At 41.6% G+C, this 1,153,433-nt stretch overlaps 4 protein-coding genes across 25 annotated transcripts; 1 reads left to right on the top strand and 3 right to left on the bottom strand.

The window, feature by feature from the left end:
- Positions 1–101,861: 101,861 nt before the first annotated feature.
- Positions 101,862–110,950, bottom strand: VIP (vasoactive intestinal peptide). Of its 5 annotated transcripts, none has more exons than XM_055135994.1 (7): positions 110,768–110,950; positions 109,362–109,475; positions 107,201–107,326; positions 106,136–106,240; positions 105,337–105,465; positions 104,441–104,529; positions 101,862–102,689 (listed from the first exon to the last, which is right to left on the bottom strand). In XM_055135994.1, the coding sequence occupies exons 2-6, from the start codon at positions 109,466–109,468 to the stop codon at positions 104,484–104,486; spliced, it is 513 nt and encodes a 170-aa protein (XP_054991969.1). In that variant the 5' UTR covers positions 109,469–109,475; positions 110,768–110,950; the 3' UTR covers positions 101,862–102,689; positions 104,441–104,483. The 5 variants fall into 5 exon arrangements, with proteins under 5 accessions (XP_054991969.1, XP_054991972.1, XP_054991971.1 ...); XM_055135997.1 differs by having other exon boundaries at positions 104,441–104,526; XM_055135996.1 differs by having other exon boundaries at positions 107,201–107,323.
- Positions 110,951–142,580: 31,630 nt separating this feature from the next.
- MYCT1 (MYC target 1) lies at positions 142,581–159,497 on the bottom strand. Its single transcript, XM_004600788.2, has 2 exons — positions 159,396–159,497; positions 142,581–143,346 (listed from the first exon to the last, which is right to left on the bottom strand). The coding sequence occupies exons 1-2, from the start codon at positions 159,448–159,450 to the stop codon at positions 142,835–142,837; spliced, it is 567 nt and encodes a 188-aa protein (XP_004600845.2). The 5' UTR covers positions 159,451–159,497; the 3' UTR covers positions 142,581–142,834.
- Positions 159,498–202,690: 43,193 nt separating this feature from the next.
- Positions 202,691–764,435, top strand: SYNE1 (spectrin repeat containing nuclear envelope protein 1). 17 transcript variants are annotated; one of them, XM_055134197.1, is made up of 147 exons: positions 202,691–203,135; positions 213,960–214,231; positions 301,438–301,499; positions 327,264–327,359; positions 339,181–339,264; positions 344,069–344,089; positions 344,561–344,653; positions 345,449–345,627; positions 351,620–351,816; positions 356,694–356,803; positions 362,393–362,443; positions 363,534–363,641; positions 366,370–366,507; positions 368,023–368,187; positions 383,319–383,431; positions 383,967–384,135; positions 390,227–390,323; positions 391,006–391,208; positions 393,114–393,278; positions 393,907–394,059; positions 396,277–396,420; positions 398,773–398,946; positions 401,556–401,714; positions 401,983–402,147; positions 404,077–404,211; positions 406,913–407,071; positions 407,265–407,473; positions 407,881–407,989; positions 410,288–410,452; positions 413,369–413,536; positions 415,324–415,494; positions 416,266–416,406; positions 420,797–420,957; positions 423,092–423,242; positions 426,737–426,964; positions 427,379–427,477; positions 429,097–429,284; positions 429,930–430,053; positions 433,226–433,392; positions 436,169–436,322; positions 439,140–439,768; positions 444,014–444,193; positions 445,550–445,700; positions 446,002–446,160; positions 448,132–448,314; positions 453,117–453,218; positions 454,421–454,624; positions 456,623–456,830; positions 457,712–457,824; positions 460,091–460,296; positions 461,287–461,442; positions 466,293–466,584; positions 467,687–467,859; positions 468,970–469,279; positions 471,867–472,031; positions 477,401–477,757; positions 485,093–485,229; positions 485,466–485,643; positions 487,243–487,425; positions 488,014–488,157; positions 488,484–488,639; positions 490,279–490,443; positions 492,217–492,389; positions 494,940–495,093; positions 498,482–498,625; positions 500,228–500,392; positions 505,565–505,882; positions 507,840–507,995; positions 508,135–508,305; positions 508,913–509,239; positions 511,538–511,690; positions 512,097–512,264; positions 516,195–516,371; positions 522,345–522,491; positions 524,235–524,360; positions 525,705–525,881; positions 527,197–527,462; positions 529,682–531,842; positions 535,389–535,726; positions 535,914–536,058; positions 537,441–537,659; positions 538,795–539,054; positions 542,474–542,639; positions 542,908–543,063; positions 545,579–545,731; positions 547,630–547,812; positions 548,885–549,022; positions 554,777–554,962; positions 555,486–555,608; positions 556,582–556,764; positions 557,907–558,050; positions 564,118–564,312; positions 565,418–565,558; positions 572,711–572,878; positions 573,091–573,252; positions 581,455–581,649; positions 584,094–584,267; positions 588,120–588,311; positions 599,214–599,348; positions 601,224–601,333; positions 605,757–605,913; positions 607,728–607,859; positions 608,178–608,333; positions 609,452–609,661; positions 613,020–613,121; positions 614,428–614,547; positions 616,921–617,121; positions 621,637–621,810; positions 625,356–625,487; positions 627,387–627,583; positions 628,277–628,409; positions 630,724–630,906; positions 632,479–632,628; positions 633,360–633,536; positions 634,335–634,490; positions 641,236–641,391; positions 644,392–644,562; positions 649,307–649,440; positions 650,661–650,865; positions 653,075–653,257; positions 655,357–655,503; positions 657,530–657,684; positions 658,977–659,124; positions 661,772–661,866; positions 665,326–665,560; positions 668,278–668,472; positions 673,706–673,831; positions 675,656–675,811; positions 687,221–687,379; positions 691,164–691,330; positions 710,503–710,665; positions 725,080–725,267; positions 726,452–726,602; positions 730,470–730,652; positions 730,890–731,027; positions 734,684–734,875; positions 736,307–736,640; positions 738,346–738,414; positions 740,179–740,321; positions 743,920–744,046; positions 744,707–744,918; positions 749,281–749,481; positions 751,152–751,280; positions 753,222–753,434; positions 754,536–754,628; positions 755,974–756,032; positions 763,536–764,435. In XM_055134197.1, exons 2-147 carry the CDS (start codon positions 214,147–214,149, stop codon positions 763,774–763,776), a joined length of 26,508 nt encoding a protein of 8,835 aa, XP_054990172.1. In that variant the 5' UTR covers positions 202,691–203,135; positions 213,960–214,146; the 3' UTR covers positions 763,777–764,435. The 17 variants fall into 17 exon arrangements, with proteins under 17 accessions (XP_054990172.1, XP_054990171.1, XP_054990181.1 ...); XM_055134196.1 differs by lacking the exon at positions 202,691–203,135 and adding an exon at positions 203,297–203,745; XM_055134206.1 differs by lacking the exon at positions 202,691–203,135 and adding an exon at positions 204,214–204,374 and having other exon boundaries at positions 736,454–736,640.
- Positions 764,436–790,475: 26,040 nt separating this feature from the next.
- ESR1 (estrogen receptor 1) lies at positions 790,476–1,070,133 on the bottom strand. Of its 2 annotated transcripts, none has more exons than XM_004601103.2 (9): positions 1,069,997–1,070,133; positions 1,067,539–1,068,028; positions 1,032,690–1,032,880; positions 999,591–999,707; positions 951,500–951,832; positions 876,463–876,601; positions 830,790–830,923; positions 797,374–797,557; positions 790,476–791,479 (listed from the first exon to the last, which is right to left on the bottom strand). In XM_004601103.2, exons 2-9 carry the CDS (start codon positions 1,067,997–1,067,999, stop codon positions 791,248–791,250), a joined length of 1,791 nt encoding a protein of 596 aa, XP_004601160.1. In that variant the 5' UTR covers positions 1,068,000–1,068,028; positions 1,069,997–1,070,133; the 3' UTR covers positions 790,476–791,247. The 2 variants fall into 2 exon arrangements, with proteins under 2 accessions (XP_004601160.1, XP_054992002.1); XM_055136027.1 differs by lacking the exon at positions 1,069,997–1,070,133 and adding an exon at positions 1,068,482–1,068,579.
- Between the last annotated feature and the right edge of the window lie 83,300 nt (positions 1,070,134–1,153,433).

The following is a 1,153,433-nucleotide window of genomic DNA, read 5'->3' as shown; positions in this document are numbered from 1 at the left end:
TCACAGAGATGTGAAAGTGTTGTTCTCACCAGGACATGGAAATTTCATGCTTGTTATCTGCTGAATTAAGACTTATAGACAACATTTCCCAACATATGTTAAAATAACACATAAGGAAGCATAAAACTAAGCACATTCATTCTAGATTAGCAAGAATCAATATATTTAACAATTTCAATATTATATGAGGGTTATGCAAATCCATTAAAATGAAGAAATCCTTTGAGAGTTCCTTCCTTTCAGTTATCATGATTTCTTACTTACATGAATTTTTTTTGCTGGTACCTAATGCAGTAAAGATTTTCCCTCTCACAACTCTGACACCTTTGCTTCAATTACAAAGTAGGAAATCCCTTTGAGGGAATTTTTATTTTCTTCAGTCTATAATAACTCCTATTGTTGAACCCAACATCTGATTAGTCCATTCATTGATGGAAAATCCCATAATAATTTCTAGAATGTAGATCTGAACTTCATAATAATTAACTAAGCAAAAATATAGCTAAAATATATAATAAAGTTTAGTTATTATTTCACTTATTTTGTCTCTATTAATATAGTTTGATGTGAGTAGGTTTTTATTGATAAGTTGATCCAGGCAGGACTATTTGAAGTAGGATTAAAAATTGCTTGCTGGGGCTGGAGTACAGCGGGTCGGGCGTTTGCCTTGCACATGGCCGACCCGGATTCGATTCCCAGCATCCCATATGGTCCCCTGAGCACCACCAGGAGTAATTTCTGAGTACTAAAGCCAGGAGTAACGCCTGTGCATCCCTGGATATGACCCAAAAAGCCAAAAAAAAAATTGCTTACTTTTCTATTTTTTTAATTCTGGTAAGGTAAGGTAAAAATGAAAGAATATTCAGTTTTCAGCTGCTTAGAATTCATTATAAATTAGTTGCAGTAATGGAAGAAGTTACTTCATGCATACTTAGTCAATTTAGGCTGACAAAGAGATAACAATGTCCAGGTATCAGCTTTTTAACAAAAAGGTTTAACAAAAAGGCACTTTCTATGGTCAACTTATGCAAGAGATAGCAGCTGAAAGTACCATGAACATAAGTGATGAGTACATGGTAAATATGTGACATGTCATAAGCAAAGTTCAGCTCAGGGAAAATGTCAAAACTAAAATTTATTTTTACTGTGAAGTAATCTGAATTTTATTCTATAGACCATAAAATTTTACGAAGTGACTTTTTGCCCCTAACATGCTAAATCTTACTATGTCTCTAATTTCCCAGTTAAATTAATTACAGCACATCTTTCCATTAATTATACTATTTGTATATTTTGTTGCTTAAGGGAAAGTGACTACATGAACACACAATTTTTTTAATGGTTTTTTTTTATTCTTTTTCTTTTAGTGGGGGAGGGGAGCGCACCGAGCGATAAGGGTTACCCCTATGTCCTGCACTCAGAAATTACTCATGCTGGTGCTTGGGGGACCCATAGGATGCTGGGGATAGAACCAGGGGTCAGCTGGGTGCAAGGCAAAAGCCCCACCATTATACTATTGCTCCAACCCTGAATGCAAAAATTTTAAGTAGCTTCTCAGGGACATTTTTCTTAGGCTTAGGTCCATTTCTGGACCCGGAGAGATAGTACAGAGAGTAAGGTACTTACATTGCATGCAGTATACCCGGGTTCAATCCCTAGAGCCCTATAAGGTCTCTGAGTACCACCGGGAATGACCGCTCAGCAGCGAGTCAGGTGTAAACCCCGAGCATGGGTGAGTGTAGCCCAGAAACTAACAAACAAAAAGATCATTCTCTTATTTGAACTCTGGTCAAAATAACTCCATAAAATGCTCAACATCTTGTCCAACTATCCATTAGAATAATATACACTTATTAGCGGGGTCACCCTGGGCAATGCTGGGAGCCTGGTCTCTCCTGAAGTTCTCAGAGTGCTCAGAAGTAAGTTCCAGAAGTGCCTGGGGCCAATGTGGTGCTGGGGACAGGTTCTATTTGCTCCAGTTCTTTGAGCTATCACCCTGGTTTCAGAATAATTTTCTAAGAACTGTCAAACCCAACAGAAGGGAGAAAGCCAATGAGTGGGAGTGGGTTATCAGACCCTAACAAACAAGACAAAACCAAAAACACTCAGAAGGTTGGGATGTTCCCCTAGATAAAATAGTTTAGGTGTTTTTTTTTTTGTTTTTTTTTTTGCTTTTTAGGTCACACCCAGCGATGCACAGGGGTTACTCCTGGCTCTGCGCTCAGGAATTACTCCTGGTGGTGCTCAGGGGACCACATGGGATGCTGGGAATCGAATTTGGGTCGGCCGGGTGCAAGGCAAATGCCTTACCCACTGTGCTATTGCTCCAGCCCTAGATAAAATAGTTTAGATCTTAGAATACAAAGGGTTTGCAAAGTGCATCCAAAAAAAGAATAGAATTGCAGGAAAAAGGAGATAGAAAAGAATCAGATGGCTGCAAATGTGACACCAGGCAAGGATAAAATAAGGGTCTTTCAGAAGCCTGCTGATTGGCTATGTGAAAGAGCCCAGTTCCTGCTCTTCAGATCCCAATTGTATGCTGATTGGCTATGTGACACAGCCCCGGTTCTGCTCCTCATATCTGTATTGTATGTTGGTGCACTAACTCATTGTCTTAATTTCTCTGTCAGCTCTCTTGTGCTGAGAGCCTGAATGGAATAGTGATATTGTATAGGATGACTGGTTGGCCTGTGAGATGGCTTTGAGGTGACCCTAAAGTTTGGACAGCCCGTATGTGTTTGTTTTGTCTTCTTAGAAATTTGTCTCATTCTCTGCTATTCACTCCCACTGGACAGAGGTTGAAGGTGCCAATCGTATTGGCATTAGACAGGTGGTGGGGTAAAAAGGAGGTAAAGTAGAAGGAACTTAAGGGCAGTGGTGGGTGATATTGGAATACTATTGGTAGTTCTGATGCAGAAACACTATCAACCTAAAACATGAATATTATCATTGTACTATCATGATACTGCGATGTGTAAACACACACAAAAAGGGGGGGCAGCACCAGGCACAGGGCAGTGGCGCTCTATCTCTCCCACCGCCCTCGTTCGGTAGTCTCCAGCCGCTTCCCCCACCCCAGGGAGGTTGATGGTGATGATGAAGCAGGCGAAGGAAGGAACAAGGGCCAGGCTGGTTGGTCTCAGTTGCAGTTTATTCCATTCCCATCTCCATTCTCCTCTGATTCTCCTCCTGCTTCTTCCTCCCCCAGGCTACTTCATTCTTCTCCTCTGGATCTAGATCTCAATCTAGCTTCTCCAGATCTGGCACTGGAACCCCCAACCCACTCTTAAAGCCTAGTTAAATCCCCAAGCATGAGGGGTTGGGGCTTACACATAGGTGTGGTCACAATCAATAGGGGTAAAGTTCTTTCCCTCAGGGAATGCTGCTTCTAGGACAGATTCTCTTTCAGCAGGACAAATCGCCCAAGGGCAGAATCCATGGGTGTGCTTCTCCTCTCCTTATCCAACTAACATATAAGCATTCATAATATTAATCATTTTGTATGGACACAGCAAGAGATGCATTAAGCTTATAGAATTGCTCTCCTGGGGTCATCTCGATCTCAGACTACAGTGCTCAGGCCAGATTAGTCTTTCCTATCCCTAGCAGAGTCCTAGTCTCGTCGTTGCTTTTGGATCATGACAGCATTTGTCCATGACCAAGCTCTTAACGTATAGTTAAGCGTTAGGCACTTTGGCCAGGCCCATCTCGATGCCAGGGTAGCATATAACTCACAGCTTGCCCTGGGTCTGTCCCGTCCCTCCTCGGGACTCTGCTTTTGAGGTGCTAGGAACTTAGGGCAACTGAGGCTTAAGTCAAGAAAGCAGATGCCCAGGAATGAATAATATTCAAATCCAATTAAATCCCAAGTTCTAAAAGCATATTAACAACTGTCTTTCTTTGTCCATACAAAATGGACACTGCTTTAAAGTAAACTATTCAAAAGACACAAGGAGAAGAGAAAGGCAATATTAACTTATAATACAAGTTCAGTGTCCTAAAAAGGTCTGACCTTACAAATTAACAGAGTCTGATTAGGGGGAAAAGCTGGTTAACTGGTTGGGGAAGAGAGCATAGAGAAGTGGTTGCAGATAGACAAGGAATGGGAGTGACTCGGGAGCACTTTTGATGGGTGTGATCAGATAAACCTAAGCTCCTTGTGGCAAGGAGAACAGGACATTCCAATGTTGTTTTAAAATGTTTAGAGATTATTACCAGATAAACCCAAACTCTTTGTGGCAAGGGAAAAAATACAAACCAATGATATCTTACACTGCAATAAAAATTTTAGAAAAACTATTTAGAAATTGCAACATTATCATTATTGCACATTATGTTTAAAGTAAGCAATTTTATCTTATTCAAATTTAATAAGCTTGATTGATTTTAAAAAATAAGCCCTAATCTAATGATAGTAGGACTTCAGTACTTGCCAATGATATAAATTTTAAGTATGGCACTGTGAAAATTAAATGTGCCATTCAACAATCAAATGCCTCTGTTGGTTTAGTTGCATTTATCACTTAAGCTCAGGAAAGAGGGCTGCTGGAGGGTCTATGAAATTGAGAAATTTGCAACTCTTTGCAGCAATGATATTAGAGAGATGTCGCCAGATTGATAAGACAGTGGATAGGGCACTTTCCTTGACCGTGGCCGGTCCAGGTTTGATCCCTGGTACCACATGTGGTCTCCTGAGCCTTATCAGGAGTAATTCCTGAGCTCAGAATCAGGAGTCAGCCTTGTGCACTGCAGGGTGTGTTCAAAAAGCAAACAAAAAAAAAAGCCCCCCAAGAAACAACAACAAAGAATGTAACTTTCACCTAGAAAGGACTAGATAAAATTTCTGAATTTTTTGTTGAAGATTTTAACCTTAAATTAAATACCAGTTTAGATGTAAATAACTTGGAGGAATTTTCTAGATTATTTCTATTATTTATGAGAAAGTAATATTATCTTGCTATTATATGGGATAAAATAAACTCAAGAATAGAGGCATTGTCTAAGATCTTCTATAGAAAAATCATTATTTATGTCAAGCTGAGCTATTTAATAAATTGTAATATGATTCAAATTAATTAAGTTACTTTTCATAAAAGTTTAGATAATGCCCATATCTGCATACTGTTGGGTAGATGGCATTTAGGAAAGAGAATTCATAATAATACAGGCTAAAATTAAAATTATAAAAAGGATGATATTAAAGTAATTTGTGTGGGAACACAATGTATCAGATACTCTTAAATAACACAAATACAATAGATTTTGGAAACTAATCTTTTATTTCAGTTTCAATTTAGTCATTCTCTTGAGCTTTGTAAGTTACATATTTTATAATAAATTATATGCTCTAGGAATAGCAATAGGTATTAAATAAGAAAAAAGTCTTTGCCGACATGATAAGTAATCTGGATCTCTACAGACCTTTCCTGATTGTATAAAGTCAAGATGGAATTTCAGCTCTGGAAATGGGATTTTGCAGTTCTATTCAGTGATACTGTAGTTCCATTAAACTTGATTTTTTTGAGTCGGAAATCTAGGGAGTTAGTCACTGTGACAAATGGAGTCAAGATATAAAGATAGGTCAAATAGCAGTCCAAGTGTCAAGATGAAGCAAACATGCTCAGTAACTGCAATTTTTGTTTTTTAAGTTCAATCACTGTCACTGTATCACTGTCATCCTGTTACTCATCAATTTGTTCAAGCGGGCACCAGTAACGTCTTCATTGTGAGACTTGTTACTGTTTTTGGCATATCGAATACGCCACGGGTAGCTTGTCAGGCTCTGCCCTGCAGGCAAGTTACTCTCGGTAGCTTGCTGGGCTCTCCAGGAGGGGCGAAAGAATCGAACCTGGGTCTGTCGTGTGCAAGGCAAATGCCCTACCCATTGTGCTATTGCTTCAGCCCAATAATAATGCACATTCTTTCCCTTTTTCTCCTTTCTTCCTTCCTTCCTTCCTTCCTTCCTTCCTTCCTTCCTTCCTTCCTTCCTTCCTTCCTTCCTTCCTTCCTTCCTTCCTTCCTTCCTTCCTTCCTTCCTTCCTTCCTCCTCCCTCCCTCCCTCCCTCCCTCCCTCCCTCTCTCTCTCTCTCTCTCTCTCTCTCTTTCTTTCTTTCTTTCTTTCTTTCTTTCTTTCTTTCTTTCTTTCTTTCTTTCTTTCTTTCTTTCTTTCTTTCTTTCTTTCTTTCTTTTTCTTTTTTGCTTTTTGGGTCACACCTGGCGATGTACAGGGGTTACTCCTGGCTGTACACTCAGGAATTACTCCTAGCGGTGCTCAGGGGACCATATGGGATGCTGGGAATCAAACCCGGGTCGGTCCCGTGCAAGGCAAACGCCCTACCCGCTGTGCTATTGCTCCAGCTCCACTTTTTCTCCTTTCATGTGCTATCTAAATTCTCATCAAACATATTTTCTGGAGTGAGAGTTGAAGCTCAAGGATAGAACCACTTGTGTCGCATATGTGAGACCCTTGGGTTTAGGCCCAGATACTGCATAAAAATGAAACCAAAAAAGCATTTCCCCCTAGCTAGACTCTATCTTATGTGCTGTGTCCTCTGTTGCTCTTTCTATCATCTCTATAGAGATCACACTCAATGGTCTGAGTACCGAGTCTCCTAGTGATGCTCAAGATGATCAGGTAGTACTAGAGACCATGTGGATCCGGGGATCCAACTTAGGGCATTATACATACTACGAATTTGCTCTAATATTTTAACTACTCCCCCTCCCTTTTTTCCACATTTTAAAGTGTTTCTATATCCTGAAAATTAATTTTGCTATTTTCTTTTATGTTTTATTCTTATTTTTAAATTTACATTTTCTGTTTGAAATTAATTTTCAAAAACCTTCAGCAACTATAGTCTCATTGAATTAGTCACTTTATTTTTCTTCCAAGAACAAGTGAGAACAACTATCAAAGATTTGCTTAAGAAAGGCAAATCATGCTTGTTTTGCCTGGAGTTAAACTGGGTTCAATTCCTTGCACTGTATATGCTCCTCCAAGCCCCAACAGGAATAATCTCTGAGCACAGACCCAGAATTACTGATCATTGGTGACTGGGGCCAAAACAACAACAACAACAACAACAATAAAAAGCAACAAAAACAAAGAAAGAAGAGAAAAGAAAAAGAAAGGAAGAAGGAAAAGCAAATCACAGTTAAAGTTCCAAAACTCAGCCTAAAAGACAAATAAGAACAGGCAACGATGAAACTTCCAAATAGAGGTGTGGAATTAATAATTTTGTGTCTGAATCTTGGAGTTTGCCATTAATTATTTGTCTTAGCTTAGCTAAGTTGCTTAACCAATGAGTCTATGCTTCCTAATTCTCCTATAAAAAAAACCGAAGCCTATACTTATCTTCATGAGATATCTTATAAAATTTATTGCACAATGCTTGGTATTTACAAGTTGCTTCACAACAATTCAACAGACTTTTGTTGTTGTTGTTGTTCCCACATAGTGCTTGGTCTAGAAAGACAAGCTGGAAAGACATATGTCTACCCTCAAGGAATCTGTGGTCTTGTTTGTTACCCATCCCAAGGCTAAGACCCCTCCTCATCAGATGACAATGCACTCAGAAATGAGTCACAAAATGCCAATGAGTGATGCTCTTCAAACCTCCTGTTGAATATCTTTATGTGAGGTTAATGGATGGAGGTCTATGATTTGGAGAACATTCTATGAATAGAACCGTAAGCACAGATGGACCGTAGCTCTTTTCAGGGACAGATTTCTGAACTACATCCATGACAGCTGGTTCTGTGCAATGGTTTTTATCAGTGGAAGAAGGAATCAGGTGGCCTGGCCTGTTTTCAACTGGGTGGCACCCGGAATTGGACCTTACTTAGCATATATTTACTGGTTTTTGAAATAGATTGCCTTGATTTGACTGCCTTTTTATTTTTTTTCCTCTAAGAAGATTGCATTCACTATGTGGCTTAGCTAGGTTTCTGGCTTCCAAACTCACTCTTTGCTTCATGTTGAATAATATACAAATGCCATTGCGTTTTAGATAAAATCAAATCAGATGCAAAACAGACTTAAAATCACATGTTTGGTTGCATAATCACAGTGCTATAATAAAAAATGAATTAAAAAAATAAAAATACTAAAATAGTATACTGTGATGTGAAACTACAAAGCAAGCAAATATTCTAATACAATGGGTGAAGTCAGCATATTTTATCCCCTATTTTGATAAGGATCACTTCATGAAAAAAAATCTTGAACAATAAGAAGACTCAGTAGTAGCTAAAAATATTTGTTGAGATGGAGCAAGAATGAAACCGAAGAAGTTTTACTGCTTTAAGTTCCAATATGCCAGAAAACTCTTTGAAATACTATTATGAAATAACCATAGAAACACACTTTGATGATATTCTGTGCTCAAAGTCATTTATTCATGCCAGACCCACAAAATTTGCAGGTTGAGATTTTCTCTATCATAAAGTCGTTACTTCAGTTAGTTGGTTCACAGGCTCCTTCTGTTATCAGTATCTTCAACTTGGTTCCAATCATAGACTCAGCCACAACCTCTGGTTAGTGGGGATGCTGTGATTAGCCTTGTGATCTAAAGAGAATTACAAAGAAATTTTATTTAGGATTCCTTAAAACTGAATAATATCAGAATTAAAGAGCTATGTGAATTTATATTCCTGGCCTCCACACGTAGAGAGTCTGATTTATAGGTGGAACCTTGGAATATATTATTAAAAAGCTCACTAGTGAATTCTGATAAGTGAGATATCAGAAGAAAAAATTTTCTCAGGATAATGTGTGTCTGGTCTAACTTCTTGTAGACCAGAAGAGGACTTTCCTTACCTTCTTCATTATCTTAGTAGTAAAATCTTGAATCTGTTCTTTAATGTCCAAGTGCTCTTTGATATATCACCTAGAATTCTTTAAAATTTTGGATTTGACTTGATTTTTTTCAGTTATTTTTTTTTTTACTTCATAGTCTTACCTAGGTTTTTTTGGCATAGGTGCCACATTGGAGGCTCTTTCAGGGTCAGAAAAGACTCGTCATTGTTACTGGTTTTGGCATAAATTGGAAAGGACGAGTAAAGAGAGGCTTGTAAAATTTCAGGGTTAGGACGAATGGAGACATTACTGGGACTGCTCGAGAATTTCAACGATCAATGGGATAATGATGATGATGATGATGATGATGATGATGATGATGATGATGAGTCTTACCTAGAACAAGTCCTGTACTCTAAGCCAAAGTCTTAAGTACGATTTTTCTCACCTGGACCTGGGTTTCCTGACATTGCTGGGTTCTGTTTGCCTACCTGCCTGTCAGAACATCAGCTTTTATCATATTGGATGCCCTGACCTTCAATGGCTTCCCTGCAGGTCCCTGGGTCAGGATTTGCACATTTTGGCAATGCACATGCATAACCTGGAGTGGGGGGATAAGTATATTTTTTTTCTCTCATAAACTCAGTCAATCAATAAAAAGCTATGGAGACTAGTGGTAAGAATGTAAATTTTTAGAAGTATCCAGCTAATTCTGATAAAATTATTGTTGGGTCACACTTGAAGAAAGAGAACTGCATTAGGAAGGTCCAATAAGAAGAATCTATCTGTATACTACTATGATCACTAGAAAATGTACACCAAAATTTGAATTGACCACAGAACCTAAACTCCCATGAATAAGGAACAAAGGAGAAGTTCCCAGATGAACTGGAGACAGAAGAAGAACCTCACCAAGAGGGATCCACCAGGATTGAGGACCAACTACACTCAGTATGTACTTTCTTCCATTTTCATTTCTTTTATTTTAATTTAGTTTTTCATTTAGGCACCAGGATTTACAATTTTCAATCAACAAGTCAAAAATCATAAGGCACACACTTTCATAACCAAACTTAAAACCTTGTGCCTGTCAGAATGGCAGGCAAGATCAGAGGGTAGGGAAGGGTCCCTGGGAATATTGGTGGAGGGAAGTTGACACTGGCAGTGGGATGGGTGGTGAAACATTATATGTCAACTGTGAGTAACTGAAGAACTTTGTAAACTATGGTACTTTAATAAAATAATTTCCTAAAGTGTAATACTTTGAATTGAAGGAAAAAAGAAGTCTTTCCTGAGCTGCTTTCTTTTTTATTTTCCCTTCTACCTCTAGGAAGCAGTGACTCAAAGATATTTCAAGAGTTTATCTGAAAACATAAGTAAAATTGAAAATATTTTCTAAGAAAAGAATAGCTGGGTGTAATGATGAAAAAAGAATTATAAAAATGACAAAGTTGAATCTTTCCATATGATTCTTGATTTGATTGCTGTTGAATGGAACATGGGGATTGTTTGGAAGAATTGAATTAGATGGCAACATAGCTAGGGTATTAAAGACACTATATATAATATCCCTCGACTAGGTGCTTCTTCTTAAATCAAAGCAAACTAAATATGCTAGCTTTAAAAATGGATTCTTGGGAGCTGGAAGATACTACTACATACTCATTTGTCCTGCAATGAAATGAATAACCACACTTGGACTCAGCTATATATTTTGTTTTTCTTTAAAATGACTAAAGGAATTGTTTGTTATTTTCATCACTTATTCTCTCTTCTATTGATTTTTGGCTTGTGACTCACAGCATGATATATTAAAAACCCAAGAGCTTCTACCCTAAGGAAATTAGCCCACACTGAAAAATTTGTAGTTATTATTATAAGTCCAAATGCTTTCACCAGCAGAAGGGGTAGAATGAAGAAGTGCCTGCAACTTGGTAACAAAACCAACTGGAAAGTTTTATTTTGAATAGAAGTTACAGGAGAACATTATTGGAGATTTTTGGACTCTTTTTTTTTTTGTGGTGGTGGTGCTATAGTAACTTTATATAAACCCCAAACATGTCAATAATAACCATGTTGCCTCAACTACAATAAAGAAAAAGTAGATGAAATTTCTCACATGCAACAAAAATTCAAATTTGTGTACAGGGATTTGGATATCAAGAACACGAGTTATCTTTCAGAATAATGAACTCAGCCACTACATATACTCCAGCCTCCCCAATCTTCTGTACTTCTATTTTCTGGTCCAGGATCAGTGAAGAAAAAGAAAGCACACAAGCAGATTCAACAGGATTTAATATGAAGATTGTCCATTAAGTCTTAAGGAACTAAAAATTTAATTTATTGAGGGAGATATAATGGAGGGTTGCCTGACACCTTTGATAGCGATAAGGGAGGAAAGAAGGGTAACTAAAGTTGGGAATCAATGGTAGCTCTAACGAAGACTCTGGACTCTGTGCTCCTGGAGAAGTAGATTCCTGAAAGGAGATATTTGAAGAATGAGGTTTCCTGGCTAAAATTGTTAATATAGGAACTATCAAGAAGATACCTATGGAATTGAGGTCTGCAGGTTACAGCAACAACAACAACAAAAATCAAAATCCTTGTTCTATGATGCTCACCAGTGGGGGAGACAATAATACATGTAAGTAATTTTCAAAATAAGTAATGCACTGTAGGATAACAATGGTTGGGGAGACAATAATGCATATAAGTAATTTTCAAAATAAGTAATGCACTTGGGGCCGGAGCAATAGCACAGCGGGTAGGGCGTTTGCCTTGCACGCGGCTGACCCAGGTTCGATCCCCGGCATCCCATATGGTCCCCCAAGCACCGCCAGCAGTCATTCCTGAGTGCAAAGCCAGGAGTAACCCCTGAGCATCGCTGGGTGTGACCCAAAAAGCAAAAAAAAAAAAAAAAAAAAAAGTAATGCACTGTAGGATAACATTGATTTGTCCTTTCTCCCTTGCCTCAGGGAGCTTAGGTTTATCTATCGGGTTACACCCATCACAGTGCTCCCGAGACACTCCCATTCCTTTGTTTATCTGTAACCTCTTCTCTGTGCTCTCCTCCCCAACGAGTTAATCACCTTTTCCCCCTAATCAGATTCTGTTAACTTGTAAGGTCAGATCCTCTAAGAACACTGAACTTGTAAGTTAAATATTGCTTTTCTCCTTCTCCTACGTTTTTTGCATAATTTACTTTAAAGCAATGTTGTTTTTGTATAGACAAAGAAAGACAGTTAATATTATGCTTTTGTTATTTGGAAGTTAATTGACTCAAAATAATTTTCACTCCCGGGCATCTGCTTTCTCAACTTAAGCCTCAGTTGCCCTTAGTTCCTAGCACCCCAAAAGCAGGGTCCCGACGAGGGACTGAATGGATCCAGGGAAAGCTGTGAGCTACCCTGGCATTGAAATGGGCCAGCCAAAGTGCCACAATACTTAACTATAAACTAAGAGCGTGGTCGACTAACCTGGCCTGAGGACTATGGTTTGCAATATATAGTGAGATGTCCTCAGGAAGAACCAAACTTTAAGCTTGATATATCTCTTACTGTATCACTGTCATCCTGTTGCTCATCGATTTGCTCGAGCAGGCGCCAGTAACTTCTCATTTGTCTCTGTCACGTTCAGGGTCAGGGGAATGAGGCCCATTACTGTTACTGTTTTTGGCATATCGAATACACCAAGGATAGCTTGACAGGCTCTGTTGTGCAAGATTATGCCTCTTACTGTGCTCATACAGAATGACATTGCTAGAAATATTAGAAATAAATTTACTACAACTATTTAAGTGGATTACTAGCTGAGGAAAGAAGAAAGCAACACACCCTGGATCGAATCCCGTCCTTCAGCGGGTCTCCCAGTAATCTGGAGTAATCTCCTTAGATGAGATTTTGTCCTTGAGTTAATCTCCTGGAGGAGTGGCCTTACCTCTCTTTGTTGATTGGTTAATGTTCAACCCCACCTTTGTATCCCCACCCTACATGATTTCTATATGAACTAGGCTGGAAAAGTGGGCTGGGGGGATCCAGAAAGAGAGAAAGCAAAAGGAGACTCAGAGGAGAATGGAGAGGAGATTGGAATAAACTGCAACTGACACCAACCAGCCTGGCCCTCGTTCCCTTTTTCGTCCTCCCTTTGCCATCGGCCACCCTGGGGTGGGGGAAGCTGTGTGAGACCACTGCTTTGTAATTAATTTTTTTGAATACACAAAGTACAAAAATAAATGTCTCACGGATCTCATAAAATATTAGATTTATATTTAAAATTCAAATAAGGTACTCTGGGACAGTGAGGATTTTATAGATTTTGTTTCATTGTCAAATTGTGTATTAGATTAGGGGATTTAATGTTTTATGGGAACCATCAGCTACGAAGAACAAAATCTTCATTGTTACTACCTTGTTGTACTCAGGATTTGTTGATTGTAGCTTTACTTTCCTGAATCCTGTCCAACCGTTGGGGAGTGAACAGGGTAGAGTTGAGAGGAGGCTGGGAGTGTGCTGTTGTAAAACCTAAGATATTTGAGATAGGCTGAGCAGAGATGGGCTCATTGAGAACAGGAAAGGTATGGGAGAATGCTTAACTCACGTTCTAAGTCTAACTATTTGCTACACAGGCGAGACATTTTTCATTTCAAACTTCTAGACAAGAAGCCGGTTCTTTATGAAGTCTAAAATTACTGAAAATGTCAGGTGGAAAACAATTTTCTCATCCTCCTTCTTAGATCTATTTGTACATAGAGGTGGGGAAAAATCAGCATTTGTACTTTGGTTAATTGTAAAATCATGAAACTTAATTATGAAACAATGGTTTAGGATAACAATTTTTCATGTTACCATCTCACTTCAAAATAAACTGATTTATGCAAATGCTACATAAATATTCTGTATTTTTTTTTTCAGAAAAAAAAAAACCCTACACATATCTGCAGCCAGGATCTCTCCCTGTAATTAGTTTCTCATTATGCCTCTCACCCTTAGGCATACTCAAATAGCCTTTTATGCTAATTGCATCATATTTCATTGTTAGAAAAACATGGGACAAAGTTCTCACCATTTCACAGAAATTAGATACTTAATCCAGACCTTTTGCAGCATAGAGCATACTTCCCAGGATATAATCTTTATAAAATTTTGGATTCATTGTTGTTATAATTTAAATATAAATTTATATTTTATATTCAAGTGAGATTTTTTAAGTGAGATTTTATTTCAGTGTGATCAATTGCTCACTCATCTCCTAAATGCCTCAATATTTCTCTTTATTTATCATTTTACATCTAAAAGCCATAAATAAGTGGCAATAAATTACAGGTGAAGTTTAATAATGTGACTCACTAGAAGTTATGAGCTATGAAAGAGTCTATACTTATAATATTTATGGCTTTTTTGAAAGTTGATTCCCATATTTCTAAAGGAAATTGTTATCAATAATGATAATACATAGAATAAACCTTTTAAAGTATATGTTATGGTTAGAATATTGTGCTGAAATCTTTACATGATTATTTTACTTCATATAACAAGTTTGTAAAGATTTTATTTCATTTTTCATTTGCACATTAGGAAAACTAATTAGGAAAACTAACTAAAAGAGATGGAGTAAACTGGCAGGAGCTACAATGCTTGGTCCATGATAAAGCTAAGATTTTAGGCTGCTTTGTTCTGGCACCAAAATTTATTTTATTAACCTCTTTTCTGTATAGAGGTCAATAGGATAGCAAAAAAAAATGGGTCTTTTCCAATTGCAATAAAAGATCAAATATTTTCCAAAATAAATTTAAATTAAGGAAAAGCAAATAAAAAAAGGCATATACTGAAATAAGTGGAAAGTAGACGCTAAGATTCAGAAAAGCTAAATAACTAGAATCATTCACAGAATTGGAATTACAAACAAAAACAAAAATAAAATAAAGATAACTTTCAATTTATATAATGTGAGCAGAGGTTTCAAACTCCATGTCAGGAAAGAAATGCTTGAAAGAGTTTTTCTTGTCCAGCAAACTTTTACTGGGGAAAGTTCACACCCCCAAATCTGTCTGGTTGATAGGAATATCAGTAAGAGCACACTGAGGGCTGTCAATCATAGAACATTGCCCTGTCATCACAAAGATGTATAAAAATTGTAATAAAGCCACTCAAAGAACTGTCTCCTTCTACAAGCACACATATGTTCATGCCTACACAAACAGCTATTCACACACTCACACACATGCACGCACATATACACACACCATACACACACACACACCTAACAGCAGTAGAGGTCCATTGAAGACTGGCTGCTTCTTTTTTTTTTAATTCATTTTATTAATCACCATGTGGAAAGTTACAAAGTTCTCAGGCTTATGTCTCAGTTATACAACACTCAAACACCCATCCCTTCACCAGTGCCCATATTCCACCACCAAAAACCCCAGTATACCTCCCACCCCCCGCCCCCCTACCCCCGCCTGCGTAACTGATAAATTTCGCTTCATTTTCTCTTTACCTTGATTACATTCCATATTTCAACACAAAACTCACTATTGTTGTTGGAGTTTCCCCCCAAAAAAGACAGCCCTACTGCCAAGGAAGCATTTGATAATTAGTTTTCCATTGCTGAGCATGAAGAGATATGAAGTCCCGCTGTTCCAAGTACATAACTCTTTTTTTTCTCTTCCTTCCTACGCCACCAAGTTCGTGCCTGATTAATAGTTCTTATAATATGGCTGAAGCCACGCCCATCCAACAAAGGGGAAAATAAAAATGCCTCGAGGATATTTCCCGTCCTTGGCCGGCGTGGGGCTATGGCTTAGTTCACAGTCTAGAGACATGGCTGCAAGCAGTTTCTAGAACCAAAAGTAGTGTAGTTGGCCTCCGGATTCTGGTAGATCCTCAGCAAAGCGGCTGACAAAAGTGTGGCCACCCGGGTGGAATCTCAGCAAAGCGTGTGCTGGTATCGGCCCCGGGAGGATTGGCTGCTTCTAAGCTGTAGGACTCCTCTGGGATTTTAGATTCTTTAAATTATCGTTTTATTTTATTTTTTGTACTTTTTTCCCGGGGTCCATACCAGGTGGTGTTTAGCAGCTGGTTCTAACACTGGGCTCAGGAGTGATGCCTGGCCATGTTTTGAGGACAATATGCAGTGTTGGGTGTTCGAGCTGATGGCATTAGAATGTGAGGTAGTGCTTCAGCCTCCCTACTGTCTTTCAGAACCCTCCTTTGGAATTTTTACCTATACTCTGGAAGAGGAAAATGATTTGATAGTTGCTAGATTGTGACACTGTGAATGTCAGTCTCTGAGGAACCTCTTGCCTGAACAGATAGGATGAGGCCATTCTACTAGAGGAATTTTCTGATCACACTGGACTTCTAGAAGGCAAGCTAGGATGGCTATAGGATTTCTAGCCATGTGAGTCAACCAATGACATCTGAATTATTTTGAAAATGATTTTCCAGTCTTTTATAGTGGAAACGAGTTTGCTTTATTTTTTAATGTTTTTATTGAATTGTTGTGAGACAGTTACAAAGCTTTCATGATTAAATTTCAATCATACAGTGATCGAATGCCCATCTCCATGGGTGCATGTTTTCCATCACCAGTGTCCCAAGTATCCCTCCCGCCACCCCCTCCCCATCCCACCCTCTGCCCCTGTGGCAGACACCTTCCTTCTTTCTCTCTGCTTTGGGGATTATGGTTTGCAATATCAATACGGAGAGGCCATTGTGTTTGGTCCTTAGTCTACTTTCAGCACACATCTCCTACCATCATTGACTTAGTAGTCCCTTCTCCATCCTAACTGCCTTTTCTCTCAGCACATGAGGCAGGCTTCTAAACAGTGGATCAATCCTTCTTGCCCTTATCTCTACTGACCTTAGGTGATAGTCTCATTATATTATTTTATATGGAAAAGACTTTAGACTAACAGATATTTGTACTTGGTAATGAATGTTAATGAAGTAAATGAACCTCATGGATACATTTAGCTAGGCCTGGTTGTGGTTAGAGTAGGGACTATCACATGAGTCAGACTTCCTTGTTATACATTAGAAAATTAGCTCAGTAGGTATCTCCCAAAGTACTACCTACTTACTGGCTATCACACAGAAGTGTTAAATCTCTCTGCTATTGACAGGTTCAAGGGAGAGCCTGGCAAGCTCCCCGTGGCGTATTCATATGCCAAAAACAGTAACAATGATGAGTCTCATTCCCCTGACCCTGATAATGCAGTAGCACCATTGGAAAGGAGTAAAGAGAGGTTGAGGCTGCTAAAATCTCAGGGATAGGACAAATGGAGACATTACTGGGCCCACTTGAGCAAATCGATGATCAACGGGATGACAGTGATACAGTGATACAGTGATTGACAGGTTAGCTGGGAGCCTCCAGACTTCGGTTCTGGATTTACCTTACCACAGACAAAGACCCAGATAGAATACAAGTTGTGGTTTCAAATCAGGACTGATTAAAGCAAGTTATCAAGAGGAGAAAAAGGAAGGGTAAGATATAAGTTTATAGATCATAATTAGATATGGTTTCTGGCCCTGGGTATTGATAATTCCATCAATAATAATCAAATGCATACCATAGAAACACTGAGAATAAATGCAGAAACAGCTTCCTGCTAGTTCCACTGCCACAAAGCTTAATGGAGATCAGATAAGGGTCATGTATCAGCATGTACCAGCATATCATCTTGTCTAGATTTCTGCAATACTTCCTGATATCTTTGAGTCAACCTGCCATTCCTTGCCAACAGAACAGTTCTTTGACATTCCTTGGTCATGTCAGGCATACTCCTCATTATGAGGTTTTCTTTGTTTCCTAACCTTTTGAATTCTTTCCCCACGGTTATCTGCTTAGTTAATAATGTTGGTATCTTGAGCCTTTGTTCAAATTTTACCTTTGCAAAATGGTCTCCAGAGACTAAGTGAATACTAAGAATTGCCCATCTGTGTCCTTATGTCTCTTCCTTCTGGCCATCCTTTCCATAGTAGATCACATTGTACTATTTGACTCCAAGAAGATACCATCTTTTAGAATGTGTCCTTTGCTTGCTATGGTTTCCATTGCTGATTATCCAACCAAAAATACAGTCTGCTTGAGGAATAGGATTCATTTGTTTTGCGTTCAGATTTATCCAAAGCATCTAAACAATGCATGGAAAACTGTACACAGGCAGCAGATATTTGTGGAATAAATTTAAAAAGCTGCACTGAATAAAATTTAGAGGAACTCATTACCACAAAATGCTAAAGTTTAAAGAGATTCTTGAGTGGTCAAGGAAAAGGCAATCATCCCCTCTTCAAAAGAAGGTAAGTGCTAAAAGCAATCAGCTGTGGAAAGGACAGTGCATGCCTCCCTCCTGTGTGGCAGGAAGGTCTTTAGAACAAGGAGAATTTTATTCAATCCGCTTGTTCCCTGGGAGTTTCATTCTATTGCAGAGCAAGGAATTATTGCCCTGCTTTTCCCTTGAATATATGTTAGGGAATACTCAACACTCTGTCCTGAAAATTGTAAGAGATTTATAGGTGCATCACAAAGAAAGCAAGCTCCTGTAACAAACTTGCCAGCACGTCAGAAGACTATTCTGCCTTATGCTGATGACAGTCTCTTCTTACCTGCTCAGAAGTGAACAATCTCACAACCATATCATAAATAATTTTTTCTTATTATTGGTCTTAATAATTGTAACCATGTAGTATGTACTGTTTTGGTACCTAGATTCTTTTAGGAATACTGTGTCTGTAAGATGCATCTTTATTTAAATAATGTGCTTCTATAGCTTACTGCTGTGTAGTGTTTATTGAATGACCGTATCATTACTTATTTGTCTATCCTATTGCTCATGGGCAGTTAGTCTTATTTCAGTTTGGAACATACAGATGTTGCCGTACATATGTTTTTATATATACTTCTTTTATTTTTAAATCCAGGGTTGGATTATAGATTTTCTATATTACAGGATATTTATTCACATATATTCCTTTTTTTTTGGAAAAAAATAAGTACTGGATGAGTCCATTAGTTTCTAAGTATTATCAAAAGAGAGCAATGCAGAATCTTGCATGGCAGAGCCTGGCAAGCTACCTGTGGCATATTTGATATGCCAAAAACAGTAACAATAATGGGCCTCATTCCCCTGACCCTGAACGCGACAGGGACCAATGGAGACATTACTGGCACCCGATCAAGAAAATCGATGAGCAGTGGAACAACAGTGATACAGTGATATTCCTATTTGATCGATACAGGCCCCACCAAGACTTACTACCTAACCTAACTCATCTTGACCTGTCCCTAAAGTGGAATTTTTAGCTAACCCACCTGAACTTTCGTGACCAGCACCAGATCAGTATGATAACGCTGTTGCCTGATTTTAGCCTTCAGGCAGAGTTTCTTAAGCTGTGGGTTGTGAGGACACATGAAGTTGCGTAGTTTAAAAAATGTTTGAATACCATTTTTGTTTTGAAATATTTTTAATGATTTATTATCAGTAGATATTTAATTTGTAGACTTTTAATTTTTTCTCTCTACCCAGAGTTGTGCAAAAATTTCTTAGGTGAAAAGGGGTCATAAGTGCAAAAACATGTTCTGATATAAGGGAAAATAGTTTTGCTTGAAATAAATTTTCTAAGGCCAGAGCAATCGTGCAGCAGGTAGGGCATTTGCCTTATGTGTAATGACCTGGGTTTGATCTTTGGGACCCCGTGTGATTTTCCCAGCCCACCAGCAATGATCCTTGAGTGCAGAACCAGGAGTAAGCATTGCCAGGAATGGCCCCCAAAATAAAAACAACAACAGTAATAATAATTTTTTCTTTCTGATAACCATGTTCCAACTCTAGCAATATTTGTATAACCTCTCGAAGTGCATTTCTATTTGTTATGCATCACATGGTCTGGATTATGATCATTTAATAGGTCAATTAGAGCTTCAACATTTTTTATACATTTAATTTTGGTTATCTACATTTGTAAACACTTTTATAAGGACTTGTACTTTTAAAAATATGAAAGACTAAGCATAAACACGTGCCTGCCAAAGAGACAGACTAGGTATAGGAGGCGCTGGTAACACTGGTGAAGGGGAGATCTCTCTGGAGTGAGGCTTGTGTTGGAACATTGTGTGTCTGTAAACTTTGTAAATCATTGTCTTCATTTTTAAGACATATAAATTAAATATGCATAAAAGACAATTCCGGGGCTGGAGCAATAGCACAGCAGGTAGGGCATTTGCCCTGCACGAGGCCGACCTGGGTTCTATTCCCAGCATCCCATATGGTCCCCTAAGCACCGCCAGGAGCAATTCCTGAGGGCAGAGCCAGAAGTAACCTCTGTGCATCACCAGGTGTGACCCAAAAAGCAAAAAAAAAAGAGAAAATTCCATGTGATCTTGCAATATCGCTCCTAGGCACAGATCCAAAATATATAAAAATTATTCCAAAAAATTATTTGCATCCCTCTGCTTATAGAAGCAATATTATAATTACAACAACATGGCATCAATCTAAATGTCCATTGGCAGAGGACTGAATAAAGAAATTATGATACATATTCTCAGTGGAATACTGTTCTCCATTAAATATGACACAATTGTTCCCTTTGGGACAAAATGGAATTTCAGGTGACGATGCTGAGTAAAATTATAAGTGAAAGACAATTATCAAATGGTACCACTGACATGTAGAATAGGAAGAATTAAGGCAAATATACTGGTAAAACACAGCAAAGCTAACTCCTAAGCTTGATGGCCACCAAGTTTGTTCCCAGTGGGAGGTGTACGGGTGGAGAAATAAGTAGAGGGGTGTTTTCATGATGGGAAGCACTGGAAATTTCTTGGTGGGAGTGGTGATTATTATACAGAGATAGAGATTTGAAGCCAAATCTCTGAATTATGTAACAGTGCAGGTTGATGATTAATCAGCGGTTAAAAAAGAAAAGAAAAATTATGTGGCTGTACCCGTTTACCTTCCCACCAGCAGTGTATAAGCTTTCTATCTGCTCTACAAATTGCTATTTTAGTGTGAGACATAGAGTGGGGGTGTAATGACATTTTGTTGTTATTTTAAGTCCAAATTTGACAGCTGATAAATGAATTTTGCTCATCATGTTACTTTATTTTTTGAGGAGAGTAGCTCATCTGACTATCTTCTTTGGTTTGGTGTATTTTTAGTTTTTATTTTATTTTTTCAATAACTTACATACTCTAGACACAATTCATATCTTTATTCATAAATTGATTACATATATCTTTTCCAAGCACTCGAATACTTTTTAACTTCCTAGATTGTACGTGCTGAGAAAAAGTAACTTTAATAAAACTTAAAATCTCTGATCTGATGTTACCTATCCCTGGTCTAACGGGTTTTGTGTTTTGATTAAGCAGCGATTGCTGGCGCAAAAGAATAGTATAGGGCTAAGGTACTTGTCTTGCTTGTGGCTGACCTTGGTTTGATCCTTGGCCCTTCATATACACCCCTGAGATAGCCAGAAATGATTCATGAGCACTGGGCCAAGAAAAGCCGCTGAGCACTGCTAAATGTGTCTCCACACACACCTTGTTAAGCCCAAGGTCACCCATATATTCTCCTATAATTTATGTACATATTACTGTATCACTGTCATCCTGCTGTTCATTGATTTTACTCAGAGGGCACCAGTAACGTCTTCATTCCTCCCAGCCCTGAGATTTTAGCAGTCTCTCCTTTCTCATCTTTCCCAAAGATTGGAGGCTCTTTCAAGGTCAGGAGAATGAGAGCTATCCTCACTGTTTTTGGCATATCGAATACATCATGGGTAGCTTGCCACGCTCTGCCATGCGGAGATACATATATATATATAATTATGTCATATGCAATAATTATATATAAATATATAATGTATATATGTTATATTATATATAGAGAAGCTTTGTTTTTTTCTTTTCTACATATAGCTTTATAATTTTATGTGAAGAATCAAAGTTATTTCTTCCCCTCAATTTAAATTTACACTTAAACCATACAATTGAAATGATCATTTTTTTTGCCTATTGGCATTACCACCTTAACAAAAATCTAGAGTTTTTGTATGTAGGAGCCTATTTCTAGACATTATTTAGACACTTTCTCTAGAGTGTGTAGTTTTACACAAATACTAGCAGTTTTAATCTGTCACTGTCACTATTATCAATTTTTCATTTAGTAAAATTTTAATTTAATCACGAACAGTGGTGTGAAGTTTGTGCTGTAGGTCTATTTGGGGCTGTAGCAAGCACACCTCACAGCCCCACTTCCCCCTGCCCCGCTGTCTCTCTCTCCTCCTCACTCACTTCCCTCAAACCCCCAATTTGGTAGCCCAGTTTTGCTGTCAGAGTTTGAGGGCTTTTTTTTTTTTCCAGTGGGAAATATCTATTTTCTTGCTTTGCTTGTTTATATGCCACACTTGAAGAAGATCACTGGTTATTTGTCATTCTGATTGACTTCACTTATCATGATTAAATGAACTATGAGACCCTAATTCATTCCAAGTTGAGGAAAGGGCACACTTTCATCTTTTCTTATAGCTGAATAATCTTCATTGTAGATACACACCACAATTTCTTTATCTACTTATCTGTTGCTGTCCTTGGCAAATGAGCATATGTGTACACAACACAATCATGAAATCAGGAAATCCCGTTAATCACCGATTTCTCGGGCCGGCTCAGTAACATCTCATTTCGTCCTTTCCCTGAGATCTTGGAAGTCTATCGCCACTCGGCCCTCCTAATGATGCTGCACTGGGGGCTCTTCAGGGTCAGGGGAATGAGATCCAGCTTGTTATTGGCTTTTGCATATGAATACGCCATGGGAAGCTTGCAAGGCTGTCCCATGTGGGCAGGAAACTCTCAGAAGACTGCCAGTTTCTCCCAGAGGGAGAAGTAGGCTAAAGATATTGCTTCTGAGCGCTTGCTTTTAAGTCTCTCTCTGGATGTTGGCCGTTGATGGGATTACACACACCTGGGTTCCTCTGCCGGTACCTTCATGCATGAGGCCTGTCTGAACATGTGGAGAGGGGCCTCCAGCATGGCTGTAGCTATGTTCCGGTGGTCTTCGGCATATATAAGTACACATATCTTTTCAAATTAGTGTCTTAATACTCTTGGGGTAGATATTAAGAAGTGTAATCGATGAATAAATTGGAGTTCTATATTTAATTTTCTAGTAACTCTATTTTGTTTTACATGAAGTGTGAACCAGTTTATAATCCCCAATGATACTAATGCAGGATTTCTTTTTCTCCACAACCCCTCCAGTCCCTGCTTTTACTGGTCTTTTATGATATATTAGTATTTCTCCGTGGTGCATGAAGATCTCACTGTCACTTGGTTTGCAATCCCCTGGTCATCGGTAATGATAATCACTTTTTCTATATGTATTGGTCATATTTTAATTGTTTCTAACATGAGTGTTTCTCCTCATTTCATGGCTGAGATTCTCTGTATTTTTGTTGTTGAATTTTGAATGTTTTATGTATCTTGGATATTAGTCCCTTGTCAGATGTATGATGCATGAATATTTTCTCTTATTATGTAATTATCTTTCATTTTAACCATAGTATCTTTGGCAAAGCTTTTTAGTTTATGCCATCCCATTTGTTTGCTTTCACTTTTTCTTTCTTTGTCAATGGAGTTGAATTACTGGAGACACCTCTGAAATAAATACGGAGGTCTGCCTACATTTCTTTAATGTATTTTATACATTTTTGTCTAACATAAGGGTCTTTAATCCATTTTTTTTTTTTTGCTTTTTGGGTCACACCTGGCGATGCACAGGGGTTACTCCTGGCTCTGCACTCAGGAATTACCCCTGGCCGTGCTCAGGGGACCATATGGGATGCTGGGATTTGAACCCGGGTCGGCCGCGTGCAAGGCAAACGCCCTACCCGCTGTGCTATCTCTCCAGCCCCTCTTTAATCCATTTTTAAATCAACTTTTCTGCATGATAGTATAAGACATCCAACTTTATTATTTTTCTTCAAGTTACTTTTGACTCTTCTGGTCTTTTTCACTTTTAGATCTATTTTAATATCAGAATGACACATGCCAACAAAATTTATCCTAAAATTTTTATTGCCCTTGGGTTATATCTACAGATCAACTTGCAGAGAATTGAGGTAGTAACATTGAGTTTTCCGGTCTATAAACATAGTGTATCTTTTCATTAATGTTAGTGTTTTAAGTCACTTTATTAATGCTTTGAAGTTGTTACTTGCCTTTTGTTAAAATTTTCCCAAATATTAAACACTTATTGAAGATTATGGTAATCAATTCGAAATACATACAAACACTTTTGGTTGGCTGTTTTTGTTTGTTTGGGGACATTGTCAAGCCATGTTCTGGGTGGCAAAGGGGCCATCACAGCAGTTCTTGGTTAACCAGGCTGGCAGATCAGTATAAGGATCCAAGGATTTCTGCTGCCAGGGAACTGTGCTGGGGATAGCCTAGGCTAACCCAGCAGTGCTAAGGCGCTTCCAGGAGAAGTTTAGGATGTCATCAAGGTCAGCTCCATGCAAGACCTGAGTCTTTACCCCTGTATTATCTCTCCAGCCCTCTCCATTTTATATTTTTCCATTTTGTGATTTATTTGTAGTAGTGCAATTAACGTCTGTGTATTGAATTTGTCACAAAATGTTTCTACCCATCCTTACTAAGTAGAATGACATAGAATTTTAGCATTTGTATGCTAAGATCCAGTATTATTTATAGTTAAGCTCAAATTCATTCTTTCCTTTCTAATGCTATGCATCTAATTACTGTCATTCACATCACCATGTTTTTTAAGGTCATATACAACTTAGCAAGTACTGAGCAATTACTCTGAGGAAAAATGAAAGTTTATGTTTCTGTACAACTCTAATCATGGTATCTTCATCAGCTGATTAATACAGGACCTCGATTGATATGTGTTTCTATTTAAAGACACCTGTTTAATACATATTGTTGATTCATTAACCTAAAACTGATGCCCACGAGCGCTATAATTCATGCTTGAATGAAGTTTATCTGACATAGAGATGGTCTCCAGAAGACACCTCACAGTCTTCCAGTTTATACTTTATAAATATTTGTAAACATTTATAATGTTTATTGCAAGTTAGTTCTTGTAGCTTATAATTTGTATGTTTACTCTGCTTGCAGGTTTTTTTTGTGAAATCAGCTTTTTGTGAAATATCTTTTAGTTTTAGTTTGTGAAAACTCTTCACAATTCTCTCAAGAGTTATTAGGCCCTATAGGAAAATATATAACAGGACTAAAAGGATATGGAAACAAGGGATATTTGTATTTTATTTTCTTGTTTGCTATTTTTGGTGGAGTCTTTTTGTTTATCTCAATTAGCAAAACAGTCTTCATTCTGAAGTAGGCAGGTAGGCAGGGAAGGACCTGCATAGCAATGGAATTTTAGGGATTTAATGAGACCAACTAGCTCTAAAGTTGTCAGCACCCACCTTGTGGACAGAGAAGCAAAGGCCTGATAAGATCTTTACCTGACTCCAGGGGTCGAATTGATAGCACAGCGGGTAGGGCACTTCGATCACGGGCATCCCATATGGTCCTCCGAGCACTACCAGGAGTGATTTCTGAGTGCAGAGCCAGGAGTAACCCCTGAGCATCTCTGGCTGTGACTCCAAAAGCCAAAACAAAAAGACCTTTACCTGGCTTCAGCACAGATGGAGAAGGTTGGACACCCCACCAAGAGTACTCCAGCAGGAACAAAGCTTAAGAAGAGAAATTTCAAAGAAGACCATTGGTTAATCCTAACTCTACCCCCTTGGCAACCACTGTAGGAAGGGACTCTTATCTAGCTAAAAAGCCCCACTGGGGCAACTTGGGAAAAATCCTATAAAAGCCACCTTGATCAAAGGAAGTAAACTTGATCAACACACATATGCTGCCCAAGGCCATGAGATTGTGTCCATGGGTCATGGCCAACCACATGTGGTGCTTGAGCACATGCATTGCCTGTATGCTCTCTTAAGATGTATAATTTCATGCTTTCATATATAATGCTGGGATGTGTACTGGGGCTCTTTCTGCCATTGGTGACCCCTGTGTTCTCTCTTGAACACGTCACTCTCTCACTCTCTCTCTCTCTCTCTCTCTCTCTCTCTCTCTCTCTCTCTCTCTCTTTCACTTCATCCCTTTCCTCAATTACCTCCAAATGAAATTTGGTTTTACTTCACTGCTTCACTTTTACTTCACAAAAAAAAATTATTTCTTTGTAAGAAGGCAAGGACCCCAAAGGTCTAGCTGAGGCCTAGGACAGGTTTTCCTTTCCTGCAGAGATCGATGCTTTGCTCCAGCCTGAATCCATGGCTCCCTGAGAATTCGGGTTGGGGGATTAACTTCTGTACTACAGAAAACAAGGAGACATCAGGTGTGTCTTGACAGCTACCTCTTGGGACTTGAGGTCTGTGCCATGCAGGTCTCGTTGCAGACTTTATCAGTCCAAGACTTCATGGGGTGAAAAGAGGTAGATCGGGAGAAAGTGGCTGCCTCTCTACTCTCCACTTCACAAAGTCTCCCGTAGTAATCACTGTTATCGATTCAGTGTAGAGTCATGTGCGTCTTAGGGGCACTTGAAATCTGTGGCGAGCACACACCATGTGGACAAACGGCTGTGGAGAACTAAAGCAATTTTTATTGACTACTTATTTCATCCAAGATAAACATTTTGTAAAGATTATTAAATTACTTTATTGGATTGTTGCAGCAAACACAAATGTGTCTTACTAAAACAACATTTACTTCTTAGCAAAGAAGTTAAGAATATAATTAAGTTCTTAGTGACTAGTAATTGTATTGGATATTTGTGATTCAAATGACTGAAATAGTATTGCAGCATCATTTGCATCAGAACAAATGATTCTAGTTATAGTTCAAGTTAACTAAATTCATTTCCTTTCTTATGTAACTCTTTTGTCATTTAAAATAATATCTCTTATATGAATAATTTATAACATTATTAGCTGTGGTCTCTTTGCTAATTATTTTCTAAACACAAATAAATGCCATAACTAAAATAAAAAAAACAGTACTGAGATTTTTGTGCATATTCATTAAAGCAACAAATCTAGGAAATCTACTTAAAGTTGTATTTGCTTTCAGTTTCCTTGTAAATAGTTACTGAAACTTCATAGACCCCCAAACTCTCCTCACCCTCTGCCTTACTGCTGAGAATTTATTTCATCTTCTAAATGACTAATAATTAGTTATTAATTGATAAAATAATTATGTTGCTTCTAGTCCCCCTCTTTCTCTTCCTATTCTCTCCATCACTGCTTGATAATTTAGTTTTGAATAAAGGAAAGACTGACTTTAATTAGAATCTGAGACTGCAACTGTGTTCAGTCATCAAACAATTGCACTTTTGTACAAAATAGTACCATCTTTTAACAGAGATATATAAAATGTTATTACTTGAGATATAGAAAACCTTTTAAAAAGCCTTAAGCATATGTTTTATAATAATTAATTATCCATAGCATCTAAATGAAATGATTTCACATAATGCAAAACCATGTGCATAATCACTTAAATCTAGATTGATATTGTTTTCTTTAGCTAAATTTTGCAATAGAAAAAGACAGTAAATCACTGTACATATATTGTAGTTAAAAAACCTAAAGACATACCAATTAACAGATACCCAGTAGAAATATTATTAAACCCTTTATATTGCCAAAGAAATTTTGCAAACAGAAGAAAACAGGTTTTTATCATGATGATAGATGGGTGATACTCTTGAAATTTTATAAGAGTTTTTTTAAATCTCTTTTATTTTATAGTTGTTTTTCAAATTTTTGATGCAAAAGGTGTTATATTACACATAAGGCTATTCTTCAGCTATTTGGATGGAACAGATTATATGAATTGTCTTATGAGTGTTCAGTATATATGAATTATTGCTAGTTTGGGTGATGTTAAAAGAAATCCAAGATGAGGAAACTGTCACTGTCATCCCCTTGCTCATCGATTTGTTCAAGTGGGCACCAGTAACGTCTCTCATTGTGAGACTTATTGTTACTGTTTTTGGCATATCGAATGTGCCACAGGTAGCCAGGCTCTGCCATGCAGGAGTGATACTCTTGGTAGCTTGCCAGGCTCTCTGCGAACATGGGTTGGACGTGGGCAAGGTGAACGCCTTACCGCTGTGCTATCTCTCCAGGCCATAAGAAAACTAAAGATCTTAAATTCCTTGACATTAGAAGATAAACCATAGAGGAGTGGAAGACAAGTTCCTAGGAAAGAAAAGGCTGATTTTTGACTATACAAATAGAAAATAGTGAAATTGAACATAATGCAAAATAAGAATAAATATTTTTCACATTTTTGAGTCAGTGTCAAAATATTTTGACTGTAACTGACATATCAAATGACTACACACATTACAAAAAAATTAAAAATTGTTTCTTGACATTGATAGAGTTGATTTTTAATATGTAAAACAGCTCTTGAAATGAATGTTAGTAATGTTGTGTTGACATAAAATTAGTAAAGTATTTTAACTTAGAGCTTTTTGAAATTGATAGGTCTTGGGATTTTTGTTTAGTTTTGTTTCATTTAGGGGTTACGCCCATCAATGTTCAGGGGTTACTCTTGTCTCTGATTCAGGAATTACTCCTGGTGGTGCTGTGGGACCACATGGGATGCCAGAGAGAGAACTGGGGTAGGCTGTGTGTAAAGCAAATGCCTTATCAGCTGTACTGTCATTCTGGTACCCAGGTTTGGGTTTTAAAGTAAATTGGTTCTTATAGAAGGAAATCAGTTTTGTCAATGCAGTTATTAATCATGAAGGGAAATAATTTTTGGCATGCAATATGATTCTTAAAAATCCTTTAATAGAGTATTTAGAACAACTTTTAAAAAAAATTTTATTGAATCACCATGTGGAAAGTTACCAAGTTCTCATGTTTATGTCTCAGTTATACAATATTCAAACACCCATCCATTCACCAGTGCCCATATTCCACCACCAGAAATCCCAGTATACCCCCCTCCCCCGCCCCCCCATCCCCAACTGTATAACGGATGAATTTCACTTCATTTTCTCTTTACCTTCATTAAGTTCCATATTTCAAAACTCACTATTGTTGTTGGAGTTTCCCACCAAGAAAGACAGCCCTACTACCAAGGAAGTATTTGATAATTATTTTTCCATTAAAGATTGTATGTTTTCAGATTTTAGAAAAGGTCACGCAGCCGCATTAGCAGCTGCGAGGTTCGGAGTTGTCCCAGTCCTGTGTCCCGGAGCCGTATTAGTTGCTGCTCAGTGTCGCCGGGGCTCCATCTGGAGAAGGTATGCTGGCTGTACCTCCTCGTCTGGCTCCCCGGTGTTGCTCGCCCGTCTCGGGTCCGGGGCATTCTCTGGCTGCGTTGCTCACCAGAAGGCCCGGCTTCTCTGTTGAATGTCTAGAACAACTTTAAATGTGTCACTTTTCAATTATAAATTCCATAAAATCTGAATGTAAACCAAGTATTTCTGGTGAAAAAATTTAGCATCGCAACTGAACTATATCTATTAATGACACACTATATTCCAAAGACAAAAGTACTGTGAATAGAAATCTAGGATCATATATGATGCCACTATAGAACCCAAGTTAGCTGAATGCAAGGCAAATGTTCTCCCTACTGTAACACATCTTTGGTCTCTGGGACAAGATTATCTTAAAAAATATGGAAGAATTCATTGGTACCAATCAAGAACCAACTCTTGGTTTCATTGGTCTTTTGAATATGTTTCCAGTTTCAATTTGATTTATTTCTATTTTAAGTTTTTTTGGGTTTCCTTGTTGATCTTTTTGCTCACTGCTTACTTAGGTTTTGCTGCTAGATTGGTTTGGGGGTGAGCTTTTATTGTTTCCTAATGAATACTTCACTCTTTCTCTTTTTTTGGCTTTTTAGGTTACACCCGGTGATGCAACAGGGATCACCCCTGGCTCTGCACTCAGGAATTACCCCTTGCGGTGCTCAGGGGACCATATGGGATGCTGGGAATAGAACCCGGGTCGGCCTCGTGCAAGGCAAATGCCCTACCGGCTGTGCTATCGCTCCAGTCCCTGAATACTTCACTCTTAACACTGCTTATGCTATGTCCCAAATGTTCTGCTAACTCTTGTCTTCATTCTTGTTGGTTTCCAGGAAACTTGATTTCTCTAATTTCTTCTTTGAGCCACTGTGGTTCTTGTAGTAAGCTGTTTAATTTCCAAGTGATTTGATTCCCCTATCCTACCTTATTTCTGTTTCTGATTAATTTTCAATTTCAAAACATAGGGTCTGATATGATATATATCAGACTATATGATTTTTAAAAATTTTATGAAGATATATTTTGTGACCCAGCATGTGAACACATGCTAGGCGAATGCCTTGCATGCATTGGAGAGGAAAGTTTATTTACATTTGGGGGTATGAAGGGCCCACGTAGGTGCCCTATATAAGACTTCCAGGCTTATCTTTTTCATTCAAAAATTTTAGTTTTATGTGACGTTCATGTTGAGAAGAGATACTATATTTGAAATTCCTCGATTGTTTCAGAGCTTGGGAGTAACCAAATAGAGTAACAAGAAAGCAAGCATCTCATTATCTTTTCTTGTTTATTTTAGTGGTTTTGAGAAAGACTACTATAGAACTCAACAGAGGAATAAACAGTGAGGCAAGGACTCAAGAGAGAAGTAGAGAACTCAATCCTTATTAAGTGAATAAGATGATTTAATATTTTCATTGCTTCTGCTTTGGTGCCCTCAAGTGGTCATTTGGAACATCGTTTTAGGGTGTTTTGATATTTCTGCATCGTGCTTATTTGCATTTTTTTAGGTTTTTATATATATTTTTATTTTATAAGTTAATTCACACTATTTGATTACATTTAATATTCAAACAGCAATCCCACCACCATTACACCTTCCCACCACCAAATTTGGGATGTTTCCATCCCAAACCCCAATCCCTGTCCCAAAATACAACTGAAATAATATATTTCGTATTGTCTGTTATGAAGAACTGCTGAACGTGCTTAAGGAAACAGTGTGAATATTGTTCTATTTTGGCAGTAGCCATTAAGACGTTCTATAGGACATCACTAACATGTTGTTAAAGTTTGTGTGATGTGAGGTTTGGTATATGTATCTAAAAATATGTATATATGCATATACATATATATATATTTCCCTCTATCATTTGCTGCCTGCTTCTGAACCCCATAAAATATGGTGTGGCAATTATGGAGAGTGGGTAGGGAGTGTCTTGTGATAGGGCAGGGTAGGGAGTGTTCAGGAATATGTTTACCCGTATGTGAGGCTTGAGCTGAGCAAGTGGGGAACTGCCTGAAGCGAAGCAGAGGTTGGGTTGTGGAGGTCGATGGCCCTTGGGGCGGGGAGGGCTCTCACCTGCCCCATCTGGGGCGCCCTGAGTGAAAACAGCCTGGCACAGAGTCCGGTGGCATGGCTATGGGGGCCTCATTTTATGCTCCCTTTCTGGAGAAGCAACAATGTGATCTGGAGGGTGCCCCATGACGAGATTATCTGGTGCCGGCAGGAGGTGGCTTATGGGAGTGACCCCTGGGTCACCAGAGACTGGGGGAAACGAGCAGTGGGTCTCCACTTCTGGGTCCCAGAGTCCAAGGTCACAAAGTTTTGCATTACTGGGTTCCACGGGACTTCACTCATGCGTGAGGCTCGGCCCGAGCTTGTGGAAAGCAGCCTGGAGCATGGCGACAGTTGGGTTGTGGAGGTTTTTGGCTGCTGGGGCTGGGTCCCTTGGGGCGGGGAGGGCTCTCAACCACCCCACCCTGAGGCACCCTGTTCATTTGCGTTTATGCACCACTCTTGCATTAATTAATTGTGGCCAAATATGCCACTCACTTCCCCTTTGAAGGTAAAAATTTTTACAAATTTTCTGTAATGATATTTTTTCCTTCTGAACAACTGGAGGAAACTCCCAAGTTTTAAGTGAATGTCTGTTTTAGGCATTACAGGGCTTAGAAGCAGTGATAAAATAATGGCCTTATATATTTTGAGAAAAAATTTAAAAAATGAATCATTTAGCATTTTAAAGATTCCCTACAAAGGTTTATGTTGAAAAAGACTTGGAGTCTTCCCCTGTTAGAGAATGTTCCTTAAATAAATGGCCAAATTGTCTGATGAGATATGTGACCAACTTCCATATCTTTATCTACATTCATTAGTTATTTTAATTTATTAGATGTTTAGCATATATAACTACTAATCCCAATAGAATAGCTAAGAATAATACTGTTTTCTAGCTTTTAACTTTGAGCTTGTGTTTACCCTGACTTTTATTTTCTTCCTTTTTTTTACTGTCTATAAATTTTATTATAACAATTCAGGTATAATTATGAAAATTCAGAGTATAAAAAGAAAAATGCAACAAATTTTTTTTGTGAGAATCAAGATGAGTTTAGAAACAGCAGTACATATCTTCTCAACAGCTCAACTACAGTGGAAATTAAAAGGAAGCAAATATACTATGTGGGATATTCATTTGTCTTTTTGTTGTTGTTGTTTCTCCATTTTTCTCTTCTTATTCTTCTAATAAGAATGAACTAGTGAAAATAATTTTGTAATTTGAATAATAAAAACCTATCCTGACTTTTCAAATGTGTCTCTCTAAGCAGTTTGGTTTAGTTTTCTGATCCATCCTACCAGTTTGTATCTATTGGTTGGTGCATTTAGGCCCTTGACATTGAGTGAGATAATTGACTTATTTTTTTTCTTTTTTGCCATCCTTCTGTGGAAATTAGGAGTGTTTATGAAAAGTAGCTTGTCTTAAAGAGGACCCTTTAGTATATCTTGAGAAGCTGGTTTCGAGGCTATAAAGTTCTTGTGATGTTTCTTAACTGTGAACTTGTGTATAATTCCTTGAAATCTTAGTAATAGTCAGGTGGGGTACAATATTTCTTGTGAGCTGTCTATTTCATTTAGCTTTTAAACTATCTCCCACCATTCTCTTCTGGCATGCACTTGATAAATCTATTGTAAATCTAAAGAAATTTACTTTGTATTTCCTTTTTCATCCTTGATGCTTTCAGGATTTCATTTCTACCTTTGACTTTCATCATGATGATGATGGTGCATCTTGGAGTATTTTTATTTGGGTCTTTCTTGCCTAGTGTCCAGTGAACTTCTTGAATCCTGGTGCAGGCACTCCTCAACTCTTGGAACGTCTTGTGTACGATTTCTCTAGCACTGACTGGGCCTTCTCAACTATCTTTTCTCCTAAGCATGGTGGTGTTCTATGCTACTTCCTAATTGTGTCTTTTGCAGCCTGGGGTTGAGTGCTCCTATTGCCACTTGCACCGACAGGATGGGAGCTCTTCACGGCAATCACTGGGCATTGCTCCCTTCTTTCCCTGTCAGAGCTATTCCAATCAATTTCGTTGTTGCTAACTGGTAGTTAAGATGTTCATGCAGAATTCCAGAAAAGTGTTTGTCTTTCTTCTTTCCTCTGAAACAAAGATACTTACATCTTCTTTGTTTTCCAGAAAGGTCTTTGGTCCTGGCACTAGTTCAGCTATAATTCAGATTTATGATTTCTTAGAACTCCCATGACTATCTCATGAGTTTTTTGTGAAAATAGGTTATTGGGGCTAGGATAAGGTTAATTTTAGTCTGAGGGCAGCCAAGTCATTCCCACAGTGAGATAAGTGCAAGAGTCCAACATGTATTTCCCATGAGGTATGAAGGAGGGAAGTAGTGCATGACTGACTGTGTTAGTTGGTTGTAGGGCAGCCCTAGCATAGGGGTCCTTGTGTGATGCTGTCCCAGGCACTTAGGAGAAAGGGAGTGAGTGCACGCAGAATCCAACTGCTCTGTGCTATTCTCATCCCATATGTGGGCCTGAGATAGATACTCACATCTTTTTTTTCCTTAACTCCCTTCAGGTCCAATGATTCACCAATGCCTGACACAAGAGTTCAATAAGACAGTTTAAGTCCCTCAATAAATTGTTTTATTATTAACTATTTTATCAATTAATAACTATTAGCTGCTTAGAATCATCATCACATCATCCCGTTGATCGTCAATTTTCTCGAGCAGTCTCAGTAACATCTCCATTCATCCTAGCCCTGAGATTTTAAAAGCCTCTCTTTACTCATCCTTATCAATGGTGCCGCATTGGAGGCTCTTTCAGGGTCAGGGGAATGAGAACCATCATTGCTATTGGTTTTGGCATATGAATATGCCATGGGGAGCTTGTCAGGCTCTTCCATGCAGGCAGGAAACTCAGTACCTAGCTAGGTTTTCCAAAAGGGAGAACTAGGCTAAAAGATGTCGTGATTATAAGATGTCGTGTGCTTCTGGGAGCTTGGTTTTATAGTCTCTGGATGTTGGCTATTGATGGGATTACATGGAGCCAGGTGGGAGTTTCTGAGTGTGACTGCCTAACTACGGGAAAATGGGGGATCTGAGCAGAAGAGGCCCAGACCCGATATGAGCAGTCTTGAAGATCTCAGCCCCGGGTCCCACACACCTGAGTTCCTCTGCTGGTTCCTTCATGCTTAAGGCTCGTCTGAACGTAAGGAGAGGGGCCTTGAGCATGGCTGTGGCTGGGTTCTGGAGGTCTTTGGCTGCCAGGGCTCTGCTCGGGGTGAGGAGGGAAACTCAACCTACCCCCTCTGAGGGCCCCGATGAAGACAGCCAGGCGCAGGGGCAAGAGACTCTGCTTAGAAGAGGAAATAAATTCTTAGCAATGAGCCAGAGTCTTTAGTTAAAGATTAAAGGGATTATCATAAAAAATTTAAAAAATTAAGTGGCTATTATAAGGGTTGCAAGTATCATTAATCATGAAATTGTAGTAATAATTTGTTACAATAATTAATTTAGTAATGTTAACTAGGTTCAACCTTAATCATTCAATTATAAAACATATTGAGATGCAGAAGTCACCGGTTTGATAAGGTTGTATGGGAAGTTGTCAGATCATCACTGAAATTTCGACACTAGAATTACTGACACTGCACTATGAGATTAATCTTTCTATCCACAATGCAACACAGAGCTCCAAGATAAGACTGCATAGCAACAACCAAGATAAATGCACTTTGGGGAGGAAATCGCATGTAATCTTAGAAAGTAAAGAGCTTTCTTCAATATAATGACAAATAATGAACTGAAAATGTGCAGAGACAAGCATTGATAAACTTCATATACATATTGTATAAAAAGTTCAATAAAATGAAAATTTGAGACAGTCTGTTGAATATGGTGTCTGAAATTATGTGCTCTAGGTTTGTGAACTCAAAACAGGAGGGTAACATTAATATGACTGATGTAGGCGCACATAAGAAAGAAAATTAAATTTTTAAAAATAACTATCTTGACTCATTTTTATGAATCTAAATATTAAATGATGAGATTTAATACTTCCAAATAGTTTGATTCTAATTTTCTCTTGGTTTTTCAGAAAACATCCTGTGTATAAAAATAAACAACTGCTATTAAGTATTTTACAAACTAAATTGTGATTTATTTGCAGATGTTATGCAGACAAAAGTCCAACTTCCCTAGCATACCACTCAGCATCCTCTATAATTAACTGATGCAGGTATTTTCTGATTGTTTCTGATTACTTATTTATGTTTTCTTCTGTTGTTCTATCACCAAGAACTAATTTATCACCAAGAGCATTAATCAAAGCTCATTATACTTCTAAATTAAAAAGAAAGAAAAAAGAACCCAAACAAACAAACAACAGTAATAAACTTGGTCAGACAGGCAGCATAGGCTACCCTGTAAGTTATTTGTCTCTTGACAGTTTTTCTTGTGGATTCACCTATTTTTCTTATCTTACATTCAGGTTTCTTTTTGAGTTATAGATAACCTTGCTCAGACACAGATATCCAAGTTGCAGCACATCCAATGTTAAGAACATCTCTAGGGAAATTCTCCACAGGTTTTAAATAAAAGTGACAAGTGACAATGTATTGCCTGGTAATAGGAGCCCACTGAGTTGTGATGTTCCCTGTAGATCAAGAAGAGTTATGAGCAGGAAGCAGGAATTGATGGCTCGAGAGAGATTGTGGTGGCAGACATGATAGGAAGTGAATGTTTACTGGACATAGCTATCAGACTTATTTATACATTTGAGTGACAGGGAAAATTTTGTCGCCATCAACAAAATGAGAAAAAGAGAAAGAGAACACTTGATGAAAAGGATTTGATCTCTCTGCACAGCCACAGGAAATGAACAACAGAATTCTAGAAATGGGGAGCTGGGCTTTGTGAAATATGAAGCAATCATATATTCCAAAATTGAAAAATCTAATCTCCTCAGGGAGAAGGAATTAGTCAGGATCTGAAATCCAGATCATTTCTTTGGGGGAAAACAAGAAAACAGCATGATTTCTGGAGGGCTCACATTATAAAATACTTCCATTAGTGTTCATAATTGGGAATGGAAGAAATCATATATCTTAAGTAAATTATGGCTAATCACATAAATCCATTCCTAAAGATTATTCTCAACACCATACAATTACCTCTGTATGTACGCAGAAAAAAATTAACTTTGCAAATACTCGTTGCTTAGTGTCTGAGTGTTTATTTGCTGTTCTGGACTCTGGAACTAAAACATGGTGGTAAGTGATTAGATGAAGAACATGCTGTAAAGGTTAAGAGAGTGTTGCAACGGCTAAAAAAGTTAAGAGATTCCAATTCTGGAATTAAGTTCTGAATTTGGTCTGGATCCTGCTCTGCTATGAGTAGCTTCTGGGGAGAGATCTCAGCCTCTCTGTCTCTCTTTTCTCATTAGTGCAGAGGAGATTCTTTTGTGGCTCAAAAAGCTATGAGTCAATACAGAAAAATTTTGCAAACAATTAAACACTGGATAATGTCTGCTAGGAATTAAACTAATAGCTATGATTGGAGATTAGAGATTTAGGACATCTATTTTGGAAACCTTCTGAAGCATCTTTTAGAATTTTCCCAAAGATAGTGACAGAAATTAAAATTTCTTTCTGTCATGTATTTTGAAATAACAATACATACATACATACATATATTTCTTTTAATTCTCTGTTGAATCTTTCATGTACCACCATGAAAATTTCCTTCTGCTTAAATAGTATGTTATGTATGTTTAAGACAGTGTGCTTGGATACAGATACATCTATCTATTTTAAGCCAAGAAATGGAGAAGTTTTTGAGACTCTGCTCAAGAGTGAATTTTTATACTTGAAAGTTGAAAGGAAGAAACATCATTCTTAGAGACAGGAGATGGAAAGAAGAAATGTGAAAGCAAAAGCACAATTTAAAGTGGGGAAAGGAATATATGAAATAAAATGATGATTGGAAGTTTCTGGATAACTATTGATAGTGAAGATGCTTTGATTCAAAAAGATATATGTACAATATTATCAATATTAATTTTATTAAAAATAGAATAAAGCACAAAGGAGGAAGGAAGGGAGAAAGAAGGAAGGAAGGAAGGAAGGAAGGAAGATTACAATTTTTCTTAAAAGTCTGAAATGATATAGATATGTTAGTAATAGAGAGAAAAGATAGGGGGTCGGATGATCCACACAAGGGTTAGGTAAGAAATGAACTTTAAAATTAATGGACAGGGCCTGGAGCAATAGTACAGTGGGCAGGGCATTTGCCTTGCACATGGGTTCGATTCCCAGCATCCCATAAGGTCCCCTGAGCACCGCCAGGAGTAATTCCTGAGTGCAAAGCCAGGAGTAACCCCTGTACATTGCCGGGTGTGACCCCAAAAGCAAAAATATAAATAAATAAAATAAAATAAATGGGCAAAAATCTAAGATACTAGAGTCATTTTGCAGATACTTGACTTACGCAAGTCCATTATACTTTCAACTCAGCACTCCCCCACCGCCACATGCAGGTTCATCTATTGGCAATTCTTCACGAAAATTAGTGTCTAGGGTTTTTTTCACTTGAGTCATCCTTCAAAATAGACAGCTGGTCTTTCGTATTAAATTGCTTCCCAGATATTTTATCGGAACGGCTTGTGGCATTCACCCTACATTTACCTCATGTCCTTTTTGTGTTTCATTGTTAATTTGCACAATGGGGGAGACGGGCGGCAGCTGCAAATTTTCTGGTTTTCAATACACACAGCATATTTGTCAGCAATTACATCTCAGCTCTGCTCTCTGCACTTGCATTCTCAGAGTAGCGATGGCAAATTAATTATTACAATGATTCGTACTGGGCACTCCCTTCCCTATAATACAAACTGAAGTCCTTCCAATTTGTGAATTATCCAGAAAGAAAGAGAGAGGAAGAAACCCTTCGTGTGCTCTGAAATTATTTTGTGGTTCCTAAAATTTTATTGCCAAAGATTGCATTGCTTGATTTTTAAATCCTGGATAAATTTTCATTACCTACTTAATACTCAGTGATTTGATAACATATTCTTAGTGGTTATAAAAAAAAGTAAATACTCTTCCAAGGAAGACTGGAAATAGACCATCAGATGCTGAGAAGGAAAAAACAATCCAAATATTTTATTTATTTAAAAACCGGGGCCAGGGGGCTGGAGCAATAGTACAGCGGGTAGGGCATTTGCCTTGCACACGGCGGACCCAGGTTCGATTCCCAGCATCCCATATGGTCCCCCGAGCACCGCAGGAGTAATTCCTGAGTGCAGAGCCATGAGTAAGCTCTGAGCATAGCCGGTGTGACCCAAAATATCAAATAAGTAAATAAATAAATAGAGAGATAAATAAAAAAAATTTTAAAAATGGGGGCTTGAGGGATAGCAAAGAGGGTAGGGTGTTTGCCTTGCACTCGGCTGACCTGGGTTCAATTCCTCCGTCCCTCTCGGAGAGCCCAGCAAGCTACCGACAGTATCCCACATGTATGGCAGAGCCTGGCAAGCTACCGGTGGTGTATTACATATGCCAAAAACAGTAACAAGTCTCACAATGGAGATGTTACTGGTGCCCCCTCAAGTAAAGCAATGAACAAGGGGATGGCAGTACAGCAGACAGACATAATTTTGTATATAATCATAACACTATCTGGAGAGGGAGAGGAATTCTGCAGATGTTTCTCTGAAGCTCATTCTTTGAATTTTAAGGTGACTTGATTCATCCTTTCCCATGCTTGGGCTTATGCACAGGTATTTGAAAAGTAAGGGGTAAGATTTCTTACAAAGAATTCCGATTTCAGCTGTTAATAATCCCATCAAAAGTTCATTTTGAAATCCTTTTTTGAAGTTGTTCTTTCAATGTGGTAGATTTTGAGGACATAAGTTCTTTCCAGTGAGTATAGTTTTGCTTCACAGTGATCTTTTAAGTATTACATTAATTATTTTGATGGTTTCCCATATTTCCATTATCAAGGGAGAGATCATTATTACATGAAATACATTTCTCAGAATCACTGGAGAACATGAAGACCCTTGAGACTTTGTTGAACGAACACTGGCATCAGAGCACAGTTGATATAAAAGTATGTAAAAATACACAAAGAACAAACAAAAATATACACAAAGTGTATTTGGGAAAGTCTCTGTTGCTTCTTGTTGGGGCTCGGGGGAAGAGGATGGGCTGCCTCTCAGATGGCCACACTTAGCAGTGCTCAGGACTCATCACAGCTGTCCTTGGGGGACCATCCATGTTGCTGGCATTTGAATCCAGCTCTTGACAACACCACAGGCAAATGTCAACTTTTATACTATCTCACCAATCCTCCAGATTGCTCTATTTTAATATTGTTTTTGACTACAAAATTTGACTCAGTCATTTATTGTTATACCCTGATGGTTCTATTTTTACCTAAGTTTGCACATTCTTGAGTTTATGTTGGTTTAAAAGACCATTTAACCCCAGTAGCTGCTTCCACATCCCAAAGCTGCAGCCATGCCTCTGGCTGGGCGGCCCCGTTCAATATTCTGGATTTTCTGGAGTGACATCTCCAAACTACAATTCTTAAATTCCAGTAGTTGCACACCAGATTGAATGGGATTTAACACAAAATCCAACCAATCTCCACTAACAAAACACAGAAGGCTAAACTTGCAACAGCAGCTCAGTAAACCGTCAGACAAGGACTTAATCTCCCCATCATAGATACAATAATTTTCACAAATTTTCTTCTACGGAAGTATTTTTTGAACATCTCATTAGCCATTTTGTGGTAACAGGAGTTATAAATAAATTACTAAGGATCTGCGATGGGGCAGGTTTGAGGGGTGGTTGGGAAAATGGAGACAGTAGTGGTGGAAGGGAAGGTGACAGCGGAGGGGTTGGTGTTGGAATATAGAATGCCTGTAACAAATCATCGTGAACAACTTTGCAAACCATGGTGTTTAAACAAAGCGGGGAAAAATACATAAATAAAATGTTGACTTTGAAAAATAAAAGACCTTTAAGTTCTAGCTGTACAATTTCATTCTCAATGTCACTGTCACTGTTATCCCGTTGCTCATCGATTTGTTCGAGCGGGCACCAATAACGTCTCTCATTGAGAGACTTATTGTTACTGTATCTGGCATATCCAATACACACGGGTAGCTTTCCAGGCTCTGCCGTGTGGGCTCAATACTCTCGGTAGCTTGCCGGGCTCTCCGAGAGGGGCGGAAGAATTGAAGTCGGGTCAGCCGTGTGAAAGGTGAAAGCCCAACTGCTGTGCTATCACTCCAGCCAGTACAATTTAGTACAATTTCATAACTTGACAAAATATGGCCCCTTGTCATATTCACCATCAAAGCACTAATATCCTTCTACCTAAGTCCACTGGACTCCTCTCTACTCTTCCGCTGTGGTAACCTCAGTTCTCTGCTCAGTTTCCAAGGGTCCCCTTTCATTTTGTTTTATCTATTCTCTTGTTTTACTTTTTCTTTTTTCAATATTCCACATATGAATGAAATCTCCAAACATCTGTCTTTCCCCTATCACATGTTTCACTTTGCATGCTTGTCTAGTCCTATCTAGGTGGTAGCAAAAGACAACATTTTATTTTTTTTTATGGTTGACTAGTATTCCACTGAATCGCAATACCACTCTGTGCAACCATTCTCAGTTAGAGCCGAACTAACAGCCATTGTCATCATTTGAGAGATTCTCAGAGATAGTGTATTATATGAAATGAATATATGTGTTGACTCACTCATTTTCCATTCTCTTCTATACATATCCACCAAATACCTGAAGTGTCTTATTCAGATAAGCTGAATGCCATTGAAGGTTCTTGCACCTATTTATCAAGCAGAAGAGCCTTGTATTATAGTCTCTATTTCTTCTTTTGGATACATCAATAACAGCTAATGGTTTAAGACAAAATAATATACTGAATGGTTTGCATCATGCTTTGAAGGCTTAGCTGATTTTTACGACTGCTAGAAAATTTCCCTCCTAGTGGTTGTCTGTTGCTTTGGGAACAGGAGGACTGGTCCATGGTTGGAAGCTTGCCACAAGTGGTGGTGGTGCGGAGATGGGGTGGGGCAGTTCGGTCAGAGAAGGGACCACTATGACGATGATAGTTGGAAATGATCACTCTGGACAAGAACTGAGTGCTGAAAGGAGATAAAGGGATATATATGACAGCCTTTCAGTACCTGGGTGTTGGAATATTGTCACTGAAATCCAATGATGAACAACTCTGTAACTGTATATTTCACAGTAATTTGATACAAAAAAAGATTTATTTTTTTTTGTTTTTAAATTTTTTTTAAAAGGGGGGGCTGGAGAGATAGCACAGCAAGTAGGGTGTTTGCCTTACACATGGCCAACATGGGTTTGATTCCCAGCATCCCATATGGTCCCCTGAGCACCGCCAGGAGTAATTCCTGAGTGCATGAGCCAGGAGTAACCCCTGTGCATTGCTGGCTGTGACCCCTCCCCCCAAAATTAAAAAACAAAATTTATAAACTTCCTATTCTTCAAAATCTTCAACTCTACCACTTTATTCCTTTATTCCTTGCCAGTGATCTGTCCAGAGTTTACAAAATGGTTGAAAATTATTTACAGTAAGCAGATTCAGTTCTCTCCTCTCCTTAAAACAGAGTATACGTAAACTCATCTTCTCCCTTTCTCCTCCAGAGAGATGATCACCTCTGTGTGCATGCTTATTCCTTTCTGCTTAAGTTCTTAATCCTGTTCAAGTTTTTGTGTTTCAGCAACTACTTTATTTTCTCCTTTATTTTCACCTGAATCCTTTCCTAGCAGAAACAAAGCCACACGAACATCCTACTTCCATTGATCTCTAAAGCCTGATAATTATTTTTTTAGTAGTAATTTCCCTCTCGGAGAGCCCGGCAAACTACCAAGAGTATGGAGCCCGCACGGCAGAGCCTGGCAAGCTACCCGTTCATATCTGATATGCCAAAAACAGTAACAATAAGTCTCACAATGAGAGACGTTACTGGTGCCCGCTTGAGCAAATCGATGAGCAAAGGGATGACAGTGACAGTGACAGTAGTAATTTCAGTCAAAGAGCTACACATAAATGAAAGCTATAATTTTAAAGGCAGTATTAGCTAATAATTCACTTTCACAATTTTAGTAATAATTTAGGTAACCTACTCATAATTCGATATGCCAAAAACAGTAACAATAAGTCTCACAATGAAGATGTTACTGGCACCCACTCCAGCAAATTGATGAACAATGGGATGACAGCGCTACAATGCTACTCATAGTAATAGCTACATTTCTACTAAATTATATGTTATGAATAAAGTACAATGTTTCAGCTATAAAAAACATACCATGAAACTAATATCTTAAGAAAGAAAAAATCACGTAGTAATTAAAAGTTGGTTAAAAATAAGTTTTCATGTTAGTATATTCATGATATAACTTCTTTGAATTTTCTCATGTTAGAAACTATAAAGGAATCATCTCTGCTTTTACAACTTTATCTTCAAAGTTATTGCCAGCAATTTAACAGGTCAATGAATCACAATGGAGAATGTAAAGGAAAAAATATATTTTATAGACTTACTTTATAATCTTCCAGTGCTTTAGGAAGTAAAATAATAGGTATTAGATCCATATAATATTTTGAATAGAAAGAAAATTGGTGTGGAGATGGTGAGTTACCTGCTTTTTAAATATTTCTACACTGAACTCTCATTAACATGCATTTCTTTTACTTATATTGTGATGATTAGATTTCTGAGTCTCTAACAGAAACTACAGATCTATATTTCTCTATTTCATTACTCACTGATAATTCTATTTTATGCTGCTTTGGAATTCATCTCATAAGATGCTATATGTTTACACATTGTATTCTGCTCCTGTTGCCTGTTTATTGATGACAGAAAAATAAAAACCCAAAGCAGAAAAATTCTCTTTTCTTTCTATTAGAACATTTAAAATCAACTGACATGAAAAAAAGTAAAATAAAATCAACTGACATGTAAGATCAAGAAGAAAGAATACAATAATTTTTTTTTTTTTGCTTTTTGGGTCACACCCAGTGATGCTTAGGGGTTACTCCTGGCTTTGCACTCAGGAATTACTCCTGGCAGTGCTTGGGGGACCATATGGGATGCCGGGGATTGAACCCAGGTCGGCCGTGTGCAAGGGAATACAATAATATTTTAATAATGCTATCTAAAGTTAAAAAATCTCTAAAATTGTTTAAGTCTGTCACAATAAAAAGTATTGAAAATAGCTCATTATCTAAAACATTTACATAAGGAAATTAGAAGTTCAAGTAAAAGTATTGAAAGGTAATAAATAAATGCAAGGTCATTTTTGAGGCCAATACATAAAACAGTTACCAAAAGGTGATCTGGATCTATGTTTGGGTAGCATGGACTTTCCAACTGCCCATAATGAACCTCTCCTGTTAATAGTCAAATCTCCAGAAACAGCAGCCTATATAACAGTGCTCCTTGTAACATAACCCATGCACTCCTTAATCCATTGCAATTTGACTTTTGCCCCCAGACATTTATATAAGCTTTCCACTGAGGTCAAGAATTATTTCCCTTTTGCCAAATCCAATGAGCACTATTTCACTATAATTTGATTTGACTCTCAGCATCATTGACACTGTTCCCTACTTCTGTCTTTTGTAACTCTCTCTCACCCATTGACAGTTCACTCTGGTTTCCTCATTTATTTCTCATTGCTCCCTTTAATGCCTTCTCAAAGGCTTTCTTCTATTTGGCCTTTAGAATGGTTCCAGAACTAACAGGTCTAGATAAGTGTTGGATTCTAGCAGTGAACACAGAAATGACTCAAAATTATAATGAATAAACTTTCCATTAATTTCCTTGGTTTCTAAATAGTGAGGAAGTCTGTCCATACCTATGAAACGACTCTTTCTTCCCATCAACCTGCTAAGTGATGTGGCTAAGTTCAGTATGAAATTCTCTTAGTAGGAAACAAAGTATAATTGTTCCTGTGTATTTTGAGCACAGTTGAACATTATTCGCTCTAAAAAACAAATGAAGTAAGTTTCTCTGTCTGCCACGCCCCTGGATTTTAAATAAGAATCTGTGCTTGAGCCAATCACTTGGACTTCATCAAAGGTAGACTTTGGATATGATAGAAAAATTTTGGATTATCCCCTGGGTGTTCTTGTATGTTCCAAATTTTATTGGACTCTTCTTCAACAGAGAGACACAAAACCCAAAACTAGAACTTGTGATTTGGACATAGTCTTGCCGTATTTTTATTCAATATATTTATTTATTTTTATTTTAGTCACTGTGATCTATGACATTGTTAATAGTAGGGTTTCATGCATACAATGTCCTAATATCACACCCTCGATCAGTGTCCATTTCCCTTTACTATTGTCTCAAGGTCCCCTCCTCAAAACACAATAAATTCCCTGTCTTGATAAGCTCAGTTATTTCCTCATCTTATGTCCCTTTGAGTCGTGGAACTGCTTAGTGAGTATTCACAGCCTTATTCTTGGTACCTCAGAGGAGAAATAATTATGTCAATTTATATTAGTGGTATAGGTTAAAGAAAATGTTTGAATAAGATCACTATTTCTCATGCTCCAATTACTTAATGTCCTCTGACATCAATATTAGGGGAGAATTGAAGCATAAGGATGATTATTTGGAAAGAAAGGAAATCCAAATAAAATAGCATGTGTCAGAATAGTAGAATTAACTAAGTTCAGAGTTGCTGAAATTCATAGAATAAGTACTCAAAGTTTGACAAAATTTTACGGTTTGATTTTTAACTAATTTTTCTGAGTCCTTCTGTTCTAATTCTTGAATTTTGAAAAGTAAAAGCATATTATTCTTACAGATTCTGAAAATTCACTAGAAAATTTGAAAGAGGATTTTCTAGGCGTGGTGTAAGTGTAAAAATTAAAAAGAGATGGAACACCCAAGATACCAAGATATGCTTTTCTGCCTTAGTATCTGGCTAAAAGGAAGATCATCCCTCAAACGTTATATAATCTTTGTACTAAGACAAATTTCTCTGCACTAATTTATTTTAGGAAATTAAAGCAACCTTTAGATTAGTCAGATGACTGTTATCAAATAAAAACCAAAGAAAGGTGTTTTGATGCTCAATTTACCAGTTTAAAATTCCCATGAAACTTTCATATAATTTTGACTAACATAATTATCACCAAATTTGGAGATCCTCTCAAGTTATCTAACTCACTTATAAAAATATGTAAATACTTCCCCCACCACAGACACATATTTCTGAAAGCCCTGGCAGCTATACCCACATCCCACAACCACCGCTATGTAAGCTCATTTATTGACCCAGGTTTACAGACCCTTGATTAAATCTCAGAAAATCAACTAGCAACTAGCTGCAAAATTCACAGATATGCTGGTTTCCTGGCTGAACACTCTTGGGTGCCTTAGAGAGGGGAGTGAGCTCAGTGTTCATCCTGCCAAAGTCCCAGCAGACACACACACCCCAACAACTGCTGCTATACCACTGGCCCAATTCCATAGCCTCATGACTGAGTTCTGCAGATGCCAAACTGCTGAAAATTTCAGCACACCCCTCTTCACACTGAGAACTCTGAGGTCTTCTCAGAGTGAGGTGGGCAACCTTCCCCCAAACACCCCATTCTTCTAGAAGCCCTGGCAGCCACAACCACATTTCTCAGCCAACCAACATGTGAGCTCATTGCCCAGTTAAATATTATGGATTTCTGGAGCATGCAGCCACAAATGTAGCCACACAACACCTCCAGACTCTACAATGCTGACAATTCAGTAGGAGTACACTGATGGGAAAGTAACGAGGAAGCCAATTAAACTCCATAAGCAAAAACATTAACACAGAAGATTCACCTAGCAAGAAACAGCTTGGTAAACCTACAGACAAGGATTTAATGTCTCCCTTGTGAGATATAACAATTTTGACAAATTTTATTTTATTAAAGTAATTTTTGGTAATTCCATTAGCTACTAGTTGTAACAAGAAATATAAACTAAATTTTTTTAATGCCCATTAAGGGAGAATGTCTGGGGGATGGTTGGGCAAACAGGGACAATGGTAAAAGGAAGGACACATTGGTGGTGAGATTGATGTTAAAATATTGAATGCCTGTAACAAATGCATCCTGGGCAACTTTGTAAATTTCAGCTTTAAAATAAAGAATAAAAATTAAAATAGATAAAATTTAAACATGAAAAATGAACCATTTTACATACAAAATATGTATCTATGTATAAACAGTTAACATAATATGGCAGCTTAATTTTAATGAAAGATTAAACCACATAGAAACATTATTAAATAAAAGGATATTTACCTAAAATCAATGTTTAAATATGTTAAGGAGATATAATCCAAACATAATGATTGTAAAAAAAATTGATTAATTTATGTTCCAGAACAATTAGTTTTTTTTTTAATAGCACTGTAGCACTGCTGTCCCATTGTCCATAGATTTGTTTGAGCGGGACACCAGTAATGTCTCCATTGTGAGACTTGTTACTGTTTTTGGCCTATCGAATACACCATGGGCAGCTTGCGAGGCTCTGCCGTGCAGCTTCGGGTTACTCTCAGTAGCTTGCCAGGTTCTCCAGGAGGGACAGAGGAATTGAACCCAGGTCAGCCGTGTGCAAGGCAAATGCCCTACCTGCTGTGCATTGCTAAAGACCTAAGCATGTAAAAAGAAGCAGAAAAACAATGAAATACATAGTGATAATGCACAACAAACTTTAAAAAATGATATTTATATTAATACTCATGATTTTTACTGTGTACCTTTTACAGCCATAGATTTTTCTGTCACCAAAAGTGATCATTGTCTTAAATTTGCTTTTACTCATTCTTATGCATTCAATATCCAATATTTAAATATATTAATTATAAACATATGGCACAGTTTATATGTCTCTAAACTGTATATAAATGTTTTTATATTGGTTAGGGGTATCCCCTTTTCATATGTTATGTTGGGGATATTCATACATCTACTAAAGCTTTGTAGTCTGAAAATGTCTTATATTTATTTCAATTTTAAAGATGAAACCATTTCAATTTCAACATGTTAGGATATTTCACTACCTTTTAAGTCCATATTTTATTCTGAGAAATCAGCTTTTAACTTTATTGAGTATCTCTTATACAAGATAAATTGCTTCCCTTTTGTTGCTTTCCAGTTTTTCTTTTTATGTTCTTAAGAGTTTTGTTACATCTATAGGTATGGGCCTCTGAACTTTTTTGTTTAAAACTTTTAATTGGCTTTGGCAAGCTTTCGGCCATTATTTCCTTTATTTTTTATTTTATTCTATTTTTATAAAGTTGTTCACAATAATTCATTACATTTAATATTCAAACACCAATCCCACCACCATTGCAGCTTTCCACCACCATATTTTGAATGTTTCCAACCCACATCCCCAGCTGGCACCTCTAGAGCAGAACCAAAACAGTTAATTTTGTATTGCTTTTAATGAATAATCTTCTAAAATTGGTCCAGTAAAGTTTCCTTAAAGGAAAGTGTGTGAAGATTGCTGCATATCATCCTGGAGCCATTAAGCTCATGTATAAAAGATTACCAACAGGTTTGTTAAACCCTATCAAGTGTTGTGTGCTACTCTTATGTTCTTCTTAAGAGTTTTGTTATGTGTACAGCTGTGGGTCTCTGAACTTTTTCCATTTATATTTTGGTGCAGAGTATGACTATGTAGAATTCATTCCAGGGATTCTAAAATTTACAATACAATTATATAGCAGATTCTCTCATGGGTGAGGCTTATGTTGCTCTCTTCTGGGAGCTTTATTTCTGAGTCTCTGGATCTTGGCCTTGATGAGACTTGATGAGACTGTATCACATGTGGGGGGGGGCAGTTTGTGGATATGACTGCCAAGCTACTGGAAAACTTGGGAACTGGGGTAAGGAGGCCCAGTTGGAGATTTCAATCATGGATCCCACATACCTGGGTTTTTCTGCAGATTCCCTCAAAGCCTATGGAGAGTTGCCTTGAGCAAGACTATAATTGGGTTCTGGAGGTTTTCAGCTGCCAGGGTTCTGCTGGGGTGGGGAGGGAAACTCACCTGTTCTCCTCTGAGTTGCCCCGGTTAAGACAGCCTGGCTCAGGGACTCCCATTATGTCTTAAAATATACTTTCTCCTCTTTCCTTTCTTTCCTCCATGACTCCCATTTTGGGTATACTGATATGCCTGAGAATATCCCACACGTCTGTGAGGCTTGATTGACTTTTCATTTGAATTTTGTCATTGAATTATAGATAGATGCCTTCAGAGAATCTATGTTTAAGTTGATGAATAACTTATTATGCCAGCCAAAATATGTACCCTAGTGAATTTTCATTGATTACTACTTTTAATTCCAATAATTTATTTGGTTTTATTTTTATAGTTCCTGTGTATCTTTTCTTCTGATAGATAGTCCACACTTTCTTCTTTTTTATCTCATTATTTTTCAATTAAAACAAAGCATTTAGGGGCCAGAGAAATAGTACAGAGGTAAAATATTTGCTTTATACATGCTGATCAGGTTCGATCCCAACATTGCATATGGTTCCATGAGCACCATTAGGAGTGAATCATGAATAAAATTAAAAAACAGAATCATTAATAACCCCTGAGCATTTCTGAGTGTGGCCCAAAAGCTAAAGCCAAACAAACCAAAATAAATAAATAAATAAATAATTAAAACTCACATAAACTAGATATTTAAATAATTTAGTGTGGCAAATATGAAAATTAGACAACTTCTTCAATATTTGTGATGGATATCTATTTAGATTTTTTCTGAATAAAATATAGGAAAAGTCTATATTCTTAGTCATATGTAGTCACAGAAGCCTCTGTTTTATTGTCATAGTGATCCTGCTGATTAGGAAAAAACTGAAAATTCTTGAAAACATTAAGTTTCCTTACTCTTAAGGAATAGCTTTGCGTGTTCATACTGGGGCAAGACGTTGTCCTGACAGGTTGTTTACACATCTCTCTTAGCCTTCACTTACTGCTCATGTAGACCCTCAAAGTCAATCAGAGGTGAGTGACTGGGGACACTTCCCATCTTTTTTTGAATTTGTGCACAATCTGCACAAAGATTTTAGCTTATAACATTTCAGGAACATTTGAAGTTACTCAAAACCATCTGAATATTCCTTTATTTCTTTTCACATTTTCCTTTGAAGATTTTAGGTCAGCTGTTTTTTTTTTGGGGGGGGGGTCACACCCGTTGATGCACAGGGTGGCTCTGCACTCAGGAATTACTCCTGGCGGTGCTCAGGGACCATATGGGATGCTGGGAATCGAATCCGGGTCAGCCACGTGTAAGGCAAATGCCCTACCCGCTGTGTTATCACTCCAGCCCCAGGTCAGCATTTTTCTAAACTTAAATTTTACCAGCCATCTGTTGCAATATTAAATGATTGCTACTGATTGTTTTGGCAAATGAATAAATTGGGAAAGACTATTCACATTGACTGAACCCTAAATTAGTTCAAGTAATTGAAGGGTGTTTTTAGCAACTACTGAACAAGTTTAATTGGCCTGGTTTTTCAAAGTTGGGCTTCTGTAGGAACTCTGTTACTTCTTTGGCTACAGGTTTGAAAACTTTTTCAGGTAATACAATTGCTAGCTCCAAGGAATTTGTAAATGTAAGAATAGATGGATTTAATTGAAGCAAGTAAAAATGTCAAAAAGTTGACTTTGTAAGTCAGCTTTTTTTTCTTTTTTAAAAAAATAAATCTTTTTTAGAAAAATTAACTTTTATAAAAATCTTAGATCACTGCAACCAAGATCATTGTAATGGGATAATTTAAATTTTTGGAAATACTGATTTTGAGAAATTTTACCAGTATTTGCCTTATTTTTTATGGAGAAATAAATCTCATATGTCTTTCCTCTTTATCAAGGAAATTAAACCCTTTTCTTTGTCCCTCTTTCATTTTTGTTTGATTAGTAAATTGTACAGGGACCTTCTATGTCTGATGTGTGTTTTAACTTATTCTTCCCTATATAATTAAAAAATTAATAATGGTGTTCTTTATAGAGCAAAAACTTTTAATTGATCTCAAGTTAAATAACTTTACATATTATTCACCGTGACTTATTCACTGTTACTTACATAGTTGATGGCAGAGTTTCAGGCATTCAATGTTCCAAACCCACCTCTAAAGTTAAAGTCCATTCACCTGTGATCCAAGATTCTCTTTCTCTCCCCATCTCACTTCATTAGTAAACTCTTAAAAAAAAAGTACTTATCTTAGTTTGGTGTGGTGCTAACAATGTGTTGACTCTTATGATTTTAATAAATTAATTATCTTTTTGAAAATCTTTCTTTTTGTTTTTGTTGTTATTGTACCTGAGAAAACTTTCATTTTTTATTACTAGTTTGCAATCATTTCTTTTTCTTTTGGGGTTTAGGTATGTGGCTAAAAGGTAGCACAATGCATGTCTTATATTTATTCCATGCATTCAATATCTGGCAGCACATAGTTCTCCAACTATAGATGGATGCTACTGTTTCAAAGCACTGAAAGTAACCTCCAGAGTGACAGAGAGTGGCCCTACATAGATTCCCCCATCCCATCCCCACCCCAACCTGCCAAGTATGGTCTTCACAGAAAATAAAATACAAAATACTGTTTTCCTATCTCCAATATACAAAAGCTGATGGGGTAAAGATTTTTGTCGATGGGTAAGAAAGAATTTTCATGATATGTTCTTCCTTTTGCTGAATAAAGCAACCAAGAGGGACATTTTTGTTCTATATATAAAGAAATTATATAATTCCTATAAAATTCTTATAGTCTAGCCCACTGATGTACCTAAAGCAGCACATATGTGTTTGGTTTTAACATGCTTGCTTGTATCCTCTTTATACACTCTCTGTCCCTCTCAGAGAGCCCAGCAAGCTACCGAGAGTATCCCATATGCACAGTAGAGCCTGGAAAGCTACCCGCGGCATATTCAATATGCCAAAAACAGTAACAATAATGGGGTTTATTCCCCTGACTCTGAAAGAGCCTCCAATACGGCACCATTGGGAAGAACGAGTAAGGAGAGGCTGCTAAAATCTCAGGGGTGGGACGAATGGAGACATTACTGGTGCCCACTCAAGCAAATCAATGAAAAATGGGACGACAGTGATACAGTGATCTAAAGGAATTATTGTCTTGACTTTTCTTTTTTGTTGGAGAAACTGAGTTTTTGTTGCACAAATGATGCTAGGTATCACTCCTGGTGGTGCTTAGGGGACAGTATCACTGGCAGGGATGGAACCAGGGCCCTCTACCTGAAAGGTAAAACTCTTAACCTCTGGAAATCTCTCTATCTCCAAGGAAAATTATTTTTTATATTGTCTTTCATTTTTCTATCTTGGGAAGTTTTTTTTCATTTGCTAAACATTGTGGTTTTCCCCTTTGTTATCTCTGTTGCTAATTCTAGATCCTGGAATTGTACGATGGAAATGTTCTTGTATGTAATTCTTTAAAGTAAAGCCTAAATTCAACTAAAGAATTTAGTTCTTAAACAAGAATTTGAGTTCTGCAGCTTGCTTCAAGTTCTTTGAAGCTTTAAATGCACATTATGACTCCTACGAGATATTTCTCTTATAGTAAACACATCAGTGGTAACATTTTAAAACTGTGACCTGTCTAACCCGAGAGAAAAATCTTCCGTTATATAACAGTAATCCAAAGAATGCTTGTATGCGATGACTTGAAAGTTAGACAAATTCTCCCTGGTTAACTCTAGTTCCATCACCCAGAATTCACTGAGATTTAACAATTCTGATTCAGAAATGATGATTCAAACTTACCTGGAAATTTTGAGAACTTCCACATTTATAAGAATACTGTCTCTGAAATAGCCTCACAAAGTAAGATCTAAATCTTTTCATCTATTACAGTCTCTATTTTATTTTGCGTATTGAATTCGTTTTGTAGCCAAGAGCTTTTTTATTTTTTCAGTTATTCTGTAACCTGATTTCCTACTACGTCAAGATCGAACTCTCAACCTCCTCTGATAGAAAAGACTTTCAAAACATATAACTCAATTGAGCAGCTTAGAATTGACCCCTGGGTCTTGTATGTCTGCAGAATGATTGTTTAAGCTAGTTGACATTAAAATATGGAGCCACTCTGATGTTTTTGAGCAATTTCCTGAATAATTTCCAATTTCCAAACCATTTGTACACAGGAAACTGCTGATTAACAAAGGTTGCACCCAGTGAAGTCAGGAGTCTTTCATCTAATTATAAGCATCCCTTATTATTTTCAATTAAGTCAGTGATGACCCAGAAACAACTTTTCATTTTAAACCCAAACTAGGGAAAGCCTCTAACGGTGATCAAAAGCACAGCTCACCTGCCTGAGCACCTAACAGGAAGGATCCCTCTTAAAATTTCCATTGAGAGGCATGTTTGGCAAAGTTTTTTTTATTTACAAAGACTCACTTCTCAACAGGCTTCTAAATTATTCTTAGCTCAACTTTCGAGTGATCTAACATTCTCACTTGAGTAGACTAAAGTCCTTTGGTAGCACAGGTGGTGGGAAATGTGCTGTGGTAGAGAGATGGGTGTTGAAACCTGATCATGAGCACCTTGTAACTGTGTATCTCATGGTGATTCAATAAGAAGAAGATGAAGAAGAAAAAAGAGAAATAAATAAAGTTAGTGGCAAATCACTGAATCGAGAGTAACTGTAATATTGAATAGTAATTTTTGATGTCAGGTTTATGGCATGCTAGTCCATTGCAATGCAAGTATTTTACTTCTATAAAAATTTAAAGTGAAGATTTCATTATCATCCTTTGCAGATTAGAGCATGACTATTGCTGTAGTAATGTCTGCGTCAATTTTGCAGTTTTTCTGAATGGAAGAGGAAGGGTCAGCATTATGGTCAGTGCACAGTAATTGCATCCAACTAGCAATCAATACTCCAACCTGTAATTAATCTGTGATCTGAGAACCAATAATAGCAGTGTGCCTGAATCGTTGGAGAACTTCCTAGCTTAATAAATTGGATTTAATTTAAAATATCCAATAATATGCATGAAAGGGTGTTTCATACTTGAATATCATTGTCATGTACTTATGAAAAAAGAACATTTGAAAGCTGCTGTTCCAAAAGCTGCAAATGATTTGAAAATAACTCTAATCTTTAGTTTATAAATACAACATTACTTGAAAGGGCTATAGAGAGACATTTCAATGTTTGTGATTTATTTAAGTAAAAAGTTACATTATCAGATCATTAATTTGGAACAACTGAAATTAGGATAATGCAACTTATCAATTATACCTCTTATAAACAAAAAGTATGTTTAATAGAACTATTCCTTTCCTTTTAAAAAGACAATTTTTGTAATAATTAAGCTGTGCATAACCAATTTAGTTAAAAAATAAATTCTAGGCCTTGCTACTATCTAATGAGATAAATTTAGGCAACTTAATAACACCACTGAAGGGCTTTTTTCAAATATAAAATGGCTATAATAATTCTGTCTCATTAAAATATTATTAAAAATAAATCTAAGATAATTTATGCCCCCTTATGGATATAAATTTTTATCTAAGCATCTCTTTAGTTTTATCCCATGAAATCTAATATGTAATATAGTTAGTATTCTATAAAAATGATTTTCTAGTATTTATTTTATTTATCTTTTGACTTATGAAAAATATAGGTGTATTGCTTAAATTTGAAGCAAGAAGAGATTTTTTTCAACATTGCTTCTTAGTTATTTGTAATTTTAGCTAAAATAACATTGTGTTAGATGATGCAAACATTATATAGTTCTATAATCACCTATCAGAACAATTTCAAAAGCAGTTTAGGGATTGGTTCTTGGGCCTACTGCTCCTTATTGTGCTTGCATTTTTATTTTTATTGTTTGTTTTTGTTTCTATTGACTTTCTCCTTTGAATTTTTTTGGGGGGTCACAGCGGCGATGCTCAGGGGTTACTCCTGGTTTTGCACTCAGGAATTACTCCTGGCGGTGCTCTGGGGACCATATGGGATTCTGGGAATCAAACCCGGGTTGGCCACATGCAAGGCGAACGCCCTATCCGCTGTACTATTGCTCCAGCCCCTCCCTTTTGAATTTTTAAAATTAAATCCTACATCTTCAGGCTGAAACAGGAGTCCTCAAGTTGTATTAGACTCTCGCTTAAGAACAAGAAAAATATGTGCTCCCATATACATTTATCAAAATAGTCTTTCATAATTTAAAGCAAGTGGAAAAGTCAGTAAATTTCTAAAACTTAATAAAACATGATTCCATCTGAATCTCTTTCTTGTACGCTGTATTTTCACACCCTTGTCTGGTCACTGACAAAGTTCATCCTAGACCTTGACCCCTTTCTGGGACTATCTGCTTCTCTTCCTGACTCTTCTTTGGGGGATTTAACTTCTTCCCTAGAGAGGCACTAACTGAGAAAGGAGAAAAAGTTTCTAGTTACATATGTTCTATGAAAACATCAACAAAGTTGCAAATATTTTTATTTCTCTTTAGCTGATTGGACCAGGAGGTCCAGGTTCCACCCTGGAATGATCTTGTCTTGTTCTTTGCTCCTTAGCTTGCTCTTACATTTTGTCTGACTCCCTGGAGCTACTTTGCAGCTCTCCATATACTAAGTTAGTATATGGATGTTAAGCATCTGTATACTTATACTATAACTTTTAAGTTATCCATATACTTATACTTAGTATAAGTATAACTTATACTAAGTTCTTATTTTTGTAATGATGAAAATGATGATGTTTAATGGTATAAAATTCTTAGACTTTTTTATTCAGATATTCATCTGGTTTTAAAGTAATCTATATCATACATGAATATAAATATATATTCATCAATTAAATAAACATATCATTATTAATTAAATATACTATTTACTGACATAGTAAGTAGATAAACATATAGTGAGGGCAGAATATAATTGTTACCTTAGTGGTACATACAATCATCATCTTTTCTCTGAATTAAATGAGTTCTTAGCAATCAGAGAATTTCAAAATCAGAGTTTTCTCTGAATCTACAAAGAGAAAAAATCTGACAAAAATTTCATTTGATTAGAGAATGTAAATAACATGTAAAGATTAGAGAATTTGTCATATCAGGGATAGAAATAAGAAACATTTAGGTCATTATCTTTTTTTCATAATATATTTTACAGATTGAAATAGGTAGAAATTACTGATTGAGTGATAATTAAAGTAATTACTTAGAAGGAATTGGGAATATAATTCTAGATTTTTGAGTAGATTTTTTTTCTGATTGTGGGGTACATTTTTAAAGTCTTTAAATTTGTAGATTGAGAAAGATAATCTTTGCTTTATAAAATAGAGAAAATCTGAAACAACCTGAAAACAAGTTTATCAAAATGAAATTTAGAAATATTATACTCACTGAAACATGAGACTCTGGAGCCTAACAGAGTTTGAGAAATTACTTAAAAGTGCATCTAATAATTTTTTAAAATGAGAGAAAAGTATGGGGGTGCAGAACCGGCCCTGCTCCCCAGTCAGATGAGACCCCAAGTGGCTGTCCATGAATGTCTCCTCCACTCCTGAACAGCCATGATCCCAGAGGCACACAAACCAATCTCGGAACCCAGCAGCTTCTGGCAGAAATCCCTCTGGACCTAATTACTAAAATACCAGAAAATCAAAATCATATATTCTTCATTACCAGCAATAGAAAACGAATTATCTAATGATGCCTTTTTGGCAGGTCTGATTGTTGGGGGCGGGAGGGATCCAAGTAATAATAGTGGGTCTTTGTCGAAAAATTGAATGTACTCACAGTAAAGAGAGAGTAAAGTGAAAATTATTTGCCACACAGGCAGGGTGGGGGGTGGGATGGGGGATACACTGGGGTTCTTGGTGGTGGAACATGTGCACTGGTGAAGGGATAGGTGTTTGATCATTGTATGACTGAGACTTAAACCTGAAAACTTAGTAACTGTTCTCACGGTGATTCAATAAAAAAAGAGAGAGAGACAAAAAAGTGCTTTGAGGGCCAGTGGGAAGCATAGCACAGTTAAGGTAGATCTGGATGTTTACAACTTATTTTCCATGTCAACTCTTTCAGGAGGAAATATTTTAAAACTCATTACTAATGGATTTTTTTTCTAATTTCCCACATAAACTTATTTAAGTGAAACACATCAATTCAGTGAAATAACAACATTTTGAAACTCATTTTCTCTTGTTTCCTTTTGGAATGAGGTGTAGTTTTTAAGAGCATTGAATTTTATTGATTTTATTTTTGCATCTGGAGCAAGGACAGTTGGTCACACATGCAGTACTCCTGGCTCTGTGCTCAGTGCTCACTCCTGGAGGTACTCAGGGGACCGTGTGTGGTGGCAGGACTGAACCAGGTTTGGCTAGATGTGAAGCAGCCACCTTCACCCTGTAAAATCCCTGAGAATTTAATCTTAAGTTTGAAGCAGAATGATTTATCCTTTCTCCAATAGAAATACCTAGATTTAAAATACTAGAAGAACTTCTTTATACCCTTGTTTCAGTCTACCTTTCCACAAATCATTTTTCAGCGAAGACAGATGCTGTATAGTGAGTTCCCTATATGTATATACATATTGTCTATTTTTATTCCTTAGTAGACTTATAAACTGGGTAAATCCATGCTCATTTTATAGATGAGAAAAACGGAAATTCACAGAGAAATGATACAGTTCTCAGGGACAAAAACAATAAGCTGAATCCTGGTCCTTCTGAGTTAGATTCTCATACTTTTGATTCGTATGCCATCACATAAAATTTTTCTTTTTAAAAACTTCAGTGGTTGTTCACACCCACGATGCTCAGCGCTCACTCCTGGTAGGGCTGGAGGCACTGTCTGTGGTGCCAGAAATGAAACTGGGGCGACATTCAAGGCAAGCACGTCAACCCCAGCTTATACAAGGAAAGAGCCTTGATCTTTGTTCTGATCTCTCTGGTCCAAACATTAAAAAGTATATATTTATTCATTTTTTTTGTGCTCAGGAAACCTAAGCATTGCTGGATGACCTGTTACATCCTGGAAACATGAAGCATTGCTTATCCCAAATGTCACTTATCACCAGGCCCTGGCTATAAACTCTTAGGCCCAGTTGGCTAAGAGTTCCCAGAATTGAACCCCCGGGTCACTTGAGCCTTCTCTGAGAGAACCCTTCAAAACAAGCATTCCTTATTATAGCTATGCTTCATGCAATATTACAAATAGAGTCTTGCTTTCTTTTTAAAATTATAATTTAATTGTTTTCCCATATAGATTAAGAGTAAAATTATCTGGAAATAAGCAGGGAATTGATGTGTAAGAACAGTACTTAGGGACCAGAGTAATTGTGCATCAAGTAGGGCATCGCTCTCTCTCTTTCTCTCTCTCTTCTGTAGGGCATTTCTCTTGCATGCAGCTGACCCATATTTCAATCCCAACAAAGTCTTCTGAGGCTACCAGGTGTTATCCCTGAGATTAGATCCAGGAATAATCCCTGAGTACTGCTGGGTATGGCCTCCAAACAAAACAAAACCAAAAAGAAGGAAAAGAACAGTGTCCAGAAATTCAAATATTAGAATTATCAGTTTTAGTATCTTTATAATTATTTACGGTGCTTGCAAGAATAAGAGTCAGGAAGGAGAGTGGGGAAATAGAGAGAGAGAGAGAGAGAGAGAGAGAGAGAGAGAGAGAGAGAGAGAGAGAGAGAGAGAGAGAGAGGGAGGGAGGGAGGGAAGGAGGGAGAAAAGGAAAGTGTCTGCCATAGAGTCATAGAGGCAGGCTGGTGAAGAGAGGGAAATTGGGGTCATTGGTGGGGGAAAATGGACACTGATGTAGGGATGGGTGTTGGATTATTGTATGACTAAAACCCAATGATTAACAGCTTTGTGACTATGTATCTCGTGGTCAGTGCCACTGTCACTGTCATCTCGTTGCTCATTGATTTGTTCGAGCGGGCACCAGTAATGTCTCTCATTGAGAGACTTACTGTTACTGTTTTTGGCATATACAATATGCACGGGTAGCTTCTCTATTGAAAGTTTTTTTTTAAAAGAATAAGAGTCAGGTAAAGGATTTGTTGACAATATTCCATACAGCCTCAATGAGATTCTCAGAGGAAAGTGAAGCTCTTCTGTCAGAAATGCTCATGACAAGAAAGGGAGAGCTTCAAGTTCACCATTTATTGCCTGGAGCATGTTTAAAAAATTCTGGGGGATACAATGGTGCTGTTTTTTCATCAAAATAGTTCTAAGAGCAGTATTTGCTGGGAAGGTTCCCAAGAGCATGGTAAGAAAACTCTATTTTGGCCAGGAGGTGGTGGAGATGACCCCATCACTCCATTCTGGTTCCCCAGCACTCTCAGTAGTGTGGAAGCGATCTTCAAAGTTCTGGTCTATTTAGCTAAAAGTGAGGAACTTAGCAAAGGGGCAGACCAAACGATCCCAAGGAAGGATATAGATGGAAAAAAGTAACCTAGGGGCCCAACTGGAGAGGGCCCAAAGGACTGGTTGGGACATACGGGAAAGTTACTTTGTTTTCTCTCCCACATACCCAGAAAAACTAGACTGGAAAGACAAAGAAGATTGTGTATAACCAAGAGAAGTCTGAAAACTGCCATTCTTTTATACCATCCATTCTAAGACAAGTGAGAGGAATGGAGAAAGCAAATGTCTTCTTTCTTTTTTTCCACTAGTTTCCTTCTTTGATTTCCTGGGGGCTTAGGGGACACACCCAGTGGTGCTTAGGGTTTACTCCTGACTCTATGCTCAGCGACCACTCCTGGGTGGTGTTTGGGGAACCCAATTTCCTTGTTATATGATAAGAGGGTCAACATCCTATGGTTGTCAATTCAACTCCTAGAAATCTCTGCAAAAACCACAATGCACATAATCGAAAACAGATGCATGCACATCAATGCTCATTGCAGCACTAAACAAGAAAAATGATGTGGAAGCAGAACAATCATAGATGAGTGGAAAGAAAGACGTGGTAAATAGGACCAAATGGAACACAGCTCGACTCTCATTTTCTACCACATGAATAGGACTCAGGTGCCTCGTTAAGTAAAATAAGTCAGGAGTAATACCAGACGATTCACTCATATGTGAGATCCAAAAAAAGCAAAGCAAGGGAAAGGACAAAAGCAAACAAACACAAACCCCTGGGACTCTGACAGCAGAGATAAGTTTACTGGGGAATGATGGAAGAAAGGGGGAGTCAGCTCAATGGGCTGTTCATTGGTACCTAAGTATCAATGGAAGCATATTGATACTGACGTACCAATAGGTGGTGTTTGTGACAGGGTAACTTTTATTTTGAAGAATCATTAAGTTGTACTTATAAAACACAAAAGTTGTGTCAACCAATATTACCACAATTTTAAAAAATAAATATGATAGTGATTTTGTTTGTTTGGGGCCATACCTAGAAATGCTCAGGATTTACTCCTGGCTCTGTGCTCAGGACTCACTCATTATGAGGCTTAGAGTATACTGAACGTGGTGCAGATGACAGAGTCTAGGTCAGCTTCGTGCAAATGTTTTTTAGAGTATAATCTGCTTTATCAAATTGAATGTTAATCTTATCTAAAAATCTCACAAAGACACTGAGCTTAACATACAGATATTGTGACCCAGTTACATTGCTATAAAATTAACCATCACATTTTCATGTCCTTGATACATAGTGCCAAATTACTGTAGCAATTCAGTCTCATCTATTATAGAAGCCCTCATATAATACCCTAATAAGCAAACAGTATCATCCTTTTCCTATCTTTACCAATTCTATATGTAAAAATAAAAATCCCTAAGTTTAATTTATATGCTTTTGATTACTGTGAGAAGAGACATTCTCACATAGGAACCAAAAAGAATCTATATGAAATGCTATTGCATTTCAAGTCAGGTAGGATTGTTGCATAGAAATATAGAAATCTGTTCATTTTTTATATAGCAATAATGAGGGCAAGGTATTTATAATAACAATAATGTGATAAGTCTAGGCAGAAACACAGCTGAAAATATAGAAAAGCTATAATGTTTCTGATGTTGGTGGGCCCCACTGGTGACTTATGTGAAGCAGGGAGGAGAAAGATGGTCACTTTCTCCCCATCTGAAGGGCAGTTTTTTTTAAAAGCTACTACCTCAACAAACATTTGCTCTTGTGAGATGAGATTTAGCAGAATGAATTTTACTTACTTCCCTTAATGCTTTCAAACTTCTTTTTAGCACAGTTACCATTGAGTTTAGTTTATGATGCCCACACTAAAATTACATTTATGGACTATTTATCAGGCATACACTGTATCATTCACAGTGCTAAATAACATTGGGATAAAGATATAGATGATAAAACATCTATATCCTTTCCAATTTTACTATCTACTAAGATATCATATACGCACTTTGCAAATTACACTAAAAGATGACTTAGCTAATGATCTAAATGCTGCCTGTATTCTTTTAAAAAAATATTGCATTTGTGTGAGCCTGGCAAGCTACCGAGAGTATCCCACCCTCATGGCAGAGCCTGGCAAGCTCCCCATGGTGTATTCAGTATGACATAAACAATAATAAGAAGTCTCACAATGGAGACGTTATTGGTGCCCACTCAAGCAAATCGATGAGCAACGGGATGACAATGATAGTGACAATGTAATTATAAAATAAAAACCAAATTCCATATGTCATACTACCTTCTCATTTTCTATGTAGCTCTAAGTTATCCTATTAGGTTGTACAATTATACAATTATAGTTATTATAGTTCATTATATGTGAAAGTGACCAAAATACCAAACAATATAATAAGCATTTCAAAACTCTGCAGGTGGAAAATTTTTCCATCAAAGCCAAACTGAAGAGATCAAAGATCTCTTGTTCGTTTCCAGAATACAAAGCTAAGACAAAAACAGAAGTTGTTCTAATAGATCCTTGCTGACGTGACGGTCTTCAGCAAGCTCAGGAGGACGTGCTCTGAACCACTCCATGGGTTTCCTCATGCTGACACATTGCCTGCACAGCCTCATACTATCTTCCAAAAGCTTTTTAATGTCCATGAACACCGAGAACACACCAGTCCTACCTCACTGTTTTAATGACTAAGACCATTTTCTCTTGCCATGCAATATTTATAATCACTTCCTTTTTCTAAAAAATATTTGTATTACTAAATGTACCTGTTTTCATTGCAGTTGAGGTAACTTGGTCATAATTGTGTTAAAGTTTATGCTTCTGGTTCCCCTGTCGCACCTTTAGCAACACCACTGTACCGAGGACTCGATGCCATTGTTCTAATAGTTTACCATTGGCAGAGGGTGTCAAATGCTTCTTATTTTGAGTGCTGTTTTGCTCACTTTCACATATAATGAAATGGAATAACTAGAATTGAATGGCCTAATAGGACACGAAGAACTGTGAACTCAGAGGATATATAGGAGCTAGCTATTGAAAATGAGAAGGTATAACTTATGGAATTTGGCTTTTATTCTATAATTGTTCTGATGTTACTTCTAGCAAAACCTCTTCCTCAGCCATCACCTCCAACTCTTGTTTATCAGTTCTGTGTGTAAGTCTAGAGAGTTTGTTATGTTGGATACTGTGCACACTCTTGCCATATCTCTTTATATACCGTAGATGATACAGATCATTTGTGTGTCATTCTCCCTCTGACTTATTTTACTTACCATGATACCCTCTAGTTCCAAGCATACTGCAGCACAATGTAAGATTTAATAAATATTTAATCTTTTCTTACAGCTGAGTAGTATTCCATTTGTGATATACATGTATATATGTGTAGATATAGATCTATAAACATATGTGTGTATGTGTGTATACATATATATATATACATACACATATATATATATTTCACAAATCTTTTTTCCCCTCTAGTCTGTTGTTTAGTTCTTTTTATATCTTGGCACAAAAACATACCACAGAAAAGTCTAAAAGTTAGCGTCAAGCTATAGTGATAAATATCTTCTATTACCTGATATAAACAGCAGTGTTGATGAGGAAATTAAATCTGCAATGAAATCATGGTATTCTTATATCCAGAAATAAATATTTAACTCATTTGAGACATTTTAAACTGACGTCAAATGTTGTAATATAATTTTCTTGAAAGTGAGGGTTCATAATATGACAAACAAAACACTTGAGAATGCTTAGGTCTCCTCTCAGATATATTAACATGATAAGATAAAGTTTAGTCCTCAAACTGGAATGGAGCAGTTAAGGTAGCAGGCCCTGGCGGATAATCAAACTAAGACTTGCTAATTAAATTGTACTGCAGCAAATAACAATGCAGTTGACGATGCCCAGTGTTCTTGGTGATTGTCACAAATTGCTGTTCCTCATGAAACAGATCAGTAGCTTTCCACTAAAATATTTTCCATACCAAAGAGAACTGCTTGTATATGCATGTTCTTACAGGTGTTAGGAGCTATTTCCAAATCATTGAAACCAACATTTGAATACCCAGAATAAGCTTGGAATTTTTTTTGTCCGTTAATTAGCATTTTTAAATAAATCATCGCTGACAACATTAGGCAGAAACCTCAAACATCCTGCCTCCATTTTTGATGGGGACAAAGTGGGTTTGTGTATGCATAAATACTTTGCTTATTTTCTACATACTGTTGTTACCTGACTCAGTCTATTAGAACTGGGTGCTGATACTGAGTTTTCACTTCCAGAGATGGTTATACATTATTAGAACAGTGTGAAAGATCTTAGCCTTTCTAAAAGAACTCACTGAGTATGGAATGTGAAGTCTTAAGAGAACTCTTCTTAAACTTGTGGTATACACACTAGATAGCTAGAAGCTGTAATGTTGCATTGGATTTTAAAGCACTAAATGACAATTTACTGTGCTTTACCAAGCTTTTGGTTGCTCTGCTTGAGAACCCTGTCACAGCACACAAAGCCTATGGGTCTGATTGACTAGTCTGTGCTATGCAGTGTAAAATTCAAAATAGCCAATGACTTTCTACTTTCTCCCAAAGAATTGTTTTTAAAAAGAGCCAAGATCAGCCATATAAAATTATGGCTAAAGTACCAAATAGTCTCAGTCCTCAGATCAATATACTATTCTCTCAACTAACTAGAAATAAAATATCCAGCACACAACACACAACACGTGGTGGGCAGTAAAGTTGATTTGTGAAATGGAAAATCTGGGTTTGAATTTGTACTGTAATAGCTGATGAAGGAATGTAGAGAATGATTATTTCTCCTGTACACCCTTTTATCTCACTTTTCCTCAAAAAGATGATCACAGTGATAGATTTCAGATTGTAAGTGATGTTGGTTAATGAATCAATCAGTCTACCAGTTTCAAGTCTGAAAGACAAGGAACAGTACTTGCTCTCAATCTGCTTTGTATATCCAGCATTTTAACACACTTCAGGAGTATGGATATGAGGGCTATTTTTGAATACCTGGAAAATTAGTTTCTTGACCTTAATGTCTCTGATATATTATATAGACAGAATTGTAGACTGTCATTTTATAGTTGCTAACCTTCAGAAGCTCAGCTTCTATTTGGACACAGAAGCCATGTATATGAAATTACGAGGGCAAATAGAGATTGTCTGCATAAGCTGTTCTCTTGTGAGTCACAAAGTTCAGAAATAAAGTCATCAAGTAGGATTTTACAATTTAAAAAATGAAAAGAATAGAGGAAGATATTTCCAGGTAAGTGCTAAATGGACAAAAAGCAAAAAGAGAGGCAAAAATGAAGGCAAAATGAACAGGAGAATGTGAAGCTTTTTCCATAGCTACATGTTTGTAAGCTTACAAATCTCAATATATTATTGATGTTTATTACTCTATGTAATTAAAGGATAAAGCAAATGTCACAGCCCAGACCTCTGTGACTGACTTCATCAGAATTCTTTAATTGTATTTGCTGATTCCTGGAAGTTCAGATTACAAAAAAAAAAGAAAAAAAATGACATCTCTAATCTTGGGCAGATCAAATGACAAAGAAAAAGAAAAAAAAATGACATCCCTAATCTTGGGCAGATCAAATGACAAAGCCGACAATGCCATACTCCTGGAAGAAAAAAATGGCTATCCCTCACCCTGCTGTGTAGAGACAGATCATGACAATGGAACTGTTTGCTTCTTTTCATAGGCGGCAAGAAAAGCTTCAAGTTCTTAAAGTCTGAAAAGCTGATAGGTAGTAACATTTTATAATAGACTCAGAAATGGCTAAACGGAGAATTCCAATTCCTAAATGATTAAAAGTGAGACTTGAAGTGAGGAAATTCAAAGCCTCTTTACAAATCCAGGTCCCTCACATTTATTTAAGAACATATGTGATGACAGGCACACAATTGTGTGAGTCCAACATCCTTTCTACTGTCCAAGGGTCCCCTAGCACGATGCTTTTGATTAATGCCGCCCAAATCAGAAAAGAGAAAGTCAAGTAGGAATAAACCCAACAAAACACACAATATTTCACAGAAAGAGCTCAATCTGTTTAATGCGAAGAGTGAAGAATGAGAACCACTCCTTATTTTTAGGTAATTTCTTAAAAAGTATGTCAGCAAAAGTGTTTTCCAACAACTTAAACTTAAATATATTTGTTTCATAAGTCTTACTGGAGTGCAATTTAAGAGTACAGTTAATCTGAATATGGTTAGCAAGAAAAGTTTGCTTTTAGTGAATATTGGTTGATCTTAAGATGCCTTGAAAAGGGGTATACTTTTATGCTGAGTAGACTTAGGATAATGTTTACATGTTTAGTAGTTTTTCAGAAAAAGCTCTTGCAATTTTGCCAGGGGCAGGGCCAGGGAAAGATGAATATGTGAACTTTAGGAATATATTGCTCTACATCACATGTATAAAAAGACATGGAGAAATATCATCAGAAATGTGTGGCTATGACAATAAAGAGAAAGATGACTGTAGGATACAGAAAGTTTCATTACGTTCTCTATCCATCAGTACTGCCCAGCCAAGAGTCTGGGGTCAAGGCAAAGGTTTGGTTTTTTTTTTTTTTTGGCTTGTTTTGGAGCCAGACCTGGTGATACTTAGGGATCAGGAGACCTACCACATGTGATGATGGTGACTCAAAGGAGGGTCTGGATCTCAGGCACCTATTTCCATGCAAGGCAAGTGCCTTAATTACTCTATTGTCTCTGGTCCCTACAGAGGTATTATGAAGACTCAATTTGGGTGTCAATTAGAGCCAATTGTATCACCAGGTGGCCTACCAGAGAGGAATTGCCACATCTTCCAAACTAAAAACCTTGGAGCAGTTTTTTTTCTATTTTACTTAACCCTATGAAGTCTAACTAAATTTTCTTTATTGAGGGCAGGGATATGAGAAAGAACACACGTTCAACACAAACTCTGAAAAAAAGTTTTGATTATTTGATTCTATGACTTACTTTGGGATTAAAGCCTTTCATATCAGAGTATGAGATGTGAAGGACTCAAAACCTCTCTTTCTAAATGTGCTCTGTGAAAGTGTACCCCAAATTTCTACTTTTGTTTGTTTCTGACATATGTATAAACAATTAGATTACAAGCTTCTGCTTTAAAATTTAACTAAAGAGAGAGTTTAGAACTAGAGAAGTCCTCAATACTGAATATTGTTCCCCAAGAAATGGCAAGAATGATCCCTGAGCACAGAATCTGGGATAAGCCTTAACATTTGCAGGTATGGCCCCAAAGTCAGAATAGAATAAAATAAAATGCTGATTTATAACACAGTTCTTGCTGCCTTGGGGTAATAAAGAAGTGATGATTCCTATTCTCAAGTGACTTACAGCAAATCTGTGGGAACATCAAAACATAACTAATAATGCAGAAAAATGTATGTATTAAAACTTCCAATTAACAATGATTTCTAGCAGTCGAGAGAAAAGTAATTGAAGTGGTCCCTCAGTGAGTAACTGTAGTTTACTGGAAGTTTTGTACCAATATTTGGAAAAATGGGCCAAGAAACATGGAAAGAACATAATGAACAAAGGAGTTGGATGGTGAAGTTTGTGTGGTAGAGAGTAGAACTGTATGACTGATAGTAGAACTGTATGAGTAGAACTATATGACCGATGCATGAAGAAGATGTGTAAGGATCTGGCCCAGGACAGACCACAGGAATCTATTTAGCTTTCTTAAGACTCTTTTTACAGGAGCCCGCATTCTAGAATAACTTGGTTTTCTGCCCCTGAGCAAGGAATTCAGATACAGGCACCCCGGTTCGCAAGAAGGGTGGTGGTCAGACCAGATAACCAGACCCATATCACATGACCCGTATCACAAGACCCAGAACTGCCCCCAGAACCGGGACATTCCTGAATATTGGCGCGAATACTGATCTCTAAAACCATAGGGTAAGGAGTGATGTCCTTTTAAATGGATTGGTTAAGAAAGTTTGCAATATTACAAATCTATTGGCTATGAAATGCGCGGGCTCTGCTGTAACGGCCGGGGAAGGCCTATATAAGATCTCATTTGAAGAAGCTCTGGGTCTTTTGCCCAACCTGCTGGACCTGCGTGTCCGTGTAGGCGGCTGGACCCTGGCTAGCCAGTCTTACAATAAACCCTGCTTGCTGTTTGCAGTCTCTGGAGTCTCTTTGTCATTATTGGGAGATCTCGATCCGCGCCCTAACAGATGGAGAGGAAGCAAGATTGACGTTTAAAGATGAAGATCTTGTCTGATCATCTGGAAGTGATTCTTTATGTAATTGATGAACTGGGCTCCCACTTTGGAAAGAGAACCACGCTTTTCTATCCTTGCTTGCATTTTTGCTTTCATATCTTCTGCAGAACTGGGTCCTTTTGGTGTTTTATAAGGCCAGAGAGGGTGTCTCTTTAAGAAAATAGTTTAAACAGCTAAATAATTTTCCATCTTACATCATTTCTGCAACAGTTGATACCTGGCTGTCCTTTTATAAAGCAGAGTGAGAACTTTCCCTGCCATGGCTGATAAATATTGTTCAGGTTCCATTGCTAAGACTGTGTTGTCTAAATGCCTGTTTAATTTTAAGAATGTAACTCCACCCTTTTGCTTGGTTTTAAGTATGTATGGAATGTTACGATAGGACATAGTAGTAGAGTTGGTCAGTCAGGTGGAAATGGTGTGGAGACAATAATATACATGTGAGACAAATTCAGTATTTTAATTTAAAAGATGAAGATCTTGAATAAGATCTTAGACATTACAATTTGAAGCCTTTCATATATATAGATAGATATCCTCATTTTTCCTATTGTATACTTTTTATGATCATTAATGTTGAATGTACTGATCATTTTTACTTTGAGAGATGTTAAATTCAGCAACTAATATGATTTTGGAGAGAGTCGTCTAATTATAGAGCTTGCCAAGACTTCAGAAGGAAGTTATGAAAGCGATGTTCATATTTTGGTGGTAAACCCATCATTTCTCCAATGGGAAAAATGTGTTTGTGTTTAAGTATCATTTTTAGTATCAGCAAATGTCACATGCAGACCTTTCATTTTAACTTCTACTAACCACACATGGTGTATATTTGGTGAGAACTCCATAGCTTTTAAGATACCTAGTATTCTAGTTTTAAAAAAAGTCCTCAGTTGATATGTACAGGTTGTGTCGATCATCAAATATCATCCTATCTTCTAATGTAAAGATATAAGACAATGAGGTAGTAACTCTTTATATCCCGCTCACATAAATGAGAAATACTGCTTTCTTCTGTAGAAAACTATTCTGTTAGAAGTGGTAATGTAAACTCTGTCATAACATTGGGTTTAGACTTATCAAAAATGTTAAAATCAGGCCTAATGTGATTTAATAGTATACTAAGGATGCTGGGGGCAGTGGTTAGATGAGAGAAGTTTGGTTTTAACCAGAGGTTAAGCCCAATGATGCACAGGGATTACTCCCGATGCTCAGGGATCACTCCTGACACTGTTGGGGATCAAACCTTGGTTGACCCTGTGCAAGGCAAACGCCACCTGCTGTATTATCTCTCAAGCCCTAAGAATGCTGCTTTCGAGTCTATAAATTTTTCCTTTTTGTATTTTGATTTGGGGCCACACTTGGTAGTGCTTGGGGCATGCTTCTGGCTCTGTGTCCAGAGAACTCTGGTGGGACTTGGGAGACTGTGTGTGATTGTATGGGCTGCCTGTGATCAAATCTTGATGGATCACCTTCAAGGCAAGCACTTTACACACGCACTACCTCTTTAGCTCTCCGCCCCTCGCAAAGCCCCATCAGCCGAAGACCTATGGGACCCAGCCACAGCCATGTTCAAAGCCCCTCTCCATATGTTTGGATGAGCCTCACACATGAAGGAACCAGCAGAGGAACCCAGGTGTGCAGGACCCAGGGCTGAGATCTCCAAGCCTGGCCTCCTCCACCCAGACCCCCCATTTTCCAGTAGCTTGGCAGTCACACCCACAAACTGCCCCTGGTGCTGTGTAATCCCATCTATGGCCAAGATCCAAAGACTATAAAACAAAGTTTCTGGCAGCTTTTATAGCCTTTTTCTCCTTCTCAGAGAACCTGGAAAGGTACTGAGAGCATCCTGCCCTCACGGCAGAGCCTGGCAAGCCCTCTGTGGCGTATTCGATATGGCAAATACTGAAACAAAGATGGGTCTCATTCCCCTTACCCTGAAAGAGCTCCAATGTGGCACTGCTGGGAAGAACGAGTAAAGAGAGGCTGCTAAAATCTCAGGGCTAGGGCGAATGGAGATGTTACTGGCACTCACTCGAGCAAATCGATGATCAACGGGATGACAGTGATACAGTGAGATATCTATATATATAGATATATATATTGATTTATGGGCAAATGACTCACCATCCACTATCTCACATTATAAAATATCTACAATTTTGTGTAATTCTGTGCTAGTTTGTCCAAATGCAAATGCAATAAACACATTTGCCTATTTTCTCTTTGACACAACTCTATCAAAAATATTTTCCAGTGTTTCTGTATCAACACACACTCATACTTATTTCAAGCATTTCCATTAACTTGGTTTTGTATCTTTAATTATGCCTTGGGAAATACGTTCACAACAGTGTTGGTATGTGCAGCACTGAAAAGTTACTACAAAGTTACTACAAATTTACTTCAAAATCCCTACACAACCTTCCACTGTGTGTTTGCGATATTCTTGCTGGGCTGAGGGTGAATCTTTGGAGTGAGCCCTCTGAGGAATTAGGCTGGAATTACTCCTTTTCTCCCCAGTGCCATGCTCACCCGGGGGACAGGATGTGTAATTGTGAGCTGTGTGAGTTTTGAGCAGAGCTGGCACACAGAGTCCTAAGTGCTATGTGATCAGGAGATGTGGAGGTGCGCCCGTCCATGTGGCAGGGTTCAGGAGTTGAAGGCTGTGGGGACCTAGCTGGAGGGGAAGGGAATCTGCCTCCTGCTTCAAACAGGCCCCAGCAATTTTACCCAGGAGATTGATCTCACTTGAAATGTGAGGGAGAAAGCAGAGATCAGGTGACATGGAGACGGGTCCACAGATATATTAAAAGTCAGGAGTGGAGAATGCTTATACTGTCACTGTCACTATCACTATCATCTCATTGCTCATTGATTTGCTTGAGTGGGCACCAGTAATGTCTCCATTGTGAAACTTGTTGGTTTTCTTTTTTGTGAAACTTGTTGTTACTGTTTTTTTTAATTTTTTTAAAAAAAAATTTTATTAGAGAATCACTGTGATATATAGTTACAAACTTATGAACTTTTGTGTTTGCATTTCACTCATACAATGATCATTTACCCATCCCTCCACCAGTGCCCATTCTCCTCCACCAATGATCCCATTATTCCTCTCACCACCCTCATCCCATCTCCCACCACCCCACCCTGCCTCTGCAGCAGAGCATTCCCTTTCATTCTCTCTCCTTTTGGGTGTTGTAGCCTGCAATAAAGTACTGAGTGGCCTTCATGTTCGGTCTATAGTCTACTTTCAGCTTGCATCTTCCAACCCGAATGGGTCCTCCCAACATCTTCTACTTGGTATTCCCTTCTCTATCTCAGCTGCCTTTCCTCCCAGCATTTGAGGCTAGTTTCCAAGCTGTGGGACAGATCTCCTGTTCCTTATCTCTACTACTCTTCGGTGTTAGTCTCCCACTCTGTTATTTTATACTCCACAAATGAGTATAAAATATGTCTGTCTCTCTCTTTCTGACTCATTTCACTTAACATGATACTTTCCTTGTTGATCGACTTACATGCAAGTTTCATGACTTCATCTTTTCTAACAGCTGCATAGTATTCCATTGTATAGGTATACCAAAGGATCTTTAACCTGACATCTGTTTTTGGGCACTCTGTTTTTTTCCAGATTTTGGCTCTTGCAAACAGTGCTGCAATGAACATAGAAATGCAGATGTCATTTCTACTATACCTTTTTGTCTCTCCAGGATATATTCCCAGGAGTGGTATTGCTAGGTCAAATGGGAGTTCAATTTCTAATTTTTTTAGAATCGTCCATATTGTTTTCCAAAAGGGCTGCACTAGTCGACATTCCCACCAGCAGTGAAGGACAGTCCCTTTCTCCCCACATTCACTCCAACAACAGTTGCTTTTATTCTTTGGATGTGGGCCAGACTCTGTGGCGTGAAATGATATCTCGTTGTTTTAATCTGCATCTCCCTGACAATTAGGTATGTAGAGCATTTCTTATGTGTCTTTTAGCCATTCGGATCTTTTTTTTTTTCCTTAGGGGGATGCACTGCAAACATTTATTCATACCCATGGTATTTTAAAGTTTCTTTTTTAATTTTTTAAATTTTATCGAATCACCGTGAGATAGTTACAAGCTTTCATGTTTGGGTAACAATTTCACAATGATCAAACACTCATCCCTCCACCAGTGCACATTCCCCACCACCAATATCCCGGGTATACTCCCCTTTTCCCACCCTCCCCCTGCCTCAATGGCAGACAATATTTCCCATTCTCTCTCTCTACTTTTGGGCATTATACCTTGCAACACAGACACTGAGAAGTCATCATGTTCGATCCATTATCTACTTTTGGTATGCATCTCCCATCCCAACTGGTTCCTCCAGCCATCATTTTCTTAGTGATCCCTTCTCTATTGCATCTACTTTCTCCCCTCCGCTCATGAAGCAGTCTTCCAGCTATGGGGCAATCCCCCTGGCCCTTGTATCTACTGTCCTTGGGTATCATCCTCATGTGATGTTATCCTACACTTCACAAATGAGTGCAGTCCCTCTATGTCTGTCCCTCTCTTTCTGACTCATTTCACTTAGCATGATACTCTCCATGTTTATCCATTTATAAGCAAATTTCTTGATTTCATCTCTCCTAACAGCTGAATAGTATTCCAATGTGTAGACGTACCAAAGTTTCTTTAACCAGTCATCTGTTTTAGGACACTTGGGTTGTTTCCATATTTTGGCTATTGTGAACAAGGCTGCAATAAATATATAGGTACAATGTCATTTCTACTGTGCTCTTTTGTATCCTCGGGATATATTCACAGAAGTGGTATTGCAAGGTCATATGGAAGCTCAATTTCTAGTTTTTGAAGGACTGTCCATATTGTTTTCCAGAAAGACTGGACCAGTTTAGCCATTAGGATTTCTTCTCTGAGAAAATTTCTGTTCATTTACATCCCCCATTTTTTTGATGTTTTTGGAAGTATTCTTCTTGTAGAGTTCAACCAGTGCCTTGTATATCCTTGATATCAACCCCTTATCAAAGGTATTGGGTGAATATCTTTTCTCATTCTGTAGACTGTCTTTGTATTTTGGTCACTGTTTCTTTTGAGGTGCAGAAGCTTCTTAGTTTAAGAGAGTCCCATTTGTTTATCTCTGTTTTCACTTGCTTGGCCAGTCATCTTTGAAAATACCTTTAGTTTCAATGTCATGGAGGGTTTTGCCAACATTGTCTTCCATGTACCTACCTTATGGATTCTGGTCTGATGAGATCTTTAATCTACTTTGATCTGACTTTTGTATATGGTGTTAGGTAGAAATATGAGCCCATTTTTTTTGCATATAGCTGTCCAGTTTTTCCAGCACCATTTGTTGAAGAGGCTTTCCTTGCTCCAATTCACATTTCTTGCTCCCTTGTCAAATATTAGATGATCTGTTGTTACTGTTTTGACATATCAAATATACCACGGGTAGCTTGCCACGCTCTGCCATGCGGACAAGATATTCCCGGTAGCTTAACTACCGACATTATATATTCATTTGTGTTCATGTGACTTATTTTCTGAAACTATTCAATAATTTATTCTGTTATGGTACCAGTACATGTACATGCAAGTGGCATCATCAGTCTCCTCAGGCAATGCCTTTCAGATGGATGTGGTGCTAGAGTTTTAATGGTCATCAACTTTGATAGGCAGACATTGTTTTGCAAAGTGTCTGACCTATTGTTTTGACTAACCAGGGGTTGTAAAGGGTATGAACCAACTGTCACTCTCACTGTCACTGTCATCCTGTTGCTCATCAATTTGTTTGAGCGGGCACCAGTAATGTCTCTCATTATATATATGTATATTATATATATTATATATGTATACATACTATATATATATATATATATATGAAATGGGCTGGAGCGATAGCACAAGGGGTAGGACATTTGCCTTGCATACGGCCGACCCAGGTTCGATTCCTCCATCCCTTTCGGAGAGCCCGGCAAGCTACCAAGAGTATCTCGCCCACAAGGCAGAGCCTGACAGGATACCTGTGGTGTAGGTTTTGGCATATCAATGCCAAAAACAGTAACTGCAAGTCTCACAACGGAGACATTACTGATGCTCACTCAAGCAAATCGATGAGCAACGGGATGACAGTGATACAGTGACACAGCGATGATGCCAGTGTTTCATGATTTTAAGGTATTGTTGCATTGTGGGACATTTCTATTATTCTCTTGGGAAAATTTCGCTTCTATAAGAATTTCCACTAAAATGCTAAGATTTTCAAATAGCAATTGTATTGTGTGTTAGGAGACTTTTGCTATCTGGGAATCAATTTGCAAAAAATTAAAATATGGATGCTTGTTTTTAAGTGAAACTAATAAAGAGGAAAAGTTTGTTTAAAAGTCACAGAATTCAAAAATAATTAAATAAAAATAAATAAAAGTCACACAATTCTAGAACTTGAGCAATAGTACAGCAAGTAGGGTGTTTGCCTTGCATGCTGCTAAACTGGGTTCAATCCTGGACACTCATTCAGTTCCCAGAGCACTGCCCGGAGTGATCCCTGAGCACAGGGCTCAGAAGTAAACCCTCAGCATTGCCAGGTGTGGCTGCAGAACAAACAAAACAAAACAAAAAGTCACAGAATTCTGTGGAACTTGTTTTCAATGAAATATTACTTTCTAAGTAATGTGCCCTTGTATTTAAACTATATCAAGGAGCGAGGGACAGACAGACACAGAGAGAGAGGGAGATGTGTTTTGACTACAGGTAACAGTGTCAGCAAAAATTAGATTGCCACCCATCTCTTTGTTGAAAGCTCTACTTAGTGTCCACGCCTGGCTAGCATCTTACCAATTAACAGCAGTGTTTCTTTTTGAACTCATTTAAAAGCCCTTTTAAGAGTCCAGACAATGGGGAATAGATTGCCTGAGATGCTATCTGGTTGCAGGGGCATGAATCACATTGCATGATTTCACCTTAAAACAGGGAGGGGTCACAGTGCCTTTATTCTATATGATTTTTTTAACTATAAATTAAAAAAAATATTTCTCTAGTGATAAGTGATATGTGCCATATTTGATTAAAAGAAATAGCTCTTTTAAAGGTAAAGTGCAATACATGATAAGAAAGCTTTGCTTTTTTAAGAACTCTATCTTTGATTTTGAGATCTTTTTGCTTGAGTTTTCCAATGTGAACTAGAAAGTGCTGTGCTTGGAGATTTGTATTTCTAACTAGCTGGATCCAATAAATCTCATTCATCCGTGAAGGCCTCAGCACTGCACATCAGGGCACTGACATTTGAGACAGGGATGCAGAATTTTAAATGCTATAAGCAGTGAGCTTGTTTTTATTTTATTTTATTTGTTTTGCTTTTTGGGTCACACCCGGCATTGCACAGGGGTTACTCCTGGCTCTGCACTCAGGAATTGCCCCTGGCGGTGCTCAGAGGGCCATATGGGATGCTGGGAATCGAACCCGGGTCGGCCTAGTGCAAGGCAAACGCACTACCCACTGTGCTATTGCTCCAGCCCCTTTTTGTTTTTTTGTTTTGTTTTGTTTTGTTTTTTTGCTTATAAGCAGTGAGCTTAGAGTGAGGAGTAGTCGATATTTTATTACACCCATTTAAATAATCTGAGTTTTTAAAAGATTATACTTCAGCGTAAAGTGATAGAGGATTATTTTTTGACCAAACTTTCCTAACATAACAATGCCAAAAATATACTCACCCACAACCCAAAGTAATTTTCTGTATTGAAGTGATTATGAGAATAACAACATATTCTTTCCAACTCGTTCATTCCACGACACTTTTACCTCTCCAAGTATTCATGCACAAATAATATATATTTATATATGATATAGACATATTCACACAAATTCAATTAACTTACTCACTATTTTTGCAAATTAAAATATTGAAGAATAAAATTAGTATGAACTATATATTATGAATACCTCTTAGAGAGCCCGGCAAGCTACCGAGAGTATCCCGCCTGCACAGGCAGAAGATGACAAGCTACCTGTGGTGTATTCAATATGCCAAAACAGTAATGATAGGTCTCATTCCCCTGACCCTGAAAGCACCTCCAATTATTGGGAAAGACAAGTAAGAAGAGGCTGCTAAAATCTCAGGGCTGGGAGGAATAGAGACGTTACTGGTGCCTGCTTGAGCAAATCTATGAACAATGGGATGACAGTAACAGTGATACAGAGATATATTATGAATAATGTTGGCAATTTATAAATCAGCATTTAGGTATGGTTTAGATCTATATAATTTACATAGATCTATATAATTTAATTTTAGCAACATTTGATATACTATGGACAGTGTTGAGTTAGTGTTGAGGTTCAAGAGCCATCTTAATCTTATTTGATAACTTTGAAAAGTAATCCTTAATATTCAATACTGCAACAAACATATCCTTGCAATTACTTTATATAATTTGTCTACACCAGTGCTACATTAACAAGCAAGCTTACTCTGCTTCTATGCATCCCATATTTTATTTTATTTATTTATTTTTTATGGTTGCTTTTTTATTTTTTAATTTTTTAAATCTTTTTTTCTTTTTGGGTCACACCTGGCAGTGCACAGGGGTTACTCCTGACTTTGCATTCAGGAATTACTCCTGGCAGTGCTCAGGGGACCATATGTGATGCTGGGAATCGAACCTGACGCGACCTCGTGCAAGGCAAATGCTCTACCAACTGTACTATTGCTCCAGCCCCATGGTTGGTTTTTAAAAATTATTTATACATATGATCTCTCTCTATATATATCTATATCTTACATATTCCATGTGCCTCAGCACATGACAATCCTTGAGCTTCATTGAACTTCTTTTTTTTTTTAAATTTCTTTATTTTGTAATTAGTGAGTCACAGTGAGGGTACAGTTACAGATTCACACATTTTTGTGCTTGTTTTTCCCTCATGCAATGTTTGAGAGCCCATCCCTCCACCAGTGTCCATTCTCCACCACCAATGAACCCAGTATCCCCCCACCCCCCAATCCCATCCCCCCCACCCCACCCCACCTCTGTGGCAGGGCATTCCAATTTGATATCTGTCTTTCCTTTTGGGTGTTGTGGTTTGCAATAGGGGTATTGAGTGGTCATCCTGTTCAGTCTCTAGTCTACTTTCAGCATGCATCCCCCTTCCCACGCGGGAGATTTTACTTGGTGTTCCCTTTTCTATCTGGGATGACTTTTCCCCAGCGTGTGAGGCCAGCTTCCAAGCTATGGAGCCAACCTCCTGGTATTATATACTACGATTCTTGGGTATTAGTCTCCTACTCTGTTATTTTATATTCCACAGATGAGTGCAATCTTTCTATGTCTGTCCCTCTCTTTCTGGCTCATTTCACTTAGCATGATACTTTCCATGTTGATCCACTTATATGCAAAGTTCATGACTTCATCTTTTCTAACAGCTGCATAGTATTCCATTGTATAGATGCATCAAAGTTTCTTTAACCAGTAATATGTTCTCAGGCACTCGGGTTTTTTCCAGATTCTGGCTATTGTAAACAGTACAGCAATGAACATATAAGTGCAGATGTCATTTCAACTATAATTTTTTGTTACTCCAGGATATATTCCCGGAAGTAGTATTGCTGGATCAAGTGGAAGCTCAATTTCTAATTTTTTGAGAAAATCCACATTGTTTTCCAAAGGGGCTGAACCAGTTGGCATTCCCACCAGCAGTGTAGAAGGGTCCCTTTCTCCCCACATTCTCGCAACAGCGGTTGCTTTTGTTCTTTTGGATGTGTGCCATTCTCTGTGGTGTGAGGTGGTATCTCATGGTTGTTTTGATTTGCATCTCCCTGATGATGCAGAGCATTTTTTCATGTGCCTTTTGGCCATTCGTATCTCTTCCTTTGAAAAGTTTCTGTTCATTTCTTCACCCCATTTCCTAATGGGGTTGGAAGTTTTCTTCTTGTAGAGTTCAACCAGTGCTTTATATACCCTTGATATCAACCCTTGATTGGATCAGTACTGAGTGAATATCCTTTCCCATTCTGTAGATTGTCTTTGTATTCTGGTCACTGTGTCTTTTGTGGTGAAGAAGATTTTTAGTTTAATATAGTCCCATTTGCTTATCTCTGTTTCTACTTGATTGCTTAGTTCCGCGTCATCTTTAAAGATACCTTTAGCTTCGATATCGTGAAGGGTTTTGCCGACATTGTCTTCAATGTACCTTATGGATTGTGGTCTGATGTTGAGGTCTTTAATCCATTTTGATCTGATTTTTGTGCATAGTGTCAGGTCAAGGTCTAAGCCCATTCTTTTGTATGTGGTTATCCAGTTATGCTAGCACCATTTGTTGAAGAGGCTTTCCTTGCTCCACTTCACATTTCTTGCCCCCTTATCAAAGATTAGATGCCATACATTTGGCATCCCATATTTTAGATTCTGTGTGCAAGTGGGATCATAGAATTCTTTCACTCTGACTTATTTCACTTATCTTAACATCCACTTCCGTTCATGCTGTTGCAAACACAGAATCTTCCTCTTAATACAATTTTATTGTGCATATATATTGCATTTCTTTAGGATATGTTGACTAGAAATTAGATTTAAAATCTCTCTGGCAGAAATCAGTATTACTGGAAAGGAAATGCTCTTTGACTTAAAACAACAGAATGTAGTTTTCAGGGCCCTGAGGAGGAAATTTCATGGAATATATTAAAAATAGACTCACTAGTAGAACAGTAATGTAAACTTTCCTCTATGTTTATTTTAGTTGTTAGTTAAGAACAGAAAAGGACATAGACATAGCATAGCACATTGACTAAAGGTTGCCATTGTGTCTTTTTCCCAATTCAACACTGTTTCTCCATCCTAACAAACATTCATATTTTCATAAGATGTTAATTATTTCATTAGAATTAAAATATAGGTAAGTTTGCACGAAGTTCTCCTTTACCCCAATGCATTTTTTGAAAGTCCAAAATTTACCTATTGTGTTTGTGAATTTTCTTAGATTGTGAGTTGCTAACAGAAAAAATTGCACCCAAACTAGAGATTCCAAACTCTTCGCCTGGTTAATTTAAGTTATGAATCATTTCACCATCTCAAGAGCTCTGTTTCTGTTTGAACAACAAATTAAATCAAATATAAGAATCATCTTAATAATGTTATCTATGACCACTCCCACCAAATGCCTCCCTGGGAATTTGTAAATAGAAAGGATATTATACTAATTTAGTAGAGGATAGAGGAAAGATCAAGATTACAACACAACTCCAATTTCGACATTAGTCATTCTTGTTAAAAAGTCTTCATTTCTTCCTCTCTCTTTGATTCTCTTCCAAGCTCCACTCTGTTGCAAAACTGTTTGGTTACTTCTTATGGAAGCTTTAGTTCTGTTAATACCCAATCAGATCAGATGATTCTGATCATCTCACCATTGCTAAAATTATTTAAGCTATTTGCTTGCTCTTTTCCTCCCATGAATTCTTATGGCAAATATGCCAATTAGTTATACTTTGTCTTTCCAATGTGATGATTAACTCTCTTGATTACATTAGAATTTTCCAAAATCAAATAGCAACCATATAATTTCCCATGTCTTTTAGTTCATTAGTGAGTAGATTATAGTATGAATTGCAAATATTATCTAGAGATACATTGATATTTTACTTTTCTTTTGGATTTAACAATCTACAGGGAAAGGTGACTATATATGACTAATAGATTAAAAAGTAGAATATTGGGGCTGGAAAGAAAGTACAGAGGCTAAGACTTTTGCCTTACATGTGGCTACTCCTAGTGTATCCCCATGTGAATTCCCAGGTCCCCATACATGGCCTCACGAGTTATACCAGTAGTGACCCATGAGTGCAGAACCAGGAATAAGTCCAGAGCACTGACAGGTATGGCCTCCAAACTAGAAACAAACAAATAATAAATGGTCTCTTTTCATGTCTCTCAGAAGTTGTAAATACACTGAACTTATTTCTTATACAGCATAGATGGCTGATATTTAGCAAGTTTTTAAACCATTATGATTTTGCCCATGGCCAAATAAATTTCTTAGGCTTATATTACTTCACTCTGATCTATAAATATTTTTTAAGCTGCATTTAAGTCTACCGCTGCATTGTGGCCTGAGTTAGAGCATTCTCAGATGATTCTTGAAGAAAAGGAAAGAAAGTGATTTAAAAAATAAAATTGAAGTAGTATTGTGTTATAACACTGCTTAAGTTTTACATGAAATAGTATCATGTGATAACACTGCTTAAATTTTACATGCACATCACTGATAATCAACATATGCCTATACTACAGTAAGTTCATGAAAAGTGCAATTTTATCCTTTACTATGTGTGACTGTTTATTATTATGAACAAGCATGCAAAAAGCATCTACCTGTATTTATTATGTCTGTATACAGTAGGGAAAATGTGGACAGTTAAAAAAAACCTCTCAAGGGAAACCAAAAGGGGATGAAAGTAAAATAATTATAATGCATCAAGGCTTTGAAGATGAGCAATATAAAGGAAGAGCTTATGACCATAAAAGGTTTGACACAAATTGCTGACATTAGAGATGTGGTCACTGAAATAAAGCATAGTATTAAGAACATGAAAACATGGCACAGTTTCTGTTTGAGTGGTGTTTTAAAGTGGGACTTAGAGTTTCCTTCTGAACAAGCAATCTTTTATCTGTAAAATGGGGACAATAATAAAATCTCCCTCATGGATAAAATAAGTAAATATATCAAGTGTGAAGCAAGAATTTTTAGCAAAAAGAGCTTAGAAATTGTTCTATTATTTTGATTCCAATAATAGAAATTTATCTAGAGTATGTAACTAGGTGTTATGAAGGTCAGCCTTAGTTTGTTTTGCTTTTATTGAGAAGAAGGAAATTAATCACATGGCTCAACTAGAATTTCCACAGAGCCGTCTCAGGGACTATAAGATAAGCATTCTTATTGTTCAAATGAACTTTTAAAAGAGCAGAAAAATTCATGATACCAGCAAAGAACTTGGATACACACGATTGCAGAAATATTAGTTTCCCTGCTATACTTAAGTTGTAGTCATTCTCTTCACTCACAGATCTAAAGGAGAATTTCTCTGAAAATAATGCTCTCCTCATTTCTGCCAGCACATGCAGTTCGAGACCTGTGCCCCCCTTAGCAGAGGAGCCCGTCCCTCCCTTTTGCAGTTTCAACACTCTCCAATATGTAACCCTTTTTTGTTACCTGGCCATGAGCAGAACTGGGAGCAGAGGCAGAGTAGGATAATCACTGATTATCTTGTATAATGTCTCACTTGAGTTCTTGGCACCGCTCTTAATAAAAGAGAACTTCCTGTTAAAATTGAGATGGTAAGATCTGCTCTGAAAACTCACAGGACTCAGAGGGAAATAAGACAAGAACAGATGATCAGAATCACTCTGCTTTTTACCTGTAGGAGTCTAGACACTGTTTGGGATACTCATCTAGGTTAAGAGTTAGGTTAATTCTCTTCATTTCTTCTGCCCATTTTTTTTTATGGGGTTGGATTTTTTTTCTTGTACATTTCTACCAGTGCCTTGGATATCTTTGATATTAAGCCCGTATTAGAAGGGCTTTGGGTGAATAACCTTTTGGTATTTGTATTAAAAACCACAAAGCCCAAAAGGGCAGAGGGAGAGAAGAGAAAGAGAGAAAGACAGAGAGAGAGAGAGAGAGAGAGAGAGAGAGAGAGAGAGAGAGAGAGAGAGAGAGAGAGAGAGAGGAGCCTGCCATAGAGGCAGAGAAAAGAGGCTGGAGGTGGAGTGAGGGGGTGATAGGAGGGAAATTGGGGACATCAGTGCTGGAAAACATACACTGGTGGTGGGATGGATGTATGGATGTTGGGACACTGTATGACTGAAACCTAATCATAAACAGCTTTGTAAGGGTCTATCATACAGTGATTAAATTGAAAAAAAGAAGAAGTGGAATCTTTCCAAAAGGAGAGAATTAGGTCTTCTGACACAAATGGCCCACAGTGCATGATCAGATACTTAATGTTACTTATTATGAAGGAAATACAGATCAAAATTACATTGCTCACACTCATGAAAATGGCACACAATAAAAAAATCGGAAACAAATGATGTTAAGGATGTGGAGAAAAAAGGATGCCAGATGCATTGTTTGTGGAAGCATACACTGGTGCGGTCTCTATGGAAATCAGTATGTAGAGTTCTTTGAAAAACTAAAAATGGTTAGGGAGATATACAGTGGATAGGGCACTCGCCTTGTATGCAGCTGATCGAGTCTCAATTCTCACAGCTTGAGCCTCACCAGGAGTGATCCATGAACCCAGAGCTAGGATGCAAGCCCTAAAAACCACTGGGTGAGACACAAGAACACACACATAAAGACAGGTTAAAAGAAACAAAAATGACAATACCACGAACTTAAACATCATTCCTAGGCCCTTATCTAAAGTATACAGATGCTCAAGCCCAAACAGCCAGCAAGAATTTTCAGGGCCTGTGTAGCCAGTTACAAAGGACAAACTTTGTAAGACATTGTGCAAGAGACATGATGTCACTGGTTTTATACGGCCAGAAGATCCCCATCTCTGCTCTAGGCAAAGGGAAGTGTGAGGAAGGTAAGGCAAGAAAGCTAAGCCAAGGGACAGGTGACTGGAAATGGACCTCTTTGTCTAACGTAGTGAAGGGCCCTGAGGCAGGAGACATTTAGTAGAATAGACTCTTTCTTCCTCCTTTTCTCTTAAATTTTATTTTATCTTAGGCACTAACTGATGGTTCTTCACCACCCTCAGGATGTTTTCTAAGAGTAGGGAATTTTAATTAAGAGAACTACATGCATTGCCACCTTTAGAAGTGGCATCCTTCAGTCAATGGCATCTTCTAAATGTTCTTTAATTAAGAATTTTTTATGTAAGGGCAACATTTTTCCTTTTGTTTGTTTTAGGTCACAGTTGGCAGTGCTCAGGGCTTGGCAGACCATATGTGGTGCTGTGCACCAAACCAAGTTGGTGGTATACAAGGCAAGTGCCCTATATGCTGTACCATCACTCCAGCCCACAGGCAATTATTTTTGTGGTTTGTTTGTTTGTTTTGGGTTCATTATTAAAGGATGCACTGTATAAGCATCACTCAACAGGAGCTGACGGCATTGGTGAAGGTTATTTGGGTGGATCCCAATAGCACTGCTATAGATTCCACGATGCTAACAACAAGCTACTTCAATATTTATTAATTTTCTAAGCATAACTCCTCTACATTCAGAGTCTATTCTTTATAGAATGATTAAATTGGAGCATTTCACCATGCAAATCAATAATTGTATACTGTACAATTTTATCCATCTACCTCTATTTCAAGGCATAAGGAAGGTAAGAGTTGGGTAATACACTTAATAGTTCTCACAGCATTGAGACAGACATAGAAAGATTGCACTCATCTATGGTATATAGAATAACATAGTGGGAGACTAACACCCAAGAACTGTAGAAATAAGTACTAGGAGGTTGACTCCATGGCTTCGAGGCTGGCCTCACGTTCCGGGGAAAGGTCAACTCAGAGAAGCGATCACCAACTACATTGTAGTCGAAGGCCATGTGGGGGAAGGGAGTTGAGGGCTGAATGAGGGCTAGAGACTGAGCACAGGGGCCACTCAACACCTTTATTGCAAACCACAACAGCTAATTAGAGAGAGAGAACAGAAGGGAATGCCTTGCCACAGTGGCAGGGTGGGGTGGGGGAGAGATGGGATTGGGGAGGGTGGGAGGGACGCTGGGTTTACGGGTGGTGGAGAATGGGCACTGGTGAAGGGATGGGTTCCCGAACTTTGTATGAGGGAAGTATAAGCACAAAAGTGTATAAATCTGTAACTGTACCCTCACGGTGATTCTCTAATTAAAAATAAATAAATTAAAAAAAAAAGAAAGAAGAAACGGAGGCACCACCCAGATGCAGAAATCCTAGTTCCCAACCAGAGAAGCACAGAACGCACCGAAAAGGAGAAGAATCCATGAGATTAAGAGAACATCCGCAACACACAGCTTTCCCTGTGACAACATCCAGATTAATTTCTATGTATATAGCAAACTCCAGGGAAAAAACATTTAGAGGAACTGTATAAAACTGCCTCCCAGAAGCCTTGGTCCTTAAGCCTTGTTCTTCCTTGAACATTATCTCACTTGCTCGTCTATGTCTCTTTGCTTGCATTTTTCCCCATTCTGGAGGAGTGGAATATATTTTCCCTTTAGCACCTATTTCCTGTCTTTTTCTTCCCTCACATCTTTCTAAATAAGTTTTATTCAATAAAAACGATCTTGCTCCACTAAAAAAAAATAGTTCTCACAGCATTGAACCTTTGAAACATGATACATATTCAGTGACTAATAGAGTAATCCAAAAATTTATAGTATACAAAATTATTAGTATAAAACTTCTGTTAAGTTTATAACAAACACTGATTAGAGGCCAGCAAAAACTGAGTAAAATATAGGAAGAAATTAAAAATTAAAAATTCAGAACACAGGCAATTTAGAGAATGTTCCAGAAGACATGCTAATGGGCACATCTGTAAACTAAAAGAAGTGGATCCATTCAATCTTATGGAGGGGAAATTCTAAATACAATCGTTAATTCACATGTGTTTCCCTCCTGACCTTTAAAACACTTAAATATTTTAGGCATTGAGACAAATCTTCAATGAGACCCAAATGCATTATTTAGGCAAGCAGGTGTTCACATCCACAGTCATTTTTCAAAACCTCTCAGTGTAGAATCAAATAAAACATGTTTAAACCACAGAGAGCATTTTACTCAGCACCACTGAAATGTAATCACATAAAGTTTTGTTTAATTATTTTCTTTTCAAAGCTTAGCTACCATGGGTTTCAGCAAATAAGCAATTTAAGTGAATATCAGGGGTGTTTTTTTTTATTCATCTATCTCCGAGATTTTTGGGGGAGGATATCAAACAACTCTAAACTTCACATAGCAAATAGCACTTTTTGGCAAAGAATTTCATGCCTTGTTGAAAAGAATACAGCATAACTTTGGTATATTGGAAGTTCCAGAAGGTCAGAGCCAGTGGAATATCAGCAAACTGCTTTGCAATTTTTTTTCAGAGAGCTCATGTTAATGCAGTAATCAGTAAACTGAGCAAGAGGTACCTTGGATCCAAAGTAAACCATGGAGACTAAAGGAGAATATCTATTTTGTACTTACATGCCCACCATTACTTCTTATCTAGATTTCATAACACATTTGAATACTAATGTAACTCTTCATCTGATTTTGTGGTACATGAGTCCAAGGTCCAAAAGACTGGTGCTTTATCTCAGAGAGGTAGTATGAGAGAAGAAAGTGAGAATTACCTGCTATTTGAGTAAGAGAAGTAGGATCTAAGTCTGGATACTCCAAACAGATGAAGCCATGAGCTCAGTGGATGATTCTTCTCTGGCTAATGTGCTGCTTTGGGTCCTCACAGTCTGCTATTATCTTCAGTCTTACGTGGATTGGGTGATAATATTTAATCGAACTCACAAAGTTTCTAGCTCATTTCTTAGCATGGCACAAATACTCTAGCAAAGTCTTTTGCGGGCACCCCGGCTTTGTTGTCATATATTTTATTTTTCTGCCCTTCTCATTCCCATTTGCAGTCTTTCTAGTCAAGACTCAACTTACAAATCTTCCTTCTGCACTTGGCTCCTCCTTGTCCTTCCAATTCTGTCCAAGCATGCATTCCCGAAGGAGATCTCTGTCCTTCACGTCATGTCAAGTTCCTATGTCACAGCCTTTCAGAACACAACTCATCTTTCTTGGGGGAACTTGCATGACCTTCCATTGACGTTTGTGTGGTTTATTAATGATTTAGTCTAGTTTCTCTTCATTTCACAAGTCCAATTCCAAAGACTGGCACAGGGAAGGTTAGTACAACCTACCACATTGAAGAAAATGTGTCAGATGAGTGAATTTTTATTGTTTATCTCTCAGAAAAGTGAAATAGAGACACAAAAGAGTTTTAGATGCGTTATGATAGATAAAACAACTTTAAGGTTCCCTAAGTCTGACTGACTGAAGTGAGGCAGGTTTCTCCCTGTCTATAGATGTCTAAACACCATTTTTTTCAGAGTTTTTATTTCAGAAATCTTATAATTGGAAGTTCTTTCTCTGTCAGTTGGACATGTAGATCAATCTTCCCTTCTTCTAGTCTCTTGCAGATTGTACAACCCAGGGATAATTTTAACAAAGCCTGGGAGCCAACATTGAAAAAAAGATCCACAGAAGAAGGTTTTTTTCATCTTTTCTCAATCTCTATGGGAGGGAGTGGGTTCAGCTGATGTGAACTAACTAGGAAATACAGATATCCTTGTCACAGAGACTGGCTACTTCCCAATAGACATTTCCCTTCAGCTAGAGCAAAAGTACAGTAGGTAGGGCACTTGTCTTGCACGCAGTGGACACATGTCCAATCCCCATCACCCTACATGGTCCCTTAAGTCAAGCCAGATGGGATCCTTGAGCACAGAGCAGGAGTAAGCCCTGAGCACTGCTGGGTGTGGGCCCCCAAAACAGATGAACAACAACAACAACAACAACACAAGAAACACTTTTTCCTTTAGCCCATCTCAGTCTTAAATTTTTTTTGAAAAAAAAAAAAAAACCGTGGATTTTGGCTTTTTTCCCCAACAGCAGTATTGAATTCTGTATGTTTCCTCTACTTCAGTGACCTCAGATAAAGTTATCCTAATCTTCCTGTTTATTTAATTCTTCCTAGTGCAAGTCTTCTTCGGAATGATGCAATTGACAGTGCTTTGAAAGTTTCTTTGGCAGAGTAATTTTCTGATCTCTGTAGACAGTTGAGAAATTGCCATAGAACCTCACACTTCCTTAAAAAACAAATGGTCTTCAAGTGCTGGAGTTGTTTAAGGAACAGTCCAGCTTACAGAAAGGAGCACACACACAAATGCACACATACACACACACAACAGCTTCATTGAATTTGTGAATAGCAATGTAATTTCTGCCTTTATTCATGACTTCCTCCTTTGAATTTTCTTGGGGCTAATTGCAAAACTTCTAGTGGCATCCTTTTGTTCTTCAATGTGCTCATCAACATCTGTAGCTGATTCCACTGGGAGGTTATAATTGAATTAGTTGGTTACATCGTCCATGCCACTAATGAAATGTCAGCATGCTAGTTAAGTCTTCAATAGAGCATATTTTTAATGGTTCAGTGATCCAGGCAAATCCAGTGCTTGACTCATCTTTGTTGGATAACCAGGAGCTTTGAAAAATGCCTTTAAAAAAATATGAACTTAGTTTCTTCAAGAGGTAGACTAGTGGTTGGGGCAAAAATCAACATTGGAGTCTGGGGAGTTTAAGCATAAAATGGAAGCACTGAAGAGAGGGCACCAGATTGGAAGAAGGACCAAGAGAGCTTACAGTCTGCGATAGAGAAACCTGCTGATGTCTGCATTTCTCTCCTCTCTCCTTTCCCTTCCTCCCTCCCTCCCTCCCTTCCTCCTTCCTTCCTTCCTTCCTTCCTTCCTTCCTTCCTTCCTTCCTTCCTTCCTTCCTTCCTTCCTTCCTTCCTTCCTTCCTTCCTTCCTTCCTTCCTTCCTTCCTTCCTTATTTCCTTCCTCCCTCCTTCTCCTTTCTCCTCTTTCTTTCTTTCTTTCTTTCTTTCTTTCTTTCTTTCTTTCTTTCTTTCTTTCTTTCTCTCTCTCTCTTTCTTTCTTTCTTTCTTTCTTCCTTCCTTTCATTCTTTCTTCTTCCTTCTCCTTTTTGGTTTTTTTTGTTTTCTTTGCGGGCCACCCCTGGCAATGCTAAGATTTATTGTTGGCTCTGTTCTCAGGGATCACTCCTGGTAAGGCTCAGGGGCCCATAAGTGATGCCAGAGACCAGGTGGGCCACAAGTAAAGGAAGTGCCCTACTTGCTGTATTATTGCTCTAGCCCTCTGCTCTTTTCATTTTTCTTTTCTACTAAAAATAATCTGTATGACAAATGCTTACTTTTTTCAAGGAAAAAAGGATGAGGGAGCATAAGTGGGCATTGATGTTTAGAGTTTTCTCCTGGTTTTATGCTCAGAGGCCACTGGTGATGCTCAGGGTGAGAAAGATTGAGCTCAGGTCAGCCATTTGTAATGCAAACTCTCTGCCCACTGTATTATCTCTCCAACCCAGTTACACTCATTTTCTTATCTTTTCAGACTTTAGACTGTTCTAGGGGGTATCAGATTTCTTTGACCCTCAACTCCCTTTGCAGAAAGAAAAACTTACCTAGTGTCCCTACCAGAAATGTCTGTTCTCTAAGCAACAAAGAGAAAGCAGCTCTCGCTTGCACCGTGGAGGCTATTCTACCACCATGCACCTAGGGGTGTTGGTGTTGGCAGTCTAGAAAGATTGACAGCATTTCCCAACTGCATTTGAAAAACATTAAGCCTTTCTACCTACATGTCAACGAAGAGCACCCAAGTTCACAGTCACTGTCAAATGTTGTGTCAATAGTACTGCAATTGTTCATTGGCACAGAGGGTGTATTGGAAATTTTAGTGGGTGCATTGCAAGTTATGAATATGACTAACCAATTCCATGAGCATCTGAGAATAATTATGATCTGAAAAATTTATGTTCCCTTTAGGCATCATTCTGTTTTCCTGTGTGAGTAATTTTGGAGCCTGCACATCCACAAAGGACCAAAGATCTTTAAATATAATCACACTTAATTTTCAATATGTAAATTATGTTAATTCTCAAATTTATGAAAATACAAATACAGATAGTCCAAAGTTAAATATATCCTAACAAAATTATTATTTTTTAAAACTGATGTTTTCAGAGAGAGAAAGAGAGAGACAGAGAGAGAGAGAAGAAAAGTACCTGCCATAGAGGCAGTCTGGAGGGATGGTGGGGAGGGATGATGGGAGGGAACCTGGGGACACTGGTGCTGGGAAATATACACTGGTGGAGGGATTGGTGCTGGAATACTGTGTGACTAAAATCTAATCATGAATAGTTTTGTAAGGATCTATCTCACAGTGATTCAATAATGTTTTTTAAAATAATAAAGTAAAACAGGTTTTCTTCTAATGTTCCATGACAATTACATAAGCATAAACATAAAATATTAGCCTTTCATATGCAATCAATTGATTAAATGATAATTTTAAAATACTTTAAATAGCAAGCTGAATTTTGTACCATGCTGTGTGCATTCACAAAACAAAGAGTGCCAATATATTTGCAAGAAGCAGAGTAGGTTAAACTATGGAAGACTTTAAGGGAATTCAGAGTATTTTAATATTAATTTTATACTCATCATTATTTACTATTTCCAGCTTGATATTACAAATAGTCCCGCTAAGAACATTTTGACATATATGCTGGTGTATATGTGAAAAAGTTCATTTTATTGTCTTTTTCTGATGAGGCTTTATAGTACAAAATTAATTTTTTAAACAATTTTTAAAAACAATCTTGCTTGATCTTTTGGGTTTTATTTTTTTTGGGGGGGGAATCATATACAGCGATGCTCAGGGGCTGCTTCTGACTCTGCACTCAGGAATTACTCCTGGTGATGCTCAGGGGTGAATGAGGCCCCTCGGAGGGGCTGGGTTTCAGTTTCCCTCCCCGCCCTGAGCAGAGCTCCCGAGGCCGAAGACCTCCAGAGCCTAGCCACAGCCATGCTCAAGGCCCCTCTCCACGATTTCGGACAAGCCTCATGCATGAAGGAACTGGAAGAGGAACCCAGGTTTGTGGGACCCGGGGCTGAGACCTCCAAAGCTGCTCAGATCAGGACTGGGCCTCTTCTGCCCAGATTCCCCATTTTCCAGGAGCTAAGCGGTCACACCTAGGGACTGCCCCTGGCGCCATGTAATCCCACCAACGGCCAACATCCAGAGACTATAAAAACAAGCTCCCAGAAGCACGACATCTTATAGCCTAGTTCTCCCCCTGGGAGAATCTGGCAAGCTACCAAGAGTTTCCTGCCCACATTGGAGAACTTCACAAACTCCCCTTGGTGTATTCATATGCCAAAACCAGTAACAGTGATGGGTCTCATTCCCCTGACCCTGAAAGAGCCTCCAATGCGGCACTGTTGGAAAGGACGAGTAAAGAGAGGCTTCTAACATCTCAGGGATAGGATGAATGGAGACGTTACTGAGACCGCTCGAGAAATTCAATGATCAATTGGATGATGATGATGATGATGATGATGATGATTATGATGATGATGATGATGCTCTGGGGACCCTATGGGATGCCAAGGATTGAACTTGTGTCAGCAGCATACAAGACAAATGCCCTACCCGCTGTCTTATCACTCCGGCCCCCAATCTAGCTTGTTCTTAATTAAAAAAAAATGCTTCTAATGTTTGTCTCCTCTGGGAATTGTGAGTCGTCTCTCTCAAGGCAGCAGAGACACAACTGGAAGCAGACAGGGCATGGATGCCCAGGCAGTGACAAGGTGCTGAGCACAGGCACCTCACCAATTCGCACATGGCCCTTCCCGAAGACCAGCAGAGCCTGGACAGGAGGACAGGAAGTGTGGAGGGTACTGTTGGGAGGACCATTAATGGATCCAGGGAACAGGGATCTCACGCACATGCATATGGTCCTGGTCAGAGGCTGAGGAGAGCAGACATAGGATAGAGGGTAAAGCAGTGACAGGACCTGGTCATAGTTCACGGGAGGTGAGTAGACTGTGTGGGACAAGGCAGGGAGGTTGTTCACAGGACAGTGAAGCATCAGGGACAGGACCAGTGATGTTGTTCATGGGTAAAAAAGAAGGCTGGACATCTGTGGAGGGACCCAGACTCATCTACTTTATCTATACAATAAACTCTGACCTTTAATCTACTGAGTTTTGTACAATTCATACAATTTGTACAGTTTCATACAATTCCCAAGAACCCCCAGGGCAGGAAAATCCACTTTTGTACTAACAGAGTCAGCTGAGATGGAATCATACACAAAGAACCATGATTAGGAAGTAATGCTCCAACTCCATCCCCTGTGAGAGTGTAATTCAACCACAACTTAGGGGTTGCCACGATTGGTCTATAGTTTGTGCTCTCTCAAAGACCTAACGTTGTAGGCAAATCCTATACCAGTCTAAATTCCGGTGAAAAGAACTAGGTAACCAATCTGAGAGCATATAGAAAGTCCTTTTCCTTGTGTGGTTAAAGCTAATCAACATATTTTGGGTATAAATGGAACTTGTTAGCCAAGGAATCAGGTCTTTCTTGAAAATGCTCTGTTAGTATTTTCTTGATTTTGCTTTTCCTACCTTTCTTTCCTTCCCCCTAAATTTCAAAAATAGTTCTGCTGCATCTACTCTGCAGGTCCTTTAATTTTTTTTTCTAGCATGTCTTACATTTCTTTGCATTATATATCTAATTTTTTAATTGTAATTTCTTTGCAAAGAGTTCATTTTATTTATTATTCAATGTGTCCATTGATATTTTTTAACATCTAAGATTTAGGTCTGGAACTCATTTTGTGTTCTTTTCACCAAAACTCTTTTTATTAAAATAGAATACTATATACTGTATATACATATGTGTATGAAACACATCCGGAATATTAAGCACACAAATATATTTGTATTTGCCTGTTTAATTTCTCCATAAAATCTCTTCTATTTTTGCTCATTAGCTTTTTCCAACTAGATCTTTCTCTTTTAATTTTAGCTATACCTTTATAGCATGATAATAATCTATTGTATGGTTGGCTTTAATATAAATTAAAAAGAATTAAAGGGGTATAAACATACCTTCTGAGCTAACTTTGCTGTAAAATTCCATGCGTCTCGTCAATTTTTTTTGCTTATATAAATTCTATTGTATCACTTGTCATTCCATTGATCTTTGATTTGCTCGAGCAGGCGCCAGTAACATCTCCATTTGTCCCTGTCATGTGCTAGTATAGCCCAATGGTATCTGCTTGCTCCAGGAACACGAAGAGTCTCAAACCGTTCATTCGGGGTTTTGACAAAGAAGTCTGACCATCTCTTTGGTGGGCGGCTACGCAGTCTTTTGACATCCCATGGAATCCGGTCGGTAATAGCTCTAGTCCAGCGGTTGTCTCTAAATCGCATTACGTGTCCAGCCCATCTAATTTTTGACACCTTGGCAAATGAGACAGCCTCCCTGATTACTGACCATCGAAGGAGGTCAGAACTCCAGATTCCTTCTCTCACTTGAGTGAAACGTGATACTCCTAGCATAGCTCTTTTGATTCCTCTTTGGGATACCCGAATAGCGTTCCCATCCTGTTTGTGTAGGGCCCAGGTCTCTCTGAGGCATATGTTAGTGCAGGAATAATGGTGGAATCGAAAAGATATGCCCGGAGCTGGAGTCTCTTCATCCTCTCAACCACTTCTTCGATGCTCATGAAGGCGTTCCACGCTGCTCTCTTCCTCCTGCGCAGTTCTGGCACCAAGTTGTTCTTCATGTTGATTTCTCAACCTAGGTACACATAGCTGCTGCATTTGGAGATGTTCATTCCACTGAGAACAAATGGAACATCAGGAACTAGTTCGTTTTTCATGAATATTGTTTTGCTGAGATTCAGCTGCAGTCCAACCTTTCCACACTCCAGGTCGAAGTCGGCCAGCATTTGTGCCACTTGGCTAATGTTTGGTGTTATGAGAACAATGTCATAAGCAAAGCAGAGGTGGTGTAGATGCTGACTGTCTATCTTCACTCCCATTCCTTCCCATTCCAGTCATCGCATGATGTTCTCAAGGGTGGCACTGAAGAGTTTCGGTGAAATGGTATCACCCTGCCGCACCCCTCTCATTACGTCAATGATCACTTCCTTGTAGAATGGTGAGATCCTGGTGGTGAATCCGTAATACAGCTCATGGAGGATCTTAATGTACTGAGTTTGAATGCCCTGTTTGGCTAGGGCTTTGATGACCGCTTCAGTCTCAACAGAATCAAAGGCCTTTTTTAAATTGATAAGCATTAGACAGAGCGGTATCTTGAACTCTTGCAAAACTTTGATGAGCTTGGTCACTGTGTGGATATGGTCAATTGTGCTGAACCCTTTTTGGAACCCAGTTTGCTCAGATGGTTATCCTTTGTCTAGTGTTCTGCCTATTCTATTCAGGATAGCTCAAGTGAACAACTTGTAGATGATGGACAACAGGTAGATCAGGCGATGTTGTGGATGTCTCTCTTCTTGTACAACAGAAAGGTCCTGCTGGTTTTCCACTGGGACAGAAACTTGCATATGGACAGGTCGAGTGTGAAGAGCCGAGCCAGTGTATTGATGAGTACTGGCAGCAGATTCTTCAGGTGTTTGGGTCTGACCTTTTCTGGACCAGGTGCTGTATGCATCTTTACCAACAGAATGGCATGTTGGATTTCAAAAGGGAGGACCTTCTGACATTCCCTTTCCAATATAATAATATTCCTAAAAGTCTTTGTGGTTAAAAGTATGGACATTTTCCTTCATATGTTTAGTTTCCCTATTTGACTCACAAGGTCACTTGAGTTTATAGCCGTCACTACTTTAGGCTTTAATTTCTGTGGATTCAATTGTAAGAAGGAAGTCACACCTTTTAAATTGATGAGACTATCCAGAAGGCAGAACGATGTCTTAGATGAGAATGACTTGTCTTGCTTATGGTACAGTGAGAGAGTTGATGAACTGCAATTCCTACAACTTTCTCATCCCTTATGCCCCCCTCATGCCAAGGTGAGTCTTGTCCATATCTTAAATCCATTTTGGCAGTAGAGATTTCAGTAGTTCAGTTCCAGCTTATAGACTACAGCCTCTGCTAATCAACAAATATAGGAATTATTTCCTATAATTCCATATTACTGAGCTGTCTCAGGGAGTAATAAGGATACACCGGTAGATTTGCAGCTAAAATATAATTATTGCCAAACATTTTCTCAAATACTCTTACTGTTTCTAGTTTCTTCTCTCTAGCACAAGTTTGGAATATTTATTACTCTTGCTTCTTTGAAGACTGCCATTAAATATATAGGAGTTTAGGTGTTCGCCTTGCATGCAGTTGACCCCTCTTTGATAATCTGGCTTTGCCAGGAGTTTGAAGAAGACAAAAAAGTCTGAGAAAACCAACAAGGGAATAAAAGGTTTTGGGTTTTGTCAGCAGTGCCCATGGATTACTCCTGATTCTTCAATTAAGGATGAATCTGAGCAATTTCAAGAGGGCACGTCCCAGTGATGCTGGGAAGATCGTGTGGTAGTTGGGATAGACTCTCTGCTTCCTGCATGCAAAGCATTGACTTGAAGAAAAATGAATTCATTAAAATGAGATAGAGCAGGATACTACTTATGTTGAAAAATCCAAAATTCCCAATTTTCTGGGCTCTGAATCATAACTAGAATTTCAGATCAGATTCTTTTCTAATTGAGCTAAATTATACATTTCACATACTTGAACAATTTTCCTCCACAATCCCCCCTCCAAGTCCTATGCTGTGGTGTCTTTGCCAGCATTTCTGGCATAGTAAATGAGAAATTATGAAAGAAATATGGGACATCTAAACATCGACTGACTGGAGATTCATTTGTTTTGCTTGGACTCTTACAGTTATGCTTCAAGAAAAAGATAAATGCAGCGAGTCAATATTTGCTATGTTTTAGTTAAACTGGGTCAGGAAGAGCTATTTGTGTCTTCAAGTTGGTCTCTAAGTTGAAACAGTAAGTGTTCTTTGCAGTTTGGTACTGGAGTAGAAATGAACTGTTGACCAATATTGAAGCTGGCTCCTGAGACCACATAACTCCCTTTTGAGCAGAGGTGCTGGCCCCATGTTGGCAAATGGACAAAGAGAAAGGTCACCAAATACAAACCCTGACCCAGACAGCTCATGAGCTTCAAGATGGCCCTGGGGAGAGAGATGTTAATCCCTCAGTGTTTGATTTCTGGAAAAGTTCATCTTTGTCAGGGTCCAGATGCACAGTACTAAGTATACTTTGCTTTTGTAATGCCCTCAAGCTAAAGGGTACATTTCCTGGCAATGAGACTCATATCAAGACTTCTTGATTCAGTGGGGAAAGCTGACCTCTGCTGCTTCCTGCAGTAGCTCAAACCAAAAATAGGCATTAATAAAGTAAGCAAAATATTGTCTTAGGCTGTGATGCAGATACTTTGGTATAAATTCGCCATAGTTATGTAACAATTTCTGACTCTCAGTTCTTTTTTGATACTTCATGTTCATAGCCGTAGATGGATGCTTCACATCCTGGGTTTCAAAAAGACACACACACACACACACACAGATGGGAAGAGAGTGTTTCAGAAGTTATAGAGTAGAACTCTCAAAGTTTTATCTCTATTCTATTCTTCAAAGCCACTAAATAAATGAATAGCACTTTCTCAGCACTACAGAAGCAAAGGAACACTTGGAGAAACCATTTACTTGCCAGTCACCCATCCCTGTAGAGTTATGTTTTCCTTCTCAAAATTTGTGCTATAAGAAAGACACCAACTGGTAACTTAGCTCCTCACAAGCACAAGTCGAACAATGAGTTGGCCTTTCTAGATTATTCAAGGCTATGTGTGGGAAGCTTTGGCAGACCTACCCAGAGATTCCCCAAGAAATAGTTTCTTCTCTTTATACTCACCTGGAAGTACGTCATTCAGAGTCATGGTATTCAAACTAAATACCGTCTGTCTGCCTTATTGGATGTTTTAATTAAAATTTCACCACTAATACTTGTTGACCTTTTCAATTACAATTCATTCAATTAATATGATCACTATAATATCATTTCAAAATAAGTCATGCTACCATTCAGTTTCCTAAATATTTTTACCATGGCAAATAATTTGGTCATATTGCCTAGGATTAGTAGAAAAGCATTGCATGTAGGAGATGCGGTGATAAGGTTAAGGGTGCACATTTGCTGCAGTGGAGGTGTGGGTGTGTGGTAATGGGTGAGAGGTGTTGTCCAGAACTTGATTGTGATCACAGAGATCACACACTGGAGATGTGCAGTGGGATGAAGCTGGAACCAAGAGCCTCCTGTATGAAAGGCAAGGGGTCTACCACTGAGCAACATTGTCCCTGTATTCTTAATGCATTTTTAAAAAATGATAATAGGGCTGGAGAAACAGTTCAGTGGATAGAGCTCTAGCCTTGCACACAGTCAACCCAGGTTTGATCCCTAACACCACATAAGCTTCCCGGTGCATATCCAGCAGTGACCCCTATGCAAAGAGCCAGGCGTAAACCCTGAGAACTGCCAGATGTGACCCAAAAAACAAAATAAAATAAAATACCATTATATTATTTCATTATGGTGTTACGAGATAATATTACAATGTCGTCCCTGTAGTAAACTCAGTTTTTGCTTTCTCCTTTTACTACCATTCCAGTTTTGTTTTGCAGGTACATTTTCAGAACCACAGTGAGTAGTTAAGCACTACTCAACTAGAGCTAAGACCTTAAAATGAGAGCTTTCTGAGTTCTGCTCCATAAGTCTCGTCTCTATTATACACAATTTTTAGATTTATCCCTCTCTGATAAATCTTCTCTGATATATCTATCTGCTACTCCAAACTGCTATATCTTTAATCTCTACTTAAAGTTCAAAAGTTTTGGCAAAATAATGGTTTCTTTGTATAAGGATGGAGATAAAAGTAAAATATCTTTTAAGTATTTCCCTAGCAGTAAATTATAAATTTATAATCAATGCAATTTCTAACTTAAAGATGGTTTAACAGGAATTAGAAGTAGATTGTAAGGGCTGGAGAGATAGCACAGTGGGTAGGCATTTGCCCTACATGCAGCCAACCTGAGTTAAATTCCCAACATCCCATATGGTCCCCCGAGCACTGCCAGGAGTAATTCCTCAGTGCAGAGCCAGGAGTAACCCCTGAGCACAGACAGGTGTGAGCCAGAAAGATAAAAAATAGAATGTAAGTCAGGATCTGTCTTAACTTGAAACTTGGGTATTAAAGGCTTAGTGGAAAGAAAATCTATGGGACTCGAAGAAATCTTATATAGAGTTATATGAATTATCTGTTCCTGCAACTAGAGAGTTAACATACAGGTAAGCAGGAAACAGAGAACCTTCCCAAGTGCTGGAGCCCACAGTTCTGTGGAAAACAAAAGAGCAAAAGAGAAAGGAGCAAACCATAAAACCAGGACAAATTTCCAAGAAAGAGAAAGAACACAATTATGTGTGTGTGGGGGGGGGGGACGAGCAAAGTTACAGTATGAAAAGAGATGCATCCAGCGAGGGACTTGCAATTACATGAGGTAAAAGCGAAGGGAAAATGAAATGTTTTTTCTCTTTTAGGGAGAGAAAGCTATTAAAGGGTTGTGAAGAGGCAGACAACTTTAACGGGCCTTTTCCTGGGCCTCGCATTAAGCTATTGCAGTTGATATCAGTCAAACAGCAAGGGTTCTATTTGATTTTGGAGCATCAAAGAAGAATAAGAGAAATAAATAAACAGGGTGTATTTTTCTAAAATCTAGATCCAGTAAAATTTGCAGCTCTAAGGTACTCAGGAATTCATAGATATCATTATTATAAAATACTTAATCTCTATCTTTGATAGTTTTTTTTTTCCCTAAAACCCAGAAGCAGTGCATTTGTGTCTATGTATTTTAGGGCTGCTATTACTGTACCTATCTTACTGGTAATGTATAATTCTTTTTTGACACAAAGCATACAAAATGTAACTTGGAAAAATTACGTAGACAATCACTTTAGTGTTTACAGATAAATTTTTAAAAAGACTATGTATTTGAGATTTACCAGCCCAGAAGTTGTAGTAAAAATATAGTTTAGATGCCTAGAAACATTATCACTTATCTTGTTAGTAATGAGTTATTAAGGAAATGTTTGTTCTCTTCATAAAACAATGAAGTCCCAAACTGTCAATTCAACAGATAACATAATTCTGATGTGACTAATAGAGTATAAAATATGAACTTTATGCATCAAAAAGTCATGCAGAGGGGCTGGAGCGATAGCACAGTGGGTAGGTGTTTGCCTTGCATGTGGCTGACCTGGGTTTGACTCCCAGCATTCCATATGGTCCCCCGAGCACCGCCAGGAGTAATTCCTGAGTACAAAACCAGAAGTAACCCTTGTGCATTGCCAGGTGTGACCCAGAAAGCCCCCCAAAAAATGTCATGCAGAGAAATATCTCAGCTGAGGCACTTTCTAAGGAAGGAAAATATAAAATTTTCAGTCATTTTTGGTTGATTGATTCCTTTCCTCAATTTTTTTTAAATCTACTTATTGCATAAATTATTTATTGTTTTTGTGATTTTTGAGTCATTAATTTATAATATTTTAGGCAATTTCTTTGTTTTTGAAGTAAAGCTGTTCTGCAATATTTTGTTTTAAGCAGTATTGAAACCTGTGAGTTTTTTTCTGTTCCTTCATCATATTTTTACTTGCTGTACATATAGATAGATGTATAAAGATATGAAAAATCTAAGCATAACTGTTGCATCTTAAATCTCATATTTTTGGTGTTACTGAGTCTATGTTTTGTACATATGGCTATACAGTTATCCCATACAATGAGTATCGGTGAAGCCCTGATGCCTGTTTGCCCATTTATGTGTCTATTGCTTCTAAGAGTTCACAAAACTAAAGAGTCCTTAGGGCTTCCTATCATCCACAAATAGAGTGGTTTATTTCTTTTCCTCTCTAGATGCCATAAATATCTTTTCTTGCCTAATTTCTATGGCAGTGACTTGCAATACTGTGTGAATAGTAGTGATAAGAGTGTGCAGCCTTGTATTGCGCCTGATATTAGAGGGAAGTTGGTTTTTCACTATTGGGCATTATGTTTGCTATGGGCTTGTGGTAAATGGCTCTATGTTGAAAAAAGTTCCTTCAGCTCTGATTTTATCGAGAGATTTTAATCACGAATGGGAATTTGGTCTTGTCAAATGTTTTCTCTGCATCTATTCATATGGTCACATTCAATATATCACTGTCATCCCATTGTTCATCAATTTACTCAAGCGGGTACCAGTAATGTCTCTATCCCTTTTAGCCCTGAGATTTTAGCAGCATCTCCTTACTCGTCTTTCCCAGCAATTGGAAGCTCTTCAAGGGTCAGGAGAATGAGAACTATTGTTACTGTTTTTGGCATATCGAATATGCCATGGGTAGCTTGCCAGGCTCTGGCCCTGTGGGCGGGATACTCTCAGTAGCTTGCTGAGCTCTCCAAGAGGTATATATGTATACATACATATATACATATGTATATACTATATATATATATATATACATGCTACTCTATGATTTGTTGCCTACTGTCTGACTCCATCAAATATGGTGTGGTAATTATGGAAAATGGGTAGGAAGTGTCTTTATAATGTGTGGCGCAGCCACAAAGAGACCGCACAGTCCAGAAAGTGGCCTGTAGCATGGCGGTGGTTGGGTAGTGGAGGTCGGCTGCTGGGGCTGGGTCCCTTGGGGTGGGGAGAGTTCTCACCCGCCCCCCTCTAGGGTGCCCCGAGTGAAACAGCTTGGCGTGGAGTCAACTTCATATACCTCAAAGTAAGTATTTATTTGCAATGCCAGAGAATGTGTAAGGGACAAGAGAGTACAAATTGGAAGGAGGGTATAATTGAGAAGATTATCCCGGGAAAAGAACACACATGGTTGCTAGAAATGGGAACAGGAATCATAAAAATGATCATTAGAAAATTCTGTCCAATTTCACCAAAAGGTCGTGTTCTAAAGAGAAGGGTAGGATGAGAAGGAAAAGAGAGATAAAGGCAATGTTCAAAAACCAGGCTTGCCTGGGACATTCCCAAACTGTCCATGTGTTCAAGACCATGGCAAGAAAATGCATAAGGCAGTTCAGAGAAAGTTCAAGTCATAAACAGTGAAAGGTTACCCTCAGTGCCTCATCAGATGACCCTGTATGGGAATAAATATTTTTCCCCAGAGGTAACTAAGTCAATTTGAAATCATCATTGTGGTTCCTTAGCTAATATTACATATTCCCAATAAAGAAATAATGCAGGACAATAGGAAGCAGACACACAGACAGGAACAACACCATGTGCAAATCAAGACAGACTCAGTGCTACTCCTACGCTGAAGACTGCAAGGAGAAGATTCCTTCAGAAGTCTCCAGAAGACGCCTACACTGGGTGGTCATTCACAGTGCCGAGCAGCAAACCTCCACCCCGCACACACAACTCCTGACCTCCATGAGTTCATAAATTATTTTCTTTAAAGCCCCAAACTCTGGGAGACTTTGCACTAAGGCCCAGGAATCACATGTTGAGATTTTTGCTTACAGTATGTTGTTGTTGTTTCTTGTATGAACAGTTTGAGATTCTTCCTGTTCCTGAAGTGAGCAGATATCATTGGGCTACACTAGCACGCAACAGGGACAAATGGAGACGTGACTGGCCCCACTCGAGCAAATTGAAGATCAACAGGAAGACAAGTGATACAAGTGATTATTATTATTATTATTATTATTATTATTATTATAGCATGGATGATAGGTTTACAATAGTATTTAAGTTTCTGGGATTAATGATGAAAGAAAGATGCTGCCACTTTCACCACTACAGGGCCCAAGATAACTACTGAGTCTGCCCGGAGCTCCGTTTCTGCTTTATGGAGAAATATCCCTACTGTTTACCATAGTGGTAGGACCAGGTGACATTCTCACTATTACTGAACAAGAGTTTCCTTTTTTAACCAAACCCTTGTCAACATTAGATATAGTCAGGCTTCTTTTATTGGTTGGTTGGTTCATTTTGGATGTTTTTTTGCAGGGAGGTTGTTGAATATATTCCATTCTCGAGGGTGTGTGATGGGGATACCTCATTGTCATTCTGCTTTGTGCTTCCCTGATAACGGACTTTTTCACATGCTTACCTGCCATCCATATGTCTTCTTCATAGATGTGTCTGCTTACCTTTTCTTTCCATTTTTGATGACGTTACTGGAATTTTTGTTGCTGAACTTCATGTGTGCTCATAAAGTCTGACTGTCCTTTCTCTGGTGTTATGTGTGATCATTTTCTTGAAATCCTGAGGGTGTCCTTTGATTTTAGCCTGAGTTTCTTTCTCCATGCAGAAACCTTTCCATTTCCTATAGTCCCTCTTGCTAACATTGGTGGTCATCACCTTTCCCAGTGAAATCAGATCACTGACGACCACTTTGATGAACCTGCAGAGTTCTGCCTGTGTTTTCCTCAATGTATTTTGTGGTTTCTGGTAATGCCATTCTCTTATTTGAAACTCTGCCCTGTCTCCGTGGCCAGCCCTGGGTAATGTAATCAAACTCTCTGGTCTCATCTCCTACCAAACTCACCCGAAGTTTCTGTCGCTTCCCAGCCACCCCTGCTTCTGAACTCTCCCAATTTCCCAGTACCCTGCTGTCTCTTGAAATTGCTGCTCCCTTTGTCTAGAAAGAAGTCTTAGAAGTCTACATAGCATACTTGCTCATTCTATGCTTATTTCTTGGATGAATAGGGAATAAAGTAAAAAGATTCACACAAGTCAGAAAAATCTAAACTCTTCAGCCTCACATTCAATTGTATCAGCATCATCCCCCTGTTCAGTTTTCTTTTTCAGCTTCTCTTTTTATAAGCTTCTCTCCAGCAGTGCTCAGGGATCTTTCTTAGTGTTGCTGGAATTCAAATCAGGGTTGTGCCATGGTAACACGCTGAGTGCCTTAATTTTTGTACTCTCTCTCCAGCCCATTAATAAGATCCCTATGCACAAATGACAACCACAAGTTTTCTATTTTCACCTTTGATGTGTATAGAAAGTCTTACAACTTTCTTCTTAATATTAAAGCACCATAATTTATGAAGCTATTCATAGTCGAGCTTTAAATGTACAATATTACAGAACCAATCTCACCACCACTGTCAGTTTCCCTAGACCGATATTCCTCATTTCCCTCCCGTGTCCCCCACCCAATCCCAGCCTGCCCTCTTGACAGGCACCTTAGTTTGGTTATTCAAGTTTGGGTCTGTCAATTTCAGTGTTCTTTACTCAGTGGCTCGAGTATTTGGCTCTGTCATTCCTGAACACCTCTCTATAATTCCTTAAGATTTTCACTTTAATCCCCTGAACTGGCCCCTATTTATTCTCATCTGCCTCTTCTCTTCCTTTCCACTCTTTCTTTCCTTTCCTCCCTATACTCTGGGACCAAGTTTGATCTGGGCATCCCCTCTTTAAAACATTGCTTTCCCTCCAGTCTCTCATCCAGTCATTCCAAATATCACATATAAGTGATATGATCTTGTGTTTAATCTCTTCTTTTCAACTTCCTATACTAGGTGCATTCAGCTACAAATTTTTTAAAAATACAATTACTTATTGTGATTTATTTGCAATTACTGGTAATTCTAGACTAGTGTCTCCTTGTATGGAGTCTTCGATTTAATCTTGGAAAAAAAATTAACTGAATAAAGCTTCACCTTCTGATAGCATGATTCTAACTAATGGTTAGGGTCTGTCTGGTTATCAGATTCTTTGTCATTTCTTTATGTCTTTTAGGGTGAAAATTTAAAGTTCATGTCCTGGCCTCAGATTTAAAAGAACAAATTTATTTTTGTAAAGTTGAAACCTAGCTTTTAGCCAGGCACATGGATATCCAGAGCAAAAAGGGAAAAAAATGTCCTTTTTTGTACCAAAATACTATGTTCTAATCAAGTGAATCTTACTGGAAGACACAAGTGAGAAGAAAATAGCAGGTCATTTTGTGTTGCTTTCACTTCACAACCCGGAATAGAGTTAGGATGTCTGGAACTCTAGCTGGAATTTTTAATCACGAAGAAAAGGGAGAAGGAAATGAGACATGAGCTGAAATGAAGTTTAGGTCACAGAGGGATTCATAAAACAGACCTATCTCACTACTCTACGTGTTTTGTTTCTGCCTTACATAAGAAAGAAATTTCTCTTTTATTTATTTGAAAGTCACTGTTATTTGAAATCTCACCCACGATTGAATATAACTCTACCTCTATCATCAGAAAACTTTAGTGACTGGAATTTTGAGTTATGGTGAATTGCTGCTGTATTTAAATGAATCAGAATGCCAGAAATTATCCACATTGATAATCAAAGGTCTTTATTTTCTATATTTAATTGCTTACAATTATTTTGGAAAAATAGCTATGTCTCGAAATGTACTTCACTTCAGGAATCTAATATGTCCCAAAACATTATTTGCATGACTATTTAAAAAAAATCACTGAAAACAAAAATGTTCCATTCAGCTTACATTTTACACATTCTTGACATTAGCAGTAAGGAAGGTGCAATAGTAGGAGTAGAGGCTGTTATCCTTGACTGACACATGACATCAGAAGAGAGATTTTGCTAATTTGAAATATTTTAACTTATTATTCACAATGAATGTAATTTACTAGGATGGACATGCAGAACCTTCACTGGAAATCTTTATTGAAGAATGTCTTTTTGTCCTTGGACTGGTATTCAATTAGCCATTTTAAAATGTATTTAAAATAGCAGTCTATCTACTGAACATCCAAATTTAGATATCCTGGTTATCTGTTTTACTCTTCTGAATGGTTAAGTATGTGCTATAAATAAACACATCAATATTACTGTTACTATCATTACAATAAGCCTCCTACAGTTGAAATGAATTTAATGTTTACTTATCACTAAGCATATTTTCTTAGAAATGGTTCACGAGAATACAAACTTACAGGATTTTTATGAGTGAAGGACAAATTTTAGATCTCTCATAATATTTACAGTGTAAACATCACAATTATTACATTAGAATAAGATAAGTCACAGCATTCACAACACAACATGTTTTATTTGGTTTTGATATTGAAGTTGTTTTCTTGAATTATTTATGTAGAATGCAAAATATAATTACTTCACTGGTTATTTTCTTCATAATTCTGAAAAAGAAATAATTGATGTTTTAAGTATAAATAGCATTTATAGCATCTTAGTTTTATTCATTTATCACTTCATCTAATAGACATGCTGCTCTTGCCTCTTGTCAACTGCCTGTGATAGAATAGAGGATTATGTTCAATAACATCAAGAGGAGTTCTATCAAAGGACTGATTGTCAGGGAACTGGAATGTAAATATCATCTTATATCCCCCCTAACCAAAATTGTTCTTAATATTCACCATCTAAGCAAAAAGTATTACAATTAAAATGTAAAAAATGTTCTTTAATAAGTCTGTAACAATTACCTGCTCACTATTTTGACATGGTTGACCCATAGAAATTCTTAATAAAATAACTTGTTCAAAATCATCAATTCAAATAAGAAAAAAAGAAAGGATGAAATATTATAAGTGATCTTACAACTTACAAACTACTAAGTGGTTGATCCTCCTTAATATTTTAGTGCCCATTATAGTTCTTGATTTAATGGAGATATATTTTTTAAAACATTTTATCTATAAGCTATTAGTCCTGAACCAAAAGGACTTATTTCTCTTAATTACTGCTCAGTAGTAAGAAATAACCATAAAAGTACCCTTGCTCATGAATTTATTTTAGTACTGAAGAGACAAAGCAAAAACAACAGAGGTATATGACCCAGAAACTGAAGTTAGACTGTGATTTGCAGCCTTTGGTCTGAGCTTGGTTCTACATTAATCTTTCCTGACCACATTGAAGGTAGGTAATCTGGCCTACCACAATATTTTACATATACATACTTGCAACACTCACTTCCTTCGTTTTATGTATTATCTGTGGTTGCTTAGCAGATTTGAACATACATAGCAGAGTTGAACAGATATAGTATAGGAGTCAGATAGCCCATAGAAGTCATATAGCCCATAAAGCTAAAATCAATTACTCTGTAGATCTTTAGAGAAAATATTTTGCTAGCCTTTAATCTAGTTGTGTTCTAAAAGTTTCCATGTATTATACATATATTTTATGTGTTAATGTAAACATCAATGTAACTCTGGGAAGAAATATCACTTTAGTTCATATTTATATAAAAGCTCTTATAATAGTAAATTTATCAGTCCACGAAGGACAGTCTGTTTATGCTTTCTCTTTTAAAAAACATTTTTCAGTGAAGGCTACTGGAGTCACCGTACTTATACTCACTTAATAGATACAATAAATCAAATTCAATTTCTGGGCATGATGTTTGCTCTGTTTCAAGGAATGCAATTAGACCCAGAGTGCCTTTGCATTTTGCTGCAATTTAGTAATATTTCCTGAATTTAAATTAAATGAGGTGCTAACAGTCAGTCATTACATTAAAATTTAAATTAATCAAAATTTCATTCTCAAAAAGAAAGGCTATTTTTCCATTAGGGAGAGTCATTCTTCTCTTTTTTTCGTATATGGACACAAGGATAAGAGAAATTTAAAGTAGTACTATAGCACTGTCATCCCATTGTTCATCAATTTTGCTCCAGCGGGCAAGGCAAATGCCCTACCCGCTGTGCTATCACTCCAGTCCAAGTAGGAGCACCAAAATATCTGCCCATTGTGAGTACTGATGGACTAATTGAAGCCTGTTTCCTGTGCAGGGTCCACTCTAGAAGGAAGTGTTGTTGTGAGGTGTGTTCTATGGCAAGAACTCAAAGACCCGACTCTAGTGTCTTTCCAAGAGCCTCCCACCTCCTTCAGTTAGTCGATGGCACTATGAATGCATAGATATACCCACCCTTGGGAAGTTGTCAGCAGCCTAGCTTCACAGAGTTTTTCCATTATTTTTCGATCTCTTTAGGAAAGTCAACAGATTCTCCATCACTGCTGCAGATCAGAAAAAGAAATTGGTCAGGTTACACCCCTATGTAAAAGCTTTCTACATAAATAATATTATGTGAATTAGACTGTTGTCTGTGCTCTCTGCCAAGTGCTCTGGAGCTAAATGATTATCTTTCTGGTAAATCATAACCTGTGGCTTTTTCCTCGAGCTTATACTCCTAAAATGATTCTTAAAGATTATCTGCTGTTCCAAGAGAATCATATTATCTTATATCCCACTAACCAAAATTGTTAATACTTACCATCTAAGTAAAAAGCATTATATTTTTTTAAAAAAGATCTCATCTCCGATAGTGCTCCCATATTCATGCATCATAGAGAGACACAATTTATGCAAAAATCTAAGAATATAAAAGAACTCTTAGTTTCATTTGTTAAAATGAGGGTATCAACTTTTCACATGAAGAGGGTTCCTCGTAAGACAAAACTTTTAATTAACTGTGCTATACATTTACTAAGAAAACTTGCTCCCAACTTCAGACTGACTATTCTATAGTCAATTTTAACCCTACTGACATTAATAATACTGTAATCAATGGGGGCTTTCATAAAAAGTGCAATTAACTGGAAGTTTTATCCCTAGTGTCACTGGTTTCTTGGGGCATGGTTTACAGTAAAGCTCAGATATCAGTATTTTGAAAATTCCCCAGAATAATTCTCAGTCAAGTTTATAAATTATTGTTTTACAAAGGACAAGTAGAATGTGAGATAGAGAAATATGATTAGATATGCAGCTTTGATTTTGAAGGTTATTTATAGTTTCTCCTTTGAGTATTTTCTCCTTTTCTTTACCTCCTCTTCCCATTCAGAATTGAATTCAGGTATTTCTTTACAGCCATTTGTTTTCTAAGGCGTGTATAGTTGTCAGTGAAAACCGCATCTGAGTGGCGTTTGATTGGTCCTTGGTCCTCGGAAACATTGCTGCTAGGGCAAATGAGAGGAAAGAATCAAACGGTTTAAGAAATTAATCATAGATCTGCCACAGTACAAAATTTCTTGGCAGCAGGTAAAAAGAGGAATCCTAGAGCCCAATTTATTTTGTATCACAAGTAGCTTTTTAAAAAGCTGCATCTTAAGTTTATTAAAGCAAGAAATAATCCATCATACTTTAGCATTTGTAGGAACTGCCTTAAGTCACATTTTCTACAATTGAGCAAATAATTTATCCAAAAAGGTAGAATCAGTGAAGTTGAGTTCTTCCACTGGAAGAAAATTTCTATAAAAGCAGACATCACCCTAAGCAATGCTATTTAGATACTCAGTTATTGACCATTTAAAGAAAAAATTTTCTAATACTTAGTCTGAGTGCGAAGTGAAAAACCAGAGTTACAGTGAACCTTATTTTCTCTCTGTGTCTAATTCAATTTAATCATCATACTTAACAAAAATATGCATCTGGAGCAAATGAGAATATAACTAAAAAGCTTCATTTCTTTACTCCAGGAGAGTGGTATATTTTATCAAAGGATCTACACTATTTTACTAAATAGAAAATGACTCAGCTATAAATTTTCAACAAAAATAAAAAGTGAAATTTTTAAATTTTTGGTTAAAGACAAGAGGTTTAATAAAAATAATGAATTTTATTTACCTAACTCGCTTTCCAATAAGAGACTCAAGGTATTTTTTGGCAGAAATTTGACCCAGGAGTCTACTGTAGTCACTGGTGAAAACCCCATCAGCATGCCTGGCATTCCTGAAACAAGGAAACAAAGATAGTAAATATTTTGTAACTATTTCCTGAAGTATTATTTAGCTCATTAAATAAGAAAAAACTCAGTTCAGTATGAAAGCTTCTTCATGCAAAAATAACTCCTTGTAAATAATCAAATAAAAATTATTTTCTAGTCACTTATATCAAGAAATGTTTTATATTTTCTGTCCCCCGTCTTTGTAAAGATAAAGAAATTGGCTTCGTTAGCAGTATTTCAATATTACAGGATTAGCTTTGGTGAAGCACATGACTAATTATTATCTTAGAAATATTGCTGATAAAATGTATTTAAATGTTTCAATTTGTTAAAGATACTTTATTTAAGCTACTCTGAACAAAGATACACATAAGAGTAAGCAAATCTGATTTTGACACAAAACCCTTTTATACCTTTTTGTTATTTATTCTGCCAAAATAGTGGGAAAAAAAAATCTGTAAAGACAAAGAGGGCCTTAGGGCCCCGTCAATCAACATTTTTATTCTACTGAGGAATCATTTGTATTTTGTCTTCAGTAACAAACTACTCAGGCTGTTCTTGATTCTTCCAAGACAGCTTTCCCATAGTGAGTTTCTTTAACTATCAGAAGTCTTTTCTTTACATAGGCATGCAATTCTGCCTCAGAACTCCTCCATTATAGAATTCAAATTGCCTTTTGTAGTTTTACTAGGGTTGATACAATTTCTAGTGTCAAGATTTTGTGCAATAAAATATAAGTGAATGTTATTATTTTTTTAATCCTGGCTAGTTACAACTTTTCTAAACAAATTTTTGCAAAAAATCATTGCAAGAAATTCAACAAAATATTAGATTGGATGGAGCTATCAAACATAGTTACTTGTGGTGTTTTCTATATTATAGAAACAGTTTCATGCTGAAACAAAGAGAAAACATCTATTTTAAAATGGTTTAGCTAAAGGAAAGCTCAATGGAAGTAGACTCACCTTGCTCCATCATAATAGGGCGTGTCATTCTCAGCTAACACATTTTGTAAGATGTCAGTGTCAGACTTAACTGAGACTTGATCAGACTCAGGGTCTCCTTCAAGCGGTATTCTGTCAGTCAATCTACTGGCAAAAATACATTTCAGCATCTTTCTCAGAGGCTAGTAGTTAATGATCTTATCATATTTTAAAATGAGACACTCAAAACCTTAGACAAGATAATCAATTCACCCTATACAGGTAGCATAATTCAACTCAATGACTTCTAAGACTTATAAGAGAAAAAATAGAAGTAAAAAAATTTATTGTTGGAACACTATATGACTGAAACCTGATCATGAACAGCCCTGTAACTGTGTATTTCACCATGATTCAATTGAAAACATGATCATTTGTATTATTCTGTAAAATTTATGCCACACAGCCTTTAAAATTTCTCTGTATACACCAAGCAACTTTTTTCAATCTTATCAGAGCATACTTCCTTGGTCATATCTTCACTTTGTTAGCAGAGAGAATTTTATAAAATATTAACTATGAGAGATTTTAAATGCCTATTATGAAAACTGGGAGCAATTCATGTAGCTGTTTATGTTTAGTATTATCTGTCTTAAATATTATTCAAGATCTGAATATTAACTGCTTCTTTTTCTAGTTTCCTACACTTCACTTTAAAGATTACCTTTAGTATAACTTTCTCTGTATTGATCAAACCTGAAGAAATCTCTCCATATCTGAATATTTATTCAAATTTGGTGCATTATGGGATTCTGGTTTCTAATTAATTGCATTAATGAATTTTTAATAAATAATGTGTGATGCCTTATTAGAATACTAAGAGCACTCATGACTATATGTGGACCATATTCTTCTGGCGAGTGCATGCATATTTTAAACAGCAACACACTTAAAATTGTGTTCATAAGTGTATTTTTACTATTAGGGAACCCACCAAGGAGTATCCAGTCTCTTTGGCTTTTGCTATCTTTGGAGTTGTTTAGTAGATAATAGTGGTCAACCCACTTTGAGTATAAAATCCAGGCAGACTTCAGCAGTCTTATGTTTGTTTATTCATTGTGATGTCACTCTACCCTTCAAATAAAATCACTCTGCTAAATTGCCAAAACAATGTCAAATCTGGCTTTAAGCAGACTTCACAGAGATCACTAACAACTAAGAGACGATTCACTCTATTAAGCATATGTCCACTTTAAGCCATGAATCAGGAATGGGAATAAAAGCAGATAAATGATTCTTTTGTCCTGTGATGCCTATAAATATAGTGGTGCCTATAAAGCAGATGGGACATTTGCACTTTACTTTTCACTTAATTAGGGTACATTTAATTTATTCCAGATAAACCCTTAAGTATCAGTTATGTTAAGTGAATTTGAAAGATGAAATATAACAGATAAAGTAAGACTAAGACTTTATTATCAACACCAAGTATATTAAAGTTCACTTATTGAGGGAGGGGACCTAAGTAAGTAAATTATCCCACAATTTTCAATATTAGCAAGTTGATTTTATCTAGATAGATTTCTGTCCAACACCATTTTATACATATTCTATCAACAAATTATAATGTAGTGATTATTGATTGGTCTAGAAAGTGAACTAAAATAGATGTACAATACTTTACTAGAATACTAGGAGTACTCGTAACTATATGTGCAGTATAACCTTTTTGGTGAGTGCATGCATATTTTAAACAACACATTATCAAAATTGTGTGCACAAATGCATTTCTACTATTAGGCAACCCATCAAGATAATTCAGATAAAAATAGATAATTCATCTTAATTTTTGATGGAAAAAATAGATGAGTTTTAAACAAAAACCATTTTTTTCTATCACAAATTACTCTGAATTGAGGATTCAGTGCATAAAATCTTATATTACATAAAAGTTTCTTAATTAAATGAAGCCCACCTTGATTCTGTCTTATTTGGAAACATGCTCTACCCTAAAATTACTCTTCAACATCACCCTTTGTATTTTAAGAGTGAACTCTAGAACTCAGAAAAATCTTGATGACATGATGTTGAATAAACTTAACATACCTGCCAAGTTTGAAGAACAAATACCTAATTTTCAAAATCAATTTCAAATAACATAGAAACTAAGAGGGAATGTTTTACTGAATTGCAAAGAACTTACCTCATAGCAGAAGGTGCTTTGAAAAGGGGCCATGCTGAGGTTTGTGAGAAGAGCACACTCAAAAGTATGAGAAGCACAAAGAACCGGGACTTATTTCTGGTTTCCATCTCTGTTCTGAGAGAGATAGAGATAGAGAAAGGGAGGGAGGGAGGGAGGGGGAGATAAAGAGAGATATAGAGAGAAAGAAAGAAAGAAAGAAAGAAAGAAAGAAAGGAAGGAAGGAAGGAAGGAAGGAAGGAAGGAAGGAAGGAAGGAAGGAAGGAAGGAAGGAAGGAAGGAAGAAAGGAAGGAAGAAAGAAAGAAAAGAATTATGTCAGCTTTTCTACTCACAGATGTCACCCTCTGAAACAATTCTGAATCTCTAACAGCAAATGCTGAAGGATTTTGCAGTTGGGGGGAGTGTTATAATTTTCTTCTTATTGAACCAGTTGAAATGCACTATTGTCACTTTGGAAATCAGGGAATTTGCTCCCGGAGACTGGTGCTTATAAAAACTTGAGCTAATTCTCAACTGTTGCCTGTCTCCCAGGACATAGATACCAAATTACATATTTTTATAGTGCTAAAAGAAATTGGGGTGAACAATCTCCTTTTAACAGACTTATATGATCCAAGTTGTTATTGTCTCTTCCTAAGGAAACAGCTTCACAAAATCCTGATGATTTCATATACTTTAAACCTTTAGTATCCAATTAGTATGAAATTAGAGAAGTATCCAATAAATACATATAACACATATCAGTATAAAAAATTATTTTGTATGAATCTTTATTCTTCTGTTTCTAATTAAAGATATTCCTGGTATCTTATTTTCTTACGTTTGAGTTTTAATGGCTTAGATCAATGAAAATTATAACAAAAACACCAAAAACATCAAAAATATACACATCACGTGTTACTATAAAAACTTTTCCAGGTACGCATTTTATTTTAAAATAATATGAATAAAGAAACTTTGAGTTTCAGACATGTTTCTCTTAGCTATAAAAAGCACATTATTTTGAACTTAAAAAGGAAAACAAATGTTTTCTCAGCTCACCAACATTTTTTTAAAAAGCATAAAAAAGCACTTAAAACATAAATTGGAATCGGAAACAATTGTATCTACAGTATTATTCAGTCAAAACAGAGTACCAAATGGAAATGTACTATTTGATTATATTATTTTTAAAAGTTTGAGTTAAAGAGAGTAAATGCCCCAAATATGCAGAACACCCATTTGTTTGTGCTGATTGAAGAGCTTTAAAGTACTTACCAGGTGACTTGGAAAAATGCCTTTTTTGCTTTTGTAAAGAATGCATACTGCAAGATTCTTTTAAAGAGAGAGAAACTTTTATTATCCCTTGATAAAACTTTGAGGTACAGAGGGGAAAAAAATAAAGAAGAAAGGTGAAATTTTAACTTACCTTGCAGAGCAGTGTTGTCAGGCTACAGGTGCAGGAGCTCTGGGAGCTGTCCGGGTGCTGAATTTCTCTGAGGCCAAAAGACACTCCACCAGTTCTCTGGCTTTAGAGCTGAACCAGCTCTTGGTCCTGACTAGGGGTTGGCTGTTACTGCCAGCCAGTGCTTTTCACTCTTCCTGACCAGCATTTCAAACCCATCATTTTATAGGGCTTCTACCTAGCGCTGTGCAATCACAAAGCTCTCGGAAAGACGTCACAGTAGTACTCCCACAGGATAAATAGGGCTTGAAATTCTTATTTAATTGCCATTACGTCTGATTTGTGCAAATTTATAGTGAGTAACTTTAAGATGCAAGACATAAAGAGGAAATTTATTTTGCCTGATAAAAGGGCACCCATATCAATGTGAAATGGCTTAATCTTTAATTCGTAATCATGAAATAAGAGAATGATTATAGTTATATCCAGGGCCACTTTAGTTCCTTCAAAAATTAAAAGTTTGTGTGTTGGAATAGATGCAAGGCACAACAAACACATTAGATTGATGATGCATTTGGTTGCATAATTATCTTTTACTGCAAGGCTTCAATTCTAATGCCTTTTAAATTTTGTTATGTGGTGCATATAAATCCTGTCTAAACTCTCTTGAGAACTATTCTAATTTTAAATATGTATAGAAATAAGATTTTATCTTTCTTTTTATTGCATTTCATATTTGTATAAGCTAATCTTATGATTAAAGTTTCAGAAGGTTTCTAAGCTAATATTCTATATCATTGCAGTAACAGAGGCAGTAGTAATGCTGCTGCTTCACTTTTGTGTAAAATGTCATAATTTCCTTTTCTGATAGCTATGCATCATTTTTATAAATCTTGTACTATGTAGAGTCATTTTGGTTCTCCTTCTCTTCTCGATGTCCTAATACATAGCATTATCCATAGCAGCTTTTGAATATATCTAATAAAGTAATTTGGCAGGTAATTCCAAATAACTATTTAGAAACCATTAATGAAGTACTCAATAAATTCTTAATATGTCAAAGCAGCCTCTCATATATCTAATCATAGTTTAAGATAGGAATGCACCCATATAAACAACAAAATGAAATGCCATATTCTTAAAATTTCAAAAATTTTGTGTGTGTAGTCTCTTACAGTTTTGTTTGAAGGTTCTTAAAAAGAACATCTCCAAAGTCCCCTTTGTTTCCCTAATAATATTTTCATTAAATATTTTATTTGATTTGTTTTATTCAAAGTTGAACTGATCCAGTAAAAGAATATCCTGCCATGCTTAATCATATTTTATAATCCAGTTACACGAAAAATTAAATGAATTAAATTTCAAAATGTCTGGAAATTTGTTTCCCAGTTGACAGCTCTGACTTAAGCCAGAGTTCCTGAGGCTTAATTCCAGGAAATCTCTTTTCTTTTTACCTGATTATTACAAACTAGAAGTTGAGATATTTCTTGTGTGCTACTATTTTTCTTATCCCTTCATCACCCAATTTTCAGTAAGGTAATTTTGTTTAAGAACAGCAATAGCAGAAGTAGCTAGTTGAGAGAAAACAAGCAAATTCTGAATGATAAGTAGAAAAGTCTAAAAGAGACATAAATGTTGATTGTTACAGAGTTTAGGAAGCACTTAGCATTCAGAAAACATACTAGAATAGTTTTTCCAGTGATAAAATATGTTTTCTTATTATGTAAACAACACAAAATAAAGAAAAATTTAAAGTTATCATCTGTAAATAAAAAAGAGCAAAATCAAAAAATCATTTTTCCCCTCTGAGGAACATAACTGATCTCCAAAATCGAACAATAGCACCATCTGCAGGTTCAAGTCCTAAATCATACATTGCTTTAAAAATGTGTTTCTGCTTTTTTTCCTTCCTATCCAAAAACTCTATGTAGACCAGAGATCTTTTAACCACTTAAATTATGAATGCTTTGAAAAAACTCTAAAGTAAAAATACCATTGCACAAAAATACAGATGTGAACTTACTGTTCAAATTTGTTATTTTACCACATCTTCAGAACTAATTTCCAGTGATAAAGTGAAGTATGTTTATAACTTCCATTCAACTTATATAGAACAAATAGAAAACTGTTGGCAACTTAGGGTAAAAATTCAATGTGCATGGGTGTTTTTTAAAAAAAGAAACTTTTCCCCAAAGTGAGCAGTAATATTAAACCCTTATCAGAGCTTAAAAAGACGTTAAGTGAGAAATATAAAAGTCTTTCATGATAAAAGGGACTTCAGCAGATTTTAGTGGTGAAAAGAGTCAGTATAAAGAAAAACATAGATGTAAAACAGGGGTGATAATACATGGTTTCAGAGAAGTCAGAAAGACCTACTTTCTCCATGGTTCTTAAAGTAAAGAGGATGCAAGTAGTGTGAGAACTCAGTTGTAGAAAACTGAATGAATTCCATCGATCGAATTCCATCTATGGCTTCTGTGGAAAATAGAAAATGAGACTTTGATCGGGTGGAAATGCAATGCTTTTTGTAAGCACATAGACTATACATAGAGTTTGGGGAGACAAGAAAGTTGAAGCTCTTTAATTTTATCCAAAAAAAATTATTTTAAAAGTAGCAGGAAACTCACAGTGTAATATTAAGGCAAATCAAGAATTTGAGTTCACCATTCTTGGTTGAGTTCATTTTCACTAAGATGAAGAGTGATGAGGAATATTTGAGCTCAGAAAATATTATTTTGAGTTGGTTGATAGCATTTGCCAAAATGAGAAATGAGAAATGCAAGAAGGAGCATGATGATTCATTCTGTTTGGAGTTGGATTTGAGGTATGTATGAGCCATCAATGCAAATCCTTAAAATACAGTTTATTATAAAAACCCAAAGCCTGGGATAATAATATGAGCCAAATATATTGAGTTGAGAACCACAGGAATCAATGTTAAGGTAACTGCACAGGAATAGATAAGCTTACCAAAGAGGAGAGTATGGTAACAAGAAAAATTACCAAGAGATATTTTGTTGGTTCTTATTTTATTTCTTTTGTCTATTTTTATTTTACATTATCCTATTATTATTAACTTTTATTGAATTACCATGAGATACACAGTCACAAAGTTGTTCAGGATTGGGGTCCAAGAAGATATTTTTGATGAGACTATCAAGGAATTATCAATATTAAGAAATAGACATAGGAAAAGTACTTTAAAAACTGAGAGAGATATGGGGCTGGAGCGATAGCACAGTGGGTAGAGCATTTGCCTTGCACGTGGCTGACCCAAGTTCAATTCCCAGCATTCCATATGGTCCCCGAGCACTGCCAGGAGTAATTCCTGAGCATATAGCCAGGAGTAACCTCTGAGCATTGCCGGGTGTGAACAACCCCCCCCACACACAAAAAAAAAAGCAAAAACAAAGAGATAAAGAAAGTGCTTGCCATACAGACAGGCTTGGAGGAGGGTGGTGGGCAGGAAACTGGAGGCATTGTTGGTGAGAAATGTACATTGGTGGAAGAATGGGTATAAGAACACTGTATGACTAAAACCTGACCATGATCAGTTTTGTAACTCTGTATCTCACTGTGACTCAAAAAATAATAATAATAAAACTTTAAAAAGAAAAGAAAAGTACTTTAAAATACTTAAACTGGAGACTGGAGAGATAATGCACAGCAGATAGAGCACTTCTTTTGTGTGTGGCTCACCGGGATTCAATTCCTGGTACCCCATATAGTCTCCCAAGTTCCACCAGGAATAATCCCTGAGCACAGAGCCAGGAGTAAGCCTTGAACACCAGCAAGTGTGTCCCAAGAGCAAAGCAATAATAACTTAAAAAGACTTTTATATTAGTTCATGTTAAATAAATCATGATCCTGTGATTAATGTTGAAGTATGACAACTATAGAGTGGTCCTTAAAAAACTAGAGCAGGGGAGAGAATGAGAGAATGGAGAACTTCCTGTTGGAAATTAGAAAGGACAGGACTGAAAAATTCTCTCTGATACTGAGAAATGTTAAGTTTCCTTGCTAGGAGTCATTTCAGTGAGGTATCACTTGTATCACTTGTCATCCCGTTGCTCATCGATGCTCGAATGGGTGCCAGTAACATTTCCATTCATTCCTGTCGCCTGCTAGTGTAGCCCAATGTCATCTGCTTGCTCGAGGAATACGATACAAAGAGCCTCAAACTATTCTTTCAAGGTCTTGACGAAGAAGTCTGACCATCTCATAGGTGGGCAGCCAGGCATTCTTTTGACATCCCATGGAATCCAATTGGTAACAGCTCTAGTCCAGTGGTCATCTCCAAATTGCATTACATGTCCGGCCCAAGGAGACAGCATCCCTGATTCTCAATCGTTGACGCAGGTCAGAACTCTGGATTCCATTCTCTCACTTGAGTGAAACGTGATAGTCCAAGCAAAGCTCTTTTGATTTCTCTTTGGGATACCCAAATAGCGTTCTCATCCTGTTTGCATAGGGCCCAGGTCTCTGAGGCCTATGTTAGCGCAGGAAGAACAGTGGAGTCAAAAAGATGTGCCCAGAGTCAGAAATTCTTCATCCTCTTAACAACTTCTTTGATGTTCTTGAAAGCATTCCACGCTTCTCTCTTCCACTGTGCAGCTCAGGTACCAGGTCGTTCGTCATATCGCGTTCTTCACATAGGTACACATAACTGCTGCATTCGGAAATGTTCATTCTGTTGAAAGCAAATGGAATGTCAGGAACTAGTCCGTTTCTCATAAACATTGTTTTCGTGAGATTCAGCTGCAGTCCAACCTTTCCACACTCACAATCGAAGTCAGCCAGTACTTGTGCCACTTGGCTAATGTTTGATGTTATGAGAACGATGTCATCAGCGAAGCGGAGGTGGTGCAGTTGCCAACCATCTATCTTCACTCCCATTCCTTCCCATTCCAGTCATTGCATGACATTGTCTAGGGTGGCACTGAAGAGTTTTGGTGAAATGGTATCGCCCTGCCGAACCCCTCTTTTAATGTCGATGAGCACTTCCTTGTAGAATGGTGAGGTAATAGTGAGGTAATAGTGACATAAACAGAATAGTGACATAAACAGAATTTCAGTGAAGTAATAGTGAGATAAACAGAATTTTGAGAGTCAGTGGCACATGAAAAGAGGATAAATGTGAAAGGAAGCCTTTCAAACTACTTAGTTTTGCAAGAAGAGACATGTAACAAGTGGTGCAGAGTGGGGGGGAGACTTCTTTAATTTGGGAAAATCTAATCATTTTGAGAAGTCTTTTCAACAGATAGACTCAGGATAAGGAGGAAGAGAATGCAATTTAATTTCCATAAATTTCAGTTAGCAATAGATGTTCCTATTTTGATAATAATTAGCACAAAGCTCCCACAAATTTCTGCTTAGCAAATGTTTATACTTTTTGTTTTGTTTTGGTGCCACATCCAGTAAAGCTCAGATGTTACTCCTGGTTCTGTATTTAGGAGTCACTTCTATTGGTGCTTGGGGAAGCAGATGAAATGCTGGGGATCAATCCCAGGTCTGCCACATACAAAGCAAGTGCCTCACCTGCTGTACTAGCTCTCTGGCCCTTAGCTAATATTTCTGGGTTAAAATAACCTCGATAATAACCTGGATGGCTATTTAGTAAGCTTCAGAATTTGTATCACTCCACTTCTTGGATCTATACTCTTTTCTCTTGAGATGGCGTGAACTTCTAAGAGTCACTGACAGGTGTCAGGATGGGAGTTGACTTGTGAATTATCTTCTCTCCTCACTGACCACAACTGTTGTGGACAACTGATCCACATCATTTGACAAGTCTGCTATCTTCCTAAAGTAAATACGAATGATGGCTAAATCCAGTTAATTTATAGGCACAAATGCCTAGAAGAAATATCAATCCAAGATCTAATGCTGGGGTCACTGTCATTGTCATACCGTTTGTCATACCGTTGCTCATCGATTTGCTCGAGAGGGCACCAGTAACGTCTCCATTGTAAAACTTGTTGTTACTATTTTTGGTATATTGAATATGCCATGGGGAGCTTGCTAGGCTTTGCTGTGGGGGCGAGATACTCTTGGTAGCTTGCTGGGCTTTCTGAGAGGGGCAAAGGAATTGAACCTAGGTCAGCCGCATGCAAGGCAAATGCCCTACCCACTGTGCTATCGCTCCAGCAATATTCTGGGGTACATAATAAAAATACAAAAACAGAAATCATGCCAAGTAATCTCTGAGAACATAAAATCACAAAAGTAGTAGAAATTAACCATGAAAAGAGTGGCAAAAAAGACTAAATATCTTGAAACCTAACAACATACTGCTAAACAACAACTGGATCAAAGAAAAAATTAAAAAAATTTCTTTAGACAAATGAGAATGAAGACATCAACTACCGTAATCAATAGGACACAACTAATGCATTAGTAAGGGGAAATTTTTATATAAATTCAAGTGCACAACAGGAAGAAAGGGATCAAATAAAAAAATCTGACCTATCTGTTAGAGAAGCAAGGAAAAGATCAACAAGTGAAATCCAGAGCAAAAAGAGGGAATACATAAAAGTAGGCAAAGGATATAGATGCTCAAGGCCACTCTTCACATGCTCGGATGAGCCTCATCCCTGAAGGAACCAACAGAGGAACCTAGGTATGTGGGACCCGTGGCTGAGATCTCCAAGCCTGCTCAGGTCGGAACTGGGCCTCCTCCACCCAGGTCCCCCGTTTTCCAGTAGCTTGGCAGCCACACCCGGCGCCATGTAATCTCATCAATGGCCAAAATCCAGAGACTATAAAATAAAGCTCCTGGAAAAGAGCAATGCAGAATCTCGCATGGCAGAGCCTGGCGAGCTACCCGTGGCGTATTCGATATGCCAAAAACAGTAACAATAATGGGCCTCATTCCCCTGACCCTGAATGCTACAGGAATGAATGAGATGTTACTGGCGCCCACTAGAGCAAATCAATGAGCAACAGTCTGACAGTGATACAGTGATACAGTGAAAGGATAGAGATGATATAATCTTACAGTACTTTTACAGCATATCATAAATCAAGAGGAGAGAGAGAGACAGAGAGATACAGAGGGACAGAGAGAGAGAAGAAAAGTGCCATAGAGGAATAGTAGGGATTAGGGTATGTAAGGAGGGAAATTGGGAACATTGGTGGTGGGAAATGTACACTGGTGAAAGAATTGGACTGGAACCCAGTCATGAACAACTTTCTGTCTGTCTCATGGTGATTTAATTTTTAAAAACTTTAATGGTTAAGAAGAGAAAAAGGGGCATAAAATAATAAAAAGTTAGAGCAGAAATCAATTATATAGAAAATAAGAAAACAATTGTAAAGGGCTGACAAAACCAAGAGTTGATTCTTTGAAAGAGTAAACAAGATTAGCAAACCCTTAGTTATACTCTCTGAGAAAAGAAGACAAAAAGCTAAATAAATAGGATCAGAGATGAATGGTAAAATCACAATAGACATTTGGAAATGCAAAAGAGAAAAAAATCATGAGGTTACAATGAACAGCTTTATGCCACCAAATTTGAGAACAGAAAGAAATGGATGAATTCTTAGAATCACATGAACTTCCGATATTGAGCCAAGAGGAAACAGAATACCGGAATAGAGCTATCTCAAGTAACGTAATTGAAGCAGTAATTAAAAATTTCCCCAAGAACAAAAGCTCGGATCCAGATGGATTCACTAGTGAGTTCTACCAAAGTGAGATGACCACAGTGGCAAAGACAACAAAGACAAAAATAAATAAGTGGGACTACACTAAATTACAAAGCTTTCATAAAAGTAAAAATGCATAGAGAAAGTTGTTCAAGCTCTAATAAAGACACCCTAGTACATGAAAGAAAATAGTTGTGCACAAAACATCATATAAAGGATTTATATCCCAGATCTATGAACCACTCACAAAACTCAACAACAAAAATTCCAAAAACCACACCCACAAATAGGGTAAGGAGATGAACACTCAAAACAACACTGAGATATCATCTCATGCCAGCCAGTGAGAATAGTACAAACCAAAACTCTGAAAACAGTCAATGTTGGCAGTGTTATTGTGAGAAAGGAATCCTCAAGCACCGTTGGTGGGAATGCCTTCTGTTTCAACCTCAATGGAAAGCAATATGGAGATCGTTAAAAGAAAACAGGAATGCAATATGACCCAATGATGCCACTTCGTGGCATTTATCCCCAAAATACAAAACCATTCTTTTGAAGGGATTTATGCATACCTATGATCATCACCACACTTGGTATAATAGTCAAAATATGGGAACAACCCAAATGCCAAACTACTGATGAACGAATCTAGATTGTGTGGTAAATGTACACAATGAAATTGTGTAGCTCTTAGAAAGAGCTTTTCTTTTCTAAGAAAGAAAATAATAATGCAATTTGCCATGATATATATATAAAACTAAAAGGTATCATGATGAGTGAAGTCAGAGAGAAAAGGATAAATACAGAATGGTCTCTCTCATATGTTGGTTTTAAAATACAAAGAAAGGTAGCAAGGAAGGCCCAATGGCAACATGAGGAGGATAGTTAATCCACAATGGAGTTGGGTGGGGGAAGGAGTTGAAAGGGAGTGGCCTGATGGACTTTTGGGGATGGAGGTGGGTACACTAGAGATGGGTGTGCTGTTAAAGTTATATGTGTGAGAAACTGTTACTAATAGTATTTAAAACCTCAGGATCTTGGGGCCAGAGTTATAGTACAGTAGGTAGGGCATTTGCCTTGCATGCGGCTGACCTGGGTTCGATCCTGAGCATCCCATATGGTCTCTTAAGCACCACCAGGAGTAATTTCTGAGTGCAGAGCCAGGAGTAACCCCTGAGCATCACTGGGTGTGGCTAAAAAGCAAAAAAAAAAAGTCCCCCCCCAAAAAATAAATAAAATCTCAGAATCTTAATCAATCAGAAATTTTAAAAAGAAGTACCTCTCCATTATGTTATCCAGATGTTCTCTAGTAAGGCCCCCCTTAGTAACAAAGCTTCATATGACTTCACTAGTATTGTTTCTAGGGGTGAAATCAAGGTGTCGAAATTCAAGCAGTCCTATAAGAAAATTTTCCACAGAGAATTTTTATTAGCTAATGGAAAATAAATTATGTGGCAACAACTGCTGAAATTAGCATAAAAATCAACTGCTCTCTATTATTTAGTTCTACTCTACACAAATTGATGAAAACCACCTGTTTTATCTAAGTTTTGAATAAGATGTCAATGCTCCGTTATCTCGCATAAGCTGCATGTTCAGTTCTCAGTGATGTTCCAGGCATGAAGAATACCCTTCTGGCTCTGGCACCACATGAATGTGTGATCTCTAACACACCTCAGGCTTGTCTATACAAGCACCCAAGCCAAGCGTGTTAGACTAAGCGTGATATGCAAGCACTGGAACCAGATTGAGAGTAAGCATCTTTTTTTTTTTTTTTTTTTTGCTTTTGGGTCACACCGGGCGATGCTCAGGGGTTACTCCTGGCTTTGCACTCAGGAATCACTCCTGGCGGTGCTTGGGGGACCATATGGTATGCTCTAAATCGAACCCGGGTTGGCCACATGCAAGGCAAATGCCCTACCCACTGTACAATCTTTCCAGCCCTGAGAGTGAGCTTTTTAACTAAAGACTGAGATCACCAGTGAGCACCTGGAGGAAAGGACAGGAGTTATTTTTTTTTAATGAATAACGTCTGGTTGCTTATCATTAATAAAAGGAAATTTACATTGAAAGCTAAAAGATTGGGAAGGATGAAAGGAAAATGATGAAAGAAAAACTAAGTCAAAGTAATATTAAATTCTGGAGGGGTAAAAATTTTTCTTGAAATTCACTTTAGACAAGAATTTGATTTTTTTGACAATGATTCCACCCAGCTAGTTCAAGAATCCAAGGATTTGAGGCCAGAGTGATAGTACAGTGCGTAGGCCATTTGCCTTGCACGCGGCTGACCCGGGTTCGATCCCCAGCATCCCATGTGGTCCCCCAGCACCACCAGGAATAATTCCTGAGTGCAGAGCCAGGAGTAACCCTTGAGCATCCCTGGGTGTGACCCAAAAATGCAAAAAAAAAAAAAAATCCAAGGATTTGTAGAGTCTTTCATCTATTAAAAGCAGGACCACACAGATGATTCAGGTGTCCCCTCTAGCAACGAAATATACTCAGGGAAACACCAGTGCAGTGACATTGTGCCCCTCCTAGAAGCTGCTGACCAACTGATCAAATCCTGGAACTCAGGAGTAAGAATAAATGTCGTAATGGTTCTGCTCATTATCACTCTCCATCATCGGCTTAAGGATTTTGTGGCCCCCATCCCTGCAAATGGGGACTTAAAGGTATTGCCAGCTAAGAAACCATTGTTCTTAGGCTCAAGTTTCGGCTGCAGTTAGGGAAATAATTCTTTCCTATTGAAGTTATGCTGGCAGAGAATGAGGACTGGAGAACAGGCAGACACTGGCAATATGGAAATCAGTCCTATCTTTGGACCATCTGCAAGTGGACTGTGATGAATGATGAGACATGTTTTCCCCACCCCCACAGCCCCGTCCCCAACTGCTCGGTGAATAAAGCATCCGGTCCTGAGCACACTGTTAGCTTACCCAGCCTTTGATTGACATTTCTCAGAACTGCCCTTGACCTAAGAGTCACGTCATCCAAATCCATATTCTTTCCCTGCAGTTCTCTTTAAGTAAGTCGCCAGTGTGGGGTGGCTCAGAGCCAGTGTGGCTCAGTTTGGGACGACTCTGATCGGTCAACGTTCTGGTCCCAGAATTCCCCGGGACCTTGGCTGAAGGTGCATTGCAGTTCACCTTCATTTCCCTCCGTCCCCTCCTGCTTCATCCATATCTCCAAAGGCTATACGTCTCTTACGACATGTCTCAATAAACTTCCTGCATGAGGATTTTACCTTCGAGTTAATATCTCAGAGATCTCTGCCTTCCATGTAGAGATTTTCAACATGAATTATTCGAGGGCTGAAACATATCTCTGCAATTTCCTTAATGAGAAGAACCAGTCTTCACTAACTCTGAAGGGAGGATTTTTGTGCGTTAAACGTATACAGACACTAGTAAGGTTAAAAAAAATCCCGACAGCTTCTTGGTGACATGACATTTATTGGGAGGAAGATACAGTGAGGAGAAATGATGTTCTGTGAGCTTGTACTCAAGTACCTGCAGGAAGTTCCGTGTTCGATCCGTGCTGCAGTGGGTGAGAAGTAACTCCTGTTCCAAAGGAGTGGGGGGTCTCCCGCCTCCATCCCCTGTGTGGGGAGGGCGGGCTTATGTGAGGTGGAGGGGAGGAAAATAGAAGCCCGGAGAGGGAGAGAAATTTGTCGCTTCTGCTTCTCTCCCTACCCATCAGAGTCATCACCAGCTTAGGAAGGATGCAAATCTGCTGTGCGTGCAGACCGTGCGTCACTCACCGGCCTCATAAAGCAGGCACCAAACCGCCCCTGAGTTACCGTTGCTCTCCTCGGCATGGGAAATGGTCCCTGCCACCTGATTTCCTCGGGGTGGAGTGAGGAACTGTTTTTTGCAGGGAAAGAAGATGGGTCTGAAATCCAACCCTGTCTTACTGGGTCATTAGCTTTGCTTCACAGAAAAGACTTTCAGGAGAAGATGAATAGTGGAATAAAAGAAGCTTATTTGGGAAAGGAGTGGGGGTTGGGAGGAACAGGAAAAGAGGACTATGAGAACACGGGCTTCTCCAGAGTTGATGAAAGTCAAATTCACAGCCTAAGCAAATCAGCAGCAGATTCCCAAGCTGAAGACATGTACACATCCCAGGTGGAAGTGTGAGCCATGCTTGGTGACCTCTGCGGTAAGAAAGCACGCACTGCAGGCAGGGATGTGGGCAAATGCACACCTTTTCTTCTGCCAAGCTGTTTCATTTGCAGTTTTCTCAAACTACTCCCCTGAAGTCTGTTGCTAAGGTGGTTGCCAAGGGGGAGAGCTTGGAAGCCTAAGTCCTTGGTATTCTTAGCATGGCCTTCATTCCAGCACCAAAGCCTTTCCTCCCAGCATTTCAGCATCTCGATGGTATTCAGGGATCTTCAGAGAGATCTATTATCTCTAAGGGTTTCAAGCCTGTGTGGTAATTGAAGTTCCTGTTAGTGATTCTCCCTGTACACATTACCAAGACCTGTGTGCCTACAACACAAAATGGCTGCATGTCCCGTGCCGATTAGCTGTCCAGATCATAGCCCACGTGCAGGTAGCTTAGATGGCGAAGTCATTTAAGGCCCTTGGAGGTGTCATAGGTAATCTCTGGTACCTGATAGATTTGAGACCCCTGCCTGGTGCAGACAGAGGGACAGAGACAGAAAAGAATGAAAGAATAGTTTATTGGGATATGCTCCCGGATGGAACTCTCTGAGAGGCTGCAGTAGAGCCAAGCCCTGGGAAAGACTAAGGGGGCTTTTCGTTGTCTTGGGCAGGAAAAGGGACCAATGACTAGTGGAACTGGTGTGTTTTGTCTGGCCTTGTTATTTGTAGTGGGTGGATGTGAGCAAGCCTGGAATGCAGCCCGATAGCTTCCTGGCGCCAGGTGGGTTGTAAGTCTGCCGGGGACTGGGTCAATCTTTGATTCCAGGAGTGTATGCTACCTCATCAGCCAGTTGCTAGTTGTTCCTGGTCACCCTTTGGTCCCAGCATATGAGATCATTAGGTTTGTGCTTCTCTATGACCAGGGTGAGCTGCTCTAGGGACATCTTCCCTTTTGTTTTAGTGTATAAAGGCAAATGAAAATAAAGGAAATCGTAAAAACAAGATGAGTTTTTGTATTCAATATCCAAGGAATTATTTTGTTTGTTTGTTTGTTTGTTTTTGGGTCACACCTGGCAATGCACAGGGGTTACTCCTGGCTCTGCACTCAGGAATTACTACTGGCGGTGCTCAGGGGACCATATGGGATGCTGGGATTTGAACCCGGGTCCGCCGCGTGCAAGGCAAACACCCTATCCGCTATGCTATCTAAGGAATTCTTGAAGTCTTTTGTACACTAAATACTTCAAAAATGTTTATAATTATGTTTATTGAAATTCAGTTATGTTAATAAACTACTTTTCGTTTTCTAAAATCCTCTTTAGAATATAATCCAGTTTTAGGGCATATATTATATGTAGATGATGCCGGTTGCTCCCACGGGTGATTTATGTGAAGCAGGGAGGTAAAGACGGTCATTTTCTCCCCATCTGCATCTGCTTCCTGGTACCCGGGGTTACTGGGTTCCTGGTTCCTGGTACCCTGGTACTGGTTACTGGGTCTCACCTCGCAGAAAGGATTTTCAGGAGTAGACAAGCAGTGACTAAATAGTTTTTATTTGGATGGTTTTTAAGGTGTGGATGGGGGAAAGAGTGAGTGAGTAAGAGAGAGAGAGAGAGAGAGAGAGAGAGAGAGAGAGAGAGAAAGAGAGAGGGGGGGAGAGATACGTGCTCAAGAGAGAACATGGGTTTCTCCAAGGGTGGAGAGAGCCCCTACACACATCCTAGCATTAGACACGAAAGCATGCAAGTACACATCTCAAGAGGGGAGATGCGGGCGACACATGTGCTCAGGTGCCCCATGTGCTGTGCCACATGGGCACAAGCAGCACATGGGCTCGGGCAGCATATGCATGCTTTGTTCTAGGTGACTTTTATAGGGTTTCTCCAACCTGCCCCCATGTGGGGCTTCTTTCTAGGTAAAAGTCCATTGCTAAGGAGGTTCCCAGGGTGGTTGGGAGTGCTGATGGTCTTCTTTGGGCTGAATCACTAAAATTAGGGTATTTGAGGAATTTCCTTCATGGGAAGGACCAGTCTCCTCAAGGTCCGTTGCTCTTCAAGGTCTTATGAAGCCTTCTTAGCTCCTGTTTTTCCCATTTTCTGCTTTTGCCATTGCCTTGGGAGGGGCCTTCCTTATCCTGCCTACATCATATGCACATAAAAACTCTGGAAATATTCACATCAATATCAGATTTATCTATGTGTATAAGGGGTAGAAAATTCTATCTTTTCAATCTATTCTTACAAATTTTACACTACTGAATTTAATGTACTATTTTTAAATGATCTATGTCATTGTAAAGTAATATCCAAGAATAATTAGGTGATACAAAATACATTTAAAAAATAGACTCCATTGAACAGAATTCAAGCAAATCTTATTCTTGTCTGAAGCTGAAATAGGGGGGAAAAAAGAAACGGGATTTAGTAAGAGAAAATACTCTTTCAATCATTTTGATAGATGAAATAGTTAGAAATTGGTCCTGCTATCAGTTGTAGTTTCTTCTGAGAAATAGCAGGTTTCAGATGCTTTTAGATTACAATGTCATTAGAGAAATTCACCCTAAAAGTCAATACATGCATAAGGACATTGTGATTTACAGTGTAAAGAGACCTTTCTAAAAAGTCTTTTTGTTTAAAGAGGCTAACTGGGATAAACTAGAATAGATGTGCCGTATCAACTGTGTTTAAGCTGGCTGGAGAAATTTGGGAGAATGAGGATGAAGAAGCCGCTTATATGTACCTTTAAATTGTGTGCAGAAGAAATAGTATTTGTGGCTGAATGAAAGGAATGAAAGGGCTGGAGCAGATAGCACAGTGGGTAGGGCTTTGCCTTGCATTCAGCAAACCCCGGTTCAATTCCTCCGCCCCTCTCCGAGAGCCCAGCAAGCTATCCCGTCCACATGGCAGAACCTGGCAAGCTACTCGTGGTGTATTCGATATGCCAAAAACGGTTACAACAAGTCTCACAATGGAGACATTACTGGTGCCAAATCAATGAACAACGGGACACAGTGCTACAGTGCTACAGCTGAATGAAAGGAGACTTTCAGCTATTGCGTTAGATTTCTCTTGGTTGTAAAACCTTAAACAAAATGTTCATTAAAGAGTCTTGACAGAACAGTTTATCATTCCTAGGGAAAAATGGTAGGGGTGAATCAACTGTCTTTCATGGTAACTTGTTCTTTCATAGTTGAATAAGATTTTGAGTGGAACAGAAATATTGTTGCTCTACTAGACACAAACAGTAGAATAAAAGTCTTCCCCCCAGTAAAAATTTCATATATGTTATTTATTTATTTCTAATTTAAATAACCATGAATTACAACGTGATTGATAGATAAATATTAGGCATAAAATATGCAAACACTAATCCCACAACCAATATCAACTTCTCTCCACTGGTGTTTCTATGCTGTTCCCTCCCTCACCCCCACCTTAACAGGAACCCCCAAGACAACAGCAAAAAATTCATTCAAAAAAACATATCACTGTATCACTGTCATCCCATTGCTCATCAATTTGCTCGAGCGGGCACCAGTAACATCTCCATTGTGAGAATTGTTACTGTTTTGGGCATGTGGAATACGCCACGGGTAGCTTGCCAGGCTCTGCCATGTGGGTGAGATACTCTCGGTATCTGGCTCTCCGAGAGGGGCAGAGGAATCGAACCCAGGTTGGCCGCATGCAAGGTGAATGCCCTACCTGCTGCGCTATCGCTCCAGCCCCCCAAAAAACATATGAACATCATTATTCATTGCATCATTTAGAAGTACAATAACTAAGATACAGAATCAACCTAGGTGTCCAATGACAGGTGAATATATTGTAAAAAGATGTGGTATGATACACGGTGGCAGTAGTCTTTCATAACAAATAGAGTCTATGCTGTTTCTCATAGAAGGATCCCTGCCCAGGACTGAAGCTCTCACATACTGGAAATGTTCTGTCTTGGTTTGAATCCGTACTTCCACTTACATAACAGTAAGATTTTAACTACTGACCTCCCCTAATTATATGGGAATTGATATATTCTACCTAGTATGTAGAAATATAGATAATTAATTAATATATAATGAAACTCATTAATATTTTGTGCATTTATATATACATTCATAGATACTTTTCTGCATACATTTAACCCAACAAAACCTGAGGTTGTCTTTATCCTAAAGATACTGTTTATGGGCTGGGGTGATAGAAAGGCATTTCCCTTGTATTCAATGGACCTGGATTCAATCCCAGCCTCCCATATGGTCCCTGACCCCTGTGCAGAGTGATTCCCTGAGCACAGGGCAGGAATAAGCCCTGAACAGCACTGGGTGTGGCCCAAAAAGGAAAAAAAAGACACTGTTCACTAAACCACAGAAATCCTGTATAAAATATAGACTTCAAACATCTTTGCTTATTGTGAATAAATGACTTGTCTTTCTTCTACAAGAATTCCCTTAATTTTTATGGGAATTAGTTCATCCCCAATGCTGTATCTTTTCATATTTCTTTCTTTAAATGTGCAGATAAAAGGCTAAGGAATCATATTGGTGGCCCTTTCCAGATAAGTGGATTCCAGGTAAGACTGATATTAACCACTAAAATTTTACCTACTCTATTTCCTCTTAACCCTAATTTATCATTTTCTTGTTATTTATATTATCTTTTTTAGATTCTTTGTATAATATCATAAAAACAGTTCAAAAAGAAAAGAAATAAAAGGTTATATAAAAGGAAAAGAAATAAAAGGTTTTATATTTCTTTATATTTATTTTTTTTCAAAGCAAACAAGTCAATATATATTATTTGATCTTTAATTGATATTTCATAAGGGTTAATATTCAGATGGAAGTAGGAGTACATAATAACATTTTTGGCTAATCTATGTCTTTGTTCCACTGGCTGATACAAAAATTTCCAGTTGCCTAAACTTTAGTTTTTAACTATAAAATAGTTTGTTGCATACGGCATGTATCTGGTATAAATTAATATAATTTTATATTAATAATTTTTATATTTAAAAACTACAACACATAGAAAAATAGAAATATTGGTGTCAAAAACACTCAGATATAAAAAAGCAGTCATTTTATAACTTCTCGAGAAAATATGATAAGTTCCTTTTTACCTCTATTTGGTTACTTTGTGGCCTATAAATACCTACAAACATGACAGTAGATTAGTGATTAATAAAAATGAAGTGAGAAAATTTATCATTCTGTAATCCCACACAGTAGCAAAATAAACCCTCAGTTTTTTGTCATCAATAAAAATATCATAGGAAAAGTTCAAAATAAAATATTTACTAAATGTAGCCAAAAATTATATTCAACCAATGAGCATTGATTTCTTTCTTTATTCTTTTTTTTTCTTTTTGGGTCACACCTGGCAATGCACAGAGGTTACTCCTGGCTCTGCACTCAGGAATTATTCTTGGCGGTGCTCAGGAGACCATATGGGATGCTGGGAATCAAACCCGGGTCGGCCTCATGCAAGGCAAATGCCCTATCCACTGTGCTTTCACTCCCGCCCCAAAAGAGCATTGATTTCTTAATGTAGCAGGTTTAATTTATTGACAATATTTAACCTTGTCACAACAAATCTGTTTATCTTTTCACTGTCATTGTCACTGTCATCCTGTTGCTCATCGATTTGCTTGAGCGGGCACCAGTAACATCTCCATTGTGAGACTTGTTGTTACTATTTTTGGCATATTGAATATGCCATGAGTAGCTTGCCAGGCTCTGTCACGGGGGCGGGATACTCTCGGTAGCTTGCCGGGCTATCCGAGAGGGGAAGAGGAATTGAACCAGGGTTGGTTGCGTGCAAGGCAAACACCCTACCCACTGTGCTATCGCTCCACCCCAGATGATAGATAAAGGTGCATATTCAATATTTTTATTATGAATTATTTTTCAGTAAATATTTTGAATATGTTTACTCTTTTAACATTTGATTATCCACTATCACGATCACGAAATCCCATTAATCATTGATTTCTCGAATCAGTAACCTCTCCTTTCGTCCTTTCCCTGAGATCTTAGAAGTCTCTCTCGACTCGGCCCTCCCAAAGATGTCTCACTGAAGGCTCTTTCAGGGTCAGGGGAATAAGATCCAGCTTGTTACTGGATTTAGCATATGAATACACCATGGGAAGCTTGCAAGGCTGTCCCATGTGGGCAGGAAACTCTCAGAAGCTTGCCAGTTTCTCCCAGGGGGAGAAGTAGGTTATAAGATTTCTTCTGAGAGCTTGCTTTTAAGTCTCTGGATGTTGGCCGTTGATGGGATTACACACACCTGGGTTCCTCTGCCGGTACCTTCATGCATGAGGCCTGTCCGAACATGTGGAGAGGGGCCTCGAGCATGGCTATGGCTAGGTTCCGGTGGTCTTCGGCTGCCAGGAGCTCTGCTCGGGGTGGGGAGGGAAGCTGGAGCCCAGTCCCTCTGAGGGGCCCTGGAGAAGACAGCCAGGCTTGCGGGCAAGAGACTCTCTGAGACTTATTCACTATACTGTCCTCAAAAAGAAAACTGGGGAGACCAGAACTTGAGTGCTGCCAAGATGGCCAGGCTGGCCCAGAATATTCAAGGATACCCAGCATTTGCTCGCAGAACTTGTTCCTGACGTTAAAGCAGAAGCAGATGAGAGCAATGCCTGTTATTTTCATTGTCACGTGGTCATTGCTGGCACCCATGAGTCCCTCTTTGAGGGCGGGTGGTGGTGGGGGGGGGGACTTTTAAACTTGAACTATTCCTTCCAGAAGAATATCCATTGGCAGCCTCTAAAGTACGTCTTATAACCAAAATTTATCATCCTAATGTAGACAAGTTGGGAAGAATATATTTAGATATTACAAAAGATAAGTGATCCCTGGCTCTGCAGATCCACACAGTTCTGCTACAGATCCAGGCTTTGTTCAATGTTCCCAATGCAGATGATTCATTAGCAAATGAAACAGCCAGAACATGGACTAGGCTATACGCCATGAATAACATTTGAATCTATCTGATCATCAAGTGTACCTCACTTTTTTTTCCCCGCTTTTTGAGTCATACCCAGCGATGCCCAAGGTTACTCCTGGCTCTGCGCTCAGGAATTACTCCTGGCGGTGCTGGGGGGTGGGGTAGGGGAGGTGGTCACTGTAGGATAACATAGCCTCTGATAATTTAGGTTTATTGGGTTACTCCCGTTACAGTGCTCCCATTCCTCTGTGTTTATTTGTAGCTTCTTTCTTAATGTTCTGTTGACTTGTATATATTGTTTTTCTCTTCTCCTTGAGTCCTTTGTATGGTTTATTCAAAGCTATGTCCTTTTTGTATAGATATAAGAAGACAATATTATGCTTTTGTAACTTGGGATTTAATTATTCCCTCGAATATTATTCCCTCCCGGGCATCTGCTTTCTCCACTTAAGCCTCAATTGCCCTCAGTTCCTAGCACCCCAAAAGCAGGGTCCCGACGAGGGATGGGACGGATCCAGGACAAGCGGTGAGTTATGTGCTACCCTGGCATCGAGATGGGCCTGTCCAAGGTGCCCAATGCTTAACTATAAGTTAAGAGCTTGATCACGGACAAATGCTGTCATGATCCAAAAGTAATGACGAGACTAGAACCCTGCTAGGGATAAGAAAGACTGATCTGGCCTGAGCACTGTAGTCTGAGATTGAGATGACCCCAGGAGAGCAATTCTATAAGCTTTAATGCATTTCTTATTGTGTCCATACAAAATGATTAATATTATGAATGCTTATATGTTTACTGGATGAGGAGAGGAGAAACACACTCATGGGATTCGCCCTTGGGTGGATCCTCCTGCTGAAAGAGAATCAGTCCTAGGAGAAGCATCCCCTGAGGGAAAGGAACCTTACCCCTATTAATTGTGACCACACCTATGAGTACCCCCCAACCCCCTCATGCTGGGGGGATTTAACTAGGCTGTAAGAGTGGGTTGGAGGGCCAGATCCAGAGATCCAGAGAGAGATCCAGAGTCTGGAGAGAAGCAGAGAGAGAGAATGAAATAAACTGATCGAGCAACCAGTTTGGCCTTCTTCCTTCTGTCGCCTGCCCTTGACCAAGAGCACACACAGTGGTTCCAGAGCACCAAACGTGGGCAGTGAGATGGAGCCGCTGGGAGAGCCCGAGAGTGCACACGCCCCTTGGCGTGCTTTAGTTTTTTACAGGTCACCATCTGGGATGCTGGGAGATCAAACCTGGGTCTGCTGCATGCAAGGCAAACGCCCTCCCCGCTCTGGCTCAAGTGTGCCTCACTTCTGTACACCAAGACTTCCTCCTTTCCTGTTTGCATTTAATGGGTGCAGTCTTAGAAACATTACAGAATAAAAGCCCAGACATCTTCAGTCCTTTGGCGATTAAACACACATTAGCAAATCTATGTCTTGTCCTGATTCACTGCTGTAAAAGCACAAGCAGAGGCTAGAAGTATCATCTGGATTGTTGTGAAACATTTAAAAGCAGTTGGACCTCCCTGCTTTTATTCATTTCCTCCACCAGGTTTAAGTAGAAAGCACTGTGAATGAAGAGAGCTACAGGTCTATTTTTTTAGGGGAGAAGGTAGTTTTATATTTTATGGCTCCTTTGCCCCTTATTATGGTGATGTAATTGCATTGGTTAAAAGCAGCTAACGGGTTCTTTAGGATATGCTCTCTAGCCAAATCTAACTTTATTTAGATTCGGTGGATGGACAAGCTTGATTGTTTGAACCAAAATGGAAACATTAAACACACATGGCCACGTGGCCCTTGCTAAAAAGATTGTGACTTTGATCTCAAGTGTGGACTCTTCCTTTCAAGGAAAAGCTTGTAACCATTTTGTATGACTTATCTGGAAACTTCTGTACATCTTATGTTTTAGCACAGCAGGTAGGGCGTTTGCCCTGCACGAAGCCAACCCGGGTTCAATTCCTTCATCCCTCTTAGAGAGCCCTGCAAGCTACCGACCCGCCCACATGGTAGAGCCTAGCAAGCTACCCATGGTGGATTCGGTATTCCAAAAACAGTAACAACAAGTCTCACAGTGGAGATATTACTGGTGCCTGCTCGAGCAAATCGATGAACAACAGGATGACAGCACTACAGCACAGTGCTATTCTAAAAACATAATAATAAAAAAATAAAACTGGGTTGGGGGATGGAGTGATAGTAGACTATTTCACTTGCATGCTGCTGATGCAGGTTTGATCCCTGACATCCCATATGGTCTCCTGAGCAGGACCGAGAGTAATTCCTGAGCACAGAGCTAGGAGTAAGCCCTGAGCATTGTGAGGTGTGAACCCCCCTATATACATATATGTATGTATACATATATACACACCTATATACATATATATATACATATATGCATACATGTATAGATATATATTTCTTAAATAAAATGGGATTGTAGTCTAATAATTTACACCAACCTCTTGAACATTCAGTGCATTTATTAAACATAGTTCTGTTCTTTTATATGCTTTGGAAATATTAGAGATAAAAGTCTGTGAAAAATATTTTCTTTCAGCAGCATTACCTCATAAGCATTGCCTAATTTTATAAAGCCTCTGTAGATCAGGGATCTGGCATATGCTGTTTTATTTTTAAAAACAAATTTCCAGTAATAGGAGTTTTCAGTTTACGCTTATGAGGTCAAAACGCCGAGATGACTCAACGACAATACATTACATTGCAAGTGAACTTTACAGATTTGATTTGGTAAAGATAGCACAAGATTCAATGAGATCATGAGCCTGCAATTTGCTTGAGTGAGCAATCAGAGATCCTTCAGGAAGATAACGTCAAAGACCAGATCAACTCCGTTTGTGCAAATACCTTGGGGTGGAATTAACCTAATTGAGTGAAATATTTTCCTCCTCCGGAAGAAAAGAATTAGGAGAAGTCGAAGCACATCAAAAATGTTACTGAAGTGTAGCCTCTAAAGCAAGTATGGGGATAATCTGGAAGAGCACCTATTTAGGGGTAGAATAGGACCAAAAAGTCACAATGTAGAAGCTCCATCTGTGTCTATTCAGAGAACATCATTTTTGGCTCCTGTCAGGGAAATGGAAACATCTCACCAAGATGAAAATCAGGCTAGGGAACCCTTTAACATGAAAATATTTAACTTTTAAATCTGTTATTCACTGTGCACAAATTTTCACTCCAAGAACTTTTGAAAAGGGATCCAGTGGAATCCATACTTGGTTCAGAAGAAATATATGGAACGAGATTGGAAATTTGGTTTGGAGAGTTAAAAACGGCAAGCCTGGGACCCTAAGGCCCAGGTTTTGAAATGGACACAAGATATAACAAGTATTATAGCCAGTGGGTGGGCCTTGCCTTCTGTTGGAACAAGCTTCCTGGTTGAGAAGGAGAGAGCAACACAGCGAACCAGGCCTTTCCCAAGGCTGTACTTGACCTTGTCATTTCATTTCAAAGGAAAGGCAGAATGAGATGGCGGGGAATGTGCCTGACACTTGGGATCTCTAGCAAAAAATCATTTGCAAAAGGTGACTGGGTTTGCCTTGTCAGAGGCCTTGCTGGTTCAATCAATGAGATTGGAAGCAATCTTTTTTTTTTTTTTATCTCAGCCGTGTGGACTGATGGGGAAGTGAATGTGGTTTTCACATTTACGAAGATTTGGGCAAATAAAATATCGTGTCCTGTGTATACTTTATAAAAGGTAAGAAAACTCTGTTTCTTTTTCTCTCACCATCAGTTAGTTGCTGATGAATGTTTTTACTTCCGGACTTTAATTTTCCCCCTGCTACAAGATCAATTCTCCTTCCTAGGTTAAGAAAAAGAAATGAATAACATGTAGCACTGTAGCACTGTCATCCCATTGTTCATCGATTTGCTCAAGTGGGCACCAGTAGTGTCTCTATTGTGAGACTTGTTGTTACTGTTTTTGGCATATTGCATACACCACGGTAGCTTGCCAGGGTCTGCTGTGTGGGTGGGATACTCTCAGTAGCTTGCCCAACTGTCTGAGAAGTACGAAGGAATGGAAACCAGGTTGGCCGCGTGAAAGGCAAGTGCCCTACTTGTTGTGCTATCACTCCAGTCCTCTAAAAAAGTAAAGGAATAACATGTAGAGAGAACAAACATGGAATAATGAGGCCAGAAGGGAGGGGGAGAGAGAGAGATTTGGCATTCGAATCCATAATTGCAGTATATTTTGTCTGCCTCTAAAACCAGGCTTTTTCCCTGTTTGAGGTGCCCTGAGATACCCCAATAATCAATTTAGTTTCTACAAAATCAAGCACTAACAATAGTAGGGTTGGAGAGATAGTATGGCAGGTAGGGTGCTTGTCTTGCTTGCAGCCAAGCCAGGTTTGATCCCGGGCATCCCGTATGGTTCCCCAAGCCCCATCAGGAGAGATTCCTGAGTGCAGAGCTAGAAATAATCCTGAACATCATCGGGTGTAGACCCATCCTTTAACATCCCCCCCGCCCCCACCCACAACACACTCACACAAAGCACTAACAATAGCACTGCTTGTAGATGAAGCAAGACTAAATATTAAATTCTGTGGACCTGATAAACCGCGTAACTAGAACGCTATCAAAAACAATACTAACCCCCCCCAAAAAATACTAACCCTAATAATATCAGTTCAATTAAATTTATAAACATTTTTACTTATTTTTAGACTGAGTCAATTCATTATAATCTTATCCCTGAAGCTTACTCAGGGATAAGATTATAATGAAATATACTTATTTGAAATATACTCCTTATTTGAAATATACTCCTGAGAATAATTGGGGCCAGGAGATGACTCAAAGGGTTGGAGTGCTTGCTTTGAGTGCAGGCAAAGGTTTGACCCCTGGCAGCATATCCAAAGCACCATACCAGGAATAGGCCCAAGTGTGATTGGATGTTTCCCCCTGCTTCCCCCGACCCCCCTTCAAATAACAGATCTAAAAGTAAATGTAAGGTGTAATCCTGGAGAATATTTGATTCTTTATTAAGATTGTTTTCATGCAAGCTGAAAATCTGATCTTTAACAACAACTTCTTCAGCATACTATTTTAATCAGGAGAAAGTTTTTTGTTTTATGAGTCAGACCCAGTGGTGCTCAGGGCTTCCCCCTGACTCTGTACTCAGAGATCATGCCATATGTAGTACCAAGGATCGAACTGGGGTAGCTACACGCAGGGCAAGTATGTTGGACCACAGCAGGACTGAAACACATTCATGAACAACTTTCTAACTGCGTATCTCACAGTAATTCCATTAAAACTTCTGAAAAATTAAAAATTAGTTCTTTAAGAGGACAGCAACTCAGCACTAAAATTAGGTACCTCTGTCAGTCTTTTTTCTGGTGGTTTTAATACTTAGTTAACTCTATTTTTCTTAATTTGAATCAATTTATTCTTTTCATTTGTTTTTCTTTTTCTTTTTTCTTTTTATTAAATTTTATTTTTTATAGAATCACTGTGAGATGAAGTTACAAAGTTTTCATATTTGATCCACCACCAAAAACCCCCGCATACCCTGCCCCCTCTCCCCCTCTGCCTGTGTGGCAGACAATTTCCACTTTACTCTTTTCTTACTTTGATTACATTCAATTTTCAACAGGAATCTCACTATCATTATTTGGAGGTGTTCCTCCAACAGTCAGACATGTTGGATGGCATCATTAGATTGTATGTTTTCATTTTTCAGGAAAGGTTTGGAGGTGTCCCAGTCCCGCATCCTGGAGCCGTGTTAGTAGAAGCTCAGCATCGCCAGGGCTCCATCTGGAGAAGGTGTGCTGGCTGTACCTTCTCCGTCTGGCTCCCCGGTGTTGTTGGCCCAGTCTTACTTACTGGAATGCCCAGATTCTTCTCTGTTGATTGTGGCAAGATGGCGCCAAGGGCAGGTCGAGGGCATGGCTTCCAGTGGCCAGGGTGAATTGGAGACTGGGCTGGTGCCGCCCCACTCCAGTGCCCCCCGCCCCTAAGTTTGGAGATGTCCCAGTCCCGCATCCCGGAGCCCTGTTAGTAGAAGCTCAGTGTCGCCGGGGCTCCATCTGGAGAGGGCAACGTTTGTTTTTCTTGGGACCATACTAGGTGGTGCTTGGAATCACTCTGTACTCAGGAATCACTCCTGGTCAGGCTCAGGGATTGAACCCAGATTGGCCACATGTGAGAGAAGCACCCTAGCTGTTGTTTCACCTTGCTGGCCTGAGGCAATATTCTTGGTTACTTCAAGACATGGATGTGTTAGAAAAAAATCCCAGTTGTATCAATAGGACTCTCTATTTCTATTGTTACATTTTCAGTCCTATGTGAGATTATATATATTTATCTGCCTAAGTATTTTTTTTCTCACAAATTTCAATTGTTTCTCTTCAAATTTCAACTAAAAGCCTGTTATATAATAAGGTGCTGTTGAGGTCTGTCAAATCTATTGACTAGCAACTGTTTGGGGTAGGAAAGGTATAAATATTCATAATCCTCTACTGATATTTTTAGCTCTTTTCTCTTCAGACTGGATATTTGTATTATCTGTGAAGTATTTCCTCCATTTAACCTGTTTCTGACAACATTACTAGCTGTCCCTGAGCTGGAAAACACATTTTGCTCTTATCATCTCTTATCAATCTACTCTGCATTGTTCTTCTTCTTTTAGAATTCTTTTTGTTTGTTTTTGAATCACACCCAGTGGTGATCACTGGCTCTGCACTCAGGAATTACTCTTGGTGGTGCTCGGGGGACCATGTGAGAAGCCAGGGATAGAACCAGGGTTGGTTGTGTTCAAGGCAAATGTCTACCTGCTGTACTATCTCTCCAGCCCCATCTCTTAGAATTCTTATTAAAAGTTTCAGATTTTCTTGCTTTTAATTTAAATGAAGTTTCCCTTTCTATTTAGAATTTGTATGTTCATTTTGGCAGCACGTTTGTCATTTCTCTTACATTTTCCCACTCATCTTAAGTTCTTTACATAAATAAAATCATTTACTGTCACAAATATTGTCAATGTTATTTCTCAGTTTCATCATCTCTTTATGCTAAGATTTTCAGGACCATTCAGCTACTCAACTTTTGCTATTTGCTTTTTTAGTTTCTCCTCACTTGCTTGTAGCTAATAACACAGATTGACATTTAGCTCGGGTGCTGTCTGGCGTTAACTAAAGCAGGATTTCTTTATAAACCTTACTTTAAAAAACTAAAGACCCTCTCTAATCATGGACTATCTGGTTCTCTGAAAAATCTGCAATTTATAAGCACATCAATTTCTTTAGTCAGTTTTCAGTATCCTCAAAATAAAGAATATAATTTCTCTGAAAGTGACACATACAAGCCCTGTGTTCCCAACTGCTCCTGGTCATTTAATTTAGAATCAAGATCTATCCTCCAAAAAGAAAGAAAGAAAGAAAAAAAGAAAGAAAGAAAGAAAGAAAGAAAGAAAGAAAGAAAGAAAGAAAGAAAGAAAGAAAGAAAGAAAGAAAGAAAGAAAGAAAGAAAGAAAGAAAGAAGGAAAGAAAGAAAGAAAATATGATTTGGGGATTCATAAAGGAGATGACCAGTCAGAATATTATGTAAGATAAAACTGACATAAGAATGTGAGAACTTTGTGAGACATCTTTCTTAAAATTGAAATCAAAATGATAAAAACGAACTTATTTTTCTAATTTTTAAATTGAAGTATCATGATTCACAATAAAAAAAAAAATCTATCCTCCCAAAGACACATTACCAGAGCACCATTATTACTAGTATTACTTACCATTCTCTGTCTCTATTTCATTGAGATTCTGGGAGAGATCAAAAGTCTCTTGCATCTCTTCACCCCTTGAAATCACTCTGAAACTATAGCTATAATACTGACAGCTCTTTAGTAATACTCAAAGCTCTTATGCGACCCACCTGAATCAGAATGACAAGCATTTTGCCACCACAAAACATAGTTTACAATCCAAATCAGATTAGTCAGATTAATTTCCCCCTAACATTGTCCTAGCATTGGGGCACATCTAAAGTATGTGAGTAAATATATATATATGGACTGGATCAATAGGTCAGCCGATAGGGTGTTTGGCTTGCACGTGGCCAACCCTGGTTCTATTCCTCCATCCCTGCCAGAGAGCCTGGCAAGCTACCAAGAGTATCCCGCCTGCACTGCAGAGCCTGGCAAGCTACTCATGGCAAATTCAAAATGCCAAAAGCAGTAACAAGTCTCACTTGGAGATGTTACCTTTTCCCGATTGAGCAAATTAATGAACAAGTGGATGACAGTGACAGTGACATATATATTCTCATATGTATGTGCATAAATATATAAATTTATATAACAATATAAATTTATATATTTTATGTAATATGTATTTATATAAATATATTTCTATATTTTTTGTTTTTAAAAATGTTTTACAAAATTCCTGAACACGCATGAATTTGAGACATTTCCATGAATAGTTCCAATATGTTGAATAGTAATTCTCAAGTCTCAAGTAGTCATTATTGTACAATAACTACACAGGAAGAATCTCTTTCAGAGTGACATTTATCCCAAATCAGTGTGCTAACACCATGCTGCAGTTCAATATATAATTGTATGGAAGAAAAAATACCTAGTCAAAATTACATAAATTAATAAAATTATGTAATTTTCATTAATGTAAATGAAAATTATGTAAAGATCATTAATAACTATGAAATTATTATGCTGATAGAAGGATGTAAATGGCTCTTTTTAATAAATAACTTCCTTATATTGTATCTGCATTAACTCATTGAAAATTCTTGTTGAATTTATTTTTATGTGGTATCCAGGATTTTCTTCTGGAATAAGATTCTGTAAGAACCCAGGAAGTCCCACAGTTAAGAATTATAGAGCTCTGGGGTTAAAGTGATAGCCCAAGGGGTAGTGCATTTGCTTTGCACGTGGCCGGCCTGGGTTCAATTCCCAGCATCCCATATGGTCCCCCGAGCACTGCCAGGAGTAATTCCTGAGTGCATGAACCAGGAGTAACCCCTGTATATCGCCGGGTGTGACCCAAAAAGGAAATAAACAAGAATTATAGAACTCTTAGAGCATCTTCTTAACATCTTATGTAAATTAAAACTCATATGTTTTGGTACAGTTTTAGGGTACACTGCTCAGAGAACACTGCCAATCCTAGTTAGTCCTACAACTGAGTGGTGTCTAAGAAAGTATTAGGGAAGGTAATCCAAAGTCTAAGGACTAAAGAAGCATTCTTAGTATAATTTGTTAATGAAAAGATGCCTTCCTGTGTAAATGATCAGCTTATGTGGCCGACCAACATGCTAGTGTAACATTTAAATGCATATGGACAGTTTCTTCCTAGTAATATTGTCTAGTTTGCCCTAGTTTTGTTAATCTACCAAATTCTCTCCTTGATGATTTGTCTGGATTGGTCCTTAACTCTTCTCTCTATTCAAAACGGAGTGTTTCCCATGTCTATTTGTATATTAATCTTAAATGAAAGATATTGTTCACTTGTTAGACAAATGCTTACTTTAACACTGCGTACATTTTTCTTTCGATATTTTGATTTCAAAATATAGTGAGGGTTACTAATATTTTACTTTCTAATTTATTCCATCCCTTGATTCATAAAGGTGACCCTTTTGTAGTTCAAAGATTTGCTAGACATCTCAATTTCTATACTTAAACATTATCTATATTTAAAATGTTTATTCAACTAAAAATTCATTAACAAGTATGGAATTATTATTGTAGTGATAAAAATTACTCTTAATAAATTAAAATTTCTATTTTATCATTAATTCATTAAAATTCTTATTGTTTATTGTTATATTTATTTTTCTTTATTTGTTTTGATATAAAATATTAATTTGCATAGTATTTTGAGAACGGTAGATTGGGTTAAAATATTAAAGTATAAAGGAGATATTAATTGATAAGTCAATAAGGGGCCGGAGCGATAGCACAGAGGGTAGGGCGTTTGCCTTGCACGCGGCCGACCCGGGTTCGATCCCCGGCATCCCATATGGTCCCCCAAGCACCGCCAGGAGTAGTTCCTGAGTGCAAAGTCAGGAGTAACCCCTGAGCATCGCTGGGTGTGACCCAAAAAAAAGCAAAAAAAAAAAAAGTCAATAAGCTGTGAAACAAAATTGACCTCAATTTAATTTTAGTTCATAAGCAGAAAATATTCAAATAAAACAAGTACAACACAATATTGTTCACCTTTTGCTTTAATTTACTATTTTATCCCTTGCACAATATTTACAATATACTCATTTTGACTGTTCCATAATGATGGGAAGGAAACATAATTCTGCTAGATGGTTAAATACACCAGAGAATTTCTGTTCTCATTTTCTTAATTTGAGAGATATAAAGCAGCTTTTACCCCTGATATAAATTCTAGATGAAAACCATGCACTTTGCTTTTTTCTCATGTTAAATATCCAGGATGACATGCTAGCAAAAAAAAAAAAATAGCCTTGTCAGTGGTAGAGGGAAGCAGACACTCTAGTGGAGGATGTGCTGCTAGAATGTTTACCTAAAATAAAACCTAGAATAAAATTATATTATTAACAGTGTTGTAAATCACAGTGCCTGAGTCTAAATTAAATTAAAAGAAAAAATCAGATATTCTCCTTTGCCTTGATTTTACATCTTGGTGTGTAAAGTAAAACTTCCAAATGCAAGCAGCTAATTTAAAATTTCTGAAAGGAATCTGAAGTCCCTTACATCCTTAGAAACAAATCACCTGTTATTCAGCTCTAAAATATCAGCTTTGTTATTACTGTCACTGTCACTGTCATCCCGTTGCTCATCGATTCATTCAAGCGGGCACCAGTGACGTCTCTCATTGTGAGACTTATTGTTACTGTGTTTGGCATATCCAATACATTGCGGGTATTGCCAGGCTCTGCCGTGCGGGCAAGCTACTCTCAGTAGCTTGCCGGGCTCTCTAAGTTAATAAAATCTTTTCTGTCTATGTTGGGGATCAAATCTAGGGCTTTTCCTAGCTCTCTCTTAAAAACCCTCATTGGTCATGTGAAAATTGGTAAATTTATTTATGTCTGTATTTTTTGTTTTGGGGACCACATCCAGTGATGGTCAGAGCTTACTCCAGGTTCTGTGCTCTGGGATCACTCCTGGATAACTTAGGGGATCATATGGGATGCTGGGTATCAAACATGGGTCACTGTGTGCAAGGCAAGCACCCTATCTGCTGTCCTATCACTCCAGCCCTGGTAAATTTCTTTATTAAAAATAAAGTTATATGACCAAAGAGCTAGTACAATGGGCACCTGGTACTTGCTTTGCACCCTGCTCAGCCAAGCCCTTGTACCCCATATGGTCTCCTGAACACCATAGGAGTGATCTCTGAAGTGTGCAGCCAGGGAGACGGATGTGGTCCAGCAATACCCTTCCCCATCACCACCAAAGCAAGTTATAATAAATTAGTCATTCTTTGAGCATATTTTTGCTCTTTTCCTCTTATCTTTACTTTTTTTTATGCTTCCTTCCTTTCAGATATATTTCATCCACCAACATTAAAAATAAATGTCCTGAGGAACAATGAATAATATAAGCTAAGTGAAAATAATGTAGACAATTGTATGGAATTTCTTATCATGTCAAAATTATTACATTCTTGAGCCAGAGACACTATTTGCTGTGATTGCAGCATTGCAGGGACTAAGAATACATTTTTCTTCACTGAAAATTTCAGTATTCAGAGAAACAAGCAAATAGCAACATAATCTAAATATTGGTGCTATTACCATTTATCGACAGGTCTTTTGAGGAAGATTTGGCGATATGCTATTCAAAAATAAAATAGCATACAAGGTTGTAGAATATTGCGGGTATCCATCTGGGGAAAGGGAACGTCATTTAACAGGATGCCCACCCACGGCAGTGGAATCCTTCCAGCATGGGACCAAGAATGAGATAGCATTGTTGGCTTAATCATTTCCAAGGACTCTTCAGAGAATCTGAGTTTGAAATCTAGAACAAACAACAGATGCTCTCTGTTGAGAAGTCAATATAAAACGATTTCTTCGCAAATACGTGACATCTGCTTTCAAGAATGCACCTTCTTACTCAGGGAAGCTCACTTATCTCTGAAGTTACAGAATAAGATCCCCAAAGTGCTTTTCCCAGTTGCTAGATTTGTAAAGAAAATAATCCGTTAAGAATAATAAGAATAACAAAAGTTCAATGCTAAGGTTGACTACAGGACACAAGAATTGTATTTGCTCTTGCTGCTTCTCTAACAACCCCAACAAAAGCAGTGAAGGAAACTGAAATCCTCAGGTTAGTAAATCTAAAACAGTTGCTTCCGAGATATGGATAGTCATCTTGGCAAAAGCACAAGAGAAGTCTGGCAAAAGCTGTCAAAGTGGAAATGGTCTCCGACACCACCAAGGTCAGCTTCCTTTGTTTGATTCTCTTCTAAATGAAGGATGTTGAGCAACTTCTGCGTCTCCTTTGTCCTAATAGTTCATTAAAAGTCACACGGTTTTAAGATCCACGTCCAACAGAACACAGCTTGGCTCAAGCTGTGGGCCACCAAAGTCATACTGGTGTCTGGCACTTGGGGGGCACCAGGGCCGTATGTGACAGTGTTGGAGGAGGGGCTTGTGATGGGTCAGGGGTGAGGAGTGAGGGACTGAAGGGAAAGTCCCAGGGCCTTACAGATACTAAGTCTTTGTTCTGCCACCAGACTTATATCCCTGCCCTACAAGTGCAAGATTCTTTCCATGTTTTGTTTTGTTTCTGTTTGGGGGCCACACTCTGTGGTGCTCAGGGGTTACTCTTGGCTCTTCGTTCAAGACCCACTCTCGGTGGACTAGGGGACCATAATTGATGCCAAGGAACAAACCTGGCTTTGGAGCGCATGCATGGCCAATGCACTACCAGCTGTACAATCTCTCAGGCCCTAGGAAGTCTCAGATTCTTAACTGGTTTTTCTTGTCACTCTAAACAAAGGAAAATTCATTAAAAGAGCAGTATGTTTCTTAAGTAAAAATACTGATTTTACCTCGTTATATACTTATTCACCTTGAAAAGTGAGATTTGTAAACTACAAGTATCTAAATATTTTAGTATACATAGAAGAGGTCATCACAGTTGATTCTTAGATTAGAATCGCAATCCTTTCCAAACCTCACTCTGAGTACAAAAGACAAAAATATATACCCACCTGGAAATGGAAAAGAATTCCTTATTTTTTTTTTAGTGAGACATAAAGGGAAAAACGTATCCTTAATATTTTATACTGGTAATGTCCAGTACTGTTTTACCTTGACTACTCATTTTATTTGGACTATGTCATCAAAATGATTATTTTTACCACATTTATGATTTGACAAGAAAAAAAAGACAAGAAATTAAAAATAATTAAACATAGGACAAGCTCCCTAACTCAGGAGTCTGGGAAGGCCTTTATGATGGATTCATAGGCAGGCGGGGGCGGGGTGGAAAGGCCCAGCCGCAGGTTGTTGGTGGACCAGTGGAAATCGGGGCGGCTCAGGCCGTGGGTGCTGTGCATGGTCGGGGAGATGCTGGAAGTGGGCAGAGCCATCAGCTGGCTGTCAGGCTCCACGGGAAGCGGCGGGCTTTGCAGGAACGGATGGAACGTGGAAGCCCTGAAGCTTGATTTTCGAGGGAAGGAGTTGCTTGGGTCCATGGAGGCTTGTCTCTGGAACGTGAGACTGGCCAAGCTGAGGTTGCTCCGGCGCTCGCAGCCGCTGTGGCGGTAGAACCCAGTTCTGTTGAGGCCGTGGGTGTAGGAGGACCTCAGCCGGCGGTTGGAGCTCCACTGGGAGATGGGGGCGCTGGCCCTTCTCCGAGACAAGCAAACCAAGAGAGCCCAGATCAGTCCTCCGATGACGAGCCCGATTGCCATGGACACGGTGAAGGATATGATCAGGTCCTCTGGAACAGAAAAGACAAACGGGCCATTTGAGCTGTCAATAGGCGATCAGCTAGGAACGGGCAGAACGCGATAAAGGATAGTAGGAGGGAATAGAGAATTAATTCAAACCATTTGGGGTTTGGGGGTGGGAACACCCCAAGGTACACAGGGCTGATTCCTGGTATGTGCTCAAGGATCACACACCTGGTGGGACCTAAGGTCCAAATAGGATGCCAGGAATCAAACCCCGGTCACCTGCATGCAAGGCGAACACCCTACCTTCTGTACTATCAGGCCGCAAACCAATTTTTTTTTTTTTTTGCTTTTTGGGTCACACCTGGCGATGCACAGGGGTTACTCCTGGCTCTGCACTCAGGAATTACTTCTGACAAAGCTCAGGGGACCATATGGGATGCTGGGGATCTAACCCGGGTCAGCCGCGTGCAAGGCAAATGCCCTACCCACTGTGCTATTGCACCAGTCCCGCAAACCAATTTTTACAGACAGAAATTGAAGAGGGTTCTGGGTGTCTACAGATCAGTGAAAGTAAGATGGAAGGACACAGAATGACATTTTCGGTTGTCACATTCCACATCGCTTATTCTACGTTAGCAACTTTTAGAAACAAGTAATAAAAATGCCTCATTGTTTAAAAGGCCATGCTGAGCACATTAATTTTTACAGGTTTGCAACTATAACCCAGAGATTATATCCTTTAAAAGTACATCGCTCTGAATATGATGTGCCAAAAATTGATAAAAAATTTCAGTCACCTTGATTTTCCTTTTCCTCTGCTTTCATCAAGCCCACTGATGTCTGCCACCTGCAGACTTCACCATGTCTCACTTCCTCTGCTCACTGGAGTCAGGAAGTGCTGGCTAGAACCATCTATCTAGGGGCTGATTGATTTATGCTGTGCTTCCTGAACGCCTGTCCCCTCTGTCTCTGACTCATTGATGACAGCCTATACAAATTCCTGGACTTTCTCCTGATCCCAGAGTCCCAGATCATGCTGTTATACTCTAGTCATAATAATCCAGTTCCTAGCCCCTAAATCTCCATAGAATTTCTTATTATGCACCAATTCACAGAATTTTTGTTTGTTCACATTTCTTGTTCTGGGTGAAAGAAATATTTTTCCAGAATGGTGGTAATTCTACCTTACTGCTTCTTCTTGTAAAGCAATATATTCACTAGTGAAGCTAAGTAATAGAGCCCTTGCTTTGATATAAAGACTTGACCTGTTTAAATAATCCTCCAGATTCACAGTGCTCATTTTTCCTCCCCATCATCGAACCATGTTCATTTCCCCCTTATTCCAAAATCTATATGTATCCACATATTTTTTCCTTATATCAAGATAAAATTTTGAAACTTCTGTATCTGGGGAACTCATTATTCAAGATTCATTTCAAGTACCAGTATTTGAATAAAGATTGCTAAATTCACAAATGAAACTTAACTAGCTTAGGTAAAGATCTGTTAATCAAGTTATCTTAGGAGTTTACATTAAGAGAGACTTAGAATAGAAATGAATTTACTGGAGTTAAGAGATCAGGAAAAAGAGAGGAGGGGTACAGGTGTCTTGAAGTTCCTGCCTTCAAGAAATAGAACCTAGGACTGGAGAGATAGTATGGAAGTTAGGGCTCTTGCCTTACATGAGCTGACAGTGGCTCAATCCTCAGGATTGCATACAGTCCCCTGAAGACCACCAAGAGTGACCCATGAGTACACGCCCAGAAGTAAGCCCTGAGCACAGTGGGTGTGGCTCAAAATGCTCTCCAACAAAAATCAAACACACGAAACAGAATCAAATCTGTTTCCTCACTCCTTAAAACTGACTTTATTACTTGCTTTTTTTGACCCCTGGATGCAATGGAAATAAAGCTTTGCAAGTTTAATCAAGCCGAAGCAAAGGGAAATATTTCAGCTTCTCCCTCTGCTATCTTGGGAGCCTAATCCTGCCAGCTTATCAACTAACTCTAACTAGCCTACCCACGATGAAAGAAAATATCATATTGAGACATAGCCGTAAAGCATAATCTCTGAGAGAAGGATCTTATAAAGTTACATTCTCATGTAAAAAGGCATATAAAATCCTAAATTATCATCATCAATTAAATAATAAAATACAGAACTAATGCCTAAATATTGGGACTGCAAATATTCAGAACCTTAGAAAAAGAAGTCATTGCAATTTGTAGTTTGCAAGGCCATCCCAGCCTGTAAATCACACTTCCCAATGTATCTTCCAAAAACCCAGAGAAGAACAACACAATGAACAAATAAAATCATACAGAGCATATTAGAAGACAGAGACACTGAAACTTTAAATTAGTTAGAAAAATATTTAAAAAAAACACAAATGGATACTAATAATTATCTCTTATATTTCCAGCACAAACTTTCCAAAGAGGAAGGACAATTCTGGGAAAATTGTGAAAATAGTGGAAAAGAATCTGATTCCTGAGCACACTGACTCTTAGAAAGGGACTTGGGAGTACCTAGGAAGATGCGAGACAGTTGTCTTGGAAACAAAGAGGAAGAAGAAGGAAAAAGAAGGAGAAGGAGAAGGAGAAGGAGAAGGAGAAGGAGAAGGAGAAGGAGAAGGAGAAGGAGAAGGAGAAGGAGAAGGAGAAGGACAAGGAGAAGGACAAGGAGAAGGAGGAGAAGGAGAAGGAGAAGGAGAAGGAGAAGGAGAAGGAGAAGGAGAAGGAGAAGAAACAAATCCAGTCCCAAAAAGATCCCACTTTGTCGAATTGCTACATGAATTGTCTAGAAGCAACAAACCATGCAGATAGAAAGTAGATTAATGATTGTCTTTGGCTGGGGTGGGGTGGGAAGGAACAGGAAGGACTGCTAGTGAGTTTTGTTTTTTTTTTAAGTACAAAATGTTCTCAAATTAGATTGTGGTGATGGTCACTCAACCCTGAGACTATAATCAAAATCAGTTCTTTGCAAGTGCTAAGTGAATACATTAAATGGCAATGTATCATACCTTCTTAAATGTGTCTAAGAATCTTTCAAGGAAATAAAAACTAGCATCAATCAAAAGAAACGCAATCTCCCCCTCCCCCATTTCACTCCATTATTACTAAGCAGCCCATACTTTCCTATAGTAAGGGAGAGACTCCAAACATTCTTTTTTTTTCTTTTTGGGTCACACCCACCATGCTCAGGGGTTACTCCTGGCTCTGCACTCAGTAATCACTCATGGAGGTGCTTGGGGGACCATATGGGATGCCAGGGATAGAACCTGGCAAATATCCTACCCACTGTCCTATCGCTCCAGCCCCGACTCCAAGAATTCTAGATCAGCAATCTGAATATTAGAATCATTCCTCCAAATAGACAGGAAAGCCGAGGCTAGAGGGAGGAGATAAAGACCTTAGAAAAAATATATTTGAATGCCCCTGGGATATTTTGTTTGGTCTTAAATATGAACTCAAGACAGAAATAGAATTGATGACCTCCAACTATAATAGAATTTCAAGGATCCCTGGATAGCACTTAAGCCAAAAGCAGAGTGGTCTGTGTATTTATACAAGTACATGGAGAATAGCCTTTGGGGTAGCCAGGATTCAAGGGGTTGCCAAAGTAGAAGGAAACATAAATAAACAATCTAGGCAGCTTTGAGCTGACCAGAGAGATGACTGGCTCTGAGAGAGGTCTAGTTGGTAGATGTTGTTAACAGCTAAAAGTCTTGAAGATAATTATCTCTTCCTTTGTTTAGCATGTGGAACCCTGGATTACTTATCAAGTTGTGTGCTCGATATATAGACAGAAGTGAAGAAAACAGTCTCAACTGGTGGAGTTTATATTTTAGGAGACTTCAGTCAAAAATTATGTCCTTCAACTCCTTCAGTGATGGTGACAATGACCCAGTGAAGATGGTGGTTCAGTAATCAGGTGATGGGAGATATTGTGTGGACTCCTAAGAGGATATAACAATGAGTAATATTTTTCCCTGAGCAAAAAATTGACAAAGCAGAGTCACCTTGCAGGAAGGATGAAATATCAAACTCACAGTGAATTCTGTGATAAATTAAAAGGACCGAGAAGGGCGAATAGAGAGCCAAGTTGCACATTTCTGCCATTGTTCACAGTTGCAAGAACAATGATTTATATTGGAGCGAGACAGTAGGAAGTGGAAAGAAAAAACTTGGTGCTGAGAGATCCAAAGTGAAAGAGAATAATTTTTTCCCAACAATAAATTAGATATGCTGGTGTGGAGACAGGGGCAAACCCTGGGGTTCTTGCTCCTAAGATCAAAATTAGAATTTATTTTCTAATCATAATACACTGTAGCACTGTCATCCCATTGTGTATTGATTTGCTTGAGCGGGCACCAGTAACATCTCCATTGTGAGACTTGTTACTGTTTTTGGCATATCGAATACACCATGGGTAGCTTGCCAGGCTCTGCTGTGTGGGTGGGATACTCTCGGTAGCTTGCTGGGCTCTCTGAGAAGAACATAGGAGTAGAACCCGGGTCAGCCATGTGCAAGGCAAATGCCCTACCCACTATGCTATCGCTCCAGTCCCATGTAAAATATAGTCATAATAATATAAGCATATATAAAATACTATTAATATCATAATACAAGTCTTATAAAATATTTATATGTGAGATGAATTCAATTTTTAAAGTAAAATCTTATATAAGGAAAAATAATATTCAAACTCTTTTAGATAAGTAATTTAAAAAATATGTACAGGGAGTTAAGGTGCTTATTTTGCATGCAACCTATGCCAGTTTCATGTCCCTCACCACATAGGGTCCCCCAAGCACCACAAGGAGTGTTCCCAGAGCAGTGTAGGGTGTGCAGAAACCAGAATGTTACATAACACATTTTAGTTTTGTTAAATTAAAAATTTGCTCAAGCAGGCACCAGTAACATCTCTATTGTGAGAGTTTTTGTTACTGTTTTTACATATCGAATATGCTACGGGTAGTTTGCCAGGCTCTGCCATGCGGGCAAGATACTCTTGGTAGGTTGCTGGGCTCTCCAAGAGAAGTGGAGGAATCGAACCTGGGTCAGCCATGTGCAAGGCAAACGCCCTACCCACTGTGCTATCACTCCAGCCCAACAAGTCTCACAATGGAGATGTTACTGGTGCCCACTCGAGCAAATCAATGAGGTGACAGTGACAGGTGACAGTAAATTAAAAATATTATTTGAGGGCTGGAAAGATAGACCAGGGGTTAAGGCTCTTTCTTGCATGCAGCTGATGCCTGCCTCCTGTTCAACCCCCATCTCTGCAGGAACACTGAAGCACCACTGGAAGTAACCCCTGCCCAAGCACAGAGACTGGAGTAGCCCCACAGACCACTTGATATGACACAAAATAACGAAAGCAAACAAACGGAAAGAATTTTGTGTGGCACTAAACATAGAAAACATATGTAGTAGAGAAATTTGACAATATTTTGAAAGGTTATTCTTTATTGTTTTACAAATCTCTCTTTGACTCTGTTTACCTATCATGACCTGTGCCCCAAAATTTGAGGGAATGGCAGCCAAACAGATAAGTCGTACTCAAAGCATCATTTTACTGCTATAAATAGGAGACTCTATAAGATCACATACCTAAGTAAAAGGCTATCTAGGCATATATGGAGATCTTAGATATTACTTTAAAAGATCACATAATGGATTTTAATATCTATGAAGCTCAGGAGAACAGTAAGTGTGTTGAAAATAAACCTCCTGGCTGGAGAGATAGTATAACAAGCTACTTGCCTTGCACACAGCTGCCCTGGTTTATCCCCAGGACCCTGGCTGGTCTCCAGAGCCCCAACAGGAGTAATACTTGAGCACAGAGTCAGTAGTAAGACCTGTTGGGTGTGGTCCAAAGGCCAAAAAAAATAAGTAAAATTAACTTTTTGGTTTGCTTTTGGACCATACCCAGGGCTCCTGGTTCTGTGTACATTGATCACCTCTTGTGATATTGAAAGGACCATATGTTAGTGTTGGGGATTAAACCAAGGTCAAGGCACTACAGAAAAGGGGGGGGGCGGTAAGTTGTGAACTAAATACTTTACCCATGGTATGAGTTTTTAAAATTTAATCAAAGTTAATGATTTCCCTAGCCCAAACTATGAAGCTCCCCCCCAAAAAACAAAGAATGAAAATAGCACCTAATGGCCACACAGTTTAAAAACCTACTATAAAAGAAAATGTGCCTGAAAAACACATTCGCACTGATACTCTTAGTTAAAGACAGTTTATCATCTCATTTCTCAACAATCTTCAGAGCAGGAAAAAAAATGAACCATTACTTTAGCTCATATGATTAGAACTTAATGTGGTTAATGAGATCACCTAGTTACTTAGAAAAATAAAAATGTCCCTCTAAAAGCAAAAGGAAACTCTCTCTAATGTAGTAAGATTTGGCATAGGATTTGATGCATAAGTTCTTAATAAATGATATGTATTAATACTAAGTGTTGTATAAATTATCAAAATCATTTCGTACTTTCTGGTGTAATGTGAATAGCTGCTACAATGCTTTTTGAATGTTGAGAGACTCACCCAAAAACTGGATTCCAGGAAATTTGATTCTAGAAAAAGTAGATTCAAGTTTTGTCTATTAGTATGAAAATTTAGTAGAGGTCACCATCTAGTGGCCTGGAGCTGAATGGTCCCAATATCTGAAAAGTGATTTTACTGATGACAACAGAAGGCAACATTATCAGTTCATAGAATTCTTTCAATACTAAGAAGCATAAGCTTAGCTAATACCCAGCCAATTCAGCTATTCCTGACACTCTGAGTGGTATTTCTCAACCCAGTTCTGACCGTGACCCCTTTTTGTAAATGTTTTCTTCCTGCATGCCCCCATGCTATTGGTGGTCTTTGAGTCTTACACTACGGTCCTCATTTTCACCTGTAGCCCCATTGGAATACTCTAAGGCCCCTATGGGACCCCAGAGCTTGGGTTGAGAATCACTGCACTAGGATAAACTGGGGGACATTATAGCCAATAAGAATGTCCAGAAGAAAATCTTTAGTAAGCCTTTTCAGCTGCCCTCCGAGCTCGACCCACTATGGACACGAGCAGCTCCTGGAGAAGCCCCTAGACTGGGATGGGAGCCCCTGGCCCATTCGCCACCAGTGGGGCAGGGCTTTCTCTCTCAACTCTTCCTTATTGGGCGCAGCAAGGCAACAGCCGGTTTTAGAACACAGAATGCAGGTACCAGCGGGACGTCCGTCCAGGTGATCCCAGAGGGCGGGTTTGCCTGTCCCGCCCTTTACCGATATTTAAGCACAGTGCCACGCGGGCCCGGCCTTTTCAGCTGCCCTAAGAGCTCAACCCCGGAGGCAACTGAGCCACTATGGACACGAACAGCCCCCGGAGAGACCCCCAGACTGGGATGGGAGCCCCTGGCCCATTCGCCGCCAGCGGGGCAGGGTTTTTCCTCTACAGGCTTCTCCATATGAGCACCACAAAAGGAAAGTAAAAGCTTGCAGGGATGCAAATACTGGCAGAATTTTCCTTGGACTTCATACCAAAAATAAATAAATAAATAAATAAAACCAAAACCGTGTGGCTGCAAGACCTATTATATCTTTATTGTCAGCAATGTGAAAGGGTTCCTTTTTAGCAGGTCTGACTGTGGGGGTAAACTCCAAACAATGATACTGAGTTTTTTGTTGAAATATTGAAGGTAATCAAAGTAGCAACCATGTAGACTGTAAACTAAGCCATAGCCCGATGCCGGACGACGAGAGGAAATATCCTCCTTTCTTGGTTCTTTTCCCTTTTCTGGGAGAAACGTGGTGTGGCGTCCACCATATTAAACAGGCACGAACTTAGAGGCTCAGGAATGGGGGGGATTTGAAAATTTAAAAATATTATGTGCTTGGAACAGCGGGACACTTGGGGAGTCTCGGGCCAATACCAGAGCATGCTCCGCCGAGATTCGACCCGGGTGGCCACACTCTTGTGCGGCCGAGTTGCTGCAGATCAACCAGAATCCGGAGGAACTACTTTTGGTTCCAGAAACTGCTTGCAGCCATGTCTCTAAGCTATAGCCCCATGCTGGCCTAGGACAGGAAATATCTATTTTTCTCGTCGGGTGGTGTGGTGTCAGCCATAATATGAGGACTGTTTATTAAGCAGGCATGAACTTGGTGGCACGGGAAGGAGGAGGAAAAAAATATTCTATGTATTTGACAGTGGAACTTCATATCTCTCCAGTCTCAGCAATGGAAAACAAATTATCAAATGCTTCATTGGCAGTAGGGCTGTCTTTCTTGGGGGTAAACTCCAACAATGGTGAGTTTTGTGTTGAATTATGGAAAGTAATCAAGGTAAAGAGAAAATGAAGTGAAATTTATCAATTACACAGGCGGGGTTGGGGGTGGGGGTGGGGGCGGGTGTTGGGAGGTAGACTGGGGTCTTTGGTGGTGGAATATGGGTACAGGTGAAGGGACGGGTGTCTGAGTATTGTGTAACCTAGACATAACTCTGAGAACTTTGTAACTTTCCACATGGTGATTTAATAAAATAAATTTTAAAAAACTCTTTAGTAAGAACTGTACTTAAGGTACATAAAACTTAATTACTGCAATCTAAAAAGAGAACTTTCTCCGTGCTTCTCATATGCCAGAAAACGCTACTTAGTCTTTTATCACAACATATCTTGAATCTGGAATTGAACTTCTTGCTCTCTACATGCTCTGCCTCCTTCAAGGTCGAGCAACTCTCATGTCTAACCTAGGATATTGTAGTAGCCTTTTAACACATCTTCCTCCCTCTGCCCTTGTCTTCTTCCTCTGTAATATGGAAACCGGACTGAGCCAGAGCCTTTGAAAACATGAGTTAAATTTTCCTCACTCTTGTGTTTCAAATCCTCTATTTTTCAAGTAAAAGTAAAAACAAGTTCCTCAAATTGATCGTAAAGTTCCAGCTTGATCTCTTCTCAACCGTCTTTCTCTGTCTCATTCATCTCCATTCACTTTGTCCTCTTGGCCATTCTTCAAACATGAAGAATTTTATCCGGACTCAGTGCCTTGTGGTTATTTATGAGCTTTCTCTCTGCCATCTGCATCTATCTTTCTTTCATCTATCTGCACAGATAATTGCACTCTTTGCTTGTAGGTTTTCTTCTCCTTAGGTAAGATGGGGAAGGAAAATATATCATTCAAAGGTTTCCAAGGAATGTGAACCTGGGAAACATTTCAGAATGAAATGAGCTGGGCAATGAAGAGCAAGAGTAATAGCAAATAGGAAAAAGAATAAACCTCATAATGTCAGAAATGCAGGCACACACTAGATCGGTCCAGGTGGGATTAAATCATTTGCCTTTGATTTAATTTAGAAGAAAAGTTAAGCTTACTGAGAATCTTAAATTGTTTCCATAATGCCCCAAACAATTCTGAACATAAATGATATAGCCATAAAATATTTCGAGGTCAAGACTAAATGAACAAAGTAAATCAAGTGCATACAATAGAATTATTACCAAAAATTACAAAGACATCACAGTTATTGCAATGATCTCTACAGAAATATTAAAATAAGCATGACTATATTAAAGAAAATATACAAGTTCATTTTTTCTGCAAGTAATAAGAACCCTGAATAATAGGAAGATAAAAATATTAAGCTAAATTTTAATAAAAATGTGAAACATCTACTTTTAAATGCACCTGAAGTCACTTTTAGTGGAAAATACAAAGCATTATAGATATATATTTAAAACAATAGAAGACTAAAAAGGAATTATTTAAGCTCTACCAAAAGGCTAGAAAGAGACAAAGCAAATATAAAGTAGGATGCGGTAAATAATTCAGTGTATCACTGTCATCCTGTTGCTCGCTGATTTGCTCGAGTGGGCACCAGAAACGTCTCCTCTGTGAAACTTGTTGTTACTGTTTTTGGCATATCGAATACGCCACAGGTGGCTTGCCAGGCTCTCCAAGATACTCTGGGTAGCTTGCCAGGCTCTCCGAGAGGGGTGGAGGAGTCAAACCTGGGTCGGCTGCATGCAAGGCGAACGCCCTACCCGCTGTGCTATCGCTCCAGCCAAGTAGCTCCAAAATATTATCAGTTCTTAATGTAAAAATGCTGTTTTTTAATTCTAAATCTTTGAAACTGGGTAGCTATATTTTCCACATACAACTCAATTCAAATGCCAGTTTTCACTGGAAATATTGAACCATTAGATCCCATAAAACTGACACTTGAAATCATAGATTCACACACCCAAATTAGAAAAAAACATGCTAAAATGTTTTCTAAATAACTGGGTTCATGTTTCAAATTTTCGATTGGAAATTAAAATCAATTAAATTTTAAAACTCAGTTCCACGAGTGTACTCATCAGATGCCAAATGCACAAATGTCAGTGGTGCTGCCCGACTGGAGAGCGGGCTGGGGGAAAAGAAGAGAACAAATTCTACAATATTATGTAATCAATTCACTGATAAGAAAATGTCGGTGGCACCAAGCAGATAAAAGTCCTTAAATTTCTTGAGATTTAGCCACTTTGCACCAAAACAGTGCCATCTTGAACCCCTTCCACGGAAGGGCACCTTGGTCCCACCCGCTCTGTTGCAGATGGGAAGGAAACAGGCTACACAAGAGACACCAGACGCAACTGGACGTCCACCCCTCAGGGGCAGCTCTTGTCCAAACAAAGACTCACTTCAATTCAGCTGCCACGGTCACTGGTGGACACAGAGACAGGGCTAGACCACAGGACTGTGCACATCAGAGAGAGGTCATCTTCTCTCACAGGTCTGTTGGATCGAGTCCTTTAGTACCAAACCATTCCCCACACTCACTTATTTACTTCTTGGTCTTGGAGCCACAGCTCGAGGCAGTGCTCACGGCTTCCTCTTAGCTCAGTCCTCGGGGCCTGCTACTGGCAGGGTTGGGACACTATACATTGCCAGGAATCAAACTGGGGCAGCCAAATGGAAGGCAAGCTCCCTAGCCCCTGTGCCTTCTCTCAAGTCCAATTTTCCACTTTCAATTCCAATTGATTGATTGCGCATCTACTTCAGTTTTCCTCAGAATAGTCAGCAGCTACAGCCGGAGATTAAACAGAGATTACCGTTTAATCTTCGGTAAATAATTATTTAAGCAAAATTTAAAGATAGATTAAAAATAAAGGCAAAAGTGAAAGAAACAGAAATTTTCCAAAATCAAGTGTGGTTTCCAGGGAAGAAAACTAATAAAAATTGAAGAACCACTGGTAGAAATCACCAATGTAGAAAGGGAGGAAGAGACAGGGACAAAAAGAGAGTGAATAACCTAATCAGTGTCAAAAATCAGATCATGACATTGAAGCAAACTATATAGGAGGGGCAAGTGTCTTACCACCAAGCTTTTCCCAGTTCCCTGGCTTGATTTTAATATAGAAAATCCTATTAATCTTACACATTAACTACAGCCTATTTAGAATTTTTGTTGTCATTGTTCAACAAAGACATGTAAATATCCACACTTAAAACTTCAAAACACTGAGAGTATTAAAGAAGAATATAAGTGAAGGACATAAGCAACGAGGTATACTATGTTCATGGATTATAGGATTCAATAATATTAAAAAGTCAGCCTTCCTTAAGTCTACTCATACATTCAGCTCAATCTCAGTCTTTTTTTATATAGAACTTGACAAATGCTTTTATATTTTTCAGGAAAGCATAAAGAACAAAACCGGAATGGAAAAAGCAAAGTGAACTTGAAAAAGATTGAAGTTGAAGAATTTGCCTAACTTCAAGAGTCACTTCTATGAATGTGTGTATGTACACATTATTTTGTTTTTCTGGAACCCTAAAAACAAAATAGCTTAAGAGTAAGCTATTTACAGAGAGTTATGTGTTTTAATATTGAAGATTTTAAGATTTAAAATTTTTGATTTTCATATTTAGGACCCATCGTTTAAAGGTCTTCTTTAAACATAGGAGTGAAGAATTGTTTTTTATGCTGATATCCATATTTCCTAGGATTATCTAAAAATAATTTTTCTTTTGAGTTACTTTTAAACAGAACTAAATTATCATGTAAGTATAAATCTATTTTGGTCTACATGCTCTTTCATTTCATTTGATTTGCATTGTTGATATGTTGATATGACTCCATTATCGAGAACAAAGCAGTCATTAAGAAGTAAATAAATGTTCTGATATAAATTCTTTCATAAAAGAAACAGACCATAGATTACAGTTTGCCTATAAGCTATATTTTGCCAGACCTTCCCCGATCACCATTAGCTATTAGTTGTAGGAAGGAATAGACAGGTAGAACAGAGTTTTAAAAGTACAAATTAAATTTTTTCCATTAAAAATGTAGCCTGCATTTGTTGGCTATTCAGGACAAGGGCATCATTGGTTTTAATTTTGCTTTGTTTTATTTTGTATTTAACCTGTATCAGCACAATCCCTACTGAAATTTTCTACCTCCATCTGCTGGGTAGATTCCATATTTTTCTACTGACTGATTAATACCACTCTCAACTTTTTTCTCCCTTTGGCACCTTAGCAAATCAAATCACAAGTCTCCATCTCTTCTATTAGGATTTGGAATGTCAACAAACATGCATAGATAAATAAATCTGATGCTTAGGATAACTGGATTATTAAATATAGAGAATAAATTACATTCTTAAAAAGAATTGCTCTTACTGAAATCACTGAAATTTTTAGAACGAGAAATACTTTTTTTGTTTGTTTGCTGCAGTTCCAAAACTCTGAGTTCAAAGTATTCAAAACTATATGCTGGGTAGAATAAATACTTGCCCTACTTAAATGGGGCTGCCATACAAATCAGCACAGTGGGTCAGAGGGTCTTTTCTAAAGAAAAATATCATGTCCTTAATAGAGGTGTCATGGATCGAACTTGACATATCATCAGTGAAGGCAAGAAAGTGAATGGGTAATGCATAGAGTAATGAGAAATGCATTTCAATGACTGTCAGCAGAGGACTGAACTTGGTCAAAACCAGAGGCTCTCTGCTTCCGATACCCTGATAATATAAAAATCCCTTGCCCTCCCAATCTCCTTCCAACGTTAGTGCAAAGTCGAAGGGAAAAGAAGTGAGAAGAACAGGAAGTCACTGAATTAAACTTAGGTTGAATTTGGTCAAACTTTTACACCAATATTTAAAATTGGACACAAATCTGTCTGAAGTCACTCATTTCTTTACCAGGATGGTTTGTATGCTTTTGCTTCTGCATGTATGTCAGCCATCTGCCTCCTGAGTCCCCTGAAATTCCCTTATTCATCACTACGCCTTATGCATATCACTAGCACTTAGCACAGTGTGTAATATAGAATGAGGACTCTTTCAATGCTCCTAAACTAACCAACTGACACATTGAGTAAAGGAATAGGTTAATTATAAAGGTTTTCTTCCTAAAATTACTTTAATTCATGTGACTTTCTATGACTAGGTAAAGCTTTGCTTTTCCTAAACAGGATTTAGTTGCTGTCATATTATTTACCTATACCACACTGGTATTTAACCATATATTATTTTCTATCATCCACAATAACATAGACATATTTTTGCATTTGCATGGAATTGTTTTCTTTTCCAAAGGCTTAATTATTTTGAGAACAGACATTGAGGTTTTGCTGAGGATTAAATAAAAAGATATAAATTTCTGAACAAGAATGTTTTCAATTTCTTATAATGCTAACCACGATTTAAAAAAATGCATGATAGGGTAGAAAATATAACCAAAGCTATTCTTTGTTGAGAGTATAAAATCCTAGAGGGATCCCAGTTCAAATGATGGTTGTCTATGGTTTTAGAAAATTCAGGCAAAGCAAACTTTCACAGATGATGCTTCCTATTGCTTTCATAGATAATGTACTTAGAAAAAAGGAAACACTTTAAGGAAAAGCATGAATGAAAAATGCAAGGTGATGGTCTCAACTGTCACTATCAAGCTAATTTTATTGCCTGACCACACTAGTTTCTTTAATGCTTGCAGGACATTTAATATGATGTAGTGGGTGATTACTATGAAAATACAAGGTATCATTAATGATAATAATCTCATAAAATGATCTTATTTTTAACACTCAATAAGGAAAACAGGAAAAGCATGTTTGGAATATGACATTTTTGCAGTTTAAGTATATTAAGCTATGTAAAGACACATAGTTCAACGTACAAGTTTAATTTCTCTAAGCTAATCTTTTTTCATTCCCTGAATTCAAGATAAACCAAGAAGAAAGTTGAGTTTTGAAATAATAGACAATGCTTCATTGTAATTTAAGAGATTTTCTAAATAAATATTTGGGGCATTAGTAATCTAAATACATATTAATTGAGGTACAAATAGAGAAAAAAGTAAAAGATCAACATTTTAGGAAATGTGTCTATCATATATATTTGGAGCTTTACCTTTTACACCTAATACTCCAGAAGAAACAATGTCCTCTCTTTTGCACTTCCACAAATCATGAAACACTATATCTGCTCAACATACTTGCATTGGTTTTGTTAGTGTTATCAATATAACACTCACCTTCCTGGTTTCCATTATTCCATCTAATTTTCATTGTATTCACATACTAAGACAAAGAAACACTAGGAACTATCTAAAACAATACAATTGAATTTCCAGTAAAGCACGGGTTTCTATATTTTAAAATGCTTTTCTTAAGATTGATAGACTTTAAACATTTTCTATTCATTTAGATTTGTTTTATAATTTTTAGCCATGTTTAGTCAGTGGATAGTGATTTCTTTACCTTAAGTTGGAATTTGAAAATTACCTGTGAGTTGTCTGATGGAAAAAAAAATCCTGCTCTCACAGATTGCGTTCTGATACCAGAGTCATTTTGCTTTTAAATTAACTTGTAGTCACTTATTTTAATGGTGACAACTGCAGTGTTGTTGTATGAAAGCTGCCTTGAATGCAAAGTAGCTCTTTTTCAGGTATGTTTCACATATACACACTCTTCATAAGTGAGGACTCCAAGTAATAGTAAGCACATATATGCAGATTCCCACAATTCAAGGTAAAACAGTTAAATGCCAAAGCCATTTTTTACAATGTGCAAATATAATTTTCTTCCTTTTAATTTTGTCATAGCCAAATATGTTCAGTAATATTTCTTCTTCTTAGACTTGAATCAACTGTACTTTATAACAAAACTTATTGTCCTCATGTCGAATACCATGAGGTGAACTTGTCAGAGGAGCCAGAAAAGCTTCTCACTTGGGAGTTGCCGGTGCATCCCTTGAATACAATGGAAAATCTGTAATAATTCTTTGAGAGAATTCGAAACTTGTTCTGGACTAGTAAAGAGGGCTAGTGATTTCTTTGTAGACTCCATCTTGTCTTTTGAATTCTGGATTTAAGTCAAATTTCCCTTTATTTTAAAATATATCCTGAACCTCAAAGTTAATGTGAATCTGACATTTAGCACATCTTCCCATGATCTAGCCATTAATATCAGTAATTTTTACTTCAGTCATTCTGCTGCTAATGCTGAGTGATATGAAAATACTTTTGCATTATTTCCCCATCCACTACCACCACTACACTCTTATTATCCTCATCATTTTTAATGGGATAGGTACTATTTCCATTTAACATTTATACTTTTATCTTTGAACTTCATAACTTGAAATAATCACATTCAGGTCATTCATTTAAATTTGTAATTGTCGTCCAATTCTGGAAGTTAAATATTGCAGCATTAACAATGTCACTTAAAGTAACAGGTTTAGAAATTCTTGGTTTCATCAATACATAATCTATAACCCTACATAAAGAAAGGTTTTTCAACAAATACACATTATTAAATTCCAAATAGCAATCACTTCCCTCTTTTTTTCAATTTAGAATCATTATTTTTTAACATTTTATGACATCAGCCAAAACTGATACTTCTTGCCCAGATAAATTTCTTGAATTTCTTCATAACCTATTCCAGACAGTATATAAATCACATTTATGTAATATACATACAAAACTTTACCCTTTTATAGCAAACATAATGTCTCTAAGATTTGCATTGCTTTTGTACATCATGCAGTACATTTTTCTGTATCCTAATTTTAAATGAAAAACAATGAAAGAAAATGTCTTACCCCAAAAGTTTTCTGGCCATGGACTTCCTAAATTTGTTGTGTTATTAGCCATCATATCCACAAGAAGTAAGAGAGAGAAGGAAAAAAAGAAAGACCAGTTTGAAAAACAATCACTTTGATTCTATATCTTTGTGGTACAGCAAGAGAAAAATAATTTTCACAACCCGTCATATACTTCTGTTTGCATAAAAGGAAATAAGTGTATCATGTTTCCTGCTTTTATACTCAAATTAGCAACTGTTTTTCTTATCTTAGAATTCCACATGGTTCCCGAGACACAAACAATTTCCTCCTCGTCATTTCCTCCACTAAATTATTAAATACTCTCCCAGTCCACCTCCAAACTGCTTACATGATAATAAACTATTTTTCTCCTTCTTTTCTCATTTACAAGTGACAATTCCAAACTCAATGGAGCTTTAGGTTAAATCAATGTAAATCAATAGACTATGATCAATAGACTATTTCCTATGTCAGAATGATACATTTACACAGTAAATTGGGGGGAACTATTTAGTAGCATATATTCAATGAAATATGAATTGTTTTCAAAATCTCAGCCGCTTGTTAAAAAGTTTAAGATGTCTTTTTCTATTTGTGATCTTAATTTTGAGACTTTGTTTGATTCATTTCATAAATATTTTAATTTAGATACTCATTGGACTTTAAATATGAAAGGCAATTTCCAGGCTGAAGGAGGAACTATTTAAAATCCAGAAGAGGAAACATCGATGCAAATAGATGACAATAGAAAGTCAAGTACTGTCACAAGAAAGACAATATGGCAGTAAATTTTTCATTTTGAGAGGGAGATCTGAAGGAAGCAATGGATTTTGCACTGGGTAGTAAAAGATGAAAATACTTTTACCCTGTTGAGAGGGTCAGGAGGTAGAAAGGAAATGGAATAACGGAGGAGGAGAATCATCACCGTTCCTACTGGGGACAGTTTGCAAGTGACAAGAGAAAAGGGTAAAAGAATTACATGCAATCTTTTAGATGTTAGCTAGCTAAAAATTAGAGTATCCATAATTTTGTTAGATTATAGACCAATTCCTCTGAATGGAAGTCATTGGAAATAGTTGTTTAACTGAACTTCATTCAATGCTCTGGTTTCCTCAATCTTTGGTTAACTCAAGCATTGATTCTTGCATAGCTCATATTAAAGGTTGTTATCATTAGAAGATGACTTTTTGTAAAATTTTATCTTTGGGGACTTCTGTGATAGATTCCTGACTATCTATCATAAACTCTAAAAAGATTAACAAGAAATTTCCCCTCTATTAATTTTTGTAATAGGAATTCTCTGAAACCTGGGTTATTGTTGTTCATTTTCTTAATATTGACATATTTATACTAAGTATAATTGCCTTCGAAGTGAAAAGATAGACAAAGTAAAATAATGAGATGCTACAGAAAATGCATTAGAAGTTAAAAGATAGACAAAGGAAAATAATAAGATCCTACAGAAAATTTAGAGGTTTTATGAAGAAATATGACTTTGATATTATAGCCTAGGACTATTTTTTCCTATTCATTTATCTTTCCTGTTTTGAGGCCTACACCCAGTAGTACTCAAGACTTACCTCTGCTCTGCACTCAGGCATCACTCCTGGCAGGCTTGGGGGACCATACGGGGTACTGGAGTCAAACCCAGATTGAGCTCATGCAAGGCAAGCACATGCCAGCATCTGTCTCTCTAGCCCAACCTAGGAGTATATCAAGGTAATCAAGTGTACAAAAGTCTCATAGTTGAAAAAGTTTGCATTTTAATAATATTTCTTTTTAATATTTAAAAAATTAAAGTGCCATCTTATTTCTGGTTTTAAAAAAGTAACCTAAATAAAGGTATATTAAATGCACTTAAGTTCTCCTAGAAGTATAGAATGGGCTACTTCAATTACTACATATATATTTATTTATTTTAAATGCTGATTTTCTTATATAATTGATTACTTGATTCAACACTAATTCAAATGGGGTACAGTTTTCTAAAGAGCCCTGTGCAATGCAGGTGTCCTAAACAACAAACCAGATGGTTTGTTGACTTGGTTGAAAAGTCACTGTCTGACTTTGTTGAAAAGCCCTTCTCCGGAGCAATAGCTCATTCCATCAGGGCTGGGATACGGGCTGAGACTTCCTTTCATTGTTTCATGTTTAATCATCTAGATATTCTCCCAGTGCGTTTTCATTTTAGCAGATGGTCAGAATTCAGACAGAATCCTTAAGAAATTTTATTTTCTAATAAATGTATGACCCACGTACAATTCTCTTTTCTGTGCACAGCTTGTTGATAGCATGGGTTCTTATCTGTGTATGTGATTTGCTTGCTAAGTGTTCCTACTTTTCCCTGGAAGAGATCCAAATATGTGAGTGTTTATGTCTGCACGATTTTCAAGTCTCATGACTTGCAATACCAAAACAGGAAGGCGATTTTTATCTTCACGAAAATATTGTCTGCACTCTCTTGTCCATTATTTTACAGACTGGGTCTCCTTAGAGTTGGCTGCTTCAATTATCATAATACATGTGGAAGCTGGTTCTCTGAGGTAGTCTCTGGAACTTGCCTCCTCTTCACTCTCTGTTCACCATCTAGAGGTCATCTCCTTAAAGTTGATAAATGATCCTCTCTTCTCAATCTTGCAGCTTGCTTGCTTGTTTTCTCTTTCTCTTTTTTTCTTTCTTTCTCTCGTTCTTCCTTTCTCTTCCTTCCTCACTTCCTTTCTCTCTTCCTCCCTTTCTTTTCCTTCTTTCTTTCTTTCTTTCTTTCTTTCTTTCTTTCTTTCTTTCTTTCTTTCTTTCTTTCTTTCTTTCTTTCTTTCTTTCTTTCTTTCCTTTTTTATTTCTTTCTTTCCTTCTTTCTTGCCTTCTTTTTTCCTTCTCTCTTTCTCCTTTTTTAATATGTGTGTAATCTATTTGAAAGAAAGAAACTCAACTCAAGATTTTAAAGAAATTAACTTAGCATTTTTGTAAAGTATCACTGTATCACCGTCATCCCGTTGATCATAGATTTGCTTGAGCAGATGCCAGTAACATCTCCATTAGTCCTAGCCCTGATATTTTATTTATTTATTTATTTGTTTATTTATTTATAAATTATATTAGTGAATCACCGTGAGGTGCAATTACAAACTTATGAACTTTCATGTTTGCATTTCATTTATATCCCTCCACCAGTGCCCATTCCTGAGATTTTAGCAGCCTCTCTTTACTCGTTCGTTCCAGTGGTGCCTTATTGGAGGCTCTTTCAGGGTAAGGGGAATGAGACCCATTATTATTACTGTATTTGGCATATCAAATACATCACGGAGAGCTTGCCAGGCTCTGCCGGGAGGACAGGATGCTCTAGATACCTTGCCAGGTTCTCGGAAAAGGAGAAAAAGGCTATAAAAGCTTCGGGAAGCTTTGTTTTATAGTCTCTGGATATTGGCTGTTGATGGGTTTACAGGGCATGGGGGAGGGGGACTGGGTGTAGCTGCCATGCTACTGGAAAATGGGGCATCTGGGAGGAGAAGACTCAGTCCCAATTCAAGCAGGCATGAAGATCTCAGCCCTGGATCCTGCACACCTGGATTATTCTGCCAGTTCCTTCATGCATGAGGCTCATCTGAACATGTGGAGAGTGGGCTTGAGCATGGCTTTGGCTTGGTTCCGGAGGTCTTCGGCTGCTGGGGCTCTGCTGGGGTGGGGGAGGAAAACTCAACCCACCCCCCTCTGAGGGGCCCCGGTGAAGACAGCCAGGTGCAGGGGCAAGAGACTTTGTAAAGTACCTATGTTTATTGTGGAAAAGGTTCATTGATTATTTCACAACTTCAAAGCTGTTAACATGATCTGAGGTGATAATATTTGATAAAAGTGGAGCAAGGGGCCAGAGTGAGGAGGGCATTTGCCTTACACACAGCTAACAACCCAACTTCCGTCCCAGGCTTCCCACCTGATCCCTTAAGCATTGCTAAAGGTGATTCCTGAGCAAAGAGCCAGGATCTGGCACCAAAACAAAACAAACAAAAGTGGAGCCAGTATATCAACCAATTTGTAAATATTTTTTGTTATCATGTATATGGATTTTTAAAGTATCTCTAAGTTGGACAGTAAATTAAAAATATAAACACAGCATTTTGCTTTATTTATGCCTTTTTTTTCAGTTTTGTTACATGATACAAAAGCTGGTCTTCTTTTTCTTTTTCCGCAATTCATTGACTTAAATGCATTGGTTTAAGTTTAGTAGAAGGACAGAAAAGAAAGATCAAAAGAAGTAATCACTGGAAAGGGATTTTAGAGTTTACAAGTTGCTGCAAAGGTAATTTCCTGGGGCTAGAAGAGGAATGATATTTTTTCTCAAGTGAAACTATAGTAAGTGCTGAAAAGCTCAGAGGAAGGGGTGAGTCAGAGATGGACAGTGAGAGGGAGATGGAGAGGCTGGGATCAATGCTCAAGATCTCATGTTTAATCCTGAGGATCTTATTTTGAAACTTGCTTGAATCTGCTGGTCAATAAAATGCAAAGTACAAGAGTAAAAGGAATTTTTCCACCAAAGGAAATTTGATTCCCTTGACTCAAATTGGGAGATGAGAAAAGAATATAGGACCACACTGAGAATTCTTAAGCAAAATTATTGATTATTCATGTGTTAGAATTCTTAAGCAAAATTATTGATTATTCATGTGTTAGCAGACTGAATACATTGTATCCTAAGCCCCAAGTTGAAAATGCAAAGTACATAACTATTTCTGCATAACTAATATGCCTGAAAAAACAAGGTTCCTAAAAGAATATTTTAAACCAGGTCTTAAAGAATTCAGAGAGATGGTATTATAGGAATCATGACTTATAATTTAAAAAAATCAATAAGTACATTCCACAGGCAGAATGTTGTTCCTCCACCACAAGACGCCTGCATCTTTATCTCTAGAATCTGTGACGTTATTTCCTGCCACACATTTCTGTGTCTTATCCTCCTCCCTGGAATCTGAATTTATATGACCACCAGAACTTTGTAGGAGTAGTGAAGGGAGGTTATCTTTAATGAACCCAACAACATCCCTCAAACTCTTAAATCAGAAAAATTTCTCTGCTTGGAGTTGAAGAGATGAGGTCGAAGAGAACATCTCTGTTCATCACACCTCTTGAGGACATCTTTATGCGTAATTTAATCTCATGTTTTGTTCATCATAGCCACTAAGCAAACAAAACCCACTATTAGCTTTGCCAGTGAGAGGACATGTTGAGAAACTGACCTAAAAATGAAATTAAAATTGAAAATCTTTACAGAACTACAAAATGGGAAATCAGTAATGATGATAGCTCACAGTAAAGCATGTCCCATTGCATCACAGCTTCTAGAAGGACAAGGACAAAATGATGAAAGCTGCTTTATTTAGAGCAAGAAGACTAAAAAATTTAGAAGTGCTGACAAGTCAGTGAAAAAGCTTCACCTTTTTGATCTTATTCATGGGAATGTTTGATTTGGGTTGATATGACCATGGTTTATAGCAAGTCTTACACCTGGACACATTTAATAAGGAAATTTAATGTTACTGGTTAGCTGGGCTCGAGCGATAGCACAGTGGTAGGGCATTCGCCTTTCATGCGGCCGACCCGTGTTCGATTCCTCCATCCCTCTAGGAGAGCCTGGCAAGCTACGGAGAGTATAGTGCCTGCACGGCAGAGCCAGGCAAGCTACCTGTGGAGTATTGGATATGCCAAAAACAGTAACAATAAGTCTCGCAATGAGAGACGTTACTGGTGCCCACTCAAACAAATCGATGAGCAATGGGATAACAGTGACAGTGACTGGTTAGCTATTATGACAATAATATTAGACCAAAATTACTGCTTATTCTTAAATATTCCCGGAGTGATTCATTCAAAAACTCATTCTAAAACCTATAAAGTTGATGGCAAATGATATTTAAATTTAGGGACAGTTTTGTTCTATTTAAAAATAAATGCCTTTGAGGAGTCTGGGGAAATAGCACAGTATGGGGAGAAGTTTGCCTTGCATGCAGTTGACCCAGGGCTGATTTCTGATACCCCATATGATCCCTAAGTCTGCCAGGAGTGACCCCTGAGCACAAAGCCAGGAGAATACTGAGAGGTTATCAAGTACATCACTTTACCTTTTTCAGTACTCAGTTGTTGTCCAGCATGAGAATGTCCAATCATCATTGTAATAGTGGTCCCTTCTCTGTCCTAACTGCACTCTCCCACTTCCTGCCCCCTCACTTCTGGTAAGTTTCCTACTATGGACCAGCCCTCCTGGCTCTCATTTCTATGGTTTTTGGGTATTAGTCTCATATTATGTCTTTTTTATACCCCTCAAAATAGTGTATATCTTTATCCACTTGTCAGTTTAGGGCACTCGGGTTGTTTCCAGATTCTGGCTATTGAATATAGTGCTGATGAACACAGAAGTAAAGACACCCCCCCCCTTTTTTTTAATTGAATCACCGTGAGAACAGTGACAAAGCTTTCCGGTTTAAGTCTCAGTCATACAATGATCAAACATCAAACACCCATCCCTTCACCAGTGCACATGTTCCACCCCCAAGAGCCCCAGTATACCTCCCATCCCACCCCCTACCCTGCCTGTGTGGCAGATGATTTTCACTTTGCTTTCTCTTTACTTTGATTACATTCAATGTTTTGACAGAAAACTCACTATTATTATTATTTGGAATTTCCCTCCAACAATCAGACCTGCTGAAAAGGCATCATTTGATAATTTGCTTTCTATTGCTGTTAATGAAGAGCATAAGAGTGTTGTGGCCATGCAGTTTTGGATTTCTGGTATTTTAATAATTAAGTCCAGAGAAATTTTTGCCAGAATCCACTGGGTTCCGAAATTGGTTTGTGTGCCTCCAGGATCATGGCCATTAAGGAGCCAGGGGTACAGACAACTTTTGTGCACTGCTTTTGGGCTGCTAGGGAAATTCCCCGGAACTGTATTGCTGGGTGATATGGAAGCTCAAATGCTAGTTTTTTAAGGAATGCCCATATTGTTTTCTTTAAATGAATGAGAGTCCCTTTCTCCCTGTATCCATATCAGCACTAGTTGTACTTGTTCTTTCTGATGTGTGCCAGTCTCTGTGGCATGAAATGATATCTCTTTGTTGTTTTGTTTTGCAACCTTGTCTTGGCTTGATCTTAGAAAGAAAGAAAGCTTTTAGTTTATCCCCATTGAGAATAATGTTGTGGACTTGCTGTAAATGGCTTTGGCTATATTGAGGAATGTTCTTTCAGCTCTAATTTTGTTGAGAGATTTTATCATACATGGGTGCTGGATCTTGTTGCTTTCCCTGTGCCTACTGATAACATCATAGATTTTTGTTTTTTCTTTTATTGGTATGGTATATTATGTTGATTGACTTGCATGTGTTAACCATCCTTGTATCCCTGGGATGAATCCTACTTGATCATGGTATATGATCTTTCGGATGAGTGGATGGATTCTATTTGTTAGCATTTTGTTGAGAATTTTTGCATCTGTGCTCACCAGCAATATCAGCCTGAAATTCTCTTTTGTGTGTGTCTCTGTCTGCTTTTGGTATCAGGGTGATGTTAGCTTCATAAAAACTGTTTGGAAGTATTTATCTTCCTCAAATGCCCAGGAAAAGCTGAAAAGAATTGACAATAGGTCCTCTTTAAAGGTTTGAAAGAATTCACTAGTGAATCCATCTGGCTTCACTAGGCTTTTGTTTTTGGGGAAAATTTGATTACAATTTTAGATCAATTTATTTTAATTAAAAATAAATAAATAAAGACATTGAACAGCAAATGATCACATGACACATCTGAATTTAATGCAACATAAAATGTCAACTATACTTCAATAAAATAAATAATGTAAAATAACCTTATTTTGCAAGCCTCCATTTAAATTTATATTCAAATTTAATCATGCTTAAATCCAAATTACCCATGCAAGATACAGTTCATTTATAATGGCTAAATCACTTGTATCACTTGTCAACCCATTGATGAACACCCCGTTTGGCTAGGGCTTCGATGACCGCTTCAGTCTCAACAGAATCAAAGGCCTTCTTTTAAATCAATGAACCTTAGACAGAGTGGCATCTTGAACTCTCAAGAAACCTCAATGAGCTTGGTCACTATGTGCATATGGTCGGTCATGCTGAATCCTTTTCAGAACCCTGCTTGCTTGCATGGTTGTCTTTCGGCTAGTGTTCTGCCCATTCTATTCATGATGACTTGAGTGAACCACTTGAAGATGATGGATAACAGGCAGATCGGGCGATAGTTGGTGATGTCGAGGATGTCTCCCTTCTTGCACAACAGAACGGTCCTGCTGGTTTTCCATTGGGACGGAAACTTGTATTCGGACAGGTACTGTGTGAAGAGCCAAGCCAGTGTATTGACAAGTACTGGTGGCAGATTCTTCAGGTGTTTGGGTCTGACCTTGTCTGGACTGGGTGCTGTATGCTTCTTTACTGACAAAATGGCATGTCAGATTTTGGAAGGGAGAACATTGGGAACAACATATCCATCCTACGGAATTTGGTATGTGGGCAAGTGGACGTGGCTATTGAAGAGATCCAAATAGAAGTCGTGAATATCCTCTCCGTTGCTTTTCTGGAAGATGTGATAGATACATCAAGACGTTGGAGGGCAATCATCTGGCAAAGGACAGGCAAGCACTGTTAATACTTTTCCCAGCTTCTGCCACATTGGCCAACACTGTTGCTTTCTCTCTTTGAGGTCTTCCTTTATCACTTCTCTGCACAGCTTTGCGAACTCGGAGATTAGCTTGGGGTTGCGTGAGGCTCGCACCAAACCACGCTGGCAAATGAGCTCGAAAGTTTCTGAAGACAGGCCTGTACTGGGGGCTCTTTTTGGCATATTGAATACGCCATGGGTAGCTTGCCAGGCTCTGCCATGTGGGCAGGATACTCTTGGTAGCTTGCTGGGCTCTCCAAGAGGAATGGAGGCTTTTAGGGCAGCCTCTAATCACCCTTACAGGTGTTCCTATGGTTCACACCATATTTGAACCCCATAAAATATGGTGTGGTAAGTATGGAAAATGGGTATCAAGTGTCTTATGATGTGTCCAGAAAAGCGGCCTGGAGCCTGGAGGCAGTGGAGGTTGGCCAATGAGGTATTTATCTGACTCTGGTAGGGTGGGTTGTCTGGGTGTGATCCCTGGTCACCGGAGATTGGGGGAAGCAGACAAAGGATCTTTGTTTCCAGGTCCTGTTGAGCCTGGAGTCCAAGGTCACAAAGTTCTGCTTTACTTGGTTCTGTGGGGCTTCACTCATACATGAGGCTCTGCCCGAGTATCCGGAAAGTGGCCTGGAGCTTGGCGGTGGCTGAGTAGTGGAGGTATAATGGCTAAATCATTGTATTTAGGGAGGGCTAAATACAATTATTTACCAAGTACCTATATATTTTTTAAGTCTATTTTATATTGCAGCAACATGTTTTATAATAGTGTTAATATTTGCTTTAGGCACACAATGTAACTGACCCACCTGACCCACACTCACTACCAAAATGTGAATCTCTGCCCTCAGTGTCAAGGTCCCTTCTTCTACAGTCCTAGTTCATTTATTTATGTATTTGTTAGTTTGAGGGCCACATCCTGTACTCTGTCTGTCTTATCTCCTATACTATCTCTTTGTCCCAAGTTCTTTCTTTTTAATCTTTGGTTCTGCTTTTTAGTCTAAAAGGCTTTATCGTCCACCAGGAAAAACAAAGTCATGAAATTTGCTAATAAATGGACAAACATGGAGAGTATCATGCTGAGTGAAATGAGTCAGAAAGAGAGAGACTGATCTAGAATGATTGCTCTCATCTGTGGATATAAAAAAGCATAATATGAGACTAACACCCACAGACAGTAAAAAAAAAAGGGCCAGGAGGACTGGTTCATGGATAAAAGCTTGCCACAACTGGAGAGCAGTTAAGAAGGGACCAATAAGACCATGATTGTTGGAAGAACTGAGTGTTGAAAGTAGGAAAGGGATATACATAATAACCTTTCAGTACCTATATTGCAAACCACAATGCCGAGTAGTGTAGGATAACACTGGTTTGTCCTTTCTGCCTTTTCATAGGGAGCTTAGGTTTATTGGTTACTCCAATCACAGTGCTCCTATTCCTCTGTTTATTTGTAACCTCTTTCTTTGTGCTCTGCTTCCCTAACTAGTCAACCACCTTTGTCTCCTAGTCAGACTGTTAACTTGTAAATATTGCTTTTCTCTTGTCCTTAAGTCCTTTGCATAGTTAATTCAGAGCAATATCCTTTTGTATAGATAGACACAAGGAGACCGTTAATGCTATGCTTTTGTAACTTGGGAGTTAATTGACTCCGAATTATATTCCTTCCTGAGCATCTGTTCTCTAGACTTAAGACTCAGTTGCCCTTACTTTCTAGCACCCCAAAAGCAGGGTTCTGATGAGGGACTGGATGGACCCAGGGCAAGCTGTGAGCTACCTTGGCATCAAAATGGACCAGGCCAAAGTACCATAATGCTTAACTATAAGTTAAGAGCATGGTCATGGACAAATTCTGTCATGATCCAAAAATACAAATAGATTTAATTTAATTTAACCCTGCTAAGGTTAGGAAAATTTAATCTGGTCTGAGCTCTGTAGTCTGAGATCTATAGCAAGAAGTCCCCAGGAGAACCACCCTAAAAGCTTAATGTATCTCTTACAGTGTCATACAAAATAACTAATATTAAGAAGTAGAATTAAGACATTAATTAAGATGTTAATTAAGTTATTGGGCTAAGGAAAGAAGAAAAACCCCCAAGTGGCATTTTGCCCTTGAGCCTGATCCTCCAGCTGCAGGTGATCAGGCAGTGTAAAAAATATCTGCCAGGGGGCGGGGCGACCAGGGAAGAGCCCTGGCAGCTCTCCCAGTCAGCCGCCCCCGGGTTCGAGAGAGATTGGTCCCGGGCTCTCGCTGCCCAGAGAGAGCAGCCCAGGCCATGGGGCAGACAGAGGAGGAAACGAGGCCAAGTAGGTTGATTGATCAATTGCTGTTTATTCCATCTTCCATCTTTCTCATCTCCTGCACTCCTAGCTCCGTCCTCTCTCTGGATCTACTGTAGCCCTCTATCTCTTCTCTCCCCTCTTTTTCTCTCCCCCATTTCCCCTAGGCTACACACAGCCAGGTAGCAAAATCAACATAAGAAAGCCCTTCCTGAGAGCTGCCCCTTTCAAAGGGAACACAATCTAGGGGCATTCCAAAGCCCTTCCTAACTGCCAGTAGGCAAAATACCATTAAGGGGCTTTTCTCCTTTTCTTAGCCCACTCATTAACATCTTAATGCTAGTTATTTTTGTATGGACATAGTAAGAGATACACTGAGGCTTGCAAGGCAGCTCTCCTGGCAACATCTTGCCACAGACTCAGACTGCAGCACTCAAGCCAGATTAATTATTCCTAACCCTAGCAGGGTCTGAATCTAGTTATTACTTTTTGGATTATGACAGCATTTGTCCATGACCAAGCTCTTAATTTATAGTTAAGCATTAAGCGTTTTGGCCAGACCCATCTCAATGCCAGGGTAGCACACAACTCACCGCTTGCCCCGGGTCCGTCCCGTCCCTCGTCGGGACAGTGCTTTTGGGGGTGCTAGCAAGTAAGAGCAGCTGAGGCTTAGTTTGAGAGAACAGATGCCCAGGAGGAAAATATCATGTACAGTCAAATGACTCCCAGGTTACAAAAGCATAGCATTTGCTACAGTCTTCCTGTGTCCATACAAAAAGAACATGGCTCTGAATAAACTATGCAAAGGATTCAAGGACAAGAGAAAAACAATATATACAAGTCAACAGAACACTAAGAAAGAAGCTACAAATAAACACAGAGGAATGGGAGCACTGTGATGGGAGTAACCCAATAAACCTAAACTACCTGAGGCTATGTTATCCTACAAGGAAGGTCTTTCATATGTTGATTGTGCTGCAGGACCTGGGGCTGGTTGCTACCCCCAATGCTGAGAGATTGCGAGAGACTAGAGAGACCAAGGTGGTGAGTCATAGGGCAGAGGGACCAAATGAGACAGGAGGAGACAGGAATAAGGGGCTTAGTGTGACTGGAACAGGTCCTGGGGAGAATGGAATAAATGACAACTGATCACTAACCAGCCTGGTCCTCATTTCCTCGTTCATCCTCCCATGGCAGTGGCCATCCTGGGTGGGGAAGTGGCTCGAGACCACCAAGCGCAGGTGGTGAGAGAGAGCCATAGGATTTCCTAGTCACTTGGTGAATACAGAGAATAGGAGATAGGTAGATAGATAGATAGATAGATAGATAGATAGATAGATAGATAGATAGATAGATAGAGAGAGATAGAGAGACAGAGAGAGACACAGACACAGAGATAGACAGAGAGAGAGAAAGGGAGAGAGAGAGAAAGAGACAGAGAGACAGAGAGAGAAGAAGAGTGCCTGGCAACGAGGCAGACTGGTGGTGGGAGTGTGTGCACGTAGGGGGGATCGGCGAGAGTGGCAGGTGGGGAGGTTGATGGGAGGGAAACTGGGGACATGGTGGTGTGAAAATCTATACTGGTGAAAGGATGGATGTTGAAACATTGTGTCACTAAAAACCAATTATGTGCAACTTTGTCACTATGTTTTTTACTGTGGTTTGATTTAAAAAACAAACCAGTACTATAAATCAGATAAAATATTTTTCTGTTTGTCTGTTTTTTGGGTCATACCTGGCTATGCTCAGGAGTTGCTCCTGGCTCTACACTCAAAAATTACTCCTGGTAGAACTCGGGGGACCAGGGGATGCCAGGGATTGAACCCTGGTCAGCCAGGGGCAAGGCAAGTACCCTATGTGCTGTACTATCTCTTCAGCTCCTGCTTTAAATAAAATTATTGATTTAAAAAATAATGTTAGTAGACTTAAACAAATTTATATTTGTCTTATATTTAATTTATTAAATATCTGAGTCATGATTTACATTTTTTAAACAGAAAAGTTAAATGACCATCAGAAACAGAAAAAATAAACTGTATAACACTTTAGAAAATATTTTTCAAGAACTGTTAAATTGTAACACCATTTACTAATATCTCAATTATTGTAGTAGTGGCATGATTTTATAATATTAAAATAAATTTCACCATGAGGAAGTGTACTTAAATAATTAAGGAGAAAATTTATGTTTTCCTAGAGGTGGAAAAAGTATCTTTGTCATCGGTACTGTCTCAAAGAAATTTATGAGCCACCAGCTTAAACTGCCTAGATACAGAACCCTTCAGAGGATTCTCTACCAAATGCACATATTTTTGTTATAAGTAAAATGCAGTCTACACTTTCTAAGGGTTTTATTATATCAAGAGAAATACAGTCTATATACTTTGTGTCTTTTATCTCATTGGTTTCTTTTCCAATCTCTTAGAGATCTTTAAATTTTGAAAGTAAGAAAGTAAGCTAGTCCTAAAGTTGTTTTTAAGTTTTATTAAAGGCTCATTTCCTCTTACTTGGTTCACACCCTAAGGGAAGAATTCCAGGGGAGGAGACAGGAGACGATTGTCCTTGAAAACCTAAGTATAATCAGTGCAATGGTATTCCACTGGGAATGATTATTATTTTTTTAATCACACACAGTTTGTATTAGTGGATGACAAGTGTCCAGATATCCAAATTTCTTTGAGGGGGTGTTGTGGGGAAGTGGGGTATGGAAGAGTTTAGGCCATACCTAGTGGTGCTTAGGACTTTCTCCTGACTCTGCATTCAGAGATTATTCCTGGGCATGGTGTGTGTGTGTGTGTGTGTGTGTGTGTGTGTGTGTGTGTGTGTGTGTGTGTGTGTGTGTGTGACATGTGGGACATAGAGATTGAACCCTATCACTCAGGGCCCCAAACATACAAAATTGTTTTTTCCTTTTTTTAAAAAAATGTTTTTGGGGCCACACTGGGCAGTGGTTAGGGGTTACTCCTGGCTCTGCACTTAGGAATTACTCCTTATTGTGCTCTGGAATCCCTATATGGAATACCTGGGATGCAACCTGGGTTGGTGAGTGCAAGGCAATGCCCTATCCCTGGATTATTGCTCCAGCCCCACCCAAGGTTCTTAGTGTCAGATGCTTTCCTTTTGCCAGTGATATATGTCATATACTCTGAAGGACAAACTGCTGCTCAACTTATTCTTAGTCATATTATCACATGAATTCACCCTTACCAAAGTTTTAGATGTATCACTCATAGATAATAGATCACTGTATCATCCTGTTGTTCATCGATTTGCTCGAGCGGGCACCAGTAATGTCTCCATTTGTCCCAGCCCTGAGATTTTAGCAGCTTCTCCTTACTCATCTTTCCCAATGACTGGAGACTTTTTCAGGGTCAAGGAATAAGACCTGTTATTGTTACTGTATTTAGCATATCAAATGTGCCACAGGGAGTTTGCCAATTTCTTCCATGTGGGTGGGATGCTCTCGGTAGCTTGTCCGGCTCTCTAGAGGGACATAGAATATATATCAGAGAATAAAAGCAAGTATGTTAAAACCAAACACATGTGAGCTGCTTTAGGTACATCAGTGGGCTAGACTATTAAAGGCCGAATTCTTCTGGGAGCTTTGTTTTATATAGTCTCTGGATCTTGGACATGGATGGGATTACATGGCACTGGGGGCAGTTTCTGGGTGTGACTGCCAAGCTACTGGAAAATGGGGCGTGTGGGTGGAGGAGGCCCAGTCCCTATCCAAGTAGGCTTGGAGATCTCAGCCCTGGGTTCAGCATGCCTGGGTTTCTCTGCTGGTTCCTTCATGTGTGAGCTCATCCAATGTGTGGAGAGATAATAAATACACTTTCCAAAATAATTGTTTTAAATAAAACACAGAAGTCTGTGATTTAAAGAAATCTTTTGAGAGCTATCTTGGAAAAATGTTTATTTATTTATTTTATACTATGGGAATGGGCTGGAGCGATAGCACAACGTTCGCCTTTCATGCGGCCAACCTGAGTTCAATTCCTCCGCCCCTCTCGGAGAGCCTGGCAAGCTACCGAGAGTATCGAGCCCGCTTGGCAGAGCCTGGCAAGCTACCCGTGCATATTGGAAATGCCAAAAGCAGTAACAATAAGTCTCTCAATGAGAGATGTTACTGGTGCCCGCTCGAACAAATCGATGAGCAACGGGATGACAGTGATAGTGACAGTGATACTATGGGAAAAAAAATAGCAAATTATATTTTAAAAATAGAGTGATCGTATCTGAGTCTATATCTTTCCCAAATTAGGTCTTTGCTTATTTCTAACATATTGTATATTTTAGCTTGTAAACAAACATATTTTGCAAGTACAACTTTATGAGTTTTAAAAGATACCTTGGTAAAGAAATGGCATCACAATGGTTTAATTCCCCAAGGTGTAGAAGACTAAGCCCCAGACGCTTCACACCTTAAATACTAAATGCAGTTATACAGAGCATATGTGAGCAATAAATGATGTTATGCAGCAAAGAAAAATAAACTGTGAATTAGTGGTGTTAAAGCAAAAACCTTTACATTGCACACTGATGCTAATTAAGTCCCAATTAAAGATGAAAGTGTTGCATTTTTAACATTCATTCAAATGAAATGAAGCATGAAAAGAGATATAGTGGGCTGTCATAATATTTTTCTTAGAAATTAACATTTCAAGATAATATCCACTAGTACCCATTGCCAGGGCTGGAGCGATAGCACAGCGGGTAGGGTGTTTGCCTTGCACATGGTCAACCTGGGTTTGATTCCTCCACCTCTCTCAGAGAGCCCAGCAAGCTACCAAGAGTATCTAGCCCACACAGCAGAGCCTGGCAAGCTACCCTTGGCATATTGAATATGCCAAAAACAGTAACAAGAATAACAAGAAGTCTCATATGGAGACATTACTGGTGCCTGCTCGAGCAAATTGATAAACAATGGGATGACAGTGACACTGATACAGTGATGCCCATTGCCAAAATTACAAATAAGGATTCAAACTATTGTCTATGACTTCAAAGTGTCTAAACGAATCAGAAGTACAAACAGTGGGAAGACCATACCAAGATACTGACATAGTTGGAAAGAAATGCAGAAAAGCTGGTACTTTTAGTAGCCACAATATCTGATATGGTTGCCATGAGGAAATGACCAAGGCAGAATAGGAAAATCTATGACTATAAAGCAATGAGTGCGTCAGAGAGGACAATGAGAGATACACTGGGATGAAGGGGGGAAAGAGAAAAGATAAGGAGGAAGAATGACAAATCAGCAAGCCTACAAATGGAATAGTTAATCTCAGATGAAGTCCTTCCTGGAAATACATCAGAGAGCAGAGCAAAGCACAATAACATATCCAAAGAAGGAAGGGAAAATCACTTCTCACTACAGGAATGTGAGGAAACAGCTTTCAACATATCTATTTATCCTGCATGAGAGAAGCAAATACAGTGAGAAGACTGAAAAGGAAAAAAAGATGGTAAAACTGCTGAAAAACATCTTTCCCTGCCATGCTTTATGACCTCAAGCAAGTAATTCTAAACTGAAGTGCTACTATTTTGTAATATGCAAAACATGTAAGATGAACTAAATGACAATTAACCATTGACCCTTCCCGAATCAGTATATCCTATTTATAAGAATTTGTTTAACTCTGACAATTGTTTGTAAAGGACATTTGTCAGGAAGAGCCATTCCAGCAGGGACTCGTGGCCCGATTGTGAAAGATAATCCAGTAAAGAGACAAGAACTGTCAGTGATCCTTATGACCAGACCTTCCATATAGGAAGGAAGAAAAGGGTCAATAAGATAGAATTTCAGAAATATGGAGGTATTGCAGGAACTTCTGCATATTTCAGAGGAAAAATAGGTGTCTGAAAGTAACCTGGACATCATAAGAGAGGATGTTTTGGGAAAAAAAGTAACATCTCTTTTCAGATATAAAAGGAATAAATTGGGTGAAAGGAGAAGGCAAGGGAAGAAATTAGAACTTTGTAAGATAGTCCAGTTGCTTCAAATGCAGGATTTTCTTTCCATTTGATCATTGACAGTAAACTTGGTTATGTTAAGACAGCAACAAAATTTACGATTGCTATTTTCTCTCTATGTGTGTGTGTGCATGTGTGTGTGTGTGTGTGTGTAAATATATATAGATATAGGCATAATGCTCACCTTGTGTCATGAATAGTGTTAAAAAGAGACAGGGAGGTGCAATAAAAAACAGAACAATCACAATCTCTTGATAGTTAAAAATATCCATGTCTAAAAGGAAATTATTCTGTATCAGGCACAACATATATTTCCAATTGAATAGGCACATACATACTCATACTAGAAAAAGCATTAGTTTGGAAAAGTCAACCACACTGAGTGTTGTAAAATCGCCATCATCTGATGAAGGTGAAGTTGAAGAAACTGACCAGAAGATGGCAACACGGAACTTTGTATTGTTTTGTAATTAAAATTACTGCAGCCAGAAAAATCAAACTGCTAGTATTTAGTCTTCATGGCAGATAAGAAGAAACAGTTGTTGCAACAATTAGATATTCGTGAACAACAGTGAGATTGACACACCTCAAAGAAAAATTTAAACAGTTTATGGACATGGATGTGGGATCCACTGCTGTTGGAAATGTCAGCTGGTTCAACCTTCTTGGAAAAACACTATCAAAATTCTCAACATACTTTAACTTTCATCTGGTCCAGTAATTGCAACTATGAGGATCTTCCCCAAGGACCCAAAAACTCTGCTCATAAAAGACACCTGCACTCCTATGTTCACTGCAGCACTATTGGTGTTAGCCAAAATCTGGAAGCAACACAAGTATGCAACAGATGACTGGATAAAGAAACGATGGTACATCTATGTAATGGAATGCTACTCAGCTATAAGATGAAATCATGACATTTATCACTAACTGGGTGAAACTGCATCATGATGAGCAAAGGAAGCCAGAAGAGAGACAGATAAAAATTCAATTAGAAATATTTTAGAGAAGAAGAAAAGTGTCTGCCATAGAGGGGGTGTGGTAGCTGGTGGGACACTGGGGTCACTGTTGGTGGAAAACGTATCCTAGTGGAGGAATGGGTGTTGAAAGATTATATGACTGAAACCTGACCATGAGCAGCTTTGTAATTTTGTATCTCTGGTGATTCAATTTAGTAAAGAAAGAAGGAAGAAAAGAAAGAAAGAAAGAAAGAAAGAAAGAAAGAAAGAAAGAAAGAAAGAAAGAAAGAAAGAAAGAAGAAGAAAGAAAGAAAGAAAGAAAGAAAGAAAGGAAGGAAGGAAGGAAGGAAGGAAGGAAGAGAGAGAAAGAGAGAGAAAGAAAGAAAGAAAGAAAGAAAGAAAGAAAGAAAGAAAGAAAGAAAGAAAGAAAGAAAGAAAGAAAGAAAGAAAGAAAGAAAGAAAGAAAGAAAGAAAGAAAGAAAGAAAGAAAGAAAGAAAGAAAGAAAGAAAGAAAGAAAGAAAGAAAGAAAGAAAGAAAGAAAGAAAGAAAGAAAGAAAGAAAGAAAGAAAGAAAGAAAGAAAGAAAGAAAGAAAGAAAGGAAGGAAGGAAGGAAGAAAAAGAGAGAAAGAAAGAAAGAAAGAAAGAAAGAAAGAAAGAAAGAAAGAAAGAAAGAAAGAAAGAAAGAGAGAGAGAGAGAGAGAGAGAAAGAAAGAAAGAAAGAAAGAAAGAAAGAAAGAAAGAAAGAAAGAAAGAAAGAAAGAAAGAAAGAAAGAAAGAAAGAAAGAAAGAAAGAAAGGAAGGAAGGAAGAAAAAGAGAGAAAGAAAGAAAAGAAAGAGAGAGAGAGAAAGAAAGAAAGAAAGAAAGAAAGAAAGAAAGAAAGAAAGAAAGAAAGAAAAAGGAAGGAAGAAAGGAAGAAAGGAAGGAAGGAAGAAAGAAAGAATTGGTTTATAGACCAGAGATTACCATGGCACAGAGGTCAGGTGACTGTGAGAAGGAAACCCTGGGTAATGATGGAGGGAAATAAATTATCTGGTAGGGAGTGTGTTGTTGAAATGTTGTTCACATGAAGCCCTGACAAAATCACTGACAAAAATGTAAACTTGTAAATCATGGTGACAAAAATTAACACTTGCGTTGAAATTAATCTTTTAGTTTCAGCCATTTCACTAGTCATGCAAAGCATGTTTTGACCACCCAGCAGTATTAATATCTTAGATTTAAAGGTTTTATTGGTGGATGGGTAGTTAAAAACATGCAATGTTATGAAAATTTTCTATCTGAAGGTGACAGGAAGATAGCTTTTTGTGACCTTGCTTTCGTTACACTTTTCCTTTTTTCAACAATGCCCATGGTAAGATTCATGAATAGCGAGTGGAATCACATTATCAAAATTATTGATTTTGCTCTCCAATCTTCAGTCACAAAATGTATATAAATGTTTATTATTGTATTCTAAACATTTCCAAGAGTATTTCATTTTTCCAGAAGGGAGATATTTAACTTCCACCCTCATTTGTATGCAAAATAGGTTTTTTCGTTTGAATTTATAATTCAAATATTTGAGTTAATTGCTCTTCTAATTTTTATTGAACAAGCTAAACATTCTTCTGCTCATCTTTAAGTAAATTGGGTTTGACTTCAGGTGACTATAGCAATAAGGACTTAAAATTATGAATGAATTTTGTAATTCAGTTCATAATTCAATTCAGTTACATTGAAATATAAAAGAAACTTGCTATTAGTTCAAGCAGAATAAGCATTACTCACTTCCTTAAAAAGCTGAAAGTAGTTGATAAGAAAGATTTATGTTTAACTGCACATACAGTGATTCATTAAAAAATAAGAAACAATTTTTTTTAAAAATATGTTTAATTTTATGTTTAATTCTTTTGATGTTGTGGTTGCTCTGATCAAACCAATGATAAAAAGGAAGACATTTTTTAACACCTGTAGAACTTTATTCATTGTTGGAATTTTTAAAAATTCAGTACAATTACCAATAAAAACTAAGTTTATCCCATTAGAAACAAAGAAGGGAACACTAAGATTTTATCAGCTTGCCACACGTATTTAAACACAAGAGAGAAAGTTTACAAATATAAGCGTGATATTTTTCCCAAACAAATGATAATAATTCAGGTTTAAAAACTAGAAAGGAATGAAATCATCAAAGAGTACCTATTGCATCTTTTCTAAACTTACCACTGAAATTCACAGAAAGAAGTTTTTAAGTAAAAAATTAGATACTTTACAGAATGTGAAGGAATTTTACAAACTCTAAAAAATTTTGAAAACTGAATAAATGAAATCAATAACCCAGTTTTGTTCTGCCACATTAACATTTCAAAATTTTCCTTTTATTTGCTAATTAAAGCTTTTCATTGTAGAGAACCTGGAAAAGCACCATGTATCAATAGTGGGAATAATAGCTCATAATAATAAAATATTGTGGTACATTAGAATTTTAAACTTTCACAAGCAGAACTATGAGAAATCTAGATATCCTGATATTTGTGTGCTATTATTCCTATATCTTTAAGGTACTATTTCATGTTTTGAAAATCAACAGTATCAACTAGAAACAGAAAAAACATCCCTAATTTTATCCTGTTTTATCTTTCACCAATATTAGCAAGTGAATCATACATACCTTAGAAATTATGTTATATAGTTAAATATATTAAAACTTACATGCACACCCAAAAAACCCAAGAAATATAACAAACTATGATGAATAAACACTAGATATATGTCATGTGAAGAAATGCAAATGAACTGTCAGCCATCACAAAACAAAATTCTGCTTACACTTCAAAGAAAAACATCTCTGAGGAACACATCTAAAATAGAATGATTCTGATGGTATGAGATTTTTTTAACTGATACCAAAATAAATAACAAGCTAATGTCAATAATAACCACCATGAAAAAAGTGACAGGTCACCTCTCAATATCAGAGTAAATTAGAAGCAAGCAAGAAACATCTTAAAAGACATCAGAATGCTTTCATGGATCATAAAACCCTCAATAAATTCTAACAGCTATGAATAATTATTAACTAGCACAACATCAAAGTTCATTAAGGAAAATATAAACCACAAAAAAAAACAAAAAGAAAACACCCTAGATATAAAAGGCATCAATTTAGCTTTCTACTAGTTGGTATCATCCAGAGAGAGAAGCTCCATGCTGTTTTACTATATTTATTTCTGGGGAGGACTTTGGGCCACACCCAATAGTGCTCAGGGCTTACTCCCAGCTCTATGTTCAAGGGTTACTCCTGGAAATGGTTAGGGAACCACATATGTCACCTGCAATTAAACTTTGGCTGGCTCCATGCAAGACAAGTGGTTTAATCCTTATCATAGCTGGTCCATCACTCATTCAAGTAATAAATTTAATATGAAGAATTCTTTTTGTTTGTTTTTGCACAACACCAGCTGTGCTCAGGGTTTACTTCTAACTCTGTGCTCAGGGCTTACTTATGTCAGTGCTCAAGGAACCCTATGGGAACTGGAGATTGAACCTGGGTTAGCCACAGAGAAAGTACCCTTCCCGCCCTGATGTGAAGAATTCTTAAGTATTCCTTGAGTTCAAATCTGAGAAGTAGGATGGATTTGACCACTTCTCAGTCAAATCTTGACTGTGACTGAATATTGATCAAGCCTGCTCTGTCTGTCTCCTCTATAATAGGTGAGTCTGAACTGTTTTATTTTACATACAATGAAGTTTTCCAAGGAAATCATGGTCAACTTCCTAGCAGGTTCCCTAAAAAGGCTTGAGAAAAGGGATGGGAAACAAATTTGAAGTCTCTTTTTGTGAGTCAGAGGTGGAGTAGGCCGTGGTAAAAGGTCCTGTTGGACAGATGCTTTGTGATTTTAACTCCCCACTGGATTTAAAGAACTAGAACACAAGCAATGACAAAGATGGTGTCTGCAGGAAGTAACTAACATCCCCTCAGCTGAAGAGAAAGTAGTAGGGGGTAAGGAGCCCTGAGAGCTGAAACTCAGGTTCTAATTATAGAGCCCTACCTGGTTGGCGACTGTCTATTAGTTTAGACTGTGGCAGGTCAGAAGGGTAAAATGAGAGCCTAAAAAAAAAAAAGTTCATAGATGGGCCAAGGTGATAGTTTAATAGTAGTGCTGTCTCATTTTCAAATCCTTTGCCTGGAGGACCCCCAAGAACCGAGCACTGCTGGGTGTACCTCCCCTCAAATAAAGAATCATTTTTATCTTTTTGTTTGGGAGGGGAAAGGACTCCCCAAGGAGTGCTCAGGGGGGAGCCAGGAACCACCTTGGTGATTCCTAATATATTGTTTGCATACAAGAATGCAAGAATGCATTGCTGCTAAGGTCCTATGACACGGGGGACCCGGATGGTGCTTGGGAGCCTATGGGCTACATTCAGTGGTGTTGGGGGCCTATTTGGTATGAGATCTCAAACTGGGGTCTGAACTCATCTACTACCTCTCTAGTCCCAATATGTGCTTATTTTTAAGGTAGACAGGAATGAACTAGAGTTTATGATCTTTGGGATTCTTTCATCTTTTCTTTTTCTCTTTTTGGCTTTTTGGGTCATACCCAGTGATATCAGGGGTTACTCTTGGCTCTGCACTTGGGAACTACTTCTGGTGGTGCTCAAGGGACCATAAGCGATGCCTGGAATCAAACTCAGGTGGGCCAGGTGCAAGGCAAATGCCCTGCCACTTCAGCCGCAATCTTTGGATTTCTTAATGTGGTGGGTATAAATCCAAGGGGTTCAGGATTTAGACAGTTTGATAGGAGGTAAAACTTTCAGTGACTTCCCCTTGGTCCTTCCTGACAATATGGCCCTTCTTCCACAGGGCTGAGACCCCCATCTGCATTCTGCATTCCAGAAATAGGGAACTAACCACAAAGCGGATCCATGTGTCACTATGATTCCAACTTGGACACAAAATCTGATTTAGGGGGCAGAACAAAAGAGCATTTTAGATTTTTGGTCATTAACATCCATTTAGACCAGTGTTAATTCTCCCTGACAGCCAGGCTAATTCCTTTGTCTTCAGTATAGCTCTAAGGAAGGACCAGAAGGAAGGCTCCTGTATCTATGGGTCTGTTGGGGGCGGGGTGGGGGCTTCCATCTCAAAAGGAAGGAAACTGCCCTTCACAAGAGGCGCTGAGCCTGGTAAGTGGCTTTTACCAAGTCAAATTTAGAGATATTTTTCTGTGTGAGGATTCTGGGTCATGTAAGTAGTTTCTCAATCAATATCAACCTGAAAGGCAGTGGAATCACATAACTCCCTCAAAGATCGCTTCAGGACAAATTGTGTATTTGTATCAGTCATCCATTAAAGCAAATGTGCTGATGTCTTTGCTGGCCTCTACCACTTCACTGACGCAGTGAAATCAATGAGCTCTCCCTTACCATCCATCCAGTCAGCAGGACAGACACTGCCAAGCTTCCCAGGATCCTTCCCATGATATGTCACGGCTATTCACGTATGTCAGCCTCAATAATGAAAGCCCATTAAAGTAGGTAAAGGGACAAACGTGATAACCTTTCTGTACCTTTACCATGGTTAGTACCATAATGCCCAAAAGGAGAGAGAGAGAGAGAGAGAGAGAGAGAGAGAGAGAGAGAGAGAGAGAGAGAGACTAGTGCCTGCCATAGAGGCAGGCTGGGGACATTGATGGTGAAAAATGTACACTGGTATAGGGATGGATAATGAAACCATGGATGACTGAAATCCAATCATGAACAATTTTGTAATTGCATATCTCATGGTGATTCAATTTTTAAAAATCATAGTAAAAAATCGAGTTTCAACAGCCAGCTGAAGTATTACAGTCCATAGCAGTGTTGTTAATATTTATATTAACTACTTCAAGTTATGCTCAGGAATCTTACAAAAATAAAAGTTCCCTTTAAAATACTGCTTTTTACCAGATAATTTTTGTTTTTCATTTTAGCATCTTGATTTACAAATATTCCTAAGAGACTTTCAAGCATCTAACATTCCAACACCAACTTTGACAATGTGTCCCCTGTTGGGTTTCTGCCCTCCACCAGCCTGCCTTCTTAACAGGCACATTTTTAAGGTTAATTGTAGTTTGGGTCCCAGCATTGAGGCTTTGTGGCTTAGATAAACACATATACTACAACTCTACACCAAAGCCTGTGTTAGACACCTTTTATTTTTTTGCTTTTTGAGTCACACCCAGCAAAGCTCAGGACTGACTCCTGGCTCTGCACTCAGGAATCACTCCTGGCGGTGTGCGGGAGACCATATGGGATGCAGGAAATCGAACCCGGGTCAGCCACATGCAAGGCAAATGCCTACCCACTGCATTATCAATCCAGCCCCCTCCCTTTTTTAAAAAATGAGATCACTACCATACTTTGAAGGTCTTATTATCCCTCCCTGTTTTGAAATCTGCTGAATGTAGACAGTGCATGCATTCCCTACACAGAAATGCCTTCTGCAAAAGCAAGACCAACAACAATGCAGGTATTCACAGCAATGTAATGCTCCTCCATCACATAGGAGGTCTTGGTCACAAATCTGAGGATGATCTCGGTCACAAATCTGAGTATGAAACAGCAAGTTTAAAATTCAAATAAATAGGGGCCCTCTACACCTAAAGACTTTGATTCCAGAGACCTAACACATTTGGGCATCCAGCGCAGCTTCTCAGCAATGCACTGGGACTGTGAACTGGGTTAAACTCCGTACTGCCCGGGGGTGGATATTTCCTCCCCACCCTGTCTTCCTGCACGGAAAATGGCAGCGGCAGCAGCATCCACATGGCAGGAGCCATTTTCTAAGACTCCTAACCCAGAGGTATACGATTTTTACACTTGGGGCTCCTAGGGAATCATGGGAAGTGGGTATAACCAACATGCTGTCAGCCCAGATAAATTCGGAGCTGCTGAGAGTGAAATGGACCCTCTGTGCCTAAAGACTTTGATTCCAGAGACTTCTTACAGCAATGCATTGGGACTGTGAGCTGGGCTATGCAATTTCTGGCAGAATTTTCCCTGGACTTTATACAGAAATCCAAAACCACGTGGACGCTGCTGCGTTTGCGAGACTTAACATCTATAATTGTCAGCAATGTGAAACGGTTCCTTTTTAACAGGTCTGACTTGGGAGGGAATCTCCAAATAATAATAATGAGTTTTTGTTGAAATATTGAAGGTTATTAAAGTAGCAGCCACTTCTCTGGACTGTGAACTAAGCAACAGCCCCACGCCAGCCGAGAAGAGGAAATATCCCCCTTTTCCGGTTGTTTCCCATTTTCAGGGAGAAAAGCGGCGTGGCATCCACCATATTATGAGGCGCGGGAAGGGGTATGAGGGGGGGAAAAAAAAGGAAAAGGAAAAAGGAAAAAAAAAAGAGTTATGTACTTGGAGCAGTAGGGCTACATATCTCTTCATTCTCAGCAATGGAAAACTAATTATCAAATGCTTCCTTGGTAGTAGGACTGTCTTTCCTGGGGGGAAACTCCAACAACAATAGTGAGTTTTGTGTTAAAATATGGAACGTAATCAAGGTAAAGAGAAAATGAAGTGAAATTCATCAGTTATACAGTTGGGGGTGGGGGGGCGGGGGCGGGGGGTATACTGGGGTTTTTGGTGGTGGAATATGGGCACTGGTGAAGGGATGGGTGTTTGAATATTGTATAACTGAGACATAAACCTGAGAACTTTGTAACTTTCCACATGGTCATTCAATAAAAATTTAAAAAAATTTTTAAAAATTCAAATAAATAACTGATCAACTTTTGAGTTTATTTTAATGTATGTTAGGAAAGCATCAATAAGTTTTATTCATTTCCTAGTGTTGTTAAAACAAATCCTCACTCATTGGGTGTAGGATGACATTACTTTGTCCTTTCCCTCCTTGCCACAAGTAGCTTGTCCCAGTTTTACCCAGAGTTTAGGCTTACCCCAGTCACACCCATCAAGGTGTTCCCGAATCTCTCCCATCCCTTTGTTTAGCTATAATCACTTCTCCATGCTCTCTTCCCCAAAACAGTTAATCCGAGGCTTTCCCTTAATCTGACTGCTAATTTGCAAGGTCAGACCTTCCTAGGATACTGAATTTATATTATACAAGTTAATATTGCCTTTCTCCTCTTCTTGTGCCTTTTGAATTATTTACTTTAAAGCTATGACTGTTTTGTATAGACACAAGAAGACAATATTATGTTTTTATAACTTAGGAATTAATTGGCCTCGAATATTCCCTCCCGGGCATCTGCTTTCTCCACTTAAGCCTCAGTTGCCCTCAGTTCCTAGCACCCCAAAGTAGGGTCCCCGGCGTGGGACAGGAAGGATCCAGGGCAAGCGGTGAGTTATGTGCTACCCTGGCATCGAGATGGGCCTGGCCAAAGTGCCTAATTCTTAACTATAAGTTAAGAGCTTGATCATAGACAAATGCTGTCATGATCCAATAGTAATTATGAGACTGGGACCCTGCCAGGGATAGGAAAGACTGATCTGGCCTGAGCACTGTAGTCTGAGATTGAGATGGCCCCAGGAGAGCAATTCTATAAGCTTTAATGCATCTCTTATTGTGTCCATACAAAATAATTAATATTATGAATTCTTATATGTTTGCTGGCTGAGGAGAAGAGAAACACATTCATGGGACTCTGCCCTTGGGTGGATCCTCCTGCTGAAAGAGAATTAAGTCCTAGGAGAAGCATCCCCTAAGGGAAAGGAACCTTACCCTATTGATGGTGACCACACCTACGTGTATGCCCCAACCCTCTGATGCTGTGGAGATTTAACTAGGCTGTGAGAGTGGGTTGGGGGGCCAGATCCACGGGCCAGATCCACGGGCCAGATCCACGAGCCAGATCCACGGGGCAGATCCACGGGGAGAGACCCAGGAGAGCGGGAGAGAAGTGGAGGGAGAGAATGAAATAAACGGATCGAGCAACCAGTTTGGCCTTCTTCCTTCTTCCTTCCGTCACCTGCCCTTGACCAACAGCACACACAGCGGTTCTGGGGCACCGGACAAGGGCGGTGAGACAGAGCCGCCCGGAGAGCCCGCAAGTACACTCGCCCCTCGGCATTCTTTAGTTTTTTACAATTGGGTAGCTTAAAACCATAAATTTGCTTTCTCTGAGTTCTATCGGTGAGATGTCCAGTGAAAGTGTCAAAGTGTCATGATGAGGTCCCAGAGAGAGAATTCATTCATACCCTTCGGCAAATTTCTGGGAGATGCCAATAGCCTTTGACATTTCTGGGAGATGCCAATAGCCTTTGACATTCCTTGATTTGTAGTATTACTGATGTCTTTGCCTATATCTTCAAGTTACTGTTTTATATCTCTGTGCTTGACCCCCTTCATAAAAAAAATAGTTGTCTTTTAATCTGACGGTCAGCCAGAGAGCCTAGAATAATTGCATTCTCAGACTCTATATTTGACACCAAATAAAGTTCTCTTTACCTCCAAATCAAGTCACATTCATAGGACCCAAGTAACATATTTTTGTTGGTTGAAGTCATCATTCAACCAATATATGAAGAGAAGAGAATTCTTTTATATTAGATAGAGTAAGAAACTCAGCAAATTAAAATGAGTAAGGTAGTACCTTTTTTTTCCAGGGTCAGAGGAATGAGACCTGTTATTGTTACTGTATTTGGCATATTGAATACGCCCTGGGGATCTTGCCAGGCTCTTCCGTGTGGGCGGGCAATCACTATTTTCCTTTATGATGATGTGTATATGTACATATTCATATACATACATATGTACATACATAAATATATACATATATATAAATATATTCACACACTTCGATGAAAATACCAGCACTGTGGTTTTCCAGGGAAGTTCTAGTTGCTTGTTAAAAATTAGTGGGAACCAAGAAGAAAAGAGCCTCCAATTGTTGGGGAAAATGAGTAAGGAGAGGCTGCTAAAATCTCAGGGCTGGGATAAATGGAGATGTTACTGGCGCCCACTTGAGTAAATCGATGAACAACGGGATGACAATGACACAGTGATACAGTGAAGGCAATACCTGAATTATTCTCTTCTTAAAATGTCAACGTGCTAGCTTCAGTTCTGTTTTAAGAACTTACTTAGTAGTCATCCATTCTATCACTGTAAAAAGTTCTGGTAAAGTAGCCCATTAAGGAGACACAGTCCAGTGGGAAGAATGCTTACCTTGCATGAGAACAACCTCAGGCATAATTCCCTGCATCAAATATCATCTCCTGAGTCTTTCCAGGCGTTATCCCTGAGCACATAGTTAAGAGTAAGACCTGAGCACTATTAGGTGTGACCCAAACAGTAAACAAAATATAAAATTTCCCCATTAAAAGTAATCATCTGAGGGCTATGAAAAAAACTAAACAAAGAAATAAAAAACAGGAACAGCAGTGAACAGAAAAATGGCAGACTTTTATCCAACTAAATAAATATTTACATTAAGTGCCAAAGCTCTAAGCAGTGAAAATGAGTAAAAACATACTGTAAGCCACCATGCTACTTAGAATTTTTAGTGGTCACATTTAACAAGTTCAATGTGTACATGTTAAAATCACTTGACTTGTGATTGATATAAAGATTATTAATGAAACAGTACAGATTGTTTATTGACACCAAATAAAGTTCTCCCAAATAAAGTTCTTAGTTTATCCCTGAAAATACAGTATAGACTTTGTATTTATATCACGTATAAATTCAGTTTTGATATGTTTTAAATGCTTACTGGCTGCATTTAACTAAGAGTTATTGTTGGAGACAGCAAGTTTTAGACATAACAATTACAACAATTGAAAGGCTAAGCCCCACAGAGTGAATTAAAATTTAAAAAAAACTTGTTGACTTATAATCTTTTAAAAGTTAAAAACATGCATACAGTATTTTAAAATACTGCTGAGGAAGGATTGGAGTAATAGTACTGCAGGTAAGGTGCTTGCTTTGCACACAGTCTACCCCAGTCTGATCCCCAGTACTTCATATGGTACCCTGAGCCCCTCCAGGATTGATCCCTGAGTAAGTCCTGAGCACTTCCAGGTGTGGTCCCAAAACAAAATACAATAAAACAATACTGCTAGGTACTTATCCAAAATAAATTAAGTACACATCCACTCAAATATTTTTTCAAGAATATTAAGAGCAGTCTTATTTGCAATTGATCAAACAGGAAAAAAATGACATGTCAATCATCTGATGAATGATAAATCATGTTTATATAATAGCATGATTCTCAACTACAGAAAGAAATAAGCTATTTGTTTATAAAAGTAGCTGAAATGAATCTCAGAATCACTTTGTTGAGTGAGGGAAGAGAGCCAGGAGATATAATGAATTATATCATATAATTACATTCCCAGAAAACTGTGGAAACAGTAAATAATTCATGACATAGAGTTATAATTGCCCAGAAAGGGAAAGAAAGGTTACTGAGAGACATGAAGTACCATTAGGGGGTAAAGAAAACCTTATGCTGTTTGTAGTGAAAGATTTACATATGCATATGTCAAAATGATCAATGTAACTCTAATTTACAAAGTAACTTACATGAAGTCTGGACTGGGGCAATAGCACAGTGGGTAGGGCATTTGCCTTGCATGAGGCCGACCTGGGTTTGATTCTTCCCTCCCTCTCCAGAACCCGACAAGCTACTGAGAGTATCCCGCCTGCACAGCAGAACCTGGCAAGCTTCCCATGGTGTATCTGATATGTTAAAAACAGTAACAACAAGTCTCACAATGGAGACATTACTGGTGCCCACTCGAGCAAATCGATGAACAACAGGACAACAGTGCTATATAGTGGTATACATGAAGTCTATCATATTTCAACTATACCTCAATAAGTTTTTAAGTGAAAAATGTAACAAAACTAGAAGTAAGCTGCACAATAAATTAAAAATAAACAATACATTAGAAATAAACAATACACCTTCCACTTAAACTTTTAATAGGCTCTTAAGTGATAAATCTGTCAGAGGAAAAGAAAACATTCCTGGCACTTGCAGAAACCAAGAGACTAATAATGATGCCAGAAGCAATGACAATAGTCATTTGCCATTTGTCCATTGTGACACTAATGAAATGAAAGAGTAAAAACATAGAAAAGGAGCAACTGGATAGAAGCAGATAACAGGAGAGAGTACATTTTTAATTTCATTCTAGACACCATGATTTACAATGCTGTTAATGTAATGTTTCATATATAAAGCAATTTAGCACCACCCTCACAGAAGGAAGTTTCTGTTTCCTTCAACCATTGTCCCAGTGTCCCTCAAACCCCTCCCCCATAAGCTTTCTAACAAAAACCAGTTCTTAATTTCTGTTGCCTTTGGGTTTTGTTATTCCCCTCTTGTGTTTCTTTATATCCCACACACGAAAAAGATTATTTTCTGTCTATCTTTCCCTGTTCTAACTTCACTCAGCATGCTACTCTCCAGATCCATCTACACAGAATTCAATCACTTATTTTCATCTTGCCTTTTAGTTGAATGGTATTTCATCGTGTATTCCATAGTTTCTTTATCCAGTCATTCTGTTCATGGATACTTGGGATTATTTCTAGATTTGGGCTATTTTGAATAGTAGTGCTACAATGAATATAGGATTGCAGATGTCTTTTTTGAAAAAAGTTCTTGGGGTCTTGGGGTAGATGACAAGAAGTGGAATTTTCTTGGTCATATGGAAAATTAATACCTAGTTTATTAAGAACTTGCAGAAACACTCATATTTTCTCCTAAGTAATTGAATAGGTTAATATTTCCACCAGCAGTAACTAAGGTCCTAGGTCTATTCCAGTTTTCTCTCACTTAGCTACTCACGATGATAATGCTTGCCTTTCATTTCATACCCCTTTCTTAAGAACTGAATCATAAGTCGTGACATCCATGTGCTGAAGCCTAAACTTATGTGATTGTATTTTGTAGATTAAAAACTTTGTAGAATTGAAATAAGCTTAAATGACACTAGAGGTTGTGATCTTAACAAGACTGGTATGCTGTGATTGGGAGAGGAGGGGAGGCTGGGGATGACAGTGTGTTCAAGACTCAGCTACGAGTTCTGCCGACAGGGAGAGAGGCCTTCAAACCAACCCACCTATTCACACGTGTACTTCCAGCATTTGGCTCGAGAAGATGTTCTTAAACCCATTAAATCTATGGGCATTTTTATGATGGCAGCCTCAGTAGGCTAATTAATCCCCCTCACAGTGAGATGAATAAAACATTTTTGGAGGCAATACTAATGCTTTTTACTTCCCACCTCACAGATTGTCAACAACTCCCCCATGGAGATTTCTCACCTTGGTCTCTCTCTCTTTTTTAATTGAATCACCGTGAGATGTACAGTTACAAACTTGTATGAGATTGGATTTCAGTCATATGGTGCTTCAACACCCATCCCTTCACCAGTGTATATTTTTTGTCACTATTATCCCTGGTTTTCCTCCTTCCCCCACCCTCACCCTAGCCTACCTCTGTGGCACTTTTCTTCTTTCTCTCTCTCTTTCTCTCTCACTTGGAAACATTCACCTTGATCTTTGAAGACATGCTTACTGGATATACCTTCACCATCCTGTGTTTCAATGAAGTAGGACTCCTCCCTATCCCTGACATTTGCCATAAAATATCTGACTTCTACATCTTTTACAGATTATGGTCTTCTATCTGGGAATATGCTTCTTTGCTTTAACTTCAGCAACCATCAGGATAACCAAAAACTCTATCCCAAAGAAGGTTGAAAGAGCCATTAGCAGTGAACACATTACCAGAAACTCACTGGAGCTACAGATGAGGAAGCAGAGGCTACAGAAACCCCTAAAAGGGCAAAATGCCTTCTGTAGTTCATGATTAATTAATGATTGAGCTTAGGATCCCGTTAGCACTTGAGTCTGACAAAGTTCAGCTTCTGGGTTCACTGCTTCAGGATTTTAACTTTCTTCGCTTCTAGTCATGTAACATGCTAATTGCTCCAGTTGGGTTAATTTTAGCCTTGTAACTTTAGACAGTCATGTCTCTTAGATCATTACTGGTACAAAAGGGGCAATACAAAGAGCCTTTTGTTAACAGGCCTATCAAATTGGGTATTGCGATCTGTCCAGCAATGGTTTTGGGGTCCTAACAATGAACCAGTGCTTTGATTTCTTGTACGTTGACCATGTTTCAACCACTGGTTGGCTTCCATGTTTTATAGTGACCAGATCATTGTCCAATAACCCAAGTTTTACAAAATAAGAATTATCATGATACGTGCTACCAGGATTCCCTACTTTCTCTCTGCCTTGACCTATGGTGATCTCCTGATATTGACTCACCAATCACTTTTCTCATGTTTCTATCACTTTGGTTTATTCTGTAACTTCTCTTAGAAACTTTGTTATTCTATTAATCCTGATTGACTCAGAATTTCATTTGCTTGTTATTCTATTAATCCTGATTGACTCAGAATTTCATTTGCTTGTTATTCTATTAATCCTGATTGACTCAGAATTTCATTTCACAGCCTGCTCTGTGAGAACTTCCAATTTCAGATTTCTTAAAATTTCAATATCTCCACAGAATTCTTTTCATAAATGCTCTGTTTGTCTTAACATTCTAATGTCTTTTCTGTACCCATTTGCTACATTCAATCTGCCCATACTTCAAAATATATTCAGACTGAAATTACATCTCTCCAACCACAATGTTCCCCATCATCTATTACCTGTTATGGTCATGCTTCTGACTTGGTTTTCCTGCATCTTCCTTTAATTATACAGTGCTAAAGTGTTTTTTTTTTAAATATTTATTTTAATGGTCACAAACTACAACTGTTGCTATAATTCTAGAGTTGAAATGGGTTAGATAACAGAGATCCAACATTAAAATTAATATATATATAATTTATTTTATGTGAAAATTGTTATATCTTATCACAGGGTTGTTAAGTCCTTGTCTAAGAATTTATTAAGCTATTTGTGGCTAGTTGAGCCTTCTGTGTTATTGTTTTGGTTTGTTGGGTATAGTTGGCTTCTATATTACTTTCCCATCTAATTTGGTATAGAATTATATGTGGCCACATATGTGGCCACTTAGTCCAAAGACTTCAAGATCTCTGGTCTGGGTCAATGAGTTGCCATGGCAGCAGTTATGGAAGGTGAAAATGGCTTGCAGTACTGGTGTTGCATAAATTTTAGCTCTGTGGTGTGTGCATCTCCTCAGAGATTGAACTGGGAATTGGTAGATCAGGTTGGTAGGTTAGTGAACGCGGTGGCCGCCAAAGTAGTTAAGGTTTTGTCTTCTCAAATAGATCACAATATATTATTCTTGCACTGAGATGTCTTGAGTAGCTTTCCATATCACCCAGAGTAATAGCAAAGTCCCTGTAGTGATCTCACAGACCGTAAGAGTTCTAAGGCTGCTTGGTCCTTCTCTTACAGTTCTCCCCATGCTTGTCAACCTCTCTAGCTTCCTTCTTTTCCCACAAGTAGAGCTTCAGAGTCTTTGCGTTTACTCTTTTTGCTCTTTCTAGATAGCATTCCACAAATGTTTCTATTGCTTCTTTATTTGCTTATTTTTAAAATAGGGGCCTCCCAGAGGTGCTCAGGGACCTAGAGGCCACTCCCACAAATACTCCTGAGGTGGTGAGTTTATGATTATGAGGTGCTGCTCAGACCTTTGGTGTTGGGGGCCTTTAGGTCTACGACAAGATGCTAGGGGTGGAGGTCATGCTGAGGATCAAATTTGGGACCTGACGTATGCAAGGCAAATACTCCATCCATTTGGCCTGTCTCCTGAGCCCTTTGATTCCATCTTTCTCATAACTTCCATTCTCAGTGCTGGCTTCTCTGGTCACTTCAGTCATGCTTTGGACATGTCTTAAGCCGTATTTCCTGAATTATTATTATTTTAAGAGCAGTTATTATTATCTGCCATGGTACATGTTTGTGTATCGTGGTTTATTATCTGTTGTATCTTTAAAGGTAAAATATAAAAATGTTTTTCCGTCTTATTCACTGCTCTAATCAGCATAGAGAACATTGCCTAGCATAGACATTGTAGCATTCAGTAAATACTAAAGAAATGAGCTATATGAATTGCAGTTCCATTCATCTGCTGGTTTTTTGGCTCTGCCTTTTCTGTCCTCTCTACAAGCTTATATCCCTGTTAAGACATATAAAGGCTAAAGAAGAACTCGAAGATTCCACTGTGTGGTACAATACTGTGGCTATTTGAATAACCTGATTTTTTTCTCTTCGTGAATATAAAATTATAGTCCTCTGGACCTACAGCAATGACACCTGCCCCACTATTAGCCATCCTGGGCCATATTGTTATGCTGTGCTTCAGGAGACAAACTGAAGTTTTATATCCATTTTAGACCCTCTTTGTTGTCCAATTTTGCTTAGAAACTGTGCAGAGAAACTTTAGAATGGAACTCGGGGATTTTCAAGGTGGGAAAAATGTGGGGATCTAACACAACCTATTATTAGCAATTTTTTCTCTACTTAATCTAAATGTCCTTTGCTAACAGTAAATTCATCTTTTTTATACTGAAAGAGGACAGAGAATAAAAAGTCTTTATCACTTATGTGATAAAATTCCATGAGAAAAATACTTTTTTGTCTAGGAAGATTTTCTAAAAGGAAAGCATCAGTGAATATCCTTTATAGATTTAGGCATAAAATTGACTGTAATAAACATGTTTAGCTAAATTAAGTAGTTGGTCTATGCTCCTACTTATTGAGGAAGGAGAAAACTATACCTGTAATGAGATATTGTAAATATTTGGGGGAATTTTGTGTGTGTGAGGACATAGTGTGTTATCCTAAGTGTCTTAAGGGACCTTAATAAGATTAACAAATACTCCTGATCTATAGAAAACATTGGCTGACTCTACCCCCCAAGATTTGGTATCTCCATCACTTTCCTCACCTGTAACTGTAACTGTCATCCTGTTGCTCATCAATTTGTTCAAGCGGGCACCAGTAACATCTCTCATCGAGAGACTTATTGTTACTGTTTTTGGCATATCCAATACTCCACGGGTAACTTGCCAGGCTCTGCCGTGCGGGTGTGATACTCTCGGTAGCTTGCCAGGCTCTCCAAGAGGGGCGGAGGAATCCAACACGGATCTGCCGTGTGAAAGGCAAATGCCCTACCGCTGTGCTATCACTCCAGCCATTATACATCTGACTGTGATAAATTTCATTTATCCTCCAGTTTGTATTCTCTGTCCTTTCCCACTCTTCCTTCCACCCTGGAAGGCTGACAAAGATGGGTTAGATCAGTAGGGTTCCTGCAAACTCTGTTTCTGGTTGTGTTTGAACAATCGGGATCCACAGAATGCCAGAATATTAATTCCCTAACCTGCCTCCCAGTCCACCTCTAGTTACCCGCATTCCTAGCAACTTTCTGTCCCTTCAACCTGCTTTCATCCAGAGCACTTCTTCCAGGCTCCAATTAACCTTTCCGTCTTTGGCCTTTAAAAGAAGAATTGGAGATGACTCTGCAATTTCTCATTCCTTGGCTCTCCTGGGCTCTCCTTTTGTTTCTGCTTTGCTTCTACCCACAATTTGTAATTAGGCTTTCAGAATTAAAATAAGAAAATTAAGTTACAGGTCAGTTCATACTACTTTAATGTAGTGTCTGTAATTTCAGCATTCTTTGGGGCTCTGATAAATATAGATACCAATATTTTATTTGTGTAGACCATTTTCTTTGAAAAATGTTACATCAAATTTAATGCCATGGATGAACCCCTGATTAAAGTGAAGAACATTTTCTTTCTGTGGACAACCATAAACTGGTTATGAGGAAGATAATGGGAGCGTGACTGAAGTGGGGTACATCTAATTGGGATACATTTTGGAGTTTAATTTTCAATTATTTTACATTTACTTTCTTTCCCAATGGTTACCAGGAAGCATGTAGTTCAACTTTTGCTAGTAACTATCCTACTATAAACTCGAATAGAATGAAGTGAACATGTGGGTAGCAGAGTAGAGAGAAAAGAAAAAACATCTGATTTCTTGAAAAAAAAACATTGGATAAATCCTGAAAACTATTTTTTTTTATTTCAAGAGGAAATAAAACTTCTATATTGTTTTGCCTATTTCCGCTGTTTTTTGTGCCAGTTGATTAATAATTTCTTTGTTTTTGCCAGTGTCAGCTGTATTTTCCATTGCTGACATCACAATGAGTCTGAACTGATACATGTTCATAAAGATTCTGATCATTTCTGCTCCTGATCATTTCTCACAAAGTTTACAGCTAAAAATAGATGTTCTTGGTAAAAATAAACTAGAAAGAAAATTTCACAAATGAGAATCTCCCTTTCTCAAAGGCTCCTGGAACTATTTCTAAGTAACCCAAAAACCTGCGTATCAATGAGCTCATTTAGCCACTCTGAAACACTCTTTGTAAAAATCCAATTAAGACATTCTTCAGCCCGCATGATCAAACTCATCTACAACCTGATGTCATTACTGGCACATTATCTTGTAAATAAAGGCTCAGTCCAAAACAGTATTTAGGAAAATCATTAAACACAAGTGAGCCATAATAGTGATAATTTATGCAATTAATTTTTAAGATAACCAGAAAATAGTAAAAGCCTTTGATATACAAATGAAATAAGTAAGAGAAGAGTGAATCTTATTAACAGATGATGAAAAGATTTGGATTAACCTGAAGTGTGAAACAAACCCAAGAGAACACAAGAACACATAGTTTCAAATGTGAATTTATCACAGGATTTTAGAAATTTCTACTTATCAGAAGCATTTCAGGCATAAAACTAGATATTCAAATGGAGCCAAGTGTGCAGTGATAAGAAAAGTGCTCTGGAGTCATTTCAAGATTGTGAGCCAAGAGTTAACAACTTAAGAGAAAAATATCTTTTCTACCACTTTACATTATGAAACTGGAGCTATCTTTTGTTGATGGCTTAGAATGCAGATATAATGGGGATATGGTAACTGGTTTTTAGAGGGTTTGGTGATAACAAACAGAATAACTAATGATGCAGTTTCATGAGGCATAATTAGATTAGCATATTATTTACTTATTTAAAAATAATATTGAGTGCCTTTTATGTATCTGTTTCAAAAGCAGGAAAGATAAGTTACCAGAAAAAAGTAATTGTCCTCATAGAGCTTAAATTCCAAAGGTAAACAGAAAACAAATGGGGTAAGTACCAAAAACAATGCACTCCGTGTTAGTGTTATGGAGAAAAAAGAAATGCAGAGAAAGAAAGTTCAAGGCACAGTAAATGTATTTTAAAGTTTTATCTAAGCCACATAAGAAAGAATTCATGGAGGAAATATTTTTTTTAAATTTTTTATTAGTGAATCACCGTGGGGGTACAGTTACAGATTTATACATTTTTGTGCTCATGTTTCCCCCATACAAAGTTAGAGAACCCATCCCTTCACCAGTGCCCATTCTCCACCACCAGTAAACCCAGCTTCCCTCCCACCCTCCCCAGTCCCATCTCCCCCCACCCCACACTGCCACTATGGCAGGGTATTCCCTTTTGTTCTCTCTCTCTGATTAGGTGTTGTGGTTTTCAATAAAGGTGTTGAGTGGCCATTGTATTCAGTCTCAAAATTCGGCATGCATCACCCTTCCCCCCCCCCCCCCCGTATGACCTCCAACCACATTTTACTTGGTGTTCCCTTCTCTGAGTTACCCAGAATGAGGGAACAGTGTCCAAGCCATGGAGATAGCCTCCTGGTACTTATTTCTACTATTCTTGGGTGTTAGACTCCTATACTAATATTCTATATTCATGGAGGAAATATTTGAGTAAAGATCTGATAAGAGATGGGGAATAAACCCAGAAAATAATTTTTAGAGTTGAATTCCTTGGCAGAATGAGTATTATATGAAAATATCCTGAAGTAGGAGCTTTCCTAGTTATTTACAGGACCAGCAAGGAGACGTTACTGAAGTTCAGTGAGAGAGAGGAGGAGCATTGTTGAAAGTCAACTGGGGAATAAGAACAAACAACATTAGATCTTGTGTATGAGGACTTGAGTCTTCACTCAAAGGGAACTGCTTCTGGCTAAGGCCTAATATCTCATCTATTTTCTGATAGGTTTTATCTGGCTAATGATATCCTGAAGGCAATGAATGATGGTCTAGTGGCTGGAGAGATGGTCCAGTGGGTAGGACACTTGCTTTACATGCAGATAACCTGGGTTTCATCCCCAGTACCCCATTTGGTTCTCTGAACCTGTTGAGGTGATACCTGAGTTCAAAACCTTGAATACCAACAGGTCTGGCCTCAAACCAACACCTGAATAAATAAAAGAAAATGAAGCAAAAGGAAAAAAGAAAGAAATGATGGCCTAGAGTGATAGCAGGGGAACTTATGAATAATGAAGTCTAAGACATAGTTTTTGCAACCTACAGCATAGTTACATTTCATAGAATTTTCACACATCTCTTAAACAGATTGGTCTGTTTGTTACATTTTATTGCATTTATTTTTTGTGAATTTTTTCCCTTTCATCACAAGATTTTTAAAATATAATTTCAGAACGTGTTGGAGATACCAACCTGTACCTTTTAAAATATGGGCTAACGTGATAGTATAGCATGGGTAGGGCCTTTGCCTTGCGTGTGGCTGACCCAGGTTTGATCCCTGGCACCACAAATGACAGAGCCAGGAATAAGCTCTGAGCACTTCTCAGTGTGACCAACCAAACCAAACCAAACCAAACAATATTTGGGTGGAAGGTGGCAAAGGAAATGAGACACTTTGTGACCTACCCTGCGAAATACATATTTTGTGTTCTTCTTAAACGTTTTTTAAAATCCTAAAATTAAAAACCATGAAATTTAAACTTAAACCATGTGATTTACCCTTGATCTACATTTGTGATTAAGAAAAAAATTTTTCTTTTTTGGCCAACAACCTTCATGCACACCACATCCTGTCTTCTGTCCTGCTTCTTAGGCACTGGACATCTGGGGACTGCATTCCCCAGCACCTTCTTCCTTGGGCTGTTGGGTACAGTTTTCATGGCTAATGCTTTCACAAAAATTTTGCAAGCAACGATCACATGGAAGCTACCCTATTTAGCAGCAGTTTTGCATTGACAGACTGAGTTCTGTCATTGGGTCTACCCTCAGCAGGGACAGAAGTGACACGGTGGCCCTTTGCTGTAGTATCTTGGCCTTTGGGTGGCAGCAACAAGTTATGGCGTTCTCAATTATACCATTATGATGCTGTCCCTGAAAGATAAAGGCAGCCCCACTAAAAGTCATCCTACGGACTTATCAACAGCTTTTAACGTCTTAATCCCCTGGATTTACTGCTCAGGGTGCTTTGATTATTTTGTGTGTGGAGGGTGGGGAGAAAGTGCACACCTGGCTGTGCCCAGGGCTCACTCCTGGCTCTATGCTCAGGGGACACTCTTAGAGGTGCTCAAGTAACCATATGTAGTGCCAGGGACTGAACTGGGTTTTACCATGTGCAAAACCAGTGCCTTAACTCCTCTCTCCTCTACTATTTCTCTAGTCTCTTGATTTTTTTTAAATTAGTGAATCCTCACTGACAACTGTATTTTATGGCCAGACTCTTTTCATAGAGAGAGAGAAGAAAAGTGCATGCCATAGAGTCAGCCGGGGAGGGGGGCGGTGGGAGGGCGGTAACTGGGGACATTGGTAATGGGAAATGTACACTGGTAGAGGGATGGATGTTGAAACATTGGATGACTGGAACCCAATCATGAACAACTCTGTAACTGTGTATCTCACGGTGATTCAATTAAAAAATTAATTTTAAAAAAAGACTCCAGATCTTCAAAGATGGAAACTTCATACTGGTTCATTGACTTGGCTGTTCTTGTATACAGAGTTGATTGAATTCTCATGAAATAGGATCATAAGGAAAACTGTTATGTAGAACTGAATATTGGTTTAATGAACAGTAATGTTTTCTTGAAAGCAATGGCTTCCAGGATTTAGTAGACCAAGTAAATAGTTGCTTTGAAATCTTGTAGGAGAAAATAGAACCAGTAGGGATACAGGGTATGTCGACTGCTCTGACTACTCCGGAGACCAGAAGGAAAGGAAAGCAGGTCAGGAACTATAAAGCCGTGGGTTAAGGGATAGACAGAGTCTCAGGGACCCTAACCAACCCTGGCAGCCCGCCGTGCACATATTCAAAACTCAGACCTAGGGATCTACAGATTCCAGATATAGATTCAAGATGCTTGTCAGGTCCCTCTTGGAAAAGTAAAGGCCTTCATTGCCAAGGGCCAGTCTTGAAAACTGGTAAGACAACATCTTGGAGGATTTGGATGACTTTTAGCTGAATTTGAATCCCAAATCCTACCGGGGCTTTCTTGCCCAGAGACCTAAGCCTCTCCTTCCCTGTGTCTCGTTCCTTTTCATTGTCACTGTCACTGTCACTGCCATCCCATTGCTCATCTATTTGCTCATTACTGGTAATGTCTCCATTGTGAGACTTATTGTTACTGTTTTTGGCATATCAAATATGCCACGGGTAGCTTGCCATACTCTACCTTGTGAGTGGGATACTCTTGGTAGCCTGCTGGGCTCTCTGAGAAGGACCGAGGAATCGAACCAGGGTCCATGGCATGCAAGGCAAACACCCTACCTGCTGTGCTATTGCACCTTTTCATTATAAAATAGTAATAACTGCCTCAGAGAAAAAAACACACTCAGAGGATAAAACCTTGGAAAGGCCTGAGAATCTCTTAAAACACAGCTAGACTATACTAACTACTTCAGGACTATGGTGCAGAGTCCTGTTCATTTATTTCCACAAGAAAGTTTGGCTGGAGAGATTGTAGAGCCATAAAGATGCTCACCTTGTCTGCAGCCAACCTGGGTTCAGTCCTGGCACCACATATAATCCCTTGAGCAGTGCCAGGTGTGATCCCTGAGCTCAGAGCCCAAGAAAGCCCTGACCACAAATTGGTGTGGCCCCAAAGACAATGCCCCCCAAAATTACAAGAATGCAAAAATTAAGACTAAAGCTTAGAGGGTTCCTGCACTTCACACTAAAGCTTAATTTGGAGAACTACCATAAAGTATGAGACTCAGATTCTGTGTACGCTGAACAAGTTTAAACAGAATTCTGGAGAAAGTAGCTTGATGGACGAGGAAATCAGGATGTGAAGGCAGAAACCAACTCCATCTGCCAGTCTATAATGGACCCTTGGGCTCCATTTCACTGCTCTTAGGAACTGTGTTAAAGCTCAATCAATCAAATAAACTGATGTTTTTCCTCTGCCAACATCACAAATGTCTAGAATAATAGTCATAATTATGATACTATAATGTTGTAGTATGATGCATGGCATTAAATATTATATTGTTATGCTATATGCAACATTATACACATTGTGATGTTATGTTATAATTACTTTATAAGATAGAATACTTATAGTTACATTATGCTTCATCCTTATATATACCTGGCATCCAAATAGAAAATGCTTTCCACACATAAATTCATTTAATGCTCCACAATAGCCTTACAAGTGAGATGAATTTATCATTTGAGTCATAACTGTAAAATCTAAATCTGATGGGTAAACAGACTAACTGAACATCACATGGGTACTTAATGGTGGAACTAACTCTAATCTGCCCTTCTTTGCTTCAGAGCCAGGCTGCACCTTGACTACTGTGTCTTTCTTCTGCCCCCTGGGGTCTTATGTTCTCTGTGTTTCCTGTATTAACTTTCCCTCTGGTCCATCTAGCTTGTTCTGCACCATCGCAGCAATCAAGAACAACTGAACTTTCTATGACTGCCTCAGCCATCCACCTGGACCCATCTTGACACTGCTTTGAATCAATTTTCCACTTTAAGGCTAAGGAAACATCTCTAAATAAATTTTGATCTTGCTATATCACCACCCACTAAAAACACTTTAATGATTCGAAAGTCAGGAACCATCTTTCCAGACCGAGTTTTGAACCTCTACTGCCTGTAGACCTCACTGGGTCTGTTTTCTGAAGCTCTTGCCTTCTTCCTTCTCTCTCTTGCTTCTGCAACAGTCTTTCTCAATTTTTCTAATCTGGATGATCAGAGACATGGTTTAATTTAGGGGAGTTGACTCAGGAAAGCAACTTCTTGGATATAGAGCATGTTAAAAATAGAACTTCATTTATTGATGCCCTTGGTGTATAGCCTAGCGTATTTGTGCATGACCTAAGTCTTCAACTTGTGTATCTCCTCTGCTTCGATTACCCTCGGGTCTAGTTGTCATGTACCACCAGACACCTGGCAATGGGCCCCCTTCTTTGTTCACATCCCCCCATTCTCCTCTTCCACTGGTAATCACCATTCTCTTGTCAGAGTTTGTCTCTGAACACTAACTCAAAATGGTTATACACTCTCTATCCATGGCATGAAGCAAGATATGAGACCAGGTAGTGTCCGTGGATAAAAGAGAGGATAAAGAAGACATAGGTATAGACATACAATGAAATTCTACTCAGCCATTGAAAAAAAAATGGTATCTTTGTCAGGGTGAGACTCAGGATAAGTTAGGTGGGAAAGAGAGACATCAGGTAATTCCACTCATGCGTGAAGTTAAGCCAACACGCAACCGGAAACACATAGAACATTGTATTTGTAAAACAGCATCTACTCTTAGAAGCATCCTTAGAAGCCCACAGCACAGGTGAGTAGGTTACATGAAGGCTGAGATCAAGAGGGGAACTGCCTAGGAAAGAGGCTTATCCTCTCCTGATACATTTTTATTGATTTATTTTGAGTTTGGGGCCACACCTGGCTGTGCTCAGGGCTCACTCCTGGCTCTGCTCTCAATTAGGACCACCTGGTGGGGCTTGGGGGGACCATTCAGCTCAGGGAATGGAACATGAATGGAACACCGGAGGAAACATGAGACTTGGGGTTTGCTTATCCTATTTGCTTCAGACTAGAATTATGTTGATGGGAGCCCCAAGAAAGAGAATTGGAAGAAAACACTGACAGTGGAGTGTTGGCCTTGGAGGGAAGAAAAGGCTGGAGGCGGGGAAATCTGAGCCTCTTTAGACGCTGGTCCTTCCTTTCAACACCTTCCGAGAACACAAAACTGGTTCCAATGATGGAAAGTCCGAGGGGGTAATTACTACTTTCAAGATCCTTGCAACATAGCGTCAATTATTTTAGCTGTCGTAATCTTGTTGGACTTGGGCTTTGTTGGTCAAAAGAGACTATGTTTGACTTTGCTTGGAAACCATAAAAACCACAACAAAATAAATTCCCTTGAACGCTACCAGGCAACCCGGGGGACCTCTTTGCTTCCACGCCCTGGCAAGGACAGAGAGCTGCAGACGCAGGGGGGTGCTGCCAGGCGCAGCCTGCAGAGAGCGTCCCGGGAGAACCGGGCAACCTCTCCGCGAGCCCTCAGCGACAGCGGCCAGTTCAGGTGACCAGCGCTGCCCGCGCCCGCAATCGGAGCTGGAGAGTAACCACACGACCCTGCGCTTGGAAAGCACTGACCGGTCACCCTAAAAAAAATATAATAATAGTAATAATCACTCGCCACTGATTTGCCAGCCCAGAGGTCAGCGCAGTAATGATCTTGCGGAAAGTTGATTTCAAAGGAGCCAGCGGAATGTCCTCCCGAAACTGCATCACTTCCTTCCTGGGACCAGGAGGGAGTCTCCGCAGCCTTTCCAGATAGGTCGTGCTGGGAAAGGTCAGTCGGGCAGTGCGAACCCCGGGCAAAAGTTAGCGTCGCCCGAGCAGCGCATCTCCTCCCGCCACTCCTCACCCCTCCCGCCGGGGCTGGGGCTCTGGGAGCTACGGGTTCGCGCCCCGGGAGGTGGAAGGTGGCAGGCTCCGGGAGAGGAAGGCGGCTGCAGAGACGCCCCCGAGGCCGTGCATCCCCGTGCACCCCGAAGGTAAGGGGAAGCGGGGCGCAGAGGCTCCAGGCCCGCGCCCCCAGCTCTGTTGCAGGAGCAGCGCGTCTGGGAAGCGGGCGCGGGGCGCGGGGAGGGGTGTGGCTTTGCAGCGCCGTAGTGCCGGGGTTCCTGCGGGAGTGTGACAGCCAGCGGCTCCACCTGTCCTTCCCCAAGAAGCCTTAGGTGCTGGGGGAGAGGGAACCCGGGGAGGCCTCAACGCCCCGGGTGAAGCCGAGGACGACCCGGCCGCGGCGGGAGGGGAAGAGGCGCGGCGCGGCGGGGCGCAGGGTTGAGCCAAGTGACGGTGCGAGCGAGCCCCCGGGGAGCGCGGCGTTGGCCGCCCCGAACCCGCCCGGTTCGGAGGAGTCGGTCCGCCCGGGGGCGGTCCGGATCCCCGCCCGCTGCAGCTCTGCAATCGCACCCGAGCTCTGGGCAGCACCGCGCGGCCCGCCAGCTAGGCGCTCCCGGACCTGCAGTTTCCCGGGCTGGGCTGCAGGAACCTGCAAGAGCTGGACCGGGAGAGACAGACAGAGGCAGAGAGAGAAGGTGAAGGTGGGAGGCCAAAGAGGAGGCGCGGGAGCACGGGTGCAAGCCTGGCACACTGCAAATAGTAAGCAAGTTTGTACTTGCACGGCCCGGGGTGTCCGTCTCCGTGGGAGGGGCGGGGGCGTCCGTGGCGATGATGGGGGGGTGCGTACGTGTGTGTGGTACCCGGGTGGGAGGAGATAAGGAGCCGGGGGCCGTTCTCTTCACATCGCGTACGTTGAGATCCCTATGAATATTCCCCCCTCTCCTTCCCCTGAGTTGTCATTTCCGCTCGTGGCACCTCTTGGGGGTCGGGTGATGCTGAAGCCAAAGGCTGCCACCCTCTGATTGTGACGGCCGGACGGTGGCGGCTCTACTATCTGATGGGAGAGGTAGGGCGTAGAACAAATTCTAGGAGCCTCCCTTCCTCCACCCCCCCCCCCGACTATTTTTGGGAAGGCCTGGGGGAGGGGAAGTGTGTAGCAGCGAACGCGGTGCACTTGCCGGCAGGCGGAGCGTCTGCTAGAGGACGAGAAATTATTTTCCTCTTCGCTCCTGAAAGGCGCGTTTCGGACGGGGGATCGTGTGTTGCTGCCGGAGGAGGTCTGTGAAATGGTGGCTCCCGGGGTGACAGGTGCATAGCAGAGGGCAGGAGAACAGTGCCAAGGCAAACAGCTGCCGCCTCGAAGGGAAGAAAGCCCCCCTGGGAAGCAGGTACCGTGTCCTGTCTGGCCTAAGGAAACCCACGGATGCTGTAGATGTCAGGTTCCGTCCTGCAGACCCGCAGTCAAGAGTTCAGCTCAGGGGGGGACGCTGGGCCCCGGGGGCTTTAGACTCCTAAAAGGCTCGCTTGGGGGCTTTGCAGTTAGGGGATCTGTACGTATCTGCCATTTTTCCCCCCTGTATGTGCTAAGAAAGTTCAGAATGAATTCTGTCCTCTCTTTTTTTTTTTTTTTTATGCCCATTTATGTTTATCTGATAGTCACTTTCTTGGGGAATGCATTTGTCTATGAAAGCCAGATCGATGCAAGAGAATCTAATAATTTTCAAGCCAGCAATTAGCATAGGAACCACATCTGACTTAATCATGAGTCATGAAGAGTGAATGTTCTTTAGGAAGCCCTGTATTCCCGGGAGGAGATAGATAAATCCTATGGATCAAAAGTTCCTGACACCACCAGAAAGTATAATAAAACTCCTCTCTATCTGGTCTTATGTTTTTCTGTCTGGTCATTACTTTGTGGCAAATTTAGAACGAAATGGCCTGGGTCAATGCTAACTTAATGTTTCATGCTGCAGATAAAGGGACATCTTCAGACTGACTCAGCTAATAATATTGCTAGCCTTTGAAATATTCGCTGTGGGCCTTTTGAAAAAAAGTCTTAACTACTGGTTTCTCACAGACTGGTTTCTGTTCTTACTATCTATGCAGAAGACTTTTTTTCACTGGATTCCTTCCTGCAAAGAAGTAGGAAAATGGTGTGTGTGTGTGTGTGTGTGTGTGTGTGTGTGTGTGTGTGATTTTACGTTGTTCAGGAATTGCTAGTGTTAAAGGGAGGGGTGTTGGTGTCAGATAATTATGCAGCATAGCTTCTTAGAAATGAAAGGAGGTGTAACTTGAACAGGATGGAAGAAGCCCAGCATTGAGTAAAGTTGGATGCATTTTCTAGCTGAGCCTAGAGCTGGAGAAAATGCAGCCACACCTGAGAGGTTGAATGTGTCAGTTTTAGGACCTGAGGCGATATGCATTTCTGTCCCTCTGACCTTTAAACATGTCCTTAGGCCTCGTCCTGGGAAAACTAATGGGTAAGAAATGCAACAGATACTCTGCAAAGTCCTGGGCCGAAGATTGCAAATACTCTTGGGTGTGATAGACACTAAGCTTATGGAGAGAAACAACAGTGCAGTCATTTGATAATTATCATTTGACAATTTGATCATTTGGCAGTTGATAATTTGATATATGTTATGCTGTTCAGTTTGGCACTTTGTCTTTGGATTATTTGTTCATATACTTTTCTTCCAAGGAAAGGATGAAGTCCTATTTGCTACCTCATAGAATTTGTGATGAGGAGAAATTCTCAGCACTGTTCCTTGCTGATCCATACATACATATGAATAATGCATTTCTGGGAGCTTCCAGATGCCCCCTTTCTCTTGCCTACTGTTTAGCCATCTTAGTGTTTATTTAGTACCCTTCCTAAAGGACAGCTAGGGCAAAACAATCATTAGATTTAAAATTAGATGCTTCAGTGACTCACTCCAGCAACAGGACTTGGATAGAAGAGGAGTTGGGATGCATTCATCAGCTCTTGGGATTTTTAAGAGTGGATTTTAAGAGCAGAGTGCTATTTTGTACATACTTAGCCATCTACTTAAGAACGCCCATAGTTAATGCTGCTGTGATTTAGTTTATATTTTATGGTCTCCATTCTTAGTTTTCCAATTTGAAATGAGCCATCTTATCTCCGGCTCCAGCAGCATTTGGAGTTTGCTGCTGTCATTTCTTGAAAAAGAATAATGGAGTGGCATTGCTTGCAGATGTATTCCGTGGGCTAGTTGTGTTGCGTGAATGGGTGGATGTTAGGCGCAGTGGGTGTTTTCCAATTGTCCGTTCTGCTTAGAGATGGGTAAAGTCATGTTGGGGTGATTGACCACTGATACTCTCACGGGGATTTTTTCACTGTGCAGACAGGACATCAGTTCTGAGAGAAGCTTATCTGTCTTGTTCATGGCTATTTACTCACGGCCATGGTCCTTTACCAGGACTTTCATTCCTTCATAATTGCAGTTTGAAATAATACATGCAGAAATCTGACCTCTCTCCTGTGCTGCGTGGACTTAGCTATATTGCGAACCTGGTTCCCTCCCCAGAAGGATCTGGGGACCATGTGAGGATTATTTGGTACCTAACTCTTCCAGGTCTAGTCTACTTTGTTTTTCTTTCCAGCCTCCTATTAGTGGCACCGCTCCTCTTTCTCTTCTTAAACCCCCTCCCCACAATATTTTGCAACTATTTAAAAATTGAGTTATGGTCTCAGTGATGGTGCTGGAGCTTCCCCTGGTGTTCCGGTTCTGTAGGTCTGGCCCACAATCAGAGCGCTACCAGGTCGTTAATCAATTCCCAGAGCAAATGTCCAGCTACGTGGTGCCGGGTTTGGTACTGGAGAGTATCAGCAAGACTTTCTCCACCCCGTAAGGAAGGTCTGAGTTCCAATTGTGGCTGAAGAAATGGGGAGCAGGGTGACAAGTGGTCTTGCCGAAATTCTATATGCCAGACACTCTGCTAGGAACATAATATGTTTTGGGGCCACACTTGACTGTGCTCAGGGCTTACTCCTGGCTCTGCTCTCTGCTCAGGGATCATTCCTGGTGGGGCTTGGAAGGACCATGCAGTGTTCCAGGAACAGAATCCAAGGCAGCCACAGGCAAGACAACTGCCCTGCCCTACCTGCCACATTGTATATTTATATTTTGAATGTTAATTTAGACAGCATCAAGTTAAGTCTAATTCAGCATAAGATTATTGTAGTTTTTGAATGAAGACACCAGAACTCAGAAAAGTTTGCTTTTCCTATCCAAATAGGTCTTTGGAGTAAAAGCAGAATTAATATTGAACTCCAGGTCCTTCTAGGTTTTGCTTGCTTGCTTTTTTCTCTTTTGTCTTGACTGGCTTTTGGATCACACCCTGCAGTGCTCATGGCTTACTCTTGGTTCTGTGACCAGGGATCACTTTGGGTGGGGCTCAAGGGACCATATGTGATGCTGGGGATTGAATTTGGCTTGAGCACACACAAGGCAAGTGCCCTACCTGCTGTGCTAGCACTCTGGCTTATTTATTTATTTATTTATTTATTTATTTATTTATTTATTTATTTATTTATGCTTTTTGGGTCACACCCAGCGATGCTCAGGGGTCACTCCTGGCTCTGCACTCAGAAATCACCCCTGGCCATGCTCAGGGGACCATATGGGATGCTGGGAATCGAATCGAACCTGGGTCGGCCACGTGCAAGGCAAATGCCCTACCCGCTGTGCTATTGCTCCAACTTCATCTGGCTTAATCTTGTTCCTTCTTAATCCACACTTTATCCAATTATCCCAAGCCCCCGACAGCTGACTATTGGGGATCCTTATACACAGAATCAGCTGAGTTGGGACATATTAAGCCTTGAACTCATGTCTTCTAATTTCCAGACTTCTTTTTTTCTTCCTTTTGTGAATTTGAAATCTTTAAAATCAAATTATGTCTCTGCAGACTAAGAATCATGAAAAGAAAAAATATCATAATTTTACAAAAGAGGAAATAGGGTCTATAGGAGTGATGAAAGTAAAATACTTTATCTGCTATCTCTAGCAGGAAGGATATTGCACCGCATTCTCTTGCAGCGGGGAGGAAGGGGTTTTCTTGGGGTTGACTCAGAGAGGTAAAGTGTATGAACTTAGCTCGATAGAAAAAAAACCTTGATGTGCTGAGAAATATACGTACTTGCTGCCGGGTGGGTATGAGTCAAGCAACAGATATTACATACCAATGCTTGCAAAATGTTCCTCTTCCTTTCTATGGTAAAGCTTACAGTGTAACAAAGAAAAGATAAAGCAGACATATAACAATAGAGGTTGTCAATGTTGTGGAGACATGAAGAAACAATGTTACTATGTGCAGGGAAGACTTTTGGTCATAGTATGAGTCTTGGGTTCAGTATTTAAAAATCTTTGGAAGGAATTCATATGCAGGGCTCCAGTGGATGGGGGTGAAGGGAGAATGAACAAAGCGTTGAAGAAGGATTTGGATAGCTATTTAGACAGGACATCAATTCTGTACACATCTCTTCATGTATTCCAACAAGTAGAGCGTTGGAATACAAGATCTGCACTGCCCTTCTAGTGAGAAACTCAGTTGACGGCATGATGGTCCAAAAACTTTGACTGGGAATCCTGGGTGTGCTTCCTACTTCCTGTCAACTCTCCTCAATCAACCCCAGGTCCTATACTTTTAACTCCTAAGGATTTAGGGATAAGTGTATCTTTCACCATCTCCTACCTGGAATCCTGAGATATTCTTTGAAGAAATATTCCAGCATCTCCCATCACCTTCACTCTTAAATACCAGTGCTAGAATAATGCAAGTTATATCTGTGGTGTCTGGCTTCAACCCCCTCCCGGAATCTCAAGGAATTCATTAGCTGATTCCCTGGTGATTTTGAGAGAATTAGAGCCACGCTCCTGAGCATATACACCAGGCCCTAACACATCTCCTTTTCCAGCCTCTGTTCCAGAATGTTCTTCATTTTCTGACTGGTTAGCCCATGTGGTAGTCATGCAGTTTATCATGTTCACTTCTTGATTGGAGACACATTGGCAGTCATGTCCAGCCTTGACCAGCACTCTATCTAGAATGGAACTTTCTAGACTTCACCTGAATGACTGACTGAGTTTCCATTTCGCAGTCAAGAGTTAGCTCAACCCAGGGCACTCAAGAACTTATGAAACCCCCTGACCTTCCTTTTCCCTGTTTGTTCTTCCCTTGGTATTATATAATATTTCTTCTCTGCTCCTTCTCCCACTATCTCCTAGGCTCCTCAGAATAAAAATGAGAGAGAGATTCTATTTCATTTTTCATTTCAGTACCCTAGCGCTAACCTCTGACTCTAAAAGTGCAATAGTTAGACTGTAGAATTAAGACTCAGTATTGAAGCAATAGCACAGTGGGTAGGTCATTTGCCTTGCACGTGGCCAACCTGAGTTCAATACCTCCATCCCTCTCGGAGAGCACGGCAAGCTACTGAGAGTACCCTGCCCGCATGGCAGAGCCTGGCAAGCTACCCATGGTGTATTTGATATGCCAAAAACAGTAACAGTAACAGGTCTCACAATGGAGACATTACTGGTGCCTGCTCTAGCAAATCCATGAACAACGGGACAACAGTGCTACAGTGCATAAAAACTGAGGTTGGACCCAAGGATAGAAATGATAAAGAATGAGGAGGATGTGTGAGGGAGAGAGATTTCAGACTTCATGTAGAGGGTAGCATGAGGAGGCTATAAAGTAATATTCAATATGGATATAATGTAATGTATGGAGATCTATAATGTAACGATAGACAGAAATCTCCTTTAACAGCATAATTCTTGATTGATGGACACATTTTGTTTGGTCTTCTGGAAACTCTTCTGCAGTTTCAAATTGTATTTGAAATGGATTTCATTTCATGTCTTTACTTAGCAGGTAGCTCCTAAGTGGTTATTGAGCTATCTAGATGGTTGGATACATGAGTGGATGTGTAGGGGGTGTGATGATGCATAGATAATTCAATATGTATTGTTTTACTTGGAGAATCTAACTGATTAAAAATTTTGGGGTTTTCTTGTGGGGGGAGGTGTGCACACTTGGCGATGCTCAGGACTTATTTCTGACTCTGCACACAGGAATCACTCCTGGCGGGCTCTGAAAACCATATGGGATGCTGGGGCTTAAATCCAGGTCTGCCACGTGCAAGGCAAGCACCTTAATCTCGGTACTGCCGCTCTAGCCCCATGAATCTAACATTTTAACAGCTGAGAGAAAGCTGTTTTTGTAAGATTTCCTTGGGCACTTCTCACTCTATCCTAGTTTCCAAATTTTGTATGTGGGCAGGTATAATATTTCTCCCCATGAAAGGGAAGCTGCTAATGCACACACAATTCCGGTACACAGCCTCTAGTACCTGCTTCTCTTCTGAGCATCCTTTGGAGAGCCTTCCACTTTAGATCTCCCTAGTCTAGAGGCTGCCAACTTTTGATTCCACTTCTAGAAAAGTCTCCTTTCAAGTAGCCAAGAGAAGTTTCCTGTGCCTTATTACCAACTGATGCTGTCCACTAAACCATAACCTGTAACTTGACAAGTAACAAGAGAACTTTCTTATTCTAGTATATTTTTAAAAAATCTTATTAAAATGCTATTGCATTATCACTGTATCACAGTATCACAGTATCATGTTGCTCATCGATTTGCTCAAGCAGACACCAGTAATGTCTCCATTATGAGACTTGTTACTGTTTTTGGCATATTCAATATGTCACGGGTAGCTTGCCAGGCTCTTTCGTGCGGGCGGGATACTCTCGGTAGCTGGCCAGGCTCTCCCAAGAGGGACAAGAGGAATCAAACCCGGCTCAGCTGTGTTCAAGGCGAACACCTTACCTGCTGTGCTAACATTCTATAATTACAGTGTGCTTTTTGGTGCTTTCTCATAGTCTGCACCAGAGTGTAATGCTTAGCATCGCCCCCCGGCCCCACCCCACCATTTTCTTTTTCTTTTAAGGTCACACCTGGAAATGCCCAAAGGTACCTCAGGAATTATTCCTGGCGGTGCTTGGGGGACCATATATTGGTATATTGGTATATTGGTATATCAGTACCAGGAATTGATGCCCTGCCTGTTGTACTATCACTCCGGCCCCTGTTTAACATTCTTTTTGAGATGACAAATTATAGACTATATATCTTATAACCTACTTTTCCCTCTGGGAGAAACTCGCAAGCTACTGAGAGCTTCCTGCCCACATGGGACAGCCTCGCAAGCTTCCCATGGTGTATCCATATGCCAAAGCCAGTCACCAGCTGAATTTCATTCCCCTGACCCTGAAATGCGGCATCGGTGGGAAGACCAAGAAGAGAAAGGCTTCTAAAATCTCAGGGATAGGACGAATGTAGAGGTTACTGAGACCACTCTAGCAACTCGTGATTATTTGCTTTCATGCATTCCTACCAGATATTATTTAATAATGCCTTTAAAAAATACTGTGTGGGGGCTGGAGTGATAGCACAGCGGGTAGGGTGTCTGCCTTGTACGCGGCCAACCCAGGCTGGAATCCCAGAATCCCATATAGTCCCCTGAGCACCACCAGGAGTAATTCCTGAGCGCAGAACCAGGAGTAACCCCTGTGCATTGCCAGGTGTGATGCAAAAAATAAATAAATGAACAAATAAATAAATAAATATAAAAAATACTGTGGGGCTGGAGCGGTAATACAGCAGGTAGGGTGTTTGCCTTGCATGCGCCTGACCCAGGTTCGATTCCCAGCATCCTATGTGGTCCCCCAAGCACCACCAGGAGTAGTTTCTGAGTGCAAAACCAGGAGTAACCCCTGTGCATCACCAAGTGTGACCCAAAAAGCGCCTCCCCTTGCCAAACTACTGTAATTATGCTCTATTGCTTAAGTAATCTTTTATAATTGTTTGTATGACCACACATTCAGATAGAACTATTAATTGTGTGGGGTTTTGATTTTGGTGGGGTGTATCTAGTGATATTCAGGGTTTCCTCCTGTCTGCACTCAGGGATCAGTCCTGCTGACCCTTGATATGGGGTTACGGGGTGCTGGGAATAGAACCCAGGCCAACCTTTTGCAGGGAAAGCGCCCTACCCACTGAACTCTCCAGCCCATATACTGTCAGTATTGAAAACCCTCATCCACTCCTCTTTTCTGTTTTCCTGTCCACAGACAGACACTTCCACTTACATATGAAGTGTGTTCTTCACATGTTTACTTTTACCACCCTTTTCTGCAGCCCGCATTTCATTTCTGTACATGACCTTTGAGCAGGAATTGTACTAAAGCATGTCTCCAACAAGTCTCTTTCTTTTGACCCCTTGATTACTTTTCTTAACTCAGGACACATCCCCCCAGCCCCCCTACCCCCCACCCCCCCACCTGCTCTTTATCCCATCAGCTCTCCTACTCTTGGAGGACCTTCTCTTCAGTAACCTCTCAGACTAGGAAATCCTTGTTTAATGTATGTATCTCACTGTTAGGATTTCATCAACTACACTCCTACCTCTTTTTCTCTCCCCCCCTCCCCAGTACAGAATGAATTGAGGAAGGATTAGAAGGAAAATGCCTTTTTGCCCAGTCCACAGGATTCCCAGCCTTGTGACTTACTTTAGCGTCGTTATGGGGAGAGCTAAATCAAATCCACAATGATGTCTAACATTGGAATATTGGAAATGGAACTTTTAAAAACAAAATAGTTATACTTTTACACCGTTTGATTTATTGAATTACTATTAGAAGCAGAGATTTCATCTAATTCCAAAGAAATGTACCAGGAAAAGAATAACTCAGGTGTCCAGAGAGATTAAATTAATGTAATTAAGAAAACTTGTACATGGGGGCCAGGGCAATAGTACAGTGGGTCACTGTCACTGTCATCCCATTGCTCATTGATTTGCTTGAGCAGGCACCAGTAATGTCTCCATCTTAAGACTTGTTACTGTGTTTTGGCATATCAAATATTCAGCAGGTAATTTGCTAGGCTCTACAGTGTGGGAGAGAAAATCTCGGTAACTTGCTAGGCTCTCCGAGAGGGGCAGAGGAATTAAACCAGGTCAACCATGTGCAGGGCAAACGCCCTATTGCTGTTCTATCGCTCCAGCCCAGTAAAGTTGGTAAGGTGCTTCAATGACATACGGCCGATCCAAGTTTGATCTGCAGTACCTCTTATGGTCCCCCAGCAATGCCAGGAGTGATACCTAAGTGCAGAGTCAGGAATGAGCCCTGTCTCATAATATGAGACTGATACCCAAGGCCAGTAGACACAAGGGCCATGAAGATTGCTCCATGGTTGGAAGCCTGCTTCACGAGCTTGGGGAGAAGGCAAGTGGGATAGAGAGGAGATCACTAAGTCAATGATGGTTGGAGGGATCGTTCGGGATGGGAGATGTGTGCTGAAGTAGATAAAGGACCAAATGTGAGAGCCTCTCAGTATCCTGTACTGCAAACCATAATGCACAAAAGTAGAGAGAGAGTATGGGGGAAATTTTCTGCTATAGAGACAGGGGGAAGGCTTGGATGAGGTTCGAGGAATACTGAGGACACTGGTGGTTGTAAATATGCACTGGTGGGTGTTGGATCATTGTATGACTGAAACTCAAACATGAAAGTTTTGTAACTGTATCTCGGTGATTCAATTAAAAAAAAAAACAAAGAAAAAAGAAAAAGCAAAACCTGTGCATATTGATAGGTGGAATTCTGGGTTCTGCATACAGGTAGTTTCATAGGTCAGTGGAAGATGTTTATAATCATAATAGAAAACCTGTAATAAAAGTTACTTTTAGCAAACAATTTTGTTATATATGTCTCCTGTGCATATTCACTTTATCACTGTCTTAAGAAGCCCTAGTAGTTGTTTAGTGCTTTACAGTTTATAAGTATTTTTGCATCTGTTATTGCATTTGGCAGTGAATACAGTTCTCCTTTTTGCTGTGTGTTAACCTGTGTAGACTTTTAAATATCGAATCTTTTCTGCTTGTTTTTCAGATTCCTCTGTTTATTTAAAAAGTTAGTCTTAAAAGAAGAGATTCGACCTTTGGGAGCCAATTTCTGCCAGTTCCTGGAATTCCTCTAAAACCAGAGGGGAAGCTCAGGATGTTTGCTGGCGGGGAGTAGTGTCACACTGCCTTGGGTGACAAGTCTCCTGTGTTCATTTCATGCTTCGAGAGGAACCATGGCGTCCTCCAGGACTGCCACAAGGACACCTAGGTCTCCTCGGACCCCTCGGGACATCGCCAATGTGATGCAAAGGCTGCAAGGTAAGGGGCCCCAAGGCCAGGCTTTTTTTTTTTTTTGCTAAGAACCCTGTAAAGTTCAGCCACAACCGAACTCACAAATCTTTTCAAGTGGCTTTCATTTTTATTCAGTTTTATGAAACTACAGCCAGGAATAGAAAAATGTCTTTGAACTAGTTCATGCTATTTTAAGGACTGTCTCTTGTAGATAAAGACAAAGCCTTTTTTTTCCCCCTGATTTTGTGTCTGTATTAGTGTGACCTGAATGATAATTGATTGGTTGGGAATTCAGAGTTATGGCCTGTATATGAATGTGTGTGTGAATGTGAATGTGAGTGTGTGTGTGAATGTGTGTGTGTGTGAATGTGAATGTGTGTGTGTGAATGTGAATATGAATGTGACTGTGTGAATGTGTGTGTGTGTTATTATAAGACCTAACCCAGGACTTTATGCAGATGCTCTAAGACTGAGCTATATCCCTGGTCCAAATTTTCCTTTTATAACCAATAATAGTGCAACACTATGACCGTGTGGTGAATACAGACTATGAGGACAATGATGAGATAAATAGATACTAACTACTTATTTGATGCCAATGAGAAAGTCCTTAGGGGCCAAGAAAATTTTTAAGCAAGATGAGGCAAAGAGGCCTGGAGGAAAAAGAACATAATAATGATAACCTTTCAGTATCTGCATTGCAAACCATAATGCCCAAAAGTAGAGAGAGAGTATAGGAAATATTGTCTGCCATGGAGGCAGTGGGAGGGTGGAAAAGGGGAGGTATACTGGGGATATTGGTGGTGGGGAATGTGTACTGGTGGAGGGATGGGTGTTCGATCATTGTGTAATTGTAACTCAAGCATGAAAGCTTATAACTATATCTCACAGTGAATCAATACTTTGAATCAATACTTTTAAAAAATAATAAATATTAATTAAGATTAAACCAAACTTTATCTGTATCACTGTATTACTGTCATCCCATTGCTCATCGATTTGCTCGAGCGGGCACCAATAACATCTCCATTGTGAGACTTGTTGTTACTGTTTTTGGTATATCAAATATGCTACAGGTAGCTTGCCAGGTTCTGCCATGTGGCCGAACCTGGCATATCTCTCGATATCTGGCCCGGCTCTCTGAGAGGGGTGGAAGAATCAAACCCAAGTCAGCCACATGCAAGGCAAATGCCCTACTTTCTGTGCTATTGCTCCAAACCAAACTTTATATTTCATAAATATAAATTAATAAAAATATTAAATAATAATTTTAGTAACAGATACAATTAATGGTGACTCGTATTCCGACTAGCATATAGACTTTCTAGTCCACATCCCTCATAGCATCCTCTTTCTTATAATCAATTCTTTTTTAGAGTTTGCAGTGAAATTCGTGGCAGCTCACAGGTGAATCCTTAATTATAAATCTTCTTTAAACATAAATATGTTCCTTAAACATAGCATAATTGTTTAGGGATATATGAAAATACTTCTTTGCCACAATCCAACATTAATTCTCCCAGAGCTCAAATGGATCCTTTTAGGATATAAAATATTCAAATTGAGCAGGGCTTTGCTCTAATCTTTATCAAGAGAGCTTAAAAATCATGCGATAGCTTGATTTTCAGTTTTCTAGAAGCTGCCAAGCAGTCATTGTGGTCCTACACCAGCGCCCTCACATTACTGACACAAACCCACTTTTCATGCTTGTAATGCATTTGGTGCTCAAAGTGATTTCCAGTTGAGTGCCTTGACTTGCAAATACAGACCAGCCTCTTAGATCTGCCACAGAAGGCATTCATCTGTAGAAAGTGAGGGGAATTTCTCTAGATACCACTAGTCTGACTGAAGCCCTTGTAATCACCACACGGCCGCCTTCTCCTAGTCATCCGCCTGGTGTTAGCGTTGCTTGTTGCACATTTGTTGTTGCCAGATCTACTTGGCATGCCAGAAAAACAGGAAGATACCAAAAACCGAAGCGTTGCTGAGTAAGTGTGTGATCAGACCTCCGTCCAAGGCTGGAAACTGGATTTGCCTAAAGTGCCAAGGATACACCATTGCATTTGTGCGTCTTCATTTGGTTAGACAGAACACTGAGCTTGGAGTCCCCTGGCTCTGTTTTTGCATGTTTGTGCTATTGTTTTCTGGCATGCAAATTGCTGAACCATTTTGTGAGCACATCTTTGAAATGATGGAAAAATGTTAGAAAGATAATGAAACAAAAAGGCAGATTTTTCTTGGAGTTATGAAAACTCAGTCCTGAGAATCCCCCAGATGAAATACATATGGACAATAAAGAAAAGTTATGAAAAGAAAGTTTGAAAAAAGTGAAAAAGTTCTTCATTCAGAATCAGATGACACTACTCTCTATTTCTGTTTTGGCTTCAATGAAAAAAGTAATGAAGGCCATGGATAGGGTGAGGCAAGAAGAAAGAGGACTGGTGCTTCAATGGTTTGGTTATTTTTTGGTGTGTGTGTGTATGTGTGTGTGTGTGTGTGTGTGTGTGTATGTATGTGTGTGTGTGGTGGATATATAGTTAGCTGTGAGATATGGGAAAGCACTAGAAAGCACATTACCCAGTCCCATTCCTGGACTGTAATAGGGAGATCTTATTACCATCTATGCATTCAGTGGTCCTTTCTGCAAATTGTGAACCATCTCCCCCTGCCTTGCCCTCTGAGGATGGTTATGAAAGTCTGGGAGCTAATAGATCAAAAGTGCTTTTAAAAATTATATACTGTGGTCAGAGTGATAGTACAGCGAGTAGGGCATTTGCCTTGCATGCAGCCAACCTGGATTTGATCCACAGCACATGCAGAGCCAGGAGTAAAGTCTGAGCATTGCCAGATATGCCTCCAAAGCAATAAATAACTAGATAATTTTAAAAAAACCTACTGTAGCACTGTAGCACTGTCGTCCCCTTGTTTATCCATTTGCTGGAGTGGGCACCAGTAACATCTCCATTGTGAGACTTGTTGTTACTGTTTTTGGCATATTAAATATGCCACAGGTAGCTTTCCAGGTTCTGCCGTGCAGGCAGGATACTTTCCGTAGCTTGCTGGGCTCTCTGAGAGGGACCGAGGAATGGAACCTAGGTCGGCCATGTGCAAGGCAAATGCTCTACCCCCTGTGCTATTGCTCCAGTCCTGGGATTTTTTATACTGCAGAGAAATTCAAACTTGAAACCATTTAAGAAGTCTGATAGATATAATCATGTTCCCATCAATAGTTTGAAACATAGGGCATTTAAATGAAAAGACCATGGAAATAATTCAGCTTCACTAATCTCTTTTGGCAGGTGATGAAATTACTGTGCTAGTTCCTTTCCTTTACAAACTAGTTTCTCTGCTCCTTTTTGGGTCATCATCCTTAAGCCTTGAATTTAATGTTTTGCCTCAAATAACTTATTCAATAGAGTGGCTAGCATTGTCTACCAATAAAAATAAAGTCATTTACTCAAGACCTGATCAGCCAGCAGGAACTAGAGTTACAGTACAGTAGGCACTATAAGGTAATTAAGGTACTTAATCTTGCCCATGGCCAACCTGCTTGGGTGGCTGGCACTCCCACTGAGGCCGTATTATCCCTAATATTCTCCTCCTCCTCCATTGTGCTTTTCCAAAACAGGAGAATAGAATTAACAATCACCTATGTAATCCAGAGTTCCGTGGGGATCTCAGTCCCTTCCTTAGATGCCTTATAGACGTTTTTCTCAACTTTTTTCCAAATCTTGGTTTCTAGAGTCCTGCTCTGGAGCTATTCTATGTTGAAGAAACGTGGACTAAAATTGGAGAAGGGAGAAAGCCCAGGCCTAGTGATTTTTTGTCCATTTTTCTAGTCATGCAGATTTGAGCAGCAATACCAAGATTTCTATATTCTGAGAACTAGTAATGTTATTATGAAGAAAGTGACTCTACTTTCTGTACTGATTCCTTTTACTCCTTTCTTATTGGTTATAGGTTATAGCATGCTATAGGGTTCCTGAAAAGTTTAGAATGATAAACCTTAAAATTTAGAAACTCAATGCCTGGGTGCTAGAAAGTAGTCATCAGCATTTTCTCTTAAAGTATCTTGTAGCTAGAGGTTATTTGTGGCTATAACATGGAAGGTGTAGGGGTCACATGGAGGGTCACAAGTATATTATCTCAGGGCTGGAGCAGGTAGAGTACTTGCAGCTGACATGGGTTCTATTCCCGGCACCCCGTACGGTCCCCCAAATATCTCCAGGACTAATTCCTGAGTGCAGAGCCAGGAGTAACCCCTGAGCATCACCGGGTGTGATCTAAAAAACAAAACAAAGCAGAACACCAAAGCAAAATGCAATGTCTCTTCACCGTGTCATGACAGCAGAATGAAGGAGCTAGATCTGAGGGGACTTGGTGGATGTTGTGATTCGCATATTGATCAGCTGGGTTGGTTCTGCTGATTCAGGTGAGGTCCTTTGCCTGTGTCTCACTGTGCATCCTATTGATACTTGCTCCGAGCCTAAGCAAGCCACGTCCTCCCCTGCCCTCCCCCGCCCTCCCCCGCACCTCGGATAGAGGAGATTTGTCCTTAATCAAGGTCATTTAGTGACCTTATCTGCCAGCTGAAACTGCCAAACCAATGCCTGAGATCTTAATAAATGGAGGATTGACATTATTGTCCAGATAATTGAGACTCAGGAGGGAATTTATTAAAAAGTTAATTCTTGTTAGCAAGAATTAAATCTTTTTAATAGAGTTGAAATCTGGAAGCATATTCTTGTAGACTCCGCCCCCTCTGCCCATTTTTAAACCTAAATAGATATTCTCAGAAACTAATGCTTCTCCCATCTCTTGAACTTTATTTTCATATTAGCTCCATGTATACGTAAAGAAACTTTTTAAAAAATCTGAATAATAATTTGGCTTTACTCAACTGTTTATTTAGTTCACAACCATAATTATTGATTGGTTTTCTGCTTTTAATTTTTGTTCCGAGTGTTAGGAAATTAAAGTGAATCCAGATTGCTACATAATTTAGCTGAGACTGTAGCAGTTTAATATTTCACCTTTGCCAATATTTGTGCTTGTTTGAGCATAATGTTTTATGCTAGGACCCTGAATTATGGATGAGCAGACAGACTGCAATGCAGAATTTCATTTGCTCCTAAGAATAATGAGTGTTTCTGTACTTTCATCAATTTAAAAATAACTTTTAAAGCAAAGACAGGGCAATAATATAATGCAGGGTATTAAAGTTTTAAATTCCCCTAATTAGAATATTCTGCTCTTAAGGACATCTGTTTAACAGGTGTCTGATGGAGTCATTTTAGTTTATAGTCACATCTAATGGAAAGAATGATCTGAACTCTCGAGGCTAGAAATTTTTTTAAGAGAATAACAGTATATTAAGGTGCTTTAAAAATTTCATCTTGCAGAGTAACATTTACTTTAAAAATATTTATTGACTTATCAAATACACCTATTTTACTGGGAGATAATATACTAGACTTTAAGGATTTTCATATTAACATGTCTGTACCATTTACTATAAGAGAGATTGGCATCAAGGGAATTTGATAGCAAAGTCAGTGGGGGTATGCTGAGAAGTCTCAAATGCACATACCTAGTTGTTCTGTAATGAATGTCATCGGCCTTTCTGGAAAACAATATAGATATTTCTAAGAGAAAAAAAAACTTAGGAATTGAGCTCCCATTTAACTCAGCATTTTCATTTCGTGGAATATACCACAAGGACCCAAAAACAAAATGTAGAAAAGACATTTGCATCCCCGTTTCCTTGTAGTACTATTCACAATAGCCAAAATCTGGAAACAATCCATGGATAGATGACTGGATAAATAAATGATGGTACCTATACACAATGGAATATTACTTAGCCATTAAAAGAGAAAATTATGCAATTCGATGCTTCATGGATGGATCTGGAAAGTATCATGCTGAATGAAGGAGGGCGAGAGAGCAACACAGAATGATCTCTCTCATCGGTGGGACTGGGGAAAAACAAAAGAACGGAATAACAAATGCCCAAAGACAATAGAAACAAAGAACGTGACAATGGGTCTTACTTTGAAAGCATGCCACTTGGCCTGGGGTTGGGGCATACATAGGATAGGGATGGGGCTACAATCCTGGTGGAAGGAAGCTTTCAACAGGGAAGGGGTGGGGGGGGAGCTGACAGGTTATGCATGAAACCTTATCAGCAACAGCACTGTAAACCACAGGCCCAGAACTTATTTAAAGAAGAAGTGCTTCTCAGAGGGGCTGACTGGGTGTGGTGGGGAGTGGGGCATTGGTGGAGGGAAGCCGAGAGTGCCAAAGGGATTGATGTTCAAACATCATCGTGTGCCTGAAACCCAATCATGAATATCATTGTAATTCACAGTGACTAAAAAAAAAATTAAAGAAAATTTAAATAAAGTTCAAACTTAAGATTTTTAAGTCTTCTGAACAAATTCAAAGAGGAACAAATGAGGAACAGGAATACACACTTTCTCCTGATAAGTATCTATGAAGTCTGTCCACTGTTCAGTAAAAAATAATCATATTCGGGGGCTGGAGCTATAGCACAGTGGGTAGGGCGTTTGCCTTGCACGTGGCTGATGTGGGTTTGATTCCCAGCATCCCATATGGAGTTATTCCTGAGTGCATGAACCAGGAGTAACCCCTGTGCATTGCTGGGTAGGACCCAAAAAGAAAAAAATAATAATCATACTCTCCCTCTAAAACCATTTTTTGAAATTAATTTAAGGGGCTGGAGCGATAGTACAGCACGTGGGGTGTTTGCCTTGCACATGGCTGACCCCGGTTCAATCCCCGGCATCCCATATGATCCCCTAAGCACTGCCTGGAGTAACCCCTGAGCATCGCTGGGAGTGACCCAAAATGCAAAAAAAAATTAAAAAAATTTAAAAATAAAAGAAATTTAAAACTTTATGGATATATAGAATTCAATACTCTTTAGTACTGTAGAAGAAAAAATTGGCTAGTAAGGAAAAAATAGATTTTTTAAAAAAATTTCAGTTTAACCACAGGTAGTGTTGGGATTGGAAGTACTTGCTTTGCTGTAAAGATTCCATTTTTATTCTCCCCCATCCCTCCTTCTGTTGATGTTATTATTGTGGTGTTGGGGATTGTGCACTTACCTCGCTGTGGAGCTCACACGTTTGGTTGTGGTGCTTCTTGGGGTTGTCTATCAGGTTGTGGTGTTAGGCGTTTGACCTTTGAGTCGCACCTTTGTTATTACTTTCAGTGAGTTTGTCAGGGTTAGGCAAGTTAGTTGTGCTCACTGGGAGTCCTGCTTCTGGCCTCAGTGCTGGCCCATCTTCCACCTATGGTGCTCCCTGGAGATCACATCCCTTTAGCCATAGTGCTCGAGTGCACTGGCCGTGCTGCATCCGGCAGGCACTGGCACTGCCATACATCACAGAGAGCAGGGCTAGCAGGCGGACACTCAGCCCTGGGAACTCAACTTGAGGCCCGAGTTTGCAAATAAGCACTTTAGTCACTGGGCCATCTCTAGATTTCAGTTTCTGGGTAGAGCCTTGAGAAATGAAGTTTTAGAATGTATGACTAATTTAATGACCTTTCTCATTAAATAAAAAGAATTGTCAAAAATTCACTTATTATGGGTCCTAGTAAGATAATAGCTTGCTTTGCACACAGCTGACCTCAGTTTGACCTCATTTGACACCCCTAATTCCTGTGGTTCGCCCAACATCATCAGGAGGGAACCCTGAGCACAGAGTCAGGGGCAAGCCCTGAGTACTGCTGGGTATGGCTAATCCCCCCCTCAAATAATTTCATGTATAACTTTTTTTTTTTTGCTTTTTGGGTCACACCCAGTGATGCTCAGGGGCTACTCCTGGCTCTGCACACAGGAAATACTCCTGGCGGTGCTTAGGGGACCATATAGGATGCTGGGAATCGAACCCGGGTTGGCCGCGTGCAAGGCAAACAAACGCCCTACCCTCTGTGCTATTGCTCCAGCCCCTCATATATAACATGTAGGTGACATTCACTTTTCAATAAATTAAAATCTAATCTGCCTACTATCATTGTTGAATTATAATATCTTAGTTTTATTTTTTGTTTTGTTTTGGGGCCACACCCAGTGGTGATCAGAGCTTACTCCTGTCTCTGTGCTCAGGGATCAACCCCTGGTGGGGCTCAGGGGACCATGTAGGGTCCCAGGGATTGCACCCAGGCCAACCTCGTGTACGACAAGCACCCTACCTGCTATAGTTTCTTTCCAACCCTCATAACTCACTTTTAAAATTTAACACAAAATGTAGTACATCTCTCTGCATTTTGGAACATCATGGTTAAATAAATGTTTAAGGACAAAGGGGTAAATCAAGTTTTTAAACTCACAAGTTGAGAATGAATTTAGTCAAGACATGCAAAAGCAAATGATGAAAACCGTCCGATTGTGTTCTGCTTCATTTATCCCTTTCAAAAATTATTCAGCTGACATTTTAATTTAATAAATCCTATCTTTTTATGCCATAGAATCTCTTTCAAGGACACCCATCTGACCTGAATGGGTGACTTATTCGACCTTTCAGAGGACAGTGGTTTTTTGTATCTTCAGTTCCCTAGTAATTGCTAGATTTCTGCTAAATGACTATTTTTTCAATATAATATTGCTTTCCCACCCTGGCTCCTAACACAAGAGCTGTTGTTTATGTGGACAGAGACATTAGGACAGTTGTAAGCGCATCAAGATTCAATGGGTCCATTAGGAGCAGAGACAGAGGCTGGGATATTTCACACAGCCAATCAGCAGGCTGTAGTCATGACAACTTCCTTTTCTTGTTTTTGCCTATGCTGCCCTCTCCATCTAAAAGACCCGGAACTGTTCTATTCTATTCTTTCCAGAGTGCCCTTTGCTGTTTGTCATCTACTCTACTCTTTCTTGGCCTAATGTTTGCTGCCTGATTATATAATTTTTATTCTAATTTTTTTCTGCAATTTGGGCCACACCCGACAATGCTCATGGCTTAGTTCTGGCTTCACTACTCAGGGATTATTTCTGACTTTCTCAGGGGACCATGTGTGGTGCCAATTATTATAGTGAGACTAAGTTGTTTTTCCCAAGTTGACCTTGGTGTTGGGTTTGTTGGGTTTTTGTTAGGGGGATGAACTCTCACATTTCCAATGCTTTAAATGCATTTTTTTTCATTCCATCTATGACATATGACGTGTCCTATATTAAGGCATGTGCCTATGTATGAGGCCTTATCCTTCAAGCCTTTCTTCTGTTGTCATTTTAACATCATGTCTTATGGACAAAGTACCCAAGACCTTCAGAATCTACCAGAGATACTGGCCTCCAAAGGTAAAAGAAAATCAAAAAGGGTAACACATGCTAAAATTGTGTCAGCTAGTCAAATGTAAATCAACTCAATTTCAACTGTATACGTGTACAAATACTTAATACGGGGTGTGTTGAGGTGTGCTTGGTAGAGCGAGTGGGTAGACCACTAAAATATAAGACATTTAATGTATTTAAAGGGCTGAAGTGATAGCATAGAGGTAGGGCGTTTGCCTTGCACGCGGCCGACCTGGGTTTGATTCCTCCGCCCCTCTAGGAGAGCCCGGCAAGCTACGGAGAGTATCTTGCCCGCACGGCAGAGCCTGGAAAGCTACCCATGGCGTATTTGATATGCCAAAAACAGTAACAACAAGTCTCTCAATGGAGATGTGACTGGTGCCTGCTCGAGCAAATTGATGAGCAACAGGATGAGAGTGACACTGATACAGTGAATGTAGTTAAATAAAACATGACATTTATACCCATTGTCTTCAAATTGCAGTTTTTCAAGTATCACTTTAGGGTTGAAGAGATAGTACAGAGGGCGGGACACTTGCCTTGGATGTGGCCGACTCCAGTTTGAACTTCTGGCTTCACTGTGGTCCCCTAAGCACCGCTGGGGGTCAGTCCTGGGCAAAGCACTGGGAATTTTCCCTGAGCACCACTGAGTGTGATCCAACACTACCTTCTTGCATTACAATATAACATCACTTTAATTTTGTTACTCCTTTTAAGGGGATGCCTTCCTTGAGTATTGATTCTCTGATTGACTGGCATCCCAATTACTTGGCTTAGTTTTCCCCTGCTAACTCCGTCTTAAGTGCTCTGAATATATCTTCTTCAGCATCCTGCTAATTGCTAGGTTTCTGCTAAATGACACCGTTTGCAAAGCCCCGTTGATTGAATCTTCTGTTTCGTTTTGACTTGATGTCTTCACGGCCTGACTCAAATGCAGCCTTCTCTGGGGAGGCTTTCTTGCCCATTCAATCAGAAATTCTCCCCTGCATGTCTAAATTTCTTTTAGTGCTTGGTGGCACTATTTTGGCAAATGATAGTATTGCTTTGCATTATGTTACTGTCTGTGTCTAATCCACCCACTCCAAGTACAAATACCCTGAGGAGGAAATTGTGTCAAATTCACATCAAGGCTCTAGATGCTATCTAGCGTAATGCATTTCATAATGCAGATAGGGGCCTGGAGCAATAGTACAGCGGGTAGGGCATTTGCCTTGCACACAGCCAACTTTTGTATGACCCCAAGCATCCTATATGGTCCCCTGAGTGCTGCCAGGAGTAAATTCCTGTAGAGTGTAGAGCCAGGAGTAACCCCTGAGTTTCACTAGTTTTGACCCAAAAAAGTAAAACAACCAACCAAACAAACAAAAAACTCCAGAGTAAGAAAATACAGAGTAAAAAAAAAAAAAAACCGAAAAGCAATGCAAATGCTTCCACCACTGTTTGAGTGAATATCATATGAATATTTCATATCATATTGATTCAGAATGACGGAAGCAGGAGCACTAGGAGGAAGATGATTTTGATCAGTCAGGAGAAATACAAGAATGGTTTGGACTAGCTCTTAAGTGATAGATGGGGAGAGAAGTGGCACAAATTTATATTTCTTTTGAAAGTAAAGCCAAATCAGCTTGCTGATGCCTGAAGGTGACATTTGAGAGAGAGAAAGGCAAGTCACAAGTTCCCTTACTTTTAGTCTTGAAATGAGCAAAGAGAAACAGACTGTTGAGAGCAGAATTAGCAGAAGAAGCCAGAGCTCGTATTGGACATGTTCCATTTCAGATGCTGGTGGGTACCCAGGAGTGCCGTTGAGCCTCTGTGACAGCTGAGATATGGAATGGGGTGCAGCGGGAGAAAATATTTGGAAATCACAAGCACACCTAGTTTTCAGAGCAGTGCTCTTGGTTGACACCATCCAGGGAGCAAGCACAGATTGAGGAGAGAGAAGGAAGGTTTGAGAAATAAAATTCAGGGGCCAGAGAGATAGGACAGTGGGTAAGGCGCTTGCCTTGTATGTAGCCAACCTGGGTTTGATGTCCAGCATCTCATATGGTCCCTGGAGCTCCACCAGGACTGATCCCTGAGCTCGGAGCCAGGAGTAAGCCCTGAGCACTACTGGATGTGTCCCACTCAAAATACAAAATAGCATCCAGGGCCCAGAGAGATAGTTCCAGGGTTAAGGTGCATGCCTGGAATGCAGCTGACCCCAGTGAAGTTCTGGACACCACAAAGCATCCCCTAGCATGGAAGGGTTTAGCCCTGGAGCCCACCACCACCACCACCACGCAGCATTGCCCAGGTGGTCAGGGTAACATTGGCACTGCGGGCCAGAGCAGCAACACGACATTGGGACCTCACACTGAACCATGAGAATTGCCAGGAGGGGACCCAGGCCTCCTGAGCACCTGTTGGGAGTTAGAAGAGTCAAGAATTAAAGAGGAAAAGAAATGCAGTTGTCATTTAGGGAACGGACCTGAGTTTTCTATGTAGGAAACTGAGAAGCATCTGTGTGTGTATCAAAAGAAATTAATTCAAGAGAAGGGGAAGGTGATCAATTCTGTTGATGCTGCAACTGTTCCTTGCAGGTTCATGTTTAAAAATGATTAGAGCATATAAAAAGTGCATGTTTTATGTGTGATTATTAAGCCCGAGTAAGGCCAGAACCATGTGCATTAGTTTAAGCATCCCTGGTGGCAGACTCAAACATGGGTCTGTGTGAGCATTAAATAGTCACAAGGTCCTTGGCAGTTAATTAGATAAGAGCCATGGAAGAAATTACTAGCTATAATTCTGCTTTTCTGTAGGGCTGAATGAGAAAGTGGGGCCTAAGAATAAAAGCTCTTTCAAACCGGCACTGCAAAGGTCCCATCCCTGTGATGTGGGGGTTCTTCTCTGAGCAGGGAGGTGAGCCTACCCATGGATGTCCTTAGGGACCGGATGTCACCGCTATATCAGTCTCTTCCTTCCCTGAGTGCTTCCTCCTGACAGCAATTTTCACTTTCAATTTCTTGACCTTCTTTTTCTAGAATCTTCCCATGTAACAGACAATGGTGTTGGTGCTCCTGAGTTGCAGGAAATCTTTATGGAGTCCATGTCATCTGTTTTCATTGCTTTGAACATTGTCTATCACATTCTCTCTCTCTCTCTCTCTCTCTCTCTCTCTCTCTCTCTCTCTCTCTCTGCTTTTTTGGGTCACACCCCGAGATGCACAGGGGTTACTCCTGGCTCTGAACTCAGGAATTACTCCTGGTGGTGCTTGGGAGCCCCTATGGGATGCTGGGAATCGAACCCGGGTTGGCTGCATGCAAGGCAAATGCCCTACCCGCTGTGCTATCACTTCAGCCCCTGAATTCCAGAATTTTCTGTTGGCAACCTTTTGCAGAACTGTAAAAGTACAAATGTAGAAGTAGTTTTGCAAATTTTCTTTTCCTTTTGGGGTCACACCCGGCGATGCACAGAGGTTACTCCTGGCTCTGCACTCAGGAATTACTCCTGGCGGTGCTCAGGGGACCCTATGGGATGCTGGGAATGGCCCTGTGTCAGTTGCGTGCAAGGCAAATGCCCTACCTGCGCTCCCTGCTGTACTATCACTCCAGGCCCGTCTATCTCATTTCTCTCCAGCACAGTTTCTTACCAAGAGAAAGGATCGTGTAATAAATGGCTTGTGCTCTCTGAACATTGGGAGGAATCTGATTATTTCCTGTCCCTCAAGCCTGGGATGATATCCTTCTCAAAGTACTGTAACTGAATATAGGAAAACTACATTTGTGTTTGAAAAAATTTCCACTGTCCTAGCAACTCCTGAAACTTGCTTGTGTTGAGTCAGATGTGAGCCCTTGGGTTGGTCTCTGTAAAGGAACAAAGACCTCACAGATATCCAGGACCTTAAGAGTTCCGCTAATGTATAATTTAGGGTAATAAATACATATAAATGATATTTATGTAATAAATCTTAGACTTTAAATTTTGTGTGAATTCATTCACACAATAAGGATTCAATAAGTTGAGTCTTCCTAAAGTAGTTTGAACCTTATTTTTCTCTCTTGTTTTATTTTAAGTTGGGTCTAAGAATAAATTGGATTCATTCTTTAAATTGTACCATTCACATTTTAATATATAGCTACTAATCTTAATGTATATTAATCTTTAATATATAGCTACTAAACTGTAATTTAATGAAGTATTTTGTCATGCTAATTTGAATAGTAGATAAGTTATTGTGGCCATGGAATAATTCCAAATATAGAAGAATCATTAAGTTTCTGTTTGTTTCTACTCAAATACATGAATAGAAATTGGTGACTGTCCCATGCAGGTTGAGGGTCAGATGATTCATAGGAGATTTTGAATTCCCTGAATTTAGTGGCGTTTTCTTAAGTTTTTTCAAATGATTTCTATGGTAACCTGTTCCTTTTTTGTTTTTATCTTTGTCCACAATGACCTTTTGAGTGAAAAGCAAACAATTCCTTCCTCAATGATATTATCTTATGTTTACTAAACACTGGTCTCCTCCCACCTTAAAAAAAATTCTTTACTTGTAATTCTACAATTGTCCTCTATTCTTGGGCTTCTTTTCTCTTTGTGTGGCCACATTTCTCACAGGCTCTTTGAATCCTTTTATTTGTTTATTCTGTGCTGTATATACTATTGATTTATTTATGGTGTGGGAAAAGCTTTTAGATTTCCAGGACTTACCTTGTGTTTTGTTGTCGAAGCTCTTATTTTATGAGCCATAGTGCTCATTTCCCCCAAATTACTCCTGTTGCATTATTCATGGTCTGTTTTTTTCACCTCCTTCATTTTCTGAGGATTATCACAGAGAATCTGTGATCCAACATACCCCATTGTAGGTGACATGAGCATTTATTGTTTTGCTACTGAAGAGAAGAAGTGTGGCATTCCTTCCCAGAAACTTGGGTGGAAACTAGAATGTTCCCTTAGATATCATAATGAGAGATCTTCCTAAATATAATACTGATCACATATTTTTCCACATTTAAACCCCCACGTAGGGGTTGGGGTAGAGCACATGCATTGCCACAAGATTGCCATGAATAAGATTCTGGACTTCTCCCTGACACATACACAAAGCCCGAAAAACAAATGAACAAACAAACAAGCAAATGAAAAATCCCCCAAAAGGAGTCTTATAATGATGTTTCATAACCTTAAAGATAAACTGAATTTGGGGGGCTACTCCCAACTAGTGCTCAGAGATTTCAGGGACCATTTCCAGGGATTCTGGGCCAGCCAGTCCTGATGAGTCAGGGTAGGCTGAGGATGATGTGCTCCTTGGGCCCTATGTTCTTAGGAACCTCTAGGGTCACACCTGGCTGTGTTCAGAAACCAACAGGGCTGCATCTGGTGATACCTAGGGGCCCGTGCACTGCTGAAGATTGAATTGAGGTCAGGCCATGTGCTATATTATCTCCCCAGTCCTCAAGAGAAATGCTTTATATATAAGGGATCTTCACTGCTTGGCTCCTATTAAACTATTATTTTCATCTTTGATTGTACTCCATAGACTATGGTGTCCCAATAATTCAACCACTGCTATGACCCCCCTCAAGCTAGCTTTGATCTCCACTTTTGCATCTTCCTAACTTGCAGATTCTCTCTTTTTCTCTCTCTCTCCCTTCTCCTGTTCTTCTCTCCCCACCTTATTTTTCAATACTTATGTATTAATGTATATTCTTTCAAGGCTATTCTTTGGCATAGTTATGAATGATCAATATATTATTACAGATCAGAAGCAATGTTTAGGTCCCAGAGTCAATGAAAAACATGACCCCACTGTTCAGTGCATATCAAGGACATCTGAGTGTGGAACCATGTGTGAGCACAGGGACTTAAGGAGCTTCTCAAGCCAGATGCTCATGAAAACAGCCTGCATTGATGAGACTTTTTAATATTTAGACCTTGCAAAAGAGAAGTCAAGAGATGGACAGGAGGAAGAAGAGGAGTAAACCATTAATGAATGACTTTAGTCGTTTCTAAGTTATATTTGGAATCCACCCAGATCCCCAGTTTTTCAGTAGCTTGGCAGTCACACCCACAAACTGTCCCCGGCACAATGTAATCTCATCAACGGCCAAGATCCAGAGACTATAAAACAATGTTCTCGGAAGACAGCGATGCAGAACCTCCTGCTCCTGCACCAGGCTGTCTTCACCAGGGGCCCCCTTGGAGGGGGGCGGGTTGAGTTTCCCTCCCTGCTCCAAACAGAGCCCCAGCAGCCAAAACCCCCCAGAACACAGGCACAGCCACGCTCAAGGCTACCCTCCACATGCTCGGATGAGCCTCATGCATGAAGGAACCTACAGGGGAGCCTGGGTATGTGGGACCCGTGGCTGAGATTTCCAAGCCTGCTTAGATTGGTTCTGGGCCTCCTCCACCCAGATCCCCAGTTTTCCAGTAGCTTGGCAGCCACACCCACAAACTGCCCGTGGCACCATTTAATCTCATAAACAGCCAAGCTATCCTGCCCTCATGGCAGAGTCTGGCAAGCTACTCATGATGTATTTGATATGTCAAAAACAGTAACAGTGACAACAACGTGCTCTTCGTGATCGTGGAGTGAACAGATGCCATTGGGCTACACTAGCACGTGACAGGGATGGATGAAGATGTTACTGGTGCCCGCTGGAGCAATCAATTAATAATGGGATGACAGTGACAGTGATAGTCATTTGGAATGAATCTTAAATTAAAGGCAAGGGAGGAGAGAACTCTCATCTCCATTTCAACACTTGAACTAGAACACAGGTCAGCATCTCAGTAGGATGAGTCGGCTGAGATTCTTGTTAAAATCACCAGGGATCTGGGTATCTTCCTACTGCTTTCCACCTCTTTTTTTGGGTTCAAAATGTCATTACAAAAACAGAAGCCAATATTTCATAAAATAAAGCTCGCCTCTAGTTTTCATCTGAAGGAAATGTTCTTTTGAATGTAATTATTTTTGTGTCCAGTTTTCTACCAAGAAATAGGTCAGACCAAATGATTATGATAAGAAACTAGCAATTACTTTTTATATTTCTGAATGTGCTCAGACTAATTATATCCCTTAAATGTCTCTGTCCCTACCATTTTTTTAGCACTACAGTCAAATTTGGAAACAATGCAATTTATGGCATACAAAAGTATTGGGTGGAAATTTCTATCTCTGATATATCTTATTTAGAAAAGTTGTGAAAAATCCCTAAAGAGTGTATTACTCTTGTGTTTACAAGTCAAAAGGTGTGAAAATTTTAGTTGTGAAAGTTTATGGGTGGAAAGCATTGCCAAGTTCCTGGGTCTCACAGCGAGAGCCAGATACTCTGAGATCCTTTTGCACTGCTATTATGTAGTCAGATCACTAGGGTGGTAGACATCTGTGCGTAATGAACAAATTTTATAATAACTTATGGAAAGCATCTTGAAATCAGGCTGCAAATGAAAGGATGTGTTCAAATAGTGCTCCTTGGCACCTTTACTTGTTTTCACAACATCTGTTTCCAGTGAAACAGAATTCCTGGGCAATATGTCACCCTCTGTGATAAGAGGCCCCCGTTCCAACTCCCAAGTTCCATTTTTATCAACTGCTGCATCATCATTGTAATCGGACCTACGGAGAAGGACTGTTGATGTTAGTGACAAGCTTATCCTCACCAGTGAAGACTTCTGTGTCCAAGCATCCCAGAGAGGAGGAGTTGCTTGCTTTTCCTCCGCGCCCCAGGAGGCTGCCTGTCTACCACTGTGTTTCTGCTTCCTCCTGGGGACTGGCTCTTCCTCACATTCATTCTCATGCCAGGTTTTAGGAACTAGGCCACGTTCTGACAGAACTGCCAATGAGCTCCCCTACTTGCCACACTCCAGATGGTCCACTGGGATGTGGACCAGTCTGCAGCTCCTGTCCATGCATGGCCAAGCCACGGAATAGAAAGAGAGGGTGGCAGGATGCAATCTTCCTCCATACAGTGCACACAGGGAGCACTTATAGGATATTTATTCATTATTTATTTTTAATATATTTTTTTAATTTTATAAAGTAGTTCACAATATTTGTCACTGTCATCCCGTTGCTCATCGATTTGCTCGAGTGGGCACCAGTAATGTCTCTTATTGTGAGACTTATTGTTACTGTTTTTGGCATATCCATTATGCCACGGGTAGCTTGCCAGGCTCTGCCATGTGGGCTCGATATTCTCGGTAAATTGCCAGGCTCTCCGAGAGGGGCGGAGGAATCGAACACGGGTCGACCGCGTGAAAAGCAAATACCCTACCGCTGTGCTATTGCTCCAGCCCACAATATTTGATTACATGTAATATTCGAACACCAATCCCACCATCATTACACCTTCCCACAACCATAGTTTGGATGTTCCCATCCCAAAATCCAACCCCTGCCCCAAAGCAGACCCCAAATAATTTATTTTGTATTGTTTGTTATGAAAAACCACTGAAAATGCCACAAAAAGGTATTCTGAGAAGAAAGAGTGTGGAGATTGTTGTATTTCACCCAGGGGCCATTGAGCTCTTCTATAAGAGATCACACACTTGTTGTTAAAGGTTGAGCATTGTGTGTTTTTATGTATTTACATCTGTTTAAAAAATGTGTATTTCCCTCTAAGATTGGTTGCCTCCTACTTTGAACCTCATCAAATGTGGTGTGGTACTCTTGGAGTCTGGGTAGGGTGTGGTATAAAGTGTCCAGAAATAGGTTCATTGTGGGTGAGGCTCTGCCCGAGCATGTGGAAAGTGGCCGTGAGCATGGCAGCAGTTGAGTTCTGGAGGTTTCCAGCTGCACAGGCTGGGTCCCTTGGGTAGGGGAAGGGTCCGAGGCACCCCAGTGAAACAGCCTGGAGCTGGGTTCGGCGGCATGGTTCTGGAGAGCATCATGTTATGCTCCCTTCCGGGAGAGAAGGACGTCTGGTCTGGATGATGGCTGATAACAAGATTATCTGGAATCAGCCAGAGGAGGCTTATGGGTGTGGCTGCTGAGTCATCAAAGACAGGGGATACGGGAGGGGGATCTCTGTTCCCTGTCCCGTTGAACCCAGAGTTCTCAGTCACAAAGTCCCGAATATCTGAGTTTTTCCAGAGATTCTCTCATGGGTGAGGCTCGGCCTGAGCGTGTAAGGAGCGCGTGTGAGCATATGCCACCAGTTATAACCTACTCTTCCCTGGACTGGAGAGCCCTGGTGTCTGTTTCCCATTCTAGATATCCAGGAGTATTAATTGTTGATGATTACCTTCCTGAATGTCACGATTTCACATTGGTTTGGAGACAGTATTAGCTACTTTGTGTAGTATATTTTGCCCTTTTTATTTAAATCTCACCAGAGCACTGATGGAAACATACAGCCCCAAGAATAATGCAGACAAAATCTTAAATATGGAAAGCCCAAGTCATAATCACAACTCTAAAAATATCCTTAAGCATCTGCATTTAAGGAAGTAAGGTCAATCCTCTGCTCAAACTATAAAAGAGAGTCTGTCACCAAAACTATGTGCAGTGTCACCCTGGACATGGTTTTAATTGACTTCATTATTGATGCCTCAAACAGAGTTTAATAAGGGAAATGTTGAATCAGCCTAAGTGGCGACCACTGGACCACTGTAATGTATTTCTTTTTGGCAGAGTCTCTTATAAACAGCTACACACTGATGAAAGTTCTTACTTATCTGATAAAGCTACCTTTAGTTCCTTTAATCTAAAATCGCTTCTAACTATTGTTGGAACTAAGATTGTTGATGCAGAGTACCCAGCACTTCTGTTATACTGCAAGGACAATGGTCCTTTGAAATACCAAGGTCTTCTGTTTCTGGTTTAAGACCATGTTGGCTACAAGAAATAAGTCCACTTGAAAGATTTGGAAGATGTCTACTTTTAATGAAAAGTATCTTTCATAGACTAGTTTTTATGTTTAGCATTATATTAGTGAAATTAAACTAAAAGCATTAGGTTTCTAATTTTCCCAAAATTTAAATAGCTTTTTCAGATATCCGAATACAGTATCTTAAAATTAACCAACTTAGAAAATTATAAAGAACAAAATGTTAATTTCCCCCAACATCATGGTATAGATAGAAGTGAAATTGATGATAGAGAAATAGATAATAGTTTCAAGTTATTATGGAGAGGTAATAGAAAGAGAGAAGCATTTTATTTGATGGCATCACAAGTGTTTTACAATACTCATACACAAAATGTGAGCATAGTGGATTCACATTATGAATGTTGTTCAATTATTTATGGAATTTTTAAGGAGAATATACTGTCCACATATTAATACATCGATAAACATAAATCTATGACAACACTGGATGGTTAAAATGTTCCACTTTAAATATGGTTTGGTTTAACTAATCTGTTGCTCATAAATTTTCACTATAATTGATAAAATTGATAGTGTTTTAACATAGGAAGATATTTTACTATTGAATTTACTTTAGGAAACAAAGCTTAAATATGAGACTGTACTTGTGTGTAAGTGGTGTTAGCAATTGAACCTAGTACCTCATATGTACAAAGCTAGGGCTCTATCACTGAGCCATATTCCTAGCCCCCATTTATGATTTTTTAAAAAGTATATTGGTTCAGTAAAATATTTTATATATTTTTGTTTTGCTTTTGGGGTCATGCCCAGAATGCCCTGGGCTTGCTCCTAACTCTGTGCTCAGGTTCACTCCTGGTGTGATTTCAGGAAACCATATGCTATGTCCAGGATTGACCCTGGTGTGGCCACATGCAAGGCCAGGGCCCTTCACACTGTACTATCGCTCTAGCCCTGTAAAATATAACTTCTATAATCATGTTAGTGGAAGATTTTCTAAAAGTATGTACTTGTGAATGTCTAATGATCATTATCAATCATTTAAAAGTTTGAATGTAAGTTGGTATAAAATTTCATAGTATGGAATATTTTCAAATGAAGCCACCAGACCTTTTCTTCAGCATTGGTCAAACCACTTACTCTGGAGATGGAGCAGCTGTCTCCTTATCCACAGTCCCCTCAGTGGGGTTTCTGAGAAGGATATTTAGGTGAGGAAAAGGATGGAGCCTTTCCTGTGGTTAGATTGATCCTGTGGGCTAGAGGCAAAGCCTTCATTTGCATTTCTCTCAAATAGCAACATTATTTTTGTGAAATAAGACTGACTCCCTTATCAGAGTCTGCACTCATTGCTGAAAAGAATAACACGAGTCCAATGTAATATAGAGACTACAGAGGTATTGAAGATCTTATTTTTTCCTTTTCTTTTGAATCACTCAGACAACTGTCTTAGCTTCCAGTTATATGCTATGAGTGGGAGTGAGAAGTTGTATCTTGAGAATAAGTTTTGCCTCATGTTTTGGCTTTGACCATTTCACCTGCTGTGTACTTTATTTTTATTTATTTACTTAAAATTTTTTATTAGTGAATCACCGTGAAGTACAGTTACAGACTTGCAGACTTTCGTGCTTGCATTTCGGTCATACAATGATCGAGTACCTATCCCTCCACCAGTTCCCATTTTCCACCACCAATGGTCCCATTATCCTCCCACCACCCCCATCCCATCCCCTCCACCCCATCCTGCCTCCGTGGCAGGGTATTCCCTTTTGCTCTCTCTCTCCTCTTGGGTGTTATGGTTTGCAATACAGGTAATAAGTGGCCATCATGATCGGTCTATAGTCTACTTTCAGCACACATCTCCCATCCCGAGCCGGCCTCTTAGCACCATTTACTTGGTGGTCCCTTCTCTAACTAAGCTGCCTTTCCCCCGCCACTGCTGGGTACTTTAATCTGCACTGGAGACCCGGCTTCTTGACTATCCCCTGCTGATGTTGCTTTATCTCAACTTAGCTCATCTTCGCTTGTATTTTGTTCCTCAGCTTTTGTGTCCTGGCCACAACAGCAACAACAACAATAACACTGGTATCTGTTCCTTCATACTAACTCTCAGTCTTGGGCTCATTCATTTTCTCTCTCTCCTCCCTTTGCCACCCCAGTTCTCCCTCACTCTTTCTCTCTGAATAAGTAACTACTTAAAACTCGACAGGTACATGACAGAAATATGACAGCCCCAGGTCTTCTTTCACAGGAACTCTCTCTATTTATATCCACCGTGCTCCAGAAAGAATTGGAAATAAAAATACATCCAGCCAAACGCAATTTGTTTTGAAACGAGAAAGTGGGCATTGTGAGTCCTCAGAAAAGTACGAATTAATATCACTTTTGCTCTTAAATAAAGCTTTTCTGAAGCTTCAGGAGATGGTAGAGCTAGACCAGTTGATGGAGCAGCAGAGAATGGGAAAGAAGTTTGAGTAGCTTTTCCCTTCCCTTGCTGAAGGCCAGACTTTGGCATCCCTGGAAAGAGCAGAGCACTAAAAGGGGGCAAGGCACTTCTGTACCGTGAGCACCCAGCAAGGCAAACTGAATATGATGGGTGAACATCGGAGATGGATTTTCTAAACGTGGCTGGCTCTTGCACGTAGCCAATTTCATCCCAACACCACTGCTAAGACTAATCAACCCAAATCACTTGACAACAGGATTTGCAATCTTTGCTCTGGCTGTCCCAAGTGACTCTCTGCTCTGGATTTTCACTTCATTTTTCCATTGTGGCTGTTTAGAAGGGTGAGTCCTACCTGGATATTTTGTCCTTGGGGAAGGAAAAGCAATTTTTTTTTCATAATTATCCTGGCAGTTTTCTTATGTGTTTTTGGATATTGGTTTGATTGGTTTCCTGTATCCCTAATCCGAAGTCTCAAAAGCATTGATTGTTGTAAGTCAACCTGAGACTACTGCGTCATCTTCTGAGATTCTTCTAAAATGTGTGGATTGGCCCACAGTTAGGGATGAGTTCCAATTAGGTAAGACACAATTTTTTTTAAGTGAATGCAAAGCCTTTTCTTTTAAAAGTAATTTGTTTATTTATTTTAAATGGAATCAGTGAGATACATAGTTACAAGGTTGTTCATGACTGGGTTTCAGTCATATAATATACCTGTCCCTTTACCAGTGCACATTCCTCCTCCTCCTCCTCCTCCTCCTCCTCCTCCTCCTCCTCCTCCTCCTCCTCCTTTTCTTCTTCTTCTTCTTCTTCTTCTTCTTCTTCTTCTTCTTCTTCTTCTTCTTCTTCTTCTTCTTCTTCTTCTTCTTCTTCTTCTTCTTCTTCTTCTCCTCCTCCTCCTCCTCCTCCTCCTCCTCCTCCTCCTCCTCCTCCTCCTCCTCCTCCTCCTCCTCCTCCTCCTCCTCCTCCTCCTCCTCCTCCTCCTCCTCCTCCTCCTCCTCCTCCTCGTTCTCCTCCTCCTCCTCCTCCTCCTTCTCCTTCTCCTCTTCCTTCTCCTCCTTCTCCTTCTTCTCCTTCTCCTTCCTCCTCCTCCTCCTCTTCTTCCTCCTTCTTTCTCTCCCTCCTCCTCTCCCTTTCCTCTCCCTCTCTCTCTCCCCCTCCCTCTCCTTTCCTCCTTATCTCTCTTTCTCTTTGAGCTTTATGGTTAGGAATACAGATACTGAATGCTAAGTATTATTGGCTCTAATATTTTTCAAGGTCTGGCAAGATCAAGCTGGCATCATAATCCATAAATCTTGTTCCCCAGTAGTTAGCAAAAGCCTATATTTTTCCCATTTGTAAGTGTTTAATTTTCTGACAAATTTCTACCAATGTGTCTGATGTAGGTATAAACCCTGCACCTGAGCTTGTTATGCATACTAACTTATGTCCTGGCATCACTTAAGTGAATAAGTTACCCTTATTTTAGACTTCATTAGGCTAACAGTGCCATTCTCTTTCCCAAGTTCTCTTTGGTGTCTTCCTAGATGTGGGAGGTTTGCAGCTTTGAGATATGACAAACATGGGAATAATTATGATATATTTTTATTAAGAAAAATTAAAACAATATTTTTATCATCAGAATATTCACAGTCTGTTTTTCATGGTTTTGTTTAAGAAGTCACTGTAAATTGCAAGGTTTATAAATTCATATTTGAATTGATGAAAACTATTCAGGTGGTATTTTTTAAATGACATAATAAACCATATAGAGGAAGAATTTCTTTTAGTAATATTCTTACCCATCTCCCAACTTCTCTGTGATTGGAAAATTTAGACTGCCCAAGGCAAAGCCAAGAAAAAGGAAGAACAAACATAATAAAAGTTAGAACACAAAGACTGTCATAAATTAGAAGGAAAATACAGAGGCAGCTTTTCAATAGATCCATTTGCTTCTTTTTAAAAAAAAATTATCTGCCACCAATAAACACTTCAACCACAACAGAAAATAGTCATTGTAACTTCTCCCTGGTCAAATTTTTAAAAATTATTATAATTTAGGTAGCATGGCTACAATTTGATGTTTATGGTATTGATGTACAAAATTACTGCACCCAGCCTTCCCCCTCCGAATGCCCAAGATCTTCCACTGACCTCACGTCACTGCCAGTCTGATCGTCTCTGCTCCCTTTCACTTGCACTTTTTATTAATGTTGAATTTGTCATTGCTCTAGACTGTTTATCCTCTTAGTTTGTCTCTCTGTATTCCACAGACATGTGAAATCCAGTGTCTGTTCTTTTCCCTCTGTCTAGTTCAAAACTTAGCACTAAATTCTCCATAGAAAATAAAGAAAAACTAAAAAGGGGGAGATGTTATTCATTGTTTTTCAAAAAACCTTTTTCCAACAATATTCTCATTTTGGGGGGTATTTCAATAAAAGATCTTGTTTTGGAAGGAACATTTTTATGTCCCTGTGTCTAAAAGGAAGCTCTATAAAGGTGAGGCTTATTTGGACCCCCGTCTCGTCTCTTCTCACCTAGGGGGAAGCAGCTGTTTCTCTAGGCTCTCACCATCTGTCATCATGTTTTGTCACCTCTTTTAGGGTTTTTTTGTGGCTGTTGTGCATTTGTTTTGCTTTGCCACATTAGAGCGAGCCTCTCATTACTAACCTGTTTATTTTTGTTACTCTATGTGATAGTCAGGACTTGCCAACTACTACAACAACTAATACAGTCACCTGTTGACCAATACTTCGATACTTTGCTGGCTCTTCAGATAAATTCCTTTGCTGATACTTTGCTGATACTTTCAGATAAATTCCTGAATCTTGTTATGCCCATGTGGTTTGGGGCTAAAATCTAGAGTAGGCCCCTAGGATAGCACAGCAGGGTTTGTCTTGCATGCGGCCAACCTGGGTTCGATTCCCAGCATCCCATATGGTCCCTGAGCACTGCCAGGAGTTAATTCCTAAGTACAGAGCCAGGAGTAACCCCTGAGAATCGTCAGGTGTGACCCAAAAAGCCAAAAAAAAAAATAGAGTAGGGCCCTTGGTTTTCCAACTAGTTCTCATGTTTCCAATGACTGTTTCCCTTCCAGATATCTTGGGTAGCTTTCCTTCCCAGATTTGATTTTAAGAATTTAGTACTCTTCTCTTGACTTGTTGAACCTCTTCAGAATATGTGTGTGTGGCCTTTGGTACTGTAAGGCAAATACCCAATTGAATAATTCTCTTGCTTTTTTTTTTATTGAATCACCCACCATGGGCTGGAGCAATAGCACAGAGGGTAGAGCATTTGCCTTGCATGCAGCTGACTGGGGTTTGATTCCTCCATCCCTCTCTGGGAGAGCCTGGCTAGCTATCAAGAGTATCTCGCCAGCACGGCAGAGCCTGGAAAGCTCCCTGTGGTGTATTCGATATGCCAAAAACAGTAACAGCAAGTCTCACAATGGAGATGTTACTGGTGTCTGCTCGAGCAAATTGATGAACAACAGGATGACAGTGATACAGTGATACAATGATACAGTGATTGAATTACCGTGAGAACAGTTACAAAGCTTTCCAGTTTAAGTCTTGGTCATACAATGATTAAACACCCATCTCTTCACCAGTGCACATTTTCCACCACCAAGAACCCCAGTATATCCCCCATTCCACCCCTCCACCTGCCTGTTGGCAGATGATTTTCTTTTCTTTTCTTTTTTTTAAATTTTTGGGTCACACCTGGCTATGCACAGGGGTTACTCCTGGCTCATGCACTCAGGAATTACTCCTGGCGGTGCTCAGGGGACCATATGGGATGCTGGGATTTGAACCCGGGTCGGCCGCATGTAAGGCAAAGGCCCTACCCGCTGTGCTATCACTCCAGCCCCTAGCAGATGTACTCTCTCTACACTTTGATCACATTCAATATTTCAACAAAAGAACCACCATTATTATTTGGAATTTTCCCCAACAATCAGACCTGCTGAAAAGCCATCATTACATAATTTGTTTTCTATTGCTGATTATGAAGAGCATATGAAGTTCTGATATTTTAGTAATGAGTCTGGAGGGATTTCTGCCAAAAACCCCTGGATTCCGAGATTGGTTTGCGTGCCTCTGGGATCATGGCCTTTAGGAGCCAGAGAGCAGGTCAACTCAGGCTATCATCAGGGCAGGGAGAGGGGCGGTTCCACCCCCCATCCAATGATGTCTCACGTGTCTCGTCACTGCAGTCTCATACCTGGCTCTGAAAGATGGCAGCCACTATGCTGCTGCTGGGGTAGAGGGTGTGAAAGGCAGAAGGGACAAACACCCTTCCCCACTGGGGGTGGCACAGCGCCGTAGCTTAATGCACAGTCCAGATGCATTTTTGCCAAAAGTCGCTGGGTTCTGAGGTTGGTTTGTGTGCCTCTGGGATCATGGCCATTCAGGAGTTGGTGGAGCAGTTCGTGGGTGGCAACTTGGGGTCTCTTCAGGGCAGGAGAGGGTTCTCTTGCCTTTTTAAGGATAAGTAGTCAAGAAGACATGAGAGCATCAATAATATAATATCTGTGATTGCTCACTCAAATGAACCTGACCAATGGTTTTAATTCTTATCATGGTCCAGCAATAAAAATTGCACTCTCTAAGAGATGGATTTTATAAACCAAAATTTGCAGCCTTTTAGCTAAAAGGCATCAGGCTTTATAAAGCATTTTGTAATTTATTTCTAATCTGTTAGTTAAGAGAAAAATCACAGAGATGAGAGAGTGCCCAGAGCACAAATTCCATGATTAATGTCTATTTGATGTTTTCAAGTAAAGTGGCTTCTCTATATGGAATGAAAAGGCACCTTATGTAAAACTCCAATGTCTGTTGGTTTACTCGAATCTCTAAAACCATCAAAGCACATTGCCTGTAAACAAAACCCACTATTTCACATTTGATTTCATAAAAGAAAAAAAGAAAAAAGAAAAGAAAAGAGGAAAAAAAAAAGCCCTCCTTGTCTTACTCCTTTGGGAACCAAAGATATTTTTAGTTCTTTGATCTCAAAGTGTCACCTGGTTAGGATTGTTCCCGTATGTCAAGAGAGGGAAGAGGGAGGAGGTCGGGAAGGCTTGTGGGCATGAGATAACCCAATGCCATCAGATAAGGAGACCCAGATAGGACTGGGGGGAAAAAATTCTGCCTCTGTATTCTATGCACTTATTTGAGAAACCCGCTGTTTTCCTTGGCAGACTTGAAGCATATTTATTAGTCAGTGTGTACTCCAGTCTGAAATTTATGCCAGTTTCAAAACTCGTAAGGGCTTGCACTTAGTGGTTTAAATAAATTCAAAATGTTGATTTTTTTTTCCTCTCCTGTGAATGTCACTAAATTTAGTAAAGGAGCAGTGCATTGTGCTGAATTGTGATGTTTATTTATATACCTCTTACAAAGATTAAACAGCAAATCTCTATGCTCCTTCACATTTTATATTTTGAGTATCCTGGAAGAGACAGAAGAGGCCTCTGATCTCTTACCAAAGAGACTGAGATCACTTGACATTACTAATTATTGTGCTTCTCTCTGGAATAGATGAATAGCAGCAAAACATCCGAGTAACGGGGAAAAGCAGCAACATGAAAACAGCTTTGTTAATGATGTCTTTCAAATGATCTTGCCGGTCAGTTTATTATCAGACGGATGCTCTACCTAATTTGTTTTCTGCATAGAGGAGCAGATTTACCCAGATCCTCCTGATGCTATTATTAGTGGTCCAGAGAGTGATGAGTAATTGCTGTGTTGTTCCTTCTTGGTATTTACAAATAATAAGCTATTCAACCTTTTGGATTAAGAGTGTAACTTTTTCTACCCAGCATTATTTGAAAAACCCTCAAGTTGAGACTGTATTTTGGGAGAGAATAAGAGACCATTGACTGTATCAGGAATTGACAAGTATGATTTAATTAAATCAGTTTCTTAAAGGATATTTTAGCATTGTAAAGTGTACATTCAGCCCCTGAAACTCGGCTTCTGTTCTAAACTTTACCTTCCTTCAATCCCTGGAAACATTTCCTTATCCTTTTCTTGTTAAAGTGCATAGATTTAGCACAGTGGGTAGGGCGTTTGCTTTGCACATGGCCGACCTGGGTTTGACTCCTCCGCCCCTGGCAAGCTACTGAGAGTATCCCGCCCACACAGCAGAGCCTGGCAAGCTACCCGTGGTGTATTCAATATGCCAAAAACAGTAACAAGTCTCACAATGGAGACGTTACTGGTGCCCGCTCGAGCAAATCGAGGAACAGTGGGACGACAGTGCTGCAGTGCTACAGTTAAAGTGCAACAAAAGGACAAGAGGTTTCTTACCTCTTCATCAACTCAGTGATTCTACTACTGAAAAGGAGAGAGCTCATTAATAAAGTCTCTAGTCTCAGGAAAAATAGAGATATATAAAAAACGTAATTAATATTTAGTACCAGAATTTCAGAGAGAACTATGAACAATAAAGGGCATTTTTATGAGGGAAAAAAAGTGTTCTCTTTGACAGTTATCTTTGTTTTGTTTTTCCAGCATGTCTCTTGATTTTACCCTTATAAATGCATTTATAATTGTTGCAACAAAATGCAGAATATTTTTGGGGTCTCTTTTCTGACTCCACACACACTCTACCACACACACTCTACAATTGGATAATAATCTCCTGGTTTCTGGAGGTTGATCCTCATTCAGAGCAGAACAGATATCCAGGCTACTGAATTTAATCTAATTGGATAGCTACTTATCTTTCATTTAGTGAGTCATTTCAATTTTTAAAATATAAAGAGAAAGTGCTATAGGGAGTTTTAGTTACCATACAATTCAGGTGGACTGGGGCGATAGCACAGCAGGTAAGGCATTTGCCTTGGGGTCGACCCGGGTTTGACTCCTCCGTCCCTCTTGGAGAGCCTGGCAAACTACCCATGGCGTATTCGATATGCCAAAAACAGTAACAACAAGTCTCACAATGGAGACATTACTGGTGCCTGCTTGAGCAAATTGATGAACAACAGGGACGACAGTGCTACAGTGCTACAATTCAGGTGCATTTAACTTTTTAAGGAAATTAACTTACATCTACTTCATAGTGAAACATCCTGTTGCTCAAAATGCAAATAACTGTTGGTTAACCAAAACATTTAGTTTTTCAAAGCAGTATGTGTCAATGAAATCTACTATTACTCACTCAATATATAAAAACCTCCCATGACATTAAAAAAATTTCCTGTGATTTAAGAAGATGATATGAATGGTTTTACTGAACTTTCTATTATCTTCCAATTTGATGTTTATATTTTCCTTCAGATATATGGCAACACATTCGTTCCTGACAGAGGTGGGCAGGTTTTTCCTGTGCCTTTTTCTGTGTCTTTGAGAGATTCAGCCCTTGATAAAACGAGCCAGTGTTCTAGTAAGTTTGAAATTCTATAATGAGATTTATTTGAAGCTCAAATTGAACAGGAAGGAAAGATCATAGGAAGGAAGATCTCTTTCAAATTCATTGTCAAAGAGTGTTTTATGAATAGCCCTAGTTGCACATAATTATGAGGATGTAAGTGAATCAGTCCTCTAAAAATCACTCTTTCTTTTCATTTGTTTAAATAGAATATTGACCTGCAGTGTAACTAACTACTTATCACTTCTCGTCATCACATATAGCAAAAGATTTCCAAAATAAAGCAGGGCTAGAGAGACAGTATAGTGGGTAGGACTTGCCTTTTACCTTTGCTGACCAGATTCTATTCCTGGTACCACATATAGTCCCTGGATCCCTGCCAGGGGTCATCAAAGAGCACAGAGCCAAGAGTAAGTCTTTGAACACTGCTGGGTGTAGCCTGAAATCCCTGCCTCCTAAAAACAACCAACAACAACAATTCCATTAACAATAAAAGGGACATCAGGTATAAACTATAACTATAGCATTTTTTTAAATGATCCAATAATGGGAAAATAGCTTACCATGAAAATCTCACCAATAAATGGTGATAACTAATTCTACTTTAAGGAAGTTTTGTTTTAGCTGGGGAGCACAGTTTGAAGGGCAGCCTTGTTTTTGTAGATTGTCCTTTGCTCTAGGTTCACTTTGGGAAGAGAGAAACCCAAGGAATATTAAAGAAGCTTATGCAATCAACCTCAGTCCTCACCAGGGATGGTTCTGCTCTGGCCTGCCAGCTCAGAATCTTGTCTCTTTGCTTTGTAGATGTGCAAGGGAAAATTTCTAACTTGCTTAATTAGGGTCTGGATTATTTGATATATGGATTTGCAGGACCACATATCAAAAACCTTCTGAACAGAATGGGGCCTATAAGAACATGTACCCGAAAGCCCCATCCTATTGGTGAGGTATTTGTGGATTTGATGGAACCTGGACTCAGGTGAACTGATGCTCTAAAATCTACTTTATAAAGCTTCCCATGTTCCCACAAGGGAAAGATGTGAGCTCAGCAATTTCCCGTAACAACAGTTTTGTTAACAGCTTTCTGCTCCAGTGTTTTTAAATCCAGGAAAGAATATATAGTTTCTGGCAAAGCAGTTTGGAATAAGTAGCAGCAGCATTAAAAAAATACATATTCTGAGAAAAAAAATAACGAGATTCATGACTGCTCATTTATTCCTTTGTTCGCCATTCCCTAAATGTCTACGATATCTCTTGAGATAGAGTTATTGGAAAGGCCAGGGCTAAGGCTGATGTTCAATCGAGGACCTGGACAAGAAGCATGACGTGCCAGGACATTCCGGAACATGCAGACCATGAACGTAAAGCTCCATGAAACACACTTGGCCAATCGATCCGGTGCCTAGAGGATGAGGCATCATATCGTGTTGCCATGTTTAAAATTGTTCATGTTGAGATGTGAGGGGGTATCCGGTGGAGAGGTTGAGAAAGCAGTTTTATTGAACAGGCTGAAAATCAGGGGAGAATTCTAGCCTGAGGATAAATGTTTGAGTCTCAGGAGCATATGGGTGACATTGATCTGGGTTAAGTTTCCTGAAGGAAGAGTGTCCAGAGAGAAGGAAGACATCACTGCTCACTTGGTTCCACTCCATGATTGTAGAACAGCAAAAGGAGGAAGACAGCAACATATAACAGGAGCAGGTGATTAAAAAATAAAAACCGGAAGGGTCATTTGGAATTGTAGGTGACAAGTTTAGAGGAGGATCCCATAACTAGCAAAAACACCCGCTGAAACGCCTTCCACTAGAACACCTGGGACTCAAGTTTACAATCCAGTAAAGTGGAGAGGTGTGGCCTGAAGATTAGCCTGCTCACTCGAAGAGTGAAGAAGGAAGTCTGAGGGAAGGAGGTTCGAGAGACTTGGAGGAGGAAGAACCTAGTGGCTAGTGTAGTAAAATTCCTTAGAGAGTTTTTCAGTGCACGAGAGCAGGGAGATTGAGGATAGCTGGTGGGAGATAAGATGTGCAGGAATGTGTTTATGTGAATGAGCTGTGTCTAAATATTGTGCAGTAAATTTGCAGCATCATTCAGTGATGCCAACTGCTTGACTACACATGCTATGTTGAATCTTGTGCAACAGTCACCGCCCAAAAGTTTTCTGAAGATTCAGGAGACGTATTGGATAGTATCAAATTTAGTATCAATCCTAAAAGTTGTATTGCCTCAACTCCTCTCAGCTCCTGCCTTCCTGCCAGAGAATCAGTATACTTCCTCTTTGAGATTCCCACCAAAACCAAATTATTCATGTGTATCCAACAGAAAGTATGCATGTGTGTGTGTGTGTGTGTGTGTGTGTGTGTGTGTGTGTGTTTACTTTGTTTTTGGGTGGTGTTGGAGATTGATGCCAAGGACTCACATGTGCAAGGGAGGTGCTTTACTATTAAGCTACACCCCCGATTCTGGTGTTTCACTTTCAAAATACGGGGTCACAGAAACCTTTTTCCTCCTGGATAGGAGTCTGGCATGATTCCCTTCTGCAGGACAACACTCCCATGACCCCATCACTCTTTGTATGATGTGGTAGCAAATTACTTTGCCACTCTGAAAACGACTTCCTTTTAAATTATCCATTTCCATGCCCCGCATTTTTCATAAAGAGGACATTTCCATGGTAGAAGGTCGGCTTTCTTTGATAATGACTTTCTTATTGAACCACTGAAGTCCTGCGGTTGCACAGAATGGAGGAAAATGAATCTTTGTTTGATCTTAAAATACTGATCAATGGGCTGCAGAGAGTATGGCAGATCAGGCACTCGCCCTGCGTGTGGCCGCTTTGACCCTTCCTAGTTTGAACCCCGCCACTACTTCTAGTTCCCTGAGCACCATCAGGCTCAGTCCTGAGTATAGAGCCACGAATAGCCTGAGTACCTCTGTGCTCATCAGGTAGCTTTAAAATCCAACTTCTCCCTAAACCAACAAAAACCAATCAAATAAATATTGATCTAAAAATGTTACTGAGGAGGTTGACTGGGTGCTTCTCAGGGAAGCAAGTGCTCTGCAGAGCCATCATGAACGTCTTCTTTTGACCCTGGAGGGGAGATAACTCATTTAAAAATTATATTATTATTATTTATTGAATCACTGTGAGATGTTATTATTATTATTTATTGAATCACTGTTATCAAGTTATCCATGATTGGGTTTCAGTCGTATAATGTTCCAAAACCCACCCCTTCACTAGTATAATTTCCCACCAATGTCCCCAATTTCCTGCCTTCCACCCCTCGCCCCCAGTCAGCCTCTACGGAAGGTGCTTCCCTCCCCGCCTCCCTTTTAGTCACTATGGTTTTCGATACAGGGACTGTAAGCTTGTCATGTATATCCCTTTACCCACTTTCAGCACTCAGTTCTTGTTCAGAGTGAGAGAAGATAACTCTTATTTGAGAATTTTCTGTGTGGCACCTACTGGAGTCACTCAGAGAAGCTCTATGCAGTGATCACATATCATTGGCGTAACCACATACGCTGGCTGCCCTGTTTAATAAGTGAGAAAAAGGCCCCAAAACTCTGCATATGGTCTTGTCCACAGACCATGGTTTGCCAGTGGCAGCGCAGAGATCAGTCTGTTTGGCCTTCCAGCCTCACACTTGAGCCGGGACCTCAGTGAGTGTCTAGATCACACGCTTATGGAGGCTTTCATGTTTCCCACTCCCTGTAAATATTCTTTAAGATTTGTGACTTTTTAGCATGTTTCCTCTGTTATGTTTTTCATAATAGTGTGGTCTTCATGATGCTGTCTTCTTTTTTTTTTTTCTTTTTGAGTCACACCTAGCAATGCTCAAGTGTTAACTCCTGGCTCCTGGCTCTGCACTTGGGAGTCACACCTGGTGGTGCTCAGGGGACCATTATGGGATGCCGGAGATTGAACCCAGGTTGGCCGAGTGCAAGGCAAACACCCTACCCACTGTACTATCACTCTGGCCCCCAAGTTGTTGTTTTTTTTCTTTTGGGGTCACACCCGGCAATGCACAGGACTTACTCCTGGCTCTGTAATCAGGAGTTACTCCTAGCGGTGCTCATGGAACCATATGTGATGCTGGTAATTGAACCCGGGTTGGTCGTGTGCAAGGCAAACACCCTACCCACGGTGCTCTCACTCCAGCCCCCCAAGTTGTTTTCTTTTATAAAAATATTTCACTGCATTTTGTTCTGCATTTGAGCACCATCTCTGAGTCTGGTACCAAAACTTAATCAATGCTCTTAAGAGATTTAGGTTTTTGTAGAAAAGATATAAGTGGGAAAAAATGGTTATATGGGGCAATATAATACATCTGATAATTTAGTTTGGCTGGAGCAAAAAAAATGAGGAACAAACATGGAAATCCAGAATCATAATGATAAAAGTTTGACTATTTTTTTCCCACCTAACAGCAAGAATCCACTTAGGATTTAATTTTAGCATGAAAAGTAGTCACTTCAGTGTATATGAGAGACTTATAGATTTTGGAGTTTGGATGTATTTTATTTTTAGTGTGATTAAAGGGAAATAGATTTGTACATGTTAAAATTCATTGGTATTACCTTTTGCCACCGTAAAAATTTATAACATATAAAAATCGGTGATATGCAATGTTCTATTGAAATATAACCTACTTAGAATTGATGGCTTTTGCCTAAGTAATTTAATTTGAAAAATTTCTTGAAGTCTGAGAAGCCATTTTATTGCATACTCCAGTGATTATTTCCTGAGATGAACACAGTTTATGCAGTTATTGGTGATAAGAAATAGACTAAAAACTTGGGGGAACAGTTTAATTTTGATTCTTCTGTTAAGTGAAATACACTTTTACATATTGATTCTTCAGCTTTTAGACTAGCAAATATACAGACGGGTGAAATATGAAAGCTAGGATACAAAAATAATTAATTCAAGTAAGATTTGCTAAATCTTTGATTTCATTTGGAGTTAGCGTTCCAAGTGTTCAGTATTTTCTCTGTTGTTCTCCTGATGTCTCTCAGACTGGTAACATAATTCTTGCATCTCTCAAAGTTGTCAAATGTTAATGGTGTGATTAATGAATAAAGTGTTGACTGTAGACTTCTTAGCCAAAAAATTCCCTATTCAGTTTTATCTTTGTAGCACTGTAGCATCACTGTTCATCAATAACGTCTCCATTGTGAGACTTGTTACTGTTTTTAGCATATTGATCAGCATATTGAATACCCCACAGGTAGCTTGCCAGGCTTTGTCATGGGGGCGAGATACTCTCAGTAGCTTTCTGGGCTCTCCGAGAGGGATGGAGGAATTAAACTTGGGTCGGCCACATGCAAGACAAATGCCCTACCCGCTGTACTATCTTTGTAGGTTTCAAAAATATAATTTATGCCACATACCTCTAGATGTGAAGATCATTTATTATTCAAACTCAATTTTTCTGATTCATTTTTCTGGTAAAAGGATGCAACACTTTCACATCAATGGGTTTCTATTCAAAACTTGTAAAAGATGAGAATCTTAAATAAGCTATATTTCTATTAAATTTCCAGGCAGAAGAGAGACTTTTGTGAGATTACTACTAGCTATTTCCAGATACCTAGAACAATGGATAGACTAGCTTTGAATCACCTATTTCTTTTTTTTTTAATTTTTAAATTTATTTATTTTTAATTAGAGAATCACCGTGAGGGTACAGTTACAGATTTATACACTTTTGTGCTTATACTTCCCTCATACAAAGTTCGGGAACCCATCCCTTCACCAGTGCCCATTCTCCACCACCCGTAAACCCAGTGTCCCTCCCACCCTCCCCAATCCCATCTCCCCCCCACCCCACCCTGCCACTGTGGCAAGGCATTCCCTTCTGTTCTCTCTCTCTAATTAGCTGTTGTGGTTTGCAATAAAGGTGTTGAGTGGCCACTGTGCACAGTCTCTAGCCCTCATTCAGCCCGCAACTCCCTTCCCCCACATGGCCTTCGACTACAATGTAGTTGGTGATCGCTTCTCTGAGTTGACCTTTCCCCGGAACGTGAGGCCAGCCTCGAAGCCATGGAGTCAACCTCCTGGTACTTATTTCTACAGTTCTTGGGTGTTAGTCTCCCACTCTGTTATTCTATATACCATAGATGAGTGCAATCTTTCTATGTCTGTCTCTCTCTTTCTGACTCATTTCACTCAGCATGAAACTTTTCATGCCCATCCACTTAACTACAAAATTCTTGACCTCCTTTTTTCTAACAGCTGCATAGTATTCCATTGTATAGATGTACCAAAGTTTCCTCAACCAGTCATCCGTTCTGGGGCATTCGGGTTTTTTCCAGATTCTGGCTATTGTAAACAGTGCTGCGATGAATATACATGTGCAGATGTTGTTTCGATTGTACTTTTTTGCCTCTCTGGGATATATTCCCAGCAGTGGTATTGCTGGGTCAAATGGGAGCTCAACCTCTAGTTTTCTGAGAGTCGTCCAAATTGTTTTCCAGAAGGGCTGAACCAGTCGGCATTCCCACCAGCAGTGAAGAAGGGTCCCTTTCTCCCCACATCCTCTCCAACAGCGGTTGCTTTTGTTCTTTTGGATGTGTGCTAGTCTCTGTGGTGTGAGGTGGTATCTCATGGTTGTTTTGATCTGCATCTCTCTGATGATTAGTGATGCAGAGCACTTTTTCATGTGCCTTTTGGCCATTCGTATTTCTTCCTTGGTAAAGTTTCTGTTCATTTCTTCGCCCCATTTTTTGATGGGGTTGGATGTTTTCTTCTTGTAGAGTTCAACCAGTGCTTTATATACCATTGATATCAACCCCTTATCTGATGGGTATTGTGTAAATATCCTTTCCCATTCTGTGGATAGTCTTTGGATTCTGGTCACTGTATCTCTTGCGGTGCAGAAGCTTTTTAGTTTAATGTAGTCCCATTTGTTGATCTCTGTTTTTACTAGATTGCTTAGTTCCGTGTCACCTTTGAAGATACCTTTATCTTCAATATCGTGGAGGGTTTCGCCGACCTTGTCTTCAATGTACCTTATGGTTTGTGGTCTAATGTTGAGGTCTTTAATCCATTTTGATCTGACTTTTGTGCATGGTGTCAGGTCAAGGTCTAAACCCATTTTTTTGCATGTGGTTGTCCAGTTGTGCCAGCACCATTTGTTAAAGAGGCTTTCCTTGCTCCACTTCACATCTCTTGCTCCCTTATCAAAGATTAGATGGTCATACATTTGGGGTTGTGTGTAGGGATATTCCACCCTGTTCCATTGGTCTACGGCTCTGCCTTTGTTCCAGTACCATGCTGTTTTAATTGTTACTGCTTTGTAGTAAAGTTTGAGGTTGGGGATGGTGATGCCTCCCATCATCTTTTTCCCAAGAATTGTTTTAGCTATCCTTGGACGTTTGTTATTCCATATGAATTTTAGGATTGCTTGATCCATTTCTTTGAAGAGTGTCATGGGTATATTTATAGGGATCGCATTGAATCTGTATAATGCTTTAGGGAGTATTGCCATTTTGACAACATTGATTCTCCCTATCCACGAGCAGGGTATATGTTTCCATTTCCTCATGTCCTCTTTGATTTCATGGAGTAGCGTTATGTAGTTTTCTTTGTAAAGGTCTTTTACTTCCTTGGTTAAGCTGATTCCGAGGTACTTGATTTTCTGGGGCACGATTGTGAATGGGATTGCTTTTTTCATGTCCCTTTCCTCTGCCTCATTGTTTGCATATATGAAGGCCATGGATTTTTGGGTATTGATTTTGTAGCCTGCAACTTTACTGTATAAGTCTATTGTTTCTAAGAGTTTCTTAGTAGAGGTTTTAGGCTTCTCTAGATATAGTATCATGTCGTCTGCAAATAGTGAGAGTTTGATTTCTTCCCTTCCTATCTGGATGCCCTTAATCTCTTTTTCTTGTCTAATAGCTATCGCAAGTACTTCCAGTACTATATTGAAGAGGAGTGGTGAGAGTGGGCATCCTTGTCTTGTGCCTGATCTCAGAGGAAAGGCCCTTAGTTTTTCCCCGTTAAATCACCTATTTCTTTAACTCTCTTATACACAGGCTAAAAGTCACTCGGGATCTCTATTAGAAGGAAGGATTGGAATATGTGTTTTAAAACTTGGAGTTCTCCTGGGTTTGCTTTTATAATCTGTGTGCGGAGGAATTTTGCTTGGCTGGAGAGGAAAGCTTGGAAGACCTGGTTAAGGCTGGGCTGTCTTCCAGGGACTGAAGAGATGAATTTTCTTGGGATGGTGTTACCCAGCAGGCCTGTGTACTTGCAGAGTATTGAGGGAAGAAAAACAGTCATATAAGGAGTATCTTTATTGTCTCTCCCCCTCCCCCTAACATTTACCCAGAGTGTTGTGGAGGAAGCTAGAGAAGCCTATTTGGGGAAGAGCATCCTTGATAAAACTGATAGAACCCACCCTCTCTCCTCCCGAGTCACTGCCACCTATGATGGAGGGACAGATTGGCCCTCTGAGAGGCTTCTCTTACTTTCTCAAGCCATTTCTTAACCTTGCATGTCCTGGAACCCAGGCTGACACTAACCAGGCTTCTCAGCGATCCTCCAGTGTGTACCTTTGGAACCATCAAGCATTCCAGAATCAAGAATCTGCAGTAGCATGATCTTACCCTTCGGTCTTGGGTCAGAGAGATTGTGCAGTGAGTAAGGTGCTTGCCTTGCACACACCCAGACTGGGTTCAAGCCCCGGCACCACATACAAACCCCAGAGCACAACCAAGAGTGGTCCACAAACCCCAGAGCACAACCAAGAGTGGTCCATGAGTAACAGAGCCAGGAGTCAACCCTGAGCACAGTTGGGTGTGGTCCCTCCCACCCAAACAAAATAAAAGAACTACCCCATTGCCCTGTGTGATACTCAGTTACTCATGATTTTGATCTTAGCTTATCATATATTACCAATTATTTTCTCTATGGTATATGCTTATAAATCCCTGTTTAACCCAAGGCAGTACAAGATGGACAAAGCTAACATCATTTAATATATTTTTAAAATCGTGGCAGGCAAGGCAAAAGCCTTAACTCCTGGACTATCTTTCTGGTCCACGTATGGTCCCCTGAGTCCTGCCAGGAGTCCCGGAATGCAGAGCCAGGAGTAAGCCCCCAGTACTGCCGGTGTTACCCCCAAACAAAAGCAAACATAAAAACAAACAATCCTGGTCTTTAAAAATGTTCCTTGTTTTTAGTGATATGTAGCACAGTGAAGACTGGGAGCAACCTAGATACTTAAAATCAGGAGATTGCTTAGGTCAAGCTGTTCATTCAGTGGAATGGTGAGCACATTTAGAGGCATGGAGTGAGAGTTTGGGTTAAAGAAAATGAGAACGATTCTTTTTAATTGTTAGATATCTCCCTGAGACTCATCGGAAATAATGTAAGGGGACATGGGCGGTGTTACAGGTGGGAACACCTGACACATCATTATGAACAATGATGTGAATCACAGTGTCTAAATAATTTTTTGAAGGAAATAATTTAAAACAATAGAAAAACTTCAAATTTAGTATATGAAAATGCTAAAAACCCAAACCCTTTCCCCAAAGCCACTAAATGAGAGTGACATTAGGATCAACTCAGATAAAAGGCATTGAAACATGGTTCTCTCAAAGGCAGCACCTTTGTCCTGGAATCATCTTTTATCCTTGTGTCAGGCCACAGCAGGAGTGGAGAACTTTCTAGACCTATCCCCCACTAAAATACATCAGAGGATGAGGGCTGAAGGAATTTCAAAATACAGATACTTTATTCCCTCTGACAGATCGCAAGTGCAATTTATTGAAATAATAATATATATCCCATTAGTGGGAATGTTCTGTTTTAACTTTATTTAAACACCATGGTTTGGGGATGGAGCAATAGCACAGCAGGTAGGGCATTTGCCTTGTATGCGGCCAACCTGGGTTCGAATCCCAGCATCCCATATGGTCCCCTGAGCACCGCCAGGGGTAATTCCTAAGTGCAGAGCCAGGAGTAACCCCTGTGCATTGCTGGGTGTGACCCAAAAAGCAAAAAAAAAAAAAACAACCTAAAAACACCATGGTTTATGAAGTTGTTCATAATACGGTTGTTCAGGCATTTGTTGTTCTGTCACCAACTCCACCACCAGTGTGACCTGATATCCACCATTGTCCCCAGTTTCCCACCCACCACACCGACCTGCCCCCTTAACAGGTACAAAATGACTTATACTTTGTGTTACAACACAATGATTAATGGGATTAGCAAAATGTACTAAAATAAAAGAAACGTGAAAATTACTATATCTCACAATGGGGTCATTAATTTGGAGGTGTGACACAACCCAGTTTTAGCCTTTGGCTTGGCTTGCCTCTTTTCGAGATTGGTTGCGACGCTGTGAAGGAGGGTCATTGTTTACCTGGTGGTGACTGGGATATGGGAGTGGCTGGGCTGTAGGGAGGTAAGTGGGCGAGTTTTAGAAATGGGAGGATCATTTAATGCTATGAAGGGCATTGATGTAATTTGGTTTACTGATGACTCATAGGGAAAAATATAAACACACATCCACAATAAGTTATATTATATATATATAAAATATGTCCTTAATTCTGATTCTTAACTTATCTTCATGGTGTGGTTTCTTTTCTTGGAGTATAGCTAAAGGTTTTTTTTAAAGAATTTTTATATATACCACCAATATCCCCAATATCCCTCCTTCCACTCTGTTCCTTTAGTAGTGACTGACTTCATTCAGCATGATATCCTCTACTTCTATCCATGTTGCTGCAAATTGCATGATTTTATTGTTTCTTGGAGCTGCATAGTATCTGGGCATTGTTTCTATATCTTGTCTATTGTACTAAGTGCGGTGACTAAGTGCAGTGGATATATTGAAAGCATTTATTCTTTTAAATTGTGTTTTGGGGATAGATAGATGCTGAGTGATATTGCTGGTTAATACGGGAGTTCTATTTCTATATTTTTGAAATCTCCTTATAACTTACCATAAGGTTGAACCAGATGGCATTCCCACCAGGGGTGATGAAAGTCCCTTTCCACCACACCCTGCTGTGGTGTGTTTGTGTGTGTGTGTGTATGTATGTATGTATGTATATATATACATATATACATACATATATATATAAATATCACTGTATCACTGAATCACTGTCATCCCATTGTTCATCAGTTTACTCGAGTGGGCATCAGTAGCGTCTCCATTCACCCCAGCCATGGGATTTTAGCAGCCTCTCCTGACTCATTTTTCCCAACAATTGGAGGCTCTTTCAGGGTCAGGGGAAAGAGACTGTTATTGTTACTGTATTTGGCATATCAAATATGCCACGGGGAGCTTGCCAGGCTCTTCCGTGCAGGATATATGAACAAAATGTGTATGTATACATATACCACATTATATATAATGTATATATTATAAATATATAATATATATTATATATTGTATACACAATATGAATTTATCACTGGAAATCTTTTGAAAATATTAAAAATGAGAATTCTTATTACAAATGTGGAAGAATTTAACAAAAAACCTTGAATACCCTTTTGAGAAATCTGTAAAAGATTTGACTAAATTGAAATATATATCTGATCTGAAACAGAAAAGTTCCTTGAAAAAAAAGTCAACTCTCTTGAAATTAATCTGAAATTGCACTTTCAAGCAAGATATTATCAAGTATGCCAGCAAAATTTATTGTGTTACCTAGCAGCAATCTGTGGTATTTTAGGCTTTAGGTTTTCCACTAAAAAGTGATTAGGTCAATAGTCTAAGTCAGAGCTCCTCTGTGCCTTTTATCAGTCTCTGTTACCTTGAGGAAAATTGTACAGAGACATTGGGAATACCTTTTTTTTTTTTTTCCTAGGGGCTGATTTCTGGTCTAACTAAATATTCAAATGACCTAAACTATGTGCAGTTTTTATTTTAAATTTCCTATTTTGATTCATTTTTCCCAGTTCCTCTGTTGGTAATTTTTCTGAGAATACTGGTTTTAATTTTGGGGTCCAGCAGACTACTACATCTTTGACCTTCATCCTGCTTTTCAAGACTTGGTGTTGGATTTACCTTAGCTCATTGCTAAAAGATATACTTGATGGCGTGCATTTCTCTGTTGTGATTTTGTGAGGCTTGCAGTGTGTTGTTTAAGATGGCTCTGTTGGCTATGCTATTTACACAATAAACAACCAGTCTGGAGACTCCAGACTGATTAGTGAGGTTTGTGACCAGTCTACAGTTCTCTCTCACATAGTTCCTAGGCAGAAGTCTTTCAAAACTTTTAAATTTACAAGTAGTATTTCAGAAATTATTTAGCATGGGAATCTCAGTTTTCATTCCAATAGATGTAATATATAGATATGTAAATTTTTGGCTTTTAATTGGGTCAGCAATGGAATCTTGAGTTCTTATTTGACACAGAATAAATAAAATTATTTGCTTTCATCCACCTCAAATGATTTTATTTTTCAAAAGACTCATTTATTTCATGGGGTTACTTGAAACTGTGAATATTAAATTTGCAATCAGATATGGTTGCCCTTGTGTCCTTGTGCATTCACCATCCATAAAACTAACATTAAAACTATAGAACTAATCTACAGAACTGAGCTTACTTGGGTGAGGGAATGGATGGGTGGGAGAGGTCTTTGGCATGGGAGGAGCAAAGTATACAGTCTAGTGTTGGATATGGGTATTGGCATGATGTGTGCATGAAACTAACATGAGTATACTATCAACCATGCTACCACAACAAAAATGGGAGGAAAGACTAACTTTGAGTTCTAGACAAAATTATAGGGATAAAACAAAGTTGAGTTTTATTTATTTCGCTGAGAAGAGATGGTTATAGGAAAACTTGTAGAAATAGTATAGATAACTAAAGTCAAACATTCACTTTAGCATGTTCTACTTCTTAAAATTTTTTAAGCCTTAATGATTTCTTTTTGCTTATTTTGTTTATCTTTTTTATTTTTTTTGTGAGGATAGCATACCCAGCAATGCTTAGGGCTTACTCTTGATTCTGTGCTCAGGAATCACTCCTGTTAGGTTTGTCATATTGGGTGACAAGGATCAAACTTAGATCAGCCACGAGCAAGGCAAGCACCCTGTCTGCTGGACTCCCAGAAGTATAGGGAGATGGGGGGAGTTAGCCCATCCCTGACTTTGTGGAAGCCTGGAGATGTCAGTCACAAACTCATGTACCTGAAGTTTTCAACAGATTAATTTCTGGATGAGGCTTGTCCTGAGCAATGGAGATTGGCTGAGTAAAGATCACTTTTTAAAGTGGAGGGAGGACAAAGTTCTCAGGTAGATAAAAGAGGTACAATGAGTCTGGGCAGGAGAGATAGTTTAGCTGATAGGGCACTTGCCTTGCATATGACTGACCCAGGTTCAATCCTGAGCACAGAAGACCTAATGACCCAGGCCGAAGACCCAGTAATGCTGGGTATGGCTTCCACACAAAAACCAGAAAGTAGCATGGGCCTTTGTAACACACCAGTATGCTAGTATTATTTTGTCTGAAAAGTTCCATATTCCCTTCTAATGTACAAGCCAGGCTTTGACATTTTTCCTTTGTTATTTTCCAAAGACTCGCATGACTGCGTGCCATTAGGTGGGTACATAATGCATTGTGACTCCTTTATTTCTTGTGCGACTCTATGCTAGTTACTAAGCCTTCCCAACCTGGGCTGAACCATGTAGAACAGGAGTATTTTGAAAAAGATGATAAATTGGATTTGGGGAGAGATTATTTATACATGTCAATCAGCACCTTGCAAAGGCATAATCTGAGCAACAACTGAGCGCAGCTGCATTCCATGGGCACAAATCAATTCAGTCACATCCATTAATCTTTAAAAGGTTGGGAGAAAGAGCATGGGGTCTTACCCAGCTGGTACAGTGGGTTCCACCCATCTTCCCCTGGGTTCTAGAATACATTGAGAAGAACCAGATGAAGGTTGCTTTCCTTCAGTCCAGTGTTCCCTGACCTTTTCATATAAGTATTTTACCTTCCTGAGAATGCATGTGAATTTAAGATATGTGATTTTCATAGGAGGCAGCCTACACAGGCAAAGTATGTCAACCCAGGAAATTGCCTCAAATAATTGCTCTGACCCATTAAATGGCCAATTTCATGGAGTTCAACCTAGTAAGTTATCAAGTACTCAGCTAGAAATTTTCAAGTTTTGCGTCAGCTGAGAATGTAGTTGTTGAGAAAAATCACACCAACATAAGTTTTGTGCCATTTCTTCATCTACAAGTATACTTTCTTCTTATTCATGGAGTGAATTATATGATTGTAATTGCATTATTATTTATTCACTGTCATCCATTGCTCATTGATTTGTTTGAGCGGGGACCAGTAATGTCTCTCATTGTGAGACTTATTGTTACTGTTTTTGGAACATCAAATACTCCACGGGTAGCTTGCCAGGCTCTGCCATGCAAGCGCTATACTCTTAGTAGCTTGCCGAGCTCTCCGAGGGGTGGAGGAATAGAACATGGGTCAGCTGCATGAAAGGCGAATGCCCTACCGCTGTGCTATTGCTCCAGCCCCATTATTATTTATAATAATATATTTTAATATTATAATGTATGTTTACTATAATAATACAATTGATTATAATAAAATTATATTATTTGATAATATTTTAATGAATGTCTTTTTAGCCACTGAGTGGCTCTCTCTGTTTTGGAGGTAGTTCTGAGTGGTTAGAAATACAGTTCAGACAAACTTCCACTTCAGATACTTATTACTTTCTGCCCTTAGGCTCATACACTAATTCATCCAACCTGCTCTCGAGAAAGAACTAATAAATTCAGTCATGCTGAGATACCAGTGACACCTAAGACAGAGTGTTGTCCTCTAAGAGTTAGTGGATGTCAGAAACCAACATCCTTCCTCAGGCATGAAGCACAGACCAGACCTTGAAACATTCTCCTGACTCACCGCAAGTTTTCCTGGGGTTGGAGACTACTGACAGTAGGGATTTCCTGTGGGAGAATTCCTGGAAAATAGTATATGGCTAATTTCCCAGCCTTGGGAGATAGAGAATCCTTAGTGCCTTTCCACGCCAAGTTTTCATAAAAAAATTTTCAGCCATATATTGGGATTATTAAAATAATAAAATTGATCATAGACATCGATGTGTTACTCTCCTATCCAATCCTCATGATGGCTTTAGGAAGCTGGTGGACACTGTTTGTCATCCAGTTTTAGAAATGAGATGTAGACTTCAAACAAGGAGGTCCTAGCTTATGCAAAGCCACTCAGTGATGTTTGAGATTCACTGCCAACTGTCCACACACAGCTGTGAGAGGGAGAATGTGGATGTGATCCCAAGGGTCCCACAAGCCTCTCCTGTCTGTTTCAGGCACCCGTAAATTCTGGCCTGAAGTGGTTCCTTAGGGAACTCATTGATTTAAAAGCTGAGTAATGAGATTTAATACACTATGAATGTAAATGGATGGATATGCATTCAGGCATTCAGACATTTGTATATGTTTTTAAATTTTAATGCCTTACATATAACACAATATAATGTATGGTATAGTTAATATAGCCCCTTTCGGCACAAAATGACCTTTAATCATAAATCAAGCTGATTATTATGCATCAACAGTTACTAAAGGCATGAGATGATTTGTAACAGCTTAATTTCTATGTTCTAATTTCTACAAAAAAACACTACATTTCATTTTTCATGATTTTATTCATATTCATAGCCAAACAAGTGCTAAATATGATGATCTGATAAAAAATGATTGAAAAATTTGAGTGACCATAACCTTCCACAAAGTTAAAAGCTAGGAATGCATTTTCATTGTGGGATTGTGGAGACCAGCAAATACTGGCAGGACCATGACATAAGTGGCTGATAGCACTTGATGTACAAATAATTGCTGTAACAAATAGTGCTGAAAAAAGAAAGTAAAACCTTTGCATTTTGGCCAGTGAATCATTATAGAGATCGTGAGTCATCGTTTATTTTGCCAAAAAAGAGCTCTAATTTTCTAGAAATTGATAAGTAGAAACCACTTTCTTTTTACAGCAATTGCAACTGTTAATTGCATTTTGGGCTGTATTATTTGTGAATCAAGACAGTTATGTAGAATTTCAAAAGCCTTTTGAAACCAGACATGAATAGAATAAATGATAACCAGGTGATACAACATGATTTCCTTCTGAATTTCCTGCTGAGATAACTTCCTACTTGCTGTGGTCCAGGGCCTCCATGAATTATGAATTTACTCTTTCTTTTTAAATATAACACCATGCCTGTGTGTCTACACACAACTCTGAGCACTTTCATAGAATGAGTGAGCTTAGCCCTGTAGGAGAATAGGTAAATATTTGTTAATACAAGGATGGATGTAAGAACAACTACAAAAGCATTGTGGGGCGTAGGACGGTTCCCAAATGGTCCTCGGAGAGCCTGTGGATATTGAGATTCTCAGTCAAGAGGACCAGCTGAACATATAGATCCAAGGATTCTTCCTGAATCTTGTAATGTGGCAGATCACCAGGGTCACCCCACTGTTCAGGGAACTAGGTCAAACCAGACTCAGGTCCATGCTTTAGTTTATTTATTTATTTATGTGCATATTTATTTATTTATTTATTTTTATCGAGTCAGTGAAATATATAGTTACAAAGTTGTTCGTGATTGGGTTTCAGTCCTATAATGTTCCAACACCTGTCCCCCCACCTGTGTGCATTTCTACCAATGTCCTCATGTATATGCTTTGCATGAGCCTAACCCCTGTACTATCTCCCAGGCTTGTCTTCCAAACATGTTAAGGCCCTTAAGGTACTAGGGATTTGGGGGAGGAGAGAATGTCCTTTGAATGCCCTTGGAAATATGGATGAGTTTGCCGTTGGACTAGGTGCAGGCAAGGAGGAGAATCTTGACTCGATACATTAGAGGAGCAGAGGGTACATATCCCCAAGGACAGAGCCAACTTACGATGGGGCTCTCGTCATCAGCCACCATCCAGATGGCATGTCCTTCTCTCCGGGAAGGGAGTATAACATGATGCTCACCGTAACCAGGCCTCCAGGCCCCGTGCCAGGCTGTTTCACTTGGGGTTCCCCAGAAGGGGGTGGGTGAGACCCCTCCCTGCCCCACGAGACCTAACCCTGGCACCTGGAAACCTCCAGAACTCAACCACCACCACACTCACGGCTGTTCTCCACATGCTCAGGCCGAGCCTCACCCACCAGTGAACCTATTCCTGGACACTTTATACCACACACCACCCAGATTCCAAGAGTACTGCGCCACAGTTGATGGGGTTCAAAGTACAAGGCAACCAACCTTAGAGGGAATATTTTTTCATATATATATGAATATATATGAAATTTCACATATATGAAATATATATAGGCTGGAGCAATAGCACAGTGGGTAGAGCAGTTGCCTTGCACGCAGCCAACCCGGGTTCAATTCCTCTGCCCCTCTTGGAGAGGCTGGCAAACTATCAAAAGTATCTCGCCCGCATGGCAGAGCCTGACAAGCTACCCATGGCTTATTCGATATGCTAAAAACAGTAAGAACAAGTCTCACAATGGAGATATTACTGGTGCCCGCTCAAGCAGATCAATGAGCAATGGGATGACAATATATATTATTATATATGATATTATATATACTGATATATTATATATATTCCACATATATATGGAAGAGCCTGGCAAGCTCCCCATGACATATTTGATAAGCCAAGCACAGTAACAATAACAGATCTCATTCCCCTGACCCTGAAAGAGCCTCCAATTGTTGGGAAAGATGAGTAAGGAGAGGCTGCTAAAATCTCAGGGCTGGGACAAAAGGAGATGTTCCTGGTGCCCACTTGAGCAAACTGATGAGCAAAGGGATGACAGTGATATAGTGAAACAGATATATATGTGTGTGTGTGTGTGTGTGTGTGTGCGCGTGCACGCGTGCTTTTATATATATATATGTACATATATATATGTAAATAAGCACACAAGTCTCAACCTTTAACAACTCTCAACCTTTAGCAACATGTTAGTGATCTATTATAGAAGGGCTTAATGACCCCTGGGTGAAATACAACAATCTTCACACTCTTTCCTTTAAGGATACTTTTTTTGTAGCATTTTCAGCATTTTTTCATGACAAACAAAATATGTTATTTTGGTTTTGCTTTGGGGCAGAAATTGGTTCAGGATGGAAACATCCCAAAATATGGTGGTGGGAAAGTGTAATGGTGGTGGAATTGGTGGATTGCATTTGAATATTAAATGTAATCAGATATTGTGAGCTACCTTATAAAATAAAAACATTAAAAAACAAGAAAATATTGGTTCACCCAATTATGTAGATCTTTCAAATGTAGTGAAAAAATTTTAAAAAATTAAAAACGATGGGGTGAGGAGACAGCTGGGAAATGAGCCCTGGCTGCTGTCTTAGGAAGCATAGGGGGTGCAGTTTGGTCATATGGCGTCGCCGCTCTCTGCGGGGTATTGGGGACATGACTTAAAAGTAGGTGAGGTCACACGGGAAAGAGTTTACTTCTGGGCTGTGATTCAGAATCCTGTTAGGCGAGTGTAACCCATTTTAGGGCAGCAAGGGACTGTTGGTATCAGAGCTTTGCTCTAAAAAACTAACCTAGTGTTAGCCCGTGGTGTGAGTCTGAGAACTGGGGGGGAGGGTGGCAGAGAATTGAGAGCCTGGGCCCAGGTGCCACACGCAGGTCCCGCCAGCCATGGTTGTGACTCAGCTCAGGGGTTTGTGACATCAGCAGGGGCCCAGCATGATGCTTAGGCTGACGGTGCACTTGGCACCCTTTCAGAAATGGGCTGAGAGCTGGAGAGAGAGTCAGCAGGCCAGGTGCTTGCCTGGGTTTGATGCCCAGCACCTCACTAGGAGTTCAAGCTCTGCCCAGAATAATCCCTGAGCACAGAGCCAGGAGTAAGACCTGAGCACTGCCACACCCCCCTAACCTCTTCTTCCCACCAAAGTATAGCAAGCCAATCAAACAGGTTCAGAGAAGGGACCGGGAGATAGTTTTGTGGGCCGGAGTGAAGGATTTGACCGCAGAAGGCCCAGGGTTGATTCCCGCAAACCAGGAGAGTCTCCCAATCACCACCAGGAACAACCTCCAAGCCAGTAGTGTACTCGCCTGAGAACCGCCAGATTTGGACCTGAACTTAAAGATGACTGGTTAAAGAAACTTTGGTCCATCTACACAATGGAATACTATGCAGCTGTTAGAAAAGATGAAATCATGAATTTTGCATATAAATGGATCAACATGGAAAGTATCATGTTAAGTGAAATAAGTCAGAAAGAGAGAGACAGACATAGAAAGATCGCACTCATCTGTGGAATATAAAATAACAAGTGGGAGAATAACACCCAAGAGTGGTAGAGATAAGGACCAGAAGTTCTGCCCCACAGCTTGGAAACTGGCCTCACTTGCTGGGGGAAAAGGCAGCTCATATAGAGAAGGGACCACCAAGTAGAGGATGTTGGGAGGACCCATTTGGGTTGGAAGATGCGAACTGAAAGTAGACTGTAGACCGAACATGAAGGCCACTCAATACCTCTATTGCAAACTACAACACCCAAAAGGAGAGAGAACAAAAGGAAATCCCTGCCGTAGAAGCAGGGTGGGGTGGGTGGGTGGGGAATGGGGTGGGAGTGGTGAGAGGGATACTGGGATCATTGGTGGAGGAGAATGGGCACTGGTGGAGGGATGGGTAAACGATCACTGCATGAGTGAAATGCAAACACAAAAGTTCATAAGCTTGTAACTGTACATCACAGTGATTCTCTAATTAAAAAATAAAAAAAGTAAAAAATTTAAAAAAAGAAGAAAGAAAGAAAGAAAGAAAGAAAGAAAGAAAGAAAGAAAGAAAGAAAGAAAGAAAGAAAGAAAGAAAGAAAGAAAGAAAGAAAGAAAGAAAAGAAATAGGGAGGGAGAGAGCTGGGGGACCCCAGGAGATAGACACAGGAAACTGGGCCGAGGGTGAGCATACCTCTGCTGCGTTAGTCTGCGCCTCTCCACAATTCCTGCTGATCTGCCGAGGATGTCCAGGGCACTCATAAGTGTAGGAAGAAGGACAGCTCATGCTTCCTTCCTGAAAGGAAGGCCGGGCAACCCCATGAGGCACCAGTTGAAGTTGCTTCTCCACAGATCATGGCCTCCCAATTGGGTCCCAAGAGCTTGTTAAAACATTAGGATCAGGACACGTTTTGTTTGCTGAAACCAGCTGGGCTCCCAGTGAATGCTGCCTTGCCCATCTCTGCTCCAGCTCCTCAAATCTTAGCTAAGAACCAAAGCCATCCCCAACAGCAGCAGATAAGCAAGTCTAGCCAGGGCCTGGCCTTCCCGAGGTTGGCGCTACACGTGGGGACACTGCCACAATACTGGTCCTTGCCAACATCAGTTCACAGGTCAATGGCTCCTGGGTGTCCTAGAAAACCTTTCAGCTATGGTCACTGTGTCTAGATGAACAAGGGTCAGTTGGAACAAGGTTAACTGAATGGTGGGGAAAATGGAGTAAGTAAGATACCGTATGAGAAGTCAAGAGAAAAGTATGAGTCTAAATGATGATGGATACTTCATTATAAGTGTCAGGATACTTCATTTTAAGTGTCAAATAGCCGTTGTGTGGATGCTGAGCCTTAGGATGTTTATATTCCAATTGCATGGCTCTGGAATGAACCAGAACACTCCCTCACTGGTGCTAAACAGATGTGGTGGGGGTAGGTGTTTGGTGTTTGGTCATGGAGGGTTTTTTTTTTTTTTTTTTTTTTTTTTTTGCTTTTTGGGTCACACCCAGCGATGCACAGGTAATCACCCCTGGCGGTGCTCCGGGGACCATATGGGATGCTGGGGATCGAACCCAGGTCAGCCGTGTGCAAGGCAAACGCCCTACCCGCTGTGCTATCACTCCAGCCCTGTTTGGTCATGTAGGGATGGCTGTTCTCGCCCAATGTCCAGTCTTTGTTGAAAGGTCTATAGACTGCTGGGGCGGGGAGTGTCTTGAGCTCTCTTTCCATACCCCAATGCTGACTGACCAAGGCTTCTGTGGCCTCCCCTGTGTGTGGTTTCTCCCTGTCATCCTCTTCCAGGCTGGATGCCAGGGGCAAGGAACCCAGAGGGAGTGTCTGGTTTGGGAGAAGCGGTCACCTCTTCCCCCTGACATCAAAGGGGGACACTGTTATACATCCTCATTGAGTCACCCCCCCATCCACCCAGGTCCAGCCAATTTCCACGGGAGGGAAAATAAAATTTTCAGTGTCGTTATTTTGGCCACACCAGATAGCGTTCAGGGGTTACTCCTAGCTTTGTGCTCAGGGATCACAGGATTCTGGGGTCTCTGGGGGGACCCTGTGTGGTGCTGGGAATTGAATCTGGCTTGGATGTGCCCTACCAGCTCTGCTGTCTCTTGGCCCAAAGAGACATCTGTGCATTATTAAATGTAAACAGTGTAGCCAGTTTAGTGAGGAGCAGCAAAGAAAATATCATTTAAATAAATTTAATCAGTGTAGTGAGGAGTTTCTGGTAAAGTATCTTTCTGGTTATAGGCATGTGAAATAAAATAATAAATTCATATCTGTTTTCAAAAGCATAATATATTTTTAGCAGACAATTTAAGAGCAAAATCTTTTAAAAACCTGAAACTTTACTTCTTGTGAGTTTAACAAAAGAAAAATACTTTGCCATTTTTCTGCCAGTGATTTTGCAATGTAGATGTTCCCACTTAATAAAGGATCACCCTTTTCAAAAAGGCAGATATGTACATACATACTCACACATACAACCTAGACACTGCCACATTATTGTGTATATAGAAATGAGAAATGCAGGAACTAAAGAGGAACTTATTCCAAAAACTATTTGCTTCTGGTGTTTATTTACTCTAAGTGGGGTTTAGAGGATATTATAAATGTTTTTTGCAAGTATCTTAACATCTGTAGAAAAGCAAGTAAAGTATTTTGTTGCCACATTGCTTGTAAAGATGAAACAATGACTCAGATCCTTGGTAATGGGAAGAAATAATATTAATGACCGTCACTCATTAACAAAAAGCTGGCCTGAAAAATAGTCAATTAGGAACATTTAAATGTTAGCAGGCGTTATTTGTTTGTTTATTTATTTATTTTGACTTTTAGGGTCACACCCAGCAATACTCAAGGGTTCCTGAGCTCTGCACTCTGGAATTACTTCTGGCAGTGCTTGGGGGACCATATGGGATGCCAGGGATCGAATCCAGGTTGGCCATGTGCAAGGCAAATGCCCTACCCTCTGTACTATCACTCTGGCTCCAGTATTATTTATTTTAAAATCCCATAGTTATGTAACTTGCAGACTCACTTGTTTTCATGAAATTTTCAGGATTTTCTTGATTAGCAGCATGTACACAGCATGTACACAAAGTATATAATAATTGTGTTCGTGTTTCTTTACTGAAAATAGGGACTTAGCTTAGCTGTCCACTCTTCTCTAAAGGCTTGCATTAATTGTAGCTCCTAGTAAATTTCTTCTATCACCGAACTATTTGTAAAAGGTTTTATACTTGTCAAAGTGGAGAAAACTCTTTACTGTGAATAGTCATTCTCACGAAAGCTTGATTACAGTCAAAGGAAAGATAAGAAAAACCCTTTCAGTGTCTGAACAATTATTATTGACAATGGCAAGTGGACATTTTGAATGTTCCTTGATGAAAAAAATCCTTTTATATATCAAGCAGTAGAATAAAATATATTTGCTTTGGCCCAGAATCCATTTCCATAGAACTTACGTTAATGTTTAATCATGAAATCAAATTGTATCTCCTCTTCATTAATTTGGTGAAATGCAGTTAGACTTGGCAAGCACCGAGACACAGCTGGACTTTTTCCCACTGATTTTTGACAGTCAGACTAGGGAGATGTAAGATAATTCCAGCACCAGCTAATTTTAATAGGGAGGTCAAGAATCTGGCTATCTAGTCTTATACCTGCTGTGACCCAAAGTATCTTGATAAGGTTTTAAAGGCCCCGTGGTCTGTTTGTTATTGGCTCACTAGGAAATACCTGTGTTTGCTGAAGTGAACCATCATTGTTAATGATTCTTTACTTTGAAAAATGTAGGTGTGTATGCATAGAAGTTACTGTGATGTGAAAATGACTATGTTTAGAGACGTGAACACAGCAGATTGTAAAATAGTAGTTACTAAGAACTTATAGAATATAATATACTTTGGGAAACAAGGTTGGTTAAATAAATAGGAAAAAAACCCACATAGCTCTGAGTATGTTGTACATTTTGCACAGCTTGGCTTGAAGATCAAGATTGTTAATGCATGCTAAATTTCTGCTACAACCATCTACTGATGAAGTACTTCTGTTTTTTTCTTTTGGGTGTTGGGTCATCTTCACCCAGGGGCGCTCAGGGCTTACTCTTGGCTCTGTGCTCAACTTCATGGATAAAAAATAGCTCTGGAACTTCATAGACTCAAAACCAACTTTAAAAGAAGGACTGGAGGGGCTACTCTAAGGCAAGATAAGTCCCACAGAATGAACAAACTTCTATAGAAAGATGACATAAAGCCCCACAATAATCTCTCTCGATGTCAGTGGTCTAAATGTACCAGGGTTGCAAAATGGATTTAAAAAACTGAATCCAACACTCTACTGCCTGCTAGAAACACATTTGAATAGTCAGCAAACACAGACTCAAGTCAAAGGCTGAAAACAATTCAAGTGAACAACTCCCTGAAGAGGGCCAAGGTGGCCACCTTAGTTTCCGATGACATAAATTTCAGGTGAAAAAGGTTAGGAGGGACAGCGAAGGCCACTTCTTAGTAATCAAGGGCTCACTTTGGGTGGTGATGGGGAGCCAGGGATTGAATCTTGGTCAGCCGTGTGCAGGCACACACCTTAACTGCTATACTATCTCTCAGCCCCTAATCATTACCTTCTTTTTTTTTTTCTTTCAGTTTTGTTTTGTTTGTTTTTGGGTCACATCTTGTAGCACGCAAGTCTTACTCTTAGTTCTGTTCTCAACGATAATTCCTGGTGTGCTCAGGAGACTATATGGGATGTCAGGAATCGAATCCGGGTGGGCCATGTGCCAGGTGAATTCCCTACCTGCTGTACCTTGACTCTGACCCTCTCCTTTTTTATTTTAATTTTTTTTTAATTTTATACAGTAGTTCACAATGGACTGGAGTGATAGCACAGCGGGTAGGACATTTGCCTTGCATGGGGCTGACCCAGGTTCGATTTCTCCGTCCCTCTCCAAGAGCCCGGCAAGCTACCGAGAGTATCCCGCCCTCACGGCAGAACCTAGCAAGCTACCAGTGGTGTATTCAGTATGCCAAAAATAGTAACAACAAGTCTCACAATGGAGACATTAATGGTGCCCGCTCGAGAAATAGAGGAACAGTGGGATGACAGTGCTACAGTGCTACAGTTCACAATATTTGATTCCATTTAATATTCAAACACCAATCCCACCACCATTACACCTTCCCACCACCACATTTCAGATGTTTCCATCCCAAACTCTAGTCCCTGCCCCAAAGCAGAACCGAAATAATATATTTTGTATTGCTAGGACATGGAAATCTGCTGAGAATGCTCGATAAAAGCATCCTTAGAGGAATGAGTGTGAGGATTGTTGTATTTCACCCAGGGCTGGCCCCTTTCTTTTCTGTGCGTATGAGCTGTCCCCACTGTTTGTCAGTGTGTCACTCAGCCTTACTCAAGTAAAACATGGCTTACTCTAGGCCACTTGAGAATCTGCTTATGCATATCAGCCTTGTGGCACTTGGGGTATGTCCTAAAGCTTCAGACTGGAATCCACAGCAGCACAGTAAACAGCTAATGAGGATTAGACTGAACACAAGGAAGGAAGGAGGAGTTGGGACACATCCAAAACAAAAGAAAAGAAGAAACCACAGCGCGGAACAATTTAATGGCTGACTGAATGGCGAGGAGAGAGGCATGCATGGGCACGTCTGCTGGCCTGCCAGGGTCCACTTTGTTCCTGGGCAGATTATACAACAGTCATTTCCCGGAAGGCTCCTGAGAACACTGCAAGAATAAAGAAACTTGATTGAAAGTGAATATTTTAAGGGAAGTTATATTCCTATCAGGCTGTTAAGATGGAAGGTAATTATAATAAAATTTACCATAAAGGGCCTGTTATGTTCCAGACACTGTGTGCAATCTGTTCTGCATGCCAGTTGTTTAGTTCAGACCCCCTAACCCCTCTGTCCCCACTCCTCACTTCACATCAAGCAACGCTGTGAAGGAGCTCAAATTGCCCCATTTTATTTTATTTTATTTGTTTAGATTTTTGGGTCACACCTGGCAATGTTCAGGGATTACTCCTGGTTCTGCACTCAGGAATTCCTCCTGGTGGTGCTCGAAGCACCATATGGGATGCTGGGAATCGAACCCGGATCGGCCGCGTGCAAGGCAAACACCCTACCTGCTATGCTATCGCTCCAGCCCCTTCTGATTTTTTAAATGTATTATTTTTTTTTTTTGCCCCATTTTAAAACTAAGAAAAGTCAGGGCTGGATCGATAGCATAGTGGGTAGGGCGTTTGCCTTGCACGCAGCCGACCTGGGTTCGATTTCCAGCATCCCATATGGTTCCCCGAGCACTGCCAGGAGTAATTCCTGAGTGCATGAGCCAGGAGTAACCCCTGTGCATCCCTGGGTGTGATCCAAAAAGCCAAAAAAAAAAAAAAACCTAAGAAAAGTCATGCTCTAATTTGTTAAGAAATTGGCTCAAGGTGACCTAGCCAGTAGGCAGTGGGGGGGGGGCACAGTTATTCTGATTCAAAAGTTTATATCTATTTCTATGACTCCACAGTCTAAAAAATGCACAGACCTCTTAGTTGATTTATAGAGCAAAGGCAAAAATCAATGCTCTTTTGAATGTTACCAGCAATCAATATAGTTAAATTATCATGCAAATCTTTTAAGGAGCTAAAGCAATGCTTTTAAACTCTGTTTCACGTCTGAATCCCGTGATAGATGATTCAAGCAGACCTCAAAGTCTTGGAGAGGGTCTGCTGCGGAATCTCCTTCTCTGGCAAGCATCACGTCTTCAGGTCATGGGGCCACTGGACCCTTCTGCTACAAATCGGAAGAAATGTCATTCAACCCGGAACATCCTATAAGCAGGGCAATCCTTCCACAATTGTTTAGTTAAATGTATTCTACCATTAGGAAGAAACATCTTACAGCATTCTTTAATGTTTAGCCGAACGTTTAGCTTAAATGTTTAGCTGAATAGAGTTTAACATTAGGAAAACACTTCTTAAAATATTGCTTCAGGACATGGTTAGTGTTCAAGACTGAAGACTAGTCTGTACCTGAGGGTCAGAGATAACTGATTACCCAGATGCAAAACTGTCCCCGGGAAGATCTGTTTCTACCGCCTCTCCAGGTCTAATGCATCCAGAGAAAGGTGGCTCCTGGAGTCGGAGCTTTGCAGCCACATTCATGTCCTTAAAGTAACTATCTTTTCTGAGTTGTGACAAGTATCATTTTATAGGAGAAAAAGAACAGGAAGCAGATTGTTTTGAAAGGATAGATTCCACACCGGTGGGGCCAAAATGGTCAGTAACTGCACTTAGGGGCTGGTTCCCGAGACAACTAAACACAGGTCTCTGAGTAAGCGTTCAGTCTGCCCTTACCCTAAGTGTGTGTGTGTGGAGAGGACAAGATAAGGGGACAAGATAAGGACACAAGAGCTGTGCTGTTTTTGCATTTTAAATTCAACTCTTGATTTGCTTTGGTGCAGTTTCAGATAAACTCCAAGTGGTGTTTTTTTTTCTTTTTCTTTTTTTTAAATTTAATTTAAGTTATTTAATTTAGAGCACATGTAAGACATCTTTTGTTTTCATGCACTTACTCATATTTATTTTTCTTAGAAGAGCATGCTTCCAAGGGTAATTGTTTGAAAGTGTTCCCATGGTGAGCCTGAAGCTGACGTTCAGAGTCCTGTGCTAGGAGGACTCGCTGGGTGGACCCCAGGGCAGGACACTGGACGGTGTCCACCCTAGAGATCTCAGCGTTAATGTTCTTGATAAGGGCAGAAGTTGGCGAAGGTTTTAGGGCTGATCCCTTTGATGACTCACATACCTTAAATAACTGCACAGGAACATAACAAAAAAAAAAATAAATGTTTTTCAGGTGAGTAGCCAGCATCTCCCCTGAGAAATAATGACGTAGTCTTTACGGTGAGCTCAGAACCTACTATTTGTATCCTTCCTTAAGCATAGGTTTTTGTTGTTGTTGTTGCTGTTCTTTTTTTTTTTTTCTGGGCCGCACCCAGCTGTGCTCAGGGCTTACACCAAACTCTGTAATTGGAATCACTCCTAGCAGTGCTCAGAGGACCGTTTGTGGTGGCAGGATCAAATGAGGCCAGGACCTACTCCTGTCCTAGTGCTCCAGTTCCAGTGAGTGTGGACCCATTTCCTCAGGCTGTAACCCTGAGGAAAGGCAGCCAGAGGGGATTGGGAGTGAGTGTGAAGGATAGTTCAACACTTTTTTTCCGGATTCAAGTAATTAGCATGGGAAAAGGAAGGGCAGGTTGTGAATAGGAGACTTCTGCTGAGACACATTGAAAATAGGGCCAAGGAGTCATTAAGAGAAATTGCATTATTATATCCTTTGAACTAGACCTAAGACTTTTGGACTCGGCTAGAAGCAATTGTTTTAGAGTCCATCAAGCATACAATTGCTTGGAAAGTTGTTCAGCTCAGAAGAATTGGGATCTATTGACTTTTGGGCAGGGAATAAAATAGATAACCAATTATATATAGTCAGAATGGTTCAGGCTTATTAACAGGGATCATTATTTTTAGGGCTGGAGCGATAGCACAGCAGGTAGAGTGTTCACCTTACATGTGGCCAACCCGGGTTCGATTTCTCCACCCCTCTTGGAGAGCCTGGAAGTTACTGAGAGTATCTTGCCCACACGGCAGAGCCTGGCAAGCTCCCCGTGGTGTATTTGATATGCCAAAAACAGTAACAAGTCTCAAAACAGAGATGTTACTGGTGCCTGCTGGAGCAAATCGGTGAGCAACGGGATGACAGTGATACAGTGATTTTTTAAATTTATTCATTATTTTTTAAAAACTGTATTGAATTACCATGAGATAGTTACAAGCTTTCATGTTTGGGTTACAGTCTTACAATGATCAAACACCCATCCCTCCACCAGTGCACATTCCCCACCACCAATATCCCGGTACACCCCCTCTTTCCCACCCTCCCCCTGCCTCCATGGCAGACAATATTCCCCATATTCTCGCTGTACTTCTGGGCATTATGGCTTGCAGCACAGACACTGAGAGGTCATCATGTTTGATCCATTATCTACTTTCGGCATGCATCTCCCATCCCGACTAAGGGATCACTTTTTAAAACTACTTATCTCACCTTCCTCTTTCTACCATAAAAAGATTCTGACCTTGTCCATCTGGAGGGCACATTCTAGGACTCTTACTTGAATCTGTGTACCCCAAATTATAATTTCTTGATTTCAAGTACTTGTAGTTTGCCTTTTTAGTTGCTCCCTGAATTTTTAGTTTGGCAAGGTATACAAGCAAAGTGGAATCACCATGCAGGATTAAACAGGGGCTGGCTTCTTTGCTATATACAATGTAGGCAAACGCAAAGATAAGTAAATGATCACATTAAATTTTTACAATATATATTATATACTCTGCAGTTTTATGTAATTGTATATTTAAATAATTTAAATTGATATATAATGTATGGGCTGGCATGATAGCACAGCGGATAGGGCATTTGCCTTGCACATAGCCAACCCGGGTTCCATTCTTCTGTCCCTCTCGGAGACCCCGGCAAGCTACCAAGAGTATTCTGCCCACACAGCAGAGCCTGGCAAGCTACCTGTGGTATATTCGATATGCCAAAAATAGTAACAAGTCTCACAATTGAGATGTTACTGGTGCCTGCTCGAGTAAATTGATGAACAACGGGATGACAGTGCTACAGTGCTATGTATAATGTATATAATTATGTGTAATGTATATTATTCATGTGCTAGAGATGGGTAGAATAAAGAGAGAAAGAAAAAGAATCTTTCCTTTGTTTTTCCTAGTTTTGGAGTCTTGAATTATAAGTACAAACCAGCATCATTATCTTCTTTCACAAACTAGAACAGAGATTCTTAGATTCCTGAGTGTCCTTATTATTTTCTTCCATTTTACTTTCTCTGGGGAGCTAGTTGTATAGACCTGACTCAGAGGTTCAATAGAAACTGCTAATGAATGTATCTATTTGGATAAAGCTAAAATATCTTCCTTCTCTTTTAGTTCTAATTGGTAAAATAGAGCCTCAGCAATAGTCTGTTATATTTGAAATATATTGATTCTTAGAGGTTATGTTCAATCAATGTTTTAGGACAGGTAAGTACCATTATCACCTCTAGTCTGATAATATTAATCCAATTGAAAAAAAAAAACATTGACCTGATTCTTGGCCAGTTGTATTCAAGTACTGGAATAATGGAGTTTCGTAGGAGATAAATCAGTAAACTGGAGAGGGAGTAGTTATATCATTTATGTGAGTAGCCAGAGTTGCAAACACAGGATGATGTTTACCTACAGCTTCTCAAACATTTATTCTAATATCTCAAATTGGAGGATAGTGATTTGGGGTTATCTGAAGGTTCACAGGGACTTAGAAGCAATAGAGTTCTAAGTAACTCACCCTGTCTCTCTCTCCCCCCAAAATTTTCCGTTCCAAGAGACTATTTAGCAATCTGAGGTCTAAGAGCCAGAGAGGTGTGAAGGACAGAAACCAAACCCAACCCCTGCTCTTAGCAATGTTGACATTCCCGAAACTCACCAGACCCAAAGAGACTCTCTGCTTGAGAAGTTGTGGCAGAGACAATTTCTATGCTGCGCTTTCCCTACCCACCTCATTCACCAAGTGCCCGGGAAGGCACATCACCCAACACAAAGCACCCATGAGAACATTTCATGGCATCGTTTTATCCTCTAGTTGGAGGCATTTCATTGATGGGATCTCCCAACTTCTGTTTCCTTTGTGTACCTGCAACCCTTAGCTGCTCTAGTGAAACGCTTCTTTCTAGGCAAGATAGAGAATTCGCATTTGGGGTATCTGGCAGTGGTGAATGTTATTTCAGACTTTCCCAGGTCATCTGGTTTTATTGCCCTGGGTAGGCCAGAGAAGAGCAGAGCCTTACAGATTGCTCTAATTCTAGAGTTTGATTACTCAGAGTCCATTTAATCTGTTTATTGGCTCTGAAATCCTTTCACTCTAAGTCATTTCTCTCATAAGATATAAAAAGTGAAGAGTTTTATAAGAAGTATGCCACATCTGATTGAAGAGATTTATTCTTAACAGCTAAGCAAGTTGTTTTATGTTTCAGTTACATATAATTAAGCCCTACTCTATTTTTTTGTTTGTTTGTTTTTGGCTCTCTGGGCCACACCTGGCAATGCTCAGGGGTTACTCCTGGTTCTGCAATCAGGAATTACTCCTGGTGGTGCTTGAGGGGCCATATGGGATACTGGGGATCGAACACAGGTCGGCCATGTGCAAAGAAAATGCCCAATCCACTGTACTATTCCTCCAGCCCCAGCCCTACTATATTTAAAAAATTTTTAACTACATTCAGGTGTGCTCAGGGATTACCCTGCCTCTGTGCTCAGGGTTCTCCACCAGCAGTGCTCAGGGATCAAACCCTAGTCATATGCATGCAAGACAAGTGCTTTACTGGCTAATTATCTCTCCACCCTCCCAACCCTCTTTCAACAAGGACAGTGAGACAAAGTCAACATTAGTTTGCCAAACTGGCAAAATAGAAACATTCCTTAGTGTGTAGAAATGTCAATCTATTTAAGACTTGTGCAAATGACCTTCTTCATACCCCCTTAAATGCTAAGGACTGTTTAATGACAGTAGAACCTATGGTCCAGATGCCTTACGTAAGGTCATTAAAGATATAGATATTTTATTTTAAAAATTAAATTGATTTCTACTTGTCTTCTCAAGTGCTAAGGGCAGGAAGCGGGCCCAGGATTGTGGTTAGGAAGCCAGTGCGGCCTCTGCCCCCCAGCCGTGCCTCAGGAAGTTAGAGGAAAGAGCTTTGTCATTGCACCTATTGCTACTAGGGTCATCTCTTCCCTGGGCACCGGGAACATTCCCGTTGCTCTATAAACTAGATATTTTTCCATGTATCTGCAGAGTAATAAAGTGTGAGAGCCTCTATTAAATCTCTCTCTCTTGACATTTGTACTTGCCGGTGTAGATTAGGTTTTCCTTGATTCTCCCTGTGCTCAAGGATCATTCCTGGTCATGCTTAGGAGACTGTATGTGGTGTTGGAAATCAAGCACAGGTCAGCTGCATGCAGAGCAAGTGCCTTCATCTCTGTTCTGTCTCTCCAGCCCCCCCCCCCCAAAAAAAGCACAATTTAATATGTAAAATGCATCATAAGGGCACTATTTAGCAGACCCTTCATTTAAGGAAAGTAAATAAATTTTAAAGGAAAGTCCATGTGAAAAATTGTGTTTTTGTTTTAGCAATAATCATTAAAAAATGAAAAAGTTGCAAGAGAGGTTGGGAGAAGTAGCATAGCTGGGAAGGTGCTTTCCTTGCGTGGAGCCGATCATGGCTCAATCTCCAGCACCACATTTGTTCACCTGAGGACTGCCAGTGTGGCCCCCAAACAAAATAATAATAAATGACAGTTGGAGTTGGAGTTGAATATATGTTAGAGAAATGGAAAAGCAGAAAAGCACTCAAGAATGATGAGTAAAATAGAAGATAGGAATTAAAAAAGAACATATGTTGGCTGCATCCAAACAGCCTTAAATATTATCCCACTAGAGGCCAGGCTGATGAAATCAGAAATCTTCTTGGAGATAGCCCTGGTAGCAGGAACTTTGTGCTTAGTTCAAAAGGATTTGGATGTATAAGACTCTGGTCTTTGGTGGTAAAGATTGATTTCTATGTTAATAGCAACTCTTCTGATTCATATTTACTGAAGTGATTTTTAAAATCCCCCCAAAAAGCAAATCTAGTAATTATTTCTGTGATAAATCTGGACCATCTGACAAGCTCTATTGAATTCTCCATTGCTTTGTCTTTAATAATAACCAAATTAACAGGACGTCATAGCAAAATAAATAAAAACATCCATTTACCTCCATATTTATCAAGACTAAGAAAGATAATAGGTGCATTGTAGTACTAAGACCTATGTTTCGTAGATCACTCCCCAACCCATTAAATATTGTTTTATGGCTTCAGAAATCTTTTGTGTAATCTCTGTCAAACCGTGAATCTGTCGCTGTCCAAATGTGTGTCCTTCAGCTGCTGTGTATCAATTTCAGTTTCTTGGGGATGGATGTGCCTTTGGGATCAAGTGAGACAGTCACTGTGGTCAAAAGGAACAAAAGAGGAGGACTCGGCCACAACTCCGCAGGGCTGTCTCACCTTGCCTTGAGGAGGGTCGAGGACCTGGGTGGTGCTGGGTTTCCTGATGGAAACCGGAAGTCAGACTCACTGGCTGATCGCTGTTCCCAGGTCAGGGTCTGTGGTTGGGTGCTGCCTGGATCAGCCCAGGGGCACGGGCAGACAGGCAAGTGCCTTCATCCCTGTACCATCTCCAGCCCCGAAGTGTTTGATTTCTGAGGTGAAATGGAGCCCTTTCCAGTTTTATTAAGCCTAGCATGTCTCTCTTCATTCATCAATCATTGATATTTATTGCATATTCAGGTAGTTGTTGCAGTTGATTTATTTCAAATTTATTTTAGTGTGAGGTGAGACTCTAAATATATTTTTCTACTTTAATTTGCCTTCTGGTTTTGTCAAACCCTTTCCTCAATAACCTCTTTCATTTTTATTTACAGGGAGTAGGCTTGCCTTTTGAACTATTTGTTCCATTCCATTCTATGATTTGTTCCTTCTTTGTTTTGATCAAGTTAGCTTTTTCCCCCTTTTTGTTTTTGGGCCACACCCAGCAACGCTCAGAACTTACTCCTGGCTGTACACTCAGAAATCAGTCATGGCGGTGGTTGGGGAACCATATAGAATGCTGAGGATTGAACCTAGTTTGGCTGCAAGCAAGGCAAATGCTCTACCCACTGTACTATCACTCCAGGCCCCAAATTAGCCTTTCCAAAAATTTTTACTTGAATATATCAGGTCCCTGAGACTGTTATCATTATGTTTATTTTTTTAATAACTATGCTCATCTTTCTTAAGAAAATAGAAGCAGACTTCTATTTTCTCAAAAATCACAGAGAATTGTTTTGTTTATCCCTGAATTTCAGGCTTATCTTGTATTAGTCACCATTAATTTTTTTGTTTGTTTTCAAACAAAAAAGCCTGATTTCAAATATTTTAAAAGCCATTTTGTGGCTTTTAAACAACTTAATAAAGAGCTACTTTTTGGAAAACTTAATAAAGATTTATCTTCTTTGACTTTGCGGAAAATCTGTAAGTGGAAAGTGACTATTAGAATAATTATTAGACCTTGGGACAATGGGATAGTTTTAGATTATGGATTTAATGGGGAAATAAAGCATTCATCATGCTCCTCTGTTGCTTTCTCTTGCTTCAAGGGGAGTTAAGAGTTAACATATCATCAGAAGCAAGAATTCAACAGAACCAGCAAAATAATCTATTACACATTCACCACGATAGACCTGGAGAATGGACAGAATGGACCGTTGATAAAGATCTTTGCTCATCAAGGGAAGATAGGGTTTTGTGGGTTAGGAAAACAAAATGATGAAAGATGCTTTTTTATTATTAAGATAAATGAAAATATGTTTCATGGTTAAAGAGTTAGCATGATTTGACTATTGTTTTAAAAAGCAGGAGATCAGGGAGCCAGAGAGATGGTACAGTGGGTAGGGTGTTTGCCTTGCATGCGGCTGACTTGGGTCTGATCCCCAGTATCCCATACCATCCAATGAGTAATACCTCATTGCAGAGTCAGGAGAAACCCCAGGCCCCTGAGCACTGCTGGGTGAGCCAAAAAGAAAAAAATAAAGGAAATTAAAAGATCAAAGGACATTTTACACACACATACACATGTAACAAAAAGAAAAACACAGCAGATTACTTTTCTGTCGCAGAGAGTACACCCTTAAATGACAAAATTTCCTCCTAACTGCTTTTGTTTGTGAAATGCATATTTGACACAGCCCAGGTCTCTGTGGAGAAACCCTGCTGAAGCCTCAGGCCCGGCTGAAAGAACCTGTTTTCCCTTCCTGCCTGATGTCCATTTGGCTTGGCTGTTATTGATAGTAATCCCACTAAATCTAATCCTAGAGTACTGTGCACTTGAGATGTATTGCCAAAAACGCTTAAAAAAAAAAAACAACAACAGCAAAAACAGGACACTCTGGCTTTTAATAGACGTGGACAGGTAGTAGATTGGACTCAAAAAAATGTTTCTAAATCGACTTCTGCGCTGTCGCATCTTCCTTTGTCCCTTTGCGCCTCCTTCCTATCACACTTGGCTGTTGCTATTTTTTTCCACGGGGATATTTTTTCCCCCATGTTGATACTGTTTCTTCCTGAAAAGAAACAGTATTGCCCTTGACAGTGCAAACTGAAAATAAATAAAAGAGAGAAGGTCATGCACTGGCTTGCTCTAGCTTGAGAAGAGAAAGTGAGCTCTCCAACCTCTTCATTTTGCCAGTGACCTTCCTTAGAGACCGACTTATTGAACTGGGATGCTTCATTCTAGTTCCTGCGTGCACTGCGATTGACCTTTTAAGTAATATAATGAGATACAGCGATGGCCCCAACTGCCTGGTACTCAGTGCTGCGCACAACAGAGCTGTTATTTTGGAAGAATAAAGAAATTTTTCATGGCTACGAAAGGACCAAGTTTACAGAGAGATTTGTTCTAGAATTAGCATCTTCCTTGCTTTTTCTTCGCCCACCCTTACCTCCGGTCCCATAAATCATGACTATAGCTACCCAGTGCTTGCACATCAATTTGCATTCAATCTCTCTGAAGGATGATTAGCTCCATTTTCCTTCAGGACTAGCTACCCTCTTCTACCCTCTCTGGCCTGCACTTGTTTATCCATTATCTGCACTCCAATAGTTGCTGACTGAGTGGAAGTAGGTTTTAATGGAACCTTTGAAGAGAAAAGACATCTTGTTTGCAAATGCATTGTATCAGCCCAGTCTCCTTGCTTTGCTTTTCTTTCCTTTCTTTTCTTTTTTTTTTTTAATTTTTTTTTATTGCTTCTTGGGTCACACCTGGTGATGCACAGGGGTAACTCCTCGCTCTGCACTCAGGAATTACTCCTGGCAGTGCTCGGGGGACCATATGCTATGCTGGGAATCGAACCCGGGTCGGCCGCGTGCAAGGCAAATGGCCTATCCACTGGGCTATCGCTCCAGCCCCTCTTCTTGCTTTTCTTCCATTTCTTTAAAATATACCCTGCCTTGGGATACTTTTCTTCTTTGCAACAAGTGTCTGAATAAAGCAAGACTTTAAAGGAACCTGAAGTTTGACACTTTCCTGGGTCTTAAGTGAATGGAAGTGAACATTTCAAGAATGAGGTTTGAGATTTAAGGTCTCTAACATTGGTTTTGGGTGATGAGGCTTTTACAAGTAATATCACTGTCACTGTCACTGTCATCCCATTGTTCATCCATTTGCTCAAGCAGGCACCAGTAACGTCTCCATTGTGAGACTTGTTGCTACTGTTTTTGGCATATTGAATACGCCACAGGTAACTTGCCAGGCTCTGCTGTGGGGGTGAGATACTCTCAGTAGCTTGCTGGGCTCTCCAAGAGGGGTGGAGGAGTTGAATCCAGGTCGGCTGCGTGCAAGGCAAATGCCCTAGTCGATAGGCTATTTGGAGGATTAAAAAAAGAGAGAAAAAAACAGTGATGCTTGAGGCCAGGCATATGGTTTACAAGGTAGAGCACACACTGAAAACGCATGAGTGGCTGAATTTGAGCCCTATGTAGTGTATACACATAGGTACCTTGAGCCCACACCTCAGTACATTGCCACTAGAAATAAAAAATAGTGCTTGCCAATGCAAAAAGAATTAAGTCTATGCTTCTTGCTGCTACTGTTGATATCTAGTATCTTGCAAAGGACCGGCTATCCCTGAGGGTGAGGAGAATGCTCTGGATTCTACTCCCAAGGCTTTAGGATAACTTCATTCTCTAAAATGAGTTATCTTCACTGCCAGCCCCTGAGATGTCAGGGTAAATTAAACCTAAGGGTTGGGATTTGCTTAGTAAATGTATGCGAGAATGTCTTAAGAGAACCATGAAATTAATGTCATGTGTCTCTTGGTTTTTAGAGAAACTTCATCACTTTTCTGCCTCTGTTAAGTGCATAGTCTAGCAATAAGTAGGAGAAGGCACTATTGTTTTCTTTTTGATTAGTCAAAATGATTGTTGCTATCATGTTTAAATCAATGAGTAAAAATAAGCATAATAATAACAGTAGTACTCTTCCCTCTTAGTAACTCATATTTTTATCTTTTCTTTCTCTCACTCTTTTCCCTCACTCCTCATATTTCACTCAATAAAGCTATTTTACTTCAAAAATAATAACAGCAAGTAATAATAATTTCTGAGTAAATAGCACTGTAGCATTGTTGTCCTGTTGTTCATCGATTTGCTCGAGCGGGCACCAGTAATGTCTCCATTGTGAGACTTATCGTTACTGCTTTAGGCATATCGAATATGCCACAGATAGCTTGCCAGGCTCTGCTGTGTGGGCAGGATACTCTCCGTAGCTTGCTGGACTCTCAGAGAGGAATGGAGGAATTGAACCCGGGTGGGCTGCATGCAAGACAAATGCCCTATCCACTGAGCTGTGCTATTGCTCAAGCCTTCCAAGTAAATACTAAGTGATAAACACTGGAAAGAGCATTTATGTAGAGTAACAAACAAACATGGAGACTGGAATTCCCAGGCACCTCTGTTGGATTCCCATCACCCTGAATTTACTTCTTAGAAAATTCCTGTGTTCATTATTGCCTCAGCTTGCTAGTGGAAATTCTTTTTACCTAAAAGTCATTGTTGCAGATGACTTACAGGACGTGGAGAGGAGAGAGATGGAAACTCGAGGAGAAGAGAGGCTTCCTCTTCCCTCTTTACCCAGTCTGGTCACTGGGGAAGTTTCTGGAGAGGTTTGGATGGATGAGATTCTGCAATCTGTACATCACAGACCTCACGTGTCACCAGACCCAGGTGGTAGTTGTCAAACTGCACTTGGGTTTCATTTGTTCTGCCCAGTGTGGGAATTGATCCCTCCCACCTGATTTCTTGGGGAGCCATGGAATCCAGGAGTGAGGAATTGCTCTTTGCAAGAAAGGAAAGTCAGGCTTTAATCTTACCCAGACTTCTCCAGGTCTGCGGCCTGCCCTCCCAGAGAAGAATTTCAGGAGACACATAGTAAAGTAAAATACTTTAATTGAGAGATTATGAGGCAGGAAAGAGAAAGAGTAATGCATTCGGGAGAAAATGTGGACTTTTCTAGAGGGGAGAAAGACGGGAGTGCACACCTCAGTTTGGGATGTGGGCAGTGTCCTGCTTGCACCCTGCTAAACTTCACAGAGTTGGTTTTATAAGATTTTCTTCCCAATTGCCCCCCACATGGGGCTTTCATTGGACATAAATGTCTGTTGTCATGGAGTTGTCAAGGGGAAGGGCTTGGAACTTTTGGTGGCCTACCTTCATGTCCATGACCCTTTGTTCCTGAGAAACTTCTCTCTTGGGGGCCAAGAGGGGATCCAGCCTTCTTTGGTTAGAAATAAAATCGTATCCAGCCTCGGAACTGTGTCCACAACGTGCATTCAGCCATCAGGCTCTTTAGCTCCTTTAAGGCCACTGGCAAAGTAACTTCTCTACATTTCGTTTTATTTTGATCATTTCCCCAGAACTCATTGCCAAGGGTCACTTTGCTACCTGCCTACTTCTTGATGAGAGTAGTTAATATTCTTTTATTTACTTACTTATTTTGGATTTAAGGCCATTTCCAGCATTTTTCAGGGTTGTCCATGTACTCAGGGGACCATTTTGGGATTCAACCTGGATGGTCCACAGGCCAGTATCCCTAGCACTTGGCACTCTCTCCTGACCTGGTTAACATCCTTTCAATGAACTGGTGGGGTTAGTGGATTTTGTACCTTAGATCTATACAGGATAGAGGAATGAGGGCAACACATTACTAATTTTATGGTGGTACCATTTTAACACACCCGAGTATGGCTACCACTAAATTGTATTTTGACTTGAAATCTCCCATGAGGGAATAATTTCATTTTAGCTTAGAGAGACCTATACCTCTATAAATCTTCCTTACTGAGGGATTGAGTTTTAAATTTTTTAAAAATATAGTAGGATTTTTAAAGTACTCTATGCACTTCATTTTATTTTTGTTTGGTCTTTATGTGGCTCACATAACTATTTAATTCAAGGTTTGTGAACTTAAATAATTAAAAATCTCTCCAATACTGTCTGCATGTATACTTTTTAAAAAAGTGGTCAGAATTCTTTGGCAACTTGTCACAATGAATATTTCTAATATTCTAATTATACTGTTTAATGTATCCCTCCATCCTAGACATTTTGGAAAATATCTAGCAAAATCAGAGAACAAATTAGAAATAAATAAGCTCATATCTTGCCTAATTACAAATATGAGCAATTACATGCCAGCATAATATAGGTTGACAGAAAATTCCTTCATTCCTCTTACCAAATTCTAAAATAAAACCTTTTCCTGAAGTTACAATTGGTACTTCCAATCGTTGAATAATTTTTCAGTGAAAAGAAAACCCTTTAAAGATCATGAAGATTTATCTTGATAAGAAGACCTCAATGAAAGAATATTGGCTGGGAAATGTGTAAGGTTTCCCCTGAAAAATGCACGGAAGCACTTACAAATCGATGTGGAAGCTGTTTTTGAAGCAATGCTGGCATCAGAGAGCTGTGCATTTGGTCAGTAAGCAGAGGGCAAAGCTAAAGAATGAGGGGAGAAGAATGCGCTTTTAAAAGGGCGTTGCTATAGGGATGCTTTGAGAAGATTGTCACTAGAGAAGTTGGGAGTTCCCTTGGTGAACTGTGTTTGGGCTAGATATTGCTCGAATCAAGACAACCTCCCCAAATCACCGTGCTAGGTGGAAGATGATTAAAACTAACTTCAAAACTCCTGGTGTGATAAAAGGTATGTCTTTGTCTCTCTTCTGTCCTACTAAGAGCATTTCTGTCTGAATGCCTCATCCCTCAAAAGTTGTGCTTCTGTAGATTGTATTTTAAAACAACTCAAAGTTTAGATTCATTTTTGTTCTGTTTTATATAAACTAATAAAAATGAAGTGAAAAAGTTCCCAAAAATGTAACTGGCTTGTGGTCACAGTTTTGGAAATTCTAAGATTATATTTATAGTGAATAAATATGGTAGAATAGTAGAAATTTGCTCGGAATAGTAGAATGGTACTGAATAGTAGAAATTTGCTAAGAATGCTAAGATAAGATAAAAATGAAATCTTGAAACAAGAATTCAGTGTGCAGATATTTAGGAATTTTTAAGAAGTGATTTCTAAAATTTAAGACATCAGTACGTAAATATTTGCCACATTTGACAAAGCTGAACATTTTTCTCAAAGTAATAAACAAAAATATGTTTGGCAACTCTGTGTCCTTTTTACTTCCAGTTTTAGTGCTTTAAAAATTCTAATTTTAGGGGCTGGAGTGATAGCACAGTGGGTAGGGTGTTTGCCTTGCACGCGGCCGACCTGGGTTCGAATCCCAGCATCCCATATAGTCCCCTGAGCACTGCCAGGAGTAATTCCTGAGTGCATGAGACAGGAATAACCCCTGTACATTGCCGGGTGTGACCCAAAAAGCAAAAAAAAAAATTCTAATTTTAAAATTACATGGGTTTATTTTATAACTTCGTATCATTATAATGCCTTTATATTATCTTTAATTTAAGGTAAGGGGATGGTCCAGAATTTTACCTTCTTCCCACTATATTTTGATGCTAAAGCATGGTTGCCAGATACACTCAGCATTGTTTCTGGGGTCTCAGTTTTTTGTCTGTGATGATTTACAAAATCTAATTTGATATTTGTGCCGTTTTCCATTTTGGGAAACAATTGTGAATACAGTTGCCAAGTGTTATGCTGCATTTGGCTGCATTTATAGACTGATGGAAAGCTTCTTCTCGGGCTGGGGTGACAGTACAGAGGGTAGGTGCAGGCTTTGCATGCATCCCTCACCTTATGGTCTTCCAATCCCCACCAGGAGTGATCCCTGAATGAAGAGCCAGGAATAAGCCCTGAGCACTTCTGAGTCCCTCCTGCTCCCCAAATAAGTTGTTCCTGAAACAGATTGGTGATTCCCAAAGTTTTATAGTACTATGTAAAAATACCCCATGCATTCCTATGGCAGATTGAAGTTTGGAATCTGGCGTGTAGTTTTAAAGATCAAAGATTAGGGGTCTGGAGAGGTGGGGTGCTTGCCTTTTATGTGGCTGACCCGGGTTCAAACCCCGACATATGGTCCCCCTGAGCTCACCGCAAGTGATTCTTGAATGCAGAGCCGGGAGTGAGCCCTGAGCAACACATGGGATTGAAGGCAGTTTGGAGACCAACAGAGAGTCGGACGGGACAGAGACTTATCTGGTTGGTGGAATAGAAGGGAATTTGAAGTAAGCAGGCTCAGAAGGTCATAGGGCAAAGCCAAGCTTGGCTGGTCAGATGAAGAAAGCAGTTGAATGAGGAAGACACCATTAAAATGCAGAGACCTCCCTGTAGTTGACTGGCTCTATAGAAAGAGTTATGGCCATAAGATCCAGAGACTACGAAAAAAATATCCCAGAAGAGAGCAACATAGAACGTCCTGGACATGTAGCTGCAAATGTGGCCGTGTGACCTCTTATAGTCTCGCCCACTGATGTACCAAAAGTAGAACACATTTATTTGAGTTTAACATACATGCTTTTAATCTCTCTCTCTTTCTCTTTTTTTTCTTTTTGGGTCACAACTGGCGACGCTCAGAGTTATTCTTGGCTCTGAACTCAGGAATTACTCCTGGCAGTGCTCAGGGGACCATATAGGATGCTGGGAATTGAACTTGGGTGGGCTGCATGTAAGGCAAATGCCCTACCTGCTGTGCTATCGCTCCAGCCCCCATACTTTTAATCTCTTAGACAAGGGTTTCATTGGCTCCAGGATGAAATACAATAATCTTCACACACTTTCCTCTTATGGTGGTGGGAAGGTGCACGGTGGTGGGATTGGTGTTTGAATGCTATCTGTTATGAATTATTGCGAACAACTTTATAAAAATTTTAAAAAAGAGAAGAGTTATGGCCATTTCCAGTCCTATGCGATGTCTTCTTTGCTGCCACATGACTGATCCAATCCTCACAAGAGGACAACAGTGCACCTTGGAAATCGGGTTCCTTTTAAATCAATGGAGGAAGTGGCATCTCATGAGGGCAAAGAGTTGGACTCCAGTGTGAAGGTGAAATGAGAGCAACCTGACTCCTGTCTGCAGCCTGCCTGGGCTGACTTCTGGGATACCGGAGCAGCTCCTCTCTGGGAGGCTGCTAATTCTCAGGGCTTGGCAGTTAACAGTGTAGATGATGGAGCCCCTGCTCTTGGCTACAATGCAAAAAACTAGTGGTCTTCATTCCCTTCCTAACCAGAGGGTTTCACTGAACGTGCACCACTGAATCTCTCTCTATATTATAATGCCAGCCCAAAGAATCTGCTTTGTCCTCATAAATTACCCAGTGATGCTTCTCCCCAAAGCAATCAATCTTCTCCAGAAGGCTGATGCCAGGATGCAAAATGCAAATGCCTGGCTTCACTTTCAGACATCTCTAAAAGATTATCCCAGTTCCGAGGCACAACTGCATCTCAGTTCAGCATCTCTTTCTCTCTGATCTTCCTTCCCTCACATGCTTCATTTTTGAGAGCAAGCACATCCAGAAAACCTCTTATTACAAAATTCCCTCTAGGATCTGGTTCCCTGTCAATCTGACCAGTGAGACTTGATACCTCTCAAACCAAGACAAAAATCGAGAATGGAAGAGAAATCATCCTGTGAATGTGTCAAGATCCAGTGGCCTTAGACAGCTGGTGGGATTCTGGTTTCTTTTATTTTCTGCTGAAGTGAGAGTGCAGGGGTGAAGTGGGCTGAGTGAGGGTGAAAAAGGCTGAACCGAATATAAATGGCCTGGATATGTCTAGGAAAGAAAGATTTCTTAGATTGTAGTTCAGGAAGTTGTGGAACACATATAACTTTGCTTGGAGGTACTGAATCTGTATTAGAGTCTAACCGTGTTGTCACAGGACAAGAGGCCAGGACTTAATTTGCCTCTGGCCCTTATTTGCTGGAACTATTTATGAAACCTGCTTGTTTCATCTGTGGGTTGGGGGTGAGATCCGTAGACACTCGGGTCCTTTAAGGATCAGATGAAGTGCAAATATCTCCCATGTTTTGAATATTCATATATTTTTAATCAAAAATTTTCTATCATTTTCTGCTTTATCAAATGGAACAAATACCAGAGGGGGGTTCACTTTTATGACAGCCACAAATGATGTTTCTCTGAAAAGCACCAATGATGTGTTAGTCTTGCAGCAGTTGTGCTTGAAGCAGAGGCTCTCTTTTGTGAGTGGGACCCCTTGAGGCGCCTTCTGAGGAACTGCAGGTGTTGTAATGCATCGCAACATTTCTGCTTTTGGGTTTGCTACTGTGCTTTTGGAATGTGTGTGCCATTTGGTATGATTTCCTTAGGTAATACTACTTTACATTTTTTTCTTTTGGTTTTTGGACCACAATTGGTGTTGCTCAGGGCTTGCTTCTGGCACTGTGTTCAGGGGTCATTCTGGATGGGGGCCAAGGATATGTGAGAGATCAAACCCAGGTTGGCTGCATGCAAGGCAAGCATGATAACCATTGTACTATCTTTCTGGCCCTCAGAAGGTATTTTTAAAATTTTTATTGAATCACCGTGAGATATAGTTATAAAGCTTTCGTGTTTGAGTTTTAGTCATACAATGATCGAGCACCCATCTCTCCACCAGCGCACATTCTCCACCACCAATGTCCCCAGTATCTACCCTCTCCTATCCCAGTCCTCCCCTTGCCTCCATGGCAGACAATTTTCCCCATATTCACTCTCTACTTTGGGGCACTATGGTTTGCAATATAGATACTGAGAGGCTATCATGTTTGGTCCTTTATCTACTCTCAGCCCACATCTCCCATCCCGAACAATCCCTCCAACCATCATTGACTTAGTGACCCCTTCTCTACCCCAGCTGCCTTCTCCCCCAGCTCATGAGGCAGGCTTCCAACCTATTGAGCAATCTTCCTGTCCCTTGTCCCTACTGTCCTTGGGTGTCAGTCTCATATTATGTCATTTTATATCCTCGAGATATTTTTTAAAATAGGCGTCCCACCCAGTGGTGCTTAATGGCCATTGGGGCTACGCTTGATGTTGCTCAGGGAGCGTATGGATTCCCAATGACCAAACTCAGGGCCTCTCATATGCTAAATGTGCATTATACCACGTGAGCCATCTCCCAGCCCTGAGAAGTTATTTTAGGGATTCTGGAGTGCTCAAATTTTTCCCATATAAATTAATCATAATTGCTTCTTCATTTTCCCCTCTTATAGCTTATGAAACATTCCATAGGAAATCTCTGCTCTCACATAGTGGTGGAAATGTGTATGAAATTTATTCTGGAAGTTCAATGGGCAATTTGGAGACTGTGAAGGGATTTAGGGCACAGGCTTTGGAGAAAAGCTGACTCATGCTCTGCTGTTGAGTGTGTCCCTTTCAGCACCTTGATTTTCCTTGATAGTCTTGATTTGTTTTTGTTTCAGTTGGGACCCACACCCAGTGGTGCTCAGGTCTTACTCTGGGCTCTGTTCTCAGGGATCACTCCTGATGGGGTTAGGGGAACCATGTGGGTTGCTGGGGATAAAACCTGGGTTGGCCACCATTAAGGCAAGCACCCTACCCTACAATATCACTCTGGTAAAATCTTGGTTTTCTTACATGAGGGACTAAATATAGAAGTTTTCTTTGACATTGCTAAGTTTAACTCAAAGAATACGTTAATGGATTATTTATACCATGCAGATTTATCAGTGCTGCATAATATTATACAAACCTATACCTGGCACATGATTGGTTTGAAATAAAGGGTATTTATTGTTCTTAAAAATAAAAATAAGGCTGTAGAAATAGTATGGTGGATTGGACACTTGCATTGCATGAAGTTGACCCCTGTCAGCCCCAAGCACCACATACTGTTCCTTTGAGAACAACCTGGAGTGATCTCTGAGCACAGAACCAGGAGTAAACCTGAGAACAGGCAGGTATGGACAAAAAACAAACAAAAAAAGTGAGTAAAGTTATTGTACTGTGTACAAATAAACTTAAACCTTTATGCTTGGTTGGTACTGAAGAAATCCATTTATGCCACTCACCAGCTGCTGCCGCATCATTCAGAGGACCTTCCTCTCTGGCAGAGGTCACAAAAGTCACCCCAGTCTGAAGCTCAGCAAGCTACAGCACCATCTGGTGATGTGTGCGTGGCTGAGCACCGAACGTGGCTCTGCCAAGAGGCTAATTGAACATTCTGTGCCGGGCCTGAATTTGCCTACAATAGGGATTTCCAGCATATGTTACTCAAATTCTGTGATCTGATCTTATTTTTCAGTTCTATGCACTTCAGTTCTTGTTCTTATCATTTCATCTCTATTTCAAATTTCATCTCTGCTTTGGATTTCAGTGTTAAAATTATAACAGGCAGTATCATCTTTGGGAGACGTGCAGGCTATAAAATTAAAGATAAGTGAGATCTTGCCCAGTTATTTTATATGTTCTTGGATATTGGTAAAAACATAAAACAGAGGGGCTGGAGGCAGCTAACCCTGGTTTGATCACCAGCATTTCATATGATCCCCTGAGCACTGTCAGGAGTGATTCCTGAATGCAGAGCAGGAGTAACTGCTGAGCATTTCTGAGTATGGCCCAAATCCCAAATATATATATATACATATGCATACATATATATACATATGTATATTTAATAGATGTATTTCTTGTCCTCATTTTGTGAAATAAAAATTTCTTTCTCTCTCATATATATATTATATTCTCTCAAATATATATTAGAGAGAAAGGAATTTTTGTTTCACAAAATGAGGATAAGAAATATATTAGCAATAATTTGAAATACAAATATCCCAAAACATTGTACTCCTAACCATAAGGCAGAGGGCAATTCTTTAATGCAGATAAATATACTTTGCAGACACTAGCTAGCTAAGAGTTGTTTATTTGGGAGAATTGTGTATTTTTCAACAGTGTAGATTAAATATGGAATATACACTTTTTGCCCATTGACCCACCTTCCTTTCTCCCAGCTAAAATAAAACACTATAATTTGAGTGATGGAAAATCTAGCATTGTTGTACAACTTCATGTGAAAGTAAATTGGTTGTAAGAACATGGTATTTTAGGATATTTTCCAATAACCTGCTCTCCGTCTGCTGTGGTGGTTTGCTAACATGTCACAACAGGAAAAGATTTCAGAGTTGGGAAGCTTCTTGCAAAACCAGGAGACAAGCCGTTTTGTACATTAGGTAACTGCAGGTGGCAAGTTCCCCCCACCCTGTCTTCTAAAGGCTTCTTTGCTTCCCTAGGGGAAATAATGCTTCCCTAAGAAATTCAGTTCTCCCTTTTTACTGATCAGTTGCTTTTTATCTGGTAGCTATCTTTTCTATCTATTTGCTTTTTGTAAGTGCAGCTGACCCATGTTCAATTCCTCCACCCCTCTCGGAGAGCCCGGCAAGCTACCGAGAGTATCGACCCCGCACAGCAGAGCCTGACAAGCTATCCATGGCATATTGGATATGCCAAAACCAGTAACAATAAGTCTCTCAATGAGAGACGTTACTGGTGCCTGCTCGAACAAATCAATGAGCAACGGGATGACAGTGACAGTGACAGTGATTTGCTTTTTGGGTCATACCCAGTGGTACTCAGGGATTACTCCTAGATGTGCACTCAGGAATTACTCCTGGCAGTGCTTGGGGAACCATTTGGGATACCAGGGATTGAACTCGGTATTGAACACGTTTGCTACGTACAAGGCAAACTCCCTCCTCGCTGTATTATTGCCCCTGCCCCTGTTAGTTGCTTTTAGATAGAAATGCATATCAGGAAAAATATTAGAGGTCAAAGCAGCATATCTCCTTTGGCTCCTGCCCTAGCTTGGGGTTGGGGCCAACTTCCATTGTCCCTGCATCCTCCAAGTCCCCTTTCCTTTCATCCCTGTGAAAATTCTCCATTAGACTTCACCTTCTCCATGCCACTGGTAGGACTTTTTGTTCTGAGCGTCTAGAACTTGGCTCTGTCCTGGTTCTTAGTGACGCTTTCGCTCCTGCTCTGAAAGGGATGCAGATCGTTGGCACAGTTCCCTTTCGGCAGCCAGGGCAAGCCGAGGGCCCACAGGAGCGGCCCTGGCTAAATCACTTATTGAATACGTGACCATCAGCCACTGGATCAAATCTGATCGGAGGAGTCGGCTTCCAAAATTCTAAACATGTTTCCTCATCTCTCTGGCACTCCTTTCAGTTTCTAGATTTCTTCTTTTCCTTGTCTTTGGGGTTCCACACAGCTTATTCCTGGCTCTGTGCTCAGGGGTCATTCCTGGTGGTATTTGAGAGAGGATAGCACCCAGGACTGAACCCCAGAGCTGGTCATGTGCAGGGCCACCAACTAGTCCCCTTTATTATTTCTCCAATCCTTCCCCCCAGTTTAAAGATATCTGGTATATATATATATATATATATGTATATATATACATATATATATATTTTGCATTTGAACTGCCTTTATTTTTTTTTAAAATTTTTTATTCTTGTATAGAATTACCATGTGGAAAGTTACAAAGCTTTCAGGTTTAAGTCTCAGTTATACAATGCTCGAACACCCATCCCTTCATATCTGATAGTTAAAAAATTATCACCTGCTTGTGTTCCCTAGTTTATATCTTGTCTACCTCCTCTATTTGGTCAGAGCACTTATGCATATAAAAAAATGAGTAAATTCAAATATTATAAAGAAAGAGGTTATTGCTTTAACTAAATTACTATATGAGTAACTTCTTTAACAAATTTCACATTCAGAACTTAGCAGAATAGCCGAGTGACAGGGGAAAAAACCCGCCCAAATGATTCCATTTTTTGGTCTTTACTTAGAACTACAAGATATTGCAGAAAGACACCAGTATCAATTATCAGTGAACTCTGCTGTTTTCAGTGTCCAGGTAGAGTCGTTGCTTCTCTTCTCACTATGAATGGTGATCAGTGCTCTGCAGTTTACAGCGTGTCCATTTTGTTTTTGCATTGTACATACAGTCCTTCATAAGAAGGTCTGGGCTTTATTTTCAATTAGAATCTTCTGGAACTTGTGGTGGACATGTGTCACTCTCAGTCAAGGACTATAGCAGCTCTTTGTAAACAAAGATGTAATACATTTGCAAAGTATGACTTAATATTTAGTGGGTGAGAGAATTTTATGAATAGTCTTCTTGATTCAGGTGAAACTCTCTTTTCCCCACCAAATGGTGCAGTGCTTAGAATAATAGCCAAGATATGGAAACAATCCAGATGCCCAACTACTGATGAATAGATTAAGAAGGTATTAGGGCTAGAGAGTTCATACAGAAGGTAAGGGCACTTGTCTTACTTACAACAGGCCCAAACTTGGTTCCTGGAGCCCCATGTGGTCCCCTGAACCCTGGTAGTAGTGATCCCTGAGCAGAGCCATTATTAAACCCTGAGCACCACTGGGTGTGGCCCCCAAATAAAAATTGTGATATATATATACATATATATATATATATGTGTGTGTGTGTATGTGTGTATGTGTGTATGAGTGTATCACTGTCATCTGTTGCGCATCAATTTGCTCGAGCGAGCACCAGTAACGTCTCCATTGTGAGATTTGTTGTTACTGTTTTTGGCATATTGAATACACTATGGGGAGCTTGCCAGGCTCTGCTGTGCAGGCGGGATACTCTCGGTAGCATGCCTGGCTCTCCGAGAGGGGCGGAGGAATTGAATCCGGGTCGGCAGCATGCAAGGCAAAAGCCTTACCCGCTATGCTAAATATATATATATATATATATGTGTGTGTGTGTGTGTGTGTGTGTGTGTGTGTATGTATGTATGTATGTACTAGAATACAACACAGAGTAAGTAAGAACAAAATCATGCAATTTCAGCAACATGAGTAGAACCAGAGGATACCATGCCTAGTGAAGTCAGTAAGAAGGAACAGATAGTTACAAAATGGTCTCTTTCAGATGTGAGACTTAAAGATACATAGCAAGTTAGCAACAGTGGGCCAAAGGCAACACAAAGGGAAAACTGACCCAGACAACTGAGTTTACATGGGGGGGAGGGTTGAAAGGGAGGGACACTGGAGTCCTTGAAGGGGGGAGATGGGTATCCTGGTGATTGCTGTGATTTTGGATGTATGCACACATTAAACCATCATAAACAATAATGTAAATCACAGTACCTTAAGCAATAATTTATTTTGAAAGTGATGAAATAGAGGCATGTTTAGGCATCATTATGCACTGATAATGCTGTTGACTCCAGGGCCCCGGGCCCCATTCACACCCAATTAAAATTCTTCATGAGTTCCTCTTCCTTTCATCTCTAACGTCTCGACAGGACAACAGCCTGTAACATTTTCTGACCTACTTTCCTTGAAAAGTCAGGCATGTTTCATACAGCTTCCCAACAAATATATTCAGATCATCTTAACTATTTATTTAAACATATTTGGATAACTGACATATGCTATATAATTCTTCTGCTTTTCTAGTGATAAATTTAAACTGTCATCAGCTAATTCAACTTTGGAGTTGCCCACATCTCAGTGTGGGATGTGTAATTCCATTCCTTTGTTCCTCCACTCTCTCATCTCTCTTCTGTCTCTCATACTTCCTAAATAAAATTGTTACTTGAACAATATATTTACAAGTTTAGTTGTTTTTAGTAATGGCTCAGATCTAAATTTGACTAATAGTAAGGTATTGAAGATAATTAACTATTTTTCTTCTACTTTTTTTAAGAGTTTTAACTGTCATTGTCACTGTCATCCTGTTGCTCATCAATTTGCTCGAGCGGGCACCAGTAACATCTCAATTGTGAGACTTGTTACTGTTTTTGGCATATTGAATACACCATGGGTAGCTTGCCAGGCTCTGCTGTGTGGGCGAGATACTCTCAGTAGCTTGCCGGGCTCTCCGAGAGGCACAGAGGAATCGAACCTGGGTCAGCGGGATGCAAGGCAAACACTCTACCTGCTATGCTATTGCTCCACAGTTAAATAAAAACAAACTTCTGATTCAAGTGAATATCTTAAACACCATAGGGTACTTTATTCATATTAGAAAAATCATGTAACTTCTATGTAATGTTTTAAGCAAAGATCTATGCTTCCTTTTGGCACTTCCTACATGTATGTATATCTGTGTATTATATGTAATGGTAAAGAATTGCTGTCTAAATAAACATATACATATACATAGGACTATACATATACATATAAATAAACATATACATAGGAATAGACCAAGATGGTAAAGCTTTTGGGACTAGTTAGCTAGACAGTAACAATACAATTGTCATACATGTGAATTTCGGATGTTCATAACAGCTTATTTACAGTGCCATGCAAGGATGCAAAGGGCATCATTAATCTTGTTACTCTCTGCCAGGATGCTGCTTCTTCCCAGAAATGCCTTGGCAGTTTCAGAGACATTTTTAATTGTCACAAATTTGGGCAAACAGAATGCTGCTCTCACCTAAGGGGTGGATGGCAGGGATGCAGCTAAACATCCTATCATGGCCCAGAGAGCTTAATATAAGGCAGGGTTATTCTGGCCAAAGGCCCCTGCTGCTCACTGGACCCTCGGAAACTGTGAAGAACCAAGAACACTGGATTAGTCTCATCTCATGCATTGCACTAAATGCAAGATGCTACCAAATTTTGAAGCTGTCACATTAATGAAACAGTGCTCTTCAGAACTGGTCTCTGGTTTTATATTCAAAAGAAACACCTTTTTTCTTCAGAGGGAAGGGGTTGAGGGCCACATCTAATAATGGTCTGTGATTAGGGGGAGCTTCCAGTTGTACTTGAAGAATAGAATCAAACTTGGATAGGCCACATGCTTTTAAACCCTTTACTATATATCTCTGGCTCCTGCAAATTAAAGTCTTAGGAGCACTATGTATGTATAGATACTTGCTTGAAAAATATTGCAGCAGTGATTAAAACTCTCAACATAAACCAAATCTCCTGGAAATTCTCTTTGCTCATTTTGTATTTGCCTCAATTCTTCCTCTCTAGAGGATGTTGACCTCTTCTTTCCATACTCTTCCATTAATCTGTTAAGAGGGTAGGCAGAGTAACTTGGTCCTGTCTTCTGACACCTTTTTCCTTTTCTAATCTGATAAGGACATCAGTGGCTCAAGAGATAAATCAAACCAACAAACAAACTCTTCCTGTTGTGGAAAAATGTGGATACTGTAATATATATGTGTAATACAAATGCACGCCTTTTAGCTATCACTTTCTCTGTAATATAACATTCAAAGCTCAGTGATTTAAAATAATTCAGTGTTTCTGATGAAATAGGGGTTGACTAGTTTACAAATAAATATGGATATTTTAAGGATACATGTACAAAGTATTGTGCTAAGACAGTGAATTTCCCTGTGGATAAAATAATAGAAAAATTCTTTCATTCTAAGATAAATCTGTAATTGGGTATATATAGGAGAAAGGAATAGGAAATTAATTGATGCTTTTACTTTGAAAACTTAGAAAGTTCCTGGTTAGTCATCTAACTTCACTTGATGAAATGTGTTCATCTACAGGCTTAGCTGAACTAGAAGCTCCAAGATCCTATTATCCCCCTGTCTGGTAGCTGGTCCTGGCTCTAGAATACAGCATTTTATTCCTTCTCTTCTAATTAGACAAAATTCCTTCATGACAATTTTAGTTAGCAATCTAAAACAGTGAAAACAGAAACTTTAAAACTTCTTAATCCCTAGAGTTGGATGATGTAAAGTTGTTTCTGCTGTATTATTGATCAAAGCATGCATGATACTAGCTCCAATTCAAGGAGAGGAGAAATCACTTATCTTCTTAACTGGAGGAGGAAGGACAAAGTGACATTGGATAAGACGATGCATATTGGGACCGGAGGATTTTGTGACCATAATTTAAAATCCATCTTCTGGTCATTAGTATTTTAGTTCCTTCCTCCCTCCCTCCCTCCCTCCCTCCTTCCCTCCCTCCTTCCCTCCCTCCTTCCCCCTCCCTCCCTTCCTTCCTCCCTTCCTTCCTTCATTTGCTCCCTCCTTACCTCCCTCCATTCCTCCCTCCTTTCCTCATTTCCTTCCTCCTTCCTATTTTCTTTTTTTGGCTAGAGGGTGTTGTTTTGCACCTGCAAATGCTCATGGATTACTCCTGGCTCTGCATTGCAGGAATTACTCCTGACAGTGTTTCAGGAACCATATGGCAAGCTATGGATTGAACCAGGTCGGGTGTGTGCAAGGCAAGAACCCTACCCACTCTACTATCACTCCAGCACCCACTTTTCTTTTCTTTATATATGTGAAATATACACTTACCCCTCTCTTGGTATCAAAAGTCTCCTCAAATGAAGACATCAAGTTTTAGGTACAGCATTGTATGATTGATCTGCATCTCATCCAAAGACAGATGAGGCTCCTTGGATAAAAGTCCTTTTAATCCCCAGCCTGTAAACTAAAAAGAGAAGTTACTGTTTCCTGTTCTTCCAGCATGTGATGATGAGAGGGGCAGGACCATCGTGGAAGATGCTTTGCTCAAAGAAGGGGCAGGGAGAAAGATCCTAGCACTTGTGGGCAAATGTCATTCTGAAGCCCAGCGTGGTTTCTCTATCCCGTCTCCCCTTTTCAATTTAATCACTGTTAGATACAGTTACAAAGCTTTCATGATTGAATTTCACCCATCCCTCCACCAGTGTACATTTTCTACCACCAATTTCCAGTATCCCTCCTTCCCACCCCACCTGACTCCTTCCCTTGCCTTTAGCAATTTCCTTCTTATTCTCTCTCAACTTTTGGGCATTATGGTTTGCAGTGCAGATACTGAGAGGCCATCATGTTTGGTCCTTTTTGTACTTTCAGCACACATCTCCAAATCTGAATTTTCCCTCCAACCATAATTGACTTAGCAACCCCTTCTCTATCCCAGCTGCCTTCTCCCCCAGCTCATGAGGCAGGCTTCCAACTGTGGAGCAATCTTCCTGGCCCTTGTCTAATACTGTCCTTGGGTGTTAGTCTCATATTAGCACATGGTTCTTTTAATCCAGCTACAGAGAATATTCATTATCTTCTTCATGAAACAGTAGCTCATCCATAGAAGGAAAAGGAGAGAAAGAGAAAAGCATGTGCCATTAAGGCAGATTGGGGACGGGAACCTGGCGTCGTTGCTGGTGGGAAATGTGGACTAGTGAAGGGATAGTTGTGAGTGTTAATCACCAGGGGAATCTTTTTTGGATGCACGAGTCCAAGTTACTGTAGGTGACAGCTACTGCGTGTAACATATATGGCTCCTGTGGCCCAGCTCCAGTCTCTGAATGCCCTCCCATGCTTGGAGCCTCAGGAAACTCTCTATTTCCTCAAGCCTCCTCCCCCTGTTCCCATGCCCTTCTTGTCACTAAATCAGCCCCATGCTCCCAGCTGGAAGGTCTTTCCATTTGTCTGTGCTAACTTCCCTGTAAACTTAACGGCTTTACAAGACTTCCAATTATGATTATCATTTTCCTGCCCCATGGGTGGGTGAGTGTTGCCTCTGGGCTTCTTTATGAGACTGGAGAATTGACAGGACCCTCCATATGTGATCTGGTCAAGGTGCTGGTGGAAACCTGAAATTTTGAGTCCACTTGCAGTGACCTCTTTCGTTCTAGAGGCTAGACCAGCTTCTTGGAGGGTGTTTTTAGGGAGAGCTCCAAGGGAACCAACAGAGACTCACAGGCTTCCGAAAGCCCGCCCTCAAAAGTGATGGGGGTCACTCACGCCACCAGATGTGTCAAAGCGAGTGCTGCGGGCTGCCACACTCCTGCCCGCTCTTTCCTTCTCTTCCCCAGGCTCACAGTGTCTCGTCTTCTGATAGGAGAGAGACATGGAACTATTGCAAGGACTTTATGGCCTGGGGTATGAGAATTGGTGGACAAATTTTTTCACAAGCAGACATAATCTGGTTCTATAGTTTGATTTTACTTTTAGGTTTAATTTTAAAATCATAGCATTTGGGTCATTCTGAATTGTTTGTTCAGAATTTCAGTGTCAAGAAATTCTTGACACTGAAATAGACAGTGTACCTTAGGGTCTACTCATGTTTAACAACGTTAATGGTGCTTTATAAGTGGAACTGATATTTCTGATCTCAAGACCAATATATATATGTATATATGTATATATATGTATATATTAAAGACAAATGTTTTGATGGTAGCTATTTATTTGACTATGAACTATGTCATCATCTTTTTTTTTTTTTGGAAGACTGTAAAATGGTTCTTTTGAACTTTTTCTTTTTTCTGGTACCAGAACTCAAACTCAGGACCTCACACATGTGAGGCAAAGACTCTGCTACTGAATCACATCTCTGACCCTGGTTTTGTTTTTTCTTGATCAATGAAAACATTTTATTGATGTAAAAGCATCTTCATCAAAAATGTCAAAAAATACTATTACAATTAGGTATGTAGTATGATTTTTAAAGTAGCATATTACCTGTTTCATATTAACATTTGTAGTTAGTTGAAATACATGATTTATTTATGTTATCGCTGTTATTAAAGGGAGTAATGATAATCTGAGAAAACTGAAAAAAAATTCCTCAGAACTGGTGCAAACTATATGATACCCAGGTATTTATGTCAGACGGCAACTTCAGACTTAACAACTCTATAAAAGTGTTCAAAACCTTTCTTTTTGATACCGCATATTAATAGAGACATTAAGCAACTCTAGGCCTAGGAATTTAATATTTTTCTCTATATATTTTTGTGTTTCTGACAAAAATAAATGTTACATGTACACTCATGTAGGATGTGCTATATCACTCAGAAATAAACCTTGTACAAGGATTTGTTAAATACATCAAAGTGTGCCAATTTCAGTTACTGTTAGCATTTTAAAATCCCATCTGTTCATGGGCTATTGGAATACATTTTCATGTTGTCATGTTATTTATAAGCTAGTGACCATAGAATTCTGCGTCATTGTTTTATAAATGATGGGTATGGGGATTCTCATTCTAGGTGGCAAGAGAAAATGCAGTTCAAATTTTTCCAGAAAAAATTTCCACAATTGATTGAAGGTCCCAGATATTACAGCTAACCATTTCCTGAGATCTCTGTGTCTCCAAGTTAAAGGACAGTGTCACCTGAACACACCACAGATGCCAGAAATGAGCAAAGCACTGTGGCTGTGACTCATCAGGGAGAGAACTGTTGGCTGTAGTCAAGCTCCAGACCCTCAGTGGTCAGATATAATTGCCCTAAGTGGAGCTCCGTTTCAGCATGTGGAATGATCTTGTCTTAAAATGACAAGATACAGAGGAAAAGTATCAGTGAGCCGAGAAATAGAGCACAATGGCCACTCAACACCTTTATTGCAAACCACAACACCTAGTCAGAGAGAGAGAACAAAAGGGAATTCCCTGCCATAGTGGCAGGGTGGGGTGGGGGGAGACGGGACTGGGGAGGGGGGGAGGGATGTTGGGTTTACTGGTGGTGGAGAATGGGCACTGGTGAAGGGATGGGTTATTGAACTTTGTATGGGGGAAACATGAGCACAAAGATGTATGGATCTGTAACTGTACCCTCACGATGACTCTCTAATTAAAAATAAACTAATAAAAAAAAAGAAGTGTAATGTGCTTGTGTTCACTTTATTTCTCCCTCCATTACCGAAACTAACACATTGCTATGAAAAAAATAGTCAGACACACACCTCTCTGTCACTGTTTTATCAGTTCCTTGGATCAGGATCTGTTATATAGTCTGCAGCACTTCCTTAGCCAATTTGTTCATTTTTTCCTTTTAATAAATGTGTTTTACACCGTGGGCACACCACCCAGCAGTGCTCCGGGGTTATTTCTGGCTCTGTCCTCAGGAATGACTCTGGGCAGTCACTCAAGGGATCATATGTGGTGCCAGGATCCAACAGTATTTGTCATATAGGTAGACATCGGGAGCAAACTGACTGTGTTCATGGGTTTATATTCTACTCAAATGTTCTGAGCTCAGTAGGGGTTGATTCTAGGAATCAATTATAGTTCTCCAGATTTCTATTTCAACTTTAGCTGAAAGGTTGCTTTCTCAAAGTTCATATTGTGTTTAATGAGTATCATCACATAAGAAGTGAGGAGTGAAATTATAGCTGTTCCTCATAACATCTGATCTGCAACAAACTCTTGGTACTCAAGATCAATTGGAGGAATAAAATTCACCTTTTCTTTGAAAGGTATCAGATTATGCTTTCTCTTTATTCTTTCATTGAAAAACTGTTTTAGTTTTCTCTTGCTGCATACCAAAGTCCCACCAAAGGATAACCATTGAAAACGTGAATTTTGGATTTCGCATCTCCTGTGGGTGAGGAGTTCAGACACAGCATCAATGGTTTTCTCACACCCACCCACAATCCCAGTGTCAGCGAGCCACAGAAGTCACTTTCCAACTCATTCCAATCCTTAGCAGAGGGCATTCCCCTGAATGTATAGAACTGAGGACCTGGTAACTTCCAGCTGCATCTGGAAGCTGCCTTCCCTCCTAGGGCAGCCTGCAGTTCCCTGCCTTGGGCCCTTTCCAAGAACTGTCACACAGGGTTGTTTGCTTCTCCAAGGCAGGTGGAGATTTACTTCTCTCTCCCATGAGCTCAGGTGTGTGCTGCATAACTAACGGGATGCAGGAGCATGAAGCTCCATCAGTATTTCTATAATAATGCCTAAAAGGGGAGAGAGGGAGGGGGAGAGGAAGGGGGAGAGAGACAAAGAGGGAGGGAGAGGGAGAAAGAGAGAGCACCTGTATAGGCTGGAGGGGAGTGGCAGGAGGTAACTGGGGTTATTGAGGGTCTGGGATGTGTCCCTGTGAGGTTGCCCATTGGCTGCTGGCTCTTGCTGTGTGGCTGGACTGCTCTCCAGTACGCCGCGCCCTTGCTTGTCTCCTTGCTTGTCCGTCTTCTCCTTGAGATGGTTCATGGTGGAGAACAATCCTGCTCATCACTCTGTATCTCTTTGCACCTAGTATGAAGTGGAGTACATTGTCCCTGTGAACTTGCTTTTTTTAAAAAAAAATGTTTTTTATTAGTGAATCACTATGGGGTACAGTTACATACTTACAAACTTTCGCGCTTGCGTTTCACACAATGATCGAGTACCCATCCCTCTACCAGTGCCCATTCTCCACCACCAATGATCCCAGTATCCCTCCCCCCACCTCAACCCCTCCCCCCACCCCACCCTGCCTCTGTAGCAGGGCATTCCCTTTTGTTCTCTCTTTCCTTTTGGGTGTATAGTTTGCACTAGAGGCATTGAGTGGCCATTGTGTTCAATCTATAGTCTACGTTGGACTCGCATCTCTCAACCCGAGCTGGTCCTCCAAATACCCTTTACTTGGTGTTCCCTTCTCTATCTGAGCTGCCTTTTCCCCCAGCATGGGAGGCCAGCTTCCAAGCCATGGAGTAGACCTCCTGGTCCTTATGTCTACTATTCTTGGGTTTTAGTCTCCCATTCTGTTGCTTTATATTCCACAGATGAGTGCAATCTTTCTATGTCTGTCCCTCTCTTTCTGACTCATTTCACTTAACATGATACTTTCCATGTTGGTCCATTTATATGCAAATTTCATGATTTCATCTTTTCTAACAGCTGCATAGTATTTCATGGTGTAGATGTACCGAAGTTTCTTTAACCAGTCATCTGTTCTTGGGCACTTGGGTGTTTTCCAGATTTTGGCTATTGTACACAGTGCAGTAATGAACATGCAAGTGCAGATGTCATTTCTACTATACTCTTTTGCCTTTCCAGAATATATTTCCAGAAGTGGTATAGCTGGGTCAAATGGGAGCTCAATTTCTAATTTTTTGAGGATCGTCCATACTGTTTTCCAATAGGGCTGAACCAGTCGGCATTCCCACCAGCAGTGAAGGAGAGTCCCTGTCTCCCCACATCCACGCCAGCACAAGTTGCTTTTGTTCTTTTGGATGTGTACCAGTCTTTGTGGTGTAAGATAATATCTCATTGTTGTTTTGATCTGCATATCCCTGATGATTAGTGAGGAAGACCATTTTTTCATGTGCCTCTTGGCCATTCGGATATCTTCTTTGAGAAAGTTTCTGTTCACTTCATCACCTCATTTTCTGATGGGGTTGGATGTCTTCTTTTTGTAGAGATCAACTATGTATGTCTTGTATGTCCTTGATATCAACTTCTTATTCAATGGGAATTGGGTAAACATCCTTTCCCATTGTCCCTGTGAACTTTCTATCCAAAAATACCCCCCAAACTACAGCTCTATTGAGGGGTGGTTGGTGAAATTTTAGTAAATTAGTTGAATATAGGTTTAATATACTGTAACTGTTAAAGGATTTGGTAATTATTTATTTGTGCCAAAAACAGTAACAACAAGTCTCACAATGGAGATGTTACTGGTGCCCGCTCGAGCAAAAAAAAAATCGATGAAAAAAAAATCCGGCACACAATACCTGGTGGTGCTCTGGAGCTACTCCCAACTTCGTGTTCAGGGATTGCTCCTGGTAGTACTCAGGGGACCATGTGCCACCTAGACTCAGAACAAATCTAGGTTTATCTCTTTGGTCCTTGGTGATAATTGTAAAGGAAAAGTTTAATGAATGTATTTGAAGTTGTACAAAACTGTTCAAATAGAAATTTTAAGAAATGAATTTTAAAAAACCCTTGTCATCATCATCATCATCGCTTGTCATCTCATTGATCTTAGATTTGCTTGAGTGGATTCCAGTAGTGCCAGCAACTACTCCAGTAGTAATTTTAAAAATCAGGGTTTTTTTAAGTTTAAAAAATCCCTGATTTTTTAGTTTAAGTTTAAAAAATCCCTGATTTTTAAAATTGTTGTGTAGTTGAGTTTCTTTAATTGTATGAATTACTGATATGTTCTTTGGTCTAACTCTATTGTTGCTTTTTCTTTTCTAGATGAGCAAGAGATTGTCCAAAAACGCACTTTCACAAAATGGATCAACTCTCATCTGGCTAAGGTAAAGAAGAAACCCAAAGCTCTAAGTTTTTACTTTGAGATAATTAATCACTGCATGCCCTCTCCACAGGGATGCTATTGTCTTTATTACTAATCAGTGACATTGACAATCCTGTAGATTAAATTGTCACTAAAGTGTGACATTTGTTAACAATGCTTCTGGGAACAAATAAATAGAGTCAAGCTACTTCCTGTCTGCAACAGGTGATAGAACAAATATCTGAACCCCTTTAGAGGATCCTTTTGCTGAGATGCTTCAGTTGTGTCCTAGAAACCCTATGAGCAATATTTGATAGGAACTTCCCCAAAACTTTTTTTATAGTTCAGAGTATGTGTCAGGGATGTATCCCAATGGTATAACACATACCTCACCTGTGTGAAGTCACACACACTCTGTCTCTGTCCCTCTCTCTGTCTCTCTCTCTAACACTCTGTCTCATAAATTTACAGCTCAAAGTGTGCAGTCTATTTGCTTCCATTTAACTAATTAATTACCTATTGAGTTTCTATTTGAGACAGGATAAAAAGTTAGACACTTTCCTAGGACTGGAAAAGATTTTATTCCAGCAGAGATGAGAAGAGTGTGTCTGGATTCAAGACAAACTGAGGAGATTTCTCCCACAGTCTCTTTCCAACAGTCCTCTGTTCAAGAAGGGAATTCTCTGGTCAATGGCTGCACCGAGAATCTGCCCTTCGAAAATCTAACGAATGGTTTTGGGAGCTTATTCTTACACCTAGGGAAGTGTTACCATCTCTTTGCTTGCATTATAGAATTGTTAGGAATGTTTGTTTTCTCTAAAATGAAACACTCATTGTATATTTGTATTATCATGATCATCATGATCATGAAATCCCATTGATCGTTAATTTCTTGAGCAGGCTCAGTAACCTCTCAATTCATCCTATCCCTGAGATTTTAGAAGCCTCTCTTTACTCGGCCTTCCCAACCATGCTGCACTGGAGGCTCTTTCAGGGTCAGGGGAATGAGATCAGCTTATTACTGGCTTTAGCATATGAATACACCGAGGGAGGCTTGCAAGGCTGTCCCATGTGGGCAGGAAACTCTCAGTAGCTTGCCAATTTCTCCCAGAGGGGGAAATAGGTTATAATCGAGCGGCCACAAAGCAGCTTCTCGGAGCTTGCTTTTAAGTCTCTGGATGTTGGCCGTTGATGGGATTACACACACCTGGGTTCCTCTGCCTGTACCTTCATGCGTGAGGCCTGTTCGAATGTGTGGAGAGGGGCCTTGAGCCTGGCTGTAGCTAGGTTCCGGTGGTCTTTGGCCACTGGGAGCTCTGCTCGGGGCGGAGAGGGAAGCTGGAGCCCATCCCCTCCAAGGAGCCCTGGGGAAGACAGCCAGGCGTGTGGGCAAGAGACTTTCTGTATTTGTATTATAAGCATATTAAATGTCAATGTTAAGAATTCATAACCTTTTTACAGAGTAAAAAAATTAAAAATTATCTACATAATCCCAATGGAACTATCTCTGACATGTTGCTTACCACTGTTCTTCACATAGATAAAATAAATGATTTATAAGATATTTTGCTGTCTTTTTTCATACAGCATATCTTCCCATGTCAGATACAGAGCTATGAAGTTATTTTAGTAGCTGAATAATATTTCTTATTGTAACATAAAAAGTCATGTCAATTATAAGATATTCATTAGCCAGGAAACTTCTCATGACCTTTCTTAAGTGGGTTTTAATTGTTTCATTTTATAAAAATATAGAGGGACAGACCTCAGTCATATATATCTTTGAGCAGCTGTGTGGATTTTTTTCTTCTTAGGATAAATTACCAAAACTAGATGTAGAGTCAATATATAAACACATTATTTAATATTTATCATGCACTTATTATTTTGTTATTTTGTTTTGGGGCCATGCCTGGTGATGCTCAAGGGTTACTCCTGGTGGTGCCCGGGGAACGACTTGGGATCGAATCTAGGTTGTCCACATGTAAGGCGAATGCCCTGCCCATTGGACTATCACTCTGGCTCCTATTTGTCATGCACTTATGAGAAGAACTTTAAAAAATTCTATAACAATGTAAAGTGAAAACTATTTTTTTGTTCTGGTGGAAATTATAATTATTTTTAATATTTATTTTTAAATAGAGATTGAGTAGCGGTGATTTTTTTAAAAGTAGGATTTCTGCACCTACTGGATAAGCAACACATCGTAAGACACTCCCTACTCATTTTCCATAATTACCACACCATATTGATGGGATTCAGACATTAGGCAATAAATCATAGAGGAAATACACATATATCCCTGACTGGAAACACCTGTAAAGGCAATTAGAAGCCACCCCCAAACCCTCCATCCCTCTCGGAGAGCCCAGCAAGCTACCGAAAGTATCCCACCCACATGGCAGAGCCTGGCAAGCTACTCGGGGCATACTGCATATGCCAAAAACAGTAACAATGATGGTCCTCATTCCCCTGATCCTGAAAGAGCCCCCAATACACCACTGGGCTACACTAGGACGTGATAAGGATGAATGGAGACATTACTGGCGCCCGCTTGAGCAACTCAATGAACAACGGGATGACAGTGATAGTAACAGTGACTGGATACTTGAAGGAAAAATGAATGTGGGCCTCGTGTACAGTCCAGGAAGGACCCTAGAGCCCCAGACCTCTCATTTTCTATCATCATCTGGAATTATCCCCACTGTTTGGGTGGTAACTAGCACGTGCATCCTTTCCTGCCCTCCTCCCCCGGCGCGCCTGCTATTCCCATGCAGTTCCCAGGGGCCTGAGTCTGGAGAGATGCTCACTCCTGTGGAAGGTTGTTTCTGAGCACTTGTGGGCAGGTGGCCTGCCTCCTGGTCACTTCTCCCCAGAGTCCAGTCCTCTGACTCAAGCCCAGCCCTCTCCCTCCTGCTTTTGCGATGGTGGAGAACTCTTCCAGAACCTTCTGTAGTCACAGTGGAACAGCTCTGAAATTACTGTGTACCGTTTCCTCTCTCATCTTCTAACAATCCGTAGTATTTTTGTGTATGTGGTGTGGTTTGTGTTTTGTTTTGGGGGTCACACCCAGCAGTGTGGATGGGCCAGCTCCTTATCCAGGGTTCCCCTTGGTGGTGCTCAGGGGAGCACCACATGATAGACATAGAACCGGGAGTGGTACCTAGTACCACCTAGCTCCAGCTTAGCAAATTGAGGCATCTTCCCGGCCCAGCAGTTAAGTATTTCAGATATATATCAATTCTTGGGATTTTTTTCATAATTGCAAATGACTCCAGGCACAAAGATGAGTATCTGACAGGAGTGGTTAACAAAACAGTGAGAGCAAAAGCTCTTGCTCTCCCATTTTATTAGACCTGTAAAGATGTCACATGGCCAAAAAATGGAAATGATGATGAATTTTTGACACTGTACTTAGCGCTTCGCTGGTTATTTGATACCATGCATTTCTGTTTGCCTGATGTCTCTGAGATTTCGATCTAGATAAATCCCAAGTCTCTGGATGCTGGAAGGATATTCCAGTGGTGAAGGTGTTTGCCTGGTATGTGGCTGACAAGGTACCACTCCTGGCATCCCAGGTGGTTCTCCAATCTTTCCAGAAGTGGCCGCTAAGTGCAGGGCCAGGAGTAAGCCCCAAGTACTGCTAGGGTGTGACCCCCCAAAAATAAACAAACAAACAAAGGAACTTAAAATTCATAAGTTTTTTCTACCTTGCACATTTTTTCAGCATTGATACCATTTTGAATGATTCAGAAAATTATTCAGGGTATCACTGCTTAATTTGGTATAGAATATTTTGTTCTTTTCTTTACTCCCTTTGGGGTTGCGATTCTGGTTCCTCCTCCGTTCATAGGTCACTTAGAAAATTGAAAATGGAAGCAAAAGAATGAGAATCTGTACTTGTCATCCTGTGCTTATTTATACCAGCATTGTGGTATATTGTCAAAAAGCCAAACCCACATATTCATGGGAGAATATTTTCCCTTTCTGAATCACTTACATTTGAAAAATATTCTGAACATCAAATCTGACCCCATTAACCTGCCTTGGCAATTACATTTTAGGATTGCTGTAGAGTCAGTTTATGCCTCTCTTTGTCTCAGAACTGATCACACAATTCCCTCCTCTCTCTCCCATCTTTAGAGTTTCCATTTCCAGATCTTTTTATCATCTTCCTCCCACTCCCTTCCTTTCTTCCCACCTCCCTTTCCCCTTCCCACATTCTCCTCCTCTGCCCTCCCCTTTTGTACTGTCAGCCTTCATCTCCCAACCTCATCCTAGATGCTTGTTATTGATAAGTACTTAATTCCTGAAAACTGTCTCATGTAATTTAATGTGAAGCTTGTATTTTTAGTTACAAGTGAAATTTCTGTTGTTAGCTATGTACATCCTCAGTTCTATGATTTTCGCCCTAGATGGTCGCAACAACTTATGCTTTTACAAAGAAAATAAGATGTTTCCTCACATCCTTAAAATTTAGAACTCGCTCTCAGGCTATCTATTTTACCTACGGTGTAGTCATAGGTTCATAAATAAGATATATTTATAGTCATCACTGTATCACTGTCATTCCATTGCTCATCAATTTGCTCGAACGGGCACCAGTAATGAGACTCCATTGTGAGACTTGTTGTTACCGGTTTTGGCATATTGAATATACCATGGGTAGCTTGCCAGGCTTTGCCATGTGGGCGAAATACTCTCGGTAGCTTGCCAGGCTCTCTGAGCAGGGTGGAGGAATCAAACCCGGGTCCGCTGCATGCAAGGCAAATGCCCTACCCCTGTGCTATCGCTCCAGCCTTTTATAGTCATATATTCATAAATGTATTTTCTCTGATTCACTCTATCTCTGTATCACTGTCGTCACGTTTTTCATCGATTTGCTTGAGTGGGTGCCAGTAGTGTCTCCATTTGTCCCTGTTGCGTTCAAGGTCAGGGGAATGAGACCCATTATTGTTACTGTTTTTGGCATATCAAATATGCCATGGGTAGCTTGCCAAGCTCTGCTGTGCTGTGCATTTTCTCTGATTATATTTTATGGGGTGCTAACTGAGCCACATCCAGCAGCGCTTGGTAGTGACTCCTCCTTGTGCTGGGGGGTGCTCCCAATGGTTTTGAGGAGTGAGTGGAGCAATGCACAGTGTAGAGGTCAGGGCAAATGTCTAGCATTGGGTCAGTTCCTGGCACCATGTGGCCACCGGAGCATGAGTGTGACACTATAGTGAGGGGGAGGGAGCACTCCCTACCACTGGACTAGCATGTGAGCCCCAGACCTCTACCTTTGGAAAACATTTATTGATGTTTAACTTATCTGCTAATAAGTACTGACACTTAACAGTTTTTGTGTACAGAGTCACTTTACCTCACCCCCACTGAAGTATCCAACACTCTTCATTAATGCCCTTGTGTTCCTGCCAGTTCACCTCATTATTGCCTTCACTCACTCTTCTGGAGACCCCTCCCTCCCTGTGAACCTCCCCACTCCCCCCAAATTGTACACAGAGTTCTCTAATCCAGGGCCCAGGATTTGTCATCATTTGAAATTGTCTCTACCCTTGTTTTGTTTCTCTATATACTACGTATGAATGATATTGTTCCCTTTCTTTATAAGGAAACTCGATGAATCAAAACTTATACTGGGTAATAGAAGAAAATATCAGTAGATTCAGGAATCAGTTTATTAAAATAAAATTTTCTTTATGTCTATCTCCAGTAAGACACCATAGTAAATTTGTGCCACAAATATAGTTTCAATTGTTGCATGCTCTGAGTAACTTATATTCAGGCAAAATAGCCTATAGAGTTTTCAATTCATGCTGTGTAGTTGAAGTATCTGTGTAAATGACTGATCTGGTGGCAATCACTATAATTTGTAGTAGAAAAATTATAAAATATCTTTATCCATAGTGTATGAATAGACTTAGTCTGTGTTGTCTTCTTAGCATGATATTCAAAATTAAGCCAACACCTAATGCCTATTTTATGTTCATTGACTCTATTTTTATGCCAAAGTTTGACAATGGTTAACTTTTATAAAGGATACCTAGAGTTGTTTTTTGTTAATACACTAATTTCCCATCTAAATATGGTAGATTGAAAACTATGTTTAAATATTTTTTAATGTTTCTTCCATACATTAGATTGAATTTAGTCTTTATCCCCTTTAAGTGGGAATTAGACATAGTGATTTACAGTATGCTAAAGTGAAAGTGATATATTGTGTTTCAAAAATTAATAAAAAAATGTCCCTACCCCATTTTCATCCCCATTCACATTTCTGTTTCTGTCTATAACCTATCCTTGTAAAAACACATGTGACCTGTACACCTTGCCCAGCACAATCTCACTGAGGGAAAACTGACATAAGAACACAAAATTTGAATGGACATATACTCCATCTCTGTTCCAAGGGGGTATACTATTCTTACTAGAGGGATTGTTTTCTGAAGTTTCACATGTGGTCCAAAATATTCAGTAAGGTAAGATGTTTTGAAAGAGAGAGAGGGAAGAAAAAAACATTTTGTTTTTTTTCTTCTACTTCGAGATAAAATGATGTGCCACATGACACAGCATAAGTAATAAATGAACTAAGTTGGATATTTCAATTACTGAATAAAAATGTTCTCGACATTTTTATATACAACATTTATTAAGTGTAAATGCTTTCAATATTTTTATATATAGAAAAAACTAATTCATGAAACTTTTGTTATACATAATTTTACTTTGTTATAATTGTAAATTTTATTATTGTTGTTAGTTTTATGTTTATTTGAGGACCGCATGTGGCTGTGGCCTAATTCTGGCTCTGCACTCAGGGGTCACTCCTGATGGAACTCTGAGGGACATTATGGGGTGTCAGAGATTGAGCCTGAGTTTTTCCAAGTACCACACTCATCTACTCTCTTCTCTCCTGCCCCCTATGTTAGTATTGTTAGTTGCTTACTGGTATTTGTAATCAAATTAAACTATTTCCTTTAAAAACTATTCCTATATGAAAAATACCCTGGCAAGCTCCCTGTGGCGTATTTGATATGCCAAAAACAGTAACATCAAGTCTCACAATGGAGACGTTACTGGTGCCCGCTCAAGCAAATCAATGAGCAACGGGACGACAGTGCTGCAGTGCTACCATCCACAAAAACCCACGGCTGCTTACTGGGGTCATGGTATGTGTACCCTGTGGGATAGGAGGGATTATTATATGCTCACTTACTTCTGAGATGTGTCTTGTCTTGCAATAGAATGAAGGTCAGTTTCATGCCTTTGATCCAGCCTCAAGATCAGGGTCCTGTCTTTTCACTTTTCCTGCTGTTTCTGTGGCCAGACATCCTCTCACTGTGGCCATTTTGCCCCCCCCCCCAACTATTCTGCAATGTCAGAGCGTGCCTGTCTCCTCAACTCTGTCATCCATGGCCATGGACAACAGATGGAGGCATTCCCACATGCTCACAGCACACATGAAAATAAGCCTGTGCACTGCCGTCATCAGCCAGGCTCTACGAGGCTGAGGTCATCCCCAGGGTCTCCCAGCTTCCTACAGGTTTCCTCCTCATCTTCTGATTACCTCTCAGTGACACAGCTGTCTCCCCAGACACCAGGGACTAAGCCACATGTTGAATAAAATTTTTAAAGTATATCTCACAAGAACAAAGCATCCCAGACGAGCAGCTTGTCCTGTCTCATCAGAACTTCTCTTTCCTCCAGAGCTTCTTGCAGTGATCATTCCTCTTCTATTTTGCTTGTTAATGGCCAAGGCCAGTGGTCCATCCTGGGGCTAAGCAGTCTACCCACAATGATGGAGCCATAGTTACAGTCAGTTCTGATCCCTCCTCCGTCTGTTATTTACTGGGTCAGACTGGGTCTGGGTCACTGTTTTCTTTCTGCATTTGCTTCTTCTCTCTGTCCAGTAAGTATTTGACCAGTGCAGGTCCTGTGTAGGTGCCCAAGTACTGTAATTAAGTACTAGGGTATGGGAGGAGCTTAAGCAACTACATGATGTTTTTTTACCAAATCCACGATCTGGTGGTTTGCAAATCCAAGGGACTTGTTCTTGGTGAGGGTCTTTTCCTTCTTCTGTCTGTGTCCTCACGTCAGAGTGAAGGGCTGCGATGGAGGGTGGGGAAGATGAGGGGGAGTGATGGAGATCTCTGATCACTGTTTCTCTTCTTAGAAAGTACTCATTCTGTCAGAGAATGAGTCTGGAGAGTTACCTCCAGACTTTCTTGGGTACCAGATTTCTGGATACCATCCTGTGGGGCATCAAAGGTTTAGTATTTGACTTGGGGACATGCATAAAAGCCTTTGGTCCGTTCTGAAGTCTGATTAGCATCACAAGTGGTGCTCATCAGATTTTCAAACCTGTGGTGTAGGGATGGGCACTCAGCCCTGGATGCTAATGGTCATGAATATGTCTCTTCTCTCTTACTGAATATTTCCTGGTGTGAATTCCCCTTCTCTGATACACAACTTGTATTTTGAAATCAAGTCACATAATCTTATAACCAAACTATTGAAGAGACTCATAATGGCTTTTATTTCTTAGTTCCTTTCTTTTCTTTTCTTTTTTTTTTGGGGGGGTGGGCATGCCTGGAAGAGCTCATGGTTTACTCCTGACTCTATGCTCAGGGATCATTCCTGGTGGGCTCATGAGACTATATGGGGATGCTGGGAATAAATGTTGGATCAGCTTCATTCAGGGCAAACACACTGTCCGCTGCTCTATCTTTCTGGCTTGGGTTTTCCCCACCACCACACAGCCCCCTATAATTTCCAGTTAACTAATACAGATAAGAAAATGACCCATGTTGAAAACATTTTTATGCAGCAATTAAATATTCAATTAAGTTTATTACTTATGCTGTGTCCTGTAGCAAGTTATCTTATCTCTAAGAAGAAATGAAGAGACTGATCAATTGGCAGATGAAAAAATGGCTTTTCAGCATTTTTGCTAAACTGCAAATTGTAAATATTTAGTAGGATTTCTTTTGTCTTTGCTTTTGAATAAGCATCATAGGAAGTCATGTGTATTAAACTAGAACATTAGGCCATTTCATCTAAAGTTTGCAGTAATACCCTTTATCATGTTTTGAATGTGCTACAATGCCTTTTATAATGTTTTAAAGCAAGCTAATAAACAACTTTTAATTTAAAGGTCAATTTAGAAGACTTCCTTTTATAAAAAAAATTAATTTTTTCTCAGAATCCTCTTTGGAAACTGACCATTTCCAAATATAGCCTTAATAGTAGATTTTGTCAGTTTAAAGGACTAGGTTTTTCAACTAAGGAGAAATAAAGAAAAGAAAAAAAAGAAAAGAAAAAAGAAAAGAAGAGAAAAGAAAAGAAGAGAAAGGAAAAGAAATTTTACTGTGCTATGATCACTTGATTTTGGGTAAACTTGGAATTGTTCAAAAGATACTTCATAGAAATGAGTTTGAATTGGGAGAGTTTATGAGAAATCTTCACTCTTGTTCCAGGTTGTTTCCTTTAATTTCAAATCAACAAAAATATTTACTTCTAATTAAATTAAATAGTAAAATACTTTACTAATGGTGTTAAATCTTGTGCAAGTTTTTTATAAATATTATGACAGTTCTGTCAGGAAATGGTGCAAATAAGAGAGCAGTCTGTCTTCAAAATATATACTTTTCTCAAATAAAAAAATTGTATTGAAGTAGAAAACAAACAAGGGTTTTCTGTGTATGTGTCTTACTCTATTTTTAGTAGACAGATATAAAGTATGCTTGTGAATATAATTATTAGCTCATCTTTTTAATGCTTGCTTTCAAATTGAAATCTTTATGCTTCTGCAATTATATCAAACATTGCTAATCACAAATTATCCATATACTGTAAGGTAACAATAACAGAAATTAGTGAGTTGTATTTATTTCCCATACCCAATAATTCATTTCAAGAATAGGGCTTTATATTTAGACATAGGCCCTGTAATTATTTTCCTTTCCAAGAAGAAATATGAATCTTTCCATTCTGCTTAATATGTCAATGAAAGAAGATGGTGGAAAGTTGAATTTGTATTAATTTTGAATAATGGCTTTCCAAAGTTAAGTTCTGATTCAGTTCTAGTCATTCATCTCTCAGTGCTAGAAAATGTTTTAAGTTTTAGGGTACTCTTTACTGGATTCACATGATGACTGTGCCTTAATAACTATATTTTATTTCCTCCTCAACATAGCAATCAAATATATTTTATCACATTATAGATTATTAACCATATGTTCAGAGTTAGCAAAAGGTCACTTAGAAGGTAGAAGAAAAATGATAATAACAATAATAACAACACATATTTTCATTCCAGCTCTTTTTTTTTTTTGGTTTTTGGGTCATACCTGGCAATGTACAGGGGTTACTCCTGGATCATGCACTCAGGAATTACTCCTGGCGGTACTTGGGGGACCATATGGGATGCTGGGAATCAAACCTGGGTTAGCAGCGTGCAAGACAAACATCCTACCTGCTGTCCTATCTCTCCAGCCCCTCCAGCTCTTCTTAATGAGTTATATTAACCATTCTGTACTATTTCATGCTGCATTTGTTTATGTAGCTATCTGTATAGCAAATATGTTTCTTGCATTTATGATATGATAAGGGGTATAGATAGAGAGGTGAACAAAGATAGACATTGCCCACTCATATCTTTGTGGACCTAACAGTCTAGCAGAAGAGATAAATAATTAGAGAGAAGTGTGTGTGTTATATTCCAAGAGAGAGAGCACGTGGCAAACATAACCAACTACACAAGTTATCAAAAGGACAGGGCCATAATATGTACGTGCTCAGAGAAGAAACACAAACTAGAGTCTCAGAAATATCTTGGGATTGGGTAGGCAAAGAAACCAATATTTATAAAAGTTGAGAAGTGATAGAAGCATGATACCCCAAAAGGAGTGTAAAAAAGTAAAAAATGTTTGAATGTGGACTTCCTGAGTGTGTTGGTAACAGAGTAAACAGAATATTGGCCAAACATGAACTTTCAAGAGAGAATTGACGTTGTGTGATGGACAGTGGGACAAATTAGTAAACCTTAGGCAGGAGAATGAAACGGACATTCTAGTCCTAAACTAACCTTCTCCTCTTGTTCCTCTTCCTCTTCCAGGAAGAGAAATTTGCAATAAGAGTGTTGAAATGAATGATCAACTTGTATTAAAATAACAGTGAGAGAGTGGAGAGAAGTAGATAGCTGAAAGTGAAAAGATGTATCAAAAATGTGTCAGAGTGAACCGAATAGAACTGAGTGATCACTTGGCATCATAAAGAAGAGCCAAGAATTACTTGGCAGTTTGCCAACTTGGGAAAAGATTACTATTCTTCTCCAAGACGAAGACTCGAAGGAGTTGGGATGTGGGATAGTTGATAGGTTCCACTTTAGTCAGAGAAATAGCTTGATAAATGTATTCCCATTCAGTTTGGCAGGTAGGAAGTCATTGGCCGCTACTGATAGTGACCAGGTCATGGTAGAAAATGGATTCCGGCAAACTGTTGTGAGTAAATGAAACGTGGTATTGAATATTGAGGATACAGGACATGTTTACAGGAACACACTTGAGTGTGTCTATTGAAGAGGAAGTTCAAGATTGAGTAGAGGGGCCAAAGCTATATAGCACAGCGGGTAGGGCATTTGCCTTGCATGCAGCCAATCTGGGTTCGATCCCTGGCATCTACATGGTCCCCCAAACACTACCAGGAATAATTCCAGAGTGCAGAGCCAGGATAACCCCTGAGCATCACCAGCTGTGACCCAAAAAGCAAAATAATAATAATAATAATAACAATAATAATAATAGTAACAATAATAAAGGCCTGCAAGATGAGACACAGATCCCTTGGGAAAAAAAAACTATGAATAGAAAAGGAAATGCTGAAAAAGAAGGAAAGGAAATTCCTCTAAGAATTTGAAGAAAGGCTCTGAAGGAAGCAAAGTCGGGAAAGGATTAATATTATTCACCAAGATGAAGACTCTCAGGGGTTGGGATGGGGGATAGTTGGTAGGTTCAATTTTACCCAGAGAATAGCCTGAAAATTCAGGGCCCCGCTGAAGCGTGTAGCTAGAACCAGAGGACAGTGTCTCCAATTTCAGACAGCAGAGCGAGAATGGAAGGCTGGCAGGGGGTCCCCCATCTGTGTGGGAGGGAGGAACTGAGGGCGAGGAAGCCTTGAATTTGAAATCATTCCCAACCAATAGCTACATTTTTTTAAAAAATCTAACAAAATAGTCTAAATTTTTAAAATATTTAGACTATTAATGAAATTAATAAAATTAATAAAATAAAAATAAAAATTAATGAAATTAATATCTAAGGATAACTTATTTAATTAGCAGTCAAAGAGATACAAGTTATTTTTCATATTTTACATGTTAAGATAGTTCTAAATGTCATGCCAGATCTTGGAATCATATAATGTTACCTTATCTCTACCCCAGGGAAAAACATGAAAATGATTCTTTCCAAAAATCCTTGTTTCCACTCATCCTTTCAAGCCCATGGTCTCTCTTGAACTCACTTGCTGATTGCTCCGTCTCTGTTTGCTATTCAAGCCCATGTTCTTTCTTGGACATGTTCCTTTCCTTCTCCACCCTCTTATCTTTCTTTTCTCTTTCTTTCTTTTTGTTGAGGAGGGGGGCATACGCAGTGATGCTTTGGGGTCACTAATACTAGCTCTACACTCTACACTACTCCTTGTGGTGTTCAGGGGACCATAAGGGATGCTGGGACTAAACCCAGGTTGGCAGCATGCAAGGCAAACACCCTACCCTCTCTGGCCCCTTTATATATTTCTAAGCAAATTTTATTCAATAAAATCTATTGCTTCACTAAACTAAAAAGATCCTTCATTAAAATAGAGAATTTTAATCAGAAAAAGATATTACAGGTGATCTTAATATTAACATTTTATTATTGCACTCTATGGTTTCACTTTTTTGCTCTTATGTTTGTATTTAAAAGCCACTGATTCAATCTACAAAACATTTGGCACGGTTTCTTGGAAAAGGAAATAGGTCTTGCCTGGTCATTGATTAGTGTTTCTGTAAATGGAGCTTCTCTGCCAATAAACGACAAGTCATTAGTCCTACATTTCCCAGCCTTGAGTGTCCGAAGCTAGCCAAGGGGGGTGCCGAACATTTGAAATATTTTTTTGAGTGACTCTAAGGAGGATCTGAGGATCAACATTTTAGAAAAACTGAAAAAAAATCCCATGAAATATCATTTAAGTTTTGTATTCTGGGCTTAGGCTGCCAGCACCGGGGACCACATACCTTATGGCTACAAGCAGGATTTTGTTCACTGCTGAGCTGTCCCCATGGGGACTCTGTCCTCTGCTTGCCAGTGGGTGGTGCCCTGTGGTACTTGCAGGGCCTTGTTTTTCTGTGACATTAATCCAGTTCCTGCCTCAAGTGTTCTTTGCTGCATCTGTGTGCAAATTTCTCCTTCATTTGAGGGCATTATTCTCGGTGGATTCAGACCCATCCTGATCACCTCATTTTAATTGATTACCTCTCTGAAGACCTTCTTTCCACAAAACAAAGTCACATTCTGAAGTCTGAGAACTTTGTGAGAGAAGATAGTTCACTCCATGCTCGGTTCTCTTGAGAGCCTATTTTGTTTTACGACCAAGTTAGATCCATGAGCTTTTAAAAATCTATTAGCCAGAGAGCTAAACTCTTGTGAGTCGGAGAGCTAGTTCAGTGAGTTGGGCGCTTGCCTTGTTCACAGTCTTTCTGGACTTGATCCTCACCCCTGCATAGGTACCTGCAGCCCCACCAGGGCTGATGCCTGGGTTCGAGCCAGGAGTAAACTCTGACATAGTTGGGTGTGACCCGCTTTTTTTAAAAGAACACTTGTGATTTTCAGTGGTTTTTGTTTTGTTGCATGGTGCATGCTTATTATGACACCTCTTCATGGTCATAAAACATCACCTTGGTGACTCTGTGATTCTCTAGGTGTCTTTCCAACAGTGTTAGATGATAACATGAAAACACTTTCAGAGCTGAATTTTACTCACATCTGTTTTCTTGTGTATGCTTTTGGTAGTGCTGCACTATTAAGGACTAATATGAAGAAAAAACTAAGTGGGGAAGAGAAATAAATGTAACAACCTCCGAACAAATGACTCTTAAGTACTTTTTCTAAAACTACTTTAATTTGCCAGTTCTAGGCTTACTGAAATATTCTTTCCATAGACACAAAATGATTTCCACATAGCCTACTTAAAAACAGAAGACTATTATTTCAAAAGTATTTATTAATTTTAAGACCATGTCAACTTACTTCAAAACAGATAAGAACGGTCAAGTTAGTGCAGTTTAATAAGTAGCTGGATAATATTTTCTAAATTCCTTTAGACATGCGTTTTATTTCTGTTTATTCAGTAAGTACTCTTATATGCTATTTATGGAAACTATCAGTACTCTAAGTGCTAAGAAGAAAATAGCTGTAAATAAGTGAGAAAAAAAAATTCGTGCAGATCCTCAAGGGGAATTCTCTCTTAAAGGGGAAATGGCAAAGAAGGACCAAAACTAAGCTATACTGTCGGGCTGAGACTGCAGAGAAGGTCGGCAGGTTTGGAGATTAAGTTCTCCAGTATGAGTGATGACTTAGATAGATGTCAGCAATGGTCCTTGTGCAAAACACTTGGATTCTGTATCAATTTCAAAAATAAAAATCAATGAGATTTGATGATGGATCTGAGAGTTAGGAACCAAAATGATACACACAAGGGACCCCAATTTTTTACTGAATAAAACAAATAACCTGGGGATATACTTCTACTGTATTCTAGGGTGAAAAGCATCTTATTATGAAAAATACTTTATTAAGGTTAAAAGCAGAGTTTTTCAAGCAGATTTAGAGTGGGGCTGGCATACAGTTATTGCCTTTAGGATATTCATTTGGAATTGAATATAATAACTAAGGAAGTGGAAATGGTTATGCTACCTAGCATAGAAACAAAGAGAATGGGTGGTGTCTTCTTTTGCCGAGCAGAGGCGGAAAATTGTCACCAGAGCAGTTTTAGAGAGGAAGTATAAGAGAAACAGGTTATATGCAATATTTATCTGGCTCATCTTGTATCTGAAGATGTTGGGAATTTTTAATTTTATTTGATGAACAAAATGATAAAAATCTTGAGGCATGAAAGCAATTTGGTGGTTGTAATCATGGTCTTATTGGTTTTCCTGGAGACTTACATGGAATTTTAGACAGTGTGGTGTTTAAATTGTTTAGAGGGCTCTTTGCCAGCTTTTGGGAGGGGACTTTTGTTCCACATCTGCCGGGCAACCCCACTTCCCTTCCCACTCTCTTCCCAGTTCCTGTTATTTAAGCTTGTTGTTCCCACCTATGGGATAACCATCAGAGCAGCAAATACCAGAGGCTGGTCCAGGCCTGGGATTTTCCTCCAGTTACTACCTCTCAGTCTGTGTCAACAGATTCTAATTGCTACTTACTTTGACTGGTGACTTGTCTGGCTCTAGAAGTGATGGGTCATGCTGGGCCCAAAGATTTCAAGGCATTACAGAGCAAACCTTGAGAAGCAGCTCTTGCTTAGCAGACAGTCCCCATTGTGCTGACGGTATTTAAGGGAACGTCTTAGACTGGGATTGTGCCTTGTTTCCAACAAAGCTTGCCAGGTCCAGCACTGTGTGTTCTTTTTAAAGAGAATTAAAAAAAATTTTTTTATTGAATCACTGTGAGATACAGTTACAAAGCATTCATGTTTGAGTTTCAGTCATATGATGACCAAACACCCATCTCTCCACCAGTGCACATTGTCCACCACCAATGTCCCCAGTATACCCCACCTTTCCAACCCTCCTCCTGCGCCCATTGCAGACATTTTCTCCCGTATGTTGCTCTTACTTTTGGGCATTATGGTTTGAAATACAGATATTGAGAGGTTATTACGTTTGGTCTTTTATTTTCAGCACACATCTCCCATCCCAAACGATTCCTCCAACCATCATTGACTTAGTGATCCCTTCTCTATTCTAGTTGCCTTCTCCCCCAACTCATGAGACAGACTTCCAACTATGGAGCAATATTCCTGGTCCTTGTGTCTACTGTCCTGAGTGTTCATTTCATATTATGTTATTTTACATTCCAGAAATGAGTGCAGTCATTCTATGTCTGTCCCTCTCTTTCTGACTCATTTCACTTAGCATGATACTCTCCATGACCATCCACTTATAAGCAAATTTCATGACTTCATCTCTCCTAACAGCTTCATAGTATTCCATTGTGTAGATGTACCAAAGTTTCTTTAACCAGTCGTCTGTTCTCAGGCACTCGGGTTGTTTCCAGATTCTGGCTATTGTTAACAGTGCTACAATGAACATACAGGTGCAGATGTCACTTCTACTGTGCTTTTTTGCGACTTCAGGATATATATTCCAAAAAGTGGTTTTGTGGGGTCATAGGAAAGCTCAATTTCTAGTTTTGAAGGAGTGTCCATATTGTTTTCCAAAAAGGCCGGACCAGACGGCATTCCCACCAACAGTGAAAGAGCCTCCCTTTTTCCTCACAACCACACCAACACTGGTAGCACTGTGTGTTCTTGACTGAACTTGAATTCCCTGCTCTGCGTTGCTCTTATAGGACTAATTCTACCTCTATTCTGTGGATATCTCTACATACCCAGCAACCACAGAATTCAGACTCCAGGATATGTATTTAGCATTCTAAAGTAAAATGGTATAATCTTCCTTCAGTTATAGAATGTTTTGAGAGCGCTTTCCGTAACAGTAAGTGCATTTAGTTCAAGAATTCCCAACTGGACTGAAACTAGAAGTGTTGATGGCAAATGAAGACCTGGGTTGTTCCTGGCAGGAGAAGGATGGTTTTGCTAAAGGCTAAAACCTTCATGTTGTAAGCCTCCTTGAGAGCTTTGTGATAGATAATACCTTTTACAAAGAGACCCTCATCCTGGCAGATGTTTGTGTTTTGCTAATGAATTGATTACCTGCTAGCAGCGTTGGCATGTACTCATTCACATCACTGATATCAGGCTAGTGCACCATTTCCCTTCCACCATAAACTGATATGCACACTGTTGCCATATTAATTTGAAGTCAAAAGCAATAAATGATTCCATTAAAATTTTTATAATTGGACTGGGGCAATAGCACAGAGGATAGGGCATTTGCCTTGCATGCGGCCGACCCGGGTTTGATTCCCAGCATTCCATATGGTCCCCTGAGCACTGCCAGGAGTAATTCCTGAATGCATGAGCCAGGAGTAACCCCTGTGCATTGCTGGGTGTGAACCAAAAAGCCAAAAAAAAAGAATTTCTTTTTTTTTTTTTATAATTTTGGATATATAGGCATCCTTTCCCTCCATAAAGGGTTCTAGTCATTTATTTCTCTTATTATGTTAGTTATTTTTTTTTGTTTGGGGCCATATCTAGTGGTGCTCAGGCTAACTCTTTGCACTGTGCTCAGGACTCACTCCTGACTGGGCTTGGTTAACCCCATTGGGGTGCCTGGGATCGAGCCAAATTTGGCTGCATGCAAGGTGTTACCTTCTGTACTATCGCTCCATCCCCTATTTCTCTTTTTTATGTGAAAATTTACCCATATAACTCAAGACACTTACCAATATCAGTCATTCAAAAGCCTTTAAAATATTCACATCAAATATATTCAGTAAAACGTACACTTTTATCAATGAATAGAATTTACTTGTGTTCGCTTCTCTGGATCTCATAGTAGTGAGGAAGAGTGGGGACACTTAATGAGGCTCCTTGTTTCACATCCAGTCATTTAAAATAAGTAAAAAAGAAAGATACACACAAGTCAGATGTACATTAAATTTTTTTCACATAAGAATGTGTTTTGTTCATGGAGAGCGTCATGCTAAGTGAAATGAGTCAGAAAGAGAGGGACAGACACAGAAGGGCTGCACTCATTTATGGAGTATAGAATAACATCACATGAGGCTGACACCCAAGGACGGTAGATACAAGGGCCAGGGGGATTGCCCCATAGCTGGAAGACTGCTTGATGAGCAGAGGGGAGAAGGCAGATGGAATAGAGAAGGGATTACTAAGAAAATGATGGCTGGAGGAACCAGTTGGGATGAGAGTTGCATGCCGAAAGTAGATAATGGACAAAACATGGATGACCTCTCAGTGTCTGTGTTGCAAGCCATAATGCCCAAAAGTAGAGAGAGAGTATGGGGAATATTGTCTGCCATAGAGGCAGGGGGAGGGTGGGAAAGGGGGATGTTGGTGGTAGAGAATGTGCACTGGTGGAGGGATGGGTGTTTGATCATTGTGAGATTGTAACATGAAAGCTTGTAACTATCTCATGGTGAAAGCTTGTAACTATCTCATGGTGATTCAATAAAATTTTAAAAATTTAAAAAACAAAAAGAATAAAGAATGTTCAGAGCAAAAAAGGAGAGAATTTGCTTTGTTAATTTGTTAGATGATTGACCTAGAAGTGAGATCTATTAGAAAGACACAGGCTGGGCTGGAAAGATGGTACTGTATGTGACCATGGCTAACCTGGGTTTGATTCCTAACTTTCCATATTGTTCCCTGCCACTGCTGGGAGTAATTTCAGATTTTTCAAAAATAAAGGAAAATGATGGTCTTAAAAATTGCTGGATATTTTAAGTCTAGTGTTTAAGTTGCATATGGGTTTCACTTAGGAATAAAGCTATGTTGTCTTGATTTTTAGGTTTAAATAAATCACCTTTATTTCTAACCCTCCCCTTGGGACTCTAGCACCGTAAGCTGAATCTTAGCAAAGCAATCAAATTGGGTGTTTGTTTTTATTTTTTCATTTAATGTTTTAAAGGGCTGGAGTGATAGCACAATACTAAGGCATTTGCCTTGCATGCGGCTGACCTGGGTTCGATTCCTCCGCCCCTGTTGGAGACCCTGGCAAGTTCCATGTGGTGTATTCAATATGCCAGTAACAACAAGTCTCACAATGAAGATGTTACTGGTGCCCACTCAAGCAAATCTATGAGCAACAGGATGACAGTGACAGTGACAGTGAATTTTTAAAAATTCAGACAACATGATTTTAGTACAAAGTTCCTCATGCCAACTCCCAGACATACTGGGTTCTGGCACCGGTTATACCACTAGTGTCAATTTCACTCTGCCAGTGTCTCCAGGTTCCCGTCCATCCTGTCACCTCCAGTCCTGGCAGCTCTTTTGACAGGCACATTTAGTTTGGTGGCTGTGGTTTGGATCTCCTGCCTTCAGTGTTGTTGATTCTGTAGTTTGGGTCTGACTCCCCCATGCCTGGACCACTGTGGGCCACCGGCCTTTGGTCCCCGACTCCAGTTACCTCCCTCCTTTTCTTGTTACCCCTCTCTGGGTGTTTTAGTGGAAAGGTTTCTTTTTCCAAAAACCAAGCGTGATACAGTCAAAATGGTAAAGGATCTTACAGTCAGATACTTATTACATGTAAACAAGGCTGCCTGAAAAGTGGAAAAGCAGAATCCTGAAAATAAACACTAAGACATTTTCCTTCTGGTGTAATTTTTGATATGTGAGGGTGTTTTGTTGGATTTACAGAACATTTACATTCTTTGCAATTGAAGAGCACTTGTAGAAATGTAAGGATCATTCTCTGCCACTTATTTTTGACAACTCCTTAGAGTAAAATTGTCAGCAGGCTTTTTCTCTTCTCCCTTACTGGTTGGGGTATTAAAGAAATGATTGTCAAGTCTAAGCCCTTAATATCAGTGTGTTGAAGATATAATAACCTGTGTATTATAAACTAAAATGGCACAAATGCTTTAAAGTGTATTATCATCATCATCATCATCATCAATTATTATTATTATTTTGGGCTGGGGACCACACCCAGTCATACTCAGGGGCTATTCCCAGCTTTGTGCTCAGAGGTTGCTTCCGCGGTGCTTGGGAACAGTGCAGTTCCAGGCTTGACTGCATGCGAGGTGAGCACCTTAACCCCTGTATTATATCCTGCCCTAACACTGTAACTTTATTTTTAGCGGGTAGGGCATTTGCCTTGCACACAGCTGACCTGGGTTGGATTCCTTCATCCTTCTAGGAGAGCCTGGCAAGCTACTGAGAGTATCTTGCCCATACGGCAGAGCCTGGCAAGGTACCCGTGGTGATTTCGATATGCCAAGAACAGTAGCAACAATTCTCACAATGGAGATGTTACTGGTTCCTGCTTGAGCAAATTGACGAACAATGGGATGACAGTGCTATTTATTTATTTATTTATTTATTTATTTATTTATTTATTATTGAATCACCATGAGATACAATTACCAAAATTTCATGTTTGAGTTTCAGTAATACAATGATTATCCATCTCTCCACCAGTGCATTCTCCACCACCAATGTCCCCAGTATAATCCCCTTTCCAACCCTCCCCCTGCCTCTATGGCAGACAGTACCCCCCATACTCTCTACTTTTGGGCATTATGGTTTGCAGGCTAGATACTGAGAGGCTATCACGTTTGGTCTTTTACTTACTCTCAGCACAAATCTCCCATCTTCAACGATTCCTCCAACCATCACTGACTTAGTGATCCCTTCTCTGTTCCAGCTGCCTTCTCCCCCAGCTCATGAGGCAGGCTTACAACTATGGGGGAGTCTTCTTGGCCCTTGTGTCTGCTGTCCTTGGGTGTTAGTCTTATGTTAGTTTATATTCCAGAAATGAGTGCAATCATTCTATGTCTGTCCCTCTCTTTCTGATTCATTTCACTAAGCATGATAGTCTCCATGACCATCCACCTATAAGCAAATTTCATAACTTCATCTTTCCTAACAGCTGCTAGTATTCCATTGAAACACTGTAATTTTAAAGAAAAATATGGGACTATTTCAAATTTGGTTTCAAATTTGATTCTGTTTATTAATATCCATCAGAAGGCTGAGGAAATGTACCAAGTCATAGATCATATATATGAGGCTTTGAGTTCAGTCCCCAGTGCCAGATGGCCCCCAAGCACTGCCGGGCATAGTTCTGGTGGCCTCTCGTCACTTCCAGGTAGCAAAATTAAACCATTAAGCCACTGGGTAGAAATTCACCAGCAGTGATCCTGGGCTTCCTAAATATTACTGATGGTGGAACATATGAAAAAGACCCATTCCGTAACACCCTTTATAAAGGGGGACACATGTGGAAAAATTTGGAAAAGCTGCTCATATTTTATATAATAAAGACAAACCTTTTGCATCATGACTTTATGTGTGCATGTCTCTCCAAGAGATTTTAGATAACCCTGTTGTGCATATAGCAATGACACTTTTTTTTTCACTGAAAACTAATGCTAAGTTGTGACAGCTATTGGTATATAAAAATAAATCCAACTCTTGACTGTCTTTAAGTCTCAATCTCCCATCACCCCCCCAGCCTGCTTCTATGGCAGACACCTCTCTCTCTCTCTCTCTCTCTCTCTCTCTCTCTCTCTCTCTCTCTCTCCTCTCTCCTCTCTCTTCTCTCTCTTTCTCTCTCTCTCTTTCTCTATCTCTCTCTGTTCCCTCTTCTGGGCATTGTGGCTTGCAATACAGATACTGAAAGTTGTCATTTATATCTCTTTACCTACTAATAACATTCAGTTTTCTTGTCCAGTGTGATCATTTCCAACTATTATTGTCATACTGGCCTCTTCTCTATCTTACCTACTCTCCCCCTCACACACACTTGTAAGCAGATTTATGAGGGTCTATCTCACAGTGATTCAATTCAAAAAATAAAATAAAAAAGAGAAGAATAGAAATGTCACAGTCTGAGTTCTTGAGAACAGATTTTTAAAATAACCAATTCTCGTGTAACGTGATGATTTTAAGATGAATGATGCACCAAAGCCGGAGGGATTAACTGCAAATTTCCCATGAGATGAGTCATGAAAACAGGGAGAAAGGGGAAATGAAGGTATTGTAGGTGTTTTTATTCTCGAAACAAAGACCTTCCACTTTTCTTTTCATGCATATCTTAAACCTACCTTTGTTCTGGCACAAGAACTTAATGAGTTCCTACTGTGAACAAAACATTTAGAAAAGAATTATTCTGGCTGCATTGGTCGCAGCCTGTGGCTACAGAGAACCTGGAGAACATTATTTTATGATTACTATTGCTTTTATTATTTTGCCCAAAGTATTTTTGTCCCATTTTAAAAATCATTAAGAAAGAGCCTCACAAGATAACAGAGTTTTAGAAAATTGCCCCCATTCATTCATGTATCTGTTCTGCCAACAGTAGAGTTCGAGTGTCTGCTCTGTGTTCAGGGTGACACTGGGAAGGAGGGGTCCAGAATCCGATGTATCTAGGCAAAGTTTTCTAGAGATTGGAAGACTCAGAGTTTCATCTGGAAACTTGCTACTGCTAGGAAGAAAGTGAAGGAGAAGAGGTTTGGGAGCAGACTGTTGAAGGAGATTGGTGCTAAAGCAGATGACAGAGAGGCTAAGATCAGAAGTTCCAGAGAGCAGCAGGCTCCTGAATTACTCAGTGATCACGTGGCTAAGTGGAGTCTACTTGGAGCCTTGTGTCAGAGCAATTGTGGGGACAGGGGTCAGGGAGGCATGAGAAAAGGAGAAGAAACTGGAGGAGAGAAGCAGGGTCCACCAAAATAAATATATATCTATATATATGTATGCATGTATATATTGGCTTTTGGGTCACTCCCAGGGATGCACAGGGGTTACTCGGGGGACCATATGGGATGCTGGGGATTGAACCCGGGTTGACCCTGTGCAAGGCAAACACCTCACCCGTTGTCCTATCGCTCCAGCCCCCCACTGAGATATTTTTAAGTGTCGAGACCTGTATATATTTGAAGAGATTCAGTTTATGCTTTGGGGTATCAGATTTCTTGGCATCCTTACTACTACTTGAAAACCTCTCCTGGTTTGATTTTCCTTTCATAGTTTCAGGTTTGCACTGTCCAGGTTTCCCCCACTCTCTGAAAGGAAAGAATTCCTGTGAAATCTTTCAGTAGCTGGCATGAAGTGAAGAACTAATTAGCATTCATTTACACTGGGAAAAAAAAAGTGAGCGTTCCTAAACCTACTACCCCCAAACAGCCTACACAATAAGCATAAAACCTAAAGTCACGCTACCTGGTAGAAGCTGAAGGAATGCCATGATCCAGTCACAGGCTGAGTGAACGGGTTTCTGGGGAGGGAGCCTAGGGAGGCTGCCCCCTCAGGAGAAGCAGCTGTGTCTCGAACAGCTGCTGCAAAACCAGCTCTGCAGAGCACATTTGCTTTCTGCCAAAACACACAAGCAAACACACACAGAAAGCAAAATAAGGGCTGGAGCAATAGTACAGCATGGCCGACCCAGGTTCAATTCCCAGCATCCCATATGGTCCCCTGAGCACCGCCAGGAGTAATTCCTGAGTGCAGAGCCAGGAGTAAGCCCTGTAAATTGCCGGGTGTGACCCAAAAAAGCAGGGGCGAAAAATAAGAAATGCAAAAAAATCTTTTGGATTTCTTTTGTTTCACGAAAACAGGTACCAATGTAAATTTTAAGTAACATCAAAGTGGCATCATATACTCAGGTTCTTATGCTGAATCGTCAAGATTGAAAGTAGAGAACAGGAGAGTGAGTGTAGGAATTCAGAAATGATTTTATTTAGGGGGAGGGAAAAGGAGGCAAGAGAGTGCCCAGATTAACCGAGGGATCTCCTGAAGGTCTCTGCATTTCCGTGGGACCCTTCTTCAAGACACTTTGGCAATAATCTGGGAGTGTCTCTAATTTCTTTTTCCTTCCTTCTCTTCCCCTAAATAAAATAGTTTCTGAATCCGGCCTCTCGGAGTGCCTGCAAGCTACCGAGAGTATCCTGCCTGCATGGCAGAGCCTGTCAAGCTCCCTGTGGTGTATTCATTATGCCAAAAACAGTAACAATAAGCCTCACAATAGAGACATTACTGGTGCTTGATCAAGCAAATTGATGAACAATGGGATGACAGTGCTACAGTGCTACAGTGCTGAATCTGGCCATTTCAGCTCCAGTCACTTGCTTTCAATCTTGAATGCTAGCAGACAGGAACCCTAGAACCATACCCATTATAACACAATGTAAACTTTTGAAAAGTGGTGCATGCCTGTGTATGAAAAGCTTCATTTGGGAGCTGGAACAATAGCACAGTGAGTAGGGCATTTGCACACGGCCCATCTGGGTTCGATTCCCAGCATCCCATAAGATGCCCCAGCACTGCCAGGAGTAATTCCTGAGAGCAGAGTCAGGAGTAATCCTTGAGCATCGCCAGGTGTGACCAAAAAAAAAAACCAAATAAAAGCTTCATTTATATTTGTTCAGTGAATATACCACACATTTGTGAACTTTTAAATGATTCTACTGTATTTATTTGACTACAAATATATATTTTGGATGATAAATACTTCAGTGGCTCCATAGTTAATATGGTAATTTTTATCATGCTAAAGAGTGTTGTACAGTCTCATTTTATTCTGTATAATTTTATTTATGTGCTTCGAACAGAGTCACTATTACTTGTTTTTCATATAAGAAATAAAAGTGTGAATAATGGGATTTTTTTAATAGTGAAAGTTAAAAGACAGTGCTTGAAAATGAAAGCCCTGTTATTTCTGAACATGAATTTTGCCATAGGAGAGCAAAACATAGTCAGATGTTCACCTTAAAAAGAGAAAAAATGAATTTAAATGAATTTAAATTAAAGTTGTACCATTCGGAGATTGAAATTCATGAAGTCACAAGAAAAATAAAAATGCTTCTACCAAGTGGGTAGAAGAAAAAGTCTCATTTCAATAAAACATTTCAAAGGATTTGATGATTAAATAGTTCTACATAGAAATTTTTTTAAAGGAAAGAATGGCAGTTGAAGTTCAGGAATTTTACCTCAGGGCCACTATAGGATTTGGTGAGAATCAGAAAACATTAAACTTGAACCCAGGGTCTACGTGGAGGAAACTCATTCATTCTGTAAGAAATCCAAGGACGCCTACCTTGGTTTGCCATCAACATTAGCATCGGTACTTCTTTACTTTCTTCTGTACCGTGCTAAAACTTAATTCAAGATTTGATGAATTCTAGTGCACAGATAATTTGAAAACATTTTATTTAAAATATAAAATAACCACTTTGGATTGAAAATGGGCTATGACTTATTTTTCAGTATGGCAATGAATTTGCATTAGTAGTCAGTCTGTATTCCTTTTTTATAAGACTGGTTTTTATTAAGGCACGGTGATTTGCAAAGTCATTCCTGATTGAGTTTGGGCTCCTGGATGTCTCACTGACAGGTTTGCTAAATTCTCTCTCTGGGCTGTGAAAAAGTGCAACCAGATGGCCCCCCCAGGTGACTGATTTGATTTGTCCATGACCTGAGAATCTTCTAATGCAAATTCCAGGGCTGGAGTTTCTTGAAGCAAGTGTTGGTTAAGTCCTGGTGTTTGCATGCTAAATAGGAAAGTAGGGAGCTCAGTTCCATTTTTCTGTAACATCTCCTGCATGTCTTTTAGTCCTGTTTGAATATTTCTCTCATCTTTTTCACTTGATGATTTTCTGTCCTGTGATTGTATGACAAAGTTACACCGTAGACAAAAATCCCTCCTGAGAAAAACACTGGTTAGAACTGTGAAACTTTGAATCTTCTGATTTTTTTCCTATTAAATTTATCCCTAAAGGAATTCCTTTCCCTTAACAGTTGGTAGTTGCCAATCATTTAAAAACAAAGAATTTGGGTAACAATAATACCTTCTACCAATTCATTACAATGAATAGCAAAGCAGAAAGATAGGGAAGAGAGAGATGTGTTGGCATTTATTCATTTTCATTTCATTTTCTAGCGCAAACCCCCGATGGTGATAGATGACCTCTTTGAAGATATGAAGGATGGAGTTAAACTGCTCGCACTTCTGGAAGTCCTCTCAGGGCAGAAACTGGTAATTATATTTTCTGTGAACAAACCATGTCAAATTGTTTGCATTTGCCATTTGCGGGTAGGGTGTTGGGTTGGTGAAGGCGTGTTAGCCACAGAAGATAGATTCTTGCCAAGAAAAACAAACATAGGGTGGTCTCACTTCTCTGTGGAATATAGAATACTGAATGCAAAAATGCACTGTAGTAAGGGTGGTGCTTAAGTCATCCTTGACCCCCAGAGGTAGAGAGGAGAATTAAGAAGGAAACAGAAGTAATGGGTAAACAGACATCAGAGCTTCAGGTATTCTGGTGATATGAGTGAATGGTACAGCCATACATCTAAAGCACAGACTCAACAGCCCTGAAAACATATGAGCTAAGTGGCAACCCCTGGACCTTTGTAATGTGCCTGTCAAGTGGAGAGGCGAGGATAGGGCAGAGCCTGGGGGTAGGGAGGGAATCTGGGAACACGGGTGGAGGGAATTTGACACTGGTGGTGATTTGGATGTTGAAATATTATACGCCTAAAACTCAATTATCAAAACTTTGTAAATCATACTTTTTAATTTTTAACAAAAGAAAATAATCTGAAGAAAATGAGTAGAAAAATTTTCTAGGGTAAAAAATATTAAATAAGAAGAGGATTCTTTCCTTTTATAGTAATCCAGAGACTATAAAACAAAGCAAATGAGGCCACAGGACCTCTTAGTCTCTAGAACCTGGCAAGCTACTGAGAGCATCCTAGCAATCTCCCCATGGCAATCTCCCCATGGTTTATTTGATATGCTAAAACCAGTAACAATGGCGGGTCTCATTCCCCTGACCCTGAAAGAGCCTCCAATGTGGCACCATGGGGAGGGATGAGTAAAGAGAGAGGCTGCTAAAATGTCAGGGTTAGGACAATGGAGATGTTACTAACGCCCGCTCAAGCAAATCGATGAACAATGGGATGACAGTGATAACAGTGATGATAGCAGTCCACCGGTAATCTCTATAGGTAACTTGTGAGACATAGAAACAGCCATACATTTTCTTTCTAGCAGGCTTAAAAGTTAAAGAGTTTCATTAATAACTCCCCATGAATTACTGCTGTTCTCCGAGAAGATGAATTTACAGTTAACATAAGCCTCCAATGAAGTGGGAGCTTTCCATTACATTGATTCATATCTATGCATTGCAAAGTTGTTCGTTGAGCATCAAGCTTAGATGCAGTGTAGCATGATTCCTGGTCCAGCAGACATCCTCTATCATTAGTCTGTTGTAATAAGAACAGCATGTTCATAGGCATTTGTTTTTCTGCGCTGCAGAACCAGCCGAGTCAATAAAGCACTGAGGGTGAGCTTGAAAATAACACTGTTTGCATCACACAGATAATAAAAGCAGCGATTTATCCGGCTCCTTTTTTTTTTTCGTTTCAGAGTAGTAGAGAAGTGAGCAGTTTGCAAACATACACCGTATCCAATGATGTTTATCATGATTCGAAAAGCGAGCGGAGGAAATCATGTCAGAGTGTTACATAACTCATTAGTCACAGAGTCCAAAACTGAGAGAGCTTATTTTGCTCTTTATCTATTACATCTTGACAGGAGTTGCGCAATGAATATTACTTGGAAATGAATATTTTTAAAAAGTGATTTTTTTTGCCTGAACATAAATTCCCATTAATTTTATGCAGGGAGTCCTTAAAATAGCTTTGGCAAAAGAATTGTGTGTAGTCAAATACAACCTGATAGTAATGTTGCGTGGATCACTGATCTCATTTAATTCCTAGTCTAGCAGATGCTTTTGGTCCCCTGTGCAGATCTGCTCTTATGTCTGGATTTAGCTACAGAAATGGTCACATTGCCCGCATCCCTGATGGCAGCTCATCTCAGGTACTAGTTGTGTGTCTCTGGATTTCTGTCCTTGGGGTGCTTATCAAAACCACAAGTTGCACAAGGCTGCCCTCAAGTGTGAGAGCGTTATTGGTCCCAAAGTATCCCCAATTAATGGGTCTGGGAGTCCATTAATAAATTCTCCAGCCTGGCATTTGTGGCAAACCTGAGCCTTATTTTATAGTTCTCTCACAGTCTGTCCCCTATGATCTACAGAGAAACTGAGTCCAGCTGCCCACAGTGGAAGACCTCAGTACTACAGCCTCGGTTGACTTTTTCTCCATCCTTCTCTTGCTGATTCTATTTGCATCGTCACTCTTTTTGCTTGGACTCTTACCCACAATACACCACATGTACCTGTCTTTGTTTCACATTCTAGTCTGGGGGATACCAAATAAGATGCAAATTAACACTAAAACAGAAAAAAAGGCACAAACAAAATCAGTGTAATTAGCATTAAGACGTAAGAGTCATTGAATTGACAAAGGTATTTTCTTGGTTGTCTGATACAACTGAGCATCTTTATATATTCTCCAGAAATAAATTCTTTCCTTTTTTTATGGGTGATGAGGTGGGTTCAGGCCATACCCAACAGTGCTCAGGACTTACTCATGGTTCTGTGCTCAGAGATCACTTTTAGTGGCAATCGGGGCTAGGGGGTCATATTGGTGCCAGGAACCACACCAAGGTCAGCCACATGAAAGCAAGTGCTTTAACCCTTGTACTATTTCTCCAGTCCTGTAAGCTGTGTCCTTCCTTCCTTCCTTCCTTCCTTCCTTCCTTCCTTCCTTCCTTCCTTCCTTCCTTCCTTCCTTCCTTCCTTCCTTCCTTTCTTTCTTTCTTTCTTTCTTTCTTTCTTTCTTTCTTTCTTTCTTTCTTTCTTTCTTTCTTTCTTTCTATATTTTTGGAGAAGGTGATGCCTCTAATCTTCTCTTTCCCAAGAATTGCTTTAGCTAGTCATGGAGGCTTATTGTTCCATATGAATTTCAGGAGTGTTTGATCTATTTCTTTGAAAATGTCATGTATATTATTTTTTAATTTTTTATTTTATAAAGTAAAATAAGATGTTTGATTACATTTACTATGCGCTAGAGAGATAGCACAGTGGGTAGAGCATTTGCCTTGCATGTGGCTGACCTGGGTTTGATTCCTCCGTCCCTCTCGGAGAACCCAGCAAGCTACTGAGAGAATCCTGCCCACACAGCAGAGCCTGGCAAGCTCCCCGTGGCATATTTGATATGCCAAAAACAGTAACAAACAAGTCTCACAATGGAGACATTACTGGTGCCCGCTCAAGCAAATTGATGAGTAACAGGGTGACAGTGACAGTGACATTTAATATCCAAACACCAATCTCACCACCATTACACCTTCCCACCATCATATTTCAGGTGTTTCCATCCCAAACCCCAATCCCTGTCCCAAAGCAGAACCTAAATAATATAATATTTCCCTCTAAGGTTCACCATATCAAAAGTGGTTACAGTATTCTTGGAGTATGGGTAGGACGTATTGTTTAAGTGTCCAGGAAAAGGTTCATTTTTGGGTGAGGCTCAGCTTGAGCATGTGGAGAGCAGCTGTGAGCATGGCAGCCACTGAGTTCTGGAGGTTTCTGTCTGCCAGGGCTGGGTCTCTTGGAGTGGGAAGGGGTCTCACTAAGCTGTTTTCTTAAAGTTAGAAGAAACCTTCATTAAAATGAAAATAGATACATCACATTTATTTCAATATAAGTCTGCCTTTGTACTTGGCTATGGTATGCAGAAATCTTGACAAATGACCATCAACAATGAAATGATTTGATAAAAAATACTTATTTTGACATAATCATACTTGTGGTTAAGTACCCTCGTAATCGTGTTTAGTAGACTCCTAAGGCTAGAAGCTGCTTTAGAATTTTTATTTAACAGAGATGATAACAGACACACAGAATTGTTTCTACATTTAACCTTTATAATTTATTCATATTGGGTCCTTGAGAATTTTGAATTGCACAAAATAATTTACCCTGAAATTATCAATAAGCCTGACAGTTGTTGTTTACATTCTGTACACATATACATTAGGGCTCAGGACCACATTAGGGTGGAAAGCAGGATCCAGAAGAATCCGTGTCCTGAGGATTCCTTTAGAGCTTTCAAGGGAGAAAATGGCCAGCAGCCTTGCCCACTAGGGCATTAACACAGCTCAGGAAATCTACAATGGTCTCATCAGCAAAACTCTATAAAAAAAGTAAAATGAAAAAACTATCACTATGTTCTTCTAATTTTGCTTTTTTATTGAGATACTGTGATTTCCAACACTGTGTTGCTGAAAGGTTTGGGTAGCCATAGTTCCCACACTCCATTCCTCACCAGCGCACCTGTTTCCTCCACTACTGTCCTAAAGGCACTTCCAGCCCCCACCCACATCCTCTGTAAACTCAATTCTGTAGACACTCTCTTCAGGTATGTTGCCTGTGCCCGAGGGCTGGCATTACCAATAGGCCATTCAGCTAACAACTCTATTTTGCCTGTCAGCGGTAAAGCACTCTCTGTCCTTAAGGAACGTGTAGATGAACGACATGTGGCTTGTCCGTTGAAACCGCTTCTATCCTCATGCAATGGTTGTATTAGGTGGGGCAAGTAAAGCTGTGTGTAACTTAGATGTAAATGTGAGATGGCGCATTTGTTTAAAGTTTATATCCTTCTCACTTAGGCAGAACATATCAAAGCAAGGGAAGCTGAGAGCAGCTGTTTGACCTATTCAATATCCACCCTGGCACTGGAGCTAGATTACGTGAGAAAGTGGGTTATTAATAGTGGTATGGGCATATTGGCAAATGCCTTAGAGTTCAGAAGCAGATCAAGGCATACATGGGACATCAGGATATGTCAGAGATGGATGTTAGGTCGGGGGGAAAGGAGTGATAACTCACTACAATAGAGAGAAAAAAAATTTGTCCTAACAGAAAAAGGTAGAGTTGGATCTTTATTTCATAACCTACATTAAGATCAAATATGCATGGATTAAGAAATTAATGGTCACGGGGCTGGAGCAATAGCACAACGAGTAGGGTGTTTGCCTTGCACATGTCTGACCTAGGTTTGATTCCCAGCATACCATATGGTCCCCGAGCACCACCAGGAGTAATTCCTGAGATGCAGACCCAGGAGTAACCCTTGAGCATCGCTGAGTGTGACCCTAAAAAGCAAAAAAGAAAGAAAGAAAGAAAGAAATTAATGGTCAAAAACATTTTAAAGGCATAGTAAAAAATGTAGATGAGTACCTTTTAAGCATTGGTACAGAAGGAATAATAAAACACAAATATGAATTGCTGCGTATGAATTTATTAATGCATAAATTTATATGCTTGCGTATTTATAAATTAAGAGCGTTTTAAACTAAAATTTCTAAAATTGATAAAATATGTTACAACAGGTTCAAAGATAATTAAAGTTAATTTTTTAGTTTTATATATCCCACAAATAAGTGGGATATATAGTGGTATAAATGTGTATATATACATATATACATGCCTATATACAAGCCTATGTACACATTTATATGCATATATATGTGTGTGTATATATATATATGTATACACACCGTTTGAGACTATTACCTTACAAGGATAGTGGAAATGAAGGCCAGAAGGACTGGCCTATGATTGGAAGCTTGCCACAAGATTTGGGGAGAGGACTGTTAGGATACAAAAAGGACCACTATGACAATGATTGTGGAAATGGTCACTCTGGAGAAGAATTGAATGCTGAAAGTAGGTAAAGGGATATATATATATATGTATATAATTCATATATATACAACTTATATATATACATATATATGTGATAAACTTTGAGTACCTTTATTCAATCCATGGATTGGAACGATAGCACAGCGGGTAGGGCGTTTGCCTTGCATGCAGCCCACCTGGGTTCGATTCCTCCATCCCTTTCGGAGAGCCCAGCAAGCTACTGAGAGTATCCCGCCCACATGGCAGAGCCTGGCAAGGTACCCGTGGCATATTTGATATGCCAAAAACAGTAACAGCAAGTCTCACAATGGAGATGTTACTGGTGCCCGCTCGAGCAAATTGATGAACAATGGGACATCAGTGCTACAGTGATATATTGGAAACTGTAATGCCAAAAGGAAAGATATATATTTATATATCTATAGAGAAATATAATTCTATAGAGTTATATCTATCTATACACATGTATACAAACACACACATATATATATGTATATATATGTGTATATATAGTATGTATATATATGTGTGTATATATATATATATATATATAGAGAGAGAGAGAGAGAGAGAGAAGAAAAGCAGCTGCCATAGAGGCAGACGGGATGGGGAGACCATTGGAAGGAGGGAAACTATGAACAGTTGATGATGGGAAATGTATACTGGTAGTACTGGTAGAGGAACTGGGGTTAGAACATTGTATGATGGAAACCCAATCATGAAAAAAAATCACTATAATTTATGTTGTGGAATGATTTTAAAGATTGTGTTAGGTTCCATAAAGGAGGAAGGGTGAGTGGGTGAGTTTGACAGGGAGGTTATTGTGGTGACAGGTAGCAGACAAACTTTTGGTTTCTCAGTTCCAATTTATATAAATGTTTAAATATTTACTATGTAATTTATTACTATTATTATTATTTTATTTTATTGAATTACTGTGAGATAGTTACAGACTTTCATGTTTGGGTTATAATCACACAATGATCAAACACCCATCCCTCCACCAGTGCACATTCCCCACCACCAATATCCTGGGTATACCCCCCTTTCCCACCCTCCCCCTGCCTCCATGGCAGATAATATTCCCCATACTCTCTCTATACTTTGGGGCATTATGGCTTGCAACACAGACACTGAGAGGTCATCATGTTTGGTCCATTATCTACTTTCGGCAAGCATCTCCCATCCCGACTGACTCCTCCAGCCATCATTTTCTTAGTGATCCCTTCTCTATTCCATCTGCCTTCTCCCCTCCGCCTCATGAAGCAGGCTTCCAGCTATGGGGCAATCCTCCTGGCCCTTGTATCTATTGAGGTAGAGAGAGCTCATGGGTGAGTACATGCTTTGGATGTGGGAGGCCTCAATTCTTCCTTGGCATCACATGGTACCCTCAAGCACTGAGGGAACAAGGCCTAAATACAGTCAGGGGAAGCTCCCAAACACCACAGGATGAGGCACCAAACTAGCAACAACTATTGATTTATAAGACTGACTTAGTTACGATTATGAGAACTAAATTATCCCTTATAATGTTATAAACCATTGTTCCCTCAATACAAATGAAATTAAAAATATTCTTAAAGTATATAAACTGCCACTAGAAGTCAGTCCTCTCTCCAGCTTTCAAACACGGGATGACCTCACGGATCTGTGGTATATAGAATAACTGGACAGCAGAATGCATGGAATTCAGTTGCTCACCTTGAACCCAGAATGGCAGAACAGTAAGATCCTCTACTATGTGATAGCTTAGTCACTAAGCACATGTGGGAGTCACATTTAAATTAAATGTATCGAATAGAAGATTGAATTTCTCATTTACAGCATCCACATTTCCCTTGCTCAGTAACACATGAGACAACGTATAAAGGGCATTTCCATCATGACAGAAATGTCTTTTAGAAGAGGCTGGTGATATTTAGTAGGATTCATAAGAGAGAATGTGATCTGTGCTGTCTGTGAGTCTGGGTCCAAATCTCATTTCTTTCTTCGTCTTCTTTTTTTAAGTTTAACCAATGAGTTTAAACAATAAGTTTAAACATTTTTAAATGATTTAGAAAGTTGTTCATAATACAGCTGTTTCAGGCATTCAGTGTCCCAACACCAATCCCAGCACCCCTGTGACCTTCCCTCCACCAATGTCCCCAGTTTCCCACCACACCCTACCCCAAACCTGTCCCCTTAATAGGCAAAAACAAATTTACATCATGTTCCTTGTTACAGCAAAATGAAAAATGGAATTAACAGAAACACTAGAACACTGAAAGTCCATTTGTTATAACTTTTATATCTCACAAGGGTCTTACTAGTCATTGAGGATTTACTCAACTGGTTGGTGCTGATTGTACAGCAGGTAAGGCACCTGTATCACACATAGCTCACCCAGGTTTGATTCTTGAGCACTGCCAGGGGTAAGCCCTGAGTACTGCTGAGTGTGGCCCAAAAACAAGAAGAAATAGAGAGAGACAGAGAGAAAGAGAGAGGAAAAAAGAGAAAGAAAAAAGAAAGAGAAAGAAAAGAAAGAAAGAAAGAAAGAAAGAAAGAAAGAAAGAAAGAAAGAAAGAAAGAAAGAAAGAAAGAAAGAAAGAAAGAAAGAAAGAAAGAAAGAAAGAAAGAAAGAAAAAGGAAGGAAGGAAGGAAGGAAGGAAGGAAGGAAGGAAGGAAGGAAGGAAGGAAGGAAGGAAGGAAGGAAGGAAGGAAGGAAGGGAGGGAGGAAGGAAGCAAATAAATAAAGAAATATTTTTAAATCTCCCACAAAAATTTCTATAGGATTTATATACATAAAATTATTCTTGTGTTGCTTATTAGACTCTAAAGTAATCCACTTTCAGGTGTGTACAACAAGGGCCCAAAAACTCTAATCAGAATAGGTATTTGCGTTCTTATGTTCATTGCAATCAAAATCTGGAAACAATCCAAGTATCAATCCAAGAACAGATGACTGAATCAAGAAATTATGGTCTAAACAATAAAACACAATAGAACACAAAAAAACATAGTATATAGACCATAGTATAAGCATAATGGATACAAAATGGAATACACAAATATGGCATATACAAAATAGACTATCAGCAAATATGAAATGTGATTTGCTACTACCTGGGTGGCTCTGGAGAGTGTCATATTGAGTGAAGTTGGTCAGAGGGAAATAGACTGACACAGAATGACATCTTTCATCTGATAGGAAGAATATAGGAATACCACATGTTCTAAGACAACAGTCCTGAGAACTGGCCTATAGGAATGAATTTATGGTGGTGGTGGGGGACCACTTTGGTGAATGTTATGGTGTTGGAACATTGTATGCATAAACCCTATCATTAAAAATATGTAAATAACTGTGCCTAAAGTGAAGAATTAATATTAATAAATTAATTTTAAAAGGGTCAAAATTAGTGTAAACACTTGTGAAAATTTGACATTACTTTAGAAAATCAAGTCACATTCTGACCCAAATTTTCACTCTTAACTTAGCATCTAAAAGATACTCTTCATACTTATAACTATAGTGTGACATCCAAAAATAATCTGTCAGCACAGATCCACAACAGAAATAACCTGAATAAAATCCAGGTTCACAATAGTAGGAGCATGGGTAAGTGGCATATTGTATAATTGCCAAAAATCAATGAGAATCAATGACAATAAATAAGAAGAATGGATTTTGCAATATTAATATTTTGTGGACACATCAGTCAGAGAGAATGCAAATGAAATGAGTGTCTATATAAAAAGGAAAGCATTGGCTTGGAATAGGTTTTGACGCCTCTACAAAGCCAGGAGAATACAATGAAAGCTGATGGTACTGAGAGGAATGAATTAGGTATTTAATTGCCTGGTCCCATTTTTGTTTCAATGGGCAGATTTTACTGGTGCTTTCCAATTGTAATACTAATTAATTAGTAGCTAAAGAGAGGTTGAGAGAGTGCAGTGGATAAGGTGTTTGCCTGGCACACAACCAACCCAGTTTTGACTCTAGGTACTGCATATAGTCCCCTGAGTCTACCAGGAGAGAGTTCTTACCTCAGAGTCAGAAGGAGGCCCCGAGCACTGCCTGGTGCGCCCCTAAAAAGAAAATCACTAAGAAAAAATAAATAACTATATAAATGGGCCAATTATGGGCCATTGATGAAGCCGTGTCATGCATAGTCGAGGTTCCCAAGTAAAACTAGGCAAGTTTTAAATAAATGCCTGACATAATAAATGATGAGTCAGGAACAGAATGTACTTTTCTATTCAAATGTGTTATTTAAAATCACGCCATGAAATGTATTACGGGTTATAATATTTACTGCAAGTTTAAGGATTTGTTTTGTTTTATTTTGGGAGCACGTCCAGCTGTACTCAGGCTGTAGTCCTGAGTAGTTTAGTGTTCATGGATCACTCCTGGCAGAGTTTGGGGATCATATGGGGTGGAGGGGCTCAAGCCCAGATTAGCTGTGTGTGAGGCAAGTGCCCTACCCACTGTACTATCTCTCTGGCTCCTGGAAGTGTAAAGATTTTAGGGTTTGAGCTTTGACTAGATTTTTTAGAGTTCTGGTGTTACAGAAATGAAGTTATCAGTTATAGAACCGTGGGAAAATGACATTACTTTAGAAATCCAAAAGTCACATTCTGACCCAAATTTTCACTCTTAGATTCACTACTTAGCCTCTCAGTTCCACAAAATACATAGGGTGTTACTAATATCTGTTGACTGAGATTATTTGGAGTTTTAAATTCTCAAGTTTCTTGAGCATTCCAGGTACCATCACGTACTGATGGTCAGTGAATAACGTTTTCCTTCCTGATTTTAAAACTTGACTCTTAGAGACAAATACCCAACCACAGAGTCAACAACGCTGAAATCAAGAGACCCAAACTTTAGCAGCCTAAGTTAGAAAGGTGCCCATTAAGAGGGCAAGCTAGGGGGTGGGTGGGCATGAGAGGGAAACATTGGTGGTGGGGGGGGGAAATGGACACTGGTGGTGGGATCAGTGCTGCAGTATTTTATGTCTAAAAACTCAACTGTGAATAACTTTGTAAATCACAATGCTTTAATGAAAATAATGTGGGGGAACATCCAAGAATAGTAGAGATGAGTACCAGGAGGATTGTTCCACTACTTAGAAGCCAGCCTCCTATGCTGGGGGGGAAAGGCAGCTCAGAGAAGAGACCACCAAGTAAAGGGTGCTGAGAGGGCCCACTCGGGATGGGAGATGTGCGCTGAAAGTAGACTAGAGACCGAATGATGGCCACTCGATATCTATATTGCAAACCACAACACCCAAAAGGAGAGAGGAGAGAAAAAGGGAATGTCCTACCACAGAGGTGAGGTGGGGTGGGGGTTGGGGGCTGGGGGGGGTGGTAGGAGGGGTATTGGGATCATTGGTGATGGAGAATGGGCACTGGTTGAGGGACAGGTACTCGACCATTGTATAACTGAAATGTAAGCACAAAAGTTAGTAAGTCTGTAACTATAACTCATGGTGATTCATTTAAAAAAATTAAAAATTCGGGGAAGAATAAACTTGACTCTTTGGTGAGGGGTGGGGGCATGGTGGTGAGGTCACACCCATTAATGCTAAGGCTTACTCTGGCTCTGCACTCAGGAGTTACCCTTGGCAGTGTTCAAGGATTCTTTGGGATGCCGGGGATCAAACCCAGGTTGGTTCATGCAAGGCAAACACTCATTCACTGTACTATCACTCCAGCCCTCTAAATTTGGCTCTTATGCTCCCCTAAATTTTGGTCTGGTCTTCAAAATCTAATAAATGTTTTGTCCATAACGTTCATGTTGGTCTAATTGAGAACAAGTGGTGAGTAATGTGGAGTATTTTATGGAGAAACCCCTTTTCAAGAGAAATTTTAGGAGTAAAATAGAATTGGAAAGAAAGGAAGGAAATTACCCACAAACACTCCCCCCACAATGTACCACGAGTGCTATCTTTTGGATATTTCCTCAATGTTTCCTAGCCTACAGAGGAGACTGTCTGACTAGACTAGATAGTTTGTGACTTGCTGTTTGCAAACATCCAGGAAATTGAAAGGCAAAGGCCTGGACAGATAAGCTGAGAATGAATGTCCTCGCTGAATAAATTGGATACGGAAAACTGCTTACAGATCTGCTATCCTTTCTAAAAATTGAGTCTTACGGTGGTTATCAAATAGGCTTCCAGGACATTTTCATCCATTTGAATGGGCATATCTTTTCCATGTATGCATTTAGATTGATTCCTGTTGTCCCTTTTACAGCCTTGTGAACAAGGGCGTCGGATGAAGCGGATCCATGCTGTGGCAAACATTGGCACAGCGCTCAGGTTCCTTGAAGGAAGGAAGGTAAGAGGGAATAGGAAGGAAGACTGAGCATGCAGCTAGCTGTTGGCAGTGTGGTATGTTTTTGCATGCAATAAAATTGGGAAATTACTTTCTAGTTACAGGAAAGTGGCAAACACAGTCAGTATGAACGTTTTGGTCTATCATTAACCTAACACAAATATTGGAAACTTGGTCACTGAAAAAAACAAAACAAAACAAAACAAAACACTTTTTATGATGACCTTTCACCATGCATGGAAAGCAATGCAACCTTGATTTCTTGGAATTTGTTCCAAGGATATAGTGCTTGGGATATAGTCCTGAGGAAACAGGGTTCAAATCCAAACAGAGTTAATAGAGATCTTTCTAATTCATTTTTTGTATTTGCAGGATTTTCTGCTGTCTGGGTGTGCTATAGTTTATTCAAACACTCTTGCTTATTTTTAAGTTTTTAAACAGAAACAGTTTTTCAATTAATCATAATGAACAGTTTCATATTATTGGAAGTGGTTCTCTGTGTAGATTCCAAAAAATAATAATAATGTTGAGTAAAAAGTTGAGATGAATTTTTTTAGATGTTGTCATAGTTTCTTCCAGAAAGGTTGCATTAATTCTTCTGAATGTAACTTTTTCTTGTCTGTGGAAACTGGGAAAATCGATGTTAGATAATACCATAGCCAACCTTACTACTTCCAGATGATAGAATGGTTTGACTATTTCCTCCTCAGTCTATATGCACTTAGTTTATTCATTTAGTTCACAGATGCATAATTGAAAACTTTTAAGACAAGAACTCTAGAAATATAAATTTAAAGAAATGGTAGATTCTGGATTTTAACTATTTACATGTTGATAAACTCAATTTACCAGTATAATGCTTGATTTATATACAAATTTCATGCCCAAAGAGATTTTACTATTAGTCTAATGTGAAACAACAATACTTGCTTCTTGTAAAATATTGGACCTTGCTTCTGGACATTTTTAATATTCTTAGTGGTGGATTTCTCCTCTTTTAGCCTCTCTCTCCAGGAGGTTTTCATAAATGATTGAAAGAAAGTTTGTTGTGAAGGATATTTAGAGAATTCTAAGTTGCTCACTCAAGGCACCCCATTTCAGCTTTATAATTGTGCCCTGCTTTGTTCAGAATAGAAAATAAGCTTCCTATTTTAATTACCAAGTTTTAGATGAAACTCGAATGTCTTGGCCTATGAAAAATCTACTTTGCAAGAGAGTCAAAGACTGTTCTTTTCAAGCAAGGTTTTTTTTTTGGGGGGGGGAGGAAGGGAAGGCCACTGGGTCTATTTTACCAAGCAACTTTTATTAAAAATAAAAAGTAGAGGATATCAGTTTTAAATACTGTATTCATGAAGGATCACAAATAATACATTTGAATCTCAGAACAAATCCCAAGCAGGATACTCTGTCTTCACAAGCCCCTAATTTTCTATAATTTAAAATGCGAACCACAGAATAAAAGGATCATTGCTTATTTATTCTGCAAGCTTACTGAATAGTTATTTGTAAGGGAAAAGGGGACTTTGAAGGCCCTCTGGTGCCCTCTCTCTTACGTTGTTTTGTTTTCTTATTAGAACATGCATTTGGGTTATTTTATTTTATTTTATTTTATTTTGTCTTGGGGCCACTGTACTATTTCTCCAGCCACAGAAGTTGTATTGGCTTTTGAAAAAATTCTCTTTGACCTTTGTGCTTACTTTTTAAAAAATTGATTTAGAATTATTTCTTTAAATAACAGATATCTGTTTACTATTTAGACATGTATTTAGCTTGATTTGAGGACAATGAATGTGCTTCTCAAATTTTACTGGAGAAAATATGACAGAATTTACTTTTCCACTTGTTTCATAGCTAGAAAAAATAGTTCGTGGTAGTGTCTGATAAGAATTGTGTAAGGTGACACTATTCCAGATAGATGCTCTACCACTTTGCATGAATTTCTTTTTACACGTAGGTGTCAGAGGTATCATTTTAAGCAGTGATTAGGGGAGATAACTACTAACCACCTTTCAGAAAACTTGCCATAGTGCATATAAGAGATATATATTTATGTTTTTGAGAGAAGGTGAACCAAATAGTCTCATGCCATTAAAATTAAAGTGAATACTCAGACCTCCTCCCAAAAAAGGTTTAAGCACAGTGATCACTTACAGCTGCCCCCATAAGAAATGAAAGTTTAGTAATCTGAATTTTCTAAATCTAATTGTTTATTTATTTACTTATATGTTAGATGATGCAGGTAGTCCACTGTGTTACTTTAGAATGGCTCATCTGACATGTTATAGAATGTAAGTAGAAGGGGCCAGAGAGACATTACAGGACTTATAATGCTTGTTTGGCACTTGACAGACTCCTGTTCAATTCCTGGCATCACATGTGGTCCCCTGAGCACTGCCATGAGTGATCCTTAAGTATAGAGTCAAGTAAGCTCTGAGCAGAGCCAGGTGTGCCCACCCCCAAGCCCCCCAAATGAGAACAACTAGTATAGTAGCGATGCTTCTGTCCAGTAGGTCTTCTAGTTTATTAAGGAAAGTTAGTTACTGATTTTTAATTTAAAATGTTCTTATTCTCAAGTAACTTGACTATTTTGAAACACTGTGGCTCTTAGTGCAATCTGCTATGGCTTCTATATCAGAAAGCTACAGGCTAGATGAATTGAAGCATTGAAATTAATTGTCTTGCAGTTATGGGACTAACCCTCTAGGGAACCCAAGGTTTGGGCAAAGTTGCTTTCTTCCTTTCTTCCTGTTTTGTAGACAGTCACTTTGTCACAGCATCTGTCTATGTGTGTGACGACAGAGTGTTCCATTATCTCTTTGTTTTCTGATAAGAACCCCAGTGCATTGGTCTGGTGTCTCCTACATGACTTCGTTGATTGCCTTATTTAAAATGGTCTCTCAATTTAGTAACTTTGGAGGTTAAGGCTGAATTTTGGAAAGTAGTGTGGTCACAGTTCTGTGCCTGCAGGACCTCTGACTTGATTGAAAAGCCAAAACACAGATTACCTTGACTGAGAACAATTATATAGAAATAGAGCTCTCAAACATGAGTGTGTTATCAACAAGATTGGGGATTCTGTTCCAGCAGTTCCCTGGACTGTACCTCCAGAGCAGGGCTGAGGGAAGATTTATCAGTGTGATGTCACCCTCCCCCTTGCTTCTGGAAATTCTTCAGTCTCTTTGCGCATTTCCTGAGTGTCCATCTTGCCCACTAGACTATTAAACAGTGACTGAAATTTAGCAGGATTTTCAAAGAGAACAGTCGTCCGTGAAGAAAACCAAAGAAAAAGAGAGCGCTGTTGTGTAAATCTATGTGGAACACACAGTTTTTAGGAGAAAAAAATAATCATGGAAACTTTTTTTTTGATAAACAGAACAGAATATCTTTAGATTCTTTAGTAATGTGAATCTTAACTTCATGGTGTGGTTAGAGCTCAGCTGTCATAGAAAATTCAACATCTTCTGCGCTAGAGAGTATAATGAGAAAGAAGCTTGCCATGCATGCAGCTGGTCTGTATTTGGTCCCTGGTATAGCATAATGGTCTTCAGAGCACATCCAGGGGTGAACCCTGAGTGCAGAGCCAGAGTAAACTCTGAGCATAGCTGTATATGTCCCCTGCCCCCCAAAAAAAACCTACATAGAAATTTTTTAAAAACAAAAAATTAAAAGAAAAATCATCATATTTAACCATGTTTTATAGAAGAATAATATACAATGAAAGGAATAACATGGCCTCTATGGAATGCAGCAGTCTTGGGGTTATTAGCATGTATGATTATTTGAGGTCCTTGGGTATTGAATGGGTATGAATGGAGATTTTAAAACAGACCAACTGAAACATCTATAGAGATTGTGATAGATTCTTCGTAATGTTTTTTAAAAAAAGCAGTACACTCTCTGTTTTCCACAGACATGTTTTCTGTCTTACTCTGTTCAGTTTGAAAGTAGACACACAAGATTATAACCTATAGCAATATTAATTTTTTTTATCTCTGAACATGAAATTGTTTCATCGGTGAAGTAAAACAAAGTCCATGGATCAACTTTAAACTACTCTCAATGAGTTTTGTGCGCACTTTACCCCATATCTTGGAGAAATAACTCCTAAATTCAAATGAATTCTGAAGAGTTAAAGTACTTAGGAGATGAATTTTCACTTGATACCTTTTTGTATAGTGAGTCATCCACAAACTTAGAAACTTTATTATTAATTATGTACTTTATTAAATCATGATGAAATATTGTTGAGTCAGAAGTCAAAGGGAAGTACATTTTTATAATTTAAGGGTTCTAGCCATGACAGTACTGCTGGTAGGGTGTTTGCCTTGCATGCAGCCAACTTGGGTTCGATCCCTGGCACCCCATATGGTCCCTAAGTATCATCAGGAGACACAGAGCCAGGAGTTACCCCTGAGCACACTCAGAAACCAGGGAATAAAAGCAACTCTAATTGAAAGATTAAAGAAAGATGATTAGCAATTGTTAATTCGATTCTATCGAGACTCACCGGTCATCATTTATGTTTATTACACTTGACTTTAAAAATAACTACTTTGATATTTGGGAAGCCATTGAAGTAAATAATTGGGCACAAGTATAGAGCTATTAACCTCTGTCTTGACTGTTTACAGTTAGAATTCAAACTGGGGAATTGGAACAGAAAACTTGCAGTCTCTACTTTGCTATTTCTTAAATTTTCCTGTGTCTTTAAAATGTATTGCTGAGATCATGCTCTAAACATACTGCCTAAATTGTGAAAGACCATTTGTGTATGTGAATTATCTTCTTCCTTTGTTTTTCATGTCAGTCCATTTACAGAGGATCACCGGTTAGTACAAACTTTATAGAATTTTTTGAACTCCTGATTTTTATAGGTAAAAGAAAACATAAGTTTCATGCTTTTTGGTAACAAACCTCAAAGTAAGTGAGTTTCCTTAAACTTCTCATCTTCTTTAAGTCCCCATCACCTTATGACTGGAAAGAATGTTAAAGAAAAGATAAATCTTTTCCTTCTCCTGTCCAGCTTTTGTTGGCAATTCCTTGCATGATATTATTTTTTTATTTTAAATTTTAAAACAAGTTTCATAAGTACACTTTGTAGTTATTTTTACTGTGCGCCTAATGAATGTCCCAGAACACTCCATTCAAATAGTGTGCTTGTGTTTCTCACTTACATCTGTGTACCACTTACCTAGGCATGTCTAGAGTTTGATGGTGTCTAATCAAATGCTAATTACTATGTAATTGGGTGATTATAATCTTCTAGTACGTTACTAGTTCAGTTCTTCTTTTTAAACAGATAAAGTTAGTCAACATTAACGCCACAGATATAGCTGATGGCCGGCCTGCAATTGTCCTGGGACTGGTGTGGACCATTATCCTCTACTTCCAGGTATTGACCCCCAGTTCCCTTTCGGTAAATAGGATATCATGAAAGGAAGTGGTGGTGGGAATTTTCATAATATCCTTATTTGTCACATCTTTGCGTTTCACCCTCATCTTAGCAAAAACGTAATCTTCACAGATCCATTATTTTTCTGGGGAGAATTCCTCTTGTTCCTTTCAAAGATGTTCTGCAGAGAATTTTCCCAAAGAACTCAAACAGGGGTACCAAATCTAAGAAGTAGATAAGAAAAGAAGGAGTTGAAATATTAGTATAGAAAGTTAAATCTCCTTCACTTTCTAGGTCCAGTTCTATGACCCCCATGAAGAAGGGGAATTAGTTTGTTATTCTATCCAGAATAACTGTTCTGGTCATTAGGTTATTTTTTAAAGCTTTCTTTTAGGATATTTTTAGATTAACAGCAAAAGTAAGCAGTGGTACAGAGATTTTTTTATATAGCTCTGTATCCACACATACATTGACTCCCCAATATTCCCCATAAATGTGTCTGTTGATTATGATTGATAAATTTATATTGATGTATCATTATCATTCCAAGTTCTTAATGTATAGTAGTAGCCTGTGGGTTTGAAAGAAACATTCTTATATTAACTCTTTCATTCGTATTTTCACCTGTTCTTGTTACTGAGTTTAGGTAGAGTTTTAGATGCAGTGGGAAGAACATGGGACAGCCATCCTGCCCCTTAGGTACTTATATTTTGTCAACAATATACCATCTTTAGATGGAAAGGATGGAGGAGAAACAAAGATGATTATTGTATTTCCACCCTTGTTAATTCCCAGATAGAGGAGTTGACCAGTAACCTGCCACAGCTACAGTCTTTGTCCAGTAGTGCTTCCTCCGTGGACAGCACTCTCAGCTCCGAGACAGCCAGCCCCCCCAGTAAAAGGAAAGTGGCCACCAAGATCCAGGGAAACGCTAAGAAGGCTTTATTGAAGTGGGTTCAGTTCTCAGCAGCCAAGTAAGTATCAATATTTGTTTATGAAACACTTGACTAATTTGAATTTTCAGCTTACTGCTGAGTGTATCTTTCAATGTCTATGAACTTTGGAGATGTTTGGATGAATGGCTTTGCTGCGCTACTCCATGCTTTTCCTGAATGAAAATCTAAACAATGGGGGCCAGAGAAGTAACTCATCGGGTTGAATGTAGGCTTTGCATACAGAATCCTGGGTTCAATCCCTGGCACTATATGGTCCCCAAGCACTGTTGGGAGTAACCCCTGAGCACAGAGCTAAGAGCATCCCCAAACCAAACTGTAGTCCCAAACCAAAAGTGAAATAGAAAATATTAGCGGGCGGGCGCGATAGTACAGCTGGTAGGGCACTTACCTTGCACGTGGCCGACCCGGGTTCAATCTCCGGCATCCCATATGGTCCCCCAAGCACCGCCAGGAGTAATTCTTGAGTGCAGAGCCAGGAGTAACCCCTGAACATCGCTGGGTGTGACCCAAAAAGAAAAAAAAAGAAAATATTAGCATAAATCATCATTATTAATCTGGCAAAATGCTGTAGTGAAGCCAATTACTTCTTTCTTTGATTATGCGTGATAAAGTTGTTTAATCCCTGTGCTTTTATTAGTAAAATTAACTTTAATATGATTAATATCATTCATTTGACCTTTTGTAACAATTTTCTCATTAGTAAGTAAAGGTTTCATATTGCTTTTTTTCTTCATAAAGGTAGGGAGTTTGATTCTATAAAGATAAATTTAAGACTTACTTTCTGAAATAATTGTATTTGTTCTTATTTCCTGTAACTTTTTAGCAATTTAGTTCTTGCTTCTTCTACTTTGGTCTCACCCTTTATGTACAGTATATATACCTTTGTCACTTCCAATTTTATGGACTGATAATATGCTTCTAGCTTTGCTTGTAAGAATAATACAATTAGATGGGAGAAAGGTATGTGATAATGGTGGATTCCCCAAAAGGGGTTTGGAGTCTTCCCTATTAATCATACCAATATGTTTTGACCCATGTCTTTATGTAGAAGTTATATATTGATATGATTATCCTAAATAATATGTGAAATCAATTTACTTTGTATATTTTGACATGCTTAAATCTAATTTGAGTCATACACAACTTCTTCAAAATAGTTGTAAATAAGTAATTATCATTACAAGATATTGAGGCACTAAACATAGGCAGTTCTATTTTAAAAGTGTGAGAGGAACAAAAATAAAGGGGAGAATACTAGAGAGAAAAGATGCAATTAGTGTTACTAATTTTAACCACTGAAATGTGTTGGTGGCTTTTTGGTTTGGTGTGCATTTTTGTGGTTCAGGTTATACTCAAGCATATTGCTGAAGATAAGGAGATAAAACTTCGGGCTTTTTAGAATGTATAGCAGAAATGAGAGGGCAAAAATCCTTTCTAACATTATCTGTTTGTGAGATGTTTGCATTACATCCATCCACAACTGGCACTGCATTATTCATGTCTTTTGAAGTTTAAGTGGGCTGGGAGAAAGAAATATGCTCTGTGGGAAGAGATTGAGAACCACATTTGATATGATGCAATTACAGCAGAACTTTGTGATAATGTTGATGTAATATTATGCCACCCTGTTCTCTTCTGCACTCCATTAAATTTACCGCCCAAAAAGAAAAACAAATTTATTGCTATCAATTAATCCTGTAGCTTAAAAAAATAGCACTGATTGGAACTTTCTGGCATTAGTTTTAGTTCATATACGGTGTGTTGGGTTTCAGAGATATGCAGGAGCCTAATAAGAGCTTAAAGTTATTTCCACAGCTTGTCTGTACTCTCGGGAGAAATTGCTTTTTCTTATCTATATAGACGCCCAGCTTCATGGACTCCGCGATTCTCTACTTCTCAACACATCGGTGGCTTTCATTTATCTTATAATTCCATAAATTAGACATGTGGAGAAATGATTATTCTCTGCCATGAAAATTATGTAAGGAAAATAAAATTCTACTATGCGACCAAATTGTTGAGAAGTTTTTAAAAAGTTTATTTTAAAAAAGAACACCCCATTATTCCAGTATGTATATTTCAAGCAACATCTTATTTGAATTAGACTTCAGAAGATTTAAATCACAAATCACAAAATCCCCGTTAATCATCGATTTCTCGAACAGGCTCAGTAACCTCTCCATTCGTCCCTTCCCTGGGATATTAGAAGTCTCTCTGGACTCAGCCCTCCCAATGATGTTGCACTGGAGGCTCTTTCAGGGTCAGGGGAATGGGATCCAGCTTGTTACTGGATTTAGCATATGAATACACCATGGGAAGCTTGCAAGGCTGTCCCATGTGGGCAGGAAACTCTCAGAAGACTGCCAGTTTCTCCCAGAGGGAGAAGTAGCAGCCACATGCTTCTGGGAGCTCATTTTTAAGTCTCTGGATGTTGGCTGTTGATGGGATTACACACACCTGGGTTCCTCTACTGGTGCCTTCATGTGTGAGGCCTGTCCGAATGTGTGGGGAGGGGCCTTGAGCATGGCTGTAGCTAGGTTCCGGTGGTCTTCGGCCCGCCGGGAGCTCTGCTCGGGTGGGGAGGGAAGCTGGATCCCATCCCCTTCGAGGGGCCCCAGGGAAGACAGCCAGGCATGCGGACAAGAGACTCTCTGCCAGAAGATTTAAATATGTCCTAAAATTATAGACTCCAAGACCACATACCTTGAAGGTTTATTGAGCTCAAAAGACTGAAAGGGGATAAAGGATAAAACATCCAGTAAATACCAAGTTGTCAGAGTGCTTGCTACTTTCATATGCAATTTAAAAATATGTATTTTGGGGCTGGAGCAATACTACAGTGGGTAGGGTATTTGCCTTTCACATAGTCGATCCGGGTTCAATCCCTGGTATCCCACATGATCCCCCAAGCACCGCCAGGAGTAATTCCTGAGTGCAGAACCAGGAGTAACCCCTGAGCATCACTGGCTGTGACACCAAAAGAAAAAAATGTATTTAAATAAAAAAATATTTCAGAGAACATCAAGGAGCTAGTCTTTCTGTTTTTTTTTTCCTCCCTTCCCTTTTGCATTGTGTAATTGTAGTGTCAGGAGTTATGCTTGTTGTAGCATCAGGGACAAACACCGGGCAGTACCAAGTGATGGGGTGCTCACCCCAGCAAGGCAGGCATTCTGCCTCTGAGCTACTTTTGTGAAACCAGTGCCTCCAGTTTTTAATCAATTTACATTCCTTTCAGTTCACATCTCATAAATAAAAATTTTTCAAAAATCAAGTCAGCATATTATAGTTATATACCATATTTGGAGATTTCTAAGGTAAAATGTATCAAGAGAAAAATGAATAAAATAACTAGAAAAGGGCAGGTTTCTCCAGAGTAAAAGTCATGTAAGATAAGTATCTTAGACATCAGAAATGCCTGAAAATTGAACTTCCTCATCTTCTTCAATGACACAGGTAAAGTTTTCTTATCATTTTTGTCAGTATATTTCCTGTTTTTACTGGAATAAAATACGTACACAACAACATATTTTGGTTGATCAATTTTATATGGCTATTTACACTGTTGTTTGGTTCTAATAAAATTTTATATTTTAACAGTCCATTTTGGTAATTTTGCCCTTCATTCACTATCAAGCAACAGTTACAATAATATCTGGATTGCATAGAACATTTTCTTTCCATAAACATCAAAATCTCTCATGTGAAATGATGAAAGATTAAAATCTGCCTATGACAAACGAGAAAATATGTAGGATTCTCATTGAATTTTTGATATGCTTTCTGAAACAACAAACTTAAACTGGGCTTTGAGAAACCAGATTAATCATCTGGTTTATAATAGGTATGTTGGTCGCAGTAGATGCTCAGCCACATGCAAGGTGATCGTCTTAACTCAGTTCTCTAATCTTTCTTAAAGCAATGTAAGTGTTTGCTTTATTTTTTTATTTTTTATTTGGGATTCTTAAATGAGAAATCTGGACCAAAACAGAACCTTTTTAGGGATATCACCTTCTACTTAGATCACATTATTCCAACAGTACATGGGATATATAGTCAATAAATGAAGAAAGTGTACTGAAATATCTTTACTTCAGGAGAGTAAACACTTAGGGGGATACTTTTACTGTCTATAAATCAATAAGCAAGAGAATCAGAAAATATAAAATTGTATAATATATATTTACAGGCTAACATTTATTTACACTGTGTCTTATTTTGTTAGAAGACAATTCAAGGGGACATAAAAGATTGAATGCAAAAGTGTTTTAAAAGATGAAATAGGGAAGAGGGAAAACATAGGTACAAAAGTAAAATGAGATCAGAGGGAAATGTACAGAGGAATAAATACAATAGTATCCAGCTCAACTTGGAGGAATGTTTTCCAGAATGCCATAGACTAGATAAGTTAATTGAAAGTGTTTTTTTGTGTTCTTTGAGGTATAGAAACTCAATATTAAAGTAGTTGGCATCACACAAAATTAAAAATATTTAGTTATAAAGGTAATTATTAGATCTAATAATTCTATTTTCAAGACAATATACTTAACGCAAACTGAATATACACTGGTGAAATATTTTTTGAAGTGAACTATAAGTTAGTGGAAATAGAATTTAAGGCCAGTTGACAATTTTTTAAATCAGTGTACTAGTCTTATTTATAGTTTATGGAAATTTTGAGAATATAGTAAAATAAAAGAATCAAGTTAATGTGGTTTCTGCTGTATTTGAAACAATTATTATGAGGCTTCTTTTAAAAAAGAAATTGAATATTTTATCCACTGGATGTTACCTAATTAATTTTCACCTTTATTGATTCACCAGATTTAAACAAGAGGTGTTGAAGTTATAGTTCTCTTTTGATTTTTTGGGTTTTTTTTTCTTTTTGGGTCACACCTGGCGATGCCCAGGACTTACTCCTGGCTCTGTACTGAGGAATTACTCCTGGCGGTGCTCAGGGGACCATATGGATGTTTGGAATCGAACCCGGGTCGGCCACGTGCAAGGCAAAAGCCCTACCTGCTATGCTATCGCTCCAGCCCCGAGTTCTCTTTTGAAAACTGCCTTTAGAGTTGATTAATTGCATGTAGAAAACAAAATTCTCAATTTTCTGTGTGAGTTGACCTGCCTTCAACAACAAAACATTACTATCAATTTGAATGACTTTCTTATCATAACTGGCATTGAATGAATCAAATATACACCCCAAAAACAAAGATTTTTTTTCACTAGGGCATGAACTCAAGGCAATTTTCAAAAGAGAATTTGAAAAACAAACTGATGGTTATTATCATACTTGGGATCCTGTCTGGACTCTTATGGTGTCTAGACCTTTTGATGCCTAATGTAGGGATATCATCATGGTCATTTTCACTTGTCCCTTCTGATGTCAGTGATATAATTAATACAGTTTTTTAGAGTGTGCTCTAACCTATGTGTGACGCACAATTCTGTTCATAATTTTCATTAGAAATGTGTTTGATAGTTCCTCAAGAAATGTATAAGTAGTGATCACTTTTGATTTTTCAAAATAATTTTCCTTTTCTATTTTTGATATGCAGCTTCCTATTAAATTGGTTTTTGTTTGCTTTTTTGGTTGGTGCCACTGAGTAATTCAGTGGTACTCTGGGTTTACTCCTGGTTCTGCACTCAGAGATCACTCCTTGAGACCATTGGGATGCCAGGAATCTAATCAGAGTTAGCCGTGTGAAAGACAAGTGTCTTTCCCATTCTACTATTGCTCTGGCCCTAACTTGGTTTTCTTTAAAAAAATGTGTTTTACATTGTGAATCTTGACTACTGAAAACACTACTGGGGCAAAGTATGGTACTAGAAATGTTATCTTCTGACCCTTTAAAATTCTGTTTTGCTTAATTTTCTCATAAAACATTTAACTGCTATAGCTACCTGTACCTCATTCACTGCTAAAGAGGATTGGAATTTGCAGAGAATCTTGAGGAAAATATATTGCATATTTAGAAAATGACATTATATTTTGTCTTAATTGCACTAGGCAGATTGGAATAGAAGTGAAGGACTTTGGGCGGAGTTGGCGAAATGGAATTGCCTTTCATTCAGTCATCCATGCTATCCGGCCCGAGCTAGTGGATTTGGAAAAGATAAAGGGAAGATCCAATCGAGAAAACCTGGAAGAAGCTTTCACTATCGCTGAACTGGAACTGGGGATCCCACGCTTACTAGATCCAGAAGGTCTGTTGGTTCTCGATTTTTCCCTGCCTCCGTAAGTTCCTCTGTCTTAAACTCAGAAATGCATAACTCCCGAGATTCCATTAGAAATCAGAAAATGAGAGAAATGGGAAGAAATAACATCTTCCTGAACAGATTTTCTCTTAGAAAATGATCCACTACTATATTCAGGAGCAAAATACAGTTCTGTTGCTATAAACATTGATTTGACTTTGCTGGCGTTAGGCAGGTGACCTGCACTTATTCAGTATACCTGAAAATGAGATGAAAGCCTCAAAGGTGTGTAAATTACTGTGAATTATGGTTCCTCAACAATGCACCAATCACCAATGTACTCTCCCTCCCCAGGCAGAAATGTCTATTTGTATTCATTATCTTGGAATCCACAGGGTTCAGTCAAAGAATGATTGATGGATAATTTTTTTTTTGGAAAGTAGAAAAGTTTATTGGAAAGGAGAAGAGAAAAGAAGTTCCCCAAGTGGGGAGGAACTTAGTATAGGACTCAGTTCGATAATTTTTATTTTAATTATTTTTCACCTTTGAGAGGGGACAGATTTAATTTTAAGACTTTTTGGAATAGGAATTTATTTCTTCAAGGCTTCAGACAGTAAGTTTGATTTCTTTTCCTAAGCTAAGTTGATTTCTATACAGGAGAAAAAAAAGTCAAAATGAATATTCTTTATAAGGTAATGTTTGGGGGATGATAATTTTGAAAAAATCTATTACTGGATGCAGAAATGTAAGTGTAATGAACACAAGTTAATTATAAGGATGATATTTCAAAATGAACATTTCTTTTTTAATTTTTTTCTATTTTTATTGATTCACTGTGAGATATAGTTACAAGCTTAAATGTCTGAGTTATAATCACACAATGATCAAACACCCATCCCTCCACCAGTACACATTCCCCACCACCAATATCCCCGGTATACCTCCGCCTTTCCCACCCTTCCCCTGCCTCCATGACAGACTCTCTCTCTACTTTTGGGCATTATGGCTTGCAGCACAGACACTGAATGGTTATCATGTTTGGTCCTTTATCTACTTTTGGCACATATCTCCTATCCCAGCCGATTCCCCCAACCATCATTTTCTGAGTGATCCCTTCTCTATTCCAGCTGTCCTCTCCCTGCCCGCCTGTAAGGCAGGCTTTCAACTATGGAGCAATCTTCCTGACCCTTCTATCTATTGTCCTTGGGTGTCAGTCTCGTGTTATGTTATTTTATACTCCACAAATGAGTGTAGTCCTTCAAATTGGATAGCTACCTGCAAAAAAATGAACTCTGACCTCTGTCTAGTGTCAGTCACAAAAGTCAGATCAAAGTGAATTGAAGACCTCAGTATCAGACATGGATCTATAAGGTACATAGAGGAAAATGTAGGCAGAACCCTTCATGACATTGAAGCTAAAAGCATCTTTAAGGATGAAACAGCACTGACCATGCAAGTGGAAGCAAACATAAACACATGGGACTATATCAAACTAAGAAGCTTCTGCTCTTCAAAAGAAACAGTGACCAAAATACAGAAAGAGCTCACAAAATGGGAAAGAATATTTACCCAATACCCATCTGATAAGGGATTAAGATCCAGGATATGCAAGACACTATTAATATTATATAAGAAAAAAACCTCTAATCCCATCAAAAATTGGGGAGAAGAAATGAACAGAATGAACATTTCAAGACCTAAGAATCTGCGCAAGTTGAGACGTGAGTTTCCATAAACTCTGTATGTTCCAGAGACTAACAGGTCCCTACTTTGTCTCTCTGAAATGAGTGTCAAAATGAAGCTCCTTTGTTAATTCGGGAACCATTTTCCCATGCCCACCAGATTCAGATTCACTAGGACAGCCAAGGGCCTTCCACTTTCTGCGGACAAAAACCAGTTGTGCCCATTGCATTTATATATATCCAGGGAAAAACACACATCCATTCCAGCCCTCAACTTGAAAGGACACATAAGAGCTGACTTTGTGTGTGTGTGTGTGTGTGTGTGTGTGTGCGTGTTGGGTAAAAAATAAGAGTTAAAGTATTTCTTTCATACCCTCTGAGCTAGAGAATCTTGCTCCTTTTTTTTGAGTACCAGAACTGAGGTTGTCCAAATGCAAGGGTATCCCAGGCCAGTGCCTCCCCTTTAATAGTCCATTGAGAGTTCCCCCTCAAAAAGTTATTAACCTACTCAAATATATACACTATGCGGGATAGATATTAAATAGACTGATGTCTACTATACAATTAGTTTATAATATGGTTACATGCAAACCAAAACCATGTACTGTACCAAGTGATACATAAAATGAAGATTTCAAACACTTTAATACAGTAAATATTTTTCAATCCCAGCTTCATACTCCACAGAGCCATTTTACGTATTCTTCATGTGCATTTTTTTGTTCAGGGATCTTATTCTTTGCAGCATCTCCTTTGAATCATCTGAGACTCCCCAAATATTTTATATTTGCTTCCTTTTGATGTATTTGACTTGCAGTACTTTATGTAAACTACATGAATAATCTTTATTTATTTTTAAAATGTATTATATTTTGGCTTTTTGGGTCACACCCTTCAATGCTCAGGGGTTACTCCTGGCTCTGCACTCAAGAATTATTCCTTGCACTGCTCACGGGATCATATGAAATGCCAAGGATTGAACCCCGGGTCAGCCACATGCAAGGCAAACCCCATTCCTACTGTATTATCTCTGGTCTTACATGGATAATCTTTAGAAATCACACAAAACATTGCAAAAATTGCATCAGTTCTGCATTTTGATTTCCATCTTTTTATTTGATTAATTATATCCTTGGCTCTGTGGGTAGATAATGTATATTTATAATCTCCAAGGGTACTCAGCCTTTTCAATTTCCTTGAGAATGGGTATTTTAAAAAAAAATTGTTTAAAACACATGACACTTCGGCATATTCAGTCTCAGCCCATGCTATAATTTTTACATGCATATAAGTATCTCTGTCTGGTTTTCACTGATTTTCTTTACTTTTTTTCTTTTGAATGAATCACCATGAGATACAGTTACAGACTTATAAACTTTTGTGATTACGTTTCAGTCATACAATGATGGAGCACGCATCCCTCCACCAGTGCCCGTTCTCTACCACCAATGTTCCCAGTATCCCTCCCACCACCCCTCCTAACTCCCCCCACACACATTTCCCCTCCTCTGTGGCAGGCACATTCTCTTTTACTCTCTCTCTCCTTTTGCGTGTTATGGTTCACTATATGGGTACTAAAAGGTCATCGTATTTGGTCCATAGTCTACTTTCAGCACGCATCTCCCATTCTGAGTGAGCCCTCCAACAATCATTTACTTGGTGTTCCCTTCTCTATCTCAGCTGCCTTTCCCCCCTGCACTGATTTTCTAAGATAGACATCTATGATGTTAAAAATGAGAGTCATTGACACGTGTTCTACCTCTGTCTCCCTGAAACAGGACTTAGTTGTTCAGAGAACAGTCACTCAGACTCTACTTGTAGAGGCTCTCTGAGGAACTAAACATCGGGTGACTCCCTCTTTTCTAACACTAAGCATGAGGAAGCCAGGCGAGGCTGTTTTATATTTGGCAATGTGTGCTACACAGTGTATACTCCGTGGACACTTGTGTTCATTGGCACACATCATGAGCTTCATCCCTTTACTTTATTGTTGCTGCTGCAATGACTGGGCATTACTTTTAGTTGCAGTGCTTGCCAAGTACCACAAACTGCAGTGCTCCTGAGACCATTCTCACTCAGCCTGAGGGATGGTGCTGGGGGTTGAACTCATAGCCTCCAGACCACTACTCCACCACTAAGCCATCCCGCTGTCCCTGTAAGCATTTTTAAAAATTTTTTATTGACTCACCATGTGAAAAATTACAAAACGTTTAGGCTTAAGTCTCAGTCATAGAATGATCAAACACCCATCCCTTCACCAATGCACATGTTCCACCACCAAGAACCCCAGTATACCTCCCATCCCCCCACCCTTCCACCTGTGTGGCTGATGATTTTCCTTTACTTTCTCTTTACTTTGATTACATTCAATGTTTCAACAGAAAACACACTATTATTATTTGGAATTTCCCCCCAACAATCAGATCTGCGGAAAAGACATCATTTGATAATTTGTTTTCCATTGCTGAGAATGAAGAGCATATGGGGTCGGCCACTTTGGATTTCTGGTATTTTAGTAATTATGTCCAGAGAAATTTCTGCCAGAAGTCACATCATTGCAAGCTCTCACCTCTGTTTAGTGGGCCTTAGAAGATGGCGGTCGCCACGCTGCTGGGGAAAGGAAAGGCAGAGAGAGAAAAACCTTTCCCCTCCCGGGGCGGCATGGGGCCATAGCTTAGTTCACAGTCTAGAGGCATTTCTACAAGAAGCCGCTGGGTGCTAAAAGTAGTTAGTTGTCCTCCAGGATCATGGGCATTCAGGAATGGAGGAACCGTTCGTGTGCGGCCACTCAGGGTCACGTCTGGGCCTGTCCCTGTAAGCATTTTTTTTTAGACATTCCCTGTAAGCATTTTTTTTTAGACATTCAAATCAATTAAAATTTTTACCTATTATTTGTATCTGAGTAACTGGAGAGAATGTTTAAAGATCACAGAGTAGAATCAGTGACACTCAGTCATATTTCTGATGACTGAGTGTTGAGATAATTTAAATGATCTTTCCTATTTGTTGTAGAAACCTGCCATCATTTCAAATTTTAAGATTTTTCACCGTGTGTCATCCAGACTAAATCAGTTCCTATTCTCCTCTCTAAATATTCATTCTGTGTTTGTCTTCTGAATATAAGACATTGTATTTGGAGATGTTAAGTCGATTTCAAAATTTGTCATCTTAAAATATGATTGTGTGTAATTCCTTCCCTTCCAGATGTCGATGTGGATAAACCCGATGAGAAGTCCATCATGACCTATGTGGCCCAGTTTCTGAAACATTACCCTGACATTTACAACACAGGCGCCGATGAGTTGGACAATGATGTAAGTGTCTGCCTTGTATTTCTGCAAGTATCTATAGGCCAGTGCATGGCAGTGAGTCAGTATTTAAAGCATGTTATTTTCAAAAAATTTGAAAATAAAATGCATTTTAATATGAGAGAAGCTAAATTAAGAATAGGTACACATATGACAATGACAGTGGGAAGTGATCACTCTGGACAAGAGCTGGGTGCGAAAAGGAAGTAAAGTGATTTGCATGATAGAATTTCAGTAATAATATTGCCAACCACAGTGCCCCCCAAAAAGGAAAAACGTGTGTGCCATAGATGCAGGCCTGGGGCTGGAGGGGAACTGGGGTCATTGGTGGAGGGATGTGGCATTGGCTAAGACATGGATGCTAAAACATTGAACAACTGAAATGCAATCATAGACAACTTTGTAACTTTGTATCACACAATGATTCAGTAAAATTTTCAAATAATTAAAAAAAAAAGAAATAATTCCAGTGAAAGCATAAAAAGCATACAGAGCATGAAGCTGCCAGAAGGAGAGGCTTATCTGAGAACTAAATGTTCTGTGTATGAAAGTTTAGCAGAGTAGAGCTTCTTTAGAGGAAAAAAACTTTATTTATATTTATTTGGAGAAAAGATCAACATTGATCTATAGGTTTTTTACATCTGTAGCTAGGTACTTTAAATCTATTGAGTTATTGAAGCTTGCTGTGTCTCCTTTGTCCTTCTGTTTATAGAAAAAAATACACATTTCTAATTTTTAATTTTTATCCCAGATGATAGGATAATATCAGATAATATCACCCAGGCCTGCCTGCCTGCCAGGCCCATTTTTCATTTAGGTTGCTGGAGTTTCAGTGACCTGCTTCCGGTGTGGATGCCTCTGTGGTCTGGATCCGTGAGCTTACCACACCTCCGAACAATGTGTCTGGGGTCCCTGCCCCTTAGCGACAACCTTCCTCCTTCCCCTCTTCATTTCTTCTCTCTCCTCTTCTTCACAGTTCTGTGAAAGTTTGTCCATGTTGCTTGAGGTTTAGCAAGAGGTTTAAGAATGATTTAAGATTACTCTTTGATAAGGGAGCAAGAGATGTGAAGTGGAGCAAGGAAAGCCTCTTTAACAAATGGTGCTGGCACAACTGGACAACCACATGCAAAAAAATGGGTTTAGACCTTGACCTGACACCATGCACAAAAGTCAGATCAAAATGGATTAAAGACCTCAACATTAGACCACAAACCATAAGGTACATTGAAGACAAGGTCGGCGAAACCCTCCACGATATTGAAGATAAAGGTATCTTCAAACGTGACACGGAACTAAGCAATCTAGTAAAAACAGAGATCAACAAATGGGACTACATTAAACTAAAAAGCTTCTGCACCGCAAGAGATACAGTGACCAGAATCCAAAGACTATCCACAGAATGGGAAAGGATATTTACACAATACCCATCAGATAAGGGGTTGATATCAATGGTATATAAAGCACTGGTTGAACTCTACAAGAAGAAAACATCCAACCCCATCAAAAAATGGGGCGAAGAAATGAACAGAAACTTTACCAAGGAAGAAATACGAATGGCCAAAAGGCACATGAAAAAGTGCTCTGCATCACTAATCATCAGAGAGATGCAAATCAAAACAACTTTGAGATACCACCTCACACCACAGAGACTAGCACACATCCAAAAGAACAAAAGCAACCGCTGTTGGAGAGGATGTGGGGAGAAAGGGACCCTTCTTCACTGCTGGTGGGAATGCCGACTGGTTCAGCCCTTCTGGAAAACAATTTGGACGACTCTCAAAAAATTAGATATTGAATTCCCATTTGACCCAGCAATACCACTGCTGGGAATATATCCCAGAGAGGCAAAAAAGTACAATCGAAACAACATCTGCACATGTATGTTCATCGCAGCACTGTTTACAATAGCCAGAATCTGGAAAAAACCCGAATGCCCCAGAACGGATGACTGGTTGAGGAAACTTTGGTACATCTATACAATGGAATACTATGCAGCTGTTAGAAAAAAGGAGGTCAAGAATTTTGTAGTCAAGTGGATGGGCATGAAAAGTTTCATGCTGAGTGAAATGAGTCAGAAAGAGAGAGACAGACATAGAAAGATTGCACTCATCTATGGTATATAGAATAACAGAGTGGGAGACTAACACTCAAGAACTGTAGAAATAAGTACCAGGAGGTTGACTCCATGGCTTCGAGGCTGGCCTCATGTTCCGGGGAAAGGTCAACTCAGAGAAGCGATCACCAACTACATTGTAGTCGAAGGCCATGTGGGGGAAGGGAGTTGCGGGCTGAATGAGGGCTAGAGACTGAGCACAGCGGCCACTCAACACCTTTATTGCAAACCACAACAGCTAATTAGAGAGAGAAACAGAAGGGAATGCCTTGCCACAGTGGCAGGGTGGGGTGGGGGGGAGATGGGATTGGGGAGGGTGGGAGGGACACTGGGTTTACGGGTGGTGGAGAATGGGCACTGGTGAAGGGATGGGTTCCAAACTTTGTATGAGGGAAGTATAAGCACAAAAGTGTATAAATCTGTAACTGTAAAAAAAAAAAAAAAAAAAAAAAAAAAAAAAGAATGATTTAAGATTACTATAAAGAACAAGACAAAAAACCATGGGCAGAGTGAGTAGGGCACTTGGTTCTTCCTGAACCCACCAAGAGTGATTCCGGAGTGCAGAGCCAGGGAGTAAACCTTGGATGCAGTTGGGTGTGACCCCAAAACCAAAAAAAAAAAACAAACAAAAAAGTTCTGAATAATGCACCTTCTGGATAGACTGCTCAAGTCGGGCAAAGAAAGGAAAAAGTCAAAGAACAAACCAAAGTTCTCAGGTAGAAAAAAAGTATCTCAGGAGTAGAAATTAGAAACTTCTTCAAAGAGGGGCCAAAGCAACTGGATTTTCTGCTGAAGTGGATATGGTATCCAAACTATATATTTTTTTCTCAAAATAATAGTTTCAGGGGACATCTTGTTCTAGGTTCCAGAAACTCAGATCAATCCTGAGTAATTTACCCACTATTAGCAAAGCAAAGGCTTCTCAGAAACACCTTTAAAGGCAAAAGCTTAGCTGGCAGGGCCTGTACGTGGCCCTTTTCAGTTCTGAGACTGATCAGGCCGGGCTGCTACTGTGAACGGAAGACTTAGAAATAAAGCGTGTTAGACTCAGCGATGCTGCAGAGAGAATACCAGCTTCTTTCGACTGGTTTTCAGATCTAATGTCCTTTTATGACCCGACTGGATTTAATCCTCCTCTGGTTCTGAGTGTACTATTTGAATTTCTCTGGCATTAATCATCTCTTCAGATGAGCTTGCCCTGTGACAGAAAACATCTGAAAACACAGAGGGGCTGCTCTGATCAGCCTCAAAAGCAAGAAGTGTTGTGCAAAGACTTAGAGATTTTGGGTCGGGTGATAGTGCAGTAGGTAGGGCATTTGCCTTGTGTGTGGCCGACCTGGGTTCGATCCCCGCATCCTAGGAGTAATTCTAGAGTGCAGAGCTAATTTGTAACCTGAGCATCGGTGGGTGTGACCCAAAGAGCAAAAAATAAAATGACTTTTAGAGATTTGAAATGTTCACTCCTAACAGGCACTCATTGATAAACTCTACTAAGGAAACTTTCAGATTAGAAGATGAATAGATCTATTGCAAACTAAATTCTGATTTTTAAAAAACCTTCATCTCTCTCTGAAAGAGAGGTTGCATATGAGTTCTTCAGGTTTGTTTAAAATAATTGATTTGGGGAAATCATTTTATAAATTTTTCCCTCTTAAATGGACCATTTATAAGATTAGGTATACACATTAAAATTAATATTTGAATAAGAAATCATAATATATATCTTTATGATTAATTTCTATAAAGTTCTATAAATTATATAAAGTTCTCTAAATTTCTATACATTTTTGTTATGGATATATATCTCTTTAATGAAGTTGAATGATCACCTAACTTGATCTAATAAAACCTTAAGGTTTTATCAACTATACATATTAGAGCTATTGATGTCTCAGTATTTTTCTACTTAGGCCTTGAGAAAATGGCTCTTTTTTTAAAAAAAATTTATTTTATTGAATCACTGTGAAAAAGTTACAAAGCTTTCAGGTTTAAGTCTCAGTCATATAATGATCAAACCCCCATCCTTTCACCAGTGCACATGTTCCACCACCAAGAACCCCAATATACCCCCCTCCCATACCCAACCCCTCGCCTGAGTGGCTAATGATCTCCACTTTATTCTCTCTATACTTTGAATACATTCAATATTTCAACAGAGAACTCACTATTATTATTTGGAATTTCCCCCCAACAATCGAACCTGCTGAAAAGGCATCATTTGATAATTTGTTTTCCATTGCTCAGAATGAAGATTATATGAGCTCGCACAGCCTCAACAGCGGCTGTGCGGTTTTGGATTTCTGTTATTTTAGCTCAGTTCACAGTCTAGATGCATTTCTATCAGAAGCTGATGGGTGCCAAAATGGGTTAGTAGACCTCCCGGATCATAGTCTTTAAGGAGCAAAGGGGCCGTGTCTTTCGAGGCTGCTCTGGATCTCATCTCGAAAATGGTTCTTTTAATTCACTTATAAAAATCTTGGCATCTTAAAATACAGATGTATGTCTTCCTCTGGAATTGAAGGCAGATTTTTTTTTCCAATTCAGGATAGTCAGAATAATCAGAATAATCTCTGGATCAAATGTAGAACAAGCAAAGATTGGCGTTTTCTCTCCATTATGGTTCTGGGGGATCCCATGATTTGTGACCAAATCTAGTTTATGCAGAATATTTACCTCAGCTCCCCACCCTGTAGAACATGGAGAGCAAGCAGAATCAACAGATATAAAGCATATGTTGCTTCTTGTGAGTGAAAAATCCTTTGTGTTTGAATTTTGGTGTGTATGTATGTTTCAGGCTTCCATTTTTGTAGGGATATATTTGATTTCTATAGTCTAGTTATGTTTTTATGTAAAGGAAGTATTTTATGCCTACCATTCTAATCTTATTTTCTTAGTAGAAATAAACATAGCTATGTCTTTCTTATTTCAGTCAATGATAAATATACTTTTTCCTTAATGGTTTTTGTTGCATAACTATCACTCATAAATCAATAAAATAAGCCTACTGGCTTATCTAACTTACTCCTTAAAATTTTCAGTTATTTATTTGATAAATTCTTCTATCACAAAAGTATTACTAGTTGCCTTCCAAACTTCAAAACAGTCTTAGGCATGATGATAGGGGCACAGAAATAGCCCCCTAAATGTGCTTGTGGAGAATTTATGTCCAATATTCCTCTTCTTTACATGATTCTACTTTAAAAATGTTCCAGACATGCTTGTGTATAAAGTATATATGGTACCGCATATGGCTTTTATAAAATAAAATGTCAATATCAAAATTCAGAAAACTACATTTCTTTGTTAAATTAGAATACTTGGATAACTTTAAAAGTCACAAAATATCATTACATAATGATGCTAATGACATTATTTCCCATTTATTGGTCAATGTGTCTCCATTGTTTATTTTCTTGTTTCTTCTATGATTTTAGTGTCTCAGTTATATCATTTTTCTGTATGTTATCTTTTCGTATTGTTAGGAAATATTTTCAACTTTTCCAACTTTTGCAAATAATACCCCTTATTTAAAGGTAAGATTTAAGTTGTCTTGACCCAGTGACCTATTCCAAACATTCTGCTTTCTTTCTTTTGCATGACTTTCTCTTGTGTATACACTTAATACTGTAGTTATGTTTTTTTCCTTTTTCTCCCTAATAAGCAAATAACATGTGTAAATGCTATTAAGACAATCCCACAGACATGCCACTAATCTATTTACAAGTTGACATCAATGATTAATTTTAAATAGCACTTAATGAACTAATAAAAGGAATAATTTATAATTATGTCTGACTACTTATGTGTAACTTATTGAAGCGATAGCACAGCAGGTAGGGCATCTGCCTTGCACATGACTGACCCAGGTTTGATTCCTCCATCCCTCTCAGAGAGCCTGGCCAGCTACCGACTATATCTCGCTCACACAGCAGAGTCTGGCAAGCTATCCATGGTGTTACAGATGTGCCAGAAACAGTAACAACAAGTCTCACTTGGAGACGTTACTGGTGCCCGCTCGAGCAAATCGATAAGCAATGGGATGACAGTGATATAGTGATACTTATGTGTGACGTGAAAATAAAACTCAAGATTTGTTTGTATATTTTAGGGCTGGAGTTATAGCTGGTAGGGCATTTGCCTTGCACACTGCTGACCCGGGTTTAACCTCATATATTCACCTGAACCCTCACCACGAGTAATTGCCATGCTGAGAGACAAGAGTAATTCCCAAGAACTACTCGGAGTAGCCCAAAAGAACAAACAAAACAAAACAAAGCAAGAAAGCCTATTTATATTTTAATATTTTTAAATGAATCTGGAAGAAAATAATTTATATTCATAATTAGACAGAGAATGGCAAGTATTTTGTTAACTTATAACATTCCCCCAAGCATATTTTCTTAATTAAATTAGTGTTGCTAGAGGGAAAAAATTAATGAGGTTAGGTAATTTCAACATTTGGCAGGATCATTAAGATATTTTTCTAGAATTTAATTTTGCTTCTGACATTTCAAATGGGAAGGGGGAGAGAGAAGATTTTTCAGAGAGAATCAAGGTATTCATTATTGTCTACAAGATAAATGCACAATTACTACTAAAACTGTATTATCTGCTGGCTTCCAGAGAGAAGAAAGACTGGTTTTGAAGGAAACGAAAGTTTGGATTGATCAATTTGAAAGAGATTTGACAAGGGCACAGGTGGCAGAATCAAATTTACAGGATAAATACCAGGTGATGTATGAAAAAGATATTTCACCTTTCTAAAGAATTTTATGAGTAACATCCTTATATGTGCTTTAATCTATGTTCAGGCATTGTGAGTTTTTAACAAATACTTTTTTAAAAAAGAAATTATTATTGGGGATCGAAAGACAGTATACTGGGTAAATTGCTTGCTTTATATGTATCTGACCGGAGTTCAATCCTTGACACCACATATGGTCCCCTGAACACTGCTAGGAGTGATCCCCGAATACAGAGCCAGGAGTAAGCCCTGATCACAGCCAGATGTGCCCTGTGTCCTCACAAAAAGAAATACTATTGGGCCAGACAGATCGATTAGGAGTTTAGGCATTTGCCAGTCCTCACTACTGCATTTGGTCCCCTGAGTACCACCAAGAATGGTATCTCAGCAGGAACCGGAAGCAAGCCCTGAACACACCTATTGTAGCCCAAGATCAAAAGCAAAACAAACAGAACAAAGTATGTTATCTGTTTTTTTTTTTAAATAATTGTATCTCTGTGTAAGTGTAAGTAGTTTTAGATTGTATTTGTCTACATTGTGCATGGATCGATCTAAGAAGCTTCATGAGTTTTCCAGAATTCAGTCTTGTAGATGTCCCAGAACCCAAAACCCAGTCATCTTTGTAGAATTCATGATTGTGTAAATATCTCATAACACAAACATACACCAAAAAGTGAATTCCTTGCGAAATCACTGAGTAAGCTGACTTTAATAAAGGATTGCAACATGAGTATTTGGAGTGGTTCCATTAATGGGATTGATTTCACCTATGACTTGCCTTGTTCAATATGTGCATTTCAATGGAAACCAAGGGAGCCTGCTGTTGCTATTTTCTTCCCGTTATCATTATATTGTCATTAATTGGATTTCTACGTCCAAGTTCTGCTTCCAAAACATAGAGACTTATGACAGGTTTTTCCAATGATATCTATTCTATGCAGCATTAACATTTTCCTTCCATTTAAAATGGCAATGCATTTTTCTGGCAAAACTATATTATATTCTAGTCTAGATGACATTTCAATCACTTCTTGGTATTAAGAAGTGCAATAATGTAAGTTTCTCATCCTGGCAGACAATACAAATATCAACTATAATTTTAATGTGTGATATTTATGTGCTCACATCTATAAAGTGCGTCTAAATTTAAGTGGGTCATTCTATTAAGCATTTGTTGAACTTGGTAGAGTAATAAATAAATGCTTAGTTTTTGAATTGTGACTAAAAAAAATTTCTCTCAAGCAGTAGGATTTTCTGTGATTTAAAAATGATCAATTCAGAAATTCGAGAATAGAAAGGCAAGCACAGTAAATATACTTGCTTAGTCTTGCCAAAAAACAGTAACAACAAATCTCACAATGGAGACGTTACTGGTGCTTGCTCGAGCAAATTGATGAAAAACGGGATGACAGTGATACAGTGATACAGTCTATTGATATGTTTTAGTCTTAGCATAAATTTTCAGAAATAAATTTGAAGTCATGGAGATGGCTGTTGTAACCAGTTATTTTATGAGGTAAAAAAAGGATTTAAAAAATTTTAAGATAAAAAGGAACCCAATATGGTCAGCTGTCCTTTTAAATAGGGTTACGGAGCATCAGAAATCCAAAGGGGGCATTTTCTTTCAAGTGTGTTCATTAGGTAACCCGCATTTTCTGATTCTACTCATCAATCAGTAGCATATTTTCTAGTTTTTTCATGCATGAAATTCTGTGGAATAACATTGAATAATAATTTAATTTTCATTGGAGTTGTTCAATTCCAGTGACTTAGGAAAGAAAAATATTTATTCACCGTCTCCCCCCAGTGTTCTTCATGTGAATTTACATGTCTGATTATTAGAATTAATAATCACCTAGAAATTCCTTCAGCTGTATTATCTGGTAGATTTCATGGGGCCATTTTCATTTTTTAAATTATAATTTCACATTGCAGTGGTACTTCCAATTCATGTTTATTTGGACTTAAAAATCATATTTTAGATGTGTTATTTGATGCAAAAGAAAAAACTTTAAAGTCATGACTTTTGGGAGAGCTAATATAAGACTTGTTATTAAGCCTACCCATTGGGAATTTATGCTACACATACAGTAACCAAAAAAACCCACACAATATTAATGGGTTACTGCCATAAAAGTTAAGTAAATTACTATTATACAAATGAAATTGCCTAAGTCTACTTCCTTATAAAGATTTTAGAAAAAAATTTTAGAGATAATTAATTCACTGTTACTCTCACTATCACTCATTAGATTTTCATATATGTAATTATATTCATAAACTGGAACCTGAAAGTAAACCACCTATGTGCTTATTAGCATAAATGAATAGTTCCATTTACTATCATTAACTGATCCTCATGGTCTGACAAGTACACTATTTTACTAGAAGTGAGAAAATCTAGACTTCCGCCTTCTCCTTTACTTTCCATTGTGGAGTCAGGTACTGTGTATGGAAGGATAGGGCCTGTGTATGTACCGGGCTCGAGAAAGAACCAGAAGAGACAAAATGTAGGAAGTACTTCCCATGGGGTCAGTTTCATTGTTCAGGACTTGGAAACTGGTAAGCTGCTATTTGTATCAAAACTGGCATTTTATCAACAACATATACTGAGTGTTATCCAAATAGGAAAGATTATTATTTCGGAAAGGTGGTTTCCTCTGCTTTTGCTTATTTTGACTCATTGCCATGCTGTTGCTGTTTTTCTTCCTCCAGTCATTCAAACACTTCAGAGTTCAATACGAGATAAAAAGGAAACAGATTGAACACTTAATACAGCCCTTACACAGAGATGGCAAGCTGTCACTTGACCAAGCTCTGGTGAAACAGTCGTGGGAGAGAGCATCCTCCAGGGTAAGTTCTCCTACAATTCATTCATTTCATGGGGACTTGTGTCATTTAATCATGGAGGCTTCCCATCACCATTTCCTACCCAGTAATAATTGCAATGGGTCTTCCTGCTTGTTGGGCAAAGGAAATATTTCATCAAGGGACATTCTCTGCCCCTGTCAAGTTTTGCTTAAGTTTGTGAAACACTCTTGCTGCCTCTCTGGCCCCATTTCACATCATTCCGTCATTGACTAGATGATCGATTCCAGTCTTGAAGACCATCTGGGTTACTTCTCCGTGACTTCATTCTGGGCGGATTAGAACTGCCTCTTGTAGGAATCCAGTCTTAACAACTTCTTCATATTCCATAACCACTTCCCATTAACCGAATAGTCTCCCCTTCTCATACCCATTTTGTATTCTTCAATGTAAGCATATCTTCAGATTTCATTGAACCAGAAGGAACAAATACTCTGAAAATGTCATGTTAATGATTTGCAAATTGAAAGACCAAAGTTTCAAAGCTTCAGAAGTTTTAGTGACTAATGGGAATATGGCTTGGATCTGTTTCCCTCCTTTTGCTAATCTATTTTTCCCAACAAACTAACAAAGAAATAGGCTAGTTCCCAAATCCTCATGCATCAAACTTGGCCTTCAGTAGTTGAGGGAGCACTGTCTAGGAGTTAGGTGAAGGAGAAAAATGCACTAATTCCTAGAGAATTATATTATTGTGGAAAGAATTCTAGGTACTCCTTTTCCTCCGTACATATTTAGACCCGATTTTTCTGGACCTGTCTTCATGTGGGAAGGTTGAAAGGATTTTTCACTAGCTAGTATATTCGGCCTGAATTCTGGAGCAAGAGAGAAAGAAACCTTAGGCTTTTTTCCCCTTTCATCTAGAGACAAACTAAAACTTAGTGGATGCATTGTGATTTCCATAAGAAGAAAACCATTTAGACTCCTAGACACATCCTTGGAGATTCTAAGATCTATTTTAAGTTTCTTTAAAATTAATTTCCTTTAGATTAGAAATGAAATTTGGACTGGAGTGATAGATAGCACAGTGGGTAGGGCGTTTGTCTTGCACGTGGCCGGCCCGGGTTCTATTCCTCTGTCCCTCTCAGAGAGCCCGGCAAGCTACCGAGAGTATCTTCCCCGCACGGCAGAGCCTGGCAAGCTCCCCATGGCATATTCAAATGCCAAAAACAGTAACAACAAGTCTCGTCATGGAGACGTTACTGGTGCCTGCTCGAGCAAATTGATGAACAAATGGGATGACAGTGCTACAGTGACAGTGCTACAGTGCTAGATTATAATGTCCTCCATGTTCCTAAAGCATCACATTCTGAGCATAAACATTTGTTTTCCTGGTCCTTGCTAATTTATAAGTACCTGATACTTACTAATTTGTTCACCTTATACTGGATACTTACCCTGAGATCATTTACTTAAAGTTTTATGTAGGCTTTAAAATCACTGGGGAGTCTTTAGAAATGATCTTCTGCATTTGGAATATTCTATTTTTTTTTTCAATTTCAGCTCTTTGATTGGCACATACAGCTTGATAAATCTCTTCCTGCTCCTCTGGGTACCATAGGTGCCTGGTTATACCGAGCAGAGGTGGCTCTGAGAGAGGAAATAGCCATTCACCAGGCCCATGAGGAAACGGCCAACACAATCCAACGGAAACTTGAGCAACACAAGGTAAATATTCTGGCTGTAACCCTTCCAGTAGAACAGTTCCGGCGGAGTCTGCTTATGAACTCTGCCTACGTGGGTGACATACGCCTCCTGTTCATCCATCTTTACTGCTCCAGAGATGTCTGCTGTGTCTTCTTAGAACTTTTCTAATTTTTTCTCATCCTCTCTTGAATTTATTTCCTTTTTTGGTATTTGATATTTTTCAAAAGCTCTTTGAAAGTTTTTGTAGTCCCTTTAAACCTGTTTGTTGTAGAGGAAGCATTGGTTTACTAGTCTGCAAATATTTTTATACGTTTATAGGTATAATGTTTTTACATGAACCCATCCCTAAAAGGCCAGTCTCCCCCTACCATGGTTCCTTGGACCCTTTCACTCCACTGGACATTGCCCATCCTTGGGAGCCTCAGCTCTGTGGCCACAGAGTATCAAGGGTTGTTTCCATTGGACTCTGTTATGCTGCTTTGTCTTTACACAGGCTGCATGTGCATGAGATTTTTTGGTATTTATCTAGTCCTTCATTTTCTGTGTGATTTCTATGACTTCATTTAGTTTTCAAAATACAAGCCCGCAGACAATACACAGTTACAAGCGGGGTCTTGAGTCTCTGACCCTCAACCTTTTTTGTCTCCAAGCTAATCAGTCTGATTGAGAGGCCAAGTTTTCTCTCCTGGCACTATGGAAGGGGATGAGGAAGGGGCAGGGTACGAAGAGGTGCTGAGATTAGGCCGATCCCATTTTACTCGTTTGTTAATCTCTTCCACTTTCTTCCTGGCCAGTTTTCTATGTTATATAAATTTTGATATTTTAGAGGAGTGGGACTGTTGTGATAGTGCAGACCGATTGGAAATGTGATTTTCAGAAATACTGCATTTAGGGCATTATACTGGAGTGACAGCACAGTGGGTAGGGTGTTTGCCTTGTATACAGCCGACCCAGGTTATATTCCTCCTTCCCTCTCAGAGAGCCTGGCAAGCTACCGAGAGTATCTTGCCTGCACGGCAGAGCCTGGCAAGCTACCCGTGGCATAGTGGATATGCCAAAAACAGTAACAACAAGTCTCATGATGGAGACATTACTGGTACCCGCTCGAGCAAATGAATGAACAACAGGACGACAGTGCAGTGCTACAGTGCATTATTGCATATTTGTCTACCCTGCATGGGGTGTCATCATGGGTTCAACTATATCTAGAAGAGTTGAACTGACAGCAGAGGCTTTGACCACAGAGGGACAATTCATAACTAATAATTTTGTGACAACTTATTGATTTATTTCAAACTCCTCCAAGGAGATCAACACTTGCATATTCTAAGCTAAATTATGAAACAAAGTCATAGACCAGAGAGAAAATGTAGGGAATAAGGCGCTTGACTTGTATGTGGCCAATCCCAGCTTAATCCCCCGCACTACACACAGTCTCCCTAAGCACCTCTAGGCGTTATCCTTGAGCTCAGAGCCAGGAGCAGGCCCACTGCCACCCCCACCCCACCTCATCCCCCCTTATAAAGAAGCAAGTAAAGTAGCAGGTTTCATTCTATGCTTCTCTGGTACTGATTTTGGAATGAGAGAGGTGTAGAGGTATCGAGCCAGTTTATCTCCCAGCCTCTTTAGTTCAACGCACAACCCCAGTACACAGAGTTGGGTACCAGATTTGTCTCTCTTGGCCAATGACTCAGGGTTGCTCCTCCGTTTATTTTTATCACTTCCTCGATTACAATCAGTACTATCAAACTGCTTATCTCTGACCTTCTCTCCTCCCAATACACACTCACACACACACACACACACACACAATTTTATTACTCTGTACTTTGGTTTGCTATAAGAGATCTGGAATTCAGGTCCAGTCTCAGGAATTTTTTGTTTGTTTGTTTGTTTGTTTAAAACAGTTGCAAGGATTTTAGAGGTAAAGAAGCCAGATAAATAATATAAAGGGTAAGACACTTTTCTTGCAGCCCACAGACCCTGACTTAAATTCCTGACTCCACATACAGTCCCACAAACACTGCCAATGGTCATACCTGAGCACAGAGTCAGGAATAGTCCTTAAGTATCACTGGTTGTGGCCCCCAAATGTAGTGGTACTTATGGCTGCACGACCCCTCCATCTAACCCTTTAACTTCCCCTTGGAAATGGTTCAGAGCTGCAGCACTTACTTTCTCTAAATTGGACTCGGGTTTAATCCCTGGCATGACAGGAAAAAAAAATAAAATAAAAAATCAACAACAAAACAAAGAAACAAAACCCCAAAAAGTTGAAGAGCAAAATCAGAGAAAAACCCATATCATACCCATATTGAGATTCAAAATGGGGGAAAATGCTACAACATGGTTACACAAATACTACCACTTTATCAAAATAGCCATCCAACTCAAATTTCATTGAATATTTTTCCTTCATGTAAAACATGTAGCAATCAGAACTGTTGGAACGAACATGAGTAGTTAAAAAAAAAACCTTAGGATTTTAATCACATGAAGAGTGCATGTAGATTCTGACTTATACGTGTTAATTCAGCAAATATGCCTTGGGGTCCTACTGAGTGTCTGGAAAATTTCCCGTCTTCAGGGTGCTGGTGGGTGTAGGCCTTGAGGACCTCTTAATATTTTGTGACTTTGAACTTTTTCTGGTACTCAGCAGTGCATTGTGTTTGAGAAACAGCATATGTTCATTGTTTATGAAACAGTTCACTCTGATTCAAATGCTCTGGCCTAGAGAAAATGCTCTGTGTCACCATCGTGCTGATGATTGTCTCCGGATTATCATAAGGGGAGAGAAATATTAACTCATGGCTGGCTTTAGCAAGTCCATCTGTGATGGAGAGTAAGTTTTCAGTTGAGTGATTTACCTGCTCGGTCTATAACTCAGTGATCATGCAACGCTTCATCTCCCCGGTGATTAGGAGAGGGAGGCAGAGAAAGAAGTGTGTGTGTGTGTGTGTGTGTGTGTGTGTGTGTGTGTGTAAAAGAGAGACAGACAGAGAGAGAAAGAGAGAGAGAGAGAGAGAGAATGCCATCTTCTGCTAAAATGTATTTATCTTCCAAAGAAACCAGAGAGGAAGTGAACAGGGAACAGAATAGGAAGGACACTGGGAATACACTAAAGATGCAACCAGAAGCGAAAAGAGGTAACAGGAGCAAAAATCTAGCTCAAGGAAAGTCTCCAAAGTGATTTTTTTTAACTGAGGTGGTAATTTTCACTAGTCTTGTGCATGGGTATTTAAATTAATAGACACATATCACTGCATCACTGTCATCCTGTTGCTCATTGATTTGCTCGAGCGGGCACCAGTAATGTCTCCATTGTGAGACTTGTTACTGTTTTTGGCATATTGAATATGCCACGAGTAGCTTGCCAGGCTCTGCCATGCAGGCGAGATACTCTCAGTAGCTTGCTGGGCTCTCTGAGAGAAGCAGAGGAATCAAACCCGGGTCAGTCGCATGCAAGGCAAACGCCCTACCCACTATGCTATAAGAAAGTCTTTTTTTTTTTTCATAATCAGGTACATGCTTACCTCTAGGACTAGAGAGATAGTATGGGCTGAGTCACTTGATCCGTATTGAGTCTTGTCCCAGGATTTATATTAACTGGCACCCTGTGTGGTCCGCTAAGCAGAGCCAGAAACAAGCTTTGAGCAACACTGCATGTGACCCCAAAAGCAAAAGCAAATAGACACAATATAACATGGTTATTGGGTGCTTCTCATAAGCTAAGGATGTGAAAAATTTGACCTGATGGTGCTTCAGTGTCCAAATCCAATGGCTCAAACCCAGAGCCTCACATATGCAAGGCATCTGCTCTCTCACTGAGTCATATGCTAAACCCCATGATTCTTTCTCTTCTAAATCATCTTGTTTATTTTTGTGCTAAATCTGGTGATGCTCAAGAGTTACTCCTGGCTCTGCACTCAGGAATTATGGTGGATCTAAGGGACCATATGGGATGCCGGGGCTTGCACCTGGGTTGACCACATGCAAGGCAGGCACCCTACCTGCTGTACTATCTCTCCAGCATCTGAGCCCTTTAATTCTTAATATTTCCAGAATCCAGAGATCATCTTTCCAATGTTCTGGCTTCTCAAGCTCTTGATGTCCTCTCCGCTACCAATCCTATCCTGCACCCCCAGAGAGAGCCTGGAACATGTCAACACCAGTCACAGTCTCTCTCCAGCATCTCACCGTGCAACCCAGTGTGTACCAGCTCCAAGTCCATCTTCTTTGTGCTCTGTGATCCATGGATCCAACTCCCTTTTTGCCCCCTCCCCCAAGGCATACCATTTGTACTTCGCTCAAATTCAGTGCTGAATCATTCAGAGTCTTCCACTGTTCATACACGACCCACCTTGCCTGTTCTTGATTCAAACACAACTCCGGCTCCAGTCCAACTCTCATCTCGATCTTACCCACAGACTCGCTGCTGACTGTGGTGCAGGAAATACCCACCCCCGAGCACAGTGACTAAACCTTCAGTGGGTTCTGAGCACTGCCTGGCAGGCGGGAGGCATTTCCCGACTCCGTTTGCTCTCCGTTTCTGGGACAAGTATTCTTTAGCTTGTCTCCTAAACCGTCCACACCTCCTCCTCCATCCTTACTCCTGGCTGATGACGCTGCTTCCTATTCCTCTCAGAGAAATAGAAGCCATCAAAAAAGAATTTCCGCAAGCTCCCACGGCCACAGCAACCCACCTCCAGGCATCTGTGCCCAAATACTCCGTCTTCGCTTCTGTTCCTCGGGGGGAGCCATCTGCACTCCGCTCTGACTCCCCCTCCGCATGTGTGCCAGGCCTCCTGACGCTTTCCTCCCCGAGACCATTTCTGTGGCTCTTGCCGATTTTATTTATAGCTCGCTGCTCTTCTTTTTCCCATCTCTGCTGTTTTTTCTTTCCAATCTAATAAAAGAATGCTATTCTTTTTTTTTTAATCCGGCAAAAGTCCTCTCCTTCATATTTTTTATTTTTTAAATTGAATCACAGTGAGATGCATAGTGACAAAGTTGTTCACGATTGGGTTTCAGTCATGTAATGTTCAACACCCGTCCCATCAGCGTGTGCACTTCCCGCCACCAATGTTCTCAGTTTCCCTCCCACTCCTGACACCCCGCCCCCAGCCTGTCTCTAATGGTCAGCATGTTTGCCTGTTCTTCTGTGTCTCTGTCTCTGTGTCTCTGTCTCTCTCTCTCTCTCTCCCTGTTTTTCTCTCCCTCCCTCCCTTTAGAGCATTATGCTTTACAATACAGATAATGAAAGATTATCCTGTATATCCCTCTACCTACTTTCAACACTCAGTTCTTGTCCAGAGTGATTATTTCTGACTGTTATTGTCATACTGGTTCCTTTTCTGTCCTAAAATATCCTTGAGATCCATCCTCTTTTCCTTTGTATCCATCATGTTAGAGCAAAGCTTTTGGAAAGAGCTGCCTAAGCTCAATTTTGTTTTCAGAATTCTCTTCTCCCGTTCTTCCTAGAGCCCATTCCACTAATCCTTGCCATGGAATGACTCTCAGGCTAGCAAGAATTCTTCTTCCTCTCCACTCAATTGACAATTCTTGGTCTTTATCTAAGCCCAGACACATTTGATCTACTTCTTCCTTCACTCTTGAACCCCTTTTCTTCATGCAACTTCCCAGTTTTCTTTCTAGTCTTCAATGTCTCTCTATTATAATCTTAATTTTACTTACAAATACATGTCCAATATGTTCCACTTGCGAATAAGTGCTCTAAACTCTTATGATACACCCTTAATGGAAACACAAAAAAAAGTATCCTTATGTGGTTATTTTTGACTAGGAAGGGGAAGATAAGAGATAATTCCAAAAAAAAAGTATATATTTTATATTACGTTAGAAGGTAAAAGAACAGGGAGTATTAGGCAGTGTGCAGAGTAAAGTCAAGTGTCGGTGAAACCGGGCTGAAGAGTTGACAGCAAACAGGCAGACATCTACCCCCACCCCCACCCCACAAAGTCCTTGGCCCTGTTATTCTTCTGGAATATTATCTTCTCTTGGTCTGGGGTTCTCCTGCTCAATTCCTGCTACATTATTTATCATCTTCTTTGCATGTTTACCAAAAGTCACCTTGTACTTAATCTTGTCCTCCTTTGGGAAGGCAGCTTGCCTCTGCCCTTCCCCTGACCCATTCCTGTCTTCAGCATTGATTTTCATCTCAATTGCTACTTCAGTTCCTTCCCTCAGGTATTGCTTGCCTTCCTTCCTGCACTGTCATGTCAACCTTGTAAAAGCAAAGATCATGGCCTATTTCTTCACTGTTGTTCCTCCAGTCTCTTGGAACGGTTTGTGACATAGGCTTCAACATTTCAATGTGGTTGGGCTGGACGCTGGGCAGAGGGCAGAGAGTAGGGAATTTGCCTTGCATGAAGCCAACCCAAGTTCGATTCCTGGCATCCCTATAGTCCCCTAAACATCAGTGGGAGTAATTTCTGGCTAAGCCAGGACGAGCCCCTGAGCACCACCAGGTGTGGCCCAGAAACCAAAAACTAAAAAATAAAAACAAAAATTCAGTGGGGTTAATATTGCTCACTTTCACTATTTAGAAATACGTTCATTTGATTGAATTTTTATTTTGGCATAAGATTGTTCAAAATGCCATGTTATATTTTTTGGTGTTCATTTTTGTACCTGTTGCTATGCCTCCCCTAATATTCAGAACATTATTTTCTTATAGCTTCTTACTTTCCTCAGTTGCACTTTCATTATAGACGATTCTCTCTCTGATTTCTTCGTCATCTTTCCCATCTACTTTCCTCCCATTGAAATGACAGTATGTCTGTCTCATTTTGTTTGTTTTATTTGAGATTGGGGCCATCACTCAGCTGTGCTCAGGGCTTGTTCCTGGCTCTGAGCTTGCTCATGAATCACTCCTGTCAGGGCTTGAAGAACTAACTCTGTGGTGCTAAGAACCAAACCTGGGTCAGCAGCATGCAAGGCAAGGGCCTTGCCCCTGGCCTGTCTCTCTTATGCCTCTTTCACTCTTCTTAAGAGTATCTTAACTGCTTCATGAGAATAGATGAGCTGAGATGGCTGGATCCAGAGAACTACCTTCAGGGTGCACTGGGGTGGTCATTTTAGAGATGGTGATAAATAGAGTTTGGATATAATTTGAGGGCAGATGGAAGTGGATTTTTAGCATCCATATCACTGGTGAAGAAAAAATTTATAACTCTGCAGCTCAAAAGCTGAGCAATTGGAAAAAGGGAGATCCCACTAATTAAGGTGAAAATGCATGGGCAAGTTTGGGAGGGGAAAGTAGGAAATCAGGAGGAGCCAGGATAAGTAGGACATTTACCAGGCAGTGTTATGCTAGCATGGGTTGAGAGTGAACAGAGACAGCTCAGGATAGGAGAGTGAGTTTATTAAAGGCTCAGCGCTGAGGACCCCAAGTCAGAAGAGAAGAAGACTTGGAGCCCCGTTTACTGAGAGGGTCTCTCTTTTATCCTCTAAAGGTGGGCTACAAACTATGTACATTCTTCTCAGTGAAACAGGACATACAGAGGGACTTGGCAAAAGAAAAATAATCCATGCTCTTCTGAATGTGTGCCAGTCTCTATGGTATGAGATGGTATCTTATTGTAGTTTTTATTTGCATCTCCCTGATGACTAGCAATGTGGAACATTTTTTCATGTGCCTTTTGGACATTTTATTTGTTTTAGAGGAAATTTTTGTCCTGAGGATGCAAAAAAGCACAATAGAAATGACATCTGTACCTCTGTGTTCATTGCATCACTGTTCACAATAGCCAAAATCTGGAAACAACCCAAGTACCCTACAAGAGATGACTGGTTAAAGAAACTTTGGTACATCTACACAATGGAATACTATGCAGCTGTTAAGAGAGATGAGGTCATGAAATCTGCTTATAAATGGACAGACACCGAGCGTATCATGCTAAGTGAAATGAGTCAGAAAGAGAGGGACAGACATAGAAAGACTACACTCATTTGTGGTGTATAGAGTAACATCACATGAGGCTGACACCCAATGACAGTAGATACAAGGGCCAGGAGGATTGCCCCATAGCTGGAAGACTGCTTCATGAGCGGAGGGGAGAAGGCAGATGGAATAGAGAAGGGATCACTAAGAAAATAATGGCTGGAAGAATGAATCGGATGGGAAATGTGTGCCCAAAGTAGATAGTGGACCAAACATGATGACCTTTCAGTGTCTGTGTTGCAAGCCATAATGCCCCAAAGTAGAGAGAGAGTATGGGGAATATTGTCTGCCATGGAGTCAGGGGGAGGGTGGGAAAGGAGGGAGTATATAGGGGATATTGGTGGTGGGGAATATGCACTGGTAGAGGTTTGGGTGTTTGATCATTGTGTGATTGTAACCCAAACATGAAAGCTTGTAACTATCTCACGGTGATTCAATAAAAATAAAAAACAATCAATGCATCTTTCCCACATGGTATAGCCTTCAGGCGCTCATCAGGAAAACAGCCAGTGTCAGTGTGTCTCGCCTATTTGGTGCAGCCTTCAGGGTCCATCTTCTGTGTGCTCCCATAAATCTGCCAGGCCTAGAACACTCCCAGAAGTCCAGTGGGCTTGGTGGGCCCTTAACTATGTCAATTGGGGTCATAAAGGGAATGCTTCTCCCTCCCTTCTCTCGTTTAATTCAGGGGGTCAATTTCAATTTCTCAGTCCCCATCATATTTTCCTAGTTCTCATTAGTTTCATAATTCTGATTACACACAGCTTCTTATTTGCCATTCCAGTAGCAGTGGATTAGAAAAGGCAAGAGGTCGGGAGAGAGTTACAAGATCAAGAGAAATGTTCAGGATTAGGGGCACATAGAGAGGAGTTTAAAGTTCCAAAGGTAGGGTCTGAGGTTATAGTACAGCAGGAAAGGCACCTGCCTTCCTCATGGCCGACCCAGGTTTGCTCCCTGGCACCCCGTCTGATTCCCCAAGCCCCGAGGAGAGATTTCTGTGTGCCGAGCCCCGAGGAAGTCTGAGGACCACAGGTGTGACCCCCCAAACAGCAGCAGCAACAACAACCACAAATCCCGAGCTAGAGAAATCAGTTCAGGAAATACAGAAGAGAGAAAAGGATCCATCACTGAGCATGGCAGACTCTGAGCATGGCAGACTCCGATATAAAGAGATCAGAGAGGAGAAGATGAGCCAGCAGGAGGAGGAGAACATGTGGTGAGGGAATCCATTAACATCAGCTCCGGGAAGCCCACAGACACCTGCTTCAGGGGGTCGCTATTTTCAGTAGAAAGGTCACGGGGAGCCTTTTAAAATGCAGCTCATCCGTTTCCCTTCTCCGCTCAGAAAGGCTCCCCCTAGCTTCCATCTGCTCAAAATAAACACCAAAGCTTCTTGCAAAGACCGCTGGGGTCACAGATCTTGCAGTTTCCCCTCCTTTGCCTCTCTCACACCCCAGTTCTCTGGTTCAGCTGTTTCTGCCTACCTCAGTCTCTGGTGCAGTTTGCTGGGAACTCACAGTGCTGTCAGTTTGGTCAGCTCTCCCCAAAGCTCTCGTAGGTTTTTACCTTATTTATTTGGAGGCTTCCTGAGTAAGTTTAAGTTCAGAATTAATGTGCCTTGTAGTGAAGCGAAAGGTTGGTCATTAATACATAGCAACTTACAATGGTGTCTGTGTGTCGTCTGTCTTGTCGGACATTGACACACTGATGCCAGCTTTCTTTTATTAGTATTCACCTGGAATGTTGGTTTCCATTCTTATTTTCAACATGTACAGCTCTTGATGTTTTGAAATAGTTTTGTCACAAGCAAATGGCTCTAATTTTATTTGTAGCTCGAGCTGATGATCTCTGACTTTTGGCTATGAATTTATATTATATTCCTGTTATTTAGAATTTTTTTTGCTTTTTTGGGTTATACCTGGCGATGCACAGGGATTACTCCTGGCTCTGCACTCAGGACTTACTCCTGGCGGTGCTCAGGGGACCATATGGGATGCTGGGAATCGAACCCGGGTCAGCTATGTGCAAAGCAAATGCCCTACCTGCTGTGCTGTCACTCCAGCCCCCCCCCTTTTTCTTTTAAAGAATTCTTTATATAATTTGTCTCAACTATGTCTCTTTGCTTCTACATCCTCCCCTTCTTTTCTATATTTTTGATATTTACAAGTTGATTAACAAGTCTTTGGTTTATAATTAGTTTCCTTGTTTTGTTCTCTCTTCTTATGTGAGAACTTTAAAAACTCCGAAGTGACGTTGTCCTTAAAATTGTGCTACAGATACTTAAAAATCTTTAAGTGATCTTTGTCTTGACCTCTTTGACCAATATAGGAAGCTAAGAACATTTAGCAACAATGTTTTCTTCCTAATTTATAAGCTGCTGTCAAGTATTAAAGTTCTCCCACTTTAAACAACTTTGTTGCACCTGTTGTCACTCATGGTGATGTGAATTCTGTGCTTGGTATCTTTGCTTCTCTCTCTTTGTATGTGCATTTGCTTCCAAACAGGCCCATATTAGTCATCTTGGAGGATTCCTAGAGGATTCCAATGAAAATGTCTCAGAGTTCTCAGTTCGAATCTCTTGCTTCACTGGAATAGATATTTGCCAGGAAAATCAACTTTGCTTTTTGTTGTTTTAGAATCAGAGATCTGGCATCTTGTTTCACTGAAAGTTGAAGTCCTAAAGCACTTCATTTATTTCCTCTTAGTCCAGCAGTTGGAGCCCTAAACAGTGCTCCCTGTTTTCTTTTTGAGAGCAAGACAGCTTTTGAAAAGACACACTGATAGTACATTAGTTATAATTCTTTTATCTTCTGGTCAGACATGTTTTTGTTTTTATGTCTTGTCAAAGGTTTGTAATGACCCAGATGCTGAAAACTTTACAAAAGAAAAGCTTCTTTGAAGGCAACTGAACCTTTGAATATCTTGATATTCTCACAGACACCCTTCCCATACCCATGATTTCATGATTTAATACAGTCAGGTGTAGGTCACAGTGCAAAGGTGGGCATGGTGTTGGCGGTGAGTGTGCCTGGAGTCCCTCCAATTCCTCACTTGGAGAATCTCAGTCCATATCATAAGCTATAAAAATGTGTTTTGGAGTCAAAAGTGGGGGAGGAGAGAGAGAGAGAGATAGAGAGACAGACAGACAGAGATGGAGAGACAGAGAGACAGAGGAGAAGAAAGGAGAGAGGGAGGGGTAGGGAGAGAGACAGAGATACAGACAGAGAGACAGAAAGACAGAGACAGAGGCAGGGAGATAAAGAAGTAAGGAGTGAGGGAGAGGGAAGGGGGAAGGGAGGGAGGGAGGGAGGCAGGGATGAAGGGAGGGAGGGAGGGAGAGAGAGAGAGAGAGAGAAGTGCCTGAGAGAGAAATGCCTGCATAGAGGCAGGTGGGAAACTGGGAATATTGGTGGTGGGAAATGTTCACTGCTGAAGGGATGGGTGTTGGAACATTGTATAACTGTAACCCAATCAGGAATAACTTTGTTACTGTGTATCTCACAGTGATGCAGTCTTTTTTTTTTTTTTAAGTGTCTGGGTTTCCCAGAGAAGACATACAAATGGCCAGCAAGCTTATGAATTTATTATCAGGGAAACACAATTCTAAGTGATAATGAGATATCATCTCCTCAGTGAGAACATACATGTCAGTAAGACAGGAAACACTCAGTGTTAGTGGAATGCGGAGAAAAAGAACCTTCATTCACTGTTGGTGGGAATATCACTGTGGTCAGCCTCTCTGGTTCCCCCCAAAAGTAAGAAAAGAGCTTCCTTTAGGAATCTCCCTCAATCTCCCTTCCTGATAGCTCCCCCAACACACAATAAAAGGTTAATTCGAAGAGATAAATGTACTCTTATCTTTGTTATAGCAGGAATGGGGATAACACTCAAGTACCCGTTGGTATATCGGCACGATAGAATGCTACTCAACTGTCAGAAAGGATGAAAGTGGGGTCAGGGAGAAAGTACAGGGTTTAAAGTGGCTGACCCTGGATTGGTTCCCGACACCCACACAGCCCTTCCAGGATGGTGTGTCCCTGGAGGTCTGCACTGGGTGTGACTGACACCTCGGAGCACTGTTAGAGCGACTGGAGCATTCTCCAGCACTGCGGGGCCTATGAGCTCTACAGCCTTTGTCCTTCATTCAATCAACTTCTAGCTGACTGCAAATTGGCAGAAGGGACCCGCTGGGCCTCTGGAGTACCAATTAGGAGACTACCCCCAAAAAAGAATAGAGGAAATCTGTAGTTTGCTACAACTTGGATGGAGCTAGAGGGAGTCACTAAAATAATTCAGAGAGAGAATAAGTACCAGGGGACCACGCTGATCTTTGATGTAGAGCTACAAGACAAGGCACAGACAATAACGAATGGTGACAAACCCTTGGCTGTTGATTGCAGAGCTGATATTACCAAAGCAGAGACTGACTTGAAGTGACATGAGGACCGGGGTGGAGAGATCGGGGCTTTGTTTTTCCTTTTTGGGTCACATCCGGCAATGCACAGGGGTTACTCCTGGCTTATGCACTCAGGAATTACTCCTGGCAGTGCTCAGGGGACTATATGGGATGCTGGGAATCGAACCCGGGCCAGCCGTGTGCAAAGCAAACACCCTATCCGCTGTGCTATCACTCTAGCTCTGAGATCGGGACATTTTGGTGATGGAGAAGTCGTAGTCACTTTGTACATCAAATCCATCAGCAACTCACTATAAAATTTTAAATTCTACAAAGATAATGAATAAAAGAATAAAAGAGAAAGAAACGGGTCTAGATATTACAGAAGTGGTAGGACAAATGCTCATAGCAATAACAGCGGGACTGGACCTCCCTCCTCTCAATCAACTCCTGATTAGGCAGAGGGTCTCCTGGAATCCACTGGCTGGGGAGATACTGCTAGTCACCTACTGTGAAAAGGCATTCACAACAAAATGTAGGGGGATAGCAGCTGTTGGCCATTAACAGGAGAACTTACCCAAACAATTGAGTTGGTGGAGAGGAAGGCTGGCAGGGAGGGTGTTGGGGATTGGGAAGAGGGTATTGGATACAATGATGTTGGAATTATGTGCATAGGAAACCATTTTTTAAAATTTTTATTTTATTGAATCACCATGAAAAAAGTTACAAAGATTTCAGGTTTAAGTCTCAGTCATATAATGATTAAACCCCCACCCCTTCACCAGTGCACATGTTCCACCACCAAGCACCCAAACATACCCCCCCATTCCACACCCACCCCCTCACCTGCATGGCTAATGATCTTCACTTTATTCTCTCTATACTTTGAATACATTCAATATTTCAACAGAGAACTCACTATTATTATTTGGAATTTTCCCCCAACAATCAAACCTGCAGAAAAGGCATCATTTGATAGTTTGTTTTCCATTGCTGAGAATGAAGATTATGTGAGCTCACAGCCGCGAGGTTTTGGATTTCTGATATTTTAGCTCAGTTCACAGTCTAGATGCATTTCTAACGGAAGCCGCTGGGTGCCAAAATGGGTTAATAAACCTCCCGGATCATAGTCTTGAAGGAGCAGAGGGGCCTTTTTCGTGCTCGGCTGCTCAGGATCTCATCTGTGTAGAGAGCCGGGAAAACATTTTTAACAGAAAATCACAGAACTTCAATCAATTAAATCACAGAACCTCAACATCTGTATCACCATCACTCCATTGCTCATTGGTTTGCTTGAGTGGGCACCAATAACATCTCCATTGTGAGACTTGTTGCTATTTTTAGCATATTGAATACGCCACAGGTAGCTTGCCAGGCTCTGCCATGTGGGCAAGATACTCTCGGTAGCTGGCCGGGCTTTCCAAGAGGGACAGAGGAATCAAACCTGGGTCGGCCGCATGCAAGGCAAACGCCCAACCTGCTGTGCTATTGCTCCAACCCAACGTTAATCATTGTGAATCACAGAATCTCAATCAATTAAAAAAGTTTGAAATATAGTTTGACTGTGTGGTTTTCTACAATGTAGAAATCTCAAGAACTAAAAATAGTAATTCACTTCTCTGATAAACAAACATGACTTGAACTTTCAGTTTTACATTATGAGAAACTTCGTTCTTCCTCCCCTTCTATCAAATATCATTCTTATAGTTTTAGGATTTAAAAAGGTTATTTCTGCTTTCTCTGATTAATCTGCCAAGTCCTGCACCACTTCACTGAGCATCCTGGTGGCCCAAGTGAGTCTTCCTTACCAGGAATGACTCTGAGCTTCTGTCCCATTAACTCAGCTCTGGGGTAATGGCCTGCCTCTCCTTTTGCCTCTTTCTGGGACAAGTTTTGTGCACATTATAATATTCCAACTCAGGAAACAAGCAAGGAAGATTCAAAATGTATCTCAACAAATTGTTCAAGAATATGGAGTTCTATGTGGTTTATAAAAAAAAATTCTCTGGTAGGGAGCGATAATACAGCAGATAGGGCACTTGTCTTGCATGAGGCTGACCCAGGCTCGATCCCTGGCATCCCATACGATCCCCTGAGCACTACCAGGAGTAATTTCTGAGTGCAGGGCCAGGAGGATCTCCTGGGCATTGCCTGGTGTGACCCTCCCAAACTAAAACAAAGCAAAAATAACAAAAAAGATTCTGAGCCATCACCTTGGCTCTTCCCACTGTGAAATATCTGACACGTTCCTTCTGCTTGTCTGAACTCTTGTAACCACTCTGCGTCTTTTCAAGCTGCACTGTAATATGATTAACTTACTCTAGAGGGCAAGCACACCTCACTTTCTGCTAGCCACCCTGTGTTTCAAACAAAATCTAACAACTTCACACCCTTCTTTTGGCCAGGAAGGGGTTAAGTTAGTTGTGCTCAGTTTTAATGCTTTCTAAAGCCAGCTTATCTCCAATGAAGGAAGGAGGAAAATACCAACGTCGGATCCTTGATGGCAGCAATCCCTCTTTTCCTTTGGACCATGTGCCTTTAAAATGTCTGAATGCAATACAGAGCCCATGTCATGTGTGTTTTAAAGATGCCATCATTATTAGACTCAGCTCGAGCACCGGGCCTGAGAGTTAAGTGCCCGGGTCCCTGTACCAGCTCCGAGCTGCATATGGATGTGGCAGCGCAATCAAATTGTTGAACACGTTGACTCATCAGAGCGAGCTGAAAATGATGCTTCTCAGCCTTCTGTGAACATGTTGCTTCATTTTTCGTTTTTCAAAAAAAATTGTATCTTAGGATCTGCTGCAAAACACAGATGCCCATAAAAGAGCATTCCACGAGATCTACCGGACCAGGACTGTTAATGGGATCCCCGTGCCTGCTGACCAGCTAGAGGACATGGCTGAGAGGTAAGAGATTGCCTGGTTTTTACATGAAGTAGCTTTCCCCATGCTCAGTGGATGCTTTCCCCATTTCTTTTCAGTGCATCATTTTGCTTCACAGAGATGTTTAAATTGGGGACTTTAAAATCCAGCTCCCAGAGTCTGTGCTGAGCATGCCAGCATTTTAATATATTGTTAATTGAAAAGAGTAAAAAGCTAGATGCACTCACAGGCTGAAAGTCACAGGATGGTTCCCCCAGAGGCTGTATTTTTATTCAGTACTGTAAGGAACATTATGTAATATATTGCAAAAACAGCTTACAAAAGAAACGGGCGAGAGCTGTGTTGGCAGGAGGAGAGAACTAAATCAAAGACTCCAATCAATCAGGTTTCGCCTGGAAAGCCAGGGCTAGCAAGGAGTCAGACCTCCAGATAGCGATTGATCCGCCTGAGTGGATGGCAGTCTGCGTGGCATTTTTAGTGCTGACACGTAACAGGTTAAGTAAGCTGTGTTCCGTTACTATTAGTTACATTCTGTGAATTCTCGGTGTCTTATTTCTAGGTTTCATTTTGTTTCCTCCACGTCTGAACTACACTTAATGAAAATGGAATTTCTAGAATTAAAGTACCGTCTGCTCTCACTGCTGGTTCTTGCAGAGTCTAAGCTGAAGTCTTGGATCATCAAGTATGGGAGGCGAGAGTCGGTGGAGCTGCTCCTGCAGAACTACATCGTAAGTCTGCCTGGAGCTCCCAGAGCAATCGAGGACCCCTAGGTTTAGCTGCTGAAGCCTGCTGCTTGCCTGGAAGCAGTGATTTCAGGCTTGCCTTTCAGTGTGAAGGCTCTGTGTATTCTTAGGCGGGGTGGGGGCTAGCCTAAGTTGGTGAGTTTTCTCCAACAGTCTTAGGATTGTAAATCTGTATGTCATTCTTTGGAAATATCCTAAGGTTTGGCTGCATTAATTCTCTTAACTCAGGAGCCACTGTCACTGGCTTTATTGCTTTCAAAGAGTTTTTGCATGTTATGCCCACCACTTGGATTGTGAGTTAATGTTGAAAGGAAATGAATGAAAAGACTTTAGGATTGTCTGCATGTCCAGTGTAGAGCAATTATCAATTGTCCACATGGGTCTAGCTAATTCTTCTCTCTGTTAGGTCCAGCATGGGCTTTTTGTAAATTGGGGTTTAGGGTTAGCTTTTTCGTGTGTGTGATTTACTGAATTTCATTACTTCCTGTATGCACCCAGCACAAGTAAAGTCTTATCTATAAATCTCTGTACCAACTTTATTTTTTACAAAATCTCATATTTTAAGCAACCATATAGATATTCTTAAATCTACTTAGAATAGAAGCACTGAATGAATGGAAGTATTAGTTGTTCTGTAACCAGCAATTTCCATTTACATATAATTAAAAATTATAGTTATTACATGCAATTTGTTTTTCTTAAGCAGGTCAACCTAATATATTAGCAACACAAACTGCTTTCAAAATTCATGTTGTTTGAGAATCTCTGTCCTACAAATGTTCCATTTTTTTAACCAAAAACCCTAAATAATAAATTAATAAGAGTTCATGCAAATGCACAAATTAAAAATATAAGCTGACTTGTCCCAATGGCTCTATCACTGATGTCATTGGATACTTTGTGCCATTTACTCTTGCCTCTCTTTTCTTTTCTTTTTTTTAAGACAAAATGTTGAAAGTCTATTATTACTGGAGATTCCCAAACCAGAATAAGTTTGATTACCTTTAATGTTATTTTCTAAGTGACAAATGAGCATTTATTTATTTCTTTTCTTTTTTTGTTTTTTGGGTCACACCTGGTGATGCACAGGGGTTACTCCTGGCTCTGCACTCAGTAATTACTCCTGGCGGTGCTCAGAGGACCATATGGGATGCTGGGATTCGAACCCGGGTCGGCCGTGTGCAAGGCAAACGCCCTACCTGTTGTGCTATTGCTCCAGCCCCGAACATTTATTTTTAAAAAGACTTAACATCTGTAAATTTTTCTATATATTTTAATAAAATCGTCTCCAAATCATAGATTCAAATGTAAAATTTATGATAATTTCTTTTACTCATTGTTTGAGGTGCCCTCCCAGCAGTGCTCACTGCCTGGTACCTGTCTTGGCAGTGCCAAACCCAGAAGTGATAGGGAGTGTCATAGCTAGACCTAGTCGCACGAGAGGTTCCTGTGGTGCTGGGGATCTAACTCAGGACCTCATGCATGCGAGGCACCTGTTCTACGCATCTCTGACCACTTTTATCAATTTTTAATTATTTTGGAAAACAATAAAAATAAATCTAATTCATTTAAAATGTCAACCATCATATCAAACCTGCAAATACAGAACACAGATTATGCATTTCTAGTTTTCGGTTTTAGTCTTGGCCAATGAGATGCTGAGCTCAGTAAGTAATTCTCCAGGATCCATCTTTTTCTAAACTCTTTGAGGGGCACCAATCAGAGTGAAGCATCTAATGGGACCGTTTCCTTAGGGTCATGTTCCAACACAATGATGCTAATTCTCAGAACTTCTCAAATCAAGGATATGTAAATGGAGGGTGGCAGTTAGTGATTTTCAAAAGAAAAAATATCCTTCCTGCCTACTCCTAAAGAGTTCTCTAAGCTGCTAATTTTAAACTGCTTTGCAACTCACAATTCTTTGTGCAATTGCTAATTACCCAACAAATATAGCAATCATTAATAAGCTTTTCCTAATAGTCTTGTCCCCAGGTGAGCTACATGTATATATCATTCATGCTTCTTAAAAAAGCTCTGTAGGTCATTTTATTTTTTTCAATGGTTTGACTTGCTCTGGCTGACTGAATATTTTCCTTGTGCTAAGCTTTTTGCCTGTATCCTGTAGTATCCCACACCTCCCCATTTTTTTTCTTTTTTGGTCATATACAGCAATGCTCAGGAGTTACTCCTGACTCTGGACTCAGGAATTACTCCTGGCGGTGCCGGGGGACCATATGGGATGCCGGGGATCGATTTTCAAGGCAGATACCTTTCTCTCTGTACTAGCACTCTGGTCCCACACCTCCTTTCACTGAGGAACCAGATTATGCCTTGGAGGATATGTGGAGCCAGAATTTGAATCCACATCTTTTTGAATCAAAAGTTTTGCTGCTTAAATACTTAATATCCTTACTCTATAATAATAGTAGGTGTGAAAACATGATTTTGAAAGTTAGAAAACAAAATCATATGCTGGGGAGGTAGTACAGGGTTTAAGATGCTTGCCTCATATGTGGCTAACTCAGATTCAATCTCTAGCACCACAAAGCATCCCTGAGGCCCTACCAGGAGTGATCCCTGGGCAGTCAGGGCTAAGCCCTGAGCACTGTCAGACATGGCCCCAAAACAACAGCAGCAGCAACAGCAACAAAAAACATTAAAATAATCTCTTGTCACAAGTTTTTAAAAATGTAGGTAACATAAATAAATGATTGTGCCATTTAATGTTGGCTCTTAACTGAAAATACTTTAATTCACATTCCATAACTCTGATAGTTTGGGGGAGAAAGGGATGAGGAAGAGATGTTTGTGGGACTCTGTCACACAGAAATTGTTGAATATGGCTCAGTTATTTCATCAACACAAGACTATAAATATCTTAGTTTCTGGAAATTTAAACTTTTCCCAAAAATATAGTAGTAGAAACAATAATCATGGAACAGTGGGCATATTTCTAAAGAACAAAGACTGCCATATTGGTTTCCTTCTAGCTAATACCTTCTGAAACTTTTCTTAGCATTTTGGAATTTTGATGAAGATCATTTTCTTTAGAATAGAATGTTTTAAAGAGCAGGAAGATGTCCAAATAAAATCATGAAGTCAGTTTCTTAAGTGAAATGCTTTTCTTGGTTTCTGAATAAATTTATTGTAATGAGCCATATGCTACTACATAATCTAATAACCAAATAATATTCTGGATGTAAAAGTTCCGTAATTATCTTCTCCAGAGTCTGAGTTCTCAGTTCTGTCTTATTTTATCTCCAAAATGAGATGCTATTTTTTTTTTTAGAGAAGTCGAGAATCTGCATCCTATTTCTCTCTCTCAAAGGAGGTACTCAGCTATGAACTGCTAAGTTCCCAAGGAAGTTTGCGGAAGTCAAACACTTCTCCAGAACTTGTTGACTGATGTAGTTCGCATGCAATTGACCAGAGATTGCATACTGTCATATAATGCCAAGGACAATTTATTAGAACTGTTCTTTATGTGCCCATGTTAGTAAACACAAAATTCAATTTTTACTATGGAAGAAACAAAAGAACATCTCACTCTTTTAGACAAAACAAGAGCTCTGGAGCCAGAGAGATGCTTGTACACTTGTTGGACACTTGTTTTGCCTAAGACCAACTCCAGACTCACCCAGGTTCAACCCCAGCACTGTATATGGTTCCCGAAGGCCCCGTTAGCGGTGATTCTTGAGCTCAAAGCCAAGAATGGACCCTGAGCACTGCTGGGTGTGACCAAAAGAACAAAAACAAACAAATAAAAACCAAAACCCAGAACCTTCTAAATGTGGATTGTGTCAATTCAACATTAGTACTATGAAAATTTGCTTTATCATGTGTATTTATGTTTTCAATTCTGTCAGTTCTTATACGATGACTCCTCAAAGTAAATGAATTTTTATATCTTGGTTGGGATGTAGCTCATGGTTAATGTGCGTATATGTACATAGAAGATCCTGAGTTTTGTACCCAACACCAAAAGTGCAGCAAGCCAAGCAAACAAAAGCAATGATTTGATTGGTCTCCTTTGAATGAAATGGATTGCCTTTTTATTAATTATACCTACATTTTTCTCATTCATAGAAATTTAATCAATTCCACTAACAATTCGGGGTTTGTGGCATAAAAAGGTGTCTCATTTTTCTTGAAATACCATCAGCTTTACCCCTGTCTCACGTTTTTGAACTTGTGTTGTTTAATGGAGCCACTTGGTAGTCAAAAAGAGAAATAATTCGAATAAGCAATTAAATTTTTGAAAACAAGGTATTTTTCTTTAAATTGCTTGCATTTTCATTCCATGGAAAATTTAAAAATATGTTAATGAAGCCTATGTCAATAATGTCAGACCCAAAATTATAATGCATAGCTATTTTCTTATGATTTAAATTAATTTGTTACCTAACTTGATTAATTAATTTGTAAGCTGCTTCCCTTGCATACAGCCATCCTGATTTCAGCCCCTGACACTGTATATGGTCCCCCAAGTCCTGTCAGGAGTGATCCTTGGGCACAGTCAGGAGCAAGCCAGGTGTTGATCCAAATCCTCCAAAAACCTTTTAATCTCTAGCAACAGCATATTTTTTTCTTCTGCTTCGTATAAAGATTATTCCCCATGTCTTTGACATTTAGAACAATTATTTTTTCATTGGTTTCTTGAAATTTGTGCCCAAACTAACTGAAGATTGTTTTTCAAACTCTGTAAAGTAGATTTATTTCTTCTATCTTGCATACAAACTGACTTTCTTTTTTATTAAATCATATCTTGGTTACTTGGTTAAATTGATGAAGAGTTAGATTACTATAAATGGTTTTTCCCCAGTTGGGGAACAGGGAAAAATTATTAGTATAGAACAAAAGGCTAAGCAATAAAATTAACCAGACTTCAATTGTCTTACTCTAGTTTCAAACAAAAGCAATAGTCTATTAATTTATTAATGAATAAAGTACAAATCCGGGAACCCCACACCTCAGCTAACTCACAGTTTTGTCTCTCCGCTATGTTCTGAAGAATAATTGTTATGAAAGTACAAATGTCTAACAAAACTACAATGATACAAAATGTGTTATATCTATAACTCTTCATGCTCTCTTTTAATATGATAGACATTTAATTAAGGCAGTCTTGTCATGTCAACAAAACTTCCATATCAAGAGTTTTATACATATGAACAAGATTTTGCATCTTCACAATTAAGCAACTAGTCAGGATTTCACCTGGGTTGTGAAGACTAATTTAACCTTTTATAATATGACACATCAAGTCTTTTAGTGGGCTCAATTCACAGGAACTAATTATGCTATTAACAAAAAATGAAAGAGCCATTGATGATATGTTGCTAATTATAATCACATTCATTTTCTTCTTTAAAGGAGTAGGAATATCTTTGGAATAGGAGATGTTCTATATTACTGAGAGCTAGTAGCAATAAAAATTACCTAAGGATTTTTTTTTTGCTTTAAATTTTATATACCCTATTTACTTATTTCATTATTATATACACATTATATGGATATGTTTAATTGTGTCTTATCTGTAATTTTTATACTAGGTGATAAAAATATGAAATCATGAATAACATGTCTAGAATATATGGGTATTTATATTTTTGTACTTATAAATGCTTTGTACCTACTTTCTATTTTAAAGGAAGTATTTTTGCCTTGTGCTATTTATTTATAACCTGAAGTCCCTCATAGCCGTCATTCATCTGAATTAATCTTCAAAGAACAGAATTCCACAGCTAAAACACAGTGGTACACATTAAAATGTTCTTCCAAATTTAGTGCTTTCTAAATGTGAGCCCTAGGATCTCTGAAGAAACTTCTCTCTTCTGAAAACAAAGCGTTGGGTGAAGAAGAAATAAGCCATTTGCTCAATCTAGTGCTGAATTAGAATCAAAGACATGACTCAACTTACATGCTCTCTATAAGCTTAGGTTTATTTACAGTAGTGTAATGAATTTGATATTTTTAATGAGATTGCTATCACCCTGTATTTATCTGCTTGGAAAAAAATAAATTGCCTTTGACATTCTCCATAAGCTGCCACCTCTAACTGTTTTCCTGTTTCCAGTCTTTTATAGAAAATAGCAAGTTCTTTGAACAATACGAAGTGACTTACCAGATCTTGAAACAGACAGCTGAGATGTATGTCAGAGCTGATGGCTCAGGTAAAAGTGACAGAATTTCTCTAGTGTTGAGTATAGCAGAATCTTGAATCTCCCTGGTTCTCTAGGACCAGATCCCTTTTAGCTTCTGCTGGATATTTTTGTGGCCATGCGATTGTCCATGAGACACAAAGTGGAGTCCATCTTCTTGGCTTTTGTACAACAACTAGCCTACATCATTGTTCTTCCATATGTGCTCAAATTTCTGTGGGTAATTTTCTGAAAGCAGAACATTCATTCATTCATCAAACCTACTTTCCATTCTAAGGATTAATAGCAAACAGGGACTCATCATCATAGCAAATAAGCGAAAGCTCAATTTATTTCTTGCAGATGCAACTTTACCTTATAAATGAACATATTTGTTGAAAATAAAGTATAGCACTTGTGACTGAATCCATCCATTCTAATGCATCTACAATGTGAGCAGATGCCTGCGACATTTATTCTGTCCTGCTGGCCAGAAATGTAAACCACATATTCATTTCTTTAATTTTCACGGATGAAATATATTAGTAGTAATCAATTGTTATTTGTGCTAGCAGAAACTGAAATTCTAATATATCTATTGACTATAGAATCTCAAGAAGGATCGCGAGTGTCCACTGGTGTGTAAGACCCTACAATAACATATACTGGGTTTCAGATGTCAAATCAGGCTAATAGTTGATGCTGTGTATTGCAGTGGAAGAGGCTGAGAATGTGATGAAATTCATGAATGACACCACTGTCCAGTGGAGGAACCTCTCGGTTGAAGTCAGGAGTGTAAGGAGCATGCTGGAGGAAGTAATTGCCAACTGGGATCGATATGGCAACACTGTAGATAGCCTTCAAGCCTGGCTGGAGGATGCTGAAAAAATGCTGAGTGAATCAGAACTTGCCAAAAAGGTGAGGTGGCTTCTTACAGAAATTCAAGAGTCCATGGGAGGTATCTAAGTGTCGTTTTCAGAATTGTATACATTTGCGAATGTGATGCAGGAATGCCGAGTTTGCCTGCGAAGCTGTGTGCCTCCAGATTAATAAAGTACCATGCACTCATCTAATAAACACACCACTCAATAGAGCGTTTCATTCGCCCTATTGGTTCCTTTGCTGACCAATGGGTGTTGAGCATTGCATTTAGAAGGCAGTTACTGAGAATGGTCTACGGGATGGAGGGGAGGCTGTGCTAAGCAATGAGCAGCAGAGGGCGCTCTAGTCAATATAGGGTCTTAAAGGGAGGATGACTTAGGACCCCAAGGATCAAGGGTTTTTCAAATCTAAGAGCGGGTTGAAAAGGACTTTGTGTCATCTGCAGTTACTGAGTTTGCATGATGGCAGTTGAACAGATGGGTTCACATTTTGTCTTTCTGGATATTCTTTTTAGGATATCATCAGCCTTCAGTCAATTGCTTTATTCTTAGTAGGAGCGATTTTATTTTCTTTTGATCAGGGGTATACTTATGCGCACAAAAGTGAGTTTTACCTTAATGTCAGTTACATTAAAATAGCACATGAAATGGGTTCATCCTTTCTAGATGCTTCTTAATGGGAACTGACATTTTCTCGTGGAAAATCAATTCCTATGTAAAGGGTATTAAAATACCAGGTTCCCATTAAGAAGCAAGCAGAGCCTGAGCCTTAGAATTCCCCTTCAGGTGGGTTTATCTGGGGCTGGAGCCATTTAGCACAGTGGATAGGGCGTTTCCCTTGCACTCTGCTGACCTGGGTTCGATTCCGAGCACCGCCAGGAGTGATTTCTGAGTGCATGAGCCAGGAGTAACCTCTGTGCATTGCTGACTATGACCCAAAAAGCAAATTAAAAAAAGGGGGTTCATCTGTTTTTGTTTTTGTGTTATCCTAGTAAGAGTATAATTCTGAATGTCTGACCATTCTATAGTTCCCAGAGGTTACATAATCTGGTGTCACTAAGGACCACAAAGCTGTAAAACCACATAGATGTGGACTTCTCTGGTTAGATCAGTATGCCTTAAAAGATATCAGCAAGGTTAATTTCATCCATGAAAATATAACTATCAGGAACAGAAGTGTTCTCTCTATTTATGTGGGGCACCATCCCACACAAAGGATTATGAAATGGATTTTTTAATTGTCTTTAATAACCTTGATTTTTACTGTGATGCTCACACACACACAATATCAAATGGAAAATGTTTCATTGCCAAGTATGTGACCCTAAATACAGAAAAGAAGGATGATGTATTAAGTGTTCTTTTCATAGATATTTAATTTGTAAAAGTTCTCTTTTGACAATTCATCCACATCGATGCTTATGATCTGGATGTGCCATATTAAGATTTTAAAATAAAAAGTAATAGATCAAATGCCTATTTACAGTTTCTTCAAAGTAAATCTGCTTATTTCCTTAAAATGTTACATCTTTTATTTGGCTCTGGCATCTGAAGATTTTGCCAAAAAATAAAAACCTTGTAAACCTTGTACTCATAGAAATTCATCCTTTTTATCCATAAAACTAGAGGTTTTAATAATCACCATATTTTTGGAAAATAATATCATTATATTTTTATCTATCAAATAATCATGGAAAATAATTGTCATATTTTTGTCTACTAAAAGATAAGGCATAGAGATTATGAAGACATAGCATTTCTAGTTCTTTTTAAAATGCATTTAAAACTTGTGTTTTAAAAGAGATTTAAGATTTTTCTTTAAATATTGCGCCATATTATTGCTCATTTGTTGATTTCAGTTTTCTCTTAGCCTGATCACATTCGCACCCTCCATGAATTTTTGGTTTATGGTTTACATGAATGTGCATTGTTTGTTATTCAGGACTTTTTTCGAAATTTGCCTCATTGGATTCAACAACACACAGCCATGAATGATGCTGGCAACTTTCTCATTGAAACATGTGATGAGATGGTTTCCCGAGATCTAAAACAGCAATTACTCTTGCTAAATGGGCGATGGAGGGACCTGTTTATGGAAGTCAAGCAAGTAAGTCCTTCAACTCTGTATCCTCCGAGAACATGCCTGCATCTGAACTGTGATCCCAAAGAAGTTGTTTGCAGATTATTGAGAAAGCATAGGCAAATTAAGGCAGAGTACAGATATGTTTAGCATTGTTATGTTTAGATTTGCAATAGAGAGATAGTATAGAAGTATATCATTTGGTTAAGGATTATATTAGCCCATCAGGCAAATGTACATGGAATGTTTTGTGTTTTGAATCACGATTCTCAGCTTCAAAACTCTTTTGTCATTTCTTGGGAATTGGGCTTCCAGCAAATGTATCTCAAATAAAAGTGAAAATTAGTCTTCCTAAATTTTTTTTAAAATTGAATCACTGTGATTACAAGGTTATTGCAATCATAGTTAGAAGGTTGTTCATAATTGTTTCAGTCATATCATGTTCCAATACCCATCCCTTTACCAGTGTACATTTCCCACCTCCAGTGCCCCCAGTTTCCCTCCGTCTACCCTCCTCATCTGCCCCTGCCCACTCTTCTTCTTTTTTCCTTCTCACTCTCTCCCTCTCTCTAAAATTAGTTTTCACCTACAACTCCCAAGTCTGTACGATCGGCACAGTGATTTTCAATGTCGTCGTTTCTGTTTTACTTTACAGTATGCTCGAGCTGATGAGATGGACAGAATGAAGAAAGAATATTCTGAGTGTGTCAATACCCTGACTGATTTTGCAACTGAAGCTCATAGAAAATTTTCGGAACCCTTAGAAGTCTCTTTTATGAATGTCAAGTTATTCATTCAGGACTTGGAGGTAAAGGAGGTTTCTGGATCACGAGGTGAAAAACCTATTGTTCAATGGAAGTAAAGATTGGGGAAGTTACCAGGGTCTTCGTAAAAGAGCTTTTCATGTTTTCATGTCTCTCGATCATTATTTTAATATGTGTACCCATTCTGGTCTGTACCTCTCATAAAAAGTAAATGTAAACTTCCTTCAAGTTAGCTTTTGAATTTGAAGACAAGTTTTTATAGTTAGATTATAAAACAATAGGATAAAATGGGAGGTACCTATAAATAATAATCCCACATAAAACCCTTCAATAATAAGGATTGGCTAAATTTATTATTTACATATTTTGAGTAGTCTGCATGATATATTGGAAGAATATTTAATGGCATATAAACTTATTGCAATGTGCTGTTTAAAAAAAAGCAAAAACTTGGGGCTGGAGCGATAGCACAGCGGGTAGGGCGTTTGCCTTGCACGCGGCTGACCCAGGTTCGATTCCAAACACCCCATATGGTCCCCCAGCACCTCCAGGAGTAATTCCTGAGTGTAGAGCCAGGAGTAACCCCTGTGCATCACTGGGTGTGACCCAAAAAGCAAAAAAAAAAAAGCAAAAACTCATTTTTTAATAAAAACTGTTTAAATAGGTACGGTAAAGGAGCTTAATTAAAAAGTTGAAAGGAATATAAGTAATTTAATTTTTACTTATCCTGTTATCTCTAATTTATATAATTGTATAATGATGATTCATTAGTTTTTAATAGAAAAAGTATGTTGTGTAATTTTTAAGTTAGATGAACTACCACAAAGTTTTAACATGTATTTACCTTGTATAGTATGTGCATTAATATTTTTTGTGCATTAATATTTATTTTATAAAATATAAAAAGTTATTTAATTTATTTTATGACAATTTCAGGGTTTTATTCATTTTAGAGGAAAGGTTTTTTTATGCATATGAAAGGATCAGTGAATAGTATACAGGTTTTCCCGTTATTCAAATTAGACAGTCTGTGAAGCTGTTTATAAGTTTATAAATGTTTGAGCACTCTCAGACTGCAAAAATAACCTACAAGGGGCCAGAACAATAACACAGCAGGTGGGGAACTTGCCTTGCATATGTCCCTAACCTGAGTCCCACATCCCACATAGTCCACTGACCCTACTGGGAGTGATCCCTGAGTTCAGAGCCAGGAGTAAGCCCCAAGCACCATGACCAAGTATGGCTCAAAAACAAATGAAAAAAATAGTAACAAATAAATGTGCAAGTTAATTTGCTTGCCCTTCAAACCCAGGTTATCCCTTGAATGCTGGCCCCATTGCTGGTCCCTGTGTTTTTTTACTGGCCTATTTCCACTCTGAAGAAGCCTGCATTTTCTCTTAAACACATATTTCCCTCTTTCTCTCCCCTCATATGTTTCTAAATAAGTTTCAATAAAAACTACCTTCTTCACCAAAAAAATAAATAAAATGAAGTAACTACCAAATCACACAAAATGATGCAGAAAAGCTAAAGTCTCATGAGCATATTGTAAAATGGGGTGATCGAATACTAACTCAGCCTGAGTAAAGTTGCTCCCAGGGAACCAGCCCGGTGGAGCCCTTCATTTCTCTTGTTCAGTAAAAATAAATAATGTTCCAGGGCTGGAGTGATAGCACAGCAGTAGGGCGTTTGCCTTTCATGCGGCCCACCCGTGTTCGATTCCTCCGCCCCTCTCGGAGAGCCCGGCAAGCTACCGAGAGTATCGCGCCCGCATGGCAGAGCCTGGCAAGCTACCCGTGGCCTATTTGATATGCCAAAAACAGTAACAATAAGTCTCTCAATGAAAGACGTTACTGGTGCCCGCTAGAGCAAATCGATGAGCAACGGGATGACAGTGACAGTTCCAGATCATTTATTTTGATTCATTTTATTTGTTGGGCTTGGCTCACATCCAGACCCCGTGGTCAGGGGCTACTCCTGGTTCTATGCTTCGGGGTCTCCCCCAGTGGTACTGGATGCAGGACTCAGACAAGAGATGACGTTATGTGCAAGGCAGCATTTTAACCTCTTGGTCTTTAATAGAAACCAAATGATTGTAAACCAGATCTACAGGAAGTGGGGGACCCCTGACTCTCCAGAAGTTGGTTAGGAGCATGGGGTTTCAAAGAGTGTTTGCTGAGCTTCTGCCCAGCCTTCTGTGCAGTCTCTGAATGAAAGGCACTGTGCCATGTGTCAATTGACTGTTTCGGGGATTCATGCAGGATATTGAGCAGAGGGCGCCTTTGATGGATGCACAGTACAAGATCATCACCAAGACGGCTCACCTCATCACCAAAGAGAGCTCTCAGGAGGAGGCCAAGGAGATGTTGACCACCATGACCGGGCTCAAAGAGCAGCTTGCCAAGGTGAGAAAACGTTGGCCACACCGGGTGGGAATCAAGCCCACCTTCCGCTCGCCTCTCCCCTCCCCCATCTCAAGAGCATTTCCTTCTCTTGTTAGGTACTCTGCTCTTGATTCCTGTGGGGGGTGTTGATGGACTCCATCACGGAGTCCTGGTATTGTGGCTTTTTAGGACAAAACAATGAAATGGATGTCATTTATTACCTCTGTGAATTTAGAAGTACTCCTAACTGTATTTGAAGTGAAAGGTGGTCTTTAATGGGGGCAGGGGTTGAGATTAGATAAGCTGCTAAGTGTCATATGACAAATAGAGTGGGGAGAAGGAATTTATATATTTAAAAGAGCTAGAATTCCCAAATGTGCTTTTTCTTGAAATTTAGTTGGCGAACCTCCACTCTGAGAGGCCTTATGATATCTTTTTCTTCTTGTGAAGCCACAGAGCTGTGAAAGTGTTGGCCTCTGCACCTTGGAAGAGCTTGCGTTCAGTTCAAAACACAGGCACGGAAGCCACTGAGAGCAGGACAGTCAATGAGTGTCAAGTATTACACAGAAACTCTGTTCTGTTGAAATTTTTTTCTTAATATTTTGGAAATTCCATTGGGGTTTTAAAATATCCATCTAAAGCTGAATTTGGTCAAGACAGCAGTTTGCAAGGTCCATTTTGATAGTTAACTTCTGGTGAAAAGCAGGCAGGATTAGACAAAAAAAAAAGCCCAGAAAGAAAGTAGAAGGGTTAGGAAAGAAAGGAAAAGGAAGCAAGAACAACAGTTGATGTTAGAGGAGTCTGGATGAAAGCGACAGTTGGGAACAAGTGACAGGCAAGCAAAGGAGTCAGCAGTGGAGGGACTCTGATCTTTGGCAAACTGGCACCTGGTATTTGTGCTAGAATGTTGGCTCTTAGTTGTTTCTGTCTTTTTGGGTCTCACCCATGATGCTCAGGGTTTACTCCTGGCTCTGCATCCAGAAATTACTCCTGGTGGTGCTCAGGGGACCATATGGGATGCCAGGGATGCAAACAGGGTCGGCTGCATGCAGGGCAAATGCACTCCCCTCTGGCCTCTAGAATGTCAATTTTTGATAATTTTTATTTTAACAATCAAATTAAATAGTTTCCAAATATTGAGTACAATTTGTTCAACATTTAAGTTGGGTGGCCTTCAAATCTTGATAAACTTCAGAACCCAAATGGGCGTGGCTGTATATCCTGGGTGAGGTTTGGTGATTCAGGAAACCTCAGAGAGAACAAAACCAGTCGTTTTTATTTTTTATACATAGGCCAGTCATTTGTTTTTTTTTAAATTTTCACTGCTACTTCAAATATAATATCTTCATAAATTTTCTCTTACATCTAGGAAAGAGGTGCAATGTCCTGATATTTTATCTTAACAGATTTTCTAGAATGGGTTTAGTAGTGAGTCTTGCCGCAGTACAGGGATGACACTGTTTTGGTGAGTTTATCCTCTAGGCAGAATATCTGAGAACATGAGAAAATGAAGGGGGAAAATTATCTCTCAACAAGTACTTTGCTCCTTCCTTGGTTTCCAAGAGCATTAATAGTTCTTTGGGAACAACTATAGGTGAAATGAAATGAAAGGGAGGCTGGATCAGGAAGTTCTTGCAGAAAAGTGTGGTCTTGGATTTCAACATAACTAATTAAGACAGATGCTGTCTGGAAAACAATCATTGCGGTCTCCTCATGAAGACAGAGATGATACAAGTGGATAAAGCAACAATCTGTCTTAGACTACAAGTGACAGATGAAGGTTCTGGTGCTTCTCACTCGGGAGATAGTCCCTAGCGTGGGAACCTCAAAGAAGAACATGGTCCCAGAAAGAAGCATTTGGGAGGAGTAGGAAGTGCATTCACAGAGAGCAACTGAGCAAGGGGGAGGCTGAAGGCACAGATATGCCTTGGAGAAATGAGACAGCATATTTATCGGTTTGTCCAGAGTTAAGGGCTCAAGAGGGACCACTCTTTAAAAAAAAATGTCGGAAGGCACACATTCATCTCCTAATGAAAGCTATGCCTCTCCTCAGTTAGATTCTGAAGCCAATATGAATGAAAATGGATTGTATAATTGATAAAATGGAATGGGGAAGTTCAATCCAGATGGGCTAGTTGGACAAATGTTCCTGAGAGAACTCAAAATCTTTTATGTAATGCCTGTCTGGTACAATAATGTTTCTTTGACGTCAAAATCTAACAGTCCATAAGACATGACAGGGAAGTCTCTGGCGCTCCATGTTCGCTAATGAGACTCTCACAAGGGAAAATGTTCCTGAGGCCCAGCGTCAGGGCCCTGAGCTCCAGGTGCTTCTTGGTGGCCAATGGAATTGTTCTCTTTGTATTTTTAAAGGTTAAGGAATGTTGCTCCCCACTCCTTTCTGAGTCTCAGCAGCTGTTGGTTCCATTGGAGGAACTAGAGAAGCAGATGACATTCTTCTATGAGTCTCTCGGGAAGATCAACGAAATTATCACGGTTCTTGAACGTGAGGCCCAATCCAGTGCTCTTTTCAAACAAAAGCATCAGGTAAGGGAAAGAAGCCCCCCTTGAAATCAATGTGAACCTGTGTTGTCAGAGGAAGATGCTTCAAGTGACACAAGTTCAGTTAGAATAAGAAGTGACTTTCTAGAATAGTCCTGGCGACTCAAAACAAAAATGCCTGTCTTGTCCGAAGTCAATAACCCTATCCATACATTTACCTAACCCTATGCAAATACTTATATATGGTCCCTACCAGATGTGTCTCATGTATAGAATATTAAACATGATCACTGCCAGTGGCCGCTCAGCCCCAGTGGGCCCACACAGCATTTCCTCACTGACTTTGAATCCCAATAATTAGGCCATCAGTATGGGTCAGAGCACTGTGAGCCCTGTTAGAAGCTGCCCCTATTAAAGAATGACATACTTGGGGATATTTCTGTCCTTAACATAGAGAGACTAGACATATTTCTAAATAAAGAGATCATTGTATACCATTTCTATAGCACAGTTCATATCTTAAGTCTTAGGGAATTTTCCCTTTGCCCTTAGGGCTCGGCGAGTCTATGCAGTCATCTAATTCTGTACGTGTCTCTGATGTGGCCATCATTACCGTGGCCTCTTTTTCACAAAAGCAGAACTGTGTGCAGAAAAGTGTTCTCCTGTGAGTCGCGCAGTTCATGGATTGACTCAGTCGGTTTATTATACTAGTCGGTTTATCATCCGTTCGAAGAAGGGTGAAGGTAATAGGCAAAAGACTCACTACCCCATGAATCGAAGTGGATGCTTAGCAGGACGACAGCATCTCTCGAGGAGAGAGCTTTGGGTCAGGGAGATGGTGCAGTGGTTAGAGGCACATGCATCTGACTCAGGTTGGCACCCCAATACCACATAGTGAAACGAGCACTACTAGGGCCAGCCTTGTGGCCCCCATCACTGCAGGGACCAGACAGTGCTACTGGCTTGGTGAATGGGGAATGACCCTAGAGTCCTGTGCCCTGCTGTCCCCAGCCTCCAAGGTAGAGAACGGTGACCTTAGATCTTCTAGAGAAAGCCTCCAAGTGGAGGTGATTGCATCTGAACAGACCTGTCTACGTCACACTAGATATCCTATAACGAGATTAACATGCAGCATGTACGCTCTCACTGGAAACAGTATTTTCTTTTATTTTATGAGAGTAAAACCAGTATGGTTGATGATACCTCCAAGTGCCACATTAATCACTGCTCCTATTATATAAACTATGTCCAATCTTCCATCATCCTGTCATTTTTCGCCCACTCAGATTGCTCCAGGTTGCCGTCAAAGAATTTCTCCATGATTAAAATAATGTGAAATGGTTTAGAAACATGAAAAATATTTCATCGTTTTAAAATGTGTATTACTCCGTTGGCTTCCTAAATCCTTCACAGGAAGCACTGCATCCTGGTTCTGTTTCTCTGATGCAAAACAAAAATCATTTGCCTCTAGATTGCTAAAACTAGACTCCAAATGAGCACTTGGAAATCATTTTGAGGATGTGGAAATGCAAATGCTGTAAATTCAGGTGCAAAAATACTTGTCTGCCCCTCTTGGGCTGGCCTGCTTCATTTCCACACTGCTGGCTGCCAAGTTGCCAGGAGGCCAGGCTGGGGTGAGATATGGAGGTGCCCAGGTCTTCTAGGCCCACAGAGTGAAACGTGCACAAATCCTTACCAGGCCTGTTGCTTTACTGTCTTCTGTGTTTGGCCTCTGGGCCCAGTACATTCTTAACTTAGGAAATCTAAGAGTATGCTATGGATATGCAAAAAGGAGCCAGAGCAACAGTACAATTGGCTGGTGCTTGCCTTGCACCCCACATGGTGTCCCAGACACAGTACCATGGGGAGTGATCCTTGAACTCAGAGCTAGGAGTAAGCCCTGAGCACTGCTGGGTGTCCCCTCCACAAAAAAAAGAGAGAGAATATGTGAATCATTATCACACAAATTGTTGGATACACAAATTATAAAATACACATTATCAATTATACTGAGTCTGGGAACATCTCTATTATTTATTTAGTTACTTTGGGGGCCACACCCAGCTGTTCTCAGAGCTGACTCCTGGCTTTGCACTTAAGGGTCATTCTTGATGAGGCTTGGGAGACCGTATAGGGGTGCCGGGGATCATACCCTTGTTGGCCATGTGCAAGACTAATGCCCTACCCACTGTAATATTGCTCCACTGCCCCTGGTGTGTCTCTTTTATTAAGTGTAATGTGTATTAGTGTTACATTTCTTTAATTCAACTAAAAACTAATATGGAGATTAATTTCTCTGTTGCTTTTCAACAAATCTCTAGTTAATTGATTGTAGACACACTGGCACTAAAAAAAGAATTGTAACTTGTTTCTTATCATTTATCTGAAGGTTAACAAGATAGAGATGCAATATAGAAAATTATCAAAAATAAAACCTCAAATGGCATTGAAATCCATTATATAAAAAATGACTTCGTTGAGAGCTTAAAACTGAGCTCGTTTGGAAAGAACTAATTCTTTGTTCTTTTGATCTCCTCATTGTTAAAAAATCTAAAAGCTTTGTCAAGTTGTTTATGTTGTAACTATAAGTCCTTCTCTCTCAAGCTCTCAGTAATACTTTTGAGAATTTCCCTTCCTCTCCTTTTTTTTGGCAGGAACTGTTAGCTTGCCAAGAAGGCTGTAAGAAGACCATGGCCTTGATAGAGAAAGGCAGTCAAAGTGTGCAGAAGTTTGTGACCTTGAGCAACAGGCTAAAGCATTTCGACCAGACAAAGCTTCAGAGACAGATGGCAGATGTCCATGTTGCTTTTCAGGTAAGTCCCCTTCCTGCTGTGGAGACAGAGTAACAAAGAAATAGGCCTGGCACCTGTCACAGGCCTTGTTTTCACTCCCACCTTCTGGTATTTGGAAATCATTTTACTTCTGATTTTAATATTCATGAATATTCAAGCAGTCTATTATTCTCATCAGAAGATAATGTCACCCTTCCAAATGTTTCTTTAAAAAAACCGCACTCTAACAAAATGACGCTTTCAGTATGAGAATGATGCGTCTCCTTATGTGTTTTTTTTTTTAATCAAGAATATGGTCAAGAAGACTGGAGATTGGAAGAAACATGTGGAAACCAACAGTCGCTTGATGAAGAAATTTGAAGAGTCTCGAGCTGAGCTGGAGAAGGTGCTGCGGATTGCTCAGGAGGGTTTGAAGGAAAAGGGGAACCCAGAGGAGCTTCTGAAGAAACACACTGTGAGCTTAAGGACTCGGGCATGTGATCCGGGGGAGAGTTTCAAAGAATATGACAGTCTGGTGGGGGTATGTCTGAGGGGGAGAGTGAGATCTAAGGAACTGGAGAGAGAAAGAGAGAGGAATGGTTTGAGAGCTCAGGAAGTGATAACCCAACAAAATTCAAGTACAACGTGGTTGCTACCTCACGCTGGGCTGCTCTAAAGCCTGGAGGCCGGGGGGAGAGGGGACTCAAAGTCTAATTTCAGGTGTCCAAATGACTAATCCATATTTATCTAAGAAAGTCTTAGGTAATCAAGAGCTTCCTCTTAAGAGACACTGATGAGCAGCTGTCTAAAGCTTTATGTCCGTTCCTGACATCTACCATAGTCTTTTTTTCAATGGCATTTGGGCCACCTCTGATGATTCTCAGGAGTTATTCCTGGCTCTGAGCCCAGGAATTACTCCTGGAGGTGCTCAGAGGACCATATGGGATGATGGAGATCAAACATCAGTCAGCTGTGTGCAAGGCAAATGCTCGACTCACTGTACTATCACTCCAGCCATTACCATATAGTCTTGTAGATTTCATATCCTGAGCTTGATTGATGCTCAAGGTCCTCTTCTTGTTCATCTTGCATGTTTAAATTATATCATTGAGAATGTCCGCAATCTGCAGAATGATGTATTGAAATGATGGGCCCTCTAAGCTCAGGTATTTGGAAAGAGTTTTCCTGAAATTCACGTGTCTATTCACCTGTCATCCTGTTCTTCATTGATTTGCTCAAGCAGGCACCAGTAATATCTCCATTGAGAAAATTTTTGTTACTGTTTTTGGCATATCCAATATGCCACAGGTAGCTTGCCAGGCTCTGCCGTGTTGGTGAGATACTCTTGGTAGCTTGCTGGGCTCTCCGATAGGGATGGAGGAATTGAACCCAGATTGGCCGCATGCAGGGCAAATGCCCTACCCGCTGTGCTATTGCTCCAGTCCATTCACCTAACACATGCTCCCAAATGATGAATACAGTGTGTTTGTGGAGTCCACTGATCGTGGAGTTCTTGTCTGCTCACATCCCATTCAGTTTCAACCACTCCACCACGCGCCACTTTCTGTTTTGAATCACAAGTGTCCTCAAGTAGCCCTGTATATGTAGAGACTCTATGAGATGTTGCTATATGTCTGTGTGCACACATGTAGGATCAGTGTGCCACAGCTGACCGGACAAGACCCGCATCCTGGATGGTTTTCCTCCTGGTGCTGGAGACCGAAACTGAGATGAAGGCACATGGTGGGGTTCTGGAGGGAAGCCTGTTCCTTGTGAGCAGATGGCCACCATCTCACTCATGATTTAGTCCTGATGAGCAGGGGAAAAGAGAGCAAGACCTTCTGATGCGAGTCTCCTCTAACGATGCATCTTGTTAGAAGGTCCCCACATCTCTGACTTGTTCTCATCACCTCCTTCAGGCACCATTTTGAAACATCATGTTGCAGGATTAACCTATGAATTGGGGGAGCTGGAGGAGGATCAGTTTACTCCAGATTGTAGTTGTTTATGTGTGCATTTGCGTGAATGTGCAAATCGCTTGTCATGAGCCAAGAAGGCTGGAGTATTTTGCAGATGGTGAAGGAGGACTTGTGAGAAGGGTTGGTTTCCACTCTGCCCTCTGAATTTACCACTGAGGGACTCATAGCGGCCTTCTAGAAATGAAAGAGATTCTGTAAAATAAAAGTAAAAGGGGCTAGTTGAATCATATCAGTGGTGACTTCTAACCCTTCTTGATGATTCAAGTTTATCCCTGAAAGAAAAAAGAAAAATCAGAGAGTATTTCAAGAAGGCTGCTGCTGAGTGCTCTGTTTAGAGAGGGCGTCACATCCCTGTATGTCTGATGCCCCCTTTGCCTCTTCCTGACACTTTCTGACGCGCCCACCTTCCCCCACTCTCCTGCCAGGAGTTTTTCAGTCAGCTGGACCAGAGGGTGCTGAATGCTTTCCTGAAAGCTTGTGATGAGCTCACAGACATTCTCCCAGAGCAGGAGCAGCAGGGCCTGCAGGAAGCTGTGCGGAAGCTCCACAAACAGTGGAAGGTGAGTCAGGACACCAGGGGAGCACTGTGTGTCGAGAGTGATGTGGTGGCCAAGCTGAAGGGACCAGAAATGTAAAAGTTCATGGGAAGTCGCCAGAAGTCTTTCTCCCGTGGGAAAGCAAAAATACGGATTAGAGTTAAATGTGATGGAATTTTGCTATTCCTGCTTTTCATACTTTTCAATAACCTAAATTGTATCATATTACTTCCACACTCTCTTATGTCCTGCTTATTGGAAAGGGGAGGGGGGCCAACATGGAAAAACAAAAACATTTTACCCAGCAACATTTAGTGAACTCCTGTCATTGGGGTAAATTATGTTGGGTACACTAGGGAGCTCACAAAAATCTATTTATATCATTATAATTAATGCTAGCTGTCCATATAGGCATATTTTTGGATTTCTCGGGGAATTAATCATTAACTTGAGATCATTTTGTTCTAAAAATATGAGTGAAAACATTTCTTGGTTATGGATTCAATGATGAAAAAACAATCATTTCTCACCCACATCTTAGATACTTAAAATAATATAAATCTTAGATATGTAGGGGTGATCATGCATGGAAAAACAGTACAGGTATAAGATACATTTCAGTCCAGGAAAGTGTGAGCGACATTTTTATGAAAAGCTTGAAGAAGACAGTTGGACACTCTTAGAGATGGGAAATGAAGGGAGCAAGAGTAGTTTTGAGGTGAGATTTGGAGATGGTGGGATGGGGCTGACCAAGCAGGACAGAGAAATAAAGCCTGACTGGATACGGGGAGGGGAGGCTATGACCCATGGACTCAGCCTCACTTGAGTGTGAGTGCTGACTCTATCAGAAGGTTAGACTGCTGGTCTGCTGTTTGGGGAAGTAGCTCTAAAAACAGAACACTGTTGGGGGCTGGAATGATAGCACAGTGGGTAGGGCGTTTGCCTTGCAAGCGGCTGACCCGGGTTCGAATCCCAGCATCCTATGTGGTCCCCTGAGCACCGCCAGGGGTAATTCCTGAGCAGAGCCAGGAGTAACTCCTGTGCATCGCTGGGTGTGACCCAAAAAGCAAAAAAATGAAAAATAAAAGAAAAATAAAAACAGAACTCTGTTATCCTACTTGAGGAGGCATGTGGAGAGGCAGCAGGTGAAGTCATTGGGTCTCAAAGATGAAAATTACAAACACACACACACACACACACCACCAGTTTATGTTGTTTTCTGGGTTTTGTTTACTTATTTATTTATTTATTTTGGTCCCAGGAACATTGGTCAAAATAATGAGCACAGTGAGAACACACACACACACACACACACACACACACACACACACAGAGCTATAGGACCACATTTTAAAAAATGACATAATTGAAAGAATTCAGTGTTTCATTAAAGATGATTCTTAAAGAAATCTGAATTTTGCTTTTGATTTTCTGTAGCACTCAACAATAAGATTTCTTTCTTTTTCTTTTTTTTTACTTTCATTTTTATTTGGACCTGCACCCAGCAGTGTTTAAGGCGACTCTTGGGTCTGTGCTTAGGGGTCACTCTTGGCAGTGTTTATGGGATCATCTGCAGTGCAAGGGGTGTAACCAGGCTGTGTGCTAGCAAATACCTCTTCCCCTGTACACTCCAGCTCATAATCAGATTTGTTTCTTGGTTAGCTATTTTGATCTTTTTTTCTACTATGAATTAAATTTATATTATTTTAAAAATTGCCTGCACGGCAGAGCCTGGCAAGCTACCCATGTCATATTTGATATGCCAAAAACAGTAACAACAAGTCTCACAATGGAGATGTTATTGGTGCCCGCTTGAGCAAATCAATGAACAATGGGATGACAGTGCTACAGTGCTAAAAATTGTACCATAGTTTAGGTAACATGGTTCTAAATAATGTTAACATTTATGGTATTGACATACAAAGTTACTTATCCAACTATCTTTTAAGTGTACCTTTAGTACATATTAATTTTCACATAATAATTGTATCATAGAATAGAGATTTTAGTTAAAGGATTTATTTTATTTTTTATACACACATACATTGTATATTTTCTAGACTATATCTATCCCATTCTTTCTATAGCCCCCAATTTATATTTTTCTTCAGATATCTTAGTATTTTATTGTAAATGAAATCTTTTAAATGCTATAGTGTGCAAAATGGCTGACAATGAACTAATTGACCAATAGTAATGATGGAGATTGAGCGTATGTCAAAAAAGAACATACGAATAACAGCCATGAATTGTTTGAGTCGAGATCTTTTGTACTAATAATGGTTTCTGTGATTTTTCCCTCTTGATGTAATCTGTCCTTGGGGTTGTAGTGGTATTAGAACACACTACGGAGAGGGTGTGCGGAATTGGTGCACGTTAGTTCTGAACTCAAACAGGGTTTTTCTACTTACCTCTGAGCCTTAGTGGTTTGATCTGTAGAATAGGAATATTAATGTTGTGCAGTTCTATTGTAAAATTTCAGTAGAGATTCCTAGTTAAATAAAAATAATGCCTCACTCACAGCTGGCTAGATGGAATTCTTGGAATGCTTAGTTCCTGGACCAGGGCATGGTGGTACTATGCCATGTTGAGACAGCTGCCAACGACAGTGACCCTATCCTATGGATCCTAATGGGAATAGTTTTGTTTCTTGCCACTTGCACTGGGATTTTTCCATAGTTAGGAATGTGACTATATTTTTTCCAACTCCTCCCATGGGGTATAGGATCTTCAAGGAGAAGCCCCCTACCATTTGCTTCATCTGAAGATTGATGTGGAAAAGAATAAATTCTTGGCCTCTGTCGCAGAATGCAGAGCAGAGCTGGACCGAGAGACCAAGCTGGTGTCCCAGGAGGGCAGTGAAAAGCTAATTAAAGAGCACCGGGTATGTCTCCCACACCAGACCAGGGCCGTGAAGTCGTGCTACCACTTGATTAAACAGGAGGTGCTTTGGCTGGGGTCTGAAAACATTGTTTATTGATGCTGATAGATGAACAGCAATCTCTGATTTTTGTATGAGACTATACAAGTATGGTATGAATTCTCATAGGTCATTTTTTTTTATTATTGCTCATCAGATTTTCTTCAGTGACAAGGGTCCTCATCATGCCTGTGAGAAAAGATTACAACTTGTTGAAGAATTGTGCCTGAAGCTCCCGGTCCGGGATCCAGTGAGGAATATGCCAGAGACTTGTCAGGCGACCCTCAAGGAGCTCAGGACAGCCATCGACAGCACCTATGCACAGCTGGTGGATGACCCAGACAAATGGAAGGACTTTACTAGCAGGTAGTCTTGACATTGCTCCCCGAGAAGGGGCTGTCTAGTAACTAATATGATCGCCACGGAACAATCAATGACATACATGTGTCTTCGTAAGCAATAAGGAAAGCCCAGATCAGATGTTTTGCCCATGCTCCTATAAGAATGCTCCCATTTAACTTTTAAAATGTGTTTCAGTCTGGGCCAAAGAGATAGCACAGTAGGTAAAGCATTTTCCTTGCATGAAGTTAGCCTGGGTTTGATCCCTGGTTCCCAGATGGCCCCCTGAGCACTGCCAGGAGTGATTCCTGAGCACAGAGCCCAGAGTAAGCCCTGAGCTCCACTGGGTATGAGCTCAAAATAAAAAAACAAATTGGAAATGTGTTTTAATTATGATGACTTTATTTTCCTTTTTAAAAATTATATTATTTCAGAATTTCTGATTTAGCTACTTGGATATCTGCTAAGGAGACACAACTGAAGGGGATTGAGAGTGAAACCATTGATACAGCCAACCTTGGAGCGGTGAAACAGTCCGTGGAGGTAAGTTCTGGGCCACTTTTGTTACTGGGAAATTTCCATTTAAAACAAATAACGATCAGCAATGCTTTTATTTCCCCCTTTTATATTTAAAAAGCCATGTTTGGTGCCAGAGCGATTGTACAGCAGCCGAGGCATTTGTCTTGCATATGACCTACCCAGGTTTGATCCCTGGCATCCCATATGGTCCCCGAACTCTCCAGGATTAATTCCTGAGCACAGAGCCAGGAGTAAGTCCTAAGTACCACTGCATGTGGACTCAAAACCAAATCAAAACTGAAAAAAACAAACACAAAACAAAGAGCTACTTTTCTGAAAATTGTCTTAAAAGCAAATCTTTTCATGTTCCAAGAGCTTTTCCTTAGACTCATTGTTAGTTCTGACATTTGGTTATGTTTGGGGGTACCACGGATGCATTTTTAGCTAATGGAGAATTCTGTGAAGAAAATTGCATGCCTAAGTGCATAAGAAAACAGAGATTTAAGAATTGTCATGGAAAACAAGAGCATTTATAGGTTTTATGCAGTGTATTTTTCAGCCCCACAAAAGCCAAGTCATAGAAAATGAGGTAACTGGACAAGATCCCAATTACCTTTCAATGGCTCCTTTCAGTGCCGCCTTTCAGTGTCTCATTCAGCCTAGTTTGAGTCAGCTCCCGACAAATGCAGCCAGTGATAGCACCTCCCGGTCTAAACCCAATTTTACTTCTCTAAGTAGCGCCTGGTCACCCACTCCAACTGGGCCCTTGGCTTTACATACTTAACGCTATTACAAAACTTACTGATCTAGTAGTGTTTTGAGCCATTGCATGGCACAGTTGATTATATTGTATTTCCTTCTCTTCCTATTTTCCGGAATGCTTTCTTTTTTTCTATTAAATCTTCTTCTAGAGCTGGAGAGATAGTATAGCAGATAGGCCACTTGCTTTACATGTAGCCAACCTGACGTTTGTCCGGGAACTGCATATGGTCCCCAAGCACTTCCAGAGGCTATCCCTTGAGTACAGAACCAGGAGTAACCCCTGAATATTCCTGGGTGTGGCCCCAAAACAACAGCCACAAAAAAAATCCCCTTCTATGCTGGAGATGCTCAACTGTTGGATAATATTGGTTTGTTGTTTCTGCCTTGCTGCAGGGAGCTTAGGTTTATTGGGTTACTCCCATCACAGTGCTCCCATTCCTCTGTATTTATTTATATCTTCTTTCTTTGTGCTCTGTTGACTTGTAAATATTGTTTTTTCTCTTCTCCTTAAGTCCTTTGCAATGTTAATTCAGAGCAATGTCCTTTTTTTAATGGGCATAAGATGACAGTTAATGCTATGCTTTTGTAACTTGGGAATTAATGACTCTGAATGATATTTACTTCTGGACATCTGTTCTCTCAATTTAAGCCTCAGTTGCCCTTACTTCCTAGCACCGCAAAAGCAGGGTCCCAATGAGGGGCTGGATGGACCCAGCAGTGAGCTATGTGTTACCCTGGCATAGAAATGGGCCTGGCCAAAGGGCCATAATGCTTAACTCTAAGTTAAGAGCTTGGTTATGGACAAATTCTGTCATGATCCAAAAAGTAATAACTAGATTTGGACCCTGCTGGGGTTAGGAAAGATAAATCTGGCCTGAGCACTGTAGTCTGAGTCTGTGGCAAGATGCTCCCAGGAGAGCTGCCCTCCAAGGCTCAATGTATCTTTTACTGTGTCCATACAAAAATAACTAATATTAAGCTAGCAAAAACGAGGCACAAAATGTGAGCTCATGAAGTTAAAATAAGTCTTTAGGCATCCACTTAAATACTCAGTAATAAGCCCATCAATAAATGAAATTAGCTAGCTAAAAAAAGAACTCTTCCGTTCTTTGTTTTTTATTGTTTTTTAAATGCCATGTTCCTTCCAGTGCATAGAAAGTGAGGTAACATACTAAATTATATGTTATAATTTCCAATTTTGGTACAGTGCTTTTAGAAGCATCTTTCTTGTGATAAAGGGAAAATCTGTAAATCTATAACTATCTTTTAGGAAGGTGTTTTTGGTACAGAAGCTATGGGTTTTACACATTGGGTACTGGGATACACTTTTCTATGATGCTTGTCGACTTTTTAAAGAGTGTGAACAAAATGAGCTTGGGTTTATTGGGTTACTCCCACAAAATGACAAATATGCAGGTGCTCGGATAGTGAATCAAGTTGGGCTTTCTTCTGTACCCTACAAACCTTTCCAAATGGAGGCCTTGCTTACTGGACAGCAGTGATTCACAAATGCTTTTATTTATTTTTTAAATTTTTGGCCATCTTATCTTTTCATTCTAGGAGATCAGAAGTGGTGTTACCAAAAATGGAGAGACACTCAGTTGGTTGAAATCCAGACTTAAGATCTTGACTGAGGTCTCTTCTGAGCATGAAGCTCAGAGGCAAGGAGATGAAGTCGCCAAGCTCTCTAGTTCCTTCAAGGCTCTTGTGGCTTTGTTGTCTGAGGTATGTCCTTTACTCATGCTCAAGACACCTGGTTCTGGAATATTCTCTTCCTATTGCTTGTTTCTTACTGGGTAATTTTATAGAGGAGCTAGAGTTCAATTCGAATAGTTAATACATTTATATGAAGATTATTGGAGAGGCTGAGTTGAATGATTGAATTTTGATCTGGGCCTCAGTGGATACATTGGACATTCCATTGAAAAGACAGATCTCATCAGATCTTGAGATATTTTATGCTTCCTCAAAACACTATTCCATGGTTAGCTTCCTGGTCATCATGGAATTGAAAACACAGTCTTGAAAGTCCATTAGGATTTACTTAGGCCACCCCACTTCAGGTCAAGTGGGGCAGAATTACGCAGAGATATAACTCAGTGATCAAGGACTCATTTCTTGTATATACAAGAACCAAGCTTGATTCTGGGCACCGTATGCCCTACCCCCAGCACAGCTAGGCCCAAGCATTGAGCCAACCACCTGCCCACTGACTGAGTGTCATTGTGAATGTCCTTCATGATCCCCCTGACCATTATCTGGAGACTAAAAATTAATAAACAAAATACTCAAGAATTAAATCAAATTTAAACTACACATAATGTACATAAAATAGTATAATACCTAGAATGGAGTAACTGTTCAATAATTGATAGTAGTAATAGAATACTCATTGTTTTGTCAGCACGCCATTTAAATTTCTTTTAGGCAAGTTCTGCTTATTTTAATCTTCCTAATATATGATATTTGAACCCATCTACATCACTTCTAGTAGGGTACCATCAGCCTGAGCAGGAATAGTTTTCAAGTCTAATCAGTTTATGGATGAGAAGATAATGTAAGAATATAAAGTAGACATGCATTATTATTTCGTGAACTCTTTCTGACACTGACTTGGAGAAATGATTAATTGCATATCTACAGACTTCCTTGATTCTGAAGACTAAGAAATTTTTATAGATGTCTTATCTAGCATTGTATAATTAACCTTTTATGTTTTTAATCCATGTGCCCCTTGAGATGCTAATGATGAATTTTGACTCCAACCTGCTTGTGAGTTTTGCTCAATGTGAGAATTTTGATATATAAAGTACAAGTTTCCTTAGAATTTCTTTTTTTTTCTTTAGAATTTCTGACAAATTGAAGTATCAATAAGAGTAATCAAATTTTGGAACATAAACTATTTCAAGTCTTTGATTATCTATCTTTCATAGTAGTCATCAATTTGAGTTTATAGCCTCTATACTTTAAGTGAAAATCTGACATTATTCTCCAATTTCTTTGAGCTGGATCAGAGTAATGTTAACAAGAAATGTAAGTGTATGTACAGGTTGCCTCTTATCCTAACAAGTGGTTTTAGCCACATCAATTAGTAAATTTAATATATTTTCTACACACACACACACACACACACATGCACAAGCATTTAGAGAACCTTAAAAATGTGATGTTGCTAATATCCCTAGGGTTATTTATTTTTTTTACTAAGGTATTTATTTTATTTATCTTTAAGATGCTATTATGGAACGTCTAGCAGTAGTCTGCCTTTAACAAAAGCAATCATTAATTCTATGTACATTCATCTAACTCAACCTTTGGTGTAACGTATTAATACCTTTTTTGCTACTTAGTCATTTGGTAAAGGCCAAAAAAGAAGAAAGGAGGGGGATTAGAAAAAAAACCATTCTGTTCAAGCAAAGGGTATTTTTTAGGTGAATTTGGCATATTCATTAATCCTTTGATTAAAATTCATCTACTGTTTACTAAGTAAACATTTACTAAGAACACAAATGTACTTCATTTGTCCAATATAAAAAGTGGTGGGTAAACTGACAGTATGTAAAGAGGAATCACAAAAGAGCTATGATTTACTGAGATCTGATGTGTATGGTTTTCACAGATTCTTATTGCTGTTTGTTTGAGAAACAATATGCTTCAAATTACCTGGGTCAGGTTCAGAATAGATGATATGAAAAGGACTAATAGAAGGTGACATTGGAAGTCATCTGTGTAGATACTGAAAAATGTGAAAATTGTGATCTTAGTGGCAATGGAGAGGGAGAGACCTTGAAAATGAAAAAGCAGAAACTAATACAAATGTAAGTAGTAAAAGAAGTTGAACATTGGGGAGAATAACATGGAAAATCCACTAAGAACAATTCACTTAGATTTATATCAATCAACATTTCATGTAAAACTATTGGAAGCACACTTTCAATAAACATTCTTTTTTCTTTTCTCTGTGACATTTTTGCTTATTTCCATTGAATAGGATGAACCCAAATCTCTGATAACACACATTTCTTTTGGTTTATAACTAGATCTTTGTCATTTTAAGAACTAGAATATTCCAGGAGATAAACTACTGCATATATTCTACTTCCTTGATTATAAGATGCATTGAGCTTGGATATGTCACAGAGTACCATAGTAAAGAAGGTCTGGAATCCTGATGAATTTAGTTAGAATTTAGAATTATATCAGTCTTAAAATAAATGAAAGGACAAAAGTGGGAGATTTATGAATGTATATATATATATATATATATATGGACTGGAGCGATAACACAGCGGGTAGGGCATTTGCCTTGCACACGGCCGACCAGAGTTTGATTTCTTCGTCCCTTTCAGAGAGCCCAGCAAGCTACCAAGAGTATCCCACCCACACGGCAGAGCCTGGCAAGCTACCCGTGGGTATTCGATATGGCAAAAACAGTAACAAGTCTCACAATGGAGACGTTACTGGTGCCTGCAAATAAAATCGATGAACAATGGGACAACAGTGCTACAGTGCTATATATATGGATATACAAACATATATATATGTTGTATATATATAACATAAGCTATTGAGATAGACATTTTATTTTTTCTTTAAATAGTTAACATTGTATTATTTATAATTGTTTTCCTTGAAATCTAGGTTGAAAAGATGTTGAGCAACTTTGGGGACTGTGTCCAGTACAAAGAGATAGTCAAAAGTTCCCTTGAAGATTTAATTTCTGGCTCTAAGGAAGTCCAGGAAGAAGCTGAGAAGATCTTGGACACTGAAAACCTTTTTGAAGCCCAGCAGTTACTGCTCCATCACCAGGTAGATGCCTCTTGAGCCCCGTGCATATATGCAAGTTGACTGGCTACTAACAGAACCAGAATGATGAGTAGTTTGTTCTCTAGGTGGGGACACACGAAAGGGTGGTTCAGGGAGGAACCCCGTTGACTGGTGAAAAGAATCTGGCACTTCTGTTGTCTCCTCAAAATATTTCAAAAGATTCCACAAGACCAATTATCAACAGACTGAGTCAATGATATCAAAAAGTTTAAAGAGTATTGTGAAGGGAATCTTTATTTTGCTATGAAAATTTAAACTTGACAAATTGTCATGCTCACAAAAGAGAGGAAATCATAGTTTCATAATCGGATGTCACTGTTCATTTGTTATATTATGATACTTTTCTTCACTATGAAATATTAGATGCATCTTCATTGAGAAGTTATTGCCTATGTGAAGTACCAGAACTTTCAGAAACATATACTTTTACAAAGAATTGGTACTGGGATTTTTAAGGTTTTGCCTTCTATATGTACAATAAACAATTTTAATCAATTTTACTTGTCAAACTCAATATAGGAAGATTTGATTTATCTGAAATAATTTAATGGCCAAATTCTAGCTATTTTGTTGTAGATCTAGAGGCTACTGGCTTTATATATAGTAGTGTATTTTATGTAGTACCAATATGCAGAAGTATAAGTTTTGTATTAAGAGGATATTTATTGTAAAACAAATACTTCTTGACTTTTAGGTTTACTTAATAATGACAAAAGACTGAGTTTAAAACAATTAGTTCCTTTGTTACATTTTCAAGCATTGTAAAAATGTAGTTTGACTTTAAATTTAAGTTAGAAAAATATAAGATCATAGATATTGACATTTAAAACTCTTCACATTTCCTGAACCAAGTTCCTGGTTATATGTGCATGATTATTTTTGTAAATATTTAGAAGCTGTGCACTTGAGATTTGTGTACCCTTCTGTTTATAACATAAAACATGTAAAATAATACATGCAAACATGACATAACACATGTGAAATAACAACACATATATAACATATGACATATGAGAAACAGTAATATTTACATTATATACAGAATTCTTCAACTAAAAGTTTAGCTTACTATGCACTTAAACTTTCCTAAATATCTCAGTTTATTTGTAATATACCAAGGAGCTAAATATATTAATATTTGCATTTTGACAGCATTAATGATTTTAATTTATTTTTACAAAATTTTATTATAGACATTTTTATCATTATAATTTTTTTAAAGAAGGTGAAACTTTATGATTGTAGATGGAACATAGTTCTTTAAGGCAGAGCGATAGCGCAGCAGGTAGGTTGCTTATCATGTAAGAGGCCAACCCAGGTTTGATCCTGGCTTCTTCTAGGATCCTGCATACACCACCAGGAGTCATTCCTGCATCCAAACCAGGACTAAACCCTGAGCACCTCCATGTGTGGCCGAAAGACCAAAGGGGGCAAAAGAAAAAAAAAATTTTAAGCGGGCTGATGACAAATGCACGGTTTTGTCAGATTTTTCTGCAGCATTGCACAAAATACTAAGTGCTATCTAAATTTACACATAATTAAAAACTAAAGCCAAATTATACTGTTTTCTGTTGCAAACATTAACTATTTCTAAATAATGTGCCTGTTCGACTCACACAAAGCCCTCGCTCCCATTTTCAAGTATGCATCTTAACGCCCACTGCCTGAGATTGCACCTTCCCGTGCCTCTTTGAAAGTGTAGGTGTGGAGGTGCCTGCTTGGCACCGTAGACTAACGTTTCTACCCATCTGTTGAATAACTGCTCCCAGCAAACGACCAAGAGGATCTCTGCAAAGAAGAGGGACGTGCAGCAGCAGATTGCGCAGGCCCAGCAGGGCGAGAAGGGGCTGGCTGGAGGAGTCCGGGAGGAGCTGCAGAAGCTGGAGAGCACCCTGGAAGGCATGGAGCACGGCAGGGAGAAGCAGGAACGCCGGATCCAAGTAGGGGGCCGGAAGTAGGGCTGTGCTAACTTCCGGTGACAGGACCAACTACTGATTCCTACCTCTGCTGTTCTCCCAATGTGCAATAACGCATGCTTTATTTCTTTGAATCATTTTATCAGGGTGATGTTGAGAGATGTGGTTACTTTAAAAGAGAGTTTGTGGCATTCACAAAGTCTCAGGGCAGTAAACAATAAGGAAGCCAGAATTTAATCTACTTGGCCCGTGTCCAGAAATTTGCATGGAATCATTTCACTTCTCTGAATCATGCAACACACATACCTCTATGCTTAATCGTGATCTTAACACATTATCTTAAAAAAACAAACAACAGAAAAAGTCCCCCAAACAAACCCTAAACAAAAGACCCTGGGTATTGGTTATTTGTTTATTATACTTTCTCTTTATCCTTTTTTTCCTTCCCTTCTTTCTTTTTTGAGAGCCATTATGAGAGGTTTCTACACCTTTGTCCTTCATCTGTGTTACAAGAAATTATCTTTCGATCCATAGCACTTTACAGCTTAAGGAAACTTAGTCTTAGTCTGCACATCTTTTTTTTTGTGAACAGCTTGAGATTTAATGCATTTAGAAGTGTTAATAGATGAATTAGACTCATCTTTATTCAATATGACTGTGTAAAAGCTAAAACGAGAGCTATATGGAAGCCTACAGCCCAAGGAAGAAAAAAAAGCAGAAAAATGTAATGTTTGTAGCATCCTTTGATAATTTATAACATGATACTTTGCCCTTTCCCTCCCCCCTCAAATTTAGGTTACATTAAGAAAATGGGAGCGATTTGAAACCAACAAAGAAACAGTGGTCAGATACCTTTTTCAAACAGGTTCCAGCCATGAGCGCTTCTTGAGTTTTAGCAGTTTGGAAAGCTTATCTTCAGAACTGGAACAGACAAAGGTATACAATCAACATAATCGCCCCTTGGACTCATTTTTTGGGGGAGAAAAACTTCTACTTCATTATTAGCAGTAATGTAACCAGTACTTACTATTTATTTATCACTCTTCAACAGTGTTCTCTGGAATGAAACCATAAATAAGGTGTAAAAGCTAAAGGAAATATTTTTATGTACCTGGTGAGTGTGTGAGTGCATAGTTCCTCATTAATACATTTTGGTGTAATCCCTCTGAAGGCATCGGTTTTTTAGGTTTTTTGACTTTTATTTTTGTTTATTTTTGGTTTGAATTTTTCATTGAAACTTGAAGAATAGATAAGTTATAAAGATAGAATTGGAGCAGAAATTTAACATTTCTATAAGGAGGTGTGGCATGATATATGAGAGTTAAATATGGAGATTCTACAATGAAAAACAGGAAAGGGGATGATCAATTATAAAAGAAATTTGGGCCCTATCACAAAAACTCTTAAAGGGTTTTCTTAAATATTAAATCATCACTCACTAGGCAACATCTGGACAATAATTTTTATAAGAAAGAGTCATATGATTAAGAACTGTTTTTCGGGGATGATTTTTTTTTGTTTTTTTGGGCCATACCCAGTGATGCACAAGGGTTACTCCTGGCTCATGCACTCAGGAAATAACTCCTGGAGGTGCTCAGGGGACCATAAGGGATACTTGGAATCGAACCTGGGTCACCCCCTTGCAAGGCAAATGCTCTACCTGCTGTGCTATTGCTCCAACCCCTCGGGGATGATTTTTTAAGCAGGTTATATCACTTGTACTACCTGTCGTCCCGTTGCTCATGGATTTGCTCAAGCGGGCACCAGTAATGTCTCCACTCGTTCCTGTCGCATGTTAGTGTAGCCCAGTGGTGTCTGCTCACTCAAGGAACACAAAAAAGCATCAAACCATTTGTTCAAGGTCTTGACAAAGAAGTTCTACCATGTTGTAGGTTCTAAAGATAAAAAAATATAAAGCAGGTTATAAAGCAGGTCATAAAGATAAAAAAAGAAAAACTAGATCCAATTAAAAGAGCATGTGTTAACTAGTATGGGAAATACTGTGTGCGGAACAGATCAAGAGTCAAAATTGAAATAAAAGATGACAGTCAAAGTTCTGAGCCTGAGAGAGACAATGAGGAACTTCAGAATAGGTTCAAGAACTTAAAGAAGTGGCTGTTAGTGGGAAAGCATGGCCCACTTCATTTTGCATGTGCCGAGTTTGAGCCTCCAGTGAGACATTGCAAGAAATGATATTTAGTGTGTATTCAACTCTGCAAGCTCAAACACTAGGAAAATTGAGGGCATAACAATAAGCTTGTACAAAGCATTTCAAGGAGTTGTATGAGCCTTTGGTTCCCAGTGCATGTGTTTTGGGCTCATAGGGTGGTTTAATTAGTATAGAAATATTTTGGCCAATATATAAGAAACAATATTCTTACAGTTTCGCTTTAGCAAATAAATATTTGAGCTTCTATCTTCATGCCATTTATCAACTTCTGTCACTCAATATTGCTCATTTTGTATTCCTTCTCCCCTTGTTTACTTCCTGAGCCTGAAGTTTGATAGGGTCACACACAGGAGATTTCAATTTTGTGTGATTTTCCCCATTTAAATAACCAACTAGTTTAAGTTTTTATGTGTTAAAAATATATTAGGATTTTAAATAAATGCAAACATTAAATGAATTGGTATGTGTGCTCCACTAGGGTTCTTTTCATGGATTCTGACATTTTATTGCTCCATTTCAGGAAATCATCCAAATAACTTTACCTTTCTGTAGGTGAAACAATAGTTTTACTATTTAAAAGCTTGTAAATATTTTTAAGAAACCAGTGCTATTGTTAGTGATATAAACAGGGTTATATAAACACGAAAATATAAGGTACAGAATTGCTAATGAATTTGTCCAAGATCATCAAGTGGTGAAGCTGGGATTCAACCCCAAAGTCTGAGCCTAAAGCCCAAACTCTTAGCTCCTCTTGGGAACACTGATCCGTTTATATATCTTGCTACACAAGCACTTGCAATGTTGAACAACTCCTCTGTTCTGCTTCTCCACTCACTCGACATGGTTAAAAAAAAAGCCTTCATTCCAGTTGGATCCTTGATGGGGTCGTGCTAAGGAGCCTGTATGTTCTCTGCCAGTGTGTGTAATGTGGTTATAGCAATACATATTTAAACTTTGCAACCAAGCTTTCCTGGTGAGGGAAGAAAAATATTCAGAGGTATATGACTCAGTATCACATGGCTAGTGAAGGATGGAATCTGATTTCAACTCCAAACTGATGTCAAACTTCATCTCTTCCACTGGGTATCCTGCTGAGTGGCCCTCACAAGTCTTCCTATGAGTTAGGAATAAAACCTTAAATATATTATTCTATTTGTGTTTCATTTTAGTTACAAGAAACACCATATTGGGTTCTTTCGTTGTTCCTCTACATGGTCTTTCCCATATGTCGTTCCCATAAAATGTTCTTAGAATGAACGTGTATAAGCATTTTCAAATGTGACTCTATTTATCCCACGTTTTCCCCTTGAACTCTGGGAACACAGGGCTGAGGAGTCCACTTTATTTTATTCTTCTGATTTTACCTATGGGACTCTAAAAGATGTCTTCTGTGGTTTAGTTGTTGTATTTACAGAGGCTATAAATTCACATAGAGCATAGTTAGAAATTTTAACCATGGAATATAATGCTTTGACATTAGTAAATATCACATTGTGGTGTAATTCTCTGTATCAAAAGGAAAATTTACTTATTTTTATTACATCAGGTTGCAAAGTGCATCTCTAAAATAATACTGATATTTCAAGTTGAGGACAGTAACTTTTTCTAATGGAGACATAATTGTACTATATTAATTCTCTCTTATGCGGCTTATATGATGTTTTTGGGCAATGCTCTGCAGGAGTATTGACTACGTGAAGTTTAAGTTTTAAAACTTCTTCAGATATTTTTATGTTATCTAGTTAGGTAAGGGGTGCTAAGATAAAAATTTAAATTTCCTCTGGGATTCTCTTACAGAAGTAAAATACTAAGCTCTCTAGCACTGTTATCTCTCTTTGCCTTTTCTTTTTCAATATTTAATATGCTGAGCTAACAAAACATAGACAGCAGGTGAAATTTATTAATGCTTCAATCATACTAAGTTTTTGTTTGTATGGAGGTCATATGCCCAGTGGTGCTCAGGACTTGCTCCTGACTCTAAACTGAGGAATCATTTATGGCAGCACTGTTTAGTGCTGGGGATTGAACCAAGGTCGCATATAAAGCAAGTGTCTTAACCCTTATGCTATCTCTTCAGTCCTAAATTATTTTTAAATGAAAATTGCAAAAATATCTTATGAACTGTACAGGCGTTTTATTCTCAATTTTGTGAAAACCATTTTAAAAATGAAAATCAGTACCTGCCAGAGTCCTAAGCACTTAAAAATGAAATAGCTATTGAAATATGAACAATCACCTCACAAGAAAGAATTACTATCCACGATCAATAAAAAAAATCTGAAAAGTTGTTTGCCAAAGTCAAAGTCCAGGCGTCTAGCCCTAGTTTGACTGGTTCAATCATTTTCCATCATATAGTGTATGTTTATAAATAAGGATTAACAGAATTGGAGTATACAGCATTTCCCTATTCACAGAATATCCATAGGAAAGATCAGTGACACTCTATTGACTTAAATATTTATCAGTTAAATAAAAATGCTTTTATTTGTTAGCTTAGAAATCTATTCTCTCCATGGTTGAAAACTCAGTTAATGTTGATCATTGCCCAAACTATCAACTAACTTATGTGCATTAATTGTTAGAATGTGGCTCAAAATTCTAAACAATCAACTAACCGCAGGATATAATGGAAATGTACAGTTAGGAGAATTTTTGAATAACTGGGAGGGTTGATATCTTGTTGTATATATCAAATGAAAATCATTTAGCACAATGTTTATTTTAACTATGATGAAAATAAGTTTGTGTTGGTGCTCAAGTACAGGGATTAAGGTATATGCTTTACATGCTGCTGACCCGTTTGTTCACTAGAGCCATCTGGTTCCTTAGAGCCCTACTAGATAGCACCCCAGGGCCCAAGCGTTCATCCTCTAGGCCTGGCATCGACGTTCCCTTTTGTTTGACCAAGAATTGCTTGGAGACTGTACCAGCCTCCTGAGCACTGCTTGATAGGCCTTGCCTCCCCATCCCTGCAAAATGAATAAATTTCAGTTTATCACTAAGAGTATTAGATGCCTACATCGATTCATGCGTATTTCAGGCTATAACCATCCCAACCAACCATTTTTGAGGTGCAATTCCTCAGTGTATGCAAATTACTTAAAGGTAGACTATAATAATGTAAGAGTCCCATCTGACAATTATATCTTTTCATAGGAGTTTTCTAAAAGAACAGAAGGAATTGCCATCCAGGCTGAGAGTCTCGTGAAGGAAGCTGCGGAGATACCACTGGGGCCCAAGAATAAGCAGTTGCTTCAACAACAAGCAAAGTCAATCAAAGAGCAAGTCAGAAAGTTAGAAGACACACTTGAAGAAGAGTATGTGCTTGACAAGTCCTAAACTTTCTTCTCTGATATAAAGTTTCAAACAGTTCTGTATATTGTATTCAAAACACTCTTTGCAAATCTCAAAGTGTCTGTGTATTTCAGCATGTTTTGAGGAAGCAAATCACAGTTCAAAAACATGTTTCATCACTATAAAAATCAACATCTATCACAGAGCAGATACAGGATATGGGCCTAGCATCTTAAACTGATCTGTTTGTGAGAAAGCCATATCTATTAAATTCTGTGGCCTTTGTACATTGGGAATCTCAAGAGGAATCCATGTTTGGGCCAGAGTGATAGTACAGCAGGTAGGGCACTTGCCTTGCAGATGGCCCACCCCGGTTTGATCCCTGGCATCTCATATGGTCACTCTGAGCCCCAGGAATGATCCCTAAGCACAGAGCCAGGAGTAATCCCTGAGAATTGCCAGGTGTGGCCCCAAAAACTGAACAGAAAAATAAATCAAAGTTTTAAATATACATATGTGCATATATATGTATATTTAGTATTTTCTTCTGCTGTCATCAGAGAGAAAGGGAGATATTTTGGTTATATAGATCAGAGTGTTAAATACATATGGCACAGACTGTGTCTCTAATTACAAAAGGTCACAGATTATTTACAGTGCCTCGATATTCAAATTGTCACTAATTGATGCTATTTCCAGAAATTGACTTTAAAAATTTATTTTATTTTCAAATGTTTGACGTTTATTTATCTGAAAGAACAGTTTGGCGTGTGGTATCCCATATGTGCAAAATACCAAACCCAAAATTTTGGATAGGATAAGTATATGAGAGTATAGCCAATGTTCTTCAAAATAATATGGGTGAATATTTCTATTTGAATGGGTTTTTAGTGGCAAATAACTAATGCACACTTTTTTTCTTAAGATATAGGACATGGTTTCTAAGGGATTTTAAAATGTATAATTTGTTTTTAATACTACTATACCCTGAAATTAACATTGTATCCATGCCTAAACTTTGGAATTTGTTAAATAAGTTATTTAAAGCCAATTATGACTTGATACTTAAAATTTTTATATTAAAATGATCCATCAAGTAATAGAAATAGTAAAACAGTTTGTTAGAAAGGAATCTACTTACTTTTATTAGGATAATTCATTTGCATCTTTATTTTACTTAAATGCTTGTAATATAACACAACTTACATTGCCTGTACTAACAGAATCATTGGGCACATACAGGGTATCTATGAGACTGCAATATTATTGAATATGACAATCAGTGATGCCATTGTACTTTTCTTGATGTTTCAAAGTGCCTTTTGGTAAACAGGGAAATTCATTTACTTCTTTTTTTAACCCAAGAACTTACCAATTAAATGATACGCCGTTATTTTCTTTGTCTTTTTCTAAACTGAAAGCCATAATCACAAGGTTGTATGTACACATAGCTAATATAAGCTGGAAGTCTCGAGTTAACTTCTCGTTCACTAGATTTGTATAAATAAAGTGGGAGTTCTCCAGAAGCAAATAGGGTATTCCAATGAAAGAATTCTTGAAAGTCTTTTTGAACTAAGGCCATGAGAACAAGAGAGACTTCTAGGATGAGTCCATTACTCTGGTTATAACATGCAGGCCAGGGTCTATGAACAGAAACAGATGCTACAAAAAAGCTTGGGATTCAGATCACACATTTACCTGACCCATAATGATGTATATTATCATGATCTGAGTATAGCATCACTGTAGTGCCTCGCTTCTTAAATCAAGGGAAACATGTGAGGGTGAGTAAAAAATTGGGAGCCCTGCTGTGTGTATGGATGGGTAGTTTACTGAAAAAAGTCTTGGTCACTACTGATCATGTACAGGATGTAAGTAGATCTCAGCTGGATTTAAATTCCTTTGGATCTAGGGATATTTGTGTTAGAAGCACAGTTGCATTCATGATGGAGTCTCAGTGCTATGTTAAATGTTTGTTTGCAGAGGTGATAGGAAAACTTGAGGCCTGAACATATATTTCTTCTCATTCATGTAGTTTCAACTTTGAAATGGTTGCAAGGGTCTTCACTACCTTTTCACTGGGTCTCTTAAAGGAAAATATATTATTGTTCTGTATTAAAATATTGCATTTTATTTACTTAATTTGGTTAATTTTAGTATTAAAACCATGGAAATGGTGAAAAACAAGTGGGATCATTTTGGCAATAATTTTGAGACCTTGTCCAGCTGGATAACTGAGAAAGAAAAAGAACTCAATGCCTTGGAAACTTCATCATCTGCTATGGACATGCAGATCAACCAAATTAAGGTGACCTGCTCACACATCACACTTCTAATCTGTGTCTAGCTTTTAAGTCCATCTTTCTTGCATTTTATCACATACTATTTGGCCCCAGGATAAATCTTCCTCTGTAAAGCTATTAAAATTAAATTGACACGAAATGCTGAGCTAAGAGGTCATGACTGATACTGGGCTACATTCTCTAGATGGAATTTTGTATCATTATTGTCTGACTTATGAATTCAAGATCATGTTGTTTGCAATGTCATTAAACTGATTTTGTGCTTACATTTTTCCTTCCTTCCCTTGATTTTGAATTACCTCCCCCACCCCCACACACACATTGGAGTGCTCTGTTGATTTCATCATTTACAACTCCTTGATAAGAATGATTGCCAAAGACTTGATCAAGTAGTCATGATACATCCCATCCCCAACCACGACCACAAGGAGGAGTTTGAGAAATTGCTTTCCATAAGTGAACCAGCACATTCCCTTTCAAGGACAACAGTGGCATGGTCTGAGATGCTGTGGCCTGTTAGCTTCTTCAGTTCTAAAATGACCATAAACTGTCATTCTCTACTTCATTCAAGTAGTTAAGAAAAAATGAACGGGGGGGTGGTTGTTTCTGAGTATTTATTTCTCTTTCATACAATACATTTTTAAAATTCAGCCACTTATTTTCTATCTCAACTCAAAGAGGGTCTGGGAGGGGAATGGGATAAACCCTCTGCCCTTTTATTTGATTAAATACAGTAAAATAAATAACAAGGTGAGAGAACATTTCCCATTATGACTCAGAACAAGTAATTATCATGTGCACGTAGGAGGAGGCAGTGTCACATCGTTAAGATTACATGCTGTGCAGATCATTTTTGCTTATTACACCTCTTGTGCAATCCAGGGATACAGGGTGTGGTATAGATGCCAAACCACTAGAAAATATTCATTAACTATTTGTATTCTTAAAATTCTAAAAGTCATTTCCATCATTTTCACTGACAAATTTGCTAAGAAGAAATAATACATTTAAATGATTTTGTCCAAAATAATTCTTTAAAAAATTTTTGGCACACACTTTTAAACTTTCTAAAGCCTGGCAAGCTCCCCATGGCATATTCGATATGATGCCAAAATCAGTAACAACAAGTCTCACAGTGGAGACGTTACTGGTGCCTGCTTGAGCAAATCGATGAGCAACAGGATGACAGTAATACAGCTATATCCTTTATCAAGGATATGAGCTTATTGTTTGTAGAATTCACTTGATATTACTTAAATATTTTATTTCCAGAATTTCTGAAGTACATAAATGATCAAATATAATTGCCTTGCTACTCTTAAGAAATAAAATTGTCATATATTTTATTTTAAAATGTACAAGCATTCCATTGCGGATTCAAAGTGATATTTTGAAAGCTCTCTAAAAACATTTTTTTTTGTTTTGCTTTGGATCACATCCATTTATTACTCAGGGCTTACTTTTAGTTCTGGAGTTAGGATTTAGAATCCCTAGCATGTAGGGATCACTCTGGGCAGGGCTCTGAAGCCCTATGTGGTGCCAGGGATCGAACTTGGGTTGCTGCATGCAAGGCAAATGCTATACTATCTCGCTGGCCCTAATATAAGAATATCTTAAATAACTATGAAATCAGGAAAAAATCTATGATTAGGCATAAGAAAAGATATAATGGAATGCACTATCCTGCAGAATTTGATATGATAGGTACATGTTGAAGTTTAAAACTCAAAATTATAGGAAATATTGAAACATAATTAATATTTTATTTGATTAATAATTAAAATATTAAAAATTAATACTTGACATAGTATTTCCACATAAGAGTCAGGATTACAATTGATAAAACATTTGCTTTATTATGAAAAGAATACTTCCTAGATATGCTAAGCACATTTTCTGCTTTAATTACTTTAAAATTTAATTTTTATTCCTAACGAATAATTTGTAAATGATAAGAACACATACTGAAACCATGTTTCAATCTTCTTGGATTGAAATTTTGTCAGAGTCCCACAGTAGTTTTGCTTATATAGTTTATGCTTATGAATTTGTTACTAGTTTATATTACTCTAAAAACTAAGAACTTTGTTCTTGGTCTTGAACAAAGACTGTTTCACTGAAACACTGAAGTACCTATATTAAATATTTGTTCAGAGGATACATTCAATATGTATTTGTTGGAGTAAAAACTGTTCTCTTGTGGAGCGATAGCAAAGCAGGCAGGGTATTTGACTTGCTCGCAGCCGACCCAGGTTCGATTCCCAGCATCCCATATGGTTCAGGGGTGATTCCTAAGTGCAGAGCCAGGAGTAACGCCTGTGCATCACCAGGTGTGACCCAAAAAGAGCAAAAAGAAAAAAATGAAGAAAGAATTTATTGACACAAACCAAAAATGCCTATCAGATATGCCATTACAGTTAGGCATGTGGAATATTAAAATACAAAGTCATACTTGGAGCTTACTGACATAGTTATTTCTTATTATCTATCCAGACAGAAATTACAAAATTACTTTTGATTATATTATCTCACCTAGAAAGAGGTTACATATCCCCAGTATTTTCAATGAAAATTATCTGAAATTGAGAATTGTCTGAATATCATCCTGTATTTTCATGGAATGACTTGGCTCTTTTTCTCAGGGAAATTATTTCTTCTCGAAAACATAAATAAGCTTCTATGTTTAGGGAAACACCTACCATTCTCCACTCACCCACACCTCCTGCCTGCCCACGTACACAGTCCTAGTGGCTTTTGATACTTTTCTTGCTTTGACTATTCCATAAAATGCCCCCGATGAGATAATAGCAAGCTGCTTCTCTGCTGCTGTGTGCCCTATTACTGAATAAAGCAAGAGATTCAGAGAAAAGCAGGGAACAGCCAAGATCTTTCCCAAGGAACCCGTTAGAAAAGCGAAGTCTTGTCCTTATCTTAGACCTATTAAGACTGAGTGCCTGAGGGCCCCAATCTGATCCATATTTGGAAATCACTGGCATGAAGAATAGATGATGCATTTCAAAAGAGTGAGCTTGGGTAGAAGAATCTGTAAATCTCATTTAGGAAATGTGAATACTCAACTCCACTTTAGAAAAATTAAATGAATGTCTCTGTGGGCATTCCTAGGAGTTATCGGAACTCACTGCTTTCTCCTCCGAGCAGTTAAGTACAAAGCGTGGTTCATAGGGAAAGTGGAACTCTGTACTTTAAAAGCACTGCAAGATTCCGGGTACATCTCCCTGCTTATTCCCAGTTGCAGAACTAGCTAAGAGGCACAGTTTTCACGAACTTATCTGTTTTTCTACACGTGGGCCTCTCTATCCTCCCCAAAGTGAGTCAGGAACATCCAGTATTCCCCCATAGCTGCTCTCCAACTGTCTGAGTATGTTGGCATGTCAATGAGGGAAGTCCTTGATTTTCTCCATCTGTAGATGATTCTGTCATTTCAGAAGGAACTTCCTTGCTCAGCCTGTGTTGTCATTCTTCTTATTTTAAATATTAGGTCATAATTGAAGAAATAGAAAGTAAGATCTGCAGCATTACAGGACTCGAAGAAGAAGCTCAGTCTTTTGCCCAGTTTATTACAACTGGAGAATCTGCTCGAATCAAAGCCAAGTTGACCCAAATTAGAAGGTATTGGGAAGAGCTCAGAGAACATGCCAAGTGTCTGGAAGGAATAGTGCTGGGCCATTTATCCCAACAGCAGAAGTTTGAAGAGAATCTTCACCAGGTAAGAATTATCCCATGCATGCTAGAGCAGTATCAGCTTCCACTTGTAGTAATAGATGAGTGCAATAGTCTAAGAATGGTATAATAAGGAAAAGACATAATTTGCCAATCATTGTTACCAAGTTGTCGAAGAAGATGAGATTAATTACTTATATGCTACCTACTCGGAGGGAATGCAAACATACTATTATGCTATTTTCTGATAAGCATTAAGGTTTAATTATATTCCTTTGAAATAATGGGAACCACTGCTTTAGATTTTCAAATATAAACATATACTTATGCTTATCTACATACTTATCCTCCAAATGAGATTTAACCTTCCCCCAAAGTAGGCATGCTGTTTCCCTAAAACACTTCTACCTTTGTATATTTTTTCTACCCCTTTTTAAAAAATATTTAATCAATGTTTTAGATCCTACAGTCTGTGTCTGAATTTGAAGAGAAACTTGCTGATCCAATTAAAATATGTTCTTCAGCTACAGAAACATACAAAGTTCTTCAAGAGCATATGGTATGTGCTTGCTTTTACATTTATGCTTGTCAACTCAGAAATCTGGTAATTCCTATTGACGAGAAAACATAATAAAGACTTTTATGAACCAAGAAAAGATGTTTTTGTGACATAGAGACTTCTATAGAGTTCTTGTTATATTAAGAATAAGGATGCAAATAATTTTTTCTTAAAAGGTAAATTAGTAGTCACTCAAAATATATTTCTCTCAATTAGAGCTCATAACGTTTTTGTGTTTTAGCTATAATAAATCTGGTATCTCTTGCCAGCATGATACAAATTAGTATACAGATTAAAATATTTAAGTGCATAACAGATATCACACCTTCGCTTTCACACTCAGATGTTCAGAGAATGTCGTCACTGGACTTTTGCTCACAGAGCATTTTCATTCTGGCTGGTTAACTGGAAACCACTGTAAGATGGTCATGAACCAACAAAACATATGTCTTTAGGGCAAAGAGCAAAGCCAAAGGGAGCCTCCTGTACCAAGAAAAACTAAAACTAACCATGTTTGTTAATGAAAATATATGTCACCATTATTAAAAGTGTGCACATGCTGATAAAACATAAATCTAGAGAACAAGGTGGCAGACAAGAAAGCAAACAGCTTCCAAGACACATCAGGAAAAGAGAGTGGAACCAATAGCATCTGAATATTTATAACTAAAAATGCATTTAGTGTCATCACAGTGATTGTTATAACTAGTCCCACAAAATTAAGATTAAACTTCCTGGAATTATTTTTGTAGGCAAAGCTGATAATTGAATACCCCTCAATATATTATGTTCTATTATATTTTCTTAGGCAAATTATTTTTGCCTATGTTGATTTTCTTGTATATTAAATGGGCTATTAAGAGCGTCTCCAGTTAGTCTTTTATGAAGCTGGAATGAGGGGCCTTCTATCATGGACACAGTACTGTATGTGGACACTACCACATGCCAGGGAAAACTTCTTGTTACTTGATTAGGTCCTGAGAGCAGCTTTGTCATCTCTAATTCTTCCCAGGTAATTTGGGGGTGCTGGGGTCCCATGGAGTGCTCACGAAGCTGAGAGTCACACACAGAAAATGTCAGCCAACCACATCATTCAGTTGAAGGCTCTGAATCCGATGCTTTTCAAGGGCCACTGGAATCAACCCAGCAGTGCTTGGGACCTTTAGCCCTGTACCCCGTGATGCTCGATAGGGCCACATGGTGCTCTTGAAAGCCCCCAGGGTTAGGTGTAACTCCTGTACTAGCTCTTGTAAGTCTTCTTTCATCAGGAGAGTACAGCGCGTCACCCAGTGTGTTTGGGAATTAGCAATACAGATTTATCTATAATACACATTTGGCATAAAATGAAGGTTCATGATCATTAAGGGAATACTGAAATGATTCTGGAATATATCAGCATGCTCTGATTTAGGGTAAGATACTGCATGCTCACCGTTGACGTCTACACTTGCTTTCTCCTCACTAGTCACCAAATGTTGCAAAAAATCATGGGCAGATATATTTGGTTACAACCACAGTTTCTTAAGAGTGGGAGATTTGTGAGAGAGGGAAGCAGTAACAGATCTCAAAGGAAAATGGAAGTCTTGTTTCTGATGCTCTCGCTGCTGTCTTCTGTGCAGGATATCTGTCAGGCTCTGGAGTCCCTGGCCAGCGCAGTGGCCGCTGCCTCTGCCAGTGCCCGCAAGATCCCTAGCAGAGAGTCCTCGCTGCAGGAGGCTACTGAGCTGCAGCAGAGGTACCAGGGGGTACTGAGTCAGGCTAAGGAGAGGCAGATGGTCCTGGAGAAGCTGCTAGCCCACTGGCAGAGGTGAGCAACCTTCCATCAGGGTGGTGGTACTCAGGGGCTCAATAGCTACTCTGAAGCAGAGCTGTCTGGATGCCTGCGGTATAAGTCATGGGAAGAACCATCCCAGCTGTTACGTGGGTCAACTCATGTGTCTGGTATGAGAGAGAGAAAGAGAAAGAGAGAGAGAGAGAGAGAGAGAGAGAGAAAGAGAGAGAGAGAAGGAGGGAGGGAGGAAGAGAAGGAGGGAGAGAAAGAGAGAGAGGATATTTGTGCATAGACATATACACATGTGTAACCCACTCATGAAAATGAAAAGTGGTTTTGGTTCCTTCCCGCTGGAGAATAAAACAACCAGTATTCACAATTATTTCTATTATTTTTCTTCTTATGGATTTGGGGGTATCACCTGGCAGTGCTCAGGGCTTACTCCTGGATCTGCACTCAGGGATTATTCTTTGGTGGGGCTTGGTGGACCATACAAGGTACCAAGAATTAAACTGCAGTTGGCCATACACAAGGCAAGTGCCTTCCCTATTGTAATATCTCCCCAGCTCCCACAGGATATAATTTTAAGGGGTTAGTGTTGAACGCTCCAACTTTGGAGCAGTATCATGTGCTAGTATGCCTGTTTGGAATGAATTTGACTCATTTCTCTGCTTCCTTTAGGTTAGAGAAGGAACTGTCAACCTTTATGACCTGGTTAGAGCGGTGTGAAGCCATAGCCAGTTCCCCGGAGATGGACATTTCTGCAGACAGAGTCAAAGTGGAGAGTGAACTTCAGTTGACACAGGCAAGTTCATGGAAGCATAAGGGAGGGAAGTGGGATGCCACCATACGGTTGCTTTACAGAAACAAGCACACTGCCCTCTGCCCAACTGAAGTCCCTATCTTGGTACTAAGATCACCCCGAAAAAAGGAAACTCGACCTGAAGGATAAAGTTGTGATCAACTTCGCAATGATCAATTTCCATAATGTGTCAGAAAATCCTGCTAAATAAGGTCTGGTATTTGAGAAGGATCTGAGGGTGGAAGAAGGAGACATTGACATGAAAAAAGATTGACTATTAATCATCTTTTAAAGCATCCCATACTTCATTTTAGGATTAATACCGTATTTCATTAGTCAATAATTCAGACAACTCTGTCACGTTAACTTGTGACCAGGATGATAGTACACATGTACCAAATTTTATTATACATATACTATATTATGCATATTTATAAGTTATGTCCTTTCATCTAAATGGTAAAAATTTTGTATTTTCCTGATTGAAAAAAATTCTAGTGACCATAGCACTGTAGCACTGTTGTCCCATTGTTCATCGATTTGCTTGAGTGGGCACCAGTAATGTCTCCATTGTGAGGCTTGTTTTTACTGTTTTTGGATATCAAATACACCACGGGAAGCTTGCCAGGCTCTGCCATTCTGGTGGGATACTCTCTGTAGCTTGCTGGGCTCTCTGAGAGGACAAAGGAATTGAAACTGGGTCGGCTGAGTGCAAGGCAAATGCCCTACTCGCTGTGCTATTGCTCTCTCTAGTGACCATCTTAGGAATTAAGTAATACATTGTAAAAAACTATGCACACCCAAGGGTGCGTGCACTCGTGGGCTCTCTGCCCGAGATCGGTGTTCTGGAACCGCTGTGTAGGGACTGGATTGGGACGGCCGTTGGCCAAGGATAGGCAAAGGAAGAACGAGGACCAAGCTGGTTGCTGATTAGTTACGGTTTATTCAATCTTCCATCTTTCTCATCTCCTGGCACTCCCAGCTCCATCTTCTCTCTGGATCTACTGCCACCGCTCTCCTGTCTCTCTCCTCCCTTTTTCTCTCGCCCTTTCCCCTAGGCTACACACAGCCAGGTAGCAAAATCAACATAAGAAAGCCCTTTCTGAGGACTGGGCATTCCAAAGCCCTTCCTGACTGCCAGCAGATAAATAAAATATCTCTTAAGGTTTTTCTCCTTTCCTTAGTCCAAGAACTTATTCACATCTTAGTACTAGTTATTTTTGTATGGACATAGCAAGAGATACATTGAGGCTTGCAAGGCAGCTCTCCTGGCAACATCTTGCCACAGACTCAGACTACAGCGCTCAGGCCAGATTAATCATTCCTCATTCTAGCAGGGTCCAAATCTAGTTATCACTGTTTGGATCATGACAGCCATTTGCCCATGACCAAGCTCTTAACTTATAGTTAAGCATTAGGCACTTTGGCCAGGCCCACCTCAATGCCAGGGTAGCACACAACTCACCGCTTGCCCTGGGTCCGTCCCGTCCCTCGTTGGGACCCTGCTTTTGGGGGTTCTAGGAAGTAAGGGCAACTGAAGCTTAGATTGAGAGGACAGATGCCCAGGAGGAAAATACATGTAGAGTCATTCACATCCATCATAAATGATTTAAGAGAAAGTTAGGTTCTTTCACTTTTTATAGTTGTTGATTTTAGACGACACCTGGGAGTCCTTACTTCTGGCTCTGCACTCAGGAGTTACTTTGGGTGGTGATTAGGGGATCAGATGGGATGGCGAGGATTGAACCTGGGTCTGCCCTGTGTAAAGCAAGTGCTCTACCCACCATTCTAATCTCTCCAGCTCTCGGATTCCTTTATTTTATAATTGCTTCTCAAAGCACAGCATCAGCGAGCATCTGTTGCATTGGAATCTATTACCCCATCTTCAAATCCCCCTCTTCCTTTACCTTGAGGGTTTCACACATGTCTGGTTCTCCTGCCTCCCGTGATAATCCGACATGATGTTCTATGTTCACTTCCCTCAAAGTCCTGCGCAGACACCCTCGGGGATTGTTCTTGCCCTGAGGATAAGAGACAACTTCCCAGTTCACTGTTGGACTCTTGTCTTCTTAGACATTCAGGAAGTGCCACAGCCCTTTCTTCTAAAGCTCACAAAGATACTTGGATGCACAGACACAAGCTCAAAGGTTGCTATAACTTCTGTGCCCTGCTCTGTGCCAGGCTCTTGGCCTCCTCCCAGGGTTATGAATGTTTCTTTATTTTATTTTATTTTATTTTATTTTATTTGCTTTGGGGTTGCTCAGTGGTTACTCCTGGTTCTGCACTCAGGAATTACTCCTGGCAGTGCTTGGGGACCATATGGGATGCCAGGGATTGAATTGGGGTTGGCTGTGTGCAAGGCAAATGCCCTACCCGCTGTGCTATCGCTCTGGCCCCAGGTGAACTTTTCTTATGGGTCCTCTCCTTTGTTTCTCCTTTCCTTTGTCCTGTTCATCGTATGTCCCCACTCTGCTTTGTGATCTTTCCTTCACCTCGAGGCTGTGGTCTCTTTCTGATGCCACTATCAAGTGTTCCAGCCTCACAATCCTGGCCTCACCAGGCAAAAAGATGTTTGACAAGCACCTCCCAGAGGCTGAGCTGCCCTTTATCCCACTTCATAGAGGCTGATGCTGCCATCTATGTGTGTATCTCTTTGACCTCTTCCTAGATAGATGCTATAGCTCCTAGGTACCATTCTTAGTGCCGAACAGAATCTTTCCTTCATGCAAAAGATTTCATTGCTGATGCATGACAATGTGGCCTTAGGGACCTCTCAAGACCCCAAGTTTAGTGTCTAAATGGAAAGGAAGATACCGTTCCTGTCTCCTGAAACCCCCCTGTGCTATATTTCTTGTCAGCTCCCATTTTCTTTGATTCTTTTTGCCTTCTCAAGTTTATTCACCCTGAAAGAAACTCTATAGCTTCTCCACTTGTCCCATATAATATCACTCAGACTCTGGAAAACTCATTCAGATTTTAGTGGTATTTTCTAAGTTGCCATGTGTAAGCGGGCTCACTTCTAAAGCAAGTAATGAAGACTCTCCTTGGCCTAGTCTCAGTTAGCAAAAATGCAAACCGTGGATGTAACGTGCAGACCAATGTTCCGTGGGTCGTGTGCATCCCCGGCTGGTTGTGTTGGGACGAGGACTGTACTCAATCCTTTTATACCCGGCAGGCACTGCAAAATGAAGTTGTATCCCAGGCTTCCACGTACAGCAATCTTTTGCAACTGAAGGAAATACTCTTCTCTGTGGCCTCCAAAGATGATGTCAAGGTGATGAAACTACATTTGGAGCAGCTGGATGAACGATGGAGAGACTTGCCGCAGATCATTAGCAAGAGGTTGGCTTTCGATTTGTTGTTTTTTTTAAAGTATGCTCATTTGAATAAAAACATATAGTGAGCATCTAAATTAAGCAAGTAAAATTTTGTTGACCTCTATTTAACCAAGCTACTTGGGGCTGTAAATAAAAGACAAGAGTGGCCTTTTTTGGTCATTATAATCACCAAATTTAGTTGCATGAGAAAGAGCATTTTTTAAATTTTTTAAAATTTTTATTTTATTTTTTATTCAATCACCATGAGAAAAGCTACAAAGCTTTTAGGTTTAAGTCTCAGTCATACAGTAATCAAACACCCATCCCTTCACCAGTGCACACGTTCCAACACCAAGAACCCCAGTATACCTCCCATCCCACCCCCACCCCCCGCCTGTGTGGCTGATGATTTTCACTTTACTTTCTTTTTACTTTGATTACATTCAATATTTCAAAAGAAAACTCACTATTATTATTTGAAATTTCCCCCCCAACAATCAGACCTGCCGAAAAGGCATCATTTGATAATTTGTTTTAAATTGCTGAGAATGAAGAGTATATGAGAATTGGATTTCTGGTATTTATTAGTAACTAAGTCCAGAGAAATTTCTGCCAGAAGTGGTGTCACTGCAAGCTCGTACCACTGTCGCATGGGCTCTAAAAGATGGCAGTCGCCACGCCACTGCCGTCGCTGAAAGGAAAGGCCGAGGGACAAAAACCTTTCCCCTCCCGGGGCGGCACAGGGCTGTAGGTTAGTTCACAGTCTAGAGACATTTCTGCAAGAAGCCGCTGGGTTCTGAAATTAATTAGTGGGCCTCTGGGATCATGACCGTTCAGGAGTGGAGGAGCCGTTGGAGAAAGAGTATTTCTGATGAACCCTAATGGAACATTTTAAGCTCACTGTTTGTTAAGGCAAAGGATCAAACTAGTTGAAATATGTTGGTGAGCAGTTGTAGTAATCATTGCTCAAGTTGTATGTGTGCAGGAGAAAGTTGGTAATTAAAATGTTGCTTTTATTACATTAAATGTAATAAAAATGATAAATAAATCTCTCCCTGTATGTTATATGGATATATAATGTATATATACATTTTATATATTTTATATTTTATTTATTTTAGTGTATATTCTTGCAGAGAGTAACAATTAGTAATACATTAGTTGGAGACAAAGTTAATTATTTTATTAATTTGACATTTGACATTCGCTTTAATAGGCAAGAAAATATATTGTTGCTTTGAATTTGTATTAAGTATCCATGTAATGACAGATAGTGCATTTAATCTTTCTGGTTACTTGTTTGGAGAATATTTATTGTCAATTAGGATTATTGTCCTCTTATATATCCTGGGATAAAGAGTCCCATGCTCACTTCAATGGAACTTGTGTTTGATTCATGACTCATTTATCCAATCAATCAGTAAGTGTTTATTGAATATCTGCTAAGTATAGACACCATATCAGATTCTGGAGCTATAAAAATGAATCAAACTTGCCCTGAGTTATGTGACAGCATTGGTATAACAAGGAACTAGTAAGAGATGAGCAGAGTGTGAAGAAACAAAAGGATGGCACATATGAATGATTCTGGGAAATGTGTCTGAAGGGTTTGGTGCCTGCTGTATACAGATAAGTCATTTTCTCTAAAATAGAGCATAATCTGCCCTCTGCCTATCACACAAGAGAAATCAAGGACTTTTAAAATAATACAAATACAAAAATGTATACAAAATATAATTTATGCACGAAATCAATGAAAATTTTGTAAGACTGAAAGATGAGTATCCAGTTGAGTACAAATGTGGGTATAATCCACCATGATAAAAATCATTTTTTTAATTAAGGTAGAATTGCTAATTCTGGTTTTTGGATTCTCACCCCAAACCACCTTATTATTAATCAGTATGACCAACTTATTATACAGTCATTGACTCGTCGTAGGTCATATCCCAAGCACCTTTTCAGGGACAAGAGCAATAGCAATCACAAGGCAAGTAAAGTCCTGTCTCATGAAGAGCTGGGGAAGGAAGATGACATGGGAGAGGAGATGCATCTGAACTAAGGAATGAGCAGGATGCTTAGGTTGTGCTAAGTAATATAAAGACATCATGATCAAGCCTCTTAGGGATGTGACATTATCTCTCTTTGTGCAACAGGAAACTGCCCTTGTGTTTAGGTTTGGCATAGACAGTTGTGATGATCTGCAGAGTGGATTGGAGGAAGGCAAGGTGGGAGCAGAATGCAGGACAGTTTAAGGGGTTGTTGAGATCAGGCAAGAGATGAAACGATTTAGGCTAGATGAAGACAATGGAAATAGAGAGAAGATCCCAGAGTATTCCAGGGAATGGCTACAACAGGTAGCACATCAATTAATGTGATGATAAGGGAAGAGAAGGAGGAAGGGTCACTCGTGGGACCACCAGGGGAGAGGGTGGCATTTCCCAAGATGCAGAAGGAAGGAAAGAAAGTGAAAACATCAAAAACTCTACTGTGTCCATATAAGAGAACATCACTTTTGCCCTTGACTAAGCTTATTGCAGAAGCTTCTTATGAATGCTTTATGCTCATGAAGGAACATTTTAATTTATTTTTTGATTTTAGTTTTTGAGTCACACCCAGAAATATTCAGGGGTTATTCCTGGCTCCACACTCAGGAATTACTCCTGGAGGTGTTCAGGAGTTTATACGGGATGCTGGGGATCGAATCTGGGTCAGTTGCATGCAAGTCAAGTGGTTTACCCACTGTACTCTCTCTCCAGCCCCAGAGGGACATTTTAGCTTTCCTACCTTTCCCTCTATAGGATTAATTTTCTTCAGTCTGTGGTTGCTGAACACCAGCAATTTGATGAACTGCTGCTCTCCTTCTCTGTCTGGATCAAGCTATTTCTCAATGAATTACAAGCATCTTCAGAGATAAATATGACAGACCACCACGCAGCTCTCACTCGGCACAAGGTATGTTACATTCTTTTGAGACCAAAGAAATGTCTTTCCTAAGGAGAGTTCGTGGGCAATAGGAGGTACCATTTAACAAAGAAATTTGGCAGTAATTTGCTTTTGTATTTGTGTGAAATTTAATAATTGAACGTATGGGTCCAAGCAACATATTAAACCTAGCAGATGCAGCCAGTTCAGATAAAATAGGCAGCTATTTTAAGACACTGTGTCTTCACAGGGTAGTAACTTATTTCTAGGGTGAAGTGATGAGAATGTTCATTTTTAAGCTTCCCAGTATGTCTTGCTCCAATGCTGAAAACTAATACCAAATTAAAGAATTTAATTTAATGATACTTTGTTTTGTGAGAATTGCTTTTCAGCTTAGAAGCTATTTTAAAATTGCTAAAAAATAATAAAATCTTGATGTATTTTTAATCACGAATTTTACAGATTACTATCTTTGCATTAAATTAAAAAATTCATATATTGACTATTGTGTATAAGGATATTGAGGGTGTTGGAGAGGAGAAGAAATTTTTCTTTTTGGGTTCTTTTGTGTATGGGACCCAGAGCTAAGATCTCCAAGGCTGCTCGGATCGGGATGGGGCCTGTTCTGCCCAGACTCCCCATTTTCCAGTAACTAGGCGGTCACACCCAGGGACTGCCCCTGGCGCCATGTAATTCCACCAATGACCAACATCCAAAGACTATAAAACCAAGCTCCCAGAAGACATCTTATAACCTAGGTCTCACCCTAGGAGAACTTGGATAGCTACTGAGAGTTTCCTGCCCTCATGGGAGAGCCTCGAGATCTCCCCATGGTGTATTCATATGCTAAAACCAGTAACAATGATGGGTCTCATTCCCCTGATCCTAAAAGAGCCTCCAATGCGGCACCATTGGATGGAAAGGACGAGTAAAGAGAGGCTTCTAACATCTCAGGGCTAGGACAAATGGAAATGTTACTGAGACCGCTTGAGAAATACGATGATCAACAGGATGATGATGATGATGATGATGATGATGATGATGATGATGATGATGATGATGATGATGATGATGATGATGATGGGTTCTTTTGTGACTAGCTGAATGATCAAATTATGTCAGTCAGATTAGTGGGGGGGTTGTAAATGTTCGTCATGCATATGAAAAAGACACATAGGCCGAGATTTCTAGGTCAGTAAGGATAAACAAAAGCATGTAGTCTGAAACTCTGAAGATAAGAAAAGGGTGTGAGGCTTCCAGGGAGAGACAAGGGACTCTGATGAGGATGAGTAGGGACTTGATGAGGAAGATGAGCTGTTCTGCGATTTGATCTATCCCTTGCCGTGTGTGTAGGTCTCTGAGAGCAGGGCTATGGACACAAAATCACTCATTCTGGGTGATGCTAAGGTTTTGTTAGAGTTTGCCTGCCAGAATTTCAATGTAAAACTGATCAGAAGCTTCTAGACAGAATAACATCTTAAAGCTATAGAGAATGAATGGATTTTCTGACTGCAACATTTTTAGAGGCCCTCTCGAGTTCATGGTCAAACTGAAGGGTGTTTGAAGTTCAGATGATCAGGACTAAAGTCAGGAAGTAGTTGTCTCTGATAAGGAAAGAGCTGAGATTCTTGATAATTTTCTGCCAGATCTTAAACAAAATTTTCTATAAACTGGTCATATTTTGCCTACATCATTCTGACCCATTTATTGTACACTTCTTTTAAGAGGGGTAGACAAAAAATTCTGTTTCACATGCCTTACTCACCGCCTCTGAAGAGATGTTTCTATTTCCCACGCTCCTTCCCTTCTTTCCTGCAATTTTCCATATACAATGCTCTGTATATGACGCTATGTGAATAGATCTATCAACATGCATGTACATATTATACATTTATATATATTATTCCTAAATTGTGTCTAATTACAGATTACATGTGTGTGTGCATGCAGATATATAAGTACACACATATGTGTTGTGCTCTTATGTGTGCATGTGTATATTTACAAATTTGTGTTTTCATGTATACATGTATGTAAATGTTTGGGTATTGCATATGCATATGTACCCACATATATTCATATGTAACATATATTGTTCCATTGTATTTATATGTACTACTTAAAAATTTTGGAAAATTAAAAAAGATATATATAAATGTAAATATGTTTACATTATGTATATATATCTTTGTGAATGCATTTTGTTTTTATACATGGGCACACATATAAAATACATATGTGTATTTGATAGCTTATGTATGCATAGGTACAGTTAAAATTAATTTGATTTTCAAAGATATGTGGAGATTCACATATATTATATAAAATCTCTTCTAATTTTTTTTTCTTTTCGGGTCACACCCAGCGATGCACAGGGGTTACTCCTGGATCTACACTCAGGAATTACTCCTGGCGGTGCTGGGGGACCATATGGGATGCTGGGAATTGAACCCGGGTGGGCTGCGTACAAGGCAAACGCCCTACCCACTGTGCTATCACTTCAGCCCCAAAATCTCTTCTAATTTTTGGTATTTGGGCCACACCCAGTAGTACTCAGGGCTTCCTCTTGGTTGTGTGCTCAGGGGACAATGTCCGGTGCCAGGGATCAAACCTAGGTCTCTGTGTCTAAGGCAAGCATCAGTCATGGTTGTGTTTTACGTGAATTCCATCAATAAGCCCAGCAAGGGGCTTTGAGACCTTTTCTCAGAGCTCCACTGTCGTTGCCTTTGAACCCTGCGTCCTCTGTGGCGTTTCAGTGGTTGCCGGGACCTCCCGGGGGCGGTGACAGACAGGACCACCGTGAGCCCTAGGCCATGCGAGGAATCGTTAACTCTCTCTTGCTTCCAGGACCACGCGGCCGAGGTGGAGAGCAAGCGGGGCGAGCTGCAGAGCCTGCGGGCGCACCTGGCAAAGCTGTGTGCCCTGGGCCGGGCGGAGGACCACCACCTCCTGCAGGGCAAGGCAGAGGACTGTTTCCAGCTGTTCGAGGAGGCCAGCCAGGTGGTGCAGAGGCGGCAGCTGGCCCTGGAGCAGCTGGCAGAGTTCCTGCAGGGCCATGCCTCTCTGGCAGGGCTGCTGCACCGGCTGAGGCAGGCGGTGGAGGCAACTCACAGTATGAGCAAGAAACAGTCGGCCGCGCTCAAGAAGGACCTGGGCGGGGCCGTCCGAGATGCGAAGGCCCTGGGGTCCGCTGCCATCGGGCTGGACGGCACCCTCACCAAAGCCCAGTACCACCTGAGAAGTGGGGGCTCGGAGCAGAGGACCTCCTGCAGGACTGCGGCCGACCACCTCAGTCTGGAGCTGGAGAAGGTCCAGAGCCTCCTGGGGAGCAAGCAGAGCGAGGCGGAGGCCCTGGCCGCGCTGAGAAGAGCCTTCCAGGACCAGAGGGAGGAGCTGCTGAAGAGCCTCGAGGACATAGAGGAGCGGGCGGACAGAGAGCAAGTGAAGGAGCCCGCGCGCCACGCGCTCCCGCAGAGGTGAGAGGACACGGTGCAAGCGGAGGGGACCCCTCGATTGGTGTATTTGGTTAGTGAGTGATTTACTGCATGGTGCATTTGTTTGGTGAGTTTGGAAATCAACTGTGGTGTAAGACATTAATAGTCTCATTTTTCAGCGATTTCTTCTAAAAACTGATTTGAAGATAAGTCTGGTGCCATAATCCAGCGGCTAGGGCATTTGCCTTGTCCAGGGCCAACCCAGGTTCAATTCCTGATGCCTCCTATTGTCCCCTGAGCCACCAGGAGTAGTCATCTCTGAGTGCATAGCCAGGAGTAAGGCCCAAGCAATGTCGGATTATTATTTTTTTTTCAACGTAAGAGTACTGCTATTTATTCAGCCATTGATTAAGCTGATTGAATTGGGCATGAACTCCATGTGTTACATTTTTTTTTCTTTTTGGGTCACATCCAGTGATGCACAGGGATTACTCCTGGCTTTTCACTCAGGAATTACTCCTGGCGTTGCTCAGGGGACCATATGGGATGCTGGGAATCGAACCTGGATCAGCCGCGTGCAAGGCAAATGTCCTACCATACTATCACTACAGCCCTTCATGTTATTTTTTAAGAAAGTTTTTAATTGAATATCTGTGAGATAGATCATTATAAAACTATTCATAATTGGGTTTCATTCATACAATGATCCAGCACCCATCCCTTCACCAGTGCACACTCTCACCATCAGAGTCACCTGTTTCCCTACCACCATCCCCCAACACCCAGACTCCCTCTGTGGGAGGCACTGTCCTCCTTGCTTGCTCTGTCTCTGTCTCTGTCTCTGTCTCTGTCTCTCTCTCTTTCTCTCCTTTTACTTTTGAAGCACTGCCAGACTTGACCTCAAAACAGCAACAATGAAAGAAATATTAAGAAAAAATTTTGTTTAGTTTTGGGCCACACCCATTGATGCTTAAAGGTCACTACTTGTTCTATACTCAGGAATTACTTCTGAAGGTGCTTGGGGGACCATATGGGAGGCCAAGGATCGAACCATGATGGTCTATGTACAAGGGAAGATCCCTATCCTCTATACTATTTCTCAAGTCCCAAAGAAAACTATTTTGAAAATAGAACCAGAGAGAAAATTTGGTAGGCTAAAGCATAGACTTTGCATGCAGGAGTGCCAGGTTCGATCTCTAGTACCACATGATCTCCCTGGTACCGCCAGAGGATAACACCTAGCACCCAATCAGGAGTATGTTTCAAGTTCTATTGGATGTGGCTCAAAAACATGACAACAAAAAGTATTTGGAGGCTGGAAAGATAGTACAGTGGGTTGAGCATTTACAGTGCACATTGCTGATGTGGGTTCAATCTTCAGCATCTCATATGGTACCCGACCACCACCAGGAGTAATACTCGAGTGCAGAGCCAGGAGTAATCCCTGAGCATTGCCAGATCTAGCCTCAAAACAAACCAATAAAAAGTATTTTGAGGATAAATTGCATATAACTAACCATTAAGAAGCACTGAAAATGTTTTGGTTTCCTGGAGGGTTTCTCTGCAGTCTCTGTGTGAGGCACTTAGATCTTATCATAGAAGCTATAGCTCAGCAGAAGTAGTTAAAGCTATTTCTGACTGGGCAGACATGGGACTCTTCTGTTGTAGAAATCAAAGCAGAGAAGTGACTTAAGTAGATTTGTAGTTCTGAAGGTGAGATTCCACTCAGGAGGCTGCTAGTCCTTAAGAGAAAGCTGAGGAAAGCTGAAGAGTAGCTGAAGGGAGTTGTGGGGGGGGGAAGAGAGAGAGAGAGAGAGAGAGAGAGAGAGAGAGAGAGAGAGAGAGAGAGAGAGAGAGAGAGAGAGGCTGCTAGTCCTTACGCTAAAGCTGAAGAGTGTGGCTGAAGGGAGTTGGGAGGGAGGGAGGGAGGGAGGGAGAGGGAGAGAGGGAGGAGGAGGAGGAGGAGGAGGAGGAGGAGGAGGAGGAGAGATAGATAGATAGAGAGAGAGAGAGAGAGAGAGAGAAATAGTGAAATCTTTTCTTGTAGGGCAAAAAAGGCAAAAAGGGGAGTGATACTTTCTGAGCCCAGCACATTCATTTCCCTAAAAGGAAATTTGATTTTTTGATTTCCCTCTTATTTCCTCTCTGTAGTAAAATTCCCCCCAGCCGTCTCTCGACATCTTTGGACTCACTTTGTTTCCCATCTTTTCAGAGCACAAAGAGCAGAAGAGGCTGAGACACAGTCATGAGTCTGTTATCAATCAGGTTGTGTTGACTAGTCCAAATAATTGTGATTTGCTTCCTTAAAATCAGAATCAAACTGCTAAACTTTAGTTAGGTGACGGGGTTACTTGTCTCCTGAGCTCCTGGGCATACTTGCCTTATTTTGAATTATAAACTATGCAACCAGTTTAACAATGAAGAAGGGAAAATAGCCTCCAGGGCAGAGGAAGACTGTGGAAGAAGCCAGAAGGATCAAAGGGCTCATGTGGAAAATGAGCAGTTGCAGGGACCTCTTACTTGCCAGAGACACAAGTTCAAATTTTCAGTTTTCCTCACATTCTTCTCACCAAAGTCATACAGAGGCTATGGAAAAATGATAGGTTGAAGGGTTTACTAACTCTGAGTCACTTCACTGTTTACTTCCGGGAAATTACCTCCCTTCTTGTAGGGTGGGGGATGTTTCGCCTTTTGCTCACCACTGAGATTTGGAAATTAGATGGAATAATTTCTGTATATTCATTTTATAAATTCTGCTGCATGATGCTCAGACTGCAAGAATGATTCTGCGACTGCCTCTGTGTGGTCACTTTCACACATGCTCGAGTAGTAATATATTAGGAATTAAAAATGAGCTATTTCCCTGGGCAATCTTTTCAATAAACTCAGTATTCTGATTAAAAATACATAGTGAAGTAAGCCAGATGCAAATCAATGTCATTTTGTTTATATGTGGTATGTAGAGAAAAGAAACAAGTAAAGGAGTAGTTTAGATGCAGAGCAGAGTGGCTATAAATGAAGACAGTGGCGTTATCTGTTATCTGATGAGTTCAATAAACTTAACAGAAACTCTTAGACTATACAATACAACCTATGAGAAGTGAGCAGAAAGAAGAGGTAATTAAGTTGGAATCAGAGCAAAGTGCTCAGTTGTAATGATGATGGAAATGAACTTTCAGCAGTGAACTTGGTGTAGTATAGACAAATGTTGATTATTAGTGATATACAACTAAAGTCCAAATGATGCTATGATATAATACTTCCCTCATTAGGAATGAAAGTTTCTGCAAATGCTACCTTAAAGTTGAAAATAAATTATGGCATTCTCCAACTAGACATTCCTTCTCTCATATATAGAGCTGGTCTGGCTGCAGTAGGGAAATAGCCATGTACATCAAGATAGAAAGCTCTTACATTTTTTGACTCCTTTAAATTTAAAACATAATTTTTTTCATATATAGGCTTCTATACTCTTGTATTTATATTGCCAAAGACCTATATTTCAGAGGGAAATCAATGTATAGGACTCAGTAAAACATTTTATTTGGAATCAAACAACTGTAATTTTGAATTATCAATTAATATTATTTAACATGATTTAGGTGTAATGGCTCAAAAGCATTGCTTACTAATAGTCTTTGATAATAAGTACTCACCTGCTTTGCTGAAGCTCAACACCAGTCTTAATTGGGCCAGAAAAATGGTACAGATGGTAAGGCACTTGTTCCACATGCGGCTAACCCAGATTTGGTTCTCTGCTTCACCCGTGATCCCTTGAGCACCACCAGGAGTGATTTCTGAGTGCAAAGCCAGGAGTAACCTCTATGCATTGCCAAGTAAGGCTCCAAAACAAAAAAGATTTTAAGTGATCAAAATAAAACAGAAAGAACATACAATACAGTCTTCAGAGAAAGTTGATATAATGAGAGTGGCTTTAAATGTCTTCTTAGGTGCAATCTTAACTTTTGCAAAGTTGGCCTTATTAAGGATCGTTATTCACTGATATGCATTCATTTATTTACTGTTCATTTCTCTTTCTACATAGGCTTTCTGAAGAAGTGTGTTGGTGTACTATCTTTAGTCATTAAATACAAAAATAACCTTATTGGGGCTGGAACAATAGCACAGCGGGTAGGGCATTTGCGTTGCACATGGCCAACTCAGGTTCGATTCCCAGCATCCCCTCTGGTCCCCTGAGAGTGCACAGCCAGGAGTCACCCCTGTGCATCGCCGGATGTGACCCAAAAAGCAAAATAATAATAAAAATAATAACCTTATAATTTACAGGTTGAGAGTCTTCAATCAGTTAGAAGATGAATTGAATTCTCATGAGCATGAACTTTGTTGGTTGAAAGACAAAGCCAAGCAAATTGCCCAGAAAGATGTAGCACTGGCTCCTGAAGTTGACAAGGAGATAAACCGCTTAGAAGTCATGTGGGATGATACCAAAAAAGTAATTCATGAAAAGTAAGTGAAAATGTTTCTTTTAAATTGGAGCACCAGCTCACTCATTGCATATTAATTTTTGTTGGCATGATAAAAGAATTGCCTGTCTATTGTGACCCTGGAGATTGGGCATCTCTTTAATGACATTAAAACTCTTCTTTGCCAACAGAGGAGTTTGTGAGGGAAATTGTCTTCAGATCACAGTTACACTTCAAATCCAATATTTTAGAAGGGTTACATAGCATTGTCTAATCATAAAAACCAGCAAAACAAAGACTTCAGAAATAGATCCACATATATATGCCTGATTAATTTTCTACGAAGCTGATTGATAAATAAGTTTGAGACAACAGGGTGCCTCTTGTGCATTAAAATATATTAAACATTAATACATGCTTTTCATAACATGAAAAGAATTTTCAACAAAATTCTAGACTTTTAAATATATGATCACATTACAAACTTTAATCTATGGTACTAAAATATTCTTCTAAAGTATGATTTTTTAGAGGTTGCATTTGTTAGAGATTGCACAATGTCTGATTATAATAATGTGCCAGAATTAGCATTCACATTTTTCTCTTTATTTCTCCAACTATAAATATTGGTGTGAAGAGTCATATCTTACCCAAAGCCTAGTGAACATATCTTTCTTAGGAAAAATTCCTAGGTTAACTAGTGTATATTCATACTCATAAAAAATAGAAGTCGCATTTCTATTTTGAAAACTTTCAGATAATTCATATTTAATGGAAAAATCCTGTGTCTTTTAGTTATTGAATGATGGCTTTGTCTTGTTGTGTTTTTCTCTTGTTCTCTCTTTTGTTTGTTTGAGGGAGGAAGATACAACCAACAATTCTCAGGTTTTACTGCTGGCTTTGTACTCAGAAATCACTCCTGGCAATGCTTAGGGACCCAGACACAGGGCTTGGGATCAAATGGGGGATGGGGGTTGGCCACACTGAGTATAAGTTCCAGAGCTCCTGTGCTATTTCTCTGGACCCTTTTTTCTGGTTGCTCCTCTCAATACACACCATTATAAACGAGGTAAATTTTAGAAAACTGAAAAACAAAAACCTGGTAACATCTCTGTAAATTTTAGTGACCAAAAACATGTGAGTCATCATTGCTTGGCATTGTGGTCCTAGATTTTTGTTTCACTCTCTGTGTGATTTCTTTATTCATGAGCATTTGACATGAGAGTTCCATTGAACTGACCAACGTGTGTTTGACCTCAGTAGGTAACAATGAGATTTTGTCTTGATTGTAGCATCTGTCAGTGAATATAGGCTGGATGCTACATCTGGTCGAATCATAGAGAACACTTCCCTTTCCCTACCCAGAGTAGTAAATACTGTCTGTTCTTTGCTGTGACAGCCAGAGTCAGTGCAGTGCACTCATTGACTTAATAAGAGAATATCAAAACTTCAAGTCAGCTGTATCAAAAGTCCTAGAAAATGCCACCAATGTGATTGCCATCAGAACTACTATAAAAGATCAGGAGGATCTTAAATGGACTTTATCCAAGGTAATCATTCAAAATATATTTATTTTTGTAGATTACTAAATGTTTTTAATTTGCAATCCATTCTTTACCAAGCTTTTTAAAATATATTTAAATGAAGGTAATTGATATTGATGATATCAACTTAAAAACTGACATCAGAATTCTAGTAACTGAAATCATATATATGTATATACATGCATATAGCTCATTATAGCTTCTGAAAAAGTTCTATCTTGAGTTAAATTTCTTGGAAGCAGAGGATTTAAAATTTTTGACTAACTGCTAATTGTTTTATTAATTGTGGCAATGTTTATGTCCACAGCACGAAGCTGCCAAGAATGAAATGTATAATAAACAGAAAGAATTGGATAGCTTTACCAGCAAAGGAAAACAGTTGCTGTCGGAGCTGAAAAACATTCACAGTACTGATTTCGTCTTGGTGAAAACAGACGTGGACAGCACTGTGGACAAATGGTTGGATGTAAGCTCATCACCGGGCAGCTTAAGTATTCACATTTATGGAGCACATTCTTGGGCAGAGCTTTATTTGAGTCGTGAATTAAGTTTGTTTTTCATTTGTGAGTCACAGCTTGTGGTATTCCGGGCTGTTCCAGGCTCAGTGCTTGGGGCACATGAATGCCTGAAAGTGACCCCAGAGCTCCTCCATGCAAAACATATGTGTCATCCCTCTGACCTGTCTTCAAGAGTACCTGGATTCCATTTTCAACTGCACCCATTTTTAATGCTAAACACAGAATACCATTGCAAAGAAAAGTAATGTTCTTATTGGGGCTGGGGCAGTAGTACAGTGGGTAGGACATTTGCCTTGTGTGTAGCTGACCCAGATTTAATCTCTGACACCTCAAATGATCCCCTGAGACCTGCCAGGAGTGATCCCTGAGCACATAGCTAGGAGTCAGCCCTGAGCACCACTGGTTTTGACCCCCCCCAAAAAACAAAAATTAGTGTTCATAAAGACTTATAAGTACTGAAAAATCACTTTGTTTTTATTTAGGATTATTCACAGCTTCAAAGCCAGAGAGATAGTGTGAGGGGTAACACTCTTACCTTGCAGAAACGCCAACCTCAGTTCAGTCCTTGTTACTGCAAATGATCTCTGTGTCCTTACAGGACTTAACCCTGACCACAGCCAATTGTGTCCCAAATCTCACCCCCAAAGAAAAGAACAAACAGAACTTACTCACAGCCTTTCTAGAATTTCATTTGTAACTACATTTATAAATAAAAAGCTAAGCAATTTTCTGTGAAAACTCTTTAATTATGGATATAAATGGAAGATTTTATGTAATCTTTGTAATGTTAAGCCACAATATAATTTCAAGTAAAGTAATAAAAGTAATTCTTTGGGAAAAATATCTAGCTGTGATTGGGGCTCACTCCTATCTCTGTGATCAGGGATCGTTCCTCATGGGATGCTCAGGGGGCCATATGTGTTGCTAGTGATTGAACGAGGTCAACCACATGCAAGGCAAACAACTTAACCCCTATAGAATCTCTCAGTTCCATAGATGTAATATTTTTATTGAAAAATATTGAGCATATCATTGCATTTTAGTTCTTGCTCTATGATTTGCTAGTTATCTGATCACAGAACAATTAATCTGATCTCTGTGAACTCTCTAACTCATCTATACATTTCTTTCAGCACAGAGATTATAAATACCTAAGTTCCAAAGCTTTGCTTGTAATAGGTTCATTTTCTTAAACTACATTACTAGTGTTATGCATTAATATTTGCCTAGTCTGAGCAAATATTTGCAGAAAAATGTACATGCCTCCATTCTTTTTTGTTAAAACATGCAAAGTTGTTGAGTTCCTGTGCATTTACTTACCCTATCCAAATCTAATTGATATCCACTTTTTTCATTGTTCTGAGAACACACCGGTTAATGAGGCATTGCTTGGGGCTTATTCCTGACTCTGTGCTCAATGATCACTCCTGGTGGGCTTGGAGGACCATATGCGGTGCTAGGAATTGAATCTGGGTCAGACACGTGCAAAGCAAGCACTTTGTCCACTGTACTATAGCTTGGCCCCTGATGTTCACTTTTTATACCTTAGGATTATAAATAAAGTGCATATTGTGTTTACTTGAAAAATAAATTTAGTACTTCCCTAAATGGAAACTTTTCTATAACATTACAGTAAACTCCAATAGACCCATTGTTACTTTTCTAATTAGCAAATAAATAGCTGAATGCCACAATCAGCTCTTCAAGAACACAATATTTTGCCTAGCATTTATTTGAATCGCTTACACTAATTTGCTTATAGTAATTCTGCACAATTTTGTTTTTTCCTACCAAAATATATTTTTTTGAGTAAGAACACATGGACATTATTTTCAGTAATAGACAGATATTATGAGGCGAGATAATGACAATCTCAAAGCCACAGATGCTTGTGATACAGCTTCTTATTTCTCCTTCAGGTCTCTGAAAAAATCGACGAGAACATGGACAGGCTAAGAGCCAGCCTGTCCATTTGGGACGATGTGCTTTCAAGTAAAGAAGACATTGATGGATGGTCGAACAATTCTGTTCCACAGCTGACTGACAGCATCAACAATCTGAACAACAGCCTCAAAGCAGAAAAATTTCTTAAGGAATTTGAGGTACATCAACTACATTTTCATACATGAGCTTGTGGTTGAACACACTGTCATCCTGTTGTTCATGGATTTGCTAAAGCTCAAGCAGGCACCAGTAACGTCTCTATTGTGAGACTTGTTGTTACTGTTTTTGGCATATCGAATATACCACAGGTAGCTTGCCAGGCTCTGCCGTGCAGACAAGATACTCTTGGTGGTTTGCCAGGCTCTCTGAGAGAGACAGAGGAATCGAACCCTGGTCAGCTACATGCAAGGCAAACACCCTACCCATTGTGCTATCGCTCCAGTCTGTAAAAACAATTACAACTAAAAAAATGTCTGTTTTTCCAAAACTTTGTTCATCTTTTTTTTTAGAGACATTTGGGAGGGTTACAAAACTCAGATATGGTTTGCTATTGATTTGAAAATTGTCAATAGGCAACAGGGTGGAGCCATAGTATAGTGGATAGGACCTTTGCCCTGCAAAAAGTTGGCTTATGTTTGTTTGATCCCTGGCACCTTGTATGGTCCCCTGAACCCACCAGGTGTAATACTTGAGCAAACAGCCAGAAGTAAGTCCCCAGAATCACTAAATGTGGTGCAAAACCAGAACACCAACAAGTGGGCAATGGGGCATCCAGGAGCTAAAACATAGTATAGTTATGGTAAGATACTTGCCTTGCTCTTAGCCCCCAAGCACCACCAGGAGTGATCTCAGAGCACAGAGCCAGGAGTAAGCCCTGGAGCACTGCCAGGTACAGCCCCCAAACAAGCAAAGACAGACAATGGACACAGCTTTATTTTCTTCACAATTTTTGGGATATAAGGATGTCATGGGGCTCCTAGAAAACGACCTTGACAATTTTCATCATTATTTTTAATTCCTTTTATTCCAATTTCTTGCATTCATTTTTCATCAAGTTAATCCAATTCTTAATCAGTGGATGTAGTAAGCCAAACACTAAGTTAGCCACTAAGAACAGAATGGTCAATCAAAATCTCCACTCCCAGGGCATCTGCAGTGTTTGAATTGCAGTATTTTGTGTTTCTTGTCAAATTGGATTGTGTTGGCTATAGAGATAGTGCAGTGAGCAGGGCACATGCCTTGCATGCGGTTGACACAGGTTCAATTCCTGGCACCAGATATGGCCCCCTGAGCCCCTCCAGAAGTGATTCTTGAGCACAGAGCCAGGAGTAAGTCCTTAGTACCACTGGTGTGACCCCCAAAACACAAGCAAATGAAAGTATTTAAAAAAACTGGACTATTGTGAGTAAATGAAGGGAGTAAAGGGAAAGATATGACCAGAGATGATTTTTTTTCACAAAACATGGAATCTTTATTTTTTTGGAGGGGGTCACTATTTATCTTTTAAAATAAATTGATTTCTTTTTCAGTCACTGTGAAATTACAGACGTATATACGATTAGATTTCAGGCATACAATTTTATGACACTGATCCCTTCAACTTCTCTCCACGGATGCCCCTCACCCCCAATGTGGCTCCTTCCCAACAGTCTGCTCTGCAAGAGGCTCTTTGTATAAACACAAACATGTTTTTGCACTACGGCTTGCAGTATAGTTACTGACAGGGTTTTACAGAATGCTTTACCATTTTTTAGCACCACCTTCCCCTCCCTTTAAAAACATGGAATCTTGTGTACTCAAAGTTCAGTGCTTTCTTCCTGGGTACCCACTGTGTTTGGCACTCACAGAGCACCAGAGATGCAAGACTGCATGACTGTAATCTGAAAAAAAAGTAGATGGATGATTTAAGTTATCCAGATATCTTTGTCTCAGAGAACATTCTAGAGACTTTATCATCTACTTCCAGTTTCTCAGGGCAGAATGTAATGGCAAAATCTATCCAGACTGAAGGCACCATCAAGATAGAAAGTCTGCAGTTCCTTCATACGTTTCCTTTGATATTACATGAGTACTAAGGCTCAAACGGTGGCATGTGCAGAATAGGGTTTTCACCGGCTTGGAAAAATCAGTTATCACCTTTGTAGAAATTTTGCGACCCAGCATTAAACATAACGGTTCTTAAGAATGAAATTCTTGGGTAAATTTGCAATTAAATTAAGACTATTAAAAATCAAAGATATTTCAATCTTTGAAACTTTTCACTTCCTAATTTCTGTTCTACGTATGACTGTTATCTGGCCACATGGATTATTAACATCTGTTGTATCTATGGGATGGAAATACTTCAAAATTCTTGGCTATGAGGCATTTCTTCCAATTCCATGGGCTGCAACATGTTGGAGCTTGAAATGGTGAATAAATGTCACAAATCAGTACGTTCTCTTCTTTTTGGTTGCCAGTTGCTAAAGCAGCATCCCATGCTCTTACTAATAATCTCCATAATCCAAGGAGGCAGGAGATACCAGCCCACAGGTTGAGTCACTCACAGAAAGTTTTTTCAATGTTACTGCCCAACTGTGTAGTCATCAGCTAATAAAGTCAGAGCCTGGACTTTATTCAGTGCCCGATTGTATCCTCATGTGGTTGTTGTGTGGGCAAATCCTCCTGCTGCTTTGGGGAAGGTCAGTGGGTCTGACAGTTAATTTATCACCTCTCACTGGGAGGATAAATTGCTTTCTGGATTGAACAAATGAAGAGGTTTGTTAGCATCGTCCAAGTACCAAAACACTTATTTCAGTAGAGAGGATACTTTATTAAATGTTCCTTTGTGATCCCAGATAATTAATGAGGTTAATAAGCTACTGATCGTTTGGTAAAGTGTCTGTAATTGGTCTTCTCTCTGTGTTATTGTTGGTGGGGAACAAAAAACAAATTAGTAGCTGTTTATTTTCTACATAATTGGATTTCTGTTTTTACATCCTTTAAATTTTATTTAAAATATTTCTTTTAAAAATTTTTTCTTCTTTTTGGGTCACACCCGGCGATGCACAGGGGTTACTTCTGGGTCATGCACTCAGGAATTACTCCTGGCGGTGCTCGGGGGACCATATGGAATGCTGGGATTAGAACCCGGGTCAGCTGCGTGCAAGGCAAATGCCCTACCTGCTGTGCCTTTGCTCTCTTTCTCCTCTGATTCATTATTTGCATATAGGAATGCAATCTTTTTTGTGTGTACTGACATGGTAGCCTGTCATTTTGTTATATTAGTTTGTTGTTTCTAAGATTATTTGTGTGGACATTTTAGGGTCTTCAATGTATATAATCATGTTATCTGCAAATAGAGGCAATTCAACTTCCTCTTTTCAAATTTGTATACCTTTGATTTCCTTTTCTTATTTGATTACTGTTGCCAATACTTCTAATACAATGTTAAATAGAACAGTGAACAACTTCATCTTGTGCCTGATCTTAGTGGAAATGTTTCCAGATTTTCACCATTATAAATATTGGCTATGGGCTTTTTATTAATGTCTGTCACTAAATTTAAAATGCTTCCTTCCAACCCTATATTTATTTTTTCTTTTATTGAATCACCATGTGAAAAATTACAAAGGTTTCAGGTTTAAGTCTCAGTTATACAATGCTCAAACACCCTCCCTTCACCAGTGCACATATTCCACCACCAAGAATCACAGTATAGCTCCACCCCATCCCCCCACACTCCTAGCCCCCCAAACCCCCCACCTGTGTAACTGATAAATTTCACTTTACTTTCTCTTTACTTTGATTACATTAAATATTTCAACACAAAAATCACTATTATTGTTTGGAGTTTCTCCCCCTTAAAGTCGGACCTGCTGAAAAGGAAGCATTTGATAATTTGTTTTCCATTGCTGAGAATGAAGCTATATGAGGTCAACTGGCCGCACTAGTGACCGCACCATTTTGGATTTCTATATTTTAGTATTTTAGTAACTAAGTCCAGAGAAATATCTACCAGAAATTGCATCATTGCAAATTTGTACTTCTCAGCTATATTATATTCCACATATAAGTGCAATCTTTCTATGTCTGTCTTTTTCTTTCTGACTCATTTCACTAAGCATGATACTTTCCATGTTGATCCACTTATATGCAAATTTCATGACTTCATGTTTTCTGACAGCTACATAGTATTCCATTGTGTACATGTACCAGCGTTTCTTTAGTCAATCATCTGTTTTTGCCAACCCTATATTTTTGAGGATTTTTCACATGAGTGGGTGTTGAATCTTGTCAAAAGCTTTCTCTGCATCAGTTGGAATCATAATATGATTTTTATCTTATATTTATTGATATGGTGCATTATGCTCATTGATTTACATATATTAAGCCATTCTTGCATCCCTGGGATGAATTTCACTTGATCATGGTATATGATTATTTTTATGTGCTTGGGTTTGCCAAGATTTTGTTGAGGATTTTTGTATTGATGTTAGTCAAGGAAATTGGTCTAAATTTTTTTTGTAATATCTCTGTTAGCTTTAAGTATCAGAGTAATATAAGCTTCATAGACGTTGTTTGGTCTGATATATTTCTAGGCATTAGGCACTAAAATAAGCATATGCTTTGATAAACTTAAAGTTTAATGCTACCAGAATAACAGCAATAAATTCATGAGTAAATAACAGTTTATGGAAAGTTCCTGACTCAAGACCTGGTTAACATTATTTCCAGTAGTATTTTTTATCCCAGTAAAAGATGAGAAAGTTCCATCTGTTTCCTCACATTCCATGTGATAGTTAATGGTGATACTTATTCACATTAATAAATAATAAAAACATTTGAAAAATTAAACATTTTTCCACTGTAGTTTCTAGTTGAGCACTTAGAAATAAAATAAAATTATTTGATGCCAAATAGACTGTATTAGTGGTTGAACTGAGTTGTGATTTCCCACTTTTTCTTTTATTTTGGGCAGTCTGAAGTTAAAAGCAAAGCACTGAAATTGGAAGACCTTCATTCTAAAGTGAATGATCTTAAAGAATTAACTAAAAATCCAGAAACACCACCAGACCTTCAGGTAAGCACTCAGGGAGATTGGTAATAACTACTTTAAGTGAAACTATACAAAAATTATACACCTACTAACTTGTATACTTTATAAAGAATACATTTTATACAAACACTTTTGTTTGGCTGTATTCTTTTAACTATGGTCAATACTAAGTAAACAGTATCATACTCATGAGTTAAAATATTCACATTTTTAGAATTCATTGTGTCAATATTAATAAAAATGTCTAGCCCAAATATTTTGAGACAGTTCCCTTTTTCTCTTGTTAAATTTTAGAAGTGGCATAATTCAGCTTGCCCCATAGATCATTTTTTTGTAGACAGAAGCAAGGAGCACATTTATGAATCTTGACTTCTTTGTTGATACTTTTCTTAGTCATTGACTCAAGACCTGAGTTTAAAGGACTCACCATTGCAAATCTTCTTTTAGTGCCCTGCTAATGGCTCAGGCCTGCAGGAATAATGAAGCGGGATTGGGCAGAGCTGATACAAACAGAAAGGCTGAGCTATATCAAAGCAGGTGCCCAAAGATCCACTAGCCTGGCTGGTGAATCTTAGGTGGCACTCTTAGCCTGGCACTCTTAGGTGCCTGTATCCCAGACTTAAGGCAAAGGGTTCTGTCTCAAGATTTTATTCTTTCAATTTATTGATACTTTCTTATAGTGATATGTATCCAATGTATTGATTACAGTTGGTAAAAATGCATGATCATTTCTCATGAAGAATGAAGGGTAGGTTTTGATCACCATTTTGGTAGATTTGTGTGGATTTTGCTCTGTTTGTGGAATGGGATCTCATATATTCCCCAGAGCTTCAATCATGAGAGGTAGTATATGGGGTCAGACCCTTGTATGTAGCTGACCCATGTTCTAGCCCTGGCACCACAAATGATCTGATCACAGCCAGGAGTGACTCCTGAGCACAGAGTAAGCCCTGAGAATAGCCAAGTTTTTGATTGAACAGTTAGTTCAATCAAAACTAACCCTGGAATGCCTGACGTCAACTGCAATCTTTATTTTTTCAATTCCCATCACTTAAAATTGTTTGGCAATGCCTACTAAATGACTTCCCTAATTCCAAAAATTGAATTGATGTCCATGGGTAGTTTTAAATACTTTTCACTATGAAGGTGCACCTGAAAGAAAGACCCACTGAATTCCAGGGTTCTGGTCTTCATAGATATCGAGTGAAATGTGACTCTCTGTTTAGTTTATAGAAGCAGACTTAAGGCAGAAACTGGAGCATGCCAAAGAAATTACTGAAGAAGCAAAAGGGACGTTGAAGGACTTCACTGCTCAAAGTACTCAAGTGGAGAAATTTATCAATGAGCTAACATCTCAGTTGGCAAAACTAGAAGAATCACTGATGAGCTGTGCCCAAACTGAGACTTGTGAAGGGCTGCAGAAAGTCAAGGTCAGTTGCTGAGAGTCTGAACATCAATGGTAATCAGTTTTGCCCTCTTTCGTCTGTTTCATGGTTAGTATCATGAAAATGTAACCTCTATTCTCAGTGACCCATATTAACGCCAGGTCAAAGTTTTGTGAGGGGAGACTCATCAAAGAAACGTGTGGAGAAATAAATGCAGATGGTAAGAAATCAAAGATGAGTAATATAAAAACAGAAATCAAAGATGAGTAACACAAAAATAGAATTGCCGTAGAGCCTATTCCTATGCTGACTTGATAATGTTTCTAATATTAAGATAATAATTTTAATATTTTCAATATTATTTTAATCACTGTATCATTGTCATCCCGTTGTTCATTGATTTACTCGAGTGGGCACCAGTAACATCTCCATTCATCCCAGTCCTGAGATTTTATTTATTTATTTATTTATTTATTTATTTATTTATTTTTATTTTTTGCTTTTTGGGGGGTCACACCCGGCAATGCTCAGGGGTTACTCCTGGCTTTGCACTCAGGAATTACTCCTGGTGGTGCTCGGGAGACCATATGGGATGCTGGGACTCGAACCGGGTCAGCCACGTGCAAGGCAAATGCCCTACCTGCTGTGCTATCTCTCCAGTACCCAGCCCTGAGATTTTAGCAGCCTCCCTTTACTCGTTTTTCCCAATGATTGGAGGCTCTTTTCAGGGTCAGGGGAATGAGATCTGTTATTGTTACTGTATTTGGCATATTGAATATGCCACAGGGAGCTTGCCAGGCTCTTCCATGCAGGCAGGACATTCTGGGTAGCTTGCTGGGCTCTCCCTTTTTGATGATGAAACAGCCGCACGGTCCATGATTATGTCCGCTCATGCGTGAGGCTTGGCCCGAGCATGTGGAGAGCAGCCTGGAGCTTGGCGGCGGTGGGGGAGTGGAGGTCGGCTGTCGGGCCTATAAAACTGTGTGAACTCCTACAAATCTCCAATCTTGGCTGCCAAAGATTTTTTCTTCTCTTAATTATTTATTTTTGTCAGTCTGTCTGCTCTCATCTCCAGAAGGACAGAGCTTCTAAATAGCAGTGGAGGAGACAATCCACACCTGTGTCTTTTGTCACATTCGTAGATGATATTTCTCATCCATTATCTATGTCTTGAGTGTTGAGTTGAACTTTTGAGATACAGAATTAAGTCTATCTTGGCAGAGTTTCTTATTCTACTTGCAACCTAAAATGACTGACATTTTAAATGAACTTTTGGTAATTTTAGCTTGGCCTAGCACCCTGAGGAGCCTGCATGGCTGCTGAACCATGTGACTTGAGATGGGCAACTTCGTTGGAGAACAGAGCAAAGGGCCGATATGCATGCCAGCTAGGCACAGGGCTCTGACTTTTGTCCCCAGTACCACATCCCAAGCATGACTGGAGCAATGGCCCCGGCAACAGTGGGAGAAAAGAAATTGTATTCAAATGATTAAACCCAAGGACTTGTGAGTTCCATAAGCATCAGTTATCATCCAAATGTTAACCACCTCCCAACAACTTTTTTTAAAATTGTTCCTAAGGGGAACTGAGCAAAACTCTGAAGAGAAAAAAACATCAACACATATGTCTAAGAAATACCCTTCCACATAGTCCCCTACAATATTACTGCCTGGGTTTTCTTACAGCATCAAATGGTCATAGCACTGTCATCCTGTCCTGTTGTTCACTGATTTGCTCAAGCGGGGACCAGTAATGTCTCCATTGTGAGACTTGTTGTTACTGTTTTTGGCATATTGAATAAGCTACAGGTAGCTTGCCAGGTTCTACCATGCAGGTGGTATACTCTCAGTAGCTTGCTGGGCTCTCTGAGAGGGATGGAGGAATTGAACCTGGGTCGGCCTTGTGCAAGGCAAACACCCTACTCACTGTGCTATTGCTCCAGTCCTATCAAATGGTAGATTTTTTTAAAAGGTATTGTGGAGCTGAAGGTGTATTTCTTTTGAACGTGATGCATGTCCTTCAGAGTGTACTTTTTTCCTTTAGGAAATCCAAAAAGAACTTCAAAGCCAGCAAAGCAGCATCAGCTCAACCCAAGAAACTCTCAACGGTCTGTGCCGCAAGTACCACTCAGTGGAGCTGGAGAGGCTGGGCAGTGCGCTGATGGGGCTCATCAAGAAACACGAAGCTGTGAGCCAGCTGTGCTCCAGAACACAGGCCAGCCTGCAGGACTCTCTGGAGAAACACTTCAACGGTGAGCTCGACAGGCCTCCACTTAGGGAAGATCGCTTGTTGTGAGACAGCATCCCAACCTCAGGCTGCCTGGAAACTAACCAGCAGAAGGGTGAGGGAACGTTACAGAAAGAAAGCATTTGAAGTTCTTTTGAGGGCTGAGGCAGAAAGGCTGAGCCGGAGTTCTCATCCTGAGGAGAATGCTGTGTCATTCTCCCCTCAGGAAGTAGAATGCCACCATGTTGGTAACAGTCTTGTCTCCGACAAGCTCGCCATGTGGAAAATTAGTTTCACTGCTTTGATGAAGTGACACAATGAAGTTGGATGTTAGGAGAGGCCACGAGACAGTGGCAGCTGGACAGCTAGGGCGTGGCTGGTCCTATGTCAGTTGACTTGGCTTCCCTCACAGAGACAACTGGGCCGGGTCTGTGGTGGATGCCCAGAGATGGTGGGAAGAGAAGACAGCTCCTCCCTTGGCCATAAAAATGGCTCTCACATGCCCAGAACGTTCTTCCTGGACTTACACACATTCCAGTAATTAATTCTCTCTCTCTCTCTGCCACAAGAAAGAATCATTGAGAACATCAGATATTAGAGAAACATGAACTTCAGGCAAGTTCATTCTCTTTCTTTGCCACAAGAAACAAGAGGGAAATCAGATAGATCAGAAATAGAAATTTTCCTCATCTTTCCTCCAGGAAATTTTTTAATTCTGCCATGAACAGCCAGGGTTGTAAATCAGGCTGCATTCTTTAATATATTATTATTATTATTATTAATTTCTTTCTGGAATATTTCATAAAGCAAAATACTAGAAGAATTAATACATTCTGATAATTCTGAAAGTGCTTATCTGAGGATTTGCATTGATTTTTCTTTTTCAAATTTATTTTTCCTCAAAAGAGTCGATGCAGGAATTCCAGGAATGGTTTTCTGGAATAAAAGCAGCAGCCACAGCATCATCAGATAGAACCGGTGACAGCAAAGTTCTAGAGGCAAAACTTCAAGATCTTCAGGTATGAAAACTTCAGTGCTTCCCCTAACGCCATGCACCAAAGTACCTTCACGTTAAAGCTGAATCATCACTTTTCCCAAACTATGCACTGTAGCACTGTCTTCTCGTTGTTCATCGATTTGCTCGAGCGGGCACCAGTAATGTCTCCACTGTGAGACTTGTTGTTACTGTTTTTGGTATATCGAATACTCCACAGGTAGCTTGCCATGCTCTGCCGTGAGGGCAGAGGAATCGAACCTGGGAACCTGGGTCCGCTGTGTGCAAGGCAAATGCCCTACTTGCCGTGCTATCACTCCAATCCAACTATATTATGTTCCCAAACTATATTTTATTCAATCTTTTTTCCTCCCTAAGATAATTCAATTTCTTGAGCCTTTAAGAAGTAAAGCAATATGAAGCCAAGTTGAGCAAATATACTAGAGTTACAGACTTTCTAACTCTTTTCTTATTTTTTTCTTGGTCCCTTGGCTTTCTTTAGAATTCATTCAAAACTCAGCCTAGTTTCCATTTTGTTAGCACTAAAGTAATAAAAAATACTGTCTACCTCCCATAACTATTGTGGAGGAGGGTTTTAAAAGACTTGGCGTCTTTGTTTTTTAATGACCTATGATTTAAATTAGAAGTCAGGATCGGGCTGCAGCAATAGCACAGTGAGTAGGGCATTTGCCTTGCACACGGCCGACTGGGGTTTGATTCCCAGCATCCCATATGGTCCCCTGAGCACCTCCAGGGGCAATTCCTGAGTACAGAGCCAGGAGTAACCCCTGTGCATCGCCAGGTGTGACCCAAAAAGCAACAACAACAACAACAAAAAGAAGTCAGGATCTGTTTAAATGAAAGTAATAGAATTTACACGTTTTATGGACATCACTGATTATAAAAAAATAGATGTACTTAGGAAGAAAAGATCATTGTGAAACAACTAAGAAATGATTGACTGGAGACATGGTATAGCAAGTAGGGCACTTGCCTGAGGTAGCCAAATTATGTTTGATCCCCAACACCACACATATGGTCCTCCAAGCACCTCCAAGAGTGATCCCTGAACACTAACTCAGGATTAATCCCTCAGCACCACTGGGTGTGCCCTCCCACATTAAAGAAAATAAATAAAGATTGGCATGGGCCAGAAAGATAACTCAAGTGAGAGAGCATATCCCTCCATTTTCAATTGAATGCTTGCACCACACTGGCCCCTTCCTGTGTCCTTGGTGGCAGCTCTGGTGGCAGCCATGCACCCCTGGGCCCCATGCCCCATGTTTCTGTCTCAAGCACTGAGCCTTCTGTCTATGGCTGAATGACACCATGTAGATGACTTATTAGCAATAATTAGGAAGGTGGTTATAGTAGTGGGAGCTAATTTTGCAGGAGACATGGTGAATTTGGGAGTGGAATGGTCCCCTTGAATTTACTTTGTGTTGTATTGTGATAACATGGGTTTTCAAGAAGGCAAATGTCAGGAAGTTTTAGGAGTACAATATTTCTGCACTAAATTGCCTGTGTGTCTCTCCCACATTGAACCCCTGACCCTGAATATTCCTGTTCTCTCCACTTGGTAACCTCATTATCTGAGGTCAGAGTCAAAGGTTTTGTCTTCTCATGGGGAACTGTCACCTTTGAGGTATGAGATGCAGTAGGAGCGTCACACAGAACAGTCTGAGTGGCGGTTGCCAGCCCGGGACTCAGGGAGCCGCAGAGCTAGCACAGCGGCAGGGACCTTTTGCTCTGTTGAAGGCGTATCCAGGCATGTCATTCTTCAGAGGAGAGGCTCAGAGTAGCAAAGCCAGGAACTCGAGGACAGGGCCTTGTATGCAGGATAGAGAGGGGGCCAAGGAAGGGGAGCAAAGGGAGGGGAAGGAAGCAGAGGAGGAGGAGAGAAGGAGGAGAAGAAACAGTCGGGAAGAAGACATCACTCGAGCCATGTGAACAGGTAAGGCCTGAACCAGGTTGGACAGAGGGAATCTATGGAGAATTAGGCCACAAGAAATTGATGAGAAATCCTCCTTTCCGACCCTGCAGTGCTCACAGTTTGTCCTCAGTGGTTCCAAGGACTGACAAGAGGCACCGTCCTCAATATTCAGCCTTAATTATATTCCAAGTGTATACATCATTCAGGTCCAGCCTATTAAAGACCTTCTTTCTTTGGGCTTTGTCTTTCTTCTTTCTTGTCTTACTTTCTATCTCAGTACATATTTATGATTTGTGGTCCTGTACACCAAGGCCTCTTCAGGTTCGCAATTTTCATGTGTCTTTATTCCCCTAAACAGAATATCCTGGACTCAGTGAGAGATGGGCAGAGCAAGCTGGATGCTGTGACTCAGGAGGGACAAACATTGTATGCACATTTGTCTAAACAAGTGGTCAGTAGTATTCAGGAGCAAATCACAAAGGCCAATGAAGAATTCCAAGCATTCCTGAAACAGTGCCTTAAAGACAGACAAGCTCTGCAGGACTGCGCCTTAGAGCTCGGAAGGTACGGCTTTTTGCTAAGTGTGGGTTCCATCATGTATGGCTCTATTTCTAAGAACTTAGAGGAAAGGGTGATTGTGAATAAATAGATAAGATTCAAAATTATGAGTTGAGATTTTAAGTTTCAGCTGTCCATACAGATTCACACTAGTACAAGCCATGCTTAGGTTTGGAGGATATGTTTTGGCTAGATGTTCAGTAAAGAAAGAGAAAGAAACATTATTCCCTAGTTAAGCGTGAATGGCACAAATACCTGTACTTGTTTTCTATGTGACTAATTTAAGATACTAGAGCTTTGACATCTAGGTTTTAGGATATTCTAGTAGTCATATGCTTGCAGTATTTCAACTGGGTTAGGCATGGCAGAAAAATAACCTTCGAGATTCAGTTAATCCCGTTCCCAATTAAAAAGCTGTAACATAGTGGTGAATACAAAAATACAGAACAAAGCAAAATATAGCAGAAGCTTCATTTTCCAGTGTGGAAAAATATATAACTACTCCAGATGTCTTTTTGGTGGCACAGAAATTTTCCTGACTCTTGTTCAGGTTTCTCAGACAACTTATATTGTTTTTGAAGCTTATGCCTTTCGCTTATGCCTGAGTCAAATTTCCATAGCATAGAAAGCCAGAAATGACTTTCTTTCATTTCCCAGGGCTTCTGACTTTTCCGTCCTACCCACTGGCTTCCCTCTGTGGACTTTGCTGTAAGACACAGAGTGGAGTTCCCACTGATATGGAAATGGGAGCAGCTGCCAGCAATTGCCAGCTCTTCAACCAAGAAATCAGTTTAGCTAATGTTAATATTTTTCTGCTTGAATCTCATGAGACATTATGAGGATTTATTGTTCAGTTATTGAAATAAGTGGAAAATTGGGTGGATTCATTGTTTTTCTTTCATAATTGCCATAGTATGGCCTCAAATATTCAAACTTAATGAATTAAGTAATCACATAATAAATTTCTCAAAAGTGTATGTGCTTGTTATTTTTTAGCTTTGAGGATCAACACAGAAAACTGAACTTATGGATTCATGAAATGGGTGAAAGATTAAGTACAGAAAACTTAGGAGAGACTAAACAGCACATTCCGGAGAAGAAAAATGAAGTCCATAAAGTTGAAATGTTTCTGGGAGAGCTTCTGGCTGCAAGGTAAAGTCTAAAATGGAGCAAATTTTTTCCCTATTATGTTTTTGACAGAGTCAATTTGAAAAAAAATAGGGAAATTGTTTTTATTATAAATAACAAGTGTTAGTTAGGCCTGGAATTTGGTTTCTTTCGTTTGGCTGTGTGTTTGCTGTCATATCTCAGTGCCCCACATACCAGTGACTATCTGGTACTTCCTGTGCAGTGTGGGATTTTGGAGCGAGCAAAAAGATGGCAATTAGGAGCTCACCCACATCCTATTTTAGTCTTCCTTTTCTCAGCATATTGAGCAGGACACTCATTTTTAATTGAATCTTGATACCAGTCTTTGAATACTGGATTAGCAATACTTAATTTTCCTTTCCTAGGTTATTATAAGACCCTCTTACTAGAAGATACAGTTTATAAGACTAGAATACTACAAATATAAAATGATTATAAGAATACTCTTCCTGGGGTCAGTATGATAGTACAGAAGGTAGGGTGTCTGCCTTACACGTGGCTGACCTAGGTTCGATCCTCAGCATCGTATTTTATCCTCCGAGTACCACCAGGAGTAATTTCTGAATGCAGAACCAGGGAGGGGTAAGTCCTGAGAATCACCAAATTGGCCCCAAAACCAAAAAGAAAAAAATACTCTGCATTTACAAAAATTATGCTCTACAGCTTCCACTTTTGATATATTTTTTTGTAGACTTCATCCTTTAGTTCCATTTAAAACTCACATCATGAAAAAAAAAAGATAACAGATATCACCTCACACTGGTAAGACTGGCACACATAAGAAAGATTAGAAGGAAGTGTTGGCATAGATGAGGGGAAAGAAACCTGCATCCATTGATGTGGAAATGTTGACTGGTCCATCGTTTTTTGGTAAACAAAATATTTCTCAATAAACTAGGAATTGATCTTTCATATGATACAGCAATTCCACTTCTTGGCATTTATCCCAAGAACAACAACAACAACAACAACAACAAAAATCTCTTCAGAAAAGATGTTTGTGTTTCTCTGTTCTCTGCTTCACTATTCACAATAGCCAAAATTTGGGAAAAAAAACACCCAAGTGTCCAAGAACAGATGAATGGATAAAGAAACTGATACATATACACAATGGAATACTACTCAGCCATTAGAAAAAAACAAAATTATGTGATTTACAGTTATGTGACAGGTCTGGAGAGAAATATCCTGAGTGAACTTACTCAAAAGGAAAGGAACAGATACTGAGTGATCTCCTTTATGTGCAAAATGTAAAGTCACTGTCACTGTCACTGTCATCCCGTTGCTCATCAATTTGTTCGAGCGGGCACCAGTAATGTCTCTCATTGAGAGACTTATTGTTACTGTTTTTGGCATATCCAATATGCACGGGTAGCTTGCCAGGCTCTGCCATGCAGGCTCCATACTCTCAGTAGCTTGCCGGGCTCTCCGAGAGAGGCGGAGGAATCGAACACAGGTCGGCCACGTGAAAGGCCAATCGTAAAGTCACATCATAAAAACATAACAACTACTCAAAGGCAACAGAAGCTGGGAAGAGGATTTTATTTATTTTTTAATGTTATTATTATTATTATTATTTTGCTTTTAGGGTCACATCCAGTGATGTTCAGGGGTTACTCCTTGCTCTGTGCTCAGGAATTACACCTGGTAGTGCTTGGGGGACCATATGGGATGTTGGGAATTGAACCTGGGTATACTATCGCTTCGGCCTGCGAAGAGATTTTTAATAGAACGCATCTCATTGAAAGAGGATGAGGGAACAGGACAGGGGATGGACACTGGGATGAGATGGAGGGAAGTGAACCCTGCTGGTGTGTGTGTGTGTGTGTGTGTGTGTATGTGTGTGTGTGTGTGTGTGTATGTGTGAAACCCCGCCATTACCCATATTGAAAATCATGGTGCCTAAAATCAAATGTTGGAAAAATATAACAAAATAAGACACACTTTATAAGCCAGAGCAGTATCAAAAAGGACTAAGCCAGAACCGAACCCCTGCTTGGTATGTGGACTATGTCATATCACCTACATGCCATGGTGTCCTGCACTTCTAAATGTGCCCCTGAGCACAGAGCTTGGAGTCCCCAGGCACTACTGAGTGTGCCCCTCTAAAAAATAAAAATCCAAAGAAAAAAATTACTTTGACTGACTCATTCTCCTAGTAATTGTAATAAAGCAAAAGCTCTGATGCAGTTGGGCTTTTCTGGAAGTTGCTCTCGGCAGCACTGATTGTTTCTTTATAACTTTGAGACTGAGCCAGCATTGCTGGCTCCTTTCCCAGGCAGCGTTCTGGGGCTGGTGCCTCTTGGACTCTGCCATGTGCCGGGTTTATTTCCTCAATGTTTTCTCCACCCCTGGCATTTTCAGTTGCCTAATTGGAGCCCTTCCATTGGAAGATGGATCATTTTCCATCTGGGAACAGCAGTTTGGCTAAAACTTACCCTTGTAAAGTACAGATGCTGAAGATATTATTGTCTCATTTGTATTAGATATCCTATGTCTGATCAGGTGTCTATGAATGGGAATACTTCAGCAGTACCTATAATGTAAAATTTTCTAATAGAAAGTCAACATTCCCTATCTTGGAATCATCCTCTATAGGCCTATTCAGATTTTTTCCTTTTCACTTTTCTTAATTCTCTTCACTGTTATTAAATTTTTCCTGAAAGCTTTATTTATTTTATGAAACTTTAAGTATATTAACATGGAATTAATCATAATATTAATTTTAATATAATATATTATATATTAGATTTCCATTTATTTACAATTTTGTGGAATTTCAGATTAGTTTTATTCATCTATACATGTATAGTATCACCACCTCCACAAACAGAATGGAGGAAAGAAAGGAAAGAAGGGAAAGGAAGGAAGGAAGGAAGGAAGGAAGGAAGGAAGGAAGGAAGGAAGGAAGGAAGGAAGGAAGGAAGGAAGGAAGGAAGGAAGGAAGGGAAGGAGGGAGGGAGAAAGGAAGGAAGGAAGGAAGGAAGGAAGGAAGGAAGGAAGGAAGGAAGGAAGGAAGGAAGGAAGGAAGGAAGGAAGGAAGGAAGGAAGGAAGGAAGGAAGGAAGGAAGGAAGGAAAGCCATTGGGACTGGAGATTTTGTCTACAGAATTGAGCTAACATGGGCTTTGGTTACCCTACGCCTTCCTTTGTATCTAGTTCTCTTGCCATTTTGCCTTGGAGAAAATAGTCTAATTACCCTTTATCATGAAATTTAATGCTTTTCCTTCTTTTGGGGGAGGGCAGTGGTGGGCAGTAGTGGTGGGCCACACACAGCAGTGCTCAGGTAGACTCCTGACTTTGTGCTCAGGAGTGACCCCTGCTTGGGAGAACCATGTGCCAAGCTGGGGATCAAATCAGGATGCATGCAACACAAGTACCTTAACTCTTGACCATCTCTCTGGCTGTCACTGGTTCTTTTAGACTCACAGTACTGCTAATAATGATAGAATTTTGATACTGGCAAGCACAGTCCTTCATGTGCTCTTACTCTCTGGTATCTGGGACTATCTGCTAAGAGCTTCCATGTGTTTTTTTTCCTAAGTGGCTACTTCTCTGGGCCCCTGGACAGTCCCACGTTCCTTTGCTGGTCACCTGGGCTGCTTGCTCCTTCCAGACCCCTAGACTTTTAACTGATCATCAAATTTCCAGTACTTCAGATATCTTAGAGAAATATTCTATATTTTATTGTAGCTTATGTGTTTGCAAGGATATTAACACTTATGGTTTTAATGTACATTAATCATACTCATGTCCTGTATTTCTCAGCCAGTCCCCTACATTTGTGAATCCTTTCATATCTCGCAGTCACTCAACAATTCTTGCAATGACAAGTGTTTGCCGTTGTTGTAAATTACTCTCTTACGTTGTTGCTGAGTGCCTTTTTGGCTTCAGAAAATAGATTGCTGAGTATAAACATTATAGATTTTTCCAGCAGATGCAACATTGTCAAAGTCATAGAGAGGCCTTGCAAAGACAATGTGTGTTCAGGCATCTGTCCTTCTGGTAGCAGGAATTTCCCAATAGGGGTGCTGGGAAGAAATCTGAACTCGGCAGAAGGATGAAGCCTATGTTTCCCATAGGATGGCATTTTCCCTCCCAGCAATTAACAAACTTCCAAACTGAGATGACCAAAGTGTCCATGAAAGGAACACATGTCTCAAATGTCCTTCTGAAAGATTTGATGATGACCATAAGGATAATCACGGTGATCTCATTTTTTTTTTGTCTGTCGGCAATTATATTGGGCCTTGGGCATGTGAGATGCATGTGAACACCTGACTTTTCTAGAAGGTGGACATCTGGTAAACTGAGTCAGAACGGGGACGAGCTGGGGGTTTGGAATATGACAGAAGTACAAGGCAGAGGGCACACTGGCTCCAACAGTCCTCGGAATGTCTCTATGGAAGCAAAGAAAGGAGCCAAATGGAAAAGAAGGAGGGGAGAAAGCAGAGAACTAGAAGGTTTATATAAAGGAGGAATCTCCATTATATACAAAAGAATGTTTGGGGGAGTTTCTCAGAGCAGCTCGTGGTAAGAGTATAAATAAGAACTGAGCCATGCGACAGACAGACAGACAGGCCCGGCCCGTTTCTGAAACGAATCGCTAGTAGCAGGGCTGGCTTGGACCTCAGCCCGCACAGACATGGTCAGACCTCCCCATGGTTCGGGCAACCCTTCCCAGATGGTACTGAGTGCCCTGGGAGCAGCCCAGCCCCACCCGCCTCTTCCCTGGGACAGGCCTGTCATCTGTGAGCCCTCGTCTGGTTCTGGCTCCAACATCAACAACCATTCGTCCCTCCCCTGCGTGGCTGAGTGTCAGGATTCAAAATACGGCCTTTCTGTTTGCTCTAGAGAGTCGCTTGATAAGCTTTCCCAGCGAGGGCAGGTCCTCAGCGAGGACGGCCGCGGGGGCGGCAAGGAGGCCCGGCTGTGCTCCCAGCTCTTCTCTGGCTACCAGAACCTGCTCCGAATGACCAAGGAGAAGCTCCGCGGCTGCCAGCTGGCCCTGCAGGAGCACGAGGGGCTGGAGGACGCCCTGCAGAGCATGTGGTCCTGGGTGAAAGGCGTGCAGGACAGACTGTCCTGGGCAGAGAGCACGACCGGAAGCAAGGACGCCCTGGAGAAACGGCTCTCCCAAATCCAGGTACGCCTTGCGTCCAACGCTACATCCATCGCTCCCCCAGGACTCATCCAAACGGATGACAAATGTCGGGGCTGGAGCCTGTCATTCCGTGAGCCTCTAAGCGAGGGTCCCATGGACCAGATGGGAGAACTTGGGTAGAGAGAGAAGACTTACTTCTCTCCTGTGGAGGAGAACATATTTTTGTTCCATAGCTTTAAACTGGACTTCAGTTTTGGTTGGTGAACTTTTCTGCAAACATCCTCTACTTCTAGTGCTGGGAACCTAGAGGTGAAATTTAGTCTTTGCTGGCTAGGACAGCCTAGTTACAGAGTAGCTTTATTGTTATGAGTTGTCGGAGCTGGAGAGATGGTACACACATTAGGGCTAACCCCTAAGCACAAAGCCAGGTGGATCCCTGAGCACTGTGGGTATGACACAACCTCCCCATCCCTCCCCCTCCAAATTGTTACCTTAAGTATAATGTGGATTGAGGGGCTGGAGTGATAGCACAGCAGGGAGGGCATTTACCTTGCACGCAGCTGACCCGAGTAAGATTCCCAGTATCCCATATGGTCCCCTGAGTACCGCCAGGGATAATTCCTGAGTGCAGAGCCAGGAGTGACCCCTGTGTATTGCCGGGTGTGACCCAAAAAGCAAAAAAAAAAAAGTATAATGTGGATTGAAGCAGATGGGATCTCTGAAGCACAAAGAGTATTACCAGTCACCAGTCTTGAAAGACATCTATGAAGTTGGCCTAGAAAGATAGGACTTAGTCAGGCAATGATGACAGGACTGGTCACACATGTGCTTCCACTTCCCAAATGATTTCTCTTTTACTGTGAAGCAAAGGAAAAGAAACCAGCATCACTTCTAAACTGAGGGTCCAAAAGTTTTCCAAGACTTTAAATTAAAGAATATTTGAGTCCAGGAGTCTTGATTCCTGATATTTAAATGAAATGGTATTTTGGAATAGGACTTGGGCATTGTGTTGTTGCTGATGTTTTAAAACACTGCTCCCCAAAATGTGATTCCCTACCTTACTCTCATGGAAAACAGAATCTTTTTGTAAAAACATCAAAGGTTTCAGTACTCTTGATGACAAGTATTCACCCTTCTCTTCCAGGATATCCTCCTGATGAAAGGGGAAGGAGAAGTTAAATTGAATATGGCGATTGGCAAAGGAGAACAGGCCTTGAGAAGTAGCAACAAGGAGGGTCAGAAGGTGATTCAGACTCAGCTCCAGACCCTGAAAGATGTGTGGGCTAACATCATGAGCTCTGCAGTCTACGCTCAGAGGTAGAGTCTACTTCTTCTGAATATTTGCCTTAACAAAATTCGGAATCTTAGTAAGATGGGCCGGTCCTGAGGTTGTTCTGGGTTAGAGATAGCTATTTTTATGCATGACTGGTCTTACATCCCTTGGTTTTCTATCAGGACAAACACTGGCTTGATTTGTTTATTTGCTCTGTGGTGTATGTGTGTGTTTATGTGTGTGTGTATGTTTATGTGTGTGAGTATGTGGTATGTGTACATTTTTACATCTTTATAATGTCATGGAATCTTGAATGCAATATAGACTCAGCAAGATTCCATCTTTAAATACAGCATATCAACTCTCCAGTGCTTAGGAAGAGGTCAGTTTCGTTAAAATAAATGTGAAAATGGATGAATAAATATAACACAACTATATAATGGATGTTAAAATTAAACATAAAATGCAAGAAACAGAAACAGATCCTGGACTCTGTCTTGACAAGAAATCAAATGACAGCTTCGTATTAAGCAATGTTCAAATGGTTGAGCTAAAATAATGAAACAAAACAAAGTATTTTTGTCCTACGAGTACTCATAGTCTAGCATAGAGTACATTCCAAAATAGTTTCTGACTCAGATTGTGTTGCTAAAACTCCGTGGGACAGGAAAAGAATGCAGGTTCTGTGGTTGCTTATGGAAAGGTGATATTGATTTGAACTTTCTAGAAAGTTCTTTGAGGAAAGATGGGAGCTTTATGGGATATGTATGATGAGGCTTCTATTGACACAAAAGAAAGTATTAAGTCAATGCTGGAATTACCCTCCTGGATCTTTTGAAAGATTGAGACTCATCTGTGAAGTGTAAGAGCAGGTATAAAGCAAGCACATATGAAGGTTTCCTGCTGTTCTTGTCTTTTCTATTGCTTCCTTTCTTTTTTGTGTATGTGAGCATGAGTGCATGAATGTGTGTGTTTGTGTATGTGTGTGAATGGTATTGTGGATTCACACAATATTTTTCCTGCTCTTCCAGCCACATTATCCTCCCTTACGACATTCCTCACTCAGACAGCTCACATTTGGGAGAGATTTTTCTAGTTGTATTACTTATTTCATAAGTGTGACATTCCATTTTTCTACGGGATATTGATTCTAGCACTTTGGAGTCTGTGATCAGTCAGTGGAATGACTATCTAGAATGGAAAAACCAACTGGAGCAGTGGATGGAGTCCGTGGATCGGAAGGTAGAACACCCCTTAGAACCACAGCCGGGGCTGAAAGAGAAGTTCGCCCTTCTGGACCATTTCCAGGGCATTGTGTCAGAGGCAGAAGACCACACGGGAGCCCTGCACCGCCTCACCGCAAAGGCCAGGGAGCTCTTCCAGAAAACTGAAGACGAGTCCCTTAAGGAAGCAGCCCAGGAGGAACTGAAAACACAGTTTAATGACATAACCACGGTCGCCAAGGTTAGTGCCTTCCATTGAGGAGAAAACTGGGGGAAACAGAGCCACAGTACAGTGAGTTGGATGTTTGCCTTGCTTGCGGCCAACCTGAGTTCGATCCCTGGGTCCCATGTGATCCCCCGTGCACCATCAGAAGTGATTCCTAAGTGTAGAGCCAGGAGTCAGCCCTGAGCATGGCTGAGTGTGATCCAAAAAGCCAAAAAGAGAAAAGGAAAACTGAAAACACCAGTCAAGAGCAACTTGTGGTGGAATGATCTGGGGAATTGGTACCATGAAAGTTTTGTGCTCTCTCTCTCTCTCTCTCTCTCTCTCTCTCTCTCTCTCTCTCTCTCTCTCTCTCTCTCTCTCTCTCTCTCCCCAGTGTTTTTATTTACATTTTTTCATCTTTGTCTATGCTGGATGTTAGTCAACTCATTCATTGTTGTTGTAAGATGATCTGTGCCCCAAATATCACTACTTTATTTGGTGGGGAAGAGGCTTGGCCATATTCAGTAGAGCTCAGGGATCATTTCCAGCTCAGGGGTCATTCCCAGCAGTGTTCAGAGGACCATGCAGTGCCAAGGATCAAATCTAGGCTGTGTATCTAGAGAGATTGTGCTGGGGTTAAGGCACTTGTCTTGCATGAGGTTGGACCCCACTTCAATCCCCAGTACTGTACGTTTCACCAATACCATGAGTGATCCTTGAGCACAAAGCCTACAGCATAACCTGAAAAGAGTATTTCTCCCCTCCAACACACACACACCACCAAAGATGAGAAACAAACAAACAAAAACTTTGGGCCTCCTGCATAAAAGACAAGTAACTTCTGTAGGCTTTGGCCCTCAAATATCACTATTAAGTTTTTTACTTCAGTTTCCATTATGAATTATTACATTAGATATAGGTCTGATTATACCCTGATTTTTATAAATTTAATTTTATTTTTATAAAGTTGTCCACATTAATTCATTATATTTAATATTCAAACACCAGTCCCACCACCGTTGCACCTTATCATCACCATTATTTTAATTTTTTCACCCCCAATCCTAAAATGTGCCCCCCAAAACAGAACCAAAACCTTTATTTTTTATAGCTTGTTATGAATAACTCGCTAAAATTGATTCAATCAAGTTTCCTTAGAGGAAAGTGTGTGAAGCTTGTTGTATTTCATCCTGGAGTCATTAAGCCCTTGTATAAGGGATTGCAAACATGTTTTCTAGGTCCATTCAAATGTTGTGTGATATTCTTGGTACAACAGTGGTGTAGAGTATGAGAGGTTCAGGAATTCTGAAATTTAGGATAATGATTATACAGCAGATTCGTTCATTGGTAAGGCCTTTGTAGCTCTCTTCTGGGAGCTTTATTTCTGAGTCTCTGGATCTTGGCCATTGATGAGATTATGTGGCTCCAGGGGCAATTTGTGGGTGACTTCCAAGCTACTGGAAAACTTGGGAAGTGGGGGGAGGAGATTCACTCCTGCTCTCAGGGAGCTTAGAGATGTCAGTCTGAGTCTGTGAAGAGCAGCCGTGAGCACGGCAGTGATGGTTGTGGAGGTTTTCGGCTGCTGGAGCTCTATTGGGATGGGAAGGATATGCCCTGATTTTAATCATTTGAATAATATTGTTTTTATTTCTCATCAGTAAGATTTCTTTTTATATTTTCAAGATTACCTGTCACATCGAGGTTTATTTTTTCATTTCTATCTCTGAACCATTACTTTTCTTCTTGATTTTTTAGTGTCTATTTGTAGCAATAATAATGAAATGCTAATGCTAATGAAAATAAGCATTTTCATTTGTGCTATGAATACTAAAATTATTAGCAAGTATAGTTGTTTATCCACATATCTTAATTTTGTTAATGTTTGAGAACTATGACTAGAATTTAAAGTACCAACCTACCAACCTTGAATTTTGCTTTTGGTTTTGTTTTTCAATGGTGCAGCATAAGAGGGTTTTCTTGGCTTCTGTATCCTCCGCTTGTGTCCTGTCCTATAAAATGGTGATAGTAGTAGTTTCTACATCACAGTACCATTGTGAATCTTAGATGAGTAATTGTAAATAAAGGGCTGAGCAGAATGCTATACACAAAAGCAATATAAGTCATTGCTTCAATAATAACACTAGTTATTGTGGTCATTTTATGAGATGAATTATTAGTAAGGGATATTGGCTTGTATTCACTAAAAATAGGTATTTATGCTAAGCACAAAAAAATTCATGTTTGTCTCCTCAGAGTCTTTCAGCCTACTCAAGATTTCATATTTTCAACGTAATTTACTATCTATAAAAAACATTCATAAATAAGAATGAGGGACTGGAACAATAGCACAGCCAGTAGGTCGTTTGCCTTGCATGCGGCCTACGTGGGTTCAGTTCCCAGAATCCTATATGGTCCCCCTGAGCACAGCCAAGAGTAATTCCTGAGTGCAGAGCCAGGAATAACCACTGTGCATCACCGGGTGTGATCCAAAAAAGAAACAAACAAACAACAAAAAAGAATGATGTCCTCTGAGAGGACTAAGAGACCAGTCACCTGACCTGTTGTGTGATTTCCTATTCTCAGTAAGAGCTGCTGCTGAAGTATCCTTTTCCCTGATTCCTAGGAGAAGATGCGGAATGTGGAAGAGTTGGTGAAAGAACACCTCATGTATCTGGATGCAGTCCAGGAATTCACCGATTGGCTCCATTCGGCGAAGGAAGAGCTTCATCGCTGGTCGGATATGTCTGGAGATTCATCAGCCACTCAGAAAAAGTTGTCTAAAATTAAGGTCAGAAAAGGGATAGCTGTTACTACTTCACTCTTTATTGGTTCTTGAGTACAACATATCTCAGATATGAAAAATAGTATGTATACATACATATATATACATATGTATAGTGGGTAAAATTCTGTTTAAAATTTAAAATGCTTCCTTCCAATTTATTGTCTGTTGGTGTCCTGCAACCTCTGAATCTCATTAATTTTAAACAGATTTAAGAGAATAAAGAGAATTCAAGACACTTTAGCTTCTGGGCAAAATGGAACATGAGCCATTTATTTGCTTCTGGTATGTCTTTTATTGCAGCACCAGAAACCAAAAACTATACCTTGCTGCCATGGTGGAATGACAAAGTCAAATACTGTTTTTTTTTTTTATGTAGTAGAAGAAAGTTTGTGAACTGACTTAGATAAATGTATTTGAGCAATAACTTAGAAATGTCATTATGCTGTTTTGTTCTGGTCTCCAGGTCAACAGGAAAACGATATAGAAGAAAATACTTTAAAGGACATTAAAACTATCACCACATTTGCTCCTTATATGGACAACATAGAAAATAGAAATTAACACATCTGTGGGAGCTAGAGATTTAGTGTAATTCCTTTCCTGTTGCTTGATTGTTCACTTGCAATCCTTTTATCTTCCCATAGAAAGTCATAGATTATAATCACAATTTAAATAGTGATGAAATTAAGTTCTTATCCCTGATGATTGGAACAAATGATTGATAACAATAATAACTCCATTTTCCAGTGAATCAAGGTAGTTTCATTGAGCTAAACTTAGGAAGAAAGACCTAACAGGGGGGATAGAGAGGAAACACATACTCAAGAAAGTACCTGGGGTTCTTCAGAGTGGAAAAAAACAGAGAGAGATTCATGTTCAAGAGAGAAAGAACATAGCTGAGAGCGCAACCAATAGTAACTACATTTTGAGGATTTATTTCCAAGAAATTAAAAAGTATTTTCCTTAAACCTTACAATATAGGGACTGGAATGATAGTACCAGGGACACTTTCCCTGCACATGGTTGACTCTGATTTGATCCCTGAGCCTTTCCAGGAATGATCCCTAAGCACAGAGCTGAGAGCAAGCCCTGAAAACAATTGGATGTGGGGGAAAACAAATAACAACAACAAAAAGGTTTTCTTGAATGACCTCACAGGCTTTAAAAGAGATAGTCTAACATTGCAGAAAGAGGAAGTAAAACTGCATTTGAAGCCATATTGTCTTTATACTTCTTTAAAATATTTCTTTGAGACAGTTGTCAGTAATATTCCCTTTTATTCATATCCCCATTTCTTCATGCACTCAGGATTGGGAGTCCTTCAAGGATCTTTCAATGTAGTGGCAAATGCTGTTGTTACTCACATTCTACATGACAGTTTGGAAGAAAACTGTTCCTTCCAAGCATCCTATAAGAAATGCAGTTTGGAAGAACAGAATCTGAACACTCTGCATTCAGATTCAGGTGCCGGAGTCAGAGACCCATCCTGCACCCTCTCTCTACTGATTTACTTCATGGGTCTTGGTGCACTTGCAGTCCTCAATTCTGAGTTTTTAATGCATTTATTTATTGGGTTTTGAGGCGCTTAGGGCTCACTCCTGGCTAGAGGCTCAGAAATCACTCCATAAATTCTTGCAGAACTATATGCAGCATCTGAGACTGCCCGTGTGCCTGTTCTATCCATCTCTAACTCTCAAGACTTGTATTTTTATTGGTAAAAATAATAATGTAGTTACCTGACACTCAATGGGATTGTAAGTACAAAGTTAGATCAAGCACATGGAGTACTTAGTGCGGTGGGCCAGGGAGATCTACTCAAAGGGTTGGAGCACATGCTTCACTTTCAGACCCCAAGACTGCATGGACCCCCATAACCACCAGGAACCGACTCTGAGCACTGTCCAGAGGAGTCCTTGAGCACTGCCAGGTGTAGACAGGAAGAGAAAATTGAAGAAAGGAGAGGGGAGGTGAAAAGCAGAATGGAGGGAAGAAAAGGGAGAGATGGAAGGAGAGGAGGGAAGAAGGAAGGGGGAGGGAACGAGAGGGGAGTTGAGGGGAGGAGAGGGGAAAGGCATCTCCATGCCTTCCCTATAGATGCACTCATAAGATTGTGGAGATGAGACGGAATTGCCCCTAGAGCCAGGAACTCTGCCTCCGTCTTAGATTAACAAGTCCGTGCAGAGGAGATGGGGTACCGTGGAGGAAAGACAAAGTGTTCGGTGGTGACCCATGGCATCCAGAGTGCCTGGGGCTAAGTCTGGGAGGCAGCTGAACTCTCAGGTGTGAATGTCAGGTTAGGGAGTGGGACTGACGCTCAAAGGCAGAATCATCCACCTACTGTTGAAGCTCCCAGAATAAATGGAACCGGGAAGAGTAAGGGAGAGAGCAGAGAGAACAAGCGGCCCAGGCCTGAAATGCAGCCACTGCCTGTATTCGATTCATTGATTCCAGGAACCACAGAAGATCTGAAAGGGACGGGGAGAAAAGGAAAGACAAAGAAAATGAGGAAGGCCAGAGAGGCCTTGCCACCCACGCCTTGGGGGAAGGATGTGGCGCCCACTTAGAGAAAAGACCCTGGGACCTCCACTGCTGGCCTCTTAGGATGATGAGCCTCCAGAGGGTGGGAGCAAATGGTGGGTGGGTGGTCACTACTGAGGGGGGTTCCTGTTTGGGAATGGTGATAGCACAGTCGTAGCACTGTCATCCAGTTGTTCATTGATTTGTTTGAGTGGGCACCAGTAACGTCTCCATTGTGAGACTTGTTATTACTGTTTTTGGCATATTGAATATGCCACAGGGAGCTTGCCAGGCTCTGCCATGCAGACGGGGTACTCTTGGTAGCTTGCCGGACTCTCTGAGAGGGATGGAGGAATCGAACCCAGGTTGGCTGCATGCAAGGCAGACACCCTACCCACTGTGAGAATTGTTTTCAAAAGTTGCTTCCCATGTGGCCCAGTGCTCTTGTTTTGAAGTATTTTTATTCACTACTTCAAAAATCAAAATCATAAGAGGAAATATAAGAGATAGATCAGGGGGTAAGGACTAGAATTTGAGGAGAAGAAAATGAGTCAGGCAGAGGCTGGGTCCTCCCATCTGTGCTGAACAGATTCTGGGTGCTGAGAAAATGCAAAAGGAAGGATAAAAAACACCTCCCCCATGCTTCCTTGCCCAAGCTGCCCTCTGCCTAACTCAGACAAACTCAGAGATATACAACCTCTCAGCAAAGTACCTGTGTAACAGTGTGTGTGTGCATCATATTTTTAATGTGTTTCATAGTAAGACAAGGACAGGCATGCAAAAGTCATTTCAAAACACTTTGAAATGATGGTGTCCTTATCCAAAATCTAGATGAGTGGAGAGAGTCATCTCTCCACTGCAGTGCCCTGTCACTGTGCCAAAGAAAACTGGGCCAAGGCACAAGAGTATTTTGGGAACCTTTATTTGGACAGTTGATAAACTGCAAATATGAAATCACTCACAAAGGCAATAATAAGCACTTAATTAGTTAGGCATGGGTCTCTTTCCAAAATTGCCATTTTTCTTCAAACTATTACTGATGCCACATGCTGATAAACATGGAAAGTTAATCAGATACTCTTGCTGCAGAAAAGGATGAATATGTGTGTTTCACTGAGTTTCAGGGCCTAGAGCAATAGTACAGCGGGTGGGCACTTGCCTTGCATGCAGCTGTTCTGATCCACAGCATCTCCTGTGGGCCCTCAGCACTGCCAAGCGGAATTTCTGAGTGCAGAGACAGGAGTAAGCCCTAGCAAGTCAGAATTTCATGTGCTATACTTTGGATTCTCTTGTAACTTAACACTTCAATGATCTATGCAAAAACCTGGCTCTCGTATATAATCGTAGGAAATTTATTTATTTTAAGCTAATCTCAAAATGTGAACAATATCTTATAGTCAAACAATTTATGTTTTAACACAGTGGGTTAAGCTTTCCTCCTATTTAGCCACCCGCTTTTCTATTATTAATGTCCCATTTATTTTCTCACTGAAATTTTTCCATGATGATCTTTTCCTTTTATTTAATTCAGGAGGGAAGTCTTAACTTAGTATCAGTACTCACAAACTCCTGCCTTTAACAATACCACTGCTAGATGAAGTCTAGCAGTGAAAGAAATTTGGGAATTATTTTCAGAAATAATTATTACTATTTTACCTAATCATCAATGCAAAGTTCAGGTGTTTTTCTTTTTTTAATACACCTTATTTTCTGTAGAATATTTCTGTGCTTTAAGCTGTAATTGGGGGGAGAGGGGGTGGCTCAGTGGCAGAGCACCTGCCTTATATCTGTGTTTGAGTCTTAGCACTGCAAGAAATTCATTGTAAGAACAACGTGATGGGACGGAGCGATAGTACAGCAGGTAGGGCAAGTGCCTTGCATGTGGCCAGCCTCGTTTCACTCCCAGCATCCCATGTAATCGCCTGAGCACCACCAGAAGTTATTTCAGAGCGTGGAGCCAGGAATAACCTTGAGCATCACTGGGTGTGACCCCAAAACAGAACAAAACAAAATCAAAGTGATAACTATCTTTTTTTTCAATTCCTAGTGACGTTTTAAGAATGAAAATAAGAGGTCAGAGAGACAATACAGTTGGCCAGGTGCTTCCCTTGCACACAGCCAACCCAGGCTCGATCCCCAACACCCCATATTATCCCCAAACCCACCAGGAATGATTCCTGAGTGCAGAGCCAGGAGTAACACTTAAGCACCACCGGGTGTGGCCCCAAAAACACACAAAAAGGAAAAATAACAACAAATTATGAGCCTCGTTAAAAGGATATTTTAAACTTTTGATTAAGAGTATGTCTTGAAATAGTCATACCATTATTCTAAAAATATTTACTTAAGATACCACAATATTTGAGTTGGACTCATTCTCGCATTATGGGGACTGAGTGTAATTCCTGGTAGGAAGAAAGGTGAGTTTAGCCACCCACTTCTGGAAGCAGATGAGAACGGACTAGAGACCAAGAACAGAGAGCACTTTTGCGGTAGTTCTTTTTGACTTACGGGGAAATATGAATTCACATATTTTTAAGAGCAGAGCATGACAGCCAGCTATGAAATTCGCATTAGAGCAGTGTCACATAATGTTGCGCGTCAGGCCTCCTGGGGCCTCTGTTTGGGAGCAGGGAAGATTCCTCAGCCGCCTTTGCCCCCCAGCCTTGGTGCTCACGAGGCCCTTTCCTGGCTATTATCACTCAGCGGAGGGTGAGCCGGCTTGATCCCGGCTCCTTGTGGCACCCTGGCTAAAACTTCCTAGCGGGACAGGGTCCCTCTCTGTACACATTTGGAAACTTGCAGTGCGGTGACTCACGGCCCGTCTCGGTTACCATGGCGATATTCCATTACAGGAGCTGATGGATTCCAGAGAGATTGGTGCAAGCCGCCTGAGCCGGGTGGAGGCGCTGGCCCCGGCCGTGAAACAGAACACAAGCGCCGGTGGGTGTGAGCGACTGGACGCAGAGATGCAGGCCCTGCGCGCCGACTGGAAGCAGTGGGAAGACAGCGTGCTGCAGACGCAGACCAGCCTGGAGAACCTGGTGAGCCAAATGGCCCTCTCCGAGCAGGAGTTCTCGGCTCAAGTGGCTCGGCTGGAAGAAGCCGTGGGACAGTTCCATGCCCTCCTGAGCACCTGGGCCCAGGAGCTAACCCTCCTGGAAGGCAAGAACACAGACGCCGAGATAGTGGAAGCCTGGCAGAAAGGACAAGTAAGTGAACTTCAGGTTTTCTAGCTGGGGGTTGTGCAAAAAAAAGTGTGTGTGTGTGTGTGTGTGTCTGTGTGTGTCTGTGTGTGTCTGTGTCTGTGTTTGATTCTCTGTATTACTTGGAAAGAGTAGTATCCTTGCTAACTCAAAAAACGTGCATGCCACATGTAGACTCGGAAGGATAAGTTTTCCCCTCATTTAAAGCAGCAACTCTGACTTGTTTCATCTTGAACTCAGTCACGCTGCTGTGCCCACACAGATAGAGAGAGCAGGGGTGCTTATGTATCTGAGAAACGTTGCTTGTTCGTGGCAGTATCTTACTTTCGTTCTTCTGGTGCAAGAGTTTGTAATGTTGCATTCAGCTCTTCAGTCTGAAAACAAACGCCTGTGGGCAGAGGCATAAATAGACAGCGAGTCATAGCTGTCCCCTTGCCAGTGAATTATTTCAAGCAATCCAGTGATTGCATTTAGATCTTGGGAAGAAGCAGTTAGTAATTGCCTAACGCACAAGTAATAATCTTTACCAGATTAACTTCCCTCTGTGCGTTTGACAGTTGACTTCAGTGGTTAACAGAACTCCCACGTCAGGCTTGCTGGTTCCCTTCCCAGGCTCCTGTAACCGCCAGATCTTTTTTTTTTCCTTTTTAAAACTCTTTTAGAATGTAAGAGGGACTCCTCAAAGAGAGAGTGAAGAATGGGCAGAAACTTGAAATCCTCTTTCTTTCTTTTACTGTTAAACAGGATCTTAGAAAGTCTTTCGGTTTTATAATGCTCTGAATCTTGGGTGTCCTTAAAAGGAAGTTCAGTAAAGTAAACTTCTGTTTCTATTTATGTTATAATCATTTCAAAATAACTCCAGCCAGTAAGAAAGTCTTGTAATAGTTCCAGCTCTGTGTGGTCTAAAACCAGCCATTTGAAACAAATAAAGCACTCCAAAAAAGTAGTTCTTTAAAAATCATTCTTTTACTTATATCTATTAAGTTCTAGGTTCTTTTCCCCCACTAATAATGTATTTGGGTTTGGGGGCTTCAGATTTGACTGAAACACGGAAAACAGTTCTGTAAACAAACACAAGAAAGTTGGTCATTGTTTTTATATGATCAATATTAATTATATTGATATAAAGAAATTAGTAATAGTTTTAGTTCTTTTTTGATTTCCTGACTTTCCCTTCTACTAATATGAATGAGATGTTTAAAAAGAAATATTTGGTTGTATTTCATTTGCATTAATATTCTGAGCTACTTTTCTTTTTATGTTGACAGTGTTAGTGAAAAGTAATAGGGGGTTATAAAGAGGCACAAGAGATAAAAATTATATAGGTTTTCAATTGTACCATCAAATCAGAGACATGATCTTTCACTTAGATCTGTTTGCAGCTTTGGTTCCAGGCCCAACTTTTGATACCAATATCACTGTCACTTAATATTCAGATTTTCCCATTTCTAATAATGGCATTTTATCCAGAATGATGTTAATTACGTGACAGGATGAAGGTGTTAGCTAATGTTATAGTTTAAATATACAAACATATACATATATATTAAGTTAATATGCTATTTATATTGTACTTAATGTTATATGTTTATTAGATCTAAATAGCACTGTAGCACTGTAGTCCCGTTCATCGATCTGCTCCAGTGGGCAACAGTAATATCTCCATTGTGAGATTTGTTGTTACTGTTTTTGGCATATCGAATACGACACGGGTAGCTTGCCAGGCTCTGCCATGCAGGCGGGATACTCTCTGTAGCTTGCCAGACTCTCTGAGAGGGACTGAGGAATCGAACCCGGATCGGCCGCATGCAAAGCAAACACCCTACCTGCTGTGCTATCGCTCCAGTCCCAGATCTAAATAGCACTGAGAAAAAAATAATTATAATAAATACATAGCATTTGCTGGAATTCTGAGGGCATTGTTTTTCTCAAGCTATATTATTATTGAGTGTCATATTAGTAAGCACAAACATTCTCAAATGTTTACTTTTCCTACTGCAGTTAAATTATACCCAAGAAATATTTTTAAAAATAAAAATACATCATTTCCCAAATTTAAATAGTATAAAATCCTTTTCAATATGTTTTCAAAGTTATGTACTTAATAGCCAATTGAAAATGTAGAGAATATCTTAACCTAGAGTAGCAGTAGGGGGAAATTGCATTTCAGGTCTTAATTAAGACAAATATATATATGCTGATATTTATATAATGATGCCTCTGAAATATTTTGATCTATGTCAAGGCTACAAAATTATGTTTAATGCAATTTTTTTAATTTTTTTATTTTTTTATTGTGTTTTGCTTTTTGGGTCACACCCAGCGATGCACAGGGGTTACTCCTGGCTCTGCACTCAGGAATTACCCCTGGCGGTGCTCAGGGGACCATATGGGATGCTGGGAATCGAACCCGGGTCGGCCGCGTGCAAGGCAAACGCCCTACCCGCTGTGCTATTGCTCCAGCCCCCTAGTAAAAATTTTTAACAGTACATTTTGGCATTACTAATTAAATGACTAATTACTAATTAAAAGACTTGTGAACCTGTTTGTTTTACTTTTCTGGTGAACAATACATTTTTCAAAATTCTTATAATGTTCTCCACTAAATAAAAGATCTACATAAAATGTTATGACTAGCATTTCAAATTTCAGAGAAAAACTTTGTAGTTGTTATGTATGAAGTTTGCAAATAAAAATATCTTTAATTTCTCTGGACCAGACACTTCGCTAAATTTGTTTTAAATGTAAACTCAGGGAATAGCATCTCTTTTCTCATAATCTCAGTCGAGGGAAAGACCAACAAATGCAAAACCAACTGGGATGCTCATTTCTGATGAGTGCTGACAAGTGGCTTTTGTCTTCAAAGAAGTCCCAAGGAAGCAGGAAGACAGGCAGAGGGTCCTGGGGAAACCATCGTTTATCTGGTTACAAGATCCAAAATTACAGTGGGGGAAATGAGAACAGGGCTCAAATTAAGAAGCTATTGTTAATCAGTTTAACAATAACTCACATGTTTGATCACTGTGTGATTGTAACCCAAACATGAAAGCTTGTAACTCTCTCACAGTGATGTAATAAAATTGTAAAAATAGAAAAAACTCTTATACCATTCTAGAAAGAAATGATGGAATATCTGTGGGCTGTGAAAGTCGAAACGCAGAAGAAAACTGGTGGTTGCTTTGTCTGCTGCAAATTCACTCTGCGCATAATTTATTCAGGATAATTCACTTCTATCATTCTAATTGATGATCACTTGTATCACTTGTCACTTGTCATCCTGTTGATCTTCGAGTTGCTCGAGCAGGCGCAAGTAACATCTCCATTTGTCCCTGTCTTGAGCAAGTGTAGCCCAATGAATATCTGCTCGCTCCAGGAACAGGAAGAGCCTCAAATCATTCATTCAGGGCTTTGATGAAGAAGTCTGACCATCTTGTTGGTGGGTGGCCACGTGGTCTTTTGATGTCCCGTGGAATCCAGTCAGTAACAGCACCGTGATTACAAAGTTATCCATAGCTGAGTTTTAGATGTCCTATATTGAGATAAGTTGATTCTTGAAGTGTTGGGTTAGCCGAGTAAGACAGACATCAGCTGTGAGTGCAGTGACAGTACCTGGCTGCTGGCACTCCATGTTGGCAGAGCTCAGGTGCTGCGGTGGTGGGTGTAAAGTGTACTGGAAGCTGCTCATTCTCTGCCAGTGCCCAGAAAGTGCAGACTTGCTCTGGTGGGGTCTAATGCGCCAAGGTCTATGGAGAATGATCAGATTTGCAGAAAGAGGGTTACCTGGGGCCCGAGTGATCAAGCCCTCAGTAGGGCACTTGTCTTGCTTATGGCTGATCCAGGATGGTCCCCAAACCTCATATGTTCCTCCAAGACCACCAGGAGTCATCCCTGAGCACAGAGCCAGAGTCAGCCCTGAGTGCTAGCTGGTGTGTCCCTAAAACAAAATAAATAAACTTTCACCGACCAAACATTCTCAGTAAACCCTCCCAAAGTTGAGGTCATTTAAAGTTAAGTTTCCCCATTTGATGGGATTCAAAGTAAGAGGTGACCAACCTTAGAGAGAAATATATTATTTTGGTTCTGCTTTGGGGCAGGGATTGGGGTTCTGGATGGAAACACCCAAAATATGATGGCAGGAAGGTGTAATGGTGCTTGGGTTAGGTGTTTGAATAGTAAACATAATCAAATATTGTGAACTACTTTATAAGTAGCACTGTAGCATTGTCATCCCATTGTTCATCAATTTGCTCAATCAGGCACCAGTAATGTCTCCATTGTGAGACTTGTTGCTACTGTTTTTAGCATATCAAATATGCCACGGGTAGCTTGCCAGGCTTTTGCTGTGTGGATGGGATACTCTCGGTAGCTTGCTGGGCTCTCTGAGAGGGATGGAAGAATTGAACCCGGGTCAGCCATGTGCAAGGCAAACATCCTACCTGCTATGCCATTGTTCCAGTCCAAACTGCTGCTACTTTGTCGTCATCATCATCATCATCATCATCATCATCATCATCATCATCATCATCATCATCATCCTGTTGATCGTCGAATTTCTCGAGCAGTCTCAGTAACATCTCCATTTGTCCAAGCCCTCAGGTTTTAGAAGCCTCTCTCTACTCATCCTTCCCAACGATGCCGTACTGGAGGCTCTTTCAGGGTCAGAGGAATGAGACTGAGCTTGTTACTGGTTTTTGCCTATTAATACACCATGGGGACCTTGCCAGGCTCTCCCATGTGGGCAAGAAACTCCCAGTAGTTTTGCCAGGTTCTCCCAGAGGGAGAAGTAGGCTGTAAGATATCGCGTGACCACTTTGCCGAGTCTGGCTTTTAAACGTCTTAAAAGCTTTCAAGACTTAAAAGCCAGCTCCCACTACTTTATAAAATAAAAAAAATTAAAAAATAAATAAAGTTTGGGGCTGGAGCGATAGCACAGCAGGTAGGGCGTTTGCCTTGCACGCAGCCAACCTGGGTTCAATTCCCAGCATCCCATATGGTCCTCCACGCACTGCCAGGGGTAATTCCTGAGTGCAGAGCCAGGAGTAACCCCTGAGCATCGCCAGGTGTGACCCAAAAAGTAAAAATAAATAAATAAATAAAGTTAAGTGTCCCTGATGAACCCATCATTCCTCCACATTTATATCATATCCATAACCTCTCAGTCATACAACTTTTATGATTTCCTACTGCACAGGTTCATGTCCATACCTTCTAATATCCAGACTTCAACACAACGCTGGCAAAGCAGGTTCTCTGAAGCAAGTTATTAACAATAACAAAAACAATTTATCCAAACCAAGTTTTTAAAACAGATATTTCAGCCCCTCACAGGTCAGTACCCAGCGCTGAGGCACAGCACTCTCAGACTCAGAGTGGACCGGCCCTCTTTATCCTCAGTTGGGAACAGGAGGGCCAGGGACAAGCCAAGACCGTGCCTCATTTTCAGATGGGGATCAGGGACTGTACAATGGAGCTATTTACTGGGTTGAGAAGTGCACACAGGCCCGGTTTGTTGAGAAACACGCGTGCCTTACTAATCCAGGCCACCTCTCAGTAAATACCTCTAATATAATGAGAGCCGGCGGCAACAGCTATCTGAGTAGTTACTCTCAGCCTTGTGCTTGCTCCTTAATTCTTCTTTTACCTTGGTGACACCATCACCCACAGAGTCCCATTCAGTTGGAATGGAGAATACTTATGCCCTCATTTTCTTTCTTTCTTTCTTTTTCTCTTTCTTTCTTTCTTTCTTTCTTTCTTTCTTTCTTTCTTTCTTTCTTTCTTTCTTTCTTTCTTTCTTTCTTTCTTTCTTTCTCTCTCTTTCTTTCTTTCTCTCTCTCTTTCTTTCTTTCTTTCTCTCTTTATCTCTTTCTCTCTTTCTTTCTCTTTCTTTCTCTCTCTTTCTTCTTCTTTCTTTCTTTCTTTCTTTCTTTCTTTCTTTCTTTTTTTCTTTCTTTCTTAAGTGGATCTTGTTGTAATTTGGGGCCATCCTTGGCATTGCTTGGGGCTTATCCCTGACTCTATGCTCAGGGATCACTCCTGGAGTGGCTCGGGATGAGGTACAGGGGTGACTGAGATCAAACCTGGGTCGACTTCATGCATAACAAATGCCCTACCTGCTGTACTATCACTCTAGGCCCCTGTCTCTTCAACTTTATATATTTATCAGTTGCCAGAAGTTGTGACACTCATAATCTCTGCTCTGTGACATTCCTGTGAACCGAACACAGTTTACAAAGCTCCTTGTCAGACTCAGTGGCCAGGGCTGTGCTTTCGGAGAATTTTCTGTCAGGTCTAAGGTTTTATTTTGTATTAGAAATGCACAGTACTGGGGGCAGAGAGGTAGAACAGTGGCAGGACATTTGCCTTGTACATGGCCAACTGGGGTTTGGTCGCTGGCTCCCTGTCTGGTCCCCTGAGCCTGCCAGGCGTGATCCTGGAGCACAGGACTTACTCTTCACTGGAGCACAGAGTGAAGAGTAAGTCCTGTGCTCCACAAGTGTGAGCCAGAAATAAAAGGGAAAAAGAAATACACAATAGTGGGGCTGAAGTGATAGTACCATGGGGGAGAGCATTTGCCTTGTAAGAGGCTGACCAGGTTTGGTTCTGAGCATCCCATAGGGTCCCCCAAACCTGCTAGGCGTTATCCCTGAGTACAGACCCAGGAAACAGTCCTGAACATTTATAGGTATGTCCCAAAAAATTTAAAAAATAATGAAAAAGAGAAATCCATATTGCTGTAATTAACCAAGTGTCTCTCATCTGCTACACTATGATCTCATCAGGGAAAATAATCTGCCTTTCACTGTATAGAGGATTCCAGAATCCACAAGAATGAATGACACATTGAGTGACTGAAAGTATGAAGTGGATTACTAATTGTAGCAGACCAATGAATTATAGTAAACTCTTGATGTGAAAGTTAACTATATGTGCCATTTGAGAAGCATAAAATTATCTTCTATATTAACTGCATTGCTATATTAAATGTATTTTATATGTGTATATTACACGTACCATGTATACATATATGTATTCCAGTGGCCTCATCATATAAAACAATTTGCATTATTTTTCTTTGTTTTATCCCACTGGAAGTTATTTGTCCTACCCCTTGATTATCTGAAGACTTGGGCAGCATTTGATACCTAAGTGCCAACTAGTGGCTAGAAAAAAATACAAGTTAGCCAAGTTATTCTCCAAAGGGAATCCTAAAAAGAGACCTCACTTCTTTACTTAATCTATGCCTTCTTCCCTTACTAATAACTTCTTTTATTTGTGCACACACTATTAGCATGAAGAAATTACTTAATTCAATGTTCCTTCTCTGATTGTTATTTTTAATAGGAGATACTCGATGCACTTCATAAAGCAGAACCTAAGACTGAGGATCTCAAGTCCCAGTTGAATGAACTTTGTCGATTTTCCAGAGACCTGAGCACATACAGTGGGAAGGTTTCTGGCTTGATTAAAGAATATAATCGGTGAGCATGAACTGACCAATGTTGGAATTGTAAATCCCAAATATTTCTGTACAAGTAAAACACTAGAGGTTTGATTCATGGATAGGGGTGATTTCAAAGATGGTATCATCCACTGATCACTAAATATATAACTGTTCTGAGAGTATATGTGCTAAGAACTATTGCGTCTTCCAAACATTTAAAAATTGTATTTTATTCTTTTTCCTTCCATTCAATATTGAAATTCCTGGTGTTAGCCTTTGTTTACAAGCTTCCAAGGGCTGTCAGAACAAAGAAGAGATTTTACAGCAGAGGTTTCGAAGGGCCTTCAAGGATTTCCAGCAATGGTTGGTTAATGCAAAAATCACTACGGCCAAATGTTTTGATATACCTCAAAATATTAATGAAGTTTTAACTAGTCTTCAAAAAATACAGGTAAGAGTGGTACCAATTTTATTTATTTGTTTGTTTACTTATTTATTTTAGAGCACTACAGAGCCGTTCATGATTGGGTTTCAGTCATATAATATTCCAACACCCATTCCTCCACCAGTGTATATTTCCCAGCACCAGTGTCCCCAGGTTCCCTCTCCCTACCACCCCTTGCCTCCTATTTAACAGATGCTTTTCTTCTCTCTCTCTCTCTCTCTCTCTCTCTCTCTCTCTCTCTCTCTGTCTCTCTCTCTCTCTCTCTCTCCCCTTTTGGGCACTTACCTACTTTTAAGTGTTACCAGTTTTAAATGGTAAAGTCTGCAGCACTGCACTGTAGCACTGTTGTCTTTTTGCTCCTTGATTTGCTCGAGCGGACACCAGTAATGTCTCCATTGTGAGACTTGTTGTTACTGTTTTTGGCATATTGAATATGCCATGGGAAGCTTGCCAGGCTCTGCCATGCGGGCGGAATACTCTCAGTACTTTGCCGGGCTCTCTGAGAGGGACGGAGGAATCGAACCCAGGTCAGCCACGTGCAAAGCAAACGCCCTACCCGCTGCGCTATCGCTCTAGTTGGTAAAGTCAGTTAAAAAATTTTCCTTAGATTGTTCAGTGGTTAGAAACTTTCCACAAGTGTGTAGGGGTCAAAGGGCAGCTAAGATAGAGGAAGGACCTGTATATGACAATAATAGTTAGAAATGATCATTCTGGACAAGAACTGAGTGCTGAAAGCAAGTAAAGGGATAAACATTATAACCTGTCAGTTTCTGTATTGCAAATCATAATGCCCAAAAGAAAAGAGCAAGAGTACAAAAGAAAGAAGAAAAGTGGCTGCCATAGAGATAGGTGGGGATGTGGGGGGGAGAGAAATGGGGGTGTTGCTGGTGGGAAATGTACACTGGTGAAGAGATGGGTGTTGGAATATTATATGACTGAAACCCAGCTATAAACAACTTTGTAACTGTGTATCTCACTGTGATTCAATTAAACAGAAAAAAGAGGCTCCTTCAAAGCATACTAAACTTTTGCCTAAGAAATTTAAATTTTAAATAAATACCTATTTGAAATAATTGCTTGTGGAAAAAAATGATTACATTCACTAACATTGCATGTTATCTTTATATATTAAGAGAGACAGAAAATAATAATCTCGGTGGAAAATATTGTGATTGAGTACTCTAGATTTTATCATTTAACTTGTCCATTAACCATATCAGGTACATTGTTATTCCAATATAAAGATAGAGTAGAGCCAGAGAGATAGTACAGTGGGGAGGGCATTTGCCTTGCATGGGGCCAACCCGGGTTCGATTCCCAGCATCCCGTATGGTCCCCCAACCACTGTCAGGAGTAATTTCTGAGTGCAGAGCCAGGAGCAACCCTTGAGCATCACTGGGTGTGGCCCAAAAACCAAAAAAAAATGATAGAGTAAAAACCTCCATTTAGTGTATACAGTTTTTTATTTCCTTGGTGTTATTGAGAAGCAAGTCAATAAAACAATTTATTTTAGAAAATAGAGTAAAGTCCCCCAAATCAAAGACATCAATGTATTTTAAAGCATATGCATTTTCTTACACCTACATCTTTATGTTTCTTTTTTAGGAATTTTTGTCAGAAAGTGAAAATGGGCAACACAAACTAAACATGATGTTATCAAAAGGTGAACTTTTGAGTACTTTGTTGACCAAAGAAAAAGCTAAAGGCATCCAAGCCAAAATTGCCACTGCAAAAGAAGATTGGAAAAATTTTCATTCGAATCTGCACCAAAAGGAATCTGCCCTGGAGGTAGAATATTACCTAATTGGCCTCGGGGTTGGGGGGATGGGGGTGGTATACAAAGCTTTGAACATAGTTACAAAGCTGTTCATGATCAGGTTCAGTCATAAAATGTTCCACACCAATCCGTGCATATTTCCCACCACCAATGTCCCTAGTATTCCTCCCCCACCTCCCACCCCACCCCCAGGGCTTCCTGGGCAGTGTGTTGCTAGGCTGTCTGTGGGTTGTTAGCTTGTTTGGTTTTTGTTTATTGAGATGAGTTGGTTTCTATGCTCCATCCCCATCTCATTTGCTGTGCTTCTGCTGGACGGAGTATTGAGGAATTTGAAGACATCTGTGGCCACGTATGCGGCCACATGCTCCAGGAGCTCCAGGATTTAAAAATTTCCTTCTTGGGGTTAAAGAGGTAGTGCAGTGGGTAGGGCTCTTGCCTTGCACATGGCTGATCTGGGTCCAATCCTCCTCATCCCCACTCATACCACAAGGGATTCCCGAACCACAGAGCCAGGAGTAAGCCCCGGAGTAGAGGACTAAGTGTGGCCCCAAATCCCCCAGAAATAAAAATAAAAGCCCATCTCTGACGCTGTCTTGTAGAATCTAAAGATCCAGATGAAGGACTTTGAAGTCAGTGCCGAGCCTCTGCAGGAGTGGCTGAGTAAAACCGAGAAGATGGTTCATGAAAGCAGCAATCGGCTGTACGACCTGCCGGCCAAGAGGCGGGAACAGCAGAAGCTCCAGGTGCCCGGCCTGTATTCCCGTCCTCAGTGCATGCAGTGCCCCCCACAATGGAGCATGCCATCTTGTCCTCCTGTTGCCCATCCCCGAGTCCCCCTGATTGCACGAGCCCTCGAGTCCCCTCTGTGTTTTCTGGCTGTCCGTGGAGGTGTGTGTTTCTGTCCCGCAGTCCACACTTGTCCGTAGCATGGAAATCCTGAAGACGGCCCAGGCACACTCCTTGCCCACCCAAGTGTTTGTTTCTGTGTTCCTAGGGCCACAGGCTTCGTCCGCGATGTGCTTTTCCCCCCTCCCCATCCTCTTACTAGTAACTTGCTTGTGCTTTTCAGTCTGTCCTTGAGGAAATAAAGTGCTACGAGCCTCAGCTCAACAGGCTCAAAGAGAAAGCTCAGCAGCTGTGGGAAGGACAAGCTGCCAGCAAGAGCTTTATGCACAGAGTGTCGCAGCTGGCCTCTCAGTATCTAGCGCTAAGCAACCTAACCAAGGTAACGCCTGCCGTGTGCTGTGTGTGATGAGTCGGCTGTCTGCGAGGCTTGTGCAGGGGAGCGGGCAGGGCCAGGACCAGGCCTGGAGTGGCCAAAGGCCTTTCCGTGCCGTTCCCGGCCTCGCCGCCCTGGAAACTCGATTGTGCTGCCTCATGTCGTGTGTTTCTCAGTGCAAAGCAAGGACTTGAGCATGTGTGATTTTTCAGGGCTTGAGCGATCTGTAGGCCTGTATGAAATAGCTCCTTCTTTAGTGAAACACTTGTCCCCCATCCTTGCTTTTATTTGAAAGATCCAGAGCAGAGACATCAAGGAAACCATGGAACTGGAAGTCTAAGTAATCTCAAATGAAGTTATCTCAGCAATGCAGGAATCCATACCATCTTAAGTTAGGGAATGCAGATTGAGTTGGGAGAGATTTTTAGTTTTAATTGTGTCTCAAGTCCTCTGTTTCAGATTTTAGGGCAGACTCAATACTGATAGTGAGTTTTGATGAAATCTCTTGTAGGCTCTCTAGTAAAAATAAATGGGAGTGGGAATATAGAGCTGGCATGACAAGATCTCTCTCAAATTTGTGGGGCATGGACCAGCGGGAAAATACAGGATGGATCGAATGACCTGCCTTTCATGTGGAGGAGTCCAGTTGGACCCCTAGCACCACATAAAATCCTCTGAGCCCCACCAGGAGTGATATCTGAGCACAGAAGCAGAAGAAAACCCTAAACACTGTTGGGTATGGCCCCGAGACAAAATAACGCATAAAAATGTAATTTTGTGGGACAGTCCAACTGGGGCTTTATACAGCTATAATATAGTTTGGGTCCAGATGATCTGTGCTTATATTTTTTTCTGTTTTTTTCTATCATGGCTTACATTTCTGCCTTCAAAGCATGAGAATAAAGGACAATTTTTGTTATTCTATATTTAGATTCAATTTTAGGATAGTGTATTTAGATTCTACTTTTAGAACTACATGTGAGATACTTAAAGAGTTGGAAGCCATATTCATAAAATTTTCCTCATGTTGGACAAGACTTACAACTCATAAATTAAATGTGTGGTCCCTGTATTTAAATGTATGTGATATGAAGAGAGTCGAATGTGCTAGGCTAGAAGATATTTTGATTTAGAACCCAGACAAGACATCAGGAAGAAATTATACTGATTCTTTCCAAAGATAAAGGACAATTATAAAGAGGAATAATAACTAAGCTGATAGGCAGTGACATTATAATGTTTCTACATTTGACCAAATATTCTTATATTTCTACTACTTGAAAAGATAAGTCACATATCATAGATTCATAGGTGCACATGTCAGCACAGCATAGGAACTTTTGGATGTCTTAACGTGTTTGATTTTCAGTGATGAAATATCATCTACTAATTTAAAGAGAAAGATACTAGAGAGAAAGGGAGACTATCCCGAGAGCAAAATACAAAGTAAAGAAGTATAGAAACTGTGTGCCCTAAGGAAAGACAGGAACCCCAAGGTGGAGTGCCTCCGAGATGATACCCCAAATCTGGGGTGCGGGGTACCCTGATTGCGGTTATTGCAAACAAGTCACTGGCCGCACAGGTGTGTGAGGCGGGGGAGCCTCTGTGCATTGGACAGTGGGACACTCACTTCTCTCACTTCTAGGAGAAAGTGTCACGGTTGGATCGGATCGTGGCCGAGCACCAGCAGCTCTCGCTCGGGATGAAGGAGCTGCAAGACTGGATGACGGATGCTGTGCACATGCTGGACTCTTACTGCCACCCCACGTCGGATAAGAGCGTGCTGGACAGCCGGCTGCTCAAGCTGGAGGTCGGACTCTTTGAGAAATGCCTTTACTCGGTGTATCGGGATCTCTCTCTCTCTCTGTCTCTGTCTCTGTCTCTGTCTCTCTCTCTCTCTCCTCTACATATACATTCAGAAAATGCTGTTTGTGTAGTAGGATGTCCAGACTGTCCAGACGTAATTATGCCTCATGCCTGAGTCATTTGCCTCTGGACATATCCACCCCTGAATTCTTCCCCAAATCATAAAGCCAGGGTCTAGAGTGGTCGTGGTCAGTGGTCAGTGATGAAATATCATCTACTAATTGGGTAGGGTGTTTCACTAAGTGGGTAGGGTGTTTCAGGGAGCCTGGGTTTGATCCCTGGCACTACATATGGTCCCCTGGTTCCTGCCAGGAATGATCCTTGAGCACTGAACCAGGAGTCAGCCTTTACTCGGTGTATCGGGATTGGATATCGATATCCACTGCTGGATATGGATCAAAGACAAACCCCCAAATATTATAAAGCCAGAAGACAACCCAGCTGTGGCTGCTTGCTTGCTCACCAACAAAGAGGTTCCATTTTGGATTGTTTCATGGGTACATTTATTTTGAAAGATAGATTATGACGACGAAACATTTTGTGGGTTGAACTGTTTCCCCTCTTATTGCACTCCCTTCCCTGCTTCTGTCCTTTGGGCATTTTTCTGCACCTTAAGACACTAGTTCTACTTTGCACTTGGAACCTTGTGTATAGCCTGCATTCTTCTCTCTCATGCACATCCAGGGTGTCTCAGAATGAAACACGGCCCTGCCCAGGAGGCTGCGGCCCAGAGGATAAGGGCAGACAGAGGGATGTGTTTCTCATGCGTGGAGGCCGAGCCTCGTGCAGCTGGGCTGGAGGGCTGGGGCCACTAGAGGTCAGAGCAGGGTTCCCCGGGAGACCAGCCCTAAGCTGAGGTTTGTGAATGGGACCAGGATCAGCACAAGCCCGAGGAAAGCATCAGAGATGCACAGGAGACTCCAAGAGCGCTTCCTTCTTGGGACTGCAAAAGCTGACGGCAGTGAGCGACCAAGGCTGAGGGGAGGTGGGCCAGGTCTGGGTTTGGAAGAAGAGCTGCAGCTTTGGCTTTAGGTGATGCCCCAGTAGCTTTGCATTAAAGTTCCCCTTTCATGGAAAGTGAAGTGTGTTCAGAGAACTTGAAATAGGGCCTGAGAGGTGGTACCAGGTGATAGTACATATACCTTGCATGCTGCCAATCCCGGTTCAATCCCTGGTACTACATATGGTCCCTGGTCATTTTAGGGTGCAACTCTGGAGCTGGCCCATCTATTCCGGCTCAGCACTGCATTCTCTGGTGCTCTCAGGGAACCCCTGGCCCGGGTAGCCTAGAATCAGGGGAAGGTGTCCCCTGGCTACAGGGAACCACTTGGGAGAACCTTGTCAAAGCAAGGAGCTTGAAAGGGCATTATCGTGTAATATCCATCAGCCTGTTTCGTAGGTTCATTGTACTTGAGATTTTCGTGTTCTTGAATCTCTTCCTCCCATGCCCCTGGGGAATCTCTGCGCTCGGTGGTCAGTGAGTTTCCTCTCACGATAATTCATCACAACTGAGCTTTGGGGAGAGGGGAATTCAGAGAATTTTGTGATGAGAGGATGGTCACAATTGTGACTGGGTCCAGACACCCCAGCAAGGGATTGTCTCCCCTGCCTACTCCGCCTGGGAGAGCATCACTGAGTGCAACTACTCAGCATCCTTCTGTCTTTGGGAGCACTGATGTATCGGGTCAGAAAATGAGCCAGAACTCTGCTCTTGCAGGCGCTGTTATCAGTGAAGCAGGAGAAAGAGATCCAGATGAAGATGATAGTGACCAGGGGCGAGTCTGTCCTGCAGAACACCTCTCCCGAGGGCTCGCCCGCACTGCTGCAGCAGCTCCAGGCTGTGAAGGACACGTGGGCCTCCCTTCTGTCCACCGGAATTCGGTGTAAGAGGTAACTGACCCCCAACACTGAGAAGCCATCACTGAGTGATCTGTCTAGAGCTCAGAGGCTCCTGCTTCCCTCCCTCCCTCCATCCCACCCTCCCTCTCTTCCCTCTTTCCCTTCCTTCCTCCCACTTTCCCTCCCTCCTCCCCTCTTTCTCTTCCTCCATCTCTCCCTCCCTCCCTCCTCCCCTCTTTTTCTTCCTCTTCCCTCCCACCATCTCTTCCTCCCTCTCTTCCTTCATCCCTTCTTTCCTTCTTCCCTTCCTCTCTTTCCTTCCTTCCTCCCTCCTTCCTCTCTTCCTCTCTTCCTTCCTTCCTTCCTTCCTTCCTCCCTCCCTTCCTCCCTTCCTCCGTCCCTCCCTTCCTTCCTCCCTTCCTTCCTTCCTTCCTTCCTTCCTTCCTTCCTTCCTTCCTTCCTTCCTTCCTTCCTTCCTTCCTTCCTCTCTCCCTCCTCCCTTACTCCCTCCCTCTCTCCCTCCCTCCTTCATTCCTTCCTTCCATCCTTCTGTTTTCCCTCCCTTCTCTTCTCACTCCCTCCTTTTCCTTTCTTTCTTCCATTCTTCCTACCTTCCCTCCTTCCTACTTTCCTTCACTCCCTCCTTATACTTTTCTTCCTCCACACTTTTCCCCCTTTTCCCTTCCTTCTTTTAATTTTTTCATCTTACTTTCATTCCATTATTCTTTTCTCCCAACTTTCCTTTATTTTCCCTCCCTTCTTTCTTTCCATCTTTCCTCCCTCCCAACCTCCTTATCTTCTTCCTTCTTTCCTTCCACTCCTCCTTTTTACTTCCTTCTCCAATTTCCTCTCCCTTTCTTTCTCCTCCCCCCACCTTTTCTTTTAAATTTAGGTGACACCACCAACTCCATGCTTACATTCCCATATCCCAGCAAACACTAAAAATAAGAACTCTGTTTTTCAATGGGGCTTATGAAGACCCCTTCCTTATGGGATTACATAAGTAAATGTTGAGTGGTTACAAACTTTGTATTAAAATAAATTTAGGATTTATTATCTGTAAAAATTAATCAATCAAGGTATCATTGGTTTGCTACACTGCATGACAGAGTCTGGCAAGCTCCTTGTGGCATATTTGATATGCCAAAAACAGTAACAAGTCTCACAATGGAGACGTTACTGGTGACCACTTGAGCAAAAACCGATGAGCAAGGGATGACAGTGATACAGTGAGAGTGAAAAACAAGGGAGGAAAGCAGAAAGCACTAGAAGTGGGTCAGAAAGCAGCAGCAAGGAAGAGGGTGTGGCAGTAAGGGGCACTGTGCCAAGCCCCTCCCTGGCAGAGCTGATGGGACTTAGTTCCATGGGCAGAGCAGGGAGCCAGGAAGAACAGGCTCCCGGGAACCCCACCCAGGGACGCTCCATGCTGGAGTGTTTGTGAGTCAACTCCCGGAGACCACAAAGCCTGGCACTCCTCAAGCACATTGTCCTCAAGCAGAGAGGCCGCCAAGGACAGGGCTGCCTCAGGGCAAGTGGCCATAGAGTGGGTAAGTGGAAGCCCCAGGTGACCTATGTCTAGTGCCAAGACCCCAGGATATGAAAGCAAAGGTCAGAGTCACTGCAACAAAATCACCCAATGCATGAGAACAGAATCAGAAACAACTGATGAGGGAGGTGAACTTCTGGCCCCTGGAAAATGTGGTCTTGGGGTCAGAGCGATAGTGTCGCAGGCGGTGGGTAGGGCATTTGCCTTGCACGTGGCTGACCCGGGTTCAATCCCCGGCATCCTATGTGGTCCCCTAGGCACGTCCAGGAGTAATTCCTGAGTGCAGAGCTAGGAGTAACCCCTGAGCATTACTGGGTGTGGCCACCCAAAAAAGAAAAAAAGAAATGAAAATGTGGTCTTGGGGGTGGAGAGACAGGACAGCATGCAGGATACTTGCCTTGCCCACAGTCAACCTGTGATCAATCCCTGGCACCCCACAGAGTCCTGTGAGCCTGGCCAGGAATGATCCCTGAGCACAGAGCCAGGAGGAAGCCTTGAGCACTGTCCCCAAAACAAAACCAAACCCCAAACAAACAAAAAATGGTTTTGAAAGAAGGCAGTGCACGGTTTATGTGTAGAAGAAATGAGCAGGTTCTGTTCTGCTGGTTTCCTGATTTTGAACCGTCATGCAACGCAGTGAGGGCACTTGCTTCTCCTTGCCCCCGGCGGGCCCGTTACCCTCCGCTCTGTGTGCGGCTCCCTTAATGGCATTCCGTCTAGCTTCTCTCCATGCCCAGAGAGCGGGCTCCACGGGGACCTCACTGTGGGGCTGGGGGTTGTAGGGGGTCCTCCTGAGTTTGCCCTTAGGTCTGTCCGGACTGGCTGACTCCCTCCACGTTTCTGACCCCACCGTCCGCCTGCGCAGATCTCTCTGCCCCTTGATTCCTGAGGGCAGGCTTGCCAGGAATCTAACCAAACCGTGAGACCCACTGGCCATGCCGCCTGCTACCACAGCGGCCTCTGTCCAGATGGCTGGCCTTCTGGGGCCTTGAGTGGACCGCGAGGGAGGTGCATAGGACCACAGAGCTCGCTCACTCGCCCCTCCTGCCTTCCAGTCAACTCGAAGGCGCTCTTTCTAAGTGGACCAGCTATCAGGATGACGTGCGGCAGCTTGCCAGCTGGATGGACGGCGTGGAAGCCAGCCTGGAGGATTCTGAACGGCAGCGGGCGGAGCTGCGGGAGAAGACAGCTGCCCTGGGCAACGCCAAGGTGAGATTGGCCTTCTGCGCCAACACTGGTTGCTTCTGTTCTTTTGGATGTGGGCCACTCTGTGGTATGAGGTGGTATCTCATTGTTGTTTTTGATTTGCATCCCCCTGATGATTAGTGAGGTAGAGCATTTTCTCATGTGCCTTTTAGCCATTCGGATTTCTTCTTTGAGAAAGTTTCTGTTCATTTCATTGACCCATTTTCTGATGGGATTGGATGTTTTCTTGTGGAGTTCAACCAGCGCCTTGTATATCCTTGATATCAACCGTTTATCAGATTGGTATTGAGTGAATATCCTTTCCATTCTGTAGATTGTCTTTGTATTCTGGTCAGTGTTTTTTTAGAGGTACAGAAGCTTCTTATGTTAAGATAGTCCCTTTTTTTTTTATCTCTGTTTCCACTTGCCTGGTCAATGGCAAGTCCTCTTTTTATTTTTTTAATTTTTTAAAATTGATTCACCATGTGGAAAGTTACAAAGCTTTCAGGCTCAAGTCTCAGTTACACAATGCTCAAACACCCATCCCTTCACCAGTGCACATATTCCACCACCAAAAACCACAGTAAACCTCCCCCCCACCTCCCACCCCCCAGCCCCCCACCCCACCTGTGTAGCTGATAACTTTCACTTTACTTTCTCTTTACTTTGATTACATTCAATATTTCAACAAAGTCCTCTTTGAAGATACCTTTAGTTTCAATGTCCTGGAAAGTTTTGCCAACCTTGTTTTCAATGTACCTTATGGATTCTGGTCTGATGTTGAGGTCTTTAATCCATTTTGATCTGACTTGTGCATGGTTTTAGGTAGAGGTCTAAGCCCTTTTTTTGCATGTAGCTGTCCAGTTTTGCCAGAATCATTTGTTAAAGAGGCTGTCCTTGCTCCACTTCACATTTCTTGCTCCCTTATCAAATATTAGATGCTTGTATATTTGAGGATGTGTGTAAGGATATTCAACCCTGTTCTATTGATCTACTGCTCTGCCTTTGTTCCAGTACCATACTATTTTAATTATTACCGCTTTGTAGTAGAGTTTGTTGGGGAAGGTGATGCTTCCCATCTTCTTTTTCCTCAGAATTGCTCTAGCTATTCGTGGGGGATTGTGTTCAAGTGTGTCACCCATGCTGAATGTCCTTTCTTATAACCTCCTGCATCTTTCTTTCCCATCTCCACCTCCTTTATGAAACATTAAGTCCTGCTAACTTCTGCTATAGATGACAGTCTACCTGCTTTCCTGGAGTCTCAGCAGACCCCTTCCTTCCCTGGTCCCTTGTCTCCATCCTGCCACCCTGGATAAGCATGGATGGCTCGTTCATGCATTTCTCCTTGTCCAAATCACCCTTCACTCTCTTGCTCACTGAGTTTACAGGACTCAATCATCTCCTTTGCCATTCTTCTTTCCCTTGTTCTTCTTTCCTTCTGCCCATGCTCAAGCCACACTGAATTTCTTATTATTTCCAGAATGTTCCATAATCTCCTAAGAATCCCCATCTTTGCAGAATCTCATCCCAGAACACCCAAACTCAGCCTCTGCCCCTGGCAACTTCCTGTTTACCTTCTTAAATTTCAAAAGTCATTTTTGCTGAGTATCTCCACTTCCCTGGATTTTGTTTTCCCACAAGCCCTCTGATAATTTAGATTTTTAAAAATAAATTTTAAGCAATGTAGGCTAGCATACCTCTCTCAAGGAATACAGGTGCTTTTCCTTTCACATGATAAATATGGCTTCTTATCTGACATGGAGTCAGTGTGATGTGAAAGCTATTTAAAAATTTGTGGTCGGGCATCTACTATTGCACGGCCAACCCAGGTCTGATCCCTGACACTCTACATGGTCCTCTGAGCCTGCCAGGGGTGATCCCTGAGTGCAGAGCTAGGAGTTAGTCCTAAGCACTGCCAAGTGTCCCCCCACTCCGCACCCAAAAGGAAGTTATTAGAAGACTGTATGGCTTAATGTGATCTATCCCAACTCACTAGATCTTTCTGGAACTCATGTATGTACCTGAAAGTTATACTATGCCTCACTCTCACCATTAAAGAACTATTAATAATGATAAATGTCAAACTGATTAAGTTATTCTAGTCAGAGCAAGGGAAATAGTCCAAGGGTTAGGGCACATGCCTCATGTTTCCAAGCCTAGTTTAATCCCTGGCACCACGTGGTTTCCTGAAACATCACCCAGTATGGCCCTGGTGGCCCTCAAGCAGTATCCAATGTGGCCCTGGTTACCTTTAAGCATCACTGGGGTGGCCAGAGAAGACCCCGGCTCCCTGAGCACTGCTGCTTGGGAATGTTCTCGGGAAATTCAATAAATATTTATTGAGAATTTGCTCTATGTGGCCATTGTGTCAGGCTCCAGTAAATAAAAAGAAAGGACTGTGTTCTGGTGAAGGTACATAGACTCACCAATGAATGCCCAGGAGTTGGGCAGGCACAGGAAAAGTTGCCCTGAAGACATAGACATGTAGACTGGGCCTTAAGAAATTCAGTGTAGAGTAAAATCTTCCAGGTAAAATATGATAAAAGAACCTTTGAGATGGACTATGCGGCATGCATACCAACACTAAAGTGGGGAGAACCCTAAGAGAAAGTTTGTGTGCTGCTAGAGGGGAAAGGAAGTAGATGCTAGAGTTGAGTTGACTGGGGGGCCATGACCAAATCACGTCGACCTGCCTAAAGATTTCCCCATGATCTTGACAGCACTGGGAAGATCGCTAATGATTTTGATGTTGCTGCCATGATTCCATTTACAGTTGTCAGCCTTTTCATGACCCAGGCTGCTGTGTGGAACGTTGGGAAATAAATGAGGGAAGAATTGGTGGCACAAAATCTACCACCAACAGAGTACTGAGACAGAGTACTAAGTGAAAGATGAGAATGGCTTTTGCAAGGCAATTTTCAACTTTACGCAAATTATGTTTCCAAAAATAAACATAATAAGGAGAGAGAATCGACAAGGTCTCTTCTTGTTTGGGTCAATCTAGAATATTTTAGCTGACCATCTGGGTGAATTGAATGAGAATTTTCCGGCTGACCACCTGGGTGGACAGGGGTGCAGGTGGATAGCAGTGGTGTTTACTGTTTGAGAGGCAAACACCATCTGAAAGAGAAGTGGATTATAGGGCACTTGGGAGGAATAGGAAGGTGATTACCAGGATCCCATTACCTCAAATTAAGTTTGAGATATCCAAGCCAATTGTAATCACTATGTTGAGAAATTTGGGGGATTGGATAACAAATACACAGAGTCCTACTCTTCAGATAGCTACTTATTTGCAGATTAGCAAGCTGAGATTGCATGTTAAGTGTGCTGTTAAAAGTTGCTAATCTTGGTAGTGTCATTGATCTAATAGCGTATGTCTCACTTCTTTTTTTTTTTTTATGCTTTCTAGTTATTGAATGAAGAGGTGCTAAGTCACAGTAGCTTGCTGGAGACCATCGAAGCCAAAGGGGCTGCCATGACAGAGCACTACGTGACCCAGCTGGAATTCCAGGATCTGCAGGAACGATATAGAGCCATCAAAGAGAGGGCCGAGGTAAGGCTAACCAGGACCCGTGTAGAGCCGCTTTCTTAGATGTGTCTGGAGCTGTGCTGACTTAGAAATCCGGTACTGGCAGGAGCAGCTGATAGAATCAAAGAAGCCAAATCATTTCAATGTTTTAAACACACTATTGGGAGAAACCAAGTCCCTTGAACATTGTTAGAATATGAAATTTATGAAAGGGAAATTAGTCGCAACTCAAAAGTCCTAGAAGTTTCTAGTTTCAGAAAGATATTAGAAGGCCAGAGAAACAGTAGAGCAGATTGGGTGCTGCCCTTGTATGCATCTAACTCATGTTCAGTACTCAGGTCTACCTTTAGCCCCTGAGCACTGCCAGGAGTAAGCCCTGAGTGCTACCTGGTGTGACCCAAAAACCAAAAGAAAAAATAATGGGAAAGAAAGAGATTTTTAGAAGCTTCATGGAAACTCATAAGTGCATTTTTATCACTGGTGATAAGAGTTTCTAAATCTGGAATTACCGGTAGAAGTGATTGCTCTGATATAGGACTCACTAAGAAAACAATAACTTATAGGACACATCTACTTTATACAACAAAGTACATGGAAAATTTAATTAAATGTATAGTGAATCCCAATCCTTACTGGTCACAAGATAATAATTTCTATTTTCTTTATGTGCGGAAGCATGTTGTTATGACATAAAACTTAATTTTTTTCTGATGTGTTTTTTAAGTAAAGTATTATATTTATTTGATTTTAAAGTAATTGAATTAAAATACAAAATTAGAGTTTTCAGAGTATTATATATATATAAAACTAAACAAAACAAATATCCAGGTAAAAGACTATTTGATAGAAAGCTACCATTCCTATTTAAAAATATTTAATATCTTATTTTTTAAAAATTTTATTGATTCACCATGAGATATAGTTACAAAGTTTTATGTCTGAGTTACAATCACACAAAGATCAAAGACTCATCCCTCCACCAGTGCACGGTCCCCACCACCAATATCCCCAGTAGAATCCCACCTTTCCCACCCTCCCACTGCCTCCATGACAGACAATATTCCCCATACTCTCTATATATATTTGGGCATTATGGTTTGCAATGCAGATACTGAGAGGTTATCATGTTTGGTCCTTTATCCACTCCTAGCACACATCTCCCATCCTGACCGATTCCTCCATTATTTTCATAGTGATCCCTTCTCTATACCAGCTCTATTCTTGACCCTTCTATCTACTGTCCTTGGGTGTCGGTCTCATGTTATGTTATTTTATACTCCATGAATGAGTGCAGTCCTTCTATATCTGTCCCTCTCTTTCTGACTCATTTCACATAGCTTGATACTCATCTGATGTGTTTTTGTTACATGTCATAAGGAATTCAGATATTAGGTAGTTATTGCAACAGTATGATATTTTTCTCATTAATTCTGACATTACATTTTCATAACTTTACATAAATCTGGAGTTTCCTTCTCCTAGGAAATAAATCATATTCCACCAATGAATAACTGAGCCTTTTTCAAAGTAGAAAATATGCATTTTTTAACAATACATTGCTATGACTGACATGTAGAAAAATATTCTTATCTCAATCATCTTAAATTCTCTTGAATGCAAATATAGGAAGCCATCACCAAATCTGAAAAACTCGTTCGCCTACACCAAGAGTATCAGCGAAACCTGCAGGCTTTTGAGGTTTGGCTGCGGCAAGAGCAAGAAAAACTGGACCGATACTCGGTTCTTGAAGGAGACGCGCAGACTCAGGAGACAACGTTGCGGGATCTTCAGGTAAAGCTGACTGGAGCTGCAAAGAAAGGACTTACTCCAGAATATGGAATTACTGTTTTAAGCAATGGAGTGTGACCCAAGGTCAAGTCCCCAAAGTGCTCCTGATTCCTACGTGAAACCTAGAAAAGTCTAAGCTGGAACCTCAGTATTTGCTATTGAAGGTCAATTTGGGAGCAGTTTTGATTGAGCAGGACTGGGGCTTGTGAGATTGATTCAGCCACACCAGTGGCCGCCAGCAGGAGTGTGGCTGGCTTGCCGTCCAGTTTGAGGTTTTATGTGGCCGACCTGCCTTTTTCTTCCTAGAGGATTGAATTAGACATGAAGCAGCAGCAAAGTCAATAATATGGGATGCTCCTAAAAGTCCAATGAATGGCACCATCCTGGCCATTTGATTTCAACCCCAAGCCCCGACATCCTGAGGGTACAGGTGGAGAGCCAGAGAATTAATTAGAGAAAGGAGTCAGAGGAACTAGAATCAATGCTTGAGGCCCAGGTCAGTGATTTTCATTCAGGGTGCTGTGACAGACACGGTGGGAAAAAAAAAGTGAATGTGACCACTCTTTGATTTACTCATTTGTTGATGATTCCATGCAGGGAAGATATCTGGTGAGCTCCTTCAGTCAGGCAAAAATGCTCAAAATATTAGCCCTACCTCCCAGCAACTTGTGATCTAATGAGAAATGCAGGGCCATGTGGCCATCATTATAAACAATGTGATATGGCTGGTGATAGACTAGTGCATAGGCATTTTATGGAAGGGTCAGAGAGGCCTTTAGGCTAACCTAGAGAGACCAGGTAGGGAGAAACGCTACCAAGAGAATTCCATGTTCCCTCTAAGCAACATGTTTGTTTAGAAGACAAGACAGAGCCTGAGATGGCTTTCACTGAGGGGTCCGATAAATGGCCATTTCAGTGCAGTCACAGGGAATATGGAAACAGTAGCTGGGATTAAGATATTGGCACTGACCCCTGGATGACTTCAGACTAGCAAGAATCTCTGGGGTTCAATTTCCTCGACAGAGCTCTGAGGAAGGGTGAAATGAGAGGGGAGAGAATTTCATGGAAACAATTCTCTGCTCACAAAGCAGTACAAGCTAACAAGGGCTACTTTCCTCCAGGGCTCTCATTCACGCGTTCTCAGTATCTGTGGGATGCTCCGTTCGGCCATGTTGAGCATTTGTTTTGGTGGCTTTGACTGTTTTCTCTAAATCAGCCTTCTCAGCATTGCACTCCAGACATTCTTGGCACGTTAGAGGCTAAGTGAGCTCTCCCGGCTTCTGTGTGGGAATGAGGCCAGCATCCCACTGGTCCCCAGCAGCTGTTTCTCTTGTTCTGGTTAGAAGGCAGTTGTTTCGTGTGAGTACCCATTGCTACGGTCCCAGACGAGCTCCAACGTTTTATTTCACCACATGTCATTTACCCAAAGGGATTTTGAATGATCACAAATGTTAAAAGGAAGTCATTGCAATTGTGAATTCCACAAGGCAAGCAGAGATTCTATGGTCCTGATGTACATACACTCACGTACGTACATCCTGGCTCAGTCCCCAAAGAGGCCACTTTCACAAATGATTTTTCTACACAGACTCGTGAGGGTTATAGAATATCTTCATTTTTAAAATATTGAATCATTTCCTCTGTACTTGAAATGTGTGCGATACTATGAATTGCTCTGATGCAGTTTCAATTTATATGTAGAGAAAACAGAAATGTGGAGAGGGTGATGGCTTGAAATAATTAATAATTTAGAACAAGGAATAGTCCATTTCAGCCTGTGATCTCATTGACTGTTTTTAAGTACAGTTTTATTAGAACACAGCCATGAATTCATTTAGGCATCATCTCTGTCTACTGTAGAACTGGGGTTAAATAGCTGTAGCAGAGACTGTCTGGCCCACAAAGTTTGAAACATTTTCTCCATATCCTGTAAGATAGCCCAAAGGTTAAGGCACGTGTCTGGTGTATATCTGCAGCATTAACCTGTTTTGAGTACCCAAACCACGTTTGGTCCCTGGAGCACCACCAAGCATGCGCAGAGCCAATAGGGCCAAAATGCATTTTCTTTCTTGCATGCCTTTGACAGACCTACCTTGGCAGACCATAAATTAAAGAAAAGCATTCCAGGAAGTCAAGTTTAAGAATAGTTTGTATTTTGAATTTAAAATGTCCTGTGTTTGTGGCCATCCTAATGACCAGAGGTGACCAGATGCCTGGCTGCAACTCTCACATCATTTCCACTGTGGGTCTTTGGGGGTCACACAGCAGCTGTGGCTCTCCCTGCTGGCCCGGTGCTCACTGCCATGTCCATGCCTGTCCTTGCGGTGCTTCTGGCATCACACTCTCCACAGAGGTTCTCAGGCTGCAGTTGTGATGCTCTGTTTGCTCACCGGCCACAGCCTTCCTGGCTGTGTGCTAGCATGTGGTTTCAGTCACGGTCCTTGTGAAGGCATGTACCCTTCTGGGTGCGGCTTCTGCACGGCTGGCTTGGTGCCTGGGATCTCAAACGGGAGCTGCGGGACTGTGCTCAGTGAGCCAGTGGACCTGGGGCTCTGCGCCTGGGACTGCTTGCAAGGCAGATGCTCTAAGCAGGCTCTGAGCTCAAAGCACAGAGTTTAGTCTGCACTGCTCTCCCAGGTTTCCAAACCACAGCTCTCTTGGGGTGGGTTTATATTTTCCAAGAGGGCTCCAGGATTATCCCTGGTGATGTTAAAAGGTCTCTCTGGGTGTCAGGGATGAAACCGTGGACCCTCTGCATGCCAGACACGTGCTCCAACCTTTCGAGCTATTTTCCTGGCCCCATATTACAACATTCCTGAATGACTTCATAACTCAGGGGGAAATAGTTCTATCTGTTGAATCATTTGAGATTACTGGGTTTTGTTGATAAAAATGATCAGATATGAGTAAAAAAATGATAGTTTAAAATTGTCTGCATGCAGATTAAAATTTAACATGATGTTGTTTATAGTTTGGGCTGGAGCGAGAACGCAGTGGGTAGGGTGTTCGCCTGGCTGACCCAGGTTCGATTCCTCTGTCCCTCTCAGAGAGCCTGGCTACCGAAAGTATCCCACCCACATGGCAGAGACTGGCAAGCTACCTGTAGTGTACTTGATATGCCAAAAACAGTAACAACAAGTCTCACGATGGAGATGTTACTGGTGCCCGCTCAAGGAAACCGATGAGCACAGGGATGACAGTGGTGATAGTGACAGTTGTTTATACTTTAAGGATGCATTATTTCCACACCACACCTTCTACTGTGGTGTAATATCCCTAACCATAACCTTTCAATTCTTTCTATATTTTCAACCCTCTCACCCCACCTTAAAAACTTTAGATCTGGGATAAGTGTCTAAGGGTGGTTCTTATTGGCTATAATCCATTTTCTTCTGTTCCATTACATGTACATAATAGTGGAGAACAGCCAGTATCTGTCACTATTTCAGCTATCACTAGAATTTTACTTGGTGCTTTTCAACTCTAGATAATCTGATGAAGGAATGACATGATTTTTTTTTGACATTAAAAGGCAACATTAGGGACCAGAGTGATAGTACAGTGGATAGGGCCTTTGCCTTGCACACGGCTGACCCAGGTTTGATCCCAGGCATCCCATATGGTCCCCTGAGCACAACCAGGAGTGATTTCTGAGTGAAGAGCCAAAAATAACTCCTGACCCCAAAAGCCAATAAATAAATAAATAAATAAAATACAGCACTGTTCAGTCAGGAATGTAGCTTAAACAGTAGAATCCCTAATATGAGAGACTCTGGGTTTGATCCCCAACATCACCCACTTCACTTCCCTGTCAGCCATAACCCTGGCTCCCCATGCACTGCCCAGGAGTGCTCTCTCCACAGCTCCCAGATAAATTCTTTTTAAATAGTGAATAAATAAAATAAGTAAATTTTAAAAAGATGATTTTGTCAGGGTCATGAAAAATCTATATATTTTTTCTTTTTATGAAACCTATTGTATGCTTTCCAAGACTTGATTTATATTAAATTCATAGTGTACCTTTGGGCTGATGCTTTGATGGAGAAAACTGTTTGGGGAAACACCTGGACAGCAGATTTGGTAATTCAGTCTCCCAGGTTCAAGTTTCACTTTCCTCAGTCCTCACATTCTCAAGACCACAGTATTAGCAAAGGGTTTCCTTCAACGCAGAGGGATTTCTTTCCTTTTTTTCTTTTTTTAATTTTATTGAATCACTGTGAGATAGTTACAAGCTTTCATGTTTGGGTTACAATCTCACAATGATCAAACACCCATCCCTTCACCAGTGCACATTCCCCACCACCAATATCCTGGGTATACCCCCCCTTTCCCACCCTCCCCCTGCCTCCATGGCAGACAGTATTCCCCATACTCCCAGAGGGGGTTCCTTGTTCTCTCCTGACACTGATCCTCTTCAGTGTCCAATCAAGAAACTTCAAATCTTTCAACAGTTTCTATTAAGCCCAAGTTATTTCTTAAGCAATAAAGCTTTGGCGGGGGCTGGGGGGGGGGCAGAGAGATAGTGGAGCAGGTAGAGCATCTTCTCTCACATATTTTACCCAGAATCAATCCCTGGCACTCCATATGGTCCTTTGAGCACATCAGCCCTGAGCACAGAGCCAGAATTGGATGTGAGCCAAAAACAAATGAAAAAAAAAAAACCTAAAAGAATAATCCTTTCATTACAAGAGTTTTTTTTTTTCCCTGCATTTGAAACAGTCCAGCCTCAGAAACTATTTTTGGGCTGGTTGAGAAAAATATTGGCATGTACTTGTGTTGGCAATGTTCATCAGAAATATTTCTGAATCTTTTTCCTTCCGCGGGGACTAAGAGTCAATGTGAAGTTGACACTATAGATGAGAGGAAATAGTATTCTTTTCTCTTTTTGTTTTTTGTTTGTTTGTTTGTTTGTTTTCTTTTTTGGGTCATCCGGTGATGCTCAGGAGTTGCTTCTGGCTCTGCACTTACGAATTACTCCTGATGGTGCTGGGGGGAACTATATGGGATGCTGGGAATCAAACCCGGGTCGGCCTCGTGCAAGGCAGTCGTCCTACCCACTGTACTATCGCTCCAGCCCCAGTATTCCTTTCTAAGGTGCAGTCCGAGCTGGGGCGGTTGGTGTGGCTGAGGCGCTAGTGCGGGGTGCACTGTGACATCCAGATCTTTCTCCCGCAGGAACTCCAGGTGCGCTGTGCGGAGGGCCAGGCGCTGCTGAACTCGGCGCTGCACGCCAGAGAGGACGTGATCCCCTCGGGCCTCCCGCAGACGGAGGACCGGGCTCTGGAATCGCTGCGGCAGGACTGGCAGGCTTACCAGCAGAGGCTGTCGGAAACCCGGACGCAGTTCAACCACGTCGTGAACAAGCTGCGGCTCATCGAGCAGAAGTTCCAGCAAGTGGATGAGTGGCTGACGCCCCTGGAGGGGAACGTGAGCCTCCGGAGCGGACGTCAGTCCAACCGCGCCGCCAAGGAGATGCAGTTACAGCAGATGAAGGTACAAGTGTACGTTCCTGAGCTTCGCGTCCTGCTGTCACTGAGGCTCCGCGGTTGGCTGCAATGTTTGGTTACTGGGGGGCTGGAGGGACCGTCCAGCGGGCAAGGTGCTTGCCTTGCACGTGCCAACGCAGGTTGAATTTCTGGCACTGCATATGGTCCTCTGAACCCTGGCAGGAGTCATCTCCCCTGAGCACCTCAGTGGGAGTAAGCCCTGAGCACTGCCCAGGTGCCGGCCCCAGACAAACAGATGAAATGCTGGGAACTTTGTCTAAGATTAAGATTCTGCAAAACCCCTTTCTACTTGCCTAGAGAGAACATGAAAATAAGTAACAGGGCCTGGAGAGGTCATATAGGGGTAAGACACTCTAGCCCTGAGTGTTACAGACCCTGTCTCAACTCCCCAGCTCTGTACCCCGCCCTGCCACCACTGCTGGGGGTCACTCCTGAGCACAGAGCCAGGAATTGCCCCTGAGCACTGCAGGTGGGTAGTTCCTAAGTCACCAAAAATTTTACATTTAAATATAACAAATGACAATAGAACATTCTTCTGCTTGCAGTCATTTCAAATAATCTAAAGTTAGTATTTAATAAAATAATAAAATTTATTATACTATAAAATATTATAAATTATTATACTCTACTGCAGTATACTATTTTATAGAATGCCATAAAATTATTTCATGATTTAATTAAATGTTTTATATTTTCTTCCCATGTGCTATTACCTTGCTTTGTAAAGCTATGCATGCTACTGCTGAATTCATTTATGTTTACAGTTTTGATATACAATTGTTTTGATATGCAATGCACTGAAATAACACTTGATAATTTTATTCTAACTTTTATGTAAATCTAGGGCACATAAAAAGTTTAATGCTATGTCTTTTAAATTTCTTTTCATTGTTTATCTATTTTAAGACAGAATATATGCCAATCTATTTTTTGTTTAACTAAATTTAGTTTACCTAAACTGAAACTGATAACTGAAATGCACATCACATGGCATCATTTTTATTAAGGTTACATGTGGTACATTGAGAATTAGGGCAGAAAAATACATTCTAAATGCACAATGAAAGAATTGCATCTTAAGATAACATAATCTTATTTGGTTTTGATAGCTGAGGTTACACAGTTTACAATGGCATTAATGTTAATGTTTGTATCTTTGGTGAACAAAGTTATTGCACCTCTATTTTTCTTGATCTGAGTATCATATACCAGGACAATGGGCATAAGAAGTGTACAGGGGAGTTCATGCTTGCTTCAACCAGCTTAATCAATGGCTGAATAAATAGCAGTACTCCTGTATTTAAAAAAAAAAAGAAGTGTACAGTTTATCACATTGTGGTAATAATTTTTTATGAGGTTGTATACGCAATAGTTTTCAAAATTTTATCTCAGAATAGACTTCTTTGGGGGGCAAGGGGCCACACACAGCAGTGCTCAGGGTTCACTCCTGGCATTGCACTCAGGAATCACTCCTGGTGAGCTGGGGGAATCATATGGCATGCCAGGGACTGAACCCTGGTGGGCCGTGTGCAAGGAAAATGCCCTCCCCCACTGTACTACCACTTTGGTCCCTCAGAATTAGTGTTCCAGTCATATACTAAAATCAGTTAATATTGAGAAGCTATGCCTTACTTAACCATAGATGAAGAGGACATAGATACTATGTATATATAGAGAGATAAACACTTACCCTGCCCAAGAATGCCTCTGACGAGGACTGCAGAGATAGTACAGTGGATAGAGCCCTTGCCTTGCACACAGGTGACCTGGGTTCAATCCCTGGCAGCCCATATGGTTCCTCAAGCCGCACCAGGAGTGATCCCCAAGTACAGAGCTAGGACCAACTCCTGAGCACTGCTGAGTGTGGCCCCCTACCCCCACTTCAGGCAAATAAATGAATGCCGAAGACTGATTGCTTTCCCTCTGTGTTCCTGTCATTTCAGAAGTGGCACGAGGGCGTCATTGCCCACAGGGATGAGGTGGAGGAGGTTGGAGCCCGAGCACAGGAGATCCTAGACGAGAGGCGCGTGAGCAGCCGTCTGGGATGCCAGGCCACGCAGCTCACGTCCAGATACCAGGCCCTTCTCCTGCAAGTCCTGGTGAGCAGAGCCCAGGCTCAGCCCGTGCACGTCGGTCCCCCTAGTGCTCTCCTTCCTCCGACCTCCTAAGGAGACACATATTCATCCAAAACCCCAGGGCATCTGAACCCACGGTTCAGCCTTCTTTTCTCTTTCCAAGGAACACATCAAATTCCTGGAGGAAGAGATCCAGAGTCTGGAAGAATCGGAATCATCCCTAAGCTCCTATTCAGACTGGTTCAGCGCTACTCAGAAGAACTTCAAGAATGTGGCTGTCAAAATTGACAAAGTGGATAAGGCGATGATGGAGAAAAAAATGAAGGCTTTGGAGGTAGGATACAGACACCCAGCTCTCTCCCAAGCTCCCGCTTTCCCCTCAGCTACTCCGTTCTCTCACGGAGATGTTGGGGTCACGTGTATTTATTTTGCCAGGTCTGATTGGTTGGGGCTCATCAAAAACTGGGCTATAAGCCCACAGCCTGCCTCTATGGCAGGTACTTTCCCTCCCTCCCTCCCTCCCTCCCTCCCTCCCTCCCTCCCTCCCTCCCTCCCTCCCTCCCTCGATCCCTCTCTCCCTCCCCGTCTCTCTCTCTCTCTCTCTCTCTCTCTCTCTCTCTCTAACACACACACACACACACACACACACACACACACACACACACACAATCCATCTCCAATCCAGAGCGACCCCTTCCAACAGCCATTGTCATGATGGTCCCTTCTCTATCCCAACTGCCCTCTCCCAGCCCTTGAGGCAGGCATCCAACCATAGACCATTTGTCCTGGCCCTTGTTTCTGCTTTCCCAGATGTTAGTCTCATACTATGTGCTTTTTTTTTTTTATCCCACAAATACATGCAGTCATTCTGTCTGTCTTTCTCTTCAAGAAAAGGAAATGCCACTGGCTCAGTGGCGGCTTCTTCTTCCCTCTGTTCCCAGGGCTTGCTGAAGGACATGGAGAAAGGCCACAGTTTGCTGAAATCGGCTCGGGAGAAAGGCGAACGAGCACTGCAGTACTTGGAGGACGGCGAGGCAGAGACGTTGAGGCAAGAGATCCATGGTCACATGGAGCAGCTTAAGGAGCTGACCAGCACGGTCCGGAAGGAGCACATGACCGTGGAGAAAGGCCTGCATTTGGCCAAAGAGTTCTCAGATAAATATAAAGCGCTGACACAGTGGCTAGCAGAGTCCAGAGAGATCCTGCAGAGTCCGGAAGAAGCCAAGATGGAGTTATATGAGAAAAAAGCTCAGTTGTCCAAATACAAGGTAGAGCATTGTGACAGACAGATGCATCAGGAGGTTGGAGAGGGTGTGCATGCACGTGTGTGTATGTGCGCGTGTATATGTATGTGTGTGAGCAAGTGTTTGTATGTATGTATGTGAAAGCATGCATATATGTGTGTGTGCGAATGTTTGTGTGTATGTGTGTATGCACGTGTGTGCGTGTGTTTATGTGTTTGTGCATATGTGCATGTGTGTGTATGTGTGTGTGTATTCTGAAAGATGATTCTGTCACCTCTCATGGTGATGGAGCTTGACCATGTTTGTTCTGTAGGGGGAGAATGATACATGTTTTCCTGGCGACAGGCTCGTCATCAGAGTTCTGTTTTCATTTGGGAAAACCCTTTGTCTGGCAGTGAAAGATGATATGAATGCAGGGGGCTCCGTTCCTACAGTGTGTGGCAGGCAGAGGGCTCTCACATGCACAGATTTCGTCTGTTTCATAAAAATAAATCAAATCCCCCCCTGACCTTTGGGTACCGAAGGCCCCAAAAATGACATCTGATGAACTGAAATGAGATCTAATCAGCCAATGAAGAAAATTAGTTCTAATAAAAGAACCAAACACATTCGAAAGTGGCTTTTGGAAGCTTGTGGAGTTGGCTAGGACTCTGGCTGGGCACGTGCTTTGCGTGCAGAGGTGGGGGGGGGGCAGATTCAATCCTCCAAGCTGCCTCCTCCCCTGAGTACTAGGGCCATGTCAAGGGCCACGCCAGGAGCAACTCCTGAGCACTGCCAGGTGTGGCCCTCAAGCACAAGAACCCCGGGGTGTTAGGCTTAGTGACACAAGCCAGACAAACACCATAGGATTTTATTCATGTGGAACAGATAAGAAAAAAACAGGGCAGGGATAAAACTTAGTAGGAGAGCCTCACATAGGTGAAGTTTGGATTCTCCCTCCAGCTCTGAGGAAGAAAGGGGTGGGGGTGGGATAACGGAAGGGACAGGGACGGGAAAAGGTGAAACTAGTAAAGGAATTCTTTGGGGTGTGTGCAGAAACTAGAATTATGAAGCAAGCATGATGTATATACAGATATTGATTTTAGAGCTCCATACCTGAATAAAGCTCTATAAGATGCCATAAACTACCCAATTAATAATTCTTAAAGGTGAAGAATGAGGGGCTAAAGCAATAGCACAGCGGGTAGGGCATTTGCCTTGCACACAGCCAACCTGGGTTCGGTTCCCAGCATCTCATATGACCCCCTGAGCACTGCCAGGAGTAATTCCTGAGTGCAGAGCCCGGAGTAACCCCTGTGCATTGCCAGATATAACCCGAAAAGCCAAAAAAATAAAAAGGTGAAGAACGACAGGGCTATTGCACCACACGATATGCTCTGCTGACTCAAATATTTCAACACCCATATGCACAATAGTTTTAGTTCTCCGTCTGAACTAAGCAGCTCGCTGTGGCTTTTTCGAATTGTATTCTGGGGAAGCACTTCACAGCTTTGACTGTGGATTCTTCCTCCCCCGGCCAATATGTTCGTCCCCACCTTTGTCTTTTCTGCTGAGACCCGCAGCTTGTCTGCCGGCACCGCATATGCGTCACATCTGCTTCCTCTCCTCTCTGCACCCCCACCATCCTCCTGATTTATGTGGGTGCTTTGAGCTTATCCCGGCAACCTGGCAGCTGGGCCTCGCCTCCCTTCCTTCGTATCCAGCTCACGCTGTGATGAACTCTTTGAGCTCCAAACCTAGAAGTTCCACCTTGCTGCCTTCATTCCATGGAAGAGAATGAGCTAGAAGCCAGAAACAAGCCGGGGGGGGGTCAGTGGAACCCCCCATAATCCTTTCCCACGTTTCCTCCTCACATGACCAGGAGTGTGTGCAGTGTTGTTCCTTTTCCTCTATGTTTTAAAACCCCAACCATAAGAAGAAAAAAAAAACACATTCTGATAGTTATCATCTTGTAAAGTCACTGTCACTGTCATCCCGTTGCTCATCGATTTGTTTGAGTGGGCACCGTAACGTCTCTCATTGAGAGACTTATTGTTACTGTTTTTGGCATATCCAATACACACGGGCAGCTTGCCAGGCTCTGCCGAGCAGGCTTGATACTCTCGGTAGCTTGCCGGGCTCTCTGAGAGGGGCAGAGGAATCAAACTTGGGTTGGCCGCATGAAAGGCAAAAGCCCAACCACTGTGCTATCGCTCCAGCTCATCGTCTTGTAAAGTATGCATCGGAATGTTACTTGAGGCTTCCGCTTGTCCTCAGTTTTAATGTCTGCTGACTTTGATCAGGGAGATGATCTGACTCTTGCCTTTTTCTTTGTCATTCAAGTCACTTCAACAAATGGTGCTGTCCCAGGAACCCTCTGTAAGATCCGTGCAAGAGAAAGGAGAAGCTCTTCTGGAGCTGGTGCAGGATGTTACTTTAAAGGACAAAATCGACCAGCTGCGGAGCGACTACCAGGCCCTCTGCACTGCAGGAAAGGTACGGCTCCACCGAAAACTCAGTGAAACCATATTGACCTGTTCCAACAGGAGATCCAGAATCTTCTTTCTCTCTTTGAAAAAGTTAAGGACTAGTATGTACTTTTCCTTTTATGTTTAACTCTTGGTTTATTTTTATACGTCTTTAAGCACTTGGAGTTAAAACCAATAATTCTATATCGCTAGGACAGGATTGATACTGTTGAGCTTAGTGGTTTTCCTGGAGTAGGTCAGATGGATGACTTAAGTGGTGTGACGGTTGTCCTTGGTTTGTTTTTATTTTCTGTCCTCAGTGAGAGAACTTGACCTGCCCTACGATATGTATTGCATCTGTCCCAATAGGAAAGAGTCTCGGTAGGTTTCTGTTGCATCCCCTGAAAGTCACCTCCCTTTGCCTGTCCTCGCAGGAGCACGTCTGCAGTCTTGAGGTCAAAGTTAAGGACCACGAAGATTACAACAGCGAGCTCCAAGAGGTGGAGAAGTGGCTCCTGCAAATGTCAGGCAGGCTGGTGGCACCAGATCTCATGGAGACGGGCAGTCTGGAGACCATCACCCAGCAACTCGCCCACCACAAGGTCAGCTGCCCTTTCAGGAGCCAGGATGACCATACCCATGTGTGTGCACATTTGTGGGCATGAGTTTGTGTGTTTATGTATGTAGGTGTAAGTGCATGCCTGTGTGCATCTACACATGCATGTGTATGTGCATGAGTACATGCATGTGTGTCGCTCGGTAACTACATCGCATATATGTGTATGTATGTAAGTGTCCACATGAGTGTGGTGGGCGTGACCATATGTGTATGTAAGAGCAGCAACAACAGTTAAATCCTGGCATTTGAACTCCCAAATAACATTAGAACAGATCCCCTAAGTGACAGATTTTATCACAGATTTTTTGTCACAGGTCTTTACCAAGGAGATTATCTTCCCTTAGAAAAGTGCAAAGTTAGGGTGTGGCAGGAGTAGTCCACATGCACGGAAGAGACATTCTCTTCTCCCTGGCTGGAGGGACGTGGCTTCCCCGAGTTTCCGCCTCTCCTCCTCAAGAGAGTGAACAATAGTCCCGTCCAGTCAACCAGGACATTACAGTAAATCATGTATGTGAAGGCATGTGTAAGCCACATAGAATGATACTGCTCTAAAGGGTTCTTACCTTGGGGCCTGAGCAATAGTCCAGCAGGCAGGGCACTGGCCTTGCACACAGCTGACCGGAGTTTAATCCCTGTCACACCATATGATCCCCTGAACACCAGGGGGTGATCACTCTGGGATCACTGAGATCCAGAAGTGATCCTTGACTGCAGAGCCAGGAGTAAGCCCTGAGCACCGCTAGGTATGGTTTCCCCCAAACACAACAAAAATAGTAACAACAACAACAACAACAACAGAAAGAACTAATAGAGTATTCTTAGCCTGACTAATATGTATTTTGAGTAATTATATGTACCACATTATGGATGTAGTGTGGTCACAGTTGGGGAAGAAAAGGGATGAAACCTAAGGTTATATACATGTCAAGCATGTGCTCTACCAGTGAGATACATCCCTTTCACAGTTTTGGTGGGCAGTTTGGATGACCTCATGTCATAAATATTAGCAGAGCCTGGCAAGCTACCCGTGGCATATTTGATACGCCAAAAACAGTAATGACAAGTCTCACAATGGAGACATTACTGGTGCCTGCTTGAGCAAATCAATGAGCAATAGAGTGACAGTGACAGTAACAGTGATGCTTGATATCCACTAATGTTTTTTAGCTCATAAATATTTATTCTCTCTTTTTTTAGAATAAGTTTTATTGGATCACCGTGAAATACAGTTATAAATTTGCATGATTACATTTCAGTTGGGCTGGAGTGATAGCACAGTGGTAGGGCTTTTGCCTTGCACACAGCCAACCTGGGTTTGATTCCTCCACCCCTCTCAGAAAGCCCGGCAAGCTACCAAAAGTATATCACCTGCGTGGCAGAGCCTGGCAAGCTACCCGTGGTGTATTTGATATGCCAAAAACAGTAACAAGTCTCAAAATCAAAAATGGAGAGAATACTGGTGCCTGCTCCAGCAAATCGATGAGCATCGGGATGACAGTGATACAGTGATACATTTCAGTCACAGAATGTTCGAGCACCCATCCCTCCACTGGTGCACATTTTTCACTACCATTGTTCCCAGTGCCCTACCGGCCACCACCACCCCACCCTACTCCCTGCCTCTGTGACATGTATAATCCTTCCTACTCTCTAATTTGGGACATTATGGTTTGCAATACAGATACTAAGAGGTCATCGTGTTTGGTCCTTGGTCTACTTTCAGCACAAATCTCCCATCCCAGGTGATCCCTCCAACCATCATTTACTTTGTGATTCCTTCCTTTCCTCCAGCACAGGGGCTGGCTTCCAAACCATGGTGTGAGCCTCCTAGCCCTTATCTCTACTGTCCATAGGTGTTAGTCTTATATTATGGTATCTCCTAATGGATCTTAAAGGCATTATTTCACCTCTCTGATCATTGGACTTCCTAGCCATACCTGTAGAACATACCGTGGGATTACCTTTCTATGTGTACTTGCTAAATAACATGTAGCCAGAATAACCTCTAGCTTGGTGGTTCTATTCCAGCTTAGAAGAAAGGCTGCTTTTCCTTGTGGATAGAAGAACCATTCACTCAGCACCACTGGAAAAAGTGATGTATTCAGGCTGCTGACCACCCCCCCCACACAACTATCCCTTAGATATATTGACCAGAATCCTGTGTTGGGTATGACATTTGTCTTTAGCATCATATATAGTTGGAAATGAACACCTTTTCATTTCATTTTTTAATTTTTTTATTGAATCACCATGTGGAAAGTTACAAAGCTTTCCGTCTTAAGTCTCAGTTACACAATGCTCAAACACCCATCCCTTCACCAGTGCCCATATTCCACCACCAAGAACCACAGTAAATCTCCTCCCTACCCCCCCACCTCGCCAGCCCTCCACCCCGCCTGTATAGCTGATACATTTCACTATACTTTCTCTTTACCTTGATTACATTCAATATTTCAACAAAAAACTCACTATTATTGTTTGGAGTTTCCATACCTGCTGGAAAGGAAGCATTTGATAATTTGTTTTCCATTGCTGAGAATGAAGAGATATGAGGTCCTGTGGCTATAATAGCAGCCATAATCACTTCATTTTTAACTTTGCTTTGGTTTGGGGCCACACCTGGCAGTGCTTGGAACTTACTCTACTTTGGGGGATCATTCCTGATGGAACTCGGGGACCACAGAGGTGGTAAGGATCGAACCCTTTGCTCACAGTTATCACAGAGAACACACAACAGGGTAGTGAGAGATGTAAACTGGAGTCAGCAGAGTGGGGTGCAAAGCTCGAGACTATCATTTGTGAGCTGTGTTCACCTGAGTATGTAATAGAACCCTCAGGGCTTTGTTAGCTCTAATAATGCACCTGACCAGGGCCTAGATATAGTTCCTGATTAACAGAAGATAGGTAATAAGTGGTAAATGTTTTTCTTAGTATGCATATTTAGCCCTAAGTAGGATATTATATAAATTAATACATTATTACATGTAAACTCCTTTAAATATTAATATTTTATTAGGTAAGTCAACACCACTGAATATTAATAATGTAAAATAAAAATAATTAGATTACTCAATATATAAATTATACTATCATTACTAGAGACACAAACAATTCTTTTCTCTGGTAATAATACCACAGAGCAGCTTCCTGTCTGAGACCACCATCAGTTCACTCTCTTCTTTTCCTCCCCACTCCACCTTTTATTCCCCTCCCCCCAGCTCACTCTGGTCTTAAAGTTGACTTCATCATTCTCTATGTATCATCACTTTTCCTATTGTATAGGAAGAATATTGCTGTTTTTTTCTTTCATTTACTACTACGGTAACTGAGATCAACTGTAATATTCTTTTGAAAACTTCCCCAAAGAGTCAGATTATCTTTTTTTTTTAATTTTTTAAATTTTATTGAATCACCATGAGATAGTTATAAGCTTTAATGTTTGGGTTACAGTCTCACAATGATCAAACACTCATCCCTCCACCAGTGCACATTTCTCACCACCAATATCCCGGGTATACACCCCCCTTTCCCACCCTCCCCCTGCCTCTAAGGCAGACAATATTCCCCATACTCTCTCTCTACTTTTGGGCATTATAGCTTGCAACACAGACACTGAGAGGTCATCATGTTTGGTCCATTATCTACTTTGACCATGCATCTCCCATCCCAACTGGTTCCTCCAGCCATCATTTTCTTAGTGATCCCTTCTCTATTTCATCTGCCTTCTCCCCTCCGCTCATGAAGCAGGCTTCCAGCTATGGGGCAATCCCCCTGGCCTTTGTATCTACCGTCCTTGGGTGTCAGCCTCATGTGATGCTACCCTACACTCCAGAGTCAGATTATCTTAAGCTTGCTATTTGATAAGTATTTTCTTGGAAAGCATGGTTAAGCAAACACTGTTTCCTTTCCATAGGCAATGATGGAAGAAATTGCGGGTTTTGAAGAACGTTTGGACAATCTTAAAATGAAAGGTGACAACTTGATCAGCCAGTGTGCAGACCACCTTCAAGTGAAACTGAGACAGAATGTGCAAGCACATCTGCAGGGCACGAAGGATAGCTACTCCGCCATCTGCAGCACAGCCCAGAGGGTGCGTTCCACTAGAATGTTCTAGAATGAATCATGGGGACAGCGGGGTGGGGGGGGCAGGAAATGTACTCTAGAATAATTTGGATGCTTAAGTCCTTAGGACCCTCTCTGTGTTCATCCAGACAGAAACGGAAGATGCAGTGATTTCACATTTTATGCATATACTGAATATATTGTCTTTTGGGGGCAATAGAGAGACAGTTACAGTGGGCTGAGGTGTGAACCTTACATGTTCCAGTCCCTGAGTCAGTCTGACCCCCAGCTCTGCACAGTCCCCAGAGCACCAGTAGTTGAGATTCCACTGTGAAAATAGTGAATTGTAAAAAACTAAGGTTCGCAGAGGGGCGTGCGCACTCGCGGGCTCTCCGGGCGGCTCTGTCTCACCGCCCGCATCCGGTGCCCCAGAACCACTGTGTGCTGTGGGTCGAGGGCAGGCAACGGAAGGAAGAAGGCCAGACTGGTTGCTCGATCAGTTTATTTCATTCTCTCTCTCTCTCTCTCTCTCTCTGCTTCTCTCCCGCTCTCGGTCTCTCTCTGGATCTGTGGATCTGGCCCCCGTGGATCTGGCCCCCCAACCCATTCTTACAGCCTAGTTAAATCTCCACAGCATGAGGGGGTTGGGGCGTACACATAGGTGTGGTCACCATCAATAGGGTAAGGTCCTTTTCCCCAGGGGATGCTTCTCCTAGGACTTAATTCTCTTTCAGCAGGAGGATCCACCTAAGGGCAGAGTCCCATGAATGTGTTTCTCTTCTCCTCAGCCTGCAAACATATAAGAATTCATAATATTAATTATTTCATATGGACACAATAAGAGATGCATTAAAGCTTATAGAATTGCTCTCCTGGGACCATCTCAATCTCAGACTACAGTGCTCAGGCCGGATCAGTTTTTCCTATCCCTGGCAGGGTCCTAGTCTCATAATTACTATTGGATCGTGACAGCATTTGTCCATGATCAAGCTCTTAACTTATAGTTAAGCATTAGGCACTTTGGCCAGGCCCATCTTGATGCCAGGGTAGCACACAACTCACCACTTGCCCTGGGTTCTTCTCGTCCCACGTCGGGGACCCTGCTTTGGGGTGCTAGGAACTGAGGGCAACTGAGGCTTAAGTGGAGAAAGCAGATGCCCGGGAGGGAATAATATTCGAGGCCAATTAATTCCCAAGTTATAAAAACATAATATTGTCTTCTTGTGTCTACACAAAACAGACATAGCTTTAAAGTAAATTATTCAAAAGGCACAAGAAGAGGAGAAAGGCAATATTAACTTTTATAATATAAATTCAGTATCCTAGGAAGGTCTGACCTTGCAAATTAGCAGAGTCAGATTAAGGGAAAGTCTCGGATTAACTCTTTTGGGGAAGAGAGCATGGAGAAGTGATTATAGCTAAACAAAGGGATGGGAGAGATTCGGGAACACCTTGATGGGTGTGACTGGGGTAAGCCTAAACTCCGGGGAAAACCGGGACAAGCTACTTGTGGCAAGGAGGGAAAGGACAAAGTAATGTCATCCTACAGTGAATGTCAGGCATTTCTCCCAATTCCTGATCACAGAAAAATTTTTTTTTAATCTTTGCTTTTTGTTTGTTTGTTTGTTTTTGTCTTTTTGTTGTTGCTGGTTTTTTTCTTGTTGTTTGGGACCATATCCTGCAGTGTTTGGGGCTTACTCCTGGCTCTGCACCCAGGGCTAAGGCTATTTCCTGAGCAGGCTCAGGGCATCATAGGCAGTGCTAGGAATGGAACCTGGGTCAGGTACATCCAAGATGATTGTCTTTCTTATTGTCTTTCTTGCTTTACCATCTTTCTGGCTTATGCGTCCCTCCTTTTTAATGACATATCATCAACTATGTTTCTATTTGGCCATTTATTCTATAACACCAAATATATTTTGTAATTTTCACGATACTTTAAAAATTTTATGCAGCCTAGATTCTGTTATGATCCAGTATTTTTACTCTCCTGAAAATTAAAAAAAAACTTATAAGCACAAAATTTGAACAGTATGTTAATGGATATAATTTCATTAAATGTAATCCCTATGTTATAGAAGTCAGAGGTGGGTAGAAATTATCTTTTGAACAAAACTTGAATGAGGTTAATTTATATTTTTTATTAATCTGGAATTTTAAACAATATCCCAATGAGTCCCTGTATCTTGTTACCGTGCTGGTCAGAAAGAGATAGAAATTGAAAAGAAGTGACAAGAGAGGTGGTCTGTGTTCATAATAATAATAATAATAATAATAATAATAATAATAATAATAATTTCTAAAGTACTAGGTGGCGGTGAAGATGCAAGAATTTTGTACATCAAAACCATAAAAGTTAACACTATCATCACCGCACTATCTAAAGTACAATAGAAAGATTTTAAATAGGGGTGAGGAATATTTTAAATTGAAAACTTCTTGGTAATTTTCGTTAGTTCCCTAGACCTGAAAAATTCATTTTCAAAGTTAATTAAAAAAGAGGGATTGGGGATGAAAGGTTAATACAGGGCGGAAGGTGCTCGCCTTGCAATGTAGATACTTCTCAGCATCACAGATGATCCTTCAGACACCACCAGGAGTGATTCCTGAGTGAGCACAGAACCAGAAGTAAGCCCTGAGCACTCTGTATGTGACCACCCGCTATCCCCCCACCAATTGGAGGCAGGGTGAAAGGACCATGGTCTCTAAGAGATCACTGTGAAAGAGAGAGAGTCGGGAAAGGCCCAGATGCCAATACAGAGCCTTCTGATACGGCCCTCCAAGCACCACCCAGCCAGGAGTAAGTGCTGGATGTGGTCCGAAAATTTAAAAAACAAAAACCAAAACAAAACATAGGCAATGGTTCAAAAGACAAACATACATTTTTTTTTAAAAAAGTAGCTATAATTCTAGGAACATAGCGAACCTATACTTTTGCTTCAACATTTCAAAGGAAGAAAAAACTCCTTTCTCCTTTTTTCTTTGGAATAAGAATGAACAGGGCTCATCTCGTGAAATTGTTCCATTGGCAAATTGATGAATAAGTGACTTAGAAGAGCATAATTCAGTGGTTGCTTCTGTTGTCTGTATGGGAGAGCTGAAGATTAATTTGATTTCCTTCTTTCTTTTCATTTTCTAATGGGAAAGTTTGCTCCAGAAACTTCACTGACATATTTGGCCTTGAATTTTAATAGGATCAAAGATCTTGAAACCAATCATATTTCATTCCATCTTTTGGATAAAATGGAAATTAATTGGCTGATTGAGGGTAAATTAAATTTAACAGACATATTAGGAAATGTTTGGATTTCTCTATTTTCTGAGGACGTAGCTTCTAAAATGAAATGAGGGCATGCAGAAGCTCTCTTCTCCCCTGTTAGAACGCAGTACCAGTTTGGTTTGGTTTTAAATCTTTTGTTTTTGTAGCAACCTCTGAAGCCAAATGAGGCACTCACTGTCTGTCCCTGAGCAGAACTTGTCCAGCTACTTGGGAAATGCTTTATAACTGGCCTGGGGAGACTTGGAACTTGAATTTTTATTTCATTTATTTATTTTTATTTTTATTGCTTTTTGGGTCACACCTAGCGATGCACAAGGGTCACTCCTGTCTCTGCACTCAGGAATTACTCCTGGCAGTGCTCGGGGAATCATATGGGATGCTGGGAATCGAACCCGGGTCAGCCACGTGCAAGGCAAACGGGTGCTGTGCTATCCCTCCAGCCTTGGCTTGGAACTTTAAACCAAAGTTGTCTTGGAAAATAAGCTCTCTGCATCGTGATACCAACTCATCAAGCTGATGCAGTTCAACAGACTAAGTTCTAGAGAACTGGTACATCTGGATGATAACGGGATGGGAGGTTAAAAAAGATCTAAAGATGAAAGTTGTTTTCACAAATATTTTCCCCTTAAACATCAAGCTCCGTACTTCAGTGAGAAAAGATTTGGTCCACTGAAGAATCTGCTTAACCACTGAACACCAGATGCCACAAAATTCAAGTAAACACTAGGTTTCTTACACTTTTTGTAAACTATTTTTTTATTTTTTTGTTGAATTATTGTGAATTACAGAGTTTCAAAATTATTCATGATGTAACCTCAGGCATACAATGTTTCCACACCAAACCCTTCACCACCCTTCATCAGGGTCCACTGCCCTCCACCAGTGTCCCTGGTTTCCCTCCAGCCTCCCGGCCTGCCTCTGTGACAGGCATTTAGTCTGCTTTTAAAAATAATTTATTAGATCATTCTGAGTTACATAAATATATATGTCTCTCGGAGAGCCAGGCAAGTTACCGAGAGTATCCCGCCCACATGGCAGAGCCTGGCAAGCTCCCTGTAGCGTATTCGATATGCCAAAAACAGTAACAATAATAGGTCTCATTCCCCTGACCCTGAAAGAGCCCCCAATCATTGGGAAAGACAAGTAAGGAGAGGCTGCTAAAATCTCAGGGCTGGGACGAATGGAGACATTACTGGCACCTGCTCAAGTAAATTGATGAAGGGATGACAGTGATACAGTGACAATGTGAGTTTCAGAGTGAGATAGTTATGATTGAGTTTCAGGTATGCAGTATTCCAACAACAATCCCTTCCCCCAAGGTCCCCAGTTTCCCTCCTGTTTCCTGTCTCGCCTGTTTGACAGACAGTATTTTCTTTTTCTCCCCTCTCCCTCCCCTACCTTTTATCACTGTGGTTTACCATACTGTCACAGAGAGGGTATTATGTGTGTCTCTTTACCTCCTTTTCTGCTGACACCTTTGAACAATCTGTTCAAATTAATCTGTTCAAATAAACTAAATTAACTAGCTCTACTTCAGTGGCTGGACTAGAGCGATATCACAGGGGGTAGAGCGTTCTGCCTTGCACATGGCCGACCCAAGTTCAATTCCTCCATCCCTCTCAGAGAGCCCGGCAAGCTACCGAGAGTATCCCGCCCGCACAGCAGATCCTGGCAAGCTATTCATGGAGTATTCAATATGCCTAAAACAGTAACAAGTCTCACAATGGAGACGTTACTGGCACCCGCTCAAGCAAATCGATGAGCAAGGGGACGACAGTGCTACAGTGCTACTCCAGTGGCCGTGTTGCACAGTATCACACTCAGAAGTCCAAAGGAACCTGATCTTCCCCTCAAGTATGTTGTTGTGCCATATAGATTATTTAAATCACTGTATCACTGTCATCCCATTGCTCATCGATTTGCTCGAGCGGGCACCAGTAACGTCTCCATTGTGAGACTTGTTGTTAGTTTTTGGCATATCGAATATGCCACTGGTAGCTTGCCAGGCTCTGCCGTGCAGGCGGGATACTCTTGGTACCTTTCTGGGCTCTCTGAGAAGGGCAGAGGAATCGAACCCGGGTTGGCTGCATGTAAGGCAAACCCCCTACCTGCTGTGCTATTGCTCCTACCCCAGCTTTTTAAAATGTTAACAAAAATAAAGAAAGACGTCATTGAAAATAGACTATCAGAAAGAATCAAGGCCGAGTCTTGAGGACAGGAATAGGGATCTCTCTGGGTCCCGCATGAGAAGCTCTGTGTTTCAATTTGTTCCTTCCCTAAAGGAGAAAGTGCTTCAGTGAGAGAAATACCGGTGATCTGCTTCCTAATCTGGTGTTTCATGTTTACTTTCAGCATGAACAAAAGGGCAATGTTTGTTAAAGGGGTAGGGGACAGGAAAGGGAAACGCCACAAAAACTGCTGGTTTTGATCATTTCCTTCCGACACGGAGGGATCGTGACCCGGATCTGCCTCCATGGGCCCTGATCCCATCAACACCCCCTGATCAGGAAATGTGTGTGAGTTGAGAAGTTACAATCCGGAAATGACCATGGAACTCTCTTGTGGTCTTTTGGAAGCTACATGAATGCGTGGATAGTTGAGTAGCATCAGGAACAGTAGAGGGGGTGATGATGGTACCCTTGAAACGGCCTCAGGGCCTTGTCTGATTCTGGTGACCCAAGACAGCTCTGCCAACTGCGGTGTGACCTTTTTTTGCCCCAGGTGTACCAGAGTCTGGAACACGAGCTTCAGAAGCACGTGAGCCGCCAGGACACTCTCCAGCAGTGCCAGGCCTGGCTCTCTGCAGTGCAGCCGGACCTGCAGCCCAGCGCACACCCTCCTCCAAGCAGAGCGGAAGCTGTGAAACAGGTACCGCGCTCCGGAAGGTGTCGGTTACTGTGGGATTGGTGCAGACGTTTCAGGAAAATGTGCTGGGTACCAGGTAGCAGCCAGGTGGGGTTGGCTCCCCGCGAGAATGCCGTGTCTGTATGGCACTGATCAGGGGATACTGAGGCTTTCTCTTTCAAGACTTTGAAAGAGAATGTGTCCTCTTACTGACACATTCTGGCTCCACCACCTCCATTCCTCCCAAACCTCATGTAAGCTTCTTTAGAGATGCTCTGTGTATCCAAAGAGTGGGAGTTCCACAGAGCAATGGTTTGGTGCCCCACATCAAAAAGAGAAGTGCAATATAGGATAATAACAGGACAAAGAAATGCAAAATATCAAAGAAAATAGCTATGCTATTCTTGATGCAAGATCATAGAAATAGGAAAGACAGAGAAGAAAAGAAATCAAGGGAGGGAGTAAAAAGAGGTGGATATCAGGGAGCAGGAGAAGGACCAGGGGAATGTCGTTAGCATGTTGATGATGTCGAGGCTTATGTATTTGTCTAAAGCACAGAGCTCAGAGGGCACAGAGCCACCAGCAGGTCAACCTGTAGCAAAGAGCAGAAATTGACCTTGATATTTTCCAGGAGGACAAACTCATACATAAGAAAACAGAAAAGAAAATCCTGAGCCAAGACAGCAAATGTCTTAGTACAGCTCCTATAGTATAATACCACTTACAAAAACATACAAAAAAAAAAGAGAGAGAGAGAGAAGTGCAGACTCTAGGTATCATCAGAGAAATACATCACTTCCGCTTCCTGTGTGGAGTACAGGGCCACAGAGAGAGGCCTTGCTTGGACTAAGAAAGTCGGGAAGTACTTCTGATTTTCCTGCAGAGAAAGGGCAATCTCTGTGGTTGTTTGCTTTTTATTTTTAAATTTTAGTCACCTTTGTTTATAATTCTGCAACACTGTGGATGATGATGAGGTTTCAGGCATCAACCTCCTGACACCACACCCCCAACCAGAGTGTCTGTTTCCTTCTACCGTTGTCTCAGGGTCTCCCCCAGTTTCAAAATCAAACTCCAGTAGAGCTGAAAAACATGCTGTGACACGCTACTTTATGTCACTGATATGTCAAAGTGCGTTTCAAAGGAATATTGAATACTCCACGGGTAGCTTGCCAAGCTCTGCCGTGCGGGCAGGATACTCTCGGTAACTTGCCGGACTCTCCCAGAAGGACGGAGGAATCGAACCTGGCTTGGCCTCATGCAAGGCAAAGGCCCTACCGCTGTGCTATTGCTCCAACCCCCACTCCCCCATGGCGTATTCGATATGCCAAAAATAATAACAGAAAGTCTCACAATGGGGACCTTACTGGTGCAAATCGATGAACAAAGGGACGACAGTGCTACAGTGCTACATTTCAAAGAGCTGGCCAGAATATAGAGTATCAACTCTCTCTGAAATGCAAAAACAACTTAGCATATGACCAGAGAATATTGGAAGTTTGGAGGAGTTTCTTGGGTGTTCCTCTTTCCCAGACCAGACAGCCTTCCCAAATGTCAACAAGAAACAGCTGCTAAACAAAGGAATCCAGGACAGTGTGTTTGTTTTAAAGTCTTTCCTAAAAGTCCCGAATTTCCAGCAATGGTAAAAATAATGAGTATGATTTGGTGGTCCTTGAAATGTCAACTGAATATTACAAAGGGAACACATATGGGATTCCTAGATACAGCACACCTCTTCCCATTCTTGACAGTTGTGGGTTTTTTTTCCAGGTCAAACATTTCCGAGCTTTGCAAGAACAGGCCAGGACCTACTTAGATCTCTTATGTTCCATGTGTGACCTGTCAAACTCCTCAGTGAAAGCAACAGCCAAAGACATTCAACAAACAGAGCAAATGGTAAAAAAGGAAAAAGAAAATATGTAACCACATTGGATTTGTTTCAATATGTTTCTTTTCATGAATATTAGGATATTACAGGATATATTTTTAAAAAGCATTCTTGGGCTAGTTTTGCTAAAATGTTACTAATTATATATTTAAATTGCAAATAACTAAAAAATAATGGTTGTTTTGATACAAGATCACTGAGTTGGAACTGAGACATTTTTGTGCCACTGAACTGTGATATAGCAACTTCTCTTCCTTTTACTTCTTAATTACCATTATTTCTTCACCCATTGCACTCTTTTGTTTTATCCTTTTCCATATCCTTCTGTAAGTAATATTTTTATATAAAAGTTTCCTGAACCTTGCAGTGCAGAAGGGGGAAAGTATAGATGCAATACCACAGATAGCCAGCAGATAGCAGCATAGGGCTTATAAATCGCCTCTGCTGCCTTAAACGCCAATACAACTTGTTTGGATATAGAGAAGCAAAATAAGACTTGGTGTTGGGTTTCAATTGGTTAAATCTTCCCAGAATAGTAAAATCACTGAAAGAGAACAATGTATTGAAATAATGTCGGGTTTTCACTTTTATTACCAAACATACAATCCTTATGGAAAATGGCATCTTTCTATACTTTTTATAGAAATAACATATTGAAATAAATTATATGGTTTTCAAAACCAGTGATAAAAATCAAAACATGCCCCAAACCTTCCAAACTTGATATTATATCAGAAGTATGTCAACAAATGTATACCAGAGGACAACATACATCTTCACATCTTCACTAGCTAACTCCAAATTCATGAGGGAGTCAAAAGACGTGTCTATTTAAGTGCCTAACGTGACAAAGCTACTAAGGCTACTTGTGACCTAATAAGTCGTTCAAATTCTCAGAGTTTCACAATTCTGGTTGTGAATTTCTTAAACATTTAAAAATCTTTAGAAAACCTAAAGATAGGTTTTTTTTCCTTTTCTAACAGTTTTTTTTTTTTCTTTTTGGGTCACACCCGGAGATGCACAGGGGTCACTCCAGGCTCATGCACTCAGGAATTACCCCTGGCGGTGCTCAGGGGACCATATGGGATGCTGGGATTTGAACCCAGGTCAGCCTTGTGCAAGGCAAATGCACTACCTGCAGTGCTATCACTCCAGCCCCGAACGTTTGATTTTCTTGCAGCAAAGAATGCCTTTTGGATTGATACTGATTGTGTGTGTCTGTGTGTCTGTGTTACACATGTGTGTGTGTATCAGCTGTGCACACACAGGCAGGCTAAAGAATCACAGGCCTGTGTCACTGAACATCAGTGTTTGTGTAGTGATGCCCCCTCCTGCCTCTGTCTTCTCTCCAGATTGAAGCAAGACTGGCCCAGGCACAGGACCTCACTCAGGGCTGGGAGGAGATCAAGCGCCTGAAGGCTGAGCTCTGGATTTATCTCCAGGATGCTGACCAGCAGCTGCAGAACATGAAGCGGAGACACTCTGAGCTGGAGCTCAATATTGCGCAGAATATGGTTTCCCAAGTCAAGGTAGGACTCCGGGGGGTCCTGAGAACAGAGAAGCCCAGCGGGGCTGCACGTGCAGTTACGTTTCCACATCAGCTTTGCTGTTAAGAAGAAGATCTGAACAAACCTTCATGCGGTGCCAGGAAGGCACAAGTCAAAGGGGAAATGTTTGAGTGTCCTATAGCTCCCAGTGACCACTTGTACTTAAAAATCAACTCTAAAGTCTGTTTCTAAACATAGCTGCTAAGGTTTAGCCAACAGGACCTGAGTTTATAAGTTTCTAAACAGTTTATAAGTTTTTTGCTTTTTATCACAGTATTGCTGGTGCTGTAGGATGTAAAAGCATCAATTAATTAAATATATATGATATCTAATATAGCACTGTCCTCCCCTTGTTCATCAATTTGCTCAAGCAGGCACCAGTAACGTCTCCATTGTGAAACCTACGGTTACTGTTTTTGGCATATCAAATACACCACGGGTAGCTTGCCAGACTCTGCTGTGCGGGAGGATACTCTCAGTAGCTTGCTAGGGTCTCCAAGAGGGACAGAGGAATCAAACCTGGGTCAGCTGCATGCGAGGCAAATGCCCTACCTGCTGTACTATTGCTCCAGCCCAATATCTAATATAAACAATTTTTTTCAATGCAATAGGAATGTAATTGTACTTCAGATAGATTTGACCTAACTGCAATTTTTTAAAACTATTCTGTCAGTTGATTGGAAATTGAACCACATTTTCCTATTGTTGTTCACTCGGGGGCCACACCCATCTGTGCTCTGCATTCAGAGATCATTCCTGAAAGTGCTCAGAGGACCATGTGGAGTCCCAGGGGATCAAGTTAGCCATATTAAGGCAAGCACCCAACCCCTGGCAGTATATATTTGACCCCTATTTTTTTTAGCAAATTTATAGTGAGTCATTTCATGTTTCTACCAAAATATGATTTACATATACAGAAAAAGAAAAGACCAGAGATGGCATAAGTTATATATTTTTCTAAAAAGAAGACACTTGAAATATGTTTTGAAAACTCCATCTGCACTTTAAGATAGAACATGAATTATGCTTTCTTAGTAGTTCTAAGACTGTTTTATGTTTATCGGTTTGTCTTCATACTTTTCAAAGTAACACGATAAAAGAAAATGCCAGTGTTTGATCCCCAAACACTTGGTAAAATGTGTCCTCGAAGAGAATGTCAGATTTGTCCCTTTGTCCCTTATGACTTGTTCATTCTGCATCCTTCAGTGACCAGGCTCAGAGAGATTCCACTTTTCTTTGCTCTCTATTTGGACCTTTGATGCTAGATATTTGTGCTGTCATTGCCATTCTCCTCTAGGAGTTCGTTAAGAAACTGCAAAGCAAACAGGCGTCTGTGGCAGCGATTACGGAGAAGGTGAATAAGTTAACGAAGAAGCAGGAGTCCCCTGAACACAAGGAGATCGCCCATCTGAATGACCAGTGGCAGGAGCTGTGTGCCCAGGCCAGCGCTCTGAGTCTGCAGAGGGAAGAGGACCTTCAGAGGACAAGAGATTACCACGAGTGCATGAATGTCGTGGAAGCCCTCTTAGAAAAATTCACGACAGAATGGGATAGCTTGGCCAGGTAAGAGACATTCTCTGGTAGCTCTCTCTAATAGAAAACCCAAGGTTTTTCTTTCCTATAAAAATGTAAAATGTCTTATGTTTTGAGTATCAGTTTCCTTCATGTTTCGTCCTGGTAGAGGATTATTAAGAACTTAATGTTGGACCAGAGTGATAATGCGGTGGGGGAGATGCTTGCCTTGCACGTGGCGGACCCAGGTTCCACCCCCAGCATCCCATATGATCCCTGAGCCGTGCCAGGAGGAATTCCCAAGTATAGAGTCACAAGTAACTTCTGAGCATCACAGGGTGTGGCCCCAGATACAAATAAAAAGGACTTAATGTTGTGTTAGAGATAGTACAGCGGCTAAGGCACTTTCTGGGCTTGTAGTCAACCCCAGTTTGATCAATTAAAGCTGAAATGGAATGTTCTTTTTTGTTGTTGTTTTTTTTTTCTTTTTGGGTCACACCCAGCATTACATAACACAGGGGTTACCCCTGGCTCAAATAGGAGTAAACACTGGCACTCAGGAATTACACCTGGCGGTGCTCAGGGGACCATATAGGATGCTGGGAATTGAACCTGGGTTGGCCACGTGCAAGGCAAATGCCCTACCCGCTGTGCTATTGCTCCAGCACCTGAAATGGAATGTTCTTGAGGAAGTTAAATCACCATAAACAATATTATCAAGGAAGCTAATCACTGAAGATTATTCATGTCTATAAAAACTATATATACATATATATATGTGTAAATAACTATATGTGTGTATATATAAATATTCTAATTTTGTTTCATAATATTGCCTTGGTGCTCAATATTTTACTAGTCACCAGCCTAAACCAAGTCAGTATCTTCCAGATCTTGTATTTATTGTAACTCTTAAATACAAGTTAAAATCGTCCCTCCATCCGGCCGGCCTAAAGCAGCTGAGACATTGTCCCTAGTGGCACATTGTGTCCTGCCTGCCAGCTCTTTTCTTCACTCTGTAGGACTCATCGTTTTGTAAATGAAAATAGTCACAGTCTCAGATGTGCTTCGTAACTAAAGGCATGAGTATTCTTTGCATTCGGCACCTATTTTTGTGGTATGAGGCACCCAGTGGAGTTCCAGGAGTCCCCTGGCCACTCCCAACAGTACTTGGACTCTGGACCACCAGATCGGTACTAGGGTCTGAGAACATGATGCTGGACCAGGGCCATGCCCAGGGATGCTGGGAGTCTGTCTCCAGGACACACCAGCAATGCTCAGGAGTCCATCTGGTGCCAGGGTCAATCTGAGTCTGGAGCATTCATGGGATGTGTCCTCACCCCTATATCATCTCTATGACCCCCCCACACACCTATTTTAAAATATTTCTACTGATAAGTAAAAAAATCTAAAATTTTCCAAGTAACCATTGGCATCATTGGTTTTATCTTGCACATTACACCATGGAACATTCTGTTGAAGCATCGTCCCATGACCAAACGCATAAATCCTAGGTCAGTTATTAAATTCTTCCCATGATTTTCCAGAATGCAGAGAATCAATACATCTCCATGTTCAGTGTTTCTACAAATCCTGCCCGGGAATGTTACTACCCAATTCTCTTCAGTGTGTAGGTCCAGAGGAAGCTAAAAGCACAGGCAAGATGCAACTGAGGCGAGCACAGGAGTGAAGGCCCTTGCCTGACATGCAGGGACACTGGTCTTCTCTCCGTCACCACACAGGGTCCCCAAGCACCACCCAAGGCCACTCTGAGCATAGAGCCAAGAGTAGCTCCTGAACTGCTGTGTGTGATCCAACCTCCACCCTTAAGAGGGGTAATGGTAGGGCAGTCTCTGCCTCAAAGACGTTGAGGAGATATATCTAGACCATATGAGCTGAGTCAGCTTCTGAAGTAAAAAATATGCAGGTCTCAGAACTGGAGAATCGGACTGTGGGTAGGTCTTACATGCACTTGACCTGGGTTTAATCCCCAGGTCCCCTCAGCCACAACTATAAGTGCTCCCTGAGCACCGAGCCAGGAGTAAGCCCTGAGCACTGCCGTGTGAGGTCCAAATGTCTGTGTATGTTTCATACTCCATCATGATCCTAGTACTTTTGCCCATGAGCCCGGGCACCGAGCTGCTCGAGGTGATCCTGTGTAACTCACCTCCGCGGGCAGGACAGGGGCGAGTGTCCTTCTCCACCACTCGCCCCTGCACAGCAGGTGCCCGGGACCAATCTTGCCTCTCTGCCTTTCCCTCCGCTTGCAGGACCGACGCCGAGAGCACCGCCACCCACCTGGACGTACTGAAGCAGCTGACGCTGGCGATGCAGGCGCGAGAGCCGGCCGTGGAGGCGCTGAAGGCCCAAAAGCAGATGCTGATGGAGCACCTGAATGTGGACGACCAGGAGCTGGTCAAGGAGCAGACGGGCCACCTGGAGCAGCGCTGGCGGCAGCTCGAGGACCTGGTGAAGCGGAAGATCCAGGTGTCCGTCACCAACCTGGAGGAACTGAACGTGGTGCGGGCGCGGCTCCGGGAGCTGATGGAGTGGGCGGAGGAGCAGCAGCCGGGCGTGGCCGAGGCCCTGCAGCAGAGCCCGCCTCCCGACATGGCCCAGAGCCTTCTCCTGGACCACCTCACCCTCTGCAGCGAGCTGGAGGCCAAACAGCTTCTCCTCAAGTCCCTCACCAAGGACGCGGACCGGGTGATGGCCGACCTGGGCCTCAACGAGCGCCAGGTCATCCAGAAGGCCCTGTCTGAGGCCCAGGGGCACGTGAACTGCCTCGGCGACCTGGTGGGTCAGAGGCGCAAGTACCTGAACAAGGCGCTGGCCGAGAAAACCCAGTTCCTCACGGCCGTGTCCCAGGCCACCAGCCAAATCCAGCAGCACGAGCGCAAGGTCATGTTCCGCGATCACATCTGCCTGCTGCCCGATGATGTCAGCAAACAGGTGAAAACCTGCAAGGGGGCCCAGGCCAGCCTCAAGACGTACCAGACGGAGGTCACGGGCCTCTGGGCCCAGGGCCGCGACGTGATGAAGGGGGTCACGGAGCAGGAAAAGACGGAAGTGCTGGGGAAGCTTCAGGAGCTGCAGAGCGTCTACGACGGCGTCCTGCACAGGTGCAGCCAGCGGCTGCAGGAGCTGGAGAAGTCGCTGGTGTCCAGGAAGCACTTTAAGGAGGACTTCGACAAGGCCTGCCACTGGCTCAAGCAGGCGGACATCGTCACCTTCCCCGAGATCAACCTCATGAACGAGAGCGCCGAGCTGCAGACGCAGCTGGCCCGCTACCAGCACATTCTCGAGCAGTCTCCGGAGTACGAGAACCTCCTGCTGGCGCTGCAGCGGGCCGGCCAGGCTATCCTGCCCACGCTCAACGAGGTGGACCACGCCTACCTCAGCGAGAAGCTCAGCGCCTTGCCCCAGCAGTTCAACGTCATCGTGGCCCTGGCCAAGGACAAGTATTACAAGGTGCAGGAGGCCACGCTGGCGCGGAGGGAGTACGCCTCGCTCATCGAGCTCACCGGCCGGTCGCTGCGGGACCTGGAAGAGCGCTTCCTGCAGATGAGCCGGGTCCCCGCGCAGCTGGCCACGGAGGAGGCCCTGGCCCTCCAGGAGGCCTGCAGGACCCTCGCGGGCGAGGTGGCCGGCCTCGGTGCCGCGGCGGACGAGCTGAACCAGAAGAAGGAAAGCTTTCGCAGCACCGGGCAACCGTGGCTGGCCGACAGGATGCTGCAGCTGCTCACGTCGTACCACAGGCTGAAGCGCCAGACGGAGCAGCGGCTCAGCTTCCTGGAAGACACCGTCAGCGCGTACCAGGAGCACGAGAAGCTGCAGCAGCAGCTGCAGCAGCAGCTGGAGGCCGTGAGGACGGAGCAGGGCAAAGTGAACGAGGAGACGCTACCCGCCGAGGAGAAGCTCCAAATGTACCACGCGCTGGCGGGCAGCGTGCAGGACTCGGGGACGCTGCTCAAGCGCGTGGCCGAGCATCTGGAGGAGCTGCTGCCCCACCTGGACCCCGGCGCCCACGAACGGGCCCAGCAGCGGCTGGACGCCTGGCGCGAGGAGCTGCGGGCGCTGAGCGCGGGCATCGGCGCCACGGTGACCGAGTGCGAGCGGCGCCTGGTGCAGAGCCGGGACTTCCAGACGGAGATGAGCCGCTCCCGGGACTGGCTGCGGGGCGTGAAGGCCGAGCTGGGCGGGCCGCTGGGCCTGGAGCTGAGCCTGCAGGAGCTGCAGGAGGAGATCAGGAAGATGCAGATCCAGCAGGAGGAGGTGCAGTCGCGCCTGCGCATCATGCAGGCGCTGAGCGACAAGGAGACGGAGCGCGTGGCCCGCGCCAAGGAGCTGGTGTCGCCCGAGCTGCAGCGCACGCTGGCCGAGCTGGCGGAGCTGCAGGGCGCCGTCGAGGAAGCGCTGCGCGCCCGGCAGGTCGGTGGACTCCTTGCTTAGTGCTCTGCCTAAATGGGTAAAGAGGCCCGGGCAGTGGCCTGGGGGCTTGTTTTCTGGGTTAGCGTTGATGACTCTAGTTGGGTGGTATTTTGGGTTGAGGTGCCGCACCCAGCAGGGCCCAGGGCTGACTCCTGGCTCTGTGCTCGGGGATCCCTCGTGGTGGGGCTCAGGGGACCAGATGGTGGGCCGGCAATCAAATCTGGGTCAGCTGCGAGCAAGCCAAACGCCCTGCCCACTCTGCGCTATCTCTCTGGCCTCAGCATTGATTCCTTAAAAGAACAATTTTTTAAGAATATTTTAGGCATTATATGTATTTTTAAAATATGGTAATTATGATTTACAATTTTACAGGACTGTTAATAATAGGGTTCCATGCAGACAACAGTCCAACACAATACCCTCACCACATAATATCTGTCTCCCTTCACCTATGGAGCATTGATTCCTTAAGTACTTCCTTTTTCAAATTTGTTGTTGTTGTTGTTTTGTTTGTTTGTTTTTTGCTTTTTGGGTCACACCCGGCGATGTGGAGAGGTTATTCCTGGCTCTGCACTCAGGAATACCTCCTGGTGGTGCTCGGGGGCCCATATGGGATGCTGGGAATCGAACCTGGGTAGGTTGAGTGCAAGACAAGTGCCCTGCCCACTGTGCTATTGCTCCAGCCCCTTAAATTAGTTGTAGAATCATCTCCAATGCTGACACCAGGGAATGCTTGCATTGCGCTGACATTCGTTTTGTGGAGTTTCTCTGAGCACATCCCTCTAGCTGTTATTCAGTCATCCCTTATCTTTCAGAGAAATACACAGTAATAGTACTGTTAACAGTGATAGACTTCAGTGCATTCGTAATAGAAATGTCTTCCTTTTCAATGAACACTGCTTGAATATGTATGCCTCCTGGGAACGAGGTGAATTACACTGGTGGAGGGATGGATGTTGGAACACAGTGTGACGAAAACCCAGTCGGAACAAGCTTTGTATTGCATTATCTCCTGGTGATTCAGTCAGAGAGAGAGAGAGAGAGAGAGAGAGAGAGAGAGAGAGAGAGAGAGAGAGAGAGAGAGAGAGGGAGAAAGAGATGGAGAGAGGGAAAGGGAGAGAGAAAAATGGGGGAAAGAAAGAGAGGGAGAGAGGGGGGGGGAGAGAGCAATGAGCTTGAAAAAAGCAAGCAAGTTGGAAATCAGAATTTTTACATAATAAAGATTGTTACCCAGGGCCAAGGAGATAGCTCAATGGGATGCAGGCAGAAGGGCCTAAGATTAGTCCTGAGTTTCCTCCCACCCCTCAAATTCCCCCTGCCCATATTCTCTCTTAAACTCATATCTTGCTCGCTCTTTTAGACCCTTGTTTTCTCCTAAATACTCACTCTCTCTTTTTCAGGCTTGCTCCTTCAAATCCGTGTTCTTTCTCTCCCCTCATGCCTTTCTAAGTAAATTTCTTTCAGTAAAAACCATTTTGCTTCCAAAAACAAATAGAAATGAAATTCCACCTTCTTAGAGTCTGTTTAGTCTATATGGAACTTTATGTCTTGATTTAAGACCTCTTTTAAAAAATTAAATTTCTCTATAGCTTTAGGTGTAGGATACATATTATCTAGAGAAAAGAGTTCATCAAAGTTGCCTAGAATTGTGATTTTTTTTTTTTTGCCAAGTATTTGCCATGTAAGCATACAAGTGTTCACTTGGTGATTTTGTGCCTGAATCTTGAATCTACTTAGGCATTCTGACTCCAGTAAATGACAGTCGGATGGATGGTCCTGAGCAAGGCCCCTGAGATTGTGGTTCTGAGCACTTCTGTTTCCATCCTAACTCTGCCTTGCATCTCCTTTCTCTCCCCTGTGAAGTGTTCCAGCTTCACAGGGAAGGGCTGGGGCGATAGCACAGCAGGTAGGGTGTTTGCCTTGCATGAGGTCAACCCGGGTTTGATTCGTTGTCCTCTCTAAGAGCCCAGCAAGCTACCAAGAGTATCCCACCTGCTCAGCAGAGCCTGGCAAGCTCCCTGTGGCATATTCGATATGCCAAAAACAGTAACAACAAGTCTCACAATGGAGACGTTACTGGTGCCCGCTCGAGCAAATCGATGAGCAATGGGATAACAGTGCTACAGTGCTACGACAGTGAAGTGTTCACTCTGCAGCTATTTGCTCTGCCATTTCCTTACTCTCTGCTGGCCAAGGGTGGTTTTGTCAACAGTTCCAATGCCAATGGCCAATGGCAGTGTCCTTTTCCTCCTACATTTGAATGGGTTTCATTGCGTAAAGGCCAGCTTTTTGGTCTCAAAGACTTTTAAAGTGTCAGGTCAGGCGTGAGGGCTACTGTTTCACTTCAGAGCCTGTGTTTGCTCTGGCAAGCTTTGCCTTATTATACTTCTTTTCCTCCCCCAGCTTTATTGAGCGATAATTGATGAATGAAATACTTAGAGAGCACAGAGTATCTCATATAGGTCACACTCTGACAGGACCCTTCCCTCCCCACTAAGTTAATAAGTGCATCCATCAGCTCACATGTTTTTTTTTTTCCGGCTATTTTTTGGTGAGAAAATTTCTGCTTTTCTATTTTGTAGAACTCAATCACCAGTTTCCTCAACCATAGTTTCCATGTAATACATTTTTCTCCTCAGACCTCATTCAACTTATATTTAAAACTTTGTAACATTTCACTAACTACTTCCAGCTTCATTTCCACCTACCCCAGCCCTAGAGATTCCTTATGACTCTCTATTTGCATGAATTTGAATTTTCCCTCCTTTTTTTAGATGCCAGATCTGCTTTTGTTCATTTGTTTGTTTGGTTGACTTATTTCACCTTAGCCTAATATTCCTCAGGTTCAGATTTATGCATGGGGTCACAGAGGGAAGCATTTCCTTCTAGTCTGTGTAAGGTTCTGTGAGTGTATGCCACCCCGTTTGTTTTAATCCATTTGTCTGTCAACAGACACTTAAGTTGTTTCCATACCTTGCCTATTATGAGTCATGCTGCTACCAACATGGGCAGACAGATCCCTTCGTTGAGATAATGATTCTGTTTCCGTTGGAAAATTCCCAGAAATAGAACTGCTGGATTGTACGGTGGTTCTATTTTTAATTTCTTAAGAACTTTCTACACTCGCTCCATTCCACATCACTATCCCGGGTTGCATTACCACTGGCACTGTAATGCTTTGAATCCCACGAGACACTGTTTTGTTTCAGGAAATATTCTGTCTGCTCCCCATTACTCAGCATTATTGGTTTTCTTTGGAGAGGGAGGAAAGTTCCGGAACTAGTCAAGAGACCACACTCATTTCTATTCCATTTACCTCATTGTTTATATATATATATATTGAACTGCCATGACAGGATTACGTAACAAAAATAATGGAGACGGGGAAGATGATGAGGGGTTGCATCTCTCTAAACCATACGAACTTATCCACGAACATATATGTCCACATGGCTGAGAGCTGGAGAAGAGAGTGGGGAATTTGTCTACTTCCTGCAAACCCATTTCAAGGGAGAGCTGATTGTGCTTGCACTGATTGTCCTTCAGGCTACCTTGACTGAAATATACGGCCAGTGTCAAAGGTACTATCAAGTCTTCCAGGCGGCTAACGATTGGCTGGAGGATGCGCAGGAAATGCTGCAGCTCACAGGCCATGGCCTGGATGTGGAGAGCGCGGAGGAGAATCTCAAAAGCCACATGGAGTTTTTCAGCACAGAGGCTCAGTTTCAAAGCAATCTGGAGGAGCTCCAAGGCCTGGTAGCCAACCTGGACCCCCTCATCAAGCCCAGCGGGAAAGAGGGTCTGGCCCAGAAACTAACATCCCTGCAAGAGAAGAGCCAGAGACTCACCCAGGACGCCCACGCCCAGTTCGATCTCCTGCAGAGGTACTCAGTGCGGTTTCTTTCTTTGTGTTTTACTAGAACGTGTTTTCTCCTAGGAAATGGGACTTTTCCAGCGAGGCACACTGGTGCATTCACTCTGCTCACGTACGCTTCGTGCGACCTGAGCCTTGCACCCTGCATGGAAATGTGCTTTGTCCTTGCTGATTGGTTTGTGTTCCACTTTCCCAAGATGCGCAGTCCAGTGGCAGGATTACCAGAAAGCCAGGGAGGAGGTTATCGCATTGATGAATGATGCGGAAAAGAAGTTGTCAGAGTTTTCTCTGTTGAAGACTTCTTCCGGTCAGGAAGCAGAAGGGAAATTGTCAGAGCACAAGGTAAGTGTCACTGCTGTTCTGATAATTCCGTCACTGTCATTCTGCTAGTTATAGATAAGAGTATGCTTATATCAAACAAAACATTGACTGTCTTACTATGCAGATAATAAGACAGTTCCAGAAGCAGGTCAGCGTCCCATAAGCCTTAAATGTAAAGAATATTTAATTACATTTCAGAGCAGTTTGAATCCATTAAATGCTTTAAAGATTTTATGTTTTGATGATTTGAATGATTCCCGTTGGACATGCACAGTTGGGTGTAAGGAGTGACTTTTGCAGAGAAAGTTGCTTCTGATAAGATATGCTACTTACTAAACTTTGATACACATCCCAGGGATAAGTTATATACTGTAGTACTGTAGCACTGTCGTCCTGTTGTTCATCAATTTGCTCGAGCGGGCACCAGTAACATCTCCATTATGAGACTTGTTACTGGTTTTTTTTTTTTTTTGCTTTTTGGGTCACACCCAGCGATGCTCAGGGGTTACTCCTGGCTTTGCACTCAGGAATTACTCCTGGCGGTGCTTGGGGGGCCATATGGGATGCCGGGGATCGAACCCGGGTCGGCCGCATGCAAGGTAAACGCCCTACCCGCTGTGCTATCGCTCCGGCCCCTGTTACTGTTTTTGGCATATTGGGCTCTGCTGTGCGGGCAGGATACTCTTGGTAGCTTGCAGGGCTCTCCAAGAGGGATGGAGGAATCGAACGGGGTTGACCCGTGCAAGACAAACTCCTTACCCACTATGCTATCTCTCCAGTCCAATCATCTCAAGTAGTAAATAATGTTTGAGTCAGTATTGTTATTCTGTCTTTTGACTTTGGGTCCACATCTGGTGGTGGGTGTTCAGGGCTTCCTTCTGGTCCTTTGCTCAGAAATCACTCCGGGTAGTGCTCCAGGAGACCCTGTACATTCCAGGGGTCCAGCCAGGGTCGACCCCGTGCAAAGTAAATGCCTTAACCCCTGTATCATCTCTCCAGTCCCAGTAAATAATTTTTTTTCTTTTTTTGCTTTTGGGTAACACCTGGCAATGCTCAGGGGTTACTCCTGGCTCATGCACTCAGGAATTACTCCTGGTGATGCTCAGAGGACCATATGGGATGCTGGGATTTGAACCCGGGTCGGCTGCGTGCAAGGCAAACGCCCTACCCACTGTGCTATCGCTCCAGCCCCCAGTAAATAAATTTTTAATATAGATATTTACTGTGTTCTTAGAAAAACTCCCAGCCTATCTCCAAGAATAATTAAATGTAAAAGTGAGAGTTACTGGAGAAAAAACAAATTGTCTAGCAGAACATTTCCCTTGGCAAGATATTTTGGACTTTGCCAAAAGGCATAGGATGTTGACAGACTCTCTTTCCCTTTGTCCTGTTCTCAACCCTAGGATTTAGTGTCACTAGTGAACTCTTTCCATGAGAAAATTGTGGCCCTTGAAGAGAAGGCTTCACAGCTGGAAAAGGCTGGCAGTGACGCCAGCAAGGCCACCATTGGCAGGTCCACGACCACCGTGTGGCAGCGCTGGGCACGTCTCCGTGCAGTGGCCCAGGACCAGGAGAAGATTCTGGAAGATGCTGTAGACGAGTGGAAGAGCTTTAATAGCAAGGTAACTGCCACTCTGGATGGGCTCAAGTGATTATTTTCTCCATGGCTGTCTCTACTTTGAAAAGCGGCATTTGGCCCCTTTTCTTGCCTATCTGAAGCACTAATACCTCTTTTTTCCCTGGAAGTCTTCATTTTAATGCCATCTAAACCAAATAATGAAGCATAATTCATCATGTGATGTGGAGTGTAGTCCCAGTTACTCAGGATCCAGTTACTCGAGAAAACCAAGTTGGTACACAAGAGACAAATGTATGGTAGATAGATTTGAACCTGCAGTGAGGAAAAACTGCATAGATCCATTCTATACTTATACGTATGGATAGAGATTGATTTCAGTTGTGCAAACTGAAATTTCATAGAACAATCCAGTGTAGGTTTTCTATTAGCAATGTAGCTTCAATGGGGGAAAGAAAGAAAATCAAGCAAATAAATGTTTGAAAAGAGACCACGTCTGCTTTGCTCTTAGGAAGACAATTCTACTTGCCTGTGAAAAAAACTATATCACTTATTTTGTCCTTGCTAAGAAAATGAACAGGATTTTGGGGCCAGAGTGACAGAACAGCGGGGAGGGCGTTTGTTTTGCACACTGTCAACCCGGGTTCCATCCCCAGTGTCCCATATGGTCCCCCAAGCACTGCTGGGAGTGATTCCTGAGTGCAGAGCCAGGAATTGACCCCTGAACATCACCGGGTGTGACCCAAAAAGCCAAAAAAAAAAAAAAAGAACAGGAATTTAATTCATTTCCTAAGTCTAGTATTTGATTCCTTCCCTTTTTTTTAAGTCATGTTCCATGTTTTAAGCCACTTCTGCTTTTAAGATTCAAAGATGCAGTTCGCATTATTTTAGGAGTTGGAAAGAGGATATATTGAATCTGTTTAGTTTAAAAGCAAAAGAAACAAAACCCTTTTTTTCTGTGGTATGCCTTGATATTCTTTTGAGACCAAAGTTGAAAACCATCAGCGACCTTTCCTCCCTATTCAGGAAGAGATTACTTTCCTGAAACTCAGAGTGTACACCATCCTCTTTGATGTGCTTTGATGCCTGAGTGTTCAGATGTGGCATTTATTGCAACTGCCCCTATTATTTCCCCCCCAGTGTACTTAGGTTTGAGAGTTATAATATGTTTCCTTGCATAGGTCAAGAAAGCTACGGAAAAGATTGATGAGCTGCAAGACAAATTGCCTGGCCGTTCAGCAGAGAAAGCCTCCAAAACGGAGCTCCTAAGTCTCCTGGAGTCTCAGGACACCTTCTTCCTGGAGCTGGAGGAGCAGCAGGCCGCCTTGGGCATGTTGCAGCAACAAGCTCTGAGCATGCTCCAGGACGAGGCCACCCCTTCCACTGGAGAAGAGTTACCCCCCATGCAGGAGATCACAGCAATGCAAGATCGGTGCTTAAAGTAAGTTAGCCCCGGCAGCTTGGGAGGATAGGCTCCACCCACAGCGGGGTGTGGCCAAAGAATTTACCAAGAGTTAAAATGATGAACCTAGAGCAAAGCCAGTTGATTGAAAAGAGACAGCCTACTGTTTTGAGTGACACAGTGACACAGTGGAGGCCTTCAAGAATGAGGTCTGTCTGGCATTTTTTCTTTCTTCTTTTCTCACCTGGCTATGCACTGGGGTTACTCCTGGCTCTGCACTCAGGAATTACTCCTGGAGGTGCTCAGGGGACCATATGGGATGCTGGGAATTGAACCCGGGTCGGTCGCGTGCAGGATAAACGCCCTACCCACTGTGCTATTGCTCCAGCCCCTGTCTGGCATTTTTAAGGGATACTTTTAATTTCATTTTTTGTTTTTCTCGGTGGAGGGGAGCAACACCTGGTGATGCTCAGGGGTTACTCACATATCCGTACTCAGGAATCACTCCCGCCCCTGCTTGGTGGACCAGAAGGGATGCTGGGGATTGAACCTGGCTTCTGCTTAGTGCACGGTGTACCATCGCTCCAGTCCCAGAGGATATTTTTTAATAGCATGATTTTGGGGTACTTTAGGTGAAAAATGTTTGCTTTGGGGGAAAGCATATATCCATCTTTGGAGTAAATCATCCATAAAATTATTCTAAGTCAATAACATAAAAAGGATAAGAAATCTATATCGTGGCGCTGGAGAGATAATACAGCAAATAAGGCACTTGCCTTGCATGTGGCTGACCCAGGATAGATCTCCAGTACTCCATAGGATCCCCCAAGCACTGCCAGGAGTAATCCCTGAGTGCAGAGCCAGGAGTAAGCCATGAGCACTGCCAAGTGAGGCCCTGCAACTTAAACAAAACAAATCCATATAGTAATTTAGATCAACTATGAAATGTTCTGAGCCAATCATATAAAGACAATAAAATAATTTTAGCCTATCCCAGAAAGGAAGTGGCGTGGTCAATTCTAGGAATTTAGGAGGAAGAGACATAGACTGCATGTCTTGCTGGGCCAAATTAATAAGGCAGGGGTGCCTCGGCCTGTCTGGGAACTGGGGGCAGAGTGGAGCTGTGGTGGGGTCTTGAGGGTCTCCTGGTCTCGGCTGAGAGATGGAAAGTCTCAGTCTGCCAGGCCTTTGGCATGGGTCTTAAGCTGGGCATCCTTTCAGGGGGCTTTGGCTGGACCACTTCCTGCTCATTAGCAATCTCTGGTAATCACCTTGACCACGAAGCTCCACCAGACCCTCCAAATAGGAAGCTATTCTCATTGTTCCTCTTTTTGTTTCTCTTAACTTTCTACCACTTTTCTGACAACATCCGTCTGTTTAGAAAGAGAGTGATGAGCCAAACAGCTCAGTCTGTGTCTTCGGGCTGTTTGGAGTCAGGTAGCCGAGACTGGCAGCTAATGATAGAAGCTACCTAGGAGCAGCCCGGGAATCCTGGAAAGGAAATACACAGCGGGGGCCACTAGCCTGGAGGAGGAGTCACGGAAAGCTTCCTTTCACACATTGACCCAGAGCATGCAATCTGTGCTCACACTGGCTTAATCTGCACAGAGCCAGCATCTCTGTGGTAGGCAGAAATACTCAGAAACAGATGAGTGGGTAAAGCAGCAACAGCAACAACAAAGCTCTAGTATATAAACACAATGGATTTTTCTATAGTTATAAGGAAACATGAAACTCTGCACTTCCCTGATCTGTGGGTGGAACCGGAGAGTACCTGGGGAGTGAAGTCGGGAAGAGGCAGACAGATACAGAATAATCTCTCCTGTGCGGGTTATAAAGAAACAGAGGAATGGAAAAACAAATGGCCAATAGTTATAGTCCCCAAGAGCCAGCCTGCAAAGCTCAGTTTCCCAGGGGATGTTAGGGGGTGAGGGGTAATGGAGAGGTACCCAGGGACACTGGGGGTGGGGTATAATGGAGAAGAACCTGGGGACATTGGGGGTGGGGAGTAACGGAGAAGTACCCAGGGACATTGTCTCACAATGGAGGCGTTACTGGTGTCCTCTTGAGCAAATCAATGAACAATGGAATGACAGTGATACACCCCCAATACCCGGGGTCATTGGGGGTGTGGAGTAATGGAGAGGTACCTGGGGATATTGGGGTGGGGGGTAATGGAGAAGTACCCAGGGACATTGGGGGTGGGTAACAATGGAGAGGTACCTGGGGACATTGGGGGTGGGGAGTAATGGAGAAATACCTGGGGACATTGGGGATGGGGAGTAATGGAGAGGTAACCCGGGGACATTGGTTGACGGATATTGACTTTTAGGTGGTGCGTGTGGTGTTGGAGCACAGGATGAGTGAAATACTACTAAATTGTAAATCATGATGCCTACGCTTAAAAAATATATCAAAGTAAAATTTTAAAACTCATCTGAACTTTAAAAAAGAATGATACCCAATTTGAAGAAGGAGCAGATTTGAGTCAGGCAGTGAGATGGGTAATGTCTTGCGAACAGGGGTGAGTGTGTCCTCAGACCTAGAATTAAACTTGTAACTTTCAGGAAGCTGTTGGATAAGGGAAGAAAGGAAGCTTGCAAGTAAATCAGTCAAGAGCTCTTTAGAACCAAGTTTTGATAAAACTTTGGAGCTCACTAGCTAAATTAGAGCCAAAGAGATCACAATACAAGGGTTACCAAAATCTGGTGAATAACAGTCACTCAGTGGGAGTGACTGTTTAGTCACTCCAAAATTAGCAATTTAATCTGTGATACTTAGTCAACCTGATTCACTTCTTGGGCCAAGAGAGAAACATCAATAGCTTAATTATTTGCTAATATCACTGCTACATTTCCACTGACAGACAAACTTATAGAAGAACTTCCATATATATATAAAAATCTAATGCTACAGCTAAAACTTTAAATAAAAATGTTTTCATCAAATGTCTGTTGATTCAAATAAGGACTTAAAATGTGGGTGCTGGGCACTATTAACCACAAAATTTCAAAGTTTGAGTCTTCCTTTAAATCCCAATTTCTATAGTCACAAAAATCCCAATTACACATTACCTTTCAATACTGATAATGCTGTACCTACCATATGAGTGATTTCCAAAGAGCAAATAATTAACCAAACCGTTCTCAGGTTACCTCAGATAGGAAAATGAACTGAAGACCAGTAGCATGAATGTAATTTAGTTCTCAGTTTTTTAGGAAAAAGAAATATTCACATCATATGATTTATATGTTATATTTGAACCAAATTTGTTACTGAAAGAGATGACAGTAACTTTCATGACAACATCTTTTGGGGGAAGTGACTTAACTTGCAATGAAGATAGATTTCACTTTTTTTGCATTTGTTTTTGATCATGTGATGTCATATAAAAGGGATGTGAGCAGATCCGTGCAGGCCAAACCAACTTCTGCTTTCTGACTTTACTGTTTCTAAAGCATGCAGGAGAAAATAAAAAGCAATGGCAGTCTGGTAAAACAGGAGCTGAAGGAGCGAGAAGTGGTGGAAACTCAAATCAACTCTGTGAAATCTTGGATTCGGGAGACGAAGGAGTATTTGGAGAATCCAACAATAGAAATAGATGCTCAACTTGAAGAACTTAAGGTACAAAGCATTCCTTATTCCTTATTCCCATAAGAAAATCAACTCTATTTTATAGCATTTCTTTTGGGGTGTCTCTCAAGGAACTCAGAGAGCACCTGGGGGTCATAACTAGTGAACTTGGGTCTCCAGACATAAAGGAACCAAACCAAAACAAAACGATGCTTCCCTTATTCTCACTGAATCATAATTGATAGCTGTTTTCTGGATCCACAAAAATCAGTCTCTTTATGAGGCTCTTGAGAACTTCCTATCTTTATCCTTCCTTCAGATTCTCCTGACAGAAGTCACAAATCACCGTCAGAAAATTGAGAAGACGGCTGAAGAACAGAAGAATAAGTACCTGGGTCTGAACACTATCTTACCTGCGGAACTTTCTCTCCAACTGGCAGAAGTGGCACTGGAGCTGGGAACCGTCCATGATCAGGTGATGGTCAGGGAGACATGTCCTTCCCGTCTCTCAGGGGCTCCGTCCCCTTGGAGGAAAGATCTTGATTTTCATGAGCATGTCTTCATGAAAACTTGGAAACATAAAAAACAAAACCCAGATCTCTAGCGGCCGGGAGACAGGACAGGTGAGAACACACTCCTGGCATGTGCCCAGCCTGGGTGTGTGTCCTGGCACTGTGTGGTTCCTGGGCACGGCAGCCCTGGAGGACCCCAGCACCACTCAGCGTTGATTGTCCCCCACTGCATCCTTGGGTCCTGGCATAGAACTACTCCCAGTGGGCCAATAATCACCAGTGGGATGCCCAGATCCCCTGAGCACCACTCAGGAGATCCCAAGACCTCCAAGCCAAGATATTATGATATTCTAATATCATCTGCACTGTAGTACTATTGTCCCATTGTTCTTCGATTTGCTCAAGCGGGCACCAATAATGTCTCCATTGTGAGACTTGTTCTTACTGTTTTTGGCATATTGAATACGCCACGGGGAACTTGCCAGGCTCTGCCATGCGGGAAGGATACACTCGGTAGCTTGCCAGGCTCTCCGAGAGGGACGGAGGAATCAATCGAACCCAGGTCGGCCATGTGCCAGGCAAACGCCCTACCTGCTGTGCTGTCACTCCAGTCCAGTATTCATTATTATTTGGACTGAATATAATCTATAACATATAAAAATACAGTACAAAATTATATTTAGTTAGTGATCTTGAAGGCAAAAATTATATCAGACATAATAATAATAATAATAATAATAATGTCATATAATTAAAGGTAACTTACTGCTTTCTCCTTTCAAAAAAATTATTTAAAGAGGGGCCAGATGGGATGGGAGTGATAGTACACTGGGTCGAGTGTTTGCCTTGCACACTACCGACAAAGATTCAATCCCCAGCATCTCATATGGTCTCCTAAACTGTGCCAGGAGTGGTCCCTGAGCACAGAGCCAGGAGTAAGCTCTGTACAATGCTGGGTGTGGCCCCAAACAAAAACTTAAAGAAACAAAAAAACCATCAGATCTATTGTGTGTTTTCAGTAAGTAGTTTTGGAATATCCACCATCTACCTGGTGTCACCCCAAAATCAGAGCAAGCATAGAAAGGAGTTACTTTATTGGCAAAATGTAATAAAACTAATCAGGAAGTCGGTGCTGTATTGGCCAACAGCTGCAGTTGGGAAGAATGTCCAGCAACACAGGCTATGGAGCGAACCTCAAAGGGAAGAAACTTTCTTGTTCTCAAATGCATTTCTTTGCAATAGATTGATTTACATGTATTCCACTTATCAGTACTACACTCAAAAAAGTAAAAATGAAATCTAAAAAGGCACTCTTTACTTGATAGACTTTTTTTTTTACATAAAAGAGATCTTTTTAAAGGCCTTTCATTTATCACTTTATCACTGTATCACTGTCATCCCGTTGTTCATCGATTTACTCGAGCGGGCACCAGTAAAGTCTCCATTGGTCCCAACCCTGAGATTTTAACAGCATTTCCTTACTCGTTTTTCCCAATGATTGGAGGCTCTTTTAGGGCCAGGGAAATGAGACCTGTATATTGTTACTATTTTTGGCATGTTGAATATGCCACGGGGAACTTGCCAGGCTCTTCCATGTGGGTGGGATACTCTTAGTAGCTAGCCGGGCTCTCCAAGAGGCTTCATTTATGTAGAGAAAAAAAAATTCTCTTTACCATCTTCTCTTCGCCTTTTATAAGCAAAATTATGAGTGCTCCCAAGACAAACCCAAACCATCAGAAACTGTAAATATTAGTTTTTCTCTTCTCACCTTTGGTTCCATGGACTCTGTTTGATGCTTCTGTCATGTCAGAGGAGTGGAGGATTTCTGGCCCACAGGCTGTTTAAGGCCCATGAAATCATGTGATTCTGCCTGACCATGACAGATCCACATGCTCTTTCACTGGCCTCCAATCCGTCTGCCTATATCGGACGGCCCACATACAGTATTAGAAATATCAAACTGGCCCTTGGCAGTAAAGCAGGAGTTTCCCACTCTTGCTTTACAGGGATGGAACTGGAAAATTAGAAAAAGAGTTAACAGATCATGAAGTGTCTTGAATTTAGCTGGAAGGATTTTTCATTATATGTGGGAAAAGACTTGGAGAAGTGTGTGTGTGTGTGTGTGTGTGTGTGTGTGTGTGTGTGTGCTGGAGGCTACCAAGCTATTTAAACACCGATGCAACAGACTAGATTCAAACATAGCTCTCTGCATTGCCCTCTGTAAATATCTGATGAGTCACTGTGCATGCATTGTTTGTTCCTTTCTGAAATAGCAGTAGAAGAGGTGTGAGAAATGCAGCAAAATCCATGCAATATCCAAAAAGGCTGCATGCGAGATAGTCTTGTAACTCTAGTGGCTGGTTTGCCAAGGCCACCAATGTCCTAGCAGCCTCAATCTCCTGACACATATAAGGTCTTTAGCATCTAGTATCTAATATTGACCATGGGTGGTAGTAACTGATTTTATTTGTTACTTAGATCCAGGGCAAAGTAAAAGAAGTTGAGCAGAGCAAGGCCATGAGCCAGGAATTCAACCAGCAAATACAGAAGATAGCCAAAGACCTCACAACTATTCTAACAAAGCTGAGAGCTAAGACTGATGATTTAGTCCAAGCTAGAACTGAGCAGAAGGTAAGACAAAGGTGTATTAGCAGATGGGACATGCTAAATGCATTGGATATTTTTTTTGAAGTTATTTATTTGGCTGGGGATATGGAGGGGAAAAATCTTTGTTGATTTTTCAAAAACAACAACAACAACAACAACAGGTAAGTAAAGTAAAATATCACTGTTACTGTCATCCCATTGTTCATTGATTTACTCAGTGGGCACCAGTAATGTCTCCATTCGTCCCAGCCCTGAGGTTTTAGCAGCCTCTCCTTACTCATCTTTCCCAATGATTGGAGGCTCTCTCAGGGTCAGGGGAATGAGACCTGTTATTGTTACCGTTTTGGGCATATTAAATAAAATCATGAACATACTAGTATAGATTCACTTCCAGTATCACAATTGGGCAGCATTTATAGGGAACCAGAGAGACATGCCAGGGATCAATGCTTAGACCTTGCATGGAACTGACTATGTAGAGTCTCAAGCAGTACATAGTTCCCAGAGCATCACCTGATGTGACCTGGAGGGCCCTGGGCACTCCTCAGGTGGCCTGAGTAATCTCTAGGGCCCCAGTTGACTGAGAATTGCCCAGGAGCCTTGAACATCTCTTGTGAGCTCCACTAAAAATGAATAAATTTGTAAGTAGATACACATCATGCCATGTGCATATAAGAGGAAACAAGGGGCTAGAGCAATAGCACAGCAGGTAGGGCATTTGCCTTGCACGTGGCCAACCCAGGTTCGATTCCCAGTATCCCATATGGTCCCCTGAGCAATGTCAGGAATAATTCCTGAGTGCAGAGCCAGGAGTAACCCCTGTTCATTGCTGGGTGTGACCCAAAAAGAAAAAAAAAGGAAAGAATAGTAATTTTAAAAAATTTTTTTGTTAGTTAATCACTGTGAGATAAAGTTGCAGACTTACAAGTTTTTATGCTTACGTTTCAGTCATACAATGATCAAGTACCCATTCCCCCAACAGTGCCCATTTTCCACCACCAATGGTCCCAGCATCCCTCCCACCACCCCCACCCTGTCCCCTTCACCCCACCCCACCTCTGTGGCAGGGCATTCCCACAAAAGACTAGTAATTTAGGAATAAAAATATGTGAGGTCCAGAATGAAAGATGTTCTTGGTAGTTAGTTCTGAACTCTATCTCTCTCTCTCTCTGCTGATGAGCTGAATGACTAACCCTTTTTTTGGGTGGGGCTGGAGGAAAATGTTAGCGCTCTCTCTACATCATAGGAAATAAACTCCCGGGTTACAAAACATCCTGTTCTGCCATTCCAACTGAAGAAACAGAAATGACCTTATCGTAGTTGAATTAGTCTCCATGAGACTTAATATATTTACATAAGATTTTATACTTAATATCATGTTATCTATAATAAATATACATAATACATCCAGAGTAGTACAAAATTAAGCCACATTGTCTGAGTTTTTAGTAATTTGAGATAAAATTTTTATAGTCTCTGGATGTTGGCCGTTGATGGGATTACATGGCAGTGACATCTGATAGCCTAGTTTTCCCTCCTAGAGAACCTGGCAAGCTACCAAGAGTTTACTACCCACATGGGGGAAAGCCTGGCAAGCTCCCTGTGGCATATTCATATGTCAAATACAGTAACAAAGATGGGTCTCATTCCTCTGACCCTGAAGAGCCTCTAATGTGGCACCATTGGAAAGGACGAGTAAATCGAGGCTGCTAAAATATCAAGGCTAGGATGAATGGAGACGTTACTGGACCTGCTCAAGCAAATCGACGATCAATGAGATGACAGTGATACAGTGAATATATGCCTCTACGCAAGTCATTTAAATTATAATGCTGAAAAATGTAATTCTAATCTTGTAAAACCTGGTGGCATTTATTTTTCTGTGGCCTACTAACATTCTTTCATTTTGGTTGGCCCTCTAGGCACTGGGAGAGGAGCTAGATGGTTGTAACCTGAAGCTAATGGAATTAGATGAGGCAGTGCAGAAGTTCTCAGAAAAGAGCGGCCAGCTTGGTAAACCACTGGCCAAGAAGCTAGGAAAGGTGACTGAACTCCACCAGCAAACCACTAGACAGGCTGAGAACCGCCTCTCCAAGCTCGGCCAGGTACGTTGCTCAGGCTGTTCTCCACATCCTTGAAGGCAGAGATGCAAAGTGTTGTGTTTCTTTCCTGAAAATCATTTCTGAAAAGAGAATATTGACAATGGGTCGAGTCCTTTTCATGTAGCGGGCTTCAGGTCACACCTGTGTTCTTGATCTTGTGTCAAGCCAGATTGCACATACTTTGACAAAGACAATCAAAGATGTGGACTTTGGGGTGAATATTTTATAAATTGGAGAAGTAGTGGGTAGAATGAGTGCTTTTTTGTGAATGAATAAAAAATCCATTTATGGGTTTTATAAATTAGTTTGAGTTTAATTCAGATTATCTCAAAGAAAGTTATATATACTGATATGTATGTATTATATAAACATATTGTATGTTATATGAATTATATGTAATCTACATGAGAATAATGCCATTTAAATAAACATTAATAATACATTTACACACAAATAATAATATTATCTTGCATTTAATAGCTTCAGGTTCAAATATTAGTTTCCACATACCATGAGATCAAGTATAGACTGAAACTTTGCAAACTTTACTCAGAAACAAGTTAAATCAGGATATGGCAACCAATGAATTATAAAATATTGTCAATAAATGATAATGTTGCCTGGCACATTATAATCCTCATCTATTACCTTCTTACGTAGTGAGGGTGGAATGTAGTTGGAGAAGTGGGTGGGGTGAGCAGGGAAAGGAGATAAGAGAGAGCAGAGAATTCTAAAAGACACATTGTTAAAGCACATTTCAAACTTGGATTCTATTCTAAAGTCACCCGAAGTCCTTGACTGATTTTCACAAGGAATTCCTGGTTCACGATACTTTTATTTATTCATTTTTCAGAGTTGGAAAGTAGAAAAGCTTATTAGAAAGTAGAAAAGGAAAGGTGCTCCCCAAGTGGGGAGGAATTTCGTATAGGAGTAAGTTCTGTCCATGATACTTTTAAATATCACCGTCATTATAACAATACCCCCTAGTATTTCTGTATCCAATGTGAGGTGCTGAAGATGGATTTCTGGTTCCAGACTCAGAGTTCTCAGCTGTTATCTGGATGTTATTTTGCAGGCAGCATCCTATTTGGAAGATTACAATGAAATGCTCAAGTTAATTTTGAAGTGGATTGAGAAAGCTAAAGTCTTGGTACAAGGAAAGATCACATGGAATTCTGCAAGCCAACTTCGGGAGCAATACGTTTCACATCAGGTAACTGAAAAACAGTAATTTGCGAAGGGTAATCAGAGACCATGAATTAAAGTGACTAGACTAACAGAACATTTAGAGGTCATGATTCAAAATTCTTGAAGGTGTCAGATAAAAAGAAAGTGAAGGTGGGGCTGGAGCGATAGCACAGCAGGTAGGGCGTTTGCCTTGCACGAGGCTGACTGGGATGCAATTCCCAGCATCCCATCTGGTCCCCTGAGCACCACCAGGGGCAATCCCTGAGTGCATGAGCCAGGAGTAACCCCTGAGCATCACCGGGTATGACTCAAAAAGCAAAAAAATAAAATACCAACTCCAGTGTAGCACCATCACACTGTCTTAGCACTGTTGTCCCGTTGCTTATCCATTTGGTCGAGCGGGCACCAGTAACGTCTCCATTGAGAGATTTGTTGTTACTGTCTTTGGCATACTGAATATGCCATGAGTAGCTTGCCAGGCTCTGCCGTGTGGGCCGGATACTCTCGCTATCTTGCTGGGCTCTCCAAGAGGGACAGAGGAATCGAACCGGGATCGGCTCTGAGCAGGGCAAACACCCACTGTGTTATCGCTCCAGTTCACCCACTCTAGTGTATTAAAACAAAAAAAGAAGAAAGAAAGTGAAGGTAGTCCTAAGGACTTATCTGAAGACTTGGATATAACTAGTCATGAGATTTCCTATATCTGTAGTATGTATAGTATTGCACATTTGATAGATAGAGAGAAAGAGAGAGACGGACAGACAGACAGATAGACAGACAGACAGAAAGATGAGTCATTGATTCCTCTAGACCTTCCTTTCTCCAAATAAAAGAATTCTAGCCCTACCAGGTTCTTGTTTATCTGTAATTCAGCTTCTCTGATACAATTACAGAGATACACTAGGAAATTCATCTCCATGCAGGGTGGTGCCATCCAGGAAGATTATTGGCTCTGAACTCAGACTCCTGGGAAAGTGCTGCGTTTGGGTTGGTGTGATCTGGCGCCAACACTTATCCTTGTCTAAAGGCTGTGTTCTCATTAGGAAGCAGATATAAATGGGATTTACCCTGCAGAATGGTTGCGAGGAATGAATGCTGTGGCATGGAACAGCCTCACACACGCTGCTGGCATGAGGGATGTAGTGAGAGCTCTCCCCGTCCCCTCAGCTGCCCTGCCTGGCTCTCAGCGGGCCTCCCACAGGGAGTGAACTCAGGGCCCCTGAGACCCGGCCAGGATCCTGGTCACATGGGCAGCTGCATTACCTCATTTCCTCTGCAGGACTCCCAGCCGTATGATTCAGGAAATTATTTCATCTTTTTCTAACTTAGGATTCAATTAGATTCAGCTAGAGCTAAGAGCCTGGTCACTTGCCGTAAAGTTACAATATCCTCAAGTATCTAAGGGTTTCCTCTAGTCTGAGTTACTACTGCTTGGGTCTTTGTAATGCTCTTCCCCCGCCCCCCCTCCCCATTTCAGTTAACAGAGTCAAGCCTCTTTTTTTCTCCTTGGACTGTTGCAGCAGGCTCCTAATTGGTTTCTCTCTATCCAAGTACTTGGTTCACTCATTAATTCGGGAAAAATCCTTTCTTAAATAACTGTCATCTTCTGCTGTGGGCATTCTAATATGTTTAATGGAAAAGACTTGTAGAAGCAAGGAAATATTCAACCCACATAAGAAACTTAGGAATGAAAATTTAAAATTTAAAGATATGAGCAATGCAGGAATGAAGTACAATGGTTAGGGCATTTGCCTTGCACACGGCATACCAGGTTCGATCCCTGGCATCCCATAGGGTCTCCTGTGCACTGCCAGGAGTAATTTCTGAGTGCAGTGCTAAGAATGGCCTCCGAGCATAGCTGAGTGTGGTGCAAAAATTATATATATATTTTTTGACCATTTTAACCAATAAGTAAATGAGTCTTTAAAAAGTTGTACGTAAGGAAGTTAGCATTCTCAAAACACTAAGTAATGAGGTAAATCTTTTAAAAGGTAATTGGTACCATGTACTAGGATCATCAAAACGGTGTGAGTCAGTAATCCAAATTGAACAAATATTTTATGCCATATGAATAAATATAGTGGCAATTTAAAGGAATCTTTGGTGTCAAATAAAGCTACATAGTCATATATGTTGCATTATAGTATATTTTGAAACATAATCCTGGGGACAGAACGAGAGGAGAGTGTGGAGGTGCTTGCCTTGCACGTGACTGATGCAGGTTTGGTCCTGAGCGTCACATACAGACTCCAGAGTCCGATCTCTGAACACCACTAGCGGTGGCCCTAAAACCAAATAGTTAAAAAAAAAAGAAAAAAGATCATGGGGCCTGGGAATAACTTTAAAGGGCTGGATTGCAGGCTCTTCATGCAGTGCTCTGCCTTTGATCCCAAGTACCCCATGATCACCCCCAAACAGCCAGACACAATGTTAGCATTGAGAAGTGCTCAGTGTGGCACCCCGAAATAAGTTCACTGAACGGATCATTAAGTTTTTTAATAAAATAGTGCTCCGAGGGGCCAGAGAGGTAGCAGAGCACGTAGGGCCTTGCAATTCGGCTAACCCAGATTCTATCCCCTCCTCCCCTTCTGGTCCCCCAAGCATTGCCAGGAGTGACTCCTGAGTGCAGAGCCAGGAGTGATCCTGTGCACAGGTGGGTGTGGCACCAAACAAAAGCCGGGTGTGGCTCCCAAACAAAACAAACCAAAATAGCATAGCGGTCAGTCCTGCACTCATTCATTTATTTATCCACAGAACAATTACGGATGTTCCCCAGAGTTCTTTGCTTCCCTCCCTTCCTCTCTGTTGTTGGTGTTGCCACTGCAACGAGCGGGGCGGGGTGGGGGGGGGTGTCGCATGCTTGTCTGAGGTGCTGTCCCAAAGGTGTCTGCACCGAGAGCTGGTGTTTGCAGACTTCCCAGGTTTGACATTCCCCAGGGACACATATTTGGCGATGGAACTGGGCATTCCAAAAGGCAGTGACACCCACAGGGCGCTCTGCGCATGGAGCGGTGCCAGCTTTCAATTCCTAATCTCTTGCCTTAGACCCAGTCCCCAACGTTCAGGGTTTTGTTCATCAGAAAATACATTTCCTGCTCCCACAGAACATTCCCTGGCCCCAGGGCTGGTCCCCGGAGTTGACAATTAAAGAGGAGGACAGAGAGACTGACCTGTCCAAGCATGAGCCAGAATCGTTCTCAAGCCATACTCCCCCGAGTTTGAGAGGAAGGTTACGGGAGGTTTCTCAGGAAAGGGCGATGCTGAGCTGAGCCTCAGAAACACGCAGCCCACTTGCGGAATGTGTGTTAGACAAAAGCGCATGTGAAATCCCAACAGCAGGAGTGAGGGGTGGCGGGGAGGGGTCTGATGACCTGGAGAGTTCAGGGCAGGGAGGGGACTCAGGAGGCAAGCCGGGAAGAGGCAGAGAGAGAGGAGAGATAAGAAGAAAACAGACCCTGCAGGAACTTGAACTTGATCCTGCAGTCTCTGGCAGCAAGTGGCAAGTTCAGACGTGAGCTTTCAGCAAGGTGCCTGGAGGTAAGACGGCCTAGGAGAGGGGCTTCGGGGCTGCAGGAGGAGGCTAGATCCAAGGAGGCTGCCTCCGAGGGAGGTCGAGAGAAGCTAAAATCTCCGCCTATTACCGAGCTGGGCTTGGGCATGGGAGGGAATGTGAATGAGGGGGAAGGGTCGCCCAGAATGATTCCCAGAGTGTCAAGGAAGCATGGTGGGCTGTGAGCTGTGAGCACATGTGGGCCCCCAAACACAGACCCCCCACCCAGATGCTGGCATTTGACATCTCTCATAGAGGATCGGAATAGATTGTCACCTCGAGACTTTGCTTTGGGGGATCCTCTGGTCTTCACCTTGGAAATCAAAGCAGCCTGGATTGTTTGGGCTTGGGGGTGGGGGGCTGGCATTTTGTTTGGGGTGAGGTGGGGAGAAGAATGAAAAGTTTTGGGCAACATCCAATGATGCTCAAAGCTAATTCCTGGCTCTGTGCTCTTCTGATGAGGCTGGGGGTTGGGGCACACCGGGTGCAGTGGATAAAACCCAGGACAACAGTGAGCAAGGGAAGCGCCCTACCCTGACACAAAGCTGCATGGTTAGCCTAAAGTCAGTGCAAAGGAGAGAGAGAGAGAGAGAGAGAGAGAGAGAGAGAGAGAGAGAGAGAGAGAGAGAGAGAGAGAGAGAACAGTGGTTAAGGTACTTGCCTTGCATACGCTGGACCGAGGTTTGATCCCCAGCACCCTCTATGGTTCCCCAACCTCCACCAGGAGTGATTCCTGAATGCAGATCTGGGAGTAAACCCTGAGCACAGCCATATATGGTCCCCAGACAAACAAAAACATACTCCAGCCACCAAAAAAAAGAAAAAAGGTAGTGCAGAGAGAGCCTCACTCATTGTGCCAATGTCGGGTGAATAAGAAAAATAAAAAAAATTGTACTTATTAAATTATTTCTGTTACCAAAGATTTTAAGAGTAGTTTTCTCTTACTGAAAGTTGTCCCTGGGGTATCGGATTATAGGACAGTTTACTTTCATCTTGGCATTTGCAATCTCTTCCAAGCTTTATACACTATGAACCGTTCGTTGGGAAAGCAACATGGACTGATTTTTAGAATCAAGCCGCCCTAGAGTAAATGTCCCCTCTCACATCTCTCCTCTTTCGTGTCACACACCCATAGCCGCCTTTTCGGGGCTTGCGCAACTCTGAGCCTTACCTGTGCTGTGCCTTCAGCAGGAATGTCTTTCCCTTTCCATCAGTTGAGGGACAAACACCTTAGTGTCTGCATCCCAGTAAACCTCCCCACTGGTTACCTTTTTCTCCTCCCTACATCTTTCTGTCTTATTCCCTCACTTTTTCAGCTCATGCCCATTCTATAATTGTGTATTAATTATACGCAATTTGTATATTGTGTATTAATATACAAATTGTATATTAATTATACACTAGGAAACAAGTGGAGGTTGGGGAACCATATAGGGTGCTAGGGATCAAACCTCAGTCCAGCGTATGCAAGGCAAGTACCTTAACCACTGTTCTCTCTCTCTCTCTCTCTCTCTCTCTCTCTCTCTCTCTCTCTCTCTCTCTCTCTCTCTCTCTCTCTCTCTCTCTCCTTTGCACTGATTACTGATTTTAGGCTAACCATGCAGCTTTGTGTCAGGGATGTAGCACAGTGGGTAGGGCGCTTTCCTTGCTCACTGTAGTCCTGAGTTTTATTAATTGTGTATTAATACTAATACACGTGTATTAGTATTAATGCCAGCCTGCGGGAATAGGGCTGTTTCACGCCTCCTGCTATGCCGAGCAGCTCTGGCCCCTTGGCATCCCTAAAGGCAAGTGATGAGTGGTTTGAAGGTTGGTTTGGAGGGTTCTTGGCTTCTTTTCAGCTGAGATCAGGCACACTTAGATCTCAGCTCTAGACCATGAGAGCAAACCTTCTCTCAGTTAAGGCCATGAGCTGGGGAGTCATTACCCTCACCAGAGCAGAGCTGAGGGTCTGCAGGAACTGTGAGTCTCACTCATTGTCCAAGACTCAGCACCACATGGTGCTGGGAAATTCTAACCATTCCTGAACCTGGATTTTGTTGTGAGATGGGTAAGATGGTTAAGTAGAAACCAGGCATGGTATTTAAACACATCAAGACAAACAAGTACCTTGCCTGGTGCCCATGGATTATGACCCTGCACACTTCCTCCCGCCCACCTTCATGCCACCCCATTATCACCCACATCTCTCTGTCTGTCAGTGTCATGAATATTGACCATTCCTTCTAGACACTGCTGGAAGAATCAGAAGCAATTCACGGTGACCTGGAAATGATGGCTGAGAAAATCCAGTGCCTCACCAGCGTGTACTGTACAGAAAAACTGTCTCAGCAAGTGGCAGAACTGGGACGGGAGACTGGGGAGTTACGGCAGCTGCTCAAAACACGCCTGCAGAGCCTCCAGGATGCTGCCAAGGTAAAAAAGGAAAATGATCATTTCAGTTGAAAAATCAACTCTTAGGAAACAAAGATATGGGCTCGGAGAAAGAGCACAGAGCTTCAAGTGCAGTACCTTGTATGACTTTTGTTGTGGTAATGATTATTACAGAGGAGATTTACATATTTGCTTTGCTGTGTTTTTTAAAGAAGTGACAGCAAAATTTTGGGTCTTACAAAATGGGATTGAGGGGCCCAGAGAGAGAATACCAGCAGATAAGGCCTTTCACATGGCAACCCTGGCTCAAACCCCAGCACCACATATGGTCCCCTGAGCTCTGCCAGGAGTCAGCCTGGAGCACGGAGCCAGGAGTCAGCCCTGAACATGCTGGGCGTGACCCCAAGCCTCTCCCTCAAATACACAAACAGCAGCACTAGTGTTCCCTGCTCAGAGGGTCACAGCTTACCTCCCAGTGGCGTTTTGAAGAAGAGGTGATTCTTATTTATGACTCTGCACTTCAAGCCTCAGCCTCCTGGCATTGCGTTTTGCTTTTATTCCCTAGGACATGAAAAAATTTGAAACTGAGCTGAGAAATTTGCAAGCCGCCTTAGAGCAAGCCCAGGCAACTCTGACTTCCCCGGAAGTAGGTCGTCTCAGTCTTAAGGAGCAGCTGTCTCATCGACAGGTAAGCACGGAAAAATTCCCGGCTAATGTGGGATGTTAAAAAAAAAAAAAAAAAAAACAGGCCAGGGGCCAGAGAGATGGTGCAGCAGGTACGGCGCTTGCCTTGTCCTAGGCCAGCCTGGGCCCCATCTCCCACACTGAAGGTGGTCCCCCAGCACCACTAGGAGTGATCTGCCTGAGCACCCGAGGGTGGGACACCCCAAAATAATTAAAAAATAAAATAGAGGGGCTGAAGCAATGCTACAGTGGATGGGGCATTGGTCTTGCATGCGGCTGACCCAGGTTCGATTCTCAGTATCACATAGGGTCCCCTGAGCACCGCCAGGAGTAATTCCTGACTGCAGAGCCAGGAGGAACCCCTGTGCATCGCCAGGTGTGACCCCAAAAACAAAATAAATAAATAAATAAATAAATACTGTCACTGTCACTGTCATCCCATTGCTCATCGATTTGTTCGAGCGGGCACCAGTAATGTCTCTCATTGAGAGACTTATTGTTACTGTTTTTGGCATATCCAATATGCACAGGTAGCTTGCCAGACTCTGCTGTGCGGGCTCAATACTCTTGGTAGCTTGCCGGGCTCTCTGAGAGGGGCAGAGGAATCGAATACGGGTCGGCCACGTGAAAGGCGAACACCCTACCACTCTGCTATCACTCCAGCCATAAATAAATAAATAAATAAATAAATAAATAAATAAAATATTAGTCAGTTAGAGAAAAAAAAAGATTCCTGAACTGTGATATTAGCAAAAGATGTGGGCTAATATATATTTTCCTTGTGGGGAAGATATATATATATATATATATATATATAGTGTGCATGTGAATATGATATAGGTGCATGTTTATGCATATGTATTCCCTAGGAAATGTTTTTAACTTGTGACAGAGCTGCAGTCCAGTAGGTGTCTTTTGCTTATGAAATATACTATGAAATACACAAGTTTTGAAAGACGCGCCCACGCTCTTTTCAGCACCTGCTGTCTGAGATGGAATCGCTCAAGCCCAAGGTCCAGGCGGTGCAGTTGTGTCAGAGCGCGCTCCGGCTCCCCGAGGACGTGGTCACCAGCCTGCCCCTCTGCCACGCCGCCCTGCGCCTGCAGGACGAGGCCAGCCGGCTGCAGCACTCGGCCATCCAGCAATGCAACATCATGCAGGCACGTGCCCCCGCCCGCCCGCACCCCACCCGGCCCCGCCGTCCGCCGAGCTCGCCAGCTCGGCAGCCCCACATGACTCATGGGCTGCTTTTCTTAGCTCTGTGTGGGCTCAGCCATCGCGAGCTACCCCGAGTGTTCGAGCTGACAGATTGTTGTGGTTATATAAAATAAGGAGATGAAAGCGTTCTCATTTGGATCCCCCACAAAAGCCTGGGGAAAGCTCGTGATAAAAATATCCTTTGGTGAAAACTGTCTTTGAGTGAGGGTTTTTTTCCCCTAAAGAAAACATGTAAGGATAAACCTTATGTTCTCATGTTTTCATCTATTACTATTCACCTGAGGATCCTCTTCAACTCTGGAACTTAATTTTGTCAGTGGCGGTATGAAATTCTTTTACCCACTTCAGGTTACTGATGCATAAAATGTACTTTCCTGCCTGAAAATGAGGCCCCTGTGTAAGTTGTAGTCTTCTGCCCAATAAAAGAGAAACCATTTACTGGGAATAAATGGTAATGCTGACTTTGCAACTCCTTTCTGCTACTAGTTTATCTTTTCTCCTAAAATTACATCAGCTTTTGCAAGTCTCATTATGCCAGTAGCAATTTGGTCAACTCTCACTGTTATCTTGCACTTTACTGGAGTAAATTCCCCAAGGTAATAATCATGCTTAATTCATTTTTCTTCCCTAGAGCAGCACTTAAGCAAGGATCTTAGGGATATATATATAGAATTTTTTTAGAAGTCTAGAGAAATAGAACAGTGGCGCTTGCCTTGCTTGCCTTGGATTTGATCTCCATTATCCCCGACGGTCCCCGGAGCCCACCAAGGAGCCAATCCTGAGTTCAGAGCCAGGATTAACCCCTGAGAACTACCAGGTGGGGCCCAAAAACCAAACCTCAAACCAAACCAAACCAAAAAAGTAATTTTTTTTTTGACCATTTCTGAGACCCACCCAGCCCCATATCAAATGAAGAGCAGAGAGAAGACTGTACCATTGAACTCCTGAGTCACAGATACTGAGTCAACTTGAGGTTTTGCATGCTCTGAGGGCTCTCCCCGCATGGTTAGTTTGCCAGGATACACAGGCAGGCCAGACTCCCGGGCACTGTGACATATAACATTGATCATATGTGTTTCTCCAGGAGGCTGTGGTACAGTACGAACAGTACGAGCAGGAGATGCAGCACCTCCAGGAGCTCATCGAAGGCGCTCACAGAGAGATCGAGGATAAACCCGTGGCCAGCAGTAACATCCAAGAGCTGCAAGCCCAGATTTCCCGGCACGAGGTAAGCATGAAATGCCTTTGCCCCCCCCACCCCCACTGAGACCAGGACTCCAGCTCAGTGAGCTTGCGTGGTTGGTTTTCAGTGGATGCGAGAGAGGGGATGCCCTGCCTGGCCCCTACTGCATGCAGTTATTTGCAAGACCCGGGAACCAGAGTCTTCCTCTTGATCCCAAACCCTCCTCACACCTTGTGTCTGAAAAAAGGTCTATCAGGCCTCCCTGTCTCCCGTGCTCAGAATGGTCACAGTGAACACACTGAAACATAAGCCCTTTCCTGTGCTGAAAGCCTGCAAGAAACATCAGTGTTCAAAGCTTGGCCACTTTGATGGCCCCTTTGAAGAAAAGGGATATTGCATAGCAAAGAGAAAATCATTTTGCTCTCTTGAGTATGCTCATTGCAGCTCCTTTCCTGCTACCAGAGCTTGGGCCCTGTTCTGTGTCTCCCAGATTGTACTCATGAGCATCTTACCCATTCCCAAATGTGCCTCCTGCCTTGTTCCTCTGACATCATGACCATCTTGGCCCCTTCCTTGTCAGAGACTCAGAGTGAGCTCATTGGTACTTAGCAGTCCATTCCCTTTCCTGACCCTCTCTGCTGACCCTTGGACATCAGCTCATTGCAGCTCATTGCAGTGAGTTTTGGTTTAGTGCCTGCAGGGCAGGGAGGTGGAGAGACTTTACACTGGGTAGGGTGCTTGAGTGCCTTGCACGTGGCCAACCCGGGTTGGAACCCCAGAGGGTCTCCCGAGGCCACCAGGAGTGATCATTGATTATAGGTCCAGGTTTAAGTCCTGAGCACTGCTGGGTGTGTCCCTCACCTACCAAAGAGAAGGTGTTTGGGGTGAGAGAGAAGCAGAGTGTCTTGTTTTTCTGTGCTAAGACTGATGCTTCATTTATTCTTCTAGAAGTTCTATTTTTGTGGTGATAAGTGCAACAAAATAATTTTCCAAATCAAATATAACAGTTTTTCAGAAGATTCAATTGTTGCCTTTTTTAGGGATGTAAAATGTAACTGTCTTCCCTCTTCAGTAGGGGACTGAAGGGGGGGGGGGGCTTTTGCCTTGCACACAGCTGACACAGGTTCAATCTTCGTCATCCCACATGGTCCCCCAAGCATTGCCAGAGGTAACCCTTGTGGCATAACAGCATCTATGGCTGTGCCTCCCCCCCAAAAAAAGCAAAAAAAAATTCCCAATCAATTTCTTGTCATATTCAATGTAGCCACCATTTCTATATGATTTTCAAAATATTTCAAGTAAATGTTCCATCCTTATTTATTCCTACACTGAAGATATCACCTTTCCGTTTGTTTGGGGCTCACACCTAAAAGTGCTCAGTGCATCATCCTGGCTCTGTGATCAGGCATCACCGGCTGATGCAGCTTTGGAGACTATATGTGGTGCCAGGGATCAAACCCAAGTCAGCCATGTAGAAGGCAGGTGCCTTACCCATTGCACTATCGCTCCAGACCCTGAAGGTATCACCTATGCCAACAATTCCTCTTATGCCACTGAACCATTGATTGATTCAGTCTAAGTGTGATGCAAATATTTGAAACTACAGCTTATATAATATAAAATTATATAATGTAAAATTATATAATATATAATTATATAAATATATACATTAGGCCCAAAAAAGGTTTTTGAACTTTTCTTGTATCAGCAGACCAGCAATGGAAAACCACTGCATTAGACTATATATTACCAATTCATTTTATAATCATTTCCATTTCATTTTGTCAGGTCTAGAATTCTGCTGTAACTTTTAAAAAACTGTATATAGTACATAATAGTACATACACAGTGGAGAAAAAATATATTTTCAACTCTTGTGTGGAGTAATAATTATCATGACAAAATTTGCTTTATGTTTTTAAATCATTTTCAAATTAGTTTTATGTTGCCTTTCATAGCAACTCAAGGAGTAAAAGTCTTTCTTTTCATCATTTTTATTTTACTGAAAGGAAAGCAAAAAATGACATTTTAATCAAAAATAGAAAACGCCAGGAGTCAGAGTAATAGTATAGAGCTTTCCTTGCATGCAGTTGACCTGGGTTCAATCCCTGGAACCTCATATAGTGCCCGGAGTTCCATCATTATTCTATTGACCCCTTACCCAGTTTGCCCACTTTTTTCTCCTTCCCCCTTGGAAAACCATCATTCTGTTGTCACTAGGCTGGTTTTGATGTTATCTGCCCTTTTACTTTGATTCTTTATCTTCTATTTGTGAAGCCTCTAGGTTATTTATACTGCATCTATATCCACTACATCCAGCGACAGGGCAGATTGTTACTGTCTGCATGTCATGGCTATAAGAAATAATGCTGCCACGAATACATCAGTGCCTAGATTTTTGAAAATTCATGCTTTTGTACTTTTGGACAATGACCCTGCTTTTAAACATCTTCCTAAATTCCCCCCATCTAGCTGCTGATAAAACTCAGATTCTAATCTGTATCTGACTTCAAATTCCATGGTTTTTCCCCTGCTGGGAGAAATCTTTGGTGATGCCATAGCTCACAAGGAGGCTGAGGGTGCAGGGGTTCCATGTGTGACCTTGCCCCTCCCCTCCCTGCAGTGCTCAGCATCAGTTCTTTCTGCCATGCGATCTATGCTATACTTTCCTTTTAATAATGACGTTCGCCTATAGGAGGGTCATTGTAGGCATCCAACAAACACAGGAAGGAACGTGCAGAGCCGGGGATGTCTGCCTGGTGATAACACGAAAGTTCAAAAGATGGTTTTTTTCTTGCATTTCCACTCAGTCTGCTTTGGGGCTGGAATTTTTATCTTGACGTGGGTCTGGATTACTTTAACTTCACCCAATAATAGCTGATAATTCATTCATTTCTAAAGTATTCCCATTTTCCATAATAAATTATCAAAGCTTTCATGTAATAATAATAATCATGATCACGATCATGAAATCCTGTTAATCGTCGATTTCTCGAGCAGGCTCAGTAACCTCTCATTCCTCCTTTCCCTGACATCTTAGAAGTCTCCCAATGAGGTCACACTGGGGGCTCTTCAGGGTCAGGGGGATGAGATCCAGCTTGTTACTGGATTTTGCATATGAATACACCATGGGAAGCTTGCAAGGCTGTCCCATGTGGGCAGGAAACTCTCAGAAGCTTGCCAGTTTCTCCCAGAGGGAGAAGTAGGCTAAAGATATCTCTTCTGAGAGCTTACTTTTAAGTCTCTCTCTGGGCTGTTGATGGGATTACACACACCTGGGTTCCTCTGCCAGTACCTTCATGCGTGAGGCCTGTCTGAACGTGTGGAGAGGGGCCTCGAACATGGCTGTAGCTAGGTTCCGGTGGTCTTTGGCTGCTGAGAGCTCTGCTCCGGGTGGGGAGGAAGCTAGAGCCCATCTCCTCTGAGGGGCCCTGGGGAAGAACAGCCAAGCGTGCGGGCAAGAGACTCTCTGCAATAATAATAATAATAGTAATAATAATAATAATAATAATAATAATAAAAATAAAAGATTTTGCCCCCTTTTATCTTGGTGTGGGGGGGGTCTGCCACACCCTGTGGTGCTCAGGGTTCAGGGTTTAGTCCTGATGCTGTTACTCCTGGACCATAGGGGTTGCACCGGAACAAACCTGGGTCTGCCTCGTGCAAGGCAAATGCCTTACCAGGTGTGCTATCTCTCTGGCCCCAATCTTGCCCCTGGTTGAAGAGGGAGGGACTCGCCCAGGATGTGCCATTGTTTTCCCCTGACACCGCCCTGCTCCTGAGTTCAGCAGCCGCCTGCAGCGGCGATACTGGCCCTGAGACTTCGCCTTTCTCTAATGCTGCTAGTTCTTTTTCCCAAGTCCCCTGGGAATAGGGAACTCAGGAGCCCTTAGTTTTAAGGTTCACAATTGCTCTATCTCAATTGTATGGTGTTGGCCACCAGGCCACAGAGGCAAAGGGGCCCGGCCGAATGAGGTGTATAGAAGAAAGTTCTAGAGTGTCATTTCTCCAGGGAAGAGTCCTGGGGAAACAAACCAGGGCAGAGGGCCATGAGCTTCCCAGTAAAGCCAACTGCCTGGAAGTGGAATTCCAAACCACCCTTTCACCAAAGAAGCCACATAAGTTTGATGCCCCGTGAAGCCGAGAATTCTGATTTAGAAATGGGGGCTGCTGGGGCCTCAGAGATAACACAGCGGGTAGGGTGTTTGCCCTGTACTCGGCCAGTCTGGATTCAATCCTGGCGGCCCAGACGGTCCCCTGAGCACCACCAGGAGTGATTCCTGAGTGCAGAGCCAGGAGTAATCCCTGAGCACCTCTGAGTGAGGGCCAAAAAATAACCAACAGAAAAAGAAACGGGGGCTGCTGTTAGTGTGGATCCTGCCCCAGAGTGACCAGCGTGTTGGAGTCCAGAGGGCAGAAGGGCCTGGCCACAGCCACTTTGGAGTCCTCGCATGTTGCCCTAGGGTGGAGTGTGCTTAGAAGCTTCTGACTTGTCCCATACCTAACACAGTATCATGGCGCCTTGCCAGCTGATCCCTGTTCCTATATCAATGTGTTAACTAATTCTAAGCAAATATTTTTTTCTGGAGTGTCCAGTGTTAGGTATTAGACCAGACGCAGTCAGAAGCTAGTCATTATTATTTTCAAAAATTCCCCATTAGGTTTAAATATTGGCTGCTCTGAAAGATAAAATCATGGTTTTACCATGTTAAGTCCTTTAAAAGATTTTAATGATATACTTAGATATGCAAGTCATAAATTCAGTTAGAAATTCAGGAGATAAATATGTGCAGTGCATGCATATATTCAATAGATGCATGTTTTTCAAGAGTGGACACATGCTTTGGAAATTCCTGTACTCTATTGGAAGTCAAGATACTGGTGGGCGAGAAAGATCCTATGGGGCTCTTGCTTTGAATGAAGCCCAGCTGTGTTCAAGCCCCATGATCCCATATGGTCCCCTGAGCCTGCCAGGAGTAATTCCTGAGTGCAGAGCCAGGAGTAAGCTCTGAGCAGCACCAGGTGTGGCCCCAAAACCAAAACCAAATAAACAAATCAAAAACCAAAACACCATTATTTTAAAGCCCCTGAAACTAAATGTCTTTGAGAGAAAATGATTCTGTCTAAACACTAAATGGCAGACTTCCAGGCAAAGGAGCTGGGGGGGAGGGGCAGAGGAAAACTTCTACTTTTAGCATAATATTATGAAATGTACAGCTTGGTTTCTGCCTTTGTTTTGTTTTTATTTTGGGCCACACCAGGTTGTGCTCAAGGCTCACTCCTAGCCCTTCATTCAGGCCTGGATTCTGGCAGGAAAGATCAATCTTTGGAGCAAGAGAGTTGTAACTAACGCCTTAGTTCACATTTTAGATGATTAATTTAAAAAGACATTTTAAGAGCCTTGTGTTTCCCTGAATAAGTAAGTCTGGGTAAACGTTTTAAAACGTCCCTCTGGGGGGAAGAAAGAAAAACACCCCCCAGGAACCCCCAAATCCAAACAATTTCCAGCAGCAGTTGAATTTCAAAGCCGTTACGTTTCAACCCAAAGCGTCCTCTGGGAGAATCCGGAACGCTTGAGACACTGGGAAGCAAACGGAGAGGGGAGCTCGGATGATGCATATCCAGAATTTTATTTTGGAAATCGCTCGCATGCAAAGAAACTATTCAGGTGTCCTGTCTGTGCCTGGTGTAGCTTGCCTGGCCAGAGCAGCTCCCGGGAACTGGTTGAGAGCTGACCTGGGGAGGTTGCAAGGCATCCAGACGCCGTGGGTGAGAGCGGCTGCGTGCTGCGGGCTCCCGGCCAGTGTTCATGCAGTTCCTAGTCGGTCTCATTTCCAAAGGCTGGAATTGCTGGCCGATTTGCACCGCTTTTTTTTTTTTTTTTTTTTTTTTTTTTTTTTTAAGTTTTGCAAGGAGCGTCTCTGGGCTCCCGGGTCCCCGCCGGTCTTCCGGGCGGGCGGGCGGCTCCCTGCAGCCCCGTCCACATCCTGCCGCCTGCGCTGGCCGCTCATTGGCCGGCGTCGGGAGGAAGATGAACAGCGACTCGGGCCGTTTCCTTCTGATGCTGCTCTGACACCCGAGGGGCGGGGTGCGGGGGGCGATGTTTCCGCAGGAGCTGGCTCAGAAAATCAAGGGCTACCAGGAGCAGATCGCCTCCCTGAACTCCAAGTGCAAGATGCTGACGATGAAGGCCAAGCACGCCACCATGCTGCTCACGGTGACCGAGGTGGAGGGGCTGGCGGAAGGCGCCGAGGACCTGGCCGGGGAGCTCCTCCCCGCGACCTCAGCCCACCCCTCTGTGGTCATGGTAAGCCGGGGTCAAGGGTGGCTTGGCCGGGCGCCGCCGCTGCGCGCTCCCTTTCTTGCCCCGCGCCCTCCCCGCTGCGTGCAGGGGGGTATTTTTAGGGACCTTGCAGGCGAGCTCCCGGGCGGTCCTTAACCTACCCCTGGGGCTCAGGCCGGTCGCTGCCACTGTGTAAACGGTGGCGGTGGAAAGCAAGCTGTGTGCGCGACACGCCTGGCATGACTTCACATGCCAAAGGTGGCCCCGGGTTGTAGTTTCTTCAGTGATAACACGGAGTCCCGGAGCCGCAGAAACAATGCCTGCACAGTCCCCTCGCGCGCGGGGGGATGGGGCGCCCCAGCCCAGGCCACAGTGGCTAACTGGGTGTTTGTGTATTCTGTTCTGTCAATGTTTAATAGAAAAATCACTGAAAAGACAACGTGAGAAAGTCCAGGGTTGGGACTTTGCATGGAAAGAAATACGTTGCATTTATTCTGCGATTTTTAAAAATGGTTATTTCTCCCTCCCGCACTTTGCATGGAAAATGCATGCATTATTTTGGCAAGTACAACGCTTCCCCGGGTACTACATATTTTCCACACCTAGATGTTGCCTTAGCCAGTTGCCTTAGCCAGTACGTGAACCCCCTTCGACTTTGGGGGTGTTCTGTTAAGTTTGCAGTGTGTTTCTCATGGGGACTATTTGGAAGCCGAGATGTCTGTGAAAGACGTTTTATAGCCAAACTGAAAGTTTGACTTCATAGACCTGCCTGTCCTTTATCCTGTATAACTGTTGATTTTTTTTAAGTTATTGATGAAGATGCAATCCAGACTAGAACTATCAATTCAAGAAACATTTGCTCAATAGTAAATTTCTTCAGTGTGCCTGCACCCCCAGCCCCTGTTGTCTCTACACGATGATATCACCCCTCCCCCCCCCCGCCTTAATCTTAATCTAACCTCACAGCGTGCAGCACTTCTAAATACTAACCCAGAATCCCTTTGTGCATTTGGCCTCAGCCATTCTGACGTTTGTTGTGTGATTTCTGTTGTGACCTGTGCCTTGCCAGGTCTTTGGTTAACAACGCTAATGGAGTTTCATGTCCTTTGGGTTGCATTTTATGTGGCAGGTGACTGCAGGTCGCTGTCACACTTTGCTGTCACCTGTCAATGAGGAGTCTGGGGAGGAGGGAACCAACAGTGAGATTTCTTCTCCACCTGCCTGTCGCTCCCCTTCACCTGTGGCTAATCCAGAGGCTTCTGTTAACCAGGTACCGCCCACTGGCACTGCTAGCTAAGATCTCTGGGCGGATGCAGAACTCCATTCACTCTTGCCACCAGACTCTAGCGGGGAAACTTGGACTCGGAGCAGCACGCTGTTGTGTGTGATCACTGCATTGGATGGTGTTTGACCACAGCCCGCTCTATACGCCGTCTCTCCTGGGCTATTGGCAAGGAGATGAGCAAAATTTAGGTCATGGGATTAATAGTGAGAAAAGACCCTGTTTTTCAGCATTACAGCTTCCGTTGCTGCCAGTGGTCTCTAATGGAGTCCTGCATCTGAGCAGAAGGTGAAATGTTAGTGACCGAAATATAGCACGGTGCTCTTACCATGTTCACTGTTAAACATTGTTTTGACACTACTAGCTTCAACTTGTAAAATGGATAACTGTTCATGTCATTACTTTTATTTTATTTACTAACTATGATCAATATAAGGACTGTCTGACCAGTGTATACATACAGCCACATTTTATTATGCATTCAGCATGGAACATATTAAATTAAGAATATTGCAACCTTTTCACAAAGCCCTTGAAGAGAAATCAAAGAAATGCTCTTATGTTAAACAAATAATATAGTGCATGTTGAGTAGTACTTTTTTTTTCTCTTAGCCTAAGTAAAATTAAAAAAATAAGGGCCCAGGTAGTAATTCTGTAGTAATAATAATTAGTAGTAATAAAAAATTGCTTTGTGTGCAATAGGACCTGAGTTCAATCCCCAAAATGGCAAATAAAAAGGGGAGGGGGGCCAAAGAAGTTGACAGTTATTATTAAGAAAAATGGATTAAATGGAAATTATCTTATCAGTTAATCCTATTTTTATTGTTAAATAGAAACATTCCACTTTAGGGTAATTGTAATAAAGAAGTCCTCAAGGAGTAAGATAAAATAGATTAAACCTTTTCGTTAAGGGAGGTTTCTTAGTGAAAATCCTTATTGCTCCAAGTAAGTTATTGATACGTCCATATACCAAATACTCTCTGAGCATCTGGTTAGCCCAAAATCTTATGTTGGGTGTCAGAGATGCCACAAAGAACAAGACAGCAGCGATTGAATCCCTCAACTTCTATGGAGTAAAGAAAGTGGTCACGAGACAAATAATAGCAGGCACCACAAAAGGAAATTGTCATTTTGTTTTATTTAATAGATCCACAATTAAAAATTGTTTGAAATGTTTTATTTAATTTTTAAGTGTAGAAAATTCTGGGTGACTTATGAATTTGCCTTCTACATTCTGATTTGAAATACACACACATTATTTAGCCTTTGGAGTTCTGGCCTTCTCTGTGCTCACAGATGTTAATAGAATCCGAGGAATGTGACCGTAATCAGCTGTTTAATATACCAGATGATTTTATTCTACACCAAATGTTTAATAAAATAGAAAAATGTTCTTCAAATGTTCAAATTGAGCAGGGCACCTGGGCCTTAAGATGACAAGGTGTGAGGACATTCCCGCATCTAAAATTTTAATTCCTTCTGTTTGTCTGGCTCTGTTCAGGGCTCGCTTCTGTCTCGGTGATCAGGGATCACTCCTGTGCTCAGGGATCTGTATATGGTACCAGGAATGGAACCGCAATATCTGTGTGCAAAGCCAATGCTCTCTCTAGCCCTCAAGCTCTCAATTTTGACACAACTTCTCATGAAGTGTGTTTCTTAGGACGCAGGTGCCCCATGGCTGATGAAATGTGCAGCTATTACTCTTTAGTTGTCAGAATTCAGCATTCCCTAAACTCCTGAATGAGGTTATGCTTCCTTTTAATCCCTTTTAAGCGCCTTCCCATCTTAGGCATGGGAAAACAGTAATTAAATCACGCCGTTAGTTAAATTAACTGTCTGTGAGGCCACGAGTTAGGGAAAACGACTTGATTTAGTTTATACCCAACAGTCTTTTCACAGAAAGCTATTTCTGAGTTTGAGATCATCCATAGAAATGTCCCATTGGTAGGGCCACATCAAATTCTATATTCTGTGAGTATATAGAATTTACTCTATATACTGTAAGACTTCAGGAATCCTAACATTCCTGGAGTTAGGTTGACTTCCTGGGCTAACAGCTTGACCAGGGCTGTGCTGGGCTTATCAGTGTTTTCTTGAAACTGAGAAGACCCACTAGGATGCCTCTAAATTCCTGTTCTCGGGAGCCCACAGTAGAGAATGCGCACAGCTGTTGGAAGGAGCCCCTAGATGTAACAGCTGTATAACATCACAGCTGTTTTAAGAAAGGGTTTTGTGCTGTCTGCTTGTGTAAGTAGATCTCCATTATATAACTAACTGGTTTCCCCCACCGCCCCGGTGTTCCCTCAGTGACAGTAGCTATTAGCTGAAATGTGATAACAGTTTAGCTTTGTGGAGGATAGAAGTGAGTAGGCAGCCCCAGGATTTACGGCTGGCTGCCGGATCCTCCCAGAAGGCAGCTCAAACTTTCTCGGAAGAGTTGATAAGAAGAGGTTTGAGAAAAGTGATGGGTGATTTTTGTGGAGCACTGAACTCCAAGTCTGGAACTTAGACTCGGTCCCACGTTTTTTCTCTCTAAGCTGAATGGATCTAAGCTGAATCTCTCTAAGCTGAAGGAAAGTTCCACCTTCGCTCATGTGTTCTGGGAATCTCCCAATTCAAGTGATAAAACTGAAAAATTAAGCATAACTGTAGTTTTCCAAATGTGTTTCCTTAAAAATCTCATCATATGGCTTATAACTAAGGCATGTCATCAACGGGAGGGCCGTTTCTTTGTAAGGATGATTCCTTTCTGTACAGAATATTGCCATTAGTCAATCAGTGCTTAGAGGATTGATTAATTTAGATTATTAGATCAATGCTATCCTCTAATAGACCTAAATTATTTCTATAGTGAAGGTGATATATTTTCAAATCTTTTTAACAAACCAGGAGTTGTAATTCCTGACCAATAAGTTTCTCTCTCTCACACACACACATATTCACACACACATACACACATATATACACATTCACACACACATACACACATATACACACATACCTGCACATATATACACACATATATACACATACATACACACATATATATGCACACACATATACACACATACACACACAATTTTTTGTAACAGTTGAGTCTATTCCAGGTCTTGGAGAGGATGTTTTGCAGCAGCACTTGATTGAGCATGGTTACACTGAATTTAAGAGTCTTAGCCTTCATATATTCAATCATGTTGCTTAAACATTCATGCAGCCAGAATGTGCAGTAGGTACATGATCTAGATTTGTATGATTCACACAATGGCAAAATCATTTAATGGTGCATTCCTCAGAGTATATATATCCCCATTGTTCGGCTAGACTGGACTCCATTAAAAAAAAACACACAGTTTACAAAGGTGTCTCGTGTACATGTACAGTTCATTAGGATGACCATAGAGACTGGCTTCCCGGTTTCCAAGCACAGCACAGTGTGTCTGGGATGCGAGAAGTTCATCGGACACAGAGTGAGCCCCCATCTCAGGCTGGAGTAGGTTCAGGAATGCCCCTTACTTGGAAAGGAATGCAAGTGAAGCTGGTAGAGTGATGGGGGGATTTTCAGGGAAGGAAGGAAGGAAAATAGCTCATCACAGGAACTACAACCATATGTGTCATTGGAGGAACATGATTTAGAGGAGGAGGGAAGGTGGCAGAGCAAGGCCAAGAGGGGTGTGGGGAATACACACATGCCAAAGGACTTGAACTCTGTCCAGAAGTTCATAGAACAGAACTCAAACTAGAGGGTGCTAAAATGTCCAGAACTGAGTTTTAGAGCACATCTCTTAACAAGTACAAGGGAAATTGGCAAATTCATCACCAGGGTTGCGTTGCTTGATCCTTAGGAACAGAAATTGCCTCCTCGGTCCAGGCAGGTGATGTAAGAGCATAAAACAGCCTGGGAACGGCCTCACCTCTGCCGAAAAGGAGACACACTCCTCTCTGTTAGGATTCCTAAAGTCGTGTTGTGTAAGATACAGTGTCCTACAAACTTCTGCTTTGCCAGAGAGTTCGCAAGTCTGGATTGCTCAGGAGTCTCTGCATGAAGAGGAAAATCTAAACTATTCACAACTGCCTGAGCCCAGGGAACTTTATGAGAAGCAGAGGTCGCCCCGCAGATGCCTGTTGGCATCCTGGGAATTAGGAAGTGGTTTCCATAATGAACACTGGGGTCCTTGCTGTGGCCCGGACCTTGTGCAATAGATTCTTCATCCTTCTGTGAGTGGGTGGCATGAGAGGGAAGAAAATAGAGAACCCGTCCCAAGTTTATAGCTTGAGTGGGTAAAAGTTCCATTTGTTGAACAATGGAATACTTGACAACTTTTTGTTTTTTTGCTTAATTTATTTCTTAGACTGGATTTTTTTGTTTTAATCTTGTGCTTACAGAGCCTGCAGTTAGATGCGTGTAAATGGCTGTGTGAGTCTAACATTGCAACATGAGTGGAAAAAAACAAACTATGAAAGAGGAAAATAGAGTAACTAGGGAGAGGGAAGAAGAGAAATGAAAAAGAAATTGTTTTCCCAATCTGACAGTTGGTCATATTGAATGCTCTGAGACTGGTAGTCGGAAAAGAGATAAAATGATTATTTTTATTTCATTGAAAAATATGAAAAAGTAGTATTTAAGATTATGGCAAGAGCAATTTCAGAGAAGTCATTCGAATTGAAACCCAGGATGGTAGTCAGAAGTGGATTAAGAGTGAGAAAACATCCAGTGTAGACTACTCTTTTCATCAACTGAACAATGAGGTGAGAGGAAGAAGAGGAAGAAAGGATGACTGAAAATATGTGTTGTGAGTGTATTCACATGATTATTTGTGGGTATTTATAATGTATCCTATCCCCACAAGGAAAAAATAGTGTCAGTATTTTCCTCTTGTGGAGAAGATTTGGCTCTCTGCTGATGAGAATGTCAGCAGAGATAAAAGATATTAGGGGCCAGAGTCCTTGAAAAAGCACAAGTGAATAGGTTTCTGGAAATAAGTAGGACTGTTATTCCTAAGCAAGCTGGCAAACAGAAGATAAAAGTGAGTCTGGGGCCAGAGCGATAGCACAGTGGGTAGGGTGTCTTGCATGTGGCTGACACAGGTTCGATTCCATTCCATATGGTCCCCTGAGCACCTCCAGGAGTAATTCCTGAGTGCAGAGCCAAGAGTAAACCCAGAGCGTTGCTAGGAGTGACCCAAAAAAAGCAAAAGAAAAAAGGGGGAGGGCTGAATCTTTTTTTTTAAAGGCAGAGTTTGGGAAATTTGAGAATTTCAGAACAATCTCTTTGATGGTTTAAGTTGTGTGTTATGTGTATTTCTATGCAGATATACTCAGGAAATGTGGCCTTGAGTCATGGCTGGGATTTTCCAAGTAGATGCAGCTTAGAGTAAAGTTGCAAAGGAAACAAAGGAATTGACAAAAGAAGGGTGGAAGTAACGAGATACAGAGAAGTACACAGGGGGCTGAACCAATTCACTGATGGCGGAGTGGCCTTTCAAGGGTGTGGAGGACTGAAGGAAGGTGGATGGGTGTGACCCCACCAGAGCTGGAGAATGCCCAGATAATCTACTTAGTTTGGTCACAGGGTCCTTCGAGAGGAGGAACCTTGGCCTCATACCCTGTTCTCCATAAGGTTGGTGACATGTCTAGAACCCTCAGCAAGAAGCTAAAATAGGTCAAAGTCTCAGAGCATCTCAGTATAGTCTCACTGAACCCCTTCAAGCTACCCAGAAAGGTGCAGCTTTGGGAATGGAAGCATACAACACACCTTGTTCCAACTCTGAAGTTTAGGAGAATTTGCACTGGGATCTCGGCTCTATGCTGTCTAAACTCCGGCTGTGACAGCCTTGTTCAGCTCTCATCTGATCCCCAGACCCCAGGAACCTTGGTTTCTCCAGTGATAGCGATCTTCTTCAATTATTGCTACCTAGACACTATTTTCAGTAAGGCTTAGCCTGATTGTCAGCAGGGGTACCACTGCAAAATAATGAACTTTATTATAGCAATTCCCAGAATAAAAGAATTACTCCTTAAATCGATTTCTGTTAACCTGCAGATAAATAGGCATGGATACAACTGAAAACATAAGTTATATGTCCTGATGTAGTGCAACCCATGATCAATACTAATAACACATAGAGTGTTACATATAATTTCCAAGTTAAAACAACTCAAAAGGGATCAGAGGGATGGTACGTAGAATAGGAAAAAGTTGCCTTGCATGTGGCTGACCTGGGTTCGATCTCTAGCATCCCATATGGTCCCCGGAGCAGCACCAGAAGTGATTCCTGAGCACAGAGCCCGGAGTGACGCCTGAGCCTTCCCAGACATTGCCCCAAGATAAAAATAAAATAACTCAAAAGCCTGCTTTTTCATCATTCACATTATCTCATTATCTTCTAAGTATTACAAAGGAAATGTCTTTGTTATTTCAATTTTAGAATGGCTTTCATGTCCCTATTATATTTTTTTATTTTAAATTAAAGTGTTTTAAATTAATTACTATTAATGAAAAAAGAAACTCACAAATCTCAAATATATGTGCCTGAAAAATTGTTTTGCATAGGTTTAAATATATTTAACCCAGTACTTTTTGGGGGATGGAGGCCATACTGAGCGATGCTCAGTGGATTCTCCTTGCTCTGTGCTTTGGTAATGCTCAGAGGACCATGATATTTTGGGGTTTGAACCAGGTCAGCCACACAAGGCAAGTGTCTTAGCGCTGTATTATCTTTCTGCCCCTACAAGTACTTTGAAAAGTAACTCAGAACTTTAGTCAATATATTAACCAGTAACCTAGGAAAAAGGAAATAGATTGTATCTTTTGCTGGGTAGAGGGGGTTGCATTTAATTATTCTTTAATTATGCATGCCACTTAAAACCTTTTATTTTCATTTTGCCAAACGTGGAATAAGAGAATTTAGAAATATTGGTGAATTTGATCATGTAAGCAGTATAAACCCCAAGATAGAGCACGTGTAACTTGCTTTGATAGGATCTTTACATTCTTGTCACAAAAATATATTGAGCCTGTCACCCTCTGCAAAAGGAGCAAAACCTTCAGTATGGCTCCACATGACAGACAGTACCCAGAGCCCACGCGATGTTGCCCTGAATGTCTTCCCTGTGAATCCAACACCACGTTTGCACCCGCAGGACATTGCTTATTACCAAGCGTTGTCTGCCGAGGGCTTGCAGACAGATCCCGCCAGCATTCTTCCCATCACTTCTCCCGCGCAGGAGTTGTATGAGCCAGGACTGGAACCAGCTGCCACTGCTAAACTCGATGATTTGCAGCGTTCTTGGGAAACCTTAAAGAATGTGGTAAGTGTCTCCAACACGACCTCGGTGAAACGCCCCCGCCGCTGCTTACCTGAGCCATGGTCTTAAGAAACACACACGTGGAGGTTGCACATCCAGGACGCGGTGGAAGAGGCTCTGTTGGGCCACCGAGGTGAAGCCGTGAGGAAATGCGTGTTGTAAACTCCAAGATAAGGCTCCAGGAAGCGTTTGGTAATCGCCCTTTCTCTCCGCAGATCAGCGAGAAGCAGCGGACGCTCTATGAAGCTTTGGAACGCCAGCAGAAGTACCAGGATGCCCTCCAGTCCATCTCCACAAAAATGGAAGCGATCGAGATGAAACTCAGCGAGAGCCTCGAGCAGGGCAGAAGTCCCGAGAGCCAAATGGCCGAGCATCAGGTAAAACTCCGCAGGGTTCTGTGTGATCACACAGGTGGAGTCTTGGTTTGTTTTGCTTTTAGCCCATCCCCAGATGAAGCTTTTAATTTTTGCAGAAGCAGAATTCGGGTTTAGTTTAGGGTCTCTGGCAGATAAGCAAGAGGATGGATCTGTTTTGTTTTGGGGGTGATTTTGAGGGGGGGGTCTACACCCAGTGGAGCTCATCGGTTACTCCTGGGCTCTGGAACCAGGAATTATAGTGCTCATGGAGCCATATGGGATGCCGGGGATTGGTCCCGGGTCAGGCGCGTACAAGGCAAACACCCTACCCACTGTACTATCACTCCAGTCCCAAATAGGTAGTCTTGTAACTGGCAGAATGTGTGTGGGACTAAAGAATATATCCTCCCAACACACACACACACACATACACACACACACACACACACACACACACACACACTGTATCAGTGCTTAGAGTAAACCTGATTTCAAGTGGTGACTATTTTTAGTGGTTCTATTGGAGTCGAGACAAGGAAATTCAGACGTTAAAGTAACAGATGCTCTGTGCGCTGATATTGCCTGCATTTTACTTTTATTACACAAAGTGGAGGATTATTTTTTCTCTTTTCAAAGTTTCCCAGTTATTTTTATGGTGTTCTGAACTGTTGTGTGAATATAGTGTATGGCAAGGGGTATCAAAACCAGATCAAGCCCGGGCAAGGCACATGCCCTACCCACAGTACTATCTCCCCAGCCCAGGGCTAGCTGGTTTAAGAAACAGCCAGTGTGGGGGATAGAGCCTCCTCATAGCACTTGAGAAACTGTCTCAGATTTCAGGGGACACAGAAGCAGCTAGAGAAAAAGGATCCTAAGTTAGAATCTTGCACTTGTCCCTGACTCGAGTCATTTTTAAAAAAAGTTACGTAAGGTAGACGAAGCTGAGCTTTACATGCAGAAGTGGCAGTGTTCACTCTAAGCTTCTTGCGATGAAGTTTAAAATACATCAATTTTAAGTGCATATGCAGCGTGTGCGTGTATTAAGATTTGGCTGATGCTTTAGCAAGGTGCCGGTAATGCCCGATCAGATGCGGGTCTCAGGCTGGTGAGGTTTGAGCTTTCACCTGAATATTCAGTCACTGTTAGATGGAAATACTGCTTGTCCTGAAGCAGGAATCAAGGGCATGTGACAGGTAAGAGCTAGAAGAAGAGGAAGGTATTTTTAGATTCTAAATTAGGTGCTGTAAAAGCATGCTGTGATATGTGTGTCTTTCAAGTACTGGGAAGTGCATTAGCCTTCAGAATGAAGTTATGTCTGTGCCAGAGAGATAGGACAGCAGGTAAGGTGCCTGTCTTTCATGCAGCTGGCCTGGGCTTGATCCCTGGCACCCCTTATGGTCCCCCAAGTCCAGCCAGGAGTAAGCCCTGAGCACTGATGGATGTGGCCCCCAAACAAGCAAACTGAAAGAATGAAATTGTATCTTTCTTCTGCATCTTTATAATTTTAGCTTTTTTGGGGGGGGTCACACCCGGCAATGCACAGGGGTTACTCCTGGCTCTGCACTCAGGAATTACCCCTGGCAGTGCTCAGGGGACCATATGGGATGCTGGGAATCGAACCCGGGTCAGCCACGTGCAAGGCAAACGCCCTACCCGCTGTGCTATCGCTCCAGCCCCACTGCATCTTTATAATTTTAGAACCCAAGAGAACTTGGTTTTGATTACTTGTTCCTAGGTGCAGTCGAAGTTAAAACTGCATTGTTTACAGTTAGAGCACTTTAGCATAACACAATTCTTAGGTCATTTCTTTTAGAGACCACATATTGAGAAATAGTGGTTTTAGGTTTTGGATACTCTTGTAACTTGTTAAGATAGAGATCAAAGTTGTTAGCTTTTTTTTATCTTTTTTTCTGGTGAAACTACCTTCTTTAGCTCTTTCTGCTATCTCAAAGCTAATCTGGTCTGGTGAAACTACTTTCTCTAGCTCTTTCTGGTATCTCAAAGCTATTCTGCTTTGGGCAGGGTGCTATCAAAGTTTGATATGAAACTAACCTTTATTGACCACACCAAACTATTCCTCCTGATAGTCAAAGACTTAAATAACTACTCTGATGGCATTTCTCTCTAGCTCCTTGGCTTCTTTCTTTCTTCCCCCTCCTCCTCCTCTTCCTCCTCATTCTCCTCCTCCTCATCCTCCTTCTCCTTCTTCTCCTTCTCCTTCTCCTTCTCCTTCTCCTTCTCCTCCTCCTCCTCCTTCTCCTTCTCCTCCTCCTTCTCCTTCTCCTCCTTCTCCTCCTCCTCCTCCTCCTCCTCCTCCTTCTCCTCCTACTCCTCCTTCTCCTCCTCCTCTTCCTCCTCCTCCTCCTCCTTCTCCTCCTTCTCCTTCTCCTCCTCCTCCTCCTCCTCCTCCTTCTCCTTCTCCTTCTTCTCCTTCTCCTTCTTCTTCTTCTTTTTCCTCCTCCTCCTTCTCCTCCTCCTCTTCCTCCTCCTCCTTCTCCCCCGCCTCTCAGGTGGTTCTCAGAACTTAGTCCTGCTATTGTGCTCAGGGTTCACTCCTAGCAGGCTCAGGAACCATATGGGATACTGGGGATCAAACACGGGTGGCAGCATGCAAGGCAAGCACCCTACCCACCATACTAGTGTTCCAGTGTCTCCACTGACTTCTTTTACAAACATTAGTTTCCCAATAGACAGCGGTAACTCTATTTTCATCTTCAGGGTTGAGTTTCCAGGCGGTGCTCCCCAAGGTTCATCTGCCCTGCTCCCTAACCGCACGCTGTGCTCCATGGTGTCTGGGAGGTCAGGAGACCCTCCCTCTCCTGGCTCCATACAGCTCCTCCCCCACATCCAAGAGGAATTTGATGTGAATTATCTGCAGGCTGGGTTAGAGGGTAGAGGTGCCATGCTCAGCTCCCTGGGAGCTGGTGTTCCAGGAGAAGGATTACACTGGCCAAACCCTCCCTCCATGCTGCTCATCTCCTGGGGTAACGACTCACTTTTCTCCTAGTGCCGAGGTCTAATCACAGCTCCCCACCACCTTGCCCCATCTCCCTCAGATTTTAAGAGCTTCCTGAAAACAGGACGCTGATGGTCTTCCCTCCCACCCCACCCCCACATTCCAGAGTGCCTAGCTGAAAATGCAAGCTGGCACCCAGTCACCCAGCACCATTCTAGGCCAGGAGTATGAAAACACAGACCAGTGGGCTTGAGAGCAGAATGATGGGTTATTCTAGGGATTTAGTGAAGAAACATCAAAATTGCACCTTCATGGTAGTTCTCTGCATTAGAAATGAAGGAAATTGTCACCACGGCCTCCTCCCTGATTTTATCTTGTACCCTTATATGTGGAGAGTGCCAGAGCTCATCATGACAACCGTGAAGAGAAGGCGCTCGATCAAGGATAACTGCTGGGCACTGACCTTTAGTCATTATTGTATCAATGCTCAACTCCGAGGGAAAAAAACGTGCACATAGAGTATAATTTCCCATAGCGCTGCAGCTCCTGTTGTCCAAAACTACATTCTACACATTCTAGGTCAAAGCCTCACTCTTGAGAAGCGAATGGTATCAGTGTCCAAATCTGTTCTTAGTTTTTGTAGGGCTCTGCAATTTTTCTTAGCACTGTTGTATGATCTCTAAATTTCAGACGAATATGATGTAAGTGAGAAAGTCCAGTATGTGTTTTTATGTTTCCTAAACATGAATAGAAGCACTTCCCTTGGAAGTATTAATGGTTGCTTTTTTGAAGGGGTTGGGGGGTGGGAATGCCCGCATAGGTGGTGCTTGGAGTCACTTCCGGCTCTGTGCTTGGGCATCACTCTCGATTGTGTTTACAAGACCATATGTGGTGCTGGGAATCGAACTTAGCTTGGCTGTTTCCCTGGTCCTAATGTTTCTTCAGAGAGCGGTGCTAATTTCTACATTGTTTATCTGAGCACTTATTTAAATGTAATGAATTTGGGTGGAGTTCAGGGCCTTTCCTGTTATCCCCTCTAAATTGTACAATGGATTTTATTTTAAGACCTGAGCGCACTTCGTTAGTGAACTTGTGGCTGTTGTTCTGGGTGTCGTTAGGCCTGTGATTAGGCCTTGATGGTCACAGGGGATTAGTGCCTTATGGCATGCTTTTTCTTTGCCCCACTGAATTTAAAGATGGGCATAGGCAGAGCTTTGTGGGGAAGGGACAGTAATTTCTTATTTTGTTTCTTTCTTTTTGGGTCACACCCAGCGATGCACAGGGATTACTCCTGGCTCTGCACTCAGGAATTACCCCTGGAGGTGCTCAGGGGACCATATGGGATGCTGGGAATCGAACCTGGGTTGGCTGCATGCAAGGCAAATGCCCTACCCCCTGTGCTATTGCTCCAACCCCAAATTTCTTAATTTTTCTCTTTTGCTTTTTGGGTCATACCCGGTGATGCACAGGGGTCACTCCTGGCTCATGCACTCAGGAATTACTCCTGGCGGTATTCAGGGGACCATATGGGATGCTGGGAATCGAACCTAGGTTGGTTGCGTGCAAGGCAAATGCCCTACCCGCTGTGCTATAGCTCCAGCCCCAAATTTCTTAATTTTTAATATCATAACAAGTCAAGATCTTCTTTGGATTTGGGGGACCCCCGCCCATCAGTGCTCAGGAGCTACCCCTGAGTCTGTGCTCGGAGGACTAAGAAGGGGGAGGGATCCATCTGGGCCTCACACATGCAGAGCAGTTGGCCCTTCCAGCTCTCTCTCCCGGCCCCAGCAAGTCAGAGACCTAGATGCACTCCGCTGCTGTAGGTCATTCTGCAGGAATGAAGTCCCCCTTTGCTGTTGGTGTGGAAGCCGTTGGTGTGTTAGTTAAGAACACAGCCAGGAGTAGCCCCTGAGCACGGCTGGGTGTGGCCCCAAGCCACTGTCTCCCCCAAAATGGGCAGCAGACGTGTAGCAGACAATCTCCAGAGGAGACAGTATGACGACATGCATGATGCTCACCACCACGACAGGCAGCAAGCGGAACATCCGGTGGGTTCCATAGATCCCGGGGCCCAAATGGTGATGCCTGACGGCTGGGCTGTGGGGTGGCAGGAATGAGAAGGAGCTGCCGGGACTTGTCATCTCAGGCACGTGCCAGTTCTTGATGGGGCGGCAGTCGCCTGGTGGTGTGAGGGTCCCTAAGCCTCCAGAGAGCTGTCCATCCCAGCACACGAGTTTCCCGGGACACAGACGCATTTCAGTGTGATGATTTAGTTTAAAAATTAGTTGGACAGGGGCTGGAGCGATAGCAGAGTGGGCAGGGCGTTTGTTTGCCTTGCACGCGGCCAATCTATTCCCAGCATCCCATATGCTTGCTCCCCTGAGCACCGCCAGGAGTAATGCCTGAGTGTAGACCCAGGAGTGACCCCTGAGCATTGCCAGGTGTGACCCAAGAAGCAAAACTAAACAAAAATCAGTTGTTCATGATGATCCTTACTCTAAGGGAAAGCATATTAAGTTTTGACTTTTGGCTGTTGGGGTCTCAAACATTGTTCAGGGACCCCCGAGGCTGCTCCTGGCAGTACCAGGTCTAAAGAGCTTCATGGTTCAGTGCTCAGGGCTGAGGGCTGAGGTGCTCCTCGGTCCTGGGATACCTGGGACCTCCAGAGCCATTCTGGTTGTGGTAGAGGTCTGCCACGGCCACACTTTGTGGCACTCACGTACCTTGGAGGATGCAGCCAGCAGTGCTAGGGAAAGGGGGAGGTGTGAGATGCCCGTGACTGAACCCAAGCACCCCTAACCCCTGTGCTGTCTCCCCAATCAGTATTTGGACCTTTAATATTGAATACTTCTTGATAGCTTTACGATTAGAATGATGCCCGAAGATTGACAGGGGCGGGGCTCTGAACTGTTTGGCCAATAGAAGACTTTCATTTCTTTAATTGACATTGTAATTGCACCTCCCACGCTAGGGGAATAGGAACTTAATCTGGCAAGCACCCATCCAAAGAGCAAATTGTAAAGTAGAAAGAATGAGACCAAAAAGCCAGGTGAATGAAACACTGGTAGATGTGGAGTGGGCTAGCGGGAAAAGAATCAAGATTTTGCTTTAGATCTCATAGTGGGGATGGGCTTTGCTGAAAGAGGAACCATTGCCCTGAGATTTGAAGGATGAGGAATGGGAAGGAGAGTATGCTGACTTAAATAGCTAGCATGTACAAAGGTCCTGGGGCCAGATCAAGTGGGTTTGTGGTGGGAGAGTTCCTGGAGTAATAAAGGTGGAGAACAGTAGGAAATGAATGTAGTGGGGTGTGGGACAAGAGGCAGGCAGGGGGAGACCCCACCTGCAGTGAGGAGTTCCAGGGTTATTTTGCAGGCACTAGGTAAGTAGGCATTTAAAGGCCGGCCTGATTTCCCTTTTGGAAAGTTTGCTTGAATGACTTGGGAGTAAGATAAAGGGAAGGAAAAGAATGTAAGCAGGCAGCCCAAGACTTGGCACATGAGTTTAGAGCAATTCTAGTACAGTGTCGGCTGGTGGGGCCGGCGAGATGACACAGGGAGACGGAGCAGGGTCGACGCACTTGCTGGCCTTGTACATGGCCAACCTTTGCTTCCATCCCCTGGTACCCTGTAGCTCCCCGAGCACTGCCTGGAATAGTTCCTGAGCACAGAGCCAGGAGTAAGCCCCAAGCACTGCTGGTTATAGTCCAACCCTTCATTCCCCAAATAAATGAGAGTGTCAGCTGGCTGAGGGGGTGTGAGGGGGTGAATGGCTCAGTCAGTGTATGGGGCAGGGGAAGGAGTTGGGTCGGAGGTTCAACTGTATGTGACCAGTGGGCTGGCTGCGTGGTGAGGTGGAGATGCCATCAAGTGGGGGAGGGGGATGGAATATCCAGGCCTGTAATGTAGGACAAGCGTCGCCATTCAGGATCTATTGAGTGCCGTGATATTAGGAAGCAGATCAAGTCAGCGGAGAGGGTGACATTCCCCAAAAGACACCGGGAAGAGAGAGGAAAGAGCCGAGAAACCAAGCCCAGGACGCTGCCAGTTTAGGATAGAGAAGCAAAGGACCGAGAAGGTGACAGTGGAGCATGTAGGAGACTTCTCCCTTCTTAGAGCACGTAGCACTGTAGCACTGTCATCCCGTTGTCCTGGCTCATGTATTTACTCCTGGTGCTTGAGCGGGCACCAGTAATATCTCCATTTTGTTACTGTTTTTGGCATATCGAATACACCACGGGTAGCTTGCCAGGCTCTGCGTGCAGCGGGATGCTCTCGGTAGCTTGCCAGGCTCTCCGAGAGGGACAGAGGAATTGAACCTGGGTTAGCCGTGTGCAAGGCAAATCCCCTACTCACTATAACTCAATTAGAGCATGGCACTGTTTCAGACCCAGGTATATTTCAGGGGGTTGGGTGAGGGGACACCACGTGGAAGATTGAAACAGTAAATTTTATTTCAATAGGACTTGTAGACTTCTCTGATGACGTCTGCCCCAGACTTCCTCTGCAGATGATCCTTTGGCAAAATTGCAAGATGCATACATACTCATTTTGAGTGACACAGATTTTTAAAAAATCTGAATGCTTTTGTTAATCTTGCCGGATTCATCAAAACATAAAGCAATATCATATAGTTACAGGGGTATTGATAAAAGTATGAAAAGTAAGCAATATCCTCCAAGTAATTCTTAGATCAAAGAGGAAGGATAAAACCCAAAATTAAGGGGACAGGAAGATTATTCAAAGTGGATTTTACATATAAGAGTCCTAGTGACACAAATTTTGGGGGTGGGGGTATTGTAGGTCTCACCCTGTGATGCACAGGGGTTATTCCTGGCTCTGCACTCAGGAACTACTCCTGGAGGTCCTCAAGGGACCATATGGGATGCTGGGGATGGAACCCGGGTTGGCGCCTGCAAGGCAAATGCCCAACCCTCTGTACTATCGCTCCGGGCCCATGTGACACACTTTATTATTATTGTTTTTTCAATTGAATCACCTGAGATAGAGTTACAAAGCTTTCATGATTGAGTTTCAGTCACACAATGATCAAACACCCATCCCTTCACTCGCGGTGACACATAGTTTTGAATATTGGCTCTTTCCTGGGGTTTGGTCACAGGCAGAGTAGCAGCTCCTTGGTGATTTCTGCAGGGGAGGGGAATAGTTCTCAGGGAGCCCATCCAGCGTCAGGGAGATCTGGCTGGTGCCCCGCGGCTCAGTCCAGCAGGAGCGAAGCCCACCGGTGTGACCGCAGTCTCCCCACAGGCGCTGATGGATGAGATTCTGATGCTCCAGGAGGAGATCAGTGAGCTGCAGTCTTCCCTCGCCGACGAGCTGGTGTCCGAGTGCCCGGAGTCAGACCCTGCCGAGCAGCTGGCCCTGCAGTCCACGCTGACCGTCTTGGCCGAGCGCATGTCCACCATCAAGATGAAGGCGTCAGGGAAGCGACAGCTTCTGGAGGTAACGGGATTTGGAGGGTTCCCCGAGTTCTTCAGGCTTGCGGTAGAAGCCCCTGGGTTATTCCCAGCAGCGACAGTTTCAGCGTGAGTGTTCAGTGCTGACCACCAGGGGCTGAACCGGCCGGTGGCCTGAATGTGGCCTTTCTCTCCTCTTGGACTCCCTCAGGCATGAAAAACGGAGAATCGGGAAGCAAATCTGTGGTCAGCAGGGGCCTCATGAATAACTCAGGGGGATTTGCATATTGGCTGGCTGGGTTTAAATAAGAGCATTTTATGATGGGTCTTACTGAGACTAAAAAAGATAAAATGCTTACTGTTACCGTGGGTCTGTCGGTACTGTTACCGTGGCACTGTCACTGCCACTGTCACTGTCATCCCATTGCTCATCAGTTTGCTCGAGCGGGCACCAGTAATGTCTCCACAGTGAGATTTGTCATTGTTTTTGGCATAACGAATACGCCACGGGTAGCTTGCCAGGCTCTGCCGATTGCCATGGTTCAAGCATGTAAATTCACAAAATGACTCTTGCAAATCTGGTTCTTTCATTCCTTCATATTAGCTAATACAGAGATGGTTTTGGTAACAGCGGTTTATTCGAAGTCAGCCATTTCCCTTTCTCTCTGTTCTCATTTATTTCCCGGCCCTGTGTATATATCTGAGGCTCGTGTTGCAGTCCCTATAGTTTTTCTGGACTGGAGATCTTACAAGGTCGTTTTTGTTTTGTTTTATTTTTTATTTGGGTTGGGGGGTTATATCTGACTCTGCAGTTGGGGACACCTCCTGGTGGGGCTGGGAGGACCATATGGGCTGCCAGGGATCGAACCCGGACAGGCCACAAGCAAGGCAAACATGCTATCTGCTGTACTATCACCCTGGCTCCTGCCCAGGGAGCTTATTTTAGCTTCTCCATCTCCTAGTATTTTCAGGGTCTCGCAACTTCTCTGATACACAATTCAATTCTCAGGGCATTCCTTATTATATAAGCTTAGTTTGTCTTATTTAGCTACCAACGGCACCATAATGCAGTTGCCCATAGCTCTGCAGTTGGGAACATAGGATCTGTTGTAAGATTAATCAAATCATATGCCATTCTTTTTCTTATTTTGGAGATAGGGCAAATCAGTGTTTGTCTGTATTTAATAATTTATGTTCATTAATCACATATTACTTTTAAATAGTGATAATTTTTATTAATACCAGTATTTTTTTTTTTTTTTTGCTTTTTGGGTCACACCTGTGTTGCTCAGGGGTTACTCTTGTTACTCCTGGCTCATGTATTTACTCCTGGCAGTGCTCGGGGGACCATATGGGATGCTGGGAATCGAACACGGGTCATCCGCATGCAAGGCCACTGTGCTATTGCTCCAGTCCCAATATCAATAATTTAAAATCAGATAGAGTACCTTAGGAGCGTTTAAAAGTCATTAATATCAACCCAGTCCTTCTATAAAGGTCTTGTAGAGTTTTAGAATGATTAGTCCAGACATGTAAAAGTCATGCATTATTTGTCTTCGTGAAAAACAACACAGAAACCTAAACCACAGGATTGGATTTCCACATGCACCCAAGACTTTCGTTATCCTGGGCCACTTCCTCTCACAGGGGATCAGTTGTCCAAACTTGCCTGTGGCCATGGAGGGCCACATGTTGGAACCTCTTTTCACCTTGTCCCAGTCCCCACCGCCCACTAGTTTTCCAGACACTGAGACTCTCTGCTGCCATTCACCATCTCAGCCCGTTGCTTCGTTCTGATTCTTGGTGCATTTGCACCTTCCTTATGATCCACCTGGCCCAGTTGGTATAATGCTCAAAAACACATTGTTTAATTTTGGATGCATATGAACTCATTGGCAAACGTTGTAAGAAAAACACTGATCGTCAGACTCCTCTTCCAAAATCCTGCATTTGGGGGCTGGAGAGATGGTACAGTAGGCAAGGTGCTTGCTTTGCATCTGACTGACCCAGCCTCTGTCCGCCGCACCGGAAATGGCCCCCTGAGCTCTGCTTGGAGTGATGCTCTCAGAGCACAGAGCCAGCGGCCAGCCCAAAAATCATAAAGAAAAAGAGAAACCAATTCTGAATTTTGCAGTGGGGTGGGGTAAAACACAGGTTTGTTTGACTGGAGTGATAGCACAGCAGGTCGGGCATTTGCCTTGCATGCGGCCGACCTGGGTTCGATTCCTCCGTCCCTCTCGGAGAACCTGGCAAGCTTCCGAGAGTATCCCGCCTGCACGGCAGAGCTTGGCAAGCTACCTGTGGCATATTGGATATGCCAAAAACAGCAACGATAAGTCTCACAATGGAGACGTTACTGGTGCCAGCTCGAGCAAATCGATGAATAATGGGATGACAGTGCAACAGTTCAAGACTCCTGGGTGCAGCCAAGGCTGGCAGCCCTCGAGTCCTCATGCGTTTGTCTGCGTTCTGCTGTGTTTGAATCCCTAGGAGAAGCTGAATGAACAGCTGGAGGAGCAGCGGCAGGAACAGGCTCTGCAGAGGTACCGCTGTGAGGCTGACGAACTGGACCACTGGCTCCTGAGCACGAAGGCCACGCTGGACATGGCGCTGGCCACTCCCACCGAGCCCATGGACATGGAGGCCCAGCTGGTGGACTGCCAGGTACAGCGACGCTGCCCACGGGATATGCCTGTACCACAGCGCATGCAGTGGCTTAGAGGGTTCATTAGTTTCCAAGTACTCACACATACGGCGAGCAGAGTTCGAAACCCTACAGTAGTGTAAGGGAAATTCAGACGTGAACTGAGTCTTTTAAAAATGATCGCCCCAAGTGTCTACTGTTTATAAATGTATAGGTTCCTAAATAATATTTGCATTTTTGATTTGGGGTCCTGAGGGCCATCCCCAGCAGTGCTCAGGGCTTACTCTTAGTTCTGCGCTCAGGGATCAGTGCTCAGGAGGACCGCATGAAGTGCTGGCCAGAGTTTGCCGCGTGCAAGGCAAGCTCATTAACTCTAGTACTATCTCTTCGGCCCAACATTGTTTTTAAGAGGCCATACATAGAAAACCGTCCATGGGATTTACGTTTAGTGGCTAAAAGGAAAACAAATCCAAGGAGGGAAATCTGTGGCAGTGAGTCAGACTATGAATAATGAGTCGGACTCTGGATAACGCAGGGTGTGTCCCTGGCTACTTGCTCAATGTTTAGTCCTATTCCTGATGTATTTGGGGGCCAGCCTAGAAGAGCTGTGATAGGCAGATGGAAGGATCACATATGGGAAGGACGAGCTGAAGCAGGATGCTCTTCCTGTGATGCTAGGTCCCCAGTTCAGCTCCAGAGCATCGGTATATAAATTCTTGACATTCTGGACATTTTCCGATACCCATAGAAGTTGCTCTGTAAGATGGCTAATGCACTCCCGAGTACCAGTCATTGAATTTCAGTGATTATCAGCAGACATATCAACTTCACACATAAATGGGATACGCCTAAAAGCTTTTCTTTCTTGCAATCAGAGGGATAGTACAGTGGGTAGAGCATTTGCTTTACATGCAGCCTACCTGGGTTTGATACTGAGGACCCCATATAGTCTCTGGGGTGCAGAGCTAGGAATAAGCCTGAGCATTGCCTGATGTGGCCTCAAAAGCAAAACAAAGGGAAACAAAAAAATAATAAAGTACTCTTTCCTTTGCATAAATAACTTAGTAAGTCTAAGAAATGCTTATGTAAAATCCTTAGGGTTAAACATCCATCTAACTTCAGAATTCTCCCTTTTAGAATTAGAGAAAATACATTAAACTCACCTTTTAATAGACTTTGGCTTTTTCCTTAATATGTTATGTGCTGCTGCTGTTTGGGTCAATTTTATATATTATGCGGAGGAGGGCTAGTACAGTGGAAAGGATGTTTCCTTGCACACGGTTGATCAGGGTTTGATCCCTGGCATCCCATATGGTTCCCTGAGCACTGCCAGGAGTAATTTCTGAGTGCAGAGCCAGGAGTAACCCCTGAGCATCACCGGGTATGACCTCAAAAGCCCCCACCAAAATATTTTATGTTATCTGAGATCCATTATATGGATTATTAAAATTTATATATTTGTACATTATGATATGTAAATTTTTGGACAAGTATCTATATGTATTCAAAGCATCATTTTTCTCTTGTGATGCCTAGAGAATAGGGTTACATGTGAGTGATTCTATTCTTAATCTCATTTATTTTAATACTGCTTCTCTGAAGAGATCTATTTTTAGTATTCTCTCCTAGCACTTGAAATTGCCACATGCCCTAGCATAATTTCACATGCATAATTTCAAAATTATGTTTTATCATCACTCCCACTTCTTCCTTTTGAGGATCTCTAATTTTATGTTCTACCCAGTGCCCATATAGCAAATAATGTTTTGAGGGACTTTTTGAAGTATGTAAATGGCCTTCTGGGTACATGAGAAGGAACTGGAAGTCTACAGAAGCAGATTTAGAAGTCCAGTTACTTGGTTGATCCAAATCAAGTATTCGAATCACTTGCATAACTGTCATGTGGGTGTTACACAAAATTTGGGCTTTCTTGTGTCTCTTAGGGCCCTGGGCACTTGGCGTTCACAGAGAAATTCCTCTAAAAATACTTAAAAAATTATATAAGTGGGACGAGGGCAATTTTTGTTGTCGTTGTTTGTGTTTCTCTGTGCTGGTGATCAAATGCAGGGACCCACACACAGAGAGCTTGTTCTCGATTACAGGGCCACTTCCTTAACCCCCCTCCCCAGTTACATTTACTGGAGGTAAAGGGGGGGCAGGGAGGAAGTGCCAGTGGGAGAACATGGTGTCGCATGTTGTCATAGCCTGTGTGGGAGCCCCAACACTGTGTATCCACCCACTGGCCACTCACCCGCACGGCCTCACTGCAATAAGCTGTGGCATTTTCTTAGAACTTATCTTTGGGGCCAGCGGGGGGGTCACTCAGCAGGTTGGCGTGTGCACTTGGCATGCAGAGAAGCCTGGATACACCCCCTGGCACTGCCTGGTCCCCCTGGTGCTGCTCAGAGTGACAAACCAGGGCTCAGTCCCAACTCTCCTGGGTTTGGCCCCCAAGCCTTTTTTTTTTCTTTGTTTTTGCTGGAGGGAGTCACACCTGACAGTGCTGGCGAAAACTCCTGGCTCAGTGTTCATGGATCCCTCCCCGGGCTGCTTAAGGAAACGGTGGCACCAGGAATCCGACTGGGCTCCTGCACGCCCAGCCGACACGCTGCTGTATTCGGAGGAGGAGGAGATCATTGGGAGTTTTGCACAGGTCCATGAGATCTTTTTCCTCCTTAGCAAATTGACTGAATGTCAGTGAGAAAGTACACATCAGAGAGTTCAGAATAGGTCAGGAATATCCAACCCCAACAATTCCTGGGCATGGCGTTTGGGTTTAGGGTATTATTTGTGTGTGTGTGTTTCTTTGAGTGGTACCATACCCAGTGTCGCTTCAGGGCTGTTCGTGGCTCTGTGTTCAGGGCACCGTGTGGTGTGAGGATTAAATCCGGGCTCCCTCGGCCAAGGCCTGAGCTCCGGAGAGGAGAGCCGCTGTCGCTCCAGCCTAAAACCAATTTCTGTCGAAAAGAAATAGTTGTTTTGCTTCACTTCATTTTTGGCTTTTTGTGTTCAATCATACCTCGAAAGAAAGGAGATGGGTTGGCTGCTGCTCTGGATTTCGTGGCCGTTTAAGAAGAAAATTCTGCAGCACTGGGGGATTGTCATGGAAGTGGAAATTCTAAGACAGATTATGGAAATGGAACATTGCAATCACATTCATAACTATAAAGCAAAAAAGATGCCAAGGGCTACCTGGAAATAATCAGCTCAAAGAAGCAGTGGTTTGAAAGAGAAAATTGTCTTACACTGGGCAGAAAAAATGTTGAATGTTGAATATCATTGCTATGATCAGCCATGAGTGTCACAGTCTGATGCTAAGTGGTTTGCTCTGTGCTTGCTCTTGTTCCTGTAACTGTTGACTTACTACTTGTGCTTTCCAGAATAATTTCTAGTTTATTTTATATATGCTTTGGGACTTGGGGCTACATGCATCAGTGCTCACTGGCTCTGTGCTGGGGGATCATTCCTGGTCATGCTTAAAGGACCATGTGTGCTGGGGATCCAATTTGGCTCTGCTGCACGTAAGGCAGTGCCTTAGTCCCCAAACATACTGGGGTATGTTAATGTTGGCATATTTTATTATATGTCTATTGGCATATGGGCATAATCTCTTGGCATATTTCTGTTTAATAAGAAAGAAAGGAAAAGAAAATCTCAAAGACCAGAAGGTAAGTCAAAGGACGAGCATCTGCTTTGCACGCGGGAGGCCCAAGTTTGATCCCCAGCGCCCCGTCCCCCTCTCAGCACCACCAGGACTGACCCTGAGCAATGTGCCAGGAGTAACTGATGCCAGGGGTCAGCTGCCGGGGGTGGCCCTGAAGCTGGGCGGGGAAGAGGGAGATCCGGGTGCTCATGCCGCTTCTCGGTTGCAGAACATGCTGGGGGAGATCGAGCAGAAGGTGGTGGCGCTGTCGGAGCTGTCGGTGCACAACGAGAACCTGCTGCTGGAGGGCAAGGAGCACACCAGGGGCGAGGCCGAGCAGCTGGCCAGGAAGCTGCGCACCCTCAAGGGCAGCCTCCTGGAGCTGCAGCGCGCCCTGCACGACAAGCAGCTCACCATGCAGGTGAGGCCCCCGCGGGACCCCCCCCTCCAGGGCCTGGTCAGGAGATATATACTCCCACACATGCACTTGCGAATGTGCATGCACGTATTATATCCATCCATGCATGTACACATACATGTGTACACACATACATGCACACACATATCCACACCCATGCACACACACATGTGCATACCTCCACACAGGCAAATGCATGCCCAGCTCGGAAGGCACATATGTGCGCATGCATGCACATGGACACGTGCATGTGAATGCATACATGTATCCCTTGGCATGCATGCATACACATACACACCCCTCACATGCACACACATGTACACACAGGCTTACAATGCACAACTGTACGTGTGCACACAGGTACTCATGCATACTCATGCATTCAGATTGAACCCTAGGATTGGCACATGTGGCTATAAGAAGTGGGCTTAGAGTCATTTTAAAATCGGAAGATTCATGATCTCTTCCATAATCCGGGAGCTTCCATGTCCCCATTCTCCTTCCTTTCCTTCTCTTAAAGTCTCATTTCTAAATTGAAAAGAGAAGGAGAATATTAACATGTCTGTAAGTAGGTGCTAATAGAGTGAAGTGTAAGGACTGTGTCTTTGCTTTAGCTAGAGGAGAAAATAGGGGCAAAGAGGTGAGCGTGGTCTTGACAGTTGAGATTCTATCTGTGCAGGGCCATTGTGGGGGTAGGAAAAGGTGTAAAGGTAGCTTAATGGTAAGCGCCTCTATGTTCTGTTGCCAGGATAACTCAGAAACCAAGATATTTCTTAATTCTTTGCTAATTCTATGATTATATGACACGGAGAACCAAACCTAACCCATGGAAAACTATTAGAAGCACTAACATTAAGTGGAGTTGGTGAGTTCACCAATGTGCAGGGTGCGTGACGCGTTCAGTGTTTAAGAACTGCCTCCCTAGCCCCCCTGCAGAGAGACAAGGAGACGGGGACCATGGACTGATGGTGAAAATGGCCCGTTTAATGCAGAGCTGTTAGCATACTTACAGAACATCTGAAGGGGTTAAAGATATAGAACTACACGTAGGTGTGATTGATCATTTTCAGAGGTAAAGCATTTCAGTGGAGACAGTTTTCTTGAGGGATTAACTCAAGGAGACGCTCTAGCTCCCAGGACATCTATGTTGCTTTTCTCTTTCCCTTTAACTTTACAAATTAAACAGTTAAGTTTACTTCTTATTAATACTTGCAGTTATTTGGATAAATATAGTATGGGTTATAGGTTTCAAAATTTAGTTCTCTGGGCTCTGATAACAAAGCAAGGCTTTTACCGTAAATCCCAGACTAGGTCCTCAGGAGGGTGTAGCTTGTCCTTCCCTGTGGGGGCTGTCTCTTAAGTCAGGACAGTTTGCATCAAGACTGTGCTTTTATGTCTCTAGTCTGTCCCCTTTCAACGCCTGGGTAGTTTTGCCACTCACCCTGGGTCCATCCCGGTCCCACAGAGGGACCTCCCTTTGCGGCGTGTTAGGAACTACAACCGAAGCCTGAGTCAAGTAAATTATGATGGTTACACGGGAGTAGCTACATTTCAGAGTCAGTCAACTCCCAAATATTAGGAACACAGCCTTAACGGTCTTTCTGTGTTTAGGCAAAGAATATTGCTCTAGAGTAAAATATGGAAAGACTATAGGGGAAAAGAGAAAAGCAAGTAATTCACTTCAAATACAAAATCTAAAGTTACCAGAAAGTTTTGGCTTCTGAGTAACCAAGACTGAGCTGGGGAATTGTGACAATGAGAGGTAAAGCACAAAGGAAAGGTCTAAGATAAACTCAGGAGATTGTGCTCATAAGAGCACTATAAGCTTCTCTGGGAGGAGGAAAAGGGGCAATTTTTCAAATTTTACAAGTAATGAAGCCTAAACCCTTAGGGCTACTATTCAACAGAAGATGACTTGCCTGGTCAAAAATAAGTTAGAGGATGGGGAGATAGTACAGGAGTAGCATCGTGCCAGCCTTGCACACAGTCAGGTTGGGTCAGTCCCTGACTTTGCTTGTGGTCACCCAGGCACTGTCAGGAGAGATTTCAGAGTACAGAGCCAGGAGTCAGACCTGCACTCCGCCTACTGGGTCCCCCCGATAATGATTTATAACATTTTTACCTGCAAAAAAAACAATAACCCAAGTTAGAAAAAAGAACTACAGTTTCCCATTTAAATTCCCAACAAAGTATGAAATATTTGGAATTTCAACATAAAACTCCTTAAAACATGCTGAGTGGTACAAGTATTTCTCATTTGTGATAACAATGGGAAGATACAAAGATAAATGTGAAAATAGCAAAATTTCTGAAAATAAAGTTATTTAAGATTATTGGTAATATATTAATATATAATATTATAATAATTGGAATAGATTGGGGATTGCATAAAAATAAAACAGTAAGCACAATAAATTTCCCCAAAAGATACCCCCTTGTATCTGTAAGTATAAGGGAATTTTAAGGTTGGATATAGGCTCAGTCAATAAAATGTAATTTACTTATTAAAATTAAGAGGTAAACTCCTTGAAATGTGATTGCCTGCATTCCCAGTTCCCAACCTTTAGCACCTCCCTCCAAAAAAGGCATTGCAGTTGCACTAAGGTTTTAAATGTCAACATTAAATCAGTAAACATCTGGATGTATTAGTCTTTTTTTTTTTCAAAAAATAAATATTTAATAAGATGAACCTTTTCCAATATATTCCAAATTCAGAATTTTATAGTTTATTTAGAATAATGAAGCAGAAATTTAAAATTTCTGTGTGGCCAAGAAATTAAATTATCTAAAATATAAATTCATAAATAGAAAATAGAAGACATAGGCAAATACAGAAGACACTGTGCCAGTTGGGAGATCAGTTCCCTTAAGTTTCACAAATATTTTGTAAGTCAATAATAAAAGATCCTCTCATAAAATTATGGAAAGGTGTGAAAAATACAATGGAAAGAAAAGATGAATCAGGAAGGTACAGAAATGTAGTTGGACTTACCACTTGATAAATACAAATAAAACAAAATACAGAAATTCACCTTAAATTTACATTGTTTAAAATGCATGAATCCTCCACCTTCTGAACTAAAGCAAAGAGAGAGATAAAATATTCAAATTGAAAAAAAAAAGGGATGATTTTCCTACTTGGAGAGTTCAGAGCAGTTTAGTTTCGTAAGGACATATCAGTAGTCTTGTGCACGATGCTTTCTTTCCTCCCCATGGTAATAGATTAAAATAAATTTAATTTCAAAGAAACACAAGCCAGGAGAAGAGAGACTTCACAATTCCTGACCTAGGTAGCTATCTTTTTTTTAATTTAATTTTTTAGAATTTCTTAATTTCGTTTTTACTTAATGTAGGCACCACAATTTATGATTAATAGTAACAACAGTGGGCAGTGATTTACCGTAATGTTAATAATTTTGTTCTTAAGAATATTTCAAGAGTATAATGCTGTGGTACCACATACTTGCTACAGAGTATCAGCACCCCTGCGCTCCCCTTTAGAAAAATCAATTCTATAGTTAAGAATCTCAGGGTCTGGGGCCTGAGCAATAAAACAGTGGGTAAAGTGCTTAAATTGGACACGACTAACCCGGGTTTAAGCCCATCCCATATGATACCCAAGTGCCACTAGGAGTGATCCCTGAGCATAGCACAAGGAGGAAGCCCTGAGAAACTGTTAAGTGTGGGCCCAAAGCAAAACAAAAAGACTCTTTCTGGGTCCATGGCCCTTGTTTACTCCCCTCCTGTGCTGCTTTGTCTTTGTGTGTGAGACTGATGCATTTCCTTTGGCTCACTCATCTCCCATCCGCATAGCTGCAGGGTTTCATGCTTTGCATAGAGTGGCATAGTCGTCCTTTGTGGAAGTATAGTATAACTTTCTTCATTCTTGGAGACTTGGGTGGTTTCCAGGCCGTGACTCTGGGGAACAATGCTACAGTGAACGTAGAACTGAAAGTTCATTTTTCAAATTAATGTTTTGTGTTTTTGCGGGAGATGCCAAGAAGCAGAGTGGCTAGATCGTAATTGTGGCTCATTCCTTCCCTGCTTGTCTTGTGTTCATACTAGCTTCTGCCAAAAGTGAGCCAAGGTTCCTTTTCCTCACATCCTGGCCAACTCTGGTTGTTTCCGGTGTTTTCGATGTGTGCCCTTCTTGCTCTTGTGAGGTGATATCCCATTGTCCCTTTGATTCACACTTTCTTGAGGATGACCATTGCAGTGCATTTTTCACATGCCTGTTAACTGTCTCTGCCATCTTTGAGAAAGCATTTACTCACTTCCTGTCCCCATTCTTTGGATGTGATTATTTATTGGTTGTTACATTCTGTGAGTGTCTTTTAAATCTCAGAAATTAGCCCTTTGCCAGATATGTGGTAAGTGAATGTTCTCTCCCACTCATTGGGGGCCTTTTTCATTCCAGAAACTTCTTTTAAAAATGAATCACTTCGTAGGGCATTTGCTTTGATCAAGGCTAACCTGGGTTCAATCTTCAGTGCCCCATGTGGACTCCTGAGCACCACCAGGAATGAACCCTGATGTGGCAGGAGTAAGCCCTGAGCACCCCCAGGTGTGGCCCCCAAACCGAAACAAATAAACAAATCAAAATGAATCACTGAATGACTGTCATCCAGGGCATTTGTTTACAATAGTGTCAACTGTTTAGTTCGATGTCTGGAGTGTCATTGATTTACTGCTTTGCTTCTCTCTGCCAGTGCTAGCCTATAAAGCTCTTCTGGGACCTTGACCCATCCCAGAGGCACTTTCCAAGGTCAGGTACAGCCTGACACTTGGCCCTGTCTAGGGATTAAGCCAGGGAGGGGCCCAAAGTCATTGCCTCGGGGAAGACAAGATTGGGTCAGGGCAGACAGCCAAGATTCCTCATAGGCTGGTCCAGGGTCCAGGACATCCTTCCTCCCCAGCTTTGGCCACTGACCTTTGTGCTGGTTATTTACCTGTACGAGCAGGATCTTCCAGAGGAAGTTCAGCAAGGCTTCCGTCTCAAATCTTCTAGGTTGAAGGCATTGACAGTTCATTCTAAATTTGTCAAAGAACTCTTGTGCCAAACAAAGAGGAGCCAGACGTGGTTCTTGGAACTGCAGGATAAAAGGGTCCCCTCCCTAGTTCCATCCACTGTGAGCCTGGTGACTGACCCTGGATGCCACTCAGCCTTTTTCCAGATCAGGTTTCTCGTCTGGATGAAATAATATTTAACTGGGGGCTGGTAGGGGGTGGGGAAAAGGATGAAACCCAGGGTTAGGGCTTAGGGCTTGGGGATGTAGCTTCATGGCAAGTTGATGCTTAGCATTTGGAAGGGAATACCCTTACCAAATCCCCCTCCCCCCCAAATAAAATAATTTGGGTGGAAAGGAAGACATGCTTCTTCCTTGATAGGTGTAGAAGCCAGTCAAAAAGAATGGATAAATCAACATGCCAATTTTACTGGCAAACAGTACTTAAAAATTTATGGCTTGGGAAAATATTCCAACTCTTCTCTGAGTTTCTCAAAGGCCCAGCAAAAACCGCAACCCCAGGGGACGTCCACATTCAGGAGAAGATCCTTCCTGCCAGTCAAAGGTATTGACTTTCAGATCAAATTCAATTGAACATTCCTCCAGGAAGAGAAACGATACTTTTCCTATCGCTGGTCTGCCCAGAGTGATTCCTTTGCTCCAACCACTGGAAAAATAACCTTGGTAGCGGCCAAGGAGATGGCTCAGCAGTGAAGAGTGTGACCTGGGATAAAAGTCTGAGTCTTGGCACTGCATGGCCCTGACAGTGCGGCCCTAGCAGCCCTTGGCATGGCATCGCTAGCACATTTCTCCACCCTTAGACCCTAGTCATTAACCTAGCTGGGGGCGGGGGGGGGGGGAGTTCCCACCTAGCAATGCTCAGGGGTTGCTCCTGGCTCTGCACTCAGGGATTACTCCTGGCAATGTTGGAGGACCATATGGGATGCCGGGGATCAAACTGGGGTCGGACACGTGCAAGGCAAACGCCCTACCTTCTATCTCTTTGGCACCACACATTGTTTTCTTGTCCCTGTGAAGGGACACAGACCCCAGACGACTCTGTCATCAATGATGTGTGGACTCTGACCAGGAACCTGAGGTCTTTTTCATCTGTTCTCATCTCAGGGAAGCTGAGAGTGTTCCCCGAGTGTCCTCCCCCTACCCCCCCACCAAGTGTTGAATGTTCCCCAATCCTCACTAATCTTCCAAGGAATGTCCCTGGCAAAAGTTGTCCCAATTCTAGTATTTCAAAAATAAACCATTTATGTTGCTCTGCCCTCAGGGAGACTCATGGGGCAGGAACCTTCGTAGTTCGTAATTCTTAGGTAGGAGAGAATATTAGCTCTGTAGCACTGTCCTCCCGTTGTTCATCAATTTGCTCGAATGGGCACCAGTAACGTCTCCATTGTGAGATTTGTTGTTACTGTTTTTGGCATATCGAATATGCCACGGGGAGCTTGCCAGGCTCTGCCAGGAGAGAATATTAGACCTCAGAAAAGTCCTCAGTGCTGTGGCATTTCTCTATCATGCTTGCACATCCTAGGAGAAAGAAGAGAACTTTCTGTGAGCTGGAGCAGTCGACATTTTTTTTTTTGGCCTCCTGTGGTCTACGTGTTATGATTTAAAGTCACTAAATCACTTTGTCAGAGAAAGAGAAGAATTTGCTTGAGAAGCCGGACCTAAGCACATGTTCTAGCCATCTGGTTTCCATGCTGCCTGTTTTGTCTCTAAAGCTGTGGATTCAATAATCAAATAGGGCTCCCCTCCTTTGATGTCACGTCTCAGAAGCCCCAAGTGAATCTGTGCATGTACCAGTGGCTCAGCCGTTCTTTAGACCCTGAGTTTCACTGTCATTTTCCATTCTTTAGATGCTCCTTCCCACTGTTATTTTCCACTTGCAAGGAAGCATTTGAAAGACCGGCTCTCAGAGGATTGTAACCTGAGCAGATGGGTGAGGCTTGAGACTGGAGATTGCCCGCTAGTCTTTAGGCGGAGCTCCCTTGAGAAAACTTTGCTCCAGGATAAATCAGAGAGGAAGTGGCTGGGGTCTGTCCCAAAGAGTGAGCTGGTCACTGCCAGGTCCCCGTGGCAACGGGAAGAGATCTGAGAAGGACAAGTTTTGCACAGTGACTTCATTGGCGTCAGCCCAGAATAATCAGGGCGGTTGGAGCTTACTGTGGGTGGATGATAGATTCTTAGAAGCGGGCAAATAGTTGCATATCAGCATAGCTAAAAAAATCAAGCAGGGACTGGAGCGATAACACAGCTGGTAGGGCGTTTACCTTGCATGCTGCTGACCGGATTCGATTCCCAGCATCCCATATGGTTCCCTGAGCACTGCCAGGAGTAATTCCTGAGTGCAGGAGCCAGAAGTAATCCCTGTGCAACTCCGGGCATGAATCAAAAAGTGAAAAAATAAAACAAAACCAGAGATTCTGGGCCGAAATGTGGGTCAGTGATAAAGTGCCTGCTTTGCATGGGTGAGCCCCTGGATTTAGCACCGGTAATGCAAAATCAAATATGAAGTTGTTAGAGAACCCACATTCATTTGCTGGGCTGCTCAAAGGCCAATTGCACAGGGTTGATACTAAACAAAAGTGTTTTATTCAGTTGCCAGCAACAGTTTGTAGGTGACTTGAGAAAGGTGCGAAACGTGGCCTCGAGGAAACAGGCCTTCCACCTCTCTGCTCACCCCATCTCAGCCACCCGGGGACTGGTCAGTTCTGCTCAGAGCACCCACAGGGCAGAGTCCGACAGCCCCACGAGACAGCCACCAGGCCACCAAGTCAGATACGCTTGTTCTGCACAGCCCGGATGCTCGGCTGGAGTGAGGAATTGCTTTTGCAGGAAAGGGACATCCCCGCCCTCCTTGCACAAGCATCCCTGCCTCGAGCCTTCCCTGGCACAGAACAAATTCAGGAGGAGGTGATATGGTAAACCAAAAAAAATTTTTTTTTTAATGAATCACCATGAGATACAGTTACAGATGTACAAACTTGCATGGTTGCATTTCAGTCATATGATGATTGAGTACCCATCCCCCCACCGGTACCTATTTTCCACCACCAATGTTCCAGTAACCCTCCCTCCACCCCCCCCCCACTCTCCCCTCCCCTATGGCAGGGACATTCCCTTTTGCTCTCTCTCCTTTTGGGTGTTATGGCTTGCAATATAGGTAGGAAGTGGCCATCATGTTTGGCCCATAGTCTACTTTCAGCGCGCATCTCCCATCCTGAGCGAGCCCTCCAAGCATCATTCACTTCCAGATTGGTTTTTATTGAAATAAATTTAGAGAGCTGTGAGAGAAGACAAAGAGAAACATGTTCAGGAAAGAGCCTGGGCTTCTCCAAGGGGAAGAAAGCAGAGAAAGGACTTTGGGAGAAGGTCACACAACAGTTCTCCACATTGTCTTGGTCTGGAGGTCTCTGCATGAATGAAAGCTAATCTAGGTGTGATCTCCAAGGTACTTTCACATTCTTATCAGGACCTTTGGATTCTCTTATAGCTTCTCCTTTTCAGAGGGGTCCACCCTTTTCTGGGTGGTGCCTCAGTTTCTCCTTCTCCAAAGAGATCAGGATTTTCATCTCAAGGAGATGTGTTCCTTATGCCTTTCAGCTACTTCAGGATGGGGCCATTATTTTTCTTCTTTTTGTGGGGAGAAAAGGGTGATGGGGTGATGGTTGCTTGGGCCACACCCAACCACGTTCTGGGCTTACTGCTCGGGGTTCCACACTCAGAGATCACTCCTGGCCAGCCAGGGAGACCATCTAGGGTACCAGGGATCGAACCCAGGTTGGCTGTGTGCAAGAGAAGTTCCTACCTATTGTACTGTCAGACCCCATCACCTGACTATGATACAGCCATGGTGGATGGAGGCTCATGTCTTCCAAACTGCCATCCGGTTCTACTGGGTCCAAGAAGGGGTGCTTATAGAAAAAGAAAATAGGGAAGCACATTTTTGGGAAGGGTGGGTTGCAGGTTGGGGGATCGAGGGATAGCCATAAATTCACAGGATTCCCCCCAAGGCTCATTTCCTGATTAAGGTTTTTATGCCCTTACCCTTGAGGAAAAGATAAGTGGGAAATTTTTTACATTCTCAACCCTCCCTAACCAGACAGACGTTCTGGTTCTAATATTGAATATTCAGATCCTCATTTCCTTGGGCCAGGTTCAAGGTAGTATATAAAGCAAAATACACATACTTAGAGATGAATTGCCTTTATAACTGATGATTATTTAGTAGAGTCCCGTGAAACAAGTAGAAAGGCCCTGCTAGGATCTTAGATGAAGAATAAGAGTTTTAAAATCTATAGTCAGAGGGTGAGGAAAGAGCATTAGAAAAAGCAAATGGATATGTATTCAAGCTAAAAATCTTCCCCCAGGAAAAGGTGGGTGATTAAGGTGAGGGGAGGGGGGAGAGATAAAGGGGGAGCCTTATCAAGCAGGTAACTTCAGTGGTGCAGATCAGGAAAGAAAACTCTGGTCTGTGGGGGCCAGAGAGATAGTACAATGGGCAAGGCACTCATCTTTTATGCAGGAGAGCCTCAGCACCCCCAGAAGGTTCCCCATACCTGCCAGATGTGATTCATGAGCACAAAACCAGGAGTAAGGCTTAAGCACAGCTGGGTGTCACCAGAAAAAAAGACAACAACAACAACAACAAAAGAAGCTTCTCCTTTGATCCAACAAAGGTCCAGTTCGCTCATTTAAAATTGGGAGGAGGTGGCAATTGCAGTTAGTCTGGGAATGAAGTCTATGCAGCTACACTGCTAAGATTCCACACAGAACCTGGTCGTTCTTGGTTTTATTAAAACATTTCAACACAATAAGTGAACCTCCAGTCACTCCCGAAGTCCCATTTTTGGTGATATCACTGCCTCTCTTATAGACTTCCTTTAGGAGTGAACCATGGAATAAACTGGGAGGGAGGGGTCTCTAGCCCCCCACTCAGGCACAGTGGAGACAAGAGGGCAGACTTCATTTCTATTCTCTGCACAGTAAGGAGATGAAGAGATTGGGTCTTCCCTGGAGATGTTCCTTAGGGAGAGTTTACATGTGCATCCCATTCGCAAAAGGCAGCCTTTACGCAGCCCCCAGCCCGTCAGCTGGCTCAAGGGTATTGGCCTACCACAAAGGTTCAAGACAACTGCCTAGCACCATGGCGATTCAGTATTGTGGGGGTGTGGTAAGGTGGTGGGTCTCAGGCATTATAAAGAATGGAGATCTTTGGCTATGGAAGGAATGACAGACCTCTGATACTCAGCTGGGGGCCCTGGCCTCTTGATAGTTGTTAAATTTTCTTCCCCCTGAACGGTGGATCAAGTTTTAGCTTGCACTGAATTCTAGAGAAGGTGAAATCCTGCAGAGTAGCAGCCTCAGTGCTTCTCAGAGGTGTGCCACTTCTCTGAAAAGCCTTCCGGAGCAGACACAGGGCCTGCGTTCCTTCAGTGGAGCTGGGAAGAGTGAGGAGTTTGTGCGAGTTCATGCTTTTGCAGGAGAGAGACGTAAATCATGAGGGATAATGATCTTTTGAGAGATATATCACCTTTGGGAGACTTTTTAAAACCTCATAAATGGATCTGTGAAGTCTAGAGTGGCATAAATGGATCTGTGGCAAAAAAAAAAATTGAAATAATATCTGGTGGCTACTTCAAGGAACTCGACCATCCAACATCTAAATTAACAAGTTTCCCCCACTCAGATATTTCCAAGCATAAGTATGTTTATTGTTCCCCCACAAATGTCATACATTTGATGGATTTTGTGTTACTTACTTTTATGAAAAACCAAACAAGGCCACTTTGGTATCATTAGATGAACCACAGTAAGATCATATTGCTATTTATGGCAGAGGATTTCCTGTGGGTAATGTGACCCCTGCGTTCTGCCTCTTTAAAAGCAGGGAACAGCGCAAGAGAAAGAGGAGAAGGAAGTGGACCTCTCGACCACCCAGTGTCCCGGAGTCCAGGAATGGTTGGCCCAGGCCCGTACCACGTGGACCCACCAGCGTGAGAACAGCCTCCAGCAACAAAAAGTAAAGTATATCCCCTCTGCAGGGTGGCAAAACCAACACCTTCAGAGAAAAGTCAAAACTGTCCTCTCTTCCTGTGGACAGAAGCCAGATCTGTCTCACTGCACTTACTCATGACTGCTAGGGTGATGCGTTATTTTAAAGGCTAAGTCATTAAGAGCTGGAGAGACAGCACAGCAGATTGACCACTGGTCTTGCACAATCTTGGCATCCCATATGGTCCCCAGAGCACCACTAGGAGTCATTCCTGAGGACAGAGCCAGAAATAGGTCCCGAGCATTGCTATGTGTGGCTCAAAAACTTGAAAAAAATAACAACTGTAGCATGTCATCTCCTTGTTCATAGATTTACTCGAGTGAGTGCCAGTAACACCTTCATTATGAGACTTGTTACTGTTTTTGGCATTGTTGAATACGCTACGGGTAGCTTGCCAGGTTCTGCTGTGCGGGCGGGATACTCTCGGTAGCTTGCCGGGCTCTCCGAGAGGGGCGGAGGAATCAAACCTGGGTTGGCCACGTGCAAGGCAAACACGGAGGAATCGAACCTGGGTTGGCCACGTGCAAGGCAAACACCGTACCTGCTGTGCTATCACTTATTTTTTTGAAAACAATAACAACAACTTAAAAAGCAGTGTAGTTAGTAAGCAAAGGTTTAGAGTTTGAGTCAGTCAAACTCAACTTAATCAGCCTGATCATGGATACCTGTTCTACTTTCACTTTGTCCCATAAAATTCTGTATGTTAAAAAAAAAACACAGGGGCTGGAGCAATAGCACAGCGGGTAGGGCATTTGCCTTGCACGCGGCTGATCCGGGTTCGATTCCTAACATCCCATATGGTCCCCTGAGCACCGCCAGGAGTAACTCCTGAGTGCAAAGCCAGGAGGTAACCCCTGTGCATTGCCGGGTGTGACCCAAAAAGAAAAAAAAAACTAAAGAAAGTCTCTCTAGAACTGGTAAAAGTATGAATTTCTTCTTCAAACTTACTATGGTTTTGGAGCTACACCTACTGGTGCTTAGGGTATCATCGTGTGTCAGGGATCAAACCCAGGTCTCCTGCATGCAATGACAAAATATGTGCTCAGTCTGTTGAGCTTTTCTCTCAGGCCCTGACTGCTATGTTTTAAAAAAAAGAAAATGCAGCTTTTTAAAAATACTTTCAAGTAAATATTATTGCAAAATAGAATTGCACGTAGCTCTCTAGTGAAACAAATGAGCTTTGAAGCCTAAATTATTTCTCACAGCTACCTTAACTTTTGTTTGTTCACTTTTGGGCTACATGTTCTGATGCTCAGAGTTGCTCCTGGCTGTGTACTCAGGAATTAGTCCCGATGGTACTTGGGGGACCCTATGGGGTGCTGGGGATCCAACCCGGGTTGACTGTGTGCAAGGCATATACCCTATCTGCTGTATCCCATGCCCAACACCTTGACTATTTTTGTATAAGACATATGAAAACATTTTTTTCCTCTTACAGTAAAAACCTTATTGTAAACCCCTTTTAGGATGTCAATCATTGACATGCAGTTTATTAAAATGGAAAGCAGAGAGCTACAGCCCTCAGAGATATTCCCAGCTAGGTGGCAGTATTGCTTTAGAAGCACAAATGTGTGCCTTTGCCACTTGGGGGTGCTGTTGCCCAGTAAAATTCTATTATCCCGTTGCTTTTACCAACGTTTTTTTCCAGCTCTCTCTTGAGCCAAAGTAAACTTTGGACTGCCTCGCCACATGTTTGCATATTTACCTAAACCGTACCTCTTCCAAAATGTGCAAATTTAAATTTGCAAGAAAAATTCTTTGTAGACTCAGAAGCAAGAGTGTGGACAAAAATCATAACGTTGTTAACAAAGATGTTTTCCTTTGTTTTTTTTCCTTGAGCAGGAGTTGGAACAAGAATTAGCTGAGCAGAAGAACCTTCTGCGGTCAGTAGCCAGCCGCGGAGAGGAAATTCTAACCCAACACTCGGCAGCAGAGGCCACTGGTGGCACTGGGTATGTTTCCAGAATCTTCTCTCTGCCACTGTTTTCCTGACATTTGAAGGAGTCTGACAGCTCACACAAAATAGTACTTTAAACAATTGCGAAAATGTAGCAATTTTTTAGGAAAATCAAGTTCACTTACATTTTGAACATTGTGTGGCATACCATGAGTATAACTAGTTGTTATGTAGACCGGATTGTTTCTGCTCTTTCCAGAACGTTCAGCATAGCTCTGCCAAGGTGATGTTCCCGAGACCAACACGTAAAGTCTAGGAAGAATCGTCTGATGAAATTTGATTTCTGGTGTCTCCCAGAGAATGATAAAATCTAACTGTAAATCTTTCCCCTAAACCAAGTCCACCTGTGGGACCAGACCTATAGTATAGCGGGCAGAGCATTCGCCATGCAACCAGCTGACCCCAGCATCACTCACAGTCTCCAGAGCCCTGCCAGGAGTGATCTGAGTGCAGAGCCAGGAACAATAAGCCCTGAGCACTGCTGGGTAGGACCCCCAAACTAAAACAAACAAAATAGTAAGTCTGTCCCTAGTATTTTGCAAAATACGTGTCTTCACTAAATATCTTAATGTTCTAGATAATCTGTTTCTACCATTTTTGTATGTCAAGTTTTTGAGCCCGGAGTCTTTCTTTGAATTAGATCAAATTATACAGAGAACAGTAAAATATAAAGGACAAGTAAAGGAAGGTGGTAGATTTTTTAGGTTGATTTTTTTAGGTTCTGGCCTCAGAGGTAGGAAGACCAAGAACCCGAGGCAGAGGGGAGGATGTGTTCTGTGGTTGGAGTCAGGTCTGGATCTGATCCCAGTTCTACCAGCCAATACCATGGAACAGGAACTAGCTTTAAGCAGCACTCGGCGCATTTATAGAATGAGAATAATCATCAATTACTTCATCACCAAAGGGTTACATAAGCTGTGACTATCGACTGGAGAGGTCCACGGGGTCCCCTATTCATACCAGGGATGAGATTTTTAGAGCCGACTTTGTGTCCTCTTCATGGCAGGAGAAGAGGAAGGTTCCTTATGATAATTTTCATCAGAGTCAGATTCCAGTGGAGTGGAGGAAAAAGCAGGGAGAGGGCGCAGCGGGCAGGCCGTCTGCCACCTGTGGTCTCTCTCAGTTCCAAACCAGCTCATCCTTGTGGTTCTGCGGTGTGTAGGGCTGAGCACACTGCCTGACTCAGGGGCGGCTAGCGTCAGGGGGTCCAGCTGGATGTTTCCTCCCCTTGCTAGCCTGCCTCAGTCAAATGATAGGAAGGCATTCCACGAACGAAAAAACACAAAACGCCAACAAGAGAATAAAAGCCAGGACGAACATTGAGACCATTCACCAAGCACCCGTTTCCAACAGCAGGAGTGACTGTGATATCTCCAGTCCAGAACAGCATTCAGATCATCTGAAAGCAGTAAAAATCATGGGATGCGCTCAAGGAGTGGAAACCATCTCTCCTCTCCATCAGTGCTTGCAAATGCCGGCCAGGCCGTAAATCCCGTGTCTGTTAAGCCAGGGAGACATGCTCCCTCCGCCCCCTGCCCCCCCCCCCTCCCCGTCCCGGCTGCTTCAGAGATGAGACTGGCCTTCCTTTTGCAGTTCCTGTTTTCTGCTTCTTCTGAAAGGTTCCTATCCTGGATACTGGTGGCCAAACTCTCCTTCTGTTTGTTTTTGCCGTGATGAGGATGGTACCCAGGGCCTTACACGCACAGGCAGGATTTTTACCTCTATGTTGTGCAAGCCTCCACCCCTCCATCCCCAGCTCTGGTTTGATTAAAAAGTCCCTCTCATTTTGTCTCCTTCTCCAATGTGAGGTTACAAGAAGCAGGAAGAATCTTTTGCAATGAACTTGCCTTGCTTTTTTTTTTTTTTCCCCTCTGTCTTGGCCTTAAGCTTTGGAAGAGTCCCAGAGGAAAGACAAACAACTATAAATTGCTCTTTCAAGTATAAAAATGTTTTTAAGAGAAGCCTTGCGGTGCAGGATTCACTTTTAAAACTGCTGTAAATTCTTTCATTATTTTTTAATATAAATTCTTTAGAAAAGTCACCTTTAAATTCTATTTGATTCCAGTTCAACCAAGCCCTTTATATCTCTGGGTAAACAATCCTAACTAAGCAAACAGCCTTGAATGAGGCTGCATGCAGAAGCCGAAAGAAACCCCGTATTCTTCTTGAAAGAGCAGTGTAATAGCATTGCTAGCGGGAAAGGTCATATTCAATCTTGCACTTGTTAGCTGGGTTTTGAGAGATTGGACATGAAATTCGGCTTATGTAAGAAATTGTGTGGGAGGACATGACTTGTTTCATGGGTATAAATGAAATATATAATAAGGAGCTGGAGAGATAGTTCAGGGGTTCAGTCCATTGGCTGGTCTGGTGAAATCCCCTTCACTGTCTGTGGGTTTCCAGCCACGGCCCTGGGCATTTTCTGAACACAGAGCTAGGAGTAAGCCTTGAGTACAGTGGGGTGTTCCCAAGCCTCCTAAATAAATATTTATATGTATAAATAAATATTAATACACATTAATAAGCATACATATAAATATTTATAGTGAGAGTGTACTATGCATTTTACTCCTTTAATTATTACTGAGGAAAATCAAATGGAAACCATCGATAGGAAATATGTTATTATTTATTTGTTGTTTATATATAATACAACATAATATGTTAATATATTATAAATATATTATGCATTATTTATGTTTCATATAAATAATATATTCCACGCGAAATGATAAACTATGTTATTTGAATGTAAGACTCATTTGCTAGTGGTGATTAAATAGAAGACCAGATCATTAACAATGAGGATCAGATTGGAGACTAGAGATATTATATATCTCCTGGCTTTATACTGAATTATTAGGGAATCATAAATGAATTAAAGTGCTAGTGTGCTTTTTTGTATCCTCCGGATATATTCCCAGAAGTGTCTGTGTTGCAAGCCATTATGTCCAAAAGTAGAGAGAGAGTATGGGGAATATTGTCTGCTGTGGAGGCAGGGGGAGGGCGGGAAAGGGGGGTTATACATCCCCAGAATATCGGTGGTGGGGAATGTGCATTGGTGGAGGGATGGGTGTTTGATCATTGTGAGATTGTAACCCAAACATGAAGCTTGTAACTATCTCACAGTGGTTCAATAAAATTTCAAAAAATAATAATAATAAATAAAGTGATGGTGTGGGCTGCAGCCGTGACTCAGCAGTGAGGCACTTGCCTTGCCTGTGTGAAGCCTGGGTTCAATTCTTGGCAACTAAAAGTAATATGTGCCCCAACCCACTACCACAGAAGAAGGCACAATAATGACATTTGCTTTTCATAAGAATTTTTAAATTTGTCTTTTACCCTACAAGACTTGCACATCTTTCCCCAAAGACTAGTATAACAAACAAAAATAGTGGTTATTAGTATTATTTTGGCATCATTTTTTCACCGAGAATTATTTTTTTTAGCTCCATCCATGTCGATACAGATAGTCCCAGTTTTTTCATAACTGCTTCATAGTATTTTATCTTTGAACCTAACAGTTTATCCCCTCCCCATATTTTCTTCTTGATGAATTCTTTCCTCTCTTCCTCCACCCCTTCTCCTTTGTTCCTTTTCTCCCTTTCTTTCCCCACCTCTCCCTTCTTCTTCTTCCTTCTTTTCCCTCTTTCCTCTTTCTTCCTTCTCCTTCGTTCTTCCTCTTTTACCTCCTGCATCTCTAAGTGCTCTAGTGGGAGAGATTCACTGCTGCATTCTTAAAGCAGAATCCCCCCATTTTAGGAAGAATTGGCTTGCAGAGTAGTATATAGTACTTTGTTTGGGGGCCAGGCCCAAGTAATGCCTGCATCATTGGAGTTTACTCTTGTGCTCAGGAACCTCTGTTTTATTGGGTCAAACCTGGTTTAGTTGCATGTAAGCAAGTGCCCTACCTGGGGTGTGCAATCTCTCTCTATCTCTCTGTCTCTCTCTCCTCCTTTCCCTCTCTCTCTGTCTCTCTCTCTCCTCCTTTCCCTCTCTCTCTGTCTCTTTCTCTCCTCCTTTCCCTCTCTCTCTCTCTGTCTCTTTCTCTCCCTCTTTTTCTCTCTCTTCCACTCCAAAACCCAGATCTGCCTCCCTGTAAGAAGCATTTTGGGGTCATTGGAATTATTTTATGGGCAACTTGTCAAAAATGTTTTTAAATCTTTAATGCTGAGCTTTTTAAAGTGTACCAAAAATATTTTTATTATGTCATGATTCAAATAGGATATGGATAAGGGTATACTTTCTTACAACTAGTCTTAGATTTTCTATTTTAAGTGTTTCAGAGTGTAAACTAATGGCTAAAATAGCCCGGTTTCAATTTTAAAGGTGGGATCTAATTAAAGCAATGTTGCTTAAAATTTGACCACTTTTATTTTGCACACTGTGTAAACTTAGTTTATTTATTCTTCTAATAGCGAAAAACCTGATGTGTTGTCCCAGGAAGCGGGGCTGGAAGGTGAGAAGTCGCCCGCTGAAGACCGGATGAGAAAGAAATGGGAAAGCCTGCATCAAGAGTTTAGCACCAAGCAGAAATTACTGCAGAATGTTCTGGAACAGGAGCAAGAGCAAGTGGTATCAAACATTTTGCTTTCACTTATTGACTCCTGTAAAAGACATACATGCTAAGGAAATATAACTGTTTAGTAATCGATATCTTCATGCCAAAATGAGGCATAGAATAGTCATTCTATTTTTTTTTTGGCTTTTTGGGTAATATCTGGCAATGCATAGGGGTTATTCCTGACTCTGCACTCAGGAATTACCCCTGGTAATGCTCAGGGGACCATATGGGATGCTGAAAATTGAACCCGGGTCGGCTGAGGACAAGGCAAACGCCCTACCCACTGTGCTATCACTCCAGCTCCACCATTCTACTTTTTTTTTTTAGTGAAGCAAGATTAATTTTTATTGAAACATACTTAGATGTGAAAGGAGGGGCAGAGAGGAAATGTGTGTTCATGAGAGAACCCGGGCTTCTCCAGAGTGTGAATAAGGAAGCAAAGAAACGTCAAGCATGTGAGATCCATGTTTCAACAAGATCTAAGAACAAGCTCTTCTTTTTTTAAAAAAAAATCAATATGTTTTCTGTATTGGATACTGGTTGCTCCCTGAATAATTATGTTTGTACGGAAGTTGATTTTGAGATACTATTTCCTTCGGCAATGATGAATGTCTGATTGCTCAGGGGTAGTATCCCTCTCATCTTTCCAGGGGTTTGAAAATTCTGGATGCCACTCAGGGATGCAGACATCTAGGGCCAAGAAAATTCCATGGATCTGGCTGGTTGTTAAGTGACTGGGTTTCTCATCACCAGTACTTAAAAGTCCCAGGAGTGCTTAGTGAGAAACATATTGGAAACTTGTGAATCTAGAAAGAAGGGGAAGGAGACTAGGAAGATGCAGCTGTTTAATCCCCAGTACTGAATGCTCCCTACTGACATTACTGGGGTGGCCCTGGAAACCCCGCCAAATACATACACACACACACACACACACACACACACACACATCCCTGCAAGTGAGTGAGAAGTGGGAATAAGTAAGAGCAAGTGGTATCAAACATTTTGCTTTCACTTATTGACTCCTGTAAAAGACATACAGCTTATGCTAAGAAAATATAACTGTACAGTAATCGATATCTTCATGTCGAAATGAGGCATAAAATAGTCATCCTACCTTTTTTTTTTTAGTGAAGCAGCAACACCCAGTGCTGGAACAGCACTGCTTCTTTTACTCCTGGTGGTGCTCGGGGGACCCTATGGGATGCCGGGGATCGAACCCGGGTTGGCTGCATGCAAGGCAAATGCCCTCCCTGCTGGACTGTCGCTCCGGCCCCTCAGAGTTGAACTTCCTGACTTCTAGTATCCCTCTGTGCAGCCGGCTGCCCACCCGCTCTTGGGGTGTCATATCTCTCCACTCCTTTGGCCAGAGGGGTAGCCAGCGACTCAGCTCAGGGACTGTGGGTCTTTCCTCGCCCCTGGTCAGACACAGCCAGGACATTTCTGACAATCGTCTCCAATCACTTGCTCAAGCCATGGCATCCCACATAGTGCCCATTCAGCTCAACCCCCTTGGCCCATCCTACATTTTCAGGCTTCAGGAAGTCTTGTCCACGCTCAGCTGGTACCTTGGAGAGCTAGTCTTTGCTGGAACCTTGCCAGCCTCCTGAGAAATTTCTAGACAAACCTTGTCTTGCTGCCCCTGTGTTGCACATATCATTCAGACTGTGGGAGTTTAGGTTCCTTCCTGCCTTCCCTCGGAAGTGCAAAGGAAGAGTCTATCAGGACATTTTTCGATTCCCTGCTTCCTCCTGTACCTCAGAATAAGAAAACCCAGACCCCCGGTACAGGCTTTTCTACAAACTGCCCTCATGTGTTTGCTCCGCAGCTTTTCAGCAGGCCAAACCGGCTCCTGGCGGGGGTCCCCCTGTACAAAGGGGATGGGCAGCCACAAGATAAAGCTGCAGTGACATCTCTACTGGACGGACTGAATCAGGCCTTCGAGGAGGTTTCTTCCCAGGTAGGCTGGTGGCTCTGCATCTCTGTGTCTGGTCTGGGACTGTCTTCCAGCCCCGTGCATGAGCAAGCTGAGACCAACCCAAGTGCCAGCCCGAGAAAGCCCCCAGGCTGTGCCAACTCTGAGAAAGTCCCCGGGCTGTTCCCTGTGGCTTTTTCTTGCTCACTGCATTTTCTTGATTGCTGAGTTCCAGGTATGCCTTTCTGTTGGAGGATTTAACCAATCCTTACAGTCCTAAAGCACTGGTCATTCTTCTGTTCATACCTTGAAACACCATCATTCATTTCTTGGCCCCCTCTTTCTTTTTCCTTTTCATTCCAGGGCGGAGGGACAAAGACACAAAATATTCAATTGGAGCGGCAGTTGTACGATGGGGTCTCGGCCACCTCTACTTGGTTGGATGATGTTGAAGAGCGTTTATTTGTTGCGACGGCACTTCTACCGGAAGAAACAGAAACCTGCCTTTCCACCCAAGAGGTGAGTGGCCTCTCTGGAGCCCGTGCATGATGTGACAAAGTAGGTGGAATGTGGAAATCAGACCATGAATGTTCTACATAAAGAAGGTTAAGCATAAAATAGGCCTGTTGAAAGTACTTGGCTATGTTGCAGAAAAGTATTGCCTAAAGATGAGAATTCCTAAAATATATTTATCTTTTGCATTTTTTAAAAATTTTGGTTTTGGGCCACGCCCAGCTGTACTCAGGGCTTATTCCTGGCTCTGAGCTCAAGGATCACTCTTGGAATGGCTCTGGGGACTGTCTCATACTGGGGAACAAACCCAGGTCAGCCACGTGCAAGGCAAGCATCTCACCTGCTGCACTATCTCTCTGGCCTCGTGTTTTACATTTTTATTATTTATTTGGTTTATGTGGGAAGGGGGGGGAATGAGAGGATCCTTTGTAGAAACCATCTCATAGGTCATATATGCATTCTCTACATGTGAAATGCAGGCTAAATATAAACAATAATAATAATAATAATAAATAATGCATGGATTCCTAAATCTGACTCCAAAAATATCTTTTACCAAGTGTTTATAATTGTTAACTAATGATCAATAGTTTCAGTGAAAGTTTTTTTAAAAAAAATGTTTATTTTAACTGTTCTGGGAGTTAAGCCCAGGACAATTCTTCCTGAAAGGCATGTGATGCTCTGAGTTACATCACCAGCCCATAGAAAGTTTCTTAAAACATGAAAGCCACAGAAAGGAGGCACTAGACAGCACGGAGGTTAAGCCACTTATCTTGCTTATGATTGATGGTGCTTCAATTCCCAGCCTCACCTGGAGATCTCCCAAGCATTGTACCACATTCTCAGGTGCCCACGTCATCCCACCAGCCCAGATGGCTGAGAATCACTAGAAGGAACTCTCTGCCCTCCAGAGTGGTGGTAGAAACAACCCCCCACCCCCAAAAGAAAAGCATAACCTTGCCTGAAATGTATAGACATACCTGAAATGCTTCATCTTGCCCTAGAACCAATCAAAACAGAACAGTAAGCGGGAGAGAGTCGATGTTCTGTAAGCAAATGATTTATTGTCACAGAGAATAATAGATCAAAATGTTGAATGAGCTTTATCTTCTCTTCAACCTTAGACTCTTGCCAAAGATATTAAGGAAATGTCTGAAGAAATGGACAAGAACAAGAACTTGTTTTCCCAAGCTTTTCCAGAGAACGGGGATAACCGTGATGTGATTGAAGACACTTTGGGTTGTCTTGTGGGCAGGTTATCCTTGCTGGACTCAGTAGTAAATCAGCGATGCCATCAGATGAAGGAGAGACTCCAGCAAATACTCAGTTTCCAGGTAAGAGTTGTCAGATCGTGCTCTAGCTCTGTTCAGGTGTCTTTCCACGGTAAATAATCGGCACATAGTTTTCTCAAGTGCATCAGAAAGAACAAGTACGTAGAGGGTTCTGAACTCAAAAATCAGAAAACTCAGAGTTTGGGGACCAGAGAGACAATGTAGTCCTTCAGGTTTGTTCCTTGCTCATGCCCGAGGCTGGTTTATCCTTGGCACTGTGTTTGCCACGCCAGGCTCTGCCAGGATTGATCCCTGAGGCAAACGATCTTTGAATACTGATACTGACCCACCCTCTTAACACACCCCCAAAAAGAAAGAAAGCTAAAAAGTTATATGATCCTAGAAATAAAGGGTTGAGAAAACCACCTAGGAGGATTAAGGGAGGAGTATAACACTAAATTTAACCAATAAAAGCCATATTCATGACACGTTATAATTATAATTTCCAGTTGATTATAGTGGAGTTTAAAAGATTTCCCCAAAGAACACACAGAAAGTGCTATAATATAGATGAAACTCTAACTGCCATACCCAGTGGCTGAGATCTCTGTATATACTTGGGTTAAAAATGTGTTTCATTACTTCTCAATTCTCACTCTTCGTATTTCTTACTGCCTTTTTAAGTCCCTGTCTTAAGGAACTGTTAATTTTGTTAGCAATTGAATAATTGTGTGCCTGTGAAAATCTGTGATTGTAAACTTCAGCAAATATAAAAGCCTCTGATAGATGTTTACTAATAATATTTAGTTCAAATTAAAAAAGACCTTGCAGCTTGTTAATTTCCTTGTATCTACAGCAAGCAAAGAAATGGTATAAAAATGCATATAATTAGAGGCAAAAGATGATGTAAAACTGATTTGTTAGGGACAGAGCAATAATGCAGTGAGTAGCGTGCTTGCCTTGCACAAGGCAGACCTAGGTTTGATTCCCGGCATCCCGTATGTCCCCCACAAACCACTAGGAGTAATTCCTGAGTGCAGAGTCAGAAGCAATCTGTGGGCATCACCAGTGTTCCCAAGTGCAAAAGAATAAAAAAAAGGAGGAGAATTTACTATGCTAGTATTTCGAATGTTTAAATTTTCACCAGTTCCAGCCAGTCAGAGTCAGATTTGAACTGAGCATCAGCGTTTTGGTACCTTGTTTTGTTCAGAGGATCAAGAAGAGAGCGAGTTGCTTTTAAGTTCTCTCTAAATCAGCTACTCTGTTTCTCTTCTGCCTTGGTGTTTCTGCCTGTTGGTGGTGACCAGCTTGTGAACAGAACCCGACATTTCACAATGTTTGGTTTCCTATTTGATTGGGAGAAAGAGTCCCCGTGTTAATATAATTAAAGGTCAGGGAACAAACCACTCTATTACTGAAATGGCACCTCCGTCTTTCATTGAGTCTTTGAGCCTGAGCATTGGCTCCTCTGCCAACCTGCCAACATCATTTGATACTCAGCACGATGTGGAAGGATGCATAGCACCACAGCGAGTTAATCATCAACTCATCTATATTTAATTTTTTTGTCCCTACATTTCATTACAAATAAATGTCCTGAGTATGAAAACAAGAATTGAAAGTCATTTTAAAAGTGGAAATGAAAAGTGATGTTTATTAAATGAGTGAGGCAGCCCAGCCCCTCTTAAAACTTGAAGTTTCCCTGAGGGGTTTGCTTCTCAAAGAACTGCACTCTTCTTTCAGGCCTATAAATAATCTCAAAGACTATAAGGAAAAGATGAAGTCTGTGAGCTGTGTAATTCGGAGAGATACTGTAATTTCCTGCTGTTTCTCACGTGTAGTAAGAACACACACATATATCTTTGGGTTTTCATTGCTTTTTAAATTTTCATTGTTGTTGCGGTAACCTGATTAGAATAGTGTTAACTTTTATGCTTTAGTGTGCTAAGTTACTGATTCTCCATTACTTCCCAATATCTCAAAACTCTCCACCAAAATATCAACATCCCTATTACTATAATTATCAGCCCTTGAAGTCTTTTATTTAGCATAATGGAATCTTTTTCTGCTTGGATAGGCTCTTCCAGTAATTAGTGTGGCTTCCAGAAAATGTGAAATCTTTTATGTTATATGAATTGAATATCACAGCGGGTAGGGCGTTGGCCTTGCACTCGGCCGACCCCGGTTCGATTCCTCAGCCCCTCTCTGAGAGCCCGGCAAACTACCAAGAGTATCCCGCCCACACGGCAGAGCCTGGCAAGCTACCCGAGGCATATTTGATATGCCCAAAACAGTAACAACAAGTCTCACAATGGAGACATTACTGGTGCCCACTCAGAGCCCGCTCGAGCAAATTGATGAGCAACGGGATGATGGTGATACAGTGATCATTAAGATGAAAAATAAAGATAGTATGGTAGGGCCAGAGCCGTAGTACAGTGGGCAGAGTGCTTGCCTTGTATGTGGCCAACCTGGGTTCGATCCCCTGCACCTCAGATGGTCCCCTGAGCCCCACCAGGAGTGATCCCTGAGCCCAGAGCCCAGAGTAAGCCCTGAGCACTGCTGGGTGCATCAAAGCTATAACGATAATGTAGGGAGTACGAATGCACTCTCTTCGTTCCCAATTCGTGCTGTAGTTCAGTACTCATTTATTCCTTGTTGATCTTTGATCATCATGGATAGTATTTATTTTCTAAATGTCTGGATGGCTTTTTATAAGTTTGTGTGAATTCTTTGGAAAGAGAAGCTAAATGGGGAGAGGAGGAGATGGGGAAAAATAATTTTGTTCTTATCATATTTTTCACAAATATAACATCTTATGGTTTGTATCGGGAGAGCCTGGCAAGCTCCCCACGGCGTATTCATATACAGTAACAATCAATGACGGGTCTCATTTTCCTGACCCTGAAAGAGCCTCTAATGCTGCACCATTGGGAAGGACAAGTAAAGTGAGGCTGCTAAAATCTCAGGATTAGGACGAATAGAGACGTTACTGGCCCGCTCGAGCAAATCGAGGATCAACGGGATGATAGTGATAGTGATAGTGATAGTTTGTATAATATCTGTAGATTATCTTAAGGTAGAACTCAATGGCGTAATATTTTTGCTTTAATGTTTAAGTGTGAGCTTTTATTTCAGGCAGAATGAGAAAATTAGGGTGACTGATACTGCTTTTATCTTGCATGGTTTCATTCCATTCGTCTTGTGTTGGAGAGACTTTGGGAAATACATTCTTCAGAAGCCATTGTTGGCACTTTGGTAAATTGTTTCCATCCCCGTTCCCTAAGGCTGTATGTTCCCATCTCTTCAGGACATGCAATTCCTACATCTATATGTAATTCCTACGAATGTGCGGTTGTACTTAGAATTTTGACTTAGTTCCCTGTTGTGACTGGTCAGGCTTCTTTTGTCCCCTGGGCAGAATGACCTGAAGGTGCTGTTTACGTCACTGGCTGACAACAAGTACATCGTTCTGCAGAAACTGGCCAAGGTGTTTGAACAGCCCATGGCGGAGCAGATTGAGGTATGGAGAGCTGCCTTTTGTTCAGAATAACAGGTGCCTTAGAGCAGTTATCATTTATTATGAAATTTCAAGTGTCCGATGGCGATATGGCCGAGAGATGGCTTTACCACGGAGCACATGTATTTGTCTGCGTGTTCAAATGTGTGTGAGGATGGTCTTCCATGCCTCCAGCTGCCTTCCCTTTAGGTCCTACATTTTTCTCTACGAGATTCTTCATTCCTGCAGATATATGATGGGGGTTGGGAAGGAACCGGGGTCCACACCAGCAAACAAACAAATGAAAAACCCTGCTGTGTAGAGAGTGGGGATTCAGGAAAGAGATAATTGGAATACATGTTTCATTTTCCAGAAGGAGTTCAGGTTCTTTTTTTGTCTTAAAACTTAAATTGTGGGACTGGAGTCATAGTATAGCGGGTAGGGCATTTGCCTTGCACACGGCCAACCTGGGTTTGACCCCCAGCATCCCATATTTGTCCCCCAAACACCATCAGGAGTAATTCCTCACTCTGACTCTGAGTGCAAAGCCCGGAGTAACCCCTGAGCATTGCTGGATGACCCAAAAAGCAATAATGAACAAAAACAAAAACAAAAGCCAGAACAAACAAACAAAAAAACCCAAAAAGCCCTTAAACTATGGTTGCATTCAATCCCAGTGCCTCCTTCAGGAGGTTCCAGGGGGTATGTCTCTCTGCTCCTCTCCCAGAGATGAATTTCAGGACACAAAGCATATCATTGTGTGCAGCTTTGTTTGGGTTTCCTCTCTTTACTCTGGCCTCCTACCCGGACTCTGAACTCCCTGAAGGTCAGGCTGAGATCTGCTCGGCCGCTACAGACCTGACACCAGAACGCCAAGGGTTAGCGCTAGCTACCACTTGTAGAACTTGGTGATTGCTTGATTTTCTGCTGCACAGTGAGCAGCCTTGCCTTGACCATCCTGGTAACACTTTCCTCCTGCTGCCCTGAGTCACTCTCCAAAGATGCTTAAAAAGAGAAGAGAGGAGAGCGGATTTCTGAAAACCAGAACATGATCAGCAGCCGCCCTGTCCCCTGTGCTAAATCTGTTTCTCTTTCAGATGGCACCATTCAGTTTCCTTGTTAGGGAAGGCTGTTTTCCCAACTGCCCCCTGTTCAATCCCTCCTACCCGTTTAGCTTTAAGATACAGGATCTGTGGTGTCATAAAGGATGGTCTTCTCTCTACTATGTAGAGATCACCATTTTATGTCATATCACAGTAACAACAGAAGCGATCATGGCTTGTGTGAGAAATTGCAGAAGTTCTGATAGACTGTCATGGTTTTTACACAGGCAATACAGCAGGCAGAAGATGGCCTGAAGGAATTGGATGCAGGGATCCTTGAGCTGAAGAGGCGAGGTGACAAGTTGCAGATCGAGCAACCTTCTCTCCAGGAACTCTCCAAGCTCCAGGTAATGATTGCTAAGAACGTTCGGTGTTCATAGCACAGCGGTTTATTAGCCAAAGGGGTGGGGGGGGAGCTTTTTTTTTTTTTTAATAAAGTTTATAACTTTAGGCCCAATCGTTCTTCCAAGTAACTCAGAAAAATTTCCAAAGGTTCCACCAAATTTCATGCATGAAATTTGTCGTGCCCCTAAGACTTATTTTTCTGACATTTGTTATTAACCCAATGGCTAAGTATTGTGATAGAGCTTAGTAGCATAATATTTGCACTCCTGAAAATATGATAATTACCAGGCCTATCTAGAAAAGTTAAAAGATGGATATGCAGTGTCTGTTTTTATTACAAACTGAAGAATTTGCTGTCAGGGTAAAAATACTCAAGTTCATGCTAAAAAGAACATGATTTTTGTCAGTTTTTCAGAACTATAGCCTATTCTTCATGATTGTTCCAATAGGAAAGAGAGTAGAGGGGGAGAGAGTGAGCGAGTGAGAGAGAAAGAGAGAGAGAGACAGAGAGAGAAACAGAGAGATTGCCTTGATTCCAAAATAAAAAGTAATAAAATAGATAGAAGGTACTTGGAATCTAAACATGCTTCCATGCTTCCTGGCATCCTTCAAGAGTAGAAAATAACACTGGGGCTTCATTTGTTTTCTTAGATCTGGCATCTAGATAAGAATCAAATATTGGGGTATTAGAAATATAGAGATATCAAAAAATTGGCATCTCATAGGCCCGAGTACAATATTATTAAGAGAAAATCATTACCTCCCCCAGTCCCTGCACTGATGGCATGGCCTCGGTGGCCACCATACCACTGGCCATGGGCAGCGTCTCATCACCAGGCCCAAGCATTGAAGTCCTCAGCCTGGTTGGCTGAGCGTCACCTGGAGTGGCCCCTGAGCCCCCGAACATGACTCAGAAGCACCCCCTGAAGGTCACAAACATGACACACACATGAAAACTCCATCTGCACTTCATATTCCAAAGCTCTTCGGGCATTAATAGCTGAGTCCACTCCAAGACTCAAAGCCATTTCTTTCGAAAGCTAAAATGACACTGTTCTTACTTCATAAAGAACATCTTGGCTGATCACCTCATCCCATTGTCTGAGAGTTCCTAATGCCGTGAGCCCGCTGGCTGCTCTCTATCTGCTCTAGAAAGTTTGCTGCCATTCCCCACCACCAGTACCCTGGGTATACCTCCCTCCTCCTCACCCTGCCTCTAAGGCAGACAATATTCCCCATACTTTTGGGTGGAGGGATGGGTGTTTGATCATTGTGAGATTGTAATCCAAACATGAAAGCTTGTAACTATCTCACGGTGATTCAATAAAATTTAAAAAATTTAAAAAAAAGAAAGAAAGAAAGTTTGCTGCCAGTGCTTAACTGTCAGGCAGGAAGCCCAGCATCATAGCAGTAAATAGGTGCTAAAGCTACCTTTTTCCAATCGAACCATCTTGGCCTGCGGAGCCGTAAGAGGGACGGGAATCAGGCCCATGTGGCTCAAATAAATTGTGCCTTTGGTGGATCATCCTCACCTAAAATGTCTTTCCAGTTTAGTTCTTTTTATTTATTATTATTATTATTATTATTATTATTATTATTATTATTATTATTATTATTATTATTCTTTTGCACAGGTGGGCTGGTGGGCAGGGGTCCCTTGAGTCTGGGGAGAGGGTGGGCAAAGAGACAGGACTGCCCCCCACCCCAGAAAGGCGCCCTGATTACTACTTCCTCCTGGAAAGTTTGTTTGGGGATCATTTCCCTGACAACTGGAGGAAGCTTAGAGCAATCCTGTTTCCCTATCAACAGGCAGAAGCTGCTGGAAAGGTGCCTGTCTCCTCCCCCCCCATCCTCCACCCACCACCTGAGCCCAGTCCCAGCAGGGGTGGGGGACTCCAGCTGTGCGCTGCCCTGGCCAGCCAGGCCTGACACCCCTAGTTTAGTTCTTTACTCCACCACATTTGGCAAAAACATTCTGTTTTTAAGTCCTAAATCTCGGAGCTCACTCTCAGCGAGTCTGTTCCTCCAGCTCTCTAACTGGGAAAGAGCTTGACTCTCATTGTTCAGCGGAGTATGAGGGCTCCTCTCTGTGTTTATGCTGATGGAATATGTCACGGAAGATAGTGTAATGATGGCAAATGGTGTAACCATTACAGCGGAAGTTCCATCTTCTCAGACCTTTCACCACACACACACACACACACACACACACACACACACACACACACACACCACTATTTTTTTCAACATTCAACATTTTTTCAACACTCGGGCCCGCCTCTGACCCCCACTGGTTGGCAGCTAGGATCACAATTGTCAGATCTGACACACGTCATGGTCAGCTCGCATTGACCATCTCGCTGGCTGTTTCTCAGGACATGTATGACGAGCTGATGATGACCATTGGCTCCCGGCGGGCTGGACTGAACCAGAACCTTGCCCTCAAGAGTCAGTACGAAAAGACCTTGCAGGACCTGGCTGACCTGCTCCAGACTGGACACGAGAAGATGGCAGGAGACCAGAAGGTCATCGTGTCTTCCAAAGAGGAAGTCCAGCAGCTTCTGGACAAACATAAGGTGAGAGAGGGACAGCGCGAAAGAGCCGGGAAGGTAACGGTGCTGTGAAAGCACATTGCCCCTTACTGGTACGTGGGTCCTGAGGAACCCAATATCACCAATCGTTTCTGCTCCTCTTGGTACAAAATGACTCTGACCGATGGCCAGCGAATGTGTCTGCCAGTCGGCCGGCATGTAAGAACACAGAACCAGAGAGGAAACGTGTCTGGGCTGCTGTCCGTGGGAAAGGATGCCCAGCTCGGCAGGTCTGGGCTGGCCAGCCAGTCTCTGTTTATCAGCATGACAGGAAAGTCAAGGATTCTCTTCCCGGGATCCCAGTTCGGTCTGAGCTCTGCTCTGGGCCTGTTTGTTTGTAGTTTCTCTTCCTCCCTCCGGGCCAAGCCCTCTGTGCTCTACGCTGAGTGGTGGAGCTGCCCCATCTGCTCTGGGACTGTCGGGAGGGGGGAGAGTGTCCAGCTCACACACGGATCACACAGCGATTGTGCCCTTGAACGCACATTCCTTCCTGGCCAAGGGCCTCCAGAGTTTCTTCCTGGGGATAAGGAGTCCTTTGAGGATATTAGATGTCACTAACCTGTGTGTGTGTGTGTGTGTGTGTGTGTGTGTGTGTGTGTGTGTGTGTGTGTGTGTGTGTGTGTGCGCGCCGCACCCAGCAATGCTCAGGAGTTACTCCTGGTGTGTGTGTGTGCCACACCTGCCAATACTCAGGACTTACTCTTGGTGTGTGTGTTTGTGTGTGTGTGTGTGCGCGCGCGTGCACGCGCGCGCCACACTCAGCAATGCTCAGGAACTACTCCTGGCTCTGCACTCAGGTTTTACTTCTGGCAGTGCCTGGGTGGCCATATAGGATGCTGGGGGTCAAACCTACATTTTCCCTGTTCAGGAGCACCTACTATATTCTCTCTGTTGCCCCCTTTAAAAAGGGCTGGAACGCCGGAGCGATAGCACAGCGGGTAGGGCGTTTGCTTTGCACTCGGCTGACCCGGGTTCGATTCCCGGCATCCCATATGGTCCCCCAAGCACCGCCAGGAGTAATTCCTGAGTGCAAAGCCAGGAGTTAACCCCTGAGCATCGTTGGGTGTGACCCAAAAAGCAAATAAATAAATAAATAAATAAATAAATAAATAAATAAAAATAAAAACAGCTGGAACAATAGCAGAGTGGGCAGGCTATTTGCCTTGTACACAGCTGACCCGGGTTCGATTCCTCTGCCCTCTTGGAGAGCCTGGCAAGCTACCAAGAGTATCTCGCTTGCACAGCAGAGCCTGGCAAGCTACCCATGGCGTAACCGATATGCCAAAAACAGTAACAACAAGTCTCACAATGGAGACGTTACTGGTGCTTGCTTGAGCAAATCAATGAGCAACAGGATGACAGTGACAGTAACAGCCCCCTTTAAAAAAAATCACATACATCAACCAGGAAGTCTACTTCCTGTAAGTCAAAATATAAAATGCACCCCCCCAATGGCAGTCAAGGAGACTACCACTTCTCCTGTAATCATTCCAGAGGCCCCCAGTGGGTGGTCTCACCCTTTGAGGAGTACCAGGCTTCCCGATCAGGCATGGTGGGCCTGAGACGCTACCATCAGTGTATGTAAGAGCCCACTCCTTGGCAAGGAAAATGCTGATCACAGACACACACACACACACACACACACACAAATATAACTCTTGTATTATTAGCCAGGATTCTGGGAAAAGCAGTATTCCAGTGGAGAGACTTAACCTCTGACTGTGGGAATTTCCTACAGGGAAGCTTTAAAAATCCCACTGGGTTATAGATGGTTAATAGAATCTACCATGATGTTGCTCTCTGGTGGCTTCTAAGGTAGAATTTTTTTGTATGTTTGGATTTTTTTCTTTGTCTTTTTGGAATCAGACTATTTTTCCCAGCAGTTTTTTTTTCCAAATTGTGTGATTTATTAAAGCCTTATCATTTGGCTTTGAAAACATCGCTTTAAAGTTCACAGCTGGTATTTCTCAAATCTTTGACCAGAGCAATAAAATATCATCCTTAGTTATTCCAGAGGGCAGAGGGAAGGATCAATGAATATAAATAACTGAGAAATGAAGCTCAATATGCAAAGCCCTTCTTAAAAGAGTGGTTTGTCTTAAACAGCTCTCCCAGCCCCGAACCATCCATCTGTAGCTGTCAGTGGAGAAAAGAAGGGGCTGTCAAGGGGTGTCAGTGTCCCATGAATGTTGCACTCCATGACCTTCAAGTTTTCTGCCAATTTTAAGGTTCTCTGGTATAACCACAATTCAGTCCTCTGGATCAGAATGCTGGTGGTGACCTTGAGCAAGTTACCTCTGTGTTATAAGAAATAAAACCACCTACATCCGCGGGTAGGGTGTTTGCCTTGCATGCGGCCGACCTGGGTTCAATTCCTCTGTCCCTCTCGAAGAGCCTGGCAAGCTACTGAGAATATCCCGGCAGAGTCTGGCAAGCTACCTGTGGCATATTCTATATGCCAAAAACAGTAACAACAAGTCTCACAATGGAGACGTTACTGGTGCCCGCTCGAGCAAATCGATGAACAGTGGGGTGACAGTACTACAGTGCTACCTCACAGAGCTAGTACAAGCATGAAGTGAGCCAGGGGAAGGAAATCGCCCCTACCAGTACAGAGAAGACCCTCACATTTGCTGTTAGTATCAACTCCCAGAACCCTCTGCTCTATCCATGGTCTGAACAGAAACCCCCCTCTTCACTTTTGGAAGCCTGGCACACCTAAAAATGAATACCTCAGGCTGGGAGTGATAGGACAGCTGCTAGGGTTATCTAGTCCCCCAAGCCTGTCAGGAGTGACCCCTGAGTGCAGAGCAGGAGTCAGTCCTGAGCAGAACCCAGTGTGTTCCCCCTCCAACCAAAATAACAATAATAATAGTAAATAAAAAATTAACATCTCAAGTGGCAGCAAACTGGGTGACCTCATGCGAAGCAAAATAAGCCAAAGTGGACAAATATTGGATGATCTCACTAATCTTTAGTATAGTGAGAAACAAAACAAGGGAATTGCCAGAAAAGAGAAGTCCATGACCTTAGATTGTAGAGCTAAGAATATCAAGTGGGGGATGGGCAGAGCAATAGAATAGTGAGTAGAGTGTTTGCCTTGCATGCAGCTGACCCAGGTTGGATCCCCACATCCTATATGGTCCTCCAAGTACCACCAGGAGTAATTCCTGAGTGCAGTCAGGAGCAACCCCTTGAGCATTGCTGGGTGTGGCCCAAAAAAAAATAAAGTAGGAAGGGGAGTGAGTGGGACAGGAATGGGGTATGATGAGAGAGATTAGAAGTGATATAAAGACAGTAGCACTGTAGCACTGTCATCCTGTTGGCTGTCACTGTCATCGATTTGCTGGAGTAGGCACCAATAATGTCTCCATTGTGAGACTTGTTGTTACTGTTTTTGGCATATTGAATATGCCACAGGTAGCTTGCCAGGCTCTGCCAAGCGGGCAGGATACTCTCGGTAGCTTGCTGGGCTCTCCAAGAGGGACGGAGTAATCGAACCCTGGTCAGCCACATGCAAGGAAAACACCCTACCCACTGTGCTATTGGTCCAGTCCAGACAGTCGAGGAGGGAATTGGGTACTTTGGTGGGTACTTTGGTGGTGGTGAGGGAAGGAAATGATGTGTATCACAGGCATTACCTTATTGGGCCAACGCAACAGTATAGTGGGTCGGGCTTGCTTGGCATGTGGCTGACCTAGATTCAACTTCCAGCACCACATGTAGTCTCCCAATATGCACCAGGAGGTACCCCCGAATGTAAAGCCAAGAGTAAGCCCTGAGCAACGCTGGGAGTTGCCCCCAAAACAAAGCTAAAACAAAAAGAAAAAAGTCAAACGACATTGTACTGTTGTTGAAGGGAAAAGAAAAACCTTTCAAAACACACTTGTAGGATTCTTCAAGCTGACAAGTGGTGTTGACTTAGAAACCAAAGCTGTGTGAATTTGGTTGTGTCCATGGCGTGGAAGAACAATCTGAAGGCAGCTTGACGGTAGCTAATAAATACCCACCTGCGAAAGTTCGGTAGCAAAGAGCAAATTCCCGAGAGGTCAGGTTGGAGCCTGACTAGGGAGGAAGGAAAGTTGTGAAGGCGTCAAGGGCAGATGCCTCGACTTGGAAGGCATCGACCATGAGCAGGGTTCCGACCATGATAAGAGCTGGCACTGGTTTGTCCCCGTGAAGGGAAGCCAGTGCAGTGGAGTCAGTGAGAAGCTATGAAAGTGGATATGAAAGCTATCCACTGTTCATGGATGTGAAAGGAAGGCCAGAAGGTACCAGACTGAGGGACTTTTGAGAGCCTCAGAGGTTCAGCAACGTCTGATCATCTCAGAAGAGCTTTGTGTGGGGGGGGGTGGGGGGGGACAGGGGCAGCGAGGCCTCGTACCCGTGCCCTTGTATTGGGAGGAGGGAGAAATGTTCAGCTTTGATGCCTGAAGCCAGTTTTGTCGCCAGGTGGTGGAGGATGGCGTCGCTGACCTCTTTTGATGTGAACCTTTGCAGGAATACTTCCAGGGGCTGGAGTCGCACATGATCCTGACGGAAACGCTCTTCAGGAAGATAATCAGCTTTGCCGTCCCGCGGGAAACACAGTTTCATGCCGAGCTGATGGCCCAGGCTTCCTCGGTGCTGAAAAAGGCTCACAAGAGGGGTGTGGAGCTGGAGTATGTTCTCGAGGTGAGAGGCTGTTTTCTCTGCAGCTCCCCTCTGACAAATTCCCCGCCGCCTCAGGCAGGTGCCACCAAGAGGATTCTACTCACATCTCTGCTCTCCTACCGCCTTGGAACTCTCTCACTCTCCTCACTGCGTGTGACCTTGGCTCGCTTCTGTTTCCTGTTTATATCTCCACAAGCTCTGCCTCACCACGAGTCAGCTGGACTTAACACAGGGCATGCTGAGTGGACTTTGGAGATTCAGACCAGTAGCCTAATAATGAGAGTGAGAGATGAAGACGCACAGCCTTCTTCTCTGGCCAGAAGGTCCGGCTCTTTTGAGCAGACCTGTCACTTGGGTCCAGAAACCTGAGTCCAGCCAGCTAGGTTCAAATTTTAGTGTATCATAAATAAGAAAAGTGGGGCTCTGTTCCGTTTAAGGCAAAGGATGCAGGCACCTGTGTTCAGATCGTGGTGTTGGGAGTATTCATCCTGGTTACAAGTCTGCAGTTAACTGCCACAACAGAATACTGTGAGAATTTGCTCCTTCACTCATTGGGTCTTTCTCTTTGATTCCTCATTTATGGTCAATTTATTCATCACTTGCCCAGCCGCTAGGTAGCATAAACATAAAATGAATCTTCTCTCGGGTCACAGAGAATCAGAATACAACACGGGAAATCTTAGGAGGGAAGGAGACAAGAGTCCGTGCACCAGATGACAACAGTGACAGATGTGTCAGTGACCAAGACCCAAACCCAGAGCTGGAGTTGACCTGTGGTCAGTCTGGCCCACTGCCTGTTTTTGTTATTGAAGTTTTATTGGAATGTGTAAAGTTGTACCAGTTTATGTGTCATCTAGGGCTGCTTTTCCAAGAACAAGGACAGACATTAGTAAGTGTGACACTGTAGCACTGTAGCACTGTCATCCAGTGTTCATCGATTTCGGGCACCAGTAACATCTCCATTGCGAGACTTGTTATTACTATTTTTGGCATATCAAATACGAACGGGTAGCTTGCTAGGCTCTGCTGTGCAGGCGGAATACTCTCGGTAGCTTGCCGGGCTCTCCGAGAGGGGCGGAGGAATCGAACCGGGATCGGCCGCATGCAAGGCAAACTCTCTACCTGCTGTGCTATAATATGAATTATTTATATAACTACATTCATCAATTGTTAATGATAATATTATTCATAGTTGATTGTTGGTTGCCTATCCCCTTCTCCCATGAAGAAATAAAAAAGCTCTGTGAAGGAGAGGATTCTGTCCTCTATTACTGCTACACTCCCAGTCTTGCAATAGTACTAACAATGGTATTTAGTAAATATGTTTTTAAAAATCCTTTGGGGGTGTGTGTCGGGGGGGATGTAGCTGGCATATAGCAGTTAAGTTGCCTGCCTTGCATGTAGTTGTCTCTGGTTCAATCCTCGGCAACTGCTTGGGGCCCTCTACCACCACCAGGAGTGGTTCCTGAGCACGGTCCAGGAGTAGGCTCTGAGCACAGCCAGGTGTAGCTCCCAAACAAACAAAATCTTGGAAACTGAAGATAGAGTCAGGAGAGCACGTGACTTACCTATGCAAGGCCCTGGGTTCCATCGCTGATACTGCACAAAAAGTCAAGAAGAAAAAGAACTACTAATAATGAAAAGGTAAAGCCCGTCTTCCCACCGTTATGTCCTGTTGTCATTCCCACAACACAGTAACGTGAATATCCACATATTTAAAACTTGCTGATATTTGCTGTGATTTAATGGAAAGGGCCTCCAGTGATTTTTTTGTTTGTTTGTTTAGGTTTTGGGGCCCCAGCTGGCTGTGCTGGGGATTATTCAGATCACTTTTGGCAGTGGTGGGAAAGCCACCTGCTGTGCGGGGCATTGAACCCAGGTCTGCCCTATGCAAGGGCAGCACCTTAAATCCACACTATCTTTCCAGCTCTCCCAATGATGTATTTTTTAAATTTATTATTTTTTATTTGGCTGGAGTGATAGCACAGTGAGTAGGGCATTCGCCTTGCATGAGGCCAACTGGGGTTTGATTCCTCCACCCTCCTCAGAGAGCCCGGCAAGCTACTGAGAGTGTCTTGCCTGCAAGTCAGAGCCTGGAAAGCTACCCGTGGTGATTCAATATGCCAAAAACAGTAACTACAAGTCTCACAATGGAGACGTTACTGGTTCCCGCTCTAGCTCTAACAATCAGTGAGCAGTGGGATGACAGTGACAGTGACAGTGATTATTTTTTTATTAGTGGATCACCGTGAGGGTACAGTTACAGATTTAAATATTTTTGTGCTTGTGTTTCAGTCATGCAATGCTCCAGAACCCATCCCTCCACCAGTGCCCATTCTCCACTACTGATGATCCCAGTATCCCTCCCACCCCCAATACCCCCATACCACCTCGCCTCTGTGGCAGGGTATTCCCTTTTGTTCTCTCTCTCCTTTTGGGTGTTGTGGTTTGCAATAGAGGTATTGAGTGGCCAGTGTGTTCAATCTATAGTCTACTTTTGGCACGCATCTCCCATCCCTAGCGGGCCCTCCAACCATACTTTACTTGGTGTTCCCTTCTCTATCTTAGCTGCCTTTTCCCCCAGCATGTGAGGCCGGCTTCCAAGCCTCCTGGTACTTATTTCTATTATTCTTTGGTGTTAGTATCCTATTCTGTTATTTATATTCCACAGACGAGTGAAATCTTTCTGTTTCTTTCTGACTCATTTCACTTAGCATGATACTTTCCATGTTGACCCACTAATATGCAAAGTTCATGACTTCATCTTTTCTAATATCTGCATAGTATTCCATTGTGTAGAAGTACCAAAGTTTCTTTAACCAGTCATCTGTTCTCGGGCACTCAGTTTTTTTTTTCCAGATTCTGGCTGTTGTCTACCAATGATATTTTTAAGATATTCTCAATTTTTTGATATAACAAAAATATAAATTTGCAAGCGAGTGACTTGGGATTTATCTGGAGTAGAATGTCTATGCCATTTTTAATGTCTGCTTTTGAACTTGCAAGGATAATGCATTGAGTTCACAGACTCCATGAAATAATCATGTCCATTCATTTCACTTAAAACCATACCTTTCTTTATTGCTGTGCAGTCATTGAATCCTGGTAGAGCAGAGGCCTATGCTAAGGAGAGGCCTACAGGTGTGCTGTGGATGTTATTCCATCTAATCCTCACAGTGCACATGATCCTTATAGGCATCCCCATTTGTGTGTGTGTGTGTGTGTGTGTGTGTTGTCCGAGCTTGAAATCAATACCTCGTAGAAGTAAATCTCACATCCTGCTACTATTTTATTCCTGGCCCTTACCCCCAGTTTTTTAAATGCTGAAAATAAGGTTCAGAGTTTTTTAACCTACTTGGTCAGGGTTAGTTGCGGTTGGTGAGTCTGTTGACAAGGTCCCCATCTTGCCTCCAAGCCACCTTTGACCTCCCAGCCCCATCCTCCAGCCCCACCGCATCTCTGATCCATTAGGAAGCATCTGCCGAGCCGACTCACTTAGCAGGCTCCGGGGAGAGCTGTTCCTCCGGGAAGCTCTTGTAGCTCATCGCTGGCTCTTGTGTTTCTAGACCTGGTCCCACGTCGAGGAGGAGCACCAGGAGCTCAGCCGACAGCTGGAGGTGGTGGAAGGCAGCACCCCGAGCGTGGGTCTGGTGGAGGAGAGTGAGGACCGACTCGTTGACAGAATCGCGCTCTACCAGGTCAGCGTCTAGCCCATCAGGCGAGAAGTTGGTAACGGTTGCCATGTGGATGTGTGTGTTTATTGTGTTTGGGGGTGGGGGGTCAGGGTCCAGGGGATCAGGGTCCACTCCTGATGTGTGCTCTAGGTGGGGTCATGCCAGGCCAGGGGTTGAACCAGGGACTCTCACTTCCCACGGCCCCCACTTGACCTGACTTATCCCCCCACTCGCCCAAACCTTGGGAAACTTTTGCATTGTTTTTACCTATCTAAAGAGATTATAATCAAAAACATTTTATTCAGTACTTTCACTTCTATTCCAAGAGATTGTTGAAAATAGTTCCTTAATTTTATTTTTTTACAATGTGAGTATCCAATGTTAGAAAAGACTATTTTGGTTCAACAATCACTGTGTCACTGTTATCCCATTGCTCATTGATTTGCATGAGTGGGTACCAGTAACATCTCCATGTGAGACTTGTTGTTACTGTTTTTGGCATATCGAATACACCATGGGTAGCTTGCCAGGCTCTGCCGTGCAAGCGAGATACTCTCAGTAGCTTGCTGGGCTCTCCGAGAGGGGTGGAAGAATCGAACATGGATTGGCCGCATGGAAGGCAAACGCCCTACCCACTGTGCTATCGCTGATCCAGCCCTTAGTACAACAAACTTATTAAATTTTTTTTAAACGTGAGAGTTTGTGACTTACAATACTGTTAATAGTGGTTTCTCATGCACGTGATTTCAACACTATACCCACCACCAGTGTACCCACCTCTCTCCCCCAAGGACTCCCAAAACCTCTTCCTTTCAATCCCTCCCCACATTCAGTTGTGTGGATTATTTCTCTTGTTATATGACATTTGGCCCTTTGTTTTAATCCGCTGTGTTCTTTTTTGTTTGGTTTTGGTCTTGGGGCCATGCTGGTGGTGCTCAGGGCTTATTTATGGCTCTGTGCTCAGGGTTAGCTCCTGGTGGGGATTGGAAGACCGTATGTAGTGCCAGAGATCAAACCCCAGTCAACTGCATGCAAGGCAGGTCCCTACCCACTGCACTGGCACTGGGGCTCCACTTTTCTTTGTATCTTTAAGTACCACTATGAGAGAGATCATTCTTTTTCTATTCTTTTCCTTTTAACTGTCTTCTCTCAGCATGATATCCTCTAGTTTAATCTATGTTGCTCCAAATAGCATGGTTTTGTTCTTTTTCAGAGTTGCATAGTATTCCATTGTGCATATACGCCATAACATTTATTATTTCAATGGATATTTTTTAAGTGTTTGCTTTTATACTACACTACTGAAAAGTAGGTTTTCTTTCTTCTTTTTTGGGAACTATTTTTTTGAAAATATCACCTCCCCAAGCACTTTCAGTCGATTAGACTGCTCTCACACTTTTGTTGAAATAATTATAGTTTAAAAGTTTTATGTGCAATCAAAGTTATTACCAAAAAAAAATCCCAAGTCTGTTCTCATACCTAGATGAAAGATCTCAAAGTTTCCTTTGTATGTTACTTGAGTACAAATAGTAGATGTTTAACAAATGCTTATCAGGAAAATTATAATTTCATTTTATTTTTTGCTGTTGGAAGTCCCAAACAGTTCTCCGGGGCCCAGGATGCCTCCCCCTGCCTTTCCAAGCAATATTTGGTCAGCCAGGCTGGGGTCAGGTCAATGCGGGGGCTGAGGATGTGGGGGTGCTCATGCCCTGCGCTGCCAGGAATCACCAAAGCTACCCTGGCAGTGTTTGGGGGGCCACAGGTCCATGTTGTGAGGCTCAGGAAGCCTTGGAATCCCCAGGATCGAAGTCCAGGCACACACTCGAAACCTACCCTGCACCCCTTCCCCAGCCTGGAAGGATAGTTCCTGAAAGTAACCAATTACAGTGTCCAACATTTGACTTCCTCTTTCAATCATTTTAGCATTTGAAAGCCAGCCTGAATGAAGACCAGGCTAAACTATATCAGGTATTAGATGATGGGAAACGACTTCTCATCTCCGTCAGCTGCTCAGAGCTCGAAAGTCAGCTCAATCAACTCGGAGAGCGCTGGTTAAATAACACCAACAAAGTCTCCAAGGAACTCCACAGATTAGAAACGATACTGAAGCACTGGACCAGGTAAGACAATGATGTTTTGTGTGATTTTTAGACTGCTGCTTTAGAGTGTTATAGATCTCAGGGTGGGAGTGGGGGCAGGGGCGCACTGGGAAAAAAAAATATCTTGTCTCTTATGAGCACTTCTGGAAGCTTGGAAAATAAGGCAACTATGGAGTCCACAATTGCTTGGGTTGAGTATAACATAAACACACCATTAACGGCACACAGGGAAACCGCAAGCAAGGCAATGTACCTTTAAGTTTCCATGTGCCCTGACCTATTAAGGGGGCCTGGCAGTTCTGAGAGAGTCTTAGACAGAAAAGGAGAGAGTTGCCCCTTGGAAAAGTGAGTCCATCAGTGGCAGTAGCAGGTGCTGAAAGGAAGCAAAGGGTTGACCTTCACATATTGAAAGACTATTTCTACCCACCTTTGTTTCTAAGAACTCAAATCTCACCTAATATTTCCCGAAGAAATCGATATGAAAGAGGAGAGAAAATTATCTTTGTATTCAGTTTAGAAGGGATGGGAAAGCCGAAACTCTGACTGGTTTTCTCAGGGTATAGGTAGTTAGAGAATTTTAAGCGTGTCATCGATGGGCGTGGCTCTCCCAATGCTTTCACCTCTCTAATTTTTAAAAAGGCATTGCTGAATGGTTGGTTTCTAGAAGGTCAGGGTTGGATTTTTCACTGACCAGACTCCTTCATCTACTCACAGGTATCAGAGTGAATCTGCCGAACTCATTCACTGGTTGCAGTTTGCAAAAGACAGGCTAGAATTTTGGGCTCAGCAATCAGTAACGGTCCCCCAAGAGCTGGAAATGGTGCGTGACCACCTGAATGCTTTCTTGGTGAGTTTCAGTATCTGAAAGCAAGTACTTCGCGTTTGTAGACATGGACGTCTCCCTGATCTGAACACCGGTGCTCTGGAGAGCTGTGGAGAATGGAGCTCTGTGGTAAAGCAAGCCAGGGAGCTGGAATTTATTATGACTGACTACATGCCTGTTCAGGAACGAGGCAGAATGAGAGGGCAGGGCTTTCCCTCTTCTGTTTTTGTTTGCTGGCCACACACACCCAGTGGAGCCTTGGGCATCGTCCTGGCTCTCTGTGCAGGGATCACTCCTGGAAGGGCTCACGGGACCATATGAGATGAGAAGAAGTCTTGTAGCCAGAGCGATAGCACAGTGGGTAGGGCATATGCCTTGCATGCGGCCGACGGGGGTTCGATCCCCGGCATCCCATAGGGTCTCCCAAGCACCGCCAGGAGTAACTCCTGAGTGAAGAGCCAAGAGTAGCCTCAGAGATCGCAGGGTGTGACCCAAAGAAAAATAAAAAGAAATGAAAAGGGATCAAACCCGGATCATTTGCCTCCAAGGCCAGCACAGCGCCCTACCTACTGTCCTGTCACCCTGGGCCCAGCTTTTGCACTTTAAAGCAGTTTTTTTTTTTTTTTTTTTTTTTTTAGGATTATTCTTTTTTTTTTTTATTGAATCACCAAGTGGAGGGTTACAAAGTTCTCAGGATTATGTCAGTTATACAATATTCAAATACCCCTTCCTTCACCAGTGCCCATCTTATATTCCCAACCCCCCCAGTCTATCTGCCGCCCCCTCCCACCTCCCTAGTCCCCACCCTTATACGTGATAGGTTTCACTTCATTTGCGCTTATCTCGATTACATTCCATGTTTCAACACACAACTCACTACCGTTGCTGGGGTTTCCCCCCAAAAAGAAAAAGACAGTCCTATTGCCAATGAGGCATTTGATAATTCTCCATTACTAAGCATATAGAGATATTAAGTCCTGCTGTTTGTTACATAACTTTTCTTTTTCCCCCTTGCCCCGCGCCACCGAGTTCACGCCTGTTTAGTAATCGCCACGCTGTCTGACAAAGGGAAAAAAAACCGAAGAGGATGGTTATTTCCCATCATCAGCCGGCGTGGGGCTCTGGCTTAGTTGATAGTCTAGTAGAGTGTCTGGAAGCAGTTTCTGGAACCAAAGCTCTTGCGCTGATATCGGCTCCGGCTCGAGATACCACCAGCGTCCCGCTGGTCCATGTACCTAATTTTTCCCCTTATTTCCCATTCCCACGCCACCAGGTCTGTTTGCTTAATGGACATCACACTATGTTTGACACCACGCCACGTTTCTTCCCAAGAAAGAAGGATATTTCTTCTCAGCCAGCGTGGGGATATAGCTTAGTTCAGTCTAGAGAGATGGCTACCATTTTGATTGCCTTCAATATTTCAACAAAATACTTACTATTCTTGTTAGGAACACCCACAAAAGTCCGACCCATTAAGAAGGAACCATTACATACTGCTGATACTAAGATGACATTAAGTCGCGCGGCCGCGGCAGCGGCCGCGCGGTTTTGGGTTTCTGTCTAAAGTCCAGGGAGAAAGTTGAAGGAGAGAGAGAGAGAGATTTCCGCACGGGGGACCTGGCGGAAACTCTCAAGTCACATACTGCAGGTTGCTGGTGGGCTGCCGGTGTCCCAAGCAGCTCCGTCCTCTTCGTCAGTCATTCTGGGGGTGCGGGCGCGGAGAAATGGGGAAGCCCACGTGGCTGCACTCTCTTTAAGTGTCCGATGTGGGCGGAGACCGGTACTTCCCCGCCCTCGATCCCCCGCCAGCCGCGCCGCGCACTTGGGTGCGTCTCTCCATTATGTTTTAAAGCAGTTTTTGAATAATGACTTTCATGGTGTCTTGATTCCCAGACAAGAGAGAGCTCTTTTCATTTCCTCTAGTGCACTTGGTAAAACTCCCCTTCAAAATGGAGGGAAAATGTCTAGGGGAGCAGTTGCCAGGTTGAGAGCTCAGGGCATTATCCGTGAGCTCTGCCACCAAGCTCCACCCTTCCAAATTAACTTGCAATTTTTTTTAAGGAAAAAAATGTGTTGTATGTTTGGGGGTCATACCTGGTGGTGCTCAGGGCTTATGCCTGGCTCTGGACTCAGGGATCACTGCTGGCAGTGCTCTTGGGGATCTTACGGAATGCTGGGGATTGAATCCAGGTCAGTCGTGATAAAACAAGGGCCTTACCCACCGTACTATCTCTCTAGCCCCAGGGGGAAAAATTGCTGTATGGAATATATGTATTTATTTCCTTAAATGAAAGGGTTTGCTATTTAGTTCTGACCTGGACGTTGGGATTTTATGCAGGAGTTTTCCAAAGAAGTGGATGCCAAATCTGCCCTGAAATCATCAGTCCTGAGCACTGGGAATCAGCTTCTTCGATTGAAGAAAGTGGATACGGCCGCCCTGCGTTCTGAGCTGTCACACATCGATACCCAGTGGACAGACCTGCTGACCAATATTCCCGCAGTCCAGGAGAAGCTCCACCAGGTACAGGAACAGCATTGGTTTAATGGCACATAATTGATTCTAATAGTAACAAATGGAAAAAAATAGGTGAATAGGGAAAATCGAACCTGACTCACAACTTTGAGGTGACTTACAACTTGCTGTTTAGCCTTTCCTCCTTGCTATTGCATTAGATATCAAAAATGAATGGGTTGGAGCGATAGCACAGTGGGTATGGCATTTGTCTTGCACGCGGTCAAGCCGGGTTCGATTCCCAGCATCCCATATGGTCCCCTGAGTACTGCCAGAAGTAACTCCTGAGAGCAGAGCCAGGAGTAACCTCTATCGCTGGGTGTGACCAAAAAAGCAAAAAAAAAAAATTCTATAAAACCTTGTCTACATATGCCTTCTCTTCCATGGGCTTGCGAGTGTGTGCATGTGTGTACCTGTGTGCATACATGCATGCGTGTTAGAGTCCTCAACTAACACACTTTTTTAAAACTCATTGGCTTTCATGTGTATAAATGTGAGTCACTGCACCTCCTTTATTATATGAGGAGTTATGAAGATTAAACCAAAATTAAGTAAAAGAGAACTGTAAATTTAGCTTTGCTAGAGCAACCGGGGATTGCGGGGGCAGGGGCTGTGGATTGAGGGGACACAGCTTGGGCTATGCCTGACTGTGCTTGTTGTGGCCAGTGTCCATGCAGTTTTGAGGATTGAATCCACGCTTCCCACATGCCAACTATGCACTCAGCCCTGAGTTATCTTTCCAGCCCCACTAAAGATTTTTTTTAAGTGAAGAATAGTGAGTGAATAAGTGAAATAGGTATCTCTCTTATCTGGAAGTTTGATTTTCTCCTCTGAACTCCCAGACATTCTTTCTTGCTCTTTGGCATCCATCAATGTGTTCTAGGAATAAGAGGTGTATTTAATGTGTATGCTTTCTTTCTCTCCCAATCCGCAGCTGTCCATTTCTGAAGGGCAGGGAACATCTCACATTGACCTCTAGATCTCTCTGCTCCATACTTAAATCCATTAATGTTTGAAATGATTGCTTTTACACCTCCGAATTGTTTTAAGGACTTCCATAAATGTAGAATATATGAAATTGTATTCAGAATTCTAAGTATATTTTAGTTAAAGACAGGGAAATTGGCAGTGTTCTTAGGAATAAGTAATAGAGTGCCAAAAATCTACCAAATGATTGTTTGTATTTTCTCTCTTCTCTTAACATTTCTGAGTCATAATACACAGAGAGTTTTACAAGATAATTAATAAAATGCATCTGTTGACAGTGTTGTAGTTGCAGTTTTTGAAACTCATAAAACTAGCTAAGAATGAGAACAATATTTTCTTCTTACTGGTATTTTGATTTATTAGTTAATGTTTATACAATATTTATAGAATTGTATGTCAAGTGAACATACGACGGTTATTATTTAGCATTTGCCTGATGTTTAGTTTCAAGCTTCTAATGGGGTTAAGATCCAGAATTGTCATTTAGAAGTATTATCTTCATTGGTGCTTTAAAAAGAACTATGCTGGATTTTAGATTAGTTGAAAGTGGGCTCCGGTTTTGATATTTGTGACTTGGATTTCTTCTCTGGGCAGCTGCAGATGGACAAGCTACCTTCTCGTCATGCTATTTCTGAAGTCATGACTTGGATTTCTCTCATGGAAAATGTTATTCAAAAGGATGAAGACAATATAAAAAATTCCATAGGTCACAAGACAATTCATGAATATCTTCAGAAGTATAAGGTAATTGAACATTTTTTTTCTCTTTTTACTTCTTCTACTTTGGAGCTGTTGTGCTTGAAAAATTTCTCAAAAAGTCAAGTTGTGAAAAATCAGTTCTTGAAATGTGTGGTTATTTTGTACACAGTGATTAGGTAGGTATAAGGATAAAAAATTATAGTTATAGATTTTTCCAATATTAAGAATAATTTGAAATAAGATTTTGTATCATTTTGAAAAATAAAATCTATAATTTAGGAATACTTCTGTGATGAGATATATATTCTTAAGATACATTGGAAACCCATTTATAGATGGGTTTCTACATGTATATGCAAATATAAATACATCCATTTCTCATGAATACATAGAGATTGTCTCACTGTGCTTAGCTCATGAAAGTGATAATATTAATCTTAATTTTTGGAGCGACAGCACAGCAGGTAGGGCATTAGCCTTGCACGAGGCCGACCTGGGTTCGATTCCTCCGCCTCTCTCGGAGAGCCCGGCAAGCTACCAAGAGTATCTCGCCCGCATGGCAGAGCCTGGCAAGCTACCTGTGGCGTAACCGATATGCCAAAAACAGTAACAACGAGTCTCACAATGAGACGTTACTGGTGCACACTTGAGCAAATTGATGAGCAATGGGATGACAGTGACAGTGACAATTTTTTTAAAGCTTTGAAACATTCTACTCCGGACCAAATAGATTTATACGCATGGCTTTGTTTTCTTATTTTTTCTCTCTTTTTTAGGGTTTTAAGATAGACATTAACTGCAAACAGTTGACGGTGGATTTTGTGAACCAGTCTGTACTACAAATCAGCAGTCAGGATGTGGAGAGTAAACGCAGCGATAAGACGGACTTTGCCGAGCAACTTGGAGCAATGAATAAAAGTTGGCAAATCCTGCAGGGTCTTGTGGCTGAGAAGGTAAGCCAATGGGCCCCTGCTTTATTTATTTGTGTGAACAGACATACTCAAAAAAAAAAAATCACTGTAGAATCTGTGGGGCCTGCGATGCCTCTAGAAATTACCAGTGCTGATGATACTCAAAATGGACTTTAAGGTGCAGATTTTTTTCATCAACTCTCTCCTCTTTGTATAGTTTATGTTTTCTTTTTTATTTCAATTTGAAAATATTTTCTCACTCTTTCAAAAGGTTTCTCTCGCAATATCATAGTTTATGAGATTATCAGAATCATTATTTGGCCGTGGCTTCGCTTCGGTTATTTATCAGTTCATCATTAAAAGTCACGGGTTCTGACCTTCTCTCATGCATTTTTAAATCATCTATCTATCTATCTATCTATCTATCTATCTATCTATCTATCTATCTATCTATCTATCTAATGATTGGTATTCCAAGATTTTGTTTTAATTAGGTAGAAGAGAGTATCCCATCCACATGGAAAAGCCTTGCAAGCTCCCTGTGGTGTATTCAATATGCTAAATACAGTAACAATAACAGGTCTCATTCCCCTGACCCTGAAAGAGCCTCCAATCGTTGGGAAAGACGAGTAAGGAGAGGCTGCTAAAATCTCAGGGCTGGGACGAATAGAGACGTTACTGGTGCCAGCTTGAGCTAATCAATGAACAACGGGATGACAATGACAGTGACAGTAACAGAAAAGAATGGCTTGAGTAATTAATTAGTGAGTAATTAATTAGCCTGCCCATAGTTTGATTTAAAAATGAAGTCACCCGTTTTATTTCATTATGTTCCATCAGATCCAGCTGTTGGAGGGTTTACTGGAGTCTTGGTCAGAGTATGAAAATAACGTACAGTGTCTGAAAACATGGTTTGAAACCCAGGAAAAGAGACTGACGCAGCAACACCGGATCGGAGATCAGGCCTCAGTCCAGAACGCCCTGAAAGACTGTCAGGTAATGCGTCTGGTGGCCGAGGTTGTTCCACAGTGTCCAGCCAGATGCGGGAGGAATTTATAGTTTCTGAGAATCGAAGTCTCAGTGTTGAAACACTGGCCTACTGGGTAACAAATTTCTACAATTAATTCATACATGCTGGGTGGGGTTGGTTGTAGCCACCCCCAGTGGTGCTCAGGGCCTTTGCCATGCTCCGAGTGATGCCTGGCTGGGCTCAGGGGGCCACCTGTGCTACTGGGGATCAGAGGAGGTCATCAGCACGCAGCTGCCTTCCCTCCAATCCTTTCTCTCATTAAGTTTTGGCTTTGGGGTTTTCTTGTTGGTTGCTTTGTTTTTGTTTTGGGTCACACCCAGCGATGCTCAAGGTTACTCCTGGCTCTGCGCTCTGCGCTCAGGAATTACTCCCAGCCATGCTTGGAAACCACAGTGGGTACCAGGGATCTAGCCCAAGTTGGCCATGTGTAAGGCAAGCACCTAGCCGCGGTACTGTCTCTCGGCTTCTCTGTTGTTCTTTCCCCGCCTGGGCCACTTCTGTTGGTGCTCAGGGCTTATTCTGAGGTCTACACCCTGGGAGGTTCAGTGCTCACTCCGGCAGGGCCCAAGGGACTTAGTGTGAGGGGAGGGATCAGACTCGGGTCTTACACAGGCCAGGCTACTGACCTACTGCTATATCTCTCCAGTCCTGGCCCCTGACTTTGTGAATTTATATTATTCGTCTTATTTTATAAATTTGAAATTACAAGACTTTTTAAGAACACTCCTAAGTAGAAAATAAGAAGTCCATCTACTGATCATAAGATTTAATAATTATCAGGATTTGGACATCTGTCCCAGTTATTTTCTTTTTTTCCTTAAAGATGGCTTAGTGAATCCCAGATACATTTTTTAATTCTTGTGTGCTATCCCATAATATGTCAAACTAACATTTTCTTATATAATCTTCATGTTATTATGACTCAAAATATTTGGAAAAGTATCCCTTACTATTTTTTTTAATGTTCAACACATAACCATGAACTCCAATGGCCTTTTACTTTCTAATTAATCCACTCAAATAAGATCACTTCACTGTCACTGTCATCCCATTGCTCATTGATTTGCTCGAGCAGGCACCAGTAACGTCTCCATTGTGAGACTTGTTACTGCTTGTGGCATTTTGAATACGCCACGAGTAGCTTGCCAGGCTCTGCCATGTGGGCGAGATACTCTCAGTAGCTTGCCAGGCTTTCTGAGAGGGATGGAGGAATCGAACCCAGGTCAGTTGCATGCAAGGCAAACGCCCTACCCGCTGTGCTGTCGCTCCAGCCCCCTCAAATAAGATATATACTATAAATGTACATTTACATGCACTAAAAATAATTGAATGGTGCCTGTGTGCTGCATTTGCTCCTCAGGCTCTCACGTCTCTAACATTTAAAAAAATATTACTGTCGTAGAACTGTGAGCTGATCTGGGATTCAGAATTAGCCTGTGTCCCCCCTTCAAATATCATTTCATTTTCTCTCCTCTTTGTTGCAATTCTTGTAACTAAGGTTGCAGCAGAAACTTAACTGACTCTGGTTCAACTCAGTGATCTGGTATTGTGCAGGTGACAAGGTTCTTCCTCCACTATCCAACCAGGAAACATCCAGGGGTAGTGTCCACTGGCTGTCCTGTTGGAGATGAGGAGTTCAGGGTCAGGTGGAGTGGCCATACTCTAAACGTTTTCCAGGGCTGCAGGAGCCGAGGATTTCCTCAGATGTTTCTTGTTTATACAACCGAAATGTGGGGCATCATCATTCATGCTGTCATAAAAATTTTCAATAATTCAATAATACGTAATGTGTTACAGATTAGCTGTGGCTGTTTTCTTGTGTTCTCTGAGAGCAATTGAGGACTCTGTTGTGAAGTAATTATACCCAAAGACACAGCTCTCTAAATCTTGCTTTTATATTCTGGGTTTCAAAACAAAAAGCCTTTAGCGATCATTTTTCTTCCAGCCCAGCATTTTTTTTTTTCCTGTGGAGGCACATGAAAAGGGAGAGAGATTTTAGCTCTCAGTCAAAGCTGTTGGTTCAGAAGAGGCAGAGCAGATCCTCTGGTCTGCAGCAGGGCTAAGGCAAACAGCTGAATGGGTTGTTAATTTTTAGGGGGTATAAAAATCACAAAGAAAAACCATCATGTTGAGAATTAAGTTAAATTTTTCAAAAATGCTTCACATCAGAAGATGGATATAAAAAAGATTGAAGACCCCAAACGTACGTCACATGTTCAAGTTGATTTTCCAGGAACCAGTAATTTATTGCACCGTGTCTAAAATCTACAAATAGGCCAGAATTTCACATTTTTATTTTGAAGGCTGGGAAGACCTGCCTTTTGGTGGGTTCCCAAGTTAAAGTGTATTAAAACAAAAATATCATTTGTATTGGCAAGACTAATGCTTGATTTTTCTATTGTCATAAATTTTACTATTAAAAGGATGAACTATATTCATATAACTTTTCTTTGCCCTTTTTCTCTTCTCATCCCCACATCCCCACATTTATCTTTTCTCCAGTGTTCTTCCTATCATCCTCCATGTGTGTCCTTTCATGTATCCTCTTTATAACAGACAGACATATTGCTTCTGGAAAGTATAGCAGGACCTTGACTAAATTTCACTTTTTTTCCAATCAAAATTTAGACTTTGAGAGAGGTCATGCCAGGTAGCTTCAAGAGAGGAAGCTTCAAGTGTGGTTTAAAGAATTCTTCACCAATGCCAGTTTGAGATTTCAATTGAAAATTCATTTGGCAATGCTACGAACCTTGATAAAATTTATTGTCATTTTGGAGAAATTGCCTTCTGGACCAAAGTGTGAAATTGGAACCAGCATACTTAAATTGATGACCAGATTCAAGCTTTCTTTTATTTTTTAAAAATCTTGAATACTTTTCCATCCCTTCAGAGGAGATTTATTAATTTAAAGCAACACTAAAATCTGATATTTCTGAATTAACTCAATTTAAGAAAGATTATTATAATGAAAATGCTAAGATTGGTTGGCTTTTCACTTTATTGGTGAGAAATAAAGTCATCTTATAATTATTTATTGAAAGAAAAATACACCTTTATTTTTCACAAAGTACATTTTCCATTTCTACCTTGGGTTTTGCTTTTGTGCCAACAAAAATTTGCAGAGCATTTAAGAGACTTATTTCTGTTTAATGGATCATTCACGTGGTATTGTCCATTGAAACATTAAGCTGTTTATCTATAGATAAATGAGGACCAATTTAATTTTAGTGGTTGAATTTAAGATTAAAGACACATTGGAAAGATTGCCTATGGTTATTTAAACTGCTGGTAAAAATTGACAAAAATTTATAAATAATAGAGTTGATTATGTCTTCTATAATCATTTCTGTCTGCATAAAAGAACTGGAAGTCTAGTAATCATTATTCATTCTCCTTTCTCCAGAGAAAAAGCTATCAAATCATTGGCCACATTATCATGTGAAAACGAGGGAACAGTTTTAAAGCAAAAGGGTCCATAGAAAGTGTATGGCTTTTTATTTATGATGCATGTTCATGAGTATTAAGAAAGGAAAATAAATAAACATGCTCTTAAGCAAGGCAGTAACCAAATAACTAAATGGCTATATGCAATATCTTACACTTACCTAGGTTAGGGCAGCTTAAAAGATTTTCATGAATATTTCTCTAACGTTATGCTTTGAAATAAGCCAAAGATGTAATGATAAATTTTACCATGTTATAGATCTCATTGTGATATGATTTTCAGAAATAGGAGTGTGATTGAAAAGTTGGACCACACGAAAACATAAATAGAAGAGGTACAGCTTGTAACTACTTTGGCACAGTCTGGACACTAACTAGTACCAAACTCCAATATTATTATCTGTGTATGGATTGTGACAGTAAGATGAAATATTTTTATGTAGAACTTGGATGTAATCCAAATTTAAAATAAGCTGCAATTTTTGTCACTCTGAGATCCGTAGTGAGCACATCCACACAGCTAGCCTTGGGGGTCACACCTGGTGCTATTTAGGACTTACTCCTGACTCTGCACCCAAAGACCACTCTTGGAAGACTGGGGGGACCATATGGAGTGTCTGAGATTAAACTATATTGATTTCTGGGCGATTGAGGCAATTCTCTTGAGGGAATTAACTCTAGGAGACACTCTGTCTTCCAGGGGCTATACACAGAGATTCAGCCAAGGGTGACAAGCATTACATTGCTTTTCTCTTTCCCTTTAATTGTATACATTAAATAGTTATATTTACTTCTTATTAATACTTGCAGTTATTTGGATAAACACAGTAAGAGACAGAGATTCCAAAACTTTGTTCTCTGGCCTCAGAGGGCAAGCAAGGCTTTTACCGTAAACCCTAGACTAAGTCCTCAGGCCGGTTCAGCTTGTCCTTCCCCATGTTGGTCCTGTGCCTTAAGTCATAATGTCTTGCATCAAAACCATGCTTTCATGCTTTCTGGACTTACCCATTTTGATGCTGGTGTAGCTTTGCTGCTCGCCCCAGGTCCATACCAGTCTCATGGCTGGGCCTCCCTTTGTGGAGTGTTAGGAACTACGGCAACCAGACCCTGAGTCAAGTCATTATGACGGGTGCCCTGGAATAGATACATTTCAGAGTCAGTCAACTTCCAAATATTAGGAGCATAACATTAAACAGTCTTTTCGTTTTTACGCAAAGAACATTGCTCTTTAGTGAAATATGAAAAAAAATAGGGGAAATAGAAAAGCAAGTACTTCACTTCAAATACAAAGTCCAGGATCACCAGAAGTTTTGAGTTCTAAGTAACCAAGACTGATTTGAGGACTCTATTAACTAACACAAAGGAAAGGTTAAAGATGAACTGGGGGATTAGGGGTGCTCAAAAGAGCACTATACACATCTCTGGGGGGGAGGAAAAGGGGCAATTCACTGATGAAGCCTAAAGAATTTAGGGTTAATATCCAACATTGAACTCTCTCTCCAGCCCTGTGGGTGATTTTTTTTTTTTTTGAGAATGTGACCATGGATTAACACAGTTCCCACATCTCCCCCGGGACTTCCATCCTCTGCAGTCTCATGTCATCTCCAGCTCTAGGCTGAGAGTCAGTGAGTGCCGGTCACCCTTTGACCAGCATCATGGCTCGAGACTGGATGTCTGTCTTGCTCACCTATTATACCTCCATGATATGTTCATGGTTGTACTACCTTCCTGATCTCTCAGCATCTCCTCAGATGGTGAGGAACTAAGCCCTGAATCGAGTTTACTATGATCGCCCATCACCACCTTGCTTTGTTTTCCCCTCTGGCTCATGTCATGCAGAGGGTTACAAATGCTTATCTCCAGCCCTGGCAGTCACCGTCACCCAAAGATGCCATCCAGTTAAAAATTTGACTCCAGCTCTCTTACCCTTTAAAAATCCTAGGCTTCCTGGAGCGACATCTCAAACTCGACGACGTGATAAACCAGTCATAGCTCACAGACTGGATGGGATGTAACATAGAATGCAAACAGTCTCAATTAACAAGATGTAAACACAGGATTACCCTGTAACAACATCTTCATAATCTCTCATACAAGGGCTTAGTAGTTCCATGGTGAGATACAACAATCTTCTCTAACTTTCTTCAAAGAAACTTTTTTAAATCATTTTCTTAGCAAATTGTTGGTAACAATCAATATTAAATAAATTATTGAGGACCTGCAGGCTTATAATAGGTGGTTGGGAAAATTGGAGACAATGGTGAAGGGAAGGTGTAATGGTGGTGGGTTTGGGGTTGGAATATTGAATGCCTGTCACCAGTCATCATGAACAACTTTGTAAGCCACAGTGTTTGTATAAAGTGTAAAGGGAAAAATGGAAGAATTAATTAATTAATTTTAAAAAATACGTATCCCAAAGAAAATAAGGATTTGGCATATGGAGGGGGAAATAAAAAGCCTCCATACCACCTTTTGGAATCACGTCAAAGCAACAAAATAATTTGGGGTGGAAAAAAAAAAGAGAGAGAGATAGTGGAGAATCTAGTCTGGGCTTCTGATTCTCTGTTGTGGGAAATGGAGACCCAGTAGATGTTTCTGACTTACTTGGGTACCACTGGCAGTGAGTGAGGTGTCTGCTCAGGGGTCACAGGATGTAGCTACACTGCACATCCTATAGCCCAGGATGCCACTGTGTCACATTACATCCCATCAACCCAAACTCTGTGACTTCTCTAACCAAGATATGTGAATTTGAGAATAGAAATTATGATGCCACTTCTTTTTTTGGAGCAGTTGGGAGTGTTAGGCCACACCCGGCTATGCCCAGGGCCTGGCTCTGTCTGTGGGGATCACTCCTGACAGAAATCAGAACCATATGTTTCGTCAGTATCAAATCTGGGTCAGCTGTGTGCAAGGCAGACATCTTACCCAGTGTGCTACCTCTCTAGCTCCTATTTCTTTTTTTTTTTCTTGTTTTATTTATTTATTTATTTTTAATTTAGGGAAGAGGATACTGGAGAGCAAACCCACGACCTCATATAAGTGAGCCATTTGCCCTACTGATAAACTAAATCCTGCTTCTAAATTATTAAGTCATGCTAAATTCTCCTTCCAACCATTTAAAAAAAAAATTATAGTGTTGGAAGAGGCTTGGATATTTAAAAAAAAAATAGGCCGTGTGACTCAGATGGAATGGTTCAATTTCATTGGATTCCTGGGATCCACAATAAAACTAAATTGAAATGAATATATATTTTTATCTTTCAGGATCTAGAGGATGTGGTAAAGTCGAAAGAAAAAGAGGTAGCAAAAATTGAACAGAATGGACTTGCTCTGATTCAGGACAAGAGGGAAGAAGTTTCTGGCACTGTCCTGAGCACGTTGCAAGAACTCCGCCAAACCTGGGCCGCTTTGGACCTCAAGGTAATGCTGTTTCTGGAGGGTCAGTGCCGGGGCCCTGCTTGTCATCTCCCGACCCAGCATACACAGCTGTGTTTCTCTAAAGCCACTGCCCAAAGGATTAGAGAATCTGCGTGCCATTGCTTTGTGTTGCATGCTTTATATTAATCTCTACTTTAAAACATAAATCTAGCAATGACTCTTTCCCATAGTCGATATTATTATGAATGTTCCCTATTGAGAATCTATTCATGCCCACGTAAAGACACAGGTACTATCTAGACAGAAAATTCTTAACTGCCTGACCCCAGCCTGAATTTCTCTCCTGGAGAGAGAGAGATAGAGGCAGAGAGAGAAAAAATCCAACATGTCCTTTTGCGTGATCAGTAGGCAGCTCCAGTGTCCATGCCTCCCCCAGCACCCTTCGTGCCTGACAAGCCTGCCTGAGTCACCATCCCACAGTCCTCTGGTATGTTCCAGAAGCTAGAGGGTCCCCCATCCCGATTCCTGGCTGATAGATGAGGAATGGGTTGCAAACTGATTGCCAGACAATAATCAATCATCTTTATTCCCAATTCAATAGATTTAGTATAGAGAAGAGGAACCACTAGAGTGTGCGGGGACTGTGACAGATGGGTAAGCAATGCCAAGGAAGTGTAGCACAAGGAGAAGTTTTAACCCTGGCAGAGGGAATTGTGAGGCATTGGGTGAAGTGAAAGGGTGGCAGGTAACTCAATTAACAGAACCTTCTAGCGAAGAAAGATAGGCCAATAGGCCAAGCCAAACTGCTTGTAATAGAGGAGCAATGATTACAGATTATGGGGGGGATGGTGCCCCTTTTGGCACTGACCCGTGCCACTGCTGGGGCGATGTCGCCAAAGCTCTCTCTCCTCCAGGATAATCCCCAGATGTATAATCACCAGGGTGGCATCTCCCAGGTGGCTCAGAGGCAGTGCCCTTGGGGGATCCAACACAAGCTACACTTTGGGTACTCTGCCTTTCTGTGTGGGGTCTTTCTCTCCTCTCCTTTTCTGAGATCTTGCACACAGAAAGTGGCAGTCTTGTCAGCCCTAAACTAGAATCAATCTAGAATCCATCCTGTCTCCAGGGTTAGCATCGCTGCTTGCTGGATCATTTCCATGACCTTCTAAGTCATCTCTCTGCCAAAGAGGTCCAGGTGAGGTGGCAGACATATCATTCGGCCTTTCTTACTTTACATTCACTTCCCAAGACATTCTTTGTTCCCAATCCCACCACCAGTTGCATGTCTCACTCAGAATGAGGCCAGGCCTGGTGAGGATTTGATGGAACATGTGGCCCGGCTTCCTCTCTCCCTGACCTCTCCCGCTCCTGTCCGGCAGGGTCATGATCTTGAACTCAGCAGATGTGTGCAGGGACTTGGCACTCGTCAGCCCGGAACTGCCTATCCCCAGTCATCGTAGGGATCACTCTGTGCAGTCAGTGTGCAGATCCATTACCCCAGCAAGGATATCCCAAGGCCCTTGTTTTTAATGATAACCTCATGCTTCCGGATTCTCTCCTGTTATCATCTGTGTGATTGCTGTAGCACAGTGCGCTTGTCTGTTTGCAGTTCTCACTACGTGTAAGCTCTACCAAGACATTCGATAAATAGGTATTGTGTGGACCGTTGTCCTCTGAGAGTAACAGCTTGTCAGCAGCTATGCCCTCTCCAGCTGAGCTCATGGTTGATCTGCTCCCAGATTTTTCAGAGATGAGGGCTGAGATCCACGCAGGGTCAGTGTCTGGAAACTGTGTCCTGCAGCGAAGGGCTATTAGAGCTCATGTCCACCCTTCCAGATGCAGTTTCCTATCTATCCATACTTTATCCTTAATTTATGTATATATATACATATATATATATTTTGTATTTATATAAATCATCTCAAATCTGGGCAAGCAGGTGTTGGTACAAATAAATTATTTTTCCATAGAGCTATCTTATGAAAAAAAATAAAGAATGAAAATAAGTCATAGAGTAGACCCTTTCCAGTTTCTCATTAAATCTCCTGACTCTACCATCCCTTCTGCTTCTATCTTTCATGCAGGGGCCTCAGAGCCAATGGACATTGTCTTACTCCTGAGACTCCACTGTCTGTGTCTTTTGATCCCTTAGATAGAATCTTGATGGGTCCTAATATTCTTTTTCATTTATGCCTAGAAGAGTAGCAAAGAAAGTAGCTGGACTTTTGGTGGTGTGAATGAATTCTGTTGTGTTTATTCCATACTTAAAACATAAATTTAGAAGATTAGGTTGGCATTCAAGAGATTCAGAGGAAATATCATTCTAAATTATTCAGACCTATCTAAAATCTCTTAGTGATTATAGGAAAGTTCTTAGGATACTCATGTATGTGTCTTTATGTGGATGTGAATAGAGATGTTAGATATATGCTGAAGAATTATACAAGTGCACACACATACATAGTTTCTGCATAGTAGGGAGATTAGATAGATAGTTAAATAGCTAAAATAGATGGGTAGCAAATAGTTGGATGGCAAAATAGATAGATGGACAGACAGACAAATCTGTTTCATTTTCTGGGGCCAGGAGGTTTTATTTTCTGGGTCCAGTCTGGATTCAAATCTAGATCTTTCACATTCTTACAGTACAATCTCAGTTGATTTTTGGAAACTCTCTGCGCCTCATTTTCATCTGTACTCTTGGGATAATGCTTTTATCTACCTCCAACAGCTGTTCTGAGGATGAAATGATGAATGCATTTGAAGCATCATTTAACCTGCTTCCTAAACCAAAGAGTTAATACATGACCTTTTATCAATTATGTTATGTAGAACAGATATGCCACCTTTGTAGCCTTTCAACTTAAAACCGAGCGTCCACAGGTATGAAGGTATATATTTACAGTATGCTAAAGAGGAATTTCAGTGTTTTCCTGTTACCTGAAACTCGACCAATCTTCTTTGTGGTCACCATTTCCATCGTGTAAAGATCTCGTCTGTCATTGTCAATCACATCAGTCCTAAGAGTGCCTCTTTCCAAAGGTCGGGCAGCTGAAGACGCGGCTGGAGTCGGTGCTTGGCCATTGGGGCCAGCACAAGGCAGCCTGCGAGGAGACCATCAGCGCCCTCACCGAGGCACGGTACTCGCTTTCCCGCTTCCGGCTGCTCACTGGCTCTTTGGAGGCTGTGCAGATACAGGTGGACAATCTCCAGGTAAGGGACGGACTGGAGCCCCCTTTAACTTCCGTTGAAATTCAATGAATCAAAGTGAAAGTAAAGTGAAATTTATCAGTTATACAGGCAAAGGAGGGCTAGGGATGGTGGGGAGGGCTAGGGGTGTGGGGGGATAGGGGTGTGGGGGGACGGGGTGGAGCTATACTGTAATTCTTGGTGGTGGAATATGTGCACTGGTGAAGGGATGGGTGTTCGAGCATTGTATAACTGAGACTTAAACCTGAAAACTTTGTAACTTTCCACATGGTGACTCAATAAAAAAATTTAACAAAAAAAAGAAATTCAATGAAACTGAAAAGTGAGCAGATGGGAATATCACCTCTAAATATTGCTAGATGTGCTTTCCTGTCTAAAAAAGCATTTTAAATGAATTCCACGCCCTTGCCTAGGGATGCCAAATTCTCTATCAGCTGGTCTATCATTAGGTGACTTAAGAATTCCTACTAGGGGTCCGAGAGAGAGTACAGTGGGGAAAGCAACTGGCCTTGCATGTGGTCCACCCTGGTTCAGAACTCAGCACTGCAGGGACACCCCACATTCTGCCAGGAACGATTCCTGAGCACAGAACCAGGAGTAAGCCCGAGTACCAGCAGGTGTGGCCCAAAATCCTTCTCCCAACAACAAAATATTGCATCCCATTTAAATAAATGTTTTCAAAAATGGTGCAGTCTCCAAATTAGCCTCCACTCGCTATGGCCACTGCCTTTTCTGTCTTCCTTTTTTTTCTCTACATCCTGCTCCTTCATACAGATTCTAAGGGAGAATGAGAAAGAGAATAAAAAGAAAAATAGTGTTGTTACCAAAAAAAAAAATCTTCTTAAGTTGCTTTTCATTCAGCATAATGCCAGTGCTCTGTCCGACGAGCAAAGGGAGTTATTTGTTCCTCTCACTCCCTGCTCCATCTCCTCCATGTCCTTATTCATTGTATTCATCTAAATAAAGGGCATCACGGCTGCGCAGTCACTGCTGGAAGCACAGCGCTCAGGAGACCTGGATGTAACACGAGTGCTACACACACACCTTGCACCTACGAGGCCCCGAGTTCCGTCCCTGAACGTATATGCTCCCCCACCCCCCACCAGCACCTCCATGGGGGTCCTTCACTCCAAACACTGCCACTACTTTCACACACGGTACTGAGGACAATCAGAACAGAGCTCTGGATGATCCCATCTTGGATTGCTGCCATCTAATCAACTGCCTCTCCGGCCCTCTGCTCACCTGGGTACCAGGCACTCTCCCCTGTTGCTTCTCATTCTCTATGGCTAAAGACTATAGACCGAACATGATGGCCACTCAATAACTCTATTGCAAACTACAACACCCAACAGGAGAGAGAACAAAAGGGAATGCCCTGCCACAGAGGCAGGGCAGAGTGGTGGAGGTTGGGGTGGGGGGTGGTGGAAGGGATACTGGGAACATTGGTGGGGGAGAATGGGCACTGGTGGAGGGATGTAAACCAAATGCAAACATGAAAGTTCATAAGTTTGTAACTGTACCTCATGGTGATTCACTAATAAAAAATAAATAAAGAAATAAAAAATAAAAAAAGAATAAGTGTGGCAGGAGGGAGGAAGAAATGCACATATGTAAGTTTGTAAAACCCTTAATGGTGGCCTAGAAGGTAATACCAAGGGTTAAGGCGCTGTGCATGAAGTCAACGCCAGTTCAATCTCCAGCACCATATATGGTTCCCTGAGCATCACCAGGAATGATCTCTCAACACAGAGCCAGGTATAAGCCCTGAGCACAGCCACATGTGACATACAAACCAAAAACTAACCCCAAAACCCTAAATATGTTTCTGTAAAGACCTAGGTTCATTATTAATTTCCTCTGAGGACCAGGGAGCTAGAACAGGTGTTAGAGCACTTCCCTTCTATCTGTCTGATCTTGGCTCCATCCGCAGCATCACTGGGTGACTCCTCGGAGCTTCACCAGCACTCCGGAGCCCAAAGCACCACATTCTTAGGTCCTAGCACTAAACTTCTGACTGAGTTGACTGGGTACCACTGGAAGGATACTCCCAGTGTCCTGAGCTCCCGCTTTGGAGACACTCCCCCCTCCCTCCCCCACCAAAGAAAACAACTTTGAAAATAGTTAAGTTTCAAAATACTCTTTGGGGGTTTGGTTTTTTCCCAAGAGTTCTTTAAAAAGATGCAACAATTGTAACAAGATACATATGTTGAACCTTTTTAAAGTTGAGTTAATGAAGGCTAAGAGCAGTAGTCCTCGTGGAGGGAAGCCAAAGCCTACTGATGGCCAGGGACAGCATGCACGCACACAGGCACCAAAGCAGCTGTGTAGAAATAACTGTGAGCCCTTAACTTTTGAGGTCACTTTACAGAAGGATAATAGCCACATGATCTGATGGAAAACTTGCCGGGTAGACCAGTAGTCCATGCAGACTACTGGATAAGCATTTCATTCTGCATTTCATTCTTTGTTTGGTGATATAAGACTAGACCTTTTTGAACAGCACAATTGGTTATACTCATGATCTCCTCAAGACCAAAAGGCAGGCGAGAAAGAAAAATACCCTCTGCTTAAAATGTGATTACAGGGAGAAAATGAAAAATTTGCTGTAGTAGTCACAGTTGTACGTTCAAACTGTGCTTGCCTCTCACCCTACTCCAGCTACAAAATGAACAGGAAGTAAATGTTTCTAAACGCCTTCATTTTTTTTCTTTTCCTTCTTTTTTTTTTAAATCCCAAATGTGTGCCACCCTTGCACAAGGGTCCTAATAATGTTTGTATTGTTCTAATTTTCTATATATGTGCTGCCAAAGTGATAATAAATGCCTTTAATTTGAACTTCATGCAAACTAGCATATGTGATAACATTGGGGAGGTTATAAGTCATTTTGTTGGTGGTGATTTGGAGACACACATAGCATTGCTCCTGGGTTATTCCTGGCTCTACACTTCGGAATTACTCCTGGCAGTGCACAGGGGACCTTACGGGATGCAGGGATAGAACCCAGGTGGACTATGTACAAGATATCACCCTACCTGATGTGTTATCACTCTTGCCCCCTAGAACTCATTTTTTTCAATTTCTCACTTTATTCTTTCATTTTTTTTTATTAAATAACTATGACATAGAGCATTACAAAATTGTTCATGGTTGCATCTCAGTCATACAGTGTTCCAACACGCATCCATCCACCAGTGTAATGTCCCAACACCAGTGTCCCCAGTTTTCCTCCAACCCCTTTAAGTCACCCCCCACCCCAGCCCCAGCCTGCCTCTATGGCAGGTACCTCTCTTCTCTCTCTTTGTCTCATTTTAGGCATTATGGTTTGCAGTACAGATGCTAAAAGGTTATTATCTAAACTCTTTTATGTTTAACACCTATAGGTGGCTGTCTTAACATAGGAAAGGGGTCATGCCTGATAACAGAACGTGTTTGCTTCCATGGCAGTCAGATATTCAATTTCGGACTTACCTTAAGAATGAAGTCTATCACTTCAGCACAGTTTCCACAGAAATACTTTTCTTAAGTCCCTTGACTCCTTGCTAGAAGAATGTCAGATGAGTAGCCTGCAATGATTCTTTGCAAGGAAGAGAACCAGAGACAGGACTGAGAAAGTACTTAGAAAATCCCTGACTTGCTAATGCTGAATTGCTAAGAGTTTCTGGTAGAACCACTCAAGGCATATAGTAGAGATCCAGGCTTTGCCTTAAAGTGGCAAAGAGAAGCCAGTAGTGACTGATACCTGCTCTATAGACAGATGATGGACAGGGGTATCCTAGGTGAGATTTTCCAGCAGAATTTCACTGCCTGGTCAGAGGGTTCAGAAGAACACTCCCTTTACATGCAGAATCCTGTATTTGCTTCCCAACTTTGCCTGGTTCCTCAAGCACTGCCAGGAGTGACCCCCCTCCCCCCACACACATATACACACATACACCAAGCCCAGAGCTTGGAATAACCCCTGAGCACTCCCAGGTGTGCTCAGGAAAGGGGAAAACTTCCACAAACAACCAAAGTCTAGGCACTTTGGTGATAGTGTGAGATGTGGTATAACAGTATCTCAAAACCACCAACATTAACATTGTTGTGACCGTGTTACCAGAACTGCAATAATGAGCTTATAAAATTCCAGATGCTATCATAAGAAGGTTTCATTGTAGGGGCCAGAGTGATAGTGACAAGTTACTTGCTTTGCATATTCCTGCCATCCCTTATTACCCCCCAGTCTTTGCTCGGACTGATCATGAGCCGGGAGTAAGTCCTATGCACCACTGGGTGTGACCCAAAAACAAATAAAAAGGTTTTATAGTTATGATTCTGTTCTCATACCTGTAAAGTGAAATCATATAAAAGAAAGAAATAGAAGCTGTGGTGATAGGATAGTGGATATGACACTGGTCTGGCATGCAGCCAACCTGGGTTTGGTCCTTGACTTCCCATGTGGTCTTGTGAGCTGCCAGAAATGATCCCTGGGCATAGATCCAGGATCCCTACTGGGTGTAGACCAAAAATCAATTTAAAATAATAATAATAATAATAATAATAATAATAATAATAATAATAAGAAGAAGAAGAAGAAGAAGAAGAAGAAGAAGAAGAAGAAATAATGATTATAAAGCATTACAGCAAAGTGAGGCATGATTTGTATATTCATATGTTTGTATTTATGTAAGTGGTTGAGTTACTTTTAAAACTCTTAGGATCTAGGTTGGGTCATGTCATCTGACTCACTTTCTCTTTGGACAGACTCTCCAAGATGATCTAGAAAAGCAGGAGAGTTGCCTCCAGAAGTTTGCCTCAGTTACCGACCAACTCTTAAAAGAATGTCACCCACCAGTGACAGAAATGCTTACAAATACCCTGAAAGACACCAATATGAGGTATGATGTTAATATGGGCTGTGCAGCAGGATACTCTGACACTGCTAGCCATTCTATATATTACAATATATTTTTAACATTTCTTTTGCAAAGTTGTTCTGTAGCACTGAAGCACTGTCATCCCGTTGTTCATCGATTTGCTTGAGCGGGAACCAGTAACGTCTCCATGGTGAGACTTGTTGTTACTGTTTTTTGGCATATCAAATACGCTTCGGGTAGCTTGCCAGGCTCTGCTGTGCAGGCGGGATACTCTCGCTAGCTTACTGGGGTCTCTGAGAGGAACGGAGGAATCGAACCCGGGTTGTTCACGATGATTTTTTACATTCAGTATTCCAACACCAGTCCCACCATGATGCCTTCCCACCACTATTATTTCCCATTTTCCTAGCCAACACCCAAGCCTGCCCCAATAGCAGGCCCTAAAAAAACCTTTTTTTGTATTACTTGTTATAAATGATTTGCTAAAAATGATCAAAAAAGGCTACCTTAGAAGAAAGTGGGTGAAGATTGTTGTATCACACCCTCGAACCATTAAACTCTTGTAGAAGAGATCACTCACATGTTGTTACAGGTTAAACCTTGTGTGTTTATATTTTCTTAATCAAGATTGGTCGCCTTCTGCTCTATATCCCATCCTTGTAGGTCAGTAGTGTAGAGTTTGAGATGTTCCAGGAATTCTAAAATTTTGAATGGGGTGATACAGCCGAAGTTAAATTTTTGACTGGATCTCTGCAGCTTGTACAGCTCAGTTAAAGTGATGATACAGGGGGTGGGGAGATAGTGCAGAGCTTAAGAATTCCACCTTGCACATGGGCCCCCTAGCACTGCTGGGCATGGCACCCAGACTTCCTGAGCACTGCAGGCGAGGTCCCCAAATAACAACTACCACAATCGAAACAGTAATAGTAAAATGACAACCAGTGGCACCTACAAGTGACACTTTAGATTCTAATTCTCCTAATGGTGTGTTTTCACACAGTTAGTTCGAGGACACTGAAAGGCAGGGAGAGTATCTGGATCACCACAGGAACTGCCGTTGGCTCAAACCTCCCACTCCCTTGACCCGAGAGTGGGACAGGTTCTGTTTCGTTAGGCTACATGGACACCAGACACCCTGCTTTCCTCCCCCGCCCCCTGAGGCAGGATTCTGACACAGACAGGGAGTAACAGCGCTGTGACCCCCGTGTCATCTGCCCCCCGGTGCTGGCTCTTGCTTCCAGATGGAACCACTTGCTGGAAGAGATTGCAGAGCAGCTGCACGCCAGCAAGGCTCTCCTGCAGCTCTGGCAGAGGTACAAGGACTACTCCAAGCAGTGCGCGTCTGCCGTCCAGCAGCAGGACGGCCGCACCCAGGAGCTCCTGAAGGCCGTCTCCGACAAGGATGTCACCGACGACGAAGTTGCCACGTGGATTGAAGACTGCCACGTATGTTTGGGAGTTTGGGTGTTTCCCCCAGGTGGTGTTTACTCCATCTGGGTGTGGGCTTGGTCTTGTGAGAGAGCACGATGCAAGCGGCTGGGTTGTGTACATGTGTCAGGCGTCAGATGTCCTTGTGTGGTTTTGGTTTTCTTTTTTTTTTTTTCTTTTTGGGTCACACCTGGCAATGCACAGGGGTTACTCCTGGCTCTGCACTCAGGAATCACCCCTGGTGGTGCTCAGGGGACCATATGGGATGCTGGGAATCGAACCTGGGTCGGCCGAGTGCAAGGCAAACGCCCTACCTGCTGTGCTATTGCTCCAGCCCCTAGTTTTGGTTTTCAAGGCGAGCTGTTTTCCCATTTTTCCTGCATGGGATACAGTCCAGGTGAATTTAGCTTTGCTGTCTTTTTCTTTTTTTCACAGAAATGATTAACACAAGAAATGAGTATAGGGGCAAGAGAAATTGTCCAGGAGTTTAGGTGCTTGCTTTGCACATTGCTTAACAGCACCGGGGGTAACCCCTGAACACAGAGGAAGCGCTAGGCAGTGTTGGGTCCCAAAATTAAATGTCAAGAAGAAAATGGAAAGAATATTGATTCCCAATTATATCAGCCCTGGTACCATGGGCTTGAGCAGTTAATCCATCCTTATAAATGATATGGCATGTAAAAAATAGCGTTACATGTTTTAAATATCCACTGTTAAAGGTATTGTCCGCTTAGGTTCAATATTTAAGTACCAACTGAATAATTTCATCTAAGAATTTCTCAGTAGAAAGGAGTCATTTCAATCATTTTAAAACATTTTCCTCTTTGCCGTTGCCAATCCCGGTAACCTACATAAGGTTTTAGCGAATCGTTGTCTTATTTCGCCTGTTACCTGCCTCCTACTCTTTGCCATTATTTGCTTTTATTTTAATAAACTCGTTTCAAAGCGGTTATAAACCTTTCCAATTCAGTTTAAGGAAGTTATGAGGGGCCCATAAATTAAAAATTGGCTTATTCTAATGCCTTCACTTAGATAACAAATAGCCATTTTAAATCTAAAGTTTTATAGTGACAGTAAAATAGTGCAATATTTTCCCTCCATGCAAATCAGATCTTTTAGAATTTTCTCTTTTCTGATGTTAACTCTGCCTGAGTTGAGGCCACGGGTCTGTTTTAGAGACCAGGGATCCAAGTACTGATCTCTTGGATCAAATTTAAAGTTTCTTTTCTTTAAATTATTCTTTTTTAATTTAAAAATGGGGTGAGGCCTTGGGGTCACACCCAGCGATGGTCAGGGGTTCCTCCTGGCTCTACACTCAGGAATCGCTCCTGTTGGTGCCAGGGATTGAACTTGGGTCTTCCGTGTGCAAGGAGACAAGCGCCCTACCTGTTGTCCTGTCTCCACGGCCCCAAAAGTTGCTCTGTTCTCTGTGCTCTCCTAGTTGTCCCTTTGTAGATAGCACAGGTTCTGCTAAGGTGAGGCGTTGGCCCCAGTATAAAGGGCCAGCCACTCGCCATTTCCTCGTGGCAGATGGCGGAATCCAGCAATAGAGAATTCCCATGGGTTTGTCATTTTGAGCATGCAAGGTGTTCCCACAAGAAATGGAGACAGGATATACTTGACAAAGAATAAAGTTATGCTTTTACTTGCCCCTACTCACCAGAACTGTCTTTGGAGTCTCATGCCCCCTGGTCTCTCAGAACCATCAGCCTACAAAGGTGACAACTCGCCCATTGTATGTGAGATACTGAATACAATGACGTAAATAAACTGAATTTTAGTTCACCACCAGTACAGAAATGGAGGAAATACAAGATTATTTCCAGTATATTAGCTTCTCTCATAGGTCATGTTGTTTTTTTCTTTCAGCCTGTTTTATTTTTTTGCTACCTTCACCCAATGTCCAAGGTCCTACTCCCCACTACACCCCCCAAAATATAAAGCCCACCAAAGTCTATTATCAAGATATTACTATCTTGATAGTAGAATGCATATTAAATTAATTAACATAAATGCATTGTATTTTAAAGCAGCATGGAGTTTTTGATTATTATTTCACAGGGAAGGGTAATGTAGCTCACTGTTCCTGCAAATAAAGGCTAGTTAGCACAATAATTTATCCAAGAAGAATTGCATGTTTCTTGTTGCCTGGTCTTTGCTGATTGCTCGGGGTAAGAAGAGCATGTCCCACACTGCCTCACAACGGGCATGTGTGTATCTTCTCTAGGACCTCCTCCGAGGCCTGGGCACAGTGAAGGATTCTCTCTATGTCCTCCATGAGCTGGGCCAGCAGCTCAAGCGCCAGGTGGACGCGTCAGCAGCCTCAGCCATTCAGTCGGACCAACTCTCTTTGAGCCAACACCTAAGTACCCTGGAGCAGGCTCTTTGCAAACAGCAGACTGCATTGCAGGTATGAGCTCGCACGCAGTGGGTGGTGTAGACCGGGCGTTGGGTAATATCTGGACTTGGGCACAAGAAAAGAAGTTTTCAACATTGAGATCATACTTCCTCGAAGACCAAGGGCTGGAAAAAAAAAAAGCAAACTTGAATTTCCAGTAGGGACAAAGGGAGGTGAAAGTCTTACTCTGACTCTGCAATGTTTATGCTGTTTTTCCTTTGAGGGGAGGGTGGACACCCACCTCTGTTTGGGGACTGCTCCTGTCTCAGTGTTTGTGGGTCACTCCTGGAAGTGGCTGGGGGAGTCTTTTGGTCCTAGGAATCCCACCCAAGCCTCCTGTGTGCAAAGCAAGTGATTTAAATTTTAAGGTTCAGGGGTATAGGCCCAGTTTTAGGAGAATCTGAATTTCAGTTCAGTGAAGGTATTTATTTATTATTTAATTTATTTATTATTTTTTTATGCTTTTGAGTCACACCCAGCAATGCTCAAGGGTTACTCCTGGCTTATGCACTCAGGAATTACTCCTAGTGGTGCTCAGGGGACCATATGGGATGCTGGGAATCGAACCCGGGTTGGCCGTGTGCAAGGCAAACGCCCTACCCTCTGTGCTATCGCTCCAGCCCCTAATGAAGGTATTTAAAAAATGATTTCAGCTGGTTGAATAGCATTACATACAAACAATTTGAAAACTTAGGAAGGTCTATCCATATAGTAAATACTAAGAATCACTTGTATCACTTGTCATCCCATTCATCTTTGATTTGCTCGAGCGGGTGCCAGTAACGTCTCCATTCGTCCCTGTTGTGTGCTAGCATAGCCCAATAATATCTGCTCGCACCAGGAACAGAAAGAGCCTCAAACTGTTCATTCAGGGTTTTAAGGAAGAAGTCTGACCATCTTGTTGGTAGGCGGCCACACAGTCTTTTGACGTCCCATTAAAATACTAAGTAAATGTGTATATATAAAGCCATGAGCTTATATAGCTGAGCCAGAGGTGGTTTGTGGGTGTGGCTCCCACATACCTAACTTTTGATTGTTTAATTTCTGAATAAACTTGGTCCCACGTTGTTGGCATCTGGCCCAAGGCAATGGCAATTTGGGGCTATCAGGAAGCCTGAAGCACCATCAGGCTGCTGTTGCACTTGCCCTGTAGGTACAGATTGGCCTGTTGGCAGCACCATACCTGCTCAATGTGTTATTTTCCAGTTATATCTGTCTTGCCACAGTTTACATGATTCTGTCATTCCTTAGATCTGTGTTGTATTCCACTGTGTATTTATATCACAAATTTGTCATCCACTTATCTGTTGGTGGACAGCTAGTTTGATTACAAATCTCAACTACAGTACCGAGTGCTTAAATGGGAGAGCCTGGCAAGTTCCCTGTGACATATTCATAAGCCAAAACCAGTAACAATGATGGGTCTCATTTCCCTGACCCTGAAAGAGCCTCCAACGTGGCACCGTTGGGGAGGATGAGTAAAGAGAGGCTTCTAAAATCTCAGGACTAGGATGAATGGAGACATTACTGAGACTGCTCGGGAAAATCGATGATCCAAAGGATAATGAAGATAATGAAGTAAATGTGCAAATAAAGATAAAATTGTAATCATAAAGCCTTTTATTCTTTAGGAGTAGCATTGTGAAGCTGGCAATTTGGTCTAAAAATACGAAAAGTAGTTTCAGGCACTAGTTACGGGGTTAAGGTGTTTGCCTTGCATGCCAGCGAACTTGATTTGATCTTCGTATCCCAATATGGTTACCTGAAGACCATCAGGAATAATTCCTGAGCAGAGTCAGTCGTAAGCCATGAGCATCACTGAACATGACCCAGATTTCACAAACAAATAAAAGAGACAACAAGATAAGAAGACATTTGTTGATCTCCAATACAGTTAATGTAAATTTGATCTGTTCACCACATATGGTCCCATGAGTGCTGTGAGGAGGGACCCTACACAGAGGCAGTAGTAAGCCTTTAGCACTGCTGGGTGTGACCCCAAAACCCAATCCATCAACGAATCATTAAAGAGAAAGACGATTTTATTATTTACTTGCCATTTTACTGGGTTTCTAAATACCCATTTTCTCTTGTGGAATCAAAACACACAGGCTGGAGTTCTGGACTATAAATCATTTACCAAGAGTTTGGATGGTTTGGAGACCTGGATTGTGGAAGCAGAGGAAATACTCCAAGGACAGGACCCGAGCCACTCTTCAGATCTCTCCATCATCCGGGAAAGGATGGAGGAGCTGAAGGTAAGCGTGTTCCATCCTGTGCCCTCACAGTCAGAACTGGAAATACCTGCGGTGAGCCCAGAAAAGTGCTCACGGCCCCGCTGTCCTGAGAGGAGTGTTTGCTTGCCCAGAGTTCAAACCCATGATGGGTGTCTGCCCAGGAGCAGTGCCGCTGGGCTTCTGCCTCCATCAAGCTTCCAGCATCTTGTCTCTTCTAGTGCCTGTGCTTAGATCACCTCCTCTGTAGCTCCCCAACCCCCATCTCCACACACCTCCTTCCATCCTAATTGAATATGTCAATCTTTCTGTTCCTGACGAAAGCAACCTCTAAGGAATCTCTCAGCAACCACCCTTCTTCCTCCAACTCATTCTCTCCCTAACTGCCAGAATGATCTCCCCCTTCTATGAGGTTTACCTTAATTATAAGCTATTTTAAGCCTGCGGTGCACATTTGATCAGAGCATTCTTCTGCTGACAGTCTTCCAGGGCTTCCATTGCTCTTAGGGTAAAATCATCACCTTACCAAATACCAAATTTCTGCTTCTCTCAGTATTATTTCCACCACTTCCCTGTTCTTTCTTCAGCTAAATAACCATAGCTCCTTCCAGCATCCTTGTACCTTCTTCAACCAGCAGCACCACAGACAGGCCAGTCTGTACGTGTGTGAAGATGTAAACAACTGGTCTACCACCTTGGTTTTAACTGCAGGTTCATAGGTCACTGTGTAGGGTAGCTGCTGGTCCAGAGGTGTCACTGTCATCCCGTTGCTCATTGATTTGTTTGAGCGGGCACCAGTAACGTCTCTCATTGAGAGACTTATTGTTACTGTTTTTGGTATATCCAATACAGAGCTTGCCAGGCTCTGCCACATGGGCTCGATACTCTTGGTAGCTTGCCAGGGCTCCAAAGATATAAAAATGGTTAACATTGCTGGGGGCCATGATGTCCCCCCCCTTTTAGAAGTTTTTTCCCCATCCCCATGACTCCTTTCTGATGCTTATGTTCATTGTCTCTCTCTTAAGACATCACCCTTCTGTGTCCACGGTCATGCCCCTCAACACTACTTTAGCAAAATGTTTTCCTTCCGTTGACTTATGTTCATGTGACTGGGGGTACTCCGGCATGAGCCTGCTCGCTGTTTTCTTGAGAAGGACCAGGTCATGCGAATTTGGTTCACTGCTCGTGTCCACCCGTGGAAAGCCTGCCATCTCATCATTGGACTTGGGGCTTTAGCAATGGGCAAGACGTATTTGTTCATGAGAGCAGTGAGCCTTTGCAGAGTGAGAGGGTCCACGTGGTCTGATACTTTCTCCTTTATGGAGCCAGTTTCCCAAGTGGGATTCTAAGTGCTCAGTGAAAACCAGAGCACCGAGCTCTGTCCCGGACAGAGAACAAGGTCTTTGAATCTTGCCATCTTCTGGTTGGGGTCTCAACCTAAGCTCTTCAAGATGACACGTGGTGCTTTCAGAGTGTTAGTTGGATTGTAGTATATTCAGTAGGAATCCAACAATTTTTGTTCATAATCTGTCTACTTACACTGTAAAAGTTGAAGTCTAGGTAATACTTCCCTTAAGCAATGTTTTTCAGTCTGTTTTGACTTATAAAGCTGACAAGACTTGCTTGGTTTATGATTACATACTCAGTGAACATTCGTTATTCTGTTGTAACCACTATCATCATTACTTTTTCTATTTGATAAAGGAAAAGATGAGCTTAGATACATGAAGTATGAAGACTAAGAAGTGAATGTTTTTCTGTCACCAGTATAATCTTTATCTTTATCTTCAAGATTATGCACAAGCATATCAATTACATAAATTACTAAGTGTAAGTTACGGAGGGTTAGTGATACCTCTGCTAGCAACAGCAATGGCGGCTGACAAGGAGATGTAGTTTATCTTTTTTTGAAGCTCGGGAGATTGCAAGTAAATGCTTAGAGATAGCTCGAGATTGAATACCAGCTTCTTTAGTCAAAAGCTCCCTTGTATTTCGAAAGAGCTCTTACATGTCTCCGGTGCTAACCCTGCTTTGTCCATCTTGCTTTTAGGGACAGATGTTAAAATTCAGCAGCATGGCCCCGGATTTAGACCGTCTAAATGAGCTGGGATACAGGTTACCCCTGAATGATAAGGAAATTAAAAGGATGCAGACTCTGAACCGGAACTGGTCTCTGATCTCCTCCCAGACGACAGAAAGATTCAGGTAGCAGATGCTTTGCCACTGATAGACCCTACAAATATAACTCATGCCTTGTGTTGGTTTATACATTCAAGATCTTTCTTCCATTTTTGTTATTTGGTTTAGTTTGGTTTCGGGGTGACACCCAGTGATGCTCGGGGGTTATTCCTGGCTTTGCATTCAGGAATTACTCCTGGTGGTACTCAGGGGACCATATCAGATGCTGGGGGTCGAACCCAGTTTGGTTGCATTCAAGGCAAGCTCCTTACCCACAGAATTATCACTCCAGTCCCCTAAATTCTAGATCTTACTAATGATACTTATAAAGTTAGAACTAAAAGTGGAAAACTCAACTTGCAGTGGTTTTAGTAATTTCCTGAATGTTGTGAAACATTCAGGAACTGAAACATTCAGGAGCTAGAAATGCTGGTCTACCCAGAAAGTAACTACTTTGTTGTTTTGTTTTGTTTGGGGCCATACCTGGTGGTGTTCAGGGATTACTCCTGGCTCTATGCTCAGGGGTCATTCCTAGTGGGGCACAGAGGACCATATGGCATGCTGCGGATCGAACCTGGCTCAGCCCTGTGCAAGACAAGTGCCCTACCCCTTATGATATTGCTCTACGCCCCCCCCACACACACAAGCAACCCCTTTTGAGTAAGAATGTATTCAAGATAGTATGGCAGCTAGGGTGCGTGCCTAGCAGAAGGCTGACCCAGGTTGGATTTCCCACTCCACATGGGCTCAGATCATCACACGAAGCCATCCTGGAGGCCCCCAAGCCTGGCATCAAGGCAGGGATGGTGTGGCATTACAGGACCCCAAGTCACATTGCATCCTCAGGGGCCTTGCACTGCACTACTGACCGACCAAGAATCCCCAGTGGGGCCCCTGGATCTCCTAAGCACTGCTTGGCATGTAAATGTAGCCTTTAAAAATATCATTTGAGCGTCAGAGAGATCATACAGTGGGCCTTTCACGTGGCCCCTCTGGGTACAATGCCCGGCACGACAAATGGAGCCCCATAAAGAGTCTGAGTCAGAAGCAAGTCTGAGCACCAATGGCCTGAGCCTCCAAAAAAGAAATGTGTGTGTGTATGTGTGGTACGGAGAGAGGGGAGGGAGAGAGAGACAGAGAGAGACAGAGAGAGAGAGACAGAGAGAGACTTTTCATTTTAATTAATTTAATTAACTTTTCATTTAATTTTATTGCCTAACATAAAAGTTTCATGGTATTAAAGACATCGGATGTTTAATTTACTTTGATGGCTCAAAGTATAGGAAATAACCGTCATGCTTCGGCCTCTGTCCTCTCAGTAAGTTGCAGTCCTTCCTGCTCCAGCATCAGACTTTCTTGGAGAAATGCGAAACGTGGATGGAATTCTTAATTCAAACAGAGCAGAAGTTGGCTGTGGAGATTTCGGGGAACTATCAGCATCTTTTGGAGCAGCAGAGAGCACATGAGGTAAGTTTGATCAGTAGATGTGGAGGCCATATGTGGGACCCTCGGAAGCTGGTTAGGAAGCATGGTCGGGGGCGTGTAAGCTTTGGGCTATTCAGTTCCTGGCCTTGCCTCTGTTTCTTGAGGCTTTGACATCTTTGTTACAAAACTGTGGTCTCCTTCTTTGCTCCACACATGGCTACAGGCAGGCGGCAGGTTTCTACACAACGTGAGGCAGTGCCAGAATTGTGGTAAATATCTGCTTACTGGTGGGAGGGGAGTAGAAGGGGGAAAATGTTAAACAATTTTCAAATTACAGTATGGTCTACATTAACATTTCGCAGGCTAGATTCCTCAAAAGACTGCTCTGATCAAAAGGCTGCAATAAATGAAAATAGCATGTCTTTTATGCATTTTATACTAAAGACATCAATTCACCAGGTACCTCCACTTATACCTCTTGAGCATAATGCATTATAATTATTTCTCAAGAAACACTGAGAGAGAAGTAGATACAAAAAGCACATTGAGAAACCAGAGCAATAGTACATCAGGTACTACAGTACAAAATTCCCTTTGCCCTTGGCCAACCCGGGTTAAATTACCAGCACCCCACAGAGTCCCCTGAACTCCCTCCAGAAGTGATACCTGAATGCAGAACCAGGAGTAAGCCTTCAGCACTGTTGGATGTGCACCCCCCCAAAAAAAGAAAAGCCATTTATTGGTATAAATAATTTACTCCATATATTTATGAAATACATGCAGATGGAAAGATAGAACTTGCCCAAGTTCAAGTCTTGATTTACAACTTTAAAGTATTTTGCTTCTGTTTTAAAAACAGAGAACTTGTGTGAGGGTTGTGGGGAGGCATTGGGCAGAGGTGTCAGAAGTCCTTGAGGACCCGGGGGCCACTCAGTGATACCCGGTCCCCCTGTGTGGACCCGATGGGTCAGTGCTTGAGCCTCACCCTGTAAGCTTCTCAGGTCCAAGAGCACCAGGGCTACCCCCTGCCATGCCAGGGAGCTGAGTTTAGTTTTACTGCATTGAGCAGTAATGAAATAAAAGAGAGTGCATCAAAATTATGAGAGGACCAGAGAGAGAGAGTACATGGGGGAAGACACTTTCCTTGCACATGGCTGACTCTGTTTCAGTACCCAGCACAGCATATGGTCACCATGGTCACCTGAACTCTTAGCACAGAGCCAGGAGGAAGTCCTGAGCATTGCCAGGTGAATCCTTCCAGAACTCTCCCCGCTCCCCTATTCCCTAACCCTACAGTGAGATATCACTTCACATGTTAGCATGATGACAGTGGGAGAGAGAATAGTTTGGATGCTATAGAGGAACTGAAATCTTCATCAGCTGTGAATAAGTGAAATATGTATATTCGCGTATTTGAATTCCATTCTGCCACCAAAAAAATTGAGACATTGACCACAATCTAGATTAGCCTCACACACACACTGAGTAGAAATATTTCTTCTCAAAAGATACCCCAGGCCTCTGAAATTCTATTGAGAAGTGTGAACATAGTCTAATGGTGACAATGGTTGTACAAGGCTGTAACTGTCACTCAAATTATTAAGTTATACAAATAGTGATACCTCATAATGATAAATTGTAAAGGCATATGTAGAAATGCATTCTGTGAAGCAGAGTCAGTGCGGAGCTGTGTCCCTTTCTAGAGCTGCCTGCATCCTAGCTCCGGCTGTGTCATTTCTCTTCTTTTATGGGAGCCTCTCTGCTTTCTCATAGTTCCTAAGTAAAAACTAGTCACTTCACTTTTAAAAAAATTGGGGCTGGAGTGATAGCACAGTGGGTAGGGCGTTTGCCTTGCACACGGCCAAACTGGGTTCAATTCCCAGCATCCCATATGGTCCCCTGAGCACTGCCAGGAGTAATTCCTGAGTGCAGAGCCAGGAGTAACCCTTGTGCAACACCGGTGTGACCCAAAAAGAAAAAAAATTAACAAAAGCAATAGAGATCATTTTAATGGCTGGTTGAGTTGTTTTAGCAGCAAGATAATTTTATTAACATAATTAAATTTAAAAACTGTGTTCAAAAAAAAAAAAAGCAATATCGGGGGCGAGAGTGATAGCACAGTAGGTAGAACGTTTGCCTTGCACATGACCGACCCGGCTTCAATTCTCAGCTTCCCATATGGTCCTCTGAGCACCCACTGGGGATAATCCCTGAATGCAGAACCAGGAGTAACTCCTGTGCATTGCCAGGTGTGACCCACCCCCCCACACACACAAAAAAAAGCAGTGTCAAGAAAGGAGGGATTCTTTTCTAGGTCTTCAGTGATTTAAAAGGCCTTGTGCTATCCTGTGCCTAATAAATGACCCCACAGTCTATGCAAAACAAACCAGAACTCAAATGATGTGTTAACTACCTGGAAGTGACTTTGAGAAACAGAAACAACAGTAGTTTTTCATCCCTGAGCCTCAGTCAACAAAGATTGGAGCTTATCTTTACATCTATCTTCTCCCATGGCTTAAAAAGACATGATTCATTGAATACAGGATTTTGCCTAGATCTTGATGCAGCTGAAGATAGCTTTCACAGCCTTGAAAAACTTGAAAGCCAGAAAGTTTGGAATGGTTAGTACTGAACTGGTCACAAAATTGAAGAACCCTAAAGCTGACTTTTTTTTTTTTTGAAATAACAGTTGTTTCAAGCTGAGATGTTCAGCCGTCAGCAGATTTTGCACTCGATTATTATTGATGGACAGCGTCTCCTCGAACAAGGTCAAGTCGATGACAGGTAGGCTCTTTGATGTATTATAAGAAAGGTTTCCGTAAATTAGTCATTTTCTGTCTAATGAGCAAATTAGAGGGCATCTAGCCAGTCTTCCTAAGGCAATTGTGCCGTAATGAAAGCCTCAGTAATTGGAGGAAAGGCTTGTCTGAATGTCTGAAATGACATTCAGTGTTGAGTCTTTGTAGAGAACTGCTATTTTATATGAAGGACATAGAGTAATTGGAAATCACCTATCCAGCCTTCGCTAGCACATGATGCATGATGGAGACTGAAGTTAATGGAGAGATCAAAATGAATTGTATCAATGATGTAGCAGTGATTTATAAACACAAGCTAATATTCGGCTACATTTGCCAAAATTGTCATCCTAAAAGTAGCACAGGAAACCTTGAACCGTCTCTCTTACTCAGAGCTGAAAGACTAAGGCCCAGATGTGTCCACTGTCTACTGGCTGTCATTTGGGCACGAGCTTTCGCATAGTTCATGGCAGTCCCTCTAAGTTTCAGACTGCTTTGTCCTCTTCATTCACACCACAGTCCTTGACTCCTGCTTCCTCTCATTTGCTTATCTGTCATGCTTTCATTTTATTTAAAATGCAGAATTTAGGTCTAGATCCTCCTTAGATGTATGGTACCTGAATACAGTTCATACTGAATTTACAAACTGGAAACAATACTTACTCATGGTGGAGATATTTACTTTTGGTGGGGATATTTGGAGTTTAAGCCTCTTTTATTTCATTGCATACAAACATCTTTTCCTATTTAGGACTGGGAGTTGGAAATATAGTGAGCATGGGTATTTTTTTTTCTCCAGAAAAGTAGAAAACAAATCATTATTTCTATTAGGAGGGCTTTTCTTTCCTTCTTTATAATGATTTGGAAACAATTTCAATTTTAAGTGAATATTTCTTTGGAAGCCTATGAAAGATTTTCACGGTTAAGCTTGGAACAACAAAACGTGATACCACATTTATTCTGTTCTAAGAAAGCCAAATCTAAATGTGAACTCTACTGAGAAGTTAAGGCCTTCGAAATAAAACAAATTCACATGCAATTAATGTCTTGTGTTTGCTTCCTTTAGCCAACTCCCTGAGAGTATTATTTAAAAAGTTTAAGCCGTTAAGTAAAATACTGTTCAGAATTCACTCACCAGCCAGCATCGATGACATTTTCAATGCTGACAGGACAAAACCAATGAAAGATAGACATGGGCGGGTTGGACCCCAGGATAAAGAACTCTGAGCGTTGTCAGGGAGAGACCATGGAGAGTTGAGCAAGTTGGCAACAGGGTGGCCCCAGATTGCAGATATATTGTGTTTGAGAACTTCCTTTACATGTTGTTTTGTAGAGTTCAAGTTCAAGTTCAGCAGTGGGAACACTGCCATGTTTTAAGGAGCTCCTGCTGCTCACAGGTATCTTAAGACAGCTGGGCTCCACAGAGTGAGTGGGGAACTCGCCAAAGAGATGCCGTGTATTTCCCAGAAGCGAGAGCCTTGTTTGGCTTTTTGCTCCAGGGATTCTCGGGTCCCAGAGAGTTCAGAGATGACAGGGGGCTTGTGACTTTAGGGAAGTCTCAGGAACCCCATTTATCACATTTGCCTGGACTGCCAATTCATTCTAAATATCAGAATTGACTCAAAAACAAAAGCGGTGTGAGTTGGCTTGCAAAATCCAAGTTTATCAAGTTTATAGTGGCCCACAGACTTTAAGAAGTAAATGACTTCTTAAACATTTTTTCACTCTGATCTCTTTTTACCCAGTAAATTTTTTAATGCAAGCCCAGATAAATGGGGATTAAAAAATCAGTATTACAAATCAAACATTGTCATAATAAATTTGTCATAATTTGTCATAATAAATCATAAAGAAATTTATTTTAAAATTTTAAGTTCTATTGCACAGTTTAAGATTCAGAACTAAGATAGGTATTGAGAAAGCAGGAGTCTAGGTAAGTGTAAATCAGATCTAAAACTGCCTTCAAGAGAATAGAGTATCTAGGAAGAAATGAGAAACAGTGTGAGAGAGAGAGAGAGAGAGAGAGAGAGAGAGATCAGGCCCTATTATCCTTCTAAAAGGTGTGATGACAGGAACTGGTGAGAGAGTACAGTGGGCAAGGTACTTAATTTACACATGGATGACCCAGATTTCATCCCTAGAACCCCTTATGGTTCCATGAGTGCCACCAGGTGTGATCCCTGAGCAGGTAGCCAGGAGTAAGTCCCCAGCGCCCTCCGAGACCAAAAAAAAACCATCAAAAAAACCTGCAAAAACAACAAAACAGATGACCGCAACTATAGTCTACAAAGAAATACACTCTTTTTGTTACTGAGAAAATTCTTACTAGCCTATTCTCAGCAGTAACTTAATGAAAACTTGATGAATAAATTAGCACTGATATTTTTAAAAGATACAATAAGAGCAGACAAAAAGATCTCAGAATATTCAACTGAAAACTTCAGCACTTAAGTAAGATGTAATAACTGTGTATGGGCAGATTATATATGGATAGTGATTAGAGTTTGCATTTTTCTAAGAGCAAAATAAAGGGGAATTAAAATGGAGAGGGTATAAATTAGATTAATATGTTCGACAACTTTTTAAAGATGGAGTGCTGAGAGAGTCTATGAAATGCATCAAGGGGACTATTTTCAGGTGGGGTGGCATACCCAGGGGCACTCAGGACCCAAAAGTCACACTTGGTCTTTCAAAGGATAGTGCCTAGGGTCTGGAAAATGCAAAGCATGTGCTCCTAAGCCACATGCCTGGTCCTGAAATGCAGTTCCACAAACCACTGCTAGTGTTAATCTTATTGCAGTGCCTTATGGCTTCACTTCCAATAGCCCAGTTTTGTTCATCTAAAGCAACTTGAGATTCCAGCCTCAGAGTGATTAGAAGCTAGTTCTGTTCTGCTCCTTATTTGCTGCTGCTGCCGCACCCATAAATGCTGTCTCCAGCTCCCCATTGCTGTGGGGGTGTGCAGGATTCGGGACCATCACCATTGCCTCTGTGTCCCTCTCAAGCACTCAGACAGAGACTGACAATGACCTTATTATAAAGATGCCTTCTTTTTCTTTTTCTTTTTCTTTTTTTCTCGTTTTTTTGGGGGCGTGGGGTGGGGGCACAGGTGGCTGTGTGTTTTGGGTCCACACCTGGCAGTGCGCAGGGCTTGCTCCTGCTCTGTCTCAGGGATCACTCCTGGTGGTTCTCACCGTCTCATAGCCCTATAGACAAACCTTTGAAACTGTGTCGAGACAGGAACACACTTTCTGTTGATGAACCACAGTGGGTTCATTTATTAGTTTTTTTAGAAATTGCTTGCAACAGACCTAAAAACTATTATGGTGTGATATTTCAAAACTTCTCAGCTACGTCGGAAGGTGTGACATAACTTCCGGGCGGTTCTGGCATCACATCAGAGGTGACCCCGGGGGTCGTCCCCGTGTGATCATTTCTTCTGCAGGGATGAGTTCAGCCTGAAGCTGACGCTTCTCAGCAATCAGTGGCAGGGCGTGATCCGCCGGGCACAGCAGCGACGCGGCATCATCGACAGCCAAATCCGCCAGTGGCAACGCTACAGGGAGATGGCGGGGAAGCTGCGGAAATGGCTGGCCGAAGTGTCCTCCCTACCCCTGAGTGGCCTTGGCAGTGTCCCCATACCACTTCAGCAACTGCGGACGCTCTTTGACGAAGTGCAGGTAAGGGGCAGGGCTCGCCGTTTCTCAACCTCTGCTTCCCTGCCGTTTGGCGGTTGCTCTTCGCCTCGGAAGATCGTGCAGTGCAGTGACGTTGCATGGAAGACAGACACAGTTTGCAAGTGCCCATCCTGAGAGTATGGTGGTCCCATCTCCTTGCAGCCCCCCTTTCTTAGTATGCTGAGATCGCTCAGCTCCTTGAATCTCCCTGGGAAAACATGAGGGCAAAGAAAAGAAAGCTTGGCATTGGTTATGCGTATTTATTTATTTATTTATTTATTATTTATTTTATTTTTGGGTCACACCCAGCGATGCTCAGAGGTTACTCCTGGCGGTGCTCAGGGGACCATATGGGATGCTGGGATTAGAACCCGGGTCAGCCACGTGCAAGGCAAACGCCCTACCCACTTGGCTATCGCTCCAACCCCAATGTGTATTTATTTCATTCACGAGCAATCTAAGTTCTAGTTTGAATATTGTTGAAAACACAAAGAGCTCACTCCTGCTTTTAGCTCTTTGTCCATTTTTATTTTATTTTATTTTATTTTATTTAGTTTGGGGCCACACCTGGCTGTGCTTGGGAGTTCCTCCCGGCTCTGTGCTCAGAAATCACTCCTGGCAGTGCTAAGGGATCGAATAGAATTTCAGGGACCAATCCTGAGTTGGCTGCATGGAAAGCCTCTACCCTCCGGCCCCTTTTTATTTCTGATTTTGGAATTCCCAGTGAATATCTCCTAGTATTTAAATCACACTTTTCCAGTATATCTATGGGATAGATATCCACACTTTTCCAGAAATATTCAGAGAATTTCTCTTCCTCTGATTGTCGCTCGCTTGCGCTGAGGGGACATATCCGACTGTGCTCAGGTGTGACTCCTGGCCCTGTGCTCAGGGATCTCTCCTGGTGGGGCTGAGGGGACCCCACCCAGTTATCCACTTGTAAGGCAAGCTTCCTAACCAATGCACTATCTCTCTGGCCCCCAAGGCTCACTGTTTTCTGATTCCTTTATCCTCATCACTTCCTTTGGTGACTTTGTTTGCACACATACCCCCTTCCAGGAGAGAAGGACCGAGTGTGTATCTTCTGAACAAGTTCCTTCCTGTGTTTTCGACTTGTGTATTCAGTTGCCTTTTAGTTGTGTATCCCCCAATAGACCTAAAGTGCCCTGTGGCTGTCATGGAACGTGTGATCCCCGGACCAGCCGCTCTCCATCACGTCTGTGTCCCAAGTCTCCAATCCCAGCAAACGCCGTCACTAGCTCTCCATCCTCGCCGTCAGGAGCACGAGCGTGATGCTTGAACTACGTTTCTATTCTGCTCTCTTGCCCCAACGCTCATCTTCCTTGTTCCCACCCCATCTGTTGCTGCTCTTCATTAGGTCCCGGCGATTTCTTAACCCTAGTTCTAGTATATCTAATAAATGTCCTTATTCGATTCCATTTGTTATGCTACTACTAAGACCCTTAGTTGAAACGCATCATTGGCTGATGAATAATGCATCTGTCAAACTCAGTCACTTTTACCATAGAAACCAAATTTATGTGCAATGCATATCCCTGCCTCATCTCCCACCACTCTATTTTGGTCAGTGAAGCTGAGTCCTGTTTCCGGAGTTTATTCTCTCACACAGTGGATTTGTCTTTTCTCATTTCCCGGTGGGAAGATATCCTTTTCCCCTCACACACAAGATCCTTCTTTTTTTTTTTTTTTTTTGCTTTTTGGGTCACACGCAATGATGCACAGAGGTTACTCCTGGCTCATGGACTCAGGAATCACTCCTGGTAGTGCTCAGGGGACCATATGGGATGCTGGGAATCAAACCTGGGTCAGCCTCGTGCAAGGCAAACATCCTACGTGCTGTGCTATTACTCCAGCCCCACAAGATCCTTCTAATCTCATTCAGTTTCTGGTTCTTTCGGTACTCTGCAGTTCTTACCACTTTAAAGGGGCTCTATTAGTGCACTGCCTGTGAGTTAGGGGTCCCTCTGTTGTGAACTCAGATATTTCACAACAGAGATATTGTGTGTGTGTGTGTGTGTGTGTGTGTGTGTGTGTGTGTTGAGGGGATGGCACACCTGGCAATGCTCAGGGTTTAGTACTGGAAGGGTTCAGGGTACCTAATGCAGTATATAGAAGGGATTGACCCTGGTTGCCCAATGCCCTTCCCATGGTAATATTGTAAAATATTTAACTTGGATGTTAAACAACATCCAGAGAGAGACTTAAAAGCAAGCTCCCAAAAGCGATATCTTTAGCCTACTTCTCCTCCCTCTGGGAAAAACTGGCCATCTTCTGAGAGTTTCCTGCCCACATGGGACAGCCTTGCAAGCTTCCCTTGGTATATTCATATGCAAAATCCAGTAACAAGCTGGATCTGATTCCCGTGACCCTGAAGAGCCCCCAGTGCAACATCGTTAGGAGGGCCGAGTCAAGATAGACTTCTAAAATCTCAGGGAAAGGACAAAATGAGATGTTACTGAGCCCGCCCGAGAAATTGGTGATTAACGGGATTTTGTGATTCGTGATTTAACTTGGGGACAAAAAAGTAAAGCCTCTCCCTGTAGAATTCTTGTTCATTAATGCATTGCCCTCTCGTTCCCAGGCAGGGTACTAGCTTGGTCAGTGCTTGTGTGCCCATGGGAGAGTGGTTGAAGAATATTTCTAGTAGAGAAAGGGGAAATTCACAGGATAAGCCAGTCAAAAGCTGTGGTTCCTTCCAGTTCAAAGAAAAAGTGTTCCTGCGACAACAAGGGAGCTACATCCTCACCGTGGAAGCTGCCAAACAGCTCCTGCTCTCGGCCGACAGTGGGGCCGAGGCCGCCTTGCAGACTGAACTCACCGAAATCCAAGAGACATGGAGGTCTGCCAGCGTGCAGCTGGAGGAACAGAAGAAAAAGCTGGCCTTCCTTTTGAAAGTAAGTTATGCACTTAATTCTTCCTGTAGACGTAACATGGTTTCAAAAACCCGCTGGCTGGCTGGGGCCGCTCCACCCCATTGTAATCTTGGGCATTAACTAATGCAAAGATCCTTGTCATTCCTGACAGTATTTTGATCCCCTGTGTCTTATTTAAGACTTTGTCATGTCTTGTATGGACTAGAAGAGTGTTGCAATTTTCAGCAGTTTTTCTTTCAGGAAAATCCTCCATTGAAGTGCTTCTAAGTTCAGTAAGACTGCCCAAGTGATGAATTCTGATAAATGTCTCGTCCTAAGCCAGAAGGTCTGTCATGACTTTATAAATCTGGACAGGAATGCAGAGAATAGATTCCACTCCCTAATTTGTGACGCCAAAGTGGTTTTGAGATTGATATCTCTTATTTTATAGCAGGGCAAAAACCTATCCAAGAAGATACTCTTGATTTGGCCTTAACCAAGTGCATTGCTATGAGATAACATCAACAGGAGGTGTGTGGGGCCTTTGGGTGGTGACGGAGAGCAGGCAGGTCACACGGCAAGATGAGGGAAGCAGAGATGCAGCCAGACCTCCCACGATCTGCTCTGCTCCTTTGCTTTTCAATTCCATAAAGAATGAAATCAACAGTTGAGAGGGCCGTGGGCTCCAAACTCAAATCAGATCCAGAATAAAGAAGTCACCTGGTTAACACAAATCTTAGTCTCCGTTTCCTCATCTGCAGAGTGACTAGGATCACACCTCCTTCATGTGGCATGCCGAGGGCCTCATGAAATAATGGAGGTACCACCCTGTCACATATATTATAAAGTTTTGTTTTAATCGGGAGGGATGTTTAAGTGCTAAGCATGCCCAGGGGACAATCCGGCTGACACTGAACTAATAAAGCCAGATGAGGCAATGAGGATGTGACGCTATTCGTGCCACACCTGGCCATGCTCAGCTGGCCTTGTGGTGCCAGCTGTAGAGGATGTGATGTGGTGCCAGCAATGAGGATGTGACGCTATTCGTGCCACACCTGGCCATGCTCAGCTGGCCTTGTGGTGCCAGCTGTAGAAACTGCTAGCATCTTAGACAGTGAATACAACATACAGCCTGCTTACATCTTATATATAACGCTGATAGTCATCAATCAACCTTCGATGAGATTGTCTGTTGAGGTTAGTCTGTCTCTTTTTTTAAAAAAAAAAAAGAATTTTATTTTATTGACTCACCATGTGGAAAATTACAATGCTTTCAGACTTAAGTCTCAGTTATACAATGCTGAAACAATCATCCCTTCACCAGTGCCCATATCCCACCACCAAAAAAAAAAAAACCCACACAGTACACCTCCCATCCCGCACCCTGCCCCTGCCTTATAAATGATAAGTTTCACTTTACTTTCTGTTTACTTTGGTTACATTCAATATTTCACCACAAACCTCACTATTATTGTTAGGAGTACCCCACTAGAGTCAGACCTGTTGTAAAGAGAAATGGATTTCTGTACTTTAGCAACTAAGTCCAGGGAGATTTCTTCCAGATATTGGATCATTGCAAGCTTGTAAACCCCATCTGTGGTTGTCATAATATGGCAGTCACCACGCCCTTCACCCCTGGCAAGGAAGAGGCGTGCGAGAGAAATACCTTTCCCCTCCTGGGCGGGCATGGGGCCGTGGCTTAGTTCTCAGGCTGAAGACATTCTGTGAGGAGCTGCCCATGCCGAAAGTAGTTTAGCTGGGTCTGGATTCACGCTCGTGCAGCTTCGGAGAGGCTGCACACGAGTGCGGCCCCCAGGGTCACATCTCTGTGGCAGTGGTCTGTCTCTTTTTGGATCAGATATAATTAACTAAAGTGAGTGGAATAGCACGGCAGAGCTTGGTAAGCTATCCGTGGCATATTCGATATCCCCAAAACAGTAATGATAGGTCTCATTCCCCTGACCCTGAAAGAGCCTCCAATTGTTGGGAAAGATGAGTAAGGAGAGGCTGCTAATATCTCAGGGCTGAGAGTAATAGAGACGTTACTGGTGCCCGATCAAGTAAATCGACGAACAATAGGATGACAGTGATGCAGTGACAGTGAGCGGAACACATTTTTGCTTTTCTAATACTTAAAGTATGCTTTTTTGGTTTGTTTTGGCTTGGATTTTGACTGGGTGGGCGGGGAGTGTCACCCAACAATGCTTAGGACTTATTCCTGGATCTGCATTTAGGGGTCACTGCTGACAGGCTCAGGAGACCATATTGGGTGCTAGGGATCAAATCCGGATCCACCATGTGAAGGCAGATACCGTATCTATTGTACTGTCTCTTTGTCCCTTAAAGTATGTATTTATTAAATAATGAATGATGTTCTGTACAAAAGAAAAAAGAAAACCAATCAACCGCCACTAAATGTCATCTAATAAGGAACTATTACCAGCACACAGTACAAATCATCATTAATACATTATGTTTGATTCCTTTTTTTTGTTTTGTCTTAGTTTTGTTTGCCCCTTAGAAAAAGATCAGATACATTTTGATTCATGTTTTTTGGTAGAAATCATGTTCTATGTTTGGAATATGGGTTTTGGACACATAACTAAAACTCCCTACGGAGAGATGACTGAATCACTGCTTTAGCTTTTCTTGTTAGTCTGTTGATGTATAATGTGCCACATGGACGAATGTATGCAAACTAACATTAGTTAGTTCTTTAAAATTCATGAAGCGTAAAGACTTGGCTGTAGTTTCAGAATCGATGCCATCTTTGAAAAGGGGAATCCCAATCCTCTCTGAAAGTTTATTTCTTGTTTAGTCATAGTTGAGCCTGTTTGTCTAGAAAGGAATTCGTGAAGATAAATTCTAATGTGTGTCCACTACATTTCAGTGTATCTTTTCAACACAGCTATAATTGCTGTCTGCTTTTAGCTCATAATTGAGAAGGCTCAAAAATAAAGGCATTATTATTCTGTGCCCTGCATGTTCTCTTGTTTTATGATAGTTTCTTATTTTTGGTATTGAATATAAGAAGAAGACTTTATTTTTGAGGAATTAACTGTTTTAGAGGGCAAAGGATTATACCTAACAATGCTCAGGACTTACTCCTGGCTCTGTGCTCAGGGATCACTCCTGGTAGGTCTCAGGGCCATATAGGGCATCAAAGATTGAACTTGGATTGGTCACACATAGGGCATTGCCTTACCTACTATTCTGTCTCCAGGAATGAACATGTAGTGAATGCAGGTTTATAATTCCAGAGTATATGAAGTTGAGTTGATAACATTTTTTCAATTTCAGCAGAAAGCGAATAATTTTTGTCTCATTATCTCAAAGTATAGCCTGCGAAAACAAAAAGAATTTACTAAAGGGGAATCTATCTAAAATAGTTAAATATTTTTGTTATTTCAAGTTAATCAAAAGAAGAAATGTAATTGTGTATTCTAAAGCATTTCCTGAGCAGTTATAATCGGAAATGAGAATCTTGGGTCAACTTTTCTGTTTAGTTAGACACCAAAAGCCTTTTTGAGTAGGAAGGTTCTTTAATCAACTCCTTTTTAAAGGAAGCAGTGGTGGTAGTGGAGGCGGTTTGTGCTAAAAATAAAGCATCAAGAAAGAAACTAGAGAGCACCCAGACAAGAAAAGATTGGACTTGATGAAAGAGATAATGTGAAGGAAAACGCAACATGATTTGGCACTTTGCTAACTATGAGACAACTCTAGTTGTCTTTCTTTGGAGCTGAGTAACTTATGGTGGGGAGGCCAAGCAGGCATGGAGAGTACTGGACAAGGCTTAAGAAACTTCTTTAATTGAGTTTTATTTACATTGGCACTGAAGCACTAAATATGGAGGTTTTGTTATGATTCCTTTATTTTCCTTTTCCTTTTTTTTTCTATTAATTTCCAAAGAAGCGTGTCTGATTAAAACATCAGGCAATACTTGAACTATGTACAGAAAGAAATGGGATTTTTTTCAATGTCCAGAGTGATAATACAGCAGGTAAGTCACTTGCCTTGCATGTGACCTACCAGGTTCCCTCCCCCCCAGCATCCCATATGATACCTTGAGTACTGCCAGGAGTAATTCCTAAGCGTAGAGCCAGGAGTAACCCCTGAGTGTTGCTGGGTGTGACCCAAGAACCAAAACAAAAACAAGAATTGCCATTTTCCTTGTACCTAAACTCTTCAGTCGTCTCCAGAAAATTAAAGCCAACTTGCCAGTTCAGTATCTGTCTTTTAAAAACATAAGCTTATCGGGGGACAGAGCTATAGTACAGTGGGTAGAGTGTTTGCCTTACATGCGGCCTACCCAGGTTTGATCCCTGGCATCCCAAGCACTGCCAGGAGTAATTTCTGAGTGCAGAGCCAGTAGTAACTCCTGAGCATCACCAACTGTGACCCAAAAAGCAAGACATACGGTGTATATTTTCTTTGACCAGCTCCAAGGTCTGTACCACAGTTCTCAAGCATTGACCTTTATGGTCTTCTTCAAAACATTTATCAGAATTAAAACACTAATGCATAGTATTTTTTTAAAATTTCGCTTTATATATTCTATTGTTGGGCTGGAGCGATAGCACAGTGGTTGGGCGGTTGGGTGTTTGCCTTTTACGCGGCCGACCCGAGTTCGATTCCTCTGCCCCTCTCGAAAAGCCCTGCAAGATACCGAGAGTATCGAGCCCGCGCAGCAGAGCCTGGCAAGCTACCCGTGCATATTGGATATGCCAAAGACAGTAACAATAAGTCTCTCAATGAGAGACGTTACTGGTGCCCACTCTAACAAATCTATGAGCAACGGGAAGACAGTGACGTTCTATTGTTTGTTATTTAGATAGGTTTTTATGTATTTTTCCAGGCCCTTATTTCCTTTTTTTAAAAAAAGGGCAATGGGGGGCACATCTACTGGTGCTCAGGGCTTACTCCTGGCTCTGTGCTCGGGGATCACTCTTCATGGAGCTGAGCAGTACCAGAGCTCAAGCAAAGATGTTAACGTGCAAGGCAAGCTCCCAACCAGCAGTTCTGTCTTGCTGGCCCTCTTGTTCCCATTTTTTATAGGAAAAACTCAGCTAGAGCATCGCTGGTTTAAAGTCGCATAGATAATGTGACAGATGGGTTCAAACTCAGTTTTTCTGAAGCACAGAGCTTGCATTATTCATCGGGGCACCTTGGCTGCTTTGGGAATTAAGAAGAGTTTTTATTGGTTTTGTTTCTGTTTTTGTTATTTCAATTTACTCTCCCCTGTTACCTATGAGTTTTTTTTCTCCTCCTTTTATAGGACTGGGAAAAATGTGAGAAAGGAATAGCTGATTCTCTGGAAAAACTACGAATGTTTAAAAAGAAGTTTTCTCAGCCTCTACCAGACAACCATGAAGAGCTTCATGCTGAGCAGATGCGTTGCAAGGTAAATCACCGGCTAGAGCTTTTACCTGCCACTGCCCAGTAACCCCGCTCCTGCTGCAGTAACTCCTTCACAGGCCTGGCCCATCACATTCCTTTACCTGCCTACACACATGTGTGGTTTCCTGGTGGCTCACATTCAGGCTATGATCTGTGGATCGCAGCACACACTAATTTAGGGATTACCATGATTTGAGGACGTGAGTGAAAATGTAGGACCCAATATTCAAAGATATTTGAAGTGATACTCACTTTATCCTATGGACACACTTGCCCACCTCTGACCCTGACACATGTGCTTTCTTACTTTAGGACTCACTTCCCCATTCTGAGAAAATGATCAGTACAGCCATACTTGGTGTGTGGTCTTGACTTCCACTCTGGAGAAACCCGTGTTCCCTCTGGAGTCTCAAGCATGTAGTTGGTATCTAGGGATAATATTATTATCATTTTTTCTTTTTTAATTCTGTACAAATCCAGTGATGGGGTTGGGGGCTAAAGACTGATATGTAAAGGCAAATCTTTATATTGGCATGATGATTTAAAATGTCTGGGAATAGAAATAGATATGCTGCGTGTTCATACACCTGGATGATTTGATCTTTCAGCCAAACATGGCTGTCATGGGACCTTGTGTCCCCAAATACATCACAATGACAAACATGCTCTGCTGCTGGATTTGGAAATTAAAAGGAGACGTTTTTTGTTGTTGTTGTTTCCTGCTTCCTGCTACTCTTCCCCAAATCACCTTCAGCAGCAAAACAAAGCAATTATGTGGAAAATTCAGGCTAAAACCTCATTTGTATAAATTGTCTGGGAAGTTAGCCTCCAACAGTACTGATAATTGCCTTTGGAAATTTGTCTCCTGTATGAAAAGACAAAAAACTAAATTAGCTGGAACCTAAAACCGTCAACAGCCAGCAAAGTACAGGAGTTATATAATTCCCGAAACTAGTCTTCTCATCAAAGCATTGCAAACAAAAAAGAAGTCCACTCATTCAACTATTGTTCTAGGGTTACTTCTTTTTTAAATTTTTTGTCTTAAATTATTCCCCTCAAAGACAGGATACATAACAATTTGAGTAATTTAAATCTTTAAGATCCTACAGAAAATGTATTTAGTCCTTTGTGTTAAAATGAGTAATGGCAGCAACTTATTTTTTTCAGCTGTTATGATATAAATATATATCACAAAATATAGCCACTCAGGACTTGAGAGTGAAAGGAATATCTTGGAGTTTGGGGTATTTAAAAAAAATATATATATATGAACATATGTATATACACACACATACATATATATAAACATGATCAGTAACATTACAGAAAAAGAAAAATTGATTAGAAATGTAGTGAAGTGAAGACCAATGCAGTTCTGATGCATCTGTTCAAAAAGATAGTTTTTAAAAAGTCACAACATGATAACTAGATAGTAGAAGACTCTGGAGGCAGCCCGCTCTTTCATCAGACAAACCGGATGAGTTATCAGCATATATAAGACGTTTGCTTTGCACGCGGCCAACCCGGCTTCTATTCCCAGCATCTCATATGGTCCCCTGAGCATCTCCAGGAGTAATTCCTGGGTGCAGAGCCAGGAGTAACCCCTGTGCATCGCCAGGTGTGACCCATAAAAAGCCAAAAAAAAAAAAAAGAGAGAGAAAGGGAGAGAGAGAGAAGAGAAGCCGATAAAATAGACCTTAAGTCAGATGCTCAAAGAGAGTAGGATGGAAAGGCCACTGCGCGGAGAAGCGACTGCCGGTCCACTTGGGAAGTGGTTGGTGACGGATACCTCTGGGTCATCAGGGATTTGTTTTTCTTTTCCACCCAGGAATTGGAAAACGCGGTGGGGAGCTGGACGGATGACCTGGCGCAGCTGACGCTGCTGAAGGACACCCTGTGCGCCTACATCAGTGCCGAGGACATCGCCATCCTTGGGGAGCGCCTGGAGCTTCTGCAGAGGCAGTGGGAGGAGTTGTGCCACCAGGTAGGAGCCTTGGAGCACAGAGGTGGGGCAGCGCCAGGCGGCTGGCGTAGCACAGGGCTGCGCGAATGTTTGGGCTCATCCCAGCTTCCGCATACGTTTAGAGAAGAACAGCACCAGGTGCATGTGGAGGCTGTTGCAGACGAAGCCGGACAGTCCTGCCAATCTACTTTAGATGCCCCGCCCCCTCCCCACTGGATTTCCCTGGCCCCGCCTTTTACTAGTGGGCACGCTGGATTTTTGTTTTGTTTTAATGAATCACAGTGAGATACAGTTACAGACTTACAAACTTTCGTGCTTATGTTTCAGTCATACAATGATCAAGTACCCATCCGTCCACCAGTGCCCATTCTCCACCATCAGTGTTCCCAGTATCCCCCCCCCTGCTCCCTGCCTCTGTGGTAGGCACATTCCCTTTTACTCTCTCTCTCCATTTGGGTGTTGTGGTTTGCAATACAGGCATTAAGTGGCCATCACGTTTGGTCTCCAGTTCTGAGTTGGCCCTCCAAGCATCCTTGACTTGGTGTTCCCTTCCCTGTCTAAGCTGCCTTTTCCCCCAGCATGTAAGGCCAGCTTCCAAGTCGTGGAGCAATTCTCCTGGTCCTTATCTCTACTATCCTTGGTTATTAGTCTCCCATTCTGTTACTTTATATTCCACAAGTGAGTGCAGTCCTTCTATGTCTGTCCCTCTCTTTCTGACTCATTTCACTTAGTATGATACTCTCCATGTTGATCCACTTATATGCAAACTTCATGACTTTATCTTTTTAATTGCTGCATAATATTCCATTGTGTAGATGTACCAAAGTTTCTTTAACAACTCATCTGTTCTCAGGCACTGGGGTTTTTTCCAGATTCTGCCTATTGTAAAAAGTGCTGCAATGAACATACAAGTGAAGATGTCATTTCTACTATAATTTTTGGGCACACTGTGTTTACGGGGAAATAGTTTTGCGGTATGAGGTGGATCCTTGCGTGTCCTAAACGTAGAAGGAAAAATCCATAATTTTATTTGCAGTTTTGTCCAATTGTGGAGCTGGTTTTGCACATGAAGCACTTGTCACTGCTGTTGGATGATCAGGGTTATTTCCTGGTAATTTATGAGTGTGTGGCATTGTTAGTCTTACTTTGTTCCTTTACTTTATACAATACCTTAACAGAGATGAGTTGGGACGAGGGGGGCTTTGCTCTGGAAACATAAGAGAAAGACAGGGCAGGGTGGGAGTAGGGTGCCTTGGGAAACCATCCAAGCAAAAGGAATAGGATAGATGAAAGGGTCTGAGGAGGTGAGGAGTTTCCTTCCCAGAAGTAGGAGTCTCACTCTTCACATTCCTTCCTGTACATTGATTGCCGTATCAGCCACCTGTTTGTTGGCCACTGGTGCTTGTTTATTCAATGAATCGCTCACAGTAATTGATTATGCATTCCTTGAGCTGGTGCCATCCCGTTTTCAACTGAGTTAAGGTTAAATTCAATCTAGAAGAGTAACAATATAGAGCACTTGTTTTGCATGTGTGAGGTCAAAGGATAGAGGGAATGGGAGAGGGAAGGAAGGAAGGAAAGAAGGAAGGAAGGAAGGAAAGAAACTTCCTTGGGAAATTTTGTGGATTTATATATACATTTTTGTTGGGGTGATTCGAGGATGTGGACCCAACTCACAATCATGTGGGCATCTGCTTTTCTATTGAGCCACATCCCCAGTCCTTGATTATGAATCTCATAAGAGAAATAATCTCTGTTTGATCGGTGTGAAAATAAATAGAGCAGGATTTTTTTTTTTTTTGCGCTGGGAGGGGGTGGGGCTGGCCCATGCCCCGTGCTCAGTGTCTTTGTGCTGAAGAATTACTCCTGGCGGTGGTTTGGGGACCATATGGGATACTGGGAGTCAAACCCAGATTGGCCACATGCTAGGCAAACACCCTACCTATTGTACTATTAGAGCTAGATTTTTCAACAGTTGGAGGGGGCGGTGCTTCATGCCACTCCCAGTAGTGCTCAATTTGGCTCTTCAGGCTGGTGGTTTGATGGAAAGGCCCACGCATGTGGTGCTGCCCAGGCCCCACTATGTTGACCATAAGGGCCTCGCCCTCTGGTGCTCTGGGGCCCCCAGTGGTACACCTGGCAGTGTTTGGGGGACCCGTGGTACTGGGGATAGAACCTGGGTCAGTGTGTTCAAGCCCAGTGTCTAACCCCTCCTTTGAGCTGGATATTTACTTTAAGATTAGCACACTTTGCTTTTATTAGTTGTACCTTGATTTTTTTCAAATGGGGGGGAAATTTCAATCAAAAAGCAAAACAAACAAGCAAAAAAAAAACCCTAAAAAAGAAGCACTGTTACTGAGAAGAACAACAAATTATTAAGCTCGTATCAGAAGAGATAAAAATGTAAGCCAAGTAGGACCTTGGATATTGCAGCAAAATCAAGGCGATGCTTAAACTGAGCTGGAGCCTGGGGAGGCAGGTTGGCCTGAAGCCAGCCTGCAACTGCAGGGGACGCTGCAGCCTGACGAGGACAAGGGGCGAGGTAGATGGAAAACAGACGCCATGGGGAGGAGCAGTGCGCAGGGATAATGGGACCCATCCGAAGCGCCTCCTCAACTCCAAATCAGCTCATCCCTCCAACCCTCTCCTCTCCCTCCTCGCACTTCCTCTAACTCTAGGGATCCCTGTTTCTCTGAAGCAGGGTTTTAAGATGCTGAGTTTTAAGAGGCTCTTGTGTTTTTGTTTTTGTTGATTTGGAGCATACTCACCAGTGCTCAGGGCTTACTCCTTAGCTCAGTGCTCAGAGATCACTTCTGAGGAGGTTCAGGGGAACATATGGGGTGTGCTGGGGCTTGAACCTAGCAAGGCTGTTGCCCTGCCTGCTGTACTATCTTTCCAGCCTCCAGCTTGTGTTACCCGAATTCACTTGACATCCACAAGAAGTTTGTTTGTTGTCAGGAAAATTACGGGACAGTCTTTCCTGCTGATCTGTGTGTAGATCAAAACCCGGCTATGTCTCAGCTCATCTGCAAAAGGAAAACTTTCACTTGGTAGATGTGTGAACAGTGTCCTACAAATAAAAACCTTTGAAAGGGAGTGAGATATTGTGTGGTGATGTAACCAGGTAAATGATATATGTAAAATCAATTTAGCTACCTTCTGGAGAAGCTATATAACTTCAAGGAACACATTGAGAAACTTACATGGCATTTGAGCATATGAGTCACAATACTTGATTCTTTTCTGAATTCTCTAATCCAAAATCCAGCCATGGCCATCCAATACAAGCTGTGGAATTTTACTATAAAAAAAGAATGTTTATATGGAAAGACACAAACATTGGGAAACAGGGAAATGATCACAGCAATCTCATTACTTTTGCTTTGCGCACTAGATATTTGCTTTTCTTAAAAACCAAAAAAAAAGTGTGTGTGTGGGGGAGGGGGGCGTTTAATGCTACATGCTGACTCAACACTTTGCAGTGTGTTACTGGAAATGAAGTAAACTAGATTCCTTTCTCGGGCTTAGGCGACATTGCATGCCTTCAGAGATATACTACTTTGGCTCTTGGCTTCCACCATCTCCTTCCAAACCTGCCATGAACTGCACTGCCCATGTCTTTGCCCGGGTCATTCTTTCTTCCTGACCCAAGTATTCTTTCCCCTCTGATTTTCTAACCCGTCTTCTTTCCAATGCCTCAGCCCCTAAAAACTTCAGGCGGTTTTCAAGATTCTTAGACCTCATAATTTTTCATTTCCCCTGAAGTGCTATTTTCCTTTCGGTTGTTAGACTCCTGTGGCTGTGGCTTGCTCCTTTTTTTCTGCTTCTCTGTCTGTTTGCAATATGATTTCAAAACTTTAATTTGATGTCAAAATGAAGACCGTTTCTTTGTATTTACTGTGCCTAAAACAGCTAAGTATTGAGAGGCTCTGTGAATACTCGGGGCTTTCTAGATATCAGCAATGCTGAGAGCAGCTAAGTAGGCATAAGCACTGTGAATTGTTAAGATGAAGTTTAGGACATTTGTTTTTCCTCTTTATCTAACTGTAAAGTAATGTCAAAGTTTCTGAATAAGCTGAAAGTTAAACAGGCTGATTAGGCAATAATCTTTGCTTTGGGAAATCTGGTACTGCATAAAAATGCTGAGAAAAACAAAGTCCAAACTTTCAGCTACAATATGACACAAAATTGCACACTTCCAAGGCCAGAGAGATATTACCTTCAGTTAAGGTACTTGCTTCACATGCAGCAGACCCTGGCTCACTCCCTGACACTGCATATGGTTCTTTGAGGTCCTCCAGACGTAATCCCTGAGAACAGCTGGGTGTGGCTCAAAACATATTTTACAAAATAACACACTTCCAGTTACAAGATGACATGGTATGCTGCTGACCAAACATTCTCCTGGTTCCTGTAGTTAATAAGACTCTGGTCTACAGTTGAAATTTTCTGAGAATCTGGAACTCAAACATTCTCGCCACTTACGCACGCATAAATTGGGGATTGTGTGAAGTGAAGGCTTCGTGTCTAACCTTACGGCAGCACTTAGCCATATATTTATATCTGATTATCACCCTATAGTCCTTACAGTTGCAGACTATCAGGAGTAAATTGTGTCTCCATAATCCTGAAATGAAAGAAAGAAAGGGAAGCATAAGGCAATAAACTTGCTTAGCAGATTTAGACACAGCTAGGAAACAGTCTGCAGGTAGCATCTGAAAATTGCTGATCCCATGTTATGATGAATTCCTTGCACCTTGAGTGGACATATTTTTCTTGAGTAAAAAGGCAGGAAACTAAATACATCTAGCATTACTAGATACCTCTCTGCTGGATTTTGCAGCCAAACTAAAAGTGTATACCTCTAACGGTATTTCAGTGTAAATAAAATTAAACTACTCTCATAGTTGAACAGAAGGGTCTGGAGAGAATTGTACGGCAATTGTTTTATGACTGTATTAGAGATTAGCTACTCGTTCTTGACTTGGCGTTTCCGGAGAACTTCTACCAAGTATGAAACCACAAGAGGAAATAACTGTGTCTGCATCTCATTTGAAAAGTTAACAATCGTAGTTAAGCTTGACCTTGTTGCTCCGTGAGAGTGTCAGGAGTCGGACTGTACCACCGAGGCAGCTGGTGAGGAGTTAGGAGTAATTGGATGTGTGGAGGAGAAGGAAGTAGAAGCGTATGTAAGTGGAGCGGGCACCTCGGAGTTTGTCTCTCTGAGGATTCTGTTGTCAACAGAATTTTCAAGAGGCTTGTTACGCTGTCTGCCTGTGTACAGTCTTAGCTGGTATTTGTTTTTGTTTCTGTTTTGGTTTGTAGATCTGTGTGTAATTCTCGATAAGATACAAATAGATCATCATTGTAATCACCGGGTGCTATTCAAGTTGTCATGATCAAAATATGTGAAGTGGAAAAAGATGTACTTCCTGTTTAGGTCACCTCACACTCTGGAGGTTTTTGCCAATACTTGTCAATAGTTGCAAAGTTGTTTGTTTCTACCCTGGAGAAAATGTCAATATGGGCTGAACTGTTGAATAATTCAAGGGTTATGAGTGAAAATAATCATACTGTTCACTCATCATGCAACCTAAACAGTGGCTTTCAAAATCAAAAGCAAAATGTCCCCGGTGAAAAATAGGCTGTTGTTTTTAAGCTTCTGGCTTCAATTTGCAAGCAGTGAAGAAAGCTGCTTATTTCTTCTTTTGGTGTAAGTCTCAGTGAACAAATGAAAGCAGTATTTCCAGGGTGTGCAAAAACATTAGCCTTATGGATTCAAGCTGTCTAGTAGAGATTTGGAGTGCATGAGTCAAGGAGAAAAAAAATTACATAACTGGTGACAAAAGTAATGAATGGTAAGTAAAGTGACAGTAATAGTAGTAGTAACAATAGGGAATGGTGGTGGAAGAAACAATGACAGTCGTATGTTAGTGACCAGCCGTAGTTAAGTCACTAGTCTGTAGGTACTGATGCTTCCCTAAATTATTTCCTTGCTTGCATTCCACTATCAGTCTGCTGTGTTTTGGGAATTGGGACTGTGCTTGCATGTAGCACTCGCTTGCTGCAAACAGTAACTACTTGTTGAGTGCATTTGGGGGGAACGAATGAAAGATGAATTCATCCCTGTAGGCTGAAAGGCTTAGAGGAGAATTGCTGGTCACATCGCCGAGTGACAGAGATGTCTTCTGCACCCTGGCATTGCTTGGCCCCTTGGTGCTAATACCATGCTGTGAGCTGGATCAAGCACTGGTGATCCCACCTCCCCCAGGCCGTAAACAAATGCCTCCAATATGAGGAACCTGCATCTTGCCTGTTGTCCAGAATCAGAGTGGTACAAACATTCCAGATAGACAGATTTTTCTCTCATGGGATCATCTTCCCTGAAGACAAGGTTGAGAGAAGTCCTAGAGTTCATTCACACGCATGCCCCCACATACAAGAGAGACTCTAGGCAGCCTGCTAGTCTTCCTGAGCTGCCCAGGACGGAGAATTGCTCTGGACAGTAGTTCTGGTTATGAAACATAATTTCTGCTTGGACATTTGATAAACCTGAGCAAAAGTTTTTAGAGCCAGGGGCCGGAGCGATAGTACAGCGGGTAGGGTATTTGCCTTTCATGTGGTCAACCCAGGTTCAATCCCCAGCATCCCATAAGGTCCCCCAAGCACCGCCAGGAGTAATTCCTGAGTGCTGTGCCAGGAGTAACCCCTGAATGTCGCTGGGTGTGACCCAAAAAGGAAAAAATAAATTAGAGCCAGGGAGCTAGTTACAGGGGTTAAAGAGCATATGTTGCACACTCTGACTGCAGTCGGATTGCCAGCACCGTGTGTGGTCCCCCCAGCCCTGCCAAAGGTGATTCCCGAGCACATCACCAGACAGAAGAAGGCCCTGAGCACTGCCAGAGATGGCAAAACCAAAACTAAACAAAACAAGATGAGTCTACATGTGTGGGATCATCACTAGCTAAGCATTTATCACATTCAGGCTTTGTCGAGCAGATCTATTTTTATCGGGGTCACAGTAGCTGGGAGGAGTGCAAATGTGTTATATGTCTAGGGATACTTTGCTTCACCATCCTCCCTCCCTCCGTTTGGTGACTCATCTCTGGGGTCAGAGGTTCAGGGGTCGTTGTCACCGGACTTTGTCCGCCCCTTTGTTGCTTTACAGACCTCCTATGAGTGAAAGCTTCCGGTATTTGTCTTCCTCCTTTTGACTGACTTCTCTCAGGATGTTTAACTGCTCGCCCTGCGCCTGCTCTGATGTTCTGTGAACAGGAGAGAAAAATAAACCCCATCTTGCAGAGAATTAAAAATCTTAACAGCTCAACAGAATCCACTTTGGTGTCAGAATTCAAAAGAGAAGTAGGGTAGTTGAAGGGATGATCTCACCTTCGGCACTTAGGTGTAGCTTTAATGGTCTATAAATTTCTTTAGAAATTGGTCTCCAAAGCTCTTTAAGCCTTCCTTTTTTTTTCTATGCCTTTCAGTCTCCATGCCCATTAAATTCATTGCCATCTCTATTTGGGGGGGAGGCTCAGAGAAAATACAATGATAAACAGACTTATATCTTAATTGGCAAAAACATCGTGGATTTACTAGTGTCACTCAGACACGTTTTTATTTTAAAATATCCATAATTAACTCAGAAGAATGAGTTTCTGATGGCGGCATTTTAAAATCTATGGGAGGGAATGGGACTCACTGTCTAGGCAGCTGTAGTAGTAGTAAAGACTGAGAGGAATTTTAATTCCCAGCTCATTTTTTTAGATGTAGAATCACAGACGTTGGATTGTGTGAGACCCTGGATGTTATTCATCTAATTACGAATGGATCCAACACTTGGCACAATTGCTAACTAGAAGTGGAGAGCAGCTAACAATAGTTTCTTTTTCATTTTCAGGAGGGAATTGATTTAAAATGCATCAAAAAGTAAGATAGTATAGTAGGTAGGGCATTTGCCTTGCATGTGGCCGACCTGGGTTCCATCCCTGGCATCCCATATGATCTCCTGAACACCTCTAGGAGTAATTCCTGAGTACAGAGCCAGGAGTAAATCCCTGAGCATAGATAGGTGTGACCCCAAAAACAAAGCAGTAAGATGTATTGGTGTCAAAGGAATGGGTATTAAAGCAAAATGATAATAGCACTGCAGTCTAGAGTCTATTATGAATGTTCGCTGTACAGTTTTTTTCAGTTTCTGTGTGTTTGAAAGCTTTCATTATAGTTTTACGATGTGTGATAGAAATGTAATTGAGGAGATGTTTAATGTATAGAAGGAATGGCAGAATGTTTCTGATTGTCGCCATGACTTTGTAGAAGACTATCTGTTAAAAAAAAAAAAAAGAGGAGGGGTCATCTTTCTGACACTTCCATCACATTGCATTTGGGTCATAGTCAATCTCAAGTAGAAATGTCCCTTTGTGTCCCCAACCAACACTGTAAAAAGGAAAAAAAATCAGTACTCTGAAGTCATGTATAATTCTGAGAAAGGTTCCAGATCTAGGGATAAGAAAATTAGATTTATATTTTTTTTAAATAAAGAACTATCATGACTTGATGATGAAAAGACAAGGCAATTGAAAAATGGAGCAAGTCAGGCATCTCGGAAGTGGCCCTCATAGCAGATCTGAGAGTTTGCTAAGTGGGGCGTGAGGGTTCAGACAGGACCTAGCAGTGAAGGGCTGATGGTACTTTGGTGGGTGTGATGTAGCAACAAGGTGTTCTTGAATTCTTAGTAACCACAGTATTGGAATTATAGTGCGTACAATTTTTTTAAATTGGTGAAGGATTTAGATAGATCCCCAAAGAAGATGCACAAATGAACAAGAAACACGTAGAGGATTCTTCATCTCATCAGCTATCAAGGAAATGCAAATCAGAACCTCATGAGCTACCACTTCATTCCACTGGTGTGACGGTCATCAGAAAGGTAGAGAACAGCGACTGTGGATGAGGATATGAAGAAGCTGGATCCTGACTGCCAGTGGGATTATGAAATTACCAAAGCCATCTTGGAAAGTAGTCTGTAGTGCTGCCATTAACTCAGGAATTACTCTCCTGGTAATTACTGTCCAGAAGAAGGGAAACACATATTCACAGAAACACTTGTGTGTGATGGGTAGAATTACTCATAGTAGGTCAAAAGTGGAAACCAACTAAATGTTCGTCAGCAGACAAATAATGTGCTAAGTCCATCTGATGGACTAAATTGACCAATTAAAGGAATCAAACACTGATTCATGCTACCTCATGGATGAAACCTTACATCAAGAAGTGAGTCAGAAAAGTATTGCAGGATTCTCTGTACATGAAATATTTCAAATAGGCAAATCATTAAAGACAGGAAGTAGTTTAGTGTTGGGTGGTGGGTACAGATTGTGTGTGTTGTGTATGTGTAAATTGTTCCAAAATTGTGTGTTTGTAAAACCCCATATAAAAACACAGAATAATATAGATAAATAGGCAAACTATTTGCAAGGAAAGAAGGAAGGAAGGAAGGGAGGGAGGGAGGGAGGGAGGAAGGAAGGAAGGAAGGAAGGAAGGAAGGAAGGAAGGAAGGAAGGAAGGAAGGAAGGAAGGAAGGAAGGAAGGAAGGAAGGAAGGAAGGAAGGAAAAAATTTGCCCCTAGAATGAAGTTGTGAGCTTAGGCTGGAATCATTCTGCTCACACCTCTTTCCATGTTGTTCATTTGCTCCACCCCGCAGAACTCTGAGACTCAGTTAATTCTCCTCCTTCATTCCCTTCTTTCTTCTCCCATCTTTCCCTTTTTCCTTCTTTGATTTCTTGGTTGTTTTTTTTTTTTCATTTTTCTGGCAAAAGTATATTCTTTGATTCTATAACATTTTTACACTGAACTCACTGTAATTTGAAGTTGGATTGTTCAGAAAGTTTATTTTTATAAGTCACTGAGGTAGTTTTTCATTACAGGATGTTCCCAGCATGCAACATTCTGTACATCAGCATCTGTATAGACCGCAGTAAGCTCACCACTAAAGAGTCAAGTTCCATCCTTCCATATGCAGTTTGGCCTGATGTATCCACTCTCCCTCCCTTCCCTTCCTCCTTCCCTCTGCCCACCAGTCTTCTAGTCGAAAGGTTTATTTTCCTTCAATTGATTTCCTCCTATTTCTTTGTTTCTGTTTCTTTGTGAACCACCTTTGAGTGAAATCACACTGGGTGTCATTCTCAGTCTCAGTTACTAAGTGTGATAGCAATGCCCCCTATGTCCATCTGGAGTAGAGCTGCAAATGTCAAGCTTTCACCTTTATTTTGTTTTTCAGCCTGAGCAATTTTCTTGTGTACACAAAGATCTCCATCTTCGCTAGGAGATCTTCTGTGGGTTTGCGTTTAGATTTGTTTTCAGCGCCTGGCTCTTCAGAGGTTTTGCTGCTGCTGTGACTGTGCTGGCCTTTTCTCCTTTGATAAGCTAGGGTATAGGTGGACTCACAGCCGGGAAGTCCAGGGGTCATATCCCACATGTATCTAACAGAAAATCCTGCCATGAAGCCTTGCTGGAGACTGTTTCTTGGCCCTGCACCTCGGGAATCACGACCTAAGAGGATACACAACTGTTTCTTGTTCTGGTCTCCAGGTTCTTAAGCTACATCTGGCGAGCCCATATGGGGTCCCTGTAAATGAATGTAGTGTTCATGCAGAAATTGGCAACGGTGAAAGGTCCCTGAATATGCATCAACCCCAAAGTACTTCAAATCAAACCCTGTCGTGAGTCTAAAGTATTTCTGGCGGTGCTTGTCCATGTTGCCTTTCTCAGGCGCAAAGGGAAACATTTCCTGAGATGGGAAGCCTTTAAGAGGCCCTGCTTGATGACTGGATAAAGAAATCCTGGTCTCTGTTCACCAGAGAATGCTACTTGGCTCCAAGAAAAGATGAAATCATACGATTTAGGGGGTGGAGCGATGATACAGCGGGTAGGGCATTTGCCTTGCATGCGGCAGACCCAGGTTCTATCCCCGGCATCCCATATGGTCCCCCCAGCACCACCCGGAGTGATTCCTGAGTGCAGAGCCAGGAGTAACCCAGGAGCATGGCTGGGTGTGACCCAAAAAGGAAATCATACAATTCAGTGGCCTGTGGGTGGGTCTGGAGTGTAGCAAGCTGAGTTAAATGTGTCAGAAAGAGAGGGACGGAGTCAGAATGATCTCCCTCATGTGTGGGATATGGAGAACAAAGAGTGAAAGGTGACTGTCCCGAAAATGAGATTCCACTGGTGCGGGAGGGATGGAATGGGTTGGGGGGACAGTGTGAGGGAGGGGGTGGTATTGTAACTTTGTAAGCATGAAGCCCTGTCACCAACAGTGTTGTTCGTCATGGTGCCTAAAATAATATATACTTTTTTGAAGAAGCTGCATTATTCCCTTCACCTGGCAGGTTTACTTCTTTCCTCAATTCTCCTGTCTTCCTCTTTTTCAGCTCTCCTTACGACGACAGCAAGTGAGCGAGAGGTTGAATGAGTGGGCAGTGTTCAGTGAGAAGAACAAGGAGCTTTGCGAATGGCTGACTCAGATGGAGAGCAAAGTTTCCCAGAACGGCGACATCCTCATTGAGGACATGATAGAGAAGCTGAAGAAGGTACCAGTCCTGGCGCCCAGCGTTCTCCCGCGGCACAGTGCTCATGTCTGCTTCACTCTAGAACGGTAGCCGGTCTAACCCATAGTTGCCTACTCGTGCAAGGAGCTTTCTTTCCTTTTCAGTATGAAATGAACCGCCTTGTAGAGTCCTGTAATCACATACAAAGCTCAGGTGATGTTTTCAATTGGTGCTGAAAAAGAGTGTCTGCTGATAATGGTCACTGTTTGGAGAATGTAGTTTCCTAGTCAGTAGGACTCCTTGGCTGTGTAGTACTTTCTTTTTATTTATTTTTTTTATTTTGTTTTTAAGTTGTTTCTTGGGAGTTCCCAGCAGTGCTCAGTGCCCTGGAGCTAGTTCCTGTGCTGGCAGGGGCTGCTGGCAGTGCAAGGGAGATGGTCCCGTGGCTCGGAGGGAACCAAGGGCCTTCCGGGCTACTCATCTGCTATTTGAGCCACATCCCTGGTCTTGTTTCTTGTTTTTGTTTTGCTTTTTTGGAAGAGGTTTACGATCGAGCAGGGACAGAGAGATGGTACAGGTGGGAAGGCACTTGCCTTATGTGAGCTTGTGACAGCTGGCCGTGACCCTGATTTGAATCCCCAGTACCACGTATGGTTCCCCAAGCACCTGGAAATCACTGATGCGCACAGAGCCAGGACTAGCCCCTGCACAACTCTGGGTAGCCCAGGCCCCTACCCCTACCAAAAGGGAAAAAGAGGTTGTACAGTCAATGAGCTGCTATTTTTTTTTCAGTAAAACATAATTTATAGATAGTTACAGGAGCAAAGAGTTATCTGAGAGTTTTCTATTTTGCTTTGTTTTGTTGTTTGCTTATTTGGGGGCCACATCTGGTGGTACCCAAAGCTTACTCCTGGTTCTGCCCTCAGGGTCACTCCTGAATATACAAATATTAACAGTGTTCCTTTGAATATAAAGTAAGGTATTGAATTTTGAAAAGAAGTCTATGAATTTGCTTCTTATATCTCTTTTGTCAAGGAAAATAATGCCAAGGTGGTCATCTTGACAGCCTAGAAAGAAGCAATGAATAAATAAACTGTAACCAGATATGGCTGTACAAGCACTGACATGCAAAAACATTTCAGTTAAAAATAATACACAAGAATTATTTTATTATAAATAATAGTTTAGACAGAATAATTTCTTTGAATTTAGCAATCCTCAATCAAATCATATTAAATTTGTGGTGAAATATTAGAACTATGAATAAGTATACCCTAGTTATTGATCTGTAGACCCTAGTGTGTGGAAATTGCATAAGAAGGCAGATGGGACACGGTGGTAGGGCTAAAGAGATAGTATAGTGGGTAGGGCATTTATCTTGCATACAGTTCACCATGGTTCGATCCCTGGCACCCCATTTGCTTCCCTGAGGCAGCCAGAAATACTCCCTATGTAAGGATCACTTACTCAGGAAACCAGGAATAAACCCTGAGAATAGCTGGGCGTGACGCCATAACAAAAACAAAAACAAAGAAGACTAGTTAGGGATGTTAGAGCTGAGAATTCTCATCCTGCGATAGAATAACATCTCACTGGATCCCTTGGACCCCACTTGCTTAAGCTGATTTGTGGAGTCAACCTGTTTCCACCGTGACTTCAGATCAGAATAGGTTCAATATCCATCTCCTTTAATATCTTTTTCATATATTTCGATTATTTTTTCTCAGGAAACATACGCTGCTAACCAAGAAAGACAAGACTGACAAAGTTGACTCTAAAGATTAAATCCTGATTAGGGAAATAACATACTTTGCATGTGGGAGGAACTGGGTTTGAGTTTGGCAATGTCTGGTTGTCCCCCCGTCCCACCTCAGTACTGTCGGAAGTTACTCCTGAGCACTACTTGGTGTGAGGGAAAAAATATTAAGTCTTGTCATTTAGTCAAGAAAAAGAGAGCATCATGGAAGGTGAGGATGAGGAGGTGTTTGTTCCTGCTACTGTCACTGCATTTAGTGGCCTTTCTCCTTTTCAAAATTGTCTTTTCAAGGAATTTGAGCAGGAACTGAGTAAATGAAAGTCAATAACCCATTGATCCTTTAAGTCTAGTAACTGCTATTATTGAGAATTTATTTGCTGCTGAGTTATGAATTGTGTAATACTGACAGTCCATAATGGATGCCTTTCTAGAATAAAGATACTATCCTAAAACATTGCTTACAAATAACAATTGATATGGACTGGAGTGATAGCACAGTGGGTAGTCTGTTTGCCTTGCACGTGGCCAACCCGGGTTCGATTCCTCTGTCCCTCTTGGAGACCCCAGCAAACTACCGAGAATATCCCACCCAAACAGCAGAGCCTGGCAAGCTACCTGTGGCATATTTGGTATGCCAAAAACAGTAACAGCAAGTCTCACAAAGGAGACATTGCTGGTGCCCTCTCAAGCAAATTGATGGACAACAGGACGACAGTGCCACAGTGCTATACATGTATATATGTCTATAAATGTATACATGTCTATAAATATATGCATCCCTAATGTATGGAAATTACATAAGAAGGCAGGTACTGGGACTGGTAGGGCACTTGCCTTGTACACAAGCACTAAACATTCATATATTTATATGGCATCTATCAACAACAAGCATCTTGGCAACTGTTGTATAAAGAATAATTTTTATTTTGTTTGGGGGAGTTATATTGGCAATGCTTGGGACATTCCTGGCTCTGCACTCAGCAATTTCTCCTGGTGGTGCTCAGAGGACTGTTTGTGATGCCGGGGATGGAATCCAGGTTAGGCAGGTGCAAGACTAGCACCTTCCCTGCTTTGCTATTTTTCAATCCCCAGAAATAATTTTTGTATGCATGATATCAGGGACTTCCAGGAAGAGGTATAATTTCCAAGCATTACAATCCTTCAAATGTTGTGTTTCCTGTCTATATATGCTCATTTTTTCAGAAGCCCATGTTTAATAAATAGGAAGGTATTTTGACTTATTTATATATTTAGTTTTATTGAGGGGGGGTGGTCACAAGCAGTGATACCAAGGAAAGATAGGGCCCCACCGGCAGTTCTTGGCCAGACAGACCAGTGGATCAATGCCGGGGCCCAAGGGTGTGGTGCTGCTCTGTCCCTGAGGGCCTGGGGTTTACCCATCCCATCCCAGTGGTGCTTGGGGGCCTTTCAGGCTACATTGACATTCAGAGCCAGAAATGTAGGGTCGGGGGTTGAACCTGATTTAGGTGTGTGCACCCTAGCCATTATACTGTCTCCTTCTCCATCCCAGTCGCCTTTAAAAGCACCAACTAAGAAACTTAGTCCTGAAGTCTAGTGAGTGACTGAAGACACTGACCGCATGCTTGGCTTGCGGCTGCCCCTTGTTTCATCCCCGGCACCCCATTATCCCCCAGCACCTCTGAGTGTGACCCAATAGGAGAAATGTTCATTCTGGCTCCTCTGTATATCCTGAGAATAATCAGTGCTACTAATTGGTATATACGTGACCTTTCAATATTCACTGACGTGGGGCTGGAATGCTAGTACAGCGGGGAGGGCATTTGCCTGGCTTGTGGCCGACCCGGGTTCGATCCCCAGCATCCCATATGGTCCCCCAAACACCGCCAGGAGTAATTCCTGAGTGCAGATCGAGGAATAACCCCTGAGAATCACTGGGTGCAACCCAAAAAGCGAAAAAAAGATTCACTGATGTTTCCATGCCAGAACTACACCCAAGCAGTCAACTTCTATATTAATCTTGTTTCTACTACGCCTGGCTAACTGCATGAAGATAAGCTTTCTCTCCTCTGATTGCTGTTCATTATGCAGGATTATCAAGAGGAAATTGCTGCAGCCCAGGAGAACAAAATCCAGCTCCAGCAAATGGGAGAGCGCCTGGCAAAGGCCAGCCACGAGAGCAAGGCGTCTGAGATTGAGTACAAGCTTGGAAAGGTCAATGACCGCTGGCAGCATCTCCTGGATCTCATGGCGGCCAGGTACAGAGGGTCCCGGGCCAAAGGGCACCTTGGCAGAGCAGAGCATCCACTCCCCCCATTCGTTTCAGCCAAAGCTGACCCACTCCATATTTGTCTTCGTCAGCCACCTGCTTGCCTGTGAGGGCTGGACTCACGAGCATCCCGTGCTCTTTCTTACTTCATAGCCTTGCCCGCATTGAGCTGTCAGTGAGAAAGTCTTATCCAAACAAAATGCATTCCCCAGAGAAAAATCTCAACTCGAGGGCTTTCCTGCATGACACTGCTGTCCACTCTTAGTGGCAGGTGCTCTTGTCCGTGGAAGCAAGAGAATGAAAGTTGACCATATTCTTAGTAGATGTCTGGTTATCAGGGAGTAGGAATCATAAAGTTAATGTGACTCTGTTAAGTTATACGAAGTCCTATCTAGGGGCTGGGGAGATGACCCAAAGGGCTGCAGTGAATGCTTTACATGCAGGATTCCCTTTTTTGACCTCTGACATGGCAACATCCTTCAGGCACTGGTGGGAGTAGCCTGGGCACTGTCATAGCCCCACATTGCTGGGTGTGGAATAAAGAAAAAAATGCATAAATTAATAAATAAATGAATGAATAGATGATATATGATAGGTGGATAGATGGATAGATAAAATGATGGATCGATGGGTGAATAAATAGATAATGGATAAATGGATGGATGGATGGATGGATGATCATATGCTGATAGACAGGGAGGTGACTCATGTTGCAGAGCACATGCCTAATATGTGCAAGGTCTAGAGTTTAATCCCCTGCACTCTGTAGCCCTAACTGCCTCTGGGCATAGCACCATCAGATCTGAGCACTAAAATAGCCAGACCTGCACTGTTGGATTGAGCATTGTCGGGAGTGGCCCAGGGCTCCTATAAACAGAATCTATGGCATTATTGATGGTCATAAGCTTTAAGTGCCTGCCTTGCATCAGAGGGTGCTTGTGTTTCATTTCTGTTGCAGAATGTGAAAGTAAAAGTGATATCAGTCAAAGAGAAAAAAAAACACCTCTTATCAGAGTCTTTGCTAGCCTTAGGAAAGTCTGATACGATCGGATGTTCAGTGTAAGAAGGGAAAGAGAAGGCGGCTGCTATATCTATGTTGGATTGCACACGAGCTGGGCACAGCTTTAGTTGTCTGTTCTAGTCACTGTGGATTTTGAAGGAGCACCCAGAACAGTGGCTCAAAGTAGTTTGAACTCAATAAATATCTGAATGGATGAACCCTTGGATATTTGAAAGGATATTCTTTCTGTATGGGATTCGAGAGAATTGGAATGTTGCAAATTCCTCTGATTCAAACCATTTTGGAACTATTCCACAATCTGCTTTTGTAATTTGAGATTTTTTCTATTAAAAGGTTATTAAAGAAGGTTAAATTTAACAGAAACTTAAGATTTTATTGAAAATGAAATGAAAACTGCAATAAATGTCAACTTCCAAATTGGTTAACACTAACGCTGTATATTGAAGAGGTTAAAAAAAATCACTCAATTGGTGCCAGCTGTTTCATATACTTGTCCATATACTCTTTGAAGGGAGCATTTCATACCTATTTTCCAGATGCATAAACTGAGGCTGAGACTTCCCTATATCTCCCACATCAAGAGTGGCAGCGCATGTGTGCTGACTCTATGGACTCTATGGCCCAGAAATTAGAACCCTGGACCACTCTTGGTCTCCAGCATCTGAGGCCATCCTTATCCCAGTGCCACAAATACTCCATAAAGGAATTTGGTTATTTCCAAAATTCCACTTCACAGTTCTTTTTTGCCCAGTTCTGATGGTGTGAAAGCAACTGAGACTTTATAGATTCCCGCCAGGAATTCTTGGTTGAGATTCCAGATGCACAGAAGAATTGAGTCAGACTAAGCTCTGGTAAAGGCACTGTAATGAGACCAAAGTTAAGTGCTTCCAAATGTTGAGGCACGGGTAGTTTTACAATCTCCTAGCTAGGTCGAGCCTCACTTCTCAGCCACTGATAACAAATCTTATTCCAGAAGGAGAAACAGAAATTTCCTGTGCTCTAAATATTCTTCGTAGAGAAGCCACCCTCTTGATAAACATTCCTAGATTTCTTTTTTCGGTCAGATTATGACTCATGAATTGGCTTTCACATGCATGCAATCCGGTTCAACTAGCTTCTATTCTTTCTGATTTTCAGTGGTTCCGAGGTGTGGAATACAGAGGTGTGCTGTTGTCAAAGATACTTTGAATTTGGGTTGATATAATTTCATCCTAAGAAAGATGTTTAGTGTTTGCCCAGCTGTTCCTCAACAAATGAGTTAGATGCTTTCTCCTCAAAGTCACGGTTATTTATAACTTCTCTCCCTGCTTGTTTAAATGGTTGTTTTCTCGGTGCTATTTATTTTTCCAAAGATGCAGCCATATCCTCAGAATGTGAAAGTACAGTTGTTTTGTACTGTTCTTGTAAAGTGGTGTTTCTTTTTTTGTGTGGGGGGGAGGTTCAGCCAGCAATGCACAGGGGTTACTCCTGGCTCATGCACTCGGGAATTACTCCTGGCCATGCACTGGGGACCATATGGGATGCTGGGAATCAAACCCGGGTCGGCTGCATGCAAGGCAAACACCCTGTTCGCTGTACTATCACTCCAGCCCCATAAAGTGGTGTTTCAACCTTGTGAAAATTTCATTGTGCACAGAGGTAATTCCTGTGGGACATTTTTATAGATCTGTTATCCATTTCTGACCTTTTTGTGTATGGCAGGGAGGTGGTGTGTACACGCAGGCCTGTCCCCTTCACTGGTGAGGGAGCGTTTTCCTTCCCGTGTGCAGAGTCCTAAAGAGTGTGAGGGCAGGCTGCATCCCCCCTACTGGTTTTGGTCAATAAATATTCCTGGACCCTTGCCCTGCTTTGGTCTATTTTGCTTGGCTGCTTTCACTAAACTCAGAGTGTCAGCAGAAACCAGTGGATCCAGAAAGCAGAAATATTCACTGTCTGGCCCTGGATACTCCTTTTGCTGACCTTTGCCCCGGAATAACACTCCTGAACTGCTTCTGGAGAGGTGAGGTTGTTTTGCATTTGATACTATTTTGGCCAAGTGGTTATTATCTGTCCGTTCATTTTTTTAAAAAAACTAAGCAACTTAAGGTGCTTTTGCTTTGAGGGTAGGGATTGCAGTTTGATAGGACAAAGGGGTATTTATTAAAGAGTCTGGTCCTTTAAAAAAAATCTATTATCAGCAGAAACAAGCACCAGGAAGATTGCTCCATGATTGGAAGCCTGCTTTATGAGCTGGGGGATAAGCAGCTGAGATAGAGGAGGGATTACTGACTCAATGATGATTGGAGGGATTGCTCAGAATATCATATTCAGATATATGCTGAAAGTAGATAAAGGACCAAACATAATGGCCTCTCAGTATCTGTATTGCAAACCATAATGCCCATAAGTAGAGAGAGAGTAAGAGGGAAATTGTCTGCCATAGAGGCAGGGGGAGGGTTGAGGTGCGGGGATGAAGGGATACTGGAGACATTCACTGTATCACTGTTCATCGATTTGCTCAAGCGGTCATCAGTAATGTCTCCATTCGTCCCAGCCCTGAGATTTTAGCAGCCTCTCCTTACTTGTCTTTCCCAACAATTGGAGACTCTTTTAGGGTCAAGGGAATGAGATCTGTTATTGTTACTGTATTTGGCATATTGAATACACCATGGGAAGCTTGCCAGGCTCATCCGTGAAGAATATAATATACAGATTATACACATGTGGAATATAATTTAAGATACTATATACATAGAATATATTATGCACTATTAAGAATACAATGTACATGTTTCACTGGAGACGTTGGTAGTGGAAAATGTGCGCTGGTGGAGGGATGGGTGTTCGATCATTGTGTGACTGAAACTCAAGCATCAAAGTTTTGTATCTCATGGTGATTCAATAGAAAAAAAAACTCAGGGAAGTATCTACATAATCTTAGAAAAAAACAAAGTGTATTGTTACTATATCTCACTTAATTCTTATACTTATTTTTAAGGTAGATATTTTTATTCTTAAGTTAAACTAAAGATATTAAATAAGGCTCCAACAATCAGACACTTATCTAAGTTTTCTTAGTCATTTAATGAAACCAAAATGTGAAAATCTGTAGGCCACAGACTGTTGATGTTACAACTTTTAGATCCCATGAACCTAAAAAAAGTTTCCTGCCATCACTAATAAGAGCTCTGTTCCATGGTTATTCTCAACTGCGTGTAAGGCGAGTGCCCTACCCTCTGTACTATCTCTCCATCCCTGTCTATGATGTCTATTAATCCCTGTCTATTAATGTCCAAGGTTGGCCTGCCTGCTAATCCTGATTGCTTTGCTGGTCCTTGCAAATGGATTACTGGCAAAATGAAATACAGCAATCTTGGATAATTTTATACTATGACAGGGAGGTTTCCCCAGGAACTCTGAGGTTAAATGTTACAGAAAGCCAAGAGCTCAAAAGGTATTCAATTATCAAGCAAGGAGTGAGTAATAGCACTGTAGCACTGTCATGCTGTTGTTCATTGATTTGCTCGAGCGGGCACCAGTAACACCTCCATTGTGAGACTTGTTACTGTCTTTGGCATATCGAATATGCTTGCCAGGCTCTGCTGTGTGGGCGGGATACTCTCGGTGGCTTGCCGGGCTCTCCGAGAGGGGTGGAGGAATCAAACCCGGGTCAGCTGTATGCAAGGCAAATGCCCTACCCGCTGTGCTATTGCTCCAGTCCAAGGAGTGAGCAATAGAGATAAAAAAATTCTCTATCCACAGTGCTCATAATGAATGCTAGATATTGAACCCAGGACTCCATACATACTGCCAGACCATATCCCCACCCAGCCCTTTGACATTTTCTGAGGACAAATGAAATTCATTATTTTTAGGGCCCAATGGATAAAATTCAATTAATGTTATACTTTTTAGACCCGTTTAATCCAGTGTTACAGTCACAAGCTACATCGTTTAATTTCATTTTTAGTCCTTTGCTTTAGCCACATTTCCAGGACTCAGTTGCCACATAAGGATCAGGAGGGCACGTTCTCATTGACTACTTGCCCTGTCCTGGCTGTGTGACCTAGAGCCAACTGCAGAACCTCTCTGAGCCCTGGTTCTGCATTTTCAAAACGTTCAACTAACTGTCCCCTGTCCAGTGAAAGGGTGCGAGAGGAAGGACTTGCTGTTCTCTGAGATGCTTTCTGTTTCAATCAGGCTTCTTTCTGATGGCTACGGAATGTTCCATGTTATTCTGTACATGATCTTTTCAGCATGTCCCCCCCATGCAAGGAAACGGATGTTGTCTTTTTCTTTTCTGTTCTAATAATAATATCTTTATTGTGGCCTAAGATTTTTGCACAGTAAGTAGATTGTGTGAATGATTTAATGTGAGTAAACATGGGAGAGTGGGGTAGGAATTAACCACTAAGTAAACTAAATAAAATTTTTAAAAAATAAAACTGAACAAGTAGAAGGAAAAATATATTAACAGTCTCGAGATATTAAAACATTGGTCACAGTCAAAAATAACTAAATAAGCTAGGAACAGAGAAATAGTGTGAGGGTTGAATGCTTATCTTGCGTATACCCAACGTTTAGAGGCTCGACACCACCTATGGTCCTCTGAGGACTGCAGGAGGTGGCCCCAAAATTCACTCTCCCCAAAAAGAAAGTAAAAGAAAATACATATTTGCTTGCGTTTATGTAATTACTGTCATCACTGTCATTCTGTTGTTTGTCAATTTACTTGAGTGGGCACCAGGAAGGTCTCTATTCCTCCCAGCCCTGAGATTTTAGCAGCCTCTCCTTACTCGTCTTTCCCAATGATTGGAGGCTCTTTCAGGGTCAGGGGAATGAGACCTATTGTTACTATTTTTGGCATATTGAATACGCCACGGGTAGTTTACCAGGCTCTGCCCATGTACCACAAGGAGATAAGAGTAAAAAATAAAATTCAATGTAATATACTTTTGATTCCAAAGCTGAAAATGCATACATGTAAATAAGAATAGGCATTTTTGTATTATATTAAATGATTTTAATTTTCTTATTTACATAGGTCAAAGTCAGATAGTAATCACTAATTGACCCATATTGATTAATTTCCTGATCATTCTGTTTTCCAGCTCCTAAGAGTTTGTTGGAATAAGCAATATAAAGCAACTTTGTCCTGTGCCTAGGTTGCAGATTGGGATTGGGAGGCAAACTGGGAATATTGGGGGAGGGAAGGTCTCACTGGTGGTGTTGGAACACTAAGTGCTTGAAACAACTGTACAATGAACAACTTTGTAAATCACAGTGCCTTTAATGCAATTGTGACCAATATAGTCTGCTGGCTAAAGTATCTCTATTTACCTTCTGATGTTAATATGTCAGAGGAGAGATTGGTTTATAATGAATTCACAGTACCTGGGGGTCAGGCATGAGCCCACGAGTAACTCGTGTATGAAACCCAGGGTTCCATCTCCAGCACCACCAAAAATAAATAAATAAATAAATAAATAAATAAATAAAAAGAATTCGTTATAGGTTATCTCTAGTAGGGTTTGAAAAATGGAGCTAATTTTATATGTGGCGAACTTTTCTGGACTTTCTTTCTTAAGTAAAATATAGCTTGATTTCTTTTATAAAGAAACTGTGTTTCTGTTTTCAAGATAATTTGCTCACAAGCCAGCCAAGCTATTGCTGTGTTTCACTTTAGCTGAAATTCATCACAAAGGTTTTAACAAAAGTAGTGGCCAATACTCATAATCTGTTTATTTACTCATATGTCTGTTTGTTTGTTGTGCGCAATATGTGTTTATTCAAAAAGAATTTCAAGCAGCCAGCCTTATTTTGTTCCAATAAGTTGTCACTTGTCACTTATCATCCCTTTGCTCATTGATTTGTTCAAGCGGGCACCAGAAACGTCCCCATCGTGAGACTTGTCGTTACTGTTTTTGGAATATCGAATATGCCACGAGTAGCTTGCCAGGCTCTGCTATGTGGGCGGGATACTCTCAGTAGCTTGCTGAGCTTTCCAAGAGGAACGGAGGAATCGAACCCAGGTTGGCCGCATGCAAGGCAAACGCCCTACCCTCTGTGCTATGGCTCCAGCCAGAGCTCGATATTTTTTTCCACTATGCTGTCAGTCAAATCCAAGGTAAAACCCAAGTCCTCTGCCACACACGCTGGCCCATCCCCCTCCCCCAACACCCCTGCAATTCTGACTTACACCACTCAGCCGGCATCGCAGGATGAAGGGAGAGAGAAGTTACTTCCATTTTGGCTACTCCAGCTTCTCCAGGAGGAGGTTGAATTGGTTCACATGCCGACCTTTTTGTCTTCTTCCCAAGATCCCTTTCCAGGGCTGGGGATAGATTACAGTGCATTAGGGTGCTTGCCTTGCTCGTGGCCAGTGTGGGTTCATTCTCCTGTCCCCTCCAACCCAGGGCAGGAGTAAGCCCCTGAGAACTGTGGGGAGTGGCCCCTAAGCCCAAACCCCCCCCCCAAACTTTAGATATCCTTTTCGAGCTCAGTTGAACACCTAGCAGAGAAAGAAGAGGGCCGGCCTGTGGTCACGGGCGAGTGTCGGCCACTCTCTCTCCTCCCGAGCTCCTTCTGCTTTCTTCAGAGCCGGATCCACCCCCTCCAGCAGATTACCCGGAGCCTTCCCCCCTGCTTACACTCATGGCCTACATTCCAGGAGATCAAGCCTGGCACATGTTAATGAATGTAGGTTTTATTTAGAAACATGACCACTTGTCACTGCTCAGTGTGTCCTATTAGCCGGCAGACACTCACCAACATTTGTCTAGAGTGAGCGTTTTCAGACTTCCTTACCCAGACCCGAGGGAAGCTTTTGGTCTGACCACGCAGGGCTGAACCCTGGTGTGCTACAGGCCAGAAGCTCCATGCTGGTGGCGGAGGACCTGTGTGCCCTGAGGATGGCAGAGGACAGCGGTGAAGAGGCCGAGTTGCCGGAGTGTAACTGCGATGTCACCAGGCAGGCGTCTCCTGGGCTTTCTCGAGTGCTGTGTAGTTTCGTGTTACTGGGGAGGTGGGGGGGTGTGAGGGGGGAGGGGACGGATGATGAGTAGATGCTGCAGGCTTGAATGCTTTCATCCGGGATTGTTTTTGCCAAGGTGACGTGGAAGGGTTGGTATCAGGAGCATGTTGGCCCGGGACACCTATGAGTTGAGTCCTCGGTTTGCTTTTTTTGTCCTGTATGTGGCATCCAAGGTGTGTGGGGGTGGGAGAGGGGTCAGGCTCTCAAGGAGGGTCTGAGACGCCACAAGAAGTGACCAGAAAAGAGCCAGGCCAAAGGGCCAGCGAGTCCATCTTTGGCCATTAAAAGCAGAAACTTCTGAGGACAGGGAGCTTTAGCCTGAGCCAGTTCTAAACCCCCGCACAGAAGGCAGTGCTTTTGTCAAAACCAAACTCTGCTCCTCGGTCCGACGCCAGCTTGGGGTGTGAGTCTGAGTGAATTGACTTTGTTCTGGTCTGTCAGCCTAAGCCTCACTCCTCAGACATGCTGAAGGCAGTTATTTCCATCCCTGTCCTCATCTCATGCACAATGTAAAGATTGAGTGTACGGGACTACCTCCCCTCCCCCCCAGTTAAAATAACATTATGACAGAATTTCTCATTTTATATATATTTTTTAAAAATAGTTGTTGTACCATAATACCTTCCAAATAAATTCCTGTGGATGAGTAGGATTTGCTTGTGGTATTTTTGGTTATATTCTATTTAAAATTTGATTTTGAGTTTGGGCTTGAATTAGTGCAGAGGAAAGAATGATGTCTGTCTGTGTAAGGAAGGTGTATCTGCGTAAATTCACGTGGACTCAAGGCTGGGTAGACAATTAGGAGACCCAATACATGGAAAATAACTTAAGGCAGCACCAGAACTTTGGGGCTTAAAGATTTGTCAGGCTTGCTAAGCGTCCCCTGATAGATATCTGGGAACTTCCATTTTGGATTTTAATCCTGATGCTGCCAAAAGAATTGGCATTGAGGCATTTTCAATAAATAAAATCAATACTTAACAATGCCCTGGCAGTTTAGCCAAGGATTTCACTTTTAAAAAATGCTGGAAAAGATTGGGAAGACTCTTGAAAATGACTGATTCTGTCTCCTAGAAACTTCAGGTTTAATGAATTCAAAGACAAGGTGGGGGGCATTACCATCTCTCCTTGCCTCTCACTTCTACCGCCCCCAGCCAGTACACATACGAGATACTTTGCTCTTTGTAGTCCAGTCCAGTTAAAAGCTTGAAAAATGAGAACCACTTAAATGTTCACCCATTGACTTTCCCAAGATTTACACATTCATTTGAAAGAGGAACTTGTCCTTAATGGACTTTATGAACAAGCATTTCCATGTCACGATGCCCTTGACATACTAAACACTAACCACTCCGACTACTGGAACTCATTCAATGCTGTTCAAGATTACTAATCCTGTTATTTATTAGAGGAGTGTAGACAAGATCCAATGGAACCCCATTTATTCACATACCTTAGTGCCTGGGATCTCTTGATGGCACTTGTCAATGCATCTTGAACCAAGAAAATGAATAATTCATTTTGATAATGTTAGACCTAGAAGAACAACACAAATAGTCTCTGATCACTATTTTTTTAATTAGCCTATAGTAACTAAACAAAATATTTTTGAATGATATTAGTTATTCATGTTATGGACTGGAGCAATAGCACAGCCGGTAGGGCATTTACCTTGCATGCAGCCAACCTGGGTTCAATTCCTGTTGGAGAGCCCAGCAAGCCACCAAGAGTATCCCGCCTGCAAGGCAAAGCCTGGCAAGTTACCCATGGCACATTCCCTATGCCAAAAACAGTAACAACAGGTCTCACAATGGAGACGTTACTGGTGCCCACTCAAGCAGATCGATAAACAACGGGACGACAGTGCTACAGTGCTATATGTTAACATTAAAACTGGGCCCAGCTTTGTGCAAAGCACTGAGGCTCAGAGAAGAGAAAATCAAAAGTAGAGATGTACAGTTTCAGCTTCCCAAGAAGCTTCCCTTGAAGAGATGGACCTGTGCATAAGTAGTACCTGGTGATAAAGTATGAGTTTGAAGGAGACACGTGTGGAGCAAGATAGCTTCTCGCCTATCAACACCTCTTTATAAAGCCCTGATGGCATGATGAGGTTGGTAGAAAATGCCACCCAAAGCATACTCAGCATTCAGCTAGGGATATTTGGCACAATCTATTTCTGAAGCTATGTAAGTGGGCCAGGTTCCACAGAGGATGTTCTGTGAGGGGTAATACCAGTCTGGACATCTCTGGAAAGGACCATCCTTGTTCCACTGCTTTGCTGGCTAAGCCCACACACCAGGAGTGGTACCTGCTTAACTTCCGTGTCTGTGTCGTGTGCTTCTAGTTTTTTGTTTTTTTTTTCAGAAGCCATTCTTACTTTATTTTTCTTTTTTAAAAAGTGGGGGGAGAATGGGGTTTTTTGGCCCACACCCAGCAGTGCATGGGACTTATTCCTTGCTGTGTGTTCAGGCAATACTCTGGTGGGGTTTTGTGAATCATACGTGGTCCTGGAGATCGAATCCAGTCTGGCCACATGCACAGAAAGTGCCTTACCCACTATACTATTACTCTGGCACCCTGAACCCATTCTTAAACTGCTGCTCCTGTGCGTTTTGTCTCTTGTATGAGACAAACGTGAGTGGGTTACATAGTGAATATACTGAATTGTTTTTCAAATAATTGAAAGTGCCTTGGGGACTTGAAGTGCCCTGGAGACAGGGGCCAGTTTGCATGTACAAAGCCAATGACAAAAGTCATATCTTAAATGAAGTTTTAAGCCATGATGTACATATTACAACACAACTTTCTGCTCTCAACTAGGTTGTGGAATAGGAACAAATTTTTTCACACTTTTGGGGTAAAACATTTTAGAGCACTTAAAGAATGCTTTTACAAGTTACTGGTGATTCAAATGTGGGTTTGTTCTGATGATGAATACCATAAAAGTGTTATGATTAGGAAATGCCCATTGTAAAAATCCTTTCCAAAGCATCTGTGTGACAAAGAGGAAGAAGCATTGCTCATACTTGATTTTCAAGGAAGAAACACTCACTGATTTGTAGAAACTCTTAAGTCGGGTTCTCAGTTTGAAGCAATTAGATGAAAATGTTTCGAAAGAGTTTGGTTATAAGATTTTGCTTTCGGACCCCTGGCTCTTGACCGGAGAAGCCTATCAGTGTCTTCCAAGGAGGAGCATTTGGAGGTGGAGGGAGTCATTGGGATAGATTGTCCCTCAGTGATGCTGGGAAGCCACTTCTCTCCTATCTGGAAGAGCCAAGAGATGCTTGGCAGTCCTGTGGGCAAATTGTCAGTCTTTGAAAACCATCGGCTGCAGATCCAGGGCTTTCAATCTATCAACAGCACTAGCGTTTGAGAAGTCATGTTGCTCTTGACTTTTTTTTTTTTCCCAAGCAGGTGCCTCTTTAGTTGGGCAAGGGTGGCTTCCGGAAATTGAAGGCTTTCACTTACCTGCTCTTCATCTGGAGTAGGAGCTATGTCAATCAGGTGACCACATTTCCAGAACCAAAAAGTGGTCTGAAAGCAGAACTGAAGTTTAAAGAAAGAAAAGCATCAATCACGTACTTATCACCCCATCATCTTTCTTTCTAGAACAATCTCTGCACACTCACCCATGTCGGGCCCTCATAAAAACCCGGCAGTCGAGTTTTACTGCTATTACTTCTTAACAATAGCGGAGAAATAGTCTCTGGGTCCCTCCCAAACTTTTGCCCACACCTGCTGGGAGAGAATGGCTTCTTAAAACTCAGTCCCTTCTCTCCCTTGGCCCTTCCCGGCATCTCGGGCCCCGGTGCTGTATTTGCAGATTCAGTTTCTCTCTTGCTTCTCTCTGGATTCTCCTCCTAAATTCCTTATTCTCTGCGTAAGGACATTCAAAGTCTGTCTCCAATGTTTGGCTACATTTAGACAAAACAAACAAAAATCCATTTTCCCTGAAGCCAGACCATTGAGGAATCGTATTTATTGCCTTTAATTTACTACTTTACGTTCTTTTTTATTGAAGTGAAGCAAAATAGTTTCTCTTGAAAGAAATTTTGAGAAATGTGAGGGGGGAGAGAAAGAGAGAGCAAGAGAGAGAGAAAGATACTTATTCAAGAGAAGGCTTCTCCAGAGAGGGAAAAAAAGTGCCAAGAACGGGAGTAGGTTATACACAATTTCTCAAAATTGTCTTGGCTTGTAGTTTTCAGCATACTTAAAAGTAAATATGGAGATTTAAACCTGAAAACTTTGTAACTTTCCACATGGTGACTCAATAAAAAATTTAAAATTAAAAAAATAAATAAATTTAAAAAAATAAAAAATAAAATTGCTCCTAATTTTCCTTGAAAAAAAAAAGTTAATATGGGTGTTGTCACCGGGAAAGCCTTTCATATTCGCATACACATTATTACCAAGACCTTTACTGTTTGGGTCACACCTGGCAATGCACAGGGATTAATCCTGGCTCTGCACTCAGGAATAACTCTTGCGGTGCTCAGGGGACCAGGTGGGATGCTGGGAATCCAACCCAGATTAGCAGTGTGCAAGGCAGATGCCCTACCTGCTGTGCTATGGCTCCAGACCCTACCAAGACCTTTAGATTCTCCTGTAGCTTCTCTTTTCCTAAGAAGACTCCCTCTCTCTGGGTGGCACATCAGCTTCTCCAAAGGTCTCAAGATTTGCATCTCAAAGGTCTCCCTACCTTTGAGCTACTTCAGGGCCAGGCAATTTCCCTTAAGTTTTATTATTTCCCAAAAGCTCATTACCGGACACCTCTGTCTCTCTGCTGCAACATTCTCCACTAGAGATTGCACCTCTTTAAATCTCTAAGCGGTATGTGGGTGAGGGCCCATCTTCTGTAATGTCTTCATGCTGGCAAAAGGGCACAACCCTCTTACCTTTGTAAGGAAGTGAAATTTTGTGCTTAGTGTGAATGGGGCCCAGGCAATGGTGTGTTGGGTTTCAGAGTTATCCAAAGGAAAGAGAAATCAGAGAGATTAAACCATTTTTAAAACCTTAGGCCCTGGAGGAGCAAAGCTTTCCCTGGCCCAAGGAGGACAGAGTGTTGAAGACACAAGAAAATAATACCCAGAGCGCGAGTGTTCCCCCTTTGCTTTGGTTTCTGATGAGTCTGCTGTAAAAGAAGTTGTTTGTTTCTGCTTTTGCTGAACACTTGTGAAGACATGTTCAGAGTTAAAAGATATGTAACTTAGTTTTTAGTGCCAGTTTTTCTTTTTTTTTTTCCCGCCCCCTTTTCTTTTCCTTCAAGTCATTGTTGGGTTCAGTGACTTGAAGCAGCAATAGTTTGGTCTTTCTCTCTGACATAGTCTGGTCACTGTACCACATAGATAAACTTGGTCTTATCCTGGAATAACGAACACGACTAGAAAATCCATTTATTTTTTGCTTTTGTTTTGGTTTTAATTATTTTTATTTTACAAAGTAGTTCTGGAGTGGTAGCACAGTGGGTAGGGCGTTTGCCTTGCACACGGCCAACCCAGGTTCGATTCCTCCGTCCCTCTCTGAGAGCCCGGCAAGCCACCAAGAATATCCTGCCTACATGGCAGAGCCTGGCAAGCAAAGCTACCCGTGGCATATTCGGTATGCCAAAAACAGTAACAACAAGTCTCATAATGGAGACGTTACTGGTGCCCGCTTGAGCAAATAGATGAAAAATGGGAAGACAGTGCTACATTGCTACCTAAAGTAGTTCACAATATTTGATTCCATTTAATATTCAAACTCCAATCCTACCATGATTACACATTCTCACCACCATATTTCAGGTATTTCCATCCCAAACCCCAATCCCTGCCCTAAAGCAGAACTGAAATAATATAATACTTGCCTCTAAGTTTGGTTGCCTCCCACTTTGAATCCCATCACATGTGGTGCGGTACTCCTGAAATGTGGATAGGGGTGTCTTATGAAGTGTCAGGGAAATGTCCAGGAGTAGGTTCACTCGTGGGAGAGGCTTGATCCGAGTATGTGGAGAGTGGCCGTGAGCGTGGCGGTAATGGAGTTCTGGAGGTTTTCGGCTGCCCGGACTGGGTCCCTTGGGGCGGTGGGGAGGGGCCTCATCGACCCCCCCATCCCGGGGAGCCCCAGGTCCAGTAGCAAAATCCAGTTAGTTTTATAACACTGGAGGTGCTTGAGACACCTTGATAAGGTCCCTTCCATTTAGGCATTAGTTGATCAGAAGAGGATCTAGTTTGCCGGGCTTTTGCATTTGGTTTCTTTCCTTCTTTTCAGTTTGTTTGGTTTGGGGGCCGTATCTGTCTATGCTCAGAACTTACTCCTGGCTCCGCACTCAGGGATCACTCCTAGTGGGGCTCAGGGAACCATGGGGGTACCAGGCATTGAATCAGCCTCACGCAAGGCAAGTGCCCACCCACTGGGCTACATCTCTGGGCCCTATTTTCAGTAGGACCCAAATAACAGGTTGAACTTTGGTTGGGGTTAATTCTCTCTTTGGGTGAAGTAAAACAGTTCCTGCTCCACAGTTCTACATTAGTAATATACTTCATTAATTTTAAACTCTCAGAGGCTAAGAAGTCCGTCATTAAAAGGACCTTCTATACAGTAGTTCGGAGGGACTAAGCTGAAGTCTTGATTGGGAGCTGCCGTGCACCTGAGGGCTATAGGCCCAACTCAGAGCCAAGACTCAGAAGCTCCTTGACTTCAATTTCCTGACACTTTTTTTTTGTTTTGGTTTTTTGGTTTTTGTTTTTTTGATTTTTGGATTTTTGTTTTGTTTTGTTTTTGCTTTTTGGGTCACACCTGGCGATGCACAGGGGTTACTCCTGGCTCATGCACTCAGGAATTACTCCTGGTGGTGCTCAGGGGACCATATGGGATGCTGGGAATCGAACCCAGGTCGGCTGCATGCAAGGCAAATGCCCTCCCCTCTGTGCTATTGCTCCAGCCCCCCTGACACTTTTTTTTATGGTGTGATTGCACTACTCCATATTTTGATAAGTGACCACACTTCCTCACCATAAGCACATGCCCTTACCTGAATGCATTCTGTTGTGGGTTCCCATAGCCCCTGGAACAGCCCCCACTTAGCTCCATGTAGCACAGATCCTCTCATACTACCCTGCTCTGCATTTAACAAAGTCAACCCAAGCTGGAATCCAGGACTATGCGTTTTTATGAAGTGAATCAGGTGAATGTGATAAAGAGGTATCCGTATGACATTCCACCAACACTTGTCTTCTCAAAACTTTCTCCCTTTGGTTTTGTGCTGTTTCCCCGCCAGTCTCCTTCCTTTCTGATTCACACTTTCTGCATCTTTTTTTTTCAGCAGTCTTTTGAAATTTATGCTTCGTAGTCCACACTTTTTTAAATTAATTAATTTTATTTTATTTTATTGAACTACCATGAGATAGTTATAAGCTTTCATGTTTGGGTTTACAGTAGCCAAAATCTGGAAACAGCTCGAGTGCCCTAAAACAGATGACTGGCTAAAGAAACTTTGGTACATCTATACAATGGAATACTATGCAGCTGTTAGGAGAGATGAAGTCATGAAATTTGCTTATAAATGGAGTCCTCACTCTTTGAGGATAGATTTCACCCTGTCACCAGCTTAGGCCTTATGTCAAAATATCTAAGCCAATGTAATTCTCTCCTTTTCCATCTGGATTAAAAACTACATATTCACAGATCTCCCCTTAATCTGATCCAACTCCACACACCCCCAATTAACAGTTCCATTGATGGGAAAAGCTTTCTCGTTAGTACCCTCAGGTGGCATCCAGTGGGCTCTGAAGTCACCCCACTGAAAAGCACCTCATTTGTAAGGATCCCATCCTTCCATAAAGCTAGGTCATGGACGGACAAGTCAGTCCTCTCCTCTGTCTGCAACAAGTTGGCTCCAAATACCTGGACTGCTGTGTTTGCTTTGGAACCAGAAGCCAAGCTTCCCCGTAACCTCACTTCAGACTTGCATATTGCCAGTGAGCATTGATCTTCTCATTTCTCTGCTGAAACATTTGGCAAAGTTCCTCTTGACCTCACGGTGGCGTACAGATCCATCCTCGGATCCCTACAGGATCTTCGTCTCCCCTCCACCCCGATGGTCACCTCTTTATGTTTCACCATATTTTTTCTTCCCCATCTGCATCCTCTCTGCCCTAACCTCCATGTCATTATTATACTTTTTTTAATTAATTTATTTATTTTATTGAATCATCATGTGGAAAGTTGCAAAGCTTTCAGGCTTATGTCTCAGTTATACAGTGCTCGAACACCTGTCCCTTCACCAGTGCACATATTCCACCCAAAAAAACCCAGTCTACCTCCCACTCCCCAGCCCCCCACCCCCACCTGCGTAGCTGATAAATTTCACTTCACTTCCTCTTTACCTTGATTACATTCCATATTTCAACACAAAACTCATTATTGTTGTCAGAGTTTTCCCCCAAAAAACAGCCCTGTTGAATGCTGAAAAGGAAGCATTTGATAATTAGTTTTCCATTGCTGAGAATGAAGCAATATGAAAGTTTGGGATTTCTGTATTTTAGTATTTTAGTAACTAAGTCCAGGGAGGTTTATGTCAGAAATTGCATCATTTCCCTTCCTGGGGCAGCATGGGGCTATGGCTTAGTTCACAGTCTAGAGACATTTCTGCAAGAAGCTGCTTGTACCAAAAGTAGTGTAACTGGCCTCCGGATCGTGGTCGATCAGCAGCAGAGCGGCCGCACACACCCGTGGCTACCCGGGTTGCATCTCAGCGGAGAGTGCGCTGGTATCACCCCTGTCTCGAGATCTGTCATTATTATACTCTTGACGTTCAAAAGTTCTGCCTTTCGGCTTAGTGTAATAGCCCAGATACGGAAACAACCTAAACGCCCAATGAGTGATGAATGGAGAAGGAAGCTGTTGTTTATACAGAATATTATGCAACCATAAGAAAATTTTACAGTTTGCTGCAACTTGGATGGGGCTGGAGGGTCTTGTGTTAAACAGAGTAAGTCAGTGGAGGAAGGACACATAGCAGATGGTTTCACCCATCTATGATATTTAGAGAAATAAAACAAGAGAATAGCAGTGTGAAATGATAACATTTTGGTTCTAGATGACAGAACAAAGATTACAGAGCTGTTGGGAAGGATGCTTGGGTGGAAGGTGGGACTGGACAAAGCCCGTGGACATTGTGTTGGGTCTTAGAAACTGTGGTGGTGTAAGGTATCATAACTGTATATCAAAACCATGCATGTTGGGACCAGAAAGGTAGTAGAAAAGTTAAGGTACTTGCCATGCCTGTGGCCAATACTGCTTTAATCTCCTGCTCCACTAGCAGTGATCCTTAAACATAGAACCAGGAGTAAGCCCTGAGCACCACTGGGTGTGTCCCAGAATAAAAAAAAAAAAACATCTATATTAATACAACTGCAAACATGACTAAACTATACTAGTGAAATAAATTTCAGTATGACTCACTTTTCTTTTAGAACCTCTACCTGCAAGACTGGAGCAATAGCCCAGTGGGTAGGGTATTTGCCCTACACATACTGACCTGTGTTCGATCCCCAGTACCCCAGGGGGTCCCCTGCGCCCACTAGGAGTGATCCCTGACGGCAGAGCCAGGAGTAAGCCCTGAGCAGCGCCAGATGTGGTCCCAAAGCAATAACCAAGAAAGTGAAAAATTAAAAGCTCTGCATTTCTTCTCACTGTCCTAGGACAGTTATGTTTTGCTGGATTGACATCTGCCTCTCGACACAGCTCTAATGCTTTTTGTCATTGAGGGGCATTGAAGCCTGAGCCCTCGATGGCAGGGATGCCTCGTTGATCTCACTCCGTTTCTATCACCTAGTACCAAGCCACACCTGCACCACAGACATTTATAGAAGGAACAACCCAAACAAATGATTGGTAAAAACCTAAAAGAGGGGTGATCAAAATGTAGCTAGATAGAAGCGTTCGCTCCTGTTTATTACTCAGACACTTCATTCCTCTCCTTATTACTATCCATTATATTTCAGTGTTGGTGTGCCCAGATTTCCATTTCTGGATTTGTTCATTTCATTTAAAAAAAAAAACACCCAATTTCTTTTATTTTTTTCTTCTTGGTATAATCACCCACAACTGATGACTCGGTCAGTATTAACTGGGCTCCCACTACATCCTGAAAAGAATGGGGGGACAGTGTTGAGAGCTTTTATTTAACAAGGACTGACCTGGATTAGACTCAGAAGGTCGAAGTCCGGATAGTGTCAGGCCTCCTCACTGCGTTATTGTTCGACTCTGGCAGCTTCTTGGGTACCTTTAACCCGGTTCTCATGGGCATAACAAAGATGACTAGGTTCCCTGGAATAAGCCAGTTGTATATTAACATAAGCGCAATTTCTGCCTTTACTGAATTTCTGGCATGAGTGTACAGAAATATCTCTCCGGAGGCTGGAATGTTCCGAATCATGGATGATAGTCAATTAGATCTGGTGGGTTTGGTGATAGTTGGTTAGAAATTTGGGGGCTGGAGAGATATGATAGTGGGTAGGGTGCTTGCCTTGCATGCGGCAGATGGGGGTTTGATCCCCAGCATCCCTTCTGGTCGCCTGAACACCATGAGGAATAATTCCTGAGTGCAGAACCAGGAGTAACAGAGTAACCCCTGAGCCTCACTGGATGTGCCCCGCCCCCAAAGGAAAACAAGTTATTTGTCTCCCAGATATTCCTTTTGCATTCCTCATCCTTTTTGTTTATGAATCATACCCCGATGTGCCCAGCAGTTATTCATGGCAGTGCTCAGGAGACCATATGTGATGCCTGGGAGCAAACTCAGCTGCATACAATGCAGGCACTTTACCACTGTGTTATTTCTTCATCCCTTGACCAGAAATTGTTTCATCTGTGAGGGGATGTTTGTGGCATCCCTCACCCCGTACCCACACAGTAGTTGCCAATGCCAATGAGTGGGAAAATAGATCATATGTATTGCATGTTTTCAGTATACTGAGTACTGCATTGAAGTGTCCCTGGGACTCTTACTTCATTAATATTTTATTGGTGAGGACACACACTAGAGGATCGCACAGTTGTGCAGAACCACACAGCCACGTGGGGCTGAACTGGACCGAAGCTGACATCTCTCTCTCTCTCTCTCTCTCTCTCTCTCTGCCCACAGAATCAAGAAGCTAAAGGAGACTCTAGTGGCCGTCCAGCAGCTCGATAAGAACATGAGCAGCCTGAGGACGTGGTTGGCTCACATTGAGTCCGAGCTGGCCAAGCCAATCGTCTATGACTCCTGTGACTCCGAAGAGATCCAGAAGAAGCTCAATGAGCAGCAGGTAAAATTTAAAACGATGCCAAGAGAGGTCATCATTTCCGGAATATCTAGTACTCTGGGTCAGGCTTGAGAGACGGTGAGATGGTGCCTCAGGGTGGAAGAGCAGGAGAAGGCTAGCGTGTGTGCGGGGGCGCCTTGGGCGGGGGTTCTAGGTAAAGAGGGTCCTCCTTACTGACCCTAGGATGCTCCTAACATCAGAGAATGAACAGCCCTGCTTCCCAGCATGTGGTCCCGTGGGAGACATGGCTGAGTTGCAGTGATGGATCTGAAACAGGGCTCTCCTTGGTTCTTGGTTGGGGGTCGGTCGGCTAGCCCACTCTACTGGAGATGCAGAAAGGAGCCCCCCCACCCAGTTATATTGTGTTCTAGGAGGATAGCATGTTCTGCAGTGCATGGGCTATAATTTCACCACATGTGTGACAAAAACAGCACATCTAATACATAGCTCAATAAAGCAAGAGACTAGCCCTGGAAAATGCATACAGAAACCATTGTCCCCTCCGACAGCCCTTGCTTATTCTTACTCAGCATGCGAGAGCCCGGGGTCAGCAGTAGCATGGCTTCCCTGTGCCTTCAGATTGTCCCTGGACATTTTAGCCAGGCTCTGTTCTGTCCCTCTAAAACCTTATTAGTACACCAGGATGGACAAATTGTGTGACTTGAAGATGGTATCAGATATAAATTGCTTCACTGAAAGGCAGTATCCAATACAAATTGCATAACTAAAAGATGGTATCAAGTACAAACAGCGTTTTTTCTGACATGTTATGAAATAATTGATGTGCTTTTATTTTATAATCTATGCTAAAATGAGAGTGGAGATTACAATAGTTTGAGGTGTTGGGGCTACTTTGATATTTGTCAGTATTCATTTTAGAGGATAGTGTTAGCAGAAGTTTTTCCATTATTGTAAAATTAAAACCTTTGGTGGACTCTGAGGTTTGAGATTCTACTGACTGAGTGGCGGGGGTTATGCTAAGCCTCCAACTCCCAGAGTTCTCCTGGAGAATTTCTGCTGGTCCGTCAGTGGTAGCAGTTCAATGCTAATGACCAGTATTTCCATTTAACAAACATGCACAAATGTGAAAACAATATCTACTTAAATGTGGCAAATCGATTATATGCATGTAGAATCCTTCTTGTTATTAAATCCCTAAATTAAATTATAGTACTGCACTGCATTACACTGTTGTCCCATTGTTCATCAATTTGCTTGAGCAGGCACCAGTAACGCCTCCATCCTGAGACTTGTTACTGTTTTTGGCATATCGAATATGCCACGGGATACTCTTGGTAACTTGCCGGGCTCTCCAAGAGAGACAAAGTAAAGAAAAATAATTAAAATCATGCTGAAAAAAAATGCAGGAGACAGAAGATATTGATGACAGAATTTTAGAAGATTGAGTGTAGGAGAATGAGGGGCCTGAGGGACAGTGCAGTGGGTAGGGCAATTGCTTTGCATGCAGCTGACTGAGGTTCAATCCCCAGTATCTCATTTGGTCCCCTGAGCCCAGTCAGGAGTGGCCCCTATGCACAGAGCCAGGAGTAAGCCCTGGGCACTGCAGAATATGGCTCAAAAACTGAAAAGGAAAATAGATGTGTGAATAATGATGGCTGTTAGCAGAATGGAGGGAGGAGAAATTTGGGCCACAGAGTTTCAAGATGATTCAAGAAGTGAAAAATAGCAGGTCTGTCGGGCTTTTGAGTGGAAGATTACTTGAAGTAAGGAATATTTACACTAACTTATCCCCTCAAGCTCAGCTGGAGGTAAGCCTGCTTCCTTTACGCCAGTAGAAATCCAAAGAATCACCCACAGAAGCAGGCGAATCAAACAGGAGCCCCTGGGAGCTGCTTCTCTGTTAAACAGAGAGGTTGGGGTGTGAGAGAGAGCGAGGCTGAGGCACTTGCCCATCCCTCAGCCCCCACTGTAATCCCTGGCGCTCTGTCCCTTGAGCATCACCAGGAACCAGCCCTGAGCACAGATCTAGGAGAAGCCCCGAGAACCGCTGGATGTGCCTCATTCCTCCGAAAAAGATTTTAAAAAAGGAAGCAAAGGTTGCTCTATCAGATGTCTAACTCCCACCCACCCCAGGGCACTCCCAAGCATGGTGGCAAACACCAGGCTTCTTAAGCCTGGAAACTGGAGAAGCCTCTGGAGAAATAGGAGACAAAAGAAGAATTAGTGATGCTAAAGAAAGACTAAAAGAGCTAATCCCCTAGCCTGTGCCTTTTCTCTCTTCTCCCTTTCCTTTCCCTCCCCTCCCCTCCCTTCCTCAACCTTCCCCTCCCTTCCCCTTTCCTCTTCCCCTCTCCTCTCCTCTCTCCTCGCCTCTTCTCTTCTCTTCCTTCTCTTCTTTTCCCTTCTTTTCTTAGTGAGACAAAATAGTTTATTTGAAAAAAATTAGAGATGGTCAGAGAGAGGGAGGGAGGGAGAGAGAGAGAGAGAGAGAGAGAGAGAGAGAGAAAACACTGGACTGCCTTTCTCCCTCCCTTCTTCTCCTTCCTTCCTCCTTCCCTACCTCCTTCCCTCCCTTCTTCCTTCCTTCCTTCCTTCCTTCCTTCCTTCCTTCCTTCCTTCCTTCCTTCCTTCCTTCCTTCCTTCCTTCCTTCCTTCCTTCCTTCCTTCCTTCCTTCCTTCCTTCCTTCCTGTTAGTTACTCCTGTTGGTTCCACGCCAGTCCCTTCCTTCAGCAGCAATCATGGATCATGGCTGACTATCACTATGGCCGATCCCCTTCCACCTGTAGCCTGCCTTTACGACAGGCACTTTAATTGTAACTGTAGGTTCTGTGCTTTGCATTCCTCTTACTGATAGGGTTTTATGCTGAACACTTTCCACCTTTCCGCTCCCCTTCTTCTTCCCAGGAGCCACCTCCCTCCATCATTACCATAGTGTTCACTCCCCTGTCCTGTCCCCCCACCCCCCAAAAGTGGCAAGCTTCCTACTGAAGAACCATGGCTCTCCTGTTCTTCATTTCTATTGTTTTGGGGCACTTGTTATTCTCCAATTATGTTTCTTTGATTCTGAGGGACCAAAAACAATGTAGAAAAGACATTTGCACTCCTGGGTTCACTGCAGCACTGCTTCACAATAGCCAAAATCTGGAAACAACCCAAATGCCCAAGAACAGAAGATGGATAAAGAGATTAGGGTGTATCTATACAATGGAGAGTGGGCGGGATTTCCATTCAAGTTGTATAGACAACTTGAATGCATAGACAACTAACTTCCAATGGCTGACTCTCCTTTAGAGGGTGGGGAAGTGGGAAGGGTTGTCGGTAAGAAACCAAAAATCCTTTATTGCAAAGCAAGAAGGTCCAAATTTGTCAGCCCTTTCTACAGTCTCCACCACTGCTCCTTCTGTACATAGCTTTCAGGAAGTTGCATCAGAACTATTGCTCACTTAAGTGTGAAGGGAGAGACAAAAGTCTTCACGACTAAAACTACTACCGTGTAAGGGAGGATCAAAATAAATAGATAAAGGATTGAGGGACATAAACCAGAGGAAGTAAATTATGGAGAGAGAAAAAGATAACATTTTTTTAAAAAGGTAATAAAAATGAGAGTTTTAGATTCACAAATTAATAGGATATCATTTGGGTTTTGTTTTTTTTTTTAGAAAGGAGCTTTCACAATGAAGACTATCCCTCCTATCCCTCGCAGAGTAAAACAAGCATAAGTACATGATTAATAGGGTGGAAAATATAATAAAATTAAAAGATTATTGCAAAATTTTCAAAATCCGTTGGAAGTCCTAAAATAAATCATAAATAAACAAGAAAGCATAGGGGAGTGACCAGAAGAGTAATATAATAATTTATAATAAGGAGTTTCCAAAATTGAAAAACTTTTATAGCACACAGGCCTTGTAAGTGGCTCAGGAATATTAAAGGCTTAGCAAATTCATAATAACATTGCATAACATGGGGAATTAAAAATAAAATCTTCAGGGTTTTTCTGGGGGAAACTTTGGATTCTCAAAAACAGCACTGCAGTGTAGAGGATGTGGGATCGTGCTTACAAAAAGCTAAGAAAAGTGTTGCTAATTTAGAATTTTATACCCACTCACCCAACAAGTCTCACAATGGAGACATTACTGGTGCCTGCTCAAGCAAATCAATGTGCAACAGGAGGATAGTGATGCAGTGATACAGTGATACCCACTCATCCAACAGAGATGACATTTACTCCTAAACAATAGTGAAAGGTGGCTAAGATAGGAAGATGAGAGGGGGAAAAAAATGTATTCAACCCAGGAGAAAGGGAATTCCCAGAATGTTGATAAAGGAAAGTCTCTGGTAATGTTCCTGTGTACACACCTGTCCAGCCCCTGGAGTACAACTGTTCAGTCATCATATCTGTGGCACTCTGGGGTCGCAGATTGGTTTAGGGAGCCTGTGACAGATGTCTCTGAGGAGGAATGGTAGCTTTAGATTGAGCTTCCCTACACTGGAAAGAGTTTTATTAATTCCATAAAGGATCAAAATAAAAGCAACTAGTATAGATTTGTGAGGGGATGAATGATTCAAGAACAGCACAAATTGTATATAAAAATAATTGTAGCATGGGTGCTCTATCATTGTATGACTGAAACATAATCATGAAAATTTGTTACTGTATCTCAAGTGATTCAATAAAAAAATTTTTAAATAGTAAATAAATGTGGACATATAAGCACATAAACATAATCTATATCTCAAATGTGAAAATGATCAAATCGCCATTTTCATGGAAACAATGATTATTGTGGTGTCTATAAAATGTACTGAGTTACTGCCCCTCCCCACCCCTGAAGTCTTGTAAAAAGTTTATTTGTAGGGCCAGGAAGGTAGTATAGTGGGTAGGGCTTTTGCCTTGCATGGTCCCCTGAGCACCACCGGGAGTGATCCCTGAGTGCAGAGCCAGGAGTAAGCCCTCAGCACGGTGTGGCCCAAAATACAAAAAAATAAGTTAATTTGTTTTCTATTGAAGAGTTAAAATGTCTACAATATTAAAAAAATACCAAGAAATAGCAATATAAGCACGTTACTTAGAAAAATAGAAGTAAATGCAAGTACAAATCCAGGCAGAGAACTGCCACAGATAATTGCTTCTGGGAAATAGAACTGAAAATGGGACGCATAGGGTTTTCTAGAGGCCAAATAAGAGTTATTGGCTGTTTCTTATACTAATGTATGCATGTCTTAATTTAACCTTAGCAGAACTGTGTACCTTAGCTGAAAGTACAGACTTCCTGAATGCAGATCCTGTCTGCACCATTTTTCTATGTGTCTTGTGACAAAGTAATGACCCGTTTTTCCCCTCACCTGAGATCATAAGAGCACTTGGTGTTACTACAGAAAATTCACAAGAAAAACGCTTAGCACACACTAGGTCATGGTGTGGGAATTATGTGGGTGAGAAACCATTCTAAACAGTAATGTAAACCACAGAACCACAGTAAAAAAATTAAAAAGAAAAGCACTTAGCACAGTTCCTAGCACAATGTAAGTGCTTAGTGAATTTATTTCACTCATCTCCTATTTACCAGAGCTTCCTTTGTGGATAATGTCTGGCGTGATTCCATTGAAGATTATAACCCTTGGAATCCATGTTGAAAGGGAGTGACAAATAGTTCTGTCTCCACAAGAAAAAAATTCTGACAAATAACAGATTTGTCAGATTTAGATTACATTGCTCAGAATACATTTTCCTCTTTTTTTTCCAGATGAGGAGCTCCTGTATATTTTTATTGCCAATGTGTTTGGTCATTGAAGACTTTAGTTGAGCAGAAATACATCTAGATTTCATATGGCTTGGGGAAAAAAAATATCGAAATGTTTTTTTTTCTTATAGATGAAGAAAACATGTAGAGATTATATGTGATAAGTGGGAAAAATTTATTGTAGTGTAATTTATTTGGGTTAAAAAAAAAGGCACAGAGATGCCGTGACATACCTCTGCAAGCCTTATTTCACATATTGATTTCAAAAACAATTTTGGAGTGAAGCAATGAGACACATTTTCTCCAACATTTACTCTGGGAATCTGATGACGCTTACAAAGGCAAATGATATGGAATAGTGGGAGGCCACCTCCAAATGGGTCCCCAGGATTTTTTTTTTCTTTTTGGATTACACCCAGCGATGCACAGGGGTTACTCCTGGCTCATGCACTCAGGAATTACACCTGGCAGTGCTCTGGGGACCATACAGGATGCTGGGAATTGGCCACGTGAAAGGCACATGCCCTACCCACTGTGCTATTGCTCCAGCTCTCCCCCCACCCCCAGGAATTTTTAACACTGAGATGTTTGCATTGATCCTCCAGCAATTTATAGGTCCTGCTGTGTTTTTGTCTCTCCCCTGGAACCACCCCATCCCTATTATCCCTGTGAGTCTTGCCTTCAAAACAGTCAAAATGCTGAGGGGTGACAGGGGTGATGTTATCACAGTGTCAGCATAGGTCATTTCTGACTTAAATGCCTTTCACAAGACCAGCTAGTGATAATCCCCGAACAAGATATCCTATGAAAATCCCAGCGTTGAAGGGTGAGGCTCAAGCCACCCCACCTCTGTCTTGTGGAGAGTGAGCAAGGCCACTTCGGAGGGTTGTCAGAGCAGCTGCATACTTGCCACTTCTCTGCTCCCTGATTCAGCACAGCCACAAGGAGAGCCCCCTCCCCCACCCCCTCCCTTGGGCCTCTCATTTCTCTAGCAGAAAAGGAGAGACTGAAGTGAACACCCGGCTTCCCACGCATTCCCAAGCACATCCCACTTGGGTCTGTCGCAGGGTGGTCACTGGAGGCCTCTGCAGAGCAGGACCGCTGGGCATGGGAGAGAGAGAGAGATGAAGGTTTGTCTGGGCTTGGAACCACCCGTATGTGGATCCTGACGACTTGCTCTGCATCCCTGTTTGCAGCTGTGCTGGAGCAAAATTCCAGCATTGTCCATCTGCGGAGCAGTCCTGCCCGACAGCTGAACATAGTCTTCAGTCCTGCCCCGCTGCAGAGCCAGGCCAGAGAACCCAGACAGGCATGGGACCCGTCCCGCAGCCCCCTGCTCAGGCAGGGTGCCAACATAGCAGCCCTGGGCAGCTGTTGGGCATAAGCATCTGAATGCGCATGCCAGGGAGGCTGAGCAGTGACCTTGGCTAGCTTCAAGGTCCAACCTCCGTGCTTTCCCAACCACAGAGCCCAGCCTGCAGGCCAGCTCAGCAGTTGGCCGTTCTCCTCTTTGGGGGGCCCCCTATGGTTGCTAAACACAGCCTTCGATCTCGCCCCGGCAGGCAGGCCATACAGCAGGTAATCCAACCCTGTCGGGTGGTGTATCCTGCGGCCTGCAGTGGGCAGAATTGCCAGATGGCCTCGACTGCAAGATTGCAGCCCCGTGGGGCAGAGAGGATCACTTCAAGATAGGACTGAAGGCCCTTAATAACCAGAGACTGGCCAAGAGTGGAGTACAGCTGGTTGTGAGTCTGATGGGAAAGCCCTGATTATGCCCTTGTCTAACTTCAGAGCAGACCTGTGGGCCCCCACCTGATCACAGAGCACCCTGAAACATCCCCAGCTGTGAAGGCCTGTCTGAAGGCCCACCTGAGTATAGAATCAGCAATGCCATATGGGCAGGGAGCATAGTAGTGATCTAGGAGCAGTTGTAGAACAGTCTACTGTCTTGCCCAATTACACGTCCATCTCGTGGCATGTAGCCTTTATTTATTTTTAATTTTTTTAAATTTATTTTTATTGAATCACCATGTGGAAAATTACAATGCTTTTAGGCTTAAGTTTCAGTTGTACAATGCTGAAACCATCCCTTCACCAGTGCACATATTCCACCACTAAAAAAAAACGCAGTATACGTCCCATCCCTCCCTCCCCCGGCCTGTGTAACTGATAAATTTCACTTTACTTTCTCTTTACTTTGGTTACATTCAATATTTCAACAAAAACCTCACTATTATTCTTAGGAGTTCCCCACTAGAGTCAGACCTGCTGTGAAGAGATAGGAGGTCACGCGGTTTTGGATTTCTGTATTTTAGCAACTAAGTCCAGGGAAATTTCTTCCAGAAATTGGATCATTGCAAGCTTGTTTCTCTCATTAGTTGTAAAAAACTAAAGAACGCCGAAGGGCGCGTGCACTCGCGGGCTCTCCGGGCGGCTCTGTCTCACCACCCGCGTCCGGTGCCCCGGAACCGCTGTGTGTGCTGTCGGTCAAGGGCAGGCGACGGAAGGGAGAAGGAAGAAGGCCAAACTGGTTGCTCGATCCGTTTATTTCATCCTCTCTCTCCGCTTCTCTCCCGCTCTCCTGGATCTCGCCCCCATGGATCTGGCTCGTGGATCTGGCCCCCAACCCACTCTCACAGCCTGGTTAAATCTCCACAGCATCAGGGGGTTGGGGCGTACACATAGGTGTGGTCACCATCAATAGGGTAAGGTCCTTTCCCTTAGGGGATGCTTCTCCTAGGACTTAATTCTCTTTCAGCAGGAGGATCCACCCAAGGGCGGAGTCCCATGAATGTGTTTCTCTTCTCCTCAGCCAGCAAACATATAAGAATTCATAATATTAATTATTTTGTATGGACACAATAAGAGATGTATTAAAGCTTATAGAATTGCTCTCCTGGGGCCATCTCAATCTCAGACTACAGTGCTCAGGCCAGATCAGTCTTTCCTATCCCTGGCAGGGTCCCAGTCTCATAATTACTATTGGATCATGACAGCATTTGTCTATGATCAAGCTCTTAACTTATAGTTAAGAATTAGGCACTTTGGCCAGGCCCATCTCGATGCCAGGGTAGCACATAACTCACCGCTTGCCCTGGATCCTTCCCATCCCACGTTGGGGACCCTACTTTGGGGTGCTAGGAACTGAGGGTAACTGAGGCTTAAGTGGAGAAAGCAGATGCCCGGGAGGGAATATTCGAGGCCAATTAATTCCCAAGTTATAAAAACATAATATTGTCTTCTTGTGTCTATACAAAACAGTCATAGCTTTAAAGTAAATAATTCAAAAGGCACAAAAAGAGGAGAAAGGCAATATTAACTTATATAATATAAATTCAGTATCCTAGGAAGGTCTGACCTTGCAAATTAGCAGAGTCGGATTAAGGGAAAGCCGGAAAGCCGAGGATTAACTCTTTTGGGGAAGAGAGCATGGAGAAGTGATTACAGCTAAACAAAGGGATGGGAGAGATTCGGGAATACCTTGATGGGTGTGACTGGGGTAAGCCTAAACTCTGGGTAAAACCGGGACAAGCTACTTGTGGCAAGGAGGGAAAGGACAAAGTAATGTCATCCTACAATTAGTGGTCCTCATGGTCTTCATAATATGGCGGTTGCCACGCCCTTAGCCCCCTCCTATCCCCCCACCCCCACCCCCACCCCGGCAAGGAAAAGGTGAGAGAGAAAACCCTTTCCCCTCCTGGGCAGGCATGGGGACGAGGCTTATTTCTCTGTCTGGAGACATTTCTGCAAGGAGCTGCCAGTACCAGAAGTAGTTTATCTGGCCTCTGGAGTCATGCTCGTGCAGCTGCGGTGGGGCCGCACACATGCGGTGCTGGGATCACATCTCGGCGGTGGCATGTAGCCTTTAGATAAGAGAAAGTTTATGGCAATATAATTTATTTTAAGGAAAAATAAGTCAAATAACTGCAGTATTGTACGTCTAAGACTCAAGTATGAATAACTTTATAAATCACAGTGCTTTAATTTTAAAATGTGGAGAAAACATTTTAAGAAAAGAAATGAAGAATAGACTATAACCAAAGTTGGCAGAATAAAACAAATTATAAAAATTAGAACATAAATAAAATAGCTAATAGGAAAATAATATAAACGGGGGGCTGGAGTGATAGCACAGCTGGTAGGACGTTTGCCTTGCACATGGCTGACCAAGGTTCAATTCCCAGCATCCCATATGGCCCCCTGAGCACTACCAGGGGTGATTCCTGAGTGCAGAACCAGTAGTAACCCCTGTGCATCACCAGGTATGACCCAAAAAGCAAAAAAAATAAAAATAAAATTATAAATGAAAGCAAAGCCATTATAACAGTAACCACAGAAATAAATATAAAGTATCATGAGAGACTTCTGTAAATAATTGCACAAAAAAATCTAAAATAAATGAATTTCCTAGAAACAGATCACCTTTCAGGATTGAATTATGAAAAAGCATAAAATAGTGACAGTTTAATAAAAAGAAAGCTGAATCTAATATCAAAAACATCCTAATAAAATCTGGGACCAGATAGTTTGATAGATGAATTTTTTCAGTCATTTAAACTAATCTTGTCCCTAGTTACACTCCAAAACTATTGATGAGTAGGGAATATATTCAAATTCATTTTAAAACGTCATCCTGCTCCTTATCCTGAAGCCAAATTAGGATGACAAAGTATGTCCTAATTATGACAATATTACCAATGATTATGGGTATAAAAATATTAACTAAAACTATCAAACCTAATCAACAATATTTTATAGAGATCATACACACTGATGATCAAGTCAGATTCATCTCTTGGGTTGCAAGAATGGCCCAACATATACAAATCCAAAAAAAAAGTGATGCATCATATTAATAAAATGAAAGAAAAATGATATCAATAGGTACACAAAAAGTATTTAACATAAAATTCAAACAATAAAAGGGCTCAGCAAATTGAGCATAGGAGCATAACAAGCAAAATAAGACCTGTGACAAGCACCTAGCTAACGTGACACTCAATTGTAAAGGTTGGAAGACTTTTCTATAAAATCAGAAATAAAACAAGGGTGATTACACTCACCATTCTTATTCAACATAATGTCAAAAGTCCACCCAAAGACTTCAAGCAAGAAAAAAAGAGATGAAAGGCATCTAAATCAAAAGGGAAGTGTAAAATACTCTTTAAAAATTGAATGATTATACATGTATGAATATAGATGCACATATAGTCCCATAAGCTCCACAATAAAATGTGTTAGAGTTAATTAATAACATATAGATAGGGCTGGAGATGAGTCAGTGAGCTGAGGTCATGCTTTGCATACAGGGGGCCCAAGTTCAAGTCCCAGTACTGAGTGATCTCTCCAGCACAATCAGGGGTGATCCTCCCAAAAAGACAGATCCAATCAGATAAAGCTGTCAGATACAAATCTATCTACAAAAGCATTTCTACATGAATTAAGTATATGAAAAAATTCAAATCTACTTTATACTAGCATCAAAAATAATAAGATTGTATTAAGTGGAACCAAGGAATTGGAAGATCTGTGCACTAAAAACCATAATACACTGATTGAAAGCATTAAAGAATGCACCAAAAAATTAAAATTTACATCCCTTATTATGAGGATAGTACAGTTAATATTTTTAAAATATCTGTGTCATCTTAAGGCATTTTAAAGAGACAGTGTGTCCCCATCAGTAATTCTTGATGAAGTGAGGGAGGGTCTTTTGACTACTTGGGGAAAATTAAAGCAAAATGGTATAACTTTTTAACACTTCTTCCAAATATATACCCCTTCATGAGGTGTACTTTAAGATTTAAAACTGGTGAACTCATTTACAGATGTCTCTTTTTCTCCAGCAAATATTGAGTCCAAATTTTGCAGTATCTTATTTTGTATTTTCAGACCAGCAATTCCTGTGTAGCTTAAGAGGTTATGTGTGAGAGTTGAAAGTACTGATGACATAAACGTATTTTTTGCTGGAGCTTATTTTCTAGTGTCTAAAAAAGATTGATGTCATTACTAATGGAGTCAAATTTGTGTTTGTATTGAAGACAGTGGAACTTAGTATTAAGGAGAAAAATAGAAGGAAAAAACTATACATGCAAATAAGCTAAGTTTCAGTTAAATTGAGAAATTCTCATTAGAACAAAGGAAAGCTAGCAAATTCAACAGACGTAGCAAAGAAAAGGAAAACACACAAAGGACCTTGATGAATAGTGCAGGCAAAACTGAAGCTGTAGGCTTTATCCTAATTAATAAAATATGCTGGATCACTGAATTAAAAGCATAATGGAGAAAATAATGTATAATCTGGGTTTACACTGAAAGCTATTACTGTGGAGACTTCACTTGCCAGAACTCAAGATTTTCACTGCGTTGGTTAGCATCATAAACTTCCTATTTCTGGGGCTGGAGAGATAGCACAGCGGGTAGGGCATTTGCCTTGCACGCGGCCGACCCGGGTTCAAATCCCAGCATCCCATATGGTCCCCTGAGCACGGCCAGGGGTAATTCCTGAGTGCAGAGCCAGGAGTAACCCCTGTGCATCGCCAGGTGTGACCCAAAAAGAAAAAAAAAAAACAACTTCCTATTTCTATCCTATATTTGAAATTGATCACAGACAAAGCTGTGATGATAATGATGTCAAACATGACAGAGATGCTTCCCTTTAACGATGGTAGAGATAAATGCCAATCATTGGAATCCAGATAGCCAATTCCTGAATGCTGACTCAGTTGGAAACCTTTATTAACTGGTCGCTTGACTGGTATTGGACTGGAAGGGATCTTATCTGTGAAATAAAATCTGGAATATGACTCATTTTCCAATCACTTTAAGGAAACTGCATTTGAATACACATAATGCACCCTAGCTCATTTGTTCATTGTATATTTTGATGATGCTCAAGTAGCTGAAATGTTTATAGCACCATTTCTTATACATTTGAACTGGCCACAAAATGTCTATGAAGTTCATTTTTTGGGGATGGGACAATGTCAATATTTTTAATATTAATTTTTTATGTTATTGCATCACTGTGAGATAGAGCATTACAAAGCTGTTCATGATTGGATTTCCGTTATACATTGTTCCAACACCCATCCCTCCATCAGTGTAATTTTTCAGCACCAACGTCCTCCATGTTCCCAGTTTCCCTCCTACCACTCCTAAACCATCCCTCACCCTAGCCTGCCTCTACGGCAGGCACCTCTCCTCTCTCTCTCTCTCTCTCTCTCTTTCTCTTTCTCTCTGTCATTTTGGGCATTATGGTTTGCAATGCAGATGCTGAAAGGTTATGTATATATCTTTACCTATTTTCAACACTCAGTTCTTGTCCAGGGTGTTTGTTTGTGACAACATGTCATAATGGATCCTCCTCTATCTTAACTACCCTCCACTTCCCACAGTCTTGTGATAATTCCCAACCACTGACCAGTCCTTCTGGCCCATTTTCCCTGGCCTTGGATATTAGTTTTATAGTATTTTTTTATTTTTTTAATTTTTTAAAACTTTTTATTAAATCACCATGTGGAAAGTTACAAAGTTCTCAGGTTTATGTCTCAGTTATACAATATTCAAACACCCATCCCTTCACCAGTGCCCATATTCCACCACCAAAAACCCCAGTATACCCCCCGCCCCCACCCTCTACCCCCTACTGTATAACTAATGAATTTCACTTCATTTTCTCTTTACCTTGATTACATTCCACAAAACTCACTATAGTTGTTGGAGTTTCCACCCAAGAGAGACAGACCTACTACCAAGGAAGCATTTGATAATTAGTTTTCCATTGCTGGAAATGAAGAGATATGTAGCCCCACTGCTACAAGTACATAACTCTCTCTTTTTTTTTTCCTTTTTCCTTGTCCCTTTTTTTTTCCCCCCTCATCCCACTTCCCGCACCTCATAGTATGGTGTACACCACATCACGTCGGCAGCGTGGGGCTTTTGCTTAGTTCACAGTCCAGAGAGGTAGCTGCTACATTAATAACCTTCAATATTTCAACAAAAACTTACTGTTATTATTTGGAGTTTTCCCCCCCCCCAAGTCAGACCTGTTCAAAAGGAACCGTTTCACATTGCTGACAATTATAAATGTTAAGTCGCGTGGACGAGGCAGCGTCTGCATGGTTTTGGATTTCTGTATAAAGTCCAGGGAAAATTCTGCCAGAAATTGCATAGCCCAGCTCACAGTCCCAGTGCATTGCTGTAAGAAGTCTCTGGAATCAAAAGTGTTTAGGCGCAGAGGGTCTGCTTCACACTCAGCGGCTCCGGATTTATCTGGGCCGAGGGCGTGCCGGTTACGCCCCCTTCCCATGAGTTCCTGGGAGCCCCAAAAGTAAAAACCGAATACCTCTGGGTTTGGAGTCTCAGAAGATGGCGCCTGCGACGTGGGTGCCGCCAACCCGCTGTTTTCCGTGCAGGAAGACAGGGTGGGGAGGAAAAAAATCCACCCCCTGGCAGCACAGAGTTGTAGCCCAGTTCGCAGTCCCAGTGCATTGCTATTAGATGCTGCGCTGGATGCCCGAATCAGATTTATAGTATTTTTAAAAAAATATATCCGACAAATGCATGCAGATAAATAGAGTTCAAGGAACCTCAGGCATTTAAGGAAATATTTGTCACTATTTTGCCTAATCATGTCTCTGTCCGCAAACACTGCTGCCTTCTCTCCGCTGCTCATGGATTCTGAATCCTACTTGTCGCATCCCTTGCAGGACCTTCAGCGAGACATCGAGAAGCACAGCACAGGCGTGGCCTCTGTGCTCAACCTATGTGAAGTGCTCCTGCATGACTGTGACGCTTGTGCCACGGACGCTGAGTGTGACTCGATCCAGCAGGCGACTCGGAACCTGGACCGCCGGTGGAGGAACATCTGTGCCATGTCTATGGAGCGAAGGCTCAAGTAAGCTGTGCCATTCAGATGCTCGTCACACACAGGAAAGAGGAAGGACCCATCCCTGAGCCTGCCCAGTGTTCGCTCTTTCTTTCTAATCCGTGTCTCGGGTGCCCAGACTTGTCATTGTCTGCATGTACTTGGCAAGAGAAGTAGGTCTCGAGGTAACCGAGAACTAAGTCATGCTTGACTTGGTTTAAATCACAGTCAGAAAGATCAAAAATGTGCCATTGCCAAGCAAACATCATGACAGTCATATTTTGTTGTTTTGGTTTGGGGGCTACTTCCAGCTGTGCGCAGGGTTTACTCCTGGCCTGACTCAGGGGTCAGTCCTGGTGAATTTGACCATATGTGGTACCCAGGATTGAATCCCAGTCAGCCACAAGCAAGGAGTGTCCTACCCCACTGTACTATCACTCAAGCCCGGTAACACTTATTTACTTAAAACGAAATAATCTGGGGCTGGAGCAATAATATAGTGGGTAGGGCATGTGCCTTGCACCCAGCTGACCTGGGTTCAATCCCTTGCACTCCATATGGCACTCCATAAGGAGTAAATTAAGAGAGAGAGAGAGAGAGAGAGAGAGAGAGAGAGAGAGAGAGAGAGAGAGAGAGAGAGGATATCTAACCAAACATTACCTAGCCCTTGACAGGCAATGAAGTAACAACTTGTGTTAGAAGACTATTGCCATGATTTAAGGCACAGCCAGAAGGAAGTTTGTTGCTGTCCAGAAGGATCTTTAGAAAAGCAATATTTGGTTTTATGACACAGATGGGCCTGGGTACGTGTGACTTGGATGTTCGACTTAAATGGATTTTCATGCTCAGTTTTATTTTAGCAGTGCGTCCTGCTGATGTGGTATTGCATTTTGAAATCCCCTTGTCTGCCTCCAGAGCAATCATATTATGTACTTATAGTTCTCAGTTTGGTTAATTCCAAGTCCAGGGCTGCAGGACACACGTTTTCAAAAGGCAGAGAGGAGGAAGGAGAGAGGCAGCTGTTTCCTTTTAACTCCAACAGTTGTCCCCTTTTTGCTCTGGTCCAGTTTGTCTGGAGGCTAGTCGAGGCGGGGGGGGGGAAGCAGTTGGTGCTGAGAGGGCTCCTAACCCCCTGGCAGGCGTCCAGTGGGCTCCAGCGCGGGGACTACCCTCCCCCCCTCAGTCTGAGTCACTTCTTTCATTTTCTGCCTCAGAATCGAAGAGACCTGGCGATTGTGGCAGAAGTTTCTGGATGATTACTCTCGTTTTGAAGATTGGCTGAAGATTTCCGAAAGGACAGCTGCCTTCCCCAGCACTTCCGGGGTGCTGTATACAGTGGCTAAGGAAGAACTAAAGAAATTTGAGGTGATTTATGTTGTCCTTGTTTTGCTGTTAGTGGGTGACTCTTCATGTCCCGGGAGAGAAGCTGATGCCTTGTGTCCCCGTTTTTAATTCAGATAGCTGAATGGTCACCTTGTAGATGGAAAAGGCAGAGAGGATGCTTTCCTTTTAATTTAAGGTTATCAGTAATGATGCACAAAATAATGAAGAAGACACGTTCTAGTAGGGAACAAGAATCCCAATTCCTCCCCAAAGATCGTGGCATCGTGTTTCATTCATAAGCATCTGCAATCAACTATTCATCTTCTCAAGGGTCAAAATTTATCTGTTTCCAAATTAATTTTCTTTCCTTTTTCTTGGTACCAAAGTGGCACATAGATACATAACCTGTAAGCCGTTGATAAAGTTAGACTTGTGTCCAGCATGGAATACAACATTTTAGTTACAATCTATTACTAATCGCAGGTGCAGGGCAGTGCCACAATGAGTCACTGAAACTTTTTAATCTTGCAGAGACAAATGTAGCAGCAGAATGATCATATTCATAAAGGATCACTCAGTCACTCATTTCATTTCTTGGTTGCCTGTCCATGGCTCTGCTATGTTACAGCGAGGGCAGGGAACCCCAGTTTCTCGACTGCCTCTGCTTTTCACAGGGAATCTGAGATAATGTTCACTGAAGTTTCTTTTCCCTTCACTCCCCCTGGCAGATGAACACACTGCACAAAAACTGTTCTATACATGTGTCTGATGGATCTGACAAGAGTCATTCTCACTTGCTACTTTTGTTCCATGATCCTTAAAATTATTTCCAAATAAGACAGATCAACCAAATTTTGCTGGGTTCATTTTTACCCCACCTCATTGCTCCAGACCTTTACTGAGACCCCATTATAAGAAAGATGTGGTCTGGGTTATGTTTGTTCTTCTAAACTAGAGAAGCAACTCTATGAATTTTTAAAACTGTTCAAAGACTATGTGAAATGCATGGCTCAAATCCATAAAAATGGATTTGCATGTAACTCTGCCTCTAAGTTTAGTTATTTTTTCTATCTTAAGAGGTTTTCTCGTAGAAAGCTTATAGTAAAAGGACAAACTAAGCCATGTTGTAGATTTCAGGCTCCCCAGATACGGACCAGTGTGACTAAGAATGTTTCAGCACTGCAACACTCAGCTTCCTAAAGGTTAAATAAGTCCTTCTATAATTGGCTTAGATTACAAGAGGATTGTGCAAGGATTCATTCTGATGCTATTTTAGACTCTTGGACTTCATAGCAAAAGTTAGCCCTAAAATTAACCCTATAACTAGCTTCTATAATGAATTCTTTTACCATTTATTATTTCTCTCTTAGTTTTTTTTTTTAAGTAAAGCAGTCCCATTTCAAGAAATTCACATAGAGAAATGTGAGGGGAGGGAGGGAGAGAGAGAAAGACCGAGAGACAGAGAGAGACACAGAGAGAGATGTGTATGTAAGAAAGAATATGGGCTTTTCCACAGGGAAAAATGCTGAGAGTACACAGCTCAGGTTGAGATGGGGCCAGTCTGTAGGGTGGGAAGGGCAACTCATTGTCTTAAAAGATAGAAACACATAACAAAAACAGAACCAGTTTGATCTAGTCTTGGGCCACCCTTGGTGACACCCCAATATATGTTCTGACTTCTGGTCATCTCCGAAGCATGACCCTTCTTACCTCTTCCTTGTCCAGGGAAGTCAGCAAACCTTATGGACTAGGAGGTGAGATTTACTCGGCTGAAGGTTCATAGACACCTCTCAGAATGTTGCAGGCAGCCAGAAAAGAGGCCGCATGTAAACAGAGGGGTGAGCCACGGGCTCATAAGCTCTGTAAGCATGTGTGTGTCAGATGTAGCCATAGGAGGCTGAATCTGTGGGTAGTGAACGGAGTCCAGAGGTCAGAGAATATTCCAGTGCAGATAGAAGCATCCATCATGCATTTCACTTGGTTTTACTGCACATTCATGCTCTGCGGTACGGCAGAGAGAAGAGCAAAGGATAGTTTGCCTTCCTGAGTCTACGCCACACCTAAGCGAGCCTCCAGGTCCAATACCCCCTGCTGTGCAAGCAGCTGTCAGGTCTCAGGGTTTATAATAATGAAATTGTCGGTTCATGGGAGCAGCAACAAAGGAACAGAACCTGCTCCAAAGGTGTGAATTTGACGATATGGTATTAAACTGTTTTAAAGTTAGTTTGTATTCTTTTGGGGAAAGGTGATTTTGACTCCTTTCTTTTTCACTTTTACTTTATATAAATAAATATATATATATATATTACATATGTATAATAGGGCTAGAGCGATAGCACAGCAGGTAGGGCATTTGCCTTGCATGCAGCTGACCCAGGTTTGATTCCTCTGCCCCTCTTGGAGAGCCCGGCAAACTACCGAGAGTATCTTGCCCTCACGGCAGAGCCTGGCAAGCTCCCCGTGGCGTATTCGATATGCAAAAAACAGTTACAACAAGTGTCACAATGGAGACATTACTGGTGCCCGCTCAAGCAAATCAATGAGTAACGGGATAACAGTGACAGTGACATATATATAATGTAATATACATTTGCTCAAGCAAATCAAAGATCAATGGGATGACAAGTGACATATGTATTATACACACACACACACACACACACACACATATATATGTATATATATATTATAGGGGCCCTCATTATGTTGCTCAGGGAACAGGGCTACTCTTAGCAATACTTGGTCCAGAGATGTGGGCCTGAGAGCCTGGAACATGGGCCTGGCGATTGGGGGGCAACCAGGACCCCCCTGGTGGTGCTCCTGGCTCAGCAGAGCTATACCTAGCAATGCTGGCATCACAGTGTCCAGTTCCAGGGATGGAGCCTGAGCCAGGTGCATGCTGAGCAAGTGCGCCACCTTTTGGGACTATCTCCATGTTCCTTCCTATTTTTCTTAAGAAACAGAAGAATTGAGACCGTTTCTGGATTTTAAGGAAATGGTGTAGTTTCACAAATGAGCAGTTCCATTGCAGACCTTTTGTCTTAGGACTGACATAGGAAATATGAACATTTCAAACTCATATTCCAGTTCTATGTACTTTTTTGTGTATGCATTATAATGTATATGTATATACATATTAAAGAGTTTGTTTTACCATTCTGAAAGCTCATTATATATGGGTTAGATATATATATGTGTCCATCGCTGTGTCTCTGTCATCCCGTTGCTCATCGATTTGCTCGAGCGGGCACCAGTAACATCTCCATTGTGACACTTGTTGTTACTGTTCTCGGCTTATCAAATATGCCATGGGTAGCTTGCCAGTCTCTGCCGTGCGGGCAGGATACTCTCGGTAGCTTGCTGGGCTCTCCGGAGGGACAAAGGATTCTAACCCGGGTCAGCTGCATGCAAGTCAAACAACCTACCCGCTGTGCTATCGCTCCAGCCCATTTGTGTCCATATGCATCTATACATATATGCACCTTTATTTCTCTTACTCTTTTGGGGAGGAGGTTGGGTCCCACCTGGCTTTGCTCAGGGATTACTCCTGGCTTTGAGCTCAGGAATCACTCCCGGCACTGCTTGGGGACACTGTAGGTGCTGGGGATTAAACCCAGGCCAAGCACTTGGACCCTACCCACTGTACTACCTCTCCGGCCCCTATGCACATTTATTTCTATGGATTCTTGGCTGTCATGATTTTCTTGTCCCCAGTCGAACTAGTCATAGTGCCATGCACCAGCCAGAGGAGGTGCCCTCAGTAGCAATGGCCTGAGGGTTTCTGGTTCTGTCTGGCCCACGAGGTCGCCCCCCTCCCTCCTCACCCCTGCCATGGAGGTGCACCCAGGCTCCCTGGCTGAGAGCCCTTTTCTCATCACCCTCCTCCCACTCCAACTCTCTGTGTCTCAGGCCTTCCAGCGCCAGGTCCACGAGAGCCTGACCCAGTTAGAACTCATCAACAAGCAGTACCGCCGGCTGGCCCGGGAGAACCGCACCGACTCTGCCTGCAGCCTGAAGCAGATGGTGCACGAAGGCAACCAGCGATGGGACAACCTGCAGAAACGGGTCACCTCCATCCTGCGCAGACTCAAGGTTTCCATTGGCTGCCACCATAGCATTGAGGGCCAGGGCGCGGGGCTGGGCCCCGGGAACCAACATTAAGACATTGAGGGATTTGGTGGGATGGGGACAGCCAGAGAACCAGCAGGGGTTTTCCTGGCAGGGAGAGAAAGTGATTTTGTGGTGGAGTAAATATTGGGGTTGACCATGGCATCTCAGTATTTGGATGTGGGCGTTTACAGTTGAATTTTGTTCACTTTACACATCTAGCACTTCATTGGCCAGCGCGAGGAGTTCGAGACGGCCCGGGATAGCATCCTGGTGTGGCTGACAGAGATGGATCTGCAGCTCACCAACATTGAGCATTTCTCTGAGTGTGATGTTCAAGCTAAAATCAAGCAGCTCAAGGTAAGAGATGCGCGTGGTTGCTTTCACAGAATTGCTGCCAAGAAAATCTGAGAGGGAGGGATTTATAGTTCTTTTCAATAGAGAGATTTGCTTTAAAACATTTTTAAACTTATTTTTTAGTCACTGAAGACAGGGTTATTAAATTCGGGAGATGCTTAGAAGTTCATTTGGTACCAGGATTGAGAATAGCCTGCTGTGTGCCATGTGTATACCTCATACCACTGAGCACTCTCCACCCCAAGAACTTTGATTTTTTTTTTTAATTGAATCACCATGTGGAAAGTTACAAAGCTTTCGGGCTTAAGTCTCAGTTACACAATGCTCAAACACCCATCCCTTCACCAGTGCACATATTCCACCACCAAGAACAACAGTAAACCTCCCCCTGACCACCTCCCCCACCCTAGTCCCCCACCTGTGTAGCTGATAAATTTGACTTTACTTTCTCTTTACTTTGATTGCATTTAATATTTCAACAAAAAACTCACTATTATTGTTTGGAGTTTCCCGCCCCCCCAAAGTCAAACTAGTCCTTAGATTGAGGGTGTCTAGAGTTACAGTCTGCATGTGGTGACCATTCGTGCTTCCCATGGCTCCCTGGGTACTACTGGAAGGGATGCCTGGGCATCACCAGGTATCACCAAATAAGCAAAATAGCAAAGAAAAAAATAGTGCTGCTTGATGAGAAAGTATCAGGAAATCCAAAGGATATTCAAGATGCCAAAAAGAACACTGCTCAGGATTTTAACCATTAGCATATAACCATTAACGTATAAACTTTATTCTTAATGCTAATGGTTACTTGCAAGGTATTAGAGGTCTTCTCTTTTGTTGGTTGTTATCGTTTTGTTTAGCACTTTCAGAGAGTTACTCCATATTACAGAACAAAAAAACTTTCTTATGTTGGAGGTTTATTCTACACAGTCTATATTTTCAGATACCAAGGTAACAAAATTTGACTGTTGAACGCATTTTATAAGGTTCCCTAGATAATTCAAACACAGCAACTAGTTGAACATTTAATTAAGCAGGATATTCTCATATTTCCCTTCCTGCCTGAGGATACAGCAGCCCACACCCACACCCGACACCCCCCCAGCATAGAAACGGCCCAGCTGCACAAATGAACCTCATCAAGCTGCTAAGTCACCAAACCGTTTCAGCTCCTGGAGCAACTCCTCCAAATTGCATCATGCCTGCAGCCTCGTAGGACCACAGCAGATCTGATGGGAAAGTTGCGTAGAAGCCCACAAAGCTCAGTGCACAAAAACAATAACCCGGAATGCTCAGCCAGCACCAGCCAGCCCAGAAAAACCTCAGATAATAACTTTAGTCACACCATTGCAAGATAAAATAACAGTTATTACAGATTGACTTTTCTTGATCTATTTTTTTTATAATTCCATTTGCACTTGTGTTTTAATAAGCAATACAAAGTAAATTTGTCCCTGCTAAAGGGACAGACTTGGGGGTAGGGGGAAGCCTGGGACATTGGCAGAAGGAAGTGGTGGTGGGATCTGGGGTTGGAACATTGAATGCCTGAAACAACTGTATTATGAACAACTTCGTAAATCACAGTGCTATTTTTTTTAAATAATTAGGCAGGTTATGCAGTCAATGTAAGGAGTCCCTAAAGCAAAAAGGGTTAAACAACTTGAATAATTTACAAAGTTGAAACTTGCCCAAGATAGGTATTTTAAAGAACCAAGGCTAACAAGACAGTATAGTGGGTAAGGGGGTTCCCATGCACCCACCTGACCTGGTTTTGATTCCTGGTGCTTTATAATGTCCCCCAAGCTTGCCAGGAGTAATCCCTTCGCACCACCAGGTATGGTGCAGAAAAAGCAAGCAAGCAAAGAAACATAAAATGAATAGTTATGATTTCCGTAACCAGTGGTTGTTACAGTAAGGTGAGAAAGTTATCCTTAGAGTGTCTCAGATTGAACAAAATTCATAAATTAATAAATCCTCAACTTCTTCCCACATCTCCCTCCTTACCCACCTCACCCCATGCCCCCAAGTTATTTCACAGGCCAATATTATACAGGACCTTTGACAAGACATTTCTACCAAGTGGCCAGTGAATCTTTTCTTTTTTGTACTCAGACAAAGTCATAAAACTTACTGCCACCCTCCCTTCTTCCCTGGCAGTCTCTTCCATTTTTGGACAGTTTCCTGTGTTTCAACTATCATTGGAAAATAGACCATTCAACTATTTCCACTGGCATGAATCAGAATGTATCCCTTGAAATTTGTCCCTAGTAGTAGACCTCTTTCCACCCTATAGAAGGACTCTAAATCATCCTCTGGAATTCTTAATTCTTTCAGAGCACATTAACCTTTCCTGCCTAAATTCTGGAACAATAAAATATTCATCTGAAAAGAATTCATGATATTATCATTTGGGTGGTTTCTCTTAGTCATTCTCTTTTTAAAAAAAAAAATCTGTTAAAGCATCGTGATTTACACAGTTATTCAGAACTGAGTTTTAGACAAACAGTATTCTAGCACCAATCCCACCAGCAGTGTCGACTTCCCTCTACCAATATTCCCACATTCCCTCCCCTACTTGCTCTGTCCTCTCTTAGTCATTCTTGGTGAATCAAGGGTGTATCGAGATTTATATCTATAGTATGAAACTAATATCCAAGCAAGGCCGGGAGTAAACAGGGGCCAGGAGGACAGGTAAATGGTGGGAAGCTTGCCACCAGAGTGAGTGAGGGGTAAAGGGCACCGAGAAAAGGAAATACCTGGTACCCTTTCACTATCTGTATTGCAAACCATAATGCCCTAAGGGAAAGAGAGAGTGAAGCAAAGAGAGCGAGAGAGAGAAATAGAGACAGAAACAGAGACAGAGAAGAAAAGTGCCTGCCGTAGTGGCAGACAGTGGCATGGCAAGCGCTGGGCAGGGAAGGGCAACTGGAACCATTTGGTGGCAGGAAAAGTACACTAGTGAGGAAACACACGTTGGAACATTGTATGACTGAAATCCAATCATGAACAACTTCGGAAATGTGTATATCACTGTGATTCAATTAAAAAAACGCATTAAGGTTATATCAAGAACTATAAGATGAAATATAGAATATCAGCCGACAAATGTCCGGTGTGTTGAGCAGCACTGCAGTGGGTCTATAGTCTGGCATCCGGGACGACCAGCAGTACCACTGTTCTGGTCGGCTTCATTGCTTGTTCTGTGATTCTCTACCCACCCCGTATGTGGCGGTAAATTTTCTTAACCAAAGACACCTTTCTGGTCATATATTTCTAACAGTTCCCTTTCCAGCTCCTATTCTGATTTTTTTTTGGTTTAGTTTGGTTTTCTGTTGTTCTTTGGCAGGGTATTTGTTTTTTTTTTTTTTGGGGGGGGGGTGGGAGGGCCACGCCTGACAGTGCTCAGAGATTACTCGGTACTCAGGAATTGCTCCTAGTTGGTTCCGGGGACCATATGGGATGCCTGGTATCAAACCGATGAGTCACATGCAAGGCCGGCTGCCTACTTGCTGTCCCATTGCTCTCCAATGATATTTGGGGGCGTTTTATCTTCAAAAGTAAATAACGGCCCCGAGTCTAGTGGGTAGAAAAATCCCGTGTCCCCGGTTGGTGTTGTTCTGAAGTATCAAACTCCGAGGTGACGGTGGACGTGTGCCCTGCAGGCCTTCCAGCAGGAAATCTCCTTGAATCACAACAAGATCGAGCAGATCCTCGCGCAGGGGGAGCAGCTGATGGAGAAGAGTGAGCCCCTGGACGCGGCCGTCATCGAGGAGGAGCTGGACGAGCTGCGGCGCTACTGCCAGGAGGTGTTCGGGCGCGTGGAGCGCTACCACAAGAAGCTGATCCGCCTACCTGTATGCAGCCTTTCCTTGTCCCTTGGCATTCAGCGGGGGAGAATGAACGCAGGGGTGTGGGGGAGGTAGTCTGGTGCGTTTCCTGTCCCACTGCAGGTGCTTGTCACCCTGAGCAGGATACGTCACCCCTGCTGTCTGTTTCCTCAACTGTAAAGTGGTTTGGGTGATTTTTTTTTTTTTGGAGGGGGGCAGATTTTGAGGCTGTCCCAGTGGTGCTCAGGTCTGACTTCTGGCTCTGTGCTCAGGGTTCCCTCCTGGCTGTAGTTCAGGGACTTTCTGAGGTGCCAGGGAATCAAACTCAGGTCAGCTGCCTGCAAGGCAAGCACCCTACCCGCTGTCCTCTCTCTCCTGCCCTGTAAAATGGGTTTAACTTCATATGCCTCATTGAAAGGATTGCTTTGGGCACCAGATACACTGAACTCCACGTGAAGAGCTTAGGCGTGCCTTTGACCTATGGCTTTATGGGAGAGGAATAACCTTGTAGGGGGAGGAAGAGGGTGAGCATGAGCCATATATGAGCAGCTGCTCAGATGGCAAAATTGTTTTACTGATTTTTTTCCCTCCTCTCTTCCTAATTTCCTAATCTCTTCCATCTTCTTCATTTCCTAACATATCCTCAGGATGTTATTTGAGGATTTGGGGAATCTTCTCTGATAAAATAGATCTTTGTCTCCAAGATAGGAAAAATAAAGAGCAGCTCAGCGTGGGTTTTTTGGTTTTATGTTTTTTTTTTTTATAATTTTCTGTTGCTTCTGTTATGAGCTATTATGTACCTATTAAGTCAGAAGTACTCAACTAGATGGCTTTTTTTTTCCCTTGGTGTGTGTGGGGCACACCCAGCATGCCAAGGGCTTACTCCTTGCTTTGTGCTCAGGGATCACTCCTGGCAGGCCTTCTGGCCCCCATGAGGAGCTGGGAATAGAATCTGGGTCTGCTGCTTGCAAGTACAAGTGCCTTACACATGGCACTATCTCCAAAGACTAGGTAGTGTTTAGATATTTGAAGTACATTTTAATGGGACTTTTATTGCAGCAGCGATATAAAAGAGTTGTTGGCAAGTCCATTTGCAAATTGTTCTTCGAAGAAATCTGATTGTTTGTTGTTTTGGTTTGGTTTTTGTGCCCCACCCGGTGATGCTCTGGGCTTATTCCTGGCTCTGCACTCAGGAATTGCTCCTGGTGGGCTCAGGGGACCCGATCAGAGACCAGGGAGGGAACCTAGGAAAGCGCCCGCCCTGCTGCACTGTCACTGCAGCGCCTGCACCCCCCCTTTCCCCATTTTTTCTGTCCCTGACTTGCCGAGGGAACCTTTCAAACTGGGCGGAGGAGGAAGCCAGAGCAGCTGAGCGCTGAGGGGCGATGAGAGCGGAAACTGGGCGCGCTCAGGGTCGCTGTCCCGGGTGATCGCAGAGTTGGCTGATTGCGTTTTTAGCTCGCAGACGATGAGCATGACCTCTCGGACCGGGAGCTGGAGCTGGATGACTCCGCCGCCCTCTCCGGCCTGCACTGGCACCAGACCTCTGCCGATGGTGGCCCGTCCCCCCAGCCCTCCTCCAACCCCTCCCTCTCGCTCGCGCAGCCCCACCGCAGCGAGCCCTCGGGCCGAGACACCCCTGCCAGCGTGGACTCCATCCCCCTGGAGTGGGACCACGACTACGATCTCAGCCGGGACTTGGAGTCGGCCGTGTCCAGAGCACTGCCCTCGGAGGACGAGGAGGGGCCGGAAGACAAAGACTTCTTCCTGCGCGGAGCTGTGGGCCTGGCAGGTGAGAGAGCGCGAACACACCCCCCTGCTGCAAATCCCGGGGCTGCAGGTCCCAGGAAAGGACAGTGATGGGGCGGGGAGCAGGGGGTTGGTTTGGGGAGCCTGTGGGCAGCTGGTCAAATCAGCTGCCTCCTCTCCCAGGCGGGGCATCACACTAACGGTACGAGTGGACACGGAGGTGGTGGCAAAGGTCAGCATGGCAGTGACTTAGCATCCAGGTCTTGTGTTCTCCACCTATGACAAGCACGCAGGGGAGCAAGGGTGGGGGGGGGGGGGGAGGGTGCTCGGGCTGACCCAGAGAAACAGCAACAGCCAAGGGGGATGTCGGGCACCAGAAGGGCCACAGCCGGTGGCCTCAAAGTCCCCACCTTCCCTCTAGGGAGTGCATGTCAGCAGCTGCAGTGCCTGGAGAACCTGTGCTGGGCTCGAATGAGGGGAGCGCTCTGGGCGGGACAGAAGCCAGGTTCAGCTTCTCCAAATCCAAGGCACAGGGGAGCAGCCTTGGGCAGAGGAGAAGTGAGAGATGAGGAAGAAGCCACGGGTGGGTGATGGCCTGGGACGGGGAGGAGATATTCTAGTTTGGGCAGCCCAGGAACTCTGCAGAGCGAGTGAAAGGAGAGAACGTTGGTGTGCCGGTGAGGTTGGGGAGGGTTAAGGATGTGATGAGGCAGAGGAAGGTGGTGCCTTCGGTCGGGCGTGTTCTGAATCTCAGGGCCAAGCGAGTAGCAGCAGAGACACGTGGTTTGAGTTGGGGAAGCCGACTCGCCTCGCGTGGTACATGTGTTGGCTCATGTCTCTGAGGGATGGGTGGAGATCACCCAGAACGGGCGTCTCAAGGGAAAGAGGAAGATCAGAACCGAGGAGCACAGAAGGAGGGCAGAGAAAGAGCAGTGCGGTGGCAGGAAGGTGACTAGAAGGGAATGTGGGCTCAGCGGCCACGGGGTGGCACTGGCAAATGCACCGCCGCTCTCAAGGGCATCTCTGCCACCTCCCCCTCGTGCGTCTTTGGATTCCCAGGGCTCCTGTTGACAGAGAAGATGGTTTCTGTCATTTGAGTCTTGCTTCACAGAGCAGCTGAACAGGCATTTGTCAGGGAAGGCTGCAGGTCCGACACACAGTCACTGGCCACAAGAGTCATGGGCAGCCCTTCTGTGTGACTGATGGAACTGAGATGGGCTGTATCCAGCACACACGGTCACATGGATTCCACCACTGAGGATGTGTGTTCACTGTGGACATGCTGATCCCGGGTTATCATTTGAATGTGCTGACTTGGTGGTACACAGTATTCAAATGATTTTCTTCTATTTCTTAGCACTCTTGCGATGTGGCTGTTGGAACCTTTGAAATGACATATTTGACCCCCATTCTTTGTATATGGGCAGCACTGTTCTAGAATTGGACCATCTGTTGACATCCCACTTCTCCCATTTAGCGGTCATCGAGACTGGGCAGTTCCTTGGGGCCTCGGTTTTCTCATCAATAAGATGGGAGCAGGATTCAGCATTCCACAGAAGGCTTTTTTGAGGATCCATAGCTGGGTCCTACCACCCTTTCAGCCTGAGCACTGAGGAGTCACCCCTCTGCACACAGGCACTCTCTGGAATGATCCACCACCTCCTTTTCCCTCTGAAAGTCATTTTCCTGCCTCAGGAATTGAGGTTTCCAGAATTTAGCTGTCGACTTAGTCTGTGCTCTCTTTGCAGATGTAACGATTCCCGAAAACCCCGAGGCCTATGTAAAACTCACAGAAAAGGCCATCCAAAACTCCGCGGGTAGGCACCCAAGCCGCTCTCTCTCTCTCTCTCAGCTCATCCTGCTGAGCCTCTCGCAGCTCTCTGCGCACGCGTGGAAAGGCAGAACCTTCCTCCCTCACTGCGGCCCTAGAGAAAAGCAGAACAGAACAGCCACCCGTGGGTTGGTCAGTACCAAGAATAAGATTCCAAGAACCAAGTGCAAGGAGATAACTCCTCAGCTTGCCCTGTGCCATCGGTCTTGTGAGGCTGACAGTGGCCATGAGTGGTAGAAAATCAGAGATGAGAAACGTGATCTTGATTCATTTATGTATTTGGTTTTGGGCTCACACCCACTAGTGCTCAGGATTTACTTCTGACTCATTGTTCAGGGATCACTTACTCCTGGTGGGGCTCAGGAGACCGTATGGGATGCTAGGGTTAGAACCCGGGTCAGTGGTGCACAAGGCAAGCATCCTCCTTCTGTACTATTGTTCCTACTCAGGAACTGTGATTTTCAGTGTTGGAGCCTCTTATTGTGGCACCCCTGACTAGCATTCTCTCCGACGAGTCAGAAGTCAAGTCCCCAGTCTGCGAGCTGCCTGGGTCAGGTGACCCTGACCCCTCGGCTTCCTCTCCTTGATTCCAGGGGTCACACGGAAGACAAAGAGTGAGATCAGATGTTCCACTCTAAAACATGTGTCGTTTTCTCTTAGCACATCATACCACGTAAAACAATTCGGAATGAAGCGTGTAATCCACCAAGATCTACACACTTGGTTTTCCGTCTAAGGTTAGAACTATTCCCAAAACAAGAAAACATAAGGTCAGAAGGGAGGACACATTAGCTTTCAGCAAGCTTAACATGGCAGTTAAAAAAAAATAGAGTTCAATTATTTGATAATATGGTGGAGAGGACAGACACAAGCCTACATGGTCATGGGGCATTGAATGGGCAGCTGTTGAGTTTACCCTTGAACATTTGAAGAAAAGCGAAAGGACAAGGTGCAAAGTAGAATTGCAGTGTTGGTAACTATTCCAACGTGCCCAGTGGGGATTTCTTCTAGATTTAAAGCTTACTAATATTTGTTCTGCTTCCACTCTGCGCTAGCTGCCTTCTGATAAACAATTCATTCTTGTTCCAGGCCAAAGACTGTGACCCAAATACAAACGCACATACATATGCGCATGCGCCCACGCACACACCTGTATGCATGCATGCACACACACACACACGCACAGGCACCTCTAAGCATAGTGCCAGAAGGTGTTTCCTCTAGGGAAGGAGAGCTGGTATGGATTTTAAAGCTAAGAGCTTGCCTGGATGGAAATGCTAGAAGTAGCTTTTGCCTGTTTTGGGGTCGTTTTCGAAACAATCAAGTCCGTGCGAGTGGGTACGTTTATACAGAACTATTCTGACATGGTTTTCCCTGATTAACTTCAAGTCATACCTTGTGTAAATAAAGGTCCCCAGACCATCCATAACATTATCTTCTGAGTGCCAGAAAGAAAATGAAGGGCCAGGATTGTGGTTCCAGAGTAGAGCACCTGCCTTGCATGCAGATTTCAGGGGCCCTGTTTGACCTGGGGACAAACACAGAGACCAGTAGAACCCCCAGACTCCTATTCTTGCATATCCAGCACATGTCACTGGTCTGGTCCTCTGAACGTCTAACCCACCAGCACCTTAGCACTAAACTTGCTTTTTAATGACCTACACATATACCTGCCTTAGCGGAACTCTTTTCTCTGAGCCGTCCTTTGGGAATTGGGGCCCCGAGATGACGTCTGTGCTTGACGCTGCAGGGGATCCGAGCACGTTGGAGTCACAGATCCGACAGCTGGGCAAAGCCCTGGATGAGAGCCGCTTCCAGATGCAGCAAACCGAGAAAGTCATCCGCAGCAAAACTCCGACGGGGCCAGAGCTCGACTCCAGCTACCGGGGCTACGTGAGTATCCTGACTCCTGATTCAGACGTGTGCCTTGCAGCCACAGCGCTGTGACGAAGAACAGCCTGTCTGCAGTAGTGAGGGTCATGAGCTCCCCGAACCCCCACAGAGCTCCCGGACTCCTGGACCCGAACTTGCAAAAACAAGACCCCTCAGCGCGTCGCCTTTGAGGCAGCTGCGCTGTGCTTAGACCCACTCAGCCGTTGGAATGACCGCTGTGTTCCTTCACTCAGAGAACTTCGTGAGAGCCTTTCTATTGAAATCAACAGCATACTTGGGCTCTCAAAAATGAGTAGGCATTTTTCCAGATTCAGCAGCCGATTTTAGCTAATAGATGACTCACAGGGAATTGTTATTATCACTCAGTTTCTTTCCTGGGTTTATTGATTCACTTTATGGCCTTGAGAATGTTTTAATCCTCTGTTCTTAATTAGGCTCATCCTGGAAAAATAACAGTTCTAAGTAATAGGAGGAACTTGGGACAAGATAGGGAGAGATTGTGTGTATTACTAGTTCTGTTTCTTCAGCTATTTATTAGTAAAGTCTATAACACTATTCTTCTTGTGTAACTGACCACATAATTTCAGAGACCTACCTGTTTACACATAGTTAGGTGAGAGGATTTGAAAATAGATCTCATCTGTGGTGCAGTACTCTATAAACATCTTTTTATATACAAAAGACTGACTAGTAAATGGGAAGAAAAATTAATTTCACATGAATCTAAGGACAGACCATACTTCCTACTTTCTCAAACCAGTGACGATCATTCAAACTATGTGCAGATATAAGTAATGTCACAATTACAGAGATGTTGTCACAATTACGACGCTTCATCAGTCATGAATTTATTTCCTATTCAGTTTGATTATGACTCTGACTCCTATTGTAAAGAAACTTCCTTTTTTTAAGGTGTAATCTCACTTCCTGATGATCACATTGACATCATTTAAGACTATACTCAACCCCAATAAAAGAATAAATTAATTTTAAAAAAAGTCAACTCAACTACCAATGTAGTTCAAGGACTTTGAAAGATAAATTTATGCTCAGTCTAGCAGAATGCCTTGAAATGATTTGTTCTTTTAATCTTTAAACTCGAAGCACGATAGTAAAGACACAGTTGAAAGCTTTCTTTGATGCTAGAATTGATTCCCATAATTGTTAAACATTGCTTTGTGAGTCTCATGATACAGCCAACATTAATATTACCTGACGCTCTTAAATATCTTACTGATTTTTTACAAAAATATTTCTTTTAGGACTTGTGGCAACATTTTTGTTCACACATTTCTGTTGAAGAAAGTAGAAGAAACTTACTAGATATTACATACTGTATTTCCAATTGAGGGTTTTTTTAAATTTTTATAATATTTATTTTATTTTTTTAAAATTAATAGTTTATTTTTAATTAGTGCGTCAACGTGAGGGTACAGTTACAGATTTATACATTTTTGTGCTCATATTTCTCCCTTACAAAGTTCGATAACCCATCCCTTCACCAGTGCCCATTCTCCACCACCAGTAAACCCAACATCCCTCCCCCCCTCCCCAGTCCCGTCTCCCCCCACTACCACTATGGCAGGGTATTCCCTTTTGTTCTCTCTCTCTGATTAGGTGTTGTGGTTTGCAATAAAGGTGTTGAGTGGCCATTGTGTTCAGTCTCTAGTCTATATTCAGCCCGCATCATCTTTCCCCCACATGACCTCCAACCACATTTTACTTGGTGTTCCCTTCTCTGAGTTGCCCAGAATGAGAGACCAGCCTCCAAGCCATGGAGACAACCTCCTGGTACTTATTTCTACTATTCTTGGGTGTTAGTCTTATAGTCTATTATTCTATATTCCACAGATGAGTGCAATCTTTCTATGTCTGTCTCTCTTTTTCTGACTCATTTCACTTAGCATGATACTTTCCATGCTGATCCACTTATATGCAAACGTCATGACCTCATTCCTTCTAACAGCTGCATAGTATTCCATTGTATAGATGTACCAGAGTTTCTTCAACCAGTCATCTGTTCTAGGGCACTCGGGTTTTTTTCCAGATTCTGGCTATTGTAAACAGTGCTGCGATGAACATATAAGTGCAGATGTCATTTCGACTATACTTTTTGGCTTTTCTGGGATATATTTCCAGCAGTGGTATTGCTGGGTCAAATGGGAGCTCAACCTCTAGTTTTTTGAGAATCGTCCATATTGTTTTCCAGAAGGGCTGAACTAGCCGGCATTCCCACCAGCAGTGTAGAAGGGTCCCTTTCTCCCCACATCCTCTCCAACAGCAGTTGCTTTTGTTCTTTTGGATGTGTGCTAGCCTCTGTGGTGTGAGGTGGTATCTCATGGTTGTTTTGATACAATACCCACCAATTGAGGGTTTTTGCGGATTTTTTTTTGTTTTGTTTTTATGTTTGCTTGCTTGCTTTGGGGGTTACACCCAGCGGTGCTCAGGGCTTATTCCTAGCTCTGTACTCAGGAATCAAACTTCACAGGCTCAGGGGACCATATGGGATGCTGGGGATCTAAACCCATTCAGCCATCTGCATTACAAGTGCCCTACCCAGCATACTATCTCTCTGGCTCCGAAGGCTTCTAGTTTTAAATACGAGATTGGTTTGGTCAGGTTTTATGAATGAATTTGAGAACTGAAGTCCACACCTATCTGTGCTCAGGGCCTACTTCTAGCTCTAGTCTTCTGGCATTGCTTAGGTAATCATATGTGGTGTCAGGGATAGAACTTGGGTCAGCTGCATGCACAGCAAGGAGTGTACCCCATGTCCTATCTCTACAGCCTCAATACAAATAATTGGGGGTGCACAGCCAGAGTGCCCATGGCCTGTTCTCATCTCTATACTCGGGTCATTCCTGGCAATGCTAATCAAACTGCGGGTCATCCGCCAGCAAGCCAAGTGGGTGACCCCTGTAGTGTTTTCCCAACTCTTGATTAACAGACTCAAAAGAAGTTTGAAGATGATCCATGTGAAATATTTCTTAAAGGCCTGGCTTTTTGTCTATGTGACTGGCACATGGCAGGGGGATATTTTTGAACTTATTTTTCTTGGGGTTTTTGTTTACTGTTTTTTATTGATTGAGATCCTATAACTTACTGTGAATGATGAGTTTTCATGCATATGATTCCAACACTACACCCCTCATCAGTACCCACTCCTTCTCCCAAGGACCCCAACAGCCCTCCTTTCCCACTTCCCCCTAACTTAGTTATGTGCATCAGTTCTCCCCTTGTTTTGCCTTTGGCCTTTTGTTGCTTCCTTGGTGTGTTTCATTAAGCCCCACATGTGAGATCATTCTGACTCTATCCCTTTCTCTCTGAGACTTCCTTCAGCATGATACCCTTTTATTCCATTCATATTGCTGCAAGTTGCATGATTTTGTTCTTTATTAGGGCTGCGTAGTATTCCAGTGTACATAGACCACAACTTCCTGAAACCTTGATTTCATGTTTCACAGTGGGGTTCTAGTCTTCACCGAGAAGAAAGGCAAAGTACCTGTCCTTTTGAGGGATTCCCGGGATACTTGTCCCAGCAGCTCTTGGCTGCATGAGAACCTGAGAACAGGGTGTTTTTGTGTCCCTCTCCCCCCAGATGAAGCTGCTAGGTGAATGCAGTGGCAGTATCGACTCAGTGAGGAGACTGGAGCACAAACTCAAGGAGGAGGAGCAGAACTTCCCCGGCTTTGTAAACCTGAACAGCACCGAAACCCAAACAGCTGGTGAGTGTGTCGCTTCATTCCCCAGAGATCGTGTCCTCTGGCTGGCTGCCCTGTGAGCCTGCCCCCACATTTTCCTCCTGGCTCCAGGAAGCTCCAGGGACAGAGGGGGCAAAGGGTCTCTCGAGCTCTGTCTCTCCCTTTCATCGTCGTGCTTTTGTTTGCTCGGGGAGGGGGCTCTCCCTGTGCTGCTGGAACCACCCGGGCAAGACCTAGTGATCCTCAAGAGATTCTGGGGGTCCCCTGGAGGGGATAGAGCCTGGGGGTCCTGCCCATGCTAAAGCATGCACGCATGTCCTTCAGATCATCTCCCCGCCCCCTCCCGTTCGTCTCCGTGTGCCATCGCTAACATTAGCAGCCAGGCAATTTCGAGAAATGATTTCAGACAGCACCTGCGTGCTCATGACATCTAGTCCTAAATAAAGCTCTTTCCAGTGCGACATCCATGGTAGCTATTCTGTTCCCGCCCGTTAACCTTTAAAATGCAGATAGGAAAAGCACAAACTCTGTACTCACTGAACTGCATTACAGATGCCCACAAACACGCCCAGTGGACTTGCTTTTCATTTCTGATGCCACTTCCACTTAACCACCCATGAAGACACAGAGCGCATTCGTAAGTGTCCCGGGCAAAGCCCAATACCTCTCTCTGTGCCTTTCCAGGTGTGATTGACCGCTGGGAGCTCATACAGGCCCAGGCCCTGAGCAAGGAACTGAGGATGAAGCAGAACCTCCAGAAGTGGCAGCAGTTCAACTCTGACCTGAACAGCATATGGGCCTGGCTGGGGCAGACGGAGGAGGAGCTGGAGCAGCTCCAGCGCCTGGGCCTCAGCACTGACCTCCGGTCCATCGAGCTGCAAATTCAGAAGCTCAAGGTAACTGCCCTTGGCCTCCCGAACCCAGGCAGAGCACGTGATGCTCTTCACCAAGCAAAGAGTAGGGATAGGGGCTAAAGAGAGAGAGAGAAAACGGTGAAGGCACTTGCCCTGCATGCTACCAGCCTTGTTCCTTCCCCAGCATGGACAAAGGCCAGGAGTGATCCATAGAGCCAGAAAAAAAAAATTGGCAGCAAAACAAATGGCCTATTTAATCATCATCATCATCCCGTTGATAGTCGATTTTTTTGAGAGGTCTCAGTAACATCTCCATTCATCCTAGCCCTGAGATTTTAGAAGCCTCTCTTTACTCGTCCTTTCCAATGGTGTCGCATTGGAGGCTCTTTCAGGGTCAGGGGAATGAGACCCATCATTGTTACTGGTTTTGGCATATGACTACACCATGGGAAGTTTGCCAGGCTCTCCCAAGCCTATTTAATAGCAGGTGATTAAAAAATATATAAGAATCCAACCTTTCAGTCTACAGAATGCTTACCAAACTTATTGCAACTTAGATCATTTTAATAGCTGAGCTAAGGAAGGTGTTTAAGACTCAGACATGGCATGAAAGGGTGTTCGCTATCTGGTGGGGTAGTGCCTGGCATGTGGGCTGCCCAGCCAGATGAGACTCCCGTTCTGGTTCTGAGCCAAGTAGTAGTAAGAGTCAAGTTGTCACCGATGCTAATAGGAATGCTCTCCTGAGCTTAGCCATCCCAAACCAGGGTCCACAAGGAAAATTCAGCAGGGCAGAAAGATTCATAGAACACGTCATAGAACTTGTCTCTCAGTTCGTGTCAAATCGTTGGTATTTGGATAACGACCAGTGAAAATTTCAAGGAACATCTGGCACCTCTAGGAGCTGTTTTATGGGAACTACAGATCTGCCCAGTTTCCTGAAAATCTCTTTGGAGCTAGAGTTGCTTCTGGCTGTGTCTCCAGGAGACCCAGTGAAACCATCTGATGCTCTGGAATCAGCAGAATTTCAGAACTGGATGATAGCAGCTGTAGAAGCAGGTTTCAGAGAGAATGAAACAAAACAAAACTGAAATACTTGCAGTAAGATACCTGTCATTTGCTTTGGAGTTTATCCTAGATCCGTACCCGTACACAGGAAAAGGTTCTTGAACTTCACCTCTAGGCCTGGGAATCCTCTCTAGCTCTATTCTTTTTAGCAGCTCCTGGTGCCGCTCTGTATGTTTGGAAAGCCCAATGTGAATTGTCTCGTCCAGCTTTCCCAACTCAACTCAAGGGATTAACTGTCCTGCTTTTGTGGTTCTCAGGTTTCAGCATATGCTACTTATGTGGGGGTGATTTATTTCCTGGTAGGCCTTACTTTTCAAACAGAAATGTCTCTTCCTCCCAAATGTTAACACTTCTTAGAAAAATGTCTCTGTACCAGCCCCAACAATTTGGGATGGAAGCCTTAGATGATAGATGTAGTTTACTGGATAACATCTGAGTATATTATCTGGATGCACTTTTCTCTGCAATGCCAAAATTAATTTTGTTCCTCACTAGGAAATTGCACGGAAGTGTTGCATTATAATTTAATTTACTTTTTTTCCCCTTAATTTCTCATTGGTTAACAATTCTGGTAGCTTAACACTTCTCTCTGTATCCCTGAAACTGCCGCTATTCATCGAGAAAACCTTTTTCCCTGTTTCTCTCTTCCACCCTCCCTTTCCTCTCAGAATCACCTTGGTCCTTACCCAGTTGTAGACTTAGGTCTGCTGGGTTTTGTCATTTCTTTTGTTTTAACATGGAGACCCCACATGAGGACTAAAAATCATCAGTGATGGTGATTATGTCACCTCCTTACTTCACTTTGCATAGTTCCATCATTTTCTCTGCTCTTTGTCCCCAAAGGCCCATGGCTTCCTTTCATCTCATGACAGAGCCATGGTCCATCAACCCTAGGTACCACAGCTTACTTATTTATTGAAATTGTTTATTATAGCACTGTGATTGACCAACTTGTTCATAACACACTGAGACGTTGCGACACCATTCTCCCCCTACTGTGACCTCTCCTCCACCACTATCTCCAGTTTCCCTCCCGCCACCCAGCCTGCCCCTTGCAGCCACAAGCAGATTCATATCATATTGTTTGTTACAACACAAAAGCGAGTGGAATTATCCAGCCGTAGTGTGCGGTAATCGTTGTATCTCACAGTGATGTTACTACAATCATTGTCTGAGGATCTACTGTGCTGGTTGGTTCTACTTGTGCCTTCTCTGTTATTGTTTAGGCTCATGGAGCCCGGTGACTTCTACACAGCTTTCCCACTAGGTTGACTGTGGTCCTGCCGGCTGACAGTACTAGGAAATGTTGAGGTGTTGCACCACCACATCCACTCCAGGTGTGGAACAGTTTGGTAGTTTGATGAAATTCTCTTGTGTTTCGGGGCTGTTTCTCTGTTGGAGGCCGTCAGGTGTGGCTGCAGGCTGCTGCCCCTTCAGGCAGAAAGGGGAATCTCCCCACCTCCGTTCCCAGAAGGCCTCAGAGTTCTCGGTCCAGAACAGTCTTACCTGGTACCTTGGCTTCTTAAACCAGTCATCTGGTTGATGGGCATTTTCAATTATTCCATATTTGGGTTATTGTGAATAATGTTGCTTTGACCCTAAGGACATAAGTGTCTTTCCAAATTTGTGTTTAATATCATTTAGATAAATGCCAAGATGTGGAATATCTAAGTCACAAGGTTATAAAAATATTTTATTTTTTATTTTTTTAAAGGATTCTCCGTAACACTCATCATAAACTGTACTGACTTATAGTCCGAATTCTTTTTAAAAGGTCAATATGGCCAGCTAGAGTCTGGGCCTTCTGTAGTGTCTAGGGTGGAAAATGAGAAAGTCAGTATGATTATAAAGGCTGCACCCTTGCATCCTGCTACCCCTTCCCAGTTCTATCTAGATTTTCTGATGATATATCTATGGACTGAGCACTGAGATATATCTGTGGGCTGGAGCAATAGCACAGTGGGTAGGGTGTTTGCCTTGCATGCGGCCGACCTGGATTCAATTCCTCTGTCCCTCTCGGAGAGCCCCGGCAAGCTACTGAGAGTATCTTGCCCGCATGGCAGAGCCTGGCAAGCTCCTTGTGGCATATTCGTTATGGCAAAAACAGTTTCAAGAAGTCTCACAATGGAGACATTACTGATGCCCACTTGAGCAAATCGATGAATAATGGAACAAACCAGTGCTACAGTGTATCTAACCGAGTATCTAAACCTTACCACAGTGTCTAAACCTTACCACAGTGTCTCTTGATCTAGTGCTGTGTTCATGGTTAAGCCTGCAGTATGGCATGGTATAAGAACTTGTTGAAAAGTGAAAAATTAGGATCAGTTATAAACCAATAGTAAGAGGCTGTAAGAAAGTGTACCCTGTGTAAATGTTTAAGATCAAGGATCAAAACAGTTTCCTTGATCTGAAACTGTTTGAATAGTATCTTTAGTTATTCAATCACTAATATAAAATCAATTTCTGAAGGTCTTAGAATTTAGTTCTATATTTTTGGGAAATAGATGACTTTGGGAAAAGTCAGTCACCTGCCGCTCTGACTGACTAGAGCCAGCTTTAGCTTTGTTTCATTTATTTGTGATTAAGCTCCAGTGGCACATGTTGAAGTGCCGTTGCAGAGAGTTGCCTTCGCTCTTCCGAGCTTCTTGTACGCTGTGTAGTTGTATGTAGTTGTCCTTGCCCTCTCCTCGTCCCATCTCCATGACTTTTTCCTTCCTGTGTCTTAAACCACAGCAAGATTTCTGAAATTCGAGTGTTCTCTGTGCAGATGATTTAATATTTCACTTTTTCACTCAGCATACTTTCTCTATTTTTGTTTTACTTTTTTTTCTCTCTCTTGCTTTATCTCTTTCTTCTCTTTATTTTTTCTTTTTCTTCCTTTCTTCCTTTCTTTCTTCCTCTCTTTCTCTTTCTTCCCTCCTTTCTTCCTTCCTTCCTTCCTTCCTTCCTTCCTTCCTTCCTTTCTTTCTTTCTTTCTTTCTTTCTTTCTTTCTTTCTTTCTTTCTTTCTTTCTTTCTTTCTTTTCCTCTCTTTCTTTCTTTCTTTCCTTTCTCTTTCTTTTTTTTGAATCCTGACCTCCTACAGGCATATCACACACTCCAACCCATTGAGTTTTTTCCGGTTCCTCCATTCTTTCCAGCTCCGTATCTCTTCCAGGTGCATAGATTTCCCCCCACCCCTTTCCCTGCAGTAAGCTTAGTTCTCGGGTGGGCACCCACCATCCGCCATCTCTGTCCATCATGGTCTTTTCATCTGGATCATGAGTTTCCAGTGGATTATGGCTAGCAACACTTTCACCGCCCGTCTCCTTATGGCTGCTCTCCCATCCCTTTGCAGGAACTCCAGAAAGCTGTGGACCACCGCAAAGCCATTATCCTCTCCATAAACCTGTGCAGCCCGGAGTTCATGCCGCATGGCAGTGAGGAGAGCCAGGACCTGCAGGACCGTCTGTCGCAGATGAACGGGCGCTGGGACCACGTGTGTTCCCTACTGGAGGCCTGGCGGGCCCGGCTGCAGGAAGCGCTGATGCAGTGCCAGGTGTGTGGGGCTCGGGGCCCTGTGTGTCCCCTGGGGCAGTTTGGGGGACTCCTTGAGCATAGTTACCAAAGGGGGTCATGGGTGCTCCCCACCCTCACAATTTGAAGGTACCACTTTGCTACCTCAACTTGTCATGTCACTGGAAAATATTTACATGTGCCCAGGAAACTGAGAGCAGCTCAGTTCCCAGCTTCTCTCCAGCAAACACGAGTTTCTCCCAGTCCCACTGTGCCTTCTTCTTGGACTCATTGTTTCTTTCATTCCTTCATGGAACTGGTCACAAATGAACACACTGGAGAACATTTCTTTATTCCTTAGTGGAAGTTTCATTGCCAGTAATTTGATACGGGTTTCATCGCTGAGGCTTATGTGCATCATTAAAACTTGTGTCCTTTGCCGGGATGTACGGCTCCTCACCCCTCCTCACCCCACTCCCCTCATTCCCCTACCGTCCTCCTTCCCTTGGCGACAATTCTTTTTGTTTTATTTGGGGGCCACACCTGGCGATGCTCAGAGCTTTCCCTGGCTCTGCACTCAGGGATCACTCCTGGCAGGGCTCCGAGGGCCATATGGGAGGCTGGGGATTGAGCCCAATTCAGCCTGAGGCAGAGCAAGCACCTGACCCATTGTACTGTCTCTCCAACACCAAGAAGACAAATTTTGACTGGTAAAGGGGCACCTTTGGTGGGCTGTGCCCACGGTGGAAGACTTGACAGTCATCGTTCAGGGCACAGCCCACCCTCGGTGTGTGGGAGGAGACCGAAAATGGAAATTCGAGTGGATGGTTAGCCAATCTCTCTCCAGCCATTGAAGGAAGAAGAGCTGAGAAAAATTCCTTGGGAGCTGGTTAGGGAAGTTCTATGGAGCTTTGATGAAGGAAGGAAAAATTGGAAATTTCCAGGACCAGGAAGGCATTTGATGTTTCAGGACAGTGTTTCTTAACCTTTTTCTGACCATGGCTGCCTTCCAGTCTTCCCTCCTTCCTCTGGCCCCCTAGTCTCATTCCATGGCCCCCTGGTTATATGATATTTTATTTGTAGTCCCCTTGGAATATCCCAGGGGTCTGGCTGACCACACATTGGAAACATTATCTTGGAGAACAGAAAGTGAAAGTGGTCAGGTTTGGACTGTACATTACGCACAAAGGAAACCCCATGGGGTGTGGAAGCAACTATTCAGGTTTGTCTCTGCCCCCCGAATAAGAGCTCCTTGTGAGCTGGTACCCGCTCTGCCCCTTGTCCGTGCCACCCTGGGCAGCCTGTATACCTGGGGGACTTCAGGATTTGTCCTCTGAATAAATGAAGGGACACATGTATCGGTGGCAGAGACATGGGTGTGAATTTAGCTTGAAAAGTGGGAAAATATTAGTGTGTGGACACGGTGCAGAGTTCTCTCAACTGTATCATGGCACTGGAGGTTCAGCCTCTTGATGCCAATGGACCTTAAGTCAAAGTCTCCCCTGAAGTCATACATTAGTTAGATGCTTTCGGTAAGAAGCTGAACTCCTAATCTATCTATCACCCACTAGTGTCTCCCTTAGGAAGGTATTTTTGTATAAAATCTAAAATTTTTGTGGTTTCTTTGCCAATGGTCAGTGGTAAAGAGTGGAAATTTAAGTTGCGTGGCGAGGTTGTTTCACACTATATATTTTTTAAATTTATTTTTAATAGGATTTTCATGAAATGAGTCATGGCTTACTTCTTATGCTGGAGAACATCGATAGAAGGAAAAATGAAATTGTCCCTATAGATTCGAACCTCGATGCAGAAGTGCTCCAGGAGCATCATAAACAGCTGATGGTGAGATGTGGCAACTCTTGGCCCTCTGCATCCATTTTATTCACAGAAAAAGTGAATTTGGGTGATAATTTAAGGGGTGGGAATAGGTTGGTCCACAGGCAGTGGTGCTTGGGGGCTAATCCCACAGTGCTTTGAGACCACAATCCCCAGGGTGCATGCATGCAAAGTGCAAAGTCAAGCATGCAGGGGGCTGGAGCGATAGCACAGCGGGTAGGGTGTTTGCCTTGCACAAGGCCAACTCGGGTTCGAATCCCAGCATCCCATATGGTTCCCTACGCACCACCAGAGGTGATTCCTGAGTGCATGAGCCAGGAGTGACCTCTGTGCATCGCCGGGTGTGACCCAAAAAGCAAAAAAAAAGAAAAATCAAGAATGCAATTAGCTCATTGAGTTATCTTTGGTCCATTCATATGTATATGTATATGTATATGTATACAGAGATTTACCTTTGCTTTAGAGTATAAAACTTCCCCTTGCCCTAGTCCTTATAGTTTCCAATTTTTGTGAGATAGCAGTGTAGCACTGTAGCACTGTCCTCCCGTTGTTCATCAATTTGCTCGAGCGGGCACCAGTAACATCTCCATTGTGAGACTCGTTGTTACTGTTTCTGGCATATCAAATATGCCACGGGGAGCTTTCCAGGCTCTGCCATTCAGGCGGGATACTCTCAGTAGCTTGCCGGTCTCCCCTAGAGGGACAGAGGAATCGAACCTGGGTCAGCCACATACAAGGCAAACGGCCTACCCACTGTGCTATCACTCTAGTAAATATGCATAAATGGTGAAATTTATCAGCTTTAAAATCTACTTCTAAAATCATTGCTTAGTTGTTAGAAATCTTAAGCTTTTTTGTTGTTGTTAATCTTAGTTTGCTTCTTTTTATTAAGGTAGCTCTTTGGACAATTACACTTTTTAAAAATTGAAACTGTATCACATATTCATATCCCCAAAGTATATTGGGCAGTTTATAATAAAAGGACGTTAAAATCCTTAAATATAGAAAGATTTAATTTAAGCCTTCATCAGAGGAATTAACTCTCTGAGTCAACATTAACCTTGACACGAAGTTTTCTGAAAACTCAGACAAAAAAGGGAAAGTGATAAGTTAAATTGTTTTCATTATCTGGCAAGAAGAAGACATACCAGTTCTCAAGAAGCAAGAAGTTTTTCTAGCAATAAATTCAATGGAGATTGTGCTACAGATTCTTACATAGGAAACATGGGCCACTATAAAAATGGACTATGCCTAAGTGATTTTATAAAACCTGAAGAAGTATATTTGAGTTCCATTAGGACATAATGATTTGCATTTGGTTGCTTCCTGTATTTTTCAAGATGTTATTTCTTAAGATTGAACAGTCACTCACCTAAACAACAGAATTCCATAAAAATCTTAGGAACCCAAGGGAAATAGCAGTGCAACTGCATTTTCATAGATGTTTGACCTCAGACATTAAGTTGCGAATGATAATCACCCATACATCTTTTTTTTAGAGTCTCAAGTAGATATTAGAGAATATCTAGACACACTTGAGTTTTTTAAGGTTTCTATGATTATTTTTCACTTTTCTGCTTAAAAGACTCATTCTCTCTCATTTGCATGCTACCAGGTATTTTAAGCACTTTCAAAAATCACTCCCCAATTTGAACCATCTAGTAATACTGACTGTGGACCAGGATTGAGTTGGTATCCCCACTTTACCTGCTGAGAAAATGGGCATCAGAAAGGCTGAGAGGCCATATAGAATAATCGTGGCAGAAGGCGGATGCAAACTGAGTTCCCTAATTCACAGGGGGGATCTGTGCATCCACGCCCCACCTAGCTGCTGGCTCCCTGAGGCTCAGCTATAATTGTCCTATATGTTAAAGTAATACCAGTCTGCACTTTTGAACATTTCTCCAATTCCAAGAATTCCAAACGCATTTCTGCTCATCTACGTAGCAAATCAGACGGGAGCTTCTGGAATCCCAACTCCGAGTGGCCTCACTCCAAGACATGTCTTGCCAACTGTTGGTGAATGCCGAAGGCACGGACTGTCTCGAAGCCAAAGAAAAAGTCCATGTTATTGGAAACCGGCTCAAACTTCTCTTGAAGGAGGTCAGTCGTCATATCAAGGAGCTGGAAAGGCTCTTAGACATGACAGGCAGTCAGCAGGTAAGCTCCAAACTGACACGGGGTAGTACTTGGATGCAGGATAGCCAAGAAACAGCGTCTTGATGGCTTCCAGAAAGACTTTACATAATGGTCAGAATAAGTTCCCTCCATCACCGCTTTTACAAGTGCCATCTCAAAATTTTTAAAAAGCCTGACATAAGTTTTCAGGAAAGGAACAGCTTTTGGTTCTGTTCCAGTCCCAAGACCATTGATTCATTACTAACCAGTAATTACCACTGTGGTGGCCTTTTATTTATCTCTGGTGAGGGGAGAATCTACAGGTTTTCCATTGACTGCTCTGCTAGATTTCAAACCTCTGAGTTTTGTATTCAAATCCTACAAAGGGAGGCAGCTCAAGCCCCTGTTTTCCCTTGAACATAAAACTTTCTCTTTTCTTGCCTCCTCCCTCATTCCAGCTCATGTTCTCACATGAGCACAATTTTCTTTCCTCCTGCCCCACTCAAATCTTTCTGAGTAAGTTTTGCTCAATAAAAACTATCTTGCTTCCTTTGGGGGAGAAGAAATCCTAGAAAGGTATACATTTCCTAATGAGGAAACTGGGTTTTCTTAAAGCTGTATCGTTATGGCAGCCCAGTGGGTTTGGAGCAATGCTTTTGCAAACACAGAGATGCTCAGTAAGACTTCAGATTGCATTGGAAACCCATTTGGGAATACACAAGACTTTACTCACCAAGAAGCCTGCAAAAGAACAGCCTGCTCTGAAAAATAGCAGGCTTGGGAACAACCCCTTTCTCTGTAGCTGCAAGGCCGGTTCCTGGGTGGTCATATCTTAAACAAATGAGCCTCAGTGTAGCTCTAGGGATACTGTCACAGGAGCCTTGCTTCAGCCACCTTCCCAGCCAAATCATCACCAGCACCCTTGTCACTAAGAAATCAGAAAGCCAAGAGTGACACAGTGGTCACAAAGCCAGAGCTCTTTTTGAGAAGAGCACCCGGTGATGGAGAGAATTCAGTCTGATTCTGTGTTTCCCAAGAATAAAAATGTGATGTTTACAAGGGGCGGCTGGGATGGGGAAGTGCTTTGGAGGAGACCAGGGTGGCTCAGCTCTGTGTCCTTCTAAGGATCTGCTTCCCACTTAGGATTTGTCTTCCTGGTCCTCTGCTGATGAGCTGGACACCTCGGGATCCGTGAGCCCCACGTCTGGGAGAAGCACACCAAACCGGCAGAGAACGGTAACTTTCCACCGGGCTCCTGGCCGTTGGGTGGGAACTGGGGGGATGATTGTGCAGGGTCCCCATACATACGATGAAGGGAGCGCTCCGTGTCCCCCTCCCCTGCTCCCTTGGGAATGGGAAGAGTGGTTGTTTTTCCCCAGGAATCAGGGCTCCACGGGTGGCTGCTTTGTTGGGAGACAAGTTATTGTTCTTGCCCCAAGGGCCATCTCTAGAATGTTCTCTCATGTCCCTGAGGCTGTTCCTCCCATCAAACCACCACCCACCTAGTTCCCCAGAAAATAACTGAGTTCCACTTAAGGGTCCCTCAGCCAGAGGGGGACAAAACTGGGACCATCTCTTGAGACCATTGAATTTACGAGATAAATGGGCTAGTGGAGATTCAACTGACTCTCCCAATTAGAAGCTCCTGAAAGTGTTTTTTTTTTTTTAACTGCCCCTGCAAATGGCGGCAACTCAGCACACCCCTTCCCACAGAATCTGTTGGGGGGACCCACTCACTTGGCACACCATGAGGAGGAAAAGACAAATTTGCACCCCCCTCCCGCTACTACCCTCTATACCTTAATTTCTCTGTGTAATTAGAAGCTTGATTTATTTTTTGTTTGTTTTGTTAATTTTTTTTTGGTCTGGCTTTATGATTACACTCATTTTTATTATCATTCCATTTTCCTTAGTTTTTAGAAGTATTGACTGCATTTGTACTTTTTTTGTTGTAAACTTAAGTTGTATGCTGATAAATGTCATTATCTCTTTTAGGATTGTTTTCCACTACATCAACTAGCTTCCTGTAGATCCTAGTTTAAGAATGTGAAGGAATACTGGCTTTTCGAGTCCAATTTTAGACGTTATCTAACGCAAGCATTTAACTTGTTGCGTCTTCCTCACTCGACTGAGAACGGGCTTTTATCACCAGTGTGATTTTTTTAATCTTCCAAGAATTTCAATACTGTCCCAGTGTTCTGGAAGATGGCAAAGAAATATGTAAAGCACATTTGAAATATGTAGCTTGGCATGTTGAAAGTAAATATGCAGATAATCTTGGCAAGGGGAGAGTCATTCTAGAAGCTGCTATGCAAAGTGTGTGTATGGGGTAAAGGCGCCCACTCTAGCGTGGACCCCCCAACTGCAGGGATGGTTAATCTATAATGAATACGAGCATGGGAAATGTATTTCATTTTGTTTTCACCAAAGAAAAGCCAGTTTCCTTAATTCATGGGTACTGATCATTTCATTTGATTTGTTTTTCCTTGGCTGCACTTTTAGTTTAATTTCATCAGTAGCTTGTCTTGATTTGCCTGGACTGAACATTCTTCTTTCTTTACCCCCTGTTCATTGCAAACAGCCACGAGGCAAGTGTAGTCTCTCACAGCCTGGACCCTCTGTCAGCAATCCACAGAGCAGGTACCTTATTCTCCTGGTTTCCACACTGTTCTAGAACGCCAAGAGGATGATGAAAAACGGTCCATGGTTGAGGAAGGCCACATTCTGGCCGACCTCTGGGTAGTTGAGAAGTGATTGGTCTGTGTCCGTACCTTCTCCTATTAATTAAATGGAAAAAAAAATTTTTATTGAAGTACAAAACACAGATTGACCTTGGAGCATAGGCTCTGGGGGCCCAGCCTGACGCCGGGCCTCACTCCAGAGTTCATCTGGCCCTCGCCATCAGCGGGTCATCCTGCTGCGTGTCCAGCAGACGCCACACGCCGCCTGGCCATTGGGTTCATGGCAGACTTTTCCTCATCCTCTTTGTTTCTAGATTGTACAATACGTCAGGGGATCGATCCGTGAATTCTTCTGACCACTTCCAGAAACCCACAACTCTGCATAAAATGTACTAACACCCTCCCCTCCCCGCCCCCGCCCCCCCCCCCCAGCCTTTTCTTTGCTTTTCCCGATTTTATCCAGATTGTGGGTTTGGGATTCTCCCAGCCAGGGCGAGTCCTGAGTCGGTGTTCACTGAACATGGATAGACGCACCCCTTCCCCACCCCGTCTCTCTTGCTTCTCTGAAAACTCCTCTTGGGCCAGCACACTCCACCACTCTCCCGCTGACACCCGCCCAGCTCTCTCACCCCAGAAACACCGGCAGGCAACACCTCGCCCCTGGGGACACCCCAGAGTTCCTCCTCACCACGTTCCTCGCACCCCCCCCCCCGCCCCGCCCTGTCACTGCAGGTAGCGCTGCTTCGCCTTCCTCCTTGTCGGTGTGGTGTCTGTGTGTCTCTGTCACCAATCAGCTCAGTCTCCGGCCACCTTTCACGGGGACCTTACAGCCCGCCTGGCTGATTTTTTTTTTTGACCCCAGCCCCAAGCAGTGAACCCTTCTGGAACCTGGGCATCCAAAGCTCCTAGAAGGGGAGGGGGGCAGGGAACCAGGTCGGGGGGCAGGAGGGAGGCACTCCACCCAGACCCCGGATCCCAGATTTTGCTCCACAGTGGGTGCTCAAGGGCAGCTTCCTGTGCCGCTGTCCACTCAGCTGAAGGCCCGCGGGATGTATTATTGATGTGCTTTCTGGTTTCTAGCGTCCCCCTGTGTTGTTTTACTGATTAATTTTTTGTAATTTCCCACTGGGTTTTGGTTTGAAAACAATGGTGCAAGATTCTGGGCGGTGGGGGGAGGGTGGGTGTCCCTAATAAAATATCAGTAACGAACGCTGAAGGGAGGTCAAATCTCATGGGGCTTCTGGAAGGTAATGTGGACTCCTGTGGGGGTGCTCATGGGTGCTTAGCCCCTTTCCAGACAAGCAACAGTGTCCCGCAGAGTCTCTCCTGCCAACAGTCCGTCTCCTCCCTCAAATCGGAGATGGGCCATGAACAGAGATGGGAGTTGTCCCCGGCATGCCCCCTTTAGGGGTCCTGGAGACTACTCTGTCCCTCGCCAGAGAGGACAGTCCTGGAAAGGCTTTAGGCTCTGCAGCGTCACGCCTGTCGGCTCTCCCAGGCAGTGGTTGCAGATGCTCGGGTCCCCTGGTGATGTCGGAGCCATCGTTTCTTTCCCTGAGCCACAGGTGCTTTCGCGTGTCCCCTCATTGGGCTTAGCGGCTGGCTGGCCACCTTCTCACTGAGACCACCCCAAAGCACCTCTCAGCTCTGCCCTCTCTGCACTCTGGATTAATCCCTTTCCAAGCACTCAGCACTGTTTCCTCTTTGGTCCTCCCTCAGGCGGGCGGAGGGGCAGGGAGGTGGAGGGGCAAGAAAGGAGGGCCCAGAATCCACAAGAATGTCACCCGGATGGCGGCCATCCTCAGAAACCTTGGCAGTCAGCTTGCGGGTGAGCGTTCTCGGACCTAACTCCTTGGCACCTCTTCCCAGGGAGGTGCAGTGCACGTCCTGCTGGGCAAGAAAGAACCTCACTCGCACCCCGGACTGTCACTGTAGTTCCTCCATCCATCCCTGGAGAAGAGAGAGTGACCTTGGTTTTGATCTTGCACTGGCTCAGCAAATTCCAAAGGTTAGGGGCAAAAGCAGGCGTCATTTGAGAGTGTCGAGCAGCCGCGCCATCTGCAGCGTCCTGAGCCTCCAAGGAGACAGAGTTTCCTCTGGTGGGGAGGAGGGGCTTCTGGTTTCTGGTTGTGTCCAGTTAGATTATGATATCAGTGGTTGGCCTTCCAGAGATTTCCATAGAATTTTATCACCACTCAGCAGTGGAGTCTGGCCTCAGATGGACGGATGCCAATATTTACTATGCACTCAACTCTCGTCAGCCCCTGCGCCTACAATATGAGCACAGTATTGTTTGGGGGCAGAAAACCTGCCAGCTAGGCCAGGGAGATGGCTCAAGGGCTGCGTGCTGACTTTGCAGGCAGGAGACCTGGGTTCGATCCCCAGTACTACACGGTCCCCGGAACATCTCTGAAGAGTAACCTCCAAGCACAGCATGGGGTTCGGAATTACATATGCATGCACATATATACATATGGGGAGGGGGAGCAAGCTGGGAATAGACCCTGGGTATGGCCCCAGGGGCAGTGGGCTTAAAAAATGTGTCTAAATCTACAGATTTATCAAGTCAATTCTAAGAGCTTCCCAGTACCCCTCCTTACCAGCACTTGAGCCCCATCTGTCCATATGTTCACATGGACAAAACTTATGATTCATTAACTTAAATTTTTTTGAGAAGTGCACATTTTGATGCCAGGTTTTGGAAGGCCCATCTAGTCCTTTTTTTGTTGTTTCCTACTTTTGACCCCAAACCGTCTGACCTGATTGCCAGAAGCTCATCTCTAAGCTACTGTGTTTTAGCTGACGTTGACCCAAAAGAAGATTTCATTTCTCTTTCCAGGAAGGCCAGGGCCTGTTTGTCTTGTGCTCTGGACAGAGTGGATTTATCCTGGAGTTGTAAGATACAAAACCTCCATGGGCCTCTAGCTGCCTAGCCCCTGGCAAAGGGAGTTTGAGAGTGAGTGAGAAGTGGCTGATGACAGGCTAAAACCTTGGGAGGGAAGGAAGAGACTGCACTCGAAGAGTAGATTCGACAGCTGCAAAGGCACTGAGGCAGGAATTCTGCATTTCTCTATGACCAGGGCCTCACTGCAAACACTGTCCAGTTTCCTGTGGAATGTTTGTTGCCCAGTCTTTTCTGTCCAGTTCCCACCCTGGGCATCCATCTATTCCAAGGGCTTAAAGAGCAGCCATGTTAACAGTGTCCCCTCTAGGGCGGGCTGGTCCCCCAGCTGAGGATAGCCACGAGGCAAGGCTCCAGTAAGGCTCTGCTTGGACCGTTGCAAGGTTTGCATCCCTCCCGTTCCCACGGAGCAAGTCAGGCGCTTGCAAATGCAGCCTGTCATTTTAAGCCCTGGGAGGAAAATCGGGAACGTTTTCCCTGACTGGAAGCCGCTCCAGTTGGCCCTGCCAACATCCCCATGAGGCATCTCCAGACCCCGTTTCATGTTCAAGGTACTGGCAGTAGTGCCCACAAGGGGTTGAAGATGCAGGACTTGAACCCATGTCTGCCTGATCCTGTGCACTGAGATTCAGCCCCTCCGCCCTGTCTCCAGGACAGCCATTTGGGAATGAGGAGAGCGAGGGGCGCTGCCTCAGTCCGCAGCCGCCAGGGGGGCACCATCGCAGGCTGCCAGGCAGGTGGGGACCAGCCGGGCTCAGTGTGGGTGAACGGGAGAATGCAGTTTCCTGTTGATTCTAGAAGTCACTTCCCACCACCCAAGGCTCTGTCGGGTTTCAGTAACCGGTTACATCAGAGGGGTCACGGGCAGCCTCGATCTTGCCCCACCAGTAATTTCTGGCACCCCCGACGGAGTGTTCACTGACACAGAGCAGCACGAACCAAAGGGCTCTTCTCACTCGAGTTTGAATGATGTTGTGTTACATTATTTGCACAGAACTAATTTACTTTTGGTGTAAATTAGTTTTGATCAAAAAAATTTTGATTTTCTTGATTGTGTAAGAGGTTTTTGTGTGTTTGTTTGGGGCCACACCCAGGGCTAAAGAGCTGGTCCTGGTTCTGTGATCAGGGGGGTCATTCCTGCAGATTCTTGGGGGACCAAATGTGATGCTGAAAATTAAGCCAGAATTGAAATTTTTTGAACGGTGTCACACCTCATGTCTTCCCCCCCCATTCCCAGACAGACTCTTTTTTGTGGGGTGTCTGTTGCATGCCGTATACTATCATCTCCCCATTCGCCTTCTCTCCTCACCACTCTATGTGTTTGGAGAGACGTTAGGGCGTTACCAGAAATTTGAGCAAAGGGAGTGAGGAACCTAGTAAAATAAAAATCTAAAGATCTACTTGGAGAAAATGAGGTGCATTATCCCCGGCAGAGCTATCTGAAATATCTCCATTGTGTGAGTTTTTTTTTTCTCTTTAGTAATCTCACACATTACTTCCTTTTTGCTTTATAGTCATAATAGTTATGGGGGAAAATAATATATGACTAGCAAGTGTGTTGTCTTTATGCTTTGCCTTGTCAAGTTTCCCAAGACTCTAAGGCTTTTAGGTAGAGAAAGAGGAAAAACCCCTTCCCTAGGTTGTATTAATTTGTTGGTACTAGAAAGTTCTGGGAAAGGTTTGCTGTAAAGAAGACGCCACTTGGAGCATGTGGAAATCCTAGTAATTGTCCACCCTCATGTGGTGTTTTTCTCTAGGGGGTGGTTTGGGCATTTCTAGGAGCAGTCCCCTGCACAGAAACTCACCAAGCAATATGTGAGCCCGTGCTCAAAGTTGACATTCTTCAATATTAAGGGCACACCTCAATTAAATTTTAATAAGGAAAGCTCTGATGCTGTTCACTGTGCCATGTCCTTCACTGGACTGCTACCTTCCGAGCCTGCATTCCCAAGACACCGACCTTTCTTGTCTTTCTCAGGAGACGATCAGTAGTCAATATGAATCCCAACTTGGACCATGATCATTGGCTTCCAGAAGCTAATAATTGACAAACCAGGCCTCCTGGGCACCGGCATGCATAAATCTGCCCATCGCTGATGCCCTTCAGTGCCTCCTAAGGAAAATGAGTCAGAAGTGTCCTCACCGTGCTTAACTGCTTAATGGGAAACACGGGGTTCTCGTTAGGGCTTCTGTTATAACTCATCCAATAACAGGTGGTGAGAGACATTCACTGGGGTGGAATTTCATCTCAAAGGAAAGGGCCAGAGAGATATGACAGGGGTGAAAGTACTTGACCTTGGTTCAATCCCCAGCACATCCGATGGTCCCCTGAGCACTGAGCAACAAGTAGCCCATCAGCACAGACAGGGCTTGTGGCCACCCCACCCCAACCCAAAGAAATGAAAAATCAGATCCAAAATTGATATGGAAATTAGCCCATTCTTCTCAACACACTTTTTGGAAAAAGAATCGAATCCTAAACTGCTAGAGCTCAGATGACATTAGAGCTGCTCGTCTTTGCGAATAAGATACTGAAGGACAGAGACCAGAATCACTTGGCTGTGATCACACAAGGGCCTCCACACAGAACGCCTCACGTCACCTGCTGACTTAACAGTCCACCAGCCTGCAGGGTAGCAGTTGTTTAATTAGATGGGAGAATCACTCAATTTCAAATAACTTAGGATGCAGTTGTTTCCTTCCACACGTGAAATGCCCTTGCGTGACGCCTTCACTCATGTTGTCATACTGCAGAATGTTGAGGAAACTATGGTAGGCAAGGACTGCAAAAGCTCAAAGCTTTGCTCAGTCTTTCCCCTTAACTGTAAAACTGGGGTGTATACTTGCCCGAGATTAAAGTTCAAATTCTGGGATTTCGGTTCTCAGGGCTGAAATCTTAATCCTGCCACATCCTTTTTATATAACCTTGAACCAGTTATTTCATGTCTTCAAACCCTCTTGGATCATCACCAAAAGGAAGACAAAAATAGAACATTTCGAGTAACTCTTGTGGGGATTTTGAGAATCCAAGATAAGTGTTTAGGATATGGTGTAGCCATTGGAAGAATAAATAGCTAGCGCTAACCATAGCATAGCTAATTAGAAGATGGACTCTATTCTAGCCAAGACCTTATCTTAGGATGACTGCTCACTAAATCGGTACCTCAAAAAGTTTTCCTTTCCTCCCTTCCATTAATAGGACAGACTTCTTTTAGGGTCTATAGTCCTTTGCCAGCTGGTTTTTTTTTTTTTTTTTTACTCTTCAGCTCATTAGGATTTGGTCTCAGCAAGGACAGTTAATCTGTTTCACCACTAGATGGTGATTGAACTCTTGAAGCCTGGGAAGAGTTGGGAGACTTCACGCTGACCAATTAGTGGGTGATACCAACTGTATAAAACCCGGAACTTTCAGGTTGAAGACCCTCTAGTTTTTACTTTGAAAGAGATGCCAGAGGTTGACACACTTAATTCATGCGTATGTATAAAATGCCTCTTGGTAAACAACACTTGTTTCTGCACCTTTTCCTCCAGGGACTAACAGTAGTTTTAAGGAATACTCACAGAGAGAACATGGGAGAAGCTTTCCTAGATTCTAGTTCCATTTGCACCACAAGCAGTGAAATTCTTGCGATTCCTGAGATTCAGACTTATGCTCCAGTGCACTCTTTAAAAGAATATAGAAAGTGAGGGCTGGCAAGATTGCTTAAAGGACTGAGTAAACATGCTTGCCAGGCTGGAGGCCCAGGGACAACTGCCCAGAACTTCAGCACAGACCCAGGAATAGCCCTCTCAAGCAAATGGGGCATGGCCGAAACAATCAGAAAGAATACAGGACAATAAAAATGCATGGGAAAGCTTTGAGTTCAGAAGACTTTGGGATGACATCTGTTTCCCAGAGTTAGTGATGGATCGATCAGCCAAGGGTGCCTATGATCCGTGCCCACGTACCATTGTCCCCGTTCACACAGCTTTGAGATTCACTCGTGGCAGGGCTAGCTGCTGAGTCAGTGCAAGATAAAATCAGGGTGTACCCTCCTTGAATTGAGCTTTCCAGGTCGAGGCAAAAGGACTGTCTTGACTGCATCTCTAGGTAGACCCTCTCCAGAATGGCTCCGTCGGCCACTGTGTCTCATGCTGACAGCAAGTCCTGTTGGCTAGTGGTACCCTGATGGTCTTCAGCCCCAAATGTAGTGCTTCAGACATCCGTACTTGAGTTCCCTCAGTTCTACTTCAGTTATGCCAGGAGAATGTATGTTATAATTCTCTTCCTGGCAGGAAAGCTTTTTTTTTTGCTTTTTTTTTTTTCAAATTAAAGGGTGGAATTTTGAGCCAAATAACTTACCTCTAGCTGGCTGACTAAATGCTGCTTATTTTTTCATGAGTGTCGTTTGCACACAGCACGCCAGGGAGGGGCCCCGGGCATGCCACAGAAGGCTGGCATCTCACTGCCAGGTTGGGGGGAAACGATCGCTTGAACTTCCGGGAAGGTGAGGAAGCCCAAAAGCAGCCTCTGTGTAGTCGCTGAGATGTTTGAGTTATTTATTTCGATTCTTCTCTCAGGTCCAGAAAAGGTGGCTCCGATTCCTCCCTTTCTGAGCCTGGGTCAGCTCGCTCCGGCAGAAGCTTCCTGTCCAGGGTCCTCCGGGCAGCCCTGCCTCTGCAGCTTCTCTTGCTGCTGCTCATTGGGCTCGCCTGCCTGGTCCCCATGACGGAGGAGGACTACAGCTGTGCCCTCTCCAACAACTTTGCCCGGTCATTCCACCCCATGCTCAGATACACCAATGGCCCTCCTCCCCTCTGAGCCCCCGCCGCCATCGGCAGCGACGATCGTAGCTGACAGGGGGGGCGGTGAGGACCCAGAGCTCGGCCAAGGCCCACGTGACGTGGCTTCAGCTCACCCCCCGGGTTCCACCCGCAACGTGGCTGGCTTTGGAGGTGGATGAAGAACAAAGACGGGAACAGAGCAAGTAGGCCACGGAAAGGTGGGGAAGAAATGCAGCGTGAACCATTCTGAACCTCAGCACTAAGGAGATTCCGGAGGTGCATCCTGATCCACCCATCTCTGGTGCTCCACTGTGATGCTCCACCCCAGCCCCGTGTCCACACGGAGCCTTCTCCCGGTCCACCCGTGCTGAAGAGATTTTCAATCCTTGTAACATACGATTTTTAAGAGCTTATAGGAGCATTTCCTTTTTGACTTCTTTTCCTGTAGGGCATGGTATTGTCACCTTTGCTTTAGGAGCACCAGCTGTAAATCTAACAAGGCACTTTTTTTAAAAAAAAAAAGAAAGAAAAAAATATAAAGGAAAAACTGGATGTAATAAATAAAATCATAGAAGGCTTTATGTGAAAAAAGTTGAATGTTATAGTTTAAAAAAAGATATTTATGTATGTACAGTTTGCTAAAGCCAAGTTTTGTTTGTATGATTTATTTGCATTTATTATAGATATTATAAAATATTTTGTCTGTGCTTTATTTTTTCCTCCCCTCTCAAAAAAAAAAAAAAAAAAGACTCTCAATTTGCCCTTTGCAGAATGCGATCTAAATTAACCCTCTTTTATTCAGGAATGAATGAAGCTGAAACTTAAGTATATCTTTTAGAAGTAGGGTAGGTAGAGGGGATCCCATTTTAGCTATAGAGAACCCTGAATGCTTTTCCCTAATCTTGTCATGACCAACCACTTGTCCTGAATTCCCACCTCTCTGCGTCTTCCTATATTGGTCCCTTCCTACACTTAGAAGAGTCTTCTCTGCCTCCTGCCTGTGGCCCCTTCTTCATAGTACCCCAAGGGTGCTTACAGCCACTAAGGTTTTCTCACAGCACTCTTAGTTCAGATCTTAGCTCCAAAACTTTCTTTTGGTTTCGGGGCTGGAGTGATAGCACAGCGGGTAGGGCGTTTGCCTTGCACGCGGCCGACCCAGGTTCGGATCCCAGCATCCCATATGGTCCCCTGAGCACCGCCAGGAGTAATTCCTGAGTGCAGAGCCAGGAGTAACCCCTGTGCATCGCCGGGTGTGACCCAAGAAAAAAAGCAAAAAACAAAACAAAACAAAAAAACTTTCTATTGGTTTCTGTTTCTATTACCCACCACATAAATCCTATTTCAGTCTCTCCTTCCCGTCCCCAATATGGTATTCTGCCCCTCTTACCTTGCCAACTTGTGGTCCTGGTGGAATTGTTGGATGCTAACCACTTGGAGTCCGTCAGTCTTGGGAACGGGAGGATCTTCATTAACACCAGGCTTCTCTGACAAATGGAAAGTTCAGGAATCCCAGACATGCTTTCCCACACGCCAAGAATTGCTGCAGAGGCGACTACTGTCTCTTGGAGCATGGGGAATGTTTACTTTTACAGGGCTTTGATTTCAGCCTCTTTCTCTCATTCCCTGAGTCAGCCTGATACCTGTATGGATTTGCACCCACAGATTCTGTCTAAATCGAGTATTGCAACCCAAGTTTGAAAAGATCCGAAAGCTTCTTCCGTGGACTCCTGAGCCAGCTTGCCTGAGCTCCATCTCCAGTCAGGACTTGAGGGTTCTTGAAACCTTTTTTGTCCCGGGGCTCACAGCAGACCTTCTAGTTCCATCTCTGGGGGTGCAGCCTGGATCCTGCTTGTTTAAACCACTGTCTTTGGTCTTGAGTGATTCCATTCCTCACTGTGGTAGACCCCAGCCCTGAATCTACTAAAACTCCACCTTTTCCTTCTCACCACCTCCCTACCCTTCATAGAGGACAGCCCACCTCCTCCATGAAGGCCTCCGTAATGATGCCTTCAGGATTGTTTCAGGATCCCGAAGCTATTTTAAGGAGCTACCTTAGACTTGTGCTCTGGTTTACTCCTATTTCTCTGGACTCCTCCTTGGGGAACTGGTGTGATACAGAGAAGATGACGTTATGTGTGACAAGAGCCAGGGAACACGAGCTGAAGAGAGCCCTGTGCCCTCAAGGCCTGGCTGTTGCCGTCCTGTCCAGTGGCTTCAGCTCCAAATCCATCTAGAGCCCCACATCCTCCAGGAGCCCCTACTGTCATGGAAAGTGCCCCCCAAGACCCTCTTGGAAAAGGCCAACCTGAGCCCCTCCCCTCCCCTCAACCTGTGACCTGAGTCCGGGCATCTCCCATCTAAGGCTCCAAGTGAAAGTGAAAGGCAGCTGAGTAAACCAATCAGCTTTCATTCAGAACAGTTTAGAGACACCTCCCATGCCACATCTCCCCCTTCCCCAGATACACAATGGGACACGTATCCTGCATGTCCTTGGAATGTCTTGAACAACCACCAAATATTGGAACCCACAGGTGTCCTAGGGAGCTAGTTTACAGGGATAGTTAATACTACGACTAGGAACTAATACCAGCACTAATCTGAGGAATGCTAATAGTGAGTGGGACATAGGGGAGTAGTCAAGGCAAGGTTAGGAACTGGCCCTAAGGAAAGATATTACTGGGGTGGAATATTTGGGCCTAGATGGTGCCAAATAACCCAAATGACCTAGGCTCTTTCCAATAGCTAATGACAGAAAATTCTAGATGATTCCAGATGACAGTCCTCTCAGCATCCCCATGTTTTAGCTGTCCCACCTGCTTGAAACTCAATAAAGAAATGCTTACCCCCGTGCCCCCTTCATTGACAAAATGCTTCTGCTCTTCCCTGTAATCTCTCTTCAGGAGACCTTTCCTGAACCCTAAGAGCCTCTTCTCAGGGTTTCTTCTCCCTTCTCTTTCCTAAAACCTTGTCCTATAATCTTTTCTGAAGTTGGCCAATCTCCAGTTCCTGTTCGTCAATCTTGACAGCTTGGTGACAAGAAGGTGAGCGTCTGCACCTGTGTGCGCTGTAACACTCCTAATCAGAAGTCCAAGGGGAACAATTCAGGGGAAGTAAGGGGTTTATTTATGAGGCCAGGGCTTTCCCCAGGCCTGAGATACAGCACTAAGACACCCGCCTTACAAGCAGCCAAGCCTGGTTCAATCCCTGGCACTACATATGGTCCCCAAGCATCTCCGGGCATAACCTTGGAGACAGCTCAGCACCTCTGTGTATGGTCAGGGTGCTCCCAAATACTGCCAGGGTGATCTAAGGTACGCCAGGGGTGGGAGAAACAAAGTGTAGAGCAGCACTGCCTCCTGATGCCCCATGAGTCTCTCACCAGGTTGACTGATGATCATAGGAATAGCCCCGCAGCCTCCTGAGCACTGCTAGGGAGGACCACTCCCCCAAAAAAGAGAATCACCCTAAGCACAGATGAATCTAGAATTACATGGAACACACACACACACACACACACACACATACACACACACACAGTTTCATATGCCTTCTAAGACAGGGAGGTCTCTGGGGTGGCTCTAGAGGCATTTTCACCTGTCCCCACAGCTGCCTGCTCAGAGAGAGAATATATTCCACACAGATGCCAGGAAAGCTCGTCAGGATCTCCAAGGACCCAACGGTGATTCCAGAGACTGGAAATGGGGTCTTAAGATAGGTGGGTGAGGAAGGACGAGAGATATCAGCTGAGCGGGAAAAGTGGAGAAAGGCCATGAGATCTGCACAGGCCGGGTGAGGAAAGGTAAGGAAGGAGGGGGTGAGGGTGTAAGCTGTGAAATTCAGACAAAAAAGGATGAAAAGCTTGAAGTAGCGAGTTCCTCAGGCCCCCAGGAAGGAGGCAGAGGGCGAATGCCCTGGGAGTTCGAGGCTGCCTCCTGGAAAACTAAGGGTGGCGGCAGCGACCTAGGAGGTGAGCAGTGCAGTGATGCCTTCCAAAGGGTTGACCGGGAACTCAGCAAGCCAAGGGTTAAGATTAAGTGTGGGGAAAAAAGACCGGTTGGGGTAGAGTGATGGACAGCTGGAACCAGAAGCCGGATCCTGGGAAAGTCAGGATTGAGTGAGGCAAAGCCACGACAAGAGTTGCCGAAGGCAAACATCACGGCCTGAGAGGCAGGGCCTCGGGGAGCTGCTCTGAGTCATGGGCTCGTCATTCTTCCTCCCATCCACCCCCACTCACCATCATCAAACACAGCCCCGGGAAATGGGACAACAGCGCGGCTTCTTGGGGACTCTGCCAACTAGGTCCAGAGATACCTAGACACAGTGATGTCCACTCCGCACAAGCCTGAGGCAGGAGCAACTCCTGCCTCCTCCAGAGTCACCCTGCAGAGCCTCATCCCCTCTTGTCTGACTACCCGGAATCTGTATTTCACTCCACTCATTATGCCCTTGAAGAAGTCACCTTCCCCAACATTGCACTTGTGCTTAGGAATGACTTGAAACTGGGTTTAGGAGGCTCCATGAACTCATGAGAAACCATTTGTCATTCCCTTATAGACCTACAGGAATAACAACTGGGGATCCTAAGGAAATAGCACTTAGACACTTAGACTACCTGCCTTGCGAGTGTCTGGTCATGAGTTCAAATGCCTGGTGTCCTACATGCCCCGAGCAAATTCCTGGCAGCTCTGAGGTTAGCCTCAGCACCACCAACAGCCTCACTCTAGCCAGGCTTATAAAGTTTAGGGTAACATAGCCTCAGGTAGTTTAGGTTTATTGGGTTACTCCCGTCATAGTGCCCCCATTCCTCTGTGTTAATCTGTAGCTTCTTTCTTAGTGTTCTGTTGACTTGTAAATATTGTTTTTCTCTTCTCCTTGAGTCCTTTGCATAGTTTATTCAGAGCAATGTCCTTTTTGTATGGACACAGGAAGACTTAGCAAATGCTATGCTTTTGTAACCTGGGAGTCATTTGACTCTACATGATATTTTCCTCCTGGGCATCTGTTCTCTCAACCTAAGCCTCAGCTGCCCTTACTTCCTAGACCCCCAAAAGCAGGGTCCCGACGAGGGACAAGACGGACCCAGGGCAAGCAGTGAATTGTGTGCTACCCTGGCATCGAGATGGGCCTGGCCAAAGTGCCTAATGCTTAACTATAAGTTAAGAGCTTGATCATGGACAAATGTTGTCATGACCCAAACAGTGATAACTAGATTCGGACCCTGTTAGGATGAGGAATGATTAATCTGGCCTGAGTGCTGTAGTTGAGTCTGACAAGATGTTCCCAGGAGAGCTGCCTTGCAAGCCTCAATGTATCTCTTGCTATGTCCATACAAAAATAACTAGGATTAAGATGTTAATGAGTGTTTGGACTGATGAAAGGAGAAAAAAAACCTTAAGAGTCAGGAAGGGCTTTGGAATGCCCTGCCCTCAGGAAGGGCTTTCTTATGTTGATTTATTTTGCTACCTGGCTGGGTGTAGCCTAGAGGGCAAGGTGGGAGAGACAAGTAGGAGCAGAGACTAGAGAAGCAAGATTTTTGAGAGAGGCTACTGTAGATCCAGAGAGAGGATGGAACTGGGAGTGCGGGAGATGGGAAAGATGGAAGATTGAATAAACGGTAACTAATCAGCAACCAGCTTAGTCCTCGTTCTTCCTTCGCCTGTCCTTGGCCAACGGCCGTCCCGATCCAGCCCTTACACAGCGGTTCCAGAGCACCGAACGCGGGAGGTGAGACAGAGCTGCCCTGAGAGCCCGCGAGTGCACGCGTCCCTCGGCGTGTGCTTTAGTTTTTTACAGTAAAGGACCGCAAATAATGGGATGTGAGTGCAAATAACTTATATGCACTCACACACGCGCGCGCGCACGCACACACACACACACACACACACACACACACACAAACCCCACAGCTAGGACATACAACCCCCAGCAAGCATATGTATCATGACTACAGGGGTGGAGGCCTGCATGAGTACTGTGACCCAGTTTGTGAGCACCTGAAACTGATGTGCAATCCTGGCCAGCACCACAGCCACACACTTGCATGGACCAACCACAGCTTGATGCCTGCGCTGCCCCCGGGTCATCTCAACAACAGCAACAACAGGACGGGAAGGGGGGTGTTAGAAATTTAAATATAAAAAGATGGGTCCAAGTGACAGTAGACAACACGGCCTGTGAGACACTGACATTGCTTGTAGCCAACCTGGGTTTGATTCCTGGCATCACGTACAGTCCCAGGAGCACTGCAAGGCATGGCTCTCCCCAGCTCCCAAGAAACAAATAAATTTTAGAAGCATGAAAATGGGAGAGGGAGTATATAGAGAATTAATATTTAATTTAAAATGACTTTTCTATTGAAAAATGTAGTGGAGATCCACCAGTTCTGTTTTACTGATCCCTGGCGACATCTCCCAGGCGGTGTATACCAAGAGCTAAAATCTGTGGAATCATTCGTCCCCACAGCTGAAGATTTCAGGGTGTCCTCGGGAGACGGGCAGGCTGAATACCTGCCCAGCTGAAGCTCCTGCAGCTGCACTTACAACTCGCTAAGCACCGTTGCTTCGTGAATATTCTCCCGGAAGACCAAACTGCAAAATCATTTCAGATACCTGGTATCCAAGATGAGAGCTCCGGTGTTTTGGGGAGTCGAAGTAGGTAGCCTTCCCTCAACCATCCACTCCTCTGGGTGTCCTGGCAGTTGCACCCCCTCCCTCAGGTAGATCCTGAGGTCTCTGGGCTGCATGGCTGGGTAGGCAGCCACATGACACCTCCTAATTCCTCACTACTGAATTCCAGTAGGAGCACCTCAAATTAGATGGGAGAGTACTATAGAGGCAAACTAAACCCAACAAATACTAACACAGAAGGCTCAACCGGCAACACACAGCTTCAAAAATTCTTGGTCAGACCGCCAAGATGTGATCCCGGGGGCCGCACACATGTGCGGCCTCTCCCCAGCTGCACAAGCGTGAATCCAGACCCAGCAAAACCTCTTTCGGCGTGGGCAACTCCTCGCAGAATGTCTCCAGCCTGAGAACTAAGCCTCGGCCCCATGCCCGCCCAGGAGGGGAAAGGTATTTCTCTCTCTCCGCCTCTTTCTCTTCGGGGATGAAGGGTGCGGTGGCCGCCATATTAAGACGACCACAGATTGGGTTTTCAAGCCTGCAATTATCTAATATCTGGAAGAAATCTCCCTGGACTTCTTGTTAAAGTACAGAAATTCAAAAAGACCTTATTTGTCTTCACAGTAGGTCTGAATCTAGTGGGGTACTCCTAACAACAATAGTGAGGTTTGTGTTGAAATATTGAATGTAACCAAAGTAAACAGAATGTAAAATGAAACTTATCAGTTACAAGGTAGGGGGTGGGGGCGCAGGATGGGAGGTGTACTGTGTGGGTTTTTTTTTTTTTTGGTGGTGGTATATGGGCACTGGTGAAGGGATGGTTGTTTCAGCATTGCATAACTGAGACCTAAGCCCGAAAGCATTGTAATCTTCCACACGGTGATTTAATAAAATAAAAAAAAAAATCTTGGTCAACTGCTTAACAACCCTGTGATCAGTTATAGCCATTTTCAAATAAATTGATTTTTGATGGATTTTAATGTCGGAGCCATGTTATCATATTGATTTTATTTCTAGAATTGTATCAATAATAAAAAGGACAATATTCTAGAACAGCCCCCAGAACTTAGGATGAAATACCAGCAATAAAATCAAGTATTTACATGCATAAATAAAAACATAGGAACTGCAAAACAAAAATAAATGAGTTTCTTCTTAAAAAAAAAAAGGGGCTGGAGTGATAGCACAGCAGGTAGGGCGTTTGCCTTTCATGCCAACGTGGCCAACCCAGGCTTGATTCCCAGCATCCCATATGGTCCCCCGAGCACTGCAGGGGTAATTACTGAGTGCATGAGCCAGGAGTAACCCCTGTGCATTGCTGGGTGTAATCCAAAAAAAGAAAAAAAGAAAAATGTACTGGAGTTCAAGGCAAATACGTAACTCCAGAGCATTCCATTTTCATCCTATGAATTCCCTCTTCTCTTGGGCGGGGTGCCCTCTGTCTCCTCAAAGGTCCCCACCTCATTTCCTAACTCGGATGTGAACCTTCATTTTCACCCACTAGGTATTTTAGAATCCGTGTCTAATTGGGCTTACGCTCGTTCTTTCTCCTGCGTCTCTGATGTTGATTGGGCTGCTTGACCAGCCTAAGAAGAACCAAAAAGAACGGGGAGGTGTTTCCTCCCTCCCCACATCCTGAACCCGAGAGCCAAAACCCATAAGGAGACCGGAAGGGAACGCAGGAGGAACAAAACCTTCTTTCAGTCTGACTCTTTCTGAGTCTTAGACACAACCCAACATCTTGTGTGTAGCAAAATCCCTCTCCTTCTAGTTCTTTCACTGTCGGTTTCTGTCAGGGGGACAACATCAGTCCCTGGAAACCAGCACTAGTGCCATGATGGCCAGCGTGGAGGCTGCCTTCAACTTCGTCCCAGGCAGTGCTGAGAAGGTGAGCGAGGAGTGCAGAGCTTTTATCCAGAGTGGACCAGGAGACAGTGAGACTTTAAGAAATCAGCGTATGTGCTTCGGAGTTTAACATCAGCCACTGCTTACCCTTGGGGCTCCCGTGAAGATGTGATTCCTTCCTTTAGAGGAGCCAGTGAGAGAGCCTGGCTCCCAGACAGCCTTCCTGGGCCACGGGAAGGACCCCTGAGACCACTCGGGGCTCCTGTCTGTTGTGTGGACAGGAAGCAGGAAGCAGCGGCGTGTATTTCTACTCTGTGGTCAGGAGGGAATGTCTTGGGAAGAAGCTGCTGGACAGGGGGAGAGTGGCTAATGGGAAACAGGGCAGCGGGTTTATAGCCGTGGCAAGGCCACGAAGAACATTTAGTCTGAGTCGAGGAAGCCAGTTGGAACTTGGATGTCGTCTTTCTAAAATATGAAAATGACCATGAAATGAATCAGCCCCGAGATTTTTAAGTTGGGGAGGGCAGGGGCTGGGGAATCAGGAGCTGGAGAGATAGTAGAGCAGAAAGGGCGCTTGCCTTGCACTCGGCCATGTGGGTTCCATTCCCAGCACACATAGGGCCCCTCCAGGAGTGATCCCTGAGCACAGAGCCAGGAGCAATCCCTGAGCACCACGGGTTGTGGCTCCAAAACAATGGCACAAAAAACATCACTTCTCATAAAGGAGCAGGAACAGAGGTGAGTTGGAAATGGCAATTGATCAGGAGAAAACCCTTTGTAAGCTGAAGCCCAGATGGTGGCCCGCAGGGTCATTCACAGGGGGTCAAGAAGAAACCTTGAGCTCCTGAGGGAAGGTGAATCTCTGGCCTCAGGGATGAGTGTGAGGCCTGGTTAGGTCGTGATGGGCGTCTTCTTGTATCAGTGCCTGGGTAAGAAAGCAACACTGGGCAGGAAAAGTAGGACAATGGGTAAGGTGCTGACCTTGTGTGTAGCTAACCTGGTTTGATTCCTGGCACCGCACACATAAGTTTCCTGAGCCCTGCCAGGAAGGATCCCTGAGCACTGGGCCAGGAGTTAGCATGAGTATAGTGGGTTGTGGCCCAAACCACCCCCAGTTAAAGAAAGCCACAGCTGCTGAGCAGTGGCCCCTGTGAGTGACAGTTCCAGGCAGTGAGCTCCTCCTGAAACCCAGGTCTCCTCATCCTTGCAGCCCACCTCCTTGGAAACTGTAAGCATGAAGTCCACTGCAAGTTGGTTCGACTAGGACTGTGGTCTGCAGTGCACTCAGGGCCAGGGCAGCAGAGGCATCTGGAAGCTTCCTAGGAGGGTGATACTTCCAGCACTCAGGCTGGGCATGGAGGTCATCATCTGTCTCCCTTAATTCACTCCAGCTGCTTACAGAGGCAAGCAATGGTGCCCTTCTCCTCCTCCCCACCCAGTTTATAATGGTTGGCTTCATTAAATAGTAGGAAGTCATATAATTCTGAATATGGACTCAGTCTTGTGCAATTGATTTACCTTTCCATTGCTGTCTTAGTTATAGCACTAGAAAGAGTATAATGTTATAATAATAAGAGATAGGTGTGTATTCTATATAAATGGAAAGCATGCATACATATATGCTATTGAGGCATAAGTCTGTGTGTTATTTCAATAAATTATATTTAGTTTGTTGACCATTTTAACACATCATAAAACAGACTTCCATTTCTGTTCTCTATTTTAAAGTTAATGTTTAAAACAAGCACCCACTCAACTGACAAAATATTCTTTTGTTTTCTAAAGGAAAATGAACAACTTTCTATGTCCCTATCAACTATGTTTAATGTTGTATTTTTAAGCCTCTAGTTTTCTTATTCAAACAGAATACAGATGCATTTAAAAAATTTGAACCTAGGACCAGGGATGTGGCTCACAGTTGATGCATGTGTGAGGCTCTTGGTTCAATTCTCTGTACTTAAAATAGGAGGGGAGAGATTTATTTTTAATATTTGGTTACTTGCATTTTTCTCATAATGCTATTCCAAAGACATATCAATGCATATATGTTCTTCTTGTCTAAGTTGAATATTTCAGTATCTTTTTAAAAATAATTATATTCGGGACCAGAGCGATAGCACTGCAGGTAGGGCGTTTGCCTTGCATGCAGCTGACCTACTTCAATCCCTAGCATCCCGTATAGTCCCCTGAGCACTGCCAGGAATAATTCCTGGGTGCAGAGCCAGGAGTAACCCCTGAGCATCACTCAGTGTGACTAAAAGAAGCAAAATAAATATATTAATTAAAAGACCATTATTCAAAAATAATGATATTCATCTATGTTTAAAAAATATTGTAATCCCAGTGTCACAGCTCCAAGAGAATATGGTATTGCCAAATCTTCCCACATAGAGAAGACCCAGAAGACCACAGCCATATTCAACACCCTGTGACTTGAAAATGGCCCAACTCTACAATTGAACCTCATCAAACTGCCAAGCCACTAAATTGTCCCAAATCTCACTGGACCATGTGGCCACATATGTGGCTGTGTGACACCTGAAATTTTCATTGTACTATCAAGCCAGTAGGATCACAATAAATCTGGTAGCAAGGTTCCACAGAAGAGCCAGCAGTGAGCCTAAACAATAACACAGAAGACTCAACTAGCACCACCCAGCCCAGTAGATCCTCAGACAATGACTGTAGTAAAATCATTGTGAGATACAACAATTATCGCAGACTGACTACTATTGATCTGAGGATGCGTAATTCCATTTGCCTTTGTGTGGTAACAAACAATATGAAGTAGATTTGATTGTGCCTGCAAGGTGATGGTGGGTGGGAAGCTGGGGAAATTGGTGGAGGGAAAGTCACATTGGGTTGGGATGAGTGTTGGAACTTTTGAGTCCTGAAACAATTGTATTTTGGACAACTTGATACATCATTGTGTTCTAGTAAAAAATTTCAAATAATAAATAAATGTATATCTTCAAAAAACAAATATATGGATATTCAAAATATTATTTACAACAGTTGGCTTCCATGTTATAAGAATTATTTTCAAATCAAGAACATAATTTCCAAATGATTAATCTCTAAATTATCTGGCTTAGAATCTTTCAGGGAACTTTATTAAATGTGAAACTCCAGGCCTTACCCGCAGCTAAATAAATGCTGGTCTCTGGAGATCAGTATCTGCTTGAAGCTCCATGTAATTCCCCTATGCCAACAAGTTCTAGAAGGGCAGGGCTCAATGTTATTCATTTTCTAATATATTGCCAATTGAGAGTAACAGTAGCTCTTTGCTTTTAAGTTGTTCACCCTCATGACCTTTTTATGGTGTGTTGCTCCATTTGTATGAATAATGTGAGGTCAGCTTTTTAATATTCTTTTACTTTTTAATTTTTTTACAATTTCCTATGGAGTGTCAGAGAGTACAGTGCATAAGGCACTTGCCTTGCATGCAGCTGACCTGGGTTCAATTTAGTCCCCAGCACTACACAGAGTCATCCAAACCCTGGCAGGAATAATTCCTGAGCCTGAAACCAGGAGTAACCCCTGATTACCACCAGGTATGGCTCCGCAAAACCAAAAAAAATTTTTTTCTTACCATTTTCAAAGAAATATTTGCTATTTTAAAAAAATGAAGTCTTATACAACATTCTTCTTGACTTGACATAATTATTTATTCCTTTTTAATGGGAAGCATATTTTATTAAGTTTTCTCAAGTCAATTGGAAACATTGCTGATAAAAATGCAAATTACAATGCAGATGAGATGAGGCACAGCTAGGATACGTAGCCAGTGTTTTTCAGAGCTCAATTTTCATATCTTGGCCACTGGAAGCAAATGTTCTTCAGAAGAGCATTCCCTACCCTTCACTCACCTGCTTGGACTGTCATCATCTTCCACTGGAGCTGCATCTTGTTTAGAAAGTGAAGCTACACATAGTTGCTTTAGCCACACCTAAATTTTTTTACTTTTAGGTCATCAACCCTGACATTATTTTTCTTATCTAGACCCTGGAGAGGAATATTCTCTCGAGAATATTTAAATGTTTGCTTGTATTTTCATCTCATCAGTCTACCAGGAATCATTTTTGTAGTTGCTATGAAATAAAGAACTACTTGGTCACTTTTCAAATGAATGACAAATGTGCTAGTGGCCTTCAGGAACATGAGTAAGGGATCTGCAATTTACATTTGTATTAATTTAAAAAAATGTATTTTATTAAAAATTTCTTGTGGCTTTTGAGTTACACCCAGCAGAGCTTGGGCGTTACTCCTTGCTTTGCACGTGGTTGGCTTGGGGGAGCACACGGAATACCAGAGATCAAAACCCAGTCTGCCACATGCAAGGCAAGAACTCTGCCCACCGTACGTCTCTCTAGCCAATGGTTTACATTTTTAGTAACCAAATGTCAGTCATCATTGATATCCTCTGTTGGATAAAAGTGCACCTACATGATTTGTCATAATGCAAATATACTGAACCTTGGGGCACCCTCTTTATATTTATTGGGGAAGACGTTCACTATAAATTTTAATTTTAAAAAATGTATGTATAAATGTATAACAGTTTTTACAGTACCCTATCTTAAATCATCCTTCTTGGAGTGCCCAGCAAGCTACCGAGAGTATCCCGCCTGACGGCAGAGCCTGGCAAGCTCCCCGTGGCATATTCAATATGCCAAAAACAGTAACAACAAGTCTCACGATGGAGACATTACTGGTGCCCACTCGAGCAAATTGATGAACAACGGGAATATAGTGCTACAGGGCTATTTTAAATCCCAAAGAAGTTCATATATGTATAAGGCCAAGAAAGACTTGGAAGAGACGTAGATGAGAGTCAAGGCTTAACATTGTGGCGCGTCATAAGGAGAGAAAGGACATTAAACACTTATTTGTTCTTTTCACCTGGCTTAAGTCGCTTTATTTGCCATGTATACACTATATGGTGTCCACAGCTGGAGCCTTTTTCTCTGCCTGGAGATTCTGCCATGGGTCTTCACCAGGTGGCCAGGGACTTCCTTACCGGGGGCCTTAGTGAGCACGGTCTCCTTCCAGAGGTCAGGAGAGAGACAGTACTGGACTTGGAGACAGCATTGAACCTGGCCTTGGCAAAGCTGCCCAGAGCAGCTGTGCAGCCCACGACCAAGGTGACCTAGTTGTCAACCCCAGCCATCAGCAGTAGCTTCTTTAGAGGTACCGAGATTGCGCCAGTGCCCCCAGTGGTAGGGATGAGGTCAACCTGCATGGAGTCACAGCGGCCTGTCCCTTTGCAAGGGTGACAGTGGGGGGCTTCCAATCTTGTTCCCCCAGAAGCCTCGCTTAGCCAGGGTGACGGCCCCATGGAGAGCACTGGCCCCTCCTTGGGGGACCTCACCCCAGCCCAATGTGCCTGTTGCCATCCCCAGTGGCAACAAAGGCCTTGACTGGCCAGCCAGAGTCACTTCTGTACCCACCGGCCTCGGTCTTCAGAACCTCGCTTTTGAGAGATCACCCCAAGAAAAGGAATCAAAAGAAATTCATGGTCTCTGACTTCTTGCTGGGCGGGAGAGGAGGTAGACCTCCGCCAGAGACTGTGTCTTTGTGGCCTGGCTTAGTGATGGGGTCCACTCCTTGTTCTCGGCCTTCCTCCACGAGGCCCACGGCCATGACCACAGCCAAAGCCCCCACAGAAACGACCACAAGTTCCACTTCTGGGGTCCTCGGGCCTCCAGGCTCTCCGCAGCATTGATTTCATTCTCCACTTGGTGTATTTTTGAAGAAGTGAAAAACATTTAAATTGTGACAAGACCATGATTTGTTTTTGAGATCTGAATTGCTGTGATAATAATAACAATTTTAAGGGGAAAAGGGTACTTCTGTTTTTGCATGAGGCGACAAGGCAATTTGATTTTTCTTTTTAACTAATTCCACCATTTCTATAGTCTCAAAATTAAGGGTGACAAGGCGTATATGAAAGGTAGTTTCTAGGGGGAGTGGCGGGATAGTACAGTGGCTTGGACATTTGCCTAGCAAGTAGACAACCCTAGTTGGATTCCCGGCACCCAAGAGCAGTGCCAAGAGTGATCACATGGCACAGACCCAGGAGTAAACCCTGAGCACTGTCCTGTCTAGTGCAACACACCGCCCGTCCCCTTTCACACATACACACAACAGGTGTGTATGTGTGAAAGGGAGTTTCCCGAGCAGAATAGGAGTTACCCGAGTTTATTAAAAGTAGCCAACTCCAGTGCTGACTATGCTTTCATCGCTCCTCTCAGTGCCAAAGAGGTGCCCAGATTGGAAGAGCTGGCATGAAAGAAATGAACATGAACTTGTCCAAGGAAAACCCAACTTCCTAAGCTACCACTTCCTCTTGAAGACGCCTGGCTGGGAGGTGAGCTCAGCCCAGCCAGGCCACTCTGAGACCCGCAGGTGAAGGGGCACAGGAGACAGGGACCCTGATCAGGAAGCTACAACTACTTGTCCCAATGTCTTGCCCATCTGCTTGGCTCTTTCGCTGAATCTGCTCCTGCCCCAGGCCTCTGGTCACTCCAGCAAACTGGGGAAGCCTAGTCCCGGCCCTGCTCTGCTTTCTCATTAGGCCCCAAGGACCAGCATGGGAAGCAGAGTGGAACGAAGAAGGTGGAGGTTTCTAAGTCCCTCTTTTTGTCTAAACATTCACAGGCTCCCCCTAGATCCGAGGGTCTGGAGCCAAAATATCTGGGGTGTATCTTGCCCAGCCGTGTAAATCTCTCTTCTGTGAGATGGACTTACAGAAGCACTTGCATCTCGAATGGATTCTCCCAGTGTCATCAGGAACATGAAATACACAAACACATGTGTGGTACTGCGCAGGTAAGCCTGAAGGGACAGGGATGAGAACCATTTGACTCTTGCCTCATTTCAAACTCAGATTTTGGAAACAGCTCCTGGGACAAACTGTCTAGATCCTCCGACACACTTCTTTCTTTTCTGTTTTTTTTTGGGGGGCCACACCCCTAGGTGCTCAGGGCTTAGTCCTGGCTCTATGCTCAGTAATCAGCCTTGGTGAGCTCTGATGGGTGGATGGGCGGGGGGGGGCAACTTTATGGGGAGCCAGGGATTGAACCCAAGTTGTCTGCAAGCAAGGCAAGTGCCCTGCTCGCTGTAACATTGCTCTGTCCCCCTCCCCCATTTTTAATTTTTTTTGGGGGGTCCACAACAGGGAACACTCACGGGTGACTTCTGGCTCTGCATCAGGAGTCACTCCTGGGAGTGCTCAGGAGACCATATGGGATGCCAGGGATACTCCCCACGTTTTAAACTTTTTATTAGTTTTTCTTTATTTGTTTGTGGTGTCTACCTAGCTAGCCATAGGGTGGTGTACTCTTGCCCAGGGTAAAAGAAGATTCATCATGACAGGGCTAGAACATGTTTGTTATTTGTTCACACTAAGAAGGAACCTTTGAACAGGGTAACCAGCCCCCAAGTGACAGCAACCCTGGATTCTTGAGATGGTGGATCCGCACTGGGATTTTGTTTCTCTTTCCAGGTACAAGCTATGCTGTGGGTTTCTGTTGCTGCCCTGTCATTAGGAGATTACCAGGGCCTGCAGTGGAATGTGGGAACTCGGGGAGTGGAACAGAGTGAAAATCTTTGTTAGTTTTTCTGCCCTGAGAACTCCAGGTGGGTGATGAAATCTAATGCTGGAGTTGGGGCAGAAATCATAGCCTTAGCCCGAAAAGGATTTTTTCAAATTACATCATTACATCCATTTCAATGTGTCACCTCATCAAAGGTTCACTGCCTCTTGGTAAATGGCAAAGTTTATGGAAAATAAATAAATAATATTAGGCACTGGTTCTTTTGCCTGAAACCTTTCTTTCTTTTCTCTCTTTCTCTCTCTCATTCTCTCATTCTGTTTCTTTCTTTCTTTCTTTCTTTCTTTCTTTCTTTCTTTCTTTCTTTCTTTCTTTCTTTCTTTCTTTCTTTCTTGCTTTCTTTCTTTCTTTCTTGCTTTCTTTTCTCCTTCCCTCCTTCCTTCCTTCCTTCCTTCCTTCCTTCCTTCCTTCCTTCCTTCCTTCCTTCCTTCCTTCCTTCCTTCCTTCCTTCCTTCCTTCCTTCCTTTCCTTACACCTGGAAATGCTCAAGGATTACTCTTGGCTCTACACTCAGGAATTACTTTTGTGTTCAGGAGACCCTATGTGATGCTGGGCACAGAACCCTGGCTGGCTGTATGCAAGGTAAACATCCTCCTCACTGTATTATTGTTCTGGCCCTGCCTGAGCCATTTCTTACATGATCCCTCACAAAAGTGCTTCCTGAAGCTCCCAGGAAGTGGCAGCAGGCTCTCGTCAAGCCTTCACAAGATCCCTTCTCTGAGCAAAGAAGAAGGATCACCCGTAAAACTGTATCACCATGAGGATCCCCTTTCCCCATTTCTGCTGAGTTCCGGGAAGCCTTGAGAAAGATCTTCAGAAGAGACAGGACTTTTGCCTTCCTGAGACCCCAAAATTGAGGAGACAGCAGGGAGCCCTGTGTAGGCAGGTGACCCGCTCAGGAAATCAACAGCACCACCAACGTGAGATTAAGGATTTGTAGAACCGTCTGAGCCTCACTTCAGAGAGATGTCATTTCTAGTCCAAAACAAATACAAGAAAGAAAGCAAGAAAGCGAGAAAGCAAGAAAGCGAGAAAGCAAGCAAGAAAGAAAGCAAGAAAGAAAGAAAGAAAGAAAGAAAGAAAGAAAGAAAGAAAGAAAGAAAGAAAGAAAGAAAGAAAGAAAGAAAGAAAGAAAGAAAGAAAGAAAGAAAGAAAGAAGGAAGGAAGGAAGGAAGGAAGGAAGGAAGGAAGGAAGGAAGGAAGGAAGAAAGAAAGAAAGAAAGAAAGAAAGAAAGAAAGAAAGAAAGAAAGAAAGAAAGAAAGAAAGAAAGAAAGAAAGAAAGAAAGAAGGAAGGAAGGAGAGAAGGAATTAAGGGAGGAAGGAAGGGAGGAAGGAAGGAAGGAAGGAAGGAAGGAAGGAAGGAAGGAAGGAAGGAAGGAAGGAAGGAAGGAAGGAAGGAAGGAAGGAAGGAAGGAAGGAAGGAAGGAAGGAAGGAAGGCCCGACTTCATCCTGCCCCCAAAAGATGTTAAATAAAAAAATCTTGGAGGAAGGGGTTGAAAGCATGAGTCACAGGTACCGTGAAGGTTTTCTAGGTAGCAGCTTCCTAAAAAGTTAGAGGTGTGGGAGAATGACTAAGTACTGAGCTTCCCCACCCTCATTCCCCAGAGTCCAATTCTGAGAGTCATCAGATGGCAGTCTGAGGTCCTCGGGGTCTTACCTAGTAAGCAAATCTGAACCCATTCTTACACAGAGGGTCTGCAAAAAAGAGTCTGGCAATGTTTGTCCAGTGTCATCATGTCCCAATCCCCTTCCACCCCACCTGAAAGAGAAAGGCCAGGGTCAAAGAGATGAGATCCCATGAGAGATCCATCTGCAAAAAGCAGGGAGGCCCCCGAAAGGTGCACACCTGGGACACTCACATCTGTTTCTCCTGGCTAGTTCCTGGCTACCAGGAGGCCTTTCAAGATGCCTCAGAGACCTCCTCTGGCCCTGTTGGTATAGGAACAGGCTTGGACAAGAGAACCAGTCCCACACATTGTTATCATCGTGTTGTTGTGCAATATCCCTTGTCATTTTTGGAGAGCCAAGGAACTCTATAACAGATAAAACAATGTAATTGCAAAAATCTTTGCATGGTACGGTAGTCATTTCTGCCCCAGCAAACAGATAGTATCAGTTCGATGGAGGCCAAGGGAGAGGAAAATAAACAAAGACTTTCAAATGGTCACTTTCCCAGAGTTCTCTGGTTCCTTTGCAGTCCGTGACAGACCCAACAAGGCAACAAATTGAGACTCATGTCACAGCCCAGACCCGGAAGCAAAGAGCTATAAAATCCGTTTGCTGGCCATCTTCGTGGGATCACCATCGTGGGACAGCTTTTGCAACTGTCTATGAAGATTTACCCACTCGAGGATTTCTTCCTGGCATGGAGAAATAAACCTGCTCTTATGTGTCCTGCCAGGTTATTCTTAGGCTAATTGATGGCATAGGTCCAGCAGTGGGACATCCTGCTGACGATTCCTTTCCTTTACTTGGTGTCCTTTAAATATCCATAGACAGCCGAGGCAGTTGCTTGGGTGTGAGTCCCCACCATCCCAAATAGATATGGCCAGTGTGCATGAGGGGGTGGGGGGCGTTGTTGCATAGGAAGAACTCATCTTTCAGGACACTTGATTGGAAACAGGGCAGGGGGAATTTGAAAGGGGATCGCTTTGGTCTCTCTGTCTCTTTGCAAACATAGAAGTGAATTTAAAACACAGCAACAAATCCATATTGCTTTAAGCTCCTGACACAATCTTTTAAAGTAACACCAGAGCTTAGCCATTTTTTTTTTTTTTCCAGAGGAAAATGCCTGGGGTTGTCTTGGTTCTGTTCTATCTGGATCCAAGTCTTTCTACTTCCTGGACCCAGGCTCCTGTGATCCCGAACTAAAAGCAGGCGGTACCAATGTTCTTAGGCGATGGGAAATATATCTATCCTAGTGATCTGTCTTTCCATAGCCCCACTGATGCTCTTCTTATACACATTTTTTTTCACACCTGAGAATGGATCGGATCAGAAGAATTGTTAAAGGATGTTTCAAAATATTCAAAACAGGTGTTTTCTGGTTGTAAACATGGAACTAGTCAGGCGTCTTCACAGCTGAGACTCAGCCGAGGCTGGTGTGAGCTCAAAAATTCAATCAGCCCATAAGGATGTCAACTAGCTCACAAACCTTTCATTGGCCTTTGCCATCATTATTCATTTCTCAGTCAAAAGGCAACTGGAGGGGTGGGGACAGACTGCAAGGGGAAACCGAGTCAGGGCAGTCAGCTGGGGCCTTCTGGTGACTGGCTCTTGGCAAGCAGTCAGAGTCGACCCTTTAGGAATGGCTGCCATGCTCCCAATTGGCCTGGCCCTTGGATGAGTCCCACCCGGTTTCAAAACCACTTTAAAAAGTCCTTGTCCTTGTGCTGTCTTGCCCCTGCTTTAGTCTTTCCGCTTTCATTTGCTTGGGCTGACAAATGCCCTATGACTAGGAAGGGCCTGGGACAGGAGACAGGAGCTGATCCCAGGGGACGGAGTGGACCTGTCACCTGGGAAGCAGGTCCTGCTGTCTCACTTCAGTCTTCAAGTTCTCGAGTCATCAACTAGAAATAGAGCTGCTCGCGGTGCCAAGGCACACAGGAAAAGCAGCTCGAGCTCGCCTGCTGCTGCTGCCAGAATCCAGGGCAGCAAAGGGGCCTGGTGTGATCTTGGGAGCGTGGCGAAGTGACAGGAAGCAGAGACAGCAAGGAGGCTGGGGCTGGGAGGGAAGCTGGGGACACTGGTCGAGGGCGGTTGACACTGGTGGTGGGACTGGTGCTGGAATAGAGAAAGCCTAAAACTCACAGTGTCTTCATAATGATTTTTTTAAAAGTCAATATTATCTATTTTATTTTTATTTATTATTTGGGGGGAATTCAGTCATGTAATGTTCAAATGCCCATTCCTTCATCAGTGTACATTGCCCACCACCAGTGTTTCCAGTATCCCTCCTGCTCCCACCCCTGCCTGCCTCTCTGGTAGGCATTTCCTCCCTCTCCCTCTCCCTCTCTCTCTCTCTCTCTCTCTCTCTCTCTCTCTCTCTCTCTCTCTCTCTCTCTCTCTCATCTTTTTGAAGCTTTCCACAGTGTGTGGGTGGTAAAGGGAAGTTATGATAAAGAAGGAACCAGTATGACAATAATACACTAGAAATGATCACTTTGGACAAGAACTGAGTGCTCAAGGTAGATAAAGGGATATACACGATAACCTTTCAGTATCTGTATTGCAAACCATAATGCCCAAAGGGGAAAAAAAATCAATGCCATCTAAACAACAGGATCATTTCCCGTGGACCCTAAGTAGAAAGCTCAGATCCCAGTTAAGAACTTCAAATCACCTTTGAGGTCAAGGGGTCTAAATGAACGCCTGTGGTTCCCAAGCCATCTGACCTTGAGAATGGCTGTTAGAACTCCCTGCCCCCAGAGCCAGAGAGGTAGTCCAGAGGGCAAGGTGCCAGCCTTCCACTTGGCTGACCCACGTTCAGTCCCTGGCGCCACATAGGGTCCCCTGAGCCCTGCCAAGGAGTAATTCTTGAACACTGCCAGATATGGCCCCCCAAATAAAAACCAAAGACCAAAACCACACGGCGATATTCACCGCCTCTTCTGGAAAGTGAGTGTAATCATATTTATAACCTCATGTAATGGAAGGAGGATTTCTCGGAAGCTTTTGTCGAAAGCTGGTATCGGTTATGGCGATGCAGCTCATAAATGAGCCTAAGTGTGTTTGAGTATGCATGTGCTGTGTCTCGGGGCTGAGGGGAAAAGCAAACATAGTTCCAACTGCTAAGAGAATGTCAACATGTAAACTTAGTGGCCTTTGGATTCATACCGAGGTGCTTCTTGCTGTAGGGAATACAATACAGTCCAGTGGTCCCTTCTGCAGGAGGTTATCAAACGTCTGCAGGCAGTTTTCTTTCTGTGCTTGGTCTTTTTTTTTGGGGGGGAAGGGGCCACCCTAGGATGCTCAGAAGTTTCTCCTGGCTATGTGCTCAGGGATGACTCCTGGTGGTCTCGAGGAACCACATGGGATACCAGGGATAAAACCTCGCTCAGCGCCATGCAGTGCAAACGCTATCTCCATTGTACTATGGCTCTGGTCCCCGTGCTATGGTCTTCACTCTTCTCTTCTGAGGGTGGTGACATAAAATTGCAGTCTGAAGTGGGTCAGAATGAGAACTTGAAGCTGATTTTGTCATGCATATACTCCAAATTGTAGAACGGAAGGAAACTCTGCTGCCAAGGACAGACCTTCAGTATTTTTGGAGATTCCATCATGACACTTCTATGTTTATGTTCTCTCCCGTCCTCCCCGTCCCGCCCCCACCACAAAGTCAGGAACAATATCACACTGGGGAATAGGACCTGGGCCAGAGTGAGTTGAACCCTATCTGAGTCAAGCACTTGACCTTTGACTCACGCTGAGGGAGAGATTTACAACTTCCACCGTTGCTCAACATTCTCCCCCAGACTTGCTGAGCTCTGGAAATGACACCTGGCAGATACAGACAATTCACTTCCTTGACATTCTAGGAAGGGAGGTCAGGGAGGGGTGGGGTGTGAGGAGATGAGGACTTCCGGTTACGGCCCAGTGAGAAGACTGGGAAATCCTCATCCTACAAGGCAAATATAAAAGCAAAATGACAAAACTACCAGTTCAGCACTTTTCAAATGGGTCCAAGGCATCAAACAATGAGAAATGCTTCCGCTTAGAAAACAGTCAAACTCAGGACACATATAGTGTGAATCTGAGGCATTATCGCCTGCATCTGCTTCCGTCACCTTACCGTCACCCAGACTCTTCAAACCGCTCAGCACCAGAGCTGATGGTCATATGGAATGACGGTTTTTCTGACCTAGCCATGCTTTCAGGAGACTCACTTGATTTGGTGGAAGAACAGAGAAAGCCAAAGTTACCTCAGCCTGAAGCTGTGGCTATAGATGTGTCAGGCACGTATTTGTTGAGACTGTAGACCTGGAAGGTAGGGCCAGAGAGTGCCCGGGGTAGCCCTGCAAGACTCACATCTCACAGTGCAATAAAAATCTGGGTGAGATTTTTCTTTTTCTTTTTATATTTTTACACCAATATAAAATTTTTATTATTATAAACTCTGCTTCTCCATAGAAATTTTGATTATTTATTAAGGAATCATAGTACTTCAATACTACATGAATCCTCCGCCGGTGTTCCAAGGTCCCTCCATTATTATCTTATGATTTTTCCCTCCCCTCATTATTTCCTTGATAGTTATTTATTTATTTTATTGATTCATCGTGTACTACACTTACAAAACTTTCATGTTTGAATTTCATTCATACAATTATCAAACACCCATCCCTCCACCAATGCACATTTTCCACCACCAATGTCCCAAGTATTACCGCACCTCCCCCCCATTCGAGTTCTCCCCCTGCCTCAATGGCAGAAAATTTCCCCCATACTCTCTCTCTCCTTTTGGGCATTATGGTTTGCAATAAAGATACTGAGAGGCTATCTATCACGTTAGGTCCTTTATCTACTTTCAGCACACCTCTCTCCTCCTGAGAAATCCCTCCAACCATCATTGACTTAGTGATCCCGTCTCTATCTGAGCTGCCTTCTAGGTGAGGCTTTTCTAAAGGAGAGCTAACGCTACTTCTAAAAGTTAGTGTAAAAGTCACATCAGTTGTGCTTGACTATCTACTTACAGATCCCCTGTCCAAGGCTAGAAGGTCTTAACAGACGCCACGGAGTTGACAATCTCTGCCCAGCTACAGCATAACCATGCAGCTATCAGCTCCCAGGAGGTTAGGCTTGGAAACCCAAACGAGAATCATTTAACAACAGGACAAATAAAAAAAAGAAAACAGTGAGTTTGGGGTTACTCTCATTAGTTTGTTGATGAAGCAAGGGAAGCTGTATGATATCCACTGCCATTAGATGGAGGAGCTAAGAAGCAAGGTCAGGTGTTCCAGTTCTAAATGTCCCCCACACGTCCTCCTCGGACGCCAGAAACAGGAGCTAGCAGCAAACTGAAGCTAAGCAGGAGCCCATGGGTGCCCTAGTGTTCAAGCACTTTGATTTGGGGTGGGGGAAGGGGTGCACATCCAGCAGTGCTCCGGGTCTCCTCCTTGCTCTGCACTCAGGAATTACTCCTGGTGGTGCTCAGGGGACAAAATGAGATACCAAGGGTCGAACCCAGGTCAGCCGCATACAAGGCAACCACCTTACCTGATGTGCTCTGGCTCTGGCCCTCCAAGGATTTTGATTTTAGTAGTAAACCATTGCAGGCGATAGAACGTAAGAAAAACAACAACAAAAACTCAACACCAGACATATTGTCTTTTATTTAATTCTTTATTTGGACATCAAACAGGAGAGAAAGTTGTTGGCAGGGGCCTGAGCACCCCATGGGATTCTTAACTTCTTAAGGTGCAAAAAAGAGGTTTACAAGTGTGTTTCATGGAACAAAGCAAAGCCGTGACGAAATGGAATCACACTGATAATAGTATGCATCAGTTGAAAGGAGTACTTATCCATCAAACACAATTTGACATTTGAGCCTTTCCCCATAAAACAAGAACTCTTCACTGAAGGATGTGTAGGCACAGGAAACATCACTAAACGCTCCGAGAGAACATAAACTGGCATCGTGTCACTTATTAGCAAGTCGCAATCACCAATGACCTCTCTGAATGCAAAGGGGTTCATGTCTAGGGTCCCTGTTTATGGGGCTCTATGTCCTTTCACAGTGCACAGCTCTGTACAGACACACCAAAGATGGACTGGAAACATGGCAGCATTTACATATTGTAAAAGTTCAGGCACATTCGGATGCAAACAAAACAGCACAGAAGAATAGAAAATTTTCTAAAATCTCTCCAAAGACAGTGCAAAATTCAAGTGCCATAATAGAGGCAGCAATTACATAGAAAAACATGTTTTACCTGGCCTCCAAAGGAGGCCCCGCTCACTGGAAACCAAATGGAGAGGAAATGGAACTTGAAATAGAGAAACTACACTCACGGAAAGATGCATATCCGGGAACACAATCCAATTCACTTGCTCTAGCTGAGTGTGAGTGTGTGTCTGGGGCATTCACCTAGGAAGTGTGCAGTGTAATCCGAACCTGGCCTCCCCAGTCTTATACCAAGAGAATCCCGGTTCCCTCATCAGCTACACTATAACTATTTGCCTTTTAAATAACTGGCTTCCCCAAAGCAAATTTGTCTGGGAATATATATCAGACATTATCAAAGTCTTAGTGATCATCCCCAGTATCCACAATTGATCTGAGTTGGAACGTCCACAAAAAAAAAGTAAGGATTTGAACTGGCTTCATGTGGGGATATTTGAAACTGGTGATCTATATCATGACCACTTCAGTGTCTACAATTCTGATGTGAGAACACTTGAATGCGATTGAAAGTCAAACCTCAGTAAATCCCTTTAGGCCTCACCCCACAGGGTGGAGGAGACAACGGCATGACTTGCAATGTGACGAGGGAAATCTGGTCAAAGACTGCACTTCCTAGGAGCCTGAGCTCTCCAGCCCTACACAGGGTCTTCTCTTTGGATGAACTAGCCTACCTGTTGCATGATCGCAGTACAGAATCAATACAGCACGTCTGCAGCTAGGTAAGACAAAAGGAAACACAGACCACTATGGTTCCCTGGACACTGTGCAGAGGTCACATGCTCTTCCCTAACTCAAGTCGCCATTTTGGAAATGGGTGGCAGGTCAAGCTAGTCACTTATGGTGTACAGGGCAGAAGAGGAATAGTGAACCCTAGAACATGCCATGGGTATCAGTATTGGCCTGCCTCAAAAATACTTTCAAGACTTTACTACTATAGGTTGCGTTCTCTAAATTCCCGAACGCCTTTCCCACTTGACATTAGAGTCTGAGGTCGATTGTATCCTGACCCTATCTTTAAATGACCTCAGAACGGGGAGAGAACATACCATATTCCCTACACCCAACAGCAGTATCAGCTGTAAGTTTCAGCTGTCCATTAGTGGCACTTCAAATAAGAATAAAGAGATTTCTAAAACTATTAGAGACTCCTGGGCTAACATTCTAACCATCTGGTCTTCTCTGCCCATTTCAAATATAGTAGTATCTTAACATGAATACAAAAATGCTAGATGAATAATGAAGAACCCTCTGTTGTGCTATGGTTTGGATTTAGCTGGTATGACATCACCTATAAGTTCTACAATTTTTTGTGTGTTTTTATTTTTTTAAAAGAAAATTTAAGTATAAATGTTAAAAAGAACCCACTGACCCATTAGCTACTGTTCAAAAATACTACAGCTGATATTTTGGTAAAGCAAAATTAGCTGCCCTGAATAATTTTCCCTTTCAGGCATAATCTCTGCTACATGAGATTGTCTATCATTCACTATTCCACACAGGCATCTGGATTAGTGATATCTTATCTACTGTGGATATAAAAGTTGATATGAAATGTGATCTTCATTTAAATGAATAATCATCAGGCCTTAGGCATGAATGACTACATACACAGTAGCTATAAGAAAACAAAACCAAGAAACTACATTATTTTTCACGGGTTTGACATGCTAGACCAGTCAAATGAAACCCAGAACAGAATTACTACATTCAATAGTCTGATAAACAAGCATTGCCATTTCAAAAAAATATATATTATACTATATAAGGTGCTTCTTAAACAAAACAACAAAAGAATTATGTTCTAACCACAGTCTTAGGGCTGATACATAAAGTCCGCCTCCAAACGTAGATGTAGAGATGGAAATTAAAAAAAAAAACAATCTTTGTATTTTTTGGTTCTCCCACATTCCCATTTTTTGGTGATCACCTTCTGAGCACTTGGAAAGGAAGGAAATCCATTTTTTGTAAGACATTCACAAGAGAAACTCTTGAGGCTTGACAGGGCTTTGAGCTAACTCAACACCTCTCTGTGGGGTTAGAATTATGGACAATGAGGTCACCAGAGGAAACCAAACTGACCCTTTCACTGAGAAGAAGAAATAACCCATAAGTGCTGCAGAGAAGCAATTTATGAAAGGCCGCCCAGGGCAGGAGAGAGCCTTCGTCCTTGAGACAACAGGTCCTACGATTCCTGGAGCCCAGAGAATTCTGGTCCGCTCTTCTGGTTTATAAAACACAAGACATGACATCAGGGAAACTTTGTGACTCCCAAGGCCACACCCTGATGTGAGGATTCGCTCTAATCAACCAAGGGCAGGTGGCCAAAGACCCTGAGCGGGGATTTTCCTAACTCGTTCTCCTTTCCCAATCCGGAAAATGGAGCCACCTTGAGGATGCAGCTCTCTCTTCTCTGGCTTTCACAGGGAACTGAGTCTTCTGGGTCTATCAGTTTCTGCTCTCTTTCCTCTCTGTTTTTCAGTTCTACAAGAATCCTTCACATTGACCACTTGCCCGTTGCACTGGGGCTTAATGTGTCACCAACTCCTCAACTGTCCTTACTTAGGTAGAAACATTCCCCTTCCTAGCAAGCGAGAAAACAGGGAGCGCTGAGCAGAGGGGCCTCTGCCGACAGATATGAGACCCAGCCACAACAGACACTGCAAGCCCCCTACCCCCATCCCCCTGCCCAGAACAGAATTTCTTTTCATAAAATGAAAACAACCCCCCCATAATTATTTATCCCTCACAACAAAAGTATTATAATTAGCAGTCTCAGTTGCAATCAATTTCCTTTTTTCCTAACATAGGTACCTGGGAAGTAAGAACTGACTTGATCCCATGACCTGTACACAGTGCTTTCAAAGGTCAATAGCAGAGTTTTCAGCAAGGTGCAGCATAATAACTAGACAAACAAAGCCTTGGAAATTAGCGGATTTTCCTTCCCTGTGTGCACTTTGTATTCCTATAGGGGAAACGAACAATCACCGAATACTCTGCCCCTGCCACGTCGCAGAGCCACGCATTGAATTGAATGACACATTACTATAGGAATACAAGAGCGTTAGAATGAACCTCTGACTTGGCTTTCTTCGAGCCAGCAATGAGAAGAGCCTCATTCAATTCCTTCCAGTGGCTTATTCTCGGACCCACTTCAAAGCGTTTCATGGAAGTGAGATATCCAGGCTGAGACTCTGCACGTAGTTTCCATACAGAGTCACCTGGACCCCATCTGGCAGACCGAGTCTACTCATGAGAAGCTACAGGGATCCTCATGCTTGGAAAGGTAGCACAGGGAGAAAGAGAGCCGTTACAAAGAATCTAGCCCGAGCATCCCTTTGGCTGCTCCCCAAAGGTGTACCACTAAGAACCGAGCAAGCAGATGAAACGGCCACTCATAGCAGAAAGCCATGGGCGGGTGCATGCTGGAGTGTGTACGGGCGCAGAGTTCTGCGAGAATAGGCATGGTAGAATATCAGAGGTGGGAGGGAGGCTCAGGATCTGGGGGGAGCCAGGCAGCTCTCAGAGGGCGGTGGGGAAATTCTCGGCCTCCTCAGGGATGTAATAGGCCGGCAAGGAATGCGGTGCAGTGGAGTTGGTGGTGGCCAGCTGGTTCTGGATGGTCTCCTCCATGGGGACGCTCTCGCGGTTGGAGGCACGCAGGCGGTGGGCGTCCAGCATCTCCAGCAGCAGGTCGTAGAGAGGGACCACGTTCTTGCACTTCATGTTGTACAGATGCTCCATGCCCTTGTTGCTGTGGGGGGAAGACAGAGAGGAAAGGGTTAGGCTGGCGCAAGCCCTGCGAGGTGGAAATGTGTAGAGAGGGGAAGAAGTAAGAGGAACAGATATGAGAGAGAGAGAGAGAGAGAGAGAGAGAGAGAGAGAGAGAGAGAGAGAGAGAGAGAGAGAGAGAGAGAGAGAATGAGAGATGAGAGACGGGGATGGGACAAAAAGATGAAAGCAATCTCAAAATAAAAAGAAAGACTGAAGATGAAAAAAAATTGTTTCTGGATTTCTTAAGCTGGTGACCTTCTTCCTCGGCTCCAATCCTGTTCCCTGCCCAGCACTGTCACATCTAGAGAGCAATGGCTTTGGAGTAAAAGAGGCTCAAATAACAACATACAACAGAGAGCTAATAACAATCTGAGATTTTTGTATGTATGTCGACATGCATGTATGCTTGTAGGTTTATACATTCATGCTTCCAAACACACACATGTACACACACACACACATGCACACACACATACACATATACAGTAGGTAAGACAGTCAGTTCCCTAATGGACCATGGAGAGTTCATCCTATACCACAAACTGCCAAGGACATGGTAATCCTCAGGAACACACACACACACACACACAAACACACAACTACTTACTAGCTTGATTTTTTTTTTTGCTCAGAGGCTATACTTTCACTGTTTTTTTTTTTTAATGATCCTCATTAAAAATCAAATGAGGCCAAGGGATACACATTGAACTCTGTTGTCGTTATCACATCCCTAATCATCTTTCTTCTCAAAGCTGCCTTGATTGTACCAGATTCTTTTTATAATTTTTCCAGAAGTATTCTGGAATATTTCTAGAGGGGGTTTTCCAGAAGGGGGGGAATGGTCTCTCTGCTTCAAATAAAATGGTAGCTTCTGAAATCACTGTTTTCTGCACTTTATTAATAGTTGCTTAGTTTTCCTTGGTATAAATGCACATAGTATTATATCTGGTGGCCCTTGAGTCTGGATGGACATTAAGGACCAGGAGAACATGCACTTTACTCCCGGGTTTATTCCTTGCTCTGTGCTCAGGACTTACTTCTGGTGATGCTTGTGGGACCATATGTGGAGTTGGGGATCAAACCCAGGTCAGCAACGTGCAAAGCAAAACCTACCCCTGGACCATCTCTCCAGCCCTTGAATAGCTTTTTTTTTCCCCCATAAGGAATTATTGAGCCTGAGGAAGGAGGACTGAGGGAATGTCCTAGAAGTTGACTGCAGGCTTAGTAGGAGAAAAGTCAACACCAGCTTGAAGCATTCCACGAAGACAGCTGGGAAGCTCTTCCGCTATCTCCTGACAAGACAACCGAAATGGCCTCTGAAAGGGGTAGTTTATTTTTTTGTTTTGCTTTGAATTTAATGCGTTGTTAAAGTTGAATGCCCTGTGGATCTGACACCATCTTCTGTGCAACCTCATGTTTCATGTTTACAGTCAGATGGAATCTAGGGTAAGTTCTCTGAGTAGCACCATATGGCTGGGGCCAAGCCTCATAGTGCAGTTCTGCGATTTAGACCATCTGAAATGAGACAAAATATTAGTGTGCATGCGTGTGTGTGTGTGTGTGTGTGTGTGTGAGAGAGAGAGAGAGAGAGAGAGAGAGAGAGAGAGAGAGAGATAGGGGAAGAGAGAGGGGAGAGGAAGGGAGAGAGGGAGAAGGAAGAGGGAGAGAGGAAAGAAGAGGGGGAGGAAGAGGGAAATGAAGGAGAGGGAGAAAGAGAGAGAGAGCAAGAGAGAGAGCGCGCACAAAGCTTTCAACAAAATGTCAACTTCTCTTGGGCTTTTCACACAACTGCTACAGCTCTAGAGAGTTCTCTGTTCTCTGTTCCGTAACCATGCGTTGCCAGTAAAACCCGGGAAGCCTGGAAATGTAGTGCAAAAGTATCTGGTATTAACTAATTAGTCTTGCAAACGCTGACAAGCAGCTAATGGGTGTGAAAATCCAGCCATTCCTACCACACGCACAAACGTCTGTGGACCAGGTCTCTGCCGTGGGGCTGGAGTTCCTCCCCCCCCCCCCCCCCGGAAAATGACAATGACTGTATTTTCTCCAAGAGGACAGTTACTCTCTCAGCCAGGGGATTCCATAAAGGATTAGACGACTCTGATTCGCACCCGCTTCTCTTTCTAATATCCATCAAAACAAATAGAAAAAGATTGTTTTTTTTTTTTTTTTTTTTTTTTTGCTTTTTGGGTCACACCCAGCGATGCTCAGGGGTTACTCCTGGCTTTGCACTCAGGAACTACTCCTGGCGGTGCTTGGGGGACCATATGGGATGCCGGGGATCGAACCCGGGTCGGCCGCGTGCAAGGCAAACGCCCTACCCGCTGTGCTATCGCTCCGGCCCCAACAAATAGAAAAAGATTGAAGATGTGCCTTCCAGGATCAGTCACTGGGCAATGGGAAGCCTTCAGTGACAAGGAGAAAACAATTAATGCCTCCTTCATCCGTTCACTTATTTCTTTGCCCATAAATTCATCCATGTGTTCACTCATTCACTTACTGACTCATCCACTAAATCACTCACTCACCTACTCATCCGCTTGCTCACTCGCTAATAAAGTGAGTGCGTCTGCCAAGTATGCCTTTCCATATGGCCAAGAGCAGGAGTCGAAGGAAGACAGATTCATTTTACAGAAAAACCATTTGTAAGGCTTTCTCCAGAAAGGGCCAGGCTTGGGACTTTCGTGGGACAACTTCTTTCCTCTGGCTCGAAGTTTCTAGATTTAAGGGCCCCTTAAGCATTAATGCAACCCTTTCCGGATCTTAGCAGAGCCACTGACCAAAGACACCCCTTTCTCATTCTTAGCCCTGAGGCAAGTCTGTCCTGGGAATCTGTTGCTCTGGTGTCATCACTTTGCTTCAGCACTACGGCTTTTCTGGAGTCAAGGATCTGCTTAATTTTTTATTCTTCCCATGGACTGACTTTATTTGGGGGCAATGGTGTCCCTAAACCCTGGCCAGCCTCACCATAGGACTGCAATCAATGATGATAAGGCCACCTCACACCTCCACCCTGGGCACAGAATGGCTCTATTTCCTCTGTGATTGCCTCGATATATCTGTCCTTCGTCCGGCCCCTCCTCCCTCCCTCCTTCCCTTCTTACTTCCCTCCTTCTTCCCTCCCTCCCTCCCTCCCTCCCTCCCTCCTTCCTTCCTTCCTTCCTTCCTTCCTTCCTTCCTTCCTTCCTTCCTTCCTTCCTTCCTTCCTTCCTTTCTTCCTTCCTTCCTCCCCTCCCTTCCTCCTTCTTTCTCCTTCCTTCCCTCCCTTTCTCTTTCTCCCTCCCTCCCTCCCTCTCTCCCTTCCTTCCTTCCTTCCTTCCTTCCTTCCTTCCTTCCTTCCTTCCTTCCTTCCTTCCTTCCTTCCTTCCTTCCTTCCTTCCTTCCCTTCCTCCTTCTTTCTCCTTCCCTCCCTCCCTTTCTCACTTCCTCCCTCCCTCCCTCCTCCCTCCCTCCCTCCCTCCCTCCTTCCTTCCTTCCTTCCTTCCTTCCTTCCTTCCTTCCTTCCTTCCTTCCTTCCTTCCTTCTTCCCTCCTTCCCTTCCTTATTCTTTCTCCCTCCTCCCTCCCTCCCTCCCTCCCTCCCTCCTTCCTTCCTTCCTTCCTTCCTTCCTTCCTTCCTTCCTTCCTTCCTTCCTTCCTTCCTTCCTTCCTTCCTTCCTCCATCCTTCCTTCCTCCTTCCCTTCCTTCCTCTTTCTCCCTCCCTCCCTCCCTCCCTCCCTCCCTCCTTCTTTCCTTCCTTCCTTCCTTCCTTCCTTCCTTCCTTCCTTCCTTCCTTCCTTCCTTCCTTCCTTCCTTCCTTCCTTCCTTCCTCCTTCCTCCTTCCCTTCCCTCTTCTTTCTCCTTCCCTCCCTCCCTTTCTCTCTTTCTCCCTCCCTCCCTCCCTCCCTCCCTCCCTCCTTCCTTCCTTCCTTCCTTCCTTCCTTCCTTCCTTCCTTCCTTCCTTCCTTCCTTCCTTCCTTCCTTCTTCCCTCCTTCCCTCCTTCCTTCCTTCCTTCCTTCCTTCCTTCCTTCCTTCCTTCCTTCCTTCCATCCTTCTTTCCTTGTTTTCTTCCTGCCTCTTTCCCTCCCTCCTCCTCCCTCCCTTTCTTCCTCCCTCCCTTCTTCCCTCCCTCCATCCTTCATCCTTCCCTCCCTCCATCCTTCGTCCTTCCCTCCCTCCTTCCTTCTTCCTTTCCTTCCTCCTTCCTGGGGAAGTTGCTGAGCAGCTGCTCTGCCAAACCCTGTAGACACAGTGTTGGGTACAGAGGGTGAGGAACCCACTGTCCTTATTGCCTCCCAGAGTCCGTGGCAGCCTTTGCCCACGTGGGTAATGCTGTGGGTGTTGGTGTGGGATGGTACTGCTGGCAACCTCCAGAGTGGGTATTAGTGGCCTTAGGTGCAATGGGGCTGGGGGTGGAGGCACTCAGTTTACTTAGAGAAGGCATATTTCAGAGGTGCACTGCGTATTGTTTTCTCTGGAAAGGTTGCAGTAGACCACCTAAATTGGGGAGTCTCTGGGCTATGGTCTAGGAGGTAAAGATAACAAAAATTCCCTAGCAATGAGGAAGAACAGGGTCTAAATTCCAATGAGATCAACGGTTCCCAAACTAATTTATCCTATACTCCCATTTTCAGAAAAATTGTCACCTTTTTTTTGGCGGGGGAGGATACACTTTCTTTCGGTAAAATGACAGAAACCGCCTCCCCTACGTTACTCCTTTCCTTCTGGGTTGTTTCCGGGTCCCCCTAGAGAGCACCATCACCCACTTTGGGAAACAGGGAACTGTCTAAGCTATGATGAACTGTTCATTGCTGAGAAGCATCCACCCCACACCCAACCCATGCCATGTGGTCATGAGCCTTTACCTGGCACTTCGTCATTCGATTTGCCTGGCCCATGGGATGTTTTCAGAGAGAAGTTATCGAAAAGGTTCAAAGGGACTTGTCCAAGCAGGCTGACTGGCTTACGCCACTGCCAGCAGTGTAGACAGGGAAAGTCCCGGCTCATCTCTGGGTACAGGAAAGTACAGGAGACACACGGAACAGTCACTTGCCCAACCTGTAGGCCTGCACCTTGGAACAGAGTCTCCTGGTGTCATGGGCTGCCCCCCGGACGGTTGAGCCCTGCCAAGCTCAGCAGAGTGGCCTGCTACGCCGTTCCCTTCTACTCATGCAGCACAGGACTCTGGCTGCAGCTTACCCGGCAGGAGAGTCCTAGAAAGCTCCGTTGAGATTAGATCGCAAAATGTTACGAAAGGCCTTAAACTTGTACCTGCAAGTCATGGGAAGCTACGTCAAGAATTTATGAAGGGGAGAGGAGCTTGACCCCCTGACGATAGAGTAGAAAATATAGATTTGGGAGACTTGAAACGGAAGAAGGCAGAGCACTGGCGGTGGGAGTGGAAACTCAGAAGACAATGGGGTCTTAGGCTAGAGCAATGACAAAGGGGTGCTGAGGAGAGTTTGCGAGAGACAAAGGTGTTGATGGGGATGCTCCATGGAGCAGTCAGGCCAAGAGTCAGTCCGTGAGGGTTTCCAAGCATCAGCAGGGAGAGCACTGGATAAGGCACATACCCAGGCCTCAGGAGGAAGGGTGCTCACAGGTCCCCGTTGGCTAGGTGTCACAGAGCATCACCCTTTCCCCCAAACCTGCACACCGCCCCTTCTTCCCTCCTCAGACCTCAGCCAGGCTGCAGCCTGTGTGTACATGTCACCTCCTCCATGCAGCCTTCTCTGTCACATGCCCCAGGAGTTTGGGCGCATGCGTACTACCCACTCCCAGAGCACGCATGCGCCCAAACTCATCCCAAGGCGGTGATGCCTGAGACACCCGGGCCTCTGCAGGGGGCCTTGCTGGCTCCCTGGCGGTCCCGTGGGGCCCCGCGGGGGCCTCACCTCATGTGCCTGATGTGACTCAGGAGCAGGAGGAGCTGGGCCAGGCGGCGGTGCTGCTGCTGCAGGTTCAGGCCGGCTTTGGCCATCAGGTGGATCAAAGTGTCTGTGATCTTGTCCAGGACGCGGTGGATGTGGTCCTTCTCTTCCAGAGACTTCAGGGTGCTGGACAGGAAGGTATAGACCCCTAAGCATGCAGAGAGAAGAAGGGGACATTCAGAGAGGAGGGTTCGAGGAGACCAGGAGTCCATGTGGCACCTGAGCGCCGAGTCCCTGTATCTGTAACCCCTCGTCTTGTCTCTTCCATCCCAACCCAGCAAAGGAGTTCAGGACCGGTTTGATCCAGGCCACGATGTAAACTTCCTCATGACAATGCATGGATGAGAAAGTCAAGTGACTGCCTGCGTATAATGCAACTTCCAGAACTTGCCATCCAGAGTCCCAGAAAGGCACTGTTAGCCTTGGGGTCATAGTGGTGGAAGATGCTACCTTTGCACTGATTCTGACTCCAGCACCAACACAAACATCCATACTGAGCAGGGCCCCACAACACAAGTCACACCATCCCGCTGCGTGAAGAAAGGTGAAGCTCGTATCTCCCTAGGACAGAATTGAGCTGAGAAACAAGCTGAGTGCCGATCCCACAACTACTCATGATAGTGGAACATTCTTGGGGGGCGGGGTGGGGGAAGAGCAGAAAGAGAATCAGAGGACTTTGTCCAGTTGCTTAGGACGTTCTCTGCAGCTTGGTGACAAAACAGATTTGAGGCCTACAGAATCTTTAGCCTCTGGGAAAAGGTTTAGTAAGGTGGGCACAGAGAGGGCTGCAGGAGCCGCTGTTTCTCATGCCAAGGCAGGTTTTCACCCTACTGACGTTTTTTCGGGTAATAGATCCTGCACTCTGGAGCACAGGTAGATTCATGACCCAAGCTAGACCACTCCAGTCTTTGGGTTTCAGACCTGAACTAGGTAATCCACACTAGCTCTAGAATGGAAATTAGGAAACAGAAATTCTAGAACAGAAATCAGGGACAGAAATTCTCTCCTTTGAAGTTGCTGAGCTGGAAAGAAATGAATATGGGGTTCTTAAGGAGCAGTTTCTTAGCAGCAGGGCTCCAAGCCTGACTGTTAGCAAAATGGAATTACACAAGAAGAAAATGAAAGCATGCTATGGTGTGTGAGTTAGTGACTGAGTATGTGTGTGTGTGTGTGTGTGTGTGTGTGTGTGTGTGTGTGTGCATGTGCACAAGTGTAGGGTGCAGTGGGAAAGAAATCCTGCTTGAGTCAAGAGGATCTAGATCTTTCTTTTTTCCTTCAATTTTGAAGGTCCCATTGACAACGTTGTTATGATTGGGTTTCAATCAGACAATGTTCCAACATCCATCCCTTCACCAGTGCATATTTCCCATGAGGAATGGCCCCAGTTTCCCTCCTGCCTGTCCCCCACCCCCACTCTGGCAGCCTGCCTTTATGACAGACACACATGCTTGCTCTCCCTCCCTCCACCTCTGTCTCTGTCTCTGTCTTTATCTCTGTCTCTGTCTCTCTCTCTTTCTCTCTCTCTCTCTCTCTCTCTCTCCTCTCTCTCTTATTTTCCCTTTTGGAACTGTGGTTTGCAATACCATTAATGAAAGGGTATCACGTACATCACTTTACCTCCTTTCAGCACTGTTTTTGTCCAGAGTGATCACTTCCAACGATCATTGTCATTCTTAATTTACAAATTATTTTAGTCACCATGATTTACAAGATTGACATTAGAAGCCTTTCATGCCCAAACCATTCCAGCAACAGACCCTCCACCAAAGTATTAGCTTCCCTCCACCATATCCCAATGCCCCCCCAATCCTATCCCCCACCCACCCTCAAGGGATATGCTTCCTATTACAGACCAGTTCTCAGGTTCTGTTGCTTTTGAACATTTGTTGTTTCTTTCACTATGAACCTTTCTTGCTGGAGTGGGTGGGGGTTGGTCCTTCACATGTGATGAGAAGAAATCCGATTCTTATACCAAAGGGTGAGCTCAGGCCAAGATAAAGAGGTGACAAGTATGATGAGCCAAGGAGGCAGGATGGATCCAGGCTCTCTTGAGAGTCCCAGGATGACTATTCTATCAAGTTAACCCTGCAGAAATCAGCCCTTCCTGCCTCATCCCACAGCCCTGCAGGGAGCAGATGTCACTCTTCTCCAGGGACTGCAGATTTAGGAACCCGGCTCTGCTCCCACCTCTATGCAACCCACGAACACAGTATGGCTATAAATAAAATATGGATTAAATAAAATATAAATAAAGTGTATAGAAAAAATACCCATATTGTATATCTAGCAACAATATATTCATTCGTATTTGTAAATAAGATAACCATGTTTATAAATACACAGATAGAGTATAAATAACAGATGCATAATAAATAACATATCCATGAATATGCTTCTCCTCTTATTGCTCCTGACCTCAGAGGCGCCTTCCAATGCAAGCCCTCCACGTACACCCAACCCTGACTCTGGGTTGGCAGGTGCTGGTGGGTTGCTGCTGGCAGAAGTTCAGGATGGAGAGGGGGCAAATACATCCCGGGCAGAATTCAGATGAAATCATGATTGACAGGCTGGAATGGAAAGTGACGACCATCGGAAACAAATGCAACAACCACAACAACAAACAACGGAACCAGAATGGCCAGTATGTCCACTCCGAGGCCACGGAGGAGGAGAATGTCACTCTGGGTACCCAGAGGCACTCGAGCCAGAGCCAACAGGGCTGGGATGAAAAAGCAGCTGACAAGCAGTGTGACTCGTTAAGAAGAAATCACTGGAAGAATTACTGAAGGGGCTGGCCCACAGGTGCCTGGGTCGGGGGTCAGAGGTCAGGGGTGTCTGGGCTGAGGGCAGCCTCTGCTCAGCCCCGTGGCCCTGCCATTCCCCACCCTCTGTGTCATCACATGCATGCTGGTCTCCCAGAGGTCGGGCTTTGGCTGGCCCTCCCGCAGCCCCGGCCAGGGCCCAGGATGGAGTTCATCCAACTTGGAGGATGTGTTTCCCACCAATTTCCTTCTCTGTTACCACCCAGGAGGATGGCCTCATTCTCCAATAATTCTGCTCTTGTTCAAAGCAATCACTCTGTGTGTGTGTGTGTGTGTGTGTGTGTGTGTGTGTGTGTGTGATCAGCCTCCATGTGTGTGAGACTTGCATGACATTTATTCTTTCTGCTTATGTGCACAGTTTTTCTTGTTTGTTTGTTTGGTTGGTTTGGGGGCCACACCCAGAGATACTCAGGGCTTACTCCTGGCTCTGCACTCAAGAATTACTCCTGGCAGGGCTAGGGGGATCACAGGGGTGCTGGGGATCAAACCCAGGTCAGTCGTGTGCAAGACAAATCCCTTACCCTCTGTACTATCATTCTGGCCCTACTGCTGTGCACAGTTGGAGCCCTTGGGGCTACTGGTTCAGCCATTCTGAGGCCCAGGGTGTGGGTGCACTGTCCACGGGAGCTAAGAAGCCCAACGCTCGGACACTGGGTGGCCTGTCTTCCCTGCTCTGGGTGTGAGGTGCCACGATTCTCTCAAGAGAGAAGGATGGAGCATGGCTTGTCTTCTTCAATCACTTCTAGTGGAGAACTTCCTGTGTGCAGGTACTGTGTTAAGGACCGGGGTTCCGAGCACAAAGTACCCGTGGAAGAAGAGTGTAAGACCCTGACTCTTGCAGTGCAGGACATGTTCTGCAGAACAAAGCTGGGTTTTGGGTCCCGTATTGGCATAAGTCCTGCCTGTCATCGCATCCCTGCCGCCAGATGCTTCCCAGCTCAGCAAGTAGACTCAGAAATGGAAATGCAGTCTCCAGGGCCAGAGAATTAAGTACAGCATGTAAGGCACTGGTGTGGCATGTGGTTGACCTGAGTTTGATCCCTGCCAGGAATGATCCCTGAACACAGCCAGGAATAAGCTCTTTTGAGCACAGTTGAGCAAAAAACAATTAAAAAAAAAAAGTCAATCTCAGAGAGATGCCAATAATTGACAATAGTTGCCATCATGTTTTGGGGTCTTTGTGGTGAAACATGGCCTAGGTTGGCAGCACCGCCCCCCCAGAGCCACGACAACAAATCCAAACCCCTAAAGTCTGTTGGGTGCTCCCACAGCAGCTAGAAAGGAGGTCTGGTAACTTCCAGACCCCAAATGATCGCTGCCACCCTAGATGGCCACACGGAGCCGGTGATCAGACATGAAGGGCCTTCAAAAATAGTCTTGCAAACAAGACTGGCTCTTGCAACTCCTGAAGCTGCTCCAAATCCCGAGCATGGAACAAAAATCTGTATGTCATGATCCAGCCTTGAAGCCCTGCTGGAGAATTGGAGTTTCTGTTTCTGGATTCCTGTAGTCAACATGGGGAGAGGAAGGAAGAGTCTGTGGAAGAAATCTGGTGGTGGACACGATCAGGTCGTGAACCTACCTGGGCACCCTCTAAATGGGATCTCAATTAAGTTTCTCTCTTGCCTTGTTTTTCTTGCTGACTTGATCCTGCGTGTGCGTGCTCTCTCTCTGTCTCTGTCTCTCCGTCTCTTTGTCTCTGTCTCTCTATCTCTCTCTTTCTATCTCTTTCTGTCTCTCTCTTTCTCTATGTCTCTGTCTCTCTGTCTCTCTGTCTGTGTCTCTCTGTGTCTCTATTTCTCTCTGTCTTTCTTCCTCTGTCTCTCTATCTCTCTTTCTCTGTCTCTCTCTGTCTCTCTCCCCTCTTCACTCTATTTCTACTTGGACATGTTCTTCCTTCTTCCTTTTTGTTCTCCACCCCTCCTCACATTGCCAGATGACGGAGTTTTCAGCAGCTGGAAGAACACCGACACAAACACGCCAGCATGCCTGTGCATTTGGCAGTGTCTCCACTGGCCAGCACACAGACACACACACACACACACACACACACACACACACTTGACGGGGTCCAGATGGCAGCACCCTCCTATGAGGGGTCCCAGCACGCCCAGCCTTTGGCCTCCTAGGGGAGGTTCATCTATTTCTGGAGAAAAGAGAGACACCAGCCAGATGCAGGACAAAATTTTCATGCGAAGTCACATTTCTCTCCCTCTCCTTTTGCAACAGCAAGAATGGGACAGAACTGCCAGGGAGAAGCCCTTGGGCTGTGGCCTCTTGATCAGAAAAGAAAAGGGCCAGAGGGAGTGGAGAAGGACCCAAAGCAAGAGATAGCAGAGGAAACACCCCCAGCCGGCAGCTGCGAGAGGTCTGAACCAGAGTGCTGCCACTCAGCTGCAATCAAAAGTAGTTTCTCTCGCAGACCCAGGATGAATGGGCAGCCGGGCTGTGCCGGGTTTCTGTGGATGCTGAGTCTGTGACCAAAGAGCCGGGCAGCCCAGAACTGCCTTCAAGGCCAAGCCTTCAGCTTCCTCTCTGACCCGTGACTCCCCTGATGGGCCTCTGCATGGCCCCATGTCTGTGCAGCTTGTGGTTCTAAAGCCACAAAGCAAAGGGGTCACGGGATAGCCTGAGCCTGCTGGCCAGTCCCCAAGGGTGGAGGAGATATTTGTGAATATCTCCCAAACCAATCCTATTGCCTGTTGTTCTTCACAAGTTGCAGTGAAGAGCTTTGAACACCTTTTACAGGGCTGAAGACAAACGGTCCTGAAGACAAGCTGGCTAGGGAGAGGAGGGCTTAGCTGGGGTACGTTTTCTCATGTTAACTAAGTAATTGCTTCACTCCGTGCCTCCTGCCACTCAACTGTATGCGTTAGTGGACACCATTTCAGTGCAGCAGATAGACACGAGGCAACAGAGGTCACACACATAGGAGAGCGAGGTCTCTGATAAACAGAAGAAGCATCAGCTTGTGACTGAGAAGACAATGGAAGAGTATGTCACTTCTCTGGTGTGTCATTTTAATAACGAGCCATGATAAGAAATCTCTTTTGTCAAAAGTCCAATATAAAAGCTACTCAGGGGTTCTTTGCGTTTTTGCAATGATATTTTCTCCAGAGGTTTCCCACATACCTCTCAACTGCCTCTGATATACATGTTTTTGCTTCATATTCCAATTCATCATATCTTCTTTCATGCTTAGCCAAAAGATATGATCTCCTAGACTTTATTACAATGAGATATTTATTTTTATTTGCTTACTATATCACTTAGGCAATTTCTTATCCTGCCTCATACCAAAGAAAACATTTATTAAGAAACCCAGCTCATCTGAAAAATTATTATACTTCCCTTTCCCTAAGTAGATAGTCTTCTGTTTTTTTCTTGACACATCATTACTAATTCAATGGAATTTCTTTTTCTCTTGTCACATATAAGTAAGTTTGGGGTTACTTTCTGGTTTTTATGTCCAGGAGTTATCCACCTCTTATCCTAATTAGCTTTTGATTGAGGTACCAGAATTTATAATCATATTAAAGTTGTTGTCGTTTGGTTGTTTTTGTTTTGGGACTACCACCAGAGGTGTTTGGGGTTTATTCCCGGCTTTTTGCCCCAGTATTACTCTTGGTGATGTTGAAGGCAAGTGTCCTACCCACTGTTCTATCCCTATGACCCTGAAGTTACTGTTTTCTAGTTACAGAGCTATGATACCAATTCCTCCACCCATGGTCAAGATCCCTCCTCCGATGTTTCACAATCCCTCAGTCCCCTTAGTTTGTATTTTAGGGCTTGTGAGCATTGGGGATTGTTTACTCCCTCTTTTTTTTTGTTTGTTTCTTTATACTTAGCATGTATGCAGGGTCATCTGGTATTTGTCTTTTGCTTTCTGACTCATTTAGGATGACACACTCTATTTCAGCCACATTGCAGCAAATTGCCACATTTCATTCATACTAATAACTGAATAGGTTTCCATTGTGTGTATATATCTATTTATATATGTGTATATATCTATTTATATATGTGTATATATCTATCTATAGATATATACACATATATTGAAGCTGTAATATTCAAAACCATAAACTTAGGTCTGGCACAAAGACCGACTCTTAGAACACTGGAACAGAATAGAGAGACCAGATTTAAACCCTCAAATTATGAATATTTACTGTCACTGTCACTGTCCTCCTGTTGCTCATCAATTTGCTCGAGCGGGCACCAGTAACGTCTCCATTGTGAGACTTGTTACTGTTTTTGGCATATTGAATATGCCACAGGGAGCTTGCCAGGCTCTCCCGTGTGGGCAAGATACTCTCGGTAGCTTGCCGGGCTCTTCGAGAGGGGCAGAGGAATGGAACCCAGGTCGGCTAAGTGCAAGGCAAACACCCTACCCACTGTGCTATCGCTGATAAATAATTTATGATATTAGTTAGGATACATAATTTAACTAAGTGCATGATGTGGAGCTAGAAGAGCTATCTCAACAAATGGTGCTGAAAAAACTGGCAAGGACACACAAAAGCATGAAATTAGACCCTTTGTCTCACACCACACACAGAGGTCAATTCAACATGGATTGAAGACCTTGATATCAACCTTGTTTCTTTAAATTGCACAGAAAAGCATAGCTACCCACCCTCCCCACCCTTAAGGGGGCTCTTACAAGGCTTTGGATGAGTCTTTATTGGCAAAGGAAACAAAAGCAGAACTACACAAATGGGACTAGGTAAAACTAAAAAATTTCTGCATTGCAAAGGAAATAAGGCCTAAAATAAAGACACACTTCTGATTGAGAAAAATATTTCACACTGTACATAAGATAAAGAGACAATATCAAGCTATATAAATCACTCTGAATGTTCACAACAGAAATTAAAACATCATAGCACAGCGGGCAGGGCATTTGTCTTGCACACGGACGACCCGGTTTGATTCCTCCGTCCCTCTAGGAGAGCCCAGCAAGCTACCGAGAGTATCCGGCCCAAACGGCAGAGCCTTGCAAGTTACCCGTGACGTATTCGATATGCCAAAAACAGTAACAACAAGTCTCACAATGAGACGTTACTGGTGTCCGCTCGAGCAAATTGATGAACAATGGGATGACAGTGCTACAGTGCTACAGTGCTATCATTACCAGCAAAACATGGAGAGAAAAGATGAACAGACACTTGTACTTTTTGATAGTTCTCTATTTCATGGACCCAGGAAGAATGAGGAGTAAGTGTGTTTTAGTTGTTATTGTTTTGTCTTATTTTATGATCCCAGGTACCAAACCCAGGACCTCACACACAGGACATCCTACCATGAGCCCCATCTCCAATGCCTCACATCTTCTCTCCAGACGTTATAAATGCCTGGAAACGTTGCACCACTGTAGCACTGTATTATGTTTTCTACTCTGCTCAAACCTGGGTATCTCCATTAAAAGTCATATTATTTTATCTCAAATGAGTTAACTATCACTTGTCCTTTGTATGAGATCTAGGAAATTGCAGTGATCTGAGAGGGACTTGCTCAACGGAGCCCCACTGGTGATTCTTAGCCTTGTTCAACACATAGACCCCAGGGCACTATACTGACTGGCTCTGCAGTGCCCACTAACATGGAAAAATACTTTGTATTCCTTGGGAGATCATGTGTTGCCAGGAATTGGACCCAGAAGCATCTCCCAGCTCCCTGCATGGATTACTTTTTAAAAAAACTATGTGTATATACTATCTTTTACTCCATTAGAAAAGTCAAAAATATATACATTTTTCACATGATGTACTTTTTACCAGCTATTCTAAAAGAAGGGAGCTTTGATACTTATTTTATAAAATTCCTCAATGATGCACCTGATGCACAGGGAGAATTATGAGTGTTTCCCACAGTTTTATTATTACTATAGTATAATTACTGATTGAATATTTAATATAAGATCTTGAGAACACGAGTTGTATGTTCTAGGAAAAGCACTTTGCCATGATGACAAATCTGCTTTGAAGATGTTTTCTCCGTGTGTTTCCTGGCCCAGTTGAGATCTCCGTGCATGTGTTCTGTTTCTGGCTGGGCTGGTTCAGAAGGAAAATGGACTCTTAGTGTGATCATGGACTACCCAAGTGCAGCGTGAGACTGAGATGAATTTCTGAGTCGCTGCAGGCAAGAGAGCCCTGGCCTAACCTGCCAGTGTACCCAGAACATAGTAAACAAGAAACAAACCTGCGTTTGAATCATGACCGTTTTGGCTATTGACTTGGTTCCTCGACTAATTCAAGATGAAATATCTTATATCTTAGGTCAAGTATCTTATATGTTAAGAAATGAATAAAGAAATATATTGGTATAGAGACAGATAGGTGAAACAAAGGGATGTTTTATATACCTCCTTTAGTCGTTGCCATTTTCAATACATGGGGAGAGGCGTTTGGGCCACACCCACCAGAGTGCTCCTGGTACTGTGCTCTGGGGTCATGCTTGGCAGTGCCTGGGATTGAACCAGGGCCAGCCCTATGTCAGGAAATCCCTTTAACCCTTGAACTCTCTCTGGGGTCCAAATTTTCTGACATTTCTAAGGCCACAGGTTTCACAGTTTAGCTAGGTATAATTTCTGTTCCCAGATGCCAATGTTGTCATCTTTTAAAATGGAAAACAATGGTTGGTCCTAGAAACATGTCATCATGTCCCCTCATGCTCTTCATTCTTTTTGAATGGTAGCACTGCACTGTAGCACTGTTGTCCCATTGTTCATCGATTTGCTCGAGCAGGCACCAGTAATGTCTCCATTGTGAGACTTGTTGTTACTGTTTATGGCATCTTGAATATGCCATGGGTAGCTTGCCAGGCTCTGCCATGTGGGCAGGATATTCTCAGTAGCTTGCCTGGGCTCTCTGAGAGGGATGGAGGAATCAAACCTGGGTTGGCCGCATGCAAGGCAAATGCCCTACCTGCTGTGCTATTGCTCCAGTCCAGCAAAACAATGTAAAATCCATTTAAAACACTGACAGGTCTCCAGACTGGTGCTGTGGCTAAGCAAAAGCACTAGAGCTTTGCTTGTGTAATACCAGGCCCAAAGCAGGTGTCTCCCCACCCCATCCTCCACGCCCCCCTCCCCCCCACACACCTGCCAAATAACTATTAGATGAAAAGCAGGATGGAAACAAGTTTCAGTCAAGACAAGAAGAAAAGAAAATGTAGAATTATCTTCAGACAGACTTACTGAGCACCTACTGCATTCAGTGCACTATGCTAGATGTTAGGAGGGCACTGAGGAAAACAATCTGAGTTGCTGTGCACTTACACCTCATGTTCAAGCAAAGGAGGAAAGAATGGTAACATACTTAATAGCAACATACCTGGAAATAACATACTTCAAGGACCCAACCTAGGAGCTTTAATAGTTGTGAGTCAAATACAGAGCTCACAGTGTTACTAAAATTTTAAAGAGGCTGCTCTTTCCCAGGTAGGACTCAACTTCTTATTTCATACACTGGACAAAAACACATAGTTCTTACCAATAGCTGTCCAAAGGTAAGACATGTCTATTCTCCTACAGATGTAATTATTATTTTTGGGTTTTGGTCCATAACCAGTAATGCTCAGGGGGTGGCTCTGTACTCAACAATTATTTCTGTCAGTGCTCAGGGGACCATGTGAGATGGTGGGGATTGATCCTGAGTCTGATTGTTAGCAAGGCAAGTGCTCTACTCATTAAACCATCTCTTCAATCCCTGATGTGTACTTATTGATTTGAATAGCAAAGGACTTGTTCATCATCCAATTCTTGATCAAATATTTGCTGTTATACTGTCTTTGTAAGATTACACACTCATCTGCATCTTCTTCTAAGTTCTCTTTCAGAGTGAGAGGAATTGGAGATTATCGGAACATGACATGGAAAAATGGTGGTCATTTGGCATCACTAAATACCATGGGTGGCTTCTTGGCACAGATGACTAGAGCTCACACACTAATGATTCAGTGACATTCATCATATTAGTATATTTTGTAGTTGCATCTAAGAGATGTGTGAGAAGGTGATTAGTTGGTATAGCAACATAGTTGAGCTGACTCAAAAGATAAATCTCTTCATAATAAAATATGAGCTTTTCCAAACAATAAATGAAGCAGTAGCCATGCATCTCACTTTTCCATGCGGAGTCACTGTTTTTGAAATAGCCTTATAGAAAAGTCATGATGCACTTGTTATTTTATTTTTGCTTAGGAGTTTAAGTTTATGACTTATATCCACAGCATATTAATAAGCAACCAGTGCTCTGATTCTCTTATCCCTCGGTTACTACCACCTGGAGGGCAAGAAGACATTCTGATGAGACTCTATAGGATAGTATAACCCATATATGACAGAAAGCTTGAGGAATTTGTTCCTTTTCCCAGAAAAGCAGGCCTACCTAGATTAATCTATTCTTTTAGATCTCATTTCTTTTCTTGCTTGGCATTTCAACAAAGCAACAACCCAGAGTAGGAAACAACCAGCTCTTGTTCTTTGGGGCAGACATAGTTTTCTGAGATGATCACAACACTCTCTCCCCTCCAAAATGAATCTCTCCAACTTGATCTTGTGATCTTATCTGATAAAGGTACCATCATTTTCCTTCCTGGAGTATGGGCAAACCTATAACTTGCATATAATCAACAGAATGGGATGGATGTGTCCTCTATGGCTTCCTAAGGGATGTCAGAAGTTCATACAGTTTCTGTTTATAATATGGAACAATCTCTCAGCTACCCTGTAAGAGATATGGTGATCAAGCTACACGGAAGCCCAAACTATGTGGTGAGTCTACAGATAGCAAGCAGCCCGGGTGTTCATGCCCCAACTATAGGCTCCTCCACCTATTGTCACACGTCTTGGTGACATCGCTAGAAGACTCAAGCCCACTACTTCCATGTCACCTCTTTACTGAGAAGTTTCCCTCATCAGGACCTCAGACTTGATGGAGAAGAGACCAGCCCTTTCCCGTGGCCTATTTCAGTTTATGTCCCAAACTAGCAAAGTTCTGGCCTTTCTTTCTTTCTTAGCCATTTAGTGTTGGCATAGTGTATACCATTTATTGATCAGTAGAGAGCAGACATCCCCAGACATGACAATAAGACACTGGAAGGAGAAAATGACCCATAACAGGTGTTGGGAGGCCAACTCCAGATCTAGTGAATCCTGAAGTGAAATGGCATTTCATCACACCAGGAATTCCTTTGCCTACCCTGAGTAGTAGACCTTGAGCTGCAGATTTGTTAATGTGACAGCAAGGATATAAGTTCATCCTATGGACACTGTGTACCGTTAACAACTTTGATAGGAGGTCTGTTCCTCTAACCACCAATCGCCTGATTATTAAAACACGTGACTCTTGGGGGCTGGAGCAATAGCACAGCAGGGAGGGTATCTGCCTTGCACATGGCTGACCTAGGTTCAATTCCCAGCATCCGACATGGTCCCCTGAGTATCACCAGGAGTAATTCCTGAGTGCCTGAGTCAGGAGTAATCCCTGAGCATCGCCGGGTGTGACCCATAAAACAAACAAACAAACAAAAATTAAAACATGTGACTCTTCCCCTGTCTGTCAACCTCACAGAACTCCTCTCCTAAATTAATCACCTTGAATTTCTCCCGGCAGTAACCCTCCCTGAGAAATAGACTTGGTAAAGATCTGCCTCAAGGAGAGTTTCATGTTGAACAACACGTCTGTTTTGATTTATTTTTATTAAGTGCCTGTAAATCTTAGGACAGAATGTGTTCTTTGCTTTGGCCTAGCATAGAAAATATAGAGCCAACATAGGGGCCTGCTCCTAGAATTATACAGACACACATCTGGGTGCTAAGCTGACTCCTGGACTGATGATATCTTCATAATAGTTTCCAGTTTTTTCAGATTGTAGCAATTGTGGGTTTACCCCTTTACATCACAGGAAACTTAATAAGCTTTGCCAATCCTCTTGGAATAGAAATTCCTTGGGAATGGACAGTGTATAAATAAAATAATGAAGAAGGCGGTCTGTTCTCTTTCATCAGACCCATCATCACCATTCATCTGAGGAAAAAATAAAGTTTGTTATTCATCTGACTTAACCTCAGATCCCAAACTATGACATTTTAAGAGAATATGTAAATGACCAAAAGGCACCTGTTAGTGTCATCCTGAACTGAATCAAAATCCTGTGATGTTCTTTGACCCAGCAATACCACTGCTCAGAATATATCCCAGAGAAGCTAAAAAGTATAGTCGAAATGACATCTGCACTTATATGTTCATTGCAGCACTGTTTAAAATAGCCAGAATCTGGAAAAAACCCGAGTGCCCTAGAACAGATGACTGGTTGAAGAAACTCTGGTACATCTATACAATGGAATACTATGCAGCTGTTAGAAAGAATGAGGTCATGACGTTTGCATATAAGTGGATCGGCATGGAAAGTATCATGCTAAGTGAAATGAGTCAGAAAGAGAGACAGGCATGGAAAGATTGCACTCATTTGTGGAATATAGAATAACAGAGTAGGAGACTAACACCCAAGAATAGAAGAATAGTGGAAATAAGTACCAGGAGGTTGACTCCATGGCTTGGAAGCTGGCCTCACATTCTGGGGAGAGGGCAACTCAGAGAAGGGATCACCAAGTATAATGCGGTTGGAGGCCATGCGGGGGAAGGGTGATGCGGGCTGAATGTGGTCTAGAGACTGAACACAGTGGCCATTCAACACCTCTATTTCGAACCACAACACCTAATGAGAGAGAGAACAAAAGGAAATGCCCTGCCACAGTGGCAGGGTGGGGTGGGGGGAGATGGGATTGGGGAGGGTAGGAGGGATGTTGGGTGTACCGGTGGTGGAGAATGGGCACTGGTGAAGGGATGGGTTCTCAAACTTTGTATGGGGAAAACATGAGCACAAAAATGTATAAATCTGTAACTGTACCCTCATGGTGATTCACTAATTAAAAATAAATAAATTAAAAAAAAATCCTGTGATGTTCAGTGCTGGAAACTCATGATAGAGGCTATGCTTTCTTGGTTCTGATTTGCATGTTTATTTCCAGAGCCATAAAGTTTCAGAAATCTTTTCCCCTTCTTCCAAGATTGAAAATTGAGACAGATGAAAGCTTCAATTATTTTGAGAGAGCTGTACCTGAACTGTCAATTTGAGGGACAGAAATGCCCATCACCACAATCCCATGCGGTAGGTAAGCCAGTATTAGAATGTCAAGTGAAAGTGTGCCAAAGGGTCACATGTCTCTAGTAGATCTATCCCATTTGTCTTTCAGGAGAGAAAGGTTATGTTACACTACAGAATAAGCATACTCAGAATTCCAGAATAGGTAACTTGAAACAGCTTCTATGTTTAACATGTTTAAGTAGTTCTTATCATATTTTGAGAATGAAAATCCCTTGATAAAAACGTGTCTCGTATGAAATATTAATTTGTAAACATGGTGAAATTAAACTTCTCTGCTAAAGGTAAGAAATGAGAATGTGGGGTTTGGAGCCCACTCACCTGGTCTCTCCCTCTCTACCACATGACCCAGAGGCTCCTTCAGGAATATAAGGTTTCAGCAGAAGGTTTTTGTAGGAAAGCATTAGATTTTTCCTTTTAGCTTTGCCACAGGGAACTTAGTTTACCTTAAAGCAATGGCCTTTCTGTATGGACACAGGAAGACAGTTAATAGTATTCTTTGTAACGTGGGAGCTGATTGACTCCAATAATATTTACTTCTAGGCATCCGTTTTCTCAACTCAGCTGCCCTTAATTCCTAGCACCCCAAAAGCAGGGTCCCTACGAGGGACAGAATGGATCCAGGGCAAGCTGTGAGCTACTCTGGCATCAAAATGGGCCAGGCCAAATAGCCACAATACTCAACTATAAGTTGAGAACATGGTCATATACAAATGCTGTCATGATCCAAAAGTAACAATGAGACTAGGACCCTGTTGGGGTTAGGAAGACTAATCTGGCCTGAGGACTGTGGTCTGGAATATATATTGAATGTCCTCAGGAAGAACCAAACTTTAAGTTTGATATATCTCTTACTGTGCTCATACAGAATGACATTGATAGGAATATTAGAAGTAAATTTACTGTAACTATTTAAGTGGATTACTAGCTGAGGAAAGAAGAAAGTGACACACCCTGGATGGGATCCTGCCCTTGAGCAGATCTCCTAGTCATCTGGAGTAATCTCCTTGGATGAGATTTTATTAATCTCCTGGAGAAGTGGTCTTACCCTTCTTTGTTGCTTTGTTAATGTTCAACCCACCTTTGAGTCACCACCCTATATGATTGCTATATAAACTAAGACTGTAAGAGTAGTAGAGGAGAGAAGCAAGACAGAAACAGCAGAGAAGACACAGAGGAGAGAAGACACTGAAGTGGAGGAGAAGACAAAGAGGAAGAGGTAAGACAGAAGCAAGGAGAAGAGACAGAAGCGGAGAGAAGACGCAGAGGCAAGACAGAAGACACAGGAGAAGACACAGAGAGAAGACACAGAAGCAAGAGAGAAGACACAGAAGCAAAGACAGAGAGAGGTCAGAAGAGACCAGAGGAGAGACTACAGAGACAGAGACAGAGATAGAGAGACAGAGAGAAGAGAGCACAGCGGCACACACGAAAGCAGAGCACAAGGAGGAGCCATCCCGATCTGGTCCATACACAGCGGCTCGAAAGCACTGAACGTGAGCGGCAAGAGAGAGAGAGAGAGCACCGCCCCGAGAGCCCACGAACAACACACCACGCACATCATTGCATCCTCCCACGCACGCATTTGTATTTTTTACAGTTCTAAAGTCACTGGTCTCAAGAGAATGTGAAGGCAATTCAGAGATAAGAAAAGGTTTGCATCAAGTCAAGTCTGATAAAGGAGTCATAGAAGAGCTAATCTCAAAAGAGAAGACAGTAAAGTAAAAAAAACCAAACTAGCCCAATTACTGAAAAGGTGGGCAAAAAATAAAAAAAAAAAAAATGAACCAAACAGATGTTTCACCGAAGAAGACACACAGATGGCACATAAGCACTTGAAAAGATGTTTCATAGCATATGTCATATGCTAATTAAAACAATTAGATGACCCTAAACACCCATTTTAAAAAAAGGCCAAGATCCTGAAGCCTGATGACACCAAATGGTGCCAAGAATATAGAGAAACAGAAAGTTTCATTCATTGCCAGAAAGAATTAGAAATGATACAGTTACTTTGGAAGACAGTTTGGCAAAATTGTTGCAAAAAAATACATATTTCCATTTGATCCAGCAATCACGCTTTCTGGTATTTTACCAAGTAACTTGAAAATGTGTATCCAGAAAAACTTGCACATAGGCAAGTTTATAGCACAACATTCATAGATGTCAAAACAGAGAAGCAACCAAAATGTCCCACAATCCCTAATGGAGAAACAAACTGGTAAAGAGACAAAGCTGGGAAAAGATACAAAAGAATCTTCAATGTCCATGACTAAGTATACAAGAAGTCAATCTGAAAAATACTACGCACTGATTGTGTGGTTCCAACTATATGACATCCTAGGGAAAAACCAAAATTATGGAGGCAGCAAAAAAATTTAAGAGTGTTGGTTTACGGGGACCTGGGAGAAGGGAGGATGGATAGAAAGGACTTTCAGGGCTTCTCTGGTGATGTGATAATGATGGCTACACAACACTATCCATTTGTCAAATCCCAAATACTGCACCACCAAGAACTTTGGCTCCTAATGTGAACTTTGGCTTCTGGTGGTTAAAAAGTGTGTTCATGTAGAGCCATTGATTGTTTCCAATCTTCTCTTGGTTGAATGTGGGAGAGGAGAAACCTTGGGGGTGGGAAGAGATAGAAGAGAATTCTCTGACCCTTTCACTCATCTTTGTTGCAAACTTTAAAAAAAATAAAGCCTAATAATTGATATAATAAATGTAGGACTGGGGAGGTTGAAGGAGGCGTGAGCCACATCCAGCAGTGCTCAGGAATGTTTATTCCTTCCTTTGTGCTCAGGAGTGACTCCCAGTGGTGTTTGGGGACCATATATAGTGCCGAGGATTCAACCTGGTCAGCCAAAGCAACTGAATGGGAGAACAAGTCACTTACTTTCTGTAGTATGGGTCCAGTCCCATAAATAAAAATATTTAACGTCCCCCCCCTCCAAAATATCCCCAATAAACCTTGCTGATCCACTCTGATTATTTTGAGGCTGGGAGGATATAGAACTGAGGCTAGAAGAGAGTCAAGCTGGGAGGATTTCAGGCTGGGACGAGGGGTTTGCCCTGTACCCAGGACATCCTGTGGGTAAACACATGGCAGACCTGGAATTAAAACTCAAACCCTCTACCTGGTTCAGTGCGTAAGAGCTACACAAAAAATTTCCTCACTTCAACATTGGTGCAAAACTAGAAACAACTGCCAATGGCTGCACCTCCATAGACATTTGAGAAAAGGAATCATTTTTCCTGGAATGATTTAGAAGCAATTCAGCTTTTCAAAACAGGGTGCAGGATGGCACAAGGACAAGAAGGACTGTGGTGTTCACAGCATCTTCCAACAGCTTTTTAATTACGGACTTTCACCAAGATGTTAACAATGATTACTTTTGTGCAGGGAAATGATGATTACATGGGGACATTATTTTTCTTGGTGAAGCTTATGCATTTTACAAGTTCTCCACTTTGGGCATGTTTGGTGGAAGAAAATGTGGCTAAAATATAAAATCAAAGTCCCCTTCATTGCTATTATTTCATGAACTTTGTCAGTGCTGAGACTTGTGAGGAAATGGAGCTGGTGAATGGACATGCCAAGGCATAAGGTTCTTACTGTAGAGTTATTAGTATTTTCATACTATTTCTATCATCCTAGGATATTCAAATTTCTGAAACTCATCAAGGCTGGTGATTTTGGTGGTGCATGAAGCTAACTAAGGGGTTACCAAAGCTTCCGAGAACAGTTTTTTTAGCTGGAAATTCCTCTTTGTGTCACCAAGAACCTGAGCACAGAAGATCAGCTTCAAAAACAGCGTGAGCCGGGAGATAGCATAGTGGTTAGGGCTCATACTTAGCATGAAGCTGACCTGGATATGACCTCAGGCACTACACAATCCCCCCAAGCATCACTGGGTGCAGTCCTGAATGCCCCAACATGTCTGGGTAGCCCAGGTCAGCCCCAGCACTGCAGGGCACAACCGCACATGGCATTCTTAGGCCCTTGCATGGAACCAGAGGACCAGCATGTTGGAATGCAAGGCATGCATAACACTAGGGCTTTCTAGAAGGAGCGGAGTGCTTGTCTTCTACTAAGGGTGAAAGTTATGTGGATAATATTTGCTCCAGCAACAGAAAGGGCAGCCGCTTCACCTGTCAAAATGAAATGAATTTTACACTCTGGGCTTAAAGACTCACTGTTGCGGATGCCAATATTAAATAACAAACAACCTTCTCCTGCAGGGCTCTTCCTGACATTCAAGCTTAGCCATTCTTGGAGCTGACTGCCTTCCCTAGCTCCTCCTGATGTCTGTCTCCAAGGGTAATAATCTGGATATGAAACTACATTTGATCCTTGGGGCTGCAAGGGGCTGCGAGGGGCATTTCTAGAATCAGCAGCTCTTTGGTGATCAGAGAAATAGTGAGGTAACCTATTAAGCTGCCTCTTGTAAATTTCATATTGATTGGAAAAGGTCATGTCCAGCACATGAAGTCCCCAAAAACCAGAGCAAATAAAATCTTGGTGGGAAGCTGCACATCCTTCTCTAGATGAGGTTTTGAAGGGAGAAGGGCAAGTGTAGCCATTCAACTGTGGTGTGTGTGTGTGTGTGTGTGTGTGTGTGTGTGTGTGTGGTGTGAACATAACTTAAAAAAAAACAGTGGCAAAGAGACAGATGGCAGAAGGTCAAACCCGAAATATCAATATCAGCACACCCTAAGAGGTGTGAATAAGAATAGCTCTTCAGTACACAGTCTATGCAAGTCATAAACTTAGCATTAGCAATGCAAGCACTAGGATGCAGAATTAAACAAATCCAAAATTCTCATAAATTAGAAAGATCTTTAGAAATTTGATCAATAAGTTTAGTCCTGGTGAGGTCTGAGTCATGGTTCAGAAGTTTTAAAATAAATATTTAAGTTCATGTCCTGTAGGATAACATTGGTTTGTCCTTTTTGCCTTGCCACAGGGAGCTTAGGTTTATTGGGTTGCACCTATTCACAGTGCTCCCGAGGCACTCCCATTACTCTGTGTTAATCTGTAACCTCTTTCTTTGTGCTCTGCTTCCCCAACCAGTCAATCCCTTTATCTCCTAATCAGACTCTGTTAACTTGTAAATATTGCTTTTCTCTTCTCCTTATGTCCTTTGCATACTTAATTCAGAGCAATGTCCTTTTTCTATAGACACAGGAAGACAGTTAATGCTATGCTTTTATAACTTGGGAGCTAATTGACTTTGAACAATCTTCACTCCTGGGCATCTGTTTCCTCAACTTAAGCCTCAGTTGCCCTTACTTCCTAACACCCCAAAAGTAGGGTCCCAACGAGAGACTGAATGGACTGGGGCAAGCTTTGAGCTACTCTGGCATCGAAATGGGCCAGGCCAAAGCACCATAATACTTAACTATAAGTTAAGAGCATGGTCATGGACACATTCTGTCATGATCCAAAAAGTAACAACAGTATTAGGACCCTGCTAGGGTCAGGAAAGATTAATCTGGCCTGAGCACTGTAGTCTGGGATCTATAGCGAGATGTCCCCAGGAGAGCCACCCTACAAACTTAATGTATCTCTAACTGTGTCCATACAAAATAACTAATATTAAGAAGTAGAGTTAAGATGAACATTTAAATGGTTATTAGACTAAGGAAAGGAGAAAAACCCTAGGTAGTATCTCACCCTTGAGCTGGATCTCCTGACTTTAGGCATTCAGGAAGGTGAGTCAGAGTGAGGAGAGATGAACAAGGGGGACAGGAGGAGACAGGAATGGTGAGCTTAGTGAGACTGGAACAGGCACGTGGGGAGAATGGAATAAATGGCAACTGATCCCCAACCAGCCCGGCCCTTGTTTCCTCTTCCATCCGCCCATGGCATTGGCCATCCCAGGTGGGTAAGCAGCCCGAGACCAGGGAACAGAGGCGGGGAGAGAGAGCCGTGGGCTTCCTATTTGTTTTATGAATACACAGGGTCCCATTCTGAACCAACGACTTTTGAAGCCCTGCAAGTGGGTCTTCACACAGGTATCTTTTTTTTAAAGACTCCCCAGATGGCTGAAATTGTATGGAATAATAAGATGAAACCATCTAAGCAATTCATATCATTTCAGTCTGTTTCCTAAGTAACACACTTTTTTCTATCCAGTACTTAAAATTGCCAAGGAATCAAATTGTTATATTTTAGAAATATCAGACTACACACCAGGCTGTTTTCACTCGGGGTGCCCCAGAAGGGGCATGGGTGAGAACCCTCCCTGCCCCAAGGGACCCAGCCCCGGCAGCCGACCTCCACTACCCGCGCTTTCTGGACTGTGCATCTGTGAAGCGGCCATGCAACACATTATAAGACACTCCCTGCCCATTTTCCATAATTACCACACCCTATCCTGCCCGCATGGCAGAGCCTGGCAAGCTACCCGTGGCATATTCGATATGCCAAAAACAGTAACAATAGGTTTCATTCCCCTGACCCTGAAAGAGCCTCCAATTGTTGGGAAAGACGAGTAAGGAGAGGCTGCTAAAATCTCAGGGCTGGGAGGAATAGAGACGTTACTGGTGCCCACTCGAGTATATCGACAAACAACAAACAACAGGAAGACAGTGATACAGTGAGAAATATCAGATAAATAAATAGAACAGAAGCAGACAAAACTTAAATGTGTTCTTGTCAGAGTCAGATGATGTGCAGTATGTAGTGTGAGCAAAGGTTTTATAAAGCTCTGAATGAAGCCCCTGGTAGAAGTGCTGAGTCATGAAAAGAGGGCCGGGTAGACCAGAAGACCTGTAGCTTCTCACAGGTGTTGCAAACTGGAACCACATTTCTGAAAAAATATTCCAATTGGGTTGTCTTTCAGATTGTGTTTAATTTGTGACTCTGGATTTGACTTTATGCCACTATAAGAATTATATGGAGTTTGTTGCTTGTGCTCTGTTGCCCATGTAATTTTTAAGTATGGCTATTCATATTTAAGCAATATTATACTATGGAGAAGCATATCAATTCAGCACTGAGGGAGTCGGCACTGGGAAAAGTATGTTTCCCTTTTAAATACATTGTGGCTAGGCTCCGGAGGTCTTTGTCCGCCGGTAGCTCTGCTCAGGGAGGGGAGGGAAGCTGGAGCCCATCCCCTCCAAGGGGTTCTGGGGAAGACAGCCAGGTGTGTGGGCAAGAGACTCTCTGCCTACTTCTCCTTCTGGGAGAACCTGGCAAACTACCGAGAGTTTCCTGCCTACAGGGGAGATTCTGGAAAAGTCCCCATGGTGTATTAATATGCCAAAATCAGTAACAAGCTGGGTCTTATTCCCCTGACCCTGAAAGAGCCTCCAATGTGGCATCGTTGGGAAGGACAAGTAGAGAGAGGCTTCTAAAATCTCAGGGCTAGGACGAATGGTGACATTACTGAGGCTGCTCAAGAAATTCAATGGTCAACGGGATGATGATGATGATGATGATGATGATGATGATGATGATGATGATGATGATGAAATACATTATTTAAATGTCAGAGTACTGGATTTTATCAATTCAGAACCCTACAGAATGATAATCAAAATGGTAGTTCATGGACAGAGAATACAGTGGTCAAGGAGCTTATCTTGTATACAGCTGACCCTAGTTTTATCCCTGGAAGTACATACAGTTCCCCAAGCACTGCTAGGAGTGATCCCTAAGCACAACATCAGGAATAATCCCTGAGCACTGCTGAATATAGTCCCAACGCAAGACAAAATACTACAATGACAGCTCAGGCAGTCCTTAGGAGATATTTGTTTTGCTTTGTCAGTGCTTTTGAAGGCATAAATTGATAAGTAGTGCTCCTGAGTTGCTGGTCATGCATATAAGCACTCTTAATGGACAGAAGGTACAAGGATCTTCCAACAGTGACTACATTTTACCACATCCCAAGCGTTCTCAGTAAGACCCAAGAACTACCCCCTGGAACCAGGAGGACTCTCCCAGTTCTTCACGGGCTTGAAGAGGTCTCCTTATGATGATGCAGAATTGCAAAAATATCCCAATCAAGTTGTCTTTCAGTTTTTGCCCAGCCTATGGGATTCTACTCAGCTCACAAGAAGGGCATCTTAGTTGTGGCAGTGGTTTAAAATAAAAAAAAGTTCCAGCCTTCTCTTTTCATTGTTGTTGATGATAGAGTTGTGATGACTAAGGGTTGGCACAGTCTGGCTGGCTATTGTGCTCAATTAAGCTACCGTAATCTCTGGAGGTTGCACACTTGGCTGTGATGCTCACTAAGAATTGCACTCCTTTAGTTCGTGCTCACCAGGAGTTGTGGGAAATTATTCCCTAATTAATACAGTCTCCAAGATGAGGATAGTCCCCTGGGTAAAACATGTTTAGTTTGGGTAATGAGGCTGCAAACGTGCGCTCAGGCAGGAATAGAATAAAACAAGTTTAGTTTAGACAATAAAGACTGTAAATGTATTCCCAGGTGGGGTAGGAGATTCCCCTAAACTCAATGCTATGCATTAAAGGTGTCTGTTAATTGTGGACATACGATGACTATGTAAATATCCCAGCCTTTGCTCTCAATGGACCCGCTAACTGCTCTCAATGTACCTGTGAACATGTAACGGACAACGAACAATGGCTCATATGTCTGGATCCAGGAAGCCAGGGAGAGGGGGCAGAAATTGAGTTCAATAAATAGCCAGTTTGGGGACAGATTGCACAACTGCCCTGTGTGCGGCCAACTCAGGTTAGATCCCCAGCATCCCACGTTAGTCCCCAGAACACCGCCAAGGGTGATTTCTGAGTGCAGAGTCTCGAGTAACCCCTGAGCTTTACTGGGTGTGACCCCTACACCAAACAAACAACCAAAAAGGCCAGCTTATCCCCTTGTTCAGGGCGGTCACTAATTTGTAAACTGGACAAGTCACAGCATCTGTGTGTCTCTCTCTGCCACTGAGCCTGCTCGCCAGGGACCAAAAGTGTGGTTCTGACAGACCCTGTTGTGGTAACTCAGCACACAGGGATGCATGCTTAGCTGTGGCACACTCTGTAGTTTATAGTTCTCAATGTGGTGCTCCGACAGTGCTCCCCAAGGGTCAAATTTCCTGGCCATGGTGTCGGGACATCTTTTTTTCATTGAGGTACCTGCTGGGAATCATTTATTTTTACCTAGTGTTTATGTTTATGGAGCGACAGCACAGAGGTCAGGGCATTTGCCTTGTATGTGGCTGGCTCAGTTTCAATTCCTCCATCCCACTCGGAGAGCCCAGCAAGCTACTGAGAGTATCCTGCCCACAAGGCAGAGCCTGGCAAGCTACTTGTGGCATATTCGATATGCCCAAATTAGTAACAACAAGTCTCACAGTGGAGACGTTACTGGTGCTTGCTCGAGCAAATTGATGAACAACGGGATGACAGTGCAGTGCTACATTTATCTGCACACCTCTCTGTGAGTAAGTGAATCACACAGAACCATGAGGATCAGACAGCAGAGCTGCAGGGACCACATCCCTTGCCTGTGAGGAAGCAGGGATTTGAACGAGTCACCATGAGAAAACTAGGTAGGTGCCCTAAGTATTATTTATCTGGACGGACAACACAAAACATTTTAAATTCCAAATGGCAGGGGCAAAATTCTGCCTCCAAATGTCTAAGGACACAATCATTTCTTTCACAGACGAAAGCCCAAGTGTTTCTATTTCGAGAGTGTGGTGAGAGCAAACAAATATTTCTGTGTATCTCTTCCATGCCAGGCTCTCTGGGGTCATCCAATGGTCACTATTCTAAGGTTGATCATTATTTGTGTCAGCATTTTTTTTTAATTTTATTGAATCACCATGAGATAGTTACCAGCTCTCATGTTTGGGTTACAATCTCACAATGATCAAACACTATCCCTCCACCAGTGCACATTCCCCACTACCAATATCCCGGGTATAGCCCCCTTTACCACCCTCCCCCTGCCTCTAAGGCAGACAATATTCCCCATACTCTCTCTCTACTTTTGGGCATTATGGCTTGCAACACAGACACTGAGAGGTCATCATGTTTGGTCCATTATCTACTTTCAGCATGCATCTCCCATCCCAACTGGTTCCTCCAGACATCATTTTCTCAGTGATCCCTTCTCTATTCCATCTGCCTTCTCCCCTCCGCTCATGAAGCAGTCTTCCAGCTATGGGATAATCCCCCTGGCCCTTGTATCTACTGTCCTTGGGTGTAAGCCTCATGTGATGCTACCCTATACTCCACAAATGAGTGCAGTCCATCTATGTCTGTCCCTCTCTTTCTGACTCATTTCACTTAGCATGATATTCTCCATGTTTATCCATTTATAAGCAAACTTCATGACTTCATCACTCCTAACAGCTGCATAGTCTTCCATTGTGTAGGTGTACCAAAGTTTCTTTAACCAGCCATCTGTTCTAGGGCACTCAGGTTGTTTCCAGATTTTGGCTATTGTGAACAGTGCTGCAATGAACACATAGGTACAGATGTCATTTCTACTGTGCTCTTTTGAATCCTAGAGATATAGTCCCAGAAGTGGTATAGCAGGGTCATATGGAAGCTCAATTTCTAGTTTTTGAAGGACTGTCCATATTGTTTTCCAGAAAGGCTGGACCAGTCGGCATTCCCACCAACAGTGAAGGAGCATCCCTTTTTCCCCACATCCACGCCAGCACTGGTTGCTTTTGTTCTTTTGAATATGTGCCAGTTTCTGTGGTGTGAGATGATATCTCATTGTTGTTTTGATTTGCATCTCCCTGATGACTAGCGATGTGGATCATTTTTTCATGTGCCTTTGGGCCATTTGTATTTCTTTTTTGAGGAAACTTCTGTTCATTTCATGTCCACATTTTTTGATGGGGTTGGAGGCTTTTTCTTATACAATTCTACTAGTGTCTTATATATCCTGTGTCAGCACTTTCACTTTACACAGGCAGCTGTGTTTCAAAGGGCATCAGTCTCCTAAGCTGGTGGCAAAGCTTCTTGTCTGGGATGCTCCACCTCTCTGGTAACAGAGTCTATGCACCAAGTTTGCAGGAAATTAGGAGAGACCCAGAAGCTTGTTCCAGGCCAAGTTGGAAGAGGAAGTTGGGTTCACAGCACCCAGACTCCAGCAAACCAGAGAGCTGCTCATGTACTAAGTAATAACCAGGAAGCGCCACTCAGTGAGAAACAGTAACAGTAAGCAGGCTTCTGGGAGGGAGAACGTGGCCATTCCAAAGAGCCCAAGAGGTGATATTCTCGAATCTAGTCCCCTGAGACTGGAGTGATAGCACAGTGGATAGGGCATTTGCCATGCATGCAGCCGACCGGGGTTCGATTCCTCCATCCCTCTTGGAGAGTCCAGCAAGCTACCTAGAGTATCCTGCCCACACAGCAGAGACTGGCAAGCTACCTGTGGCTTATTTGATATGCCAAGTACAGTAACAACAAGTCTCACAATGGAGACATTACTGGTGCCCACTCGAGCAAATCGATGAACAATGGGAAAACAGTGCTACAGAGCTACAGTGCAGTCCCCTGGGACAAAAATAGGTCTAACCACAGGCCTGCTTGGGGCTCTCTGGGCCTATCCAGCCAGAAATTCTCCGCAGCTGAGAACTAATGACCTTCTATGTTTACAGGCAATGTGTTTTAAAGATGCTTTTCAACTAAACATAGGTGCTCGAAATCACTGTCTTATTTTTAAGCTTGAAAACAAAATGGTCTAAATCACTACCTAATAGAGTGGAGAGAGTGCTGAGAACTCCACTCTTGGGAGAATAAAGATGCTGTGCGCTGAGAGCCTGGCCAAATTAACCATGAAATAAAATGCTACACGTAGCACACTGAAAACAGAGAAGAGGGGCTGGTGGCGGATGGTGCTCAGGATGCCAGTTGGCTCTGGTTCTTAGGGAGTGAAGTATTGAGCCTTTGGGAGGTCATGGGTTGAGAGGTTGGCAGGCGGGTGTTGGTCGGGGTGGGTAGGGGGGAGTTGGTGGCATATAATAAGAAATTGAAGTCAGAAGGGCAGAACATTTTTAGTGATAAATATTAAACTGAATTTGGAGACCAATAAAGTAATTGTTAGAGATCATAGATTTATACATATGGGCTGGAGCGATAGAGCAGCGGGTAGGGTGTTCACCTTGCATGTGGCCGACCCAGGTTCGATTCCTCCGTCCTTCTCGGAGAGCTTGGCAAGCTACTGAGAGTATCTTGCCCCCACGGCAGAGCCTGGCAAGCTCCCCGTGGCGTATTCGATATATGCCAAAAACAGTATCAACAAGTCTCACGATGCAGACATTACTGGTGCCCGATGAACACCAGGGATGACAGTGACAGTGACAGACACAACCTTTGGCTTGGGGGATGGTTTGAGTCTAAAACACGCTCAGTAAAAGGTGGGCATTGGGAACGAGGATGGATCCGAGGGTTTTGAGGCTCAACCGTGGGGAAGGGGAAGTCGACCAAGTTCTGAGGAGGAGCATGAGGAGATGTGGCCACACCTCCTCATACGCTGTTAGGGAACTCTACTGCCATTCATGATACGGTGTGACTCAGAGAGTCTCATGTCCGGGGTTGGGTCAGAACCCAAAAGCTTCTGCCTTGCAAGCATGAGTTTGAGAGCCGGTGTTTGAGAGAGTGCTCTACAGGCTTATCTCTGCCTTGGCCTTGCTATCTGGGAGCCCCCGTGTGCCACTATGGAGTGTGTCACATGTGCAAGCACCGCAACCAGGAGGGCAATCCCTGGTGAGCAGGTGTAGGAACATGACAGCAAGCCCCGCTCCTGACATGAGCTCTACAGCCAGACGTGAGAAGGTGAGCCGCAGAGAGCAGCATGCAGAGAGCAGAGAGCAGCATGCCAGCCTCATGCAGGAAGGCTCAGAACCCCGAGAGTGCACGATGTGTGGGTGTACCCCACTGTAATAAGGAATCGAGGCCGCTGAAGTCCATTCTGAAATGTCTAAGCTCCGTAACCACGTGTGGACACAGTCCTGGTCATCACAACACAAAGGGGGGTGGGGAGAGGACTGAAGAGACCCTACAGCAAGCCGGGTCGCTGCCTTGGACACGAAGAGCCTGGGTTCAATCCCCTGCACCCCTGAGCCCCAAGAGGAGGGAGCCCCGAGCAAAGGCTAGCCCTGAGCTCAGCTGGGTGTGGAATGTAATCAAAGTAAAGTGAAAGTAAAGTGAAATTTATCAGTTACACGGGGGCGGGGGCTAGGGGTGTGGGGGGGCGGGGTGGAACTATACTGTGATTCTTGGTGGTGGAATATGTGCACTGGTGAAGGGATGGGTGTTCGAGCATTGCATAACTGAGACTTAAACCTGAAAACTTTGTAACTTTCCACATGGTGACTCAATAAAAAATTTAAAATAAAATAAAATAAAATAAAAGTCAGACTTTCTGAAAAAAACACAGAAAATGAAAGGGGGAGGGAAGCAGGTAATAAAAAACTCAGATGAATAGTGACACGTTCTGTTGGTATTACCTTCAAGTCCTCAAATATATTTTAAGCCTTTGAACTAAAACAATTATATCGAATGAAGAAATCAATGGGCTCCATATCAATAGAGATTTCAGTGAGTGAAGATGTGGGTGGTAACTGTCTGATTACTAAATTTCCTTCGATCATTAGACTCCGAACACAGCTTCACTTTTATCCCATAAGAACCTCAGGTAATGGATGTTTCCCCCCTTTTTAATAGTCTCATGTACATCCATAGTACCACAGACAATGTTTTATAGGGTACGAAAATCAGGGGAAAATAAGGACTTTCCACGTGCCCTAGTCCTGCCAGAATCAGTATCTATTAAATGACGGAATGGGGTAATACCTGATGTTAAGACACAGACTAATAAATTTGAGCTATGTATTTATATATGTCTACATACACACATATATAAGCTCAACAATTTATAGGGAAATAGGGGCACACAAGAAGAAAAGAAAACAATCCAAAAGTTGGGGGAAAAAAAGGAAAAAACCTCACAAAACTGACTTCAGTGTATATCTGGTGTGAAGTTCGTAGTAGGAATGCAACTCATGATGTGGGCCTGACTCAGATTTTCTAAATGAATAATGAGATGAGTGAAATGTCACCACTGAGTCCTAGAAGAATCATAATTATCGGAATTTTCCACACACAAAATAAATCAAAATCATTATCAAATAGAAGTACTAACCCAAACTGGAGGGGATGGTCTCCAGCTTCCCTCCCCACCCGGAGCAGAGCTCCCGGCGGCAGAAGATCTCCAGAGCCTAGCCATAGCTCAAAACCCCTCAAAACCCCTCTCCACATGTTCAGATGAGCCTCACACATGAAGGTACCAGCAGAGGAACCCAGGTGTGTGGGACCCGGGGCTGAGACCTCCAAGCCTGTTTGGATCGGGACTGGGCCTCCTCCGCCCAGATTTCCCATTTCCCAGTAGCTAGGCAGTCACACCCAGGGACTGTCCCCAGCACCATGTAATCCCATCAATGGTCAGCATCCAGAGACTTAAAAGCAAGTTCCTGGAAGCACGAGACATCTTATATAGCCTACTTCTCCCTCTGGGAGAACCTGGCAAACTACCGGGAGTTTCCTGCCCACATGGGAGAGCCTCGCAAGGTCCCCATGGTGTATTCATATGCCAAAACCAGTAATAAGATGGGTCTCATTCCCCTGACCCTAAAAGAGCCTCCAATGCAGCATCCTTGGGAAGGATGAGTAAAGAGAGACTTCTAAAATCCCAGGGCTACGACAAATGGAGACATTACTGAGACCGCTCAAGATATTCGATGATCAATGGGATGATGAACCTAAACCTTAGTCTCCAACCATTAATCCATTATCCTCATCTTAATCTTTGAGTTCCTAAACCTTTCCCTAAGCCCTTTCCCTAATACCAAATCCTAATTCTAATCCCAGTGCCCTAATCTTATGCCTATCCCTAAACTGATCCTTAACCCTTTCCCCAACTTCTAATCCTGATCCAAACTAGCTTCAACCCAGCCTCCCAACCCTAACCCCTAGGCCTACTCACTCCCCTAACTCTATGTCTATCCTTACCCCTCAACCCTTTCCCTAAGCCTCTAGCCCTTATCCTATCTTTATCCCTAAGCCTAGCCTTGACCCTGGCCCTATAAAAGGGTACCATATCCTGACCACCACCTTGTTGTGCTTTTCCCTCACAGCCCTTTGCCCTGCACCCATTGACTCTGTTCCTCTTGCCCTTTTAGGATCTCTGTCCAGCCCTAACCTCAGCATGCTCGGAGACCGGCATTGATTGTACTAGGCCATCTTCAGATTAACCAGGAATGCCTTTAGTAAGGCAGAAAAACAAGCTGTCTCTGTGGATGAGTCTAAACATTGGCCAGCAAAGGAATGAACTATCCTTAAGCCAGACAGGAATCATAAGTAACACTTCCCACAGGCATACAGTCTCAAGGAAGGTTTCCCATGGACACCTGGGCATGGGGGAAATCCTCTCCGAACTTCCAGAAAGACATTCCCAGCAGATCCTCAGCCACAACCCCGGAACACCCCCCCACTGCCTTACTCCGGCCCAAGTGCCTCTGTCCGAATGTCAGGGCCAAGGTAAACATGGCCATGTGTGACACTGTGACAGAGACTCCCCACACAAGCACAGCTCCTCCGTAACACAGGCCCTTTCCAAGGGCCGGGGAAAGCCTCTTCTCCAGGCTGTTTCTATGGGAGATTTCTGGGGGCCGAGTCCCTTTGCAGTTTGTCTCTCGTGAGAGGGCAAGAGTGGCGCTAGCCCAGAGCTACGGGCAGTTCGGCCTTGAGAGGCTCCCCTCCTCCACGCCAGTTGAGAGAACGTGACCAACCATGCAGACCGCTGGCTCAGGGCTGAGGGTGCCACAGGCTGAGGGCACCTGGGGGTGCTCCCTCTCAGAGACTCTCCTCAGGGCAACAGGAGACTCAAGGAGGAGCCGGGCTGTCCCCAAAACATGGCTCCTTTTCGCTGTGAGAAGAGGATTTTTGCTTGCCACAGGTTGAGAATTGCCTTCTGCTTGGCGCTTTTCTCTCGAGTCAGCACAGGCCGGCCTTGACAGCACAGGCCAGCTGCCACCCGGCTATCTCTCGGCAAAGACAACTGAAAACTCTGACAGGGAGCAGGGCCTCCCCGCTCCAAAACAGCTTCCTGACCTTCAGGCCCAAGGAAGCTGACTGAGGATGGTGCAAAGGAGGCGCAAGGCCTGGCCCAGGGAAGAATGTTTGAGCCGGTGAGGAGATGGACACCCCCACCCCACCCCCCTTCCCAAGCCCAGCCTCAGGCGGAAACACCGTTGTGAGGTTCTGGCGCCAGTCTCAATAACAGACTTTCTGGTGAGGGCTGAAGATTTTCCCCCTTTGTGGTTCAAAAATGAAACACACACACACACACACACACACACACACACACACACACCCCTGGGTCTGTGAATCCTGCCTTTGGATGGCCAATTTTTAGAATAACCGGGTTTTTTTTTTCTTTGAAAACAGTCTGTCCGAGGGACAGGATGATTAACCCAGGCAAAGGATACTGTGAATCTTTTTTTTTAATATTTTTTTTAATTTTTAATTTTTTTTTAAATTTTTTTAGACACTGTGAATCTTGAAGGAAATCGTTTGCCTTCGCAAGAGCAGGGCCGGGGCAGCGACTGTGTGTGTGTGTGTGTGTCTGTGTGTCTGTGTGTCTGTGTGTCTGTGTGTGTGTCTCTGTGTGTGCATGCGTGTGTGTGCGTGCGTGTGTGTGTGCGCGCGCGCGCGTGCGTGTGTGTGTGTGTGTGTGTGTATGTGTGTGTGTGCATGTGTTTCTGTGTGGAGGAGCCAACTCCCATCCTCTCACTTCCTGTCTGGGGGCTTGTTTCCAGGGGGCAGTGCCAACTGGAGAGGCCAGTGAAGAGTGCCCACATGAAAGCGGCCAGGTGTGCCAGCCGCCAGGGAAGACGGAGCCGGCTCGGGGCTGGCAGCGCTGAGCGGAGTGGCACTGCTCCCGGAGCCGCTCCCAATAAAGAGCCATTGTGGGAGCTGGAGCCTCCCGCACGCCCGGCAAACGCTCCAGTGAAAAGCACAATGTGTGAGTGCAAACAGAGACTTGAATGGACGGGTAATCACTTCCTCCGGCTCCATCCCGCTACGGTCACGGAACTTCGCCTGTGGTGCAGGCCGGAGGGGGTAGATTGGTACAGATTGCCATTCAGCAGCCGAGAAGGGAGCGTGATTGCTGTGACAACCCTGAGGTGACCGAGGAGAGGAATCTGGGTGTGGACGGGAAGGTGGGAAGCAACTGGCCTGCACTGTGTAGACGGAGAAAGGGAGGGAGGGGGAGCACTGCTTTCCTACCTGGAGAGCATTAGGAACTGTATTTCAACTCCAGGCTGGAGCAGTAGCACAGCGGGTAGGGCGTTTGCCTTGCACATGGCCGACCGGGGATTGATTCCTCTCAGAGAGCCCGGGGAAACTATAGAGAGTATCCCGCCCACACGGCAGAGCTCGGCAAGCTACCCATGGCATACGGGATATGCCCCAAACAGTAAAAAGTCTTACAATGGAGACTTTACTGGTGCCCGCTCCAGCAAATCGACAAACAACAGGATGACAGTGCTACAGTGCTCCAGTGCTACTTCAACTCCAGGGAAATAGGAGATTCACTCAGGCCTAGGGACTCTGAGAAGCTCTGCACCGCCCGTGAGAACGAGGCCTGAGGCAGGAAGTTGGTGCGGCCAGGGGAGAAGGTGTCACTGGTGAGGGTGAGTCCTGGGGACTGACACCTAGCTGTTGAATTTGGAGTCCCACAGATTGTTGCTCCCAGGTTGAGGCCAGGGAGGAGTCGGGCGCCAGACTGGCTGAGCAGTAGTTTCCATCTGGCTGACCTGGAGTGACTCTTTACACAACAGCCAATCTCACTCACTCAAAAAAAAAAACCCTCTAAAAACCAAACAGATGCTGCTTTTGGCCATGTTTTCTTAAATGAATAAATAGGAAGGAACGGTAGAATTTGACATCATACACCACGTAGATTAAATAGCTAAACCAATTTACTGCATTCCATGTAGCACAGTTTTAGGTCCAAGTTTTTTTTTTGCCTGTGAGTCAATCAATTTTTCAGCTGATTAGTTTTAATCAGATAAATACAGTTTTTTTCCTCATCCCTTATTATCTGTGCTGGAAATGTTATAATATTTCTTCCTTTCTCTCTTTCTTTGTCTCTTTCCTTTCTTCCTTCCTTCCTTCCTTCCTTCCTTCCTTCCTTCCTTCCTTCCTTCCTTCCTTCCTTCCTTCCTTCCTTCCTTCCTCCCTCCCTCCCTTCCATCCTTCCTTTCCTCCCTCCCCTTTCTTTCTCTTTCTCTCTTTCTTTCTTTCTTTCTTTCTTTCTTTCTTTCTTTCTTTCTTTCTTTCTTTCTTTCTTTCTTTCTTTCTTTTTCTTTCTTTTTCTTTCTTTCTCTCTCTCTTTCTTTCTATCTTTATTTCTTTCTTTCCTTCTTTTCTTTCTTTCTTCTTTCCTTTTTACCTCCCATTCTCCTTCCCTCCCTCCCACCCTTCTTTCTTCTTTCCTTCCTTCCTTCCTTCCTTCCTTCCTTCCTTCCTTCCTTCCTTCCTTCCTTCCTTCCTTCCTTCCTTCCTTCCTTCCTTCCTTCCTTCCTTATTTCTCCATTCCTCCTATCCTTCCTTCCTTCCTTCCTTCCTTCCTTCCTTCCTTCCTTCCTTCCTTCCTTCCTTCCTTCCTTCCTTCCTTCCTCCCTCCCTCCCTCCCTTCCTTCCTTCCTTCCTTCCTTCCTTCCTTCCTTCCTCCCTCCCTCCCTCCCTTTCTTCCTTCCTTCCTTCTTCCCTCTCCCCCTCCCTTCCTTCCTCCCTTCCTTTCCTCCTAGCTTCCCCCTCCTTCCTTCCTTATCTTATCTTCCTCTCACCTTCCCTCCCTCATTCCTTTCTTATCTTCTTCCCTTCCTTTCTCCCTTCTTCCATATCTTCCTCCCTCATTTCCTTCCCTCTGTGATTTTCAATACTGTTTATAAAAATAACTTCGGGCTGACTTTGTTCCCACACCATCACCACCAACACAGTGCCAGTATCCCTCCACCAAAGTCCCAAGCTCCCTCTCACTCACTTCCGCCTTTTACTCTTACACAACTCAATTTTTCAGGCTGCCTCTTAGGCTCTCTTGTTCTTAGTCATTTGTTGCTCCCTCACTATGACTCTTTATATTTTCCGTGGCAGGGTCACTGTCCTGTCCTGGTTTTGTTTCCCTTCATCATATTTGATGGTGGTGCTTTAAACGATCGTGCTTCCATGAGTAGCCTACAATCACAAGGCATTTAAAGTGTGTCGGTGTTTCAAGGTATGGTCACACCTTCGTAGCAGGTAATTGTAATTTGTAAATGATGGGAAGTACAAGTAAATACATCTCCTGTGACGCCTATAGGCAATTTCTCCTGTGATCAACTCACCAGAGTTGAGCAAGATGATGGACTTGAGGCACACGAACTCCTCTCCCTGCAGATTCATCATACGGAAACGAGATGATGTAGCCAGCAGCATGTCAAAGATCTCCACCATGCCCTCCACACACTTCCCTTGGTTCCTAGGAAAGAAGAGGGAAAACAGCAAAGCGTTAGAGAGCAGAAATATTATATTCCCAAAACTCAACTATCAACAACTTTGCAAAATACAGTTCTTTAATTAAAAAAAATCTTGACTTGTAGAATTGTATAAGAAAAAAACCTCCAACCCCATCAAAAAATGGGGAGAAGAAATGAACAGAAGTTTCCTCAAAAAAAAAAAGAAATACAAATGGCCCAAAGGCACATGAAAAAATGCTCCACATCAGTAGTCATCAAGGAGATGCAAATCAAAACAACAATGAGGTATCATCTCACACCACAGAGACTGGCACACATTCAAAAGAAAAAAAGCAACCAGTGCTGGCATGGATGTGGGGGAAAAGGGATGCTCCTTCACTGTTGGTGGGAATGCCGACTGGTCCAGCCTTTCTGGAAACCAATATGGACAGTCCTTCAAAAACTAGAAATTGAGCTTCCATATGACCCTGCAATACCACTTCTGGGAATATATCCCGAGGATGCAAAAGAGCACAGTAGAAATGACATCTGTACCTATGTGTTCATTGCAGCACTGTTCACAATAGCCAAAATCTGGAAACAACCTGAGTGCCCTAGAACAGATGGCTGGTTAAAGAAACTTTGGTACACCTACACAATGGAATACTATGCAGCTGTTAGGAGTGATGAAGTCATGAAGTTTGCTTATAAATGGATAAACATGGAGAATATCATGCTAAGTGAAATGAGTCAGAAAGAGAGGGACAGACATAGATGGACTGCACTCATTTGTGGAGTGTGGGGTAGCATCACATGAGGCTTACACCCAAGGACAGTAGATACAAGGGCCAGGGGGATTGCCCCATAGCTGGAAGACTGCTTCATGAGCAGAGGGGAGAAGGCAGATGGAATAGAGAAGGGATCACTGAGAAAATGATGCCTGGAGGAACCAGTTGGGATGGGAGATGCATGCTGAAAGTAGATAATGGACCAAACATGATGACCTCTCAGTGTCTGTGTTGCAAGCCATAATGCCCAAAAGTAGAGAGAGAGTATGGGGAATATTGTCTGCCTTAGAGGCAGGGGGAGGGTGGGAAAGGGGGGTATACCCGGGATATTGGTAGTGGGGAATGTGCACTGGTGGAGGGATGGGTGTTTGATCCTTGTGAGATTGTAACCCAAACATGAAAGCTTGTAACTATCTCGTGGTGATTCAATAAATTTTTTAAAGTTTTTTTTAAAAGATTAATAAAACAAAGCTAGAAAAAAATAAATAAAATCTTGAATTAAAATATAAATTATCACGGGTAAACGGATAGGTGTTGAAAAATTACATGCCAGAAATCCAATCATGAAAATCTTTGTAATTTCATGGTGACTAAATTAAAGAATACACATATAGAAATTATAAAAAAATGAAAAGGAATAAAAATTACAAATTCTAAACAAAGAAACAAAAAGAGCAGAAAAGCTTCCAAAACTCACAATATGTCTTACATCTATAAAAACTGACTGCTTCCAAATCTATAATAAAAGACAAAAACAAAACAAAAATAACCACTGCTCATTCTGGAGCTTAGGCATTTATATCTAGATGGTGAGACAACGTAAGATTATTTCCATAATAGGACAATAATTTGAAATTCCTATGAAATATATCACTTAATCTAAACTGTCACATTAAATATAGAGATTATATAATATATATTAACTTACAGGTAACTATATTAATTTACAGGTAACAAAAAAAGATTGAGTACATAATTTAAAATTAAATATTTACTACTATCTTGCTATCTTGTATTCCAGACATTGTGGTAGTTCTGGAAAGAAAAAGAGAGTCTCCATTATAAATATGTTTGGGACAGTAGTTACTATAGGGAATTGAATTATTTTTCCTTGTTACCATTCTAACAAAGTGATGTTGAGTTAAAAATTATTCAAACATCTTCTACACAAAAGAAACCATAACCAGGGACTGGGCCTAGGTCAAAACCTTCGATACCGCTGAGAATGACAGACAAGGACTTGCCTAGTTAGTGGCATTTGACTTGAGTTATTCATCAATTTCACATTGTTTATTAGAAATTCTTTGCATTTTATAGCAACCACCAGCTTGTCTTACATGCTTTTAATGATATTTCAATTGGCTTATCATATTTTCTTTTATTTTTCACATCTTCTGCAAAACATTTGATTATTACATAAACATTGTTTTTTCATTTAAAGATTTAGAATAGTGGATATTTTGGTTTTGGTTCTTGGACCACAACTGGTGGTGCTCAGGGCTTACTCTGGCTCTGTGTTCAGGAATTACTCCTGGTGGGGATCAGGGAACCATATAGGGAGACAGGGATTGAACCCAGGACATAAGTTTATCTGCCCAGCACAAAAATCAAGTACCCTACCCATTGTACTATCTCTCCGGTTCCTAATAATACTCACAGGATCTTGTGAGTAAAGATCATGTCTCCTTTCAGTAATGGTAAAAGATATTTTATGTTTCCTTCTAGATAGTTTATTGTGTTTGTGTTAAAATCTTAGATTTGTAGTTTTTTCTATATCAACCTTATTGAGATATGACCTTAATATCAAATAATTCACCCATCAAAAATTCAACTAATTCAAAAATTCAACTAATTTTTGGAAATTTAAGACTTTCATTGGCATTATCTGGTAGTCACTGTGGTGTAAGACTAGACAGAGTAATTTAGTATAGTCCCTTTTTTTAGACAGACATACATTTTTAAGTGGCTATAAGTTATTAACATTGTTTATGGAATTTACTGTCATTTTATAGGCTTCTTTGAGATAGACAAGGTAGTACCTTTGATAAATACATTTTATTCAGACAAGGATATTCGAAAATTCTGAAGCACTGTAGCACTGTCATCCTGTTGTTCATTGATTTGCTTGAGCGGGCACCAGTAATGTCTCCATTGTGAGACTTGTTATTACTGTTTTTGGCATATCGAATACGCCACAGGTAGCTTGCCAGGCTCTGCTGTGCAGGCAGGATACTCTCGTAGCTTGCCGGACTCTCCGAGAGGGACAGAGGAATCAAACCCATGTCGGCCACGTACAAGGCAAATGCCCTACCCGCTGTACTATAGCTCCAGCCCATTCTAATATTAGGACTTAAAAATATTCAAAATAGAGGCATTGGCACTTCATTGGCACTATTAAGTCAAACCACACTGCCTACCAGACAGAAGGAAGAACCCCAACTAGAAGATTTTCTTTCTTTTCCTATCTTCCTCTATTTAGTCCATTCAAAAGAATATATGGAAGGCCTTTTATAGACGAGGCTTTGTGATAAATAATCAGGGAATAGGAAAGAAAGTCAATGGCCTTGTCAAGAAAGAGATCCAGAACAGAAGTCAGCCAGATAGGAGAAAGACAGATGCAATACAACAGGATATATTTCCCAAGAAAGGCACCGAAGGCAAGTCTCTTAGATGGAAAATCAACCTCCCCAGATGGAATCCATATCAATGCTGAAGCTACGGTCATAGTTTTCTCAGCTAAAAGTAAATGAGTTTACATGGGGTTCCTAGCATGGTGTGTGGTAAACAGCAGGAACTTCTACACGTTAGCTTCAGATAAAGAGACCCATAGTGTCAAGTTTCACCCTTTCTTCACAGCTGGCCAGGGGCCTTTGCTTAGACTATAGGAATCCAGAGGCTGGACCATGCACTATCAGCAGCAAGGAGACTTCCAAAAGCCCCCTAGCCCAACACAGCGAGGGAGACAGTGTCCACACTAAAGGCAAACTTGACCTTAAGCAGGAAGAACCTACTAGAAAATTTTTTTTTCTTGTCCTGTAGCTGAATTTTTTAAAAAGCAGCACATTTTCTTTCTAGTGAAAAAATAAACAAGGCTAGGGGAAAATGTTTGGAGGCTGAAGCTTTAAAAATAACAACTCCTAGCCAAAATAGAGAAATGTTCCTTTCTCAGTATAAAGTCTCTGTTTACTTAACAGACTGCACAGCGGCAGGGGAGGCGAGCTCCGTGTGGGAGGGAGCCTGAGCATACCTGCTGTGAGCAAAAGATCAGCCCAGAAATGGAGAGAGTGGAGCCTGTGCAAGTCGCTTTTCTTCTGGTCCCTCTTCAATAATCTCCCTCATTTTCCCATGAAGAGCTGCCTCTGAGCTCTCCCAGTAAGAGTGCATTCACCCTGACCCTGTCACACTGGTGATCCCGTTATTTCCAACCAGCTATCACTGCTGATTGGCCAGGTGGAGCAAGCTCTTGGACCCATGTGAAGAGCTGATTGATTGAGCCTTCGTCCCAGTGCAAACCCACTTACTCTGTGTGTGTGTGTGTGTGTGTGTGTGTGTGTGTGTGTGTGTGCGCGCGCACATTGGGCTCCCGGATGGGGGCAAAGGCAGAGAGCACCGAGCATTGAGATGTAACTGCAAAGGGTCCCTGGGGTTCACCTTTCACGTGAAGAAGCCTGCTGGTTTCTGAGATGAATCTGGAATCAGAGGGTCCCTGTCACTATGGGTGCCATCAAGGCCACTGTTTTCTCAGCCGTGCTCAGAGTTGAAAAGAACTTGATGCTGCTGTCCCCCAAAGAATGAATCCACGTTTCCTTCTGATGGGAAAACCCCACATAGTCCAGACACTTCAGTTGAGCCACGTATATGTATACTAATAGAAAGGACCAACTTTCATCATTTTGTTGATATTTCGGTAAATCTCTCAAACATTGCCTGACTTGGAATGACTGCTGACATGGTACCTGTGGGTCTCTAGGGAGTGGTTAGTACAAGGAGTAAAGACTGTGCCTGGGGGTTAGGGAGCAGATGGCTACATCACTCTAAGGTTAGATTCCAACCTAGGTGGTGTTTGATGATTATACAGACACTGCTTAACATGAAGGAAGCCTTTGCTGTTCCCTGAAGTCACATCCTGTTGGGTCTGGGGCTTCATTTTGGAAGTCCTGCCCCAAAATTCTAGACTAACTTCAAGGAGCCCGTCCAACTAGTGCATTTCACTCCATTTCAGAGGCAACGGATGAATCAACTGCATTAGTAATGGAATGATGACTAAAGATCTGGAGGTAACATTACGACAGTAACAGGGAGTGTTCTTGAGGCGGGTCACCATGTGGAGTACAGAGGCACCGGATCTTTTCAATATTTTTAAATTTTTTTTGGACCACACCAATGGTGCTCAGGGATTACTCCTGGCGTTTTACTCAGGAACCACTCCAGAGAGGCTTGGGGGCACCATACAGGGTACCAGGGATGGAACCCAGGTTGGAAGTTTGCAAGGCAAGAGCACTCCCTGCTGTGGTGTTGCTCTGGCCACCTGCTTTGAAAGGGCGAACAGACTCAGACAAGGATGAGGGATAGGCAGAGCAGCCATGCTGGTGCACAGGGAGATATTCTCTACCAATGACAAGTCTGGAGACCAAAGCACCCCAAAATCCTCTCTGTCGTGCGCTGCATCCTCTTCAACCAAGCACAGTCCCTTGGCACTTCAGTAATGAGGAAGACTCAGGATGTGAAAGACTGTTTTCATGCAAGCCCAGGAAGCTTCTCCTCTACAAAAATGAAAAATTCTGTTTTCCAGAAGCCAGAAAGAACCTACTCAATCCTCCACAGGGAAAATAGGAAGCTTTAATAAGTCATCAAATGAAGCTTGAACTTATATATCTTAAAAAATAATCTCATGAGGCTGGAGCGTTGCATGTGGTCAACCAGGGTTTTATCCCCCATGTCCCCTCTGGTCCCTCAAACACCACCAGGATTAATTTCTGACTGCAGAGTTAGGAGTAACCCCTGAGAATCATTGGGTTTGGCCCCCAACTGAACCAAATCAAAAAATATTCTTACAAGATGTAGTTGCTCCCCACCCCATCAGACACACAGTCTCACCTTGTGTGGAAAAAAGAGATTAAAAGAAAAAAATGCAGAAGATCTACCTAAGACATTAAATTTAGCGGTCATGGACAAAATATGGTAAGAAAAAGAACATTACAAACAAGATTAAGATACTGTTTCAAGTGAATAGTGGCCAGTTTCCTTGTATTTAAAGAACTTCTGATTTGATGCTAAAAAATCTCAGCAGGTGTTCTGAAATAATGAGTCTAAAAACATTTGTATGATCAAGAGGTTTACACATAAAACTCTCTCACATGTGATACAAAATGCTGAAGAAAGTAAACTATAAGCAGTAAGCTTGAAAGATACCAAGTTTGAATGGTTATGTCTCCAGGCTGTTTACATGAGATGGAGCGGTTATGAACCTGAGATCCAGGTTCATAATTTTCTTGCTACTAGTGACCTGTTATGTGACCTTGAAGCCAATTACTCACTCTCTTCATCCAAATGAGCAAGCAACAGAATCGAGCACCTTGAACTGAAAGTTGAGCAAGAAATAATTAAGCCAGTGAGACATGGCGGGTATTTTGACAGCATTGATCTATGAGAATCAATAAAGAAATTGGTATTGAAAATTGGGCTCTACCATTAAGCATGTCGACATCCTTCATGCCAAATAGAAAAAGGATTATAACCACAATCGAGCCAGCCAGAGAGTCCTGTTCTAACCCTGCAAGGTATGTGGTGGTGCCCGGACAACTTGGAAAGCAGACCGTGCGCCTATGGGCAGTAGACAGGTTCTTCATTTAGACAGGAGTCACAAGAAAGGGGTGAGCTCTGGCAAGAAAGTAAGACTCTCAAGATGAAACAAAAAGGAAGGGCGAAAGTAGCAACAGTCAATAAACCTCCCAGCTGCCTCCAGCCACCGCATAGAACTGGATGAAATAAAATAGGGTCTGGAATATCCAAGGTCCAGGAAGACTTCTGGACTGATGCAGTGACTCAGACTTGTGGGAAAGGGTGACACCAGGAGGGAGGGACCCTTCCACCCCTTGGTCCAGCCTATTGTTTCAAATAGCCTCAAGGTAATCCCATAAATAATGAGGGAGAGGCCAGAGAAGGAAAACAATACAAATAAGAACATGGGACTTGAGAAGGATGGGTTAGGAGAAGACTTTGGGTGTGGTTGGAACGGACCAGCAGATGGAATGGACAAGAGGAAATGGAAGAAAAGCCTGCAATTTCTTTCTTTTTCTTTTTTTTTGAGAAAACTCTGCTGCCAAGGAAATCACAAGCCTGAACTAAGAACACAAATCTTTTGATCGTAGCAGCTTCCAACCCAGACACCGCAGCTGCTCACCATGGAAAGGTGGCATCCGTGGGTTACCAGGCAATGCAGCCACCAGCCCTCACACCTGCCCTGCCCATGCAGGCACCCAGCCTCCTGCTCCATGTTGTGCTCATTTAGGGACGAGGTGTTAAAGATTGGGGAAGGCACAGAGTGTGTCCCAGCAAGAAGTGCTCAGAACACTGAGTAACTGACAGCTTTTCAACACTCTCCTCAGATGAAGTCCAGGAGAAGGGAAAGAACCACCCAGAAAGTGAAGCCAGGATTCACAGAGGACAATGGAAAGTGGGATTTTCCAGGCCACTCAAGGACCTCTCAGGGCTTTCTGAGGAGATGCTCTCTCCCTAGTAGGATTTTATAGCTGCCGCGAGAGAGGCAGACTAGTCCCACTCCCCATGTTCTCACGGTGGTTCTTTGGTCCTTGTCAGTCCCTAGATATTGACTGTATCTGAAGGTCTCAGCTACCAACCGAGATGTTGCAGCCCTGAGTGATGGAGAGAATCGCATAGCACTGAGGAGTCAAGGAGTGGCCAGGGCCGGGGGCCACACTGCCTCTCTCAGAGGGGGAGGGGGAGGAAGACGGTCCATGCTAACTATGAGGAGAATAGATAGCTGGCAAGCGGAAGTGATGGCTCTGTTTGCCAAACACACGACGTCTTCCCTCCAGACCCCATTTTCCATTCTCCCTTCAACTGAGAAGAGGGCATTTGACTGGATCGCATGGGGTATCAGAAGACAGAATTAGAGCACTTCTGTGAGGAAAGCAGTCTAGGAAAAATTACAGGTTTCTCTCACCATACAAATTAGAACCTTCTTGTTCGGTTTGCTTTTGTAGGCTATTTCTTATGTTGGGGCCGCTCAAAAGTCTTTCCATATGCATCAGTGGTTCTAGAATTCTCAGGCTACCCCAACACAGCCTACCAAATTACATGAAATAGAAATGGTCTACTTTCCTATGTTGAAGGAAACCAGGATGCTTTCCCAAGTCTTCTCTCTCATCCCCACCCCATACCAAACTATTTCCTAGGGTTTAGAGAGAGGAGCAGGTAAGGCACTGGGCTTACATGCAGTTGACCCCAAAGTTTGATCTTCCTGAACCTCAGAGAGTCTCTTGGGCACTTTTAGGAGTGATTCTGAGCACAGGGTGAGAAGTAAGCCCTGAGTGACTCCCCACTCCAAACAAAATAAAACTGCTTCCTGAATCAAGAGGATTCTGGCTCCCTGTACATGAAAGTCAACTCCAAGGACTATGCCTATATGTAAATCATGAGAACTGTCTCTGGGAGCTGCCAAGGAAGAGATTTTGAGGGCAGAGGGAGAAGGAACACAACCTAAGGGGAAGATAAGCCTGCAAATGATATGCAAGAGGGTCAGTGGGGGAACAATGGCATCCAGGATCCAGGGATGTTGGGGAACAGTTTTCCCCCAACATGTCCGGATACGTTGCACCCCGGGTCTGGGCAGACATGGGGTGAAGGATGACTGGTGCACGGAGAAACACCCTCTGGGAGCAGCTGATGGCTGTTCACTTTCTTGCCAAACACACACATATTTTCTAGATGGTCTTGGCTTACAAGAAGCTCCAATCACATGAAGTTGAGTACTACTGGCCTCTCACCTCTCCTACTCTGCTTTGCCCTGGTCCAATCCTAACCAAGGCTAGTTGTTGAGGTGAGAATAGCCTGCTAAGCATATGTGACAGTTTCTGTGTCTTGGGCCCATGTGACTAGGAGGTTGAGTGAGGAGGCTCAAGGCCGAACACCTGGTGCTGGCTGACACCCTGTTCTTGCCAACTTGGCCCAGATACTCCCTCTTGTGAGGCTTTGCTTCTGGACTGCTTTGCAAAGTCGAGTCTTATCTGCTCCAGTGCTCGTCACCATGCTCCACACAGGGAGAAGGGAAAATATCACAAAATGATCTTTTGTCGATGCGCCAGAGCAGTCAAGGAAGTAAAGCACAACTTGTTGGAAGAGATGGAGGAGACAGACCCTGGACACCTCTAGGTGTGGCCCCAAACTTCTCCCACTAGTGTCAAGTAGACCCCATATGTACAGGAAGACCATAGAGAGGGTATGACATCGATGGTAGAAGGTTGAAGATTGTCTCCTAAAGCATGAGAAAACGTGGAGAGCTTAAAGATTCTGAGGACAGTTTTGCAGTGACTGATTAGGGGGACCAAGAGGAAAAAATGAAATTAGAAAACGATTTGCAGCCTAAGAATAGGAAGCATTTAGTAGCACAATGAAAAAGTAGACACACTAGGAACAGGTGGCAGGGGAAGTAGAGGCTATAGATAATATTATCCCTGAAAGAGGGCTGGAAGTTGAAGAGATTTCAGGGGGAGAGTTCAGGGCGGGGGGCACTGGGGACAGCATCTAACAAAGCATATAAAACAAATTAGTGACATGGAGGATTTTAAGAACACTGAGATCTAGTTTCCTATCGTAGCCAAGGATAATATGAAGGGACTGGTTAAAAATTAACACAAGGTCTGACTGTGTTGAAAAATTCCCTAGGGCTCATTCATTTCTGACTCTCCAAAAACCTGCCAAGTTTGCAGTGTCTTCTTCTGAAGATGGTTCCCAAAAAATGCAAGGATCCAAATTTGATGAGAATGAGATCAACACTCATTAGAAGGAAGGTGTCTCTCTCTCATTTGTGCACCTGGCCAAAGGGAAACCTCGTGGCCTCGACACAAATTATGAGCTTTGGAGGTTAGTGTCCTTTATCCTAGATGATGTGTCAAGGCAGAGGGGATAAAAACATAATAATCACTTGGACAAATGCCATTTGTCTTATGGTTGTGTTTAGGTAGCAAATTAAAGGGACCATTAAATAAAACAATATTTTCAAAGGAAAAGCAAGAGGGGACATTTTCAAGACCTTGGCCAGCAGATCATGTTCTTGGAATTATTCTGAGAAAAGGGAGATAAAAATCATGTTGTCTGATTGAGTCAGAGGATTGGATTTCAAGTGGAATGACTCTTAGTCCATTACCTTGAGAAGAGTTGCTATGAGACAGAAAGGCAGTGTTTTCTTCACTGAGAGTTTGAGAAATAAAAGCATGCAACAGTTGAACAGCCTTTTGGAGATGCAGATTTTTAAGTCAAGCAGACCTGGCTTGGGAAGTTAGAAAATAGGTGTGTTAAAAAAAAAAAAAAAGGTTTGGGCTCTCTGCTTCTCTTACTATACTTACCTGTATTGTAGTTGTTTGCATTTAAAACAAGGAACCTGACAACAGAAGTAGTCAACTGACACTGGTGTCCACGAAATACACTTTCAATGGAACGACAGAGTCTAAGATTCTCCTAGCAAAAGGATGTTCATGATTTGAAAAATCAAGACAGGAAGGAGAAATTTTCTTAAGGCAAGGCCCTTGGAACTTTATCAGTTCAAGGGAAAAGTTCTTTTCTTGGGATCAGGGTCGTAGTTCAACAAACTGGAACACACACTTTGCATGCAGGAGGCCTGGACCTGATTCCTGGCACCGCATGGTCTCTTCCCCAAGCAGGACTAAGAGTGACCTTGGGACATAAAATGGGAAGCAGACCCTGAGCACTTCTTGGTGTGGCCCAAAATCTTTTCCCCAAATTACAAAAAAATTTAAAGAAAGAAAAAATCATTTTTTATAGAGTTAAGTTACTAACAACTCACTGATCTCGTCGGTGATTCAGTAGTTTTTATTGGTGGGAAGTTTATCCACATTTTCTAACTTCACATCTAACCCGCGGCCCCAGTGATGCCCTGATGCAGGCTAAAAGCATTCCTGTCCCTACCCCTTAGCTCTTTACTGCAATTTCCAAGAGGAGTTTGGAGACTTCCGTCCTACAAGAGAGCCTACCTCCCATCCTTCGGCAGGGCACATAACTGATGCACCTATTACTCACGCAGTAGGACTCAGATGTTCTTGCTTATGCAAAGGGTTATCAGGAGAATTACACAAGCAATATAAGGGTCACCTGTCTGGAAGTTAATGTCTTTGTTCAGTAGTGTCGATAAAGCTGTCTCATAGATAGAACTCAGACTCTGTGTCCCATTTTTTCTTTTTCACTTGTCTCACACCAGGAGCCAGCAAGCCAGAAGGGCTTTTAAACTGAGAGATGTTTTCTAATAAATAGAACAAGTCTTTACATGTTCTCTCTCCATCTACTTTTGGGTACTAAAGTGGTAGGAAAGGTTATAGTGGGTTTTGTTAGAGATGCTTCAGTCAGATGTGTAAAACACACTTCTGGGGCTGGATGGTTTGCCAGAGAAGATGGGATTCTGCACTCAGAGATAATGGTCCACTTGAGTTTGCTTGTTCGGTGTAGATGGCTTAAGAACTAAAGGAAGTCCCAAGAGGAAACTTCTCTAATGGCTACATCTACTCAAATGTCCACGAAAAGAGATTTGATCAATCTTTTCAAATCAATTATGTAAAATGGAAGGGAGAATGCCTGGGTCATTTGCTTCTCATTTGTTTTAGAAATACAAAAACCAATTAGGTAGTTTTTTCTCCACTGTACCAAGTTACTGGTGTGCTTTGTTTTTGTTTTGGTCACACCCAGCAGTGCTCAGGGCTTAGTTCTGACTCGGTACTCAGGGTTCATTCCTGGCAGTGCTTGGAGGACCATCTGTGATGCTGGGGATCAACTGGAATGGCCACAGACAAGGCAAATGCCTTAACCCCTGCATTATCTCCAATATGAAGCTAATTGACTGAGAAGAAGGCAAAGGAGTTAGCAAAGAGAGTGTTATGTTTGAGGTAAGAGCAGGATTTCTACTTTCATATACCAATCTCTACTTTCCAGCAAAGATAACACTATGAGCATTTCATTAACTTGTTTTGAATTTGAACTATTTTTGTATCTGCTTCTCTGCTCAAAACTTGCATATCGAATTTGTTCATTCATCCATTTATGCATTCAGTAAATAGTTCTGGAGTCACATTCTACTATGTTCCAAACACTGATTTAAGATTTTTAAAGGCATAACAAGAAGCAAACAGACACATTTTTGCCTACTGTGGTGTACAAATTAGTGGCACAAACAGGTATTATATGTGTGGGTGCAAACATACATAGACATATAAAGACATACATAGACATATAAAAATATAAACTTTTAGGTTTTGTTTGTTTGTTTGTTTGTTTGTTTTGGTCATTCCCAGTGTTGCAGAGGGGTTACTCCTGGCTCATGCACTCAGGAATTACTCCTGGTGGTGCTTGGGGGACCATATGGGATACTGGGAATTGAATCCAGGTTGGCCGAGTGCAAGGTAAACGCCCTACCCACTGCTCTATTGCTCCAGCCCCCAAAATACAAACTTTTAATAATGATAAATGGAAAGGAAAAAATTCAGGGTCTTAATTTATACAGGGACAGTATAACAAGGCGACAGTCCTAGATTGGGTAGAACAAGTAATTTTCTAAGAAAAGGACTGAGGAGAGTTTGGTCAGAACAGAGACATTTTGGGTTTGGAGGCAAGAACACTCTTAATGAATCTGAAAACCCCAAAGAGGGAGTGTGAACCTGAGTGAAGAGAGTGAAGAGGCAGACCGAGGCCAGGGTCAGCCCCCCTCGATCTGGAGAAGCCATGGTTTCAAGAGAACTTCTAGGGGAATTTAAGAAAATTGCAATCAAGATTTGCAGTTTCAAAGATCATGCTCAGGGGAGGAGCCTGACCTCCAGTCTCTAGAGCAAGAAGAAAACAAACATTTCCCCTTTGTAACTAGAGCATTCTAGTGGCAAACGTATTTTTTAAATTTAAATATTATTTTCCCCTTACAAAATTGCAAACGTTTTTATGCACCAAAAGCAAACCAAAGTGAACCAAGCCAAATGCACTATAAAATTTAGGATCATTCAAATCAGAGCCATTGAGATGTGTAGGGGGAAAAAATGCCCTTCTTTCCTGCTTATTTTACATAAAACATACACCCACTCATCAATGTTTAAAATAAGTGACACAGTCAATATGGAGTGCTGGAGTCTCAAGTCCTGGCTGAGGAATTCTCACAGTGACATCTCACAGGGAGGCTAGAGATAGGCACGCAGCTGGCCTTTATGACACTCTGACTAGGTTCTAAGCACTCTGTAAGTTGGGCAAAGCCCAGCTTTGCAGGAGCTTTCATTCAAGGGGGAGAGAGAGAGAGATGAGGCTCGAGTAGTGAAAAAGGAAATGTCCCACTGTGATGGAACTTTTAGGAAAGCAAATATGGGGCATCCGCAGTTAGCAGAAGCTGAAGTTAGCTAGCTCATACTGAAGGTGGCGGTACCTAAACTAAGGCCTGGGGCAAGATGTTTTGAGATAACACAGCATGCATTTTCAGAAGTGAGATTTTAAATTGGTGGTATGAAATGTACACTGGTGAAGGGACTAGTGCCCAGGGCTTATTCTTGATTCTGTGCTCAGGGGTCTCTCCTGGTGGTGCTCAGGGAACCATATATAGTGCTGGGGATTCAACTCAGATTGGCTACTTGCAAGGCAAGTGTCTTATCTCCTGTACTATCTTTCCAGCCTCAAGGCAGCTATTTTCTTTTTTTTTTTCTTTTTTGGGTCACACCCAGCGATGCACAGGGGTTAACTCCTGGCTCTGCACTCAAGAATCACTCCTGGCATTGCTTGGGAAACCATATGGGATGCTGGGAATCAAACCCAGGTTGGCCTCGTGCAAGGAAATGCCCTACCCTCTGTGCTACTGCTCCAGCCCCCTCAAGGCAGCTATTTTCATGGTTAGTTTTTGATTTGAATTTTCCCTCTTCCTTTCACTGTGTTCTTGTGTGGTTGCAATGACTGGGGTGAGACAGTAGGTGTGGTACTCACCAGGGGTCATATGCTTTTAGATGTGGTGCTCCCACACACGTCAGCTGTGGGGTTAAGCTCCTAGTCACAATGCTCACCATGTTCAGCTGTGCTCAGTGGGGATTGCACAATTCAGGTGTGGTGCTTGTGCATACCTGGTATATCTCACAGTGCTTAGGCCTGGGGGGTGCTCAAACAGCTGAGCTACCACTGGGACCAAGTGGTGGTTAGGATCAAATGCAGGGCTCGCCACTTACAAGGCAAGGATTTACAGCAACCTGAGACATTGGCTGGGTCCCTCGATGGCAAGTTTTAAGGCTATGGAAAAAAGTTCTCTAACTTTGAAATCCATAAGGAAACCTAACAAGTGCAAAACATTGGGCAAACAACAAGAAACAAAATGGAAAAGTAGACTTAGAAAGAGGGACAGACATAGAATGACTGCACTCATTCGTGGAATATAGAGTAACAGAATGGGAGACTAACACTCAAGGACAATGGAAATAAGGGCCAGGAGGATTGCTTCATGGCTTGGAAGCTGGTCTCACATGCTGGGGGAAAAGGCAGCTGAAATAGAGAAGGAACCACCAAGTAAGTGATGCTTGGAGGGCTCTCTCGGGATGGGAGATGTGTGCTGAAAGTAGACTATGGACCAAACATGATGGCCACTTAGTAACTGTATTGCAAACCATAACAGCCAAAAGGAGAGAGAGAGGAAAAGGGACTGTGCCTGCCACAGAGACGGGGAGGGGAGGAGAGAATTGGAGGGTGGTGGGAGGGATACTGGGAACATTGGTGGTGGAGAATGGGTACTGGTGGAGGGATGGGGACTCAATCATTTTATGACCGAAATGTAATCACAAAAGATTATCAGTTGGAAAAACAAAAGTTCACCCCTAACATTAAGAGAGATGATGAAAACTAAAAAAAAAAAAAAGTAACCTAAACACTGCCTTCCCCTAAGGATCACCTGCCCTTTCCCACTCAGTTGGGAACTGCAGCCACGAGACTAACAAGAGCATCCCTGGAAGCCAGGTCAGAGTCTCTGTCTAACCAAGGGTGGCAGGGAGTGTCAGGAGGTCTTAGCTCCCATTGGAAGCAACCTTGTTTGCCTATTAATTAATTTTATTCTCTAGATTGTTCCTTCTAACACCCAGTTCTTTGGGAGTTCTTTTGATTCCAGCCTTCCTTTTTTGGTGCCTTCATCACTCTCTCTCTTTTTCAATAGACAAACTCAGCCTTGAGTTTACCATTCAATCTCCATAGTAACTTTATTTCATGCTTCTACATTCTAGTCCAATAAATAAACACACAAGAGAACTGTTTATTGGAAGAAAGGCAAATGATATGGAAAGACGTTCCAATAGGATGAGGGCAGGGGAGCTGACCCAGCCGCGTCAGAACTCAAGCATGCTCTACTGACAGTGAGCTGCGCTTCGTAGATTTATTTATTTATTTATTTATTTATTTATTTATTTATTTATTTATTTATTTAGCTTTTTGGGTCACACCCAGCGATGCACAGGGGTTTCTCCAGGCTCATGCACTCAGGAATTACTCCTGGCGGTGCTCAGGGGACCATATGGGATGCTGGGAATCGAACCCGGGTTGGCCGCGTGCAAGCCAAATGCCCTACTTGCTGTGCTATGGCTCCAGCCCCTGCTCTTCATAGTTTTAGCTGGTTTAGAAGCACTTTTAATTTTTTTTTTTGAAAATGCAAAAACGCAGAAAATACAGTAATCCAGTGTTGTGTAGCAAAAGACAGAATTATGCAACCTGTGAAGAGCCCGAAGCCCGTTCTTGGCCCCACTCTAAGGATAAGCAGCTGTGCAACCTTGGACCAATCACTTCATCATTCCAGCATTTTCTTTCGTCTGCAAATAAGGAGACTCATGCAAATGAATGGTACTCCGATTGTCTTGAGAAGTGGCACTCTAAATTAGGAAATCACAGGTGACACCCTAATTGTGAAGCAGAATAAAGTTTGAGTGCTTTTAAGGAAACTGCGAGGGTTGAAGAGATAGTGCAGGGGTTAAGGTGCTTGCCTTGCATGCAGCCAAAGATGATTTGAGTCCCAGCACATTCCCTGAGCACCTATAGGAGCAACCTCTGAGCACAGGGACGGAGGTTGCCAGGTGTGGTTCTAAAACAATCCCCACCCCCTGGTAACAAAAATAAATCTCAATCAAAGAAATGATGAGGTTGTCCCTGAGATATGCATCTTCTCCCCTCAAACGACTCTTCAGCCCAGGTCCTTGGGAAGGATCCACTGAAAAAAATCACTGGGAAAGCACAGCTGCAGGTCTCAAAAGCTGGTGCAGTTCCACAATAACAATTCAATCACTTGAAGTGTAAGTAGAACTGATCCCCTCAACAACCAACATTTGGTTTGCTGAACCAACATTGTATATGCTTACATCTACAAATGGTCAAAGTGTTCAGCCACACTCTTTCATTGCTAAGTCATGCTGTTGGTGGCCAAACTTTAACACCTTTATTCTTTATTAGCACCACTACAATTTCATGGATCAGAAGATGATGCAATGTAATGGTGCTACCTAGCCTGTTGATTGCAATAACACATCAAAAGTAATAGGATAATAGTGCCATTGTCAAGTCATATATGAACAGTAATACAAAAACAATGGGAGCTCGCATCTATTGAGTTCTCCCTATGTGCAAACAGTGTGAGCACTTGATTGCTACTTCCAAACCCTACAAATGCCATGAGAAAGGTGCCGTTACGATAGAAAGAGTGGAGGCATGGAGAAGTTCAGAGACTGCCCAATGTCTTCCTGGCAGTCTATACTCCAGAATTCATCCAAAATTTCCCCAACCAACTACTTCTTTCTGCAGCCAGGCTCAGGTCTTTGTGGCTTGTGTCTGCGGTGTCCCATCACAGATGAAACCAACTTTGGGAGTCCCTAGTGCCAATGCATATGAAATGAGTGCAGAACCAGGTTCTGGTTGATTGCCAACCCACTATTCTTGCACTAGAACTTAGAAAATCCCTACCATTCTTTGATCCACAGGCTCTGATGTTGGTTCTTTGGCCAAGGATGTGGTGGCAGAGCTGAATACCAGAGGCAGGGGCTGAAGATCTCATTGCTTTTTCATCTCTTCCTGTGCCTTGAGAGGGACTCATCCATCCCACAGGAACTACTTCCCACTCCACATCACTAAATATGAACAGTAATGCAATAACAATGGAAGCCCGCATCTATTGACGTCTCCCTATGTGTAAACAGTGTGAGCACTTGACTTGTACTTTGAAACTCTATAAATGTCTGGAGAAAAGTACCGTTACACACCTAATCTATTACCTTCTCCCAAAATAAGACTTGGGCCAAGACATACCTTACAGAATACTTAACCACCTATGTCTCTCATTGAAATCCCTAGTTTTTCAAAAGGTTTATTAAGTCTTCTGTATGTTCATGTAACTCATTGCTACCTTAATAAATTAGATGTTTTCTGGGAACTATTGATATTATTAATACCAACAGTTGATTTTTGTTAATCAACAACAAAACCTGGCCAACACAGGGTTATTTTGGACTGGAGGAATAGCATAGCATGTAGGGCGTTTGCCTTGCATGTGGCCAACCTGGATTCGATTCCTCCATCCCTCTCAGAGAGCCTGGCAAGCTACCGAGAGTATCTTGCCCACATGGCAGATCCTGGAAAGCTACCAGTGGCATATTCAATATGCCAAAACCAGTAACAAGTCTCACAAAGGAGACGTTACTGATGCCCGCTCAAGCAAATCCATGAACAATGGGATGACAGTGGTATAGTGCTAAAATCACTTGGGTTGAGTCTTAATTCCTGCCCCTAAAAAGATTTGTGATTATAAGCTTAATCACCTTAACCACCATCAATTCCATATATGTGCATCATAACATCTGTTTTAATATGCTTGAAGGGTTGGTCCAAGGATCAATGAGAGAACATGTAAGTAGTGTACCATAAACCAGAAACATGTCAATGATTACAGAATCATCATCATTCTTGAAAACATCATTTCTAGAAGGGTGAATTCTAGGTTCTTTGTGTTGCCCTTTCCCCCCATCTTAAAAGCAAAGCAATTAAAAATCAGAAAGCTCGGCCGAGATGTGACCCCGGTGCCGCATGTGTGCAGCCTCTCCGCAGCTGCATGAGAATGATCCCAGAGGCCAGCTAAACTACTTTTGGTACCCGCAGCTTCTTGCAGAAATGTCTCTAGACTATGAACTAAGCCAGGGCCCCATGCCTGCTCAGGAGGGGAAAGGTTTTTCTCTCTCAACTTTTCCTTGCCGGGGGCGAAGGGCGTGGCGACCGCCAGCTTATGAGGACCACTAATGAGAGGTACAAGCTTGCAATGATCCAATTTCTGCCACAGATTTCCCTGGACTTAGTAAAATACAGAAATCCAAAACCGCATATCTTTTCGGGTCTGATTCTAGGGAGGAAACTCCAAACAATAATAGTGAGTTTTTTGTTGAAATATTGAATGTAACCAAAGTAAAGAGAAAGTAGAGTGAAATTTATCAGTTACACAGGCGGGGTGGGGGGTGCTTGGGGGGGTTGGGGGGGTGGGAGGTATACTGGGGTTTTTTGGTGGTGGAATATGTGCACTGGTGAAGGGATGGTTGTTTGAGCATTGTAAAACTGAGACTTATGCCTGAAAGCTTTGTAATTTTCCACATGGTGACTCAATAAAAATTAAAAACAATATCAGAAAGCTCACAAACTTTCACTAGAAACTGAAATTAAAGTTATCTGCATTTCATTATTGGCAAGATTTCAGTATTATCCACGTTACTCAAAGTGTCTACTTGATCTACAGTCAATTTTAGGGAGTTGAGGGGATTCTACACATCTTTTATGGATAAATGTCATTTTCCTCATCATTCTTTTTGTCACTGTCATCCCGTTGTTCATCGATTTGCTCAAGCGGACGCCAGTAACGTCTCCATTGTGATACTTGTTGTTATTGTTTTTGGCATATTGAATATGCAACAGGTAACTTGCCAGGCTCTGCTGTTCGGGCAAGATACTCTTGGTAGCTTGTCGAACTCTCTGAGAGGGACAGAGGAATCGAAACTGGGTGGACCGTGTGCAAGACAAATGCCCTACCCACTGTGCTATTGCTCCAGTATCATCTTTATTATAAAGGACAATTCTTTTGTTTCTGTTTCATTGTTCATTTGCTTGCATATCATCCTTGTCTCTCCTTTGTGCCTTTGCTACCTAACTAAGCAGTAAGGTTTGGGGCCATAGAAGATATTGAAAATGTATTTTCAGTCAAACACAATTAGACTGAACTTGGCCAATGCCAATGCTTTTATTTACTAGAGGACTCCTTAAGAAAATAAAATAAAATAAAATAGGGTTGGAAGAAGTACAACATGTTGTTAAATTGTGCTAAACAAGACCGGAGCCCATTTGGGGCTTTTAGCAAATGTTTATGTTTTACTCTGCCAGGCCAGATTTTCTCCAAGAAGTTCAGGCTGTACTTTGACCATACAGGTCAGAAATGGGTTCTGAACAGGTCCACACCCCCCCTCCCCCCAACAAGCGGGAGAGCTCGTCTGCAGAGAGCTAATGAATGAAGGTCTTGAAGCTGTAGGATTCTTCACAGCCCAATCCTTACTGAAACACTTTTGAGTCCTATTGTGCAGTAATTACATTCCATTGAAAACTTTACAAACTTCTCTTTCAAGGATTGGGAACATGACTCTTAGGAAAACATTTCAATTCCATTTTCCTGAACATACAAACTCTAAATGCATCTGTGATGGCTCTCCACAAGTATTTCCATTTCATATGACATCAAAGCGATAGCAGGGTAGGTCTCCCTGGCCGAGCTGATGAGATAAGGAAGGGTGACGGTACTGCGGGCTACAGAAGTTGTTCTTTCTGTTCTTACTCAATTCTCAGGGCAATGGTTAATTCATATAAGACAATTTCAATAACTTCTATTTATTTCACTAAGGATAATATAAAACACACTTCTCCTCTCTCCACCCTACCCTGCCACCAGCAAACTGTGGCTCTGTAGCTCTGTCATCCCGTTGTTCATCGATTTGCTCGAGCAGGCACCAGTAACGTCTCCATTCTGAGACTTGTTACGGTTTTTGGCATATCAAATATGCCACAGGTAGCTTGTCAGACCCTTTCTAAATATTCTTTTGCTGAGGATGGATGGTTCACACTTTGGGGGGATTTAGGGCTTACTCCTAGCTTTGTACTCAGGGTTCACTCCTAGAGGGGCTTGGAGGAACCATATATGGTTCTGGGAATTGAACCTGAGTCAGCTGTGTACAATCAAGCACAATACCCCCTATCCTACCACTCCGGCAGTCTTAATTTTATTAATAACAGTGATTTCAAAGATAAAATTTATTAATGTTTCTTTATGATTTGCACTTTCTTGTATCTTATTGAAAACATTTTTAAAGTATTTTCCAATGTTTTCTTATAAAATTTTAGCATTTTTTTCTGTCATTAATTTTTCATAGGCTATGAAATTACATGATTTTTTTCAAGTATCCAATCATATTGACTCTAAACTATGAACGTCATGGTTCCTTCTTTTCCTGGAATCTCAATATCCTCCTTTTTTTTTTTATTTTTGGGTCATACCTAGCAATGCACAGGGGTTACTCCTGGCTCATGTACTCAGAAATTACTCCTGGCGGTGCTCAGGGGGCCATATGGGATGCTGGGAATCGAACACAGGTAGGCCTCATGCAAGGTCAACACCCTAATGCAAGGTCAACGCCCTACCCACTATGCTATCTCTCTAGCCCAGTATTCTCATTTTTTGTTCATAGACACAAGGTCAGTTTCTGAACTCTCATTTCTGTTTCATTAGTCAGTTTGCTTATTTCTATGACAAAAGCATTGTCATAATTATAATAGCTTTATACCTAAATTATTATGATTTGAACCTATTCTTTCCAGATTAACTGAAACTTAACTTCAGGAGAATTTTTCTGAACTTGGTCTGTGGCCTTCTTTATACAAATATGAGAATGAGTTCAGAACTTGGTTACAAATGTCCTAAATATGTAGATCAACTCGTGAATAACTGATATATTTTCAATAATAAATCTTCCTAGCCACAAACATAGACTTTATCTCATTTTAACAATGTCTTCTTTTTGTTTGGTTTGTGGGTCATACCTGATTGTGTTAAGGGGTTTATTCCTGGTTCTGCATTTTTGGATCACTCCTGGTAGGTCTGGGGAGCAATTTTTGGTTCGGGGCAGCTGTGAGCAAGGCAAATGCCCGACCCACTGGACTATCATTCCAGTCCCTATGTTTTATTTTCACTATGTCTTTCATTGATTTCCTAATAGTCTCAAAAAGTTCCTACAATTTCTTTAGTAAAGTTATAATATTATATATTATCTAAAATATACATTATTTACCCAATTATGCTTTATATTTGTTGCTAGTATAAAAATTAGATTTAATTTCTATGTTGCTTGACTAGACCTCATTACAAATATACTGATAGGACTGAATGTCAGAAAGATAACAATGAATGTTCTTCTATGAGAATTTATATATATATACATTTAGGAAGCTATGTTATCTGACTACTCATATTTTTTAAAATATCTTGGAAATCTTTGTTTCTTTATTGTTTCACTAGACTTCATTATAATCATACTGATAGAACTGAATATCAGAAATATAACAAATGAATCTTCTTATATAAGAATCTATTTATATAAATTATATTCCATTTAGGCAGCTAAATCACTCATATTTTTTAAAATCCTGTAGTTCATTTTATGGGGTGCAGCTGCAGGAGAATGCTGGTTAATCTCACAAACATTCTATCAGCATGATTAATCAAATGAGGAAACTGAATTGCAGCAAAACTAAATGGCTTCTTCAGAATAAATTTATACCATTTACATAGGCCATCATCCCTAACTCCAGGAATTGTAACGTATTTCAAGGAGGAAAAAATGTCTTCTGGAAGCACCATTTGATGGGCCATAATATTGGTAATGATGTCATGTTTTTGTGCCCATCTCCAGCTTGTATTTCTTGTCATTAGTGAAAAAAAATGTGGCATGGCCACAATGTATGATCAGTTGTGTCCGTTTTGACAAGCTAGTTCTTTGGGGTACTGCTATACACAAAGCAGATGAAAACGGAAGTTTAATATTTCATAGGGAATTGAAGGAAATGGTCGGAGCTTTGAGAGAGCTGCATATTTCAAAAGTAGGAAATTCAGAAATTACATGTTCAAGTACAGAAAGAAAAAATAATGGGACATTTTAAAGGTCATTTGGAAATAAAAGAAACGCACTTAAAAATAGACTAAACTACACAAACCTAACAGCAAACAGGGTACGGAAGCAGAGCGAGGGAAGTCAAGAGTGGAAAGCTAGTGTGAAGAAAAAGAACAAAGGATTCAAGAGAGAATCATGAACACAGGAGACTGGGGAAAGGTAGCTTTGTGTGTCTGGGCCCCTCAAACACCAACCAAAGCAACGTCACAAGGGCATTATTTAAAGCCATATGTCAAGGGAGTGAAGAAGTAAAAGATTTCAATCTATCTATTCAAAAGATTTACCACATGCCTGGGAAAACAATTTAAAGGATGAATAAAGAGACTCATTTCATTTAAATTGAAGTCTATGAAGGAACAACGCCTTTAAGGCAGTCAGACAAAAACTCTACATCACAAATAATGGAAAAATGATAAGACTGTTAATACAACTTCCTTTTTTTAATCTTCATTTTTGTTTATTTAGTTATTGGTTTTGGGTCACACCTAGCAATGCTCAGAGGTTACTCTTGACTCTGCACTCAGGAATTACTCCTGGCAGTGCTTGGGGGACTATGTGGGATGCTGGGGATGGAACCCGGGTCGGCCACATGCAAGGCAAACACCCTTCCCGCCATACTATCATTCCAACCCCAAGACTGTTATACAACTTCTTGCTAGCAACATTTCATGTGAGAAAAAAATGGCACAACTATATAAAATCAGCTCAAGGAAAAATTTACAAAGACTAATTGTCTGTCTTCCTTAAGACCCTCAAAAATATCAAAGAAACAGAATACTTCCCCAGTAGCTTCTATTAAGCCAACATTGTCCTAATATTATAAACAGAAATATGATTAAAAAATAAAATCATACATTGACATCTCTGATGAACAACACTATGAAAATCTTGAAAAAAAATCTTAGTGAACTGAATCCAACAATATCACCAATGAATCAAGTTGGATTCATCCAAGAGATGTAAGGATGTTTCAATATATGGAAATCAATTAATGCAATACATCATTTTAAAAGAAAATATAATAATTATATGATTCTTACCAATAGATGGCTTTTGACAAGATTCAACATCTATTCATGATAAAAATTTAAATAAAATGTTTTTGCTTTTAATTCAACATTTCATATAAAGGCCACTTAATATCTCTACTGCAAACCACAACACCCAAAAGGAGAGAGAGAGCAAAAGGGAATACCCTGCTACAAAAGGTGGGGTGGGGTGGGGGAGGACAGAGCGGGGGTGGTAGGGGGGATGCTGGGACCATTGGTCGTGGATAATGGTGGAGGGATGGACACTTGACCATTGTATAACTGAAACACAAGAAAGTTTGTAAGTCTGTAACTGTACCTCACGGTGATTCACTAATAAAAATTTTTTTAATTATAAATATCATTAAAACTTAAATTGTTCTTATGAATGTTATTTTAAAAATCTGAGGGGAAAAAGATCCAAACAACCAAAAAGCTTGGAGCATCAGCAGTAAATGGTCAGATGGTGGACACCAAATAAAAATAATGGTAGAGTCCACACCAAGATTTGGCTTAGATATAACTGAAAAAGTAGATGATTTCAATCTTATAAATTCTTAAAACATAGATAAATGCAAATAATTAAATAAAATGAGAAATTAAGATCCATAACAATTATTATTTTACCTTGGAAGTATCAGTTCAGTCAACTGATTTTATTTGATTCTGACAAATCAAGTAGTGTACATTAAACATATTTCAAACTACAAAGTTCAGCATCAAGATAATCACAGAAACCAAAGCTGATGGGTAAATGAGAAACTTAATTTACTTAATTTAAAATAAGTAATTTACTAGTTTCTCATAAATGATACATGCTATGGCTCAAAACAGGAAAAGAATAACTTCTGATGGAGTAATTGATTAAATATTATAAATATAACAAGGTAAAAACCTGTTGAACCAGAGAACAAAGACAGTGATAAAATAATATAAAAATATAAAATAATAATAATGATCAAACAAACAGAGCAAATATACCACTTAACATATGGGAAATACAAAATAACAGAATTCAATTCAAACATAATGGCTATATTAACCCATAAAATTAGTTTGATTCACCCAAAATTCTCATATTGGTTAGTAAAGTAAAATCTAATTGCAGAGTACAAAATAAAGGGCTAAAGCAGATGTGCTCAGTAAAGAATAAGTAAAGAATAGGGAAATATATTTAAATTTTTAAATGGTGGGTTATAATATTGATCTCAAATGGCAAAAACACTCAGTGTACTAAAAGTTTTTGACACATAAAATCACAGAAAGTTCTCAGGGCTGGAGTGATAGCACAGCGGGTAGGGCATTTGCCTTACACGCGGCCAACCCGGGTTCAATTCCCAGCATCCTATATGGTCCCCCAGCACCGCCAGAAGTAATTCCTGAGTGCAGAGCCAGGAATAATCCCTGCACAACACTAGGTGTGACTGAAAAAGCAAAAAACAAACAAACAAACAAACAAAAACACAGAGAGTTCTCATTTAATGTCACTGGTAGCCAGGATGTAGAAAAAATACAAATGTCCAATGATAAATGAATAGATAAGGTATTTACATATATGCATAAAGAAATGTCATGCAACTGTAAGAAAAGGTAATCATGCAGATTACAGCAACATAGATGAAGTAGGGGGTGTCATAAATCAGAGTGAGAAAGAGAAATACCAGAAGATCCGACTTATGTGTGATTCCATATTAAGACAAAACAAGGGACTAAGAAACATTGGACAATAACAAACATTTTGGTCTTTAAAACAATAAAAATTTCATCAGAAACTACTTTGTCAAAATCAACGCCAAAAAAATAAGTGAAAACCTCTATGACATAGATAATTATACCAGGAGAATTCAAAACTGACACCAGAAACCAGACAAAATAAAGCATTTAAAGAGGGAAGTTACAACAGAAGAATTAAAATTTCCACAGAGCTAAGTTTGGGAGCACCAGGTGCAGAGAATTTAAAAAGGAAGTTCTACCAAAATTAAAATATGTAAAGATCAAGTTCTCCCGAAGCTACTTAAGCTTTCTGGAGCATAGGGAAAGAAAAAAAATCCAAACTATTTGAGGCATGAGAAACAACTCTGATCATGAAATTTACAAATACTACACAAAAAGAATATTTGATACCAAAATTATGAACGGTGATGCAGAAAGAGAAAACTGATGCCTAATAACATTTTTAAAAGTCTTGAAACATGCATATATATAAATTAGAAAATGGTGCTCACTGGGGTAGCTATTATTACAAGGTATTAATTATTTGGTGCAATTAGATAAGAAAATGGGTTTTTTTGCTTAAAAAAATTTTTTTAGCTTTTTTTGGGTTACACTTGGCAATGCACAGGGGTTACTCCTGGCTCTGCACTCAGGAATTACTCCTGGTGGTGCTTGGGGGATCATAGGGATACTGGGAATCGAACCTGAGATGGCTGCTTGCAAGGCAAACACCCTATCGCTCCAAACCCTACTTTTAATTTTTAAAGAAAAAAAATTTAGATCTTAGGGATATAGAGGAAGATAAAAAAACTAACAATCTCTATGTGCAAGTGATATGATTGCATATTAGGAAACCTAATAGAATTTAATTTAAAAATACTAGCTTATGCAATAAGAAAATTTAGTAAAATAGAAGTCTATGAAAATAATAGCAAATATCAATTTTATACAGGATATTATATGTATATTTCTTTATATTTATATATCTTACATAAAAATTTAACAGCTAGACATAATCTACAAGACAGGTTCAAAATATATAAAAAGATACTTGAGAACACTTCTGAAAATCCCATAAAAATGATTTGAATAAGTGAAAGCATTAAAATTGTTTTTAGATAAAGTTATTCAACATCATAAGGATGCTTATGTCTCCCTAATCCAATTTACACTTACCATGATCCCGTTAAAATTACCTAAGAATTTTCTTATGGAACAATTTCTAAAGGTCGCATGAAAAAAGGTCATTATAAAGCTCTGAAAAAAAATAAAAAAAGGTAATATCGGAGCAATAACTTACCCAGAATTAAAATACCATTTGGAGCTGCAATGACTAAGTCTGTGTGATAATGATTCATTTAAAAAGAAAAAAAAATCCCAAACAAAATAAGTAAAATTTTAGAAAAAGACATGTTGATATAAGGAAATTCAGTATGCCACTAGGGATACAGTTCAAATTACTTGAGAAAATATTACCTTTTTTTGGAAGACATGTGGGATAACTGAAAAGTCATGCAGGAAAAGTAAAAGTCAACCTCATCTCATACTCTGTATCAAAATGAATGCTAAATGGATAGAAAAGATATGAAAGTAAAAAGTACTCAAAACAAGCAGAAGATAATAAAATTATAATTTGGGGGCATAAAAGCCTTTCCAGTAAAATAAAAGATTAGTATATTTCTGGCTCTAATAAAATTTAAGTCACACACACACACACACACACACACACACACACACACACACACACACCGTTTATATAGCAAAATCATCCCTGAAGTTTAATGTCAAAGAAGATACTGCAAAAAAAATTGACAGTTTTTTTTGTTTGTTTATTTCTTGTTTTTTTTTTTTTAATTTTTTGGCCATACTCAGGGATGCTCCGGACTTATTCCTGGCTCTGTGCTCAGAGATTTCTCCTAGCAGTGCTCAGAGGACCATATATGCTGGGAATCAACCCAGGGTTTGATTTCAGCTACGTGCAACGCAATTGCCCTATCTAATGTACTATTTAGCCCTCTATGTTGGCAATTTTTTATTGAGAGAAATGAATTTTTATTATACAGAGCACACAAAATATTAAAGAAAAGAAGCCACAAGGAGATATGAACATGGAGAAAAAGAAGCAGAGTTCACAGAAGTTCACAAATGAAATGGGTTCCCCAATTTGACTCATAAATGAAAGGAAAGCAATGAAATCCATTGAGAGGCACTTCTACCTAATGGGTCCCAAAGCCCAAGGCTGACATCCTGTTCTGTGGGGGAGTTGCTGGGGAAACAGTCTCTCATGTGTAGGGCAACTTGGAAAAGCACTGTGACATAAACGGTGGCCTACGCAGAGACGTTTCTAATATTCAGAAGGACGTGTCCATGCAGTTCAAACCAGTGTTTCAGAACCCTTTGCTGACTGTGTCCCCATTTGACCTTATTTATTTCCTTCCCGGGGAGCCCTATTCTACTGATTTAACCCCTACTCTCTTGCTGTGGCTCCCTGTACACGATTTTCACCTGTGTGCTCCTTAGGAGAATTCTGGGGACCAACAGGGGGACATAACACCCCTGACTGAGAAATGCTGCTTTAAGCCTGTGGTCCCACTTCTAGAAATCCATCACAAGGGCATACTGAGAAAATTAGAAAACAACTTACTCCCAAAGTGACGTCGTGATCTTTTTTGTTGCTACAGCCCATGACTGCCAACCAAGATGCCAATTTTATATTCCTCTGTATATATATGAAGGGATATAAAATAACCACACTGGGAATCATGCTTGGGAGATGCTTCCAAGTCTCCCGCCTTTTTATTTTCTTAAGTAAAAGCTCCCCTTAATTCAGGAAAAAATATATATAAAAGAATAAGGAAGCGCTTTATACATATGCAAGTAGTTACCGCCAAAACCATATGCAGAATATTACCAGTAATCAGTTATTTTTGTGTATGGAAGGGGGATATGATCACACACAAACCCACATGGATTATTATATCTGCTTCCCTTCTGATCATCGTTCAAATTTGACAGTATAGAGTCATTGAGAAGAAGGATGTTTGACCATTTGAATAGATCTCCTCACAAAGTTTTGATTTTAGAAACAAATGTTTTATATACTCAAGCAAATGAAATACAAACATATAAATGGCATCAAGTTGAAATGAGTGATCCTTATTCTACATTAAGCTGGAGACATAACACCCAGAGAAGAGTTATTTTAAGTGTCTGTAAGAACACAATATTTTGACTTTCTGTTCTCAGCAGAATAGACTAAAAAGACAAACTGAACTACTTAGAAATCTTCAGTCCTCCAATTATTAGTAGAGAGATTGGTATTATTTTAAACTATTTTACAGAATGTAAGATATTCAGATGAGTAATTATATTCATACTGCTAAGATGCAATAAATAAAAGGGAAATACCGGCATAAAATATTTTGTGTGTGTTTTTAAAAAACTCAAATTCTAATTTTATCTATTGAAAGGTCTTACATACAAGGACAACTTAAAAGTAGTAAACACTTGGAAAGCCAAGACTGAGTTCTAAACACCAGCTCCCTAGAAAACACGGAGAGCTCCTTGTAAAAATGGTTGATTATACCTCTGGACCAGGAACTTGACAGTTCATGGTTGGGACGTGTGCCAGAGCTCTTCAGCAAGGCCGTCTCCCAATCTAACAATTTATGTCAAAAGGACAGAGATGGGAAATGAAGGAATCCTCATGAGACAAGGTTGGGGCAATTTGAACACAAAGAGAAAGAAATAAGAGGAAAAAGGAAAAGGCTGGAGTGATGGTCCAGCTTGCATACTCTTGCATCTGTACGCAAGAGTAGGATGCATGTCTTGCATACAGCAAATAGACTCAACCCTCGGCACCCCATATGGTCTTCCAAACTGCCGGAGTCACCCCTGAGCTCAGAGTCAGGAGGGAGCCCTGAACTTAGCCAGGTGTGGGCCAAAGAACAAAAATCAAACAAACAAACAAAAAAGAATAGTGAATCTTTTTTGTTTTGTTCACCCTAAATATGTGAAAAATCGACAAGTTCACAAGTCACCAAGAAAATTTTCATGGGATACTTCTGGATGGTTTGAGACTACCAGTTTCCTGGGTGCTGCTCTGCAGGACCTGAGTGCCATGATTTTCACTACCAGCTTCCCCCAAACTAGGACTCTTTCCTTTCTCTAGTCTCCTGCACCCATTTTCTCTTTCTCCCATAACACTTTCACAAAGCACCTTTAGATTCTGTGTTTTCTCCTCTCCTATCTCTTCGAGTCCTTTTGAGGAACTGCAATGATGCCCTAATTAACAAATCTTTCATCCCTTCCTTCTTACTTTATATTGCCTTTAATCAAGTCTTCATTCTGGGATATGGAATGATCCACCATCCTTATTCCTTCCCCAAGTCATCATCCCCTTCCTTGGACTCAGGGACCTGGTGCTTCTGCTTTTCAGAGAACTCTACCTTCACCCCAGGCTAGGATCCTTTCCTATTTGAAACTTCTCCAGATTAGCTTTGGGCTGGAATGGTAGCTCAAAGGACTGGAGCACCTCATTTGCACAGAGGAGGCCCATGTGTGATCCCCAGTACCACGTGGTCTTCAAGCACCTCTGGAAGTGACTCCTGAGCACAGAGTCGGGAGGAGAACTTGAGCACCACTGGATATGACCCCAAAACCAAAACAAATAAACAAAAGTCATAAAGGTCAGTTTCTAGAGATATCTTTTCTTCAGATATAGCTTTCTCTACAATCTTGCCTAATCATCACATTAATTGCACATTTTATATTCTGGAGATGACTCCTAAAGTCTTGATTCTTCAGGCTTTTATTTCTTAAGCTCCTCTGAGTTCTGATTTTTTACTGGACATAGAATCTCGTACATCCTTACACCCTTAAGCCCAAGACATGAGGAAAAACTAATAAAATTCCCCAACACCCACTCTTTCTCTTATCTCCCTAACTCCTGCTGATCATATTGCCTTCTTTGCAATCACCAAGAGTGGAGACTTTAAAATTTCTTCAGTGCCCCACTGTTCTTCACCCAGACTGGATGACTGAATGAAGTAGCCAAACAAGTTCTGTTGTCCTGTTGACCAAGGCAGATGCAACTCCAGTCAACTGCACACGGTACTAAGCATGTTCTGACCAATTCCTTATCTTATGAGGATAAGGTAATTTTTCCTCATGTTAACGGATATATCACATCTTACTTTTGAATAATGAAATCATTTATTAATGATTAAATCATTAACATTTAAAGACTTTAGAAAGCATTGCTAATGGTAAGTAGTAAAAATATAGAAGTAAATTTAAATGGATTTCTTTGTTGTGGTAGAAAGCTAGACTGTGCTTTTTTATAACTTCTTTTTGTTCAATACAATAAAAAATGGGTAAAATAATAGGTAAGAATATTTAATAATTTCAAAGTGCCTCAAGGAGCATCAGAGGAGAAATTTTATCATTATTCTTTGGGTTGGGAGCCTACAGGGAGAAGTCAATTAACACCAGAAAAGGGAACTTAATTACAGACCACAAGGGCACGGAATCATGACACTAATATAAAGATAATTTCAACTTTCAACAGGAAATGGAAATAGACATACTAGACTAGACAAGCTCATTACCTCTGAAACCAAACCATTATCGACTCACCAAATTAAGAGTCATCATCACAGGAAAATAACCCAGCAGTACCAACACCTACACAGAAGTAATACTTCAAAGATGTCTTGTCAGCCGCTTTCTTCTACCTTAGAAATGTCTGCCCAGGGGCAAAAGTGATAGTACAAGTGGGTAGGGCGCTTGTCTTGCATGCACCCAACCTGAACTCAATCCCTGGCATCCCATATGGTTCTCTGAGCAACAATAGGAGTAATTCCCGAGTGCAGAGTCAGGAGTAATCCCTGAGCATTGCCAGGTGTACTCTCGCCCCACACACAGACCTCCTTCCACAAAAGAAATGTCTTCCCCATCCACTGCTGTACTCCTGCCTTCCTTGAGAAGACCAATATATGGAATGATCTTGCTTTTGGAGTTAACTACATTGGAGTGTCATTTTAGCACTTCATAAAAACCATTATGCTAGCTACTCTGCAGAGGCAAGATGTTGCCAACACCGCCCAAGCCCCTGGGGCTCTCCCAAACCCAGCTCACCCCCTCGCCTAGACAACACGTGGCTCAGCACACCAGGCATGGAACTCTACATGCAATCCCTGCTGGAACTCAACACATGGTTCCTGATGGATACCGCCAGCTGTTTTGCAAGATCTGGACAAAATGGCATCAAAGGAGCACGGAGAAACCGTGGCGGTGGCCACAGTGTTGCCGTCTGCCTCTGGCCAGGCTGAGTCACAGCGCTGTTGGACATAGAGCCCTGGAAGCAGTGTGCACAGTGGCTCATCCACTGTGGGGTGCTGTCAGCCAACCACCGGGTGACCTGGTACTTGCTTTGCCAGCTACTCAACAATATCTGGGCACACTCCATCAACCTCAAGGAGATCAACCTGAGGCTGCACATGTCCCAGGTGCTGCCCGGAGATGCAGGCAGGTGTATATTTGTCAGTGTGTAGATTGTTACAACATGCCAGTTGACCAAAAGCTTACATTCAGTAGACTGGGAACACCAAAAGCCTCTGTCCCTCTCAGAGAACCTGGAAAGCTGCTGAGAGTATCCTGCCCACACAGCAGAGCCTGGCAAACTACCCACGGCGTACTCGATATGCCAAAAACAGTAACAACAATGGTCCTCATTCCCATGACCCTGAAAGAGTCCCCAAAACACCATCGGCCTACATTAGCATGCGACAGGGATGAATGGAGATGATACTGACGTCCATTCGAGCAAATCGATGAACAATGGGATGACAACTGTGTTGTCTTCTTAGCTCTCATGCTCTCAACTTAGAGTTTAGTATTGTGGCACTTTGGCTTGGCCCATTTTGATGCCAGTAGTATAGCTACTCTACAATACATGGAAAGATCAAAGAGTCAATTAGGCTACACAAAAGTAAGCCAAGGCTTAATTTTCACTCAGACCCAAATCATTTCCAGTCATTTGTTATAATCATAAAGTGATGGAGGAAGACATGTCAAAATTAGATGTAAAAATAGAAGGTGGTGGGAGGCTCTTCTTATAATGTTGTGGTTGGGTTCTCATTCATTTGCATGCCAGATCATAAAAAATCACAAGGGTGGTGCCTGCGCAGGAGAGGGGGAGACACAATGATGTGTCATGTTGTTCTGTTGTCCTCGGACACCCAGGGCAGCTCTCTCTCACATGCGCCACTCGCATTTGGTGTTCCCAAGATGCTGTGTGTGGACCGGATCGGGACGTCTCCTCCTTATGCTCTGTTTCTGTGTGTGCCGCTGTGTTCTCTTCTGTCTGTCTCTCTGTCTCTGTCTCTGTCTCTGCAGTCTCTCCTCTGGTCTCTTCCGACCTCTCTCTGTCTCTGCTTCTGTGTCTTCTTCTGTCTATGTTGTCTCCTTAGCTTCTGTGTTCTTCCCGTGTGTCTTCTGTGTCTTCTCTTGTGTCTTCTTCTTCTGTCTCCCATCAGTACCCCTCAGCTTCTCCTTCAGTCTCAGTTTATATAGCAAATTACATAAGGTGGTAACACAAAGGTGGGTTGAACATTAACAAATCAACAAAGAAGGCTAAGACCATTTCTCGAGGCGATTAACAAAATCTCACTAAGGAGATTACTAGGAGATCCACTCAAGGGTGGGGTCCAAACAAGGGTGTGTCAGAGTGTGAGCTAGCAATCTGCTTAAATAGTTATAGTAAATTTACTTCTAATATTTCTAGCAATGTCATTCTGTATGAGCACAGTAAGAGATATATCAGACTTAAAGTTTGGTTCTTCCTGAGGACATTCACTACATATTCCAGACCACAGTCCTCAGGCCAGGTTAGTCTTCCTAACCCCAGCAGGGTCCTAGTCTCGTCGTTACTTTTGGATCATGACAGCATTTGTCTATGACCATGCTATCAACTTATAGTTGAGTATTGTGGCGCTGGGGCCTGGCCCATTTTGATGCCAGGGTAATTCACAGCTTGCCCTGGGTCCATTCCATCCCTCGTCGGGACCCTGCTTTGGGGGTGTTAGGAACTAAGGGCAACTGAGTTGAGAAAGCAGATGCCTAGAAGTAAATAATATTGGAGTCAATCAGCTCCCAAGTTACAAAGCATACTATTAACTGTTTTCCTGTGTCCATACAGAAAGGCCATTGCTCTAAGGTAAACTAAGTTCCCTACAGCAAGGCTAAAAGGACAAACTCCACGTTATCCTACATCGGATTATTCTACCACCAGACGGACAGTGAATTAATAGAGAGCATGCCTCACCCAGTTAAAAGTTTAACTCCAGGTGTATCACCCTGTTAAAAATTTTGGGTTTCTGGGAGCACACAGCTGTAGTTGCAGCCACATGATACTTCAAACTCTATAACAATGATAAACAAGAAGTGACACACCAGATTGGATGGGATGTAATGTAGAAGGCAACCAATCTCAATTAACAAAATATCAATACAGAAGGCTTAACCTATAACATCTTAGCTCCATAGCTTCATAGCTCCATGGTCAGATACACAATCTTCACTAACTTTTTTCTGAGGAAACATTTTATGATCATTCTTTTAGCAAATTATGACAAGCAATATAAAATATGAGGGCAGGCTTAAAGGGTGGTTGGTAAAATTGGAGATAATGGTGGTGGGAAGGTAAAATGGTGGTGGGATTGGTGTTGGTAAGTTGAATGTCTGTAACAAATCATCATAAACAACTCTGTAAACAACGCTGATTATATAAAGTGTAAGGGGAAAATAAAACTTAAAAATAAATGCATTGTAGCACTGTCATCCCATTGTTCTTCAATTTACTCGAGCGGGCACCAGTAACCTCTCCATTGTGAGACTTGTTACTGCTTTTGGCATATCGAATACACCATGGGTAGCTTGCCAGGCTCTGCCATAAATTCTCTTATAGGATAAATAAAAAAGAAAGCGTGCCTGTTTCTGATATATTTCATTCATCTTATTTTTTAAATCCTCCACTGCCCAGAATAACCCTAGGATTAGAGCAGTGCAGAAGGGGCATCCAAGATATTGACTTCAACTAGATCCCAACATAGTAACCATTCCATTTTAATGACACTCATAAAAATAGGGGAGGATCATTCTAGAGCTGTCTATAGACCATTAGCTTTGATTAAGGCAGATTTAATGTGGGGGTTCCTTGATTATTCCTGCATCGCAGGACTGGCTTAAAATTAAGGGAGTTTAACATTAAACTGTCAAAAATATTATTTTGGTTATCTTTTTTAAAATCAATTAAGCTGGTGCTTAATTGTTGATAATAAACAGCAAACACAAATCTAATGCAGTATGTAAAAATGTTAGAAAAGTTCAATTAACCTCCTACACAGCTTGAAGACCTTGCATGAGGGAGCAGATTTTGCGTTAAGTGGATCCTTACTGCTTCCCGACTGATCCCGCTTCACAAATAGAAGACTGTGACTTAGTCACTCTTAATAATAGAAGGCTACCTACCTGCTTTAGTTTTGAAGGAGAAACTTAGGTTGAATGTCTTCTTTTTGACCCTTACCCAATAAGACTCCCCACAGGCACCTGCGTGCTGATGGTTCTATTATTTCAAGAGACTTTTCCTGAAATTTCAGTACATGGGCATGTACATCATTATTGGCAAATCATTCATCATGATATACTTGGCCTATTTGAAAGCATATAATGCAACTGGGTTTTTCAACAGATACTTCTTTTTTTTTTTTTTTTGGATTTTTGGGTCACACCCAGTGATGCACAGGGGTTACTCCTGGCTCATGCACTCAGGAATTACGCCTGGCAGTGCTCGGGGGACCATATGGGATGCTGGGAATCAAACCCAGGTTGACCACGTGTAAGGCAAATGCCCTTACCTGCTGTGCTATCACCCCAGCCCCCTCAACAGATACTGCTTTATTTGGTTTTTGTGCAAGTTTGCATAATAACAGCAGTTTGGATAATTTCACCATTCTTTTGACCTTCGTTTTTCTCCTCCACACTTTACAGTTTCTCATGGCCAGGCTTTGTCAGACCGTAAACCAAGGACTTTTAAAGACTCATTCAATTGGCATCTGCTGCTGTGTAACAAGATTCAGAACTGAAAAGAATCAAAGAAGCCAGGGTTAGACTACAAACCAGCAAATGCCCTTTGCCACCTGTATTTTCAAACAATGAATGAAACAGAAGACAAAAGCTCTCCCAGGCTAGAGTTGCATACATGAAAGAAGGTTAATGCTGCTTTGTTTTCCTTCCTTTCATCTTCAAATTACTTAAGTAGTTAACTTAGGTCGCCCAAAGCAGTGCTCAGTGGGCCGGAGGACACTCATTGGTTGGACATTCGAACTCCAGGTCTGGAGGATGCTGAGGCCCCTTGGAAGCTGGGAATCATAAGGACCACCCCAGTGGTGCTGAGGTCGGGCATGTAGTGTGTGGGTTGAACTTGGGTCCTGTGCGTGATGCAAAGCAATAACCCCTGAGCCCTGCACTATTTCTCCAGTTCCTATTCAATTTTTTTTTTTCAGAGCAGGGGATCAAAGCCAGATCCTCAACCATGCCAAACATAAGCTGTTCCATGTAGCCCCATCCCCGAACCCCTGTGCTTCCTTTCTGCAATGAATTCCAGCTGGTACTGTGAATAAAGACTGTCTAGAAAATTCTTGAGATACGAGTGGGGCCAAGAGACATGGAAATCAAAGCGTTCCTGGAAAGTTATGGAAGGGCCAGCAAAGAGTCTTTGCCTAACCAGTCTCCTGCCTATGGCAGACTTAGAACTGCGTATACTTTAGAACTGCATACACTTTTCAGAGCAGTGAATTCTTGGGCGGGGTAGGGAGGGGGCAGAAGGGAGGGTGGGGCACAAATGGGAGATGGAATATGAGCACAAGGGGTCCTTTGCTTCATGCCCAGGACATGTTCAGAGGGATGTCACTCTGAATTCATCAATTTCCTAATTTTATCTTTTGAACTCTTCCACGTGAAAACACCAAACAAACATTGCAGAAAAAGAGGAACTGATAAAAAAAAAATCTGTTGTGGGAAGGTGGCTTTTAATTGAATGTTCTTATTTGCATGCTTTTCCCGAAATGTTTATCATAAACAAACTAAAAGGAGAATGTGCTTGGCTTTAGAAAAATGATTCCCCTCCTCTCCCTCCCCCCTCATTAATAAAATGGATTTATATGCTGGTTAGCAGAAGAGGCAAAAAATTCTCTTTGTGGCAACAACCTGTTTTTCTCTTAAGCAGAAAAACTTATTTCTATTCCATGCCTACAAGTTAAAAGAACTTTCTGTTATCCAGTACTGTGTCCTAAGGGCAGGGCCCCTGATGCTGGAGCAATGGAAAGAACTAAATCAACAAACCCTCAGGCCAGATGCTTGGTAGAAAGGATACTCTGCTTGTGGAATTAAGCCCTGTTTTTCAAATGGTAGAATCCTGATTTTTTTTTTTTTAACTTCCTGCAAGCAAGTGGGAGTCAAGAGAGTGCACTTTGGCTTCACTGAGAAATTCACAACTATTTCTCAGAATTTGTTAGCATGGATGGCGCCAGCAAAACAGAATTAGGCAGCCTCTTGGAAACTGGATCATCTTACCGAACACGCAATTTCCATCATCTCCTCTAACATCGCATCTGCCTTCCAGTGATAGTAAAATTGGCTTGTGAAATAAAAGGGGAGGGGCTAGGAATGACACATGTGGCATCCTTGGGTCTCTGTCTTCCTTCTATCTTTCTCTATTGGGAGATCCTCAGGCAGGACTAAATGACGAGGTACATTCCTGGTTGACACTGAGGTCACTTTTGTATTTTCTCATGCCAAAACACACCAAAGAACTAGGTGTCAAGCATGGAAAATGCATTTTCTCCTTTTGCAGATTGCTTTTCCAGGTGTTATTATCTTTAACTTTACCCCCAAGAAAAAATACTGAATTATTTATGCCTTTACTTCTTGCTCACAAGAATAGATGATCACATTAAGCGTCTGGAACTCACTGCGGTAAGATATGGGGAAGAGCTGGAAATTTATGGGAAGGCCAAGCATGGCAAGGATAAAATTAGCCTTCGAGCATATGACTAGCTGGAAAATTACAAGCTACCAGAATCAAGATATCATGGGTTGTCATCAGAGAGTAAATCAAGCAATAACTCTCTTTCAGTGGAAACAGAACAAGTAGAATATATGTCCTCTGCCCTCAAATGGAAGATGGCAACCCCAAAGCGTTTTTGTATTCCTTCAATCATGAAGCCTTACTTACCAATGAGTAATTACTGTTTGAGTAATTAGGAAGAAAGAATGGGGGATACATCCTTGGCAAGCACAAATACCTTGATTTGCAAAGGCCTGAAAGAACAGGAATCATTAAGAGAGATCTTACACAAATCCAACTCCTGTTGGTAGCATTGGTAATCAATCCATGGGTGACAGGGATACCTAGCACTGCTGGTATTTGCTTTTCCCTGTTTCTGTGCATATATAAACAGCTTGTAGAGGGGATTGACTTTTCAAAGCCCCACAAAGCTTGAGATATAACAAAATGATGAAGCTATCTTCTGCCCCTGGTTCTCAAATAATACACTTTGAAACTTTTGCATGTCTACACCATTTTGGAAAAATATTTACTTTCCCAGGTGTTATTTGCAACCTTGGGGGTTGGAGAAGACAAAGATCAGATAAGGAGTTTTATTATGCTAATCAGAGATTAAAAAAACACCCAAAAATTGTTGGGACTTTACAAGGCAAAAACATATACTGAATCCTCAGTTATGACCACATTCAGCCATTTTTCAGGTGGATGAAATTTCAAATGAACTGCAATATTTTTATTGCTATACAAATCTCAATGTCATAGAAAGAAGTTATTCTCTAATACCAAGATAATTGAAATAATATTTAAATGTTTGTAATAGGTGTATGTTAATAATTAGAAAAGTATAGGAAACCTTGTAGTAAAAAATAGAATGTTTTTTTCTCTTTTATACTCTAGGAATTTGGGGGCAACACCCACCCATGTTCAGTTTACTCCCGAATTATGTGCCCAGATTACACTCCTGCCAGTTCTTGGGGGTCCACATGCAGTTACAGAGATTGAAATTGAGTCAGCTGTGTGCAAGGCAAATATCCTAACCCTTATGCTATCTCTCTAACCCCTGTTTTTTAAGGGCTGTTTTGTATTTATGTACAAAGTTTTATACTTACTACATAGTCTAAAGAGTTCTTTTCTTAATCTCATTTTTAAAAAAACTTTATTTATTCTTCTTTATTCTTAAATGTGGTTAAAATCACCAGGATTTTATTTAATGGTAGGTTTAGTTATAGGAAAAAATGAAGATCCTCTGCGTATCCCTGTTTGGAATTTAAAAGTTGCATGACAAGCTGGTGGATACAAGCAGAACTGTAAGCAGAAACCAGTGCATTTAGCAATTTTTTAAGTCCTTCCCAGACAGATATTACTTTCTACAGTCTAGAAGAGAGTAAGCCAGGACCTGATGAGAAACAATGAACAATTTCTGAATCCAAGGACAAACAGAGTTTCAATGACTATCAGAGGACACCATTCTCCTGATTCTGGTATCAGTCACCGAAGGGACATTAGTAGAGCAATTGACAAGCTGTCAGTGGGAACCATGGCAGACTCTGCACCAAGAGGGGAATAAAAGACAAACAGGATCTGATTTCCTGTTCACCATTAGTTTATGAGCACATGGAAGACACACGGAAGACACACTAACGAGTGGCAGAGTGAGTGAAACCACCAGGAAAACAAATCAAACCCCAAAAGATCTGAGACAAAGGAGGAACTACTGCTTCCAAGGAAGCATCCGAAGAGGATTTTCTGAAAGAATCATGCCAACATGAGCCTGAAGGAAGGAACTGACTCAAAGAATCCGAGCAGCAAAGGACCTCTCACGGGAACTGAAGTCACGTTTCCGCTCTCGGGTGAAATCCTGCACCCAGGTGTTTTCAGGCAGATCAAGAGCTCATCGGGTTCACCTAATCCCCACAGCTCCCTTTGTACTCACACATGTTGACCTTTCTTGTGACGTCAGTTTACCAGTTCTACAGATGCTTGTTTGCAACATTTGTCATAGAGATTCATGAGCAGCAAGATAAGGAGTCTAGACAGTTCCTTCTAAAGAACAGAACACCTCAGAAGCCGAGTCAGAAAGCATGAGGATCCCAGCTGTGCCCTTGAAAGAGAGCCCTGGCCACCCCACATGGGCTTCTGCAGAGAAAGGATGACTCAGAGAAAGAGCAGGGCAGAGGCAATAACTAGGAAGATCATTCCTTTCGGGAATTGGGGCAGGGGTACAGAGACCAGGGCTGGTGGCATGGATTTCAAAGCAGTTCGGAAATAAATCGAGAGGTATTCCGGCGTGGAGTGAGGAGTGAAATCTATGGCTCGTGGAAATTATATAGCTTCTGTGTCCCGGTGAATGTTGATGTCACTCATAGAGCAGAAAAGACAAGAAATATGCCTGATGTGAAAGATAAAGTCTTCAGTTAGGGATATGGCAAGTGTTTACAGAGCTCTGACAATGGAAAATCTAGAGTAGTAGTTTTCAACCTTTAAAAATGTTGGAAGATGGGGCTGGAGCAATAGCACAGCAGGAGGAGCATTTGTCCTGCATGTGGCCGACCCGGGTTCGATTCCCAGCATCCTATATGAGCACCGCCAGGAGTAATTCCTGAGTGCAGAGCCAGGAGTAACTCCTGTGCATCTCTGGGTGTGACCCAAAAAGCAAAAAAAAGAAAAAACTTGGGATATATTTTCTCATGCCTGAGGACTCTGGAGTTTTATTGGAAAGGGTCCCTACCCTGTCAAAAGACCCAGCAGTCTCTACCCACACCGACCATAGTTCTGTAAATCAGAGTGTTTAAATAAAGTTTCTCTGGCATAGAAATGGCCTAGGTTCACAGCTCCACAACTAATTTTGAAAGAGACATCAAGATACTGAATTGTCCCAGGTCCCCAGCTCCTATAGTGTAGCACTGTTGTCCGGTTGTTCATCGATTTGCTCAAGCGGGCACCAGTAACATCTCCACTGTAAGAGTTGTTGTTACTGTTTTTGGCATATCAAATACGCCATGGGGAGCTTGCCAGGCTCTGCTGAAGGGATGAGATACTCTCATTAGCTTGCCAGGTTCTCCAAGAGGGACGGAGGAATCAAACCCAGGTCGCCACGTGCAAGGCAAACACTCTATCCGCTGTGCTATCACTCTAGCCCATGAAGTAGGACAATTTTCACAAATTCCCTTTTACTGAACTGTTTTTTGATCATTCTGTTCACCATTTTTGTTGTGCGTGACAAACAATATAAAGTAAATTATTTTATGCCTGTTAAGGGGGGCAGGCGGGAAACTGGGGACATTGGTGGAGGGAAGATTATGCTCATGGTGGGGTCCGGGCTGGAACACTGAATGCCTGAAGCAACTTTATCATGAAAAACTCAGTATGATGGTGTTTATATCGGGTTTCAGAAAATGTTGAGAGATATTCTCTCTTGTCACTGAGGGGTAGGGAAGGGGCATGCTTTGAGCATCTTGTTGAAGTCCTGAGACACTGCTAAAGACAGTCCAGTGCTCAGAACCATCCCTGGCACTAAAGAAGTGTTCAGTCAAATGTCTGTAGGGGAGCTTGGGGCCTAGTGCAAGTTGTAGCACATACGGCCTGGCTTGAATGGAACCTTGAGTTCGAGCCTTGACACCACGTGTCCCAGCTCCCACCCTCTGCGCCGGAATGGAGCCCCGATCGGGTTCCACCCCTGGGGTGACCCTTATAAATAAATGTCCTGGAAATAGCATAGGGCGTGGGGGTGCTGGTTCAATACCCTGTACAAAAAGGAGTGACTCTCATTGCACCACCCTACCTTTGAACTTGCGTCTTAAACATCAGGCCTAGCAAGGGGCCCCAAGCACTAACTGGGAGGGCCCAAAAGAAAAACTGAAAAAGAATTGAGAGAAAGGAAATTTAATAGTCCACCATGAGGAATCTTGATGTAGAGGCAATAGAAGCTCCAAACCAAGAACTTCACAAAGTAGAAATGAGCTGAGATGTGTCCATGTTGCCATTCATACTGCAAAGATGCTTAAGAGGAAGTAAACCCACAAGAAAGTTTGGAAAATGAAGACAAATAGGTGGGGGTAGAATCCACAGGCAATACCTGGATAAGTGAGTTTAATGAGTTTCGTAGCTGGTGACCACTAACCTCACAAGCAAACGCAAAGATTAAAGTGTCAGAAGGCTGGCATCCAAGAAGAAAACATGAATAAGTAGCTGAAGAGAGACTGGTGAAAAGCAAAGGAAGAGGAAAGCAAAGGGAAACAGCGGAGGGAAGAGGTGCAACAATAGCCAGGACGTGGAAACCGCCCCCAAGGTCCAATGACATATAGAGAACAGATGAAGACAGTGTGACTGACGTGTCTATACAATGGAATATTACACAGCTTCAAGGGAAGGAACTCATGCAATTCACTGCAGTGTGAATAGAATGGAGAGTCTCATGCTGAGAGAAATAAACTGCAGGGAGAAGAACAAGTACCAGGTGATCTCACTCATCTGTGGTGCCTAGGGAAGCAAAACAAGGAAAATAGGCAACCTCAGTAACAACCCCTGGGCACTGGTGAAGAGAGAGTAGTAGAGTGGTAATGATGAGGAGTAATACTGAGTATAGAAGTGACACAGGGCTATTGGTGGGGGCTCTTGGCTCTTTGATGGCAGTGAGGTTACTGCACACAGCAAGACCATAAATGTTGACAGTATTGTGAACTGCATCTAAACCAGAATACGTTTTTTTTAAAAAGTGTGAAAGAAGAGAGAAGGAAGCCAGACTTAAGGGAGGGGAAGGAGCGGAGGAGTAGAAAGTGGAGGAGAAGGCAGAGAAGAGGAGAGAAGAGAAAAGGTGAGGAACACTGCAGGTTGAGTTTCCTTCATGGACAGGCAACAGTGCAGGGAATTTATAGCCTTGAAACCAGTTTTGCAAGAAGCATTAAAATGTTGAGCTTCTTTGAAGGACAGGACAAGCTTGGCAGCGTATGTCTCTGAGTCTGGCACTCACGAACCGTGCATATAGTAGTGAGAACTACTAGATTAAGAAAGTGTGTTTTCTCCTAGGTTGCCAAGGGATTTCATACATTTTCAATGATGAATTAACGTCTGATTCATATTGATCTATGTCTGATCAGTTTTCATGACATTCAGAGACTTTTTTGCATGCTTTTACTTATCAATGCAGACACTAAAGCAGCACCTATAATATTTTCTTATATAAAATCAATATTCCCTTTCTTAGGATTAAAAAATTTGTACTATTATAGGCCTATTCATATTTTCCCATTTGCATTTTCTTAGTTCTCTTCACCCTTATCAAATTTTACATTTATAAGTTTTACCTATTTAATGGAAACTAAAATATAGTAGTAGATTTTTTTTAAAGAAAACTTTATTTATGATAAGGAAGACATGATAATTGCCACCATAAGACTCAAGTACAAAGTAAAAATTTAATGCAATATATTTTAGAACCCAGAGTTGGTAGCTTAGCTATGTAAGTGAGAATAAGTATTACTACTATATTGCATTAAATGATTTGAAGTTATTTTATTACATGGGTTAAATCATATAACAATCAACCAACACAACTTGACTTTTACTTATTTTTGATAACTCCATTAAATTAATTAATGGATAATATCAATAATTATGTCATAATTATTATCACTGTCACTGTCACTGTCATCCCGTTGCTCATCGATTTACTTGAGGGAGCTCCAGTAACGACTCACTGTGTTACTTGTTGTGACTGTTTATGGCATATCAAATATGTCATAGGTAGCTTGCCAGCTGTGCCGTGTGGGCAAGATACTCTCGGTAGCTTGCTGGGCTCTCCGAGAGAGACGGAGGAATCGAACCTGTGTCAGCCATGTGCAAGGCAAATGCCCTACCCACTATGCTATAGCTCCAGTACTATACAATATATTATATATAATACATAATGCTATATAAAATATTATAATTATAAATAATAATGATTAATAATTAAGATAATTCCTTTAAGTTTTGTTGAAGGAAGTAACATGAAATAAATTTGATATATCCCTGTCAAGGTGGCAGGTTTTGGGGTGGGAAGGAGCTTGGTTGTGAGTTTGCTATTGGAAAATTGTATGCCTTAAACAACTCTACTATGAACAACTTTGTAAATCACAGTTTCTGTCTTTAGAAAAAATAAGAGAAAGAAAAAGATCCTAGGTGGGAGTGATAATGCACTGGGTAGGGGATTGGCTTTGCATGTAGCCAACCTCGGTGTGAATCCAGAGCGTCACATAAGCACCCCGCCCCCGCCCCACAAGAAGTGATCCCCAAGCCCAGAGCCTAGAGTAAGTCCTGGGCACTGCTAGGAATGGCCCAAAAGCCAATAAATAAAAAGAAATAAATTGGGTGGGGAAAAAGTCAAGTGAAAGTGAAAAGCTAAAAGAATATGGGTATTGGTGGTGGGGAATGTGCACTGATGGAGGGATGGGTGTTTGATCATTGTGTGATTGTAACTCAAACATGAAAGCTCGTAACTATATCTCACACTGATTCAATAAAATAAAATTTTTAAAAAAGCATATGGTGTAAGTATGGTTTTCAGAAGCAAGACTAAACTTTCCTGAAGATTCATGAGTCTGTGGTATGGGAACCTAGTCCACAAACACTAGAATCTGCTTTTCTTTTTTCAATAAAATAATTATTTTTACACTAGTGTTACTATCTTCCCTATCCTTCCCCCACTCCTGTATCACCCCCCTCCTAGAAAATCTGCTTCTTGAACAGTATTATCATGGCTTTTCAAAAGCTGTGTTAATCCCAATAAAATTACAACTAACATTTGTCAATTAAACATCTGGTGCCAATGTACAGTGACCTGGATGGAGCTAGAGTATAGCACATTGAGTGAAGCCAGTCAGAATAAAAGGGTCAGAGACAGAATGATCTCTCCTAGCTGGGACTTAAACATACAACGTCAGGTAGCAACAAAGATCCAAAGACAACCTCATAGGGGAACTGACTCACACAGTTGAGTTGGGGAGAGGTCGAGAGGGAGGGCCCTTGGGGGAGGAGGATGGGTACACACACTGGTAATGGATGTGGTATTGGAACTATACCCATGAAAACCCGTTATTTTTAATATTAAAGTCAATTTTTTTAAATAATGAAAATCCTAAAATAAAGAAAATCTGGTGTTTGAGGAAAAACTGGAAGCTGGAGAAGGGAAGGCAGGAAAAGATAGGGAAGGGGTGGAGTATGATGCTCCCAAGGGCAGGAATATAGAAAATTGAAGGGTGGGCTAGCCCACAGCCTTAAACTGAGGAGCAAAGGCAAAAAGAGTTCCCAGGTCTGTAAGCGAGATTGGAAAGATGGAGCTTGTTTTTTTTTTTTTTTTTTTTTTTTTTTTTTTTTTTTTTTTTAAATGTCCAGTAACCTGCAAAACCAAGGAGTGGTCCCGGAACTCAGAGCCGGGAGTAAGCCCTGAGCACTGCTATGTCTAGCCCCAAAGCCAATAAATCAAAGAAAGGACTTGGGAGAGGAAGAGTCTACATCAGCAAACCCAAAGGAGGCGTCACAGTGAAGAGCTTGCAGTGGAAGCAAACAAGAAAACACCTGCGGTAGAAATCGAGGCAGCCAGGACTAGATCCATTATTAGCCAGCTTCCTGCTTTTATAAGCAGCAGAAAGCGTATCGACTTCCTTCAAGGAAAATGTGCAAAGTAACTTTCCGGGAAATGCTGTGTGATTCAGTGGGGTGCTGTATGTGGAGTACTTGCCAGCAGTGGGCGTGGCGCTGGGCAGAGTCTCTGGCCTGGAGTAAATGATCATTGCCCTCTAATCCTCAAAGCAGAGACTAGGAAAAGAAACGAAAACCTGCATTCCCAGCCAATCCAAACAGAATGTGCTAAGTAAGGTTGCGCACTGGAGAATGGAGTGACTTGTAGGCGTTCATAGAAACTAAAAGTGGCCTTTGGAGCGCTGGTGGGATTTCTTCCCTTCAAGATGGGAAAACTGGATCCTAATCAGCGAGGTGGTTCATTATTTTTATATAATATAAATAGGAAGTGAGGAATTTACACTTCATAATGTATATCTACAAGCACATGCATATGTGTGTACCTATAGGAGTAAATATTTATACAAGTATCCATACATATATACTTAGATTCAAAATGCAATCTTTGCTTTGACTGTCCTCAGTGCGTCAAAACGATACATGTTCAAATATATCAAAGAAGATATAGTCAACTGAGCTGGTAAATTATGGCCTCCTTCTACTCTAATATTGCAACTAGACCTGAGACAGATACCATGAAATGAGAGAGCAAATTTGAGATGGTGGCCGGGAGAAGGCTCTTCGTGAGTCTCTGTGAGCTTGACTAGCCTGTATCACATGGCTTCACCTCTCTGTAAAGCAAACACATCCAAGCCAGCTTCTGGAAGTTTCCTGCAGCTTCAGGTCTAAATAGCCAAGCCACAGCAGGTCACTCACCTGTCCAGAAGCAAGTTGGGAGCGAACAGAAGCTTCCCCGGGTGCTCCATGGAGCGCCAGATCAGGCCAATCATCAGGATCTCCAGCCAGGCGCATTCCAGAAGGTGGACTTGGTCATGCAGGCTCAAATCCACGAAGCCTGAAACAAGACAGGAGAAACCCCGCTGATTTCAAATGAAACTCTCGGCTACTGACGAGATGAATGCCACCAGGCATCTGAACTGGTGGGGCCCATCTTTTATGAACAGGAATAGCAGGTAGACGAGGAAGGTCCAGACACTCTTCAAAGCCTAGTATTTCAAGGAATTTTATTGTGGCATTAAGTTCTGTGATACCTTATAATCAATATACAGAAATGTATAAATGCATACAACCAACTTTGCTTTTTACAATAATCCGTACTTTCAACTTTCCTGTAAAAGCATAAAACTTGTATACTTTCTACACTAGATTCTCTTTTTTGCTTTTGGACTATACCTGGTGGTGCTCAGGGGCTACTCCTGGCCCAGTGCTCAGAGGTTGCTCCTAGCAGTGCTCTGAGGGCTTTTATAGAGGTAGGGATCAAATCAAGCCTCCATCATGCAAAGCATGAAATCCAGCCCACAGAGTTATCTCTACTTAAGTACTCTACTTAGCTGCTCCTTAAATATTTCTAAAAGTCTTATGTGATGGTTACTGCCCATTTCTATTTCTGTTGAAAATACTGAAGTACAAATATTTTAAATTATATGCTTCAAATAAACAGAAATTGGAGCATGGGTTGGCTCAAAGTCATTAAAATTCCAATTCTTTGCTTAATGCCTAAGCCAGGCTCCTTTTTTGTAACACAGAAAAGAAAGATAAATAAAATAGTGTAAGTAGGTATATAACATGAAGAATGAATGAGTGATACTATGATTACTGGTAGTAAATAGTGCAGGAACCCAGGTGTGCAGGACCCGGGGATAAGATCTCCAAGCCTGCTTGGATTGGGACTGGGTCTCTCCCACCCAGATCCCCCATTTTCCAGTAGCTAGGTGATCACACCCAGAAACTGCCCCAGCGCCGTGTAATCCCATCAACGGCCAACATCCAGAGACTATAAAACCAAGCTCCCAGAAGCAGCCACAAGACATCTTATAGCCTAGTCCTCCCAGTTCTCCCTCTCGGAGAATCTGGAAAGCTACTGAGAGTTTCCTGCCCATACGGCAGAGCTCCCTGTAGTGTACTGATATGCCAAAAACAGTAACAATGATAGGTCCCATTTCTCTGACCCAGAAGAGCCTCTAATGTGGCACCATTGGGAAGGACAAGTCAAGAGAGACTGCTAAAATCTCAGGACTAAGACAAATGGAAACACGTTACTGGGCCTGCTTGAGCAAATCAACGATCAACAGGATGACAGTGATACAGTGGTACATTTATTATAGATGTATAAACTAACTGTGTCTTAATAATTTAATAACTTAGTAGATTAAAGCTTTTTCCTATATCCCTGGCAATAGAAAAAGGGAAGAGGAGGGAGAAAGAGAGAGAGGAGTGAGAAAGGAAAGAAGAGAATGGGGGAGAGCAAAGGAAGAGGATTCAAGTTAGAAAGTTTCAGAGGAGAGGATGAAGAAGAAGGGAGATGAGGGGGACAGAAGAAGGAGGCAGAGAGAAGAGGGAGAGAAGGAGAAAAAGGAAGAGGAAAAGGAGGAGGAAAAAGAAAAGAATAGGATTTCTTGAGTCCCCATGGATTAGAAGCAATGCTAATGCTTCTTTTATAGAATGTATTTTCATCTTTATTCATACAATAACTCTCAAAGGTGGGATCTGCAGGAAATACCATTTTAACAGATAACAACACAGATGTTCGAGGAGCTGATGGATTTGTTAAGGTCAGAGATGGAAAGATAATCCAGAACCTGTGCCCTTGACCACAGTGTCCTCCACCTCCCATGAGCTGCAATTAATTATAAACTTTGGATCCAGTGACCACATAAATCCAACCGTACAGACGAAGCTACACCAGCATGACAGAGCGCTTCACAAACAACCTGCTCATGCTGATAGCACTTTCCTAACCAGGCCTCGGTTCTTCAGCCCCGATACCCATCACAGTCCAATTTCCTCCTTTCACCTTCTGCCCCCCATGTTTTGTTCTGTCTTAGCCAAGAGATTAGCTCTCGTAACTATATCTTAATTTATTTTTTAATTTAATATTTAATTATCTTTAATATGTATTTTTTTATTGAATCAGCATGAATTACAATGTCACATAGATAGTTGTGATTGAGTTTCAGGCGTGCATTATTCCAACACCAATCCCTTCACCGGTGTCCAAGACCCTTCACCAATGTTTCTAGTTTCCTTGCCACCCATACCTCCCCACCCCAGTCTGCCGTTCTCTCCATCATTTTTCTCCTAGTGGTCCCTCCCCTAATTTATCCCCCTCATCTCTGCTCCAGTGTCAAACTCCCTACTAAAGACCAATTTTGCTATTCATTTCTATTGCCTTTGGGCATCTGATATTCCCCTACAAAGTTTCTTTATACCCCACATCTGAGAGAGATCATTCGGAGTCTGTTCCTCTTCTTCTGACTGATTTCACTCAACATGATACTCTCCATCCATCCATGTTGCACAAATTGCATAACTTTATCTTTTCTTAAGGCTGGAACCACATTTTTATATATCTTCTTTATTTTATCTCATAAACACCACACTTTTACAAAAGATACATATTTTAGTACCAATTTGAATGTATTTAAAAGGCAAACACATCAGATGATCTTGATTAGGCACTCAAGTTTTGATAGTTTTTTTGACTGCCTGGTTCTTCTTGGCAGTTGTGGTGGTCCCGGACCAGTATTGAACATTTAGGAGCACAGGTCATTCTGTACAGACCTTTAATCCCTATCACCAAACAGGAAGTGATTCACATAGAGAATTTAAGCTACAGAAGAGATTCAAAAGTTTATAGCTCCTTTTAGCTATTCAGTGGCCCTAAGCAGCCCTAAGAGGCCCTAAGGGATGAGATGACTTGACATTGATAAATTGGATTAGACAAAAGGTATTAACTTTCTCATTCTGTTTGCAGAAACTCCTTTCTGGTTACCAACAGAAACTCACATAACTCCTTCCTTTCTGCTTGCCTATAAGACAACCTGCAAGAACCCATATCTTTCACAAGTTACGTTTTAGGAAGAAACGCACAGGAAAATACATCATTCTTCAGGAGACCAGATGAAATCAAGACCCAATTAGAAGTATCTTGGAAATAGACATCTATTATCCAAGAACTAGACAGAACAGAAATTTCTAGAGCTTCCTACCTATAAAATATTCTCTGAAGCAAAGGAATAGAAGGTAGACGGAAGCACCATTCCAACCTTTCTGTTCTAGACTACAATAAGAGTCTTTTCCCTCCTTGCAAAAGCTGATGTGATCATGCTTGGGTTTCTGGTATACCAAGTATCAAACCCCAAACCTCTCCCCTCAATTTTTTTGAAGTAAAAATTGCACCTTTTTTTTCTATTGTTACCCTATTAATTTATTTCACAAGAGTCTCACACCTCTTTGACTTCTCTAACTCTGAATAATTATGAGATATATGCATGTTGTTGTATATGCAATTAGTTGATTCTTGACTACTGAGTGATATGTCACTATGTGGGTTTATTCAATAAATAAATACTATTTATTTGAGCATTTGAGTTATTTATAGCATAAGGAAATTATAAACAAACCTATGAGCAAACTGTATGTAAAATTTGCAGTAATATGTGCTTTCAGTTTTTTCCTTGGGTAAATGTTTAAAAATAAAATGACTGGATCATATACTAGTTATATATCGGATTTCTAAAGAAATTATCAAGCTATACAATTCTATTTTATTTTTTAGAGAAAACTTCACTCCCCATATTTTTATTATTTCTCATACTTATTATTATTACTTGCCCCACTCCCCCCAGCAAAAAAAAATAAAAATACACACCCTCTCCCAAACCCTCTCCACGTTTTCTCCTATTTCTCACCTTTTCCCTCTCAGGTTACCTTAGTTCTGTCGCTAACGTCTTGTCATGTTCTGTTTTGCTTTGTCTAGCCAACCACATTATTTCCCTACATTGCACATCCAGGTGAAGTCATCTAATACTTGTCTTTTTCGTGACTTAGTTGGCTTTGCATAAAACTCTGGAGTTACTGTTCCATTTTACATTCCCAACCGAAACAGGTGAAGCCACAGTTGCCTCACAGCCCATCAGTATCTGGAGTGGTCACTTGAACCCTAGACACCCTACTCAATGCCCCTCATATTCGAATGAACGGTGGAGATAGAAGCTGACCAATGAGTCCTTAAGTGAGCTTTCAGCCTACTGTTTGCCAAGACTCTTGCTGTGGTGAGTCACACAAACATTGAGGTTTGAACTTCCACTTCACTCATGATGATGCTGCACACCTCCTCATGGATTCTTCTAGCATAACATTATCTTCTGTCCATCTTGTGAGGTAAAATGCTTGTGAGGAGCTTGAGATTCTATCAAATTCTGCTTCTAAATGTCAAAATTTATGGGTGTTGGACATAACCGTATGTGTTTTAGGCTTCATCAGTGAATAGTCCCTTTTCCTTTTCCCAGAGAAGCTTACTGTGCTCTTTCTAGCATGCCTAATTCAGTAGAAGTTTATCTCTGACCCCTGTCCTTTGTGCTTTACCTCTCATTGTCACAGTTCCCCAAGTCAGTCTTGATTGCTTATAAGCCAAACTTTCTGGTAATTCTGAACTTCGTATTTGTAGTACTTTGTATTTGAAGTGCTGTGTATTTGTACCTGCTTTCCTATTTCCCCTATAGCCTTTTTATATTTTACTATAAAGCAATGTTCTTTGGTTAAACACAGAAAGACTGTTAATGCTATGCTCCTAATATTTGGGAGTTGATTAACTCTGAAATATATCTACTCCTGGACACTGGTCATAATTACTTGACTCAGGCTTCAGTTGCTGTAGGGAGGTCCTCAGAGCTCCAGGAGTGATCCCTGAGCACAAAGATAGCAGTAAGCCCTGAGTAATTCTGATGTTGCCCAAAACCCCTTCAAAAGAAAAAAAAATCCAAACTTATGGCACCTACTACTCCATTTCTTCTTCTTTTTTTTGTTTTTGGGGTCACACCCAGCAATGCACAGGGGTTACTCCTGGCTCATGCACTCAGGAATTACTCCTGGCGGTGCTCGGGGGACCATATGGGATGCTGGGAATCGAACCTGGGTCTGCTGCGTGCAAGGCAAACGCCCTACCCGCTGTGCTATCACTCCAGCCCCCCTACTACTCCATTTCTTAGTCCTTCCAAAACTGAAGCAAGAGTTGACTTCATCTGAGTAAGTGCCTTCCTGTTGGAAAAAAGTAGGACCATTCATATAAAGCACGAATTGCAACTGGGGAAGTGAGTGGGCAGTTTTGTCTATAAGAAAATCTGAAGAATTCAAGGACAGTGATTGGGTTTCAGTTCTTCTGGGAAGAAAGCAGGACAGGTATCTCTGCTACCTGCAGTGATTTTTCTACCAGTACATTGGATTAAAAGGGACAAAGTTTGCTTTGGCAGACACTTCCTGATGCAGGGGGAGATGCTTCTCTCCTCAGTATCTAGTGCTCCTGGGATACACCAAACCCAGACACCAGTATGCACAAAGCTGAGGTCTCAAGAAAGTTTTACTTCTCTGAGATTCACTCCAATATTTGGGGTCTCAAAAGGACAACAGAAATATATACCCAAACTAAACTCATAAATAAGATTTATAAGTAAATAAATAATTTATAAAAATAAGATTTATTCATAAACAAGATTTATTTCTCTTAAAGAGAGTTTAGCTCTCTTTGAGTAAAATAATACCAAGATGAGGAGACACCCCATCTCAGAGCTCCCTTCCTTGAGATCAACCAGCATCTTGTTTGTATATATACACACACACCTTTGTCAACCTCGACAACTTGCAAAGAATACTTTTTCAGAGCATAATCATCCTGACTTCAGACAATATGTGTAGCAGGAAAGAGAATCAGACTTCCATAAGGTTTGTCCTTCTTTTACGGATGATAGGAAAAGTGGGCAACGCTGCTTAGACAAAATGACTAAGACAATACAATGTGTACACAGATCTGCACTGCTGTGGAGTTAAAGCTAGATCAAAATGGGGCTCAGTAAAGGCAAGAGACAAATTAAGTGCTGGAGTACTGACATTTTTTATTTCCATGGGAGTCAATGCATGGCAGTTCAAAATCAGTAGCAAAGCTATGAATGGTGGGGGTGGGGGGTGGGGAAGGGAGCAACTTTTTGCTGGGGAGTGTTCTATCTGTAAAACTAGAAGCCAGGTTGTTGGTTCTCTTAGCAAATAAATGCACTGGAAAAAATATTAGTTTCCTGACCTTCAAAGAACTTCATTATGTTTTCAGTCATACGGTGACCCCACTGTGCTCCAAAAATGTCAGTTATGAAATTGTCTATTGCATTCTTTCTGTATTGCCTTAACTCCATGGAAAGAAGGTTTAAATAATACATCTGTTTTCCCCTTGATGACAAAGACACGGTAAAAGAGTAAAATAAGAAGCAATTAAAATAAGAACAAAAAACTTGGAGGAAGAGGAGAAGATGGAGGAGGAGGATGGTGGGGGAGGGGAAGGAAAAGAAGAAGGACAAAGAGAAGAAGAAAGAAAAGAGACAAAAGAGAAAGATTGTAGTTGTGCAATGATAACTACCAACAGTAAAAACATTGAGATTCCTAGGAAAAAGCCCATAGAACAGAAATTGTAACAATTAGCTATATGTTTCCAAATCAATACTAAACATTCTTCAGAGTTTCTTATTGCAATTCTTGCCTTCATAAAATACCAGTGCAACACCAGACTACAGCCCATGTACCCCATAGTATACTTTGATATAACTTCCTGCCTCCCCAGTGTCTTGGATTCTCTTTTATATGCACGTGCCTCATAAAGAGACCCATCAAAAGTTATGACATTCACATTAAAAGACTTTTAGTTGTTTCTCTTGATAGCAAAAACATTTAATTTTTTTATTTTTAAAGAAACGAGTTTGGGAAATATAAGGGATGTCAGGGTGAAGTTCAGCAATGGAACAATTTTATCTCGCACATGGGAGGCTAAAGCTGTGTATTAAATCACCAAAGGAAGGAATGAGAAAAAGAAGGAAGGAAGGAAGGAAGGAAGGAAGGAAGGAAGGAAGGAAGGAAGGAAGGAAGGAAGGAAGGAAGGAAGGAAGGAAGGAAGGAAGGAAGGAAGGAAAAAAAGGAAGGAAGGAGGGAGGGAAGGAGGGAAGGAGGGAAGGAAGTTACTTTAGTCATTTAAATAAAGAATACCATGTTGCCACTGTTAGAAAATAAAATATAGAGGCAAGAGACATAATAAAGTGAGTAAGGCACTTACTTGGCAGACACAGGTTTGATCCTTGGCACCACCAAGAGTGACCCCTGAGCACAGAGCCAGGAATAAGCCCTGAGCACAGCCGGGAGTGACCCCAGTATACTCATCGCCAAAATAAATTTTAAAAAAAACTCTATGGATCAAGCACTACTATAAAATGAAATTGGAGGTAATTGAGTATCATTTGTTTGGAAATGTTGTGAATCACAATGCAAATATCTGCAATTACCTTAGCCAGTCCATGTCACTAGCCCTATGCGTATCCATTTACAGTAAAAATAAAAAATCCCCCCCACTGATTCTTACACAATCAGAAGACTAACTGGCCACTGTACAAATTCCAAACTCCCAGTTCCTTCTAGGGCCCTCAGTGACCTTGCCTTTCGGCCTGATGACTAAGCGTTTCCAAGTCCCTTTCCAACAGGGTTCCCTTCCAATGTCTGGAGGGAACACCTCCACTCAAGCCCCTAACAGAAAGGGGATGGACCCCTCTTTCTTGAACAGAAGATGAGCTGAAAATTCCAGGAGACCAGGCTTGAAGAGCTTCTGTGACCCAAGGCCTGAGGTCTTGGAAAGTTTCACATCTGGAAAGGACCATGACCTGCCTCCCCGAGAGAGTGTTTGGAAAGTTGAGGGTGTTTGCAGGTGTCCCTGTGTGATTACTCCCAAGAGTATCTGTTCTCTTCCCAGATGCATCCCAACAGGCCTACGTAGTTTGCTCAACAAGAAGGAGTATCACAGGCTGGAGTGATAGCCCAGAAAATATGGTATTTGCCTCACAAAGGGACAACCTGGGTTTGATCCCCAGCACCCTGTCTGGTCCCCCAAGCACACTAGGAGGTGACTCATGAGCACAGAGCCAGGAATAAGTCCTGATTACTGATGTGTGTGTCCCCCAAAAAAACAAAAATAGAAGGAGCATCACTTTTATAAAGTGCCTAGGGAAATGGTTGGTCTTAAAATATTTCTGATAGAGAACTTGAAATTGGGCACTTTGGTGTTTGTCCTCAGATATCACATTGTGCTTTCTGTATACATATATATATATATACATATACATGCATATGCACATGTCTCTATATATCCAATAACCAATGCACATATAGCCAGTACATATATAACCAATATACATATATATGTATATATATATATATATACATATGTATCTAAGGATGAATAAAAAGGATAAAAGACTTCCTGGACATCAAACAAGATCATGAGGATTATATTTCTTCTAAACTCAAATGCAAAAGAAATGAGAAAAAAAATACAGGTTTGGGGTTTTATGACACTCGAAGCATTTCCGGATGTGTAGCAAGTTAGGAAGCAGCTGGAGTCATACACCCCGGTATCCACGGTGGCCGGCTTGCTGCTGAGTACAGCCTCCTGTCACAATGGGCTTGATCTCCTCATTTGTCCTGAGACAGCTGGAGAGAGATCTTCTCCAGCTTTGACAAATCAAGTGGCTCTCAAAGCAAATGCTAAGCTCTCAACATCCGTGATGGAGGCACGGGCACCAGGGGTTGACATTTTTAAAATATGCAGAGCCTGGCAAGCTACCCATGGCATATTAGATACGCCAAAAACAGTAACAACAAGTCTCACAATGGAGACATTACTGGTGCCTGCTCGAGCCCCATTTAGCACAGTGGATAGCAAATTAATTCAAATAATGATTGAAGAATTCAATCCAGAGGCTTGAATTAATCATGGTACTACATTTAAGAGTATCAACCAAAATTAACCAAGGTACTTCATTTATAACGACGACGATGATGTAAATGAAGTACCTTGGTTAATTTTGGTTGATATTTTTAAATGTAGTACCATGGCTCATTCAAGCTTCTGGAGCAATAGCACAATGGGTAGCATATTTGCCTTGCATGCCGCTGACCTGGGTTCGATTCCTCCATCCCTCTTGGAGAGCCCAGCAGCTACTGAGAGTATCATGCCTGCACCACAGAGCTTGGCAAGCTCTCCATGGCTTATTCAATATGCCAAAAACAGTAACAACAAGTCTCACAATGGAGACATTACTAGTGCCCACTTGAGCAGATCAATGAACAAAGGGACGACAGTACAACAGTGCTACAGTGCTCTTCATTTATAACAGTACAAACCGGGGTAGGGGCACAGGAGGCAGGAGGGAAACTGGGGACATTGGTGGTAGAAAATTTACAATGGTGGAGGGATAAGTGTTGGAATGTGATATGACTGAAATTCAATCATGAACAACTTTCTAACTGTGTATCTCACTGAGAGTCAATTAAATAAATAAATAAAAATTTAAAAAGTATAAACCCTAAATACCCTCTATGTAGCTAACCAAGAATTAGAGATAGTACAAGTCAGGATATCTTTACATATCCACAAACATTTCCAAGCTGGACCCCGCAAAAAAGGTTCTACATTTTATGGTACTCAATAAACTAAGACATTTATGACATGACTGATTTTGTCAGATGCTGCACAAGAACTTCACACAGCCTGGCCTGAGAATCACTGTCACTAGAGATAGAAAAGTGGTTTCCTATGGCACATCCAAGATGCAAACACACTGTGTTGCTTGTAGACATTCCCACTTCTTCCCCCACGTTTATCTGAGGTTTTAGTCTTTCTTCGTTTTGGCAGTCTAATTCGTCCCTGGTCCCTGAGATATTATCAGCCTCTCCTTGCTCATCTGTCTTAGTGCTGCCCATATGGGGGGGGGTCTTTCAGTGTCAGGCAAATGAGGCCCATTGTCATTACTGTTTTTGGCATATTGAATACGCCACAGTTAGCTTGCCAGGCTCTGCTGTGTGGGCAGGATACTCTCGGTAGCTTGCAGGGCTCTCTGAGAGGGATGGAGAGGCTTTTAGGGCGGCCTCCAGTTGCCCTTACAGGTGTTCCCATGATTCACGTGATATTTGAACCCCATCAAATATGGTGCAGAAATTATGGAAAATGGGTATTAAATGTCTTCTGTTGTGTCATGCTGCCACAAAGCGGCTGCAGGGTCCAGAAAGCGGCCTAGAGCATGGCGGTGGCTGGGTAGTGGATAATAAACAGAATATCACAGCACAGAGCTTGCTTGAAAGGATCTAGGGAGATTTTGAGACCCCTCTCTCACAAGACACATAGAAAGTATAAACCAAATACAGGTTGTCTCACCTCTGAAAGGATTTTACAAAGGGATTAGCACAGACTCCTCGGTGTGGAAGAAAATCCAAGAGAGAACTGCATTCATGTTTGTGCAATAGATTCTGGCTTTCATCCCCCTCCCAGAACCACTTTCAAAGGACCACAGTCCTTAGAATGCTCCTTTGGAAAAGTGTTCAAATTTCTCATAGATGTGTCTTAATATTCTAGTTCAGGATGTTTCTGGAAGTTCCTGTCCTTCTGGGTATAAACCCACATTTAAAGTTTAGTTATCACATGTGCTTCTCTATATGAATTCATGTGTGGGAGACACAGCAGTTACACTTTACTCATGGATGAGTGTCTAAGTATGTTTACACATCTATGTATAAGTCACAAGGAATTTATGGAAAGAAATGATCTCAGATCTAGTGAGTAATTATATAACTTCTCTAAGGAGGACAAACAAGGTAACTATCAAAGGTATCTCAAAAATTAAAGATTTAGAATAATAGATTTCAGCATATTTAAACTATTGATGCTACAAAGAGGAAACTTATTTGTGTCCTTAAATTGGAATTTCATAAAATATTTCCTTAAATTGAGGAATTTACCACAGACCTTTAATGAGATTGATAGGGATTGTTTCTTCAGACACTATTAGCACTGTTAGCACTGTCGTTACATTGTTCATTGATTTGCTTGAGCGGGCACCAGAAACGTCTCCATTGTGAGACTTACTGTTACTGTTTTGGACATTATTGAATACGCCACAGGGAGGTTGCCAGGCTCTGCCCTGCAGGTGGGATACTCTCAGTAGCTTGCCAGGCTCTCCGAGAGGGACAGAGGAATTGAACCCGGGTTGGCCATGTGCAAGGCAAATTCTACCTGCTGTGCTATCGCTTCAAACATTACACACAGATTAATTCTGGTCTCAGCATAGATTAATTGTGAAATGCTACTGTTCCTTAAAAAATCTATTTTTTTCAGTTTTAATAGTAAGGATGATTAAGAAAATGTTATTTCATCTTTGTAAAGGAGAGGAAGATGTTGACCTGTGCCTCTTGCTTTTATTTGGTAAAATTCTCTTCAGATTTAGGGACAGGAACTATTTCCCTTGCCTAAAGAATTTCTGCATTCCTCTTCATTGGAATGTACGACTGAGAGATTTTCACAGACTGCAGGCCGCTCGCTTGCCTGGGAGCACCAATATTAATATAGTGTTCAAATGCAGCAACGGTTTCACCTGTTTCCTGGGAAAACTGTCATCTCATTCGTACGTTTTCCAACCTCACTTAGGATTCTACTGTTGAATTCTCATTACCAGATTTTGGAAAGGCACTAGAGGAATAAATTGTTACAATCAGTACATTGTTTTCATTGTTTAATTATGAACTGGCCTTTCTCATTTCCATTTAATCACATGTGATAAACAAATACGGAAGTTGTTTCTCAAAAGATAATTAATCTCCTCTCTCTCACTCCTGAAAGAAAATACAGTTAAGACTTTCCAATGCGAAGATCAGACTTGGGGGATCAAAAAAATACAAATCACTCTGAGAAAACAAAGCAGATGGTAACTCTACCTTGTCACCCACCCATCTGTATTGCACTCGGAGCCTTCGTTTATGAAGAGATGGTTGTCGTGACAACAAGCATTTGAGAAGAGTTGTGGAGAAGCTGATGGATTGAAAAGAGTGTCTCTCCGCTATTCGATTTTCCAGACAGACAGGCAGACAGACAGACAGACAGACACACACACACACACACACACACACACACACACACACCTCACCCACCCTCCTCCCCTTCACACACCATTCTCCTAATTCACCAACTAAACCGTTCTATCACTCCTTCAGATGCCATCATTGTTCTGTCTTGAGATTATGAAATTTTACACTCTCATGTCAAAATCCTCCTCGGAAGGACAAAACGCTACTAGTCAGCCTAGTTTGAAAGTCTTTTATTTTTATTCAGCAAAGGCAACTGGATCAACTGCTGCTTCATTTGGGGGCCTTTCCTGGCTCAGAAAGAAATCCATTTCTGTTCCAACATGAAAACCGGGGGACAAAAAGTAAATGAAATTAATTTCTATTTCGGAGAGTAGATGGCAAATTAATGAAGGGAAAACACGACTGAACTCTCCAAAGTGAAGCACTATGATTGTCCTTTGACCTGCTTTGTGAGGCAGACAGGAAGGCCGTACTGGGGAGCGATTCTGAGTCCCGACAAAGAGCATGACGACAGCGGCATTTGAAAAGTCAACAAGCACTTGTACCCTGGAACATACATTTTTTTCCCCCACATCTACGTAGGAGTTGTCTGAGTTTCCCAAGGACAATGTATGCTCCCAGTAAACACTACAAATGTCATCAACACGAAGATGAAGAGGGATGCAGGCCATCTACTTTTAGAGAGTCCCCAAACAAAAGCGTGAGGATGACTTGCTCCATCCCGCATCCGAGGCCAGTCCCTCAAAGAAACCAAAATGGATGACTGATAATTTGAGGGGCGTGTGGCTTCTCACACACCCACACATTCCATTTAAAAGCTAAATGAATTATATCTGTTCTGGTCAATAGCCCAGAGACATCAGAAAGTTCTGAAATGCACCAGGAACAAAAAAAAAGGAAAGAAAGAAAGAAAGAAAGAAAGAAAGAAAGAAAGAAAGAAAGAAAGAAAGAAAGAAAGAAAGAAAGAAAGAAAGAAAGAAAGAAAGAAAGAAAGAAAGAAAGAAAGAAAGAAAGAAAGAAAGAAAGAAAGAAAGAAAGAAAGAAAGAAAGGAATGTTGTAGGCTAGATGATGTTATAGGCTAGTGTGATGTTTCAACTTGGCTAAAATGTTGTAAATAGAAAACTCCCTAAGTAACAGAAATGCTGAATTAAGTGTCCTCTGAAATACTTGTCTGGAAAATTGGGAGTCAAAGGACATGATGCCTCACCAAAGGAGCACAAGGCAGCAGGTCTGGATCAGGAAGGCCCCCGAATCTTACCAACACTGGGGGGGGGGAGTTATCTAGAGAGGTTGTACTGGGGGGGGGGGGAGTTATCTAGAGAGGTTGTTTCTCCCTTTCTGTTCATCCTACAATTTCCTGTTGCCTCTACTATTCCCATTAACCTACACAAATTTCAGCCTCAGAGAGAACAAGCAATCAAAGAAAGAAAGGAAGAAAGAGATAAATGACTTCAATCTCCCCCTCTCAAGATGTGAAGTTAGTGATCTGTCACTTTCACTGTTGCTCATTGATTTTCTCAAGCGGGCACCAGTAATGTCTCCATTGTGAGACTTGCTGTTTTTGGCATATCAAATATGCCAAAGGTAGCTTGCCAGGCTCTCTGTGCAGGTGGGACAGCAGGATACTCTCGGTAGCTTGCCGGGCTCTCCAAGAGGGACAGAGGAATCGAACCTGGGTCGGCTTCATGCAAGGCAAATGCCCTACTTGCTCTGCTATTGCTCCAGTCCTTCAAAAAGTTGAAGTTAGTGATCATTCAACTTTTATCACCACTGCAGAGAAAGGACATAAGGAGAGGAGGATGCCAACATTGATTTTTCTTTAATCCGTATCCGATCCTTTTATGAACATAGGGGATCTTGCCAGGCCACTAAGCAACCACTCTAAAAATAAAGTGGCTAGCCCACAATGCTAATTACCTTCAAAACAAATGATTTCTTGGTGTCTCAACATGGCCACTATCTTAGCCTTGGGTTCCATCAATAAAATCAACTGCGTAAGGATTCCAACAGTCACTCTGGTCATATTGCCTAATAAAAATAATATCTGAAGGGGTGTCTGAAACAAAGTACCATTAATTGGGATGCTTAAAAAAATCACAGGGCTAGAGAGATAGTACATAGGCAAAGTGTCTGCCTTGCAGATAGCTGAGCCAGGTTCAATTTCTGATGGGTGTAATTACTGAGCGTAAAGCCAGGAGTAATCCCTAAGCAGTGCTGGATGTGGCCCCCAAACAGAAAAAAATTAACATAAACACCAGAAACAGAAAACAACAGCTCAGAAAACTGGCCGTCCTTGGCTCTCTGGGCCTCGGGGTGCTTCAGCCCAGTGGGTCCCCATGACTACAGAGTATCCTGTGATTCTGTGTCTGGCTCTCCTCTTCCTTGTCTCCTCTGTCTTCTCCCCCACCCCCGCCTACTTTGGTTTTGGGACCACACCAAGCATTTTTCAAGGACTCCTCTTGATTCCATGCACAGGAGATATTTCTGGGAATTCTCCAGGAACCAGGTGGTTCTGATGATCAAACCTAGGCTTCCTGCACGAAGAGCATGCTCAGCCTCTTTCTGGCTCTGTGTCTTTTGTTTCCAAGGAACAGAAAACTACTGGAGTAGGGCTCACACTGACGGAGAATGACCTACAAAGTATGTCTTAAGCCTATGGGGGCTCTTCTCTACAAAGTATTGCTCACGAGAGTGGAAATGGATAGAGCACAGAGACTGTGTTTTGACGGCATTGCCCCCATGCTACTAAATGTGAGGACTGAGAAAATTCTTGGGATGGTGGGAAAGGTAAACAAATTAATGGTGGTAAAAGGTAAACAAATTAATGAGATGAAGAGAATGCCAATGAATTTTCTTCTACTAGTAGGTACAGTAATTGGAAAACCTTTTTGCAAAGTCTCCAATTTCTCATTAAAAAAAGAGTTGATGATTATTACAAGGAATGAGACAGTCTCAGACTAAGTGTGAGAGGAGAATACTATAGCAGGATGTAATAGGGTGACAAATGGACTGGAAGAGTTGCTATGTGAAGAACAAGAAAGCAAGAGTGTGCACTTAAGAAGGAATGAGAGACAGAGAGAGAGAATGCACTAGAAATGCAAGAACATTTGGGATATTGTAAAATTTAATGTTAGGTTATACAATCTATAAAAATAGCTCTAAATATGATCATAGATTAAAAGTATTCATCTATTTCTCTTTAGCTATAAAATTATTTGAATGTAATATTGCTTGAATTATGTAAATTTAACATCATCTATATATTCTTTCCCCTCCTCCCTCCATTCCCCCCTTGTTCATTCATTTTCTCCCTCCCTCTCTCCTCTTTCCTTCCTTCCTTCCTTCCTTCCTTCCTTCCTTCCTTCCTTCCTTCCTTCCTTCCTTCCTTCCTTCCTTCCTTCCTTCCTTCCTTCCTTCCTTCCTCTCTTTCTCTCTCTTTCTTTCTTTCTTTCTTTCTCTCTTTCTTTCTTTCTTTCTTTCTTTCTTTCTTTCTTTCTTTCTTTCTTTCTTTCTTTCTTTCTTTCTTTCTTTCTTTCTTTCTTTCTTTCTTTCTTTCTTTCTTTCTTTCTTTCTTCCCCTTTTTGAGTCACAGCTGGTGATGCTCAGGAGTTACTCCTGGCTCTGCACTCAAGAATTACTCCTGGGGATTCTTGGGGGACCAAATGGGATGCCGAGGATCGAACCTGGGTTGGTTGTGTGCAAGGCAAACACCTTCCCTACTGTACTATCACTCCAGCTCCTCACTAATTTCTTAGAGTTGCACATGTCTCAATAAAGTTTTCAAATTAAGAAAAAAAGAGAAACTTTTCCCCCTAAAGACACTTTTTCTATTTTTTGTGTGTATGCGTTTGAGAGTGATTTTGGCTACATTCTGTGATTCTTGAGTGCCTACTGCAGGCCCTGTGTTTGCCAGGGTATAGGAGTTTACTCTTACCAGTACTTGGAGACAATATATAGAACCAAGGATGGAATCAAAGTCAACCACGTTCAAAGCAAGTGTCTTACCCTCACACTATCACTCTGGCCCCTAAAGACAGTATTTCCAACTGCAAAAATAATAAAGCCTGGGGCAGGCCTATGCTCTCTTTTTTGTAGTCATTATATCCAAAATTCTTCAACAGATGTCCAGAAAGGGAAAGATAAACATCTGTTATTTATCTGCCATTCTGAAAAAGGTCAATTCTGTCCACATATGTGATTTCTTTTTTTATCACATGCTGTCCAATAAAAAGAATTCCTAATGGTATAAGACACGTGGCTTCCTGAGCATTCCTAACTCAGGAGATGCCACGTGTCCACTTTCTCCCACTAGGAGAGTGGCTTGAAAAGAGGGATCGTGTTTTTGCCTCCAAGTGAGTGCACAGAGGAAAGGGTTCCCAGAAGCTAAGGGGCTCCACAGCGGAGGCTAATGTTCTCTCCTCACAGGCCTGCTGAAGGTCCACTTAGGGGACCAGTGCCGTCACAGCCTGATAGGCAGGTCACCTCCCTGCAGGCGTTTCATTAGTTTCCTCTTTGGGGAGAAACTGGATGGCCAGATGCCGTCAGCCCCAAGGAAGCCTGCCTTGTGGTCCAACTGAGCAGAGCCAACAGAGCAGGGGACAGTCTTTATCTTTTTTTTCACAATAAATTGGCAAGCAAGGTGACAGCACGAAATGAATGTGCCAGAAAGTGGAACTCCAAATTACATTGCTCAGGTGGAGTCCCTGGAATGAAAAGAAGTCTGAACCTAACGATTATTCTTCTGAAGATGTCTTTATTTATATAAATCAGAATTAAAGAGAAGAGCCATGTCCCTTAATTTTGTGTTTTTTTTTTCTGATTTCTAACTTCCAATCTACTGTAAGAAACCAGCGAGAAGGGATTTGGGGGTGGGGTGAAGGGCAGTTGTTGTGCAGTTCTGCTCTGGTCCTTTAGTGGTGGGGTGGGGGTTGGGGTGAAGGAGTATGGGGTCACACAGGTGATGCTCAAGGCCTTCTCCCGGCTCAAGGCTCAGGGATCCCTCCTGATGAGGCTGGTGGATTGTATAAAGTGATGAAGATCAAGCCTGCGTCCGCCGAGTGCAAACCAAGTATTCTACTGGCTGCACTTGTTGCTCTAAGCACTTATAAAGCTGCTCAAGAGTCTTCATGAACCAAGGGAGAAACTTCCTTATCAAAAAGAGAGTTAAACGAGAAGTGAATCTGGACATGAAAGTGAATCCTAGAAATTTGTTTTTGAGTACGAACCTGGACTACACTAAGTAGTAAAAACAGGATGGCTTCAAGAAGGGAAAGGCTCTTGTTTGAAATATTTCAGATGATGCATAACAAAAATTGAGGAGTTACTAAAACAAGAAGAAAAATACATTCACACATTTACAAACCAATGACACATCCACCCAATTAAAAGCAAGTTTATGCATATTTAGTGAGGCACAGGGTGTGGGTATGTTTTCTTGGTAAGAGGATAAGCAGCATCATCCTTGGAATGACACACATTCTCATGGGCTCGGGATGACAGGCTAGTGATAGATCTCAAAGAGAGTGAGATTATGCCAGGCAGCCATTGATTGGCTTTGGTTTGCTTTGGTTTGGCATCCCAGGACAAAAAAAAAGGCACGAATAGATTACTATTTTGGAAGAAGAACTGATTTTTTTGTCACGTTTCTATCAGGAGTAATCTGTTAGCTACTTTAGACATGCACTGTGCATGTCATAATAGGATTATTTTATTTTCCCCAAGTGGAAATATTTTATAAGATGCATGCAGCTGACCTGGGTTCAATTCCTCCATCCCTCTCGGAGAGCCTGGCAAGCTACCAAGAGTATTTCGCCCGCACAGCAGAACCTGGCAAACTACCCATGGCGTATTCAATATGGCCAAAAACAGTAACAACAAGTCTCACAATGGAGACGTTACTGGTGCCTGCTCGAGCAAATCAATGAGCAAGGGGATGACAGTGACAGTGACAGCAGTCTTATAAAGCGACAATGACTTTTGTTGACCAGCAGTCTTATAAAGTGACAGTGACTTTTGTTGACTGCAGTTCTGCTACATACTAGTTATGTGGCCACGGGAATAAATTATTTCTCCTCTGGTGCCTAACTCAGAGCCTACTCTAAATGTGGGTTATCGTATTTTTGAATAGATTAATAAACTGCTCTGGGTTTCAATTACCTCATATGCATAACAGGATTGAAGATAACATCCCTGCAGTATTTCTGGTGAAGGCTAAAATGTACATAAAATATCTCTCACATTGCCTAGGGGAAAAAATAACCAGCAGTCAACAATTAAGTGGTAGCTATCACTGCCATGCACTTCTCTTTAAAAATCAAAAAGTGCTAACTATTCTGCAGGTGGCAAGTTTTCTTTCCTACTTTTCTTTCTTCCTGGTTTTGGGACCACACCCAGCGTGTTCAGGGCTTACTCCTGGTTCTGCACTCAGTGATCACCCTGACAGAGCTAGTGGACCCGATGTGGTGCAAGGGATCAAACTCCAAGTAGGCCATATGCAAGGCAAGTTCCTTAACCCCTGTACATCTCTCCTGCTCCTGTGATATCATTTCCCCCTCTCAGATCATGACCATGTGTTTCACCATCTAGAATTCATTGGACAAGATAAATTTCTACCAGTGTTCAGAAAGTTTCCTTTGATTCAAGTCTGGGGAAGTCACAGAATCAGGTTTCAAAGGCATCCAATGAAATATTAAGAAATCACCCCAAGGCGAATATACTGAGGTAAGTTTTGTGTTGCTAGACTCCAGTCGGGAGCCCCGCTGGGAAGGCATGCACAAGGCAACAGGGAAGTTCTTTTAGCAGGTTTCACTTTTTTTTTAGAATGCTCTCATGAAATTAGAGAAGAGCAAAGAGAATAAAATGAACTACCAAGACTGTTTTCTACATTGAGACAGATCTGGGGAGGTGGGATGTTATAACCCAAATCTAGTGGAACAACAGTTATTTAGGAGCTTGTAAGGGAGTTGGCCGACATGATTCACTTTCAATGAGTCACTTCGTGAGCTATTAAGGGAAACCGTTAAATCCCTTCTTCACCTAAAAAATGTCCATGAAAACTCATCAGGGTTTGAAGACAAAAGGTAAATGGCGAGGCTTAAAATAGAGAATTGTGAATTTATGAATTCTTAAATGACTCCAAAAGGTCCCAAGAACATATTTTCCCTTTTAAGAGGTTAACTGATCTGTTGAGAAGGAATGATGCATGATGCCAGCATGTAAAACTCTCTGAAACAGGGGGCCAGAGAGATAGTGACATGTGTAGGGTGCTTGACTTGCACACAGCCTTTCAGGATTTGATCCTCACCATCCCACTTGGCCTTCTGTGCCCATGAGGACTTATTCATGAGGGCAGAGCCAGGAGTAACTCCTGAGCATCACCAGGTGTGACCCGCAAACAAACAAACAAACAAAACCTCTCTAAAATATGTGCCTCTTATTTTTCAAATCTCTCATAAAGACATGTCATATGGATGATATTTTCTCTGGGGCATATATGATAATATTTGCTGAGGTCCCTGACCTTGACACTACCAGTATCAGGTGTGGTCAGAAAGGATGAGGTTAAGAACTGACCACTCAGGGTATTTCAAAACTCTACTATGGGTTCTGCCTATGCCATCTTAAGACACCCATAAAAGTCCATTTTTAATGCTCAAGGTTTAATGCAAAGTCAAATCCTGATATTTGCAGGTGAAGAAAAGGAACTTACATAGGCTGGAAAAAGAATGTGAAGAATACCTCAACTTTGGAATGTAAGCAGACAGGAAGAAAAAGGACCCCAGTCATAAACTGATGAAATATCCTTGATCCTAGGAGAATCGAATAGGCTCGGTTAAGGTGACCAACAATAAAATCTCAATCTGGATGAAAGCTGCAATGAGTAATGTTTTCATTAAAAATCCTGGTTGACAACAAAAGTTTTCTGATCCTTTTTATTAACCTCTTTCTGCTTCTAGAAGACTCTCCTCCCCCAACTCACATGACTTACTGAGTCATCCTTGTTTCTTGCGAGGGAGGAGGATGTACTCTCACTCCCCACCAAAAGTTTGTGCTCAGCCAAACTGCTTTCCCCAAAACTGCTATTCAAAAATATTCTGAGTGGATGCTGGCAAAGTGGAAAGAATAAGAAAAAATAGAGAAAATAAAGAAGAGGCAAAAAGAGAAGTCAAATATGGATTTTACTGATAACTCGGTCTCAAGCACTAAGTCTCACTCTCTGTTTTGTTTTCTTCTGTTCAGGGGCGGGGGGCACACATTTACTTTTTAGAGCTTACTTCTGGCTCCGTGCTCTCAGGGATCACTCATTGTGAGCAAAAGGAACCATGTGGGGTACCGGGAATTGAATATGAGTCAGCTGCATGCAAGGCAACTGTCTTACTTGAGTAATAGCTCTCCAGTTTTAGGTCTCACTATCTTTAGAAGGATGAGTAAATATTCTTCCACAAAGAAGTCCCCAAACCATGAATGGGTAATGAATTTCCTCCCCAAATTGGGATGTTTCAGAGAAATGACAAAAATATAAGGATAGGAAATAAAAAGTACTAGGAAGGAAGGAAGGAAGGAAGGAAGGAAGGAAGGAAGGAAGGAAGGAAGGAAGGAAGGAAGGAAGGAAGGAAGGAAGGAAGGAAGGAAGGAAGGAAGGAAGGAAGGAAGAGATAAAGGGATAAAAGCAGGGAGGGAGGGGGAGGATAGGAGGAGGGAGGGGGAAAGAGGGAGAGAGGGAGGGAGGGAGGGGTAAAGAAAGAAGAAAGCCTAAAAGAAATAAATCTGAAGGCCAAAATAGTTCCTAATAAAACCTAACAAGTTACAGCAGCAGCTGGAAATTGTCTCCTTGGTCCGGGGAAACTTCCAAGGGCTCCTTGACTCCCCTCAACCTTCCAGTGACTGGTTCTTAAAAAAGCCCTTGAAGCATTGGTGGCATCTCAAACGCTTTTTAATCCCCTTTGACTTCCCTTCTTTTACTTCTATTCTTTTTTTCCCTTCTGCTCCTTCATCCAGGGGAGTTTTAGCCAAGTACATGTGATATAAATTTTGCACCTGTAACAAAAAATTTCAAATCACTTTTGCCCTCCTAAAAGCATAGTTACTGTCAAGTCAGAGGCAGAGAGAGGAACGGTGGTTTATTGAAAAATAACTTAGGTTCTCAGATCGATCAGCTTCCGGCAATCATAGCTGTTCTGCACATTATTTCTCAGGGCAGCGTTTTCTCCTGGGGTGTCTGTATTAACAGTAATAATGGCTTAGACCTGTCCATTTGAAGTTCCTACAACTATAATGTTAGTCCCTTGAAAAATGTGTTTCTAACTCATTTTGCAACATTGGGACTTAGAGTGGGGGATAATGGGCAAGGAAGAATTTTGCCCATTCTCAGTAGTGCTCAGAGCTTACTCCTGGCTCTGTATTCAGGGACCACTTATGGTAGAGCTCAAGCGACCCTATGGGATATTAGGGATAGAACCCAGGTTGACCAATCAGATAACTGGAGCCCAGCAGGTAGGTTTATAGTTATCTGACGTCTCAATTTCTATTTAGTTTCCTAGAAGTATTATGAAAAGATGTTCTTAACAAATTATGGATTAGTAAATTACATGTTTACTAAATGGAAGAAAAAGTAAATTGATGAGAAACTCCAAAACCCAGATGAAAATGTGTCCACAATATTCCTCCCCTATTTCAACAGACTAATTAAAGAGTCCTTATAAGTAGATCTCACTTGTTGGGTCAAACAAGTGATGTGCATAACAGTGAAACTCTCTGCATGTCATATTTTTTGTTTTATTCCCCCCTTTTCTTTTGCCCAAGACTATGAAGGGCTTTTATATAGGAGAAAGTATACCTACTTACTCCCCCATTTGTCAGCTGCTATCAGGTATTAGATAAACACCTTTGGATGAATGGAAACCCTATTATCCAATATTCTCTGGCCTAAAAGAGAATTAATAGCTGGCCACTAGCTGAAATACCCTATGAGCTTTACTCTAAATGTGACATAAGGGACTTTTCCTGACAAATTATTGTTGAATAATGACCAAAAAAATACCATTTCTTAATTACTTATTGAAAGTCAAGTACATTCAAAGCACCATTTTAAGGACCTTCATTTTGTATATTGAGATGGACTCCAAAGTTCTAATTTTGCCTTCTGTACATATACTTATCACTCTATTGAGAGATAGCTAATGATACAGAAATAGAGAAAAGGCTATAAACATGGTCTCATATTACTAATATCACAATAAGGTAACCAATCGAGACAAAATCTAAAAGTTATAAGAACATATATATTTTTGGGGGTTTTTTTTGGGGGGGGGTTATAGCCAGAAGTCCTCTAGGGACATTCCCATCACAGTTCTTAGGAGTCACTATTGGCAGTATTCAGGGGACTAGGAGGTCTCAGGGATCAAACCTGGGATTTCTGGATGTAAAACACTTTCAGCTCTCTCCTTAGTCCTCATGAACATTTGAGAAGAAGGAAATTGGTGGAGTACAGGTATAACAAGGAAGACAGCATTGGTGTGGCCCATCAGACATGGTGGGGACATCAATCAATTAAAGCACAATGACAGACACGATGGAGGTGCTTTTGCAGTACTTGCATTTGGGCAAAAGCATATGACAGCTAGAGGACAAGATAGTGACTCTCCTGACTAAATCCAAGGATGTGCATTGAGAGAAAGTCATCCCTGCCTCGGGACAGTGAGGGAAGGGTATGGACAAGCACTTCAGTGCCTTAATTGAGATGCTTGAATGTGATTCCTAGTACCCTCAGTTGGCAGCCCCAGAGTCTCTGTCCTTTATAGAGACACTAGAAAGTTGTTTTATATTTACTATAAGAAGCAAAAAACAGTAATTTATGAAAATATCAATGTCCTTATAGCAAATTTATTAACAGACACTTTTTTTTTTTTTAATTTATTTATTTTTAATTAGAGAATCACCGTGAGGGTACAGTTACAGATTTATACACTTCTGTGCTCACACTTCCCTCATACAAAGTTTGGGAACCCATCCCTTCACCAGTGCCCATTCTCCACCACCCGTAAACCCAGTGTCCCTCCCACCCTCCCCAATCCCATCTCCCCCCCACCCCACCCTGCCACTGTGGCAAGGCATTCCCTTCTGCTTTCTCTCTCTAATTAGCTGTTGTGGTTTGCAACAAAGGTGTTGAGTGGCCGCTGTGCTCAGTCTCTAGCCCTCATTCAGCCCGCAACTCCCTTCCCCCACATGGCCTTCGACTGCAATGTAGTTGGTGATCGCTTCTCTGAGTTGACCTTTCCCCGGAACGTGAGTCCAGCCTCGAAGCCATGGAGTCAACCTCCTGGTACTTATTTCTACAGTTCTTGGGTGTTAGTCTCCCACTCTTTAACAGACACTTTTTAAGTGCTAGTATTCTCGTCACAAAGAGCCACACAGATAATATTTTATGTTGGAGGAGAGAATCTAATTCCTAGGCTAGAAGGGACCTCAGAGATGTATGGCGTATTCCACTTGTTTTGTAGATGAGGAAACGGATGCCTAGTGAGATGAAGATTTGGGCATGAACCAGATCATACAGAGCATTTGGATTCTTCCACTAATCAGGCTGCCCCTGTGACCTCAGACAATTTACTCAATATCTCTATCTCTCAGTTTCTCTACTTGGGATGACAATAAATAATAGTGAATCCTCATCACACTGTTGAAAGGATAAAACAAGTTACTACATATTAAGCATTTAGAATCAGATCTGATATGGTTAGACGTTATCCACTATAATTATCACTAGATTTCTGCATAAATAATGGTGGTGAGGGATCTAGTACAGAATTTCTAGTACTTCTTCACCAGGAAGGAAGCTGTAAGTCCAAAATCAGTGAATGGGAGACATTGCATACCCTTATTTCTCTACTAAGTAGTTGTGTGGCCTTGGCAAAACTACTCAGTCTTTCTAAACCTTGATTTCCATAATAGTGAACTGGGGATAAAAACACCCACTCTACTTCCTGCCAGATTGCTGAAAGGCTCAGTTGAGATATTGGATAATAATACAAGTTGTAAATTTCTGAGTGTTCTACACATCCAGAATCAGAGGGCAGGAAACTGTGGTTTAAGGCAGAGAACTGGAGAAGAGATCTCTCTGCAAAAAAGTTGGAGCTGGTCCCAGAACTCAGGAAAAACTCATGTGTCCTCAGTCTTCTGTGGTTCTTTTCTTGGCTCATTTCCTTTGTGGCTTGACTTTCATAACTTAGTCAGGAAGCTGTGGCTTGGGGGAGGGGAGGGCCTCCTATCACTTGCTCTGGCTAAGGCTACCCCAGAGAAGATGATATTAGATATTAACACATCATGTTTCATACCTGGCTTGTTATAACACAGAGGCACCGGGTGCCTGGTGGAACATCAGGGAGCCTTTGAGCAGTTAGATGTAGTTTTATCATATTAATGAAATAGCTCAAAGTTGTTCTCGCATTTATAATGAATAGCTTACTAGCACATCTATGCTTCAGGTTGTAGAAGAGCCAAATTATCTATTTTACCAACAAATCACACCAAAGCAGAACTTGTATATACAATATAATACTGCTCTCATACAAATACTTTTCATAAATTCATTTTTCAAAAGGGTGAGTTAGAGCTTGGAGGACAGCACAGAGGCAGTAATTTCTGAGTGCAGAGCCAGGAGTAACCCCTGAGCATCACTGGGTGTGACCCCCCCCAAAAAAAATAGAAGACAGGTTCCCTAAATTACCAGAAGATGCAACACTCATCAACAGAGATTCCAACAGTGATTCTGCAAGTCAGGAATAAATTCTTACTATGTTAAATGCTAGATAACTCAAATGCAGAAGTCTTGTTAAAGCAGTAAATGTTACTCCTTCTATTATAATATTCACACATATTTCTCACCTTTCTTATTTTCTGTATACAATGCATACCTACTCATATTACAAATGGGATATGGCTTAAAACTAAATGAGCAAAAGTTCTGCACTAGAAATGGCTAATGATGACCAAATTTATATTACATTTCAGAAAATGTTTGACTTATTTAGGTGCCGGATTTTAATTTTTTTAACACTTCCAATCAACTGTTCATCTAGCGAATGATGGATTTACTAGGGCTTCATAAAATGTAGTCTTATAAAAATGTCTTAACACAAACTGGGGGAAAGGTGTACAGGGTCACACATACAAATGTGCCAATGTCAAATAGATTATATCCACCCCATACCTAATATACACACAAAGTGTGAATGGAAAACAATTAGCTTCTGACAGAGTTTATGTAACATCTACCAATCAATGCCAGGCAATAATAGAAAATAATATTAAAACAAATACAATAATTGGAATAAGCACAAAATAGTCTCTTCACCACCATGAGATCTTAAGAATCTGAAACAATAAGTTTACAACATGTGCAATCTAGGAAGAAAACAATATAATTCAACATTTTTAACTAGTTAGATTCTTAGCTAAAAAGAAAGCCTGTTCAATTTCTGAAAAATACTGTGACCAAACTTTATTCTGAGTTTATCAACAGGCTTTATCACTAGTGCAAATCAAACCTATAATAGTTTTAAAAACAACTATAATACTTTTGAAGTCAATTTTTTAGTTGTATAGGGAAGTATAAATGCCATAATGTGAACACTATTTTTATAATTAATTCAAAATAAAAACTTAAAACAATGCTAATGAAAACTGAACAGGCATTTGAACATACCCAAGGTTGAGTTATATAAACTCTTTTTGGGAATAACTTGGAGAAGTGAATCTGCTTTTGCAACTCTAAAACTGAAAAAATATAGATACTTACTTTTAAAATAAGTATTTATTACTTAACAAAAATTTAACACCCAAATATAGACACTATAAAAGTATAAAATTGGGGCTGGAGCGATAGCACAGTGGGTAGGGCGTTTGCCTTGCACTCGGCCGACCCAGGTTCGATTCCCAGCATCCCATATAGTCCCCTGAGCACCGCCAGGGATAATTCCTCAGTGCAGAGTCAGGAGTAACCCCTGTGCAGAGCCAGGTGTGACCCCAAAAGCGAAAAATAAATAAATAAATAAATAAAAGTATAAAATTAAAAAAAATTCAAAGCCTTAGCACAAAACAAAGTGAAGTCAATGACTAACACTATTTAATGTTGATGTTACACTTAAATGCTAACATGGTGGAAATACTGGATTTAATAAAATACATCATTAAAATTAATTTTACCACTTTCTTTTGACCTTGTAATTGTGTCTATTGAGGAAGTATTATTTTAGGTTGGGGACCACACCTGGCTCTGTGCTCAGGGTTCACTCCTGGTGGGGCTCAGGAAACATTTGTGATGCCAGGGATGGAACCCGGGTTAATTGTATGCAAAGCAAGTGCCCCACCTGGTGTATTACCTCTCTGGCTCCGGGAAAGTATTGTTAGAAACATTTTGGAAAGTATTGTTAAAAACATGTTTTGAATAGTTAATCAATGATACAAACTGGGATAAGCATTTTATATGTTAAATCTATATTGTCAAAATTTCTTGAATGAAGTCAGTCCAATGAATAGATAAGGTGAGATAATCGAGGTAAACATATCCTCCTCTTACTAAGGAATCTAATATATGGATAAAAATATGTCTGAGCCCCAAGTTTAACAACCGATACAGGATTTAAAGAAGAACCACTTCTGATTCCTCTGAGAATAGGGCAGTTTTCATTAGTTTGTTGATTATATTTGACTAAAAGATATATGACCCTTTTGAGAAAAATACGTTCAGGGTAGACATGAAGATTTCAGTCTAAGAACAGACAGGCAGGTTTTCAGTGCATTGGATTTAACAAAATATATTTGATTGTCTGGCAAAGAACATGCTCAAGGGAACAGGGAATAGTGAAAGATTACCTACATCTCAGTTTTTTTTTCATTTCAAAAGAGTTGAAATGCTTAAACAGCATTTAATTAGAAAAGCCCATATTCTCAGGCTTATATCCCACAAGAGACTCTAATGAACGCTACATATTTTGACCATTCTATTGGCCTTGATCTGCCCCTAAGGAACATCTTAGGTTAAATGGCTACCAGTATTTCAAGGGGGAAAAAAAGCCTCAGAAACCACAAGAAGGCAAATCCAGAAGCTTTACTCATGGTATCTTCCTTAAATTGAAAGCTTTTCTAATCTGCTTTCTTTATTCTCACTTACTCTAATCAGAACAAATTCAATTCAGTGCCACAAAAAAAAAAAATTTGGCCAAATGCCTGCAGGGAGTGATTCACTGCTAGGTGCTGATTATTCTAAGGGAGCAGGAAACCCCTCCAAACTGGCATCATCACCTCTTTCCCCTTTATACCTATTCATGAAGACGAATCATTATTATAACAACTAGCAATATGGGAAAACATCAAGCAAGTTTGTAAGGACTCGAGGCAAGAGAAAAATGCCTCCAAGTTTACTGAATGAACAAGAAGAGTGGAATCATTGTACAAGTCCAAATAGAAGCTTCTTGGAACACACTGAGTAGGAACTGAGAAATGAAGCATAGACCTAGGGTTCATGGTCTGGTCACTCTTTCTAATCATTAAGAAATAAAATTCGTTTCCTCCTAAGACACCTGCAACCAGGCTACAACTTCAGATGGCTCCAGTGTGCAAAGCTCGTCTATCTGAAATTTTTCCTGGCAAGATAACCTAGACATACTGGTGGTAGACTGCTGTCCTAATTCGGCCCACAATGGCTCCCCCCAAAAGAAATGGTCTCAATAGCAGTTAGCGATGCCAATTAGTTCTCTTATTTTTGTCATCCATCTAGACAAAAATAGCTTTGAACTGTGAAAACAGAAATTAGTTTGGTCTTTTACTTAAGAGTATGCATATATTCTCTCCTTCACTGCTTCTCCCCTTCCTCAACCTCAAGAAATTGTCCTTGAACAGAGGCCAGACACTGAAAATTACTCAACGCATTATAGGGACACATCAAAGAGAGAGCAGACCAGGAAATTAATTGCAACTGTTTCTTTTGAACACTAACAAGTGCTTTAACTGGTGTGTAGGAGTGTCAAAATCCAAGAATGCAAAGGGGAGGACTTTAGAGGAAGAATACAAATTGGAATGCAGCTGACCATCTGAGTTTATTTTCTTGTCTAGTAAAATTAGCAAGCAATGTGTTACAAAAAGACTATCTCTTGCCAACCCAAGGACTATTTTTTCAACTCTTTTCCAAAATGTGACAACTAGCAGTGAACTATTAGTCTAAATTTTGAGTTACAAGCAAGGAAATATTGAATAAAATGGCTGCTGTTTTAAAAAATTATGTGCAATTAAGTAAGTAATAACATCATGCAATAATATAGTCATTTTTTAAGTTCTTATATGATTCACTTCTACAATGCAATAAAATATTTCATGCTAAAAAACAGATTATGCCTATTGAGTTTATAGCACTAACATCAAAGCTCACTAAATTTTAATTCCATATGCAAATTTGGTAGAGAGCAAATCTAAGATATTGTTCCATAATCTAAAATAAAACTTAATGAGAAAAGCAATCCTGCAAATGATACTGAAGGAAAAGAATACTTTTTCAGGATAAAATAGATGATTTTCAGATCTTTAGAACTATATCTAATTAACTTTTTATTATAGATGACTTTTTTTTTTTTTTGCTTTTTGTGTCACACTTGGCACAGGGGTTACTCCTGGCTCTGCACACAGGAATTACTCCTAGAGGTGCTTAGGGGACCATATGGCATGCTGGGAATGGAACCCCGGTCGGCCATGTGCAAGGCAAACATCCTACCCGCTGTGCTATCACTCCAGCCCAATAGATCACTCTTAGCTACTCTTTAAAGCAGGACCCACAGTATGATCGCCTTCCTCCTTTAAAAAATTGAAATATCGACCATTGCCAGATTGACTCACCCACCGGCTCTGCTCTACAATTCCCAGCTAAATCTCTGAGGTGATGTAAACCAAGCAACTAAGACTCATGGAAAGACTGGTCCTCACAGCTGAAAACTCCTGAGCACCCCAGGCGGTGGGTACTCAGAGTTCCCTTGCTGCCGGAGCCCGGGCAACCACGCCTAGGGCTCAACTCTACTGTTTCACGAATATTCTCTGCAGAGACGCCAAAGGGCAAACAATTTCAGGTACCCTGATGCCCAGGCTGAGAACTCTGGTAGTTTTGGGATTTCGGGTGGGTAGCCTCTCCTCAAACCCCATACTTCCGGCGGAAGTCCCGGCAGCCACACTCATCTCCCACAATCACCACCAGGTCAACTCATGCATTGGTCCAGACCGTAGATCCTGAAGTCTCTGGACCACAAGGCTGAGTATATTGCCTCAATACTGAAATTCCAGTAGGGGCACACCAAATGGGAAAATAACATAGAAGTCAACTAAATTCAACAAACAAAAACAATAATACAAATGGCTCAAGTAGCAACAAACGGCTTACTAAATTCTTAAACAAGGACTTAGCAACCCTAAGGTCAGTTATAACAATTTTCACATAAATTTTTTTATACTTAATGATTTTAACATTGGAGCTTTGTTATCCAATCAATTTCAATTCTACAATTATATCAACAGTTGTTGCTTTTGTCTACGTTAAAATAAAATTTAAAACTTAATAAAAATAAATTGAAGTAGTATAGCATTATAACATAAGTTTCAACTATCAATATTCATACATATGCTGTATTAATTTCAGCCACTATAAGTTAAACTCTACCTCATCATCTATTTGTTCTATTTCTCATTTGACTTATTTCACTTAACATGATCCCTCCATTAATATTGCTGCAAATGGCAGGATTCACCTGTGGTTATACTTGGATAATATGCCACTATGTTTATATGCCACACCTTTAGAAAATATACCTGTTAATATATAGACCCATAGGTACTTTTCAGTTATTGTAAATAATATTGTAATAAATATGGATGTGTATCTTCAAATTAGTAGTTTTGTATTGGGAGAGTAAATATTTATAGGTGGAAAAACTGGATTTATAGAAGTTCTTTTATCTCTTTTGAAATATTATCCTGTTTTTCACAACAACTGCACCAATTTATATTCTTACTTGAAGTATTTCCTCTCCTCACATCTTCTCCAACACTTGTTTGTCTTTAGGGTAGTAGCCATTCTCACTGGTATGAAATAGTATATAGTTAATGCTATAACTTCAATTTTCCCCAGAGTAAATGATGCTGAATTTTTATTTAATGTATCTATTAGTTATCTGTGTATCTTCTTTGATGCAGCATTTATTCATATCCTTAAATCATTTTTGATCAGGTTGTTCTTTTTATAATAGCTGAATTTTATTACACTCTGGGCCACACCCAACTGTGTCTGGGGTTTACTCCTGACTCTGTGCTCAGGGAACACTACTAACAGTGCTCAGGGGAACATGTGCATGTCAGGGATCACACCAGTATTAACTTCTGAAAGGTAAGCGACTTACCCACTATACTATCTTTCCACTCCCCTCCTAGCTTTCTTCATCTACCTCATCATACAGTCCTCAAACTCAATCCCAAAGTGTACTTTATTATTTTATTTATATATGAGCAATTTTATATAAACAATTATTTTATTTGTATATGTAACAATAAGGACTGGAGCGATAGCACAGTGGGTAGGGTGTTGCCTTGCATGCGGCTGACCTGGGTTCAATTCCTCCATCCCTCTCGGAGAGCCCGGCAAGCTACAGAGAGTATCCCGCCCACACGGCAGAGCCTGGCAAGCTACCTGTGGCGTATTTGATATGGCAAAAACAGTAACAACAAGTCTCACAATGGAGACATTTCTGGTGCCCGCTCGAGCAAATCAATGAGCAACGGAACGACAGTGCTACAGTGATATGGAACAATAAAGTTCAGGGCAGGAACCTAAGTTTTGATTATGGGCCTATCTATTCTTGTTGAGATTTTAAAACACAACAAATCATGAACTGTAGGATGACATTACTTTGTCCTCCCCCCCTCCCTTGCCACAAGGAGCTTATCCTGGTTTATCACAAAGTTTAGGCTTATCCCAGTCACACCCATCGAGGTGTTCCAGAGTCACTCCCATCCCTTTGTTTAGCTGTAATTATTTCTCTATGTTCTCTTCCCCAAAACTGCTTTTCTCCCTAATCTGACTCTGTTAATTTGTAAGGTCAGACTTTTCTAGGACACTGAACTTATGTTATAAAATGATATTGTCTTTCTCCTCTCCTTATGTCTTTTGAATAATTTACTTTAAAGCAGTGTCTTTTTTGTATAGACACAAGAAGACAATATTATGCTTTTGTAACTTGGGATTCAATTGGCCTCAAACATTATTCCCTCCTGGGCATCTGCTTTCTCGACTTAAGCCTCAGTTGCCCTCAGTTCCTAGCACCCCAAAAGCAGGGTCTTGATGAGGAATGGGACAGATCCAGGGCAAGCAGTGAGTTATATGCTACCCTGGCATCAAGATGGGCCTGGCCAAAGTGCCTAATTCTTAACTATAAGTTAAGAGCTTGATCATGGACAAATGCTGTCATGATCCAAAAGTAACGATGAGACTAGGACCCTGCTAGGGATAGGAAAGACTAATCTGGCCTGAGCACTATAGTCTGAGATTGAGATGGCCCAGGGGAGCAATTCTATAAGCGTAATGCATTTCTTATTGTGTTCGTACAAAATGATTAATATTATGAATGCTTATATGTTAGCTGGATGAGAAGAGGAGAAACACACTCATGGGACTCCGCCCTTGGGTGGATGGTCCTGCTGAAGGAGAATCTGTCCTAAAAGCAGCATCCCCAGAGGGAAAGGAACCTTACCCCTGTTGATTGTGACCACCCCCCATGTGTAAGCCCCAACCCCCTCATGCTGGGGGGATTTAACTAGGCTGTAAGAGTGGGTTGGGGGGGGAGATCCAGAGAGAGATCCAGAGCCGGGAGAGAAGCGGAGAGAGATACAGGCGAATGGAATAAACGACTACTGATCGATCAACCAGCTTGACCCTCATTTTCCTCCTCCGTTTGCCCCATGGCCCGGGCCGCTCCGGCTGGACGAGCAGCTCGGGACCGTCCCCCTCGAACCCAGGGGTGGCCCACAGGGAGAGCCGAAGGGGCTCTTCCCCGGTCGCCCCCTGGCAATTAGTGTTTTACTTTGAACAAAATCTAAAAGGAGCTAACCTGATATATTTATTCACAGTTCATTTTCTCCACAAATCACTTGAGGTTAACCCGCCAAAATACAATTCTCCAAATTTTGATCAGTATTTGTTCTAGAATCTAGTGTAAAAGTTGCCGGTATTGGACAAGTGGCGCACTTTCCAACATGCTGCTCCTGAGACCCATCACTTCAGAATATAATTACTGTATTAGGGGATTTTGCATTTTTTTAGTGGTGAATAAGTTAAAATGAGGCCGTTACAAAGGTCCTAATCTAATCTGACTGGTGTCCTTATGAGAATAAGTTATTTACACAGCAGATATCATTGGGCTACACTAGCATGTGACAGGGAAAAATGGAGATGTTACTGTCGCCTGCTCCAGCAAATCAAAGATCAATGGGAAGACAAGTGATATTTACACAAAAGAGGTACCAAGGATACAAGGTCTACAGACCCCCTTCAAAATCATGCTCCCAAGTTGCTACCAAAACTGTCCCACTTTTAGTTCTACTTAGTTTACCTTGAAATTTCTGACAATGTTGCATTAGTGAATAACTTATTTTCATTTACTCACATATTGCTTCATACTTGAATCACCAATTTTGCTGCATATCAAATATTCCTTCTATAATTTCATATCTTGGACTTTAAAAAGATCCTCTAAAATTTCTTTAAGTGATTACTATTTTGGTAAAACACTGACTTATAATTCCATTATATCACTTTCATTCTTAACAGAGAATTTTAGCATATATATATAATTCAAAGTTGAAAATCACACCTTTTGAGGTCATTTCAATTATAATTCTACCTCTCCTCATGCTCATAGTGGTTACTGAGAAATTAACTGTCTACCCCTTCCTTTGAAAGTGATTTGTCTTTTCTCTCTGGTTGCATTTATGGTAAACTCTCCATTTAATGTTCTGCCATATACTAAGATAGACTTTAGAATTTTTTTTCTTTTCCTACTTGCAATTCACAGGCTTTTAGAATTTTGATTGAGGGCACATATTCTATCAAACACGTTGAGTGGGAAATATGAGGCCCAGCTTGAAATTCCATTCTTCAGGGAAGATCTTTCACTTACCATCAACTTGGACCACATAAGACCAGAAATCCTAGTTGTGGTTCTTGAACTACGTGCTAGCTGGAGGCTTACAAAGGAACCATATTTTGTTGACTTTCAAGAAAAATATCATTTCCTTTACACTTTCAAGAGCCAAAGTTGCATCAAGAAACCAATGTTACTGGTTCTTAGTGCCCAGAGTACATTTCTTCTTAATTCTAAAGCCAAGGGTATACTTTTTAGAATTTTGGACCTATGTGAGCATCTTTAATTGGGTGGTCTGCAGGTCAAAACTGGAAATTGGAGTTCTATTTTGGATCTATGTGTTCAACTTTTACTAAATGGTGTACAGGTCAAAAATGAAAATTGGTAATTACTGATTATGGTGATTATGGGAGAACCTCGCAAACTCCCCATGGTGTATTCATATGCCAAAACCAGTAACAATGATGAGTCTCATTCCCCTGACCCTGAAAGAGCCTCCAATGTGGCACCATTGGAAAGGACCAGTAAAAGGAGGCTTCTAAAATCTCAGGGTTAGGATGAATGGAGACGTTACTGAGATCGCTCTAGAAATTTGACGATCAACTAGATGATAATGATGATGATGGTGGTGATTACTGATCTTCATAAATATCTGCAGGTTGCCTGATTTCTCAGAACATCAACTTCCACTCTCTTTCATTCTCTATAATGTGATACTTTCTAGACAGGTCAGGGACACATTTTGGAAACTTCTACTTAACATTAAGTAGATATTTATAGTTGTTTCCAGTGGATTTTCTGTGCTTCCTAGTCAGAACTAGTCTATACTACCAAAAAAAAAAGCTTCAAAATAAACTACTAAAAATATCAGAGCCTCAATTCAAAAGTTATTTCTATTTGAGTGGGAGATTTAATTTTAATGACTTATTTATAGTTACCTGAAGTTTTACATAGCTACATATTTTAAATGTCTGTAGTTCTGCATTATGAGGGAAGGAATACCACAAGAAAATAGTGAAAGGAATACCTAAATAAAGAGGAGAACAGAGCACAAAGGGTCAAGTATTTAAGATGTTAGATGGAATGACAAATAAATATTAGGATTTTAATTTCTACTAGTGACTAAAAGCTTACCTTTAGAATTTTGTTGTTTCTATGTTGTGCTGTATTGAATAAGACACAACTAAACTTTTATGAATAGGATAAAACAACATCTAATTCTAATAGCATAATTCTAGTAGCATCTAATTCTAATAGCATAATCACAACAATTGGTACTGGCAAAAGTGGATAACCATTTGTGAAAAATTAAAGCTGGATCCGTATCTCCCACAGCTTTACAAAAGTAAATTCAAACTGGGTCAGAGACCTTGATATCAAGCTAGAATTTATATAATACATTGAGGAAAATGTGCTTCAGATTATAGGTCTCAAATGTGTCTTCAACAAAAGCAACAAGCAGAATTAAAAATAAATAAATTGGGACTATATAAAATTAATTGTTTGCATGGTAAAACAAACACACTAAAACTAAAAGACGGCTAATGAAATGAGAGAAAATATTGTCAATGAAAACCTCAGATAAAAGACACACAGAATATGTAAAATACTCAAAAGATCAACAACAAACTCATCAAACTCATCAAAAGGAGGGAGAGTAGAAATGAACAGGGAGTTCTCTGAAGAAGACCACTGGATGGGCAACAGGCACAAGAAAAAATTGCTCATCACTTATCATTATTCAAGTCCAATCAAGATGACATAAAATACCATCTCACACAAGTGAGAATAGCACATATCAAAAATATTGAGAACAATCTATGTTGGCAGGGGTGTAGTGAAAGAGGAACTCTCACCCATTGGGAATATTAAACCCTTATAGAAAACATTATGGAGATATTTCAGTAAAGTAAGAATTGAGCTGCCATATGACTCAGCAATTCTACTTGCAGGTATCTAACTGCAAAGACACAAAAACATTTATCCAAAAAGACATCATGCACACTATGCTTCATTGTAGCACTTCACATAATAGCTAAGGTATGGAGTCAACCTAGATGCCCCATGATTGATAAATGAGTCGTGAAGATGTGTTATATATACACAATGGGATACTACGCAGCTGTTAGGAAAGATGAAATGCAATTTACTATGAGGATGGAATTGGAATATATCATGTTAGATGAAATAAATCAGAAGGACAAACACAGGGTGATCTCATTTATCTGTGGTATATAGAATAACTGGAAGTGGGAAAGCAGTGTTTGAAAGGGGGAATACCAGTCACTCTTGGCCCTGGACTATAGGGAGGAGGACAGAGAAGGAAAGAAATCGAGGAGTGAAGAAGAAATAGACAGAAGCACTGAGCAGCCTGGGTCAAGAGGATTCAAATACATCAGTGATGTAAAGGGGTGTTATATGCAAATAGTCAAATCATAGAGTCAACAACACTTAAAACAAGGGATCCAAACATCAACAACCAAACTCAAAATGGTGCTTTCAAGGTGGCAGACTGGGGGTGGGGGTAGGAGTTGACAAAGACCCTGGGAATCTGGTGGAGGGAAGAAGACAATGGTGATGGAATTGATGATGGAATATAATATGTCTAAAACCCTGCTATGAATAACTTTCTAAATCACTTTAGCAAAATGTTTTAATATAAAAAACATATTAAAAACAAACCGGATATTCCTTGGTGGAATGTACCAAACATTTGTACCAGAATCAATGTACCAGAATTAATACCATTCCTTCTCAAACTTTTCCAAAAGAAGCTGCAGATAAGAAAATATACCTAAATTCATTTTTTCAATGCCAGCGTGGCCCTGACACCAAGGCCAGAGAGAGAAGAACTACAGAAAAACACAGGCAACATTCCTGATGAATACAGATACAATAATCTCAAAGTATTCACTTGTATCACTTGTCATCCCGTTGATCTTCGATTTGCTCTGGCGGGCGCCAGTAATGTCTCCATTCATCCCTGTTGCATGCTAGTGTAGCCTAATGGTATCTGCTCATTCCAGGAACACTAAGAGCCTCAAACCATTCATTCAGGGTTTTGACGAAGAAGTCTGACCATCTTGTAGGTGAGCGGCCACGCTGTCTTTTGACGTCCCATGGAATCCAGTCAGTAACAGCTCTAGTCCAGTGGTCATCTATAAATCACATTATGTGTCTGGCCCATCTGATTTTCGACACCTTGGCAAATGAGACAGCGCCCCTGATTCTTGACCATCGACGGAGGTTGGAACTCCGGATTCCTTCTCTCACTTGAGTGAAACATGATACTCCTAACATGGCTCTTTCAATTTCTCTTTGGGATACCGGAATAGTGTTCTCATCCAGTTTGCACAGGGCCCACATCTCTGAGGCATATGTTAGCACAGGAAGAACCATGGAGTCAAAAAGATGTGCCCAGAGTCAGAGGTCCTTTGTCTTCTTAACCACTTCTTCGACGCTCTTGAAGGCGTTCCATACTGCTCTCTTCCTCCTGCGCAGTTCTGGCGCCAAGTCATTCTTCATGTTGAGGACGTATTAGTGAATTCAACAGTTCCATTAAAGAAACATGCCACCGATGAGTGGGATGCAAGGATGGTTCATCATACACAAATAAGTAAGTGTGATATACTCTTAATGGAATGGAAAATAAGAACGAAATGATTATGTTAACGATGCATAAAAAACATTCAACAACTTTTTATTTTTTAAAAATCCTTTTAGCAAACAGATATAAAAGAAATTTATCTAAAAAGGCCACATGTGTCATGTCAGAATTAATATGATACCCAGTAGTTAAATCTTGATAACTTTTAACTCCAGGTATAAGACTCTTATCCAACATAACACTGAGCAGTCAAGCAATGAAATAAATAACTACAAAGTGTACATATGATGTAAAACTACTCTGTTTACTGGTAACCCTCTCTTCCTTATATGAAAAATCAAGGAAAAATTCACTAGCAAAAATTATTAACTTCTGAGTAGTAAATGAATTTTATTGAAGTTAGAAGAAATAAAATGAACATAGGAAACCAGGTGTGTTACTATACACCAACAGACTGAAGAAAAGAAATAAGCCAACCACTCTTAGAATAACTTCAAAAACATGAATCTTAATGGACTAAGTTAATCAGCAAATGAGAGAACTCTGAAAACTGTAAGATAATGATCAAATAATTGAAGACAAATAACTGAAAGATATTCCATGTTTATGGATGAAGAATTAATATTGTTGAACGTTTCTTAAATACCCCAAATATATAATCAATATAATTACTATGAGGATTCCAATGGCTTTTTTTCCACAAAAATAGAACAAATCTAAGTTTTGTATGAAGCTATAAAAGACCCCAAATAGTCAAAGCAATTCCAAGGAAGAACAAAGCTGAAGGAACCATACTTTGTTGCTTAAAATTATATTGTCATTTTGTAGCAAGCTAGACAGCATGGTAATGAATAAAACAGGGGTGCAGATTAAGGAATAGAATAAAAAGTCCATAATAGACCCACATATATATATGGCAATCAATAGTTAACAAGGAAGAAGATATATCTTCAGTTAAATGTGCCAGGAAAATTGGATATCCAAATACAGAAAAATAAAACTGACCCCTAACATCACAACGTCAAATCAAAATGGATTCAAGATATCATATATCTATATGTATATATACACATGTACATAAATCCATGTAAGAGTTTATAGTGGTCTCCTCTTTGAAAAATATATTCCAAAATATACTCTAAAACCCAATATTTAGAGTATCAAATCTATATATCATCATCATCCCATTGATCATCAAATTTCTCAAGTGGTTTCAGTAACTACTCCATTTGTCTTAGCTCTGAGATTTTAAAAGCCTCTCTCTACTCGTTCTTCCCAAGGATGCCGTATTGGAGGCTCTTTTAGCATCAGGGGAATAAGACCCAGCACTGTTACTGGTTTTGGCATGTGAATACACCATGGGGACCTTGCGAGGCTCTCCCATATATAGAATATTTCTCTCTATATATATTCATATAAAATATAGATACAAATAAACATATACACTGTGTTGGAACTGGGCTGATAATACAGCAGTTAGGATACCTGTCTTGCACTCAACAGACCAGGATTATATCCCTGGTATCCCATATGGTCGTAAGCCTGCCAGGAGTGATCTGTAAGGGCAGAGTCAGGAGTAAGACCTGATTACCACTGGGTGTGGGTCAGAAACAAACAACCACCCCAAACCTGACACATATACACTGTGTTTTTATATATATGTATATATATACCTATTGTAAAATTATAGCAATATGCTGTAATAAAAGTTAAGTGACTAGGGTCTTATTCTTACTTTTGCCTGCTCAAATATCTTATAGCAGGTAATTACTTTTAGTCTGTTTGACTAAAAGTGGAAATCAAAACTGTGATATGTGAAATTATAGATAAGAGAATAATATTGTATGTAATATGCATTTAGTATTTCATCTGCGGGGATATGTGCATTTTGGAGAATTACTCAATTCTTCAAAAGAAAACCTGTCAATTTGAACTTGATGGGTGGATTATGAAAGTACTATATTAGGCGAACTGTCAGACAGGGAAAGACAAACACTGCAGTGAAATATAGACAGAACTGGGTGATGACAAACCCTTAAGCCTTGGATTACAAAACCAATATTAACAAAAAGGGTTGGGAGGCATAAGAAAACTAGAAGTGACATAAGGACGCTGGTGAAGAATATCAAATGTTTTGGTGGTGGTGAGTCTGCCTCATGTCTTTCTGCTCCAAAATACTTCTAGACACACTAAGAGAAATCGCTTCATCACACCATTTAGAAATCAAGTTCTAAAATGAAGATGTTTAGGGCCAAAGGAATAGTAGAGGGTCTTAGAGCAGCTGCCTTGCAGACACCTAGTCATGAGTTGAACCGCCTGGGATCCCACACTGCCCTACTGCACTCTGGGCAGCACTGCTGTTTGAGCCAGGGGTTCTGCTGTCTGTGGCCCACAGTGCCTTCCACAGCTTCCATCCTTCCCACAGTCAAGCGTCTGTGAGCACTGCCCAAACTGAAAAGATGTGCACGCGCCAGAGCCAGGAAGTACAACCTCTGGCGGGCACGTGTGTGCTCATCAAGGTAATCTCCAGAGAGAACCACCCCCCCCCCCCCATAAAGTATGAGTCTCCTCTAAGAGCTTGAGTCCTGGCCAGTAAGTGTGCAGGCACTGTGATGACAGGAGTGCAGACCTCAGTGAGCACCACGGTTCAGCGAGTGAGCACCACTGTGTGCAACCCCCAGGCACTGCAGTAACCACAGCCATCCAACAACAATAGCACAGGGGAAGAGAGGAGGGAATTTTTGAAAAGTATGATTAATTATTAATTGAATAGCATGTTGGTATTTAACGTATAAGTTGCTTTCAGTACCTGACATATTCATGAACGGTTTCATTGCCGCGAAAAGTAAACATGCATTTAAATAGTCACATAAATCATGTCCTTTTCATTTCTTGTAAAATTGAAAGAACCTTTTAGATTGATGTTGAAGGAAATAAGTTTGCTTTTTTTTTAACATTAGCTTCCTCATAATTGATGGAAGGCTCTTTTGTGGCATAAGTGCTATCAATACTGGGGAAACACGAGCAAAAAAAAGCTAAGAATAGATAAATTCCTGTTGGATGGAATGTTATCAGCTTACTCAGGGGTAATTGGAGTATTTTTTGTATCTTCTCATACTTCCAGTAAGAATGTTGGACTCAGTGAAAGCACAAGTCCCAAACTTCTTAAAGGCTATTAAAGAAGTTCATAAAAGTGAATATTCAGATAAGAATGAATAATAAAAGTGCCATAGATAAGGTAGGGAAAAGACCACACATTTATTTAAATAAATTTACTGAAAACTCTAAGTTAATCACTTAGCTTGGTGTTCCAGTAAACTCCCTCCTCCATACAAATAACTGGGTTGATGGCTTCATTCTTTTCTTGTTCAAATAACACAGAGAGTAACTGAATTCAACCCAAACCACACAGCATAACAGAAGCTTTGTGTGAAAACAGTTATGATGCTATCAAGTATAGGCAAGCCCATTGCTGTAGGTTATGCTCTTATTCCCAATTTTAATTACAAAAAGATGAAGTTCATTTTATTGCGCATAAAAATAAAAATCTTACTATGAAAGTTAAAAAAGATTTCATAATTATGTAATCCATAAAAACAATGTATATCATTACCTTCTCCATTTTTGGCAAGAAATGTTATTTGAAATTAATCACTGTGATGCTATTGATTAAGGGCAAATTGGAAAACCTAGTGGTGGCTAAGCTATATGTTTAAGGTGTGCTGTAATGTTTTATTATTCCTTCTGAGCTAGGAAAGGTCCCCTGGATCTCTGAATTTCATAAACCATTGTTTGGAATGAACTATGTTTCTTTCTATTTTAAGTTTTTTAGACATGAGAGGTATTGGTTACTTCTATGTGTCAATTGATTATGGTACACAGTTGCTTGGTCAAATATTAGTTCCAGCTATTACTCTGAAAGCAATCTTAGATGTGACTGTCACTTATAAGACTTTGCCAAAGGCTTAAAAGACTTTGAGCAAAGCAGATCAACACCAAAATGTGCAGGGACCTTGTTCTACTACTTAAGAGCCTAGACTGAAGTTTTTCTCTGAAGAAATTCCATCTCAAAGTAGGAACACAGAAACCCTTGTCTGAGCTTGTGATGTTCTGGTTGCCCTACATACAGACTTAAGAATTACCAGCACCTGAAATCACAAAAGCCAGTTCCTCATATAAAAATTTCAATGAATGATGAATGGATGGATGGATGGATGGATGGATGGATTGGTGGATAATGATTGCCTGATAGATATATAGGTTCATTTGTGTGGGTAACCCTATTGGATAAACCAAATTGACATTAATTTTAAATTAATCTAAATGGAGAGTAAGAAATGTAAGTCAGGAGACAATAAAAGAGAACCAAGATTAAAATGAAAAGGAAGTTTCAGAACACAATCATGTAACGGAATTTCCAGAATGGTAAAAGTACCACGTCAGAAGCTGTATCCATGCCTCTGGTTTGTGTCACCTGTCAGGGAGAGAGTGCCATTTGGATCCTATGGAAAAGATCGGAATATCCGGCCAAAGGCTGCATTAAAGGGACAAAGAGGATGGGGAGAGTGGCACCTCAATCTGTGTAGCCCAAGTCAACCTTAACTGGACTTGGCTGAATCAGAATCTTGCATTTGTTCTCTGTAAAAAAATAAATAAATAAATAGACTTGGTGTGCCCTTCTGCCTCTTTACACCCTCAAATCAAGACTATCCAGACTCAGCAATTCTAAATTTTCTCATCAAAGCAAAGGAGGAAAGAAGGAACAGGCCCCTGTCCCTTGCAACAGAAATGTTACTAGATGCAATGACAGTGAAGGCCTGGGAAAGGCTATTGCTGTGAGGCAGAGAGGTGTCAAACTAGAAACAGTGAACATGACTGAGTGTGTGAGTGTGGGAACCCTTGTAAGACTTTCTTTTATTTTGGGGGGAGGGGGCTGGGTCACACCCAGCTATGCTCTGTGCTCAGGGATCAACCATCTATACATTGCCAGGGACTGAACTGGGGTAGGCTGAATGCAAGGCAAAGCCTTCATCCCTTCACTATCTCTCTGCTCACCCTCTCCAAACTCCTTAAGTTTCAAGAATTTCATAACTTTTCTTAAAATGGTTTATTTCAAATAAGAAAATAGACTGGGCTATATCCAAATGACAGGCTAATAACTATGAATTGTACAGTATTCTCACCTTCCTATAAATTTTATCCTTCCAACAATCTCTGGGCTAATATAGGAAAATCCTTTTTTAGTTCACTTTCATGTCGATGAGAAAATTGTAGATTTAGTGTCATTTTCTATGGTTAAGAGCTGGATGTTTAACCATGTCCACTGTAAGTTTTTCCTGCTCAGTTCAATATTGTTACCTCTCTGGGGCTCATGAATCCTGCAGCCAGATTACTTCTGTTGATATATCAGCAAAATATCCAATAGGATATTGAAGCTCTTCATGACTATTCCTTAAATATGAAATCTTAATTTTTAAATATATAAAGCATAAATATATAAAGCATAAAAGCACTTGTCCTAGTATCCAACACAGAGCAAACACTTCGTAAGCGTTAGCCACTATTAGCCAAGTGATTCACTAGATGAAGAGAGAGAGAGAGAGAGAGAGAGAGAGAGAGAAAGAGAGAAAAAGAGAGAGAGAGGGAGAGAGCAATGTCTAACACAGTTGGCCTCTGAGCTCAATGCCTGGCTCTATCTCTGCCACTCTGAAGAGCAATGCAAGCCATAAGCACTCAGGCTAGGCCCAAACCCCACCACTGGGCTAGAACACCAACCTGCTGCACTAGCACTACAGAGAGTGAATTGCCAGGAATACCCCTCCCTGTTAGCACACCTGACTATGGCTCCTACAAATAGATAAGCAAATCAATCAACAATCAATCAACTAGGTGTCTATGTCATTTCTTGTCTACAAACTTAGAGAAAAATAGCAAAAACAGAATCTTAGAATAGCATCTAAGAGGCACAGCCCATTTTTTCCCTTTGCCTTCAATAATGTGGTGAAAACCCAGACCTCTCATTTTTTGTGGGTAAGAGGGGATACACCCAGCAGTGCTCAGGGCTTACTCTGGCTTTGTACTCAGGAATTATGCCCTGGTGGTACTCAGGGGAACATATGGGATGCCAGGGATTGAACGCAGGTCAACCAGTACAAAGCAAGTGCCCTACCCACTGTACTATTGCTTTCTCATGATTTCTTATTTTTCAATAAAGTTTTATTTGAATACATTCAAGCCCATTTACTTACATACTGTCTATGGCTACCTTCCTATCTACGAAGCTACACTGAGGTGAAAAAGTGCAACATTCTGGGGCTGGAGCGATAGCATAGCGGGTAGGGTGTTTGCCTTGTACGCAGCCGATCCGGGTTTGATTCCCAGCATCCCATATGTTCCCTTGAGCACTGCCCGGTCTAATTCCTGAGTGCAGAGTCAGGAGTTACCCCTGTGCATCTTAGGGTGTGACCCAAAAAGAAAAAAATAAGCGCAACATTCCAAACAGGTCTGTGTCAGAAAAAAAAAAAGTCAATCTCTGCTTTAAATTAATGGTGAAAATCAAAACATACACTGGTTAAGGCTATGAGACGAGTTCCTATCTTGTATCTATTCAGGGAACATTCCCTGGGTTTGGACGGCATGTGAAACTGTGCTTTCTGCTATGAAAATGGACTTATTGGCCCGACTCGAAAATTTCACTTTGGTTTCAAAAGCAGTCGGAACAATCGGAAAACTTATGCAATAACTTCCTCAGGTGGACAGAGTTTGCGCTGACCAGCATGATAACATTGACAACACATAACTGAGTTGTGAATCCTAAATAGGGGGGAGGGGAGGGCTCCAGTCCACCCTAGTATCCTCTTGAACAAGCTCGCTCACTCACTCTTGCTGACTTTGTTGACAACATGGGAAGCCTGTTTGTTTATAATTCAGGGACTAATAACCAGCAAATGCTTTGAACACAGACAGAATACAATGGTCCTTTTCTTTTGCTACCAGCTGTGTACTTTTGGAAAATGGTTCAACTTCTTGAAAGCCATTTCCTCTTGTGCAAAATGAAAATAAATACTTCCATCACAGCGTTGCCATAAGGGTTAAGTGAGATAATCTTATGACTGTGATTAACATCTATTTTTCCGTGAAGATCACCCTATTTAAAAATTAGCTAGCAAAATCTCCTCCCGCCCCTAGATTGGAATCTCTACTAATCAGGACAAAGAAAATGATGCCAATTTAATAATAAAGCCAGTCAACAGGCATGTCATAATTATCTGTGGTGTCCAAGGGATTACATAAAGCACAAAAATAAGTGATATATACTGAGTCTGGATACAAAGCTGTGTGCATGCATGTGTGCATACACACACACACACACACACACACACACAGCTCTAGGAGAAATAAACTTCTAAACAAGTCAATCACTATCTAGATGATGTTGGTACAGGGAGATGAATGTAGAGCCCTTGGAGGGTTAGAAATTCAGAGATGGGTGCTCCAGGGGGAGAAACACCCAAAAGGGCAAACTGTGCATTAGTTTAATGGAATAGGAAGTGGTTCTATTGGCCAGCAGCTCTGAGTGTGAGGGGAACAAAGCACGTGGTTGCTACACCAAGTCACGTGGCTGGCTGCCAAATGAAAGCGAGAGGCACTGAGTCTTCGGCCTTTAAGTGTGGGGCTTCCTGGTCAGCTGTCTAGTGCCTCCCCGAGGTAATCGGTCACAAGTAACACACTCTGAATAGTTCCCTTTCAAAGCCACGGGAGGTGAGCTCCAAAGCACGCCCTCCTTAACACTGCTTCATTAACTCAATTCTGCTTTGTAATGAGGGAAGACACAGGAGCCAACTTCCCTAAGTTGGCCAGGGGATAGGATGGCCCAGCACCAAGACGACCTTCAGGAAGTTTGAAAGGAAAAGTCTTGAAAGGATTTGCAACCCTCCACATGGGGTCGGGGGAGGGGGAGACGTCTCGTTATTACTCAAGTGTCCAGCCAATATCGGGGGGGAACAGGTTTGTCTGAAGTCTCTAGTGACATCTGAGAGCACTTTGTCTAGGTCCATCTCAGCAGCCTTCCCAGCTCCATTTGCTCGTGTGTTAATGGCCTTGTTGGAGCAGAATACTGCTAGATGGTGATGTATCTATGCTCACCTGTGCTTTTTACTTTTTTTACTGCTTAGTGTTATTCGTGACTGTTTTCTCTTACAGAAAATTGAACATCATCATGTGGCTTCATCCCCAGGAGTCCCTTAAAAATCATGTCCTTTGCTTTCTCATAGCAGGAGGCCTTTGGAATATGGAATTGTGCCCTCAATAAAAAAAGGCACGAGCTGGGTTGAGTGAAGACCAAAAACTGTTACACATGGTGGCTTTTAAGCATGGTTGACTGCAGCATTTTTAATTTATAAGAAATGGCTAAGTGCTTTGCCTCAAACACCGAGTGAACCATGCGGAGTTCTCGTCATGAAAATGTCCTTTGTTTTTGTCATTTCCTCGCAGTGGGTCAGCCTCCCCACCCACCACCCCTTTCCTTAGTTTTGCTGAGTAAGGGAAAAAGTCACTACTCAGTTTCTGGCAAAATTGCTATAACGTTGCTGGAAATACAGTCATTTTGAAAAGCATCACTCCTCGGAAATGTCTGGGCCACAGGGAAGGGCGTATGCTAGGTTTAGAGAATCTGCTTCACCTGGAGTGATGGCACAGCGGGTAGGGCATTTGCCTTGCATGTAGTTGACCTGGGTTCGATTCCTTTGTCCCTCTCAGAGAGCCTGGCAAGCTACCGAGAGTACCCCCTACATGGCAGAACCTGGCAAGCTACCCGTGGCATATTTGATATACTGTCAAAAACAGTAACAAGTCTCACAATGGTGCCCGCTCTAGCAAATCGATGAACAACGGGACCACAGTGCTACAGTGCAGTGCTACTTCAATTTCGCCAATCACGAAAGTTCTGCCTTTGAAATCTCCAAAAGGGACTCCAAAGAAAGCTGTGTCCAATGCACGTTTGTTGATCACAGCACTAAACAGATTAATCAACATGGAGTGGTAACTCAGAGACTCAGAGAAACAGAACTTCTGGGAGACATAATGCTCTTGACCTGAGTTCTGAGGAATCAGCCCTTGGCCCTGGGTCCCACTCTTTTTGTGTTGTCTTCTATCCACTACTCATCCTCCTTACCTACATCATTTTCCACCGTCCTGTTCCCTCTCTTTGATTGATCAAACTCACTTTCCAGAAACACTACCCTGGTCAAATGCAGTGCTGGTCCATTACCCACACAGCTGAGCTGGTCGAAGAAAACCTGAACTTCACAGGAACCAAGAGTAAGTACAGCTTGGCCCTAATCCAAGCCCTCTTCCTCTCTCTCCCTCTCTCTCTCTCCCTCGGGCCTCTTCCTTGCCCTCTCACACCTTCTTCCCTATACACCCTCTCCACCTTGCACCCTAATTGCAGAAGAAGCCAAAGGAGAAACTCCCTCCCTGACCTCCTAAGGGAACGGGACCCATAAGATGTCTTCCAGCCTCTTCCTGCAGGTGAGAGCAAACTTTCTTCTAGTCTCTCCCCCTATTCCATACTTCATTTTTTTTCTTCTATACTTTATGTTCCCCTTTCTCTGTCTCTCTGATTAACTCATCCCAAGAAAGCTTTCACCCTGAGCACTTGATAAAACTGCTCTTTAAAACCAATGGCCTCTCAGTTTCTAAGTGTTACAGTTATACTGATAAATTCCCAGTGGACTTGACCAAGAGATACACTGGACTCCACTTCAGGGTGCCTCAGAGAGAGGAAGCCAGGCCCGTGTCTTAGTTCCTTGTCTTTTTTTTCCTCCCCAGTTTATGGTGATATTTTTATTTATTTATTTATTTATTTATTTATTTATTTATTTATTTATTTATTATCTATTTTTATTGAATCACCATGAGATAGTTACAAGCTTTCATGTTTGGGTTACAATCCTCGTCTTTTCTTTGACTGAATTCTCTGAGCATCCCAAAGTTGTCTTGGATCTCTTTCTTTCATTTGTGATAAAAAGATAAAGTGAGGCAACTTGTAGAAATTAAAACTGTTAGCACAAGAGATTGAGAGGGAAGCTATCAAAGTCAATACTGGAATCACTGAGTAATTTAGCAATGTAGCATTGTGGTCCTGTTGTTCATCGATTTGCTCGAGCAGGCACCAGTAACATCTCCATTGTGAGACTTCTTGTTACTGTTTTTGGCATATCAAATGCACCACAGGTAGCTTGCCAGGCTCTGCCATGAGTGCAGGATACTTTCAGTAGCTTGCCAGGCTCTCCAAGAGGGACGGAGGAATCAAATCCGGGTCGGCTGCATGTAAGGCAAATACTCTACCCGCTGTGTTATCGCTCCAGCCCTCACTGAGTAATTTAAATCTTAATGCCACCTAATACAACTCAATAGTTTTCTTACCAATACTCTTGAGTAAGAATCTAACCAAGCCTTGAGATACAACTAACAAGTGGTGAACAAAGAGAGAATATATTACGCTTTAAAGCATCAGCATAAATAAACTGGACAACATATTATGGGTATAAAATATTTGGGGTCACACCTGATGATGCTGCAGGTTACTCCTTGCTCTGGGCTTGGGAGTCCCTTCCTGGAAGTGCTTGGAGAACCATGTGGTGCCAGAGCTCAAACGTGGGCATACAAAGAACAACCGCATTGTTTGTGCACCTCAGCAAGACAGCCAGGAAGGCAGCTCAGCAAGCACACACAAGAACCAGAGATCAAACCCTGTGGCCACCACCGGTGCTGAGTTGAACCCGAGTGCTTTGCTGTTAGGGACCCCGGCAAGAAAGTGCCTGGAGGTTGACACAGTGACTTAGCCAGGGAAAGCAGGAGGCCTGAGGTTGGCCTTCAGGAGTGTAAATGCCAAATGGGTTCCTGACTAGCCACACAGTCTGAGCCACGCATGGCAAGGGGGAAACAAGCATAAAAATTCAAACATTTTAAATACATTTTTTGCAGAAGAGGAGGGGTGTTCCACACCTGGTGATGCTCAGGGCTTACTCCTGGCTCTGAGCTCAGGAATCACTCCTGCTGGCACTCTGGGGACTGTATATTGTGCTGGGGATTGAACCCAGGTCAGTGGTGCACCCTACCTGCTTTACTATTGCTTTGGCCCCTTTAATATCATTTTTTTAATTGGGGATTTTTTTTGGTCACACTTGGTAATGTTTAAGGGTTATTTCTGGCTTTGCACTCAGGGATCAGTCCTGGTATTGATTAGGGGACCATATGGGATGCCGGAGTCGAATCTGGATTGGCTGCATGCAAGGCAAGTAAGTGCCTTACCCCACTGGACTATCTCTCTAGCCCCTTAAATACATTTTTAAAGTTACTCTGATGTGGTCTCTCCTCCCCTGTCTCCAGCCATGGTTTTCCGTTGACCATACTATCTGCTATCATCCCAATATTGTTCATTAACTTGCTCATTAGGTTTGCTTTTCTCTCTCTGCTCCGCTACAGTGTAAGAACAAGAAGGAGCAAGGCTAGATGTGTCCCAAGCACCCAGAGCAATGATAGATGTGAGGCTTGCTCAGGCAAAGTTGCTAAATTACTAAATTGGTAAGGGGATTACTGCCTTTTGCAGCCATAGCACACATTCCTCGGGGCAGTGCTTCTCACTTACGAAGAGCCAGGACTCCATCTGAACAGCAATAATGCCTCAGGACTAACCCCTTCTTCCCGAAACATCACTAAACAACCCTTCTTTTACAAAACATCCTTTTAGCAAAGGCTGAAAACTTAGAAGCCAAAATACACCGAGACCAGGAGCGTATAGATTAAAATTGCATTTTGTTAATCAGCTAATATTCAAGAGTTCTTGAATGGATTCTAGCATATCCCAGCTACTGTTCTGAAACCTAAGGAATGGACAGTAAATGCAGTATAAAAATGTCTATCCTTGAGATGGTACCACCGTGTCAATGACAGTGAGAAGTGATCATTCCGGACAAGGTCTGGGTGGGTGCTGAAAGGGGAGGTAAAGCGATATGCATGATGCCCTTCCAGTAGTGGTACTGCAAACCACAGTGCCTAAAAGGATAAAAAGGGAGAGGGAGAGAGAGAGAGAGAGAGAGAGAGAGAGAGAGAGAGAGAGAGAGAGAGAGAGAGAAAGAGAGTTGTACCATAGAGGCAGGCTGGAGGCTGCAGGTGGGTGTGGACGTTGGTGGTGGGAAACGTACAACACTGAAAGGACGGGTGCTGGAATATGGTATGACAGCTACAGTAATCTTATTTAATTAAATTTTTCCAGTGGGGAAGGATATTAACAATAACAAAAAAATTAACACTTTCATTACATGCTGAGTTCATGGATGTCAGTTTACTTTCCCCTGACCCGTGCCCAAGCTCCTGAGACCTGCCCACTCAGCTTGGCAGCCACTCTCAACACAGGTGGCTCGTCAGGCCACTCACAGCTGAGATACCCACTGGTCCATTCCTGAGTCCACTCCGTGGAAACTGGGGAAAGGGAAGATTAGGAGGGACCAGGAAAAGGGCTATGATTAATGTAGCCTAAGAAACATTTTTCCGAACACATGAGAAAGCCAGTATTTGAGTTTGCCCACGAGCTGGAAACGGTGTGCACTGCACCACTGCCCCTTAACAATCACGGGCTTATGCCTCACAGATGACTAAAACACCTCTCCCTCGGGTGATTAATGAAACGATTCAAACAAAGATGGAAGAAACAATCCAATCTCTATACCTGAGAAGGCTAAGGTTGAGAAGGGGCATTTCCTGCTAAGCATTTCAGTCCTGAGGTGACATGGGGCATGTGATCATATTTAACTCCTTAAGCTGGAGAGGCCAGAGCCCCTGGGGGTGTCCATCTGGCCCTTCAAGCCCTCCCCACTTTTCTCCACCCAATTCTACTGGCAGCATCCTTCGCAGAACAAGAAGCTTCTCTCCTTAAGCATGCATGAAAGGGCTTGCAGAAAATACACCCCCACCCCCATAAAAGCAACAGAATTCTACCTTAACGTCATAGTCTTTGAATCTCAACTAGGAGACCCCAAAACCACTTCAGGTGGCTCAAGCCAAAAGCACTCCTTGGAACACTGAGGGGTTTCTGGACCTGGTGCATGGTGGATTGTGAACACAAATGTAGGATTTCACAGCACCCTGCCTTGGATGGAGAACATCTTTCTTTCTCTACAAGATCTATTCTCTGAGCTACATGCTTTGTTCTTTAACATACATGTAAAATATTCACACAAAATGCTCTCACCAAGGCACAGGAGCCCAACAGTGAAGTGGTTGGAGTGGCCAGAATTTTCCCAAGATCGTATAAAGATCATGGGTTCGCAGGATGGCCAACTACAACTGATAAAAGTGCCTCTGAAATCATCAGTGAAGCAGCCCGAGGCAGTGACCTGCAGGGACAATACATAGTAAAGAAAGGGGACTCGGCCCCTTGTTAGGTCACACCTCTAGGAAAGCCTCTTGATCCATCTCCTTCCTAATCCATAAAATGGCCACAAAGATGCACCTAACACATCAGCAGATGGTGTAGACAGTCGATACAGTGCTCTGCACTGACCACTCTGGAGGTGGTCACTATTCCCCCAATGGGTTCCGTCTGAATTTATTTTTACATGCTCTGATTCTATACACTTTTATGATGATCTATGAGGCAGCTCCACACTCGCTCAGAATATTCACTAAAGAGGATATTCAATTCTCAAATGATAATTTGAAACTCATCAGCAAGCACTGATAACACACCCATGGCATATTCATTCAGGTCTTCTTACTAGAATTCAGATTTTATTCCAGGTGCTTTGCACAGAGTGTAAAGACTTTCCCAGGTCTTGTGGCAGCCAGAGGCAGCATAAAATTATGACCAACTAGGAAGAGGAAATATCAAGTAGGACTTCCGGGAAGGTTGTGAAAGGCCCTGGAGAAGTCAGTGCCTATAGGCTGCTCTCTTATATTCTTCCCTGTGGCCTGTTGTGCAGCGGGAATGGCTAAGGGTCCGAGAGCTACACACCCTGAGAAGACCAAGCTTGAGCCAGGATGGCGAACGGCAAGAGACACAGTGTGGGTCATTTTGACTAAGGAGTCACTAAAGTGGCTAAAGAAGATCTGGTAAAGAAACTCCAAACAATAATAGTGAGTTTTGATGAAATACTGAATGCAATCAAAGTGAAAGTAAAGTGAAATTTATTAGTTACACAGGCGGGGGGGCTAAGGGTGGGGGGCTAGGGGCATGGGGGGGTTAGGGGTGTGGGGGTGAGGGGTGGAGCTATACTGGGATTCTTGGTGGTGGAATATGTGCACAGGTGAAGGGATGGGTATTCGAGCATTGTATAACTGAGATTTAAACCTGAAAACTTTGTAACTTTCCACATGGTGACTCAATAAAAAAATTAAAATTAAAAAAAAAAAGAAACCCAGTTTTGGGGCTGGAGCGATAGTACAGCAGGGAAAGAGTTTGCCTTGCACGCTGCTGACCCGGGTTCAACTCCCAGCACCCCATTTGGTTTCCTGAGCACCAACAGGAGTAATTCCTGAGTGCAGAGCCAGGAGTAAGCCCTGTGCATCGCCGGTTGTGACCTCCCCAAAAAAAAAACCCAAAAAAATGAATAAAAGAAACTCAGTTTTATTTTATGTTTGAGAAAGATCAACTCAGTCCTGATTAAGCTACTCTCCTGGTGGGCAAGGGGTGGACTTGCAGTGTTTTAATCTTTTTTAACTAGTTTTTTAACTAGTTTTAATCTTAAAACGGTTACATTTAACATAGGATACTTCTATAATTGGTTGTTATTTTATACCTACATTATTTATATTTCATTTAAATAATCATATGTATGAATATAAATTACTGTGTGCATAAAATGCATGATTAGGAGCTTATACTTTAAGCTTATGTAAGGGTCGTTGAAAGTATCTGAATGTAGTCAAATTCTCCAGTTAATATTAACTCAGAAAATTGGCAAGAGCTGATATATCTCAGGCATGATTTCCTCCAGTCCCCTTTAATTGTAACATCATGTGAAAACAAAACAAAAGCAAAGAGACAAGAATCAAATCTCAACTAGTTTTGGTTAGTGGCAATAAGATTATTTTGGAAAGAAAGGTATAAAAGCACAAAGACAGATCACATAACACTAGTAAAAAGCAATACAAGTGCTGAAGGTTTAAAATGCACTTAAAATCTGGCTTCCAGCCTGGCCTTGCACAATGCCAGACCATCTCATGCTTTTATTGTACAGTTACATAATGGTCTTAAAATTAGACCTCAAATTAATTATATCAACAACTTCAAAAACAGCAACTATAATAAGAGCTAAAATTTATCGAATGCGGACTATGGGCCAGGAATTTCCAAGGACAGAGGTCATGTCCTCAAATCACTGCAGCCTACAGATTCACAATGATGTCAGTACAAAGGGCAGAAGAGGAGGTATAGGGGTATTTTTCAATCAAATAATAATACAACGCCAAGAATGAAGTTAGTGGTTGAGAATTTGATTTGTACATGGGAGGGTTGAACCTTTCTGTTTGAGCCCCACACTACATACCACACAAAAGATAATAATAGTAGAAGAAAAAAGGAAAAGGAAGAGGAATAAGAAGAAGAGAAAGAGGAAGAGGAAGAAGAAGAAGAAGAAGAAGAAGAAGAAGAAGAAGAAGAAGAAGAAGAAGAAGAAGAAGAAGAAGAAGAAGAAGAAGAAGAGGAGGAGGAGGAGGAGGAGGAGGAGGAGGAGGAGGAGGAGGAGGAGGAATTATAAGACCCTAAAAATGCATGAGTCTTGGGGTAGAAGATATAGCTCACTGTTCAGTGCCAACCTCACATGTGTGAAGCCCAAGTTTGGATTCATGTGTGTGCGCGCGCACACACACACACACACACACACACATACACACACACAGTGTTTCAAAAATGTTGAGCTTAGTCTAAATAAGAGTTTAATAAGGAAACACTATCCTGGGGTTCAAGCTCCCTTCCTAATATTGAACTACTTACTCTTATGAATCTTTGAGTTGTTTTTTTTCTCAACCACAAAATTGCATCTAAGGTGAAATGCTTGTAATAAACAGTTAGGCACTGTCTGCAACAGAAAAATGACTCAATTTAGTTCTTTTTCTACATCTTTGTGTATAAACAAGCAACAAGCGACCACAGTAACTGCACTAGCATTCCTCAAGTAACAAGGAGCACTGGAGGATGGAAGTTCCTGAAAGGCAGAAGTTTTGTCTGGTTCATTTTTTTGGTATATATATCCATGCTTAATAGTTCCTAGAGCACTGCTATTAAATTACTATTAAATGAAATTTGAGGTGCTTTTGTTACAGTTGCATAATAAAATAGTTACATAAAAAACTCTATAGGAACCTCAAGTATGAACTATTTCTTTACATCACTTTGCCCACTCATTGGCTTATTGACTTACCTTGCTGAACTCTGTTTTTATTCTTTTGTGGGAGTGCGAGGGCTTCATCCAACAATGTTCAAGGGGCTACTCCTGGCTTTGTGCTCGGTATCACTTCTGTCATACTTAGGGAACCAAGAGGAATTGAGCTGAGTTCAGCTGCGAACAGCACAGTATCTTAATCTCTGTGCTATCTTTCCAAACCCTGTTTCTATTCTACTCTACCACATTTAAAATGAGAGTAAGAGAAATGAGCTCTAAAATTAGTACCATTTTACCTAAGACTAGTTTTGCTGTGGGTGATCTGTTTTCATAGTCACACAAATATGCATCCATTTTAAAATTCAAGTAATAAAATAAACTAATTTAACCAGATTTTCATGTGCAATTAATGATATCAAGTACAATCATATTTTTGGGAACCATCACCTTTATTGCATCTATACATTTATTTTTTTTTAAAAAAGTGACTTTTTTAAAAATACCTATCAAAGTTAGGTAAATGGGCCAATAATAGGTTTTTACTGGTCTTGATAATGATTTGACAACCACAAATTCTTTCAAGGTAGTTGCATTTGGATGCACACTGATCTTTAGGTATTTGCCGCATATCTATTTTTTTGGTAAATCTTTTATATTTTAAATTGTTTGTAACCAACCCCTGGAATTTTCCATTCCTAAAGTTAATTCTGTTCTGAATCATAGTATTAGGAATTTTAGTATAGCGGGTGGGACGTTCGCTTTGCACGCAGCCGACCCAGGTTCAGTTCCTCCGCCCCTCTCGGAGCGCCCAGTTAGCTACCCAGAGTATCTTGCCCGCACAGCAGAGCCTGGCAAGTTATCTGTGGTGCATTTGATATGCCTGAAAATAGTAACAACAAGTCTCACGATGGAGATGTTACTGGGCCCACTTGAGCAAATCGATGAGTAATGGGATGACAGTGACGACAGTGATGACTCAACAAAAGAACATATGTATATTATTTTGATTTATATCTCTGAATGGTACACAGTAATGAAAAATGTCCTTGCACATCTTTTGAAAAAAATGCTCTTCCACAACTCTAGGCTGGAAAGGATTTTTTTTAAATTCACAGCACTTATTTGCTAGCTTTCAAACAAGCATTTCAAATATCTTGAGCAAGTTTCACCACACATCTTGACCAGGTAGAAATTATCAACTGTTATTATGTGACATGCTATTCAATGAAGAGACACATTTAATACCCTCTCTAGACAGTTTCAATAGCCTCCAGAGGAGAGAATGGCTCAGTATTTTATTAGATCTTATGTTGTGTATAAGATTTTGCACAAACACAAGTTAGACTACCAAGAAAAACTTTCACTCTCTCTGGAGAAAGTATCACCACCCACCATGTTATTAACTCCCACCTTTACTCAGACTCACACTTCTAATTTCTCATATGGTGAGGTTAGGAGGGTCATCTCGACTCAACAAAGTGATGTATCTTAAGCTTAAGAGCCAAGAACATTGGTGCTTTCAGCTAAATTACAGTGAATCCAACTCTAGAACTTGTAAACAGAAGTTAGATATTAATACAGAAAGCAAGTCAAGTGCAAGAGAGTAAGTCACTTCATCAGAGAAGCACCCATTTGAGGCTGAGTCAACTGTCTGCCACAGTTTAGTCACCCAGGCAACAGAACTGAACACCTAAGCTTCCTTGGCTCTCAAGGTTCCCAACCAGGAAGAATTAACTCCATCATTTATGCTTTGAAAGATGAACCCAGCAGCTTGCGGTGACTCAGGGGAGTTTAAAAATTAAACAAAAACAAGACCAAATCTGTGTCTACCTGATTGCTAATAACATAAGTCAAGGACTTTGCCTCTGCACTTTGTCTAATTCTCTCCCATCTGTGAAAAGAACCCCCTTTTGACCTTTCCAGCTTTGAATCACCCAATGAGTACAGTTACATGGCTTTTTCTGGGATATAAAGCATTTGACTTATTGGCAAGGAACACGTGCCTGTTGATCTATGGTCTACCTTGAAGACTTTCCAATCTGCTTCAAAGTTTAATTGCTTGTTTGAAGAGATGAGTCTATTAATCCACAAGCAATGAAATGAATAACCTAAGTCTTTGAGGGCTGGGTGGTAAGGGTGAGAGAGGAGAAGAGATAACTTCAAAACAATCCCTTTAGGAATGCCCAGCACAAAAGTGGGATGGGGTGGAGGGGACAGAGTGGTGGTGGTGGGAGGGATGCTGGAACCATCAGTGATGGAAGATGGGCACTGGTGGGGGTGGTGGGAGAGATGCTGGGAGCATTGGTGGTGGAAGATGGGCACTGGTGGAAGGACGGGTACTCAATCACTGTATGACTGAAACGCAAGCATGAAAGTTTGTAAACCTGTATCTGTACCTCACAGTGATTCACTAATAAAAACAAATCCCTTTAGATCAGTATATCCCAAAGGGGGTCATACTACTCACAGGAATCATTAAGAGGGGCATAGTAAGAGCCTTAGGAGCAAGGGAGGGTATATTTTCTGTTTGTTTGATTCAAGTGGTTGCTGAGTGAATTTTTGTGAAAAGGGGGCAGGCAACCAAGTAGGTTTAGGAACCACTGATTTAGACTTAAGTCTAGTACGAAGGTAGAGTACAAATTCATTGCTTCAACTGGCTCCTGTAAAGGAAGGGAGTAATAGAGTGGGGATCTGAAACAAATTTCAAATATATTTAGCAAGTTCTAGAAATTATTGATTATGTGGGTAATTGTACTAGATACAGACAAACTTTTCTTGAAAAATAAAAAAATTCTACTCCACTGCTGAGAATGATTTTGAGAATCTCAACTGGCTTTCGAACTTCCCTTCTTCCCTTCCTGAGATTTCATCGGGGTCAATACAGATTTCCCTTCTCTCTCTCTTACTCTCTCTTTTCCAACTCTCTGGCCTTCAGCCTCTGAAAAAAACAATTTACACCCCTGTGGTGTTACCTTGGATGGCTAGCAGAGAGGTAGAAATTTGAGCTTGGCCATGTTTGGGGACACAAAAGATATGCACACAGGAGGCTGAAATAATTTAATTTCATTAAGGGATTAAATTGAGTCCGGGGATCCAGATAGAGTAGGAGTAACCCGACAGGTACAGTCATCCAAAGGTCAGACATGTGACTCTTGGAGAAGCCTCGTGATCTTAAGGTCACTCAAAGACTGCAGCTGTACCATGGCCAGTTGAGGAGGTAACCATGATAAGAAATCTCAGTTTCTGAGGGGCCAGAAAGATCGTACAGTGGGTAGGATTCTTGCCTTGCATGAGGTTAGTCCAGATTCGATCTCTAGCATCAGACATAGTCTTCTGAATCGGCAGGTGTGATACTTGTGGCAAAGCCAGAATTAAGTCCTGGCATCACCAGATTTGTTCCCAAAAATAACAGAACAATTATAACAGAAACAATTTTTTAAGCAACTCTCAATTTTTGAGAAATATTTCAATAAAAGGGGAACATTTGTTTGTCAAAAAATGCTCATGTCATTTGCCATCCATTCTAGATTTTGTTTAAATGAAAGACACCTTACTATTATTTTATTAGTATTCATTTTATAGAAATTCATTTTACACATCACAATTTATCTGTGTGTACATGTGTATGGTGCGCAGGATCAAATTCAAGGCCTCACACATGCAAAGTCTGTATTCCACCACGGAGTCTCACCCATAAGCCTACATGCACTGTAGCACGTTCATCGATTTGCTTGAACATGCACCAGTAACGTCTCCATTGGGAGACTTGTTACTGTTTTTGGCATACCGAATACACCACGGGTAGCTTGCCAGGCTCTGCCATGCAGGCAGGATACTCTCAGTAGCTTGCCGGGCTCTCCGAAAGGGGCGGAGGAATCGAACTCAGGTTGGTCGAATGCAAGGCAAATGCCCTACCTGCTGTGCTATCGCTCCCATCTACATGCTATGTCTAAAGAAAAAGTTCATGGCTGAAGCAAATCAAACTCAGATTTTTAGGAACACTTCATCTTGGATGAAGTTTTCTGAATAAAAACGAATGCCCAGCTAACAAATTATTCACCTTTTCATTAAAAAAGAAAAAAATCTACCCCGACCATGGTAAAATGAATCATCCTGCAATAAATCTACCATCAGTGAAGTAGGAATATAATTGAAGAGTTTTTTTCTGTGTTTTAGATCCCAGTTGATTAAGTTCAGCAATGTATTTATGTAGATATAGATAAGGATAGAGATCTCACAAATCACTGTATCACTGTCATCCCATTGCTCATCGATTTGCTTGAGTGGGCACCAGTAACATCTCCATTGTGAGACTTGTTGTTACTGATTTTTGGCATATCAAATATGCCATGGATACCTTGCCAGGCTCTGCCGTGTGGGCGAGGTACTCTCAGTAGCTTGCTGGGCTCTTCGAGAGGAGTGGAGGAATCGAACCCGGGTCAGCCATGTGAAGGCAAACGGCCTGCCCACTGTGCTATCACTCCAGCCCTCCTATACAACCAAACCTGCTTATCAACAGGCCCAGCTCCACAAATACTCTGTACCAAAAACAGCTTGTTCTTTGTTGATCTACTTAATCCAAAATTATATGGGTCACAGGAGCTTGAAATTTCATAAAAGAAGCTGGGGTGTTCCAGAGGAAAAATAAATGAGCACTGAACTGAAATCAAGGGAGGAAGATGTGGAGACTCAAGCAAAAGAAATGTTGAAGGATAGAGTGTATGAAGGTAAGACTAGCAGACAAATTGGGCAAGGCCAGAAAGTGACGTGGGGAAGTGGGATTCAAACAAGATGGGAAGGAAAGCAAGTTCTTCATAGTCTGTCCCAAAGGACCTCTTAATCTACCATCTGACATGACAAGGGATGCTATGATTAATACATTGCTCTGTTACAGTCATTGCCAACTGAGGTGAGAAAGTCCAATACATATTTTTAATTCAGTAGTTGTCTCTCTGGGGACTGTACAGTAGAGTGGATAGGCATTTTCCTTGCATGCAGTTGACTCAGATTCAAATCTCTGTACCATATCTGGTCCCCTGAGCACCACCAAGAGTGACAGAGTGATTCCTGAGCACAGTGCCAGGAGTAAAACCTGAGCACAGTCAGTGTAGCTCCCCACCCCCCAACACACACACACACAAACAAGAGAAAAATAGTTGTCTCCCTTAAAATTCAGAGCCATTCAAATCCTTTGCATATGATTGTATTATCAATAAGATCCTTGAGATGTAATTAGATAGGCTAAGGTTGGACCGAATTAGGCTTCATCCTAAATCTAAGAAGATTGGTATTCTCCTAAGAAGGGGGAAATGTGGACCAAGACCCAAGGAATAGTCCCAGTTGTGACAGAAAGATGTGAGTTCAAGCCAAGGAGCACGCAGGCCGGCCAGCAGCCCCCAGATGCCAGCAAGCAGGAGCCTTCTGCAACATCTACAAAGAGAACAACAGCCCCGCTAACACCTGGCTTCAGGCTTCCTGTCCCAGGCTATGAGAATGGATTTCTGCTGTTAGAAGCCACCCAGTGCATAGAACATTTTCAGGATGGCAGCAGTAGCGGTAGGAACAAATACACAGAACAATAGCCCTCTAAAGAGACGGCTTACAGAACATATCCTGGCCCTGAGCAAAAGGAGTTGCTGAAAAGAGGAGAGTCTGGAACCAGAAAGGCCAGCTGGAAGGATATCAGCATCAGTGCTGCCCTGGAAAAAAAAAATCAGAAAGTGGGAGTATGCCAGTAGCTTGTGGCATGGCAACAAAGGCAGAAGCCAGAGATTGTGAGGAGAGAGGAAGTGAGGGTCTGGGGTGAGGAAGAGCCACACATGAAGAGGTTTGCCAAATCTGACCTAGAAGGCAGGAAGAAATACTGGGAAGGCATAGAGGGTGGAGCTGGCTGTAAAGGAACAAAGGCAATAGGGCCAGTTCGCTTGCACAGACTGGAGGGAAGTGGAACATGTGAGTGTTGTTTGCAGACAGCTGAGAGCAGGCAGTGAATTGGAAAGGGCTGGGACCTAGGCACAGAAACCTGGAAAGCTTGAGTCTAAAATATCCTGAGTGCACTCAGATGTCAGGGGAACAGGCGGCAGGAGGCTCTGGGTCACTAGGGGGTCCTGGAGGGTCTCCAGATTTACCGCAGATTGTAGAAAGGGAAGGAAAGTCAGGCACGCCCTCCTTCCTCTGACCTGGGCAACAGCTTTCTGGCTCTATTAATATTGACTAGTAATTTCCTGGACCATCACCTTTTCTAGGCACTGGTTTTTCTGAACATAATCCACATTTTTTGTCTCTTATTTTTAAGATATCAAGAAATAACTTTTACACCAGAAAATCTCACCCCACTCTGCCTGGTGGAGCTAGGCAAAATGGGAAGCTTGTGAATATTACGCCCATCTTTTCTATTTTAATCTCAGATTTGGGAAATGCCAATCAGATAAGTCAATCGATGATATTTAGTACCCTCATGAAATGGTCAACTGAGAAGGTCAATTATGAAAAAGGAGGATGTTGAATAAATGGGATTGAAACAATGGTGCAGCCATCTGTATAAAACTCACATTGTACCCAAGATGAATTCAACGGATCAAAGGTATAAAAGTCACAAGGAAAACTATTAAAGTGAAAATATTCTCTCCTAAGTTAAAGTTTTTAAACAAGCTTTCTCCAAGGAGATGCACGGAACTGTTAAAGGCTTAAATTCAAAGCCAAGAGTTCAAAGCCAGAAGTTCAGTGAACCATTTGTAAAGGCAGAGAATATAAGGACAATAAATGATTAGCCAAGCCTGCAGTTGGTGAGCCAAACATTCCTCATTCAGGTGAAAGCACCTGAGTTTCTGCTTCAGAAATAAGAGCACTTTTTAGATTGTAAATAATCTGAATTCATTTTCCAGGGCTAACCCACAAAGTACCCATCAGACAAAAAGCAACATCTTACTCCACAGTGCTGGTGGCATCACGGACCAGACAAAGGTGATGGCAGGACCTTGCTGTGAAAGTGCACGCTCCAGGGGTGAATCCTGAGCTGCCTCCTCTGGCTTCGGTGTCTGTTGATCACCCTTGGGGGTCTGTATCTTGGACACGCATCCCACCAGTCATTGAGCTGCCTTCACTTTGGGTCTCTACTTCTGCACCCGATTTCCCCTTTAATTCATAAGGATTAAAGCCGGTCCTAATGGCCTCATTAAACATGAGTGCCTCTATCAAGACCATACTTACAAATCAAATCACAGTCTCAGGAATTAAGGACCTGGCTTTCAAATGTCTTCAGGGTTTACCCTTCAGTCTACTGCCACATCCCAGTAGTAGTAGACCCATGGGACACCTAGAGAGTAACACTAATATTGACACTGTCCATACTAGCCCCTCTCTAGAGGCAGCAAAACCAGAGTCCAGCATTGCTTGATCCCCCAAAAATCAACAGGAGTATTCTGAGGTCCCTCCTCTAAAATCCACTGAAGCCAGATGAGGAGATTGGGGCGTAGAGGTTCAAGTGGGAAATGTCTTAATTTCTTTTCAATACTGTTCAAGATTTAAAAAGGGGTGTTGACCGTAAAGGAGATAGATAGATAGATAGATAGATAGAGAGAGAGAGAGAGAGAGAGAGAGAGAGAGAGAGAAAGGGAATGTACTTACCACAGAGGTAGGGGTGGAGAGATGGGGTGAGGGGTGGGAGAAGGGATACTGGGAACATTGGTGGTGGAGAATGGGCACTTGGTGGAGGGATAGGTAATCGATCATTGTATGACTCAAATGTAAGCATGAAAGTTTGTAACTATATCACAAACTCTGTAACTATATCACAGAGTGATTCATCTAAGAATAATAAATAAAAATAAAATAAAATAAACAAATAAATAAATCCATATGCAAGTATTTAATAAAAATAAATAAAATAAATAAACAAAAAGGGGGTGTTGTCCACAGAGACTGGCCCACATACAAAAGAACAAAAGCAACTGGTGTTGGAGCGGATGAGGGGAGAAAGGGACTCTCCTACACTACTGGTGGGAATGCCGACTGGTTCAGCCCTTTGGAAAACAATATGGACGATTCTCAAAAAGTTAGAAATTGAGCTCCCATTTGACCCAGTAATATCACTCCTGGGAATATATCCCAGAGAGGCAAAAAGGTATAGTAGAAATGACATCTGCATTTGTATGTTCATTGCAGCACTGTTTACAATAGCCAAAATCTGGAAAAAAACAGAGTGCCCCCAAACAGACGACTGGTTAAAGAAACTTTGGTAAATCTACACAATGGAATACTATGCAGCTGTTAGAAAGATGAAGTCATAAACTTTGCATATAAGTGGATCAACATAGAAAGTATCATGTTACGTGAAATAAGTCATAAAGAGAAAGACAGACAGAGAAAGATAGCACTCATCTGTGGAATATGAAATTACAGAGTGGGAGACTAACACCCAAGAGTAGTAGAGATAAGGACCAGGAAGTCTGCCCCACAGCTTGGAAACTGGCCTCACATGCTGGGGGAAAAGGCAGCTGAGACAGAGAAGGGAACAGCAAGTAGAGGATGTTGGGAGGACCCATTTGGGTTGAAAGATGTGAGCTGAAAGTAGACTGTAGACCAAATCTGAAGGCCATTCAATACCTGTATTGCAAATTACAATACCCAAAAAGAGCGAGAACAAAAGGGAATGCCCTGCCACAGAGGCAGGGTGGGTTGGTGGGGGATGGGGTGAGGGTGGTGAGAGGGATACTGGCATCATTGGTGGAGGAGAATGGGCACTGGTGGAGGGATGGGTAAACGATCACTGCATGAGTGAAATGCAAACATAAAAGTTTATAAGTTTTTAACTGTACATCACAGTGATTCTCTAATAAAAAAAATTTTTAAAAGGGGGTGTTGAAAATTTCATAGCCAACAATCCTCCACAGTTTCGAAGTTTCTTTAACAGAAGGTTAAAGGAAGCCACTTCCTCCCCTGGGTTCCCACCACAGCTGCCCCCAGGATCAGTAGAAAAGTGACTAAGACATGAAACGCTTCAAAGAATGCTCAGCACAGCCAGCCTAGAGATGCTCCCATTTCTGCCAAGGTCATCTGAACCTAGTTCCTAGGCTCTTGATATAACAAGGCTATGACATTTAAGATGACCCTCAAATCTAATAATCTACCTGCCACTCTTTCCACCCAGGCAGTCCCCTCTATTCTGTGTCATGTCCTGTCAAGCAGGCATCACAGAGCCATGTTAAGAGTGGCTGGAACCCCACCCCCAACCTAAGCCCAGGCTGCTGGACCAATCACAGGCTGGGAATCAGAGGGGTGGGTGGGTTTACCCAGTCTCTGGAATCTGCAGGTCATGACAGAATTTAAAGACTTCCTTGAAGATTCTTCTGGTTCCACCTAATGGGATGCCCTCTCCCTGCCTGCTCTCCCTACCCATTCACCTTCAATCACACTCTCTTAGTAAAACTAACTTGCTGCCAGCCAACTGATACAGGTTAAAAGTTCTCAGAGCTCAAGGTTGGGACCTTCCTCTGGTGGTCATCTGTTCCCTTGCAAGAGCGTAAACATAAATGAGATCCATGAATTCCAAGACGTGAATTGGGGGTGCATGGTCTACATGGTAGAAAATTCTATAAGGAGTAAAAAAGGAGAGTAACTCTGAGAGACAGTACAGGAGAAAGCCACTTGCCTTGCTCCCAGCTGACCCTGGTTCAATTCACGGCATGACAACTTCATATTGTCCCCAAGAACCAACAGGATTGACTCCTGAGCACAGAACTAGAAGTAAACGCTGGGCACTGCTGGGTGTGCCCCAAATGCCCTAGGACTCGTTCCACAACCCATACACATGTAACACCACTGACTTAAATATCACATCAAAAATTTACAGGAAAGTAAGCTCTAAGAAGATTCAGAAATATCTGGTGGGTTTTTTTTTCTTAATAGTCTATCTTTTTGTCTTAAAAGTTGGTGGGGAGAAGTATGAAGAGATGACACAGGGATTAACATGCTTGTCTTACATGCAGCCAGTTCCATTGGATCCCATCACTGCATATGGTCCCTTAGCATGACCAAGATTAATCCCTGAGCACAGTTTGAGTATAGCCCAAACAGCATTCCCAATACATTTAAAAAATATCTATAATTTCCTCTTCCTTTTCCTGTCATTGCTGTTTTTGTAATGACTGGGAGGTTCCACAGTTTGGTGCTCATACTTTTTTGGTGGTGGGAGCTTACCACGGGACACATACTTTAGTGTGGTGCTCACACAATTGGTTATGGCATGCCAGCAAATGCCATAACCTGTCTGTTGTGTATGGGATCCCAAATGGCAATGTTACCTAGGTACCACTGGTATGTGGGGCTCTGCCAGACCCCAAACTTGCAGTCTCACAACTACAGGGTAGATGCTCTGCCACTGATCTATCCTAAGAGATTTCCTAAAGTTGGGCATTTCAAAAGTCTGCTTTCATTCATTCATTCATTCATTCATTCACTCATTTCACAAGCATTTCCTGTGCATAGTTCATTGCTAATTTGAGGGCAAAGTACTGCCATCAGGGCAATGAATGACTAGATTCCAGCTGAACACAGGGATAGAGGAAAGAAACCCTGGAGTGGAGAGGACAGCAGCACACCTCAGCGAAGGCAGGGGAAGCTTTGCAGAAACCAGATTGTGTCTGCGGTAGGCGTATCTGGAATGATGGATTATCGCCCACTTCTGACCAGATCTGAGCTGGGAGAAAACCCACAGTAAAACGGTGTCCAGCTGCAATGCATAGGAAGAGGTGAGAGGAAAGAAGAGGAAAGAAGAGACGGGAAAAGGAGGAGAGGGGAAGGGAGGGGAGAAGAGTGTGAGAGAGAAAATAGAGAGGGCTTTAGACAGGAATAGGGGAGGAGAAAGATTGTACCATTTCCTCCACCACCACGCTACAAAAAAAAGAGGAAGTGGTTAAGGTAATGTTCCCATGATGCCAAGCAAATGTTATTCTCCCTTCATTCCTTCACCTGGGTCAGGCCTCCAGCCCAAAACCCGTCCCACCTCGGCCAGTGATCAACAAGACTGGTTTCCAGCCACAGTTTTGAAAGGTAGGAAAGAGCCCAGGGGTAAATGTTTATCCAAATATTCTTTAAGTCCACACTAGATAAACTTCAAGCAGGAAATTGCTCTTGGAGAATGTCAAAGCTTAGTGAGAAACTAAAAAAAAAAAGAAAAAAGAAAAAATTAATAATAAATTCATGTAAATTGATGGAATTCGAGTTTCTTGAACTAAACAACAAATGTGCTTCATTAGCAAGGAAATAAAACAACAATTGATTGTGCTGCAGAAACTCAAAAAATAGCCACTTTTCAGTGATATTGCTCCGGCTTGAACTTCAGGATAAATGATGCCTTGTTTACTGAAGCATTTTACCTGCTGTTGAATTAATATTTAATAATCTAACTTAAGAAAAAAACTAAATCTCTTTCCATGCCTTCATTAGGTAATTACTTTAGAAAAAATAAAGGTAAAATGCTTTTTAAAAATGGACGTTTCAGAGTAAACAATACTGAGAAAAGCATCTTTATGGTTAGAGATCAAAATGCAGATAACTAATACATGTATCCAAAAAATTCCTTGTGAGAACTGGATAGACAGGTTTTATCATTCTTATTGTTAGTGTCTCTAAACTGCAAAGGAACAAAAATTAATTTACTGGTGTAATCTTTAGCCAGGTAAAGATATAAGTACTTTATAAATTAGAATTTGACTATCATCCATTTGCAACATATCTCTTTTCTGATGCTCTTCACATCTTCTGAAAAAGACATATATCATGTTAGCAAAATATGCTCCCAAATATCAAAAGAAAAAGAAAATTCAACTTTAAATTAACATGTAGAAATCCTAAAAAGATTCTGCTAGTTAAAATGTTACTTGGAAAACTACTAACATGGTCCAATGTCTTAATTTTTTCAATTTAACACTCAAAGTTGATCAGGATTTCTGCTCTTAAGACACAGATACAGAAAGGAGAGTGGACTCTGCACCTGCCACAGAAAAACCAAATACAGTGATACTCGGAGAAATTACCGATAAAAGAAATCCAGAAATTAGCTGGGAAGTCCCATACGCTGGTAAAGTAAGTAAACATCTACACTGAAATGAATAGGAAAGGCTGAGGATCTCCACAGATCCAACAATTCCACCACAAATGCCTTCCCCCAACCCAACTCTGTACCATACTATCAGGGCAGAACCTACAATTCCTAGCTTTGCCCTGATGGACATGAAGCACCTCAGCTTTCAAGACTTTCACTTAAAACTGAAGTCCCTCTGACCCCACGCCAGGCTGTCTTCACTGGGACAACTCAGAATGGGGAGGGTTGAGTTTCCCTCCCTGCCCAAGTAGAATCAGGCAGCCAGAAACCTCCAGAACTCAACTGCAGCCATGCTCAAGGCCACTCTCCACAAGCTTGAATAAGCCTCACCCATGAGAGAACCTGCAGAAAAAGCCAGGTGTCTGGGAGTGTGACTGAAATCTCCAAGCTCACTCACAGTGGATTTGGGCCTCAGTCACACCCACAAACTGTCCCTGGTACCATATAATCTCAACAACAGCCAAGAAAAGAGTGACATAGGCCTTACCCATGGGTGAATCTGCTCTATAATCATATTCTAAATTTCAAACATGCCTGCATGACCTCTCATACTCTAGCCCACTGATGTACCAAAAGTAGCACATATTTGTTTGGATTTATCATACATGTTTGTAATCTTTTAGACAGGGCTTAAATGGCTCCAGGATGAAATACAACAATCTTCACACACCTTCCTCTTACAGTGGTGGAAGGTGCATGGTGGTGGGATTGGTGTTTCAATATTAAATGTAATAAATAAAATTAAATTAAAAAAATAACTGAAGTCCCAACTCACCTAGCTCTGAAAACCAAAAAGATTTGTTGCATCCATAAGACCTACAGCATACTGAAATAAAGAATCAGTACTTCCAGGGCTCCAAAGGACTCATCATGTACTCCTCCATGACTCAGCCTAGAGAACGCAGACAGCACTTTCCAAATCTAGGTCTATTTACAAGTGCAGCTATCATTCAGCATTTTCCCAATTGAGGTCTATTTATGTGCTCTGAGAGTTTTCACCTAAATGTTAGGCTTCTAATTTCATACTATATCAGACTAGTTATGATCCTCCCTGGAGACTGAGTGAGTTATCAGACACCCTCCCTGTCTGCTACCTATAACTTGCTCCAAATTGCCATCATGCTCATAAAATGAACTTGTACATATATCTCGTGCCCCAGCTTATACGGCCATCTCTCCAAAAATGTATTCTTATCAACTGGTTCAAATAGTCAACTGGGCTTGTGTTCACAGTTCCAGAGGATATGGCAAACAAAAATTTGTTTCTGAAGGGATTATCACCATAAGATTCAGAACATAAAGCAGACAGAAACTCTCACAAACAAATTTCCCTGAAAGAGATCCTTTTTTTTTTCATATAATTTGTGGGATATGAAAAATCACAGTATGAGACTAATACCCAGGGTCAGTAGAAACAAGGGCCAAGAGATGTGGCCCACAGTTGGAAGCTTACCACAAGTGGTGGGTGTGAGACGTGAATGAAGTTAGGTTAGAGAAAGGACCACTATGACAATGATAGTTGGAAATGATCACTATGGACAAGAAATAAATGTGAAAAGTAGGTAAAGGGATATACATGATAAGCTTTCAGTATCTGTATTGCAAACTACAATTTCCAGAAGAAAGAGAGAGAGAAAGAGAGATGGGGAGTGAGAGGGAGAGAGAGAGAGAGAAGATGCAGGTGGGAGTTGGGAGGTTGGTGCAAGGGAAACTGGGGATATTGGTGGTGGGAATGTACACTGGTGAAGGAACAGATGTTGGAACATTGTATGACTGAAACCCAGGCATGAACAAGTTTGTAACTGCATACCTCATAGTGATTCAATTAAAAAATAATTAAAAATATATATCTATCAAATCTAAAATATAATAAGGAAATAAATAAAAGCTTCTAATTTAGAGGCACACTCTCAATCAGGCTGAATCTATTTATAAGCCTGAGTACCATGTAACTACTCTTAGACACTAAAAACAAAGAACAGCATTGGGAGCACTGCACTGTAGCACTGTCCTCCTGTTGCTCATCGATTTGCTCAAGCAAGCACCAGTAACATCTCCATTGTGAGACTTGTTGCTACTGTTTTTGGCATCTCGAATATGCCACGGGTAGCTTGCCAGGTTCTGCCGTGTGGGCAAGATACTCTCAGTAGCTTGTCGTGCTCTCCAAGAGGGACGGAGGAATCAAACCCTGGTCGGCCATGTGCAAGACAAACGCCCAACTCTCTGCTATCGCTCCAGTCTGCCAGCATTGGTACAGTCACAGAAATCTGACAGAAAACCAAGAGCTTAGCTAGGACTGAGCAGTTAGTTTCAGCACCGACATGAGGTCACACCATCAAAACTCGGAGACAGGGTTCTGTTATCTATTGCACAGATATCAACACTGACAGCCCAGGAAAATAAACAGAAAAGAGAGAAAACTCCAGAAAGAAAGAAATACAGATAAGTAAGTTCATTAGCAAAAATTTAATATCATGGGCACCGTTTTTGACCGAGATTAGGAAAGAATTGCATAAACAAAGTTAGAGCTTCAATGGCGATAAAATAGTGAGAGGGTTAAAAAAAAAAGTTAAAGAACTATAGAACACAATAACTGTAACATCCCACAAGGAGTTTCTATATCAGATTAAATCAAGTAGAGGAAAGAGTTGGCAAAGTCCAAGATAAAATTAATAGAATTCATCTGATCAGAGAGAAATTAAGTAAAGAATAAAAAGAATTAGGATAGATTGACACTACAGGATTACACACAAGAATAACATTTGTATTACTAGGGTCCCGAAAAAAGAAGAGAGAGGAAAGCAGAAAATTTTTTCAATAAAATAATGGCTTCAACTTTTCCTAACCTGGGAAAATAAACAACATCCAGATCTGGGAAAACCTTAAAATGTTCAAATTAAATTAATCCAAAGAGACCTACATAAAGACAAGTCATAATTGAAGTGTTAAAGACAAGGAAATGATGCTATAAAATAATAAGGGAAAATTAATGTTACACTCAGGAAAATAGTCCCTTCTCATCAGACTGTAAGAAAATAATTAACAGAAAATTTGCAGGTCAAGATTAAATGGCAATACATTCAAAATGTTAAGATCAAACTTTTTTTTTTTTTTTTTTTTTTTTTTTGCTTTTTGGGTCACACCCAGCGATGCTCAGGGGTTACTCCTGGCTCTGCACTCAGGAATTGCTCCTGGCAGTGCTTGGGGGACCATATGGGATGCCGGGGATCGAACCCAGGTCGGCTGCATGCAAGGCAAACGCCCTACCCGCTGTGCTATCGCTCAGGCCCCTCAAACTTTTGTTTTTAAAAAACATGCCAACTAAGAATGTTTACATGTCAAATTTATTCTCAGAATTAAAGGAGAAATCAAAAGCTTTCTGGACAAACAAAAGTTGAAGGGATTCAAAATTGTTCAATTAATATTATATGAAATTATAAACATTAAAGCAATGTTAAATGTTAAAACTCTTGATGCCAAAATAAAAGCACACAAATTTGTAAAAGAAAAATGTATGAAAGTATAAATATTACTAGTATATATAAATATGCAGTAAAATTCAAAATAACCTCATTCTGTAATAGTAGTTGGTAAATCATTTACAAATTTAGAATAAGATTAAGAGTACAAAATTAGAAAAAATAAACTCTAACTACAATCACTTTTTGCTGGACACACAAGGTAATCTGTGACAAAAATTTTTTTTAAAAATTGGGGACAGCTGACTAAAATGCAGAGTTTTGGCATATGATTAAATTTTAAATTTCAGATTAATAGTCACTTATAAATAAAAGATCTTTTATGTAAACTTTGAGACAACCACAAAAGACCCACAGTAGATACACAAAACAGAAAGAGAAATGAACATACCATACCACAAAAGATCACAGATAAATTAAGAAAAAAAAAAGAACAAAGGAACTACAAAAATCCAGAAAACAATTTCTTTGAATGTTAACAGACTAAATTCTCCATTCAAAAGAGACAGAGCAGCAGAATTAGTTAAAGGTAAAACCCAACTACATGCTATCTAAAAGATACTCACTTCAGGTTTAAGGACACAGAGAGATTCAAAGTAGAGAGATCAAAAAGATACTATATCACAGTACTTTCCAATTTGGATAACTAAACCCTCGGGGGAAGTGCATGGAGACACTGGAACAATCCAGGGATGCAGGCGTCATGCCAGGTACAATTTGGGGGTGTTTATTCACTTTTTTAAAGGTAGGTTTCCTTTTGAAGGAACTAAGTATGTTTTCAATTTATTTTTTATTGAAGCAATGTGGATTACAAAGTTACAAAGATATCTGTGATTGAGTTTCAGGCATTCAATGTTCCAACACCCATCCTTTATGATCACTCATTACCCTCTACCAATATTCCCCAATGCAAGAATCAAGAATACATGATGGAGTGTCCAGAGCAGAGTACCAAGGTTTGGGCATTTGCTTTGCATGTGGCTGACCCAGGTTCAATCCCCAGTACCCCATAAGGTCTCCCAAGTCCAGCAGGAGTGATTGCAGAACCAGGAGTAAGCCAATATCAATATCAGGTCTGCCTCTTTCCCAATCCTGCCCCCAAGGAATACACAACAGAGTCTCTTTGATAATTAGTGATGGGAAAATATGACAGCCACATTCAAAAACTGAAACTGGACCCCAAATTTTCATGATATACAAAAATCAACGCAAAATCTATTGAGAATTTGAACATAAGACTTAAAACTATATAAATACTAGAATAAATCACAGTGGAAATTATTCTTTGGCATTGATACTAGCAATAATAGTTTGGATCTGAATTCAAACAGCCATTGCACCAATGGCAAAAATAAACTAGGAAGGCCGCAGACCTAAAAAGCTTCTGTATACCACAGAAAATCATTAGCAAAACAAAAAAAAGCTACCTACTGAATGGGAGAAAATATTTGTGAACCATGTATCTAATAAGGTGTTAATTTCCAATATATATAAATATCTTAAATAGACCAAAAACAAAAAATAATTTAAAAATGAGCAGAGTAACAAACTTTTTTTAATAGTTATCATCTCACAGCTGTTTGATTTGCTACCATTAAAGATAACAGATAACAAGATTTGATGAGGATATAGAAAAAAAGAAATTCTTGTATATTGTGCATTGAATTATAAACTGATGCACTGACTTTTTTTTTTTTGCTTTTTTGGGTCACACCTGGCTATGCACAGGGGTTACTCCTGGCTCTGCGCTCAGGAATTATCCCTGGCGGTGCTCAGGGGACCATATGGGATGCTGGGAATCGAACCCGGGTCGGCCGCGTGCAAGGCAAACGCCCTAACCGCTGTGCTATCGCTCCAGCCCCTGATGCACTGACTTTTAAAAATAATGTAGAGGTTCCTGAAATTACAAAAAGTAAGACTACTATATGATTCAGCGATTTTACATCTAGTTATATATTCAGTGTAATTAAAAATGGGTTATTGAAGTGATATCTGAACTCCCATGTTTACCGTGATGTTATTCATAATAACAAATATAGATGCAATGGAACTGACCCTCAAAAGATGACTAGATAAGGAAGACATACATATGGAATGTTATTCAATCATTAAGAAGATGGAAATCATGATTTTGTGACAATATGGATAAGATCTTAAGTGCATTATTTTGAATGTGTAAGTCAACATAAAGAGATAAACATTACATGGTGTGACTTACCTGTGTTGGGGGTAATGTAAAACTCTTGAATGTAAAAGTAATTGTGAGGGAAGGGAATGAAACAGGAAGATACTTGCACAACAGTACAAATTCTTACCTATAAAAAAGTTCTAAAGGTCTAATATAAAACATGATGACTATAATTGTAATTTATAATACTGTATTATAAACTTGAAATTTAATAAGAGGGTGTAACCTAAATGTTTTCACCCAAGAACATAAATATATAATAAATATAAAATATAAATATAAAATGATGTATTGACTAAATATAATGAATCCTTTCATTATCTTTAGGTATATCAGATTACCATGATAGATATATCTTAGCTCTCTTATTATTTTAATTATCAATTACAATACAAATTATTAAACTTTTAAAATAACCTCAATAAATAGTTGTTATTTGAGAGACATCTGAGGATTATCCAAATGTCCAAGTAAATTATTGTATCACATATATAAATCTCACAATTTCTAGAATTGATTATTTTACTTATTACTCTTCTTACTACTTATGGCTTCTAGTTCTTCTTTTTAAGATTATGACTATTGCTATTCTCAAGCTAGCATAATATAAATTTGATATTATCTATATTTGATTCTCATTATGAGATATTATTCAGTATGGCCTATTTTTTAATGACATGATATTTTGGTATATGAAAAAATTTCAAAATTCCACTGCCAATGTTTCTGAAAAGCTTGACATGTATCTTCAGTTTTTTCTGGAGATTTTTTCCTTTACTCCTCATGTTTTAAATCTTAAAAAATTCAATCACCATTTTTTCTGCTATGTTAGAGAAGTATTATTTTGATTCATAATAACTGTAATACAATGCTATGAATAATAAATAACTGTGTGTATAAAATACCACTTTTGAACTTTAATTCTCATAACATATTTTCTGCAAAAATTGTTTTAGGATAATTCCTCTCTTTTCAACTATCAATTACAGAGTGGTTAGCTATATTTTAAAATCACACTAGTCCTGGATATAATCTTTTCCTTCCCTTACTTTCAATTTCTATTTGAGTCTTGATTCAGACAACCATCTTCATAAATTTCATTATCATGCAAATATTTCCCACACTCAGCATTCATCATGCTGTCATGGAGGTGCTGAACCAGTCGATTGTATTCCTCATTGATGTTGTCAAGGTCAGCATCTTCCCACATTGCTGCAATAGTGCCAAAGAGCTCCAAGTTGGTGGCCATTCTGGGAGTTCTCTTCTTAAACTTTGCAGACCTTTCTCCCCACTCTGTGAAGTAGAATTTTGCATGAAGGAGATGGTGGTCCAATTCTGTTTGGAATTTTGGGACAACAGCAACATCGCTCAGGCAAAACCTTAGATTGAATATGATGTGGTCGATTTCATTGTGGAACTGTCCACCAGGAGACTGCCATATCCAACATTTAGATTCGGCCTTCTGGAACTGTGAGTTACCATGGATGGTCTTGGTCAACATGATGAACTCAGACAGTCTCTCACCCTGTTCCATTCTAGGCCATGGGACCCAATGTGGAGTTCTTTGGGTGACCTTTTTGGCCCTATCTTGGCATTAAAATCACCAACAATGATCATGTAGAAGGTGTAGTCTTCTTTATAGAACTTCTTCAGCTCCATGTAGAACTTCTCAATTTCTTCTTCATCGTAGTTGGATGTTGGTGCATAGACGAAGAAGATAGAAACTGCCAGTAGTGAGCCATATCTATTCAAGTGTAATCATCTGATTCGGGTTGTTAGGCATTCAAATGAATCAATGCTCATGGCCAAGTTTGTATTGACAAGGACACCAATGCCACCAATGCCTCTATTGTCGCATGTTCCGAGGAACGGTTCTTCTCCAGTGTCGAAAATGTCGTGATGTATTCGATACCTTCTCGTTTCGGTCAGACCAATGACGTTGTACTTGATCTCCTGTGCTTGCACCATCAGGTCCTTGATGGATGCTTCCAATGCCAGTGTACATGTGTTGAAAGTACAGACAGTCGTTTTAGTCCTTCTTTGTTTTGGCAGTCTAGTTTGTCCCTGAGATTTCATCAGCCTCTCCTTGCTCATCCTTCTTAATGCTGCTGTAGTGGGGGCTCTTTGGGTGTCAGGAAAATGAGGCCCACTGTTGTTACTGTTTTTGGCCTATCAAATACACCACAGGTAGCTTGCCAGGCTCTGCTGTGCAGACGGGGTACTCTCAGTAGCTTGCCGAGCTCTCTGAGAGGGATGGAGGCTTTTAGGGTGGCCTCCAATCGCCCTTACAGGTGTTCCCATGATTCACACCATATTTGAAGCCCATCAAATATGGAACAAAAATATATCTGGAAATATATCTGGGCTAAATTCCAATTTTTTCCAATATGCTCCAAGTTTTTATAATTATAAAATTGTCCTGATAGGAATCTATGGCAAAGAATTTTAAAAATATGTACTTGAGTCTAACAGTGCTCAGGCTTTAACACTGCCAAGAGTAAAATATTTGCTACGGGATAATAAAACTTGGTAGCAGTCCAGAGTTGATACTCAAGGATATAGCCAGTAGTTGCTTTTCTTTTCCTTGTCTCTCAAAATATTTTTTAAAAGGTAACAACAGATATAAAGATAAAAACCATAACTATTTAAATTCAAATATTTGTTTGCTACATGTTCAAATATGAAAGTAGATAGATGCTAAATGTAGCTTAATTCCAGAAATGACAATTAATTTTTATTTGTTAGTTGCTCTGACCCTGAAAAATCAAAACATACCTCTTAATCCTCCTGTTTCTATGTAATTCAATCACCACCACCTACACGGATGCCCTTTAGACATTTGGATGGCAGTATTACTGGTTGCTTATGCAACAAATGGTACATTTATGTTACTCTACATAAACACAAGAGATATTCACAGAGGCCAGATATGAGTTCACCTGGCCTCTAACAGGGCAGTGAAATCTAAATGGAAACTAATGTACTTATTTTAGTTTAACCAAAATCCATACTAAGCTTCTGGTAATAGTCCATTTATGTACTGAAAGACACAAGACAAGAAAATTTCTGTTTAAATTCATCACATCACTCCTTTGACCTGTAAGTTCAGAGAAGCAGATTTAACTTCTTTGGGCCTTGTTTGTGTCCATTAACTCCTTCGGTATGGCACTCATTTTCTGGGCTTGTTTCTGAATAACTAGATCTTTTCTCCCAGAACAACAAGGTTGTTGTTTGACAGCAACTCTAGTCCTAGAAAATCAACGTATGTGTCAAGTGATCATTATTCCACTCTTTCTACAAGTTCCTTAGAATAAGGGCCAACTTTTGTTTTCTCTCATATTTCTTACCCGTGAAAATATTAATAAGACTAGATTGAGTAGAAAACTGGCATTTAATAAAAACTATCATTACCTTGTTAGCCAATAAGGACCTCAAATCTTTGACAAGCTAAAATTGTTTGTAAATATTAAGGTCTTCTGAACAAACATCATGATATTAAAAAGTTGCTGAGCTTGATTTCTTTAGTGTTAGAGTGTAAGATAAAAAAAAAATGCATCTGTTATGTAACATCCATGCCAGTCAGGCTGGTAAACAGGACAGATTAAACATAAATTAATTAAAACCTTTAACCTTTGCAATTTGAATTTTTAAAAAAATTATTTCCTAGTTTCCAGGGGGAATTTGTTTATTTTCATCAACTGTGTGCCATCATTAGTTGGCACATCATCCAGACATTAGTTGCTTATAGTGAGCCAACTTTGAAACTAATCAGAAAATGAACTACTGTTTCCCACCATTTTCCCCATAACATCATTCAGGAACAATTGTTGACTCTTGACAATTCGAATTGTTGCTCTGCCTTCTTACCTGGGACTCTCTTCGCCCAGTTGATCATGTGCACCAGCTCCCTGTCCGCCAGGTTGGTCAGCAGACCCATCATGGACGCTTCGCTGAACGGTCTGGTCGGATCATACTCAGAATAGATAATCGGCGGCTCAGCCTCGAGCAGGGCGCTGACCATCTGATCAGCCGTCAGGGACAAGGCCGGGCTGTTCTTCTTGGTGTGCTTGATCAGGAGAGGACTCGGCCAGAAGTTGGCAGCTCTCATTTCTCCAGAAGGCCCTTCCTTCGTTTCCTCCGCATCGTCTCTCTGGCGCTTATTCTTCAGCATTCTCCCCCCTCGTCGGTCTTTTCGTATCCCTGAGGACACAGGGAGAAAAACAAAGAAACATGAATTTTTCTCATGCAAAATTCCATCGAAAAGGTGTCTTTAATATGAACTACTCTTTGGGTGAGCTGATAAGTGTTTAACAACCAGTTTTGCAAGCAGGGGAAAGACTTTCCTTGGCAGCGTCTGCCACTTTCCATGGTGTAAATGCTGCCACCACAGAGAATTTTAAGCTTTGTATTGGCCATCAAACAGCATACAAAATGCCTGAAAATGTAACGCTCGTCTTTTATAAGCCGATAAAAATTGACTCTGATCAACTCATGCATACAAAACATAGACTATTGTAAAAATTATCAATTATTGTTCTTTCTTTTCTTTTTTATTGAATCACCATGTGGAAAGTTACAAAGCTTTCAGGCTTAAGTCTCAGTCACACAATACTCAAACACCCATCCCTTCACCAGTGCACATATTCCACCACCAAGAATTACGGTAAACCTCCCCCCCACCCCGCCTCTGTAGCTGATAAATTTCACTTTACTTTCTTTTTACTTTGATTACATTCAATATTTCAACAAAGAACTCACTATTATTGTTTGGAGTTCCCCCCACTAAAGTGTGATGTCCCTCGACACACCCTTCCCTCATCCCAGCCTGCTCCTCAGACCCTGAGCACCCCAGCTGTCGCCCCCACTCCGGACTGCCTCCCTAGTGGCCAGCACACCACCCCCAAGCACCATAGCCATTCTCTCTTTCGACACAGGTGTGTGACGTCCCTCAACCCACACTTCCCGTGTCCCAGCCTGCTCCTCGAACCCTGAGAACTATTGTGTGCTATTGTGGGGAGAGGGGCATGCCCTAATCGTCAGGGGCGTGGCCTAGGCAAAATTGGGCGTGGCCTCTTTTGGGCTGGCAGCCAATCGGCTGCACATATTCTCCTAAAGCCCATCAATATGTTCTTTCATCTCAACCTTCATTACCTATGCCATGTCCAAGAGTAACATCCTAGCTATCCGTAAACAGTAGGACAATAAAACACAAGACTTCACATAAGGATTAAAGGAACATCTGAGTGGGAGGCCATGTTCTAGAAGGGGAAAATAAAAATTTATTGTTCTTGAAACATGGCTTAGCATCAGACACATCAGACTGATTCTCTTAGAAAACTTCTTTGGCAGGGCAGAAGGGGGTGGTGGTGCTCAGGGGTTAGTCCTGACTGTGCTCAGAAGTGAGCTATGGCATTGCTGAGGAGACTATCTGTGGTGTCAAAGATCAACCTGAGGTCAGTCACAGACAAGGTGAGTGCCGTACCCACATAACATCTCTTCAGCCCCTGTAACTACGCTTTAATAGTAAAGAATTTTTTGAAGCACTTAGTAAGTACCTGTCATCGAAATACACTTCTTAATGGAAGCTACTAAGTGTAAGAACTTATCTAAAATGCAGCTTACAGTCTTTGCATTGCAGAGGTGCCCAGAAAGTCTTTCATTGCTAAAAGCTGCACCTAAACACCTTCGGGATTCTTCTGAAACCCTTAGAAGTTTATTTAGTGTGAAGCTTATCACAAGTGCATTTACCTTCTCCAAGTATGAAAATTGAAAATAACTACCCTCCCCTCAAATTTCCCTCACTAACTTATAGCACTGTAGCACTGTCAGCCCATTGTTCATCAATTTGCTTGAGCAGGCACCAGTTACGTCTCCATTGTGAGACTTGTTGTTACTGTTTTAGGCATATCGAATACCCCATCAGGAGCTTGCCAGGCTCTGTCATGCAGGGTTCCTGAATTGAACCCAGGTCAGCTGCATGCAAGGCAAATGCCCTACCTGCTGTGCTATCACTCCAGTTCACTAACTAACTTGTAGCAGAAGGAAAAATGGTCTCCCTGCCCATGATTCTTTAAGACTTTGACTCTGAGGCTTAGCCTGGGTAAAATCACTCAGAATGTAGAAAGGCATCAGCAGAAATAGTTTTAAAAATGAACACTGTACCATCTTTTAAAAACATAACTCTCTTCAAAACATGTTAGACTTCAACAATGTTAGGCATAGTTGAAAGAAACAACTATTTTGACAAAAAGTTATTATAATTACCTTTACTCCTGAAGATATGAGATGCAAACACTCTTTATAACATACTACCTGTTCCACCACTCCACAACAAAATGAGTTGCTAGTGTCCAAAATTTGGATTATTAATTTCTAATCTGTTAAGAAATTTGAATAACTGTGGGGGATGAAGCAATAATACAAAAGGTAGGGTGTTTGCCTTACATGCATCAGATCTGTGTTGGATTCCCGGGACCCCATATGGTCCCCTGAGTCCGCCAGGAGTGATTCCAGAGTGCAAAGCCAGGAGAAAATCCTGAGCACCACTCAGTGTTACCCAAAACAAAATGATAAATTTGGGAAATATGTAACTTTGGATTTTTATGCATAACTTCATTTTTGTAGGTCTATGTTAGATATATTTTCTAATACTTTAAAAGCTTAATGAAGCAACAGACACTTCCTATGATTTGGAATTGAAAATAATTCTCAGGAATTCCTGGAATAGTAATAAATTGTAATGATAATAGTGATTATTATTGTCCCTAAGAAGCACTCAGCACTCATCCATATTTAAGCTCATTAAATACACTTTACATGCCTTCACAATAACCCTATGTGATAAAAATTGGGGAACTGCTACTTAGGTTGATGTGTTTGTCTAAGATGATTCTCTTCTGAGTATGAGGTCTTGCACGGGCATTTTTCTTTGCCCTAAACAGTTTTTTATTATTTTATCAATTATCAATAATGCTGACAATGCTGAAACGCAGTCTTCAGACAAGTTAAAGGAAAAGAAGAGCAGTAGCTGAATGATGGTCCTGGACAGGTATGTTAAATGCCCCATCGACAGCTGTGCTATCAAGTGATAGTGCCTGAATGAAGGTCACAAAACCCTTCTCAGCTCATCAGAGCACAGCTGGAATAACACATACATAGCATAAGGGTGCAGCTCTAAGCACCACATACCATTCGGATCACAGTCACTAGGGTACTGCAAAGGCACAAAATCAGGTCACACTGAGAACACTGAGTAGCTCCTTGGTTCCTGAGCAGACTTAAACCAGAAGACGTAGAGGGAAAGGAGAGCCAGCCTCAAATACTGCTGTGATCTAAATGTGTGCATTTCAAGGTCACCTCCCCCGAAATTTCAGATGTTGAAATCTCATGCCTAATATGATGGCATTAAGATGTAGAGCCTTTGGGAGGTCATTAGGGAAAGAGGGTGGAGCCCTCATCACTAGGATTAACACCTTTATAAGATGAGATCAAGGAACTAGCTTGCTCCCTCCACCATGTGAACAAAAGAAAATGACTTTTCAAGTCAGAAAAGAGAGCTTCCCCAGAAAGATACCAGATCTGCTGGCACCTTAATCTTGGAAGTCCCAACCTTCAGAACTGTGAGAACTAAATGTTCGCTTTCTAAAGCAAGCACACTATGCCCTTTCTTATGATAGTGGCCCAACTGAACTATGAAAAATGGCTTCATCTTGTTTTTATCAAGTCCAGAGAAGTAACTGTGGAAACTCTGAGTAGACAGAGCTCAATAGAAGGAAGCAATTTATGGGTCAGAGACAACAACAAAGATAGAATCTGTTGTTTAAGGAAATAATGAGTAGGATGATTAGAGGTTCCCAAGAATAATCTAGACTTCACAGAAAAGTTACTGAAAGGGTATGATGTCTCTTAGTTCCACATTTCGTAGGACATTCTGAAAATGTAATTTATAGAGGCTGGATTCAGACTAGTACTGACCAAGAGAAGCCACATGCGTTGTTCTTTTATGCCCATCAGCATATTACTCAAATGCTATTTCTTTCCCAACTCTTTCTATATTCCTTCAGAGGTAGATGGAGAGATGGAAAGTGCTGTGATTGCTGAAGAAGTGATTAAGGACCCAAGAAAATTCAGAGATATTTTCCCTTGGGGCTATGGAGCCTTGGGTTTGATCCCCAAAGTGCAATTGCAGGGCCACTGCACTTGAGATCCCTTGTTCCACAGAAAAGTGGACAATATCTGAAACCCCCACCAGGTGTGTGCAAGCACTGAATCTCTGTTCTTCCCAGCAACCACAACTAAGTGCGTAAGCATCACCACGAAGTATGCAAAATCCCAGTCATCATATACGGTGACATCAGAGGGCTGGGGTGAGGAAAAAAGGCTACAGCTTGCATTTTCCCCAAAAGGGAACTACGAATTAATTGCACACACGAGCGTTTTATCTTTATTTGAAACGGCCTTAGTATAGCAGGTAGGGCACATGCCTTGCATGTTGCTGACCCAGGTTTAATTTCTGATACCGCATTTGTTCCTCTGAGCCCACCGGGAGGGATCCCTTAGGGCAGAACCAGGAGTAAAGCCTGAACACCATGGGGTGCGGCCCCAGAACCAAAAAAAAAGTGCCTTAAAAATAAAACATATTCCTTGTATCATAAGCTTTTTCTCTTTTGTTTTTTGTTTTGCTTTGGGCCCACACAGAGATGCTTGGGACTTACTCCTTGCTGTGTGCTTGGGGATCTCTCCCCGTGTATCCGGGAACCAAAGTGAGCATAACTCCGCCAAAAAGACAAACACTTTAAACTAAGCCCTGTGCTACTGCTCCGACCAAAAAGCTTTCTTTTTAAAAGACTTCAGAGATAATCCCGACAAGTCTCCCAGAAGATGCACGCCAAGCAGCCGAACCTTATGGCATTTACCGGCCCCCGCTGCCGTAAACCCCGGAGCACCCATGGGAGGCAGGTGGCGAAGACCCGCCAAACCCAGACCCCGGCAAGAGCACCGTCCTGACCACTAAGCCATGCCAAGGGCTCAACTCCATCGACTCATGTATCTTCTCTCTGCAAACATCCATCTCGGAATAATCTCAGGTGCTGGTGAGAACTCTGAACTTCGGACTGAGAACTCGAGTATTTTTCAGAGTCAGGGTAGGTCGCCCCACTCCTGGCTACTTATGAAACCCCAAGAAGTGCCCACCCTCACTCCCCCACCCACCACCCACACCTGCCGCCTTGAAGATTCTTCAGTCCAGACCGTAGATGTAGAATTGTCTGGACCAGGGGCAGCCACGCGACCCTTCCTCTGAAGCAACAAAATTCTTAATAAATTCTTTGACAAGAATTTAGCAACACTGCAGTCAGATATCACAAGCTTCACATAAATTTATCTTCTAGATCTATTAAGACTCATATTGCAACTTTGTTTTCTAATCAATTCTAATCCTAAAATTGTATTGACAGTTGCACTTTTTTCTACATTAAATAAAAGAATTTTTAAAAATAAAAATAAATAAAAAGTAAAAATTTAAAAAATTGAAAGACTTCAGAGATTAAAAACAAGTTGATAGCATTTTAACAAGACAAAACAGCACGGTATTACCACCTACTTTACACAGTCCCAACTACAGACAATCTGATTTTCACAAGAATTTTAGACTCCAATCGACTTCAAATATTCATGGTGACTGAGAAGTAATACCAAGAACTCATGGATCAAACTATTCTCCATCAAATATTTAGATTGGAGGGAGAAAGAGATTGATCAAAAGTCACTCACTAGCTGTTGAATGAATGAATGAATAACCAAAGCAAAGGAATGGAGGTTGTGGTGTAAGAAGTGGAAAGCAAAGTAAGCTTTTATAGGAAAGAAGGATAGATATGGGGTCATGGGAAGCATGAAACTTCCTTTCTTGGATATTTCTGAAGTAGATTACTCAGACAGTATGGATGCCACACTACGTAAACCAGCAAGGGGAATCACCACATTTTTATCCCCTGCAGTTTGATGGTATTTGATTCAGGTTGTCACAGAGATGATCAAAATAGTCACAGATCTGGGATGCAGAGTGATAAAAATAAAAACTGCAGGGGTAGATGGAAGAGAATACTTACAAGATTTTCAAACAGGGAAAGTAGATTCAACTAGCATTAACAAAGAGTTCTCTAAACTACCACCAAATGTACTATATATTTTCAAATGTCAAAGTCCCTGCAAATGAGTAAGCAGAACAGAAGTAGAAAACTGTACATATTATGTGACCAATTGCCTGTGACTGGACCCCAGGGCACTGCTGGATGAAAAAAGATTCCATTACTGAATGCAATGCAGACTCCCAGTAACAGTACTGAACGTGCATTTGGAATCGTTATTTTTTTTTAAAAAGTTGAAATCGAATGGAGTAAAGGTGAAAAATAGCCCATATCCTATTTCTATTTTATTTCAGCTGACAATAGCTAAGCAGAGTCAATGAATGCACATGTCACTAGGGGACATACAGTACAGGATACTGTATAACAAGTGGTGGGGGTAAATGAAAGACAAGGATCAAATTTTAATTTTCTCTGCTCCTCCACCAAGATATTTTCCAGAATTATATGCAGAATAACAACATAATAGACTGGTGTGTATTTAACGTTTATACTCATTTCCCTTTCACTAACTTATTTTGTACAAAAACTCAAAGGACCACAAACTAAGAGGTAACAAAACAGAATAAAAATCCATTAGCTCATGCCCATTTGAACAGGCAGTTTCTTGACAGCCAAGAAGTTTATTTGTAGCCAACAGCCTTTGGTGTCTTAATGCCATGTAAACAAGATGCGCTGTCAAATGTCATTTTCCAGAATGGCTAAGCAAAATATCCAACAGCACAATACAGAGGTCACACAATGGACCTCTCCATGGTTCCACACCATTAACTCTCAAGTCGTGTCACTGATTAGATCATATTGGTCAAAGTAATGTCTTCCACTCCTTTCTCAAACGTGTAAACTCATGACTAGTCAACAATTGTCAACTAACATCACGTGATGGATTTTTTTTTGTTTTCTTTTTGGGTCACACCTGGTGATGCACAGGAGTTACTCCTGGCTTTGCACTCAGGAATTACCCCTGACGGTGCTCAGAGGACCATATGGGATGCTGGGAATTGAACCCGGGTCAGCCGAGTGCAAGGCAAACGCCCTACCCGCTGTGCTATCGCTCCAGTCCCTTCACATGATGAATTGAGAAAATGAACTATTCTTCATTCATGTGTGGCATAGCACCAGTTTCACTTTTATCACATGGCTTAGACCCACTCTACTATGTTCCTTATACTCTTGAGCATTTATAATTTCTACTTACCAGCAATGAGTGATTCTAATGCATTCTAAAGAATTAACCTAAGGGAATTTATTAAACTAATACATATAGGTGGACTGGAGCGATAGTACAGCGAGTAGGGCATTTGCCTTGCACGCAGTCGACCCAGGTTCAATTCTTCCATCCCTCTCGGAGAGCCCGGCAAGCTACCCGTGGCGTATTCAATATGCCAAAAACAGTAACAACAAGTCTCACAATGGAGATGTTACTGGTGCCCGCTTGAGCAAATCGATGAACAACGGGATGACAGTGCTACAGTGCAATACACATAGGTGATTGAAAGCGGGGTAAAAGAAAGAGAAGTGGTGTACAGGGAAGGAAAGTCTAAGGAAGCTCTTCTAGAGTGTCAATAATTTAAGGGCAATACAGGCACCAGTCCAGGAAAGACAGACAGAGAAGCTAAAAACCTACTAACAGCTAAAATACTTTTTTTGGGCCTGAGCAATAGCACAGCGGGTAGGGCATTTGTCTTGCACTCGGCCGACCAGAGTTCAATCTCTGGCATCCCCTGTGCACCCCCAAGCACTTCCAGGAGTAATTCCTGAGTGCAGAGCCAGGAGTAACCCCTGAGCACCACTAGGTGTGACCCAAAAAGAAAAAATAAACATTTTTTTCTCAATCTAGACACTGAACAGTCATTTCCAGTTACCATAAAGTATGTTTCATTATTCTTTTTTCCACTTCTTAAATTCTTTGGCTTGGGTATTGTATGTTAGGAAAAGTTAATATGTGATCAGAATATTCATGAATGATAGAATTCATTGGAATACTTTTAATGCATTTTATTAATTTTTATTTTTCTAAAATGATCTTTTTTTAATACAAAGTTAATGCTACTATAACTTCAGTAAAGCTATTTTCTCCATTTTCTAAGTCTACTTAATGTGTTATTAAATATATCAAACATGTGCATAATCACTCTTCTTTTGTTTCTCAATAATTTCACATTATTCATAGGGAATAAAAAAGTCAGACAAAAAAGTACACTAAAAGCTTTTTAATTCAACGTGCTAAAGAAAGCAGAAGTGCTGATTAGTTAAGAATTAAATAAGAGGAAAATCTAATAAAATTTGCATCAGAGAAGTTCCTCTGCTTCAGTTTCAAGGCTTTCCCTTCATCTGTGAAGAAGAATACTATAAGGCATGAATTGTTATTATTTTCCATTCAACAGAAGAAAGAAGTTTCATAGCATTATCATGCCCAAGGTCACACTAAGGACAGTGCAGAGATTTGAACATAGGAAAATCATGAAACTCTAGTTTAGTATTATTGATATTATAGTCTTTAAGTGCATCACATCAAAGACAATAATCCAGCTTATGTTTAAAAAAAAGAAAAAGATAGATCCTCCTGGCTGCGGCCAGCTCCGCCTCAACCTCTCAACCCCAGCTCCCCCCCCCACTCAGAGGGAAGCACCGCCTGTCTCCAGCATCTCAGCCAGAACCGCCCTCTCCTGCCAGCCTCCACCCCCAGAGCACCAACCCACTCCTCCAACAGGTCTGTGGACCCCTAGCATCACCTCCCTGCATCTACCCCTCACAACATACCTTAAAAACTTCTCATCACTAAACTGCGAGGAAACTTCATTTCTGCGCAAAGAAGTTGCTGTGTTTACGCTCCACATATTAAGCACTAGTTAACACCAGGCCTCACATATCTTTACCTATCAATAAGCTACGGTAACACACAAAGAGACCCATTGCAAGGGGTAAAAACTCCAAAACACAAAGGTTACAATAGTAAAACAATGCAGAAACTCACCAGTTTCTTAATGATTGAAGTTGCTAGCTGAAATGAATCAAACAATAATAATGAACTTTATAACTCTCAGATAAGGAATTTAAAATGGAACTTTTAAGGATGAACAAAGAGTTCAAAGAAGCAATAGAACGCACTACTGATAAAATACAAGAGGATATGAGAGCGGACGTGAGGAAAATGCAAACAAAAATACAAACAGAAATGACAGACCTAAAAAATTTGGTAGTTGAAATGAAAAACTCAGTGGAAGGCCTCAACAACAGAGTAAAAGCTGCTGAGGACAGAATCAGTGAGCTCCAAGATGAGTGCAGAGAATCGCAAGACAGCAGCAGAAAATGGAAAAGAGCCTCCAAACAAACCAACAGACGTCAAGAGAAAATTATGCTGAATCCAGGAGGAATAACATAAGAATTATTGGAGTCCCATAGGGACAGAAAGGAAACCCTGATGAAGAAGAAATTGTCAAAGACATATTGCTATGTTCCCAGAGCTGAAGAGCACATGTGATCAGATTCAGGAGACCCAAAGGGTACCAACTAAAAGAAATCCCAATACAAATACTCCAAGACACATCCTGATCAGAATGATGAAAACCATAGACAGATAAAATTCTGAGACCAGCAAGATCAAAGAAAAAAAACTTTATAAAGGAGCATCCTTAAGATTCACAGCACACCTGTCTGATGTAACCTTAAGGGCCTGAAGACAGTGGTGGGATATAGTGAACAAACAATGAAATAAACACCTCACCTAGAATACTTTACCCAGCTAGACTCTTATTCATATCAGAAGGAACAACACACAGCTTCACAGACAAGAAAACAACTCAGGAACTTCACAGTGTCAAAGAATTTGGTTGCAAGAGCAAATAAATAGGCTACTTTAAGACAAGACAAGCCCCTCATATATATATACCAAACTTTGGCAGAAAGATGGGACAAAACCCCATAGCAATAATATCTCTCAATGTCAATGGACTAAATGGGCCAATTAAAAGACACAGAGTGACAGGATGGATCTGAAAATTGAACCGTAAATTCTGCTGCCTGCAAGAAACAGATCTGAACAGACTCAAAGTGAAAGGATGGAAAGCAATCCTACAGGCAAACAACTCCCTCAAAAAAGCTTGAGTGGCCATACTAATATCAGAACACATAGACTTCAGACTAAAGGTTACAAAAGACAGTGATTGTCATTTCTTAATGATAGAAGATTCTGTACATCAGGAAGAAGTCACACTCCTAAATGTATATGCACCTAATCACTAATCATGTTCCTACAATGACTGCTCATAGACTTGAAGAAAGACATTGATAGCAAAAAAATAATAGCCGGAGATTTCAACATCACCTTATCATCTCTCAATAAATCAACCAAACTCATGCTCAGCAAGGATATACTTTATCTGAGGGAATAAGTGGAAGACATGGGCTTAGTAGATATATATAGGACATTTCATCCTCAAAGAACTAAATACACACTCTTCTCAAGTGCACATAGAACATTCTCCAAGATAGACCACGTGCTGGGCCACAAAACATACCTCCATAAAATTAAGAGAATAGAAATTGTATCAATGATCTTCTCAGACCATGATGCATTTAAAATAGAAGTGAATCACACACAGAAACAGAAATTCAAATTGAGCACCTGAAAATTAAACAACTCACTACTGAACAACAAGTGGCTTAGAAAGGAAATCATAGAAGAAATCAAAAGATTCCTGGAAATGAACGAGAATGAAGACACAAATTACCAGAACCTATGGGACATGACAAAAGCAGTTTTAAAAAGAAAGTTTATAGCTTTACAAGCATTCCTCAGGAAGGAAGAACGAGCCCACATAAATAACTTAACCTCACAGCTTAAGATCTTGGAGGATGACCAACAAAAGGAGCCCAACCTAGGCATGAGGAAAGAAAACATAAAACTTAGAGCAGAAATTGGGGCTGGAGCAATAGCACAGCAGGTAGGGCATTTGCTTGCATGCGGCCAACCCTGATTCGATTCCCAGCATCCTATATGGTCCCCTGAGCACCGCCAGGGGTAATTCCTGAGTGCAGAGCCAGGAGTGACCCCTGTGCATTGCCAGGTGTGACCCAAAAAGGAAAAAAAAACTTAGAGCAGAAATTAATGACATGGAAACTCAAAAAACAATCTGAAATATCAGTGAAACCAAGAGCTGATTCTCTGAGAAAATAAACAAGATGGAGAGACCACAAGCAAGACTCTCAAGTAAAGAGAGTGACCCCTAATAAAAAGAATCAGAAATAAAAAGTGAGACATCACAACAGAAAACACAGAAATTCAAAGGATAATCAGAGATTACTTTGAGAAGCTCTATGCCATGTAGTAAGACAACCTCAAATAAATAGGTAAATTGCTGGACTCCTATAATCTCCCAAAGCTGGCCCAAGAAGACTTGGAATATCTGAACACAACTATAAATATCAAGGAAATTGAAATATTAACAAAAAGTCTCCTGAAAAACAAAAGCCCTGGCCCAGATGATTCACTAATTAATTCTTCCAAACCTTCAAAAAGGACCTACTCCCAAACCTGTTCAAGCTCTTCCAAGAAACTGAAGAAACAAAACACTTCCAAATAGTTTCTATGAGGCAAATATCACCCTGGTACCAAAAGCAGATGGGTTAAAAAAAAAAATGGGGCTGGAGAGATAGCACAGCGGGTAGGGCGTTTGCCTTGCACGCGGCCGACCCGGGTTCAAATCCCAGCATCCCATATGGTCCCCTGAGCATGGCCAGGGGTAATTCCTGAGCGCAGAGCCAGGAGTAACCCCTGTGAATCGCCAGGTGTGACCCAAAAAGCAAAAAAAAAAAAAAAAAAAAAAAAAAAAAGCAGATGGGTACACCACAAAAAAAGAATCAGAAATGAAAAGGGGAACAGGCCTTCATTTACAGTCTAATATTTCTGATGAATATAAATGCAAAGATCCTCAGCAAAATACTAGCAAATAGAATCCAACGACTCATCAAAAAGATCATATACCATGACCAAGAAGGATTCATCCTAGAGATGCAAGGATGGTTTAACATTCGCAAGCCAATCAACATAATACGCCATATCAGTAAAAATAAAGATAAAAACCATATGATCATATCAACAGATGCGGAGAAGGTATTTGACAAGATCTAGTACTCATTTATATAAAAAGTCTCAGCAAAATGGGAGTTGAAGGAACTTTCCTCTCTGTAGTCAAAGCCATCTACCACAAGTTCACAGCAAGCATTATTCTCAATGGGGAAAAACTAAGAGTCTTCCCTCTAAGATCTGGAACAAGACAAGGTAGCCTACTCTCACCACTTCTATTCATAGTACTGGAAGTACTTGCTATAGCAGTTAGGCAAGAAAAACATATCAAGAGTACCCAGTTAGGAAAGGGAAAAATCAAGTTCTCACTCTTTTCAGATGACACAATGCTATACTTAGAGTACCCTAAAGCCTCTACCAATAAGCTCCTTGAAACAATACGTTTGTATGGTAAAGTGGCAGGTTACAAAATCAATACCCAAAAGACCATGGTATTCCTATAAACAAATAATATAAGAGAAGAAAGAGATATTTTTAAAAGATCTCATTCACAATAATGCCTCAGAAAATCAAGTACCAAAACACAAAAAAAGCCCACAGAATTGGAAAAAATATTTACCCAATATCTATCAGATAGGGGTTTAATATTCAGGATATACAAGACACTGTTAGAACTTTACAAGAAAAAATCCTCTAACCCCATTAAAAAATGGGGAGAAGATATGAACAGAAACTTCCTCAAAAAAAGAAATTCAAATGGCCAAAAATCACCTGAAAAAATGCTCTTTATAATTAATCATCAGGGAGATGTAAATCAAAACAATAGATATCATCTTACACCACAGAAACTGACACACATCAAAAAGAACAAGAACAACCAGTGCTAGCGTGGATATGGGGAGAAAGTGACTCTCATTCATTGTTGGTAGCCCTGCCTTTTTTGAAAACAATATGTATATTCCTTTAAAAAACTATAAATTGAGCTTCCATATAACCCAGCAATACTGAGAATATATCTTCTGGGAATTTATCAGGAGAGTCAAAAAAGCACAATAGAAATGACATCTCCACCTGTATGTTCATTGCAGCATTGTTCACAATAGCCAGAATAAATAGATCTAGAACACTAACACCACACACAAAAAATAAAGTAAAAATAAGAGCCAGAGAAAAAACAGTGGATAGGCATTTGCCTTGAAAGTGGTCAACCCGGGTTCAACTGCCAGCATTCCATATGGTCACCTGAGCTCTCCAGGAGTAATCTCTGAGTGCAGAGCCAGGAGCAAGCCATGAACACCATGGAGTATGACCCCAAAAACAAAAACAAAAGTAAAAATGAAATGATTTAAGTACTTGAATATTAAGCCCAACCCATATAGAATGTAGGTTGATACCTATAGGATATAGGTGATACTCAACATCAGAAAATATATTTGTAAGCTCAGTTCCAATGTAGCACTGTCATCCCATTGTTCATCGATTTGCTCGAGTGGGCACCAGTAATATCTCCATTGTGAGACTTACTGTTACTGTTTTTGCATATTGAATATGCCATGGGTAGCTTGCCAGGCTCTGCCGTGTGGGTGGGATACTCTCAGTAGCTTGCTGGGCTCTCCGAGAGGGGCAGAGGACTCAAACCTGGGTCAGCTGCATGCAAGGCAAACGCTCTACCTGCTGTGCTATCGCTCCAATCCCAATGTAAGGGAAACGAAGTGCCATAATAGATAAGTGGATTTACATCAAATAAAAAAGAACATAGCCAAAGAATCTACCACCAAAAAACGTAAGAAAACTAGCAGCTGGGAGAAGATATTTTTATATCACTTAATCTGAAAAGGAGCTAATATTATATGTGTGTGTGAGAGGGAACAGATATCATAATAAAATCCTTCAAAAATATAGATATTGAAGAAACAAACCTCAAGAGAGTAATGGCCATCGAGAGCAAACCCACAGCCTATACTGAAATCTATGGAGAAAACTGAAAGCCCTACCCCTGAGATCAGGCAGAAGGCAAGGATATTCACTTTCCAAATTTTATTCACATATCATTTTGGAAGTCCTTACCAGAGCAATCAAGCAAGAAAAAGAAACCAAAGGGTTGACATTGGAAAAGAAAAAAATTAAACTAGTACTGTTTGCAAATGATATAACAATATACATAAAAACTCTATATACATAAAAAAAATCTCTGAAGACTTCAAGAAACCTCCTAGAGACACAGTAAACCAATACAGCAAGGTAGCAGGCTACAAAAATTAACCCACAAAAATCTGTGGTGTTTTCGTATGCAAATAATTTAGAAAAATCACTACTGAAATTTTTCTGGACTCATAAAACTCCTTGAATAGATGAAGCAATTCTACGTGAAAAGAAGATAGGTAGTACTACATTTCCTGACTTTAGTTGTACTCTAAACTGTGCGGTACTGGAATACTCACTTGAAGATCAATGAAACAGAACTGAGAGCCCTGAGATAAAATCTCAGATTTATAAATGATTAATCTACAATAAAGGAGCCAAGTACATAGAAGCAAAGCAAGGAAAGTATCTTCAGGTATTTCTGGAAAAAGTGGATAGCCACATGTAAAAATAAATAAACTGGAACAAACATTAACTCAAAGTGGATTGAAGACTTTAAGATTTGACCAGAGAGCCAGAGCAATAGTTCAGGGAGTAGGGATTTTGCTTTGCCTGCTGCCAACCTGGGTTTGATCTCCAGCGTCCCTGAGCACTGCCAAGAGTAATTCCTGAGTGTAGAGCCAGTAGTAACCTTCGAGCATTGCCATATGTGAACCAAAAAGCCAACACACACACACACACACACACACACACACACACATATACAACAGATTTAACCAAAATCCATAAAATACACCGGGAAAAACAAAGAAAGAACTCTCCAGAAATGGAACTCAGAGTTATCTTTAATGATTTGACTCCAAAGGCAAATACAACAAAAAACAAAGATAAATAAATGGGATTTCATCAAATTAAAAAGGGTTTTACATGGCAAAATAAATTCAGGTCTTTAAGATAAATATAAACAAACACTGTTATATGGAAGAAAATATTTGCACACCATAAATCAGACAAGGAGGGCTACTGTCCAAGATTTATAAAGAATTCACAAATCTCAACAACAAAAAATTTAATAAGCCCATCAAAATACAAATGAAGAGTATAAACAGAAATATCCCCAAAGAAGATACAAAAATGACTAGTAGAGACACAAAACGTTGCTCACCCTCATTTACTAATAGGGAGATGCAAATAAAAACGACAATAATACATCATTTTATACCAGTGAGAGTGGCATATATCAAAAGCCTGGTTAAATGTGCTGCTGGTGTAATGTGGTGAGAAAGAAACCACCAGCGTTTACTGGTAGGAATGTCATCTGGTTCAGTGTCTATAAAATGAAATATTGAGATTTCTCGGAAAAGTAAGAACTGTGCTCGCATTGACTTAGCTCTTCTAAGTTCTTGGCCTCTACCTCTAAACACAAAAACATTACTTCTGAGGTATATATGCACATCTAAGTCCACTGCAGCATTTAGCATAATAGCCAGATGTGGAAACAAGACAATATCCAACAACAGATAAATGGATCTAGAAGTTGTGGTACATGTGCATAATGGAGTAGTATGTAGCTAGGTAGCTATAAGAAATGATGAAATTATTCAGTTTACAGAAATAAAAACAGAGAAATCTCAGAAACATCAGAAACAAGGGAAGCCTAAGAACAAGACAAGAGCCTCCTGGGACATGAAAAAAATCTCAGTAGCTAAAAACTTCAGAATTTTAGGTGCCAAAGAGATAGTACAGGAGGCAAGGCACTTGCCTTGCATGCAATCTACTCTTGTTAAATGCTTGGCATCACATCAGGTCCACCAACCACCTGTCAGAGTCACTCCTGAGCACAGAGACAGAAATAACTCCTGAGTGTGGTTAGGTTTGGCTCCCAAACAGAAACAAAACATAAGAAAATAGGTATGTTAGTTAATAATAAAATGTCAATATTGGTTCACTGAATCAGAGAGGCTATATGTATTAATAATAGAGGGCATTTGGGATATTTGAGAACTCTGTACCACCTTCCCAATAATCCTGTACACGAAAAACTAATCTCAAATGAAGGTTTATCTTTAAAAGTCAAGGGCAAATCCCTGAGCAAGAAATCCATTTTGATAAATGAGAATTGCTTTTTGGCTTCCCATTTGTCCTTTGGAATAATTAAATTGCTGTCACTCCTGTTGCTAGGTTGATGGAGAACAGATGACTCATCTATCCTGAGAGTTTGACTCACAATATACCTCTGTAATAATGACTGCACTATACATGGGGAAAACCATGGAGTTGGCCAAGAGGAAAAGCAAGTCAGAATCACTGAAAACACTCTAGGACTGGAGTAGGTCTATAACTCAGACTTATGTATCAGATATTATCAATAGCCAAGACCCAGAGACTTATAAACTAAAGCTCCCAGAAGAGAACGACACAGAATTTCCTGGACATTATAGTCTACCCATAATAAACAATACAAAACAAATTGTCTAGCATTGCCATTTCGGCAGGTTTGAGTGGTGGTGGAACTCTTGTTGAAATATCGAATGTAACAAAAGTTGAAAGAGAGTATGAGGGGAAATTGTCTGCCACACAGGCAGGGGAAGGGTTGGAACGGGCTGTAGCGGTGGAGAATACTGGGGATTTTGGTGGTGGAAAATGTGCACTGGTGAAGGGATGGGTGTTTGATGATGGTATGACTTAAGCTCTTAGCACAGCGGGTAGGGCGTTTGCCTTGCACACAGCCAACCCAGGTTCAATTCCTCCGTTCCTCTCGGAGAGCCCGGCAAGCTACCAAGAGTATCCCGCCTGCACGGTAGAGCCTGGAAAGCTACCTGTGGCATATTCAATATGCCAAAAACAGTAACAACAAGTCTTACAATGGAGATGTTACTGGTGCCCACTGGAGCAAATCAATGAACAACTGGACAACAGTGCTACAGTGCTATGACTGAAGCTCAAACGTGAGTTTTGTAACTGTATCTCATGATGAATCAATAAAAAGGGGAAAAATAGCAGTAACAACAAGTCTCACAATGGAGACGTTACTGGTGCCCACTCAAGCAAATCGATGAGTAACAGGATGACAGTGACAGTGAAGTAGGGGCTCTCTGGAAGGAATAAAATAATAATTTAAAAATATTATGGCTGCTGCTTAAAATATGTTATTCATCTCCATCTTCAGGATAAGAATGAGTTTTGAAATTAGGCACATACATTTAACTGTCGTAGCCTTTTATATTTTTCCTAAGGTACGACACAGAGGAAATGGAGAAGGAGAAGATGAGAGGGAAAGAGAGAGCAAGAGAAAGGAAAAGAGAGAAAGAGAGAGTGCTGCCTTCTAGAATATAATTCATCCTTCTTGTTTCCTTCCTTCTTTCCTTTATGTAACTTCTACCATCTCTTTGAGTCCAGCCAAATATTCTTTCCTTGAGAAACTTTACTCCAATCCTCCCAACTACATCAACCAAATATTGCTTTAAGAGAACCCAAAGCTTCTCCTTCAGAGCACTTATCAAAATTACAACCAAACTATCAGTTTACACCTTAATTTTTAAATTACTTTGTAATCTCAGGCTGATTCCAGTGATGGGGTCAAGATGTTCAACATGAGTCAACCTTTTATAATATCCAAACAAACCACATAGTTGTAATGGGTCTCAACTAATATTTATTATATGTAACCATATGGCTTTTAATAACTTTTATTCAAACTACAAAAAATATTAAGTTCACTTCTTAAAATGTACCGCAATAAAACTGGCTCCTAGAGTTGCAATTACATGATTACAAAAATGACAAGTGCTTAAGGAGTACGTATTCTGTCTTAACTAAGTTTTCCTCCAAATGTGGAAAAGAAACCTAAACTAATACTGTTTCTCAGAAAGGCTCAATAAATTTTGTGTCTCTAACACAGACCAGAACACCTTTCAAATCATAGGCTTATTCAGTTAGGAAGCAAAATAATCACAATAAATAAAGACCACCCAGTGCAATACTGACTTGTGTTTACCATTAGACTGAAAGTTTAGTTTCCCAGAGGACCAGAGCAATAGCACAGGGGGGTGGGGGGGGACATTTTCCTCACACACAGCTGACCCAGGTTCAATCCCAGCACCCTACATGGTTCCTTGAGCCAGGAGTGATCCATGAAAGCAGAGCCAGAAGTAAGCCCTAAGCATCACCAAAAACAAACAAAAAGTGAAAAATGAATGTTTTAAATAAAAAATGTTTGACTCGAATAGATAAATGAATTGAGTGTATATAGGAGTCTAAGTATGTCGCTAAATGATACTGCGCATACAACTCAAGATTGTATACTGAAAACATCCAAGCCACCATTACTTAAATTTTATTATAGCAGTCCTTGAAATAGGACTTTCTAGTAAAGTGATTCAGTTTATAGCGTCAATTTACATAACGAATCTTACCATTGCTAAATAAATATTAACACATTTGGGATGAAATAGCCTAATACAGTTACATAACCTCATTAGACTGTGTTCTAATTTTATTGCTTCATTCCTCTATCACCTTCGCAAACTGTCTTGGTTTGTTTTTTCCCTTTAATTCTCTCCAATAAAGTCAGAATATGTCTGTTAGTAGGAGGAGGACAAGGCAGGTTCATTTGTTACAAATTCTTTTAAATTAATTACCAATCTTTCCATCACACTACTATCACAACCACCAGTTAATAATATTAATCATCTCAAGTGCTGTTTACCAACCAGCCCTTTCCTTCATGCCTACCCTGTCAGCTCTAACACCATTTTGTAAATCAGCTGCTGTATTCATAATATCCAATAGTGCTCTCTGCCGGGACGCCAATTCAAATAAACAGGTCAGATCTCTAAATGCTAGATTATGATCAAGTTTTAGAATCAATTGCCCTTGATAGGCCTACCGATAAACAGTGATCCTGCTGGGATTCCCCGTTTATCTCTAAATTTTCTTCTAGAATCAGAGTCAATATTTGTTCAAACGGTTCCACTTGCACCAGGACTGATCAGAGTCAACCATGATGGCCAATCCTGCAACTCAGCCTAGTCTGGGCTCTCCTTCATCTCAGGCTCCTTCATCTTCTTGCTAGGACAAGAGGAACTCAGGAAAGATGGAAAGGAGTCACTGAAGCAACCCAACTGGAGAGAACCTCATTAATATGCTGTTAGCTCCACCTGGTCATTCCTGTTCCACCACTGAGCAAGTGCCCACAAGTTTGCAACTAGCTCAGTGTCTGCCCTGCTGAGCTGGACGTCTCTGAATCTATGAGCACTTGACAAACATGAAGAGCAGAACAAGACAGAGATTCCTCCCTGAAATTAGTATGCATCTATGTTTACCACAGGGAATGATTCAGAAGTGTTTGTTTTGTCAACTCAGTTATTTAGCATGGCAAATGCTGAGAGGAATATTCTCCCTCTTTTGGTTGAATCTTACTGGAAATACATTATGTATTCTGCAATAACTTATTTCAAGATTCCCTTTATAGAGGGACAGATTCTCTTCTGTGATGATTTGTTGTTGTGCTCTTTAACAAGCAACCCTGATATATATACCGATGTGACCCAAGGATCCCTCATACAAGAGTCTATCTACCTTCTTGGGATTTCCCCCAAAGTTTAGGCAGCAAGTGCCAAGAATGGGCAATCAGTCCCAGGTTGCTACATCTTGAACGGTATGTCTAACAATGCTACCTAATCCAGTAACAAGACCAAGAGTCAAGGCCTGGATCCAGTAAGGGGTAAGGTCAACACATGTGTTCTCGATAACAGTTATTCAGACATAATGTATAATGTTCATCTTCAAACCTCTGTGCATCTTCAAACCACTGAGCAGATTTTCACAAATCTGCTAATAAAACCTTATTTCTAGAGACCGCTGCGGCATGCTGTTCTATAAGAATCTCATTTATTAATAATAGATTTTACAGGGTGAGGACAAAGACAGTACTTTTTTTTTTGAGGCTAGCTTCTTTTTACTGCAATATCTTAGCGATGAGTCTCTCCCTGGCAGGCATTCTGTAGTCAGCAGGAATAAATAAGATGCCACAAACGTTCAGCCTGTGAAGTTCTCTTTTTCTCTTCTCCAATTCCTTAGCAGAATAGCAACTTAAGCTTGCAGTTTGCTTCCTCCAACATGTAAAAGAAACTGTTTGTCTCACCTCCTCCCCATGAGTCTCTGTTTCATCTCATGCTGATTGGTAAAGTGTTGGATAACAAATAAAGTCCCCATTGTCTTTAATTTGCTCATGGATAAGTTTTCCCTTGAGTCACCAACACCCAATTTCACTCTTGTGGACAAGAAGAAGTGCCTGCCTGTGGGACAGTCATTAGACAACAATTCTACCAGTGGGTCACAACAAAATTCACCCTGGCTGGTGATTTAAGAAATCAAGTGAATGCATGTCACATTTCTTTAGGCTCAAAGGGGGTTATTTCTTCTTATAAAGTCTCCCTGGTAAACTCTAGCTTCTTGAACAGATTTGATCTTTAATAGGCTGTAGAGTATTATAACAGTGTTGGGCAAACTAGGGGCTCAATATATAATATGCCAAATGGTGAACCTATGTCAAAGCCTGTAGGCCAGAAGACACTAAAGGAGCTCTTTACATAACATTAACAAGTCCAAGGGGACAACAAAGTGGAGGGTAAATATAGAGACCTGGTGATCAGGAAGGTTGTACCATCCACATTTTAATAGAGAAATCAGCAAAATTATTCACCCTATTCTTATCATTGATATTTCAGGAGCAATTATATCTTAACGTATTTATGCCAAAGTAATTTATGCCGAAGTAATCTATTACTATGCCGAAGTCAGAAAATTTCATTGAGACAAATTTATGAGTATCTTAACAACGGGGACTATGCCCCACTAGACTTAAAGCATTGCGTGATAAATAAAAGAGCCTTCCTAAGAGATAATTGATGATTACTTAAAACACTGAAAGACAACATTCCACAGAGGGCAAATTGCAAAGTCTACCTCTTCTCTACATAATATGCACTTCTGGTTTTATTTGTTTGTTTGTTTGTTTGTTTGTTTGATTCTGTTTAGGTGCTCCTTATTCAATCAAGCACAGAAGCGGACTTCTTAAACTGTGGTTTATTTCAGAATATAAAATGCCTCACTTCATTTGGTTTGAATTCTATTATTCACCCTCTCCGATTCTTATCCAACTTTTCAGAAAAATTAATGCATCTCCAGATAGGCTACATGTCCACATCTGTTTACTTCACTAAATACCAACTGAATCCTTTGCTTACAATCTCCAATGCTGAAAACATGCTTATCAAATGTCAAATGCTAAATATATGCTCCTCCAGAATACTCCATCTTTAGAAGAAAGATACTTAGCAACCTGACGTAACTGTTGGTTTCCTGCAAAATCAAGATTTTTACTACTGGAGCTGGAAGAGGAGTAAAGGGGAGACAGAGAGAAGTCTCAGTTAAAATGCAAAAGACAATATGATCAATGCTTTTAACAAGGGAAGGGAGGGCAGGGGGAAGCCTAAATAACCTGGTCAGAATACTCCTTAATCCAGAAAAAATGCATGTGTTATATATTTTAAGGTCTGTAAAAACATTTCAAGGCTTAGGAAATGCATGATGAACAACATAATCATAATCATAAGAACAAGAACTTAGAAAGCAAAATCCATTTCATCATTTGGTTCTCAGAAGTCCTTATACTTGGCCAAGATAATTCCATGGCTCTTCTACCTTGCATTCATTGTTTCTGTCTCCACTTCCAAAACTAGAAAAAAAACTATTTTTTTCTTTCAGTGTATCAGCTGGGGGAAAAGGATCCAGAACTGAGAATCAGAATGAAGACAGCAACAAGAGGGGGTGGGGAGAGCTCCAATTTCTCTATATTTCAAATAAAACTTCTTAGCCATTATTCCTAGTTCATGAAATTAGAGACGATTAGAATAAGACTCCCCCCCAAAAAAGAGAGGTGGGAAATTAATAAGCAGATTACAAAATCCCTTGGTAATGAAAAGGGTTTCCTCAGCTGTACACTGCCCCTTTCAGAAAAAAAAAGAGAGAGAGAGACTCTGGTTCCTTTAAAAAGAGGTTGGTTCTGCATCTATAATTGGCTTCATCAGTTTCTTTATACCTTGTTAGCAGAATGCAGAGAATCACAATTGGCGATGCTCAAGGATTACTTCTGGCTCTGCACTGAGAAATTATGCCTGGCAGTATGCAGGGGACCACATAGGAGGCCATGGATCCAACTCAGGTCAGACACATGCATGGCAAGAGCCCTACTCACTGTACTATCTCTCCAGGCTGTTTCTTCATTCTTGACAGTGGGAAAGTATATCCCTCCTTCAGGCTTAATGTATTTTTAGAACTGATTATAGTATATATTTTATTGCACCCCCAATAAGCAATAAAAATATTTAAATTTGCAGGGTTTGGATTCAATTCTGAAAGAAGTAAGAGTAAAACCCATGGACTTTTTGGTTTAATCATAGGGAAAACTCAGTGTCTAAGGCTTCAAGGCCTCCAGAAAAGTCTTGTATGATCTTTAAGCTAATGAAAACTGCCTGAATGTTCTAAAAAGGTAGGAGAGGTAGAAGAAATCACTTCAAGCCAGGAGATAGACTTTCTTTGTAACCAAATTAGAAATATGTTAACAGCAAGGAAAGTATTTAATTGATATTTGATCAGATGACATATTTAATCTAGCTCTTTTTTTTTTTAGAGTGAATGCTGAGGTTTTAATTGACGGATGAAGCAAAGAGCAAATTTAACATGCAGTATGTTTATGTCATAATGATAAAACCTTATTGAAAAGGTTATAAGTGGGCTGGATTCTACCTATTGTGAGCTCAAGGCATACGTGTCTATTTTTTAAAAAGAAGTCAGTTAAATTATGGAGAGCTTTGTTCTAATTGTACTATTTCTGTGGTGGGATTTTTACATATTACTTCATTGAGATAGCTCATATGTTAACTTTCATTTTACAAATGAAAGGCTCAAAGGAAGTAATGGTGGCTTAGGCCAAAAGCACACAATGAAGGCTGACAAAATCAGAACTCTAGGCTAGCTAGAGCTATAACAGAGGTAAGGTGCTTGCCTTGTTTGCAGACAACCCCAATTCAGTCCACAGTACCACCTACGGTCCCCTTAGCACTTCTGAGTCATTCTTGAGCACAGAGTCAGGAATAGCTTATGAGCACATAAGCACATATGGCCCCCAAATCCACTACCCTCCCCCCAAAATTTGGACTCCCTCAAAAATAGAACTGCTAATTCCAACGCCCAAACCTTTGTCCTGGCTCTATCATGCCCCCCAAACACTATGATTTGTTAAATTTCTAATCATCTGGTGGTTTGCCTTATTAGTTTATTGAGTCAGTGCCCTGGATATGCAAATTCCCTTTATTATTTTTTGATCTATATTCATTCTAACCTATTTTACTTCAGCTTCATCGCACATAATTCAGTCGTGCTGGAAAATTTTTTACAGTATATGGTGATATTTTTTTCTCAAATCTGAAATTACACATGCACTGTGATTAAGCGGGATAGAAAATTAGGTGCAATCAATAAGCAGGGGGATTGTAAATATAACCATATAAAGATGATGACATCAATAGAAAATGCACATGAATCTTTTTTTAATGAGAAAGTAGACACAAATACAAAGGATAATCTGAGAGACTCAAGGAAATTGTGAGCCCTGAATTGCAGAGAATGGCTCAAAGTAAAAAGTTTCTTACAGTAGACAGGAGAAAAGGGAGAAAATTGGCTTGTTGAAAATGATGAGGGAATTGGAGACAAGGATAAGGAAATGACAGTTATTTTTCCCATGATTTTAAACTGAAGGAATAGAACGCAGAGCTCCTGAAACTAAAGATTTTATTTTTCAGGGAAAAGCACATAAAGACCACATGCAGAAAAGAAAGAAAATTTTAAGTTTTGATGAAATGTCCTGAGTGGAAATTAGAAGAATAATAAGGAAGTGGTGGAGAGAGTTCCAAATAATGCTACTTTGAAAATTACAAGATTATCACAACCCTTTAAAATAGAATCATTTTTGACCTAAGACCTGATTGTTAAAAAGAAATTTCTGGTAATTTGGTAATGCTTATAATTTTTAGTTCAGTGGAGGTAGGGGGGGGAGATCAACAGTATGTTCTTCTTTATAATATCACAATTTTTAAAAATCTGAACTATCACACTGGAAAAGACAGCCTCTTTAGAAGAGAAAAACTAAAACTGAAGATATGAAGACAAAAGTAAGGTTGTGGGGGTTGGGAGAGCTCAATTTGGTTCTCAGGATCTATCAACTAAGTTGTTCTACTTAGCTTCAAGGGATTCTAATAGAAAAAACTTCCTAAAGTTATTCTCTGTATATGATGAGCTAATAGTTGCAGTTGTCGAATACAATAACTAACTTATCTGTCAAAGATATTAGTTAAACTGTCATTTTAATAATTCTTCTTTGTGCCTGTGAACATCATTATTTGAAATAGGGTGAAACTTAACAGAATGAACTTGTTAAAAATAAAGTGTCTGCATCTACGGAATCTTAATTATAATTACACAGTCATTTGTGATCATTCCCAATAGTTCTTGGCAAAGACAAATGAGTCTAATGAGTTCCATTAATGCACTGGTGTGTTCTGTTTACATGTGGGGGAGGAACTTAATAAAAGTATCCTGAAGTAGAATGCAGGTACAGGGGAAATCTAATCACAGTGTGAGGGAAGCATTTTGGAATGAATGTGATTTCAAGTTCTTGGTCATTCTCAACCAAAGTCAGTAAATACCGGGCTTGTAAAAATGGCTACTCTTTGTTTTCGGCTTTTACATGCATGATGGAGAGACGGTGGCTGACAGACCCCACTCCTGTGTTCCTGATTCCTGTACAAGACTGTTTCCTGTCCATGTTCCTCTCCGTGATGTTGTAGCTTTATTTTTAGGGGGAGAGGGTTATATTGATAATAATTGAAGCTAGGGACTGTCCTCCCAGGATTTCACAAATGTCATCTCTGAAAGGGTTATTTCCATGGTTGCTCATACCCCGCCCCAAATAAATTTCAGATGGGATAACCTGTACGATAAAATTGTTTTCCAAAGGCACATGAAACAAGAATTAGGGACCAGATGGGGTTCTACCCATGCTTAAGAGAAGTTAAACAAAGGAAGTTAACAAATCCTATGCCATTAAGTCAACCCTTCACTAAAGTGAACTAAAACTCATGTCAAGTGACTATGAATATAAAGAGACTCATAAACTAAGTCCCAAATGTAATGGAATAGTTAGTCTATGAAAGACACAGAAAGCTTTGGGTTTTCTGTTTCAGGGTTACAAAAAACGTGACTCCTTCAACTCATCATGGTCAGCTCCACCGGAGGGACTCACTGGTGCTTTAAATGCTATAGAACTGTGCTCTACAATACGGTAGCTACTAGTCACTTGGGATAACTGGTCACTTAACTATGGCCAGTGGCACCAAGTAGCTGATTTTATACTGTTATGTACTTATAGTTCATTTCAGTAGCAATAACCTCCTGTGGCTTGTGGCCACTTCCTGGACCATGCAGTAGTTGAATAAGTGACAAATTAACAATATCGGATGCCAATGAGCAGTGATCAAGTATAAGGATGTATGATCAAGTATAAGTATAAGTCAATGCTGAATGCATCTTAGACTCATCTAAGGAGGTCTGAGAACAGTTCTGAGAGTGTATCTTGGAGCATGTGACCTGACTGATTTGGAAAGAAGTGCCCAAAGTGCTACTATCATCTCAAAATCATAACAATAAATGCAGAAAGGACTGGTTTTCATGCTCTGCCCTTAGCAGTGAAGGCAGAAAATGGTCCTTCAAGAAGCAGATGTGGGTCACAAAGCAAGTCTGAAGTTCTGAAGGCTCCAACTGATTTTCAGTGAATGCACAAAGCATAGAAAACACACTAAGGGGAGAGGAACCAGGAAAACTTGAATGATAAAACAATGATAAAGTGATAAAACTATCTCCATATTCAGAGCGTCTTTTCCTCAGAGTCCTTGCCTGTCATCATCTACATTCATCACATACATTCCTTGGTCCACTCCAGTCAAGGAAAAGAACAAGAGTGTCATCAGTTTACCTATCTACGCATTTGATTGCAAGTCACATGACACTTGGGGTCTCAGTGGGCCATGTTCCAGAGATCATGCTTCTGCCCAAGTTTTGCAGAGCTGTATGTCAGCCCTGAACCCAATAGGGCTAAGAAACCTTTTAGGACACTTGCCAATACCCCTTTCAGAAACATAGTCCATGCTCAAAGCATTCGCTCAGTGTCCGGTCCCCTATTCCTCATAAGTAAGAATCCCAGCACTGGCTTCTGCAGTGGTTTTCTGCCCACATCCTCCTGAGGTGATGCCATCTTTTCTGTAACCACCTCTGAGAGTACAAGGACCTCTAAATGACACCAACTTCCTAACATCCTCAACTGAATTCTAACCAATGATATGCTGGGGCCTCTTGTCACGCTTATCTGACATTTTTCCTTGATCACATACCAGCCTCTGAATGGAGACTCCCAAACTCAAATGGCTTAATAAAAAGCCATTTTTATTGAATCCACACTTCTTTGCCTCCAAGGGATGTTACAGATGTTACAGAGATCCAGTCCAATGGGCTGAGGCACTTTCAATTTTCTCTTCCCTGTCATGGGAGAGAGCAGAAAGCATCGGGGGCTAACTCATCTCTCCATTTCTGTGGAAGTTTAAGGTCACAAAGATTGGGATACCTTTTTTCCATTTTCTTCTCTGAAAAAAGGGTGAATTACCTTGATTGCAAAAGTTGCCCAAATATAAACATTTCAACTTTGCAAATCTTCTGAACACTGTGTACTCGCAGGGGATATGGAGGTAGTAATCAGTGAGAGCACCCCAGATCAGTTACAGAATCTCTCTGAAAAGAAATCTAATGGTAGAGGGATGCCTTGCTGGGAAAAAAAATTGCCTTAAACATAAAATCATTTAATCCTTTCCAGTCAAATCAAAGGATGGAGTCGAGGCTATTATTTTCCAACATGTTTTTCTTCCACGAGGTTGTTTGGAAAGATTTTATTGTTCGTGAAATGTCATTGTTCCTTTCTTAGTGTTGTCCCACTTACCTTCAAGGTGGATGAAAAACATTGTGATAAGGGATAGAATAGATAGCTTCTTTTTTCTCCTGCTTCAAAGTTCCTTCTCAGTGAATCGTGTTAATCAACCTGCCTTGCCTTGAAAGCAAGAAGGGTGGAAGTACATAGTTTGTGGCTTCCCGAATTCCTGCCAGGAGTTGGCTACCTTCCACGCCACAAACCACAGTGCATCCAAAAAATATATTAATGTCCCCAAATTGGCTACTAATATTCCAGTACTGTGCTATGGAGTCCATTTAGTGATGTCTTTTTATTAAATTTAATATTGAGATAGTAAGCTCACACCAGTAAGACTGGCACTCATAAGAGAGAATACAAACAACCAGTGATGGTGTGGGTGGATGTGGGGTGAAAAGAATCCTTATCTACCACTGATGGAAATGTCAACTAGCTTCGCCTTTATGAAAAACATGATGAGCATCTCGTAAAACTAAGAATTGAATTTCTATATGAGCCAACAATCCACATTTTGGCATTTAGCCCAGTGGCCAACAAACTATTCAGAAAGACCCGTCTGTTCACTACAGCACTATTCGAAATAGTTGAGATCTGGAAACAAACCAAGTATCCAAGAACAGATGATAGGACATAGAAACTGGTATGTATATACACGATGGAATATTACATAGCTCTAAAAGAAAATAAGTGAAATCATGCGATTTTCAGCTCCACAGATGGAACTGGAGGGACTCAGGCTGAGTAAACTCACCCAGAAGGAGGAGGCAGATACAGAAAGATATTTCATATGCAGGATACAGAGAAACAGAGTAAGGGAATAGCAAATGGTTAAAGACAAGAGAACCTGAGAAGTGGCCTTTCATACTGAGTTCATCAAGTTGGGCAGAGTGGAGAGGACAGGGCCCTGAAACAATGTGGGGCTGGGATAGCGTATGTGTGAAATCCCATTATGAACAGACTTACAAAACGTGATGCCTCAGATAAATAAATAGATGGAAAATGTAAGTTGGAACTGAATAAAGAAAAGATTCATTGAGTTTGAGTATATAGTGTATATATAAAGTGCTTTTACTGCAGATAAAAGACACATAGAGAAAATACCAAATAAAACTCTACCATCTTGATACCAGGGAAAAGATAGTTAGGTAGCACCAAATGAGAAATCAAATATTTACAGTTTAAAAATTTTACTAGCTAACTACAATGATAACCATGTGAGTTAGGCACTACCAAAAAGAGGAAGTAATATATAATATATAATATTAAATATAGTAAGAAAAATATAGTAAGATGAAGCATTGACAAAAACAAAGTTTCCTTGAAAAATATAAGAATTGAAGCGATAGCACAGCAGGTAGGGTGTTTGACTTGCATGCAGCCGACCCGGGTTCGATTCCCAGCATCTCATATGGTCCCCCGAGCACTGCCAGGAGTTATTCCTGAGTGCAGAGCCAGGAGTTAACTCCTGTGCATCGCCAGATGTGACCCAAATTAGCATCTGTCCTTCATTCTTATATATATGTAAGAATGAAGGAGAATGAAGGACAGATGCTAATTCCACTATTTCTATATAAAAATCTCAAATCCATTTGTTTAATTTCAATACAAAATTCAATTCAAATTGAATAAACGCATTTGTTTAAATTCAATTCAAAATTCACAGAAACTATAAAATGCAGAGAAAAAAAAAGAAAATAAAAATACTACAACCTGGGGCCAGAGCAATAGTATAGCAGGTAGGGCATTTGACTTGCATGTGGCCGACCCAGGTTTAATCCCCAGTATCCCATATGGTTCTCCAAGCACCGCCAGGAGTAATCCCTGGGTGCAGAGCCAGGAGTAACCCCTGAGTATTGCCAAGTGTGACCCAAAAAAGTAAAAATTAATCAATTAATTAATTGAATAAAAACAAGAAACACTTATTTTTTTTCTTTTTTTTTCTAAAACACTTATTTTTAAAAAATACTACAACCTTCCTTCTGGAGCTAACTGCTGTGAAAGTTGATTGTATATTTCTTTAGAAGCAAAAGGCACCAAATCATATTGAAGAATAAATTCCTTTGCAGAAACAATTACAAAGTAGATATAAGTAAAAAGTTATGGAAGAATAGACAAAATAAAAGAAAGAACAAATTATCACATACTAGAGAATTTCCTATACAGTGGAAGTAACTTAAGGGTCAAGGAAAACCATAGTAGCTCAGGAATGACAGATTCCCAGAGAGAAAATTTAAAGTTAAGCCTAAACCTCATACCTTACACAAAATTCTCTTTCAAGGAAGCAACAAAATGTGAAAAAAAAATGTACCATTAAGAGAGCAGATAAGTAACTTCATATTATCCAGGAAAGAAAGGATTTAGTAAACAGAATTCAAAGCACAAATTATAAATATTATGAGAAATTCTATATCTTAAATATTAAAAAATTTTATGCGACAAATGAATATTAAAATTTTAATAAATATTAAAATGTAAAAATTTCTATGCAACCATAAACGAAGACAAGCTAGTTAGTGTACAGATGTGAAATATCTGAAATAAACTAAAAATCCAAAATTAAATAGCTAAATAAAGAAAAATCAGTAAGATAACTCTATGTTAATGTACATCAGTTTTGCTAGAGTTTTATTGCTATAGTATTTTGGGGAGGGGAAACTTCAGTTGTTGCATATATCTATCGATGGAATAATTTTTAAAAGATATCAGTCCATGGTGACTTAGGCGGTGGGAATTGTGTACTGGTGAAGGGACGGGTGTTGGAACATTGTCTGAGCAAAACCCAACCATAACAACTTTGTAACTGTGTATCTCACCGTGTTCAATTGAATAAACACATCAGTCCATCATTTTTAACATTTGTCTAGCTCACTTTCAATCAATGTTTTTCAATATTTTACAAAAATAAAAGTAAATTACTTTTAACAGTAATTATATAGTTTTCATTTCCATTCCAGGATTCTAAATTATTTCTTTTTCTAAGTCAAAATTAACCTTCCTAATAAACTTTCATGAAACTGTCATCTTTTTCTTTTTAATTGTGCTTTTAATTTGCTCAGTTGACTAGGTAAACTCTCATTCTACGGAAACCCTCAGAGTTCATTGTTGGGGTTCATTTTTCTTCACAAATTTTATGACCCACAGGGGCAATTTTTGAAATATCTCATAACTCTCAATCTGTTATAATTTTAAAACATAGTGCCTTAACTATGCATTTTACTTTCTAGCACCCAATTCTCTGCTAATAGGTTCACCTATTATCTTTCAAATGTCTCACTGTCTGTAGCACTGTAGCACTGTCATCCCCGTTGTTCATCAATTTGCTCAAGCGGGCACCAGTAAGGTCTCCATTGTGAGACTTGTTGTTACTGTTTATGGCATATCAAATATGCCATGGGTAGCTTGCCAGGCTCTGCCGCTTGGGCGGGATACTCTTGGTAGCTTGCTGGGCTCTCCAAGAGAAACGGAGGAATTGAACCCGGGTCGGCCACGTGCAAGGCAAACGCCCTGCCGACTGTGCTATCACTAGTTGGCATGGGACCTACTACTCAACACAGATTCAGGTTTTCACTACAAGTTTACAGCTGATTATGAGATACTCCTTTTCAATAGGAAAAAAAAGGTAGCTTGTCTATAGGTTTCTCTTACAGGGCTCATAGGCCATTTCATCAATTTCCATGTCTTCCTTTTGAGGCCCCAACTATAGAGATTAACTCTTGAAATGGTTCGTCTTCCTGTGTATTTTTTGTTTTATTCTGTAACTCCTTTTAAACAATATTTTAATTTTTTCATTATTTATCAGAACTTGCAGTACGATGGCATTTGGGGGGTTAGCTTCACCCCTCTGTGTGTATAATACTGTCCTGTTCCACCACCATAAACACCCCTCTCTTCACGTCTCCCTCATCCACCCCTGTCATCTGAGCACCTAATTTCCAGATTCTAAGAGTTAGTTTTGTGGGTCTTTGCCAGCTGATTTGTGAATTGGTAACTCATAACGCTCATATGAGTGGAACCATCTGATAACTGTCTTTCATTTCTTTACTAGCTTCATGTAGCATCTCAAATCACCATTCTGCTTTGAACACAAAAATTTCTTTCTTTCCCTCCTCCCTCTCTCCTCTATCCTGTGTTCCTCTCTCTCTATCTCTCTTTCTCTCTCCCCTGTTCACTCTCTCTGTCTACCCCCTTCCATCTATCTCTGCCTCTTTCTTTCTCTCTCTCACTCTCTCTCTCTCTCCTAAAGCAGGTTCTACTAATCTCGTCTGCCCTTTAGGATTATGTCCTAAATCAATGTCCTAAATCACAGGAATTCTCCCCCTTTTGGTGGTAGGTTTGTTATATTTGCATATAATAGGATATTTAAGCATTTCTGCTGTAGTTTGATGTTGGATTCAGCAGTCCTGCCTAATTTCAGCCCTTTGTGTAATTGAATATCAACTTAATGTTATGCCAAAAGTTACTTGTTGCTACTCATTGTCCATTTACTGTCCTTCCCTGGCATTGCCTTGGCTGCTCCGTTTTTACCCTTTTCTAAGAACAATTCCTCAGTCTCCAATCACCTCCCTTTTGTCAGCCTTTTCTCCTTATTTTCTTTCCTGTCATATCAAACCTCTTCCAAACCTGGTTTGTTTTTTAATTATTTTTATTAAGGTACCATGACTTACAAAGTTATTCATAGTTGAGGTTCAGGCATACAATGTTCCAGCATTGTATCCTAACACAAGTGTCAACTTTCCTCCACCAGTGTCCCCAGGTTCCCTCCCTCATTCCCTTCACAGGCACATTTTTAAGTTTGGCTGTTGTAGTTTGGATGTCCTGCTTTCATGCTTTGCCTCTGTGACTTAGATATATAGATATATCAAACCTGTATTCCACTGAAGTGCCTACGGCCCCACCCGTCCCCGTGACCTCCTGTCCACCTCTTCTATTTCTCCCTTCCACTTCTTTCTTTCCCTGTCCTCATTCCTCTAAACCACAATCAAGGGTGATCTAGTTATTACCTTTATAACCTGTGTTCCTTCACTTAGTTATTTTATGTATCACAGATCAGTAAGATCATCCTGTGTTCGTCCTCCTTCTTCTGACTTCCTTCACTAAATATGATATTCTTTGGTTTCATGCAAGTTGCAGAAAATGACTTGATTTCATTGATCGTTGGTAGGTGCATATTTTGCATATTTTGTTGTTGTTTTGTTGCTGCTGTTTTTCAATGCTTAGACCCAATGGTGCTGGACACCAGAGTTATACCCAGCCAGTGCTCGGTACTGGGGACCCAACTCAGACTTCTCCAAGTCCAACTTCAACCAACTTGTCTCTTGAATTCTTTCTCTTATGTGACTGAAAGCAGAATCTCCTGCCCGCCCTCCCCCCCCCCCCCCGCACCAGGAACCAACAGAGGAACCCGTGGCTGAGATCTCCAAGCCTGCTCGGATCAGGACTGGGCCTCCTCCACCCAGATCCCCAGTTTTCCAGTAGCTTGGCAGTAACACCCACAAACTCCCCCCTCTCGACCCCCATGCACCATGTAATCTCATCAATGGCCAAGATTAAGAGACTATAAAACAAAGCTCCCGGAAGAGAGCAATGCAATTTTTATCTGGAGTGCATGGTCACATTTGTGGCCACACAACCTCTTTATTTTTATTTATTTTCTATTTATTTTTTTTCCTCCCACATGGAAGAGCCTGGCAAGCTTTCTGTGACATATTTGATATGCCAAAAGCAATAACAACAATGTGCTCTTTGTATTCCTGGAGTGAGGAGATGCCATTGGGCTACACTAGCATGTGAAAAGAACAAATGAAGACTGGCGCCCACTTGAACAAATGGATGAACAATGGGATGACAGTGATACAGTGATGTGACTGAAAATTGTGGAAAATTGTGCTCTCATATTAGAGCCATTTGCTCATATCATCATCATCAAACTCATCACTTGACCCTCCGCACTTACAAGCAATACTTTCCATACCACTTAGGAGAGAATATCAAACGTTTGTCTGTTCCCTACTTGCTAAAATTAAAGATGATGATCACCACTGAGGTTGTTCAGGTGAAAAATGTAAGATCTATCTATCACAGACCACTGAGTACTATGCCCATACTTTTCAACATCAGAAACTGAGTTCCAAAAAAAATTAAGCATCCATAATTTTTCAGAAAAACAAGTTCATGACTTGATCTGTACTAAGGCATCCTTTAACCTGATTAAGACACTTTTATTTGTCATAACAGAAGAATCTAAACTTATTTTTTAAGGGGTGGGGGTAATAGTTTACACAAAATACTGCAACTTCTATTAGAAAATAGTGAAAACTTTTAACATAAAGGATAAAATGTCTTTTATATTAATTACTGACATTCTTTACAAATATTCATCATCCTCTCCATACAAATTTATCTTGGCACTTCTGTGCAACTAAGGAAAGTACATTGATGAATTATTCAATCAAGACAAGTGGGATTTTGTGTCCACAGAAAATGGAAACAAACTCTAACTGTTTCTAGGTCATCATTTTGGTCTATGGGAGAGTAGTATCTTGCATCTTTCATAATTATCTAAATCACCTAAACAGTGCTCTCTTGGTTTCTTATCTAAGCAGTTAACCAGTATGGCTTGGATTAGAACAATGAGCTAAAAAATCCCAGAGAGGTGAACTGGGTCATTTTTTAATTCTTTTCCACTCCAAACACAAAAGGCAAACACAGAGAAAATGTTGGGTCATAGGTTTACCGAAAATAAAAATAGAAACTCATTCACACAGTGACTGCCTTCAAAGTTCTGCATTGCATAGGCTTTATCCACAGAAAAGGTGGATCATTTCAAGAACATTTACTTTGGCAACAGCAAGTGACAGGAACAAGATGATCCCCTTTTCTGAGATTTTGACATGATCGTTAAATGCTGTCAATATGTTTTGCAATCTTTGTGGTGAGACAAGGTTATTGTTAGAAAGAAAAATAAAAATCCATCCTCTAGTTACCAAAATAACCTTTAAATAAAATCAATCAAATTACTTGAACATAAGAAAATGTAATCAGTACTCTAATAAAACTTGAAAATAAAGCATGATATTAGATATGTTTTTGTTAATTTCATTCATGCAGATAATACATACTAAAGCATAAGGTAGCCTTTATCATCTGATACAACAAATGATAACAGTTTTATCATCTCCCTTATTTTCTTGGCTACACTCTGCTTTGTTCTAGGCTTACTCCTGGGTTTGTGCTCAGGGTCACTTCTGATTTGCTTGGGAGATCATATAGAGTACTAGGAAGTGAATCAATTTGACTGCAGTCAAGGCAAGCCCTCTACCCATTGTACTATCTCTCTGGCCTCTTATCTCTCTTCTTAAGCAACTATAACACACACATGTATACAATCAACCCACATCTGAATAAATGATTGCAACCAGCATAACAGAAACCAACTCATGTTTTCCATCAGCACTACCTACACTTACTCCTAAGTTTTTTTAGTCCTTTAGAGTCTACTTATCAGAGAGCCAGGAAAGCCAAGTGCACACCTGTCTTGGGTACTCCAACATGGCAGTGAGGAAGACTGCAGTGGTTCCTAGAGTAGGTGGGGAGGGTGCATAAATAAATCCATTGGTCTGTTCCAAGCCTAAGATTCTTGGACTTGATTTTTCAGCCTCAGGTCTGAGAAGCACATGTTTCTGGTTACAAAAGTTAACAAAAATGTTCAACAATTGTTTAACCTTTGCCTCCAAACTTTGTCAACCTTTGAAGCCCTTGAATTCAGTCCTTAAATGTGCCCTGGCCCAGTGGATATCAACAGGATAAGCACAGTCTGGAAATGGGCTTGTGATTGAGGACTGGTGCCTGCACCATTCTCATGATTTCACAAGGCTGCTAGAGATTGAGAGACATGCAGAGGGAAAATGAATGATCTCAGTTGTTCTAGCCCAAGCCACTAATTTCCAGATATATGAGTGAGCCCGGCCAATGTTTGCAGTTACCCAACCAATCCCCCTGACAAGTGAGTAATAGATGCTTGTGGTTGAATGCCACTAAGATTTGTGATGTGGGGGTTCTGTTAAGTAATAAAAGCTACCTACCGTGCAGGTTTTAATTTCCAAGCAGATATTCTCCCCTTGCTAGTAAAACAGGATTCTTGATGTCCAATCTATTTTTAATTCTACACTTTACATTGTACTTTACACTTTTGTCATTCACTCTACTTAAGTCATGTATACTGTAACTATCACTCCCTGTTATACATGGGCACAAGCCTACGTGCTTGCAGTACACCAGTAAATGAACTATAGCAATATTTTGTGTGTATAAGCTCCTGTCTAAAGCTCACATTCAAGTAAAGGAGAGAGACACATATCATAAAAATTAGTTACAAGTTGTGTTTGAAGGAGAAGAGACAACAGAAAAATAAAATAGTAGAGCAGGATGGGGACACGGGAGAAGGAGAGTGGGAGAAATAAATTGCATGGTTAAATGGCAGAATTAGGGCGAGCCTCCAGGAGAGATTGGTCTCAGAGCAAAACCAAATAAATAAATCTGAAGTAGATGAATAAGGTAGGCACCCCATATCTGATCTGCTAGAACGCCATTTCAGCAAAAAAAGGAAGAACTAGTGCTCCAAGAGAGAAAGAAGCACATCTGATAGGGAACAATGCCCGTCTCCGTCTGGCTAGTGAGGAGGAGCAAAAGATAATGGAGCCACTGTAATGACATCAGTGGGGTGAAAAAGGAAGCAGGCAAAGTTGAGGAGAGAAATGTTATGATTTGCTTCCCATTTTGATTATCAGCTGAGACTTGACTCTATGAAGCAAGGACAGTATTAAGGAGAGATTTGGTAAGAAATGGGAGGGAAGATGGTGGTGAGGCCACTGGGCTAACACAAAGGTGGCAAGAAATGAATAGATTTTCTTAAAAATGTGTAGAGCCCACATCACTTCCTGAATGTGAGCTGTGGGGGGAAGAGAGGAGGCCAGGATAACAAATGACTGGGCTGAGCCATTCAATCGAGGAGGTTATTGGCTAAATGGGAAGGATGGCTAGCATATTCACTGCAGGAATATGCATCTGAACAAGCTGAGTTGGATATGTTTTCTAAGCACCAGAATTGGAAGAAGAGCAGTTTCCAATTGAAGTCAGGAACTTGGCAGAAGGTTTGGACTAGAGACGGAAATCTGGGTGTCATTAACTTGTAATTATTTCTTATGATAAAAGCGCATATTATATAAAATATGGACTTTATGGGATTCATCTGGTCTCCATTTCATTTCATTTTTTCCAAGTAGTGCTTTGAAATAATCTTTAAAATGTTGAAAATATATATGTATCATAGGTCAGGTAAGAGGGTTACAATAGTGTTTAAATTTATAGTAATGATGCACAAAGTCTCTGTATACCATTGTCTCCAAAGTATACATCACCCTCCCCCTATCCCTATGTCACTTCCGGTCTGATCTTCCTCCTCCCCCCTCCACCCTTCCCACACTGTTTGTTGATTGACAGTTATGGTTTGGGTGCACAATGTTACTTCATTTATCACCACTTAGAGGCCTAGACCCTCCACCTGTGATTTTGTTTTACCTGCCATCACGTCAATATACCCCCAACCCACTACCCACCGCCCAATCTGCATTCTCAGGTCTGTAATTTAGAACCTAGGGTTTATTATTAATAGATATTACCCATACTCTTTATCTGTTCCCTTTTGTACCAGAGTTGAGTGGGACCAACCAGTACTTATCCTTTGACCTCTTGCTTCTTTTGTGCAGGAAAATCCACCCAAGTTGAAGGCAACTGCATGATGTTATTTTTTTCTAGTGGGTGCATAGTATTCCACTGTATGTATATCCCACAGTTTATCCATTTGTTAGTTCTTGGACATTTATTTTTTTTCTATATCCTGGCTGGCTGTTGTACTAAGTGCTGCAGTGAACATAGGTGTGCACATATCTCTTCAAATTAATGTTTCCATTTTTTGTGTGTGTTGGGGGTGGTAGATGTTTTCTAGTTTAGAGATGAAATGATATCACCAAGGAATATGTATAGACAACAAAGGGGCCACTTCAAAGTTTAGAGACAAGCAGAAGTGGAGAAACATATAAACAGGGACCTAGAAACAGGGACCAATAGGATGGAAGGAACTTTATGTCTATGTCCTGGAGGCCAAGGAAAGACAGAACATTTTTTTTTTATGAGAAACCTAATCTACCATGTCAGATGCTGTTACTTAAGCAAGAAGAGGATTGAGAATTGTCTTTGGGGTTTAGCAACATGGAGAGCATTAAGAATACTGACAAACGCTGTTACGGTGTAACTGCATGTATATGCACTAATTTAGTTATAGACTACCCATGTTTTTAATTATCTTTCAAGTTGCAAGAGAGTGGAAATATGGATTAAAATAGTATTTTGGGTGTGACTGACACCAGTTGGAGCCCCTGTTCCACGTAAGATCCTCTAAACCAGGAATGATCTCTGAGCACAGAACCAGAAGCAAGTCCTGAGCACCACCAGGTATGTGCTCCCTTCCCCAAGATTTTAAAGGCCAGAGAGATAGTACTGGATTAAGGCAATTGCTTTTCACATAGTCAACCCTGATTTTATCCCTGGCACAGTACATAGTCCTCTGAGCACTGCCAGAAGTGATCCCTGAGCACAAAGCTAGGAATAAGCCCTAAGTAGTGTGAGTATTCTGCCCAAAATGGAATAAATATAGCATTAAAAAGTTTTAAAGGTGTGTTATAAATATGAAGAACTCATATTTCTAGAATTCAGGATTCTAGGCTATATTTTTCTGCTAGGTATTTCTTGATGAATTCTGCTTCACAGTGATAGGAATTGCTGACATCGAAGGATCAAAAAGTGACATCGTTTTGAACGCTTGGTCACCTCAAGCCAGTTATCCCTGTGGTAACTTTTCTGACACTTCCTGCTTAAAACCCCAAAGGTCAGAAGTATCATGAGGCGGAGTCTCTTGTCCTTGCAACTGACTGTCTTCACTGGGGCCCCTCAGAGTGGGTGCGGATTGAGTTTCCCTACCCATCCTGAGCAAACCCCCAGCAGCCGAAGACCTCTGTAACCCAGCCACAGCCATGCTCAAGGCCTCTCTCCACATGTTCAGATGAGCCTCATGCATGAAGGAGCCGGCAGGGAACCCAAGTGTGTGGGACCCAGGGCTGAGATCTCCAAGCCTGCTCGGAATGGGACTTGGCCTCTTCCACCCAGATCCCCATTTTCCAGTAGCTAGGCAGTCACACCCAGAAACTGCACCTGGAGCCATGTAATCCCATCAATGGCCAAGATCCAGAGACTATAAAACCAAGTTCTCGGAAGCACACGGCAGCATTTGCAGCCTCACAACCTCTTATAGCCTATTCTCCCTCTCAGAAAACCTAGTAAGCTACCAAGACTTTCCTGCCCGCATGGGAGAGCCCGTGGCGTATTCATATGCCAAAAACAGTAACAATGATGGGTCTCATTCCCCTGACCTGGAAAGAGCCTCTAATGCGGTACTGTAGTAAAGAGAGGCTGCTAGAATCTCAGGGTTAACACGAATGGAGACATTACTGGGCCCACTCAAGCAAATCGATGATCAATGGGATGACAGTGATACACTGATACAGGTATTTCTAATGCTTTGACGAAACATTTAAAATTTATAGACTAATTTTTCTTATCTAGATCAGGGGGACTGGATTAAGTTGTTTACAAACTGTATTCTTGGGCTTTGTGACTGCCATATTGATTGAAGAGAGGCTGTGCCAAATCATCTTTTATTCATGTCATAGATGAAGAATCTGTTGATGCTTAGGAGGAGTTTGATTACTTTAAGTATTGCAAAACTTAGATTTGATAAGTTTTATAGTTATATAGGTTATTTAAGGACTTGAGTTAGTATTTTTGCTTTTAAATAAAAATTATAATATGGGAGAAAATTTGGATGAGTGAAATATATATTAATTAGTAAAATGATTTTAATATAAACATATAAGTAGAAATGTAAAATAATCATAATACCTTTGGTTAAAAGTAACTTTTCATCTCATTTTGATTAAACCAAATCCTAAACATGTAATTTTAACCTTGTCTTGTGAAAATACCTGGAGTCATAGGTTGCTACAAATTTTCCATGGCTATCAGAAAAAGCCTAGAAAGTAATTCAAATTTCTAATTTTTATTCACTAACTCAGTAACTTTTGCTAAAATATAGCCAACTTGATATTAAAGGAAACCTAAATGTCTCGATTGGGAAGTTCACTGCATCAATTAAATTGATAACAGTGCCCCATTCAGATAAATATTTAACTCAGAGGGTGGGGAATACTTTATCTTCCAGTTCTTCATGGACCTTCTGAGTAATTCTGGACATATTATGTCCATTTCCTCATAGACTTCATTAATCATTTACAACATTACTCAGTTACTCAGTTACTCAGAAATATTTATTCAGAATAAATTGTCACTTTGCTATCAAAATAAAGACAAGTTGGCAATGACTACTTTATCTTAAATTTCTTCCTATTGTGTTAAAAAGAGACACAACCAAATGGGCAGTGAACGGAATGGGATCACATAATTTCTGTGTGCCAACTCCTTTTCCTGGAAAATCAAAGTCTTTCCACCCACACACTCAGTCAATTGTGAGGAAAGACACCAAGGAACTGGGCGATGGTTCAAAGGGCCAGAAGCATGTGCAGCATGCACAGCCCCTGGTTCAATCCCCTTACCACATACCACCTGCACATCACTCGGTGTAAGCCCACTGCCCCAGCACTGCTGGGGAACCCTGAGGACCAAATATATATTGAAACAGGACATGTAATTTAAAAGCATAATCTCTGGCTCATGAAATAATGAACATCAATTCTCATTCATTGCAAAGCTATCTCTCCAGTTGAAACTAAAATAAATAGATGTGCGAGGATTGTATTCTCCACAAAATAATTAGAGACTTACATCGAGTGTGATTAAATTATAATTCTCGTTTGAATGAAAATTTTAAATAAAAACAAACAATGTGATTTATTATTCTTGTTTGGTTTTAGGTCACACTGGGAGGTGGCAGGAGCTAGCTTCATGGACCCATGAGAATAATTTCCACACATAGTATGAGATTAATAGGCAAGGACAGTAAAATCAAGGGCCAGGAGGACAAGTCCATGGTTGGAAACTTGCGAAAAGCGATGGTGGGTGGGGGTAGGTCATTAGGACAGAGAAGAGACCACTATGACAATGAGAGTTGGAAAAGATCACTCTGGACAAGAACAGAGGGCTGAAAGGAGGTAAAGTAATATATATGGTAACCTTTAAGTAGCTATGTTGCAAAACACAATGTTCAAAAGGAGAGAGAGACAAAGAGAGAGAGAGGGAGAGAGAGGGAGGGAGAGAGAAAGAGGGAGGGAGAGAGAAAGAGGGAGGGAGAGAGAAAGAGGGAGGGAGAGAGAAAGAGGGAAGGAGAGAGAATAGGAGTGTCTGCTATAGACTGAGAGGTGGGTACTCTGTAGGGAAACTGGGGACACTGGTGGTGGGAAATGTACACAAGTGAAGGGATGGTGATGGAATATTATATTCTGGAACCCAATCATGAACAACTTTGTAACTCTGTATCTCATTGCAATTCAGTTTTTTAAAGTATTTTTTATTTATTTATTTATTTAAATTTTATTGAATCACCATGATATAGTTACAAGCTTTCATGTTTGGGTTACAATCACACAATGATCAAACACCCATCCCTCCACTAGTGCACATTCCCCACCACCAGTATCCCCAGTATACCTCCCTTTCCCATCCTCCCCCTGCCTCCATGGCAGACAATATTCCCCATACTCTCTCTACTTTGGGGCATTATGATTTGCAATACAGATACTGAGAGGTTATCATGTTTGGTCTATTATCTACTTTCAACACACATCTCCCATCCCAACCGGTTCCTCCAGCCATCATTTTCTTAGTGATCCCTTCTCTATTCCAGCTGCCTTCTTTCCTCCACTCATGAGGCAGCCTTCCAGCTATGGAGCAATCTTCCTGACCCTTACATGTACTGTCCTTGGGTGTCAGCCTCATGTTATGTTGTTTTATACTCCACAAATGAGTGCAGTCTTTCTATGTCTGTCTCTCTCTTTCTGATTCATTACACTTAGCATAATACTCTCCATGTCTATCCACTGTAGCACCGTCGTACAGTTGTTCATAGATTGGCTCGAGTAGGCACCAGTAACATCTCCATTGTGAGACTTGTTATTACTGTTTTTGGCATATCAAATATGCCACTGGTAGCTTGCCAGGCTCTGCTGTGCGGGCAGGATACTCTCGGTAGCTTGCCGAGCTCTCCGAGAGGGACAGAGGAATCGAATCTGGGTTGGTCATGTGCAAGGCAAATGATTACCCCCTGTGCTATCGCTCCAGTTTTTAAGGTAAGAAGTGTATGCTAGCTAACACTCATGAAGCACTTAACATTTATAAAGTAATTTCACCTATTATGAGTTATCCTAAGGACAGACTTGCAATATTATTGTCCTTTAGTACACAGCTCTGAAAGAGGCTGGGATAGAAAACTGCTCAGCATGTCTGAGGAGGCGACATTTGAGTGAGACCGTTCAGGTTTTCCTCTCTCCACCCAACCAACTAGAATGCCAAGTTCTTGGAGGGAAGATTTGGCTGCAGAAATAGTCTGGCTGGACCAAACCAGAGCCGTTGACTAAAAGGATGGATTTCCACTGGTACATTGTCTCCACTCTCATCTTTCATTATCTGAGATTCTTCTCACCGCATCTTATCTTCTGGAGTTTTGCTTGCTTCCTCATTTGCATATGCACTCTTTGGCCTGTGAGGTCATTGGTGAATGGAACTAGGGTTTTACTCCAGCTTGTTCTTTTGGTCTTTTGTGTTTGTTATGGGGCCACACATGGAGATGCTCAAGTCTTACTCCTGGCTCTGCACTCAGGGATCATTCCTGAGGGCACTTGGGGGATGGATCATATATGGTACCGTGATTGACGCCAGGCTTGCCACATGCAAGGCAAGCACCCTACCCTCGGTACTATCATTTGGGCCATCTAACTTGCTCTTTTCATAAAAACTTACCCCGAAAAAGAACTACCTACTGAATTGCCTTCATTTATTCATGCAAGAGTTTGCTTAGTGTTGGGGCAGTTAACAGGACAAACAGAGTCTCCATCAGTCTGGAATAGAGAGAGGGTCAAAGACTGAAGACTTAAAATTGGACCATCACATACGATATTTCACGCCCCACCAGAATTATAATTTTGGAGAACAGTGGTTACCTTGAAAGGTAGAACACTTGGTTTGCACATGGCCAAACACAGGGACTAAATCTAGGGGGAAGAAACAGGGAAAGCCTCCCTAAAGAGGTGGCATTTGATGCCCAACCTGAGGCGAAAGGAGTGTCAGGTGAAGAGCAGGAAGGAAAACACCCAGGACAGAGTAACTGCCACATGAACTAAGTGAGAGTATCAACCTCTCAAATCCTGCATCTCACTCAACTCTCTTGGCTCAGAACCCAATCTAATAATGATGTTGCCAGTTACAGGAGACATTGTAACAATCAAAATAATTTATTCATGTCAAAAATAACTCACTCTGGGCTTCACAACATTTCAATGGATGTGTTCAGTCTGGCCATAAAAGTAGAGGGTAGGTGTGTGGTTCTCTCTCTGATCTGAAACTAAACATTTTATTCCACATGGAAAGAATATTCTTAATGATGACTGTATAGTCTTGTTAGCAAACTAGCTATTTGTGAATCTACTTTAAAAAGGGGGTGTTGACAAGGGCCAGGAATATTGCTTCATAGGTAAAGCCTGTCTCAAGAGCTGGGGGAAAAGGCAGCTGGAATAAAGAAGGGATGAAGAGATGTGTGATAAAAGTAGATAAAGGACCAAACATGATAACTTCTCAGTATCTGTATTGCAGACTATAATGCCCAAAAGTAGAGAGAAAGAGTATGGGGGAAATTGTCTGCCATGGGGGCAGGGAGAGGGTTGGAAAGGAGGGTATATTGGTGGCGGACAATGTGCACTGGTGGAGGGATGGGTGTTTGATTATTGTATGATTGAAACTCAAACATGAAAGCTTGTAACTGTATCTCATGCTGATTCAATAATAAAAAAAATGTATTTAAATAAGAAGGTGTTGGGAGGATCGGAGAGATAACACAGTGGGTAGAGCACTTGACTTGCATGTGACCAAACCAGTTCCAATCCCTGGTACTAGATATGGTCCCCCAAGTCCTGCCAGGAGTGATCCCTAAGCTCAGAGAGATAGGAGTAAGGCCTGAGCATAGCCAAGTGTGACTCAAAACACTGTAGCACTGTAGCACTGTCGTCCCCATTGTTCATCGATTTGCTCAAGCGGGCACCAGTAACATCTCCATTGTGAAACTTGTTGTTACTGTTTTTGCATATCGGATACACCACAGGTAGCTTGCCAGTCTCGCTGTGAGGGCGGAATACTCTCAGTAGCTTGCCAGGCTCTCCGAGAGGGATGGAGGAATCAAACCTGGGTCAGCCACGTGCAAGGCAAACACCTACCCTCATGCTATCACTCCAAACACAAACCAAAAAAAAAAGTTGTAAAGAATGATTCAAGCCCATTTGCTCTTTACAAGAAAATTTCATTGTTAGAGTAATCAATGTGCTTCCAACTGTAAATTAAGTCTTATTTGGCATGAGGTTCTACCTACAGCCCATAGTGTGAAAAATACAATAAATGATATTTATTTCTGATAACAAATAAAATAAATTTGAAATGCGATGTTCCCAGACTCTGTAGTTTTACAACTTTAAAAACTTGGCATAGAAACTATAGACCAGGGCCAGGGACATAGCTCTAAGCTCAAAGGACAGTATGCATGCTCTACAAGCTGAAGGCTCAGACTCGATCTCTGGTACTGCACTCCTGGGTATGACACCCCAAAAAACTTATAGATCTATATCAGTTGCTAGGAAGATTTTCACAACACATACTACAGGATCCTGAACAACCACTGAGGGCCCTCTCAGGGTAATGAAAGACCGAATCAGGTCCCTCCCCAAAATTTTCACTGAAGCCCCAACTCCTGATATCTGCTGATAGGTCTGCATTTGGACACAAGGTCTTGAAAACCGTAATGAAGAGGAAACATGAGCATAAGGGGGCTGGATGTGATTTCACAGGTGTGTGTCTCTAAAGTAACATCAACGGGGATGTGAGTCCACAGGAGAAAGGCAACATGACAACAGGAAGTGGGAGTGAGGAAGCTGCACAAAAACTTCAACTCTAGGAGGGTTTCAATCCTCCACTCTGTGGCATTTTGTTATTGAAGCTGTAGAAACAGAATTTTGACCTCTCAGCATGGACAGGTTGGAACCCTTCCGAGAGGTGATGGCTTTAAGGATAGGATATCACCATGTGACTTGAGTGAGACTTGATCCATACAAAGCCTCACTCAAGTCACACGGTGGGGCTCCACTGCAATAGAACTGAACTGGTCTTTCTAAGAAGAATGCTCCATCTTTAGCGATGCCCAAGGCAGGTGAGGACACAAAGAACCGTCTAACAGCCTGGAAGAGAACTCTCGCCAAATACCAAATTATTCACATCTTGATCTTCAATGTCCAGGTTTCAGAACTGTGAAAAAATTAATGTCTGTTGTTTTAGCCGCTCAGCCTGCATCCTGGTAGCCCCGTCAGACTACAGAGCAGCGAAATGAGATGTACAGATGCTTTGCTGTCACAAAATACACATGTATGTACATGTGCATAAACATGTTGGTAATGTGCAAATTTCTTGGAGTGCAATTTGAAACTATAATTCGAAAACAACAGAGATTGTTACTGTCTTTGTATCGTAACATTTTTCAGGTTAAAAATGAGTACATATAATTTATATTTATTCACCCAATTATACCTTGGGGAAAGCAGAAATGTGTTTATAAAGTGGGGTCAATATATGTGTACCCAGGAAAAATATTTTACGCATATTCACAAGTTAATTATTTCACCTTTCAGAGAGAATGAAAAAGGCCAGGTCTAACCTACCTAAAATTATCAAGGAATATTAAACTTAGACTGCACTGTTTCAAGTTAAACTTTTTACATGCATTTGTTATATTCCTGTCGCTTATCAAGTTACCTTAAGAAGCTTTTTGTGAGTTTAATTATGCTTGACTAATTCTCTAAGAGTACAAAGAAAAATTAATTCCTTAAATATTTAATCCATCGATGACTCAAAGTGTCATTTTCTGAATGTGACTGTGAAGTTCTCGGAATTAATTACTGTTTGAATTCTAACTGCTTTTTTAGACAATCAAGACATACAGTAACAGCTCCCACAATGCGTAACTTCAACATCTCATCTTTTCTTTAAGATAATTTATTCCCAATACTACCTTCCAAATCTCAACTTGGTAGTCTTACTTCTGACCAGGCAGCCAAGGAATCTATGTGCTCCTTCACCATTTGGCTCTCTTCCACCCTGATCTCCAGAACTGGCTATGTCTACTTCATCGTGGTCTGAACATAAATGAGCTAAAAGTTAGCTGCTGCTTGTCTGCCTGTAAAATCACTCTTCTTTCTCATTCCATTATGGTTCTCCTGAACTCGTTCCAAACCTCATCGCCTTCATAAACCTTCTCTCGAGTCAAACACGGATGGCCTCACTCATGCATGGTACACAGAAAAGCAAAACAATGGAATAGAGAGTGTGCAACAGTGACAAAACTTCTGCTGGATTACAAAACTGATTACCAAGCAGGGGTGCGGGATAGAGAAAAAAGACGTGGACTAGAGGGTCTCGGGTACTTTGGTGGTGGTGAGGTGTGGCGACTGTGTACATCAAAAGCATAAATGCTACCATTATCATAACATACACCAAAACCGTAATAACTTTTAAAAACTGAAGTGTAAAACATGATGAATATAACTCAGAAACATGTATTACCAAAAGTAGGAAAATAGTTAATTTGAAGTATTTTTACAGGAGGGACCCATTTATAGTTAATGAAAACACTAGTAGCACTGTAGCATTGTCATCCCCATTGTTCATAGATTTTCTCGAGTGGGCATCAGTAACGTCTCCATTGTGAGACTTGTTGTTACTGTTTTTGGCATATCGAATATACCACAGGTAGCTTGCCAGGCTCTGCCGTGTGGGCAGGATACTCTCGATAGCTTGCAGGGCTCTTCGAGAGGGATGGAGGAATTGAACCCGGGTCAGCCACATGCAAGCAAATGCCCTACCCGCTGTGCTATTGCACCAGTCCAATGAAAACACTAGTAAGTAGAACAATTTCTTCAATACTACAGAAGACAACTTTAAAATTTTTCATAACTGCTTGTGAACTTAAAAATAGAAGCTTGGCTATGTATGTGAAAAAATAGGCAGACATTAGTTTTATCTTTTTCTTTTTTTTTGAAATATATATTTTTTGAAATATATTTGAAAGTGGGGGGAGTTGTGGTCCACATCTAACAGTACTCTGAGGCTTTTCCTGGCTCTGTGCTGAGGAATCCACTAGCAATTCAAGGACCTATATGTGATACTAGGTTTGAAATTGTTCTGAAGAGAAGTGCCTGAACCCCTGTAATTTCCCTCCTGAAGAATTAACAGCAAATTATAACATGCAAAATATGTTACGCAGCAAATTATAACACATAATAGCAAATTATAACAGTTGAGATTAAAAAATAATAATAGTTCAGTGTTGACACCAAATGGACCTGTGACTTTACAGTAATGACTCTTTTCCCGTTTAACCCTGCCCCGTGCTTTGAAGGTGTTCCTCAAGAAAAGATTCAAAACAATTCAAAACAAAAAGAGTCAAAGCAATCAGCAAAATTCCCACTTAGGAAGTCCAGACCCAGATTCTGGATTCTTGGAAAAAAAAGAAAGAAAGAAAAATGTGAAAAACTGGGAAAAAGAAAAAGGCCACAGCACCATAGCAGGGCTAACCACTCACGAGTCACAAACCCTAAGTGGCCCGTTAGTGTGACGGCTCTGAGACCATGCCTGCCATGGAGGTGCTGGGGGTGTGGGTTAACTCAACTTCTCAAGAAGAAAATAGTGTTTTGCTTGAAAGCACAATTCCACCTGTGTCTGCCCCAGCGAGGAAAGACTCTGCACTTGCTATGTGCCCTTCACGTCCCCGTCGCTCTATGAACGTGGAGTTTATTTGCAGATCGTGTTTTCCAGAATTAGCCAACCTTCAAAACATTTCTTGAAGACTTCAGCCGGCAATCTTCCTAGCCGTCCTCCCCCACCTCCCACGCACCTTTAGTTTCAAATAATTATTTACATTGAAAATATAAAACACAAGACGGCATGTCAGAATTTGCAGCTCTGGCTGCTTCCTATTTGTTTTAAAAAAAAAAACATTTTCACAAGAAGACTTTTGTTGCAAGGAACACCAGAGGAAATGAAATGAACTAGGGGGCCAGAGCAATAGAACAGCAGGGAGGGCATTTGCCTTGCACGCAGCCAACCTGGGTTCGATCCCTGGCATCCCATATGGTCTCCCAAGCACCACACTACACTCCCTCCCGGTTATTAGACACAAAAGAGCCGGGGCAGACACGGACAGCCAGCAGGGCGGCGCTCTGTTCCACGGGCACATACCTCCTTTCATCATCCCGACTTCATAGCACTTGCGAAGCCGGCAGGCCTGGCAGCTCTTCCTGCGGTTTTTATCAATCGTGCACTGGTTGGTGGCCGGGCACATGTAGTCATTATGCCCTATTGAAGTAAGAAGACAAATATTAATATTCAAAGCACTTAGAATCCATATAGAGGCTGTCAGGTTTCTTGTTATCTTGTTGTCCACTTTCTTGCTATCTCCATCCACCGGCCTTTTTCTGTCCTCCAAGCATAAACAAAAAATTCCTGGGGGATGGTCAGGGTAACGTGCCTGCCTCTCAATCTTGAGGCTTTGATACAGTCCCCAGTGCCACCATATGACCTCAGCATCTGGAATCCTCAAAGCTGCCACAGAACCTGTGATCTTCACAGCGCCACAGCCAGGTGCACGTAGGCACTGCAGGTAAAGTGTGTGAATGCAGGCAAGCCCTGCAACTAAAGATATGTGAGCACCCAGGAACACCGCATACCTGGCATGTAACGCCATTGAACACCGGAGGTTTAGTACAGGACTTGGGGTATTGGAGTGTTCCCTATCTGGAAATCACCCTTCAACACAGCCAGGTATGACCCCCAAACCAAAAAGTAATTACTAACTAAGACTAAACAACTATTCTAGATCCAGGGAGATAGCTCAAGGGGCTGAGAACATGAAAACATGTTTTACATGACCAAGAGCCAAGAGCACTGCCAAGAGAGAGCCCCGAGAAAGGTGCCAAGAGTAGCCCCCAAGGGCCACTACTGAGTATGGCCCCAAACGATAACAGAGTCTAGCCTGGAAGCCCCAACTCACCTGGACTTAATTTCTGCCTCACCAGCACCCTCAACCAACTGCTCTAAGCCATTCCTTGGGAAATCTGCCCATATTTTACACAGCTTGGATGAGGCATCCAGTGCTTTCTCTCCATTCGTACAGTTGCATTTTCTCTTCAGATGAAACTTTTTTGGATCCAACCTGCTTACTAAAACCATCCAAATAGAACTCTTAGAACTTTCAAGCTGAGTTTCAAAGTGATATTTCTTCGAAAATAATCTAAGAAAGCTTTTTGTAGGTCTTTAAGTGCAGCACAGAACACAAAAATTCGAAGGGTGGGGGCAGTGTGTTGGCGTGGCCACCAGGCCCGTCCTGAAGTCAGAGTCCAGGAAGCTGAGCACGCACAGCTAGCTGGTGAGCACCTCAAGATCTTCCCCCACTCTCTCGAACCCAGAGGAAATAATGGGACCCGATCTCTCATGTTATTCTCAGAATAAAAGGTGAGAATCATGGCCAAGGAGTTATCCTAATCAGGGTAAGTTCTCAATAAATATTAGTATCCATTTTTATTTCTGTCATTTATGGGGCAGGGTTGGGGGGTCTCTAATTTCCTGAGCCTCTTCCATTCCCATGTTTCTCATTGGGATTTCCCACACAGAACTTGGTACCACAAAGCAACCATATGTACATATTTCATCATCATTACCTGGGACTTGGATCTGACATCCCACATCCCCCTCACCTCATAAATACCTTAGAGGTATCTCCACTGTGACCCCCTTTTTCTTCCCCTCTTGCTCAGCTCAAAACCCATGTGTCAAATAGTCTAAACTACAGTTTCCCCCATATAAAAAAGATAAAAAAGAATCACAGATTCCACCATCTTCAATGGCTCCCTGGCCAAAACCCACAGATGTTCTCAGTCCACATGACCTCTAACTATGTCTCCCTTCCTCTTGAACCACGCTTCTCCCTTAGCGTCCAGAACAAAAGACCACCCCCGCCCCAGCTCGCCACACCTAGAGCACCCCTCTGCAACTTTCCAGATTGGGGGCAGGTCCCTTTGCTCCATCTGATGCTCTGTCAGGTGCACAGGAATCAATGCCAGCCTCTCTTTTTCTGCCTCTTTCCTAATCTCCAAAACGTCAGCCTCACCAATGGCTTCAGCCTTTACCACCACCAAATGTCCATGAATATTACATTTATACTCACAGCCCAAGCCCTTGACTCAGCTCGGGGATAACATGTGCATTTGGAAATTTATGCTCTAACATTTGAAAGTTACTTCCAATTCTTTCGGAAGTCTGAATAGAAACAGAACAGTCACCTTCACAAGTTAATCGATATTGGCACAGGTTTATGAAGTTTATTTAGATGATACTACATTCTTCTGTCTCTCAGGAAAATTAATGGAGACTCAAACAGACTACTGTACTATTTTAAAACCTGCTTCAAAATAAAAGGAGAGCATATACTCCGCCATTCAGATGTCTCGATCATCCCGTTTACGAAGGGCATGACACAACATGTGAATCTGTTTTAACGACAGAACTCTTTGTTCTTTTTCCATCTGAAGGGTCAATCCCAATTAGCAAAGGGAGGAGTGGGGACATGACAAAAAATGCTGGTCTCATAAAACTGCCTCCTCATCTGTAATTCTATTTTGTGAGACTCGCTGTATAAACAGGCTTCAGCTCAAATTCATATCTGCACCCACCAACCTCTCACACACTTGGGAAAAAAAAAACTCACCAGACCATAGCATTCTAAGAATGTGATTTTAGTAAGAGACCACCCACTGCCTCTGATCTCAGCCACAGGTATTTTTATATTCTTGCATAAGAAAAGGGGCAAGCTGAGGAAAGAGGAGAATTGCCAATCTCATGCATTTGAGCAAATGTTAACATTCTGCTCTTCCGACACCACGAAGAACTCATTCAAGTTTGGTCTTCTCTGAGGTGTAGGCAGTGCCTGCTGAGATATGGAACTCTTTGAAAAAGGATGGATTTAGGAGCCAGATAGTTCAAAGGTGAATCTGCTTGGTCGGCATGTGTTTGTCCCGGTCGATCTCCGGCATTGTGTATGCTTCCCTGAGCTCCACCAAGAGTGATTCTTGAGCACAGTGCCAGGAGTCAAGCCTGAGCATAGCCAGGTGTGGCCGCAGCCCCACCAATGGAATTATCTTAAGTGACAGTTAGAAAATAGTAGTCCCTGAAATCAAAGGATGACTTTGATTTGCTTCCTGTCTCCCCACCCCCACCCCAGCCCAAAGCAAGTTTTTTTGAAGGCCAGGAAGATGAAGGAAGAACTAAAGGATCACGGGCCAACTGGCTATCTCTGATGTTTGGACTGGCCATCAGTAAAGATGTGTATCTTTATAGAACTCAGGGAAATTCCTGAGCTAACATGTTTAACACAGAAAATATGCTGGGTCTGGGAGCTGAATTCATCCCTCAACAAAAATAAAAATAGATGCCCAACAGCCCTCAATTCACCATGCAAAGATGCTTTTTTATCTTGACCAAAAAATGTTAAAAAGTTTTAGTTGGTACTGTATTTTTTGGTGATGTTCAAGAACTTACTCCTGACTCTGCACTCAGACATCATTACTGGCAGTGCTCAGGGGACTCTGTGGGATGTCAGGGATGGAACCTAGGTCGGCCATATGTAAGGCAAGCACTGTGCCTGCTATACTATCTCTCTGGCCCCAAAAACTGTTTTAGAATTTTAATGTGATAAATCGATAACAAGAAATAGAAGAGATAAGTAGGTATATATTTAACAGTCACAGTTCAAATTCTTCCTAACCAAAAACCATGGACAACTACTGAAAGTTATAGTCAAAAAAAAAAAAAAACCAACAAAACTGATTTCTTTCCCTTAATGAATATAATTTGGTAAAGGCATGTGGTTAAATCCATTGGCTTATGTTTCTTCAAGAAGAAAGCCCTTTTCATTTGATTGGAGCCTGTGAAAACAACGCATAAGAAAATCCTACTAAAGTTGGGTTCATTTTTTTGTTTGTTTGTTTTTTTAGGGAGTGGGGTTCTTTTCTTAAGTAACAGCGACTGTAGTAATGAGACAGTGTTTTCCCTGACAGGAATAAAGTACTCCCTGTACCGTGGCCAGAGGCCCTCAAGTTCTTTGCATGCAGACTTAGATGAAGCACAAAATGTGGAAGCCAAGTTGTGATATTCAGGTAAAGGTTTGGAAAAATAAACCAGTATTTCCTTTGCCCACCAAAAAGCAAATACTTCCCGGTATTCACCCAGAGAGGACAACAACACAGACTGAAAGGGATATATGGACCCTGTGATCCTCACAGCACTGCTGGCTCTGGTCAAGGAGCTGAAACCACCTCAGTGCTCACAAAGAGACAACTGGCTAATGAAGTGCTTGGTAATAAGCATACCATGGGATTTTGTCAGCTTTAAAAACCACGATAACCCATCATTTGAGACAACATGGAAGGACTTAAATGGCTGCGGGCTTAGTGAAATCAGTCAGAAGGTGAAGGACAAACACTGGAGCTTTCACTTATCCATGCTACCTAAAGGAGTAGAACAAGTGATCTGATCTTTATAGATGGGAAAACTCACTTAGTAACTCCAAGAAAGAGGAGGGGAAGGCAGGTGAATTGATCGTGTAAAAAAAGATCACGAATATGAGGGAGAGGAAAGAACTGGATTGTCAGTGTTGAGCTCAATGCCCTATAGACCCTGTGTTGATTATAATGCAAAGCCTATGTAATCACACCTAAAAAAATGGTGCTATGTTATTTTAAATAGGAAAAAAATGTATTTTCGAAAAAAAAAAACACATCACTGGGGGTGATGCAGGGATTGAAAAATAGGAAGTGTCTGCACCTCAAAAGAAAGAATGACCAAAATACAAAGAAAGTCCATGGAATAGGAAAGAATATTTACCCAATATCCATCTGATAAGGGATAAAAGTTTTGTAACTATTTCTCACAGTGATTCAATTAATTTTTTTAAAATATAGAAAGTGAAGAGGGGAAGAATGGAAATAAACAAGTAGGAAACAGCAATATTGGGAGAGCCGCCAGTTCCTACCCGAGGGCAGGAAGAACCCAGAACTCACTACAAATACACACAGCTCTTCTCTACACTAGTCCGGGGGCCAGAGGGACAGTTTTAAGGTAAAGCAGTTTTAAGGCAAGGCACCTGCCTTGCGTGCAGCCACTTTGACTGATCCCGGTGTGATCCCTGAAACCGGATATGGTTCTTAAAGAAAAAGCCAAGAATGGCCCCTGAGCACTGCCAGATGTGGCCCCAAACACCCCCACCCCCAAATAATAAGAAAGAAACTTGTCTAGGATCATTTCTCTTAACTTTTTGTTTTCCTTTCTCTTTCTTGGTTTCTCTCTTTTGGTGGCAATTGGTTTGTTTGTTTTCCCCCCACAGTTTTCATCACACTGAGTTTAGAGTTATTAACTCCATTGGTAAGGAAACTACCCTTATCAGAGAGTCCAAGGATAGTTTGAAAGCAAGTCTAATTCAAACAAGCAGGGAGTGGGAAGCCCTGTGCACAGGCAGGGACACTGGTGCAGCCACTGAGGAACATCACGTGGAGGGTCCTGTAGAAAGAAGAGAAACACAGCACCGCTGCTGCACCCGGCAACCCCAAGCTCGGGGTCTCCACCCAAAGGCAAGAAAGCCGCTGTCGGGGACTGGAGCGATAGCACAGCGGGGAGGGCGTTTGCCTTGCATATGGCCGACCCGGGTTCTATTCCCAGCATCCCATATGGTCCCCGGAGCACTGCCAGGGGTAATTCCTGAGTGCAGAGCCAGGAGTTCTAACCCCTGTCCATCGCCGGGCATGACCCAAAAAGCCAAGAAAAACCAAAATAATAATAATAATAATAATAATAAAGCCGCTGTTTCAAAAAGATATCACTGCATACTTGTGATGAGAGAAAACGCTGGCATTGTTTTCAATAACCAGATAAGAAAACAACAATAGAATTGCTCACTCTCACAAAAATAGACTTAGCATCTGTGGCATGGCACACATAGGCACACACACACATACATACACACACGTTATTTGCTGGTCCTTAAGACTTGATAATCTCAGCCTCCAGATGGATGCATCCCAGACATAACTATGTCTAACTTAGTTCCTATTCCCTTTTATCACATAGCTGAGATTTGGGCTATTACTCTAGACTCTGGTATCCTTTTCTCTAACACCACCAGCCCCTAGCCCACCGCCACACATAAACACATACACACACACACATACACACACAAAGGTGTTTTTTTTTTCAAAGAAAAATTATTTTGTCCCTTGCCCACAATCACTACTCGAGTCTACACTGTCCCACACCAACTCAGCAGAAGGGCCCATCAGTGACCCCGTTCTCCCCTGCTTCCTCACCAATGGTCATCGGCCATGCTGCAAAACCATCCAGCCATCAACTGTCTAACTGGTCTGCCTTCAAGCTCTAGGAGTAAAATCAAAAGTGCATTCATTCAGCTTACAGAGCTGCATGGAATCAGTCATTGACTCCCTTCCTAACTCACCTCTCACCACCTTCTAAGTCTCAAGCATGTGTTTCTGTTCAAACATGATGCACCCCCCAAATTTCGGACTGGCTTACTTTCTTGTGGGAAACACTTTCCCTGCTCTTGTCCCAGCTGACTCCTGCTCATCTTTCCACGATCCTGTCAAGAACTCAATTCCCCTAGGAAACCTTTGCTATCCCTCCAGCCAAACTTGACTTTTGTCCTAGCACTGTCATAGTGCTAAGAGCCTCGGATTTGACTTGCTCATCTGAATCCCAGATCACTTAAGACTTGGCAAGGAAGGAACCACACCTGGCTCCCTGGTCACCAATGAACCTCAGTCCAGCACATTCTGGGCCACAGGGTGGCATGCAATTGGCATTTATTATTAGACAGAAGGGAGTTGTGAAGGGTCTGGGTTGCTGCCCTCTTTCCAAATCCCATTTATGAACAGAGCTCAGGATTCCTGAACGTGAAAACTAGAAATTTACAAGGAAGCAATTGTTGAGAAGATGATAACCCCCAACCAATAGCAGCTGCTACCCGCCTAAAACATAGGCCTGGAAGAACAGACACAAAACCCGCAGGAGAGATGAGTCCACTTTTGCATATGATGAGGAGCAAGACGCCGATACTAACATAATGAACAGTTCTTCACAGATGCAACCAACTGAGAAGGAAGCCCTTGCATTCCTGAGGAGTAGCTTCACTGCCACTTAATTTTACTGTCTTGTTCTTTGACCACTGAGTCCATTTAATAATTCCCTTAGAATCAAAACAGCACATTTGAATTCTTTAAAGCTTTTGCTTTCTAGAAATGCTTTCCTGAATGAAATTTCTTTTTTCTCTAGGGTCTGAGTTTTCCGCCCTCTCGGAGAGCCCAGCTAGCTATTGAAAGCATCTCGCCCACACGGCAGAGCCTGGCAAGCTACCTGTGTCATATTCGATATGCCAAAAACAGTAACAAGTCTCACAATGGAGACGTTACTAGTGCCCACTCGAGCAATTCGATGAGCAATGGGATGACAGTGATACAGTGATACAGTCTGAGAGAGAGCATGGTAGGTAAGTCTCTTGCCTTGCACATGGGTTCTATCCACTGTTGCACATATGATCTAGCACCACCAGGAATGATTTCTGAGTACAGAGTCAGGAGTAAGCCTGAGCACTGCTAGGTCTGACCCCTAACTCCCCAATTTTTTTCCTCTAACATTTAGGCTATGTATTCATTTTACTAATACTGGTTGATTTGTAGAGAATGCTTTATCACTTTTAACACTTCTATCTATGACTTTCCACCCTACAAGATAATTAACAAGTTCCCAAATTCATTTGCCCTTTATCACAATTCCTAAGAAGTGGGATTGGCTGGGAAAATAATGAGCCTATTTTATTATTTCTCATCCACCAAAAATTTAAATTTTCTCAGCGAATCATAAACCACATCAGTGTATCAGCAGGGTAAGGATAGTATCTTGATTAAAGGGTTTTCTCCATATCAGACAGATAATCTACATGCACTAATAGTGTATTAATAATTGAATATAGACAGTTTAAAATCATTCCCTTCAGTAATGCACTGCCACAGAGTCGGGGTGGGGGGAGGGGGAACAGGGTGAGGATGGTGGGTGGGACGCTGGGACTATTGGTGGTGAAAAATGGGCACTAGTGGAGGGATGAATACTTGACCATTGTATGACAAAATGCAAGCATGGAAGTTTATAAGTCTGTAACTGTACCTCATAGTGATTCACTAATAATAAATAAATAAATAAAATTTTTTAAAAATTAAACAGTCAAGATATTGCAGCTGAAAAATTACTATATGAATAATATGTTCATTTGAATTGAGTTTTCAGGATGTATACAAATAATATGATAGATGAATTTAATAATGTGGTTTTAATAAACTTCCACAAGTCATTCTTAAAAAATAAATATATAAATAAAATTTGAAAATGAAATTATTCCCTTCAATCAGATGAGAGAAATTTAAATAGCAATCTGCCTCAATGATTCAGTTCTATGAAAACTATGTACTATAATATTTTTCTTCTTTCCTTACTACTTTCTGACTTTGCGGAAATGAAAGTTGTATTTGATCTTAACTTCCTAATCAGTTATGTCTCTATTGATGCATTGCAAAGTTTTCCCAAGGTTACAAGAAGGAAGCACCAGACTTAATTCATGACCAGAAAAGCTTCATTATATGTGAGATAAACAATTATTTTATGTTATTATATATGAACTTAAAGTATTCACATCACTCTGGAAATGGGAATGCATTAGGAATATTTTCATGAAGTTAGGCAAAAAGCCAGCTTTGAAAACTAGAAAAAAGGTTTTGTACCAGTAAGGAATAAACATTTCACATTTTTGATCAACAGATATAAGCATTTAGCTTACTGTTCAGATTTTAAGGCATGAAAATGAATTCTCAAATTAAAGATAAATTAAATTAACTTGCCAATGTTGAAGTACCCACAAATGAAATAAAAGTCACTTCAGCTAATCCTATCTAAAAGCCTCATTTTCGCTAGAGAGGTCCAACAAAATAGCATTTCATCTTCAAAGTCCTATCCTTGTATAACCTAATGATCACAAATTTGGTTAACACTGACAAAGATTGGCTACCAATCCTTTTAATATAGGTTCTGATTGAATTTGTACACAGCATGAAGCATTTGAAGCCTCTAGGAGCTGTACTCAGTCTACAGTTCCAGGTAAGATGTCAAAAATCCATATTTATTTTTACATTTAAGAATCAATAGGTATCTGGAGAGTGTTTCATGCAGTCCTAAATTTGAAAAATAATCCCTAATTTCTACACAAATTTGGCCAAAAGGGTACCAATGACTTTTGAGGCTTTGTCCATGGCAGATTCTTAAGAAGTGAGGTACAGAAAATGTGTCAAAACTTAGTTTTGAGCCTTTTTATTGTGAACTAAGAATCTGCTCATAAATTTTCAAAGCACTGTCCCGCTAACTAGCAACTACCCAGAACCAAGCGGGAGTTTTTAGAGAATGTTCATTTCACACTTGTGTCCACTGCCTCTCTGGGAGGGAGGCGACTCTGAACTTTCTTCCCAGTAAATATTTTCTCCACTGAGAAAACCAATTTTTGAAGGTAGTTAATGTGACGTGTTAAGCACTGTGTTATACGCGAGGAGTTCACTGAAGTCCTGGCAACTTTTTGAGAAAAGAATTGCATGAATCTCTATCTCTCTGATGTGAAATAATGATAAAGGCATGAAGCCTTCTCAAAACCACTCAGAGAGCAAGGAATGGAGATGTTTTCTTAATGAGGGGCACACTTACTCCAATGGCCAAACTCATACCCACCCAACCTTAACACTTAGAAGACCCAGTTCCCGAAGGGGCAAGATCTTTACTCAGGAATTATTATCTACTTTCTAGAAGGAACAATGACAGGATTATGGACAACTGGTTGACCACTGAGTGTTTGTTTCCTAGAAAGTTCATGCATGAGAAAGTAAAAGTGAGGATGAGTAGATCCGAGGCTATTATCTTTGACCAACATTGAATTCTTTAGGCAGTAAAGTAGCACTGTAGCACTATCATCCTGTTGGTCATTGATTTGTTTGAGTGGGCACCAGTAACAGCTCCATTGTGAGACTTCTTGTTACTGTGTTTGGCATATCAAATATGCCACAGGTATCTTGCCAGGCTCTGCCGTGTGGAGGTAGTAAAGAACCTTATATTAAACTTTATTTTGTATTAAGGTTGAATCCTTTCCTTCCAGAGATACTATTTGTTCATTTTATAAGTATCATGTTTTTTATTCATCTTTTCACGTCTGCATACTTAATCATCTTAGGGATGAAATGAATAACTTGATTCGCCTGGACACAACCATATGTGAAGCAGAAGTCTTGTCATCATACTTGGGGAAAAATATTGACTTTCTTTTCTTCCACTCTAACTGCTGACTTATGGAAGCTGCTCTGTCTTAGTAGTGCCTCACACACTTGCTCACTGGGGCCAAATAAAGTGTTAGCAAAGTCTGGGAGAATGAAAGAACATTTCACAGAGTGATGTGAATAGAATTCACTAGCAAAAAAAAAAAAAAAGGAGATTGGCTGAAAAATTGTTGCAGGCGTGAAAATTTAATACTTTTTAGTGAAATGAAGATGGCATTGAGAAAATGAGAGATTAAAAGTGTTCAACTCTCGCCAAGGGTGGGGGGAGGGAGGAAGGCATGCCAAAATGTGCACTAAACATCTCTGAGTAAAACAAGTGAGGCGGAAAAAGAGAATGACGAGAAGCTTGGTCGAGTTTGGCCTAACTCCTTGGCTACAGAGAGGAGAAAGAGATCATCACAAATCCTGGCAGTTTGAGCTGGGGAGCCTTGAACATTACTATTATTAATTAGAAAGAGGGCCTGAGAGGGAGGGGGGTGGGGAAAGAGGTGTGGAACCATGAAACCATCTCCAGAATGACATTTAGGAGATTCCATTAGCTTGACAAGAAGCAGCTATTTACCAGACTATTGTCAATGAGAAACTGAAGTGTTGGGCCTGGTCACAATCAAGTGGGCCACCAGAGGATCCAGAAACTCTGCCCCTGAGTAGAAAACCCCAAAACACCGAAAGCAGAGAGTCAGTCAGAGATTAATGTGCCTATGGAGAGTGTGACATTCTCAGCAGTCAACAACTGAGACCCACTAATGGCCTAATACCCACTAACAAAAAATGTATAGACAAATTATTGCATGTCAATAGAATACAGTTCTCTCCCATCTTTCAAGCTATACAGGGTAAATTCTGATACATGTTAAAATAGGGATGAACCTTGAAGACATCATGCTTAGTAAAATAAGACAGATGTCAAAATTAACAAATATGAAGTACCTGAAATGATCAACTTTATTGATATCAACAGTGAAATAGGCATCACCCAGTGGTATGGGCAGGGGTACAAGGTATTACTGCATGATGGATTCTGAGTTTCCAGTCTGGAAGACAAAAGCATTCTGGATATGGGGAGAGGAAGTGGATGTACATCACTGGGGTGTACTTACTGGCCTGGATCTACACTCCTTTAAAGGGTTAAAATGGTGGATGGGAGAGATGGTATCGGAAGTAAGGCACTGCCTTGCATGTGGCCGACCCACTTTGGTCCCCAGCACCACACAGCGGGGAGCGCTGCTGAGCACAGAGTCAGTCCCTAAACAGTGCCTCAGTGGCTGAGAATCCAGAAAAATAAAAAGGCCAAAAGTCAAAAATGGTAAATTTTACTTTATAGGTGCCTATTAAGACAAACTTTTAGTTAGAGGTGCAGAAAATGTCTGCATGAGGCAGCACAGAAAAATATCTGAATCAAAGCTGAAAATTTTAAGTGGTCTCAGTTCGTCTGCATGGAGAAGGAGAACAGTATTGGTCTACATCATGCTCCCTAGAGAACACATAAGTGACTTCAGTTCTATGTCTCTTCCAAACGCCATGGCTGATACAAAAAGGAACTATAATCCCAAGGTTAGAGAAGCAGAAACCAAGACAGCAAGAGAGGGACTCACTGGCTCAAGGTCCCATGAATGAGTGGTGATTAAAATCAAGATCTGTCCCATGAGTGAGTCCTTGCTCCTCTAGAACCATCCCCATCATGGGGTGCTCAAACTCAAAGAATGATCCAGAATGCCTAAAATACTTTATACTGTAACAAATATAGTATTTTAAATAATAAGTGTACTTTATATCCTTTCAAACTAAATTTCCTGATGTAATTACCATGCTACAGTAATAACAGTACACACACATGTACACACATATACAAATGTATATATATATATATATGTATATATATATACTCTATGGGCATTTTATAAACATTAATAAAATTATTTCTAGAATGTTTGCTCCTTAATACTTCCATGATAAAAGGTAAGTTAGTCTAGTTACATAAAATATAATTGTCAATAAATTATGGTCTATATTCAAAAGTCCTCGTGAAGAGCAATTAGCATGCTCCAGCATGAAAGAAAAAGAAAAAGGGGGAAACTAAAAACATGAGATTGAAAAAACAAATATAAAATTCACATTCAGTGAAGTATGTTTGAAAATAAATGTGGAGTCAGTTATTAAAGTGAATATTCTTTGACTTACAGCCAATTCAAAGGGCCAAATAAGTGAAATTGAATTTGGCTGCCTCAGTGAGTACATTCCTGAAAATCCAGTGAGGACATTCAATGAGTTGGACTATTTCACAACTACATCTGTACATAATGGCATGCAAATAAAAACCGCATGCCTTTATAAGTAATATGTCCCAAATTTCATTTTTACAGCTAATCAACTCTATGTCATCTTTGAATGACTTTTACCAATTAGACAATCCTTGCTTGAATACAGACAACAACTACCTTCATTTGGCATTTGATCATTATTTTTTTTTTAAGGAAATCAAAATATTTGCCTCTGAGCACATTTTTAAAGGATAATATCACTTTAAAGGGATTTTAGGAGAGGTAAATGTCCTGGAGTGAAAAGGAAATTCATTGGCCCCATCAAATCCCTGTCCACTGAGGCTTCTGACCCAGGCAATGCCAAGGTTTCTCTACTTGTCCAGCCTTACTTCCCATCTCCAAAACCACAACTGCTTTAAGCACCTGGCACAGGGTCAAACCAACAGCTGCAGGAGAGGAAAAACATAATGAAATCATGGCCATCATCTCATTCTAATACCCAAGAGTCCATGGACCACTGTCAATTATGTCTCTTAGGGGCTCATCAAATAAGCAAGTTCCATAGTCCAGAAAAAGACTCTGTGAAATTGCTCCTTCAGGGAAAACAGATAAGTACTCACTCAACTGAGAAGAAAGCAGTGTGACAATTGGTGTGATTAGTTTACTGCCAGCCAGCATTCAGCTCACCTCTAGAGACCCTTCTCTATTGCCCTATTCAATTGTTTCCAGAGACTTCACGTTTTCTTCTGGCTTGGACTGATTTAAAGTCCAAAAACTGGTGTTCAAAATAGCCAAATAAATCATTTCCAACTTCTCTTGTCCAAAGTTGGAAAAGCACCTAAGAGATAAAGTGGTCTAACAGTCAAAGAAGAGGGCAAACCTTAGAGACCAGGTCAGAGCTATGCAAATATCCATCCCTATGTTCTTCCAGCTGCCGGCAAGCACATTTTCCCATCCTCCCATTTCAAGGTCATTTCCATGTTGGAGGAAAGAATGGAAAGATGGCGTGGTGTGGAATCTCAATACCTCATACAGTCACCTCTGAACATTCCCCGATACATTGTCAACCGTTTAACTGCAGAACCATCCATCATCAGGCACTGTCCCCGGTGAACCACTTAGAGTCAGGCAACCGGATCAAAGGACTGAAGAGAAGCAGCAATTTTGGTTCAAGGGGCAGTGCGCAACATTAGCACACTTGCAGGGGGCACCCAAGTTAGGTGTCCCTTTCAAGTCCACTTCAAAAGAGACGGTAGAGATAAGGGCCAGGAGGATCACACCATGGTTTGGGAGCCAGCCCCATGTGCTGGGGGAAAAGGCAGTTGGGACGGAGAAGGAACCACTAAGTAAATGATGGTTGGAGGGATCGCCCAGGATGGGAGATGTGTGCTGAAAATAGGCCAAGGACCAAACACGATGACCTCTTAGTATCTGTATTGCAAATCATAATGACCAAAATTAAAGAGAAAGAAGGACTGTACATGCCACAGAGTTAGGGAGTGTGGGGGTGTGGGGGTGATGGATGAGGCACTGGGAACAATGGTGGTGCAAAATGTGCACTGGTGGAGGGATGGGTGCTTGAGCATTGTTTGACTGAAATGAAATCATGCAAGTTTGTAACTGTATCTCACGGTGATCCAATAAAACTTCTTTTTTTAAAATTAAGCCAAAAAATGATCAGTCTGATTTAGAAATAATGACCAGTTTCAGCTTGGATCACACGTTTTCCTACCCAAAGTATTACACGATCATCAGGGGTCATTCACTGCATTGCCAAAGAGTCATTCAGAAAGGCTGTTCGGTAAAACTGAATCAAACCAATGGTTTAGAATTTTTTTTATTTGTCAGTACTCATTAGCATGGTAGATTCAACCCAGTATCATCTAGATAGACTGATGGATTCTACAGTCCATATGGTTTGGGGACAGTCTTTTTACTATGTGCTGTAAGAGCCCCCAAAGCCTTTTGAGAATTACACATGCAACTGACAAATGACCTGGAATTAAAGATGATATGAAAGTATAACCTCTGGGCATATGGAATCCCAAGTCTGTTCACACCACCCTATAAGAAGTCATAGCACAGTGGATAGGGTGTTTGCCTTGCATGAGAACGAGCCGGGTTCGATTCCTCCATTCCTCTTGAAGAGCCCGGCAAGCTACCAAGAGTATCCTGCCCACACAGCAGAGCTTAGCAAGCTACCCGTGATGTATTTAGTATGCCAAAAACAGTAACAATAAGTCTCACAATGGAGACATTACTGTTGCCCGCTCAAGCAAATTGATGAGCAACAGAAGTGCTACAGTGCCATTCACATAGGTCCTTTCCAAGGAAGGGACTTTATCATTTCTCAAGCGGTCCCTACTTTGTCTTTTTGAAGACCCACACCCCATTCTAACTAAGGAATACAAAAGCACCTGACAACTTTGAGAATCTCCTTTTCTCCTTCTCCCTACCACCTGCCTGAGAAAAGAAAACAGCCTCAATGGATGGTCTTAACACTCCCGTTTTTGTAATGGCATTACAATGGAGAGGCTTCTGAGGATCATGAGTGCCCTCCCAGAGGTGGTCTTCAGTGTCAGACCTCTTAAGGGGGCCAGTGAGTTACACTGCTGGCATTCCATGTGCAGTAGTGAATGAGTGAAGGACTATCAGTAACAATACTCACTACTTGCCATTGTTTTGTTTTAATATTCAAATATAGTCATGTTTTAAAAGTTAAAGGAAGAGTAAACTTAAATAGGAAAGCTCTGACTTTGCCCTGTATGTATGACTTCAGTATGCAAGATGAAGTTTAATACTTGTAAACATTACTTTAAAGGAAAATTGCCCCCAACATATGTCCAACCAGACCTTGTAATTGATTGCAGCTGTGTACATGGAACAGCTTAGATTGAAAAGCTGGGTATATGTATTGACTTCACTGTATGACCCTTACATGTTTACGCTATGAAACGTAAAATTCTGCATTTAACTGGCAATCAGACAAAGAACTTAATTTGTAGAGAAGTGTTGGTTTGTATAGCTACTATGTTAAGTGGGATTCTTGTTATGCCTCTGCATTCATTCTCTGCCTCAGCTGTTAACTAGATGGCATGATATATAATTGAGGCTGTGCTATCAGTGTCAGAACAGATAGCTTTCTCAAGAAGGGTTTTATCATCTGCTGCTTCTTAAGGGCTTGCACTTCTAAAATTGCATTCCCTTGTGCTGTGCCATCTCCCCCCCCCATATGTATATATATATATATATATTATAAAATGCCGACCTGGTTACACATTCTTCCCTCTAGACCATGATAAGTCTCATTAGTGACTTCTGGTGCAGGATTTTTTTTAAAAGTGACAAGACCTTTACATGGAGAAGTATTTGCATATATGAGATAGGAAGGTATTTTTAAGATATGTTACAGGCTTACTATAAACCATTTAACTGTGCTCCAAAGTAATTGTAATGTTGGTAGTATAGCAAATTATGATGAGTAGCTTTAATTGTATGTTTAAGTCATGTTCACAAGCTTAAATCTGGAGATCAGAATTTAAGCAATTCTTAAAATGTATGAATGTCTCCTTAAGACACTGATTACAAAGTATTTCCAATGTGTGTCACTACAGGCTTCCACCCCCCACCCCCCACCCCCCGATTAAAACATTAATTTTTAATACAAAAAAATCAAGTTTTTATCTTAACCCAGGTCCTCATCTGAAAAGGAAAAAGAAAAAGCTACAAAAAGAAGCCCATGGACTTTTCAGACTTTGGCTACTTCTTTTCGACCATTTCCCTGAGGGCTGACAGTGTCCTTTCATATGGTTTCCTGAGGTTCTCAAATAGTGGCTCTTTCACTGCTTTCATGTTTCACCCAAACACATGACTGAATACATGGGATTCAGCACACATGAAGAGATAGGATGTCACATGCTGAGAGCACAAGATTCCTGATTGATGTTAGGTGCCATGATACTGGATGTCCAGGTAACCCATCTGAGCCTTCAAATACTATGCCCAGTAGCCACTGTGAGACCCAGAGAAATGACCTATGTGAGCTCTGCTCAATCAAAAACCTTAGTGCTCACAGAAAGTGGTACAATGGACTAATATTCTGCCACTCAAAACACTGGGATCTCGGCAGGAATGAAGCTGCGCATTAAAGCACATGGCTGGTGTTTGGTCACCAGCCCAGGAAAAGGGTGGAGGAAAAGTTGTATGGAGGAGTCGTGACAAGTCTCCCAAACACATACTCATTCCCTTTCTGTTACCAATATGTGCGCATATGTCTTGTATGTGTACATACATGCATTAGGGGAAGACACTTTTCCTCAACTTTACCTATTGATACAAGAAATCTGGATTTGGGCATGAGAACAGAAGAACACCTCAGACTTTTTATCAAGGACAATTTTGTACTGTTTACACTTAACCATGTAAAACGATGGCTCTTGATTTTAATAATTTGAAAATAAAAACATTTTTAAAAAAATTTCTAACCTAGTATCACATGGACAAAAAAGTGGGCATCAGTCTGCCCAGGCTCAATCCCCAGTACCACATAAAGTCCCCTGAACCTCATCAGGAATGATCCCTAAACACAGTCAGAAGTAAGCCCTGAGTACCAAAGATCTAGCTCAAAAATCAAAACAAGAGTTTCTAACCAAGGGTAGGAGAAGATAGTATAGGAGGTAAAGCACTTGCATTCATCCTTGGTTGGGATCCTGATTCAAATCGCCAGCACTACATACAATCTCCTGAGCACCCCCACGGGTCACTCCTGAGTATAGAGCCAAGGCTAGCCCCACATCATGGCCAGGTGTTGCACCAAAATCCAACATGAATTAATTAGCTAAAATCTCTAGCCAGTGTCAATAAGTTTCCTCTTCTCTAGTCTGCAGTCACCTGAGCTCTCTACTCAGCCACCCTCTGACTAACCAACAAATGGACCTATCGGAATCCTGGGAAGCAATTTTTGTATAAAGAAGAGGGCATCGGCTAAGATGCCCCCAAACCACAGGCATAGATTCCAGCCTCTTCCACTCACAAGGCCGTCCTACGTGTCAGTGACACTCCTGAGGTGGCAGGTCAGACATCCCAACAATCCACGGATGCAGACCTGGACCCCTCAGGAAGATTCGCCTCCTCCCCACCTGTGCAGAGAAGGCAGCGTGACTGTCCATGCCACACCTGAAGGAGGAGGGAGCGTAGGCATGGGGTGCCCAGGCTCCGCCCAGTGCCTGGTAAGCAGACAGATCTAAGCCCGAAAACCCTGTGCTCTCCTTTCTTGCTTATAACCCCTAGCTGGACACAAAGCATGATGTGGCCAAGTGGCACTCCTGACTGCCCGGGTCCCTTACAGAAGCATTCTTTCCCATGGAGGACAGTCCTGTGTGGCTCAACAGTTAACCCTCAGAGGTCAGAACTTATTTTTGCTTGTTACGCACTTCAGTTCACTCATCTGTAAACAAGAGTAATTCTAGCACTGAATTTCTAGAATGTTCTGGAGATTCAATGAGATGATGCATATATAAGATGAAACCTATTGCCTCCCATAGGGAAAGCACTCATTAATTAATTTCATTCATGTCCTGTCACTCCCAAGCTCCAGCTATGCAGTCAAATGTAAATCCTTTAGCCCTATCATCCTGTCCAAAAAAAAAAAAGTATTTCAGTCAGCACAAGACTTGACCAAGTCTAATTTCAGAACTGGAAATTATTCCAACACTTGAAGAAGCAAGGAAAAATGCAAGGAAAAAAATAGACTTTTATTCAAGATTCTTTACAAAACACGTTCAAACACTCTTTTAAACCACCAAGAACTGCAGACTAAATGTCCAAGAATGTAGGAAAGTCCTAACATGCCTCTTCAAGAAGAGCTAAACTAAATGATGAGTTTATTTTTTTTCTGGGCTTTCAAATGGGTGCAGCTCACTCTCCTGTCCAAGAAGATAAATAATAGACTCATCTATGGTTCAAACTAAGCCTGGAGCTATTAAGCCAATCTGTGCTCTGATTCCTAATTCACGCTACCTGAATTACCCTCATTGCTTACTAATGAGAGCAGGGAAGGAGGGCTTTATTTTATTTAACAAAATACATTTCCAAAAGTATTATTTGATATAATTGCCTTTTTGAAATCTACTCTCTTTCTACTGATTAATAATTTGATGTCATTCCAATTTTCCATTTTGAAGTGGCAATTATAAAAATTATTATGAAGTTAATCTTTTTTAAAAAATTACTACAAAATACTGGGCTAGTTGGAAAGCATAGCTCTTTCTGGGAAAGCTTCCACAGGAGAGGAAAAAAAACTATATTCGTAGATATCACTATCAGATTCAAAACAAAAATCAATATGGACTAATTAGATTCACCAGACCATATGATAAAGTCTAGTGTCCAATAATTTATTAGCCAACAAGTTTTAAATAAATATTTCGACCTCTAATTACATATTATGCAAGTTAAATACATTTGCTCGTATATATATACATATATACACACTTCAGTTCACACATCTGTAAATAATAGTAATTCTGGCACTCACTTTCTAGAATGTTCTGGAGTGTTCAATGAGATGATGCTCATAAAATCTGGAAAACATTGTCTCTCTATACATCCAACAGGGCCAGTCACAAGGGGTCAAGCACCTTAACCCCTGTCTCTCTGGTCCCAAAGCTTGGCACTTATAAAGTTTATCCCCTTACACCAATAGGCATGGCACCAAACAAGCGTATACACACACACACATACACACACAAAATAAAGTAACTTTAGCACTGTAGCACTGTTGTCCTGTTGCTCATCGATTTGCTTGAGTGGGCACCCGTAACGTCTCCATTATGAGACATTGTTACTGTTTTTGGCATATCGAATACACCACAGGTAGCTCGCCAGGTTCTGCCATGCGGGCAGGATACTCTCGGTAGCTTGCCAGGCTCTCCAAGAGGGACAGAGGAATCAAACCCGGGTCAGCTGCATGCAAGGCAAACACTCTACCTGCTGTGCTATCGCTCGAGATTAACATTGATTAACAATAAATACAATAAAAATATTCTTGCCCCTCACAACCCAGGCTAGTTTAAATTGAGGTCTGATCACTTGAAACCTGAAGCCATAACTTATGCAAGAAAATCATTTTTCTGAGTAGATAAGCAATAACTATCGAAAACAATGTATAATTTGTAAGGCAAGATTTCATATAATCATCATTGTCATTTAGCTACATTTCCTACATTGTAACAAAGTTCTCAGGTTAAGAATATCAAAATATACTGTGGATACTGATATTTTGTATAGCATGTCATAAAAATTGAAAAAAAACTCATGTGACAGAAAAGAAAATGGAAAAGTTACTGAGCACAAAGCTGTTTTCTAGACATTTCTAGATCTACTGCCATACTGGCAAGAAGGAAGCAGATGAGGCTCATAATGTTTGCTCCTGTAAAGATTTTCTTAGTTTAACGCTACTGTAACCTGACTCATATACTATATTAAAACCATTCACCCCACTTAATTGGTAACTAAAACAAATACAGTTTTGAAGAAAGGAACAAATCTTTACTAAGTCTTGCAGAAATAAATCAATCTGACCCATAATTTCTTGGTAAATGAGTCACTCTTTAATTTCTCTTCCTTTCACTTCAAGTACACTATTAAGTCTGAGTGAATTCATATCATGTATGATAAATCACCACAAACCCGGATCCAGGATTTATGTTTGAAGCTCTAGCCAATCCTTTGCAGCATGGTGTCAGAACAGGAATGGCTGTATTTGTTTCAACATAAAACACAGGGGTTATTAAGTAGAAACCCCTACTTAAGTTTCTACTTAAGATAAAGTAGAAACTTCCTCTTTGGAAGAGAATGAGGCAACTGGAAGTAAAATATCAATTCACAGATAAAATATTGAAAACTGATGGGAGTGGATAAAGAGCCAGTAAACTGTGCCAGAAATCTCAATTTGACTACCAGTTCTGCATCTTAGTATCTTAGTATCTTACTGTAGTCAGTATTTTACTCAGTATTTTTTTTTAATTAAGCACTATGGTTTACAATGTTGTTCATAATTGTTGTTTCAGGTTCAATGTTCCAAGGGTAATCCCAGCAGCAATGTGATCTTCCCTCCACCAGAGTCTCCAATTTCCCACCCACCCATCCCCAGCCTGCCTCCTTAGCAGGCTTAAAATAGTTTATCTTGCTTGTTACAACATGTATCTCACAATGATGTTACTGAGCTCTTCGGTGCTCATTGAGTCTTCTGTGTTACTGTTTTCACTCACTGAACTCAGAGGGCTTCTATGTAACAGTTCCATCTTACTTGCTGTGCTCCTACTGGATTGTCAGCACTGTGAAATTTGGAGGAGTCGTGCAGCCACATATGCAGCCATGCACTCCAGGGGCTGTGGAACTGGGCAAGTCAGCAGCTTGGTTTCTCTTCAAGATTAGTCATGGAGCTGTGAAGCTGGACCATTTGCATGAAAGAGGATGTTGGTGTGGGTGGGCCACTGGGCCTGTTGGCAGGGTGAGCACTCAGCCCACTAGGGTCCAGAGAAGGTTCCAGAGATCTCAGACCTGAGACTGGGGCTTACTGAGGTATCTCAGCAGTGGCCTGAATCAGTGATTTTAAGTTCCAAGTCTGCTGACCAGTGCTGCTCTGCAAAAATTTTCTGTGGGTTCACAGAGCTATTACCACAAAACATGCTATAAAAGCATGTTATAGTCCTCTATAACAACATAGTACTATATTCAGCAATAATAATGTGAATGCTGGTGTATAAATATTCTTATCCTAATACTTTTTGAGATTTATTTGTGGGGGCGCACACCTGGCAGTACTCAGGGCTTAATTCTGTCTCTGTGCTCAGGGATCACTTTGGGGGATGTTCAGGAGACCACATAGATTCAGAACGGGGTCAGCCACATGCAAGACAAGTACCTATACCCCTTGACTGTCTCTATATAGGTCTTTTATTCTAAATAATTTTGTTTTATTTCTGCCACAGTGGTCTCCAAAATACTTCTCCTATTTTCACTGCTCTGCAGGAATTAAAGGTTGAAAAACACTGGTCTGTTTGGGACATTGTTTGACGACACTGGCATTCTAGTGGTGGCTAGGGTGTTAGGACACTGTATACTTGAAGCTCTATCATTAACAGTATTGTTAATCATGTTGCTTCAATAACAATGAGGGTGGGAAATATAAACTAAGGCCAGGAAGATAGTATAGGGCAAGAGAGATAGTACAAATGCACTTGCCTTCCATAAAGAAAGAGTTAATATAAAATATGATCAACATACACTTGTTCATCTCTCTCAGTTTATTGTAAATGACAAAAGAGGAAAGAAGAAAAAGCAAAACTACAGATCCAAATGCACCCACTGAACGTATTTTGCCAATCACTAGCTTAGGCCTTCTTCCACTCATTCTGACTCCACATCTCAGAATCCTCTCCATATTCTCATTCAAAATCCAAACTGCTGTCAATCACTGTCACTTTCCAGGAGCCAGTTGCTGCCTTGATCGCATTTAGTAAGGGAGTCACAGGTGAAGGCAGACAGTCAAGGTCAGATCAAACACTGGCCCTAAGAAAGTGATGGATCCAACTCAAGCGGGTAGCATGCTCTGTGCCCACGTGCCATGGCACTCCCCCAGCAACTGCATTGGAGAGCACCACTCATTCCACAAACATTTTTTATCTGGATGTGTTTTATCAAGGAAGGGTCCCTGAAGATGCATGCCATGGGCAAGTCTTCAAATTTGACTCTGATTAAGATATTCTTGTTCTTAAACAAAGATATTCTTGTTCTTAAACAGGAAAGTCTGACAAGCTCCCCGTGGTGTATTCATATCCAAAATACAGTAACAGATATATACATACCTCTCGGAGAGCCCAGCAAGCTACTGAGAGTACCCCACCCGCACGGGAGAGCCTGGCAAGCTACCCGTGGTGTATTTGATAGGCCAAAAACAGTGACGATAGGTCTCATTCCCCTGACTCTGAAAGAGCCTCCAATCGTTGGGAAAGACGAGTAGGAGAGGCTGCTAAAATCTCAGGGCTGAGTGTAATAGAGATGTTACTGGTGCCCACTCGAGTAAATCGATGAACAACGGGATGACAGTGATACAGTGATAAGATATTCTTGTTCTTAAAAGGTCGAGGACATGCTGGTCATAGGCACAGCCCTGTGTTTAATAAGATCAGCCAAACGGCTAATAATACACCAAAAGGGCAAAGGAAACTTCCAACTCAAAGCTTCTTGTGCTTCAAAGACTGTTCCACCACATTTTCTTCTTTGATTTCATATGCATTTCAAAGCTATGCATATGAAATCAAAGAAGAAAACAAATTCTCCCTAAGATTTGTCTGGTAGAACTTTTTAGACATCAGTCTTATCCTTTGGGATCAAGTTGTTTCATTATTGTTCTTATTGTGAGACTAGAGAAATGGGAATGTCCAGAGCCATGGTGCTGCAGACATCAGAGCAGCAACTCCTCATTCTGGAAGTTCCTCACTGCACTTGTATTCCTGGAAAATCGGCATTAATAGCTGATAATGCCCCATCCTGCCCTGGGAGGTATTTCTCAGCAAGCAACCATGTCTGGTGATATGACTGAAGGGTTCAGTCGTGATGGGGCAGACCAGCTAGCTACAGACCAACATTCCTGGTGCTATTATGAACACCAGTTTTCCTTCACCTCCTTTGCCATAGTATCTTAACAACGCAGAAGATTGATGCTTTACCGGCCTCAGCTTTCCAATGTCCACCTGACACAATTTTACTTGGGCTCATGAATGAGAAAAAGGATGCTGCCCTTCAGGGTCAACTCATCTCCTTGCAAACACAAACTAGAGATGTGAAAATAAAGTAGCAAGACAGGCCTGGTGCCCTTTAGTTGTCTCAGCGGAAGAAAGTGTAAAGAAATATTCTAATGTGAAAAGAATCAACTTGGAAGTCGATGCAGAAGACAACCTGTTATTGCATGAGCAAAAGAAAATTTTTGTAGAGAAATTAAGATACAGATAAGTAAAAAGAATAAAATTTGGCCATATTACCAAACTTTCTCAGGCATTATTATTATTTTTTATAGAAGCCCCCCCCCTCCTTAAATGTGTGGTCTGAAGGCAAAATGCTCAGGCAGCCTGGATGAGTCCTGTTTAGGGGTCAGGGACCAGGTGATGCCAGAGATCAAATTGAGGCTTCATACAAGCTATGCATATGTTTTACAACATGAGCTATTTCCCCTGCCCACTGCTAATATTTTCTCATATATATCTTCATGTTTGTACATAGTTCTTTCTTTTTATATGTGTGTAAATATGAATATTTGTGTACGTGCCCATGTCTGTGTGCATATGCACATGATATACACACATGTGCACACACATGCAAATGTTCACAGAGCAGGGGAGATGGTACAGAAGTGAGGTGTGTATGCATGGGAACTTGGTTTGATCCCCAGCACTACATGGGGCACAACCACCACCAAATATAGCTGTAAAGGTTCCAGAGCACCTCCAGGTATGGTCATAAGAGCCTCTGAGACCATTAAGAATGGTCCTGATGGTCCACAGAATCACAGGGTCTGAGCATTGTGACACCCTCAGGCGAGAACATTGAATCATCCCTACTGGCTGGGAGAATACTGATATAGCTGGGTTCCCTGAGCACTGTCTTGGAGCTACCACCTAAAGAAGAAAGCATTCACAAGAAACAGGCTCACTCTCTTTCTCTTATCTTTTCCTTTCTTCTTATGGGAGCAACTTCCGGTGGTCCCACTGGGGCAGAGGCAGGCAGGGCCAGATATATATATATAATACGAGGCACATTCGCCACTTGTATTGTCTTCCCAGTCCCCTTTGCCCATCTTTATTCACAAGCAACAACAAAAAACTAGTTACCTAAGAAGCAGTTTACAAACTTTAACAGTGTTGGTGTTTCTGGGAAAACACAGATCCAAAATCAGACACTGGGCTTTTAAAGTCCTTGTTTCTCTTGGAAAGGAGACGGGGGTGGGGGAACAGGGATGAGAGTGGGGTGCCTCACCCCAAAGCACACACCTAGTTCCACCACTGGATTTCCAAAATTGATAACAGGAACAAAGTGAGGGGCAGAGTAAAGAAACCTAAATTAAACACTGCTGCTATCAGGGGCTTACATACTCTGCCCACCTTAATACACAGTATCACAGCGAGGAAAAAGAAGACGGGGGAACTTAAATTCTTAGAATGTCCTATATATAATTAATAAAAGCCGACCAAATTGTTTTCTTCCTTCCCTGAGTCCAGGTTTACTGCCATCATTTAAAAAATTTAAAAGATACAACTAAGTGTATCTCCTGCTAATGGTTCAAGTTAGAGGAACATTAATGTCAACACCTGAAAGTGAGAAACAGACCATTTTGCAAAACATTCTTTTATAGTTATCACCCATAAAAATTAAGACCAGGGGAAAACAATCAAAAAGTCACAAGCATAAAAATCATGGAGTTGTAAGCTGAGCCTACTTAAATACATCTAAATTCGGGACCAACTGCTTTCTTCCATATAAAATACCTTCTGGGGCTGGAGAGATAGGACAGCAGGTAAGATGCTAGCCTTGCATGCAGCTCATCCTGGTTTAATGCCCAGCATGTCTTGTGGTCCCCCTAAGCACCACCAGGTGTGACCAATGAATACAAAGTCAGAAGTAAGCCCTGAGTACAAATGAGTGTGGCCCCCCAAACCAAAAATCGAATGAACAAAATTACCCCCTGAGCTCAGCCCCTGAGCTCAGACCTTTCTGGAGAGAGACGCAGGGCAGGGAGGTCAGGGGCTGAGAAGTAGCACAGCAGGTAGGGTGCTTGCCTTACACATGGCCACCCCATGTGGGATCCCCAGTATCCCATATGATCCCCAGCATCCTTTCTGCTCCCCCAGGCACCGCCAGGAGTAATTCCTGAGTGCAGAGTCAGAAGCAACCCCTGATTATCACTGAGTCTGACCACCCCCGCCCCCCCCAAAAAAAATAAAAGCAGAACAGGGAAGTCTGCTGGCAGAAAAGAACAGAGACAGGGAAAGGAGAGACAACCCTCTTTAGAAGTCAGGTTGGGCAGTGAGAAAGGAGCATGACAAGTCCTGCATCACACAGAGTGGGAGGGAGGAAATAGCGGGGTCTGCTGAGAGCGGAGGTTACCAGGGCCAGCGCAGCTGATGTCCAGAGAGCAGACTGAGGGTGGGGATGGGGGGGCACAGGTTGTAAGGCCACCATCAGCAGCAAGCTAACAAGCACACAAAGAAAGGAAACCAAGGTCACGGGGACTACAACAGCCCATCTTGGCACAGATTAATAGGGGTGAGTGCACCTTTATACACTTTCCAAATGGATTCACTTAGTACTAACTCTCAAGTGCCATAGGGACAAAATAATTAAGCATTGTGATTAGTTTAAGAACAGTAATTCATCTCCTCTGGTGATAAAGCAAAGAGTATGCACATAATGAAAATCATAAAAGTACTGTCACCATTCTTTGAAATCAGTATGCTTCCATTTCAGTCACACATGTGCACACACACACACACACACACACCACACATTCTTATTTACAAATGTAAGCCACCACCCACCCTGGGGGTGATCACTGAACAATTTCTCTGTTCATGCACTCTATACTCCCTAATACACAATTTTGAAACTGTCGAAGCAGATAAGAGATGGTGTCCATTTGGATGATATTTAAAATCCATTTACGCTTTCTCAAAAAAGGAAAAGAAAAGAAAAGCAAAAGAATAGTGGTTACTGCAGAAAGAAACTTGAATTTAATAATTAAATGGTTCCTCTTTGTGCCTTTATGTCTTGGCAATAGAAAGAATAAATCACTTCATTTCAGCTAGAAGAAGAAGAAAATGTGGGACAGGTGAAAGGAGTCGAGTCAACACAATTCTCTTTCTCCAAAGAATCTCTTTCCTTTAAAAGTGACAAATATGTGCAACGACTCTAAGTTGTCTGCATGAAGCCCCAACATGAAGGCCCAGGCAAGTCCCACAACCAGAACAGCCTGAGTGTCACACAAAAGAGAATGACCCCTGTGAAGCCCCCCAATGACTCCTGTGACCCACCCTCCCTCCCCAAACACCACGAACTGAACTCAAGCACTACAGCCAAACATGCATGGCCTTTAGTCATTGCAACAGCAGCATCAGAAGGAAGGAAAGGGAGAAAAGTGAACTCAATCCTTTAACAAAATATGAATTGCTAAAACTAAAAATCAAATCTTAGCCAGAGAGAGTACAGGAGGAAAGGTACTTGCACCTTAATTGCCAAAACATCCCTGGTTCTCTCTCCATCACCACATCAAGTTCCCTGATTCCTGCCAAAAGTGATTCCTGACCCACAAGTAAGCCCTAGGCACTATTGGGTGGGACCTAATTTGCACCCTCCCCACCAAAAAAAAAAATTTTTCAAATTTGTTTTGTAATTCACACAAAAGCAGAAAATTAACATAATAGTCAAAATTTCCTCGAAGTAGATAGCAGAATTTTGAAATAAATTTTTGCTTACATTTTTCAAAATGCCAGGCAAGCTTGTGTGTGTGTGTGTGTGTGTGTGTGTGTGTGTGTGTGTGGTATAAGTATACTAGTGAACTGTAGGGTATATGGTCTCACTTGGATATATAGTAACATATAATATACGGCTCAGAAATGAGAGCTTCGCCGCCAAGTATGCTGTTCTCTGAATAAAGATCAGAGTAGCAGATTGCTCTCCTGAAAGGAAAATGGCATTTGAAAGGTATTGACCGCAGTTCCCTATAAAATAGAGCGAGATTCAGGAAGGATTGACCATGGGCTGCTGTTAGAAGTTACCGAAGCACAGAATTTCAAGGGCTACTTGGTGCCCTTTGAAAACGTACCTATTAGAGGCTAGCTCCAATTTTTTTGTATGAAATTATTGCCACTCATAGGTGGGGCATTTTAATGGAGATGTTGATAAGCTCAACCACTGTACATGAGCACAAACTCTACCACTTTAATGGACATAGTCAATGCAAGGACCAGAACAGAACAACTTAGTAAAGGGGAATTTCATTTCAATCAGGTGAACCAAACAAATATGAAGAAGAATGCTTGAAGTGGCAGCGTTGAAAAAAAAACAGCGATTAAAAACATTTGGAACCTTTGCTTACCCTTCAAAGGCATTTGTTGCCATGGTTTTTAAAGACCTCTGAAAGCTTCAGCTGTGCCCACAAGAGCTGCCAAGAAATAGGGGTTCTATACTGATTTCATTTGTCAGATGCATTTTGTCTTAATTATCTCCAAGACAAAGATTATGTGGCCAAATTGGTGGAGGAGTGGGGGGGATTGCAGGGGGGGAATGTGATGAGCCACCATCATTGTGCAGGTAGAAAGACTATGATTGTGAGTCTCTGAGCCCTACTGTTCGCACTCCCATCTCGTAGAGAGTAAATTAGTCCGCCACATGGCAGCAGAGTGACACTGTTTCATGAATGAAGTGGCTCAGGTGTTCACTGTCAGGCCGGTGCCTTCCCTTCCTTCTCATGAGAACCAGAAGCCAAAGTGCCCACAAACTGACCTCTATCTTAGAGACAAGCCTTCTCTGAAGGAACCCTCAGGGTGAGAGCTCGGGTGCAGAGGTCCACACCTTGCATGCACAGGCTGGAGTTTAATCCTTGGCACCAGGTGGCTTGCTGAGCTCCACTAGGAACAGCTCTGGTGAAAGCCCCGGCACCATGAGGCTGCATTAGTCCAGGTAGCCAAGAATCACCAGGAGGGCCCCGAGTACCCCCAACACTGCTTGGGAGGCCCCTAAGGAATGAACGAACCCAAGGTATCATCATAAAAGCCTTAACTTGAACATGACATGATAGCTCGGATGTGTACACATGAAAATTCCTTTGTCCTTCAGGTTTTTTGAAATCAATTTTCAAAAAGCTGAAAACAAAACAAAAAACCAAATAGCCCAAATAATGGAAGGACTAGGTTGAGCTGAGTTCTAAACGATGTCTGTGGAGTCCCACCATCGGGGCAACTTATGAAGGAAAAAAAATCTTGTTTGTTCTTTAAAAACTGTAGCAAGCCTTATGTTTGTTCCTGCAGTTTGCTATTTGTACAGTTTAATGAGGACCAGTACGCTCTCTCGTAAACTGCAAGCACCTCAATATCAGCATTCAGCTCTGCTAGGCTGATTGGTGAGTTTTCTGTTTAGAAGGTTCTTGAATGGACGTGTTTAATAATAAGTGCTTCTTACAAAGTGTTGGTGAGATTCAGGGAATTTGTGTCACTGTGAATTTAGAGGAGCTGTTTGAAGTAATTTCTCTGTGGCTAATAATGGCCAACCTCTAAGAATGATTTCAATCGTTCTTTTCACCAAGTGATTTTAAAATTAACTGAGGAAAATGATTCAAATACTCACCCCCTGAACTGTCTGCAGTGTGGGCTGATTTTGCATCTGTACCAGCTGAATAGTTCTATCCATCAAATGCAGCGTCCCTGAAACTAAATGCCCCCTGTCCATCCTTCCCATAGGTCATTCTCTTGGGGTCCCTTTGTTTCTGAATATCCCTCTCTCTTTATTTTTCCAGATACCCCACACAGGATCATCTCAGTGTGGGGTATCTGGAATACTCTCATTTCAAATACCCAATGGCCTTAATGCTAATTAAATCTCAGCTATGTGATCAACATTTAGCTCGCCCTTCATGCTTGTTCTCTCCTTTCTCTGATTCTCTATCCCATTTTCTTGAAAGTCTCTGGCAGGTTAATCTAAATAAAAGATAGTTTCACCTTATCTCTTCTGTGATTGAATACAATGGTTGTAACATGATGACATAGTAATGCAGTGAAAATGTAATGGTTTTGTGTTGTCTAAAGTCCACATACTAACCCTACCTTTCCTTTCCATCTCTAATGTATTCACTGAGTAATTCCTATAAATAAGGGCTTGATTTGGGTCATGCCTTTCTGTTGCTCACAATCAGTGAAGTTAAATATACATAGAAGCCAATACCTGTGATCTTAAAAGAAAGGGATGTGAGTAAGGTAAGGCATAGGATCCAGATAAGGAAGAAGTTCCTCATGCACTAGCATCAGAGATAGTTTGGTAAGCATCACAACTATTTTGACAAGAAGAAATTTTACAGTTAAATCTGGAAATAAATTTCTTTTGTGTTTGTTTTGGGGCCACTGTTGGAAGTGTTCATGGCTTACTTCTGACTCTAAACTAAAGGATCACTTCTACTGGGGCTCAAGGGACCACATGGGATGCTAGGGATTGAACCCAGGTTTGCTATGTGCAAAGCAAGTGCCCCACCTACTGTACTGTCTCTTGAGCACCAAAATCTAGAAAGAAATTCTCAGCCAAGCATGGAATGGTCATATTGGAACAAGAGCAAGAAGTCCAGTCTAGAAACTAGTTCGTGTAGAAACAGTGATTTTTCAAACAAATAGAGTGGGATAGAGCAAGACTGAAAAATCCCCAAATGATCCTGGAAATTCTAAAAGAATTCTGAATACAGCAGTAATGTGATTTGGGATTTGCTTGGAAAATGTGAAAAATTGGCAGCATGTAAAATGGCTTGATAAAAGTAAAAAAATGAAGCAAATGGTTTAAATAAAAGAGAAATCACAAGTAGAAAATTTTAATTATGACTATTATTCTGGTGAAAATTTGTAAGAGTAAGCTCTGAGTTCTTGGGATTGGATGGATATATGTTTAAAACACAGACTTGACAGATCAATACAGCAATGCTGTAGAAATACCAGGATTCTAACGTGAAAAGATGAAGGTGCTTAAGTCTCAGGTTTGACCTACCTTTGTCTGGGAGATTTCTCTGGGACAGTGATTGGGTTAAAGAAAACAACAAAAATATCAACCAGGTTAAAGTCTTGGGCTCTGGGCTCAAATTGCTAAGAGGGGGTTAGGCACTTGCCTTGCACAAGTGGTGACCCCTGTTCAATCCCCAGTGCCACTAATGATCCCTCTAGTCAGGAATGATCCCTGAGCACAGAGTCAGGAATAAGCCTTGAACACAGCTGGATGTGCCCATCCCCAAAAGGGAGAAAAATAAAACCTAGGTTTCAAGCACATGTGCTAAGGTGCCGAGGACCTCCAGTGTTTGCGAATTGGATAAAAAGTAAGGAGGCTGCCACATCACATCGAGTGGGGACAGCCATAACAGGAGTAAGAGCAAGGAGTATTCTAAGCTATAGAAAGGAACCTAGACTACACTCTTAGCACTCTGAGACTATTAAATACAAGAGTACGTGATCTGATGTAGCTAGATTTTTCCTCCTGCCATATGGAGAATGCAGAAGAATAAGTCTGGTTCCCAGAAACCAGAGTTTCAGTACTTTGGTGTGGCATTTCTCTGGAAGCATTCTGAACATTCATTCGTTACATTGTTAAGAGTTCAGCTGTGCTTCCATCCCATCCTCCACCGTTTTCCAGATGAAGGCACGTGATTGAACCAGAGTGGGTGGGAAACATCAGAGGAAATGTATAAACAAATCCATCCTAGCTGAACAAGGTGAATCCCTTCACGCCAAAGAACTAAATTATCTTTGAATAGGGCTCTCCAAAACAGGTGGGGTCAGGTTAAATGGACCCCAGGTTCTTCAGAAACCAAGTTTCTGCCTAACTCAACTGCTGATGGGGGAGCTCTCCAAGGTACTAGACGTCTTACCCTGAAGTTTTCTAAAGCAGAACACAGCCCCCGATTATTCTTATTGGACCCAAGCCCAGCCATAGTCACATACCACCCTGATTCCATGTCCTGTTGGTCTTGAATAAATATCTGCATGATCTAAATCTGAGCATCTTCTCTATTTGCTTTATAGACAGACTATGAGTGGCAGCAGAGCTAGTGGGGTAGAGTCAGTCTTGGGCTTTCATTGTGCCCAAGAACCATTTGGAATAACAAGATAGCAGTCATCTCAGAGCAATTCTTTTTTTCTTTTAATAATGCTCAAAGATGGGAGATGTGTGCTGAAAGTAGACCAAGGACCAAACACGATGACCTCTTAGTATCTGCATTGCAAACCATAATGCCCCAAATTAGAGAGAGAAAGAAGAATTGTACCACCACAGAGGCAGGGAGAGGGTTGGGGTGGAGGTGGCGGGTGAGACACTGGAACAATGGTGATGGAAAATGTGCCCTGGTGGAGGGATGTGTGCTTAAGCACTGTTTGACTGAAATGTAATCATGCAAGTTTGTAACTGTATCTCACAGTGATCCAATAAAACTTCTTAAAAATATATACTAATGCTCAAAGGCCAGAACTGAACTGAACCTATAACCAAATCTGTTTATGAAACTAACTCCATGGGTCAGAGAGATGACTCAAAGAACTGAGTACATACGAGGCATGGAAGGGGCACAGATTCAACGTTCATTAACACATGATCACCTAAACACCCCCAGAAGTGACCCCTAAGCACTGAGCTGAGAGTAGTTCCTGAGCATCACTTGGGGGTGGCCCCCCAGCCAAAAGACAAAAGAGTCTCTGCCTATCATACATCTTAACATAGACAGCTTCTCTACCTGGAATTATTAATAGGTTCATAGAATATCCAACCTGACCCCCTCTTTTAAATAGCGCCCTTGACTTTGCTTTTAAAAAAAAGTATGTTCTACAGGAAGCTGTTACTCAGTTTCTTGAGTAATCAAGTTTGTACACTAAGTAGTGGATGAAAATTGGTGTGCTTTCAAAAGAAAACACTTTATCTCTTTAACTAAAACACTTAGAGCACTAGAGTAATCTGATGGCTACCCACTTCTAACTCTCTTCTTAAATAACAAGTAAAACAAGGAAAGCTACCGCATCTTCAGAAATTTCTATCAACATGTTAGATCCTTCTTCATTCTTAAGTAGCTTAGAGGGGCAACAGGATTGACAGAGAACCACAAAAGTTTAATAAAACACTTTGGTGACAAATTATCAAGACTAGAATAAAAACGTGGTATTAGCAACCATTACATTTGCTGTTATTTCTCCTCTGTATGCACAGATAAATCAAGTATATAGAAAATGCTGCAAAAGCAACATGGAATAAATGACTGTTTACCTGGTCTAAGAAAACCTACATAGTCAAGAATGTTTTTGAGATAACGTCATGCAATTTGCTACAATGTGGATGGATCTGGTGAGTTGCATGTTGGATAAAATCAGCCAGAGGGAGAGGAACAGACTCAGAATGGTCTCCCTCATATGTGGATATAAAAAAAAAAACACCTCACAGGGGAATATCAACTGTCCAATAGCAATAGAAATGAAGAGTAGGAGAGCTGGTCTTCAAGACTCGTCACAGGGGGCAGAGGGGAGGGGGATAAGTTAGGAAAGAAACAGTTGGGGAGGGGGAAGGTGCCTGTCACAGAAGAGAAGCAAGCTGGGGGTGGAAGAGAAACTGGGGACATTGGTGGAGGGTAGTGGGGACTGACAAAGGGTTTGGTGTTAGAACGTGGTACTCCTGAAACTTAAACATTAATATGTTTGTAACTGTAATTCACAATGATTCCATCTTTAAAATATATATATGTATATATATAGATATTATATAAAAGAAGCTGTTTTTGACAGCTTATATATAAGAAGCTGTCTTTGACATCCTGTTACCTTGAATGCTTCTCTTGAAAAAGGCCTTGCAGCCCTCGCAGGACCAGACTCCATAGTGGTAGCCGGAAGCGTAGTCGTTGCACACGGCACAGTAGCGGGTCTCCTTGGCTGATTCCACCATCAGGTTGGCCTTGTCGGCGGTGCCCGCCACGCGCTCTCTGCCACCCTGGCGGCGATTATCTGCATTGGGCCTGAACGGGAACAAAATAGAGGGGGAAGAGACACCGTGAATCCATTAACATTAAACAAGCAAAACATGTACTTTCCTCTCAAGCACAAGAGGCCTCGGAGATGCCACAGATCCACTTTATTCTGACATTTTGCAATCATGAATCATAATGTAAGCTAATCTTTCATTACCTCTGGCCGTCTGTTGCAGCAAAAGGTGTTTGCCTATTATATTAACCTTGAGGGGAAATTGTTTATCACAAACTTGCCGGGGATAAAAAAAAAAACAGACTGCCTACAGCAGAATGTATTATTCCAAAAATGACAGAATAAAATCATCTGGTGTGTGTGCATCGACAGCGCGTGCACACACACACACACACACACACACACACACACACACACATATACATCGCCCCTGTACCTCAGTGGGGAATTCGCAATGAACACAGGCCTATGAGAAACCAATGCTCAATTCCAGTTCTAGAGCACAAAGAGTCTTTAGGAAACAGACATTACAAGAAACACCTGGAACATTTGAAACTCCGTAAGTTTGATGATCCACATGGAGTTTGTGTAGAGAGATACCAATCTAACCATTCGAAATGTCGTCTCACTGGTATCAGTAACTGTGCACTCTGCCTACCCACCTTTCGCATATGATTGCAGGTGGAAGATGCTATTCAATATCCAAGACTCTGTAATAACATGTACAGTGAGCAAATCACTAGCCGCCGAAACAAAAGACACATCAGAAGGACCTGAACACGAGAAAGAGAGTTTAAGGCAAGCACTGGGGTGCTTACAGGGCAAGGTAGAGGGCTTGCTTTGCATGCTGCTGACCTAGGTTCGATCTTTGGTACCTCATATGGTCCCCTGACCTAGCCAGGAGTGATACCTGAGTGCAAAGAAAAAAGGGAAGAAAAGGGAAGGAAGGAAGGAAGGAAGGAAGGAAGGAAGGAAGGAAGGAAGGAAGGAAGGAAGGAAGGAAGGAAGGAAGGAAGGAAGGAAGGAAGGAAGGAAGGAAGGAAGGAAGGAATGGAGGGAGGAAGGAGAGAGAGAGGGAGGGAAGGAAGGAGGGAGGGAGAGGGAGGGAAGGAAGGAGGGAGGGAGAGGGAGGGAAGGAAGGAGGGAGGGAGAGGGAGGGAGGGAGGGAAGGAGAGAGGGAGGGAGGGAGGGAAAAGGGAGAGAGGGAAGGAAGGAGGGAGGGAGGGAAAAGGGAGGGAAAAGGGAGAAAGGAAAGGAAGGAAGGAGGGAGGGAAGAAGGGAGGGAAGAAGAGAAGGAAGGAAGGAAGGAAGGAAGGAAGGAAGGAAGGAAGGAAGGAAGGAAGGAAGGAAGGAAGGAAGGAAGGAAGGAAGGAAGGAAGGAGGGAGAGAGGGAAGGAAGAAAGGAGGGAGGGATGGAAGGAGGAAGGGAGGGAAGGAAGGAAAGAGGAAGGGAGGTAAGGAGATAGGGAGTGGAGGGAGGGAGAGAGGGAGAGAGGGAGGAGGGAGGGAGGGAAGGAGGCAGGGGCGAGGGAAGGAAGGAAAATGCTATGATTGCACTCCTCACCTAAGCCAGATAGAAATAATAGTGATCCAGCATTTACTGGGGCATGCCCCCTGCTAGAGGTGGTATAGGAGAATCGTTGCATGGGGCCAGCCAGTGCCTGGCTTATGGCTGGCAGTCAATAGCACATCTCAAAAATGACTAGGCCTGTAGAGTGTACATAGGAAACAAAAGATGTAGAGAGATGTTACCAGAATAGAGGGAAGCAAAGGTTCCCGGGCACTTTCCAAAGGGTAAGAGGTAGGAAAATGCCTCCAGGAACTCAGGCTTAAATCTTCATATGTCACCTTATGAAGTGCCCCCACCCACTGCTTTCCACTGCTCCTCCCTCAAAAGCCCTGCTACTCCTCTTAGCTCAGATTCTACAACTTTCCCTGTCCCTCTCATTCATTCACACAAACCACAATTTGCTTCTGGCAGCTGTCAAACTAGCTTTGCCATAATATTCATGAAATTCTGCGATTCAGGTAAACATGTCCAATTTTGGCTAAACATTTGTCATTCCAAGTAAGGTAGCTTGAGGCTTAGAGCCTTATATAGGATTCTTTGTTCTGCAGCACCTGTAGAGGACAGTGGCTGGCAGCTCTGGGGTGCAACTCATACTCTACTGTCCACCTCATCACCGTGCTGCCCAGCTCCTGAGAGCCAGCAGCTGCAAGGCTTTTCCCTAGCTGTTGACTTGTGCATCATTCAAGTCAGTAAAAGCAGCTGCAAAGATGTAACTCAAAAAACGTAGTGCTTCTAAGGGCGGAGGTGGTAGGACAGCGGGCCGGGTGCTTGCCTTGCACATGACTGACCCAGGTTCAACCCCCAGGAACACATGGTCCCCCGAGCCCTTCCAGAAGTGATCCTGAGTGCAGAGCTAGAGCTAGAAGTAAGTCCTGAGCACTGCCAGGTGTGGCCCCCAAACCAAAATCAAAACAAATAAAAAACTTAGTGCTTCTTGGGGGGGGGCAAGAAAAGGGGGAAGTAAACAAGTAATTGGCAGATTTAGTATGTTACAACCTGATAAGCATGTCAGCCCCTGTATATCATTCCATGCCCAACCATCATGCAATATGTTTGTAGAATCACTTGTCATCACTTGCCATCCCATTGATCATTGATTTGCTTGAGTGGGTGCCAGTAACGTCTCCATTTGTGGTTAAGAGGATGTTTGTAGAATAAATATATTAATGATTAATATATACATGGACAACAGTTCCAAGGTGCCAAGTGTCCTCCACCCATTCTACCTTAATGATAAACTACATTTTTAAAATTGTGATAAGATACACATAATACAAAATATACATCCATATTCACCATACTTAAGCATCCAGTTCATACTGGATGTACATTCACATAAGGCGTGGGATTTTCCTCATTTTCTCCAGACTCCACCTCATTCCAGCCTACCTTCTGATTGTCATTTGACTATGTGATACCCCTGAGGGAAGTGGGACCACATACTACCTGCACTTTGGTAAATGGCATGTTCACTGAGGATAATGTCCTCAGCTTCTTCCAAGCTGTAGTGTGGACAGAGACATTCCTTTTGTATGTGTACAAATCTGTGTTTCTTGACACATCCACCCATGGGTGCTTCGGTTGTTCACATCCTTAGTCATTGCATACAAACGTGTTATGAATATGGCTGTGTAATAAATACCTTGGGGCAACACTGTTTTCATTTATTTGGGCTATATATCCCAAGGTGGGGTTGCTGGATCATTTGGAAGTCCTTTAGCTTTTTAAGGAAGAGACTTTTTTCCATAACAGCTCCGTTATTTTACATTAGCTATACAAAGATTCCACATCTCTCTGAATCTTTGCCTACACTTACTATCCTTCCTTCCTTTCCTCTTCCTTCTTTCCTTTTTAATTTTTTTCCAACTGTCACTGTCACTGTCATCCCATTGCTCATCAATTTGTTCGAGCGGGCACCAGTAATGTCTCTCAATTGTGAGACTTATTTGTTACTGTTTTTGGCACATGGGCAGCTTGCTAGGCTCTGCCGTGTGGGTGCGATACTCCCAATAGCTTGCTGGGCTCTCCGAGAGGGGCGGAGGAATCGACACGGGTCAGCCGTGTGTAAGGCAAGCACCCTACCGCTGTGCTATCGCTCCAGCTCTTTTACAACTGTATTTATTGTAATCCATAGGGTATGAAATGGTTATTGCATCTTAAGGTCACCTTTTTAATTAATTTCTCTCTTGCCTAATCCACACACACTCACTGTCTCCCCACTCTGAACTCAATAATGAACATTTTTTTGTACTCCTCTGATCCTGACAACTTTACTTCTCCAAAGATCCATTCTACCTCATGGCTATCTGCTATTCCTACTATGTTTTATTTGCATTTGGATCCAAATGTCCAAGTCTTATCCAGGAAAGATTCTTAATAAATATTGATATAAATGAGTTCATCAATGTCTGAACCAATGAAGTGACTATTGACAAAAATACAAATGGGTTGAATATATAATAACAAAGGTCCACTTCCCCCAGACCTAGCAGAGATGTTATGCTGCTGATGACATCCTCCTGGCCTAATATCCTTTACTTTGAGATAGCCCTGGCATGCCAGAGATGACTGCAGACATAGGGCATAAGACCAGAGAGCACTCAAAAAGAAAAGGGGGAAATGACAGCTCAAATATACTCCTGTAGATGAACCTCTTAGCCAACATCCAAACCTCTGTCAAACACACAAACCCCATCATCTGTTATCATTTCAGCCCAGCTCTGATCTATGAAGACTTCAAAACCAGTCAGGAAGAGAATAAAATCGGAACTGAAGGTAGATGAAATAGATAGCAATGTCCGTGGCACCTGAAATGTAGTCAGATGATCTCAAATAGGCATGGGTGAAGTTCACTGGGCAAAGTTACCTCAAGACAGAGATATCCACGTCTCACTGCACATAAATGGCCTGAAGATCTTCAGAGAAGAGGAACAGGATGAGAAGTACCCATGTAAGGACTCATACGGAGCCACAAGAATGCTCGGTCAAGCACCCACCTGGGGTTAGCTCAGTCCCCAAAGATGAGCCTCATTAAAGCTGCTGTGTGCTTTGGTTTCTCTAGACTACAAGCTGGCCTTGCCCAGAGCCACCAGTCACTGACCTGCCACTGGTACTCTTACACCTCTTTGGTGGGAAGCATTTATACTTCACTTGGGAAATCCTTGGCTTATCACTTTCACAAGACCAAAATTAATCACTCTCACTTTCACACTCTAAATGCCATTAGTTTGCTTACTAAAAAGAGGTCTCAGACATCCTAATCACATCCTAATCCTTCATCCTAAGTGAAAATCTTACCAATTCTTCAGACAAACTGATGTTAAAAAAAAAATTGTAAGTCTCTCTTTGTAAAATGCTTTCTCATAAAATTGTCAACAAAACTTTAAGTTTCTCATCCAGAGAACTTTTTTATAAAACTCCATGGAAAATCTGGTAATAATGGGCAAGTTCTGTGTTCAGTGAGGAGCTCATTTTTTTTTATCGTGGGGTCAGAGTGGTAGTACAGTGGGTATTTGCTGTGCATGCAACCAACCCAGGTTCTATCCCCAGCAACCCATATGGTAGCCCGAGCACTGGCAGGAGTAGTTCCTGGGTGAAAAGCCAAGACTAGGTTCTGAGCATGACCATGCCCACAAACAAACAAACAAACAAACAAAAAGATAAAAGGTATTCTATTTTTTTTCTTTTTGGGTCGCACCTGTCAATGCACAGGGGTTACTCCTGGCTCTGCACTCAGGAATTACCCTTGGCATTGCTCAGGGGACCAGATGGGATGCTGGGAATCAAACCCAGGCCAGCTACGTGCAAGGCAAACGCCCTACCCACTGTGCTATTGCTCCAGTCCCAAAAAGGTATTCCTATAAAGGTTATCTTTAAACATTATCTAGAAAAAAAGACTAGATAATCTTTAAAGATGGAAAAGGGGTATAAGCAAGAATGGAGCATGTTATTCCATTGGCGATCAAACACATTGCAACTCGGAGACAGTTGAAGATATACAAATGTTGAAGGAATGAAGGAATGGCCAGAAAAAAAATTAAATAATATAGCAAAAGCATGAGATAAAGTGACCAAAAACAAACCACCACCACATCTATAGAAACTGGGCAGATTCAGCAAAGATTTAGGTCCCTCTCCTTCCATCGGTTGATAACTAAATATTTCCAAGTGGATGCCCCACAGATATTACAACTCCAATATGATTCATATTGAGTCCAAAGATTGAACTCTCTTGGACCAAGAAAAAACAAAACATTATGAGAGTTGCCAGAAAGATTTTCATCGATCAAAGTAAAAGTCTGAAAGGCAACATAATCAAATACTGTTGTTTTCCAACCATAAATCATGGTACCAATCATCCAAAAGCATTATTTCCTTGATTAGTCAAGCATTTGAGGAAACAAAGAGTATGAAGCCTGGTTTTCTAAAGAAAGATTATTTTTGCTAAACTAAATTCCAAGAACCAGCCAGATGTCCAGTTTATAGAAATATAGCCTAATAATTATCAAATGGGACAATTTTATGAGGTTCCTCAACAAATTATGAATGCAAACGTGTGAAGTATGTGCATTCTGATTCATGGGTCAGAAATGAATACTCAAGGACAAAATCCCATACTTGTGGACAGTTAATTTTAGGTATAAGAACTGAGAAACACGAAATGAAGTAAAGAGAGCCTTTTCAACAAATGGTTCTGGAAAACTGGACAACCATAAGTACAAAACAAAATCTGGATCTCTATCTCACACTTCACATAAATGTCATTTGTTCTCAATTTTAATTGATAAACTCAAAGTAGGCCCTTCATAAATACTTAATGCCCCTCTCATATATACTCTATCATCAAATTCAATCATTATTTCCTCAAAACACTATATCTTTCCCTTTCATTCCCGTTTTCCTCATTATTACGTGAAAGATCAATACTCCACATCTGAATTACTCGAACTGGTCTCTTGCCTCCCATCATTCCTTACACTCACCTTGCCAGCCACTGTCTTTAGAAACAAAAAAATTGTCCACAGGTACAACATTTGTCTTCCCATAAGCTCTCACCATGTGTATCTGTGGAACATGTCTTTCCCTTTATGGACTTGAGGAAGACCAGAAAACTCAAATGGCCTTTTCCAGAAAATATATCCACACATTTCTCTGTTTCTATCTATAATTTAGGGGAGTTATAAGATCATCCAAAAATTAAAATAAAGTTAAAGAATCATTAGAATAAAGAGTGAAAATCCAAATCTAGAATCCCCTGCTCTAACCAGTCTGGGTCTCTTTGGGGCTCTCTGAGCAAAATTCTGACAAATTACTCACTCTGTGCTCCTCCAAACACCCTGCTTCCCAGGAGCCCACAAATCTCCTCTTTCACGAACACAGGAAACCAAGCTTTCCTTCTCCATCCTCCCTAGCTCCTCATAGCAATTCCTCCTCACCGGGCTTATCTAAAATCTTATAAGCACTGAGTGCTCACTTCTCTTGACAGCCACACGGACTCTGGCTGATGTCTCCTGGCAATGACTTACCCTTATTTGTCTCTCTCCCCTGTTCTCAAATATCAAGATTCTTTAGGCCTTTGCCCTTGGCCCTTGGCCCATTTCAGAAATATTTCTCTTCATAGGATGTTCAGTCTTGTTTGTGGCACACAAAACCTATACCTAGACATAGGAGTGAGAGACTCATCACCCACTCCACAGCATTTCAGGGTGTCAGGAGGAACCTAAAGAAATTTCACACTTACTGTATGCAAATTAAACTCAGTAGTTCCCCCAACGCCCCCCCCATCACACATACACATCAATGCATGCATGCACATGCAACCTCATACTCACTGCATCTCCACCATGACCCAAAGTGCTCTACTTCATCCGGGGCATCTGAGCATTCAGTTTCCTATGCCTGGAGCACCTTTTTCAGCCCCTTAAGAATTCTTATTTTTCCACATTTTACTTGCTGTTTCCTTCTCTGAGTTGCCCAGAATGAGAGAACAGCCTCCAAGCCATGGTGACAACCTCCTGGTACTTATTTCTACTATTCTTGGGTGTTCGTCTTATAGTCTATTATTCTATATTCCACAGATGAGTGCAATCTTTCTATGTCTGTCTCTCTCTTTCTGACTCATTTCACTTAGCATGATACTTTCCATGTTGATCCACTTATATGCAAACGACTGGGGAGGGGGGGAGGGATGTTGGGTTTACTGGTGGTGGAGATTGGGCACTGGTGAAGGGATGGGTTATCGAACTTTGTAAGGGAGAAACATGAGCACAAAAATGTATAAATCTGTAACTGTACCCTCACGTTGACTCACTAATTAAAAATAAACTATTAATTAAAATAAATAAATAAATAAATAAAAATTTAAAAAAAAAAAGAATTCTTATTTTTCCTTCCCTTCCCGGCTGACACCTCATTTCCCCCAGGGATCATGTCAACCTCCAGAAACTGCAGGAATTGGGTTTTCTGCACCCAGAACTCTGATAGTGTGACTTATAACTGGAAAGATCATTTGATCTGCATCTTTATAAGTTCCACACAACTCTGAAACCCCCAAGGATGGCCTCTGTTTAGGGAGAGACAAGCGTGTCTCTTGCTATGTTAACTCAATGACATCTGGACCACACCTAATACCAGCTGTCTGGGAAATAACAGGGAAATGGATTGAAACTTGCAGGCCACTCCCTGATTTCCAGAGAAAGGCTGAAGGTTGAATCACCAAGAGTCAATGACCATCCATCATGTCCACACCTCTCAAAGGAGCGGCTTCTTCAAAAACTCACAGGAATACAGGGTTTTTAGGAGAATGGCTGCACAACTTTCCAGGCATCATTCCCAAGTGGCTGTGACAACCTAGACATGCAGAGAGGGATCTGAAATGGGCATGCTCTCCTCTGACAAGCTGTGCGCCAGGGGAGCCTGATGGGCCATCCAGTGTCAGGATTGCATCCATTACCCAGTGGAGTGCTAATGAGATGACCATGTGCTCCTAGATCAGCACACATGTCACTCTTCTAGAGTGGTCCTCATCACCAGATGCCTGTGTATCTCCAAGAAACAAATCCTATTCCAGTAAACTTTGCTTTTAAGTTCCCAGCACAGCACCGAGAAAGTAGGTATGCAACAGCTAGTTGCCGACATACATACTGTCTGTCTTCCCAGGTAGGCTGGGAGCTTTACAAAAGTATGGCTTCTTGTATTCTAATGTTTGTTGGGAGGGGTTGGTTTGTTCTTATAATTCCTAAAATCTCTAAATTGAGATTTTGCACACAGAAAGAATTCAATCAATATTTACTGGATTCCTCCATAGAGGCTAAGGAATAATTGTGCTAGAAGCACGGCGAAGTCTGTCATAATAACAGATTATAATAATAAGATAATGAGAACTAATTTCAGATGCCCATTGTGTACCGATGTGCAAGTCAATATGAAATTGGTCTCCTGGGCACCTTTCTCCCATTCACTAGGAGGAGACAGAAACTGGAGAGGGCTAGGTCCATAGCCAGAATTATCTGTGGGTACTAGTTATACAATGTTGTAGTTGGATTTTTCACATAATCTCTATTCTCCATGGGTGTAAAGAGAAGTTTTTAAGATTTACAGTGAAGTTTATATAATATAGCAGTGTTTGGAAAGAAAAAAAATCCTGAATCTCATTTTTAGAAAAGCTCATAATAAATGAGTTTTGGGCCAAATTTGGGCCACTTCCTAAACCACGTGGCAATTTAGTTCTGGGGCAGGGAAGTTAAAAAATTGTTTCCTTGGGGCTGGAACAATAGCACAACAGGTAGGGTGTTTGCCTTGCAAGCAGCCGATCCAGGTTCAATTTCCAGCATCCAATTGGTCCCCCGAGCACTGCTAGGAGTGATTCCTGAGTGCAGAGACAAGAGCAACCCCTGAGCATTTTTGGGTGTGACTCAAAAGCAAAAAAGAAAAAAATTGTTTCCTACGTGACAAATATAGATCCTTGCAGTTCTTAGAAATGAAAGATCTTGGCTCCTTTGCACTGCTTATCTGAAAACTTTTATCTCTTGCTTCATATCTATCTATTTAACAAGAGAAGTTCTTAATCTGTTTATTGCTGTTTTTCTTGTTAATAAACAGATGCAGATAAAGCCCTTCCTAAAAGGTGCAAAAAAAAAAAAAAACTCTTCCAAAACTCGATGAGTGACGATAGCTCAATAGAGCTCTGAGAAATGTTCTAGAACAAGAGTTACAGATGCTGTTTCAGTTTCTGCCCCAAAGTTCAACCACACCCAGAATTTCTGGAAAAACCAGCATGACCCTTCCTTGAAAACAAGTCTGGGGAAGAAGGCAAACAAATATCACATTAAAGTGAAGGCAGAGGCCAGAGAACTTGTGCAGAACATAAGGTAAGGCACTTGCCTTGCTGGTGGCAAACCCAGCACCACACATGGTCTCCTGAGTACCATCAGGGGACCCTCCTGAGCCCTAACCCTGCTGGGTGTGGCCCCAGAACAAGTAAGTGAAGGTGGTGGTAGGCCATTATCTTAGCTGCTTAACGTGTGGTTAACTCTTTTTTTTTTTTTTGCTTTTTGGGTCACACCCCAAGATACACAGGGATTACTCCTGGCTCTGCACTCAGGAATTACCCCTGGCAGTGCTCAGGGGACCATATGGGATGCTGGGAATCAAACCCGGGTCCGCTGCGTGCAAGGCAAACGCCCTTCCCGCTGTGCTATTGCTCCAGCCCCAACGTGTGGTTAACTCTTTAGCAGCACCCAAGTCGTGTTAGAAATGAGGAAACTAAGGTACAGAGAGCTGAAGTGACTGTGAAAGTCGTGCACTTGGTGAATGGTGGATTATAGGACCTAGGCAAAATGCTCTCAGAAGCCAGGCTCTGAGGGAAAAAGACAAGAACTCCACCCAAATGCCTCGCAAGCCAAGGTCTGAGCATCTGCATCTGGGAACCAAGTCATCACCTCGGATCTCATCCCTAAGCTCATAAATAATTATGCTATTAGAAATTGCCAACAACGATCTATTACAGGGCCAGTCATACTTTTTAGAAATAAAATACTAATTTAATTTCTAGGACAAAGGTTGAGAACTCCATTGGGTTCCATGAAAGCACAATTACAGGAACTGACAGGCTTATGAGGAAATCGCATGATGAAAATTTGAGTATTTCCTAAAAATATGATTATAGAAAATAATTAATTTTACCCCCCAAACAATAAAAAGATGTATTTTGAAGGTGTTTATACGTGAGTTCTTAAGTTCTTTATGCACAAAGAATATTCATATTCACCATCCAAAATTTAAGGCTTTCTGTAAAATGTCAAGAGGTTTTCCCATTCACTTAAGAAAATATCTTCACCCACAAAATAAAAGCAAATGTTGATTTTCCACACTAATGAGAAACAAGAATGGCCTGGTGCAAAGTTTCCTTGAAAGCCCATTAAGTCAACATCCTTTGATCCTTCATATCAATTACGATTGTGTAACTCAGTGACCTGATTTGAATTTCATCACCTCTCCTGTCTCCACTCACACCACCCGATGATAAGTGTTAATGACCATCAAGGGCAAGTAACCCAAAGTGCCATGCAAGAAAACAAGGCATATGAAGGACACAAAAGAAGTAAGCCAAGAGAGAGGACTGTGACCTGACAGCACATCTTAAAATCAAATCTGACTCTGAGTCTAATTTGCACAGTAAATGCAACTGTGCCTAAGGAGAACTGCTTTATTCCTAAGCAGAAATATGAAGAGAGTCGAGGCCCAGAAATGTGGCTTAGCGGTCCAGTCTGCCTTGCAAACATGAACCATGAAGTCCATCCCTCACACCACCCAGCATGTCAGAGGCAATCCCAATGGCCCTGTACTGTGATCCCTAGTGCCACAAGTGTGCAGCCTCTGGTGAGCACTGCAACAGAGTATGCAAGTACCAGAACCCAATGGGCAATGCCTAGACATCGCAACAACAAGCAGAGAAGTTAAGTGGAGGCATGAAATCCATTCATTTGTTCATTCAGTCATTCATTATTCAATAGCACTAAGACACATCTATTTACTGCCAGCCAGGGATCAGGGTGGACCAATGGACAACTAGGAAAGGGAGGAATAGAAAGACCAGGGTTGGCCAGGACTAAAGAAACCAGTGGAGGGTAGCCTCTGCGTCAGAAAGCTGTGGAGAAGAGGCACTGCATGCACTGAACTCAGAATACCAAAACAGTCCTGCTCCAACTCTGACCTCTGCTCTGCTTTCCAGTGGGATCCATCAATCTTCCAACTGCTGTTCCTATCTGAGAGATGGGGTCATGATGTCATCACTTTTAAAAACCCCACACAAACATGGCCCGAACTGCAAGTGCAAGTTTTGGCTTTGGCGATCGAGGTGTCATTGGGGGAGCACACAGCTACAAGTACAACATACTTGAGGACAAAATGAGGGCGCTTGATCTTAGGCTCTGGTGGTGCATTCCTCGGGGTGTAGAAAAGCCCCCAGAACTGTTGTAGGACTAAAGCAAGTCCCCAACCTCTCTGGGTTCATTTTCTTCTCTGCAAAGTGAGAAACCTCAACTCTGGTCTCAAAATTCCTTTCTTGCTTTACGATGCGATGACTCTGTCTCATGCCTCTAGCCAAAAATAACTTCTAGAGTCAGCTAGAATTTCTTTCATGGGCTCATGAGTGCACAGTCCATGTTTCCAAACTCCTTCCCAAGAGTAACAAACCACGGACAAGATGCACTGGGGAAAGACGGGAGCCAGGATGTGCAAAGCATCTTATCTTAGCTCTCCTTCCCACGGCCCATGAAAGAGGAACAACACTCGTCCCACCAGCAGAAGCTGCCAGGGTTGACTACAGGTTTCTAAATGCTAAAGTGGGTTTCTCAGCAAAGCAACACATCTCGCAAACAAGGGGTGAGAAAATGGAAAGAAAATAAGTTTGTAAAGGGAAGACAAAAAAAGGACCAAGGAAATGTGTTAAAAATCTCTGTCCATCTGATGTACTCTTGAATCATTCATTTATCAGCAGTGATGAGATGGGAACTCAAAGGACAGAAAATAGCACTGAAATGTCCAAGACTAAGCCAACACAATTCAGCTACAGGAGTATTTCCCAAGTGAACAAACATGACTCTAAGGAATTCCAAAGCCAATGACAGATTCTGGAAGAGGAATCCACTGATTTATGCACAGAATGACTTCATCAATGCTAAGGTCGACCTTTCATGCATCATCTATGACCAGTAATGCTAACACATCTGTGTAGGTGCCAAGGACTCTTGCAGATGTGGAAGCAAAACTCAACATTCAGGGTTACTCTTCTTTGGTTTTCTAATCCACCCTATCAAAAGCAAGCCCAAAGAGCAACAGGGTTTTCTACTGCTGATGCAACAAAGAAAATCTTGCTAACAGTCAAGAAGGCTCAGGCCATTACTGGGAGTTGGGAGTAGGTTATGTATATACACAAGTTATGAGGTATGTCTAATATATAGTTAAATATTTTCCCAATTGATAGTTTAGCTTTCCATTTCTTAGTGATTGAAATGTATTTAGAAAACAATTTTGGAGAAAACAAATAAGAGAACAGAGTAGATGGCTCCGTAGGGAAGTAATGATGATGAATGTAGATTGGATGGATGCTCCAAAGACATAGGGAAGATAGATAACATATAGAGACACACACTTCCTAGGTGGACTCCTGGCTGGAGACATTAAAGTCAGGTTATATGAGAAGCCCTGTATGTCAATACTATATCTTGCTATTGTGGAGTCTTGCTAAGCTATTAACTACCTTTTTGACTTAAGGTGACTTATGCAAAGTGTCCAGTGCCTTTCTCAATCTTTCTCATTTTGCTGCCCTTCCTGTGGTTCCTTGCCAAGAACACACTAAGTCTGGAGAAATTCAACTGCATTCAGACTCAACTTCTCCACACTGCAACCTCTAGACCTTGCACCCACCTCTTCTGAACCCCTTGGAAGGAATGGGAACTGACACCTCCCCAGGTTTCCTTCCTATAGGACTGAAGAATCCTTGTAACACCTAATTCACACAGACACAAAAAATCAATCTGTGTGTGAATGTATTTACACAGAATTCAATGCCATTAAATCCTATGGAAATCATTCTATACTATCTCTTGGAAATACCTTGAGGTTACTAAATCAGTCCTGATCCATGTCCAAAGGGCCTGCTCAAATTTCTCATAGAAAAAAACAGAAAACAGAGCAAAAGCAAGAGCAGTTGGGATATGTCATCCCTAACTCACCAGTATTACCAAAAACACCATCTATGGGACTTGAGAATAAGTAACTGGACACCTAAGTAAATGTGCCACTCTCCCTTGTCTGGAAATAAAAATATCCACATTTTCTCTTGCTAGAGAAGGGAAGGAATTAGATAATAGTTTGGAAAAGAACTCCAAATTCCTGAAGTCAGATGTTGCTGTTAATCTGTAAAACCAACCACGAAGAATAAAGACCATATTCTTCTAACGCACACTACAGCCTGAAAAAGATTTCATCACTGAACCATTTTCAACTCCTCAGTCCCAGGCTATATGAGGCAGACCAGAAAATCCCATCAATTCAACCTATAAGTAATCCTGAGTTACTGATATTTAAAGAAAGTTTTCTTTGTTCATGTATATTTAAAATTTTGAGAATAATATGGTTGTACTTCTGTCTTACTTGTAGGGGCCAAACCCAGATGTGTTCAGGGCTTACTCCTGACTGCTCGGGGATCATTCCTGGGGACACTCAGGGAAGCATAAGTGGTACTGAGGCTTGAACGTGGTTTGATTTCATACAAGGCAAAAACCCAACACACTGTAGTATCTCTCTGGCTTTAGTTGTATTTTTAAAACTAGTCCTCGACCTTTAGAAATGCGTATGGAGAGACCAGGGGTGTAGCTTCAATAGCATTGCCACATGCCACACAGATGAGACTCTCAATTCAATCTCCAGATGGAATAAACACACATTGAAATATATACAGAAATATACACAAGAAAAGTGGAATTATGAGCACTACATGACTCATACCAAATGGATCATAACAGTATCCCATTTCTGTAGAGTTTGAAAACTTTTTAAAAGTCAGTCTGGGCCATTCCTCACTTGAAATCACTTTTTAAAAAACATGTTTTATTGAGGTGCCATCATTGGCACTGTACCATCAATGGTACAGAAGTCTCTGTTTGTTTTCTTTTTTTCTTCCTTTTTTATTCCAATCCCACTACCATTGCACCTTCTCACCACCATGATCTACAATTTTCCCAACCACATCGTAAACCTGCCCCCATGGCAGGTCCTCAATAATTTATTTTATATTGCTTGTCATAAATAATATGCTAAAAGGATGATCAAAAATGTTTCCTTAGAGGGCTGGAGAGATAGCACACTGGTTAGGGCATTTGCCTTGCACACAGCTGACCTGGGTTTGATTCCCAGCATTCCATATGGTCTCCCAAGCACCGCCAGCAGTAATTCCTGAATGCAAAGCCAGGAGTAATCCCTGAGTATTGCCAGGTGTGACCCAAAAAGAAAAAAAAAAATGTTTCCTTAGAAGGAAGTAAGTGAAGATTGTTATCTCACCATGGAGACATTAAGCCCTTGTGTAAGAGATTACTAAAATGCTTGCATTTTATTACTTCAGATTGGTTGCTTCTACATTACATCCCATCCAATCTGGTGTGCCACTGTTGGCTCATCAGTGTTGTAGAGTTTGGGACGTCACTCCAGGAAGTCCAAAATTTTTAACTGGGTGATACAGCTGGAGTTAAATTTTAACTGGGTGGAAGCTTTTAGGTGTGTTCATGACTGCCTAATGTTCTAGAAGTGTGGGGAGATGGTGGGAAGTAGCCCATCCCCAGCTCTGTGGAAGCCTGGAGATTTGAGTCACAAAACCCACATACCTGAGTTTTGCAACAGATTAATTTCTGGAAGAGGCTTGTCCTGAGCCGTGGAGTCCAGCCGGGAGTATGGCAGTGATTCTGGAGTCTGGAGGCTTTGGGCTGATGGGGGTCTGTTTGGGCAGGACCTGCCCCTCTCTCGGGTCCTGCAACAACTCAACCTTGCACAGAATATGGAAGAATCTCCGCAATTTGCTGTTCTCTTTCGAGATATATTTATGAGTCTCTGTATCATGGCTGATGAATGAGTTTACTTGGTACTGGAGATGGTTCATGAGAAGTCTCTGTTTGACAGTAGCAAAGCTACTTGACCAATCCCACCACTATTGACCCATAATCCCTTCACTTCCTCTCCCCACCCTTAGCATCTCCAGTTCCCAATTCTATTGATCATGTTTCAGGAATTTGTTCCTTTTGGAGAGTGTTCCTTTCTACTCTATGTGTGACATTACCTCATACTTTTCTTTTAGCTTCTGATTAAATTTACTTAGCATGATCACCTGTAACTCTATGCATTATTGGCAATAGCCAAGATCTGGAAACGACCCCAGTGTCCAACAATGGCCACATAGTTAAAGAAACTGGGGCCTACATACACAATTGAATACTACTCAGTGGTGAGCAAAGATGAAAATTTTCAGCTGGTTGCAACTGGTATTGACTGGGATGGAATAAGAGACTGGTGATACCGAGTTGATTGATTTACCAAGTCTTATGTCTTTGTTGACTCACCAAGATGTTCCAAGTAGAAGCAGTGCCTTAGGAGATACTGGCATACAAAGGCCCCACTCAGTCTGACCTTCACATATCATTTGGCCTCCTTCATACCAAACCTGTTCCCACCTAAGGGTTTTTCCATCCCTGGGACTTCAACCTAAAATGCTTTTCTTGAGGTTCTTCTAGCGTAGACAGTTCCCTTCCCTAGTCCCAATCCCTGGGTCATGTCATGGGAACAATTGGCTCATCTGATTCCCAGGGCCAAGAACAGTGCCTGGCAGAGGCTATCAGTCAACAAATATTTGTACATCAAATGAATGGAGGAGTTAGGGTCAACCCTCTGATGACCATCAGTGGAAGTTTGAAATGAGCAAAGAGAGGTGAAAGCACGCAGGCGGCCTGAGCTCGTCACTCCAAATCAAACTCCCCAGAAGTGATTTCAGTTACTCCTTAGAGAAAGGATCCAGCCCTGGTCCCTGGAAGTCAGCAAAGCTAATACCACCAGTTTCTGAATCCTGAGCACTCAGTAACTGGAGACCACCAGCCTGGGTGCTGTGGAACTCTGTGGAAGCATCAAGGCCAAGAGTCCAGGCTGACTAAGGCCTCTGCAGACCAGCCTCCATTTCTGGGCTACAGCCTCTTATGACTGTCTAGACACGGAGTCAGGAGAAACATGAACCCTCTGGGAAGAAGGACTTGGTGGGGCTCTAGCCCATTCCTGCCTCCTACGAAGCGTTGAGCATGGTCAGAGAAAAACCAGTATGTCCTCAGGAAGTGAGACATAAAACTCTTTACATTTAACTGTGAAATCCTCACCCTGAGTCCAGTGCTATCGTTCCCTAAGGGATAAGATTCCTCCGAAGACAAAAGCAACGTAAAGAATCCGATCTTCCCTTCACTACCTTCTGTGTTGCTGTCAACAGCTTCAACGGGCTCCCAGCCAGAACGCCAACTCTCTCGGGTGACCTCCGCTGCCATCAGCTGCAGCCACAAGTCTGCTCGGCAGCTGAGGGCTCTGGACACTGTGCCAATGCTTCCCCCTGCTGTGCCTTGGAAGGAGGCTCTGGCAGTCCTGCCATGTCCTGGGGCTGGGGCTCAGCAACAGCAAATATTTCTGAGGCCTTGGGAAGGAATTTGCACTCCCTGGGTTCACAGTAGCGAATGTCCCCTGGGCGACTTCATGGTGACTCCTGAGCACTGCCCGGTCTCCCTGAGCCCAGGCGAGGCCTTTTCTACATCCCAGCTTGGATTTCATCTGGGGTTTTGGTGCTTAGGGTGACCCAGGGGCCGCTCCTGGCAATATCTGGTCAACCATGACAGAAATTCAAGCCTGCATCCTGAGTGCGTGGCGCTGCTCTGGTCCTGCACAGCCCAAAAGTGCTCTGAGATCTCCAGGACCAGACCCCACAATGCTCAGGGAGACCATGCAGTGCCAGGCTCGAAACCAGGGCCGGCTACTGGCCAGGCATGCAGGACTTATCCCCCCGCACTGTCTCCGCAGGTCTCAATTAGATGCCTTGATAGAACTACCTTGTGTGCCACTGTCATGATTTCCCATGCACCCACCATGCCACCGAGCCCTCTGGGAACCACTCAGGGAAGAGACCAGCCTCTCCCAAGCCTCTACAGCCAAGTTCAAATTCTTCCTTCACTCATAAATCCACCCCCACCCCCTACTTCCAAGACACTGAAAACTCAAGCCCCACCCCTGCAGGCGGTGCGACTGTGACAGATGTGTTTCCCAGCCAAGACTGGTCCGGTGCTAAACCTTTCACACATTAGAAAGCATTTCAGAGAGATCTTTTTCTCAGTTACCATTTCCTGAAATCCAGTTCTGCCTGCAACAAGAACATTTCCTCCAGACATCCAAAAAGCGCTCTTTCTAGAGCATTCTAAACTCATTCACAATTTAATTAGTGGAGCTGATGCCAAGGTGCTTTTTTTCCCCCAAGTCCCACCCTCTGGTTTGCATGTCATTTGGAATTGGACATTGGAGGAGAGTATGGGAGCATTGACTCTGGTACTTTAAGGGTGTTTCTTTGAAGTTACAAGTATCCCCCCTGCCCATCCCACCACCACCCTGTATAAAAAGTTAGCACAATACCACTATGCTTTTAGCAAAAGCCTATGCCAGGACCTGCCTCACTAGCTGGCGGAAATCCAATGCGGATTTCCACTTTTACAACAAAGGCCCAGAAGCCAGAGGAGTGTCCAGCTTCTATTCCACAGCTCTCACTCCAGGATCTGCTTTCATCCAGGTGTTGTTCTGACGCCTGCCTTCTCTATGTGTGTCATTTGTAGGTTTTATGCGTTATTTGGTAGGTTTTTGTCTTCTTAGTCTAACAACACTCAGTATAAATGAACAGTAATTGTCTATTTGTCTCACACCATTCCTGCTTGCCAAAGGTTTCACAGTAGCACTCTACTTTCCAAGTGTGAGGGAATCTCGTAAGGACCAACTCTCTCTTTCTGTGTCAGCTCTAAACCTAGGTCCTTAAATGCAATCAAGAAGGGTAACCTAGGGGCTGGAGTGATACAGTGGGGAGGCATTTGCCTTGCACATGACCAACCAGGGTTCAATCCTTGGCATCCCATATGATCCCCCAAGCACTGCCAGGCGTAATTCCTGAGTGCAGAGCTAGGAGTAACCCCTGAGCATTGCTGGGTGTGACCCAAAAAGAAAAAAAAATAGAAGGGTGACCTAAATAGGCATGAAAATCCCACATTGGCACACTCTCTTCCCAGTGGGCAAGTGACGGACATCTGGGTGGGGACTGCTAGGAGAAGCGATAGAAAAGAACCCCAGGCTTCAAAGATTAAAAACAGTCAAGACTGAAGCCATTCAGCTGAGCCTGGCAGGTTGGACCAATAGAGATGCAGGCATTTTTAGATCAGTCACAGAGACTGTTTCGGTATAATCAGACAGGGCGCACACTGACACTTAAACCAGTGTTGCCCTTTATCACAAGTTCCACTTTGTCTGCGCATCCTGTGTTTCCTCTGGCAATCCACAAGATGCTGCACTGATGAGAAGGCCACGGTGATGCGTGTGTCTGGCTGACAACAAGGGTTGAGATCGGGACAGCGGGAAAGGTTAATCATCAAAGCCTTCCCCGTATTTGTCTAGTGAAGAGACAAAATTCTGTCTGTGAAAAAAAAAATGGGTCATGTTGAAGGTGCATTAACTCTTAGACCAGAAGAATATGGCATCAAATTGATGTCTGCCTGTTTATGAAAAATTGCTCAATAATTAAAAAGACTAATGGACCTTCTTATGCACTGAACTTGCATCACCAAAGGGAGGCTCGCCCACACACACACAAGCCACGCCGCCCCCCTCCGTTAAGAACAGTGCCGGGGAAACACAGCATTAATTGCTCATCCTCACTTTCATTCCACCTGCACAAATCGGCTTCCTGGAGCTCCATGGAGGATGCTGAAGCCAAGACTTGAAGAAGATAAAAGTAATCATCTTCCAAGGAGATGGAAGATTTTGGCTCTGCAAAAGCTGCCCCTTGACCTCAGTGGTCCTCTGTATGCATCTAGAACCCTCCAAATGGCTGAAGACAAGACAAAGGCTTGTCAAAACACCATTCCAAGCATTCTGCTGTAAACTTGAAGGCATTTCTCGAGAGGATCTCAATGATACTTTCAAAGCACTGTCACTGTAGCACTGTCATCCCATTGTTCATTGATTTGCTCGGGCGGGCACCAGTAACGTCTTCATTGTAAGACTTGCTGTTACTGTTTCTGGCATATCTAATACGCCACAGGGAGCTTGCCAGGCTCTGCTGTGTGGGCAGGATACGCTCGATAATTTGCCATGCTCTCTGAGAGGGGCGGAGGAATCGAACCTGGGTCAGCCGCATGCAAGGCAAACACCCTACCTGCTGTGTTATCGCTCCAGTCCAGTCCTGGTACTTTCAAAACCAGAAGAAAATCCCTTTTCCCACCGCCTCCACGTTCCTTCTTCCCCAACAGGTAAGTCGCATGGGGATGGAATGCTACATGCTCTCAGAAGTATCAAAATTAAAAAACATTTTAGGCTTTTGTTGAGTTATAAATCCTCTCCAGATAAATATAAACTTTTACAGAGTAAATGGTGTCAGATCATCTTGATTTAGTATAGTTATAAAGCAACAGCCATGACCTTCTTTGACACATTTATCAGGAAGATTAATTATACGAATGACACATGGTTCCATCAATTCCCATTCTTATTAAACTTACATTTCATTTCCTGGAACAATATTAAACTACATGGCAAAAAAAATTAATAGTGAACAGTACACAACAAATGTTGGATATAGTAATTAACCTCAATAAAAACATATGTTTTTCAACACCGGGACCATGTAATTCACCATTTCTATTGTAATTTAGCTTCTGAATCAAGTACAGAGCAAATTCATTCCTAATCTTGCCAAAAGTAAGGTGAAATATCTATTATGGAATTATACAAACTCCTTGTTCACAGTGGTAACTGTGGAATAAAAATAGCACCTGACTGCATTAAGAAATTTATAGGAATCAGTGTAAGACTTTAGAGAAATCTGGCAAGGTAATTCCTCATCTTTCAGAGCCAGAAACTAAAAAGAGAAAAACAAAGAAGAAAGGAAATTTTCATCACAAAACAAAAGTTACTAGAAGGGGAAGGGACTGATTACTAGAAGGGGGAGGGACTGATCTAAATCCACAAATGGTGTTCAACTGCTAATCTGTGAACCAATATTGGTCCACAGGCATGAAAATGTAAAAAAAATACTGATGGGAGAATGATCTGCACAGTAGATCTATAAGACGAGAAGATGAGAGGGAATGACCTACCGTATAGAAAAATACATTTCCACCAGATCCTTCAAGCTGGATTGTTAAAAATTCTCACATGGATCACATACCATCTAAGTACACAGCCTGCAGAGAGGACCAAGGAGCTACTCTACTCGCTGCTGCCACGACTGTCGTTTTGTAGCCTTCAGCATCAGGCATTTCTTCATTTCACTTTGCCCTGCCCACACTCCTGTCTCTATTTAAAACACTGCGATTTTTAACATTAGCAGCATAAGGAGAGTGACTGGACAAAATAAACATTGCAATTCTGTCCAGATGTAAAATTCTCGAGTGGGGTTCTCACTCAGAGCAGTGCAGACAGCTACTATCAGAAAGTCTGTTAGACTGTGTTTAACGGCTCACACTGATACTAGAAGGGCAAACATCCCTCTACTTCATGAAAATCTGTTTAAACATGCTTTTAGCAAGAACCATAAAAAATAGGCATTTGTCATAAAACTAAAAGAAGCGGCCTGGGGACAGAGTTTAAGATTAAAGTATTGCCACAACTCAACATAAAAAAAAATATTACCGGTAATTAACAAAGCAACTGCTAAATAAATGGCCCAGAAGTGACCCTGGCTACTTTTCTGTAACATCAATGTAGCATTGGGAAACCGCACATTCCAAGTCCCACATCTAGATTCTGGATCCCTAACTCTCCATGGCTGACAGCATGGCTTTGGGCAAGTTACTCGCCCTCTCTGAGACTTACTTGGTTTCTTTGGCCATAAAGTGAGCAGAATAGCCGTCCAAGCCCTCTTGTCTGCTGGAAGAGCTCAACAAGATGGTCCATTCAAGGCTTTCAATTGACAGTGCCTGGTGCTAAGTCATCAAAAATACTAACAATTTGCAATTTTAAGGGGGCAGGAGGTGCAGAGAGAGGACAGGAGGGAAGGGGACAGGAGAGGAGGAGAGGGGGAGTGGGAAGAGGATGAAAGGGGAGGGGAGGAGAGGAGGAGAGGAGTAGGAGGAGGGGGGAGGGGACTAAGAAGAGGACTAAAGGGGAGGGGAGGGGAAGAAAGAGGAGGAGAGGGAAGGGAAGGGAAGGGAAGGGAAGGGAAGGGAAGGGAAGGGAAGGGAAGGGAAGGGAAGGGAAGGGAAGGGAAGGGAAGGGAAGGGAAGGGAAGGGGAGGGGAGGGGAGGGGAGGGGAGGGGAGGGGAGGGGAGGGGAGGGGAGGGGAGGGGAGGGGAGGGGAGGGAAGTTCATGGCAATCTTTCCTGGGCACTGTGGTAATGGTAAAGGTGCAATAATGTTGTACATCAAAATTATTTTCTGTTAAGTATTTTCTGTCACTGTCACTGTCATCCCATTGCTCATCAATTTGTTCGAGCAGGCACCAGTAACGTCTCTCATTGAGAGACTTATTGTTACTGTTTTTGGCATATCCAATATGCACGGGTAGCTTGCCAGGCTCTGCCACGTGGGCTCCATACTCTCGGTAGCTTGCCGGGCTCTCCAAGAGGGGCGGAGGAATTGAACTCGGGTCGGTCGTGTCAAAGGCGAACACCCAACCACTGTGCTATCGCTTCAGCCCATCAAAATCATAAACATTAATATTATTGTCACCTAGAAAAACACTATAATTGCATTTCTATGAGCCACAGTTATTCAACAAAACTCTAGAACTTGTGCAGTCCAGTACAAGTCACCTGACAAGTCTACTAGACTTTTCCTAACATCTAGCTCAGATACTTTAGAAGAGGGTTAGACTCAAAAAATCATCTTGGGGGAGGTGCTGGAGTGATAGCACAGCGGGTAGGGCGTTTGCCTTGCACGCAGCCGACCCGGGATCGATTTCCAGCATCCCATATGGTCCTCTGAGCACTCCCAGAAGTAATCCCTGAGTGCAGAGCCAGGAGTAACCCCTGTGCATAGCCAAGTGTGACCCAAAAAGAAAAAAAAAATCAACTTGGGCATGTGTGAGGCCTTGGGTTTGCTCTGTACACCACTCAATAAATAAATAAATAAATAAATAAAGATAATGGGTGAGATCAGGCTTAAAGAGCTGGAGGGCTTTAAGGGCTTTGCAGGTCCAAATCCTGGGCTTGATCTCCCAACACTGCAAGAACCAAGGAGTTACTCCCAAGCACCAGTTTCATCAGTCACAGCTGCTAGGTGCCAATAAAACAAAAAAAGCAAAAAACAGGAAACAGAAAGCCCTAGGCCAGTCCTTATGCGTGGCTGAGAACCTGTATTTCAAGTTGTGTGGCCACTAGACAAGACCCAAGTTCATTTCTAACCTGTTTCTGCTCTGAGCAAAGAACAGACTCGGGCATCGACCATGGGGAAAGGGCTCAGTGAAGCTCGCCCTGGGCTGAGAAGTCCCGGTCAAGCTTCTGCAAGCCCCACTTTCCTCAGCAGACAGTGGGACCCACCAACTGGCAGGCCCTGGGACTGACTGTGATTCAGCTGTACGGCACTTGCCCGGCTTGTGGGGGCTCTGGATCCCATCCCCAGCATGCCCCCTCCCGAATCCCCCAACCAAAGAAACTCAACAATGCAAACTGTGCTCTTTCCCACGCTGGGGAAGCCATGCTCACCCTTTTTTGTTTGTCTTTGTTCTGTTGCCAAACCCAGGGGTACTCAGGGCTGACTCCTGACTCTGCACTCAGGGATCACTCCTGATGGCCTCAGGGGACTATAAGGGTCCTGGGGACCAAACCCAGCTCAGCCATATGCAAGGTAAGTGCTCCAAAGTGCTGTACTATCACTCTAACGCCCATGTTCACTCTTGAACATGTATCTTTCTCTCTGTCTCTCTCTCTGTCTCTCTCCCTCTTTCCCTCTTTTCCTTTCTTCTTCCCCTCCCCTTTCTCTCTCCTCCCATTTCTCCAAGCAAGTTTGGTTAAATACACAAAATTTCATTACAAAGTAAAAATAAATGAAAATGCAAGAGTATTTTAATACCCTTTCAAACTCTGTAGAGAGGGACAGCCTTAAAAACAGCACCTATCCTATTGACAGGAAGAATTCTGCAAATACCCAAAGAGTTGGTGCGGTACACGCAAGGGGCACTTTAATGAACTCTACACAATAGCCTTCCAGGAATGTTCCCATTGCAAACGCAATTACAAAGCTAGCACCGTCTCTCAACAGCACTGCTTTTCAGACTTTAAGACTTGTCTACTCTGTGCTGGAGGCTGTGGTGGTGACTGAAGAGCTAAAAGCAAGAGGGCCCTAGGGGGGTGGGGGGACAATCTCAGCATTTCAATTTCTAAGCAAAATCCTAAACGCTGAGAGCTCATTGGCAGAGGTCTGTGTTTGCACTCCTACCTTTGGTTGTTTGCTAGTTTCGTCTTATATCCTGCAGCAAACACATACCCTCCTATATTCGTCTTCAGTTTGCCTTCCTTTCACCCTCTTGGAGTGCTGAGTTATTTCAGAAAGACCGAGAGTAAAAACTAATGATACTGTCACTTTCCTCTCCAACACCCCCTTTAGTCTCTAGGTCAAAACCCCAAGCAGTTTAAGGAAATAAAGACTTGGAAATGGGACCAGCCTGAGTTTGGAACTCAGCAAAATCCTGGGCATATAGAAAGGACCTCCAGGTCCCTGTAAGTCTTTACAATTGAGGCGACGCCTACAGATGTGTCAGGAAACTTCCAATAAGTGAACTATGCAAGAGAAAACCCTGCAGAGATTCGGTGTTGGTTAGTTTTATTGGGCTTCTTAATGGCTTATTCCTACTTTGAGCTTAGTATACTGATCAAAACTGATGAGATGAGACTAGGTCTTTTTGAGTCATCTGGGTGCCGAAAGCATCCTTGATTCAAATATGCCGCCAGAGCTGAAAATCCATTTTTTCAGAAAGGAGGTAGAAAGAATAATTTTTTTTCAAATCACAGAAGAATTCCCTCCTTTCCCTCTGTATAACATAGCTTCCCCAGACCAATTACAATGGGACAATGGTGGGGGGGGGTGTCAGGGGCCACATCCTACAGTGCTCAGGGCTTACTCCTGGCTCTGTGCTCAGCAATCACTCCTCGCAGGGCTTGGGGGTCTCCTATGGGATGCCAGGGATTGAACTTGGGTTGGTAAGGCAAGCACCTTTAATGACCCTACTCCCCCCAGTACACCCCCATCATCAATTTCTTACCTCCCATCTTCAAATGGCATTTCAATTATGTTGTTCTATTAAAACACTGATGACATAGAAAAAGGAAAAAAAAGAAAACCTATTCCAGCTTCTGGAATAAAAGATCACTAGATGTCCTGGTCAAGCCATATGTCATTCACTTAAAATCATTTTCCAAGAACTTAGCAATAAGAAGGAACAGTTGCTCTAGTACTTTTCAGAGGATGGCTTCACCATAATATTCAGCCCCTGTCCACCCCTTACACACTCCCTACTGATTTTCTTTTTATATTTTTGGACTGTATTAGATTTTTTTTTGGTAGCACAGTACCTGGCATCAACCATAAGCATTTCAACTTCCTACTTCCTTTCAGTTGGAAAAACTTTAACTCTAATCACAATAGGGCATTAAAGTTGGTTCCTTGAAGGCAAAATAAATAAACAGAGGGAAGTTACAAACATTCCTGCCCCAGACACTCTGTTTACCTCCTTCATTGTACAATTCCCAGCACCTTCCCATAAAGGAGCAATAAAATACAATGACTTGATGGGGCAGGAGAGATAATACAGCAGGTAATTCGTTTATTTGCCATGCATGAAACTGACCAGGGTTTGATCTGGCATCTCCATAAGGTTCCCAAGCACTGCCAGGAGTAATTCTTGAACATTGAGCCAGGAGTAACCCCTAAGCATTGCTAGGTGTGGCCTCCAAACAAAAACAGAATAAACAAAACAAGCATTTATTATCATTGGGCATGCCCCCAACACACACACACACACAAAGCAAACAAACAATGATTTCCTATGTCCTGACTGTGTTTTAAGTCCTAGAACTATTGCACTCATTCAATCTTGAAAACTATCAAAAGGCACAGGCCTTACCACCCACTCTACAGATGAGTAAACTGAGGCACGCTGAGCTAAAATGAGAACTCAAGCAGGGTCCAGTGAGAAATAAACTGCCAGGACCTCACATCTGTACTTCAGTTGTGCTATTTTATACATTCAAGTCTCATCAACAGAGACTTTGTGAATACTGAACCATTGCTCCTACAGGATAGACAAAACTAGGTACGTTCAAGTCTTGGAATCCAGCATTTTCACCAATCAGTATAGAGCCCTGTTTCTGATGTGTTTCTATTTTAAGACAGACTGACTTACACTGCTGCTTCATTAACACAGAACTCATGCCCAGCAGTTCTGTACTCACGACTAAACAAAGTTCATCCCCCCCCCCCCCCCCCCACTATCCGCAGTGCTGAGAATACATAACACTGTCTTTTTGGAGCACAAGATGGCCAGGAGCTTTTTGAAATGGGAAAATTCCCACCAAGGAGGAAAGGTCACCCTGGTGGTGGTGTTGGAACGCTAAGTGCCTGAAACAACTGCATAATAAACAACTTTGCAAATTAGTGTTTTTAATAAAAATATAAGCAGAAATGCAAGCATGCAGAAAGCACGTCACCTAAAAGACCTCATCTGGCACATGTGTGTTTAGACAGAAGGCTAAAACCATTGCCTGGTGCGAGCGTAGCCGGGAACCTAAGTTGGGAACCATGTCCAGTGATTCTCAGATTTCCCCCACTCTGCACAGTAATGACCAAGAACGATCCAGGGGGGGCTGGAGCGATAGCACAGCGGGTAGGGTGTTTGCCTTGCACGCGGCCGACCCAGGTTCTAATCCCAGCATCCCCTATGGTCCCCTGAGCACTGCCAGGGGTAATTCCTGAGTGAAGAACCAGGAGTAACCCCTGTGCATCGCCGGGTGTGACCCCCCCCCAAAAAAAGAATGATCCAGGGTTATTGATTTGGGTCTTACAAATAACTTTTAGCAAATAGTGAATTCACAAATATGGAATTCGAAGAGAGTGTACTTGCAATTCCCTAGAGACCCCTTTGCATTTTTCTTCAGGAAAAAAGAAGGAATCACAGACTCCTCCAATTCTTTCCATCCCCTAGAAAGTTCCAGAAAGGCCACCAGGAAGGAGACCCATCATGGGGCTGACTCACAACTCCCTATTTGACCCTCAAAAGTGGGCAGAGGAGTCTCCACAAAGGCCAGAGCTGGGGAAGTCCTGTTAGAAACCAAAGAGGCCCCCTACCTTAGGTCTTAAAAAATTTGAGGGGGATACCAAAATAAAGTAACTTTTTGGTTTAGCTAAATCGCATCTTGGGGGCTGGAGTAATAGCACAGCGGGTAGGGTGTTTGCTTTGCACTTGGCCAAGCTGGGTTCGATTCCCAGCATCCCATATAGTTCCCTGAGCACCTCCAGGTATAATTCTTGAGTGCAGAGCCAGGAGTAATCCCTGTGCAACCCAATAAATAAATAATAAATAAATCAATAAATCGTATCTTGTACTCAAGTGGGAATACAGCTCCTTTCTCTCTGGAATGTTTGAAATAAACCAACAGGAAAGAAGAAAATACAGAGTTTTAAGTTAACATAATGGAAGCTTGAAATCACTTTTGTTTCTCACAATGTTGGTATTGTATTGCAAACATTTCAGCATTTAGAGTACCCTCATTAAATGAGTAAAGGGAGCCATACATGCACCTAGGTGTGCTCCAAAATGACAGGGGTATTCCATTGGTTTGTTTTTGGTGTTTGTTTGTTTGTTTGATTTTGCAGTTGTTGGAAACTGAACCTAGAGTCACATACATATAAAACAAGGCCTGTGCTCTATCACTGAGATATATCCTCAACCTCAAAATGAATCATTTTGTTGTCAGAGTGCCAAGTTAAAAATCAGGCTCAAATGCCCTGTGCAAGTTTACCTGTTTCTAGAATTCCTGAAAACCAGTCTATAAACAGAGACAGCAGCCAAGACGACATGGCTATCTCTATTCTAAATCTTTCTGCAGAAAAGTAAGGCCCAAAGATTTCACGCACTCATGTAACATGATTTCCTAGCTGCTCTGTGCTGGCACTCTGATGAACATAATTAATAAGTACTACAACAACACATTCTAATTTATCCATGCCACTGATGAGCCCCACAACTTAGGACCAGGTTACCCCAAAAAGGAATGAATAAATTGTCAAAGCAATTGCACTCTGTGAAAAATCTCTTCCTGATTTGGTTCTAAACTTCTATCTTGTATGCGATACCACTCTGGGCTGTTTATGGAGGCATATTCTCACACCACTCACTCTCTGAAGACAGCAACTCTGTTGAGCTCTGTTTCAAATTTCACTGGAAATGAAAAAGAAGAGACAAAGCAGTTAAAAAGGAACTAAACCAGGGAAAAAAGGAAGGAAATATCTAGAAGGAGCAAATTTGAAAACAGAGAACAGAGAAAACTTGAGTGGGAAAAAGAGGTCAAAGCAAGTGGAAAAAGAATAACATTCGAAAACGGAGCCAAACAAAAAAACCAATGAGAAACTTCCAGAACAGACACAGACATTTTTATTAAAGGGTAGCAGAGGGAAAAGAATTTATGCCACTGCAAAAAAAAAAAAACAAAATTAACTATTTCTAAATAGCTGCAGGAAACTAAAAACAGAATTCTGTTTAACTTCCAGGGTCTTAGAAGAAATATCCTGCTTTTATATGAGCAAGTGAGTCAAGCTGGGGAGAAGGAAGCCTGGGTGGGAACAGAAGGAAGAGATGCTTGGAGGAGGCAGGATAGGAGGGGACCCACTATAAGGCCCAGGTGGGGGTTCTGCAGCTGTCCAGAGGAGGTGAGAACCTCACCTTGAAACTCCATGTGCTCCTTGGCCCCTCCTGGGCGTGAACACACCCTCACAAAGAGCCCATCCAGTATTTAAGGAGGACTCGTTTGTGAATGTTTAGTCCTGCCTAGTTCTTAATTTACTTCGTCCAAGTGTGTTGCAAAACTGACCCGAGCATATTTCATAGGCATTTCACAGAGTCTAGAGTGACAGGACACCCAAGCCCACTCTTAAATCACAGATACTAATAGATCTGTGTCATCTGCATTATTGATTAGTTCACTGTTGAAATGTTGGGCTATTTATCTAAATTACAACTACGTTTGAAAAAATGAGCAAAGTGAATGAAACAGATTTGACTTTGTTGTTGTTGTTGTTGTTGTGGGGTGGTTTCTTTTGGGGGGGTGGAGGGGCAACCCCAGGAAATGCTCAGGGGTTATTTGTGTGACCCCCTCAGCCATAATCAGGAACCATAGGTGGTGCTAGAGATTCAAACCAGGGTTGTAACCACCACAGCAAGCAAGTAGCTGCTCACTTGTACTGTCTCTGCAGCACGAGTGATTTCTCTGCTCAGACTCCATAATAGACATCAGGAAAAGTGACATTCCCAAAGTGATGCCAAAACTTCAAAGAACCATCGCCATCACCACCAACAACCGCCACCACTACCTTTAATTCCACACCAAACCACCACACCACGTACGGGCGGCAATCACACCCTCTCTCATTTGACCAAGTTTCTTGAAATTATGACTTCATTAAACAATATAAAAATGTGTCCATTTGGGCACTAAATAGTTTTAGTTTTTTTTTTAATCAAGGTTGGAAAGTGCTTAGGTAATTCAAAGTATTGTTAATGCCAACCTTCCTCTATAATCCCAAATAATATTCTCTAAGGTGCTGAGAAATTTGTAGTTTCTTCCCTCAATTCATCACACATATCCTAAAGGTGCTCCCATCAAAGCCCAGATTTCAAAGGTAGGATCTACATGTGACGTGAAGGACACATCAGATTGGGGGCTAACTTAGATGGCAACAAAGATCAGTCCATTGGAAGGGTTTAAATCAAAACGGCAAAAATAAAACAAAATGGTTTCATGATTTTGATGTAAGAACCTTCTACAATACCTCTTACACTTTCACATTGCTTGGTTTCTATTCACAGAATTCAATTCATGTGTATACACACACACACATTTCTACATTTCTGTCTAGTATATGCATTTGCGTTCTGAACCATTGAGGCCAACACATTTCTACATTTCTATTTAATATATGCATTTGTGTTCTAAACCATTGAGGCCAGTCTGGGTTTTCCTTCCTCTGAAGACCAAATTGAAACTCAAGGTTAAACCGAATGACTAATTGGTCCTCTCCAGCCAATGTGCTCTAGCAAATAAAGAGAGCTGGAGGCTTTCCGAAGGGTTCTATAAAGTTCAATTTCAAATGACAATGAAACCACATGAGGAGTTAGCAATACTGGTTTTATGCTGAACATATATATTATAATATAAAGGCCTATAATTATTAGAATATATATTATTCTAATATATATATTAGAATATATATCTATATATATTAGAATATAAAGGGGAAATGAGAATATAAAGGCCTATAATTCTTTAGGTAAAACTATTTTCATGTAATCAATGATTGTTTTAAATTGTGCCCAAATCATTAAAACTCCTTATGATAACCCAGGCAACGAAAAAATGTTGCAGATACATAGATTTGGTTAACACAGAAAGAAAAGATTTCATTACATTATTATTCTTTATTTGCAGTGAAACTCCTGACTATACACATAAGTTCTTGCCAGTTATATTTTTAAGTTTATAAAAGCATCAGAAAATATTCATAAGTGAATAAAATCGGAAAGGTATTAGAGGCTTATATACTATCTCATTACAATCTCATTTGAAAAAAATCTCTGATGTCCTATCATTAAAATTCGTGTACATATATCACATATATTTTCTTGATGTCAATTCTAGCCTATATTTTATGTTCTTAAAATAATAAGACAGCATGCTGAACTTGAATTTTCTAAAGTTATGAATGTCACATACTAAATTTATTCACAAGAGTTATCCAAAGATCCAAATTAACTTATGGGGTGTAAGAAAGAAGATTAGAATAAGTGGCAATGATCCTTGAGGACCTCTCAGAAAGGTATGAGCTACATGGAGTAGTTGAAAATGAAAGAGTGTTTGAAGAGCTGATGCTGTTTTCTATCAAAAATACATTCATTTCTGAGGCAGTATGTTACTCCTGGAACTATTAGACCAAATCAAAGTATCAAATAAACATAACAATTTCAATTAATTGAAGGAAGGAAGGAAATAAATAATACCTACATACAAAAAAAGAATTATTGGAAATGTGAAAATTAGTCATCCAAATATCTCCCTAGAAATGAGTTTCTGTTCAGAGTTGAAAATAAAATTAAATTACCACCAGTGGGATACTTCCTACCTAAAATTTCATGAAGAAGGAAAAAAGAGAGTCATTTTATACTGCGGTCCTTCTTAGAATTCAAACAGGAATTTTGAATAAAACTGAAGGAGAAACTGAATCATACGCACCATATTTTTTAAAATCCAATTTAGGTTTTTATTTGTTTTAAAATAAAAGCATAGTATTCAATAGACCTTTTTAAAAAACCTGGTTTATCATACACCCAGTATGTGTTACTTACTTCTCAAAAAAACTTCAACAAGACACAAAACTTTTTTTTTAAAGGAGAAGCCCTAATAACTTGTACACTGACTGGATTCATAATTTGAATGACTGGAGGTCCACTGGAGGTCAGCTTGATTACTTACAGATTTCCCCCTCTTAATTTATTGGGTATTATAACAATCTTTCTCAGGTTATTAAATGCCTAGAGTACTTTTACAAATCATATTTTCATACACCAATATGGCTATATTCTACAGTCAATAGAAGACAGCAAAAGCATCTCACTGTGAAATAATGTGATCTTCCCACAAATTCTCCGCTCATTCCAATGGAACATTCTGGTGGTCAATCCAAAAGATCAGATATTTTATCATCCATTTTACAAATGGAAAAGTTAACAATCAGTAATTTCAACTTTTAAGTCAACTGATCTCAAGATATCATCTAATTTCTAGGAGGTGAAAACTAAAGCAACTTAGTGAGTCTTTGAATTTTTATAGATAAAACAAGCAACCGCTTCTTCAAATTTTTTGTTTTCTACTTGAACAGAGCATTTGAGGCCAGTAGCTTTCAAAATTCTTTGACCTCAACCCTGATAAAAATCAAATGTACAACAGTTACTATGCAATCACGTATAATTACAATAAATAAAACTCACCTTTACTAAATATTTTCTATTCCTTCTCTTCTAATGAGCCTCCCTATTTTTAAAGTTGTATATGCACTAAACTGATTTCATGATCTCTGGGTTTTGACAAGGGGTTTGAAAACACTGCTTTCAGTCCCCAATGTTCTAATAACCACTGAAAAAAAAAAGCAAAGGTTCTTTATAAAAGTCCCAAGCAAGTATCAGTTTTTTATCTAGACATATCTTCAAGCAGAAACAGGGAGAGTGGGGCAATATTTAGTAATGTCCATTCATTTCAAGCAAGCTACCACTTCATCTTCATGATTTATAGGAGGCAAAATTCAAACAAAAGTCAAAGTTCTGGGGAAAAAACTACAAAGGGAAAAAAGAATCACTCTAAAACCAAATCTCTGTACAGAATCTCATATCTGCATGGCTTCTACTTTATTTTTAAGTTCTTGGTTAGTTTCTGAAAATTATTATTCTAAAAGTATTGGAAGATCATCTACTGCAATAGAAAAAAATAGTTTAAGATGGGGCACCTTCTAGTGATATTATTTGCCCCTGGGATGATGAATAATTTTGAATAAAATGTGTTCCACTCTTTCATTTGACCATGCTCACTTTGTAATTATTAGCAAGGCAGTAAATAATCCACTGGGGAGCAGTCTCATTAGTGTCCATTGAAATTTGGTGGCATTAATTTGCAATAAAAGAACTGAAAATTAGGTGGAAAAGAAAATAGTTTCTGCAGTCTACCAGGAGGTTATGGAATCCACATCATCCCTGCCTTCCTCCCCGTAGAGGATTTCTTTTAAAATGTGTGAATGAGGACTTAATGGTCCTATTTTATTCTAACATGTTTTCTAAAGTGAACAAAATTAATTCTTGCCCACTTTAAAAAAAAATTGACTTAAAGCTAGCAAAATTCACTGGGAATAGGCCGACCTTTTTAAAAGTTCGCTTCCTGGGATGGCTTTAAGTGGCAGGACCCGCCTGACTATGGGAACCCCGGAAGCCCTTTAAGGGTGCAGGGAATGGACGTTCAGACCCCCTAAATGTGCCCATTGGTGGCTTCCCGTGTCACTTTCCTCCCCTTTCTACTGTCATAAATATCTCTGGGGAAAAAAGTAGTGTAACTAGCCAGGGCCTGTCCGCTGGGGATTGGAGGGGAGTGTGCGGGAGGATGGACCAGGGATCCGCGAGAGCGCAGGGTGCCTGAGAGGCAAGGATCAGGCAGTGCCTGACTCAAAGCCCCATCTGGTGGGCGCTCCAATTCCTCCTAGTCTCAGTCCTTGGGGCTCACATCCCGTGGGCGCTAGGACACAGGTAACCACCCCTCCGGGTCCACCAGCATGGGGACAAACTGTCAGAAGGAAATCGGGAGGGGAGTGGAAGGAAAGTCTTCATCTCTTTCAGGGGGGAATGCAAGAGCACAAGCAATCAAAGCTCTAGCTACAGTGGTGCTTGCCTTAGTGTCCCCGGGAGCCAACCTTTGCAACGCACCCACTGACAGGCTGGGAACCCAGCCGGCCAGCAGCAGTGGGCGGGCGTGGGGTAGGGGGCACGCTTGCGCCCCACAGGCTGGGAATGCAACTGAGCTGGTAGCCGAGTATTTAAAAAACGGGGCATGTTTTGCGCTCACGGAACACCTATAAATTTCCCCTTGTCACGAGACTTATGTCTGTCGTCTGCAGCAACTAGGATCCAGGCAGAGAGCTCAGAAAGCAGAAACTTGTTCCGACCCATCACCTCATTGGTAACTCTCCTGAAAAGAACATTGCCATGAAATCCCGGGGGGGGGGGGGGGGTTCTCGAACATGCAAAAGGGGGAACCTGGGAAAGGTGTGGGGCGGGGAGGGGGGGGTCTATGAAGGGCGGGCGCCAGGAAATACACACATGTAGAAAACACACGCACGCACGCGCACACGCACGCACGCACGCAGAAAAAAAAAAAAACCCAAACAAAACCAAACCAAAAAACAGAATCGCCTGTTTCCCATCCTGAGACGAGATGCCAGAGGAAAGCAACATGTTGCTAGCTCCTTAGAAACCAGTGTCTTTTAAATAAGAACTCTGTTGGAAACTGTTGGAAAGCGCCAAACACCGTCCCCCCATCCGCGCCCGCTGCCTTTAATTCAAATTCCAAGGAGGGACACCTGGGACCCCAAGCGCCTGGTGTTTATTTACTATGTGGTGGGAGGGGGGGCTGCGGGACACCCTCCTCTGCCCGCAATAACAAATAGCCTTTGCGGGCCTCCCTGACAAGTGTTTGGTTAGAAAGCGCGCGGGGCTTTAGAGCTGCGCCTCCCGCAGACCCCTGGGAGGCGGGGGATCTTTTTTATTATTTATTTATTTTAATTTTCCCCGCTTTTTTTTTCTCCCTTTCAGCTCAAACTAGAAAACTTGACTCTAGACCCCGAGATGCACCTTCAGCAGCACCCCTCGGCCCGCCCCCTGCCCCGTAAACCCCCGCACCGACTGCGTTCCAGCGAGAGCGCGCGCGCGCGGGTGCGCAGTTCACCCCGAAGGTGGCGACGGGGCGTCCCCGCGTCCCGCTCCCTCCCGCTGGCGGCCAGTCGGTGCTGGGCCGCTACCCCCCGAAGTGGTGGCGGGGCGGGCGGCGCGGGTACCTGTAGAAGGCCGGGGGCCCGGCCTCGCGCAGGGCGTAGGCGTTGGGCTCGCTGTCCAGGTAGTAGGGCACCTGCTGGCCGTGCGGGTGCAGGTAGGGCGAGAGCTGCGGCGGCGGGTGCAGCAGCATCACGGGGTTCGGAGACACGCTGTTGAGCTGGGGGAAGCCCCCGAGGTTGTTGGTGCCGTACGCCGCGGCCGCCTCGGACCCGGGGCCGTAGCCGCCGAGGCCCGCCTGGCCGTAGACGGCGGGCGCGACGGGCGCGTTGAAGTCGTAGGCGGCGCCCTCGGGGTAACCGTACACGCCGCCGCCAGGCCTGTTGCCGTCCACGTACACGTCGCCCAGGGGCCGCTCCAGGGGCATCTTGAGCTGCTGGCGGTTGAGCGGCTCCAGCTCGCCGCCGCTCTGCATCTGCTGCAGCAGGGCCATGCCCGGGGCTTTGCTGTGCAGGGTCATGGTCATGCTCCGGCCGCCGCTCGGGACTCAGCCACCTGCAACGAGAGCGGAGCCCGCGGTGAGAGGCGGCGGCGCGGCGCGGCGCGGGCCCGGCCCCGGTGCGCTCCCGAGCGAGCGCGGCCCGCGGGTCGCCAACTTTTGAAGTCGGGGCCCCGCGGGCCCAGAAGCATGACAAAGGTGCTGGCCGCCCGCCAGCCTTGGCCGCGACATCTCTCCCGGCGGGACCCGGCTCGGCTGCGGCTCCCGATCGGCCGCTTCCCCCCCACCCCCACCCCCTTCTCTCCCCCACCCGCCAACTTTCCGGCTCGGGCCGCTCGGCTGGCTGGCCCGGGAGGCGGAATTTCGCGGCAGGAGGGCGGGTCAGCCGCGGGACTCGCCTAAAGGTGGCCCCGGGGAGACGGGCGCGACAGGCGCCTTCGGAAGGCCCCTCCGAGCCGGGATCCGTCTTAAGGGGCGGCCGGCCGCGCACTCCTCGCCGCGCCCCCCACCTATCTCTTGTTTGTCTCTCTCCCGGCTCCCTGCGCGCCCGCCGTCGGCTGCAGATCGGCGGCTGTGGACAGAGAATGACCCTGGACAGGCCCGTGCTGTGACTGAGATAGGGGACGGACCGAATGGGGTGCGCGCGGGCACCTGCAGCCGGCCCCTCTTTAGCTCAGGGGCGTGGGGAGGGGCGTCGGGGCGGGAGGGGGGGGGCGTGAAGAAGCGGACGGGGGCGAGATTCAAAGCCTGCCCAGAGGAAGAACTGCGTTTTGCTCAACTGGTGATGCTGCTGCGTTCGGGACCTCCATTACCTCGTCTGCAAAATACTCCGCCCGAAGCGCGACCCCCTTGCCACCAGGTGGAGAGCCGCCCCAACCCCACTTCTGTGTTTGCGTTGGACCGGTGCTGTCCTTCTTCCCCGCAGGAATTCTCAAATGAAGGATGATTCACAGAAACCTCTGCTTAGGCGCACCATGCCATCCACAGGTTATGCAACCCAAACTTCAGAAAGATAAATATGAATTGCGACCTTTGCCTAGGAAAAGTAGTCTCGAGTCATTAACCAGCCTTTGGCACTTAAGTCACACCATTCAGCTAACCAGTCAGTTGCAAAATGCGGACATACCTTTCTTCAATCCTAAAATCCTGTCATTGAACCATCTCACTTTCCCTGGGGCTAGGTAGGATGTACCGAGAGAGAAAGTAATAGAAAGAAAGTTTTGAACCGAATTAAAAGCTAACCATGCACACACTGTATATAAATATGCGTATATGTATAAGGATAAAGCTATACACATACAAAAGACCTGATACTGATATATTGTGAACTCATAACTGCAACATATATCTTTTTAAGTCTATACTTTTAAAATCAACTTTCCTTAATAGCAGATAGATAGGACCATGATAATTGCTAATCACCATAATTGCTACCTCAAATACCCAACAGAGCATCTGACAAATGGTTCACAGCAGTTATAAATCCCAAAGTTACTGTTAGTAATGTTTTTGAATATTTCATAAGAGTTCACATTTTACCTAATTCTTAGAAGAGCAGAGGAGCCGTTTCCCAGGGGCTGTCTGCAGATGTGGCTAATTTCATAGGATGCTAAAATTGATCCTCCCCACCCTAACCACAGGCTGTAAGTAAGGAAGGAGTCAAAAACACACCAGGTGAATCAAAGATATTTTTCCTTATGCCCAGCAACCATTAATCCCCAAGGCAATTTTTCTACAGATAATTTCATTTCCATAAATCAAACTTGTCTTTTTTTTTTTTTTGAAACACATGCAAGAAGCACTTCTTGAAAGATCGGAACCCACCTAGTCTTCTGTCAGTTTCTAGAATCCCGGCAAGTCCTGAAAGGAGGGAAAAAACACGGGGGGGAGAGTTGCCCAGAGAAACCCACCAAAAAGCAGCCAAGCCTCCGCTCTCGGCTAAGATAGAGACACTGAGCGATCGAGCTAAGTTGCCTTCTCCAAACGCGCAAGCTAGAGAGAGAGAGAAATGAGAATAAACCTACCCGACTGCTAAGCGGACGCCTTTCCAGAAAGCTTTCCCCGAGCTTGTCCAAGTCAGAGTGTGGGAGAGGGAAGGCAGGGCGGGCGGGCTCGCACACGCGCTCGCACTGGGCAGAGCAGAGAGTGGCGGCGCGAGCGGGGATGTGTTTGGATGTGGAATGGCAGGGACTCGGGAAGCAGCCAGTAGGCTGGGCACTTGGCAGCCCCTCCCGCAGGCACAGCAGCTGGGCTGCAGCGCGGAGCTGGGTGAGTGGCAGGGGACTGGAGAGAAGCTTGCACAGGGGGGCAGTGTGGCAAAGCCAGAGTCAGCCAAACTCCTTTTGCGCCTTATCCTGGGAGCCCGTCTAGGACTCCCAGCATCGCTTCCAGCAGAGGGGGTGGGGGGAGGAGGAGGAGGAGGAGATAGAGAGACACAGAGAGACAGAGACAGAGACAGAGAAGCAAATAACAAAAACAGACTTGCTTGGGAGACTTAAGGGTCAAATAGAACGGCAGTCCCAGGGTTATGGAGTGCAAGTTTACCAAGTGAGACTTGGGTGGTTTTTCCTGAAGATTATAATTGAACCAGCGGAGTCCGCTGGGGACACTTGGAACCCCTGGGCGCCACTCTCCCTCCTGATGACACACCACTGGCCTCGCTGGGCTTGCACCAGGAAACCAGACTTAGGAAGAAAGGCTTGGGCGTTCTAGAGATGTGCTTCGAGCTGAAATGTAATATTCCTCCACCTCATTAAACAGACCCACAAACCACTCCACAAACAGCTCCCTTGACCGCTTTCTGTAAACACAGACGAAAACATATTCTTGAAAGCCCGGGGATATGAAGATAAGGCGAAGGTGGGTCATAAAGCGATTGGGGACTTTCCACAGTTGATGGCTTATAGACACGGGCAACCAGAGAGAGAGGGTCTCTGGCTTCCCAATGGTGTCCACATGAATACACCTGAAACCTCAACTCTTTTTTTTTTTCTGGACCAGGGTACACGATAATGAGACGCCCTCACCCAGGGTCCCCGGGCACGTGATGCCCAGTGGAGCCTTTCTGGCCAAATATTAGTCATTGCCTTGGATATTAAGTGACTCTCAGTACAATGCCAGGAGTGGCTGACCTCTGGCCCCCGGCACCCTACGCAGTCACCATGAGATTTATGAGTGGCTCTAGAGACTGAACACATATAAAGTAGAGAGAAATGGAGAGGGTTTTTTTTAATTACCAAAAGGATGATGGTGTCATATTGCCAAAAATATAATACTGTGATCTGAGACATTGCAACACGGGAGCACAAGGTGAGTTCCCAGCCAGTCTGCAATAGGGACATGCCGAAATGCAGGACCCAGACCCTGTGGGTGACAGCGCCTCCTCCTGGTCAGCGGGCACCCCCACAGTCGGTCAGTCTGGACTTAACCTGGAAGGGGCAAGACAGTTGGATACGATAAAAAGGGAATGGGAGAGAAGAGAATGCACAGGGGGGGAGGAGGGGAGGGGGAAAAGAGGCAGGGAAGTAGAGGAGAGAGATTTTAAAAGGAGGGAAAAAGGAGAACAGGAGAAGGGAAGGCGGAGAGGCCTACGTGTAGGCAGGACCAGGAGTCTGGCTCTCGCATAGACTTCAGATTCTTTCTGAAGCTCAGGATCCAATTTAGTCCAAGACCCATAATTCAAGGCATTTTCTTGAATAGTTTTCCCGTAGCGTGCTCTTTCCACTTCTCGGTGAATTCGTTACGGTGAGAGTGAGGGAAAGAATAGCACTTGTGGTCAGTTTTCTTCTAGAGCTTCTAGAAGCTACACGGTCTGGCTCCCAGTCCTTCTTGTCCCTCTCAGTGCTCCAGCTGGACACACTTGTCCCCTGCTCTGATGCATCAGCACTCAGGGGTAAGAAGGTTCAAGTCTGTTTTTCTAGCTTCACCACTGACTACATCTCCAGACCTACTTTCCCAGCGGTCTCCTGGGCATTGCTGGCTTGTACCACAACTGAGTCATCAGATGATTAGATAAAGATGTGGTAGGGCTGAGGAGCTGGAGCAGAAGGCTGGAGTGCATACTCTGCATGCAGCAGCCCTGGGTTTGATTCCTAGCACTGCACAGTTCCCCGAGCACTGCCAGGAGTGATCCCACAAATGTACTGGAGAGCTGGATTAAAGGCTTAGTGACACTCGTCTCACATGTCTAGACCCTGGGTTTGAGCTCCAGCAACTACATACAGACATGAAAATCATGATATGTATGTGACGGAAATACTATACAGCTATCAAAAAGGCAAAATGAAACCCTGTCATTTGTGACAGCATAGATGAATCAGCAGAGCATTGCAGTAAATGAAAGCAGCCAGACACTTTATGATCTCACTCACATTGGTAATAGATAAAGCAAACAAACAAACTGGACAAAACAGAAGTAAGTTTTGGGCCTGTAAAACCAAATCTGTGGTCTCCAAAAAGGAAGGGGGAAAGGGAGGAGTTACAATGGATGAAAAGAGTCAATTGTATGGAGAAGACAGATCAGAAATTTTAGTGGTGAAGTTAATAGATAGGCCTATGGTGAATGATAACCCTGCACAGAGGAAACTTGGAGTGTTGCAGTGCAAAGCTACTCAAATAGAAAATAGTGAGCAAAACAAAAACCTGTCACCATTCTCTCCCAAACATGCTATTCCTCTCATCTCCCCTTCTGTGAACAGTATCACTATTCCTCCGATTACTCAGATTAAAATCTCAGTTGACTTACTAACTCCTTCTCTTTGTTTGTTTTTTTTTCTTTTTGGGTCACACCCAGCGATGCTCTCAGGAATTACTCCTGGCGGTGCTTGGGGGACCATATGGGATGCCGGGGATCGAACCTGGGTCGGCCGTGTGCAAGGCAAACGCCCTACCCGCTGTGCTATCACTCCGGCCCCACTAACTCCTTCTTTTGCTCTCCACATTCTGGAACATTCTAGAGCTTGGCAACCTCTCCCTTGCTGTCTCACTTCTGTCCCCCTCTTTCAGCCCCTCTTTAGTGCTGAAGAGACTTCTTGGCCCTCTTCACCCTCCTTCTTCTTAACCATACTTTTCAGTTCTTTCTGCCTTTCACTCCCTTGGTTTGGAGAGTTCTGGATTCATTTCTCAGGACAAGCTTTCTTCACGCGGACCATCGCTTCTCCAGATGTCAGACTTTCCTCTCTCCCATAACTATCTCCTCTCAGGCTTCCCATCAGTGACTCACTTAAGCTTCAGCCAAATGAAGACTTGATATTCAAAATAAGCCCAACGTTCCTGATGACATTCTTTGCTGAGGACCATTTTATTCGTTTGTCCGGATAAAGATTTCCCCTTTTTAAGGCTCAGTTTGAATACTATAATACCCATAACACCTTCCTTTATTCCACATTCAGAGAGAATTTGCAATTCTCTGAACCCCAGTGGTCTTTCTCATGCTCTCATTAAATTCTTCCTGGAATAGAGTGAGTTGTATATTTGGGAGGGAGAGGGAGAGATTGGACTTGGAACCATACCTAGCTCACAGAGTCACCTCTGAGGCTGACACCCAAGGACAGTAGACACAAGGGCCAGGGGGATTGCCCTACAGCTGGAAGACTGCTTCATGAGTAGAGGGGAGAAGGCAGATGGAATAGAGAAGGGATCACTAAGAAAATGATGACTGGAGGAATCAGTCGGGATGGGAGATGTGTGCCGAAAGTAGATACTGGACCAAACATGGTGATCTCTCAGTGTCTGTGTTGCAAGCCATAATGCCCAAAGGTAGAGAGAGAGTATGGGGAATGTTGTCTTCCACTGAGGCAGGGGGAGTGTGGAAAAGAGGGGGTATACCCGGGATATTGGTGGTGGGGAATGTGCACTGGTGGAGGGATGGGTGTTTGATCATTGTGAGATTATAACCCAAACATGAAAGCTTGTAACTATCTCACGGTGATTCAATAAAATTTTTAAAAATTAAAAAAAGAAAGTTATTGGGAACCATATGCAGAGTTGATGATCAAACTGAACGTGGAAGTGGATGTAGGGGGGAGGAGGGGGAGGAGGGAGTAGGAATAAACTTAACCTCATATGAGGTAAATGCTTACCCCATACTATCTCTGACTCCAGTCATAAAATTTAATTCCCTCATGCTGCTCAGAACCTCCTTAAGGATAGGCTTTATATCAAGGTAATTTGAGAATTTTCTAAAGACCTTGCTCTGACTGTTCCTGGTCCTATTTTGTGATCAACTATTGGCTAATTTAGTTGTCCAGATACTTAAAGAGAACAAAATAATATCCTATCTGGAAAATGATCTCCAAAAGCTAACCTTCCATGATATAGTCTGCCATTTCAAAATTGTTTCATCAAATGAGTATATTTTTATCTTCACATTGACTTAAGCCCTAAAATCAAAATTCATATTCATACTATCTGAAGGATTAAGCCTGAAATTTTGGCAGCAGGGTTCACAAGAGAGCTCTGAATTTTTCATCCATAACCAGATAAAACTAGGGCCAAGCAGCGTTTCTAACTCCATTAAAAGTTTTGAACACTCATAAACGCAACAACCCTCCAACAGAAATACAAGAGAAAATAACTGTAGAAACATTTTCAAAATAGCATATGCTTACTAAAATTGGCCCCCTCGTTCTGAGACACAAGACTTACTAATGTTCAAAGCGGTCATCTTTGGCTTCTATGTTCTCAGTGGGAGAGCTGGTCTTAGACCATATGTTTGACACTTCTATTTGCTTCTACATCAGAGCCAGGAATGTGTCTTATTTGCTGAGCATCTGACTTGCATTGGTGAGACCTTGGGCTTTGTCACTACCCCCCCCCAAAAAAAAACCATCCACTTGTCTCTAATAAGGAAGAAAAATGAAGACTCTCCTAAGTTTTTATTTTTTTAACAGCCTATTTTTTTGAGACTTGGGTTATCTCCCCAGTATTTTTTCCAAGTGAACTTTGATATTTCTTTTTAGGATGTGAAAATAATCTCTACCCAGTGTATATACATATTATTAAATGTAGTTTGAGAAATTCAGCCCATGGCGATGCCCTTGTAGCAACCTACTCAAATCATAGATTGACCAGAAAGTTACCTTTGTGCTCGAATGATGAAATTTCTAACCCATTTATGCAGGGGCTGGATCCTAATAGTGCTTAGGTACCACCAGGGTCATACCTGGTAGTTCCAGGAGAGCCGGGGAGTATGTGGGATCCTACCCAGAACCTTGCACCTCAACATACCTGTGCTCTACCATTTGAGCCATTCCTTAACCCTAGTAGGATGGCCCGAGACCTCTTACTAACCGTAACACAGTTACCCCATTTCCCAACCATCTCACGGCCAGCCAGGACACAGGCACACTTGGCCACAGTGTCCAAAGACAGTTCTATCTTTCTCTCACAAAGAGTTCTCTCAGGATCAAAGAGTTTTGCTAACATTCTGTTCAGGCATATTTATTCTTTGTCTTTCCAAGATCGAGTGTTAGCTGCTGATATACAAGTTAACAAAACACCCAATATAATTAGAATTCTTTGGCTTTTTCTTAGTCTTTTCTTCCTGTTGCCACTCAAGAAATATTAGAATATGGGTGGGGTATGATTTTTAAACCACAAATCCACTCCCACCCCCTACCAAGATCCTGACCCCCAAAAGTCTATCCTCTGGATAGTTCAAGTACTATTTTCTTCCTTCCCCCCGCCCTAAGGATAGAGTAAAGGTCTTCAGACCATGCCTGCCCTCTACTGAAAATTCATCAGGGATTCAAATTGAATTAATTCAATTGAGTCATTTTCATCTTGCTTTATTGGAAAATTTAGTTTCTAATACTTTAGAATGACTTAATACAATTTACCTCTCCTACCTTTATATATATAGGTATATATATATATATACATAAGTATATATATACATATATACATCAGAATATATATAAAGGAATATAAAGAAATAGTATAAAGGAGTGAACATATGACTTTCTATAAAGAAACAGTATAAAGGAATCCCAATTTTTCTGTCCTTATTCTTCCCTTTATCTGTTATTTATTTTAGAAATCTCATTGGCAGGGGCTGGAGCGATAGCATAGCGGGTAGGGCATTTGCCTTGTACATGACCAATCCGTGTTCGATTCCCAGCATCCCATATGGTCCCCTGAGCACCACCAGGGGTAATTCCTGAGTGCAGAGCCAGGAGTAACCCTTGTGCATTGCTGGGTGTGACCCAAAAAGCAAAAAAAATAATCTTATTGACAGTGTAAGGGATTATTTTGCTGTGAAGAGCAAGAGGCAGATCACATCAAAATTCATATCAATCCAAATAGCCCTGTGTTATATTAAACCAGGACATCCCACATGATATACCAGGAATCATGCCCAATGGCAGAGCCGCACCAAGCCAAATGGCAGAAAAGGGATTTTATGTATCACGAGTTTTGCTCTGATCTTCTCCTCCTCATGTATGTACTGACTCAGGACGTTTCCCTAGACACACAGGACCCCAATGCTAGCCAGATACACTCCCCAGCCCCTCCTTAACAATCAACATCACTCAAGGAACAATATATCCATGCACACACCAGGACTCATTCATCAATTCACTAAAAAAGAAATAAAGAAACCAATTTGCTAGAACCATCTTCCATGCTGTGCAGGGGCTTCCCTCAGGCTGCCCGCATGAAATAGGCTGGGCGTATGAACAACAGAAATTCATTTTCCCATGGAGGCTAGAAGTCACAGAAGCAGGGACCTGAGTCGCCAAGTTCTAGTGTGGGCTCCCTTCTGGGCTGGGAGCACTGTGAGCCTTCCCCGGGCACCTCACGGGGCAGATGAGACCTCTCTGCTTCCATCAGGCCACATTCCCGCTCCACACAGGACTCCTCCCTTCCAACCTCACCTCACTAAGCTTAATTACATCCCAAAGACCCTGTCTATGGACATATTTACTTGGTGAATCGGGGCTTCGACACAGGAATATTAGAGAGGTGCATTTCAGACCACAGCAGGCAAGAGTAACCAAAACAGCTCTGCTCTCACTGCTTCAGAATTTCATCACTGGTCCTGTTTAACTGCCGCTATCGCCCAGACTCTGGGAAGGGCGTCTTTCCTCTGTCTGCTCTGAGAGGTCATTAAGCTCTGTTCGGCTCCTAGGCACCTTGTTTCTGCTCTACAACCAACCTGAGGGCACTAACTTCCATCTTCATTAAAGAATTAGAAAGTAGAGCTGTCCAGCCTAGACCCTGCTTCTAAGTCTTGGCTAAGGGAATCTATATTTCCAGACACCTACTAGACATTTTTTATTTGCAGGTTCAGCCCTTCAATAACTGTTTCATGAGGGTTATTAGTGGTACACTAATAGGCTTAAGTTCAACTTGTCCAAAGTTCATTTATTTGTTCAGACCTACTCAGTCTGCTTTCTACTGCAGCAAATGGCATCACCATTCATGTCATTGTACTGTCACTCTCACCGTCATCCTGTTGCTCTTCAATTTGTTTGAGCGGGCACCAGTAACGTCTCTTGTTGAGAGACTTATTGTTAGTCTTTTTGGCATATCCAATATGCACGGGTAGCTTGCCAGGGTCTGCTGTGCAGGCTCGATACTCTCAATAGCTTGCCGGGCTCTCCAAGAGGGGTGGAGGAATCAAACTCGGGTTGGCCGTGTGAAAGGCAAACGCCCAACCACTGTGCTGTTGCTCCAGCCCATGTCATTGTACAGATAAAAAATAAATTTTTTAATCCAACCCTCAGCCTTGACTAGCTCTCTTTCTCTGTCTTCTATTTGATCCAACACTCCTGAATTTTTCTTCTTGATTTCTTTTTTTTTTTTTGGCGGGGGGAGGTGGTTTATGGGCCACAGCCAGAGGTGCTGAGGAATTGCTCCTGGCTCTGCACTTAGAAATCACTCCGGGAATGTTTAGAGGACCATATGAGATGCTGGGAATCGAACCCTGATTGGCCATATGCCGTGCAAGCACCCTACCCACTGTACTATCTCTCTGGCCCCTCTTCTTGATCTTTTTGAGTCTACTCAAAGATCTAGTTCTCTTCGCATCATCTCCCTTTTCTCATCATGGATAACTACCCTCTTGCCCCAAGCCATGCCTCTAGCCTTTGTCTTACCCATGTCCAGTCATCATGATGCAAGAAGAAAACTCCGTCTCAAGGGAATAAAAAAAAACCCACTTAAATTATCATTCTTATATTCCTAACTTTCCCACTCACATTCTATACTGACTGTGTTCCCACCAAATTGAGTTGCTCTCAAGGCTTCTACATCTGTGTGAACCTAAGCAAGGTGGGCAAGGAGATCGTACGGTGGTTAGGGTGTGCTCGCATGTGTTGGAGCTGACCTAAGTCTCCTGAGCATCACCAGCTGCGGCCCTGACACCCCTCCTCCTCCAGCTCATGCAGAAGGATACGGGTATTCCCAGCACTGCAGGGCCTGAGCGGTAGCACATCCCTGGGCCCTTGCATTGACCCCCCACCCTGGTTCAATGAGAATCACCGGTAGGACCCCATGGTCCCCATCACTTGGGAGTCCTCTCCCCACCAAAAAACAAATGAAATAGATATATGATTTACTCTGCCTGTATTTTTTTCTCCCATTCTCACTTACTCCTATACATCCTGCATCTCTCCCTTGAGCTGTCATAGCCACCAGGAAATTGTCCTTGATTTCCTCTTTGGTGCCTCTCCTAAGGAAGCCCACAGCTCCCTAAATGTACTGAATGATAGCCATTATCACACTGTTTGAATTTCCTGAGTATTTCTCCGTATTTTCCCCACTAGAAACCCATAAATATAGACACTATATTTTTCCAAGCATATGGCCTCACTGAATGCCTGGGGTGTAGCTTTCCAGCAATAATGAACATTATTTGAACAGTGACTGTTAAGCCTTCCAAGATATCATATTTGCTTCTATTGTTAACTGGCCTGCTCAATAAAGTAACTCAAAGGAAAAAAAAAGTGAACATAATGGTTAGAACTTAGAATCAGAACGTCCGAAGCATTCCTATTGTTTTGGACCAGAGAGGCGTCTCTATAGCTCGGAGCGCATGGTTAACAAGCAGGCTTGGGTTCCATTCTCAGCAGTGAATGGTTCCCTCACCTTAGAGCATGACGCCGAGAACAGCCCCTGAGCATTGCTGCATGTGGCCCCTCATTTTTTTTTTCAGGTTTTCCAGAACAACCCAAATGGCTCAGCATTTAATGGGCTAATAGGATCAGTAGCTGTTGCCCTAGGATGTGACTCTACAGTAGAGCATTATGACTCTACAGTAGAGCGTAGCTTGCCAGGCTCTGCCGTGCGGGCGTGATACTCTCAGTAGCTTGCCTGGCTCTCCGAAAGGGGCTGAAGAATTGAACACGGGTCGTCTACATGAAAGGCGAATGCCCTACCGCTGTGCTATCACTCCAGCCCACTTTTGAATAATAATAATAATAATAATAACATAATAAAATATTGAGACCCCAATGGCTTAGGAAATTCATAGGTGGTCACGTGGCTAGAGGCACAGGACCAGAATCTGTGTCTCTCAACTCTTCACACACCACCCTTTCTATCCACAACATTCTCCACCTGTGGCTGTTGAGTTCTTTCTTTTCATAGCTTGAGCATAATCAGCATAAATGAATGAAGACATATCTCAGTAGCTCAGTGAATTCTTTTTGAGAAACTTAAAAATCCCCGCAACCCTTTGGAAAATAACCATGCCTTTACATCCTCCGGTTAAGTTTTTTTTTTTTTTTGGTTTTCGGGTCACACCCAGCGATGCTCAGGGGTTACTCCTGGCTTTGCACTCAGGAATTACTCCTGGCGGTGCTTGGGGGACCATATGGGATGCCGGGGATCGAACCCAGGTCGGCCGCGTGCAAGGCAAACGCCCTACCCGCTGTGCTATCGCTCCGGCCCCTCCTCCGGTTAAGTTTTTAAAAGTGGAGAATCTGAGAATATAAGTCAAAAAATACTCATACAATTTGTGCTCAGAGAAAGGCGTTACCTTATCGCATAGAACAGAGTTGAGCTGCTTCCTGTGCATTTAGGCCTGATTTAGGCCCCTATCAACTGAGTCAAAGTTTCAAGCTAAAGAAACTTTAAATCGCTCCTGCTAAAGTATATAAACCTTTAACCTAAAAATTTAATTTCCTTTTTTTTTTACTTAATTGAATGTACTTTGATGTCTAGGAGAATATAACTTGAAAGCCATTAACACTGTTCTCCATTTTTTCTATCACACTCAAGGGTACCACTTTAGGATCAAAATTGTTATTCTTCCTGAAAACCATAGGCCCTTGAAACCTGGAAAAGGTGATTGGGGATCGTGTTCTAAGTATTCAAAGAACCAGAAGAACTTAGTGGCATGTGTGTAGTTAATTCTTGAATGAAGATATTCCTTTTAGTGACACTTGCCAGCATCTTTTTGTACCGTATATACAAAGAAAATTACATTATTTCCCTATTATTTTATTCCAAATGTTTTTTTAAGGCTCAGTTGGGCCAAGTGATAGTGCAGGAGGCAGGGCACATGCCTTGCACTCAGTTAACCTGGGTTCACCCCCCACACCCAACAAGGTCCTCTGAGCCTTCCAGGAATGATCCCTGAACTCAAACCCTGAATACTGCCTGGTGAGTCTCTAAAACCAATAAATGTATGAATAAAAATAAATCTCAAAAGACTACATGTGTAAACTATCATTTCCCCCTTCTCTCTGCCTTGTGCGTTCTTCTCAGTTTCCTGTCTTTTCTGTACCTTAACCTCCCCCTTACTTGTCATCAGCCCCTCTCTTCTCTAGGGTCTTAGAAAGGCAGCTCAAACCAATATTAGACATCCCAGGGAGACCTTGAATTCTAATCAAAATTCAAGAAAAACAAGCCCAGTCAATGTGCTTTCTTATCTCTTTCCCCTTCATCCTGCTTCCCCCCAGCGCTCTCTCTTTTAGCAGCTCCTGTCACTGACGCCCCTTCCTGAGGTTGCCCAGAGTTCCAGGAACCAACTGACTCCTCCTCCCAACTCCCATCCCCACACTCCCAGTTTGCCTGAGTTCTACATTTTAGCCTCTAGCTTACAGAAACCTATCTAACTACTCTCTTGCCCAGACTTCCGTCCCCTGCAGGTTTCAGAATTTTGGAAAGGAACGCTGTGAGCACTTTGGTGCAATAACATTCGATACCTAATGTATAGTAATGCTACTGATGCTGGCAGTGTGGCTCCATGATACAGATCATGCCTTGTGTGTAAGAGACCCTGGAGTGTCAAAAAAGAAAAAGAAATCCCCAAATACCCCACGATATATGTATATGTGTTCATCTATATGTATATATTTATATATGTGCTATTATAAATCATGTTACCTCAATAAAAATATAGAATGAAAAACAACTCTTACTGAACTGAAATTAAACATTCTTCTTAGGGAAGTATGAATACCTGGAAAGGATCTCACAGAGCCTGTGAGGCAGTTGCTTGTCCTGGACTTTTCCTTCTTGAAAGGTTTAAAGACTCAAAACAGCATTGAGCTTCAGCAACCTATGCCCTGGTTAGCTCTTCGGGTGCCTGAGTGAAGTGTTCGGCTCTCAGGGTGGATCTGTCCTTCTTATAATTCCAGGGATGGTCTTGGCTCTTTGGCCCTAGCAATTCATAGCAATTGTTTCCATAATCCACATATACAGCATCGGATATCATGAAACATGTTCCATAGTGGTCAGATCAGAGGGGCTAATGATCTTCCTAAGACAACTCCCCTAAGACTTAAAGTCCATCCCTTGCTATCTTCAGATGCCAGAAACACATTTTTTAAAGAATAAAAAAAAAATTACACCATTTTCTTTTTTTCCTTTTTTTGGTTTTGGGGCCACACCAGGCAGTGCTTGGGCTTATCTCTGGCGGTCAGTTCAGGGGTCACTCCTGGTGGTACTCAGGGACCTGTGGGATGGTGGGAATTAAACCCAGTTTGGCCCCATGCAAGGCAAGTGCCTTACCAGCCGTGCTATCTCGCCAGCCCCAGTACTCATTGTCTAAATGATTGTGTACAATAATGCCCCAGTTTGAATCTAAAAGTCTCATTTCCTTTAGCTTTTCTTTCTTTACCTTTCACACAAAATCAGGTCTCTGGTTCTTTCTGATGTGATAATTTAGCTTCCTCAGAATGGGCTTAAGAATGGCTGAACCAGAAATATAGTTTTCACTTCATGAGTCTGACCATGCTTATTCTTAAAAATAAATGTTGCATTCACTCAAATGAATGTTTCCCAATCTGCCTAAATACACTCTGCCCAGTGATTTCTCTCTGTTCAGCTACACTTACTGTTTGGGATCATCTAACTAACTTCTCTGAGTGGGACAGCAACATTTGCAAACCCAGCTCTGCATTCTTCACTTCAAAGGGCGTTTCCTAGAACGGGAAAGGCAGAACTTCATGACTGAGCCTGTCCCGTTTTGATCTCACTCACAATGACCACTGCTAACCTGGTATGTGATTGAGAGTCCCATTATCTCAAGCTCCAGCTTACATACAGAGAAGGAAGAGGTTGGCAAAAAAAAAAAAAAATAGCTGCTTGAGATTTGTCGGGGGAGCTGTGTTTGTGGGAAGAGCTTTCTTTTCTCACCAAGCCAGTGCCACAGTACAAATTTGCTCCACATTTTTTGAGACTTGCTTTTTGTGGTGTAAGCTTTCAGACTAGGTCAACAACCAAGCTATCCGAGAAAGTTCTTATCTACAGGTGTCTTCTTGACTGTTATGGTTCCACCTCAACAAAGGTAGAGTCTACAGGCTTTACCTAGCATTGCACTTATTTAGCATGGAAAAGCATGTGCTTTCTGGATATTATTCCATTTGAAAGTTGTATGTACTGTACCTGTGTGGCGAGTGCATCAGCAGTCTGATGGTGCCTTCAGGCTTCCTCATACCCCCAAATTGCCACTGTGCCTTTGGCTGGACCCCAACAACTTGGGACCAAGTTTAACAAGAAACGAAATGGCCAAAAGTTAGGTGTGTGGGAGCCATACTCACAAAGCACCTCTGGCTCAGCTATACAAGCTCACTTACTGACCTTATTTCAGAGACTCATAGATAAATCTCAAAAGAGATCAAAAGTCGCAATTAGACTCAGACCCACACATGGCTGAACAGACCAGGGGAAATCGGGGGGAGACAAAGGGGGTCAGGTTGGCCTGATGCCCATTCAAGCAGAGCTCCCCGCAACCACGTGTGTCCACAATCCAAAATCGCCACCATACCCCTGGCCTGACTCTACAGTCTCAGAATGGACCTCACCAAGATATATGGTATGTGGGTTTTGTGACTGAAATCTCTAGGCTTTCTCAAGGTCGGGATGGGCTACCTCCCCTCACCTCCCTGTACTTCGTTCGGGAAGTCTTGGCAGTCACATTCACACCCCAAAGCTGCCATCCAATTGAAAAGCTACTCCAGCCTTATGTCCCGATAAAAATACCGAAATGCCTTGAACAAACACCATGACCTCTTAGCACCTGCATTGCAAACCATAATGCACAAAAAAAAGGAGAGAGAGAGAAAAGAGAAAAGTGCCTCCCATAGAGGGAGGCTGGGGTGGGGGGTGGGGGGTGGGGGCTGGTTGTGGAGAAATGGGGGGCATTGGTGGTAGGAAATGTACACTGTTGGAAGGATGGGTGCTGGATCATTGATGGATTCATGATGACTGAAAGTCAACTATGAACTGCTTTGTAATGGTCTATCTCACAGATATAAAATTTAAAACAATTTTTAAAAAATAATGTGGAGCTTATATCCAATTCAATCAGCTTAATCAATGACTGAATAAATAACAGTATTCCTACATTTAAAAATGTATTTACTTGTCTGTAAATAGTTAGTGTTTTAAACTTCAGAATATTTATAAAGCCATAATTCTCACCTCTACATGCCACCTTCTATTTCCCCCTTTCCAAAGGAATTAGATGATACTTGTCTAAAGTTTTCTTCCAGAGGACCTGAGAGATAGCACACCCGGTAGGGTACTTGCCTTGCATGCAGCCGACCTGAGGTTGGTTCCCTGTATCCCACATGATTCCCTGCCAATAGTCCCTGAGCAGAGACCCAGGTGTAAGCCCCGAGCATGATCAGATATGACCTCCAAAACAAAAGAAATGAAAGTTTCCTTCCAGAAATGATGTATAGATGAAGATGAATATGCTCTTGCACCTCTTTCCAAAGAGCTATAAAATCCTGTTTGTGCCGTGTTATTTATTTTCATTAACAACATATCTTGGATGGCTTTTTATTTTGCTAAATAAACTCTTTCATTTCTTTGGCTAGTAGATAATTGCATAGCTTTAATTGCATACATTCCCTGACATGGATGGGCCATAATCTATTTTATCTGTCCCCAACAGTGGCAAATAATTTCAATTCTCAACTTTTCACAACTGAACGGCAACAATGGGAAACCCTGTGCAGAAGTCAAATCTCACAGGAGTAAATATGTGAAATATTGGTTTTAGTAGACGTTACCAGAAAACCCCAAATAACCATCTGAGCTAAAATCCTATACTCTCCCCAACATGTCAGATCTTTCACTTTTTGGATGTTTCTTAAAAGAGTATCTCCCTTCACTTTTAATTGATGCTTTAAACAGTGAGTGACACTGAGCATCTTTTTACATATTTTTGTTTGTACACTAACTGTCTCATTTAAGATGACCATACATTTGGACTTACCCACATGATTTGCAAGGTTGGATCAATTTAAAATTGGGACAATTCCTACCTCAAAGTATTGTTGACAAGATTTAATACCATAATATAGAAAATGCAGATTCTTCTTGCTGGACTGTGCCATTATTTCCTCAGTAATTAACCAGTCATGACCCAGAAACGTAAAGCTAACAATGCTTCAGGGATGACAGAAACTATAACAAAGCCCAAAGTTGGGAGCCTGTAGGTTTTAGAGGAAAGAAAGAGCCGTTATTGGAGCTTCACTTACCACTCTCCTAAAATGACAGTGTGCTGAACACAACATCATTGAAATTCAGTACAAAGCAGGACTGTGTCCCTAGGGACAAAAAAATAACTATCCAGAAAAGCACCTTCAGCCCCTGCGGAGTAGGAGAGCAATACCAGAGGCGAGTTATGTAAACTTGCAAAACCAGAAACCCACTTATGAATGCAGCGTGTTTGGGGGATGAATTGTTGCAATGCCAGGTTTTGCTCTTATACCAGTGCAAACACCTTTCTGCTAATCCCACTGAGATGCCTGGCACGTATATGTTCATAAGTACTCTCCTAAAATGACAGTGTGCTGTCATTTTTGCTATTGTTTTGCTTGGGGGTCACCTCAGCAGTACTCAGGAGCTACTATGGGCTCGATACTAGAGAGTCGTTCCTGGCAGTTCTTGAGGGAGCTGGATCCTCTGGTATTGGGGTTCATTGATCTAGGGTCTCCTACATGCAAAGCACATGCTCCAACCGGTGAGCTATGTTTCCAGCCCCATCATCAGATCTGAAACTTTCACTAAGCAAGTTGTAGATTGTTGACAGAATCAGAGCTGTCATATGACAGGAAATAGCAATTGTCACAAAATAAAAAGAAATATTTGGAAGCAGTCAATTAAACATCAGATAATAGGAATCTGATTTATACTAAATGGTAGGTTTGCCTGCAGCAGAATTATGAATCTCTCCATGTACAAACTACTTAAGTAAAGCTGGAACCACAAACTGTTTGTTTGGGTCACATACAGATGTATTAAAAAATTGCTCCTAGCTCTGTGCTCAGGGGCCACTCCTGGTGGGGCTTAGGGAACCTTATGAGGTGCTGGGGATTAAACCTGGGACTACCTACAAAGCAAATGCCCTATCCACTGCACTATCTCTGTTCCCTGTCATTTTTTACTATATCTTTTTGTTTTCCAATTTATGTCATCATAAAAGCATCTTTGAGATTTGGGGGTTATAGAATTTGATAAAAGACAGGGAAAGATGCTGGTAACCTTCAATACATGCGAAAATGTGGGTTCTGTTGTAAATTTGAAAAAAATTTGCAAAAGAAACCTAGTACCACTTTTGATTAGAAGAAAATTCTAATTGGGATGTGTGTACAAGTTGTCTAACCATAATACAGATATCAAAATAGAGAGAGAAAGTGTGTGTTTGTGTGTGTGTGTTACCAGGGATTGAACCCAGGGCTTTACACATACAAACCTTGTGCTCTACCACAGAGCTATGTTACCACCCTCAAGGCTTTGTACTAAAATACCTTTCTGTAGTCAAACATACTCTATCCCAAGTTTGTAGATATCAATGAAGGAAAAATTAAATCGCCACTCATAATAGATTAATGGTAGCATCCTATTCCTCTGGTATTTTTAAAAGTTTTTTTTACAAGTACATAGATTTAAAACTAACAGCTTAGCTGACTAAGATCAGCTTCTCTCTGGGGAGTAACCTCCTGTTACAGGATTTATCCCCTTGAATTACACATATTGTTTTAGTGCTGAGTTTTTTTCTGACCAGATTTTGAAATCCCTGCGGGCCCCTAACTCACTACCTAGTGCGTATTTTGTGCTCAGTAAATACGCAAGAAATGAACGAATGAATGAAATTACTCAACACTGCTGTCTAGCTTCATGTAGATCAAAGGGTATCGGGGCATTCTGCCTGTTGTTTTAAGAGATGGAGCGTTTGCCAGATATTTATTGCTCCCAGATATTTATTGCTCTCTGAAATATGGAAGAATGCACATGTCTCAGGCGATATAGAAAAAGAAGACAAATTTTGACCAGCAGCTGCCGTGAAAGCCATGTCTCTATTCCAGCCCAGTCACAAGAGTTGCTAAGTTATGCTCTTTACGCACACTCTCCTCTGCAACGCTTAGACCCCAGCAGGAATTCTTCTCGGGGCTGGAGTGATAGCACAGCGGTAGGGATGTGGCCAACCCGTGTTTGATTCCTCTGCCCCTCTCAGAGAGCCCAGCAAGCTACTGAGAGTATCGCACCTGCATGGCAGAGCCTGACAAGCTGCCCGTGGCATATTCGATATGCCAAAAACAGTAACAATAAGTCTCACAATGGAGGTGTTACTGGTGCCTGCTCGAGCAAATCGATGAGCAACGGGATGACAGTGACAGTGATGACTCCAGGAACTCTGCACTCCCAAGGTCCAGGAACTACAAATCTATCTCACAGCTGACCAAGTCAAGAGGTATAAGCAGAATGGATCCATGGCCTTATTGTCATGCATCCTGCAGCAGGCCAGCTGGCTCCAAGGCTCTTGCTTGTGACTAAATAAAGACACAACACTCATTGGGTTCAACCACTGTCAACTCCTGATCGTAAAGAGAGCTTTGATTGTTACTTTGGAGAAATCTCATGGTAACCAATTTGATTCAAGTTTTGTTTGTTACCTTGTTTGTCTGTTTGTTTGTTTGTTTTGGGGTGCTTTGTTTGTTTATTTGATTGCCTGTACTTATTTATCCAACATGTGTTTGTCTAGTACCCATCAAGGCTCACATTGTGACTGGAAAAACAGGCTTTGAAACCTGCATGCCAGGAATTCACATCTGAGTCCACACTTCCTGTCGCTCTTGAGTACCCCTGACCTTTGATGTTTCAGTTTCCTTTTTTATGAAATAAGAATTGGTATTTCCAAATTTCCAAAAGGGATCGGACCACCAGCTCCTTTGTGCAAAATTCTACTTCACAGAATGGGAGAAAGGTCTGCAAAGTTTAAGAAGAGAACTCCCAGAACGACCACCAACTTGGAGTTCTTTGGCACTATTGAGGCAACATGGGAAGAAGTTGTCGTTGACAACATCAACGAGGAATACGGTCGACTGGTTCAGCACCTCCATGACTGCATGCAGAGGAGAGTGGGAAAGTCACAGACAGCTGTCTTCAGAAACTCTCGAGCTCATTCTCCAACGTGGTTTGGCATGAGCCTCAGGGAATCACAAGCTAACATCTGAGCTCACAAAGCTGTGAAGAGATGAGATAAAGGAAGACCTCAAAGAGAGAAGAGCAGCAGTGTTGGCCGATGGGACCAAAGCCGGGAAAAGTATTCGCAATGCTCACCTGTCCTTTGCCAACTACAAGACCAAGATGACTGCCCTCTGACGTCCTGATGGATCTATCACATCTTCCAGAAGGGCAAAAGAGAGGATGATTCACAACTTCTACTCGGATCTCTTTGACAGCCACGTCTACCTGCCCACATACCAATTTCCGCAGGATGGATATGTCATTGCCAACGTCCTCCCTTCCGAAATCCGACACACCATTTCATCAGTAAAGACGTGGACAGCACCTGGTCCAGACAAGGTCAGACCCGAACACCTGAAGAATCTGATGCCAGTACTCATCAATACACTGGCTCGGCTCTTCACACGCTACCTGTCTGAATGCAAGGTTCCATCCCAGTGGAACACCAGCAGGACAGTTCTATTGTACAAGGGAGACATCCATGACATCGGCAACTATTGCCCAATCTGCCTGCTGTCTGTCATCTACAAGTTGTTCACTCGTGTCATCCTGAATAGAATAGGCAGAACACTAGACAAAGGATAACCATGCGAGCAAGCCAGGTTCCGAAAAGAATTCAGCACAATCGACCATATCTACACAGTTACCAAACTCATTGAAGTTTCATGAGTTCAAGATACCACTCTGTCTAGCATTCATCAACTTAAAGAAGGCCTTTGATTCTGTTGAAACTAAAGCAGTCATTGAAGCCCTAACCAAACAGGACGTCCAAACTCAATACATCAAGATCCTCCAGGAGCTGTATTACAGATTCACCACCAGGATCTCACCATTCTACAAGGAAGTGATCATTGATATAAAGAGAGGGGTTCGGCAGGGTGATACCATTTCACCAAAACTCTTGAGTGCCACCCTCGAGAATGTCATGTGACAACTGGAATGGGAAGGAATGGAAGTGAAGATAGATGGTCAGCAATTACACCACCTCTGCTTCACTGATGACATCGTTTTCATAACGCCAAACATTAGCCAAGTGGCACAAATACTGGCTGACTTCAACTGTGAGTGTGGAAAGGTCGGACTGCAGCTGAACCTCAACAAGATGATGCTCATGAAAAAGTAACTAGTCCCTGACGCTCCATTTGCTCTCAATGGAATGAACATCTCCGAATGCAGCAGCTATGTGTACCTGGGTCAAGAACTCAACATGAGGAATGACTTCGTGCCAGAACTGCGCAGGAGGAAGAGAGCAGTGTGGAATGCATTCAAAAGCATAGAAGAAGTGGTTAAGAGAACGAAGAACCTCCGACTCCGGGCACATCTTTTCTATTCCACCATTCTTCCTGCACTAACATATGCCTCAGAGACCTGGGACCTCCGCAAACAGGATGAGAACGCTATTAGGGTCCCAAAGAGGAATCGAAAGAGCTTTGCTGGGAATATCATGCCTCACTCAAGTGAGAGAAGGAATCCGGAGTTCTGACCTCCATTGACGGTCAAAAATCAGGGCTGCCCACATCCCAAAAAACAAAAGCAACCGGTGTTGGCGTGGATGTGGGGAGAAAGGGACTCTCCTTCACTGCTGGTGGGAATGCCGACTGGTTCAGCCCTTTTGGAAAACAATATGGACGATTCTCAAAAAGTTAGAAATTGAGCTCCCATTTGACCCAGCAATACCACTCCTGGGAATATATCCCGGAGAGGCAAAAAGTATAGTAGAGATGGCATCTGCATTTCCATGTTCATTGCCGCTCTGTTTACAATAGCCACAATATGGAAAAAAAACAGAGTGCGCAAAAACAGATGATTGGCTAAAGAAACTCTGGTATATTTACACAATGGAATACTATGTAGCTGTCAGAAAACATGAAGTCATGAAATTTGCATATAAGTGGATCAACATGGAAAGAATCATGCTGAGTGAAATGAGTCAGAAAGAAAGAGACAGACATAGAAAGATCACACTCATATGTGGAATATAAAGTAGCTGAGAGGTACAAGCTTACAATGTTGCGATTCCTGGCAGACATTTCTCTGGACTTAGTTACTAAAATACTAAAATACAGAAATCCAAAACTATGCTGCTGCTAGTGCGGCCTCCTGACCTCATATCTCTTCATTCTCAGCAATGGTAAACAAATTACCAAATGCTTTCTTTTCAGCAGATCGACTTTGGGGGGGAGAAACTCCAAATCAATAATAGTGAATTTTTTTGTTTTAAATATTGAATGTAATCAAAGTAAAGTGAAATTAAAGTGAAATTTACCAGTTACACATGCGGGGTGGGGGGCTGGGGAGGTGGGTGGAAGGGTGGAGGTATATCGTGATCCTTGATGGTGGAATATGTGCACTGGTGAAGGGATGGGTGTTTGAGCATTGTATAACTGAGACTTTAACCTGAAAGCTTTGTAACTTTCCACATGGTGAAACAATAAAAGAATTTTAAAAAATCAGGGCTGCTGTCTCATTTGCCAAGGCATCAAAAATCAGATGGGCCGGTCGTGTAATGCAATTCAGAGATGACTGCTGGACTAGAGCTGTTACCGACTGAATTCCACAGGATGTCAGAAGACCTCATGGCCGCCCACCAACTAGATGGTCAGATTTCTTCGTCAAATCCCTGAATGAATGATTTGAGGCTCTTCCTCTTCCTGGAGCAAGCAGATATCATTGGGCTACTCTAGCATTCGACAGGGACAAATGGAGACGTTACTGGCACCCTCTCAAGCAAATCAAAGATCAATGGGAAGACAAGTGATACAAGTGATTTCCAAATTCATAAAGTTGCTGTGACGTAAAAGTACCCCCCCAAAAAACTGAAGTATTTAGCAGTGGTTAGTATAACTCAAGTATTCTAGAAATAGGTTGGGCATTATCATAATACTTTTTATGATTACTATTGATCCAGTGTTTTATTCACATCCAGAAATTATAATGAAAAGTAATTTACCAAACCATAACATAAACTCCTTGAAAGTGGAAATTCAGCTCTGGATTCAATTCAAGATAAAATAATAGAGTTATGGTGATAGGAAAATGGGTCTCTTGACTTCAGTCTTTTTCTTTTTAAATTTTGTTTTTAATTTTACTTTAGTCACTGTGATTTATGATACTGTTTAGGTTGTTCATAAGACAACCCAGCACCCCATGGTCCACCAGACTATCAGCTCTCCACTACCCTCCCCCTCAATTCTCCCCTGTGGGACATGCTTTCTAATAAAGCCCAGTTCTCAGTTCTGTTGACTTTGGGCTTCATTGTTTCCTTACTTATATCCTGTATATGAGAAAGATCATTCTGTGGCTGTCCTTCTCCTTCTGACTAACTTCACTAACTTCACTAACTAACTTCACTAGCCAATCTACCCACATAGCAGCAAATTGCATGATTTTGTCCTTCTTATAGGTTCGTAGTATTCCATTGTGTATGTGTGCCAGAGTTTTTATCATCTGGTCATCTGTTATTGAACACTTGGGTTGTTAGCAGATTGTGGCTATTATGAATAGTGCGGTAATGAACTTCACTGTATCACTGTCATCCCATTATTCATCGATTTTCTCAAGTGGGCACCAGTAACATTTCTATTCGTACCTGTTGCGTGCTAGTGTAGCCCAATGGCATATTGGGGGCTCTTTCAGGGTCAGGGGAATGAGGACCACTGTTATTACTGTTTTGGGCATATCAAGTATGCCACGGGTAGCTTGCCAGGCTCTAAAGGTAATGAACTTAGGGGTGAAAATGTCTTTTTTGAATGGAGTCTTTGGGTCCTTGTCATATAATAGCCCAGAAGTAGAATTGCTGGGTCATATGGAAGCCCAATTCTTAGGTGTTTTTCTTTCCTTTAATTTCCATCCCCCTTTTTTTCCATTATTGAATCACCATGAGGTATAGTTACAGACATACAAATTTTCGTGCTTGCATTTCAGTCATACAATGATCGAGTACCCATCCCTCCACCAGTCCCATTTTCCACCACCAATGGTCCCAGCATCCCTTCCACCACCCCCACCCTATCCCCTCCACCCCATCCCGCCTCTGTGGCAGGGCATTCCCTTTTGCTCTCTCTCTCCTTTTGGGTGTTGTAGTTTGCAATAGAGGCATTGAGTGGCCATTGTGTTTGATCTATAGTCTACATTCGGCACACATCCAATTCCTAGTTTCTTAAGAAGTATGCATATTGTTTTCAAGACGATGTGAGGCTACTCTTTCTAATTAATTGTTTAAATTACTATAATTTAAAACAAAGCAGTGTAGTACTAGAATAAGGATTGAACAAAAGAATAGCCTTGAGAGTCCAGGGACAGACCCTCAGGTATATGGACAATTAATCTTCTAAAAAGTATAAAAACAAAATGTATGAAGTAGAACAAATTAATCCTCTTCAACAAATGGTTGGGAAAACTAGTCAGCAAAATGCAACAAAATGTATTTGGACCCCTTTCTTTTTTTTTTTGTTTTTTTTGCTTTTTGGGTCACACCCAGCGCTGCTCAGGGGTTACTCCTGGCTCTGCACTCAGGAATTACCCCTGGCGGTGCTCAGGGGACCATATGGGATGCTGGGAATCGAACCCAGGTCTGCCACATGCAAGGCAAACGCCCTACCTCCCATGCTATCACTCCAGCCCCTGGACCCCTTTCTAACACCATGAATAAATAAAAATGTATTAAAAGGCTTGATGAGGCCTAAATTAAATCTTCAATTAAATTTAAAAATTAAAATTCTAATTTAAAATTTTAATTAATTAGTTAAAATCAGTTAAAAGACCTGAACCCATGAATCATGTGGAGAAAAATGTAGGCAGAACACTTCATGACTTGAATCTAGAGATCTCTTCAATGATTCAATGTCATTGGCCAAGCAAATGGAAGTCAAGATAAACCAATGGAACTACATCACACTAAGATGTAGTTTGGCACTGCAAAAGAAGTGACCAGAATAAAAAGATACCCCTCAGACTGGGGAGGAAACATTTGCCACCACTGATCTGATAAAGGGTTAACATCCAAGATTTACAGAACTCTAGTGTAACTTAACACAAACTACATGATTTCACCCTTTATTGTGGCTGCCTAGTCGTCCATCCTGTATACCTAGCATGGCTTATTTTATCCACTCATTTGTCATCACTGGTTACCCCAACTAACAAAAGATTGTGAGGCTACTGCTCTGGTGGTAGTAAAATATCCCCAGAACTGCTACCTCTTACAGAGAGTTAATCAAAAGAGTTCATGAATGGGTTCCCAAGGGCTGATCAACACCCCTGTCCCTACACTCACCAATACCTGCCTGGCATAGAAAGCATAACAGTAGCTCTCACCATAATCTCCTGCTTTGTTCTTGTCCTCCTGATCCACCCATTTTAATCCTCTAGGAATCAGAAATTCAGGTTGACAGACACACAAAGAGAAATTAATGTAAGGGGAGAAAAAGATGCCAACTTCCTTCTCTTGCATTGCATATTTCACTCTGCAAGCCTGCCAGAGGCCAGCACTGGGAAAGGGCCAGTTTTCTGACCTGAAACCAACCTGTTATTAACATTGGACTGGTGGCTAGGTGACTGATAGACTACTGGAATGATAGAACTTGGAAGTGAGAAAGCCACGGCATTTGCTTTAAATTTAGTGCAGAAGATGCAACTGCCTTTAAGTGGGCGGGCGGTGGGGAAAAGCTTCTAAGGCACGATGAATACTCTTTTCCTACTCCATGCAGCTGGCTTTTCAGCATAACGCTCACATTCTTCTTCCTTCAAGGAATTCACGCCTCTTGCTGCCTCTTTCCTCGGTGCCTTCAATGCATAGGAAGAACAGACACCATCACCTATAGTTAGGACCAACTGGAGTGAAGCTTGCTGAGTCAGGAAAGGCGACAGAGTGATTTCTTGTCAAGGACACTCTTGTTGCCTACCAAAATAAACTGCCTGCATAATTCTTCCGATGACAGATGACAGATTCGTAAAGGCGCTCTAGCAGGTTGAATTTCTACTCTTGTACAAAGTCAGAGGTCGCCTTTGGAAACTGTTGTTTGTGGTGGGTGGAGTCGAATAAAATGGACATGGCATTTGATTTACTCCCTGAAATCAAGCCCAGCTGAGTGAAGAAAAGGTATTTCGCTGACAAGACCACTGGCTCCTACAACCCTCCGGCCTTTAAGGTGGCCCCTCCCCAAAGCCCAGTCCACCTGCCCTTCAGTTCACCTGGACCCAGTCCCAGGCAGGAAAGAGACTCTCTTGCCTGGAAGGTGGATGCTAGTTTTGCAAAGAACTTCTGATTTTGAGCCACACCTCTTCACTAACCCCAACACACACACACACACACACACACACACACACACACACACACACACACACACTGGAAATCTCACTGGGGAATTTTCACAGGACCAGCCACATCTCTGGTCTCTGTGACTCCCATCAACTTGGCACCTTGATTAGATTTACCGCAGAATTTATCTTCACTTATATTTCCAATTTTTTTTTTTTGCTTTTTGGGTCACACCTGGCAATGCACAGAGGTTACTCCTGGTTTTGCACTCAGGAATTACTCCTGGTGGTGCTCAGGGGACCATATGGGATGCTAGGAATCAAACCCGGGTCTGCCGAGTGCACGGCAAATGCCCTACCCCCTGTGCTATCGCTCCAGCTTCATATTTCCAAATTTTACTATGTTTGTTATATGTTGCTATGTTGCTTGTTTCTTCAAACTAGTGATGGTTGCAATATCAACTGAGATTCTCTTTTTTGTTATACACTGACTGAAAAGTGGTATTACTAATTAAAATACAGTCTGGCTCAAGAATGTGACTCAATGGCAGAGCTTCTGACCTTGCTCTGGTGAGGCCCTGGGTGTGACTCCTGGCACCAAATAAACAAACACACAGGGAAAACATAATTTTTCATATGAAACATGATGGTGGGCACTGATAGAGAAATCACCCCATCACCCCATCTCACCTTCACATGAAGCACACAGACACAGATGCCATGTGATGACAAAGTACTTGAATCCTACCTCCCCTCAAACCTCATGATGCAGGTCATTGATGCATGTGAGACCCATGCTTGTATAGACGGGGAAACTGAGGCCCACATGGGTTGAACGGCAGACTGAGATCCTGGTCTCCAGCCTCACTATAGGACACATGATATGGTGTTTAATGCCCCATCCCAGGGAGCCTTGCCCCTTCCTGCAGCAAACTCATCATCTTTCCTTTGTCCTAGGACCATTTATAACTTCTCTCTTGAGACTATATCTCCCCAACAAAACCTTTCAGGGGATGTAAGCCTTTTTATCGGGTGTGTGGGCCACGTCCAGTAGTGCTCTGGGGTCATTCCTGGCTCTCTTCTCAGGAGTGACCCCTGGTGGTGCTCGGGGGGATTATATGGATGCCTGAGATGAAAACAGGGTCAGCTACATGCAAGGCAAATGGCTTAACCTTGTACTATCCCTCTTAGCATGTGATTCTTTTCTGAGGATTGTTAAGGAGCTGTTTCAGGAATAATTGCCTTATAAATCCTTCAGTCTTGGTTCTCAAAGTAAACTTCCCAGAGTTTACTTTATATCACTGTCACTGTCATCCTGTTGATTAATGATTTGCTCGAGCGGGTCCAGTAACATCTCCATTCGTTCTAGCCCTGAGATTTTAGCAGCCTCTCTTTACTCATCCTTCCCAGCTGTGCTGCATTGGAGGCTCTTCAGGGTCAGAGGAATGAGACCCATCATTGTCACTGACTGTATTTGGCACATGAATACACCACAGAGAGCTTTCCAGGCACTCCCGATCCTTTATATAAAGTCTCTGGGAATTAATAGTGTAGGAATATAAGTTCTCAGTCTAATGGGAATTTCTTTTTGTTTGCTTTGTTTTGTCTTGGGGTCACACCCAGGAGTATTCAAGGGCTACTCCTGGTTCTGTGTTCGGGGTCATTCTCCATGGTATTCAGGGAATTGTGCAGTACCCTGGTTCATACCTGTGCCTCCTACATGCAAACCTGTGCTTTGACTGTTGAGCCATTTCTCCACCCCATGGAGTTATCATTACCCTAGGAACCCCAGGAGAGGTGAGCATGGGATGTTCCTTTATTAATGATTAGCAAAATATAAATGCTCTTTCTTCCAGGCATGTGCACCTACTGCAAAGGTGGCTGGGTTTGGGATGCTGATTAAGATTGGATATCATGATCACTCTCCCCTCAGCCTATAACAAATTGCTGCTTCATCACCATCATGGCCCTGGAGGTTCTGGCAGCTAGGCTGTGGCTAGGTGACTTATGAATCAGAGATACAGATGGCAAAGTCAGTGAGACTCTGATAAAAACTCCCCTTCCCCTGCTCACAAATCTCAAATGTCCTAAAATTATGGTAAAGTGAGATTTCCAATTTCATCAAGTTGATACAGAGACTGTGGGGCAGGGGGAGGGAAACTTGCACAAATAAAAGCTTAGAAAATTTCCAAGAAGCATTGAATGCATGGGTCACCTTGGAGTTGAACATACCATTTCAACATTCAATCAGGGCTCAACTGTTCACTTATCTGTACCCTGGCTGTGTTACAATAATTCCATTTCTGGGAAACCACATCTTCAGGACAGCCAAAATAATAGAATGAGGACATGGACAAGTTTTCAATCGCATACCTTCTTAGGGGAGAATGCCAAAGTGTTCGCAAAGACACTGACAAAGTTATACTTTCAAAATCATCTATCCTAAGCAACTAAGATGGCCACTAACTCGAAGACACAGAAATGCTCACTGAAGTATCAGCACTAAAACTATGAAATGCAAGCTGGAAAAATAACCTGTTCATGAAGCAGTGGCTAAATAAACCATACTCATAGATTAGTCAAATTACAGTACTATCCTTAAAAATCACTTATTCATAGATTCACTCTCCTATATACAGCGAAGAAATGAAATTATCAAGAAACACATAATGTGTCTTTATAATCTTACTGACTATATTTTTATTTTATATTGCTACATGCACATAAATTATTTATGCAAATTATATAAATTTCTTTCTTTACTGTTGATGGAAAAGGGTGAGTGAAGTAATTCATTGGGACAGAGCTCAGACCTGGCAGGCACACAGCCCAAACTTCAATCCCTGGCACCACATGGCCCCGCGCAGTGCCACATTGGAGACCCAGGCATAGGACCATCTGGGCCACACTGAGTGCTGATTAAAAGTTTATATATATAAACTTTAACATATAGAAATATATATATGTACATATACATATATATATATATCACTGTATCACTGTCATTCCATTGTTCATTGGCCGAGCCGGTGCCAGTACCGTCTCCATTCGTCCCTGTCACATGCTAGTGTAGCCTGATGGCATATTCAGGGTTCTTTCAGGGTCATGGGGGCAGGATAGTCTCGGTATGGAGATTTGGGGGGCAGCCTCTAATCGCCTTTACAGGTGTTCCCATATATGGGAACATCTATAAAGTGTGTTCCCATATATATGTATATATATATATTTCCTTCTATAATTTGTTGCCTACTGTCTAAACCCCATCAAATATGGTGTGGTAATTATGGAAAATGAGTAGGAGTGTCTCATGATGTATTGGGCTTTTGCAGCCGAGTAGTCCAGGAATACGTTCACTCATATGTGAGGCTCGACCCGAGCATGTGGAAAGCGGTCTAGTGCAGTCTGGTTATGGGGGCCTCATTTTATGCTCCCTTCTGGGAGAAGCAGCCATAAGATATATATATATACACATATATATGTATATATATATACATATATATATTCTTACACCAAAAGGATGGAAAAACCAGATTCAAATTTCAGTTAGTTCAAGTCTGGCATAAGTTAAGCAAACTTTGTAGTGTAGCAAAAAGTGGAACAAGCAGTGATGGTGGTGGATATGGAACCCTCGTCCACTACTGGTGGAAATGTCACCTGGTTCAGCCACTGTGGGGAACAGTCTGGAGACTTCTCAAAATATTGAGAATTGGGATTTATGTGACTCAGTCATTTCACTTTTAAGCACCCCAAAAGCCCCAAAACATTATTTTATTTAAAAAAATTTGCACTCTTCTGAGTTTATTGCAGCATTGTTTTTTTCAATAATAGAGGACCACCAACACTGATGGTGGGTGGAAATGGAATATAACTGCCTGAAACTCTATTATTAATTGTGAACCATGAGCCTAAATTAGAATGAGAAGATCAAAAAGTTCAACCTAGAAGTCTAACATTCCCTAATTCCATGATTTGTAGCCTATTCAGTTATCAAAGAACTTTGTCCATATGAATCACATTTTTCAGAATTTTAATTAGCATTTCCTCAATACTACTTCATTCTGTTTCATATCTTTTTACCAAAAAAAGTAGAGTAACAATAAGAGCTATTATGCCCGCTACTCTGAAGAGTTCTGCTGTTTAAATATTTCATTTGGAAAATTGATACTATCCTGGAAATGTATCCTTGAAGCAACAAATTTCAAGAAGTGTTTTCACTGTTTATTAGAAAACTGTTTTACCCTGCTCCGTTAAGTAAAAAATTAAAGTTATTCTGAATTTTCAGTTAGCAAATATGTGTTGAAAATAAATAAACAGCCAAAGAAAAAAATAGAAATGGGAGAGGTTCAATTACAATTCTAAAAAAATCTCAGTTACTCTACCAACAAAATGAATTGTACTAATATTAAAAGATTTATCCAATATAGAGACCTCATTAAAAGTTTACTGAAAACTAGACTTTGTTGGTGATCATGATACAGTAGACCCTGATGGCAAGTCATAATTAGTTTCACCTAAGCTTATGTAATATTCTAAACCACTGGTATCACTGTTTCACTGTTATCTCATTGCTCATCGATTTGCTTGTGTGGGCACCAGTAACATCTCCATGTTGTTACTGTTGTTACTGTTTTTGGCATACCAAATATGCCACGGGTAGTTTGTCAGGCTCTGCCGAATGGATGAGATACTCTCGGCTTGTTGGGCTCTCCAAGAGAGGTGGAGGAATCACACCCAGATCAGCCCAGTGTGTGCAAGGAAAATGCCCTACCCACTGTGCTATTAGGTATGTTTATTTTGTTGAAAGCTGTCTGACATTATTGACAGCAACCCAAAATAAGAAAAACGAAAATGAACCCCAGCTCACTCACTGAACTTGATTCAGAGATCTATTTTCCAACTAGAAATTCCACAACCCCCAAATTTGTCAACAGAGAAAATGAGAAATTATATTTTAATGAGCATTGGACTCTGAACATTCTGCTCTTGACTTCGATAAGGATGGTCTATCCCTGGGGGCTGGAGTGATAGCATAGTGGGCAGGGCGTTTGCCTTGCTCTCGGCTGACCTGGGTTCAAATCCCAGCATCCCATATGGTCCCCTGAGCACCGCCAGGAGTAATTCCTGAGTGCAGAGCCAGGAGTAGCCTCTGTGCATTGCCAGGTGTGACCCAAAAACCAAAAAAAAAAAAAAAAAGATGGTCTATCCCTTAAGTCAGTGAGGAAGAGAAGATGCTATAGTTCCCAACTGTGCAAGACACTGGATCTAGGGAAACAGGTCTAGGCTTCCTGACACGGTGGTACCTGCCTCAACTGAGGACCGCCATTTACCCAGACCAGGGCAAAAGCCCTTTAAATTGCTCTTCAGCAAAGACCTTCAATCATCCCATTTCTGCCATTATCTTCACAACACATTATCTCAATAAGTGTGTCTCAATCTAAATTTCCTATAATTTTTGGGTACACCTATCCTGATGAACTCTTTTTAGATTTCATCACCTAGGAAAAGATCTATCTCCAAGTAAGGTTATCTACTTCCATAATAAGATTACAATTTCAACACATCTGGGACAAGTGTAGTAGCACTAAGTATCTGAGAGGTTCTAACAATCTGAAGGAAAACTAAACATATATTCATCCAAGAAGATTTGGGAACTCACCAGATGAAGAGAGGGATATTTGTGCATGAGATTACAAAGCAAAAGGGTAAGTCTAATACTAATGCTTTGCAATCCATCCACTTTTCCACCAAAAAAGCTTTTATATTTTCAACCTCTTTGTCAGGAAATCCCTTAGAATTTATGTTCATATTCTTTAGATCATCTATCTGATAAGTATAGAAAATTATAATCAGTGCTTTGCATATACATCTGGACTTTCCAGTTGGCAAAAAGAAAATCAGGTTCTAAAAGCTGAGAGGCATGAAGTCTATCAAGAGATAAGCATGTTTTGTAGACTTTAGCCTATTTTCATTGCATTCAAAACTCCTCCAAAGATCTTGACATCAATCCTCCCAAGACATAAAATGTCTGCTTGGTAAATGGAATAGTCTGTCACATGTTCTGCTAAACACTGCCTTAAAATAATATACATCCCCGGAAAGGGTCCAAGTCTAGCTCTTTATCATTTTACACACATTCATGACCTTGCCAAGTGCATCTCACCATTGTACTATAGTGCAAAAGTTATTAGAAAAGCCTACCCACTTGATTGTGATACAGTCAAGAAAGATCAGAGAGATTCTCATGGGTGCATAAATCCAAAGGGCCACCGTTTCATGACATTGGGGGCCATGTCACTGTGCCCAGTAGTCCTACCCCAGCTGGTAGTTGACGTCCTGTTGTTCCAAATCTCCCTTTTCATTCCAATTTGACAAATCAACTCTAACAAAGCGTGTCTTATCTACTGACACTGGGCCAGAGTATGGCCCTGTTAAACACCCGCATTTCTTGATTTTCACCTGAAAAAAATCTATGTGTAGTGCTTGTTACTAACAGAATCAAAATAAGGAATGTAGGCTGGAGGTGGGCAGGCTGAGTTGTTCATTGAAATATTTATCCATCCTTTTCAAAGCAACCTTCTGTGATTTAACAAAAGAAAAGAATAGTCAAGCAGCAGATCAACAAATTAATTATTTAAGTGTAGTCCATTCCAAGTAATTTCTTACTCCCTGTAGTTTTTTTGTCTGTTGTTTTTGTTTTAGCTACAAAATAACACTTGCTCATTTAAAAAAAATTCAAGTAATACAGAAGTATAACGAGTCAAAAGTATAATAAACTGTGAAAGTTTCATTCTCCCCAACCTTGTTCCCCAGAGCTTATCACTGTTTATAAATTGATAAATATCTAAACACACGTACTGAAATGTTAGTTATGTAGTGGCTTGTTCAGAAAGTAGAATTGTTTGGCTTTGTCCTGCAACTTGTTTTTCATGCCTATATATGTATTATTAGTATTACTATCATCGTCAGTATCATCATCATTATGAGCTCTCTTCGTGTTATTAGCCACTACCCTTGAAAGAACGCAATTTAAATTTCTGATCAGATGGTGGAATAGTCACTCGTGGTAAAACAGTATAGGCATCTAGTCCACTGTAAGAAATTCCAGTTTTCTCTTTGGTACAGGACTAAATCTGCAACAGGTTAGACTGGAAAAAGTGGAAACTTTAGAACAAAACTGAGTGAGCAGTATTTCTTGGGCCACGCACAAAGGTGGGGGATTTCATTACTTCCAAGTGCCCAATTTTTCTACTAAGAGAGGATAAACGCTTTCAATTACATGAATTCCCATCAGGCAGACAACAATAGGCATGGACACAATTCTATAGCTCTTGAGCAATAAAAAGTATATCACAGGATGGAGAATGGGACAAAGAGAAAGAGCCCCACTTCTATAATAAGGTGGAGAGTGAGAATCGTTATCTACAAAATGTGCTGAAGCACATTAACTGAAAATTTTAAGCAAATAAGTTGTACACTATTTCCCAGTGAATTAACTCTACTTCCGTAGAAAGCTCTCTTATAATCCATACTGCAGGAGCAGATCTTCGGGTTTCTTACCAGTTCAGGTGCTTCCTTTGTTATTCTTTTTCTTTTTTTTTTTTTTTGACCTTTAGACTTTTTTCCTTCTGATCTGAATATTTTAACTTTCTTCTTTTTTGACTCAGAAAAAATCCCGGAACAGTTTGAGAAACAAATCCTCTCCAGGTTTAATTTAAGGTGTGGAGAGATTTTTAGAATATTCATCCAGTTAAATTGTAGCTTCCCATCATGATAGAATCTGGTCTTGCAAATAGTTAATAAGATTATAATAGCAATGTCACACACATAACTTAGCAATTCTGCCTAAAACATTTTGCCTAGGAGTTCTCAATATTGGCTTAAATTTTTTGCTTCATATGTACAGATATAACCACTGTTGTCATCACCTCTGAGGAAAAAGAAGCTTTTGGATTCTTCTTCGGATCATTTAATTTTTACCTTTCACAGCTATCTTTCCTCAATTATACTTTATTAGAGTCTAATCAAATAAAGTGTTACAGTTAAATGATATGTTAGTTACATATCAATTATAGATAATAGCAGAGTATTATGAAACTGTTGAAACTATGCCTGGTTCTGTTAGTGGCAACTGTAATTTTAATGCTGCATAATAAATATTTATATAGTGTTTTACCCTAGACTAATAAATATTTATAATTAAATCTCTCCCAAACAAAATAGAGTTTTTCCATTTAAATTACATTAACATTCTCAGTTGAGTGCTTACGGAAGTGTGGTAATATTTGCATAATTTTTTCTTAATTAAAAATGAGAAACTGAGAATATATAATGTTGAACTGTCTTGTCTTGAATCTACTATGTAATCACATAACTTAGATTCACAAACCACTTGAGTTTAGTTGTTAAGGCAATTAATTTTCTTCTTAACTCATCCCTCACCTCATCATACCACTGTCCACACATTGTCTTTGCCATGCAGGCTAATATAATTCAAGTTTCCCATTTTTCCATGTTTTCCTTTCAAAGTCTTTCAAAAACCATATTGCCACCATATCTTAACAAGGTCTTCCTTACCTGTTATTTGAACAAAGTCTTAGGGTCTCATTTTTTTCCAACTTTATTGATTGATAGAAATATATATGTGTATATGTATATATATGTATGTATGCAAATATATGTAAAAGTCCAACAACTGATTTCACACTTTCATGTGGCTATTTTGTTGTGTGCCCTGAAAATGTATATGTTCAAATCCTAGTCCCTAGTGTGATGAGATTTGGAAATGGAGCCTTTAAATAGTGAATAGGCCATGGCGGGATATAGGAGTGGGAGAGGGTGGCCTCATAAGGGGATAAGAGCTCACATAAGAAAAGGAAACAGACATGGATGAGGCCTTATGAGAATCTACCAGAAAGAGAGTCCATGAAGAACCGTATCTGCCAGAATCATGATTTTAGATGTCTAAACTCCAAAACTGTGAAAAACAGATGGCTGTTATATTAATACCCATTCAGTGGCAAATTTCTTTGAGTATTCAGAGCTGGTAAAGATAAATCTCAAGTTTTGCATGTCGAAGACTAAAGATAAAAGCTATTCTTTGCCTATTCCAATAGCTCTTCCCTTCAGAGTTTTCTAACTGCTATATGTTTTGACTTTATTGAACTATTATAATTAAATGAACTTTTTATATTACTTTCAAACTAGAAATTTACTTTCTCCTCAGTCAGTTACCAACCGTGTTAATTATAGATCTTAAATGTTTCCTGTCACTCTAAGATTCACAATATGTCAACTGCCATACAGTCATTCATAGAAGAATAAAAGTTGGCCACCATGCACTAGTGTTTGTTAAAAACTTCGTACTGAGGAGCCTATCGTTGGTATAAATTCCTATCACTAAGTGAATTAAGATGTTAGCTCAGGTCATTTGGGATTTTTTATTTAAAAGTTAGGAAAATCCATCTCAAACCAAGTGTTTAAGTTTGAGTAATACATGCTGAGTTGTCCAACCCTCTCAGTGAAAGTTCTGCTCAAGAAACAACAAATGTATGATATTATTAAAAATAAATATATTGTCTTACGTTTTTATAGCAGGATGAAATGTGCCTTTTGTATAGGAGTTGTACTAAAGTTCCAGATAAAGTCAATTTAGTATCTGATACTGCTGATGGAGTCAGAGCGGTAGCATAGTGAGTCGGGAGCTTGTCTTGCACATAGCTGACCCAGGTTCAATCCCAAGCACCCACTATGGTCCCCTGAACACTGATAGGAGTGATTTCTGAGTGCAGAGCAGGGAGTAAACCCTGAGCATAGCCGAGTGTAGTCCCAAACTACAAATACAAAACCACGATAACTGCAATGTCAAATGTCTTGACTTATTGCCTGTTACTTCCCTAGCACATAATATCAATTGTATATAGTATGATATAGTATGAGCTTTCTAAATATTTGCCAAACACAGTCACAACTCAATTTATCTCTTTATTTGATTATAATATTTTAATGTAAAACCTCAAGACCACTAGTAGTTCTAAATCAAGGTAATAGTTTGGATCACAAATAATTTCTAGCTATTAAATAAAAAGCTATTCAAATTAATTAGCACTGAAAACAAGCTTACAGTATTATGGGCAATTCTTTTAAGTTGGTCAACTCCATGTAAATATGATAGGTAGCTTTGCAGTTCAGAGGAAATAGGTTTTCTGAGGATTATTTTCTGGCAACTATGCAGTATATCCTCCTATACATTAACCCCTCCCCCAATAATGTGACTTGTTTGCAAGCTTCATCTTAAAATAATTTTAATAAGTTAAGACACTATGGGACTGGAGCAATAGCACAGCAGGTAGGGCGTTTGCTTTGCACATGGTCAACCCAGGTTCAATTCCTCCGTCCCTCTCAGAGAACCCGGCAAGCTACTGAGAGTATCTCGTCCACACGGCAGAGCCTGGCAAGCTACCCGTGGCGTATTCGATATGCCAAAAACAGTAACAACAAGTCTCACAAGGGAGACGTTACTGGTGCCCACTTGAGCAAAAGTGATGAACAACAGGACGAAAGTGACAGCGACAGTGATGAGAAGGAATTTCCACTTAAAGATAAATTTGATATTACTTTCTGTTTGTTTATTTATTTATTTATTTGCAGTGCCAGGGATCAAACCCAAAACCTCAGTGTGCTATGGCTAAGCTAGTTCCCAGTCTTGATATTACTTTTTATTTATATTAAGAGATTATCCTTACAACAGTAGTTGAGACAGTAGATATTGAAAGAAGGAAATTTCTTCACTTTTTTCCTTATTCAACAAATATTCATCTGAGAAGCTCCTGTTTAGTGCTTCACTATTTGATTTAGTACTCACAAAGACTTTAATGAGTGGATACTGTTAGTCACATTAACAAAAGTTAGGGAAAAAAATCTCAAAGAGTTAAACAGTCTGCCTAAGGTCATGGAAACCCTAAGAACCTAGACTAGATCCAAGAGTTATCTCACTTTAAAATTCAAGTTCTCAGGGGCTGGAGCGATAGCACAGTGGGTAGGGGGTTTGCTTTCACGCGGCTGACCCGAGTTCGAATCCCAGCATCCCATATGGTCCCCTGAGCACCGCCAGGAGTAATTCCTGAGTGCAGAGCCAGGAGTAACCCCTGTGCATTGCCGGGTGTGACCCAAAAAGAAAAAAATAAATAAATAAAACACAAAATTCAAGTTCTCATCATTCCTCTCTTTTCCTTTCTATCACTAGGGTTGGCAAAAATTAGAGGATTGTACCTAGAGTTGGTAACTGATAGTATAAATATACCACATCTAAATTTATCCATATATTTTGAAAATAATATACAGGGTTAGAACACACATACACATCTGTCAAATCTGTCATCCATCAACCTTTGCATCTATCCACTTTATCTGCATGTTATTTGATATAGAAATCTTACTCTTAAAAATTCAACCTCAGAAAATAGCTCAATAGAAATAAAAGTGTGATAGGATAGAGAGATTGTACAGTAAGTAAGGGAGGTGCTTGCCTTGCACACTGCTGATGTGAGTTCAATTCCCAGCACCTGATATCGTCTCCTGAGTACAGTGAGGAGTGACTCCTGAGTCCAAAGCCAGGAGTAACTTCTGAGAATCTCTGGGTGGGTGCCCCGAAAAACAAAAACAGGAAATGGGGGCCAGGCCAGAGAAATAGAACAGCAAGTAGGGGACTTGCCTTGTACACGGTCAACCCAGGTTCGATCTCCAGCATCCCATATGAGTAATTCCTGAGTGTATAGCCAGGGGTAACCCCTGCATATCGCCAGGGGTGATAAAAAACAAAAACAAACAAAACACTGAAAGAAAAATATAGGACCCAGAGTGATAATACAGTGGGTAGCGTGCTCGCCTTGCATGTGGTCAATTCGGGTTCAGTCCGCAACACCCCATATGATCTCCTGAACCCTTCTAGGAGTGTTCCTTAAGCACAGGGACAGGAATAAGTCCTATCCCTACTTAGTGTGGCCCAAAAACCAAAATAAATAAATAAAAACAAAATTAAATTTAAAAGAAAGAAAGAAATAGATGTTCTACTTTGGGGAGAGAGACTACTATATTTTTATTTCAGGAGGAGACTTAAATTCTAAACATAAACAGATTGATTGAATAAATTATGGCACAAATTTTAAAGTGGGTTATTATGTATATCTTGCCAATAGTTGCTAACACTGTAGAAACATCAAAAACAATTTATAAGGCAACTATATGTCAAAATTGCATGGTGTAAATCAGGTCCTCAGTTAAGAACTATAAAACCTATAAACACATGAACAGGCTAGAGTGGAATCCATGCTTAAATAAATAAAATTGATAATTATTAACATGATGGGAGTTTTGCATAAATTTAAACTTGTTTTCTTTGGTATTATTTACAGTTAAATTTCTTCCATTGATATTAAACTGATTATTCCAAATAGACTTTGAACAACTCAGAAGTCAAACAGTTTGGGGGAAAATTTTAAACATTGCTGATCATAGTTGAACTTGAAATTTGTTTTCACAAAAGGTACAACAGTTAGGTTACATAATTCACTAATTTCCCATCAATGAAAAGATTTACCTTTATACCTCTAGAAATAGCAGGATATACCAAAGGTATATAGATATAAAAGATATACCAAAGCAGTTTTCAGGATTACATCTCATTGAAAGACCAAAACCTTTCACTGATTTTTATTTTAGTATACTTTCATACAGCCGAAGACCTCCAGAACCCAGCCACAGCCATGCTCAAGGCCCCTCTCCACATGTTCAGACTAGCCTCACACATGAAGGAACCGGCAGAGGAACCCAGGTGTGCGGGACCGTGGCTGAGATCTCCAAGCCTGCTCGGATCGGACTGGCCCTCCTCCACCCAGACTCCCCATTTTCCAGTAGCTTGACAGCCACACCCATAAACTGCCCCCTGTGCTGTGTAATCTCATCAATGGCCAACATCCAGAGACTATAACACAACACTCCCTGAAGGCATTTGTGGCCACATGACCTCTTACAGCCTAGTTCCCCCTGGCAAAGTACCGAGAGCATCCTGCTAGCACAGCAGAGCCTGGCAAGCTCCCCGTGGCGTATTTGATATACCAAATATAGTAACAATGATGTATCTCATTCCCCTTACCCTGAAAAAGCCTCCAATGCAGCACCATGGAGAAGAATGAGTAAAGAGAGGCTGCTAAAATCTCAGGGCTAGGATGAATGGAGACATTACTGGTCATCCTATTGATCACGAGAAAACCGTGATCAACAGGATGACAGTGATACAATGATACAGTGATACTTTTATTTGTATAAAAACCTAATTTTCATGTGATTGGCTTAATTAAATTTTACTTGTTATGGAGTTTATAATAAACCAAAATTTCTTGTTGTTTTTTTTAACTTCAGCTCCACATACAATAACCTGAATTTAATAATTTTGATTGACTATGATGGAACTATGTATACTATAGACATTAGCAAATGCTGTGACTAAAGAGATAGTACAGCAGGTATGGTGCTTGCCTTGATTGTGGCCAACCCAGGTTCCATCCCCAGCATCCCATTTGGTCCCTGAGCCTGCCAGGTGTGATCCTTAAGCTGAGAGCTGGAAGTAAACCCTGAGCAAGGTCAGATGTGGCACCAAAAAAAAAAAAAAAAACCAAAAAACAAGCAAAAAAGGTCCAGATTCTCAATGAAGTTTTGTTAAAACCATCAGCGATTCCAATATTTAAATATATATCTAATTATGCAACACAATATCAAGGTAAAAGTTGCCCCAAAAGTTGCAAAATCACTGCAAAAAATTCCCATATACATTTCACCTAAATTACCAAAGGTCAATATTTTATCAGACATTTTTTCATACTTATATCACCTCATCATACATCTAATGAGCTGACTGAACCAATCTATTCTGCACCTCAGATTTTTTTTTTAAACAGGAAGTCAGGGGCTGGAGTGATAACACAGTGGATAGGGTGTTTGCCTTGCACGCGGCCAACCCAGGTTCGATTCCCAGCATTCCATATGGTCCCTTGAGCACTGCCAGGAGAAATTCCTGAGTGCAGAGCCAGGAGTAACCCCTTTGCATCACTGGGTGTGACCCAAAAAGCAAAAATAGATAAAAATAAAAAATAAATAAAAGTAGGAAGTCAAGCTCATAATTCCAAAAGCAAGAGCTTTTCTTTCACCTTAACTACAATACTCTTAAAAATCAGTAAACTCACATAGGTAGAGTTTTTTTTATTTAACTCAGATCTAATCCAGAGCTTGCCCATTGTCTGATTCAATATTGAATCCTGGATTACACATGAGTTAGTTGTCAATTTTTTTAAAATTTTATTGAATCACCATGAGATAGTTACAAGCTTTCATGTTTGGGTTACAATCTCACAATGATCAAACACCCATCCCTCCATCAGTGCACATTCCCCACTACAAATATCCCCGGTATACTCCCCTTTCCCTCCCTCCCCCTGCCTCCATGGCAGACAATATTCCACATACTCTCTACTTTTGGGAATTATGGCTTGCAACACAGACTCCTTCACTTGCATATAGTATGTGGTTTAACCAAATTTGAAACATCCTAGTCATCCATTGTATAGAGTGTCATCCAGTTGGGGATTCTGTGATACTTTCTTATGACTTAATCCAGATTTGGGTTATGGATTTGGAACAGGAATTCTACAAAAATGATGTGTTGGATTATAGATTTGAAACAGGAATACTACAAAAATGTTTTTTTTCCTTTGTGCATTATACCAGGATGCATGATGTTGAATTTAATTATCTCATTACTGGTGATTTCACTTTTAATCACTTGGGTAAGATTAATCTCTGCTAGACTATTTTTCCTTTCAGTGTCTTGTGTAAAGATAATTCTGCTTCCCATCATATTTTCTCTTGCTCATTTAAACATTCGTTGTTGATTCTCACCTAAACAACTGTCCCTCACTTACTATATCCTGCCTTCTTTCTGGACACATCACTGACATACAGGTCCCTGCCCCTTGTTGAAGGAACTGTACAATTAGTCTCACCCATAAGCAATGATTGTAAGTGGTATATGCCCACTCCTGGTTTGGCCTTCAAAGGTCTTGATCATCCTTCAAGGCCTTCTTTGCTTATTATAGATTAGATCTATGAAAAAAAGATACAGAAGTCGCAAGAACCTAAGGCCTTATTCAGAGCAGTGCAGTAACATTGGATAGAGAAACAATTTCACAAAGTTTTAACCCACACTTTTCATTCCCCTTTATACATGAGTGGCCATAGCAGTTACAGTAGGGTTAGCAAAATGTGATTTCCTTCCCAATAGAAATCACAGATACATGATGAGCCCCAACAAGAGAAGTCGGGAGAGTCCAGTTGAGTTTTTAAAAAGCCATGTACATCTTTTTCATGTGATGCCCCTCTGGTACGAAAGCGCAGCAAATTCTGCTGAGGTTTATTTGTTCCCTTTGACGCGTGTGTGATCACATCACACTGCCTTTGGTGTAGGCATCCTGAAACACGTTTTACCTATCACCAAACTGACACTTTGACTTTAGTTATTAGATCTGTCATTAAGCTATAGTTTCTTTCACTTTCACATTGAGAAACAGCCTTCTCAGAAGAGATTCTTAGTTATCAGCAGACTACAATCAGAGTCCCACATATGAAATAAATTAGGAGAGAGGGTGCGGATTCCTGCGCGGCCTTTCATCGGGAACCCACCCAGGAGAGCGGGAATGTACGTGTTGGCATTAGGATCTGTGTGGGGAGACAAACAAGTCACTGAGATTTATGATGCTCTTTGCTCAGCAATTATCCTTTTCTGACTAATAGGAGAATAAAGTCATAATCTTGAAAATTACTGTGCATGGGAACATAGTTGAAACCATGAGATTGAATGTGGTAATTAACGGAGAAGGAAACAAAAAAGAAAGCCAAATGCTGAAGTTTGGGTAATTGTTATAATTTTGAAAGAAAAGCTTTAAAAAAAACTGTAAAGGAAGCAGATAGAAGAATCATCAGGATATTAGAAAGAACCAGAAGTAGGAGCAAAATTAGACAAATGGCACCACATTTTAAATTTTCTAATGTCTTCAAATAGAACAAGCCCTTTTAATGGACTACTAAACAGATGAGAAACAAATTTCTTTCAGGTGGTTTTCTGAACTATATCTTCCACCTTCTAAAGTGACAAGCATAGTAATCTTCTAAATTTCCTTACCTGTAAAAATTGCTACAAGAGTTAAAGGAGGTAAAGGAAGAAAAGATACACAAAAGAGTCAAGGAATCGAGTATAACTTCTGTCATGGAAGTGTCACTAATAACTTAACTTCTCTGTTACTCTTTTTACCTCTTTTCTCCACTATTTCATAGATGTTACAGTTTTAGATATGAATTAAAAAGTAAAAAAGCTATAGAATTTGAAGGTCAAAGTATAGAAATTAGACTTATACAACTTACGGTATAAGTAGTCGTAAAACTAAAATAAGCACCATCATGATTAAAATTCAAAGAGAATCTTGACACTTCATTCTGGAAACAGACTGAGCAATAGTTGAAGAAAAGAAAGCCTGTGGTTTTAACACGTCAATCAGAAAGAATCAAGAAAACACACAACGATTTGCTGTGGTTTCATATTCAAGAGTTATCACATGCCAGACAAGGATATACATCAGTTTTCAAAACACAGCAGGATTCTCCCTGACTTGTTAAAGCTCGATATTTATGGAATGTTCTTTATCACTAAAGTGTGATGGGGAGGAGAGTGGTACTTCAAAATGTATCCATGCATATTCCGTATTACATGGAATATCATAGAACATGTATCTGTCTGCAGCATAGATGGATATTCTACAAGATAATTATATTTTATGTGGTACAAAACAGTCCGCATGCATGGACTGTTAAAAATTCCCTTGCAAAATAAAATGGAAAAATTTTAAAATAGCTTAACACGACCGCAGTATTTAGAACTCCCTCTCAACTACTTGGAGCAGTTTTTATGGAGCGGCAGGGGTAATCCACATTCCCAAAATGGGAATAGGGTGAAAGTCCATTAATTGTATCTTTCACTTTTCACCTGCGAACTTCTGTCCTCTTATTCTAAATGAGAAAAGAAAAAAAAAAAAGGAAAGTTTCAAAATAGAGGTAAAAAGGGATTTTTTTAAAAATAATCAACAAGTCCTTTATGCAGAACGGCTCAAAAAGTTTGTAACCTCTGCTAACAAAGAATTGCCCAGAAAACCGAGACGCTTTCTAAGAAAAATTCCAGATTCTGATCAGGAAGTCCTAGCAACCCCACCCCCTCATCGTTTCAGGAAGAGTTGCTGCCATCTTCAGGCAGGTATGGAACTGACGCCGCAGAAAGGTGGAGCCTGTTTGAGGGCAATCAACAGAAGCCTGTTGACTGCAATCAACAAAAGAGCAAAACTCAAGCTCTAGCATGACAGAGAAGCGCAATAAAGTGCTCTCACTTTTAAATGAATTTACTAAAGGTAATCTTCACCTTCGTTATTCAAAATGATAGTCCCCAGGCATAAACACTTGAACTATGGCCGTTCTGACAGGATTTTTATTTCCTTTTATTTAATGTAATGGGAGACTGGGGGTGTTGGCTGCTGTTTGTTCGGGGCCACACCAAGCAGTGCGGAGGGAGTTACTAAGGGCTCTGCACTCAGGGATCCACTCCTCGCGGGCTCCAGGATCATACTGGGCACTGGGATCAAACACCCAGGTCTGCAGACTGCAAGACAAACGCCCTACCCCCTAAACAATCCCTCCAGTCCTTATTTAATGGTTTCAATGGATGAAATGAAATTGAATTAATTATTATTGGAAGAGCCAATTGAATCACTGGAAATTTTTAAGCTTTTTTTGTTTTGTTTTGGGGCCATGCCCGGAGATGCTCAGGGGTTACTTCAGGCTGTACACCCAGGAATCACTCTTGGAGGGTCCAGGGGATCCTATGGGGTGCGCTGGATAAATCCAGGTCGCCAGTGCAAGGCCTACCCACTGCACTGTCATGCCGGCCCTTGTGCATATTTTTTTAACAGTTTAGACAAACAAGACTTTTTTTTAACAATACGTCTTCACATATCTACACTGAGATCCAATATTCTGATAAAAATTTAGCACCAAAATTGACATGTGCTGAAAATGAAATAGATACATAGAATTTTAATACCTCAGCAAAAAGAATGTAATATCTCCTCTAGAAATTTTACAACAATGGCATGAAATTTTGGTATTTTTCTATTTCTAATGGCCTACTAACTTTTTACTTTTTAAAACATTGCTAAAACAGAAAAGTGGCATGTGGCTTATATCAGAGATTTTATTGCATAAAACTAAGTGATTTGAATCTACTCTGCCAAAGAGAGAAGTAAATGTTTCATGTCTACAAAATTAAAGGAAGTGTTATCTTTAAAAATGATTGATTTTAAGATGTTGTGAATCTATGTATTTAAGTCTTCATATGAACATACACTTTAATTTCTTTCAAATAAAGTCCTCTTAATGAGTCAGCTAAAACTTATGGTAGGTACCTGTCTAATTTTTTAAGAAGCTACTGTTATATTATCTTTAAATATTAAAAATTAAAGTTTAAATGATTTTAGGTCTCGTCTGACCTCAAGATTAATTAACAAGCACTCAGGAGACATTAATACTTGTACAAGCCAATACAATTTTCAGAGGAAATTATCTAATACCATCTTCAGTCATCTTTGTTATGGCTGATAAATATCTAGAAATGGTCAAGAACTTGGATCTTGGGGGTTGGGCGATAACACAGCTGGTAGGGTGTTTGCCCTGCATGCAGCCGACCCAGGTTCAATTCCCAGCATCCCATATGGATTCCTGAGCACCGCCAGGACTAATGCCTGAGTGCAGAGCCAGGAGTAACTTCTGAGCATCGCCGGAAATGACTCAAAAAGCAAAAAACAAAACAAAACAAAACAAAAAACCCGTGGTTCTTGATTAATGTAACTTCACCACAAACTCCACATGATTAATGAACTGATGACAGAAACCACACATCTTAAAGAAATTCTGGTGTCTCCATGGCTTCATTTCTTTCATTTCTTTCCAACATTTTTTTTTCTCCAGACTACTCCAAACGTATCTTCCCGGGTGTTTGCCCACTGTTTTTCATTGCCCATGGTAGGGGCACAGACTCTTACCCCCAGTCTCCTCCCCTTGTCCTCAGTGGCAGCAGTGACCCTCCAGAGTATAAATACATTCTTCGTGGAGGATGTGTTTGAAGCTACAAAACTCCAGCTCCCCTTTCCTCACGGACACTATTCCAACTTTCACATATTCATCTGTTACACACACAGAAAACAAACGAGAAGCAAAAAAGCCCCGTGGTTCCTCTGGCACATACTCACCCACTGATAGGGTGTTTAACCACACCGCTTTGCCTTTTTAGTAGAGCCCCACTTTCTGGGAAAATGGGCGGGTTGGCCAGCCACAGACCTGCTAATCTGATCTGCAAAGGAAGAGAGAAGCAGCTTCAGTTGCTTACGTTATCCTGCACTTATTAGCATCCTCTGGTTACCCACTGGGCTTGCCTGCCCTCCCTGCCCCTTCCCTAGCCAAACTTACACGATTGTTCTAGTATTGTTCTCTCCATCCTCCCCCACTCATCCCCTAGACAGTCATTGGTGTTACAAGTTGAGTTTCCTTTTCCAAACCTGCCATTATCAGCAGACAACTTCACATCAGAGCATCTGCCCATCACCCGTGTACTCTCAACTCTTGTTGGTCCACTTGCTGCTTGTAGGAACAAAGGTTCATGTGTCTAAATTAACTAGAGCATCCGAGCTCTAGGTAATTTTCCAGCCTTTCTCAGCTCAGAGCCCTCTTTTCTGACACAGTCGCCAGTAAGTCATTGCTTTCGAGCCCGAGGCCCACACACTTGTCAGCTTGATGGCTTTTCCACTATTCACTGCAACACAATGGATATTACCTTCTCACTGGCCCCTACCTGACACCATCCCTGCTTCCGTGTGTGTGTGTGTGTGTGTGTGTGTGTGTATGTGTGAATGGGAGGTAGAAGATACACAGAAGCATAGAGAGAGACACAGACACACACACACACCCCTCAATACACATTAGAACAGAACATCACAACCACAAACTTTACTTTATTCTTTACCCTGGCAAGTAATGTTTGCCTTTGAATTTTGGAATGACTCAATATTGTATTTCCTTCCATTCTGAAGGGGAAAAAAAGCATCTGACTATGCCACTGGTAAGTGCAGCAAGCAGAGAACGTGTCGGAAAGTAACAGAATGGGACACTAATACCCAAGAATAGTAGAAATAAATACTAGGAGGACTCCTCCACAGCTTAGAAGCCAGCCTCATATGCTGGGGGGAAAGGCAGCTCTGATAGAGAAGGAACCACCAAGTAAAGGCTGCTAGGAGGGCCCACTTGGGATGGGAGATGCGTGCTGAAAGTAGACTATAGACTGAACATGATGACCACTTAATACCTCTATTGCAAACCACAACACCCAAAAGGAGAGAGAAAACAAAAGGGAATGCCCTGCCACAGAGGGGTGGGGTGGAGGGGATGGGATAGGGGTGGTAGGAGGGATGCTGGAACCTTTGATGGTGGAAAATGGGCACTGGTGGAGGGATGGGTACTTGATCATTGTATGACTGAAATGCACGCATGAAAGTTTGTAAGTCTGTAACTTTATCTCATGGTGATTCACTAATAAAAAATTTAAATAATAATAATAATGATGAAGCAAGTATCCCTAAGTGTATGTATGGAACAGCCAGGAGTGGTTCTCAGAGTACTAGGAACGAAAGGAGATACAAAAATTTTATCAGACATAATCTAAGGTTTTCAAGAGCTGCAAGTTGCCATTATAGGCTTATGTTTGCATAATAATTACATAATGCAAAGGAAAATTATATGTGGTATTTAGAGTAACAGGATGAGGAAATGCAATGGTTTAAAGGGGATGCATACCATTGTTGGCTCCAGAGTTTAGGGAGAAGGAAAAAAATAGAGTGAAGGGGCAAGGGAGAAGGGATGAATAGCAATGGAGAGCAGGGGAGACAGGCAGAGGTAAAGGAGATTTAGATACATTGGTAGTGTAAGGAATGACAGAGCTAAATATCCAAACCACAGAATCAACAGCACTGAAATCTCAAGATCCAACATTTAATAACTAGATTTAAAAGGTGCCTTTCAAGATGACAGACTGGAGCTAGGGTGGGAGTCGTCGGGGGTTGGGCGGTGGGGGGTTTGAGAGAGGGAACCTAGAAACACTGGTAGAGGGAAGTTGACCCTGGTGGTGGGCTTGGTGATGAAACCTTGCATGTCAAAAACCCAACTTGCAATGGAAATTTGTAATTCACAGTGCTTTAACAAAATAAAACTTTGGAAAGAAAAAAAAAGGAAATGAATTGTTTATAGATGTACAGGGGAAAATGTAAGCATGCATTCAACATTTTATCAATTTACATACCATAACATTATGTATTACTTATCTAATAGATTTTGAATAATATTTACATAACTTTAGACATAAATAATATTAAAATTTATTCAAAGTATTTACATTTTCAATTACTCTTATAGTAACAAAATTTACAACTGTGTCATTGTTTATGCCTCTGGTGTATGAAGCAACTAAACCTCCATCACCACAAAGGGTCCAAGATTCCTCACCACCATCCCACCATACTTCAATCCTCTCCATCCCTCCCTTTGTCCTGACCTCCTTAGTAAGAGTATTCATATTTGAAGATGTATTTTATTTTATTTTGGTTTGGGTTGGGGGGCCATACCTGGCCTTGCTCTGCACTCAGGAACAATTAAGATGTATTTTAGGGGCTGGAGCAATAGCACAGTGGGTAGGGCATTTTTCTTGCACACGGCTGACCCAGGTTTGATTTGCAGAATCCCATATGGTCCCCTGAGCACCACCAGGAGTAATTTCTGAGTGGAGGACTAGGAGTAACCTCTGTGCATTGCCGGGTGTGACTCCCCCAAAATGCAAAAGATGTATTTTAGAACACTAGGTTATTGAGTGTTTTTTTTCTTAATCAAAGAGAATGGATTCTATCCCAGCATCCAATCAGTTGTAAGCAAGCTAAGACCAGTCCTCACTGGGGCCAGCTGGAACCCTAGAGAAAGAAATCTCCTGGGAACGTGTGTCTAGGAGTCTATAGAAGAGAGAAGAAACTTGCTTTTCACAAATTGAAGGAGATGTTTGTATTTGACATCTGCCAGCGCGCATGCTTCAGTGAAGGGTTTAGCAACTGTTCAGAGCTCAGCCTAAGAGCACAGGGCCACAGTGATCAAGAAGGATAGAGCTTTCACAGACCAGAAGGAACCCGATGGCGCCAACATTCCTAGGACAAGAGCAGTGAACTGTGCTTCATTAGATGGGCTGGAATGATAGCATTTGTAGGGCTTGCACACAGCCTTGCACACAGCCAACCCAGCATCCCCTGTGGTCCCCTGGGCACTGCCAGGAGTGATTCCTGAGTGCAGAGCCAGGAGTAACTTCTGAGTATTGCCAGATGTGACCCAAAAAGCATTAAAAAAAAAGAAATAACCCCTTGACACAAGGGCTCTTCCTACTTGGCTAAATCACCTGACTGATGTAACAAAAATTGATGTAACATAGAAGTTCTTTTTTTTTTATTTTATTGAATCACCATGAGATAGTTCAAGCTTTCATGTTTGGGTTACAATCATACATTGATCAAACACCCCTCCCTCCACCAGTGCATATTCCCCACCACCAATATCCCTGGTATACCACTCCCTTCCCACCCTCCCCCTGCCTCAATGGCAGACAATATTCCCCATACTCTCTCTCTACTTTGGGGTATTATGGCTTGCAACAACAGACACTGAGAGGTCACCATGTTTGGTCCATTATCTACTTTTGGCACGCATTTCCCATCCCAACTGGTTCCTCCAGCCATCATTTTCTTAGTGATCCCTTCTCTATTCCATCTGCCTTCTCCCTTTCGCTCATGAAGCAGTCTTCCAGCTATGGGACAATCCTCCTGGCCATTGTATCTACCATCCTTGGGTGTCAGCCTCATGTGATGTTATTCTATACTCCACAAATGAGTGCAGTCCTTCTAATAACATAGAAGTTCAATATTATGCCTTGTCTGAAAACTGAGTTTGTCCCATGCTTTCTGTTGTCTGGCTATGAGCCACCTAGGGTTGTTCCACAATGCAAATTTCCATGGCATGGTACGGCATGGTGGGGCAATGTTAACATAACAAATTCTTTGAACATTTAAACATAGTCAAAAAGAATCTAATTGGTGTCTTGTACAATGAGAGAATTATTTATGACTGTTCTTTTTCTGTTGGTGTTTTTTTGTTTGTTTTGTTTGTTTTGCTTTTGAACCACACCTGGCTATGTTCAGGACATCCTCCTGGTTGGGGATCAGGGGACTCTAAGGGGGAAAGGATCAAGAGTGCCTGCATGCAAAGCAGGCGCCTTACCCTCTATACCATCTCTCTAGCCCAATGGCAATTCTTATTTCTGCTGTTTGATCAAAAGATACGCAAAGATTGTTTTGAGGAAATAACTTCAGGCTCTAGATTTATTTTGATATACAACCTCTTTGTTAATTTAATGATGAGAACAGATGAGAGAGATTAGAAGAGGCAAATTTTAATGCCTGACTCTCCTTGCAATTCAGTGTAAGATCTGGGCAAGTCATTGGCAATTTTTACATTTTCTCCTCTGTAAAATAAAGATTGGGACTACATATTCCCTAAAATCCAGATAGCACAGCGGGTAGGGCGTTTAACTTGCATGTGGCCAACCCAGGTTCAATTCCTCTGTCCCTCTCAGAGAGCCCGGCAAGTTACCGGGAGTATCCCAGTACGGCAGAGCCTGGCAAGCTATTCAATATGCCAAAAACAGTAACAACAAGTCTCACAATGGAGACGTTACTGGTGCCTGCATGAGCAAATCAATGAACAATGGGACGACAGTGCTGCTACAGTGCTATTCTAAATATATTATCATTGCTCTGTAGAAAGATAATGATACATGTAAAGATATTAGAATACAATTTATGGAGAACAAATCAAGTCTATGAAATGAAAGCATTAAAAAAAAGAGCTAACTGAAGGACCAGGAAAATAGCTCAAAGGGCTTGAGTGCATATTTTGCATGCTCGATGTCCCAAGTTTAATCCCTAACATCTCCCTTCATTTTCCCTTTCCAGAACACTGTCAGGTGTGATGCTGATTGGCCTTAGCATTAAACTCCCCAGCCAGCTAGCCTATTTTCAATGAGACTGACTCTTGGGACCACTGAGCACTCCTTAGGGGCACACTCCATCCCATACACAGAAAAAGAACACAAAGGATACATGTATTTAAGCTCTATTGAGAGGAGGCTCTCAGAGGCATCTTAATAATAAAAGGAATGTGCTTATTAGTATGTATTTTTCTACCTCTGTTAGAAAAAAGATGTTATCCCACCCCAAATCCCAAACTAATACAATTACATAAAATTACTTGCCTTGCACATGACTGACCCGGGTTCGATCCCCAGCACCCCATACAGTCCCCCAAGCACTGCCAGGAATAAGTCCTGAGTGCAGAGCTGAGAGGAATCCCCTGAGCATTGCCGGGTTTGGCCAAAACTAAAAAAAAAAAAATGATTGTTCAACTCTTATCATACAGGTATTTCTGGAGGTAAAAGAGCCAACATGTGAACCTACCAAAGAATCACATGGCTTTTACACATGGGACTGCCAAATACTGAGGGATTTTGGAAATGTGGCAATACTTTCTATTTCTAGTGTATTTCAGTACCCTTGGCCAACTTCGGGCTCTAAAATCCCTTGTTCCAGAAAGACATTGAGGATAAATCCCATTCTTCAACTATCCTAGAAATGGTCTTTGTGTTGGAATCCTATTTCATAAGTGGCTCAAGGTCGCACCACTGCCTGATCTTCATCACAAAGGTCGAAGCCAGTGCTGGCTTTCACTTTCTTTGGAATACTAGTGCTTTCAGCTTAATATGCCATGCCCCACATGAGCTTTTTAAATATGCCATGCTCCATACTTTTTTCTCTTTTACCTCCTTGCTGGCAGCACCTGTTCTCAGAATGAAAGTTTGTGCCTTAGTTCTAGTTGGATGTGGAGCCACACATGGTGAAGACGCGAACGAGGCATTCATCCAAGTGAGCAGTTCTCCTTCCGGGGAACAATAGCAGAATGAGTTCTTAGTCATTGTGATCACGCATGACTTGTCCCTGCCTGGCAGCGACCAGCCGGGTAGCATTTCCGAGGGCATGTTCCACAGTCGGATGCCAGCACAACCCCAGTTGGCTCTAAGCTAGACACATTTCTTCCAGAATCTCAGGGTCTTGCTTTCAAACATTGGGGAGCAGGGAAGGAAGATGAGGGGGAAAAAAGGGCAGTTGACAAGAGAGACGGAAACTTTTTAATATGTCCCTAAAAGCCTCTTTATAGAGATGAGTAATAAAAAAGACTGGGGCCAGAAAACATATTCAACCTTTCCACATATTCTCTAAACAGTTATAAAAACCAAAAGTCTTCTAAGGTCAGAGTTAAAGCCATAGAGCTGTGTTGTGTTTTTAAGGATTTTTAAAGGATATTTGATGAAATGCAAAAAATAGACTCCACATTGAGGGAAGGTGTGTTCAAGATTTTGAATTGACTCGGGAGGGAATAATGGGGTCCACCAAGCGGGAAGTCTGGATCAATTCAAAGAAAACACTCTTCATGACAAATTGACTCTCCCAGTACACACCCATTTCCCCTATCATCCCATCAAGGAATGAAAAACAAATGGTGAGTAAAGAGACTCTCATTCTATCTGCTCTTAATTTATTATTCTAAAATTATTTTTAAAATTAGACACGTTGTTGGCTATGTTCCATATATTCTCTTTTTAAATTCTATTTTATTTTAAACACCACAACTTATAATACTGTTAATGGGAGGATTTCGTGCATAGAACATTCCAGCACCAATCCACCACCAAGGTGTCTGCTCCCTCCACCAATGTCCCAGTGTCCCCCTGCCATACTAATTCGTACCCAGTCCTACTGGAGACCAGTTCTCAGTTTCTGTTGCTTTTAGACATCTGTTGTTCCTCTACTATGTTTCTTTATATCCCACCTGTGAAGATAATTCTGTATCTGTCTTTCTCCTTCTGACCAACTTCATCAGTATGATGCTTCCTGATCCAACCACACAGCATAACATTGCGTCATTTCATCTTTTCTTAAAGTTGAGTAGTATCCCATGTATATCTGTACCATAATTTCTTTATACAGTCATCTGTTCTTGGACATTGGGTTGTTACCAGATTTGGGCTCTTGTGAATATTGCTGCAATGAACATGTCACTGTCACTGTCATCCCATTGTTCATTGATTTGCTCGAGTAGGCACCAGTAATGTCTCCATTGTTAGACGTATTGTTACTGGTTTTTGGCATATCAAATATGCCACGGGGAGCTTGCCAGGTTCAGCGATGTGGGCAGGGATACTCTAGGTAGCTTGCTGGGCTCTCTGAGAGGGACAGAGGAATCAAACCTGGGTCGGCTGTGTGCAAGGCAAACTCCCTACCCACTGTGCTACATAGGTACAAAAATGTCTTTTCTGAATACAGTTTTTGAGCCCTTGAAGTAGATTCCTAGAAGCGGAACTGCTGGATCATATAAGAAGATCAGTTCTTAGTTTCTTTGAAGCATCCATATTGTTTTCCCAAATTGATGGGCCACCACTGGTCCAATAGGACCACCATTGGGAAAGTTGAATTTCCCGCAGCAGTGAATAAGGGTCCTTTTTTCCCCTATATCCATGCCAACACTTGAGTTTTATGTGTATGATGTGTGCCAGTATCACTGGTGTGAAATGACATATTATTGTTGTTTTGATTTGCATTTTACTCACAATAAGTGATGCAGAGTTATTTTTTCATATGTCTTTTAGCCATATGTAAGACTTTGAGGAATCATCTGTTCATCATTCTTTTTGGAAGGAGGACAGAGTTGGTTGTTTTGTTTCTTGTTAATTTATATATCTTAGACATTAACCATTTGTCAGATGAGTTGCGGGGAAATATTTTCTCCCTGTCTGTGGGGTATCATTATATTCTGGTCATTTCTTTTCAGTGTCAAAGTCTCTTAGTTTGACACAGTCCCGTTTGTTTACCTTGGCTTCCATTTGTTTGGCCGTTGAATCCAGGGCTACCCTTGAAGATACCCCTGGATTCAATGACCTGAAGTGTTGTTACTCATATTTTCCTCAATATGATTTATGGATTCAAGTCATATCAAGGTATTTAATTCATTTTTATTTGACTTATATGCATGGTGTTATATTCAGAGGGGTATACATTAATCTTGTTGCATGTGACTAACCAGTTTTCCCATTACCATTTGTTGAAGAACATTTCTTTGCTCCATGCCAGACATTTTTGCTCCTTCATGAGTATTAACTGGTTATATACCTAAAGATCTGTCTCTGGATTCTCCGTTTTGCTTCATTGTACTGAGTCTATCACCATTCCTATAACACACTGTTGTGATTACTGAACTTTACAGTACAGCTTGAAGTTGGAGAAAGAGAAGTCTCCCATTTTGTTTTTTCCTGGAATTGCTTTGATTACTTGGTATGGGGGCTGGCTATTACTCTATAAATTTCAACAGCATTTGATCTATGTCTTTAGAAATGTCAAAGTTATTTTATAGAGAATGCATTGAGTCCGTATTATGCTCTGGACCAGATTATCATTTTCACAATGTTAATCCTTCCAATCAGTGAACAAAGTATTTGTTTCTATCTCCTCGAGTGTTCTTTCCTTTATTTTGGTAACTATTTATATTTTTGCTTATATAAATGTTCACTCTGTTGTTAATTTGATTCCTAGATAGTTAATTTCATGATGCACAATTGTGAATGGTATTGTTTTAAAATTGCTATCTTGCATTTAATTACGTGCATGTAAAAAAAGCCATGAATTTCTGCATGTTGATTTTGTAGCCTTTCACTTTACTATACAAGTCTATTATTTTTAGCAGCTTTGTAAAGCTTTATCTCTAATTTCTATTGCAGGAACTTGCAATACTATATTGAATAGTGGTAGTTAAAGTGTGCAACCTTGTCTTGTGCCTAGTATAAACCTGTTTATCACCATGGGTCATGATGTTTGCTGTGGGCTTGTGGTAAACAGCTTTAAGTACATTCTGAAAAGTTCTTCCAACTCCCATTTTATTGAGCATTTTTATCATGAATGGATGTTGGATCTTGTCAAATGCTTTCTCTGCATCTACTAATATGATCATATGGTTTCTACATTTCCTTATGTTGATAAAGTGTACTGTGTTGATTGAGTTTTATATGTTAAGCCATTCTTGCTGACCCAGGTTGAATCTTATTTGGTCATAGTATATGATATTTTGGTGTATTGTTGAATTTGGTTTGATAATATCTTATTGAGGATCTTTGAGTCTATGCTCATCAGGGATATAGGACTATAGTTCTTGTGTGTGTGTGTGTGTGTGTGTGTAATGTCTGCTTTGATATCAGGATAATGTTTGCCTTATAAAAGTTGTCTGAGAGCATTCCTGTTTCTTCAACTTTTTGAAAGAGGATGAGAAATATTGGGAGCAGATTTTCTTTAAAGGTTTGGAAGAATTCACGAGTAAATTCACTTTGGCTTACACTTCTGTTTTTTGAGGGATTTTTTTTATTAATTACTGTCTTGATTTTCTTCATAGTAATTCGCCTTCTCGGGTGCTATTTCCTCTTGATTCAATCTTGGAATATTCTGAGTCCAGAATTTATTTATTTCTCTTGTCATATCTTCCCTTTCATTTCTTACTAAATTTATTAGAGTTTTTGCTCTTCCTCTCTTTGTTAATCTTGCTAATGGGTTGTCAGTATTATTTATTCTTTCAAAGAACTAGCTGTTGGTTTCATTCATCTTTTGATTTTTTTAAGTTTATATTTCATTAACTTTGCTCTAATTGTTATTGTTTCCTTTCTTTTGCTTGCTTTGAGTTTCTTTTGTTGATCTTTTTCTAGCTGTTAATCTGTTCTGTTAGGTTATTTGTGTGGGCACTTTCTAGCTTCCTACTGAACATTTGCATTGCTATAAGATTTCCTCTTAAAACCACTTTTACTGTTTCCCATGTGTTCTAGTAGCTCATAACTTCATTTTCATTTGTTTGCAGGAAATTTTTTATTTCTTCACTAATTTACTTTTGACCCACTGGATGTTCAGTAGTTGTTTAATTTCCAAGAGCTTTCACACAATTTCTGCTTATAATTAATTTCCATTTTCATAGTTCTGTGATCTCAAAGGATAGCTTGTATAATTCATAGCTTCTTGATTTTTATGGAGATATGTTTTGTGACCCTGTCTATGATTTATTTTTGAGAAGAATTTGCACTCAACTTTAGGAGGGTGAGTGGCCCTATATATGTCTGCTAAGCCCATGTCTTCCACTTTTTTCTTCAAGGCCATTGTTTCCTTGCTGGGCTTTTTTGTTGGTTTCTATTCAGTCCTCTGGGAGAACTTGGCAAACTACCAGGAGTTTCCTGCCCACATGGGAGAGCATTGCAAGGTCCCCATGGTGTATTAATATGCCAAAACCAGTAAGAAGCTGGGTCTCATTCTCCTGACCCTGAAAGAGCCTCCAATGCAGCATCATTGGGAAGGATGAGAAAAGAGAGGCTTCTAAAATCTCAGGGCTAGGATGAATGGAGATGTTACTGAGACCGCTTGAGAAATTCGACGATTAACGGGATGATGATGATGATGATGATGATGATTATGATGATGATGATGATTCAGTATTGAAGAGGGGTATTAGTGTCTCCCACTATTGTTTTGCTACTGTCAATGTCAAGAAACTTTGGTACATCTATACAATGGAATACTATGCAGCTGTTAGAAAAAAATGAAATAATGAAATTTGCATGTAAGTGGATCTACATGGAGAGTATCACGCTAAGTGAAATGAGTCAGAGAGAGAGGGACAGACATAGAATGACTGCACTCATTTGTGGAATATAAAGTAACATAATGGGAGACTAACACCCAAGGATAGTAGAGACAAGAGCCAGGAGGAATGCTCCATGGCTTGAAAGCCACTCTCACATGCTTTGGGAAAAGGCAGCTGGGATAGAGAAGGAACCATTAAGTAAATAATTGTTGGATGACTTGCTCGGGATGGGAGATGCATGCTGAAAGTGGACTATAGACCAAACATGATGGCCACTTAGTATTGCAAGCCATAACACCCCAAAGGAGAGAGAGAGTAAAAGGTAATGTGCCTGCCACAGAGGTGTACAGCAGTGGGAGGGGGGATGAGGGGTGGCGGGAGGGATATTGGGAACATCAGTGGTGGAGAGTGGACACTGGTGGAGGGATGAGTACTCTATCATTGTATGACTGAAACATAATCACAAAAGTTTGTAAGTCTGTAATTAATGGTGATTCATTAAATAAATAGCACTGTAGCACTGTAGTCCCATTGTTCATCGATTTGCTCAAGTGGGTACCAGTAACGTCTCCATTGTGAGACTTGTTGTTACTGTTTTTGGCATGTCAAATACACCACAAGTAACTTGCTAGACTCTGCCGTGTGGGTGGGATTCTCTCTGCAGCTTGCCGGGCTCTCCTAGAGGGGTGGAGTAATCAAACCCAGGTTGTCGCTCCAGTCCAATTGATTCCTTGTACCACCAAAAAAAAAAAAAATTAAGGAAAGAGAAGAAATTATGATATATGTCCTAACCTTAAAATGTTGAGGTTAACTGAAATAAGTCAGTTACAAAAAACAATGTATGATTCCACTTTTTTGTTGTTGTTTTTTGGCCCACACCCAGTGGTGCTTGGCTCATTAAATAAATAAATAAATAAATAAAACCAAAAAATAACACTCGTCCTACCCACACCTTTTTTTTTATTCATCCCAATCTTGCAAATTTATTATTGTAATGCTGGTTATATTATTTAGTTAAATGAAGTAAATTCGTTCTTATTGCAAAAAACTCATGTCTACTAACAGTTTTAATACTTTTGATCAATCATCATTAAACTCCTAAATTCCATATTTTTACAAGTATAATTTCTTCTTATTATATTGATTCCTTGATTATTAAGAAATGGCTATTGGGAGGGAATTTGGGGACATTAGTGGTGGGAAATGTACACTGGTAAAGGGTCGAGTTTTGGAACACTGGATGACTGGAACCCAATCATGAACAACTTTGTAACTGTGTAGCTCATGACGGTTCTATAAAAATGTTGGAAAAAGAAATAGGCATCTCTGTCCCTATGGCCTTTTTAAAATTTGAAGTCTCTTTTGTGTAAGTAGCTATCCTGGTCTTTGAAAAGGAATTATTTGCCTTTAAGATGCATTCCAGCCTTTGACATAGAGCTTGCATTTATCCTAACTGACCAGGTATGTCTCTTGTAGGTAGCGGAAACTTGAGTTTAATTTTCTGATCCATATTGCCACACTCTGATTCTTGTTTGTTAAGTTCAGTTCCTTGACACTGTCTGAGATTATTGAGAGAAAGGAATTTATTGCCATCATTTTGAAGAATCTATGCATGATTATAAGATTCATCCTATATTAATAAGCTCCACTAACACTTCTTGCAACACTAGTTTTAAGGGGCTGGAGTACTAGTTTTAAGTACAGCGGGTAGCATGTTTGCCTTGCACGTGGCAGACTCAGGTTCAATTCCCAGCATCCCATATGGTCCCCTGAGCACCACCAGGAGGAATTCCTGAGTACAAAGCCAGGAGTAACCCCTGTGCATTGGCAAGTGTGACCCAAAAAGAAAAAATAAAAACTAGTTTTGTCTGTGGAGTTCCTATACTGTTGCTTATTCATGAAATTTTGGATTGTTCCTTCAAATATGAATAAAAATCTAGCTACATAAAATATTCTTCATGAGGCATTTATTTCACTCAGCTCTTTTAGTATATCTACCACTATCTAGGGGCCCATAAAGTTTCATTTGCTAGAACTGCTGTGAATTTGATGGGATTTCCTCTGTATGAGTTTTTCTTTGATCTTGCTGTTTGCAATATTCTGTCTCTGCCTTTGGATTTTGTCATGTTGAGTACAGTGTTCTTGAATTTTTTTTCCTAATTGGATACCTTTTGGCTGGGACCCTTTGAACTTCTTGAATCTGGGTGTGTGTAGTCCTCAGTGCTAGAAAAAAATCTCTTCTATTATTTCTGAGGCTACTAGTTCTTCATTAAATTTTCCTTTCTGTCTCTCAGGGACTCTGATCATTCTTATATTACTCCTCCTGAACTCAATCCATAGTTCTCTGCTGCGCTGTTCATTTTCTTCAGACTTTCTTCCATCTTTGTTGGTTTCTAGAGCTTTCCTACACCCCATCCAAGAATACAAATCTTTTCCTCAACTGCTTTTACTCTGCTGTGGAGGCCTGCCCCTGAGTTTATTGATTTCACTATCCTACTCTTCACTTGTCACTTCTGATTGTAGTTTTCTAGTTTCTGCTCTCACACTTTTCTGTACTTGAATCATTGTTTTCTTGAACTTATTCATAACTTGCATCACGGTATCCCTAACATCTTTATCTGAGAGGTTACAGAGCTGGTTGGTGCTAGTAGTCTTCTGGGCTCTACCTTTATTCCTTGGGCTTGGTAAGGTCCTTACACAGCTTCCTTGTTGCATCTGCTATTTTCTGGGATGGATTTTTGTAGTTCACTCTCGCAAGAGTGCTCTGAGTGATTCAACCCCTAGAGGCAAGGAAGGGTAGCGAAGGACTGTGGACTTACATGGAGATATTGGTGTCTTCAACGGACACCAGTGCTGAAGAATGGAAGTCTCAGCATTCCAATATGGAGAAGTTAGGGCTCTAGCTGACTCCTTTCAGGTCTCTGTTAATTGGCTGAGCTGGAGAAGCCTCTGGGAAGCAGTGGAGGTGGCAACTGGGGCTCCTCTGGACAGACCTTCAGGCTGAGTTCCTGTCATCCCGGGATGCAAGCTTGCTAAGGTGGGGTTTACACCTGTTAATTGGTTGAACTTGAGAAGCCACTGGGAAGCAGCAGGCAGGCTAGTTAGCAACTGAAGTAACCACATATTCTTTTGTAAAAATATAGGAGCATTGCTATTTATTCAGCCATTGATTAAGTTGATTGAATTGGGCATGAACTCCACATTACTTTTTTTTAATGGAATATCTGTGAGATAGACCATTACAAAGCTGTTTATAACTGAGTTTCAGTGATACAATGATCCAGCACCCATATCTCCATCAGTGTACATTTCCCACCACCAATACCCCCTGTTTCCCTACCACCATCTCCCAATACCCCACGCCCCCACCCCCAGACTCTCTCTATGGGAGGCAATTTCCTTCTTGCTCGCTCTCTCCTTTTCCTTTTGTGCATTATGGTTTGCAATACAGGTGCTAAGTGGTCATGGTGTTTGTTCAGGGCATTCAATATTTTTATTGGGATGGCAAGGCTGGAGTAGCTTTTTAGTTGGGTGGAAGCTTTGGGGTGTGGATGTGACTGCCAAAGCTTCCAGAAGTACAGGGAGGTGGGTGGGTACCCCATCCCAACCTTGAGAAATCCTGGAGATTTCAGTCACAAAACCCGCATACCAGAATATTTGGCAGGTTATGTCTCAGTGAGATCTGTCCTGAGACAGAGTAACCACATATTCTAAGTACTGGGTATATATATCAGTGGAAGAAACAAAGAAGACTGTCCCCATGAACTTCTTGTCAAATGAGGCAGAAAAATAAATATGTGCCCAGGAGGTTAAGAAGTGATTGATAAAAAAATAATAAAATAATGGTGTGCAAAGCACTCAGGGAATAAGATAATGAGAAGGCAGAGAGAACTGTGATTTCAAAAAGGTCATGAAAGATTTCTCTCCAGGAGAAAATTGAATGGTGGCTTTTAGAAAGGAAAGGAGGAAAACTTTTGGATGAGACTCACAGTCAATATACTCAATGGATAATAAGGAAACAGGAGTACTTGATGCCGAAAGAGTAAGCATTAGCAATATGTCAAAGAGGTGAGGATGGATTTTGGTGAGAAGTGAAGGTTATTAGGAGATTCTGAGAAGAATCTTCACATAATGTGAGTTATATTTGAAATAATCAAGCCAGATGCTTATGAGCAGAAAAGGCATAATCCTTGAATCATAAGGACATTACACGTCTTCAGGTAAGAGCTGGTGGTAGCCAAGACCAAAGTACAGGCATCGCAATGATAGGAAGTCCTTATATCCAACAGATACTTCTATAAGAAACTCAGAAGGATTCGCCAGTTTCAGTTGGGTGAGAAGAGAGTTTTTAATTTTTATTACTTCATGATATTGAGAGAATTGAGAGGATTTCCCATAAATTAAGAAGGGCCATAACATACTGTCACTGTCACTGTCACTGTCATCCCATTGCTCATCCATTTGTTCGAGCAGGCACCAGTAATGTCTCTCATTGTAAGACTTATTGTTACTCTTTTTGGCATATGGAATACATCATGGTTAGCTTGCCAGGCTCTGCTGTGCAGGCACGATTACATTTGAGAAATCTTTTAAATTGTTTGGTGTGAGGATTCACTCCCCGTAGTTGGGTGTTCAGAACATTTAGTCAGGGATCGAACCAAGAGCTTCTGCATGCAAAGTGGGTGCTCCAGTCCTCTGAACCACCTCCGAGTACACATAGAGACTCCTCTAGAAATAAAGCATTTTACCTCTAATTACAGACTTAGTAGTAACATTTCTTAGCCATCCGTGAAAGGTTTATCCAAAAAGGTTTATCTTTTTTCACTTTGTAGGCAGGAAGTGCAGGATGTTATTTTTTCTTAATTAAAAAAGAAACTTTTGTTCCTTTTCTAAATCAAACTGAGAATTGCGAAATTGCAGATTGCTGCTGGCTAGCTGGATCTGAGTTTCAAATTTTAGTTTCTTTCGCTCCTCCCAGCTAATTCTGGAGACTTTCTCTGATTGCATCTCAGATCTCCCCTGCTCAATCCCTTGCGATCTCTGGCTTCTGTCCAGATCCCTACTCTACACTATCAAACCAATTTGATCTTGAGCACTATAAAATCTGACTTATTCCCATAATAGTGATCTCATGTCCCTGGAAACACTTGATGCATTCTAAGAACAAGCCAGCCAGAAGAGAGTCAGGCAAGGACAGAAAAGGGTAAGAGGTAATGAGAGAAAAGCAGTTGATTGACTGTGAGTTTCCGGTCTCTTCTGCTTAAAAGGGTGAAACCAGAAACTACAGATTTAGAAAACCCATCTGGAAAATATACCTAAACTTACCTAAACATTTACCTAAATAATTGCATATATTGAATAGCTATATCCAAACTGATTCTCTCCATCCTACTTAAAGATAGTTATTGATGACTAAAATATTAAAATTCAACCAAATTGGCACTGTAGATATACAAAAGTGAATAAGATATAAAGCAGAGGTTCTTGTCTTGCATGCAGCAGACCTGCATTCAATCTCCAGTGCCCCAAGCCCTGTCAGGAGTGACCCTGGCAAAAGAGTCAGGAATAAACCCTGAGCAGTACCAGGTATGACCAAATTTTAAAAGAAGAAGAAGAAGAAGAAGAAGAAGAAGAAGAAGGAGGAGGAGGAGGAGGAGGAGGAGGAGGAGGAGGAGGAGGAGGAGGAAAAAATTAAAACAATAAAATTCAACCAGCTTTCTATTTGTATATTTTTTCCAAATTACTAATGGATATACAAATTGCCTGACTGGGGGTTAAAGAGATAGCAGACAGGTAATGCACATGAGAAATCCGAGTTCCATCTCCAGTATCACATATGCTCCTCTGATACCCACCAGGAGTGATTGCTAAGTTCGGAGCCAGGAGTAAGCCCTCAGAAATATTAGGTGTGGCACAAAAGCAAAAGAAGAAATTACCTAATTCTCAGCACCAGGATGTCAAAAACAAAAGAGTGATGGTTGTATGCTTTTCTGGTGGGGTTTTCATAGGCCTCACTTTAAAGTATGTCAACCCTAAAGAAGTGCACCAGTAGGTTAACAAGCTGTAGTAATAGTGAGAAGTATTACTGCTTATGCTGGTGAATCTCAGACTGCGACGAGCAAGTGAAAATTACTCTATGTTCTACATTGAATATGTTTGCTCTGGTGTTCTCAGCACTTTTAAAAAGAATTATGGTTAAAAGCAAAAGGGAAGAGTAGACCTTCCAGTTTCAGTGAATTAATGATCTTATGAACCTACCATTGGGCTACACTACCACATGACAGGGACAAATGGAGAAGTTACTGGTCCCCGCTCGAGCAGATTGAAGATCAACAGGATGACAAGTGATACAAATGATGAACCTACTAATCTTACTAGAAATTAGTAGCTCCAGAAAAATCCTTAACCCGACATATGTCTTTCTTCTTGAGCATCCTTTTAGGATGAAAATCAGCAATGCACAAAGAAGAAACAGCATACTTCTCCACACTCTCAGGAACAAATATTTTCAGGAAACGGCAATCAGCTGTGCAAGGGGAAATGTTGGACACTTTAAAATAAAGATTGCATGTTGAAAATAGTGATTTAATAATGTGTTATAGTCCTCTCATAGGTGATAAATTTGAAGCCTTGCTCAGAAGTTAATTTTTTCACCTTTGTCTTTGCAATTTGGAACAACTCTTTTATTATCCTGGTGAAAATAGTTCTGCAGAAAATCATGGAAATGGAAGTAACAACCTGTTTCAATGTTATAAATTTCTGGGAAACGTAATGTTAAATGTAATATAATATGAATTTTAAACTTGGGAAGGAAAGTGACCAAACAGTATTTTAAAATAATGAAGGGTTTCAAATGGCCCTTGCTGCCCATTCCTTCTCTTCTCTACATCAATAGTAATAAGACAGTTAAGAGTGCCTTTATTTAACCATTTTGAACAATTTTTACTTTATTTTCTTCCAGAGAATATTGTAAGAGTTTTGTTATTTTTTAAAGGACTACATTAAGATCAAGAAAAGAGGTCGAATTCCTAGTAATTGCAGGTGCATGGCACTTACTGCTAATTGGATGTGTCTGCTTTTAGCAAATCTGGGAGCTGCTAAAAGCTCCAGTAGCTGTACAGCTGCTTCATGAGCACACGTGTACACAGACACCATACATTCTCCTCTGCTGAAGCAGATGACTGCAAAATCTACCTTCCAAAATGCACTTCGTCAATGAAATGTATAGAGCCAGAAATTGAAACAGACCGAGAATGTAGAGTAGAATGTGCAAGAAGATGCATGTAAGAAATTTTCATTTAAATATTATTCCAATAAGACAGATTCCTATTATAATGTGTTAGACCACATCAAGTAGCACAGAGAGATATTCCTCCAGCACTTTCTGAATTAAAGCCAAACTTGAACTCTCAAATGATTAATCAATTTCCCAGTTGTAATTTCTGACCACATTTATGTAAACATTATTAAAGTTAGCACACACTAACTTTAGCATTAATTAATAATTCTAGGATTACTAGGAGCCCACCAAACACAACCCAAAGGAAACCCAATGAATCCCAGTGGATCCTTCTCCAAAGAAGTTAGAACCTGGCGGTGGTCCTGGTGTAGAATTACTGCAACTATATAACAAAATACCGGTACTAAGGTCAAAAAAATTTTTTAAGACAAATCAGCGCTATCTGTTACAAAAAAATTTATCCAGAGTTATATGGCAAAATCAGAGCTGGCCTAAGTTTGGGTCACGAATGCTGACATGTAGCAGATGGCCATGTGTTCTGCAGATCTAACTAGTCTTTGGAAGACCGTTTGAAGAGTCTGGACAGCGGTGCTGAGACCATTTACACAATTCAAGCAGCTTCTCAAGATGGTCTGCTATCACCTCAGTGCACAAAAGCAATCTTTTTCTTCACTTCGGTTAATTTCTTAGGTTTCTCCCCAAATAAAGTCTGGCTTCCTAGGACAAAACCTTATCAAAGCACGATGAATACTCCAAATTCTGAATTCATTTTCCACTGAAAGAATATGATTTTAAAAAGTCAGACACTATTTCCAGGACAAAAATCTCCTAGTTGGTAATTGTAGGATAACATTAGGTTTGTCCTTTCAGCCTTGCCATAGGGAACTTAGTTTACCTTAGAGCAATGGTCTTTCTGTATGGACCCAGGAAGACGGTTAATATTATGCTTTGTAGCTTGGGAGCCGAATGACTCCAATAATATTTACTCCTGGGCATCTGCTTTCTCAACTCAGTTGTCCTTAGTTCCTAGCACCCCAAAAGCAGGGTCCCGACAAGGGACAGGATGGACCCAGGGCATGCTGTGAGCTACCCTGGCATCGAAATGGGCCAGGCCAAAGTGCCACAATATTCAACTATAAGTTGAGAGCATGGTCATAGATAAATGCTGTCATGATCCAAAAGAAATGACAAGACTAGGACCCTGCTGGGGTTAGGAAGACTAACCTGGCCTGAGGACTTTGGTCTGGAATATATAGTGAATATCCTCAGGAAGAACCAAACTTTAAGTCTGATATATCTCTTACTGTGCTCCTACAGAATGACATTGCTAGAAATATTTGAAGTAGATTTACTATAACTATTTAAGCAGATTACTAGCTCAAGGATCCCACCCTTGAGCAGATCTACTAGTAATCTGGAGTAATCTCCTTAGATGAGATTTTTGTTAATCTCCTGGAGAAATGGTCTTACCCTTCTTTGTTGATTTGTTAATATTCAACCTACCTTTGTGTTACCACCCTATGTGATTGCTATATAAACTAAGACTGTAACAGAAGTAGGGGGAAGACACAGAAGCGAAGGAGACAGCAGAGACAGAAGATAGAGACAGCAGAGACAGAAGATAGAGACAGCAGAGAAAGAGGAGGAGACAGCAGAGACAGAAGAAGAGGCAGCAGGACAAATACAGAGGCAGCAGGACACAGACAGAAGAAGACAAAGCAAGGAGAGGAAAGAGGCAAGACAGAAGCAGCAGAGAAGACACAGAAGTGGAGAGAGAAGACACAGAAGCAAGAAAGAAGACAGAAGCAGAGACAGAGAGAGGTCAGAAGAGACCAGAGGAGAGACTACAGAGACAGAGACAGAGAGACAGACAGAAGAAAGCACAGCAGCACACACAGAAACAGAGCACAAGAAGGAGCCATCCCAATCCAGTCCACATACAGCGGCTCGAGAGCACCAAGCTCAAGCAGCGAGCGAGCGAGAGCTGCCCCGAGAGCTCGCAGACAACAGAACACAACACACACATCATCACCCCTCCCGTGCATGCACCTTTGTAATTTTTTACAGGTAATGGACTTCTCAAATTCCCTATCTTCAGAATTGGCTACCTAGATGCAAAAATAAATAAATAAATAAATGATTCACTAAAACAATCTTGAGCTTGTATATTCAAAAAGAAGAGACTTATATTTCAAATAGGGAAAGAGTTGCTCTCTTATTTGAAAGAAAACTTGAAAACCTTGGAAAACTTGAAAAAAAACTGTTCCTTGTTACTTAGAAATTTTCATTGGAAACCTGAAAAGATTCTTCATTCAAGGCATCCTTCAGTGAGGTTCTAGAAAAAAGAACAGGATGTGCCCAGAAATTGGGGCAAAATAAAATTCATTGGAAATAATCTTCTTAAATCACAACCAGAAACCAGGTAAATATCCCAGGTGACTTGCATTCATTTATCAAGAGAGATACCAATCAATCACTTGTGACAGTGAGAGTTTTTAAGAGGAAACTGCAAACATTCCCTTTAAAAGGCTCTTTCATACCCATGAGACTATAAAGTATTATAAAACAACGATAAAACCAATAAAATAGGGGGTAAAAATAAAAAATATTAACATCTTTTAAAAGTAGGACTAGAACTATTCTGGCTTTAAAAATATGAAACAAGTGATTATCAGAACAGTCAAGTGGGTAAATTTTGCTTCCTAGAAACTTTTGAACAATGCACAGAAAGACTACTTCCGTTGCTAATTAATGTGTCAATGGATAACTTCAGTTGTGTTTCTTTATGAATGGGGTTGTAAATGGTGTTGCAAATATGTAAAACCCATGAATCTAAAGAAATAGCCTACAGGATTGGTAGTTGGTTACATAACACCTTCAAGTACCTCCTAAGGCTCTTTCCTTGATGGTATCAATTCATATTCGAGTCTCATTCATTCTTTTTTATTTTCTCTACACTGGGGGTTGCTCCCAGTGAGATGCAGTGCATTGTGTGGTGCCAGGGATTGAACCCAGTCTCCTGCAGTTTATTCTTTTTACACTTAAGCATCAAAGCTACAAAAACAGCCTTACACATGAGTGCTATTCCACAGCATGTGTTACATGATCATGTGGATCCTGTTTTCTATGTCACCATAAGATTTTGCAGAGAGGCAGCTTGCTCATTAGTCACATGGAGGTCTTGTGACTTGTTTCTCAATGAGAGATCTTTGTGGTCAGATTTGGAGCCAATCCTTGTCCCCTGCACCCACCCACCCACCCTTTCACCCACCATAGTGTTAAAAACATTATACAAATACAATCAACTGTCCTTCTTTCTGTGCCCCAGATCATGAAACACAAATCCATGCCCTCCTTTCCCCAGAAAAATATGGTGGCATGTTGTCATCCAGGACTGGAGTGATAGCACAGAGGGTAGGGCGTTTGCCTTGCATGCAGCCAAACGGGGTTTGATTTCTCTTTTCCTCTTGGAGAGTCCCGAAAGCTACCGAGAGTATCCCACCCACATGGCAGGGCCTGGCAAGCTACCTGCAGCATATTCGATATGCCAAAAACAGTAACAACAAGTCTTCTCACAATGGAAATGTTACTGGTGCCTGCTCGAGCAAATCAATGAACAATGGTACAACAGTGCTACAGTGCAGTGCTACAGGGGTCATCCAGCTAAAATGCCTTTTCCCAGCTTGCCTTGCAACACATTTGCTACTGGATTTTGAGAAGTTCTATGTCCTTCTTGCTTCCATCTTGCTCAAAAAGAAGCAAATTATTCACCATAGCCACTCTTTCACGCTTCCACAGTTTTTTAATGGTGCTTCTCAAAAGCAATCTCCCAAAATTTAGGATCTATAGTTAGCTTGACCTGTGGTCAATCAATATACACAGCTTACACACAATTGTACATGTTCTTTTTATCATAGTGTTGGTTTCATTGATTTCACCCAGCACACAATAACTTCTGAATAAATATCGAGTTAATAAATACATGGAGTAATTGCAAATTTTCTTTTAGCATTTGCTAGACAAATTTGAGCACATTTTCTACACCTACATTTATTTCATAGTTTAAAAGCTTCACAATATTAACTGGATAAGCACTGTGAAATATGTTTGGAAACCTGGCCTTTAAGCTTTATAATACATAGTTGATTCACTCTTGGAAGGTCAAATTCGGTTTTCCTAAACTACTTTTAGCTTATCATAATGGCCAAGATGGAAATTTTGAATGGCACAATGTACGCTGGAAAAAATGTAGGAGAGTAATTTATGTTTCCAACCAAGGTCTCCATAAATGTACTCAAAGACAATTGCAAATGGATCTTCTCAAGAGCACTGTACATAATAGCAAAATACTGGAACCAAAATTATTTCCTATGAAAAACTAAATTCTCAAAAAGGAATAATCTACTGAGAATAGGAATAAGACCAACAATCATATCTAAGTTGCTCTAAGATATATTATTAAATTTAAATGGGTATAAGAGAGTATATGTATCAATGTGTTTTGAAATTCCATAGCTAAGTATATATGTATATATATAACAATTTTTGTGACTCTATAGGAAAAATAATTGCTCTAGGAAACAGTCTGGGCATGGATGGTACTTTCTGTATTATTTTTCGGCCACACCAATCAATGCTCAAGGCTTACTCCCGGCTTTGTGCTCACAGATCACATCTGGCAGGGGACAAAATGGAGTTCTGGGGATCAAATTTGATTTGATCACATGCAAGCAAGTGCCTTACCCCTAGACTAGGCCTTCAGCACTCAATGTTACTTGAATTTTAATTTTACTCAATATGTTACTTGATCACTTTTTTTAAAGTTTTATTACATAATACCAATTATGGTTGTTTAATATCCTTTTTTTCCTTTTAGGAAATAATAAATGTTGACAAGTTTGCAGATAAATTGAAAGCATCGTACAGTGCTGGTAGGAAGTTAAAAATTGTGCAAGCATTTGACAGTTGCTCAAAATGCTACGGATACAAAAAAAAAAAAAAAAAAAACAGGGGCCAGAGAGATAGTACCACAGGTACAGCACTTACCTTGCACACAGCCTACCCAGCTCCAATCACTGGAATCCCATATAGTTCCCTGAGCACTTCCAGGAATAAGTCTTGAGTGCAGAACCAAGAGTAACTCCTGATCATGAGTGGCCGTGGCCCAAAAACAAAACAACAACAAACAACAAATAAAAAATGGTAGCAACAGAGTTACCATAAGATTCAGTAATTCCATTCTTAGGTCACTTGTCACTTTTCATCCCGTTGCTTGAGAGGGTGCCAGTAACATCTCCATTCATCCGTGTCACCTGCTAGTGTAGCCCAATGGCATCTGCTTTCTCCAGGAACATGAAGAGCCTTAAACCATTCACTCAATGTCTTGACAAAAAAAAGTCTGACTATCTCCTAGATGGGCAGCCATGCATTCTTTTGACGTCCTGTGGAATCCAGTCGGTAACAGCTCTAGTCTAGCGGTTGTCTCCAAATTGCATTACGTGTCTGGCCCATCTGAGACAGCCAGCATCCCTGATTCTCCATCATCGACGGAGATCGGAACTCCAAATTCCTTCTACCACTTGAGTGAAACATGAATTTCCGAAAATAGCTTTTTCAATTCCTCTTTGGGAGACCCGAATAGCGTTCTTATCCTCTTTTTGTAGGGCCCAGGTCTCTGAGGAATATGTTAGTGCAGGAAGAATGGTGGAGTCAAAAAATGTGCCCAGAGCTGGAGGTTCTTCATCCTCTTAACAACTTCTTCAATGCTCTTGAAGGCGTGCCACTTTGCTCTCTTCCTCCTGCGCAGATCAGGTGCCAGGTCATTTGTCATGTTGAGTTCTCGAACTAGGTACACGTAACTGCTGCATTCAGAGATGTTTGTTCTGCTGAGAGCAAATGGAACATCAGGAACTCACTCATTTCTCATGAACATTGTTTTGGTGAGATTCAGCTGCAGTCTGACCTTTCCACACTCACGGTTGAAGTTGGACAGCATTCGTGCCACTTGACTAATGTTTGGTGTTATTAGAACGATGCCACCAGCAAAGCGGAGGTAGTGTAATTGCTGACCCATTCCTTCCCATTCCAGTCATCCCATGATGTTCTCAAGAGTGGCACTGAAGAGTATTGGTTATATGGTGTTGCCCAGCCGAACCCCTCTCTTTACATCGATGATCACTTCCTTATAAAATGGTGAGATCCTGGTGGTGAATGCATAATAAAGCTCACAAAGGATCCTGATGTACTGAGTTTGAATGCCGTGTTTGGCTAGGGCTTCAATGACCACTTCAGTCTCAACAGAATCAAAGCCCTTCTTTAAGTCGATGAACGTTAGACAGAGCGGCATCTTGAACTCTCGTGAAACCTCAATGAGCTTGGTCACCATGTGGATATGGTCGATTGTGCTGAATCCTTTGCAGAACCTGGCTTGCTCACATGGTTGTCATTCATCTTGTGTTCTGCCCATGCTATTCAGGATGACTTGAGTGAATAATTTGTAGACAATGGACAACAGGCAGATTGGGCGATAGTTGCTGATGTCGTGGATGTCTCCCTTCTTGCACAACAGGACAGTCCTGCTGGTTTTCCACTGGGACAGAACCTTGCATTCAGACAGATAACGTGTGAAAGGTCGAGCCAATGTATCGACGAGTACTGGCGGCAGATTCTTCAGGTGTTTGGGTCTGACTTTGTCTGGACCGGGTGCTGTATGATTCTTTACCGACGAAATGGTGTGTCAGATTTCAGAAGGGAGGATGCTGGGAAAGAAATTTCCATCCTATGGAATTTGATATTGTGGGCAGGTGGATGTGGCCATTGAAGAGATTCGAGCAGAGGTCGTGGATAACCTTTTCCATTGCCCTTCTGGAAGATATGATAGATCCATCAGGACATTGGAGGGCAGTCATCTTGGTCTTGTAGTTAGTGAAGGATAGGCGGGCATTGCGAATGCTTTTCCCAGCTTCTGCCACATCAACCAACACTGCTGCTCTTCTCTCTTTGATGTCTTCTTTTATCGCTTCTCTGCACAGCTTTGTGAGCTCAGACATCAGCATGTGATTGCCCGAGGCTTGCAATAAACCATGTTGATGAATGAGCTCGAGAGTTTCCAAAGACAGGCATCTTTTTGTGGCTTTTTCTCTCTCGGTATTCCTCAAATAATCGTGGAGGTGCTGAACCAGTCGATCATATTCCTCGTCAATGTTGTCAATGATGGCATCTTCCCATATTGCTGCAATAGTGCCAAAGAGCTCCCAGTTGGTGGTCATTCTGGGAGTTCTCTTCTTACATTTTGTGCCCTTTCTCCCCGCTCTGTGAAGTAGAATTTTGCACAAAAGAGTCAGTGTCCTGATCCCATTTGGAATCTTGGGACAACAGCAACATTGGTCAGGCAAAACCATCGATTGAATATGACGTGATCAATTTCTTTGTGGAACTGTCCACCGGGAGACTCCTATGTCCAGCATTTAGATTCGGTCTTCTGGAACTGCGGGTTACCATGGTTGTTCTAGGTCAACATGATGAACTCAGACAGTCTTTCACCCTGTTTGTTTCATTCTAGGCTGTGGATCCTGATGTGGAGTTCTTCCGGTGATCTTCTAGGTCCTATCTTGGTGTTAAAATCACCAACAATGACCTTGTAGAAGGTGTGGTCTTCTTTATAGAACTTCTCCAGCTCCATGTAGAACTTCTAAATTTCTTCATCATCATAGTTGGATGTTGGTGCGTAGATGACAAAGATAGAAACTGCCGGCAATGAGCCACATCTATTCAAATGTAAGCGTCCAATTCAGGTTGTTAGGCATTCAAACGAATCAATGCTCATGGCCAAGTTCATGTTGACAAGGACACTGACACCACTGACATCTCTGCTGTTGTATGTTCCAAGGAACAGTTGTTCTCCAATGTCAAAAGTGGTGTGCGCTTGAACCATCAGATCCTCGATGGATGCTTCCAATGATAGTGCACATGTATTAAAAGTGCAGACAGTTATTTCAGTCTTGCTTCGTTTTGGCAGCCTAGTTCGGCCCTGAGATTTTAGTAGCCTCTCCTTGCTCGTCTTTCTCAATGCTGCCATATTGGGGGCTTTTCCAGAGTGAGGGGAATGAGGCCCATTTTTGGTTTTGGCATATCAAATACGCCACAGGTAGCTTGCCAGGCTCTGCTTGCAGGGTAGCATGTAGGGAGGTGGCCCCCTTCCTACTCGTCACTTATCTACTACCTCCATTCTTAACTATATACCCATACGTATTAAAGATATGTCCACATAAAAATTTGGTTTGTTTCTGTGTTTGAAGGCTCACTCCAGTAGTCTTCAGTGTTCTACACTCAGGGTCACTCCTTGTGGGACTCAGGGAACTCTATGTGATGGCAGGTATTGAGCCCAGGTTGGGAGTATGTGAAGTAAATGCCCTACCTGTTGTACTTTCTCTCTGGTCCCATCCAACATAAAAACTTGTGCACAAATGTTCATAGTGTTCATAGCAGCATTATTTATAAAAGCTGAAAAATGAAAGCTCAGTGTCTATCAACCAATACCTGGGGGAAATGTGCTATATCCATACAATGAAATATTATTGCAGATAATAATTATGGGTGACAGCATGAATGATTCTTAAGAACATAAAGCTACCAGATACAAAAACATCAGATAGAGTATTGCTTTTTCTATATAAAATGTCCATAATAAGACCTCATTGTAATAGAAAGCAACTAAAAATTCTTTAAAATTAGATTGCTTCTGGTTGTACAGCTGTGAATGTACTAAAAATGCCTGGAAAACCTGCTTTCATTCTGATATATGATATATATCAATAGTCTTTAAAATATATTTTCAAAAGTAGTATACCATATATTACATCATTTTATAAACATATCCAGCAAAGGAAATGATGATTGTGAAGAGAAGACTGGAGAGAGAAAGAGAGAAAGAAAGAAAGAAAGAAAGAAAGAAAGAAAGAAAGAAAGAAAGAAAGAAAGAAAGAAAGAAAGAAAGAAAGAAAGAAAGAAAGAAAGAAAGAAAGAAAGAAAGAAAGAAAGAAAGAAAGAGAGAGAGTCCAGAATGATAGTACGGCGGGTAAGATGCTTGCCTTAGTGCAGCTGAGTCATCTTAAATCCCTTCCACCCCACCAAGTGTGATCACACCAGCCCCAAGTGTGATCCAGAAGGGAATCTCTCAGGGATCCCTTCTGGAGCACAGTGCCACGAACTCACCAGGACTAATCCCTGAGTTCAGAGCCAGGAGTAAACCCTTAAAACTCCAAGTATGGCTCAAAAATAGCAACAAAAAACCAACAATAATTACCTTAAAATATCTATAATCAGAATGGAGGTCTGGGCATTACCTCTCATAAATATTTCTACAATAAGAAAAATATTAGAGGTTTATCTTCCACAGTCCATCTGCCTATTCAATGATTCATTCATTAAAGATACTTATAGCTGCCAGGGACATGTTTGTAATGCACTTGCTTAATCCCCGGTTAATCCTGGTGCATTTACAATTTAAGAGCATTTGGGGTACAAAATGTTCTAACAACTATTCTTTCAATTTATGCACCACAACAGACTCAAAGGAAAGTGAATGTTTGACCTCTGGTTATTCCACACTTTGAAACCATTCAGTGAAAGGTTTGCTTTTGTTTTTAATCTATTTTTTGCAGATGATGACATTGATTCTTGGGATTATATGAAGAACACAGAGCAACCTAAGAATGTAGGGCTGACACTTGAAAATCAATAGCTCATTTCATATGGAATTTCCTCTCTACCAGGCATTGTTCTTATTCTAGTAAATTAGATCCATAGACCTAGAGATACAGAGAGAGATCACTACACATAAATATACCTTCAATTAAATGCCACAACAACCCCTTATTTCTTTTTCCCTCTCTAGGGACTACCGTCTGTGGATCCATCTGGATGGTGACCCCTGGGATCAAACTCAGGATCTCACACTTGTCCTGTGTACTTTAACCCCTGTGCCATCTTTCAGGCACTTTAACCCAAAGATTCCTCAGAATCCAGCTGTCAGTTCACCCCTGTGCTTGTGGCTAGCATGGGGGTCCTAGTTGGACAGGTACTTTCCATTACTGGGCCTCTTTCCAGAGTCCATCATCCCATTATTAACTTTATTTAATAATCAAATAAAAAATTGGAGGCTCGGGATTGGAGCGATAGTACAGCGGGTAGGGCATTTACCTTGCATACGGCTGACTCGGGTTCAATTCCCAGCATCCCATATGGTCCCCCAAGCACCGCCAGGTGTAATTCCTGAGTGCAAAGCCAGGAGTAACCCTTGTGCATCACCGGGTGTGACCCAAATAAGCCCAAAAAAGAAAAATTGGAGGCTTTGAGTGGCTTGCTCCGTGTCATCTGTCCTAGAAGGGGTCCCACAGAAAGCCCCCTCCCCAACAGCCTTATTCTAGACACCCTACTCTAGTTCTCCTATAGTCTAGCTCTTTACCTTCATCCCAGCTTGATATGTAAGGGAGTTGCCAAGGGCTGTGGTTCCTCCCTTTCTTCCCATCCCAGTTAAAGGCATTCACATTCTAATTCATACCCTAAGTTGTGCCTCAGCCTTCCTCCAGCAGATTCATTCACGCTGCATGGGGTTCTTTGGTCTCACCCTGAACTCAAAAACAGTAATCACCATGTTCTCTGTTAGTCAGTGGTTCTATTATGTAAGTGTTCTCTGTATTTTAATGGGGGGAAAAAGTGAATTATTAGAAAGTCCAACTGTTAAGTTGAAATATATAGGCATTTTATAAAATTCCAAAGAGAATTACAAACCCATTTTTAAAAAATTACCACAGAAGCCAGAGAGATATATGGTTGAAGATGCTTTCCTCATATGAACTGACTTAACAGATTCCGTTTCCACATATGGAACCCAGAATATAGCCAGGAGTGAGGCTTGAGCATAGCTGAGTATGGCATCAAAACCAGAAAAACCAAATAAAACAAACTACTTATGAAGAAGAAAAGAAAAGAAAATCTCCCCAAACCCTAAGAGCGATACAGAGATCACTTAAAAATTAGTCAGATCTATCCTGTAGCAGCAAATTGCATGACTTCGTCTTTTCATACAACCAAATAGTTTTTCATTGTGTATATACACAATATACACAATACCATAGTTTGTTGATCATTTGCTCTTGGACATTTGGGTTTTTTTTCCCAGATTTTGGCTATTATGAATAGTGCTGCAATGAACATAGGGGTGCAGATGACTTTTCTGCATTGTGCTTTTAACTTTCTATGGGATTATCATACACCTAAAGGCACTAGAAATGAGGAGCAGGAGAACCAGTCTTCAGTAGGAAGCTTGGCCCTGGGGCAGGGGTGTGGGAGGATGAGTTACAGAGTGGAACTCTGTAACCACAGGGACATGTGCCTGCCACAGAGGCAGGCTGGAGACCTGGAAGGAAACTGGGGACAATATTGGGAGGGTAGTAGGAGGTGACAGATTAGTGTTATACAATTAACATTGTACACCTGAAACTCTATCACAATTATCTTTGTAACTTTGTAACTCACAGTGATTTAATAAAAAGTAAATTAATTTTTTTAAAAAAAAATATGAGCCTTGGGGAGATAGCACAGTAGGTAAGACACTTGCCTTGCATGTAGCTGACCCAGATTCTATCTTTGGCATACCATATGTTAGCACAGAGCCAGGGATAAACTCTGAGCACTTCTCAATGTTGCCCCCATCCCTCGCCAGGAAAAAAAAAAAAAGGCTTTAATGAGGTATGCGTAAAATGATTTAAAAAAACTCACAATTTTTTGAAATTATCCAAAAACTTTTAATCACACAAATATTAGGGCTACATCTCAAAAAGAAGAGAAGGTTAAAAAAAATTAAAAGAGTAGCAGGAGCTAAAGAGAGAGTACAGGGCTTAAAGCGCTTGCCTTGCTGTCAGCTGACCTGGGTTTAATCCCCAAAATCACATATGGTATCCTAAAACTGCCAGGAGTGATCCCTGAGCACTGAGACAGAAGTAAACGCTTGAGTACCACTTGGTGTGGAAGCAGAAGAGGAAGAAGGAAGATAAGAAAATCAATAAGGAAAAGAAGAAAGCACAGACAGGTAGAATTCACATAGTGGTTTGTTCATGTTTTTCCTAACAGGGAAAATGAAAGTTAATTGCAGGGGTTGAAATAGTCAGAATATGATAAAAAAAAAAAAAACCTTAATCAGAATATAAGAACCATAAACTGAGCATTACTTGATTATTCTGCAGGTTTGGGAAATACTAAATAACAGTTGTGTAGAGAATTTTAGAAGAAAATAAATCACTTCATTTTAATTATTCATATGGTTGGTTACAAAAGTACAACTTAAATAGAAAGACATTCTATTTGATGGTCAGTTTTGCTATAGACTACTTTAAAAATATACCAAAATAAAAATATATAACTTAATATTTCTGGTAAAAAAAAACACACTTTCAAAAAGGATAAAGATGCAAAAAACACAGAACACACAAGACAAAACCTATTTTCTGTTCCCATGAATATCTACCTAACAAGTAATGACTTCTCCCTCTGTACTGGTGGTAGAATTGTAAAATGGTGCAACTGTTATGGAAAAAAGTATGGAAGTTGCTAACAAATTTGAAAAATAGAAATATCACAGGATCTAGCTATCTCACTTATATATTTGAAAGAATTAAACATAGTGGGCTGGAGCGATAACACAGCAGGTAGGACATTTGCCTTGCACCCCACCGACCCGGGTTCAATTCCCAGCATCCCATATGGTCCCCTGAGCACTGCCAGGAGTAATTCCTGAGAACAGAGCCAGGAGTAACCCCTGTGCATCGCCGGGTGTGACCCAAGAAGAAAAAAAAATTAAACATAGTGTCTTTCTGAGATATTTTCACACCCCAGTAGATGAGACACTCACCAAGAGGTGGAAGCAACCCATGTATCCAGAGACAGATGAGCAGATACTTGTACACAATCATCCTCTTTCCTCTTTTATTCCCAATCAGACTATGAGGTCTGAAGAGAACTCAGTAGTCACACTTCTTTGTATAAACACCTAACACAGTCACTCATCTATTCATTTAAAAAATCTTGGTTGAATGCCAAGTCTGCCCTCAACACATAGTGTGTAATGACCACTGATGTGTTAAATGTATTTCCTCGCTAAATAAACAACTGGCGAACCTGATTACAATCATTCTGTTAAACCAAAAAAATCTAAGAGGATAAAGATGCAGAAAACACAGAGAACACAGAAGACCATTGATGGTGAAAGTTGCTATATACAATTTTAAAAATGCACGAAACACAAATATACAGATGTTTTCAACACAAAATTTAAAGAGTAATTATCATATGGCAGGAGCTTTTCTAAGTATCATCATTACCTCTGAGTGGCACAGATACAACCAAAATTCTGAAAAGTTAATGAACTTGCCAAAGATTACACAGCTAAAATCTCATTGGATCGAGAAATGAAAGACTAATTTCATCGTCAGTGCTACTAACCACCCTGCCCTATTTGGCCACATGAATTCTCTGCTAAGCCTAAGGGAAACAATACTAATAATACTGTGCACTTATCCTGTAAGAGCTCACAGATTAGCAGGATAGAAAGAGAGCAGTGATATGAAATGAGTGCCACAACACAGACAGAAGTATAGGAGCAGAGAGAAAGCTCTAATGAAATTATTTTTAAGACACAAGACAATGAATGTTATAGAAGAAACATTTAAAGACGATTTTATAGGGAGAAACGTTTAAAGTGAGCCTTGATGGACAAAGCAGTAGAAGAAGGAGGAAGAAGAGGAAATGAAATTCAAGAAGAGGAAGAGAAGAGAATGCGACATCTACGACACTGGGATGGACTTGACATGCAAAGAGGAATGAATGGACAGTGCTGTGGATTGCTAGGGAACAGAGTCAGCCAAAGCCAGCCTCACATGGCCCATCACAAGTGGGACAATTTCCTCCCTCTAGGGCTGATCAGAGCAAACCCAGCCACAGTCCACAACTCCATCCTCACTGACAACAGCCACTGCAGGCTGTCATTGGGCGTTCAGGCAGTGGAAAGAACACAACAGGCCTAATGCACTTTTTATTCTCGCAAAAGGGGTTCTCAAGAGTCCCTCTGTCGATTCTTGGCCATCTGGACTGTCAACTCAGTGCAAAGGCTGAAAGAGGCTGCCTGAGCCGGGCCATGCAGTGAAACTATTACCCCTATACCTGAGGTGCTCAGGGGCTTTCAGTGGACTGGGTAGCTCCAGAGCTGCACCCAGAGATGCTCACCCAGAGATTATGTGATGCCAGGGATCAAACCAAGATAAGCCACATGCAATATATGTGCCTTAATTCTTAACTATCTCTGCAGCCCCTTAATACTTTAAATTAAACCCTATCATTGAAGGAGATGAAATAAAAGTGCTAAACAAATAACATTAGAGAAATTTCCAGAGTGGACCAGATTCTAAATAATTGGGCATCGGAAGACATAAACTATTACCACTGACATAGACACACATTGTTGGATATTAACCCTGAGTGCTTTAGGCTTCATCAGTGAATTGCCCCTTTTCCTCCCCCTAAAGAAGCTTACAGTACTCTTACAATCACCCCTAACCCCCTAAGACCATATTATGGTCCCCCAGCACCGACAGGAGAAATTCCTGAGTGAAGAGCCAGGAATAACCCCTGAGCATCACTGGATGTGACCCAAGAATCAAAAAAAGAAAAAAAGCCTAAAAACATAGTCTTGATGCAAGCTACTATGACATAAGAAACGGAACCACCATGGTGAAGGAAAACCTGAGGACTTAGTTTAGGATTTACAGTAAAAGCCTTGCTGTCTTCAAAGTCCAGAGAACCAAGTTTTGGAATCTATATTTCTTGCTGTTTGTCCAAATAACTGCAAGTGTTAAGTATCAAGGGAAAGAGGAAGCAATATAGATGTGTCTAGGAGATAGAGCATCTCCTTGAGTTAATCCACCCAAGAGAATTGCCTCCATCAAAATGCTTTACCTCTGTAAATGATCGATCACACTTGCAGTCCTACACTTCGAACCCCCTCCAATGTCCTATTGCATTAAATGGTACATTTTTACCATCTATCCATGAGTCCCCTCATCTCTTTGTTCTGCTTAGGAATCCTGGGAGGTAGTTCTCGGCCACCAAACACATCACACACACTTGAATTTACACATATGAGGCAGAACAAGTTCTGCTAATATTTGTTTTGCATTGTTAAAATAGACTATTACATACTTATTAAAATAACAAAGAAAATGTGAAGGTGGAAAATGAGAGATCAAGACAAAGTAAAGGTCTAGGTGAGCAGTTACAGAGGTGAGAATACTTTATTATGCTCAGGGATGGAGCGACAGAATTCAGCCTATTCATAGATGGCAGGAAGTGGAAAAATCCTTAGATGATGTTGGTTTCAAAGGTATACAAGATCTCTAATGGAAATCCATCTCAAGATGCCTGTTGAATCTTGAAGGACAACACAAGCAATTTCATGTCCAGATTCATCATAAGGAGTGTGAAACCTTTCGCATAGTAGGTTTTCCACCATTTTTTGTAGAGTAAGAATAGAAAGGACTGGAGTGATAGCACAGCGAGTAAGGCGTTTGTCCTGCATACGGCCAACCCAGATTTGGTTCTTCCGTCCCTCATGGAGAGCTTGGCAATCTACAGAGAGTATCCTGCCCGCATGGCAGAGCTTGGCAAGCTACCCGTGGCATATTCGATATGCCAACAACAGTAACAACAAGTCTCACAATGGAGATGTTATGGGTACCCACTCAAGCAAATGGATGAACAATGGGACAATAGTGCTACAGTGCTACAGTGAAGAATAGAAAAAGGGGGAATGGAGGGAAGAATGAAGAGAGACCTAAAAAAAAGGAAAAAAGAGACAGCAAGTGAGGCTCGTGTATGAGAAAGGAATGAAACCAAAAGGAGAGAAGGAAAGAACTTGTGTCAGTAAGAAAGTAAACTATATCTCTAGCAGAGACAAGTTCAGGATCAATTCAGTCTGAACTAAAAGAGGAAATAAACCTATATGCATTCATTGATGGTGTAGTCCAATATATGAAACTGAATCAAAGGTGTGGGGTGCTAGGCTGCAGGAACTTCTTGTCATTTGAGAGTGAAGACAAATGGTCTGGTGAAAACCAATTCTTGGCAGATAATACTCAGAACTCTGAAGACTTTTATCATCCTGATTCTCCTGGTTAAAAGCTCATAGAAAGTAGAGAGAGAAACAGTACAGCAGGTGGGGTGCTTGCATTGCATGTGGCCAACCTTGAGTCAATCTTCAGTGCTCCATATGGGCCCCCAAGCACCACTAGGAGTAATTTCTGAGTGCATAATCAGGAGTAACCCCTGAGCATCATTTGGTGTGACCCCCCAAAATTTAAAAGCTAAAAGGAAGCCAGCAAGGTTTTATATCTATCTTAAGTATCAAGGTTAGACCCCAACAATATGATTTTAGAATAGGACAATAGTGATAGCTGTTATTGTTTACATAACACTCACAAGTTGGGGATGTTGTTAAGCTTTTCATGCCTCAGCTCATTTAGCCCTCACAAAAACTATACAAGGTACGTACTAGTACAACAGTGTTCATCTTTTTCTTTGATGTGCAATAGCACATCTGTATTTATTCAGTGTTATAGTTATCTTGTCACAATTTGTAGTTGTCATGAACCACAGTTCAAACTGAAGGCAAATATTTATTAAATGTGTGAGAATACTTTTTTTCCCTTTTAAGCTTGTATTTTGTTTATTGAGTTTCTGTGGTTTACACTGCCATTAGTAGGGTTTTTCCATACACATGATTTGAACTCCATCCCCTTCACCAGTGTACCTACTTCCTTCCCCCCACTTTGTAAAAGTCTTCCAATTATAAACATCCATCCCTTTCATCCTTCTCCACCAAGAATCAGTTTTCCTGTTAGCCCTTCATTGCCAGCTTTTGATGGCTTCGTTGCTATCTTATAAGAGTGATGTGTATCATACAAAAGAGATATATAATGTCCATGTTTTTATGATTAGAAATATAATTCAGCTAATCCAAGAAACTGGCCTTAAGGATCAAACCTGGATGTGCCTACTTGGAAAAACCCCATCTTCAGAATAAAAGATAAAGTGTGAAATATTAGGGAGAATCAGGACATACAAATCTCTACCAGAACCCCAATGTTTTCATGATTTAAGAATAGTAGCATCTGAAGGCTATAGTGATAGTACAGTGGGAAGGGCATTTGCCTTGCACAGGGCAGAGCTGGGTTTGATCCCCAGCATCCCATATGGTCCCCTGAGCAATGCCAGGAGTGATTCCTGAGTGCAGAGTCAAGAGTAACCCCTGAGCTTTGTCAGGTTGACCCATAAAGCAGGAAATAAAGCATCTGTCTTGTGGTCTTCATACACCAAGAAATAATTGCTTAAAGTAGCATTAACCTTCCACATTAATAAACTTAGGAATGGAATTAAAGAGAATCCCAACATCATCCTAATACCTGCTTGAATTGCCATGTACCCACCAACTCCAAAATGAATACAAAGCAAATCAACTCAAACTCAAAATTGGAGAGTGGGGAAGATTGTGTAGGCAGTGAGGAGTTTGTTCTGCATGCAGTCGAACTCTGGTTAAATCCCAGTACTTCATACAGTTCCCTGAGCATCATTTGGAATGATAAAGCATAAAGCCAAGAAAAAGCCCTCATCACTTCCAGGTATGCCCCACCCCATAATTTTAATCCATCTTTGTCCATAGACACTCATTTCAGGTTTTTGTCATTAGAAATGATTTCATATGTGAGGCATATGTACTATAGAACTAAACAACAGACAAAAAAACCCAAAACTCTTTCAATAATAAACTCTCATGAACTCAGAGCCAGGTAGATAATACAGGGGGGAACATAGGAACACATCATACATGCAGTTAACCCAAGTTCAGTCCCCTACACCACATAGTGCTCCAAATAGGAGCTGAGCATAGAGGCACAGGTGAACCCTGGGCACACCGAATGTGGCCCAATAAAACAACAAACCTACACACACATCTAAATTCTCATGGATGCAACCAACTTTATAATACTGCTTCTATGAGATGTGTTGGATTAGAAAAATCTAATTATTTACAAAGACATGACATTCGAGGGAAGTCACTTGGAAACCATACTCGACATTTTTCAAGGTTTACTTCTTTTTTTGTGCTAAAGAATCTTTCCTGGGGCGCTCAGGGGACCATATGTGGTGCTGAGGCTCAAACTAGATTGACTGCATCAAGGCAAGTGCCCTTCCTACCATACTGTCTCTCTGCCTCTGGAAATTACTTTTAAAAGCAAACACTCAAAATATTTGATTTCACATCCATAAGGACAGTTACTATCAACAAAACCAAGAAGATGCCAAATGTTGGTGAAGTTTCAGAGGTGTCAGAACACTTGGTTGCTTTGGTGGATTGTGAAAGAGTACAGCTGCTAGGGAAATACAGTAAGACGATTCCTCTGAATACTTAAAAATAGAACTGCCATTCCACCCTGCCAATCCCACTTCTGGACACATACCCAAATGAATTGAAAGCTGAGTCACAGATACGTGGACATCCCTGCTCATAGCCACACTTCTTACAGTGCCGAAGAGGTGGAACCAACCCAGGTGCCCATCAATAGGTGAATGAATGAAATTGTGATATAAGCCTACAATGTCGGATTACTCTACCTTAAAAGGAAAGCAGTCCATTCTGTGTCTGAGGGTATTATGCTCCATAAAGAAGCCACTCACAGAGATAACAAATAACATATGATTCTGCTTATATGAAGTACCCAACACAGTCAGATTCACAGAAACCAAAGAGCAGAATGATGGTTGCTGAGGGTGGTTGTGTGGTGGGGTGGGGAGGGAAATGGTGCACTGTAGTGTAACAAGACAGTTGTGTGAAAGGGGCGACTGCTAGGGGTCAACTGCACAAAAACGTGAATATTCTTAAATCACATGATTGCCAAACCAACAAAATTAGTCAAAATGGTTAATACACAATATCATAAGGTAATACTGATATACTATTTGGTTTTTTCTTGAAAAATTATCTCAAGCCACCCCTGGCTGGCACCAGATAATCTCGTCACCCAGGCCGCATGTTCTCTCCCGGAAGGGAGCAACATGACACTCTCCATAACTATACAACCAGACCCTGAACCAGGCTGTTTCACTCGGGGTGCCCCAGCGGGGAGCAGGTGAGACTCCTCCCCACCCCAAGGGACCCAGCCCCAGCAGCTGAAAACGTCCAGAACCCAACCTCCACCCTTCTGTCCACACACTCAGACTGAGCCTCACCCACAAATGAACCCCCAGAAAACTCAGGTATGCAGGACTTTGTGATTGAGAACTCTGGATTCAATGGGACCAGGAATGGAGATCCTCTGCCCGTATACCCCCTCCCAACCTGACCCCATCCACGGTCTCCAGCGACTCAGCAGTCACGCCCAAAAGCCACCCCTGGCTGGCACCAGATAATCTCATCATTGGCCACCATCCAGGTCACACACCCTTCTCTCCCAGAAGGGAGCAACAGGACACTCGTTATAACCATGCCTCTGGACCCCGTGCCAGGCTGTTTTACTCAGGGCGCCCCAGAGAGAGGAGGGTGAGAGCCCTCCCCGCCCCAAGAGACCCAGCCCCAGCAGCTGAAAACCTCCAGGACTCAACTGCCTTCACATTCATGGCCACTGTCCACACACTCGGGCTGAGTCTCACCCACGAGTGAACCTTTCCCTGGACCACATGCCACAAATGCAACACTTCCTAGGATACACTCTACCCATCGCCCAAGAGTACTGCACCCACATTTGATGGGACTCAAAGTAGGAGGTAACCAACCTTAGGGTGAAATATTATATTATTTCGGTTCTGCTTTGGGACAGAGATGGGGGCTCAGGATAGAAACACCCAAAATATGGTGGTGGGAAGGTGTAATGGTGGTGGGATTGGTGTTTGACTATTAAAGGTAATCAAATATTGTGAACTATTTTATAAAATAAAAAACTTTAAAAATTTTTAAAAAGAAAATGATCTCATAGATTTTAAATAGAGAATTTAAAATACAGATTGCTAAAGAGAAAATTTTACGTAAAATAACTTTATGTTTTTTAAGTTAAGTGACTATATATGGAAGAAGAAACTGATCCGTTTTGTATTCCATTAAGAAGCCAAAACTATACATAAGCACAAGGAGGTATGTTAAAATTTCATCCAAAACTGGGTAAAAGACTTTTGTAAAAATCAGAGCTGGTTAGTGCAGTGGATATGACAAGATAATGTGCTACTGATACAAAAGAGAGCCTAGTTTTAGCGAGGCTACTGTACTAGCTGGATATTGTTACTGCATTAATTTTAATGTCTTAATTTTAACAATTTTAATTTAATTACTAAAAGAAGTTAATAATTTTAATTTAAAATTAACTGTAATGTCTTAATTTTAATATCAATTTCTTTGGTTCTATCCTAAAGGAATCCAAGTGAATGACAAGACAATAGTAGCCTTTGGTCACCTGGAAATTATTCACAGCCCAAATAGAAAAGATGGACAGATTTGACTTCATAAAAAAGTATCACTGTATCACTGTCATTCGTTGTTCATCAATTTGCTTGAGTGGGCACCAGTAACATCTCCATTCATCCCTGTCGCATGCTAGAGTAGCCTGATGGTATATTGGGAGCTCTTTCAGGGTCAGGAGAATGAGGAACATCTTTTGTTATTGTTTTGGCACATCTAGTATGCCACAAGTAGTTTGCCAGGCTCTGCTGTGCAAGTGGGATACTCTCGGTAGCTTGCTGGGCTCTCCAAAAGGTACAGAGGAAATACTGTGTCGCTCTCTTCTGGGAGCTTTGTTTTATAGTCTCTGGATCTCAGCCATTGATGAGATTACATGGCGCCAGGGGCACTTTGTGAGTGTGACTGCCAAGCTACTAGAAAATGGGGGATCTGGGTGGAAGAGGTCCAGTCCCGATGCGAGCAGGCTTGGCAAATGAGACAGCGTCCCTGATTCTTGATCGTCGATGGAGGTCTGAACTCCGGATTCCCTCTCACTTGAGTGAAGTGTGATACTCCAAGCATAGCTCTTTCGACTCCTCTTTGGGATACTCAAATAGCATTCTCATCCTGTTTTCATAGGGCCCAGGTCTCTGAGGCATATGTTAGGGCAGAAAGAATGGTGGAGTCAAAAAGATGTGCCCAGAGCCGGAGATTCTTCGTCCTCTTAACCACTTCTTCAACGCTCTTGAAGGCTCTCTTCCTCCTGCGCAGTTCAGGTGCTAGGTCATGTGTCATGTTGAGTTCTTGACCTAGGTACACATAACTGCTGCATTCAGAGATATTTGTTCCATTGAGAGCAAATGGAACATCAGGAACTAGTCTGTTTCTCATGAACATTGTCTTCATGCAATTCAACTGCAGTTGACCTTCCCACACTCATGGTTGAAGTTAGCCAGCATTTGTGCCATTTGGCTGATATTTGGTGTCATGAGAACGATGTCATCAGCAAAGTGGAGGTGGTATAGTTGCTGACCGTCTATCTTCACTCCCGTTCCTTCCCATTCTAGTTGTCGCATGATGTTCTCGAGGGTGGCACTGAAGAGTTTTGGTGAAATGGTGTTGCCCTGCTGAAGCCCTCTCTTTACACCAATGATCACTTCCTTGTAGAATGGTGAGATACTGGAGGTGAATCCATAATGCAGCTCATGGAAGATCCTGATGTATTGAGTTTGAACACCCTGTTTGGCTAGGGCTTTGATGACCACTTCAGTTTAAACAGAATCAAAGGCCTTCTTTAAATCAGTGAACATTAGACAGAGCAGCATCTTGAACTCTCACAAAACCTCAATGAGCTTGGTCACCGTGTGGATATGGTCGATTGTGCTGAATCCTTTGCAGAACCCAGCTTGCTCACATGGTTGTCCTTCATCTAGTGTTCTGCCAATGCTATTCAGGATGACTCAAGTGAACAACTTGTAGATGACAGACAACA

The sequence above is a fragment of the Sorex araneus genome, chromosome 4, assembly GCF_027595985.1.
Source record: "Sorex araneus isolate mSorAra2 chromosome 4, mSorAra2.pri, whole genome shotgun sequence".
Lineage (NCBI taxonomy): Eukaryota > Metazoa > Chordata > Mammalia > Eulipotyphla > Soricidae > Sorex > Sorex araneus.
Note: the sequence above shows the minus strand (reverse complement) of the source record. Positions and strands in the feature narration are given on the sequence as shown.

What these genes read in the sequence shown, in the direction of transcription:
- VIP (XM_055135994.1), bottom strand. Translation starts at nt 109,468, where the DNA reads ATGGAAACCAGAAATAAGTCCCGGTTCTTTGTGCTTCTCATACTTTTG. An exon ending in CTTATTGGAAAGCGAGTTAG is followed by an intron (nt 105,466 to 106,135) that starts GTAAATAAAATT and finishes TTGCCCTAGCAG; the next exon opens with CAATGTTTCCGAGGACCAAG. An exon ending in ATTCTGAATGGGAAGAGGAG is followed by an intron (nt 104,530 to 105,336) that starts GTAAAGAAAAGG and finishes TCTGATCTGCAG; the next exon opens with CAGTGATGGAGAATCTGTTG.
- MYCT1 (XM_004600788.2), bottom strand. Translation starts at nt 159,450, where the DNA reads ATGATGGCTAATAACACAACAAATTTAGGAAGTCCATGGCCAGAAAAC. An exon ending in ATGGCCAGAAAACTTTTGGG is followed by an intron (nt 143,347 to 159,395) that starts GTAAGACATTTT and finishes TTTCTGTTCCAG; the next exon opens with AGGACCTGATCATATCCTTC.
- SYNE1 (XM_055134197.1), top strand. Translation starts at nt 214,147, where the DNA reads ATGGCGTCCTCCAGGACTGCCACAAGGACACCTAGGTCTCCTCGGACC. An exon ending in AACGGCTCTCCCAAATCCAG is followed by an intron (nt 466,585 to 467,686) that starts GTACGCCTTGCG and finishes CTTCTCTTCCAG; the next exon opens with GATATCCTCCTGATGAAAGG. An exon ending in GTCAGCAATCCACAGAGCAG is followed by an intron (nt 756,033 to 763,535) that starts GTACCTTATTCT and finishes TTCTTCTCTCAG; the next exon opens with GTCCAGAAAAGGTGGCTCCG.
- ESR1 (XM_004601103.2), bottom strand. Translation starts at nt 1,067,999, where the DNA reads ATGACCATGACCCTGCACAGCAAAGCCCCGGGCATGGCCCTGCTGCAG. An exon ending in AGTCGGGATGATGAAAGGAG is followed by an intron (nt 951,833 to 999,590) that starts GTATGTGCCCGT and finishes CTGTGTCCTCAG; the next exon opens with GGATACGAAAAGACCGACGA. An exon ending in CATCATCTTGCTCAACTCTG is followed by an intron (nt 797,558 to 830,789) that starts GTGAGTTGATCA and finishes CTGCATGCTTAG; the next exon opens with GGGTCTATACCTTCCTGTCC.